This window comes from Myotis yumanensis, unplaced genomic scaffold (genome assembly GCF_028538775.1).
Source record: "Myotis yumanensis isolate MYYU_CA2020_CCGP unplaced genomic scaffold, mMyoYum1.0.hap1 SCAF_13, whole genome shotgun sequence".
Taxonomy (NCBI): domain Eukaryota; kingdom Metazoa; phylum Chordata; class Mammalia; order Chiroptera; family Vespertilionidae; genus Myotis; species Myotis yumanensis.
The window spans coordinates 59,045,185-60,198,617 of NW_027223764.1; the positions used below are offsets into that span (position 1 = coordinate 59,045,185).

General features: G+C 50.0%; 2 protein-coding genes and 3 pseudogenes across 4 annotated transcripts; 3 read left to right on the forward strand and 2 right to left on the reverse strand.

Annotated features, from left to right (window-relative positions):
* The first annotated feature begins 457 nt into the window (after positions 1-457).
* On the forward strand, positions 458-118,907 carry WAPL (WAPL cohesin release factor). Of its 2 annotated transcripts, none has more exons than XM_070433216.1 (19): positions 458-878; positions 4,738-5,258; positions 33,306-34,349; positions 37,546-37,664; positions 74,608-74,703; positions 80,478-80,630; positions 80,901-81,037; positions 83,499-83,610; positions 87,178-87,405; positions 91,256-91,367; positions 91,744-91,841; positions 97,000-97,076; positions 100,870-101,045; positions 101,382-101,497; positions 102,443-102,607; positions 105,227-105,434; positions 112,158-112,246; positions 117,673-117,768; positions 118,326-118,907. In XM_070433216.1, the coding sequence occupies exons 2-19, from the start codon at positions 4,760-4,762 to the stop codon at positions 118,389-118,391; spliced, it is 3,591 nt and encodes a 1,196-aa protein (XP_070289317.1). In that variant the 5' UTR covers positions 458-878; positions 4,738-4,759; the 3' UTR covers positions 118,392-118,907. The 2 variants fall into 2 exon arrangements, with proteins under 2 accessions (XP_070289317.1, XP_070289318.1); XM_070433217.1 differs by having other exon boundaries at positions 37,564-37,664.
* On the reverse strand, positions 115,823-116,596 carry LOC139022122 (small ribosomal subunit protein eS1-like; annotated as a pseudogene).
* A 59,617-nt stretch (positions 118,908-178,524) lies between the features above and the next one.
* Positions 178,525-808,011, forward strand: GRID1 (glutamate ionotropic receptor delta type subunit 1). Of its 2 annotated transcripts, XM_070433218.1 has the most exons (16): positions 178,525-178,696; positions 180,640-180,795; positions 351,433-351,717; positions 411,683-411,888; positions 569,469-569,522; positions 606,166-606,336; positions 617,529-617,690; positions 619,669-619,788; positions 691,564-691,665; positions 692,875-693,072; positions 696,942-697,266; positions 698,230-698,368; positions 766,794-766,989; positions 794,502-794,668; positions 799,377-799,617; positions 807,316-808,011. In XM_070433218.1, the coding sequence occupies exons 1-16, from the start codon at positions 178,618-178,620 to the stop codon at positions 807,739-807,741; spliced, it is 3,027 nt and encodes a 1,008-aa protein (XP_070289319.1). In that variant the 5' UTR covers positions 178,525-178,617; the 3' UTR covers positions 807,742-808,011. The 2 variants fall into 2 exon arrangements, with proteins under 2 accessions (XP_070289319.1, XP_070289320.1); XM_070433219.1 differs by lacking the exon at positions 569,469-569,522.
* LOC139022153 (ornithine decarboxylase antizyme 1 pseudogene) lies at positions 234,332-235,091 on the reverse strand (annotated as a pseudogene).
* A 317,282-nt stretch (positions 808,012-1,125,293) lies between the features above and the next one.
* On the forward strand, positions 1,125,294-1,127,164 carry LOC139021616 (carnitine O-acetyltransferase pseudogene; annotated as a pseudogene).
* The last annotated feature ends 26,269 nt before the right edge of the window (positions 1,127,165-1,153,433 follow it).

Here is a 1,153,433-nt window from a genome sequence, read left to right on the forward strand (position 1 = left end):
GCAACCACCGGGCCGCGAGGCAGCTGAGACGCGCGCTCCCCCCGCCCCGCGCCGCAGCCGCAGCAGGCCCGGCGCAGCTGCACAACCCACCGTCCCCAGACACCGGCGGTCCCCGGAGGGGAAACGATTGACACAGCTGCCTGCACCGCGCCCGGCCCTCCCCCACCACGTGCGCCTCCGGCGGCCCGGGGCTGGCCCTGACTCCCGAGCCGGGCGGGCCGCGACCGCGGGAGCTGCTCCACCCGCCGCCCGATCCCGCTCCCGCAACCGCGCGGGGCTCTCGCAACCGCAACCTCGCGGACCGGGACTACAACTCCCGTCGGGCCCCGCGGCCGGGCCAATGGCGGGCGCGGGCGCGTGCGGGGCGCGGCGCGGCGCCTGCGCGGCGGTTTGAGTAAGCGGCCGCGCGATTGGCTGCGGGGTCGGACGCCGCGCGGGGCCTGTGGGAAGCGAGTGACGGAGCGAGCGGCTGTTGGAGGAAGGAGGTGGGGGCCGGAGCGCAAATGGCGTTGAAATGGTTCAGGCCCCTGTTCAAACTCCTGTGCTGACCATTCACCGGCGGAAGCGGCGGCGCAGGAGGCGGCGGCGACCCAGCGGCGGCACGTAGCGGGCTTGGCGGCCCGGGAGGCCCTGCCCAGGCCCGGCTGGGGCGCTCGAGGCCCGGAGGGAAGTTGCGGTGCCGCCGCTCCTCCCCCCTTCACCGGTTTCCTATTTACCGCGAGCGGAGTCGCGGGGTCTGACGGCGGCGGAGCCCTCGCCGCTCTCCGCGCACCAGCGGGCCCCGTCCTTCCGCGCGGGACGCCAGCGCCCGCCCGTGGGCCGTTGGGGCGGGAGAGGCAGAGGCGGCCGGAGGCTACAGCACTCGCCAGGCGCCGAGGGTGAGTGCGGTCTGGGCGGCTGCCTGGGCCGGAGCGAGCCGGCGGGGGACGGGAGGCTGGCTGTCTCCCCGCCCGGGTCGGAGGAAGTTGGGCAGGGACACCCGAACTCTCTATTATTTGTCCCTTTTCTGAGTTCTTCTCGGGCGGCTGCTGATCTACTTCCCGCCCCAGCCGCGCCGAGTGTGCCGGCTCAGCCCGGAGTCCTGGCCCGCTCCCTCCGCCCGGCGCCTCCGAGGCCTGGGCGGCCCGGGATTCGGTGGCCCAGGCTTCCGGGGCGTCGGGAGCGACGTCCCTTCTTGGGCGGTGGGGGCGGGGAGCAGGAAAGTTGCGTGAGCTCCGGCCGGAGGGGGGGCCGCCGCTCGCGCTGCCCCCTGCGCGCTGGCAGCCGCAGGTGAGGGTTTCTGGGGGGCTAGCTTTGCCCCTTCAGGCTTCATTGCCGAAGGGACTCCCCTAAAACCTCGGGGAGCCGAAAGACTCTTGATTTGGACGGGGGCAAGTGTGAGGACTTAGCGTACTTCCCTGAAAATTGACTTTGGCTAAGGAAGGAAAAGGCCCAGCGGCCGAAAATACTTAGTTTTGAATCATCCCTTCTTTGGAAGTGGAAGCCTGAGCAACATAGCTTGTGTACTTGAAATAGACTTAACATAGTGTCAAGTATGTCCGCATCCTTATTTCTTACTGTATACACACTTCACACTGTAGGCTTACATAATGCCATCACAATAATCTGTCTAATGACTTTTTAAAAAATATTACTTTTATTGAATTCAAAGAGGAAGGGAGGGGGAGATAGAAACATTAATGATGAGAGAGAATCACTGATTGGCTGCCTCCTGCACAACCCCCCACCGGGACCGAGCCCACAACCCAGGCATGTGCCCTCGACTGGAATCGAACCTGGGACTCTTCAGTCTGCAGGCACTCTATCCACTGAGCCAAACCAGCCAGGGCTGTCTAGTGTCTTTTTAAAAACAGACATGGAAAACTGTGAAGGAAATGAAAAGTAGGGGAAGTTATATAATGAACTCTCATGTACTCATCTCTCAGATTTAAGTTAACTCCACTGAAATTTTCTCATTTACACACTTTACCTTCCACACCCCTTGAAGTGAGAGAATCCTTGACATCATTTCTTCAGTATTTTAGTATTTCTTTGTAAAAGACAAATTCTTTTTAAAGATATAAGCATGATTTTTCTTTAAAATAACTCCTTACCATTAAATATTTACCTTCAGACTTTCAGCTTGCAGCTGATTCCAGGACCATTTTTGCAGTGAGTTTTTCTGATGTGGGTCTAAAGGAGCTCAAGTCTAGGTTTTTGGTTTGGCCTTCAGTCAACATTTTTAGGTCATTACTGTGTAAGTGTGTCCAGAACATTCCAGCTTTGTTGGGATCTGTGTGTAAATGTAGGTTTGTAGATCAAGGCTTTACATTCTTGGAGGAATGAAAATAAAGCAAAATTACTTCAGTTTGTAATTCTTGTAACTGCCAAATATACTTAATTTTGTTTAGGCAGTACTTAAAAAAGACAATAAGATTCTTTAGTGTAAATCTCCAGTAGAAGGGAAAAAAGTTCTGTGATACGTTAAAAGGTTTTCAAACAATTTATGGACTCTTAATCTTAATTCAGGTGTGTATGATGGTTAAATTATTATTTTGTCAAATTAGAATTGGCCTCTAACCAAACACCAGAGGGAGAAATTCTCTACTGAATATAGAGAAAACTAAGTTTATAGTGATTAACACAGGGAAAACATTTAAAGGATAGATCAAGTATATTTAAAAATATGTCAGAAAAGAAAAATCAAAACAAAAATATATGTCGGATATCATTCCAGTTGTAAGGATGAAGATTTTTTTCAAGCTCCTAGGCAATTGTTCATTTTTTGCTAGTTATATTTAAATATTTAAACTTAGAATGTCAAAGAAACGGAAAAGAGTTGGTAGTGTTTAAAGAGTACTTGTATGGTAACTTGTTTTTAACAATGTTTGACTCTTCTGATTTACTGTCCTGAAATTTTTTCCTAGATTTGTTATTAAAATGTAGATAATTCAGATGAAACCATTTATTTTTTATAAAGCAAATAGGAAAATAAAGTTACATGTTTCTGTTGCTTCGTTTAATAATCCAAGGAGTATTGTAATATGCTGGAGTTGGCCAGCTCCAAAAACTGTAACTAAGCAATGATCACAGGCCTATAGGGTTAAGGATGAGAGAATAAGTATGGTTGCTTGTGCTTAGGGAGATGACCAACTAAATAATAAATATACGTGTGTGTGTGTGTATATATTAAAACTGCATGTTTTAATATATATAAATATGTATAGTTATTCCTCACCAGACGATATTGTTTCCATTGATTTTTAGAGAGAGTGGAAGGGAGAGAAGAAGGAGGGGGGAGAGAGAAAAACATCCATGTCATATCGATTGACTGCCTTCCGCACTCACCCTGACTAGGGCTGGGAATGGAACCTGTAAGCCAGGTACTTGCCCTTGACTAGGAATTGAACCCTCGAGACCCTTCTGTATGGTACTCTAACCTACACTGGCCAGGGCTAATGAGTATTTTTCAAGTCACACTTCAAAATTACATTAGACCAAGAATTAGAATTTAAGGTTGGGTTAAAAACTGCATGTTTTAATATATGAGAAAATTGCACAATTTTCCCGATTTTCTCCCAATTTCCCCAATTTTCTCCCTCATGTTAGTAAGTCTTCTGAAATTTCAAAGAACTAAATTTAGTCATTTAATGTTTCTGAAAAATGTACATACATATATTTAATATATTTTTATTAATTGCAGAGGGAAAGGGAGAGGGGGAGAGAGAGAGAGAGAGAGAGAAACATCAATGATGAGAGAGAATCATGAATTGGCTGCTTCCTGCATGCCCCACACTAGGGATCAAGACCACAAACCGGGCATGTGCCCTGACTGGAAACCATGACCTCCTGATTTATAGGTTGGTGCTCAACCCTTGAGCCACTGGACACTCGACCACTGAGCTAGGCCAGCTGGGTGAAAAACGTAAATATTTTGTGCTTAAGATTATATATTCGGGAAAATCACCCTTAAGATTACCTTTAAAGGTAAAAGGGATGTTGTTAAGAATAGATTCATTTGAAACAAAATAAAATTGATGTTCCACTAGAAGTTGGTTTTGTGTAAGCAGCATATGAATATAAAAATTTGACATGGGCCCTAGCCAGTTTGGCTCAGTGGATAGAGCGTCGGCCTGTGGACTGAAGGGTTCGATTCTGGCCTAGGGCATGTACCTCCATTGCAGGCTCCTCCCCAGCCCTCGCCCTGGTCAGGGCACATGCAGGAGGCAACCAATCGATGTGTTTCTCTCACATCAATACTTTTCTTTGTCTTTCTCCCACTCTTTCTAAAATCAATGGAAAAATATCCTAGGGTGAAGATTTAAAAAACAATTTTTGACATGGAAGTCAATAGAGTAAAAAATTTGCCTCTCTCTTTACACCCCCACCCCATATTTATTTAACAATTTTTAAAGATTTGTATCTTTTTTTTTAATGTTTTTTATTGATTTCAGAGAGGAAGGGAGAGACACAGAAACATCAACAATGAGAGAATCATTTATCAACTGCCTCCTGCACACCCCCCACTGGGGACTGAGCCCACAACCTGGGCATGTGCCCTTGACCAGAACCGAACCTGGGACCTTTCAGTTCACAGGCCGCTGCTGTATCCACAGAACCAAACCGGCTAGGGCAAGATTTGTATCTTGAATGTTGAAAAGCCACATGGGGAGAATCCCTGGGTTCTTAATTTTATTTTCAGTGTTAATACTTAAGTATTTGGTGATTATATATATTCTTTTTTATTTTTTCTCACAGAGAATATGAAACAGGTGTCAAAATGACATCCAGATTTGGGAAAACATACAGTAGGAAAGGCGGAAATGGCAGTTCAAAATTTGATGAAGTCTTTTCCAACAAACGGACCACCCTTAGCACAAAATGGGGAGAGACCACGTTTATGGCTAAATTAGGTCAGAAGAGGCCCAATTTCAAATCAGATATCCAAGAAATTCCGAAGAAACCTAAGGTGGAAGAAGAAAATACTGGCGATCCTTTTGGATTTGATAGCGATGATGAATCTCTACCAGTTTCTTCAAAGAATTTAGCCCAGGGTAAGGGTTCCTCTCATTCAGAAACTAGTGAAGCTGCTCAGCTGGAAGACGTCACTTGTGTACTTGAAGCTAATAACAAAATTAGTCATGTGGTGGATGAAGACAGTGTTGTATCTGATAAATGCTTACATTTGGAGGATTCTTTGCTTGAGAAAGAAAAGAGCACAAACCGAATCTTAGAAGACGATGCAAGCAAAAGTAGTTGTGCTAAATTAATGACTTTAGGTAAGTTTTTATTTTCTTTATGAGTTAAAGAGCTTTATGTAAGCCATTTAGTTAAAGGATTTAAATTCTTTAACTATACTTGGGTTTTCTTTCTACTTTTATGATTAATGTGGACTAAAATAATTTTGTAGAAGAGATTTAAAAACTTTAAAGAAACCAATTGGGGGTTGAAATTTTACTTAAACAACTTGGATAATGTTTCCAGACTTACTCATTTTGGGAACAGTCTTTCATAAATCCCTAACTTCAATTCCAATAAGAAACATCACTTTTGTTTGTTTGTTTTAAATTACATGATTATACTCATGTAATCTTTTATATATATATATTTTTTTTATTGATTTCAGAGAGGAAAGTAGAGGGAGAGAGATAGAAACATCAATAATGAGAGAGAATCATTGATTGGCTGCCTCCTGCATGCCCAACACTGGGGATTGAGCCTGCAACCTGGGCATGTGGCCTGACCAGGAATTGAACCATGACCTCCTGGTTCATAGGTCGATGCTCAACCGCTGAGCCACACCAGCTGGGCAGAAACATCTCTTTTTGTTGGGTTAGGATTATACAATATCTAATTTTTATTACTGTGGAGGATTTGGATGGTTACTGATAATGAAAATGAGATGAGCATTTACAATGAGGATTAGGTTTAGGAGTGTTAGGCTTTCTTTCTAAATTAGTTTACTAGTAGAAAGATTAAGGAGGTACTGAGTACAAACATTGAAGAATTAAACTTCATTGCAAATTGAGACTAGCCTGTAGTCTGTTTGGCACAGGAAGCAACTTCGATTAATAAATTTTAATCCACAAAATCAGATGTGTTTTTAAAATGTTAATTTGTAAATCTGGCATCTAGTGTTCATTCCTAAAACAATACAGTGGGGCCTTGACTTACGAATTGAATTCGTTCCGTGACGGAGCTCGTAACTCAAATTTCTCGTATGTCAAATCATAAAGTGAACGAGTGAGACACGTGATGCTGGGCTGATGTTGTGGCGTTCACTGTGACGTTCGCTGCGCCAACTAGCGGTGGGGTATCTGAAGCTGGCTCCTAACCCGAATTTTAGCTCGCAACTCAAAGCAAAAAATCGGCCGAGAGACAGCTTGTATCTCGAAAAACTCGTTAGTCGGGACACTCGTAAGTCAAGGCCCCACTGTATGTTTTATCAGTTGTGTACCCCTACTCCTTTTGTAAAGGAATTGAGACTTATAGTAAATGATAAAAGTGTAGTTAACTAAAAGATTGAAGAGCTGCCTGGTCGGAGTAGCTCAGTTGGTTGAGTGTGTCATTCTATGCACTGAAAGGTTGCTGGTTCGATTCCTGGTCAGGGAAATAACCCCATTGATGTTTCCCTCCCTCCCTTCCTCCCTTCCTCCCTTCTTTCCTTCCTTCCTTCCTTCTTTCCTTCCTCTCTAAGCGTGTCCTCTGGTGAGGATTAAAAAACAAAAGGCTGAAGAGCTAAGATTGGAGGTGGCAGGGGAGACAGCATGCACCTTATCAGCAATAGGACAAGGATGGCACTAGTTGAAAACCAACCTTAGTTCTTGACTTATTGGCAAAGTTTAGTAATGTAATATGAAAGGTTATGTAGATCTCACATTTTGAAAAGTTAAAGATAAAATTTTCTTAGTATTCAGTTCTTGAGAAGAATTTGTATTTTGAGGCTTTTAATATTGGGGGTCTCAAACAATATGATAAAAGTCTTTGCCTTGAATAGTTTTAGTAACAATGCTGAACCTTTTTCACTCTTTTTCTCACCCTTGGATTAGAGCAGTGGTCGCCAACCGGTGGCCTGTGAGGTCCAAAAGGTTGGTGACGGCTGGATTAGAGGATGAGCCAGCTGTTATTGTCATTCCCTTGATCCTCCTGGTTAATTCTCATTTGGCTGTCTTTATGCTTTGCTCACATTTTCCCTGAAGCATTGTTCATAACTTTTCAGAAAAAGGCAGAGCATAAAAACTATTTCCCAGATCAGCTCCTAAAAATCCTATCTAATAATAGTCAAACATGGTAATTGACCATACCTTCGCTACGCCTCCCATTGGCTAATCAGCGAGATATACAAATTAACTGCCAACAAAGATGGCGGTTAATTTGCACACATAGGTGCGAAGCGGCGGAGCGAAGACTGAAGGCGGCTCCGGCCGGAGCGAAGGCCTGGGTCCCGGGTGCCGGAGGAAAACCGGTGATGACAGCCAGGGGAAGGGAAGGCCTATTGCACGAATCTTTTTGTGCAACAGGCCTCTAGTGTATTATAACTGAGCCAAGATGAAGAGGTCTAGGATCAGCTAGTGGCAGAATTGGGATGAGATTAATTTATTCATTTTCAATATGTTGAGCAGCTACTGTGTGTCCTGAACTGTGCTAAGGCTCTGGGAATGCTGTTACACTTTAGTTGTATAGTGTTTTTACAGTCATATCTTTCTGTCCTCTGATAGTTGATCCACATGGGGCAGATAGGCTGGAGGAAGGAAGATGAGGCTGGGGAAGTGGTAAAACTGGTCATGGAAGGCAGACATAGGCTTCTTTCTCCACGTGCTGTCTTTTGAAGAATAGCGCATCACTGGCAGGCAGAGGGGTAGCAAGAGGATGAATGTTTATGTGGAGCAGGACTAGGTAATGTCCAGCCTGCGGCGGGCTGTATAAGGCCCTCAAAATCATGGGTCTGGCCCTGCCAAGACAACTGCAGTGGGACTCGAAATTCAATAAATCTAGGAGCTTTTTCATAGCAACATATATTTATATTAAGTGAATTATATTAAACGAAATGATGTTATAAATATGCAAATGGTTGTTGGCAGAGAAAAGATTCTCCACCCCTATGTAGAGGCAGAATGGGAACTGAAAGTTAAATATTCAAAGGCAGCAATTGCATATATAGCTTTGCTGGTGTTACATCTATATTATATATACGTCCAAACTGCCATGTGAAGTTGTTTGGTGGGGACTAGAAACAGTTTTCTGTAAAAGTGAGATATTTGCTTCCTAGGCTCATGTAGCTGAATTGTAGTTTTGGTGTTGACACTGTGTGGCCTGACTGAGAATCCAAACTCCATTTTAATGGGTTTGTGAAAAGAAAATGTATATTAAAGTACACATGAATAGATGTCCATCTTCTTTCTTCCTTTTCAAGGCACCCTTATAGGGTATGATACTGTGAATATTTCTTTTTTTTTTTTTTCCTCTTCTCCTTTGGCCATCCAGAGCTGCAGCAACACTGGCAACCCCCTGTAGGATAAGAGGGGAACTTTGAGAGAGTGCTTTTAAGTCTCCTAAGTTGTTGTTATATAAAAGATTTATAAGTTCATATGTTTACAAGTTGGTTATAGTTCTGGGAATATTGTTACATGTTATGACCTCTTTTTCCTTTGCCTCTCCCCTGTAAAATTTGGATTCCCCATGTATCAATTTTTTTTTTATTCCCCATGTATCTAAACTCTTTTCTTGTATTATGCTTGTCAGGTTGTCATTGCCTTTATTCTCATTCAGAAAGCCTTCTGATTTTATAGAAGTTTAGAAACTCAAACCTAAGGTTTTTTCTTTTTTGTTTTTTATTAGTCCACATCTGAGGATATTTTTTCCATTGATATTTAGAGAGAGTGAAAAGGAAGAGGGAGGGAGAGAACATAGGTGTGAGAAAGACATATCAATTGGTTGCCTCCCGCATGTACCCCCACCGGGACGGGGATCTAATCTGCAAACCAGGTATGTACCCTTGACTGAGAATCGAACCCGAGACCTGAGACCCTCCAGTATGCAAACCAACACTCTACCACTGAGCCACGCCAGCCAGGGCCAAACCTAAGTTTTTGATAAAAGGAATCCATAAATCTAAAGTGGATCCTAACTTTTTTGAATTAGAGATCCTTTTGAGAATAAAATTTTGGATTTCAGATAAAAGTGTTTGTACACCTACTTAGGTCTCAGGAATCTCTGAAATCCTTTGCAGGTCATGTTAAAGACATAGGCTTCAGGTGTTTTATTCAAGAATTTTTGAGAAATTTTATGACCAAGCATATTTAGAGTGTACAAGTTAAGTTCCATAGCATCGTTCCAGTAAAATGTTTCTGTTCATTCAGATCACTTTTAACTAGATAATTAGAGTAGTCCCCCCTTATCTGCAGGGGTTACACTCTCAGACCTCCAGTGGATGCCTTAAATCATAGATAGTACTGAACCCTATATATTGTTTTTATTCTATACATGCATACTTATGGTAAAGGTTAATTTGTAAATTAGTCACAGAGATTAACAACAACAATAATAAAATAGGACAATTATTACAATATACTGTAATAAAAGTTATGTGAATTGCTTTGGGGTCATTAAGTAAAGTAAGGTTTACTTCAAACAAGCACTGTGATACCATGACAGTCATCTGATAACCAAAAAGGCTACTAAGTGACTAATAGATGGGTAGCATATACAGTGTGGATATGCTGGACAAAGGGATAATTTATGTCCTGGCAGGTTGGAGCGGGATGGCGAGATATTTCATCACACTACTCAGAATGGTGCACAATATAAAACTTAATGAATTGTTTATTTGTGTAATTTTCCATTTAATAATTTCAGATTCTGGTGAACTGTGGAATATTAAAACTGGAAAACGAAACTGCATATAAGGGTGGGGGCACTGTTGTACATCATATCAGTGTAAAGGGCTTATCTAAGCTCAAACTTATATCATTTCTCTTGACATTAGTGATCTCTTGCTCTTTAGGGTAGTTTGTGGTTAATTTTTAGGTGCTATTAAAATTCATTTTAAATATTTTATACTGGATAGTATATCAAAAATTGTGGCTTATTTGAAGAGGTAACTCAGAATGAGGTCATGGTAAAACATAATGGTTGCCATTTTCCTAATAGATGCTTGATGGGTAAGGGAACAAGAAGATTACAAACTGAATGAGAACTGCAAAAAACTATTCAGTTGGTAAAATGTCCTAATTTTTTATTTAAAAAAGCTAAACTAAACTAAAAACTTACCAGTGTATGGCAAATCTTGTTTCATCTATTTTACACACTACTATTTCCACCTTTTATCCTCTACCCTGCATTATTTCAAGGCAGATTTAGGATTTTCTGTTTCATTTGCAAATACTTAGTTGCAGTTGCTATTAAAACCAGTGAGTTCTCAAACAAGTGTGCCACTTAAAAATGACTGTTAACAGGACTTAAAGGTTTGCCCTTTTAAGAGATCTTGGAACATTCTTTAGTGTAGAATCCAGGGCTGTGTGCATTAAGGGTGAAAGAAAGCTTCTCTTGCCTTTTATATGAGGTTACTTCCATTTTCCACCTGTGCTTTCTGCTCTGGGTTTTTAATCTGGTGTCTAGAATAAAGTATGCAAAGACTTATATTTCTGCTTGGCACACTTTACTTGCCAGCCAGCTGGGATTCAGTCTACACATCCTGCCAAATATTGAGATAACTACTGCATAGGCTTCTAACTTGCATGACTGGTTTTGTAGCCAGTAAAATTTCTTCCATTTACTTAAAGCTGTACTGAAAATATGTGTAAGTTAGAGGGATGTTACTGTCAGGAAGTTAACTTTGATTTAGAGCTAAGGATGATTTTTAGAAAGGGTAATGATCTATTCTGAAAGCTTAAAGTAGGCCAGGAACTTGTGACTTGGGGTAAGATTATCATCTGCTCATTGGATAAAGTACAAGTGATTAATGACGATTATTAAAGAACTAGAGGCCTGGTGCACGAAATGCATGCACGGGTAGGGTCCCCAAGCCTGGCTGGCGATCAGGACCCATCGGGGCCTTCCTTCCCCTGGCTGCTGGCTGCTGGCTGCTGGCTGCCAGCCGGGGCCTTCCTTTGTTCTGCGCCACCCACTGGTGGTCAGTGCATGTCACAGTGAGTGGTTGAGCTCCCAGTTGGTTGAACTCCCAAGGGGACAATTTGCATATTAGCCTTTTATTATATAGGATTCTGAAAGTATAGTATCAGCAAGAGTTACTTGCCTAAATTTAGATTTTGAATGTATTTGTTGAATAAACTATACTTAAGTCATAACTAAAATCAAGTTCTTTTAAGAGAAGTGCCTAAGTCTCAGCCATAAAAAAAGAAAAAAGAAGTCTTACCCTTTCAACAGCATGGATAGACCTCCTAGAGGGTATTATGCTAAATGGAATACTTCAGTTAGAGAAAGACAAATGCCATATGATTTCACTCATCTGTGGAATATAGAACAAAATAAATGAACAAACAAAATTGAAATAGACTCATAGATACAGACTGACTAATGGTTGTCACAGGGGAGGGAGGTTGAGGGGCTGGGTGAAGGCATTAAGAAGTACCAATTGGCCCTAGCTGGCTTGGCTCAGTGGATAGAGCATAGGCCTGTGGACTGAAGGATCCTGGGTTTGATTCTGGTCAAGGGCACATGCCTGAGTTGCGGGTTCGGTCCCCAGTAGGATGCGTGCAAGAGGCATCCAATCAGTGATTCTCATCATTGATGTTTCTCTCCCTCTCCCTTCCTCTCTGAGATCAATAAAAAAATATATTTAAAAAAAAAGAAGTACCAGTTGGTAGTTACAAATAGTCAGAGGGATGTAAAATAGGGAATATAGTCAATATATGGTGCCAGGTGAGTATTGGAAATATTGGGGGGAGCACTGTGAAGTTTATGATTGTTTGACCACTGTGCCATATACCTGAAACTAATACAAAATGATATTGGGAATGTAAACTATTAATAAATAAGTTTAAAAAGAAGTGGGTAAGATTCCTATTATTCATTAAGTTCCTATTTTGTGCTGAGCCCTTTATATATCAACTAGAGGCCCGGTGCACAAAAATTTGTGCACTCGGGGGGAAGGGGGGGTCCCTCAGCCTGGCTTGTGCCCTCTCGCAGTCTGGGACCCCTCAGTAGATAACGACCTGCTGGCTTAGGCCTGCTCCTGGGTGGCAGAGGGCAGGCCCAATCCCTAGGTGCAGCCCCTGGTCAGGCTCAGAGCAGGGCTGATTGGGGAGTTGGGCCATCGCCCCCGTCATGCACAGAGCAGGGCAGATTGGGAGGTTGCGATGCCACCCTCAGTCACGCTCAGGGTAGGGCTGATTGGGGGGTTGGGGCACCACCCCCTATCACACTCAAGGCAGGGTCAATGGGGAGGTTGCAGCGCCACCCCCTATTATGCACAGAGCAGGGCCCATCAGGGGGTTGGGGAGCTCCCCCCTGTCATGCACAGAGCAGGGCCCATCAGGGGGTTGGGGAGCTCCCCCCGTCACGCACAGAGCAGGGCCCATCAGGGGGTTGGGGAGCTCCCCCCTGTCACACACAGAGTAGGGCCGATAGGGGAGTTAGGGCACCGCCCCCTGTCACCCACAGAGCAGGGCCGATCAGGGGGTTGGAGCGCTGCCACTGTCACACTCAGGGCAGGGCCGATGGGGAGGTTATGGCTCTACCCCGTCACACACAGAGCAGGGCCTGTGTGTGTGTGTGTGTGGGCGGGGGGGTTGGGGCGCCGCCCCCTGTCACACACAGAGCAGGGCCGATCAGGGTGTTGGGACATCGCACCCTGTCACACACAGAGCCGCAGGGGGTTGGGGCGCCACCCCCTGTCACACACAGAGCCGGAGGGTGATCAGGGGGTTTGGGCGCTGCCCCCTGTCACGCTGATCCGGTGCCAGGAGGCCTCGCAGCTCCGCTGATCCCAGTGCTGGGAGGCATATTACCCTTTTACTATATAGGATAGAGGCCTGGGGGCCGGCTGGTTTACCCTGAAGGGTGTCCTGGATCAGGGTGTGGGTCCCCACTGGGGTGCCTGGCCAGCCTGGATGAGGGGATGATGGCTGTTTGCAGCTGGTCACACACCCTTCAGGGTGGGGGTCCCCACTGGGGTGCCTGGCCAGTCTGCCTGAGGGCTGCTTTCAGGCTGACTGAAGCTCCCAACCGCTCCTTTTTTTTCTTTTTTTTTTTTTTTTCTTCTGGGCCAGCTTTAGCTCTGGCTCTAGCTCTGAGGCTTCCGCTGCTGGTTTGTTTGCCGTTCTATAATCGAAACAATGTATAACTTCAGCTCTGAGATCCCAGCCGGCTATATTTGTTAGAATGTTTCAAACTGCCAGCTCAGAGGCAAGTCAGGCAGGAACGTTGGAGTCTGCAGTCCCTGGAGCAAGCAAGCCTCGCGTTCACTTCCAGCTGCCTGGCTGCCGGCCGCCATCTTGGCTGACAGTTAATTTGCATAAGGATACGCTGATTAGCCAAACGGAAGGGTAGCGGTCGTACGCCAATTACCATGTTTCTCTTTTATTAGTGTAGAGACTAGAGGCCCGATGCACGAAATTCGTGCATGGGTAGGGTCCCTAGGCTGGCTGGCAATCAGGGCCGATCTGTGGGACGACCAGCAGGGCGATTGGGGGCTCCCTGCTGGCACCCACCCTGGCTGGCCTGGTGCCGCCCGCTTGCCAGCCCTGCCTCCCTGAGCCCCCTCTCCCCCTTCCCCCCTGCCACTGCCACTGGTCACCTCCCTCTGCAGGGCGACCAGCAGGGTGATCGGAGGGCCCCCGCTAGCACCCGTCTTGGCTGGCCTGGGCCTGCGGGCTGGGGGAAGCTCCTGTGTTGAGCATCTGCCCCCTGGTGGTCAGTGCATGTCATAGCGACCGGTTGTTCCACCGTTTGGTCGATTTGCATATTAGGCTTTTATTATATAGGATTGATCTTTAATCACAACTATGTAAGACAGGCTTTACTCCCATTAAAGTACAGTTCATAGAGGCTAAATAACTTGGACTCTTAAGTGCAAGATCTGAGAAACATGCAAAGTGCTGCTGTATTCTGATGTGAATAATCTTAATTTTATAATATTTAAAGCCTTATATTTCAACTAACAGACTGTCAGTATATGATCAGTTTTATCTTGATGTTGGAAATAACTATTTTTTTTTTAATAAATCTTTATTGTTCAGATTATTACATTTGTTCCTCTTTTTTCCCCCCATAACTCCCCTCCTTCCAGCTCCCACCCCACCCTCCACCCTCACTCCCCACCCACTGAGTTCATCCATAGGTGCATGATTTTTGTCCAGTCACTTCCCGCATCTCCCACACCCCTTTTCCCCCAAGAATAGTCAGTCCATTCCCTTTCTATGTCCCTGATTCATTATAGTCACCAGTTCATTCTGTACATCAGGTTATTTATTCACTTGATTCTTAGATTCATTTGTTGATAGATGCATATTTGTTGTTCATAATTTGTATCTTTACCTTTTTCTTCTTCTTCCTCTTCTTAAAGGATACCTTTCAGCATTTCATATAATACTGGTTTGGCGGTGATGAACTCCTTTAGTTTTTCCTTATCTGTGAAGCTCTTTATCTGACCTTCAATTCTGAATGATAGCTTTGCTGGATAAAGTAATCTTGGTTGTAGGTTCTTGGTATTCAGCACTTTGAATATTTCTTGCCATTCCCTTCTGGCCTGCAAAGTTTCTGTTGAGAAATCAGCTGACAGTCGTATGGGTATTCCCTTGTAGGTAATTGAGCCTCTTTCTCTTGCTGCTTTTAAGATTTTCTCTTTGTCTTTTGCTCTTGGCATTTTAATGATGATGTGTCTTGGTGTGGTCCTCTTTGGATTCCTTTTGTTTGGGGTTCTCTGCGCTTCTTGGACCTGTAAGTCCATTTCTTTCTCCAGGTGGGGGAAGTTTTCTGCCATTATTTCTTGAAATAGGTTTTCAATATCTTGCTGTCTCTCATCTTCTGGCACTCCAATGACTCTGATATTAGTCCGCTTAAAGCTGTCCCAGAGGCTCCTTACACTATCTTCACACTTTCGGATTCTTTTTTCATTTTGCTTTTCCAATTGGGTGTTTTTTGTCGAATCTTTGGTTTGATTCTTGTGCTCCTCTGGTCTGCTATTGGGTATAATATTCTTTATTTCAGTCCGTGTATGCTTACTTTCTAATTTCTTTATCGTAGCATCGAGGGTCTCATTAGTTTTCGTGAGGCTCTGCACAAATTTATGGCAAGCCCTCAAAATTGCGATTCTTAGCTCCATATCCTCCATTTCTGTCATGTTTTTTTGTCTCCGCATCTTTTATGCTTTCTTGGTGCACCCCCTTGTGGTCTCTGTGCGCTGTCTTGTTCTAGCCAAGCCTTAATTGTTGTAGTTAACACTAGAGGGATTTGACCACCAGGCCGACTGGCTGTGGAAATCAGCTGTGGGAAAACTTCAGTCCTCAGGGGAGGCGCTAGTCCAGCCCTTGCCTGAGGCGATCGGCAAATGGCTGTGCGCAGGGTTTGGGCGGGGCGGGCTCAACAGGGCGGGGGGGGAGGGAGCAGCTATGGCCGCTCTCAGTCCGTCCCCAGCGGCTCTGCCTCTCTGTCCCAGCAATCACTGCAAACCTCGGAGGGGCCGTAGCCAGACAGTCCCGCTTCTCCCGTTTGAGTCTGGGTCCCTAGAGACTCGCCCGGATCTGTAGCCCAGAGTCTGAGACTCGCTCCTGATTGAAAACGACAATCGCGCCCTCAGCCGCCAGCCCGCTTTGCGCGCGCACCCTCACCACCGCACCGCCGTACCTTTAAATTTTCCACACTGCGCCTCCGCTGAGCGTCGGAATGCTGTTGTTTTTCCTTCTAGTTGAAGAGACTCTCCTCAGCCAGCCTTCCCGTGGTTCTGGCTGATGTCCGCTCCGACTTTTAGTTGTATTTTTGAAGTGGTTGTCCACGGCGGCAGTCTCCGGTGTTTACCTATGCCGCCATCTTCCGGAAATAACTATTTTGACAAAGAACAAATCATAGATTCTGTCTTGCCTCTAAGTTATTCTTAAAAAATAGTAAGAGTGATGTTCAAACTACTTATAATATAACTGACCTTATTTTTACAGGTAATAAGTATCTTTTCTAATTTTTATGCTGTATACAAACAAAAACTCAACAACATGTAAATTTTGAAGGAGGTGCTGTAATTTTAATTAAATTCATTTTGTTTTAAAGTAGAACTTTAATTTCTTGTAGAAGATTTTCTTACTAGGATCTGCTGATGTGGAACTTGTAAGAAATTTTGGTTGGAGATGATAAATTTGAGATTAAGCATATAAATGTTACTTGAAAGTATAGGATTAGATCTAGTCATTAAGGAGAATGTGAGAGGAAAAACAACTGAGCTGTGAAGAACTTGTAATAGTTAATGGATGGAGAGAAGAGGAAGAAAAACTAGAAAGAAATTGAATAGGAGCAGTTAGAACACTTGAAGGAAAATCAAGCAAGTGATATTTTATAGAGGCCAGCAGACAGTTGTTTCATGGAGGACCAGCTGAATTGGAATGCTGCTGCAAAGTCAGTGAATACAGAGACTGCAAAGTAGGCATGGGAGTGTGGATACTGGATTGAAGTTGTCTGCGTAGTGAGAGCACAGTGAGGAAATGGGGTAACAAGTATATGCAGTTGTTAAAGATGCTTGGAGGGGAGAATTAAAAGGGCAGCTGAAGTCCTGGTGAGCATGGCTCAATGCTTGGAGCATCGGCCCATGGACTGGACTGAATAGTCGAGGGTTTGATTCCTGCTCAAGGGCATGTGCCTGGGTTGCAGGTTTGATTCCCCTGCCCAACAGGCAAGTGCAGGAGGCAACCAATGATGTTTCTCCTCTCTCTCTTTCTCTCTATCCCTCTCTCCAACTCTCTCTCTAAAAAAAAAAAAAAGAAAATATCCTCTGGTGAGGATTAACAACAACAAAAGGGCAGCTAGAGATATATGAGGGGTTCTGGAAGATTTGATTGTATGAAAGACCCTTGAAGCACATGGGGGAAAGTGGTCTTGGGAGAAGGGATGCTGCATTTCCTGGACAGGAGGAAAGATGGGTGAAAATGTGAGCTTAGAGGATGGAAAGAAAGGTGGTATATGGACAGAAGCATTTTCTTTTTCTCCCATACAATGACAGAAGAAGTTATCTTGGAAAGGGAGAAGGTAGGGCAGGGGTAATGTGGGAGCTGGAAGGGAAAGGCAAAGAGTTCAAATATTGCAGAAAGTGGGAGAAGAAGCTGCCCACAGAGAGGACCTGTGGACATTATTGGGGTCTTAGTTGAAGTTTGCCAACTAAAAATTCATGGTCACTAATCTACCTATTGTATGAGTGAATGTGTTCCCCTCTCCCTCCCACCCCCTCAGTAGGTCCTATTAGTTAGAACCTACACAGAATATAGAATATTGGGTAGGATAATTAGAATTATCCCAAATTGGCATTTTTATCTGACAAGATGTGGAATGAACAGATACAGAAGAAAGAGAATTTAGGATATTGTCCAGAAAGTGATTGAAGTGATGGACCGTGGGATTTAAAATGTTGAGTAACTGAACAAGCCTGGTGGATAAGAGGAAGGAGAGAAGAGGGGTCAATATACTGAGAGTCTTGTTAAATAAAAACAAGAATGGGATTACTGGAACAGTCAAGTTGGGTAGTAGATAGGTTGTGATTTAAAAGTGGGTTCTTTAATACTTAAGAAGTGAAGCCTTTTAGGACAGAAGGTCCTGATGAAATTGTGAGAACTGGTAGCTGAGATGGAATATAGAAGACTATTGTTAGGAAGTTAAAGAACTGGGAGGTTAGGGGAGTTTGGATTTGGTGGAATTCAGGATGATAGCAAAACTGGCATGAAGAGGTAGATTATAAATCTTGTGTAAAATTCTCAAATGAATTAGAGGTTGTTAGATGACAGGTATGGGGAAGATTGGAGGGTAACTAGCTAGGTGGCACAAGACTTGAAAGAATTGGCTTTTATAAGGATAGTGAAGTAATAGTTTTATAAAGAGGCTCTGGAGAGCCAGCATATCAGTGACCCCAAAACCATCCCACTCTGAGATACTCAGGAGACATTTTTATTTGTTATTGTTGTTAATCCTCACCCAAGGATATTTTTCCATTCATTTTTAGAGAGAGTGGAAGGGAGGGGGAGAGACAGAGAGAGAAATATCGATGTGAGAGAACATATCTATTAATTGCTTCCCACACGTGCCCTGACTAGGGAAAGGGATCCAGCCTGCAGCTTGCAGCCAAGGTATGTGCCCTTGACCGAAATTGAACTGGAGACCCTTCAGTCCATAGGCCGATGCTCTATCTACTGAGCAAAATCGGCTAGGGCTTCGCGTGTGTGTGTGTGTGTGTGTGTGTGTGTGTGTGTGTGTGTGTGTGAAGTGGGGGAGCATTCTTAAGTTTTCAGCTAGGACAGGAATGGGAGTGGGAATGAACTTCCATGTATATGTGAGTATGCTGATGACTCAGGGCTGGATACTCTGGACTTCTGGGGTGGGTGGGTGGGTGGTGGTGGTGGTGGTGGTGGGTTGTTGGATTATGAGATTGAAAAGAAGTACAGATACATTTCAAGTATTAGAGTATAGGAGTAGGTAGATGACAGGATGTGTTTACATTTTGGATTATGACCCAGAGAAATGATGAGAGAGGCATGGTGGTTCTAGAACCAAATTTTCCTAGAGCAGTTTTCAAACCTTGGCTCATAAATCATCTGAACAGTTTTTGAAAACTGATCCCACTTCAAACATTTCTCCCCCTTTCCCAATAAATTTTTAAAGTTTTCATTTTGATTTGTCAGTCAAGGTCCCACAGGAAACAGAAGTTATGCCCCAATTAATCTAATATTAGTAAGGTTTATTTATATACGGGTTATTTACAAAGATGTGGGAAGAATGTTAGGGAAAGCTGAAGGGATGGTGCCCTGGCCAGGTTAGCTACAGTGAAGCTATTACCCATTTTCACAAGGACAAAAGGATTATCTGAGCCATATAGGGGAAGCTACCTTCTGGTGAAGGGCTTTATAAGGAAGGCACTGGAGACTCCTTCCCTTATCCTGCTGGGCTCCTCATGTATTGAACCCAGTGGAAGCCTGAGAGTAAGGAAACTTTTTCTTTTTTTTCTTTATGTAAGAGAACCTTTATTGGGTAAATTACAGAGGTAGGAAAAGTAATTTCTAAAAGAAATGGGCCTAGGAAACAAGATATAGAGGTAAGGGAAGGGCCCTTGGAGCTTGGGATTGTGGAAGCTAATAGTAACGTGTTTGTCGGGTAGAAAGGGGGAAGGGAAAGGGAAAGGCACAGACGTGCTCTCAGGAGGGAAAGCATCAGAAAAATTTTTTTTTTTTAGTAATCCTCACCCGAAGATATTGTGTGTGTGTGTGTATGTGTGTGTGTGTGTGTGTGTGTTTTGTTTGTTTTTTAAATTGATTTTAGAGAGAGAGAGAGAAACATTGATGTGAGAGAAACATTGATCGGTTGCCCTCCTGTACGCACCCTTACTGGGGATCGAACCCACAACCTAGGTATGTGCCCTTACCAGGAATCGAACCTGCAATCTTTTCGTATATGGGATGACACTCCAACCAGCTGAGCCACCCAGCCAGGGCAGAGTAAGGAAACATTAAAAAAATATGTGTTTTTGTTTTGTTTTGTCTTTTTTTAAAATACATTTTTATTATTGATTTCAGAGAGGAAGGGAGAGTGAGAGTGAGACATAAACATCAATGATGAGAGAGAATCATTGATTGCCTCCTGCACACTCACACTGGGGGATTGAGCCCGCAACCTGGGCATATGTCCTGACCGGGAATCGAACCATGACCTCCTGGTTCATAGGTTGATGCTTAACCACTTAGTCATGCTGGCCAGGCACATCTTTGCCTTAAAAACTTACACACATCACAGAAATGGGAGCATGATTGTGTGTGTGATACATATATTGTGTGTATATATATGTATATACAGTATTGTGCCTTTACAAACACTAAGGAAAGATATTTAAGATGTGCACTTACCTATATTTTTAGATTTATCTTGTTCTTTTTTTAGCAGCTTCATGGTTTTTCATTTTATGGATATACATTACTTTAGTCTCCTAGGGATATTTTGGCTGCTTTTAGTCCGTTCCTATTACAAATAAATGCTACATTGATCATCTTTCTACTTATGTTTTTGAGCATCATGTCTCAGTGTAAGATATTTCTAGAAGTGGAATTGAAAGGGCATTCATTTAAATTTTCAATTGATATTGCCAAATTTCCCAATACCAGTGCAACTTTTTTTTTTTTTTTGCATTCTCCTCCTTTCAGACTGGACTTTGCCAACTGCAAGGTAGAAAAATGTTTATTTGGGGGGGTTTAATTTTTAAAAAATTTTAGGATATGTACATACTTATTTTTGTTTAACTTAAAATTTTTGTTTGTAGCTTCCCAGCCCTTTGCCCCAGTCACCCCTGGAGTGACCGTTTGTTAAGTTGATTTATTTTTTCCAGAAAAACACTTTTGACCATCAACGAGTAACTTAGGTCTTTTGTTCCTCATCTGCAGAATGGGACAGTTTCACATTTCCTTATCTCAAATCTTTGGGGCCAGACTTGTCTTGGAATTTAGGATTATTTTGGAATATAGACAGTGTATATATTTTATATTTACAATCAATCAGGGTCTTCAGTTGGCACTCAAAGACAGTGTTTCTTCATAAAAAAAAAAAATACCACCCTGTCTGGCTTGGTGGATCAGATGGTTGGAGTGTCATCCCAAACACCAAAAGGTTACAGGTTTGATTCTTGGTCTGGGCACATACCTAGGTTTCGGGTTCAATCCCAGGTCAGAACACGTATGGGAGGCAATCAATCGATGTTTCTCTCTTCCTTTCTCTCTAAAATCTTAGAATAAATACTATCAATAGCCTCACTTAGGTGAGGTCAGGTTTTGCTTTAGAATGTTTATGAGAAAACTTAGTTTTCAGAACTTTTTGGATGTTGGATAAAAGCTTATGCATTTTGTAATAGTACCTTTCTCAGGTGGTGCTGAGATCAAATGAATTAATAGATGGAAAGTATTTAGAACAGTTGCACATGCTGGGGATTTAGTAAATATAAATATAGTCCAACTTTGTTTTACTTTGTTTTTTCCAGAAGCTTTATCCTCCTATATAATAAAGTGTTAATATGCAAATTAACCCTCATGCCCTCACAAGATGGCTGCCTACAACCAGGCTGGCACGGGGGTTAGTGAGGGATGACCAAACGACTGAGCAGGCAGGCTGCATGGGGCAACCAGGCCGGCAGGGGGGTTAGTGAGGGACGACCAAATGACTGAACAAGCAGGCTTTGTGGGGCAACCAGGCTGGTGGGGGGACTGTAAGAGCTGACCAGGCTGGCAGGGGGGGCAGTTGGGGGTGACCAGGCCGGCGGGGGGGCAGTTAGGAGCGACCAGGCCGGCAGGAGGGGACAGTTGGGGCCGACCTGGCCAGCAGTGTTGGGGCAGTTAGGGTCGACCAAGCCAGCAGATGGTCAGTTCGGGGCTATCAGGCTGGCAGCAGGAGGCAGTTAAGGGCGACCAGGCAGGTGAACGATTAGGAGCCAGCGGTCTAGGATTGTGAGAGGGATGTCTGACTGCCCAGGATCGGGCCTAAACTGGCAGTCTGACATCCCCCGAGGGGTCCCCCCCAACCCCGGTGCACCAATTTTATGTACCAGGCCTCTAGTTGAGATATAATCTATCCTATATAATAAAAGGGTAATATGCAAATTGACCCTAATGGCAGAATGACCAGTAACGACCAGTCGCTATGATGTGCACTGACCACCAGGGGGCAGACGCACAATGCAGGAGCTGCCCCCTGGTGGTCGGTGCACTCCCACAGGGGGAGCTCCACCCGGCCACAAGCTGGTGCTGATGGCTGCGAGCGCAGTGGTGGTGGCGGGAGTCTTTCCCACATCCACGGCAGTGCTAAGGATGTCCGACTGTGGCTTAGGGGTCCTGGACTGTGAGAGGGCGCAGGCGGGGCTGAGGGACTCCCCCGAGTGCACAAATTTTTGTGCACTGGGCCTCTAGTATATATATCTAAGCTAATAAAAGACAAACATGCGAATTGACCATACCTTCACTACACCTTAAGCCACCCCCACCAGCCAATCAGAGCGACTATGTGCAAATTAACCCAACCAAGATGGTGGCTGGCAGCCACGGAGCTGGAGCGAGCAGGAGGCTTGGTTGCTCCAGTGATGAAGCCAAGCTTCCCGCCTGCCGCGGGCAGCTCTGAGCTCCACTTAAGGCACAAAGTTTCAATTATAGAAGATAAATAAACCCCAGGTACCTGCTTTCAGCCGACCGTGGCCACAGAGTTGGAGCGAGCAGGAGGCTTGGGTTATCCCTGGCGATAGAGGAAGCCAAGCTTCCCGCCCACCCTGGCCGGCTCTGAGCTCCACTCAAGGCTACAAAGTTTCAATTATAGAAGGTAAATAAATCTCAGAATAAAAAAAAAAAGAAAAGAAAAAAAGGAGAGGCTGGGTGCTTCCGTCGCCAGGGGGCTTGGCCAGCCTGAAAATGGCCATCAGCCCCTCACCCAGGCTGGCCAGGCACCCCAGTGGGGACCCCCACCCTGAAGGGGGTGTGACCAGCCTGCATACACCCATCAGCCCCTCACCCAGGTTGGCCAGGCACCCCAGCGGGACCCCCACCCTGATCTGGCACACCCTTCAGGGCAAACCAGCTGGCTCCCACCCATGCACCAGGCCTCTATCCTATATAATAAAAGGGTAATACGCAAACTGGGACTGGGTGAGAGGGGCCAGACACACCCTGGAGCCAACCTCCTATGATCCTTTCCCAGCATCTGCAGAGTGAGTAAGGTCTCTCCGGCAGGTGGGGTTCCTCAGCCTGGCCTGCGGGGATTGGGCCGAAACTGGCTCTCTGACATCCCCCGAGGGGTCATGGAGTGCGAGAGGGCACTCTGTAAAGTTACTGTTGTACAGGGTATGGAACGCAAATGCCAGTGTGCAGTAAACCAGATTCGGGCCAACAGTGTCCCAGCAACAACATAATCCCCAGTCAAAGATGGAATTGTGCGGCCCCGAGAGGAATTGGGCTCCCTCCTTTCTGGTTTCGGGCTGTGTCACCCGAGAACCGCAGTTGCTAAGTCACTGCAGCTCCTGCATTGAGCGTCTGTCCCCTGGTGGTCAGTGCACGTCATAGCAACTGGTCAGACGGGTGGAGGGACACAGCATATTACCCTTTTTTATATATAGGTAGGTATAATTCTTTAACAGATAAGGACTTCAAAAAAGAAAACTACAGAACGAGTTTAAAGTACTTACTATGGTACCTTTGCCAGTTTTTATATTTTAGGCTTTTGAACAGACTATTTATAGATAGTATACAATTCAAGAGGTACAGATATCTTTTCCCTTGTCCCCCTCCGTAAGGGCAGCCATAACTATGCATAATATTTACCTGCCTCATTCTTTTTTATAGCTACACTAGAGTCCCGGTGCACGGAATTCGTGCACCTGTGCACAGTGGGGTTGGGGGGGAGTCCTCACCTTTTTCTTATCTAGCTAACCTCTTCACATTTAAAAAAATAAACTGAAATACCATGTACTCTAGGAAATCCTCTATGAACAAATCTCTTTACAATGTGTATTAAGTATTTTCATAGTATACCATTCTTTTTCTTTAGCCACAACTTAGAGTGGATGCAATGTACTTCTCATTCTTGCATCTGAATTTTTTCTTGTTCTTGTAATAGTGAAGCTTATCCAATTTACATTTGCCCTTCAAGGGCTTATATTTGGTTCAGTTTCTAGTTGGCTCCCTGCTTTTTTTTTTAAGCAATAAATTTGGGTTGTGATAGTAAATCTCACTGTAATCAAGCCTGTAGGTCTCCCTATCTGAATATTTTTGTAATACCTATCACTTTAGCATACTAGAGATTGTGTTCATTTATAGAAAATAACAATAAATGTCACCTGATCATTTGATCTTCTAGTAATATTTTATAGCAAGATGTATTATTCTAGTAATTTAATTATTACAAAACTGAGACGCACAGAAATAAATCACATTGAACAATAAAGAATGTCTCAAATGTCAGAGCAAAGTATCCTTAGGACCTCCCTTGTTCTGTGCCTCAAATATCATAGCATAGTACACAGTTCACGTGGAACTCAGCTTCCTTTAAAATAGGAGGGGATGTCATACTCAAGAAGCAGCTACTTCCACACATATTTATTTATTTAATTCACAGGACATACTCTTAGTACTAATTGTTGGAAAATCACCCTAGCAATTGCCTCTGTTCCTCTCTGTATTGTTGCCTTACATTCTGATGTCATTACTGCACTTCTATCATCCACTCGCTCTAATAAGATTGTGAATTTATTTAAGGGCAGAGATCATGACTTGAGCTTGTGTTTCTCTGTCATGGTGCCTAGATAAATACTCAACTGCCATCCAGTCCAAATGACTGTGATGAGAGAGGCCTACCGTTGCTGGAGACCTCTGATTTTTATTGATGGGGCCTCACTTGTTCTGTGCCTTTACAGAGGGGTGAGTAGGGGCTGAGGGAATTTGGGGAAACCCAGACAGAATTCTCTTCCTGCAAGATTTTGCTAAGCTGGCGCCTGGGGCCGGGCATTTGTCCAATTAAAACCTGGACACACAGCAATAACAAAGGCACTGGTCTCTTACTGCTAATGCGTGGGGATCAAACCCCACCCTGCAGGAACTCACCCCCGCAGTCAGGACTGGGCCGATGGGTGGACCTGGGCTGGTGCTCCTAACTCTGGGGAGGGGGAGACTTCCTGTGACCCAGGAAACTTCCCGTGACCTGGGAAACCACTATCAACTGAAAAATCAGAGAAGCACAGAGGGTGATTCAAAAACACGAACGATAACGCTGGCGATTCCTTCAATCTCGGGGGTAAAAACAAAACCCTAAGTTGTACATGCACGTGTGGAAAAACGTTGCTCAAGGTAAAAGTGATTCAGACCCAAGCCGGAGGGCGTCAGGCTAGAGGCCCCAGATTGCGCTATCTGCCCGAACAGGTCCATAGCGCAGGCTGGTCGGCGGAGCGGCTTCTTCGCCAGGGACTTCGGGCGGCTTGGCTTGGCCTGGCCTCTTCACGGTGGCTGGGCCTCCTGCCCCCTGCAGGGCCATGGGAACTGCAGCAGCAGGTGTGCAGAGCAGCTTGCCCCGCCCCCCCGCTGTGGGCGCCACCATCTTGTGACGGTCAGTTTGCATATTACCCCTTTATTATATAGGATAGTATTTATATATGTGGCTCTATGACAATTTTTTATTGATAGGTATTTGTACTGTTTATGAAAGCAAAAACTAGGAAACAGTTTTGTAGTGAGTTTCCTTGTTAATGTTATTTTATACTCATGGAAAGTTATTTGTAAATACTTGTAAATAAAACTGCTTGCTTAAAGGGTAAGTTTATTTCTTTCACATGTACATTTTTAATTTGAAAAGATATTATCATATTGCTCTCTGTAGAGCTTGTACTAAGATATGCTCCTACAGAAATGTAGTTATTTTTATTGCTATCCAGTATTTCTTTGAAGAGACTACTGTATAGATTATATTCTTAATGAATATTTAGGTTTTGTTATGATGTTGCTGTAAGCATACTTCTAACCTTGTGGAATTGCTAATATTTTATTTTAAAAATGGAAGTTTTATATGGTTCATATTATATGTCTTTTGGTGCATATATGCTTGTCTTTGGTAAGTACTTTGGAGTTTCTGGGTCATAGAATGTGTTATGTTTAGCTTTTTTGGTGGTTGTATAGTATCTCATTGTTTTAATTTGCATCTTTCTAATAACTAATGAATATAAACACCTTTTAATATATTTATATTTTATATGTTTATTGGACAGCCTTTCTTTATCAAGTGATTGGTCAAGTCCCTTGGTATCTTTTTACTACTGAGTTGTAGGCATTCCTTTCATAGTCTCAATCCCCCCCTGCCTCTACTCTGGTTTGTCTGGTAGTTCTCTTTTAAAAGAATTTTTTTTTTTTTCCATTGATTTTAGAGAGGGACAGAGAGAGAGATAGAAAATCATCAATCAGCTGCCTCCTGCATGCTCCCCACAAGGTTTCGAGACTATAATCATGCACGTGATCTGACGGGGAGTTGAACCATGACCTCCTGGTTCATAGGTCGACACTCAACCACTGAGCAACGCTCAGTGGGGTATTGGGTAGTTAGTTCTCTTAAGTAGTGTTTTTTATGGACAGATTTGCTTTTGATGAAACAAATGTCTTTTCCTTTATGTGATGGTTAATGCTTTTGGTATCTTGTTTAAGAAATCCTTTCCTGCCTGGGTCATAAAGATATGTTCCTGTATTTTAAAAGCTTTATCTTTTCTCCTTCATATTTAGTTCTGAATTTTCAGGAGCTCTTTTTAAATTAAGGAAATTGACCTTTTAAAAATAATGTGTTGCAATTATTTTTCACATTTTATTTCTTTTGACAACATTTTTTTGCCATGCCGAAATTTTAGGTTTTAGGTAAATTAATATGGATTATAGGTTTTCTATCTGAGAAAGAACTTCCTCATTCCAGGGTAATGCACTTTTTAAAATTCCCTTTTATTTTATAATATGCATCTAGTTTTATTTTTCATATTTAGGTCTTTGATTCATCTAGAATGTTTTCATGTTTGAGGTAAAAGCTAACTTTATTTTCCCCCCATATTTCAGTACCCTTTATTGAAGAATCTATCTTTTCTGTAGAGATTTGAAATTCCATAGTAAACATATACCGATTTCCTGCATACATTTTGCTCCTTGTCCTTTAAACCAATAAAAAAAAATATTTTAGAGTGTTTGAAAACTTGATAAAACTATAGATACTCTCCCTAAAAAATGTGTGCATAAACCTTTGTTTTTTATACAGTTTCATAAGAACCTGTGAAATGATTTCAAAGATATTCAATCAAACTTCCCTTTCCACTTTTTTTTTTTTGTAAGAGAACATTTATTGGGTAAATTATTGAGGTAGAAAATAAATTCCTCGGAGAAATGGTCTTGGTAAACCCCTTGGAGCTTGAGGTGAGGAAGCCGGTGGTAAAGTGCCTGGTGGAGGGGGAGGGAAGGGAAAGGCAAGGATACTCTCCAGGGAGGAAAAGCCTCCCTTCCCTTCCCACTTTCTAAAATACTTCAGAGAATTCACTTCACTCATGGAAGCCTGAAATCATCTCACTGTTTAATTTCCTTTATAAAACTATGTATACACTCTTATTATTGCAAGTACTGATATATTTGTGTTTTTGTTTTAAGGGAATCATCTGTTTTCTTTCAAACTTAAGAATCCTTAAGAAAATAATGGGCATTTAATTAATATTTTAGAAGTTGCTCACTTTTTTATGTAAGCAGGATGGGGTCTAGTGAAGCAATATGACTTGTCAAATATTTACACATCTAATTATTGGCTTAGCTGTGTGGTTCAATCCCATGCTACTCAGAACTTCCAGATTACGTGTAGTCTTCATTAAGACCAATTTCCTTCCTATGTATTACCTAATATATTAAATACTAGAGGCCTGGTGCATGGATCTGTGCACCAGTGGGGTCCCTCGACCTGGCCTGTGGGGATCAGTGGACCTCCATGCAGCTGTAGCCCGGCCTTACCTGCCAGCTCGTTGGGCTCCTGCCTTCTGTCCGAGTCAATCCCGCACAGCACGAAGTAGTGCGTGAAGCGGCAGGTGGGGCGGGGGGGGGGGAGGGGGGGGGCGGGGGGCGCAAGCCCGAGCTGGGTGCCATTCCCGCTCATCCCAGCCCCACTGTGCCTGCCGCAGCTGCCACTTGAGATGTGCAGGGGGAGTGTCTGCGGGTGAAGTTCACGCCACCAGCTGCACTCACCAGCCGTGAGCACTGCGTCTCATGTCCATCTGTCAGCTGGGCTGTGTGGGAGAGCACTGACCACCAGGGGCCAGCTCCTGTGTTGGGTGTCTGTCTCCTGGTGGTCGTCTGGTTGCTTAGGCTTTTATATATATAGATTAACTATCTAGTGATGCTAAAATGTAGTGATGTTAAAAGGCATTAAGTATCTGATTGCAGATGGTGCTTGGCTAAGTTTTGTACTGAGCTTTCTATACATCCAGTCTTCATCCTCTAGCTTGAGGGAAAACATTAGGCCTTAGAGTGTGGTTTTGGATTCCTTGCATGAAACTGATAGATATAGGACATAAGGGAATATTGATGAACTTACAGGTTAAATTCCACTAAGTCTTATTAATAGATATTTTAAAATATATTCTGTATTCTGGCAAAGTTGTAATAGCTATGATAATGTGCATTTGTGTAATGCTCTAGTGTTACATTATTTTTTGTTTTTTAATTTGTTTTAAGGAAAACCTCTTTTTATATATATTGAGTTCAGAGAGGAAGGGAGAGAGAAAAAACATCAATGATGAGAGCGAATCATTGTTTGGCTGCCTCCCACATGCACCCTACTGGGGACGGAGCCTGAATCCTGGGCATGTGCCCTGAACTGGAATAGAACCAGGAGTTGAACCATGACCTCCAGATTCATGCTCTAACCACTGGGAACACTGGCCAGGGTTGTTACATTCTTTTATCTGTTCAACCTGCCCTGCGATGGATTTTATTAGTTGGTTTTTTTAGGTGAAGGAACTGTTTGAACTTAAGACCTTGTTTTTGCCAGTAAATGGTAGAGCTGACACTCATCCACTTAATTTCTAAAATGTTATTGCAGCTAGAAGTGCATTTTGTTTATAAACATATATATGTATTGTATTTTTATATATATACATATATATAGTTTAGATTTAAAAAGAGTAATACTTAGCCTCCCTTCTAAAAAATCATCTTTATTTACCTCTTTTTAAAATACTTGATGTATTGAGATGTTAAATGGGTTTATCTGACCGAGAAGCTGGCATGTTTATGGGAGGAGGGCAGTTGAAAGTAATTGTTGGTCTGCATTTTAGGGTAAGATAGCCTTGCCTTATCTTCTGAAGGTATAACTACCAATACTGGAGAGCTAAAGGATCAAGGACTGTAGAAAGCATTTATTTTTATGTTGGAATACTCTTGTGGAGAACTTGGACAGCTTTTCTTATGCAGAACTTTTGTTGGTTAAATTGGCTTTTATCTATGTATTTCAGAAGTTTAAATATGTAATGTACTTCAGTATTTCATTTGTAGGACTGTTTATGCTATAAAATTGAACTAGTAGTCCGGTGCACGAAATTCGTGCACTGGGGTGGGGGCGGGGGGAGAAGGGGCCCCTCAGTCTGGCCTTCACCCTCTCCAATCTGAGACCCCTCAGGGAATGTCCAGCTACCTGTTTGTGCCCACACTTTTAACAGATAACAGCCCCATTGTTGTTCCTTTCTTATGCTTAAAACCATTGGAATTAGTAGGTATTCAAAATGTGTATACATTTTGGGGGGACACCCTGTATATCTCTAGTCAGTGGTGAAAGAAACCAATAGCAGATTTGGAACCCCCAGACAGGGAACCTTGCTGATTCCCCACATGTCTCCCCACTTCACTTTCCACCTTCGTGGGCAGCAGGAGAATCAATGTTTTCTCTCATTAAATCGGAAAAGCACGTCCTGTCACCCGTTGCCCGGCAGGAGTGTGCTAGGCCCCAAGCAAGCAAGGCTCAGTCAGGGCAGCCTTCACTCATGGGTGCTGGCACCCAAAGTGCACATTCCTCCTCTATAGTCGCCCCGACTATCCCACTGTTTCACTGAGAGGAAGGAATTCCTCTCTGCCTCTGGGTTCTTGATCTTGAACGCTGACCGAAGGCACCTCAGCAAGGGCCGCCTGTGCCCACCAGGTGTGTCTATCTGCACTTGCTCCTGCCTCAGCACCTGCATTAACTCCCCAGAGGTGATCTCGTAGCTGCATTGGCCTCCATGGGAACAGGGCATCACCACTCTGCCCTCTCACTGTCATCTCACAGGCGCCCACTCTCAGCACCCAGAACACCCAGACACTCTCCAAAGGACGTGAGCGCATCAGAGGGGATGTGTACACATCCTGTGTGGGTGTTAGGCATGCCGGGTTGATGGAAGTGCGGTGGAGAGGTGGGGGGAACTTGTGCATGCCTTGGTTTTCAACTGTTGCAGGCGTGGGAGGGTGACAGTGTGCTGGGGGATGTTTGCACACCAGGGGGGGATGTGCACACTGGAGGCCTCTGGCTTTGCAGATCCGCAAACCCCCGTGGTGCGGCCAGGAGGACGTCAGTCTGGCCCGCCACGGTGGCTGTCCCTGCGATCCTGCACCTTCTGGGCCAGGAGGTGGATCTTGCGCAGTCACTCCTGGGCGCTCATGGCTGCCTCCCTGCCGTGAAGGGTCACGGATCCGAGTCCTGGGACCGTGCACAGCCTCAAGTGCTGCCCCCCTGCCCACCAGGTCACGGATCCGGGTCCCGGGACCACGGACAGCCTCAAGCACTGACCCCCGCCTGGCAGGGTCACAGATCCGAGTCCCGGACTGCAGACAGCCTCCCGCGGTGCCCCCCGCCCGGCAGGGTCACAGATCCAGGTCCTGGGACCGCGGACAGCCTCAAGCACTGCCCCTCCCAGCAGGGTCACAGATCCGTGTCCTGGACTGCGGACAGCCTCCCGCGGTGCCCCCCCGCCTGGCAGGGTAACAGATCTGGGTCCTGGGACCGAGGACAGCCTCAAGCACTGCCGCCCCACCCGCGAGGACATGGATCCAGGTCCCAGACCGCGGACAGCCTCAAGCACTGCCCCCCGTCTGGCAGGGTCACAGATCCGAGTCCCAGATCACAGACAGCCTTGCCTGTTGCCGCCTGCCTTCAGTATGCAAATTAGCCGCCATCTTGTTGCTTCAGGGTGGGGGTCCCCACTGGGGTGCCTGGCCAGTCTGGGTGAGGGGCTGAGGGCTGTTTTCAGGCTGGCGGGTGACTGAAGCTCCAAACCTCTCCTTTTTTTCTTTTTTTTTTTTTTATTCTGGCATTTATTTACCTTCTATGGCTGTCACTGGAGCTGAGAGCCAGCTTTCTCTCTGAGGCTCGGCTGCTGAAAGCAGATTTCTGGCCTTTGTTTACCTTCTGTATTTGAAACTTTGTTGCGACTCCAGCTCTGAGATCCCGGCTGACTAAAAACAGGTTACTGGGGTTTTGTTTAGCTTCTGTGTTTGTTACAATGTTTCAAACTGCAAGCTCAGAGGCCGGCAGCGGCAGGCGGGGAACGTTGGAGTCCTCCGTCAGTGAAGCAAGCAAGCCTCCTGTTCGCTTTAAGCTGCCTGGCTGCCGGCCGCCATCTTGGCTGGCAGTTAATTTGCATATCTCCCTGATTAGTCAATGGGAAGGGTATCGGCCGTACGGCTAATTACCATGTTTCTCTTTTATTAGATAGGATTATACTTACTAATACAACTTAATTATATATCTTTTTATAGGGCTCTTTATTATTCTTTGCATTTAAAACAAATTTATAAGATAGGCTCACAATACTTGTATGTAAGGTATCCTGGTTATGAGAGTAGTTACTGTTAAAATATAATATGGATTCTTCTTTCTGATTTTAAGGGAAATGGGAGTAGTAAATACAGCTTGGGGTAGTAATTTTTAAAAACATGGATAAAGCTTATTATCCACTTAAATTTTTTATTTTACGTCAGAAGGTGTTTATTACATAAAATAATCATAAGCAGCCTAAATAAATTTGTGACATTTATACAATGAGATGCTATATGGTTACAAATATGATGTAATATGGAATTCAGTGACATCTCATAGGCCTTTGTATAGCTAAATACTAAGCATTCCCATAGGCATTTGTTTATAAATAATTCAGTAACAGTTTAAAGTAGTTTGGGTCAGTGGCTTCCTTTTTGAACAGGTGAGAAAATTGGAGCCGTCAGGAAAACTCCCAAAGTTAAGGGTATTGCCTGAACTCTAAATAAGTAGTTTAACCAGGGCAATACTAGTTTCCAGACTCAGCTATCAGTGCTCTTTCCACTTGTTATAAAAGCAGTTATTTTTTTAGGTTTGCTTTTTAGACTTAGTTTTGCTTTCATGCCTTTTAAAAGTAAGAGATATTATAGTCAGCTTTTAATTTTTCGTTTTTAGTATTTTATACTTAAGTGATTGGTACTTCTGAGATTATGAAAACTGTAGTTCCTTGCCTTCAGCTGGGAAATATCTAAGAATAAAACAGATATACCTATAAATTAGATGCCTTCTAAAGGTAAGTAAATACAAATCTTAAATTATGTTTAAACCCATTGGATAGCATTAACAATTGTAGGTACATGTTTTTGTTGCTAATCCTCACCTGAGGATATTTTTTCCGTTGATTTTTAGAGAGAGTATGGAAGGAAGGAAGGGAAGGGGGGTGAGAGAGAGAAACATCAGTATAAATGAGACACATTGATTGGTTGCTTACCACACACATCCTGATGGGGGCTGGGGATCTAACCTGCAACCTAGGTACATGTCCTTGACCAGGAATCTAACCCACGAGCCAGGACGAGTTTTATTTTTTGGCATAGATATTTGCCAGTGTTTTTCTACCAATGAGTCCTGGGAGAATTAATCATATTATCAGTTTGAATCATACTTCTGTCTCATTTAGAAAGGTTAACAAAAATGTCCCTGATGATAAAAACTAAAGGCAACAATAATGAATTCCTCAAGTACAAAATGAATAGGCAGTTTAAGATTTACTCCTGACTGATATACATAAATAACCACTGTAGTCACTTAACTTGGTCCTCAGAACCACTGTTTAAAAAACCAAAAAAACTATTGAAGTCATATGGCTTTTAAGATTTGAAGAATGGAAAGCAAAAATAGTTAAAGAAACCTGATCCTGGGACAAGTTTCTAGACAGAGCTGGTCAGTCTATGGGTAATCTTATCCCAGAGAAATACAGACACACTGGAATGTCTTCATTTATTCTGCTATTCTGTTTTTATTCTAAATACATTTTAATTTAAGCATTTTTTTTTATTTGAAAAACCCTTTATACCTCTGAGGTTTGAGTCATTTAAGTGTCATTTTGAATTGATCCAGTTGCTTAGCAACTGTAATCTCATGAATTTAGGGTAATAATTTTAAGGGACTTGGTTGCCTAGGAAGAGGTCACTAGAAGACATGATATATATAAAAGGTGTAAGCAGAAATGTCAACTATGTAAACATTAATGTCTCAATTTAAAATTGCAATCATTTCAAGATTAATTGATTCTGTGCTATTAGCCACATATACTGTTACTTGTTAACTTTTACTTTGATGTCACTCACTTTTAATCCTTGATTTATTTTTAATTTTTATAGATAAAGTGGAGAATTTTAGTGACGAATATGAAAAGGATAGTCACCATATTTACAAAAATGCTGAAGACAGTACTAAGAAACCCAATGCAGAAATTATAGTGGCTTCTGGATACAAAGCTGATGAAATCAAGGAAACAAATGATACATGGAACTCCCAACTTGGAAAAAGGTCAGAGTCTCCATCAGAAGTATCTCTGATTAAGGGATCTGTAAGAACTGGTTTGTATGAGTGGGATAATGATTTCGAAGATGTCAGATCAGAAGATTGTATCTTAAATTTGGATAGTGATCCTCTTTTGGAGATGAAGGATGAGGATTTAAAAAATCGGTTGGAAAATCTAAACGAAGCCATTGAGGAAGAAGACATCATGCAAAGTGTTCTTAGGCCAAGCAATTGTAGGACGTACTGTAGAGTCAATAAAGCAAAGTCTTCACAAGGAACATCCAATTTTGATAAGCTATTAGATGGCACCAGTCAGGCCTTAGCCAAAGCAAACAGTGAATCAAGTAAAGATGGCCTGAATCAGGCAAAGAAAGGCAGTGTAAGTTGTGGGACCAGTTTTAGAGGGACAGTTGGACGGACTAGAGATTACACTGTTTTACATCCATCTTGCTTGTCAGTTTGTAATGTTACCATACAGGATACTATGGAACGCAGCATGGATGAGTTCACTGCATCAACTCCTGCCGATTTGGGAGAAGCTGGCCGCCTAAGAAAAAAGGCAGATATTGCAACTTCTAAGACCACTACTAGATTTCGACCTAGTAATACTAAATCCAAAAAGGATGTTAAACTTGAATTTTTTGGTTTTGAAGCTCATGATGAGACAGGAGGTGATGAAGGAGGTTCAGGGAGTTCTAATTACAAAATTAAGTATTTTGGCTTTGATGATCTCAGTGAAAGTGAAGATGATGAAGATGATGACTGTCAAGTGGAAAGAAAGACAAGCAAAAAAAGAACTAAAACAGCTCCATCTTCCTTGCATCCTGCTCCAGAAAGCAATGATAATTCCCAGGACAGTCAGTCTAATACTAATAACGCAGGTAAGACTTTAAAAATTTTTTTTGTGTTAAGTGCTTTTCAGTCTTAAATCAACAGCTACTTAGTTTCCTCCTAGATACTCAATTTTAACTTATGTTGAATTTTAATAGTACTATTTAGAACTACAGATTAGCTTATTCAAGATATAACATTTTAAATGTTAATAATCAAGTTCCACATTGTAAGGAGCCAATTTGTATGTAGATTGTGGAATCTTTTCATTATTATTTATTTTATTGATTGATTTTGAGAGGGAGAGAGAGAAACATCTATGTGAGAGTGAAACATCTGGAACATCAATCAGCTGCCTCTTGCACACCCCATATTGGGGATTGAGTTGCAACCTGGGTTTATGACCTGACCGGGAATTGAACCCGCACCCTTTTTGGTACACGGGAGGATGCCCAACCAACTGAGCCACACTGGCCAGCGCCAAATTTGTTTTTTAATTCTATTATTAGCACTTGAGAATTTTAAAGAGAGAGAGAGAGAGAGAGTGTGTGTGTGTGTGTGTGTGTTTGTTTGGGATTAGCATACATCTTGATGTTTCAGTTTCAAAAATTCAAATCCAATTGAGACATAAGGATAGATTTTGGACATTTAGAATTACACTGATAGTAGATCAAGCATGTCAAACTCGCGGCCGATGGGCCCCATGTGGCCCACAACAAATATTTTTATGGCCCAGCAAATAAAGGTATGTAAGAAACGTTTTAATAAAAATTTCGTAACTTTATTTTTACAATATCCTGTTTTACATAATTATTGATAACGAACTACAACGTTTGCTAATGATATCACTATAATCATGTTGCATTCATTTCCCTTACGCGCCTTACGCGCAGGCACACCATTTCTCTCCACTAATACTAGCAGCGAATATTTTAGCAGCTAATTGCCATGTCATTAGTCTTGGGCTGACTTGTTGGGTATGTGCAACAGGAAATATTTCACTTTCGGAGAACAAGAAAAATAGGTTTATTTGCATTACGCTTATTAATTTGTGCAGTTATTCAGTGTCTGGTAAGTTAATGTTCAAGAAAATTTTTATTAAAATGTTCTATTTTATGTTAATGATTACTCGTTTATTTCAGCCCTTTGTATTCAGCATGTCTCTGTTGAAATAAACCTACATTTCTATGAAAATTGAAGCTTTTGCTTTTTTGCGGCCCACATAAACTTAAACCTTGTTTATTTGGCCCGTTAGCCTTTGAGTTTGACATGCTTGTAGTGGATGATTGTAATGAGGGAAATATTAGAAAATTACAATTGATAAAAAGCCTTTGCATTTGGCTCAAAACTAATCAACTAATAAATGTTTAAAACATTTCTAAAGAAATATTAAATTTAAAATTAAGATTAAATCTTAATCTTAACAATTATCCTCTTAGCCCTGGTTGGTGTGGCTCAGTTGGTTGAGTTTGTCCCGGGCACCAAAATGCTACAGGTTTGACTCCCTGTCAGGGCACATGCCTGGGTTGTGGGCTGGATCCCCAATAGAGGGCATGTAGAGGCAGCCAATCGATGTTATTACCCTGTCACATTGATGTTTCTCTTTTCCTCTTCCTTCCTCGCTCTCTAAAATCAGTAATAAAAACATTAAAAAAAACTTTATAAAATTTTTGTAAAAAATTACCTCTTAAATTGATTTAATAAAATTAAAAAGTGATAGTTAAGTATTTATTCATTCTTAATGGTGAAAATTTAATTTGTCTTTTAAGATAGCAGGACCAGTAATGACTAGAGGTCCTCAAGGAGTTGATAGCCTCCACTGTGAGAGACAAACAAAAGAAATAGGTTAGCTTTGCTATAATTAAGTCATTACCTGACAAGGGTTTTGTGAAGTGGATTGACTGCTGAGTGAGGAAGAATATGTAAAAGCCTCTCTGGGTTACAGGAGCTATATTTATTTGTATTTGGTCAAATATAGTTTTTCTGTATCTGTTCACTTGTTAAATGAAGCTTTTGTCCTTTTAGAATCATAGAGAAAGTATCATGGTAAATTAGAATTCTAATTGTATTCTCCCACATGGTTTTCTCATAGTCATACTTGAGACTACCCATCTTTTTGCTTTATTTGGCCTAAAAATAGTTTTGCTAGATTTGAATCACTTTTATCTTTAAACCTAGAACTATACAGGAGTAGTCTCTAAGGGCTCACTTCTGACTCCCCCACTGCAATAAAATAAAATAAAATAAAATAAAATAAAATAAAATGAAAGGTATTGTCAGAATTATTAATGTTGTCTTGAATCTCTTCTTGAGAACTGATGATTGCAGGAATCTTGCTAGTTTCTGAGCTCTGACTGAGCAATAAGCTTTAAAGTTGTTCTCTGGGAGGGTGGGATGAGGGTGATAAGTAATGTAAGCTAACATTGATAGCAAATTATCTTAATCTGCAATTGAACATCTGTGGCTGAGGTTTACATCTTGGGATATGTAATTTTTTAAACTTTAAAATGTGAAATCAGTCTCCCTTTCAAAAACTTCAGGTTGATATCAAAAATTAAATTAGAGACAATTTTAAACTAGAGACCATTTGAGTGAAATTTGAGTCTTCATATAGGAATAGCAAACACTTTAAAATTTTGGCCTGGAGAAAAGTTTCTATTTTTGTGCTCTTTTTTAAGCTTGAAAATAAACATAGCTATCTGGGAATTAATCTGATCTTTTGGTTAGTTTTGTGTGAAGATCCCCTAAATCATTTAACTACATTGTATTTGGTCATTTTGTGTCTTTTGCCAAAGATAGTAATCCTTTAAAAATTTTATTTTTAAATGTAGTCTTTATAGATGTAAGTGGGCCTTCTTTGAAGCCCAACATGATTGTGTCCTTAAATTCTAGGAAAATGTTAAAGATAGATACCACTTGGTATTGTGTGTGTCTTTAAATAGATCATACCAATGTCAGTGTTCATAGATATCCAGCAGTTACTGTGTAAAAGAATTGATTTTACCATTTATACAAAATAAAACTAGAGCAACTAGGTTTCTGATTTTTTTCTTGATGGTGGGGGTGGGACAAGTAGGGTGAGAATGGGAGAATGAGATAATACTTTTGGCAGTATTTTATCAACCGTGTGGTGCTTTTATTCCTTTTTTGTTTTTTATCCTCTTCCCTCCCCACCAAATGTCCATAGATTGTTTGGTAGATAATTTGAAATCTTAGAAAGCTAGATAGTTTTGATTACCATTTCAGAAAACTTGGATTTTACAGAGGACTTGCCTGGTGTTCCTGAAAGTGTGAAGAAGCCCCCAAGTAAACAAGGAGATAAATCAAAGGAAAATACCAGAAAGATTTTTAGTGGCCCCAAACGGGTAAGTAAAACATTATCAGTGACTCGTATTATTTTTATTGGAGGGCTCAACTCTTAATATTTTTATTTGAAAAATACTAACAAACATTAAAGCAATTAAATTTTCTTGCAAAGAATAAATGTAAGTCATTTTTTTAAAAAAGTAACCATTTTTTCAAAATGTGGTAAAATATATTTATTATATACAAATATACAATTTAGTGACATTAAATACATTCACAGTGTTGTGTAACCATCACCATTATCTATACCCAAAACATTTTAATCATCTCCAACAAAAACTCTGTACCCATTAAACAATAATTCATGACTCCCCCTTTACTCCTTCCAGTCCTAGTAACCGCTGTTTTACTTTCTGTTTCTATGAACTTGCCTGTTGTAGGTACCTCATGTAAGTGGGTTATTTCATTATGTATAATCTTGTCAAGGTCCATCCATGTTGTAGCCTATATCAAAATTCCATTTCTTTTTATGGCTGAATAACATCCCATTGTTTAGCCATTCATCTGTTGGTGAACACTTGGGTTGTTTTTACCTTTTGGCTATTTGAGGCCCTATTTTCGATTCTTTTGGATTTGTCCCTAGGAGTAGAATTTTGGGGACATATGGTAGATCTTTTTGAACTGTCCAACTGTTTTCCAACTTGGCTGTACCATTTACACTCCTAACAGCAATGCCCAAGGGTTCTAATTTCTTCACATCATCACCAGCACACATTTTCTGAATTTTTTTAAAATACATTTTTATTGATTTGAGAGAGAGGGAAGGAGAGAGAAACATCAGTGAGAGAAACAGCAGTTGGCTGGCTCCTGCATGCCCCCTTACTGGCGATCCAGCCTGAAAACTGGACATGTGCCCTGACCAGGAATCAAACTGGGTGACATCTTGGTGCATGGATTGATGCTCAACCACTGTCAACACCAGCCGGGCCCGAGGTTTTTGTTTTTATAATAACTATTCTAATGGCTGTGAAATGGTATCTGCTTGTGGTTTGTTTTGCTAACTAGTGATGTGTAGCCTCTTTTCATGTACTTACTGGCCATTTGTTTATCTGTTTTGGAGAAATGTCTATTCAGGTACTTTGATCATTTTTGAATTGAGTTTGTTTTCGTTGTTGAGTTATAAGTGTTCTTTATATATTCTCGATATTAACCCCTTATTAGATATATAATTTTCACATAGATTCCCCCATCCTGTAAAGAGAATTGTCTCTTTACTCACTTGATAGTGTGCTTAACTGTACAAAAGTTTTTATTTCAGCAAACTCCAATTTATTTTTTTATCTGTGCTTTTAGTATCATATCCAAGAAATCATTGCCAAATTGAATGTCATGTAGCTTTTCAACTGTTCTAAGAGTTTTATAGTTTTAAATCTTACATTTAAGTCTTTGATTCATTTTGAGTTAATTTGTGTATACGGTGTAAGTTAAGGGTCCAACTTCATTCTTAATGCATTATGTAAGTCATTTTAATATAGTTCAGCATAAATTTTGAGAATAATTTGCTTGGCTTTGCCTTTTTATTAAAAACTAGAGGCTCAGTGCACGAATTTGTGCACAGGTGGGGTCCCTCGGCCTGGCTGGCAATTGGGGCTGATCAGGGCTGGCCGGCCATCCGGGGGAGGGACCGAGGGAGGTTGGCTGTGGGAGTGCACTGACCACCTGGCCAGCTGGCGGGGAGGGACTGCGGGAGGTTGGCTGGCCGCAGAAGGTTGGCTGAAGGGAGCGCGTGTCATAGCAATCAGTTGACCGATTGTAACGGTCGCTTAGGCTTTTATATATATAGGTTTCTTTACTTAAATAGCTTGTTAGAGTGGTAAATATATTTGTTATTGAAAATCAGTTTGTAATTGTCTAATCTTTTTGTAGATTGAGCCAATTTTAACCAACTAAGAATAAATGTGTCTGTTTTTTTATGGCTTCATTTTATTTTTGTTCTTTTACCTCTATAAAGAGCCAACTGGGAATCTTGTCAAAGTAATTGTGCTATACTCCAGGTGCCCAAACCCCCACAAGAAATAAAAAGGTGTTTAAAGTTAATTTCAACAGAGCTAACTTGCCAGGAGCCAGGGTAGTGTAGTGTAAAGACTATAGTCATTAATGCTTAGGTGAGGTTTTTGGATTATTGAAAAATGTGTATGGCATGTATTGATTTCCAGAGCAACAGTTAAATCATTTTTTTGGTTTTAGGACTACATTACAATCTTAAAAAAATTATTGAGAATTCCAAAGAGCTTTTGAGTATATGTATATCAATATTTATCAAATTAGAGAAGTGAAACATTTCAAAAATACTTACTAGTATTTCACTTTAAAATAACAAAAACCTGCCCTGGCTGGTGTGGCTCAATTGGTTGAGCATTGTCCCATGCACAGAAAGGTCTCTGGTTCAATTCCCAGTCAAGGCACATGCCCAGGTTATGGATAAGGTCCCCAATCGGGGTTCATGTGGGAGGCAACCAATCTATGTTTGTTGCCCACAGCAGTGTTTCTCTCCCTCTCCTTCTCCCTCTCCCTCTCCCTTCTCCCTCCTCCCCCTCCCCCACTCTGCCCCCCCGCCCTTTCCCACCCTCTCTAAAATTAAAAATAACAATAACCTATTACATGTTAACAATATTTTTTTATGAAATAAATGTTCTTTAAAAAATAGTGAGTAGAATAACATTGTTTTCCATTTTTTGCAACTTTCTTTAAAGTTTGGCTTAATAGGCCCTAGCCGGGTAGCTTAGTTAGAGTATCGTCCTGATATGCCAAGTTTTCAGGGTTGATTCCGGTCAGGGCACATACAAGAATCAACCAAAGAATTCATAAATAAGTGGAACAACAAATTGATGTTCCCTCTCTCTCCCTTCCTTTCTCTAAAAACAAAAAATAAGAAAGAAAAAGAAATTAATAGTTTGGCTTAATAAAAGATATCTGCATTCTCATATCCCCTGAATTCAGTATATTTCATTATGTTGTTTTGGTTGAAATATATGAAGAAATTCAGCCTTATACAGCTATGTGGTATTTTCAATAAATTTTTCACATAATTGTAAACTTTCTTTGATACTACACTAAACTCAAAAATGGGAGTTTTTTAAAGACTAGAGGCCCGGTGCACGAAAGTCGTGCACTGGGAGAGGGGGTTCCTCAGCCGGGCCTGCACCCTCTTGCAGTCCAGGACCCCTCAGGGGATGTCTGAATGCCGGCTTGTGGCTGGATGGCCTTCTGCTGCTGCACAGCCTGATGCTTGAACTTCAGCAGCTGCTGCACGTGCATGGGCTGAGCCACCACAATCTGTCCTGTGAACACCATCGAGTGGGTGAGTCAAGCATGAAGGCAGGCTCACCCTGAGTTCCCTGCACTTCCCTGAGTCACTGAGTTGTTCAGACTGACTGCCTTTTACAGAGAATGGCACTGGGATCAGGCCTAAGCCGGCAGTTGACATCCCTCTCACAATCTGGGACCCCTTGGGGGATGTAACAGTGCACCAAGCAGCAGGGGGCCAGGGAGGAGCCCGAATTGGGGCTGGGCACCGCGCTGCTCGCGCTCATCCCAGCCCGTTGCACCTGCTGTTGCCACTTGGTAGTGCTGCCATGGAGTCGGGAGAGGCTCCCACCGTGGCAGTTCCGCTCACCAGCTGTGAGCCCGGCTTCTGGCTGAAGGCGCTCCCACTGTGGGAGCACACTGACCACCAGGGGGCAACTTCTGCAATGAACATCTGCCCCCTGGTGGTCAGTGCACATCATAACGACCGGTTGTTCCAGTCGTTCCGCTTAGGCTTTTATATATATGGTCGCTTAGGCTTTTATATATATAGATTAGTTGCAACTTGAAATCTAACACCATTCTAATGAACTTTCCATGCTGTTACATTAAAATCTATTAGTTTGTCTTGCACTTTGAATGGACCTTTTACACACACCTGCTTTGTAACATCATACATTTGTCATTTGGAAAATTCTAGTTACACTGATTCATGCAAATGGGCTCACACCTCATTATATAGTATCAAAATATCACAATAATATCACTGCCAAACTCATCAGAAAAGCCTTTAGGTATTGGGAAGCTGTCAAGTTCACAGTGGTAGATAAAGTTCTCCAGGATTTTAGTTTTTGCTTAAAAGTCGAAATTTTTTGTTGGTAGAAATTACTTCAAGGAAAATGACTAACAGTGAGTGGCCCACTTTGTTCATTTTTGAAAAAGTGGTCTGCCTAATATTCAAGTCTTTGTAAGCATAGTTTGTCAGTCTTTCAAGTAAGGAGTAGTGTTCCAGAAAAAAAAGTGGCTAGTTTATCTGGCAACTTGAGCAGTAATGTTTTCTCTTTAACAAAACAGATACTTCGTACACAGTAGAAGGGTTTAATCATACTTATGTTGTCACACAGCATATTAGAGCCTTCAAGGGTTGTGATATGATAAAATTAATAATTTTTAATCTTTCATCAAGGGCTTTTTCTAATGTGAAACTGTCATTTTTTAACTGTGAAGTATGTGGCAGTGAAGAATATGACCCTTTGGAGTCCCTACCCTGGTGTGTGGTAAGGCACCAGCTTTGCCCACCATTGCTTTTAGTATCTGTACAAATGTCAACATTGTGAAAAAGGCAAATAATATTATTATTGTGAAATGTTTTTGGTTTTGTAGACACTCTGAAAGTTTTGTGGACCCTGCTGATTAATAACATTTTACTTTATTTTCCTCACTGTCAACCTTTTATTATGAATAAGTTAAAATATATAGAAAATGTAAAGTTTTGTGGACCCTGCTGATTAATAACATTTTACTTTATTTTCCTCACTGTCAACCTTTTATTATGAATAAGTTAAAATATATAGAAAATGTGAAAGATCAGTACAATGAATACCCATACCTCTCTGTCTAGATTGATTTTCAGTTAACATTTTTACATAATTGCACACATATGACTCCTCTGTGTGTGTGTTTGTGTGTGTGTGTGTGTGTGTGTGTGTGTGTATGTGTATGATAGTATACATTTCTTTTTTTTTTTTTTTAAATATATTTTATTGATTTTTTTCACAGAGAGGAAGGGAGAGAGATAGAGAGTTAGAAACATTGATGAGAGAGAAACATCGACCAGCTGCCTCCTGCACATCTCCCACTGGGGATGTGCCCGCAACCCAGGTACATGCCCTTGACCGGAATCGAACCTGGGACCTTTCAGTCCGCAGGCCGACGCTCTATCCACTGAGCCAAACCGGTTTCGGCGATAGTATACATTTCTTAAGAAAAAGGACAGTCTGATACCTAACTGGTGACATGATTATAGTACTTATTTCCCATGGAACTGATTTTTTTAAGAGCCCAGGATATTTGTTTTGTAGAATGTTCCATATTCAGAATTGATGTGATTATCCTATATAATAAAAGCCTAATATGCAAATTGACCGAAAAATGGAATGACCGGTCGCTATGATGCACACTGACGACTAGGGGGCAGACGTTCAATGCAGGAGCTGCCCCCTGGTGGTCAGTGCGCTCCCAGAAGCTGGGCTCATGGTTGGTGAGTGCAGCGGTGGTGGCGGGAGCCTCTCACACCTCCGTGGCAGCAGTAAGGAGCAGCGAGCAAGTGGGAGGTAATAAGCGAGAGGTCTGGAACTGCGAGAGGGCGCGGGCCGGGCTGAGGGACACCCCCTCCTCCCCCAGTGTACGAATTTCATGGGCCTCTGGTTTCCTGATGATGTCATGTAAGCTCTTACACCACTATATTAAAGTAGTATAGTGTCAGAGAACACTAGAAGTTAAGTCTGATAAGCTTGATCAGGTTCAGGCTAAACACATTTTGACAAGAATACTTCAAAGTGTTATTGTATATTTTGCTTCACATCAGAAGCTACTCTTATTATTGCCTTGACCACCTAGTGAAGGGTGTGATCCACCAGCTTTCTCCAAAATACAGGTACATTTTTCCTTTTATAATTTAATTTGTCAATAAGCTTCTGGGTGCTGCTCTGCTACTATGTGAATATCCTTCTCCCACTGTTGTTTTACCCCTTCATTTTAGCAGCCATTGTTGATTTTTGCCTGCATCATTTAGTACACTGACAGTTGCAGAATGGAGTTTTCTAATTGCTATTTATTCCACATTCAATAGCTCAAATTCTATAAAGAAGAATTCTCTCTGCCGAAACCGGTTTGGCTCAGTGGATAGAGCGTCGGCCTGCGGACTGAAGGGTCCCAGGTTCGATTCCGGTCAAGGGCATGTATCTGGGTTGCGGGCGCGTCCCCAGTGGGAGATGTGCAGGAGGCGGCTGATCAATGTTTCTCTCTCATCGATGTTTCTGGCTCTCTATTTCTCTCCCTTCCTCTCTGTAAAAAATCAATAAAATATATTTAAAAAAAAAAAAAAAGAATTCTCTCCCTTCCCCCCACCCTCTCAATCACTATAGACTGAATAATTTTTACTTAATAAACATGTTTACAATAGATTTAGGTAGTATAAACCATTTCCAGCTATCTTTTGTCCTTTTGATATAACCCCATCATTCCTTGCTTTCTGCTCATAAGATTACCCAGATTCATCTTGTACTTTACCTGTTTCAATCATGGAATCATCCATTTAATCAAGGATCCTTGTGTTTTTTATGTGGACTAGTACTTAGACACTGCATCTGAGTGCTGGGTGTATTCATTGCTTATAGGCTCTTTTATTGAACAGAACTATGGAATATGTTGAAAAATAAGCTAAGATTATTATAATACCAATATTACTTTGAAGAATAAAAATTTCTTTCCAGTTCTTTTTGTCTTTCTATTATTTCACTTAAGGATGAAGTAATAGTGATGTGTTTGTTCAAAAGATTTGAACTAATTTTATTGTGTATACTTAAGTTAATTCAATAATCAGTTGAGTTCATTTGTACTTATTTATCTTCAGTTTTTAAACTTTGTTTTAAATTTAATATTGGAGTCTATTTTTATTTTTATTTTTTTGCTACTAAATGGCATAGAAGGCAGCAGTGTACATGTACTTGACCCGATTTTGAAGGAATCTCTCTGACCTCAAGTAAATCAGGTCATGCAACCTAGTAAGCAGAAGACCTATTTATTGTTGATAGATAATGTCAGAAGAAATAGTGCTTATTTATAAAACCAAAAGAGCTATGGGATTGAACTCATTGAAAGATGTAATGTGGGTAAAGCCCTGTCTTAAAACAATAGTGCAAACAACATTTTATTCTCTGAAGAGGCTTGCTTTAGTAAATGTTTTAATTTCCTTTTAAACCTCCAACTGAAATGTTTTTTCAAGACCCTTTTAATTTTAAGTGGAATTATATCCAAATTTTAAATTTTAAATGGACCAGTAAGCTTTAAAAATCAAACTTTGATCCTTAGTGTTGTAGTTCTTCAATAAGAAGGAATTAATAATATTTTAGACCCCAGGAAGTTATGTATCTTTATGGAAATATGTAGGCAAGGAATGTAGAAGCCTACTTCAGGAAGAGTGCAGTGTAAAATCCCTAGCGCTTGTAAGAAATAGGTCCTCCATTTGCCTTCAAGACATTAAAAGACTACTTAAAAGGTGTTAAAAAGAAGAGAACATTGAGAAACAGAAATAAGGGGAAATTGTACCTTCTGACTTAAAAAAATTTTTTAACTGATTTTTAGAGAGAGGGATAGAGAGATAGAAACATCCATGAGAGAGGAACATCATCAATTGGCTGCCTCTTGCATGCCCCCTACTCTGGGGATCACGCCCGCAACCCCAGCATGTGCCCTGACTGGGAATCAACTGTGTGGTTCCTGGGTCTGTGCTCAACCACTGAGTTACACGGCTGGGCCCTTTTGACTTTTGATGAGTGTAAAGGAATAGAGGAAATAAATGGGATCTAAGTCTTAAGCATTAAGTTAGATGGCATAAATTAACATAGTGGAAATGATAGATTTGTTTTATATATAAGAAATTAGGATTCATGTTTTCTGTGCAAAACTAAGCTCAATTTCCCAAGGAATTTTTATTTAGGCTATCTCCCAAATCTCCAGAGAAAAAGATAGTTGGTGGTGGGGGGTGCTAGGTAAGTGGGTGTAGAAAATATTCTCAGCAGTTGTTCAGTTCTCTATTACAGTAGGAACACCATCAGGTAGCTGATAGGTCAGTGGGAATGAATATCTGGGTCTTCAAGACACCAGTGACTTCATTTATTAGTGGTAAAGAGGTAGCTCATCCTTATAGTGGCAGAAGTTTCCTTCCCTACCTACAAGCTTACCCTCAACACGAGATGTTGTGGAGTGTGGCCCTGGCCTTTACCCACTAAGTGCTAGTAGCAACACCCCCCCTCCCCCTTTTTTGTTTCAACCAAAAATGTCTTCCAGGGGTCAAAATGGAAGCCCCTCCCATCTGGGGGTTAGGAATGATTTGAGAGTAAGTTGCAGACTTGATGCCCATTTCTCCTAAATACTGTTCAGTAGTTTGTACTTTGTAAACACAGTATCTCAGTATACCCATCAAAATCAGGAAGTTAATGACATTGATACACTAATACAGTCTAATCCACATGTGTCAAATTTCACCAACTATCTCAATAATGACCTTTATAGCAAAATAATAACCTAAAGAGCCAGGATCCAGTCCAGAATCATGTGTATTTAGTTGTCACAAGTCCCTACTCTCCTTCAGTCTGGAGCAACTGTATCTTTCCTGTTCTTTTCATGTCTTTGACATCTTTGAAGAGTTAAGGTCAGTTAGTTGTAGAGTATTCCTCAGTTTGTGTTCTTCTAATGGTTCCTCATGGTTAGATTTAGGTTATGTGTATTTGTCAGGAATACCACAGAAGAGATGCTGTGTTCTCACAGCATCACATCAGGTGGCACAAAGTCAATTTGTACCATTACTATTGATGTGATCCCTTGTTGGTATCTGTCTGGTTCCTCAGCTTTCCTCATCAGACTTTCACCACTAGTTTTAACATTGATTTTTGTCTGAATCAGTTCTCATTATGAAGGTTGTTGAATGTTTTTTTCCTAATTACATCATTCTTTCTACAGTTATTAATATTAGCATTCTGCTCTGAGGTAGGTGTTTCCCTTCCCTCCATGTCTGTAAGAATGCATGTATTTATGTATTCATTACATGATATATAAACATTATATATTCATATATCTATGCCTTTATGTCAGTGTGAACATAGATTTCTGTTTTATTCAATCATTTGTTACTGTAATTTAACTGATAGTACTAACAATATTTTGATATTAAGATATTTTTTATGGTTTGGCTTGTGGATGTTTCTTTAAACTGACTTTGAATATGCTCCACTATTTTGCATTTTCTTATTGACATACTGAGATGTTCAAAACTTGTTATATACATGCCCCGTATTCAGCCATTTCTCTAAGGACCCCTGTCTTCTTTTAGTGAGAGAGAATGTTATTTAGAAAAGAAGATTTGGTCACTAGGTGTGGTCATTTTTTATGGGGTGTCATTGCTTCTGAGCCTATTTTTGAGTAGATAGAGGTAGGAAAATTACATGCATATTCTCTGTCTCTCTCACACATACACTTATTTTGTTTCTATATATGTTTAGAACCATGAGTTCAATCCATTTCTAGTTCAACCGCACATATTTTATTCTAACCTTCCCACGTTCCACATTTTACGTTGCTTTGCCAACAGTGAGAAATCTGGTTCCCATTATGCTCACCATATTTATGTATTTGCTCAATCCTCACATATATAACCAGTTTCCTGACCACATAGGCCATCTCCTCAGCTTTAGTGCCACTAGCCAAGAGTTCCCTCTTCCCTCTCCCACCTCCTCATGTTAGAAAACACTTTCTAAGCATACTCGGTGTGAGGATTTTCTCCAACACCTCACCAGGGAGGGTTGTTCATTACAGTATTGAGGGCTGGCTAGGAACACATGAGGCAGAAAGATGAGGGTGAAGAAAACTTCTGGTAAGAACATAGTTGAAATGATTACTCAGAAAAGTTGTCACTTGCCGAGGAGAAAAGTAAAGATAGAGTTTGAGAGATTAGGTTGGGCCATACCTGGATATAATTACATGTTTCTACATACAGTTGTATTGATAATTTGGCATTTTTAATGCTTTAAAAAATACCGTTATCTCTGATCACTGGCTACTATTTCCCTGCATTCTGTTATTTGCAGTTGTCATATATGTGCTGATCTACTTAGATCAGTGATGGCGAACCTTTTGAGCTCGGCGTGTCAGCATTTTGAAAAACCCTAACTTAACTCTGGTGCCGTGTTACATATAGAAATTTTTTGATATTTGCAACCATAGCAAAACAAAGATTTATATTTTTGATATTTATTTTATATATTTAAATGCCATTTAACAAAGAAAAATCAACCAAAAAAAAATGAGTTCGCGTGTCACCTCTGACACGCGTGTCATAGGTTCGCCATCACTGACTTAGATCATTTCTTCTGCCTGCCCTGTTTTTTGTTTAATTTCTAGCTTTTCGTTCAGCTGCTGTATCTGCCCTCTTTATAAGGCATTACTTGTATAATCATCCTAACTAATCTTTACTATTTGAAGGAGGGTTATATTTTACATGGGACTTTGGCCATCTTATTTTGCCAGTTAAGACTGCTGCTGGGTCATTGATGAAACTAACCATAATGTCAATCTTAGTTTCAATTCTCAAATATATTGTATCTTCGCTTTTATCATTTCCCTGTGGTTTAATGCTGGGCCTATCTGGCACTATCTTTTGTTTGACTCTCAAAGGAACATTCTGGACTTTATTTTTTTCTAACCTTCTGTCATTCAATATGACACTGGATAGTGTAGTATGTTCCTGGATAATTAAAATTTGATTATTAATATAACAATTACAGATTTAGTTGTATTAAAAAATTGCATAAAGCTGTAGTTTTAAGTGTAGCTTTATAGTTTATAAACTCATTTTTTTGTTTTATAAAATGAGTTTATAGAGATTGTCAACTTAAAAACAATCTTACAGTTGAAGAGATTTTAAAGGGTAAGTAGTCCCACTTCTCAACCAAGAACAGGTGTTCCCTCTTAGTATCCTTCTCTAGCAGTTAGGATTCACACTCATGAAGCACCTAATTTTTCTGTCAAATTGTTCTACTGCCCTAGCTGGTTTGGCTCAGTGGATAGAGTGTTGGCCTGTGGACTGAGGGGTCCGGGGTTCGATTCTGGTTAAGGGCACATGCCCAGGTTGTGGGCTTGATCCCCAGTGGGGGGTGTGCAGGAGGCAGCCAATCAATAATTCTCTCTCAACATTAATGTTTTTCTCTCTCTCTCCCCTCTCCCTTCCTCTCTGAAATCAGTAAAAAAGAAAAACTTAAAAAAAAAATGGTTCTACTTATAGTTATCTTTGTTCTGTATCTGGGGATTTACTGACCATCTGGGATCTAGACATCAAGACAGCAGTGTGAGATTCACTGTATTCTCACATACTACATAGAAACCTGAGACATGGACGTGAAGTCTGAGGAAAAGAGACTCTAGCCATTGGTTTGCTGATGAGAATACTGGCCAAAGTGTGAAAGGGAAAAAGCCACAGCTCCCCATTTATAGCTCCTAGTTGGGTGATCCAAAGAGTTGTTGGAACTGAGCATGTTCTGGCAGAGTCTGGGTAGAAAGAGGGTTCATTTTATTTTATTTATTTATTTACTTTTCAAATACATTTGTATTGATTTTGGAGATGAAGGTAGAGGGATAGAGAGATAGAAACATTAATGATGAGGATCATTGATCAGCTGCCTCCTGCATGCCCCCTACTGGGGATTGAGCCCTCAACCCAGGCATGTGCGCTTGGCCGGAATCGAACCTGGGACCCTTCAGTCTGCAGGGTGACGCTCTATCCACTGAGCCAAACCAGCTAGGGCAAGAGGGTTCATTTTAGTTGGTTGTTTTTTGTCATTGTTTTTATTTAACACATACTACATGCCTTTCACTGTACCAGGTGCTGGGGATACAAAAAGGAATAGATAATTGTCTTAAAAAGGGTGTCTGGTGAGGTAGAATGTTTTTCCTCTATGAAAATGTTTGAGTAGTCTTAGTATTTCCTCAGTGTGTTTGTTCCAAAGCAGAAGCATCTATATACATAAGCATTTAACTTACGTATTAAGCCAGGTACTTAAATCATTGATCTGTATTGCATAGAGACTTAGGAAAATGTATATTATTCATTCTATATAGTCTAAATCTTGTGGGGGGTTTTTCCTGTAATATTTTATTCTGGAAGGATTTTACTGTGGAATAAAAGTACTAGTAATGTTTTTATTTCCTTTAGTTCAAGTCCTTTTAAAGTTTGAAAGTTCAAAATATTCCACTATAATTTATTTTTCAGAAAATGAAGTTTGAAATGAGAAAATGTAGCCCTATGTTAATCAAGAGCCTGAGAACTTTGACATACATTTGACACTTAGCCAAAGAGTGTGTATGTACATGTGTGTATTAGAGTGTTTATAGTTTGAAATTTGTTTTTCCAGTTAGTAATATTTATGGTTCATTGAGATTCAAACATTCTGAAAACTCGTTGCTCAACTGTTACTGGTACTCTGATGACTTCTTGCTAATGATGACCACAAATTAACATAAGATGTATAATACTGGCAGTTTTGAGGATGGTGACTGTATTTTTTTCACCTTTAAATTCTCAGTGTCTGAGATATACAAGGAGTTCATAAATGTTCATTTCTGAGATTTTTGGAAGTATCTTTCAGCTAAGAGTTGTCATTTAGTACTAAATATTATTTTATATGTATACTAGAGGCCCGGTACACAAAATTCGTGCACTGGGGGGGGGGGGTAATCCCCAGCCCAGCCTGCCCCTATCACAGTCCAGGAGCCCTCAGGGGATGTCCTACTGATCGCTTAGGCCCACTCCCCCTTAGGCCTTCTGCAGGGGGGCAACCAGCAGATCAGGGGAAGGCGCCACTCCCATCACCCCACTGCTGCTGCCACTGCTGGCCGCCAAGGTGTTTTCATCAACACGAACTCCAAATCCCTTCACCACGAAAAAGTGACAGCTTTCTTTAGGCATTTTCAAGATGTCTGTTTCATAGGATATGACATTTCTTTCTTTCTTTTCTTTTTTCTTTTTTTATCCTCACCTGAGGATATTTTCCCACTGACTTTTAGAGAGTGTGGAAGAGAGAGGGAAAGACAGAGAGAAACATCATTGTGAGAGGCACACTTCGATTGGTTGTCTCCTGCATGAGCCCTGACCTGGGTCCCGGCCAGGGAGGAGCCTGCAACCTAGGTACATGCCCTTGATCAGAATTGAACCCAGACCCTGTGGTCTGCAGGCCGAGGCTCTATCTACTGAGCTAAACTGGCCAGGGCAGGATATGACATTTCTTAGCCCCTCCAGTAGCGGACCTTTGTTTTTTCCTCCAGGAGAGAGGTGGAAAAACCCTAGTTCACCTTCTTGGATTCTTATTACCCAAGTTACCAAGAACACTGTGAGTGGTGTACAGGGAGCTTAGCCAATGAGCAGTCAGAAGAGGTGTTTCCTCTGTAGCTCCCACTCAGAGGCGGGACTGCTGGCGTGCCACAGCCGCTGGCACTGGGGACAGGCCCCCCTGAATAGTGTGTCTCCGCTCTGGGCCGCCCCCAGCCCTTCCTCCTGAGCTGGTCATGACTGTTACGGCATCCCGGCTAATTTGCATAATATATATATATATGTATATATGTGTATATATATATATATGTACACACACACACACACACACACACACTCACTAGAGGCCCGTTGCAGGAAGATTCCTGCAAGAATAGGGCTTCCTCGGACCTATTCCTGCAAGAATAGGACTTCCTGAGGCCAGAGTGAAGCAGAGAAGGGAGCAAAGCCCGCCAAGGCTGGCTTCACTCCCTTCTCCGCTGTCTCCCTCCCTCCCATCTCCGCCACTTCGCTCCCTCCCGTGTCTGCTGCCTCGCTCCCTCCCTTCTCCGCTGCCTCGGCTCCCTCCCTTCTCTGCTGCCTCACTCCCTCCTGTGTCCACCGCTTCGCTCCTTCCTGTCTCCGCTGCCTCGGCTCCCTCCCTTCTCCGCTGCCTCAGTTTCCTCCCGTGTCTGCCGCTTTGCTCCCTCGCTTCTCTGCTGCCTCAGCTCCCTCCCTTCTCCACTGCCTCACTTCCTCCCGTCTCTGCTGCCTCACTCCCTCTCTTCTCCGCCACTTAGCTCTCTCCTGTCTCTGCGGCCTCGGCTCTGTTCCCTTCTCCACCGCTTTGCTCCCTTGGAGCGAAGCGCTTAGCTTCCTTCTACGCTGTCTTCAGTCGCTCCGTGCCTGTGTATGCAAATTAACCACCATCTTTGTTGGGTTAATTTGCATATCACTGATTGGCTGGTGGACGTAGTGGAGGGACAGTAAATTTGCATGTTTCTCTTTTATTGTTGTAGATAGATTTGAAAATTGGTAAGCCTATCAAATTTTGAAAGATTCCAGGCAGTATTCTTCAAATTTTTTTTGTCTCTGTCTCCCTTTGGAAATTCCAGTTTGCACTTGTCCTACCTCTCCATCAGCTCATGATTAACAGGCAAAATCTATAGTCTGATTAAATCAGGCTACTTATTGCAATAAAGGATTCTACATACCATAGGAACCTAAGGGAATCTTATCAAAGAAAAAAAGCTTTTGTAGGATTTGGGGGTAACTAGGGTTTTAGATGAAATTTAAGTGAAATTGTTTGAGAGACTCAGAGCAAAGCGGTGCTATCTGTGAAGGACTCCAATCAGGTCAGGGCTGCAAAGTGGGCCCAGGGGTCCTGTTTACTTGGGAACTATAATGTTAAAGTAATTGTGGAATGTTGTGTCCAGAAACCCTTTGTTTGAAGCTCTGCATCCCTCCAAAGTGCATTAGATTCTAGAGGGGTATTTTAATCTTACAGATGTGATTTGTAACAGCAAAGTTTCTGACAGCTTATGGTTTTAGTAAACAGTTGCACTGTGAGTAAGCAAGCAGTAGTAGTCAAAGAAGAATGTTTCTATAACCACCCAGCTGTAGCATGGCCTTGGAACAGTATTGTTTCCTGTTGACTTTTAGCTGGTTTTTCCTGCTTGTTATTCTAGCCTCATGAATGGCAGAGCAGAGTTTAACAATTATAGTTAATTGTTGCCTTGTCAAATACATTTATTGGACTGAGTGAACGTGTGCATGGATATTCTGTCCATCATTTTTATTTTTTTTAGTTTTTTCCCCTCTGTTTCACTTTAGATTATTTCTGTTGCTACATTTTCAAGATAATCTACAGTGTCTTATCAGCTATTAATTCCAACCATTATAATTTTCATCTCTGAAAGTTTAGTTTGGGTCTATATTATAGTTTTCTTGTCGACTTAACATATTCATTGTTTCCTCTGCCTTCTTAAATACTGTATGGTATATAGTTAGTTTTTCTTAATACTCGCCTAAGGACATGTTTATTGATTTTAGTGAGAGGAATGGGGAGAGAAACATTCATTGGTTACCTCTTGCACATGCCCCAACCTGCGACCGAACCCGCAACCTAGACACATGCCCGGGCCAGGAATCGAATGGAGACCTTTCCATGTACAGGATGTTGTCCAACCAAATGAGCCAAATTGTTATAGTTAGTTATTTTTAATGCCCTTGTCTACTAATTCTATCATCTTTTTAGTTTCTGGGTCTCTTTGTATGGATTGGTTTTTCTTCTTATTGTGGGCCATGTTTTCTTGCTTCTTTGTATGCCTGATAATTTTTTATTGGATGCTGGTCATTTAGACTTTTACTTTGTTTGATACTGGATATTTCCATGTTAAGTTTTGGCTTATTCTGAGATGCATCTATGCTATGTTTGATCCTTATGAGGCTTTTAAATTGTAAGTGGGAGAGCAGCCTTTAGGGTTCACCTCTTCTATCCCCCAAAATATATTACCTGGTTCCCGTGAAATTACAAGATTTTCTATTGTGGCTAGTAGAAACGTGAACTTTTTTCGTCCCCGGGGAAAAAAAGGTCTAGGGATTGTTAACTTTGCTCTTTTGGGGCAAGTCCTTTTCCTTGCTTCAGATATTTATTTATTTATTTTTTCTCAGTATTTAGCTACATAGTTGAGCAGGACCCTCTGTAAATCTCCAAAGTTCTTTATGCAGCTCTCGGAGGAACTCCAGCCACCTTCATCTCCCTGGGATCCAGAGACTGCTACTGGTTGGACTCTGAATTCTCCCTAGGCAAGATTAGTGCTTACCTCAAGTGTTCTCCTCCTCAGGTATCATCGAGCTGCCTGATGTCCATTGTCTGAAAACATTTCAGAGATTTTGTTCAGTTGGTTATTTTTAGGTGGAAAGGTGAATTTGGTCTCTGTTATTTCATCTTGTCTAGAATTGGAAAGCCTAGATTCATATGTTAGGATGATCGCTATGTTCTATACCTTTGTAGTCTATAAAGTGTTTTTTTTTCTTTCATGAGGATTTAAGAATATAATGATTATCTCCAAAATTAACCCATTCTTGTTTCCTTCTCTCTCTTTTTTTTTGTCTTCTCACCTTTTTACCTGATCTGGAATTTATTAAGTTGAAATACAGTTGTATCCTTTCATGCATAGTTATGATTTATATGCTACCTGTATGAAAAAAAATTTGAGAATAGCGCACATATATATAAATTTGGTAGAACCAGGTTGAAAATAAATGAGGAAATTGTATTAAAAAGTAAGGAATAGAATGAGAGGAAGTTTAAATCCAGGGCTTTTTGTCTTGATACATTTCCAGAAATATAACTGTGAGCTTCTTAAAAGCCAGAGCAGAGGTTGTCAGTGTATCTCTTTGCTTTTTAGGAACAACCATCTATATATATAAAAGGCTAATATGCTAAGTGTCTGACCGGTCACTATGACACGCATTGACCACCAGGGGCAGGTGCTCAACACAGGAGCTGCCATGACGCGCACTGGCCATTTACAGAGAAACGGCACCGCGGACCTGGAGCCTACAAAGCAACATTTGGCTTCCCCCAAGTGGGACTTAAGCCCCGCCACCATCTTGGACATAAGCCCCACCAAATCACAGCCAATCCTGCCAAGACCCCATGGCGCAAAATGTAGCCCACAGCCCAGCCTAGAAATGGTGGCTGTGAGTGCCGAGTAATGACGTCACATAGCAACACCCAGCTTCCTCTCCCTAGCGACTAGCCTCCTTGGAGTTTCTTTAGCCCAGGAACACCACTTGCTTTATTGCCAGGTGGAAACATTTTACACTTTAGCCAAATGTCTGTGAAGCGTTTTCCCGTGCCTCATCTCATGTGATCCTCACAGGAGTCCTGGTGTAGGTAGATAGCAAACTCGGTCGAATCCTATTTTCTTTTCATTAGCCGGAAAACTGAGATTTAGAAAGCTTAGAAACTTGACCCGACTGAAAAGAAGTAAGAAATGGTGGACCTTGAAAATGACTTCAGGTTTTCTCACTGTGCAGAATATAGTCAAACACTCCTGCAGTTAAATATTTTACCCTTTATTTTCCCTGCGTGATCTACAATAATAATCTGCTTTATGTTGATATATACTGCTGTGTTGCTAACAATTACCTGAAAGAGAAGTTGGGGTGCTTCGCTGGGCTGGAAGAAGTGTAGCTAAATCAGAAAGCAGGTCTAATTAAGCAAGTTTATTCTATATATAGTTTATTCTATATATTCTATAAAAGGCTAAGTTGACCCATGCATTCGTGATACATATAAAGCTCTTGCTGGCGCCAATTGCACACGTGTGTTTCGATCTGATATTGTCGATCGTGAATTTGATTGACACTTCTATTATAGAGAAAGGGCGAATAGTGATATTAAAATAATTCTTCTAATTAACTTACTTTCAATGTGCATGAATTTGTGCACTGGGTCAGGTCACTAGTTAAAAATAGAAAACTCTTGCCCTGGCCGGTGAGCTCAATGGTTAGAGTGTTGGCTTGTGTACTGAAGGGTCTTGGGTTTGATTCCTGGTCAAGGGCATGTACTTGGGTTGCATGCTCGATCCACAGGCCATGTACGGGAGGCAACCAATCAATGCGTCTCTTTCACATCAATATTTCTCTCTCTCCCCCCTTCCCTTCCACTCCTCAAAATCAATGGGAAAAAAATCCTCCCATGAGGATTAACAAAAGAAAAGAAAAAGAAAAAAAACAAAACTTGTTACTATCCTTGGGCGAAGTATGGGTTATATTTCCATGTTTTTCTATACCTCAAAAAAGAAAGTATTCCTATTAAAAATTAATTTGTTATTGATGGGTTATTTAATTAACAATATTTAATGTCAGAATATAAATGAAGGATATCTTTATCCCTTCCCACTTTGTAAATTTGCCTGTATAAAGGTTATATTCATCTTTTATTACTTACTTTTACTCTTGTCTGCATTTGATCTAGTTGCTTCATGGAAATTAAAACTATATTAACTGATAGAATAATAAATGATTTATACTCTTTTACAAGTCTTTTTGAGAGAACTTAAATTTTTTAAAAGATTTTTTATTTGGAAATGATTTAAAATTTTTAAAAAGTTATTTTGGAAATATGTCAAAATTATAGAAGAGTTCCAAAAATAAAATAGTACAAAAAACACTTCTTATACTGATTATTTTTTTAAATTTTATTTTTAATTATAGTTGACATACAATATTATGTTAGTTTCAGGTCTACAACATAGTGATTAAACATTTACATACCTTGTGAAGTGATCACCACAGTAAGTCTAGTAATCATTTGCCACCATATATAGTTATTTCGATGTTAATAACTATTCCTTATGCAGTACGTTACATCCCTGTGACTTATAACTGGAAGTTTGTACTTAATCCTCTTTCCCTCTTCTGCCCATCTCCCCTAACCATCAGTTTGTTCTCTGTATCTACGAGCTTATTTCTGTTTCACTTTGTTCATTTGTTTTGTATTTTAGATTTCACATATAAATAAAGTCATATGCTCTTTCTCTTCCTCTTGTCTCACTTATTTCACTTAATGTAATACTCTCTAGCTCCATTCATGTTATCACAAATGGCAAGATTTCATTCTTTTTTATTGTTGAATAATATTCTATTATATATACACACACACACACATTTTACATATATATATGTAAATATAACATCTTTTTAAAAATATATGTATTTTATTGATTTCAGAGAGGGAGAGAGAGAGAGAGAAATATCAATGATGAGAGAATCATTGATCAGCTGCCTCCTGCACACACCCCGCTGGGGATCGAGCCTGCAACCTGGACATGTGCCCTTGACGGGAATCAAACCCGGGACCCTTCAGTCCACAGGCCAACACTCCATCCGCTGAGCCAAACCAGCCAGGGCAGAGGGCATATATCTTTTTAAGTTACAGTTTAAATTATACCCAGAAGTGAAATTTCTGGATTGTACAGCTGTTCTGTTTTTTTTTTTTTTTTTTAATATATTCTATTGATTTTTTACAGAGAGGAAGGGAGAAAGATAGATAGTTAGAAACATCGATGAGAGAGAAACATCGACCAGCTGCCTCCTGCACATCTCCCACTGGGGACGTGGCCGCAACCCAGGCACATGCCCTTGACCGGAATCGAACCTGGGACCCCTCAGTCCGCAGGCAGACGCTCCATCCACTGAGCCAAACCGGTTTCGGCTGTTCTGTTTTTCTTTAACAGACATTTGCCATCAGCCTCAGCACTGTGTTCTCTTTATTTTTAAAAAAATATGTTTTTATTGATTTTTAGAGAGGAAGGGAGAGGGAGCAAAAAGAATAAAACATTAATCTGAGAGAAACATTGATCAGCTGCCTCTTACATACTCCCTACCAGAGATCAAGCCGGCAACCCAGGCATGTACCCGACCAGGAATGGAACTGGTGACCTCTTAGTGCATGGGAAGACACTCAACCAATTGAGCCACACCAGCCAGGGCCAGTAGTTTTCTATGTAATTTTTGAGGAATCTTCATACTATTTTCCCTAGTGGCAGCGCTGGGTTATAATCCCACTAACTATATGAGGGTTCCTGCCAGCACTTGTTACTTGTTGTCTCTTACCCTGATTATCTTAACATTTGCTTTTTCATGTTATTTTTCTCTGTGTTTATGTGCTTTGTATTTTTTTCTGAATATTTACTGGTCAGTTATAAATATCATAATCCTTTAACCCTAAATACACTGTTTATTTTCTAGTCCAATTACATGTTCCCATCACAGTAATTAACTTCAGTAAACTTAACATGTCCTTTAGCATTTCTTTTCTCTGATACAGGATTCAGTCTAAAGTGAGGTGTTCCATTTAGCTGTTAACCTGTCTCTCTCTCGTTAATCCTCACCTGAGGCTATTTTTCCCATTGATTTTTAGAGAGAGTAGGTGGGAGAGAGGAAGAGAGAGACGCAGAAAAACATCTATGTGAGAGAGACACATCAATTGGTTGCCTCCCAAAAGTGCCCTGACTGGGGCAGGAATTGAACCTGCAACCTAGTTATATAACTGGGGAATTGAATCCACAACCCTTCTGTTTTGGGGCTGTGGATTTAGTATATATTTCCTTTTCTATTGTTCACTATCCTGCATGCAAAATAATTATTTTCCATCTCTCACTTTCCTTCTGTATTCATCAGTTCTCAGCACTGCTATACTCACCAACCCACCACCCTTCACCCATTTATTTATTATTTTTTTCTATTAATATGAACTCATGAATCCCTGTTTTGTTGTGTTTTTTAAGGTTCATAATTCATTAGTTATTTTGGAGTTAAATTTTTCTTTGTTTTGCTAGTCGGGCCTGTTCAAACTGGTTGCTTCGTCCCTGTGATATGCCTTCATTATTATATGACCATTTAATTACTTTTTCGGGCATAATACAATGTTCCAGGTTCATCTTAGACCTGTTATGCTCCAACCTTGGAATTAGGCCTATTCTCTGAGAAGTCTTGGTTCCATTTAGTGGGATATGGTAGTAGAGATCAAGTTCTGGGCTTTAGATGTACTCATTGCTCCTTGGCCCATTTGGCGATCGGAAACATATGCATTCACATACAGTCACGTATGCATATAGATTCCTGCTTATGTACATCTTTGTTCCAGAAATCATGAATTCACACCATCTCCAATATTAATCCATCACCACAGGGTTCTTTCTTGCCCTCTCTCTTAACCCTGACTCCCAGCAACATGAACACATTTACTCAAACCTATCATACATTTAAAATAGTTACAGAACTTCTTGGTCTGTTTCTCTACATTAAATACATTTAATGTATTCAAGATTTTTTTGCAATCCTGCACATGCCACATTTCAACCATGCCCCTGACTGAGGCTCCAAAGTCACATACTGTGTTCATAGTTACTTAGATTAGTTATCTGCCTGCCTCTTGGTTTGTCTCTTTTTGTCTTCCCTTCATTGTGTTTATTACTCATTTGAATTATGAATAGGTTTATTTGTTCTGGTTTGCTTTCAGCTTTAGTCCCCCCCCTTCCATTCTTAATTGATTTATTTTTTTTAATATGTACAACATTAACATGCTTCCAAAAGTCAAAACTATACAAAAAGGTACGTTCAGTGAAGGGTCATTTCACTGAGATATATTCCAGTTCATCATCCACCCCTAAATCAACTTCATTGTTTTCTGCTTTATCCTTTTTGTTTCTTTTCATAAAAATTAGTATGAATGTTCTCATTTTCCCTCATGTTCTTTTGCATTCAGTAACTCTTGGAAATCACTCTCTTTGGATTTTTTTAGAGTATGTATAGTTACAGTTTTTTAAAAAGTTGGCTTAGACCAGTGATGGCGAACCTATGACACGCGTGTCAGAGGTGACACGCGAACTCATTTTTTTGTTTGATTTTTCTTTGTTAAATAGCATTTAAATATTTAAAATAAATATCTAAAATATAAGTCTTTGTTTTACTATGGTTGCAAATATCAAAAAATTTCTATATGTGACACGGCACCAGAGTTAAGTTAGGGTTTTTCAAAATGCTGACACGCCGAGCTCAAAAGGTTCGCCATCACTGGCTTAGACTGTATTTTTTTCCTTAATTTCTCCATTCTCTTGCATGTTGTTATATCCTTTAAATTGTTTCTCCTTAAGATTATATGTATATAAGTTATGTACACTAAGTCTTCACTTAACATCATTAATAGATTCTTCCACTTTAAGTGAAAAGACGTATAACAACCAATTTTACCATAGGTTAATTGATATAGACATATTATCAATGTTATAATGATGATGTTAATAGAGGACCTGCTGTATACAAATTCAGTGTTGGCAGAATTTTGTATAGTTAGCACATCCCTATTATTTGGTCCTAATTTCAATGGGAGATTGTTCTAAGATGGTTAAGATTTGGTTCAGTTGCTGTAAAAGAAATTTCAAATTAGTTCTTAAATAGGTCGTTTTTCTCTGGCTTAACCAGTTTTTAGGTGTTTATCTCTGGACTATTTTCAAGTTATGTATTGTTGGGAACCAGCTTCCTCTGTGTGGTGTTCTACCATTTCCAGAGTATTTATAAACATAAAAGGAATGAAACGGGGGAGGCAATCTAGAAGGCCAGGAGCCAGAAGGTTACCTTACTTCTGTTCATACATCATTGATTAGAACTTAGCCATGTACCCAAACAGCAAGAGATGTTGGAAAATTGGGACAAGCATGTGTCCAGTTAAATATTCTTAAAAGAAAATGATTATTTTTTAACCACAGGTGTCTCAATGTGTTTACAGTTTCTCTTTTCATATTTCTAAGTATGTTAGTCATCTTCCCAATATAACTGGTTCATTATATGCTAGTATTTAATGGTATTTTTAATTGTAAAATGCTGACACCCTTTTCAGCTGATAATTTTCATCATGGCTTATTCTAATATCTTTTATAATCTATATATATAAAAGCCTAAGCGACCATTCTACCAGTAGCTCTGACACACATTGACCACCAGGGGGAAGACGCTTAACTCACAGCATGGAAACATGGAGCAGACTGATGAATCTCAGAAGGAACAGGGGGGTGGGGGCGGCTGGAAGAGATTAACCAAAGATCTTATATGCATACTAGAGTCCCGAAGCACAGATTTGTGCACTGGTGGGGCCCTTCGGCCTGGCCTGCACCCTCTTGCGATCTGGGACCCCTTGTGGGATGTCGGACTACAGGTTTTCGCCCAATCCCTGCAGGCATGGCTGAGGGGACCCTACCAGTGCATGAATCCGTGCACTGGGCCTCTAGTTGAATTAAAGCTAAGTTGTATTTCACACAGTAAATTATTTTGTTACCTGGAAGTTAAGTGTTTATGTTTATACTAGAGGCCCGGTGCACAAAATTTGTGCACTGGGGCGGGGCGGGGGGGGGGGCGTGTCCCTCAGCCCGGCCTGTGCCCTCTCGCAGTCTGGGACCCCTCGGGGGATGGCCACCTGCTGGCTTAGGCCTGCTCCCCGAGGGATTGGGCCTAAGCTGGCAATCAGACATCCCTCTGGCAGCCTGGCAGCCCTCGGGGGATGTCCACTTGCCAGCAGGAAGCAGACCTAAGCTGCAGTCGGACATCCTTAGCGCTGCTGAGGAGGCCGGAGAGGCTCCCACCACCACCGCTGTACTGGCAGCCATCAGCCTGGCTTGTGGCTGAGCAGAGCTCCCCTATGTGGAAGCTCACTGACCACCAGAGGGCAGCTTCTGCATTGAGCATCTGCCCCCTGGTGGTCAGTGTGTGTCATAGTGACCAGTCATTCCCAGTCTTTGTGCTGTTAGGGTCAGTTTGCATATTACCCTTTTACTGTATAGGATAGAGGCCTGGTGCACAGGTGGGGGCCGGCTGGTTTGCCCTGAAGGGTGTCCTGGATCAGGGTGGGGGTCCCGCTTGGGTGCCTGTCCAGTCTGGGTGAGGGGCTGATGGCTGTTTGCAGCTGGTCACACCCCCTTCAGGGTGGGGGTCCCCACTGGGGTGCCTGGCCATTCTGGATGAAGGGCTGAAGGCTGTTTTCAGGCTGGTTTGTGACTGAAGCTCCCAGCCTCTCCTTTTTTTATTTTTTTTTTTATTCTGGGATTTATTTACCTTCTATAATTGAAACTCTGTTGCCGTCACTGGTGCTCCCAGCTCTGAGGCCGCAGCTGGCTGAAAGCAGGTATCTGGGGTTTGTTTAGCTTCTATAATTGAAACTTTGTTGCTTTTGGAGCTGTTGCTTTCGGAGCTCAGAGCTGGGCCGCGGCAGGCGGGGAACCTTGGTTTCCTCCATCACGGGAGCAAGCAAACCTGCTCACTTCAGCTGCGTGGCTGCAGGCTGCCATCTTTGTTGGCAGTTAATTTGCATATCTCGCTGATTAGCCAATGGGAAGCGTAGCGGAGGTACGGTTAATTACCCTTTTTGTCTTTTATTAGATAGGATTCTATTTCAAGGTGATATTCTGGTGTGACAATGGCTTGCTTTTATAAAACTTTCACTACCAATTACATTTTTGAAGTTGTACTCACAACTGAGTAGTAAATGTGTTGTTCTTCAGGTAGGTATGAGTTGACAGTTTTCTCATAAAAATAGCAGCTGTATCTTTAAACAGTTTATCTGTGGAACTTAAGTGAATCAGGCAGCAAAGACATTTTTCAGCTCTACTCCTTTGTACCTGTGTATTATATTCTGTTCAATAATGCTCTGTATTAACATACTCTAAATGTCTAATTGTAAAGCAGTGCAGTCATTCTTGGTTTTACTTTAGAGATATCTGCAGTTTTCCCTCAAACAATTTAATCCTCTGAATACTGAACAAATTATGAAATTTTATTTTAAGTTTATCATAGTTTAGAACAATTTGAGATTATATGTTATGCTTAAAAGTTCTAAAGAGCTAAAAGGTATCCTAATCTTTATAAACCTTTCTCCCTCAAATTTCCTCAGCTTCTAATACTCATCTTTAAAAATGTATATACCCTTAACAATTTCTTAAAAGGCCAAATCCAGATTTTCCTGTTTGAATTGCCATCAAAGTACCCCTCTGCCCCACACATCCACACACTCACACACTATACACACTTGTGCATTGCATCTCTTGGTTTTGGCAGAACTTACTTAGTTTAGAGCGTACTGATTAGATTACTGGTGAGGGTGTGGTTCTGTTCTGATATTGAGTGGGAACAGCTGGATGAATTTTTTTTTAATCTTCACTGGAGCATATGTTTACTGATTTGAGAGAGAGAGAGGGGAGGTGGGAAAGGAGAGAGAGAAATATCAGTATGAGAGAGAAACATTTATCGTCTGCCTCCCATTAAACCTGCAACCTTTTGGTGTGCAGACAATGTTCCAACCAGCTGAACCACCCGGCCAGAGCAGGCTGGATAAATTCTGATCAGCTTACTGTATTTGTCCTCATTTAATACATAGTATTCTTTGAAATCTATTTGGTACTATTTAAAAAGTTCATATGACTTAAAAGCAGTTATTATAGTTTTTCCCCTTTTGGGAACCAGTTTAATGAAGGATAGCATAATATTGTCATTTCTTCTTAGCTTTTCATGAAGGAATTTTTCTTTCCTCTGCTTTAAAATTGTGATTCCACACACCATTCTGTTTAACCATAACCTTGGCATTATAATTGTAAGAACAGATTTTTATCCATTACTTTGATAGAAACTGGATTCTCTCTCATGAATATATGATTCCTTCATAGGTCTGTCTTTGGCATATTTTTTCTTTCACTGTAATAGTGTGTTACATTTGAGGTTCTCTTAGTTTGTCATGCCCTGGATAATTGAATAGTAAAGAATAGTATGTTTAAGATGACTAGAACTGAACTGTATTAAAATGATTTCAATCTTAGAGTATTCCTAAAGAGCTTTCTACTTAATTTATTCTAAATATTCTTCTCATATAGATTGCAGAACAAACAATTCACAAATATTTTAACAGAGAAAAGTTAAGGAATCTGGTTAATATGACATGTCTGCTTCACAAGCTAGAATAAAATTAACAAGATTAAAGATGAGCCTGGTGGTGCAATCAGAATGATCCAGATAAAACTTAGCTAGGTTGCTAAATGGTATGGTAAGGATGATTTTCATTTTCCATGAAAAGTTGGTTGCTATTTTTTTTGCAGATACTGTACACAGTCACTTTTACTGAGTGACATTTGCATGTGATATCATGTGTAATTTTCAGGTACAAATAATTTCAGTGCATGTGAATTATCATATCAGTTTGGAATCATGTGTAGAGCTCAAAGTCAGTCATTGTCATGCACTTTGGTTCCTCTCCCCCAGTGCGTAATAACCACATTCAGATGTTGTTTATCTCACTAATTTTTAGAAAGTAGGATGTATCTATCGCCTCCCCCTTCCTATAGTAAACCCTATAATAAGCCCTTTTTTTAAAAAAAATCTTTTTATTTATTTTAGAGAGGAAGGGAGAGAGAGATAGAGACATCAGTGATGATTGAGAATCATCAATCTGATGCCTTCTGTTCACCCCATACTGAGAATTGAACCCGAAACCTGGGCATGTGACCTCCTGGTTCATAGGTCAACGTTCAACAACTGTGCCACACCAGGGGGTGAATGTGTCCTTTTAATATAACTTTCAGTTATTCTTTACATAGCTAGTTTTCAAGGACTTTTTGAAAAAATTTTCATTGTGGTTAAAACCATAACATGAGATCTGCCCTCTTAAGAAACTTTTAATGTACCATACAAGTATTATTAGCTGTGAGCACAGTGTTGTACAACAGATCTCTAGAACTTCATCTTGCATAACAAACTCTATACCCATTGAACAGCAACACCCCATTTCTTCCTCCCACCAGCCCTTGCCAACCGCCATTCTTTCTGTTTTAATGAATTTGACAACTTTAGATAGTTTACATAAATGGAAACATGCAGTATTAGTCCCTCTGAGACTGGCTTAATTAGCACAACATCCTAAGGGTGTCAAATGATGGTAGTTGGCACCAATTCAGTGCCAGCAGGAATCCCCAATTTGGGGTGAGGTGAAGGAAACTGTATTCAGTGCAAACAGTGATATAGCACTGCTGTGGAACAGCTCAGTTGTGATGCAGAGCTGCTGTGAAAACAGCATGGCTATGAGGTTGCTCCCTGGCCAGGCAGTCCTGGTGCCAGGCCCTTTTTCAGCTAGGCTGCTCTGCTCTGTGACCATGCTCCAGTGAGAGAGGTTTTCATTTTTAGTGTCTTATAGCCTTCAGTCTTCGATGGAGAATGTGCTTCCCCAGCCAGAAGAGAGTTGGCTTATATGGACCGAAGTTCCCACCCCTGGTTCCTGGCTGGTCCATCCTCAGCAAATAAGGTTACAGTTTGATTGGTCCAGTAGAGCCACACTGATTGGTCAGAGCTATGCAGCTGATTGAATGAGGAAAGCCCCAATCCTATTGTTTGAAATAGGATTGCAGAAAACCATTTAAGGACTGGTTCAGATGACAGAAACTTCAGGCAGTTCAGTGTAGGGGCAGGCAGGTTAGCACAGAGGCTTCCCCACAAAGTGCAATTTGCATGCGAGGCCCTTGTGCAGAAATGGGCTGTTTAGCCGCCTAATGTATTTATTTATTTATTTTTTAATCCTCACCCGAGGATATTTTTTCCATTGTCTTTTAGGGAGAGTGTAAGAGAGAGGGGAAACATCGATGAGAGAGAAACACATTGATTGGTTGCTTCCTGCAAGCGCCTGGACCAGGGCCCGGCCCAGGGAGGAGCCTGCAACCTTTGACCAGAACTCCGGACCCTTTGGTCCACAGGCTGACACTTTATCTGCTGAGCCAAACTGGCTAGGGCGGCTTCTGATTTTTTATTTGAGCCCAGTTAGCCATGAGGAGCCCCTCTTAGTAGGTGTTCTCCCACACACCCTTCCCTCCCCCGGGTTCACAGGGCTCATACATATTGTTGCGTGTAATAGTATTTCCTTCTATTTTATGGTTGAACAATATTCTGGTATATGGATGTATCTAACATTTTCTTTATCCATTCATCTTTTGATGGCCAGTTAGGTTGTTTCCGCTTCTTGGCTATTGTGATTAAATGCTGCAATGAACATGGGAGTGCATGTATTTCTTGAAGATCCTGATTTCAATTCTTTTGTCTAAATACCCCAAAGTGGGATTGCAGGATCATGTGATAGTTCTGTTTTTAAATTTTTTGGTGTCTCTATACTGTGTTCCAAAATGGCTACATCTTATATTCCCACTAACAGCCCTACCCTGTTTGGTTCAGTGGATAGAGTGTCTGTCTGCGGACTGAGGGATCCCAGCTTTGATTCCAGTGAAGGGCACATGCCCGGGTTGCGGGTTCAGTTCCCCCGGGGGGAGGGGGGGGCAGCATGCAGGAGACAGCCGATCAGTGATTCTCTCTCATCATTGATGTTTCTATCTCTCTCTCCCCCCCTCTCCCTTTCTCTCTTGAAATCAATAAAAATATATATATTTTTTTAAAGTGTGGGTTCAAGATAGGAGCCAGGAACAGCTCCGATAATCCAAAGTCCAAGTGGATAATAGAATGTCATTCATCCATAAAAAAAATAAAAAATAAATTCCCACTAACACTGTTTAAGGAAACAGTTCCAATTTGTCTGCCACCACTTTTTTTTTTTTCTGTTCTTTTGACAGTGGCTATCTTAATGGGTGTGAAGTGATAACTCATTGTGATTCAGATTTGCATTTTTCTTAATGACTAATGATGTTGAGCATCTTTTCATATACCTTACTGGCCCTTTGTATGTCTTCTTTGGAGAAATTTAAGTTCGTTGCCCATTTCTTGTTTGTTTGTTTTGCTGTTGAATTGTAAGAGTTCTTTTTATAGTTGACCCATGATCAATGTGGGAGTTAGGAGTGCTGACTGCACCCCTTTATCCCCCAGTCAGAAATCCGTGTGTAACTTTTAACTCCAAAAAAACTACAGTCAGTACTTTGCATCTGTGGATTCAGCTAACTGCGAATTGAAGACAATATTTTGATCTGCAGGTGGGAATCCAAAAATACTGGTTTTTTTTATCCACCATAGGTTGAATCTGCTATTGGCTGCATCTGCAAATGCAATACCCTCAGATATGAAGGGCAAACTGTGTTTATTGAAAAACATCATGTATTAACACCTGTGCAGTTCAAACCCACATGGTTTAAGGGTCAACTATGTTTTCTTTTTTTAAAATTTATCTTTAAATATGTTTTCATTGATTTCAGAGAGGAAGGGAGAGAGAGAGAGAAACATCAGTGATGAGAGAGAATCATTGATTCGCTACCTCCTGCCTGCCCCCTAGTGGGAATTGAGCTCACAACCTGGGCATGTGCCCTTGCCCAGAATTGAATCTAGGACTCTTCAGTCTGCAGTCTGAGGCTCTGTTCGCTAAGCCATACTGGCTAGGGCTTAAAAAATTTATCTTTATGCCCAGCTGGCGTAGCTCAGTGATTGAGCATTAACCTGTAATCAGGAGGTCACAGTTCGATTCCCAGTCAGGGCACATGCCCAGGTTGCAGGCTCAAGCTCCATTGGAGGGCATGCTGGAGGCAGCCAGTCGATGATTCTCTCTCATCATTGATGTTTCTATCTCACTCCCTCTCCCTTTCTCTCTGAAATCAATAAAAACATGTTTTTAAAAATTTTATCTTTATTGTTGAGAGTATTATAGATGTCCCCTTAGGGTCAACTATCTTCGATAGTAAATACTTAGCAGATATTATCACCTGCAAGTATTTTCTCCTATTCTGTAGGTTGCCTCTTAAAAAAAAATGTTTTATTGATTGTTAGAGTGAGAGGAAGGGAAAGGGATAGAAACATTGATGAGAGAAACATCATCAATTAGCTGCCTCCTGCATGCCCCCCACTGGGGATCAAGCCCACAAACCCGGTGTGTACTCTGACCAGGAATCTTGGTTCCTGGGTTGATTCTCAACCATTGAGCCACACTGGCTGGGATGCCTCTTCACACTTTTAATTGTTTTCTTTGCTGTGCAGAAGAAACCTTTTAGTTTGATGTAGTCCTGCTTTTCTATGTTTGCTTATGTTGCTTGGGCTTTTGGTGTCATGTCTAGGAAGTTATTGCCAGAACCAGTGTTCTGTATCTTTTCTTGCGTTTTCTCTAGGAGTTTTACAGTTTTAGATCTTATGTGTAAATCTTTAATCCATTTTGAGTTGATTTTTGTATAATCCAGTTTCCTAGCACCATTTGTTGAAGGGACTGTCCCCAGTGTGTTGTTTTGGCTCCCTTGATGAAGATCATTTGACCATATACCTGTAGATTCTGGGCTCTCCATCCTGTTTCATTAGTCTTTATATCTATCTTTCTCTCAGTACCCTACTATTTTGATTACTGTAGCTTTGTGATACATTTTGAAATCAGGAAATGTGAGTCCTCCAAGTTTTTTGTTTTTTCAAGACTGTTTTGGCTATTTAAGGTTGCTTGTGGTTCCATATGAATTTTAAATTTGTTTTTCTTATTACTGTAAAAAAATACCATTGGTAGGAATACATAGAATCTGTAGATTACTTTGGGTAGTATGGACATTTGAACAATATTGTCTTCCAATCTGGGATATCTTTCCTTTTATTTGTGTCTTTAGTTTCTTTTCAATAGTATTTTGTAGGTGTCAGTATACAGATCCTTGGCCTTGTTTGGTTAAGTTTATTCCTACATATTTTTTATTTTTGATGCTATTATAGTGGGATTTATTTCATTTTATCTTTTCGATTGTTTTTTGTTAGTTGTATTAGAAATGCACCTGATTTTTGTATCTTGACTTTGTATTATACAACTTTACTGAATACATTTATTAGTTCTAAAAGTTATTTTTTTTATATGTGTAATCTTTAGAGTTTTCTACATATAAGATCATGTCATCTGTGAATAGAGAACCTTTTATTTCTTTCTATTTTGGATGCCTTTTATTTATTTTTCTTATCAAATTGCTTTTGCTAGTATGTACAGTACTGTTTTGAATAAAAAGCAGTATGAACCTTTTAATGTGTTCTTGAATTTGTTTCTCTAGTTGAGGATTTTGCATTTATATCCATCAGGAATATAATTCAAGGACTTTTGAGATGAGTTAGATCAATGTATCCCAGTCTGCTTTTTTATAAATGTTAACAAAGTGTTTTCATGTCAGTTATTCCATTTGTTTATTGCAGTCTATTAGGTGGGTAGACCATTATATTCTAATATTCTTATGAAAATGCTGGACTCAGATGGAATTGCTCATGATTACATAATAACTATCATTATTATTATCAATAATAATTAATACTTGTATAACACATATTGTTTCAGGCACTCTTCTGAGTATCTTACATATATTTATTTAATCTTCACAACAACTCATTGCAGTAGGTACTATTATTAACCACATTTTAGAGATGAGAAAAATGTTGAGTAATAAGTAGTAGTAGAGCTTACTATTTATCTGGCTTTTAATCCAGACCATATGGTTCCTAAATCTACTTTGTTAACTGTTCAGTGTGTTGCCACTTACACTTAACTAGGAGGGTGTCAGTTTAATTTAGAACTTTGACCTGACCTGCTATTTTGTTACCTCTGAAACCAGATAACCTTTCACTCATTCATTCATTTCATTCATTCATTTCAAAAATATATTTTTATTGATTTTTAGAGAGAGCAGAAGGGAAAGAGAAAGAGAAACATCAAAGTGAGGGAAACATTGATCATTTGCCTTCCATATGTGCCCCAACCAGTGATTGAGCCTGCAACCTTTTTGGTGCTCAGGACGGCACTCATACTAACTGAGCCACCTGGCCCGGCTGAAATCAATGAGTTTTAAAAAGAAATAAAGTTCTTGAGCTTTGAGGTACCTATTCTTTCCACAGGTCAGTGTTTGTGTATTAGAGGTTGTTTAAATGAGGGATCTATCAACTAGTAGCATAGAGATTATATGGTGGATGCTTGAGTGCCTATGTTGTTGTGCCTCAAGAGGCCTAATTAAGTCATTGTGTGAATACATAAACTGCTTTAGATTACTAATGCATCATCACTTTATACAAATGTGTTATATAAGAATAACAGGTGTGTTTATAAATGAGAGACTTTCTACTTCATGTAAGTTTCACAGTAGAATTTCTTTTAGCATTAAGATTTTCTAATACATTTAATATATGAATCAATTTAAACTTTATCTTTTAAAACTAGTTCTTGCCCTGGCTGGTGTGGCGCAGTTGGTTGGGCATTGTCCTGTGCACTGAAAGGTTGCCTACTTGCTTCCCAGTCATGGTACGCGTCCAGATTGCAGGCTCAGTTCTCCATAGGGGGCATGTAGGAGGCAGCAGATGATCCTCTCCTTTCCTCTTTCTCTCTCTCTCAAAAAAAAAAATCACTTAAAAAGCAAACAGTTCTTGTGGAGTTTACACTGCAATCTTGATGTTATAACATGATTATTTTGAAGATCCTATCTAATAAAAGACAAAAAGGGTAATTAACTGTACCTCCTCTACGCTTCCCATTGGCTAATTAGGGCGATATGCAAATTAACTGCCAACAAAGATGGTGGTTAATTTGCATACGTAGGCACAATGATGGGAGGTGAAAGGGGAAGGACGGAAGAACAGTGAGCGGAAACCCAGGCAGCAGGCAAGAGCCGTGGGGGTGCTGCCTTACCTGCGGCCCGTGATCACATGGCGATCAAAGGGAGAGAGCCGGGGCGCAGGCCGGGCGGCACCCCCGGGCGTCCGAGGGTGCCGCCTAGCCTGCATCCCAGTGTTCTCCATGGTGATCGGAGGGAGAGAGAGCCGGGGCGCAGGCCGGTGGTTGCCATGGCGATCGGAGGGAGAGAGAGCCGCATTGGGATCGGAGAGCCGGGTGCAGGCAAGGCAGCACCCCGGCACCCCAGCACCTGACATGCAAAGGTCGGGGATGAAATGACTTTTCCCAACCACACCTGCAAATATTCTGGGGAAGGCATCACAACTCCCTTACTTGGCAAGGAAGAAAACAGTTGGCAATGGAAACAATCCCTTACATCAAAGTTAAGGTCCCTCTGAGTAAAAAAGAATATTTCCAACGTAAAGGAGGGAGGGAGCAGGCAAAAATAATAGGTTCTCATTTCTTCCACTGAAGTTTGAGCATATGACAGTGTCAAAACAAACATACAAATTGAAACAGACAGTGGACATTCAGATGACCCGAATCAGCTGTCACTGTTTGTCCCAATAGCAGCAATGCTTATGTGATAATATAGTTTAACAAACATACAAAACAAGTCACATGATAAGAGAGGTTCCGCTTCTAAAGTAAATTGAATATGTTCTTTAAAAATTATCATGTCCTCCCCTCTGACTATAATTCTTAATTTTCCAATCAGAAAATTACCCGAGATGATCCAGTAATGTGTAGAACTCCAGTAACCTAACTTATTTAAAAAAACAAACATCCCAACCATTTTTAAAATATTTAAATTGATATTTTAGGGTTAAAATTATAGAAGATATTTAGATCAAAATATATTTTCTGAATAGAAAATATTTCAGTTTTTGATTTAAAAAAATAAACATAAAGAAATATATAAGTGACACATTTTCCCAAGGAACTCTGAATTAATACCTTTCCCTCTAACTTTCTTCAAATTAAGAGAATCTGTGGCGTTCCCTATACTGCACAAGTTTTAATGAAAGAAAATAACACTTTCTAAGAGCATCAAATACATGTTTTCTTATTTACAAACATATATACTCCTCTCTCTCTCTCTTTAAAGTATATTCTTACTGATTCATAGAGGAAGGGAGAGGGAGGGAGAGAGAAACATCAATGATGAGAGAGAATCATTGATCTGCTGCCTCCTACACGCCCCGTACTGGGGATCAAGCCCACAACCGGGCATGTGGTCTGACCTGGAATCAAACTGTGACTTCCTGGTTCATAGGTTGATGCTAAACCACTGAGTCACACTGGACGGGCTCAATTCTTATTTATAAATTCATTCCAAGGACATATACAGCTTGAAAAGCTTTGGAAGTAGTTTCAAAAAAAACTAGCTTTTAAGTAACAAGAAAACAGTTATAGAAGAAAGTTTAAATTAAAAGAAAAAATTATTCAAGAGTGGGAACATCCTCCATGAAAATGTGTACCTTGACTGTGGATGGCTGGGTGGCCTTATCACACCTTAGGAATTCAAATGCTTTTTACAATGACAAGAAAGAGAGTTTCATCTCATTTCTCTCCCAGGGTAGATGTCTGTCAATAGAAGGTGGACATCAATAAAAGGAAGGGATTGCACAATCAATCCAGAAAGTCAGCAATCTATGAATAATCCAGAACCCAGTATTTATCTCCTCCGCCACACACCCTCCCTCCCAGCCAGTGAGCAAGATAATTACTCTCAAGTCAAGCTAAGTGCCCCCCAGTCACAGTGGCCCAATGCTGACATACAAAGCATACAAATAATTCTCACTCTGGCATAAAAGTGACAACTTTCTTGGAAAAAAAGCAGATACTGTAAATTTCTCAAAGTCTTCCTGAAACATTTTTTTTTTTTAAATATATTTTATTGATTTTTTACAGAGAGGAAGGGAGAGAGATAGAGAGTTAGAAACATCGATGAGAGAGAAACACCGATCAGCTGCCTCCTGCACATCTCCCACTGGGGATGTGCCCGCAACCCAGGTACATGCCCCTGGCCGGAATCGAACCCGGGACCCTTCAGTCCACAGGCCGACGCTCTATCCACTGAGCCAAACCGGTTTCGGCCTGAAACATTTTTTTAAAGTAATTTTTACTTCTTTAGAAAAAATGCATACATGGCAAACCATCTGTAATAAAAGGCCCATTCTATAAAATTTTAACTGGTCCTACTCATATCTGCAATCATAATCATATTTACAGACAAATATATCTATACTAATAAAAGAGTAATATGCTAATTAGACTGGGAAACCTTCCAGGAGACCTTCCAGATGTTCTTCTGGACAAAGCCATGGTGGTGGGGCCGAGGTAGAGGTGGTTAGAGGCCAAGAGGAGAGGGCAGTTGTGGGTGATCAGGCTGGTGGGGGGCGGGGCCGTTGGGGGTAAGGAGACCAGCAGGGGGGCCAGTTGGGAGCAAGCAAACCATTAGTGGGGGTCAGTTGGAGGTGATCAGGACAGCGGGAGGGCAGTTTGGAATGAGCAGGCCAGCAGGGGGACAGTTGGGGATGAGCAGGCCAGTGGGGTGGGAAGGTAGAGGTGAGCAGGCCAGCAGGGGGGCCAGTTTGGGGTGATCAGGCTGGCGGGGGGGCATTTGGAGGCAAGCAGGCCGGCAGCGGCGGGGCGGGGGGGGGGGGCATTTGGGGGCGGGCAGGCCGGCAGGCAGAGTGGTTAGAGGCAGGCAGGCAGGCAGGTGAGTGGTTAGGAGCCAGCAGTCCCAGACTGCGAGAGGGATGTCCAACTGCTAGTTTAGGCCCGATCCCTGTAAACTGGCAGTAGGACATCCTTCGAGGGGTCCCAAGTTGGAGAGGGTGCAGGCCAGGCTGAGGAACACACCCTCCCCTGTGCACGAATTTTGTGCACCGGGCCACTAGTATTTGTATAAAAAGATAACTTTGCATGATGCTTAATTCCAATTATGTTAGTTCATTGCAGCTTGTAAGGGAAAATGGGTAATTTTTTAATGTAGATTTTTGGCCAATCTTGAAGTATGTTTCTTCTCTTGTACTCTTATTTTTTTTTTTTTTTTGTATTAGTACTGAAAATACATAAATTATCACACTTAGAATCTCTAATGAGATTAAAACTATTTTTTGAAGGTTAAAGAACAAAATTTAACATCATTTATAAAGGACGGCTAAAACATTGGTCTTTGTGTAATCAGTCTCCTTTAGAAGAATTGATACGTTCATTTTATACAGGTTTTATCCTATGGATTTGATTATACAGGTTCACAGTTCTTTATTCTCAATTCTGAAATAGTGTTAAACTGAAAGTTTTTTTTCATTTTTTATAGTAAATTGATTTGCCAGTAAACTACCCTAAATTGAGTTGAGGCAGTATCCTACTTAATGTAAATATGTATACATTTTGCTGGAGAAATCATGGATGTTATTACATAATATTGCTTTAGACCCCCCTATGTTTTGTAACATGAGGCATATGTACAATATTTACCTTTATAAAATTTGAAAACTTTTGAATGATGGTACTGATCTGACCCTGACAGTTTCACTTAAATGAATATGGGCCTTTATCACTTGTGCTGCCCGATTTCCATGGTTGGAAGAATGTGGGGCATGGATCAGTAGCATGAGGAATAAAGAACATATTGAATTAATTATATTGATTAGTAAGTTAGTACAGGCCTGGCAAGAGGTTTACTTTCTTCTCCTGGTTGTTAGTAGTTGTCCTCTAGACTAGAGCACTGATTATCAATTTCATGAGAGAATGTCTCAGTGACTCTATGTCTGCCATGGGCATGGCTACATGGTGGGAATATGAGCTAGATACTGTTTATCTGCTCTGTCTAGGGCAGTGGTCGCCAACCAATGGTCCGCAGACCACTGTTGGTCTGTGAGGTCCAAAAGGTTGGCGACCGCTGGTCTAGGGCAGTGGTCAGCAAACCGTGGCTCGCGAGCCACATGCGGCTCTTTGGCCCCTTGAGTGTGGCTCTTCCACAAAATACCACGTGCAGATGCGCACATACAGGGAACGTTGTGGAGTGAAAGAAGATGTAGTGTCGAGGACTGAGAAAGGTATGTTGAGATGGTTTGGACATATAGAGAGGATGAACGAAAGGAGATAGACGAAACAAGTATACAAGACGAGTGTGGATGGGAGAGTTGGAAGGGGTTGACCTCAGCAAATGTGCCTCAATCATACTGAGGACGTTTTTAGCAAAGGCCAGCTTAGGAGTACCCTAATTAAATTAATAACAATGTACCTACCTATATAGTTTAAGTTTAAAAAATTTGGCTCTCAAAAGAAATTTCAATCGTTGTACTGTTGATAATTGGCTCTGTTGACTAATGAGTTTGCCGACCACTGGTCTAGGGTATATGTTTATGCATTTAAATTATTTATTATGATTTTTATTTTATGAATTGAGACAATTTTATAAGGATGCAAAATATGGAAACAGTTGACCTTTTTCTCATTTCTGTAGTCTCCTACAAAAGCTGTGTATAATGCCAGACATTGGAACCATCCAGACTCAGAAGAACTGCCTGGGCCACCAGTAGTAAAACCTCAGAGTGTTACAGTAAGTGAACTGTACTTTTTAATTTCATGTTTGTTTTGCTATCTTTATTCATAATTTGGATGTCTCTGACTTTCCTCTTTACCAGTTTATTTTGGACTTCTTAACTAAAATTTAGTGGCTTCCTAATAAAAACTTAGTTTAATTCATTGGAAAAGTGAGGATCGTGGATTGGATTACAGAAATTCTGGTCCTACGAGGTCAGTGATGGTGAACCTTTTGAGCTCAGCGTGTCAGCATTTTGAAAAACCCTAACTTAACTCTGGTGCCGTGTCACATATAGAAATTTTTTGATATTTGCAACCATAGTAAAACAAAGACTTATATTTTAGATATTTATTTTGAATATTTAAATGCCATTTAACAAAGAAAAATCAACCAAAAAAATGAGTTCACGTGTCACCTCTGACACACATGTCATAGGTTCGCCATCACTGTACTAGGTTATAAATAAAAAGCCTTAAAAGGCCAGAGGAGCTGGCTGCCTTCCAGGACGCTGTTGATGACCATCACGGCAGGCCATTTGCCCGTGACATTTAAGAGAAGGCCTTGCTTTTTCACTCTGATGTAGGGAATAGGGCAGTGATGGCGAACCTTTTGAGCTCGGCGTGTCAGCATTTTGAAAAACCCTAACTTAACTCTGGTGCCGTGTCACATACAGAAATTTTTTGATATTTGCAACCATAGTAAAACAAAGACTTATATTTTTGATATTTATTTTATATATTTAAATGCCATTTAACAAAGAAAAATCAACCAAAAAAATGAGTGCGCGTGTCACCTCTGACACGCGTGTCATAGGTTCGCCATCACTGGAATAGGGCATCTGTGAGAAGGGATATACTAGTAACACCCTCTTCAGGGCGATAGTCGGCCGGTGATGGAATGGCAGCAGGACTTAAAAAAAGAGCCATAATGTATGTATTGCACATGAAAAAAAGAGAGAGAGAAATCACACGTTTATTCCGCAGTTGTAAAACTCAGAGCATCAGCTCCTCTCCACAGTATTTTCCAAGGTGCTTTGTAATGTTTCCTTCTGACACCCTGCCTGTGAGAAAGGTTAAGGAGCATTATCCCCCTGACGCTGAGGAAGACACTGGAACCACGAGAGGTTCCTTGACTTGCCTTGGGCTCTGGAGCGAGGCTGGACCAGCCAGAATGGCTCCTGCTTCCCACTTTGAGTTTCGGTAGTCCCAGGGCTGCCTCGGGGAAGTGCTCAGTGGAGGGAAGAAAAGATGGGACGTCTGCTTAGCCATGTTCTGGGGAGTTCTGTTTTGGGGGCTGCGGAGGCAGAGAGAGCTGGACAGTGTAAAAGTCTAGGTCCAGGCCCTAGCTGGTTTGGCTCAGTGGATAGAGCAGTGGTTCTCAACCTTCCTAATGCTGCAACCCTTTAATACAGTTCCTCATGCTGTGGTGACCCCCAACCATAAAATTATTTTCGTTGTCACTTCATAACTGTAATTTTGCTACTGTTATGAATCGTAATGTAAATATCTGATATTATATGTGTTTTCCGATGGTCTTAGGCGACCCCTGTGAAAGAGTTGTTCGACCCCCAAAGGGCTGTGGACTGAAGGGTCCCGGGTTTGATTCCGGTCAAGGGCACATGCCTGGGTTGTGGGCTCGATTCCCAGAGGGGCCATGCAGGAGGCAGCCGATCAATGATTCTCTCTCATCATTGATGTTTCTCTCTCTCCCTTCCTCTCTGGAATCAATAAAAATATATTAAAAAAAAAAAAAAAGCCTTAAAAATTTTTTTTTACTTCTGACCCACATTTTATGGAATTACTGGAGGCCCAGTGCATGAGATTCGTGCACGGGTATGGTCCCTAGGCCTGGCCGGTGATCAAAGCGCAAGCGTCGGGTGTGGAAGGGCAGGTCCCAGCTGACCTCTGGGCACTGGGCAGCACCTGGGCCCCCCGGCTCCTGCGCGCCCCCCTCCGCCTGAGTCATTGGGCCCCTGCCCTGCTCCCTCAGCGCCTGGGAGCTGGGCGGCGGCCCTGTCGCCGCTGGTCACTGTCTGCGGGGTGATTGGTAGGGCGATTGGGCCCTGCTTGCACCCACGTTGGCCTGGTGCCGCCCACTTACCTGCTCCGCCATCCTGCCACGGTCCTGCTCTCATCGAGGCCCATCGGGGCTGGCAGTGCCTCCACTGCTGCCCGCTGCCAGCGCCACATTGCCTATGCCCGCCATGTTTTGCGCCGCCCCCTGGTGGTCAGCGCACGTCATAGGATGTGGTCGAACTTTCGGTGGAGGGGACAATTTGCATATTAGGCTTTTATTGGATAGGATAGGATAGTGTTCAGTTTTAAAGGGCAAATTAGTATGTATTTGAAATTTGTATTTAGACTTGTGTTATAAATTACATCCTACATAGATGATAAAGTGGCTTTGAGTGGTTAACTCACTTTTTAGAGAACTTTTTCCTGCATTCCAGTAATTCAATTCAGAACACATTTGAAAAACAGTATTTCTAGATCAGTGGTTCCCAACAGAGGGGCAATTTGATTTTTAAGGGGGGCAATTCGAGAATGAGTTATTAACAGTGATTTTTTCGCATTTCTTATGATTCTGGGGGCCTCATATACAGTATATAAATATATATTGTGACATATTTATGTATTTCAGTTCTTATATGTTTTGAAACTTGCTATTTTTTTCATATCACTGCATATTATTATTATTATTTTAACAATTTCTTTGTGATATCTTCCTCAGTACTTCAACTATCCTTTCGTTGTTTTATTTTTCTCTTTCATGGATGCCATGTTCTTTGGAAGCTTGTTTTGACCAAGTTAATGGCCTTTTAGGCTTCCTCCATGAGAATAGGAGTTCACTTTTTGAATAATAAGAATTACATGTCATGGGGGGGCATCAGGATTTTAGAGATGCTTAGGTGGGGCATGGCTGTTCTAGATAATGGTAACTCCTCAGTCACCTGGAGCTATCAATTAGTGCAGCGGTTCTCAACCTGTGGGTCGCGACCCCTTTCGCGGTCGAACGACCCTTTCACAGGGGTCACCTAAGACCATCCTGCATATAAGATATTTACATTACAATTCATAACAGTAGCAACATTACAGTTATGAAGTAGCAACGAAAATAATTTTATGGTTGGGTCACAACATGAGGAACTGTATTAAAGGGCCAGAAGGTTGAGAACCACTGAATTAGGGAGTTCTTTTTTGTTTTTAAGGAATGAGTTCTTTGTAAGAACAAAAATTAGCCATAGAGATCTTTCTAAAATATAATGTACTAGAGGCCCAGTGCACAAAATTTGTGCACTGGCGGCGGGGGGGGGGGGGTTCCTCAGTCTGGCCTGTGCCCTCTTGCAGTCCGGGACCCCTCGGGGGATGTAGTAGTGTGCCAGTGGCAGGCGGCCAGGGAGGAGCCCAAATCGGAGCTGGGCGCCACACTGCTCACACTCATCTCGGCCCGCTGCTCCTGCTGCCACGGAGTCGGGAGAGGCTCCTGCCATGGCAGCTGCGCTCGCCAGCCATGAGCCCGCCTTCTGGCTGAACAACGCTCTCCCTGTGGGAGCACACTGACCACCAGGGGGCAGTTCCTGTACTGAGCATCTGCCCCCTGGTGGTCAGCTCACATCATAGCGACTGGTTGTTCTGCCTTAACGGCCACTTAGGCTTTTATTATATACACTAGAGGCCCGGTGCACAAAAATTTGTGCACTTGGGGGCGGGGGGGGGGGGGAGGTCCCCCAGCCCGGCCTGTGCCCTCTCGCAGTCTGGGACCCCTCGGGAGATAACGACCTGCTGGCTTAGGCCTGCTCCCGGGTTGCAGAGGGCAGGCCCAATCCCTAAGTGCAGCCCCTGGTCAGGCTCAGAGCAGGGCCGATTGGGGAGTTGGGGCGCCGCCCCGTCATGCACAGAGCAGGGCGGATCGGGAGGTTGCGATGCCACCCTCAGTAACGCTCAGGGTAGGGCCGATTGGGGGGTTGGGGCACCGCCCCCGTCACACTTAAGGCAGGGTCGATGGGGAGGTTGCGGCGCCACCCCCTGTCATGCACAGAGCAGGGCCGATCAGGGGGTTGGGGCGCTGCCCCCTGTCACTCATAGAGCAGGGCCAATCGGGGTTGGGGCGCTGCCCCCTGTCACTCACAGAGCAGGGCCCATCAGGGGGGTTGGGGCTCCGTACCCTGTCACACACAGAGCAGGGCCGATCAGGGGGTTGGTGCGCCTTCCCTGTCATGAACAGAGCAGGGCGGATAGGGAGGTTGTGGCCCCGCCCCCTGTCACACACAGAGCTGCAGGGCAATCAGGGGATTGGGGAGCTCCCCCCTATCAGGCACAGAGCAGGGCTGATCAGGGGGTTGGGGCGCCTTCCCCGTCACGAACAGAGCAGGGCGGATAGGGAGGTTGTGGCCCCGCCCCCTGTCACACAGCCACAGGGCGATCAGGGGGTTTGGGCGCTGCCCCCTGTCACGCTGGTCCCGGTGCCAGGAGCCTCGCTGCTCCGCTGATCCCGGTGCCGGGAGGCATATTACCCTTTTACTATGTAGAATAGAGGCCTGATGCACGGGTAGGGGCCGGCTGGTTTGCCCTGAATGGTGTCCTGGATCAGGGTGGGGGTCCCCACTGGGGTGCCTGGCCAGGCTGGCTGAGGGGCTGAGGGCTGTTTTCTGGCTGGCAGGTGACTAAAAGCTCCCAACCGCTCTTTGTTTTCTTTCTTTTTTTTTTTTTTTTTTTATTCTGGGCCAGCTTTAGCTCTGAGGCCTCGCTGCTGAAAACATTGATACAATGTTGCGGTCCAGGGCTGACTGAAAGCCGGTTTCTGGGGTTTTGTTTAGCTTCTATATTTGCAACATAGTACATAGTTGCTTAGAGTTGCAGCTGAGAGGCCGGCAAGTTAGGCGGGGAACGTTGGAGTCCGCAGTCACTGGAGCAAGCAAGCCTCCCTGCTCGCTTCCAGCTGCCTGGCTGCCGGCCGCCATCTTGGCTGACAGTTAATTTGCATAAGGATATGCTGATTAGCCAATGGGAAGGGTAGCGGTCGTATGCTAATTACCATGTTTCTCTTTTATTAGTGTAGATAATTAGTTCCCTCTCTTCTTAAGTTGAATACATTAAACTTCTTTTACTAGTATAAAATCATCATTGTACATATTAGTAATTATATGCTGTGCTCTTATTTTGGCTATTCTACCCTAAAGTACAGCTTTCTGTACTTTAAAAATTCTTTTATCTATCTGTTGTAGTTTTTCTATTCCATCCCTAGCTTCTTATCAATGCTGTTTATATATGGAATTTTGGTTCTTTATTCCTTCTAATAGTCCTAGAGACAAATAGCAGATTGTGTGAAATGTAAGTTTAAGGAAGAACAGCAGGAATTCCTGAGTGGTTCTTTTGTAAGTAAAACATATATTAATTTTACCTAGTAGTAAATGGAATTTTTTTAAAAATATATTTTATTGGTTTTTTACAGAGAGGAAGGGAGAGGGATAGAGAGTTAGAAACATCAATGAGAGAGAAACATCGATGAGCTGCCTCCTGCACACACCCCACTGGGTATGTGCCTGCAACCAAGGTACATGCCCTTGACCGGAATCGAACCCGGGACCCTTGAGTCCGCAGGCCAATGGTCTATCCACTGAGCCAAACCGGTCAGGGCATAAATGGAATTTTTAAATGTACCTTATGACCTTTCATGTCCCTTATGACCCATCTTTTTTTCCTTAAACTAAATTTGCTAGGTAGAGAACATGTTACTATTTGTATGTATATATTTTTTTAGAATAACTAACTTAATACCCTTTTTAATAGGTGAGGCTGTCTTCAAAGGAACCAAATCAAAAAGATGATGGAGTTTTTAAGGCTCCTGCACCACCACCCAAAGTGATAAAAACTGTGACAATACCTACTCAGCCCTACCAAGATATAGTTACCGCACTAAAATGCAGAAAAGAAGACAAAGAAGTAAGCAGTCGTATAGTTTTTCTATGCATGGATAGGTTGTTGTGTTTAACATTGAGCACTTTAGTGTCTTGAACAAATACAGTACTGATATCCACAGCTTGGAGTCACGAACTTATCTGGTCCTAGCACTACCAGTGTTTTAAAAGCAACTTTCAGTGGCCATGTAATAAATTATTTTATACACTTTTAAATACAGTACAGCAAGCCTATAGATTTCACTAAATATACCAGTTCATAGTTATAAAAGAGATGGACTTATTTTCTTGGCAGTTATATACTGTTGTTCAGCACGTGAAGCACTTCAATGATGTGGTGGAATTTGGTGAAAATCAAGAGTTCACTGATGACATTGAGTATTTGTTAAGTGGCTTAAAGAGCACTCAGCCTCTAAACACACGTTGCCTTAGGTAAGCTCTTATTTTTACATTTGATAATTATATGCATGCTATATAGCTCATTAAAGTTTTTCAAATGGATAGAGTAAACATTTGTGATTTTCTTACCATGGATATAGTTTATAGTCAGTTATAATATGTTAAAATGTGATTGATTTCTTATAAGGGATTTTATTCTATGGAGGAAGGAAAGTTGGATGTTTATATCCTTTTAGCATAATCTAGGCTTCAGTTTCCAGATTCTTGAAAGAAGTGTTATGCTAAAGAATCCCTAAGTTCTTCTACAGCCCAATATTTTAAAACATGCCAGTAGTAAATTTGATAAATTAAGCATGTTTTAATTTGGATAATCATCTGCATATTATACTAGAGGCCCATTGTACGGATTCATGCACCGGTGGGGGTCCCTCAACCTGGCCTACGCCCTCTCGCAATCCAGGACCCCTCGGGGGATGTAGTATTACGAGAAGTGGCAGGCAGCTAGGGCGGAGCCCTGAACCTGGGCCAGGCGCCACACCGCTCCTGCTGCGCCTGCCACCTCTTGGTAACACTGCCGTGGAGGCGGCAGAGGCACGCGCCACCGCAGCTGCACTTGCCAGCCATGAGCCCGGTGTCTGGCGCCCGTCAGTCAGCTGAGTGGCGCTCCCACTATGTGAGCGCACTGACCACCAGGGGACAGCTCCTGCGTTGTGTCTGCCCCCTGGTGGTCAGTGCGTGTCATAGCGACCGGAGCAGTCACTTCAGCTTTTTTATATATACTAGACACCCAGTGCACGAAATTCGTGCGGGGGGGCGGGGGGGGGGCGGCTCAGCCCAGCCTGCACCCTCTCCAATCCGGGACCCCTCAGGGGATGTCCAACTGCCAGTTTAAACTGGCAATCGGACATCCCTCTCACCATCCTGGACCAATAGCTCCTAACCGCTCACCTGCCTGCCTGCCTGATCACCCCTAACTGCCCCCCTTGCCAGCCTGATCACCCTTAACCGCCTCTGCCTGCTGGCCTGATCGCCACTCACTTCCCCTCCCCCCTCCCCACTCCCCCCACCTCCCCCACTGGCCTGGTTGCCCCATGCAGCCTGCTGCTCAGTCGTTTCGTCGCCCCTCACTAACCCCGCTGCCAGCCTGGTCGCCCCATGCAGCCTGTTTGGTTGTCCGTTCGGTTGCGATGGTCACTTAGGCTTTTATATAGATAGACTGGAGGCCTGGTGCATGAAATTCGTGCGGGGGGGGGGGGGGGGCATGGAGGCGCTTAGCCCGGCTTGTGCCCTCACAGTCCAGGACCCCCCAGGGATCAGGCCTCAGTTGGAACTCAGACATCCCTCTCGTAGTCTGGGGCTCTCACAGTCCTTGCTCCTTACCGCCCACCTGCTGTGGAGGCGGGAGAGGCTCATGCCACCTCCACTGTGCTCACCAGCTGTGAGCCTGGCTTCTGGCTGAGCACGGGCGGGGGTGGGGGAGAGTGTGGCTCAACCAGAAACCAGGCTCGCTGCTTCTTAGCACTGGTCCTGCCCACTGGTTGGGTGGGGCAATCTGGGGCCAGGCCGTCTGGGGGAGGGGGTGTGGGAGGTTGAGGCACCATGGTCACACCCCATCCAGCCTCTGTGGCGGCTCTGGGATCGTGCTGCTCCCTGTACCCCCCACCTCTGCAGAGGCGTGGGACCAGGTCAACGCTGCTGCCTCTGGCTGCCTCTGCGGAAGGGGCAGGACCCGCGCAGCCCCCTCTCCTGCCACCTCTGTGGAAGGGGCTGCGGCGCTTGGACCTCTGGGTGGCTTTGCCCGGGCCAGGTGCCCAGGACCCTGAGCGGCTTCACCCAGGTCCCGGCTTTGTCAGGAAGGATGTCCGGGAGACACCTGGTCTATCCAGTCTAATTAGCATATTACCCTTTTATTAGTATAGACTAGAGGCCCAGTGCACAAAATTTGTGCACTGGTAGGGTCCCTAGCCGCTGTTGGCTGCCAGCCACTATCCAGGTACTCCCTTCCTTCCCCCAGCCACCTGCCACCGCTGGGGCCTCCCTCCTTTCCCCTGGCCAGCCCCGCCCCCTGGTCAAACTCTTGGACAACTCCTGGTCGAGGGGACAATTTGCATACTACACTTTGATTATATAGGATTGAATATCTTGATTTGATTGAATTATCCAGTCAATCAGAATATATTCAATCAAATATAAAATACATGTAATTAGAGGCATTATGAAGAGGAGCTGAGACTTTTTGCTTTTCATGGTAGTAAGTACTATAAGAAATAAACTAAAGATGATCATTTGTTATTTATATCGTTTAATATAACATACCTAATCACATATATATTAGTAAATTTTTAATAATCTGGTTTGCTCATGCTTTTTATATTGTGATCTGTACAGGCAAAGCTTTGACATCCTACCCCATGCCCTTGTTTTGGTACTGTACGAACAAAACATTAATGCACTAGCTATTTTTAGTCTCCCTAACTAGTCTATTTTCTTCTAGTGTTATTAGCTTGGCTACTAAATGCGCCATGCCCAGTTTTCGAATGCACCTGAGAGCACACGGAATGGTAGCAATGGTCTTTAAAACCTTGGATGATTCCCAGCACCATCAGGTATTTTTAAGTTTCTGGATTTGAGAAGCATTATTTTAAAATTCTAGTCTGCTTGGTTATTGACAAATATCTCTATGTATATTCAGATATAAGTATTTCCTATATGTGGATTGAGTTTTATTTGCTAAATATAGAGCTTCATGCTAGAAGTTTTTGCTTAATCATTTAAGATTATTTTCTCAGGACATTTTTTCCTCTGCTCAGTTTATATTGTTTACACATTATTCAGGCCCTCGCCTGCTTTTCTTAGTGGGTAGAGTGTTGGCCCACCAACACTGGAAGGTCGCAGACTCGATTCTGGTCAAGGGCATGTACCTTGGTTGCATCCTGAGCCCCAGATTCATGTGGGAGGCTACCAATGGATGTCTCTCTCACATTGATGTTTCTCTCTCCCCCCCCCCCCCTCCACTCTTTCTAAGGATTAATGGGAGGAAAATATCCTCACATGAGGATTAACAAAAACATAACATTATTCAGTTATAGCATACTGGATACCCCATGTCAAACAATTCAGTTCTGCCAAGTTGTTCACAGAAAAAATGTCTCAGTTGTCAACCAAACTTTGGTTTTCGACCTGACAATCTTTTCAGGCTGCTACCGCAGCATGACAAAAAGTGTCTCTCAGGCAACAAAGAGACACTTTTGTTGCTGGCAAAATCAAACCAATGATCAGCACAATTTTAAAACATAAAGAGACCATCAAGATTCCTAATATTACTAAGGGTGCAAAGGAAACAATGATCACAGACAATTGAAGTAAAACAACTTGTTGATTTAGATAAATGTAAAGCAGTTAGCCAGTGGTAGCCATTTTGGCAGTGATATATAAACAAGGAAAGATTCATGCAAACCTGAAAGACATCCCTGGACCAAATGCTAAAAGTGATTCATTTAAGGTGGTTCGATAAATTTAAGAAAAGAAGTGTTGCCTTAGCCAGTTTTGCTTAGTGCAGACTGAAGGGTCCCAGGTTCGATTCAGGTCAAGGACAAGTACTGCTGGGGCTTGTGCAGGAGGAAACCAATTGATGTGCTTCTCTCACACCAATATTTCTTTCTGTCTTTCCCTCTCTCTTCCACTCTCTCTAAAAATCAATGGAAAATTATCCTCACATCTGAGGATTAAAAAAAAGAATGTATTTATAAATTAAATAGTACATTAGACATGCACTGTATATAAGAGAGGTTGAAGCAGGGAATCATTTGGGGGTCTGGAATGGATTAATTCAATTTACATTATTTGTAATAAAAAAATGATTTGGTTTTCAAACAAATCTCTTTTCAAACAGCCTTCCGGAATGAATTAAGTTTGAAAACCAAGGTTCCATTGTATTTAATTCTATAAGCATTGATTTCCTCTAACCAGAAAGTACTAGAACAAAAATCTTTTACTAATCTTTGATATCAGTAGCATGACAAAAAAGGATTTGAACTTTTTTAAAGAGCATTTTGTCTGGATGTTGAATTGGAACATAGCTCATTGTGAAAAAGAATTTCTCATTTTCATTTTGACTTTGACATTTCCTCTTAAAAATATATGATAAAAGTCAGGTTTAACATTTTTGAAGTTAAAAAATAGTCATTGCTAATTATTATAGTGGTATTTTGAGATGACTTTATTATATTTTTTGTTCAGGGAAATTACGTTTTAAATGAAGAATAGGGGAGACACTCTGAGTCTTCTGAAACTGAAAGCATTGTACTTATCCCTCTGTGAGGAAAACTTCATTACCAAGTTGTAGCAGATATAGAATGAGGGGGAAGAGAAGAGACTGTTAATTTGTTTTGTTAGGCAGTTACTAGGGCCCTGTGCACAAATTCGTGCACTTTGAAAGGAACTGTGGGCCTCTAGGTTGCAGTGGGCACTGGGGCGGGTCTCGGCCCATTCTCTGCACCCCAGCCTGGTCCCTCCCGCCGCAGTCCCTGGTCCTCTGTCTGCCAGCAGCCCGCCTCCTGCCACCATTGCTCCCACGCACTGACAGCGCCGGCCCCACTCACACCCACTGACAGCGCAGAGCGATTGGGGCTGGCGCCAGCAGCGGGTGCAAATGGTGGCTGCTGCCCCAACCCCCCCTCAGGAGTAGGGGGAGATGGAGAAGTCCTCAGGACCGATCAGGGCCGACAGCCACCGCTTGCACCTGCTGATGCCAGTGCCAGTGGTGCCGGCAGCCGGAGCAAGTGGGGCCACCGCTGGTGCAAGCAGGGCCAGCGCCAGCAGTGGATGCAAGCGCCAGGTGGGACCGTGGCGCACAGGAGCAAAGAATTTTCAGTAACCACCAGCGGCTCACCCTGATGACAACGACCGGCGCCCTGCTTTGGTCTAGCGCCCCTGCTCACCTACTCCACCATCCTGCCGCAGCTAATGCCTGCCATGCTCTGTGCGCGCCACCTGGTGGTCAGTGCATGTCATAGCAGCCGGTTCTGCCATTTGATCTATTTGCATATTAGGGTTTTAGATATATAGATATAAATAAGAGGACCAAGGCATTAATATGTGTTCTTGGGGGCATTGGACTCCCAAAGCCTATACTGTGTCATCCTAATGTCCAAAATTAATTTTCTGTGTAAGCGTTTTATTAGTCACTTAGTCTGAAATCTCTTTACTTTGGGGGATTTAAAGTTTAAATGTTTACATAGTTAATTGTGTTTCTATGCATTGAAATAAGTGTAATACATTATATCTTATATGTTGAAATAATGCTGACCTAAACTATATCCCTTTCATTATTTATAGGTTTTAGTACCTATTATAAGCGAAGTGTGCCAGCTACCTGATTTGAATGATTTTGAAAACACATAATTTTATTTTTAAATACTTGGTTCAGCCAGACCTAATTGGTTTATTTTAAAGAAATGAGTCTAAATGTGTTTATTTGGACATTTTAGTTTTATATATTGACACAAATGCGGTTGTGTTTATTTTACAAAAAAACGTAGCTAAGTTTCTGGTACAGATTTTAAAACACACATTGACTTTAAAAAATGTTTTTATTGACTTTTAGAGAGAGGGGAAGGGGGAGAAGTAGATAGAAACATTGATGAGAGAGAAACATCGATGACTTCCTCCTACAGGCCTCCAACTGAGGATTGAGCTCAAAACCCCGGGCATGTGCTGGTGACCTCTTTGGTTCATGGGTTTATGCTCAACCACTGAGCCACTGGGCACAAATTATTGATTTTATTTATTGAAATTTGTTTCTTGAAATTTGACTTTATCTACTTAATCTTAAAGAATGATAGTGAAGTGTACTGTAAAATAGGATTACATAGAGCTGAAAAAAATGTACTGTAAACTTCTTATTAAACATGGAATAGCCAAAGAAATATGTACTTTCACTTATATTCTCGCTTTGGAGCATTCATATAGGGAGGTCTTCAGAAAGCACAACTTCATGCATCAGTACTTTATTTATTTAATTCACATTTCTATAGAATATTTTAAGGGGTGGGGTTTTCAACGAGTAAAACATTTTCAAGGTTTCCATCATGTGAATAAATGTCAAAATAGTCTTATTTCATGAAATTGCCACTAATTGATTACATATTTTTTTTTTTTTTTGTCCATTGAAGAATCTGTCCCTTTGTACAGCTGCCCTCATGTATATATTGAGTAGAGATCGTTTGAACATGGATCTTGATAGAGCTAGTCTAGACCTAATGATTCGACTTCTAGAACTGGAACAAGATGCTTCTTCAGCTAAGCTACTGAATGAAAAAGACATGAACAAAATCAAGGAAAAAATTCGAAGGCTCTGTGAAACTGTACACAACAAGCATCTTGATCTAGAAAATATAACGGTGGGTTCCTTCCTTCTTTTCATTATAAAATGAAAATTACTTCCAGAAAGTTTTTAGTCACAGCAAGTGTGTGACTTTGGACAAATCATTTAGCCTCCTGGTTTATAATACAGCAGAGTTTCCGAAGGTTTAGTTCTGAGCATAATTCTGTTCCCTGCCTGAAATTCCTAAGCTATCCCATCTATATTTAGTTTTTTTGGCCAGTAAAATTTTTATTGCATTTTGCCTGATTCTTTTCTCTCTCTTTTTAATAATTTTTTATTGTTAAAAGTTTTACATATGTCGTCTCCTTTTTTCCCCATTGACCTCTTCCCACCCACTCCTGCCCCCAGCACATTCATTCTTTTCTCTTGATTTTATTTTTTTTAATGTAGAAGTTACTTTTAAACTATTAGGAATTTGAATTCTTATTCTCTGTGGGTTTTGGCAATAAGAATTAAGAGATTTTTGCAAGGTCACTTTCTTTTTTCTTTTTTTTTTTTAATGTTTTCCTTTATTTTTATTATTACTCTTTTTTGTTGTTGTTAATTCTCACCCGAGGATATTTTTTCATTGATTTTTAGGGAGAGTGGAAGAGAGAGGGAAAGACGAAAGAGAAACATCAATGTAAGAGAAACACATCGCTTGGTTGCCTCCTGCACGAGCCCTCACCAGGGCCCGTGCCGGGGAGTCCCAGAGCTTGCAACCAAGGTACGTGCCCTTGACTGGAATCAAACCCGGGACCCTTTGTTCCCAGGCCGACGCTGAGCCAAACGGGCTAGGGCTGCAAGGTCATTTTCAATGAGCATTCACTCGTTCTAGAGTGTGTCAGGGTGTCCCATTAACTGCTACCCTTATGCTCAACACGATTCTCCAAGTTTAAAATGACTGTTCCTTTTGGTTAATTCCAGTTCTTTTTTTTTTAATCTATCTTTTTCACTTGTATAATCAGTAATACTCCTCCGGATTACCAGGCCAGTAAAAAATGATTTGCCTTGTCATTTTGAAAAAATAAAGTTATTTGTTTATATGTAACTTGACTTTCAGGCATTTCCAACATCAAATCTACATAGACAGTATTTTTTTCCAGCTGTTTACTAAACTGAAGACTGCAGCAATGGCCTCAAAAATTGTTGAGCTAGCCAGCTGTGACCTAGGGATATTGCTCTCTTTGGTGAAGGGTAGAGTATGGAATTTGAATAAAGTAGGGGTTGAGAAGGGAAAGCAAATTAACATTAAAAGGCAGGATACAAAATTGACATGTACTACTAAATAGTACTTTCATGTATTAAAGTTAGACAAAAAATTGTTTTATGCTCAGTAGTGGATAAACAATCCCTCTACCTCACCAAACTATTTTTATACAACTTGTAAAATGTATTCATATTTTTTATTTATTTTTTCATATTTTATAATATATACAAACTTTTAATTACATAAAGAATAAATTTGAGCCTATAATTTTTATTTGCTGCATACCTTTATGTGTTTGTTATAGTTCCCATATTGTTCAATATTAAATTTTTTCCAGGTATTTGGTATTAAATAACATGATAAACTTGTTTATTGAATTTCCTCCATGGTTTGTTGAATTTATTAGGGTGGTAAATACCAGCATAATAATTTTTTTATATTGTGTTAAGTAGTTTACTCACATGATTAAAATCTGAACAGAGTTGCTAATTTTAGAATGTCTTTGTTTCTCTCTTAATATCTGTTCGTTTTAAATCTTAAGTAGACATTACTGTACATTGACTGTCCCCCTATGCATAAGTTTTGTTTTATTAATTGCTTAATTTCTTCCTCGAAATATACTGCCACTCCTGATGTGCCCTGGAAAGATAATTTAAAATATTAATATTATAGTGTTTTCAGGTATAATTTAAATAACAGAGCTAACAGTAGCTGAATATAATATTCTGATTAATGATTTGGCTGTGCTTTAACTATGGGGACAATTTCAGTTTTCAAATAAATGTTTGGATTGTGTAGGCTGTGTTAAAATGCTAGCATATAATATATTGAAAATAGCTTAAAATATCCACAATCCTTTTTATGCCAATAGAAGTAAATGATAAGGTCCCTTTTTAGCATAAAACTTACCAGCTTTTGCCATATTAACATAAAATTACTGTCCCCTTTCTTCCTAAAAAAGAAAGTCTCATTAGGCTCCAGATGCACTATGTGACTCATGAGCCTAATATACCGGAACCAATCTCATTAAATTATTCTTTCAAGGACTTAGACTGGGAGTGGGGCGGAATGGGTCTGTTTTTGTAGCATTGAATTCAGTTCTATATTTTCACCTTGACATTAGCTTTGTTAGAAATTAAACTAAAATGTTCTAGATCTCTTCTAAATCTGTAATACTGAAATTTGATGGTAAGATGTGTTTTTTGCATTTTTAAATACCCAATTTATATTCAGTTCCAAATTGGTCAGGAGGATTTAATGTAAACTTGCAAATTACAAAGGAAAGAAGGTTTGGGAAGAAAACCAGGTCTTTCTAGCTTTGCTAATTAAACCATTTCTTTTGTTATGCTGAAGTTCCTATTGCAACAAGAATCAGATTGCTCTTTGGTGGGGGGATAACTATATGCTTTTAGAATGAAATACAATAGAAAAGAGAAATAATAATTAAAGGCAAATAAAGATAGAGAAAAACTTGTCTTGTAAATATGACTTACTGTTCTGTGCTTCCTTTAGTGGTGGTCCCATATATAGTTTTGTCATGGTAACCACACAATATGTATCCAAGCTGCTAACCCTGCAGTATAAAGTTTAAGTCTGGTAAATCTGAAACACTAATAAATAAGAAAATATATATAACAATAAGCAAAAGATAAGCAACCTAGCAGGTAAATAAGGAAAGAAGAATTGACAGGAGAAACAATATTTGAAAAGATGCTGAAGTTTACTGTAATTAGAACAATACAAACCAAAGTAATAAGATACAATTTTTTACTCTCAGGAAAAAAATTTAAAGTGATAAGCTTTTGAGGATTCAGAACAACTGACACATCCACACTTTGCTCCTAGGGCAGTGATGGCGAACCTTTTGAGCTCGGCGTGTCAGCATTTTGAAAAACCCTAACTTAACTGGTGCCGTGTCACATATAGAAATTTTTTGATATTTGCAACCATAGCAAAACGAAGACATATTTTGATATTTATTTTATATATTTAAATGCCATTTAACAAAGAAAAATCAACCAAAAAAATGAGTTTGCATGTCACCTCTGACATGCGTGTCATAGATTTGCCATCACTGTCCTAGAGTGTTACTTCTTTTAGCCTTTGTGGTAAATTAATCTGACATATATTGATTGGCAGTTAAAGTACAGGCACCCTTTAATTCAACACTCCCACTGTTGAGCATCTATATCTTGGAAATAACCTCAGTACCTATTTCATTGAACTGGTAAATGAGACTATACTTCCATGAAAGCAAACCAATGGTTATAACCATTTCTTCAACTGATAGACTATTCAGATAAAAATTAAAATCACTTCAGTTTTACTTATAAAAGCACTTACTACATTATAAATAATATTATGGCCCTGGCCAATCTGACTCAGTGGTTGAGCATCGTCCATACATTGAAAGGGCCCTGGTTCCATTCCCTGTCAGGGCACATGGCCAGGTTGTGGTTTGGTCCCTGGTCTGGTGCATGTGGGAGATAAAGGATAGATGTTTCTTTCTCTCCTCCCTTTCTCTCTTCTCTCTTCAAAAAATTTTTTAAAAAGAAAATACAGTGAACTTTATGGGCTGGTGGCATGCAGTGAACTTTTCTAAAGGAAACCTCTGGAAGTGTTGCCTCAGAATCATTGTTAAGAGTAAAGATTCATTAATGGTACTTCTGATTTTTAGACTGGGCATTTAGCTATGGAGACGTTACTATCCCTTACTTCTAAACGAGCAGGAGACTGGTTTAAAGAAGAACTCCGGCTTTTGGGTGGTCTGGATCATATTGTAGATAAAGGTATGATACTTACACACATAGCATTTTTATATATTTAAAAGCATGAAAAAATATTTTATTTACATATTTCAAAAATAATTTCATCACTTGAAAAGATCTGTTCTTTTAGTAGATTTTGTAAATCTCATAGAAAATGCCATTAATGCTTTGAAAGTAATGGAAGGTAATTGGGAAGTAATGAAAAGGAAATAATTACAGTAAATTAGAGTATCATATATTTCAACATCTCATAGTATAAAACTTAGAATAATTCATGTCAGAGAGGTTCCAGCATATCCACAGCATGTGCACAGTTGGCTTTTAATGTTCGTCAAGGGGGCAGGTACTGAGGTGCTGAGATGTGCTAATTGGTATACATCCATGTCTTTTCTCCTAGTGAAAGAATGTGTGGATCATCTCAGTAGAGATGAGGATGAAGAGAAACTAGTAGCCTCATTATGGGGAGCAGAGAGATGTTTACGAGTTCTAGAAAGTGTAAGTATAGACAACTGTTTGGATAAAATTATTTAATCTTAATTGTGACTGTATGAGACTGCCAAGTAATATATATTATGTGTCTCTAGAGTTTCACTTTTTAAAAAGTCCGGATTGTAATTGTGATGCATTCTTTGAGCAACCAATGTTAATGAACAAGTTAAATGAGCAGTTTAGTCTTTTAAGAATATGTATATTGCTGCTCCATACAAAACCTTGCACGTCAGTTTTGTTTATATTGCCAAATGTTATTGTTCTTTCCTTAATGTGGAATTCTACTTACATATAGGGTGTCCAGAAAACTGTATTCACACACTTTGAATAATTATAAAGGCAATGTTTGTTAAAATACATTTCATTTTCAAAGTTGAACTATCAGCTATTAAAGTGTGTACACATTGTTTTGGGATACCCTTTATGTTAACTTGTTTAGGGAAAATGATAGTAAAAAGCAGTCAGGTGTTTGTTTTTTTAATTAATAAGGATTTTCTTAATATTTGGTGTTGAATGGTACTATTGAACTGTGTGCCATAATAAGTATATTTGTTCTTTGCCATTAATGAATAACTTAACCCAGTTCAGAGATATTATGCTGCCAGTGATGTTTAGGATGCATAGATTGTGTATTAATCAGATTGGAGTAGCCAGGTGCTTTTTGAACCATATGTGGGGAAATAATCTAGTGTAGTTAAAACTTTTTGACCCTGACCAGACAGTTCAGTTGTTAGAGCACCATCCTGATACACCAAGGTTTTGGGTTTGATCTCTGGTCAAGGCACATACAAGAATGACCAATGAGTGCATAAATAAGTGGAATAACAAATCAATGTTTCTATTCCTCCCCCCCCCCCATCCTATCTAATAAAAGGGAAACATGGTAATTAGTCGTACCTCCGCTACCCTTCCCATTAGTTAATCAGTGAGATATGCAAATTAACTGCCAGCCAAGATGGCGGCCGGCAGCCAGGCAGCTGACGCAAACAGGGAGGCTTGCTTGCTCCAGTGACGGAGGAAGCCAGGTTCCCCGCCTGCCTTGCGGGCCTCTCAACTGCAACTCTAAGAAACATTGTAACAAATATAGAAGCTAAACCAAACCCCAGAGACCTACTTTAGTCAGCCAGGCTTCAGCCAGCAGGACCGCAACATTGTTTCAAATACAGAAGGTAAACAAAGGCCAAAAACCTGCTTTCAACAGCGGAGGCCTCATAGCTGGAGCCTCAGAGCTAAAGCTGGCCCAGAATAAAAAAAAGAAAGAAAGAAAAAAGGAGCTGTTGGGAGCTTCAGTCACCCGCCAGCCTGAAATCGGCCCTCAGCCCCTCACCCAGACTGGCCAGGCACCCCAGTGTGGACCCCCACCCTGAAGGGTGTGTGACCAGGGGCAAACAGCCATCATCCCCTCATCCAGGCTGGCCAGGCACCCCAGTGGGGACCCCCACCCTGATCCAGGACACCCTTCAGGGCAAACCAGCCGGCCCCCACCTGTGCACCAGGCCTCTATCCTATATAATAAAAGGGTAATATGCCTCCCAGCACTGGGATCAGTGGAGTAGTGAGGCCTCCTGGCACCGGGATCAGCGTGACAGGGGGTAGCGACCAAACCCCCTGATCAGCCCTGCTCTGTGCCTGATAGGGGGGAGCGACCAAACCCCCTGATTGCCCTGCGGCTCTGTGTGTGACAGGGTGTAGCGCCCCAACCCCCTAATCGGCCCTGCTCTGTGCGTGACAGGGGGGAGCTCCTTAACCCCCTGATCGGCCCTGCTCTGTGCGTGACAGGGGGGAGCTCCCCAACCCCCTGATTGCCCTGTGGCTCTGTGTGTGATAGGGTGCAGCTCCCCAACCCCCCCCCACCCCATCAGCCCTGCCCTGAGTGTGACAGTGGAGGCGCCTCAACCCCCTGATCCGCCCTGCTCTGTGTATGACAGCGGATGGTGCCCCAACTCCCCTATCGGCCCTGCTCTGTGCATGACAGGGGGGAGCTCCCCAACCCCCTGATCGGCCCTGCTCTGTGAGTGACAGGGGGAGCTCCCCAACCCCCTGATCAGCCCTACTCTGTGAGTAACAGGGAGGAGCTCCCCAACCCCCTGATGGGCCCTGCTCTGTGCGTGACAGAGGGGAGCTCCCCAACCCCCTGATTGGCCCCGCTCTGTGAGTGACAGGGGGCAGCTCCCTAACCCCCTGATCGGCCCTGCTCTGTGCGTGACAGGGTGTGGCGCCGCAACCTCCCTGTCGACCCTGCCTTGAGTGTGACAGGGGGCGGTGCCCCAACCCCCCAATCGGCCCCACCCTGAGCGTGACTAGGGGTGGCATTGCAACCTCCCGATCCGCCCTCCTCTGTGCACGACGGGGTGGCGCCCCAACTCCCCAATCGGCCCTGCTTTGAGCCCGACCAGGGGCTGCACCTAGGGATTGGCCCTGCCCTCTGCCACCCGAGAGCAGGCCTAAGCCTGCAGATCATTATCTCCCGAGGGGTCCCAGACTGCGAGAGGGCACAGGCTGGGCTGAGAGACCCCCTCTCCCCCCCGAGTGCACAAATTTTTGTGCACTGGGCCTCTAGTCTACACTAATAAAAGAGAAACATGGTAATTGGTGTACGACCGCTACCCTTCCCATTGGCTAATCAGCATATCCTTATGCAAATTAACTGTCAGCCAAGATGGCGGCCGGCAGCCAGGCAGCTGGAAGCGAACATGAGGCTTGCTTGCTCCCGTGACTGCAGACTCCAACGTTCCCCGCCTGCCTTGCAGGCCTCTGAGCTGGCAGTTTGAAACATTCTAACAAATATAGAAGGCCGGGATCTCAGAGCTGAAGTTATACATTGTTTCGATTATAGAACCGAAACAAACCAGATACCTGCTCTCAGAGCTAGAGCCAGAGCTAAAGCTGGCCCAGAATAAAATTTAAAAAAGGAGCCGTTGGGAGCTTCAATTAACAACCGCCAGCCTGAAAGAAGCCCTCAGCCCCTCACCCAGACTGGCCAGGCACCCAGTGGGGACCCCCACCCTGAAGGGTGTGTGACCAGCTGCAAACAGCCATCATCCCCTGATCCAGGCTGGCCAGGCACCCCAGTGGGGACCCCCACCCTGATCCAGGACACCCTTCAGGGCAAACCAGCCGGCCCCCAGGCCTCTATCCTATATAGTAAAAGGGTAATATGCCTCCAAGCACCGGGATCAGCGGAACTGCGAGGCATCCTGGCACCGGATCAGGATGACAGGGGGCAGCGCCCAAACCCCCTGATCGGCCCTGCTCTGTGTGTGATGGTGTGGCGCCCCAACTCCCACCCCCCCATGGGCCCTGCTCTGAGTGTGACAGGGTGCGGCGCCCCAACTCCCCGCCCCCCGCCCCACGGGCCCTGCTCTGTGTGTGACAGGGTAGAACCATAACCTCCCCATCGGCCCTGCCCTGAGTGTGACAGTGGCGGCGCCCCAACCCCCTGATCGGCCCTGCTCTGTGGGTGATAGAGGGCGGCGTCCCAACCCCCTGATCCGCCCTGCTGTGTGTGTGACAGGGGGCAGTGCCCCAACTCCCCTATTGGCCCTACTCTGTGAGTGACAGAGGGGAGCTCCTCAACCCCCTGATGGTCCCTGCTCTGTGTGTGACAGGGGGGAGCTCCCCAACCCCCTGATGGACCCTGCTCTGTGGGTGATAGGGTATGGAGCCCCAACCCCCCTGATGGGCCCTGCTCTGTGCATGACAGGGGGCAGCGCCCCAACCCTCTGATCCGCCCTGCTCTCTGTGTGACAGGGGGCGGTGCCCCAACTCCCCTATTGGCCCTACTCTGTGAGTGAGAGGGGGGAGCTCCTCAACCCCCTGTTGGGCCCTGCTCTGTGTGTGACAGGGTATGGAGCCCCAACCCCCCTGATGGGCCCTGCTCTGTGCGTGTCAGGGGGCGGCGCCCCAACTCCCCAATTGGCCCTGCTCTGAGCCCGACCAGGGGCTGCATCCAGGGATTGGGCCTTCCCTCTGCCACCCGGGAGCAGGCCTAAGCCAGCAGGTCATTATCTCCCAAGGGGTCCCAGACTGGGAGAGGGCACAGGATGGGCTGAGAAACCCCCTTTCCCCCCCGAGTGCACAAATTTTTGTGCACCAGGCCTCTAGTTTATATATATAAAAGGCTAAATGATGGGATGACCGGCGGTTGCTGTGACATGCACTGACCACCAGGGGGGCAGACACTCAATGCAGGAGTTGCCCCCTGGTGATCAGTGTACTCCCACAGTGGGAGCGCTGCTCCGCTGACTGATGGACAGCAAACTCCTGTGCTCACTGCTGGCGAGCGCAGTTGCAGCGGCGCGAGCCTCTCCCACAGACACTCCCCCTGCACGCCCGAGCTGTGGCAGCAGCAAGCGTGCAGCGGGTACGGGATGAGCAGGGGTGGCACAGTGCCCAGCCCCTGGGCTCAGGCTCCTCCCTGGCCACCTGCCACTTCACGCACTACTTTGTGCTGTGCGGGATCGAGGTGGACAGTGGGCTGGAGCCCAAGGAGCTGGCAGGTAAGACTGGGCTGCGGCGGTATGGAGGTCCACTGATCCCCACAGGCCAGGCCGAGGGACCCCACTGGTGCACAAATCTGTGCACTGGGCCTCTAGTCAATAAATAAAATCTTTAAAAAAAAATTTTGACATAGTTGAAATTGTTCCTTCTCTGTTCTAGAGTACTTCAAGTACATTTGATAAACAGATATATACAGAGGTGGGCAAAACTAGGTTTACAGTTGTTTGTATGGAAATAATACAACTAATAAATAATGATACAAGAATAAACTATATTGTGTACTCACAACTGTAATCCTACTTTTGTCCACTCCTGTATATATTTTTTTTATTCTAAATGAATCCATTTAAGAACTTGATTAGTTTGTGTATAAGTTAGAGACTGCTCTTTTCTGACATTCAACGTGCTTGGTAATTCATTACAGTGAATGTATAGCACAGAATACATTAATTATGAGCAAGCAGTTGTAACAGTAATGTTTTAATTTTGTAATAAAGTGATAGCTTTATTATTTTAAAGCAGGAACATGTGGGTTGTTATTCCCTTACATGACAAGGGCTGAATTTTCTCATCTTTGTCTTTTAGAGCACTAGTTATAAGTGTGTTGTGTGTGAATGACTGAAGTTATGGATTGCCACAATCATTTCAGATTTTTTCCTTTTAGGTAACAGTGCATAATCCAGAGAATCAAAGCTACTTGATAGCATATAAAGATTCACAACTCATTGTTTCATCAGCTAAGTAAGTTTTTCTGAAATATCATACTTTTTATTTAAAGCATTTAGATTGACTTAAAGAAAATACTGTTATATCATCTTCGTCCGTAAAACACTTTGTCTGTCAAATTCTGTGTACCAGAAGCAGTACAGTATAGTAAAAGTTAGGAGTGCAGATTCTGGAGCCAGAGTGACTGAAGTGTGGATCCCAGCTTTTTACTTGCTACAGGTTCTTCAGAGGGGGGTTAATAATTGTATCTACTTACTCAAGGTTGTTGTTATAATAAAAAAATAACATACATGATGTATGTTAAATTATAACATTTAAAATGTATATTAATGTGTATAAAATATATTTCTAAATTTTAAAAATGATTTTTTAAAAAATATATTTTATTGATTTTTTACAGAGAGGAAGGGAGAGAGACAGAGACTCAGAAACATCGATGAGAGAGAAACACCGATCAGCTGCCTCCCGCACACTCCCCACTGGGGATGTGCCCGCAACCCAGGCACATGCCCTTGACCAGAATCGAACCCGGGACCCCTCAGTCCGCTGGCCGACGCTCCATCCACTGAGCCAAACCGGCCTCGGCTAAAAATGATTTTTAAATGTCTCTTGTAAATTATATATATTATGAACAGTATATATTAAAAGAGTTAATATAGAGGAGAGGAAGAAGGGCAGTCAATAGAGGAAAAAAGGGGGTATCTGTAATACTTTCAACAATAATAATAATTTTTAAAAAAGAGTTAATATATATGCATAAAGCCTAGAACAATGCTTGGCATATAGTAAACACTAAATATTAGCCTTATTTTTTTTTTTTAAGCATATTCCATTGATTTTACAGAGAAGAAGGGAGAGAGATAGAGAGCTAGAAACATCGACGAGAGAGAAACATCGATCAGCCGCCTCCTGCACACCTCCCACTGGGGATATGCCCGCAACCAAGGCACATGCCCCTGACCGGAATCGAACCCGGGACTTTTCAGTCTGTAGGCCAACACTCTATCCACTGAGCCAAACCGGTTACGGCTTAGCCTTATTTTTATTATGAATAAACATAACTATCCCTCCTCTTCCCTTTTGTTTTTACCTTCCCCCCAGATCTGTATGTAGCTCCTCCTTCCCCCATTCCACACACTCTCAGCCCGAATTCATAACATTAGGCCAGTGACGGCGAACCTATGACACTTCTGACACGCGAACTCATTTTTTTGGTTGATTTTTCTTTGTTAAATGGCATTTAAATATATAAAATAAATATCAAAAATATAAGTCTTTGTTACACTATGGTTGCAAATATCAAAAAATTTCTATATGTGACACGGCACCAGAGTTAAGTTAGGGTTTTTCAAAATGCTGACACGCTGAGCTCAAAAGGTTTGCTATCACTGCATTAGGCTAATACTGTCACCCCAGTGCAGCAGCCTCTTCCTGCTCTCTGTCCTAACTCTTGATATCCTAACCTGTCTAATACAACACCACAGGGGGTTAACATCCTCAGATCTCTGCTTTGGTCCTGGCTGGTTTGGTTCAGTGGACAGAGCATCGGCCTGCGGATTGAAGGGTCCTGGGTTCGATTCCAGTCAGGGGCACCTTCCTGGGTTGCGGGGTTGATCCCGAGTAGGGGGTGTGCAGGAGGCTGCTGATCACTGATTCTCTCTCATCATTGATGTTTCTATCTCTCTCTCCCTCTCCCATCCTCTCTGAAATCAATAAAAAAAATATCTATCTATATCTATCTATAGATAGAAAGATATATATAGATATATATATCTATCTATATATATATAGATAGATATATATACCTATCTATCTATATATATATATATATATCTGCTTTGTAAAAATAATCTCAAACTGCAAATCTCTGTGGTTCCTTAGTGGTTTTGCATGTATATTCAAAGTTCTTAGTATAGTATCAAAGGCCCACTTACTACCTGACTCAAGTTTATCTGTTTTTAACCTCTTATTCAGGAGAATTTCATACTTGACAAAAGGAGACAAAATAGTGTAATAAACCTTGATGTACATATCATTCAGATTGAGTCATCATCAATCCTGGCCAGTCTTGTTTCCATCTGTAAGCCTCTCATTCCCCCTTCTAGATTATCTTGAAGCAAAGCACAAATTTATCATTTCATTCATAAATACTTTAAATATATACAAGAGGACTCTTTAAAATATAGCCACATTATTATATTCAGACCCCATAAATTATTAACTGCCTAGTATTATATGTCCAGTCAATACTTAATTTCCAGTATTCTCAAATTTCTCTTAGTGTCTAGTTTCTAATCGATTTTCTTAATCTGTAAATTTCTTCTCCATCTCTCTTGTATTTTGTAAATTTTCTATCACACTTCATACCATTAAGTCATGTATTCTAGTTTTTTTTACTCTGTTATACCCTCCCTTACAAGGGAGTCTTCTTGCAAGTTAAATCTGTTATTTTTAAAATGTCTTCTTGTATGTTTCATGACTCCTGACAAGGACAGGTTTTAGCTCTTTTGTTGTAATTAGGAACTTTGTGTCAAATGTCTTAGAAGTAGAGGTAGAGGTCAGAGTTGGATATTTGTGAAAGATCACTCATCTGGCTTTTTAAACTCTTCTGTAAAACCCTGATAAATGTAGGGATAACATATTGAAAGATTAAATAGTTTACCTTACTTTGCTCCACCCAACTCTCAATTTAAACTGTGATTTAGCTCAGTACTACTTAAGGCAGTTGAGTGAACAATAACAGCATAGCACAGTGGTTCTCAACTTGTGGGTCGCGACCCCATTGGCGGTCGAACGACCCTTTCACAGGGGTCGCCTAAGACCATCCTGCATATCAGATATTTACATTACAATTCATAACAGTAGCAACATTACAGTTATGAAGTAGCAACGAAAATAATTTTATGGTTGGGTCACAACATGAGGAACTGTATTTAAAGGGCCAGAAGGTTGAGAACCACTGGATAGCAGTTCTGGCGAACATCCCTAAACATCCACGTAAGACATTATTTTAGATGAGGCGTGAGGAACACCTTCCTACCCAAAGGGCAGCTGTGGGGCAACAGATACAGTAGTTTTCTTCAAGGGTTTTGTGTGATATATGATGCATGGAATATCAGCTGGCAGCTTACATCATCTCTCATCATAGACTTTTTTTTAATGGATTTGGTGATTTAAAGAGAGCACTCATAAATATTATACCTTCGTAAGCATTACATGCACTTGTTGTTTTGGGTAGCATCTTGAGAATCCTTGGCTACAGCTGATACCTTGATTCTGCCAGGAGATACATCAATTAAATGACCTGTCATTTGCTCTAATATTTATTAAGTATTTAATACCCATCTATACAAGGTCATTTTATTATACAGTATTAATATAAATAATATCCTCTACCTAAGAGCATGCATTAAAAAAACATCTAAGTGAAATTCAGAAGTGTCTAGTGTTAACTCTTAAAACTTTAGCTTGTTTAGAGAAGGGTTGTAGTCATTTGTGTTAGAGAGAATGGTAAAATGGGGGACAACTGTTAAGTAATAGAGATAAAAAAAACTTCTCTATAGTTTATGATTTAACTTGGCCTAGAAAAATTTAAATTATCAAATTTTCCCAAAATAAATCAAATGTAGCAGCTATTGTGATACCAGACATACTTGGTACATAATTGAATAGTTAACTTAGGGAATAGAAAAGTAAGTTAATATGGCAGCATGTGTGACAGATTTTGAAACATTAAGGCCCAAGTAAGAAGTTTTTAATTTAACTACTTTTGTTTAGAATAATAGTCTACATTTTGTTTTCTCTCAAGAGCATTGCAACATTGTGAAGAATTGATTCAGCAGTATAACCGTGCTGAGAACAGTATATGCTTGCCTGATATCAAGCCTCTGCCTCAGCAGAATGTCACTAACCATGTGGGCAAAGCAGTGGAAGACTGCATGCGGGCCATTATTGGGGTGCTGCTCAATTTAACTAACGACAATGGTGAGTAATGTGTGTTACATAGATTCTCACTGAAAGGTTGTTTATATACATGTAAAAATAAGTTACTCCCTTGTTTCTTCTTTTCTTGATATAGTGATTTTTTTAAAATTGCATCATGTAATTCACTTATTCATATATACTAGTAAATTTAACTGCTTTTAGGAGTTGATAATTTTAGAACCAGCCTGGAATCTTGGCTTGGGAATATTATAGTTAATGTGTTTCAAAAAAGAAATAGCTATACATTTCTAACTTAATATCCTTGTTAATGTGTATTGGTTGTTGGTATCATAAAGAAGAACCAATAACACTTTCACACTCTGTTTTCTGTTTTAGAGTGGGGCAGCACCAAAACAGGAGAACAAGATGGCTTGATTGGCACAGCGATGAACTGTGTGCTTCAGGTTCCAAAGTACCTACCTCAGGAGCAGAGATTTGATATTAGAGTGCTGGTGAGTCGAAGCAACTATTTCAGAAATGAGTAGTTGGTTGATTATGTGCTTGGTTGATAATGAAAACTTCATCTTAGTTTTGTAGTTAGAACCAATTATTTGATACTAGAGGCCCAGTGCACGGATTCGTGCACCAGTGGGATCCCTCAGCCTGGCCTGCACCCTCGCAATCGGGGACCCCTCGGGGGATGTAGTAGTACAGGAAGTGGCAGGCAACTGGGGAAGAGCCCAAGCCCGGGCACCGCTCCTGTTCATCCCAGCACCACTGGGCCTGCTGCTGCCACTCAGTAGCACTGCCGCAGAGGCGGGAGCACACTGACCACCAGGAGGGCAGCTCCTGCATTGAGCATTTGCCTCCTGGTGGTCAGTGTGCATCATAGTGACCAGTTGCTTAGGCTTTTATATGTATATGGATATTGCAGGTTTCAGTAGATTCCTTATAAACATGATCTTATTGTACAAAAGAGCTGTGAAGGGCCCTATGTACAAATAATAAATATAAGAATTAAAAGTGGAGATTTTTAAAAAGTGAAATCAGCCCTGGCCGATGTGGGTCAGTGGTTAGAGTGTCTGCCCCCACACCAAAGGCTCGGGGGTTCGATTCCCAGTCAAGTGCACATACCTGGGTTGCAGGTTTAATCTTCGGCCCCAGTCGGGGCGTGTGTGTGAGGCAAACAGTCCATGTGTCTCTCATATCCATGTTTCTCTCTCCCTCCCTTCAACTTTAAAGTCAATGGAAAAACATCCTCAGGTGAGGATTTTTTTTTTTTTTTAAGTGGTGAAATCATTTTTGGGGAAGACCATTACCTTACATATTAGTTTTTAACTATTTTGTAGATGGTAGGACACTGATTAGGTTTCTAGTTACCAGGAAAAGTTAGGTATATTGTGTTCATTTGCTTTTAATTCTCACCTGTGGTAATATGCATGTTTTGATTTTTGTAGGGCCTAGGTCTACTGATAAATTTAGTAGAATATAGTGCTCGGAATCGGCACTGTCTTGTCAACATGGAAACGTCGTGTTCTTTCGATTCTTCCTTCTGCAGTGGAGAAGGAGATGATAGTTTAAGGATAGCTGGACAAGTTCATGCCGTTCAGGCTTTAGTGCAGGTAAGCAACAACTTAAACACCTTCAGTCGGTTGCATCTGTCCAATTTCCTTATCAGTTGCACTTCTCTCTGTCTTGTCTCCCCTCCCCTCCTTTCCTTTTTCTCCCCACCCTCCCACTTCTCTCTCATTCTCACCAGTTCAGTGAGAGGTCCACTGGGTCAGAATGAATACCCTCGCTGACTTTTACTCTGCTGACTGTCTTCAGCAGTTGTAAGCACTCCTTAAGCATTGTCAGTGAAAAGCATAAGCAAGGCATGTTTGTTTATGAGTCAAAAATAGATTATTAATCACAAATTAGGAATCAGCCTTCAGCCCCACCTCATCCAGTGTCAGTCCTCCAATACTTCCTGGTCTGACCTGCGCCCAGGACTGTATGTACCTAAATATCGGGTCATGCTCTTCAGAGTATGTCTGTGGAGTGATTTCCTGGCGTAGGAATTGTGTTAGAATATGAATATTTAAAATTGATATCTCCAGCTCACCCCACCCAAAACACACACTCCCTCTCCCTTCCATTTGTATCTCCCCCCAAAAAATCTATATGTGAGTTCTCATTTCTTGTCCACGGTGGATATTACAATTTTAATTTTTTTCCAGTCTCATAAATTCCTAGCTGCCTTTGTCATTTCCTTAAATGATAGTTTGCATATATGCAGAAGTGATAATAAACCATCCTTTTCATTGTTTCTGAAGGCTTTGCTAACCTGTTAATTCTTTTGGCCTATCTGAAACTAATAATGTTTGAACTGTGTCCTCAAAAGTAATCCACAACAACTTGGTCTTTTCCTGAATTGCAGTTAGGAGCCCATCATTCTCATTTCAAACATTTTGATCTTTATACTCTTAAAAATTAAAGATATTTTGTTTATATGTGCTCTATCTTTCAAACTTACTGATTTAGAAATCAAAACTAAGAAAATTGTGAAACATGGGCACCCATCCCATTAGGCACTAGAGCAGTAATGTAAGTACAGGACCTGTGCATTCTGTAAAACTCTACTGTATATTCAGAGAGAATGAGAGAAGTCACTTGACCTCTTAATGTCATTGACCTCATGGACTCCCTGAAAGGGCCTTGGGGATCCTTGAACCAATTTTAAGAAATGCTGCTTTATATAAAACCTGAATTTTATTTTTTTAAGGCATTAAATTTTATAGACCACTCTTTGTACACTAAGCAAATCTCTGAGGTCTACTTGGCATTTGATTATCAGGTAGTTGTCTTTAGTAACTTTGGGTTTTTCCCAAATCATACCAGTATGTTCAGTGCTCTTTGCATGTTCAGCACTGTGCCCACACAGGGAAGATCAAGTAAGTGAGGGCAAGGAGGTTCAGGGTATTATTCCCTTTTTGACTTAGAGTTTTCACTGTGTACTCCCATTGACAATTGCACTTCATTTTTTTTTTTTTTTAAATATATTTTATTGATTTTTTACAGAGAGGAAGGGAGAGAGATAGATAGTTAGAAACATTGATGGGAGAGAAACATCGATCAGCCGCCTCCTGCACATCTCCTACCGGGGATGTGCCCGCAACCCAGGTACATGCCCTTGACCGGAATCGAACCTGGGACCCTTCAGTCCACAGGCCGACGCTCTATCCATTGAGCCAAACCGGTTTCGGCTTGCACTTCATTTTTAATATGATTAGTTGAGTTCCAGCTCTGAGCTTTTCTCTGAAACATTTTACTTTTTACTGGTTTTTGCATTCTTTTAAAGAAGCCATGGTGCTTTTACCTAGTATTATGTAGTTTTATTCAGTGTTCTTCTTTTCAGTTAATTCATCCATTCTGCTTGGGGTTTTGTTTTATATTGTTTTTTAAACATTTTTATTGAGTTCAGAGAGGAAGGAAGAGGGATGGAGGGGGAGAGAGAGAGAGAAACATCAATGATGAGAATCATTGATCAGCTGCCTCCTGCATGCCCCCTACTGGGGATGGAGCCCACCATCTGGGCATGTGCCCTTGACCAGAATTGAACCTGGGACCCTTCCAGTTCGTAGTCTGACTCTCTATCCACTGAGCCAAACCGGCTAGGGCTGTTTTGTTTTAATTATTCAAGTTATAGCTTTTTTACTTGAATTTTTTTGTCAGTATTATCCAAATTAAAGGAAGTACTGAGATTTTCATTCTTACAAACAGAATGCCTGCCTGCATCATTAGTAGACACTTGATTGAATACCAACATCATTTATCCTTTCAGTTTGGCCTTCATAAGATGTAGAGCAAGGATAACCAAACAAGGGCTTTTATTGATACTTAACCTTTTTTTTTTTTTTAAATATATTTTATTGATTTTTTTACAGAGAGGAAGGGAGAGAGATAGATAGTTAGAAACATCGATGGGAGAGAAACATCGATCAGCTGCCTCCTGCACATCTCCCACTGGGGATGTGCCCGCAACCCAGGTACATGCCCTTGACCGGAATCGAACCTGGGACCCTTCAGTCCGCAGGCCGACGCTCCATCCACTGAGCCAAACCGGTTTTGGCAGATACTTAACCTTTTTATCATACAACTTGCTTCTCAGGATTAGTGATGTTTAAAAACAAATATATTTGGCTACATACAAGTCGGTTGGTGGTCTCTTTTTTAATCTCTTCAAAAATAATTTTTGACAGCTATTCCTTGAGAGAGAGCGAGCAGCCCAGTTGGCAGAAAGTAAAACAGATGAATTGATCAAAGATACTCCCACCACTCAGCATGATAAGAGTGGAGAGTGGCAAGAAACAAGTGGAGAAATACAGTGGGTATCAACAGAAAAGACTGATGGTGCAGAAGAGAGACATAAGAAGGAGGAGGAAGAGGAAGAACTTGACCTCAATAAAGGTACATTTATTTTGAGTGTATTCACATGGAAAATTCAATGATGGCTTATTTTTTCTCCAGAACATACTTTTAATTCATGTGTTGTCATGATCTTTTATTTAATCTACTTCGTGGCCTCTAGTTTAGTGCACACAGCTTTGCTGTCTCAGTGCTCACAGGAGTTGGTTGGCACGCTGGCAGTGAGGAAAGTTGCCTTTCCTTCCGGGGCCAGCCTTACTTCTCTGTAAAGAGAAGCAGCTGAACAATGTGGCCCCTAAAAGTTTTTAGTTTTGAAACTTTGAGATTCTTTTATCATTCTCCCTTTATGTACTGAGGTCTGTTGTCATAAATTACAGTTATCATTCTCAAATGGTATACGTAGTTGGTGGCAAACACAGTAAGGAATATACTGAAGGTAACGGCTTCACTAATCAAACATTATCTAATGTTGTCAGGAACTGTGATACTTGATTCATGCAAATTCTGCAAAATAGCCACTTGTTATTTCATGTCACTCAAGTTACAAAATTTAAGTAATATGTTCATCTTCACCCAGCTAGGAAGCAAGCACCAGCAATGTTTGATTCTGAATCTACTCTCTCTCTCTTGTGCCCATGCTCTCCAAATCTAATGTCGTTAGTTCTGATATCGTAAGAAATCTGTTTTATTTTCTCATTTACTAATTTTGATGTTTCCTTTGGCGTAACATTTTTTATTGTTTAGCAGTCTTTTTATTCTTATTTTTTTTAATATATTTTTGTTGATTTCAGAGAGGAAGGGAGAGGGAGATAGAAACATCAGAGATGAAAGAGAATCATTGATTGGGGATCGAGCCCACAGCCCGGGCATGTGCCCTTGACCGGAATCGAACCCAGGACCCTTCATTCCGCAGACTGACATATCCACTGAGCCAAACCAGATAGGCACTTAGCAGTCTTTTTAAATAATTGCTTTATTTGGGATAAATACTTGCTTATGAGGGCTGCCATAACAAAGTAACATAAATTCGGTGGCTTAAACAACGGGATTTATTTCCTCACAGTTCTGGAGGCTGAAGCCCAAGATCAAGGTGCCTTCTGAGGCCTCTCTTTTCTGGTTTTTGGATGATCAATGTCTCCCTATGTCTTTCTGATCTTCCCTCTGTGTATGCTTTGTTCTAATTGCTCCTTATGTGGACAGTAGTCATATTAGATGGGCCCACCCTAATGACCTCATTTAAATTAGCTACGTTTAAACTAAACACCCTATTTCCAAGTGCAGTCATATCCCGAGGTCAACATATAAATTGGGAGGGGGATATAAGTTAGCCCCATAACAAGGTAAATTCAACCTTTTAAAGTAAACAATTGATTAGCTTTCAATATATTCACAAGGTTGTGTAGGCATCATCATGGTCTAACTTCAGAACATTTTTATCACCCCCCCTCCCCCGCAAGAAATCCCATACCTACAAACAGCAGTTACCCCTTACTCTCCACTCCATAGCCACTGGAAATTATTTATCTATTTTTGTCTCTGGATTTGCCTATTCTGGACATTTCATATGAATGGAATCTTACAATATGGCCCTTTGTTACTGGTTTCTTCCACTTAGCATGTTTTAGTGGTCATCCATGTCATACCATGCGCCAGTACTTGATTCATTTTTATTTTTGTATTCATTCATTCATCCCTCACCTGAGCATATTTTTCCATTGATTTTGAGAGAGAGTGGAAGGGATGGGGAGGACAGAGAGAGAGAGAAAATTGATGTGAGAGAGAGACAGCGATTGGTTGCCTCTCCCACATGCACCCTGACCAGGGCTGGCAATTGAGCCTGCAACCTAGATATGTGCCCTTGACCGGAATCGAACCTGGGACCCTTCAGTCCCCAGGCTGACACTGCATTCACTGAGCCAAACCTGCTAGGGCCTTAATTCATTTTTATAGACAAATAATATTTCATTGTATGTATATACCACATTTTGTTTATCTAGTTGTCAATTTTTTTTCTCTGACTATTCTTTAGTTTTATTAACTTTTTGTAAAAATAAATAGAGAATTGCATTTTATTAGAATATTTATACACATTTATTGCTGGGGTACAGCCCCAGCAGGTCCAGGGGTTCCCAAAGATGTGGACAGAGTTGGCGAAGAGAGCAGAGAGAGCGTTCAGTTGATCAGCATAGCGAGGTTCTCTCCAGGTTCTCCAGCCAAGTTCTATCCAGGATCTCCAGCCAGGTTCTGTGTTTTATTGTCTTGTTACATCTGTATTTATACCAGTTGATTTTAATCCTATCAATTTCTATTCCAAAGGTTAGGGCGTTTCTTATCTCCATTCCAGGGAGTAAAGATTATGTAGCTTAAGCGTGATTGTTTGTAGTTAAAGTGATTAACTACCCACCTGGCACTTAGTTAAGGGGTTTTATTCCCTCCCTAACTTCAGGGAAAAATCCCTACCTGGGGAAACAACCTTTCTCGGAGAGGTGACCTTGATTAAAACACATAGCACCAAGAAGGGAAGCAAACATGGTAAGAACAGTATGCCATATACGCCAGGTCCCTTGAAGCATATGCTATGCAGATGTTTCTTCCCTGCAGTGACTGTGTCAAGCAACAAGGATGGACCGGCTTCCGGCAAATTCCCCCTTTTTTATTTTTTAAATGATAGCGCGTGTAAATCAGTGGCCACCTCACGGATTGGGTTGTTTAAGACTCGGAAGAAGACTGACAAGCAATGATAGCGAGCATAGCTATAAACATAGTGGATGGAGTGTACAAGGAGCCTTGTTCCTGTAGAAGGTTGCTGGCTTCTTCAGTCAAAGGATTTCAGCTGTCCTCAAGTCAGTGGTTTGGTTGTACTTGTTGATCTGGCTAGCAGGCAGCGTCGCTGGCGACGGGCTCCCCCAAGTGTCAGTGCGTTGAACAGCTGGATCAAAGGGTCCATCAGGGCTGCGCTTGATGGTGGTGGTGTGGGCATCCGGGGAGGAGTCAGCTGTGCCCTCTGGGTCGGCTGATGTGGATGATACCGGAGAGGAGGAGGATGAGGCGGAGGTGGAGGGGAGTAGAGAGATAAAGAAGAGAAAGCAGAAGAACTATAAGGCATGGAAGTGTTTAGAAAAAAGAGGGAGAAGAAAAGGAAGAAGGCAGCATCCTGACACAGCCCTTTCCTTCAGCTGCCCCTTTCCCTGTGGTCCAAGGTAGAAATGGGAAACAAGTCCTGTTGCAGTGAGAGGGCAGCTGCTGTCAGCCAGTCTCTGTCTTTACCTGGGTCCCGATCTGAGCTGGACGTGGGAAGCAAAGCAGCCATGGGGGCAGGAGACCTCCCTCAGAAGGGGTGAGGGTTCAGGCCTCTGCAAAGTTGGGGGGGTGAGGGTCTGTGCCCCACTTCTATTGACCCCCAAGTTGTCTCCTGATGGCCCCTCTGCGACTGCCTGTCTTAGGTTGTTCCTTCCCTGAGGAATCTTACCCGTCTCTGGCTAACCAGCCATCCTCCAGGGCCAAGCAGGGTGATGTGAGGTGTGCGAATGAGGGAGGGGCAGCGCCCCCCTGCAAGAGGTTCAGTTCTGTCTCCTGGGTAGCCTATGCCCCCGTGGCCTCCACGCCCAGCACCTGCCTTGGGCTCCCCTCGCCAGCAAATGGACTGTAAGAAGAGGGTCCCTCTTGACACAAGGGCAAGAGGGGCCAATACAGGACAAGGGAGGAATGGCCTGTCAGCATGTAGTTCCGGGACAGGGCTTTCTCAGCCCAGGATGTCAGGCTCTTGGCACAAGACAACTCCACGTATGGGGCATATACCAAACACCCCTAGACATGGCAGAAAAGGGAGGTGCCCTTCCTGGAACAGTAGGGTAGGGAGATTCTAGAAAAGGCTGTGTTCAGGAGAGAAGGAGAAAGGCCAAAGAACCAGCAAACAAGTAGTCAGATTTTTTAAAAAAAAAAAAAAGGAAAGGAAAAGGAAAGGAGATGTGGGGCAAAGCTGGGACATATGGACAGACAAAAAGGAGGTACATGTGATCCTCCCAATGGACAGGTGTTTCCAGCGCAGGGCTGCACATCTGCTGTAGATGGGCACTGGTCAGGTGTGCTAACTCGGCCTCCCAGGGGTGACGGTCCCCAGGAGGGAGGCAGAGGCTGCTCCTTCTGGAAAGATGCAAAACACAACCTTTTCCCCACATCATCACCAGATCTGGTAAAACTCCTGTCTGGTTTGTGCATCCTCCTACCAGACTGAGTCGGCAGAGGCTATTGTAAGGATGCCCGATGCCTTTTGGCTGCTGTACAACCCTCTGCATTGTATTTTTAAAAAATAGTTAACATATAACATTCTTCTCTTCCTTTTTTGTTTTTATAGAAAAGGTTTATATTGATGTAATTGTCAGTTTTTCTTTTTGTGTCGAGAGCTAACTTTGATGTGTTAAAACTAAGTAAAATGCATTTACTCAATCCAAAGCAGGCATTAAAAAGAAAAACCCCAAATCCTCTCTTGTATCCATTTTAAGAGTAGGATTGGTGCTTTCCGCTATTACCTGAGTCCTGATCTATCACCCCAGGGAGAGCTTTCCAATCCTGCACTTTCCCGGGGTGGAAAGGCTGCAGTGGGGTTAAGGATAAGGCTCCTTGGGCCTACCTTCTCCCATGCCTTTACATTTCCCTTTCCTTCCTCAGAAAAGCATGGACATACTTCTTGTATAACACATTCCATCTGACTGGGAATAACCTTAACTCCTCTGCTAGCAAGCATATGTGTTAAAAGATCAATACGGATTCTTTTTTCTTTAGTCTCAGTATGGCACATCTTCTTAATCTAAAGATCAATACAGAGTCTTCTTTCTTTGGACTCAGTATGGCACATCTTCTCAATCTAAGTTCTATACTATCCTCCTTCTTACCCTACTTATCCTCTATAGGGGGTCTGCAGCACCCTGGTGGAGTCCTATCCATCCCGAGTGTGGGGGTTCTCAATGGGGGGGGGGGGGGGGGGGCTTACCTAGGGGAATCCTGTTCCAGGGGTTCCCAAAGGTGTGGACAGAGTCGGCGAAGACTATCCACCCTCTTCTATCCATCCCGAGTGTGGGGGGCGCTTACCTAAGGGGTACCTGTTCGGGCGCCATTTGATGGGGTCCAACCCCAGCAGGTCCAGGTGTTCCCAAAGGTGTGGACAGAGTCGGCGAAGCCTATCCACCCTCTTCTATTCATCCCGAGTGTGGGGGGCGCTTACCTAAGGGGTACCTGTTCGGGCGCCATTTGATGGGGTCCAACCCCAGCAGGTCCAGATGTTCCCAAAGGTGTGGACGGAGTCGGCGAAGAAGGAATGCACGGAGAGAGCATTCAGTTGATTAGCATAGCGAGGTTCTCTCCAGGTTCTCCAGCCAAGTTCTATCCAAGATCTCCAGCGAGGTTCTGTCTATCTAGTTGTCAGTTGATGGACAGTTGGGTTTGTGTCTATCTTTGGTTGTTATAAATAATGCTGCTATGAACATTCATGTACAAGTTTTTGTGTGAACATATATATTTTCAATTTTGGGGGGTATGTGCCCAAGTGTGGAATTGCTAGATTATTTGTTAATTCTATGTTTAACATTTTAAGGAACTGCCAAATTGTTTTCCAAATGGCTGTACCATTTTAATATCTTACCAGCAGCATGTAAGGGTTTCAGTTTCTTAGAGTTATGTGTCTCTTCTTTTAGCAATTCGAGTGCGAGTGAAGGTGTATGTCACTTGATTTGCACTTCCCTAGTTAAGAAATGTTATTGAGCATCTTTTCACATGCTTAATGGTTATTTACATATCTTTGGGGAAATATCTATCCAAATGCCCGCGTTCTTTTGTTTTTTTGTTTTGTTTTTAAATACATTTTTATTGATTTCAGAGAGGAAGGGAGAGGGAAGGAGAGAGAAACATCAATGATGAGAGAGAATCATTAATTGGTTGCCTCCTGCATGCATCGTTGTCATCGTGTGTCTCTCTCCCCCCCCCCCCCCCCCCCCACCCCCCCAACTGGGGACTGAGCCTGCAACTCAGACATGTACCCTTGACCGGAAAACCTGGGACTTTTCAGTCCGCAGGCCGATATTCTATCCACTGAGCCAAACTGGCTAGTGCCAAATGCCCATGTTTTAAATCAGTTTGTCTTTTTGCAGCACACATTCTTTATTTATTCTGGATATCTGACCCTGATCACACGTATATGATTTGCAGATATATTCTGAGGGTTGTCTTTTTACTTTCTTGATGGTATATGGTAACTTGAAATACAACAGTACCTATTTTTTTATTTTATCATTGGTGGTTTTAGTGTTGAAGAAACCATTTCCTAACCTAATGTCACAAAGATTTAGTCTGTGGTTTTTGTTTGTTTGAGTTTAATCCTTACCTGAAGATATGTTTTTAATTGATTTTTAGGGAGAGAGAGACATCTATTGGTTGCCTCCTGTATGCACCCTGTCCGAGGATGTAATCCTCAACCTGGGTATGTGCCCTAACCAGGAATCGAACCTGTGACCTTTCAGTGTATTGGACGATACTGCAACCACTGACCCGTATTGGTCAGGACTAGTCTGTTTTCTTTTAAGAGTTTTATGGTTTTAGCTCTTATATTATCTTCCATTTGAGTTACTATTTTTTGTTAATTGTGGATATCCCATTTTTCTAGCATCATTTATCAATGTTTAATAGTTTTGAAGAAAAGATAACTAACGGAGTTGTTGGATTTGTGGGGTTTTATTTTTTGATATACTGTTACAGTGTTTTGTTTATTCTTAGCCCTTCAGCATGCTGGCAAACACATGGAGGATTGCATTGTGGCCTCGTACACAGCACTGCTTCTTGGTTGTCTCTGCCAGGAGAGTCCCGTAAGTAAGAATTCACTGTTTTATGTGTATTGAAAAGATTCCATTGTGGCAGCTTCATACCATTATTTAATTAACTTATATATTACTCTATTTCCCCCCCTCATGTTAAAACTTTCAAATATGTGGTGAACTTTTAAAAAATGTTATTTTGCAATTATATTGTACCAGGGGCCCAATGCACGGATTTGTGCACCGATGGGGTCTCGCAATCCAGGACCCCCTCAGGGGATGTTGGATAGCCAGTTTCGGCCTTTTTCCCGCAGGCCCGATCCAGACAGGAGGGAGCCCGATCCTGTGCATTGAGCGTCTGTCCCCTGGTGGTCAGTGCATGTCATAGTGACTGGTCGATTGGTCGTTCAGTTGCTTAGACTTTTATATATATATAGATTGGTTCAGGTGCACAGCATGGTTAGATGATCATATACTTGACCCAGTGTTCCAATATTTCCAGTGGCCAGCTGCCACTGTACAGAGTTATTCAATATTATTGACTGTATTCCCTCTTCTATACTTTATGTTCTATTTTTGGTTAATCCTCATGCAAGGATATTTTTCCTTTTTTTTCCTTTTTTTTTTTTTTTTTTTTTTTTTTGAGAGAGAGAGAGAGTAGAAGGGAGGGGGAGAGACAGAGAAGGAGAAACATCTATGTGAGAGAGACACATTGATTGGTTGCCTCCTACATGCAACCTGACTGGGGTTGGGGATATGTGCCCTTGACCGGAATTGAATCTGGGACGCTTCAGTCACAGGCCGATGAGGCTTTATCCACTGAGCCAAACTGGCTAGGGCCCTATTCTGTACTTTACATTCCTGTGACTATTTTGAATATTTGATGAATTTTTAAAGGTAGATTCCAAGTAATAGTACATTGGGTTTAATGAGAACATTCTTGACTAATGGATGGTGGATCGATTCACATAACTGGTTGAAGTAAAAGAGAGCGTAATATAAAACCCGTGTTTAGCTGGCTCAAGGTGGAAGAGCCTGGCCTCAGTGATACCAAGGACGTGGCTAATTTCTGTCTTTAGACTCTACTGTCCTCTGTATGTTGTCGTTCTTTTGCCAGCTCCCCTCATGGCCCTGTGCCGACTCTAGCTGTACCGAGCAGGTAAAGGTGGCCTCTTCCTGTATATTTCTTCTTTTAAGAGCAATGCTTTTTTCCCCTCTAGAACCCCTTCACACCCACTACACCAAATAGACTTCCCCTCATCTTGGCCAATATTGGCCCACATGCTTGTGTTTGAACTACTCATTGGCTAGGTAAATGGGGCTACTATGTGAGATTTAGATCATTGTAATCTATAAGAAGTATGAATGTCCAGACAGTTCTGTCTGCTGTTAGATGGGGGACACATGGAGGTGGTTGTTTTTTAAATATATTTTTATTGATTTCAGAGAGGAAGGGAAAGGGAGAGAGAGAGAAACATCAATGATGAGAGCGAATCTTTGATCAGCTGCCTCCTGCACGCCTCCTACTGGGGATGCCACAACCAGGAATTGAACCATGACCTCCTGGTTCATAGATTGATGCTCAGTCACTGAGCCACACCGGCCGGGCTGTTTTTTTATTTTTTTATTTTATTTTTAAGGATAGGGACCAGCAGAAGAGCCCAATTTTCAAATGAAAGGGTGATCAGGAGCCAAGAAAGAGTGGAGGTCTGCGGTGTAGTGGAAAGGTTAGCGTCTCTTTTCTGAGATGGGAAGGTTAGACTGTCCGTGATCGTGTGAAGGGCTTAATTAGGAGAGGCATTCATGCTGTGGGTCTGTCCACCCACAGGCACTTTGTCATCTTTGCTCTCGAGCTTTCTGTATTGCCTTCCATCCCCCACCCCCACCATGGCCATGTGTCTTAAGTCCTGTGTATTTTTCTGAATCTTTCTTGTTTGTCTCTCCATGTTTATATTGCAGTCCAGCTCTGATCTAAAGCACACTAGCCCATGCCGTCATTCGTGGCCCTGACTGGCACATCTGCTTTTAGGATCAAGAGCAAATGGCTCATCATGGCTCTGGAGACCCTGCCAGATCTTTATTCCCTTTCTGTGACTCTTCAGCTCAGCCCTTCCAACAAAGGGGAGGCGGATCTCAAAAAAGCAAGGGGACATACCATGTAAATTTTAGGGTGTTCTATTAAACACCCAATTTTTTTTTTTAAATATATTTTATTGATTTTTTACAGAGAGGAAGGGAGATAGATAGAGAGTTAGAAACATCGATGAGAGAGAAACATCGATCAGCTGCCTCCTGCACATCTCCTACCAGGGATGTGCCCGCAACCCAGGTACATGCCCTTGACCGGAATCGAACCTCGGACCCTTCAGTCCGCAGGCCGACGCTCTATCCACTGAGCCAAACCGGTTTCGGCAAAACACCCTGGTTTATCTTGAAACATCTTTCCTATTTGTTTTCTCTCTCATCTCTAAAGAGTGTCTGCATTGTGGGGAATTTTATGAATTCATAGAGACAGATGTTGCCTAGGGGATCATTATGATTAACCGAAAAAGCTAGCTCAGATGTGAAGGAAGTTGGTTGACTGCCCCATGTGTAGGTGGGAGAGAGACAAGAAGGCAGGTAGTTGCGAATAGTAGATGCTGGTTTATGAAGGGCCTCATGCAGAGGAAGCCCAGGAGACTTGGTGTCCCTGTCCATTGCCTACCAAACATCCAGTGCACGCAGTGTCAGTCTCCTTGCTGCTCTCTGGACTCTCTCTGTTCCTGAAATCTTGCACACTGACACCATAGCTAACTTCCTTAAGAGCATATTTGGTCACATAACAACTCTTACCAATCTTCCTTGGCTCACATCATGTAAGGAATGATGACTCTGTTTACTGCAACAAGACCCCAGACTTCAAACTGCTTCTGCAGTTTCTCAGTCTGTCATACCCTTGGGTACTTTCTGAGTTTCCCAGAGAGGCCTTGCTGCTCACACCTTTCCTTTCTGTAACTGCTGCCTGGCTCTTCCCACTGCTGTACTGTCATGCCTTTGCCCTAGAAATGGGTTGGCGACATTTTTAAATCCAGCTTTACTGTAACCCCAACCCTTATGCTTTCAACTTCAGTATATTTTATAAATGTTTTGTAAAATCTCTTAAGTGCTTTAGCTTAGTGCTGGGGACCTATGGTGGCTTTTGGTGGGAGGTTCACAGAGAATACGGCAATTGATATGCATACCTTAGCATACAGCTGTTTTGGCAACATTATTTTAGATCTTTTCTGAAACTGTTTCAGTGCCATTATTTTGCTGCTTAATAATTTCAAAAGTACCTGGACAGAAGAATTTTAAAAAAGGGAGAGGGGACTGGTGACACATTTCCTAAAAGAAAGTAACTGTAGTTCTCCTTCCTTGTCCCATCAACAAAACTCAAACCAGAAGCGCTCCTGCCCTGCACGCCCCCCCATCCCCATCCTCAGGACAGAGTGTCTTTTTTGTGTGTTTTTGTTATAGGTGAACCATTTAAGAAGAGCGTTTCCTTTTGTTCTTTACGAACATCTAAAGCATTTCAAAGACATATTGAAATAGAACAGTTTTTTCCCCACAAATAAAATGTTTTATTTATAGTCCTTAATAGTCTGAATTTTAAACAGGTTCTTGGACTGGGGACTCAAATCCATCAGCTTATTCACCTTTAGCACCTGTAGCTTTTCTAGAACTGAGACCTTCACCATGAATCTCCATGAGTTGTCCCATTTCAAAGGTGGGCTTCTTCAGCATTTGACTTTTCTAACAAAGACATCGTGGAGCGGATGAATAGCTTGGCAAGCCTTTTCCGTGTGTTTTCCAATGGGGTCTGGAATCAGTTTAGTGACCACTTCTTTCAAGTCATTTGTCTGCATCTCTCGGGTCATGATTTCCATCACCTTCTGGGTTTGGCGGACCTGCTGATGCTGAGCCGAAGAGGTCGTCTGAATCTGGTGGTTGCACTGTTTAGTAAAACCAACACAGAATAGACAAGCAAACAACCATCGGCATGTTGACTTCAACATGAGCTTCAATCATGGTCTGCCGTGTTTTTTTGACCGTGGAGCCCATTTTGTCTTGGGTCAGATGCACGCCATGGAAGTTAGGCAGTTTTTGTCCAGAACATCTTCAGTAATTAGCTCGGTTTTTCTAAATGCAACTTCGTCCTCCTGCAGATCAGCTAGGCTCCCTTCAAAACCACGGCCCTTGAGACATCAGATGCGGTTTTGGTTCCTTGAGTTCTCGTGACTAGTGTTTCCCAGTATCTCTTACATTGAACAGAGCTAGTGCTTTCCGGTCACACTGGCCCATCTTAGGAGTAGATTGGGCACTTCCTTCTCGGCTCCTTTTTTTGCTGCCTTTCATGAGACGCTTGTTCATGCCAGCCACCATGGTGCTGCCCAGAGAGCCAAAGATGAAAGACAGCAGTTTGTAAAGCAGGTCGTACATGTTCCCTAACAGGGATTTCCCAGGCCTCTCTGGGAAAATCATTGATTGGCTGCTTCCTGCATGCCCCACACTGGGGATCAATCCCACAACTCTGGCATGTGCCCTTGACCAGAATCAAACCTGGGACCCTTCAATCCGCAGGCCGACGCTCTATCCACTGAGCCAAACCAGCTAGAGCGAGGAATTTTCTTTGATCTTTTTTTTATTCCATAAGCAGCTCTGAGTACATTCTGAAGTATAACATTTTTTTTTAATCTTTATTGTTAAAAGTATTACATATGTCCCCCCTTTCTCCCCATTGATCTCTTCTAGGCTGCCCCTGTCTCCCGCCCAAAGTCTCCACCACCCTATTTATTGTCGGTGTTCATGAAGTGTAACATTTTAAATCTGCACTCCTTCCTCCTCTCCTAACACTCTCCCTTCCCCCCCACCCCCAACACACACACAAGCAAGCACAATCAACAGCACGTTTAGTTGTTTTAAGCATTTTCATGTGCAGTTACAAAAGTAAATATGCGCACGTAAAGTTCTTTTGTAGCCTTTGCCAGCTTTGCCTTTTTCCTTTCTTTCTGTGGATAGGATGGGATAGGGAATGGGAACACACACATGCAAGCACTGTTGAGCGAGGAAAGAGAGGAAATGGCATATTAACCAAGGAGTTCAGGGACCCTTGAACTGTAAAGGTTTGGAACACAATTTGCCCCATAACCATCAACACAGTGCAAGGTGCAAGCTCGTGTTTTTGTTTGTTTGGTTGGTTGGTTTTTTTTTCAAGCTCGTGTTTTCTACCACCTGACATACATACACACACACATATACTAGTATATATATGTTTTAATATGTTTTTACTGATTTCAGAGAGTGGGGGTGGGGGAGAGAGAAACATTGATGTGAGAGAGAAACTAATCGGTTGCCTCCATACGCACCTTGAACTGGCAATCTTACAGTCATGGGATGATGCTCAACCAATTGAGCCACACTGACCAGGGCTGACCAGTATTTCTTTGATGTTTCCTCAGATCAATGTGACCACTGTGCGGGAGTATCTGCCTGAAGGGGACTTTTCAATAATGACAGAGATGCTCAAAAAATTCCTGAACTTTATGAATCTTACTGTAAGTAGCTTCCAGTGCAGCTTTTGTGGTTTTAAATATAAGTATATGATACATTAATGACAGTAGAACTAAAAATTCTATGGCCATAGTGAGTGGAAAGAAAACTGGATCTTATTATTATTTTTTAATGTTTTTATTGATTTAAGAGAGGGAGGAAAGGAGAGGGATAGAGAGAGAGAAACATCGATGAGATGAGAAAGATGGAGGGTCTGCCTCCTGCAGGCCCCCGACTAGGGTCAGGCCCGCATCCTGGGCGTGTGCCCTGACTGGAATCGAACCTTTTGGTATATGGGACAATGCTCCAACCAACTGGGCAACCCAACCAGGGCAAAAGGGATCTTCTTTTAATAAGTGTGCTCTATTGAAGATAATTGTTATAATGGCCAAATATATTGATAACTATATTATCAAAGCCATAATGTAGTCTCAGTGTGTTTTGATTCACAGTGTTCAGGTTAGTAAAGCTAAAGAATTTATGCTTTAATCTAATACTTCTCAAAATTTGTGAACTATTAACTATTGCTTCCTCTCTCCCCATCCCACCGCCCCCTCTTCAGTGTGCTGTTGGAACCACAGGCCAGAAGTCTATCTCTAGAGTGATTGAGTACTTGGAACATTGCTAGCTGCTTACCTCTGCTGCGGGTGCTCGGCCATGCTGGAGCTGGTCTTAGAGAAGTCATGAAAGACGTCCTTGAAGAATACCAAGAACATTCATCAGTATCATTCACGTTTGGATTTCTAAGGCCTCCTGATTTCTTCATCATGCATTCTGCATTTGCTAAATGACAGTTACTACATCAATCTGCAACTATCAAAAATGAGGGAAAAGGTTCAGGCTGTTAATTCCATGCAGTATTTAAGTACACTTACTTTGGCAGAGTTGATACTCTCCCCTGTTCTCTTGCTTCACTCTGGGCAAGATTTAGGGGGAAATTTGTGCTGCTGTTAGTGCAACTGCTGTGTATGTTGAGCCACTGTTGTCATGCCAGCCAGGTGCAGAGGCAGCTTAGCTACTGAGGCATCGAATGTTCTGAGGACATTCTAGACAACAGCGTAGTTCCTTTTTCAGGCTCATTTGCTTTTGCTTTTTTTGTTGAATGATTCCAATCGTAAATAAAGCTTTTAATAATTTTGTGAAATTTTTCTTGTTGTTCCCTGAACTACTGTCTATATTTAAAATTAGATGGAATCCAAAGACACAAGGGATGAATAGCATACTTTTTATTCTTGATTTGATTTAGGTTGTCAAACTATTTTTCACTTTTCAGACCGTGACCATGTTCATTATGATACTATAGTGAGTCATAACTATAGACGCAAGAAAACAAGTTAACAGTTGAAGGGACTGTTATCTAAGATGATGCGCCCTGTTAAAGGCTGAAGCAAAATTGACAACCCAGGGCAGTTTACGCTTCATGTTTGGGGAGGCTCCTGAAACATTAAGGTTTGAGGGAGGACTCTCTAGATATATTTTCTAATGCTCAGTACAGTAAATATAAGAAGCTAAAACACCAATGTGGAATTCATGTTTCCAGATAACGTGTATATTCTTCTATAGAGTGACAGGATCAAATGCATAAACGCAAAGCCTTAAATTGCTGGTGTAGAAAAGACCCTTTTTTCCATTTAGATTCTTACTTCACAGAGCAGTGTGTTGTTTGGAAAACAGTCATGGAACACACAAAACACATTTAATTTCACAATACTGCAAATTTTTCTTGTATTATTGTTCAGACCACCGGTTATACATTTTTTCTTTAATTGATCAGGCCTGAATACAGGCTTTTAGAGATCTATTTCATTCATATTTTTAAATACCTTTCAGGTAGTCATATCATATTTCTTCATTGGATTTGTAAAACTTGAAGCCATAAAAATATTAGTTTGGTGTGTACTGGGGAAAATAGCTAAAAGTCTAATATTTACTCATTTAGACTTTGTTATTTCCTTGTATAAAGTGACAAATCGGGGCTCTTGTATCAGTGCCAGCTGTAATGTTTTTAATGCAATGGCTGCCTTCTAATGTCTTCCTATTTTTGATAATGCAGATTGTTGGGAAATCTATAAGGAAGTAACTGGTTCCGGGCAAATTGTTTTCTCCCTCCTACCTCCCCCGACCCCACCCATCACCTTTGGAGGGCATAGTATGCCAGTGTAACTTGGGAAAGACAGGTTGTACTTGCCCTGAGTACAGAAGCTAGCTTAGCAAACTATTTTAAAGGCATATCAGGAAATGATACCCAGAAAATGGAATTAGATATATTTTGTTTAATTATTTTAAAATACATTGATATTTATTAATCATTGATTTAGGAAAAGGAACAGATTTTTGGTAAAAGCTGACTGGCAGGTGGTAAGAAATACAAAACATTGGGATGAGAGCAATCAGGGCGAACTACATTTTTCTGTTACACTGGTAATCATTTGAGAATTGATTTACCTCGGTGTTTAACAGTTTTTTGTTTTGTTATTTAAATAATAACTAATTGTCAAGCACTGATAGATGCAGATTTTGGTGGGGGGTGGGGGAGACATCACCTCCCCAGCTGCAGCGCATTTGTGTGTTTAACCCTCAGAGAACTCTGCATTTTAGGGTACTTGAGGCTGACTTACAAATTAAAGTTTTAAAGTAACCTTTTTTTCCATTGTAAATATCTCTGTAAATACTACCAGTTGGAAATTAGAACAGTAGAGTACTTTTCTGAATCCAATCTTATTTTATACAGTATTTCTCAGCTGTGATCTTTGGAGCAAAAGCCAACGGCAGGAAAAAAATAGTTTGTACCAGTTTCATGAAGTATGTCTTTGGGTTTTTTTGTAAATAATTTTAACTCAAATAAAATTGCTACTTTCAATACACACGTTGTCTTTAACATAAATCTATTGAACTGTTTTGGAGGAAGAAGTCTCACAGACTTGATGTTGCTGCCTAATGTCTCACTTGAATTCCACATTTTCAACTTACACATAAAAATTGTACAACCCGTGTTTGCTAAGCATTATGTACTCCTCCCTGCTTGTAATAATACTCACCTGGATGTAATGCTAACTCCAACTCGGCTGCAGTTGGTACAGCGTTTTCTGATTGTGTAGTTGGGTAAGTGTGCTTATTAAGTTGCTTTAGTCTTTTTGCCTCTGAATATGACCCAATACTTTTTTTTGAAAAATCAGACAGAGGCCGAAAACCAGGACTACAGGCTTTATTGGAGGAGAAGCACCTGCCGGGCTGTCTCGCAAGGGGAGAGCAGCAGCACGTGCAGGGGTGGGCACGCCTTTTGAGGGGCGGAATGGGAAAGGGTGGGGCTTAGTGTACTCGGCACACACTGATTGGTGGCTTACCGCATTGTCCATATAGGACAAGGGCTTAGGGTATTTGGCAGGTGTGGATTGGTGGTCCAATGTGTAGTCCATATAAGGTACCTGGTTAGTCACTCAGGTATTTCTGGGCTGCAGGTTACGTCATACTCCGCCCACCAGTTGCGGGAAGGGAGGGTCTATCACTTTTCTTTTGAGTTTTTATAACTGCTCCTTAGTTTTTTTCAGTCTCTTCGTTGTCAGCCCTTAGTTTCCTGCATTTTTACAAGTGTAGTCCTCAGCCTCTGCTCGCCTCTTTACCCTCAAACCTGGGTTGGAGGGCCTCTCCTGGGAGTTCCTGTCTGCTCCCCTCTTATGTTAACAGTGTAGAGCCATGTTTAAGGGTGCAAGCTATGAGTATAGAACAACCTAACACAGACATACACTCCAAGTATTAGTACTATTTATCCTATTGATTGAGCAAATTCCTAACTGTTACCCTGTTTACTCACTAGACAATGGAAATAGTATGTGGTGTGACCTTGGGCTGTGAAGGTCAAGTAAAACTGCATGTGAGGCATTAGCATGGGGTTCCCGACTGAGAATGGTGAATGGGAGCTTCTAGCAAACAGTTCTGTTTTCACTCCCTTGGGTATTTTAAATGTTTTAAACAGCAGGCTACTGTGACTATTTTGGACCCTTGGAAGAATGCCTTTCATATTGCTGAGTTCATTGAGTTTAGTTTACATTTCCATTTTACCTAGGAGAAACTAAAACATTCAACAGAAAAACTTGTGAAAAATTGTTTATAGCCATTAACAGCAGCCAGACACTGGAAACAACCCAAGTATCCACCAACAGGCAATGGCTAAACAAACTGTGATCCATTTATGCAGTAGACAGCTACTTTGCAGTAACTGGAATGGGCTCTCAGCAATGTGGACGGATCTCAAAGCCGAGTGGAAGAAGCCAAGTAAACACACACACAACATGAATCAGCTGATAAAAACTGTGGAACAGGCAAAACTAGTCAAAGGTGGAAATGGTTACAATTTATGCATTTTGTGTTTATTCTCACAAGAAGAGTGAGATATATTTTTCTCCCACTGATTTTTAGAGAGTGGAAGGGAGGGGAGTAGGAGTGAGAGAGAGAAATGGATATGAGACACGTCGATGATTGGCTGCCTCTTGTTCGAGCCCCAGCCAGGGCCGGGATTGAACCTGCAAATGAGGTACATGCCCTTGACTGGGAATCAAGCCTGGGACCCTGCGTATTGTGGGCTGATGCTCTATCCACTGAGAAAAACCAGCACAACAATTAATTTAAAAGACAATAACAAAAGTTAGATGAAAAATTCCATTATGTTTAGAAATTTTAAAACACATCTCTTGGTAATTCATGGGTTAAAGAAATTATAATGGGCCCTAGCCAGTTTTGTTCAGTGGATAGAGCATCGGCCTGCGAACTAAAGAGTCCCAGGTTCGATTCTGGCCAAGGGCACATGCCCAGGTTGGGGGCTCAATTCCCCCCTTCCCCCCAGTAGGGAACGTGCAGGAGGCAGCCAATCGATGGTTCTCATCATTGATGTTTCTGTCTCTCTAGCTCTCTCCCTCTCTGAAATCAATAAATAAATATATATATATATATATATATATATATATATATATATATATAAATTATGGTGGAATTTTTTTAAGAATTACAACTAAATGATAAAAGTAAAATGTGTCAAAAATCACAGGATATAGCAAAATACCTAAGGAGAAATGTTTAACCTTAAATGTTTACATTTGAATACCAAAGTGACAAAATTCTAAAATACAAACTCCATTTTAAAGGTAGATCAAGAGTTACAGAATAAACCTTTGATAAGTAGAAAAAAGGTAAACAAAATAATTTGGCAAAAAATTGATTCTTTGGTCAAGATAATCTAACTTTGGGGGCACTGTCTAAGAAGGAGGGAATAAAGTACAATTTTTAAAATTAAGAATATGTAAGTACGGCGACAGCTCAAAAGACATTAGCTGAGTACTCTGAATAAATACATGCTAATGAATTTGATAAATGAATTTACTGGAAAAATAAAGTGGATTAAAGACTGAAACAAAATGAAATGGAAAGCAATCAGTATTGAAAAAATTTCTCTAACATATAACACGATGGTTTTGAAAGTTACTTCCACTAAATTTTCAAGAAATAATTCCAATCATATAAACTCTTCTAGAGCATTGAAAAAGAGGGAGACGTGTGTCTCATGTCTGAAGTCTGTATACAATGGCTACAAACTAAGACAAGGATAACAGGAAAAAGAAAATTGCAGGGTTATTCCACTCACACATAGACACTAAATTCCTTTAAAATGTCAGCAAATTGGGTGCAGCAATTTATAAAAAGAGAATACAAGATGTCCAAATTGGATCTATCATGGGAATGCAATGGTAAATTAACATGAGAAAAATCAGTAACTAGCCCTGGCTGGTGTGGCTGGGGGTTGAGCATTGACCTGTGCACCAAAAGGTCACCACCAGCTGATTCCTGGTCAGGCATGTGCCCAGCTTTGGGGTTCCATCCTGGGTCTCAGTGAGTATGGGAGGCAACATATCAATGTTACTCTCTCACATCAATGTGTCTCCCTCTCTAATATCAATAAAAACATTTTTAAAAATCAGTAACTACTAGTAACTCACCACACATTAATTTATTCTATTAATTATTCCTTTATTCTAGGAAGAAAACATGGTATCTCCTCAATGGATGCACAAAAAGCATTCAATTCAAATAATATTGAAACATTAAAAATATTAGCTGAGATCTTTTATTTGAATATTTGACATTAATACTAGTAAAACAAATTCAACGATATTAAAGAAAAATGCCTTTCAGCAAGGTAGAAATGGATAGGAACTTCCTTGAAACAGCTAAAGGTATCTAGTAAAAATCTACAGAAATTACTTTTTTATTTATTTTAGAGAGAGAGGAAGGGAGAGGGAGTGAGAGATAGAAACATCAATGATGAGAGAATCGACCAGTTGCCTCCTACATGCCCGCTACTGGGGATTGAGCCTGCAACCTGGGCATGTGCCCTGACCTGGAATCAACCAGTAAACCTCTTGGTTCATAGGTCAATGCTCAACCACTGAGCACACCAGCTGGGCCAGAAGTTATTCTTTTTTTTTTTAAATATAGTTTATTGATTTTTTTTTTTTTTTTTTTTTTTTTTTTTACGAAGAGGAAGGGAGAGGGATAAAGAGTTAGAAACATTGATGAGAGAGAAGCATCGATCAGCTGCCTCCTGCACACCCCCCCCTGAGGATGTGCCTGCAACCAAGTACGTGCCCTTGACCAGAATCGAACCTGGGACCCTTCAGTCCGCAGGCCGACGCTCTACCCACTGAGCCAAACCGGTTAGGGCCAGAAATTATTCTTAATAGTAAAATTCCTAGAAGCGTTTGAGTTAAAGTTGGGGACAAAACAAGATTTCCCAATGTTAGTCCTTCTAGTTAACATCAGGCTCTAGTAGCATGATAAAACAAGACAAATAATTACAGGCATAAAAGCTGGGAAGGACTAAGGAATGCCTGAAACTAATGGTCTACAAAGAAAATCCAAACAAAACCATAGAGAATTTGTTACAAATCAAAAGACAGGTTAACAAAAATCAAAAAACAAAGAACCAGCAAAAGAATGCAGACCTACTATCCTGCTGAAAATAATTAAAATGCTGAAAAAAACTTTTAAAAAAGCATTGGGGAAAAAAAAGAACTTTCAGGATGAGGCATTATTTGGCCTAACTGAGGTGAAAAGGAAGAGCCTGCCTCTCACAACCACTTCTGTCCTGAAGGATTTGCAACTCCAGAAAAAAATAACAGGGAAACTTAAAGGCAAAAAGTATTATGAATCATAAACATTACACTTTCTTTTTAAAAATATATATTTTTTAATTGATTCAGAGAGAGAAGGAGAGGGTGAGAGATAGTAACATCAATGATGAGAGAGAATCATTGGCCAGCTGCCTCCTGCATCAAGCCCACAACCCAGGCATATGCCCTGACCAGGAATTGAACTGTGACCTCCTGGTTCATCAGTCAATGCTCAAGCACTGAGCCACACCGGCTGGGCATAAACATTACACTTTCATTTCCTAATGATAAAATGGTCAATTCACCAGGAAAATAAAAATATTAAAACATTGTTTTAATCTAATAATAAGACCTCAAATATTTAAAGCAATATAATTTCCAGAATTCTAATGATAAATATATTTATAAACAGGACTATATCAAAATTAAGAACTTCTGTTCTTAGAAAAACACTGCTCAAAGAATGAACACACAAACCACAGACTAGGAGGAAATATGTGCAAGTCTATCAGGTAAAGTACTTGTATCCAGAATATATAAAGAACTCTCAAAGCTCAATAATAAGAAAATAAACAACTCTATAACAAATGGGCAAAAGATTTCAACAGACACTTCATCAAAATGAATACAATACACATAATGGTGATGTGGATTTGTAGTCGGTGGGAACTGCAGGAAGGAGGGATTCAAAGGGTCATGAGAAAACTTTTGGGGGTAAAATATACTTGCTTGTGGTGATGTTTCATTTGTTATACCCATGTCAAAAGATAAAACTGAACATTTTAAATATATGTAATTTATTGCATATCAATTATACCTCCATAAATCTGTTAAAAATAATAAACCACCCCCTCCCTTGCCAGTTTGGCTCAGTGGATAGAATGTTGGCCTGCAGAATGAAGGGCCCCAGGTTCGATTCTGGTCAAGGGCACAAGCCTGGGTTGCAGGCTTGATCCCAAGTAGGGGGCGTGCAGGAGGCAGCTGATCAATGATTCTCTCTCATCATTGATGTTTCTATCTCCCTCTCCTTTTCTCTCTGAAATCAATAAAAATATGTTTAAAACAACAACAACAACAGCAACAATAATAATAATAATAATAAACCTTCCTATAAAGGCCCATTTACCTTTACTAGTGACTTTTCCATTTTAAGAACAATAAAAACAGTCCTACACAAACTCTTTAAGGGGCCAGAAAAAGGGAACCACTTCCCAGCCAACCCATTTTGTGGGATCAGTTTGTACATTCTAATAAGGACATTATAAAAAAGAAAATTATAATCCAATCGTTTGTGATTTAGATATGAAATGGTAAATAAAATAGTGAGTTGACTCTAGCAATATATCAAAATGTGAATACCTCACAACCAAGTCAAACACACATTAGGACAAAAACCACTCCGGTCTATGCGCAAAGCTCCCCTCGGCCTCCTCTCGGGCATGGCCCGCCTCAGGCTCCCTCACACCGAAGTGGTCTTCCAAACGCATGGCTTTGAGTGTCATCTGTGTGCAATCCAGGTGCCTACCCCCTGCCCGCCCCCCATGTCTAACAGGCCTCTCCAACCCGACATGCCTACAGGGAGCCCTGGGTCCCTGCCACCCACAGCCTGTACTTACCCATCAGGCTCTCGTAGCTCATTGGCTTTCACTGAGCTCCAAACTTGGAATGATTGTGACCCTCCCCATGCTCTTTGCATTGAGTTCATCCATCATCCCCATCCAATTCCTTCTCACCACCTCCTTACCAGATATTATATTTTTACTAGAGGCCCAATGCATGAAATTTGTGCCAGGGGCTCGGCCCCAGGAGCCCTGGCTGCCGCCACCCTCTGCAGGTGGACCCCGCCCCGCATCGATCACCCCGCAGAGGTGGTGGCCCTGGCTGCCTCCCGGCCCCGCCCCCCACCCACCCACTGGTCATTCCAGAAGGTTGTTCTGCTGTCAGGTCTAATTAGCATATTAGCTCTTTATTATATAGGATTATTTTTTTTAATATTTTATTTATTTATTTATTTATTTATTTATTTTTATTTTTTTATTTTTTTTACAGAAAGGAAGGGTGAGGGATAGAGTTAGAAACATCGATGAGAGAGAAACATCGATCAGCTGCCTCTTGCACACCTCCTACTGAGGATGTGCCTGCAACCAAGGTACATGCCCTTGGCCGGAATCGAACCTGGGACCCTTGAGTCCACAGGCCGACCCTCTAGCCATTGAGCCAAACTGGTTAGGGCTATATAGGATTATTTATCTGTGTATCATCTTTCCCTGACTAGCATGACACCCCATGAAGCAGGACCCTCTCTTTCATTACAGTAAGTTTCAGTAGTAACGGAACATCACCTGACACACAGTAGGCACCAATCAGTATTATTACAATCAATGACCCACAGTAATTTTTCATACAGCACGAAAGCTTAAAAGGTTGATAGCAATGTGTAAGGATGTTGGGCCAGGGTACACTGTGGGTGTGAGTGTAAATTGTTACAGCCTTATTAGACATCAATTTAATGGTGTCTCTTGACCCAGAAATTTTATGCCTAGACATCAACTTGTAGGAAAATACGTGCACTGTACAAGAGTGAGTATGAATATTCTGCAGAGCTGTGCGTGGAGGGCGATTTAAGATGTGTAGTAACTTGCAGTGTGTCATAATCAGCTAGAGTGCATATTTATATTACATACATGTACTTGTGAGTGCACAGAGGGAAAGCTCTTGAAGGCTACCTATTAAACTGATAACAGTGATCAGGCCTGGGGAAAGATAAAGGGAGATGTTAAGGTGAACTTTGTTTAGTCTGTATTGATTTGGATTTCACTTAAATGAGAATACATTTATTCTGTTCACATGTATTAAAAAATTTAAAAGGTCAGAAAATCAAATGAATAGACAAAAGTTAGTGTTATTAGCATTTCTACTTAGTAGCTGCCTGCACAGGGTAGCTGTGCCTGATGCTGACTGGGTACGGTCAACAATGTTGCAGCAAACCCCACTGAGCTGTTACAACATCTTACCGGCTCCGTGGAAACCCACCGCCTCTCTGGGAGCAGGTTATCATTATTTATCGACAGCGGCAGGCGTGAGTGTAATTAACATGTCACCTGTAATGTGAGTCTCGCCCTAAGGGGTGGCTGTTAGGCGGAGTGTCCTCTGCAGCAAAAGGTTCCCGGTTGCCCTGCCCAGTTTCCCTCAGTGGATGGGCGTGAAGGGTCCCGAGTTTAATGCCTCTGTTGCAGGCTCCAACCCCGCCCCAATCAGGGCGCATGCAGGAGGCAACCACTCAATGTGTCTCTCTGTCTCTCCCCCGCTGTACCACTCTCTCTAAAAATCAATGGAAAAATATCCTCAGGTGAGGATTAACAACAACAACAAAAGCTGCGGGTTGATTTCCAGTCAGGGTACATACTTGGATTTCTCTCTCTCTCTCTCTCTTTCCATCAATCAATCAATCAATCAATAAACATACCCTCAGATGAGGAAAAAACAGAGTTCTTGAGGGGTTAACAGGTGTGTGCATTTCACCAAGCATCATAGGAATAGACCAATGCAAAACTGGAAGTGGTTCTTAGAATTTTTACTGCATATCTTGATCCTCAAACTACCCTGGGAGAGAGTCAATACTATTGAGAATAGGGTCGATTTCCAAAGTTTAAGGAACAGGTTATAACTCAAAGTAACTCTGAGCAAAGCTGCGATGAGAACTTGGCCACCATTTGCGGATCAACAGTTCGGCCTTGGGGGAAGCAGGAGCCCAGACTCTGACGGAGGCAGCGAAGGCGGAGCCAGGCCATCGAGGGCGGGGCCAGGTCGGCGAGGGCGGAGCTAGGCCGGCGAGGGCGGGGCCAGGCCGGCGAGGGCGGGGCCAGGCCGGCGAGGGCGGAGCCAGGCCATCGAGGGCGGAGCTAGGCCAGCGAGGGCGGGGCCAGGCCAGCGAGGGCGGGGCCAGGCCAGCGAGGGCGGGGCCAGGCCGGCGAGGGCGGAGCTAGGCCAGCGAGGGCGGGGCCAGGCCAGCGAGGGCGGGGCCAGGCCGGCGAGGGCGGGGCCAGGTCAGCGAGGACGGGGCCAGGCGGGAGCGGTTAAAACTGCCCCTTTAGCTCTTCAGTGACACTGTGACGGCAGTTGGAAGTGTGTACTATCCTGAGAACTGAAGCATCCGAATTCTCACTGGGGGGCGGGAGGGGGCGTCCTCTCACAACCCCTGCGAAGAATTCTGACATGGAAACTTGAGTTGAGCTCTGAAATGGGCATGAGCTGAAAGAAGTTATGACCTTCCAGAAAAATCGCTTTTTACTCCCCTTGTTACAAAACTGTAACAGTTCCAAAAAATGCATCATGCTTTTTGGGAGGATGACTGCAGCATGAAACTCATGTTGGCACAAGTCTGAGGTCGGTGCCCTCGGGTGCTACTTGGAAAGCGGTGGGTGACTGCGCGGAGGCTGGAGGGCACCGCCGAGGTCGTCCGCCCGCCGCTTCCCGGCCTCGGGTCAGGGAGGGAGGGATGTCTGCTTCTCCCGGAGCAATGCGCCCCGCCGCGCCCCTCGTGCCCCGCTCTCCGCGCCCCGCCCCTCCCGGCCCCCCGCCCCGCCCCCGCCCCGCGCCCCGGCGCCCCGCCCCCGCCCCCGCCCCCGCCCCTCCCGCCCCCGCTCCCCGCCCCCGCCCCCCGCCCCGCCCCCGCGCCCCGCCGCGCCCCGCCCCCGCGCCCCGCCGCGCCCCCGCGCCCCGCCGCGCCCAGCAAGGAACCCGGGAGAGCCGGGTCTGCCTGACTCCGGGGCAGCAGGGCCCGCGGGCCGCCGGGGAGGGTCGCCGGCAGCCGGGGGCGTCCGCACGTCCTCCCGCCGCCCGCCCCGCCCAGGCTGGGCTGAGGGCAGGAGGCGGCCTCGCTCATGTTTGATGGAAGTGGTTTAAAAGAACTTTTTATTTTTATCTAAACCAGTTTCTAAAATACTGACTTCGTACAGCGAGGAAGACGCCGTTTGAAGTTCTAAGGAAGAGCGCGGCTGGGAGCAGGACGCCAGCAGGAACGCGCGGGGCGGACCGGCACCTCGCGGGCACCGGGTCCGAGCGGCAGGGGCGGCACCGGGTCCGAGCGGCCGGAGACAGGCTCCCGGAAAACCCAGAAACGGCGGGGCGCTGGCGGGCGCTCTGGGGCCGCCCGAGGGCAGCGGGGAGGCCGAGGGGACCGTTATTGTTCACTGAACCGTCTCACTGTGAAGCTTTTGACTCTTTATCCTCACGGGAGGGCGTTTCCCCGTAGGTTCTGAGTGAGTGTGGGAGAGACAGCAACGCAGGGACTGGCTGCCCCCTGCACGCGCCCGACCAGCCCCCCAACCAGCGCCCCGACCAGCACCCCGACCAGCACCCCGACCAGCGCCCCGACCAGCGCCCCGATCAGCGCCCCGACCAGCGCCCCGACCAACAACCCGACCAGCCCCCCGACCAGCACCCCGACCAGCACGCCGACCAGCGCCCCGACCAGCGCCCCGATCAGCGCCCCGATCAGCGCCCCGACCAGCGCCCCGATCAGCGCCCCGACCAGCACCCCGACCAGGCCGCGCGGGGCGGGGCGGCCAGTCACGCTGGCGACTAAACTGCAGAAGACAGAACCCGGGCTGCAGCCTCGGGTCGCCCGGGCTCAGGCTCAGCCATCGCGGGGCGGACGCCGGCCCTGAGCGCGCAGCGCCCTCCCCGCAGCTGGGAGCGCCTACCGCGCCGTCCAAGGGCGGGTCCTAAATGCATCCGTTCTTAGGCTTTAAGGGCCAGCGACGTAGCGAAATGGCACCGGGAAGCGGCACTGCGGTTGGCAGCAGCTTCCTCCGGCGCCTCCCGCCCGAGGACGCCTGCGGGGAGCTCCAGCCCTGCACCGCCCTGCACCACCCTCGGCGCGCCCCGTGCCCACGGCGCGGGGCTGGGTTCCCTGGGAGCCGATGCTCGGCTCTGGGGCCGGGTCTGGGCCGGAAGACTCGTTCGCGTGAACAGCTGGCTCCTGGCTCGGTCAAGGCAGCGCGAAGTGAAAAAGAAGTAAAACAGGTTTACCTGGAGCCTCCCCGCAGTGAACGGCACACCGGTGTGGCACGTGGACCACGCATTGCAGCCGAACCCCCACCTGTGGGAGGACTTGGCCGGGATGTACATGCAGGGCCGACCCCTGGCTGCACAGCCGCCCGGGCAGGAGGAGGGGCAGCCCTCGCAGGGGGCAGTGCAGAGGGGGGACAGCCTCCTGGGCCTCGTCCCTGCTCCGTGCTGGTTGACACAGTGAGTGGACACGCCAGCTGTCTGCAGCGGGGCTGCCCCCAACACCTACCAGGTGCAGTGATGGTGCCAGGGGCTTTGTGCACTGTCTCATGCATCATCCCACCAACACCCGGACTGTGGCCGCGAGCAGGCCAGGCCACAGCGAGCAGAGAAGGGCTAACTCGGAGCTGCGCCTCGCAGCTTCAGCGACACAGGAACCTCCTGCCTGAGCTCCAGGCGTCTCCTGAAACAACCTGCTGGGCCAGGGCTGAGCCGGCAGGGCTGTGCAGCCTTTGACACTGGTTTCTGTATTGTGGCACCTACATTTGTGCTGATGCTTTGGTTTTACAAAGACCCAGCCTGAATGAGAACTCCAGGCAGCAGCTGGGTGTGGTGGGGACCGGGTCAAGAGAAGGGACTAGCTTAGTGGTCCAATCTAGTGTGAAGGAAAACCCCTATTCTGTAAAACTACTGTTTGGAATTCTCTGCTATTCTTTGGACGGCCTCTTATTCTGAAAAAGTAACTTTGCTTTCTAGTCTGCTTGAATAGTGGGGGAGATAAACTTAGCTGTCTGACCTTGTAGGCCAGAGACTAGATACACCCAATGCCATGCCAGGTGCATTTTTTAATTGGATAGAACTGTATAATTTTCAAGGCCGCCTCCAGCAAGCACACAAAGGGCTGCCTCTTCTGTAAAAAGGGAAGTTCTGCTTGTAGCTTTGCTTAGATTTGGATTCATTTCCCTAGGGCCGCCGCGGTGAATAAAGTGTAACTCCAAACTCTCAGAGCGCTGTTTGGTTCTGGTCCGGTTTTTCTGTAACACTAGAGGCTACCTAAAATGCCGTTTTCTTTTCTTTCTCAAAGAAAGGAAATGTTTTAGACCACCCTTAGTCTCCTCATCGTAGAATGGACAATATCTTTGCATTTCCTTAAGCGTGTTTCTTTTTTTCCCCAAACACAGAGGACAACTGGTGCAGGTACAGAGCCCAGCCTGGGTTAGCATATGTTTGTGTTTGTTTTAGGGATTGTGGCAGCCATTCGACAGTGTTACAAGAGCTTAAAGAGAAATACAGTCATTCCTAACCCTGCTCAGTGGAGGGAAGCCCCAGTGAGCTGCCCCAGGTGACACCATGCGGCAGAGCCTGGCCCTGCTCAAATTCCCGGTCCACAGAATCACGGTGACAAAATGAGTGTTGTTTTAAAGCACTAAGTTTTGGTGCACTTTGACACACAGCTATAGCTGACAGACACAGATGTTTATTAGGAAGAACCGAGATGGAATCCAAGTAAGTTAAACTCATGAGACCCCAGGTCCACAGAGAAAAGGGTGAAAGGTGAGCAAGTGCGGCAGATGCAGAGGAAAATAGGATCACGACGAAGGGGAGGATCAAGCCAGTTCCGTCGTAGAGGATGCCTGACCGCTTCAGGGGAATTTGCACCATGCCTGCACAGGACAAAAGTTCAAAAGTATCTGTTGGATAAGTACCAGGCACCAGGCAGTTGGCTCTCCCGCTCTGCTCATGTCCATTTCATCGGCTGCCAGCGATGTAGCAGCTCCGGGCCCAGGCTAGGCGGCAGGCCCAGCACCTGCGCTGCATGCACAGACCTGTGGCAGCCTGGCCACGGTCAGAAGAGATAAATGCAAAGGCCTGAGTGAAGGGACCGGGGCGGGGGGCTCCAGATCTAGTGCTTTAGCCACCAGGGCGGATCCTACTATTGGTCCATGGAGCGAGGTTGCGGAGTTTCACTGACTTGTGACAGGAAGTGAGGCGGGGAATAGGGACAGACACACTGAGCCGGGCCCTGGTGGACTGTGCCCCAATAGAAGGCTTACTAGACAATACTCTCCTCCCCGAGGGAGCTTCACCATAGGCTCTGAGTGAGGAAGAAAAAGGCTCCCCCAGGTGAAAAAGTCCCCAGGCCTCTGCTATGGACTAAATATTTATGTTCCCCTCCCCCAACTCATGTTGAAACTTAACCCCCAAGGTGATGGTATTAGGAGGTGGGGCCTTTGGGAGGTAATTAGGGCCGGAGGGCAAACGTCTCCCGAGTGGGATTAGTGCCCCTGTGAGAGGACCCTTGCCCCCCAAACCCTTGAGGACGGTGACAGATGCCAGCTACGAACCAGAAAGCGGCCCTCCAGTCCCTGGATGTGTAGGCCTCCTAATCCCAGACTCCCAGCCCCCAGACTGCGAGGAACACACTTCTGTTGTTGATATGACACCAGGCCACGGCATTTCTCTTTCGTAGCAACCCAGATGGACTAAGATAGCTTTTTTTTTTGTCTACAGTTTTACATATGTCTCATTTTTCCCCAATTGACACGCCCTCCCCCAGCCATTCCTACCCCGGGGAAGCGCCCACCGCCCCAGTGTCTGTGTCCATTGGTTATGCTAATATGCATGCATACAAGTCCTTTGGTTGCTCTCTAATCTCCCCACCTCCCCTGCCATTTGTCTCTGGATCTATTCTTATTCATCAAATTATGTTGATCATTATATCCCACATATGAGAGTGAGATCATGTGATATTTATCTTTCTCCGACTAGCTTATTTTGCTTAGCATAAGACAGCTTATGATTTGAGAAGGTTTGGGGTTAAAATTTGGTTTTCAAAACATCCAAGAAATTAGCATAAATTCCGGTCATTCTGGTGACGTTTCTGCAGCCTCTGGAAGAAGCAAACAAACCCTCGCCAGAGCTCCTGGCCTTGGCAGGTGCCTTGGACCCACAGACTCAGTGCGGAGTTGGGGGGACGGGGGCTGGCAACGTGCGAGAAGTCCTCGGGCTTCAGATGAGGACTAAGGCCGCTGCCCCACCTCCGAAATCTCCTCAGAGCAACAAGTGAACCAGAAACAGAAACGCAGACGGTCTTTCCGTCCAGGGTCGTCAGGCATGAGGGGCGAGTTAATTACATGTTCGACCAAATAGAGCAGCTCATTTTTAGTTGGTAATTCTGTGTGGCCCTTGAATGATGTTATAAATATCCAAATGGCTCTTGGCAGGAAAAAGGTTCCCCACCCCTGATAGACTAAGGAGCAGCTTAAAGTCTGAACTGCAGAATGAGGTAGGAGGCGGCGGAGGACACGGGGATTCACTACAAAGAAGTGGAGATGAGCGTGCAGGGACCATGGAGCTGGTAGAGCGAATGGCTGTAAGGCAAAAAGCATGCTCTGAGGTTTAGAATAAAAAACTCTTGCAAAGGAACAAGGAACCCAGATTATGGGTGAGAGCTTTCCTGGATCTGCTGTGATTCCAAGAAGTAGAGGTGAAATCAGCGAGGAGCACAGAGAAACAGGGACCGCCTCTGCGTCAGGAGAGAGGACAGACTCCCACTGTGAGGAGCCCCCGCAGCTCCTGTCTCCTCTCCACTGGGCAGGTGGGCAGGGGGCTAAAATAACACACACAAAACTCTGAACCTTTTTTTGTGTTGTGTAAATGGGAAGGTTTGTCCTTTTATTTTCTGTGATTATGTCTTTTTAGTAATATAGTATAACTAGGGGCCCGTTGCACAAAATTCGTGCATGTGTGTGTGTGTGTGTCGGGGAGGGGGGGGTCTCTCAGACCGACCTGCACTCTCTCCAATCCAGGACCCCTCGGGGGATGTCCGACTGCCGGATTAGGCCTGATCCCTTGCAATCTGGGACTGCTGGCTCCTAACTGCTCACCTGCCTGCCTGCCTGCCTGATTGCCCCTAACCCCTCTGCCTGCCTGCCTGATCGCCCCTAACTGCCCTCCCTTGATGGCCTGATCGCCCCTAACCGCCTCTGCCTTGGCCTCTGCCACTGTGGCTTTGTCCAACAGGCGAGCACTGCTGGCTGGTCAGGACCCATTTTAAAGCCTGTTCTTACCCGCAGCAGTTCAGGTCTATTAATGAATTCTGTCAATGCACACATGTTCATCTTAAACAGGGCAAGAGGCTACATGTGGTTATCCAGGGAGAGTACATCACTCACAAATATGGTTATCTTAGTAAGTCACTCTGAGTCAGTAATTGAAGTTCAAATCCTTATCTATGGGGTACACACACTTCAGGGCAGTGGGGAATGTGTCCTTAATATCACACTTTAGGTTTCAGGACAGTTAACTCAAACCTTTTAAAACCTTTTTAACATTGTTTAGGCATTTTTAAACATTTCTATATTTTACTACAACATCGTCCTGGGGCCAGACTGGAAAAGCAACTAAATCAGAGAACATCCACCCAGAATTAATAAATTAGACACAGCTGAGGAGACAATTATCAACAAGGAAGGGTAGAGGGTGCCTGGAGAATGGTAGGAACAGGGATCTGGGCGGGAGAGGGTGAGGTGGAAGCTGCATGGCACCAAAGCCGGTCCCTTGGCGACAGGTGTAATACGCAACTAAGAAAAGGAAACGCCACAGGGCTGCTGGCGCCCAGGGAACCTAGACCACAGCCACGGGAGGCCGAGCCCAACAGGCCTCCTGAGCAGCGGCCAAGCCGCGCGATCCGCGGGACAGAAACCTGCAGTTTCTGCGGGTTGTTTTGCTTTTGTTTTGTCTTTGCTTTTATTCGCTAAACCCAGAGCATAGGACTTTTCAGTTGCAAGAACTCACCCAAGGCTGCAGAGCAGGGAGAGGCACAGACTTGTGGAGCCTGAAGAGAGGCTGTGGAGAGAAGCAGGGCGGAAGACGTGACAAGGAATCAGCATTGGGACATTCATAACCCTCCCAGCTTCAGCGGCCATCTCTCTCCTGAGAGCCAGCCCCTCCCAGGAGCCTCAGGGAAGATAACAGCCTGCCCCCTCCCGCCTGCACGCTGAGCTTTACCGAGAAACAGGCTCTGAAGAGCCCCAAAGAGCCCTCCGTGACGGGTTGGAAGAAGGGCTGGTCCGCCCACTATTCCGGGAACCAGACTGATAAAACTTCGGGTTGCCAGCCAACCCCACTGGTCTCCACACCAGGGTCTCCGACCAGCCAAGGCCAGAGTAATATCTTGGGCCACTGGCGGAGGAGTAGCTCTCGGTCAGGGAAAAACATCCATCTGATTCCTGGAAAGCGAGAAGCACCACCCTCACCTAAAGCCCTGTCAGAAACGGACACTTGAGTGATTATGATTGACAGCTGGCAGACAGACAAAGCGGGCAGATTGGTCCTGCCCGCCTGCAGCCAAGGCCGGTGGGGACAGACACAAGCAGAGGAGGGTGGATCACTCGGAGCTTCAACACGGTGCTGGATGCCAAAGACAGTGCTGCCAGTGGTCAGCACCTAACTACCTCACAGGAAGCCCAGAATTGGCAGACAGAACAGAAGAGCGGGGTCCTAAACCAGCCCCCATGGGGCATTAAAACGCAGCTGAAGCAAACAACACTTCACTTTTTAATTTTTTATTTAAAAAAAAAGTTTTTATTATTATTTTTTATTTAAAAACATTTTTGACTTTTTTATTATTCTTTTCTTTTTTCTTTCTCCACCTTTTTTCATCCCGTTTTTCTTCTCCTTTCCCTGATTAGCTTATCTCTTTCCTTTCTTTTTTACCTCTTGTTAAAAATTAATCTTTATCTGCTTTATTGATGTGTTATTAGTATTGTAATCTCTGTTGGCTTATTCATATATAAAATTTCCTCCTCCCTGCTCCTACTCCATTTCCCTTCTCTTTTTCTTTGCTACTCAATTTCCCCCCCTCACCTCTCTTGCTCTTTTCTTCTAATTTTTTAATTAGTTTCACTTCCTAAATTCAGGCCTATCTGCTCTCTCCTCTATTCTCCTTCTCAATAAATAAATAAATGAATAAATTCTTTATTTTAATTTTTTTCTTCTTTCTTTTTAAAAGTCTTTATTAGGTGTACCAGTTAATAATGTGGATTTTTTCAATAGATGGAGTTACACATATGTTGATATATATGCGATTTGATATGTATGCTATTTTGTTGTATTGACAGCAAGCTTCAAAACTTCGTATGTCAAATTTGCTGAAGGTGTTAACATCATAGATATTTTTGCACTTAAAAATGTCGAATTTCATGCCAAAAAAAGAGCATTTGTGGGAAGTTTTAATTCATTACTAATTTTGAAGAAAAAGTTATCATATACTTTGGGAAGCTTATGGTGAACATGCTCCATCTCAAGATACTTGTGAATGCTGGTTTAAACGCTTTAAAAGTGATGATTTCGATGTGAAAGACAAAGAATGTCCAGGTCAACTGAAAAAGTTTGAAGACCAACAATTACAAGCATTATTGGATGAAGATGTGGGTCAGACTCAAAAACAACTTGCAGAACAATTAAACATTGCTCAGCAAACAAATTCTGATCATTTACAAGCAATGGGAAAGATTTTAAAGGAAGGAAAGTGGGTGCCACATCAACTGAACGAGAAGACAAATGGAAAACCGAAAAGTTATCAGTAAAATGTTGCTTCAACGGCACAAAAGGAAGTGCTTTTTGCATTGAATTGTGACTGGCGATGAAAAGTGGATTTATTTTGAGAATCCCATACGCACAAAATCATGGGTTGATCCAGGTCAATCATCAACATCGACTGCAAGGCCAAATCACTTCGGAAAGAAGACAATGCTCTGCGTTTGGTGGGATCAGGAAGGTGTGATGTATTATGAGCTTCTAAAAGCAGGTGAAACCATTAGTACTGATTGCTACTGCCAACAAATAATCAATTTGAGCGATGCTTTAATCGTGAAATGACCAGCATGTGCCAGAAGACACAGCAAAGTAATTTTGCTTCATGATAACGCATCATCACACACTTCAAAACCAGTTAAAGACACGTTAAAAGATCTTGCCTGGGAAGTATCAACACACCCGTCGTATTCACCAGACCTTGCTCCTTCAGATTACCACTTGTTCCGATCCATGGCACATGCACTTTCTGAGCAGCACTTCAAAACCTACGAAGAAGTGGAAAATTGTGTCTCTGAATTGTTTGCCTCAAAACAAGAAAAGTTCTATTGGGACAGTATCCACAAATTACCTGAAAGATGGGGAAATGTGTAGCTAGTGATGGACATTACTTTGAATAAAGCACTTTTGATGTTTTTCTTGAAATTATTGTTTTCTTTGATTACAAAATCTGCCATTATTAATCGGTACACGTAGTATTGTCGAGATTATTACAGATGTCTCTCTTTTCTCCCCCATTTCCCTCATCCACCTGGTTCCTGCCCTGTCCCAAGCCTTCACCACCTTATTGTCTGTGTCCATAGGTAATGCATATTTGCACATAAGATCTTTGTTTAATCTCTTCCCGCTCCCACCCCCTTCCCTCTGAGAATCATCAGTCTGTTCCATTTCCATGCCTCTGATTCTATTTTATTCACCAGTTTATTCTGTTCATTAGATTTCTTATTCATTTATTTAAGTGACTTTGTGTAGTAGGTATTCTATAGGGCCCAGTGGCTCAGCCTCCACAGTCACCTGAGCTGGGAGCTCTAGGTGCATCCCTTTGTGGGTGTGAGCAGTCTTGTTGTATTTGAGATTTGATTGCTGTTGGTGTCATAGGAAGGAATTGACCTCCAGCCAATTGGCTATGAGGACCAGGTGCGGCTACAGTGGGAGAGCTGCTGTGCAGGAGACACCCCTGTGGAGCAGGACTTGCTTCAGTGGGGCTTTGGTGCTCACTGAGTCTGCCCCTTGAGTGTGTTGCTTATGGATGTGTAGAATTGTAATCTGGTATGGTCTGACACTGACCACTGGGTATACTGGCTCTTGGGTATCTAAGGAGGTGCAAAGCCAGCCACTGCCTGGGGCCACCCAGCAGGAGCTACAGAGAGATCTTCAGATTCCTCCTCTTTGTTTTGTGTTTAGAAGTGCCGAGATGAGGCCCAGCTACGAAGCAAGGCAGGCTGGTGCTGGTGTCAGGTCTTGGGCCTTTTATTGATAGGTTTGGGGCTCCCTGACCCAGCTACAACTTGAGAGATTTTAGCCTGAGCAAGGACAGGCCATTCATATGCAAAAGCTGCTGCACACAGCTTGGGTGGGGTTGTAAATTGGATGAGGTGGGGGTCTTAGGGAATCACCAGGGCAGAGCGAACAGAAATGGCTGCCAGTCAGCCCTGCAACTGGGGAGGTCCCAGCAGAGGAACAATGCTCTCCCTGCGGGCACCTCCATCTGGGAGAAAGCCGCCCCTGAGTTCCTGCCCCGATGCTAGACAATCTAGTTCCTCCTCGTACATGTCTGTGTTCCCCAAAGCCTTGCTCTGGTGCTGGAGCTCAGAGGAAGCGGGACCTTGTAAGTTCAGTTTTTGGTGCTGGCCTTTTCAGGGGAAAAGCTGGGTCTCCAGCAGCCTCGCTGTCACTGAGCCCCAGTCCACACTGGTTTTCACAGCCTGTAGCCCATAGGGACTTCTTTTCCCTGCTCTGGGACCCTGGGCTGGGACCCCTTGCTCCTCCGGGTGGCCTCTGCAGAGATGATCTCCATCCTGATTAAAAAAGCGGTACATGTGGGCGCCGGACCATCCCATTCCGTGCCTCTGCACCTCCTACCAGTCTCAATGTGAGTTCTTTACTTCTCTAGTTGTAGGACTTCCATTCAGCCAGCTTTCCAGTGGTTCTGGATGATGGTTGTTCTGTATTTTAGTTGTAATTTTGATGTGGTTGTGAGAGGTTATGAGTACAGGTGTTTACCTATGCTGCCATCTTGTTGTCTTAATTTTTCTTCTTATCCATTCATTCTTTTTCTCCCTCCTCTATACTAAACTGTGGTCCTTCCCTATTCATTCAATTTCTTAACCTTATTTTCTGTATTTAAGCTCTACAGATTCTCTCCCACCCCCTCTTTTTGGTGTCTTTTGTTTGTACTTTTTGGTTTAATTGTTTTGTTGTGTTTTCTTCCCATATTTTTTATTTTATTTTCTTGTTATATTTTCTATCATTTTTGCTCTCTTTTCTCTTTCCAAATTCTCTGCATAACCAGACACCCTAGGAGGAGACTGCATCTATGAACAAGACAATAACATTCAAGACCCAACTACATCAAGAGAACCCAAATATCTCAAGTAGGGCACATCCCTAGAATACCCAACTCAGAAGACCTGAGAGACTATACCACTGGGTTCCACAAAACATCTACTACATAAGACAAATCCAAAAAATCTCGATCAACAAAGGAATAGCAAAAATAGGGAGACAACCCCCACATGAAAGAAAAGGAGGAATAACCAGAAGAGGAAATAAATGAAATGGAGGCAAGCAATTAGAGAAAAAATTCAGAGTAATTGCTATATGGATGCTCAAAAGGCTGGATGAGAAATTCACCATATGAGGAAATGAAGAATGACAAAGCTGCAATAAAGAACACAATGGAAGGTTTCAACACTAGACTAGAAGCAGCTGAGGACTGAATCAACGAGTTAGAAGACAAGGTAGAAAAAGACACTCAAGCAGAGCAGCAACTGGAAAACAAACTTAAAAAGCAAGAGGAGAGTCTAAGGGAACTTTGGGAAAACACAAAATGAAACAACATCTGCATAACAGGGGTGCCAGAAGGAGAGGAAGCTGAGCAAGGAATAGAAAACCTATTTGAAGAAATAATGACAGAAAACTTCTCTGACTTTGGGAAGAAAAAAGTCACAGAAGTCCAAGGAGCACACAGAGTCCAAAATAAGATGAGCCCAAAAAGACCTACACTAAGACACATCATAATTAAACTGGCAAACATCAATGACAAAGTAAGAATCTTAAAGGCTGCCAGAGAGAAAAAGGAAGTTGCCTACAAGGGATATCCCATTAGACTCTCAACTGATTTCTTCTCAACAGAAACACATCAGGCCAGAAGGGAATGGAATGAAATATACAAAGTGATGCAAAGCAAGGGACTGAATCCAAGAATACTCTATCCAGCAAGGCTATCATTCAAAATTGAAGGGGAAATCAGGAACTTTGCAGACAAAAAAGGCTAAGGGAGTTCATTACCACCAAGCCAGTAATGCAAGAAATGTTAAAGGGACTGTTGTAAAAAAAAGAAATAGAAAGGGAAGAAGGAACATAGGCATAAAGAATAAAACTGGCAACAAACAAGTACCTATCAATAATAACCTCAAACGTAAGTGGATTAAATGCTCCAATCAAAAGACATAGGGTAGCTGAATGGAAAAGAAAACATGACCCATTTATATGCTGTCTACAGGAGACCCACCTTAGAACAAAGGACTCACACAGACTGAAAGTGAAGGGATGGAAAAAAAAAATCAGGCAAATGGAAATGAAAAAAAGCTGGAGTAGCAATACTAATGTCTGACAAAATCAACCTCAAAGTGAAGGCCATAATTAGAGGTAAGAAAGGCCACTTCATAATATTAAAGGGATCAATTCAACAAGAAGATAATAACTCTTGTGAACATATATGCATCCAATACAGGAGCACCCAAATACATAAAAAAACTTCTGGAAGATATCAAGGGGGATATTGACAGCAATATAATCATAGTAGGGGACTTTAATACTCCATTAATACCACTGGATAAATCCTCTAGACAAAAAAAATCAGCAAAGAAACAGCAATCCTAAATGACTCACTAGATCAGATGGAATTAATTGACATCTTCAGAACATTCCACCCCAAAGCTATGGAATATGCATTCTTCTCAAGTGCACATGGGACATTTTCAAAGATAGGCCACATATTAGGACACAGGTTAAGTCTCTACAAATTCAAGGAGATTTAAATCATATCAAGCATCTTCTCAGATCACAATGGCATAAATTTAGAAATCAACTACAATAAAAACAATAAAAAACAATCAAACACATGGAGACTAAATAGCATGCTATTGAACAATGAATGGCTTACCAGAGAGATCAAAGAAGAAATGAAAAAACATTCTGGAAACAAAAAAAGAAAAACAACAATCCAAAATCTATCGGTCATAATGAAAGCAGTCCTGAGAGGGAAGTTTATAGCACTACCTCAAAAAACAACAAAAACTGGTAATAAGATATCTAACCTTACAACTTAAAGAACTAGAAAGAGAGCAACAAGAAAAGAAAGAAGAAGAAGGATGGGAGTAATAAAGATCAGAGCAGAAATAAATGACATAGAGACCAAAAACAAAAACAAAACAATACAAAAGATCAATAGAACCAAGAGCTGGTTCCTTGAAAGGATAAACAAGATTGATGAACCTCTAGCCAGGCTCACCAAGAAACAAAGAGAGAGGACTCAAATAAACAAAATCAGAAATGAAAGAGGAGAAGTAACAACCGACTCCACAGGCATACAAAGGATTGTAAAAAAAAAATACTATGAACAACTCTATTCCAACAAACTGGACAACCTGGAGGAAATGGACGTATTCCTAGAAAAATACAATCTTCCAAAACTCAATCAGGAAGAAGCAGAAAACCTGAATAGGCCTATAACTACCAATGAAATTGAAGCAGTAATAAAAAAAAAACTTCCAGCAAACTAAAGCTCTGGACCAGATGGCTTCACAGGGTAGTTTTACCAAACATTCAAAAAACTAACACGGATCCTCATCAGACTATTCCAAAAAATTCAAGAGGAAGAAACATTTCAAGCTCTTTCTATGAAGCCAGCATTACCCTAATCCCCAAACCAGATAAAGACACTACAAAGAAAGAGAATTACAGGCCAATATACCTGATGAACATAGATGCTAAAATCCTCAATAAAATATTAGCAAATCGAATCCAGCAATACATTAAAAAGATCATACATCATTACCCAGTGGGATTTATTCCATGGGTGTAAGGCTGGTATAATATCTGCAAATCCATAAACGTGACACATCACATAAACAAACTGAAAGACAAAAACCACATGATCATATCAATTGATGTAGAAAAAACATTTGACAAAATTCAACACCCTTCTTGATAAAAGCTCTCAGCAAAGTGGGAATAAAGGGATCATACCTCAACATAATAAAAGCCCTATATGACAAACCTATAGCCAACATCAGACTCAATGGGTAAATACTAAAACCATTTCCCCTAAGAACAAGAACAAGACAGGGATGCCCTCTTTCACCACTTCTGTTCGACATAGTACTGGAAGTGCTAGCCACAGTGATCAGACAAGAAGGTATAAAAGGTATCCAAATTGAAAAAGAAGAAGTAAAACTGTCATTATTCACAGATGACATGATATTATACATAAAAAACCCTAAAGACTCCATCAAAAAACTATTAGATTTAATATATGATTCTGGCATTGTAGCCGGATACCAAATTAACACCCAGAAATCTATGGCATTTTTATACACCAAGAATGAACTCACAAAAAGAGAAACTAAATAAACAATTCCATTTACCATTGCAACAAAAAAAAATTAAGATACCTAGGAATAAACTTAACTAAGGAGGTAAAAGACCTGTACTCAGAAAACTACAGGACACTGAAAAAAGAGATAGAAGAAGATATACGCAAGTGGAAGAATACACCATGTTCATGGATTGGTAGAATCAACATCATTAAAATGTCCATATACCCTAGCCAGTTTGGCTCAGTGGATAGAGCATTGGCCTGCGGACTGAAGGGTCCTGGGTTTGATTCCGGTCAAGGGCACTTGCCCAGGTGATGGGTTCGATCCCCAGTAGGGGCGAGCAGGAGGCAGCTGATCAAATGTTTCTCTCTCTTCTTCTCTCTTTCTATCTCTGAAATCAATAAAAAAATATATTTTTAAAACATGTCCATACTACCCAAGGCAATCTCCAGATTTAAAGCAATCCCTGTTAAAATAACAACAACATATTTCACAGACCTAGAACAAATACTTCAAAAATTGATATGTAATGAAAAAAGACCCTGCATAGCTGCAGCAATCTTGAGAAAGAAAAAAAAAGTTGGAGGAATCACAATAACAGATTTGAAGTTATACTACAAAGCCACTGTACTCAAAACAGCCTGGTACTGGCACAAGAACAGGCATATAAACTAATGGAACAGAACAGAGACCCCCAGAAATTGACCAAATGCATTATGCTCAATTAATATTTGACAAAGGAGGCAAGAACATACAATGGAGTCAAGAGAGTCTCTTCAACAAATGGTATTGGGAAAATTGGACAGATATATGCAAAAAAATGAAAATAAAATTAGACCACCAACTTACACCATACACAAAAATAAACTCAAAATGGATAAAACCTTAAATGTATGACGTGAAACCATAAAAATCCTAGAAGAAATCATTGGCAGCAAAATCTCAGACATCTCTTATAGCAATGTGTTTACGGATTCATCTCCTAGGACCATGGAAACTAAGGAGAAAAATAAACAAATGGGACTACACCAAAATAAAGAGCTTCTGCACAGCAAAAGAAACCTTCAATAAAATAACAAGAATGCCCTCCCCATGGGAGAACACATTTGGCAATGATACATCTGATAAGGGGTTAACCTAAAAAATGTATAGGGAACTCATACAACTGAACAAAAAGAAGACAAACAATCCAAATAAAAAGTGGGCAAAGGACCTAAATAGGCACTTCTCCAAAATGGACATACAGAAGGCCAAAAGGCCTATGAAAAAGTGCTCAAAGTCACTGATCATTGAGAGATGCAAATCAAAACGACAATGAGGTACCATCTCACACCTGTCAGGATGGCTGCCATCAACAAATCAGCAAATGACAAATGCTGGCAAGGATGTGGAGAAAAGGGAACCCTCGTGCACTGCTGGTGGGAATGCAAACTAGTGCAGCCACTGTGGAAAACAGTATGGAGTTTCCTAAAAAAATAAAAAATGAAACTATCATGCCCTAACCGGTTTGGCTCAGTGGATAGAGCATCGATCTACTGACTGAAGGGTCCCAGGTTCGATTCCGGTCAAGGGCATGTACCTTGGTTGTGGGCACATCCCCAGTAGGGGGTGTGCAGGAGGCAGCTGATCGATGTTTCTCTCTCATCGATGTTTCTAACTCTCTATCCCTCTCACTTCCTCTCTGTAAATATATCTAAAAAAAAAGAAACTATCATTTGACCCAGTGATCCTACTACTAGGAATATATCCCAAGAACTCAGAAACACCAATCAGGAAAACTATATGCACCCCTATGTTCATAGCAGCACAATTTACAATAGCTAAGATGTGGAGACAGCCTAAGTGCCCATCAGCAGATGAGTTGATGAAAAAACAGTGGTACATCTACACAATGGAATACTATCAGCTCTAAAAAAGAAAGAACTCTTACCATTTGCAACTGCATGATGGACATAGAAAGAATCATTCTAAGCAAAATAAGCCAGTTAGAGAAAGATAGGTACCACATGATCTCACTCATATGTGGAATCTAATGAACACATAAAATGATGAACAAAAATAGACCCAGAGACATAGAAACATTGAACAGACTGTCAAACCTTAGAGGGAAGGCAGGAGACGGGGAAAGAGATCAACCAAGGAACTCATATGTGTATATGTATCACCCATAGACACAGACAATAGGGTGGTGAAGGCTTGGGGGGGATGGGGGGGGGGAGGGAGAGGGCAATGGGAGGGGAAAAAGGGACATATGTCATACTTTCAACAATAAAGATTTATAATCCTATCTAATAATAGACAAACATGGTAATTGACTGTACCTTCACTACACCTCCCATAGGCTAATCAGTGCGATATGCAAATCAACCGCCAACAAAGATGGTGGCTAATTTGCATACTGCAGGCAGATCCCGCTGCACCGCCCCGCCTGGGGTTGGTGGCAGCGCAATCCCCAGCCGCTGGCCACCTCAGTGCAAGATCCTGGCCTGCCGTGTTCAGGGCGGGGGAGATGGGGCAGACACCGCGGGATTGGGCGTGCCATCTGCCACCAGGGGAGCAGGCCTAAGCCAGCAGGTGGTTATCTCCCAAGGGGTCCCAGACTGTGAGAGGGCACAGGTTGGGCTGAGGGACCACCCCCCCTGCCAGTGCACAAATTTTTGTGCACGGGGCTTCTAGAATATATATATATATATATTAGAAAAAATAGATTAGCTTTGCATTGGTACTACCCCTGCCCCCACCCCAGTGAAGCAATCAGAAAAGTTGGAAAAGAATGAAGAAACAGAACTTTATCACTGTGGTTCAGTGCTGTGTCCCTGGTGACCTGAACAATCTACCAGTGCTCAATTTGGCAGCACATGTACTAAAAATCGGCCCCCAGCCCACCAGCCCCTGGGAGGAGGGGCCTGAGATGAGGCGCGGGAGGGCCCAGTGGGAGTCTGTTCCCCTGGCCGCTCCTCTGACTGCTGGCCTCATTCTCCACCGCCAGGCTGCCCCAAATCCAGCCGGAATCCTGCCAGAGGCAGTGTCCTCCCCGCTGTCTACAGCGCCCCAGCCCTCCCACCTGCTTCCCCTTCCTTACCTAACAGTGAGTCTCACCGTCCGAGTATGAGAACTACCCGTCCCCAGTAGCTGCGTTCCTCTGGTGAGTCCATATTCCTGGTCCCCATCTCAGCGCTTGGGTGGGGCTGTGCCACTCCCTGACCATCATACCCCTTGCACACTTTTCTGCAGCTTCAGTCCATCTGGGGGGAGTAGTGCGGTCCCACTCAGGGAAGGAGGAGGGGCAGAAGGCTGGCAGGAGTTCCGACTTGGTCTTCCCGTTTCATTCGACTTGGACGTGTTTGGGACTTCCACCCATGCTGCTCAGTGCATTCCCTGGGGCACCCAAATATTACCTTTCAAGCCCCGTTCTCTTATGTTTGTCCATCCATCCCGGCCCCGAGGAGCCGTCTGCCCTGGGCTGCAGGGGCACAGGCCCCAGGAGTGGCTCCCCGCAGGTCCTGTGGGGTGCAGCTTGGTTCCGGCGAAGGGGAGCAGACCTCACTCCTCTGAGGTTGGGAAGACTTCCAGCAGGAGGAGGCCTGGCCGGGCCTGGCAGGGAGGGGCTGGGGCTGAAGGCATGAGGGCCCAGCCTCAGTGACCAAGCTTCCCCCTGGTCCCTTCTTGCCCCTTGTAGCCCTTCCAATGGCCCCACCTCCATTCTCCCCACCCCCTTTCCCAGCACTCTCCAGGCTGCAGACCCTGGGCCCCACACCTCCGGACAGCAGGTGGGGTGCAGGCTGTTCTTCTCCCGTCGCCCCCTGGGCCTGGGAGACTCTGGAGTCCATGTCCTCCTGCTGCTTTGGGGCGTCTCTCCTCTCCTTCCAGGCTCCCCTTCTCTTTAAGTAAGCCCTGACCCTGCACCCCATCTCCTGGCTCCTCTCACCCTCTTGCCCAGCACCTCCCTCCTCTCCTCCCTCTGAGGTGGGTCCTCAGGGCTAGAGGGTGAGGCTGTGTTGTCTCATTCTCAGGGGCCTGCTCCCCCCTCCTCTTTCTCCTGGAGGCTTTCCCTCAGCACCCCAACATGCCCAGTAGGCCCCACCCTAAACTTCCCTTGGCTCCACATCTCCCGCCCATGGCCCTGTGGTCTGCCCCTTCCTGCAGGCTTCCACGCCCAACTGTCTACACATGCCTTGCACCAGCCTCCCCTTCCCATCTTCATCGGTGCCTCTACTGTTCCTTTAGTCTATCTCCGCCCGACATCCTGGGCGCTCCGGGCACTGGGGACCTCCCAGCCATGCCCAAGCACTCCCCATTTCCCCCTCTCCCCCTCTCAACCTCCCCCCTCCCCCCACTCCTTGCCCTTGACCATCCATCCGATGGCCTGCCTCTTCCTTCCTCTGGGTGATGCCGGTGCTCCCACTTCATGGCCAGATAGTCCCAGTGTCCTCCTCAGCTGGCCTCTCAAATTGTGACCCCCCCCCCCCCCCCCCCCCCCCCCCCGCTCCCGAACCTCTCTGCCTGCCCTCCCTGGACCAGAGCTTCTGGGCCCTGGCTGTGCACTGGAACCACTTTGGGAGCTCTGCCCAGGCCGATGGCCAGGCCCACTGAGCCTGAGCCCCAAGGGGAGGGGCGGGTCACTGGTATTTTTTCAAAGCTCCCTGGTGATTCTGTTGCCCAGTTTGCCTCCAGCCTGACCCCTCTGCTGAGCACCAGTGTGACAGCGCCATCTGGTGGCTTCCTCGGGACATTAGATGTGGTGGAAAGGAACTTGAAAAATTGGGATGTTAAAGAAACCTGTGGCTGCAGCTTGAACTGGCCCAGGGCTCTCATTGCTCCCACATCATCTTGGTCTCCTAATAGAATACAGGATTCTTTATAATGTGCTGCTCCTCTTTTAAGTGCATCACCACAGTCATATGACAGAGATATTGTTCCCATTTCACAGATGAGGAAGCAGGCACAAAAACTGCTCAGGGCTATGCAGGTAGCAGAACCGCAGCTGGGACCACAAACCAGACAGTCTGGCTTGACTGTCCCCACTCATAACCACAGCATCGGCTGCAGCGAGGCCGCGCCCTCCCTGGCTCGGGGGCTGCGGGGCTGCAGGGCTTCGGGGGCTGGGCATAGCGGGGCACAGGCAGGCCGATGAGGCTGCCATCACCAGATACACTTGACAATCTCGTTTGCCGCTGCTTTATCTTCCTGTCCTTAAATGCCTCGCCCAGAAAGGAGGCTGGCGGTGCCGTTTACCCAGGCCCCACCTCAGCGGGCAGAGTTTCAGTCGGAGGGAGCAAAGGACCTGAGCTTCGCTGGAGACCTCCTGGTAAGCAGTTTCTCTCATGACTTCATAGGAAGTGGGTCAGTTTGAACTACTCTCATAAGTGTCTAGGTTTAATTAGCCTCAAATTGCCTTCTGGAACTCTCTTTCCACCCCTCACCCCCCTTGATCATGTATCAGCTCCATCTCTCCAGCTGCTCAAACCAAAATCCTGGGGGCTGGGGGGTGTCTGCTAGGTCCCTCTTTCTTCCTCACACCACATGCAATCAACTCATCCCCATGTCCCATCGAACTTGAAAATAAGTCGATCACTTCTCCACCTCTCCGATGCTCTAGTCCAGGCCACCACTGCACTGTCCCTGAGCCACACTCTGCTCTGCATTCCTCACTCCTTCCTATCAAAGCACCTTAGCCCGTCTCCCTAACAAACAGTGCAACTCTCAGTGGCACTTTGGGCAAAGCCCAACCGTAGCCAGCCCTCCAGCCCTCCTCCTCTCAGCAGCCCTCTGAGCCTTGCTCTCTGCAGTCCAGCCACTCTGGCCTCCCACCGGCTCTTCCAGGGGACGTCCCTGCCCCAGTCGCTGAGGGCCCAGGTTTCTACACTGTTTTGCTCCTCACCTGGACACTGACTCATCTTTAGGTTTTAGCTCAGACACTAGAGGTCCCTCTCTCCTGGGCCCGCGGTTCCTCTGCCTCGGCCCAGGGTCCGAGCACTGTCAGTCCCTCCTGCTCAGCACCAGTGGTCGGCGAGATAGGGGCAGGAGGCTGGGACCTGAGGCTCTGTCGCCCTCTGGCAGCAGCGGCGAACCTGGCCCTCTGGTGATGAGAAGAGGTCCCTCCACCTCCTAGCTCAGCGGTTCTCAACCTGTGGGTCGTGACCCCTTTGGGGGTTGAACGACCCTTTCACAGGGGTCACCTAAGACCATCAGAAAACACATATATAATTACATATTGTTTACAGTAGCAATTACAGTTATGAAGTAGCAATGAAAATAATTTTATGGTTGGGGGTCACCACAACATGAGGAACTGTATTAAAGGGTCGGGGCATTAGGAAGGTTGAGAACCACTGCCCTCGCTTAACATGTGGAATCCCACTGAGCTGAGCCATAGAACCATCCTCCAGGTGGGGGCGGGGCTTCCGATCTGACCCCGCCCTGCCAAGGCCCCGCCCCTCTCTCTGAGTGCCCTTGATGGTACCAGTGGCTTCACAGAGACACCTGGGTGCCAACCTGGGTGCAAACCTGAGTTCGGTGGTCTTACTACCGCGTGTGCAAGTCTTTACCCTTAATAAACGGTGGTCCCCTCCTCTACGTGCCAGGCAATACTCCAGGCCCTGGGGGTACCCGCGTTGAAGAAACCCACAACCGCCCTAACTGGTTTGGCTCAGTGGATAGAGCTTCGGCCTGCGGACTGAAGGGGTCCCAGGTTCGATTCCGGTCAAGGGCATGTACCTTGGTTGCAGGCACATCCCCAGTGGGGGGTGGGGGGGGGCAAGCAGGAAGCAGCTGATCGATGTTTCTCTCACCGATGTTTCTGACTCTCTATCCCTCTCCCTTCCTCTCTGTAAGAAATCAATAAAATATATTTAAAAAAAGAAAAGAAACCCACAACCCTATTGTTGGGTGCCCACAATCTAGTATGGGAGACAGCTAATAAGCAACATAAATGGGTTAAAAAAAAGCATAGTATGGGGGGTGGGAACGGCCGGGGAGAGGTCAGTGGGGGAGAAAGGAGACATAGGTAATACTTTAAACAATAAAGAATTTAAACTTAAGAAAAAGCATAGTATGTCAGCCCAGCTGGTGTGCTCAGTGGTTCGAACTTTGGCCCGTTGCACCTAAGGGCATGGTCAAGGGCACGCACCTGGGTTGCAGGCTTGATCCCTGGTCCAGACTGACCAGGCAGGGAGGCAATCAAGACGTTTCTCTCTCTCTTTCTCTCCCCTCCCTCCCTCCCTTCCATTCTCTCTAAAAATCAATGGAAAAACTTAGCTCCTTTGTGCTTAGTTTCACCAGTGGTCTCAGCGTCATTAGAGATTTTAGAGAGCCCTTTTTTGGCCTTTTGTTTTGATCTCTCCATTGTATTTTTTGTGCTTCTTTTCTATGTCATCAATTTCTACTCTAGATAATTTTCTTTATTCTACCTTTTTTAGTTATTTTACTTTCCTTTTTCTAATGTTTAAAATAGATGCTTTCTCATTAATTTTCTGCCTTTCTCCCTTCAAAACTGTAACTCTCCTCCTCAGTCCTCTAAGGACTTAGACTAAAACACAATTCTTGATATGTAGCATTTTTGTTATTTTTCTGTATATGTATTGTTCATACTCCCAAGGATATTTTCCCATTGATTTTTAGAGGGAGTGGAAAGGAGGGAGAGAGACAGGGAGAGAAACATCGATGTGAGGGTTGCCTCCCACATGCGCCCCAACTAGGGCCGGGGGTGGACCTGTAAGAAATAAGGCGAGAGAACCAAGATGGCAGCGTAAGGTACAGACCTGTGCGTGCTGCCTCCCACAACAACATTGAAACTACCAACTATAGGACAAACAGCCATCATTCAGAACCATGGGAAAGCTGGCCCAGTGGAAGCTCTACAACTGGAAGGAAAGAAAGAAGAGCATTGAGACTGAGTAGGATGTACAGAGGCACCAAGAACAGAGGTACGGAGTTGGGAGTTGCGCACCAGGCAGGCTGCAACTGGATGTGCGTTTTTTTTCAATCAGAAGGGGTTACAAACTCTCGAATCCACTGAGCTTGTTTGGAGCTGGATTCTGAGGTCCCAGACCCCTACGGGGAGAGGCAGGACGGCCTTGCAGCGGGTCGGAGAGCGAGGGTGGCTTTCTCGCGGAGCTGCGTGCCGGCACTCGGGGATGCAGAGACATGGAGTCGCAGAGAGGCGAGGAGTCACGGAGATGCCATTGCTCTTTGCTCCACCCTGGTGATTCCGAGAGATCCCGCCCTACTCAATTTACATCCCGGCCCAAGCTGTGCCAGTGGCACATAAGGAACCACCTGCGCTTTTGCAGCCTAACCCAACAAACTGTAGATTTCAACTCCTCACATACATAAGAGACACACTCAAGAAGCAGAATCAGGTTCGGAGGAAGCCGGAGCCAGACCGGGCTGGGCCGGCGACATGGAACCGCTGTACCAGCAAACGCACAAGCAGGTCCACCAGATCCAGTCTCGCATGGGACACCGGGAGATGGCAGACAAGCAGTCTGTGCACTTGGTAGAAAACGAAATCCAAGCAAGCATACCAGATATTCAGCCAGCAAGAAAGCCTGGAGATTTTGTCCAGCAAGGAGCCTTCCAACAAAAGACAGAATGCCAAACTTCGTGTTGACCAGTTAAAGTATGATGCCCAGCACTTGCAGACTGCTCTCAGAAACTTCCAGCATCGGCGATATGCAAAGGAGCAGCAGGAGAGACAGTGAGAGGAGCTTCTGACTCACAGCTTCACCCCCAACGTGGGATGCGGTGCCCCCTGCGAGGCTGCGACGGCCCCAGCAAGGCTGCGACGGCCCCCGTGAGGCTGCGCCGGATTCTGGGAAGCCGAGAAAAATACCACATGATCTCACTCATTTATGGATAATAAAGACCATTATGAACTGATGAACAAAAATAGATACAGAGGCAGAGCAGCATTGAACAGACTGTCAAACTACAGTGGAAAGCCTGGGGAGGGATTGGGGGGGGGCGGTAAGAGATCAACCAAAAGACTTGTATGCATGCATATAAGAATAACCAACGGACACAAGACACTGGGGGGTAGGGGGAATGTCAAGGGGGGGGGGGGGGAAGGAGACATGTGTAATACTCTTTGTAATACTTTAAGAAATAAAACAAAATTTAAAAAAAAAAGAAATAAGGTGAGCCCCCAAATCCAGGGGTCCTGGTGGAACACAAAGCATATGGGGAGCCAGGAAGCAGGCAGACATCTTTCCTCCCACAGGAGGGTGTGCACAAGGTCTGGGAGCACACACACACTGAGCAGGAGGTCTGCTTGGCTTTTTAATCCTGATGCTCGTGACCTGTTCCTCACTCTTGATTGGCGCTCAGGCACAGTCTTTCTCGATTGGCTAATTCAAAGGGAGGGGTGGGCCTTTGCTGTTTCAAGATGGCGGCCCCCAGGGAGCTGCAAATCATGCAGCCGACATGGTGGCTGCCAAGTCACGTGAGCCAACATGGCGGCCGCCTAAACTGTTCTTTGACAGAAAAGATGACTGTTTATTTTCACAATTCCCCCCTTTTCTTTATTTATACTCTTTTCTTCAAACTCGGCTGACATTCATTGACTTTCATGCCCTACAGTGTCTAGGAGAAGACTGTTTTGCTGTTTGGTCAATGCGGTTCCAATTAGCCTTTGGGTGAGACATGGGATGATGTGACATCCATCACTGTAACTCCCAATCAAAGGGGTGAAGTGGACACCATCGCTCCCGTGAATCAGAGAAGGAGCCTCAATCCCAGGCTCCCACTCACTCGTCACTAAAGCTGCCGATGCCTTAGGCTCAGTGACGGTCCATCTGCTGTGCTGTCAGGGACGAATGTGCAGCACTGGCCCCAACATGACACATCTTCCTCCTTTTTCTGCCAGAATCAGATCCAAGGCCAACCTGTTCTCCCAGGTCATCCTGCTGGTGGCATCTAGCTGTTCACTATCTCTTTAGCTGTGTCTTGAGTATAGCTAACAAGCCTTTGCTGGTTATAGTAAATACTAGAAGCCTGGTGCACAGGATTCGTGCATTGGTTGGGGGCATGGCCTGCAGGGAGCAGCCACTCATCCCAGTCAGCTGAGCGGCGTTCCCACTGTGGGAGCACACTGACCACCAGGGGACAGCTCCTGTGTTGAGCATCTTGCCCCCTGGTGGTCAGTGTGCATCCTAGTGACTGGTTGACTGGTCATTCTGGTTGTTCTGCCATTTGGTCACTGGGCTTTTATTATATAGGATACTAGAGGCCCAGTGCATGAATTTGTGCACAGGTGGGGTCCGGCTGGCCCACCCCAATGGGGGCTGATCTGGGGCTGGGCCGGCTGGGGGGAGGGCCACGGGTGGTTGGCTGGCTGGCCCTGCTCCCTATCGGGGTGGGGCAGGCTGATCAGGGGCGGGGCCGCCCCCCACCCCCGCCCCCCCACCCCCCGCCCCAATTGGGCTGGTTGACCGGCCGCAGTGTGTTTCATAGCGACCGGTCATTCCAGTTGTTCTGGTTGTTTCGGCATTCTGGTCACTTGGCTTTTATATATATAGATAATTAATCCAACCACATTCTTGTTCACAGTGGCCACCAGAACAGGAAAGATTCAAATCCTGCAGCAATCTGATTTCTAGCTTTAAACTCCTTTGGCATCCCTCTTGGAACCCCAGTGGAATTTGTGTAAATATGGGGATCAAAGGAGCTCCCTGGACTCTCTCTCCTTTTCCTAGTCTGTTTGTCCATTGAAAAAGGTTTACGATATGCCAACATGAAAAGGATAGCCAATTGTATCAGAGGGCAAGTTCCACTCCATTTGCTGGGCAAGGCCCAAGTAAGGGTCCCCCATGATATCAGCACGGGGTACCGACAGTGCAGCATGATGGGCTTCTGAGGATGCTTGGCCATTTATGCATCTGAATACATTTCTCATAAACTCCAAGTACTGTCCTGCCCGCTGCCCCCCCCCCCCCGCCCCCCGAGAGGCAGGAGGTATAGTTTAAGTTGGAGGATGGGCCGGATCATTTTTTTTGGGGGGGGGGGGGGGAGGTTCTAGCTCTTTGCCCCTGTTGAATGGGAACAACAGGGTGAGAGTCTTACAGGAAGCATTTCCCCAGGCAGTTTCCTCCTGGGAGAAGGCAAGCACACATTCCATCCCGTTACTGCCTGAGGTCCATCCGAATGGGAATGGGACCACTTGGAACTTCAGCCTTCCTGCAAGCATAGCAGCCGCTTTTATTCAGGGCATGTACAGGATAGTTAATCCATTCCACCCAGGCATTCGTTCCCTTATATCCTACTTCTGTTTGCATGCTGGTGGCAGTGGCCTAGGGGATCTTGTCCTGTGACATCTACTCCAAAATCTAGTCCTAGCCAATCTTTTGACCAAAAGGCTGAAATATCCAAGTCATTAAGTTACCTATAACCAATAACTTAACTGGGTAAGCATGATCCAGATTGAACACTTTTCTCCAGCCCACATTGTAAGCCCCTGCAATTTGTCAGATCCCTAAAACAAATAGAGCTCAGTACATGATGATTATTAAGACAGCTCACAGTTTTTAGCATCAATTTCAAGGGGATATGTCCTGGTATGGCTGTTCAAGTTGAGGTGTGTCCACCCTTAACCCGTATGTGATGGGTCCAAACTCGCTCTGCAGTCCAAACAGCAGTCTCTGTGGTAAGCAAGACAGGTAGGGCCCTTCCCAGGAGGGTTCTAACTTGTTTCCCTTCCAAGTCTTGATTAGAACAAACAGTCTCCCGGTCAATGGTGATGAACCAGAAACTCAAGAGGGTCTTGGGTCAGAAGGCCTTCTAACCTGAGAGAGATTAAAGTAGAAGAGAGGAGAAACCAAGATGGTGGCATAGGTAAACACCTGAAATTGCTGCCTTGCACAACCACTTCAAAAACACAACTAGAGACCAAGATGGCGGCGTAGGTAAACACTGGAGACCGCTGCCGCAAACAACCATTTCAAAAATACAACTAAAAGACGGAACGGACATCACCCAGAACCACAGGAAGGCTGGCTGAAGAGAGACTCTACAACTAGAAGGAAAGAGAACAGCAAACCGAGCCTCAGAGGCGGCACAGTGTGGAAAATACAAAGGTACCGAGGTGCGCGCGCAAAGCGGGCTGGTGGTTGAGGGCGCGGTTGTCGTTTTCGGTCGGGAGTGAGTCTCAGACTCTGGGCTCCAGATCCGGGCGAGTCTCTAGGGACTCAGACTCAAACGGGAGAAGCGGGATTATCCGGCATCAGTTGGAACCTGAGGGCAGCTTTCTCTCCAAGGTTTGCAGCGGCTGCCGGGGTTCTGAGAAGCAGAGCCTCTGGGAACGGGACTGAGAGCGGCCATAACTGCTCCCTCCGCCCGCCCTGTTGATCCCGCCCCGCCCAAACCCTGCGCACAGCCATTTGCCAATCGCCGCAGGCAAAGGCTGGATTAGCGCCTCCCCAGAAGGCAGACGTTTTCCATACAGCTGATTCCTACAGCCAGTCGGCCTGGTGGTCAAATCCCTCTAGTGTTAACTACAACAATTAAGGCTTGGCTAGAACAAGACTGCGCACAAAGACCACAAGGGGGTGCACCAAGAAAGCATAAAAGATGCGGAGACAAAAAAACATGACAGAAATGAAGGATATGGAACTAAGAATCGCAATTTTGAGGGCTTGCTATAAACTTGTGCAGAGCCTCACGAAAACTAATGAGACCCTCGATGCTACGATAAAGAAATTAGAAAGTAAGCATACACGGACTGAAATAAAGAATATTATACCAAATAGCAGACCAGAGGAGCACAAGAATCAAACCAAAGATTCGACAAAAAACACCCAACTGGAAAAGCAAAATGAAAAAAGAATCCGAAAGTGTGAAGATAGTGTAAGGAGCCTCTGGGACAGCTTCAAGCGCACTAATATCAGAATAATAGGGGTGCCAGAAGATGAGAGGCAGCAAGATATTGAAAACCTATTTGAAGAAATAATGGCAGAAAACTTCCCCCACCTGGTGAAAGAAATGGACTTACAGGTCCAAGAAGTGAAGAGAACCCCAAACAAAAGGAATCCAAAGAGGACCACACCAAGACACATCATAATTAAAATGCCAAGAGCAAAAGACAAAGAGAGAATCTTAAAAGCAGCAAGAGAAAAATAGTTATTTACCTACAAGGGAGTACCCATACGACTGTCAGCTGATTTCTCAATAGAAACTATGCAGGCCAGAAGGGAGTGGCAAGAAATATTCAAAGTGATGAATAGCAAGAACCTACAACCAAGATTACTTTACCCAGCAAAGCTATCATTCAGAATTGAAGGTCAGATAAAGAGCTTCACAGATAAGGAAAAGCTAAAGGACTTCATCACCACTAAACCAGTATTATACGAAATGCTGAAAGGTTTCCTTTAAGAAGAGGAAGAAGAAAAAGGTAAAGATACAAATTGTGAACAACAAACATGCATCTATCAACAAGTGAATCTAAGAATCAAGTGAATAAATAATCTGATGTACAGAATGAACTGGTGATTACAATGAATCAGGGACATAGAAGGGGAATGGACTGACTATTCTTGGGGGGCGGGGGGAAGGGGAATGGGAGATGCGGGAAGAGAATGGACAAAAATCGTACACCTATGGATGAGGACAGTGGATGGGGAGTGACGGCGGAGGGTGGGGTGGGAACTGGGAGAAGGGGAGTTATGGGAAAAAAAGAGGAACAAATGTAATCAGAACAATAAAGATTTACTTTAAAAAAAAAAAACAACACAACTAAAAGATAAAACGGACATCATCCAGAACCACAGGAAGGCTGGCTGAGTGGAAATTCTACAACTAGAAGGAAAGAGAAATGCACACTGAGACTCAGAGGAGGTGCGGAAGTAAAATGCAGAGGAACGGAGGCGCACGTGGAAAGGGCTGGCTACTGAGGGCACGGTTGTCTTTTTCAATCGGGAGGGAGTCTCAAGCTCCTGACTGCTCTGAACTCCAGTTCCGGGCCAGTCTCTGGGGACCCAAACTCATACGGGGATAAACTGTACTGTCTAGCATCGGGCAGAACTCGAGGGCGGCTTTCTCTCAGAGGTGCTTGCAGCAATTACTGCGGGACACTGAGACCAGGGGCCTCTTAGGGTAGGACTGAGGATCAGCCATAGCTGTTTGCTCCGCCCTGTTGATTCCCTGAGACCCTGCCCCACCCAAGCTGCTAGCAGAGGCTTTTGCATATGAATGCCCTGGCCCTTTGCAATCTAAAATTACCTAACAAACTGCAGCTGGGTCAGAGAGACTCAGAACATCCAAAAGAAGGCCCAAGGCCCACAGCAGCTTGCATTGCTTCACAGCTGGGCCTCATCGAGGCACCTCCAAACCCCAAACAAAGAAGAGGAATCTGCAGATCTCTCCGTAGCTCCTGCTGGGTAGCCTCAGGCAGAGGCTAAATTAGCACCTCCTTAGAGATCCAAGAGCCAGTGTACCCAGTGGGCAGATTGGGACCATCCAGATTACAACTCCTTAGATCCATTAGGGACACACTCAGGGGGCAGACTCAGTGAGCACCAAAGCCCCACTGAAGCAAGTCTTGCCCCATAAGGGTGTTTCCAGCACAGAAGTTCTCCCACCATAACCACAGCTGATTCTCACAGCCAATTGGCCTGGAGGTCAATTCCTCCCAGTGATACCTACAACAATCAACGCTTAACTACAACAAGACTGTGCACAAAGCCCACAAAGAGGTGCACCAAGAGTGTCCACCTCAGGTGATTGGGGAGGCTGAGCCACTGGGTCCTATAGGACACCTAGCACAGAAAGCCATTCTATCAACACAGGGAAGCATAAAAAGTGCAGAGACAAAGAAACAGGTCACAAATGACAGAAATGGAGGAAAACAAACTACTGGATATAGAGTTCAAAACCATGGTTATAAGGTTTTTCAAGAATTTTCTAGAAACCGCAGATAAATTTAGTGAGACCCTCAATAAATCTATTGAGACCCTCAAGGATATGAAAAAGGACCAACTAGAAATTAAGCATACACTGACTGAAATAAAGAATATTATACAGACTCCCAACAGCAGACCAGAGGATCACAAGAATCAAGTCAAAGATTTGAAATACGAAGAAGAAAAAAACAACCAACCAGAAAAACAAACAAAAAAAAGAATCCAAAAATATGAAGATAATGTAAGGAACCTCTGGGACAACTTCAAGCGTACCAACATCAGAATTATAGGGGTGCCAGAAGAAGAGAGAGAGCAAGATATTGAAAACCTATTTGAAGAAATAATGACAAAAAACTTCCCCTACCTGCTGAAAGAAATAGACTACAAGTCCAGGAAGTGCAGAGAACCCCAAACAAAAGGAATCCAAAGAGGACCACACCAAGACACATCATAATTAAAATGCCAAGAGCAAAAGACAAAGAGAGAATCTTAAAAGCAGCAAGAGAAAAACAGTTATTTACCTACAAGGGAGTACCCATACGACTGTCAGCTGATTTCTCAATAGAAACTATGCAGGCCAGAAGGGAGTGGCAAGAAATATTCAAAGTGATGAATAGCAAGAACCTACAACCAAGATTACTTTACCCAGCAAAGCTATCATTCAGAATTTAAGGTCAGATAAAGAGCTTCACAGATAAGAAAAAGCTAAAGGAGTTCATCACCACCAAACCAGTATTATATGAAATGCTGAAAGGTATCCTTTAAGAAGAGGAAGAAGAAGAAAAGGTAAAGATACAAATTATGAACAACAAATACATATCTATTAACAAGTGAATCTAAAAATCAAGCTAATAAATAATGTGATGAACAGAATAAACTGCTGAATATAATAGAATGGGGCACAGAAAGGGAGTGGACTGACAGTTCTCAGGGGGGGAAAGGGGTGTGAGGGTGTGGGAAGAGACTGGACAAAAATCATACACCTATGGATGAGGACAGGGGCGGGGGTAAGGGCAGAGGGTGGGGTGGGAACTGGGTGGAGGGGAACTATGGGGGAAAAAAAGAGGAACAACTGTAATAATCTGAACAATAAAGATTTATTTTTTTAAACAAAGAGTCCAGAGACGAAATATAATTTTGAAAGGCATTTGGGGGTCAGAGGAGCCTAGCTAAAGAAACTAAGTTCTCCTCGTCTCAGGACTCCATGCTTTTTATTAACACAAATTGTCCTTAGGTGAAGTAGATATACACTTCAAAGGGTCAGGGTTTTGTACAGAGTCCATTGTAGGAATGGAAGAATTAGGGCTGTTCAGGTGTTTGGCCAGTAGGAGGCAATAACATGTAGATTAAGATGCCCTGAGCTGTCTGGCAGCAAGCAATGATTTTAATGCATCCTTTCCAGGTTTGGGGAAATGTCCTTGCCACTCCAGATTCAGCCCTGCTGTCAGGCTGGAATTGGCTCCCCGCAGAATCTGCTGTTTTTTTTCCAGCTGTTTTTAAGACTTTTTTGTGTCTTTAGTTTCTGTTGTTTTGGGATGAGGTATCCGGGTGTAGGTTTCTTATTGATTATGTGACTGACTGGAACTTCCTTCAAGGGCACAGCGGACAGCTGTTCGGAGTGGGGGACTGTGAGAGACCAATTCTTCCTCTTCCAGGTGAAAACACCCGGGAAGGACGGCGACTGCCTGGTTTATATGAGCAGCCATTCCTAGACCCACGGGTGTAGCCTGGGCCAGGGGCTCCTAAAAACTTGGCTGCAGCCCTAGTGCTGGCCCAGTGCCCAGGGGAGGGGCCTCCCTGGGTGTCAGGCCTGCGCTGCTCACACAGGGAGGAGCCGGGCCTTGGCTTCCGCGGGACAGGGGGCTCCATAAAGGGTTTCTTTCATTTACTTTAAATTTGTTTTCAGTTACACTTTATATTCAACATTATTTTGCATTAGTTTCCGGTGTGTTAGACAATCCTGTACTTTACAAGTGGTCCCCTTGACATTTCCAGTTCCCACCGGCACAGTCATTACAATACTGGTGGCTGTGTTCCCTGAGCTGTCCTTTACATCCCCGACTAGTTTGTAACTCACAATTCGTACTTCTTAATCCCTTCACCTTTTTCACCCAGCCCCCAAAGCCGTCCCTAACTTACTTTTACTTTTATTGTGACAAATACACATAACATACAATTTTCCATCTTAACCGTTTTTAAGAGTGTAATTCAGTGGCATTAAGTGCATTCATATTGTTGTGCAACTATCCCCAGCACTTGTTGATCTTTCCAAATGGAAACTCCTCTTCCATTAGATGTCCACTCCCCTCCCCCGCTCCTCGGTCCCTGGCACCCACCGCCCCACCTTCTGTCCATGAACTTGACTTCTCTAGATACTAGGCATGAGGGAAACAAGGGGTCTTTGTCTTTTTGTGACTGGCTTATGCACTTAGCATACTGTCTCAGGGCTCATCCATGCTGTCGCATGTGCTAGAATTTCCTTTTTAGAGCTGAATAATATTCATTGCATGACAGACCACCTTTAAAAAACTATCTGTCGGTGGACACTTGGGTTGCTCCCACCTTTTGACTATTCGAATGCCACAAACATGGTATATAAATTTCTCTTTGAGGTCCTGCTTTCAATTCTTTTGGGTATATGCTCAGAAGTGGAGTTGCTGGATCATGTGGTAATTCTATTTTTAATCTTTTGAGTAACTTCCATACTATTTTCAAAGGGGCTGCATCATTGTTTATTCCCACCAATACACAGGTTTCCAAATTCTCCACATTTTCACCAACCCTTGTTATTTTGTACCGTTTTGGTATTTTTTTCTCCTTGTGGGTGTGAGGCAGTATCTCTTATGGTTTTGACTTGCATTTCCGTAATGATCAGTGATTTTTAAACACCTTTTCACGTGCTTACTGGCCATTTGCATATCTTCTTTAGAGAAATGTTCATTTAAGTCTTTTGCCCATTTTAAAATCTTGTTGTTGACAGGGTGTCAGACTTGGACATCTGGTTTGGAGAAAACGGAGCCTGAGACGTCTGCAGCGACATGGGGAGAGGAGAGGAGGCCGTGCCAGGGGCAGCACCGACGCTGTGCACGGAGGCCTCACTAAGGCCCCGGCCCTCTTCCTGCTTGGGGTCTTGGTGGGCCTATGACAAAGGCACCCAGGTCATTTCTTGGGGTCCTGGGGTCTGCGTGGACACAGGGAAGGCTCAGGGCAGCCCCAATTAGGCCCACACAGAGCATGGTTCATAACGGATGGAGGACACGTGTCTGCTCTTTGGCAGCAGTGGCCCAGCCATAAGGGCCCGGCTCTAGAGACTGTAGAGCAAGCATGTCAAACTCAAAGGCTAACAGGGCCAAATAAACAAGGTTCAAGTTTATGTGGCCGCAAAAAAACAAAAGCTTCAATTTTCATAGAAACAGTTATATTTCAATAGAGACATGCTGAATACAAAGGGCTGAAATAAATGAGTAATTGTTTACATAAAATAATAGAACATTTTAATAGAATTAATATTTTTTCTTGAACATTAACTTACCAGACACTGAATAACTGCACAAATTAATAAGCATAATGCAAATAAACCTATTTTTCCTGTTCTCCGAAAGTGAAATATTTCCTGTTGCACATACCCAACAAGTCAGCCCAAGACTAATGACGTGGCCATTGGCTGCTAAAATATTTGCTGCTAGTATTAGTGGGGAAAAATGGTGGGCCTGCGTGTAAGGCACGTAAGGGAAATGAATGCAACATGATTATAGTAATCAGTCATTACGAATGTTGTAGTTCGTTATTAATAATTATGTATAACAGGATGTTGTAAAAATTAAGTTAGGAAATTTTTATTAAAACGTTTCTTTTTTTAAAATTTTTATTTATTTATTTTTTGCTAAAAGTATTACAAAGGGTATTACATATGTGTCCCTTTTTCCCCCCCGCCCTTGACAATCCCCTGCCCTCCCTTACCCCCCAGTGTCTTATGTCCATTAGTTATGCTTATATGCATGCATACAAGTCCTTCGGTTGATCTCTTACTCCCCTCCCTCCTGCCCCCCAACCCTCCCTGGCCTTCCCACTGCAGTTTGACAATCAGTTTGAGGCAGCTCTGCCTCTGTATCTATTATTGTTCAAAAGTTTGTAATGGTCTTTATTATCCATGAATGAGTGAGATCATGTGGTATTCTTCCTTCATTGACTGGCTTGTTTCACTTAGCATAATGCTCTCCATTTCCATCCATGATGTTGCAAATGGTAAGAGTTCCTTCTTTTTTACAGCAGCATAATATTCCATCATGTAGATGTACCACAGTTTTCTAATCCATTCATCTACTGATGGGCACTTAGGCTGTTTCCAGATCTTAGCTATGGTGAATTGTGCTGCTATGAACATATGGGTGCACATATCCTTTCTGATTGGTGTTTCTGGTTTCTTGGGATATATTCCTAGAAGTGGGATCACAGGGTCAAATGGGAGTTCCATTTCCAGTTTTTTGAGGAAACTCCATACTGTCTTCCATAGTGGCTGCACCAGTCTGCATTCCCACCAGCAGTGCAGGAGTGTTCCTTTTTCTCCACATCCTCTCCAGCACTTGTCGTTTGTTGATTTGTTGATGATAGCCATTCTGACAGGTGTGAGATGGTACCTCATTGTTGTTTTGATTTGCATCTCTCGGATGATTAGTGACTTTGAGCATGTTTTCATATGTCTCTTGGCTTTCTGAATGTCCTCTTTTGAAAGGTGTCTATTTAGACCCTTTGCCCATTTTTTGATTGGATTGTTTATCTTCTTTTTGTTAAGTTGTATGAGTTCCCTATAAATTTTGGAGATTAGGCCCTTATCAGATATGACGTTGGCAAATATGTTTTCCCATGCAGTGGGTTTTCTTGTTGTTTTGTTGATGGTTTCTTTTGCTGTGCAGAAGCTTTTTATTTTGATGTAGTCCCATTTGTTCATTTTCTCTTTAGTTTCAACTGCCCTAGGAGCTGTATCAGTGAAGAAATTGCTTTGGCATATGTCTGAGATTTTGTTGCCTTTGTATTCTTCTAGAATTTTTATGGTTTCCTGTCGTACATTTAAGTCCTTTATCCATTTTGAGTTTATTCTTGTGTATGGTGTAAGTTGGTGGTCTAGTTTCATTTTCTTGCATATATCTGTCCAATTTTCCCAACACCATTTATTGAAGAGACTATCTTGGCTCCACTGTATGTTCTTGCCTCCTTTGTCAAATATTAATTGAGCATATTGGTTCGGGCTAATTTCTGGACTCTCTATTCTATTCCACTGATCTATATGTCTGTTCTTGTGCCAGTACCAGGCAGTTTTGAGAACAGTGGCTTTGTAATACAGCTTGATATCTGGCATTGAGATCCCACCTACTTTGTTCTTTCTCAGGATCGCTGCAGCTATTCGGGGTCTTTTTTTATTCCAGATGAATTTTTGGAGAGTTCGTTCTAGATCTTTGAAGTAGGCCATTGGTATTTTAATGGGAAGTGCGTTGAATTTATAGATTGGTTTGGGTAGTATGGATATTTTAATGATGTTGATTCTACCAATCCAAGAACATGGTATGTTCTTCCATCTCTTTATGTCTTTCTCTATCTCTTTTTTCAAAGTCCTGTAGTTTTCTGAGTAGAGGTCTTTTACCTCTTTAGTTAAGTTTATTCCTAGGTATATTAGTTTTTTTGGTGCGATGTTAAATGGGATTTTTTTTATAATCTTTCTTTCTGAAAGTTCACTATTGGTGTATAGAAATGCCTCAGATTTCTTGGGGTTAATTTTGTATCCTGATACATTGCCAAATTCATGTATTAAGTCTAGTAGTTTTTTTGATGGAGTCTCTAGGGTTTTGTATGTATAATATCATGTTGTCTGCAAATAAGGACAGTTTTACTTCCTCTTTTCCAATTTGGTTGCCTTTTATTTCTTCTTCTTGTCTAATTGCAATGGCTAATACTTCCAGGACTATGTTGAACAGGAGTGGTGAGAGAGGGCATCCCTGTCTTAAAACGTTTCTTACATACTGTTATATTGGCTGGGCCACAAAAAATCCGTTGTGGGCCACATGCGGCCCGCGGGCCGCGAGTTTGACATGCTTGCTGTAGAGTGGCTGTGTGGGGACACCCAAGGCAAAGGTTCCCTCTCTCTTTCTGACTCTCAGGTGGTTCAAAGGCGGTCGGACTCTGCAGCCAGACTGTCTGGGTTCAAACCCTACTCTACCACTTAATAGCTGGGCAAGTTACAGAACCTTTTGTACCTGTTTCCCCTCTGGTATACGGGAGTGATGAGCATGCCTCCCTTATTAAGGTGGTGAGGATTAAATGAGCTAATAATGTAGAGCATTTGGACGGCGCTGTGCTCATAATAAGTGTTGGCATTATTGCTGCGATTTTCCTGGAGATCAGGCCTGTCTGCACTTCAGCTGAGCTCTCCGCCTTCCAGGTCAAGACGCCTGTGTCCCCAGCCCAGTCCTCTGAGCGCTCGAGGCTGCCGCAGCCGGGCCTGTTCCCCAGGCCGCCAGACGGGGGCAGCGTCGCACCACGGCTGCCCTCGGGCGCGCAGCGGCCCCGCCTCGGCAGCAGGGGTGGGGGGGCTGCATCCGGTACGTGGTCCCCTGGCCCACGGGGCTGGCAGGGAGCGGGGAGACGGTGGCCGGTGGCCGGTGGCCGTCTCTGCCCGCCGCGGGCTCCTCGGGGCCCGGGCGCCCCACCGCCTTCCCGCCACCCCTCGGCGCACGTGGCACTGTGCCCCGCCCTCCGCCCGTGCACGGCCCCCCTCTGTGAGCTGGGGGTGCCGGTGCGGTGTCGCGGGGCTCGGGCGGGCCGGTGGGAGGGGAGCAAGAGCGCGGGCGGGCGGCCTCGGCCTGGGGATCCTCCGGGCGCGGGTTCTCCCGGCTGCGGCTGCGGTGGGCTGTGTGGTCCCCATGCGAGCGCTGGTCTGGGCGTGCGGCGCCCCATTTCGAACCTGATCAGTGTCTTTGCTTGTGCTATTTCCTGAACCCCCAACCCCCCCCCCCCCCCCCCACAACCAAGCTCAGCCCTTCAGAGTCCTTAACTGCTCAGCGCCTGGCATCAGCTTCGTGTCAAGGAAGGTCCCGCCTCAGTGACACCTGTCCTGGAACCTCGGGGACCCCATGGCCTAGCTCTTGGCTGTTCTCCCGACACTTCATGGAGGAGCTTGAACCCTGGCCAAGGGGACCCCACCTCCACCATGTGGGGTCACTCAGCGCCAGCGGATGATGGCAGATGCAGGCCAACCCCCGGGCCCAAAAGATGTGCCCAAAGCCACACACCGGGAAATGCACATGAAAGCAACTGGGAGGCGCAGCTTTTCGAAATAAAACAATTAGAAATCAGGAATGCCCAGTGTTGGTGGAGGTGCAGAGAAACAAACACTTCCACGAATTGCTCATGAAAATGCAAAGTGGCTTAAAAAGCAGCGTTGGAGAGCAATTTTGAAAATATGCATTAAGAGGTTTAAATTATGCATAACTATTCTAGGCATCTATCCTAAGGAAATAATTGCATAAGAGCTGAAAATGCCTGTATAAGAATTTTTACAGTGGCATTGTTTATAATGGTGAAAATTGGAAGAAAAATTCCCCATAGCGAATGACTGGTTAAATACAGTTTGATAGATTCATGAGATAGAACTGTAATTGGCTGTTAAAAATAATGTTTTCAGGAAACAATTTCTTGGCAGGGGGAAGTACATTAAAATGTTCATTTACTAATTAATTAATTCATTGATTTGACTGACATTTATTGAACATATAGAGATGCCAGGCACTGTTCTAGATAAGGGAATACAATTTTGAAGAAGCTAGATAATATCCTTCTTCTCATGAGGCTTACCTTCTATAGAAACCGACAATAAGCAAGTGAAAATAAATTAATTTAGGTAGTGACACCTTTGTCCACTTTGATTGAAAATATACCTGAGATACCTGGTCAGTGTGGCTCAGTGTGAGCGTCAACTTATGAACCAGGAGGTCACAGTTTGATTCCTGGTAAGGGCACATGCCCGGGTTGTGGGCTCCATCCCAGTGTGGGGCATGCAGGAGGCAGCTGATCAATAATTCTCTCTCATCATTGATGTTTCTATCTCTCTCTCCCTCACCCTTCCTCTGAAATCAATAAAAATATATTTTAAAAAGAAAAGAAAAATTATACCTGAGTGAAAAAAAGGACAGGAAGAAAAACATAATAATGTCAAAGTGGTTATTTCTGGGTGGTATCAGTTAGGACTTGAAACTGAAAACTTTCCAACAGGTCTTAGCTGTCTCATGTGTCCAGGACTGAGAAAGCCCACCCCTGCCGCCTGTGCTCCTGCCAACTGTACCCCTGCCGCCTGTACCCCTGCCGCCTGTGCCCCTGCCAACTGTACCCCTGCCGCCTGTGCCCCTGCCACCTGTACCCCAGCTGCCAGTGCCCTGCCAACTGTACTCCTGCTGCCTGTGCCCCTGCCGCCTGTAGCCCTGCCGCCTGTACCCCTGCCGCCTGTGCCCCTGCCAACTGTACCCCTGCCGCCTGTACCCATGCCGCCTGTGCCCCTGCCGCCTGTGCCCCTGCCGCCTGTACCCCTGCCACCTGTGCCCCTGTCAACTGTACCCCTGCCGCCTGTACCCCTGCCGCCTGTGCCCCTGCCCCCAGTGCCCCTGCCCCCAGTACCCCTGCCCCCTGTGCCCCTGCTCCCTGTACCCCTGCCCCCTGTACCCCTGCCCCCTGTACCCCTGCCGCCTGTGCCCCTGCCGCCTGTGCCCCTGCCAACAGTACCCCTGCTCCCTGTACCCCTGCCACCTGTACCCCTGCTCCCTGTACCCCTGCTGCCAGTACCCCTGGCGCCTGTGCCCCTGCCCCCTGTACCCCTGCCGCCTGTGCCCCTGCCGCCTGTGCCCCTGCCCCCTGTGCCCCTGCCCCCTGTGCCCCTGCCAACTGTACCCCTGCCGCCTGTACCCCTGCCGCCTGTTACCCTGCCCCCTGTACCCCTGCCCCCTGTACCCTTGACCCCTGTGCCCCTGCTCCCTGTCCCCCTGCTCCCTGTGCCCCTGCCCCCTGTACCCCTGCCGCCTGTACCCCTGCCCCCTGTACCCCTGCCGCCAGTACCCCTGCCGCCTGTGCCCCTGCCCCCTGTGACCCTGCTCCCCGTGCCCCTGCTGCCTGTACCTCTGCCGCCTGTGCCCCTGCCCCCTGTACCCCTGCAGCCTGTGCCCCTGCTGCCTGTGCCCCTACCCCCTGTGCCCCTGCCCCCTGTACCCCTGCCCCCTCTGCCCCTGCTCCCTGTGCCCCTGCCCCCTTTACCCCTGCAGCCTGTACCCCTGCCGCCTGTGCCCCTGTCCCCTTTACCCCTGCAGCCTGTGCTCCTGCTGCCTGTGCCCCTGCCCCCTGTGCCCCTGCTCCCTGTACCCCTGCCGCCTGTGCTTCTGCCAACTGTACCCCTGCTCCCTGTACCCCTGCCACCTGTACCCCTGCCCCCTGTACACCTGCCGCCTGTGCCCCTGCCCCCTGTGCCCCTGCTGCGTGTACCCCTGCCGCCTGTGCCCCTGCCCCCTGTACCCCTGCAGCCTGTGCCCCTGCTCCCTGTACCCCTGCTCCCTGTGCCCCTGCCCCCTGTACCCCTGCCGCCTGTACCCCTGCCCCCTGTACCCCTGCCGCCTGTACCCCTGCCGCCGGTGCCCCTGCCAACTGTACCCCTGCTCCCTGTACCCCTGCCACCTGTACCCCTGCTCCCTGTACCCCTGCCGCCAGTACCCCTGCCGCCTGTTCCCCTGCCCCCTGTGCCCCTGCTCCCCGTGCCCCTGCTGCCTGTACCTCTGCCGCCTGTGCCCCTGCCCCCTGTACCCTTGCAGCCTGTGCCCCTGCCCCCTGTGCCCCTGCTCCCTGTACCCCTGCTCCCTGTGCCCCTGCCCCCTGTACCCCTGCCGCCTGTACCCCTGCCCCCTGTACCCCTGCCGCCTGTACCCCTGCCGCCTGTGCCCCTGCCGCCTGTGCCCCGGCCAACTGTACCCCTGCTCCCTGTACCCCTGCCACCTGTACCTCTGCTCCCTGTACCCCTGCCGCCAGTACTCCTGCCGCCTGTGCCCCTGCCCCCTGTGCCCCTGCTCCCCGTGTCCCTGCTGCCTGTACCTCTGCCGCCTGTGCCCCTGCCCCCTGTACCCCTGCAGCCTGTGCCCCTGCCGCCTGTGCCCCTGCACCCTGTGCCCCTGCCCCCTGTACCTCTGCCCCCTATGCCCCTGCTCCCTATGCCCCTGCCCCCTTTACCCCTGCCACCTGTACCCCTGCCGCCTGTGCCCTTGCCCCCTTTACCCCTGCAGCCTGTGCCCCTGCTGCCTGTGCCCCTGCCCCCTGTGCCCCTGCTCCCTGTACCCCTGCCGCCTGTGCTTCTGCCAACTGTACCCCTGCTCCCTGTACCCCTGCCACCTGTACCCTACTCCCTGTACCCCTGCCGCCTGTGCCCCTGCCCCCTGTGCCCCTGCTCCCTGTACCCCTGCCGCCTGTCCCCCTGCCCCCTGTGCCCCTGCTCCCCGTGCCCCTGCTGCCTGTACCCCTGCCGCCTGTGCCCCTGCCCCCTGTACCCCTGCAGCCTGTGCCCCTGACCCCTGTGCCCCTGCCCCGTGTACCCCTGCCCCCTGTACCCCTGCTGCCTGTACTCCTGCCGCCTGTACCCCTGCCCCCTGTGCCCCTGCCCCCTGTACCCCTGCCCCCTGTGCCCCTGCTCCCTGTACCCCTGCCACCTGTGACCCTGCTCCCCGTGCCCCTGCTGCCTGTACCCCTACCCCCTGTTCCCCTCCCGCCTGTGCCCCTGCCCCCTGTACCCCTGCCCCCTGTGCCCCTGCTCCCTGTACCCCTGCCACCTGTGACCCTGCTCCCCGTGCCCCTGCTGCCTGTACCCCTACCCCCTGTTCCCCTCCCGCCTGTACCCCTGCCGCCTGTACCCCTGCTCCCTGTGCCCCTGCCCCCTGTACCTCTGCCCCCTGTGCCCCTGCTACCTGTACCCCTGCCCCCTGTACCCCTGCCCCCTGTACCCCTGCCGCCTGTGCCCCTGCTCCCTGTACCCCTGCCCCCTGTACCCCCGCAGCCTGTGCCCCTGCTCCCTGTACCCCTGCCCCCTGTACCCCTGCAGCCTGTGCCCCTACTCCCTGTACCCCTGCTCCCTGTACCCCTGCCGCCTGTGCTTCTGCTCCCTGTACCCCTGCCCCCTGTACCCCTGCAGCCTGTGCCCCTGCTCCCTGTACCCCTGCCCCCTGTACCCCTGCAGCCTGTGCCCCTGCTCCCTGTACCCCTGCCCCCTGTACCCCTGCCGCTCGTGCCCCTGCTCCCTGTACCCCTGCCCCCTGTACCCCTGCAGCCTGTGCCCCTGCTCCCTGTACCCCTGCCCCCTGTACCCCTGCCGCTCGTGCCCCTGCTCCCTGTACCCCTGCCCCCTGTACCCCTGCCGCCTGTGCCCCTGCTCCCTGTACCCCTGCCCCCTGTACCCCTGCAGCCTGTGCCCCTGCTCCCTGTACCCCTGCCCCGTGTACCCCTGCCGCCTGTGCCCCTGCTCCCTGTACCCCTGCCCCCTGTACCCCTGCCGCTCGTGCCCCTGCTCCCTGTACCCCTGCCCCCTGTACCCCTGCAGCCTGTGCCCCTGCTCCCTGTACCCCTGCCCCCTGTACCCCTGCCGCTCGTGCCCCTGCTCCCTGTACCCCTGCCCCCTGTACCCCTGCCGCCTGTGCCCCTGCTCCCTGTACCCCTGCCCCCTGTACCCCTGCAGCCTGTGCCCCTGCTCCCTGTACCCCTGCCCCGTGTACCCCTGCCGCCTGTGCCCCTGCTCCCTGTACCCCTGTTCCCTGTACCCCTGCCGCCTGTGCTTCTGCTCCCTGTACCTCTGCCCCCTGTACTCCTGCCGCCTGTGCTCCTGCAGCCTGTGCCCCTGCCGCCTCTTGGCCTCTCAGGCTCCACAGATGGCAGCCTCTCCTGACTCTCTTCTCCACATCCAGGCGGCCGAGGGGACAGGGAGCCGCGGCTCTCCTGCGAGGTGCTGCCTTCTTGTCCTGAGGAGCGGTGCTCTGGCACCTTCCCTGGCCAGAAAGGCCAGGCCTCTCTTCGCTGGAGGAAGGCCTGGAAGAGCACGGCCTGGTATTGTGAGTGACTGCAATTTCTTCCTTCATCTTTTCTGGCATTTTCTATCAAACTAGATAATAAAACAAGCGTTTGCCTAGCCCGTGGTCGGCAAACTGCGGCTCGTGAGCCACTTGCGGCTCTTTCGCCGCTTGAGTGTGGCTCTTCCTAAGCCTTAGGAGTACCCTAATTAAGTTAATAACAATGTACCTACCTATATAGTTTAAGTTTAAAAAATTTGGCTCTCAAAAGAAATTTCAATCGTTGTACTGTTGATATTTGCCTCTGTTGACTAATGAGTTTGCAGACCACTGGCCTAGAGGAACAAAGGACTTGCTATGTTTTAAGACCCAGGGTGGGTGTGGCTTGCCACAGGGGAAGCCAGAGCAGAGTGAAGGCAGCTGCAGGTGGACCCAGACACAGGGAGAGGTGGCTAGGCCCCTCCCATCGATTCCTGTCCCCTGTAGTCTTGTGTCCCCCTCTCCCCGCCCCCTCCCACAGGCCAGCACAGCTCTGAGAATGGGGTGAAGTGCAGACCCCTGGCTGCCCAGGGAGGGCTGCTCCATTCCGGCTGCCTTCGCTCTCCATTGCAGCAGCCTGGGCGGGGGCTGGGCTGGCCCACTGCCCTGGGGCCTTTCTCTTGAAACCAGCTGAAGTTTGTTCCCACCACAGGCCCGGGTGGCCCACGCCAGACCCACCTGGGTTTGCATCCTGGCTTCCTCACTGTGTTCATTTCCTGTGGCAGCTGCATCAAATCACCACAAACTGGGTGCCTTAAAACAACGGGAATGTATTCTGTCACAGTTCTGGGGGCCAGAGTCTGAAGTCTGGCAGAGGCTCTTGGGGAGGATCCATGCCTTGCCTCTTCTGGCTCTGGTGGCTGCCAGCGTTCCTTGGCTTGTGGCTGCATCACCCAGTCCCTGCCTCCATGGCCACATTGCTTCTGTCTGCATCTACCTCTGCCTCTCTTCTATGGACACTTGTGATGGCATCTAGGGCTCACCCAGACAATCCAGGACCATCCCTCATCTCGATCGCATCTGCGAAGATGCTTTTTCCAAACAAGGTCACACTTACAGGTTCCAGGGATCAGGACCTGGATGTCCGTTGGTACATACGTTTTAGTCTGTCACACCCATGAGCTGTCCGGTGACCTCACTGCTCTGGGCCTCAGTGATTTCATCTGTAGATTGGGCATGGAAACTGTTTTCACAGGGTCTTGTATAATCACCAACCATATGAGCAGGTGACAGTAGGACCGGGCCTCTCTCTGGTTGAGCCTTGCCCCTCCCCTCCGGCCTCCGAGGGCTGTTCGTATGTCCTGGGGCAGCTCCTTCCTGCCTCCCCATTGACCACTGGCCTGTCCTGGTCCTGGAGACAGTTCAAGAGGACCTGGGAGGCCTGTGTCGTCAGGGCCTCTCTTCTGAGACCCCGTCCTCATCTCCACCCATTGCTCTTCCTTGCCGGCCAGCTCCCGGCATCGAGGTGGGTGCGGTGCCGCGGTGTGCAGGCTTGGCCCGTGGCAAGGGTTAGACATGTGCAGGCTCCCCTCCTCCTCTGCGGCCTCTTCTTGGAGCTTCTGCTCCCTCCTACGCCCATGTGTTCTCCCACACCAAACCTGGGCTTTCCGTTTTCCAGGTAAATGTCCCGAAAGTTAGGGACCTTGCCCGAGGCTCCCCAGCATGTCAGCCACGGGCCCAGGGCCTGGGCCACCTCCCCTCCTCTTCTGGAGGAACTGGGCAGGCCCTGCTCCAAGTTGAGACCCAGGAGCTCCCCTGGAGGTAGCACCGTCACCGCTGGGTGCTAAATGCACCGCGACACTCAGAGAAAATCACTCACAACCTTGCTTCATTGCCTGATGGAGGAAGAGTTTCCAGGCCAGCAATCCTGCTCTTGGCTGTGGGTGTGTCCATGAGCAGGGTGCCCAGACCTGCTGGGGGCTGCAAAGCAGGAGGGCTGGGTCTGGGGAAGGGGCTTTGTGCCAGATGAGCCAGGGATCCAGGCAGATGTAGCTCCCCCTTTCTCTGCCCGCCCCTGGGAAAGTGGGGGCCTCAGCTCTGAGGGGGGCAGGCCCAGGCTGTGGGAGCTGCTGGGCTGTGCTTGACGTAGGATGGGAAGAGGTGGGATGGATGGGCCTCTCACATTCATGTAACCAAGTGTCTGGGGTCTCCACGGCGCAGCTCCGAGCCTGGTGTGCAGCTGACACTTGGTGCCCCATCACAGACGTGGAGCGGGCTGGAGTGAGCCCCAAGGCCCCACCTCACCTGTGGGCACCTGCAGCCCCTCCCTGCAGAGGGCAGAGGGCCTTTGGCTGGCACAGATGCCCTGTTCAGAACCAGGATGGGCCAGTCTCCTGTGGGCATCCTGGTGGCCTGACCTTCTGTCTGAGGCTGTTGTGCAGCAGCCTGAGGGCTTCCCCAGGATGCCTCTGGGGACACGTGGGTGACGGGGCTCTGGCTGCTCTGTACCGACCTGCCTGGCAAGGAGAGCGTCTGGCCCCAGGACCGTTCGGGCAGCTTCCATCCTGGCCCCTCACTGACTCCTCTTCACGTCTTGCCGCCGTAACCTCTGCGTTCCTTCACTAGTGTGTGCTTCTACCCACATGCCTTTCTCCTGCGGTTCTCTGCGTGGACTGTGGTTCTTAACTTGGCCACGGCCACGGTTCAGCTTGCGTGGAGTGCACTGCAGGGACCCACTGCAGCAGGTGGCGGGGGCAGGAGGAGCCTGGGGCAGGCGAGAGGGGCCGGGGGCCTCTGTGGTGCTCCGTGTCCTGGGTCTGCAGGGCTGTGACTGATGAGGGTGTGGGGGCTTGCCTTTAGCTCTGGGAATAGACGGGCCAGGATTTGGTTTCTTGCCACTTGGTCCTATCTGAGGAGTTGGGAGCTCCCCACATGCAAAAGGGAAGAGTTACAGAGCTCAGGGGCTGGGGAAAGGGAGGAGCCTCCCCAGGCCTTGTAGCTGGGAACAGGGACCCCAGAAAGCAGCCTAGGGGCTCAGAAAGAGATTCTTTGGGGCTGTGGTTTCACACCCAGTGGTTCTCAACCTGTGGGTCGCGACCCCTTTGGTGGTCGAACGACCCTTTCACAGGGGTCGCCTAAGACCATCCTGCATATCAGATATTTACATGACGATTCATAATAGTAGCAACATTACAGTTCTGAAGTAGCAACGAAAATAATTTTATGGTTGGGTCACAACATGAGGAACTGTATTTAAAGGGCCAGAAGGTTGAGAACCACTGCTTTAGACTCTCAGTAGCAGAACCCTTTCTTCACGCACGATGGGCACAGGGCATCCATGTGCAGTGATGGACGTGGGGGAGGTCGAGAGCCCCAGAAGGCCTGCTCCTCCAAGAACCGCTCAGACCCAGGTGGGGGACGCACACCTGGAGGGTCCCTGCTCCTGGGGTCCCTCCTGGGAGCTGCACCTTTTGCTTTCCTTTGTACGTGTAACACCTTTGTGCCAACTCAGCCTGCCTCTCTGGCCTTCAGAGGGGCCTGAGGAAGGGCTCAGCTTTGCTGGACTCACTGGGCCAGGGGAGCCCTGGGGTCAACATGAGGACCCTAGTGGGCCTGGGCTGGTGTCTGGTCCTGCCACCCTCCTACCTGGAGACATGGGTCCAGGGAGAACCTCTGCAGCTCCAGCTTGTTTTTGTGAAGGCAGCACTGTCACCCAGGTAGCTTTTGGGATGATCTTTGTTCTGAGCAGACGAAGTGCCCCATCCCGGGCCTGCTCTGGACTGTATGTCCAGAGATCCCTGTGTGGCTTCCTTCCTCCTCATTGGCTGTGGGGTGTGGCATGTGGTGCTGCCTGTGCCATGGGCAGGGCAGTGGAAAGAAAGGCACAAAGGCCGGCTGTGGGCAGAGGGGGCAGGCACATCCATGGGTCCTGCTCTGGTGGCTCCTGCAAGGTGGGTGCAGGGAGGCCACCCTCAGGCCATCTCCTCCTGCCCCTGACCTTGGGAAAAGCGAAGACCGAATGAATAGAAGGAATAGAATGAGTGATGCAAAAGATTGCCAGCCTGGGAAATTGAAAATAAAAACTATGAGGTGAACCCAGTAAAAATAAAATAAAAAATAAGGTAATATAAAAGAAGCTCAAATAAAGTAAATACAAGCTGAGAAACAGTAAAAGTGAGATGAAAGAGTTTAACAAGATGGGGAAGGAAGACAAAGTAGAGGTGGGCAACTAACATGCAACAAAAGCAGAGGTGAAGTAAGCAACACAGAGGGGCTGTTCTGTTTTTTAAAGAAAATCCTGGTGGGGTCAGAGGGATTTCCTGAGCTCAGTCCTGGTGAGGGTGGGTCCCTAGAGCCCAGGGGCAGGCCCAGCCTGGGACTCTGGCTGCAGGGCTCCAAGCCTGACTCCTTCTAAGATGCTGGCTGGCTCCTCCCGGGCCTGGGCTGAATTGTCCTAGGAATCCTGGGTTGGCTCCACGCTGGGGAGTGGGGAGTTGGGTACAGTACGTGTCTTGTCGGGGGCTCTCCAGGAGGAAATGAGTGGGGAGGGGGCACTCCTGCAGGGGCTGTGCCAGGGCAGCAGTCCCCTGGGAGGGTCAGGACTCCAGCCGGCCCTTCCTTAGTCCAGTTATTGGTGGAGTGAAAGGAAGGTGAGAAAGAAAGGAGAGGTCTGCAACTCATTTAAAAAAAACTTTCTTGATATTTTCTAACTTTAAAATAATGTCCATATTCTTTACTATGGCCAATGAGGTCCTGGATGCCAGAGCTTTTGCTATTTCTCCAATCTCATCGTATTCACCTCTCACCCTCATATCTGCTGCTATCACTTGGATGGGTAATGGCATCTCATACATAGCACACCCAACCAGAACGCTCCATTTGCTCCCAATGCTCCTTCCCCACCTCAGTAAACAGCGCCACCACTCGTCCCACTGTTCACCCTGACATGTCTTCATTCTCTGGACCAAGCCCAGCAGTAGGTCCTGCCAGCTCCACCTTGGAAGTGTGCAATGACAAAGCTTTAAGTTGTAGTGGTTGTGGCTTCCAGTGGCCCACCGCGGCCTCTCTCCCTGCCTCAACAGTTCACCTGCAGCTCTGGTAGCAAGCTCCTGGCCTGCAGGTGCTCCAGCTGAGATTCCCGGTGGGCCCAGTGCATTTTTTGCACCCCTTTCAGTTTCCTTGTGTAGAATCACTCTGAAGATCTCTTTAGAAAAAGCAATCATTTGTGTTGGCTGAACTCTGTGCAAAAGAAGGATTTATTGACTGAGTTTCAATTTCCATGGGTACACCATTGTGTAGCGAGGAGCAAAACCAGTAGGACTGAGTCCTGGGTCTGCCAGCAACTCACCTGCTGCCTTGGGCCAGCCCCTTCTTTCTCTGAGCCTCAGGCGTCCCCTCTGTGAAATGGGTATGCATCATGTGACACAGAGCTTGCGAATCTGGCTTCCCTAGCCAGGTTGTTACAGTAGGGGTGAATTTGTTCATTGGGTAGAGCTGCTTCCCCAGAAACTTGATTTTGGCAGGCAGCTTTTACAGTCCCAGAGGTTATCAGGGCTTAAAGGGACTGGGCTGGCCAGGATCAATAAGTAATTAGGGGCTTGATGAGCCTGATAGAGCCCCAAAAAAGTCTCTGAATCTAGCAATCCCGACTTCAGTTTGCAGAGAGGATTCAAATCGTCTTGCTTGAGATGGGTGTGCAGAGGGCTCAGCGATCTCTGGGCCTGCCTCCCAGCTCCAGGGGAAAAGGGCCGATGCAGAGGGCCCTCGCGGTCAGGCGAGGGGTGCCCAGGGCGTTCCCGTCTGGCAGAGGACACTGGCCTGGCCTGGGAGCAGAGATGAGCATCTGGGGATGGCAAAGGACCCCACACTGTGAGAAATGGAGGGGAGGGGGTACCCAGGACAGGAGGTGAGGCTGCCCAGGCCAACAGCTTCCAGGGGATTCCAACCTGAGTCCTAGCCTCAGGTCCCAACCAGAGGGACTTCATCTCCAAACCAGAAATGGCCAGAAGTCTTCCCAAAACTGCGTGTGTTGGTGGGTTGCCTACTTAATATTTGGAAGGGTCTGAGGCTTGTCTCGCTGCAATCATGCTTCCCCCACCTGGCATAACATACATCAAGAGAAACTTCTACCTGGGTGAGAAGTGTCACACGCCGACCCTCCTAACACCTGCAGGGGCTCACACAGCAAGTGGGGGGCCCTTGACACTGTGGCTCTTGACCTCAGGATTGAGCCCCCGACCACACCCACCACCCTCCCAAAGTGGAAACAGTCACCATAGGAACCAAACTGTTATATAATAAACCCCCGATTTCCCTGCTCCCTACAACCAGCGAATGGTGGGACTGTGAGGGAATGAGCATGGAGGCTTGTGGGTTGGAGAGGCGGGGGCATGTTGCACAGTTCAGGGCCCCTAAGGCAGGTTTCTTGAGGAAGTGCTTTTGTGGGGCTGCCCCCCTCAGCCTGGTAGCCTAGCCTCCCGCAGGCACAGGCATTCCTCTCCTCACCCACCAGCCTCCACATCCCGGAGCTCACGTTGCCTGCCATGTGGCCCCTTGCCGGTTCTCCCAGCCAGCTTCTCTTCACCAGGCTGCCCCTGCCCAGCGAGTCAGCCCATCAGCCCACTGCAGAGGCGGCCACACTGCTCTCTGAGCCTGCTCCCACCTGCACAGGCTCCTCCCCACCTTTCCAAAGTAAAATTTGCTCACAGCTTGGGACACACACACACACACACACACACCCTTTTCTTCCTGCCTTGGCTGGCTAATTAACGTTAGATGCCTGGAAGCCTCCCTTCCTCTCCCAGGGTAGCTCCCACTCAACCTTTAGAATGTCACCTTCTCCAGGAAGCCCTCCCAGACTGTCTCAGAGCCCAGGATGCTTGTGCATACGCAGCTCATTCGAGGTCCTTGCCCATCTTTTAATGATCTGTTTTTTTTGTGTTCGCCTTTCCCACTGCGCGGGGAGTTCCAGGTAAGGAGTGTTGCACGCATGGCTTGGAGCAGGGCAGGGGCCAAGGGGCTCCAGGGCTCGCGGGAGCGGCGGCTTGCAGGAGGCTCTGCCTGGGGCGCCCGGGCCGAGCTTCCGCGGAATCCGGGTCTGGGAGGCTCAGCTGCCTCCCCGAAGCCTTGGGTGTGCCACGTGGAGCCCGGCCCGCTCGGGGCTGGGGCGGGTGTGAAGCTGCGCGTCCAGCTCGCCGCCTCTTCCCAGGCTCGAGCCCAAACAGCTGAACGCTGGGCTGGCTGCAGGTGGGGCATTCGCCCGGCGGCGGAGAGGGCCCGTCCGCCCTGCGCGCCGCGTGGAGCCGGCCCCCGCCCAGGTTCGCGCGCTTAGGATCCATGGAGCCCGAGCCTCGCCGCTTGGAAGGCTCCTCACGTCCAGGCGCCGCGGTCACGGCCGCGCCGGTTTCCGGCCATGAATTGAGCTTCAGAGTCCGAACCTCCCGCGGACTCCCGGCTGAGCGCGGGCCCCGGGGCGGGGGAGGGGCGCCCGCAGGGCCGGGCGACAGGCTAGGGTTCGAGCTCGCGGTCCCCGCTCGGCTCGGTGACGCGCGCTCGAGGCCGGTCCCTTTGACTCCCCGGGCACCCCGTGCCCGCTCGGCGCCCCGCCCGTCTCCGCCGGCTCCCTGGATCCGGTTCGCGGGGCTCTCGGCCCCAAGCTGGGGGGATGCCCGAGACGCTCCAGGCTGCGGTGGGGGCGCCAGGCGCCCCGGGGCCTCCGAGAGCGGTCAGGTGCCGACCCTTCTCCATCCCCTCTCCCCCGGCGCGTGGGCCGCGGGGTCATGGCGCGCCGCGGTGCGGGCCTCCGAGCGTCCCCAGCCGAGAGCGGAGCACCCGGCGCCCCTCCGAGCCGCCAGCGGGCAGCGCCGCGCGCGAGGCGGAGGCTCCGCAGTCACGTGGCCGCGGGGAGGGCGGGGGGCGGAGGGCGGGAGCGCGGGGGGAGCCGAGGGGCGGGGAGGGGAGGGGGCGTCCTCCGCAGTTCGCTCCCGGCCGGTCAGACACACCGCGGTTCCGGAGCCGCCGCGCCCGCCGCCCCGCCGCCTCCGAAGCCGCCCGAGCCGCGGGAGCCGCCGCCCCCGCCGCGCCGGCCTGCACTCGGGCTGCCGCCGCCGCAGCCACCGCCGGAGCCGGAGCCGGAGCGGGAGCCCGAGTGCGCGGGGCTGGGCTGGGCTCGGGGTGCCGGGCGCAGGGGCGGGCGGCGGGGAAGACGCGGGCGGGCCGGCTCTCCCGGGGGCGGCCGGGACTGCACCCGGACGGCGCCTCCCGCTCCGCGCTGCCCTCGGCCTCGCCCCGGGCCCGGGCGGATGAGCCGCGCGCCCTGGGGACATGGAAGCGCTGGCGCTGTGGCTGCTCCCCTGGATCTGCCAGTGCGTGTCGGTGCGGGCCGACTCCATCATCCACATCGGTGAGCGGCGGGCGGAGGCTGGGCGGGGGCCTCGGCGGCGCAGGGGGTGCGCGGCGTCCAAACTTGGTGGTTCCCGGGTCCGAGGGCCCGGCGGGCGCTGCTCCACCGAAGGGCCGCGCCGCGCTCCCGCGGGCCCCGCTCCCCCGGCTCCAGTCCCCGCGCGGGGCCCGCGGCCTCTGCCAACACCGAGGCCGCGGCTGCGGGAACCGGCGCTGGACCCGCGCCCAGACCCGCGCCCCCAGAGGAGCCGTCGGCGGTCCGGCCAGCCCCTCGGCGCAGCTCCGAGCAGCGGGAGCCGGGGGCGGGCGCGGCCCAGGGCTCGCCAAGTTGCCGGCAGGATCGGAAGAGGCCCCAGCGGCTCCTGTGTGCGGGTGGGTGGGTGCTGCCCGCGGGCTCGCTGTGTGCGCCCCTGGCACCGCGCTGGTGTCGCTGCGAGAGGGCGGTGGGTGCGGGGCCGTCCGAGCCTGTGTGGTGCGTGCCAGCCTGGCCGCCAGCCTGTTGGAGTGGACGGCCTCTGCCTGTTTTTCCGCGTGTCAGTGTGTGGGGGTGTGGATGTCTGGTTGTGGCGATGCAGCCCCTGGGCAGTCGGAGTTGCCCGGTCCACCTTGGGCCGCCCGCCGTCCGGGGGTGGGAGCTGGGGAAGCAGAGCGGAGGCGGCGCGGGGAGTGCGCTGAGCGGGAGGAGGTGGATGGGGGAGCCCGTGGGGAAGGTGGAGAGCGAGGGGAGGAGGGGCCGACGGAGGGGAGTGTGGGAGTTGGTAGCAGCCGGGAAAGGATTCCAGGACTTGGGCTGGTGGGGGGCTGACCGCGGGCTATTGGATGAGCCGCCCTGCAGTTGCCTTTCCGGAAGTTGGGGAAGACCAGCGAGCACCACTGGGGGTTCGGAGGTGGGGGAGAAGGTGGGACGGGCGGGGCGGAGAGGGGGTGATGGGGATGGGGGGGACCAGGCCTGGGTTTGGTGAGCTGCATTACCCCACCCCCAGCCGGGGCGGGGGTGGGGGGAGAGGGTGTCAAACCAGCTTCCCGCGGGGGAGGGGGGCTCGGGGCTCGAGGTCAGCATTGCGGCTCTGGGTGTTTGTGGAGCTGGGGCCTCCCTCCCCTGCGCCCGCCAGCTCCAGGAGGGTCATCGGGCTCAGCTCTGGGGCCGTGGGGACCCTGGGGGCCTGGCCAGGATGGGATGACCCGGCGTTGCCCAGGCTGCAGGACCAGACCAGGGCGAGGGAAGTCAGAGTGGGCCAAGGGGCGCTAAGCTTGGAAAAGGCCAGCCAGAGGCCACCCGGAGGAGAGCTTGGTGGTTCGAGGGAGGAGAGCTTGGTGGTTCGAGGAGACTCTGTCAAGGCCCGCCCGCGCCCTTTGGCTTCTCAGCCCTGCTGGGTTAGAAGGCGAGGGGTGGAGGGGGCAGTCCCCTCCCCTCAACATTCACGCAGGAGGAAGCTGGGAGGGAGGGGGAGCAGGGGCCCACTGGGCAGAGTTGCCCGGAGTGGGACTGGGACTGAAATGCTGGTACCCAGGGCCCCCGGGTGGGAGAGACGGGGACCTGCGTGCTCGACTACACAAAGGGGACTGCAGGGCGGGGGGAAGGCATCGTGCCATCTTGGGAGTGGTCAGTGGACACTGCCTGTGGGGAGCTTTGTGGCTGTCAGGGCCCGTGTGTGCTGCCTGAGGCCACTCCAGCTTGGAGCAGTCAGTTGTGTGGGGCATGGCTGGGTCAGGAGGTGGCTTGGCTGCGAGACGCCTACCTGTGTGGCCTGGGTGGCAGCGTGTGCCATGTGCATGTGGAACTCCTGCCAGCGGTGTGCACATGGGCGCTGTGTGGGGCATCCTTGCTGGCTGTCTTAGGAAAGCCTTCACTGTCCTGAAAGGCCAGTCCGAACCCACCAGCGGCCTGCCAGCCGGGGGGAGGGGGGGCTCCTCAGGCCTGTCCTGACCCCTTCTCCCCTCCAGGTGCCATCTTCGAGGAGAATGCGGCCAAGGACGACAGGGTGTTCCAGCTGGCCATATCTGACCTGAGCCTCAACGATGACATCCTGCAGAGCGAGAAGATCACCTACTCCATCAAGGTCATCGAGGCCAACAACCCGTTTCAGGCCGTGCAGGAAGGTGAGTGGCCGCGGTGCCCAGGGCTCCATGGGCCTTGAGGCTGCGCAGAGAGGACCCCTGCGTGTTGCGAAGGGCCTGGCCATGGAGCCCGTGCGCTGGGCAGCAGGAAGTGCCCTGCGCTGGGACGGCTGGGAGTTTGCGAGCGGGGAGCTGGGCTCTTAGGAGCGAGTCGCGAGTTGTGCGGCCACGTTCCACTGGGTTGGTGCATGTGGCCCTGCGCTGGGCATGCAGGAGTGACTGGCTCAGGGTCTTTGTTTCTGAGTGTTTGTGGGGGAGCATGCTTGATTCGTGCACCCCCTGACCTAGATGGCTGGTGTCTTCCTCACTGCCCGACCGCGGAGGCCTGGCGAGTGAACCTGTCGTCTCCCCTCTCCCCTCACACTTGGTGCGTGCCCAGCGCCCCCTGGGTGCCTTGGCGCCACGTTTCAGCCCTGCTTATCGGCCTGGTTTGGAGGAGCCGGTTTCTCAGCGCCCGCTGTCTCCGCCTGGGCCGGGGGTGGGCGCTGTTTGACCAGGAAAGGAGAGGAGTTGGGCCAGGCCTGGCTGCAGGTAAACCCTTGCCTGTTGTGCCTGGGGTTGTGGGCCACAGCCTCTGCCTCAGATAGGGCCTGGGGCGGGGGCAGCAGTGCACGGGGAGCTGGACGGGCGGCGGTGGCAGCCTTTGCCCTTCCCTCCCCCCTCTGGGCCCCTTCTTTCTCTCCCAGCTGGCTCTAGGCTTGGCTCTGGAACCCGGCTTCCTCCCCTGTCACCCACTTCCTGGCCAGCGCCTGAGGCTCCCCGCCTCTGACATCTGCCCAGCCCTGGCCCCTTTCCTCTCCTTTGCCTCCTCCTGCATCTAGACTCTGAGTGCTGAGGACAGAGAGCACAGCAGGGGGTGCAGAATGTGGGGGCTCCTCCCAGGAGCAGCTGGAGCACAGGGTGTAAGGAGAAGGTGGGGTGAGGGCGCAGGCAGCTTTCCCCCGCCCCCAGCCCCCTAGGCCCAGGGCCCTCCCGGTGCCATGGCTCAGTCTGGCTGTGGTTTCTTAGGTGCCGCAGGTAGGGGACTCCATGGAGGCTCTGGTCCCGGTCCAGAAGGAGGGAGCTTGCGTGGGAAGAACTTGGGCTGCAGGAGGTCTTCTGGGAGTCGGCAGAGAGGGAGAGCCCACCTTGGCCTGAAGGTCCAAGGAGGTCGTGAGGGGTGATACAGAGCCAGCGCTCTGAGTTTTGGGGTGGCAGTGAGTGGGTGAGGCTGCTTCCAGCCGTGGCAGACCCCCGTGGTCAGATGTCGACTGCGGTGCGGTGCGGGAGGAGGATCCCCTGTCCTTGGTGTCTGGTCCCACCAGCAGTGCCTGCCTCCACATTCCCCACTCCTGGATTTCTTTTGTGAGCCCTCGTGAACGTGGGCTCCATCCAGGGAGGGTGTGCTTGCTCAGGCAGCAGCCACCCAGCTGGAGTGGGGATCTGGGGTGACACAAGCTTTTCCCAGTGCCTCCTGCTACCTTGATACTGTCCCCCACACCTGTCTCTGCGGACGTTCATGCTTTGTCTGGGAGCTGAGTTCAGAGAGGCGCCGCACCCGTCCCTCTCCCGGGAGCTCGCCGAGCTGCGGGACCCTGCCTGTGTTCCCAGCGTTCACCAGGTTTGCCATTTGGGAATGAAAGTCCTAGTGCTGTGGATGTGCTGAGGAGTCCCAGATCGGGACTTGAATGTAAAATTTGATTTTTAACTGCTGTCAACTAGTCAACAATTTACCAACAGAGTACAGGCCACACACAATTAGCTGTGGGCCGTTCAGCCTCAGGCCCAGTGTGACTCGGTCCTGGAGACACAGGGCTCCACCAGGGACCTGTTCTGTCAGAGACCTTGCTTTCTTGAGTCAGTTTCCCTAATTGTGTAACTGGAACAACACCTCAGCCCCACGACGGTGGCTGACACGGTCTCCGAGTGGTGTGGGAGGGAGTGTGTGCACAGCCGCTGAGGCCGTGGGACCGGGTGCAGGGGCACTGACCAGGTGGTGCTGAGCTGCTGCTGCCCGGAGAGGGCGCTGGTTAAAGCCGGCAGGTGCTTTCAGGTCTGAGCTGTGTGGGCAGCCGTCCGTGTCATCCTGTGCCCTTGCGAAGAACCTTGTCGGCGAGGGGTGGGAGGAGCCAGCCCCTCCTGGGCCTGGGACTGCAGAGCAGCGCTCAGAGGCTCCTTTTACCTGGGCTCCAGGGCAGGCTCTCCACTTGCTGGGTGTCCTTCCTCCCGTGCCCTGTGGGGTGCTCTCCGTCGTGGCTTGGCCCTACTTGCTGGCTGTCTTATCTCTTTGGCCTGGGTGTTCATTGCAGCAGGACATGGGTGGCAGACACAGTTTGGGTAGGATCGGAAAGGACTTCTTGGGGGAAGAGGCCAAGGGTGAAGGGGCAAAGGTGGACTGGCGTTTAGTCTCCATCATGGACTGGGGAGCATCAGTGACCCCCTGTGGATTGGGGATTGAGCTGGTTCTGCCCCCATTTTAGTCCAAGAGACAGCACCACGTGGATAAGGAGCTTGGTTGCTGGAGCCCCAGGAACTCTCTTCAGACCCTGCTCGCCTCCCTTGCAGTGGGACCGGGGGGAGTCCGGCGCTGCTCTGAGCTGCCGTTGCCACATCTGTTAACGGGAACAGGCATGGAACCTGCCTCAGGGGCTTGTTGTGAGGATGACTGAGCGGGTGTGCGGACATGTCTGAGGAAGGCCTGTGGGGAGGGTGCGGCGAGCGCCTTCCCCTCTCCGGGCCCAGCTGTGAATGCATCTCACTGCTTTGAGGCCGTTGATATCTTCAGCTGCATCATTTCTTCAGCTAGTGAATATCTTGAGAGTGGACCCTTTTTACTTTCAGCTTTTTATTTAGCTTCCATCCCCAATTATTTTAAAAAAATACATTGCTACAATGAGCATGAATTAATTTAATAATGTGAGAGAAAGGACAATGCATGTTCATTCCATAAAATGTGGAATGTACAGGAAGCATCAGGACAGTTTATATTTGGGAGAAATTAGGTTTATAACCTTGCAGTTCACCCAAACCTCCCTTCCTTCCAGGTCTCGCTTGATTCTCTGTAAGACTCATAGTTAAAATGATGAAAATTGGAAATAACTTCTTTCAGACTAAAAATATTTTGTTTTTAAAAATACAATAAAGTGCTATTAAGTTAAAAAAAAAGAAGTGAGACAGGACAGCATCATTCTGAATTCTCCGTCTGCTGCGCCCCTCTCATTCCCCCACCATATTTTACAAATGCTGAGAGCTCCATCCTGTTCAGGTCTAGATCCTGCTTTTCCATTTACCAGGTCAGGGACTTCTGAAATCACCGTGAAGTATTTGTAAACATTACTTTCAGCGGCTGCATATGTTTTTCAATATTCAAAACAAGTTATTTTTTAAAGAGTGGAACCATTTATGCTGAGATATGCTGAAGTATTACTGGAGAAAATAAGAAACTACTTTGAATTTGGTCCTGTGGCTTATACTTACCGTTTCTGTGGGCTGAGTTTGTATAAGCTCCGTACAAACTACCTCCTGAGGTAGTTGGTCAGCCAGTTCTTTCACATTGATGTAAAAGAATGGGTTGCATTTAGTGAAATATGCATTTGATGAGGATTTAAAGTAAGCAAGTAACAGAAATGATATTTAAATCTTTAAAATGTTATATCTTAGAGGGGGATAAATGTGAGGAAAAGGGGACATCTGTAATGCTTTTAATAATAAAGATAAAAAAATGTAGTATCTTAAACTTACCAAAGTCCATATAACGAAAGTGTGAAGACTTGTCTTCTAGATACTAGAAGAGATACTAATCCTATATAGTAAAAGGCTAATATGCAAATAGACCAAACTTTGGAATGACTGGTCACTATGATGTGCACTGACGACCAGGGGGCAGATGTTCAACACAGGAGCTGCCCCCTGGTGGTCAGTGCGCTCCCACAGGGGGAGCACTGCTCAGCCAGAAGCCGGGTTCACGGCTGGTGAGCACAGCGGTAGTGTTGGGAGCCTCTTCCGCCTCTGCGGCAGCGCTAAGGATGTCTGACTGACGGCTTAGGCCTGCTCCCTATCAGTTGGACATCCCCAAGGGCTCCTGGACTGTGAGAGGGCACAGGCCCGGTTGAGGGGACCCCCCCCCCCCAGTGCACGAATTTCATGCTCCGGGCCTCTAGTTTGTTAAATAAAAAATTTTCGTATTGTTTTAAAGTGCCTGCTCAAGGAGAAGATTATATAAATGCGTGAATGTGTAAAAGAACTGGCTAGTCCTGGCCTTCTCTGTTCACAGTATTTTACTGTGAGCGAAAGACTCACGTTATGGGTTATGCTGTAGAGATGTGTCATTGAGTGGAAAGGTAACAATTTAGGGAAGAAGAAGAAAAAAGGAACATATGTGAGGCAATATTCCTTTTAGTTACAATAAGCGCAAAAGTATTTTAGGAAGATAAGGTAAAATTCACCAAAGTATAGCTTGGTGTTCATAGAATAAAACGAAGAAACAATGAAATAAAATGAAAATAGAACTGTGAGCTTTTGATGGCCATCTGATGGTCTTGTTCATTTTGTGTTGGTCACTTCTAGGTCGCCCCTTGCCCTCTGACACCAGGCTGGTGCGTAGATGTTCTGCAGGAGAGGGTCCACCTCCCTCTTCCCAGCCCCCGGAGGCCGCCCGCCTTGCTCAGCCCCTGGCCCCTTTCTCCATCGTCCAGCCAGCGCTGGTGGGTGGGGGCCTCTGCACAGCCTGTCACTCTGGCCTTGCTCTGTCATCACAGCTCCCTCTCCACCTCTGCTTCTCCGCCTCCTTCTTCCTGGAACTCTTGGGCCCACCTGGATAATCCAGGATGAAAGTCAGCAGATCAGCAACCTGAACTGCACCTGCAGCCTTGATTCCCCTTTGCCACGCAGCCGCACACAGCCACAGTTCCGGGGGCAGGACCTCGGAACTTTGTGGGCTGTTCGCCGCTTCCATGTTGGCACACCTGTCGGTGCCCAGCGTAGCCAGTGCACGCTGAGCGCCCTTCCCTTTCTCCTCACGGTTGGCTTACTGGGTGGCATTCTCTTCACTTGGGAACTCTGCCACACTCGCTCTGGAGACACGCACCCTGAGCCCGTGGCCTCTGCAGACTCGCCCGTGCTCACTCTCCATGACACCCATGGCCTGCGGCCTGGAAGCTCTTGTGCCTAAAGAAGTTCCTAAAGAATCTGCTTTAGGCCACTGACCTCCTTTCCTACCTGGATAGGTTTTTCTCCGACCCCTCCCTCTCCCCCTGTCCTCTCTCACCACCCGCTACCTCACCACCCACCTAGGGTCCACGGTGGCGCCTCGAAGAGGCCAGTCTCGCATGAGTGCCACACGCAGTTGCTCTTCCTGGCCCCGCAGGGGCTGCTGCCAGCGATGCTTTAAGCCTGAAGATGGCTGTGCCGTGGCTGCAGGCACTGGTGGCCCCTCACTGGGGTTGGGCTGGGCAGGGGGACCATCTAGTTCTCACTCTGGATCTCTCACAAGCCTGTGGCTGTGCAAAGGAATGACTGCCATTTCCCTGAACTGAATTCCCGGCTTCAGAGGTCTCTTTCATTCTAGGGCCCCTCCTGTGTGCGCACACACATGCACACATGCACATACACATGCACACACACTGTCATCTTATAGACTGTACTCCTGTCCCACCATGTCCTCTTATTTGGGTTCTAGAGGCTCCCTTTCAGTATTCCTATTGCTGTGACCTTGCTCCCAAATTGGGAGGTTGGGCTTCACTGGCGGTGAACAGGTGGACCCCTCAGGCCAGGCGTGTGGGCAGGAGGCTGTGGGTCTAGTGAGACCTGTGTGTCCTGGTGCTGTTCCCAGGAACTTCAGCAGCCGTCCTGTCAGAGCACGTGTTGGGCCGCTTCTTCAGGTTCCTCCTGGAGGAAGCTAAGGGTGCTCTGTGGCACTCAGAGCTGCACCTTCTCACGGCAGACAGGCTGTCTTTCTGCGTTCTTATAGATGCCAAGTCCCCTCCCAGCAGTCTTCCTTCCATGGCCTTCTCATGACCCAGAAAATGCCATCTCCTAAACACTGGGAACATTCAGTCTGCACTTCTTGTTCCCAAACCATTGCTAACCCAGTCTGACCCCTGGTGTGAGTCTTTTTAGACGTGGCTACCCAGGGAAGTGCCTATTTGTCCTGTCCTTTGGTTTTGTTCTGTGGTTCCCTTCGTATCAGTCAGGATAGACTAAACTCTGCCGTATAACAAACAATCCCAAACTCAGTGGCATAACGTAACAAAAAGTTGTCTCTTGTCTATGTTACGTGTTCATCGTTGGTCAGCTTAGACCTTGGCTCCTCACGGTCACTCAGCTTGAATATTGCCGGTTGCTGTGCCAGAGGGAGAGAGAGCTCTGGGAGACTCGGTCTGGACATGACACATCCCTGCCACATCTGCTAAACACTCATGGGCCGAAACTAGTCACGTGGTCCCAGCCAGGCATGCGGGATCCAGGAAGCATAGGCGTACCATGTGCCTGGAAAGGGGAGAACTAGCAGTATTTGGTGAATGACAAATACCTACTACCCTGCTCCTGCAAAACAGTCCTCCCATTTCCTTGGTGACTCATGAGAACAACAACAAAGAGACAAAAACCATGAGCAAGTGTAGATGATTGGATCCTGTTGAGTCCAATCTGCACTTCCTGTCACTTTCCCTTTGCCACTCACTTACCTGTCCCTCTGCCCCTGAAAGCACGGGGCAGCCTTTTGGTGGGAAGTCAGGAGGCCTGGGCTCTCCCCTGTGCTTTTCTCAGAGCTTACCAATCTTGTCTTCTTGACAGGCCCAGCTCCCAGAAGGCTTGGGCTAAATGCTTCCTAAGTAATGAGGAGAAGATTGACATCCAGGCCTGCCCATTGCCAGCGCCAGCACCAATGAGCCCCCTCAGCTGGGGTGCGGCAAATCAGCCCTTCCTGTAGCCTGTGCCTCATGCCCACCTTCCCTGCTTCCCCCACCCCTCCTGGTGCCCTGCTCTCCCCGCCTTCCTGCACAGCAGCTCCTTTCTCTTCTGTTACAGTGTCGGGCTGGGCAGAGACTCATCCCGCTGCCGTGGGCTGGCCTGGGACAGCCCCTTTCTGGGAGGGGGCGTGTCTGGCCTCTCTGATGGGCATGGAGCCTCACAAGGCACTGGGTCCGTGTTCAGTCCCCCAGCAGCTGGGCTCTCGAAGCCTATCAACAGCCAGTTTTCTGGCTGACGGCCATGGACTGGAAAGAGAGAGACCCAGGGTTCTCCCCGGCCTGCAGCGCCAGCAGGGTAGCTGCAAGGTGATTAGATGGCCCTTCTACATGTGTCTGGGCCGAAGCTGTGGGTGGGGCCGGCCAGGGGGCGAGGGCCCAGGGTGGTCCTCACTCAGGCTAGGCCTCCTCTTCCAGACCCGGGACATGTGGCCCTGGCTGGCCTCCTCTTCCAGACCCGGGACACGTGGCCCTGGCTGGCCTCCTCTTCCAGACCCGGGACACGTGGCCCTGGCTGGCCTCCTCTTCCAGACCCGGGACATGTGGCCCTGGCTGGCCTCCTCTTCCAGACCCGGGACACGTGGCCCTGGCTGGCCTCCTCTTCCAGACCCGGGACACGTGGCCCTGGCTGGCCTCCTCAGTTTGCTTCCCTCCCATCAGTCCCCTGCCAGCCCTGGGCAGAGGCAGCCCGATGCCACGCTCCCTCAGTGACGCCTGGGCCATCCCTGCCAGTGCTCAGCTTGGGCCTCCACCTCCACACGAGCACAGATGAGGTGCTCAGGGCTGGCAGGGGCGCTGCTGCTCTCGCTTACGGACTGGGGCTCCCTCCCGGCTCTGCTCGGCCGCTGGGCAGTTACCTCGGTTTCCTTGACTGGAAGACATGACAACACAGAGGACAGCATGAAGGTCAGCTGAGGAAACTGGCTAAAACGCCCAGTTGAGGGCCAGCAGAGGGTAGGGATGGTTGTCACATGACCAGCTTGCGTCGTCCCAAGGGGCTCTTGGTCTCCTGCTCTTCCTGGCTGGGCTGGCAGGCTCCTCCAGCCCCTGCACCGTTCAGGGCAGCTGGGAGTTTAGTTCACCTTTGGAAGTCCCGGGAGGGCAGGGAAGGAGGCTGGGCCGACCCGTGGAGGCCGTCTAGAGCAGCGGTCGCCAACCTTTCGGACCTGGTCCGTGGGCCACCAGTTGGCGATCGCTGGTCTAGAGCCACCTGCGGGCTGGGGCTCTGGAGCCTGGGCCTGGCGCTGCACAGCGCTGCAGTCTTGCTGTTGTGAATGCACAGAGAGGCTGGAATCTGGCCTGCAAGGCCCAGCCCCCAGAGCCTGCCCGGGGCAGCACAACTTGTTCTATTTGGTGGAAGGGGTCAGGCAGGTCTAGGTTCACATCTCAGCTCAGTGACAGATTAGCTGAGAGGTCACTCGCCCTGTCCTCCAAACCTCAGTTTCTTTGAAGTGGTGATGGGTAGAGAGGGATGTGTGCTGGGCAGGAAGAAGGGTGTCGGCCAGCAGCCCCTGCCGGGGGAGCAGGGTGGGGTGGCTCAGAGTGGGTGTGGTCAGCATCATCCTCCCTGTGTCCTGGCCACCTTCTCTTTTGTCTTCCTGGGCCCCTGCCACGGGTACATGACACTCCTTGCTGCTGCCAACTCCCAGGTAAGGGCAGAGACATGGACCCCACTGGCTGGACACCCAGCCCCCCCCTCCACCACGTCCAGCGGCAACTCTTGGCTCAGCCCCTCTGTGTTGGCCTGCACACTCGGCCTGCTGCCTGGCCAGCTCTGCCCCTCCCGCGCTCCTGCTCTGCGCAGAGTGGAGCTTTGGCTCTGCTCCGGCCTGGCCTGGGGGCTTTCTTCTGTCCTCATCTGAGCACCCAGAGGCAGGGGGAGGAGCCACACTCGAGCCCTGGGCTGGCTCCCTGGGCTTGTCTCAGGCACTGAGGTGGCCTTGCTTTGGAACCTGGGGTCCTTGCTGCCTTCCTGCCATGGCTGCAGACATCAAATGCTGCTGCTCACCTAGGTGGCTCTCAGGACTCCACCCAGAGCTCCACACAGCCCACGTGTCTGGTGGATCGCTCCGACTCCTGTAGCTCCCGGTTAGGGCCTGGAGCCCTGGAGGGCCTCTCCCTGTCAGTCTCTCCCCAGGCTGGAGCCTCAGCTCAGGGCTGGCTTGGGCTTCTTCCATGCACCTGCTAAAGGCCATGGGAGCACGGCATGACACTGTGCAGCTCACAGCGCTGAGCTGGGCTGCAGGGGTGCCTGGAGCCATTGTGCCTCCAGGGACAGGAGGCAGGGTGGCCATGCCTCTGGGGAGCACGGTGGTGGTGGTGGGGGAGGGCGGCAGTGCCCAGGGAGAGCTGTCTAGGAGGCTGAGTCAGGTCCTTGACATTCCATGGAATCTAGGCAGAGACCCCTTGCCCTGCGTATGCATGTGTGTGTGCGAGTGTGCCTGTGAGTGTGTGTATGAGTATGTGCGCCTGTGAGTGTGTGTATGAGTATGTGTGCCTGTGTGTGTATGAGTATGTGCGCCTGTGAGTGTGTGTATGAGTATGTGTGCATCTGTGAGTGTGTGTATGAGTATGTGTGCCTGTGTGTGTATGAGTATGTGTGCATCTGTGAGTGTGTGTATGAGTATGTGTGCATCTGTGAGTGTGTGTATGAGTATGTGCGCCTGTGAGTGTGTGTATGAGTATGTGTGCCTGTGTGTGTATGAGTATGTGTGCATCTGTGAGTGTGTGTATGAGTATGTGCGCCTGTGAGTGTGTGTATGAGTATGTGCGCCTGTGAGTGTGTGTATGAGTATGTGTGCATCTGTGAGTGTGTGTATGAGTATGTGTGCCTGTGAGTGTGTGTATGAGCATGTGTGCCTGTGAGTGTGTGTATGAGTATGTGTGCATCTGTGAGTGTGTGTATGAGTATGTGCACCTGTGAGTGTGTGTATGAGTATGTGTGCCTGTGAGTGTGTGTATGAGTATGTGCGCCTGTGTGTGTATGAGTATGTGCGCCTGTGAGTGTGTGTATGAGTATGTGTGCCTGTGAGTGTGTGTATGAGTATGTGCACCTGTGAGTGTGTGTATGAGTATGTGTGCATCTGTGAGTGTGTATGAGTATGTGTGCCTGTGTGTGTATGAGTATGTGTGCATCTGTGAGTGTGTGTATGAGTATGTGCGCCTGTGAGTGTGTGTATGAGTATGTGCGCCTGTGAGTGTGTGTATGAGTATGTGTGCACCTGTGAGTGTGTGTATGAGTATGTGTGCCTGTGAGTGTGTGTATGAGTATGTGCGCCTGTGTGTATGAGAATGTGCGCCTGTGTGTGTATGAGTATGTGCGCCTGTGAGTGTGTGTATGAGTATGTGTGCCTGTGAGTGTGTGTATGAGTATGTGCACCTGTGAGTGTGTATATGAGTATGTGTGCATCTGTGAGTGTGTATGAGTATGTGCGCCTGTGAGTGTGTGTATGAGTATGTGTGCCTGTGAGTGTGTGTATGAGTATGTGTGCATCCGTGAGTGTGTATGAGTATGTGCGCCTGTGAGTGTGTGTATGAGTATGTGTGCCTGTGAGTGTGTGTATGAGTATGTGTGCATCTGTGAGTGTGTATGAGTATGTGCGCCTGTGAGTGTGTGTATGAGTATGTGTGCCTGTGAGTGTGTGTATGAGTATGTGTGCATCCGTGAGTGTGTATGTATGTGCATGGGGTGCAGATACCTGGGCTGCCTGGGCACCTGCAGCAGGAAGGTCCAGCAGTTCCTGCTGCTGCTTGGAGCCCCTCTGGTCCCTTCCCTTTTTGTCCTCCCTCTGGATGTCCTTCAGGCCTCATCAGAGGTGACATCCCAGGATGCCCCAGTGCCCAGAGGAGGCGGGCCCTGGTCAGTGCTTCCTGTTGCTCGTGCTTGGCGCCGTCCCCTGGTGACGGAAGAGAAGAGAAGGAAGAGAGGGACTTGGTCTCCTTTGTGCCCTGTGGTACCCTTGGCTCTAAGACAGGGAAGTTCACGGGGCACCGAATACCATTTCCCCTCACTCGGGGGCCATCCCTGGGCCCAGACGTGTGGGCCTGACTCTGGGCCCCTCTGAGGTCATCCCAATGGAATGGTCATTGTGGTGGCGGCCATTCAACTTGTCCAAGGTCAGGAGGAGGCTGTGGGCAGTGGCCTGGCCCTTATTGTTGGCATCTCCTTTGGCACCCTGGCATCATGTCTGTGGGGTGAGGGTGGGAGCCAGTTTGCCTGTCCACCCCAGGGAGTGGTTTTCTTGGGGTCCCAGCCATGTGGGTTAGCAGAATCACAGGGTCCTGGTGTCCAGAGCTGGAAATGATATGGTGGTCACCCCCCAAATTCATATGTTGGAGACTCAACCCTGAAATGGGATGGCATTTGGAAGTGGGGCCTTTGGGGGTGATTAGGTTTAGATGAGGTCTTGCAGTGGGGCCTCCATGGTGGGATTAGTGATAAGAATAGACAGAGAGCTGCTCTCTCTTCCCACCGTGTGGGAAGGGGCGGTCACAAGCCAAGAAAAGAGCTCTTACAGGGACTGAATCAGCTAGCACCTTGGTCTTGGATTTGCCAGCATCCAGACTGTGAGAAATAAATGTCTGCTGTTGGAACCACCCAATGTATGGTATTTTGTTATGGCAGCCTGAGCTGAGACGGGGTGGGGTGGGGCTGGGGGGAGGGGGGCTGTGGGCACACCCGGCCTGGGCCAAACTCTGTGGTGAACATACTGAGGGGGTGGACCAGCCCTGCCCCTCCCAGGCTTGGGAATCACACACGTCACATGAGATCCAGGTGCCTCTGAGGACTGAAGATTCTCGTCTCTAACCCAACCTTATACCCAGCCAGGCTGTCTCCACCACAGCCCTTTAGATGTTATAGGCAGCACTGTGCCCCTCAGGGACTTTCAGGCTGCACAGCCTGGAGCCTGGTGACTTTTCACCTGATTCTCTTTTGGATCCATCCATTTGTCACTGCCCCTCCTACCCAGCGCCTGCGTGCCTGAGCACGGGACTGTGGCCTCAGCTTCCCGCCTGTCAAGTGGGGACAGGGGCACCTCTCCAATAGGCTGTCTTAAGGACCAGATGAGGTAATGACTAAGGAGGACGTAGCGGGGCCTGGCACGAGCAGGTGCGCAATGAGCAGGAGGCACGGCTGTCCTCAGGGTGCGCGTGGCCGTGCGGAGGGCGAGGGCCTCACTGCTAGCTCTGGACTCTGCTGATACTAAGGGAGCTGAGTGAGCGCTGGCGGGCAGCGCCACCCAGGGCTCTGGGGGAGCCATTGGTCCAAGAGAGGCTGAAGCGTCAGATGCTGACCTGGCATGCTGCTCGGCTCATGTGCAGCTTCCCCAGTGCCTCTCGGCCAGTCACTCGGAGCTTTGGGACTTGCACCCTCGCCTCCGGGCTGGCGCTCCTCCCAGCAGAGCCTGCTGGGGCCGTGCTGTCTGCACTGACTCCAGACATGCTTTGCATGCGGGGCCCAGCCCCCTGCCACTCCCCTCCCCCCGCCCCTGGACAGAGTGGCAGCAGTGACTCGCTGCTGGCCACTTGCTGGCCGCATTACTGTACCTGCCATACCCAGACGCGCCATTCCCACCCGGCACTGCCTGCCGTCCGGTGTCACGGAATCGCCGCGCTGGAGTCCTCCGGGGCTGAGCCTTTCAGTTCATCCTCCGTCATTGCAGGAGCTTCGTGGCCAGGCCCTGGGCTCTGCCACCGGCTCCTGGTGAAGCCTGTGAGAAAGCAGAGGTATCTGTCGACACCTTGTGCCCAGGGCTGGTCAGGGGTGCTCAGGAAAAGTCCTGGATGGATGACAGGATGGACGGACACACGGACCTCCACTCTTGAGAGCCCTACTGCCCACTGTGGTCCTGCCTTCACGGTCACCCCCGGGGTCCTGGGGCACGCGGGGCCGGGAGGCTCATGGCGTTTACACAGCCCTGTCCAGCCGCCTGCAGCCTGCTGAGCCGGCCCGGCCCTCCTGGTCACTTCGGGGTTTGAAGGTCTCCCCTGGCCTTTCTGTGGGGCAGGCACAGGCCTGGGTTTGTGGCCCCATTTCAGAAGGTGTTTCTCCGCCTGAGCTGCTGTCAGGGCTCAGCACCTGTGGCCTGTCCACACCGTCCATAGGCTCGAGGCGCGCCTGCCGTGCTGTGGCGGGGCGTGGGCCTTGGGGTGGGGCTACCGGGAAGCAGAAGCTGCCCTGGGTCCAGGTGCGGCTGTTGGAGGCTCGGGGGCTGTGGCTGCTGGGTCCTGGGCATGAGCCAGGACCTGGGCTTCTGTCTCGTGTCCCCAGAGCCCTCTGGTGGGCTTGGGAGCCTGTTTCCGCCTATGAAATGGGGTGACTAGGGCAGAAGGGGGGCTGGGGGAGGGAGGAGCAGCCACAGGTCTGGAGCCAGGGAGCCTGGCCACTGTGCGCTTGGCGGAGGGGCTCTGCCTACACTCCTCCAGCCCCCTGGCAGGTGCTAGGGGCTGGCCCGCTGTGCCAGGCAAGGATGTAGCCGGCACCCCTGCCACGCTGTCATCTGAGGAAGCAGGAAGGAGCACCTCCGGGGAGCAGGGCTGCGGGTCCTCGACGCTCTGTTGTTGTTGATCACAACCTCGTCAGGAGAAGCCCTGAGTGCCGAGGCCGACCTGTCAGCCACGTAGCTCCCGCCAAGAGAGGCGGCTCCGCTGAAGGGCCCACAGCAGGTGTCTGCGGAGTGTCAGCCCCCGCCCCCGGGAGCTGGTCAGTGCTGGCCGGAGCTCTGCCCGGGCCTGCCTCTGGGATGTGAACCTGCCATGTGCCGCCAGCAGGAACCCACTCCGCGGGTGGGCCCCCACTTACTTCCTGACCCCAGGCCTGGCCGCCCCGGCTGCAGGCTGATGTCTGTGCTCAGCCCTGGAGGCCTCGCGGTCTGGCCCTGGCGGGTGTCTGGCCTTGTCCCTGCCGCCCGCCCTGTGCCAAGAGGGCCTTGCTCTCTCTAACCGCTCACCACTGGCTCCTGGACCCTGTGTCCCCGTCGCCTCCCAGCCTCAGCGTGACATCTCTTCAGGAGGCCTTCCCTCCGCTCAGCTCCCTCTCCAAGGCGGCCGCCTCCTTCTGCCTTGTCCGGTGTTGAAGCCAGCGGGAGTGTTGGTTAAGGGCTGTACCCATGGGAGCCTGCACTCACGGGAGCTTGCGGATACACACCTGCAGGTGGGCGGAGACCCAGTGGTGGGTGGGCCTGGGGCGTCCTCTCCCCAGAGAGCCCCTCCCTGTCAGGTGGCCTGATGGGGTGTGTTATGAGGCTGCAGGGTGGCTGAACCACAGCCCCACTTTGTATGTAGCTACAGCCCATGCCCTTGGCCTCTTCCACGTGGGTGGGTCTTCCCTGTCCCCACACCCACTGTGGGCAGGGCTCTTGCTCCCTTCTTCCAGATGCCCAGTGGTGGCCCTTGAGAGCTCCGTCCAAGATGCAAGGGAAGGGAGGGCCCGGAATGCCAGCTCTGCTCATCCTTCCATTGGTGGAGACCCTGCCCCAGGGCAGTCACAGGAATACTGGGAGGGGCTGCCTTATCGAGGCTCTGGCAGCCTCCTGGGCAGCGCCTGCCCTGTGGAAGGACTAATTGAATAGAAATCTTCCGCACCAGGAGGCAGAGCTCTGGCCCTGCCTGATCTCATTAAGGAGTCCCCCGAAGCCTCATTAGGCGGCTGGCTGCTCCGAGAAGGTTATCTCTGCCAGGGGCTGGTTAGCCCCCCAGTTACCCCGTCTAAACACAGGCCCGGGCAGAGGCGATGCTGCGGGAGGCTCACCAGCTACCAGTCCTCACTTAATCGGTTACGGTTTGCTGGACTTGATTGTTTTAAAATTATTAACTACGCTGGAGAAAGCCGGCACGGGGTCAGGAAGAAAGCTGAGCCTCCTTACGGGGCGGGGGGTGGGCTGGGGCTCAGAGGATGTTTCCAGCTGATCAAAACCATTCTTTGGGGAAACCCTGGCAGGCCATGTGGAGCAGTGAGCACCCCCTCACACCCCCCCCCCCTCACTGTGTGCTGTGGCAACAGAGCTGGGGTGTCAGGGACAGTCAGGTGGGCTAAATGTGGTGCGTGTTACAAGAGAATGAAGTCAGCTCAGGCTATGGAGCACAGTGGGTACCTGACCTACCCTGGCTTGGAGCACCAAGAAGGCTTCCCGGAGGAGATGACGCCCAAGCTGAATCTGAAGTGGGAAATGGGGGTTGGTCAGGGGGAGAAAGGCCAGAGGACCTCCAGGCGGGGGCACAGCTTGAGCAAGGGCTCCAAGGTGTGAACTGGCAGGATCCATGAGCTGTCCGGGGCGTCTGGGCATAGTGGAGGGTGCCGGTAGCTGGTGAGACCTGCGGGTCTCAGGGCTCCCTCTCTGTGGTCCTGGCAGAAGTGGCTCAGTCTCCAGGGACTGAGCCTCTAGGCAGATAAGGGGTGCAGGCTGTACACCAGGGGTGGGCAAACTTTTTGACTCGAGGGCCACAATGGGTTCTTAAACTGGACCGGAGGGCCGGAACAAAAGCATGGATGGAGTGTTTGTGTGAACTAATATAAATTCAAAGTAAACATCATTACATAAAAGGGTACGGTCTCTTTTTTTTTAGTTTTATTCATTTCAAATGGGCCGGATCCGGCCCGCTGGCCGTAGTTTGCCCACGGCTGCTGTAGACCATTGAGGGGACATCAGGGCCGAGAACCATACACCTGGGTCTAGGCTTTGAACTGTGAGGGGAGGCCCATGGGGATGTGGAAACCAAGGCGACAGTCAGCTCAACCCACTCCCTGCCCCGCAGGCCCTGCTGCAGTGGGTGCGCTTGGCACTGTCGATTTCTCTCATCAGTTCACCCCCTCCTCCAGGTCAGGCTGAAATGCAGGCTTTTGCCTCACAGGGAGGGGCTCCTGGCTGGGTATGAACTGTCCTTTAGTACATCCCCTGGCCCAGGCCCAGGCCCAGGCCGCTTGCTTTTCCCTCCCCAGACTCTGGGTTCTGGAGTTCAGTAGGCAGGGGACAGGGACAGCCAGGCATCACTAACTCGGAGACGGGTTTCCAGAAAGAACCCCTCCGCCACCAGAAGCCATTATACCGCACAGAGCTCCGCAGGGCAGCGCTGGCTGTGCTCCGGGAGGAGCATTTCTCTGAGAGGAGCGTCGTCTTATCTCAGAGTTACGTGAGTGGCGGAGCGCTCCGTGCGTGCTCTCACTCATAACTTTACAGAAATTTTAAAAACTCAAGATACTGGTTTTCTTTCCATTAGTGAGATGGTGGCAGGCGGTAAAGCCCACTGCCTTTTTATAATCAGATTTAAATCGTTTTAATTATACAGCCCATATTCTCCCAGTAACATACCATCTCTGCGAGTTAATGGGCTCTGAAATCTCCCCTTTTGTTGCATACCCTGTAGATACAGGGTTTTTTTTTGTTAAATGACTTACTGTATATAGAGATTCAGAAAATTAGCTCTGAGGTAGCTTCAGATGAGAATTGGGAGGTTCTGTTACGTTAGAAGAAGGCAGGTCAGTGCCTGCGGAAAACCCAGCCGGTTCCTGGGTGGGATTCGGGCAGCTGCCGTTTCCGGCTGCGGTTTACTGGCCCAAGTGCCTGGGCCCTTTGGCTGCAGTGGGGAGAACGTTTGTTTGCTGTATGAGTTTCTCTGTTGATCTCTCAGTGAGGATGTGAGAAAGGAAATCATCCATCTATCCATCCATCCATCCATCCATCCATGCATCCATTTCCTGAGCACCTACTATGGGCTTGGCCCTGAACTTGGGGATGTGCAGCAAGGAAGCCCTGATCTTTATCTTCATGTTCCCAAGGGAGCCCTGTGGAGTAGACGGTGCTCCGCAGGCTGCGCTGCTTGCTGGGCGCTGGCCCTCTGCCCATGCACTCGCACCCAGGGGTGTGCCCAGCCAGGGAGCAGGCGGGCTGCCCGGGCTTCCTGCCCTCCAGGCCCACAGTGCCTCTCAGCTGCCTCCCTATTCTGTGCGGCCTGGCCCTGTCTCAGCACCCCCTTGGGTATCTATGGGGGCCCTGGCTTGGTCCATAGACCTCTGAACTGGGTGGAGCTGCCTCAGTCAGAAAGGATTCCGGGTCCTGAGGCCATTGGCGCTGACCTGAGTGCTGTGTGTGTGTATTGGGGGCAGGTGGGACTCAGCCTCCTTGGTTCCCTTGGCCGAGGCCGCGGCACCCAGGATCGGGCCTGGCTGACCAGAAGGGCTGTGTGGCCTTGGTGGTTCGCAGCCCTCTCTGTTCCCTGGCAGCAGGTGCCAGGAGACGGGACGTCAGTGTGAGAGCATGGGACGTGGCCTTGTCCAGCGCCCGCTTCTGGTCCTGGCTTCTGGAGCACATGGGCACTGTATTTGGAGCCCCTTTGGCTAAGGGTCTGGTAACAGTGGCTTGGGAAGAGGCCAGAGTCTCCTAAAGGGTCAGAGGTGAGCAGGTGGGCAGGCTGAGCCCCAGCTGCGCCTCGCCCACACCACCCCTCCGCTGGAAGGCCCGGAGCGACTCCTCTACAAGCTGTCCCAGCACAGACCTCACGCTCAGGACCCCCACCCCCTAGGGAACTTGGAGAATTAATGCCCTTAAATGTGGACCCTCAGGCTTAGAAAGCCTGGCGGAGCACCCCAGGCTCAGAATCCCTTGGCAAACCCCAGGGTCCCACCTCTAAGGGGATCTCTCGGAATAAGAGCTCAGCCTCAAGTCTGCATGTGGGAGCCTCCAGCCGCCCCCCCAGCGTCCCGCACCCGGACCTCCCCCCTCGGGAGTCCGGTCGGGCACGTTTCCCTGTGCTCGTTGCCTCCTCGTTCCACATTTTATTTCCCCTGATGGCAGTGACTGACTCTGGTGGTTTGGTGCTTCGTTTTCCATGCATTTCTCACTAATTTATCCCCATGCTGGGAGCCACTCGTCTGCACTCCGTCTTGCTTAGCTGCTTCCCGGTGGCTGTGGTTTCATTCACCTCATGACCCGCGTCCTGAGCCTCCCCTGCTGCAGGCACTCCCTCAAATTCCTCCCCCGGCTCTGCTCAGAATGGCACCACGGCCACCCTATTCCCTGCCACTCCCTGGAGCTCAGGCCCTGCTTCTCTCCGCCGGACTCATCTCGGTCCCGGTTGCCTTTTGTCTGGATGTTCGATACTTGTCCACTCACAGCCCGAGGGGGAGCTTCAGGAGGGCGGGGATTGCAGTCCTGTGGGTCCCCATCCCTGGCACAGAATCTGGCACACGGCTGATGCCCAGTCAGTGCCGCTTGCATGAGCGACGGGATGCCTCTGAGCTGGCCACCAGGCTCTGGCGCAGGGGGCTAGCCGGTGCTCTCCGAGAGTCCCTCCTCCCTCCTGAGGCCATCTCTGGGGTGGCCTTCTGCTTTCCTCTTTTGTTGCCCTGGGCTCCTCAGCGAGGGGCGGCCGGCCTCAGCACTGCCCATCGGGTGCTCAGTGGGGCCATCCTGAGGGCCAGCTCCCGCCTTCCTCCCCAGGGGGAGACCGCCCCAGTGTGCCCCCTGCAGCGCAGCTCTGCCCGCCTGGCCCAGCCTCCAGGTGCAGTGGGACCGCCCGAGCCCTGGGAGCCTCAGGCTACTTAGTGGGCTGGAGCCAGCCCTGGGTGAGCACTGAATCCACCCAGGCAGGCACCGTCCCCCGCGTGGGGCTCTGTGGTGCCAGGGCCCAGCCTCTGCTGGCCTCGTGCCGCCTTCTACCCCTGCCCTCCCCTGCAGCTCCTCCCAGGGCTTTTCTGGAGGGCGGGATTTCTGGAAAGCTCCTAGGAGGTGCCCAGGCGTGGTGCCACTGAGGACCTGTGTCCCTTGCACGGATGGTCACTGGTGTCCTGTCGGGGCCAGTGCTGGGTGGGTGCTGGGTGGGTGTGGGTGTGGCAGTGTGTGCAGCTCCCTGTCTAATGGGGCGGGGCCGGGGGGTGAGAGACCTTGGCGGCAGTGTGTTTGACCTGAGTAACTTGCCTAAGCTCCCCGAGCTTCACTTTCTCATTCACAAAATGGGGATACGCACCGCGCACCTGCTGCCCAGGTCTTTGTGTGAATTAAAGTGGGACCGGGGTGCTGGGCGGTGCTCACTGGGGTGGCCCATCCCCATCTCCAACACGCATCGGCGGCAGCACCTGCCAAGCCCCTGTTGTGTGCAGGGCTCTGAGGGGCCCTGGAACTGGTCGTGCGGGGGAGGAGGCCGGGGCAGGATAAGGCGAGGACTTGCAAAGCAGCAGAGGACAGAGGTGAGTTCACCCAGGAAAGGCCCCGGGGCCAGTGGGGCCAGAGGGCCTGGGCAGAGGCGCTTCCTGCTGGACTTCAGGGTTGAGCTGAGCTTGGTAAAGAAGGGCAGGGAGGGCACCCGTGGCTGTTGGGATGGCATCATCATGGGGCTCCTATGGCAGGTGGGCCCCGACCTGGGAGGGAGCAGCAAGCTTCCTGCATGAATCCAGCCAGGGCTCCTTCAAGCCTATGGGACAGGGACTCAGCTCACCCTGGCTTTTGCCAAAAGGGGATCCAGGAGAGGCTGTGTCCTGAGCTGCGGAGTGAACTTGTTGGCTGTGCGGGCCTCTGTTCTTTTGCCAGCCCCGCCCCCCCCCCCCCCCCCCCCCCCGAGTCAGCGTCCTTCTTTCTGAGCAGAAATGTCAGGCAAAGGCCAGTTCCCCGTCTGCTTGCAGGGAGCAGTCCTCAGAGGCCTCTGCTGGCCCACTCGTCCTGTGCCCATCCAGGAGCCGGTCAGTGCCATCAGGATGGGGTGTCCTCACGGGGCTGCCATGTGCTTCACTCCTCTCCAAGGCTGCGTGGAATTGGAAGAAAAATTTCCCAAAGGAAAGGAAAGACCTTATCACAGTGGTTCTCAACCTTCCTAATGCCACGACCCTTTAATACAGTTCCTCATGTTGTGGTGACCCCCAACCATAAAATTATTTTCGTTGCTACTTCATAACTGTAATTTTGCTACTGTTATGAATCATAATGTAAATATCTGATATGCAGGATGTATTTTCATTGTTACAAATTGAACATAATTAAAGCATAGTGATTAATCACAAAAACAATATGTACTTATATATGTGTTTTCTGATGGTCTTAGGTGACCCCTATGAAAGGGTCGTTCGACCCCCAAAGGGGTCGTGACCCACAGGTTGAGAACCGCTGCCTTAGAACAAGGTGAAGGGTAAATGTGCTGGTCACTCTCTCTGTCACTGCCATGGCTGCCCCACGGGCAGTTCTGCCCCCGGAGCTCCCTGCGGCCTCTGCTGTCCTCACACCTCACCGAGCTGTCCTCACAGCAGGCCTGGGCCTCCCCTTTTGGCGGGGAGTCTCCTCATTCAGGATGGCACCGTCTCCTTCCCAGTCCTGGGGAGTCTCAGAGTTGGGCCAACATCTCCCCAGACAGAGGCTTCTGTGGTGCAGCTGGGGCCTGTCTTACAGGACAGCGTCCTGAGGGGGGGAGGGGAGGCCACAGCCTCCTTGGCACATGGGTCAAGGATGAGAGGCTCCCAGCCTGGCACACCCCAAAGCAGTCCCCAGGCCTGCCCTGCCCTCGCTCAGTTTGGAGGGTGGCTGGCGTGCTGGGGTCCTCTCTCATGGCTGTTCTTGACGGGCGGGCTTGTGGTCAGCCATTGTTGATCCATCGGGCAGTCAGATAGGTGGGCCAGGCAGGCAGCTGGGCTGTGTGACATGGTCTTTCTAGAATGTGTACAGTTGAATGGGTGACACTTGCATGAAATAAAACAATGGCCATGTTCCCTGGAGCCAGGCCTGGTCTGACTGTGCCTGTTGCCTCCTGGCACATGAGGTCTGTCACCCAGTCATTGGACTTCAGTATCTATGAAAGCCAGCCCTGCAGCTGGACTGGGCAGGGGCACCCCGGGGCTCCAGCTCCTAAGGGATGGTGGGCAGAGCCCGCTCGGGCCTGGGGAGGTATGGAACTAGTGTAGGTGGGAAGCAGGCCTAGTTGTTACAGTGGAGAGGCCGGGCTGTGGACACACACTGGATTTTTTTCTTTTTTTCTTAGAGAGAGGGGAGGGGAGAGGGAGAAAAAAAGGTATTTGTTATTTATGCTTGTGTGTGCTCTGACTGAGGATCAAACCGGCAACCTTCGCATATTGGGAAGATGCTCTAACCCAGTGGTCGGCAAACTCATCAGTCAACAGAGCCAAATATCAACAGTACGATTGAAATTTCTTTTGAGAGCCAAATTTTTTAAACTTAAGCTATATAGGTAGGTACATTGTTATTAACTTAATTAGGGTACTCCTAAGGCTTAGGTAGAGCCACGGCTCTAACCAACTGAACTTCTTGGCCAGGGTGCACGCTTGGGCTTCATGTTCAACTGCCTGTGTGGGCTCTAAGCCCTGAGCCAGCAGGCTGCATGGGCTGTGACCGTGTTTCAGCAACTCGGACGTTCTCGGAGCCCTCACGCCCTGCCCTCCTGTCTCTGAGGTGTCATATTCTTTCAGTCACCAGACCCTTTCTGATGCCTAAACGTGTGCTTGGCCCGGGGCTGGGACTGGAGATCATGGTGGGCACTGGCTTTAGCATCTGCACCTGCCACTGGGAGCCCTGTTAGTGTTCCTCAATGCGCATGTGTGCGCTCTATCGTAAACACAGCGACACTCTCCTTAGACGGCATTGGACTCTCAGTCCAATGATCAGACGCCTAGGAGGACAACGCAGAGCTGTCTATGGCCAACACAGGCTTCAGAAAGGTGAGCGGCTTCCTGTCCACTCAGGGCCCCGGATTCCTACCCTCCCTGGCTGGAGAGGAAACCAGGCTCAGCTGGACCTAGGGGAGGTCCCTTGAGGGTTTGCTCTGGGCCAGGACTGGGCCATAGTCAAGACTTGGCATCTCTTAATGCAGCTCCCAACTGGGTGTTGAGGGCCTGCCGCGTGCTGTCCCTGTGCTGGGTGCTGGGAGTGTAGCAGTGAGTGGGAGGGCCTCATGCGCCTGTGTCAGCATTTCTAAGGTGGGGACAGCCATAGCCACTTTCCAGGCTGGTGAGACATGAAAGGAAGTAACAGCACGTCTGCACTTGAGTCCTCTACAACTAGTTCTACAAAGAGTGTGGCAGAAACAGACTGTGGTTGTACACGTGTGACTGAGCGGGACGCCTCTCTCGGAGACATCACCTGCACTCTGGCGTATTTCAGGCTCTGAGAAGTCCTGCAGTCGGGAAGGCCAGTGACTTTTGTGAACTCAGCATTTTCAGGCTCAGTTGAACATGAAACTTTCTTTGGCAGAGCACTTAGTAACATTCTATGTGTCAACCCAAGGTTGTTGGCGCCAGTTCATTTGCGGGCAGGAATCCCCAGTTTGGGTTTTGGTGAAGAAAGAAGCAGTTCAGTGCAAACAGTGAGGCAGCACCACGGCTGTGAAACAGCACTGCTGCGGGCAGCTCAGCAGCACTGCAGCACCCCCCATGGCCGGGGAATAGCCCTGGGCCGGGTCCCTCTCCAGCTAGACAGCTCTGCTAAGACGTCCTCTGCAGTTAAGCTCAGCCAGGGAGACAGAACCTTCTGTCTTTGGTGGGAAGGGACAGTGCACTCAGGGAGCTGGGGGGAGCTGGCTTACATTGACAGAAGTCCCCACCCCTGGTCCCTCATTGGTCCAACCTCATGCAAATGAGGGCTCCGAATCCTCACAGTTTGATTGGGCCAAAAGGCACTGTTCTGATTTGGCACAAAAGAGCCACTCTGATTGGTCCAAGCTGTGCAGCTCTGATTGGATGAGGAAAGCCTCAATGCTATTGGTTGAAATAGGGTCCCAGGAAACCTTTATCAGGGCTGGCTTAGATGGCAGCAACGCAGTGCAGGCCGGCAGTTCAGCGCAGGGGCCGGCAGTTTGTGTGAGACGTTCCTGTGCAGAAATGGCTCCTGGGCTCCGTTTAAAAAAATCGAGCCCAGGTAGCCTACAGGAGCCCTTCTCAGTAGGCGTCTTTTCCTCAGGGCTCACATATGTAGCTACCGCTTCCCAAAACCCATTTTGGAAATGACCAGGCAGCCTCTACAAAATACCCTGGGAGCGCACTGCGCCTAGGCGGCCCTCAGTACCTGTCTCCCGGCCTCGGTGTCTCGAAGGAGGTCTAGGGACAAAGCAGGCCCTGGCTGCCCACAGGTCAGCGTGGTGAGCTCACAGGCGCTAATACACGCAGGTTTTAACGCTTACAGCAGCGACAAAGTGAGTGAGTTTAAGAAAGGCAAGGAGTGATTTCCCCCGTGCTCCGCCCAGACCTCATCTGCAGCAGGGGTGCTGGGTGCTGGCACAGCTCCCGGCGGGGAAACCTCTGCAGCGCGCCCTCCGATAGCCCATGTCTCCGGCAAGCTGCACTCTGCTCGTTAGCGGGACAAGCACCGGACAGATGGACCTGCGGTGCCACGGGCTGGCTGCGGATGGCAGCGGGCCCACAGGTCTGTGTTCTGGAAGAGGTGGCCCTGCAGTGGGAGGGATTGAGGACAGGGCGGCTCTGCAGGCCTATCCCCTCTCCAGCCTCCCGCCCACGGTGCCGCACCGGGACCTCAGTTACTTCCCTGGAGCCTGGGGACCATCCTGCCCAGCACTGTTGTGCCTTGAAGCAGGGACTGCATCTTTCCCTGTGTCCTTCGACCCAGCACAGGTGGAAGTCCGAGTTGGGATCTGAAGGATGAGCAGGAGTTTCTTACGCGTACAGTAGATGAAAGGCGTTCCAGGCAGAAGGCACTCCAGGAACAAAGGCTTAGAGACCTGGAGAAGTCTGACACGTGAAAGCAATCAGACGTAACGAGGCAGGGAGTGTGTACGACTGCACAGGCAGAGGACCCTCTCATGCAGGCTGGCCAGGGCAGCCTTGGGAAGCTGCTTCCGGTGCCAGGGAGACCCCAGGATGGCAGCACCGAGTGTTTAGAGACCAGAGTGGCCCCTGCCCCACCTCCCTCCAGAGGACTGGCTTCCTTCATCCCGACAGCCAGCAGCAGTGGTACATGAGGGAGATGGAACGTGTCATTTTAATTATACACTCACCACCTAATTATAATTTTAATTGATGTGTGAGCAGGTGCCGTGCTCTTCAAAGCAGTTTAAGGCAGCGCAGTAGGAGTACAGGTCGTGTCAGTCCTTAGTCAAGCAGGTGGAGGGGCTGGAAGGCTGGGCGGGGCCAGGGGTGGAAGGGAGGGGAAGCAGCTTTGCCCTGAGTGGTGCAGGAGGTGAGGTCTTGCCTTGGAGGGGTTGAGCACCACCTGAGCAAAGAGGAACGGAGGGGAGCAGGGGAGGGCGGGAAGGGAGGAGAGGGGGAGGTGGCTGGCACCCAAAGCAGAGTGGATTCATTTTATTTAATCTCAACAAACGTTTATTGAGAGCTATGGCAAGGTACACTGTGCTAAATGCAGGGGACTGCAGAATGGCTTCAGTATATCCTTCCCTCAACGTGCTCCCACTCTGGAGGCGGGGGAGGATGTGTGTGGAAACCAATAATTACCGCCTATGGAATAAATGGGAAGTTATCATGGAAGCAGCATAGACTTTGGGAAGCTTTGTTTTCTAGTGAATTCAGGGAAGGCTTCCTGAGGATACTTGCATTGGGGTTTTGAAGTATATTTAGGAGTTGACCAGGTTGTCTAAGGTTAAGGATAGGATGGGGTGGGAGATGGCACTTTAGGCAGAGGAGGGAAGCTGTATGGGATCCTCGTGGTTTGCTGGATCCCTGGTACGAGGGAAGATCTGGTGGGAGAAGGGGCTGGACATTTGAGTGGTGAGAAGGTCTCCCCGGACAGGAGCTGGACCTTAATCTGTTGGCTGAGAAGAGCTGGGGGATTTGAAGCTGGGTGATGTGATGAGGCTTGTGTTTCTGGGAGGTCATCCTGGAGGAAGGTGGGTGGAGAGGCTGATGATACAGCCAGGGAGAAAGGAGGAGGGGCTCTGTGAGCCCAGGCAGGAGCTTGGAGGGGGGTTCTGGATATTGCCAGGAGGGAAGGGGAGGGTCAGGGTGAAGGCCGAGTCGGCTCAGGCCTTGGGGCGATGGGAAGTGGGAGGAGCAGGGGAAGGCAGTGAGGCTAGTCTCCATGGCGGAGCTGGGGGGCTGTGGGACCTCCTGGGGCAGACGTCCAGGAGGAGCAGGCTCTGCGGGAGGCAGCTCTGTGGGACTCACTGTTGGAAGGAGGGGTTTGGGACGCCCCCGGAGAGATGAGGTAGGTACCTGGGAAACAACTTTAGCATTGTAAGGCTGATTTTTAATCTTTATTTTATTGTGGTAAGAACACTTAATGTGACCTGTGCTCTTAATAGGCTTGTCAGTAAGGGCCGCCTTCAGGAGGGGCCCCTGTTGTCGCAGATCTCCTTCTGCCCCAGCAGAGACTCCCGTGTCCCCTCCCTCCCAGCCCCTGGCACCCCCCTGTGCCCTCCGTGCCTTATGAATAGGAGTTCTTATGCATACAGTAGATGCGAGGCGTTCTGGGCAGAGAGCACTCTGACTGCAGGTACTGTCTGTGAGGGGATCATGCAGTATTTGTCCTGCTGTGACTGGCTGATTTCACTTAGCACGAGTCCCCAGGGGTCACCGTGTCACGTATTACAGGGTTTCTTTCTTTGTAAGGTTGAATTGTAGGGACACCACATTTTCTTCATCTATCCACCCTTTGGCGGACAGGTTGCTTCTACATCTTGGCTGTTGTGCGTAATGCTGCAGCGAACATAGGAGTGCTGATGTTCCTTTACGTTCCGATGTCAATCCTCTTGGATATCCTCCTATATAATAAAAGCGTAATATGCAAATTGTCTCCTCTGCCGGAGTTCATCCAGGAGTTCGACCAGGGGCCGGGGCTGGTCGGGGGAAGGGAGGAGAGCGGGTGGGTGCGAGGGAGGCCCCGTGGCTGCAGGCGGCAGGGGGGTGGGGGGGAGTACCCGGCCAGCAGCCGGCAGCCGCTGCGCACTGGGCCTCTAGTATATCCAGAAGTGGGATTGTGGGATAGATGGTAGCTCTGTTTTTAATTTTTTGAGGAATCTCCATATTGTTTTCCACAGTGGCTGCACGTTTTTTCATTCCTGCTAACTGTTCAAGGGCTCCCTTTTCTCCACGTCCTCGCCAAACTTTTCTTTTTTTTTGGTAATAGCCACCCTAATAGGTGTGAGGTGATAGCTCATTGTGACTTTGATTTGCATTTCCCCGATGATTGATGATGTTCAGCATCTTTTTATGTCTCTTTGGCCATTTGTTTGTCTTTGGAGAAATGTCTATTCAAGTTCTTAGCCCATTTTTAAGTGGCTTATTAGTATTTTTTTTCTATTGAGACACATAGGCCAATCGAACAGAGTAGAGATGCCAGAAATACTAGTAATCCACACGTGTGGTCAGCTGACCTTGGACGCGGTGCCGACCACTTTCGGGAAGGGGAAGAATGGGCCGCCCGCCGTGTGCCACACAGACGCTCCCGTCAACTCCAACTTACACGTCAGAACCGATCCTGGAAACTAGAGAAAACGGGGAAAGCTTCATGACATTGGTCTTGACAGTGATTTCATAGATTTGACATCAAAAGCACAGGCAGCTACAGCAAAAATGGACAAGTGGGACTACATGAAACTTACAGTCTCATGCTCAGCAAAGGAAATAATTAACAGTGAGAAGGTGACCTCTGGAATGCAGATCATGTATCAGATGAGGGGTAGTTCCCAAAATATATACTGAGTTTGGCTTTTAGGAGGCTTCTTATGGTGCTCTTGGGATCCACGCCTGGGGAAGGGAGAGAGGGACAGAGTCAGGCCTGGGCAGGGGCCAAGACAAGCAGGGAGGCCATCTCAGGGGCAGCCCTAGCATCACCCCAGGGGCTCCGGAGCTGAGTCGATGGCCCTCCATACCCCTGCTCCTCAGCCTTGAGGAGTGGCTGCCCAGGAAAGGGGCACAGGGCTTCTCATCAGCTGGGAGACCCCTTTGGGGCTGACAGCAAAGAGCGTCTGAAAGCAGCATCTCCGAGTCCTTCCCCCTGAAGAGGGCCGGGCACGTGCCCTGGCCACCGCACGCACGTGGCTGAGGGACCAGAAGAGCTCTCAGCCAGCTGCCAGCCCTCTCCCCCCTCCTCCCCCGGCTTCTCGCTCAGCTAGTTCTCCCCTCTGGAGCCTTCCCTCTCCTCGCACGGGCTCCTCGTGCCTGTCCTTCCTCTGGGTGGCCTCCCGTCCTCGGCAGGAAGTCCACTTGATTCCGAGGGTGGCGGTGGGCAGTGAAGGAGCCAGGCCAGCCTCGAGGTGAGGGGAGGCCGGGCAGCCAACTCACGTCCCCCCGCTCCCTCCTGGGCTGCGGTGTTTCCATGCCTGAGGCGAGTGTCTGACGTGCCGGGGGCGTGGAGAAGAGGTTCTGGAGGCCTGGCTCCCCGGTTCTGGCGGGGGGCGTTACAAGCACTAGTGTTTATCCGCAAGATACACCATCTGCGATGAGGAAACAGGCGGACTCTCGTCGGGGCCCCAGGGAGCGGAGTGAGCTGGGAGCCTGTCTGGGGACTCCTGTCTGGGCTCCTGTTCTACCTCCTACGGGTCCTGAGGTGCCACTGTGGGGAGGCTGGGGGCCTCTTCCCCCAGCCCTGCCTGGCCAGGCCGCCGCTGGGAAGGCCCCGCCTTGTGCCCACCCTGGCCACTGGTTTCCATGTGCTGAGTGGCGCCCCGGTGACAGCGAGCTCCTGAGCCCGCTCCGGGCCTCAGCCGGGCACTCACCCCGGGGAGGCCCTCTCGGGGCTCTGGGTGTGCTTCCCGCCCGGGTGCAGCGTGGCCAGGAGCCCCCTGGGAACTTGGGCAGGTGCTTACCGAGGCCGCAGGGCTCTGGGCAGCTGGGGAGGCGAGGAGTGTGTGTGTGTGGGGGGAGATGAGTTTGTCACACATTCCAAAGAACAAGCCAAGCCTGGGCCCTGCAGTGGTGACTGGTCACCTGCCCGACCCGCCTTCCCAGAATGCCCTTGCCACTTCGGAGATGGGGTGTCCTTAGAGGAGTCCTGGGTTCGAGCCTGGCCTGGCACACACAGCCTGTCACCCCCCTGTCACCCTGCTCTTCTCCTTCCCTCCTGCTCAGCAGGGTGAGTGGGGCTGTCGGCCCCTTGCTGGAGACCTTGCCCTGTCCTCAGTCTGCGGAGCCTGGGCTCCTGCCCAGGGGCAGGAACCGGCCGTGGGCTTTGCGGGCCTGCCTGTGCCTGTTGGTCTGTCTCCCCCCTTCCTCCCCCACCCCTGCACCTGGCCTCCCTGGGCTTTGCCGTGAGCCACACAGACTAATTCCCCGCCTCTCCTCTTCCTGTTGTGGTCTCACACACGCCACGGCCACTGTCTGGGCCTCTCCTTGCTGCTTGGCCTGGGGGGGACTCTGACACCCACCGTCTCACTCGGTGAGGTGAGGCTGCGGGCTGCCTGGATGAGGGGCCTGGTGCGCGGGCAGGGCTGGGCGGGGCGCCACTGCAGCCATACAATGCCGTCTCCCTGTCGGCTCTGGTGGCCTCTCGAGCCCTGGGCTGTGGTGAGCTTGTGGAGAGGGTGCTGGCAGTGGGGAGGCTCCCAGGGGAGGGCCCCTTAAGCTTCCTGGGGTGGGTGGAGTGCGGGGGGAGATCTGTGCACTCCAGGGGGAGAGTGTGTGCTCCTCCCTGCGGAGGGAATGGTGAGCCTGGGGTCGGAGGGCAGGCTGGGTGCCTGGTTCACTCAGCAATGTTTCTGAGCCTCCATGGGCGGGGGACTCGGAAGGAACAGAGACGTGGTCCTGCCCTGGGGAGCTCCCAGTCGCATCCCTGACAGGCCCGGTGCCTGATGCTGGGACGGTGAGGGCCTTCAGGGCCAGAGTGGGCGGGAGGGCAGGGCTGCTGGCAGCTGAGCTGTGGGGGCAGGACCATGGGGCTGGACAGGAGCCGAGGGGGAGCCAAGTGGCCCGGCTGTGGGCTCCCTCCCAGAGGCTAAGCCATCCGTGGGCAAACTACGGCCCGCGGGCCGGATCCGGCCCGTTTGAAATGAATAAAACTAAAAAAGAAAAAGACCGTACCCTTTTATGTAATGATGTTTACTTTGAATTTATATTAGTTCACACAAACACTCCATCCATGCTTTTGTTCCGGCCCTCCGGTCCAGTTTAAGAACCCATTGTGGCCCTCGAGTCAAAAAGTTTGCCCACCCCTGGGCTAAGCTGAGCAGGAGGGCAGTGAGAAAGCCCCGGTGCGGCCGCTGAGTCCCGAGGCGGCCTGGGAGGCCCCCTGCACCTTCTCCAGGAAGATCAAGACCCTGGCTTCTTGGGGTTGCATTCTGAGTTGTCCAGAGTGTGGGGGGAGGCGATTGGAGTGCTGGGTGGAGCAGGGAGACCCAGCAGGGCCCTGGCGCCGAGTCTCGGTTGGGATGTTTGGGTTTTGCCAGTTGGCTGGTGAGGAGGTGGGTGCATAGCGTAGGGACGGGCACAGAAAGTGGCAAATGTATACTGAGTCTTCCGGGCCGTCTGTTATTGCCACAGCGGAGTCGCCCCCCGGCCTGCTCCATCCCCGACCCAAAGGCAGGTCCTTGTCCAACGCCCTTCCCAGGGAGGGCGCCAGGGGCTTAGACTTCAGCCCGAGTCCCGGCTCCTGGTTTCAGGGTGCACGTGGGGGTGCTTGCCCTGTGGCCACGTGGACCATGATGCCCGGCTCGTTAGGGGTTGGTGGCCCTTGGTAACCACAGAGGTCCCGAGGTTCTGACATGGTTGGGGTGCTCAGGGACATGGGGAGCTGCAGTGGCAGGCCGCTGGCAGGACTGACGAGGGCAGGTGAGCCAGGCAGCCAGAGGATAACTTCCTTCTGCGGGTGGGAAGGGATGACCTGCCTCTCTCCCCACCTGTGGAAGACTTGCCGAGGATGCTGCACCTCTGCTTCAATCCCTCCTTGGGGGCTCCTTTTTCTTGTCCCCGCACCCCTGGGGGGCAGGATGCTCAGTCCTTTGGCCAATCCCAGGCCCTCATTCCCTGTGAGTGCTTGGCAGCATTGGGAGTTCTGGGCCCAGTGACGGGCGCAGGGGCCACCAGGGTCCTGGCGGGGCCGTGAACAGAGCGAGTCCCCTGGTCCTGGAGCTCGCGAGTCCCCAGTATGAGAGGACGCCCCCGTGGGAGCTGCGGGGCTTTAGCCGTCTGCACGCGAAGATGTTTGTTGAGACTTTCTGACTGTGAAAGCGATCCTAGTTACTGCAGGAGAATTAGAACGGGCTGAAGAGCAGGAGGAGGTGGGTAAACGTTGCCAGGGAGCAGCCAGGCAGGGCCTCCGCCCGCTCCAGCCTCCTTCCTCGCCGGCTCCTCTGCACACGGCTGAGCCCAGACTGCTGGCTTGGTTTTGACTTCAACCTTAACACTTCAGTTTCTTTAAACGCCACAATATAACAGATTTACGAAATAATGAAGAGAAATCAAAGTCCCATTTCCCTCCTCAGGGGGAACACTGAAGTCCTGTTGCTCCGTATCCTTCCAGAACCTTCTCTGTGTGTTTACGTTATGTACACAAATGGAAGGCAAAGCTTTGCGTTGTGTTTTAACTACACAAACAATGCCAACTGCACCTGCTGTCCTGGGCCTGGCTCGTTTCCACTCACCAGCGTGTCTTGCAAGCCGCTGTGCTCCTGCACATAAACCCATTGCATTTTAAAGAGATTCTTAGGCCATACTTCCCTCTGGATAGATATTTAGGCCCTTTCTGATGTTTTCCGATTACAAACCAGTTGTGATTGACATTCTTACACACACCTGTGCATTCCACGAGGTGGGACTGCGGGGGGGGGGGGGGGGGGGGGCAGGCAGGTGCACCTTTCAGGAGCTCTGCCCAGTCCCTCCTAGAAAGCTGTCAGTTTGCAGCTCACCCGACGGGGAGGAGCGTCTGCTTTCTCAGGTTCTCGGCAACACGTCAGCCTTTGCGTTTTGCCAATCTGATGGCTAATAGGTGGTACTTTACTGTTATTTAATTTGCATTTCCCTAATTACTGAGTCTTTTCATACTAGCTACATGACATATGCCATTCTAGCAGATCTTAATTGTTAATAAGAATATTATCATTTACATTTATTTATCCACATAGTTCCTTGTGAACATAATTGACAAAGGCACTCTCCTCAGCGAGGCAGTTGGGACTCAAAACCGCGAGCGAAGGATTGCCTGGTGCCCAGCGTGTGCGTGCTTTGTTCCCAGCTGGACTTGCTTGTGTAGCTTCTTCGCGATGCCGTGGTTGAGGGTGAGGTCTCTGGCCGTGAGCAGAGTCACTGGCTGGTGCTCTGGGTATACATAACTAGTGTCTAACCAGGGGCACAGTGCGTCTTGGAATCTCTGAGCACTGGGATCTAGGCTGCCCCACTGCTATATCTAATTCAAAATAAAAACAGCGCCAGCCCTGGCCGGTAGCTCAGTTGGTTAGAGCGTTGGCCCGATACTCCAAGGTTGTGGGTTTGATCCCTGGCTGGGGCACATTCAAGAACCAACCAACTTATTTGGAGCCTTTCGATGCTTTTAGTAGAGTTTTACATTTTTCTTCATATAGATCTTTCACATTTCTTATTAGGTTTATCCCTGGGGATTTTATAGATTTTTTTCCCCCAATATGAATGAGTTTTCTTCTGGATTACTTTTTCTAATTGGGAGTGCTGGCATATGCGAAAGCTATTCATTTTGCATATTGATTTCATATCCGAGAGTTTTGCTCAGCTCCCTTATGAGCTCTAATCATTTATTAGTTGCTTCTCTTGGGGCTTATTCCCATTTTCTACAAAACATACCAATTTTTATCTCGTCCTGATTTCTTTTTCAGGTGTTATCCTATCACCTAGGACAATGCTCGGGACTGATAGTGGTAAACTACTACTATTTCAGAGTTTCACCATTAAGCACAATGCTTGCTGTGGCTTCAAGGAGACAGATATACCCTGTCAGGCTAGGGTGGCCTTTCTGATCCCTACTTTACCTAGAGGTACGAAGGGTTGTACTAAGTACCATTTTGGTCAAACCCAGCAGATGTCAATTTATTTCTAAGTAGTTTGGGATTTCTGTTGTCGTGTTCTCTTAAGGCAGCAGTTATAAAAAGCATGCTTTAAGTTTTCTAGGTATATGGGTTGGAGGTTGTTCCTTTTCACTGGTAATTCCCAATCTTATTTCACTGGACTCAGCTCACGAACAATAAGCATCTGAGTGATTTCCCTTTAGGGCCTCACTGAGACTTTCCCTGTGGAGAGCGGGTGTGTGGGGGAAAGTCGGTGCTGTCTTGGGCTGAGAGAGCAGAAGTGGGGCGAGAGCAGCCTCGGGCCAGTGCTGGGCGTGGGTCCCAGCCTGCTGGCTGCAGGGTGGGGGCAAGTGCCTGGGCATCAGATTCACCCGTGTAGATCGGGCAGCATAAGAGTGCCTACTTTATAGTGTTATGTAAACATGAAATTACTTAATATATGCAAAACTTTAATACAGAACCTGGAATACAAGTCAGGTATTGAATAAAATTAATATCTATATATATAAAAGCCTAAGCCACCGTTATGACCAGACAACCGGATGACCCGCAGGTAGCTGTGACGCGCACTGACCACCAGGGGGCAGACATTCAATGCAGGAGCTACCCCCTGGTCGTCAGTGCCCTCCCACAGCCAACCTCCTGTGCCCTGCCCCCCCGCCCCCCCCCCGCCCCCAGCCAGCTGGCCCTGATTGGCCCGATCCATCTGATGGCCGGCCAGGCCAAGGGACCCCACCTGTGCACGAATTCGTGCACCGGGCCTCTAGTTATTAGATAAACCTATAGGTGAGATAGAGAAATCTTTCATATTATTATTTTTTTCCTACTGAATCTGAAATAAAAATGTTGATGTCACCTTTGTGATTGTGGATTTATTGGTTTCCTCTTTAATTAGTGTCAGCTTTGCTTTATCTATTTTGAAATTGTGTTAAGTTGTGTTGTGAGTTCACAACATGCCAAACCTGTTATATTTTTGGGGTGAGCTTTACCTTTTACCAATATGAAATTTCCCCGTCTATTTTGAGTGCTTTCCATTTTGAATTCTATTTTGTCTGATAAACATCTTTTTTCTGGCTTATCTTTTATTTGGTATTGCCTTTCTCATCCTATTATTTTTAACCTTCCTGTGTGCTTATTTTTATATCTTTTGTAAAAAACATTTTAAAATCTCTTGTTATTGTTGTATTTATTAGGGGAAGTTAATCCATTTACATTTAATGGGATGACTGATGGGCTTGGATGTCTCCCTGAACAAATCAAGAGCTTTAATATGTCTGAACTGCTCGCACACCCGACCCATACCACCAGTTCAGAAGAGACTAACCAGGGTTTTAGTTCCAATGTAACACTTATAACCAATAGATGGTAATAATAGTGAGTTTAAAATTTTTCTCACTGCTGCTTTTGTTTTCCACATCTTGTTCTTGGATTCATTTTTTGTTGTCATTGAGGTAAAATTTGCATAACATAAAATTCATGATTTTAACCATTTTAAAGTTGTACAGTTCGGTGACTGCCAGTGAATTAACTCCAGAACATCTTCATCGCCCTGCGGAAACCCTGTCCCATTAGCATTCGTTCCCCAAGCCCCGCCTGGTCCCCGCCACCACTCATCTGTTGTCAGATTCATTTTTCGTGGTGGCCGGAGCCCACCACTTGGCGCTTCTTTCCAAGTGGGCCATGAACTTGTGTCCTCCGGGTCTGAAATGCCTGTTCCCTTCCTAAGGGCTGATAGAGAATTCAAGGTTCACACCTTTGCCCTCAGCACCGAGACCCTGTTTCACTGCACAGCGCGCTGTTGCACGCGGCGGGCTCTGTGCCAGGGCACACACAGGGCAGGCACCGCCCCCCGCAGCGGACAGGGGGACGGACAGGAGGCAGGGTGAGGCGCAGGGCTGGCAGAGGGGTTACGGGTCACTGCCAGGCGCCTGGCTCGCCAGCCCGCGGCCTGTATCTTTTTTCCCTGGGTTCTTACATTTCACCATTCTGTGTCTAAATAGTGTCTTTTACGTAACCCTACTTTGCATGTGGCGAGTTCTTTCCGTCTGAGGACTGGTGCCCTCTGGGTTTATGTACTTGCTGGCTTCCTGCACGCTTGGCCCTCTCTCCGGAGCTCCCTTTAGATGACACTGACTTTCTAATCCCCATTGCCCTCTACCTGACCTTCATTCCTTTCATCTGGGCTTTTGTGCCACCATCTGGGAGAATTCCTGTCTCCGTCTCCAGGCCCCTGAGCTGCCCTTCATTTGCTCCGTGCTGCTCTGCAGCCCCTTTCCTGCTTCAGCCCTTTTCCAGGTGGTTTCTTCCCAGACTAGTTGCCCTTCCTCCCGGGCTGAGCCCTGGTCCTGGGTGGGGTTCTGCTTCAGGCCCGCTGTGTCCTCAGGGCTCTGGCTGTGCTGGATGCGTTTGACATGCCTCTTAAGTGCAGGTGGTGATTCTGGGTTGTGTACTTGTCTTTGACGCTTCCTGTTGGCCTGGGAGGCTGAGCCCGTCCCCAGCCGTGGTTGGGTTGGAACCTGGGGCACCAGATCCTGGTGTTGGGGTGTGGGGTTCCACTTCCCTCCTGCGTGTTGGTGCCCGTGAGGCTGCCCGACTCCTGGGAATCAGTACTCCTGCTCCTTGCTCCTGTGGGCTGTCACTGCTTGGCCTTGTGGGAAGGGACACCTCCACAGACCTCGCCTCAGCCGCCCCCAGGCCTCCTGTGTCCCCGTGTCCTGGGCTTCCAGCTTGGCTGCCGCCCTCCTGGGCGTGTTTTAGGCGGTGCTGCCACTCCCCTCGGAACCTATCAGCGTTCCCCTTCAGGATTCCTCGTGATTTCTGCCCCGTTAAGAACCATGATGTTCTCCAGCGCCGTCACAGGCTTTTAAGAATGATTCACCTGTTGTGTCGCTTAAGGCTTTGTGTGGGGAGCAGGGGCTGAGCACGCCCTGAGACCACATCTGACCCAGTGCCGCTAGTTTGGACGGACGGCCTTGCCCCAGGGCTGCTGCGCACACAGCCCATGCAGTGCGTGCTGTGGCACCGTTCCTGCGTCACGGCAGGTTCTTTGTAGTTACTGCTCTAATGACACCGGGCATTTTTCTAGTGACTAGACCTTAACTGATGCAATCACTTCCCTTCTCTTCCCAACACTTTGCTGTGATAAAGATGCTGCCACGAACGCCGTGGGACTACAACTGGACCTCCTCTGGGGCGCTTTTCCGAGGCAGAGTCCTAAGTGGGTGTGTGTTTATTGTGGTGAAATACGCATCACTGAACTGACCACTTTAACCATTGGTGAGTGTGCAGCCCAGTGGCCCCGAGGTGAGCGGAGCTGGGCAGCGTCCCCGTGGGCCTCTGGAGGCGGTCGGGCCGCAAACCGGGACTGTGGACCCAGCGAGCAAGTGCGCACGCTCCTGCCGCCGCCGGCCCGCACCTGCCGCCCGCTTCATGGCTGGGTGAGCAGGACTGTTCTGGGCATCCCACCTGAACTCACGCGGCGTTGCCCTTCTGTGACTGGCTTGCACCTGGCACAGTGTCTTGAGGGTTTGCCCATGCGGTCAGTGTGCTCTAAATGCCCATCTGCCCCCTTCCGCCCTGACAGCGCCCCCACGGTTGGGAGTCAGCTGCTCTGGGAGGCGGCCAGGGCCCTGCTCACCGCGTGCAGCCTTTCCGGACTGCAGGCCGGTTGGCTAGTGCCTCATCTCGGACCCAGAGCCGGACAGGGGCCTTCATTCGGGCCGGCTGGCCGCAGTGTGCCCGCAGCCTCGCGGCGGGAATCTGTGCACTGAGTTCTCGCTCTGCCTGCTGTTCATCCTGCGTCTGCCACGTGCGTTGCCAAGTTGGCTGCGGGGCCCAGGCATGAGGCCGGCCAGGACCTCTGTGCCTAGGGGCGTGGGGGTGGTGGCGACGGGGTGCCATTTAAGTATGTGATTTCATTTTCATTACTTTGTTGCCGTCTTGGAGGGAGGGCCAGCTCCAGGGGCAGTTGCTTTTCACTGCAGTCCACACTGGACTCTGACCCTGGGAGGGAATTTGATGGAGTTCAAAGGGGCGAGGGTAACAGCTCAGTGCCTTGGGACTCAAACCCAGCAAGTCCTCCTGAAAGCCACCAGCACTGTCTCTGCCACTGTCACCGTCCTCATGAGCAGCTTCTGCAGATACCGAGACCTCCTTCCTCCAGGTGATCTCAGGGAGCCCTCTGAGGGAGCCGTGGCCACGGCCGCTGCATAGATGGGCACTGGAGCCTCCTTGCCCAGTGTTACAGCTCCGGTTTGTTCCTGTGGCAGGCGGTGCTTTGCCCATGAGAGAGGACAGCTGGGGGTCCACGGGGTCTGCAGCGGGTGAGGAGGCCGAAGGAGGGGCTCCCCATCTCTCTTCCCTGCACTGCACTCCTCCCCAGGGACTGCAGCGCTGCGCGTGATCAGGCACCGCAGTCCCACCTGCTGGGTTCGGGCTGCCTGGGGAGGTGCGAGGCCAGCCAAGTGGCGCGCAGCAGGCATTCTTCGTAGGGGCCTGGAGGCAGCAACTAGAGACCCGATTGGATTCCTGGCCCCGAGGTCCTGGGTGAGTGACCTGGGGTCCCCTCCCTGACCTCTCTGAGCCTTGGCCCTGTGGCTGTGGCACCCCCGGGGCTGTGGAGAGTTTGTGGAGCTGTGTCTATCTCCGCACTTCTATTACCAGGAGATCTCAGAGGGAGACAGAAAACAAAGGCAGACCGCAGCCTTCTGCTTAGGCGCTGCATGGCACCCGCTTCCCTTAGAGATGAAGCCCGTGAGGCCACCCCTGATCTGGTCCCCTGCTACCCTCTCTCCTTCCTCTCTCCTTGTGCTCCCTCTGCCTGAGCCACATGGCCTCCTCCGTGCTCCTGAGCACCCATGCGTGGCCCGGCCTCAGGGCCTTCGCACTCTCTGTTCCCTTTGCCTGGAGCGTCCTTTCTGAGACACCATGTGGCTTCCTCTCCTACCATCTCTGAGTGTTTGCTCAATGTCACGTTCTTGGTAAGACCTACCCTAACTCCCTGTTTTAAACGAGAGCCCACTCCCCAGGCCCAATTCCCTTTCCCTTCTAGAACATGTCACGTGCATCTGCTCATGTCAGTGCCTTTTCTCCTACTAGAACTCAGTAGGCGCTCAGTTGCGTGAATGAGTGAGTGAGTGAATGAGAGGGTCCAACAAGTGGTCCTGTCTCCATAGGGTCTCAGGAGGACGAGTCTTTCCTCTCGCCCACTCCCTTCCTTTGCCCCTGTCCTCAGGCCTGGCCCTGGCTCAGGTGAGTCCCCGCAGGGTGGACAGGCAGGGCACAGGCCTTCTCATCTCCAGGACATTCCTGGGAGGTGGAAGTGGGATTTTCACAGCAGGAGGCGCGACTGGGGCTTTACCCACAGCAGCAGCCTGGCTGGCCCGCAGGTGGGCGCAGGGGCTCGGCGTAGCTGCGGGAGCAGAGCCCAGAGCGTGGCTGGGGACAGTGGGGGCATTTTCCCACCCTGGCCTCCGCATGGCAGCTGTGGCCAGGACCATGCCCGAGTCATTGCATGTGGGTGTGATTTCCGGGGTCAGCCTTGTGTCGTTATTGAGAGGAATTTGGGTGGACAGTATGGGGGCTGGCTGCTTAGCTCCTGTGTGTCCCTTGGGCCCCAAACCCCTGCCCCTGCCTCTCTCCCCGAAGGTCTTATCGCTCCCCGAAGTGCTGGCTCGTGACGGGGCATGGCACGGTGGGAGAAGCAGCCCTACGCTTGCTGAGGAGCAGTGGGCACAGCCGGAAAAGGGGCGTGGAATCTGTTAAAAGCTCAGTGACAGGCCGGGCTCCTCCCCGTCAGAGAGGCCGGGCCCTGCTGCGGAGGCTGGAAGGAGGCGAAGTCCCTCGGCAGCGCTGACAGGTGTCTGAGGGGGCGCCTCCGCCCTTGGGTTCTTCGCCCTGGCAGAGTGGGGACTGGCACCCACAGCAGTGCGGGCAGCGGGCCACACTTGGCACCAGCACTGAGGTGCTGCCTTGGTTCTAGTCTGGCCGCGTTGAGGTGGGCCTGGGCCTTTCTCAGACCTCGGGGAGCAGGCCGGCGGGGGGGCGCCCCCAGCCCCTGGGGCCTTTGCTTTCTAGCTGGGAAGCTGTGTCTGGCCTTCCAGACTGTCGGAGCCAAATGGACACACCTTGGCGGCCTCCCCTGGCCTCCTCTCCCCGAGGCAGAGCAGGGAAGGGCCCGTTGTCCTCGTGGCCCGGCAGAAGCACGGAGGTCTCTGGGCAGGGTGCCCGCTGCGGGCCTGCCGCCTTTCCTTGCCCTCCAGCCAAGGCGGGGTGAGAAGGCCCGCGGGGGCCCACGGACTCGTTTTCAGAAGGCGGGTAACTGTGGGGAATAGTTCTCACCTGTGCTTTCCCCTCGCTCACTCCTAACACTCCCAGAAACCCTGCCGCGAGCACCCTCACCGTCCTCTGCTCTGTTCAGTGTGTGTGTGTGTGTGGCCCAGCCCAGGGTGTGTGTGTGTGTGTGTGTGTGTGTGGCCCAGTCCAGGGTGTGTGTGTGTGTGTGTGTGTGGCCCAGTCCGGGGGGTGTGTGTGTGTGTGTGTGGCCCAGCCCAGGGTGTGTGTGTGTGTGTGTGTGTGTGTGGCCCAGCCCAGGGTGTGTGTGTATGTATGTGTGTGTGTGGCCCAGTCCAGGGTGTGTGTGTGTGTGTGTGTGTGTGGCCCAGCCCAGGGTGTGTGTGTGTGTGTGTGTGTGTGGCCCAGTCCAGGGTGTGTGTGTGTGTGGCCCAGTCCAGGGTGTGTGTGTGTGTGTGTGTGTGTGGCCCAGCCCAGGGTGTGTGTGTATGTATGTGTGTGTGTGGCCCAGTCCAGGGTGTGTGTGTGTGTGTGTGTGTGTGGCCCAGCCCAGGGTGTGTGTGTATGTATGTGTGTGTGTGGCCCAGTCCAGGGTGTGTGTGTGTGTGTGTGTGTGTGGCCCAGCCCAGAGTGTGTGTGTATGTATGTGTGTGTGTGGCCCAGTCCAGGGTGTGTGTGTGTGTGTGTGTGTGTGGCCCAGCCCAGGGTGTGTGTGTATGTATGTGTGTGTGTGGCCCAGTCCAGGGTGTGTGTGTGTGTGTGTGTGTGTGGCCCAGCCCAGGGTGTGTGTGTATGTATGTGTGTGTGTGGCCCAGTCCAGGGTGTGTGTGTGTGTGTGTGGCCCAGCCCAGGGTGTGTGTGTATGTATGTGTGTGTGTGGCCCAGTCCAGGGTGTGTGTGTGTGTGGCCCAGTCCAGGGTGTGTGTGTGTGTGTGTGTGTGTGGCCCAGCCCAGGGTGTGTGTGTATGTATGTGTGTGTGTGGCCCAGCCCAGGGTGTGTGTGTGTGTGTGTGTGTGTGGCCCAGCCCAGGGTGTGTGTGTATGTATGTGTGTGTGTGGCCCAGTCCAGGGTGTGTGTGTGTGTGTGTGTGTGTGGCCCAGCCCAGGGTGTGTGTGTATGTGTGTGTGTGTGTGGCCCAGTCCAGGGTGTGTGTGTGTGTGTGTGTGTGTGTGTGGCCCAGCCCAGGGTGTGTGTGTATGTATGTGTGTGTGTGGCCCAGTCCAGGGTGTGTGTGTGTGTGTGTGTGTGTGTGGCCCAGCCCAGGGTGTGTGTGTGTGTGTGTGTGTGTGGCCCAGCCCAGGGTGTGTGTGTATGTATGTGTGTGTGTGGCCCAGTCCAGGGTGCGTGTGTGTGTGTGTGTGGCCCAGCCCAGGGTGTGTGTGTGTATGCGAGGAGAAAGCACAGGTGAGAACTATTCCCCACAGTTACCCCGCCTTCTGAAAATGAGGCTGCTCAGCTCACCCGGCTGCCAGGCTCTTCCAGCCAGCGCTGTGCCAGTTCCCCCAAGCCTGGGGTCTTGTGGGGGCAGCTGAGGGGTTTTTGGGTCATGCATTGGGAACTGCCTCTTTCTTCCGGTCTCAGGGCCAGGCCGGGCCTGCCGGATGGGGCCACTGCAGCTCTGAGCCTGGGGAGGCTGTGCCTTGTTGTGATTGGACCCACTTGCAGGCCTGGCGTCTGGCCTGGCGGTGGAGAGTGAGCGCAGTGCGAAGCTGGAGACACGTCTGCCTGGGGAGAGTGCAGGGCCTGAAGGTGGTGGGGGTGTTGGCTGAGTAGAGGTGCCCAGTGTGGACCAGAGTGGACCGGGCAGCCATGGGCTGGGTTCATGGCCAGTGCGAGCCTGTGTTGCATGCTATGACATATTTGCTCAGTCTTAGGGAGAAAAGTAGAGGCGTGAAGGTTGGCTGGGTGTGTAGGTGGGTGGGTGAGGCGTGGGTGGGGAGTGGATGGAGTTGGTAGGTAGGATTTAGAAGGATGGGTGTGCAGGGAGAGATGGATGAATGAATGGTTGGTTGGATGAATTTACGGCTGGCTGAGTCGGGGGGTCAGTGAGAGGATGTGGATGGTGGGTTGATGAGATTGGAGTTGGATAGGTAGAGGGTAGATGGATTGGAGGATGGGAGTGGCTGGGTGGATTGATGAAGTGTAGATGGGAGTAGAGGGGCGAATGGATGATGGAGGGAGATATATAAAGGGGTTTAGGAAAAGGTGGACAGGTGGGATATAGGTGAGGGGGGTGGAAGAATGGGTGAATGAAGAGTAAGGTGAATGGATAGATGGATGTATAGCTGGATGGTTAGTGGGGGTCGGTCGGGTGGGTTGCTGGGCAGGAGGTAGATCGGGAGGTGAGGAGGCTAAGTAACATAAATCTAGGTTCGTTGTGGGACTCAGAGAGGCCCTGGGGGTTCTGAGAGGAGTTTCTCAGCCTCACACCCACAGGGCTGCACCCCCCTGGCCACACAGACCATTTCCTGCCCTGAGAGTTGGTCTCTTCCTGTGGCTCCAGCCACCCTGGCCTGGTGAGTGTGGCTGTCTGAGTTCGGGCATCCTGCCTGGGATGTGGCTGTGTCTGGCCTGAGGTTCAGGTGATAGCCCGGATGTGGGCCTGGAGGACAGAGGCCACGGGGAGAGCATGAGCTTTGCTTTATGGGATCCCAACGAGGCACTGTGCTGAGCACATGGTGCACCTTGCCCGTTTCATTCTCCTGACAGCGGAGGAGGTATTGTTCCCACAGAGGAGGCAACTGAAGCCAATGGGGTTGGGGACTAGTCCAGGTCATGCTGTCTGTGGAGGGTGGGGACTAGCCCAGGTCATGCTGTCTGTGGAGGGTGGGGACTAGCCCAGGTCATGCTGTCTGTGGAGGGTGGGGACTAGCCCAGGTCATGCTGTCTGTGGAGGGTGGGGACTAGCCCAGGTCATGCTGTCTGTGGAGGGTGGGGACTAGTCCAGGTTGTGCTGTCTGTGGAGGGTGGGACTAGTCCAGGTCATGCTGTCTGTGGAGGGTGGGGACTAGCCCAGGTCATGCTGTCTGTGGACGGTGGGGACTAGCCCAGGTCATGCTGTCTGTGGAGGGTGGGACTAGTCCAGGTCATGCTGTCTGTGGAGGGTGGGGACTAGCCCAGGTCATGCTGTCTGTGGAGGGTGGGGACTAGCCCAGGTCATGCTGTCTGTGGAGGGTGGGGACTAGTCCAGGTCATGCTGTCTGTGGAGGGTGGGGACTAGCCCAGGTCATGCTGTCTGTGGAGGGTGGGGACTAGCCCAGGTCGTGCTGTCTGTGGAGGGTGGGGACTAGCCCAGGTCGTGCTGTCTGTGGAGGGTGGGGACTAGCCCAGGTCATGCTGTCTGTGGAGGGTGGGGACTAGCCCAGGTCATGCTGTCTGTGGAGGGTGGGGACTAGCCCAGGTCGTGCTGTCTGTGGAGGGTGGGGACTAGCCCAGGTCGTGCTGTCTGTGGAGGGTGGGGACTAGCCCAGGTCGTGCTGTCTGTGGAGGGTGGGGACTAGCCCAGGTCGTGCTGTCTGTGGAGGGTGGGGACTAGTCCAGGTCATGCTGTCTGTGGAGGGTGGGGACTAGCCCAGGTCATGCTGTCTGTGGAGGGTGGGGACTAGTCCAGGTCATGCTGTCTGTGGAGGGTGGGGACTAGTCCAGGTCATGCTGTCTGTGGAGGGTGGGGACTAGCCCAAGGTCGTGCTGTCTGTGGAGGTTGGGGACTAGCCCAGGTCATGCTGTCTGTGGAGGGTGGGGACTAGTCCAGGTCATGCTGTCTGTGGAGGGTGGGGACTAGTCCAGGTCATGCTGTCTGTGGAGGGTGGGGACTAGCCCAGGTCATGCTGTCTGTGGAGGGTGGGGACTAGCCCAGGTCGTGCTGTCTGTGGAGGGTGGGGACTAGCCCAGGTCGTGCTGTCTGTGGAGGGTGGGGACTAGCCCAGGTCATGCTGTCTGTGGAGGGTGGGGACTAGTCCAGGTCATGCTGTCTGTGGAGGGTGGGGACTAGCCCAGGTCGTGCTGTCTGTGGAGGGTGGGGACTAGCCCAAGGTCGTGCTGTCTGTGGAGGTTGGGGACTAGCCCAGGTCATGCTGTCTGTGGAGGGTGGGGACTAGTCCAGGTCATGCTGTCTGTGGAGGGTGGGGACTAGTCCAGGTCATGCTGTCTGTGGAGGGTGGGGACTAGCCCAGGTCATGCTGTCTGTGGAGGGTGGGGACTAGCCCAGGTCGTGCTGTCTGTGGAGGGTGGGGACTAGCCCAGGTCATGCTGTCTGTGGAGGGTGGGGACTAGCCCAGGTCATGCTGTCTGTGGAGGGTGGGGACTAGTCCAGGTCGTGCTGTCTGTGGAGGGTGGGGACTAGCCCAGGTCATGCTGTCTGTGGAGGGTGGGGACTAGTCCAGGTCATGCTGTCTGTGGAGGGTGGGGACTAGCCCAGGTCGTGCTGTCTGTGGAGGGTGGGGACTAGTCCAGGTCATGCTGTCTGTGGAGGGTGGGGACTAGTCCAGGTCATGCTGTCTGTGGAGGGTGGGGACTAGCCCAGGTCATGCTGTCTGTGGAGGGTGGGGACTAGTCCAGGTCATGCTGTCTGTGGAGGGTGGGGACTAGTCCAGGTCATGCTGTCTGTGGAGGGTGGGGACTAGCCCAGGTCGTGCTGTCTGTGGAGGGTGGGGACTAGTCCAGGTCATGCTGTCTGTGGAGGGTGGGGACTAGTCCAGGTCGTGCTGTCTGTGGAGGGTGGGGACTAGCCCAGGTCGTGCTGTCTGTGGAGGGTGGGGACTAGTCCAGGTCATGCTGTCTGTGGAGGGTGGGGACTAGTCCAGGTCGTGCTGTCTGTGGAGGGTGGGGACTAGCCCAGGTCATGCTGTCTGTGGAGGGTGGGAACTAGCCCAGGTCATGCTGTCTGTGGAGGGTGGGGACTAGTCCAGGTTGTGCTGTCTGTGGAGGGTGGGACTAGTCCAGGTCATGCTGTCTGTGGAGGGTGGGGACTAGCCCAGGTCATGCTGTCTGTGGACGGTGGGGACTAGCCCAGGTCATGCTGTCTGTGGAGGGTGGGACTAGTCCAGGTCATGCTGTCTGTGGAGGGTGGGGACTAGCCCAGGTCATGCTGTCTGTGGAGGGTGGGGACTAGCCCAGGTCATGCTGTCTGTGGAGGGTGGGGACTAGTCCAGGTCATGCTGTCTGTGGAGGGTGGGGACTAGCCCAGGTCATGCTGTCTGTGGAGGGTGGGGACTAGCCCAGGTCGTGCTGTCTGTGGAGGGTGGGGACTAGCCCAGGTCGTGCTGTCTGTGGAGGGTGGGGACTAGCCCAGGTCATGCTGTCTGTGGAGGGTGGGGACTAGTCCAGGTCATGCTGTCTGTGGAGGGTGGGGACTAGTCCAGGTCATGCTGTCTGTGGAGGGTGGGGACTAGCCCAGGTCATGCTGTCTGTGGAGGGTGGGGACTAGCCCAGGTCGTGCTGTCTGTGGAGGGTGGGGACTAGCCCAGGTCGTGCTGTCTGTGGAGGGTGGGGACTAGCCCAGGTCATGCTGTCTGTGGAGGGTGGGGACTAGTCCAGGTCATGCTGTCTGTGGAGGGTGGGGACTAGCCCAGGTCGTGCTGTCTGTGGAGGGTGGGGACTAGCCCAAGGTCGTGCTGTCTGTGGAGGTTGGGGACTAGCCCAGGTCATGCTGTCTGTGGAGGGTGGGGACTAGTCCAGGTCATGCTGTCTGTGGAGGGTGGGGACTAGCCCAGGTCATGCTGTCTGTGGAGGGTGGGGACTAGTCCAGGTCATGCTGTCTGTGGAGGGTGGGGACTAGTCCAGGTCATGCTGTCTGTGGAGGGTGGGGACTAGCCCAAGGTCGTGCTGTCTGTGGAGGTTGGGGACTAGCCCAGGTCATGCTGTCTGTGGAGGGTGGGGACTAGTCCAGGTCATGCTGTCTGTGGAGGGTGGGGACTAGTCCAGGTCATGCTGTCTGTGGAGGGTGGGGACTAGCCCAGGTCATGCTGTCTGTGGAGGGTGGGGACTAGCCCAGGTCGTGCTGTCTGTGGAGGGTGGGGACTAGCCCAGGTCGTGCTGTCTGTGGAGGGTGGGGACTAGCCCAGGTCATGCTGTCTGTGGAGGGTGGGGACTAGTCCAGGTCATGCTGTCTGTGGAGGGTGGGGACTAGCCCAGGTCGTGCTGTCTGTGGAGGGTGGGGACTAGCCCAAGGTCGTGCTGTCTGTGGAGGTTGGGGACTAGCCCAGGTCATGCTGTCTGTGGAGGGTGGGGACTAGTCCAGGTCATGCTGTCTGTGGAGGGTGGGGACTAGTCCAGGTCATGCTGTCTGTGGAGGGTGGGGACTAGCCCAGGTCATGCTGTCTGTGGAGGGTGGGGACTAGCCCAGGTCGTGCTGTCTGTGGAGGGTGGGGACTAGCCCAGGTCATGCTGTCTGTGGAGGGTGGGGACTAGCCCAGGTCATGCTGTCTGTGGAGGGTGGGGACTAGTCCAGGTCGTGCTGTCTGTGGAGGGTGGGGACTAGCCCAGGTCATGCTGTCTGTGGAGGGTGGGGACTAGTCCAGGTCATGCTGTCTGTGGAGGGTGGGGACTAGCCCAGGTCGTGCTGTCTGTGGAGGGTGGGGACTAGTCCAGGTCATGCTGTCTGTGGAGGGTGGGGACTAGTCCAGGTCGTGCTGTCTGTGGAGGGTGGGGACTAGCCCAGGTCATGCTGTCTGTGGAGGGTGGGGACTAGTCCAGGTCATGCTGTCTGTGGAAGGTGGGGACTAGTCCAGGTCATGCTGTCTGTGGAGGGTGGGGACTAGCCCAGGTCGTGCTGTCTGTGGAGGGTGGGGACTAGTCCAGGTCATGCTGTCTGTGGAGGGTGGGGACTAGTCCAGGTCGTGCTGTCTGTGGAGGGTGGGGACTAGCCCAGGTCGTGCTGTCTGTGGAGGGTGGGGACTAGTCCAGGTCATGCTGTCTGTGGAGGGTGGGGACTAGTCCAGGTCGTGCTGTCTGTGGAGGGTGGGGACTAGCCCAGGTCATGCTGTCTGTGGAGGGTGGGAACTAGCCCAGGTCATGCTGTCTGTGGAGGGTGGGGACTAGTCCAGGTTGTGCTGTCTGTGGAGGGTGGGACTAGTCCAGGTCATGCTGTCTGTGGAGGGTGGGGACTAGCCCAGGTCATGCTGTCTGTGGAGGGTGGGGACTAGCCCAGGTCATGCTGTCTGTGGAGGGTGGGGACTAGTCCAGGTCGTGCTGTCTGTGGAGGGTGGGGACTAGCCCAGGTCATGCTGTCTGTGGAGGGTGGGGACTAGTCCAGGTCATGCTGTCTGTGGAGGGTGGGGACTAGTCCAGGTCATGCTGTCTGTGGAGGGTGGGGACTAGCCCAGGTCGTGCTGTCTGTGGAGGGTGGGGACTAGCCCAGGTCATGCTGTCTGTGGAGGGTGGGGACTAGTCCAGGTCGTGCTGTCTGTGGAGGGTGGGGACTAGCCCAGGTCATGCTGTCTGTGGAGGGTGGGAACTAGCCCAGGTCATGCTGTCTGTGGAGGGTGGGGACTAGTCCAGGTTGTGCTGTCTGTGGAGGGTGGGACTAGTCCAGGTCATGCTGTCTGTGGAGGGTGGGGACTAGCCCAGGTCATGCTGTCTGTGGACGGTGGGGACTAGCCCAGGTCATGCTGTCTGTGGAGGGTGGGACTAGTCCAGGTCATGCTGTCTGTGGAGGGTGGGGACTAGCCCAGGTCATGCTGTCTGTGGAGGGTGGGGACTAGCCCAGGTCATGCTGTCTGTGGAGGGTGGGGACTAGCCCAGGTCATGCTGTCTGTGGAGGGTGGGGACTAGCCCAGGTCATGCTGTCTGTGGAGGGTGGGGACTAGCCCAGGTCGTGCTGTCTGTGGAGGGTGGGGACTAGCCCAGGTCGTGCTGTCTGTGGAGGGTGGGGACTAGCCCAGGTCATGCTGTCTGTGGAGGGTGGGGACTAGTCCAGGTCATGCTGTCTGTGGAGGGTGGGGACTAGCCCAGGTCATGCTGTCTGTGGAGGGTGGGGACTAGCCCAGGTCGTGCTGTCTGTGGAGGGTGGGGACTAGCCCAGGTCGTGCTGTCTGTGGAGGGTGGGGACTAGCCCAGGTCGTGCTGTCTGTGGAGGGTGGGGACTAGCCCAGGTCATGCTGTCTGTGGAGGGTGGGGACTAGTCCAGGTCATGCTGTCTGTGGAGGGTGGGGACTAGCCCAGGTCATGCTGTCTGTGGAGGGTGGGGACTAGTCCAGGTCATGCTGTCTGTGGAGGGTGGGGACTAGTCCAGGTCATGCTGTCTGTGGAGGGTGGGGACTAGCCCAAGGTCGTGCTGTCTGTGGAGGTTGGGGACTAGCCCAGGTCATGCTGTCTGTGGAGGGTGGGGACTAGTCCAGGTCATGCTGTCTGTGGAGGGTGGGGACTAGTCCAGGTCATGCTGTCTGTGGAGGGTGGGGACTAGCCCAGGTCATGCTGTCTGTGGAGGGTGGGGACTAGCCCAGGTCGTGCTGTCTGTGGAGGGTGGGGACTAGCCCAGGTCGTGCTGTCTGTGGAGGGTGGGGACTAGCCCAGGTCGTGCTGTCTGTGGAGGGTGGGGACTAGTCCAGGTCATGCTGTCTGTGGAGGGTGGGGACTAGCCCAGGTCGTGCTGTCTGTGGAGGGTGGGGACTAGCCCAGGTCGTGCTGTCTGTGGAGGGTGGGGACTAGCCCAGGTCATGCTGTCTGTGGAGGGTGGGGACTAGCCCAGGTCATGCTGTCTGTGGAGGGTGGGGACTAGCCCAGGTCGTGCTGTCTGTGGAGGGTGGGGACTAGCCCAGGTCGTGCTGTCTGTGGAGGGTGGGGACTAGTCCAGGTCATGCTGTCTGTGGAGGGTGGGGACTAGCCCAGGTCATGCTGTCTGTGGAGGGTGGGGACTAGCCCAGGTCATGCTGTCTGTGGAGGGTGGGGACTAGTCCAGGTCATGCTGTCTGTGGAGGGTGGGGACTAGCCCAGGTCGTGCTGTCTGTGGAGGGTGGGGACTAGTCCAGGTCATGCTGTCTGTGGAGGGTGGGGACTAGTCCAGGTCGTGCTGTCTGTGGAGGGTGGGGACTAGTCCAGGTCATGCTGTCTGTGGAGGGTGGGGACTAGTCCAGGTCATGCTGTCTGTGGAGGGGGGGACTAGTCCAGGTCATGCTGTCTGTGGAGGGTGGGGACTAGCCCAAGGTCATGCTGTCTGTGGAGGGTGGGGACTAGCCCAAGGTCATGCTGTCTGTGGAGGGTGGGGACTAGCCCAAGGTCATGCTGTCTCCAGAGGGTGGGGACTAGTCCAAGGTCATGCTGTCTGTGGAGGGTGGGACTAGTCCATGTCATGCTGTCTGTGGAGGGTGGGGACTAGTCCAGGTCATGCTGTCTGTGGAGGGTGGGGACTAGTCCAAGGTCATGCTGTCTGTGGAGGGTGGGGACTAGCCCAAGGTCATGCTGTCTGTGGAGGGTGGGACTAGTCAATGTCATGCTGTCTGTGGAGGGTGGGGACTAGTCCAGGTCATGCTGTCTGTGGAGGGTGGGGACTAGCCCAAGGTCGTACTGTCAGTGGAGGGTGGGGACTAGTCCAAGGTCATGCTGTCTGTGGAGGGTGGGGACTAGCCCAAGGTCATGCTGTCTGTGGAGGGTGGGGACTAGTCCAGGTCATGCTGTCTGTGGAGGGTGGGGACTAGCCCAAGGTTGTACTGTCAGTGGAGGGTGGGGACTAGTCTAAGGTCATGCTGTCTGTGGAGGGTGGGGACTAGTCCAGGTCATGCTGTCTGTGGAGGGTGGGGACTAGTCCAGGTCATGCTGTCTGTGGAGGGTGGGGACTAGCCCAAGGTCATGTTGTCTGTGGAGGGTGGGGACTAGCCCAAGGTGATGCTGTTGACAGGCAAAGCCTGGAGGTCCCGCGGAGGTTGGGGTCCCTGAACTAAAGAGTTCACCACAGATCCGGATCCGCTCAGCGGTGGGTCTGGGGCCGGAGGCTGGTCCCGGAAGGACACAGTGGGCCCTGACTGCAGACCCACCGAGGGTGGTCCCGGGGAGCACTCCCCATGGGGCGAAGGTACGTAAGGGGCTGATGACTCAGCGACGGGCCTGGGGATCTTCTCTCTGGGCTCCTTGCCCATGTGGCTTTTAGGGTGCTCCTGCACTGGTCTTCGGGACTGGCCCAGGCTCCAGCAGGCAGTCCCACATTTCCCAGGATCCGGTTCGGCAGAGGGGTCAGGCTGCTGGCACACCTGTGAGGGGTGCTGCTGGCCCCTCGGGGTCTCCTCCTGCTGCCCGCTGGCCTTTTATTGCAGGGCACCTGTCACAATTCCTAGGCCTGGTGCAAGTGTCCCCGGAACCCTGAGCTTCCTCACCCCTGTTTCTGGGCCAGGTGGGGGCTTCCTCTGATGTCTTCCCTGGCCGAGCCCTCTGGGCCCCGCTGGACACAGGAAGGAGCTGGGCGGGCGGAGCCCTGGTCTCAGGGCCTGAGCCATCTGTAAGCCGCACGTCAGGGCTGGGACGGCCTTGGGACCTGTCGCATCTGTGCTCATGTACGGCTTACTTTAGGGTGGGTTTCAGGCTGCGGGAGTCGACCCTCAGCAGATAGAGCTGGCACCGGGCACTCGGCCGGGAGGCACCGTGCACACGTTACACGTGCCGGGAAATGAGACCGGCCCCAGGGGAAGCGGCATCCCGCTCTCTCCACGTGGGCCAGGTGCCCTGGGCTGCGTCATCGGGTCCCTGGGAACGTCAGCCCACGGGCTGCAGAAGCAGCGAGTGAAGATGTGGTGCTGCCGGTGGGTCTGATGGCGCCTCTGAGCCCAGGCTCCGCTTGTCGGTGGAGGGACAGGGAGAGCACTGCCCGTGAGCATGCCCCCCAGAGGCCGGCTTCCCGCTTCCCAGGGCTGAGCAGCCTGTGACCCTCTCCAGTGCTGGCTCGGAAAGGTGTGCTCTCGGTAGTCGCCTTGCCTGGCTGGGAGGGGAGAGTGGTGTGTGTGTGTGTGTGTGTGTGTGTGTGTACACGCACACGTGCACGCACACGCATATACACGCATGTGAGAACCAGTAACACCGTCAGGTTGGATGGAGGGAAGTTAGTATGTGGGGGGCACACCCATGCATGATAAGATGGGATGTCCGGGAGCCAGCCTGTGGCTGTGACTGTCTCCCAGCTGCCGGGTGTTCCTCTGCTGGAAACGGCGTGGTCTCTCACCTCTGCCAGCCTGACTTTGCTTACTGGCTGCATGCTGCCGGGCCATTTCGTCCCCTCTCTGAGCCTTGGTTTCCTCGGTGGTAAACAGGGCCTACCTACCAGGCTTTGGGGGATTGAACAGAGCATCCAAACATGTCTTAGCTCCCTGGTTGGCACAGAGGAGACGCTCAGAAAATGTCAGTCTGTCCCTCCTAACCCTCCTCCTTCTCACCGCCGCTGCCCTCCTCATCTTCTTCCCCACCTTCTGCTCACCCGCCTCCTCCTCCGTCCTGACCCACGAGCTCTCTCCGGATGGATTGGCTGGAGATCCGTCACTCACCTTCCTGCACCCTCTGTGGTCTGGGACGGAGGCTCTGAGCTCGGAGAGAACAGGTGGCTATTGTGCAGACCACTTCACGGTGCTCGCAAAGCTGGCCGGCCTGCAAATTCCTCCGGCTTTGGCTTTTTGGAAGCTACAGAAATAGATGTGGGGACATTTCAGGCTCCAGCAGACTGGAATGCACCTGCAGTCTCTGGTATAAGACGACAGAAGGGCAGCAGGTATGTTGGGCTGGGTCTGAGTGGCATCAACTGGAATTTTTAGCCTCTTTGCAGAAAGCACAGAGTAGGTGGTGGTAAACCTGGAGTCTGGACCCATTCTTGCCCCTCTCCCACACTCAGACACCTGGCACTGCAAGGCTCAGGACTCAAACTGTGGTTTGAGTCTTTCTTTTTCTTCTTCTTTTTTTTTAGAGAGAGTGGAAGGGAGGGGGAGAGACACACAGAGAGAAACATAGATGTGAGAGAGACACATTGACTGGTTGTTTCCTGCACATGCCCCGGTCAGGGCCAGGGATTGAGTCTACAACTGAGTGGAAGGGAGGGGGAGGTATGTGCCCTTGACCAGAATCAAACCTGCAACCCTTCAGTCTGTGGGCCGGCATTCTAACCCCTGAGCCAAACCAGCTAGGGCATGATTGGACTCTTGTAGACCCAAGGCTTGGTGTGGGGTCAGGCACAGGCTGAGAGCTGATGGCGCCCTGTTCCCACCACTCTGTCCCATCCTGGGTTGGGAAACACCCCTGCAGGATCTGGTGAGAGCTCTGGGGGTTGAGGAGGCACCAAGGCCAAGAATATAAAGACTTGAGCAGCACCTTGGGGTGTGGTCTGTTGGCAGGGAATCGTAGGGGAAGATAGGGGGCACTGGGCTGTGTCTGTTTACAGTAGGAATCCACTAATGGCTGTGGCCCGGTTAGAAGGGTCTGGGCTTGGGGATGGGAAAGGAGGGTGTGAGAGCTGTCCGTAAATGACTCTGGGCCAGGGCAGAGCAGCAGGAGAGCGGGATGAGGTGGGCGGGGGGGAGGGGGCGGAGGGGACTGGACTGTGCACTTGGGTTCTGGCCCAGGCCACAATAGAAGGAATTTCAAGCTGTGCAGATGGTGGAGCTGAGGCTGCTGGCCCCGAGGTGGCCTCAGGCCGCCAGCGTGGACCTAAGGGGCTTGAGCAGATGTATCTGTGAGTTCTGAGGTGGGGTGGAGTTGGCTTGTGCTCGAGTGGGGAGGGAGAGCGGCGTGGACTCTGTCCTGGATGTGGGTGTCACAGGTGGGATGCAGGGCAGGGTTGGGGCTGCAGGGCTGAGCTCACTCGGGCGCTGGCTTCGAAGCTGCACTGCAGAGGATGGTCTCCTGGCGGGAGGAGCCACTTCGGTGCTCCCTGGTGTGCACATTGCACAGGACATTTCAGGAGGAAGCCTATCGAAGGGTCAGTGTCCTGACGCCCCCCACTCTCGGTCTCCCTCGAGTGGGTTCTTCGCTGGCATGACAAGGGAGGCCAGAGGCCATGCTGCTAGTCACCATGCCCACGTGACCCACTCAAGTCCAGGCGCCTGAGGTCGGGGTGCTGCAGCCAGAGCAGATAGGGCCGTGTGGACGCCTCCAGTTTCTTACTCTACTTGAAACCGTACAAATAAAAGACACAACAGGCAAGTATCGGGCCCAGAACTCTACAACACAGGCCTAGGTGAGTCAATTCATAGATCACCTGGCCCCACCCTTACACCTCTTCCTTTTTTTTTTTTTTTTAGATGTTATCATTTTTATTCAGATTTTTTGAAAGCAATAGAATGGTAGATTAATATCTATCTTTCCAAGTTAAGACCTAAAACTGTTTCCAAAACTTTAAATAAGAAAACTCCTGTTTGAAGTACAAGGATAATCAGTATCACCTTGAACCAGCAATAAAAAATTAAAATAAGGAGAGATCGAAGATGGCGGCATAGGTAAACACCGGAGTTTGCTGCCTCAAACAACCACTTCAAAAATACAACTAAAAGACGGAACGGACATCAACCAGAACCACAGGAAGGCTGGCTGAGGAGAGACTCTTCAACTAGAAGCAAAAACAACAGCATTCCGACGCTCAGAGGAGGCGCAGTGTGGAAAATTTAAAGGTACGGTGGTGCGGTGGTGAGGTGGTGCGCGCGCAAAGCGGGCTGGCGGCTGAGGGCGCGGTTGTCGTTTTCAATCAGGAGTGAGTCTCAGACTCTGGGCTACAGATCCGGGCGAGTCTCTAGGGACCCAGACTCAAACGGGAGAAGCGGGACTGTCTGGCTACGGCCCCTCCGAGGTTTGCAGCGGTTGCTGGGACAGAGAGGCAGAACCCCTGGGGACGGACTGAGAGTGGCCATAGCGGCTCCCTCCCCCCGCCCTGTTGATCCCGCCCGCCCAAGCTCTGCGCACAGCCATTTGCCGATCGCCTCAGGCAAAGGCTGGATTAGCGCCTCCCCAGAAGACAGACGTTTTCCGCACAGCTGATTCCAACAGCCAGTCGGCCTGGTGGTCAAATCCCTCTAGTGTTAACTACAACAATTAAGGCTTGGCTAGAACAAGACTGCGCACAGAGACCACAAGGGGGTGCACCAAGAAAGCATAAAAGATGCGGAGACAAAAAAACATGACAGAAATGGAGGATATGGAGCTAAGAATCGCAATTTTGAGGGCTTGCCATAAATTTGTGCAGAGCCTCACGAAAACTAATGAGACCCTCGATGCTACGATAAAGAAATTAGAAAGTAAGCATACACGGACTGAAATAAAGAATATTATACCCAATAGTAGACCAGAGGAGCTCAAGAATCAAACCAAAGATTCGACAAAAAACACCCAATTGGAAAAGCAAAATGAAAAAAGAATCCGAAAGTGTGAAGATAGTGTAAGGAGCCTCTGGGACAGCTTTAAGCAGTCTAATATCAGAATTATTGGAGTGCCAGAAGATGAGAGACAGCAAGATATTGAAAACCTATTTCAAGAAATAATGGCAGAAAACTTCCCCCACCTGGAGAAAGAAATGGACTTACAGGTTCAAGAAGCACAGAGAACCCCAAACAAAAGGAATCCAAAGAGGACCACACCAAGACACATCATCATTAAAATGCCAAGAGCAAAAGACAAAGAGAAAATCTTAAAAGCAGCAAGAGAAAGAGGCTCAATTACCTACAAGGGAATACCCATACGACTGTCAGCTGATTTCTCAACAGAAACTTTGCAGGCCAGAAGGGAATGGCAAGAAATATTCAAAGTGCTGAATACCAAGAACCTACAACCAAGATTACTTTATCCAGCAAAGCTATCATTCAGAATTGAAGGTCAGATAAAGAGCTTCACAGATAAGAAAAAGCTAAAGGAGTTCATCACCGCCAAACCAGTATTATATGAAATGCTGAAAGGTATCCTTTAAGAAGAGGAAGAAGAAGAAAAAGGTAAAGATACAAATTATGAACAACAAATATGCATCTATCAACAAATGAATCTAAGAATCAAGTGAATAAATAACCTGATGTACAGAATGAACTGGTGATTATAATAGAATCAGGGACATAGAAAGGGAATGGACTAACTCTTCTTGGGGGGAAAAGGGGTGTGGGAGATGCGGGAAGTGACTGGACAAAAATCATGCACCTATGGATGAACACAGTGGGTGGGGAGTGAGGGCGGAGGGTGGGGTGGGAGCTGGAAGGAGGGGAGTTATGGGGGGAAAAAAGAGGAACAAATGTAATAATCTGAACAATAAAGATTAAAAAAAAAATTAAAATAAAAATTTTTATTTAGAATTAAAGCAAATACTTCAGTATCACAAACACAATATCAAACTTTAAGACATATGCCGCTCATTTGGAGTGAGCATTTATTTGCACAATTACAACATGCGGACAAACCCAGAAGAGGGGAGTAGGCCTGGCATTTGCAGCCAGTGCAGCAGTTGGCCACACCACCAGCACCAAGCGAGACACACACCGGGCTACGAGCTGCCATGAACTGTCAGTGGTGGGAAGTGAGGGTTCAGGGGTTGCAGCTGCTGCTCTCGCGATGAGCTGTCAGTGGTGGGAAGGTCAGGGTGCAGGGGATGCACTGCTACTCGTTCTCGGCAGAAGACTCTCAAGCGTGTGGCCGTGAAGCAAGTGTTGGGTCTCAGAGTCTCGGAGCCCATAAAGCTGCAGGGACGGAGCAGAGCGGCTCTGCCATCATGGAGCTGTGGAGGCAAATGAAGACATGGCCAGCATGCAGCTGCTCCTCTGCAAACTCCAGGAGACCTGCGAGCTGTCTGCTCCCCAGGGCAGAGCCCCACCTGGGATCTCGATGCAGAGGCAGCTGCTGCTCAGCACTGCTCTCCAGTCACCGTGTTTGGCATCTGTGAGCCAGGTCTGGACGTTGAGAATTCTCGTCTTGTTATTAGATGTTAGTTCCTCTGTTACATTCAGCCTATTATCCGAGTAAAATAAATTAGCTGAAAGATTGGGATCCCTCCGACTATTCCCTCGCCCACCTGGGATCTTGAGGGGTGGGTGAGGGACATGAGGAGCACCACGGAGGCCCAGGCCCAGGCCCAGGGTACTACAGTTAAGGGAGACCCTGGGACTCTGCTGCTGTGGCCTGCGCGGGTGTGCAGACTGATGAGCCATGGTGCGACTGGCGTGACCAGTGGCGCTGGGTTTACTCCCCTCCTTCTCTCTGGTGAAACAGTGGCTGTTGAGGGTCCGCTGCAGGGAGGATTCCACCATCTGGCCGCTGGGTCCGAAACCAGGAAAACCTCCGTGTTGCCTTTCCGCGTCGCGTCGCTGCTACTTGCAGTTCGCCTGCACGTCTTCCTTTATCCCCTCCACTCTACCCCAGTGCCACCTCCAAAACAGTTCTTACAGGCCCAGTGCTGCTGGTTACTTCTTTGTTAATTGTCATTCGTTAGCATAAGGAGAAGACCCCTCTATGGGTGAGTGAGGTGGAGCCTGCAGTCTTTTGTGTAAACTGGACCCTCTTTTTCACTTTGTCAAGTCCAGCTGTGTTTACGACTCTCGACACTTGTGATCTCAAGAAAATTAATGCTCTGTAGTTCCCACCCCTATCTCCCCTGTGGCTTATAAATCTCAAGTTCTATACAGGTTCTGCTAAATCCACAAATTTACTATATGGTCTCCCTGCTAACATAAAGCATAGACTGTTTCCAGACATAAATGACCCAATAATTATATCTTTAGAAACCCTCTAACAAGTGTATTTTACATACTTACTACTGAACCCAGTACACTCTCTGGTTAGAGCACAGCAGATTTCTCTTTTGATCAGTGGCACACGATAGGAGGGTTTATGACGTGAACAGTGACACAAGGTCACGCTGACGGTGGGCATATTGTGTTCCTAGTCCACCAACACACGTGGGCATAGACTCCCCAACTTGTCAGAATGTATAGGAGCAACAGCTTGTTTGAACCAAATAGCCACAGATTCTGAAGTGGCTCTGGGCTGCTGCCAAGCGTCAGGGCGTCACCCCAGTCTGGTTGGCCTTAGTTCAGGTCTGGGGGTAGAGGGGCCCATCTGATCACTCAGAGCGGGGCTCAGTTCACAGGTCCATGGACACTAAGGTAAGCCGTTCTCCGGCAGGGTCTGGCTGGAAAGTGAAGTATCTGGGGAGAGCAGCCAAGAAGGACATGTGGAAGGGGTGAGGGCAGATCTAGTACCCGAACTCTGGATGGTAAGATTCACTCCAAGTCGGCAGTTAGATGTGGGGATAAAGAATGGTGGTCCTGCCCTGGCCAGGTGGCTCAGTCGGTTAGAGCATCGTCTTGTACACCAAAAAATTGTGGGTTTTGATTTCTGGTCACCTCTCTCTCTCTCTCTCTCTCTCTCTCTCTCTCTCAAAAAAGAAAAAAAAATGGTGGACCTGACATTCAGAAGAAGCCAGGTCAAGACTGGAACAAGGGGAGGCGATGCAGGACAGGCTGGTCCCACATGCATATGCAGTAGTTAAAATTCAGAGAGATAGCTCAGCTATAGAGGTCCCCCCTGAGGAGCGAGGGGTCCCAGCCCCACACCAGGCGCCCCAGCCCAGGGTTCCAGTGCAGGAAGAGAAGTCCCCATCACTTCTGGCTGTGAAAACCAGTGGGGATTGAGGCTGAGGGAGATGGAGGCAGCTGGAGTTGCAGATGTTCCTCCTAAAAGGCTCACTCGGACTCACTCAGACTCACTCGCTCTGAGCTCCAGTGCTGGGGCAGCAGCCTGAAAGGCACCAGGACATGTGGGGAGGAACTGAATTGTCTGGCTTTGGAATGAGGCCTAGAGGGGCAGCTTTCTCCCAGACAGAAGTGCTGTCAGAGGCCATTGTTCCTGTGCTGAGCCCCCCTCCCCCCGCAGGCACAGCCGCCATATCTGAGTCTTTATTAACCTGGCTCACACTCTTTGCTTTGCCCTCATGATTCCCTGAGACCCCTCCCACCCAACTTTTGGGCCCACCCAAGCCACTTCCAGTGGCTTTTCCATATAAATGTCCTATCTTGGTTCACACTGAGGACTTTCCTAAATTCTCTCAAAGTTGCACAAATCCCCAAAAGCAGCATCTGGCCTCAGCATGCCAGTAAGTGCCCCCAGGCTCATCACTAGCAGCAGCTAGACTCGGTTCACAACTTGGCCTCTCCCGGGCACCTCCAAGTCCAGCACAAGTAGCAGCCATCTGCAGATTGCTTTGTAGCTCATGCTGGGTAGCCCCAGGCAGGGCATAGGTGGCAGCTGACCTTGGCCTGCACCTCCTGGGAGGCCCCTAAGGCAGTGCACCCAGTAGGCAGCTTCAGACCATGCTGGAGCACCACCCAACCACATCCATGAGCAACACACTCAAGGGGTGGAATCAGTGGGCATCAGAGTGCCGCTGAAGTGAGTTCTGCTCCATGGGTTTGGCCCCTGCACAGCAGCTCCTCTGCTGTAGTTGCAGCTGGTCCTCATAGCTGATCAGCCTAAGGGTCAACCCCTTCCATTGATGTGCCAACAACAGAAGGTGCACACAGCCCAAATGGGGGAGAGGGGCACACATAAGCACCCAGCTTGGGTGACTGGGGAGGTTGTACCACTGGGCCCTACAGGACATCTACTACATAAGCCAACCCTTCCAAGACTGGTAGACATAGCAGATCTACCTAATGCATAGAAACAAACACAATAGGCAGCCAAAATGAGGAGACAAAAATGTCCCAGATGAAAGAACAGGAGAAATCTCAAGAAAAAGAACTAAATGAAGTGAAGGACAGCAAACTATGAAGAGTTCCAAACAATGGTTTTAAGGATGCTTAAAGAGCTCAGTGGGACTTCAACAGCATGAAAATACACTAGAAGGAATCAACAGCAGGACAGATGAAGCAGAGGATCAAATCAGCAATTTGGGAGACAAGGTAGCAGAAAACACCCAGTCAGCAGGAAAAAAAAAAGAATAAAAAAATGAGTAGTTTATGGGATCTCAGGGACAACATCAAGTGTAACATCTGCATCATAGGGGTACCAGAAGAAGAGAAGAGATAGAGTAACAGATTGAGAGCCTATTTGAAGAAATAATGACTGAAAACGTTTCTAACCTGGTGAAGGAAAAAGACACACAAGTTCAGGAAGCACAAAGAGCCCCAAACAAGATGAACCCAAAGATGTCCACATCAAGACACACCATAGTTAAAATACCAAAGGTTAAAGGCAAGGAGAGAATTTTAAAAGCAGCAAGAGAAGAGCAGTTACCTACAAGGGAGCTCCCATAAGACTGTTAGCTGATTTATCAACAGAACCTTTGCAGGCCAGAAGGGATTGGCACAAAATAGTCAAAGCAATGAAAGGCAAGGATCTACAACAAAGATTACTCTACTCAGCAAGGCTGTCATTTAGAATTGAAGGAGAGATAAAGAGCTTCCCAGACAAGAAAAAGCTAAAGCAGTTCACCACTACCAAACCAGTATTATGAGACATGTTAAAGATCTTCTTGAATAACAACAACAATAATAATAGAATGGCAATAAATTCATATCTATCAAAAATTACTTTAAATGGCCGAAACCGGTTTGGCTCAGTGGATAGAGCATCGGCCTGCGGACTGAAAGGTCCCAGGTTTGATTCCGGTCAAGGGCATGTACCTGGGTTGTGGGCACATCCCCACTGGGAGATGTGCAGGAGGCGGCTGATTGATGTTTCTCTCTCGTTGATGTTTCTAGCTCTCTCTCTCCCTTCCTCTCTGTAAAAAAAAATCAATAAAATATATTAAAAAAATTACTTTAAATGAAAATAGATTTAATACTCCAATCAAAAGACATAGGGTGGCTGAGTGGATAAGAAAACAAGACCTTTACATATGCTGTCTATGAAAGACTCACTTAGATCAAAAAACACACACAGACTGAAAGTAAGGGGATGGAAAAAGATATATATATATATTTTTTAAATATATTTTATTGATTTTTCACAGAGAGGAAGGAAGAGAGATAGAGAGTTAGAAACATCGATGAGAGAGAAACATCGATCAGCTGCCTCCTGCACATCTCCCACTGGGGATGTGCCCGCAACCCAGGTACATGCCCCCGACCGGAATCGAACCCGGGACCTTTCAGTCCGCAAGCCGACGCTCTATCCACTGAGCCAAACTGGTTTCGGCAGGAAAAAGATATTTCATAAAAATGAAAACAAACAAAAACACTGGGGTAACAATACTTATACCAGACAAAATAGACTTTAAAACAGAGGCTGTAACAAGAGACAGAGAAGGACCCAGCAATTCCACTTCTGGGTATTTATCCAAAGAAACCCACAACATTAATTCTGAAAAACATATGCATCTGTATGTTCATTGCAGCATTATTTACAATAGCCAAAATACAGAAGCAACTTAAGTGTCCACCAATAGATGAATGAATAAAGAAGAGGTGCATATATACAATGGATTATGACTCAGCCATAAAAAAGAATGAATTTTTGCCATCTGAATTAAGAGGGTATTGTGCTGAGTGAAATAAGTCACATAGAGAAAGACAGATGCCTGATGATTTCACTTGTATGTGTAATGTAAAAAACAAATAGATGACTAAGCGGAACCAAAAAAGACTCACAGATACAGAGAACAGTTTGACAGTTGCCAGATGGGAGGGGTGTTGGGGGATGGGAAAGGTGAAGGGATTAAGAAGTACAAATTGGTAGTTCCAGAATAGCCATAGGGATGTCAAGTACAATATCGGGAACATAGTAATATTTTAATAACTGTGTTTGGTGTCAGATGGTACTAGATTTATCAGGCTTATCCTTTTGTAAGTTATATAAATGTCTAATCACTGGGAACACCTGCAGCTAATATAATATTGTGTATCAACTGTAATTGAAAAATAAAACAATTGTTTTTTAAGAAAGAATGGCGTTTCTTCCCCTCCTTGCTCTGGCCAAGGCACACTTCAGGAGTGCAGGTCAGGACCTTGGACAGCGCCAGGCAGTGCCACCACCATCAGCAAGCACTTCTGAACTCAGACAGCCATGGGTGCCCTGCCCCCTCTGGAACCCCGAGTTGTTAGGCAACTTGGATCTCTTTGTATCAGCACGTCCCCCAGGACATTGGATCTGTTTCAGGAAAGGCCCTTGTTTTCAGCCTGGAGAGCAGATCTCTTTTCTCACTGTTCCTCTCTTTCTTTTCTTTTTTTGGTTTTGGTTAATCCTCACCAGAGGATATTTTCCCCATTGATTTTTAGAGAGATGAGGAAAGACAGAGAGAAACATCGATGTGAGGAAACACACCGGCTGGTTGCCTCCCACACGCACCCCAGCCAGGGCGGGGATCAAGCCTGCAACTGAGGTATGTGCCCTTGATCGTAATTGAACTCTCCACCCTTCAGTCCACAGGCCGATGCTCTAACCACTGAGCAACCGGCTAGGGCTTCTTCATTGCTTTGACTGTTGGCTTCTGAAAGCCAGACTCAGGGCAAGGACAGGAGGGAGAGAGTGGAGGGACTTGAGATCCCTGTGTTCTGAGCCAGGTTACCTCACGTTATTCTAGGAGTTCCCAGGCAGCTCTTCATACCTCCCTGTGAGGGTATTTGGAAGCCGCCTTGAAGCAGGCGAGGGCGTGCCAAGTGTGATTAGGTACCATTTCAAGTCAGTGGGAGGAAGGTGACCGGGGAGGGCTACAGGCAAGCAGCCTTCTCCCCTGGCCGTGGCTCAAGAGAGCCCTAGACAAGCCCCCAGGCCCATTGACACACAGCTTGGTGGGCGCCAAGGCCAGAGGGGAGGGCTCCTGGGCCTGGGACTGAGGCCATCTGGGTTGAGGACTCTTCCTTGCAAGTTTTGGAGAAGAGGCCGGGGCCCAAGTTGCGTAAAGACTGGCAATGGGCCTGGGTGGGGTGATCCCTAAGGCATTTCCACTTCTCTGCATTCACATGCCAGGTGGACTCAGCATCTCCCACGCTGGAGACATCGAGGAGGGAACATTGCCAAATGTAGAAAGGGTAAATGTTGGGGCACTGCCGCCCCCCGAGTGTTGGTGGGGGGAGTTGGGCTGGATTTTGAAGTCAGAAACACTCACTTGTGAACCTGGCTTCCCACCATCCTGCTGTGGTTTCGGAAGGAGACCTCTGACAGCTACCGGAGCCCTGCGTTCCTCAGCTGTAATGGGGACAGTGTCGCCTACTCTATAGAATTGTTGTGAAAGTAGAGACAAATGTAGACAGTGCTCAGGGGGAGTCTCAGCCCTCCCTTCCCAGAGGGTCCTTCTTCTGAGGTTCTTGGAGGGAGCACAGCAGCCAGGCTCTGGGGCGACCTCACCTCCATTTCCTATGCTGTTGAGTTATGCCTGGAGCTGACAACCCCCCCCCCCCCCGCCCCCCATGGGAGGCTGAGCTGAGGAGCCTCTGTGTGCATGCAGAGGCCACCCCAGTGCTGTTGGCTCCCCAGATGTGAGGTTAGATATTCTGTTGCTCCCAGGGCAGGAAGGAATGAGGGGTCATGGGTAAGGCAGGGTTAGGGTTAGAGACACAGTCTTAGTTTATTCCCAATTTCCCCTCCCTCCCTGGGGGCCTCTGCCTGCAGTCCTGGTACTTGCTCTGCCCTCTGGGTTGGGGGAACGAAGTCTGAGAACCACATGGTTATAAACTAACAGCTCTTTTAGGTTTTACACAATTATAAGGACAGATCAATTCTTAGCCATGTCACTTCTAGTCCCTTTAAGAGAAATGAGGAAAGTTTATGGGACACAACTCGGCAGGCACAGCCCTGCTTCTCAGCTTGTCTCTCGGCGGCCATGGACTCCTGACCAGTGACAGGATCGTGAGGAAGGTGTATTTGCCAGGTCTCTTCAAAGAAACGCCACCAATAGCCATCCTCATCACTCTCTTTCCCCATTCATGCATGGAGAGAGAGAGAGAGAGAGAGAGAGAGAGAGAGAGAGAGAGAGCTCATCATGAGATTGTGATGATTTGGACTTGTAAGTCCAAAATCTGCAGAGCAGGACAGCAGGCTGAGAGGCTAGAGGCCTGGGGACATGCTTCCTGGGGGTGGTGGTGCTCCTCTTTTTTAAGACCTTCAGCTGATTAGATGAGGCGCCCTAAATTGTGGAAGATAATTTGCTTTACTGAGAATCTACTGACGTAACCGTTAATCGCATAGAAAAAATACATTTAGAGCAATATTTAGACTAGTATTTGACCAAATAACTGGCCACTGTAGCCTAGCCAATTTGACACATAAAATTAAACCTCACAGATGGGGACAATGCCATCAGGGTTGATAAATGCTCCTATACTACATGTTTAAACCCAAGAGGCTCGGATCTGAGAGCTCCCACCGTTTGACAACGCAGAGTGTGGGTTTTGAGTGTGCCAGGCTGGGTTCTGCTCTGCTTCTCCATGTCTGGGCTGTGACATGCTCCCTTATCATTCCGTGAGAAGACAATAGCTCGGATCTCATAGGAGTGCTGGAGGCAGAGTGAGGTCCTGGGCCGGGCAGGGCACAGCCTTAGTTTACTCCCCATTTCCCCTTCTGCCTCAGGGGGCCACTGCCTGCAGCCCTGGTACCTGCTGTGCCCTCTGGGCCGGGGGAAGTGGACAGGTGCCTGCTTGTCCATGTCTGGGGTGCGGGGCAGTGGGGCCCTCAGGAACCTCGGCAGCAGAGCTGTGGCAGGGAAGGGCCAGAGCTCATAGGGAGCCAGATGTGGCGGCCGAGGAGAGGACGCAGGGCGTGTGCCAGGCCTCGGAAGGTGAGGGATCCCTTCTGCGGATACCTTCCTCCTCTCAGTCAGGCTCCTGTTCTGTTCCCCTTTGCCCTGCAGCTTAAACGTGCGGCTTTGGGTGCCCAGGGAAGGTTGGCGGGCATGCCAGTGGGCAGAGTGCATTTCGGAGCAGGTTATTGAGGCAGGACGTGTGGGTGAGGCAGAGAAATGTCGTGAAGTGAGCTGGGGAGCCCTTTGACCCCCTCTGAGCGAGGTGAGAGCAGGTCATCACCTGGCCAGGGCTCCAGCAGCCTGCCCGGGAACAGTGGCTGAGAACACTTCCCATCGCCTCTTCCCAGGGCAACCTGGCTGGGACCCTTAGCAAGCATCCTGCTGGCAGGTGGGCGGCGGGGGGGGGGGGGGGCAGCGAGGGTGGGAAAGGACAGTGTAACGAGAGGGAATGTCTGAGACTGAAAAGGGAACATTTGTGGGGTCTCTAAAAAGTTGGCCGCCTTGAGGCCAGTGAGCCTGGAGGTACTGTATTTTTCCATGTATAAGACACTATTTTTTTCTAAAATCATTAGACTGAAAACCGAGGGGCGTCTTATACACGGAAGTCAGCTGAGGAGGGAGCCATGTGGGTGCGTAGCTGCCTATACCTTGTCAAACAGGCTTCCTCCCAATACGAGCCTTATTGTTACTGACGTCAGCTGATGCCGTCATTGGAGGTGGAGAGTGCGCAGATGCAACAGGGACCAGAGCCTTCTGAGCCCATAAAGATGTCAAAAAATAAAAAGATAAATGCTAGTAAGCGATTGTCTTACTCTGCAAAATTCAAACTGAATGTAATCAGCTCTGCAAAAGAGCATGGAAACAGAGCTGCAGAGAGACCACATGGGCCTCCTCCCACTGAGTGTGTGACCAGACCGTGGAGAAAACAGGAAGAACAACTCCTTAAGATGCCAAAAAAGCAGGCCTTCAGAGGAAAACCAGCAAAATGTTTAAAATATTGATTTCTTAATTTTGGGTTAGAAAATTGGGGGGTGTCTTATACATGGGGGTGTCATATACACGGACAAATATGGTAGTCACAGAGGCAGGACCTGGGGGAGTGGCCAGCAGGATCCCCTGCCCAGGCGCAAGGGTGCCAAGGAGACTCACAGGCGGGCTGCTGGGGGGCTGCAGTCACTGGGGTGTCAGGAAATTCTGACGCCAGCGGTACCACCTGTGTGATGTGGGGCCAGGTGGAATCCTGTAGGCAGCTGGGTTTCAGGATCTCACCTGTAAAATGGGCTAATAGGGCCATCTCCGAGGTGAAGATAAATGAGGAAAAGAAATGTCAATTCCTGCCACACCTACTAGGTAGCAGCTGCTCCGGAAACATGAGCTCCCCTGGCCGCGGGGCCCAGGTCCTGCAACCAGAGAACCACCAGGCAACGCCACTTTCAGTTTAGAAAATCTCTTCACCGAAGTAAAATATTCTTTCCTTCTATTTCTAATTTGTACTATACAGATTTTTCACACCTAAGATAAGTAATAGAATAATGCAACAAACACCCACATTCTCATAACCTGGGTTTAACAGTTGTTAGCATTTTGCTGTGTATCTCCTTCATCTTATTTTTTTTTTGGGGGGGGGGGGGATATTTTAAAATAAATTGCAGGCATCATAATAGTTCATTCATAAATACATAAGTAAACATTCCTAAAATTGTAAGGGCATTTTTCCTGCCCAGTCACAAGACCATTATCATGCCTAGCAGAATAATCATACTTTCCTATTATAATCTAACAATCCATATTGAAATTTCCCTAGCAGCCCCCAGAGTATCCGTTACAGCTGATTGGTTCAAGTCAGGATCCAATTAAGGACTATATATCGCCATCAGTTGTTATTTCTCATAAGTCTCTTCTTATTTAGACTCGGGCTTGCCAGACTTTTGTGTGTGCGTACGATTTATTTACTTGGAGTTCTTGTTAAAATGCAAGTTCTGATTTGGGGGCTGGAGAGAGGCCTGAGATTCTCCTTAGGGCTGTTGCTGGTGGTCCATGGAGTATACTTTGAGTTGCAAGGGCCTAGAACAGCCGTGGGCAAACTACGGCCCTCGGGCCGGATCTGGCCCTTTGAAATGAATAAAACTAAAAAAAAAAAGACCGTACCCTTTTATGTAATGATGTTTACTTTGAATTTATATTAGTTCACACAAACACTCCATCCATGCTTTTGTTCCGGCCCTCCGGTCCAGTTTAAGAACCCATTGTGGCCCTCGAGTCAAAAAGTTTGCCCACCCCTGGTCTAGAACATTCCCCATTTCTTCCCATGACATGGGCTTGTTGGAGAACCTGGGCCAGTGCCCTGTAAAATGGTTCCTTTGCCAGATCCAGCTGGTTGCTTCCTCATGGTGTCACTTAACTTGTTCATCTACCATCGTATGTAAATTGGCAGTTAGGTCTGGAGGTGAGTGACATCCAGGTAAGACATTTGGGGCGCCATGTGCTTCTTCTTGCATCGTGTCAAGTGGCACATAAAACAGCGTTCATTGTGACTCGTGGTTGGGCATCAAACGTCCTTGACTGCTTGGGATTGTAGCAGGTGCTGTTAGGTGTGAGGGGACACATTTGGGGATTCATTAGCTGTATCAGATTCTCAAAGAGTTGTTAGAAGTTTTCACTCACAAAAGACACCCAGGAGTGCTTCGCCAACCCTCGCGGGATCAGAGCTGTCCCTCCTTACCACGTGTCCCTCCTCAGCCACAGAAGTGCCGCCGCAGGCTGAGGACCGCAGCTTTCTGCTGCTGCCGTGACTCCCAGGAGGCGTGGCTACCCCTGTGGACTGAGCCCCAGGAACCTGCTGTTTGTTTCCAGGCTCTGCCTGCAGGAGCCCTGGCTGGGCGTGGCCCAGCCCAGATCCCAGGGTGGGGAGAGAAGCTGAAGGTCAAAGACATGGAGCTGTGTAGAGCAAGGTGAGGCTTTTAACAGAGAAACAAGGCTGGGCCAGGAGCCAGAGTGGCTCAGAGGTGGAGTCAGAGCCCATCAGAGTGTGTGACTCAGGAGAGAGGTGGCAAGCCACGGCCTGTGTCTGAGCTCAGGTTTGGGGAGAGAGGACAGCCTTGATGGTTAAGAGGCTCCTTCAGGCACAGAACAAGCTAGGGTTCCAGAATACGTTCACGCCATTGAACCCGATAGCCAGTCTCCGAAGGCTGCTGACAGCTGCTCTCTGATGGACGGAGGCCTGAGGAGGGCGAAGAGCCTGCTGTGGGGTGGTGGTCAGTGATGGTTGTCACCCCTGGGCCAGTGATGACAGTGGTTCAGGCAGACGCCAGGCCGAGGCAGGATGAGGCGAGGGGCTGAGAGCGCTCTCCTTCCCAGGCTGGCGGGGTCCTGCGCCTCTCTCCTTGGGAAACAGGTGGGAATGGTACTTGCGCTTGAGGGCTCACCTGCCGTGCTGGTGGGCACCTTGAGAAACGAGCCTAACTCTGGGTGAGATTTGTGCCTGCTGCTCTCTATAGAGTCAGCAGAGCTGGGAAAGCACTGTGCGCAGGCTCAGGGGGAAGGCAAGGCTGCGTCATTTTATATCTTCTCTGTGCTCTGGCTAAGCCACGCACCGTTAGCACACAGGAAGGAAAATGAGCAGAGATGAAGGCTGTCAGTGGCTGAGATGGAGAGATGGGCGGATTGATTCTGGCTTATTCTTTCATGCCTCCTGAAGCAGAAAGTCAGGAGCCGGCCTGAGCCAGCGTCGGCCAGGCCTCGGCCGCAGGGCCAGCCCGGGGCGTCACAGGTCTGCATACACCCGGCTTATCTATGACCCTCGACTGGGTCCTGGGGAGCTGGCCCAGCTGTCTCTCTCTTGCTTCTGTGGAGGCCTACTTTACCCGTCAGATAAGGATCGATTCCCTTTACCTTCCCGGAGGGCAGGAGGGCACTCTGTAGAGGCCCTGGCGGTGGAAGGAGCAGGGTGCCATGCTCCCTCCCGTGGTCCCTTCTGGGAGACCACCGCTGGTCAACGGTGGAGTGATCTGAACTCAGTCTTCCTGTTTCCAGAGCTCCTGCCCTTCCTGCGGCCTTGACACTGCGGTTCTGTCGTCTCCCATTCTTCCCTCGGGTCCCAGGCTCCCTGGGCCCCTCTGGACTCAGCCCAGTTTCCAGGTGGGGGTGGGGAGTCACTGTCTCCACTGGGCGGAGCCCCAGAGCCCCAGTCTCGCCCTCCTCCAAAGTTACGACCACGCCTTGCAAAAGAGTTTGAGGCCCTGCTGGGGCCTGGGAGAGGCTGGTGGCTGGCCCTGAGGCAGGACCAGCAGAGGTGGTGCTTCCGGAACTTCCTGCGAGGGAAGGTGTTTCCCTGCAGCTGGGGCCAGGGTCCTTTCTGAGTCACTAGGCATCAAACTACCCCAAACCGGTGGCTTCCAACAACCGAAATTTATTCTTCCCCCAGTTTTGGAGGCTACAATTCTGAAATCGAGGTGTCCCAGGGCTGCTCCCGCTGAGCGCTGGGGGAGGACCCTTCCTGGCCTCTCCTGGCTCCTGGTGGCTCCCAGTGCTTGGCCTTGGAGGCGTGTGGATGCTCCCTGCCCGTCCCGCCTCCACCTTTATGAGGCCCGCGTGCTCCTGTGTGTCCTCTCCTCTTCCTTTAAGGGCACTGGGCCTTGGAAGTATATAGGGCCTAATCCAGTATGACCTCATCTTCACTAATGATTTCTGCAAACCCCATCACATTCGAGGCTCCGGGCGATGTGACTTTGGAGAGCCCAGGCAGAGGCCCACCTCCAGCCTGGTCTGTCCCTTTGTCCAACCGGAGCAGCTGCTGATACTGTGAGTGTCAGGCACAGTCTCCTTGGGGCAGGGAATGTGGTTGCGACCTCAGACTGTCCGGGGGGCCTCGCAGGGTGGGGGGCAGGGCGAGCCCTGTATATTCTGCAGGCTCTCGGCTGCGCCCTCACAACCCACACAGCGGTGTTGTTGAGTTCTTAGTGCTCACGCGGAAGGCCAGGCCCTGCCCTGCAGGTCCCGTGGGACAGACAGGCAGAGCAAGGGTGCAGGGCGCAGGCACGAGCTTCCGATCGATCGCAGACTTGTGTCCCCTCCTGGCTGTGTGGCGCCACCTCCCGGAGCTTGTCCAGGCATCTGTAAGGTGGAGGGGCTGCAGGTCCCCTGCAGGGTCTGTGAGGATGGAATGGGATGAGGCATGGAACCCCGGAGGTGCCTCATATATTCACGCTGCCCTTCCTTTCTATCCAGGAGCTTCTAGAAGCCCAGATGCTGTCCCTCCTTCTGTGCACTTTTCCACGTGCCCCTCAGGGTTTGGCATAAAGCTGGAGGCCAGTGATGTCTGAAAGATGAGCATCCTGGTTGGAGGGCCACTGGGCGTCTAGAGGACTCCCTGCTCTCCAGGAGCCCCGGCCAGGCAGGAGCAGGGCACAGAGGCGGGCTCTTTGCAGGAGGGTTGTTGGTGCTGCGATGGTGGACTTTGTATGCAGTCTGGGGGTGGGGTGGAGGCCCACGGACAAGCCCTGAAAGCCAGGGAGTGTTCCAGGAGGTGGGAGTGGTTCAGGCATCCCAGGAGAAGCTGGGCAGAGGCCCCGGGACTGACTGAGAATGGCCAGGGTGCTGTGACTCCTCAGCCCCAGCACCTGGTTCTTGGAACTCAGGGTGCAGGTCAGTTAAGCTGGAGGGAGCCCTGCCCAGGTTTTCTGTAACACACACAAGTGCTATTGCACTGCAATGGAGACAGCAGAGTGAAGCCCCCGGGGTCTACTCTCATCATCTCTGTTCCCTGACAGTCCTTGTCTGCCGGGAGCCGGTCCATCCTTGCTGCTTGACACAGTCGCTGCAGGAAAGAAACATCTGCACAGCATATGTTTCAAGGGACCTGGCATATGTAGCATATTGTTCTTAATATGTTTGCTCTCTTTAGCGCCATGTGTTTTAACCAAGGTCACCTCTCCGAGAAAGGTTGTTTCCCCAGGTGGGGATCTTTCCCTGAGGTTAGGGAGGGGATACAACCCCTTAATTAAGTGCCAGGCGGGTAGTTAAGCTACATAATCTTTACTCCCTGGAATGGAGATAAGAAATGCCCTAACCTTTGTAATAGAAATTGACAGGATTAAAATCGGCTGGTATAAATATGGATGTAACAAGACAATAAACATCAGATCCTGATCAGTTCCTAACCAGAACTCCAACCAGAACTTTGGCTGGAGATCCTGGCTAGAGGTCCTGACTAGGCTGCTGATCAACTGAAGGCTGTCTTCATGTCATTCCTTCTTCGCCGACTCCGTCCACACCTTTGGGGACCCCTGGACCCGCTGGGATTGGACCCCAGCACTTGTCCATAGACATATTTTAAGTCACAGCACAACTACAGCTTTGGTAACAGCTTTATTTATTACTAGAGGCCCGGTGCACAAAAATTTGTGCACTCGGAGGGGGGGAGGTCCCTTAGCCTGGCCTGTGCCTTCTCACAGTCTGGGACCCCTTGGGGGATGACCACCTGCTGGCTTAGGCCTGCTCCCTGGGGAATTGGGCCTAAGCTGGCAGTCAAACATCCCTCTGGCAGCCTGGGAGCCCTTGGGGGATGTCCACTTGCCAGCGAGGAGCAGGCCTAAGCTGCAGTCAGACATCCTTAGCGCTGCTGAGGAGGCAGGAGAGGCTCCCACCACCACCGCTGTACTGGCAGCCATCAGCCTGGCTTGTGGCTGAGCAGAGCTCCCCCATGTGGGAGCTCACTGACCACCAGAGGGCAGCTCCTGCATTGAGCGTCTGCCCCCTGGTGATCAGTGTGTGTCATAGTTACCAGTCATTCCCAGTCCTTCTGCTGTTAGGGTCAGTTTGCATATTACCCTTTTATTATATAGGATAGAGGCCTGGTGCAAGGGTGGGGGCCGGCTGGTTTGCCCTGAAGGATGTCCCGGATCAGGGTGGGGGTCCTGCTGTGGTGCCTGGCCAGCCTGGGTGAGGACTGATGGGTGTTTGCAGGCTGGTCACACCCCCTTCAAGGTGGGGGTCCCCACTCGGGTGCCTGGCCAGCCTGGGTGAGGGGCTGATGGCTGTTTGCAGCTGGTCACACCCCCTTCAGGGTGGGGGTCCCCACTGGGGTGCCTGGCCAGCCTGGGTGAGGGGCTGATGGCTATTTGCAGGCTGGTCAAGCCCCCACCCCCCCAGTGGGGACCCTCACCCCATGGAAGTTTGGCCAGCCTGGGTGAGGGGCTGATGGCTGTTTTCAGGCTGGCCACACCCCCTTTCGGGTTGGGGGTCCCCACTGGGGTGCCTGGCCAGTCTGGGTGAGGGGCTGAGGGCCGTTTTCAGGCTGGCTAAGCCCCCCGGCGACGGAAGCTCCCAGCCTCTCCTTTTTTTTTTATTCTGGGATTTATTTACCTTCTATAATTGAAACTTTGTTGCCTTCAGTGGAGCTCAGAGCCGGCTCCTGCTCGCTCCAGCTCTGTGGCCACGGCCAGCTGAAAGCAGGTATCTGGGGTTTATTTATCTTCTATAATTGAAACTTTGTTGCCTTCAGTGGAGCTCAGAGCTGGTGGGAAGCTTGGCTTCCTCCATCACTGGAGCAACCAAGCCTCCTGCTCGCTTCAGCTCTGTGGCTGCTGGCCGCCATCTTGGTTGGGTTAATTTGCATATAGTCGCTCTGATTGGCTGGTGGGCATGGTTTAAGGCGTAGTGAAGGCACGGTCAATTTGCATGTTTGTCTTTTATTAGATTAGATACTGAAAACACTTTTCACTATTGCTACAGAGTTTTCATAATTACCATTTCAACTAGAGGCCTGGCGCACAAAATTCATGCATGGGTAGGGTCCCTAGGCCTGGCCAGTGATCAGGGTCGATCTGTGGAGTGACTAGTAGGGGGGCCCCACTTTGACTGGCCTGGTGCTGCCCGCTCGCCGGCCCCGCCCCCCACCGCTGCCACCAGTCGCCTCCTTCTGTGGGGTGACCAGCGGGGCGATCAGGGGCCACCCTTGCACCCGCCTTGGCTGGCCTGGTGCTGCCCACTCGCTGGCCTCACCCCCCGTCCCCCACCCCTGCCACTGGTTGGTCAGTGCATGTCATAGTGACGGGTTGTTCCACCGGTCATTCTGCCGTTCGGTCAATTTGCATATTAGGGTTTATATAGATAGAGGCCTGGTGCATGAAATTCGTGCACTTGGGGGGGGAGTGGGGGGGGTCCCTCAGCCCGGATTGCAAGAGGGTGCAGGCCAGGCCGAGGGACCCCACTGGTGCATAATCGGGGTCGGGGAGGGATGCGGGAGGTTGGCCAGCCGGGGAGGGACAGTGGAAGGGCTCCAGGGCAAGTCCGACCTTTCTCGCTCAGTCCCGATCGGCCAGACCCCAGCAGCAAGCTAACCTACCGGTCAGAGTGTTTGCCCCCCTGGTGGTCAGTGAACATCATAGCGACTGGTCAACTGGTCGACTATCTGCCCCCTGGTGGTCAGTACATGTCATAGCGACCATAGCATATTATGCTTTGATTGGTTGACCAGACAAATGGATGACTGGACACTTAGCATATTAGGCTTTTATTATATAGGATTAGAGGCCCGGTGCATGAAATTCATGCACTGGGGGGTGGGGTTCCCTCAGCCCATCCTGCCCCTCTCACAGTCCGGATGTCCTACTGACAGCCACAGTCTGGCAGCAGAGGCTCGGAGCAGGCATCCTGTGTGTGTATGTGTGTGTGTATGTGTCCGCTGGAGGCCTGCCCCCAGCCGCATTGGAGGCTCAGAGCAGGCGCTGTGTGTGTGTGTGAGTGTGTGTGTGTGTGTGTGTGTGTGTGAGTGTGTGTGTCTGCTGAGGGCTGCCCCCAGCCACACTGTGGAGGCTTGGAGCAGGCGCCCCTCTGTGTTGATCTCTTAGGCTCCTGGCCTCCACTGCGTGTTTTTCTCTCCCTTGAGCTGTGGCCAGGTTGGGGTGCTGCCTGCAGGCTGCGCTTTCCTGCTCATGGATCACGGGATCACTGCAGAGACCGGGGGCAGGCCCTGCTGGGTGCGGCCTGTGGGGAACTTGCCTCTGCACTTGCCTTCTCCGGGATTGCCATGGCGATCCCAGGAGCAGGCCCACCTGGGGCGGGCCACCCTCTGTACTTGCCTTCTCGGGGATTGCCATGGCGATCCCAGGAGCAGGCCCACCTGGGGGCCGCCTGCCCTCCGCACTTGCCTGCTCTGGGATCGCCATGGGGTCCCGGCTAGGGGCGGGACTTAGGCGGCGCGGGGCTTAGGTGACGCGATTGCCCCGCCTAAGCCCGGCCGCCCAGGGCCACACACGGGGCCCGGATGGCGTCTGGTGCTGGCCAGCCCTGCCTGCAGTATGCAAATTAGCCTCCATCTTTGATGGAGGCTAATTTGCATATGACGCTGATTAGCCAATGGGAAGCATAGCAAAGGTACGGTCAATTACCCTTTTTGTCTTTTATTAGATAGGATAGCTGCATAAAAATTGGCCATTTTGTTTATGGTTGTTGTTTTTTAACTTTATGTAATTTTCTTTTTCCCCCTGCAGTTTTAATGAGGAATAATCAACATATATCATGGTATAACTTTAAGGTATACTAGGTTGATGTTCTTTAATTTATTTAAACATCACCTTTTGTTAGAGGTTTAGATTGTTTTCTGTTTCTGGATATTTTAAATCATGCAATGTTGAACATCTTAAAGTAGTTTTTTCCTTCTAATGAGTTGTTTTTTCAAGAAAAGTGAGATTATTGGGCCAAAGACTATGAGCATTTTTATGGAACTTGCAATGGTAATGCCAGATTGTTTTTAAAAAGGAGTGTTTCTCCATCAGCGGCGTGAGGTCAGCTTTATTGTCACTCAGGAGGCGTTTGGCATTGCAGTTACCAACCGTTGTTTTTCTTTGCTGCAGTTTTAATCGATGTGAAATGACTTCCCATTTTAGATTAGTTTTAAAAATTTATTGATTTTAGAGAGAGAGGAAAGGAGAGGGAAACATCGATTTGTTGTCCCACTTATTTACGCATTAATTGGTTGATTCTTTTTAAAGAATATGTTTTTATTGAGTTTTAGAGAGAGGAAGGGAGAGGGATAGAGAGATAGAAACATCGATGAGAGAGACACATAAATTGGCTGCCTCCTGCATGTCGCCTACTGGGGATGGAGCCTGCAACCCAGGCATGTGCACTTTATTGGAATCGAACCCGGGACCCTTCAGTCCGCAGGCTGATGATGCTCTATCCACTGAGCCAAACCAGCTAGGGCTCATCTGTCTTTTCTATTTGATTCTTTAATCTTTCCAGAGTTTATTTTTGCTGTGTGAAGTTAAGTGTTTTTCTGAATTAATTACTTTTCCTCAAAACTACCAGTTATCACAGCACAATTTATATATCAGGAATTTCTTTCTACATTATTTGGTGAGGCCTATCTTGTAATCCATTAAATTCTTATGTGCAGTAAGGTCTATTTATGGATTAAAAAATTCAGACCCATATTTCTACATTTGTGCCAGTTCTATAGTTTACTTATTATTGCTCTGTAATACATTTTTATATCTAGTTTCTTCTCATTATTTTTCTTTACAGAATTTTATTTAATATTCTCATCTGTTTATTTTCCAAATGACTATAGAATACTTTTATTCAATCCCTTTGGGTTCCCCTGCCCTGCCCAGGCCCCAGGGGAGGCGCTCCCTGCCTGGGGCATGGGGTTCTGTCCCCTCTCGCGCACTCAGGCCACTGCTCTAGCAGTCCTCCCGTCTCTCCTCCTTCAGCTCTCCTCTGGTGCACGCTCTGCCGTCAGCTTCCAAGCAGACTGTGCTGTCCTTCCGAAGCAGCTCTCGCTCAGCCGCATTCCCTCTCCATCACTGTCCCATTCCCCTGTCCCCTTTACGGCACCGGTGCTCTCACGGTGCCATTGGAACAGCTCCTCTCAGTGCCCGCAAGACGTCCATGTCACCATGTCCCGTGACCCAGTCATCTCAGTCTTCTTACCTGACCCATCGGCAGCAGTTGGAACCTGACACAGCCCCTCCCCCTTTCCACTGGGCTGGGGTGGGCCACAGGCTCCTTTCTCCCAGTTCCTCTCCCTGACCACTGTGCATGGCAGGGTCCCACGCCTCAGACTTGGGACGTCTTCCCTTCCCCAGTTACCCTCCCTTCCCTGGCGACCTTTAAAGACCACACACACACCGATGATGCCCAGGCATCGCGACCCATGGGGCCTCCGGCCTCAGTTCCAGACTTGCTTGTCCGTCCGGTTGGCGAGTTGTCTGCTCGGAAGGCAACAGGCTTCTCAGATGAGCATTTTCCAGTGAAGCTTGGTTTTCCAGTCTATGTGGGCTCCTGAGTTTTCTCCATCTGTCTACTGTTCCAGGTGCTCAGGCCCAAGGTCGTGGGGTTCCCCTCACTCTCCTCCTTTTTCCTTGTCCCAGAAGCCCGTCCTCCCAGCTCACCCCACTGACCACTCCCATGGCTGCTGTTCTGGTCCAACCTGCCACCGCTCTCCCCTGGATCAAAGGAATGGCCTCCCCACCTCTGCATTTACCCCTTTGGTCTGTTCACAACCCGGCAGCCAGAGTGATGCTGATGCAAACAGCTCCCGGCACACCACTCCTCTGATCAGAACCCCTGGCTCCCCATCTCACACAGCAAAGGCTAACATTGTGATGGTGGTGCCAGGCGTGGCCTCTCTCCCTGCCCAGCTCCTGCCGGCCCTGGCTTACTGCCTTGGGCCACGGTGCTGCTCTGAGCTGCCTTCAGCACCAGTGTGTCTCTTCCCAGAGCTCCACAGGCTCCCTCCTGGCTTCCAAGGCCTTTGCTTAAGGGTTCCCTCAACCAGGGTTCCCTCAACAAGGGTTCCCTCAACCAGGGTTCCCTCAACCAGGGTTCAATCAACAAGGGTTCCCTCAACCAGGGTTCCCTCAACAAGGGTTCAATCAATAAGGGTTCCCTCAACAAGGGTTCAATCAACCAGGGTTCCCTCAACCAGGGTTCCCTCAACCAGGGCTCCCTGGCCTCCTCTCAGTGCCCCTCCATCTCCCCATCCTGGGCTAAGAGACCCCCCTCGCAGACTTAGTTTTGTCTACAATGATGATCACCAACTATTATACTCTATAATCTACTAATCATTTTCTGTTGCCTCCACTAGACTGTAAACTCCAAGGTGTCCGAGATCCTTGTCCAGTGCCTGGAGCAGAGTGGGCATAAAAGAAAAGCTACTTGATTTGATTACTTGGCTCTGTCAAACAGAGCCAGTTACATGTTAAAGATTTGTTTTTTTTATTGTTAATATTAGAGTCCCGGTGCACGAATTCGTGCACCAGTGGGGTCCTCTGGCCTGGCCTGCGGGATCGGGCTGAAACTGGCTCGGCTTTCTGACATCCCCTGAGGGGTCCCAGATTGCGAGAGGGCACAGGCCAGGCCTAGGGACCCTACCAGTGCACAGTCAGGGCCAGGGAGGGATGCCGGAGGTTGACCAGCTGGGGAGGGACTATGGGAGGGCTCCAGGGCATGTCCGGCCCATCTTGCTCAGTCCCAATCGGCTGGACCCCAGAAGGAAGCTAACCTACCAGTCAGAGCTTCTGTCCCCTGGTGGTTAGTGCACATCATAGTGAGTGGTTGAATGGCCTTAGCATATCATTAGCATATTCTGCTTTGATTGGTTGAATGGCCGGGGGAGCAGCTTCCAACAAACAGAATGGCCAGGGTCCTGTAGAACGGTGGCAGCCAGGCAGGCAGTGCAGCGGGAGGGGACAGAGGGCGGCGTGGGGTGGGCGTGCTTTCAGGCCCTCAGAGAAACGCAGCCCTGCACCCCTGCGCTTGGCCTTCAATAGTAATCATGCCAGCCAACACATGCACAGTGCATGCCAGGTGCTGCTCTGGGACAGGTGGGTCCAGTTGCACACGTTGGTATAAACAGGGATTAGATATATCCTATGTAATAAAAGGCTATTATGCAAATCAACCAAACAGGAGAACCAGTCACTATAATGTGCACTGACCACCATGGGACCAAGTGTGCAGCAGCGCTGGGTCTCCATTGGGGAGCCCGGAGCCAGCAGAAGGGCTGGGAGCACGGCCCAGACCAGCGGCAGGTGGTGGGGTGGCCAGGTGAGTCGTGCTCTGGGCGTCCTCCCGGGGGAACTGGGCGTCCTCCCGGGGGCTCTGGACATGCTCCCGGGGGCTCTGGGTGTGCTCCCGGGGGCTCTGGGCGGTTCTGGAGCGTGAGATGAGCCTCCCGATTCCTGTGCTTCTGTCAGGCAGAGTCGAGCTGCAACCAGAGAGGAGGGCTGTGTGTGCGAGGGCAGGTGAGCGCGCGTGTGTGTGTGTGTGTGTGTGTGTATCCCATGGGCAAGCTGCACAGCCACAGCTTGTTCCAAGTTCCAGAGCCCAGCTCTCTGTCTCTGACCAGGGCCCATGTTTGCTCCTACTGGCCGGGCAGTGGGCTCCCTCTGGCACACTGCCACTGTGCTGAGCTGAAGGGAGAGAAAGGCCTGAGCCTGGCCTTAGGGTCTGAGTTGTCCGGGCCCCTGACTCCACCTCTGTGGGCAGCACAGCTGAGGTCGGGGCCTGTGGGGAGGGCTGGCCTGCGGATGGTCTGCCTGGAGGAGGGCCTGGGGCCAGAGCAGTCTTGGAGGCTGATGGAGGGAGTTGGGAAAGGCACCTGGGAGCTGGGGGCATTGCAGGCACATGGAGAGACACAGAGTGAGTTGCCTTGGGGTGGAGAGAGGGTGCTGGTGCCTTAGAGGAAGTGCAGTGTGGGCGATGGGGGGAGGTGAGGGTGGACTGGTAGGCAGAGGCCTGACCCTGGCCGTGAAGGGCCCTTCATCCACCGCAGCCCAGTGGGTTGTCCCTCAGTGGTTTTAGGCAGAAGAGTGAAATGAGAGTTGATTTTCAGAAGGATCCCTTGGCTGTGGGTGGAGTGTGGCTGGAGAGGAGGCGGGGTGTGAGTGTCTGGGTGAGATTCCGTGGCCAGTCACAGTTTTGCCTCATGTAGTTTGATGCTCTGTTGTTAGGTGCATATACATTAAAAATTGTTGTTTTCTTAGAGAATTGATCCCTTTATCATTATGTAATACCTTTATTATCCCTGATAATTTTCCTTAATTTCATGTCTGAAGTTAAGATTATTCCAGCTTTCCTTTGATTACTATTCGCATGGTCTGTTTTTCTCTATTGATTTTAAATTTATGTGTCTTTAAATATAAAGTGGGTTTCTTATAGTCAATGTTCAGTTGGGTCATGTTTGTTGGTCTACTCTGATGCTCTCTCTTTTTCAATTAAAATTCTTTAATGTTGACATTGTTGCAAGTGTCCCCTTCTCCCCCATCCCCCGTTGCCCACCTCCACCCACACCCCCCTCTCCCTCCCTTGGCCTATACCACATACTGTCCGTGTCCATGAGATGTGCATGTATGTTCTTTAGCTAACCCCTCCACCTTCTTTATCCAGTCACCCCCATCTCCTCCCCTCGGGCACCAGCCAGTCTGTTCCATGTATCCATGCTTCTGTTCCATTCTGTTCATCAGTTTATGTCTTTTAATTCAGGCATTTAGACCACTGACATTCAACACGATTATTGATGTAATGGATTAATATACCATATTTGTTATGGGTTTCTACTTGTTGCCCTTGTTCTTCGTTGTTGTTTTTGTCTTCCATTCTTCTGCCTTTTGTGATTTTACTCAACATTTTATATGATTCCATTTTTTCTCCTTTTCTAGCACATTGGTTATACTTTTTTTGCAAACTTTTTTTAGTGGTTGCCCTAGTGTTTTAAGAATCCATTTACAGCTAATCTAAGTACACTTTCAAACTACAATATACCACTTAATAGGTAGTGTATCTATATATAAAAAGCCAGTGACCCTAACGCCGGAACAACCGGTTGCTATGACACCCACTGTGGCCATCAAACTGCCTGATCAGGTACATATGTCTCCTTTTCCCCCCATTGACCCAAGAGCTCTCTATGTGGTTCACTGAGGCTGGCCAGCATTGCAGCTTTACTTATACCTCTTCTCAAACCTGCTCTTTTCCCATTCTTCCCAGTTACTGTTCTCAGAAGTAAACTTTAATAAGTACTGCCCACTACCAGACTCTCCCACTCCAATCAAGGGCGATCGGCCAGCCAAATGCCCCACCCCCTTCCCCCCAGCCGGCCCTGCCCCCAATTGGCCCGCCCCCTATGGGCCCCCAACATCCTGATCGGCCTTTAGCCCCTCCCTAGGCTGGCTGGCTCCTGATGGCCCCCCAACCCCAATAGGGGGCGGGGCCAGCCAGCCAACCTCCTGCAGCCCATCCCCTGACCCAGCCCCACCCCAGATGGGTCCCCCCACCCCGATCAGGGGCAGGGCAGGCCGGCCAACTACCCATGGCCCCTCCCCCAGGCTGCTGGCCCGATGGGCACCTCCTCCCCATTTGGGGGTGGGGCTGGCTGGCCCACTGCCCACAGCCCCTCCCCATGGCTGGCCACACCCCCAATTGGCCCCCAATCCCAATCGGGGGCGGAGCCCGGTGGCCAATCGCTGTGGCCCCTCCCCACAGCTGACCTGGCCCTGATCCGCCCCAATTGGGGCAGGCTGGCCAGCCAACCTCCCGCCATCTCCTCCTCCCAACAGACCCAGCCCCATCCAACCCGATTGGGGCCCGGCCGGCTGGACCCCACCCATGCACGAATTCGTGCACTGGGCCTCTAGTCTTATAATAACAAAAATACCATTCTTCCTTCCCATTCTTCTGTTATTACTATCATTTGTTTCATTTATGTATAAGCATACATAAGGATATACACACACAATACATAATTGAATATATTGTTGGTATTATTATTTTTAACAAATTGTTCTCTATTAGATATTAACAATAAGAAAAAAGTTTTAATTTTACTTATTTATTCTCTGATACTTTTCCTTACTTTATGTTCACTTTAGTTTCTTATCTGTATTTTCCTTCTCTTTAGCATTTCTTGCAGAGTAGGTCTACTGGCAAGAAATCCTTTCAATTTTTGTTTGAGAGTCTTTATTTCTCCTTCACCATTGAAGGATAGTTTCACAGGCTACAGAATTCTAGGTTGTTCTCTCTCTCTCTCCATTTTAATATTTCACTCCACCTTCTTGCTTACATGGTTTTGTGGAGAAGTCAGCTGTAATTCCTGTCTTTGTTTCTCTACAGGTAAGGCGTTTTCCCCCCTCTGGCTTCTTTCAGGATTTTCTTTTTATCACTGATTAGCATAGTTTGAAAATGATATGCATAGGTTTAGTTTTTTTGTTTTGTATTTATCCTGCTTGGTGTTCTTGGAGCTTCCTGGATCTGTGGTTTGGTATCTGATATTAATTTGGGAGAAATTCTCAGTTATTATTGTTTCAAATATTTCTTTAGTTATACTTTTTCCTCCACCTCCTCCTCCTCCTCCTCCTCCTCCTCCTCCTCCTCCTCCTCCTCCTTCTCCTTTCCATTATATGTATGTTATACTTTAAACAAAGTCCTTACACACGGACATAGAGAGAGAGAGAGAGAGAGAGAGAGAGAGCTGAGAGAGAAAAACCAATTGGATGTGGATGCTTTCCATATGTGCCCTGACTGGGGCCCAAACCCACAACCCAGGTATGTGCCCTTTTGGTGCACAGGATGACAACCAACTGAGCCACTCCTGCCGCATTATGTTATGCTTTTTGTAGTTGTGCCACAGCCTCGGGATATTCTGTTCTGGCCGCCCCCCCCCCCCCCCCCCGCCTCCCCTTCCCCAGCCCTTGTTCTCTTTGCTTTTTCGTTTTCAAGGACACTGTTAATATATCCTCTAGCTCAGAGAGTCTTTCCTCAGCTGTGCCCACTCATAGGCCCATCAAAGGCATTCTTCATTTCTGTTATAATGCTTTTTCATTTCAAGCATTTATTTTGGTTCTTTCTTAGGATTTCCATGTCTGTGTTTACATTGCCCATCAGTTTTTGCATGCTGTTTACTTTATTCATTAGTGCCTTAGCATTTTAATCATAATATAAAAAATATCTTGGTCTGATAATGCCAATATCCCTTGCCATGTCTGGTTTCTGATATGATACTTGTTCTGTCTCTTGCAATTGTATTTTTTTTCTTTTTTATGTCTTATAATTTTTTCTTGATAGCTGAGCATGATGTACCTGGCAAAAGGAGCTGCTATGAATTGTTTTTAGTGATGGGTGGTGAGGGGTTGGGGAGGGAAAGTGCCTCTGGACTGTGAGCTTCACAAGTGTTTCTCAGTGCTTCTCCCACCTTAGTTGGGACAGGATCGGTAGAGTGGGCTGGTGGGGGTATTTCTCTCCAGCAGGTAAGCTGGTTAGGCTCTGGAACCTAGTTCCCTCTGAGGGCAGGCCTTGTTCAGAAGTACAGAATGCTCCGGTATATTAACAAACAGCTCCTTTCACTCCCCTCCCAGCAGCGTGAGGGGATTTTTCTCTGACATTTACTGTGGGAACTTATTTGATCTCCTGGAGCTAAATCGCACAGGATTTTGGAGGCTCCTCTATTATTGGGTTTCGCTAGGGTTTTTAACTCTCAAAGTTGTCCACACTGATCCTCCATCAATTTGTCGATTACAATTCAGATGATCCCGCCCGGCACTGTCTTCCCCAGTGGTTCTCACTCACCCCGGAAGCTAGGCGCCCATATTTGCCTGCCTCCCCAGCTCGGGGGCAGCAGTTCGCCCTGCGTTCTGACCTCTCCTATGGACCGTAGGAGACTTGTTGATTCTTCAGTCTGCTCAGCTTTTCACGTGTCCTTAGGACAGAGCGACGACTTCCAAGCTCCTTACATGCAGAACAGGAAATTGGAAGTCTACTTTTCATTTTAAAACAAATTCTCAAGATAGAAACAATATATAATGTTTTCCTTGGTCTATTTTAACAGTTTTGACATGAAGCCTACTTTTTTTCTGATTCTTTTTTGGTTACCATGTGTAGGGAGTAGCTTTCTCCTTCCTTTTATTTTCAACCTATGCATGCCTTGGATCTAAAGGGAGTCTTTTAGAGACATCATCTAGTTGAATTGTGTTTTTAAAATCCATTCTCCCAGTCTCTGCCTTTGATCAGAGTTCAACTCATATATATTTAAAGTAGCCATTGATAAGAACTGACTTCTGCCATTATGCTATTTGTTTCCTATATGTCTGATAGCTTTTGTCCCTCATTTTGTCTTTTACTGACTTTTTGGTATATTAAAAACAATTTTGCCCTGACCGGTTTGGCTCCGTGGATAGAGCGTCGGCCTGCAGACTCAAGGGTCCCGGGTTCGATTCCGGTCAAGGACATGTACCTTGGTTGTGGGCACATACCCAGTGGGGAGTGTGCAGGAGGCAGCTGATCGATGTTTCTCTCTCATCGATGTTTCTAGCTCTCTATCCCTCTCCCTTCCTCTCTGTAAAAAAATCAATACAATATATTTAAAACAAAAACAAAAACAAAAACAAAACAAATTTTTTTTGTAGTAAACCACTTGATTCCCATTTCATCTGTTTTGTGTATATTTTTTTAGGTATTTTCTTTGTGGTTACTATGGGAATTACATTTAATGTCCTAAATGTATAGGAATGTAATTGGAATTGATTCTCTCTTAAGTTCAATAGCATACAGCTATGCTCCTGTACAGCTCCATCCCCTTTTATGTTATTGTTACCATAAATTATATCATATATATTGTTATTATAAATTACATATCTTTAAAAATGTATTTGTCTTTTAAATCACTTAGGAAATAAAAGTGGAGTTACAAATAAAAAATGCAATAGCTATGGCTTTTTTATTTACCCATGTCATTACGTTCACTGAGATCATTACTCCATCACATAGCTTTGAGATACTGTCTGGCATCCTTTCATGTCAACCTGAAGGACTCTCATTAGCATTCTCATAGGGAAGACCTAACACACTCCCTCAGCTTTTGTTATCTGCGAATGTTTTTATTTTGCTTTCATTTTTTATTGTGGTAAAACATACATAACAAAAAAGTTGGTACTTGCCTCCTCTCATAACCACATCAGAATTACAAGTGAACTAGAGAACACCGTTATTGAGCCCAAGGTTTCGGGTTGAACCCCAGGTCAGGGCATATACAAGAAGCACCCAGTGAATGCATAAATAAGTGGAACAACAAGTCAATCTCTCTCTCTCTCTCTCTCTCTCTCTCTCAAGTTAATAAATGAAAATATAAAAAAAGAAGGCATATTAAGACTGGCATATCAAGTGGGCTCATCTTACACCCACATGTGGTGGATAAAATTGGGAAGGGTATCTCGGCTACAGAGGTTCCCACTGAGGAGTGAGGGGTCCCAGCCCCACACCAGGCCTTCCAGCCCAGGGTTCTGGTTCCTGGAAGAGAAGTCCCTATAACATTTTTTACAGGTGAGCTGTAAAAACCAGTAGAGATTGAGGCTGAGGGAGATGGAAGGCTGCTGGAGTCCCAGGTGTTCCTCTTAAAGGGCCCACGCATGGACTTACTCTGATTCACTCAATCTGAACTCCAACACTAGGGCAGCAGCTTGAAAGGTACCAGAAACATACAGGGAGGAACTGAATTCTCTGGCATCAGGGCAAAAGCTAGCCGGCAGCTTCCTCCCAGATCCCAGAGAGAAGTGCTGACGGAGGCCACTGTTCCTTTGCTGTGGCCTCCCTCCACAGAGCCGGCAAATGGATGCCATATCCGAGTCTCCATCAACCTTGTTATCACCATTGGCCTCACCCTAGTGATTCCTTGAAGCCCTGTCCCACCTAACTTTCATGCCCACCCAACCTGTTTCCAGTGGCTTTTCTATACGAATGCCTGTCTTGGCTCAGGCTTCAGATTTTCTTAAAAATCTCTCAAACAAGCAGCATCTGGCCTCAGCATGCCGCGTACCTCTTGCTAAGTGGCCCCAGATCAGGCACTCGCAGCAGCCCACCTTGGGTCACAGCGTGGCCTCTCCTGGACACCTCTTAAGTCCAGCACAAGCAGCAGCCATTTGCAGATTGCTTTGTAGCTCAAGCAGGTGCCCCGGGCAGAACACAGGCAGTGGCTGACTTTGACCTGCACCTCCGGGGAGGCCGCAGAGCCAGTGCACCCAGTGGACAGCTTCAGACCACGTTGAAGCACCACCACCCAACCATCCACAAATGACACACTCCAGGGACAGAGGCAGTGGGCACCAGAGCCCTCCTGAAGTAGGTCCTGCTCTGTGGGGTGGGCCCTGCACAGCTGATCCTCATGGTATAGGTGGTCAGTGGCTGGTGGTCATAGCCAGTCTTTGCAGCTGATCGGCCTGGGGTAAATCTCTCCCACTAATGTGCCAATAGTAATGAAGACTCAATTACAAGAGGAGGGTGTGCACAGCCCACACAGTGGGCACACCTCAAATTCCAGCTTGGGTGATCAGGGAGACTGTGCCAGTGGCTCCTACAGAACACCTACTACGTTAGGCTTCTTTACCAAGCCTGGGAGATGGAGCAGCTCTATGTAATGCATAGAAACAAACACAGGGAGTCTGCCAAAATGAGGAGACAAATATGTCCCAAATGAAAAAGCAAACAAACACAAACAGAACAAAACTCCAGAAAAAGAACTAAACATGGAGACAAGCAATCTACATGCAGAATTCAAAACACTGGTTATTAGGATGCTGGTTAGTGCAAACTTCAACAGCATAAAAAAGGACCAGTCAGAAATGAAGGATAAACCAACTGAAACGAAGAATAATTTGTAGGGAATCAATAGTAGAGTAGATGAAGCTGAGAATCAGATCAGTGATTTGGAATATAAGGAAGCAAAAGACACGCAATCAAAATAGCAAAAAGGATCCCCACCCTCTAGAAGATGGTGTAAGGAGCCACTGGGACAGTGTCAAGCATACCAACATTTGCATCATGGGATGCCAGGAGAAGAGAGAGAGCAAGAAATTGAAAAGCTATTTGAAAAAAATGACAGAAGTCTTTCCTAACTTAGTGAAGGAAATAGACATACAAGTCTAGGAAGAACAGAGAGTCCCAAACAAGATGAACCCAAAGAGGCCCACACCAAGACACATCATAATTAACATGAAAAAGTTTAAAAACAAAGAGAATCTTCAAAGTAGCAAGAGTAAAGTAGTTAATTACCTACAAGGGAGCACCTATACGATGGTCAGCTTATTTTTCAACAGAAACTTTGCAGGCCAAAAGGGACTGGGAAGAAATATTCCAAGTGATGAAAAACAAAGACCTACAACCAAGATTGCTCTACCCCTAGCAAGGCTGTTATTTAGAATCAAAGGACAGATAAAAAGCTTCCCAGACAAGAAAAAGCTAAAGAAGTTCATTACCACCAAGCCAGTATTAGATGAAATGTTAAAGGGTCTTCTTTAAGAAGAAGAAGAAAAAAATAAAAATATGAATAATAAAATGGCAATAAAGACATATCTATTAGTAATTGAATCTAAAAAACAAAATAAAGAAGCAGAACTAAAGCAGACTCAGAGAGAACATTTTGACAGTTGCAAAAGGGGATGGGAATTGGGGGGGGTGGGTGAAAAAGATGAAGGGATTGAGAGATACAGATTGGTTGTTGCAGAGGAGTTACGGAGATGTAAGTACCATAGAGGGAATACACTCAATATGTTCTAAAAACTGTTTGGTGTCAGATGGATGTGAGATATTGGGATGATCACTCAGTAAGTTATTTAATGTCTAATCACTGTGGTGTACACCGGAACCTAATATAATAATGTATGTCAACTGCAATTGAAAAAAAGATTTAAAGTGATAAAGAAATACACTTTACTGTCTCTTGGAGAGAGATGATTTCACTTTATTAAGTCCAATTTAAAAGAAAGCCGATGGAAGGCAGGCCAATGCTTCTAGAAAACTGGGAGAAGTTAATAGAAACCTTTTAAAATCCTCATCTGAGGATATGCTTATTGATTTTAGAGAGAGGGGAAGGAAGAGAGGGAGAGGGGGAGGGAGGGAGGAGAAGGAGAGGGAAAGGGGGAGGGAGGGAGAAGAGAGGGAGAGGGAGAGGGAGAGGGGGAGGGAGGAGAGGGAGGAGAGGGAGAGGGGGAGGGGGAGGGGGAGGGAGGAGAGGGAGGAGAGGGAGAGGGAGAGGGAGAGGGAGAAGGAGAGGGAGGAGAGGGAGAGGGAGAGGGAGAGGGAGAGGGGGAGGGAGAGGGAGGAGAGAGAACATTGATGGGCTGCTTTCCATAGGTGCTCCAACTGGGGACTGAACATGCAGCCTAAGCTAGGCATGTGCCCTGACCAAGAATCAAACCCACAACCGTTCAGTATATGTGACGATGCTTCCACAAACTGAGCCACGCTGGCTAGGGCAATAGACAACTTTTTAAATGTAAATTTATCTTATCGTGTAACACGCTAATCACCACTATATTTAAAAAATGTTTGTTGTTGTAAAATGTTTTAAACAGAGAGCATGTACCTGTAGTGGTTTGAATGGTGGACCTCGGAAAGAGAAGTCCATGTCCCAGTGCCCAGGTCCTGTGAGTGTTACCTATTTAAGTTGAAGATCTTGAGGTGAGATCCTCCTGGATTTCCCGAGTGGACCCTAAATGCAGTGTCAGGCCTTGTTAAGGGACAGAAGTGGGGGAGACACAGACCAGGACGAGGAGGAGACAGAGGACCCTGAAGGCTGATTCTGGAGGGCACCGCTAGGAGTGGGGTGGCCCTAGAAGCAGGGAGGGAGGGAGGGTTCTCCCCGAGTGCAGGGAGGGTAGCCCTGCTGCCACCTTGAGTTCAGGCTTCTGGCCTCAAAACTGTGAGAGAATAAATTTCTGTTGTTTTACGCGACAAGAATGAAATGAAATGAAGTAAAATAGAATATACATAGCGTAACATTTACCATCATAACTATACTTAATGTACAGTCCAGTGGCATTAAGTGCATTCACAATGCTGTGCAATCACCACCCTCCACCTCAGAAATATTTTTGTCTTTCACAACTGAAATTCTGTGCTCATTAAACAATAGCTCCTCAGTTCCCCTTTCCCCTGCCTGGCAGCCATGCCACTTTCTGTTTCCATGAAGTTAACTACTCTCTGTGCCTCATCTAAACAGAATCATACAATGTCTGCCCCTTAGTTACTGGTGTATGTCAGTTATCATAATCTTTCATTTTGTGAAGGAGTTTTGCTGGATATAGAGTTCTTGGTTGACGGCTCCCCTCCTCCCCCAGCACTTTAACTATGTCATTCCCACTGCCTTCTGGCCTCCTTGATTTCTGATGAGAAATTGGCCATTAATCTTCCTGAGCATTATCGTTGAATTTCTGTACGCCCCTCCCAATTCATATGTTAAAGTCCTAACCACAGTCTCTCAGAATGTAACCTTACTTAGAAATAGGATCATTGCCGATGTAATTAGTTAAGATGAGATAATTAAGGGTGAGCCTTAATCCAGTATGATAGGTGTCCTTATAAAAAGGAGAAATTTAGATACAGAAGTAGATATATGCAGAAGGAAGACAGTGTGAAGGGACACAGGAGAAGACAGGCATGTACAAGTCCAGGAGAGAGGCCTAACCCTGCCAGTCACTCAATTCCAGACTTCTATCCACCAGAAACAGACAATGCATTTCGGTTGTTTAAGACACCCAGTGTGACAGTACCTCCAGGAACCAACACATTGGGGGGTCACTGTACGTGATTAGCTACTTTGCTGTTGCTGCCTCTAAGATTCTCTCTGTGCTGCCCTGGTTGGCATGCTCAGCGGGCGTAGCCTCAGCCCACGCACAGAAGGTTGTGGGTTTGATTTCTGGTCCAGGATGCGTAGCTGGGTTGCAGCTTAGATCCCTGACCCAGTTGGGGCTTGTGAAGGAGGCGGCAGATCGATGTGTCTCTCTCACATCATTGTTTTTTTCTCCCTCCCCCTCCCTCCCACCCTTTCTCTTAAAAAAAACAAAGCAATGGAGAAAATATCCTTGGGTGAGCATTAAAAAAAGATTCTGTGTCTTTCAACTGTTTCTTTTGATGGGTCTCTGTGTGGGTCTCTTTTAGTTTATCCTATTCAGAATTCATTGAGCTTCTTGGAATTATAAATCTACGTAGTTAATGAAATTTGGGAAGTCCATGGCCATTATTTTTTCAAATATTTTTTCTTTCTTCTGCTCTATCTTCCTTCGCCTTCTGGGACACTCATAATGAGTACGATGATGTGCCAGAGATCAGGGACTTAGTTAGCGGGTTTGCCATCACATAATACCATTGGCTGGTGCCTTAAAACACAGAAATTATTTTCTCCCAGTTCTGGAGGAGGGGGAAGTCCAAGATGAAATAGCCAGCAGATTTGGTTGCTTCTACCGGGCTCAGGTGGTGGAGAAAAAGAGAAAACTAGTTTTCAATGTCTCTTCTTATAAGGACACTGTTCCTCTCAGATCATGGCTTTGCCCTTATGACCTCATTTAACCCTAACTATTTTTTTTACTCCCAATACAGTCACGTGGTGGGAGGGATGCTTAAATATATGAATTGGAGGGACATGATTTAGTCTATAAAAATCACTTAGGAGATTGTTATTCCTCCATAGAGCTTGGAGTTTTATCTAATGTCCTTTAGTTTTAATCTGAAGGACATTTTTAACTTTTTAAAATTTTTATAAGGAAGGTCTCAGCTTTTGTTTATTTTGGAATGTCTGTCTTTTACTGTTATTTTTTTATTGTGGTAAATATACATAACATAAAATTCACATCTCAAAATTCTTTTCTTTCTGATAATTTCAATTGTTCTGTCTTCAAGTTTACTGAGGCTTCTGCCTGCTCCGATCTTCTCTTGAACACCTCTAGTGAATTTTTTTCATTTATTATACTTTTCAGCTTTAGAATTTGTATTTATTTCCTTTTAATAATTTCTATTTTTTAATGTTCTCATTTTGTTTATATATAGTTTTCCTGATTTTCTTAGTTTTTTGTTCACATTTTCCTAAAGCTCTTTGAGCATATTTACGACAGGTGTTTTAAAGTTAATATTCTTAATTCTGATGACCAGGTTTCCTCTGGATGGTTTTTGTAAATTAATTTTGTTTTTATGAGTGGACCACACTTTCCTGTTTCTTTGTAGGCCCTGTGATTTTTGTGGTTGAAAACTGGATATTTCAATATTATAATGCAGTCACTCTGGAAATTATATGAATTCCTCTTCTCAGAGTTTGATATTTTTAAAATTGTTGAAGGCTAACGACTGTATCCATTGCTTAGTGGTTTTTTCAGACTATTTTTGAAAATACTGTATACCTTGTTTAGTGTGTAACTGAAGTCTGCTCCTTTATCTTGTGTTCAGCTACTATTTTGATAGAGATTTTATTGAATGCCAGGAATTCAAAACAAAGCAAAACAACAATTGCAACAACAAAATCAAACAAATAATAAAAACCCCAAACATCTCTGGGTGATATTTGCAGGTTGTGTGCTAGGGCAGTGGTCGGCAAACTCATTAGTCAACAGAGCCAAATATCAACAGTACAATGATTGAAATTTCTTTTGAGAGCCAAATTTTTTAAACTTAAGCTATATAGGTAGGTACATTGTTATTAACTTAATTAGGATGCTCCTAAGGCTTAGGAAGAGCCACACTCAAGGGGCCAAAGAGCTGCTGCATGTGGTTCGAGAGCCACAGTTTGCTGACCACGGTGCTAGGGAATTCCTTTAACACCTAGCCAGGCTTGCATTGCCTGAAGTGAACACTTAGGATCTTTCAGTTTTCTTTCTTTCTCTTCTTTTTTTTTTTTTTTTTTTTTTTGAGTATGCACCTTTCCTTATGATAGTGTGAGTGCTTTTGAATACCCCAATTTCTTAAGAGTCTCCCCCAGGTTTTTCTTCTGGGCTTCAAGCAGGCTATTCTTTGTCTCAACTGTATCTTTTAAAAAATATATATATTTTATTGACCTTTTACAGAGAGGAAGGGAAAGGGATAGAGAGAAACATCGATGAGAGAGAAACATCAATCAGCTGCCTCCTGCACGCCCCCCACTGGGGATGTGCCCGCAACCAAGGTACATGCCCTTGACCGGAGTTGAACCTGGGACCCTTTAGTCCATAGGCCGACGCTCTATTCACTGAGCAAACCGGTTAGGGCTCAACTGTATCTTTTGCCCCAAGTGTCTCTGGGTTGTTGTACATCTTGCAGTGTTTCAACCAATGACTACTGCATTTTGATTTAAGTTTTGAGTTAGGCAAAATATAGACTAGTGCCTAGTTTTCCAGGTAGCCTCAAGATAGTCTATAACAGACATACACAATAATTTGTGAATAAGGTCTTCTCTGTTCCTTCCGGACCCAGGAATTAAGGTTCTACACCATTTTAAGACTGCTGCTTTTTGGGAGGGATAGTGGGGCAAGGGCAAGTAAAAATGTAGCAGTGCTTTCCTACTGTTTTCAGGTTGTTTCTTTCTTTCTTTTTAATTTATTGATTTTAGAGAGAGGGAAAATGGGAGAGAGAAACACTGATTTGTTCCACTTATTTATGTATTCATTGATTGATTCTTTTATGTGCTTTAATAAGGGATCAAACCTGCAACCTTGGCATATTGGGATGACATTCTAACCAACTGAGCTACCCAGCCAGAACCAAGTGGACTTTTTCTTGATCAAGTGTTCTCTTGGTTTTTGTAAACCTTTGAATCTTTTGCAGAGTTCTGACAAAAATTTGGTTTTGGGAGTTTCTGCCTGTGGTTTAAACAATTTTTTTTTTCTGTAGGGAGATGAGAACTAACAGCTGCCTATTCTGCCATTTTGCTCCACTTGTATTTTTTGGAAGGTATTTTTGTTGGGTATAAAAATCTAGGTTGATAGTTCTTTCTCTTTCAATAACTTAAAAGACATTGCTCCATTGTCTTCTCTTTTGAAATTTGCTACCATCCTTGTCCTTGTTCTACTGTACATAACACAACTTATTTCTCTGGCTGCTTTTAAGATTTTTCTCTTTATCCTGACTTTGAACATTTTGATTATGATGTGCCTTAATGTAGTTTTCTTCTTCATGTTTCTGGTCCTTGGGATTTATTAATATTCTGGGATATGTGAGATTATAGTTTTTATAAAATTTGGAAAATTTTCAAAAATATATATATATATATTTATATTTATATTCATTTTCCTTCTCCTCTCCTCTGGGACTGCAATTAAACTTATTAGAGCACTTGAAGTTATTCCACAGCTCACTAATATTTTCTTTCTTTCTTTTTTTCCATATATTTTTGGGTACTATTGTTTCATATATTATAGCCCTTTTTTGGTTTTGTTTTCAGGAGGGAGGGTAAATCTGGTCTCTGTTACTCCATCTTGGCCAGAAGCAGAAGTCTAAATTATTATTGTTTTTAATATTGATAATTTGGGTTTACTTAATGATGGAGGGAGTGGAGAGTATGAAGATGTGAGGGAGGATTTAGAAAATGGCAGCAGAGTAAGTGGATGTTGCATGGACATGCTCCCAGGAACAAACTGGAATTATAACTAAAATATAGAAAAACATCCTGAATAATCAATGGAAGACTTGCAGGAGAGAACCCTGATACCTGAGGACTGAAAGTGGAGACAGCATAGAGCAGGGGTGGGCAAACTTTTTGACTCAAGGGCCACAATGGGTTCTTAAATTGGACCGCAGGGCCGGAACAAAAGCATGGATGGAGTGTTTGTGTGAACTAATATAAATTCAAAGTAAACATCATTACATAAAACGGTACAGTCTTTTTTTTTTTTAGTTTTATTCATTTCAAACGGGCCGGATCCGGCCCACGGGCCGTAGTTTGCCCACGGCTGGCATAGAGACTGGTAGGAGGGGCGGAGGCGCAAAAGGGCTGGCCGGGCTCCCACAGATGGCAACTGAAGTCCCGGAGAGATATCTCAGCTATGCAGGGGGGGTGGGGGGGGGGTGTCACTGATAACTCTGGGATCTAATCCCCAAGCTGGCCCCCCCAGCAGAAAACACCAAAACTGAGAAGGGTACCCACGTAACATCTGGCTGTGAAAAGCAGCAGGGTTGCTGTCTGCCAGGAAGTGGCAGCTGAAAATTCAGTCACCCTTTTAAAGGGCCAATGAACAAAATTCCCTGTGGAGCCACCCACCTTGTACTCTGGCAGGGGGAGGGCAGAGTGGACTGGAGTTGTGTGAGCAGAAGCCAGAACTGACTCAGCATAGGAAACTGGGGGTGTCTGCCTTGTGAGCTCTAACCCCGAGTCCCCAGTCCTGGCTTCTGCTCACACAACTCAGTCCACTCTGCCCTCCCCCATGCTTAGACACGTCATAATTAAAATGCCAAAAAATTAAAGACACAGAAAGAATCTTAAAAGCAGCAAGAGAAAAGCAAACTGTTACCTACAAAGGCACCCCCATAAGGCTGACACCTTATTTCTCATCAGAAACTCTACAGGCCAGAGGGAATGGCATGAAATACTCAAGGTAATGGGAAGGAAGGATCTGAAACCAAAATTACTATATTCAGCAAGGCTATAATTCAAAATAGACGGTCAAATAAAGAGCTTCCCAGACAAAAAAAAGGCTAAAGGAGTACATCATCACCAAGCCAGCATTACAAGAAATGCTAAAGGGATTGTTGTAGTGAGAAGAAGCAACAGAGTGAGAATCCTAGGCATACAGAATTAAAATGGCAATAAATAAGTACCTATCAATAATAACCTTAAATGTAAATGGATTAAGTGCTCCAATCAAAAGGCATAGGGTAGCTGAATGGATACAAAAACATGACCAAGCTATATGCTGTCTACAAGAGACCCACCTCTGAACAAAAGACACACACAGAATGAGAGTGAGGGGTTAGAAAATTTTTTCCATGCAAAGGGAAAAGAAGAAAAAGCTGTTGTAGCAATATTCATGTTTGACAAAATAGACTTTAAAATGAAGGCCATCACAAGAGACAACAAAGGTCACTACATAATACTAAAGGGATCGATCCAACAAGAGGATATAACCCTGGTAAACATATATGCACCCAATATAGGATCACCCAAATATATATAAAAAAAAATTCTAGAGGACTTTAATGGAGAGATCAACAACAATACAGTCATAGTAGGGGACTTTAACCCCACTGACTTCACTGGATAAATCTTCCAGGCAAAAACTTAACAAGGAAACAGTGACTCTAAAGGATACACTGGATCAGATGGATTTAATTGAAATTTATAGGACATTTCACTTCAAAGCAGCAGAATATAAAATTTTCCTCAAGAGTACATGGATCATTCACAAAGATAGACGACATGTTAGGACAAAAACAAGTCTCTACAAGTTCAAGAAGATTAAAATCATATCAGGCATCTTCTCAGATCACAGTGGAATGAAATTAGAAATCAACTACAGTAAAAGCACCCCAAAACAAACACATGGAGGCAAAATATCATGTTATTAAACAACGACTGGGTTACTAATGAGCTGAAGAAAGAAAGAAAAAACTTCCTGGAAACAAATGAAAATGAACACACAACAACTCAAAATCTCTGGGACACAGCAAAAGCAGTCCTGAGAGGGCAGTTCATAGCACTACAGGCATACCTCAAAAACAAGAAAAATCAGCAATAAACTATTTAACCCAACAACTCGAAGAACTAGAAAGAGAACAAAAAGAAAAGCCCAGAGTAAATAGAAGGAAGGAAATAATAAAGATTAGAGCAGAAATAAATAACATGGAGACAAAAAAAATATATATACAAAAGTTCAATGAAACCAAGAGCTGGTTCTTTGAAAGGCTAAATAAAAATGATAAACCATTAGCCAGACTCATCAAGAAACAAAGAGGACTCAAATAAATAAAATCAGAAAAAAAAGTTGAGAAGTAACCACTGATACCACAGATATACAAATGATTGTAAGAAAATACTATGAACAATTACATGCTAATAACAAGCTGGACAATGTGGATGAAATGGGCAAATTCCTAGAAAAATACAATCTCCCAAAACTGAATCAGGAGGAATCAGAAAATATGAATAGTCTAATAACAAATGATGAAATAGAAGCAGTAAATAAAAAAATTTCCAGCAAACAACAGCCCAGGTCCGGACAGCTTCACAGGGGAGTTTTACCAAATATTCAAAGAAGAGCTAACACCTATACTACTCAAACTATTTCAGAAAATTCAAGAGGAAGGAACACTTCCAAACTCTTTATGATGCCAGCATTATTCTCATTTCAAAACCAGATAAAGACACTACAAAGAAGGAGAATTACAGGCCAATATCCCTGATGAACATAGATGCTAAAATCCTAAACAAAATATTAGCAAATCACATCCAGCAATATAGTAAAAAGATCATACACCATGACCAAGTGGGATTTATTTCATGAATGCAAGACTGGTACAATATTCACAAATCAATAAACGTGATACATCACATAAACAAATTGAAAGCCAAAAATCACATGATCATATCAATAGACACAGAAAAAGCATTTGACAAAATCCAACACCCATTTCTGATAAAAGCTCTCAGCAAACTGGGAATAGAGGGAGCATATCTCAACATGATAAAGGTCATATATGACAAACCTACAGCCAGCAATATATTCAATGGGCAAAAACTAAAAACATTTCCCCTAAGAACAGGAAAAAGACAGGGATCTCTGCTTTCACCACTCTTATTCAACACTAGAGGCCTGGTGCACTGATTTGTGCACTGGTGGGATCCCTTGGCCTGGCCTGCACCCTCTCAAATTCTGGGACCCCCTCGGGAGATGGTGTAGAGCCGGTTTCAGCCCGATCCCTGCAGGCCATGCTGAGGGGCCCCACTGGTGCATGAATCTGTGCATTGGGCCTCTTATGCATGTAAGATCTTTGGTTAATCTCTTCCTGCCCTCACCACTCCCCCTTCCCTCTGAGATTCATCAGTCTGTTCCATGTTTCCATGCCTGTGCGTTGAGCATCTGCCCCCTGGTGGTCAGTGTACCTCATAGCTAATGGTCGAATGGTTGCTTAGGCTTTTATATATATCAGTGGTTCCCAAACTTATTTGGCCTACCGCACCCTTTCCAGATAAAATATTACTCAGCGCCCCCTGGAAATTAATTTTTTAAAAATTTTAATAGCAATTAAACAGAAAGATATATGCCCCCAAATGCACCTGTGGCCATCACTGCCCCCCTGGATCGCTGCAGCGCCCACCAGGGGGCGGTAGCCCCCACTTTGGGAATCACTGATATATATAGATAGTACTGGAAATCCTAGTCACAGCAATCAGACAAGAAGAAAAAATAAAAGGCATCCAAAGTGGAGAGGAGGAATTAAAACTCTCATTTTTGCAGATGACATGATATTGTACATAGAAAATCCTAAAGACTCCACCAAAACACTACTAGATGTACCAGTTAGTAATATGGATTTTTTTCAATAGATGGAGTTACATATATGTTGATATATATGTGATTTGATATGTATGCTACTTTATTGTATTGACAACAAGCTTCAAAACTTCATATGTCAAATTTGCTGAAGGTGTTAACATCATAGATATTTTTACACTTAAAAATGTCAAATTTCATGCCAAAAAAAGCACTTGTGGGAAGTTTTAATTCATTACTTTATTTTGAAGAAAAAGTTATCGTATACTTCAGGAAGCTTATGGTGAACATGCTCCATCTCAAGATACTTGTGAACGCTGGTTTAAATGCTTTAAAAGTGATGATTTCGATGTGAAATACAAAGAAAGTCCAGGTCAACTGAAAAAGTTTGAAGACCAACAATTACAAGCATCATTGGATGAAGATGTGTGTCAAACTCAAAAACAACTTGCAGAAAGATTAAACGTTGCTCAGCAAACAATTTCTGATCGTTGACAAGCAATGGGAAAGATTTTAAGGAAGGAAAATGGGTGCCACATCAACTGAATGAAAGACAAATGGAAAACCGAAAAGTCATCAGTAAAATGTTGCTTCAATGGCATGAAAGGAAGTCTTTTTTGCATCGAATTGTGACTGGCGATGAAAAGTGGATTTATTTTGAGAATCCCAAACGCACAAAATCATGGGTTGATCCAGGTCAACCATCAACAACGACTGCAAGGCCAAATCGCTTCGGAAAGAAGACTATGCTCTGCGTTTGATGGGATCAGGAAGGTGTGGAGTACTATGAGCTTCTAAAACCAGGTGAAACCACTAATACTGATCGCTACCAACAACAAATAATCAATTTGAACCACGCTTTGATCGTGAAATGACTAGAATGTGCCAGAAGACACGGCAAAGTAATTTTGCTTCATAATGACACACCATCACATACTTCAAAACCAGGTAAAGACACATTAAAAGATCTTGCCTGGGAAGTATTAACCCACCTGCCATTTCACCAGACCTTGCTCCTTCAGATGACCACTTGTTCCTATCGATGGCACACGCACTTTCTGAGCAGCACTTCAAAACGTAAGAAGTGGAAAATTGTGTCTCTGAATGGTTTGCCTCAAAACAAGGAAAGTTCTATTGGGACAGTATCCACAAATTACCTGAAAGATGGGAGAAATGTGTAGCTAGCGATGGACATTACTTTGAATAAAGCACTTTAGATGTTTCTCTTGAAATTATCGTGTTTTCTTTGATTACAAAATCTGCCATTATTAACCGGTACACCTATTACTATATTTAATAAATGAATTTGGCAATGTAGCAGGATACAAAATCAACACCCAAAAATCGATGGCTTTTTTGTATACCAACAATTAATTCTCAGAAAGAAAAACTAAAAAAAGATCCCATTTACCATTGCAACAAAAAAAAATTAAGATACTTAGGAATAAACTTACCCAAGGAGACAAAAGACTTGTACCCAGAAAACTACAGGACATTGAAAAAAGAGATAGAAGAAGATATAAACAAGTGGAAGAATATATCATGTTCATGGATTGGTAGAATCAACATCATTAAAATGTTCATACTACCCAAGGTAATCTACAGATTCAAAGCAATCCCTATTAAAATATGGCATATTTCATAGAGGTAGAACAAATACTTCAAAAATTTATATGGAATCAAAAAGGACCCCGAATAGCTGCAGCAGTTTTGAAAAAAACAACAAAAGTTGGAGGAATCACAATATCAGATTTTAAGTTATACTATAATGCCACCGCAATCAAAACAGCCTGGTACTGGTACAAGTACAGGCATATAGATCAATGGAACAGAACAGAGAACCCAGAAATCGACCCAAGCCATTATGCTCAATTAATATTTGACAAAGGAGGCAAGAGCATACAATGGAGCCAAGACAGTCTCTTCAATAAATGATGTTGGGAAAATTGGACAGATACATGCAAAAAAAATGAAGCTAGACCACCAACTGACACCATACACAAGAATAAACTCAAAATGAATAAAAGATTTAAATGTAAGTCGTGAAACCATAAAAATCCTAGAAAAAACCATAGGCAGCAAAATCTCAGATATCTCTTGTAGCAATATGTTTACAGATACATCTCCTAGGGCAGTGGTCGGCAAACCGTGGCTCGCGAGCCACATGCGGCTCTTTGGCCCCTTGAGTGTGGCTCTTCCACAAAATACCACGTGTGGGCGCGCACGTACAGTGCGATCGAAACTTCGTGGTCCATGCGCAGAAGTCGGTTTTCGGCCTGGGCAAGTCTATTTTGAAGAAGTGGCGTTAGAAGAAGTGGGGGTACGTTCGCTGATGTCGATCCCTCAGATTGAGGACGTTTTTAGCAAAGGCCAGCCTAGGAGTACCCTAATTAAGTTAATAACAATGTACCTACCTATATAGTTTAAGTTTAAAAAATTTGGCTCTCAAAAGAAATTTCAATCGTTGTACTGTTGATATTTGGCTCTGTTGACTAATGAGTTTGCCGACCGCTGTTCTAGGGCAAAGGAAACTAAGGGGAAAATAAACAAATGGGACTACATAAAAATAAAAAGCTCCTGCACAGCAAAAGAAACCATCAACAAAAGAAAGCAATACAACAAGAGAGCCCACTGCATGGGAGAACACATTTGGCAATGATACATCTGATAAAGGGTTAATATCCAAAATATATAAGGAACTCATACAACTTAACATAAGGAAGACAAACAATGCAATTAAAAAATGGGCGAAGGACCTAAATAGACACTTCTCCAAAGAGGACATACAGATCGCCAAGAGACATATGAGAAAATGCTCAAAGTTACTGATCATCAGAGAGATGCAAGTCAAAATGACACAGACAGTAGGTGCTGAGGCCTGGGGTGAGGGGGGCGGGTGGTGGAGGGGGTCAATGGGGGGAAAAAGGGGACATATGTGCTACTTTCAACAATAAAGGTTTATTAAGAAAAGAATTAGATTTCACCTTGGAGAGCAGAATTGGGTGGCTGGGTGAAAGTGAGCAGAAGACACTTTGCTTCAATGGGAAGAAAAACTGTTTATTAACAATAACAAGCTCTGACTGGCTCCTCTGAGGCACTGGGGTTTCCCATCCCATTGACCTTCCTGTTGAGAAGACAGATAGGGATTGTGACTTGTGGGGGGGACTCCTCCTTCAAGAAGACAGGTACACGGATGACCACCGAAGCCCTCTCACTTACAGTATAGGATTCTAATTAAAGTGTCAAATACAACTACCATTTATGCCCCCCCCCCCCCCAAAAAAGTAGAAAAGTAGAACCATCCCTCAAATAACCTTTCCAAATATAAATGACTCTCAGGTAACTGACATAAATTAAAAGTGGTCAGTCATCTATGCAATTTTGTGGGTATGATACATAAGATCACTTTCAGTCTAAGTCTCATACGCTTTACAAATAATTAAACCACAAATTTTCTAGGCACACAATCTTATATAATAAAAGCGCAATGACCTAACGGTGGAACAAGCAGAACGACCTGTTGACTAGTTGCTAGACACGCACTGACCACCAGGGGGCAGATGCTCAATGCAGGAGCTGCCGCCTGGTGGTCAGTGCGCTATCACAGTGGGAGCGCCACTCAGCTGACCAGGATGAGTGGCTGTTCCTGCTGCGAACCCCAGGCTGACCGGCAGGAACCCAGGCTGCAATTGTCGCCTCCTCATCCCAGGCTCCCCCTCCTCCCTCCCTGACGCCTCCTCCAGACGTCCACAGGCCGTGCAGCACGGCCGCCAGGCTCACAGAGCTGACCCCAGAGGCTGGGATGCGGGTTCGTGGCCACCATGGGACTGAGGCCTACTCCGCCGCCTCTCGGTGCTGTTGTCCTTGGGCCCAGCCCCCACTGTGTCCCCTGGAGAGGCGAGTGCTCTGGCTCCACGGAAGATGCTGGACCAGGGAGCAGCCGCTCAGAGGGCGTGTCCACAGCCGCTTGGCTGACCCGGTTGAGCGGTGCTCCCACAGCAGGCCGATTCCCGAAGGCCACACCCCACACCAGTGCACGGATCCTGTGCACCCAGCCTCTAGTTTAAAAATAAAAAAAGATGTGAGGGATGGTGGAGCAGAGACAATTGTTGGAATGAAGTGGGATGGGACAATTTAAGCCTTTAATCTGCTATTGATTAATACCTATGCCAGGATCCTGTGGGTGTTGGGTGAATAATATATAGCTTGTGCCTTCAAGGAGCCCATGTATGAAGGGGTTGGGGGAATGGTGTATAGTCATTTTAATCAGGAGACACAGTTGTTGAGGCAAAGTAGATGTTTCATGTTTCCAAACTATGAAGAATTAGATTTATTTGAAATCTTTTTCACTTAATGCAATTATAAATGCTGTTCCAGGAAGTGCTACAAATCAGGATAGATTTTTTTCAGCCTTTAGGGAAGAGGATGGTTACTCTTGTGAGGAGGCTATAGGAAGGAGCTGGGATCTGTAGTCAGAAGACCTACCTGGGAACCCCCTTGGCCCTTCGTGGGAGCCTTAGTGTCTGCAGGCACATAAAATGGACAACGGCTGGCATCTTGTAAGATTCTCTTGGGGTGATTATGTAAAGCACCCGGAGGGCACCTAGCACCTAGGACAGTGATGGTGAACCTATGACACGCTTGTCAGAGGTGACACGCGAACTCATTTTTTGGTTGATTTTTCTTTGTTAAATGGCATTTAAATATATAAAATAAATATCAAAAATATAAGTCTTTGTTTTACTATGGTTGCAAATATCAAAAAATTTCTCTATGTGACACGGCACCAGAGTTAAGTTAGGGTTTTCAAAATGCTGACACGCCGAGCTCAAAAGGTTCGCCATCACTGACCTAGGAGGAGATCAGCACATGTGGCTCCCATGTCTTCATGCAGAGGGTGTCCTTGTACAGCGTGACTCTCTTGGGCATATCCTCCTGTCCCAAGTCCCCACACCTGCTGGAGCTGGACCCTCCACAGACAGGAACTGTGTGGGCTTCGGTTTATGCACTGCATTCTTAGAGATGCAATTTCTGGTTCTCGTGGGGCCCCTTGTCCAATAACAGATACCCCCTCATCTCCTCCCCTCCCCTGGCCCCCTTTATGGCCTTTAATCAGATAAGTCTGAAGGCTTAGTGTGACAACAGGAAGCAAAGAGATGTGTCCCTGTCGCCAAGAATTGTTGCCAACCTGCTTCAAGAGTGGCTTCTGCTTGGCATGGGGGCTAAAGGACAGTGAAAGCCTCATAGATGGAGCCTGAGGAAAGGGCCATGGGACGCAAGGAGAAGAGAGGAAGGGCTAAGGACGAGGACAGGACTCCTCGCACACAAGGTGTCCATGAGGCCAGGGTTCAGGTGCCCCAGAGGAGCCAGAATAGGACTGTCAGAGGGCTGCCGTTGTCCATGTGCATGTGTGAGAGGTGGGGGCATAGGTGACTTGGTGGGCCCAGCATACCAGGAGCCTGAGGCCTCTCTGTGCCCATATGGTAACAGGCGGTGGCATCTCAGATACAGCCTGTCCTTAGTTGGCTGGATGGTGCCAGCCCCAAGGCTCAGGGCTCAGGCTGGCTCAGCCTGCTCCCCACCCCCAGGCGTCCAGGCGGTAATCAAAGGGCTGACAAGGATGAGCAAGGAGTCTCCCCAGGTGCTAGGCCCCTACCACAGGGTTTGCACTCCTGGTTCTAGGATCACCCTGGGAGCATAGGTATTGTTGCAATGTTTTATATCGAGGAAGTAAACCTCACAGAGGTGAAGGGACTTGTCCAAGGTCATGGAAGTGTCTTAGCTTGGATTTGAACTGCCTCCAAGCCTCAATCTTTCTAACATGGCCCAGTGTCTCTTTCTTTTTGAGATTTAGCCATGTGGTCATCGCAGGCCTCTAAAACACGTCTGGAAGCAGGCCTACTCGGATAGCCAGCGCGGGTGAGGTGGGGCGGGGGCGAGCTGAGCAGGCATCCTGCAGAGTCCTGGCTCCTGTGCCCTGGCCAGTCCAGGGTGCATTTGTTCTCTCGCTCACTGCATAGCCAGAACAGGCCAGCTTGTGCCCTAGCAAACAGCCAGCAGGTCTTGGGCTTCAGCCTCACTCCCGGACAGCGTGAGGAGCAGCCACTATCCAAACGCTGTTGATATTGGTAGAGAAGCAAGAACCAGCTGTGAAACTTGGGCCTGAATGAATACACATCACAGCTGCATGCATGTCCTTGGCCAGAGCAGGTCACCTGCCGGGCCTGCTCCGTGGCAGGGGCAGTTTATCGGGCGTCGGTGACAGGGCATCTGCTCTGTGCTGTCCCATCACTGATGACTTTCAGAGCCCATGAGAGTCTCTCCTTTGCCCAGGGCAGACGGGTCCTGCTCCCTGCCTCCAGGAGCTCGCTGTCTGGTTGAGGGACAGCCTGAACTCCACAAAGGGCTGTCGCCAAGTGTGGGGCGCAGGGCGGCGTTGCATTCTGCCGGTGGAGAACTGCAAAGGGGCACCCTGAACCCTCGGTTCAAATGCAAGAAATCCCAGCCAGGGGCCAGCAGGAAGGGGCTCTGCAGTCTGAGGGACGGGATGCAAAGGCATGAAGTGGGCTCTGGGCGGATGCCAGCGGCCTGTGTGTCTAGTTTGGGGAAGGGGAAGAGGCAGAGAGCTGGGAGGGCCAGGAGCGAGGCTGCCGGGTCTCTGCTGCCTCCCTGCTGAGCGCAGCTGTGGAGTTCTGGCCTCTGGGTGAGGTGGGCAGTGGGAAGGGCTCTGGTCCTCTCCCCACCTGCACCAGCCCAGCCTGGGGTGCTCCAGGCTGCAGAGCCGCTAAACCCTGCCTCCTGCCAGCAGCCCCTGCTGTTCACCCTGGGGCATGAATCAGCTCCATTCTTCAGGAACAAAAGCTCCTGGGTTGCCAGGGAGATGCAGGGACTGCCGCGTGCACTTCCTGGAGCTGCGAGTTGGTGTTAGGAGGAGAGGGACACAGCTCCAGAGTCCTGCTCTGCGCCAGGGCAGGGCTGAGGGAGCTGCCTCTTCCCATCAGACTGAATGGGGCTCTGTGGGCGAGCTCAGCAGGGCCTCTGTACAGGCCGGGGCTTCTACGTGACTCAGTTTCCGTCTGACCTCTGGTTCCTCAAATTGTTTGGGGTAATGGCAGGTGTGGATTGGTGGTTCAATGTATAGTCCATATGAGGTTCATGGTTAGTCACTCAGGTATTTCCGGGCTGCAGGTTACGTCATACTCTGCCCACCAGTTGGGGAAAGGGAGGATCTATCAGGTAATACTAGCTAGCTAGCGTGCCTGGTGGCTGAGCTATTTCATGAGAGAATAGGTGGAAAGCCCTCCTTCCGTCTAAAGGTCTTGCTGTCTGCTGGTGCCACCCAGGCCCCTGGGGAGGCTGAGGCGGCCTGTGCTGAGCACACAGCCTCGGGCGCTGTTCCGCTGCAGGGCCTGAGCTCAGCAGCGCTGTGGGGGCTAGAAGAGTGCCCTCAGGTTTTGAGCATTTCTGGGAAGTGGAGGGAAAGGGGGAGCCCACTCCCTGGTAGCCCTGCTGGAAAAGGTTGGGGTGCTCCTGGGAAGACCCTGTGTAAGTTCAGTTCTGTCTGTGAGCCCCAGGGTGTTTCCTGAGCCTGTGCAGGCTGCTGCAGTTGCTTTGGGTCCACCATGAAGCCACCCCATCCTAGCAGACCACGGAGTTGGGGGAGGAGGACAGGGGTCCGTGCTCTGAACTGAGCTGATACAAGTTCAGGATCTGGGGTGGGGAGCTGGGGAAAGGCCTTCCCTGGGACTGGGCCTGCCTCATCTGCCCCTGCTCCCTGGACCTACCACCTCTCACACGTGGAGGGGAGCCGTGGGCCAGGTTCAGGCAGGGCTGCGACTGGTGCAGAGCCCAGGGTCTCCTCAGCGACACGGAGGTGCTGGCAATTGGTGATATGTGTTTGGGGAGCAGACGTGGTGGTTTCAGGATTGTTGGCAGCATTTGGGAGTAATCAGGAATGCCGTGTGTGCGTGTTCATGATGGATTTGGGGAGGGAGAAGGGTGTGCTTGGCAAGGTTTCTGATGGGTGGTTGTTGCTGTTGTTACCAGAGGGGAGGAGGGGAGCTGCCAGTGGGGGTGGATTTCTCGTGATATCCTGAGAAAAGGGTTTTTCTGAGAACGTTTCATTGGTAGAAAGCTTTGTTTCTGTGGAATCAAACCCGAGTTTCCAAGGTGTCATGTCCCTCGGTCTTGCCAAAGAAGAAGGCCCACCTGCCTGGAGCAGAGCTAGAACCAGCCGTGTCCCGGGGTCCGCTCCACGTGGAGGTTGGTGCAGCCCAGCATCAGGCTGGCTTAGCTGTGTTCCCAGCTGCAGTCTGCTAGTCCGGTGCGTGTGGGGTCCGTGGGCCACATGGCTGTGAAGGAAACACGGGAGAATGCCGGGAAGCAGGAGCAGCAGAGCCCCCCCGAGCCAAGAGTTCCGAGAGAGAGAACCCCTTTGTTTAGGAGATTGTGTATCCCACATTTTCATGCACTTGCAGTGGCCACACCCATTCTGGCCAATGACCTCTGTTAACGTAAAAAACCATTGAAACCTGTAAAGAATTTTTTGTGAGTTTATTTGAGCCAAACTGTCGACATATGCCGGGAAGCAGAACCTCAATGAATTGAGATAGTGCTCCGGAGAATGGCAGGGTTACATGCGTATTTATACATGAAATTCATTGGTGACAGATTTAAGGAGGTGGGATTAAGCGAAGCGGGGGGGGGGGGGGGGGGGGGGACCTCTGTGATAGGATAAAAAGTAAAATGATGGACACATACTTCGTTGGGTGTAGGATCAATTAACATGATAATGAAGGAATTTATAGTATCTGTCCTGGCACCCAGAATATTTGGTTGTGCCCCAGGGGCTCCAGAATAAAGGGAAGTTACAAGTTACCCAGACATTTCAAGGGTATGTTATCTTAGAGGCAAAAAGGCACAATGGCTCAGTAAGGATCAAAGTTGATCTTGTCAGTGAAGATACTGGCCTAGGATGTAACTACCCACCATCACTGCTTTTAGTTAAAGTTTAATTTCAGACCATCCTTTGTGGTTACTTTAGGTCTCCGAGTCTGCAGAACTGCCATGCAGGCCTCTCCTGAGCTTGTCAGGTCAGCATGTGGCCCCTTTCGTCCACACATCCCCCTTTTGGCCATAAATCAATCCAAAGGATGCATTGGTGACCAACCTTTTGGTTGGATAATGGAGTCCCACGGTGCTAGGAAGGCTTATTCCTAGGTTGTCTCAGTGTCAGCATGTCTTGCTGAACAGGTGGACCACTGGGGATGGGGCAAGACCATAACCTTAGATGGCATTTAAGGTCGAATTATTATTATTTTTAAAAGGGCAGGTAAATGGGAGGCAGTCAGGTCCTATACGTCCTTGTTAAAAAGTATTCTGGATCATTTCTAATTTTGGAGCCATCATGATCCGAGTCTTTTTGCTGTTTGTCTTAAATTTTGCTTTTCTGCATCCAGTATAACATTTACATATCATGAACACAAAAATCATAAAGATATTGATTACATCCCAGGGCTTGGAACGAGGAAACTGGTTAGCAAAAAAAAAGCAGTTTACAGAAGCAGAATTTAGGCATGTTAATTATTGTCCTGGGTCTCGGGGTCACTGCATTGACAGAAGCGCCCCATCTAGAGCCTCGGGTCCTGAGACCACCGAGTTGCCAGGAACTCACTATCCAGAGCCATCGAGGTCATTTAGAGTAAATGCGCTGTCCTGGTCATGGGACCACTGAGTCAACTGGAACGCACCACCTGTGGCCACTAAAACAATTTAGGATAATTGTGCTGTCCTGTTTCCCAGGTACAGAAGAATGTGCTTCGATAACCAGTAAGATCACAATCAATGGGATAGTCACGTTACAACCAATAAGGCATTCAATCGAATGGGATGACTTATACAATTTAGAAAATCAAAGTAACTTTTCCACTGCTAAGCAAAGCAAATAGGTACCATGCTTCATTCCCCACTGGTTTTATGTACATGAGTCAAATCATGGACTCATCTTCATTAGTTAGGGGATTGTACTGCCCCCTAACTACAAGTAGTTTGACCGAATTAATTTTTCTAAACTGCCAGCTTGGCACATTTAATTTTCATTTACTCACCCCACTTCCTTTAGGGGCATTCTCTATTCTGTTCCTGCTCTCCTGTCCCCTTGTGCATCTAGCCCCACTTGGCCCTGGACTTCCTCACTGGCTAGAAAAAAAAAATGTTCTTACAGTTACCAAGTGCCCTAGTGCCACGGTCCCCATCAGTACTGTCCTCACTGAAGTCCAGTTCCCCTCCTGCGGGCTTTGAGCCTCCTCCTGGCCTGCATGGAGCCCAGGCTAGGGATCTCACGGGTGAGGCCACTGGCTGCTGGGATCAAGGCTGTTTCCTGGTGCAGGAGCTGGGAGTGGTGTAGCCAGGTCTGGATGCCGTCAGCAGGGCGACAGTGTATAGTCCTTTCCAAGTTGGGGTGAGTTCTTGGGTCGTGAACTTCTTTACCCGCACTGAGTCCCCAGGCTGGAAAGGATGTACAGAGTCCGAGGTGGCACTGGCAGGGCATCTCGAACAAGCTTATGGGTGGCTTGTAATTTCTGTAAGAGATCACGTCCAAGTAAGGGGTGCAGGCATTCTGGCATGACTAGAAACAAATGAGTTACCGTGTTCTTTCTGAGGTCCACAGTCCTCTCTGATGTCCAAGGAAAAAGGCAGTTTGTCCGGTGGCTCCTAGAACTGGTGTCTTCTTAGATGGTACTGGTCCCGTTGGCTCTGTCAAGACCGAATAGGCTGCTCCAGAATACACCAGGAAACTAACCGGGGGTCCTATTTATCCACAAATACTTTAAAATCTACCCCAGAATTTCAAAATTTCAACCCAACACAGAAATATCACAGAGCAAATCAAAGTCCCTACTAAACAAACAGACAGAAATTTTTACTAGTTAGGTGGGCTGATTCCACCTCTGACGGAGAGCAAGCACCCTTCAGGAAAAGAACCCAGTGGCCACTTGGGGCATTTTGCTATTGGTCAGAGCATTCAGCCTTAAATCAAACATTTTTTTTTCTCAGACTTCCACACTTACATGAACAAATAATTATACCTAAGTAGACATACAAACATCAAATAGACATCCACACTTACACCCTTTCAGTGAACAAATACTTTTACAGTCTTGGGATCTTGAGCAGAAAACAGGAACACTGCCCAAGTCCCCTGATGGGGGCCTGACAAGAACAGATGTGAGGGCCTTTGGCTGGGGGGCGGCAGGGGGGGGGGGGGGACGGGTATAAAGTCTCCATTCTTCCTCCCTTGGCACTGCTAAGGGCAGGATCATTGGAGAGGTCTCTTCACCTAGGCAAGGCTGTGCTGAGCCATCTGGGGCAAAAGTGGTTTCTGCTTTCATTTTGGCTAAAAGGTCTCTGCCCATTAGAGGGACCAGGCAATCTGGCAAATACAGGAATTCACGAACCACCTGGTGGCCGCCTAACTGACATCGGTGGGGGCGGCAGAACAGTCTGCAGCTGTGGTCCCAGTAGCTCCAATAATGGTGACATCCTGTCCTGAGAGGGGAGCTACCTTCTGAGTAACTACCGAGTGCTCTGCCGCTGTATCAATTATAAAGTTCACAGTCTGGCCCCCGATTTTCATTTCGACCATCGGCTCATGGGGGCCCAGTTGGAAAGAGCCCAGCCTGTCCTAGTCAGAGTCAGCTGTTGCCAGTCCGAGGAGGCCTGCCTCAGGCGGCTCTGGCCAATAGCGGCCGGGTGGTTTGGATGGCCTTGCCAGCTTCTTCTGGCCTGCTCCTGCCCTGCCTGCTTCTTCACTCCTGCTACTAAACCTTACTCTGTCCCTTCTTACACACGCAGAACCGGACCCAAGGCAGCGAGGTTTGAGCAATTTTAAAATTCTTTAACATACATTTTAAGACAGTCAAGTTTGAGTTTGAGGAGGAGCTATTACCCATGTTGCAGGGAGGGACCGGGTTGCCTCCTCCAGAATAAAAGAACTAATCAAAATAAGGCTTATTTTCTAACTTCATTTGTCCCTGGGTGTGGACAACAAATGACACTAATCAGATTGACATAAACTGTTTAACCTTTGGTTAGGGAGGCAGATGCAAATCAATTACTCCAAATGTCTTTGATTTAGGGAAGACAGGATTTTTGCTTAGTTTCCCTATTCCACTTGTCCCAGCTTATTGGCCTATCATGCATTCAACTTTCTTTGAACATTTCTCTTTTCCTTTTTATCACATACACAACCTTCACAAATTTCACACTTTCAAGTTAGCCTTCAAACCTTCTTTCTATGTCCTTCAAAAATGCATAACCATGCCTCAGACCTTCCATTAAGTATTTCTCTTTACCTTCCTTCATCCCACCAAAGCCATACTTTCCAGTTAGTTGGAACTCTGAGCCTTAATTAATTTTTAAGGTGACATGTAAGTAATTAACATTCCTCAGATTAGCAATACATATTTTCTTTTAAGAGACACAAACAGAAATTTCACTAGCTAAACAATTTTAAACAAAGACACATATTTAAACAATAAAGACAGATAACATTCCCCATTAAAACTTTGAATCACCACGGCTAGCAATATCAGTTTGTGAGCATGCAGGCCTTGTTGACGTCATCTTGGGATAGCTGTCTGCTTCCGTGGTCAGCGACTTCTAGTCCTCGAAAAGCCTCAGCTGTTTCTTGTCCTTGAAAAGTCTTTGATCTCCGCTCCAGACGGAGATGGGTGTCAGAGATGGGAGTAGATGTCCATTCACAGTCAGGTGCCTTTTTCAAATGAGAAATGTGAATCCAGAGCTAACTCCATTAAGTTTAGCTGCACATAGGTCAGTTAGTAATACCTGGTAAGGTCCTCTCCAACGGGGTTGGAGAGTCTTTGATTTGGTGTCTTTTCGAACACACCAAATCTCCTGGTTGTAAGCCATGATCTTTGAAATCTTCGTCTCCCAGGAGCGCACTATGAAATGAATCTGTTACCAATTTGTTAGTTCCTACAATGTAGAATGTCTGCTCTTTACTTTTCCTTATATTTGGGAAACAAAAGATTTAAAAGTCAACAATATATTTTTGTTTATCCTGATTATTTGCCAGCAGTTTTTGAATTCAGTTATTCCTTGAAGTTCTATAAGTCTTCATCCAGTTAAAAATGTGACCTGTTTACAAGCCTGCAATTTAGATTAAGTCAGAGTCCTTTTCATGGGTTTTTCTAAACATAGAATATACCTACAAATGCATCAGAATAAAGCTGTCCACAAATGATAAAATTTAAACTCCCAATCAGTGAAAAGCAAATACCAGAGCATCATTGGCAGATGCCCCCACAGGGATCATGACTCTTGGCTGCCCAGTCCCTAACGGGACACATGCTACCCTACCCCATTGAGAGTTTCCTGTTCTGCAAGTTCCTTCTGCCTGATTGATTGGCTAATTCAAAGGGAGGGGTTGGCCTTTGCTGTTTCAAGATGGCGGCCCCCAGGGGAGGGGCAAGCCATGTGGCCATCATGGCGGCTGCCAAGTCACACAGCCCAAAGTGATGGCTGTCTGCACTGTTCTCTGCAATTAAATTTAAACTGGTTTTTGTATTAAGAATTTCAGTTGAGATCACAGAGTTAATCCTCTTTTTAATCAGACCAATAAGCAGCATATTTTGAATTCCTAATTATTTCAGAGAAAGCAAAAATTATTTTCTCAAAAATTTCTACATTTTAGGCATCTAGCTACCACAACTACACAATTTCTCCCAATTCAATCCGAACCTTAAACTTTTAGCTGTCAAGTCAAATATTTAGCATTTCTTAATCAGTAACATTTTTAAGAATAAACTTCAAAAATATAAGACACAATCAACCAACAGATTCTATTCTACCCTCTAGATTTCGTACGAGGCACTCATTTGATTCATTAAACTCCAAGGTCCCAAGTTCCCAGCAGCTCTGGAAAACCACACCTGAGGCTGGCGAACAGGCCTGGCCCAGCCCTTGACTTTAAAACGACCATTTTTCTCTGGGAAAGTCAAGAAGCAAACTTGTGGCTACATAATTTCTTGAGATTCAAATCCAATTATTATTTTAAGGCATTTACTTTGGCAAATTTTGTAACAGAGACAATCTTACTGAATTTTCTTTTGGAGGCTTGTTGCCAGAACAAGCCTGCGTTACTTCCCTGGGTAAAATTCGCCATTTTCCTTAGGAAATAATCAGTCTTGGGTTTCATTCTGTACATGTGTGAAGAGACTCTAGTTCAAAACTCTATCTAAATGTCCAAAAACAGGACAATTGCGCGCATTAGTTTTAAACCAGCTTTTCTCTTTACATGTGAACAGAAGTACCAGACGCATTTTTTAATTTTGTAAAACTTTTCAATTACGAGAAGGAGATTTTAAATTAGAATACTTGGGGAGGAGGCGTCCATTATTGGATCACCATGTGTTCCCTTCTCCCCTTCCCCACATCTTGCTTTGGGGAAGTTTTGGCAAATGACTCAAATGGCGTATTTTTCCCAAAAGTCATAATTAATAGAAAGATATTTAAAAAATTTTTTTTTCCTATTTCACTACAACAAAGACACAAAAACATCAAGGCACACAGAACACACTAACACACTAAAAGTTTACAGCAGAGAATGTCCAGCATTAGAAACTACCAAAGCAGTGTCTTTTGTCCCTAGTTCAGGAACTTCCCCTTTCTAGAATTTCAGTATATTCCCCATGGACTATACAAACAAACAAACAAGTGATGGGCTAAAGGAAAAACAAGGTGTACACATTAATTAACTTCAGAATAGTTCTGAGACAGTCTCTAAAATTTTGTTAATTTCCATCTTATTAGAATAAATTTTTCCTATGCCTTTCTCTAGAAGCTTCTAATTTCCGAATTAAGATATGCTTCCCATGTACTTATTCAGTTTAATTTCAGAGCCGGCATTTTCTAATTATTTTTTGCATGCAAAATATTAACATAGGTACCCCAAACAAACTGCATTTTAGCCATTTCTCAGTTAATACTGTCTAATTAAATCTTCCCATTTCTGTAAAGTACTTGCAAGTAAAGGCTACCTATCAGGAGTATTAAATGAGGGCTGGGGTCACGGGAGCTTCTGGCCTTGGAGGCACAATTTCCCATGTTAATTTTTTTATTATTATTGAATATCTGTAGTCTGAGCAAACTTTCTAGACATGTTATGTAGTGGGTCAAATGTGGCCTCAGTTTCTCTCCCGGCTGTCTAAAACCACAGGAAAGGTTTAGGGCCCGGGCAGACCAAGCCTTAAGGTGGCCCCCCAGATAAGCCATTTATACAGCGAAGGTTTTCCTTTTTGCTCAGACTCTCAGAAAGCCTTTCTAATCAAAAAGCCAAAATAAAACCCAGCCTCCCATTTTTTCCTCCAATCCTGCCTTACCCTGGGTTCCGCTGTGAACCCTTAACCTGGGGTCTTAGCAACCCTGGTTCCACCTTGAGGATTTTAAAACAGCTCAAATAAAGTCCGACCTTCGACCAAAGGAAGGGAAGGTTCTGGATCCAAGAGAAAAACTCACCCACGTTCACCCAATGGGCGGAGAACCGGCGGGCTCAATGGGCCCTTTGCTGGATCCTAGCACCGAGTCAAAGTCCAAGGGATGGTCCTGGGTGAGCTTCTTTGGAATCCTGCCACGACTACGCCAATTAATGTTAACATACAAAACCATTGAAACCTGTAAAGAATTTTTTGTGAGTTTATTTGAGCCAAACTGTCGACATATGCCGGGAAGCAGAACCTCAATGAATTGAGATAGTGCTCCGGAGAATGGCAGGGTTACATGCGTATTTATACATGAAATTCATTGGTGACAGATTTAAGGAGGTGGGATTAAGCGAAGGGGGGGGGGGCGGGGGGGAACCTCTGTGATAGGATAAAAAGTAAAATGATGGACACATACTTCGTTGGGTGTAGGATCAATTAACATGATAATGAAGGAATTTATAGTATCTGTCCTGGCACCCAGAATATTTGGTTGTGCCCCAGGGGCTCTGCCGGGAGCCGGTCCATCCTTGCTGCTTGACACAGTCGCTGCAGGAAAGAAACATCTGCACAGCATATGTTTCAAGGGACCTGGCATATATAGCATATTGTTCTTAATATGTTTGCTCTCTTTAGCGCCATGTGTTTTAACCAAGGTCACCTCTCCGAGAAAGGTTGTTTCCCCAGGTGGGGATCTTTCCCTGAGGTTAGGGAGGGGATACAACCCCTTAATTAAGTGCCAGGCGGGTAGTTAAGCTACATAATCTTTACTCCCTGGAATGGAGATAAGAAACGCCCTAACCTTTGTAATAGAAATTGACAGGATTAAAATTGGCTGGTATAAATATGGATGTAACAAGACAATAAACATCAGATCCTGATCAGTTCCTAACCAGAACTCCGACCAGAACTTTGGCTGGAGATCCTGGCTAGAGGTCCTGACTAGGCTGCTGATCAACTGAAGGCTGTCTTCCTGTCATTCCTTCTTCGCCAACTCCGTCCACACCTTTGGGGACCCCTGGACCTGCTGGGGTTGGACCCCAGCAGGGCTCCAGAAAAAAGGGAAGTTACAAGTTACCCAGACATTTCAAGGGTATGTTATCTTAGAGGCAAAAAGGCACATGGGCTCAGTAAGGATCAAAGTTGATCTTGTCAGTGAAGATACTGGCCTAGGACATAACTGCCCACCATCACTGCTTTTAGTTAAAGTTTAATTTCAGACCATCCTTTGTGGTTACTTTAGGTCTCCGAGTCTGCAGAACTGCCATGCAGGCCTCTCCTGAGCTTGTCAGGTCAGCATGTGGCCCCTTTCGTCCACACCTCTGTTCCCAGGTGTGACAGACATATAAGTACCTTCCCCATGCCACGCCAACTTTACTGGGCATGTGTCCATCTTCCCTTTGTTGGACCCCTTCCCCCAGTGTTTTGCAGGGAATAGGCCGGTGGCACCCTGGGGAGTGCAAACTTGCAGCTTCCTGGTGAAGCTGCCCAAATGACATGCTTCTATGTCTGGCCTCCCTTTTCTCCTTTCCTGTTAGTAGTAACTAGCTAATTACCATAGTATCACTGTGTGTTGATGGCAGGTGCTGGGGGTTATAGGTGTGTTGAAGAGTCTATGATGATGAGATATTTGGAGAGGATCAGTGATAGTATGTGCTCGGGTGGGGACCAGTGAGGATGGGGTGGACACTGTTGGCCAGAGGGTCATCAGGACTTTGTGCTTGAGCTCTGAAGGTGTGTTTCTTGTCTCAGCACCGCAAGGGGGCAGCTTGGGCCTGAGGCTCTGTGCGGGGTTCCCGGGCAGAGGGTCTTCTCTGCGGGCTGGGTCTGGGGGCAGGGGGAGCCAAGGTGGGCATGGAAGTGGAGAGGCTGAGCCAGGGCAGCCAGGAGCTGAGTGACTTCGCAGGTTCTCAGTGTCATTACTTGCTGTTGTCACTGGGGGAAAGTTGCAAAATGAAAATTAAGTGTCGGAGAAGATTGATTTGTTTGATGTCCAGCCAGGAGCAGTCTTTTATTGCTGTGAAATGTTGATTCCTCTCACTGCCCATGACAGGTGAGTCTTAGTGGCACTGAAGGAAGACAGACCCCTGCTCAGAACCCACAGAAAACATGGCTGTCGGCCCAGGTCTCCTCCATCCATCCAGCGTAGCTGCAGGGGCAGATTGTGTGGTCTGATTTCACGCACGCACAGGGCAAGAACAGATCTGAGGACATACCAGCCACGTGGCCTGGTTGGTGGTAAGACTCGGGGCTGATTCAGACCCAGCTGGGCCACTGAGAAGCTGTTGCCCTGGGCAAGCCTCAGCGTCCTCCGCTGTGAGACAGAGGGTGTATCTACGTCTTCGCCTTTAAAGCACTCAGCACAGAGCCTGGCTCAGGGTATCCGGGGCTGGGCTGGGTCTGGCTGAAATGACCAGACGCTGATGAGCCAGGCATCATACCTCTTCCCAGGTGGCAGCATCCATCAGCAGTGAGCGCGAGAGCCAGGGCAGGACACAGGTCAAAAGAGAGGGAGAAGACAGGGAAGTAGACTAGGAGGCTGGCGAGGCAGGGTGTCAGGAGCTCACGCAGGGCGGGCCATTCAGCCTAAAGGTCTGGGCCAGGCTGGCCGTGGGGAGGCATGAGCAGCCCAGTCTGTCCCGGTGTGGCCAGGACCTTCTTGCCGTGGCGCTTTACCTGCCTCATTGAGGCTGGGCAGAAACAGGCTGGGCAAGTGGGGGTCCCACCTGCTGGTCTCAGGCCTCAAGGGCAGATGGCAATGTTCAGGGGACTTCCTGGGGGTTAGGATGCAACCATTCTCCTCTGGGAGCTTCTGGTGGGCAAGGGGTGCGGTTGGCTGCAGGTTGGAGGGGCTTCTTCATCTGTGGGGCAGCGGAGGCAGGGGCGGTGGGGACGCAGCGAGGGTATGGGAGGTCTCTGTGCTGGGCGGCTGTCTGCCCGCCTAACTGCCTCTCTTGCTCTGAAGGAGGCAGGGGCTGGGCCTGCAGCTGCCTGGGCAGAGCGGCTCCTTCTTGGGACACAGCTCCTCACTCGGGTTACAGACACGGCTTGGCTCCTCATTCACCACGACGTCCACGTGGGCACTGGGCCAGCCTCTTCGGAGCGAGAAGATTGTGGCATCTCCTTCTCCACGGGGAACCCAGCCCTCTGGGAGGTGCTCAGGGGCTGGGCCTGGCTGGGGACAGCCCCTAGATGGGTGTGGTGAGCTCAGTCTGGGTGTGAACTGCATTTAAAGGGCCTGCATCCAAAGCTTTGTGGTGGTGGGGACAGTGGGGCCAGATGTCACCCAGCCCTGGGCTGGTCCGCAGCCTGTGGGGCGGGGATTCGGGGTGATAAGGCAGACAAGACATAGGGGGAGCAAGCAGGTTGTTGGGGCAAGTGTCCAGACCAAGGAAATGCTGCCGAGAACTGGAGGGTGAAAGGAAATGAGTGAAGGACAAATGGACAAGGAGGCGCCAGCCTCCAGTGGTGGGGACGTTGAAGTCTGAAGGTCATGGGGTTTCATCTGCCTGTGGGGCCGGCCGTCAGCTCCAGTGTGAGGACGCTGCAGCTGCGGGGATGGAAGAGGGGGGCGCCAGCCTGGATAATGGGTGGGTCAGTCTGACCAGCATTACGTGGAGGCTGGTCAGACCCTTACAGATCACGAGGTGAACGGGCATCCGGAGGTCCCGTGCTGCAAACAGACAAACAAACAAACCAACCAACCAACCAACCAACCTTGACCTGGGGCCGGAGGGCCTGATTCTGCCCCGATCTCTGTCACGAACTTGCTGGCCCTGGGCCAGTTCTGCTCTGGCTCTCAGTGTGCTCCTTGGAAATGAAGCCATGGAGTATAAGAAGGGCTTCCAAACATTTTCCAGCCGGGGAGCCCTTTGTTTAAGTGAAATGCACCGTCACTTCTGTTCTTAGCTGAGTGAAGTGGGCCGAGTGGCTGGGGTGGTGGGGGGCTGGCCTGCTCTGCTCGCGGCCCTCTATTCAGGATGCCTTTAGGACCCTGTGGTCGAGCCCAGTGGTCACTAACCTTTTGGACCTAAGGACCACTGGTTGGCGACCGCTGCTCCAAAGGTTTCCTTAAATCAGTGGTTGCCAACCTTTCGGACCTCACGACCACCAGTGGTCCACGGACTACTGGTTGGCGACTGCTGGTCCAGCCTATCTCAAAGCCCTGCTTGCAAACACTTGTCCTAAATCTTAAAAATGATGCACGTGCTAAACCAGCCTTTACTGAGCACCTGATATGTACCAGGCACTGTTCTAAGCACTTTACAAAGATTAGCTCATTTAATTCTCACAACAACCCTAAGAAGGAGGTGGGTAAACTGAGGCACGAGCGGTGGAGAGACTTCTCAAGGTCACACAGCTCGTGAGTGGCGTAGCCAGGATCCGAGCCCAGGCCCGCGTTTGCTCACTGTGCCCTGTGCCTGTGGACCACGGGGAGAAAGGGCCGGCAGGTGACTCGGGACCGCTGCTGCGCGCTCCTGTTCCAGACAGCTGTCCCCGCCGGGGTGTGGGCCGCAGGGGAACACAGGACCTGCTCCTGTCCTCTCCCCACTTTCCAGCTGGGACCACCGAGGGATGTGGGCGTTTCTCTGCCAGTCACACTCTAACCACCAACTTTCTTTAAATATTTTTCTTTTTCTTTTTTAAAATATATTTTACTGATTTTTTACAGAGAAGAAGGGAGAGGGATAGAGAGCCAGAAACATCGATGAGAGAGATCGATCAGCTGCCTCCTGCACGCCCCCCAGTGGGGATGTGCCCGCAACCAAGGTACATGCCCTTGACCGGAATCGAACCTGGGACCCCTGAGTCCGCAGACTGACGCTCTATCCACTGAGCCACACCGGTTCGGCCCAACTTTCTTTAAGCAGATAAAATGCAGGAGGTGTAATGTCAGAGAAATGGATAAATGTTCTGGTTCTTGGCAGGATGGGGAGCGAGTGAGAAGCCTCATTATGTGCTGCTCTGCCTCGAAGGACCAGCCTCGCGCAGCAACCCCAGCGCCGGGCTGGCGAACAGAGCATGAAATTGTTGGAAATGGCTCCCTTCACTCGCAGAACAAAGATGTTTTCTCCAGAATAAATGGACTCCCTCTCAGAGCGGAGCCCGGGTTTCCCACAAATGCGGCCTGTGCTGGGCTCAGCTCTGGGAGGGAGCGGGTCCGGCGCGGGCCATGCCTGCGGCTCTGTCGCTGGCCTGTGGCTTTGGGGGAGGGCAGCCCGCAGCCCTGTGGACCTGTGGACGGCGTTGAGAGGCAGTGTGTGCTGATAGGGCTTTGCGTGCTGCGCACCAGCTGTGCTGCCTTCAGGCAGGTCACTTAACCTCTCTGAGCTCCGTGGTTAACGGAGAGATGGGGCTGGCGGCCCCTCCTACCTGGGCCGTGGGGAGGAGTAACGATTGCGATTGCGGGGAGTCCTGGACTTCCAGCACCACCACAGCCAACCTTTGAGGGCGGAGCCATCAGAGCAGTCCCGCCTCCCAGCAAATCTCCCCCAGGTGGACGGGGTGTGGGGACCCAGGGACTGCTGATCCTCTGCTGGGCTTTGCCCTCCTGGCCTGGAGCAGGGGCTGTGCTGAAGGACCCAAGCCCCCAGGGAGGCTGGGAGGGGGACAAGGCTCCCTACGGGCTCCCTCAGGTCAGCGGGGTGCCGGGCAGGCCCCTGGCTGGGTGGGGTCAGAATCTCAGGGGAGACTTGGCTTTGCTCTGGGGTAAATTTAAAGGCAGTGGTTTTGGGCTCTTGTGCTGGGTGCTCAGGCCCCAGCAGGGGCAAGGCTCAGAGAGGCTGCCCAGGGCACGTTAGCTGCCTTCTGCTCCAGAACAGCCCTGCCCGCCCTCCCTGCATCCTCCTGGAGGCCGCGTGGGCAGTGGGAAGCCACAGGCCTTGAGGCGGACTCGGGCTGCCACCTCGCAGCTGTGTTACGCTGGGCAGATGGCTTTCTCTCCGAGCCTCGGTTGTGCCCCTGCAGACAGTGAGACAATACTCCCTGGTTTGGATGTGAAGCGGAAGCCCGGAGCAGGCCCTGGCACAGAGGAGGCCCTTGCTCAGTGATGCCCTGTGAGATGGTGAAGTGCCTGCTTCCCCGAGGCTGCGCTGGTCCCAGAGATCAGCGGTGAGCAAGGCAGCGTGTGGCGTCGGGGTCCCCGCTGAGGCCAGGAGCTCCTGCAGACCCTGCTGGGAGCAGGGCTGATGTGTATGCTGGTTAGTGGCTGCCTGGACACACAGAATTCCTGTGTGTTACGTGCATATGCCTGCCCTGGGCCTTCAAGGGCAGGTAACCCGGTCCTGTCGAGGGCCTGGGAATGCACCTGGGGACGGGGCAGGTCCTGGCAGTAGCTGGCCCCTGGCCTGCTCTGCTTTCTCCCTCCTTCCTGCCGCCCCACCTCTGCCCTGTTCCCACAGTTTCTGACTCATCTGCACAGAAGTTGGTAAAGGAAAGTCCAGAGCAGGGCCCAGGCCTGGGCTGGGTCAGAGGAGGCCTGCCCGACCCCAGGCTTCGGTGGGGCTCCTAGCAGGTGTCACCAGGCTCTTCAGACACTCGGGTCCCGGAGGCAGCGCCGGCGAGGCCCCGTGCTGTGGAGCCTTCGGTCCTCTGAGAAACGAGTTCTGAGCCCTTTCCCAGCGCCAGGCTGGGTGCTAGTCCTCTCCGCAAAGTGGGGGTCTGTGCCAGCCGTGAGCCCGCCCCTTCCAGTGCTGGCAGGTCCTGCGGCACCTCCCTCTCTCCTAGGGTCGGGCCAGAGAGATAGAGAGAGAGAGAGAGAGAGAGAGAGAGAGTCCTGGGCTCAGACAAGGTGCCTTGAACTTGACCCTGTCCTGTTATATTGCAAGTCACATAACCTGTCTGAGCCTGTTTCGTCATCCGGAAAATGGGGATGATACTCAGAAGGTCTCCTAGAGCAGTGATGGGGAACCTTCTGAGCTCGGCGTGTCAGCATTTTGAAAAACCCTAACTTAACTCTGGTGCCGTGTCACATATAGAAATTTTTTGATATTTGCAACCATAGTAAAACGAAGACTTATATTTTTGATATTTATTTTATATATTTAAATGCCATTTAGCAGAGAAAAATCAACCAAAAAAATGAGTTCGTGTGTCACCTCTGACACGCGTGTCACAGGTTCGCCATCACTGTGCTAGGATGTGAGGAGGAAGCACCGAGCACAGAGCCTGGATGCTGTGGGCTTGTCCCATGTGCTGGGCGTTCTGTTCCCTGGGGAGCAGGCTTGGGGTCCCAGCTGTGTCCCTGGGCAGCAGATGTCTGCAGCCCCCCCCTGCCCCCGCCACGCCTGTTTGGGAGGTGTCGAGTGGCTCCCGAGGCAGGACTCTGTCTCCTGCCCCCACAAATTTGTTCAGCTTCAGATGAAAGCCTAAGCAGAAGACACAGAACATTCCTTCCCGGCGGGTGAGGGAACTGGCTGTCTTGCGGGCACTAGAGCTTGCACCACCCGCCATCATGGTTCTCACTGTCCCACGCCGCCCCGGGGAGGCGGCTGCCTGGTGATTGTTCCCACCCCTCCTGGCCGGCTCAGCAGCTGCCCAGCCCCTCACGCCCTTCTTGGCCCCCACTTTGAGCTTCTGCGCTGCCCTGGTGTTGGGATAGTTTAGTTCAGTGTGTCTGGGTCCCCATGAGACATGAACTCCTGAAGACCCTGCTGGGGCCAGGCGGGAGTGTGCTGGGGACCATTGAAAAGATCTGATGGGAGGGGGGCGCGCATGGGGGAGTGCAGACCTCAGGCAGACCTGGCATCTAAATCCAGCTCTGCCACCTGCTGTGTGGCCTTGGTAAAGTTGCCTAACTTCTCTGAGGCTGGCTGCCCTGTTTCTAAAGTGGGAGTGCCAGTGGTGCTCCTGCGCTGTGAGGGTGGGTGTGAGGAGCATCATGAAGTGCTATGCACAGTGTGTAGCTAGTGCCCGTCACAGTCAGTGCTCAGAAACGCTGGCTCCAAAGTGGCACAGAGCCATGTGGGCAGTGCCCGAATTCCCTCTTCAGGTCGAGAGAGAACAAGGCGTAGGAAGGGATGGGTGGTGGTTGCCCAGACCACTCCACATGGTGGGGTGGGGTGCCACAGGCTGGGACAGCGGGGGGCGGACTCATGGTTGTCTGAGGACCGGATGGGGCTGACTCCCACCAAACAAGCTCATTTTTGGTTGAATACATGCCGGCATGTTAAGTCACAGGGAGAAACCACTGCCTGGGCTCTCATCTGCTCCTCCAATGAGAAACCCAGGAGGGAGCCCAGTCCCGGCCAGCTCTCTGTGAGCCAGGGGGCAGGCCTGCCCCGTCCATCTCGGGAGAGGGACCCTGCACCGGCCTGCCACGTGGTCCCATGTGGAGCCTGCTCAGGAGCGATGGCAGGGCCGCCTGCGCCCCGCCTCCTCCGTGCACCCCACTTTCTTACTGCGCTCCCTCCATCCTTCTCCCTCCTCTTGCCTTTGCTCCCCTCTCTTCTCCGTCCCCTACCTCATATGTGCTCACACACACAGGCTGCTCTATCAGGATACAATTCCAGCTGTGCTCTATGCTTGATTAAATTTGAAATAATTAACTTTCCTTCTGATTTGACACTTTCAGATTTTCTCCCCTCTGTTGGTGGTACCCGAGTTTCCCTTGTTTTTCTTTATAGTTTATACATTAATATTTATGTAATTCTATATGTATCTGACTTAACACTATTCTGTGATGACCCAGATGTGTTGTTTTCTGCACACTAGTTCACAGACACAGCAGATGGGCACCCTCACATCCTCAGGAGACGGACAGGGGCAGGCGCAGAGCAGTGGGAGGGAGGAGAGAAACAGACTGTGTGGTCTGGGAGCGCCTGGTCCTGTTTTTACACTTTCGGGGAAAACTATTGAACTGACAGCTTGCGAAGAGGTCAGCCTGGGCTGGACCTCCTGGGGGCAGGGGCTGGCTCCTCAAAGGAAGCAAATCATGTTCTTGGGGACTCTCTCGAGGCTTGAGGGCAAGGCTGTGGAGTGCATGGGGCGGGCTTCCCTTGTCCTGTTGCCTGGAGTCCCGTCAGGGCCCACCTGGGTGAGGCTCTGCCTGCACGGTTTCCCAATCAGAATGCATCACTCTCCTTTTCTTTGAAATGTAAACATGATCCAGTTGTGAAACTTAGCATTCCTTGCTGTGTCTAAACTTTTCCTTAGGTGTGTTGTTTTGATTTCTTTTTGTTGTTGTTAATCCTCACCTGAGGATATTTTTCCATTGATTTTAAGAGAGAGTGGAAGGGCTGGGGAAAGACAGAGAGAAACATTAATGTGAGGAAGATACATTGATTGGTTGCCTCCCGCATGCACCCCAACCAGGGCTGGGGATTGAGCCTACAACCAAGGTAGGTGCCCTTGCCTGGAATCGAACCCGGGACCCTGCAGTCCTCGGGCCAAGGCTCTGTCCACTGAGTCACACAGGCCGGGCTGTCCTTTTGACTTCTAACCTCCATTGTCCTTCAGTTCCGGGAGCTCGTCTGTTGGGCTGATGAGGAGTGTGATGGACACTTGCTCAGTCTCCTTTGGGAACCATAGCCCCTGCAGTTGGGTTTTCCCTGCATTTTCTCTTGCATTTGTCATTTTTCCCATAAAAAAAGCCTCCACTCATTTATTCTATATTCTGGATATGTGTGGTCGATGGTCTTATTGTTCAGACTACCTACACTGCCCTCCCTGGGAGGGCTGGAGGCTGCTCCGGGAGGTCCCTGCCGTTCGACTTGCTTGGGCCAGTGAAATCCGGTGAGTGACATTAGCCTCAGAGCAGAGGACCTGGGAGTGGTCACGTGGCTCGGGTGTGTTTGCTTTCCCGCTGCCAGGAGAGATGGGCTGCTCCCTCGGCCTGCATACGCCGCCCTGCAGTAAACATGCAGCGAGAGGGGCAAGAACCTTCCGGGTTTACGCCGCTGAGATCTGGGGGTAGCTGGTTATGACAGCACGTCTTAGCTTAAACTGACTAATACAACACGAATGCAGATGTTTCTCCCGCGGGTGTTTTGTTTCACGGAACATTCTTTTGGCAGCACCAGTCTGTTCTTTACTGCTTCCAGCAGTGGTTTTCCTAGAACCAGAGAGAACCATTTTGTCCTGATCTCTATTCATCAATTGATGTGTTGTCTTTTTTTCTCTTTGAAAACAGCTGGTAGCATTTTTCTAAAATCTTATGCGCTATATGTGAGTCTGTTTCAGGGTTGGCTGTTCTGAAATTATACTGCTTTTAAAAATTAAACTGTAGGGATTTTATTTCTTTTACCTATTTCCTTGTTTCTGAGTTTTCTCTGTCGTCCCTTTCCATTTTGCTGAGGGATTTCGTAGCCTCATGGAGTAACAGGCTGGGGGGTGAGGTCGAAAGGGCCCCCCCCGCCCCCCCCCCCCAGGACCCTGGTTGGTGGTGAGGAGCATGCGGCTTGAAACGGGGCAATCTCCGGCTCATGACTTGGTCCTACTGCTGCTCTTGGTTTAAGGGATCAGCGGGAGAAAGTCCTCGGCACTGTCCCTGCTTTTATCTTCCTAAGACAATCCCGCTGGGGTCTGGCGTTGGCTCTCATGTCACCTTTGTGCTTGGCCTACCTGTTCCCAGGCTCTCTGGTCGCCTCAGTCATGGCTGCGATGAGTTTCAGTGTCCTGTACACCTGGCCTGGCTGGCCCCTCCAGTCCTTCCCCATAGCACTACTGTCCCTGCTGATGTGGCCCAGCTCCTTCTGCTCAACCTCCAGTGCCGCCCACGGCACCTGCAGGTGCCTGGACCCAAGTCTGTCTCCCACAGGCTTCTCATGGAGTCTTCACCTCTTCTATGCCTTTGGTCTTCTAAACCCCAAGCCTTCATCTATCTCTGTCGAGATGTATTTGCTGAATGTGGCCCGTTATTCCAGATGGCTGATAGCTTTCTGGATCCCACATGCTGCCATCCATGTATTAGCTGTCTCTGCAGTGGGGTCAGTAGCAATCATTGTCCTCTGCCAAGTTGCTCACAACAGTGTTGCAGGGACAGGCCTGAGGACAGAACCTTAGGCATGTCACTAGAGACACTGCTGTTTTTTCTGGATCATTCTTTTCTGGATCTGGTTAATCCAGCCTCTGAACCCACCTAATGGTGGCCCCAGCCCCTCACAGAGGCTGGGAACGCTTTGCTGAGCCTCAGCTCTCTGTCAAAGCCCGAGGCTGAATTAGCGCTGGCCGAGAACCGGATCACTTACTCCAGAGGGTGACTGAGCAGAGTTAATGCAGAGGAACCAACCAGGGACAGGGGAGCACTCAGGGACCCCTGGTCTCAGAGAGCGGCACCTTTCTGAGCCCGAAGGGGCAGGGGCAGGGGCAGCACTCCTGAGCCCGAGAGAAGGATGCAGCAGGCGGCGGGGCCTGCCTCCCCGGAGCTGTGTCCTCAGATGGGGGAGCTCAGCCGCTGCCGATCCAGATCAGCTCAGCCCTCTTATCCCCTGCAAGGCCTCCCAGTGCTTGACGCCAAGGAGAAGCCAAGGGCAAGGGGGCCTGGAGTGGAGTCCCGGGGGCCAGCCTTGCAGGGCCCATGGCGGGTGGGTCAGGAGGGGCTCGCAGGGTAAGCAGCTTACAGGCCAGACCTACCACGTGCGTCTGCAGAAGTGCTGCCAGCTTCCGTGTGGTGCTGCCTGCTGGGCACCAGCTCCTCATTAATGTCCCACACAATCTGTGAATTAAATACTCGTTTGGGGGCTGATCCCCCGTAATAGAGAGAGGGCTTGTCTGTTGTCACTTTCTAATTCTCTTGCCAACCGGGTGAGTTTAATTGCTTTCGAAGGGATGTGATGACATTTGCATCATTTCTGCAAATTGGATGCCTGTGGGAGCCAGCTGGGCCATTCCTGGTGGGAGCAGAGGCCCTGCGCTGGCCAGACCTGTGGCCTCAGGCCAACAAGAGAGGGAGAACAGGCAGGGTCCCCAGAGTGGGAGGGGTTGGGGGGAGGCCCGTGGAGTTGCCCCTCTGCCCAGGGCTGTTCAGAGCAAGGCACACAGACAGAATTCACACTGACACGCCTGTGGGGCCATGAGAACTATGGCAACTTTGAAGGGTGGACCGTTTCTGTCCCACGCCTGCCTCTGAAGGAAGGGGGCAGTGCGGGGACCCTCTGAGGCTGAAGGCTGGCACTGGGCAAGAGAGCTGGCGAGGGCAGCAGGAGGCGGCCTCCCTGGCGGTGGGTGCCAGAGCCTGACCAGTGTGCCCCATAGGCTGCAGGGCGCTCAGCCAAGGCATCGAATGGTGGAGAGAACAGGAAGGGTGTCCCCAAGGGGGCTGGTGTGTGTGACATTGAGCTAGGTCAAGAGGGATGGAGACAGTTTGTTTTTATTATCAGTTTTAATAATTAAAGACAATATAATTATATGACACAGTCTTTGAAAGAGGAAAAACCTCTGCCACACCCTGACCTAACCAGGGTTGCATTTTGGCTGCTTCTTTTCAGACATTTCCCAAATGTTTGTGATTCAACAGAGAGTGGAGGGCAGGAGCCACGCTGAGGGGACATTGGTGGGTGGAGGTGCCGTGGAGGAGCTGTGGCGGGATCCTCAGGGAGAGAGATCGGCTGCCGAGGGCGGGCCTGGCTGTGGGCTCCGGCCCGGCTCAGGCGGCACCTGTGCACAGCGGGTTCCCGCCCGTATCTGGGCTTTCTGTGTCCTTCAGGATTTCCCCTGTCAGTGGGGGTGGCTGTCAGTGAGGGGATGAGTGGCACCTCGGCGGGCACGGCCAGCATGGCTCCCTTTGCAGCATGGCTGGTCACCTGGGCATTTTTGTGGCCTTGAGAGGAGCTGCTGGACATCAGACAGGCCGTGGCCAGTCTCAAGTGGCAGGTGACTCTGCCGCCGCACAAGGGAGCTTGCTGGGCCCCGCCTGCCAGTCTGAGGAGGTCTGTGGGCCAGGGTGTGGCTCTCAGCCCCGTGCACAATAGGGTCCCCTGGGAGGTAGAAGAGTAATGATGCCTGGGCCCGGCGTTCTGGGGGTGCAGCCTGGGTGGCGGGTTTTGAACACTGCACAGGTGATTCTCAAGAGCAGCCAATTTCATATTTTTCAGAATCACCTGGAAATCTTAAAAACACAGATTTTAGGCCTACTGTAAAGTTTCTGATTCCTTAGGTTTGGGAGGGCCAGGTAATTTACAAGATAGTGAACTCGATCAGGTTCCCAGGAGATGCCGATGTGATTGGTCTGGGGACAATTTGACAAACTCTGGCCCAGAGGCAATAACCAGGGAAATCCTGGTGCTTCCAGGTGGTGAGGGGGGTATTAGCTCTGCCAGGTGGTGAGGGGGGGTCTCAGCTCTGCCAGGTGGTGAGGGGGGGTCTCAGCTCTGCCAGGTGGTGAGGGGGGTATTAGCTCTGCCAGGTGGTGAGGGGGGGTCTCAGCTCTGCCAGGTGGTGAGGGGGGTATTAGCTCTGCCAGGTGGTGAGGGGGAGTATTAGCTCTGCCAGGTGGTGAGGGGGGTATTAGCTCTGCCAGGTGGTGAGGGGGGTATTAGCTCTGCCAGGTGGTGAGGGGGGGTCTCAGCTCTGCCAGGTGGTGAGGGGGGTATTAGCTCTGCCAGGTGGTGAGGGGGGTATTAGCTCTGCCAGGTGGTGAGGGGGGGTCTCAGCTCTGCCAGGTGGTGAGGGGGGTATTAGCTCTGCCAGGTGGTGAGGGGGGGTCTCAGCTCTGCCAGGTGGTGAGGGGGGTATTAGCTCTGCCAGGTGGTGAGGGGGGTATTAGCTCTGCCAGGTGGTGAGGGGGGGTCTCAGCTCTGCCAGGTGGTGAGGGGGGTATTAGCTCTGCCAGGTGGTGAGGGGGGGTCTCAGCTCTGCCAGGTGGTGAGGGGGGTATTAGCTCTGCCAGGTGGTGAGGGGGGTATTAGCTCTGCCAGGTGGTGAGGGGGGGTCTCAGCTCTGCCAGGTGGTGAGGGGGGTATTAGCTCTGCCAGGTGGTGAGGGGGTGTTAGCTCTGCCAGGTGGTGAGGGGGGTGTTAGCTCTGCCAGGTGGTGAGGGGGTATTAGCTCTGCCAGGTGGTGAGGGGGGTATTAGCTCTGCCAGGTGGTGAGGGGGGTATTAGCTCTGCCAGGTGGTGAGGGGGTGTTAGCTCTGCCAGGTGGTGAGGGGGGGTTTAGCTCTGCCAGGTGGTGAGGGGGGTATTAGCTCTGCCAGGTGGTGAGGGGGGTCTCAGCTCTGCCAGGTGGTGAGGGGGGTATTAGCTCTGCCAGGTGGTGAGGGGGGGTCTCAGCTCTGCCAGGTCGTGAGGGCAGGTGTTGGCTGCCACAGGTGCAGGGGGAAGGTGCTAGCCCTTCAGGTTGGGTAGTAGGGGCACCAGCTGTTGAGCTGAAGGTGTCCTCCCCTTCCCCTTCCCGATGCCCTCTGGGCTGGTGTTGGCCCCCTTCCCTCTGTGTGGCTGGGCTCTGGGAGGGCCAGTGAGCTCCGGGCTCCTTCCAGGCCGGTGTGTCCTGGCCTGGGAGGGAGGGTGTTGGCTAGGGAGGCGCATGGGGCTTTAAAGGGTTGTGACAATAGCCTGCTGGTCATAAATAATGATTGGCCGCCGGAGATGGCCCCAGGAAGTGTGGCTTCCCCCACCGTCAGGAGGCACGTTTCAATGCAGAAGCCACAGGAAGAGCGTCCTCATCTCCGTCTTTTATCATCAGTTTCCAGCTGAGAATCATAGCAGCCGTGTCCTGGGCTCCAGCCTGTGCCTCTGGGGAAAGCAGTTCTCCCAAGAGCCGGCTGCCCGATGCGGGTGTGGAGCTCAGTCCTTGGAGCCGGTAGCATACAGATGAGCTGTTCTTGGGGGAAAGACAGAGCTGTCAGCTGGGCTGAGTCTGATGTCCCTCGTTTCTATAGCTACAGTAAATGTAATTATCAAAGAGTAAAACCCTTTGCGGATTTCCTTGTAACCTCAGATAGCTAATGACATTTACTGGGTTTCTAGCAATCTGGGACAAAATGCTCATTTTGAATTTAACATGAGTAATGCCATTTTCCATCTTAGTTAAGTACTTTGTGTCATAAAAGAGTTATCTGCACGGAGCCCCTGGTTCTGTCAGTAAACATATTACAAATATTATCACCACTTATTTTCTGGATGAAAGATGTGGCGAAGGCCCACAGAAACACTCCTCCCTTCCATGGCGACTCTGCTTGGAGACTCAGCAAAGTCAGCGTGAAGTCATCGTGGAGGTAATTCAGACTGAGCACAATACCTCACGTGCCCCCGGAGACAGGCGTGTTATCTCAGGGAGCCCAGGCTGTGTCATTGCGGCCTCCAGCACCGCCACCGAGGGCCTCGGAGGGTGCCACCTGGCTACCAGCACAGATGATGGATGCCGAGTGTCTTTGGTCTAGGAAAATGGAAGTCACCGACTGCAGCTTGTTAGGAGGACATGTGTCCTGTCTGCTCCTAGAGACATAAGGAATTTGCACACCAAAGTAGAATTGGCGCCGAACCCATATTCATTTGCTCATCCATTTATTCATGGGCTTTGCAAACCCATCAATAATCATTCCAGTGCAGTGTGATGGGGATTCTGATGGAGGGGGCGGAGGCCCAGCAGGGCAGGCAGGCGAGCTCCCGGGGAAGCCAGGCAGGCCCGAGGGAGTACTGTCCAGCCAGGGTCTGGGATGTGCTGGAGCAGGCAGCCTGAGGCGGAGGGAAGGGGCTCCAGGCGGGGCATGCCAGCAGCGCTCTTCTCTGGCCAAGTCCACGGTCTCTGGCTGGCATTGCCCTTCCTCCCGTGGGCCCATCACTGCTCCAGAGGTTCATGGATGAGGGAAGAACCCCGGTGGGGTCAGAGGTCAGGTGGACTTGGGCTCCATACCTGGCTCTTCACTTAGTAGTGGGACTACTTCAGGTCAGGCCAGAGCCTCAGTTTTGTCATGTGCAAAATGGGGACACTCGTACCTACCTCCTAAAGTGGCAGGAAAGATGACACAAGACAACGCACCCAGATGCAGGTGCTGCTGCAGGTCTTGCTCACGCACCTAATTTAGGCAAGAGAGCACCCCAGGGCACTCCCCAGGACAGCCCTCGGCCCCGGTGGCCTAGAGAGGCCTCACCGCGCCGGCCGGAGCCGCCTCCTGGCTGCACAGGTGTGTGGCAGGTGTGTGTGCCTGTGCCAGGCGTGCGTGCTCCCCGGCCCGTGGTGATCCTGCTGAGAGGCGGCTGGCTGACTGAGGGCCTGTTTCACTCTGGCCTTCAGCTCATCTGGACTCTCACTCATCGCAGTGGTTGGCGAGACCTTTGGAGGCGGCGCTGCTCCTGTCAGTGGGTGAGTGGATTCAGGTGGCAGTGCCCACCCAACTCCAGACACACAGGCCGCACGCTCTGTGTGGGGTCTGACATTCTGGGGACCCAATCGGAAGAGTACAAATCTAGAATCTTCCCGGAAAAGCTGGGTGTAGCTCTTCAAGGCTGGGGGGGGAGGAAGGGGAGGGGGAGGCGGGGACCAGTTTCTGGCAGAGGCGAGTGGCCTGTGAGCTGTGGGTATGAGGATTGGCTGTAGCCCCAAGGCTGTGCCTATTTTGGGGTAATTTTGTCATATTGCATATAAAAGTACAAATTAAAAATATTTTTATTGATTTTAGAGAGGAAAGGTGAGGGAGAGAGAGATAGAAATGTAATGATGAGAGAGAATCATTGATTGGCTGCTTCCTGCACGCCCCCTACTGGGGATGGAGCCTGCCACCCGGGCATGTGCCCTGACTGGGAATTGAGCTGTAACCTCTTGGTTCATAGGTCAATGCTCAACCACGGAGCCACGCTGGGCCAGGCAGTACACTTCAGTTATTGTTATTTTTTTGTTTTTGTTTTTGTTTGTTAATCCGCACCAGAGGATATTTTTTTACATTGATTTTTAGAGAGAGTGGAAGGGAGGGGGAGAGACAGAGAGAGAGAAACATCGATGTGAGAGACACATCAATTGGTTGCCTTCCCCACACCCCAGAACAGGGATCGAGCCTGCAACTGAGGTATGTGCCCTTGATTGGAATCAAACCGGGGACCCTTCAGTCCGTGGGCTGACACTCTATCCACTGAGCCACCTGGCCCCAGGAGTACACTCGGTTTTTGACAGGCTTGCAGAGCAGCCCTGGTGGGAACTGAGACGCATGCAGCTCCCTCCTTCAGAGAAAGTCGGAGGCTCTGCGCCCTGCTGCTCATTGAGGCGGGGCCCCCTGACCTGCTCTGCTTCCGAAGGCCTGTGCTCTGAGAAAGTACCCGTGGAAACAATCAAAGCAGCGGGAGAGGAAGCTGAATGCTGAGGGGGTGCTGGAGCGGTCAGCCCGGCCATTGCTCTGCCTCTGCATAGGCTGCAGACTCAGGGAGACGCATCTGCATGGGGGGGGGGGGGGGGTCTTGGCCACTGGAGACAGTATCCACACTGGCTCCTGCTGTTGCATCTTCTGTGTGTGGCATTCTTGTGGGACCTGTTCTTCCATCCAGTCATGCAATCATTTATTCATCCATTCATGCAACCAGTCACCCATCCGCCCATGCAGCCATCCATCCTGCATCCATTCAGCGAATGATGGGGCTCTCTCTGAGCTGCCCTGTACCCGTAGCGGAGTTGGAAGGGCCCACTGTAGGGAGGCAGGCATCTAAGCAAATATGCGAAAGGGGACCTGGAGGCCCAGCAGTGGGGTGATACTTGGAGGCTTTCTCAAGGGGGTAATGCCTGGGCTGAGCCTGAAATTAAAGAAGGCAAAATGGTGGTTGAAGGAAAGGAGTTCCCGGCAGAGGGGACTGCCTGGCAAAGGCACAGAGGCCTGGCACAGCCTCTCTTAGTGGTGGGGGAGGGGGTGAAGAAATGGAGGTGAGTCGAGGTCAGCGGAGGACAAATGGAGGTAGAGGGTGGTGGGAGAAGAGCCTGGGTGGTAGGTGAGACCCTCGACGAAGGTGTGAACTGTACCTTTTGCTCTGAGGGCTGAGCGGGTTGGGGGCACAATTATGTTCAGGTAGGGTGTCTGATATCAGAGACTGGAGAGGGTGAGGTGGGGGTGTCCATGGGCGGGGGAGGAACTTAATTCCAGAGGGGGGCTTGCAAGTGGGACTGATGGTGACCCAGCTGGCTTGTGGTGGCCATGCTGGGTCCCCTCTTGCCTCCCAGTCCCAGCCCAGGGCACAAGTCGTGCTGTGAGGAAGGGGCAGGTGGGAGCCCCCCATCTCCTTAGCTTGGAACAGTGGAGGCCCGAGTCTGCGCTGTTTCCTCACCTGATGGCATTAGAAGGGGAAGCTATTTGGAGACAGGAGGGTTTTCTGGGGGCCCTTGTGTCTGGCCTCTCCTGCAGAGAAGAGGGTGTGGGGAGACCGGCACCTCCTCCTGGGAAATCCACGGTGGGTGTGGCTCCATTGGCCAGGGCTCCCTCTAGTCCAGTGGTTCTCAACCTTCCTAATGCCGCGACCCTTTAATACAGCTCCTCATGTGGTGGTGACCCCAACCATAAAATTATTTTCGTTGCTACTTCATAACTGTAATTTTGTTATGAATCGTAATGTAAATATCTGATATGCAGGATGTATTTTCATTGTTACAAATTGAACATAATTAAAGCATAGTGATTAATCACAAAAACAATATGTAATTATATATTCAGTATGTGTTTTCCGATGGTCTTAGGTGACCCCTGTGAAAGCGTTGTTCGACCCCCAAAGGGGTCGCGACCCACAGGTTGAGCACCACTGCTCTAGTTCCTCTGATCCTGATAACTGGCAGGTGGGGATTGTCATGCCCATTTTACAGACAGGAGCTGAGGTCTAGTGAGATGGAAACTGTGATTTATCAGAGGTTATGTGACCAGGGCAGAAAGTAGGGATTTCTTCCAAGTCTGCTAATCCCAAAGCTCTTGGCTAATTTTTGTTGATTCATATAAAATTGTGATTGTTGTTTCAGCTACTCCAAGCAGCACACCCTCCCCGGTGTCCTTCACCGCTTTGCTTCTGTAGACCTGTCTGAATGTGGCCACCTGCCCGGGCCGAGGCCGCAGTGCTCAGGCAGCTATCAGCCTGCTGCGGGCTGAGGCAGGCGAGGTGACTGGTCACTGGCATAAGCCACCTCCTTAGACAGCGCCTTGCATCTGAAGCCACTCTTTCTACCTAACCCCGGCTCTGCCTATGGGTGTTTGGAGTTTGATAAGCACGAACAGGAATTCCGCGCACACTGCAGGAAGTGGGAGGCAGGGTGCGGGCTGGGCAGCCGCGCCATTGGTGGTCTCTGGCTCCAAGGATTTATTTCCAGGCTCCAGAAATGGGGTTCAGATTGAGACCCAAGCTCCCTTGGCCTCCTGTTCAAAGGAGGAGTTCCTTGTTCAGGACATGCCACCCCCTTGCCCCACTAGGCTAGGGGACCTCACCTGGACCCTGGGGTAGTGCCCCTCCCCTGCCCAGCCTTTCTGGGGCCTTGGGCAGATTCCTTGATTAGCCATCTCCAGAGGCTGTGGTGCCTGTCGGCTATCAGGGGGCCAGAGCCACATTCTGGACCTACTAATTCCCGCTTGGGGTTCAGAGGGCCTGGCATCGGGTCCACGGTAGTTTTTCAGACTCGGCCAGGCCCCCTGGGGGTAGAGTTCTGTCCATCCCGTCTCTCAAAGCCCCTGGCATGGTGCTGCCTAGGGCCTCCTGGGCCCCGCCACGCTGGCCTCACTCTGCCCAGTGCCCGGTCCCACTCCTCCTTCACTGCTCATTGCAGGCTCCTGCTCCTGCCTGGCCCTCGTGCTGCCCCCGCTCTGCAGGGACCAGGCTGGCATGACCCTTTCTGAAGGCCAGGGCCTCTCTTTCTGGCCAGCTGCCCTGGGAGGCAATGTCCAACTCTTTGCATTTGGGGGGCTGGTTGAGGACTCTTTTTGGTGATTTGTTTGAGAGTTTATCTGTTCATTCTTCATTCATCTGTCTGTCTGTCCATCCCTCTGTTCATAGATCCATCCATCCATCCATCCATCCATCCATCCATCCATCCATCTAACAAGTATTTACTGGTAACTATACTGTCCTAGGCCAGGTGCCAGGCACCAGGCCTCTAAAGTAGCCCAGGCCTGTCTGCAGCTGGGAAGGTGAGCCCTTTCCTCGTCAGTGGGAGGGGCCACCAGTCACCCTCACAGGGCTATTGTGAGGCCTTAATTAGGGACCCAAGGCTGTCACGGGCTTGGCAGCTGCCCGGGGGCTCTGGACAGGTGTACTCGTCACACTGCTCACTACTAAAGGCTGTGTGCGCCGGGCGTGGAGGGGCGGCAGGAGCTAGGACTGGCGATTGGAGGCCCTGTCTGGGTATGGGACGTGGCTTGAGAGAGACACGGGGGCAGGGGGCAGCGCCCCTGGAAGCAGTGATGGACTGGGGGAGGCAGGGGCAGTGGGCTGCAGCAAAGGGCGCCGAGTGGGGGATGTCGGCAAGGGGAGGCCCTAGGCTCCATGGCCCATGTGGCTGGAGGGTCCTCAGCTTTCTCTCAGGGCCAGACTCCACTGTCCTGTGAGCTGGCACAGGGTGGCCAGGCTTGGCCCCTGCTTAGTTCTTTAGGTGGTGGCTGGGGCCCAGTCCTGGTTTGGACTTCGCTCGGGTCCCAGACTCCCATTCCCATCACCAGAGCGGCCACAGGGAGTGAGGAGAGGGTCCATGCCAGGCCCTCAGTGAGCCTAGGTGGTCCAGGTGGGGTCACAGGGGCCTTGGGCTTTGCATGCGTGGCCCTGGCCGCAGGGTGGTGGGAAGTGGCAGGGCTGGTGAGGAGAGGTGAGCTGAAGCCACAGAGCCCCAGGGGTGGGGTGGTTCTGGCCAGGCCTGGTCTCCAGATTATGGTGCCTTAAGCCTATGATACATGGTAGCTATGATAATAGGAGTTATAACAACAGTCATAATGAGCCTGGGGAATAGTTGACCATCTGAGGGGTGGGGCAGGGCTGGGATGTGAGCCCCTGGGTGGGCAGCGTCCTGACCTCCCAGGACCCTAGGCCTGTTCGGGGTCCCTGGCCCTGAGTGGTGTCTGGGCTGGCCCCAGGATGGTGGGTGGGGAACCTCTCCTGTTCCCTCCCCCTGGGTGAGACCAGTCCTTGAGGGCCTGGGAAAGTTGTTTCCAGGTGCCAGGAGCTGGGCACAGGCCTGTTGGTCTGTGAGGAGACCCCAGCGTGTGCCCGGCCGGGCTCCTCGTGCCTAAGGTACTGCCATTGCTTCAGGAAGGAAAAGGGGAAATGAACACAGGGAATCAGTGAGACGGGCAAATGGCTCTGGCAGCACCGAGCCTCCAGTTTTGGGCCTGGTGCCCCCTTTATTTTGGGTGTTTAAATATTTACCTGAAATGGAAGGGAAAAATCTTTCGGGCTGCAAGGCTATTCTGGCAGCAGTGCACTGAGAAGTCCACTAAATCACAGTTAATTAGGGGAGAAAGATACATACATAGCTCATTAGTTCAACCCACACAATTTATGTCTCTGAGGAGATTCAAGGACTAGCTCTGCTCAGGCTCCCAGAAACCATGTCTTGAAACAGCCTCTCTGTGTGGCTGCCTCTCTGGGCCTTTGGGTCTAGGGAGGGGATGGCAGCTGTCTTTCGTCCGTCTGTCCAGGAGAGGGGAAGTTGCTGGGGCCTCGCTGCCCCTCCAGTTTTCCATGTGTGGGTGGTGGCCGGCTGGCTGGGCTCTGCTTCTGGGATGGTGAACGAGCCTGCGTGAATAGCCCCCTAGTTCATCATGGTTCCCTGTCTGAGCAGATTTTAAGCTGCATGTGGTCTGGTTCCTAGATCGAGGACATTATCCCCAACTTAATCTGTAGCCATCAGAGAAATCAGGGCTCCAGCATCAGATCCCCGCGTCTCTACCAGGTAATAGTTCTTGTTCTGGTGCCGGCCTGGGCCTCCGAGGGCCGGGCTGCCTGGACTTACGAGGGGCCTCCTGGGGCTGCCTGGGTCTCCGAGGGGTGGGGCCTCCTGGGTCTCCGAGGGGCGGGGCCGCCTGGCCCTGCTGGGCCACTAGCCTGGCCTTGGACACTCAGCTGGGCTTGGAAGAGGAGCCTGCTCCTCTTCGAGACCCTTCCGCCAATTTGGGGCTGTGACAGGGTTACTGACCTGGCCGAGGTTCCCATGTCCTCACTGTCTCTGGTGGGGATCGGGGGAAGGTGGTGTTGGTTTATAAAAATTATCTGTACTGGCCCTACCGTCCAGCGCCCACCCCGACTATGCCTCCAATTTGGAAATAGAGACGGAGAGGAAGGGAAAGGAAAAATGAACACACTGAATCAATGAGGCGTGCTGTGTGTGTGTGTGTGTGTGTGTGTGTGCTGTGAGGGCTGTGAGGGCTGGGGAGGCTGGGTTAAACATCCTGAAGATCAGCAGCTGCCGGGTTATGCTGGGGAATGCGAGTGAGAGAACATGGCCATCATGAAGCTTGCGGGTGGGAAGCTAATAACTAGCTGTGGCTCTTCTGCTAAGTAACTTTCGTCTCCAAGCCTTGGTTTCCTCATCTGCAAACTGGCAGCAATAATCCCAGTTCTGAGACTGTTTTTGAGAATCCAGGGAGATAATGCAATGGAAGGTCTTTATCTAGGGCCTCACACAGAGCAACTGCTCAACAAGTGTAAACTCTTCATTATTATTTTTGCTACTTTACCTCTCAGCCTCAGGGTTCTCACCTGCTAAGTGGGGTGGATGTCGCCTGCCTCACAGGGTGGTGTGAGGAGCTGAGCACCTGTTAGTACTTGTCTCTTAGGAGCCAGCCATCCAGGTGGCGAGGGGTCATGTGGATGAAGGGAAAGGTGGGCCCAGCCTTGCAGTGCTGGGTCCGCAGGCCTATGGTGGGAATCAGAGTAACTGAGCCCTCAGATCATCTAGGACAGCGGTTGCCAACCTTTCGGACCTCACGGGCCACCAGTGGTCCACGGACCACCGGTTGGCGACCACTGATCTAGGACACCTGGCCTCCAGCGTGGCCTTCCTCAGTGGAGCCTGCTTCCCTGGGCTCTGGGCTTTCAAGACAGACCTCCTCCTCTTCCCTGGGGTCGGTGCCTGTTTCGATGGCTCACCTGTGCCAGATTCCTTGCTGCAAACCACGTCCTCCACCACAGCAGTGGCAGCACCGAAAGCGACAGGTGACCCGCACTGGCCTGTGCCATGTGATGGGCACTGTACCTGGAACTGACATCTCACCCCACCCTGGAAGTGGGAGCCCTTGCGATTCTTACTCTGCAGAGGAGGCCCAGGGAGCTTGAGCCTGGCCCCAGGCCGGCCAATGGAGGGGAGGTGTGTTTCGGGCTGTGCGAGGGGCTGGGTGAGGGCTGACGGAGAGGCCGTGTCCATCTGTCCGTTGGCTGTCAGGGCTGGATCTCTGCCCTGCCACTTATCATGGTGATTGTGGGCAAATCACCTCTATGTGCCCGAGCTTGCTCATCTGTGACTGGGGGATGGGGGGTCATCCCTCGGAGAAGATGGGGTGAGTTTACCATGTAAAGCACTTAGCCTTGTATCGGCACATGGAGAGGGCTGATTATTGGGGGGTAGGGATGGGGGAAATGTACTCCTGGGCTGGGCCTGGAGCTGGTGGCAAGGTCTTGAGGGTGGCACAGGCCACTTCCCCTCCCGGGGGCCTCCTAGGCTCGGGCCCTGTGCTCTGTCACTGTCTCACCCACATGGACTTGCAGAGTGGTCTAAGGGGGCTGTGCTGGGGCCGGTCAGGGTGGGGCCTCCTGTGGGGCATTCCTCCTGTGCAGCCATGTGCTCCCCGGCCCCATCCCCTCCTGGAAGCGGAAGCGTGTGAATGACCTGCAGCCTGGCTCCCCAAGCTCCCTGTGACAGGGTGGGGTGGGGTGGGGTGGGGAGGAGGTCTTGTCCCGCCATGCCCCTCTCAGCATCATGTGATCCACAAACTCACCACATTTCCCTGGACCACTGTGTCCTCGGTCTCTGGCTCCTCATACCCACTGTTCCTTCTGCCTGGGAGGCCTGACGCTGTTCTTTACTTGGTGAGCCCAGCTCAGCCTGCAAAGCTCGTTAGGATGCCTCATGTTCACCTGCCTGGGATGCAGGGGTCCCAGCGGCTCATGTTTTAGAAACCTCCCCCCCCTGCCAGGGGCAGGTATTGGCTTCATCAGACCCCACTCTGTCGCCAGAACCCCATGCCAGGCTGGCACATAGTAGATGCTCAGCAAAGGCCTGTGTGAGGAATTAGCACACGGTATTCCCATCTGCCTGTGTTATGTCTGTGTCTCCTCCACGTGAGCCCCACAGCAGGGCCCTGAGGGTGCTCGATGTGTCCACTGGGCATCAGCACATAGGAGGTGCTTCCTGAAGATCTGTTCAGATCAGCAAAATGCGCCCTCAGGCTCTGGCCAGGCGGGTGGGGCTAGGATGTCTTTTCCCTTCCTCAGGCAGGCCGGGCACGTGTCCTCAAGCTCCTGGGGCAGCTGCCTGCGCACCAGGCTCCCAGGGGCAGCAGTGGGCGTTTGTCCCAGCAGAGTCTGTGTAGGGACTTGCACTTGAACAGTCACGAATTATTTATATTTTGGGATTGAGACTCATTACATTCCTCACTGATATGAATATTAAAGATCTCTTGATACTGCAATACTTAATTGAACAAAAAAGCAGAGTAAGTGTGCAAACTCTGTCTGGGGTTAAGTCAGTGCTATTAACTCCCCGGTGGTCAGATAGTGGTGAAGAAGAGTCTTGCTTCCGGGAAGTGTGGGAGCCTGCCCACTGGGGAGGGGGTGCAGGCTGCTGGTGGTGCTCTCTCTGGCCAGGTGCTGCCCAGAGGGGCTGGGCCTGGGCCTGAGCTGTGTGGGGGTCCCATAAGGATGCCTCATGTCTAACCTGCCTGGGATGAAGGGGGCCTGGTGGCCAGGACCAGCCGGAGGGCAGAGCCTTTCCCCAGAAGGGTTGGGGTGGGGGCTGGAGTTAAAAGAGGAGCCAGAGTCACTGCGGGGAGCACCTGGCTCAGAGCCCAGGCAGGTGAGCCGAGCAGGAGCTAGCTAGGCCCTCGCTGGGCTGGGCGAGCCCAGGCAGGTGGGCTGAGTGACCATGAGGCAGATGGTGAGTTAGTGACTGGCCCTCGTGTAGTGGGCGATGGGGCAGCGCCCCCTTGGCCCTGGCTGCTCCACGGGAGCGTGGGCAACGGGAGGTGGTCTCCCCCAAAGCCCCATTGTCGGGACCTCAGCGCCAGACTGTCTCCTCCTGTGGATCTGAGCAGGCACAGTGTCACCACAGGGCCGGTGCCCAGGGGCCGACGGGGTTCTCAGGGGCTCTGCCTGGCAGGTAGAACTTGGGGTGCTTAGTGGAAGGAAGGACCCCTTCACTGCCTTTCCATGTGGCGGGACCCTGCCTCATACCTGGCCTCCCACTGCTCTGGGCTCTGGGCTCCCTGAGTGGGGCCTGGGACCCCCAGGCCGCTGCCTCTGGAGGACGAGGGCATGGGGACGGCCCAGGTAGGGAATCTGAGCGGGCACAGCCTTAGAGCCAGAGGGCTTGGAGGGGAGCCCCCCGACCCCCCACCCCGCTCTCGGCCTGTGGCAGGACCTCGTGGCAGTGTGGCTGCTCCAACTTTCTTTTTTTTTTTTTTTTTTAAATATATATTTTATTGATTTTTTTACAGAGAGGAAGGGAGAGGGATAGAGAGTTAGAAACATCGATGAGAGAGAAACGTCCATCAGCTGCCTCCTGCACACCCCCTACTGGGGATGTGCCCGCAACCAAGGTACATGCCCTTGACCGGAATCGAACCTGGGACCCTTGAGTCCGCAGGCTGACGCTCTATCCACTGAGCCAAACCGGTTAGGGCAGCTGCTCCAACTTTCCACCAAGGAGCACATCCCACGCCGGGCGGTCAGTTGGCTTTTCCTCATCCGGAGCTAAATTGCTCTTCTCCTGGTCCTGGCTCATGCTGTCCCTGGGGCCCCAGAGCACAGCTGGCTGCTCCCTCCGCCAGGAGGCGGGACCCTGGGCGTCTGTCCTCCCGGACACAGGCGTCTCTAAGGCCTCCGTGCTGCTTCCCATCTGCTTGCGACCTGCCGCCTCCTCTGCTCTTTCTCCGGGCGCCCCCTGCCCCTCCAGCAGGGGCAGCGCGGGGGGGGGGGGGGGGGGGGGGGTGCACCCTGCCCTGTCCCTCAGAGGGTCCCTGTGTGCCAGGCATAGTCAGGCAAGTTCTGTGTCCTAGGCGGGTTGTGTGCTGGGGGTGGAGGGGTGGAGGGGTGGGTGGGGGCGGGAGGGGTGAGGCAGACAGGCTGGGCGGGCCTCTCCCTGCTGGGGCTTAGGCCTGGTGCCACCTTCTGAGCCTCAGTTTCCTGTCTGGAAAGGGGATATGAGTTTGCTGGGGCCGCCATAACCAAGTCCCCCAGGCGGGGGTTACACGGGTGAAATGTATGGCCTCCCAGTCCTGGAGGCTGGAGGCCGAGATCAGGGTGCTGGCAGGTCTCGCTCGGAGGTCTCCTCCTCGTCTGGTAAATGGCTGTCTTCTCATCGTGTCGTTCAGCGTGTCTCCCTCTGTGTTGATCTGTGTCCTCATCTCCTCTTCCTGTGAGGACACCAGCCATGTTGGATTGGGCCCACCCTGATGGCCTCTGTAAGGCCGTGTCTCCGAGGACAGGCACATTCTGAGATGCTGAGGGGTTAGCACTCTAACATGTGACTTTTTGGACACAGCTCACACCGTGCTGTGGGGTAATGTCACTTCCTGTCACAGTTGTATTGCGGGGATGGTACACAGAGTGTCCCCTTGGGGGAAGAAGAGCAGAAACAGAAGCAGAGGACCGTGCCCTCCGGGCAGCTCTCGGATTTAAAAATGGCTCCTGGATGCATCTTGTCTTCAGGATGGCCTGGCCCTCCAGGTGCCACCCTCCCACCCTCCTGCTCACCCTAATGGCTGGGCTGGCCACACCCTGGCCTAGGGGTGCAGCTCTGCCCTGAGCTCCCAGAATGTGCCATGCACCTGACCATTCTCTGCTGTGCCCTCTGCCTGGACATCTTGTCACCTTCCCCTGATAATATCCCGTCGCCTTGAAGACTGGGCTCCCTCCTCAGTGCCCCGCCCCCCCCACTGCCCTGCACTCTGCTCTGCCAGGACCAGGCTGGTGCTGCTAAGGGGGCGGGGTCCCAGAGAGAGCGTCTGGGGTGCCAGCTCTGCGGCTGGCCTGGCTAAGGTTCTCCTCCGCACTGGGCCCCACACTGGGCGCTTTAAGTCACAGGCAAGGACCAGACCTGGATTTCCGGAGCAGCGTCGATGGTGGTGGCTCCTCCGGCCTCCTTTACTCCCCCCGCCCCGTCTTCGCTGCAGCGCGGTGTTAGGACCAGCTCCAGCGCACAGGTGGAGACATGGAGAGGAGAGGCTGAAACATGGCCTCAGAGGAAATATTTGCAAGTCACATATCTGGTAATGGAGTTGTATCTGGACGACATGGAGGACTCTTACAACTCAGTAAGAAGACGAGTCTAATACAGAAAGGGCAAAAGATTTGAGTAAATACTTCACCAAAGAAGACATACGGATGGCACATGAGAGCAGGAAAAGGAGCGCGCCGTGGTCGGTCATCAGGGAGCTGCAAGCGGACCATGGGCTGCACGTCGCAGCTCCCGGGACGGCCGGCGCCCAGGTGCCAGCTTGTGGGCCCTCAGCCCCGCGGGGGGAGGTAGGATGAGCAGCTGCTGGAAACCAGCTGGGCAGTTTCTTAAAAACATGAGCATGTCCTTACCCATGTTAGTCAGCAGTTCACACGAGAAGCCGGGGCAGGAATGCTCGCAGCCGTGTCGTGATGACCCCCGACCTGGGAGCCAGCAGGAGCCCGTCCGGGAGCCGGCAGTCGGGCACCTCCACGTGGGGCACTCCCGCTCGGCCACAGAAGGAGCAGACCACAGGCGAGGCGGCACGGAAAGACACCCGCGCAAAAGGTGTCACGTTGCGTGGTGCCGTTCATGTGACATTTCTGGAAAAGGCAAGACTGTAGAAAGCAGCTTACCGGCTCCGGGCCTGGAGGTGGAAGCAAGGAGTGACTGCGCCGAGGCGTGGGCTCTTCGGGGGTGATAGGAGCCTCCTACAGCTGGATGGTGTGATGGTTGTACAACTGTATACGTTTGATAAAGCTGAACAAGTGCACAGTTACAGTCGGTGAAGCTCATGGAGTGTAAGTGATGCCTCAGGGAAGCTGTTTAAACAGTCTTGCTGGAGACCATACAACTTTCCCGTGGACAACACAGGCGGCATTTACACCAAGGCGCGCCTTCTCCGGGCCAAAGAGGGCCAGGGTCACCCCCAGGAGTTGAGAGACCCCTGCCCTCCCCAGAGCCAGGCCTGGGTGAGGTTACCATTACATCTGGCAGTGGGTGGAGGCCTGGGAAGCCGGGAAGTGCCTTCTGGAGGGCCCAGATTTTCAGGAAGGGTCTGTGTGCATATGTGTAGGGGTGTGCGAGGGTCTGGACTCAGGGACGCAGGGGTAGGGAGGCTGAGCAGGCCTGCCCGCAGCTCCAGCTTCTTCTGCAAAGGCTGTTTCTGTGCCCGGCTCTTGTGCTGTCTCCTCTCCACCGCCCCCTCCCTTCAGCTTCCTCTACGGCTATTGATTGGGCTGGTGCTTCTGCTGTCAGGGAGCCTGCAGGTAGCGAAGCAGAGATTTTCCCAGAACGCATCTGGGCTCATTAAGGAAGCCGGCTCCCTGGGCCTCCAGAACCCCTGCCTGTGGTATTTTGCTGATGGGCAGAGAGCTGGCAGGACCACGGAGTCCTCTCTCACCCCCCCATCCCCATCGTTAGCATTCCAAAGTGTGAAACAAGCTTGGTGTTTGCTGCCTAAATATTTATGGGTACTGCTGGGGTCAGAGCAAATTAAATTAGATTTACCCCAAAATGCCAGCCCGGGAAGGGCTTGGGACAGGGCGTGCTTTCCCTGTGCTTGGAGAAAAGCGCTTTCTTTTTTCTTCCAAAAAACATCATTTTTATAGATTTTAGAAGCAAAATGCATGAAATTTTAATCTGCTGTCTTACACCACATCCTCAGTGGCTGTTACTGAGGAGCAGGTGAGCTGAGGGGGCAGGTACTGAGGGTGTCTGGATGCACACTTGGGGTTTTGAAAAGCCCTTTCCTTTGCTTGGTTTTCCTTCTCACGCACCGCTGGGCAGGAGGGCCCACTACGGGGTGTGGGGAGCTGTGCTCTGTGTGAGGTAGATTAGCGGGGAGCAGCAGCCGGATTTGGGGCGTCTCAGTAGCCCTGACAGCGCATGCTCTGATTTACGGGCGCCTTTGATGAGGCATCCATTTCCCATGCGGAGGGCGCCGGAGGCTGGAGCCTCGCGTCCGGGCCGAGCAGGGCTGGCGGGAAAGGAGGGCACTCAAAGGGTCATCGGAGCGAGGGTAGCGAGCTTGTGACCGGACAGCCAAGCGTCCGGGCCTGTCATACTTGAGCCAATTCAGCAGAGACCAGACCATATGAGCGTTTAGTCCAGTCCTGCGCTGGTCGTCCATGAAAATCCTCTCTGGCCCCCCCCCCCCCCCCCCCAAGCCGCTGCTTACATTGGGGAGGAGGACAGGATTAGGTGGGGAAGCAGGCATCGCGGGCATGGGCAGGTGGGCAGGGATGATCACTACAGGTGACTAGTCATGCGGGCTCGGGGACGTCACAGAGGGCAGGCGCCTCTGGGTGCCCAGGGCACCCCATCAGATCACAGGCGATAGGGACTGGGGGGTAAAGAGCAGGTGCCTCCAGGACTAGATCGTCTCAGCCACGAGGTTGTAAATCTTTCCATAACGATGGGCAGATGGGGAAAGGAACATTCTAGAGCATTGATGTTAGCTCCCATGTACAACTCTCAGCGCGGTTAGAACGTGCTTTCTGTAATCAGAACAGAACCATCATGGTTCACAGAGCATGATCAATATTTCCTATAATTATAACTAGTTTCCAATATCCTATTTCTACCCATAACAAGCTGACTCTACAGAAGTGTGGGCAGGGTGACGGACACCAGGTGAGCAGGCCCTGCTGGGCTGCTGCTGTGCCTGTTTCTAGGGAGCACCCCTCATCTTTCCCCTCTCACCCTCTCTTTCCTGCCTGGGTTCTCCTTGGCCCAGTCCGAAAGGAAGCGGGGCAGGATGTGCTGGCCTTCCTGGGCACACAGGTGGGCCGGAGGGAGGGGAGGTGCACTGAGGGAAGCGGGTAGAGGAAGGGAAGGAGCCACGCAAGGACGCGATGTCATGGGAGTCTAGCCTGTCCCGATCTGGGGACTCCGGGGCACAGGATCGTCCCCGGGGCGGGAGGTAGGGAGGAGCAGCCTTCTGTACCCCATGCCAGGGCGTGAGCTGCCCTGGGCGAGGCGGCTCCCACAGGTGAGGACAGTTTGCTGAAGGAGGGGACAGCTGTGACTCTCAGCGCCTGACACTTGGAGCAAGTGGAAGTGGGGGCACGGGCCCCTCAGAGAATGGCCTCCTCACCTCAGGGGACTTCAGGGAGGACCGACGTCAATTCGCAAATGCTCCAGATGAGATCTTCCCAGAAGCAGCGCTGGCCGATGCGCTGTGGCCCAAGGCAGGTCTGCTCCAGGCTGCCCTTCCTCTCGGGGCGGGGCCAGGGCTGCGCAGCCTCCGCAGGCCCCACCCGCCCTCCGTGGTCTTGCTGCCAGACATCCCCCCGCCCCCTCCCCCGCCCCCCGCAGTGGCCTGTGCGAAGGGCCAGCTGCAGCCTCCTGGTCATCCTGAGAATTATACCGAAGGGTTCCTTCAGTGAAGACTTTTGATGAGGATGTTTATCAGAGCCAAGCATCAATAATAAACGCTGCATGATTTTTTTATTAGAAGAGCCACAAAAATGTGGTCCCTTCAACTTTTTAACTCTCCGGAAATCTTGAAGGTGCAGGCGACTTGGCTGTGGGAGAGCAGGCTCATCAGTTCCCATTCATATGCAAAGCACTTGCTTAGCTGAGTCCATCAGAATTCAGTGGATTCTTAAAAACATATTTATAGATTCTCTCCCTGCGGAGGACTATGAGGAAGGCGGCGTGTGAGTGTACAGGTTGTGGACACGCTGGGAAGGAAGCCTTGCTCCGAGCCCTGCTAAGCCTCCCCTATGCTCAGAGAAAAACTTAGAAATGGGCATTTGTACTTTCGCCTTCTCTACTCGTCTTTCCAGGACTCCCCCTCTGCTCTTATTTCAACTGCTTCTCAGTGTTTGTTTCCTTTGGAGTCTGGCCTGCCCTGCCCTGGGGTGCGCGGGGCACGGGCAGGGAGGAAGCTGCCTGTATCGGGCAGGACTTGCCTTGGCCATGCTGGCACTGTGCAGGCCCTGCTCTTGGGGAAGAGCGTGGAGCTGGACATCACCTCTGTTCCCATTGGCCAGACTGGAAGAGCGAGGCTCAGACGCGCAGTGACTGCCGGCTCCGGCTCCTGTGTCAGGTCCCGAGGGAGCAGCAGGCCTGGCGCGGCTCAGCTCTCCTGTCCCTTGGCCCCCTTGTGGCTGCTCTGGGCCGCCATTTTATGGGGATGGGAGTTAGAGGCAGGGCTCCCATGACCCCTTCGCTATCCTTTCTCGCCCTCTCTGATCACCAAGAGCAGTGAGAACAGGCACCCTCGTCCTTGGGGGGGAGACGGAAATGTCAGCACAGGTGGGGCCTGCAGTGTGGGCCGAGCCCGCTCACCCCCTCCACAGGCACTTGTGCATGTGTGTGCCAGCCCCGGGCACCATGGCAACAGGGCCTGCTGCGGGCCTTCCTGGGGAGAGAGACTGCAAATGTGGATTCTGTGGAGGTCTTTGTGATGAGTGCACGAAGGCACAATACCGACCTGCAAATTCAAGCACGGTGGATAGGCACAGCTCGGGAACTGGGCCAGCACCAGAGGCCCAGGGGCCGTGGGCACCGTCCTCTGCTGCCCCCGGGGTAGCAGGTACCTTTTGAGACAGAGTTGGAAAGGTTGTTCTTCTCATCTGTCAAGAGCGGATACTAGGTCCTTAAAGCCACTTGACCCAACTGTGCGTCTCATACGAAACTTCGGGTGTGAATTTGCTTGGACACCTGCCTGAGAGACGGTCTCTTTGAGGCCCGTGGGGTGAGGGGATGGTGGGGCAGGAGGCCCTGTGCCCACCGAGGCCGAGCCCACCCCTGGCTCAGGGCACGGGGTGTGCAGAGTGAGGCTGGGGTAAGGTTACAGGTGGCCTGCGCACTCGGAGATGGTGGGGGGAGAACAAGAGGGCCGCTCTGACCTTCCAGGAACAAGCCCTGGGCCCTTCTGTCACCCTTCTTTTCAGATTTTCTGGCAAATTAACAGGGACTTCAGCAAACCAACCATTTCCATTTGGAGTTTTAAATTGATTGTGGATAATTTTTTGACATGCATGTCTCCTGCCTTTTGCTAAATGTGTATCACAGGCCTCCTGGATGCCAGGCCAGCAGGCGGCATTTCCTCCTTTCTAGCCGTCAGCACAGGTTCCAGGCTCGCTGGGCCAGCCTTGGGTTCAGAGACCGTGATGGAGCCCAGTGCTGAGAGGCTCTGTCCTCAGGGAGCCTGGATGGTAGCTGGGACAGATGCAGGGCCACCTGGGGCCCATCACTGTCCGCATTACGGGGCAGAGATGAGTGTGGGTCATTCTTGTACCCATCTGTGGAAGGAGCCCATCTGGCGGACTCCTCCTTGCCAGCCCTGGGCAGGGGATAAATAGTTGGCTTGGATATGGCCCTGCCTGGAGGAGCTCACGGACCAGAGGGTAAGGCAGTTCTGGGAATACAGAGAAGGGGCCTGGGAGAAATCAGGGAAGACTTTCTGGAGGAGGTGACAGCTGAACAAATTCTTAAAGGCTGAAGTCTGAGTTTATCGTGGCCAGCGGGGGGTTTTGCAGATGGAGGGAAAGGGCATGCAGACGTACAAAATCCTGAAAGGTGAGGTGGTTGAGGGAACAGTGCGATGTTCAGGTGTGAGACAGAAGAAAGGCCTGTTTCCTTGCTCTGGGCTTGGTACTGATGGTGGCTCACTCAGAATGGACCAGGAGTAACCGTATGGGCTCTGTTGCTGCATCACGTGACCAGTGGGCTTCTGGGAGGGTGAGGTTCCTGGAGCGGTGGCGCGGCCACCTGGCCTCCTGTGCACACTCGGAGCTCATTTCCATCTGTGACGTGGAGATTATGGTAGAAACTCCCATCGGTGACCGTGAGCATCATCCGAGACCAGGGCAGCCAGTGGTGGCCTCTCTGCTGTCACTCTTGTCATTGTTTCCCAGCCCTGGGGCAGGAGGTGAGCAGAGGCTCGGGGGTGGGGCAGGAAGTGAAGGGCCAGGCCACGTGGCGGCTGGAGCCAGGGTCCGGGAACCGGCACAGGCTGCGCTGTGTTCAGGGGTATGTGGGAGTGACAGGAGGAGGAGCCTCTTTCGTGAAATGGCCCCGGAGCCCAGGATGCCTGGACTGACGGTCATTTTTTCAGTCGACAGACACCTGTGGGGGGTCTGCTGTGTGCCAGGCTGTGGCAGGGATTCTGAGGCGAGCCAGACAGGTGGCCATATGCTGGGAGAGTGCCTCAGGTCTATCACGCAGCCTTGACTGGGGGCTGGGCAGGCCAGAGAAGGCCCCCAGAGGAGCGAGCCCTGCCGGACTCAGTGCGGGGGAGGGTGCGAGGAGGCTGCAGCAGGTGCGGGGCCTGAGCAGGAGGATGGCCTGGCATCTGCTACCCCATCCCAGGCAGCCCTCCAGGGATGGGAACGGGGGGATGAGCCGCACTCACTCAGCGGAGCAGGCCTTGGAGCCCTCGGGAGCCCACAGCAAAGCAGAATCCGGAACATTCCACGACTGAGCAGCAACAGGCCAGGTGTTGTGGAGACATTCTGGGTGACTGCTCCGGGCGGCCCGGCAGTGACATCTCGGCGTTAAGCTTCCAGGGCCCTGGGATGACGGGCGTCCATGCCCTCCCAGCAGTGCCCGCCGCCCCCGGTCCCGCTGCGGTGCATGGGGCACGGAGGAGCCGGGCTGTCCCGGCGGCACGCGCCCCACTCAGCCTGCACCTGGCTCGTGTGGCCCCTCTGCTGCGGGGAAGGAGGCACACACCTCATCAGGTCAGAGCTTGGCTTTGGGCTTGGCAGCCTGCTGCCATTTCTTACTCTGCCTTTGCCTGGTGCCTGGTGACTGGGGGCCTCTCTTCTGCCCAGGGAGGAAGGGCACTGGCCATGTCGCCCCCGCGCACTTGCCTGGCTGAGTCACGGGTTACCAGGGCGGCGTGGGAGGTTACATGACGGGAGGGCTAGAGGGGCCAGAGTGCTGGGAGGGGACCAAAGTAGGAGGCCCAGCGGACCTCACCTGGCCCTTTTCTGAACTTCACATAGTCTCTATTTTGAGGGCACAGAACCCCTCTCTGGACCAGTTGCCTCCATACTGCCCACCTTATCTGGGGCAGCCCTGGGCAAGTAGAGGGTCTGGAGGGGAGGTAACCCCCCACAATGATCGAGGTGCCATTTTCACTTTTCTGTGCTGAAGAGACTCCTTATTTCAATGCATGAAGCCCTTTAACGTCCCTTCTCGAGGTACCAGCTCTTTAGAGCCACAAACTGTGTCAGGCGAGCATGGGGAAGTGTGGCCAGGCTGGAGGGGACCCAGCCTTCATTTCCTGAGGTCGGCCCAGCTCCCTCGAGGCGTATGGTCCCCTGGGTCTCCCCGCTCTGCTCTGGGCTGCTGCTCATGGGTACTGATGTCCCTCTCGGGCATCAGGGACTCAGAGGGTGGCTCTGCCCAGCCTCTGATCCCGTGTATGGGGCCAACACCTGGCAGCTCCTGTGCCCTGGCCTGGGTGTCAGGTGGAATTAACTGGCAGCAGGGGCAGGTGGGTGCTGATTGAGGCTGATTGCTGGGAGGGCGGCTGCGGGCTGCACAGAGCTATTTCCAGCAGCTCCACTTGTATCAAGGAGGCTTAATCCTTCTAAGTGCCTGTGTGTTCGGGCAGCATTGAGTGAGGGCCAGGGCCAAGGCCAGAGCAAGGTCAGACTTCCCCTGGTTGCCTGCATTTCCCTTTCCTTCTACCCATTGGCTGGCTCATCTATTCACCCGTCCAACCATCCACTCGTCTGTCCATCCCTCCTCCCTCCCCTCATCCATCCAGCCATCCACTCATTTACCCATCCAGCCACTTGTCTATCCATCCACCATCCATCCTCCTGTTGTCATCATTCCCTCCCTCCCTCCCTCCCTCCCTCCCTCCCTCCCTCCCTCCCTCCCTCCCTCCCTCAGTGTTCACTGTTTATCTACCACATGCCAGACACATGCTGGGACCCTAAGATCCTAGGCGCCCCCAGGGCTCACAGTCCAGTGGTGGGGCTGCACTGAGGCCCCATGATGGAGGGAGCCCTGACTTGCCTTGGGAGGTGACCTGTGCTCCAGCTGTCTTAGGGGCCAAGCAAGGACTTTCTGGGTGGGACTTGGGCTGATAGTCCTCCAGAGAGGGGCAAGCGTGGCTGAGGGCGCTGAGGCAGGGCGGAGGGCAGCAGGGTAGGAAGTCATCAGCAGGGTAGGAAGTCATCTGTGATGCCGTGTGAGCGGGGCAGGTGTTGGGGAGGGAGTGGAGAGCTGGATGAGGCTTAGCTCATGAGGGTGCTGCGCCAGGCCTAGGAGCGCCGGGTCCCATAGGGTGGGGGCCTTTGAGGGTCTTCAGCAGGGGAGGGTTTTAGACAGAGTGCTGGGGTGAGGAACGTGCCAGGCGCACGGCTGGAGGACGAAGATGGGAGGATCCTGAGCTCCGCTTAGAGCCCTACTCCCTGCTCTGTGCCCGGGTCTCCTCTCCCGCTCCCCCTTCCCGGCTGCAGGCCCTGCTACTGTCCAGCTAGCTCTGTGGGAGTTCTTAGGGTGGCCCCTGGGGCCACCCCTTCCAGCGGATGGGTGGCTTCAGCTGCCACTGTCCTGTGACCTCTTTTCCTTACACAGTGGCCCCAGCTTCTCCCTCCCTCAAGCCCAGGGCCCGGGCCATCCTGGAGATGTTCAGGTGTGTGGGGCGCGGACTGTTTCCATGAGCTGCATCCACGCAGCTCAGGTGGCTCCTGCCCAGGCGTTTGTTAATGAAGCAGGACCCGGGTCCCGAGGTCCGTGCAGGCGGAATGCACAGCATCAACTCCGAGAAATGGCGAGGCCCGGGCAACCGCTCTGTTCTTGTCTCCCAGTGGCCTTTGGAGGCGCCTTTTCCTGATCGGTGCTGCCGGCTGGCTGAGCTCGGGGCTGTGTCTGGTCAAGGGGGCTGTGGGCGAGGGAGGGGCCAGTGTCTCTGCCAGGACTGCTCCTGAGCTGCCCTGTGGGCTGCAGAGGAGGGGCCAGGACCAGGGCTGCAGGCCAGGGTCGCTGCTGCTGCTGCAGGTGCCCCCACGGCTCTGGGGAGCACAGAGGGTGGGGCGCCAGGAGTGTCAGCTCAGGAAGGTGACTCCTCCCTTAGCGTCGCATGAGTGAGTAGTGCGCACCTGTGTGCATGTGCATCAGTGTGTTGTATGTATGGCATGTTTGTGGTGTGTGAATTACATGCAGTGTGTGTTGTTTGTGTGTGGGGGGGTGTCAGTGTGTTGCATGAATGTTGCGTAGTGTGCTCGTGTGTGTATGGTGTGTTGCATTGTGTTGTATGTGTGTGTGTCTCTGTGTTGTGTGTATGGCATGTGTGTGTGGTGTGTGTTACATGCAGTGTGTTGTGTGTGTTGTGTGTTGTGTGTGGTGGCAGGTAGGAGCAGATGGTCCCTCTTTTCAGGTGCATGGCCCTGAGAGTCCTCCGGGGGACACCTGTGATGTGGTTCTTCTCTTTCATCCTTGCCCTCTTCTTGCTCCTCATGTCTCTGCCCTGTGCCCCTTTGGCCCACCTTCCCACCTGCAGGTCTTGACACCTTCATCAGGCAACTGTTCATGGAACCAGGCAGCTTTCAGGGGTCCCCCTGGGACCCAGCTCCAGAGTGAGGGTTGTGAGCCCCAGTGCTCCCAGCTGACCCCGGCTGACCTAAAACATGCAAGTTCACCTGCTGAAGGCTCCGGTGCCCATTATGTTCTCAGTAAATGGGCGAGAAGTACAGCTGCCTCAGGTTGGAGCCGTTGATGAACTTTATTTATTCTTTGTTGAACTTATGGGGTGATGTTGGTTAATTAAATTATATAGGTTTCAAGTGTACAGTTCTAGGATACATCACCTGTATGTTACAGTGTGTATTCACCACCCAAGGTCAGGTCTCTTTCCATCACCATTTATCCCCCTTTCACCTCTTCTAGCTTCCCACCCCTTTCCCCTGCTCATCAGTATACTGTTGTCTATGTCTGTGAGTTTTATTTTGCTTGATCCCTTCACCTTTTCACCCAGTCCCCAACCCCCTCCCCTCTGACAGCTGTCAGTCTCTTCTCTAAATCTATGAGTCTGTTTCTGTTTTTGTTCTGTAGGTTCCACATATAAGTGAAATCATATGGTATTTGTCTTTCTCTGCTTGGCTTATTTCACTTAGCTAATACTCTCCAGGTCCATCCATGCTGTCACAAAGGGTACGATTTTGTTTCTATGGCCAAGTAGTATCCAATCATGTAAAATGTACCACAGTTTTTAATCCACTCATCTATTGATGGACACTTGGGTTGTTTCCAAATCTTGGCTATTGTAAATAACACTGCAATAAATACAGGGGTGCATATATTCTTTCCAATTAGTGTTTTGGGTTTCTTTCAATATATTCTCAGAAGTGGAGTCACTGGGTCATAAGGCAGTTACATATTTAATTTTTTGTGGTAACTCCATACTGCTTTCCACAGTGGCTGCACCAGTCTGCATTCCCACCAGCAGTGAACGAGGGTTCCCTTTTCTCCCCATTCTTGTCAGCATTTGTTCGTTGATGTAATGAGGGTAGCCATTCTGACAGCTGTGAGGTGATATTTCATTGTGGTTTTAATTTGCTTTTCTCTAATGCTTAGTGATGTTGAGCATTTTTTCATATGTCTATTGCACATCTGTATGTCCTCTTTGGAGAAGTGTCTATAATGATCCTTTGCCCATTTTAAAATGGGATTTTGTGTGTGTGTGTTGAGTTTTATAAATTCTACATAAATTTTGGATATTAACCCCTTGTCAGATATATCACTGACGAATATGTACTCCCATTCATATTCTGCACCCGTATATTTATTGCAGTGGGCTGTCTTTTCATTTTGTTGATGGTTTCCTTTGCTGTCCAAAAGCTTTTTAGTTGGATGTAGTCCTATTTGTTTATTTTTTCTTTTGTTTCCCTTACCTGAGATGATATATCAGAAAAAATGTTGCTACAGAAAAAGTCCAAGCTTTTAATGCCTATGTTTTCTTCTAGTATTTTTATGGTTTTGAGTCTAACATTTAAATCTTTAATCCATTTTGAGTTTATTCTTGTGTATGGTGTAAGAAGGTGGTCTAGTTTAATTTTTTTGCATGTACCTGTCCAATTTTCCCTCACACTATTTATTGAATAGACGGTCTTTACCCCATTGTATTTTCTTGCCTCACTTGTTGAATATTAATTGACCATATAGGCATGGGTTTATTTCGGAGCTCTGTTCTGTTCCATTGACCTATCTGCCTGTTCGTATGCCAATACCATACTGTTTTAATTACTATGGCCTTGTAGTATAGTTTGGTATTGGGTAGCATGTTTCCTCCAACATTGTCCTTCTTTCTCAAGATTGCTGTGATTATTTGAGGTCTTTTGTGGTTCCATATAAATTTTTGGAATATTTGTTCTAGTTCTGTGAAATACATCATTGGTATCTTTATAGAAATTGTGTTGAATCTGTAGATTGCTTTGGGTAGTATAAACATTTTAACAATGTTAATTCTTCTTATCTATAGACATGGTATATGCTTCCACTTATTTCTATCTTCTTCTGTCTTACAATTTTCTGAGTACAGGTCTTTTGCATTATTGCTTAAATGTTTTCTCAGGGTCTCTCTCTCTCGCTTTCTCTCTCTCTCTCCATAAATTTATCTTTATTGTTGAAAGTATTACAGATGTCTCCTTTTCTTCCCATTGACCCCTTCTGGCCTGCCTCCACTCCCCGCCCCAGGCTTTACCACACTATGGATTTCATATTTTTTATGCAGCTGTAAATGGGATTGTTTTCTTAGTTTCCCTTTTGGATAGTTCATTATTGGTGTATAGAAATGCAACTGATTTATGGATATTTATTTTATATCTTGCTACTTTACTGAATCCACTTATCAGTTCTAGTAGTTTTTTGGTGGCATCTTTAGGGTTCTATGTACAGCATCATGTCATCTGCAAATAATGACGGTTTTACTTCTTCCTTTCCAATCTGGATGACTTTTATTTCTATTTCTTGTCTGATTGTTTTGACTAAGACTTCCAGTACTATGTTGAATAAGAGTGGTGAAAGCAGACATACCTGTCTCGTTCCTGATCTTAAGGGAAACCCTTTAGGTTTTTGTCCATTGAGTATGATGTTGACTATGGGTTTGTCATATATGGTCTTTATTGTGTTGAGGTATATTTCCTCTTGGCTGAGAATTTTTTAAATCATAAATGGGTGCTGGATTTTATCAAATGCCTTTTCTGCATCTATTGATATGATCATGTGATTTTTATACTTCATTTTGTTTATGTGGTGTATCACATTTATTGATTGGCGGATCTTGTACCAAACTTGTATCTCCAGAGTAAATCCCACTCACTTGTTTATGGTGTATGATCTTTTAAATATATTGCTGGATCCAATTTGTTAATATTTGTTGATGATTTTAGTATTTATATTCATCAGGGATATTGGCCTATAGTTTTCTTTCTTTTTCATGTCTTTATCTGGTTTTGGAATTAGGATAATGCTGGCCTTGTAAAATGAGCTTGGGAGTCTTCTCTCTTCTTAATTTTTTTGGGATAGTTTGAGAAGGATAAGTGTTAGTTCTTTTTTGAATATTTGGTAAAATTCATCTGTGATGTTATCAGGTCCAGGGCTTTTGTTTGTTAGGAGTTTTTTTTAAAACTTATTTTACTTTATTACTGCCTCAGTTTTACTAGTTGTAATCTGTCTATTCAGATTCTCTGGTTCTTCCTGATTTACTTTTGGAAGATTGTATGTTTCTAGGAATTTATCCATTTCTTTCAGATTGTCTAATTTGTTTGCATATAGTTGTTCATAATATTTTATTGCAATTCCTTGTATTGCTGTGGAGTCATTTTAACAACTGACTTTTCCTCTTTCATTTCTTATCTCACTTATTTGGGTCCTCTCTCTTTTTTCTTGATGAATCCAGTTAAAATTTTGTCAATATTGTTTCTCTTTTCAAAGAACCAGATCTTGGTTTCACTGAACTTTTGTATTTTTTTTTTTTTAATATTTCATTCCATTCCCTTCTGGCCTGATGTGTTTCTGTTGAGAAATCAGTCGCTAATCTGATGGGGGATCCTCTGTAGTTAACTTTCTGTTTCTCTCTGGCGGCTTTTAAGATTCTTACTTTGTCGTTGGTGTTTGCCAATTTAATTATAATGTGCCTTCGTGTTGGTCTTTTGGGGTTCATTTTGTTTGGGACTCTGTGAGCTTCTTGGATTTGTGTGAGTTTTTTCTTCCCTATATCAGGGAAGTTTTCTGTCATTATTTCTTCAAACAGGTTTTCTATTCCTTGCTCAGCTTCCTCTCCTTCTGGCACCCCTATTATGCGGATGTTGTTTCATTCCGTGTTGTCCCAAAGTTCCCTTAGGGTCTCCTCCTGTTTTTTAATTTTTTTTTCTAGATGCTGCTCTGCTTGGGTATTTTTTCCTACCTTGTCTTCTAGCTCACTGATGTGGTCCTTTGCTTCTTCTAGTCTACTGTTGATGCTTTCTATTGAGTTATTTATAGCAGCGATGTCATTTTTCATTTCTTCTTGGTTCTTCTTCATTTCCTCTTGGTTCTTACACATATTGTTGAATTTGTCTTCCATTCTTTTCAGCCACCTTATGACCATTTCTCTGAATTCTTTCTCTGACAGGTTGCTTGCCTCCATTTCGTTTACTTCCTTTTCTGGTGATGCCTCCTTTTCTTTCATATGCGGGCTGTTTCTTTGTCTCCCCATGATCTCTCTTCTCCGGTGTTTGGTTATGTAGTTCTCTCTCTCCTTTCTGTGAGAAGGTAGAGAGCTCCTCCGAGTCCGCGTATTCGTGCTGCTTGGGGTCCGGTGTTCCTGGGTTCGCAGCTGTTCCCTGGGTGTTGTTGTAGATTCCTGGGATTTTTAGTGTATTTTTTTTAGACTCTAGTTTGTTTATTTCTGCTCTGATTTTTAGTATTTCTTTGCTTCTACTCACTCTGGGCTTTGTTAGTTGTTCTTCTTTTAGTTCCTTTAAGTGGAAAGTTAGATGGTTTATTTGAGATATTTTTTTGAGGTTGGTCCATATTGCTATGAATTTCCCTCTCAGGACTGCTTTTTCTGTGTCTCATATATTTTGGGATGTTGTGTTCTCATTTTTATTTGTTTCAAGGTATCTTTTGATTTTCTCCTTGATTTCACTGTTAACCCATTCATTGTTTAGTAACTTGTTTAGCCCCCATGTGTTTCAGTTTTTTTCCAGTGTTTAATTTTTAGTTTCAGACCATTATGGTCAGAGAAGATGCTTGATATGATTTCAGTCTTCTTACATCTATTGAGACTTGTTTTGTGTCTTAATATGTGGTCTATTCTAGAAAATGTTCCACATGCACTTGAAAGGAATGTATATTCTGCTGCCTTGGGGCGAAAGGCTCTGAAGATATCAGTTGAACCCACCTGATCTAGTGTGTCATTTAAGTGTTCTGTTTCCTTGTTGATTTTCTGTCGGGAAGATCTATTCATTGGTGTCAATTGGGTGTTAAAGTCCACTACTTTGACTGTATTACTGCCAATCTCTCCCTTTCTGTCCATCAAGATTTGCTTTCTATACTTTGGTGCACTTATGTTAGGTGCATAAATGTTTACAAGGGTTATATCCTCTTGTTGGAATGTTCCCTTTATCATTATGTAATGTTCTTCTTTGTCTCCTATTACAGCCTTTGTTTTAAAGTGTATTTTGTCAGATATAAGTATTCATACTCCAGTTTTTTAAAAAAATTTTCATTTTCATGAAATATCTTTTTTTCATCTTTTTACGTGTAGTCTGTGGGTATTCTTTGTTCTGAGGTGAGTCTCTTGTAGACAGCATATATATTGGTCTTTTTTTTTAAGCCATCCAGCTACCCTATGTCTTTTGATTGGAGTATTATGTCATTTACATTTAAAAAAATATATATTTCTTTGTTGATTTCAGAGAGGAAGAGAGAGGGAGAGAGAGAGATAGAAACATCAATGATGAGAGAGAATCATTGATTAGCTGCCTCCTGCATGCCCCCTACTTGGGATAGAGCCCACAGCCGGGCATATGCCCTTGGCTGGAATCAACCTGGGAGCCTTCAGTCCACAGGCCAACGCTCTATCCATTGAGCCAAACCAATTAGGGCATGCCATTTACATGTAAAGTAATTATTGTTAGGTACATGTTTATTGCCATTTTACTCTTTTAACTATATACTCCCCCCCCTTTCTTTTTAAAGAGGACCCTTTAATATTTCTTGTAATACTAGTTTGGAGGTAACAAACTCCCTTAGCTTTTCCTTGTCTGGGAAGCTCTTTATTTCTCCTTCAATTTTAAATGATAGCCTTGCTGGGTAAAGTAGTCTTGGTTGTAGGTCCTTGTTTTTCATCACTTTGAATATTTCATGCCAACCCCTTCTGTCCTGAAATGTTAGAAATCAGCTGACATTCTTATGGGAGCTCCCTTGTTGGAAACTGACTGTCTTTCTCTTGTGTATTTTAAGATTCTCTCTTTGTCTTTAACCTTTGCCATTTTATTATACTGTGTCTTCATGTGGACCTCTTTGTCCCATCTTTTTTGGGACTCTCTGTGCTTCCTGGACTTGTACATATTTTTCCTTCACCAGGTTAGGGAAGTTTTCCATTATTATTCCTTCAAATAGGTTCTTGATCCCTTGCTCTATCTTTTCTCCTTCTGGTACCCTTATGATACGGATGTTGTTTCACTTCATGTTGTCCCAATGGTTTCTTAAACTATTCTTATTTTTAAAAAAATCTTATTTCTTTTTGCTGCTCTGATTGGGTGTTTTTTCTACTTTGTCTTTCAAAGTAGATTTGACCCTGTGCTTCATCCAACTTACTGTTCATTCCTTCTAGTGTATTCTTCATTTCAGATATTATATATTTTTTTATTTCTGACTGGTTATTTTTTTATAGTTTTTATGTCCTTTTTCATGTTTACTATATATCTGTTTTAGTTATCTTATTTCTCCCATTCTTCGCCTAAGTTTCTTGAGCATCCTTATAACCATTGTTTTGAACTCTATATTTGGTAAATTGCTTGCCTCTGTTTCATTTAGCTTTTTTTCTGGAGTTTTATCCTTCTCTTTCATTTGGGGCATGTTTCTTTGCTCCCCATTTTGGCTGCATCTTTGGTATTACATAGATCTGCTATGACTCCCTATCTTGGTATGGTGGCCTTAGGTAGTAGGTGTCTTGTTGGGACCCTTTGGCACAGTCTCCTTGATCATCTTTGCTGGGTGCTCCGGCAATGTCCCTTGTGTCTGTTATGTGGGCCTCCTGTTGTAATTGAGTCTTGATTGCTATTGGTTTATTCATGCATGGGATCAACCCTCAGTCTGCTTGATTTTGAGGATCAACCTTGACCACAGAGTATGAGCTGCTGTGCAGGTGGTGACCACATAGAGCAGATTTTGCCTCAGCAGGGTCTGGTGTCTATTGAGGTCTCCCTTTGGATATGCTGCTTGTAAAGCTATTGGATCCTGCTCTGATGTTGTCTGAAGGTAGCCACTGAGTGTGTTGAGTCTGGGGCCTCTTGGGAGGGACTCAGGTGCAGGCTAATGTCAGATGCTGTGACTGGCCCTGGGCAGTCTGTTTGGAGCGACAAAGTGATCCACAGTTTGTGGCTGTCTCTGCTGGGCTTGGTGTGTGCAGGAAGGATTGAGCTATGCACTAAGGCCAGTGTTTGCCAGCACCAGGCTCCCTTGGAATCCCGAGGCCCGCCTCCTCCTGCCTCTGCCTGCTGGCTTCCTGATAGGCTGTTACTCACAGAGCCTCTGCCTGAACTCTAGTTGCATGAGGCAGGTTCTCAGTGAGTCACCAGGTAGGGGTGAGAGTTGTTCACCAGATTTATAGAGCTTCAAACTTGGTGTCATTGCTGAGTCTGAGACCACTCAACAAATGTCCTCAGGTATACCATGTCCAGCTACCACCTGCTGGGTGATGGGGTGGGGTCTCAGGGCATCCTCAGGGTGAGGCTGACAGAGTTTATCAGGCCCAAGTAGACCAAGATTTGGCCATGTGAAGGGAAGGTGCTGCCCTGGTCAGGTGTGTGAGGGAAAAGTTTCCCCCCATCCTAGAGCCACAGCTCAGTTTGTCCAGATTCTGCCAGGAACCTGCTCTCAGCAGGCGGGGCCGCTGGGATTCAGGAGATGTTGGTCAGCCTTGGGGGAAGTTGGGAGGTGTGACTCCCACCCGAGAGCCACACAACTCAGTCTGTCTGAGATTCTGCCCAGACCTCGGCGGTGCAGAGCCACAAGAGTTGAGGGGTGGGGCTGCCTGGAGCTGGGAGAGTGGGGCTGGCGGGTCTCCTGTGAGGGGTGGCGCCAGTCAGGCTTATGGGAATGTGAGGGGAATGGCCCCACTCCTAAGCCACACAACCCTGTCACTGACACCACCTGAGCCTGCCTACACCTCTGTACCCCAGCCCAGGCAACTGACTCCTCAGCAGGGCAGAAGCTCTGCAGGGGCGTAGACGGGGAGACCAGAGCGGAGGTTATTGCATTTCCCCAGCTGATGCCACATGGAGCAGCATGCTCCACCCAAGAAGGTGGTGTCTGCGGGTGGTGCCAGCCGCTATCCGCTCAGCTCTCTCAGAGCCACAAACCCAGTCTCTCCTTATATGATTCTAGTCTGCTCTGCCTCCCTCCCCCAGAGCCCAGGGGAGTGGCTGCGAATGAGTTTGTCTTTGCCCTTTGAGAGGACGCCTGTCTCTCCAGCAGATGCCTGTCTCTCCCTGGCAGACAGAGCCCTGCTGATGCTCACAGCCAGTGCTGTGTGAGCACCTCTGCCTGGCTCTGTGCTCTGGGCTGGGGAGTCGGCTTGAGGGTGAGACGCCACGCTCCTCTGGGGAACCTTTGCAGCTGAGATGTCCCTCCAGAATCTCAACCGCCACCCGCCACCCGGGAGAGCAGGGCCAGCCCTTTTTGCACCCGCGCTTCCTCCCAGTCTCCACGTGGCTCTTGCTGGAAGTCCCTGGTTATAGGACTGCTCTTCAGGTAGTCTCCAGATGGCTATTCAGGTTGACTGTTCTGCATTTAGTTGTAATTCCAGTGTGGTCCTGGGAGGAGGTAGGTGTACCTTCCACCTACTCTACCTGCCATCTTGGATCTAAAATCCATTTTTGAACTTTAAAAAAGGATCCTGTCATTTAAAGAAGTGCGGGGACCTCTAACTTGTGAGGCTAGATTTTTAGCAGATCTTTCTGCTCCTCTGCCTACAACCTGGGGCCCCTTGGCCTTCTTTTTTTTTTAAAAAAAATAAATCTTTATTGTTCAGATTATTACAGATGTTCCTCTTTTTCCCCCCCAATAGCTCCCCTCCACCTGGTTCCCACCCCACCCCATGCCCTTACCCCTGCCACTGTCCTTGTCCATAGGTGTAAGATTTTTGTCCAAACTCTTCCCGCACCCTTCATACTCCCTTCCTCCTGAGAATTGTCATTCCACTACCTTTCTATGCCCCCACTTCTATTATATTCACCAGTTTATTCTGTTCATCAGATTTTTTTATTGACTTAATTTTTAGATTCACTTGTTGATAGATATGTATTTGTTGTCCCTTTGTTGTTCATAATTTTTATCTTTACCTTTTTCTTCTTCCTCTTCTTAAAGAATACCCTTCAGTATTTCATATAATCCTGGTTTGGTGGTGATGAACTCCTTTAGCTTTTTCTTATCTGTGAAGCTCTTTATCAGACCTACAATTCTACATGATAGCTTTGCTGGGTAGAGTAATCTTGGTTGTAGGTTCTTGCTATTCATCACTTTGAATATTTCTTGACACTCCCTTCTGGCCTGCATGGTTTCTGTTGAGAAATCAGCTGACAGCCGTATGGGTACTCCCTTGTAGGTAACTAACTTTTTTCTCTTGCTGCTTTTAAGATTCTCTCTTTGTCTTTTGCCCTTGGCATTTTAATTATGATGTGTCTTGGTGTGGTCCTCTTTGGATTCCTCTTATTTGGGGTTCTCTTTGCTTCCTGGACCTGTAAGTCTCTTTCTTTCATCAGGTAGGGGAAGTTTTCTGTCATTATTTCTTCTAATAGGCTTTCAATATCTTGCTCTCTCTCTTCTTCTGGCACCCCCATAATTCAGATGTTGGTATGTTTGAAGTTGTTCCAGAGGCTCCTTACACTATCTTCATATTTTTGGATTCTTTTTTCTTTTTGCTTTTCCGGTTGGGTGTTTTTTGCTTCTTCATATTTCAAATCTTTGACTTGATTCTTGGGATCCTCTAGTCTGCTGCTGGATCGCTGTATATTATTCTTTATTTCAGTGAGTGTATGCTTAATTTCTTACTGGTCCTTTTTCATTTTTTTGGTGTTCTTATTAAGATCCTAGAAGGTCTCACTAAGTTCCTCAGAGGTTTGTAGAAGATTCTTGAGTAACCTTATAACTGTGGTTTTGAACTCTAAATCCAGTAATTTTCTTTACTCCATTTCTTTCATTTGTGACATGTTTCTTTGTCTCCGAATTTTGGCTGCTTCCCTGTGTTGATAGAGTGGCTTTGTGTGGTAGGTGTCCTATTGGGCCCAGTGGCTCAGCCTCCCCAGTCACCTAAGGTGGACACTCTTGGTGCACACCTTTGTGGGCTGGGTGTACAGTCTTGTTGTAGTTAAGCCTTGATTGCTGTTGGTATCCCTGGGAGGAAATGACCTCCAGGCCAATTGACTACAAGGACCTGCTGTATCTATAGTGGAAGAACTGCTGTGCAGGAGACACCCTTATGAAGCAGGACCTGCTTCATTGGGGCTTTGGTGCTCACTGAGTCTGCCTCTTGAGTGTGTAACTTGTGGATGTGAGGAGTTGAAATCTGGTATCTGACCACTGGGTACACTGGCTTCTGGATCTCCAAGGAGGTGCAAATTCAATCACTGTGCGAGTCCACCCAGCAGGAGCTACCACGAGATCTGCAGATTTCTCCTCTTTGTTTGGGGTTTGGAAATTTTGGAGCTCTCTGACTCAGCTGCAGTTTGTTAGGTTAGGCTGCAAAAGGGCAGGTGATTCCTTTGCACCACTGCGCATAGCTTGGGTGGGGCGGGGTCTCAGAGAATCACTGGGCGGAGCAAACAGCGATGGCTGTTGTCAGCCATCTCCATGCATCTCCTCATCCCCGAGTCCCCAAGTCCCGTGCCCCCACAGTAAGAATGATCCCTGTGAGCAGCTCTGCGAGAAAGTCACCCTCACTTTCCGACCCGCTGCCAGACAGTCCAGTTTCTCCCTGTAGGAGTCTGGGTCCCTAGAGTCTCGCAGGGAATGAGTTCAGTGCCGTCGGGGAGCTTGTATCTCCCCATTGAAAAAAAACGCGCACCCAGGTGCAGCCCAGTTCGCGCTTCGCGCGCCTCCGTACCTCTGCTCTTGGCGCCTCCGCACCTCCTACCCAGCCTCAATGCGCTTTTTTCTTTCCTTCTAGTTGTAGAACTCCCACTCAGCCAGCTTTCCTGTGGTTCTGGATGATCGCCGTTTTGTCTTTTAGTTGTAGTTTTAATGTGGTTGTGGGGGCGGCACGTACAGGTATATACCTTATGCCACCATCTTGGTTGTCCCCTTGGCCTTCTTGACCCCACTCCAGGGCAGGCCTGCCTTGCATACCCAGGGTGGGGCTGGGGCTGGGACACCAGCACCTCTGGGCTCTGCCAGGTCCAGACCACTTGCCAGCATCGGTCCTCTCCTGCACAGAGATGTGCTTGAAGGACAGGAAATTGCCATGAGCAATATATAGTCCTCATCTGAATATGAGAATGCTGAAACACTATAAATATTGGTTATTCTCAGCCGTGAGTAGTGCTTCCCTTGTGTTATATTCTTTTAAAAGTCACCATTTAAGGCAAAAATGTGTTGCACTCACACTGGTGCCAGGGCTGCAGAAATGCAGGAGTGAATGGAATTAGAGCAGCCACGTGGGTCTCGGTTCTGGGCTCTACCTGAGGCCTTGGGCCCCTGGCCCCTGAGAGGGACTGGGAAGTGGCATATGCCCTCTCTCAGGACTCTCCTCTGGCTTCACACCAGGGTTCTCAGCTGGAACACTGGAGCCACAGGCCTGTAGAGCAGGATCACTAGGTCCTGTGTGACAGTTGTTCTCAACACTCAACAGTTCATTCACTTCTTCAGTACACATCCCAGGCACCTGTGCCTTGGGGCCCTGACCTCCAATATCTCGCAGGCTGTGGCAAAGACAGAGGATGGTCATTCGGAGTGACACCTGGCAGGCTGAGCTGAGCTCTGCGAACCTGGGTGGGAAGGGCTCAGGAGGCTTTCTGGAGGCAGGCAGGTGTGAGCTGAGCTTGGCAGGGGAGGCGGGAGCTTGGGTGTTGGTGTGACAATGGCCAGTGCTCTGGTGGCTGTGTGGAGGGAGTGCAGCCGAGTGTACCAAGGGTGTCAGCTGGTAGTTTCCCCGTGGGGTCAAGGCCCCTGGGGCACAATGGAGGTGCAGTGTGGTGGTGGGGCGCTGCCTGGAGGTCTCTGGGAGGAATGGGCTGCATCTGTCCTCTGTGTGTCTTCCTACATCCCATCATGCCTAGTCTCCATGTGGCTCCATCAGAACATGCTGGGAGGGCCCAGGCAGGCCAGTGTGGCAGGGCAGCCAGGCATCTGAGCAGAAACAGGGCTCTGCAGCCTCCTGGTGCTCACACCTCCTGCATCTCCCTCCGCACATCCCTACGCCCCGAGGCTTAGGGTCCTCTTCCCATTAACTGTGCTGGAGTGCGGGCAGCTGTTTGAGAAGACAGCGGGGAGGAGTGAGGGCGGGGGGTGGGGTGGGGGAGTGATGCTCCTCTTTGGTAAGGCTCTGCCGAGAGGAGCCGATGCCCGGCACTCAGCCGGGCGGCGCGCTCCTTCCAGCGATGCCTGTGCTTTCAGGCGATGAGGGAATGGATTGTGAGTGTGCATGTTGGGGAAGTTGAGAGGCTGTTGAGAAAGTGGGAGTTTGGGGGTTCAGTAGGAGGGGGAGGGGAGAAATGGAGTCCAGGTAGTGGGGCGTGTGCTTGGAATGAGAGCAGGAGGGTTTCCTTCTCTCCTCTTTTCATGTGACGTGGAACGTCCGTCTGTTGCCTCTGGTTCTTGCTCTTTACCTGTTGCCTCTTGGTTTCACCTGGTGGCCCTTGCTCCTTACCTGCCCCACTTGGGAGAGGGACTAGCAGGATCCGCCAAGTCAGAATGACTTGAGTTTGAATTCAGGCTCCTTTGCCTTCTTGCTGTGTGACCTTGGGCAGGAGACTTGCCTCCTGAGCCTCAGTGTCTAGACTGAAAACTGAGGACGACAGTCCTTCCCTCAGAACTGTCAGGCTGGTCGGATGAGAGGGGGAAGGGGAGCTGCCGTGCGCGGAGCAGCTCGCGGGGCCTCTCCCTCGGCCTGTTTCCCACAGTGTGAGACAGCGTGGGGTGGCCACTCGCTGCCCATGCCGCCTCCGCCACGTCCTGGGGAGCAGACTCGGGCCTGGTTGAGGGCTGCCGACTCACAGGGGCCCGGGGCGGGGGCGGTGGTGCACACCTACCCAAGGGCTGAGCGGGCTCCCTTTGTGGGGTGTATGTCTCTGCAGAGAGGCGAGGCGGCGCTGAGGCAGGACAGACTCAGGGAACTGTCCCGAGTCCCCTGCCAAGCCCTGCGAGGTGGCATGGGCTGCCAGGGGCTTGGGGGGTGGTCAGGGCAGCTGCTCAGGTTGCCACGGCCTCCGAGGTGCAGAGCAGTCCGTGTGCGCATGTGGGGGACTGGGGGCTGGGGGTGCAGGCATGCTTGTGGGAGGGGCATCAGAGGGACCCAGCCCCACAGCTTCCCCATCCTCATCTGATGTGGACATTGGTGGCTGTGTCCTGCTGTCCCTGGTCCCTTTGCCTGTCTTCAGGGAAGAGAAGAGAGAAGGGCACTGCCTTTCTTGCTCAGGGCCGGCCTGGAGCTGGGCACCACTCGAGCTGCCGGTGCCTTTGAGGCCTAGCCTTTCCGTGGAGCCTCTCTCACAGCCAGAAAACCACAGTGAGCGGCACAGTGGCTTCTTTGCGAGGGGAGAGGGTGAGTGGTCTGATGAGCCACACCGCCGCCCAGGAGCAGGCCAGCCCGAGCTCCCAGGGCCTGGCCCCGCGGCGCTGCCACCTCCTGGAGCCTGATGGTGAGAACGGCTCCAGGCCAGGGCTCATGTGTGCGTGCCCCTGGGACTTGAGCTCTGAGACACAGCTCAGCTCGCGCTTCTGCCCACCGACCCCGTGGAGGTCTTGGCTACGATCAATCCCAGTGACAGCCCCCTGCCCTTGGTGTCCCCGCAGCACCTGCCCTGCGCTGCCAGGCGGCTCTCCACCCCTGCGGTCACAGGCCTGGTGGCGGTGTGCGCTGTGTCTGCGCGCCCAGGCTCAGCTGGTCTGCGCACTCGGCCTGTGCGGGGTCTCCAGGAGAGGCAGAGCTGGGTGAGGCCGCTTTTCCTGCTCACCTGGTCCACCTCCTCCGCCTGCTCTTTCCCTGCCAGCAGGCCTCACGGAGCTCTCAAGCCTCCAGGGCACCCCAGGTGCTGACTGGGGGGCTGGCCTCACTCCCCCGGGGCTGGCAGCATCGGCTCCTGCCTGCTCACCCTTTGGTCCCTTGGCCCAGGCTTGGGGGGCCGCTTGTGCCTCTCAGAAGGTCAGTTCTCGCCTGCTCAGTAGCTGCCAGTGGCTCAGACCTGGTGAGAGACCTCTGGTCTCTAGGCCTTGGCTGTCGCCTCGGTGAAGGCGGGAACGGCGACTCCTTCCTAGGCCTATGGAGGGCGTCAGGTGATGCTGTGTAAGGCTAGTGCATGCCACTGGATGGTCAGTTCCCCTTCTTGGTCCTGTTGGCTCGGTGGTGGGGCCTGGGTTTCCAGACCACCCACCTGCTTGCCCTCACTTCGTGCTTTTAGCCAACTCTGTCCCTTGACTGTCCTCGCTGCCTCCTGCCCGACACTCTGGCTCCAGGTGCTCCCAGGGCGGAGGCAGGAGGCAGCTCGGCCTCCACTGGCCGTGTCCTCACTGGCCGTGTCCTCACTGGCCGTGTCCTCACTGGGCCGCCTTCCCAAAGGCCAGGTCTGAGTAGACCCCTAATGCTCAGTGACCCCCAGCCTCTGAGGTGCTCATGGGATCAAATCAAAGCCCTCAGCTGAGCAGGCAAGTCCTGCCCTGGGAGCCACCCCCATGTCCCACCCAGCCTGCGTGCCCTTTGCTGGCAGAGCACAGGTGCCATGTGTGTGCCTTGGCGCACGCCAGGCTGCTCACTTGGTTGCCCTTTTTTCATGGTCCCCCTTTTATATATGGTCTCCCCCAGCATCAGCATCAGCTGCTCTGGGACGCCCCCTGGCACCCAGGCCACATGACCGTCTGCCTGACATCCCTCCATGGGCATGAACCTCACCCTGACCATGGGAGCCCCTCTCCAGCTGGCGTGTCTGGGACCTGGGGCCAGATCTGCATCCTCTCCGTGTCCCCAGCAGGGCCGGGCCAGGTGCTTGCAGAGATTGGTGGTGGGCTCTGGGAGGGGGCAGTTTGTTACCTGGGGGAGGACCTGGCTCCCCATCCTTTCTGGTGGTTGGAAAGGTGCCAAGGGCAAAATGGAGCCCCACCCTCAGGTTCCCTTCTGGTTTGTGAATTTCGTTGTATTCAGTTTTCTACAGGCACCTGCTCCTGTGAACATTGTCATGGTCACAGCAGGGCCCCTTCGCCTTCCTTCAGGTTGCTCCCTCATCTGCCCAGAGCACCTGGAGCTGGGAGGGGTGTGCCGGGCCAGCAGGGCTCCCGGAAGGTCTGGGGCACCTCTGAGTGGGCTCAGCAGGGCTGGCCCAGGTGGTCGGGCTGTGCTGTGTGGCCACACCTCTGTCCCGAGGGCTTTGCCTCCACGTCCTGGGGATGTGGGGCTGGCCCGGCTGGGAGAGCTGCCTTTGGGGGTCGGCCAGCACCTGCACCACCCCCTCTTCTGCCTTGACAGACCCTCCAGCAGTGGCTGGGGGCAGGGCGGCCGCTTCCCCTGGAAGAAGAGCCGTCTCTACCATTTTGGAGGCCGGTGCTGTGGTGACGGCTGTAGGATGGTGATGTGCTAGGAATCAGGGTGAAGGAGAAAAGCCACTGCGGGCTTCGGCGGGTGGAATCCCGCTGGGTGTCGCCCCATGGCCCCTCTCCAGCAGAGCTGCTCCTGGGCACCCTTCGGGGACGTGCACGTGGGCCGGCGGCTGGCCTTGGCGTCAGCACTGACCGCCAGCCCAGCCTCGCTGCCCGGCAGGTTCTGGGTGTCCTGTGTGTTTGGGGCTGGGCTGCATTTTGCTCTGGGCTTAGCTCATTCCTTGCGTAGTAGATGGTCGGTGAGCTGCACGCGCTGGTGGTGGCAGTGCTGGGGGGTCTGACTCATTTGATTCTTGCTAGTGTCCTGTGAGGTCGGGACTCTGGTCCCCTCCGACTCCCCTTTTTCTTGGTTAGATATACAGTTAACCCCTGAACAACACGGCGTTTAGGGCCACCAACCCCTGGGCAGTTGAAAATCTGCGTTCAGCTTGACTCCCCCCAAAACGTAGTAGTCCCCTGGGGGGCTGGTCCCAGGACTCCTGTGGGCCCCCAGATGAGGATTCTCAGGTCCCCCGTGTACCGTGTAGACCAGTGTATGCAGCTGGCCCCCAGCGCTCAGGAACTCCCAGCTGCAGGCCGGACACAGGACAGGTGTTTATGGGAAAACTTCACGTGTAAGTGGACCCGTGCTGTTCAAAGCTGTGTTTGGGGTCAGCTGCGCGTGCTGCATTTGGAGTCCCTGGGGTAAGCCCATTTCTGGGGGGGGCGGGAGCAGGTGTGGCTGCCGGAGCCACGTGCAGCGAAGGACGAGCTGGGCCTGTTCAGCGTCAGCGCTCCTGCTGCCCCCGGTGATGGTGTCTGTGAGGGAAAGAGCGCTTGCTCTGTTTCTGTGTTGTCCCCGCGGGCGGGACATAGCGTGTGGGCTCCAGTTTACAGGAGGCTGGAAGGCCGGTGCTGAGCGCTTGCTGAGGGGACGGATGATGAATGAATGGACACTTCCCCCGGGGAAGGAGCTCGCATCGTAGAGTGGATTCACTATGTATTTCGCACCAGAGGCTTTATTTTCACATCCTGTGCGCAATGGGTGCTGACCTGTTCCTCCCGCCCTCCTCCCACTTAAAGAAACAAGACACCGATGTTTTGATGAGTGACCAGCCCTGGCTCCTGGGTGCCAAGTGACAAGACAGGGCTCGGGCTTCATGGCTGCCCCCTCGCAGGAGGAGCACCAGTGGCTGGCTGTCTGGAAGTGTGTGAGGGACACGCCAGGAACTGGTGGGGCCACTTCTGCCCGGTGCTGTTCAGTCAGCTGGGTTTTGGATCACAGCTGTGTGGGCACCAGCCTGCTTGGACTGCTCACACAGGACCACGACCAGGACGTGAAGAACACACGGGACCGGGGTGGTGTGACTGGTCCACTGGCCACTACTCTCCCTAGTGTCACCCAGCTTCCCCTCCTGCCCTCATGCTGGTGTCAGTGCCTCGGGCTGTGGGACCTGGTGTGCAGAGCAATGAGGGAGTGTGAAGTGGTTGCCCTCTCTGGCCATCTCTCTGGACTTAGCTGCAAGGCATGAGGCTAGATGGCAGCAAGAGGGTGGGCAAGTGGGCTGGGCAGAGTGAGGAGCGAGGCTGAGCTAGGGGTGGGGACACCAGAACAGAGGTTGGCAGCCCAGAGGCCTCACTTGAGGAGCGTGGTGCAGCTGGCAGTGCTGAAGGTAAGGCTCACATCTGGAAGGTGGTGCAGCTGGCGGTGCCGAGGGGAAGGCTCACATCTGGAAGGTGGTACAGCTGGCAGTACTGAGGGGAAGGCTCACATCTGGAAGGTGGTGCCCCTGGCGGTGCTGAGGGGAAGGCTCACATCTGGAAGGTGGTACAGCTGGCAGTACTGAGGGGAAGGCTCACATCTGGAAGGTGGTGCAGCTGGCGGTGCTGAGGGGAAGGCTTACATCTGGAAGGTGGTGCAGCTGGCGGTGCTGAGGGGAAGGCTCACATCTGGAAGGTGGTGCAGCTGGCAGTGCTGAGGGGAAGGCTCACATCTGGAAGGTGGTACAGCTGGCAGTACTGAGGGGAAGGCTCACATCTGGAAGGTGGTGCAGCTGGCGGTGCTGAGGGGAAGGCTCACATCTGGAAGGTGGTGCAGCTGGCGGTGCTGAGGGGAAGGCTTACATCTGGAAGGTGGTGCAGCTGGCAGTGCTGAGGGGAAGGCTCACATCTGGAAGGTGGTGCAGCTGGCAGTACTGAGGGGAAGGCTCACATCTGGAAGGTGGTGCAGCTGGCGGTGCTGAGGGGAAGGCTTACATCTGGAAGGTGGTGCAGCTGGCGGTGCTGAGGGGAAGGCTCACATCTGGAAGGTGGTGCAGCTGGCAGTACTGAGGGGAAGGCTCACATCTGGAAGGTGGTGCAGCTGGCGGTGCTGAGGAGAAGGCTCACATCTGGAAGGTGGTGCAGCTGGCGGTGCTGAGGGGAAGGCTCACATCTGGAAGGTGGTGCAGCTGGCGGTGCTGAGGGGAAGGCTCACATCTGGAAGGATCTCCAGTCACAGGATCAGGGCAGGGGGCAGGGTGGAGTTGGCAGAGCCCAGAAGCTGGGGGTCAGTGGTGGCTCCTCAGCCCTGAGAGTGGTCTCTCCCTGCCCATTGGGAGCGCTCCTGGTCAGGGCTCCAGGCCTGGTCCTCTCCAGGTGACGGGGGCGCGGCATGGAGGGGTGGAGCTCCTCATGCTCCATCTCCCCAGGCTGCTGGAGGGGGATGAGGTGTCTGTGGGTGTCCCTGTGGACGCCCCCCCTAGAGACGGACCCACAGGGTGGCATGGTAACTGCTGCCTCAGGTTTGCCTGGGGAGAGCACCCTTTTGGGCTGGTTGTCATCCAGGGGGAGGCTTTGGCCCTGCTGCCATGGGCATCCCGGCCGGGCTGACCAAGGCCAATGGGGTGGGAGCTCCCAGCCAGAGCTGTGCCTCCCAGGCCTGCCTGGCCAGGCCTTGGGCCCACTCTCCCTGGCATCCTCTAACCAGCGGTTCTCAACCTTTGGGTCGCGACCCCTTTGACGGTCGAACGACTCTTTCACAGGGATCGCCTAAGACCGTCCTGCATATCAGATATTTACATTACGATTCATAACAGTAGCAACATTACAGTTATGAAGTAGCAACGAAAATAATTTTATGGTTGGGTCACAACATGAGGAACCAACCCTCCCCCGGGCTCCCAACCCTGTCAGAGTCTCCCCTCCTGAGTCCACTAGCAACTCAAACTTGGCACAGAAGGCTGAGAACCACTGCACAGTTTAGAGTCTAACTCTTGTGAATCCTTTTGAGAGTGGAGGTTGGCTTTACGAAACTCCCCTTCTTCAAATTGTGGGATGTGGCTCCACTTTTGGGGATGAGCGTCTGGAGACCTTGGCAAGTTTGACAACTCCGTGTCTCCCCTGAAGTATGGACAGCAGCGTGCGCCGCCCGCAGAGCCGCGAGGGTGTGGGCAGTGAGCTGTGCAGCGCGGAGCCGCGGGCCGGGCTGGGCGGGTGAGCCGTACACAGCTGGTTGGCAGGCTCCCGCTCCAGGGGATGAGATGGCTGGTGGCAGCGACCACAGTTCCCAGTCCCTCACACGGGGCATGAACGTGAAGAGAGGGAAGAGGGGGCCGTGGAGTTCTCGCAGGGAGTAACGGTTACCCTCAAAGGTCCAGGATGGTGGGAGTTAGCCAGAAGGGGTCAGGTTGGGGGCGGCATTGCAGGCCAAGGGGGAGTGTGTGGCGAGACCCAGACGTGGCAGGAGCTGGGGGTCTGCGTCCTGCAGAGGCCAGCCTCCTGGGGCACGGTGACCACAGGCCTGTGGGCGCTGTTGAGAGCGTGGTTTGTCCAGCACAGTGGAGGCTGGGCAGGAGCTGGAGCAGGGACCGCGCAGTCCGGCTGATGTCTCATGAGGGCGCTCCCTATGGTGTGTGTGGGACGGGCGGCCTGTGTATTGGGGCGGTAGTGGCTTAGACCAGTGGATGGCAGTGGGGATGGAGGAAGATTGGCAGATACAAGAGATATTTTGAAGATAAAATACCCAGGACTTGGTGATCACTAGGGACGGGTGGCCTGTGGATTGGGCGTCCTTTGCTGAGATTGGCGGGCGAGGAGGGACAGGATCACACCCCGGATGTGCCAAGTTTGAGTTGCTAGTGGACTCAGGAGGGGAGACCCTGACAGGGTTGGGAGCCCAGGGGAGGGTTGTGGGCCGGTCTGTGACTGGATCTAACTCTTAAAGGGATGGCCAGGTGTACAGGACGGCTGTGATCTCACTGAGCCAGGACCTGAGTGAGGGTCTGGAGAGGCAAGAAAGGGAGCCCCGACCAGGGCTGTGCCTTCCTCCTTTTCCCACGACGCAGAGGTGAGGGTCTGTGGCAGGAGGCGGGGCGAACCCCCGAGGGTGCTGGCGTCCATTTTATCCACGAAGAAGGAACAAGGGCATTCGTTGGACATGCGGAGAAGCCAGGAGGGAGAGGAGAACAGCAGGGGGCGGAGGGTGGAGGCCCCCTGAGGCTGGCCACACACCTTGCAAGGTCACACGCTCCAGCCGTGTGGCTGTCCGGCCTCTCCTCCGATGCTCGGACAGGAGACGTGGTTGGCAGGCTGCCCACCGCAGGCTGACCGGGCGGTTTCACCAGCTGCTGCACAGGAGTGAGCAGCGAGGGGTCTGAGAGAGGGACTGTGACCACCAAGAGGCACAAGGAAACTGACAGCTGACGAGGGCGGGAGGGAGGCAGGACGAGGCTGGCTCCAGAGCAGAGCGAGGTCCTGCCAGGCGAGGGGGAGTGCGAGGGAGGCGGCAGCTCTAGGCTGGCCTCAGAGACTGCCACTCATTTCCCCTCCTCATGGCTTTGTTTATCTTTCAAACGTCTTAATAAAACATGAGGAAACATTTATTCTCTATAGATCAATAATTTATTCTGAGTTATGACAATACTAAGTTTGGTCAATTATTCATTGACTATGAAGTATTTATAAATGCTACCTTAATCTAAAGCATTAGCCATTAGGATTCCAATATGAATAGAGCCGCTGACTTGGAGGAGAGGAAGGGCACAGTGGGAGGGTGTCAGCAGCGGGTGGGCGGGGGACTGTGGCTGATAAGATTGTTTGAAGTAACGAGGTGGCACTGGGAGTCCCACTTGGGGGGTAGGCGGAGGTGCCTCAGTGCCCGGGGCTGGCCTGCTGGACCCTCAGAGAGAGCCCATTCCTGTGAACCGAGGCTGAGCCCGGGCTGCCCGCCTGCCTAGGCCAGCGGCTCCTTGCCAGGCTCCTTTGGGTTGAGGCATCTCTCTTGGGGCTGCTTCTACCCAAGAGGAGTGTCCCCTCTTGTCCATGCGGGAAGGTCCTGTCCTCTGACCACCCACAGGCTGCTTAGCACATGAGGCTGGGGGCCCTGGCGTTAGAGTAGCAGGGGCTGCAGGGGTGGGCCGCACCTCTGCAGGGACCACATGGGGTCCCGGGAGGAGCAGAAGGGATGTGCCCTGGGGCATGATGCCTCTGGGCACAGGGCGGAGGGGAGGGCTGGGTTGGCGGTGACCAGCACCATCCCCAGGCGGTGGCACCAGAGATTGTGCGTCTCCTCTAGCAGAAGCCATCCAGGTGTATTCCCAGCCGTGGTCCTAGACTCCTCCAGGAATCCCCTTGGGGCTGAAGCCTGGGCTGGGTCAGCAGTGGTGCCAGGGTGCCCTCATGTCTGGGCACTGAACTGGGCCGTGAGCTGGATGCGCCCTCGCCCAGGGAGGCTTTGCTCTGCGGGTGGGCTCCTTCCCGGGCCAGTGCTGGGTGCGGAGCTCCCCCAAGAGGTTCCCCAGAGAAGGGCTGGGTCGGTTCCCACTGGATCCCGGGCCCTGCCCAGTAGTCTCCCGCTCGGTCTGTGCTGCGGCTCTGTGCCACAGGCTCTCTGGCTGCGTGGCCTGGCCTCTCTGTGCTTCAGTTTTGTCACCAGAGGTGAAGATTACAGAGATCCCGTCTGACCCGTGACGTGGCCCCGGAGTCTGCAGAGGCCTGGGAGCCGACACCGCAGGGCAGCCGGGGATGCTGGCTGAGCCCAGGAACCTCTCGTCTGGCCCCGCCCTGAGCTCTGAGCAGCTTCTTTCTTCCCAATTCCTGGGCCACCGAGCTCAGGTGAGGGCTCGAAGCTGCTCATTAGTCCTCTCTGCTCCTGACTGTCCCCGCTGATGAGCCATTCTCAGGGAGTCTTTATCAACCCATCTGCCTGCATTGTTATAATCAAGAGAGATCAGCGTGATGGCTTATTCTATTGCAGACAAAGAATTATGACAAAGGCTGCTGTCTTCTGGTGAGGTGCAGAGACACCTCCGGGTGGAGAGGTGAGTAGCAGTGGTGGCTTCTCCCCTCCACTTCGCGCCAGGCTTTGGGGAGGCTCTTCACACACAGACCTTTCACAGGGTGTGCGCAGCAGCCGTGAGGTGGCGCCTCATCTACCAGACAGGAAACCGCAGAGGCCAGTCCCGCCCCGCCAAGCCCTGCGGAGTGTCCGCGGCAGGGCCGGGCTCAGACCCAGGCCGCGGGACCCCACTGGGGTTCAGACACAGAGGCCAGGCCCTCTCCAAGGCCCGCGGAGTGGCCGTGGCAGGGCCGGCCTCTCCCTCAGGGCCTGGGGAGGCTTCCAGCCCTGATTCCCGCCCGTTCGCTGGGGCGTGTGGAGCTGCAGGCGGCCACGGGGGGCAGGGCCCGTGGAGCCACCTCCGTGGGGAGGGCTGTTGGCTTTGGGGGTGAGGTCACCCTCTGTTGTAACTACTGCTGTAACTTGGGATCCTGGGCATGACTTGGGTGGGGACGTGGAAACTGACATGCTTGGCACTGGTGGTCCTCGTGAAGTCACTGCTCTCGTAGCTCTGCTGGTGCAAAGATACCAGAAGCCGGACGGTTTCATGCCCCCTGTGCAGTCATTGCAATTAAATAGGAACCGGTGGCTCAGAAAGGAGACGTGCCCATGGCCACAGGCTGCTGACCAGAGAGCCGCCAGAACCAGGAGACTCCGGAGCTGCGTCTGCTGCCGAGCCCACGCCACCCGAGCTGGCATCCGTGGCTGCCGCGGGGCTGGGCAGGGCGACCAGCAGGCACTTGCCTGCCCCCCGAGCATGTTCCTGCTGCCGGCCGGTGCCGTTGTCCCGTGCCCATCACACTGCTCCCCTGTCTCTGTGGGTCTGAATCTCTCTTCCCTTGAGGTCCTGATGCCTAGCCCACCTCAGGCCCCAGGGAGCTTCCTCCCTCCTTCCTCACAGGCTGAACTGCGGGGTCTGTCTCCTTGGTAGAGCAAAGGGGGCCCTGCTCATCCTGCTCTCTGTCCCCCCCACCACCCTGCTTGGTGCCCAGGCTTGCAAATGGGGGGGAGGGCGGAAGGGGGGGGCAGTCCTGGAGGAGTGGGCAGAGCCCAGGCGGGGGGCAGGGACTTTAGAACCAGGGTATTGAGTGGGGGCAGGGCTTGCCATCCGAAGTCAGACACTGACCCAGGAGGGAGCCGGGCAGGGGGGCGGCACACAGCTGGCACCCAATGAGGCCACAGTGAGGGCGAGTGCTCTTTGGTGCTCTGGGCTGGGACGGGGCTGGAGCGCTGGCTCACTTGATGCCCCAGTGGCGCGCAGTTTATTTTGCAAGTTTTCTGGCTTAAAGTTATAGATGCAATGCCCTGCCATTAAAGAGAGCACGGGCAGGAGAAGAAGAGAAAGCCATCATCGCAGCACCCGCCTCTCAGGGATTCTCTGGCCTTTCCCGTGGCTTTTCACCTCGCTGTAATCCTGGTGAGCGTACACGTCTCAGGAGCGTTTAGATTGCATGCCATCTCAGTTGTGTGGCCTCATGACTTCATATCCGGAAAGTGGATGCAGTGACGCCTCCTGCACACGGGCGCCGTGAGAGCAGTGTGAACCCGGCATACAGTGGCGCCAGGATGTTTGGCCCAGAGAACGTTCTCACAGAACGGTCCCTTCTCTTACAGAGCGTCCCATGCAGCCATTACCGGAGGCTTATTTCCCTCAGCTAAAGGAATTCTCTGTTCACGGCATGGAAAATTAGCAACATACAGAAAAGCAGGAAAACCACGTCTAGGCCTCTTCTGACATGCAACCACGTTTACCATTTAGGTCCTTCATGCCTGCTGTGTTATTTACTGGGTGTTGTAAAATCCATACAATTGTGTATCCCTTCCCCATAACTTTTATGACGCGCACTTTCCTACCAGTACGTTAATGTAGTATCAGTGAATAGTTTTAAAGGCTGCATATGTTTTCAGCAAATGGAGCCATTTCGTTCACTCACCGATTTGTCTCTTAGATTGTTGGCAATAGTTCACGAGTACGGAGAAGTGGCCTTCGAACGTGTTGGGTCTGAAGCCATTTCTGCAGTTCAAATAGGGGCCTGGAGTGCCATCACTGGGCAGAGGGCGTGACCCTGTCCCGGCTCGTCGTATTTTGTAGCCTTTACTCGCTGCCACGTGCCGAGCCCGGCGTGTGCAGGAGGGTGGTGAGCAGAACGGCTTGGCCCTTGTCCCCCGGAGCTTGAGGTCAAGCAGGAGAGAAGGGTAGGGGAATTGTGGGGTGAGGGGAGTGCTGGACAAGGGGTCCGTAGCCAGCCTGGGGGTGAAGAGCCTGAGTCTTGACACGCGAGAGGCAATAGAAAGCAGGGCAGGTGCAGGGCCAAGACTTGGGCAGTTGGTTGGGGCATAGTGAGCGGGGCCTGTGACAGGCCGCACAGCGTCGGGGCACCTGCAAAGCGCTCTGAGGGCTTTGACTCTGTGCCCAAGGCTCTGTGGGAGCCACCGAAGGGCTTTACACAGGAGCAGCAATGGTTGGGTTTCTGTTCGGGAGAGAAAGCTGGGTGAGAGGGGTAGGCACTGGGATGGCTGTATGACTCCCCGAGAGACTTCAGGGGTCTCTTGTTCAGCCACCCCACCCCGCCTCGCGCTTGGAGGCCGAGGGGTCCACCGGGAGAGCTGTGGCATTTGAATGATTGTCCTGAGTGGGGAGCTGTGTGCCTCCCATGCCTGCTCCACGGTGCTCCCTGCTCTCGGGCTCCTTCTCCCCGGGCTCTTAGCCGAAAGAACCGCTTTGTCAAGTTGTTCAAAGCCAGCCATCGGCCGCAGATGGCCTGCTGACACTCACAGGCTGTTTCTTTCCCACACTCCTGTGTCACAGAAAGCGTTATTGGTAAATGTCGCTTCAGAACTGTTCAGAGCGAGTGCCCGTATGCAAGGTGTATCTCTCTGCTGCTGGCCTGATGCCCAAGGGTGTGGGTGTGTGGCTGACAGGGGTGTCCCTCGTGCTTACGGGTGACTCCAGAAGGCCAGTGCCGCCTCCAGCCCGGCCCGCGGCCCGCCCTCACCGGGGAGCCTCTCCCTTCGCTCCTGGCGAGTGGCTGAGTCACCCGGGGCCCCTGGAGCCAGCGCTGGGCAGGGTCTGACCCAGGCTTTCGGATATGAACCAAGTGGATTTGGCCAGAAGACTTAGGGTTCTGTCTCTTTTTTTACCGACAACCTGGGTCCTCTGGGGTAAGTGTCTCGCTGACTTTCTGACGTGATTCATTCCCTTTAGTCCCAATCAGCCAGTCCGGCCAACTATTGAAGAGCATACAGTATTGTCCTGGTCTGGGCTTGGCCTTAGGGAAACACAGATAAAAATAAAAATGAGTTTTCGGCTGTCAGGGGCTCCAGCCAGGCAGGAGACAGGACGGCCCATGGAGCAGCACCAAAGGCCTCTGGAGCAGACCTGGGCTGCATCCCTATTCTGCCGTCTCTGCTCGAGCAGCCTGCGGCAAATAATTTTGCCTCTCCTGACCTTTGTTTTCTTATCTGTTGAATGGGCACAAGAGCGTCTAGAGGGCACCAGTGAGACTGTGTGTGAGAGCTGCTTGCCTGGCCCGGCATGGGCTCTTGGTCCCTGGAAGGAGGCAGCACTTCTTGGGGCCCCAGGCATGAGCTGCCAGGCGCGGGCCGGGTGGGTGCGGCCGTGCAGCATCACCCCGTGCTGACCCCTGCCTCTCTCACCTCTCTTTCCAGCCTGTGACCTCATGACCCAGGGGATTTTGGCTTTGGTCACGTCCACTGGCTGTGCGTCCGCCAACGCCCTGCAGTCCCTCACCGATGCGATGCACATCCCACACCTCTTTGTCCAGCGCAACCCAGGAGGGTCACCACGCACTGCCTGCCACCTGAACCCCAGCCCCGAAGGGGAGGCCTACACACTGGCCTCGAGGCCGCCCGTGCGCCTCAACGACGTCATGCTCAGGCTGGTGACCGAGCTGCGCTGGCAGAAGTTTGTCATGTTCTACGACAGTGAGTATGGTGAGTCCACGGGGCAGGGGCCGCTCTGGGCTCCGCTGGGCACACAGCTGGGAGCGGGAGGCCTGCGCGCTGGCCTTGGCATGGCAGGCAGCTGCCTGCCTCCGAGCAGGCCTGGGAGGCGTGGAAGGTGGGGGTGGTCTGAGCCCAGTGGGTCTCGGCGGCAGGGCCCAGCCTTGAGCTTCATGAGTGGGGGAAGAGCTGTGCAAACAGATCCATAGACAGGCACTAAAGTTGCCTAGCAACACCACCTTACCATGACAGCTGAAATTCGAATCATCTTCAATAAAATATTAATAACCTGCTGGCAGGGACTCGAAGGGCTGCACGCAGGCGGCGGCGGAGGCCGCCAGCACGGGCCTCCTGGAAGCCTCCTCTCCAAAGATTGCCCCTCACCAGCCCTTCCCAGCTCCTTCCTGCCTCCTCTCTCATCCGCCCTTAGTCTCAGGGTCTTGGGCAAATGTCAGGGGAAGGACACGCTGAGTGGCACCCTGGGCATGGCTGGACATGGCCTCTTTGAATATCTGCCATAAGAAAAGAACCATCATTTGCTTCTTAGAAAACCAGAAAGATGGATTTTGGAGAAGTAGCTCGGGTTTTCTTACGGCTGCTCTGTAAAAACAAAACCCTCGTTCCACGATACGATGGTTTCCGTGTTATATGTTTTTTTTTAAATCCCGTTATTTTGAGATGATTGAGATTCACATACAATTCTGAGAAATAATACGGAGAGACCCAGTGGCCTCAGCAGGTCCCCAGCGGCAGCTGCGTGCAGAGCTGTGTGCAGCTCGTAAGCGGGAAGGGACACCCGTGCCCTTGTTCACACCCTCCAGTGCGCGTGCGGGCGGCGTGCGCTCACCGCTGTGCGATTTACCTCGTGTAGATTCATGTGACCCCGTCGTCAGGATGCAGAGCCGTTTCCTCGTGAGGATCCTCATGCTATGGCCACGGCCACCTACGTTCTATGTCTAAGGGTGTGAGGACAGTGAGGCCGGCAGCCTGAGAGCTCGGGCCCACGGGGCCCTCGAGAGTCCTGCTGTCCCTGGCGAGCTCAGCCCTTTGCCAGGAATGGAACCGCGAAGAGAAGTCAGTGTGTGTTTGCATTTGCCTGCCACTCTCTGCTCTGAGACTGGGCGTCGTCCTCAGCCCTTGAGCAAATATGCTGCCTGAGACTGCGGGAGGAGTGGGGAGCGCGGGTACCGTGCTGATGTAAAGGTGAGGCGGTGAGGGGACAGGGCGGCCCGAGACTCCGTGCACTTGAGCTGGACTCTGTCCAGGACTGGCCTCTCCCCCCACCCTCTCCATCTCTGGCCCTGGGAGCAGTGGGAGACCAGGCCACCTCTGAGGAGCCCCAGGGCGCCTCTAGGGGGCCAGCCTTCCTCTGAGAACCCTTGTGTTGGTGACTCAACCTCGTGCCTTCGGGTCTGCTCTGAGGCTGGGTGAGGGTAGGTGAGCACGTGCCCTGGGCTGGAGGGTGCTGTGTCCTCTGTTCCCACCCCACTTCTCCTGGCACCTTTGCTCTCCTTCTGCTCTGACCTATAGACACTCTTCAGGCCCTGGTTCTCACAGACTGAATGACACCCCATGGCACCTGCTCAAACTCTCTTTTCTTCTTATTACTCCCCTTCCCCCTACTCAGCTCTGGCGGTTCTCAGTGATTCCACGCAGGGGAGGGGACCAAGCGCTCCTCTGGAGAGCACCGCAGCAGTGGGTGAGCCTCGAATGCTGTGCTGGGGAGAACTCTGAGGCTGTATGTGGGAGTGATAGAAAGCGCTGTGGTTGCTCTGTGATGCCCCTGGTGCCCCGGGGGCTGGGCTGGGGAAGAGGGACTGCCAGCCATCTGCCCTGTTTGCTGACTCTGATCTGCAAGGTGGCTGGCCTGGGAACCCTGCAGAGCTGCCATAGGTGGGGACGTCGCTGTCCAGGGTGCTGACCCGTTGGCTTCAGACTTTCCGGAGGCCAGAGCCCTTTCCCTGGCTTCGGTGCTGGACCTCCTGCCTTTGCCTGCCCTGGTCATTGGCCCCCTGATTAGATGACCTTGGAGATGAAGATTTTGGCTCAAGATGTTCTCCATACATTTAACCCTGACTCCTGCTTGTCTTGGCTATGCCTCGCACACATGGCCTAGCCTCTGACCCGCTTTCCAACACCCTTGTGTTGGGGAGCCCAGGAGGGAAACCCCGTGCTCTGGGATGCAGCACATCCAGCCAGGAGTGGAGGGTGAGGGGCTCCCTTGGCAGGGCTGGCATTGGTCTGTCTGGAGGCCTTGGAGGTTTTATGTGGCTCTTATGCCCAAGACAAACGGGGCCTCCAGAGCTCCTCAGGGCTTCCAGCACCCCCGACTGCAGCACTAGCTGCAGATCAGCCCAATTCAAGTCAAATGGCCTGTAAAGGCTGTTTTATTCCTTCCAAACTCGAACAGAAGTGCTGATGTGCAAGTGTCTTTCCGTGTATTATCTTACCTAAGCCGTAAAATGATGGCACTCTGAGGTTCTGGCTGCATTTACCAATGAGGAATGCAAGTCCGAGAGGCGTTCTGACTGTTATGCCCTTGCGCTTAGTCAGGCCGTTTCTGTCATCTGGGGTGGCTAAGTCCATCTTCCCAGCCAGGCAGAGCTGATGCTAAGAAGGAGGTGGTGGTTCGGAATGGACTGGCATGCCTAGGATGGGGAGATGTAAGGCCCCGACCTGCTGGGCGAGGCCTGATTCTTCCTTACTTGCCCCTCAGTCTTTCTTTAAACCCAGGAATGTCCTGCCTTGGGTGGAGCCTGAGGACTGCGCATTTGAGTCAGGAATCAAGGGCCAGGGAAGCAAAAGCCTTGGGCCCCGAGAGAGAACTTGGCAGAGAGCGAGAGAGGAGTCTTTATGTATATGGTTTACAAAATGCAAGATGTGCCATTTGGTAAAATTCCATAGAAAACACTTGTATGCTTGTTGTGACAGTGAAAGGAAAAATAAAAGAGAAGCTGACATTTGGGAGAGAAAATCTGTAACATTAAAATACCAAAAGTTTGGATCGAACAGAACAGAGAGCTTTGGCGCGCCACTTCACATTCTGGAACACTCAGTGTGTGTGGGGGCCGTGCTCGGGCTGTGGCCTCGCTCTCTTCCTAGTGAATACATGTGGGTGAGCGGTGGAGTTGTGATGGGACTTTAGAAATCATTGACTCATTCATTCAACAAATATTCGCCAAGTTCCTACCACGTGCAGTTTTTTCTACAAACTCATAGATGAAGATACAGGTGGTGGAGTAACTTGGCTAAAGCTGAAGCCAGGCTCCAGCCGTCCCTCCGCAGCGTCCCCCGCCTCTGGGCAGCGGGCAGGCCGGGCCGTCGGCTGCTGGAATCCACAGAAACAAGCACTCAGGCTCTGTATGAATGGACGCTGCCTATTGCACTAGTTTTTAAATTATTTTAAAAACTTGAAAGTTGCCCATGATAACAATGTACATGTTAAGCTAAAAGAATGGAATTAAAGTAAACTTCCATGAACTCATACCAACTTAACAAATGCGAAGGCGCCCTCCAGGGGACAGCGCCGTCCTGAGTGTGCTCGCCAGCCCTGCTTTTCTTTCTTTCTTGCTTTTTAAAAAAATATATTTTATTGATTTTTTTACAGAGAGGAAGGGAGAGGGATAGAGAGTCAGAAGCATCGATGAGAGAGAAACATCGATCAGCTGCCTCCTGCACACCCCCCACTGGGGATGTGCCCACAACCAAGGTACATGCCCTTGACCGGAATCGAACCTGGGACCTCTCAGTCTGCAGGCCGACACTCTATCCACTGAGCCAAACCAGTCAGGGCATCTTTATAGGCGATCATTTACCGAAATACCAAAGTACACATTGCTGAGGGCGGCCTGGTGTGAGCGGGGATGGGGAGGGTTTCTATTGGCTGTCAGGAGGATGGGGAGGGTTTCGATTGGCTGTCAGGAGGGTGGGGAGGGTTTCGATTGGCTGTCAGGAGGAAGTGTAGTGAGGGGCAGGGCAGGGCCAGACTGCTTCTGGCCAGAAACCCCCATAAAAGACCCCTGGTTTCCCTATCCTCTCCAGTCCATGGAGTAACTCTTCTGTATGCTTTTGTGATTGCTTTTTTCCACTCATTATTAGGATTTTGAGACCCACTCGTGTGATGAGGTGGGTATATCCAATCCTTTTTACTGCTGCATACTTTCATGCGACATTATGTATTTTGTTGTTATGGGCATGTGGGCTGTCTCCAGATATTTGCTATTGCAAGTAATGGTAATGAGGTCATTCTCGTCCTGTCTCCGGGTCCGGTGAGGCTCTGTGAGGCTCTCCTGGGCAGACGTGCTGGGCCTTGGCTGAGCCTGTTGCCCCTGGTTAAGTCATTCCAGACTGCTCCGCTCCTCTGCTTACGCTGCCGCGCCGCGGGCCGGAGTGCTCAGAGCGCCCAACCTCACCCACTGGCAGCACTTTAATTTTGAGATTTTCATGTGAAGATGGTATATTATTATGATTTTAAAATACATTTTTCTGATAACAGATGGATTGAGCATCTTTTCATGTCTTTATGGGCTATTTTTTGTTTTCTCTTCTATGAAATGCCTGTTTATTGTTTTTAATATTTTACCGATTTTTAAAATTGAACCTTTTCTTTTGTAAGTTAGGTGTGGCAAATATCTTCTTTCAGTTACCTGTCTCTTTTATTTTTAAGAATGACTTTTTATTGATATTGAGAGAGAGAGAGGTGAGAGCGAAACATTGATTGGCTGCCTCTCCCACTCATCTTTCATGTGCGTAACTTCTTCCTGTCTTATTTAAGAAGTTCTTCCCCACCCAAATGCCATAAAGCTATTTCCTGCTGAGCTCTGTGCACTGAGGGCAGATGTTGCCTTCTGGCTGGGTGCCCACAGCGTGTCCGCAGCGTGTTCCATGGGGGCGCCCCTGGCTGTGATGCTGGGCCGCCCCTCCCTGCAGCTGTGGCCAGCGTTCCTCCCCAGCACTGCTCCGTGAGACTGGAGCCTTGGGGCCAGTCTTTTCTAGGTGGTGACTGCACAGCTTGTGGCAGGTCCTTGGGGAGAACTTCCTGGAGGTGGTGGCAGATTAGCAGGGAGGACTAGTAGGAGGTGCTCAGGCGAAGGGCTCTGGGGGGAGGGGTCCCGGAAGAGCAGCCCTGGCAAAGGGAAGAGCTTGCTGGAAGGCTGGGTCGGGGTGATGGGAAGAGGCACAGATCACGTGGTGGCACTGTGGGCAGTGCCGGGGTGAGGCCGGAGATATAGGCTGGGCAGGCCTCGGGGCCTCACCGATGGGTTCGGGACCCCCGGGTATTTGGGGAGCCGCTCCTGTCTGCCTCTGATGGTGCCTTTAGACCCCGTCCATCAAGCCCCGTCCAGACACCTGAGGGCAGACCCAGGCCTGGAGGTCTCCTCTCCAGAAGCCTGGTTCTTCCATGGCGTCTAGGCTCGCTGGCTGCACGTGAGGGCGAAGAAACAAACGCACGTGCAGGATCAGATCTGACTCAGGACAAACCCCAGGCCCAGGGCCCCAGCGGAGGCAGGGCCTGAATGTGCCAGATGACCCCGGTGACTAGCAGACTCCGGCCGAGAGTGGGTCCTGTCCAGGCCTCTGTCCGTGGGGCCCTGCGCGGTCTTCAGGGCACCGGCTCACCCTCCTCAGGATGCCTTCCGGCGCACAGCAGGGTCCCTGCTTACAGGTGGGGAAACGGGCTCAGAGCCGTGAAGGGATCTGCTCCAGGTCATGTGGCTGGAGGGTCGAGGGCCGCCAGGTCTGATTCCCAAAGCGGGTCCCACAGCTCTGCTCCCGCCAGGCCCTCGTGGCAGAGCCTTGGGAGCAGATACTGCGGACTCCCCTGCATCACAGGGTTTGCTGGAGCAGGGTTGGCAGCAGCAGAAGTTCCATATGTTCATCTTTAGCCAATTGGTCAAGTATGTTATGTTACATACATTTAATGGAAAACTGTAGGTTTTTTTTTTTTTTGGTCAAATACCTCAGTGGAATTTATTGTTTTAAGAAAGGCTGTGGAAAGGTGGAACCATTTGGCACACGAGACTACCACGTTTCACTGACCGGAGGGGAGGCTCTAGGGTGGAGGGGGGAGGCTGGAGGGCGGCCACCCCAAAGCTTGCAGTGCGGTGCAGCACACAAAATGGTGATTTTTATACAGGTTTTTTTTTTTTTTTTTTTTGGTTTTGCCATAAACACCTACCTCACAGGTTAAAAACACTGCGAAAACCGAAGCAGATAAGGCCATGATGGTTGGAAAAACCCCAGTTGCCCACTCCGCTTGGGCGGCACTCACAAATCGCACAGTGGTCACGCGGGGCTCAGGGCCTGGGGAAGCAGGCGGTTCCCCTACTCACCAGCGGCGGGTGTGGGGTCTTGGATCTGAATGTGTGGAGCCCAGGCCTTGGTGGGCAGGCCCCTCAGGGCTCTGGGGCTCTGGCCCCAGGCCCAGCACTGCCCTTTGGAAGCTGGAGGGGGTGCCCCTGCCGCCCTCCCCAGAGCCAGGCCGGCCAGTGCCCCCCCCTCTAGTGCTGGGGGCAAGGGAGGACCCCGCTGTGGAGAAGGTAGGACACCCACAGGCCACATTGCACTTACACCGTGGAGGAGGGAGCGGTGGGGTTGCTGGAGGAGGGTCCTGGGGCTGCTGCTGACAGTACCCACCCAGGGCTCAGGGCTGGGCCCAGGGCAGGCTGTGCAAGGCCAGCGAACTGAATAAGTTAACAGGGAGGGGACCTGCCTGCCCCTGAAGCCGGGGCTGGGGAGGGAGAGGCTGCTGTCTTCTGAGCCAAGGGGTCAGGCTGCTGCCCCAAAGGGCACGTCTTTGTGCCAGAGTTTGCAGCTGTGGCTTCCCCCATCTGGGATTGTGCAGGCCCCATTGGGTGCAGGGACCCCTTTGCCTTCCCTCTCTTGGAGGCCCCGCCCCACCCTGGCTGGAGTGGGGACATGGAAGCCACAGCAGCTTTGGGGGAGTCTGGTGTGGAGGGCAGAGGGGTGGAAGGCAGGCTGCATGTGTAGAGGGTCCTGCAGGCTTGGCCAGTGCCCCAGGGCCAGCGATGTCCCCTGGCAGCTCGTCTTGCTCTCCCTCTTTTCCTCCTCTTCCTTCTCGACCTTGTCTGGGTCTAGGGGGTTCGGCGAGGTGGCCAGGTTGGGGAACTCGCCCATGACGGCCATGGGGGTCTGGTGCTTGGCCCGCCGCGAGGTGCTGGGTGAGGGAGTGCGTGCACTCACCCTAGAGCTTGGGTGAGGTCAAAGGAGCCGAAGCTGGCGGCTGCGCAGGGTCAGGTTCCTGACCCCCATGCAGCTGGGCAGCAGCCAGTTCCGCCCGGAACCCCACCCCCAGCCAGGGCTTCCCTGGGGTGTGCACAGTGAGCCGCGGGCCCTCGAGCCCCACCCCCTCTGCCAGCCCCAACTGTAGTTCTTTCTGTGCAAAGAGGCAGTGGTCCGGCACATGGCACTGCTGACTGGCAATTGCCCCGCAAGGTCGGTGTGTGGTGCTGCTCTGTGCAGAGCACGCGGACACGTGTGTGCACCTGAGCGCACACAGGCCACAGGAAACGTTGGGTGGGGATGAAGACGGAATGGCAGATACATCTTTTCACTGCGTCGTTATTCCTCTTGAGTTTTGTATTAAGTGCAAAAATTAATATAATAAGAGGCTGCCTCCTCTCCCGCACTTATGCCCCTGGTGGCTTCTCCGAGCTCCAGCTTCCTCACTGAGGGACAGGGCTGGGGTTTCTGAGCTCTAAGAGGAAAGGGGCCTGCAGAGTGAGTGCCCGGCACACGGCCAGCGCCTGCATGATAACAACAAGCCCCGTTCGGGAGCTGGAGTGGCAGCGGTATTCCTTACAGGGTGGGTGGGCACAGGACCCACGAGTGTCTCGGCACAGAGCTCTGGTCGCTTGCCTCTGCGCCCTGGCCCAGGATCGCCCTGGAGGAGTGGGGAGGGCATGGCCTCAGGAGCAGTCTGCCTGGGTTGAGTCCGACTCTGCCTCTCCAGCGGTGTGACCTTGGGCAAGCCACTCAGTCCCTGTGCCACCGCCTCCTCACTGCGTAATGGGGGTAGAATCGCCTTCCTGCCTGCCGTGGTCCCTGTGGATTACATGAGTTACACATGCGAAGGGCTTTGCTGGTCCCGGCACATGGTAGGTGCTCAGTAGACTTTTTGCTTAGGCACTGCGCCCGGCGGCAGCCCGTTGCTGCCCTTCCACCCCGGTGCGTCTCTGCTGGGGCGTGTTCCGTGGCCGTACTTCCTCTTGGTTCTTGGGGAAGCAGTGCGTAAGCCAGCTCTCCCTCCTGCTGGGACCCGCCAGGCCTCCCTGCAGCCTCCCTCATGGCCCGGGGCTCTGTGCCAGCACACCTTCCCCGCCAGACAGCCCACTGTTCCCATGGCAAGTAGCCGCCAGCTGTGGGCCTCACTCCCTGAAAACAGAATCATTAGGACAAATGCTGTTTTAATCAATGCTCCGTGCCGACAACGTCTAATCTCTGGCCCCTGGCAAAGCAGGCCAGACAACTGAACCTCGGTGGTGAGCGATCTCATTAATAACTCACATTGTATAATTATGGCATTAGTTTAAATTGAAGGAATAGCTACTTTTTCCAGAACAAATGAATAAATGAGTTTAATTGCTAAGAAACCTAACAAGAAATTTGACAATAACTTTGTGGGACCAGTGTTTTAGGTTTTGTTCTTCAGTCTAATTACAAAGCAATGGTACTTTGGGGCATGTTAATTGTGGTGTTTGCTAGCAGACTAAGGTTTATTAACTCTGAGTTTCCTCGCCCCCATCGGATTCCGGAGCCACCTAGGGATTCGAGGTCTCCTCTAATGCCGGCGTGGGGGACAGGGAGGTGGGCTGCCCTGGCCCCAGGGAGCGTTCTCTGCTCTCCTCCCCCCACGCCATGGTGTGGCCCCTGCTCCTGACCCTGGCTCCCTCGGTCCCCTCGGCTCCTGCACACAAGACGGAACAGGTTTGTGGTTAAATACCAGGATTCCGGCAAGGACAGCATCTGGGAGACCCCGTCTGGGAGGACCATTGGCCCAAATGAGATCCTCTTCGTGGTCTCGGTTGACCCATCTCCTACCCTCCTTTCGGGAGAGCGTGGCTCTTTCCCGATAGGGTCCGGGGTGCCAGGCCAGTCCTCATTCTTTATTGCGGAGCACTTGGCAGGGAATAAAACGCCCTCCGTAGACGTGCACTGTTCGGTTAGACGAGTGTACGGACCAGCAGAAACACCACTGCCGTCGAGGTGCGGAGCCTTGCAGGCAGAAATGTTTGTTTTGAGGAGAGAAAACTGTAGTCACTTGCCCTGGCCCCAGTCACTGGGGCGCTGGTCGGTGGCACAGGCTCTGTGCCCGAGTCCACCTGCAGCATCTCTGGAGCCTCCTGTCTGCTCCTACAAGGATTCTCAGGGACCCGAGGTGTCCCTGTGGCTGGTCAGGGAGAGGGAGCGGGACAGGGCTTTGTGGAAGGCAGGGAGGGGGCGGGTAGCGCCCGGACAGAGCCATCTCCAGCCGGGAAGAGAGCCTTGGTGGCCTGCTCGTGGGCAGGGCGGCTCCTGGGCCCTGGCCAGGCAATGCCCAGCCCCTCCTCGGGAGGTGGCATTGGGTAGTTAGGAGCCAGGCTTCAGTGTCAGAAGGGCGCTCCCGCTCGCTGCTCGCTGCTCGCTGCCTCCGGGGGGTCCGGTGTGCCTGGAGCCCGGCCTTGAGCCTGTGAGGTGGTCGGCATGGCCTCCTGGGCTGCCGCAGAGCCGGCTGTGCAGGGCTCAGGACAGCACAGGCCAGAGCTTACGCTTTACAGGCTTCCCTGGGCCTCTTGTCCAGGACCCACCTGGTGCCACCCAGCCCCGAGGGAGCCTTTGTGGAGGCCCGGGAAGCAGGTTCCTCTTGCCAGTTGTTCAGCACGACTTGCCTGGCGGGGCCCGTGAAGGGGAGGCCTGTGGGTCTTGCCGGGTCCAGAGAGTGTCTCCGAAACAGCTGCGGACGTGCTGCCCCTTGGGCGCCCCAGGAGGAGGAAGGCTCGGGGCCCTAGGCGTCTCCCTGTGAGGTCCTGTGCTTGCGGTGGGCCTCCGCCCGCCCAGGTCACCCTTCTCCTTCTCCCCCTGCGCTCCCCCCCCCCCACCCCCCGCCCTGCTGCTCCGCCAGCCTCTGCGTGGCTGCCCCTCCTCCCCCGCCCCCCCCGCCCCCCCGCCCCCCCCCCCCCCCCCCACTTCCCAGAGGTGCCCTTGGGCCACCTGCCCAGGCCTCTCTCACCAACACATTGAGGATGGAACTCCTCCTCCTCCGACCCCTCCCCCTTCCCTGCCACGTTACTTTTTCCTTGAATTTATGGCCATTTATTTTTCTCGGTGTCTTCCCCTCACTGGCTGTGAGTCCCGCAGAGGCAGGGCCTTGCCTGGCTGTTGAGTGATGCTGCACCCAGCATTGCCATCAGCTCCTGGAACAGTCTGTGCTCCAGCAGATTGGAGAGTGAGTGAGCGAGTCTACACGTTGGGCGTTTTGTTGCCATGTATTCTTCCAGGCAGCATTTGTTCCTTTATCTGAGGTTTCTAATTACAGCTGTAGTGCGTGCTTAGCGTGGAGTCCCACAGCCTTCCAGGCGCAGCTCTGCGCCCCCCCCACCCCCCGCCCCCTGCCATGGGCCCTGTGCTGCCGCCCTGCTCCCTGCACCCTCCTCCCGGGCAGGTGGGGGGCAGCGCCTGTGCCCAGGGGCCGGGCCTGAGGAGAGTGCGGACAGTTCTCACAGTTTCATGGGACGAACTAAAGGTTTACTCAGTGGGATGGTATGAGTGGCCCCCAGGGTTTTGTGGGGGGGTCTTCTGGGGGTTGGGTTCCATTCCTTCCTCAGCCTTTTTCTGACTTATCTCTGGGCACAGTGACAGCTTTCTCCTCCTTGGTTTTCTCATTTTGATAGTGGGGTATCACAGCGCCTGCCTTGGGGGCTCGGCGGCTGAAATGAAATGAAATGAAATAGTGGATCTGAGAGATGGCGCTCCCGTGGCCCCAGAACACCCCACATTTTCTGATAGAGCCGGCCCTGGCCTGGCTCGAGCTGAGTGCTGGATACAGCCTTGCGGGCCTGGAGCGGGAGCCCACCTGCCCCCCAGGCGGTGGATTTGAATGACCTTTGGGAGCAAGGGGAGCTTTGTCTAGAGGAGGAGGGGAGGCAAGTTCCAGGGGGGACGCCTGTGTAAAGCCTGGGCGTGAGCTAGTGTGGCCTGTTCAGAGGCCACCCTGTAGGAGCAAGGAAGTGAAGGCAGGTGACAGTGGACGGGCGGGTGAGGCTTAGTCACCAGACCTGGGGCATCCGAGGCCGACTGTCCTGTCCGCAGCCCCGCCCCCTGGCTGCCCCCCTGTCCGCAGCCCCGCCCGCCCGGGCATGCAGAGGGTGAGCCTGCTTGCATGGGGTGTGGCCAGCTCTCCATGTAGGAGGCTCAGGGGTGGGTTTCCCAGTGGAGGCTCTGGGAGTGGTGACGAGGCCCCCAGAGCCACTTCTCCCCAAGGTAGCCTGTGTCTCCTCTCCAAGCCTCTGTTTATCCGATTCCCTCAGGCCCTGGGAGGGCTTGCCCGCTGCCACCCCCACCCCCACAGTGGGCGCCGGGGGTGGGCCTGGCACACTGCCTGTAGACTGGGGGTGAATTGTTTGGGTGGCTGGGCTGCCTGTTTACTTCCTGCACCCATCCAGAGGGGGTTCTCGGAGGCTCCTAATGAGGTGGAGAGGGATGAGGAGGCTCAGACCGCGGCGTCATAAAATGAAGACGGCTGCAGTGGCTGCGCTGGCTGAGGCGACAGGGGCTGCTGGGCCAGGCTTTCCTGGTGGCCACAGTGAAGGGGAGGAAGCTGCGGCCGCCAGGCCTCCCACCTGGTCTCCTGGTCCTTGGGAAGGAGGAGCAGGAACTCGCCCCCAGGGTGGCTCCTCCAGCCCTCAAAGAGGCTGCTCTGCGCAGGGAGACAGCACAGACAGGCACCGACTGCTGTTCAGGTGAGAGCAGGCGCCCAGGCTTTGGCGTGGCTGTTTCTCAGCTGAGCACTGTCCACGGCCTGCGGAGCATGGACCTTGGGGGGCCTAGCCCACCCCGGTGGAGCCCACGTTCCTGCAGGAAGGATGCTCAGGGAGGCCTGTGAGCTTCCTTGGAAAGAGGATGGGGTCCGTGTGTCCTGTTCTGGGTTCTTGTGGCCCACGGAGTGAGGTCTGTGGCCCTAGAGTTTCAGGTGCATTCCTCCCAGGTGCGTGCCTCCCAGGTGTGTATCTCCCAGGTGCGTGCCCCCCAGGTGTGTATCTCCCGGGTGCGTATCTCTCAGGTATGTATCTCCCAGGTGCGTGCCCCCCAGGTGTGTATCTCCCAGGTGCGTGCCCCCCAGGTATGTATCTCCCAGGCGCGTGCCCCCCAGGTGCGTGCTTCCCAGGTGCGTGCCTCCCAGGTGTGTGCCTCCCAGGTGCGTGCCTCCCAGGTGTGTGCCTCCCAGGTGTGTTCCTCCCAGGTGTGTATCTTCCAGGTGTGTGCCTCCCAGGTGTGTACCTCCCAGGTGAGTGCCTCCCAGGTGTGTATCTCCCAGGTGTGTAGCTCCCAGGTGTGTATCTCCCAGGTGTGTATCTCCCAGGTGTGTGCCTCCCAGGTGTGTATCTCCCAGGTGCGTGCCCCCCAGGTGTGTATCTCTCAGGCACGTGCCCCCCAGGTGCGTGTGCTTCCCAGGTGCGTGCCTCCCAGGTGTGTGCCTCCCAGGTGCGTGCCTCCCAGGTGTGTGCCTACCGGGTGTGTATCTCCCAGGTGCCTGCCTCCTAGGTGTGTGCCTCCCGGGTGTGTATCTCCCAGGTGTGTGCCTCCCAGGTGTGTGCCTCCCAGGTGTGTGCCTCCCAGGTGTGTATCTTCCAGGTGTGTGCCTCCCAGGTGTGTATCTCCCAAGTGCATGCCTCCCAGGTGCGTGCCTCCCAGGTGTGTGCCTCCCAGGTGTGTACCTCCCAGGTGAGTGCCTCCCAGGTGTGTATCTCCCAGGTGTGTAGCTCCCAGGTGTGTATCTCCCAGGTGTGTATCTCCCAGGTGTGTGCCTCCCAGGTGTGTATCTCCCAGGTGCGTGCCCCCCAGGTGTGTGCCTCCCAGGTGTGTGCCTCCCAGGTGTGTGCCTCCCAGGTGCATGCCTCCCAGGTGTGTATCTCCCAGGTGTGTGCCTCCCAGGTGCATGCCTCCCAGGTGTGTATCTCCCAGGTGTGTGCCTCCCGGGTGTGCATCTCCCAGGTGTGTGCCTTCCGGGTGTGTGCCCCCCGGGTGTGTGCCTTCCAGGTGTGTATCTCCCAGGTGTGTGCCCCCCGGGTGTGTATCTCCCAGGTGTGCATCTCCCAGGTGTGTGCCTTCCGGGTGTGTATCTCCCAGGTGTGCATCTCCCAGGTGTGTGCCTTCCGGGTGTGTATCTCCCAGGTGTGTGCCCCCCGGGTGTGTATCTCCCAGGTGTGCATCTCCCAGGTGTGTGCCCTCCGGGTGTGTATCTCCCAGGTGTGTATCTCCCAGGTGTGTGCCCCCCGGGTGTGTATCTCCCAGGTGTGCATCTCCCAGGAGTGTGCCTTCCGGGTGTGTATCTCCCAGGTGTGCATCTTCCAGGTGTGTGCCTTCCGGGTGTGTATCTCCCAGGTGTGCATCTTCCAGGTGTGTGCCTGCTGGGGTCCAGCCCCAGCGGGTCCAGGGGTTCCCAAAGGTGTGGACGGAGTCGGCGAAGGAAGTTTTACACAGAGACAGTGTTCAGAACTCTCTAGCTCTCCTTAGTCTCCGTGGATCTTCCCTGTGCCTGGCTGAGGCCACAGAGAGAGATCCCAAGGCAAGCTGAGCCTTTATTTTATAGAGAGAGGTAAACAAGGTAGTGGTTTCTATAGTTACACAGTTCTTGTGAGTTTCACTTGTTTTGACCATAGTTACACTTCCTGCACTTCCCTCAGCCCATTAGCTTCCCAGATAAGATCTAGAGAGCCTCATAAGGTCAAGCCTAATTATGCTAAGAGGACTGTGCCCTCTAAGCTGGGAATTGTTTGTGACTTTGCCCACAGGTCAGTCTGAGGCTTAACCCTACATCAGCTCCCCACATGTGCCTTCTGGGTTTGTATCTCCCAGGTGTGCATCTCCCAGGTGTGTATCTCCCAGATGTGCATCTTCCAGGTGTGTGCCTTCCGGGTGTGTATCTCCCAGATGTGCATCTCCCAGGTGTGTGCCTCCCAGGTGTGTGCCTCCCAGGTGTGTGCCTTCCAGGTGTGTATCTCCCAGGTGTGTGCCTTCTGGGTGTGTATCTCCCAGGTGCGTGCCCTTCAGGTGTGTGCAAGGCCTGGGGCCTGAAGTGAGCAAAGCAGAAGTAGTTGCACCTTGGCCCCCACTGTAACTGCTATGGGCCAGGGACAAGTGTCAGGTTGCAGGCTGTCCCAAGCGGGCCCAGCCTGGGCGGGGAGCTGGGCGCTGCCTGAGAGCTGGGGAGGAGTCCTGGTGGAGGGAGGGCAGCTGGTGGAGGGAGGTGATGAGAGAGGCTCAGGCTGCTCAGAGCAGGAGGAGATGATGCCTGGCTGGAGTCCAGAGTCTGGGACCAGGGACTGAGCCCAGGGTGGCCCAGCGGGCGGACGCCCTGCCAGTTCTAGGGCGATGGGGAAGCGTGGGAGGGTAGGACGCTTTGCCTTTTTCCTTGTGAGTTTTTAAAAATTATTTTTTCTTGTGTAGAATAGGAAAGGAATATGTTCTTGTTTAAAAAATGTAAAAAACATGGACCTTTACGGTGAAAACTATAAGCGCCTTCGAGGCACCACGCCCTCCACAATGGCACCCTTAGAGGCGGTACTGTGGCCTGGCCCTGCCCCACTTGCCCATCCCAGTGCTTCTTAAAGGCGGGAGGGCCGTGCCCACGCGTAGTTCTGTGCGGTGCCTTCTGCTTGGAGTGTTTGGGCCTTTCACCCACGCTGGCCCCTGGTCCCACCTAAGTTCCAGGTCTGCGGCCAGCCCTGCAGGCGGTTGTGGGCTGCAGGCGTTTTCCCATGCAGGTGGTCTAGTTATTCGCCCTGTGAGTGCACTGTGACCACACCTTCACGCACAGCTCTGCATGTGTCTCAGCGTGTCTGCACCGGGATTGCTGGAAAGTGGGGGTGCTGAGTTGTAGGGGACTCTGTTCCCGTTAGGAAGCTGGAAAGACAGTGGAGAGGTGTCAGGCACTAGGCCAGTGATGGCGAACCTATGACACGCATGTCAGAGGTGACACACAAACTCATTTCTTTGGTTGATTTTTCTTTGTTAAATGGCATTTAAATATCCTATCTAATAAAAGAGAAACATGGTAATTAGCGTACGACCGCTACCCTTCCCATTGGCTAATCAGGGTGATATGCAAATTAACTGCAGCCAAGATGGCGGCCGGCAGCCAGGCAGCTGGAAGCGAACATGAGGCTTGCTTGCTTCAGTGAAGGAGGAAGCCAACGTTCCCTGCTTGCCTTGCCGGCCTCAGAGCTGGCAGTTTGAAACATTGTAACAAATATAGAAGCTAAACAAAACCCCAGAAACCAGCTTTCAGCCGCCGGGATCTCAGAGCTGGAGATGATACAGTGTTTCGATTATAGAACCGAAACAAACCAGATACCTGCTTTCAGCAGCAGAGGCCTTGGCCCAGAATAAAAAAAAAAAAAAGAAAAAAAGGAGCGGTTGGGAGCTTCAGTCACCCACCAGCCTGAAAACAGCCCTCAGCCCCTCACCCAGACTTGCCAGGCACCCCAGTGGGGACCCCCACCCTGAAGGGTGTGTGACCAGCTGCAAACAGCCATCATCCTCTCATCCAGGCTGGCCAGGCACCCCAGTGGGGACCCCCACCCTGATCCAGGACACCCTTAAGAGAAAACCAGCAAGCCCCTACCCATGCACCAGGCCTATATCCTATATAGTAAAAGAGTAATATGCCTCCCAGCACCAGGATCAGTGGAGCCATGAGGCCTCCCGGCACCAGGATCAGCGTGACAGGGGGCAGCGCCCTAACCCCCTGATCGCCCTGCGGCTCTGTGTGTGACAGGGTGCGGCGCCCCAACCCCCCCCCCCCCCCCCCACGGGCCCTGCTCTGTGTGTGACGGGGTAGAGCCATAACCTCCCCATCGGCCCTGCCCTGAGTGTGACAGTGGCGGCGCCCCAACCCCCTGATCGGCCCTGCTCTGTGGGTGATAGAGGGCGGCCCCCCAACCCCCTGATCTGCCCTGCTCTGTGTGTGATAGGGGGCGGTGCCCCAACTCCCCTATCGGCCCTACTCTGTGCGTGACAGGGGGAGCTCCCCAACCCCCCTGATGGGCCCTGCTCTGTGCGTGACGGTGGGGAGCTCCCCAACCCCCTGATGGACCCTGCTCTGTGTGTGACAGGGGGCAGCGCCCCAACCCTCTGATTGACCCTGCTCTGTGCGTGACAGGGGGTGGCGCCGCAACTTCTCCATCTACCCTGCCTTGAGTGTGACAGGGGGCGGTGCCCCAAACCCCCAATCAGCCCTACCCTGAGCGTGACTGAGGGTGGCATCGCAACCTCCCAATCCGCCCTGCTCTGTGCATGACAGGGGGCGACGCCCCAACTCCCCAATCGGCCCTGCTCTGAGCCCAACCAGGGGCTGCACCTAGGGATTGGGCCTGCCCTCTGCCACCCGGAAGCAGGCCTAAGCCAGCAGGTTGTTATCTCCCGAGGGGTCCCAGACTGTGAGAGGGCACAGGCCGGGCTGAGGGGCCCCCCCTCCCCCCCGAGTGTACAAATTTTTGTGCACCGGGCCTCTAGTATAAAATAAATATCAAAAATATAAGTCTTTGTTTTACTATGGTTGCAAATATCAAAAAATTTCTATATGTGACATGGCACCAGAGTTAAGTTAGGTTTTTTCAAAATGCTGACACGCGGAGCTCAAAAGGTTCGCCATTGCTGCACTAGGCCGCGGAAGAGGTGCCTGTGGCGAACAGACCGCCCTGGCCCTGTGTCTGGCCTGGAGGAAGAGAAGCCCTTGGATGTCATATTGTGAAAAGGAGCGTGATGAGGCAGAACATCAGGAACAAAGTCCACAATTAGAGAACCAGATGCAACGAGCAGGGTCCTCTGGGTTAGCACAGCTCTGAGAACGGAGTCAGCGGGAGGGGCGGGAGAGTGGCGAGGAAGGAGATGCCGGCATGTCCTGCTCTGACGAGGCCACGTCTGTCTGTGGGACTGAGCCAGGCTGACAGGGTGCAGAGAGAAGGGCCCCGAGTCTTGGGAGGAGTGGCTGAGGGGCCAGGGGGCTGGGAGAGGGGCTGGTGTGAGCTGACGGGATCTGCTTGCTTGGAGTGGCCCATGGAAGGCAGTACAGGAAATCTGCAACTTTCCAGTGGTCAGAGCTGGTTTGAGCTAGAAGAGGCTGCTTCCATCCCCCAGGGAGCCCCCGGGCACGGTGTCAGAAAGGGTCCTTGTCCCTGCTCCTCCTCAGTACGGAGGCACCTTTGGGGACAAGTCACTGTTAACCAGAGGTCCCCACTGCAGACTCGGCGTACTCTCCCAGGCCTGGAGGCTGAGTAAAGGCCATTGGGTGAGGGGGCAGGAATCGAGTGCTCACCGAGGGGTTACCCGGTGCCGGCACCCTCAGGCCCGCATCTCAGACCCCCAGCCCCTGGCTAGTCTAGGAGCGGAGGCTGGAGAGTGTCAGGTGGCCACTGAACTCAGACCTCCTTCTCCTGTCTCCCCACCGCTCTGGGCGACAGGTGCCCGCGTTCCAGGTACAGTGCCCCTGGCATGAGGAGAGAGCTGGGGAGGAGGGGAGGCAGCATCCTGAGGGCCCCAAGTCAGGAGACCCTGCAGTGTGGCACGGCCCTGGGGACCAGAGTATTTCCAGCTGCTCTGCCACCTCTCCCTGCCCTCCCTGCCCTCCTGATCCAGGCCCTCCTGCCACACACGCCCTTCACGCACTGTCCACGGAGGCACACAGCTCAGCCGGGGGCTGGCAGCGGGCGTCCTGGGAGGCGGCTCCCTCGTGCGTGGTCTGTAAGGGTTTTGTGGAGACCCTGTGGCTTCGAGGCATTGTCACAGATGTCAGTGTCCCCGCTGGTGCTTGTGACGTGTCCTGGAGTCGGCCTGTGTGCCGGGAACTTCCCACTTTGCTCTTTCCTTTTTGTCATTTTTTATTGCGGTGAAATGCATACAACATAAAAGTTACCATTCAGCCACCTGTGAGTGAAGCTCGGCGGCGTGGAGCACGCTCCCGTGGTGCCACTCACCGCCACCAGCTCCGGAGCTCTTCCTGCAAAGCCGAGACTCGGCACCCGTCAGGCAGCAACTCTTCCCCAGCCCCTGGCGCCTACCAGGCCCTTTCTGTCGCTATGAATTTGGCTACTCAGTTGCCTCTTGCATGTGCCTCGACTGAGGCCAGGATGGAACCCGCAACCCCCAGAGTGGCCCAGTGATCAGGATGTCACCTGTTCTGCCTGGGATGTCCCAGCCCCTGGCAGCTCCCAGGGATCTCACATGTCCTGGCTCAGTTCAGTGCTGGCCCTTTGGATATATTTTTTAATTCTCACACAAAGCTGGTAGGATAGTCTAAGTAGGGGACTTAGTTAACAGTAAGTAGGAGACAAGTCTGCAGTGGGGACCTCTGATTAACAGTGACTTGTCACCCAAAGGTGCCTCCATACTGAGAAGGAGCAGGGACAAGGACCCTTTCTGACACCGTGCCCGGGGGCTCCCTGGGGGTTGGAAGCAGCCTCTTCTAGCACAAACCAGCTCTGACCACTGGAAAGTTCCAGGTGTTTGGCTGGCACTCATCCTCTGGTGCATACTGTCTGAGTTCAAATGCCACGCCCACCTTTCCAGCAAATGTGACCCTGGGTGAGGTGCTCAGTCTGTAAGTCTCTGGTTTCCACAGCACAGCATTCGAGTGAGGCTTGGAAGAGTGGGCATGTAGTGCCTGACACATTTGCCAGTGATGACATCCAGCCTCAGGGAGGTTAAGTAACTTGTCTGAGGTCACAGATCCAGTGAGTGGCAGACCAGGGCTGTCTGACCCCAAAGACCATACTTTTCTGTTACAGCCCTTTTGAGTCTGGATCCTCCAATGATTTGTTACCTGAAGGGTCAGACGCTCAAGTAAAATTTAAAAGAACCCGGGAAGCCTTTGGAAGCTTTTCTTGATTATTCCCTTGGGTGTCTCCAAGACCAGGGATGACGTGGAAATGTTGTATCTGGGTTTCTGGTTTATCCTCTATAGCCAATGCTGTAACAATGGGAAATTGTAACCCACCCCACCATTCCTTTGACATGGTTTCTGTAAATGCTGAGTCTGACTAATGTGTAGCTTGTAGATAAACAGCTCCTTATATAATAAAACCCTAATATGCAAATTGACCAAATGACAGAATGACTGGTTGCAATGACCAGTCGCCATGACATGCACTGACCACCAGGGGACAGACGTTCAACGCAGGAGCTGCCCCATGGTGGTCAGTGCATTCCCACAGTGGGAGTGCTGCTCAGCCAGAAGCCAGGCTCACAACTGGCGAGTGTAGCGGCGGAGGCTGGAGCCTCTCCTGCCTCCGCTGCAGGCAGGCAGTAAGGAGCAAGGGGTCCTGGACTGCAAGAGCCCTGGACTGCGAGAGGGATGTCTGAAGCTGGCAGGCGGACACCCCCTGAGGGGTCCCAGACTGCGAGAGGGTGCAAGCCAGGCTGAGGGATACACCCCCGTGCACGAATTTTGTGCACCGGGCCTCTAGTGTTTGTATAAAAATCCTAGGAACTAACTTCAGAAGCTACAGATTCCAACCTTAAGCCATCCCAGTTCCAGGAGATGTGCTGACCTTCAACCATAGAACCAGGATGACACACACCAGACCCTCACTTGACCAGTTTTAGGATCCTTGTCGGAGTGCACGGTGCTGGTCTGCGTGTAGACAGCTTTTCAACCTCCTCTTCTTGATCTCTTTGTTCTGCTTTCCCTCTCCTTCCTTATAAAAACCTCTGCCTGCCCTGAGGTGTTGAGATGGGCTTTGCGATAAGAGTTCCCCATCTCCTGAGGTGACTAACACTTGAATAAACCACTTTCATTTTTCATCAGCATCTGTCCCAGGAGTTTAGTTTTGGTGGTGGTAGGCAGCTGAACTTGGGTTCCAGTTACAACGCAGAGGAAGAGGTGGTTCTGCTTAGGTCCTAGTCTCTGCATCTCAGCTTGCTTGTTTCTGCACCTGTTTGCAGATGAATAGATCAGACCTGCTGAGTTTGTGGTGGCATCAGTTTTTATATCTTGTGACTGTGGGGTACTTATCTGCCCTTGTGTGTCACTCAGGAGATGATGGGGTGATTGCTTATCATAGGGAGGGAAGAAACACTTCATGAGTAATTACTGTGTGCTAGCATTGGGCTTGATGCTTAAAATTTGATGTCATTGAATTGTCATAGTAGCCTTGAAAGGTAGGTATGTTTGGTCCCGTTTTCCAGATGGTAAAACTGAGGGTAGGATAAGCTATTTAATTAAACTAAGGTCATGGAGCCAGAAGGTTATAAAAGCTGAAGGCTCTGGGACTTCAAGTTCCATTGCCTCTTAGAAAGGAATACAAACTGAAATGCTGAGGCTAAGCTAGTATCTGCAAACTTCCACAGAGAACAACAGATAGTGTCTAAGAATATGGTAAGGTGGAATCAGTTTGGATATTAAAACATATGAATTCATATATGTAAATACCTATTTCATGCCTCAAAGTAGACAGTTCTGTAGACATTTTCTAGGTCTTTTGATATCTTTGTTTTTGAGGAAATTGGGAGTTTGAAAAAAAAAGAAAAAAAAAAAAAGAAAGGCAATCAAATTAATTACCTCAGCTTCCACTTAAACTAGGAATAGAAGAGAAAATGAAATCCAAAATAAGTAAGAGAAAAATAAATAATATAGTTAAGAGTGGAAAATAAAGAAATAGAAAATAGAAAAACAACAGAGAAAATAAATAGTACTAAAAGTTGGTTCTTTGTGAAGATAAAATTGATAAACCTCTACAGAATGATTAGGAAAGAAAAAGAGAGACACAAATTATCAACATCAGGCATGAGAGAAGTGACATCACTACAGATTGTACAGACATTGAAAGACTAAGAAGAGAATAGTGTGAAAAACTTTATGCCAACAAATTTGACAAGCAAGCTGAAATGGACAAATTCCTTGAACGGCACAAACTACTGAAGCACGCTGGAGAAGCAGAGAACTGGATAGCCCTGTATCTATTAAAGAAATGACATTTGTTGTTAAAAACCCCTGGGGAAGGCAACTCTAGATCAAAATCACCTTACTACTCAATTCTGTCATATATTTAGGGAAGAAATATTATCAACTAGAACCCCGGTGAATGAAATTCGTGGATAGGTAGGGCCCCAGGCCTGGCCAGTGATCAGGGCCAATCAGGGCCTTCTGGCTGCTGCCCGGGGCCTTCCTTGGTTCTGCACCATCCCCTGGTGGTCAGCGCACGTCATCGAACTCCCGGTCTCCTGGTTGAACTCACGAGGGGACAGTTTGCATATTAGGCTTTTATATGTATAGATTTTGCACAAAGTCTTCCAGAAAATTGCAGAAAAATGAATATTTCCTGGCTTATTCTGAGACCAGTATTATCCTGATATTAAAACTGACAAATATGTTATAAGAAAACTAACCCAATATCCTTTATAAACACAGACACATAAAAAACCTCAACAAAATATTATCAGCATATAAAAGGATACTTCATTATGACCAAGTAGGGCTTAGCCCAGTGATGTATGGTTGGTTTAGCATTCAAAATCCAGTTGATCTAACTCACCATGACTATGGATGGAAAGAAAGAAAAACCATAGGATTATGTTGCAGAAAAAAAACACTTGACAGAACCCAACACCCAGTTCTGTTAAAACTCTCAGCAAAGTAGGATACAAAGGAACCTTCTTGAACTTATGAAGAGTATTTGTGAACAGCCTACAGCTAACCTCATGCTCAGTGGTGAAGGACTGAACGCTTTCCCGTGAGAGCAAAATAGATAGGGATGTTCACTCTCCCTACATCTATTGACGTCATACCTGAGGTCTTCTTAGCTAGCACATTTAGACAAGAGAAAGAAATAAAAGCCATCAAGATGGAAAAGAAAAGAAGAAAACTTTTTATTTACTGATGACATGATCATCTACATGCAAAATTCAATGGAATCTATAAGAAAGCTACTAGAATATTAAATTAGCATGTTAACTTAGCAACATTGTAATATAAAAAGTCACTATAAAAACCCATTGTATTTATATAATATAACAGCAATGGACAAAAAATTAAAAATTCTATTGACAATAGTATAAAACTGTGAAATACTTAGGGATCAATCTGACAAAAATCAACAAGGTCTGTGTACTGAAAACTATAAAACGTTGCTGCAGAAACCAAAGAAGATCTAAATAAATGGAGACATGTCTGTGTTCATTGACTGGAGGACTCATGGCTATTAAATATCAGTTCTCAAGTTAATCTATAGATGGAATGCAATGTCAACAGAAATCCCAGCATAATTTTTTGGAAGTGGTTGGAAATTACATGCTGATTTTAAAATTCATATGGAAATGCAAAGTTCCTAGAATAGCCAAAACCATTTTGAAAAGGAAGAATAAACTTAGAGGACAAACTATATGACTTCAAAACATTCAAAAGCTACTATAATCAATACTGTTTTTGGTGTAAACATAGACAAATAGACCACTGCAGCAGTTAGAGAACCCAAAATAGACCCCCACATGTATGGAAGATTGATTTTCAACAGTGATACAAAGGCAACTCACTGGAAAAGGAATAGTCTTTTCAACAGATAGTGTTTGACCAAGTAAGTAAGTGCTAAGAAATGAACTTCAATCTGTACTTTGCACTATATATAAAAAAATAAGTAAAAGATGGACCATCCTATCCAATAAAGAGGGAATATGCTAATTGACTGCCCCGCCCTCAAAGATGGCGGCACCCACAGCCACAAGATGGCGGCGCCCAGTCCCCTCAAACCTGCTGGGGCGGCAGCCGTGCGGCATGGCCGGGCCCACCCCCAGACGGGTCCCGCTACTCCATGTGCCTGCCTCCAGAGTCCCTCAGTCCCCTCAGTCCCCCAGCTTCCCTGCCACCTGAGGCTCAGGTAACCAGGACCAACCGAGGCCTGTGCTGCTGGCAGTGGCAGCAGCAGAGGTGTGATGGGACATTGCTTTCCCCTGATCGCCGGGTCTCCTCCCGCCCCTGAGGGCTCCTGGATGGTGAGAGGGGGCAGGCCGGGCTGAAGGACCCCCCTCCAGTGCATGAATTTTCATGCACCAGGCCTCTAGTAGATGTATGAAAAACCTAAAACTATAAAACTATAGGTTTAAACCTAAACTATAAAACTTGAGGTTAGGCAAAGATTTCTTAGATATAACACCAATAGCACAGTCCACTAAAGAAATGAATTGATAAAGTGGATTTTATTAAAATTTAGAATTCTTGAAGAATTAACTCTTTAAGATCTCTTTAAATTAAGCTCTTTGAAAGATACTGTGAAGAGAATAAAAATATAAGTCACAGACTAGGAGGAAATATTTACAAATCCCATATCTGACATAGGAATCACATACAGAATGTAAAGAGCCCTTGAAACTCAATAATAAACAACACAATTAAAAATGGGCAAACTATTTGAATAGACTCATCAGTGAAGAAGATATATGGGTGGCAAATAGGCACATGGAAAGATGCTTATTAATGATTAGGGAAATGCCAATTAAAGCCATAATGAGAAGCTTCTGTATTCCTATCTGAATGGTTAAATTAAGGGATTGAGGATGTTAGACCTTAGGAGGTTTCGAAACGACTGGTGCTCTTGCACACTGCTGGTGGGAACGTGACATGGCACAACCATTTTGGGGAACAGTTTGGTAGTTTCTTAAACAGTTAAACACACTGTGATATTAACCACACTAGCGCTCGGTACTTATGCAGGAGAAATGGAGGCGCATGTCCCCACAGAGGGATCCCATAGCAGTGCAGTGTGTAATAGCCCCACACGGAAGACAGTGGGATGCCCGTCACAGTGGCGGGTCGACAGCGTGGACGCATTCCAAAATGATGAGGCTGAGTGAGAGAAGACAGACAGGGAAGAGTCCACGCCATACGGTTACCTTTATGTGAGACTCTGGCGCAGACGGATCACGGTGGTGACCAGCAGCTCAGTGGTTGCCTGGGGAGGTGTTTGTGGCGGGGCCATAAAGGGCACCAGGAAACTTGGGGAGGGGGATCATGAATGTGCTCGCCGCCCTGATCGTGTGGTGATGTGGTGGCACATACATTAAAAACGTATTAAATTGAGCACTGTAATATTTGCAGTTTATTGCATGTCAACTGTATCTCAGTTAATCTGTTAAACCATTCCACTGCCTTCCCAGACCCATGTTCCACAGGCCTGAGTGCATGCAAACAACCGCAGGTTCCGCACGTCTCCAAAGGCGTGTTAGAGCAAGAGGCAGCTGTGTGACATCGCGTGAGTGAGTCTCGCTGGCTTGCCGGGATCTGTCTCCCACGGAGAGAAAGGGTGGCACAGTCAGGACTATATCAGCCCCGCCCCCCACCAGGACAGTGAGCGATCTCAGCTAATAGTCCTTGAAATGCACGACCACAGAGCTAAGTGAATCGAGATCTTCTCCAAGCCGACATCACGGGTCTTCATCTCAATGTCATACATCTCCTCCTTTATCGGCTGTCTGCATTAGGTTGATTGGTCAGCCTCGGGCCTGCTCAGAAGCCATCGGGGGCAGATCAGGGTGTGGAGACTGATCCGATGGCGTCAGACAGCTCGGGGATTAGCATGCCCGACACCGGGCTGCCTCGCGGGGCCGCCTTGGCCAGCCCACTGTGGAGCAGTGTGTTCCTTCCCACAGAGAAATTCATTAGTGGAGATCAGTGGCGAGCAGTGCGGAGGCCCCGCCCCCACCCCACTGCTGCCCGGCATCTCTGTGGCCTGAGGCAGAGGTACCTGTGGTTTGCTGCCTGCTCTCCAGGGCCCGTGGGCAGGCTCCTCAGGGCAGGGCAGACCCTGGAATTCTGCAGGCCCCGTGGTGTCGCCCCGTGGGGAGGGCTGAGCACTCAGCGCTGGGCTCGCTGCTTTGTGCGGACTGGCGTGGAGCTGGCACCAAGGGCTGGTTCTGGTGGCGGTGGTGCGGCCGAGCTGGCAGGTCAGGCTGTTAAAGAAGTCCACCTCTTTTCTGCGGTTTGTTCCATGCCAATTTGCAGTCCACTGGGAGCAAGGCCATAGCAGCTGCTAAGTACTGAAGCACAAAATAGTAAATCTATTTATTCATCCAACAAGGCATTAATAATACTTGTTATTACTTAATGCACAGAATACACCACTTCCTTTCATCCAGAGGCTCTCTTCTGAGGTTCATAGACTCCAAAAGCTCCTTGAAAGTGTGTGGAAAAGTGCGTGTGCCTGTGTGCATGTGCGTGTGTGTATGTGTGTGTATGCATTATGTGTATGCATGTATGTGTGCACACGTGTGCATGTGTGTATACATGTTTCTACTTTTTTTTTCTGGGAAAAGTCCATAGTTTTCACCAGATACTTAAAATGTTCACGCCCTAAGGAAGATGGTCCATGACTGTAGGTCGCCAGCACCCCTCACGTCCCCGGCGCGGGCCGGCCCCCACGGCCCTTCCCTGTGTCACTGAGGCAGCCCACCCTTCTCACAACTGTGTGCGGAACTGTTGCCGTGCACTCTGGGACGGAGTCTGGCTTCTGAGTGTCAGGGCCCAGCACGAAGTCTGCAGGCGTGAGGACGGGTCTCTGTCTGCCACAGGATGTCAGGTCCGGGGCCAGGGCTTCGGTGGCAGCTGGACAAGGGACCGTTCAGCTCTCCCTCCCCCACAGCTTGTGGCACACCAGCCTCTGGGGCTCTATAGTTGCATCGCTAATGCCACCCTCTCCCTCCGCTCCCCACCACCAGGCAGCCTGGGCTGAGAGTCGTGCCACGTGCAGAGAGCTGGGAGCTCAGGGCCGCGTCTCCTGCCACCCGGGCACATTTCCAAGAGCTGCAGGGCAGATGCCCGTGGCTGTGAGTCCGCGGCTTTTTGGTGGCGTTGGTGAGGATGACCTCGATGCACCAGGGTTTCCATGCCTCCAATCAGGCAGCCCAGTCAGCCTTGCCTGGAAGGCCCTCAGGCGTCGGGTCGCAGTCCAGGCATGTCTCCTGTGTGGTCACAACCAGGGAGCATGGATGCCTGCTGCCCAGGGTCTCAGGGAGTTTTCTTTAGAACAAACTGCTCACTTGAGACATGTTGAGGGCATTTTTTTGTTTTGACAAGACACTGTGCTGCTGGCCCCAGTGCTCGGAGACCCTGGTTCCCCCCATTCCGCTACAGGTCAACGAAGGCTGGTCAGGAGCCCACTGGGCACCAAGTCTGAGCTGTTAAAGTTGTCCAGCATCCCAGAGAGGACTCCACCTACTGGCCCAGGTCCTCAGTGATACCACGGACCCTCCAGGTGGTTTATCGTGCGCGTGCCAGGTCCCTGCCCCGGCTGGTGGCCTCTCTGGTCTGGCCCTGTTCGCCCGGCTTCATCTCAGGAGGTGCTGCAGGGCCTTGGGAGCCCCTGTTGCTCTGTGTCCCGCCTCAGAGGACTGTCCTGGCCCCGGTGCAGGGCTGACCAATGCCCGTCCTGCCCGCAGCGCCCTTGGACGGGCCCGCAGAGCGTGGGGAGGCTTGGGAGTGAATGCTGCACCTGGGCTCAAGCCCTGAGGGTCCCTGGGGCCCAGGCCTTTGCTCGGCCCAGCTTGGAGCAGGGAGCACCTGGGGCGGCCCCTCTGGCCCCTCAAGTGGTCCTTGCCCTTGACCACAGAAAATTTACTGAGGCCTCCCTGGTCATGACACTGATTTTGGGGGTGGGGGTCTCTGGAATAGGTGGTCCCACTTAGAATTAACAGGGGGTACTGGAAAGGAATCATCTGCTGGGAGGAGAGTGGGTGGGGGCTGGGGAGAGAAAACCACCTCTCAAAGTCAGAAAGGCCTGGAAGTCTCGCCGCGGTGCCTGGGCTCGGAGAGTGGACCTGGGCTGCTGGATGTGGAGGGCCCAGCTCACTGTGCAGAACACAGTTCCGAGGAGCGAGCACGTGGTCACGGGGCGGCGTGTGGGAGCATGGCCTGTCCTCTGGGGCAGACAGACACACCCTCTCTGGGCCAAGCAGCAGCGATGGCCATGGGCACGGTTCTGGGCAGGGATGGGAACAGCCCGATGACCTCACCAAGGCCCTGTGCTAATTTGCCAACAATCAGGCCAATTTGCTTTTAAAGCAAAATCACCGAGTAGCCAGTTTTCTGAAAGCTTGAAGGTATTTTCCACGTTTTGCTGTCACCCCACCTGCCTGTGCCCCTGTGGCCCCCTCAGGCCCAGCCTCCTCCCTCACTGCAGTTTTCCAGGCAGTGCGGGCAGGGGAGGGGCGGACGGACACCCCGGAGAACCAGACCACGCACCTGGTGTGCCCGGGAGACCGTGAACCTGAGAGGGGTCTGCTGAGTTGGCCGCTAGGAGACCTGGCCACTGGATGGCCTGCCACTGCGGCACTGACTTTGGGGTCTGGTTTTGGTTGAGTTGCCCTGGTTTCTGAAGTGAAATGTCAGCTCAGAGGTTTGCAGGGAGCCAGGGGCCTCTCCCCCCGAACCCGTACCTCAGCCACTGTAGCCCCTCGGCCGAGGCTCAGTCTCCGCTCGCAGCGAGGGTAGCAAGCACGCTCCTGACCACGGGAGCAGGCTTCTGTCTGCCTCTTTGTCTCACATGCACATGCACATGCACATGCACATGCACAGACACACACGTGCACACACATTCAGACACACATGTGCACACACATGTACACCCCCCCCCCCCCCCCACACACACACTGGTCTCTCTGTCTGACTCATGCACACACACACTCTGCCTGGGGCCCAGAGGAGAAGTAGGTGGGATGTGCAGGTTCCCAAGAGCACAGCCGCAATGGCGAGGGGCAGGCCCCGTGCCGGGGTTGGTCTAAATAACCTTCCTACCGAGGGTGAAGCCGTGAGTTCCCGGGCAGGCGCAGCTGCGCCTTGTCCCTGGGGACGTGCTCACCTGCCTGCAGGATGGAGGCCCTGCGTGCTGCTGGCCCTCGCGGCTGTGGGGCGAATGTCAGACAGGGATGCAATGGCACGTGCTCTGGGCCTGGACTTCTGCCCGACGCAGTGTCTGAACCCACTGCCTCTCCCCCAGATTGGGTCCCTCTGTCTGGTGGCACTGTCCCCTGAGTGGCAGTCCTCCTCTTTCTCACAGCTCAGAGCCTCCTGAGCCCGCTTTGCCCTTCCCATCCCTCCGCTGCAGGCCCTCTTCACTGCTCACCTGGCCACCATCGCAGCCTGCCCCCCTTTCCTCCACCCGGTTGAGCGGCCTTAGCATATCATGCTTTGATTGGTTGAACGGACAGCCAGGTGACCGGACACTTAGCATATTAAGCTTTTATTATATAGGATATCTATATCTATCTTTGACTTAGGATGAGGTTCTGTCCCAATAAACCCATTATAAGTTGAAAATATTAAGTTGAAAATGAATTTCATGCACCTAACCTGCTAAGCATCGCAGCTTAGTCGAGCCCATCGTATGTGCTCGGAACACTCACCATAGCCAGCAGCTGGGAGAAACATCGCCCACAAAGCCCGTTCTGTGACAGTGTCGGATAGCTCCTCTGACTGGTTATGCATGTCGCTCTGCACCATCACGAAGTTAAAAAGTCTTCAAACCCTCCTGAGGGCGGCTGGTCTTTACTCATATCTGCGTCGATGCAGACCCCCACCCCATGCACCACTCCCATGCCCACTGCAGGCAACTGCTCATCTCACAAAGCTCCGTGGAACACGGGAGCTGCCTAGTGCATAGACACCTAAAACAGCTGCTGTGTGAGGGACTTTATTAGGACCCTGATTTGAAAAACTGTGAAAAAAACATTGAGAGACCCTTGCAAAGTTTGACTACTGACTGGATATTGGAACTTATTAGGGATGGTTCAATTTTTAGGCATAGTTATGGTATTGTGTTTATCTGTAGTGTACACAATCTATAATAATAAAAGCATAATATGCTAATTAGACCGGACATCCTTCTGGATGTCTTTCCTGAAGGGAGGGAGGGATCCAGGCAGCCGTGGCTGCAAAGGCCTACTCTTGCATGAATTTCGTGCATTGGGCCTCTAGTAAAAAATGAAATAAAATAAAACCTTGTCTTTTAGAGATACAACTGAAATGTTGACATAGGAAAGATATGATGTTGGAGATTTCTCAAAATAACTTCAAAGTAATTTGGGGGGTATGGTATTGGTGACGAGAGTTGAGACTAAGTGATGGGTACATGGGGGTTCACTTCACTTTTTTGAATGTTTGAAATTTTCCATAATAAAAAGAAAAATAAAATAAGATATTAGCAATTTTCTCTAGTTGTGCAAGTGTTAGTGTTTGTTCCTCACTTTAGGTTTTATGCCTGAACTGCTCTGGAATCTCAGGTGCTGTCATCACCTGTGGCTGGAGAGCAGCAGACAGCAGGATGGAGGATAGGAGCAAATACTACTGTCGGTTGTGTTTTCTGGGTACTTCGTAAAATGACATGCGCAGAACACAGTCATATGTGTTTTTTACTGGAAGATTCTTCCTACGAGGGATCAGGTAGGCCAGGGCTGCAGGAGGTGGGAGGTGCGTGGGGGCGTGCGGGTTCACCGGCAGACGGCCTGGCTCCGCACAGTCCTCTTATGACCGTGGGTAGTGACTCCCCATCTGCGAGATGAGGATCAGGAGGCCACTGCTGCGTGCCCGTGCAGTGGAATGTGACCCTCACAAAAAGGAGCGCAGCACTGAGAGCGGCTGCAGGTGGAGGAGGCCTGTGGGCCTCGAGCACAGTGAGGAAGGCGGCCATTAGAGGCCACATCCTGTGGGTCATCCGTGTGAAATGTCCAGACAGCAGACCCGTCGAGACAGCAGTGGTTGCCCGGGCCTGGGGTGGTTGGTGAGGGTCAGGCGTATCAGTCTGTTGGGGCTGCTGTAACCACACATCACCCACTGGGTGGCCTTGTAAACAGCGAGCATTCACTTGCCGCAGTGGAGGCTGGGAAGCCCAGGGCCGGGGCCAGCAGGTGCGGGTCTGGTGAGAGCCTTCCTCGTTTGTGGACTGCCCGCCCCCGGCTGCATCTCCCGTAGCAGGAGGGGCACGGGCTCTGCGGGGCCTCTTTTACAAGAGCCCCATCTCATTATGAGGGCTCCACCCTCACGAACTAAGCATCTCCCAATACCAACACATCCGAATTCCAGCCTATGAATTCCGGGCGACACGGGCTTCTGGACCGTAGCCTGGCGTGGCTCCGTGGACAGGCAGGCTCTTGGTGATGGGGCGAGGGGGTGCTCTAAGCTGGATTGTAGTAATGGCTCTGCAGCTGTGGACATATTAAAGCCACTGAATTGTACACTTAAATGGACGAATTTGTGGCATGTAAATTATACCTCAATAAAGCTGTTTGACAAAACCCACGGCTGTCATCGAGTTAGCTAAGGATGAAGTGAAACGCCGTGGTGAGTGTGTGGAGAGGGCCTGGCGTGCCGCGCAGGCCTGTAATCTGGGGCTTTGCTGGCATCGCTGGGGGCTCCCTCCAGCATCTGCTGTCTGTGAGGTGCCTTGCAGCGGGCAGTCAGTGGCTGGTAAATGACCATTTCAAAGCTTTAATGACCACACACTGGGCTGGAATCTAAAGTCTCTAAAGTAGGTTATTTATATTTCTTTACATTTTTGGTCTTTAACAACATCTCTTTAAAGAAGCTTGGATACTTTGGACGGTCTGCAAAGTGGCATGTTCCGCGTGGTTCCTCCCACCCGCATCTCACACCTCGCTCCTGAGCCGTCCTCTTCGAATACCCACATTTCTCAGGTCGTGGAAATGGTTGAATCTTGGTACAATGTCAACCTTTAGATTCTCACTTCCATTAACAGATTTAAAGCTAATGAGAAGCTAATCTAATTGACTCATCATCTCCTAATTGATCTCTCTTCCCTTAATAATCCCTTAATTAACTAAATTGTTGTGAGAGAGACAAAGAGACCAGACCCACAGAAGTGACAGAGAACCGGCCTTGAGGTGGGACTTGCTGTCCCTCACGTTCCACACATGCAGGCGCCTCCCTGGCACCAGGCAGACCGTGTCTGCTGCCCGCTGCCCGCTGCCCGCTGCCCTCCCCACTGGCTCCTGGAGCAGGTGGCGAGGGAGAGAATCCCTTCACTTCACCCTGCGGCTGTCCTGCCAGGGCCTGAGCGTCTCCCCGGCGTGGGCGCACGCCGGGACCAGCGGGGCTGGAAAGGCTGCCGCTCGCCTGCCCTGGTTCCGCTGTGGCTGTGCAGGTAGAGTGCTCAGAAGTGTGGGAGGACAGTCCAGAAGCCCAGCCTGGATGCTGCTTGGAAACGTGGGAGGAATTTTGAGTCCCTCTGACTTGCCCAGCTCAGCAGGCCTGGCCAGCGCCTGTGGCATTCTCTGAGATCTCTCTGGGGTCCTCTCCTGTCCACACCTCCAACACAGGAGGCACATTTGGGGCCCGGGTGTGTGCTCCCACGAGCTGGCTCCTTCCCTTCGTGCTCAGTGATGCCCCTTTGGTGACATGAAGCCGACCGTGGTGGGAATGTCTACACCGAGCAGGGAGGGTTATAGTTATTTTTAACTCTTTGCCAGCACACACTGCCCCTGGGCTGCAGGGCGGCTCATTCTTCCTCTGTCCACGCCAGTGTCCCTGCAGGACTGGGTACGGAGCTCTCAGAACAACTTTTCCAGAGGCCACTTGCAGCCCTTTTGGTCTGCTGTGACCGAACCCATGGGCCCGACTGAAGTCCTCGCGGCCCCAGAGCCACCTCTCACGTCAGAGCCCACGCCCTGCAGCCCCCCTGCAGCCCTGCTGCGTGTCCCCATGTAGGAGGCGTGTTAGGGTGCGTGAGGGGCCAACTGGAGCTGTGGGCTGGTGCTCCCCCTCTAGCATGACCCCCTTTCCTATGGGCCTGTGGGTTCTGAGCGGTGCTGCCTTCCAGGTGCCCCCTGTCCAAAGGGGTGGGTGGAGGCAGGTTTTGTGGAGGGAGGTGCTCCATGAGCCCACGGGTGTGTTTGGAGCCGAGACTGCATGTCTGTGTGTTGGTTGCGCTCACCCTGGGCCTCCTGGGCTTTGCTGGGGCTGCTCGGGTGTGAGCTCGAGGAGGGGCAGCTGCAGGGGCCCGGCTGGCGCTGACCTGGCGCCTCCCACATGGCAGGCAGGGTCTGCTGCCTCACAGGTGTGTGAACGGCAGGTGTGTTGGGTGCTGCTGGTTATCTTGAGACTAGAGGTGAGGTATCCCAGTCCCCGAGGGGCTCCAGGCCTTGGGGGCAGGCCAGGGGACAGGCCCCGTGAGGCCGGCCCGGCGTCTGGGTGGGTGTGAGGGTGAGGAGGGCGGCGTGCTTCTCTGGCCGGCTGTCTCGCTGCCTGTGCACAGCGGCCTGCTGAGGACCTGCCACCGCACCCGCTTTTCCGAGGAGGAAGCTGAGCCCGGGTCGGTTCGGTCCGTGCCCAAGGCCACACAGCCCATAAATGCCAGGGGAAAGCTTTGACTCGGACTCGAAGCCCATGTCTTTTCTCTCCACATTGGCTGAGGCAGGGGATGGAGGTCCACCGTGTGCAGGCTGACTGCCCTGTGCTGCCTCTGAACTTCTTTGCAGACCGGCGGTCATGCAGCCCTTCTGGAGTTCTCTGAGGACTCTGAGAAAACGAGGGGCTGGGCCCCAGGCTCGGCAGAGGGTGCTGGTGCGGACGGCAGGCAGTGCTCAGGAAGCCGGTCCCCCTCCGGGGCTGCTCCGTGGGGAGATTTACTCCACGGTTAGCGGAGGCCCCCGCGCCAGGCTTAGGACGCCATGAAGGGAGCAAAGGTGCCCAGTGCAGCCCCAGGACGCAGAACTGCCTGTCTTTGTGTTGCACAGAGTGCGGGGGGCCGGGCCGCGGTGGGGGCCGCTCTGTGGCTGTCAGGGAACACACAGTGGCCGCTGAGAGCAGCCCTACGTGGCTGGGCCCCTGGATGTCCAGCTGCCACTGTGTGTGTCTGTGGCTGTAGACTCAGGTCTGCGTTCTGGCCTGCAAACGTCCTCAGGGCCTCCTGTGCCGCCAGCGTGCAGGAGGGGGTCTGCACCCCAGTCTCACTCCCTTGAGGTCCCAAGGGAGGGGCTGAGGAAGCTCAGGGTCCAGTGGATTGGAGGAAGCGGCTTCTGGGGTCCTTTGTTCCTTCATGGGCTCAATGCAGCCCCTCCTCACGCCCCCGGCAAACTCCTCCTCATGCCCCAGCGTCCAGTCCTTTCTCCGCAGCCCTCCCTGGCCCCCCCGCCCCCCGGTCAGCACGGAGCCCCGGTTCATGTAATCGAACTCTTCGGTTGTGCAACGGTCAGTTTACTGACACACTGCTCGCCGTGCAGGTGTGGCTGGGACTCCTGCAGCCGTGCCTGGAGCCCGGTGCACGCCGCACACATTGGTCCTGAGCTTGGGGTCCAGGGCTGGCTTCGCACCGGCTTGCTTTTCTGTGCTCCCTGGTGGCAGCTCTGCACGCTGGGAGTCTCCCGCGCCCGTCGGGGCCTGTCCTCCAGGCTCCTGGGCTGCTGTTCCAGGTCACTGGGCTGGAGCCTCCCCCAGATTTTGTCCTTTAAAACTCATTGATTTTTGTGCTGACTTTTACAGTACAAATGTCATCATTAGATAAAGTAATTGAAGCGGGTAATCTATTCACTGCGCTCATACAGCCTCTCCCACTGCGTGGCCCAGTGTGTCCACAAAAGCGCTACTGGGTTGTCCCTACGACAGGTCCACCTGGGCACTAGGGGCTGGGCCAGTGGGCGTGCGAGGGCCGATGGGGTAGGGCATCAGGCCCGAGACCCGCTCCTGCCACACAGCCCCTCCCACACAGCCCCTCCCACACAGCCCCTGCCACACAGCCCCTCCCACACAGCCCCTGCCACACAGCCCCTGCCACACAGCCCCTCCCACACAGCCCCTCCCGCACAGCCCCTCCCGCACAGCCCCACAGCCCCTCCCACACAGCCCCTCCCACACAGCCCCTCCCACACAGCCCCTCCCGCACAGCCCCTGCCACTCAGCCCCTCCCACTCAGCCCCTCCCACTCAGCCCCTCCCACTCAGCCCCTCCCACTCAGCCCCTCCCACACAGCCCCTCCCACTCAGCCCCTCCCACTCAGCCCCTCCCACACAGCCCCTGCCACTCAGCCCCTCCCACACAGCCCCTGCCACACAGCCCCTCCCACACAGCCCCTCCCACTCAGCCCCTCCCACTCAGCCCCTCCCACACAGCCCCTCCCACTCAGCCCCTCCCACTCAGCCCCTCCCACACAGCCCCTCCCACACAGCCCCTCCCACTCAGCCCCTGCCACACAGCCCCTCCCAATCGGCCCCTCCCACACAGCCCCTCCCACACAGCCCCTGCCACTCAGCCCCTCCCACACAGCCCCTGCCACACAGCCCCTCCCACACAGCCCCTGCCACACAGCCCCTCCCACACAGCCCCTCCCACACAGCCCCTGCCACACAGCCCCTCCCACACAGCCCCTCCCACTCAGCCCCTCCCACACAGCCCCTGCCACACAGCCCCTCCCACTCAGCCCCTCCCACACAGCCCCTCCCACTCAGCCCCTGCCACTCAGTCCCTCCCGCACAGCCCCTCCCAAACAGCGCCTTCCAAGAGGGACAGTATGTGTGGTGCAAGGGGATGGGTGAGGCTGTGCAGGCAGCCGCTCCCCAGCCAGCGTCTTGGGGCCACCCTCCATCCCTCACCCATTCAGTGGGGACAGTCACACTTCCCTAGAAAGAAGATGAAATAACAGACCATAGACGAGCGACTTCCACCGGCCAGGCCACTGTGCAGCTGGGACTCAGCAGGCATGGCTCCTCCTCCCCCTCCCCAGTGAGCCCTCCAGGTGTGGGAAGGGCCAAGTGACCAGCGAACTGCTGTAGGTAAGGTGTACAGTGGCTCCATTTCCCAGTTCCATTCCCAGTTCTGCAAGCCCATCTTCAGAAACAGGGTTTCCTGTGCATTAGGAGGGTCTTTCGGGCATCTTTTCCCCAAAAGCATGAAGGCATGGAGCTGGCTGTGTTGATGGGCAGGCAGGGGTTGGGTGGGGCTGTTTGTTCTGCTGGCACATGCAGGGCGAGCGCCCCGGGCTACGGAGAAGGGAGGCCCCCCTGGATTCTGGGGGAGAGGGGGGAGGGTGGTCTGGCGATGGCAGGAAAGGGCTTTAGCTTAGCTGCTGCTGGGCTGTTTTATAGGAAGGCCCTGATGACAGGAGAAAGCTGGGATGGAGCGCGGGGTCCACGGGCAGCCCCTGGCTGGCAGGATTTCCCTGGGACCGGGCCCTGCACATGCAGCAGCGCTGCCCGCTGCGTTGGGAAGCGCCGTGTCAGTGCCCGCCTGCCTGAGTGTGAGTTCAGGTTCTGCCGCAGCCCCAAGGTAGGGAGACTGGCAGATCAGGGCAGGCAGGAAGCTCTTGGGCTGTCCCGGGCCCAGACCACGTGTGTCTTAGGCAGGCAGCAGGCCCTCCCTCCTAATCCCAAGGACATGGCACATTTGCCCAGGGCCGTCGGGGAGCCCAGAGAGGGCAGGCCTCAAACTTACACGCTGGAGGGCGAGCCCTTGTGCTCCCTGCCCCACCCCTCACGGAGCTCTGGGAGGTCCGGTCAGCCCCGGATGGCCTGGGCCCTCTGGCTACCCCTGCCCCTTGCAGGGCAGTGAGCGCTTCTTCAGGGTTATTAGCTCCCTGGAGTGGGGAGGGGGTGTGGCTCGCAGAGTCCGAGCGAGCGAGCAAGCAAGCGAGCATAGCTTGTGCTGGACGTGATGGAATTGCAGGGCTGGTGGCCGGGAGTCTGGGTAAGTGAGGAGGGAGGAATGGAGAGCAGCCTGTGGCTCAGTGGGCCAGCGCCCCGTTTTCCCATCCTGGGTCTGTATGGGGCGGGTTGCAGCCACCCTGAGCAGCAGGGCTGGGAGCAGGGGAGCCAGCGGGCACTTAACTCTGAGCCCCAGGGGCTGCCCTGTCTCACCTTTGAGGCCGAGGCCCAGCCGGGGGCTACAGGGGACAGCCGTTCCCTGAGCACAGGCCCCAGGATGGCACCTGGCAGCCTGTGTCTTAGGGACACTGTTTGACACGTCAGCTTTGGGCCAGTGCTGAGACTCGAGGCAGCTACTGGCCACTGGGAGCCGGAGGAGAGTCAGAGGCCGAGGCTCCATGCCTGCCCACACTTGCGCCCCCGCTGATGGACCCTGGTGGCTGGATGGAGCACAGGCCAAGGGCCGTGGAGGTGGTGGGGAGGATCCCTGGCTGGTGGATCGGCTGCTCCTCCCTGCCAAGCAGAGCTCACCAGCCGCTTCCAGGGCCTTGGGAAAGCCTTCTCCTGGGCATCGCTGAGCGTGCAGGGCAGCCTCTGAGGAACTCCCAGGAGGACTCTGGGCAGTGCCCCGCCCAGCCACGGCCCAGCCCGCAACGCCCGCTGTCCTCACCCTCCCCAGAGGGCCACGCTGGGCTGGCTGAGTGCTCTCGGTTGCAGGCCACAGGCACACCGTGGGGAGGCGAGGGACCTGGGCCCCAGCAGGGACAGAGTGAATGTGGCCATGATTTTGCCCTTATCCAAGCTCTGGTCTGGGGCAGTTCCCGCGATGGCCACACCTTCTTCTCCTTCACCTCCCTGGCCTGCTGCCCAGGACTCCAGGCTTCCTCTCGATAAACGGCTAATGCCAGAACCTTCACCTGTTTAACATTTAATTTTCGTCAGAAGTATTAATCATACCCTCAAAACCCATCTGGCCCCGCCCACTGTCGTTTCCATGTTCCCTGCTCACGAGAGCAGGCCCAGCTTCAACTACGAGCCCTTCCCGTGTGACCGCCAGCCCTTTCCTCTTGTGAACAAAATGTGACAATTGGAAGCTCATAGAAAATAATACAGTTGTTTTTCTGCCTTTTCTGTTGATTTGGTTTTAGCAGGAAGAAGCTAGATGCAATTTTTGTTTGATTTTCCTCTTGGTTTCCAAGGGAATAGAGATGTTGCTGTCAGTCCCCACCCCCAGCCTCCCTGTGAGCTGGTTCCTCGTGGCTACCGCCACCTGCATACACTCCTGTTGGGCAAGTCGGCCGGCAGGTCATCCCGCCTCCTTTGCTGAGTGCCTGGCCCAGGAGCAGGCCGATGCGGCGGACAGCCCTGCAACACCTTTAGGAAGGGAATTCTGACTTCTGTGAAGAGCCCTCCCGGAGACCCGCCAGCACACAGCCCACAGGGCCCGTCTGGCCCGCCTCAGGGTGGGGACTGCTTCCTGGCTCCACGCGCGTGCTCAGGCCGTGTTCTCACTGTGAGCTGGGCTGGGCATTTCCAATGGGGATGGAAGTGCTTGGTGGCATCACCTGCCAACCACGTGCCCCAGTGCCTGGCACAGCGAGAGCTCACAAATGCTCTGACCTGCAGCTGCGTCTCCCACTCAGCTCTAGGAGTGAGTCACTCCTCTAGGTCCGACTCCCCGCCTAGGCCACCACCTGACAAGGCTCCAGAAATCCCAACATGTAAGCCCACTGGCTCCTGAGCCGCCGGGCAGCCTGGCAGTCAGAGCATGGCTGGAACTTGTTTTCCCTCCTCCCACTCTGGTGTCAGCGTGTTTCTCATGCCATCTCTCACCCTGAAGGCTCTCTGGGCCGCGGGGTTGGTGGCCAGGTGAGGGGCTTGTGGGTGGCTGTTCCTCAGCTTTCACGTACCCAGCCTGTCTGCCCTTCAGTGACAGTGAGAGGCGGGAGCTGGAACAGATGCCCAGCCTTCCTGAGAGCAGCTGGGCACACACTTCTCAACGAGCACTCGCTGGGTCTCGAGAGCGAGAGGAACTGCCACAGATGCCGAGAGGTGATGAAGCTTCGGCTCCGCCGGTAGGATGCTCTGGTTCCACAGCGTGCTGGACGGTCCTCTGCCAGCCCGGAGAGAACAGCTTCTGAGATGGGCTCCCCTAGTTTCCATTTCCTGCTCTCCCAGAGCTGCCCTGTGTGACCCCTGATCTTACAGTGAGGGTGCTCATTCCCACCCAGAAGGATTGTTTTGAGGCTAGAAGGGATAGAGCATGGTTCCTGGCACATAGTAGGCCCTCCATGCAGGCAGATGCCTTTTTTATGCTTGTAATGCGGGGGTTGCTACTGATGGCTCCTCTTTGCTCAGTGTGTGTGGAGCCGTGCTGTGGGCAGGTACTCGGGCTGGGCAGTGGAGACCACTAACAGGTTGCTGGCTCCTGGCCACATAGCCTCCAGAGCCTTTGTTGACCATGCCCCCTTGCCTTCCCCTTAACGCCAGAGGTCACATCCAGGTTCCTTCCTATTGACGTGGTTCTGTAAACTGTTGATGTCATTGTTCCTAAAGAGTTACTTGAGAGTGGCAGTGCCAGGTTTGGCCTGCAGGAGCCATGGGGCTGGGAGGAGAAGCAGAAGAGGTGAGCTACACTGAGCTGAGGTGAGCTACACTCCACGTGTTTGGGGTGGAATGTGTGCTTTGTGAAGGTATGCTTAGTGGGGAGGAAGGAAGACGCACAGTGGGCACTTCCAGGGTGACATCCTCAGCCAGGGACATCGGCAAGACTGGGCATCGTGTGTATATATGGTAGTCCTTCTTTATGGAGACCAGAGCCAACCTGACCCCATCCCCCAGCTTAGGAATTGGTGTCATGGAAATTTGAGATGAACTGTGTTTTGACCCACATGATGGTGATGATGATGATGGTAGTGATGGTGATTATGATGGTAGTGATGGTCATGACTAATGATGTTGGATGATGGTGATGATGATTATAATGATGTGGTGATGGTGGTGATTATGATGGTGGTGATGGTGGTGAGGATGGTGGTGGTGATGGTGATTATGATGATGGTGATGATGAGGGTGATGATGAGGGTGATGATGATGACGAGGGTGGTAATGGTGATGCTGCTGCTGCTGATGATGATGATGATGGTGATGGTGATGATGATGGTGGTGATGGTGGTGGTGATGATGATGGTGGTGATGGTGGTGGTGATGATGATGGTGATGATGATGGTGATGGTGATGATGGTGGTGGTGATGGTGATGGTGATGGTGATGATGATGGTGGTGGTGATGATGATGGTGATGATAATGATGGTGGTGATAAAGCCAATCCAGCTCTTATCACATGCTAGGGACTGGTTTATCTGCATTGCATGGCTTAATTCATAAGAATCCTATGACCTTTGTACTATTATTATCTCCATTTTATAAATGAAGAACAGAGGCAAGGAGAGAAGTTTGGCAGTGTGCATTGTCAAGGGGTGGAGCCGATGTTGAGCTCTGGTTGGCTTAAACACTGTGCCACACTGTCTCTCTCAAGTATGCTGAGCAGCCATGCAGAGCAAGGCAGTGCCCTGTGAGGCAGACAGGCTCTGGGTCAATGCTAACAGAAACATAACGTGAATCACGTGCACAATTTAAAACTTAAAAATAGCGCTGGCCGGTGTGGCTCAGTTGGTTGGGCATCATCCCGTGCACCAAAAGGTTGCAGGCTCAATCCCTGGTGGGGGGTGTGTGTGCAGGAGCAGCCGATGCATGTTTCGCTGCCGCATTGATGTTTCTCTCTTTCCCTCTCTTCCTTTTTCTCTCTTTAAAAATCATAAAAATATTTTTAAAAAGTAAAAAGATGTGGGGTAATTAATTTAATGTGTTTTATTTAGCCCAGTACATTTAATCCATTATTGTCATTCAGCATATTCTTTGTTTTGTGCTAAGCCTTTGGAATTCAGCATCTGTTTTGCACTTCTCATGGGAAGTGACCAGTAACAGGTTGCTGGCTCCTGGCCTCTCAGTTGGCCTCGCCATGCCCACGTGCTCAGCGGCCACATGTGGCTGTGTCTGTGCAGGATTGCCCATCCTCTGTGCTCTCCTGGCTCACAGCCTGACTGGGAGCCAGATGGCCCCATGTTTTGCTTCACATTTGCCACCAAAGCTCCTCATCTGTGTCTCCAGTCACACCTGCCCCCTGCCCCCTGGCCCATGGCTCTCCAGCACACCCTCCAATAGTTCCTGTCTTTTTCGAACCTGACGTCACCCAGGTGCTTCTTTCTGTCCAGAGCCCTTTAGGTGGCGTTGGAGCTGAGTCCCAGAGGACAGAAGAATTTGGAAGGTCAGGAGGTGGGTGCTGGGAAAGCCAATGCAGGCAGGAGGTGTGTGTGTGGGGTCACCGCCACTGCTCTCCCCGGAGTCCAGAGCAGAGGAGTCTGGTGTGGAGCATTTCTGATGACGGTCATTGTAGCTGCCACTTACTGGGCACCTGCACAATAGACCTGACATTGTTCCTTAAATTCTCCCAATAACCCCGTAATGCAAATATAACCCCCTTCTTGTTTTAATTAGTGGATTTCCTGGTAGGCCAGGGCAACTGAGGCACAGAGAGGTTAGAGTTTCTCAGTCGCTCGGTGGTCAGGGCTGTCTGACTCCCAGGCCTTTCCTAGGCCAGGGCACTCATGAGGAGGGGGACTGACTCTTCGTAGGTCCCGGGGTTCTGAGGTGTGTGCGCAGGGGTGTGGCAGAGGAAGGGGTATGGGGCTGCATTGTGTTTATCTCTGTGGATAAGTGGGGGTGTCACGAGGGGACGGGGTGGAACTTGGGAAGATGCACCCTGCTTTAGATGGGCTCCGTGGGATGACTGTCACGATTTAGGCCCTTTGGTCCATGTTGCAGGGGACAGCATCCTTTGGGGGAGCTCAGCCAGCCTGTGAGCCGGCTGGGGGTCACTGCGGGGCTGCGCTTGGTCTGCCATGATGGTTGGAAATGGGGGACCCCCTGCTCTGTTCAGGGGCCTTGCCCCTCAGATCGTTTCTCTCTTGCTGTTTCAGTTTCCCCTTTGCTTCAGTTTTTGCCCCCCAATCCTACCTGCGAGGAGGAGCCCAGCTGCTTCCCCTGCATCTGCTCCGCCAGCACCAGCCAGTCCCTGCCCGGGCCCGGGGACTCATGGCACTCACCTCCCTTACCGCCTCCTCAACCACATCCTAATGTCTCCCCGCGACGTGGCCAGGCCACAGTGCTCAGCTGGTCGACCAGACACCCATCTAGGTGTTGCTTTGAAGGTGTTCTGTAGATGGAGTTGCCTTCTACAGTTGGTTGACCTAAAGTAAAAAAGATTGCCCTCCGTAATCCAGTGGGCCCCATTCAGTCGGAACACTCTCCCCCAGGAAGGAATCTGTGCCAGTGCCCGGCCTCAGCCCCGGCCTCAGGGCGCCAGCCTGTATCTGCCCTGCAGCTGTCAGACAAGCCAGTTCGCAAATACGAGGCCTAGGCTCCTTCCTCCTTCCCCTGAGTTTCTCTGCAGCTCTGCTCCCTCCTGGTGAGAACCAAGGCTCTGTTCCCTCCTGGTGAGAACCAAGGCTCTGCTCCCTCCTGGTGAGAACCAAGGCCACTCCCTACTGGTGTGAACCAAGGCCACTCCCTCCTGGTGAGAACCAAGGCCACTCCCTACTGGTGTGAACCAAGGCTCTGCTCCCTCCTGGTGAGAACCAAGGCTCTGCTCCCTCCTGGTGAGATCCAAGGCCACTCCCTACTGGTGTGAACCAAGGCTCTGCTCCCTCCTGGTGAGAACCAAGGCTCTGCTCCCTCCTGGTGAGATCCAAGGCCACTCCCTACTGGTGTGAACCAAGGCTCTGCTCCCTCCTGGTGAGAACCAAGGCCACTCCCTCCTGGTGAGAACCAAGGCTCTGCTCCCTCCTGGTGAGAACCAAGGCTCTGCTCCCTCCTGGTGAGGACCAAGGCTCTGCTCCCTCCTGGTGAGAATCAAGGCCTCTACCTCCTGGTGAGAACCAAGGCCGCTCCCTCCTGGTGAGAACCAAGGCCGCTCCCTACTGGTGAGGACCAAGGCCACTCCCTCCTGGTGTGAACCAAGGCTCTGCTCCTTCCTGGTGAGAGCCAAGGCCTCTTCCTCCTGGTGTGAATCAAGGCTCTGCTCCCTCCTGGTGAGGACCAAGGCCTCTCCCTCCTGGTGAGAACCAAGGCCGCTCCCTCCCTGGCCGCATGTGCACACTGTGTCACTAGAGAGCTTACCCACTCCTCTCCGGTCTGTTGTGAAGTCAGGGGCTGGCTTTGTTGGCCTGACCTGGATCCTCTGCCCTCTCCTGACCCAAGTGTCGGAGCAGGGGCACTGGGGGAACCCCCTGGAGCTGCAGGGAGGTTCCCAGGAGTGGAGGGATATGTGTGGCAGGTCACAGGCTGTGCAGCTGCTGCTCGCCGCCTCCCTTCCTCCATGTCTTCAGCAAAGGCGGGTGTCCCTCATGCTCTCATGGCAATTGCTTGCGCCCTAACCTAGTTCTTGGTTTTGCTGCTAACTCAGCATTACCGTGTCTCACTTCCCGCTGGGCTGCGCCCGAGGGCCTGCTCTGCGGGCTTGTGCTGTGGCCTCTGGGCGCCGGTGCACGCGCCATTCCTCCCTTTCCCGGCTCACACATCGCTTCTCCAAATCCCACAGGTGCTTTTACATCTGCTGTTATTGTTGTTAATAACAGTGACTGCTAAGTTCGTGCCAAGCCCCTTACATGCCGTCTCATTTCATCTAGGCATTAACTCCTCCAAGGAGGTATTATGCTCATCTTAGGGCTGAGGAAATTGATGCTTAGGAAGGTCTGAAATGACTTCCCAAGGCCACATGGCCGGGGCGCTGAGCGAGATAGACTTAAAACACGGAGCAGTCTAGTCTGCGGCTCTCCTCAGCGCAGCCGCTGCCTCTCGTGTCACCTGAGCCCTCAGGTAACCCTGGTGCGTGCCCACTGCATGCCAGGTGCAGCCTGGGCCCCGGGGCACTGGGAGAGGGGCGCGAGGATGATCAGTGAAGGCATGGTTTCCGGAGGTGAGAAGCCTTAGGAAGAAGAGGGGCAGGGGTGTGGCTGGCGGTCACAGGTGGGGGGAGGGGCCACCTGGCAGCCCAGGGAAGCTTCCTCTGAGGAAGTGACATTTGATAACGTGAGGCCTGAAGGAGGCAGTAAGATTAAACTGGGAAGAGCTTCTCAGCAGAGGGAACAGCAGATGTGAACCCCGAGGTGGCAGTGAGTGCGGCTGCGAGGCTGGAGGTGAGGAGGAGGGGGAGGGAGAAGCTGGTCAGAGAACAGGCCGGGCTCTGTGCGGAGGTGCCTCTGAGGCCCTGGGGGAGGAGCTGGGGTTTGATTCTAAGCATGTCAGGAGGCCACTGGTGGGTTTTTAAGCAGGACAGAGACCTGACTGCTTCACCCATAGAAAAGCCAGTGTCTGTGCTGTGTGGTGGGCGGCCTGCAGGGGCAGCAGTGGGGGCAGGGAGGCCAGGCGGTGGGAGAAGGCTGTGGTGGCCCATGGAGGCAGCAGTGGTCATGGGGACGAGAGGCTGGGTTTGAAGTATGTTGTGGATCAGAGGTGAAGAGCGAGGGATGGGAGGTCTCCAGGGAGACTCCCAGGCTCTGGCCTGAGCAGCTGGAGGGGGTGACGTGGTTGGCTGGGACAGGGATGGAGAATGGAGACTTCTGTTTGGCCTGCTTTAGTTTAAAATGCCTACGTCCCAGTGGGCAGATATGGAAACCCTGGCAGTCCAGGGTGGCGGTTGGAGCCAGGTGTGGATGGTATTTGAAGCCACCGGACTGAAGGAGCTCATCTAGAGGAGAGAGGGGCTGGTGAGGACCTGGGGGAGAAGGGGTGCTGCCTCCTAAATCCCTGCCCAGTGGAGGCCCGGCAGCCCCGCCCCGAGGCTGCAGGTGTGGCGGTAGCGCCAGGGCCTGAGAGCCCTCTGCCTGTCCCTCCGGTGCCATGCTGTTCGGCCTCTGTAGGGCTTGGTAGGCTCGCGCGTGCATGGTCTTCTCTGGGCCCTGACCTCCTGGCTTCCAGGAGGCGTGTGCAGTGCCACGCTCTGCCTCGATTCAGGAGGGTCTTCCTGGACCCGAGCTTCCCTGCAGAGCTGATGGCCCTCCTCTTCAGGAGGCTGGTCGCCCTTGGACACCCGCACATCCTGTTCCCTCGGTGTGCCTTGGCCTCCCTCCTCCCCGCCTGCGGCTGTCCTTGAGGGACACACAGCGCAGTTGTGGTGTCCTCCCTCTGGCACGGCCGCCCTCTCCCACAGGAGGCCCCAGGACCGCACCCTGTCCCTCCTTGTCCTGATGCAGAGTCCAGGGAAGGGCGGGGGAGGGGGAGAGGGAGCTCCACCAGCGCTTTGACCTGCAGCTGCCCCGGCCCCAGGCCAACCGACAGACACTGGGTCTGCTTCTCCTCTGGTGACAGGGCTGTGACGAGCTGCAGATATTTGATTCCTAATGACGTTTGATTGCTACTCTAGAATGGCAGGACTAACTCCAAATGCTTTCCGGGTACTCATGTCCTTCTAAACTAAAGATCTCTGGTCGCCATGGAAACGTTGGCACAGAATTAGAACCTGCATCTTCAGCTGCCCTTGTGAAGTTAGTGGGAGAGGCAGCTCTGGGCTGTGAGAGCCCATTTGGTGCCCCGGGCGGAGGCTGCTTGGCTGTTGCCAGGAGAATGGCAGGCCCGCCGCTGCCCCCGCCCCCGCCCTCACCCGGTGAGCACGGGGACACAGGCGCGGAGCGGCTGGGGCATCTCAGTCCGGCCACCGTAGGGCAGTCCTCAGTCCTCAGTGGACTGTGCAGTCCATAGTGCTGGCCTGGAAGGGGGGCACTGGGCAGAGTGTGGATTTATTTGTTGATTCTGCGTTTTCTTGGCGGGAAGGGAGCTAGTAATAACGAGGGGCTTCTGTGTGGCAGACGTGTCCCCATAAAGCAGAGGCTAACTAAGGGCAGGGGCATTGGGGTTGTGGCCGTAGCACTTACCTTTCTTCAGTCTCAGTTTAGCCATCTGTAAAATGGGACTACTTATAGAACTGCCCCTGGCATTGCTGGAGCAAGTGGGTGAGATGGGGAGAGCACACAGCTGCGCACAGTGGCTGGCACACTGCCAGGACCTTCTCCAAGTCACTGCTCCTGGAGGGGCCCCACCCCCGTGCAGGCTCCGCCCCCGTGCAGGCTCTGCCTGGATTCAGGAGGGTCTTCCTGGACGCGAGCCTCCCTGCACAGAGAGCTGCTTTGCATTAGTTACTTCACACATCTTCGCCGAGCTACCCCTCGGTGCCAGGCTTTGTGCTTGGAGCTCAGGATGTGCAGCGGTGAGTAAGGCACTCAGGATCCTGGGCCTCTGGCCAGACGCACCGTGGCTGCTGGGAGGGAGCCCCTAGGCGGTGAGGCCAGCCCAGAGTCAGCCAGGAGTCAGGGCCCTGCAGGTCAGGTGTGGACCGTGGGCCGTGGCTCCATGTCCCATGCGTTCGCTCTTCTGGAGGCAGCCCGGTGGGCGCCGCTGGGGCTGCCTGGCCAGCCTCTATGGCGTGAGTTTGCTCACCTGTAAGGAGGCTTGCTGTGAAGGGGGCCCGTGTGAGCATGAGGGTAGCACAGAAGGTGCGGTGTGACTGCGCTTGCTCCCCTCCTCCTCTGGTCTCGAGCTCCCGGCAGGGAGGACGTCTGCCCCGGGAGGAGGAGCAGGGGTGTCGGCTCTGCCAGCCAGGGTCCCATCGCCCCCCTGGCATTGATCGTGGTCCCCATCCTCCTCGAAGTCCCAGAGCAGCCCCGGCATTTCTGGGGCCTTCTGGTGGCTGGTGAAGGGTGGCCCCACAGCTCCGCCCTCGCTGGGCGGGCCTCGGCAGGGACGGGCATGTGACGGGTCAGCAGGGATGATGTACTTTGGAAGGGAAGTTCAAACTATGCTTCAGGATAATACCCTGCCTCCCCTCGCCGCCCCCCTGAATCCCATTTGTAATTTGGCCCAAGAGGTTCTGGCGGGTGTTAAGGAGCCTGTGATGCAGGGGCTGGCAGTCCTGTGAGCTGCAGATCCTGCCTGAGCCCTGTAGATGTGGGTGGGTGTTGGCTTTCGGCAGGCGTGTTGTGAAGGCAGGGCTGCAGGGGCCACTGAGGCCCTTGCCCACCGTGTTTGCTCCCTGAATGGCCTGGCGGCCTGGTTGGGGCGTCCGTCCGGGCTGGGACGGATCTTTGCCACGGTCTTGCTTCCAATGACCAGAATGAGGCAGCGAACCTCTGCTTACCAGGCAGCATGCACACCGTGGGGGTCAGCTCGGCCCAGGTGAGCGTGTCCAGTCCCTCAGACTTTGAGCAGCCTCCGTTCTCCTTCCCGGCCTGGGGGTGGTTCTGACCATCTGCATGTGGTTAAGGCAGATGAAATGCGGGTGCGAGTGTGACAGTGAGCGGATTGTGTGTGAATGTGTGTGCGCGTGCAGGTGTGCCTGAGTGTGCAGTGTGGGTGTGGCTATGTGAGCTCGTGAGCAGCATCGTGCTAGTAGATGCTTAACAACCGGCTCTCCAAGAAAACAGGAAACCCCGATTTGCTGATTCTGGGTATAAATGCTCCCGAGACGGCTGGTGTGAGCGCCGTGGACGACACACCACTGTGTGGTATTTCAGACATAGCAGGCATTAACAGCCTCATGAGCACAGGTCATGGTAAAATGAAGCAAAATAATTAAGAAGTGATGAGCTTTGAGTATTTATCAATTTTGTTTGTAATGTAATTTGTTTAATTGTAAATGTATATAACTTATAGTGGCTGTATTTACTAACTGGCTCACAAATTTTCTGAAAATTTAACAATAGGCACTAACGAGGTGGATCAAGCTGGCTCTGGAACACCACTATGTGAGCACGTGTGTGACTGAGTGTGAGTATGTGTGCAAGTGACTGTGTATGTGTGAGCACGTGTGTGCATGAAGGTGTGAGTGAACATGAGTGTGTGAAGGTAGGCAAGCATGTACGTTGTGAGCATGAGAGTGCCTTGTGTGAGTGTGAGCACGTGTGTGTGAATGTGCCCGGCAAGGTGCGGGCTGGGAGGCGATCCTGCACACCCAGCGTGGGCCGGGGCTGAGTGGCTGTCTCCCAGGGTGAGTCCCATCCCCGCCCCTCCTGTTTTCTGTCCTTTGTCCTTGGTTTCCCACCCACCAACCCTGGCAGGCATAACCTGGGGCCGACATCCCATGCTCCTTCCTGCTTTCATGCCCACGGCCAAAGGCCCTCCTCTCTACCCCAGTCTCTTGCCTGCGTTAGCTCCACTGGGTCCTGCCCTGGCCCTGGCCTTGGCTTCTGGTTGCCTCCAGACTTTTTCCCTCCGAGTCTCACCCCTCTTACAGAATTGCCAAGGGTCTATTTGAAAACGAAACCCTTTCTTCCAGCCCAGGGTGTGTCTGCACTGTCCTCTGTGGTCTGCCCTGCGTTGGACTCCAGCCTCATCTGCACCACATCCCCGGGACCCCTTCTCCCTACTGCTTCAGAGGGCCCTGGCAATGCTGCCAGCCAGCCTGACTGCCCCCTGACCCCAGCTCCGCCTGATGCCAGCTCAGAGGACTCCTTTTGCCAGGCACTGCCCACTTGCCTCGGGGGCTGGCACAGACAGTTGTTCCCAGGACAGTGTTCACGTCTCTCTCCTCTCCTGTGAGGTCTTCACGGGCGGCCATCCACCCCGTCTGGTACCCATCTGGCACAGGTTGGTATGAGGCCTGTGCATGGTGCCCAGGCTTGGCCAGGACTGGGTTCTTCTGCAGAGGTGACATTCGGAGGCCCCAGGAAGGGGCGGTGGCATTCTGGGCCCTTGCCATGCTTCACTCCTGGATCTGGCTGGCATTGCCTTTTCAAAGGCAGGTTCCAGAGGAAACAAATTAAAGCCAAGTAAATATCAGAGAGTAATTATGTAAATTAAATACATAAGTAAAAGACCATCTGTCAGGAGGTCAGCGGAGAGCTGTGGAGACAGAGGCTGTTGCCAGGGCTGGCGAGGAGCCGGAGGGTGGGGGCGGGGAGGTGTGGTGGCACTGGAGAGGGGGCACCAGGGAGGAGCCCACTGGTGTCAGGCCCACTGGTGCCCACGGGGTCACTCAGGCTCACACGGGGCTCCTGGCTGCCTCCAGGGCACAGACTGACTTTGCTGCTCCTCGGTCCTTCTGCCTCCCACTTGACTTGGAGTGGGCAGGCAGGGTGAGGTGGGCGTGGCTGGGGCCACAGGCTACCCTGATGCCTTCCTTCTGTCCTGATGCTTTCTGGCCAGTCTCAGGAATGACCCCAGGGCCATTTTCCTCAGGCCCCCGAGGGTTCCTGCCCCCAGGGCCGACTGGCCAGATCCCCCAGGGGGGCTGCTGGTCCCAGGGGCCTTGGATCCTGAGGTCTGTGTGTCTTGGAGTACTCCTCCCTGTTGTCTACCCAGAAAAGGCCAGTTTGTCCTGCAGGTCCCAGCTCCTGAGCTGAGCTTTCTGAGGGCCCTGGAGCCCTTTCTTCCCAGGGCAGGGCGGAGCAGCCACACCTTCCCGTGCCCCTTGCTCCTGGCACGCCTCGAGTGCCGCCTGCAGGTCTGTCTGCGTTGGGCTCCTCTTTCTAACCCTCCACATGATGTGGCCCAGCGTGGGCATCGGACATGTGCTTGGAGAAAGCTAAGTGAATGAGGCGTTCGTGGGGCCACGCCATGTCCTGTCCCCGAGCAGGTGAGCAAGGAGTAGGGTCAGCAGATGGCCAGGTGTGCTCCGGGCAGGTCTCAGGCGTGGAGCCAGCCCAGCGGAGGCTGCTGGTCCCAGGAGGTGGGCTCCTCCTCAGGGGTAGTTTATGGAATTAACGAAGGCTCTGCATTTCACTTGTAATGTCGGTTATTCATACTGATTGCAAATTAGCAGCTGGTAAAGGCACACACACATTCTCATCTTGTTGCTGTTCTTAAAAGCTAGACTGGGCCCTGGACCAGCGTGCTGCACGGTTGGGCTCTGTGCACAGGGCCTGGGCTCCGGCTGCGGCGGGAAGAGGCCTGGCAGCCACCTGAGTCAGGCCTGAGGCAGCACTGAAGGCAGAGGCTCTGCCAGTAGCTGGGTGTGGGGTTGAGTCCCAGCTCGGCTCTGAGCCCAGGACTCACCTGTGAAATGGGCATAATGTGCAATTCCCTACGACTGGGGGCTGACCTGCCTCTCCTCGGGCCTCCCGAGCCTCTGGCTGATTGACAGATGTGGGTAAAGAGCTCTGGCTCAGGCATCAGAATTCGAGCCCCAGGTCTGCCTCTGACTGGCTGGGTGCCTCCAGGCCATACACCAGGGTGTCCTGGGGATGAAATGAGGCCATATATGCAGCAGGTTAGCATAGTGCATGCACAAAGCCAGACTCTATAAGCAAGTGCTGTTGGGACGATTCCATCAACCTGACCACCTGTGACATCAGTCCTGCCCTGCCACGGAGGGAGGCCATTTGTCTGTGACTTTAGCAAAAGGCAAAGCCATCAGCTTGGGAGCCCCTTACAAATTCAAGCACGGCTGTTTGGGGCAGACACGGGAAATCACTTCCAGATTTGCTTCGGAATCCTACTGAAATTAGAAGTCCAGGAAAAGATCCTGAACTTTCCTATTTTAAAAACAATTTTAAAAATTTATTTTAGAGAGGAAGGAAGGGGACAAACACTTACATACACACAGAGAAACATAGATGTGATGGATCGGTTGCCTCCCACAGGCACCCTGACCAGGGATTGAACCGGAAACCTTGGTGTGTGCCCTGACAAGGAATTGAACCTGTGACGTTCCGCACTGGACAACGTTCCAATCAACTGAGCCACATGGGTCGGGGATATCCTGAACTTTCCTTTTTTAAAATTAAATCTTTATTGTTCAGATTATTACAGTTGTTCCTCTTTTTCCCCTCCATAGCTCCCCTCCACCCAGTTCCCACCTCACCCTCTGCCCTTACCCCCCACCCCCCCACCCACTGTCCTCATCCATAGGTGCACGATTTTTGTCCAGTCTCTTCCCGCACCCCCCACACCCCTTTCTCCCTGAGAATTGTCAGTCCACTCCCTTTCTATGCCCCTGATTCTATTATATTCACCAGTTTATTCTGTTCATCAGATTTTTTATTCACTTGATTTTTAGATTCACTTGTTGATAGATGTGTATTTGTTGTTCATAATTTGTATCTTTACCTTTTTCTTCTTCCTCTTCTTAAAGGATACCTTTCAGCATTTCATATAATACTGGTTTGGTGGTGATGAACTCCTTTAGCTTTTCCTTATCTGTGAAGCTCTTTATCTGACCTTCAATTCTGAATGATAGCTTTGCTGGGTAAAGTAATCTTGGTTGTAGGTTCTTGGTATTCATCACTTTGAATATTTCTTGCTACTCCCTTCTGGCCTGCATAGTTTCTGTTGAGAAATCAGCTGACAGTTGTATGGGTACTCCCTTATAGGTAACTAACTGTCTTTCTCTTGCTGCTTTTAAGATCCTCTCTTTGTCTTTTGCTCTTGGCATTTTAATTATGATGTGTCTTGGTGTGGTCCTCTTTGGATTCCTTTTGTTTGGGGTTCTCTGCACTTCCTGGACCTGTAAGTCTATTTCTTTCATCAGGTAGGGGAAGTTTTCTGTCATTATTTCTTCAAATAGGTTTTCAATATCTTGCCCTCTCTCTTCTTCTGGCACCCCCATAATTCGGATGTTGGTATGCTTGAAGTTGTCCCAGAGGCTCCTTACACTATCTTCATATTTTTGGATTCTTTTTTCTTTTTGCTTTTCCGGTTGGGTGTTTTTTGCTTCTTCGTATTTCAAATCTTTGACTTGATTCTTGTGATCCTCTAATCTGCTGTTGGATCTCTGTATATTATTCTTTATTTCAGTCAGTGTATGCTTAATTTCTAGTTGGTCCTTTCTCATATCTTCGAGGGTCTCACTAGATTTATCGAAGGTCTCACTAAATTTATCGGCCGTTTCTAGAAAATTCTTGAAAAACCTTATAACCGTGGTTTTGAACTCTATATCCAGTAGTTTGCTTTCCTTCATTTCTGTCATTTATGACCTGTTTCTTTGTCTCTGCATTTTGGCTGCTTCCCTGTGTTGATTAGAGTGGCTTTCTGTGCTAGGTGTCTTATAGGGCCCAGTGGCTCAGCCTCCCCAATTACCTGAGGTGGACACTCTTTTTGCACCTCTTTGTGGGCTTTGTGCACAGTCTTGTTGTAGTTATGCCTTGATTGCTGTTGGTATCACTGAGAGGAATTGACCTCCAGGCCAATTGTCTGTGAGAATCAGCTGTGTCTACAGTGGGAGAACTTCTGTGCTGGAGACACCCTTATGGGGCAAGACTTGCTTCAGTGGGGCTTTGGTGCTCACTGAGTCTGCCCCCTGAGTGTGTCCCTTATGGATCTGTGGAGTTGTAATCTGGATGGTCCCACTCTGACCACTGGGTACACTGGCTCTTGGATCTCTAAGGAGGTGCTCATTTAGCCTCTGCCTGAGGCTACCCAGCAGGAGCTACAGAGAGATCTGCAGATTCTTCTTCCTTGTTTGGGGTTTGGAGGTGCCCAGATGAGGCCCAGCTGTGAAGCAGTGCAAGCTGCTTTGGGGCCTTGGGCCTTCCTTTGGATGTTCTGGGTCTCTCTGACCCAGCTGCAGTTTGTTAGGTAATTTTTAATCCTGAACTTTCTTAAAGCATGACTGATTATTCCTCCTGCCTGCTGTGTGGTGTCAATGGAGAGACTCAACCTCGCTGGCTTCAGTTTTCCTATCTGTGAAATGGGATGGTTACTCTTTCCTCACAGGCTGTGGAGAAGCAGAAAAAAATGAGGCATCTAAGGACCCAGTAGCGCAAGGGGAGTTCTGGCTCTGGGTCTGCCTTCCAGGCCCAGAACCCGAGGCATGAGCGGCCTGTCTGGGTTGGACGCCAGTCCCCTGAAGGCCAGTCCAGCAGGTCTTGCTCCCTGTTGGCCCAGGAAAGAAGACTGTGGAGAATGGCCATTCTGAATTCGCATCCTGAAAAGATGGCACAATAGCTCCAGGACTTTGCAAACCAACCCTATAATCTTGGCAGAAGAACTGCCAAAATCAATATAAAAAACCTCGGAAGTGAAAGGTGACAGCAGCATCCAACTTTATTTGTGAAAATTCTGAGTCTTTGGCATATTGCAGATTCTCTAAGGAAGCAATCTCACACATCGACGGAAGGGAATTGCACACCCAAGGGACTGTAATGCAGTGGGAATAAGGGGCCTGCCAGATTAACAGGAGGCAGCCCGGGCTTTGCAACATGAGACAGTAGCAGGTCAGCACGCAGAATTTATCCAAATACTGGAGCCCAACTTGGAACAGAAGCTGGTGAAGAATTATTTTATGAGCCTATTTTCATCATAACATGTGTAAAATGCAAATTTTGATCATTATGTAAATTAGTTACTTGGTGTAATTTACTTAATTCAAAGCACTTAATGCAGCGTGGTATGTTTTTTCCAGAGTGCCAGAATAGACGTTTAAATTGTTTTTAATCTAGATCTTACAGCCTGATTATTTAAAGTGTTTGTTTTTTAAGTGGAAAGGAACTGAACTTGGGGAGAAATGAGCAGTGTGATCAGCTGACGCCCTCCGTCGCCAGGGCCTCAGGCTCCCCCGTGGACCCTATGTTTGAAATGACGAGTGTGTGCGTACCCTGAGTACAGATGCGATCGCGGACGGCCCATTCTCCTCTCCGGAGCCTGCCCTTGGCTGGCATTCTGGCCAGACCTGGAGCACGTTGGAACCTGTGTGGGCCCCTGTCATGGGCAGAAATTTGTTTTCTTTCCCAGAGGGTTTTCACGGCAGACCTTCCCCTTCAGCCACTTCACAGTTTTGGGATTTCCATGATCTCAGAGGGAGAGCGGCATCTGATTGTCAGGATGGCACCTCCCTTCTTGACGAGCCTCTAGAGCAAGCGAGCTGCCTGTTCCTGTGGGACCCTTTGGGGATGTTCCCAGAGCTGTCGAGAGGGCTGGTGGGGACTGACAGCTGCTGAACATTGCCTTGTGCTGTCCCTTCTGAAGGATTGAGCGCCCCAATGAGGAAGGGGGCTAGGTCTGTTCTGCAGAGGGAGGAATGGCTCAGAGAGGGGGCCACCCAAGTCACCTGCTAGTGAAGGGGGGTTCAAACTCAGGCCATATTCTGTGCCTATTCTGTGTCCTGGGGGAGTGTGGCCAGTGGGCTGCTGTGTGCTCCTCCCTGACTGCACCCAGCTCACCAAGGGAGAGGGTGATTCTCTGCTCAGGTGTGGCGGCCAGCAGATCAGGAGGCAGCTGCCACTGGAAAGGTAGTTTGTTACCCACTGTTCCCAGGAGGAGGGCGCACACCAGATGGTGGGCGGCACCAGGGTTGGTCCAGAGGGAGAGAGAGAATGGGAACTGTGGGCCAGAAAGAGTCCGTGTGGTTCCTGCAGGAAAGACTGGGTGAGGCAGGTAGGCAGGCTCCTTCGAATAGCTCCAGTGGGCTCAGGGCACAGGGGTCCCAGCTCGTCTGGTACCTGGCTCTGGGCTGACTCAGTAGGTGGACAGGGCCCATGTGAGAGCTGGTGGAGGAGAGTGGGAAGTGGGCTCCGTGTGGCTGAGGTGCATATGAGAGGGGTGCTCTGGGTGCACTGTTTCCACTGGGAGCTGGCCAACCAGAGGGGCAGCCCCTCGGGGCCCGCAGAGCCCAGAGCAAAGCATCGGGAATCGGAAATAAAAGCACACTTAATACAGGAGGCAGGACTTTTATGGGGGGGGGTAGGGTGCCCCTCTGGAGGACTGCCAGGGCCGGGTCTGCCATGACTGGTGTCTGGACAGCTGAATCGTGACCAGGCGAGGGGAGGCCTCCCTCCCAGACGAGACCCTCAGCAAGAAGGCGAAGAGCAGTGGCACTGCCCCGAGGGAGGGGGACAGCACGAGGCTTTCTGGTCACCTGGAGCCAGCCCCTGCCTGGGCCCAGGGGACACTTGCTTTTGATTGGAACCAGCAGTGGGTCTTGGCAATCTCTTTGCCTCCTCGCACACGCAGCCTCCAGCACAGCCCTCTCTGCAGCTGTTCCTGCCTTGGTGGGCGGGGGCGGCACCGAGGAGGGAGGAGCCTGGCAATGAGCTGGAGGCTGGGCATGAGCTGGTGGGGGCTGACAGCCGCTGAACATGGCCAAACCTCTGAGAGGAAATTCAAAGCATATATTTGAGGGGTAGATAGGAAGTTTCAAAAAAGTCCATAGGATCAAGTTGTGTCTCAGATTTTAGAAAATTTGCCAACAATCCCCAAACATCTGTAACTGAACTCTGTCTGGGAGGGAGGCGGCCGCCTGCACGCATACATGCACGCGTTACAGATTAGCACCTTCTTCGAAAGCCTCTCAGTTGGACCTTTCTCGGAAATTTAAAGTAGCGGAGGAAGCAGTTGGAAATGGTTTCAGTTTTCAGAAAGAAGGTGTTTAAAATACCCAGCGACTATCTGATATTTTCCAGAAGTCATAGAAAAGCCACAGGTGTAATCTTACTGAAAAAACTTGTGCCCCGTTTCAGCTCCTCGCGGTGGGGCTCAGACTCCATCAGATCTGGGGCCACCGTGGAGGTGCTGAAGTCGCTCTCGCTCGGGCTGGTTCTTACTTTGCTTCATTTGATTCCACAAACTTCTCCTGTCTCTGACTCTACTGTCCTCTGAGCCTGGGGTGGACGGGGAGTGGGAGGGACCGAGTTCCTGCTGCCCAGGCCCCGCGGGCTGAACTGCAGGGAGGTGTGAGCTCTGGCTCCGGGTCTGAGCTGCTCTTGAGGAGAGGCATGGTTTCATCTGCGTCTTGAGGGAGAAGGAGGGTCCTGAAAAGTTCAAGTTGGAAGCATCCAGGTGGAGAGTGTGTGTGTGTATGGTAGTATGTGCGTGTGAACGGACATATGGTAGTATGTGTGTATGTATGATTGGTAATGTGTGTGTATATGGTAGTGTGCATGTGCATTTACATATGGTAGTGTGTGTGTATGTACATTTCGTAGTATGTTTGTATGGTAGTGTCTTTGTGTACATATAGTAGTGTGTGTGTGGTAGTGTGTGTGTGTACATTTGGTAGTGTGTTTGTATGGTAGTGTGTTTGTGTACATATAGTAGTGTGTGTGTGTGGTAGTGTGTGTATGTACATTTGGTAGTATGTGTGTATGTATGATTGGTAATGTGTGTGTATATATGGCAGTGTGCATGTGCATGTACATATGGTAGTGTCTGTGGTGTGTGGTGTGTGTTTGTGTGCACATGCGTGTGCATGGGGGCTGTCAGGGAAGGGCGCAGAGTTTCTTTTCTGCAGTTCTGGAGCATGGCTTCTGGGGGAGGGGGTGGCAGTAGGTGGTGGCAGAAAAAGCTGTTGGGATCAAGTCCTCTCCCATTTCAGGCTGAGATGTAGGGCTATTTGTCTACAATAAGGAAGTCTCTAGAAGGCTTTTCTTTGTTCGTGATTGATGCTTTTGGGATATTAATTTCTTGGCAACTTTGAAATGAATGTATGTTTTTCATGGGAGGTTTTAGAGGAGGCTCTGCATGAGCAGATATGAACCTGGGAACCATTGAGGGGTGCACGGGAGGCCTGCAGGAGGCCACTGGAGAGAGCGGGGAGGAGCAGCAATGCCCGAATCTCCACCTGGGGAGGCATCGTGGAGAGGCAGGTGCTCAGGGAAGTCTAGGAGGAGAAGGTGAGAGCCTCAGCCAGCCTAGGCGTCCGTTGCCCTCTCTGAGCTCAGAGGGAGGATTGGGCTCGGCTGGGAGTGTGGCCAGCCGTGCAGGAGGAGGGTGCAAGGACAGGGCACAGGCTGGGTGCTCTGGAGGCCCATGAAAGACAGAGAGAGGGGCCTTCCCCCCACCCCCAGGGTGCACAGGCCCAGCATTGGGAAGCTGGCCTGGGGAGGGAGCGGGGACAGGGCAGAGGAAGCCCAGGGCTCGGTGCTTGGGGCCTGTGTCCTCTCCTCCACCTCTCCAGGCTTCCTCCCTTCCTCCCACGGCAGCTCCAGTTGGTGTGGCCCCCTCCTGCCCGATCCCCTCACAGTAGCGCCTCCTCCCCCGCATTTTCCTCAGCCCCACATCCCTTTCCCTCAGAGCTCTGAGCGCCCTTGGAAGTGATCTACTGAGCACGTGTTCACTTGTTCTGTCTCTTCCCCAGCCCCTGAGATGTGAGCTCCGTGAGGCAGGGACACTGCAGGTCGGTCATGCTGTGTCCTGGCCCCGAGGAGAGGCCGCATGCGAGAGCTCCCAGGGTGCCAGCGACGCGAAGGAGCAAATGCGCCTCCCAGCATGGCCCGTCGGGTTGGGTATCGCAAAGACCCTGCTGACAGGGTCCCTGGAGAGCCCAGAGGGTGGGCCAGGGAAACAGGCCTCCCCCAGGGTTGTCCCATCAGATTCCTCTGGGAAAGGACTTGCCCGAGTTCCTGGAGCTGCCGCCTCTCCGGGGAAGGATGCCTTGCCTGTTCTGGGCGGCCGATGCCCTTTCACGGTCCTGCCCTTTCTGAGATGGGTGGCCGTGAGGCTGGCGTGGTCCCAGCAGCTTCCTCCCAGGGCACGTGGGTCCGGCGGGGCTGCACCGCATGGACCGGGCAGCCAGTCTGCACAGAAGGGGGCTCGGGCCAACGTCCAGAACTCGTGGGGCCACGGGAGCTGTTGAGGTGCCTGCCCTGCCGCCACGGAGCAGCCTCAGCTTGTCCCTAATGGACCTTCACGGGGTTCTCCCTTTCTGAGACACCTGGCTTCCTCGGGGGGCTGGGGTGGGGCACTGCACACAGAGTCTTGCAAGGAGAAAGGGGTTTTGGTGGAGACAGTTTCTGGGCCCCAGGATGGGGAATGGCAGGGCCTGACTGCTGTCTGCCCCCAGCCGGCCCCAAGTTGCAGCGAGGAAGGGCTGCAGGGGCTGAGTGGACTCAGCACCGAAGGGGGCGTGGCAGGGGCTGGTCCCTGGGGCGGCCTCGCCTGCATCACGGTTGGCAGGTGTGAAGACAGGGTCTCCCTCATGGCTCCGTCGGGGCTGCCTGAAAAGAAGGGAGAAGAGCAGCAGCGGTTTTCAGTGTGTGATGTCCCCGTGTGTTCTGTGGGCCCTGAGACACTTGTCAGCCCCCACACCCCAGCGCCTCCTGCTCCCCGAGGAAATGAACCTTCCTTTGGGTTGAGGTTGTCCAGGCGGGGGAAGGGGGAGAGGAGGGGACTAGGAACTTGCCCCCCAGCCTGAGAGGACTGGCCCTGGCATGGCGGTCCCTGGAGCCAGGGCACACACAGAGCCGTGGCTGAGCCCCCTGCACACGGGCACCTTCGCAGCCACTGCCCGTCTCCGCCACTGTCAAGACTGGCAGTGGCCTCGGCAGGCCCTGGGAGGAGTGAGGGCCTGTCCCGGTGGCTGTCACCGCCTGCTCACTGCGCTCAGACTGGTCAGACTCAGGCCATGGGCTGCGGACCGCTGGTGTCCAGGCAAAGAAGCGCCAGGGCCTGGCTTGGGCTGGCTCCTCAGCCCCGTGCGCAGGGCATGGGAAACCCACAGTGCATCGGCGCCCGGCCTGTCCGCCAGGTATTGCTCAGGAAGAAACCCCCAGCGTCGTGGCTGATGTGCAGAGCTCACCGGCCCTTCCGCTTTGGACTCCCTTGTGCATCTGAACTGGGCTGGTGGCTGTGGGCCGACCTCCTTCCCGACGTGCGCCCACCCTCGCAGGCAGCCAGCTGCTCGAGTGGCAGCAGCAGCGTCCAGGGCAGGGGCAGGACGCGTAGACATGCATTCGCACCTCTGCTCATGCCAAGTGAGAACTTCCCAGGTGCCAATGCAGCTGATCTCCTATTTGGAAACATCATGGACACCAAGCAGAGCCGTGCACTAGAACTTTGTCTGAGGATCGTACCAGTGCTGTCCCGTATGGCAGCCACCAGCCAGATGTGGCTCTTCAGCACTTGAAATGTGGCTCGTGTGGCTGAGGAGTGTGGGATTTTACTTACTTTCAATGAACCTAAGTTTGCATTGCAATGGCCCATGTGGCTGGTGGCTGCCGTGCTGGCAGCCATACGAGGGCACAGCCGCCACGGCACCGTGCAGAGCTGCTGCGTGTGGCACAGGAGCTGGGGTGGGTGTGCACGTGTGTCGTGCTGAGGTGCTCTCGCTTACACTCAGGCGTGAGCTGTGCTGTGCTCAGGAGCGGGAGGCGCAGGGCAGACACCAGCCCTGAGCTTGTCTAGCCGAGCCCCTCTCCGGGGGCCCCTGCTCCCTGCGCCACTCCTGGAGCTGCCCTGCCAGGCCCTCTGGTGGGACTGCCTGGCCTCTCGGGAGCCCAGGGGGTTGGCAGCCTTGGCCTGTCGGAAGCGCCAGGCACCTGCGGTCTTCCTCGGCTGCCTTCTTCCCTGGGCTTCGGTGCAGAGGCCGGCCCTGCCACCTGGCACCTCCTTTCTGTCTGAGTCAGTGGGCAGAGCAACAATGAGGTCGCTGGGTGTTGCCAGGCGAGCAGTGCTGGGTGCCTGTGCCCAGGGGCCAGCTGCCTATGGACGAAGCTGGTTGAGGTCACGGCACCCTGGAACCAGGTGCCACTGGCTTTACTATTAGTCATGTGTTTGTTGCTCTAGGTGGGCTCTTGTTTGGGTGCTGCCGTGCCCTCCCCACGGGTCACAGGAGTTTGGCTCTCTGGGCCTCGCAGGTGGCACCTTCCAGAGTGTGGGCATCAGAGGAGCAAAATGCGGCACAAGTGGGTGGGCGATTTGCCCAAGTTCACAAAAGGACCTGGGTTCTAAGTGCGGAGTCCATGGCAGGCGCTCAGACCTGTTCCCAGGGCTTCCCTGGGTGGGGATGGGGCCTGCACACTGACCCAGGGCCCAGCACCCGAGTCAGCACTGCAGGGCACTACCCTCCATGCCTGTGTGTGCCTCTCCAGACTGCCCTCCAGGACTGCTCTCCCATGTCCAGCTGGTGAGGAGGGCAGCCCAGGGCCCGCTCCCTACAGTGCCTGGCGCTGGTGGAGCTCTGGAAGTTGGTGGAATGAGCATGGCGTGAACGTTTGGGAGAGAAACTGGTTGGGGTAGAAATCAGGTCGAATTTGAACTGTTTGCTTTAGGTTTGACTCTTGGGCTGGCATGTGCCCTGGCAGCCCCTGGGCAGGTCCTGCGCCAGGCGGTGCGGCTGTGAGACGGGGCAGGCCGAGTGTCCTTCAGAGGGAGAGGCTCAGGCGGGGCCTCCCTCTGGGAGCTGGAGTGCAGATCTGGGCCAGGTGAGGGAACATCCCAGGCTTACGTGGCTTATGGGTTGAAACTTCGGGTTGCAAGTGACAGAAATCCAGCTGAACTTGGCTTTAGCTCATGCAGCTGAAAAACCCCAGAGAGACAGCCTTCAGACACAGCTGGGCCTGAGGCTGAAATGGCACCTTCAGGACCACGTCCCACTGGGCCCTGCCTGCCTCTGTGGGCGCCGTTGGGGCAGCCCCTTGGGGAAGCCAGCTGGCCCAGGCGGGGCTGCTGCTGAGCGAAGACTGGGTGCCAGGAGGGCTCTGGCCCTGACCGGAGGAGGCTTCTCCTGCTTCCCTCGCCCTGGGTTCCCACCCCGCCCTCCTGGAGCTGCAGGGCAAGAGATGCCTTGGGCCGGCTGCTCACCCTGTTGGACGTGGGAGAAGGTCAGCTGGCTGGAGAGAGAGTGGAGGAGTGTCAGGAAAGTCAGGTCCTGGGAACAAGACAGGGTCCGAGCTCAGGGCTGGGGTGTAGGGTGTAGGCTGTTCAGTCACAGGCTAGGGCAGGGACCCAGGCCTTCAGTCAGGGCAGCCAGTGGCCTCCATCACCGCTGAGGGCCCAGCAGCCTCAGCACAGGGAGAGGAGGGCGTGGAGGGAGCCAGGCAGGGCCGGGCCCACAGCACATGTCGCCAGGAGGCCAGGACTGCCATTGGGTGGAAGCAGTCGGGAGGGAGCGGGAGCTCGTCGAAAAGGACTCTTTCTGCCACAGGACCTGCTGGATGGCGCCCGGCCTCCCGTGGTGCAGGACCCTGGCCCGTGCTGGTGAGGGGTTGGGACTAAATCCGTGCCCTCCAGCTTTTCTTCGGTGGGCAGGGGGGTAGACGGAGCCCTCACTTCTGGCGGCCTCCATGGGGAAGATAGACCTTCCACTGTCCCTTTCCGCTTACGGATGGCTCTCCCCTCTTCTCCCACTGCCCAGATATCCGTGGTCTCCAAAGCTTTCTGGACCAGGCCTCGCGGCTGGGCCTCGATGTCTCTTTACAAAAGGTGGACAAGAACATCAGCCACGTGTTCACCAGCCTCTTCACCACCATGAAGACGGAGGAGCTGAATCGCTACCGAGACACGCTGCGCCGCGCCATCCTGCTGCTCAGCCCGCAGGGGGCCCACTCCTTCATCAACGAGGTAGGTGGGGGCTGTGGCCGCAGGAGTGGCTGCTCACGTGGCTCACGTGGGCTGCAGGGGTCGTCTGCTTGTCGTGCGTGGCGGAAGCGCATGGGGTCACAGCACACGGCAGGGAGGGGAGACCGGCACAGCGTGGCTCCTGCCTGGTCCCCAACAGGTGGCTCAAGGCCTCCCCAGCTGCTGGGAGGCTGGGCAGCCAGTGGGGAGCCTTTTCAGGTCACTGGCAGCCGTTTCGGAGGCAGCATTCAGGCTGGCTTTATTTCTTTCCTTTTACTTTTCTTTTCGGCGTTGGCAGTGTGAGCTCTGGGGGTAGAGTGAAGAATGTCCGCTCTCTGCAGGGCTGGCGGCTCTGCCTGGGGTGCTGGCGCCTGCAGCAGGTGTTGGTTGGCTGTCACCAAGTGACACGTGGTATATCTGTGCTTCGTTTTTGGTGACTGGGCTAATTAGTGACTTTTTTAAAACACCTGTGTTAGGGGTTAGGACCTTCTCATGAAGACAGGGCTCACGTATTTAACGAAAAACCATTAATTTTAGGACAGACAACTAGACACACTGTGTGAGCTGCTGACTGTTGCTAGTCCTGGTGGTCTAATGGCAGAGATGACAGCTGGCGTTGGGGGCTTCTCTCTGGCCTGGGTTGGGTTCAGGGGGCAGGGGCACGCTGGGATGCCGTGTGCCTGGGAGCAGGGCCAACTGTGGGGTGGTGGCGGCTGAATGCTCCCTGCGGTTCCCCTCCAGCCCACGGCCTTGGCCTCTGGTGGAAAGTGAAATGAATGAAGGGCAGAAGCCTACTAGTTCCACCCAATGCACTTTGCTTGCTTATTCTGCTTCCCCCTAATTAATGATTCCTCAGATGCTACCCCCGCATCGGGAGCCAGCATACCCTGCTGGAGAAACCTACATTTGGAGGCCGCGGCTGGCCCACAGCCCTGCGCTCTCCCTCAGCAGCGGGGCGCTGGCCGTCAGCCGCTGTGATGTCTTGTGGGCACCGCGTTTTCACCAGAACCCGTTTCCTGTACGAAGGGTTCAGGCCAGTCCCGGGAGCCCAGGGTTGGCAGCACCGATGGGTCCGGGCGTCCTCCGAATGTCCCCAGGGTCTGCTCCCAGGGCAGCCTTCCCCCGTTCAGTCCCCGCCGGAGTTGGCTCTGGGACCTGTCTGCTAATTCTGCCACCAGCCTCCTCCCTCTCTTCTTGCCTGTCCCTTGTCCCCTGTCCTCACCGCCTTTCCTCCTGTCCCTGCTCTGCTGCTGAGCTGGGTAGGGAAATCTGCCTCACCTTTGCGTGAGGAGGAGGTGGCAGTTGCGGTAAAGCATGTGGCAGTGGCTTCTCCAGAGGCGTCTGTTCTCTTCTCACTGTGCCGTTCATCGTGCCTTGTCCAGAGGATGCACCCGCCCCGCCCCAAGGCCCTGGAGGATTCCACACATAACCCAGAGCAGCCTAAGACGCCATTCCCAGTGGCTCACGGTGCGACTACTGCAGTGTCAGATGCGCTTGGCGTGGCTTCAGCCACTGCCTTCCCTTCCCTAGACCACGTGTGCAGGCCTTGCTCTGCTGGGGCCGCAGAGCTGGGGCCCTGGAGCAGCCACCTGGGCAAGAGGGATGTGCTCCTGGGGCTGCGGCTGGAGGCTGTGTGCAGAGCCACACCCGGCGCCACTGCCTTCAGCTCCGCCTGGTCAGAGTCTTGGTCTCTGGTCCCATGCGCCTGCCACTGGGCATGGGGAGCCATCGTTCCTGGGGTGCACACCGCAGGCACCCTCTAGTCCTCCCACTTTACAAGTGAGGCACCTGAAGCTGAAGACGTTAAAGGACTTGCGTGAGGTCATGCAAGTTGTCACCAGGGTGCTGGACCGATTCAAGTCCAGATCTGACCCGCTCCACAGGCCTCGCTGCCCTGTGGCCGGGATGGCCACAGAGATACAAGGGATTGCAGGCCGTGGTGGGCCGAGATGGCCATGTGGCTCCATGGGGGAAAGCAGGGCTCTGGGGTCTGGCAGAGGTTCCCAGGGTGTCCATGCCTCACTGTGAGCAGGAGGGAAGGAACCCTGACCCTGGCGGGAACTGGCTCCTATGACCGGGAGGCTGGCTAGCCCAGCCAGTCCCTGTGGAGACCTGGGGACGCCGTCCCAGCAAGAACGCTCCGTTCACTACTGAACACATTGCTTCTACACTGACAAGGACAGACAATAGTCACAAGGCTGACCCCCTGCCAGCACATGCCCTGAATGTTATGAAACTCAACTCGCTGCTATGGGGCAGGCAACGCTCACCACCCACTGCTGTTGATGACGTGTCCCAGCTGTGCCCGCTCAGGGCTGGCATGGAGGCCTCGGGAAAGACCCTTGGTTCTGTGGCCTGCTCCCCTTCCCACTCGAGAAGCGTGGCTGATGGGAGTGAGGGGGGAAGGCTGGCACTTACACTGTCATTCGTGACAAATTGGCACGGCAGACGCGGACTTGGCTGCCTGCGACACCAGTCCCTGTGCTGTGTGGGCGCTGCTGTTTCTCCTGGCACCCAGGGCACAGCCACTCACGGTGGGGGTGTGGCCGGGGCCCATTCTCAACCGGCTTCTCTGTGATCCCATTTTTTTGGGGGGGCGGCTTAGCCTTACTGGGGGCCAAGGTTTGGGCAGCTTGGACTTGGTGGTGAGTGGGAGGGCTGGAGGGTGGTGATGGGAGGTATTGGGGCGTGCCTGTGGGCTCCTCTCCCAGGCCCTACCTCAGATTCCCTTGCCTTCCATCACTCAGTCTTGAGTCCATACTCCCTTCTCCGAGGTCTCATCACAGTCCTAACAATTACACATCAGCGTGCCGTCTCTAGAAGGCTCCCCTTGGGGGACTGCGCTTAGGGTGACAGCGTCTGGTCTCCTGACCTCGGGTGCTGGGCCACGGGGTTGGGAGGGTGGGAGGGCGCCCTGTTCTGGGCGTGGCGCTGAAGCTCTGAGGAGGCAGCGGGCGCCTCTAACTGGGGAGGGAGCGGAGCCTTTGTCCTGAGCGCCGGCTCCTCTCTGGGCTGCTGGCTGCTGAGGGGGCTCCAGGGGCAGCAGCATCCCCTAATACGCTGTTCCCAGGCTCCTGTCAGCTGGACCGCCAGCCCCCGCAAGCACAAGGAAGGGAGCGGTGCCCCCTGGCCAGGGATAGGGGTCGGCTAGCGTGTGCGGGATGCTTCCTGGGTAGGGGACACTGTGGCTGGGTCCACAGGAATGGACCTTCCTTACCCCATAGCCAAGGAGGGTGAGGGGGGAGGTCAGAGAGGGGTGTGTGGTGCGCTTGTAGCACTGGGCGGGGCTGGGGAGTGGCCAGAGCTGAGGCTGGATGTCAGCAGGAAGGGTCTCCCTAGTCCAGGGCAGTGAACCTGCACTTCAAGGACTGGCTTGTTGTTGGGTCCTTTTCAGGGTCTTTGAGGTCAACGGCCTACAGTGCACTCCATAACCACAGCCCCAGCCCGGTTGGGGGCTATGCATGTCTTTCTGTTCTTTCCTCTCTAGCTCCAGTTGGATGGGGAGATCTCCAGTTCACAGTCAGTTTTAGCTCTGGGCTTCATCTTATCTTCCTGGAGGAGCTTCCATCTACCCATCCACCCACCCACCCTTCCACCATCCATCCATCCATCCATCCATCCCATCCACCCACCCACCCTTCCACCATCCACCCATTTATCCATCCATCCATCCATCCATCCATCCATCCTATCCACCCACCCACCCTTCCACCATCCACCCATTTATCCATCCATCCATCCATCCATCCATCCATCCCATCCACCCACCCACCCATCTGTCCATTTGTTCACACATCCCCCTCCCCCTAGCCATCCAATCGATAGGAATTGGGTGCCTAAGACAGACTGGGAACCATATCAAGGGCTATCGGGGGACACTGAGGTTCCCCACACTCCACGGCCATAGTCCTTCTGGGCCTTCCTTGCAGTGGTTCTCACCCCCTGAGGCCTCCTCTGGGCATGTGTGGGACTTTAGGACTCTGTCCTTTCAATGGTCGTCATTTCTGTGCCCCCGCCTCCCTCTTTGCTTTTGTATCCTCTTTATTTCCTCCTCTCTTCTCCTCTCCCTTCTCTTTTGTTTCACTGGAAAGAATAGAAAAAGTGAACTATTTTAAGGGATAGTTGCAGCAGGTGGCATTTACCTTTGCATTAGACAGGTACCAGTGCTCTCTGCCTGTAGCGGGCGAGAAGGATGGAGAGAACACGCAGGGAACGGCCTGTTGCTGGGACAGCTCCCATTGCTCTGGGAGTGGGGTCACCTGTGCAGGCTGGGAAGAGTAGGTGAATGTGAAGGACAGAGGTGGAAAGGGTACTCCCAGGCTGGCTTCCAGGCAGGGCGCGTGCTGGAGGCAGTCGACCCCTTTCTGGAAGCACAGCTGGATTAATTCCTGGCTTCTACTCGCTGCTGCTCAGAATTCGCTGCAGTGAGTGAGCTTTCCCCACAATTTGAGTACAAAATCTGTTCTTTTTAAGACATTTGTAGCGAAGGTAAATTAAGTAATCTCAGTGTTCTGTTGTCCCACATGACATATGCAAATATTTCTCACTCCACCAGTAAATCTTTAGCAGATGACTTTATGGCTTAGAATTAGGATAATTCTGTGCTATTTAAGTATCATTTTCCAGAATATTTTAAATTACTAATTAATTACAGGAGATTAATTTTTACATGTGCCCCTACATTTACATTTAATTATATCCTACTGTTTATGGATTCTAAAGCCTTAGCACTTCAGCAAGTGCTACAAGTCTGAGAACTCATTTTTGGTCCCTTTAGAAATTCTTAGGGATGAGATCGCGAGGAAGAGCTGTTCTCAGCGTGCGCGCCGCAGGTCTGGGCTCAGCACTTGGGCCTGGCAGAAGCGGGAGGGGCACAGGGAGCTGCCCTGCCAGGCCTGTGCCCGAGATTCCACACGGCCACCGTCTCCTTCCATCTCCACACACCTCTCGTCCTCCGAACCCCCGCACACTGGGAAGCCGCTATGGACTCCCTCTCTGGGCACCGACCAGCTCTGGTCTTCCCAGCCCTCTGCCCCTTCTCCCTCAAGTCCTGGGCGCCCACAATGTCCTGTACACACCCCATTGCCGCCCCCCCCTCCCGTCTAGGGCCTGCACAGCACAACATTTGTGCTCGGACCATCTGCTTGTACCACCCACCCACGGGACTGAGTGTGTGCAGCTACCTTGCCGAGGGAGATGGGACGTGTCCATCTTTGTTCATGGCCTTTCCGGGTCTGTGGACAGTGGTCGGCATCAGCCTCCCAGGGGCTCTGCCCCCTGCCCCACTCAGACATCCCCTAGAAGCTGGACTGCCCAGGGGCAGACTGAGCACATTCTGAACCCATCAGCCAAGCAGGGACAAAAGTATTTGATGTTTCATTTTTATAAATCCTCACCCGAAGATACGTTTTTATAGACTTTAGGGAGATAGGAAGAAGAGAAATAGAGGGGGGTGGATGGAGGGAGGGAGGGAAGGAGGGAGGCAGGGAAGCAGAGGGGGAGAGAGAGATAGAGAGAGACATCCAGTGGTTGCCTCCCATCCAGTGGTTGCCTCCCATATTGCCTTCCTTCAGCCTTTTGGTGTATAGGATGATGCTCCAAACAACCGAGCCTCCAGGCCAGGGCTAATATTAGATTTTTGCTCTTTCAAAGGAGTGTCTGAGCCCTCATCAAGGGAGAATGCTGACTGTGATGATGTTGGTGATGATGATGGTGATGATGTTGGTGGCGATGATGGTGATGATGTTGGTGGTGATGATGGTGATGATGGTGGTGGTAATGATGGTGATAATGTTGGTGGTGATGATGGTGATGATGGTGGTGATGAGGGTGATGATGTTGGTGGTGATGATGGTGATGATGGTGGTGGTAATGATGGTGATAATGTTGGTGGTGATGATGGTGATGATGGTGGTGGCGATGATGGTGATGTTGGTGGTGAATGAGGGTGATGATGTTGGTGGCGATGATGGTGATGATGGTGATGGTGGTGGTGGTGATGATGGTGATGGTGGTGATGGTGATGAGGTGGTGATGATGGTGATGATGTTGGTGGTGATGATGGTGATGATGTTGGTGGTGAATGAGGGTGATGATGTTGGTGGCGATGATGGTGATGATGTTGGTGGTGATGATGGTGATGATGGTGGTGGTAATGATGGTGATGGTGGTGGTGGCGATGATGGTGATGTTGGTGGTGATGAGGGTGATGATGTTGGTGGCGATGATGGTGATGATGGTGGTGGTAATGATGGTGATGATGGTGATGGTGGTGGTGGTGATGATGGTGATGGTGGTGATGGTGGTGGTGGTGATGATGGTGATGGTGGTGATGGTGGTGGTGGTGATGGTGATGTTGGTGGTGATGAGGGTGATGATGTTGGTGGCAGTGATGGTGATGATGGTGATGGTGATGAGGTTGATGTTGGTGGTGCAGAGGATGATGATGTTGGTGGTGATGATGGTGATGATGGTGGTGATGATGGTGATGATGGTGGCGATGATAGTGATGATGGTGGTGGTGATGATGGTGATGTTGGTGGTGGTGATGGTGACGTTGGTGGTGATGATGGTGATGTTGGTGGTGATGATGGTGATGATGGTGGTGGTGATAATGGTGATGATGGTTATGATGTTGGCGATGAGGGTGATGATGGTGGTGATGAGGGCGATGATGTTGCTTGCTGTGTGGGGTTAACGGCACCTGGGCCCCAGGCCCTGTGGTTGTGGAGTCTGAATAATAGTTCAGGGCTCACTGGGGATGGGACACAGCATCCTCTTTTGTCCCATGTGGGACCAGGGTTGTCTGGGAGGCTGGAGTCAAGTTTGACTCCTGGAAGAAGGACCAAGAGCTGTTTGTGTGTGCAGAGGCTCTGATGCTGGGCCTTCATGCTGGTTATCTATTGCTATGAGATAAATTACTCCAAAACTTAGCAGCTTAACATCATTTTATTATCTCACATTTTCCATGGGTCAGCAGTGGTTTGGCTTCAAATCTGTCGAGCAGTTCTGGTCACGGTGGCTGGACTGGAAGAGAGAGGGCAGGCCATGCTGGGGCCTCGCCCTCCCCCCATCACCGGGAAGGCGCTAGTTTGAACTTCCTTACGGCTCAGCAGCCTCGCGGTGGTGAGAACTCCTGTGGCAGCTCAGGCTGTGCTGTGAGGGCTGCAGCAAGGCCGCAGGAAGCTGGGCTTGTCTGTTCCGGGGTCCGGGCTGGATCCGGGCAGAGGGGCTGGGTGGCATAGGCGTTTGGCTTTTGAGGTGTAGACTTCCATGGTCCTACTAGTTGAGAGTGGCCTATAGTGACTGTCCCGAGACAATGTTTTTGTCAAGTCACCAAATGAAATCACAATTATTCTGAGGATGGAGCCAGAGCTGAGCCTGTGGGTGGTTGGAGGAGAGGGCGTGGCAGGACGGGCCCGTCCACAGGGGAGCTGAGTGTCCGCTGCCTGGCTGGCTGCCTGCACCTCCCATAGCTTCTGAGCCCCTCATTCCTTTTTGTTGCTCTTACTTCTTTTCCTTCTTCTTTTTCAATCCTCACTGAGGATATGTTTAGAGAGAGGAAGGGAGAAAGAGAGAGAGAAACATCAATTGGCTACTCCCTCCCCCCCAGCTCGTGCCCTAACCAGGGGTCAAACCCACAACCTGGTGGTGTGAGGGACGACGCTCTGAGCACCCGAGCCACCCGCCTAGGGCTCCCACCTCTTGTTATGGAGAGAAAAGGAGGTCCTGAGGAAGGGGAGACGCTGTATGACCAAGGGGCCGGACAGATCCCTGGAGAAAGTCACCTGCCCAGGGTCTTGGCTCAGCCAGACCAGGGAGTCTGCCCTCAGGAGTGTCGGGGCAGGTCCATCTCAGGCCGGGCGCTCGGATCCGGCTCCACCAGCGAGGAGGCAGGCTGCCCGAGGGCAGTGGCAGCCGGCAAATCAGCTGTTCTTGGCATCCTTCCTTCACGGCAGACACTTCTCATCAAAACCGGCATTCCTAAGCCCTGTAATCGAAGAGTTAGAGAGTGGCTACATTGAGGGTGATATTTAATACTGTGTCCAAACTGGCAATACCTTAACATTAATTATCCTCTTACAATTAAGCCTAGGAACCTGTCCTGTCGCCGTGTAATGGACTGTGGTTGTGTAGGGCTCTGGTGAGGGATGGGGCGCTGAAGAGTAGAATTTGTCATTTAAACCCAAGAGCGAAGCCCTGGCTGCTGCTGTGATTCTCCCCGGCCTGTGCTCCTGGGGATGGACTCCCCATGGATAAGTGTTTGTTTGTGAATCTCTGCACTGAGCGTGGGGGTGAGACAGCCCTGTCTTCCTCGGGAAGGGGCACACCGTTGGCAGGTAGGGTGGATGCGAGGGTGGGGGGTGGGGGTGTCCACAGGCCGGTGCCTCCGTCCGGGGCGCAGGCGGCTTTCTGTGGGAGGCGAGGTGTGACTGGCTCTTGCAGGACAGCAGGAGTCAGCCAGGCGCCCCCTGGAGCCAGGGCTCCGAGGTGAGGGCTCAGTGATGCAGGAGCAAGGAGGGGACGGAGCACACGGCAGCTGGAGGAATTGCTTTAGGGAAAAGCAATAGATATTTTAACATGGCAGCACCAGGAGGCCGTGAACAAAGAGTAGGAGGCGAGGCTCTGAAGGGACCCTGGTTGCTGTGCTGGGTGCGGTACTCAGTCCTGAGGACAGAGGAGCCTCGCAGCACCAGGCGCATCTCGTCTGCGGTGCCCGCGCTCCAGGCGCCTCTAGATCATACACGGTCGCCAAGGTTAACGACTTCATACAGGCAGAGGGCTTAAGAAGGTGCCAACATAGAGAGTGCTGTCTGATACCACTTCTCACACAGGCAGCACAGGCATGGGAGTTTGTGAGTGAGAAGATGGATTTGGGTTCTTGTTCATTCATCTGTTTAAAACACATGGTCAATAAAATGTATTAAGCATATTTCCATACATGCAGATTCTCTCATGGTTTAGTGTTCAAATAGACGTTCACTGTGTCAGACCTGGGCGGGCAGCAGCGGGGCTGAGGGCGAGGGGGCGGCTCTCTGGCGCCTGCCCTGTGTGCCCGCCGGGAGGGTCCCACCGGAGGAGCCAGCGCTGTGCCAAGTCCCTGCCCCCGTGCAGGGTCCCATTAGGACACGCGATGTCTGCGGAACTTGGTGCCCTTGGAAGACGGTTAGAGGAGCCAGTTTGTAGATCACAGCAACCTTCTCTGACGCCTCAGTCTGTCTGTCTGTCTCCCCTGGCCTCTCACAGGCCGCTTCTCCCAGCCCCCTGGCTTGGTCCTTGTGCGCTGCTTCCCTTCCACTCTTTTCCTTCCTATGGCCCCCCAACCCCTCCCCCGACCCCCCAGGCTCCGGAACCAGCTCAGGGAGCCTGAGGGAGTGGAGAAGGTGCGGGGTTGATGTTGGACCCCCGTCAGGGCTGGGAGGGAGGAGGACTCAGGGTGCCTTTGTCCTGCCATGCGGCGATGTGGGTCCCCCACGGGAGCGGCTGTACTAGGATGGAGGCCGGGCTGCTGCAGGGAGCTCTGTGCCTGCACTGGGGGAGGAGAGAGGTGCAGTGGCCCCTCCCCCAGCCTCTCTCTGAAAGGGCTGGGCTGGATGCGAACAGGGAGCTGCCTGGGGGTCAGACTTGGGCTCAGGAGAATGCACCCTCCCACCTTCTACAGGGACTGAGGCTCTTCCTCCAGGACAGGGAAGAGGAAAGGCTGAGTGAGTCGAGGATGTTTCTAGTGGGCAGGTCTGACCTTGGAAGGCATTGCCTGCCCTGCTGGGGCCACGTGGCAGGAATGTGGGCGTGGAACTGGCAGGGCTGAGTCCCCCTCCCAGCAGCGTCGAGGCCCCTGCAGGGGGACAGGCAGCGCGCCTCCCTGAGCCCTGGCTTCCTCGCCTGGGGAATGGAAGCCACGTCACCCCCTCCCAGGGCCAGTCCGGGTGGAGGTGGTCCATGACTGCCTCCTGCCCCCCCTTCCCTGTGCACTTCCTGGGCTTGTGTCTTTGGGGGGCGCAGGCCACGAGCTCCGTCCTGTCCTGCCAGGGGTGCCCACCCCACATGGGCCCCACGGAGAGCCCTGCCGGGAGGAAGGCGCACACACTCCACTCCGTGTCTGTGGACCCGTGTGCCGCCCTCATGCTGCGGCCTGGCAGGTGCTGCGGGGCCTGCCGGAGAGCGAGTCCGTGTTCTGGGCCCGGCCGTTGTGGTCTGCTCGGGAGAGTAAGACTGAGCCCGAAGAAGCAAATGCAAGTTGACCATGACGTGTAGACTCAGGAACTTAGAAGGATGCTCATTTCTCCAACATAGACTCCAGCAGTGGCCTCAGCTTACATACCTCCAGAGATGAGGAACTCACTCCCTACTGAGGAAACCCATCCTGTCATTGGCAGCTCAACAGTGAGAAACTTCTGCCTAATGTTATGCAAAATCTGTCCCACTTCTCCCGGATCAGTGTTCCAGGCCACGTCACCATTTTGCTCTTTTCCCCATATCAGCCCCTCAGTTACCTGAAGGTAGTACGTGTGTACCTTGTGGGCCTCTTGGTAAGCCAAACCCACCAGCTCACCCACTGGTCTGTATTGATACTTACTGAACGCTTCCTGCACATCAGATACTCAGCAGCCATGCAAGGTGCTGGAACAGCCTGCGGTGGGGAACAGTGTAGGCGAGGTCTCCACACGTGTGGAACTTACACTGTTGGTGCAAGAGGAAGAGACATAAAGCCGGTAACATCGAATGATGAAGAGTTCCATGAGGACCCCAGAATAGGACGTAGTACAAGGGCGGGACTTGCACAGTGAGTCTCAGAAGAGAGTCCTCAGACTTTCGAGTGTGTGGCCAGCTCTCCAACGTTTGAGCTGAGCTCTGACTGATGGTCAGGCTTGTGGAGGCCTTTGCTTTGTTAGGGTCCCAAGGTGGGAATACAGACCTGCTGGTCAGAGAACAGGAAGAGAAGGCCTGTGTGGCTGGAGCTTGGGGAGGAAGGTTGGTGAGGAAGGGAGGGGCGATGCAGCGAGGTGCGCAAGGGGGCGCGGTGTGCCGCCCGGCTCTGCAGCCCTGTGGGGAGGCAGGTTTGAGGGGGCCATGGGAAGTCATCCGAGTGTGTATTGGGTGTGACTTACCTGGCGTTCTGTTTAGTGGTCTCTCTGGGCTGCTCTGTGGGGACAAGCCGTGAGAGGCCAGCGGGGAGCAGGAGGCACCCTATCTGCACACACATCGCGTGCACAGGCCCTCAGACTCCCCGTGACCAGCACCGGGCACATCAGAGGCAGAGGGTCTAGTTTCTCACCAGACCTGTGTCAGTGGGAGCCTCTGAGTGTTGGCCCCTTGAATATCCAACATCTAGGTATTTTCTACGAGGGTGACATTTGTGTGTTTCCTTTCCCCCAAATCTAGAGAACACGGCCATGCGAAGCCTGCACATGGCATCCCCGGCCCCCGCTCTGCACGGCCGGGCCTGGGGGCGGGCTCTGGACGCCTTCCCTTCAGCAACCCCAGAGGCGCCCGTTCTCAGGGTGTGCCCCTAGAAAGTGTATCAGCGGAAACCGGTCTTTCCTCTTCATCAGCATCACATCCGTGTTGCGGGAAAGGCGCGTCCTCGTTAGGAGAGATTTGAGGTAGGAGCTTCGTGGCAGTTTCTGCCACCGTGTCCCTCCCTCACTCTGACTCAGCCACCGTTGTCATCAATCTGAATTGCACTCCTGCTTTCATCCTTCACTTGCTGTTTGTCATTTTTGGAGCCGGATCCTCTCTGTTAGCACATTTGGACACCTATTTCATAGCAGAGGAGAAGGGAACAATACAGGTTTCAGCTCAGACTAATTATGCCTCCAATACACTGATGATAAATAAAACCAGGGGAAGGTAATTGGGAATTCTTGATGTGACATTCACAGCTTTGAGAAAAGCAGATGCTCACTCGAGGAGCTGGGAAGAGGGTGCCGATCCCTGCGACTGGCCGGCGAGATAGGCTCCAGGAGGCTGTGAGTGAGCGCGGCGCCCTCATCCTGCAGGCCTGGCCGCAGGTCTGTGCAAGCCCATCTGCTTCCTGTGGCCTGGCCTGTGCTCTCTCCTCACCTGGGCTGACAGGGATGGCTCTGGGGTTGTCACCTGAGGCATTTAGTGCAGCTCAGGTTGAGCGGCCGCCTCAGCCTTGGCTAAGCTGCGGGCTCTGGGCAAGGACCCTCGCCTTTGTGATGGTCATTTCCTCATCTGTCAGGCAGGGCCGGCACCACGGCGCCTCCCAGGCTTCCTGGGAGAGTTTGATGAGACAGTGCCTATAACATGCCCCGAGCATGGAAGGTTCTCCAGAAGTTTCCATTTTCTTTCCAAAAGACAGTCCTTTCCTGAGGGTGAAGGCTGTGCTTCTTCCCATCAGTGTGGATGTTTCAACCTTAGATGGCAAGACTGGTGGACCAGCGCAGACCTGAAGCTGTGCACACAGACCCACTCTCTGTCCTATGAACGCTCTCACCAAACGCGGACAGTGGAGGACAGAGCAGTTGAGTGTGTCCCGGGCAAGCCCTGTTATCTCTCCAAGTTACCTCTCCGCCTGCCACAGGGGGTGAGAGCTGCCTGGGCTGATTTGTGGGATACACATGTACACCCGGGGAACGGGATCGACAGGTGTCCTTCAGGCCCAAAGACTCCAGTGACCGAGCAGAGCCATGCTGAGCTGCAGTCTTTCAGCTGCTTGTGCCCCTTTGTACCTGGGAGCTCCTGAGGCGGAGCGGGTGCACCTAGTCCAGTGGTTCTCAACCTGTGGGTCGCGACCCCTTTGGGGGTCGAACGACCCTTTCACAGGGGTCGCCTAAGACCATCCGAAAACACATATATAATTACATATTGTTTTTGTGATTAATCACTATGCTTGAATTATGTTCAATTTGTAACGATGAAATTGGGGGCCACCACAACATGAGGAACTGTATAAAAGGGTCGCGGCATTAGGAAGGTTGAGAACCACTGGACTAGTCCTTCCTCACCTGCCGCACATCATGGCGGGGGAGTGGCTTCCTCGCTTGGGCTGGGGATGGTTGTTTTGGCTCACAAAGGGAAACCACCTTGAAGCAAGATAAACAGGAAGAGAAATTCATGTGAAAGACATTCAGTCTCTAACCATGGCTGGAGGCGTGTTTGCTGAGAAGAGCGCCAGGGGAAGAGCAGGAGAAAAGGCAACAGGGGGCGGAATGAGTGTTTGGGTCTTTAGGGCAGGGGCATTCAGGGCTGGCAGAGGGGACGGCTCGGGTGGTGGTGGGGAGGCGGGCAGGGCCAGGCTGCGACTGATGAAAGCCAGCAGTGGCAGGGCTGCTGGAACGACCTGGAAACCAGGGATCAAACCGCCAGCTCCCAGACACTGGCGGCTTCTGAGGAGGGGCCTCCTCCGGAAGGTGCTGGCAGAGTCTGGAGGCGACCAGAGACCTCCCCGTTAGACGCAGGACGGGCAAGTCAAAGGATGGGGAATCAGACAGCGTACAAGTGAGGCAGACACGCCTGTAAGCAACCGTGGAGAAAAGAGGAGTTGATGCAGGTGGTGGGTGAGGGCTGGAGCTACTCCACATCCTCAGTGGAGATGAGGCTGGGTCCTGGAATAGCATCTGTGCAAGTGTTTGTGTGTGTGCACATATATATGTATGTGCACATGCATGCACAATGTTTGTATATGTGTACGCGCACATGTAGACACTGTGTGCATGCACACGTGTGTGCGCGGACATGTGCATGAACACAGTGCATGTGCACATGTGCACGTGTGTGTGTGCATGTGTGTCTCCAGGCCTGAGGAGAACAGGGCAGTTTGGGGAGGAGTCAGTGATAACCGGAAAAACAGTGCTGCTCATTGACACTTACCACAGCTGGGCACTTCCTGAGCGCTTTCTGTGTCTTGTGTCATTAAATCCCCTCAATTCCAGAATGTGCGTTTCTTGTATAAAATTCACCCCTTTTTATTTGGGGACACGGAGATGCAGAGCAGTGAGGTAGCCTGGCCAGGGTTTGGGCTGGTGGGCTGGCTCAGGGCCGCGGGCAGGCTAATTGCACAGCTTCAAGGGACACCTTCCGGTGGTGGAGGGCTCGAGCAGAATGGCTGTTTGTGGGGGCAGGGTTGTGGGGCTGCAGCCTAACCTGGGTACCCCCAGAGCAGCAGCAGTGGGGAGGGGAGGCGCTGCCTGGCATGCACTAAGTGGCTGAGTGCCCAGTGCCGGAAGCTCGTGGAGATGCCCTGATGCTCGGGGTTGGCTGCCTGGAGGAGGAGGCTGCCTGCCGGCCGGTTAGCCCTGGGGAATGTCCCGTGCTGCCTGCGCGGGCATGCTCACATCACCGTGCATCCGGGAGGGGCATCCGGGTGCCCTGCCTCGGCGCCCCTGCCGTGCCTGCACCGGGCCAGCCTCCTTTCTCTGGGCCTGTCCGGCGGAATTCCATGTCTGCTTGGGTTTCTGAAGGCAGGTCTGCCCCAGCCCCCCACAGGGGTCTGGATTCTCTCCCCTCAGGATGCTCTTAACCTAGAAGCCTTCTCTCCTGGGGGTCCATCTCTTCGTGACCTCCACCTTGCCTTCCTCAGTTTTTTTTCTTACTTCTGGACACTGTTACCTTTCACCTCCATTCTTCAACCTTCTTAGCTACCAATTCCTACGAAATCATCCTGGAGCGGGGAGCCCCAGAGCCACCCACCTCTGGGCTCTGCCGTTCAGACCTTCCATCCTGCTCCATGGCTCCCCTACACATGCCCTTCGGCCTCACTGAGACACCCTATCCTTACCCTGCCAGTGAGCAGGAATCAGAGAGGTAAATGACTTGGCCCAAGGAGCAGAGCAGGCCCCTTCTCCCACCTCCACACCTGGAGGCAGGTCCCTCCTCCCACCCCACACCTGGAGGCAGGCCCCTCCTCCCACCCCCACACCTGGAGGCAGGCCCCTCCTCCCACCCCCACACCTGGAGGCAGGTCCCTCCTCCCACCCCCACACCTGGAGGCAGGTCCCTCCTCCCACCCCCACACCTGGAGGCAGGCCCCTCCTCCCACCCCCACACCTGGAGGCAGGCCCCTCCTCCCACCCCACACCTGGAGGCAGGCCCCTCCTCCCACCCCCACACCTGGAGGCAGGCCCCTCCTCCCACCCCCACACCTGGAGGCAGGCCCCTCCTCTCACCCCACACCTGGAGGCAGGCCCCTCCTCTCACCCCACACCTGGAGGCAGGCCCCTCCTCTCACCCCCACACCTGGAGGCAGGCCCCTCCTCCCACCCCCACACCTGGGGGCAGGCCCCTCCTCCCACCCCACACCTGGAGGCAGGCCCCTCCTCTCACCCCCACACCTGGAGGCAGGCCCCTCCTCCCACCCCCACACCTGGAGGCAGGCCCCTCCTCACACTGAACAGCTATTATGCGTACTTGAAGTCATTCTGACAACATCAGGAAGAATTTCAGCTCCTGAGGGCCTAGCCCTCCGCTCTTCATGGTCTGTTCTCTGACTGGGGGCATGTGTTTTACATGGAGGCACTCGCAATCTAGCAGCAACTTTGTGTTCTGCTTTCTGGACCCAACGTCCTGGCGCAGACACTTCTGTGCTGCTGCGGAGCCTTCCTGATGACCTCGGGTAATGACGGCGTTGAGAGGAGGCACTGATGCTCCATCGCCTCTAATGTTTCCTGTTATTGGACAGTGGGGCTAGTTCCATCCTTTTAGTCAGTTTTTTGGACGGAGTTTCAGTGAACATCTTCATGTCACGTTCGAGCTTTCTCCTTGGATTATTGCTGAGGGGAAGTTTCTGGAAGGGGTCGGAAGGGTCTGCATGTGGCCCTCAGGCCTAGTGGTGGGCATGGCCCCTCCTTTCACAGGCGGGGAACCTGTCCTTCCAGAATCTCCTCACCGGGCTCCCTGTCCCTGGGGTGGCCCGCGCCCGTGTCCTCTGCACACCGTCAGGCCTGCATCTCAGCCCAGTCCGTGGGCTGCCTTCTGCTGCCCCACCCAGCCCAGGGGTCAGAGGAGAGCTCGAAGCCCTGGCCTCTCCATTGGAGAGGGGCTCGCTGTGACATCACGGAGTCCTCTGACCGTCGCCCTGCCCCTAGGTTCTGACCTGCGCTGCAGAGGGGAGTGGCCGCCGGTGCCGAGCTGCTCAGTGTCTGGCACACAGAAGGGTCTCATAGGTGCTCAGGACACCACTGGGGAGGAGCAGCTGAAGAAAATGTTTCCCTCGCGACCTAGATGTGCACCTGGGAAGGCCTGTCTCGGGCCTGAGAGTCCAGTGAGAGGCTCATGGGGAGAGCAGTGGGCAAGGCTGGCGTGTTCGTGGTGGACCGAGAGGTGCAGGCAGACAGACCGCTCTGCGGTCTTGGCCACCGGTCTGACCAACCGACACTCAGTGACCGTGGAGCCCGGGTTTGCCCCAGTTTTTCCATCAGACGATGGGCCTGGGACTGCCCTGCCCTCCCGCACTGTCCCCGCCGGCTCTTCACGCTGCCCAGGGCCACGCCGTTCGGCTTCCTGCCCCCGGTGGGGGTCACGCTGTGAGCATGGCCATGGAACTGAAATGCTCCTCACCTCGGGGACGTGCCGGAACCTCCCCGGGAGCTCGAAGCACTGTGACCTGTGACCAAACAGCTTGGGGTGCACCTCCCTGAATAGTCATGAGGTCAGAAGGGGGAGCAATCTGTCAGGTACGTTCATCTCACAGCAAGGGCGGTGATGGGGCCTGGACCTGCTGCGGGCCCTGCTCCTCCAGCTCTCGCTGCTTTGCCCTCCTGGTGGCCTGGCACAGCCTGTAGCTGTGCCCTGTCTGTGCTGGCTCCGGCCCTGACCTCCGGCTGCAGGGAGGACCCCATGCGCTGCCTGGAGCTCGGAGCACCTGGGAGCGAGGTGTTGGGCAGTGTTTCTGCGGAACAGAGGACGGTGTGCTCCAGGGCGAGTGCGGAGAGCACACGGCTCCCCCCAGGAAGACATGGGTGGCTCCGGGCACTCAGTTCGAGGAGGTTGCCTCTGGTGTGTGGCATGAACTGTTCTCTGGACACAAGGAGCCCCTCCTCCCCCCTTTGCTTGTCTGCTGCCACTGGCTGGGCCTGGGGCGCACTGAGCATGGTAGGCATGCCCTGTCTGGGCCGTCTTTGTAGTGGAAACCTGCTCCCTTGGAGGGGACCCCAGGCAGATGGGTATGAGCCATGGCCCCTAGGTTATTGAACCCGAAACCTAGGTATGTGCCCAGACTGGGACTCAAACCCCAGCCTTTCTTGGTGTACGGGAAGGCGCTCCAAACAACTGAGCCCCCGGCCAGGCCTCCTTAAGGTCTTCACCGGAAAGCCCCGCGTCTGAGGACCACATGCTGCTGTGTAACAGACACCCCGTCTCCCTGGCCCCCAGCCTCCCTGCGCCCCAGCAGGCTGCTGGGCTCCTCCAGGCCGGGGCTGGTTCTCCTTCCACCTGTGTACCTGCATTCTGGCATCGCGCTGGGCTGAGCTGGCAGAGCGGCAGCTGCCCAGGGACTCTCCTGTGGTCACGGCAGAGCACAGGAAGGAGGTGCCGGCACCGGCATGCGCCAGGCTTCTGTTTGTGTGACGTCTGGTAGCTGCCCCGGCCACAGCAGGGGGACCTGTGCAGGTCGCCCCCGAGGGGTGGAGGAGTGAACGTTACCAATAACCAAAACTGTCACGTCACCTCTCAGGGAGGCTTTCCCTGACCTACCTGCTAACACGTAACTGCAGCTGACCTTGGCTGTCCTTCATTCTGTTCCCTTGTTTTTCTCAGCACTCGTGCTGCTGTGAGTCAGTGCACATTTTGTTTACTTATTTTGTTTATTTTCTGTTTTCCTCACTGGAATGTCAGTTTCACCAGAGCAGGGGCATTTGTCTGCTGAGTTCATTCCTCTCTCCAGCATCTAGAAAAATGCTCAGGGAGTGTTGGCTAAGGGATTGAGTGGGTCATTCTACCAAATTGTCAGATGATGCATCAGACATGCTCACAGTGCTGCCCTGCACAGGAAGTGCTCCGTGATTGGCGGGTCCTACAGGTCCATGGCCTGAGTGCTGTTGGGAAGGGCAGCCTCAGTCACAGTCACCATCACAGGCATTTGTGTGATGCTCCTGTGAAGCAAGGGCTGTTTTAATTCTGGTTGCAGAGAAAAGGCGCCGAGGCACTGCCAGGCCGCCAGCTGTCGGAGTTGTCTGGTGGGCCAGGATCTCTTCACCAGGAGGTCACGCCGGTCCCAAGGTCGCACTGCCTCTGTGCCTCCCTTCGACTACCAGGCGGTGGCCTTTCCCTGCACCAGAGTCACCGTGGAGTCAGAATAAGGGACGCACTCAGCGCTGCTCCCTCGGGGTGCAGGAGGCTGGCCCAGACACCCTGGCAGCTCCCCGGAGCAGGTGCAGGTGGACACCAGTGGCGGCCCTGGGAATACTGGTGGCTGCCCTGTGCCACCTTAAGACATGAGTGGCCTCTGTGCAGACTCTGAGGTGGTCAGACCCTGGGCATCACGGCCAGGCCTCTGGGCAGGGACGGTCACAGACACCTGTGTTCAGGAAAGCGGCGGCTCCCGCTGCTGAGGGCGGTCAGGGAGGGAGGCGTGGCGGAGGATGTGGGAACGTGTAAGAGTCACTCCGTGTGGTCTGATGGCCCCTCATGGACAACACTGGGCTGGAGGAGTCAGACTGCTCAAATGTGAAACTTCAGGAGGGTGAATCTGACCTGCAGTGAGGGACTCTGCCTGATGAAGGGACACGGGCCGGGGTCATGCCGCTCACTGCCCGCCTGGGCTTCTGTGAGGCCCTGCGGAGCACTGGCAGTTAGTGGTGTGTCTGTCTGTTTCCCTGACACACGACAAACCCTGCTCATCACTGTGTTCCCAGGGCCCAGCAGAATGACCCCAAGGGCACCTACGGCTGTTTGTGAGAGGAGCGATGTACATACAGACCAGTTCTGGTGCGTAGGCACTGTGTGCAGCTGCCTGCGCCCACGACCTCGTCGGACCCTCCACCTGCCCCGGGGGCAGTGCTGCTGTTCTCCCTGCTGTCGCCAGTTCCAGGGGGTCCCAGTGGCCAGGGCAGAGCTGGTTTGTAGACCTGGACTCTAACCACTGCACTGCCCTGCCTCCTGAAATGGAAGGACACATTCTGGTCCCAGCCCTGCTCCTTAGCGGTCCCGTGACCCAGGAAACCCAGTTACTCATTGAACCCCTGCTTTCTGATCGGTAAAATGGAGATTACAGATCCCATTGGTCTCACAGATAGGGCTGTTGTGAAAATCAAACCCCAGTGTTTAGCGTTGAGCATAAATCTGACATTTCATATCTATGACTATTTCTAATGGGCCGACCGTGCACTCTAGGAGGCGGTCACTCTCAGCAGGGAAATGTGCAGAGAACACGGTCCAGCAAACCATAGGAGGAAATGCAGCTGTCAAGCATATGGAAACCACTAACACGCAGCCGCAACCAAAGCAGAGGTGCCATTTCTGCCACTTGGCTAAAGTGTACTTGCTCCTGTGACATGGCATTCGCCGCATGCGGGGGGCGGGGCTTTCTGGAAGATCGCTCAGTAACGAGTGTCTGGAACCATGAAAGTGTTTACACCCTCTGACTTGTGGATTCATTTTTAGGAATCTCTCCTAAGGGGCTGTCCTAATTACACAGAAAACTTTCTGCACGACGTAGTTAAAAACCCCTGGTGATAATCTAACGAGCCAAGGCTATGGGAAAGGCTAAGGGAGCTGGGGTCTCGCAGCTGCTACCGCCCCACAAATGTCTGTCACATGGCATGAGATGAACACAGGTTGTGAGGGGAGAGCAAGCACAAACGGTACATGCCCTGGAGATCTTTGCATAGAGCCTAACCTAGAAGGAGTTAAACAAAGACGTGATAATGGTTGCACGAGGTGGAACGAATATGGCAGATTTGAACTCATCACTTAATGTAAGCATGCGCTCCTTTCATTGACTTGGGGCTGTAAGTGGAGACCTGGGAGCTGCTGGTAGAAGTACATGGTCAGCAAACTGGGTCCGGAAGCTGCTTTTTTTTTTTTTGGTACTAGTGACGCAACGCACAAAATTGTGCGAGACCCAGATCCGCGGGAAATCGCGTGAAACCCAGGACCCCAGACCCTGCCATGCCACGGGACTCCCCAAATCCCGCGGCGCTGCGAGACCCAGAGTCAAGTCCCCGCCCACCTGTACGTGCCTTGCTGCGCACACAGCCTCCTGGTGACCGGTCTTGGTCGTTACAGCATTAGGGCCACTGGGTTTTTATAATATAGATTATTGTTTAAATTTATTTTGCGGAAAACAAGGAGCTGTTTTCTGATAAGTCCTGCTGGAAAATAACCACTTGATCACATTTTCTTCACATCTGGAATTTTTTGGGTTTTATTTTACATTTAGTTTCTTATTACTTTCTCTTTTTCTTTCCATGTAACTTGAATCTTTTTGTTCTGCTTACGCATTGAAGAGACAGTCGTGATCTATCCCCATGCAATCGGAAGGGAACAGGGAATGCACTGGTCTCCCAGCCGTGGGAGGTAGTCACTGTCAATAGATGTCTGCAGGAGGGCCAACAGGACGCCCGATCTGGAGTGCAGCGGAGAAGGAAGCTGCTGAGTGCCGCCGCAGGCTCCAGGGCCGCTCTGCTCTGCTCAGTAACCTTTACTCTCCCCTGGAAGGGAAAGGGGCTCCTGGACCAGAGAGGAGCTGGCTTATATGGACAGGAGTCCCCACCCCTGGTCCCTGATTGGTCCAACCTCATGCAAATGAGAACTCTGAATCCTCACTGGTTGATTGATCCAAAGGCATTGTTCTGGTTGGTCAGAATAGAGCTTCTCTAATTGGTCAGAGATTCACAGCTCTGATTGGATGGGGAAAGCCTCCATCTTATTGGTTAAACTAGGATTCCAAGAAATCTTTATAAGGGCGGCTCAAATGGTAGAAACATTGCAGGCAGTTCAGTGCATGCTTCACTGTGAAGTAGGATTTGTGGGTGAGGTCCCTGTGCAGAAATGTCTACTAGGCTCCCCTTCTTACGGCCCCCCCCCCCATTTTTTTTTAAATTTGAGCTCAGTTAGCCACCAGGAACCCTTCTTAGAAGGTGTCGTCTTCACCCCTCCCCCCCTTAGGGTTCACATCACCCTCAAGAGTTTAGTGTGCATCTGCCTTCCTTTCCCAACATACACAGTGTCATGTAATTACACTTTATTCTTTTTTTAAAGGTTGGGTCAAAATATGCATTTTTTCCCCCACTTAGCAACATGCCTTGGACATTTTTATTTTTCAGTTACATAGAAGTTGTAGACAAATGTTCCCTCTTACACACTGTAGTTTGGAGTGTACATTGGTATAAATATGTTGGATGACAGTTTAGTAATATGTATTATAATTTAAAATTCTCCTCTCTGTCCATTCTATTTCTGAGAATGTGACCTTAAGAAACACTCTTATGGACTGAATGTGTGTCCCCCCTACCCCCCAATTCATAGTTGAAGTCTGAACCCGAATAGGATGGCATGTGGAGGGGGGGCCTTTGGAAGGTAATTAGGTTGAGATGAGCCATGAGGGTGGAGCCCCTGATGGGATCAGTGTCCTGTAAGAAGAGGAGAGACAGTTGCTCCCTCTCCTCCAGGGGAAGGGGCCGCAGAACGCAGCCTCTGCAAGCCAGGGAGCGCTCTCGGGAACCATCCTGCTGGCCCTGGTCCCGGCTTCCCAGCCGCCAGAACTGTGAGGAACACATGTGTAGGCTTTGTTCAAGCCACCCTGTTGGAGTTATTTGTTACAGCAGCCTGAACTGACTAAGACATGCTTCCCAGAAAGAGACATCTACGGAGTGTTCATTAGCCCAAACTGGCACTGTGGTGTCTGGAGGATCAAGACAACTGCTTTGATGGGACAAAGGAGGATGGGTCTGGCAGCCCTGGGAGGAGCTAATGAGCGCCCTCGTGTGGGGAGGCGACCAGGGCGCCCTGGGAGCATGCGGACACCCAGGACTGCCTTCTTGGCAGGCCTTTGGCGAGTCAGAGGTGAGGAGGGACAGAGCCTTTGCTGAGCACCCAGGTTGACGGGTGCCTCATCTGTGCCCTGTGTGAGCACAGACCTTGACGTCAGATGAATCCGGTGTAGATCCAGCTGAGCCCGTCACTGTGCCCAGGTCCCCTACTGTCTCCGGCCGCTGTGTCCTCCTCTGGCCTGGGACTGTCTGCGCTTGGAGTGGTGGAGACCACCAAGCAAGTCCCTGGCCATAATAAGAGATCAGTAAAGGCTGGTACTGTCATTGCTGTAATTATTAACGAGCCCGCATACGTACTGTGGAAAGCGCCTCATTAGCTGTTCACACGAGGAAATAGAGCGTTTATAGCGTTTGCCCGGCCCGCTGCTGTTGCAGCCCCGCCGAGTGCAGGTGCACGTTGTGTCTCTGCAGAGCCTTTCCCAGGCGTCTGACAGCCCCAGGTCCTGCGCTGGCCCAGGGTTGCGTCGTGGGTGCTGCTGTCAGCAAGCGGAGGCCGGACACCATTCTTCTTCGCCTCTGGACTCCAGTGGAAGGAGTGGAACGTCACTTTTCAAAGTGTCTCTCATAATCAGAAAGAGAGTTGCATGGCAACAGGGTCCTCAGATTGCTAAATCTGGCGTAAACGAAGTTAATCAGTCTTTACGGTAGGACTTTCCAGTGCCTTTAATATGCTAATGTGCACTATGAACTGTCAAGAAGAGCACGCAAAATACTAAGGTTCCCAAACAAATTTGCTACTGAATCCTTTTCCCCGAGTATCTCGGAAACCCAGTGTTCCCGTTCGCAGGGGGACCCTCCTCACAGTCCTTCTCCTGCCAGTGTGTTCCCGAGCCCGAGCTTTGCCCATTAGGGCTGGGTGATTCCGCCATCATCAACCTCCCATGGCCTCAGCCTCACGCCTCCCTAAAGCACGGTGCTGTGATGGCAGCAGAGCAGTGGCCACAGCGGGACGCCATGGGGCATCTCCTTTGCCATCCGGAAGCGGTGTTCCGGGGGACGTCCAGCCCTCTCGTCCCTCCTTCCCCCGAGCATGAGCCCTGGCTCAGGAGCTGGCTGCTTGCTTCTGCAGCTTCTGAGGCCCATGCAGGGGGCCTTCAGGAATATTGGTTGGCATCCTGGGTTTTTCTCTGCCCTCAACTTTTTTTAAACTAAACTTTTCTGTTGACATGATTGTAGATTCGAATGAAGCTGTAAGATAATACAGAGAGGTTCAGTGCACCTGTATCCAGTTTCCCCCAATGGTAACATCTTGCAAAAGGATCCCAGCGTCACACCAGGCTATTGACAGCGGTGCAGTGCAGACCAGAATATTCCCATCCCCCCGGGTCCCTCCCGGGGCCTTGATAGCCACACCCAGCTCCCTCTTGCCTGCAGCCCTCCTTGACCCCTGGCAACCACTGATCTCTTCTCCATTTCTGTAATTTCGTCGTTTCAAGAATGTTATGTCAGTGGAGTTACATAGCAGGCAGCCTATGGGATTAATGTTTCCCACGGAGCATCATTCTGTGGAGATCCTTCCAGGCTGTCGCCTGTGTCCATAGCTCATTCCTCGGTTCTGCTGAGTAGTGCCTGTGTCTGCTGTACACCCTTTGGCTAGTCCCTCGTCCCAGGCTTTGGCTATTGCCAGTAGTGCTCGGTGGACGACCATGTGCAGGTTTCTGCGTGCTCATGCTGTCACTTCTCTGGGGAAAGGCTCGGGAGTGCGACTGCTGGGCCACATGGTCGGTATGTGCATTTTTCTTTCTTTTTTTTTTTTTTTAGAAACTGCCAAACTGTTTTTCCAGAGTGGCTGTACCATTTTATATCATCACCAGCAACGTATGAATGATCTGACTTCTGCTCACCCTCAGGAGCATTTGGCGTTGCCACTGTTTTATTTTAGCCGTTCTCCCAGGTGTGTGGTATAGGTCACTGAGGGTTCAGTTTGCATCTCCCAAGTGGCTGACGGTGTTGAGTATCTTCTCACGTGCTTATTTGTCACCTGTATCTTTTCTGCAGTGAAATCTCTCTTCAAGTCTTTTGCCCATCTTCTGATTGAATTATTATTATTTTATCATTGAGTTTTGCTAGTTCTTAATATTCTAGGTAGATACGTGTTTTGAAAACATTTTCTCCACGTCAGCAGTTAGTTGTGTTTTTATCCCTTTGTAGTTTGTGAAATCCATGGATCTTTAGAGAGGAAGTTTTTCATTTTGATGAAGTGCAGTTTATTAACTTTTAATTTTGTGGATCATGCTTTTGGTGCCTAGGCCTACACCCTGAAGTTTTTCTCCCATTTCCCCCCTAAAAACTTTATAGTTTTAGGTGTTACCTTGAAGTCTGGTCCGCTTGGTTTGGGGTTACTGATGCAGCCCTTGCCCGCCCTCGGAGGCCCCGTTGCTCTGCACTCGGTTAAAAGGCTGCTCTTCCTCACGAGGGCTGCGCCCCTTTGCTAAGGACCCAGTGGCATGTGTGTGGGTCTGCATCTTTCCCATTGATCTGTGTTTCTCCCCATCAACACCATGGTCTTGATACTGTAGCAACATAATGTCCTAAAACTGAGCAGATGATTATCCCCAGGATTTTTTTCTTCTTCAAAATTGTTTTAGCTATTCTAGTTTTTCTGCCTTTCCAAGTAAATTTTAGATTACATTTGTCTATTTATATATTTGTGTATTTGGGAAAATCTTGTTCGGATTTTGCTAGAAATTACTTAAACTTATATATCAGTTTGGGTAGAATTGATATCTGTACTATGCTGATTCTTCCAATCTATAAACACGATATGTCTCTCCATTTATTTAGATCTCTCTCCTTCAGGGTCATTCATCAGCATTTTGTAGTTTTTAGCAAACAAGTCTTGTCCAAGCTGTCCATGCTATTTTTAGATTTATACTTAGATATTTGTTTTGCAGTTGTAAGTGGTATCATATTTTTAATTTCAGTGTCTGTATGCTCATTGCTAGTATTTACTAGTAAAAATAATTGGCTTCTCTATGTATTTCTTATGTGGCCTTGCTGATAATAATGTGTGCTTTTAGATTATAACTTATGATTTCTAAAAGTTTTTTGTAGATTCCTTGTGATTTTTTTTACATATGTCAACAGCAAATAGAACCAGTTTTATTTCTTCCCTTCCAATTGTAGGCCTTTTATTTCTAGTTTTTGAGAACATATTCTTGCTTTGTTCCCCATCAAATAAGGAACAAATGAAAGAGGAAAGCATTCGCCCTTTTCACCGTTGAAGTGATGTCCCCAGAAGGCTTTTGGTGGGTGCTCTTTGTCCCTCCCCTCGCCCTTTTCCCGAGAGTGTCTGTCATGAGTGGACGTCGACGTGTGGAACGCCTTCTCTGCACCGATGGGTAGGACTGTGCGATTTTCTCTTGAACCTGTTCACACAGTGGATTATTGCACCGATTGACTTTCAAAGAGGAGAACATGCTTGCTCCCTGGAATGAGCCCACTTTGTCAGGTTGTAGAGGCCTTTTTATATGCAAAGGCCTTCCGTTACTGAGCGTGTGCTGAGGGTTTGTGTCTTCTTCTTTTGTGCTCTGTCTAGTTAGGGTTAGGATAATGCTAGCATCATAAAGAGAAATGGGGAGTATGTTCTCCTCTCCTAATTTTTGGAAGAGATTGTGTAGAATTGGCGTTATTTCGTTTTTAAGCATTTGGTAGAATTTGTCAGTGAAACCATCTGGGTCTGGCAAATTCTTTTTGGGGTGTTTTAAACGTATGAATTCAATTTTCTTAATAGTTATAGGGCTATTCAGATGATCTAATTCATGTCAGGTGAATTGTGCGGTTTGTGCTTTCTGAGGAACTTGTCTGTTTCACCTCAGTTGTCAAATTTATGTAAGTAGAGCTGTTCACGTACCTTCTTCTCCTTCTGATGCCTCCGGCCTGGAGTGAGAGCCCGTTTCATTCCTGATACTGGCATTTGGGTCTTCTCTGTTTTTGTTGGTCTCACTAGAGGTTTGCTGATTCTATTGATCTTTTCTAGGAACTAATTCTTTTTTTGGTTATCTTTTCTACTTTCTCCGTTTGTTCTGTGTGTTTTCATTGATTGCGAGTTTTACTCTACTTGTTTTGGCTTTATTTTCCTCTTGTTTTTCAGCTTACTTAGGGGGGAGCTTAGTTCACTGATGGAGACTTGTGGAAGGCCCCCTGCCAGGGAAGGCGCTGGCTTTCTTTTAAATTCATGTCGACTGCACCCATGATGAAGGCAGAGCAGCATCTTGGGGGCACATCTAACCAAGAGGTGGGGATGCCTCATTGACCTTCAGAGCCAGGTGCGGGGAAATGGGTTCTCCTCTAAATCCAGTCAAGCACCAGGAATGACTGCGATTCGGACCCACCAGAGGTGACTGTTTACGAGGAAGCTACCAGAACGCACACATTCCCCCTTCTGTTTACCCTTAGTAAAACTTCCTGGTATTTGGCTATAAATAAAGGTTGCTGTGCTGGCTCTGGGCCCTGTTCATCTATCAGAGAGCAGACGTCACACACCCGGTCCCAGCTTTCCTCTATTTCTGTCTCAGTCTTGTTTTATTCATTTTCCTTAAACCTCGTCATGTTCTATTCAAGACTTCATCAACCTCCGCGTTCTCTCTCTCTGCGCTGGTCGCAAGGAGAACGCCATTCCCCCACATCTGACGCCACGAACAGGGATCCCCATAGAGACTTTTCCTTTTTAATGTGTGCTTTTAGATGGTAACTTTTACTCTCATTACCGCTCAGCCATGTCCCACGAATTCTGACATGCTGTGTTTTCACTCCCGACTCTTCTTTAACCTGGGAGCCAGTTTGTAGTGTGTTGCATGGTTTCCAAGTGTTCAGAGGTTTGACTGTTATTAATACCTAGTCTGATTATACTGTGATCAGAGAGTTCATGCTGTACGATTTCAATTCTCTTAAATTGGCTGACATTTGTTGTATGGCTCAAGCTGTGGCCTCTCTTGGTGTGTGTCCTCCGGCCCTGGAAGATGTGCAGTGGCTGCTGATTGGGTGCTATGGAAAGGCTGCTGATTGGGTGCTATGGAAAGGCTGCTGATTGGGTGCTATGGAAAGGCTGGCACGGTGGGCTGATGGCACTGTTTAGGCCTTTTGCTGACTTGCTATCTCATTGTTTTATCAGTTGTTGAGAAAGATATGTTGAAGTCTCCACTATAACTGTGGACTTGAAAATGTATCCTGTTGCTTCTATCAGTTTTTCTTTATGTTTTGCGCTCTCGCGTGGCACCTGTGTGGGGAGGATGTTGTGTCTTCCTGGACTGACCCTCTGTCGCTGGGTGACGCCTCTGAAACTGTCTTTGCTCTGAAGCCAGCACACTTGCTTTCTTTTGATTGATGTGTGCACGACATAGCTTTTTCATTCTTTCACTTTTAACCTTTATATTGTTATATAGGAATGATGTCCCCACAACAAACAAGTTTGTTATGGACAACATATATTGCTAATGGTTTTTAATCTGCTGTGCTGATCTCTACCTTTGAGTTGTTGTATTTAGACCATTTATATTTAATGTAATGATTGATATGTTAGAGCTTTGGTCTGCCATTTATTTATTGTTTTCTGTTGATTTTTCCTCTTTTTTGTCCCTCGGTTTCCTTTGTCCTGCCTTCCTCTATATTACTTGAACATTTTTTAGAATTCGATTTTGCTTAATCTCTGGAGGTTCAGGTGGATCTCATGGCCTAGTTTCTGCTCGCTGTATTCTTTCCTCTCAGTGATACTCTAAACTACCCTCTATCCCACTTCCTCTGTCCACAGAACTGCTGTGAGCCTTGGCCAGGCCTCCTGGAGGCGCTTCATGCGAACGATCGCCTCTGCTTGCCCTCATTTCTGCGGGACGCTTGCCACGGCGGGTCCCACGCAGGCCTCCCCAGCGCTGGAAATGGGGGCCGCCTCCATGGCCCCCATGGCTCTGAGGAGAAATCTACTGATATTCAAATTACCATCCCTGTACATTGTCTTTGTCTTTAGTTTTCTTCAGTTCCACTATGATGTATCTTGATATTGATTTTGGGGGGCTTTTCCTATTTGGGGTTCACTGAGCTTCTGAAATCTATAGATTTATGTCTTTTGCCCAGTTTGAGATGTGGTTTTTTTCAAGTATTTTTAGCCCCACCCTCTTTCTCCTCTCCTTCCTCGGCTGATGACACAGATGTTAATCTTTTTCTTTTCCAACAGCCCCCCAAGTCCCAGGACTGGCCATGTTTTCCCGCCTGTTTGCCCTTGCTGTTCACACCGCCTTCTGGTCACTGATCTCCTCTCTTCCCTCCATTCGCTGTTGAGGACTCTGCAGAGCCTTTTACTTTTATGCTCGTGGTACTATGTTTTTCTGTTCTGAAATCTCCATTTGGTGTTTCTTTATAGCTTACATTTCTTTCTGTTTTTTCATTTGTTTCAAACATATTCACAGTTGCCTGTTGAAGTGTGTTTGAGATGTGGCTGCTGGAGTATCCTTGCCCGAGTGCTCGGACAGTTTCATCACCGCAGCTTGGGGTCTGTGGCTGCTGCTTTCCATCCGGTTCGAGTGCTTTCGGTTCTGGGTGGAACAGCCAGATCGGATCTGGGCATTTTCAGGCACTTGGTGAAGAGCTCTGGGTGTTACCTAAACCTTCTGTTTTTGCTGTTTCTTTTGACTCCACTCGAGGGGGCTGCCGTCTGGTGACCAAATAAGGGACGTGCAGGTTCTCCTCGTGGCCTCTGTTGACGTGGAGGTGGTGTCAGGACGTGACCGCGGTCAGGCTTGGGGGTCCTGGGCCACACTGCGGCGCGGCACCCTCCCTGCCGAAGGTGCCCCTGCCTCTCCTCTACATCACCCGTGGGGCGGGTGGCCTGGCCATGCTCCGAGCGGCCTCCCCCTGCGGGCTCCGCTCCTGGCTGGTGGTAGGAGAAGAGGGTCTTTCACATTCACCCCGCCTGTGGTGGGTTAGGCTGATGTTTTCGGGCTGTCGCCCCGCCAGCTCCAAGTGTGGAATGTATGAGAGAGCCAGGGCCTGGCAGGCTGCTCGGGCCCCAAGTCCCTCGGGCTGGACTTTCTCGGCCTCTGGATTTTCCCTGTAATATTTGGGGTTTTAGGCTGTATTCAGTGGGAATAAGGAGAGGATGCCTATTCCATTTCCCGGAGCAGAGGCAGACCCCAGCCTGCCCGCAGGTGTCAGTGCCCCTCTGGTGAGCAGTCCCCCCCTACCCCACACCCGCTGGGGGAGCACAGGCCACTTCCCCTCAGATCGCAGGCCTGACAGTGTGTCTGGCCCTAAGGAAGCACCGAGGAACCACAGTGGAGGGTGTTTATTTAGTTCTGAATTAGTAGTTGTGATCTCTCTTTTTATTTGCCTTTTATCCCATTGCTGTCTTTTAATTAAACCAGCATGTTCTTTAACAATTAAAGACGTAAGCGTCCCTTTATCATACCATGAGCTGTAATTGTATAGACTTGATTGTGGCTCTGGGGAAATGTAGGATTTGCAGGAGAGAAGGTGCTGCATTAAGTGGTTGAGTAAGACTGTGTCTTTAATGGACACAAAGCCACAGAAGCCCTTGTGGGCTTAACAGTCCGCAGTTGTTGGCGAGGACAGAGGCGGCCAGTGTCAGGGGCTCTGTAGGCAGGCCCCTCTGCGCCAGGAGGACGTGCCCTGCATGTGGGCCAGGCTGGGGTGTGCAGAGAGCAACCTCAGCTCACACGTGCATAGCTCACAGACCCACAGCTCACACGTGCATAGCTCAAAGACCCACAGCTCACACGTGCATAGCTCACAGACCCACAGCTCACACACGCACAGCTCACAGACGCACAGCTCACATACACAGCTCACACATGCACAGCTCACTCATGCAAAGCTCACATATGCACAGCTCATACACACAGATCACACATGCACAGCTCACACATGCACAGCTCATACACACAGCTCACACAGCTCACATATGCACAGCTCATACAGATCACACATGCACAGCTCACACACACACAGTTCACACACACACAGCTCACATATGCACAGCTCATACAGATCACACATGCACAGCTCACACACACAGCTCACACACACACAGCTCACACACACACAGCTCACACACACAGCTCACACATGCACAGCTCACACACACAGCTCACACAGCTCACACATGCACAGCTCACACATGCAAAGCTCACATATGCACAGCTCATACACACAGATCACACATGCACAGCTCACACATGCACAGCTCATACACACAGCTCACACAGCTCACATATGCACAGCTCATACAGATCACACATGCACAGCTCACACACACACAGTTCACACACACACAGCTCACATATGCACAGCTCATACAGATCACACACGCACAGCTCACACACACACAGGTCACACACACAGCTCACACACACACAGTTCACACACACACAGCTCACATATGCACAGCTCATACAGATCACACATGCACAGCTCACACACACAGCTCATACACACACAGCTCACACACACAGCTCACACATGCACAGCTCACACACACAGCTCACACACGCACAGTTCATACACACAGATCACACATGCACAGCTCACACACACAGCTCATAGACCCACAGCTCACACACAGCTCTTGGGTTCGCAGTTAGTTCAGTGAACTTCTCCTGGGACTCAGTGGAAGGCTGCGAATGTCCCAGGCACAACAGTGTACAGGAGAGGAGGCCTCTCTCCCTAGAGCTCTGGACCCTGGGAGGGAGCACCAGCCGAGGGCACTGGCTGCACACATGCACAGGTACACCCCATGCACCCGTGCACGTGTGCGTGCGCGCGCGCACACACACACACACACACACACACTCTGTTTCATTTGCTCTTCCGGCCCCCGTGGGCTCTGCAGGACCCTCAGACAGACGTCGAACCCCATCCTTGTCACTGCCCGGCTGTGTGATTGGCGGTCAGTCTCCTGGGGCTCACCTTCTCATCTGTAAAGTGGGGACAGTCATTCCTACCTCAAAGCAACTTCCTGACAGGCCCAAGGAGGCCATAGTGCATTTCTTTAGTTATCCTAACAAGTACTTTTGACTCCCATGTGCCCAGTGCTGAATTGGGTGCCCGGCCACCAATGACAGACAAGACCCCCTCCTGGAACCACATGCCAGTAGGAGGCGATAGCAAATCAGTAAGCGCACCAACAGGGGCAATGTGAGGGTGCACAGCTGTGGAGGGTGGGAGCTCTGGGAGGGAGGCACAGGAGACCCTGCGGGAGAGCGGTGGTCAGCCAGGGCTCCTGACCCAGGCTGCAGGTGAGCAAGGGCCAGCGCTGGGCTGGGGCCGCCCTCCCGGGGAGGGGCAGCAGGCGTGAGGCTGGGAGGCTCGAAGGGCTTGCAAATGTGAGGGACAGAAAGAAGCCCAGTGGGGTTGGAGCATGGAGAGCTGATGATAGGGGGTTGAGGCGAGGTCAGGGGGCAGTACCCAATGTGGGGGTGGGCCTGCAGGTGGTGGGAGAGCCGGGTCCTGTTGGCGGTGGGAGAGCCGGGTCTTTCGGGCGGTGGGAGAGCTGTGGGAGAGCCAGGTCCTGGGGGCGGTGGGAGAGCCGGGTCTTTCGGGCGGTGGGAGAGCTGTGGGAGAGCCAGGTCCTGGGGGCTGTGGGAGAGCCAGGTCCTGCGGGCGGTGGGAATGCTGGGTCCTGCTACCAGGACATGACAGGGTGCTGTGAGCATCAGGACCCGTCCAGTTCCCGGCCTGTGCCTGTGTCACAGAACGTGTGACCGGCAGGATGGTGGGCTGACATCCTCTCTTTCCCTGCAGCCCATGCTTCACGGGGCCCATGGGGACAGGAGTCTTCCAGGTGGAGGTGACAGTCCCAGCTGCCATCCCGCCTTCCTGGGTGGCCAGGCAGTGAAGGGGCCGTGAGAGTCCCTGTGGGTCTGCGCTTGTTCTGTGGGGAGACTCATCTCTATTGGTTACCTGGGACTCCTGGTGTCGCTCGTGTGGGCTGCAACGGGCAGGGCCCCCCAGCCACCCCCTGCCCTCGACTAGGGGACTCACGTGTACTCTTGGTTCCAGAGTTCTCTCCTCCTCGCCTGCCTCTGCTGGTCCCGTTGTGCCTCCTTGTCCTCTCGTCCTTGGTGTCAACTGTCCTCCTTTGTCTGGTGTGACGGGCCTGTGGAGTGGGCAGAGCAAGGTGTGCGCTGAAAGCCCAGGAGGTCAAACCAAGGACGCCGGAGGCTCCTGGGCAGCCCAGGCGACCACACGCTGTCCTGGGCATTCCTGCCCACTCCCAGGCCGGTGTCCTGCCCACCCCACTCTGGTTTCCCTAGAAGCAGCCACGGCGGGTCGCGGTGCTCCCTGTGGAAATGCTGCGCCCTGGGCGGAGACTCCTCTCCACAGTTACTTACTTACTTACTTATTTATTTAAACTAGAGGCCTGGTGCACAAAATTCATGCGGGGGGGGGGGTGTCCCTCAGCCCAGCCTGCACCCTCTTCAATCTGGGACCCCTCAAGGGATGTCAGACATCCCTCTCACAATCCAGGACTGCTGGCTCCCAACCACTCACCTGCCTGCCTGATTGCCCCTAACCACTCCCCTGCCAGCCTAATCAATGCCTAACTGCTCCCCTGCTGACCCGATTGCCCCCAACTGCCTTCCCTTGCCAGCCTGGTTGCCCCTAACTGCCCTCCCCTGCCAGCCTGATTGCCCCTAACTGCCCTCCCCTGCAGGCCTGGTTACCCCAAACTGCCCATCCCTGCAGGCCTGGTCCCCCCCAACTGCCCTCCCCTGAAGGCCTGGTTGCCCCCAACTGCCCTCCCCTGAAGGCCTGGTCCCCCCCAACTGCCCTCCCCTGAAGGCCTGGTTGCCCCCAACTGCCCTCCCCTGCCAGCCTGGTCACCCCTAACTACCCTCCCCTGCAGGCCTGGTCCTGCCTTACTGACCTCCCCTGCAGGCCTGATTGCCCCCAACTGCCCTCCCTTGCAGGCCTGGTCTCTCCCAATTGCCCTCCCCTGCCTTGTGACGGCCATCTTTGACCACATAGGGGCGGCCATCTTGTGTGTTGGAGTGATGGTCAATTTGCATGTTACTCGTTTATTAGATAGGACTAGAGGCCCAGTGCACAAAATTTGTGCACGGGTAGGGTCCCTAGGCCTGGCCAGCAATCAGGGTTGATCTGCAGGGTGACTGGTGGGATGACTGGGTGACCCTGCTGGCACCCGCCTTGGCTGGCCTGGTGCCGCCTGCTTGCCGGCCCCACCCCCTGCTGCCACCGCTGGTTGCCTCCCTCTGTGGGGCGACTGGCAGGGCAATGGGGGAGGGGGCCCTGCTGGCACCTGCCTTGGCTGACCTGGAGCCTGCAGGCTGGGGGCAGCTCCTGCGTTGAGCATCTGCCCCCTGGTGGTCAGTGTGTGTCATAGTGACTGTTTGGTTGTTTTGCATATTAGGGTTTTATTATATAGGATTAGGGTAAAACCACATACCCTAAAATTTACCATTTTAACCATTTTAAGTGTGTAGTTCAGTGGCATTAAGTACATTCACATCACATTTATCTCATTATCTCAGACGAGAGGCCGGGTGCACAAGATTCATGCACTCTGGGTGGGGGTGGGAGGTCCCTCAGCCTGTCCTGCGCCCTCTCTCAGTCCGGGATCCCTGGGGGGAAGTCTGACAGACAGTTTAGGTCCACGGGGACGCTCCCCACAGGGAGTGGGCCTAAGCCGTCAGTATGACATCCTTAGCTCTGCCTTGAGGCGGGAGAGGCTCCCACCACCGCCGCTGTGCTCACCAGCCGTGAGCCCCACTCAGGGCTTCTGGCTGAGCAGCACTCCCCCCTGTGGGATCGCGCTGACCACCAGGGGGCAGCTCCTGCGTTGAGCGTCTGCCCTCTGGTGGTCAGTGTGCATCATAGCAACCAGTCCTTCTGCCGTTAAGTCGATTTGCATATTACCCTTTTATTATATAGGATTGTAGCTGGGTTCCCGCCAAACCTTTCCATTCTGGTCCCAGCTCCCGAGACACCATCCACTTTCTCTCGCCACAGGTGCCTCTCAGGTGCCGGGTCGGTGGCATCGCACGGTGTTTGGGTGTCTGTTCCTGCCCTGTGGCCGCGGTTTACTCAGCATCACGTCCTCAAGGTGCATCTGAGCTGTAGCAGGTGCTAATGTCCCCATGTTTACAGCCGAGTCAGTCCCGTCTGTGTGCACCTCATTTCGTGTGCCTGTTCCTCTGTTGATGGAGTGTGGGTTGCGCCCGCCTCTTGGCTATGGTGAGTAATCTGTGAGGAACATATTTCTTTGAGACCCTTTCAGTCCTCTTTTTTAAAAAAAATATATTTTATTGATTTTTTACAGAGAGGAAGGGAGAGGGATAGAGAGTTAGAAACATCGATGAGAGAGAAGCATCGATCAGCTGCCTCCTGCACACCCCGTACTGGGGATGTGCCAGTAACCAAGGTACATGCCCTTGACCGGAATCGAACCCGGGACTCTTCAGTCCCCAGGCCGACGCTCTATCCAGTGAACCAAACCAGCTAGGGCTAGTCCTCTTAAATAATACCCAGATGTGGAGTTGCTGGCTCATGTGACCATTTCATTTTTAACTTTTGGAGGGACTGCTGGGCTGTGTTTAGAGTGACTACACACTTTCACATTCTCACCAGCAATGCACAAGGATCCCAACTTAGACACACAGTTGCCAACACTGATTTTCTGTTTTGCTTCTTCTTTTTAAATTAATAGTAGCCAACCTAGTAGGTGTGAGGCCTCTTCATTTTTTAAGGCAAAGTTCAGCCATCCCCTCCTCTGGAAGTCTTCCCTGTGCTTCCTGCCTGGCCAGGCACCCGTCCTCCCTGCTCGCTCAAGCTCCCCTTCCTCCATTGGGTTTGGTTGTTGTGGGTCTCCCTGGTCTGTGGGTGTGTGGAAGGAACAGGCAATGAGCACTCAGTGCTCGTCCCCTGTTCTGACCCGCAGGGGCCTGGGTATCTTTGTGGGGATGGCAGCACATCAGAGCTTCCGTGGGTGTTGGTACACAGTCGGATGCTGCCTGCCAGGGGGTCTCATAGCTGGAAAAACAGAAGTACAGCTTGTTGGAGTTTGCCTGGCACGGGAGTGGGGTATGCAGGTAGATGGAGTGGGGTATGCAGGTAGATGGGAGTGGGGTATGCAGGTAGATGGGAGTGGGGTATGCAGGTAGATGGGAGTGGGTATGCAGGTAGATGGGAGTGGGAAATGCAGGTAGATGGGAGTGGGGTATGCAGGTAGATGAGTGGGGTATGCAGGTAGATGGAGTGGGAAATGCAGGTAGATGGGAGTGGGGTATGCAGGTAGATGGGAGTGGGTATGCAGGTAGATGGGAGTGGGAAATGCAGGTAGATGGGAGTGGGGTATGCAGGTAGATGAGTGGGGTATGCAGGTAGAGGAGTGGGAAATGCAGGTAGATGGGAGTGGGGTATGCAGGTAGATGGGAGTGGGGTATGCAGGTAGATGAGTGGGGTATGCAGGTAGATGGAGTGGGAAATGCAGGTAGATGAGAGTGGGGTATGCAGGTAGATGGGAGTGGGAAATGCAGGTAGATGGGAGTGGGGTGTGCAGGTAGAGGAGTGGGGTGTGCAGGTAGAGGAGTGGGGTATGCAGGTAGAGGAGTGGGGTATGCAGGTAGAGGAGTGGGGTGTGCAGGGAGAGGAGTGGGGTGTGCAGGGAGAGGAGTGGGGTATGCAGGTAGATGGAGTGGGGTGTGCAGGGAGAGGAGTGGGGTGTGCAGGGAGAGGAGTGGGGTGTGCAGGTAGATGAGTGGGGTGTGCAGGGAGAGGAGTGGGGTGTGCAGGGAGAGGAGTGGGGTGTGCAGGGAGATGAGTGGGGTGTGCAGGTAGAGGAGTGGGGTGTGCAGGGAGAGGAGTGGGGTATGCAGGGAGAGGAGTGGGGTGTGCAGGGAGAGGAGTGGGGTGTGCAGGGAGAGGAGTGGGAAATCCACGTAGAGGAGTGGGGTGTGCAGGTAGAGGAGTGGGAAATGCAGGTAGAGGAGTGGGAAATGCAGGTAGAGGAGTGGGGTATGCAGGTAGATGGAGTGGGGTGTGCAGGGAGAGGAGTGGGGTATGTAGGTAGAGGAGTGGGGTATGCAGGTAGAGGAGTGGGGTGTGCAGGGAGAGGAGTGGGGTGTGCAGGTAGAGGAGTGGGAAATGCAGGTAGAGGAGTGGGGTGTGCAGGTAGAGGAGTGGGGTGTGCAGGTAGAGGAGTGGGGTATGCAGGTAGAGGAGTGGGAAATGCAGGTAGAGGAGTGGGGTATGCAGGTAGAGGAGTGGGGTGTGCACGTGACAGGAGTGGGTGTGCTGGTGTGTGGCTGCACTGGGGGTGCGTGCTGGGTGGAGGTCACTGGGTGTGGGCCAAGGGGACCAGACTCCTGTCGCTGATGGTGTGGGTTTCTTTTCTCTTGAGAGGAAGGTGATGACCTGTTCTATTCTGCGTGGGTTAGTGGCAGCCCCTTTATTTCTCACACCTGGATCCGAGGCTGAAGGCCTTTCACTATGAGTTGCAGCCTTCCTTGTCCCCTGGGGAACTCTGTTGGGGGAGGGATTCCAGCAGGAGTCCAGTGCCTACTGAGCGAGGGCAGGTACAGCCCTGCGTCCATCCCTCACTGTGGCCTTACAGCAGCTCTAGCCCCTCCTCCCTCCACATCCTGCCTGCTCAGGCAGAGCCCCCCAGCCCCTGGTGCCCCTCAGGGCAGAGCCTTCCCTAACCCCTGGTGCCCCAGCAGGGCAGTCCCATGATGCCCCCTCAGGGCAGAGCCTTCCCTAACCCCTGGTGCCCCCTCAGGGCAGAGCCCCCACAGCCCTGGGTGCCCCCTCAGGGTGGGCAGCTCCCAGCCCAGGGGCTTGGAAAGGGCTCTGCAGAGAGTGCTGTCAGGCGAGGAACATCTGCCTCACATGCCACGTCCAGCTGGGAGCTGGGCCAGGTCACTCAGCCGTTCCCAGGCTTCCTGGAGCCAGGGTGTGTCTAGCTCTCTGTGGGCTGTGAGGTGAGGTGAGGAGCCTGCATCTTCTGTCCTCCGGAAGGTCCCTGGTCTAGAGGAGCAGAAAGGCAGGGCCTCCATTGCCCCCACACGGGTGGGAGCAGGAGCAGGAGCAGGAGGGGGAGGTGCAGGAGCGCAGATTGTGTCCATGGACTGGCCCTGGGTCGGCCAGGAGGTCCTGGAGTCTGGGAGGACAGAGGCTAAGGGAGGGGACAGGGCCGAGAGCCAGGCTGGCCCGAGGATAAAGGTTTCCTTGGGTGTCGTGTGCAGGGCTGGGGTTTATCCTGCAGGCGCTGGGCAGTCAGACGGAGGTGGAGAGAAACCCACAGCCAGGCAGCCAGCCTCTGGGATCTGGCCGCCCACCTCAAAGGGGCCCTTCGTGCCAGCCGGGGACCCCCTCCCTGAGCCATTCCTTCTCCTGGGTGGATAGTCCACACCTCTCTCCTCATTTCTCCAAACTTCTGCTTCTCTATTATTCTTTGCTAATTTTTTTTTCTTTTAAAACAATTAATAGACTTTACTTTTTGAGCAGTTTTAGGTTTATAGAAAAATTAAGCAGAAAGTTCAGAGTTCCATATACCCCTTAATCCCTCCTATCTTCCCCTGTTACTGTCTTACATGAGTGGGTGCAAATGATACCACTGATCAACCAGTATTGGCACATTATTATTAACTAAAGTTCAGAACTGAAATTAGGGCTCACTCTTGGTGTTGTACATTCTGTGGGTTTGGACAAATGTCTGACATGTATGTACTATTATAGTGTCTTATAGATTCGTTTTACTGCCCTATAACCCCCCTGTGCTCCACCTAACCCTTCCTCCCCGAACCCCGCCAACAACTGATCTTTTCACTGTCTTCATGGTTTTCCTTTTTAGGCTGCATGCGTTTGGAATCTGACAGCATGTGGCCTCTTCAGATGAGCTGTCACTTACAGATGCATTTAGCGTTCCTCCAGGCCTTCCAGCCCGGGGCCATATTCCACTGTCGGGCGCACTGCTGCTCATGTACCCATCGCCAGCGGAGGGCATCTTGGTTGCTTCCAGGTTTTGGCGGTGGTGAACACAGATTGATGAGCACACTGACCTTGCTTTTAAAGTCACTGAGAAAACGAGCTTTGCGGACAGAGCTGATCTGCACCCACAGCCACGCCCACTGGCACGGGTGCCTTGCGGTCTGGCCTCTGTCCCGACGCTGTGTGAACGCTGCGGGCCCTGGTGAAGCGAGCGCTCTCCTTGGGTTGGGCATCAGTTTGCCGTCACCTACTCCGGGTGGCACTCGGTCGCTGTTCAGCTGGTGCTAGGGCTTTGCTAAGCACACCTTGGAGCCTGGCTGTCCCTGGCCTCTGGGAGGACCTGCTGTGTGCCCGAGCCCTGTCCCAGCTATGGTTGAACCGCAGCCCTGTGTTCCCCGGGAGACGGCGTGTGTGTGCTCAGGGGAGGGCTGCCTGGGGAGATGAGTGCCGCCCGGTGCTGCCAGACCCACTGTGGAGCGTCTTGGAGGCCTTTGTGCGTGAAAGCCATCAGGTGGCTCTGGGTCTGGATGTCGGCCCTGCAAGCCCCTGGACGGCCTCAGAGGAACCTCCGGTGGCTGGGAGCTGGAGCTCTGAGCTTGCCTTGTGGGCCAGGACAAGCAAGCATCGTCCTTCCCCTGATGTCCACGCAGAAGTGCGGGGTCCGAAGCCAAGGTTGCTTCCCACCTATGATTTGTCTGACTTCCCACCAGTTGTTCATCAGCCTCCCATCTGACACCCACCCGTCTCTCCATATACGTCGTCCGAGGGCTACCGGGAGCTCCCGGTCCACAGGTGGAGCCATCCCAGCCAGAGTTCAGGGCAGGAGGGGCAGGCTCCTCCCTCCTCCCACATGCACGGATCCCAGCCACAGTCAGCGTGCGCGTCCTAGTGGAGACTGTGCAGATGGAGGCCGGGGACGGAGGCTGGATTCTGTCTGCAGGGAGTGGAGGCTGCTTCATTAAGGGGAGGCCCACTAGTTCCAGAGCACGAGGCCCAGATGGGACAGGGAGAAGGGGAGCATCCCGGCGGGGGTGGGGGGAGGGGTGTGCAGCAGCGTGGTGGCTGGGCTGCTGGCGGCATTCGGACTGGCCGTTGTTTGGAATGAGTGGGTCAGAAGGGTCCCATGGAAGGGCTTTAGAGACTGGTGAGCAGTTGAGGCTCATTCTGCAGGTGACTGGAGGGAGGAGGGGGTGTCAATGAAGGGACTGTGTGGGGAGTGTAGGAAATGGCCTTCGTGGTCCATCTCCAGCACCATCGGCTATTGATGGACACGGCTGCTGAATCTCCCCGGGGCAAACAGAATGTGGGGAGGAGGGAAGAGGATGTAGGAACAAAGAACTGTGGGCGTGGGCCAGCATCAAGGTGGGAACCCCGGAGGCACCTGTCCCAGCTAGACAGGGGCAGCTGGGGGCAGCTAGAGAAGGCCTCAGCCCAATTTTTTGAATGGCCCAATGGGAGACAGCAAGACCTAGGCGACATATGAGGAGATAGGGGACCCCATAGTACTCAGCCAATGAGGACCCGGAGGAGGGACTGGATAAGTAGGCTGTGATCGCTGCCCCCGGTGCCTGTACAACCGGACGGACACCCGCTCCCGAGGACGTATTGAAAGCCGTTCTCACCATACTTCTGTCTCTGAGTCCATCATTTTGAATTTGGACAGGTGAGCTTTCTCAGAAACTCTGTGATCTGACCCGTTGATCAGTTTTGGAGAAGGAATTGGAGGGGTCAGGCTAGAAGTCAGGAAGGCATTTATGGACTTCATTCATTCATTCATTCATTCGTTTTCAACAACCACACTAATATTCATCATTCACTCCTTCGCACTGTCATTCACATATCAACACTCGCTCCATCACTCACTCCTTCCTTCCTTCATCCCCTCCTCAAAGGTCCTGGAGCCTTGTCCAGCTCAGTCACTGTAAGGAGCTGAGGTGGAATTTCAGACCCACCCATCACGCCCCTCCCTCAGGGCTCCGGGGCTGGGGTGGGAGGGGTTTTCCTCCCTGTCTTTTGAAGGTTGAACTGCTGAGCTCTCTGGTCTTCAAAGCGGTGTGGTTCTCCACGCCTAAAGGAAACCAGCGGTTTGGTGATAATGCTCCACAGATGCGCACGTGGTTTCCTGGCCACTTCCCCTTGGAAGCGTGGGGTGCCCTACAGCTGACAGGGAGGAGAGCGGGCCCTGCTTCCCCCACGGGTCACAGGCCTCACCCCGCTGTGCACACCGCCCTGGGTGCTGGCCACCGTGCAGACGGGCCCCTTCCTCCCCACCTCGCTTGGGGCAGGTCCGAGCCTGCTCTGAGGGTTCGGGCCCAGTGAGGCAGCGCTGCTGCTTGCTGGGGCTGAGTCCGGCCTCAGGCTGCTGGGATGGTGCCCACACTGTGACCTGCAGGCTGCCGGGGGCTTGGGGGGGCCCCTGGCCACCCCCTGGAGGAAGCCTGCACCTCCACTTCCACCCGTGGCAGGACGCCCCCTCTTCTCCTCAGGTCATTCCCTCTGGAGGCAAGAAAACTCTGCCCCACGCTGCACGGCCTCATCCCAGGAGACCCACCGCGCTCTGTTGCCGGGCAGAGTGGGCACCAGAGGCACCCATGAAGCCGGCAGCGGCTCCTGTGGCCTCGGCAGCCTCTCTCCCCGCTGGGAGGCTGCTCCCCCTGCTGGGGGAAGGGAAGACTCGCTGGGTGTTCTGCTGCTCAGATCTGAGTGAGTGGGCCCCCAAGGGTCCCTCTGATGGAGAGGGGGCTGCACCATGTTGTACATATTAGCCTGCTCAGGGGTGACAGAGTCTGTTTGCTGGTCATTTTATTCAGGACTTACTTCACTTACCGATATATCTGGGGCTGTTCATATATCCTCCTCAGTCCTTAACGAGAGAGATTTTCCGTTACTAATAAGGCGCCGACGGGACATGTGGAGGGGCTGCTCTCTGTCTGTCTCTTACACACAAGACTCACAGAGCCATGTCTGGACAAGAGGGAAACGTCCTGTCCGCTCGATGTTTCCCAACATGGTGGTTTGGGCCCGGGATTATTTTCCTTAGTGATTTGGAGTGAAAACATTTGGGTTCCCTTTTATAAGTGTTGTTTTTAATTACCTGCACTATTTGAAAAACATATCTGCTTCCTGAAACAGGCTTGTTTCCTTTTCTCAATAGAGTAAGAAAGAGAGGGAGAGACCAGCCATGGCTCTTCTGCTTGGGATGAGGAAACGCCTGTTACTGCCCGAGGGGAAAGACAACGATTGGCCTTAAATACGGCCACGCAGTGTCTTGCCAGGAGTCTTCTTTCAGCAACGTAGATGCTACAAATCTCAGAAGTTTCTCCTGGCGTCTGGCCCTCAGTTAGTGATAAATCTTAATTTACCGTTTCCCTCTTGGTCTGAGGCTTTATAGATTTTTCTGGAGAGAAGCTGCCTGAGGTATGGCTGGTTGCCCGGTTCTGTCTCACACTTGGAAGTCTCACAGAGAGAGCTTACCTTGCTGCCCTGCATGGATCCCTCCGGGGCTCCCTCCTGCCCAGAACCACGGTCCGTTCCTTCGCCCCACGGGATCCCCAGCCCTTCCTCTGCCACCTGCTCCGGTTCCTCTCACCCGCCCTCTCTGCCAAGAGCACCTGGGACCCCGTCAGGTCCTCGTTCTCCTTTCCTGGCCTCGGCAGGCCCTTCTGCCGTCTCCTCCCCGATACATACCCCGACCGGGGATGGAACCTGAGACCTCGACATGTGCCCTGACCAGGAACCGAACCCGCCACCATTCAGTGCATGGGATGGCGCTCCAACCGACTCAGCCACAGGGCCAGGGCCGGAGCTGCTTTCTTTTGTCCCTGCTCTGGGGTTCTGACCAAGCTGGCAAAGACTTCCGGGGTTCGCTGTGGAGAGAAGCTGAGCTCGGGCCTTCGGGGATTTCCTTCCCCTGCTCTGGTCCAGGCGCGAGGGGGTGAGGAGTCGGGGAGGGGCTTCTGGGGGCTGTGGAGCAGGTCCATGGATCAGAGGAAGGGCTCTGGAGGCGGCGCCCCGCCCACTGGCCAGTCAGCGTTTGGGGTAAATATGATAAGTTGTGCACGAGACCCCCAGGGCTATACTGGGGGGGCTGCCTCAGTGTGAGGGGTGTGGCTCTGGAAGGAGACTGCCAGGGAGGTGGGCTTGGATAAAGGGTGTGGACCACGCAGCCCAGCTCTGCTCCCGCCCGGGCTCACGCTGTGGTTTCTGCAGCTCCCTGGGGTGCTGGCAAGACCGCCCCCGGCCCGGGGTTCTCTTCTGAGCCTGGTGCCTGGGACTGCTCTGGTCAAGAGAGACTTGAACTCCTACAAACACTCCCGAACTCTGAGGAGAAATAATGAGGAGGTACGACAGGGTGCATGAGCAGAAATAAAATGCAGGCCTTCCTGGGGCCTGTAGCTGGGCCCCGGTCCCCATGCCTCAGAGATGGTCTCGCGCTCCAGGGCTGAGCGCTGACATGACCCAGCAGCTCCTGCCGGCTCCCAGCCTCCCTTCACCTGCTCCGCCCCCTCGGCAGGCCCAGCCGTGGTGCCCACATCCCCTCGGTGGGGCATCCCCCTCACTCCCTTCACACAACCCACCCCCTGGGTTTTCTGGGCTTGTTTTCTGCACCAGCAACACACTATCCCTCAGACTCCATGGAGGCCTCGAGGCAGGCACTGGCCACCGGGCCCTGAAGACAGGCTGGGCTCCCTTGCCCCTGTAACCTCCTGGGCATTGATCTTTCTGACGAAGCTTCTTGCTGTTCAGGATGTCTGTCAGGGAGGGGGTGTTCTCAGGGGCCTGGCCGCGTGGTCTGGGGAACGCCCTCCCCGATAGCTGGGGCCTGCTTAGAATCTGGGGTCGCGCCCTCCCCAGCCGGGCCCTCCCCATGTCTGCATGCAGGGTGGCTGCCCATCTGCAGCTCTCATCCTATACTAGAGTCTCTGCGTCAGCCAGCCCTGTGCCCTCCCCGTCCGCCATTCCCTGGGTCCCTGGGACATTGTCGGGTCAAATCAAGCCAGAGGCAGCGAGCTGGGCTGCAGACAGACTGGAGTTCAGGGCTGTGGCCGCGGGAGGCGGACGTGCCACAGCTGTGGGGGGTGTGGGTACAGAAGAGCTTGACTGTGAGGGAGCTTGCCCGGCCGCGCACAGCAGCTGCCTGGCAGCTGGAGGTCACGGGGCAGGAGCAGGACGCCCAGGAGGGCACGCGTCACTGGAGGCTTGCTTGCATCGGGTTAGCGGCCCGCCTTTCTAGAATGAGGTGCCCAGGGTGCCCCCGCGGAGCAGGCTGCCTCTCCTGAGAGGGTCCTCGGGGAGCCTGTGTCCTGAAGCCACCTGGGGCAGCCTCAGAAGGGCCTCCTTTACTTTCACAGAAGCTGTGCGGTCCTTTAGGCGGAGCCTCAGTCCGCTGAGCGGTGAAGCCTGCCTCTGAAGCGCACATGGCGGCCAGTCTTTCATTGCTGGCTTCACCCAGCAGCCAGATAAGTTCTATTGAACAAGCACAAAAAAGTCTTCTGTAATTGTTACAGGCACGCTTTAAAATTAAACACCCATTGCAGTTTGGAGTTATTTATTACATGTTCTTACAAGCTAATATCTTTTTAAAGTATGATGCTTTGTAAAGACTGCGTAATAGGAAGCGAGAATTCTCGTGATCCGTCCGCAATGTGTTAACATGTGGAAGCCAGAGGCGGCCCGTGCTCATTCCTGGCCGACAGCGTGCATGGGCTCCCCTGGGCGAGGGGCACGCAGAGCAGTGATCTGAGCCCTCAGCACAGCAGCGAGGTGTCTGTCTTCCTGCTGGCCTGTCGGCTTTCGGTCTTATGTGTCGGTTCAGGTCTGTGTTTATAAAACTTTATTCTCCCTTCTAACTTCACAAGCTTATAGTAAACACGAGGAAGCGACATGGTGTGGCGGGAACAGATGCTGTGACTCCGCCTTCACCTGATGCGGGTGGAGTCTCACCTTTGCCATTCGATGCCATGTGACCTTGGCCAAGTCACTGCCCGCCCAGAGCCGGGTTTCCCACCGGAAGACGGTGCCTCGCTCTGCACCATCGGTTTACTGCGAGCGTCCGTGAGATGGTGATGGAATGTCTTCACAGGCCCAGGAGTTACGCTGCTCCCTCTCCTGCCCGCTCAGGCCTGCTTCCCTGGGCACAGCCGGTCGCAAGCGAGGGTCCCAGGTGGCCGCGGGGGGAGCCTCCGGGGGGAGCAAGAAGCAGGACAGAGCGCAGGCTCGTCCAGGCTGGGTCCTGGCGTGGGAATCGGGCCACAGAGGGATGCCGCTCACTGGCAGCAGCCCCCGAGGAGGGAGCCTCCGGGCATTTCTGGGTTAGACGGAGCTCGAGGCGGTGGCAGCTGGGGGTCTGGGCAGGGAACCAGCAGCACCTGCGAGCCCCCTGCCTGTTCTGAGGCTTCTTATCCCGACTCTGTCTCAGCTGTGAGTGTCAGTCCGTGGCAGGAGGGTTACCCACTCCCTGATCCCCGACGCTTAAAGGCTGTCTGGGGCATGAGGGAGGTGTATCGATTTCCCGGCCTTTCGGGGTGCAACGTGCTCACCTTGTCCCTGGGCGCTGTGCTCCATCTCCAAGCCCGGGAGCCATGGGCACGCCAACCTGCTGGGCAGCCCAGGTGCCAGACACAGTTATTTCTGCTGCTGACTTGGGATCAGTTCAAATTAAGAAGCCGCGGCTTTAATTGGCCAGCCCTCCCGTGGGTGCCCTGGGGCGGCCTAATCACATTTGCTGAGGTGTATTGACACCTTCTCCGCGCTCGGGACGCCTCAGTGTGCATCCTCTCACCCGGGGGATCTGGGAGCGGTGGGCGCGGGGCCACCCCACAGGCCTCATTAGCTGCTCAGAGCCGCAGAGTGTGAGGCTGTGGGGGAATTATCGCTCCCCGGGCACCAAAAGAGCATGATTGATAGGCCGGCCTCCCCGGCGGCTCTGCAGCACGGGCTGGTGGGCAGGAGCGACAGCGCCCATGAAACCCAGGCTCTGCCCACCTTTGGGATGCGTGTGCCTGCGGCAGCCCGGGGGCTCAGGTGTCTGCGGTCTGAGCCCGGTGCGCCTCTGCAGTCATGCCAAGCACATTCCTCCTGGCAGGGGAGGCCCAGTGGCAGGAAGGAGCCCATCCAGCTCCTGGGGAGGGGGCGTGGGTCTGACCTCAGCTCTGCCCCTAGGCTTGTGTGTTCCGCCATCTCCTCCTTTGGGAATTGGGGAGAAATCCCCCTCTTTCAGGAATAATAAGTGGAACCCACCGGCACACAGCCTGTTAGCCAGTTCTGGACACACCTTAGCTTCTCAGTTATTAGTCATGTTATTGCTGTTGGATTTTAATTCTCAACTTGGGTCTGAACTCGGGGTGTGTGGCCCCTGAGGGCCCCTCTTTGGACGGGAGCCTTCCACAGAGCAGCCGGAGTGCCCCTCCCGGGGTGGGCGGGGCTGGGTGAAACCTCGTCTCCCAGCCGCCCGGGCAGCCTGGCCTCCTGCGTGTGTGGGAACTACACTGCTTCCTATCGCTCTCCCTGTCTAATCTGTCTTTCCAGAATGCTCTGTCATTAGAAAATGCCTGTCAGCTACGCTTCTCTTTGGGAAAACCACCTGCAGGCTTCTCTGGACTCCAGAACGCAAACCATGGAGGGGCTTGGCTCACGGGGGCTCTGTGCGGGGGCACAGGGGGCTGCCTCCGGCTGTCGTCTCATGAACAACCTTTCACTCCAGCCCTCGCACTGGGAGGGGTCCTGGGTGACTGACAGGTGCTGTGGCCAGGAGTCCTTCATCTTCCGCAGAAACGCCGCAGCTTCGGAGGGCGGCGCGTGGGGGCCTCGGAGGCTGAGCCTCGCCCGGCCACTCCTGCTCACCAAACGAGGCCCAGCAGCCCCCTGGAGCCGGTTCGGCTGCAGAGGCCTGGCTCTGTGCCAGGCGGTGGGGACGGGGGATCTCATCCCTAGGAAGATAGTTGGACAAGGGCAGGGGAGCCCATGCGACACAGGGGTCCCCTTCGGGCATGCACTGAGGCAGGACTGAGCTTTGCCGGGACTGAGGTGGCAGGATGGAGGTCAGGGTGGAGAGCTGGTGGAGGGGCCACAGCTGGTGGCTGCCTGGGCGGGAGCCTGTGGGAACGCAGCTGCAGCAGGTGGGTGCCCCCCCCCCCCCCCAGGACTCCCCCCCAGCTCTGAGTCAGGTCTGGGCGGGGCTGAGAAGGTGCCTTTCTAACCAATTCCTGGTGACACTGTCGCTGGGAAAGGAGCCCGGAGCAGGCTCAGCTGCCCAGAGGCCAGCCAGGGGCTGGGGCGCCGGGGTCCCTGGCGGGCTGAGCAGCTTGTGCCGAGAGGAGAGAACAGCTGCTGCCAGCACAGCCGTGGGAAGGTGGGACGAGTGCTCCTTGTATTCATCCGGTCTGGAAAGACTGGCAGTCCGGATTTTTTTTTTTTTTTTGCATGAAATACCCTTATTTTTACAATGCCACATATACCTGAGAAGACGCACCTGCCATAAGTTCTCAGTGATCTTTCTTTAAAGATGAACAAGGATTTGCAGGTGGCGGGAGGCAGAGGACTCTCCATGCACAAGGAGCCTGTGTGCAGTGCCTAGAAGTGTAGATGCCTGGAGTGGGGACGCTCAAACCTCTGGCTGGAGCAGACACGGCTGCCCTTGGGGCGGGGGGCGGGTGGGGTGGGGAGGAGCTGTAGGAGAAGGAGGGAGGCAGGCAGGGAAGAGCCCCTGTCCCTGTGGAATGTTTAGACTTGACCTCTGACCCTGGGATGGCTGGCTTTGCCTGCTGACCTCAGTGTCTCTGTGTCTCGGGACAGAGGACCATTTGGTCCCCACTGCACCTGGCCGGTGGCCGCACTGTGGACCCACACCTGCCCAGGTGAGCTTCCCATCAAGGCCAGTTTCCAGGAGGGCCTCGGGCTCCTGGCGGGGCCTCTCCCTGGAGAAGGGCCTGTGCCCCATCTTCTCAGGAGGAGCCTGTGGTGCAGAGTAGGTGTCTGGGCCAGACTGGCTGTGCAACTCCTGATAACAGAGCTTCCCTGCACCGGTTCCTCGTCTATAAAATGGGGAAACCCCTGGGACCACTAATGGAGTTATTCTATACTAGGGGCCCAGTGCACGAATTCATGCACCTTGAAAGGAACTGTGGGCCGCCAAGCTGTGGTGGGCATAGGGGCAGGTCTCGGCCCATTCTCCGCACCCTCTGCCGGCACCACCGCCGCTCCCACCACCACCACCACCACTGCTCCCGCTGCCGCTGATGTGGAGCGATTGGAGTCAGTGCCAGCAGCGGGTGCGAGTGGCGGCTGCTGGCCCTGATCGCCCCTCAGGAGCAGGGGGAGGTGGGGAAGCCCTCAGGGGTGATCGGGCCTGGCACCTGCAGCTTGCACACACTGATGGCACTGAGCGATTGGGACCAGCGACGAGCACTGGCAGTGGGTGCGAGTGGTGGCAGCGGGTGCAAGTGGGGCCACCGCCAGCAGTGGGTGCGAGAGGCGGCTGCTGGCCCCGATCACTCCTCAGGACCAGGGGGAGGTGGAGAAGCCCTGAGGGGCGATTGGGGCCAGCAGCTGCTGCTCGCACCCACTGACAGTGTCAGGTGATCAGGGCTGGCACTGGGCACCAGCAGTGGGTGCAAGTGGCGACTCTGGCAATGGCAGTGAGTGTGAGCGGGGTCGGCGCCGGCAGCAGGTGCAGGTGTTGGGCAGGACCATGGTGCGTGGGAGTAAAGAATTTTCAGTAGCCACCAGAGGCTCGCCCCAATTACAGTGACCGGCACCCCGCCTTGGTCTGGCGCCCCCGCTCACTTGCTCCACCATCCTGCCGTGGCCGATGCCCACCATGTTCCGCATTCTGCCGCCTGCTGCCAACACCCGTCATGTTCCACACGCACCCCCTGGAGGTCAGCGCACGTCATAGTGACTGGTTGTTTGGTTGTTCTGCCGTTCGGTCTATTTGCATATTAGGATTTCATACATATAGACCAGAGGCCCAGTGCATGAATTCGTGCATGGGTGGGGTCTGGCCGGCCCGGCCCTGATTGGAGCAGATCAAGACCAGGCCTGTTGGGAGGAGGAGATAGCAGGAGGTTGGCCAGTCAGCTCGCCCTGATTGGGGCCCAGTCAGGACCGGGCTGGCCAGGGGGAAGGGGCCATGGGTGATTGGCCAGTGGGCTGTGCCCCCTATTGGGTTGGGGGGCCGATTGGGGACAGAACCAGCTGTGAGGAGGGGCTGTGGGTGGTGGGCTGGCCAGTCCTGCCCCCAGTTGGTGTGGGGGGTCTGGCCAGGGGTGGAGCTGGCTTGGGGGAGGGTCTGTGGGCCGATTGGGGTGGTGGGGGCTGGTCAGGGTGGGGCCAGCCATGGGGAGGGGCTGTGGGCAGTGGGCCTGCCAGACCCGCCCCCAAATTGGGTGGGGGGGCTGACCAGGAGCCAATGGCCAGGGGGAGGGGCCGTGGGTGGTTAGCTGGTTGGCCCCGCCCCCAATTGGTATGGGGAGGCCGAAGGCCTATTGGGGTTGTGGGGGCTGAATGGCAGCGGGGCCATCTGTGGGGAGGGTCTGCAGGAGATTGGCAGGCTGGCCTTGCCCCTATTGGGGTAGTGGGGGGCAATTGGGGGCGGTGCTGTCTGGAGGGATGGGTTGCGGGTTGTTGGCTGGCTGGTCCTGCTCCTCATCCAAGTAGGGGAGCCAACTGGGGGTGGAGCTGGCTGGGGGGAGGGGCTGCGGGCCCATTGGGGTGGTGGGGGCCCATCGGGGGTGGGGCTGGCCAGGTGGAGGAGCCACAGGTGGTTGGCCAGCTGGCCCGTCCCTAATCGGGGTGAGTGGGCTGATCTGAGATGGGGCTTGGCGGGGGAAGGGGCTGCAGGCGGTTGGCCGGCTGGCCCTGCCCTCTATTGGGGTAGAGGGGGTGATCAGGGTCGGGGATTGGGGGAGGGGCCACGGGAGGTTGGCCACCGGCCCCACCCGGATTGGACTGGTTTGCTGGCCACAGTGGGCATCATAGTGATCAGTTGTTCTGGTCGTTACAGCGTTCTGGTCACTGGCTTTTTATACACCTCTCTATATATATATAAAGAGCCAGGGGCCGTCACATCCGAAACAACCGAACAGACGACCAAACAGGCTGTGTGATGCGACAAGGCCGCAGGGGGTTAGTGAGGGACGACCAAATGACTGAACAGCAGGCTGCGTGGGGCGACCAGGCCGGCAGGAGGGGCAGTGAGGGGTAACCAGGCTGTCAGGGGTGCAGTTGGTGGCAATCAGGCTGGCAGGGGGGCAGTGAGGGGCGACCAAGCCAGCAGGGGGGCAGTTGGGGGTGACCAGGCTGGCGGGGGGGCAGTTGGGGGTGAGCAGGCTGGCGGGGGGGCAGTTGGGGGTGACCAGGCTGGCGGGGGGCCAGTTGGGGGTGAGCAGGCTGGCGGGGGGCAGTTGGGGGTGAGCAGGCTGGCGGGGGGGCAGTTGGGGGTGAGCAGGCTGGCGGGGGGGCAGTTGGGGGTGAGCAGGCTGGCGGGGGGCAGTTGGGAGTGAGCAGGCTGGCATGCAGAGTAGTTAGGGGCAATCAGGCAGGCAGGCAGGTAGGTGAGTGGTTAGGAGCCAGCGGTCCCGGATTGCGAGAGGGATGTCCTACTGCTGGTTTAGGCCCGAAGGGCACTGTGGCTTGCTAAGTGTCCCTCTGCCCATCCGACAGGGTCACTATGATATGCACTGACCACCAGGGGGCAGACCCTCAACACGGGAGCTACTGAGCTGCAGTGACTTGGCAGCAGTGGTTCTCGGGTGGTGAACCCCGAAGCCAGGGTGGAGGGAGCCCAATTCCTCTCGGGGCCGCAGGATTCCACCTTCTGCGGTGGGTTATGTTGTTGCTGGGGCACTGTCGGCCTGAATCTGGGTTACTGCACACTTGCGTTTGCGTTCCACACCCTGTACGACAGCAACTTTGCAGAGTGCCCTCTTGCATTCTGGGACCCCTTGAGGGATGTCAGAGAGTCAGTTTCGGCCCAATCCCTGCAGGCCAGGCCGAGGGACCCCACCTGCCAGAGGAACCCCACTCACTCCGCAGATGCCCTTCAAGCCACAGTGCCATCCCAGGTGCGGCCGGCAAGGGAGGGGCCGCGGGAGGTTGGCTCCAGGCGTGTCTGGCCCATCTCGCCCAGGCCTGCCTTGGGGGGATGTTCCCATAAATGCTGGGATTCTGAGCAGCTTGGAGAGGGTGCTTCTGGCATTTCCCTAGTAGGGAGACCTGCTGTCAGGGGAGGTCACCTTGAAGTTGAACATATAAACTCTGAGGGATGTAGATAAAAGATCAGATGTCTATTTGTGCCATTGGATTTATTAACTTTGTTACACATCTATATTTACACTCACATGTTATGTAAAATTATATGTGCATTTAGAAATCCTGGTTTCTTCCCTCTGGCACTTCAGAGCAGTGTTATTCCAGGACTTCCAGGCCCCTCTGGGCGGCGCTCTGTGCCCGCCCCTCCCCCCCCACTGCCCCCACCTGCCCCCACCTGCCGCACCTGCAGCAGCCCTGACCTGGTTCCCGGGAGCTCCTGTCACAGCTGTTCGATCCAGCACTTTGTGGATCTGGGCAAAATGCTGCCACTGGAGATTTTATCCCAAGCCACCGGCACTCATTTGCATAATACCAGGGGCCTGTGGTGTGTTTTTTTGGTCATTTTGTACTCTAAGCTTCATGCTCTCCGCAGTGTAAGGACTCATGGTCTCTCTTTTTATAGCAATTTGTAAAAGGCTTGTTTAGAACAACATCCGGGTTTGCAGTTCTAAGGTCATATTCAGGAATAATTATGAAATAGGGCTAAGTGTCTTTGCCTCCTTTTTTAACGATTTATCAGGCAACCTCTGATAAGCATCTGAAACTGGCATTGAGCGAGGTCCTCTCGGGCTAATGTCTTTTCCCCAAATGGTGCTTTGTTGGTTAAAATAAACGAGACAACTGCTCTGTGATAGGGGGCGCTGGCCGGGAGTTTGAGTGTACACTCCCTCTCTCTTTTTTGGAAGGTTTCACAGAAAATCACCCTCCTTTTACTTGGTGATCAAGGTTGGCATCCACCGCCACTCTCTGTTGAATGGAGTGAGCGGAAGGGCCTGAGGAGTTTATATGCCCGACATGTAGGCGGGGCGCAGGGAGCCGGCTCTCCCCTGTGCTCGCCTCCCTGTTTATGAGGTGCCAGCAGGTCCCCTTTGCCTGCCCTCTCTCACCTGGATGTCAGGCCCCGCGTCGGGCCCGGCATTGTCCTCACAGTGGGGCCGGGACCTGGGCTGGTCCTGCTGCCTCTGCCTGCTGGTCTCAGGCCACACCTGCCTTCACCACCCATCCTCCACTTGGTCATGATCCTCCATCAAAGGGCTGTGCACCTGCGGCTCCCTCCCACCCTCACTCACTCCTACATCCACCTTGGGTCCCTTCTTCAGGGAGGCGCCGGCCTTGAGGTGGGTCAGTCCCCTCCTCCTTTTGTGCACGGCCAGATGGTACAAGCTTCTGCAAGGCTCTCATGACTCGACTGGGGTTCTGCAAGGGCCATGGCCAGGCTTGCTCATCAGTGTCCCTGGAGCTCAGAGACAGTAGCACTTAGCCGTGTGCGGAGTGAGTTTCTCTCCAAGTTGCACTGCACCCAGGGCTGGGGCCGTGCTCCAGCCGGAGGGAGGCACTCACTGCCCCCTGAGGCTCCGTGCCACCTGAGCCCAGGCTGTCTTTGCACAGTGACTGGCCCCAGGTCCCAGGGGCTCCTGACTGCTGTGTGGTTTGCAAGCTCTTGGCAGTAGCAGCCAGGCCACCTTATGCATGGCAACAGCCAAACTGCCTTCATAAGTTACAGCCTCTGCTACAGAATCCCCCGTGTGGCCCTGGGGGAGCTATGAGGGTGACTTGGGGGCTCAGTCTCCTCCAGGCGCTGCTGCCTTTATGATTCTGGGGGCTGAAAGGGCCTCATTTCTGTGGTGTCCACCAGGGACCAGGCCCCGCCTGCAGCTCTGGCTCTGTTGACTGGTGCTCAGCAAGCTGGCTTATGGAGGTGCGTTTGGGGACGGAGGGAGGTGGGGTAGGAATAAGCAGCTCCTAGGAGTTCTGATTTCTGGAGTTCAAGCCTGGGTGGGACCTGTGTCACTGGGTTGAAGGATCCCCCTTCTTGTTCTCATAGGGCAGAGCAGACCAGTGCGGACACAGGAGCACGTCTCCGGCTGGGGGCCTGCGCTGCAGCCTCGCTTTGCTTTGTGTATAGTCTGACCTTGGACCATTCATTTGGATCATCTGGTCTTCAGTGTCACCATCTGTGCAACCAGGGAGATGCCTTCCAGGCCTGTTTCCAGCGGAGCAATGTCCAGGGCCCAGGACATTGAGGACTCCAGGATAGCGCGGCGGAGGGCAGCCCCCTGCATGTGGCTGAGACATTTCCGGGAGGTGGCGTCGCCTGCTCTGGTTCCAGCCTGAGGCTGTGGGCTGCTCCTTAAGAGCCCAGGCTGTGGACGCTCATGGGCTTGTCTAGTGGCGTGGGCTGCCCGAGGGGAATATCACAGGCTGGGGCTGAAACAGCAGGTTGCTCTCCTGCAGTTCTGCCTGCTGGGAATCCTGTCAGGGCGGCGAGTGCTTGGCTTCTTAAAGCCCTCTATGGCTGCAGACAGCTGCTTTCTCCCTGTGTGTTCTCACAGCAAGGGGGAGGGCGGCAGAGGGGGAGTGAGCTTTGGTGTTACTTCTTATAAGGCCACTGACCCCACCAGACCAGGTGCCTGCCCTCTGGACCTCAGATCATGCTAATTACCTCTCAAAGGCCCCCTCTCCACATGCCAACATATTGGGGGATAGGGTTTCAACATATGGATTTGGGGGGGACACAGTCAGTCCATAATTTAGCAACAATGGTCCTCACCTGTATCTGTTACCTGCTGTCACAATAAGGCAGTGAACCAAACCATTCCCAAACGTAGCAGTTTAAAGCAACCATGCATTATTTTTCATGAACCTACAGGTTAACTGAGCGGTTCTGTTGGTCTGGGCCCAGCTCGGCTCATCTTGGGTGGGCTCACTCATGTCTGTAGTTGGCGGGGGGGCGGGGGGGGGGGCGGGGGGGCGTGTCTCTCCTGGTCTGGTGGCCTTGGCTGGGATGGCTCTTCTCCACGTGGCCCCTTGCCCCGCAGGCCAGCCCGAGGGGTGAGTGTGCGTGAGGCTGAGGCTGAGCCGTGGCATATCATCACTTCCGTTGCACTTAATTGGCCAAAGAAAGTCACGCTATCTGCCCAAATCCCAGGGGTGAAATACAGAACTAGCTCTTAATGCAGGGTTCATGGCCCAGAGCACAGATGTCAGAAGGAGTGGGGAAGTGGGGCCATTTTACCAGGGGTCTCAGCACCACCTCGGACCTCGCTGGTAGACGTCAGTAAAAACTGTTCATGTTAGCACAGTGCCTGACAGTGAAAACACATGGAGAGAGGCTGCTGTTGTATCCTTGGCCTGATGCTTTTCCATAATGAGATACAGGGCCGGCCGCTGTACGAAGCCAGGGGCCCAAAGTGAGCCGTACATCCGGCCTCAGACTCTGCAGGGTACACTCACAGGGAGAGAAGCTGTGGGTAGGTGGGGGCCCTCTCCCAGAAGGGGGGTCAGCAGGACGTGGGTCTAGAGCTGAGGGAAGACCAGCCAAAGCTTGTATCTCCAACATTGTCATCTGTGATGGGAGACCGGCTCAGCGAATTCCCGAAGTTCAGCCCGCAGTGTGCTGGCCCTGCTGCAGGAGGGACTCTGACACCCGTCCTCGTCCTCAGGATTTCTCTGCTGCCAGCTCCCCACCCCCCATTTCGCTTTTCAGGAGACAGACGAGGCCCCTCTGCCTCCCCGTGAGCGCTGCTGACTTACGCCTCGGTCTTTATCCATGTGGTCACCAGCCTGCGATGAAGGCCCTCGGAGTTCTGAGGAGTCATTTTCAGGGGAAATCAGATTGTGTGGCTCCTTGGTGCTCGGACTGAGCTTCACGGGGTGGGTTCCTGTGAGTTTATCCTTATTACAGTTACCTCTTCGGCAGAAGGTCTATTTGTAAAACTTGGAAAAGCTGAGCTACTGTGTGTGTGTGTGTGTGTGTGTGTGTGTGTGTTTGAGAGAGAGAGAGAGAGGACTTAAGGGTGGGCAGAACCTTGAATCCTGCCTTCATCCCTCCTGCCCTCCGCAGCCCCTGAGAGATTTTGCATCTCATCATTAGTGCAATCTAAAAAATATAGGAGTGGAGAATCTAGACACATGATGTCCAATAGGGCAGTTCTCTTGGGTAACTATCAACTAAGTGGGCCTTTTCTTTCCCCCCTTTTAATGACTTTTATTTGTTTTTAAATTTATTTTGAGAGTACATTTATTAAAGTTGGGGACACTGATACAAGGAGGACTTAGGATAGAGGAGGCAGCAGGAGAGCCGGGGCTGGGCTGCTTTGCTCACTGGGAAGTCAGAGAAAAGGGGGCCTTGGGGACAGGGTCAGGGGGTGAGCCTGGGACGAGCTGCCGCCGCCATTGCTGCTCTGGTTGCAAGTCTCGGGGTCCCTTAGAGCAGGAGATGCATGCCTGGGGGGAAGGAGGCGGGAGGGAAAGGTGCAGGCATGTTCCTGGGAGGGAGTGTGCACTTTCATTTTATTTTTTTAAAATTACATGAGTAATACATATTCACTGTAGAAAAATGAGAAAATATTAATATGCAAAAAAGAATAAAAGTCATCCATAATCGCACCCCCAGAAATAACTGCAGTGACTGTGTTAGTGTATATCTTTGCCAGCAGAGGGTAAACAGCTCTTGGTATCAGTAACTACTTGGCAGAATCAGTTCGGTGCTTGCTCGGCATTCTGTGGTATGGGAGGCTGGGATTTATTGAATCTATTGTGGAGCATTTGCTTGTGACGTACCGCTTTATACCTGTCTTCTTAGCACACTCTTTTATATATATATATATATATATATATATATATATATATATATATATTTATTGATTAAGATTTACATATGTGTCCTTATACCCACATTACCCCCTACGCCCCCCACTCATGCCCTCACCCCCCCGTTGTCCGTGTCCATTGGTTAGACCTATATGCTTGCATGTAAGTCCTTTGGTTGATCTTTCCCCCTTACCCCCTCCCTCCCCTACCTTCCCTCCAAGGCCCGACAGTCCAATCAATGCCTCTCCGTCTCTGGATCAGTCCTTGTTCATCAGTTTATGATGTTCATTATATTCCACAAATGAGTGAGATCATGTGGTATTTATCCTTCTCTGACTGGCTTATTTAACTTAGCATAATGCTCTCTAGTTCCATCCATGGTGTGGCAAATGGTAAGAGTTCCTTTTTCTTCTTCCTCTTCTTAAAGAATACCTTTCAGCATTTCATATAATGCTGGTTTGGTGGTGATGAACTCCTTTAGCTTTTTCTTATCTGTGAAGCTCTTTATCTGACCTTCAATTCTGAATGATAGCTTTGCTGGATAAAGTAATCTTGGTTGTAGGTTCTTGCTATTCATCACTTTGAATATTTCTTGCCACTCTCTTCTGGCCTGCGTAGCTTCTATTGAGAAATCAGCTGACAGTCGTATGGGTACTCCCTTATAGGTAACTGACTTTTTTTCTCTTGCTGCTTTTAAGATTCTCTCTTTGTCTTTTGCTCTTGGCATTTTAATTATGATGTGTCTTGGTGTGGTCCTCTTTGGATTCCTTTTGTTTTGGGTTCTCTGCGCTTCTTGGACCTGGAAGTCTATTTCTTTCACCAGGTGGGGGAAGTTTTCTGTCATTATTTCTTCAAATAGGTTTTCAATATCTTGCCCTCTCTCTTCTTCTGGTACCCCTATAATTCTGATGTTGGTACGCTTGAAGTTGTCCCAGAGGCTCCTTACACTATCTTCGTATTTTTGGATTCTTTTTTCATTTTGCTTTTCCGGTTGGGTGTTTTTTGCTTCTTCGTATTTCAAATCTTTGACTTGATTCTTGCGATCCTCTGGTCTGCTGTTGGGAGTCTGTATAATATTCTTTATTTCAGTCAGTGTATGCTTAATTTCTAGTTGGTCCTTTATCACAACATCGAGGGTCTCACTAGATTTCTTGAGGATCTCACTACATTTATCGGCGGTTTCCATAAAATTCTTGAAAAATCTTAGAACCGTGGTTTTGAACTCTATGTCCAGTCGTTTGCTGTCCTCCATTTCTGTCATTTGTGACCTGTTTCTTTGTCTTTGCATTTTGTCTGCTTCCCTATGTTGATAGAGTGGTTTTGTGTGCTAGGTGTCCTACAGGGCCCAGTGGCTCAGCCTCCCCAGTTACCTGAGGTGGACACTCTTGGTGCACCCCCTTGTGGGCTTTGTGCACAGTCTTGTTGTAGTTATGCCTTGATTGTTTTAGGTGTCACTGGGAGGAATTGACCTCCAGGCCAATTGGCAGTGAGAATCAGCTGTGTCTGCAGTGGGAGAACTTCTGTGCTGAAGACACCCTTCTGGGGCAAGACTTGCTTCAGTGGGGCTTTGGTGCTCACTGAGTCTGCCTCCTGAGTGTGTTCCTTATGAATCTGAGGAGTTGTAATATGGATGGTCCCACTCTGACCACTGGGTTCACTGGCTCTTGGATCTAAGGAGGTGCTAATTAAGCCTCTTCCTGAGGTTACCCAGCAGGAGCTACGAAGAGATATGCAGATTCCCCTTCCTTTTTTGGGGGTTTGGGGGTGCCCAGATGAGGCCCAGCTGTGAAGCAATGCAAGCTGCTGTGGGGCCCTGGGCCTTCTCTTGGAAGTTCTGAGTCTGTCTGGCCCAGCTGCAATTTGTTAGGTAATTGTCAGGTTGCAAAGGACCCGGGCATTCATATGCAAAAGGCTTTGCAGCAGCCTGGAAGGGGCGGGGTCTCAGAATCAACAGGGCGGAGCAAGCAGCTATGGCTGATTCTCAGCCCTGCCCTAGGGGCCAAGTGTCTCAGTGTCCCGGTAACTGCTGCCAGCACCTCTGAGGAAAGCTGCCCTCAAGTTCTGAGTTCTGCCCGCTGCCAGACTGTCCAGTTTCTCCCCGTATGAGCCGGGGGACCCCAGAGATTTCCCAGAACTGGAGTTCAGAGCAGTCGGGAGCTTGTGACTCCCTCCCGATTCAAAAAGACAGCCGCGTCCTCAGGTCTCAGGTGCCAGCCCCTTTCCCCGCGCGCCGGAGCCTCCGTACCTCTCCACTTTACTTCCGCACCTCCTCTGAGTCTGTGTGCTCTTCTCTTTCCTTCTAGTTGTAGAATTTCCACTCAGCCAGCCTTCCTGTGGTTCTGGATGATGACCGTTCTGTCTTTTAGTTGTATTTTTGAAGTTGTTGTCGGAGGCAGCAATTTCCGGTGTTTTCCTATGCCGCCATCTTGGTTTTTTCCCCTCTTACCACACTCTTAATGATTTTCCTAGAACTGATTTCTCAAGGTGCACTTACTGGGGACAAAGGGCATCATTGCTCATTAAAATACTTTGAATTATGAAATATGTACAGATACATGCACAGATAGGAGTTTTATGTTATGTATCTGAAGAGTTCAAAAACATTAGGTTACTATATGTTATGTTTTATTTCTTCACGATCCCAGTTATTTGCGTTTGGCACTTGTTTGTTTAGTCCCCAGAGCTTTGCCCTTCCTCCCCATCAGCCTCTCTTCCTTTTATGTTCTCTAGCTGTGTAATTCCAGAGCAGGGTGGGAACTTTTTCCTGCCAAGGGCTACTTGGATATTTATAACATCATCTGCTTCATATAATTCACTTAATATAAGTTTATGTCGCTATGAGAAAGCCCCTAGATTTATTGAATTCCAAGTCCCACCTGCGGTCGCCTTGGCAGGGCCAGACCCAATGATTTTGTGGGCTCGTGGGCCAGATGTTCCCCAGAGTTTTGCTTTATTTTTGTGGTCTCTATAATCTATTCTATTAGCATTTATTTATCTCTTGAAAAATAATTTTAACATATTTATTTTATTTTTGAATAGATACGACATTTCCATGGTTCAAAAGTTAGCAGTGTAAAGGGGTGAGAGTGAAAATCCCAAGCGCCATCCTTCTCCACCCCTCCCCAGTCCCTCAGATACACATATTATTAATTTTGGTGTGTGTAGTGGGGGTCTTTCCAGATTTTCATAATAAATTATAAGCAAGATATGAATATAACTTCCACATTTCCTACCTTTTTATGCAAATGGGGTATGCTCTGTGTAACTGGTCTGTATTTCCCTTGTATCACTTGGTGACACCTCTAAGAGATATTTCCACGCTGGTATAGAAAGGGCTTTCCTATTCTTTTTCCCAGCTGCACAGTATATTCCTGTGTGGTTGTGCCATAGCCTATCTAACCAATGCCCTAATGATAACATTGTGCTTGTATTCAACCGTTTGCTGTGAAAAATAGGCTGCAAAGAATAATCTTGTATTGAGGTCAGTTTGCATTTTTGCAAGTATCAGATAAAATCTTAAAAATGGAATTGCAGAGTAAAAGTAGTTTCGCATATGGACTTTGATAGATATTACACAATTCCCTTCCGAAAGGGTTGTGCCAAAGTATACTCCCACCAGCAATGGATAAGCCTGCTTGTTTGCCAGTAGTTTTGTCAACAGAATACGTTATCAAACTTTTGGATTTTTGCCAATCTGATGGATAAACATAGTATGAGAGCATAGTTTTAGTTTGCATCTCTCTTTTGAGTGAAAGTAAGCATCTTTTCACATGCCCAGGAATTACATGTATTTCGTTTTCTGTGAGTCATAAACTTTTCCTAATTTTTGTTAGTTTTAGGGAGCTCTGTAGATTCAGGATTTTCCCCCTTGATCTTTTGAATAAGTTGAAAATATTGAACCCAGTTTGCTGTTGTTATTTTGATTATTTTCATGAGAAACTTTATAATTTACATAGTAAAATTATAAATCTTTTTTATTTTTTTTTAAATTTTATTTTTCAATTATAGTTACATTCAATATAATTTTGTATTACTTTCAGGTGTGCAGCGTAGCAGGTAGACAATCATATACTTCACAAAGTGTTCCCCCGAAGTTTCAAGTACCCGCCTGGCACCACACATAGTTATTACAATGCTAGTGACTGTGTTCCCTGAGCTGTACTTTACATCCCAGGACTATTGTGCAACTACCAATCTGTACTTCTTAATCCCCTCACCTTTGGCACCCAGTCCTGCCGGGAACCAATTCCAGCATGTCTTAATTCAAGAGTTTCATCAACAGGGTTGAGTCACACATGTAGTCACCTGTTGGGAATGGCTAAAGGCATTTCCCCAAACCTGAATAGGAAACTGATTGTGGCTGCCAGACAGTGAAAGGGCATCTTAATCATCATGTTATTGCCTCCTACTGGCCAAACACCTGTACAGCCGTAGGCTAATTCCCCCAAACTGACAATGCTTCTGTACCCTTTGAAACCTTACCCTTTGAAGTGTATTATCTCCACCTTGCCTTAGGACAAATTGTGTGACTAAAAGCAGGGGTCCTAGACAAGGAGGGAGTCTTCAGTTCCTTTAGCTGAAGCTCCTCTGACCCCCAATGCCTTTCAAAATTGTATCTCGTCTCCGGACTCTTTATTAGTCTCTGGATTCCTATGTCATCTGCGCACAGCCCCTTCTCCAGATTCCTGAACCCTTCTTGATGCTGGGACAAGAACCCCCGGCCCAGTCCCCCAACCCCCTCCCTTCTGGCAACCAGGAGTCTGGTCTCTGCATCTACTAGTATGAGTCTGTTTCATTTTTGTCTGTTCACTTATAGGTTCCACATGTAAATAAAATCATATGGTATTTGTCTTTACCTAACTTATTTCACTTAGCATCATACCTCCTAGGTTCATCCATGTTTTTGCAAATGGTAAGATTTTACCCCTTTTTATGGCTGAGCAATTTGGGTGCTGGGCTGTTTCCAGAACTTGTCTTTGTAAATGACACTGCAGTAACCATAGGAGTGCATAGATTTTTTCAATTTAATGTTTCAGGTTTCTTTGGATGGATTTCCAGTAGTAGAATTGGTGGGTCATAAGCCAGTTCCATTTTTGATTATTTGAGGAACCTATTGTTTGTCATTGTGGCTGATCTGCATTCCCACCAACAGTGTACAAGGGTTACCTTTTTTTTTACATCCTTGCCAACACTTGTTTGTTGATTTACTGATGATAGCCATTCTGACAGGTGTGAGGTGATATCTCATGGTGGTTTTAATCTGATAATTAGTGATATTGAGCATCTTTCCATACATCTATTGGCCATCTGTATGTCCTCTTTGGAGAAGTGTCTATTCAGGTCCTTTGCCCATTTATTAATTGGATTGTTGAGTTTTATAAATCCTCGATAACTTTTGGATAGAACTCCTTAATGGATGTATCATTGTTGAATATGTTCTTGCATTCAACTGGTTGTCTTCTTGTTTTATGTTTTCTTTTTAACCGTTATTGTTGAAAGTATTACAGATGTCCTCCCTCCCCCCCCCCCCCCCCGTTTACCTCCTTGTACCCCACTGCTGTCCCCTCCCCAGGCCTTCCCTACACTATTGTTTGTCCATGGGTTATGCATATATGTTTATAAGTTCTTTGCTTAATCTCTTCCTGCCCACCCACCCCCACCGTCCCTCTAAAATACATCAATCTGTTGTTTGTTTCAATGTCTCTGAATCTGTTTTATCAGTTTATTTTATTCATTAGATTCCACATATAAGTGAGACCATGTGATACTTGTCTTTCTCTGACTGGCTTATTTCACTTAGCATAACACTCTCCAGGTCCTTCCATGCTGTTGGTAAGAGATCCTTCTTTTTTACTGCTGCATAGTACTCCCTGGTGTAAATGTACCACAGCTTTTTATCCCCTCGTCTACTGGTGGGCACTTGGGCTGTTTCCAGATCTTAGCTATTGTAAATTGTGCTGCTATGAACATAGAGGTGAATATGTCGTTTCTGATTGGTGTTTCTGATTTCTTGGGATATGTTCCTGGAAGTGGGATCACTGGGTCAAATGGGAGCTCCATTTGTAATTTTTTGAAGAAACTCCATACTGTGTTCCATAGTGGCTGCTCCAGTCTGCATTCCCACCAGCAGTGCATGAGGGTTCCTTTTCCTCCACATCCTCACCAGCACTGTTGTTTGTTGATTTGTTGGTGGTAGCCATTCTGGCAGGTGTGAGGTGGTATCTCATTGTCATTTTAATTTCCATCACTCTGATAATTAGATATTAACCCCTTAATGGATGTATCTTGTTGAATATGTTCTCCCATTCAGTAGGTTGTCTTTTTGTTTTATTTATGTTGTTTTGTTTTACTATGCAAGAACTTTTTAGATTGATGTAGTCTCATTTGTTTATTTACCAGTATTTTTTGTGTCCCTGGCCTGAGGAGATATATCAGGTAAAATATTACTGGATTTTTATGGTTTCAAATCTAATGTTTAAGTCTCTAATCCATTTTGAGTTTATTCTTGTGTATGGTGTAAGAAGGTGGTCTCGTTTCATTTTTTTTTTTTGCATATATCTGTCCAGTTTTTCAAAAATCATTTAATGAATAGAGACTATCTTTAGCCCATTGTATGTTTTTGCCTCTGTTGTCAAATATTGACTATAAAGGCGTGGGTTTATTTCTAGGATCTCTGTTCTGTTCTATTATTCTACATGTCTGTTTTTATGCCAGTACTATGCTGTTTTTATTACTATGGCCTTGTAGTATAGTTTGATATCAGGTAGCGTGATACCTCCAACTTTGTTCTTCTTCCTCAAGATTGTTGTGGCTATTCAGGTTTTTTTTTTTTTTGTGATTCTATATGAATTTTTGAATTATTTGTTCTAGTTCTCTGAAAAATGTCATTGGTATTGTGATAGGAATTGCATTCTATTTACAAATTGCTTTGGGTAGTTTGGACATTTTTAAAAAATCCTCACCTGAGTATATATTTCCATTGATTTTTAGAGACTGGAAGGAAGGGAGATGGGGAGAGAGCAAGAGAGAGAGAAAAACATTGATGGGAGAGAGACACATCGACTGTTTGCCTTCTGCAACTGCCCTGATTGGGGCTGGGGATCTAACATGCAAGGAAGGTACATTTCCTTGACCAGGAATCGAACCCGTGACTCTTAGGTACGTAGGTCGATGCTCTAACCTCTGAGCAAACTGGCCAGGGCTAGTATGGACATAATGTTAATTCTTCCTATCCATGAGAACAGTATATGCTTCCATTTATTTTTATCTTCTTTAATTTATTTATTTGGTGGCTTATAATTTTCTGAATATAGGTCTTCTACTCCTTGGTTAAGTTTATTCCTAGGTATTTTATTTTTTATGCAATTGTAAATAGGATTGTTTTCTTAGTTTCTCTTTCTGATAGCTCATTATTGGTGTATAAAAATGCAACCAATTATGAATATTTATTTTGTATCCTGCTACTTTACTGAAGTTATTTATCAGTTCTAGTGTTTTTTTGTGTGGAATATTTAGGGTTTTCTATATATAGTATTATGTCATCTGGTGATATGACAGTTTTATTTCTTCCTTTCCATTTTGAATGCCTTTTATTTCTTCTTCTTGTTTGATTGCTCTGACTAGGACTCTTTAGTACTATCCTATATAATAAAAGACTAATATGTAAATCGACTGAGCCGTGGAATGACTCAGTCGCTATGGGGTGCAATGACCACCAGGGGGCAGACGTTTAACGCAGGAGCTTCCCTCTGGTGGTCATTGTGCTCCCACAGGGGGAGCACTGCTCAGCCAGAAACCCTGAGCTGGGCTCACAGCTGGCGAGCGCAGTGGCGGTGGTGGGACCCTCTCCCGCCTCTGTGGCAGCACTAAGGATGTCCAACTGATGGCTTAGGCCCGCTCCCCACAGGCTCCTGGACTGTGAGAGGGGTCCTGTGCACGAATTTCATGCACCGGGCCTCTAGTGTTGAATAAGAGTGGTGAAAATGGACACCTTGTCTTGTTCCTGATCTTAAGGGAAACACTTTTAGTTTTTCACCCATTGAGTATGATGTTGGCTGTAGGTTTGTCATATGTAGCCTTTATTATGTCAAGGTATGATCCCTCTGTTCCCACGTTACTGAGAGTTTTTATCATAAACCAGAGGCTCGTGCACGGGTAGGGTCCCTAGTGGCTGCCGGCTGCCTGCCTCGGGGGGGGGGGGGGGGCTCCTCTCTCCCGGCTGCCACCGGCCCCACCCCCTGGTTGAACTCTCAGTCAAAGGGACAATTTGCATATTAGGCTTTTATTATATAGGATGGGCACTGGATTTTGTCAAATGCTTTTTCTGCATTTATTGATGTAATCATATGATTTTTATTCTTTATTTCGTTTATGTGGTGTATCAGGTTGATTGATTTGCAAAATTGAACCAAACTTGCATCCCAGTAATAAATCCCACCTGATTATGGTGTGTAATCAATCTTTTTTAATGGCTTTTGAATTGTAGTTCATAGGAAAACATGCTCCAATGCAAACTTATAAAGGATTTTCTCTATTATTTTTATAAGTACTTCTTGGTTCCATTTTAGACATTTAAATCTAAGATCCATATAGAATTTTTCTTGGTGCTTTGTCTCAATACAATTTATTGAAAAATTTCTTTTTCTCATGGATTTGCAATGCCATCTTTATCATATATGAGAATCCCGTATCTATTTGAACCTATTTCTAGACTTTCTAGTTTGTTTCATTGATCTTTCCTATGATCTTTCACATGTTTGCAGCACACTTTTTAATTATTGACTTTTTCTCATATGTATATTTTAATGCCTGGTAAACTTAGGTCTCCCTGAAATCCTGCTACTATTCTATTAAATTTTTTCCAGTTCTTCTTGTTTATTTTTCCTTCAGAACCATAAAATCAGCCTGTCTAGTGCCAGAAAAATAGCCTATTGACCTTTAACTGGGATTGCTCTAAATTTATAAATTAACATAGGGAGAGTCCCATGTTTGCCATGTTGAGTCATACTCAGGAAAATGGTATGACTTTCCATGTTTTTAATGTCTCTTCTGCATTCATTGGTACTATTTGAAGGCTTTCTTCACATACTAGTAGATTTGTTCATTTTTAATCCAGTTTATTCCTAGGTGTTTTATTTTCTATCTTAGTTTGTGATTTCTTTCTACATCTTTCGAATTAGTCAGTTTTTGTATAAATGAGGACGAATGAGCGTTGTAGGTTGGTTTGTGTCTTGCTGTGTTACTGATTTTCTCCTTTTAGCTCCAAGAGGTGGGTCAGCATGTTTTTCTTGTTTTTCAGAGTCCCTGGAGAAGGGCAGCAGGTCACACAGTTCCTACCTGCCCACCATTAGATAAATGTTCATGCATACAGCCGTTTAATTAATTAAATACCAAGTGCCCCTTGAGCGTTATAATTTCCACATGGATTTGACCATCTGACAGATTCTGAGCTTTATTTTTAAAAGTTTAAGTAAATAATCGGAAACACAGGCATTTCTAATAAAGTGTGTCTGCCAACCTGTGCCCCAGCCACCCCTGGGTGTGTGCCCTCTGGGAGGTCCTCCTGGCGAGCCCTGTGGGCACGCGCTGGCGTCTGTCAGTCCCCAGCCCTGCCCGGTTGCTGGTGGAGTCGGAGACACAGGTGACTGGAGACTGAGCTCGGCCAAGTGCTAACATCCGTGGGGCGGGGCAGGGCGCCTGGCCTTTCAAACCAGCCGTGGAAGGAGCCACGTGGGCTCCTGCTACAGACAGACTGCCCATGTGGTGGGTTTGAGGGCCAGGAGCAGGGGAAGGGCTGAGCCTCAGGCGGGGCCGACTGCGTTTCAAAGGAGAGTTTGTGTTTTTTAAGGGCCGGACAAGTAAGACTCACTGAATGGAATCTGGTCCCAGGGGTAGCCAACGTGGAGCAATGCAGCCACCCCCACAGGCCGGCGTCCAGGGAAATGGGGACATCTGGGGCGCCCACATCCTGGGGGTTCCTGTTACTACATAATGGCTAGATGTTCTCAATACCAGAGGGAAGCAGCCCTGCCTCAGCCGGGACCCAGCTTGTCTGTCCTCGGCCAGGACGCCAGGCTCGCTCTGCCTTCGGGCTCGGCCTCCCTCCTCACCACGCCAAGGCCACCCCTTCCAGCAGGCCTCCTTGTTCACCAACAATGTCTGTAAGAAGAAAATGGTTCGGTGAAAAGATCTGCATTGTTGGAATGTTGGGGTACACTTTGATATGAATCAGTGCTCTATGTGAGAGATATCACCCCGTCCCAGGGATCTACCCAAAGTCGGCGGGGGTGGGGGGGGCGGGGCGGGGGGGCGGTGGCCTGGGCTGGGTTTCCACGGAGGAGCTGCGGGCCTGGCCCGCTCACGCGTGTGTGGGTGATCCTCCCGGATCTGAGGAAGGCCTTGGATTCTCACTGTCCGGCTGACCGACTGTCAACACACCAGGTTCAGGTGTCAGCCCTGCACGGACTAGCTGAGGCTTTTGGCCCGAGATGTGACTTTCCCGAGTATCAGCTTTCCGTCCGTGAAGTGGGGATCTGAGCCACGCTGAGCTCCGGGCTGGCTGACGGAGGCACCGCGGCTCAGAGGGGGCCTCTTCTTCTGTTTTCCGTCCTTACTAATTCTGTGGGGCGTGAGTTGCCATTTCCATTTTACTGAGGAAGAAACTGGGCCTCAGAAAAGGGGAGCCCCAGTGGGTGCCTGGAGAGTGGGGCTCTGGCCGGGGACCCGTTCCCTGATCCCACAGTATCACTGCAGTGATCTGTTCAGTCACGCACGTGCGAGTCTTCAGTGTGCTGTGTCAGGAATAACACCCGAGGGGCTTCCGGCCCGTGGATTCACAGCTTGCAGCTCTCCCGCCACCTCCGGTGGCACCCCTGCCCCGTGTCCCGGCCCAGGAGGGGGCCTTCTCACACCAGCTGGGGGCTCTGGGACCCGGGCACTGGTCTTGAGCCCAGACCACTGGTCTCACCCCAGTTTCTCTTGAAATGGCTTTATTCCCAAGTCTCACTGTGTGCGCTGCGTCCAGGCCAGGGGAGCCTCTGCCTGACTTGGAGTATTGGCCGCAGCAGCTGGGGTCAGGTTCTCCTCCTCAGAGGCCTGGAAGGCTGTGCGAAGCTCCAAGATACGCTCAGACCCGGGCAGCGGCTGCTCTGCCCACTTTTCCCTACGACGGGCACTCGGGTGACCTTAGTCAGTGTCTATTTACAAAAACTATGCCACTCTGGTGAGCCCAGGGACCGAGTGAGGTGGATGCCAATTAGAGCCCTTGACCGGCGACCTTTTTCGGGAGCCTGGGAATAGTTATCTTTTTTCTGGCCATTGGAGTGGCTTCCACGTGAGGGAGGGCTCCGTGTGCATTGGCTGCCAGGTCAGATGCAGGAGGGCACAGAGCAGCAAGCGACAGGGAAGGCAGCGCCTCAGTGCCCCGGGGCTGTCCCCGAGGAGGACGAAGCAGCCAGGCATTCCTCCTGGGGGCGGGGTGGAGCGGGGGCAGCAGGCAGCGCTCCCTGCCTACCTCAGCATGTCTGCGTCCACACCCTCCTCCCTTCTGAGGACGGGAGCTCCGCACTGCACTGAGCGCCCTCGCTCGTGGTTCTGTGGCTGTTTCATCTAATTACATGTGTCATTCCGTTTCCCAGTCTTGATTAAAAGTAATTCTTCCTGGAAACCACGTCCCCAGTGTCTGTCTGTACCACGGAGGGCGTCGAGGTGGCTGGTGTGGCGAGAGGCCGCCAGGACCTGCTGGCTGGGCTCCCCACGGGGCCTCCGTGGCCCCCCTGCGCCCGTTAGCCCGCGCTCCTTTGATTCCCTCCGTTCTTAAGGCTCGCTCCATCCCAGCACAGAGGCAGCAGAGGGCAGGGTTAGGACTCTGCTTAGGTGGGTAATGTAGCGATGCTCCCCCAAAGTCCTAATTACCCATGAAATTGTACACACCGCCCTGGTAGTCATGAGTCCCTTAACATCTCCATTCACGGGGAGTAATTGCATCATTTCTCAGCTGCCGCCACGTCCCGGGAGCGAGGGCGCTATTCGTCACTCGTGCAGGAGAAGCGATTTTTAGCTTGTGTTTTAATGATGTGCGCCTGGCTCAGTTCGGGGACGCGGTGCGGCTGCGTCCTGCTCCTGGTGGCTGGTCACCTGTTGCCACCGCCCCTCCCCTCGGGCCCAGTAGTGGGCTGAGTCCTGCAGATGATGGCTCCTGCCGGGGCCTCTTTGGTGATGGTGTCGGGCTGGGTGTTTGCAGTCATTGATGTGCGGCCTCAGTGAGCTTAGCTAAGATGAACCGGTTTTGAACACGAGCAGCTAATTAGCGTGAAGGCAGCCTTTGTTCTGAGGGCAGAGAACAGGATGCCGGCTGCTGCCCGGCCCCAGCGGCCTGTCCTGATGGGCACAGGCGGAGCCTGAGCTGTGACCCAGGCAGGCTGGGTGGTGCCCTTGCCCGCCTGCTGACCGTGCCCTCAGCAGTGGTCTGCCCTCTCTGGTCCATGTCTTCTATGAAATGCAGTCTCACAGGCCGGCTGGCGTGGCTCAGTGGTTGAGCATCTACCCATGAACCAGGAGGTTGCTGGTTAGATTCCGGTCAGGGCACGTGCCTGGGTTGTGGGCTTGATCTCCAGTAGGGGGCATGCAGGAGGCAGCCAATTGGTGATTCTTATCATCGATGTTTCTCTCTTCCCTGCCTCTCTGACATCAGTAAAGATATGTTTAAACAAAATGCAGGTCTCGCAGGGGAGATGTGAGGCAGCTACGTAATGGTGACCTGCCAGGAGTCATGGCCGTGACTGTCCAGAGATGAGCAAATGGCATTTCCTTCCTGGACCCTGTTGCCTGTCAAGGTAGTGACCCCTCTCCTCCTGCCTTGGCCGGGGGAGACCAGTCCAGAAGGCCAAGGTGAGCTTAGGGTCTAACTGTCACATCTGATCTTGATCAAACTCACTCTCAGAGGGGATAAACTTTAAGAAGAGAATAAATACAGAGATTCCCCACTTTCCACCTGCTGTGGTCATGCGGGCTGTAATCAAGAACCCAGCCATGGGCTACTTTGTCTTGAGATGAAGATGAAATTGCCTTAAAACCCCCTGTCCAAGTCCATGGCCAGCGGAAGTCCAGAGCTTACCCAGAGATAAGCAATGTCTCCAAGGCTTGATCATCTGCTGGCCCCTTACCCCTCGAGCCGTGGCTTCAGTATGTGCCGCCCTGCCCGCACCAGGTCCCCAGTGGGCATCTTAGACCTCCTCTGGCTCCAACAATACAGAACAAGCCTCACATCAGTCATCACCCCCATCAGTCCTGCGACGGGCAGGCGTCCCTCCAGATCTGCTGGCGGCATCCCGCCTGGTGCTGCCTGCCTTCTCTCTCTGCTCTCTCCTCCCCTCTCCCATCTTTGCTCCGTGTCCTTTCCCTCCCAGATGTCCCAGGAGCCCCCACTCTCTCCCTTTATTAAACAGACTGCATTCCCCTTCCTCTCAAGCGTGGGCCAGTCGACACTCAGGCCTGATGTGGCTCATCTGTTGCCCTAAGCAATTGTCAGATGCTGCCCTCACTCAGTAATTCTCTCCCTGAGAAAATCCCAGTCTCACCTGTCCAGGTGACCTTCCCACTTCGTTACCTGCTGACCCCTATCGATCCCTGGTCATACGCTCGTTTTGCTCTGCGGCAACAGCTGGAGGACGTGAGGGTGTGGTGACCAGTCCCTCCAGACGGCCCTGGAGCTGTGCTGCGGTGAGGACCGAGGCAGAGGTGAGCTCGCATCCGGCTGGGCCGCTAATGCCTGTGTGGCCTTCCTCAGGTGAGGCTGGAGAGCGTAGCAGAACCCACCACGTCGGGTTGCTGTGGATGAAACGAGTTAATACAAACACAGCCCCAAGAGCAGCACCGGGCACAGGATAAGCACCAGTAAATGTTATCTGCATTGAAACACTTCCCACTAGACTGGGGGCCTGAGCCCCGGTTTGTAGGTCTCTAAGTCCCAGTGTTGAGAGGGGCCTGGCACATGGCATTTTCCCCATAAACATCTGAGAGTGAATGCGCGGCCAGTTTGCCTGCTTCTGTCTGAGACCCACGCAAGAGCCGAGAACCAGGGCTCTAAACGGGTGCACTTTTGACTGTATGAGACAACGCATCCAAGTGACCGCCCATTTTGTACCCAAGAACAAAGGGTTGGGCTTCTCCTTTCGCAGAGCAATGCACGACTTCCTCGCAGCCCCACAAGGCCCAGCGTCCCTCCGCTGCTACTTGCCCTGCCCGGGTTGGTTTTGAGCACCCCAAAGAGTGGGAATTCCTGTGATGCAATTAGCGGATTTGCCTCCTACAGTAAGGTTTCTATGGGAGACGAGGAAACTGGGCGGCTCAGTGGATGTGCCGAGAGAGAAGTGCTGGAGAGATGGAGCGGCTTCAAAGAATGCCTCTTTTTCTACACAAATCGTAGTCTTCTGTAGGCCAGCAACGTTTCAGGCCTTTCTGGCTGGGCAGAAGGACTGGCATCCTATATAATAAAAGCCTACTATGCTAAGTGTCTGGTGAACCAATCAAAGCGTACTATCCTAATGATATGCTAAGGCTGCTCAACTGCTCCCTATGATGTGCACTGACTGCCAGGGGGCAGACAGTTGACCAGTTGACCAGTCACTATGAAGTGCACTGACCATCAGGGGGAGACGCTCTGACCAGGTTAGCTTGCTGATGGGGTCTGGCCGATCAGGACTGAGTGAGACGGGCCGGACACGACCATGAGCCCTCCCGAGGTCCCTCCCCGGCTGGCCAACCTCCTGCGTCCCTCCCCAGCCCCAATCGTGGACCAGTGGGGTCCCTCAGCCTGGCCTGTGCCCTCTCGCAATCTGGGACGCCTTGGGGGATGTCAGAGAGCTGGTTTTGGCCCGATCCCGCAGGCCAGGCCGAGGGACCCTACTGGTGCACAAATTTGTGCACCAGGCCTCTAGTTAAAATATAACCAAAGCTGAAGTCACCCACTGGCATGTCAGAAAGGGCTCTGCAGTGGGCAGTGAGACAGACGGAAGCCGAGCAGGGCCCATGGGCCAGGTACAATCCCCAGGGCGGGACTATGCCTAGCAATGGGCAAAACTGGGAAAACAGGGACTCGCTCTCAGGGTGACCTCTCCTCCCAGCACATCGCTGGGCCTGTGCCTGGGACCTCCCCTGGCCTTTCCTCCCCGGGCCTGTTGCTAGTCCTGGGGTTAGACCCCTCAGGGGGGGCTAGTCCTGCGGTTAGACCCCTGGCGGGGGAGGGGGGTTGACGAACAAGGGGCCGGAGAGCAGCCCTTCAGCATGAAGCCCCAGGTCAGCGAGGTTCTGACCCACATCAGACACATCCAGGCTGAGTTGGGCTTCAGCTCCAGGCCCAGAAAAGCAGCCAAACCGGACAAAGAAGCCATGGCTGCCTCGGACCAGCTGCACTGACCAGTGACCTCTGCCTCGACCAATCACGACCATGACCCTGAAAGGAAGAGCTGATGAGTATTTTATTGAATCCTGACCTGAGACCTCCTCTAAACTCTCCACTCTTAAAGCCCTTAGGACAGAGGGCCGGGGCGCTCTCCCTCGGAGCAGCCTGCGCCTGCCCCGCACGCCCCCCCCCCCCCCCCAGCATTACCCTTCCTGGGTCCTTTGCCTTTGTAACTTGTTTCCTGAGCCCATTTCTTCTAAGCTCACTCACTTCTTCAACCTCTGTGACTTTCTAAATACAGTTTCTCTTATAGTTCGTCTTGGCTCTGAATTCTCCTTAGCCAGAACTCAGGTCCCGAGGCTGCTGAGCTGAGGTCCAATCGCAGGTAACGTTCTGGGGCGGTATCGCCGCTGGCAGTTAGGACGGTGCAGGTGCTTACATTTACACTCAGTGGTTTCCGAGAAGCAAAGGAGGAAGGTGTGAGTGTTTCCTGGGATTTGAAAATTAAATACCAGGCACACTGGAAAGTCAGTGGTTCCTTCACTCCCTCATTCCGCAAACAGTTATATGGCACCTACTATGCCCCTGGCATTTGCTGGGCCCTAGGGTAGAGAACTGAGTACAACACAGTTCATTCTGGAGCTTGGCCCCTCCCCTCTCTGGAGCCAAGCTTGGCCCCTCCCCCTTTCTGGAGCTGTGCTCAGGTGCTGGATGTAGCTTATGTTTTCTCTCTTTTTCCCCCGACTTTTTTAGGGGATGATTGAAAGAGATGTAAAAATAGTATCACATATTAATATATTACTTGCTTTCTTAATTGAATACATGTGTGGATGTTTATTAAGTCTTTTAATAATCATATTAAAGTATTTCATTTTTATTTTCTATTGTCATGCATTAATTCTCACTGAAATTTAAAATCCCATAGGCATATATCACATGGTATAATTCACCTTGTGAGTAAAGATTTGGTTTTTTTAAAGTTCCGGAAGTACGAGTTTGTGTAGGTTAGTGAAACCCCATGTAAGGGCTGACATTTGGGAATAGAAACGGGAGACGCGAGAAGAGACTGCTTTTGGGCGAGTGGTCAGGCGGTGCTCGGTGATACACTTACAGTCCAGGGGCTGGGCTTCAGTGGGCTGTGATGGGACTGACGGTCCAGCTGATGCGGGGCTGAGCTAGGTCCCTGCAGCCTGCAGCCGCCCCGCCCTCCCCTGCACCTGGTGCTTGCGCTGGGGTTGGAGGGGGTGCAGGGAGCCCCGGATGTACACCCAGGGAGGCCGGCGTGGGCTCCTGACGTTCTGATGTCCTGGGTGTGTGGCCGACCCCCTGGTGGTCAGGAACACCTTCCTTATGCCGACTCACTCTGTCTGCATGGAGGGGGAGGGCTTTACTGGCTCTTGGTCCTCAGATTCTTTATCGTCTTCTGAGGGAGCCACAGAGACGGAGGGCTGGGGGATGCAGGGGGAGAGACTGGAAGTCAGGCTGCCTGGGTGGACCCCCACCGGCCCAGGGAAAGCAAACGCTCAGGCCTCCTCCCACGCCACTTCCGGTCATCACCCCATAAGCAGAACCACCAGGAGCTTCCTGTAGGAGGCCAGCCCCTTCCCGGGGGTCCTGCACTTGCACCCCAAGGCTCAGTGCTTCTCTTGGAGCCCTGGTGGTGGTGACGGTGCGGCAGGTGAGCCTTCTGCTTGGCTGCTGTGCTGTTTGCAAGGCTCCAGGCCGTGCCCCAACGCGGCACCCTGGGCTGGTTTGCAGTGCAGATTGCAGCAGATCCACCCTAAAGACTGCTGGTGCAGGGTGCTCTGGGAGGTGGGTGAGTAGGTGGAGCGTGACGCCAGCCTGTGTCAGGAGTGGCTGGCATGTTAGCACCAACGGGCAGCTACGTGGCAGATCACGCAGGCAGTGAGTGCGAGGCCAAGTGACAAGGAGCCAAGCAGGAGAGGAGGCTGCAGAGGAGGCAGGGCCACAGAGCGTGGTTCTTGGAGCCGCACGGAGCCCTATGGCAGAGGTCCCCCCTGCACCGCAAGAAGCTTGTCCTGCAGCCCAGAGGCCATGGTGGCCTGGCTCTGTTAAGGGCCAGGTAGAACGACAGTTGTTCTGCCTGAAATGGGGTGGGCACTCCATGGAATGGGCTTCCCCTCTCACCGCTCTGCCCCCACCTGGGAGCTGATGGTTGACCATTTACCCCCACGCCACTGCCACTGCTGTAGCGCCCTCAGCAGCCCATTCCCTGCCTCTGGGGTCCACCCATCTCGGTGAGCGTGGGGACCGCAGGAGAATAGCTCCGAGTTTCTGCATGAACATGGCAAAGAGCAGGCCCTGGACTATGTGTGAGGGGAAGTTTCCGGCAACTGGGCACCCAGGGGCAGGCTTCCCAAGGTGACACCCTTGTTAGTCTTCCCATGGAAGTGCACCTTGGAATAATACTGGCAACTTTAAAAAAATATACATATTTTTATTTGATCTCAGAGAGGAAGGAAGAGGGAGAGAGAGATAGACACATCCGTGATGAGAGAGAATCATGGATTGGCTGCCTCCTGCATGTTCCACACGGGGAAGTGAGCCTCCAACCTGGGCATGTGCCCTGACCGGGAATCGAACCGTGACCTCCTGGTTCATAGGTTGACACTCAACCACTGAGCCATGCCGGCCGAGTAATCCTGGTGACTTCTATTGGAGTCTTTCTGTGGACCAGGCCCTGGGTTAAGCTCTTGAAGTCACACATCAGTCCTCACAGGGCCCTGCAGGTGAGTATTATCATTGTTTCCATATCTGTTTCTGGATGAGAGCCTGCCTCACACACACAGAGGACCGAATTAGTGAGTTAGAAGATAAGGTAGAGAAACAAGTTCAATCTGAACAGTGAGGCCTTTGCTGGCCACCAGGTGTGATCTGCGGGACCCCAGAGGCCGTTGGTTTGTGGTCACAGTGGCAGAGAGCTGGCATACTTGCCTGGGCCGGGTAGTCTGGGGACCCAGCCCTAACTGAGCGGGCTCAGTCGGGGGTACTCATGGGTGGCGGTGCCTTCCTGCCGGGCTCCTGGGGCCCGGCTCCCAGTCCCCGCTTCTGCAGGGCGAGGCTGCTCCCTCCTGCGGCTCCGGGCTCCCATGCAGGCCCAGCAGTCTAAGTCCCGCCATCCCATCCTTTGGTACCCTGCTCCTAGCTTCCTGCCTCAGTCTTCATCTTCAGGGCCTCCCACTGTCTGCTGGGCCAATTCGCGCCCCTCCGAGGAGCTGCCACGCAGGGCACCACGTGCTCACGGGCCCTTAACAAACCTTTGATGACGATAGTCAGATCATGGGCAATTCGTTACCATTCTTTCATTTTTCACATTTTCCTTAGAAGTGGTACCTGTCGCCGGCTCCTCCTGACGCAGGACGGTGGTTTTATCTTGGGCCGAGGGTGGCGCGGGGCAGCCGCTGTGCTCCGCCGAGGAGAGCGGGTTTGGGGCCGCGCTGCCTGGGCTCCCAGCGGCGCTCTACTTTCTAGCGAGGTGGACGTGAACAAGCTTGGTCTCAAGGACATTGGGAGGAGCATCTCCAGACCCCCTAAGGGTGACATTAGGGTCTGAGTTAATGAAGACAACCCTGTAATGAAGCAATATTGGTCCCACCCATTGAAACGATATAAGCATTTCACAGCAGCACTGTTCACAGTGACCAAAGAGTGGAAACAGCCCGAACGCCCCAGTGTCGAATGGACCAATAGAATGTGGTATGCCTTCACGGGAATAGCACGCAGACACACACAGGAGTGAGGTACGGGTGCAGGCAGCAACTTGGATGAAACTCAAAAACATCATGCTCAGTGGCAGAAGCCAGACCCGGAGGTCAGATAGGGTCTGTGGTCAGATCCCATTAAAAGAGAGTCCGGAACAGGCCAGTCCACAGAGACAAGACCAGTTCAGTGGTTGCCAGGCCTGGGGAGCAGGGAGGGAGGACATGTGGCTGCTCATGGTACAGAGCTTTTTTTGGGTGATAAAAATATTTTGGAACTAGTTAGAAGTGATGGTTGCAACTGTGAGTGTACCAAATGCCATTGAATTGTACATTTTAAAATGGCTAAAATGGTGAATTTTATGTAACGTGTGTTTCACAGTGACAGTGATCAGCTAAGGGAGGCTTGGATTCTTTCCCAGGAGGCTCCCCTGAGAGGCTGCCACCTCTGCGTGGAGCCCTTCTTCCTCCTCCCACTGCTCCTCCGGGTCAGACACAGGACAGGCACTAGACACACTTGTTCTTCACCTTCCCGGCAGCTCTCGATCCTGCTTTACAGACCAGGAGCCTGAGACGGAGAGCTTCATGCATTTGCTCACGCCACGGGGCCAGCACATGTTCAGCTTGTCCATCTCCATGTAGTGGCGACACTTGCCACCTGAGCACCAGTCTCTTGTCAACCATCAGAGTCATTGCCATCTATTGAGCACCTACTATGTGCCGGGCTCTGTGCCAGGTCTGGGCTGCCTTCTCATCACTTAGGGTCGCTTCTGGGTCCCCTCTGCCTAACAGTGTGTGAGCTCCGGGGGGCAGACGCTGAGTGTGTGATCAGTCAGTGCCAGGCGTTGGTCATGCAGGTTCTTGACTTGGTGGTTGGTTGCTGACTGACTGGATGGGGGGATGGCTCTCTTTCAGCCCATTAGTCACAGGATAAGCTGCCCCCTGAGTTCTCTGAGACCACCCCCTCGAGCCCCTGATAGGTGGCAGCCACGGCCCATCGAGCAGTTGAAAATCATGTTTATGTTCAGAAGTGGGCAACTCAGTATTGTAAATTTAAAAATGAACAAATTCGCAAAGTGGAAACTGCACTCGAAGTCATGGCAGAAAGCAAGCACCCAGCTCCTGGGAGAGCAACGTGCATACGTGTGAATTTCAGGAATCAGCTGTGAATACAAGCATATGTGTATAACCCACCATCTTATGCAAATAGTTTGTGGTGTGGTGCAGATATCCCTGACAAAGTGTGAAATGTATATAAATTATGCAATAATATAGATGTTGCACATACGTTAGTCTGAGCTAATTGTCATAAAAACTTTGGGCTTGGATGGGTTTGTGGTGGGTGTGTTAACAACACCTTAGAGGACTCGGGGGCACTGGGGATGGGCTTGCTGCGGTGAGAGCTGGACAGCAGTGTGGCTCCCCAGGGGCTCAGAAGAAGGGCTATACCCTAAGGCAGAGGCTAGGAGGCAGGTGCCCAGGCCAGGGCCTGGCTTTCAGTGTTTCAGGCCTGAAATTCAATTCCATGGGTGCCCTGGGAGTGAATGGCCAGAGGCAGTGGGTGCGATGAACTGAAGTGCCGGGCACAGGGCTCTGACAAGTGGGAAGGCGCTGGGCTGGGGTCTGCACGGAGTGGCTGGGTTCCCTGTGCTGCCACAGGGCAGGGCATGGATTCAAAATCCAGCCCCGCCCCTCAATGGCTGTGTGTGGTGCCCTCTCTAAGGGTCTGCTCTCTCTGTAAAATGAGAAGAGACAGATCGTCTCTCGGTTGTGGTGGGATCAGAGGGATGCCAATAGGAAAGAACTTGGCGCGTACAATGCAGCCCAGTTGGTGGGCCCTTGCCTGACTGTGGTAGGAGCTGCCAGGGGAAGCTGGTTCTAAAGAGAAGATGCCTGGTCTCCGTACCTGAGCCTGGGGATGCCCACACAGCCTCCCTGAACAGTGCAGCAGGGTGCCACCAGGTCCCCAGAGAGCTGGCCCTGCCCCCACACCCGGTCACAGGGGAACTGATATAGTCACTGCTTTTGAGGACTTACTATGTGCCAAGCAAGTGCTTCATATGCATTTTTTTGCCTAGTGTCCCCAAATGGTAGGGGGTATCATTGCTATTTTGGGTCTACTATTCCAGAAATTGTAACTCAGAGCGCATGGCAGCCTATGCCCCAGCACAGAGCTGGTTGGAGGGAGCCAGGACCTGAGTCCAGCCCGGAGTGCAGACCTCCTGCTCTGTGCGTCTCCTTCCCTCAGTGCAGCCTCACCTCAAACAGTGCCTTCCACATGGTGACCCCTTCTCACTGGTCTCGTGCTCCGGGTTTAAGGCAGTTTCAGCAGGGGCACTGTTTCAGGTGCTGCTCTGGGGACCCACACTGCCACCTCTCAGGGCTGAGTTCCTGGTGTGAAGAGCCCTGGGCCTCACCTCACCTGGCATTGGGGTTTTCCTCCTTTAGGTCTTGGTGGGTGAGTCTGAGGACCCTGTGCCCACAACCTCCCTGTGCTGGGCACAGCAGTGAGCAAGTGGACATCACCCCGGCTAGGGAGAGGCGCTCCGGAAGCAGTGTGTGGCCAAGAGGAGGTCTGGGCACAGCCACCTGGGAAGTGGCGCAGAGCTGCCACAGTGCAGGGAGAAGGCCTCCCCTGGCTCAGACCTGGCCCCACCACATCCCACTGAGGATCCTCACAGTACTGCCTCCTTGAACACCGTGTACCGTTTAGAGCATTGCACCAGTCACTTGAGCCAAGTTTATTCTGGGCCAATTGAAGTTGGAGGCATGCTGCCTGGGGAAACATAGATCTTGTCTCACTTGATGTGTGACAGACGAGAACCACAGGAAAGAACTTGGCATGTACAATGCAGGGGAAGCTGGTTCTAAAGAGAAGACGCTCACACACTCTCTCCCGCAGGCAGTGGTCGCTGCCGGGACTGACACTGGCTACCTCATTAATCTGCTTTTCCTCCTCATTTTGGAGATATTTAAATGTCATTACTACCCAGACAGCTGGATATGTGAAGAGCTGGGGATGTGGAAGAGCTGGGGAGAGAGGAAGAGCTGGGGATAGAGGAAGAGCCGGGGAGAGAGGAAGAGCCGGGGAGAGAGGAAGAGCCTGGGAGAGAGGAAGATCTGGGAGAGAGGAAGAGCTGGGAGAGAGGAAGAGCTGGGAGAGAGGAAGAGCTGGGGAGAGAGGAAGAGCCGGGGAGAGGAAGAGCCGGGGAGAGAGGAAGAGCCGGGGAGAGAGGAAGTGCCGGGGAGAGAGGAAGAGCCGGGGAGAGAGGAAGAGCCGGGGAGAGAGGAAGAGCCGGGGAGAGAGGAAGTGCTGGGGAGAGAGGAAGAGCTGGGGAGAGAGGAAGATCTGGGAGAGAGGAAGAGCCGGGGAGAGAGGAAGAGCCGGGGAGAGAGGAAGAGCCGGGAAGAGAGGAAGAGCTGGGAAGAGAGGAAGAGCCGGGGAGAGAGGAAGAGCCGGGGAGAGAGGAAGAGCCGGGGAGAGAGGAAGTGCTGGGGAGAGAGGAAGAGCCGGGGAGAGAGGAAGAGCCGGGGAGAGGAAGAGCTGGGGAGAGAGGAAGAGCCGGGGATAGAGGAAGAGCTGAGGATAGAGGAAAGTGCTGGAGCTACTCAGCATAAGCCCCACTCTCGGCCAGAGGAGAGTCTGCCAGGGTGGCCTGGAGCAATCTGGTATGCCCAGCCAGGAGATACAGGATCGTACTGCAGGTACGCTGCTAGAGGGACCTAGGGCGCCACTGTGCCATGGGTGCAGAGTCGCACAGAAAATTGCATGCCAGAGGGCTCTAGGTCCTCACCGGCAGTCGCACACCAGAGGGACTGTGCATGCACACCAACCACCCTGAGCATCTGAAACGGACAACTGAGGAACCAGATCTGTGGGAGAAGGGGATACAATACAGAGCAGAGACAATAAAAGCGTGAGACTCAAGGCTGACCCAGCTTCTGGGCTAATGATTTCTGGCCCATTGGCCTGATAGGGTCTTCAACCTCTCAAACCCCAAGCAGGGTGCCCAGGGCAAGAAAGAGAGAGCAAAAATGGGGCGACAAAGAAACAACTCCCCAAGGAAAGAAAAGGAGGAACTGCCAGAAAAGGACGAAATGAAATGGAGGCAAGCAATCTATCAGAAAAAGAATTCAGAGTAAGAGTCATACAGTTCATAAACAACTGGATGAAAAAAAATCAACAACTTATGTAAGAATCAAAGGAAATGAAAAATGATATAGCTTCAATAAAAACACAACTGAAGGTTTCAACAATAGACTAGAAAAAGTGGAGGAATGAATCAGCGAGTTAGAAGACAGGGTACAGAAACACACCCAATCTGAGCAGCAACTGGAAAAAATAAAAATACCAGGTATACCAGTTAATAATGCGAATTTTATAATCAAAGAAAACACGATAATTTCAAGAGAAACATCAAAAGTGCTTTATTCAAAGTAATGTCCATCACTAGCTACACATTTTCCCCATCTTTCAGGTAATTTGTGGATACCATCCCAATAGAACTTTTCTTGTTTTGAGGCAAACCATTCAGAGACCCAATTTTCCACTTCTTCATAGGATTTGAAGTGCTGCTCAGAAAGTGCATGTGCCATCGATCAGAACAAGTGGTAATCTGAAGCAGCAAGGTCTGGTGAATACAGCGGGTGGGTTAATACTTCCCAGGCAAGATCTTTTAACGTGTATTTAACTGGTTTTGATGTGGGTTGTGGTGCATCATCATGAAGCACAATTACTTTGCCATGTCTTCTGGCCCATTCTGGTCATTTCATGATAAAAGCATGGTTCAAATTGATTATTTCTTGTCGGTAGCGATCAGTGCTAATGGTTTCACCTGGTTTTAGAAGCTCATAATATACCACACTGTCCTGATCCCACCAAATGCAGAGCATTTTCTTTTTTCTGAAGTGATTTGGCCTTCCAGTTGATGTTGATGGTTAACCTGGATCAACCCATGATTTTGTGAGTTTGGGATTCTCAAAATAAATCCACTTTTCATTGCCAGTCACAATTCGATGCAAAAAAGACTTTCGTGCCATTGAAGCAACATTTTACTGAAGACTTTTCGGTTTTCCATTTGTCTTTTGTTCCGTTGATGTGGCACCCATTTTCCTTCCTTTAAAATCGTTCCCATTGCTTGTAAACGATCGGAAATAGTTTGCTGAGCAAAGTTTAATCTTTTTGCAAGTTGTTTTTGAATTTGACACGCATCTTCATCCAATATGCTTGTAATCGTTGATCTTCAAACTTTTTCGGTTGACCTGGACGTTCTTTCTCTTTCACATCGAAATCATCACTTTTAAAGTGTTTAAACCAGCATTCACAAGTGTCTTGAGATGGAGCATGTTCACCATAGCTTCCTGAAGTATTCTGCAGCACTTTTCTTCAAAATAAAGTAATGAATTAAAACTTCCCACAAATTCTCTTTTTTTGGCATGAAATTTGACATTTTAAGCTTAAAATATCTATAATGTTAACACCTTCAGAAAATTTGACATATGAGGTTTTGAAGTGTGTTGTCAATACAACAAAATAGCATACATATCAAATCGCATATATATCAACATATGTGTAACTCCATCTATTGAAAAAAATCTGCATTATTAACTGGTACACCTAGTAAAAAACAGGAGGAGAGTTTAAGGGAGCTTTGGACAACATGAAATGAAGCAATGTCCACATAATGGGGGTGCCAGAAGGTCAAGAAAAGGAGCAAGGAACAGAAAACCTGTTTGACGAAATAATGACAGAAGACTTCCCTGACTTGATGAAGAAAAAAGTCACACAAGCAGAGTCCCAAACAAGATGAACCAAGAAGACCCACACCAAGACACATTGTAATTACAATGGCAAATGTGAATGGCAAAGAATCTTAAAGGCTGAAAGAGACACAGACAGTTACCTACAAGGGATCTCCCATTAGACTATAAATAATTTCTCAACAGAAACACACCAGGCCAGAAGGGAATGGAATGAAGTATAAAATGCATACAAAGCAAGGTACTGAATCCAAGAATACTCTATCCAGCAAGGCTATCAATCAAAATTGAAGGTGAAATCAGGAGCTTCACAGACACACACAAAAAAGGCTAAGGGAGTTTATTACCACCAAGCCAGCAATGCAAGAAATGCTAAAGGGACTGTTGCAAAAAGAAGAAATAGAAAGGGAAGAAGGAATACAGGCATACAGAATAAAAATGGCAACAAATAAGTACCTATCAATAGTAACTTCAAATGTAAATGGAATAAATGCTCCAGTAAAAAAACATAGGGTGGCTGAATGGATAAGAAAACATGACCAATACCAGTGTATATGCTGTCTACAAGAGACCCACCTCAAAACAAAGGGCTCGCAGAGACTGAAAGTGAAGGGATGGGAAAAATTTTCAGGCAAACAGAAATGAAAAGAAAATTGGGGGTAACAATACTTATATCTGACAAAATAGACCTCAAAGTGAAGGCCATAACAACATTTAAGGAAGGCCACTTTATAACACTAAAAGGGTTGTTAAAATAAGAGGATATAACTCTGGTAAACATATATGCACCGAATGCAGGATCACCCAAATACATAAAAAAACTTCTGGAAGATAGTAAGGGAGAGATCAACAGCAATACAATAATAGTAGGGGACTTTAATACCCCATTGAAATCACTGGATAAATCTTCTAGAAAAAAAATCAACAAAGAAACAGCAATCCTAAATGACTCACTAGATCAGATGGCACTAATTGACATCTTCAGAACCTTTCACCCCAAAGCAACAGACTATTTATTCTTCTTGAGTGCAGATAGGGCATTTTCAAAGATAGACGACATATTAGGACACAGGCTAAGTCTGTTCAAATTCAAGAAGATAGAAGTCATATCAAATATCTCAGATCACAATGGCATAAAATTAGAAATTAACTACAATAAAAACAATTACAAAATCAAACACTTGGAGACTAAATTGCATGCTATTAAACAATAATTGGGTTACCAAAGAGATCAAGGAAGAAATAAAAAGCATCCTGGAAACAAATGACAATGAAAACACAACAATCCAAAATCTATGGGACACAGTGAAAGCAGTCCTGAGAAGGAAGTTCATACCTCTACAGGCCTACCTCAAAAACCAGGAAAAACTGGTAATAAATTATCTAACCCTACAACTTAAAGAATTAGAAAGAGAGCAAAAAGAAAAGCCCAGAGTAATCAGAAGGAAGGACATAATAAAGATCAGAGTGGAAATAAATGACAAAGAACAAAAACAAAACAAAAACAATGCAAAAGTTCAATAAAACCAAGAGCTAATTCTTTGAAAGGATAAATAAGACTGATGAACCTCTAACCAGGCTCACCAAGAAATAAAGAGAGAGGACCCAAAATACACAAAATCAGAAATGAAAGAGGTGAAGTAACAACCGACTCCATAGACATACAAAGGATTGTAAAAAAATACTACGAACAACTCTTTTCCAACAAACTGGACAACCTAGACGAAATGGACATAATCCTAGAAAAATACAAGGTTCCAAAACTCAATCAGGAAGAATAAAAAAAACCTGAATAGGCCTATAGCTACCAATGAAATTGAAACAGTCATCAAAAAACTTCTAGGAAACAAAAGCCCTAGTCTGGACTGCTTCACAGGGGAGTTTTACCAAACATTCAAAGAACTAAAACCTATCCTCAGACTATTACAAAAAAAATTCAAGAGGAAGACACACTTCCAAGTTCTTTCTATGAAGCCAGCATTAACCTAATCCCAAAACCAGAGAAAGACACTACAAAGAAAGAGAATTACAGGACAATATCCCTGATGAACATAGATGCTAACATCCTCAAGGAAATTCTAGGAAACCGGATCCAGCATTACATTTGAAAGATCATACACCATGACCAAGTGGGATTTATTCCATGGATGCAAAGCTGGTACAATATCCACAAATCATTAAACTTTATACATCACATAAACAAATTGAGAGACAAAAATCACATAATCATATCAGTTGATGCAGAAAAAGCACTTGACAAAATCCAACACCCTTTCTTGATAAAAACTCTCAGCAAAGTGGGAATAGAGGGAGCATACCTCAACATATGACAAACCTACAGCCAACATCATACTCAATGGGCAAAAACTAAAACCATTTCCCCTAAGAACAGGATCAAAACAGGGATTCCCACTTTCACTACTCCTGTTTGATGTAGCACTGGAAGTGCTAGCCATAGTGATCAGACAAGAAGAAGAAATAAAAGACATCCAAATTGGAAAAGAAGACGTAAAACTATCATTATTTGCAGATGGCATGATATTGTACATAGAAAAGACTGCATCACAAAACTACTGGACTTAATAAATGAATTCAGCAATGTAGCAGGATACAAAATTAACACCCAGAAATCTATGGCTTTTTTATACACCAATACTGAACTCACAGAAAGAGAAACTAAAAAAATAATCCCATTTACCATTGCAACAAAAATTAAGATACCTAGGAATAAACTTAACTAAGGAGGTAAAAGACCTGTACTCGGAAAACTACAGGATGTTGAGAAAAGAGCTAGAGGAAGACATAAACAGATGGAAGAATATACCGTGTTCATGGATTGGTACAATTAACATCATTAAAATGTCCATACTACTCAAAGCAATCTACAGATTCAATGAAATCCCTATTAAAATACCAACGGAATATTTCACAGACATAGAATGAACTCTCCAAAAATTCATCTGCAATAAAAAAAGACTCCGAATAGCTGCAGCAATCCTGATAAATAAGAACAAAGTTGGAGGAATCACAATATTACAAAGCCACTGTTCTCAAAACTGCCTGGTACTGGCACTAGAACAGATATATCGACCAAGGAACAGAACAGAGAACCCAGAAATTGACCCAAGCCATTGTGCTCAATTCATATTTGACAAAGGAGTCAAGACAGTCTCTTCAATAAATGGTGTTGGGAAAATTGGACAGATACATGCAAAAAAATGAAACTAGATCACCAACTTATGTCATACACAAAAGAAACTCCAAGTGGATAAAGGACTTAAATGTATGACCAGAAGCCATAAAAATCTTATAAGAATCCATAGGCAGCAGAATAGCAGACACATATCGTAGCAATATCTCTATCGATACGGCTCCTAGGACAATGGAGACTAAGGAGGAAATGAACAAATGGGACTACATCAAAATAAAAAGCTTCTGCACAGCAAAAGAAACTATCAGCAAAACAACAAGAAAGCCCACTGTGTGGGAGGACATATTTGCCAATGTTATCACCAATATGGGTTTGTTTAATCTCCAACATTTACAGGGAACTCATGCAGCTTAACAAAAGGAAGATAAACGATCCAATCAAAAAATGGGCAAAGGACCTAAAGTAGACACTTTTTGAAAGAGAACACAAGGAAGGCCAAGAGACATATGAAAACATGCTCAAAGTCACTAATCATCTGAGAGATGCAAATCAAAACAACAATGAGGTACCATCTCACACCTGTCAGAATGGCTATCATCAACAAACAAGTGCTGGCGAGGAAGTGGAGAAAAAGGAACCCTCGTGCACTGCTGGTGGAAATGCAGACTGGTGAAGCCACTGTGGAAAACAGTATGGAGTTTCCTCAAAAAATTACAAATGGAACTCCCATTTGACCCAGTGATCCCATTTCTAGGACTATATTCCAAGAAACCAGAAACACCAATCAGAAAGGATATATGCACCTCTATGTTCATAGCAGCACAATTTACAATAGCTAAGATTTGGAAACAGCCTAAGTGCCCATCAGCAGATGAGTGGATTAGAAAACTGTGGTACATCTACACAATGGAATACTACGCTGCTTTAAAAATGAAAGAATTTTTACCATTTGCAGCAGCATAGATGGAACTGGAGAGCATTATGCTAAGCGAAATAAGCCAGTTGGAGAAAGATAAATATATGATCTCACTCATTTGTGGAATATAATGAACAACATAAACTGATGAACAAAAATAGATCCAGAGACACAGAAGCATTGAACAGACTTTCAAACCTCAGAGGGAAGGCAGGGGACAGGGGAGGTTGGGGTGGGGGTTGAAAAAAAAAAGCAAACTATAATCATTGAAAGATTAAGAAAATAAAGTAAATAAAAGCAATTCTCTTGTCACCAACAAAAAACTTTTAAAATATGCACATATATAATTTTTAGATATACCTAATAATATATGTGTAATATATATATATTTTATAAAAATAGAAAAAAAAACAAACAAAATTAAAGTAAATGAATTTCCTCCCACGTGGGAACCAGTGTGCTCATGAGAGGATCTGTGGCCTCTCACCTGGGTCCGTGCCGTGCACCCTCGGAGGGGAGTGTGCAGAAGGCTGAGTGGGCCCCCTGATGGCACACCTGAGCCGCGTTTGTGTTGTAAATGGGCACAAATGAGTCTGCCTTTAGCTGATGTATGACGTCTGCCCTGTTTCCCCAGGTAGGACAGTGAGAGGAGAGCTCCCTTGTCTCAGGCCGGCATTTCCAGGCCGTCACGTGTCTGCAGCTGGGCCTCCCCACTGTAGTCACCACACCACACACCACAGCACTCTGGGCTGCCAGTGAGCTGGCACTGTACCTGGTGCTCTGCTCAGACCCCGGCCCTCAGCCCTTGGCCCTCGGCAAGTCTGCCCGTGGCCCTGACCAGAAGCACCTTTGCCTTCTTTTAACCTCTGAAGACCGGGCTTGCAGTCAGCCCTCTGGCTGAGCTCTAATCTGCTCCTGATTAGCTACCACATTGGGTGTGGCTTGCAGCAAGTCACGCACCTGCTCTGCACCTGTATGCCAGCTTCCACGTAGGGGCTCCTGGCAGGACCCTGAGGACAGTCTGCCCAGGCTCAGGTTCCATGTGTGTGAACCGCTTTTCCTCATCTGTAAATCGAGGTGTGCAGGCCACCTGCTTACCCTGAGAGGCTGGAGTGAGCAGGGTGGAGGGGGTGGGTCGTGGGCAGGAAAGGCAGAACTCCAGCCCCGCAGGAGTCCAAGGTCGCTGCCCCTTCCCCAGGGGAGAGTCTGTGCTGAGCTCCGGCTTGCTGTTCAGCCTCTGTGGGAGCCTTCACTCCTGGGGGCAGTGTCTGTGCAGAGGGCAGCAGGGGAGGGACCGCTCGGGCAGGCTTGTGCTGTCTGCACTGGGGGAGGGGCTGTGCAGGGGTCCCTAGACCCCTCTGCAGTGCACAAGCCAAACTTGGCCTGGATGTGTCCCCAGGTGGGCTTCCAGGGGCCACCAGGCCTGGGCCAGACTGCCCACGCCCCTCCCTCTGTCTGTCTGATCAGACACCTTCCTGTCCCAGAGCGGCGTGCAGCCTGGCGTCCGGATCGTGCCTGCAGACCCGGCAGCCTGATGGGGATTTGCAAGCTCCTCCCTCTGCAATGTGAGTGCCTCTGGGAGGAAGTCCATTGTGGACTGGACCTGCGTGCTCTCCTGGGGTTCCCAAGTGCAGAAAGTGCCTGGTGTACCGTGAGGAAGGAGAGGACAGGGTTTGTGGGCGGTGTCACACCCTGGGTCTGAGGCTGGTGGGAACTGTGGGACACGCAGTGCTCCCACCACAGCCTGTGATGGGCTGCTGCTCCCTGAGACAGGTCACAGCCTGTGCAGGGCATGTCTGTGGCCCCCATTCAGCTGTCTGTCCCGAGCTGGGAGGCTTCGCAAGCTTGAAAGGAATGGCCTCTGCTTGGCCAGTGTGGCGCAGTGGTTGAGCATCAATGCCCGTACCAAGAGGTGGCAGGTCTGATTCCAGTCAGGACGTGTACAGGTTGTGGGGTCGATCCCCGGCAGCGGGTGTGCAGGAGGCAGCCGATCGATCAACATCCGTGTTTCTTTCTCTCCCTCTCCTTCCTCTCTAAAATCAATAAAAACCTGTTTTTTAAAGAAAGGCATGGCCTCGAAGTCCTGCAGTCATGTGGCCTGCAGCAGGTGTGGCCCAGCGGTCGCGTGGCGCGCACCAAAGCTGGCCGCTTGCTCGTGGCCTGGGAGCTGTTAATGAGGAACCTGACACCTGGAGGCAGAGGCGCTGTGGGGGGCCTGACACGCGGCATGGTGGAGCGCAGCACCCCGAGGCTGCACTGTGGGACGGGCTGTCAGGAGCTTTCACTCTGCAGACCCGGCTCCTGTCCCACAGGCTGGGAGGCTGGAGAGCTTGCAGCCACCACATGGGCTCAGCATTCTGACTAAGCCGGCATTTTGGGGATGTTTCAGGGAGAGTTTTCTGATGCCAGGGTTATGGCTGATGAGAAATCTTATGTCCCCATGGCTGAGAGGGATGGCCCAGGAGCCGTCACCCCCGAATTGCCAGTGCCAATCATCCTGCTTGGGAGGTGACCATTGCCCCAGACTGCCCCCTTGTCCCAGAGACGTGAGGCAAGCACAGAGGCTGACATGGGCGAGGTGCCGGGAGCGTCTCTGGGCCCCAGGGGCGAGGAGTGTGGGGAGGTGGTGCCCAGTCTCAGCTGTACTGTTGGGCTCAGAGAGAGTGGGCTGCCGATCCCTTCTCTCCCTCCTTCTCTCTCAGTAGCATTCCGAGGCCCACAAAGGACTTGCACTCTCCCACGCTTCCTCGTCTTCCCTACTTGTCACCCACGGCTGCTTCTCTCCACACAGCACGCTCAGAGCCACCAAGTCATTGTTTTCAAGACCTGCTACTTTGGTTAACATGACCCAAGGGTGGCTGCCCCGGTTGGCATGACCCAGGGGTGGCTGTCTCTTGGTTCTTAGCATCCTCTGCAATGCCTCCGCTCCCAGCTCCTGCCTCCTGACTGTATCCTGAACACTGTCCTCTCCCACACCTCCTGTACTCTCACGGCTTGGCTTGCAAACAATAGAAGCCAGCTTCAGCGAACCTAGCCAGTGGAAGTAATGAATTGTTCGGATATTGGGACGCTCACAGAATCAAGGGAAATCTGGAGAATCCGATTAAGGAAATGGGCACCAATCGAGGGAGTTTGGGCCACAGGACATTGTTTAGTCATGCTGTGGACAGCAGGTTGGTTGGGCAGCAGGGTGGTTGCTGGCCTCCTGCTGCCAGTGGCGCTGTCCAGCTTTGCTCCCAGCATGGTTCTCTTGATTGCGCCACTATGGCGTCAACACTCTTAGATTTCTCACATACTTTATTACTTTCATTACATTTAGAGAGTTGGGAAAGATGATCCAGCTTCTGCTTTTAAAAAATATATATTTTTATTGATATCAGAAAGGAAAGGAGAGGGAGAGACATAAACATCAATGATGAGAGAGAATCATTGATTGGCTGCCTCCTTCATGTTCCACACTGGGGATCAAGCCCGCAACCCAGGCATGTGTCCTGACCAGGAATCGAACTGTGACCTCCTGGTTCATAGGTCAACACTCAACCACTGAGCCACACCAGTTGGGCTAGGTTCTGCTTTTTACGGTAGCTGCCAGGGTGTCAGAAGAGGAAGTCTAGCCCATGCAGCTCCCTTACTGAGAGGAATGAACTTTTATTCTTCAAAGACTGAAGTCTTGGTGGACTTTCCCCGAAACTCGGAGGGAGTTTACATGCTGGGAAGACAAAAGAACGCAAATGGACACCCTCATTGGCTGACTAATACCCAGGTGCGTTTATGCAATAAATATTTTTGAACAGTTGCTATGTGACCGACTCTGTTCTAGGGGCATGGCAGTGAACAGGACACAAGAATTCCAGCTCAGATGAAACTATCAGGAGATGGACAATAAATGTAATAAATAAGGATATGGAATATTTTGTGGTGATAAGTTTTATGGGAAAAATACAGGAAAAGGAAATGTGAAGTGTTTAGAGAGATTCAATTTCAAAGGCGGTGGTAAGGGAAGGTCTTACCAGGAAATTGACATTTGAGCAAAGGTGGAGATATGAGCTGTCTGCATCCCTGGCAGAGGGTGTTCTGGGGTAGAGAGGACAGAGACCTTAATGTGGGAGTGCAAAGGGGGTGCTGAGTAATCAGCGGGGAGGCCGTCGTGGCTGGAGGTACATGAGACAGGTGGAGAGTAATAGGACATGAAGTGACGGGGCATCAGGGCTAAATCTGAACACTTGCCCCTTTTAAATCTGTGACAGTCTGGGCAGAGGAAGCTGCTCACTGACAGAATGTGACCGCATGCTATCTCAGTTCACTTCAGGTGGCATCTGTATGATTTGCCAGGTGATCTTTCCAGTGCCTGAATCTTCCTTCATTCTCAGCTGAAGGCAGTCCAGGGTGGGTTGATCTTTGGCATGGATTGATGTCCGGGATGGGTTGACATCTGGGATGGGTTGACGTCAGGGATGGGTTGATGTCCGGGATGGGTTGATGTCTGGGATGGGTTGATGTCCGGGATGGGTTGACATCTGGGATGGGTTGACGTCAGGGATGGGTTGATGTCCAGGATGGGTTGATGTCTGGGATGGGTTGATGTCCGGGATGGGTTGATGTCCGGGATGGGTTGATGTCTGGGATAGATTCACGTCCGGGATGGGTTGATGTCTGGGATGGGTTGATGTCTGGGATGGGTTGATGTCCGGGATGGGTTGATGTCTGGGATGAGTTGTTGTCCAGGATGGATTCCTGTCCTAATTGGTTGAGAGAATAGCTGTGGTAGACTGAAGTGTATAAATGGGGACCTATGTTCTGGTGGTTTCCTTGTTGTTGCCGGACCTGACAAGGTGTGACCAGGTATGCTCACTTGTACTTGGTGAGAGGATGATGTGCACATACCAAGCATTCTGACTCGGAGGCTGGAACCATCCTGGCTACGGCGGGCAGCGCACCTACGCAGTGGTATGGCTGCCATCATTAGGTGTTCGTTCTCCCCCAGGCCTCTTGTTATATCAGATGGTACTTTGCAAAATGGGAATAGCTACTTCCCAATAGGGCATAACTTTGCTTCCAAACCCAAGAGACCTCCAGCAAGGTTTCCCTTTCACAGGCTCCATACTGCATCCTGACTCAGTGCAGCCATGTTGATCTGAGTTCTGGGAGCGAGTGTCTGGGCACAGGAGCCTGGCGCAGGCAGAGACACTTCTCTCTTGGGCCCCACTCAGTGTCGCCAGAACTTCCGTTCATTCAGTGTGTAGGCAGCACACGCCGAACTATGCCTTTCAAAGGGGAAGAGCCCACCAGTACTGTGCCTGTGCCTATTTAGTGATGGCACAGGATACAGGGAGCAATATCTCGCCCTGTATCTTTACAGAGCATATTATTAAAGCGCCCAGAACACTGGGACTCCAGACAGGTTGACCTCATTTGGCAGGTTCCTGTACTTTCACAGACATTATTTTCTAGGCATATACACGTGTCTTCCCAAGGCACTTGGTCCCTGCTAATTTGCAGTCTCCACATCTTAGCATGGTGTCCGGTGGATGGCAGTGAAATTCTTGTGAACTGTGTGGCTCAGGGCCAGAGAGCTGATATGGCCCTCACATAGGACAATGAAAGTTTACTGCTGTACCCACCTGGAGAAGGCTAACTGCTCTACTGGGTTTTGTTTGTTGGGATAGAAAAGAACACTGACAGATCAATAACTGTGAACCAGTTGCTAGGGTCTGTATTGATTTGATCCAATAAGAGGCCATATCAGGAACAGCAGATGTGATTGAAGTCTCCACTTGATTAAGTTAATCCACTGTCATTCCATATGACTCATTATCTTTTGCATCTGCCAACCTAGAAAGTTACATAGGGATGTGACTGGAATCCTCTGCTTTGCACGTTCACATATTTAATGATGATGATAATTTCACTGATTTCTCTAGGGATGTTGTAGTGCTTTTATTTTCTTCCTTTGCCAGGGAGAGAGAAATGGCTTTCACATTGCCCTTTCTGCCTTATTAGCCCGTCGTCGATTTCCAGGGAGTCAATTAGATGTTCATCATATTGCTGAGGATCGCTATTCCAAACACGCACTCAGAAAATGGAAAACCAACCATTGAGTAAGTCTTGTGTCCCCTGGACTTACTATGAGGCTGACTTGGGTCAAAACTTGATTTTTCCTTTGACCTCTGTTAGCCCCTCTGAGGCTGATGGGCCCCAGCGACGTTCATGGTTTCTGGGAATCAGGGTTGGCCAAAGATAGGCACCCACCCCAATACCAGTGGCCCGCAGTGCCTCCTGCCCTGTGAACAGTGTCCTGATAAATCCCCTCAGGTCTTTTTGGAAAAGGCGAGGAAGTCATGATACTTCACTGTGATGCCTCAGGGCGCGTCCAGGTCCTCTGTTCACTGAAAGAGTTCAGGTCATTCGGGGGCTCAGGGTTTGGACATTGGATGACATACTCAAAGCTTCCATTTTTATGGCTTAAATAGGCCTCTTGCCCCTCCCGCCCCTGCCTCAGGTCTATGGATTACGTAAGGCTTCGTGGGTCACCTGTTTGCTTTGTTGGGGGACCTCAGGGTCAGTTAATTACCATCAGATATTCCTGGAGATGCCACCCTCCTGAGGACCCTCTGTCCTGCTGCTTCTTCCCGCCACCGGGCTCCCTCCCGTGGTGTTCGGTGCTGCCTCCTGCTGTCTCTGTTGAAATCAGGGTCCAATTTCAGTTAAACTCTGTAGCCTATGGAGAGTGGGGTCGGAAGTGTTCTCCCAAATTGCCGGTGCTCCCTCAGCTTTGATTTATCGCCACCCGTGGAGGGAGTGGCTGCGTGGCTGAGGGCGAGTGGGGGAGACAGCACACGATGCACTGAGGTCAGAACCCAGATCTTGGACGACTCTGCACTCTGCCAAAGCAGGTCGGGCATCCTCCTGCGTTTACAGTGAATCGCCACTGACTTTAGGATTCTGCTGAATAGATGAGCAACCATGTAGAACCATTTGAGCGAGGACATTGGATTTACCTGTTCAGCCTGATCCGAGATTGTAGTCCTCTGCCCTTGGTCTGGTCTACCCGGGGTCCATTCCGGTCACAGTATTCCAGTGTCAGTTAGTTACATCCTGCGGCATTCTGTGTGTGAGCAAGCCTTCTCCTCCCAGACCTCCTGTGAAGATGCTGGGCATGTGTGTGTGTGTGTGTGTGTGTGTATGTGCGCGCGCGTGCATGCGCTGTAGTTTGGAGTGGTGGAGTGGTGTTAGGCACAATGAAATTGGAAGGGAGGGAGGAGAGGTTGTTCCAGCTGATATGGGAGGTTGAGCTGGGTTGAGGGTAAGCAGGCCACTTGGAGTCCTCTTAAATCCTCCCATTAACACCCATTATAATTATTGGCTCCCTACTGTTCCCAGTCAATGCCCCAACCCCACCATAAGAGCCTTGGTGAGGTTATGAATGCAACTCATAGTATATTTTAGCACTTAACATTCAAATGCCTGATTTTCCTTTTTTTCTTTCCTCTTTACTGCCATCCTGACTTTCTTCATGGTCATTAATCTCTTCATGCCTTTCATGCTGCTTTTTGGGGTGGAGCCTTAGTCCCCTAAAGCTTTGCCTTCAATTAATCAATTAATCTATTACTTAATCCATCCATTCAATAAATATATATTATTAGATATTGTTCTAGGTGTTAGGATATAGCAGAGGAAAACAAAACAAAAAAACAGAGACACCCCCTGGCCTCATGGAGTTCTCAGTCTAGCAGATGATCACGGGAGAGCCCAGTGAGTGGTTCCCTCGCCCCTGCACAGAGATGCTGGCTGTCAGCCTCTCGTTCCTGAATTCGAATGAGGTTTCCTACTTTACCCAGTGGTTATCCGTCCCTGATGTCTCTCATGATTTCTTTTAACAATAGACTTAACTTGTCCTCACACACTCACTGTGGCCACCTCATGCAGAGTGGTTTTTTCCCCCAGAAGACAAAATGTAAGTCATTTCCTGCACCTACTCTCCCTTACTCCAAATTCCCTTTAAGATTTTAATGGAATTTGGCTAAAGACCAGAATCTTAAAGGAGGCCTTTATTGTCTATCTATCACCGACTTTGCACATACTTCCTCTGCTCTATTCCTCCTTCAGGCACCCACACACACCCCTTCAACAGGTTACTTTCTTTTTATCTTTCATAAATCAAGTTAAAGTTCACAGCCTGACCCCACTCACACCACCGCCAGCACGGCCTGGCCCTCAGCACCCACCGCTCTGCCCGGCCCTCAGTTGCCGTGTGATTGAGCTAGCGCTGGGACTCCCTGGCGAAGGACCTTCCTTGCTGACGAGTGAGTCCCAGAGCCCAGGTACCCTGGCTCTGCTCAATACCTGACATGTGGGCTATTCAGTGACGATTGCCTACGAGTCATAGCACCATGATGCACATTCCGGTGCCTGCTCAGTCCCTGACCACGTGGGAAGGATGCTGACACTGTTGTCAGGGGCCAGAGGCAGCCCGATGGCTTCCTGGCAGAGAAAGAGGTGAGCCGGGAAGGGAACCAGGCTTGCCTCTAGGTGAGTGTTTGACAGCAGCCTGGGTCTTCTGTCCTGGGTCCCGTTCTGTGTTCTGTGCCTGGTGTTCAAACCTGGCTGTGCTCACTGCTGGCTTGAAGTCACTGTCTCGAGTCGAGGAAGTGGAACGAGTAGCAGTGTGTCAGCCTCTGCAGATGTGCACACGTGGTCCCAGCCTGTCACTTCCTGATCATTCATCTGCTAATGCTTGTGATCGAGCCTTAGGGTTTATCTCCTTCGCGTGCGTCCATCCTGCTTTCTGATAGAGCATTCAGGCGGTGTACAGCCCTCGGCTCCGGCTGGTGAGGAGGCTTCCGGGGATGAGTCCCTGCCCTGGTGCTCCAGCCCTTGAGGGTGCAAGGCCTTCCCCGGAAGGAGCACGGACAGGGCTGGGAAAACTGGAAAGTAACAGCAGCTTCTCCATGAATCCAGCTCTGCTGATCTCCTTCTAGGCAACGTGGTACCTCTTTTATCTCTGCTGTTTTGTTTGTCCCATAAACTCCCAATGACCCATCTCCAGCAGCATGGCCTGGGTTTATCTCGGGCAAATCGGCTCCAGCAGATAGACTGATCACAAGCCATTGCCTCCCCAAATTCTACATCTAGGCGGCTTGATGTTTTGTTAACTTTGATCATTGGGCCTGTGGAATTCTCTCCTGCTCTGCCCGGAAGTCTGCAGAATTAGCAATGGCTGCAGCGAGTCCCCCGTCCTCTGCCACCTGCGTCCCCAGTGATCACCTCTGGGATGGAAATCCCAGGTATGGTATTGGTTGAGGAATGTCAGGAAGGACCTGCTATTAAAAACCTCTCCTGCAATAAACATTTATGCCCCTTGCAAGGATGAGATCACAGCATCTGTCTGAGCAGAGAAAGAGAGGTGTCCTTTCAAAAAATTAGGCTACATCCTTTCACTTATATCCTGGACTTCACAATTGGCTCAGCCATAGCCCTGGTTGACAGCCGCTGTCATCATCACTGTGAGTAGCCCGAGCTCCTGGGCAGCGCTGTGAGCCCTGCATCATGCCACAGTGGGCACTGCTGTCAACGGGCCTCCTTCCGAGTCCGCACTCCTGCCACTGGTGCCAGACGCGCTGGTCCTAAAGGTTCTGGGAGCCCCTGTCTGGGCTGCTCTGCTCCAGGCTGCCCACGGGGCACGCTGCTGGACTGCCAGACTGAGTGCTCAGTTTACAGGAAGATTACAAATAACTTTCTAAATTGGCCGCATCGGTTCATCCTCCTGCCAGCAATGCAGAGGCGATGCTCTGCCCAGGCTGCAGCGCATGGGCTCCTGTCCGTGTCCACAGGAAGTGGCCAGCGGCACCCCCGCCTGGTCCTCTTCTGGGCCTGTGACCCACGGAGGGAGGGAGCCTTTAGCTGTGTTGTTCACAGGGGCTTCTTTCTGGCGACGTGCCCGCTTATGTCTTACACTCATTTTTCTATTTGTGTGAAGATCCTTTTCTGTTGTTCTTTATATATTATTGATATTAATCCATTTTCAGTTGTAACTGTTATAAATATTGTATTTCTATTTGTCTTTTTTACTTTTTTGAAAGTTTCCATTGATAAACAGGAGTTGTTAATTTGGATATAGTAAAAATTTATGAACCATTTACTTTTCTGTTTTTCTTCTTAAGAAATTCTTTTTGGTATTCCAGCCTCCCACTGACATTGCACAGGGCTCACAGCACTGCCCACAGACTCCAGCTACTCAGTGATGAGCACAGCTTGCCCTAAGCCAAGGACTCTGACTAACATCCAGATCAGAAAGGTATTTACCTTAAGGTGTGAAAGGTGTTAATCAGCTACAAGTAGCTTTTATGTTTGGAGTGAGTCAGGGATTGAAACTCCAGTTCTTTCCCAAATGGATGACCCTGTTTTCTGACTCCATGTATTGAGTAGTCCCTCAGGTGGCCCTGCCCTGCCCTGCCCTGCGCTCTGTCACCGAGAACACGCCCACACACCTGCAACGCTTGTTTCAGGGCTGTGCATTCTAGCTCGTTGGTCAACCTCTGTATGGCTGCCTTTGTCCAATGTCACAGTTGCTGTAGCTTCATAATAATTATTGATATCCTGCAAAAGAAGCCTTCTTACTCTGTAGTATATTGGCCATTTTTTTTTGTTCTTTCTACTTCCATGTAAAGTTTAGAGTAAACTTATTAGTGTCCATGAAAGTCCTGTTGGGGTCTTGGGTAGAATTGCATTAAATGTACAGATAAATGTGGGAAGAATTGACACCTACATATGGATCCTCATGGTTAAGGTTTTCATACCTCAGACAGGACTTGCTGTCAGGAGAAGCCCTCACCTGTTCCTCCGCAGTCATGACAGGAGCCAGACCCCATATGTGCACCCGCACATTTCTGTACAGTGTCCAATCCAGGGTCTGGGTGGCGGCGATCTGACACTGAGCATCTGGGCTGCACCCTGCCCCTCCCTCGGGATCTGACCACACACCCTGTGGCGGTTGGCAGTCAATGTACCGGCGATTTCTGTAGGTGTTTGCTTCACTGCGCTTGAGGCTGTTTTCCTGGCAGGCCGGTGTCTTGTGCTTTGTTATTAGATATTTCAATCACACCACACCCTCTGTCGCCTGCTCCCTGATTGATTAGCCAGTTGATTGACTACATGATTAACCAGGACACTCCCCACAGCATTGACCCTCGCCCAGGTTTCTCCTCTCACTGACTTGAGGGAAGCCCCTTTGGCAGTCGGCGGGCTGGAAATCGTACCGTTGTCCATTCGCCTGGCAAGTACTTACTGAGTGGAGCTGGCCACCAAGGCGTATGCTGTGGGGAGGGGGACCCAGGAGCTCAGGGCAGGCCCAGGGCTGGCTGGTGACATCTACCGCATTGGTGTTGATCTCCGGCCACCCTGGCCTTTGCTGGGTGTGGCAGGGAAAGGGCTGGGATTTGAGTCTAAAAGTGCTTTGTCCCTTTGTTCCCTGATGGGAGACCGTGGAAGGTTCTTTAGCTTCCCTCAGCCTCAGCTTTCTTCCTTATAAGATGGGATCAACAGTAGGTACCTCCAAGTGTGATGTTTTGATAGCTCATGGCTTCTTTGTGCGTGTTTCTCTCAAGACTCTAGGCGGGGGGAATAGGAGCAACCCAGGCCTTTCCCCACCTGCCCGTTGACAGCTGTATTGGGGCTGCCTCTGCCAGCTGGGGCTGGAGGGAGGGTGTCAGTCAGGGTCTCCAGAGAAACAGCACAGCAAGGTGTCCGTGTGGGCGTGTGCCATGGAAGGGCTTCCTTCAGGAAAGCGGGACTCTGTACAAGCACTTGGGCCTCGGGGCTGTGGGGACTCCGGGCTCAGGGAGAAGGGGCTGAACGCCGGCTGCTCCAGGCTGCGGGGCGGGGGGGGGGGGGGGGGGGGTACAGCTGCGCCTTCTGGCTTTATCCTTCTCCTGCTGTGGCTTCTGGCTGCCATGTGGTTTTTTTTTGTGTGTAAATTTTTAACCCAAGAAGCTCTCACATAAGGCCTTGGAGACGACACCACTGGGCCCCATCAGGTTGTGTCCATTTGCCACTGTTGTTTATAGTTCTCTGAACCTTAACACAGAGAGAGATCCATGGGTCCCCACTCCGATCAGGATACCCAACGGCCATAACAATTCCCTCCTGCTGTGCCTTTGTAGTCCCCCCGCGCCCCTCCCCCCCCCAAGCCCCTGATCTGCTCTTCATGGTCCTTTCTACTTTTGAGACTGTCCTAGAAGTGAAATGCCACAGTGGGAGCCTTTGAGACTCATTCGTGTGTGTGTCCATAGAGCACTCCTATTGCAGACCAGGATTTTATTGGATGCACCACAGTGTGTATCCATTCACCTGCTGGAGACCCAGGGTTGTTCTCGGGTCTGGTCATACAGCGCTGCTGAAAACATCTGTGCACATGTTTTTGTGTGAATAGGGTTACAAGGCAGGTATATATTTAACTTAATGAAACAGCTAAACTTTTCCAGAGTGACTGACTTATCTGGAATTAGCTTTTGTATCAATTGTGAAGCTCAGTTGAAGGGCTTTTGCTGTTGTTTCTGTCGGTACGTGGATACCCAGTTGTTCCGATGCCATTTGTGAAGAGAATATCTTTCTCTATTGAGTTGTTTTTCACCATGAAGACCCCTTGGCCATATTTGTGTGAGTCTGTTCTGGACTCTGCTCGGTGCTCTGATCTGCTGTCCGGTCCTTTCACAGCATCATGCTGTCTCGGTCGCTGCAGCTCTACAGTGAGCCATCAAATTGACAGTGAGCTTTCAACTTCTTTCAAGTTGCTCTAGCTGCTCGAATCCCGTGGCCCGGCACATGCCTTTCCAAATGTAGTTTAGAAACAACCTGTCCATATTTAAAAGCACTCCTGGGATTCTGATCAGAATTGCCTTAAATCTGTTGACCACTTTGGGGAGTACTGACATCATTGCCATGTCCACTCTTCTAATCTGTGATCGCCGTCTTTCCTTCCATTTATTTAGGTCTTGGCTTTAATGTGTCAGCATTTTGCAGAGATTCTTCACAAGTTATGTTAGCTTTATAATGTATTTCTCTTTTTGGAGCTATTGTAAATAACAGTGTTTTTAAAGTTTGTTTTCCAATTCTGCATTGCTGGTATAAAGATTTTGTATTCTGCAATCTTGATAAACGTAATGATTGATCTAAGGATGTTTTGTAGGTAAATGAAGCTTTCTGCATAGGCAGTCGTCATGATTGTGAGTAGTCAGTTTTGTTTCTTCCTTCCCAATCCATGTGCTTTAATTTCTCTTTCTTTCCTTAGTGCACTGACTAACTGCTAATGAGCTATGGAACGGGCATGATGAGAGTGCACATCTGCCTTTGCCCGAGTCTTTCAATATTAAGGAGAATTTGGCCATAGTTTTTCTTTTATTTTTAATGGATACCCCTTATCAAGTTGAGGAAGTTCTCCTTCAGTTTTAGTTTTCTGAGAATTTTTATCATGAATGCATTCTGAATTTTTTTCAATGATTTTTATGCATCTATCGATGTAGGTTTTCTTCTTTAGACTGTTAACATAGTATATTATATTGCTTTATTTTTAAATATAGAATTAGTCTTCTACTTCTGAGATAGGTCTCACATGGACGTGATTGCTTATTCTTTCTATATATTGCTAGTTTCAATTTGCTAATATTAAATATTTTTTGAAGATTTTTGTGCCTATGTGCATGGGGAGCATTGGTCTTTAGTTTTCTGTTTTTGTACTCTTTGGGTTTGTAGTAGGGCAATGCTGGCCTCAGGTAATGAGGGGGAGGGTCCCTTCTCTTACATTTTCTCAAAGAGATTTTGTAGAATTGGTTTTATGTCTCCTTAAGTGTTTGGTAGACATTCCCAGTAAGATCATCTAGGACTGAGGACTTTTTGGACAGCTTTTAAGTATGCACTAAGTTTATTTGGTACTTAATCAAGATATTGATTCATCTTTGGTGGATTTTGGCATTTGTGCTTTGCAGTGATTCTTCGGTCACGCCTAAGCTGCCGAGTTTGTGTGTGTAGCGTTGTCCCTCGACCCCCCCTGATTTCTTCTGTTGTCTGTGGGTCCCTCCTGACTCCCCTTCCGTTCCTGGCATTGGTAATTTGTGTATTTTCTCTCTTCTTTCTTTATTAGTCTTCTGAGATTTATCAATTGTCTCTATTTTTCAAAGAACTCATTTTTGTTCCATTTATCTTATCTGTTGTATCATGTGTTCGATTTGTTTGATTTCTGTTTATCTTGCTTAAAAATATATTTTTATTGATTTCAGAGAGGAAGGGGGAGAGAAAGATAGAAGCATCAATGATGAGAGAGAATCCTTGATTGGCTGTCTCCCACACGCTTCACACTGGGGATTGAGCCCACAACGCAGGGAACTGAGCCTGCAAATTGTGACCTCCTGGTTCATAGGTCGACAGTCAACCACTGAGCCACACAAGCCAGGCTGATTTCTGCTTATCTTGATTATTTTCTGCCTTCTGCTTGCTTTGAGTTTAGTATGCTGTTCTTTTTCTAGTCTCTTAACATGGAATTGTATATTTTTGCTTTGACTGACTTCTTTCTCATTTTCTAGTATAAGTATTTCAATGCCATGGCTTCTCTCTAAGCAATGCTTTCCCTGCCCCTCACAAATTATAAAATGTTGTACTTTTATTTAGTTCAAAAAATGTTTTCTCATTTTCCTTTAGACTTTCCCTTTGACCCATGGATTGTTTATAAGAGTGTTAAGTATTTGAATATTCTTGTGTTATTTTTATCACTGAATCTAGTTTAATTCCATTATGGTTGGGAAAGCATTTTATGATCCAGTTATTTAACATTTTTAAGGATTTGTGTTATGATCGGGGCATGGTCTTTCTCTGAGACAGCGTGCTCTGCCGCCGGTGGGTCTGTGGGCCCGGGGCCCATGCGGCCCAAGGCGGCGGGGCAGGCCTGGCCTGCTCCTCTGTATCCTTGCTGGTTTCGCCTCCTAATTTTATTACTGAACATTGTGCTGGAGTCTCTGTAATTATGAATTTGTTTATTTCTAATTTCATTTCCTCCAGGTTTTGTTTTGTACATTTGAATTTCTGTTTTTAGATGCATACGCATTTAAGATGGTTCCATTCTTGGGAAATTGAGCCTTTCATGATTATGCACTGTCCCTCGCCATCCAGGGTAATTTGCTTTCCTCTGATGCCCCTTTCTCTGATATTAACGTAGCTGCTGCAGCTCTCCCCTGCTTATGTGTTCACATGATATGGTTTCATTCTTGTATCTTTGATTTACTTGTATCATATTTTATGAAGTGAGTTTTTTGTAGGGAGCATATTATTAGTTTGTATTTTTAAAAAATCATTCTTACTATCCATCTGTTAATAGGTATGTTCGGGTTTTACATTTAATGCATTTGTTGATATGTTTAGATTTAGGTGTTTAATTTGTTATTTTTTTCTTCTCTTTTCTGTTCCTTTGTGTTCCCTTTCCTGCTTTCTTTTGGGTTATTTAAACAATTTTTAGTATTCCTTTTGGATTTAAGTACCATGATTTTGACAGTACTATGAGTATTGTTTTATAACGTTGCCGTGGAGATAACAGTCTGCACACTTTTTCAGTGTACTGAGATTCGGCATTTTACCACTTTAAGGGAATGTATCAGTCTTACCACATTTAGGTTCCTTTACTCTCCCTCAATTTATGTTTTAGTTGTCTTACATGTTATAGCTACACATACCGGAAACTCCACCAGGCTATGTTATGTTTTTATTCTTTTAGCCATCAGCACATTTTAAAGAACTCAAGACGAAAACAGTCTATTGTTTTTAAACGTGATCACTTCCAGTAGTTTTCCTTTCTCTTTGGTATTTAGCAGTTGGATCGTGATATGTCCAAGCAGGGGCTTCTTTAGGGTTATCCTGTTTGGATTTTGCTGAATTTTTTTGATCTAGAGGTTTTTCTTTAACCAGATTTGGGAGTTTTAGGCCATTATTTCTTCAAATATTTTTTCTTTCTCTCTTTATTCTGGGACTCCAACATACACAAACACTAAGCCTGGTGTTTTTCTTCTGCAGATCCTTGAGGCGCTGTTCATCCTTTAAAATTGCATTTCTCCCTCTCATTCCTGGTGGGTGATCTCTGTCGAGGCTGCGTCCCTTCCGTGCGAGGCTCCTGGGGCTCCGGCCTGCAGCTGAGGCCCCAGGCGCTCCCTGCAACTTCTGTACATTTCAGCTCAACACTTCTACTTGGTTCTTCTTACTTCTTCTACTTCTTTGTTGAGACTTAACTTTCCAATTTATTTCAAGTCTTCACAGTTGTCTGTTGGAACATTTTAACATGGCTATTTAGAGCCTTTGCCGAGAAAGCCCCACTTCTGCTGTCCTGGGGTTGATGTCTGTTGATACTTTTTCTCATGTGTGTGGGGATTCTGCTGGCTCTTTCCATCCGGAGCACACTTGGGTTTGGCTTGGGCATTGGAGTGTTCTGGTAGGAGATCCGTGGTCTCATCTGTGCTCTGCAGGTGCTGGTGTGCTGTTGGCGTGGCTAGGGGAAGGCCCCACATCCCAGCTGGTGGCTGGCGGCCGTCTCTGCTGTCAGCTCAGTTGTCAGGACCTGTGCAGTGTCTGGTCTACCCGGGGCGGGGGATGGCGCACGGCAGTGGCCAGTCTGGAACCTGGATGTAAGCTGCTTTTGGTATGTTCTGATGAGGGTCCTCCCACGCCCCAGGAGCTCAGCATGGGCCCAGGAGTCACAAACAGCTCCCTGGGCTGCTGTCCCGACCCTCGCTGTCCTGTTCCCCGTGTGGGTCTGTGTCCGGGTGCTCCCCTCCACAGCCCGTCAGCAGATGGCTGTGCCTGGGATTTTACCTGCTGGGCCTGCGCCTGTCCAGGGCTGAGTGGTAAGAGGGACGGAGGATAAACACTTGATGAACTCAAAGCTAGTTTGGTGGTACTTTAAATTCTTGTCCCCTTTCCGTATCTGCCCGCCACTGTCACTCTTCAGCCTCCCAGAAGCTGCTCCACGCCCTGTGTCCAGGCTTCGTGGCTGCTGTCCAGGGGAGAAGCTCGGTGGGTGTGATGACGCCACCATGTCCTACCAGTGCTTCTCAACCAGAGGCGGACTTCAAACTCAGCCGAGGAATGCTCTTCCCTTGTGTTGATTTTAGGGAGCCCCTCCGCGGAGTTCACAGACTGTACTCACCCCGAAGGCTGCAGACCCTTGAACAGTGTAGCCATGGTGCGGAAGTCCCTGCGCCTGAGCCAGAGCCAGCAGGTGGGCGCAGGGGCCCCGCTGCTCGCGCTCTGAGGACCCGGGTCCACCAGAACGTGCCGGGCAGCGGGAGGCGGGACCGGAGAGCGGGCGCGGGCACCTTCTGAGAAGCACGCTGCCCCTGGGACATGCTACGCCGAGTTGTTACCCGTGGGCGCCACTCCCCCGGCGCAGAATGGCTTTCTCCGGGTGCGAGGCTCCACTCCGGAAAGCTCTTTAGAACATACAGACCCTCGCGTCTGACATGGAAATACACGAAACGACTGTAAAACACAAATGTGTGCCTTTGAGAGATTTGTATCCGTTTGTGAAGCCAGACAGGACCTATGAAGGTTAATTTTACGTTTGTACCTGTTTCAGCCGGGAATGGCTGGCAGGTGTCACACTGTGAGCCAGTGGCATTTGGACTGAAGATACAATTTTCTCTTCTTAATAAATCTCACAGATTCGGTGCTTTCTATTGTGCCAACAAACTTTAAACTGCATTAAAAAGCAGGGGATTCTTGTCCTAGCTGGTATGGCTCAGTCCGATGGAGCAGCGTCCCATGCAAAGATCCCTGGTCATACAGGAGACAGCTGAGCGATGTTTCTCTCCCCCCTTCCTCTCTCTAAAGTCAAATTTTTAAAAAGTGGGGGATTCTTGTCCACGGAGGTCTCTCTCTTTAGAATCACAGGCCCCGCTCCTGTCCCTGCCGTGTGGTGGAGCTGGGTTCTGGCCCATGGGGTGACCTGCATCTCCTCCACTGTGACACTGCGCCATCGTGTACCCCGCCTCTGACCGCCCACCAACAAATGAAGTGGGCCTGGCGCTCTGGCCAGGACAGACCTCTCTCCGCACCAGGCCTCCCCGTCTGCCTCGGGCTCAGGTGGTTTTATAGTTACACAGACGCGGCAGCTGGGGCTCTGTGCGGCCCTCAGGCCTTGATGCCAGGCGTGTGAGTCTAGGCCACGGTGCTGTGTGCAGACTCTGGCTGGGGACCATGCAGTTATTGGCTGGATTTCCGGCAACGTCAGTGTGATCAGCTTCCCCCGGGAGACCACCTGCCTTACCTGTGCCTGCTCCCAGACACGGGCAGTGGCTCTCACAGCCCCTCGGCCCCGCTCCGGCTGGGGCAGTGCCCACCATTTGTAAGCCCAGACGAAGCGCCTGCTTTGGCGGGAAGAGCTATGTGGGAGTATTGCGTGAGCCCCTCTGTGGGGTCAGTTTACTCCTTTTTCTGTCCTGTTGTTTGTTGTGTTTGAAAAATTGAAACAGCTTGCAGCCCTGGCCCCAGACCTGTCTGATTAACTGATTCATCATGGAGGCTGCTCAGCAGGGCAGCGTCCAAGGAGGGCACCGGATGGGGCGTCCACCTCCCTGCAGGGACCCCTGCTGGGTCAGCTGGTCTCTCGATGGGGCAGCAGCTGGACAGGGCTTGGGGCACGGCCCACGGCCCCTGCACTAGCACACACGTCTCTGTGCTGGGACTCGCTGCCACAGGAAGAAGGGACGCTCGTGCAGACAAGAGCCCGCGTGTGCTGGTGCCGGGATGAGCCGCCGTCAGCCAGGGAGTAGACTCCAGCCTCAAACCGTCCCTCCGCCTGCGCACTGTGGGCTCCCATGTGGCCGGCCCGAACCTGCCTCGTCTGTGCTTCCCGAGCCCTGCTCTCCCCTGGGCAACTGCCTGCCTGACCCATCTCCTCCCCCCGCCCCCCCCCCCTCCCCGCTAGCCCACACCGGTGTCCACACTGCTTGTCCCCGTCCTTGCTCCCCAGGAGGTATCTTCTTTGTTCCTATCAAAACCCTTCCTTTTCCCGCTTCCTGCAGCGCCCGCTCTTTCTAGATGTGTCGTCTGCCTCCACCAGCTCAGGGTCCGTCATCCCCTCCCCTCTCTTCACTGGACACTGTAGCCTACGTCCACCCCCACCCCATGGCTCCGTCCCAATCACGTGTCCCACTCACCTGAGCCTTCTACTTGCACAGGGATCACCCAGACGTGCCCCCAGCAGTGCAAACGCGATACAGTGCACAGGCCATTCTCCACGACCGCGCTCTTCCGACACGATCCCCACGCCACACCTGCTCACCACCTGTCTTCCTATCTCAGGAATGACCCACAGTACCCTCCCTTCCTGCCCAGCGTGCTGGGTCCCTCTCCTCTGCGATTCCCGTGGGTGACTGCGTGTTGCTGTGGGGACGCAGGAAGCAAGCGGGGCTGGTTTCCCTGCAGCTCTCCTCACCGAGCTCCACAGATCTCCCCCCACAACTCCGATTTCACACTTTATCTTCTGCTCTCAACCCTCCTCCTCCTCCCTCCCATGTTTCAGCCACCAGGTGGCAGCTCCGGGAAGCCTGGCCTGGGCTGGACCCCTCCCAGGGTCTGCCTGTCCTGGCCACATCTCTCCTGCTTCAGCCTCTCCTCCTCTTTGTCTGTTGCTTGCTTCGCTGGGCACTTGTTTTAGACTCTTCTATCTAAAAGCAAACAAACAGAAAGAAACACAAACAATCCTACGTTTTCCCTCACTCCCCTCCAGCAACTGCCCGGTGTCTTTCTTCTCTATGTCCTCTCCTTTTGTCCACTTTTCAACCCCACACATGTGGCTTCTGAAGCACCCCCACCCCCACACACACACCCAACACGCACACAGGGACCTTCCTCAGAGCTCCTGCTTCCACGTTCCCAGTGCAGCCGCTGCCCCGGGGGACGGACACGGGGGAGCATGGCCTCCCTGACACTGGCCTCTGGGTCTCCCACGACCTCCTTGTTAGCCGGCCTCCTGCTCACAGGCTCCTCCGGCCTCAGGGCCCTCTCTTGCCCGATGGACTGTCCCCTGGGGGCAGGGCTTGCCGCATCTCCCGGTGCCTCATCTACACCAGCGGTTTAAACACTTGCACATGAAGCTCCTTCAGGTGTTCGCCTCCTGCTCAGACTTTGCCTCTGAGCCTGGGCATCTGCCTGGAAGTCTCCCAGGCACCGTGGCCGTAACAGGCCCCAGAGAGAAGTCTCCAGCCTCCTCCCCCCATGCTCACCTCACACCAGGTTCTCAGCCACACGGTGCTGGAGCCCCAAGCAGATCACCCGTCCTCCTGCCCTCACACCCCCGTTCCGTCTCATGGACCCACCAGCATCATGAGGAAGTAGATCCAGCCAGAGGGGACCAGAGCCCCCACCTCACGGCCAGGTGATCAGCTACCTCGGCCAGTGCTGGCCGCGCCTCTGCATTCGCTCCCTGCTCCTGGGCTGGAGGCGCGAAGGCCCGAGAAGTAGGGGATGGGATAGGAGCTTGTAGGAAACCGGCTTCCTTCCCAGGATGGCGGTCAGGCCTTGGGGGCAGTGAGGAAAGCACTAAACGGGGTGAAACGCGTCTGGGCTGTAAAGTCTGGGTGTCAATCTGGAACGGAGGAGAATGAATGATGAAGGGAAAGAAAGCTTCATATATTTTTATTTTACTGGGTTCTGGTTGTTCAGTAAGACAAGGAAAATAAATATGAATGGATGGCCTCCTGTTTAAGACTTTTCAAAGGTTTCCCATTAAACGTAAAAGGGAACCCCAGTCCTCCCAGGGCCTCTGTGCACAGTGTGTGGGTGGGGACTCCGCGGTGAGCAAGCCCAGCGTCTGCCCTCCTCCAGGCTGCTGTCAGTTGGTATGGGGTAGACATTAGGCAAGTAACTGCTCAGGCACCAGTGCTGTACAGATTGTGATGCCTGGGAGGAAGAATTAAGGATATTAAGATGTGAGATATTAGAGTTCTGATTCAGATGTGGGTGAGGAAGAATTAAGGATATTAAGATGTGAGATATTAGAGTTCTGATTCAGATGTGGGTCTGGGAAGGCAAAAAGAGCTGGGCGAGGTGAGGATGAGATGGAAGGAGGTAAGGCTGAGAGGGAGGAGGTGAGACTGGGAAGAAGGAGGTGAGACTAAGAGGGAGGAGGTGAGGCTGGGAGGGAGAGGTGAGGCTGAGAGGGAGGAGGTGAGACTGGGAGGAAGGAGGTAAGGCTGAGAGGGAGGAGGTGAGACTGGGAGGAAGGAGGTAAGGCTGAGAGGGAGGAGGTGAGACTGGGAAGAAGGGGTAAAGCTGAGAGGGAGGAGGTGAGACTGGGAGGAAGGAGGTGAGACTAAGAGGGAGGAGGTGAGGCTGAGAGGGAGAGGTGAGGCTGGGAGGGAGAGGTGAGGCTGAGAGGGAGGAGGTGAGGCTGGGAGGGAGGAGGTGAGGTTGGGAGGGTGGAGATAAGGCTGGAGGGAGAGGTGAGGCTGAGAGGGAGGAGGTGAGGTTGGGAGGAAGGAGATAAGGCTGAGAGGGAGAGGTGAGGCTGAGAGGGAGGAGGTGAGGCTGAGAAGGGGAGGTGAGGCTGAGAAGGGAGGAGGTGAGGCTGGGAGGGAGGAGGTGAGGCTGAGAGGGAGGAGGTGAGGCTGAGAAGGGAGGAGGTGAGGCGAGAAGGGAGGAGGTGAGGCTGGGAGAGAGAGGTGAGGCTGGGAGGGAGGGGTGAGGCTGGGAGGGAGAGGTGAGGCTGAGAAGGGAGGAGGTGAGGCTGGGAGGGAGAGGTGAGGCTGAGAGGGAGGAGGTGAGGCTGAGAAGGGAGGAGGTGAGGCGAGAAGGGAGGAGGTGAGGCTGGGAGAGAGAGGTGAGGCTGGGAGGGAGGGGTGAGGCTGGGAGGGAGAGGTGAGGCTGAGAAGGGAGGGGTGAGGCTGGGAGGGAGGGGTGAGGCTGGGAGGGAGAGTTGAGGCTGGGAGGGAGGGGTGAGGCTGGGAGGGAGGGGTGAGGCTGGGAGGGAGAGGTGAGGCTGAGAAGGGAGGAGGTGAGGCTGGGAGGGAGAGGTGAGGCTGGGAGGGAGCAGGTGAGACTGGGAGGAAGGAGGTGAGGCTGAGAGGGAGGAGGTGAGGCTGGGAGGGAGGGGTGAGGCTGAGAGGGAGGAGGTGAGGCTGGGAGGGAGAGGTGAGGCTGGGAGGGAGAGGTGAGGCTGGGAGGGAGGAGGTGAGGCTGAGAGGGAGAGGTGAGGCTGGGAGGGAGAGGTGAGGCTGAGAAGGGAGGAGGTGAGGCTGGTAATTAGAGGTGAGGCTGGGAGGGAGGGGTGAGGCTGAGAAGGGAGGAGGTGAGGCTGAGAAGAAGGAGGTGAGGCTGGGAGGGAGGGGTAAGGTTGGGAGGGAGGGGTGAGGCTGGGAGGGAGAGGTGAGGCCTCCTATGTGGGAGGAGAGAGAGGTCCTCATCCCCTGTGGTGAGGCTTTAGGAGGCGAGGACAGTGACCCATCCAGGGCAGGTTTAGGAAGACCATGCTGGCTGGGCAGCTGGTGCGTGGGACCAGCTCTGAGGCTGGTCGTGGGCATGGGCGGCTGCCCTGGAGGCTGCTGAGGTGGCCCCTCCCTCTCGGGCCAGGATGGCGGGGGTTAGGGTGCGGCCGGGAGGCAGTTCCGACCCCTCTGGGGCTCAGGCTGTGTCCTCCCTGGCATCACCCCCAGGGCTGGGAGGGGCAGCATGGGGGTGGCTGCCCTGCCCGGTGCTGGGCAGGGAGTGGGCAGTCCCGGCTCCGTGGAGTGAACTTGCTCCCACTCTCCCGGAGGCTCTAGAGAAGCGGCTGTGTCCGGTTTGCTGCATCTCGTTACCTAGAATGACTCTTTGGGCTCATGCTCAGCAAACACATGTGGGACAAATGGACATTCCACGCATGTTACACGCAGGCAGAGGTGGCTGAGCTGACCAGGGCAGAGGGCGCGGCACCCCGTCACTTCCTCGCTCAGTGGCTGTGGGTTGGGCAGGCTGCGGGCCGGATGGCTGGGTGCTGAGCCGCCCTGGCTGTGCCCCCCTGCCCCCAGCTGCTCCCGCTGCAGGCCTGGCTCTGCGGCTGGAACGCACGGGCCAGCACTTCAGACGGCAGCCTTCGCAGGCATCTTTCTCCTGGACTGACCGCTTCGGTGCCACCACGGCTCTCAGCGGACCTCTCACTCGGAAGTGTCCCAGGCTTGCCACCTGCGGGCGATGGCCTGGGAGCAAGGCGGTCGGAGACGACTTCACTACCTTCCGTGTTTCTTCATGAGTCTGGGCCTGGGCTTCTCAGCGCACATTTACCCATCACCCACCTGTCATAGATGCAGGAGCCCCTGGGGGCGTGCGGGGCTTTGCTCCTAGTCGCTCAGCGTTTTCTGTTTCATTACGTGAATGACTTGCTGAGCCTTGAGTACAGAGGACACGGCCTCAGGCATGGAGCCTCGTCTCCCCTCCACCACGTCCTTTGAGAAATGAGGCCGCTTGTTCAGAATTTGTCAGGGTTTGTACCCAGGCTGCGCCCGCTCTTGTCCTCTGGTGACCCTGACAGTGGCGACAGCTATGGAGCCGACCTGTGCTGTTACCGCCTCTCCCCGTGGGCCAGGCAGCCAGACGGGGCGAGCAGTGGGGCTGTTTCTGCAGATGGGACCTCCTGCAGGCACTGCTTCAGGTCCTGCAGATGGAAAGATGGGCAGAGCCTGGCCGGCCACTCAGTGGTCAGCGATGTCCCGTGCACCAGGAGTCCCGTGCCAGTTCGATTCCCAGTCAGAGCACAGGCCCGGGTTCTGGGCTCCATCCCCAGTAGGGGGCGTGCAGGAGGCAGCAGATCCATGATTCTCTCATAGATGTTTTTCTCCCTCTCCCTCTCCCTTTCCCTTCCTGTCTCTAAACTCAATAAAAAATGTTTTATTTTATTTTTTTATTTTTATTTTTTAAATGTATTTTATTGATTTTTTACGGAGAGAAAGGAGAAGGATAGAGAGTTAGAAAAATCGATGAGAGAGAAACATCGATCAGCTGCCTCCTGCACACCCCCCACTGGGGATGTGCCCACAACCAAGGTACATGCCCTTGACCAGAATCGAACCTGGGACCCTTGAGTCTGCAGGCCGATGCTCTATCCACTGAGCCAAACCGGTCAGGGCAATAAAAAATATTTTAAAAAGGTGGGTGGAAGGGAGGGGCTCGCAGGGAGGTGCACAGGGAGACAGATACAACTCCTGGACCAGGCAGTGGCAATGGGGGTGCATTCCAGGGGCTGCAGGCGCTGAGCAGCCATCCTGGGCCCTGGGCTTTGTGCTCCGGGTGCCATGTGGCCAGCCTGCCTGCAGACGCCATGGTCTAGTTCGATCCCGGAGGGCACTTCTGCTTTATTGACCGAGTTCCGACATTTTCCTCTGGTGACTGTTGGGGGTCTGGAGTAGGCAGCAACCTCACAGCAGGAACGAGGGCTCCTGGTGGAAGGTGCCATGCTGGGCATTGGCATCTGCGAGCTCTGGTTCGCACGGAGTCTGCCCCCTGCTGGCTGACTCGGTGGGGCGTGGAGCCCTGGCACTGTGGCTCACTGTGGCTTGGGGCTGGAGTGACCCTGGCCATCGTGAGGAGTGAAGGGTGTATGCTGGTGGCTCCCAACTCGAGGTGAATTTGTCCCCAGGGGAATGGGCAATTCTAGAGGCATTTTTGGCGTGGCCTCGGTGGGCAGAGCCCGGGTGCTGCTACCCACTCTGCAGGCAGAGGGCAGCCCTTTACCGCACGGATGCGTAGCCACATGTGGGGAGCGCCGAGGCTGAGAAGCCCAGGAGGCTGAGCACAGGCGGGCGTTGGTCCTGATGAACTGAACTCGATTCAGGGGTTCAAAACGGGAGGCTCCTTGTGGGAGTCCTGCCAGGCACCCCAGTGCTCCATGGCCGGCCTTGGGGGCCCAGGTGGAGGGGGACTGCGACAGGGCTGCCCACAGTCAGGGAGCATGAGGGGCCCCGAGTTTGGCTCCCACCACTGGTGAGAAGACACCCGAGTTCCTGACGTTTTGAGGGAGCTGTAGAGTGCCCGGTGACTCCTCTAAGGTCCTGATTTAGGAGGTTCTGTTGGCCCTGGGTCGCCCTTTGTGAGAAACGTGTGCTCCTCTGAGGGCGTCTCCTTCCAGCTGGGAGGGGAGGCTTCGTCCCCAAAGCAGAGGCGTGCGGAGAAGAAAGGCGCTGTGCGCACAGCCGCTCACCAGCCCATGGCACACACGTCACCGCCTCGCGCTCCTCCTAGAAACCCATGTGACGCTGGGCTGCCCGGAGGCAGGCACCGAGGCTCCTGCTCATCTCCGATCACACAGACCCCCTCCCCTACCCACAGCACCCCTGGGCCACCCTGAGCTCCCCATGCCTGGCCTGGCCACAGGAGTCTTTGGGGTGTTAACTACAGAGCACTCAGACTGACCCTCTTAAATATAGCCGATCCTTTTTGTTCAAATGCCTCCAGTGGGTTTCCCTTCTCACTTAGAGTAAGACCCAGTCTTTTTCATCACCCCTAAGTCCCTCAGAAATGGCTGCTGCCCCCTCTGGCCTCATCTCTGATTTTCATCCCCCAAGCTTCCCTGGTGCCTCAAACCTGCCAAGCCAGCTCCCCTCAGGGCCTTTGCACTGCTGTTCTCTCTCCGAGTTTCCCCTTTTACCCGTTGGCCTGCCTCGCTTCTTTACCTCTTTGGGACTCGTCAGCGCCGCAGTCCCTGCCGCCTGCCCTCGAACAGCCCTCTCCCCTCCTCTGGCGCTCGCCAGGCTCCATCTGCAGTGTTTGCGTGACCTTGCGCTGCGTCATGCCTTAGCTGATTGTCAGCTGGCGGTGTCTCTCCGGCCAGGCTGCCATGGAGGGGCTGTGTCTCGCCCTGGCCCGTGTGGATCAGCTGGTTGAACCGAGGGATTGCCGGTACGATTCCAGGTCAGGGCACCCGCCCGGTTTACAGGCTTCATCCCCTGGTAGGGGGCGTGCAGGCGGCAACCGATGACGTGTTGCTCTCACATCAATGCTTCTCTCTCTCCCTCTCCCATTCTCTGTCTCTGAAAACTCAGGAAAACTCTTTTAAAGGGGGTGGGCTGTGTCTGCCTTGTCCCTGTGCATCTGCAGGCAGCGGCGGTACTGCTGAGGGAAGGTATCGTTGGATGATATTCAGCGTGAGGCCAGCAGGAGAGCGACACAGACGGTGACAGGAAAGAAAGAGGAGGCCTGGTCTTTTCGTCAAAGCCTCCAGGGTGGACGTAGGCGCATAAGGACGCCTGCCTGCCAGGGAGCAGGGCAGGGCAGCCCAGCCTGGAGGGGGCCGGCGTGCAGTCCTCTGCCCGGCACCCTTGGCTGTCACCTCCTGGTGTCTGGGTGGGCCCAGGGTGCTCTCCACGGAGCGAAGGGCAGAGGGGCTTGTCTGCTGGCAGCGAGCACCAAGGGGCGAGCTGTGGGGGGCGGAGAGGCCAGCTGTCTGGGACCCACCCGGGAGCTGAGGGCTCGTTGAGGAGTCAGGATTAGGACGCAGTCCTGCTGGCTGTGTGGCGTGGACAAGCATGTCCGGTCTCAGAAATTCCCTGTCCTCATCCAGCGTGGGGAGTAAGGTCATCTCTGGGCCCGTGGCTCTGAGTGGTCTCCGCATTATAAGGCTCAGTAAACACGCACCAGAAGAGGGCAGTAACCCGGCATCGCACACTAGCGCCTCCCTGTCACCCTGGCAACACCGGTCACAGACGTGCGCACCTGCAGGTGCCGGGCTCTGTGCCAGGTGCTCCGGGCTGTGCTGAGCAGACAGGGCCGCTCCGTCCCGGGCCGAGAGTGCGCAGGGGGCCCTGGGCGAGAGGAACTCAGCTGCTACCAGGTCTGGTGAGTCCCAGGTGGTCGAACCAGGAGGAGGAGAGTCCCGGGACCTGCAGCGTTGGGACGTATGAGGAGGATGGGTGTGGCTCTCCCCTGAGACTGGGTGTCCAGGCAGTGACTGCTGTTCTCAGATGTGTTTGGTTGAGAAGTCCCTCTGGCTGCCGTGGAGCCCGGGTGGGCTGACAATCGCAGACGAGTAAGGACGGGCTAGGAGGGTGTGGAGTGGTGGTGCCAGCACACACATGTGGCCGGGGCGGGGCTGTGGTAGACCTGGACCCACAGGGCCCGTCCCCTTCCTGACCTCCTGGCCCTTCCTCTGTCAAGGGGGCCTGCACCTGCCACAGAGGGTGCCCGTGCTGAAGCCTCAGGTGTGGGTTGAATTGTGCCCCCGAAGGTTATGTCGGAGTGCCAACCCTGGCCCTCAGCGGTAGCCCTAGTGGAACTGGTGTCTCTTCAGGTACTCACCTAAGGTAGGGGTCAGTGGGGGGCCTGAGCCCTCTTGACCAGCGTCCTTGTGAAAAGGAGGGATTGGGACACAGACACACGCAGAGGGCGGAGCAGGTGAGGCCGCAGGGAGTGATGGCCATCTGCAAGCAGAAGGGAGCCAGGAGTGCGCCTTCTGCTCAGCGCAGGAACCACCCGTGGGCACCGGGTCGCAGGCAAGTCGGGCCTCTGGAATTGGGGAGAGAAACCTGTTGTTTAAACCCCGTCTGCGGCGACCTGCTCAGCAGCTCTAGCAAATGAATGCACAGTTGTCTCTTCCCACGGAGGACGAGGCCCTGCCCGCCTCAGGACACTGGCTCCAGGCAGTGCAGGCGCAGGGCGATGGGGCGCGGGTGCTGCGATGGGCATCCCGGGGGAGGGGGGAGGGGTCAGGGGTGAGGGGTGAGGGGCTGCTGCAGGCCTCCTGCTTGCATTGGTGCTCTGTCCTTGGGGGAGCCAGGCCCCCAGCAAGCTCTGCACTTGGCCTTCATTATGGCCCCGCCCCTGTGGAGTCAGTCCCTCCACAACATGGCAGCTATGCCAGGGCTCTGCGGGAGACGAGCCATGCGAATAGCCACAGTCGCTCCGGCTGTCCCTGGAACTGAGGGGGGCAGCGGGGAGAAGCTGACCGGAGTCAGAGAATGCAGCCCGTCACTCGCTGGCTTCGCTCACTCTGCCAGGACGCTGGCCTCTCTGAGCCTCCATCTCCATCTGCGAGGGAGAAGCGTCCTCGCAGGGTCACCATGAGGCTGCAGAGTGGGTGTGGCTGCCACGGCCAGCGGTGCCCGCGAGTCCAGGCGGGGCGTGGGCAGCGCGCTCACTGCTGCACCCCTTCCACTAGGTCGGTTCTCCCGCGCAGCCATGGCTGGGTGGACTCTTATGCCCAGGTCTCTGCGCCCCAAGCGCCCCTGCGCCCCAGCTAGTCGGCAGTCAGCAGCTGTTTGCTGTGTCTGTGAAGACACTGTCTGCTGTGCGCTGTGGAGGACTCGCGTTGAGGCCTGGTGAACGTTGCTCCCTCCTCCCTCTGTGATCACCACATGGCCCAGGAGACAGAGTAGGTTCCCTCGGATGCTCTCACTGCCAGGCAGGTCGGGCTGTCAGTTCTTGTGTTTGCACAAACCTGTCCGCTCTCCCTGTTCTGATTTATGACGCTTTATGTATGTGTGCCAGTGATTAAATGTGTTCTGTGTGGTATGCCACCCCGGTCCCTCTGGAGAAAATGTTTATTAGAGAATGCAGTATATTTTTAGACAGTGGCTATTTTGGGTCCGGCCTGGCAGAGTGGCAGACCTAGGGGAGTGGCTGGCAGCTGTCTGTGCTGGGCTAAGACCCCAGGGACGTGGCGTGGGGATATTCCCTTGATCACAGGGCGAGTGGGCCACATGCTACATGTGGCAGTGGGTGTTTTTCAGGCATTTGCATGGGATTTGGGGCCTGTAGTCTAGCTCGGGGGAGAGCAGGAGGGCTCAGGGGTGAGGGCCCTGGGCTCTGCAGGTGTGTGTGCAGGGGTGAGGGCCCTGGGCGCTGCAGGTGTGCGTGCAGGGGTGAGGGCCCTGGGCTCTGCAGGTGTGTGTGCAGGGGTGAGGGCCCTGGGCTCTGCAGGTGTGCGTGCAGGGGTGAGGGCCCTGGGCTCTGCAGGTGTGCGTGCAGGGGTGAGGGCCCTGGGCTCTGCAGGTGTGCGTGCAGGGGTGAGGGCCCTGGGCTCTGCAGGTGTGCGTGCAGGGGTGAGGGCCCTGGGCTCTGCAGGTGTGCGTGCAGGAGTGAGAGTGTCCAGACTCTGCAGGTGTGCGTGCAGGAGTGAGAGTGTCCAGACTCTGCAGGTGTGCGTGCAGGAGTGAGAGTGTCCAGACTCTGCAGGTGTGCGTGCAGGAGTGAGAGCTCCCGGATCTGCGAGTGTGTGTGTGTTTGGGAGGTGTGGATCAAAGTGTCCACAGTGGTTACTATTTCCCTGTTTTCCAGATTTTTCTCTCTGCCAGAGTTGAAAACTCACTGTCATGGGCTGAACCTCGCTCAGAGAGGTTCTCTGTGGCTGGCACAGTGTGTTCACACTATGCGTTGGAGGGCCTTTAAGTGGGCTGCCCGCTTGGGTCATGCAAAGGCCTCTCCCCCTCGGGCTCAGCCCTGCCTGTCTGTATGACCTGCTGCCCCCAGCAACTGCTTTCTGGGCACCATGGGCCGTGCGAGGGAGGAAAACACGGACTGAGCCGTCCTTTCTTCAGCATATTTACGGGCCAGTCTTCTCCAGCTATCCGCTCTAGAGTGCAGACACTCACTGTGTTACCGTGGAGGGGCCGCAGCCCAATCCAGGTGTACGCAAGCGTGTTCCAGGATTTGCATCCCTGGCTTCTGCAGGTTCTGTGCTGGGAGCTGCGCTTTGAAGGGGCAAGACTGCTCTGGGCTCCATGGCCAGCACCTGCCCCTGGAAACACCTTCCCTAAGTGCCGTCCACATGGGCCACATGGGCAGCAGCGGGTCAGGGTGCTCGGAAGGCCCCATAGCTCCCAGGTGGGTTCCGTGTGGCTGGAGCAGACCTGCGCCCACCGGCTCTCGCTCCCGGGGCCGCCGCAGCCTGCATTTCTGTTTGGCCTGTCACGTGGGGCTTGTGAAAAACAGACCTGACGGCAGAGGTTTGCAAAGAGCAAGACAGAGAGAGGGATGCGGGCGGTAGGTGCTGTGGAACAGGGGACAGAGGGCTGCGTCTCCGAGGCGTCTGCCTGGAGTGTGAGCACTGCTCCTGTGGAGGCTCACTCGTAGGAGGCCTGGGGTGCAGGGCAGGGAGTGGGTGGGCCGGGCTTTCTAAGAGGAGGAAGCAGCTGGCCTTTCTGGGAGCTCTGGGGGAGCAGGTTGGGAGCCTCCCTGCAGGGTCAGTGAGCTCACGCTGCCTGCACCCAGAGAGGAGGCACCTGCTCCTCCAGGAAGTGATTCCGATCATTTGATTGGCCGCCCTGGTCACTGCGCTGTGTGATGGAGGAGCCGGTCCCCAGTGGTCAGCGTGGATCAGGGCCCTTGGCAGAACGTGGCCTCACAGTGAGCAGTTGCTTCAGGAAAAGATCACAGTTTGATCTTGCTTATTTTGTTTTTACTAGAAAACAACAAAAACATAACAAATGAGAGAAAATAAGTGCTTTTGTATCAATGAGGAAATGGAAAGAATAGCACACACGTGTTCCGATTCTAAGAAAGACAAGACACACCAGGAGCATTGCACCTCTCCGACAGCGCTGCCCGCACGTGGTCGGCTGGTGGCGTGGATGGCGGAGAGCGCCCTGAGCCCAGGGGAGCTCTCAGGGCTCCGGCTCCTCACAGTTGAGACACTGTTTCCAAAGGAGAGATTTTGGAGGAATGAGACAGAAATTACATATGAATATGTTAACATTTCTCATGTAGGCGAAGGATATTTTATAAGAAAATAAATCTCGATTGTCTTTGTGAGGGGTGGGGAGCTGGCCTGTGCAGAGCTTAACCTTGAGCACTGACCTGGATGCTCGTGGGGCCAGTGCCTGCGTTGTGGGAGCTGGTGAAGGTGGCCACAGGGAGACCCCCTGGCCTCTAGTCTGGATGGAGGAGAGTCAGGCTGGGAGTTCTGGGTTCTAGCCTCGCCTGCTGCACACAGGCCCAGCTCCTGGTCCCAAGGAGGCAGGGGGCCTCCCGCCTGCAGGTCCTCGGCTGCCCCCATGCGGATCCCAGCCGTCACCTCACTGTCTACTAGGCCTATAGAGCATCGCAGAGATGACAGGCCGCCATGGCCCCAAACGTGATGATATAAACCCACTGTTCGGCAAAATGGAAGTGGGGAAACCTGTGCCAGGCGGCCCAGGTGACCTTCAGTTTCTGGGTCAGGAATGGAAGGCTGGCACGCACACCTTATCCTAGGCCTCCTAGGAGGATCTCGAAAGGCCAAAGAAATCTCTGTTTTTATTAAAATAAGGGAAGGTGGCTCTTCAGGCTGTAGAGCAGTGGTTCTTTAATACAGTTCCTCATGTTGTGGTGACCCCCAATTTCATTGTTACAAATTGAACATAATTAAAGCATAGTGATTAATCACAAAAACAATATGTAATTATAGCCCTAACCGGTTTGGCTCAGTGGATAGAGCGTCAGCCTGCGGACTGAAGGGTTCCAGGTTCGATTCTGGTCAAGGGCATGTACCTTGGTTGCGGGCACATCCCCAGTAGGGGGTGTGCAGGAGGCAGCTGATCGATGTTTCTCTCTCATCGATGTTTCTAGCTCTCTATCCCTCTCCCTTCCTCTCTGTAAAAAATCAATAAAATATATTTTTAAAAAATATGTAATTATATATGTGTTTTCTGATGGTCTTAGATGACCCCTGTGAAAGGGTCGTTAGACCCCCAAAGGGGTCGCGACCCACAGGTTGAGAACCACTGCTGTAGAGAGGCTGCACTGAATGTGGGCAAATCATCAGAATGTCCCCCGAGTAGACGGGGCGGAATGGACCGACAGGCAGTGGAGACCTGGGACAGAGCCTTACTCAGCACACGACATCCGCCAGGAGCGGGCGCCCGAGGGTGAGTGTTCTCACTGACTGTTTGGATATGACCGGTTTGGATATGACCAGTTCAGACCTTTCGCCAACTTCACTTTTTCCATTGGGTTGTGGTCTTTTTCTTTGTGATTTTAGGAGAATTATTTAAAACTATAGGCCTGTTGCACGAAGAGATTCGTGCAATAGGCCTTCCCTTCCCTTGGCTGCTGGCACCAGTTTTCCTCTGGCACCCAGGACCCAGGCCTTCGCTCTGGCTGGGCTCCAGCCAGAGCCCCCCTGCAGCCATCAGGCTTTGCTGCTCCGCCGATCTCGGGCCGTGAGGCCTCACTGCTCTGCCTGGTGCCGGGGCTGTGAGGCCTTGCTACTCCGCCGGCTTCGGGGCCGTCAGGCTTCGCTCCACCGCTTGGAGCCTACATATGCAAATTAACCGCCATCTTTGTTGGCGGTTAATTTGCATAGCGTGCTGATTAGCCCATGGGAGGCGTAGCGAAGGTACGATCAATTACCATGTTGTCTATTATTAGATAGGATATGTGTTCTGCATCCGAGTCCTGGGTGGCATGTGTAGTATGAGTATCTCCTTTCACTTGTCTTTTTCACGCTGGTCTCTTTTCATGAGCAGCAGTTGTTCACTTTAATGAAGTGCGACAGATCATTATTTTAATGGTTACTGTGGTTTGTGTCCTGTTTAAGCAGTCTTTGCCCACTTCAGGGTCATGAAGCCGTCTTCTTGTACTTATTTTAGAGACTTTATTGTTTTAGCCTCTACATTTAGGCCTGGAACCGAATGACCGCTGGGGGAGGTTGTTCCTGGGGAGTCCTCACATCTCCCTTCACTTAGGTTCGTTAATTATGTTCCTAAACATTTTATCTTTTCATGCTATTGTCAGTGCAGGTGCTTTTATTAATTCCTGTTCAGGCTGTTCACTGCTAGCAGTATGTACAAATACAACTGGTTTTGTATACTGATGTTGTATTCTGCAACCTTGCAGAGTTTATTAGCTTGAAGTTTTCTTCGCTGTTGCCTGAGGGTTGTCTCTGCACACGTCCATGGCATCTGCAAACAGAGAGTTTTCCTTCTTCCTTCCTGCTTCCCGATGACTTCTAATTGCCTCTTGCCTCTTTGTCATGTTTAGACTCCCCAGTGCAGTGCTGAGAGGAACTGCAGGTGGGAATCACTGTCTGTTCTGATCCCACGGGCACACGCTCAGTCCTCACCGTGAGGCCTGGCCCTGTGGCCTTGCGTAGGTGCCCTGGGCAGCAGGTGGAGGAAGTTTTCTTCTGTCCTAATTAGTTGAGTGTTTTTATTATGAAAAGGAGTTTGATCTTTTCAAGTGCTTTTTCTGCATCTGTGGAGATAATCATGTGGCTTTTGTCCTTGATTCTGTTGATACACTATATTACATCAGTTGATTTTTCAGATATTAAACAAATTTTGCATTCCTGGAATAAATGTCGCTTGGCCATCATGTGCTTTCTTATATGCTCTGGGTCTGGTTGCTACTATTTGGTGGAAATCTTTTGTGTCTATATTAATAAGGGTTATTAGTCTATAGTTTTCTTTTGCTGTGATGTCTTTGTCTGATTTTAGTGTCAGGGTAACACTAGCCTCATAGAATGAGTTGGGAAGTTTTCATCCTCTTTTTGGGGGTAGGGAGAATTGGGACAGCTTAGTTTAATTAAAAAAAATAAGAATTCACCAATGAAGATATCTGGTTGGATCTTTATAAAAATTCATAAGTGCCAATCTCTGCTTTTTAATTGGAGTGTTTAACTTATTTACATTTAATTATTACTGATAAAGTATAATTTGCATCTTCCATTTTGCCATTTGTTTTTTATATGCCTTATGTCTTTGTCCCACTATTTCTCCATTTACTATCTTATTTGCATTAAATAGATATTTTGTAGTATAAACTTTTAATGCCCTTTTTATTGCTTTTTTCAGATATTTTTGTGTTATTTTCTGAGTGATTTCCTGAGGATTACATTTAGCATCTTAAAACAATACAGTTCAAATTAATAGTAGCTTAATCTTAATATTATACAAACTTTGCTCCAATGTAGCTACTTGTTGCTCCTCCTTTGTGCTGCCATTGCCATACAGAGTGTGCAGAGCAGTGCTGGCGGCGCTGGGACGAAGGCAGAGAAGGTGGGTAAGGAGGAGGAGGGAGGGAGGAGGTGGAGAGATAACTCGGTAGTGAAATCCATGGCCTTGGGACCTAGTTGTTGGTGAAGGGAAGTCAGAAGAATGGGTTGTGTCTGAGAGACTGCCGTGGACGATAGCACTGCTATAGAGTTCGACTGCCTTCAGGAACAGGTCCCAGTGCAGCAGGAGCGTGTGGGCGAAGCAGTCCCAGCTCAGGGACCAGGAGCAAGGCCATCTTCACGCCTCCGCTGGCCCCTGGGCAGCTCTGCTCGGCTCTCACAGACCCCGCCTTTCACCACCAGCGGCCCCAGCGCAGCATTTAAAATGGTCGGTCTGGCTTTCCCTGGAAGCTGAGTGCCGTAGCATGAGAACCAAGCTTCCTCGTTCGAGGGTACTGGCTTCCCCAGAGCAGGGCCCTCAGTTGTGTGTGAGCTGGAGGCGGGGAGCGGGGGAGGGGGGGGAGGCTGGGAGGGAGAGAGAACAGGCAGGCTGGTGCTGAGTGGCCCCCTCACTGCCTGAACCCTCTCTAAGTTCAGGACCTTCCCAGCCTGAGCATTAGTGTCCTCACCTCAAGAGCCACGCCCAGCAGGGACACAGCGCCTGGTGCCCATGCAGAGTGGGCAGACCAGAAGCAACTGAGCAGGAGCCCCGCCTCCCAGGTCAGGGGCGGGTGAGCTGGCCAGTTGCAGGCTTGTGGCCAGGCCTCCCCTGTTTCGCTGCTGAAGTGCAGACCCTTCGGCCCTCCCCCAGCTCTCCTGACTCACCCCTGGCGCCCATGAGCTCCTGGGCTGGCTGGGGGGTCCCTGCCCCAGGGTGCCATGCTGTTACCACGTGCTTAGCAGGACGTGGCCGCCCTGGGACCTGGCCCTTGCATGCCAGGGAGGCGGGAGGTTGTCATAGCCGCCCCCAGTGTGAGACCCTCCTGGCCCACAGCCTCCCTGCGGCACCGCAGTTTCCTCAGAGCCACGCTCGCCTCCCAGGACCCAGGACCGCACCGAGTGCCCGCGGCCTCAGGCCACGCCATCCTGGGCACAGCCCCCTGGCCATGGAGGCTTTCTCCCCCACTCCCTCACCGGAGCTTGTGGGGCCCCAGGCAGTGTAACTTCCCTCAGCGCCATCTGGAGTGGAGTGGCCAGCTGCACTGTGCGGGGCCCCTGGCAGGCGGGGCACGGGTCTGGTGCGTGGATCGCTAAGCCATTGCCTGAGTGAGTGAACCATGCCTTCCCGCTGGGCCCTTCAGCAGCTGGCCAGGCTTCCTTCGTCCTCAGCCCAGGCAAAGCAAGAGTCCCCGGAGCGTCCTGTCCTCACTCTGCCGTGTGCTCTGGTATAGGCAGAGTCCTGCCGTGGCTCGTGGGCCCAGGCCTGCGCCTCCTCGGCCGGGCTGCCAGGGAGCCCGGCCCTCTCCACTGGCTTTGCAGCTCTGCTTCCACAGGGCCCCTGGCATTCAGGCTCTTACCTTCCGCCGCTCGTGGCTAGAGGCTGGCCACCTGCGAGCAGTTCTGGAGAGGCCTCTTGGGTCCCCTTGGTTGCTTGCTCACTGCCAGAGGTTGACTGAGGTCAGAAAAGCCTCTGCTGCCCTGGTCCCTACTGAGGCAGCCCGTTCCTCTCTGCAGATCTGGGGGGCGGGAGAGGGCTCCCTCCAGGCCCAGCAGCTTGTCATCTGAAGGCCTGATCACTGAGGGTCGCTGGCCCCCTCCCCGCTCAGGTGCATGACCCGAGGGAGGGGCTGAGAGCAGACAGTCATGTGCTGGCGCACAGAGTACCCTTGTCCCTGTCACTCCAACTGTTTACACCTACTTCAGAGAATGTTCTAGAAAAGGAGGAAGAAAACTAGCTTCAACGAGCATCTGCAGCGGCTCCACACTTGATACCGTGACTTCATGTGGGTTTCTGGGTTTCAGCGCGTGGGGAGCTGTGGCTACAGGGACAGAGGGACTCAGTGTGGGCCCACAATTAGGAAGAGTGGCTTTCACACGACTGCAACTATTAACGAATTTACCACCTTGATCTGCATTTGGGTTTAACACAGTTCAACACGTGTGCGAGGACCTGGGAGGCCGGCGTCGGGACACACATCACCGGGTTTTGTTATTTCCTGCCTTTACCAGAGCACAGTTTATTAGAGGAACCGTATGATTTACAAATGTTGTCAATTTGGGCACAGCTTCCTTAAATATATCAAGGGTCAACTATCTTCATTTCATGAGCTAATTCCTTTGAAAATAAAAGGTATAAAGGTTTTCTGTCTTTTAAAGGGTCATTAGCATTTTCTGGATTTGTGACTTAAACTTCCATGTGGCTATAATTCCTGAAGGTTTCCTGTTATCCCGTACTAGGTTCGTTCCTGCAGGGTGAGGAGGGCAGTGTTTCCAGACACTCGCATAGGTGCTGGATGCCTCGGGCAGCGCGGATTTGCAGGAGTGATGGCGGCTCAGCGCCCCTCTGGCTGTCCCCACCGATCCCGATCCCGACAGCGCCCTCCAACCATGCCTTCCTGTATGGCCTTTCCTGGCGTGGTTTCCTGGGGCCAAGGCTCCCACACTGGCTCCTTCCTGCCTCCATCCCACGGCTGGTCTCCGGCAGGTCAGCCCAGCTGCCCCTGGAATCGGGAGCTGCCCCAGCCTACCCTCTTGGCTTGGTTGGGAGCTGCCGAGGTCCAGGTGCAGAGGATTTGTCTTTTGGAGGTTACTTTGCCGCCCCACCCCCCCTTTGTAAATTACTCTCTTTTCCTGCAGAAGCCAAAGCACCACAGGGACTCCCACCACAGAGAGGCCATGAGCTTAGGGGGATGTCTAGTAGGAAACATCTTCCCACGCTGAGCACTGGGAGCTCTGGGCGGAGAAGGGGCCGGTGACGATGCAAACCAGAAAGTGGGTGCTCCGTGTGTGGGGTTTTCTGTCAGAGGGAGCCGTGCCGGGAGGGAGCTGTGCCTGGAGGGAGCGGTGCCAGGAGCTGAGCCATGCTGGGAGGGAGCCAAGCTGTGCCAGAAGGGAGCTGTGCTGAGCTGTGCCGGGAGGGAGCTGAGCTATGCCAGAAGGGAGCTGTGCCAGGAGGGAGTCGTGCCGGGAGGGAGCTGTGCCGGGAGGGAGCTGTGCCGGGAGGGAGCTGTGCAGGGAGGGAGTTGTGCTGGGAGGCAGCCGTGCCGGGAGGGAGCCGTGCCGTGCTGGGAGGGAGCTGTGCCGTGCTGTCATGTGTGTTATCCATTACTCATGCACTTACACAGAGAGACTGAAGTGATGCCATGAGAACCCCAAGAATGGATTCCCTCAGGGCGCGATGAGTTCGGTGCTGGGAAGCCCACATCCCAGAGCCCAGGGATTCTGCACAGCCAGGAAGCTCTTCCAATTTCATGCAGTTTGGGAGTTTCTTCTTACAAAACATCCTAAAAACTGTGAAGTTCTCTCAAGGTGGTAGCCCAGATCAGTGGAAGGACAATGCAGGCCAGAGCCCACAGCCCACAGAACCAAGATGTGGCTCAGTTTACTTTCTTTTTTTTTTTTTTGTAGAAGACTTTATTTGGAAAGGGAGGCAAACTTTGAAAATAAGCCCTGGAAGCTGGGCTTTGTGCATGGACTGAAGGCCTTGCAGTGACATTGTGATTCATGTCAAGTGCCATTTCATGGCAGATGAATTTGGGGAACTTGCTTGTGTTGGGGGTTCAGGACACAATGAAGAGGATCAGTAACAGAAAACAGAAATTTCTAAAACAGCACATTCCTGTGTCTACCCTTTTCTTGGGTAGAACTAAAGAACAGGCCATTTTGTTGCTCTCTGAATTGCTTTGAAGTGCTAGCCTGTTCCAGAAGTTTGCTTCTATATGCTGTTTACGGGTTTATGACATTTGCTCCTTATTCACTAAAAATCACTATCCGGTAGCTCCCACATGCCCCCTCCTCGCTGCTCTTCTGAGGCCCTCAGAGGCACTGCCCACCAAGCAGAGGGGGGTCCACAGACCTCTTGTTTTTCAGAGGAAGACCGGATGTTACCTGAGGCCATTCCTTGGGAGCAGGGCTTGCCTGCAGGAAGACCTGGGGGCACTGGGCTCCTTGAGGAAGGCGGGGGCTTGGAGAGGAGTGAGGGTGGGGGGGGGGGGGCAGGGCGGGCTCCTGGAGAATGAGGTTTCAGCAGGAGGGAGCTCCAGCCCAGGAGTGGAATGGAACAGAGACACCTGGAGGGAGCGGGCCAGCCTTCTCTCCCGGGGCATGGACGGGATGTGATCCTTGGGAAACTAACTCCCAGGCGCCTCTGGGCTTCGGTTTCTCCAGGGAAGGTTGTAGGTGAGAGCCTTTAGCCTAGCACCTGTAGCCTCGGGGGGGGGGGGGGGGTCATAGGCACTGGACCAGGAAAAGGGGTCCTGGGGTGAGCACAGTGGGGTCTGCTGCAGCTGTGTTCACAGAGCCTTAATCAAGGTGGAAAGGTAAGAAATGCCACTCCAGGGTTTAGATAACGTGCCCTTGGAGTTCAGAAGGCATAGAAGGTGCCTTGATCTGGGAACTGCCAGGGAGAACCAGCATCTGAAACACATCTGGAGGGATTTGAGCTTTTGCGCATGATTGTCTGTGACAGAAAGCCGACTCCAGTTAGCGGAAGCAGAAATGGAACGTGTGAGTGGACTTAACTGGGAGGTCTACAGGGCAGACATTCAGAAATTCTCTCTCTCTTTCTGCACACTGGTTCTCCCATCCTATTATTTGGTAGCTTGTCTAATTAGATTCTATCACATTCATGTGTTCATTCAGCACATGAGCATGTACCATGTGCCTGACAGGACTCCTGCCCTCATGGAGCTCAGACCAGTCTCCCTGGTGTGTAGGGTGGTAGCTGGCAGTCCCAGCCCACATTCTAACGGTTTCTGGTCCCAAGAAGACACAGGCTGAGTCTGCACCTCATTCACCTGTCACCTCTCTTAGGCACGCTGGGTTTGGTCTGGCCTGGGTTAGATTTCTCTTCTGTGGGCTGGTCACAGAGCAGGAGACAGAAACCTCCCGTGGCCAGGGGTGGAGTGGGACCTTGTGCGTGGTACCCAGCCAGAACCAGATGATGTCATGTAGGAACCATTTCCAAATGGAATGACTTGGAAATCCATCCAGCCATTGTCCAGACAGGCCCCAAACTCCAGGTGCCCGCCATGCCTGCATGGGCTGGGGCCCAGGCCAGGCCGTCTCACCATGGAGGGCGACTCTGCAGTGGTTGTGGGGCCAGAGGGTAGGTGTGTGGGAGGCCTGGATGCCGGGCCAGCTCGTTGGACTCTATTCTGCTCACACAGACGGCTCCAGGGCTATGTGTGGTCAAGCGGCGGGTTTCGAAGCTCGCTCCCGCCGGAGGCTTGGACTGGGCCCAAGGTTTAAGGCAATGGTTCTCAACCTTGGCTGCACAATAGCATCATCCTCCGAGGATGAGGCCCAGAAATCAGGATTTTAAAAAGATTCCCAGGTGATTCTAATGTGCAGCCAAGGTTGAGAACCACTGGTTTAAGGGGTCTGAGAACTGATTGACTTGGAGGATGAATCGAAGGTGGCTGCAAGGCAGCTCCCAGTAAATATTTCGTTAACTCCTAGGCCTTTCCAGACCCTCTCCTCCCGTCCTCGCCAGCACCGTTTATCGTCTGCTCAGGTTTGCCTTCTGGGAGCCCTCACTCTGCCGCTGCTCATCCCTGTAGGCCCTGCTTTTCTCTGGGCGTTTTGCAGCCTCTCTGGCCAAAGTCTGGGATACACTTATGATGAGGTAGAGCTTTCCCCTCCTGGCGACACCTGCTACTAAATGATGGGGCTGCTTTCCCTCCCGTGTCCTGGCCCCTCCTTTCCTGAGCCACTTCTCCTTAGACCTGCCTTTCCTCCATCCTTCCCCCACCTTCTGAGGCAGCAGGTGCACTGCTCTTGTTTTACTGGCTCCCCAAGCAGGTACTGGGGACCTAAATTTCCCAGTGCTTCTGTGCTGTGTCTGCTCCCCATTTCTCTAAGAAGAAAGGAGGCAACTTAAATTTATTTATTTATTTTTTAATATATTTTATTGATTTTCTACAGAGAGGAAGGGAGAGAGATAGAGAGCTAGAAACATCGATGAGAGAGAAACATCGATCAGCTGCCTCCTGCACATCCCCCACTGGAGATGTGCCCGCAACCCAGGCACATGCCCTTGACCGGAATCGAACCTGGGACCCTTCAGTCCGCAGGCCGACGCTCCATCCACTGAGCCAAACCGATTTTGGCCAACTTAAATTTATTGGTGATTACTTTGTGCTATTTCCCCATACCCTGTTACTGAGGAATAATTCCTGCTAGGCTTCCGTACCTAACAGGTATCTATCTGTCCATCTGTTGGTCCATCCATCCATCAATTCATCCATCCACACACCTGTTGGTCCATTTTCTCTGCCTCTCTGTTTCTCTTCCCCCATCACTATCCACACACACACACACACACACACACACACACACGTACGTACGGGGGAAACTACCAGACATTTTCATTCATTTAATTTCATTCATTCATATAAACTCCTCTAATCCGTACAACCTCTCTATCAACAGAGTAAATATTATCTCCAATTAAAATGAGGACACTGGGTTCAGGAAGGTTAAATAGTCCATCCAAAGGCAGCTCCGGGTGCCTGGGAACACAGGCTCCTCTGAAGTCAAAGACCAGCTCCCCTGGACTCAGAGCCTCCCAAGACTGGCTGGTGGTCGGCCGAGATGCCTGAGGGCTGGCCTTGGCCGGGCCAGGGCCCAGGGCCAGGATGACACCTTTCAGAGCCCAGGGGCTCCCTTGTTCAGGCCACTCGCTCTCTTTTCTTGCCTCGCCAGCTGTTTTTATCTCCTTACAGAAGAGAAAGTAATTTTCCAAATGGGTTAGTTGGAGCAGTGGGTGGCACAATTGAACCCCTGGCATAGGAGAAGAAAATATTAAAACTTTATTTTTTTAATCAAAAGGGAAGGGAAGTGATCTTTCTTTCCTAACATTAGTATGAGTTGGCGTTGGGGCCGACGGGAGTGAACAGCGAGTGTGGAGGTCGCCCTTGTTCAAGGTAGCGCTGCGCACCCCCGGACCCTGCCACGGGATCCTGGGGCTGAGTGTCAAAACCAAGACCTCCGCAGTGTTCACGGGACTTTGTAATGAAATGGGGAGAAATTGTGGGATCTTGACACTGCAGTGGCCTCACTCAGGTTTGAAAGACTTGTTGAAAGTGATGGGAACGTATTTTTTCTTTCACACAAAGACAGATGTTCAAGTTTACTGACCTTTGTTGAGCTGACAGTATTAATCAGATGCTATCTGGCAGATTTCTTTGAAATTTTAAACATATTTAATCTGTTCCTTCAATGTGAGATGGTGCTTTAACAAGGCATGATCAAGTCGTTGCTTTTTGAAACACAATCTTGCTCTTGAGAAAGCATTTTGAAAATGGATATTTTCAAATGTGTCACCCATAAAGAATACTTTTTTCTTTAAAAAACCCTTTATTGAGAGAAACCAAGATGGCGGCATAGGTTAACCATGGAGTTTGCTGCCTCGAACAACCACTTCAAAAATACAACTAAAAGACGGAACAGACATCATCCAGCCACAGGAAGGCTGGCTGAGTGGAAGTTCTACAACTAGGAGGAACCGAGAATCAGAGGAGGCGCAGCGCTGAAGTAAAATACTAAGGTTCGGAGTGCGCGCGGCGTGGGCTGGTGGCTGAGGGCGCGGTTGTCTGTTTCAATCCGGAGGGAGCCTCAGACTCAGAGCTCCAGATCTGGGCGAGTCTCTAGGGACCCAGACTCAAACGGGAGAAGCAGGACTGTCTGGGTACGGTCCCTCTGAGTTTTGCAGCTGTTGCTGGGACAGAGAGGCAGAGCCCCTGGGGACGGACTGAGAGCAGCCATAACTGCTCCCTCCTCCGCCCTGTTGATCCTGTGGGACCCGCCCCACCCAAGCCCTGCACAGAGGCATTTGCCGGATCGCCTCAGGCAAAGGCTAGATTAGCACCTCCCTAGAGAACACAAGTTCTTCCACTGCAAACACAGCTGATTATCACAGCCAGTTGGCCTGGAGGTCAAATCCCTCTAGTATTAACTATAACAATCAAGGCTTAACTACAACAAGTCTGCGCACAAAGACCACTAGGGGGTGTACCAAGAAAGCGTAAAAAAAATGCGGAGACAAAGAAACAGGACAAAACTATCAAGGGAGGATATTGAGTTCAGAACCACACTTTTGAGGTCTCTCAAGAGGCTTCTAGAGTCTGTCGATAAACTTGATGAGATGTACAGGAAATCTAATGAGACCCTCGATGGTGTGATAAAGGACCATCTAGAAAGTAAGCATACACTGACTGAAATAAAGAATATTATACAGACTCCCAACAGCAGACCAGAGGAGCGCAAGAATCAAGTCAAAGATTTGAAATGCGAAGAAGCGAGAAACACCCAACTGGAAAAGCAAAATGAAAAAAGAACCCAAAAATACGAAGATAGTGTAAGGAGCCTCTGGGACAGCTTCAAACGTACCAACATCAGAATTATAGGGGTACCAGAAGATGAGAGAGAGCAAGATATTGAAAACCTATTTGAAGAAATAATGACAGAAAACTTCCCCCACCTGGTGAAAGAAATGGACTTACAAGTCCAGGAAGCCCAGAGAACCCCAAACAAAAGGAATCCAAAGAGGACCACACCAAGACACATCATCATTAAAATGCCAAGAGCAAAAGACAAAGAGAGAATCTTAAAAGCAGCAAGAGAAAGAGACTCAGTTACCTACAAGGGAATACCCATACGACTGTCAGCTGATTTCTCAACAGAAACTTTGCAGGCCAGAAGGGAGTGGCAAGAAATATTCAAAGTGATGAATAGCAAGAACCTACAACCAAGATTACTTTATCCAGCAAAGCTATCATTCAGAATTGAAGGTCAGATAAAGAGCTTCACAGATAAGGAAAAGCTAAAGGAGTTCATCACCACCAAACCAGTATTATATGAAATGCTGAAAGGTATCCTTTAAGAAGAGGAAGAAGAAGAAAAAGGTAAAGATACAAATTATGAACAACAAATATGCATCTATCAACAAGTGAATCTAAGAATCAAGTGAATAAATAATCTGATGAACAGAATGAACTGGTGATTATAATAGAATCAGGGACATAGAAAGGGAATGGACTGACTATGCTTGGGGGGGGGGAAGGGTGTGGGAGATGCGGGAAGAGACTGAACAAAAATCGTGCACCTATGGATGAGGACAGTGGGTGGGGAGTGAGGGCGGAGGGTGGGGTGGGAGCTGGAAGGAGGGGAGTTATGGGGGGAAAAAAGAGGAACAAATGTAATAATCTGAACAATAAAGATTTAATAAAAAATAAAAATAAAAAAAATAAAAAACCCTTTATTTTTATAAATTTAAAAGGCAAACAGAAAACAATATTTTCTAATCTGTATATAAAAGTCTTCCACAGTGAAAAATGTCAATATGTTTTGAAATTTCTTAATCAAAATATGAGCAATTCAATCCCTGAATCCAGGAAACAAACTTTCTAATTCAGCATAAAGGGAGTGTGCTCTGGAGTGCCTCCTGAAGACATGAGCTTCCAGCAGCCCGAGCCTCTTCGAGAACTGCTTAGCGCCCGGGAGGAGGGCTGCTGCACCAGCCTGGGCGGGCCGTGGTGCCGAGACCTGAGGGGCAGTGCCAGCAATGATGGCCGCCTTCACGCTGGACAGGAAACTTGGAGAGTAGCCTCTGCCAGCCACAGTAACTGTTACAATCAAGTATTAAAATAAGTTGGAACTGGACTCAGGCCTTTGGATAACTGTATCACAAAGGGTTAAACTAGGATTTTAAAAAATAAAGCATTAAAATTACATTGCTGTAAGAGCATTGTTTATGACTGAGAACATACCTGTGAGTAACTGCTGAGCCAGACAGCCTGGGCAGGCCTTGGTGTCTGCGCGCTCTCCCAGGTGAAGAGCTCTCCCTGGGGCCACAGGTTGGGGAGGTCGTGGAGTCAAAGAGACCCTGCCTGTGCCTGAACTCAGCGGGGTGGCAGCCCTGTGATGTCCCCTGAGCCAGGTGGCTGCAGCATCAGAACAGACATTTCTCTCAGAGCCAGAGTGAGCCCGAGAAAGCCCCTCCCAGGGACGAGTGGGAGAGCACCGAGAAGTTCTCCATGTGGCCCCTTGAAAGGGGCTTTGAGAAAGGGGCACCCCAAGGCTGCTGGGCAGAAGAGGGCTCACAGCCGAGGCAGCGAGTCCCCTCCTAAGTGTTGGGCATGATTGGTGAGTAGATTTGGGGACTTGATGTCTTGGAGTCTGTCAGTTGGGATGGATCCTGCAGATCAAGGAAAAGAATATCTCGGTGCGCACTTGCATGGTCAGATGGTAAGTGAGGACCAGACCCCCCCTCCCCCCACCTGGATACCGTGTTGGCCCCGAGGACACCCCCCACCTGGGTACCATGTTGGCCCCGAGGACACCCCCCACCTGGGTACCATGTTGGCCTCTAGGACACCCCCCACCTGGGTACCGTGTTGGCCCCGAGGACACCCCCCACCTGGGTACCATGTTGGCCCCGAGGACACCCCCCACCTGGGTACCATGTTGGCCTCTAGGACACCCCCCCACCTGGGTACCATGTTGGCCTCTAGGACACCCCCCCACCTGGATACCGTGTTGGCCTCTAGGACACCCCCCACCTGGGTACCGTGTTGGCCCCGAGGACACCCCCCACCTGGGTACCATGTTGGCCTCTAGGACACCCCCCACCTGGGTACCATGTTGGCCCCGAGGACACCCCCCCACCTGGATACCATGTTGGCCTCTAGGACACCCCCCCCACCTGGATACCGTGTTGGCCCCGAGGACACCCCCCACCTGGGTACCGTGTTGGCCCCGAGGACACCCCCCACCTGGGTACCATGTTGGCCCCGAGGACACCCCCCCACCTGGATACCATGTTGGCCTCTAGGACACCCCCCCACCTGGATACCGTGTTGGCCCCGAGGACACCCCCCACCTGGGTACCGTGTTGGCCCCGAGGACACCCCCCACCTGGGTACCATGTTGGCCCCTAGGACACCCTCCACCTGGGTACCATGTTGGCCTCTAGGACACCCCCCACCTGGGTACCGTGTTGGCCCCGAGGACACCCCCCACCTGGGTACCGTGTTGGCCCCGAGGACACCCCCCACCTGGGTACCATGTTGGCCCCTAGGACACCCTCCACCTGGGTACCATGTTGGCCTCTAGGACACCCCCCACCTGGGTACCGTGTTGGCCCCGAGGACACCCCCCACCTGGGTACCGTGTTGGCCCCGAGGACACCCCCCACCTGGGTACCGTGTTGGCCCCGAGGACACCCCCCACCTGGGTACCGTGTTGGCCCCGAGGACACCCCCCACCTGGGTACCATGTTGGCCCCGAGGACACCCCCCCCCCCCACCTGGGTACCATGTTGGCCCCGAGGACACCCCCCCACCTGGATACCGTGTTGGCCCCGAGGACACCCCCCCACCTGGATACCGTGTTGGCCCCGAGGACACCCCCCACCTGGGTACCATGTTGGCCCTGAGGACACCCCCCACCTGGGTACCGTGTTGGCCCCGAGGACACCCCCCACCTGGGTACCGTGTTGGCCCCGAGGACACCCCCCCACCTGGGTACCGTGTTGGCCCCGAGGACACCCCCCCACCTGGATACCGTGTTGGCCCCGAGGACACCCCCCACCTGGGTACCATGTTGGCCCCGAGGACACCCCCCCACCTGGATACCGTGTTGGCCCCGAGGACACCCCCCCACCTGGATACCGTGTTGGCCCCGAGGACACCCCCCACCTGGGTACCATGTTGGCCCCGAGGACACCCCCCCACCTGGATACCGTGTTGGCCCCGAGGACACCCCCCCACCTGGGTACCGTGTTGGCCTCTAGGACACCCCCCACCTGGGTACCATGTTGGCCCCGAGAACGAAGATGCATGGCCAGGGAGAAGGAGGGAACAGGTAGTAAGCCCACAGAAAGCCCTGGCTCTTATTTGCCTGGACTCACTCTCCATTGCTGAAAGCGAAGTTCTGCCCCTGGGTGGTTGGGAGCTTGAGACAGAAATAGAACTCAGTTACCAGAAACGCCCTCCTGCCTCCAGGCGCGGCCTGTGAGACTGCCTTCTGGGTGTGTATTTAGATGTGCATAGAGCAACGTCTGGAAGGGCTCTTAACAAGCTGTTCCCAGTGGTGCCCAAGTTTAATTTCCTACACTGAACATGGATCACTTTTGCAATAAAAATGCAAATCTAGAAAAATATTTCAAAGTATGCCATGTTCATTGTAGGCAATTTGGAAAATATGAAAAGTACATTTAAAAATTAAATCATCCAAATTCCCACCATGAAAATAAGTATTAATATTTTTATTTTTTTAAATTTTGTATGTATATATGCATATATATTCAATGTACATATAGTCTTTTTTAAAAATCAGAATTATATTGGCCTTTGCTATCTACTTTTTTCCTTTTAATGTTGTTAAGGAGCATTTTCCCATGCTATTAAATAGTCTTTGAAAACATAGTGTGAGATGTACATGCTCTGTGAGGTATACACTGTAATTACATGTATGTGTATATATATACATAACTTCTCTATATAGATGAGAAGAGGAGGGTCAGAGAGGTTAATTAACTTACCCAAGGACACGCAGCTACCATATAGTACAACTGGGATTTGAACCTGTATCTTCCTGATTATTAAGACCAATCCTGCCAAGGTTGGATGAATAAATGAATAAATGTCTTAAGTTGATTTAAGGTTCCTGACAAGTGTGGGTCTTTAATAAATGAAATTCTTCTCCGGGCGCCCCACTCGCCTTCCTCGGACAGGGGCCTGTGTGCCCGTCTGCGGTGGCCCCGCCTGCCCCACCCTACAACCTTTTCCTCAGGAGCTCTGCCGCTCAGCTGTGCTTCCCAAGCTCCTCCTTTGGCCCCACTCCGCCCTGGCTGCCCCCAGGGCTGGCTTCTCCCTCCAGCCTGGCTGGGCACCGGCTCCTTGCGTTCCCACCGCCACTGGCTCCGGGGCTACCACAGGCCTGCGAGCGCTGGGTCCAGGTCAAGGGAAGAACAGAACTTTGCAGGGAGGATCAGATTTAAGTAGTTCCGGCCCAAGTTCTCAGTGCCTTTAACTTTCACGCAAGCAACCCAGCAAGTTACTGTGGAGCAGCCGCTGGGCTGCAGCTGGGAAAGCCCAGGGTCTATAAATGCAGAGACATCGTCTGGAGATGCGTGTCCAGAGCTGTCACCGGGTGTCACTGGAAATGGTGCTGCTCCGTGCCTTGGAGGGAGGTCACCGCGTGTGCTGGCGCAGGCCTGCAGTCCCATCCCCAGGAGCTTCTGTGCGGAGCTCGGGGCCCTTCACAAGGCCACTCCCGTGCTTGGCCTCCAAAGAGAAGAGCTGAGCTGAGCTGAGCAGGGGCCACCCTTGCAGAGTCACTGGATGGAGGTTCTAAAACCCAGCAGATGACTTCAGTGAGGACAGAGGGCAAGAGGAGGCAATAGGGAGTGGTAGAGACTGGGGCAACGACAAGGGACATGTCCTGGAGGAAGGCTTTCAAGTGCAATTAAGAAATTATTGTGGGGGCCAAAGTCCCCAGCCAAGAGGTGGTATGGTCAACACAATAATGCCTTCTCCCCCCCCTCCCCCCGCCCCCCCGTCTGGGTTCTCACCCCTGGAACCATACCGGGTGGGGAAAGGCAGGGTTACAGTAGTGTTGATTCTTATATTATTATTTATTAACTAGTGGCCCGGTGCATGAAATTCATGCTCATTAAACGGGGATTAATTAGAGGAAATATTTTAATATTGCTATTTGCCTTTTCTCTATAATAGAAGTGTCAGAGATGAAAGAAAATTAGTAAAATGTATATGAAAATCTTCCTCCTGTCAGAGTCTGGGGCATGCCATGGACCCAGAGTCAAGTCCCCGCCCACCTGTGGCTCCTCAAAATCACGCGAGATCCAGACCCATCCGGCCCCACCCACATTGGGCAAGATCCAGCCCCAGCCAGCCCCACCCCCATTAGGCAAGATCCGGCAAGATCCAGACCCAGCCGGCCCCACCCTTGTGAAGCCCTGCCAGGAGGGGGCTGCAGCTTCAGGTCCCCGTCAAGCCCTGCCGGGTTGGGGGGTGCAGCCTCAGGTCCCCCAGTGCACCCTCAGGTCCCCTGGCCCTGTGCCGGAGCGGAGGCCACGGCCTGAGGTCCCCTGTCAAGCCCCACCGGGTGGGGGCGCAGCATCAGGTCCCCTGCCCTGGCCCAGCGCCATGCAGCCTCAGGTCCCTGCTGATTGCTCATTAAGGCTTGTTATGGAAACCCTGCCTCTGCTGTGGGCGCTGCCATCTTTGTGATGGCATGATGGTTAATTTGCATACTCATGCTTCATTAGATAGGACTAGAGGCCTGATGCACAAAATTCGTGCAAGAGTAGGCCTTCCTTCCCCCAGCTGCCAGCACCGGCTTCCCTCTAGCACCCGGGACCTGGGCTTCTCTCGCAGCGCCGGAAGGTCGTCCAGAAGGACATCTGGAAGGATGTCTGGTCTAATTAGCATATTATGCTTTTATTATTATAGATGATTGTATTGTTTTCCATATGAACAACTGTAAGCCCACCCCCTGTATGTGTTAGGCTACATGGCAAAGGAGGATTAGGTTGCAGATGGAAAGAAGCTTGCTAACAGCGGACCTTGCAATAGGTTGGTTCCCTGGACCATCAGGTGCCCATGTAACCACAGACTCCTCACTGTGGAGGAGGGAGCGGAGAGGAGGGAGTCCCAGGCCGCTGCGGGTTCTGGAGAAAGGTGTGGAGAAGCACTGTGCTGCTGACCTGGAAGACACAGGAGGCCGTGAGCCGAGGCATGAGAGCAGCTGCTGGAAGCTGGGAAGGGCCGGGACCTGGGCTCTGTCCTCAGGGCCCCCAGAAAGGAACAGCCTGCCGACACCTGATGATAGTGGCGTGACACCTGTATCAGACTCCTAAAATGGAACTCCAAGCTAATGAATGTGTGTTGTGTGAGCTTCTGATTCGGGGTAATCTGTGGCAGCATAAGCAGAGCACTAGCACAGGTGGTCTCTTTTCTGTGAAGGTGAGAAGACAATCTCAGTCGGCATCCGGGCCCAGCAAGGCCTCCCTGGGTGGGCGGGGAGGCGTGGCGTTGACTCAGCTGTTGATTGGGCGAGAGGGATTGTGTCACCCACGCCGTTCAGGTGAGCTGGCAGGAGCTGGTTCTACAGGCCGGTTCCAGGGTGAGCTGGGGCTGAGCATGACCCACCTCTAGAGGCTGGCCTCCGGGCACAGCCATGGTAGTGCCTATTTCCTGGGGGCCTTAGAAATGATCATAGTCCATTTTTGTTGTTGTTAATCCTATCTAATAATAGACAAAGATGCAAATTGATCGTACCTTCACTACACCCACCAAGGGCTAATCAGAGTTACATGCAAATTAACTGACAACAAAGATGGTGGGTAATTTGCATATACTGACTGGGAGTGAAGACTGAAGACACCGTAGAAGGAAGCCAAGCAATGGAGCCGAGGTAGCGGAGACAGGCGGGAGAGAAGCGGCAGAGAAGGGCAGGGTAGGAGTGGCAGAGACGGGAGCAAAGCCCTATTCTTGCAGGAATCTTCCTGCAATGGGCCTCTAGTATATATATATATTGATTTCAGAGAGGAAAGGAGAAGGAAAGAGAGAAACATCAATGATGAGAGAGTATCATTAAATGGCTGCCTCTTGCACTCCCCACACTGGGCATTGAGCCCACAACTCGGGCATGTGCCCTGGACCAGAATTGAACCAGGGACCCTTCAGATCGCAGACCAACGCTCTATCCACTGAGCCATCTGGCTAAAGCCACAGTCCATTTTTAAATAGCCAGTCTTCTGCAGATTTGAACAACTATGCTAAATTTATTTGATTAATATTTTGAGAAAATTAATTTTAAAAAGGGATTATACCTACCAGTAGCACATTTCAGTGTGACTTGTTTGGGTTCAATGTGAGAGAGTTTTTATTGCTGGCATTCGCACATTTTCATCTGTCAGAGCTCTTTGAGTCCAGGGTTAGTGGCTGTCCACGGTCCAGCGAGGTGCACACGGAATTGGGCTCTGGCCGATGCCTGGCCTGCTGCTGTGCTGTGTTGTGCGTGATGCCCCACAGGGCCCTGAGCTGTGGCTGCCGGCTGGACTCGGACGTGTCAGCGTGTCCACCCCGGTCCCTGGGGGGCCTTCTGGCTGTGCGGGAGCAGGCGTATCCTCATGAGTCAGACCTCGTTTTTCTCATCTGTGTAGCGGGCACAGGGTAGAACTCCCCGAGGGTTGCTGCGAGCCTTCCGGGAGCCAGCACACACCACCGAGCATATATGCTGAAATGCTCAAATAAAAATCACCATTTCTCTTGCTGATGTTCTATGAAAAATTGGAGACTGCTTTTTTGAGGGTCAGAGCAAAAGTAGAGGATGGAACTCACGGCCACCCGAGCATCAGGCGTGGGCGACCCAGTGGGGTCCGGGCGTGACTGAACGCTCCCCCCAGTGCGCTGCTGAAGAAAAACCTGTCCAGGTGTCTTCCTGAATCCCGGCGGGGTTTCCTGGAGAACTGGCCGAGGGAGCCGGTGTTTCCCAGCCCGTTTTGTCTGGCAAGAGCTTTGGAGTCATCATTGGAACGAGGCGTTTGGCCTTCGGAATAAACTGCTGGTTAAGCTCACAGGCTTGTCACATTGAGACCGTGCAGCTCAGGAGTCTGACAGGAGGAGCCAGGTGTTTGAGGACCACATCGGCCTCATCGGCATGATGAGCACCCACGTGAAGAAAGTCTCGATGGGCACAGCTTTCTGACGTTCAGTGTCGACTCTGGGTCAAGTGTCACACTAAGCCCGGGCTTCCAGCCTGGGAACTGCGGACACACAGGCCAGATACGTCTCTGGGTGGACTGCCCGTGCCTGAGGACGCCCCGCAGGTGCCTGACTCTGCCCACTGCATGCCCGTAGCTCCCCCACGCCTGAGGGTTTCACAGCCAGAGTCTCCTCATGTTCCCAATGTTTCCTGTGGGAGGACAATCTGCCTCTGGTTGAGAACCACTGGACTAGGCCATGGGGTTACGGAAACTAATCAAGTCAGCCTTTGCCACTGAAAATCTCGCAATTCAGAGGGGCCCCATGAGCATTGGTCGTGACGGCACCAGGCTGAACCACGTGGGCTGCGAGGGTGGTGCGGTCTTCACCGCATGGCTGCCAGGGCTGCCAAGGCGGCGTTCCCAACGCTGGGCTGAGAGTCACTAGCGGAGCATGAGGATGGGCCCGGGGGCTCCCTGCAGCTCCCGCAGCCAGCGCTCCCGGGCTCGGCTGGTTCACGTCAGCAAGTCAGGGAATGACCACACCAGAAAAGCCAAGCATTGTTTTAATTTATAAAGTTCAACTCCCCTGACTGAAAAACAATGTGAATTAACTAGCTTATTAAACCAACTTTAAACTCAGTACCAGAAGAGATTTTATTAATATCATTTTAAAACACAGTCTTTTAAATAAATATTTTTAATTGAACATCAAAATATTGAACATCAGCTTTTCCTCTCAAACCAGAGTCCAGGTTTTCCTTGGTGGAGCCTATGAGTTGATGTTGAAAGAACCGGTCCTCAGCTCAGACTCAGACCTGGGCCCACGTCCCATTCCGCATTCGGCTTCCCTGGTCCAGGGCAGCTCGCTTCCACCTGACCGGCCTCTGTGGTATCTACATGTACCCAGCGCATGCCTGGAGGTTGGGAGGCAGGTGCCTGAGAACATGGAGGAATGTGTACCTGAGGCCTAAAGGAGCAAAAGCGATGCCTTTGGCTCATGCGCCAATCTGTCCAATACCAGGCCAGGGGACTGAGGTATGAACATTTCCAAATGTGCCCCGGGAAGCAGAGGCGCCAGGGGAAGGATGCATGCTCTCCCTTCCGCTGTGTGAGGATGTGCGGCCCAGGCAGACACTGATGGGCTCTGAGTATCATGGGGGCCACGTCAGCCAGGCAGCACCCCAGCCAGAAAGCCAACCACCAACCCCGACAGGGAGACGGGCACATGGGCGAAGGGCCAGCCCAGCCCAGCCCAGCTGGGTCAGAGGAGCTGCTCAGTGCCCAGCCTCCATAGCACTAGGCCACAGAGAGCTGCCATCAGGAGAAGGAGCAGGGCCAGGGGAGGGTATCCAGAAGGCTCAGTGCTCACCGAAGGGACGCCTGCAGGCACACTCAGAGATGTTGCGGGTTCCTCAGACCACCCCAGGAAGCAAGTGTCACAATAAAGTGAGCTATAATCTTTTTGCTGGGGAGGGTCTTTTCTATTTTATTTTATAAAAACACAACACTTGTTCTGGGTATTTACCCCCCCCCCCCCAAAAAAACATGAATTAAAAAAGAGATATGTAGCCCCAAGTTCATTATTTACAATAGCCAAGGTATGGAAGCAACCTGAGAGTTCCTGGATAGACAAATGGATGAAGAATATATGCAATGGGATATTGCTTAGCCATAAAAAGAATGAAATCTTACCACTTGGGACAACGTGCATGGACCTAGAGGGTATTATGCTAAGTGACATAAGTCAGACTGCTCAGCTGTTCTCCATGTGCTGTATTGTGTCGCAGTAGTATTGACAACTGGAAGTCTAGTTATAAAAAGCTATATAGTGATAAATTAATTAAAATAAAGTTACAATGTTACCAGCTGAGTGACCAAGGGCAAAGGGATCTTTATACCAGGAAACATAGGCTAAGGGCAGCTCTTAATATTGACCTCAGTTCTGAGCTTCCTGGTAGGCAAGGCAACAACAGAGCCTGATGAAGCAGGGCCCTTGTGCTTAACTCAGAGGGGAACACCAGGCCACGCGGGGGAGACTTCCGGCCCCTGTTTTATTATTTTCTTAGTTTAGTGCTTTGGGAGACATTTGTTGCATGAGTCCCTAGATAAGGGGCAGAGAACAACAGAGTGGATAGTGTCTTTGCCAGCGGTTTTACAAACAATGCAAATGTGACTCATACCGCGCTGCTTATAGTGGCCACAGCATAAACCAGTGATGGCGAACCTTTTGAGCTCTGCGTGTCAAAATTTTGAAAAACCCTAACTTAACTCTGGTGCCGTGTCACATATAGAAATATTCATAATTTTTTTTGATATTTGCAACCATAGTAAAAGATTTATATTTTTGATATTTATTTTATATATTTAAATGCCATTTAACAAAAAAAATCAACCAAAAATATGTATAAAATGAACAAAAACAGAAAATGTACATTTAGGAAAAAAAATAAAAACAATGATAATCAAACGGTACGAAAACTAGAAATTAGTGACTTTTTTGGTGTTGAAGTTTGTCTGCTAATTAATTCTTCGATTGCAGGTTCATACTAGGTGCACTTCAAGGCCAAGCAAGCGCCACTAACTTCATCTGTTAGCCGGTTTCTTTTGTTCGTTTTAATATTATTTAATGGTGACAACAAAGTCACACAAAAATATGTTGATGAAAAAATTGTTACCAAAGCCATCGCTAGATTTTTTATGTCGCTAAAAGTATCAGGTACTCTGTTCAAGCACTCAAAATTTCTTGTTCGTAGTTGCACTCTTCTTCATTATTCAAACAATTTCGTTCCAGATTTTCAAGTTTCGACCTTAAGTCGACAAACACATGAGTCCAAATGCTACCTTGAAAATCTTCAAGTTGCATTTCTAAATTGTCAATTTGCATCCATTGGAAATCCTTTAATTCCAAAGTACTATAAACAACTACATCCGGATACTTAATTATTTTAATGATCTATTCTAGGCTTCTAAATTGGTCGAATCTTTCGCTGAACTGTTCAAATAACGAGTTTACTATATTCTGGTACATAAGTATGGACTCCATTACACTCATTGTAGTGGCCTTCTCAAAATACTTTTTTATCCGAGGAAAATACTTATAAGTTTTAGTTTTAATATCTCACTTGAAAATTTTAAGTTTACTTTCAAAAGATTTGATGTATCCAAACATAATGTCAATACTTTTGCCAAAACCTTGTAATTTTAAGTTCAGTTCATGTGAACAGAGAGATCTGTAAAAAACATCAAATTGCTGACCCACTTATGATCATTGATCTGAGGAAAGTTTGCCAGATCCTTATTCTCAATAAATACCATAATTTCTTCAAAGCACTTCACAAATCGCTCAAGTACTTTACCTCAACGCAGCCATCTCACATTATTGAACATCAGTAGTCCACTGTAGGTTGAATCAACTTCCTGTAAAAGTGCAGAAAATTCTCCCTTGTGAAGGGGTCAAGAAGATATAAAATTCACAATTTTTGTTACAACTGACATTAAATCATTCAATTCTGAGAATCCCGATTTGGCACACAACACCTCCTGATGGATAATGCAATGAAAAGGTACAAGTGGATGCTAATAGCTTCCATAAACAATTTCAGGAATCCCACATTTTTTCCTACCATATTTGGTGCCCCATCTGTCGTGACTGACACAATTTTAGAGATATCAATGTTTAGGTCATTGAATGTTTTTATAACAACCTTACATATTTCGTGTCCTGATGTACTTATTGGCACTGATTCTAACTTTATCAACTCTTCTCTCACTGTGAGACCATCAGAATATCTAGCAATAATGGCCAACCGAGCATTTGATGTGACATCAGTAGTTTCATCAAGAGAAATCGAAAAATATTTACAACTATTTAAGTCTTTTTTTAATTGATGTTGTACATTTTTGTTAAGATCTATTATTTTGTCTTTGATAGTATTTCTACTGAGTGGTAACTCAGACATTCTTTTAATAATATCATCTTTATTTTTCATATTGTGAAATAGAGCTGGCGCACATCTTAGAAATGTTTCCTTAATAAATTCTCCATCACTGAGGGCTTTTCCATGCTGAGCTATGGAGTGAGCAATACAGTAACTTGCTGATGTTAAATTTGTAGAGCATCTTACAAATTTAATGATGGAATTTGATTGACTTTTATAGAGGTGTAGCTGCCTAGAAATGTATTCCTTCCTTTCATTGATACATTTTTTCAAGAGCTGACAATGATTAGTTTCAAAATGTCTCTTTACATTCCACGTTCTGCTTACTACCGTTTCATTACACAGTATGCACAATGATCTGTTGTTTCTGTCGACAATTCCGTACATCTCGGTCCATATGTCTTGAAAGGGTTGGCTACTGCTACTTCCACTTCCTTTATCATTCAATCTTGCTTTCTTATTTTTTTGATTCTCCATCACAAGGCTGCAAAAATAAATAAATATAAATCACGGCGTTTTTTATAAAATGTTGATAGGTTTCTTACCTATTAACTTTTTGCAGTGTTGTTGCACTGACTCCTGGTGCAAAACAATTCGAAGATAGTATGTATAACCAACAAACATATGGTGCTGTAATCAATTATCCGACACGCAGAATGTCTCGTCGAGCACTGTTGCACTGTATATCTTTTTCTTCTAACCCTCCCACTCCTGTCCCCTAACAAACATGGCGATCAAGTGCGTCCGTTTTCGGAATGCACCCGAACGCACGGGAAGCTTACCTGAGGCACATGTTGACAATAATGAGGTCGTTTCCAGAATTGGGCATTTTGTCACTGGAGTAAAAATAAAATGTCATGAGTAAAGATTAATCTCTTTCTAGTGCAATTCTTAACCTTTTTATATTAATGTCAATATTGGAACAATGTATCTTGTATGTTTTCACTATGTGTCTTTGCTATGCAACACCGATGTACATGTTTACATCTGGTTTTAGAATTGCATTATTGATCATGAGTAACGTGAGTATTAATATTACTTGAGTGATGCCCAACTCTGGCCGTTGCGAGAGACAAATATTTGAATTATGCAATTTTTTGTCTCTGTCGATGTGTGTCACCCAAAATGAGTTCCCGTGTCACCTCTGACACGCGTGTCATAGGTTCGCCATCACTGGCATAAATGGTAGCAGAATTAAAGTGAGGTGTCTTAGGCTGACTTGCTGTAGCTTCTTAGGTTGTAAGAAGTAGCTCCGGCATTGTCTGTTCCAAGAAACCTCCCTGGCTCTTCGGAGGCCGTGCCCTAATGCCCTGCGCACCAGCCACAGAGCCCACCTCTTCCCGCCTGGTCCGTCTGCCTTTAGAGCTGAGACCCTGAAAGGTGGGCGTGGTCCCAGCTGTGTCTGTATTCCCGGCGTACACAGTGGCTTTGGCACATAGTAGGCATTTTATTTGTGGATATTAATCAGGTCTGCCAAAACCCAGGGCAGTTCTCGGCATAGGAGAGGCAGCTTACCGAGTGGGGAGGCTCTGGCTTTGCGACTGGGTTGCTGGGTTCAAGTGTGGGCCCTTAGCTCTGTCTAGCTCGGCCACCCCGACACGTGGAAGACGCACTCTGCCTTGTTCCTCATCGGAGCTGTGGGCTATACTAGTAACTGCTGCAGCGGGCTGCGGGGAGCTGGGGCTGATATCTGGAAGGCTGTCAGCTCAGTCCGGCTGTGTAGATACTGCTGTGTGTGGAGCTGGCTGTGATGGCCGGAGTCTTTGATGTCCCAGGGCTGGTGGGCAGATGGACTGAGCTGTGGTCCATGCTGGGCTTGATGCACAGCCGCTGCTGGTCACTCAGAAGCAGCCCCTGCACCAGGCTCTCAGGCACCCAGGGACCGTCCGGGCCGCCTCTGTCCAGTGAGAAGTGCGTGCGTCCTCTCCGTGCCCCCTGTCCCGAGACACGGGGCGTGTTTGTGGACAGACGCTGGCGATTTCCAGGTCGGAGCTGTGTCTCTGAGGCTTCCCAGCCTTCTTCAGTGGCTTCGCCCTGCCTCAGTTTCCCTTGGGAGGCAGTTGAGGGGATTTTGGCCCTCAGCAAACTTGGGATCCTTTCGGGGCTGTTTCTTATTTCCTGTGTGAGCTGGGGTGGGAATATGACATCTCCTGCCTCAACCGCCTCTTATTTAATAGGGATGATGTACGCCTGACGGGCTGGCTGTTGGGGACTCCGTGTGCTCCCCGGCAGGGGGCGCTCCCCGGCCAGGGGCGCTGGAGCAGCACTCAGTCAGATGTGCTGGCTCCGGCCTGTGCAGAACTCTCTCTTCTGAACTCCACGCCTGGCTGTCCCTCCGGACAGGAGCTCACATTCGAATTCCTCTTTGGGAAGATTCTGGAGGCTGTAAAGTTCCAAGGCAGCTGTGTCCCTGTCAAGGCCCCCAGGACTTACCGTGGGCAGGAACCACACTCCCCACCTGGTCCTGGCCTTTGAGGAGCCTCCAGCACAGGCCTGGTCCCCGGGCCCTCCCAGCGGAGAGGCAGCCTGCCCGGCCCAGACGTGGCCCCAGCCCTAGCCTCAACCGCAGTGCCAGCCGCCATCAGCTGGCGGACACCAGGCCCAGATGAGCCCCACTGCCCAGTTCATGCTGCCTGCATTCCCGACTTTAAAAGGCACGCAGGCATTTCACAAGACAAGGATCAGGAAAAAATGAAGTGCTTTTCATCATACCTGTGCCGGGGGTGTCCGGCTCCAAGCTCTCCAGCCACTGTGTGGGGCATCAGCAGGCGACTTGCCTACTCACCCACTGGCACTGTCAAGGGCAGAGGGACGTGTTTTGCCTTCACAGTTTTGCTCGTCCTCACTCTTCCCACCTGGGATTTTAATGACCTTTTCCTTCTAAGTTTACCCAAACCACCTCCCCTCCACCCAGCCCCTCCAGGGGCCCCTCCCGTCTCCCAGCTGCTCTCACTCCTGTCAGAGGCCCCTCTGGACGCCTTGCCCATCAGAACAACCCCACTGCTCCCCACAGAACCCAGTCTCGCCCCGTGGCCCCCTGGCTGTGCTCGCACCTCAGTGAGGACAGAGCCCTGACCCTCGGCCGGGAAGGATGGGGGGCGGGCGGGGCCCAGTGCTGTGTGCAGTAGATTCTCAAGCCCTGCATCCTTCTAGAGGGCGCGTTGACCAAAGTGAGCGGGTGTGTTTGAACTCTGCTTTGAACAGGCCCCAGGCGCCTCCGAGGATGCCATGCCGATTGAGCCACGGAGGCTGCTCCTCTCTGGTGTGTGGCCTGGAGTGTGCCTGTCTCAGGGCTGTGGGTGAGGCTGTGGGGAAGCGTCGGGCGTCTTGCCCTCTAGTGACACACCCAGTGTGCGCCGCGGCCAGTGTGCGCTGTGGCCTTGATCACGGATTCTCTGTGAAGTCCTACCTGTTCAGTTGCTTGATCTCCCAAAGAACACGCCGCCCAAACAGCCTACAGGGCTGCAGCTTAGAACAGAGGGGAGCCCCTCCCTCCCCCAAGTCCGGCAGGCAGCCTCCCCTCCCACAGTAAGGAAAGAAATTGTTTAAGAAGTGCCGGAGTTTGGGTCTCAGCTCGCTTTCAGGCTCGGTGCAGACAAATACCCCTCCTCTCATTTCTAGTTTTCCCTCGGACTTGCCCTTTCCCATCAGCCTGGCACAGGCCACGGGCGCCCTGCCACGCCCTCCTCCAGGGTCCTGGTACCAATCGGTATGCTCAGTTGCAACAATGAAAACCTGCTCAGTTGGTTTGAGCACAAGGAAATTTATTGACTTCTGATTGATTAGACAATTCCGATGGGTTGCCCTCGTTTTTCCTCTTTGCCCTAAACTATTCTAAATGACAGTAAAGGTAAATGTTATAAATCCACAAGGTCAGAGAGTCCCGGGAGGAGACGGCAGGAGGTGAGCTGGGGCTGGGCTTTGAGAAATAGCAAGTGGGTGGAGGAGGAGCGATTGCTCAGCAGAGCGAGGAGGTTTCACCTGGTGCCTGATGAGGGCAGGCTGTCGGGAAGAGCTGGCTCTGCCTGCTCGGAGAGCCCGGGGTGGGAAGAGCCGGCAGGAGCCAGGAGGAACTAGGCAGCGATGTGCATGTGGTAGCGGGACTTTGCTTCCTCTTCCTGTCCTGCTCCCAGAGGGCCACAGCTGGAGCCCACCCTCGGGCAGGACATGGGGAATGTTCTCTGAGGCCTGGCAGCTCCTGGGCTGATGCTGTGGAGGAGAGGGCCTTCCTCACAGGCCAGGATGCCAGCCCACCCGCCCACAGGCCACCGTGCCCACAGCAGCTTTTGAACACCTCACTTTGTTGTTGTTGTTAACCCTCACCCAAGGATAGTTTTTCCATTGATTTCTTTCTTTTTTTTAGAGAGAGAGTGGAAGGGAGGAACAGAGGGAAGAGAGACACCGAGAGAGAGACATCGATGTGAAAGAGACACATTGATTGGTTGCCACCTGCATGTGCCCGGACCAGGGCAGGGCATCCAACATGTAACCCAGGTACATGCCCTTGACTGGGAATCGACTCTGTGACCCTTGGGTGTGTGGGTCGACGCTCTAACCACTGAGCCACGCTGGCCAGGGACTCACTTTAAATATGAAAGGATGCTCAGTTGGTTGCAGTGTCGACCCGTACACCAAAAGGTTGCAGGTTCGATTCCCGGTCAGGGCACATACCTAGGTTGTGAGTTCAGTCCCAGGTTGGGGCATGTCCTCTCTCACATCAATGTTTCTCTCTATCTCTCTCTCTCTGTTTCTCCCTTTCTCCCTCTCTAAATCAATAATAACATATTCTCAGGTGAGGGTTAAAAATAAGTAAATAAAGAAATATAAATGGAAAACTAAGGATCATTACGCATTTGAGGAAACTCATATGAAAGAGAGTGCAAAACAAATATTAAAAAGGAGTCAAAGTCTGTTTAGGGAGCAGAAGAAAACATCAAGGCCTATCATTGCACATCTTAAAGGAGATTTAAAAATTGCGTCTTGAAGCCACGAGCAAGATGACAGGAAAAAGACAGAACAAACAGCAACAGAATATAAAGAAGCAGTAACTAAAATGTAAAAAATCCAACTGAAGTATTAGAAAATAAAGTTGAGAAAAGTAAAACAAATAGGAAAGAGGTATAAAATGGATGAGGAAGTTGATGAAAATGAATGGCCAATGTAGGGTGTTCAGTATTCTTCTAATCACTTCTAGAGAGAAAACAGAACAAAAATGAAGAAAAGGCAAATATCAAAGAAATAAACAACAAAATGTCTTGGAACCAAAGGACATGTGTCTCCAGACTAGAACATCCTACTAGCCACTTAGCTCTTCTCCAAAATAAATGAAAAGAGCACCCAGATCAAGGCACTTCAATGCCAAGTTTCAGAGCAGCGGGAGGGGAGAGGAAGGAGAGGAGGAAGAGGGCCTGGAGGAGGAGGCAGGCAGGTGACACACGAGGACTAGCAGTCAGCATGGCGTTAGGACGCCCAAGCGCACACTGGGTGCTGGAGAAACGTGACTCCTGTGGAAGGGCTAGTACGCGCATCACCCTGCCTGTACTGAGTAAAACAGTCACCGTGACAGCAAATTAAAGCAACTCACACATGCAGAGGCTCAGAAATGTACACACCATACACCTTTTCTTAGCATGGGCTTCCGAAAAAGAAAAAGAAAAAGAAAATGACTCAAGTAAACAGCAACTGGCCTAGGGGCTCCAGCAGCAGAGCAGTAGGGAGGGTCCCGGCAGCCCGGCCCTTCCCTGGGGGTCGGGGGAGGCTCTGAGAAGCGGCCCCAGGGCGATGGAAACAGACTATTTTATGTGGCTGAGCATTTGTACGAATACATTATGGAACTGGTATAAGTAAATACAGGTCAGCACAAGAAAAGCAAGTTATATAAGCAAGAAAATAACATAGTCATTGTCTACTAGTTGGCTTAGTATTTTCATAATAAATTTAAAAATTGTGATACGCCTAGGTTGGGAATATTGTGAAGGGAAATGAAAGGATGAGGGCTTGTCAGAGAGATTTAGGTCCTCATTACTGTCCCAGAAAGATAATTGATAATGCTGATGTCTACCATCGATCAAGCAAGGCCAGCGCGTGAACATGTGGTTGGGAAGTAAACATGGAAGAAACAGCTGGCAGAGTTATAAGTGTTCCCTGTGGAGGCAGGACAGCCCAGGACTGCCCTTGTCAGCAGACGCCCTGTAATACCACTTGATTTTAAGCTGCAATTTAGTTTAAAGTAATAGGTTTGTAAACTATGGTTTATGATTGTCAAATTACTATTTATTCTCCCTTAAAGATTGATTGTTCTTATTCATCACATTGGTCTTGCCAGTGTTTGATATTCAAATTTAAAAACAAATATTATTTGTTCTGTTGCTTGTAAAAAGTATTTTTTTAAAAAAATATATTTTATTGATTCTTTTACAGAGAGGAAGAGAGAGGGAGAGGGATAGCAAGTTAGAAACATCGATGAGAGAGAAACATCGATTCAGCTGCCTCTTGCACGCCCCCTACTGGGGATGTGCCCGCAACCCAGGTACATGCCCTTGACTGGAATCGAACCTGGGACCCTTGATTCCTCAGGCTGAGGCTCTATCCACTGAGCCAAACCAGCTAGGGCAACTTGTAAAAAGTTTTGAAACATCTACACTAATAAAAGACAAGGATGCTAATTGACCATAACTTTGCTATGCCCAGAGAACCATGGGGAAGTTGGCCCAGTGGGAGATCTACAACTGGAGGAAAAGAAAGAAGCGCAGTGAGACTGAGTGGGAGCTACGGAGGCACCAAAACCAGAGGTACGCAGTCACACGCCACGCGGGCTGCAAATGGATTCTCGGTTTTTTACCAACCCTCGAATCCTCTGGGCTTGCTCGGGGCGGGTCTCTGAGGCCCCAGATCCCACAGGGAGAGGCGGCCACGGCCTTGCAGTGGTAGGAGAGCGAGGGAAGCTCTGACACGCGGCTGCTCGCCGGCACCGAGGGACAAGAAGTCCTGGTGTCCCGGGGAGGCGAGGGGCGCGGAGACGCCGCCATCGCTATTTCCTCCACGCTGGCGACTCCCTGTGACCCCACCCTACCCTCAGGGCTGTGCCAGAGGCACAAGAGGGAATGACTGTGCTTTTACAAACTCTCAAATCCACTGAGCTGGTTCGGGCGGGTCTCTGAGGCCCCAGGCCCCAAGGCGAGAGACGGCATGGCCTTCCAGCGGTCAGAAAGCGAGGGAGGCTCTGGTGCTCGGCTGCTCGCCAGCACTGGGGGATGCAAAGTCCTGGAGTCCTGGATAGGCAAGGGGCCGCTGAGTCTCCGCCCCGGCGACTCCCTGTGACCCCGCCCTACGCAATTTACATTCCCATCTGGGCTGTGCCAGACTCACAAGTAGAAACGCCTTTGCTTTTGCAAACTTTCAAATCCACTGAGCTGGTTCAGGCGGGATCATGAAGCACCAGACCCTACGGGGAGAGGCAGCACGGCCTTGCAGCCATCAGAAAGCGAGGGAGACTCTGTTGCACAGCTGCTCGCCGGCACTGGGGGACACAAAGCCCTGGCAGAGAGTCAAGGGGCCGCGGAGACTCAGCCAGTGCTATTTGCTCCGCCATGGCAACTCCCTGAGTCTCAGCCCTAATCAATTTACATCCCCATCCAAACTGTGCCAGGTGCACAAAAAGACCCACCTGCGCTTTTGCAACCTATCCCAACAAATTGCAGACTTCAACTGCTCGCAGCCATGAGAGACACACTCAAGAAGCAGACCCAGGAGAACCAGGATGGCGGCATAAGGAAGAGACCTGTGCGTGCTACCTCACACAACAACATCGAAACTACCAAATATCAGACAAACACCTATCATACAGAACCATGGGAAAGTTGGCCCAGTGGAAGCTCTACAACTGGAAGGAGAGAAAGAACATTGAGACTGAGTAGGATATGACACCAAGTACAGAGCCCAACCCAACAAACTGCAGATTTCAACTCCTCGCATAGAAAGAAGCACATTGAGACTGAGTAGGATGTGCAGAGGCACCAAGTACAGAGCCCATCCCAGCAGGCTGCAGATTTCAGCTCCTTGCATCTGGGAGGGACGCAATCGGGGGGCAGAGTCGGGTCCGGGGCCGGCCAGGGCTGGGCCTGACTCGGCCGGCACTGTGGAATTGCTGTACCAGCAAGCGCACAAACATGCCCACTGGTCCCAGTCTCTTGTGGGGTGCTGGGGGACAGCAGACAGGCAGTCTGTGCACTTGGTGGAGGGCAGGAGTGCTGGATGTTCAACCACCAGGAACGCCTGGAGATTTTGTCTAGTGGGGAGCCGCCGGCAGGGGACAGAGGGCCAAACTTCCTGTTTCCCCGGTAAGGCTGGGATGGCCTCGGTGAGGTCGGGATGGCCCCGGTGAGGTTGAAACGGTCCCGGTGTGGTAGGGACGACCCAGGTCAGGTCGAAACGGCCCCAGTGTGGTAGGGACGACCCCGGTGAGGTTGAAACAGCCCCCGTGAGGTAGGGACAACCCCAGTCAGGTCGAAACGGCCCCGGTGTGGTAGGGACAACCCCAGTCAGGTTGAAACAGCCCCGGTGTGGTAGGGACAACCCCGGCCAGGTTGAAACAGCCCCGGTGTGGTAGGGACAACCCCGGTGAGGTTGAAACAGCCCCCGTGAGGTAGGGACGACCCTGGTCAGGTCGAAACGGCCCCGGTGTGGTAGGGACAACCCCGGTCAGGTTGAAACGGCCCCCGTGAGGTAGGGATGACCCCGGTGAGGTTGAAACGGCCCCCGTGAGGTAGGGACAACCCTGGTCAGGTTGAAACGGCCCCGGTGTGGTAGGGACGACCCCGGTGAGGTTGAAACAGTCCCCGTGAGGTAGGGACGACCCGGGTCAGGTCAAAACAGCCCCGGTGTGGTAGGGACAACCCCGGTCAGGTTGAAACGGCCCCCGTGAGGTAGGGACAACCCCGGTGAGGTTGAAACAGCCCCCGTGAGGTAGGGACGACCCTGGTCAGGTCGAAACGGCCCCGGTGTGGTAGGGACAACCCCGGTCAGGTTGAAACGGCCCCGGTGTGGTAGGGACGACCCCGGTGAGGTTGAAACAGCCCCCGTGAGGTAGGGACGACCCTGGTCAGGTTGAAACGGCCCCGGTGTGGTAGGGACGACCCCGGTGAGGTTGAAACGGCCCCCGTGAGGTAGGGACAACCCTGGTCAGGTTGAAACGGCCCCGGTGTGGTAGGGACGACCCCGGTGAGGTTGAAACAGTCCCCGTGAGGTAGGGACGACCCGGGTCAGGTCGAAACGGCCCCGGTGTGGTAGGGACAACCCCGGTCAGGTTGAAACGGCCCCCGTGAGGTAGGGACAACCCCGGTGAGGTTGAAACAGCCCCCGTGAGGTAGGGACGACCCTGGTCAGGTCGAAACGGCCCCGGTGTGGTAGGGACAACCCCGGTCAGGTTGAAACAGCCCTGGTGTGGTAGGGACAACCCCGGTCAGGTTGAAACGGCCCCGGTGTGGTAGGGACGACCCCGGTGAGGTTGAAACGGCCCCCGTGAGGTAGGGACGACCCCAGTCAGGTCGAAACGGCCCCGGTGTGGTAGGGACGACTCCGGTGAGGTTGAAACGGCCCCCGTGAGGTAGGGACGACCCCAGTCAGGTCGGAACGGCCCCGGTGTGGTAGGGACAACCCCGGTCAGGTTGAAACAGCCCCAGTGTGGTAGGGACAACCCCGGTGAGGTTGAAACGGCCCCCGTGAGGTAGGGACAACCCCGGTGAGGTTGAAACGGCCCCCGTGAGGTAGGGACGACCCCGGTGAGGTTGAAACGGCACCCGTGAGGTAGGGACGACCCTGGTCAGGTCGAAACGGCCCCGGTGTGGTAGGGACGACCCCGGTGAGGTTGAAACGGCCCCCGTGAGGTAGGGACGACCCCGGTGAGGTTGAAATGGCCCCCGTTAGGTAGGGACGGCCCCGGTGAGGTTGAAACAGCCCTGGTGAGGCTCAGACGGCCCTGGTGAGGTTGAGACTACTCCAGTGAGGTTGGGACAAATAAAGGGGACCAGTATGGACTGATGAACAGGGGTAGATACAGAAGCAGAGCAACATTGAACAGAATGTTAAACTACAGTGGGAAGCCTGGGGAGGGTTGGGGGGGGGATTAAGAGACCAACTGAAGGACTTATATGCATGCATATAAGATTAACCAATGGACACAAGACACGGGGCGGGGGGGGGGGGGGGCGGGGGGCAGGAGCCGGGGGAATATCAAGGGGGGGAAAAAAGGAGACATATGTAATACTCTTTGTAATACTTTAAGAAATAAAAATTATTAAAATAATAAAAAAAAAACAAAAACCATTAAAAAAAAAAAAAAAAAAAAAAAAAAAAACTTTGCTATGCCCAAGCCACGCCCATCCGCCAATCAGAGTGACTATATGCAAATTAACCCAATCAAGATGGCTGCTGGCAGCCACAGAGCTGGAGCAAGCAGGAGGCTTGGTTACCCCAGCGATGGAGGAAGCCAAGCTTCCCGCCTGCCTGGCCGGCTGTGGCCTCCTCAAAAGGCAATAAAGTTTCAATTATAGAAGCTAAATAAATCCCAGATACCTGCTTCCAGCCGGCCTCCACTGGGAGCTTGGGTGGCTGGGGGCTGTGGCCATCCTGCAAACAGCTCTCAGCCCCGCACCCAGGCTGGCCAGGCACCCCAGGGGGGATCCCCACCCTGAAGGGGCTGTGGCCAACCTGCAAAAAGCCATCAGCCCCTCACCTAGGATGGCCACACCCTCATGGAGTAAGGAGTGAGGGTTCCCACTGAGGGCCTTGGCCAGCCTGCAAACAGCCATCAGCCCCTCACCTAGGATGGCCACACCCTCATGGAGTGAGGGTCCCCACTGAGGGCCTTGGCCAGCCTGAAAACAGCCATCAGTCCCTCACCCAGGCTGGCCACACCCTCATAGGGTAAGGGTCCCTGCTGGGGGGCTTGGCCAGCCTGAAAACAGCCATCAGCCCCTCACCCAGGCTGGCTAGGCACCCCAGCAGGACCCTCCACCCTGAAGGGGCTGTGGCCAGCCTGTAAACAGCACTCAGCTCCTCACCCAGGCTGGCCTGGCACCCCAGCAGGACCCCCCTCCCTGAAGGGGGTGTGGCAAGCCTGAAAACGGCTCTCAGCCCCTAACCCAGGCTGGCCAGGCACCCCAGCAGGACCCCCACTCTGATCCGGGACACCCTTCAGGGCAAACCAGCCGGCCCCCACCCATGAACCAGGCCTCTATCCTATATAATAAAAGGGTAATATGCAAATTGACCCTAACAGCAGAGTGACTGGGAATGACTGGTCACTATGACACACACTGACCACCAGGGGGCAGACGCTCAATGCAGGAGCTGCCCTCTGGTGGTCAGTGTGCTCCCACAGGGGAGCTCTGCTCATCCACAAGCCAGGCTGATGGCTGCCAGTACAGTGGTGGTGGTTGGAGCCTCTCCCGCTTCCTCAGCAGCTCTAAGGATGTCTGACTGCAGGTTAGGCCTGCACCCTGCTGGCAAGTGGACATCCCCCGAGGGCTGCTGGGCTGCCAGAGGGATGTCTGACTGCCAGCTTAGGCCCAATCCCTTGGGGAGTGGGCCTAAGCCAGCAGGTGGTCATCCCCCGAGCGGTCCCAGACCGGGCTGAGGGACCCTCCCGAGTGCACAAATTTTTGTGCATGGAGCCTCTAGTAGTTAATAAGAAATAAAAGGAACTTAGTCAGGTAATATTGGGCAACTCACAGAGGTGGGTGGGAGGCTGCAGAACCAGATGTAGGGGACAAGGTCAAGGTTACTCCCAGGCAGAGCCTGGATACGACATCATCATGAGTCGCACAGCTGCCCTGGTCGCTGGAACTGCCTGCAGAGAGACTGTGCTCACTCTCTCCAGAGTCAGGGAACCCCCTGTGCTCAGCTGGGTCCTGTGCTGCCCCTTCTTACATCTGGCCAGATACACACTGTAGGGTCTCCACAAATCAATGACCTTCTGGCGTGGGATGGCCACAATCCTACTTGGCTCTTACTGCAGGTGGAGCGCCTTTCCCTCTGTTCCAAACCAGTGGGTTCCCCTCACCATTGGCACCTCACGCTGTATGGAGACCAGGCATCAGTCTTGTCTCAGACGAGGATGGAGACCAGGAGACCCAGAGGGGCTCAATGAGACAGAGAAAGCGAGGACCAGGCCCGGTCTCCACACGCAGTGTCCTCTTGGCCGGTCCGTGGGGCTGGCCTGGCAGCCCCCCAGTAAACCCGAGGTGAAGAGGAAAGCGTTGCCAGGCAGGGAGGGGCTCCAGTGCCTCTGAGCAGGGGCGGGGCAGTGGGCAGATGCCACACTCGGAGCTCACAAGGAAAATGTCAAGTCTTCCCGTTGGGCTTAGAAACCTGTGAGCTACACAGGTCAGGAGGGAAGGAAGGGTGCACGCGGGTGTGTGTGTGTGTGTGTGTGTGTGTGTGTGTGTAACTAATCATGCAGAAAGCTTGGGGGTTGAAAGTGGGCAGCGGCGAGCTGTGTGCCCTGGCTGTGTGAGTGGCCTGCACCAGGAGCAGTAGTGGTGCAGAGGTGGGTGGAGCAGGCTGTCCTGCCATCCGTCTGGGCTCCCCGCCTCCCCGGGCTGGTCCTGCCTGTGTGTGTCTGTGGAGCAAGGTAGGATGGGCCTCCGGGCTGACTTGATGCCCTGGGATCTGCCCTTTGCTGTGTGCACCTTCACCTTTGACCTCAGGTCAGCCCTTGCTTTATCCCTACTTCTTCCCATGATGACTCCTCTCTCCCAAACTTTTAAGACTTTCCCCTCCACATTCCTGCGGCATGGGAGGTTGCGCTGGAACCCCTCGTCTCCCTCACCTGGCCTGCCCACCTGAGCCTTGGGCGCCGCTGTCACCAGTCCCCCCCGCCCCCTGGCCACTTCCCACCATGGTCTTTTCCACACATTCCAGACTTTCCGCCTCCGGCCCGGTGCCTGTCCCTTCCCTGGACCGCCTCACCACCTTCTGAACCATCGAAACGGCCTGCCGTTGGTTTCCTAAACTCCGCTTGTGAGATTCTCATCCGGTGGCCAATCCGCGCGTGAGTCCCAGATCCGACCGTGCTCTGCCCACCCAACCTCCTCCAGGGCCGAGGCCCCGGCCGTCCAGCCGCCCTGCCCCGTGTGAACGCAGGGTCCTGGGAGACAGCGTCTCCTTGGACGGACACTATTCAGGGAGATGCGCTTGGAAACACGGGGCAGCCAAAGGCGGCGGCTGCTGTGGCAGGAGACGCTTCTGTTGGTGGGATTTGTGCCTCTTCACGGCGGGGAGTAAGGCAGTGCGTGGCCGGCTGTGTGGCCGGCCTCCTGTTCTGCCAGAACCGCTAGCATTCCCTCCGAAGGCCAGGCTGCCGCAGGCGGTGCTGAAACCCGGAGGAGTGTGGTGTCCCTGAGGCGGGAGCCCAGGGTCCAGGTGGGGCGCTGGTGGCCTGTTTGAGGCCTGTCTCCTCGGCTTGTAGGTGGTGGCCTCTCGCTGGTCCCCGTGTTCTCTGGGGACGTCTGCTGTCTTGTGGACTTGGAACGACAGTCACCTTGGAGCAAGCCCACCCGAGGGCCTCATTTGAACTCAGTCACTCCAGCGCAGTCACATTATGAGGGGTCAGGGCTGGGTCCGCCACCTAAGAATTTGGAGGGGCCGCAGGGCAGCCGCAGTGTCCTGAGGAGCCTCAGTGCGGGCCTCTGTGCTTTCTCGGGCGGGTTGCAATGCCGTGCACCTTGCTCGTTTTGCACATAGTTGGCTTCTGTTTTAAAAACAGGGAACTGTTGGCAACTCCCCTGCCTCTTCTATCCCATACAACGCAACCCGGGAGCTCCATGCACCGGGAGAAGGGGCGCCACTGCTCAGCGCTGGCCCCCACCTTGGGCCGGAGTCTTCGGGCTGTCACTCACGCCTCAGCTGATGATCCTCCCTCTGGGTTCTGAGCCCCGACGGGGCCGGTGGGGGGACCCTGCTCATGAGCACGGACCTCCCGCCGATGGGCACTGGGCCGGCAGTGCCGCGTCTGCCTCAACACCAGCGGGCACGGCGAGGCTGGCACCGCGAGAGAACCCGCGGGGAAGAGCAGGTGGTCTCAGGCAGCCCACCGCAAGCCTGCTCTCTGGAAGGCAGATGTGACCATGCTTCCCACCTTCCCCGGCGAGGCAGGAAGAAGCCCCGAAGTGGGCTGGTCCGACGTCTGACTGAACAGTGATCTGACAGGACCCACGGGATCCAGACCTCTGAGGGCTGGCGAGGGGGGGCTGACTTACTCGATCTACTACTCTCAGGGAAGAAAACGGACTTCTGAGGCCACAGAGAAACACTGATGGATGGAGATCAGACGGGGGGCACAGGCTCCTTACACCAGCTACGTTGTCCGGGCCATCCTTTATCCACTTCTTATAATAATAAGAATCTTCATGGTTAATTTAGATTATAATTGATTTTTGCCTCATCTGATAACTTTAGAACCAAATCCTTATTCACACGATGCTACTCAGCCACCATTGCCCAGCCTCTGCCCTTGGTCCCCATGGCTGCTGCCCCACTGCTAGCATGCCCCCACGGCTCCTCGCCAGGACCACCCGTGCCTGCACCTGCGTTGCTGAGCCCACCGCCTCTGCCTCCCCCTCTGGGCAGTAGCACTTTCTCTCTGTGGGGGGCTCTCTCTCCCGTAGGCTGGATCCACCCCAGGACAGGGCCCAGGACCGCCTGGTCCCCACGCCCAGCTGTGTGCATAGCCCGGCACCGTGCAGGAGCTGGACAAGCTCGCTCAGTGAGTGGGTGAGTCCTGCTGTTGTCTGCGTCCCACCTGCTCGTGGGTTTTCCTGAGTGTGACACATGCTTCTTTGACTGTTTAATCCCATGAATTCTCCAGGTAGGCGAGTGAGGGCTTCTGTCTCTCTCTCTTGGGCCTCCCTCATGCCTTGCTCTTTCTCTAGATGCTGCAAATTCCTCAGTGGCCTGTGGGGTGGGTCCCTTTCCAGCTCAAAGATGAGTCCGGTGGCCCTTTCCCTGGGCCCTGCACGGTGCTAATTGGAACGTGCCCTACCCCTGGGCTACAGCCAGCCCCTCCCAGAGAACAGTCAACAAGCACCACGCCTGTGCCAGTGGGTGCGGGGCAGCTGAGACCCCATGAGCCTTCTCGTTCGGGGTCTGGTGGGCCGGGTGGCGAGCAGGCTCTTGGGCGTGTTGGTGGAGAGTTGTGCCACTGCTTTGTCCACCCCTGGTGCCGAGCCTGAAGCCCCGTGCTCCCAGGTTCTCGCCCAGCACTGCTATTCTGTGGGCAGGCTCCCAGGACAGGGAGTGGCAGGTGGGCCACACCCCTGAGACAAAGCATACATGTATTTGGCTTCTGCTACTGCCCCTCCTGGAAGCTGATTTTGGGGTAACATAGCTTTGCTCTTGGGCCCAAAGCGCTTTGGGCAAAAACTGAGCTGCTGGCCAGGTCAGCTCTGGGCCCCCACTGCACAGGGCTTTGAACTTGGAGAGAGGCCATCTCAAAGGTCATGAGCCAGTTTATACTGTGGATTCTAAAGAAAATGCATTCTTCCTCTCTCTTCGCTTTCCAACAAGTTTGCAACATTTTTCCTCCTTATTCTCCAAGACCCCAGCGCCCCAGCCGTGGCCTCTCAGTCATGCTCAGGGGGCCAGTGTCTTCTCTCACTCCTGTTGGCCGACGCCCTGGCGCATGTGGGCCTCGCCCCCGAGGGCCTCAGTGCGCTGCCCGCTTGCACTGGCTGGCTGGCGGCGTTGGGCAGGTCTCCGGTCTGCAGGCTCTGATCAGTGGCTGCTGTGAGCACGAGTGGGCGTTGTGTGCAGAGGGCTGAGCTCAGGGTCTGGGCTGGACCTGCTCAGGGCGGGCGATGGCCAGCCCTCACCCCACCTTCCCTGGACTCCCAGGCAGCAGGCTCAGATGCCCCTCAGCAGAGAGCCTTGTTTGCATTCCCCAGAGGAGGGTTGGGAGTCTGCAGGTGAAAAAACTGCCACATGGTCCGCTGGGGCCTGTGTGGCTGGGAATGGTTGCCTGGCTCCACCGCCCTCAAGCGACCACCTCCCACCACCTGCGGGCACGTGCTCAGATGGCCGTGTCTCCTGCCGCCCAGCGGTGAGGGCTTCCAGGGAGCTCAGCAGGGCACTGGGTGAGGTGGGAACCACAACTCACATGGTCAGGGGCTGTCTCCCGGGAAAGGCCTGGGAGACAGTTTGGAAAAGAGACCCACAGAGAATCCAGGGAGCCCCACGGGGTCCAGGAGTACGATGTCCCCGAAGCAGGAGCCACAGAATCGGGGGACATTGGGCAGTTTTCCTGTGAGAGCAACACCCCAAGAGGTTCTGGAGGGAAGGCCGAGTGAACAGCAGTAGCTGGACTAGAATCGCGGGTTCTTTCCCCAAGCAGGCAGGCCCTGGGAGCCCCGAGTGCCTGAGATGATTCCGTGATAACCACAGCTTCCTCGTGGTTCTGGCATAACTTCTGACACTCAGGCCCCGTGATGGTTGCTTTTGCTTCTCAAATCCACCACAGCCACTCCCCTGCCTTGCAAACGGGAGTGCGGATGAGGGTTGCACTCCCTTCACACGTGGCACGGAGGCTGACGCTGCACGGAGGCAGGCCTTCTTAAAAGGCCTGTTGTGCAAAGGGGAAGCAGGTCTTAGACTTACTCCATGCCTGTCACTGGGAACATACAGGCCCTGGGCTCCCAGGGAAAAGTTCTGAAGGGTTAGGGTTGGGCTTAAAAAGATGCCAATTGTCCACAAGCTTTCATGATCGTATGCTCCTAGATAAGGTGCCTCGATAAGCTGCCAACAATGGACACAGAAATAATCGGGCCTTTGCACGTGGTAAAATAAATGCTCAGCAATGTGGCTGGAAGGCCTCCAGGTGCAGGGTTTCCCCTCCATTGACTATTCCTTTAGACCAAGAGGAAGCGACACAGGCTCCCACTTAAGGAATGCAAGTGCAGTAGTGGTCCCAGGCGATGAGAAGAGGTTAACCTGGGGTGGCGGGCAAAGCTGCTAGTGATGGTGTTTTCTCAGCCTTGAAAGCAAAGATCTTTTCTTCCCATCACCAGGGAACAGGCCGGGCCAGAGGCTGCTACATGTGCTGACAGTGGCATTGTCCGTCAGCTGGAGCTCTGTCCGTGGGCTGGAGCTCTGTCTGTGGTCTGGTGCTCTGTCTGTGGGCTGGTGCTCTGTCCGTGGGCTGGTGCTCTGTCCGTGGGCTGGTGTTCTGTCCGTGGGCTGGAGCTCTGTCCGTGGGCTGGCTCTCTGTCCGTGGGCTGGAGCTCTGTCTGTGGGCTGGAGCTCTGTCTGTGGTCTGGTGCTCTGTCTGTGGTCTGGTGCTCTGTCCGTGGGCTGGTGCTCTGTCCGTGGGCTGGAGCTCTGTCCGTGGGCTGGCTCTCTGTCCGTGGGCTGGCGCTCTGTCCGTGGGCTGGCGCTCTGTCCGTGGGCTGGAGCTCTGTCCGTGGGCTGGCTCTCTGTCCGTGGGCTGGAGCTCTGTCCGTGGGTTGACGCTCTGTCCGTGGGCTAGAGCTCTGTCCGTGGGCTGGAGCTCTGTCCGTGGGCTGGCTCTCTGTCCGTGGGCTGGCGCTCTGTCCGTGGGCTGGCGCTCTGTCCGTGGGCTGGAGCTCTGTCCGTGGGCTGGTGCTCTGTTCGTGGGCTGGTGCTCTGTCCGTGGGCTGGCGCTCTGTCTGTGGGCTGGTGCTCTGTCCATGTCTGGAGAAGGGTCTGTGTCTCCACCCGATGACCCGGGAGATCCTGTGCCGACCCTGCTGTTCCGTGCCATGATTCCATCTGTGGGGACATGGTGGCGAGAACCCCCAGGCGCGGTCTCCACATGTTGCTGTCAGCCAGCAAATGCGTCCTTGCTGATGCGGTGACAGTGCTGAGGCCGGGCCCTCACGCGCGGGGTTACCTGTGTGCTCATCTGCTGAGAGGACTCAGATCTCGGTCCTGACCAGGAAGGCCATTCCTGATACACCGATAAGTCAGGAGTGACCGATGTCGCCTGGTGTGTGTTCAATGACACTGTTAGTAAAGACAGCTGTCTGATGTGTGCTTGCAGGTGTGACCAGACTCTTCTGGATGGAAACACTTCAAATGACCTCGAGGGGGGAAATTGGAGGGACAATGGGGCATTTTACTACTTTGGCACATTTTTAAAACTACTTTTCTGTATTTTTCAACTAAAAGGGTAAACATTACATTGCAAAAATACAAAAAAAAAAAAAAAAAGAAAATAAAAGAGGACTAGGATCTGGTAGCACTCTGCCAGGGCTGGGCACTAAGCGAGTATGTGGCCATGCAGGTGGAAGGACTTAACAGCACAGGCTTGCAAACTGTCCGTTCTCCCTGCTTTTCCCCAAAAGGAACTCAGAGATATCTGAGAGCAATGTACGTGACAGGCTCCTCTCTGCTCTGCCCACCAACAGTTCATTCACGCCTTCAACATTTATTGAACACCTACTATGTGCTGGTTATGTTGTAAGTTTCTAGAACATACTGTGACCAGAATAGACATGGCCCCTGACCTCATGGAGACCCCCACCTGGTGGAGGAGATAGACAGCAAAAATAAATACCGGTAACTCTTCAAGCACAGAAATGGCGAGCGCTATGGGGTAGAGAGAGAACGGGAGGGGTGGGGCACTGCCCAGGAGAGAAAGAGCCAGTTCTATGGGTCCTGAGCACTGAAGGCCGATGGGCGCCCCAGTGGTGAGCACATCTTCCCAGGTGTCACTCAGCACAACTGGACCCACTATCACAAACCCCCTCCAGACTTCCCACCCTCTCACCTGGCCTGGACCGAGGGGACACTCCTCCCCCCCCGCCCCTGCAGAGAAGTGTTGGTGGGCACTCTCCGGGGGAGGGGTGCCGGCTCTGAGATGCCTGCAGGATGGCTGGCACGCGGCTCTGGGGCAGCTGGAACTCAGACATCTGCATTCAGATGCCGCGGAGCCAAGGCCGCCAGAGCTGACCCCAGGGGACAGCCTGTGGGGAAAACTTCGCGAGAACCATGTTTACCACCCCTGTCTCAACGATCATCCTGATGCCTGCAGCTTCCGGCTGCTTCTGTTCATGTGGCTTTCCTTTCTCTCTGCAGGCCGTGGAGACCAACCTGGCTTCCAAGGACAGCCACTGGGTCTTCGTCAATGAGGTAGGAGCCCAGAAAGGGGAGGGCGTGCCTTCACTGAGCCTCCCGCCCTTGGGGAAAGTGGGGATGAGCTTTTCACGTCCAGTTCTGACTTGGGGTGCTGCAGTGGATTCCAGACTCCACTGCGCCCACACAGGAGGTCGGAGACCTGCCAGGACCTGCCAGGATGCTCTGGAGCAGGTGGGAACCAGGGAACGCGTCTGCACTTGAGGCCCCAGAGAAGCTGAGTGTCACAGAGAAGTTGTATCAGGTGTTCCGTGAGGGTGAGGGAGGCTGGAGAGACTAAGGTAGGCTAGAGAATGGGGGGCAGAGGAGGAGGACAAAAGAATGAGAAGGGACAGAGGCTGCGTTTCCTGCAGGAGGTTGCAGGTGTGGGTGTCACCTGACTGTGTGAGCATACTAGTACATGTATGTAGAATGTGTGTGCGAGTGTGTATGGATACATGTGTATGCATAAGTATGTTTGTGAGTGTGAGTGAGTGTGCACATGTGAGTACAGGTGTGGGAGTGTGCACATTCTCAACCAGCTAGTGGGGCCGGATGATTTTAACATTTAAAGGCGATGAATGGGAAGTCTCCCCACTGACTGGCTGTCCCACTGGTTTGGCCCTGGAAGGCATGGCGACACCAGGTTCCTCTGTGGCTTGGCAGCCTCTTCAGTAATCACGCCTTGGCCTCCTCCCGGGCAGGTGCTGCAGAGGAGAGGGTGTAACCACAAGCCAGCTCTCCTGAAGGATCCCCCACTCCCTCCCCCTCCTCCTCCCCCTTCTCCTCCTCCTCTTCCTCCTCCTTCATCCATCACCACATGCCCACCCCCTGAAGGATTCCTCTTCCTCCTCCTCCTCCTCCTCCTCCTCCTCCTCTTCCTCCTCCATCACCACATGCCCACCCCCTGAAGGATTCCTCCTCCTCTTCCTCTTCCTCCTCCTCCTCCTCCATCACCACATGCCCACCCCCTGAAGGATTCCCCCTCCTCCCCCTCCTCCTCCTCTTCCTCCCCCTCTTCCTCCTCCTCCTCCTCCATCACCACATGCCCACCCCCTGAAGGATTCCCCCTCCTCCTCCTCCTCCTCCTCCTCTTCCTCCTCCATCATCATATGCCCACCTCCTGAAGAATTCCTCCATTTTTATTGACTTCAGAGAGAAAGGGAGAGGCAGAGAGAGATAGAAACACTAATGATGAGAGAGTATCATTGATCAGCTGCCTCCTGCACTTCCCACACTGGGAATCGAACCTGCAACTTGGGCATGTGCCCTGACCAGAATCAAACATGGGACCCTTCAGTCCACAGGCTGACGCTCTATCCACTGAGCCAAACCGACTAAGGCTGGTCTAGATTTTTGATGATTACAAAAAAGGCTGCTGTGAACATTCCTGTGAAAGTCTTTGTATGGATACCTGCTTTCATTCTGGGGTGCATATTTACGCGTGGAATTGCCGGGTCAGATGGTAGATACATGTTTGACTTTTTAAGACACTTTCAAGTTCTCTGAGAAGTCCTGTGGCTTCGCGCCTTCTCCCGTCCCGGGGTGATGGGCTCAGACCGGCCACCGGAGTGGTGTGTCTGGCGCTGCGGTGCTTGCGACTTCATTTCCCGACCGATGCCAAGCATCTGCCTGTGCTTAGTTGCCTTCTGTATCTGCATCTTCCTTGGGGGGAGCTGAGATCATGGATTTACGCTACACATTTCACTTAAGTGATTTAATGGCGTCCCCCACATTTTGATATGTGTGTATTCATTGCTATTCAGTTCGAAGCACTTTCTGCATTACCTTTGATTTCTTCTTTGACCCATGGCTGCTCCGAGGTGTGTTACTTAGTTTTCAGGCATTTAGGGCTTTTCTCTCGCTGCTGTTTAATTAGCTCCGTGTAGTTAGAGAACAGTTTCTGCTCTTTGACGCCTGTTAAATCTCTGAGGCTTATTTGCAGTCCAGCGTGTGGTCGTTCGTGATCAGTGTTTCCCGTGCATTTGAAGGTCTGTGGTTGCCCTGTGAACGCAGCCAGGCAATGTAGCTGATGGTGTTGTGTGTGTCTTCCGCATCCTTGGTGCTTTCCGTCTACTCGTCCTCAGTTATTGAGGGAGAGATCAAATATTCCACTTCCGTGTGACTGCCTTCCTCTCCTTGCAGTTTTACCAGTTGCTGTTTAACATATTTTTAGGCTTTGTTCTAAGAGGCATAACTGTTTAGGATTTTATGTCCAGTTGATTAATCAACCTGTTATCATTATGAAGCAACTTTTTTCTCTGAAACGCACTTTATCTGATATTACTGCAGCCCTTACAGATTCGATTAACACTTTTAACTGATTTGTTTCTTTATGTTTAAAGTACGTTTCTTTTTTTAAAATATATTTTTATTGATTTCAGAGAGAAAGGGAGAGGGAGAGAAAGATAGAAACATCAATGATGAGAGAGAAACATTGATTGGCTGCCTCCTGCCCACCCTGCACTGGGGATCAAGCCCACTCCCCGGCCATGTGTCCTGACCAGGAATCAAACCATGACCTCCTGGTTCATAGGTCTACGCTCAATCACTGAGCCACGCCAGCCAGGCTAAAGTATGATTCTTGATGGCCTTTCATACTTGGGTCTAGCTGTGTTGTCCTTTTTGACCATCTGCTTTTAGTTGAAGTTCTTAGATACTTTTCGCTCAGTCGGAACACTGATATTGCTGATGCAGGTGGGGTCCTGGAAGCCACGTGAAGGAAGGAACCGTTTCAAACAGGAGGAGGGATCCAGGCCGCTGCAGGGGATGTGATTGCCTGGGGCTGCGGGAGGGGTGGGTTGGGGTACTGAGTCCCTGGGCCCTTCACCTTGTGCTCTCCCACTTGCAGGCACGAGGCAGCTCAGAGACATGATGGCTCTTCAGTGTAACTTAATCAGGGCAGAGGCAGGATTTGAACTTAGGTATGAATGACTCCAAATGCAAGCAACAGCCTATGCCACACTGCCCCCTCACCTGTGCCCCCTTACCTGTGCCCCATGCTGGGCACCAACACTGCCCCCTCACCTGTGCCCCCTTACCTGTGCCCCATGCTGGGCACCAACACTGCCCCCTTACCTGTGCCCCCTTACCTGTGCCCCACGCTGGGCACACTGAGTGCTAAATGCCTAATTCCCAGCAATGTTTGAAATTTGTCATAATTTGGAAGCAGTAATAAGTTGTTGTGGAAAGTTGTATTAGAAAACAGTTATTTTTCATTATTATATTTATTCCCGTTGTTCCCTTTATGTTATTTTACCTTATTTTAAAAAACTTCTATGGAAAAGGTGAAAGGATGTACAAAAGGTCAGGAAGAAGCTAGTACCTGTCACATGACCATGTCTGTAAGGAACAAGGCCGGTTCCCTCGAATCGTGTCTGAGACGCAGGGCAGCTGCCACGCAGTGTCCTCGGGCCTCTGCAGGCCCGGAGGTGCCAGGCTGCCTCGGCCGCGTTGGGAGGGCTGAGGGCTGGTTTGGCTCCAGGCTGGCCACTCCTGTGACTTGGCCGCCTGTTTGGCTTCCTTCTGTGAAGCCAGTTTCCTCCTCTGCTCGCAGGGCTGCTCAGGGAGCTGAGGAGGCGCGAGGAGATGGCTCTGGTTTACAGCAAGCACTCTGTTTTTACTCTTTTTAAAACTCTTCATTGTTGAAGGCATTACAGATGTCCCCTTCCTCACCCCACTGTGCCCCTTCTAGCCGCCCCACCGCCACAGGCCTTCAGCACACCGGTCCCTGTCCAAGGGTCATGCATGTGTGCAGACCAGTTCTTTGGTTGCTCTCGCCACCTGCCTTCCCCTGAGGCTCACAGTCTTATCCATGTGGGGGCGCTCTTCCATCAAAGGACAGCTTGCCTTCCCAACCTGGCAAGGTCTGTGAGCCTTGTCCTTGAACCATCCTCGAGGTCAGCGGCCCCAGCAGTGATCTCAGCACACAGCATCCTCCCGAGGAGCGGGCGGGCTGGCCGCCTTCCTCCAAGGCCTTTCCTTCCTCCTCTCACGGACAGCCCAGGCCTGGCTCTTCCCGGGCCCAGCGTCCTCCTCCGGTGCTGTCTCCACACTGGGTCTGGTGACTGGTCTCCTGGGGACCAAACAGAGCCCCGCTTGGCACTGCGCCGCCCAGGAGAAGCCAAGAGGTGCTTCTCACCCACATGGCTTCCGGGTGAGAAACATGCATGGCCCACCTGCCACGGGCAAGGCTGCAGGAGCTAGTCAAGCCCCACGCCCTAGGAGGGAGGAGCTGGGAAGGCCTGGCTGCCTTGGGCACTGTCAGGAGTGAGTCAGGGTTCCCACCGCTGTTGTGTGTGGGTTGTGGGGGGACAGTCAGAAGGGAGTGCTGGCTGAGTCTTAACAACCGCTCGCACTGCGTGCCTGCCCATTGGTTTCCTGCCCATCACTCTTCCTGTCCATCACTCCTCCTGACCATCACGCTTCCTGTCCATCACGCTTCCTGCCCATCACGTTTCCTGCCCATCACGTTTCCTGCCCATCACGTTTCCTGCCCATCACGCTTACTGCTCATCACGTTTCCTGCCCATCACGTTTCCTTCCCATCACTCTTCCTGCCCATCACGCTTCCTGCCCATCACGCTTCCTGCCCATCACGCTTCCTGCCCATCATGTTTCCTGCCCATCACGCTTCCTGCCCATCACATTTCCAGCCCATCACGTTTCCTTCTTATCACGTTTCCTGCCCATCACGCTTACTGCCCATCACGTTTCCTGCCCATCACGTTTCCTGCCCATCACGCTTACTGCCCATCACGTTTCCTGCCCATCATGCTTCCTGCCCATCACGTTTCCTGCCCATCATGCTTCCTGCTTATCATGCTTCCTGCCCATCACGCTTCCTGCCCATCACGCTTCCTGCCCATCACTCTTCCTGCCCATCACGTTTCCTGCCCATCACGCTTCCTGCCCATCACATTTCCTGCCCATCACGCTTCCTGCCCATCATGCTTCCTGCCCATCACGCTTCCTGCCCATCACATTTCCTGCCCATCACGCTTCCTGCCCATCACTCTTCCTGCCCATCACGTTTCCTGCCCATCACGCTTCCTGCCCATCACGTTTTCTGCCCATCACGCTTCCTGCCCATCACGCTTCCTGCCCATCACGCTTCCTGCCCACCACGCTTCCTGCCCATCACATTTCCGGCCCATCACGTTTCCTTCTTATCACGTTTCCTGCCCATCACGCTTACTGCCCATCACGTTTCCTGCCCATCACGTTTCCTGCCCATCACGCTTACTGCCCATCACGTTTCCTGCCCATCATGCTTCCTGCTTATCATGCTTCCTGCCCATCACGCTTACTGCCCATCACGCTTCCTGCCCATCACTCTTCCTGCCCATCACGTTTCCTGCCCATCACGCTTCCTGCCCATCACATTTCCTGCCCATCACGCTTCCTGCCCATCACGTTTCCTGCCCATCACGCTTCCTGCCCACCACGCTTCCTGCCCATCACGTTTCCTGCCCATCACGCTTCCTGCCCATCATGCTTCCTGCTTATCATGCTTCCTGCTTATCATGCTTCCTGCCCATCACGCTTCCTGCCCATCATGTTTCCTGCCCATCACGCTTCCTGCCCATCACATTTCCTGCCCATCACGCTTCCTGCCCATCACGTTTCCTGCCCATCATGCTTCCTGCCCATCACTCTTCCTGCCCATCACGCTTTCTGCCCATCATGCTTCCTGCTTATCATGCTTCCTGCTTATCATGCTTCCTGCCCATCACGCTTCCTGCCCATCATGCCTGTCATGCTCCCTGCCCCTCGCCCTTCCTGCTACCTGATTTTGATGGACTCGGATGACTCACGATTCCTGTCAGAAAGACCCCATTCCCTGCCTTCTACACTGGTATTACCCCTCTTGGCCACCCAGGAGAATTGTCATGTTGCAGGGAGAGGCAGAAGCAAATGTGTGCACACACACACACTCACATGTGTACACACATGCATATATTCATACACAGACACATGTGCACACATGCAGACACACTTCTGCTGCCTTCACGCGCAGCACGGGCAGGCTTGGCAGGGCCCTGCTGGGGCTCCCCAAGAGACTGCTTTAAGGCTGCTATGTGGGAGACAGTTCCAGCCACCAGAGCCCCTGGTGAGGTGTCGAAAATGGCTTCTAAGGGCTCATTAGGCTCATTGGACGTGGGCTCCGCTCTGGTTCTTTTCCGCCATCTCTAACCAGAGCACATCCTGCCCTGGCCTGTCTCTCAGAGCGGTTGGGAAATCCCAGATGAATGCCGTGCAGTTTCAGGAAGGAGGGCGAGGTGCTCTGTAACTGTCAGTGGTCGGAGCAGGGTGCGGTGTGCACCTTTCAAACAGGCGGCTGCTGAGGGCTGAGGAGCCCCAGGCCCTCGCCTCCTGCCTGGCACCCCACCAGGTGCAGGGGGGCTCCTGGCCTGAGCCGCTGAGAAGCCCACTTTGTGAGGCCAGTGAATACCTCCTGGCAGGAGCAGTGGCCGCGGGCTTCCCAGGAGGCATGGACACGGGTTGTGGAGTGTCCAGCATGTGCCCAGCCTGCTCACACGCTTCACAGACGTCACTGTACACAGATGGGATCCGGTGAGCTCCCATCTGGCGGATCAGGATGCCCGATCCCAGCTGCGACCAGCGGCTCCCTCCATGCCCTCTGGGTCCTGCGAAGGCACCTGGGTTTACTCTTTGTCAAGGTCAGTCCTGGAAAGGCTTCTAGACACAGGAAGCTCCAGCAAGGCCCGCCTTCCCTCAAGGCCCAGCCAGGCCTCTCTGCATCTCCAGGGATGACGGTGGGGCGCCAGCCCACAGTGCCTCCCCGCCCCTCCACCTGCACTGGCACCTCCTTGCTTGAGCCCTGGGACGCCTTCCCTCTCTAAGCCTCAGAAGCCTCGCCAGCCGTTGTCAGTTCACCTCCTTAGCGGAGGGAAACATCTCACAAGAAAGGGCAGCTCACACTTCCTAGAGCATGAGGGGCTGCCCCCTCTGTGGGCGTGTGGGGACCGCTCCCTCTGTGGGTGTGCGGGGGCTGCCCCCTCTGTGGGTGTGCGGGGGCTGCCCCCTCTGTGGGCGTGTGGGGGACTGCCCCCTCTGTGGGTGTGCGGGGGCTGCCCCCTCTGTGGGCGTGTGGGGGACTGCCCCCTCTGTGGGTGTGCGGGGGCTGCCCCCTCTGTGGGCGTGTGGGGGACTGCCCCCTCTGTGGGCGTGTGGGGACCGCTCCCTCTGTGGGCGTGTGGGGACTGCTCCCTCTGTGGGCGTGTGGGGACCGCTCCCTCTGTGGGCGTGTGGGGACCGCTCCCTCTGTGGGTGTGTGGGGGACTGCCCCCTCTGTGGGCGTGCGGGGACTGCTCCCTCTGTGGGCGTGTGGGGACCGCTCCCTCTGTGGGTGTGTGGGGGACTGCCCCCTCTGTGGGTGTGCGGGGGCTGCTCCCTCTGTGGGTGTGTGGGGACTGCTCCCTCTGTGGGTGTGTGGGGGACTGCCCCCTCTGTGGGTGTGTGGGGGACTGCCCCCTCTGTGGGTGTGCGGGGGCTGCTCCCTCTGTGGGTGTGTGGGGGGCTGCCCCCTCTGTGGGCGTGTGGGGACCGCTCCCTCTGTGGGTGTGCAGGGACTGCCCCCTCTGTGGGTGTGCGGGGGCTGCCCCCTCTGTGGGCGTGTGGGGGACTGCCCCCTCTGTGGGTGTGCGGGGGCTGCCCCCTCTGTGGGCGTGTGGGGGACTGCCCCCTCTGTGGGCGTGTGGGGACTGCCCCCTCTGTGGGCGTGTGGGGGACTGCCCCCTCTGTGGGCGTGTGGGGACTGCTCCCTCTGTGGGCGTGTGGGGACCGCTCCCTCTGTGGGCGTGTGGGGACTGCTCCCTCTGTGGGCGTGTGGGGACCGCTCCCTCTGTGGGCGTGTGGGGACCGCTCCCTCTGTGGGTGTGTGGGGGACTGCCCCCTCTGTGGGCGTGTGGGGACCGCTCCCTCTGTGGGCGTGTGGGGACCGCTCCCTCTGTGGGTGTGCGGGGGCTGCTCCCTCTGTGGGTGTGTGGGGACTGCTCCCTCTGTGGGTGTGTGGGGACTGCTCCCTCTGTGGGCGTGCGGGGGGGCTGCCCCCTCTGTGGGCGTGAGAGGGGGCTGCTCCCTCTGTGGGTGTGTGGGGGACTGCCCCCTCTGTGGGTGTGCGGGGGCTGCTCCCTCTGTGGGTGTGTGGGGGACTGCCCCCTCTGTGGGTGTGCGGGGACTGCTCCCTCTGTGGGCGTGAGAGGGGGCTGCTCCCTCTGTGGGCGTGAGAGGGGGCCGCTCCCTCTGTGGGCGTGCGGGGACCGCTCCCTCTGTGGGCGTGCGGGGACCGCTCCCTCTGTGGGCGTGCGGGGACTGCTCCCTCTGTGGGCGTGCGGGGGCTGCCCCCTCTGTGGGTGTGCGGGGACTGCTCCCTCTGTGGGCGTGAGGGGGGGCTGCCCCCTCTGTGGGCGTGAGAGGGGGCTGCCCCCTCTGTGGGCTTGCAGGGGGCATGGTGATGTGGGAGGGCAAGGATAGAAGAGAAGCAGAGAAAAATTGTTATACTTCTTTCTGGTTCTTCTATTATAGAACAAAATGCAAATTAATATGCCAATGAATTATCCTTTCAAACAGCTACATATGTCAGATATTTTGCCAAATTGAGGTTTTCCTGTTATGTTCAGTTTGTGCCCAACTGTTTTCAATTGGTAACCTATCACTCACATGTCAGCGTGTCAGGGCACAGTCGTGGGGATGTCTAGTGGTCTTGGGGTAGCTGTCAATTGGAAGAATCATGACTCATGTAAGTCTTCTCGGTGTTGGGGGCTTGGCCTGTTAGTACTATTGTAGGTTCACCGCAGCCAGACGCCCCCTCAGCCGCCGACTGGGGGCGGAGCTCAGAGCTGCGGCCCCGCAAGCCTGTCCCCGCCCCCTCATGTCTCGTGAACACAACAGGAATCAACAGTTTTCATTTTTACCAACATTATAGGTGAAGGAAGCCTCATGCATTGTTTTAATTTGTATTTCTTTGCTTGTTAGCCAAGTCAAACACTTTGAACATTTACTATTGATTGTGTCTGTTTCTAATTCTGTGACATTTGCTCTCATCCTCTATGAAGATGCCGCAGTCCTTTGTCATCCGGCTGCGTGTTTACGGCCACCTTCCCAGGGGCATTGCTAACACCGGAGTGGAAGGTGAACTGAGGCTCAGAAAAGGCGGGTGTAGGGCCCCACAGAGACCCGCTGGGGATTCAGCCCCTCCTGCCCCCCTGCCCCCCTGCCCCCCCCCGGCCCCTCTTGTGCCCCCCTCCAGACCCACTGTCCCCGTGGCGCCTCAATGGAGACACATGATGGTTTATGTATTTTAAGGGTCAACATTTCTGCACGAAGTCAAGTACGTCTTTCAATTATTATATTGGATTAGATCACTTTAAATTTTGAATCAAAGCTTGGTTTTGCAACTTAAAGTAACATATCATTTTCTATTAACCTTAATGAACAGAAAAGTCATGACAGTGTCTCTGATTTTCACCCAATAGAAGGGAAAGAGCGGGTCCAGGGCCAGGGAAGGCAGCGGACAGGAGCTCCTGTGGCTCAGCCCAGGACACCCGCTGGTCCTGCCCTGCGCTGGCCCTGGGTCCATGGCTGAAGGGGCCGCTGGCCCTGGGTCCATGGCTGAAGGAGCCGCTGGCCCTGGGTCCATGGCTGAAGGAGCCGCTGGCCCTGGGTCCCTGGCTGAAGGGGCTGCAGAGGCTGAGGCCTGAGACAGGGGAGAGAAAGGGAGGGGGCACGGGATCCTTCCCTCAGAGACGCCTGCTCCCTGGGCCCTCGTGCCCTCCACGCCGACCTCCGGGCCTCCTACATCCTCCTGGGGGAGAAGTTTCAGGGTAAGAAGCGGGTTCTGGGTCACTCCCTGGCCTGTGTGCAGGTGTGCGGGTGCTGCTGTGGAACCCGCACCTTACAGCGGGGTCCTGGCGGGAATCCCCGCAGCACAGCAGGCGCTGGCTTAGGAGAAGGGGCTCGGCTCTCTCTTGAGTCCTTGGTCCTTGTGCCTCAGCCCCCAGCTCACTGCCTTGGTGGGATGAAGAGCAGCCCCAGCAGTGAGCCCCAGGACTGGGAGTGCGGACGGGGCGGGGGTGCAGCTTGGGCTGAGATGCTGAGCAGACACCAATGGCATGGAACTTAGAGTCCTGACGTACAAGCACTGGTATTCCCTCAACTTTCCGCATGCCCGTGCATTTCCCCACGGCCCCACCCACGCGGCCTTGGACGCGTCTGTCACTGTAGATGACTTTGCAATCCTGGACTTCCATATCGATGGAATTAGACAGTACACTCGCTGTTCTCAGCATAATGATTTTGAAATTCATGCTGTTGTGTGTATTGATGGTTAATTTTTGCATGGGTTGCAGTAAAGGCTCAGATTAATTTTGTTTTATTTTTGTCCCTGGATATTTAACTTTTCCATGCTACTGGTTGAAAATAGCATCCTTTCCCCTTTGGACTTTTTTGCCAAAAGTCACCGGCCTTCACTGCTCCTGGCCTCCCTTCTGTTCGGTTTACCTGCGTGTCTGCCGTCACCCCAGGGCCGCACGGTATGGTGGCAGCTTTTTAGTTACCGTGAAATCAAGTGAAGTAAGTTCCCTGCCTTTTCCTTTTCTAAAACTCCACTTTCATCCTTCTAGGTCCTTCACCCGCCTCAGAGCTGGGACTAAGGGGAGCGTGTGGCATCAGAGGCTCAGGGTTAAGGGGGGCCCCTCACAAGCCTGGGCAAGCGCTTGCCCCAGCCCTGGCCCTGCCTCTATATAAGTTTTAGAATTAACTTGTCAGTTTCTAGGATTTTAATTTCTATTATGTTGAATCTAAAGATGACTGGAGGCATAATTGAGATCTTCACAATATTGTCTTATGATCTATGAACAAGGGGTATCTTTTCATTTATTTATATCCTCCTTAATTATTTTTACAGTGTTTTGCAGTGTATTGGCCTTGTTCAGCTCATCCATTCATATTATAAATGGTATTGACTTTTGAATTTAAATTTGCAATTGATAGTTGTGAGCAATTTCTGAGCATTAACTTTGTATCACAATCTTGCTAGACATACATATAAGGTCTGGTGGCTTCTTTGGTGGATTCCCTGCTGTCTGGGAATAAAGACAGTTCTGTTCTCCTTCTCCAATCTCGATCTCCTTCTTTTCTTTTTCTGGAGCCTCCAGAACAATGTTGAGCAGAAGCAGGAAGAATGGATATCTTTGTCTTTTTCTGGATCTTAGGAAAACCATCCAGCTTTTCACTATCCTATATAATAAAAGCCTAATATGCTAAGTGTCTGGTTGTCTGGTCGACCATTCAACCAATAAAAGTATAATATGCTAATGATATGCTAAGGCCGCTCAACCACTTACTATGACATGCACTGACCACCAGGGGTCAGATGCTCTGATTAGTAGGTTAGCTCGCTGCTGGGGTCCGGCCGATCAGGACTGAGTGAGACAGGCCAGACATGCCCTGGAGTCCTCTTGTGGTCCCTCCCCAGTTGGCCAACCTCCCGTGTCCTTCACTGGCCCCAATCATGCACCGGTGAGGTCCCTCGGCCTGGCCTGTACCCTCTCTCATTCTGGGACCCCTTGGGGGATGTCGGAGAGCTGGTTTCGGCCTGACGGTGGAATGACTGGTCACTATGATGTGCACTGACCACCAGGGGGCAGATTTCAATGCAGGAGCTGCCTCCTGGTGGTCAGTGCACTCTTGAACTCATGGCTGACAAGTGCAGCAGTGGTGGCAGGAGCCTCACCCGCCTCCACAGCAGTGCTAAGGATGTCCGACTGTTTATCCTTTGGTCTCTATGTTGCGGGGAGCGGGCCTAAGCTGTCAGTTGGACATCCCCTGAGTGCTCCCAGACTGCAAGAGGTCACAGGCCAGGCTGAGGGGACCCTCTCCTGCCCACCAAGTGCATGAATTTTGTGCACTGGGCCTCTAGTTAATTAGATGCAGGTTGAGGAAGTTTCCTTTTACTTACTCGCTGAGGGTTTTTAACATAATTGGAAGTGGATTTGTCAAATGCCTTTTATGCATCATTGAGATAATTGCGAAGCCACTCTCCCTCCGGATGGACCCCATGTGATTAGGATGCTCTTGCTCCTTTTGAATTGTGGGATTTTAACTGAGCTAGAGCACTTTAGCTAAAGTGCTAGGTGCTTTAGAAAAGCTTTGTATTTATGTCTACGAGAGACATTAGTTTGTAGTTTTTTATATTGTAAGTCCTCTGTCTGGCTGTCTAACCGGGTAGTGTGGGCCTCCTGGGACATGAGGCGATGTTCCTTCTCATCAGCATTCTGAAAAGATTTGTGTGAAATTGATTCTGTATGTTCCTTAAACAAACACAGTATTTGCAGGTGATGCCCTCTGTCCCAGAGGGTCCCTCCATGGGAAGATTTTAAACAAGAAATCTAATGTTTTAGTAGATACTCCTGGGGTAATTAGGTTATCTGTTTCTTTCTGAGTTTTTGTTGTTGTTGTTGTTTGTTTGTTTTTGTAGTTTCAGCCTTTTAAGGAAGTTGTCCATTTTAACTAAGTTTCTGATAGTTCTAGTCTACTTGAGGTAAGTTATCCACTCTTTGTTTTTCATTCTTTAAAGGTGTCATTTCAGTGACTTCTGCTTGCCTCATTTCTGATGAAAAGACAGCTGTCATTTTAGTCTTTATTTTTCTCTGTGTAAGTGTCATTTTCCTCTAGTTACTTTGAGATTTTTTTTCTGATTATGTGCTTGGGTGTGGATTTCATCAGATTTAGGAAATGCTTGACCATTATTTCTTCAAATATTTTTTCTGCTTTGCCTTTTCTTTCTCTCTTCTCCCTTGTGGACCTGCCCACGTGACTGCTCTTAGGTTCTTGAATGGTTCCGCTGGCATCTGGTGCTCGCTGACTTTTTAGTCTCTTTCCCTGTGGTTCATTTTGGAGATTTCTTGTTCCATACTTTAACATTCACTCATTTTTCTCCTGCAGCCTAAGCCGCAGCTGATGCATCCAGAGTATTTGTCATCTCAAACACCACAACTTTTATTTGTAGAAATTCAGTTTATGTCTTTTACTTCTTTTCTAACCTGCACACACTTTCATTTAACATCTTGAGCACATCCTCTGTATTTATAGTATTCATAATATCTGTTCCAACGCCATATGGTACTAATTCTAGACTCTGTTATTTCCAGGCTTGTTTCTGGGGATTGCGTCCTCTCTTCATCATAGGCTGTATTTCCCTGTGTCTTTGCATGTCTGGTGATTTGTAATCAGATGCCAGACATTGTGAGTGTTACATGCTGGGGTGAGGTCAGGTCCATCTTATTCCTGTAGCTCCCCCACCTCCTCCCAAGGACGCACTTGTATTGCTTTGGAACATTTTGATTTTTCAAGACGTGCTTTGCAGCTTTGGTAGGCAGGTCAGGGCCAGCCGTCTCCTCCTTGTCTGATTTGGCCCGTTATGGAGGGTTGTTAACATGACCCTCTCGGCGATCCTTCCCGCGGACTCGGTGGGTTTCCTCACGATGTGCTGATTAACACTGCGCAGCAGACCCACAGGCCTTCCTGCGGATTTCCGAGGCTTGTTTGTGTCACTCTGAGGTCCATGGCACAAATTCTTCCCTGGAATTCTGGTTTGTGGCTTCCAATCGCCTCACCTCCTCAAACCCAAACTCGCTTCCTAACTCATAAGAACCATCCCGCTCTGCGCAGGTCCCGTTTGGGCTGCACCTGGGAAGTCGCTGAGCCTCGTTCAGGCTCCGTGTTCACGGCTTCGCTCTTGACTCTGCACCCCTGTCCAGCTGCGCCTTGGTCCAGTGTCTGAAAACTGTTGTTTCATAGGCTTGTTGGTTTTTTAGTTATTTCAAGTGAGGTGAGCTCAGCCCCTATTACTTCTCCATGTCAGCACCCACACTCTGACCTACCTGCTGTGCCAGTATCCCTCTCTTCCTCTGGATTTATGCTTTCAGGTCTGTACAGTCATATCCAGTTTCCACGCACAGGCTGATATGTGACACACAGGGCTATACACTTCAGAACCATCCCCTCCAGGGCTCTGGGCCATGCAATTTTATTTTCAAAGAATCTTTGGAAAATTGTTTGTACTATGTCAGGATTTTAAATTATAAATGCAACTAAAATTAGAATTTCCCGCTAGCTCCTTAGGGATAAAAAGACATGAGGTGTCAATGTGAAATATAGGGTCTCATTTTCCTAGTGTGAGGGGCAGTTGTGCACAAATAAAAGCAGATTCAATTATTCTCCTGAGACCAACAAATAAGTTTTGCAAACAAAATAATTAAAGTGCTTTGTAGCAAGCAGGCGAATCCAGCCTCCGTGGTATTTATTTTTCTGCTTGATATGTGCCTGGGGAATGGCAGCTCCAACTGGCTCCTAAAATGTTAACAACAGAATAAAAGCAATGGTTTTGTGTTGCAGAGGTCGTTACATAGGTCAGCCTTCCCAATAGTGAAATTTTTGAGGTTCACAGTATTTTTTTACCCAATTCTGAGTGACTCCTTTCTCCTTCCCTCCCTTTTCCTCCCTCCCTCCCTCCTGCCCTTCTTCCTCCCCCCTCCCTCCTTCATAGCATTGACCAGCCTTGTGCTTAGCACTCACTCAGGAGGCAGCGGCTGGGAGGCAGGAGCCCTGCCCTTGGGGGTTCCAGTCCATCTCCAAGGTAGACAGAGTGACAGGGTCTCTTGGGTTCTGTGCAGGGACAGAGCTGCGGGCTTATAATGAAGGACCAGAGACTGTGGCTCTGAGTAAGTGCAGCTTCTTCACGAAGCTCCTTCAGGGGAATCCTGCTGCTCTGCTGGTGGCCTGGCTGCCCTGCCTGAGGGCACCCTTCCTTTGGCCCGCAGACTCTGCCCTGAGCGGCCTGTGCTCCAGGCAGCAAACAGGCTATTTTAACCTCCCCTCCAGCTGTTGTGGGGCGTTTCCCACCCAGGCCCAGGCCTGTGGGTTCCAGGACTATCACCTCTGAAAAAGCCAGCATTAGTCAGTAGTCGCTGCTCCCACTGGGAAGCGATGGGACCCCCCTTTAGTGTTCGGCGTCCACTGGCATGAAAGGAAATGCGTCCACAGAGGCGGGTGACAGGGCCGCCAGATGCAAACCTGCAAGGTTGGTGGAAGCAGGAAGATGGGAGGATGGAGGGAAAGAGTGGAGAGGACAGAGGGGAGGGAGGAAGAGGGAGAGAGAAAGGAGATAGAGGAAATAGGCAAGGAGAAAGTGAGAGTGAGAGACAGAAAAAAGGGAAGAAAATAGTCAAAACAATGTTGAGAACTAAGATGGAGGCATCAGCTCCCTGATTTCAAATCACACTGCAAAGCTGTGGTTTCCAAAACAATGCTCTCGGCCCAAGGCCAGGCACACGAGTTAGAAGAGGAAGCCCCCAAGAAGCCATGTACACTGTCTGCTAAGCCACAACACAGCAGCCAGGCCTACAAAGCGGGAAGGACAGTCTCTTCAGTAAGTGGTGCTGGGAAAACTGGGCAGCCACGTGCCGGGGAGGGAAACTGGACTATCTTACACCATACCCCAAACTAACTCAAAATGGATTAAAGACGTGGACGTAAGACTTGAAACCATGAAACTACCAGTAAGAAAAGATAGTTAACTCCTTGATCTGTCTCAGCGATTTTTTTGGATCTGACACCAAAAGCCAAAGCAAAACAAACAAAAACAACACAAAACCAAACCAAAAACCAAGTGTCCTCCATCAAGCTAAAGCTGCTGCACAGCATAGGAAACCGTCAGAAAAGGCAACCTGCAAATGGAGAAAATATTTGCTGATAATATATCTGAGAAGGGGCTAATGGTCAAAATACATGAAGAGCACATGTGACTCGATAGCAAAAACAATCTGACTGAAGAATGGGCAGAGGAAATGAACAGGCATTTTTTTTCAAGGAAGACAAGCTAAGGGCCAGCAGGCAATGAGAAGATGCCCAGCATCACTAAGCATCGGGGACATGCAGATCAGAACCACGGGAGAACCACCTCGCACCTGCCGGGTGGCCGGTGTGGAAAGGCAAGCAGTCGCCGTGCTGGTGAGGGTATGGGGCAAAGGGATCGGCATGGCTGGTGGGCATGTAAATTGGTGCAACGGAAAACAGTGTGGAAGTTCCTCAAAGCTTAAAAATAGAACTACCATCTATCCCAAGAAAGTGAAAACATTCCTTAAAAAGATATGTGCACCCGGTTCATTGAAGCATTATTTACAACAGCCCAGATATGGAAACAGCCTAAGTGCCCATCAGTGGAGGGGTGGACAAAGAAGTTGTGAGATTATGTGTGTGTGTGTATTACTCAGCCATAGAAAAGAATGAAACGTTGCCATTTGTGACAACATGGATGGGACTCCCAGGCTTTATTCCAGATGAAATTAGTGAGACAGAGAAAGACAAATACCATGTGACCTCTCACATGTGGAATCTAAGACAAAAACAAACAACTGAGCGCACAGATTCCAGAACTGAGGCAGGTGGTGGTTGTGAGAGCACACAGGGCAGGGGTGGGGGTGGGGGGATGGGAGCTGGAAAAATGGGTGGACTTTTATTTTGGTTAAAACAAATTGAATAAAAATTAGAAACAAAAAGAATCCCCGAGTCTAAGAACAAGGAGCCAGCAGAGGAGAGAGCTGAGGAGAAGGGGGTGGGCCTCGGCTCCCCATCCAGCCTGTCCGTCAGCCAGGTCACAGCGTGGGCGGGGCTTCCGTGAACGTCCCCAGGACACAGGACACCCTGGGCGTGTGTGGGCCCCCGGCTAAGGGAGGGCCCGCCTCCACCTTGTTAAATAGAATGGAGTAAAACTGAACAGAATGTGATGAAATACAAAATCAATGAAATAGAATGAAAGAACCACTAAAAATGCCAAGCTCTGGGGACTTGGGCTTCTCTCTCGGGCGAGACAGTGGATTTTCCTGGTAAACCAATGCGCAGAGAGCCCGGGGCACCCAGCCCCCCTGTGGCCGTGCCAGCGCAGGTCTTCAGGATTCAAGGTCAGCTGCGATTGCGGCTGGTGTGAGGGCCACTCGTGGGAATGGGGTGATGACGCAGGCGTGACGGGAGGAGAGCTGTCACCGGACCTGGGCGGCCAGCGCACAAGGAGCGGCGGAGAGCTGGCTTGACTGTGAGCAGAAGCCATTCGTGCCACTTATAGAAATGAAGGAAGGAGGTGGGACACGATGCAGCTGTGGAAAAGAAGGAGCGCTGGCCCTTTGAGGCTGCGTGAGGGGCCTGGGGAGCACCCGGGTGGGTGAAATAAGCCGTCAGAGAGACAAGTCCCACATGGTCTCTGTCATGTGGAATCTAAGCAATGAAATCAATGGAGGAACAAGAAAGGACCACAGACATGGAAGCATAGAACAGACCGACAGCTCTCAGAGGGAATGAGGGAAGGAGGGAAGGAGGCAGGAAGAGATTAACCTTGGAACTTACAAGCCTATGTGCACAGCCCATGGACACAGACGATAGACAGGTGAAGGCCTGGGGTGGGATGGGGAGAGTGGAGGGGGAAATGGGGGACATCTGTAATACTCTCAACAAGAAAATTAATTAAAAATAAAAGAATCCATGTTACTTTTCAGTCGGTGGGCCTTGTGTGTAACGATAAGACGGTGAATCCTGGTCCGCATCTTGGAGGGAGTCCCATCCATCTGGGGTCTCTGGGAGCTGCGAGCAAGAGCCCTCCAAACACGGTGGGTGGTCTGCTCTGGGCTCGGGGGGCTGGGCGAGGCCGCGGGCCGTGGGTGAGGAGGGCCAGGCCGGGGCAGGGCTTTGCTGGCTCGGAGGCTGTAGAGAGCGGTGGGCTTTGAAGTAGAGGAGGAGGAGGGCTGGCTGCAGGGCTCTGTGCTGGACATGTTGAATCTTGTTGAGTTGAGTCAGAACCCTGGGAAGGACTGTTAGTCCATTGACAAGTGGCTCTCCAAGGATCCAGTGCCTTGTCCAAGTCACACAGCAGGAAGCGGCGGTCGGGCCCCCAGCCTTCTCTCCCTTCTCTGTGCCATTCAAGAGCACAGCCCGCGTGCGGCAGGTGGCCCTAGACGTATCTTGGCGATCACTCTGTAAGGCAGAGACGTGTGGAGTCACTGTTATATCTGAAACTAGTGTAATATTTTATGTCCACTGTAATTAAAGATACATTTAAAAATGTTTACATGTCTGTGAATCACCCAGAGATCTTGTCAAAAGGCAGCTTCCGACCAGGTGACGCTGGGCAGGCCTGGGGTCTGCGTTTCTAACCAGTTTGCGGATGATGCTGAGCCATTGGTCCACGGACCACACTTCTGGGAGCAGTGGAATCTCGGCTCCTTTCTGTGTCCTGGCGAAGTAGGGGCCATGTGTGCTCCGTGAGGGTTAGGCTGATGAGTGAGACAGTGCCCGGGCGGGACAGCCCCTCCAGCAGGTGCCCTTCGCTCGCTCGCCTTCCGTGCGCCCCGGGCTCTGCACACAGCAGGCAGGCGGGGAGCCTTTTCTAGTGGGAGCAGTTCTTTCCTCAACTTGATTGAACCCTCTTGCTATTTTTCTAGCTGCTCTCAAGCCTGCCCTGTCTGTGAAGTTCCATTGCTCATTAACGTCAGACGACAGGCAGCGTGGTTTTGGGAGGGAAAATAAAGATGATCCCTCCAGTTGGAAGAATGCTGGCACCACACAGGTGTTTGCTAGAGCCAGGTCTCTCTAAGGAATAAAAGGAAATGACTAGCAATGTGCTTGCACAGCCCTTCATAAGTTTAGGAGTCTGTATACAGGTTTAAAAATATTTCCCCCTGATGTCAAAGGTTCTGAAATTTTACTGGCCTTAAAGATCAGACAAATGCTTGTTTGTGCGTGAGTTTTACATGATGTATTGTATTTGCCAAAATGTATCCTTAGGAACAGGAAATTCTTTCCGTGATCATTGCTGCTTTGAAGGCTCATCCCCATTATGGAACCGTCTCCCTGCTCCAGCACACGCGGGCGGCCCCGGCGGCGATTCTGTCCATGTTTTACGTTTCACAAACCGCCGGAGCTTCAGAGGTGCCGCACATGTTGGAACAGACACCTGCTGTCCACCAGTCAGAGGCTGACGTTTCGTGATCGCAGCCTTTTAACAAAATGGACCATTTCAGATATAACTGAGGTCTGCCTGTGCCCACTTCCCGGTCACATGAAATTCTGTATCAGTCAGCTTGTTTGTGACGTAAGTTAGAGAAAAATCCGAACCCAATTTCTTTTATTATCTCACCCGGGATCAGGCTCAGAGACAGGCCCGGGGTGCAGACCGGCCTTCAGAGGCTGAGGGGGTGCTCAGGCCGCGGCTCTGTCTGCTGTCCCTCCCCGTGCTGGCACCCCCTCACAGAGTCTCCCCATGACTCAGTGCCCTCCCCCCCCGCCCCGTCCCCCTCAGAGAGACTAGTCTTCTTGCTCTTCTCTTAGGATTGAGCAGACCTTCTAGAACACCCCAAGGAGGGCGCCTCACACACAAAACCAGCAGGGAAGTCACGGACGCTCCCTAAACTGCCCCAAGTGTAGGACCCCAGGCTGGCCCACACCAGTGTTCCTCTGGTTTGGGGCATGGGGGTCACCTCCCACCACCTGAGCCCCAGGGTAGAGGGAAGGGCACTGGTCACCCCGGGGTTAGGCTGGTGCGGAAGAGGGCGAGGCAGCAGGTGGGCAGCGGGTCTGCTTGCTATGCCCTCGGGTTCCCCGGTGGGACCTACTTCCCGGAAGTCGCTATGTGTCCCTCACCCTGTTTGTCTACTCTACGCCATCACATATACCTGCGAGGCGAGTGTTCCTTACTTGATGGACCATTCCGTAGCTTGCTCTTCCTTTTCATTCTTTCTCTCTGTTACCTGCATCTGTGAGGCAGTGTAATGCAACAGATGGTTGTCAGAGCGCACAGCAGGTCACCGTGCACATTCCATCGCTTCTTGAATTCTGTTCTTGTCGCCGTTACATCAGAGGCCGCGGTGAGGCAGCAGCAGCTGAGTCTGACAGACACCAACACTCCATGTCTGCAAATGAATCCTGTGATGTTGGCACCACTTTTTAATTTCTCATAGGAGCAAGAGGAGGACGTTAAGATCCATTGCTAGCGTCCATCTCAGCTGTCATCATCTCTTTTGAGTCAAAGGCTTTGAAAATCTAACACAGCATGTGGGCTTCCTCCACAGGAAAACACAGGCTTGTGCACTTGACATGTTCTGGGGCAGCGAGGCCACCACAGCGAGCCAGAGCCTGAGCCTGAGGACACACAGCCTCTCAGTGCAGGCACCAGGCCTCCCTCTCCTTCTCACTGTGCTGAGTTAAATAGTGGCTCATCACACACTGTGCTCCCTGGGTTACATGGTGGCTCATCACACACTGTGCTCTCTGAGTTACATGGTGGCTCATCACACACTGTGCTCTCTGGGTTACATGGTGGCTCATCACACACTGTGCTCTCTGGGTTACATAGTGGCTCATCACACACTGTGCTCCCTGGGTTACATGGTGGCTCATCACACACTGTGCTCTCTGAGTTACATGGTGGCTCATCACACACTGTGCTCTCTGGGTTACATGGTGGCTCATCACACACTGTGCTCTCTGGGTTACATGGTGGCTCATCACACACTGTGCTCTCTGGGTTACATGGTGGCTCATCACACACTGTGCTCTCTGAGTTACATGGTGGCTCATCACACACTGTGCTCTCTGGGTTACATGGTGGCTCATCACACACTGTGCTCTCTGGGTTACATGGTGGCTCATCACACACTGTGCTCTCTTGAGTTACATGGTGGCTCACCACACACTGTGCTCTCTGGGTAACATGGTGGCTCACCACACACTGTGCTCTCTGGGTAACATGTTGGCTCACCACACACTGTGCTCTCTGAGTTACATGGTAGCTCATCACACACTGTGCTCTCTGAGTTACATGGTGGCTCATCACACACTGTGCTCTCTGGGTTACATGGTAGCTCATCACACACTGTGCTCTCTGAGTTACATGGTGGCTCACCACACACTGTGCTCTCTGAGTTCCATGGTAGCTCATCACACACTGTGCTCTCTGAGTTACATAGTGGCTCATCACACACTGTGCTCCCTGGGTTACATGGTGGCTCATCATACACTGTGCTCTCTGAGTTACATGGTGGCTCATCACACACTGTGCTCTCTGGGTTACATGGTAGCTCATCACACACTGTGCTCTCTGAGTTACATGGTGGCTCATCACACACTGTGCTCTCTGGGTTACATGGTAGCTCATCACACACTGTGTTCTCTGGGTTACATGGTAGCTCATCACACACTGTGCTCTCTGAGTTACATGGTGGCTCACCACACACTGTGCTCTCTGGGTTACATGGTAGCTCATCACACACTGTGCTCTCTGGGTTACATGGTAGCTCATCACACACTGTGCTCTCTGAGTTACATGGTGGCTCACCACACACTGTGCTCTCTGGGTTACATGGTGGCTCATCACACACTGTGCTCTCTGGGTTACATGGTAGCTCATCACACACTGTGCTCTCTGAGTTACATGGTGGCTCATCACACACTGTGCTCTCTGGGTTACATGGTAGCTCATCACACACTGTGTTCTCTGGGTTACATGGTAGCTCATCACACACTGTGCTCTCTGAGTTACATGGTAGCTCACCACACACTGTGCTCTCTGGGTTACATGGTAGCTCATCACACACTGTGCTCTCTGAGTTCCATGGTGGCTCATCACACACTGTGCTCTCTGAGTTCCATGGTAGCTCATCACACACTGTGCTCTCTGAGTTACATGGTGGCTCATCATACACTGTGCTCACTAAGAAGGGCAGGTTTGTTTTTAACCCTAAATTAAGTGCCTGTCTTCTGGGAGAATGTGAGGATTGGCTTTTCTTTAGAATTTGTCTGACTTTTCTTTAGTCTTAATTCTTTGTAAGTGAAGTAGAGATTTGTAGAGGTTTCCTAATAACTTATTTGACTAAAATGAAGATTAAGTTTCCACGTGCATGCTTAGTACAAAATTACAGGCAGAGAGTATTATATTATTCAGTGCATGAAGCAAGTCTTACATTTTATTGCTTTCGTAGAAATCTTTGTGTGTTATAAGGCACAAAAGAGTGTTTTTTCCTCACTGACTGGCAAGACGGATGTGATGTTAATTGGAAACTCCATTTTGTTCTCTACTTGTTTTAGTTGTTATCATATCTTTGTTATTGATCTATAAATACTCCTTCCCCTGAAGAAAGAGCTACTCCTAGCAGTATTTTGCTCTCATTCTATTCCGGTTCTCCCAGTCAGTATATTCTCTAGAGCTTACATTTCAACTATCTCTACAGATGACCCATCTGAAACCTTCCTGCTCCAAGTCTTCATCATTGCTCAGATGATATCTAAACTGAACTGTATTGATGAGGGACTGATGGGTGGGACCTATTAGATCTAGGAAGGTAAGCTAACAGAAAAATTCAGCATGTATACCAAGATAAGGTGGAGCCTGAAGAATCGTTACTTTCTTGCATGTGGAATAGTGAGATGAAGGGAAGGGATTAACTAAAGAACAGGCATGCATGCCCCATGGGCATGGACAGTAGTTTGATGGAGCCCAAGGGAGGGGGAGGCAAGGGTGGGTGGAGGTGGGCAAAAGGGGGACACCTGTACTAATATTAGTATTAAAATGCTCTAACTAAAAAATAAAGTACAATATTTTTTAAAGAATACAATTGGGATTTGATAAAATGGAGAAAGTTGCACATTCTCCTCTTGGGTCCTTCAAAATAGCCTTTCTAATCTTATATAATAAATATGCTAAGTGTCTAGTTGTCCGGTTGTCCATTCAACCAATCAAAGTGCAATATGCTAATGATATGCTAAGGCTGCTCAATCACTAGCTATGATGTGCACTGACCACCAGGGGGCAGACACTCCAACCAGTAGGTGAGCTTGCTGCTGGGGTCTGGCTTATTGGGACTGAGTGAGACGGGTTGGACATGCTGTGGAGCCCTCCTGTGGTCCCTCCCTGACTGGCCAACCTCCCGCGTCCCTCCCTGGTCCTGATTGTGCACCAGTGGGGTCCCTCTGCCTGGCCTGTACTCTCTCGCAATCTGGGACCCCTTGGGGGATGTTGGAGAGCTACTTTTGGCCTGATCCCGCAGGCATAAAAGGCTAATATGCAAATGGACTGAACAGCAGAATGACTGGTCCCTACGATGCACACTGACCACCGGGGGCAGACGCTCAACACAGGAGCTGCCCCCTGGTGATCAGTGCTCTCCCACAGGGGGAGCACCACTCAGCCAGAAGCTGGGCTCACGGCTGGCGAGTGCAGCAGCAGTAGCAGGAGCTTCTTCTGCCTCCGTAGCAGCACTAAGGATGTCTGACTGATGGCTTAGGGCCGATCTCCGGGGCGGGGGGGGGGGGAGGTAGTGGGCCTAAGCCATCAGTCGGACATCCCCCAAGGGCTCCTGGACTGTGAGAGGGTGCAGGCCGGGCTGAGGGACCCCTCTGAGTGTATAATTTCATGCACTGGGCCTCTAGTAGTAATGATAATAAACGTACGGAAGGCATCCGCATAAAGCAAATAGAAACTTCAGCATGAGACTGAGGTGTAGTCAGTCACAGAGCCAAGATACAGTATTGAAGTTTGGAAGGGGGTTATGTCCAGAAAAAGGGAAAGGTCACCTGCTAAAGAAAGAAACTTCTATACACAAGGTTTGGTAGGATATCTTCATGGGAGAATAATTATCCTAGGTGATACTCTCAAAAGAAAAAGACCTAAAAAAGCTGGATATGATACATTTAAAAACATTTTAAAGCAGACACGGGACACTCAAGAAGACAGTGCCCAGGGGCCATGTCACAGTGAAGAACGGAAATGCTAGGAAACGTGTGAGCTTCAAATGTCATTTTTGCCTCAAATCTATGGGCCAAACTGGGGAGATGCTGAGCCGCTGCATCCTTGTGACTGCAGGCACAGAACACATGAGGTCAGGTGGAAGAAGCAAGCAGGCATGGGGCTAATGAAGGGTTTACACATGAAGTTAGAACTCAGTGTGAGGGGAACTAGAAACAAGCTCGCTGTGTGGAGGGCACAGCCGGGGACTTGTCCTGTCTTGGCTTTGGAGCTGTATGGAGGGAAGACATTTTCTCGAAAATTTGCAACCAACCCCCAATGTAGGCTTGTGACGAAGTTATGCCCACGCTGCCTGACAAAGCTCAAAGGAATCCTATATAATAAAGAGGTGATATGCAAATTGACCCTCATGCCCTCGCATCACAACATGGCTGCCCCCACATCGTCACAAGATGGCCGGCAGCAGAGGACAGTTGGGGGCAACCAGGCCTACAGGGGAGGGCAGTTGGGGGCGATGGGGCCAGAAGGGGAGCAGTTAGGCTTCAATCAGGATGGCAGGCAGAAGCGGTTAGGGGCAATCAGGCAGGCAGGCAGGTGAGTGGTTAGGAGCCAGCAGTCCTAGATTGTGAGAGGGATGTTTGACTGCTGGTTTAGGCCTGATCCCACAGGGGTCCCCTGAGAGGTCCCAGATTGGAGAGGGTGCAGGCTGGGCTGAAGGACACCGCCCCCCCCTCAGTGCACGAATTTTGTGCACCGGGCCTCTAGTCTATATATATAAAAGGCTAAGCAACTGTTTTACTATTTGACCAGTCGACTGGTTGCTATGATGTACACTGACCACCAGGAGGCAGATGCTCAATGCAGGAGCTGCCACCTGGTGGTCAGTGCACTCCCACAGCAGGAGCGCTGCTCAGCTGACCAACGGGCACAAGACGGGGCTCATGGCTGGCCATTGCAGCCCGGAGACCGCAGCAGAGCAGCAGTGATGAGCAGTGGCTGTGACGGGAGCAGTAGGGCTGGGATGAGCAGCAGTGGCAGGCAGGAGCGGCAGGCGGCATTGGACTGCCGGTTTTGGCCCGATCCCCACAGGCCACGCTGAGTTACATGGTAGCTCATCCGTGCACCAGCCTCTAGAATTGAATATTAAGCTACGTGGTTACAGATTGGCAGTGCTCCTGGATGGGTGGTAGAAGTAAACATAAATATTCTCTGAAGTAATGGTAATTCCAGTCAGACTTCAAGGAATTTATCAGAAAATTCTAAGGAAAATAAGTTTGCATACATGAGAGAAAGAAAGAGAGAAAGGAAGGAGGGAGGGAGGGAGGAACGAGGAAAGAAGGAAGGAAGAAGGAAGGAAGGAAGGAAGGAAGGAAGGAAGGAAGGAAGGAAGGAAGGAAAGACAGACACAAGCCGTCCTGAAGGAGAGCCAGGCAAAGAGGGCAGTTCACCCGGATTTGAAGTGACTTCAGTTAGCAGGTGAGCTGACATAGAACGTTAGCGAGTGGGCTTTGATATGTTTAAGACATAAAAAGATGCTTGGAAATATGATCAAGGAATAAAAGACACTTTAAAACGAAGCAGAATCAAGAAAGAAAAAAAACAGCTTCAGGAAATTAAAAACCTAATAATTGAAGTTAAAAATAAACATCAGTGTGGACATATATAGAGAGAGAATTAATGAACTGGAGAATATGAAGAGATTCTTTGGAATGCAGCCTGGAGACAGGAGATGGGAGATGTGAAAGGGAGGCTGGCATGTGGGAGAGCAATGAGGCCTGATGTGCTGTCCCCTGGATTTCCAGAGGACAGGAGGCGATAACGGGGGAAGAAACAATGTTAAATGACAGCATGGTCCAGAATTCTCTAGGATTGGTGAAAAAAACATGTCAGACGTGGGAAGCCCAAGGTCAGGAGCAGAATAAAAATGCAAACATTCATCCCTAGGCACCTTACAGTGAGATACTCAGAACCAAAGACCAGATCGGACCCGGGACCCTTCAGTCCGCAGGCCGACGCTCTCTCAGCTGAGCCAAACCAGCTGGGGCTGCTATAATTTTTTACAGGATTCCCAAATAAAATGTGAGATAGAGAAAGATTGCCAATGAAGAGATGGAAAAAAATAGAGAAGGAAGTTACCCAAATAAAACTGGCATAACTGGACAGATACCAGACACAATGGACTACAAGGCAAGAGGAGTTACTAGAAATAAAGAGGAAATATAACTAAAGGTAACACATTTAGTTCAGCAGAGAGTCTTACTGCCACACCCGTGTGTAACTAACAACAACCTCAGAATGTGTTTTTTGAATTTTTGAAAATATAAGGCTGAATACAAGCAGAAATAGACAAATTCTTGACATAATGGACCTAAAACTAGACCACAGAACCAGCAAGCGGACATGAATGAACATGAGAGGTGCCTGCACACCGGCCCCATGAAGGCCGAGGCTGCCCAGTATACACATTCTCGCCACAGTGCACTTACGACAGAAATCACCAGGGAGATGACGAAGGAAAATACCCGCAGGTTTGAAAATGTTTAAAAAATCCATAGTAAATCAATCATGGGTAAAAAATGAACCAGAATGGTGGATGTAGCTAAGGCAATAGTGGTGTAGATTTATTATCTTAAATACTTCATCAGAAAAGACAAAAGGTATGATTCATCAGCTAAGATTCATACTTAAAATGGGAAAATAACCACTTAATAAATCCAAAAAAGTATAAAAATACAAAAGATAATGGTAGAAATGAATGAAATAGAAAACCAGCACATGCAGCATCAGTTAAGACAAAACTTATTTTTTAAAAAGATGTATAAAATAGACGTGTTCTAGCATCAATATAAGAGCGAGGGCACCGGCACTGTTGTTAGAAATGGATGTGGCACAAGCTTCCCACGCACCAGGCGCAGGGGCGTGAGCGAGGCAAGCCCCTCAACAGGAACATTTGGAGAACGTGGCTGAACTTTCAGACTGAACATGATTTGGGACAAAGAAGGAAAAGCAAAGAAAATCCTTATGAGATAAGAAATTTAATTAGTAATAAAAATAATTCTACCAAGGAAACAGCAGTAGAGATGAGTTTACTGGTATAGGCTAGTTCTGCAAAACATTCTAGAAGCTGGAGAAGGCATGTGACAAAGACTTAGTATCCAGGTTTTTAAAAAAAGTCCATCAAATCAATATACAAGAGACCCAACTGATAGAAACTGGACAAAAATACAGACACAGGAAAGGAAGCACAAGCGATTCATACGTGTGTGAGAGGCTTAGCCCTGTTGAGAATTAGGGAAGTGGAATTGAAATCCAACAATGTGCCAGCTCATACTCAGCAGATCGACAAGCCTAGGAAGCGTGCACTGTCCGTCCAGGCGCGGAGGCGGGCAGGCGCTCTCTACCACACGAGTACAGACTGGCAGTCACTATGGAAGTTTGGGATCACCTAGGAGCCTAGAATATGTTCATATTCTCTGTAGGGGTTCCTTTCTAGGTGTGCTCCCGAGAGAAATTCTCATGCAAGTGCACTAAGACGCACACACAAGAAAATGAACACAGAAGCCTTGTTCACAACAGCAACCAAACAAAAACATTTAAACGGTCGTCAGCGATGGAGCAAGCGAAGGGTGGCACGGTCGGTGGTCGGTCACATGTGCACTTGTTCCTTAGCACCTGGAGCGCGCCCCTCACATGAGTACATCGCAGACCGGGAAGGCTAGGCCAGTGGGCGCTACACGTGGTGAGCGTTGGGTTGTCGGGGGGCTGGCGGGGAGCTCAGAGGCCTGCGTGTTGACAGGGACAGGGTGACTTCTGCGACTTTATGTTCCCAGGTGGTCCTGACACAGAGCCACGAGCTCGGGCAGCGGCAGCGGCAGACTGTAGCTGCCTGAAGCTCACAAGGTGTGCACGCCACTCATGATTGGGCTGACATCCATGGTCATAACATGACAAAGGCGGGCTCCTGATGAGGAGGAGGGGGAGCCCTTGGGGAGGGGGCATCTGCCCCTGATGCAGGCTTTCTCAGCTGGATGGAAGGCACGCTCATAGCATTTTATTTCATACCTTAATATGTGTAATATTTGTGAGTTCAGTTGTTGTAAAATATAAACTTAAAAGGTAATAAAAGAAGCGAGATGATTTGGAGCCTGTGGCCTCCAGGGAGTGTCTGGGTACGGCATGCTCCTGGGTCTCCACGGGCCTTGCTGGCTCCCGTGAGTCGGTGGAGGTCACAGGGTGCACACTCTTCTCCTTCCGCTCACCCACTGCACCATTTGGGAGGAACGTGCACCTGGGACACAGTGCGCGTTCGCTCCTAAGTGGGTGGTGTGGATCACCTGCTGGATTGCCCCTCACCCTTAGGAACTCAGGGTGGCCCAGAGGCAGGCCTGGTGCGCAGCCCAGAGGTACTGCCTGGCAGGAGTGAGCAGGGAGTGGCAGGTGGCTGCCTGCACTGCTGTGGTGCCAGGGGGACCCGTGAGACCAACAGGACTGGAGCAGGCCTGGCATGGAGCTGCTGGAACTGACTGATGGCAAGGTTGGGAATTTTCCAAAGCAGAGGACCACCCATAGGCGAGGAGGGGACCCTTTGCATTGCCCACAAGGGATCTGGGAGTTGCTTCAAGGGCTCTCAGACGCTGAGTGCAGCCGTCTCTGTACCAGATGCTAAGAATCAGCTGGAGTCCCTGGGGACAGGGGCATGTGCTTCGACCCAGAGCGAGTGCGTGAGGACGGGGCCCCAGGACAGGAAGACCCCAGAGACCCAGCAGGTCTCACTGCAGAAGGCAGGTGGCAGCGGTTGGGCTGGGAGCTGTGCCAGCTCTCAGGGAGTGCTGGGTGGGCAGCAGGACGAAGGCACAGTCTGGAGACCAGACAGCGGGGGAGGGCTGAGCTCCTTGTTTATGTCATGACTGCCCTGGCTCACACAGCCCAGGTGCTGCCCAGGCTGCCAGCCAGGGAAGTGGTGGCCACCCTTACCAGAAGGTGCCCTGTGCCCTGCAAGTCGGGATCCCACAGATTCCCAGGGTCCTGCGTGGGGTGCCGAGGGAGTGCTCAGGCCACTGACGTTCCCTCTGGGAAGCTGAGGAAGCAGGAGAGATTTAATAAAAAAAACTGCATGAAGCTGGTTCTTTGAAAAGATTAACAACATTGACAATCTCCTGGCTAGACTCAATCAGGAAAAAAGAGAAAAGACCCATATAAACAAAATTAGGAATGAGAGAGGAGAGATTACCACAGACATCACAGATATACAAGGATCCTACTAGAATATCATGAAGGTGCACATGTCACCAAATTCAATAACCTAGAAAAATGGATGAGCTCCTAGAAATATACAACCTTCCTAGACTGAATCATGAAAAAATGGAAAATCTAAGTAAACCGTTCAGCAGTGAGGAAATGGAGACAATCATCAAAAACCTCCCAAAAAATAAAAGTCCAGGACCAGACGGCTTCACCAGTGAATTCTACCAAATGTTCAAAGAAGATTTAAAACCATCCTTCTCAAACTCTTCACAAAAAATGAAGAGGCAATACTTCCTAACACATTCTACGAGGCCAATACAACCCTGATACCAAAACCTGGCAAGGATCACACACACACACACACACACACACACACACACACACTCACAACTACAGACCAATATCCCTGATGAACACAGATGCAAAAATCCTAAACAAAATACTAGCAAATCGAATACAACAGTACATCCAAAAAATAATGCATCACGATCTAGTGGGGTTCATTCAGGGGCATAAGGATGGTTCAACAAATGCAAATCAATCTGTGTAATACACCACATTACATTAACAAAAGGAAGGATAAAAATTATCTGACCTTATCAATAGATGCAAAAGAATTTGATAACATGCAACATCCATTTATGATTAAAACACTCAATAAAATGGGTATAGAAGGAAAGTATGTCAACATAATGAAGTCCATCTATAATAATAAAACATAATATGCTAATTAGCCTGGACAGTTGAACGACCTTCTGGATGTCCTTCCAGATGACCCTCGGAATGAAGCCGGGGCTGCGAGGGCTGGACCCCTTGCACGGATTTCATGCATCGGGCCTCTAGTATAAGATAAACCCTCAGCCAATATCATACTCAAGAGTGAAAAACTGAAAGCTTTTCCTCTAAGATCAGGAACAAGAGAAGGATGGTCAGTTTGCCACCCTCACTCAACACAGTGCTGGAAGTCCTGGTCAGAGCCATCAGCCAAGAGAAGGAAATAAAAGGATCCAAATCAGGAACCAAGAACTAAAACTGTCACTTTTTGCAGATGACATGATTCTGAGTATAGAAAACCCTAAAGATTCCACTCATACAACTCAACACGAAACAAACAAAATCCAATAAAAAAGTGGGCAGAGGACCTGAACAGACACCTCTCCCAAGAAGACGTACAAATGGCCAAAAGATATGAAAAGATGCTCAACCTCACCAGCAGTTAGGGAAATGCAAATCCAAACTACAAGGAGACAGCACCTCACACCTGCCAGAATGGCCATTATCAACAAGGCAAGTAAGTGTTGGAGAGGTTGTGGAGAAAAGGGAACCTTCATTCACTGCTGGTGGGAATGCAAACTGGTACAGCCACTATGGGAAACAGTGGTGGTTTAAAAAGAATTAAAAGTAGAGTTACCATATGACCTAGCAACCTCTCTTCTAAGCACCCAAAAGCTAGAAACATTTTCCTCAAAGATAGGCACCCCTACGTCCACTGCAGCATTATTCACGGTGGCCGAGACCTGAAGACAACCAAAGTGCCCTGCGGTGGAGGCCTGGGTGGAGACGTCCACACACACATGGAATTCGCTCAGCCATGAGGAAGGATGAAGTACTGCCTTTGCTGCACCATGGATGCGCCCTGAGAACATGACGCTAAGTGAAGTATGCCAGTCAGGAAAAGCTCAGAACCATATGGTTTTACTGATATGTGGGGCAGCAAACGGAAACTTAGAGACACAGACAACAGTATGGTGGTTACCAGAGGGAAGGCATAGGGGGAGAGGGGGCCGAATATATGGTATGTGACATACCCATTTCCTCTCCAAGGTGTTCAGGTCTGATTAACCTCATGCATAATTCAAATTATGTTCTTCCTGGCCTCCTGTCCTTTTCTAGACAAAAAATTCCCTCCCCAAGTTCTCTATATTCCGTCTCCACTCACTGCTTGGGTTCACAGTCCTCCTACTCCTACTCCCCCACTATCCTACTCCCCTACTATCCTACTCCCCCACTATCCTGGATCCCCACTATCCTGGATCCCCACTATCCTAGTCCCCCACTATCCTAGTCCCCCACTATCCTGGTCCCCCACTATCTTGGTCCCCCACTATCTTGGTTCCCTACTATCCTAGTCCCCCACTATCCTGGATCCCCACTATCCTAATCCCCCACTATCCTAGTCCCCCACTATCCTACTCCCCCACTATCCTGGATCCCCACTATCCTGGATCCCCACTATCCTAGTCCCCCCACTATCCTACTCCCCCACTATCCTGGATCCCCACTATCCTGGATCACCACTATCCTAGTCCCCCACTATCCTACTCCCCCACTATCTTACTCCCCCACTATCCTGGATCCCCACTATCCTAGTCCCCCACTATCCTACTCCCCCACTATCCTACTCCCCCACTATCCTGGATTCCCACTATCCTAGTCCCCCACTATCCTACTCCCCCACTATCCTACTCCCCCACTATCCTGGATCCCCACTATCCTGGTTCCCCACTATCCTAGTCCCCCACTATCTTACTCCCCCACTATCCTACTCCCCCACTATCCTGGATCCCCACTATCCTAGTCCCCCACTATCCTACTCCCCCACTATCCTGTATCTCCACTATCCTAGTCCCACACTATCCTACTCCCCCACTATCCTACTCCCCCACTATCCTGGTCCCCCACTATCCTGGATCCCCACTATCCTGGATCCCCACTATCCTAGTCCCCCACTATCCTACTCCCCCACTATCCTACTCCCCCACTATCCTGGATCCCCACTATCCTAGTCCCACACTATCCTAGTCCCCCACTATCCTACTCCCCCACTATCCTGGTCCCCCACTATCCTGGTCCCCCACTATCCTACTCCCCCACTATCCTACTCCCCCACTATCCTGGATCCCCACTATCCTAGTCCCCCACTATCCTACTCCCCTACTGTCCTACTCTCCCACTATCCTGGTCCCCCCACTATCCTAGTCCCCCACTATCCTGGTCCCCCGCTATCCTGGTCCCCCACTATCCTGGTCCCCCACTATCCTAGTCCCCCACTATCCTGGTTCCCCACTATCCTAGTCCCCCACTATCCTGGTCCCCCACTATCCTGGTCCCCCACTATCCTAGTCCCCCACTATCCTGGTCCCCCGCTATCCTGGTTCCCCACTACCCTGGTCCCCCACTATCTTGGTCCCCCACTATCCTAGTCCCCCACTATCTTGGTCCCCCACTATCTTGGTCCCCCACTATCCTAGTTCCCCACTATCCTAGTCCCCCGCTACCCTGGTCCCCCACTACCCTGGTCCCCCACTATCTTGGTCCCCCACTATCCTAGTCCCCCACTATCCTGGTCCCCACTATCCTGGTTCCCCACTACCCTGGTCCCCCACTATCCTGGTCCCCCACTATCCTAGTCCCCCACTATCCTGGTTCCCCACTATCCTAGTCCCCCACTATCCTAGTCCCCACTATCCTAGTCCCCCACTATCCTAGTCCCCCACTATCCTGGTTCCCCACTATCCTAGTCCCCCACTATCCTAGTCCCCCACTATCCTAGTCCCCACTATCCTGGTTCCCCACTATCCTAGTCCCCCACTATCCTGGTTCCCCACTACCCTGGTCCCCACTATCCTGGTTCCCCACTATCCTGGTCTCCCACTATCCTGAGCCCCCACTATCTTGGTCCCCCACTACCCTAGCCCCCCACTATCCTGGTCCCCCACTATCCTGGTCTCCCACTATCCTGGTTCCCCACTATCCTCGTTCACCACTATCCTAGTTCCCCACTATCCTGATCCCCCATTATCCTGGTCTCCCACTACCCTGGTCCCCCACTATCCTGGTCCCCCACTAGTCTAGTCCCCCACTATCTTGGTCCCCCACTATCCTAGTCCCCCACTATCCTAGCCCCCCCACTATTATACACCACCTGTCCTGTTGTCAGTGCTGGTTCTTGAACCCGCTGGCCCGGACCCTCTCGCCTCCTGGTCCTGGGACCAAAGCACATTGCTATGTCCCTACCTTTGATTGTCAGTTAGTCCTTGTCTAACAAGATCATCTTCCCTTAAAGCAAGCTTTGTCTGAAGTGCATAGGTCAGTGGTTTCAACCCAGATGCAATATGTGACAGCACTTCAGCTCTTTGGAGATTACTGCAACTCAGCATACCGGGAACTATTGATCATTCTGAAAGGCTGCACCTCTTAATTTCTTACTTTCTCCCCGCCCCGGCCTGGGCTTCAGCTGGGAAGTCTTGGCACTCCTGTCAGGCCCTGAGACAATCCCTGAAATACAGTGGGGCCTTGACTTACGAGTTTAATTCGTTCCATGACAGAGCTCGTAACTCAGATTACTCCTATGTCAAATCACTGTGATGTTCGCTGCGCCAACTAGTGGTGGGGTATCTGAAGCTGGCTCGTAACCTGAATTTTAGCTCACAACTCAATTCAAAGCAAAAAATCGGCCGAGAGACAGCTCGTATCTCGAAAAACTTGTTAGTCGGGACACTCGTAAGTCAAGGCCCCACTGTACACTGTACACTGTTTACCATCTTACCCTAAACCTTCAAGCCACAGAAACAACCGTCACTGATTCCTGACGCCGTGAGCTCCACGTCTTCTGTCTCATTGTCTGCGAGCCTGAGGGCTGCCGGCTGCCTAGAGGGTGGCTGGTGGCTCTGCACAGCTAAGGGCCTGGCTTGCAGCCGGGGCTTCATCGGCCTGAGCTCCCACTGCCCAGACCCTGGCCACGCGTGTTTCCTGTCTGTAGTCCCTGGGGCCCTCCCATGAGCATGTTTCTGCCTGTGGAATTCTCCCTCCTTACAGCTGCCAGAGGCTCTTAAAAATGTAGACCTGATGGTGGCTTGTTTGTGTCTAAAACCTTCCAAGGCTCCTCATCGTCGTCAGGGTGGGCGTTGATCGCTGGCTCTGACCCCCATCCCGAGCCGGCCGGGACTCTGCTCCAGGCTGCCTCCCGTCACCCTCCTCTCTGCCTGTCTGTCCCACCCAGGTCCTGGGAGCCTGTGGTGTCTCACAGCCCTGCCGCTCTCCTGGCAGCTGCCCACTCACAGGAGCAGGTGTGCTCACAGGAGCAGGTGCCCACTCGCAGGAGCATGTGCCCACTCACAGGAGCAAGTGCCCACTCACAGAGCAGGTGCCCACTCACAGAGCAGGTGCCCACTCACAGGAGCAAGTGCCCACTCACAGAGCAGGTGCCCACTCACAGGAGCATGTGCCCACTCACAGGAGCAGGTGCCCACTCACAGGAGCAAGTGCCCACTCACAGAGCAGGTGCCCACTCACAGGAGCAAGTGCCCACTCACAGAGCAGGTGCCCACTCACAGGAGCATGTGCCCACTCACAGGAGCAGGTGCCCACTCACAGGAGCAAGTGCCCACTCACAGAGCAGGTGCCCACTCACAGGAGCAAGTGCCCACTCACAGAGCAGGTGCCCACTCACAGGAGCATGTGCCCACTCACAGAGCAGGTGCCCACTCACAGGAGCAAGTGCCCACTCACAGAGCAGGTGCCCACTCACAGGAGCAAGTGCCCACTCACAGAGCAGGTGCCCACTCACAGGAGCATGTGCCCACTCACAGGAGCAGGTGCCCACTCGCAGGAGCAGGTGCCCACTCACAGGAGCAGGTGCCCACTCACAGGAGCAGGTGCAGCTGCCATGGTGCAGTCTCCCCATCTTCAGCAGCACTGACACCAACTCAGCTGGGCACTGCCCCTCCCCCCTTCCTACATGCAAGCACTTAGCTTAACAAGCTCATCCTTCAGGCTCTGCTCCAGTGCTGATTCCTCACAGAAGCCTGTTTGGGAAGAGCTCCCTGTGGCGGCTCCCTTGCTATGTCTGCGCTCCATGGTGCTCACTGTAAACAGGATCATAATCGGCTCTGCCTGGGGAATCCTGGGCTATTGTGAGCCCTGGGGATTGTGAGCACCTGGGCTGTTGTGAGCACTGGGCTATTGTGAGCCCCTGGGCTATTGTGAACACTGGGCTATTGTGAGCACCTGGGCTGTTGTGAGCACTGGGCTATTTTGATCACCTGGGCTGTTGTGAGCACTGGGCTGTTGTGAGCACCTGGCTGTTGTGAGCACTGGGCTATTGTGAAAACCTGGGCTGTTGTGAGCACCTGGGCTGTTGTGAGCACCTGGCTGTTGTGAGCACTGGGCTGTTGTGAGCACTGGGCTGTTGTGAGCACTGGGCTATTGTGAACAACTGGGCTGTTGTGAGCACCTGGGCTGTTGTGAGCACCTGGCTGTTGTGAGCACTGGGCTATTGTGAACACCTGGGCTGTTGTGAGCACCTGGGCTATTGTGAGTTCTGGGCTATTGTGAGCACTGGACTCTTGTGAGCACTGGGCATTGTGAGCATCTGGGCTGTTTTGAGCACCTGGGCTATTATGAGCAGCTGGGCTGTTGCGAGTACTGAGATGTTGTGAGTACTGGGCTGTTGTGAGTACTGGGCTGTTGTGAGCACTGGGCTGTTGTGAGCACCTGGGCTGTTGTTAGCAACGAATGAGATGAAATACATCAGGGCTCAGCATGCTCACCTGGGGCTAGGGGTTCCCTTGCCTCTCTATTTCCTTACTGCGTCCCCTGCATAGGTCATCCTGGGATGACCTTGGGCGTCACTGAATGGGGTGAGGCCTGACTTGCTCACAGTGATATCCCCATTGCTGAGCACAGAACAAACCTGCAGGAGATATGGGGTAGATTTCATGCTGTGAATGAATGCATGGATATGTTTTCAAAATTTGTATGCAAATCTTTTTTAAAAAGAATCCAATTACTAATGAACTAAAGGCCCAGTGCATGAAATTCATGCACGGGGCAGTGGTGTGTGTGTCCCTCAGCCCAAACTGTACCCTCTCCAATCTGGGACCCCTCTCATAATTCAGGACTGCTGGTTCCCAACTGCTTGCCTGCCTGCCTGCCTGCCTGAGTACCCCTAACCACTCCCCTGCCGGCCGATTGCCCCTAACTGCCCTCCCCTGCAGGCCTGGTCCCCCCCTATCTGCCCTCCCCTGCCAGCCTGGTCCTCCCCAACTGCCCTCCCCTGCAGGCCTGATCGCCCCCAACTACCCTCCCTTTCAGGCCTAGTCGCCCCCAACTGCCCTTTCTTTCAGGCCTGGTCCCTCCCAACTGCCCTCTTCTGCTTGCCTGATCACCCACAACTGCCCTCCCCTACTGGCCATCTTGTGTCCACATGGGGGTGGCCATCTTGTGTGTTGGAGTGATGGTCAATTTGCATATTACTCTTTTATTAGATAGGATAAGAGGTGACTTGTTGCATTTTGGTCAGTGATGTCAGAGGGAGCCAGGGGTGCTTGCCTAGATCAGGTCACTGACTCCCAGCAGAAACCGGGAGGGCAGCTGACACCATGCGCTTCTGACACCACTGAGTCTGAGCTTGACCTCAGGGAGCCAGGGCCTCGGGAGATGCTGAATAGCCTGCTTGCATTGGAGGTCGGGCAAGTGTTGTTTGTAAACAAGCAGTAGGGACTGACCTGGGCCACCCTTGCATCCCTTTGGCTCAGCTGTTCATAGGCCTTTGGCAGAGGAAGTTCCAGCGGATGGTCAGTGTGGGTCTGGTTGTCTCCCCAGGAAATCAGTGACCCGGAGATTCTGGATCTGGTCCACAGCGCCCTGGGCAGGATGACCGTGGTCCGACAGATATTCCCGGCTGCCAAGGACAACCAGAAATGCACGAGGAACAACCACCGCATCTCCTCCCTGCTGTGCGACCCCCAGGAGGGCTACCTCCAGATGCTGCAGGTGAGTGCCATGCCGCGGGAGTCCGGGCCGGTCTGCCCGCCAGCTCTAATGACGGGTTTGTTTGGTGACCTGGAAGCCGGGCGCAGGGCAGCGTCTCTGAGCAGCACTGGCAGCAGCTGTGGGGTCAGCTCCCAGGCCCTTTAGCTCCAAGCACCTCTTGTATCTCAGCCATGTGCTGAGGGGTCAGGAGCTCTGGGCTCCTCGGGCTCCTCGGCTTCTGCTTCTGCTTCTGCTTCTGCTTCTGCTTCTGCTTCTGCTTCTTCGGTGAAGGAGTCGGGTGGTTTGTTGGGGGACTCACCTGGCAGGGCTGGGAAAGGAGCCAGGTGGGTTGTTGGGGGGGTTCTCCTGGCAGGGCTGGGGAAGGAGCCGGGTGGTTTGTTGGGGGGGTTCACCTGGCAGGGATGGGGAAGGAGCCAGGTGGTCTGTTGGGGGGGTTCTCCTGGCAGGGCTGGGGAAGGAGCGGGGGTCCTCATTTGGAACCTGGTTTAGGTTCTCCTCTGGGAAGTCAATAATATGACGTGGCTCTTGGGGAGCAATAGGGACTGGCCAACTCCTCTGCTGAATGCTGAGGCGGGGCCGCCAGGGCACTGGGCAGGGCCCGCCCCGCCCCCGCCATTCCTCCCTCAGGCCCCCAAGAGGGGCGCAGGTGTGGGCTGTGCCCCGTCTGAGAGGAGAGCTGGTTTCCTGTTGGTGTGGGGCAGCAGGGGAGCGCTGTGGACACTGTCCATGAAGAAGGTTATGCACCAGGGAACTTCATCCGAGATGTGGTGGGTAACGTCAGGGCACTTCTAACATTGGGTTTGTGAAAATCGCCCAGAAGTTAGTGTGTGTGAGATGCTTGCATTCAGCATTTAGGACTACTCACCTCTTTACCCAGCCAGACATGAGGGTGGAAGTCAGGGGTTCAGGAGGGCCGGTGTGGCTGCCAGTGAGTATCAGCCCCACTGCAGGGCGGGGGGCACCACCTGTCGGGAGAGGCACAGGGGGGTGGTTAGAGTCTCTGGAGTGGGCTGGGCACGTGTCATTTGCCAAAGCGCTGAATCCGTTCTGTAATCTGGTATTTGGTGGGGGGCAAGGGGGTGGGGAGAACATGCCTCAACAGATGGTAAACCCTGGAAATCGTTCTCACGGAAACACAGCAGACCCCGATTTTTCCCTGGAGCGATCCCCCTCTCCCTGTTCCTGCTCCGGGACCATCAGGATGGCTGGGGTTTGGCCAGGAGAGTGGACCCCAGGCCCCTGCAGGACCAAGGCCTCGGAGCCCTGGGCACAGGGGCCAGGGAGAGGCAGGTGCTGGGGCAAGAGCGTCTGTTCTGGACGTCGCTGGTTGGCTCTGCTCTCCGCTGTTCTGGGGAGTGGGGAAGGGCAAGGGCCAAGCCTGCCCTGCAGTGCAGCTTAGTGCTCATGCCTGTTCTCCAGGTAGAAGGGAGAGGAGTGGGGGATGTGGCTCAGGGGTGTGAGCTGTCCATCACACATCCCCACAGGGGCAGGAGCAGGAGGGGACTCCCTCGCTCATGGAGCCAGACCTGGGGAGACCCTCTCCTTGCAGAGCTTCATCTTCTCCAAACACAAGCCAGCCTTGCCCCCGCCTCTCTGGGCGGGATGAGTAAAGTCCACTCGTCCAGTTCCTGCTTCGACACCAGTCCTGCTTCCTCACACGCTCTTGCTTCCTCACACTGCACTTCTGTGGAGGAGCAGAGGGGGGGCCTCTTCCCAGGGCGCAAACACGCGCTGCCTCATCTCAGGGGTCAGCAGGTGCAGGTGCAGGTGCAGGTGCAGTGCACGTGGCTGCCAGGCAGGCTGGTGCGGAGTCCCGTGGCGGCCACACTGAAATGACCACACCAGCAGGGCAAGGTCGCTCAGAGGTGTGGCCAGTGCAGTGTCAGCCTGGGACCGGGCCTCCCACCTCCCGCTGTCCTGCCGAGACCCGGCACCCCACAGAGCAGACAGGAGCGACACCCAGAGGCCCTGCAGCGCGGCAGCGCCGGCACGGGCGCCAGATTGCTGGGGTCCAGCTCCAGGACGCCAGTACTAACTAGTTCTTCCTTCTGTGTTTCGGTTTCTTCCTCTGTAGACGGGTGAGAATGCACCTGCCTCTTAGGGTCATAATGAAAAGCAATGAGAGGACATGGGGACAGCGTGTAGGGGAGGCCGAGCTAGCGGTGTCACGTGGAGGAGGGCCTTGTGTGGAGAGGCTGGCCTGCCTCGGGGTTTGCGGGATCCAGCGCCCCTCTCCTCCTGAGCACGCGCTGCAAGAGCTCACAGCCGGTGGGAGGGCTGTTCTCACCTGGGCTGCCCCTAGCAGGCATCACGTGCCTCCCACTGTGCGCACCCACCGTGCACACCCACTGTGCGCACCCACCGTGCACACCCAGTGCCCTGCCACCCACTGCGCAGCCTCACACGCAGCAGTGAGAGCTGCCCTTCGTGGGAGAGCCGTGCTGGGCCCCTGAGTTCTTCGTCCAAGACCCTGCTCCCCAGAGGCCTCCATTAGGACGGTGGGTGGGTCTGTGAGGAATGTGGGTCGAACACCAGGTAAGCGGTCTCCGAGCCTCTTCGAGGGCCTAGGAGTACAGTACTATTACAAGAACCTCTGCCTTGTTGCCCGCGTCCTTGTGGGTTTGTTTACTCATCCCGCCCAGCAGCCCGGGATGCTGCAGGCTCCTCCCAGGCACAGGCCATCCATCCAGGTCCCCCCAGCTGGCGCCCCCTCCTGAGGACAGTGGAGGAGGCAGAGGAACCTCTGCTGGCCTCTGGCCGTGAGACTCCCCAGGAGACAAGAACACGTTTAGAACAACCCACTCGGGAGCAGTAACAGGAGGCCCGGGCTCTGAGCGCTGGGCTGAGGGGGTGAAGGAGGCTGGAAGGGCGCTCCTGTCCTCTGGGCTCTGCCCCAGACGCTGCTCTGAGGAGACCTGCTGGGGCAGGCGTGTTCGCGAGTCCGGGGAGGGGCTGTGGTCGGGCTGTGCTGTGAAGCCCCCGGCAGGGCCATCGCACTGTAGCTGGGTTCCTACTAGTGGAGAGGGAGTCCCTGGAAGGAAAATGCCAGGACTGCAGCGCAGGCAGGGCTGTCGGCTCGGGTCCCACCCCCTTTCCTTGCCCAGCGGGCGCGGGGCTGGGCTAGTCCACCAGTGGCCAGTGATGAAGTGGTGACCAGCCCCGGAATCCCCAACGGCCGGGACAGCGCCCGCAGAGGGAGCGTGTGGCGCCTGTTTAGACCTGCAGTACCTGGCGGCGTGGGCTGCCTGGCGGCCACGGCATATTGTCCCGTAGCGTCCGTGACAGCCCATGTGTTTCCGAGGGGCACAGGTGGATGCCGGGGCGCTGGCTGGGGTTGGGAGCCGGGCCTTGCATTAGGTTTTGGGCTGATGTGGTGTTGATTTCTTGGGTTAGAATTTCTCCTTTTTGCATTTTTCGATTGTCCAGGGGCTCCATAGAGGGACTCACTCTCCGTGCGGCCGAGTAAAGCCTTTCTGACGCGCCGCCGGCGGGTCTGTATCGCCGGGCTCTCTGTGCTCTCCCGGCTTCAGGCTGCCATGGCCGACCCTCTCCTCTGCAGCTCTGAGCCCTGGAGCGGCCCTGGGCCTTGGTCACTGTCCCTGCTTTTCTCCACCCTAAAGACCCAGCCGGAACAGTGAGCAGCCGGAGAGGCCACTGCAGGCGGGCCTCTGCCAGGCGCAGCGCACAGGCGGCCTCCTCCGGCACCTGGTTGCCTTCTGGCTGCAGGTGGCACGTGTGCATCGGGAAGAAGAAACCCGCTGGTAGGGACAGCCGCCCTCCCAGCCACACACCCTCCCCCGGACCCAGCAGCAAGCAGAGTGCCTGCACCCGTGGCCACTGCCACCATCTGCGCCTCCTCAGCCTGCACCCCCTCTCTGGACAGCTGGGCTGGCAGCTCTTCGGCAGAGAGACCAGGCCTGGGAGGGATTTCTCAAGCTGTGACATCTGGGCCTCAGCTAGTCCTCCCAGCGGGACCCTCTGCGGGACAAGCTGCCTGTGCAGGCATCTCTGGGGGTCAGCCCTGCTGCCCACCCGGGAAGGGGGAGCTGCCCGCACAGCCTGTGGGATCCCGTGTTTGGTCATCATCAACGTCCACTAGAGCGGTCTTCCTTGTTCAGCCCTCAGTAAGGGGTGGGTGGGACTCGGTGGCTCACGCAGTGTGCATTGAGCACATGCTGTGTCCACGCACCGTGTCCGGCCTGGGCACGGCTGGACCGAAGTTGCCAGACCCTGTGCTCATCTCACCAGGCGCAGTGGCTCCCACAGCCCCAGCTCTGCCCCCACCTGGAGTGAGGCCCAGGCCCGGGAAGCCCCGCCCCCTCTCCTGGTTCTGGCTCTGCCTCCTCTGGCTTCTCAGACCCGGTTCCAGGCCCTTTGCTTTGCATCTGGGTCTTTTGTCTGCCACACCGTGGCCTCTCCTTTGCTCTGTCCACTCTCGCCTGTCGCTTTGTGCTGCGGTGTCCTGACGGCCAGCGCCCGGGGCTGAGGGTTTGGGTAGTGACAGCATGTGCTCTGCGTGTCCGTCCTTTGCCAATACGCCCTGTGCTGCGCCTTCCCTGGATGGAGGGGAAGGCAAGGGCTCCTTCAGGCCCCGCCCGCCCGCCCGCCCGCCCGCCCTGTTGCCTAGAGCTCCAGCTGGGCTGTTAGCCGCTCAAGACCAACAGTGAGGGGTGTCCCTGCAGCAGCAGGGGAGCCCTCTCCTAGCAGACGGCTCCTGGTGCAGGGGCATGGCGTGACCCGCCCGGACTCTGGTCTCTGCCCGCACACCCACCTGGGAAAGGCTCGCCTGCCTTGTCCGGGCTGGAGGGAGCCCAGCCAGAAGCCGCCTTTCTGCTGCCTGCTCTTGAGTTTTCCCCGAAGGTCCCTTCTCTGGACAGCAGGCCGTGAGGGTGGCGCTCTGTCCTTTGCCTCCCCACCAGTGAGCCCAGTGGGTCGAGGGTCGCCTGCGTGAGGACACTGAGGTGGGGGAGCAGGGAGGGGCCCAGGCCCCACAGTGTCAGGTCCTCTGAGGCAGAGGCAGTGAGGCAGCTCAGGGAGCAGCGCATGGGGTCAGGACGGCACTCTGAGTGGCTGTAAATGAGAAGCAAACTTGTTTGAACGAAGGCGGTTCCCTCCCAAGTCACAGGGAGCAACAGGTCTTTTTTCTGCTGTCTGCTTTGTGTTTTCTTCCTGGGAACCACGTTCATGTGCGCCTTCCTATCGGGAGATCTCCCACCCATCCATCCATCCATCCATCCATCATCTCCCCAGCTCCTCCCCACACGCGCACTCGCCCACCACACTCCTTCAGCTGTTCATCCTCCCATCTGTCCACCAAGCACACATTAGGCACCAGCCGTGTGCCCTGGTTGGTGCTGGTTGTAGAGATAGTGAAAGTGTGGAGAGACGTCTAGGACAGTGGAGAGTCCCGCTGCTGAGGAAGCTCGGCGAGGGGTGGGGGAGCGGGCAGGGCAGTGAGGTGTGGGCAGTGTCCCCAGCGGAGACCTGGGAGGCCCGAGAGCTTTCTGAGTCACATCCTGTGTTTTCCTCTCCTCGCAGGCCTCTCTGCAGCCTCACATTTGATAAGCACCCAGTTCATTGTGAGTCGGGATGTGGAGAGAAAGAGGGAGTCCCAGCGGGTGCTGGTCTGGCCGCAGCGGCGGGCGGTGATGCCGTGTGTGTGTGTGTGTATGTATGTATGTATGTATGTGTGTATATATGTGTGAGTGCACGTGTGTGTATGTATGTGTGAGTGCACGTGTGTATGCATGTGTATGTGTGTATGTGTGTATGTGTGTGTGTATGTGTGTATGAGTGTGTGTGTATGTGTGTGTATGTGTATGTGTGAGTGTATGTGAGTGTGTGTGTATGTGTGTGTGTGTGTGTGTGTGTGGTGGGTGGGTATGTGTGAGTGTCTGAGTGTGTGTATGTGTGTGTATGTGTGTGAGTGTATGTGCATGTGTGTGTGTGTATGTGTGAGTGTGTGTGAGTGTGTGTATGTGTGAGTGTGTATATGTGTGTATTTGTGTGTATGTGTGTGAGTGTGTGTGTGTATGTGTGACTGTGTGTGTATGCGTGAGTGTGTGTATGTGTATGTGTATGAGTATATATGTATATGTGTGTGTATATGTGTATGTGTGTGAGTGTGTGCATGTGTGTGTGACTGTGTGTGTATGTGTGACTGTGTGTGACTGTGTGTGTGCATGTGTGAGTGTGTGTGTATGTGTGACTATGTATGTGTGAGTGACTGTGTGTGTGCATGTGAGTGTGTGTGTGTATGTGTGAGTATGTGTGACTGTGTGTGTGACTGCGTGTGTGTGTATGTGTGACTGTGTGAGTGTGTGTATGTGTGTGTATGTGTATAAATGTGTATGTGTGTGTATATGTGTATGTGTGTGTGAGTGTGTGCATGTGTGTGACTGTGTGTGTGTATGTGTGTGACTGTGTGTGCATGTGTGTGTGACTGTGTGTATGTGTGAGTGACTGTGTGTGTGCATGTGAGTGTGTGTGTGTGTATGTGTGACTGTGTGTGTGACTGCGTGTGTGTATGTGTGACTGTGTGTGACTGTGTGTGTGCATGTGTGAGTGTGTGTATGTGTGTGTGTGTGTGTATGTGTGAGTGACTGTGTGTGCATGTGAGTGTGTGTATGTATGTGTGTGTATGTGTGACTGTGTGTGTGTGACTGCGTGTGTGTATGTGTGAGTGTGGTGGACGAGTGTGGACGTGAGTCCAGGGCCTGGGGGAAAAGCGTCGCTGTGAGTGGGTGGCTGGGAGAGCTGTGAATGTCTGGAGTAGAGAAATCCTCATATCACCAAGGACTCTCAGCTTTGAGTTATCCTTTCAGAAAATAAATAAAATAAAACCAGGCCCCTCTGAGAGGCTTGCAGTCTCTTACGCAGCCTCTCCTCCTGGCTCTGTGCTCCCAGGGGAGGCGCCCGCCAGCAGTAATGCCGCAGCGGAGGCTCCTGAGCGCAGCTGCGGGCTTCTCTCCCAGGAGGCTGCCGGGCTGGCCGGGCCGGGGCTCTGTCCTGGTTCCTGTAGCGCAGAGGGGGGCCCGGGGGCGGGCACGTCTCTGCCGGCAGGCAGGCCCCTGCGCACTGCAGGCCCGAAAAGGTCCCAGGTGCCCACGTGCCTGCTTCCCCTTGGCCTGCAGCTCTTGTCAAGTCAGCAGGTGGTCGGTTACCCTGGCCCCCTCCTGCCCCATGGCCCCCCTCCTGCCCCATGGGCCCCCCTCCTGCCCCGTGGGCCCCCCTCCTGCCCCATGGGACCCCTCCTGCCCCATGGCCCCCCCTCCTGCCCCATGGCCCCCCCCTCCTGCCCATGGCCCCCTCCTGCTCCATGGGCCCCCCTCCTGCCCCATGGCCCCCCCTCCTGCCCCATGGCCCCCCCTCCTGCCCCATGGCCCCCTCCTGCTCCATGGGCCCCCCTCCTGCCCCATGGCCCCCCTCCTGCCCCATGGGCCCCCCTCCTGCCCCATGGGACCCCTCCTGCCCCATGGCCCCCCCTCTTGCCCCATGGCCCCCCCTCCTGCCCCATTGCCCCCTCCTGCTCCATGGGCCCCCCTCCTGCCCCATGGCCCCCCCTCCTGCCCCATGGGCCCCCCTCCTGCCCCATGGGACCCCTCCTGCTCCATGGGCCCCCATCCTGCCCCATGGCCCCCCTCCTGCCCCATGGGCCCCCCTCCTGCCCCATGGGACCCCTCCTGCCCCATGGCCACCCCTCCTGCCCCATGGCCCCCCCTCCTGCCCCATTGCCCCCTCCTGCTCCATGGGCCCCCCTCCTGCCCCATGGCCCCCCCTCCTGCCCCATGGGCCCCCCCTCCTGCCCCATGGGACCCCTCCTGCCCCATGGCCCCCCCTCCTGCCCCATGGCCCCCCCTCCTGCTCCATGGCCCCCTCCTGCTCCATGGGCCCCCCTCCTGCCCCATGGCCCCCCCTCCTGCCCCATGGGCCCCCCCTCCTGCCCCATGGGACCCCTCCTGCCCCATGGCCCCCCCTCCTGCCCCATGGCCCCCCTCCTGCCCCATGGGCCCCCCTCCTGCCCCGTGGGCCCCCCTCCTGTCCCATGGGACCCCTCCTGCCCCATGGCCCCCCTCCTGCCCCATGGCCCCCCCTCCTGCCCCATGGGACCCCTCCTGCCCCATGGCCCCCCCTCCTGCCCCATGGCTCCCCCTCCTGCCCCATTGCCCCCTCCTGCTCCATGGGCCCCCCTCCTGCCCCATGGCCCCCCCTCCTGCCCCATGGGCCCCCCTCCTGCCCCATGGGACCCCTCCTGCCCCATGGCCCCCCCCTCCTGCCCCATGGCCCCCTCCTGCTCCATGGGCCCCCCTCCTGCCCCATGGGCCCCCCCTCCTGCCCCATGGGGCCCCTCCTGCCCCATGGCCCCCCCTCCTGCCCCATGGCCCCCTCCTGCCCCATGGGCCCCCCTCCTGCCCCATGGGACCCCTCCTGCCCCATGGCCCCCCCCTCCTGCCCCATGGCCCCCCTCCTGCCCCATGGGCCCCCCTCCTGCCCCGTGGGCCCCCCTCCTGTCCCATGGGACCCCTCCTGCCCCATGGCCCCCCCTCCTGCCCCATGGCTCCCCCTCCTGCCCCATGGCCCCCCTCCTGCCCCATGGGCCCCCCTCCTTCCCCAGGGCCCCCCTCCTGCTCCATGGGCCCCCCTCCTGCCCCATGGGCCCCCCTCCTGCCCCATGGGCCCCCCTCCTGCCCCATGGCTCCCCCTCCTGCCTCATTGCCCCCTCCTGCTCCATGGGCCCCCCTCCTGCCCCATGGCCCCCCCTCCTGCCCCATGGGCCCCCCCTCCTGCCCCATGGGACCCCTCCTGCCCCATGGCCCCCCCTCCTGCCCCATGGCCCCCCCTCCTGCTCCATGGCCCCCTCCTGCTCCATGGGCCCCCCTCCTGCCCCATGGCCCCCCTCCTGCCCCATGGGCCCCCCTCCTGCCCCATGGGACCCCTCCTGCCCCATGGCCCCCCCCTCCTGCCCCATGGCGCCCCTCCTGCCCCATGGGCCCCCCTCCTGCCCCGTGGGCCCCCCTCCTGTCCCATGGGACCCCTCCTGCCCCATGGCCCCCCTCCTGCCCCATGGCCCCCCCTCCTGCCCCATGGGACCCCTCCTGCCCCATGGCCCCCCCCTCCTGCCCCATGGCCCCCCTCCTGCCCCATGGCCCCCCTCCTGCCCCATGGGCCCCCCTCCTTCCCCAGGGCCCCCCTCCTGCTCCATGGGCCCCCCTCCTGCCCCATGGGCCCCCCTCCTGCCCCATGGACCCCCCTCCTGCCCCATGGCCCCCCCTCCTGCCCCATGGGCCCCTCCTGCCCCATGGGCCCCCCTCCTGCCCCATGGGCCCCCCTCCTGCCCCATGGGCCCCCCTCCTGCCCCATGGCCCCCCCTCCTGCCCCATGGGCCCCCCTCCTGCCCCATGGCCCCCTCCTGCCCCATGGCCCCTCCTCCTGCCCCATGGCCCCCTCCTGTCCATCCTCCATCTGTTTCTCACCCCAACAGCATGGAAAGGTGCCTGGAGCACAGTCTCGGTGGCCCACACGGCTGTGCCCCCCGCAAGTTCACGGGCTGAAGCAGACAGCGCCAGGCTCGGCGGGAGTGGCAGGGCACAGGGACGCACCGGCGGCATCAGGTGGCGGCAGGCGAGATGGGCAGGGGTGTTTGGGGTCTCGCTGCAGCTCCCTTGCCCACGTCTGCTTTCATCTCGCAGGACGGTTCCCATCACAAGCTCTTGTCTGGGACTGTGTTTTGGGGGTACCCAGTGTATGCAGGCTGAGAACAAGGCAGGGAGGAGTTGGGGTGCAAGGGGAATTCTGGGGCGTGATGGGGAGGCTGGGAGGCAGCAGGGCTCCTCCTGAAGCCCAGGGGTCTGTTGGTCTCCCAGGAGCCCCGTGAGGCGACAGAGCCTCCCTTTGCTACCTGGCGGCTTGTCCTGGCATCTTCAGCGGCTGCCTTGCTCCCATGTGCAGAGTCGCCCTCTGACCCCGTTGGCTGATGGTTGTCTGTGCAGCAGCTGCCATGGCCGCCACACACCTGCCTGAGGGGGCCGCCTCCTCCCACCCTCTTCCTGTATTCTCGTCCTGCTCCGGGACACGCTGTGGGAGGAGGAGCGGGGTGGCCTGAGGGGCAACACCTGAGAGCAGGGCTGTGCTCTGCCCACGGCAGCTCCGGCTGGGCCCCCAGAAGGCGGCTGCTGGTTTCGGCTCACCCGGGTCAGGGGGTCAGGGCTCTCAGTCCTGGTGGGAGGAGAGTGATCAGGAGGCCTGGCCCAGCCTGGAGCCCACTGCGGTTCAGCTCTTGGCGCTGCTCCCCCCTTCTCCCCCACCCCCCCAGTGCTCCTAGGGCTCTGCCACCGCTGTCTCCTCCAGGACCGGCTATACTGGGCACAGCTCAGCAGAGGGCACCTTCTCAGAGTCGCAAGTCCCCAAGGCATCCCCCTACTGGCAGCGATGCCACTGTGTCTGGAATGTCCATCACCACAACACAGTCGCTCAGGCCGCCACCCCCGGCCCAGGGACCAGAGTGGTCTTTCCAAGACAGGAGAGTGGTTTCTGGGCGTGGCTCCTCCAGTGGAGTCCTTCTCCTGAAGTCACCTGTGTTCGTACTCCTTAGCGCCCCGATGGGCTCAGCAGGCCCAGTCCCTGCCTCCCTCTGGGGCTCCTCCCTACGCTGCCCGCTGCCCGAGTTGCAGACACTGGAGCTGTCCTCAGGGCTTCCCACCGCTCGGCCAGCTGTGGCCACAGGCCAATGCAGCGCTGCCTGTTCTGTGAAGGAAGTTTTACTGCACCCCCCAGTCTGTGTATCTGCTCTGGCTCTTGGTCCTTCATCAGAAATCTGGGCAGTCCCTCCCGCCTGGTCCTGCTCCTCTGCACAGCCCTGCCCTGGCATCATGCTGGCCTCCCCGTGGACGCCTCACCTCTCCCCTCAGAATCCTTAGCCCGAGCCTGTGCCCCTCCCCTCCCTGCTTTGCGTGCGAGACTGCACAGGGCCCTGACCCCTCTGGTTCCCGGTTGATCAGCTCGAGTTCCTGCCGCGGGGCGAGTCTCAATCTGTCCAGCCCGGCCTGGGCTGTGAGGGTAAACCTGGGGGCCAGAGGGTGGCGGCACAGAGCCCGGGTCCCACTCGCAGGGTGGCACCCGGGCCACCCGCCTCCACTGGCTCTCCCTCGGTGGAAACGCACCGTGGCGAAGGTGTCCCTGCCTTGTCTTCGCAGATCTCCAACCTCTACCTGTATGACAGCGTGCTGATGCTGGCCAACGCCTTCCACAGGAAGCTGGAGGACAGGAAATGGCACAGCATGGCCAGCCTCAACTGTATCCGCAAGTCCACCAAGCCATGGAACGGCGGGCGGTCCATGCTGGACACGATCAAAAAGGTGTGTGAGACGGACACCCTCCTGGGCCGGGGCCCACCGCAGGCCCTCCCCACCCCCCTGCCTCCTCCAGGGGGGCCTGACACCGAGTTCTTGCGGGGAGGCCCTGCCCAGGCCTCTCCTTGCCACGCTTCTGGCCCCAGCACTTGAGGGAGGAGTGAGCGAGGGTTCCTGGCTGTGTGTTATTACTGTTGTCTCTGTTTTCATAAGGAGATCGGAGAGGCTAAGTAATTTGCCGAGTCACAAAGACAGTAGTCTCCTTCTCCACAGCTTCGCTGTCAGCAGTTTCACTTACCTGTGGCCAACGAATGTTGGAAAGTATTACATGGAAAGTTCCAGAAATAAGTCATTTTTACATTGTAAGTTGCACATCATTCTGAGTACCTGCTTCATCTCATCACATAGGCATTGTAGCATCTCACGTTGTCATGTGAAGAGGAGGTTCGTGCAGTAAAATAAGATATTTTGAGAGCGAGACCACCTTTCCATAACTTTTATTTCGGTATAGCAGTATTGTTATAATTGTTCTACTTACTGTAGTTACTGCTGTTAGTCTCTTACTGTGACTCATTTATCAATTGAACTTTCTCATAGGTATGGGGTGTACGAAAGAACATGGGATATTAGAGTTGGGTGCTATCCAGGGTTTTGGGCATCACTGGGGTCTGGACCGCACCGCTGTGGACAGGAGCTGCCCTCAGGGGAGAGGGGAGCAGCTGCCTTGCCCATGTGTGCTGTCTGTAAGAGAGGCTGACTCAGGGGCAGCACATGTGCTGATCAGCCAAGACCTCAGCTGTGTGTGTGCGTATGAACTAGTGTATGTGCATACACAGGTGTGTGCAGGTGCGTTCATCTGGGTGTGTCTATGTGTGTGCATGTCTGTATGTGTATGCATGGGTGCACAGATGCATGTGAACATATGCACATGTGGGCACCTGGATATATGTACATGCATGTGCACACATGCGTGCACACACGTGTATGTGGTTGTGCTTGCCTGGTATGTAGGTGTGTGCGTGCATGTGTGCGCACATGTGGGGACATGCTCATCGAGGTGTATGTGCAAGTGTGCATGTGCAGGTTCTCTGCACTTGGTGGTGGGATGCTGAGCAGCACCCCCAGGTGGAAGGCTGGATTTGAAGAGAACTGGGTAAGCCACAGGAGGTTTGGTAGCGTGGACTGGCTTTGAGAGGCTTCAGAAGAGCATGTAAGGACATCTCCAGTGCTGGGACCTGTAATCACAGCAAACCGCGCGTGGTTTCAGGAGCAGCGAGCACTGTTTGCTACAGCGACTGGGGGCCCTCTTGGGCCAGCTTGGCCTCTGGGTCCTTCCCAGCTCACCGTCTAGGGGAGGTCATGGCTGGATGAGAGCCCTTCCCAGCCTTGAAGAAAGAAGGGTCTTACCACAGGGCAGCCCAGCCTCTGCTCCTACAGAGCCCACTGGGCCACGGGAGAGGCACTGGGCACACGCCCACCGTGCCACCTGCAGTCACCATGCTGTGCAGTTTCTCTGTGGCCCCGGAGGACCTGACGGGATTTGGTTACTCCAGGCTGAAGCGGGGAGATGGGAGGTGTTGCCCTACCGCTCCCACCTGTGTCTGATGGGTGTGACTGCATGTGTGCTCTCTTGACCTTGGATGTCCCGCGTGGCTCAAGCTGAGTGAGCCCGTGGGGCAGGGTGTAGGGGCAGACTGTAAGCTCCAGGGGGTAGAGGACACGGCCAGCACCCCGTGTGGCACGGGCAGGTCCTGTAATCCTGCTGACTGCATCAGCGACGGGCGCAGGCGTGAGGGGTTCCCCTTGAGCCAGGGCCTGGGCAGGGCTGGCCCGCTGGGAGGCCCAGGACCTCAGGCGTGCCCCCAGACCTTGCTGACTCACTTCTCGGTGACCATTTTTGTCTCCCTTGCCTTGGGGTCCCCTCCCCTGCCCTCTCCCGTCCATGTCTGCTTAACTCTCCGATGGTTTGCCCTTCTCTCTGCAGGGTCACATCACCGGCCTCACAGGGGTGATGGAGTTTCGGGAGGATCGCTCGAACCCCTACGTCCAGTTTGAAATCCTCGGCACAACCTACAGCGAGACCTTCGGCAAAGACATGCGTAAGGTGAGCTGCAGGGCGCCACGGCCCCTCTTCCCGCTGCGGTGGCCCAGGCCCTGTGTGGTGCTCATGGCACTGTGGGCAGGAGGCTGAGACTGTCAACCAGAAAGTGCCGAAGTGCCGCTCGTGTAGTCTCAGCGCAGTGGGGCCTGGAGGGCCAGCCTGTGGCCCGGTGAGGCGGGAGGGCCAGCCTGCGGCCCGGTGAGGTGGGAGGGCCAGCCTGCGGCCCGGTGAGGTGGGAGGGCCAGCCTGCGGCCCGGTGAGGTGGGAGGGCCAGCCTGCGGCCCGGTGAGGTGGGAGGGCCAGCCTGCGGCCCGGTGAGGTGGGAGGGCCAGCCTGCGGCCCGGTGAGGTGGGAGGGCCAGCCTGCGGCTCGGTGAGGCGGGAGGGCCAGCCTGTGGCTGGGTGAGGTGGGAGGGCCAGCCTGTGGTCCGGTGAGGTGGGAGGGCCAGCCTGTGGCCCGGTGAGGTGGGAGGGCCAGACTGCAGCCCCGGGTGAGGCGGGAGGAGCAACGCATTTTCCCAGAGCCCCTGGGATCAGCCCAACGGCAGGGCAGGTGTGACTGTGGCTGAGGCAGGAGAGAGGCACAGCCAGAGAGTGTTCTCGGTCCAGGAGTGGACAAGGCCATGAGCAGACAAGCGAGGCAGGAGGAGGTGTGGAGCGGGCGTGCTGGGGCCCCCTGTAGGGAGAAATGAGGGGCATGCGGCTCATAACTCGGGGGTTCATCCGTTTTATTTGGTGCTCATGCAAGTGGCAAGCCTGGGTTTTCCGGGACCCTTTCCTTCTCTTGTGGGGGTTTTCAGGATGGAGGATGGGGGCAGACTGTGGCCCTGGGTTGGAATCCCCAAAGTTAAGCCAGAGTTGGAAGCACTCACGATGTGAAAGAGCCACAGGCTCATCTAACCAGCATTAAAGCCTGGCATGCACTGGGCAGGGATGCACATCCATTCACACACAGTCACACACTGCCACGCACACACACAGAGCCACACACATGCACACACAGTCACACACAGTCACACACTGCCACGCACACACACAGAGCCACACACATGCATACACAGTCACACACAGAGTCACACACAGACACACACACACAGTCGTACACAGGGACACAGAGTCACAGCCACACACACACACACACACACAGAGCCACACACACACACATGCACACACAGCCACACACACAGCCATACAGCCACACACAGGGACACACACAGCCATACACACACATAGTCACACACACACATAGTCACACACAGCTACACACACACAGCCACACACAGCCACACACACACACACACACAGCCATACAGTCACACACAGGGATACACACAGCCACACACACACACATAGTCACACACACACACACATAGTCACACACAGCCACACACATGCATACACAGCCACACAGAGTCACACACAGCCACACACAGAGTCACATGCAGCCACACACACACAGCCACACACATGCATACACAGTTACACATAGTCACAGGCAGCCACACACACACACAGTCACACACAGCCACGCACCCACATGCATACACAGTCACACACAGGGACACAGAGTCACAGTCACACACACACACAGAGCCACACACATGCATACACAGTCACATATGCATGCACACAGTCACACACATGCCCTCACACAATCACATGCATGTGTGCATAGGCACACACAGGCACACAGAGTCACACATGTGCACTCACAGTCACACACTCTGTGCACTTGAGAGAAAGATGTCTCTACCAATGACCGTTCCGGGAGGGGAAGCGTGGTGCACCCTCAGCAGGACGAGGCGGAGCTGGCCGAAGGCAGTGCAGGGCAGCCAGGGTCCTCTGATGGGTGCTGAGACTGGTGAGGGGGACCGGCTGGAGGACGGCGTGTGTGGTGCCAGGTGTGAGTGTGGTGGCACTGAGGAGCAGCCTTCAGGCACAGCGTGGGCAGGACTGTCCCCTGGGAGCTGAGGGTCCCTGTGCTCTGGGGCGGGACTTCCAGCTCATCTGTGACGGAGGGTTAGGGTCACCGTTGGTCATACAGATACAGCAGGCTCAGTAACTGGCTGAGAGGCAGGGTGACCCACGTGGTTTGAAGACATTGGCGCTCAAAGGCTTGTGTGTGGCATCACAGAGGGTGGACGGTGACGGTGTGACACCGGTGGGCCAGGTGTGCCCTGTCATGTCCAGGGTGTCGGATGTCTGTGGGGGACGCCTGAGCTGTGAGGCTGGTTGGAGGGCTGGGGCTGGGCGGTCTGCACGGCCTGGGCCATTCGTGACCACAGTGGGAACAGCCTGTGTTGGGGCTCCCACCTGGTCAGGGAACCAGGGCTGGGCCCTTCAGTCACGTGTGGAAGGCCCCTGCCGAGTGCCTGCAGGTCCTTGCCGGCATGCCTCGGGCTCCTCACGGTGATGACAGGCAGGCTGAGTGCTGGCTCCTGGGCTGCCACCCCCTTCAGCTCAGCTCACCCCATTGTCCCACAGTGGGTGGGCATGTTGGCTGGGGGACCTTTGCCCCATCTCTGCAGCTGATGGGGGCCATGCTGGCCACTCCAGGGGCCTGAAAGAGGGGAGGCAGCACCCGCCACTTCCTGCTTCAGGTGCTTGGGCCTCTGGTTGCCAAGGTAACACTCCTCCAACACCCTGAGCTGGAACTGCGCAGGGTGGGGAGCCTCTGAGCGGGGAGCAGGATGTGACTGAGCTGGGAGAGAAGCTGCTTTTCAAGTGGGCTTTATTCTAAGACGCATCCTTTTGTCATTTAAAATCTGCCCTAATAACTGCATAGCCCAGTTGTTATCTGTCTGCCTGGCAGCTTAACGCTGCTAAGGAGAGGTTATCTGGGAAGCAGGAGTGGGTTTATCCAGCAAATGTCTGTGATTCAGCCTGGATTTCATTGGAGCGAGGGCTGGCGGTTTCAGGATGGAGCGAGGAGAGGGCCTGGGCAGAGCATGTCCCGGCTAAAGGTCATCATTTAAAGGCAGGCTGAGCCCAGCCGGCGTGGCTCAGTGGTTGAGTGTCGACCTATGAACCAGGAGGTCATGGTTTGATTCTTGGTCAGGGCACATGCCCAGGTTGCGGGCTTGATCCCCAGTGTGGGGCGTGCAGGAGGCAGCCGATCCATGATTCTCTCTCATCATGTTTTTATCTCCGTCTTCCTTCCTCTCTGAGATCAACAAAAATATATTTATAAATAAATACATACATACATGAAGGCAGGCTGAGCGGGGCTTCTCGTAGGAGGTGGGGCTGAGGCATAGGCTGGGATATTGGGGTGGCATACAAATAAAGTGGGGGGGCAGCAGGTTTGAGGGTAGGATTAAGGTCCTGAGGCATAGAAAGGCAGAGGAGACGGGGCCACTCCCAGGAGCCCCTCTGGGCACCTGCTGTGGTGCTGGGGAGCTGCAGGGGAGCTGTGTGGGACAGGCGAGGGGAGCTGTGTGGGGAGCTGTGTGGGACAGGATGAGGGGAGCTGTGTGGGGAGCTGTGTGGGACAGGCGAGGGGAGCTGTGTGGGGAGCTGTGTGGGGAGCTGTGTGGGACAGAATGAAGGGAGCTGTGTGGGACAGGATGAGGGGAAGTGGACGTCGTTTTCTCAGATGGAAGGCGGAGCTGCTAGGACCTCCTGGCTGGACAGGGCTCCGTGCAGTGACCCTGCGGCAGGCCGTGGCAGCGGGCACTCTCCCGTGCGGCTGGGCCAGCAGCTGGGCAGATGGGGCTTCCCTCTGGGCATCCCAGCCCAGACCCCACAGGAACAGAGAGGCCAGGCCAGCCGGGGACGTGCCCAGGCCTCAGGCCAAGACGGGAGGGCTCGGTGCCTGAGCAGATGGCAGCTCCTTCTCATGCCTGAGGACCCAGAGGGCCTGGGCTTCACCTCCAACGAGGCTTTATTTGGAGGCTGCTCTGATGGGGTCCATGGGAAGAGGCAACTCGGCCTTCTTTTCCGTGAGTGTTACTCGCCTGGAGTCCCACCGGCACAGCCCGCGGAACGGAACGCTCTCATGGCAGGTGGCCCAGGCGTCTGCCCTGCCGAGTCCCGATGCCGCTGGCGTGGGAGGCTCGCTCCCTCTTTCCGCTCACAGGGGTCCCTGGTACGTGAAATCCGGGCCAAAGTGAACTGCTTGCGGGCCCTTTGAACCTTATTCCCACAGCAGGAGGGCGGGAGTGGGCGGCAGCGGGCAGGCCTGTGGGGCAGAGGACGCCCTGACGAGAGAACGGGGCTGTTTGCTGCTGCTTTCCGTGGAAGAGAATTGCGTTGGGTTCAGTGGTTTTCAAGCTTCTGTCTAGTCCCAGGAAGTCTGTTCCAGCAGAAGCTTCCTGAGCCCACACATTCCCTTGTGCAGAGGCAGGTGCAGGTGGGGACCGCGGTGGGTGCCGAGCCCCCTGCACAGCCGCTAGCCCCAGCCTCTCCGTCTCCGGGTGTGCTGAGCAGGCCAGCGGGGAAACCTCGGCCCTGAGGCTGCAGAGACTTGACTATGTAGTGGCTGTGCTGGCTGGAAGGAAGATGTAGGGGGGGACCCTTCTTGAACTCCCTCATGCCCCTCTGCCCACTTTCCATTCCCCCTCCCGCCTCCCCCCTGCCCGCATTAGGGCCCCTGAGCCCCTTCCCACTGGCCCAGAGCCTGCTGACGGGTGTTGCACCAGTGCCCAGTGCCCAGTGCCCATGGGCAGCCTCCTGCCCAGCCATTCCCCAGGGACCGAGGCTTCCCCTCCTGCTTCCTCTGTGGGTTTGATCCTCGCAAAGGCTGGCTCTGCTGGGAGTCAAAGGCTCCCCTGGTGCCATGTCCGCAGGAGGCCTCGTGCTGCTGCTAATTGAGAGGAATGATTGCTCATCATGAGGTGATTGCCAGGCCGGGACCCCCGCCCTCCCGGCTCAGCGCGCACATCAACCATTCTTGCCCAGGTCTGCTACCTGTGTTACAGTGTCCCACATCCCCAGGGCGCAGGCGCTCTAAGGGCGAGGCCAGGTGGAAGAGGCACCAGCCCGCGGGCAGGGTGCTCTCAGTAATGAGTAGGAGCACCTCTCAGAGCGCAGGCGGACTCCCTGATTGGGGCCCCAGCTCCTGGCGCTGGACCAGGAGCCCGCAGTGGCTGAGGACTGGAGCGGGTGCTGGTGGGGTGGGAGGGTCCAGCAGAGAACCCTGTGGAGTCTCTGTTAGCTGCTCTATAGACTCCCCGCTGTGCACAGTGAGTCCGGACTTCAGCCCCATCACGGATTAGCATCCTTGCAGCTATTTCCCCAGAAAAATGTTACCCTTCCCAACTCCTGTGCAGAAAGTCTTTTAACAGAGCCAAGACCCAAAACAAGCCCTGCAAGCCCTGCTGCTTCATCCGAGGAAAGGGGTCGGGAAAAGACACAATTAAGTACTGTTTCATTTTAAATCGCACTTGTCATTTTTTGAGATAGTGCCAATACATGCTCATTTGGGGTAGAATGTTTAGAAAATACAGATAAATGAAAAGAAGAATAAAGAAGTCAGCTCTGATTTCTGCACCAAGGAAGAAGCACTGTTAGATTTCTGGTGCATTTTATTTCCCTCCTCTATAAATGCAGGTAGATAGCGATAGGTCTGTTTTTCAAATGGCTATTTGTTGCACATACATTTGTAGCCTGACTGTCCTATTTAATGCTATATTGGGAGCACTTCATCATTTCTTTATTCTTTTCACTATGATTTTTAGTGGGAACATGTTACTCAACTTACATTTATTTTATCCTCCTATATGATAAGTGTTTAGGCATTTTCACCATATTATTATAGAACTAGAGGCCCGGTGCACGAATTTTTGCATGAGTAGGGTCCTAAGGGGGTGGGGGGATCCAGGACCCGATCGGCCCTCTGTGGGGGTAGTGGGACACCCTTGCTGACCTGGGATCTGGATCTGTCCCACAGACTTTCCTGCCAGTTGTCAGGAGCCACCTGGCAGCCCCCCCCCCTTTTTTTTGGTACTTCAACTGTTTATTCCATAATCAGAAATGGATCTATGTTGCCACAGTGGACAAAACCCCACTGTAAATAGATTGAAAGCAGAAAATAGGTAATTTCACACAATGTCCCAGTTATCAACCCAGATGGGAGCACAGGTACAATAACACACGAATGAGGGAAATCTAACAGGCTGAGGGTTCAAGAAGAAGGTCACCCACATGGTAACAGAACCCAAGTGCTCTGGAGCCCAACACCAGCCGCCACAGGCCTCACTCCACAGGCAGCCCTACCGTGCACGTGCACGGGTGCTGGGCTCTGTGGTGGCTGCGTATCTTTCTGTGTAGTCATCTGTGGGCCAACTGCTCTCTTCCTTCTCGTTTAGGGCGGGCGGCATGTGAGGGCAGAGCGCGCTGTCGTGGAATGCAGAGGGCTGCCCGGAGCTGTGGGGAGTGGCCGAGCCCATGGGGTGAGAGGTGGACACAGAGGAGGCTATCTCACCCAATTGTGGGGCTGGCCGGCCTTCATCTGCCTGACCCCACCCAGGGAGGGAGCGAGCAGGGTGTCCGCCTCTCCATTCTCCATCCTTCCCTCTGTGACACCTGTCATCCTTGCCAGGCCTCCCCCAAAGTGAGTTCAGCTCAATCCCTGAATGTAAAAGGGCACGAGGGGGGCTCCACTCCAGTGCCCCCTGATTCCTGGCCACAGGACCTGGTTGACAGGACCTGATCCCAGGACGGTGGCCACAGCTGCAGAACATAGATCTGTGACTTTCGTATGAGCCCCTGTTCCAAAAGGTGGCAGCTTGTTCACATTGTGGCAGACACCTTCAAGAGTAACATAAGTGGGTAAAGTCAGGGCCAAACCGGGCCATTTCCTCATCCAGTCTCTCTGAGGTACGTGGACAGAACCAAGTCTCAGCTCTTCGAAGGACACTTGAGGGTTTTTTAAGCCTAAAGGACAGTAGACTGTTTCCATTCTTGTTCTTTGGGATTTTTTCATCGTAGGATAAAAGGATACGTACATTGGGGCAGTCCTCTTGAGATACAGTATTCCAGTTGCACCCATGTGACGATGACAGCGCCCCTCAGAGGGAGGAAGCCAACAGATGGAGAGCAGGAAATTCTGAAAACCAAAGCGATGACAGAGATGCTAAGCCTTTCCTTCACGCGTCTGACACCCCTCCGCAGGTGGCCTGTAGGCCGGGCGCCTGCTGGACCTTCACCACTTGATGTCCTGGCTGCTGGCAGGCTGCCCTGGGCCCTGCTAGGCGGTGTGCAGGGCTGCCTGGGCCCGGAGGGAGTCGCCCCCCGCCCCCCCCCGCCACCAGCCACTCCTGGTACAGCTCCTGCACATGGCGCTGCTCTCCGGGGGCCACACTGGATGGCATCGTAGATGCCTTCCATCTGCCACAGCAGTGCCCTGTCTGCATGCCCATCCTCCGCCTGGGCCTGGCCCCTGCCGCTTAGGCATCCCCGGTTCAGGCCAGGACCTCCACGAAGTGGCCGGGGAACTTGCCCCTCTGCAGCTTGAGGACCACTTCTGGATGTTCTGGAAGCCGTAAACAGCCTCAAAGCGTAGCAGAACCTCTCTGTCCCTTTCAAGGTGACCTCCTGGAGGTCTTTGTTCCTCAAGGTGCAGTAGGTGAGCACCCCACGTCCTCCTTGAACAGCTCCTTGGCCATGTGCCCGAAGATATGCGCCAGGTACCCATCTGAGCTGGAACCCTTGTGGAGCCTCACCTCCTTCTCCTTCATGTCTCCAAACAGAGTGTCCACGGCGGCATTGTTTGAGGCGAGGTCACTTTGCTCCATTATCTGGACAGTTTCACCTGAGGTTAACACGCAGGCAGCATCCCAGGAACTATGCAAAGCTGTGGGAACATCTTCTAGAAGGGCCTCCAGTTTCTTGTCATAACACGGGGCCACAATGACGTGGAAAATCTTGTCTGGGGACAGGTTCTACCATCTGGCGAAGTAATCCTTCACCAGAGAGCCTATGATCTGCTGGGGAGACTTGGCCATGCAGAGGTGGGGGGTTGGGGTGACCCAGCCGGGGCAGGTGGAGGTCAGCATGGGTAGCCGGGGCTCTTCCTCACGGTGCTGGCGATACCGATGCACAGATTCCTTCTGACTCTCCAGGATGCTGAAGTCCACAGTATCTCCATGTCAAAGACAGTGCACCTCAAGGCTTTTGAGGAAGCCACAGAGCCTTCTGGATGCATCAGTGACACTGAGGCTGAAGTTAGCAGCAAAATAAGGCAGAGACTGAGGACACACGGACACTGCCAGCACCTTGTGCTGTGAGGATCACATTTCTTACTAAGGTTCAGATCACGGAAGAAGTCCTTGGTGTTCTGTTGAGAAACTTGGACTCCTTCCTCTGCGGTCACACAACTGTCACACGCCAGGCAGTCACTCAGAAATATCCTGGCATCGGCCAACTTACGGAATTCTCCCTTCTCTCCGTCCTCTTGAGCTGGACCCCGGACATTGACTGCGGCATTCTCTTGGTCATCAGTTTTTGTTTTTTATTACATTCCTTCCCTGTGCAGTGCTCACTCTTTATTTGGAGCGAGGGCGGGCGGGGGCCGGCTCGAGTGGCCTAGAGGAAGCACGGGGAGAGCAGTCACCTCTGGTTGCCCCTGGAGCTGCTGGCAGTATCCTTTCTTCCTTTCAGAACGTCTAGGGAGGGGAAGTGGCCGCAGTGCCCGAGGCCAAGTTCCAGGAGGCCAGCAGCGCTGTTGGGATCATGTTGGTGGTACTGGTCTGTTGGTGCCTGACCTGTTCTCTGGAGATTGAACCTGCAGGACTACTAAGGGAGCCAGTCCCCAGTTCCGCCCTGCCACCACCACCGACTGATTGGAGTCTGAGGGCCGGGAGGAGGGACCAAGAGGTCTGCCTTCTGCCCACTCGCCAGTCCCAGTCCCCTCCGTGCCACTCACCCTGGTTCCCCTGTTAGCCATCCCCTGATCAATTGGAGCCTGAAGGACGGGAATGGACCGAGAGGTGCTCAGTGCACCTCATGGTGACTGGTCCTTTGGTTGTCCTGGTCGTCACCGATACTGGCTTTATATATAGAAACAGATATAGATATAGATATAGATATAGATATAGATATAGATAGTGTTGTAATGAATACCCAGAACATACACAATTTTATTACATCTATATTTATTTCCTTGTGTTTTAAAGATGGGAAATTGCCAAACCAAAGATAATAATTCTTAAGACTCTTTCTGTACTTGATACATATTTTCACATTGATTATAGAAAGATTTAATAATTTTCACATCCACTAGTAGTATATGGAAGTTTGTTATATCCTATGCTCAAAAAGTTGAGTGATATATATTCAACATTTTTGCTAATTTGGTAGTGGATGAAAACTAGTGTTGCTAAATTTGAATTTCTTATGGGATTTTATGTTTAAAAATATAATCATTGGTCATTTGAAGTTCATATTTTATAAGTTATACCTCAGGGCATTTTTCTCTTTTATATCAAGGATGAAATTTTTGTTGCCAACTCATCCAACCTTTGTGTCAAATATTTTGTACTCATAAATTGTTTGCTTTTGAATTAAGAAAAGATTTTCATATACAGACATTTAAAAATTTGTTTGTATTCCTTAGAAAGTCATTCCTCACTTGCAAAATAAATACTCTTCACCCACACTTTCTTCCAGTATTATTATTATTACTAGTGGCCTGGTGCATGAAATTCATGCATGGTGGTGGTGGGGGGGGGTGGTGTCCCTCAGCCTGGCCTGCACCCTCTCCAATCTGGGACCCCTTGGGGTATGTCTGACTGCTGGTTTAGGCCTAAACCGGCAGTGGGACATCCCTCTCGCAATCTGGGACCCCTGGCTCCTAACTGCTCACCTGACTGCCTGCCTGATCACCCCTAACCATTCTGCTGGCCTGATCACCCCCAACTGCTCCCCCTTCCGGCCTGATCACCCCTAACTGGCACCCCGTGCCAGCCTGATTGCCCCCAACTGCCCCCCCACCCCGCCGGCCTGATGGCCCACAACTGTCCCTCCTGCTAGCCTGCTCACCCACAACTGCCACCCCCTGCCAGCCTGCTTGCCCCCAACTGCCCCCCATGCCTGCCTGATCACCCCCAAATGCTCCTCTTCTGCCAGCCTGATCACCCCCAACTGCCCTCCCCTGCTGGCCTGATCGTCCCTAACTGCTTCTGCCTCGGCCCTACCTCCATGGCTTTGTCCGGAAGGATGTCTGGAAGGTCTCCCAGTCTAATTAGCATATTACCCTTTTATTAGTATAGATTATTATTTTTGGTTTGATTTTATTTTAGTAAATCTGCCATTTACTTGAATTTATTTGGGATAACTTGTGGTGTGCTGACCTAGCTTTTACATTTTTCAGTAATATTTCCTTCTACCATTTATCCAGAATCCTTCCTTCCCACATTGATTTGAATGTCACTTTTTTTTTTATTTTCTACTAATTTTTACATATCTCCTCATTGGTTAAAAAAGTTCTTACTCTTTTCTCTACTTTTTTCCCTCTCAGCTTAAATTTAATTCATCTTTGCACATTGTGAGAATGTACTGTCTGCAAGTGACAGAATGCTCCCCTCGAGTGGGTTAAATAATGTGAAAAACTCAACATCTCACATAAAAAGCGGCTGTTGCTCTGGTGGCTCCGGGTCGCAGTGCAGAGGTTCAGGGCCCAGGGCCAAGGCTCTGGTCTGTCTCCTCGTCTTACTCGGCTTTCTCAGGGCGCTGTCAGAGCTGGCTCCGCTTCTCGGGCTGGAGCAGTTCCCCTGCTGTGCCCCGAAAGGCAGCAGCACGTGGAAGAAAAGGGTGATTCCTCTCTGTGTCTCCTTTTTGAAAACGGGGCGACGGTCCCAGGAGTCGACCCTGGCTTCTCGTTCTTATGGAATGGCCGTTTGCTTTGCTATTGTTGCAGTTGGCATTGAGGTTCCCCCAGCGGCCTGCGTGGCAGGGCCCGGAGTTTCTCTCTGTGACACCTGGTCATAACATGCATGGACAGAGCCTTTGACAATCGGACAGAATTCAACGTAAAATTACTGGCTCGTGGTTGGTCTCAGGGCTGTTACTTCGATGTCTTGGAAACTTGCGTTCCTGATTTTCACAGCCCCTTGGGTCATTTTAGTAATCTACAGAAAAGCTTGCATACCATTGGCACTTTCAAATTCAATGTTAATCTGCATATGTTGTTAGTAAATAATGAAAAAATCTCTCTTTTCACCCTACTATTGTGCATTTGTGTTGTCTCCCTCTGTTTCTCCCTCGGCTTCACAGGTTTTTTTATTGATTGATAAAAGCTAGGTCTAATTGGTTTAATCAGTTCTGTTGTGTGTCACTCTAATTAACGGATTGTTTTCCTTTCTGTATCCCTACTGCCTAGTTATTGTTCATTTTAAACCTTTTATTTTAATTTTAAAACCTATTCTATGAGATGTTAAATAATTTATTTTTATTCTTTCTAATTTTGGAATGCTATTTTATTTTGGATAGACTTGCGGCTGAATCCTAGTAGTTTTTCTAATATAATTTGAAGTGTAACACTCATACCCAAGAGCCTAAATCGTGAGTAAATCACAAGAATAACTTTTCCAGAAAGTGATCACATCCCTGCTGTCAGCAGCATGGAGCACAGCCCAGCGCCCCAGGTCTCTCTGGCGCTCCCTCTAGTCATTACACTCACAGGAACCCGTGGACTCTAAAGCACTGCTGCTCCCACTCTGATGGCATCCTGTGCTCAGCACCTCTGTGAGATTCATTGTGATCATCGCATGTACCTCTAGCTCACTCATGGTCCCTGCGTTTTAAAGCTCATTTTCATCATGATCCAGGGATAGTGAGGCCAAGAGATCAGGAGATGCCTGCCATTGGGAGGTGGTTTGTTACAGTTGCTAGGAGGACGGTGCCTGCTCCACCACATGGACCCATCACACAGGGCCCATCACACAAGCCCAACACACAGGGCCCATCACACAGGCCCCATCACATAGGGCCCATCACACAGGCCCCACCACACGGACCCACCACACAGGGCCCATCACACAGGGCCCATCACACAGGGCCCATCACACAGGCCCCACCACACAGGGCCCATCACACAGGGCCCATCACACAGGGCCCACCACACAGGGCCCATCACACAGGGCCCATCACACACGGCCCATCACACAGGGCCCACCACACAGGCCCCATCACACAGGCCCCATCACACAGAGCCCATCACACAGGCCCCATCACACAGGGCCCATCACACAGGCCCCATCACACAGGCCCCATCACACAGGGCCCATCACACAGAGCCCATCACACAGGCCCCATCACACAGGGCCCATCACACAGGGCCCATCACACAGGGTCCATCAAACAGGCCCCATCACACAGGGCCCATCACACACGGCCCATCACACAGGGCCCATCACACACGGCCCATCATAGAGGGCCCATCACACACGGCCCATCACACACGGCCCATCACACAGGGCCCATCACACACGGCCCATCACACACGGCCCATCAGAAGGGCCCATCACACAGAGCCCATCACACAGGCCCCATCACACAGGGCCCATCACACACGGCCCATCACACAGGGCCCATCACACACGGCCCATCACACAGGGCCCATCACACAGGGCCCATCACACAGGGCCCATCACACACGGCCCATCACACAGGGCCCATCACACACGGCCCATCATAGAGGGCCCATCACACACGGCCCATCACACACGGCCCATCACACAGGGCCCATCACACACGGCCCATCACACAGGGCCCATCACACAGGGCCCATCACACAGGGCCCATCACACAGGGCCCATCACACACGGCCCATCACACAGGGCCCATCACACACGGCCCATCATAGAGGGCCCATCACACACGGCCCATCACACACGGCCCATCACACAGGGCCCATCACACACGGCCCATCACACAGGGCCCATCACACACGGCCCATCACACAGGGCCCATCACACAGGCCCCATCACATAGGCCCCATCACACAGGCCCCATCACACAGGGCCCATCACACAGGGCCCATCACACACGGCCCATCACACAGGGCCCATCACACAGGGCCCATCACACACGGCCCATCATACAGGGCCCATCACACACGGCCCATCACACACGGCCCATCATAGAGGGCCCATCACACACGGCCCATCACACAGGGCCCATCACACACGGCCCATCACACAGGCCCCATCACACAGGCCCCACCACACAGGCCCCATCACACAGGGCCCATCACACAGGCCCCATCACACAGAGCCCATCACACAGGCCCCATCACACAGGGCCCATCACACAGAGCCCATCACACAGGCCCCATCACACAGGGCCCATCACACAGGGCCCATCACACAGGGTCCATCACACAGGCCCCATCACACAGGGCCCATCACACACGGCCCATCACACAGGGCCCATCACACACGGCCCATCATAGAGGGCCCATCACACACGGCCCATCACACACGGCCCATCACACAGGGCCCATCACACACGGCCCATCACACACGGCCCATCAGAAGGGCCCATCACACAGAGCCCATCACACAGGCCCCATCACACAGGGCCCATCACACACGGCCCATCACACAGGGCCCATCACACACGGCCCATCACACAGGGCCCATCACACAGGGCCCATCACACAGGGCCCATCACACACGGCCCATCACACAGGGCCCATCACACACGGCCCATCATAGAGGGCCCATCACACACGGCCCATCACACACGGCCCATCACACAGGGCCCATCACACACGGCCCATCACACAGGGCCCATCACACAGGGCCCATCACACAGGCCCCATCACATAGGCCCCATCACACAGGCCCCATCACACAGGGCCCATCACACAGGGCCCATCACACACGGCCCATCACACAGGGCCCATCACACAGGGCCCATCACACACGGCCCATCATACAGGGCCCATCACACACGGCCCATCACACACGGCCCATCATAGAGGGCCCATCACACACGGCCCATCACACAGGGCCCATCACACACGGCCCATCACACAGGCCCCATCACACAGGCCCCACCACACAGGCCCCATCACACAGGGCCCATCACACAGGGCCCATCACACAGGGTCCATCATAGAGGGCCCATCACACAGGGCCCATCACACAGGGCCCATCACACAGGGCCCATCACACAGGGTCCATCATAGAGGGCCCATCACACACGGCCCATCACACAGGCCCCACCACACAGGCCCCACCACACAGGGCCCATCACACAGGGCCCATCACACAGGGCCCACCACACCGTCCCTATCACACAGGACCCATCACACAGGCCCCATCACACAGGCCCCATCACACAGGCCCCATGACACAGGGCCCATCACACAGGGCCCATCACACAGGGCCCATCATAGAGGGCCCATCACACAGGCCCCATCACACAGGCCCCATGACACAGGGCCCATCACACAGGCCCCATCACACAGGCCCCATGACACAGGGCCCATCACACAGGGCCCATCACACAGGGCCCACCACACCGCCCCTATCACACAGGGCCCACCACACCGTCCCTATCACACAGGGCCCACCACACCGTCCCTATCACACAGGGCCCACCACACCGTCCCTATCACACTGGGCCCACCACACCGTCCCTATCACACAGGGCCCACCACACCGTCCCTATCACACAGGGCCCACCACACCGTCCCTATCACACAGGGCCCACCACACCGTCCCTATCACACAGGGCCCACCACACCGTCCCTATCACACAGGGCCCACCACACCGTCCCTATCACACTGGGCCCACCACACCGTCCCTATCACACAGGGCCCACCACACCGTCCCTATCACACAGGGCCCACCACACCGCCCCTATCACACAGGGCCCACCACACCGTCCCTATCACACAGGGCCCACCACACCGTCCCTATCACACAGGGCCCACCACACCGTCCCTATCACACAGGGCCCACCACACCGTCCCTATCACACAGGGCCCACCACACCGCCCCTATCACACAGGGCCCACCACACCGTCCCTATCACACTGGGCCCACCACACCGTCCCTATCACACAGGGCCCACCACACCGTCCCTATCACACTGGGCCCACCACAGAGTCCCTACCACTCAGGGCCCGCCCACAGGGCCCATCACAGAGGCCCAGCACACAGCACCCCACTAGAAAGCATTAGACCATAGGAGGCAGAATCGGGGAATGTGCACAGAATAGTATCTTGTATTTTATTCTAAATGTTTTCTTGTTTTACACTTCACATTATTTGCATTACATCTGGGATTTATCTTCATTACACATGGGATTGATCTCTGGGTATGGTAGAGTGAAGGCGAGATACATGAGAAAAATCCAGATGGCCATTGCCCCAATACCACGCACTGAAAGAACCCCCACAGCTCTGATCCCACCGCTTTGCATGCTGCCTTGCTCCCAAGCCAGGCCACTGTACATGTGGGTCGGCCTCTGGTCACGCGCTGCTATTCCCTTTGGCCATTCAGCTCCGTGTGCACCATGGTGATACTGGCTGGGTCATCGGGTTCACACTCGTTCTTTATCTCCGGGTGGAAGTCCTCTAGCTCTTTCCTTTTCTTGAAGATGGACTTAGCTATTCTTAGCCCTTTGCATTATCTTATACATTTTAACATTAAATTTTAATTTTCACAAAAATCTGGGAATTTGATTGAGATTTCATGGACTCCAGTTCAGCTTAGGAAGAATTAACATTTTACTGATATTGAGTGATCTAATTCATGAGCATAGTATACACCTCAATTTAGTTAGGCATCTTGAATAACTTTTGTTTAATTTTCTCCAGATACTGATGTTTATGATGATATTATATGTAGAATATATTCAAATGTATTTTATACTTATTTTTAAAGTACATATAGAAATTAATTGATTTTGTTTGGTAAACCTGTTCTTAGTGAACTAACCATATTTGTTGATTTATTCTAATAGTTTACCTGTAGAGTCTTTAAAATTTTCTATAGGCACAATCCCATCATCTATGAAAAATAAGTTTTCTTTTTCTTTCCAATTTTTATGCTCTTATTTATTTTTCTTTTCCATTACAGTACTTAGGGTCTTTAATTCAAGTTTAATTGATGTAGTGATGTGAGTATCGTTGATCTCAGAAGATAATTTTTGATAATGCACAATTTTATCTTATGTTTACTATATTTTTTTGGTTGGTTTTCTTTTCTCATATTGAGAAAATTTCATTTAATTCCTAGATTACTAGCAATTTTGTCAAGAATGCATATTACATTCAGTCAAAATCTCATTTACATCTGTTCAGATAATTATATAATTTATATTCTCACTTTTTTTCCATTAATGTGGTAAATCACATTGATTGTTTTCTTTTTGATGCTGTTCATTCCTTTTTTTACATGAATACTATACCTGTTTTATTATTATTTTATACTATGTTACAATATTTGGAAATGTTGGTACCTTCTAATTTCTCTTCCTTTTCTGAATTTTTAAAAATTAAACTTTTATTTTGAGGTGAATATGGATTTATATTCAGTTGTAGTCAATAGTCAGAGAGGCCCTGAGATCTGGTACACCTGTTAAGTTTCTCCCAGTGATAACATCTTGTTACACTGCAGTACAATCACACAACCAGGGTAGTGACTTTGCTACAATCCATGCATCTGATTCAGTTTCAGATTTCCTCTGTTAGCTGGACTCTTGTGTGTGTGTGCGTGTGCACACCCTCTGAGCGTAAGTTACACAATACACCTGTGTAACTTATCCAGTCTGCTGGCATCAACATTTTACTATTTAAAATGTCATGGGAACCTTTTACTTCCATTCAGGTCTGTTTTCCTCCTTCTCATTGTCTTGAGTCTCAGCTGATGTGATAATTTCTGTTAAAATCATCAAATGTGACTTATAACACTAATGAGGAGGACAGTCTACTACATATACTCATATTTCTGCTCTTTCTGTTATTCTTTCTTCCTTTCAATGGTCCAAGAATGCTTTTTTCATTTCATTTTCTGCTTAATAAACTTCCTTTAGCCCATCTTTAAGGATTGGCCTGCTAGCCACAATTTTGTTTTTCATTTTCCTTCATTTGATAATGTCTTTATTTCCTCTTCATTCCTGAAGGATAGTTTTGCCAGATACAAGATTTACGGTTGAGAGCTCGTTTCTTCGGCCTGGAAAAGTGTTGTGCCATTTTCTACCGACCTCCATGGTCTCAGTTTAGCAATCCACGGGCACTTAAATCAATTTTCTCCTGGATCATTTCTATCAGGATGCTCCCAAGATTAGTTTTTTCATCTTTAGTTTTCAGAAATGTTATTATGATGTCTTGATGTGTATTTCTTTGAATTTATCCTGCTTGAGCCTCCTATATTCTTTTTAAATATATGTTTTTATTGATTTTAGAGAGAGAGAGGAAGGGAGAGGGAGAGACAGAAATGTCAATGTGAGAGCGAAACATCCGTCAGCGTCAGCTGCCTCCCGCCAGACCCCCTGCCAGGGATTGAGCCCATAACCCAGTAATGTGCTCTGACGGGGAATCAAACTGTCAACACTTCCGTGTACTGGAGGATGCCCAGCCAACCAGCTAAGCCACACCAGCCAGGACTTATATTATTTCTGGAGTCCATTTTTTAGTTGTGACTTTTTAAGGATTTTGCCCATTAAATTGTCAACTATAATGGCACAGCATATATTATCCTTTTTATTCTGGATTTTTAAAATTTATTGATTTTAGAGAGAGAGGAGTAAAGAGAGAGGTTTGTTGTTCCACTTATTTATGCATTCATTGCTTGCTTCTTGTGTGTGCCCTGACCAGGGATGGACCCTGCAAACATGACTCATCAGGCAACATGCTAACCAGCTGAGCTACCCAGCCAGAGTCAGATTCTTGATTTTAGGTATTAGCATTTTGTCTTTTTATTCTTTGAAAAAAGCAAATTTTGACTTGTTTATTAAAATTTTTTATAGATGTATGTTCTCTTATTTTCTAATTTATTTCACTATAATCTGCTATCTTTAATGGCTTTTTGATATGCATGGTTAGATAATTTATGTTTTGTTCCTCTTCTTTTCATTTATAGCTGCGAATGTCCTTCTTAGTATTGTTTTAGCTACACCCACACATTTTGACACATTATATCAGTATTACCTGGCTCAAGCATTATTTGATTTCCTTTTAATTTTTTTGACCCATGGTTTTATTTAGAAGAATATGACTTATTTTCCAAGTGGAGGAGATTTCCTAGCCATCTTTTAGGAGTGGTTTCTGACCTATTTCCTTCATGATCAGAGAACTGATGGATGGCCTTTGCTCTTTGAAAGCCGGGGTCTGACTTTCTGACCGTCCTGTGTCTGCACAGGCAAGTATTCCCCGAGTCCTTGAAAAGACTGTGCTCTCTCGTATCATACGTCTCCTATTGAGACTGTGGATTTGTCTGTTTCTCCTTTTATTTTGGCTTAGTTTCGAGTGATAGGTTTTGAAGCTATGTTATTGGGATCCTACAGATTTAGAATTTTGATGTTTTATTTGTGGACTGATGCGGACTGATCTTTTATCATATGTGTACTAATGTTTCTTGCCATAAAAGCTCTTTGTTTTATAATATAGCTGGCATATTTGACTTATGATGTGTAATGTTTATTGGTCGATCATTTCTATTATTTTATTTCTAAACATTTTCCTCACATGGAAAAGATGTTTCATTTAAGCAGCTTGTAATTGTTCATTTTATTTTAACAGTTGACATTCAATATTGTTTTGTCTTAGTTTCAGATGTACAGCATGGTGGTTAGACAATTATATAATTTACTAAGTGATCCTTCTGATAATTCTAGTACCCACCTGGTACCACACATAGTTATTAGAATACTAGAGGCCCAGTGTATGAAATCTGTGCACAGGTGGGGGCCCTAGGCCTGTCAGGCGAGCAGGGCCGATCGGGGCCTTCCGGCTGCCGGCCGGGCCTTCCTTTGTTCAATGCCGTCCCCTGGTGGTCAGCACATGTCATAGTGAGCCTCCCAGTCAAACTCTAGAGGGGACACTGCATATTAGCCTTTTATATATATAGACTAGAGGCCCGGTGCACGAAATTCTGCACGGGGGGTGGGGTGGTTGTCCCTCAGCCCGGCCTGCACCCTCTCCAATCCAGGACCCCTTGGGGGTGTCTGACTGCCGGTTTAGGCCCCATCCACGGGGCCTAAACCGGCAGTCAGACATCCCTCTCGCAATCCAGGACTGCTGGCTCCTAACTGCTAACCTGCCTGCCTGCCTGCTCACCCCTAACCACTCTACCTGCCTGCTTGATCACCCCTAACCACTCTACCTGCCTGCCTGATCGCCCCCTAACTTGGTTCTCTGCCGGCCTGGCCACCCCCTAACTGCCCCCTGCTGGCCTGGTCGCCCCCTAAGTGCCCCCCTTCTGGCCCCCCTGGTCCCCCTCTAACTGTCCCCCTGCTGGCCTGGTCGCCCCCTAACTGCCCCCGTGCTGGCCTGGTCGCCTGCTAACTGCCCCCCTTCCGGCCTAGTCACCCCCTAACTGCCCCCCTGATGACCTGGTCCCCCTCTAACTGCACCCCTGTTGGCCTGGTCGCCCCCTAACTGCCCCCCTGCTGGCCTGGTTGCTCCCTAACTGCTCCCCTGCTGACCTAGTCCCCCCCTAAATACTCGCCTGCTGGCCTGGTCACCCCCTAACTGCCCTCCTGCTGGCCTGGTCACCCCCTAACTGTCCGGAAGGAAGCGGACGTCCAGAAGATGTCTGGTCAACCCGGTCTAATTAACATATTACCCTTTTATTAGTATAGATTGCTGACTATATGCCCTATGATGTAGTTTACCTCCCCTTGACTATTCTGTTACTACCAATTTGTACTTCTTAATCCCTTCACCTTTTTCACACAACCCCCTACCACCACCCCTTGCACCCTTTAATTATTGATTTTTTAAATATACTCTGACAATTCTAGACTCCTGATTGGGGTTTTGTCTACTTACAGTCAAAGTAACAGCTAATTTACTTGGGCTTATGGTCATCACTTTCCTATTTGTTTTCTATTTGATCCATATACTTCATATTGTTTTTCTCTTCTTTCTTGCCTTGATGTAAATTATTTTAAACACTTTATTTTCTTTCTCATAACTGTGAATCTACATATATTTGTAATCCCCACAAGTTATTACTGTTTGGTTTACACAATCAGTGTTGGATTATACACATACACATGTTCCCTCCTCCTCTGTATCTGGAAGAGTTTGTATAAAGTAGGTATTATTCTTCCTGAAATGTTTGGTTGATTTCACCAATGAAACCTTTTTTGTTCCTGAAGTTTTCTTTTTTGAAAGATTATTTTAGGTACAAATTAAATATCTTTAATAGATATTGGGATATCTTATTAATTTCTTCACAAGTAGATTATGACAGTTCCTATCTTTCAAGGAACTGGTTGTTTTAATCTAAGTTGTTCAATTTGTGAGCATATAATTATTTATAGTGTTTCCTTATTATTTTTTTAAAGTCTGTGCTAATGTCCTATTTTCATTTCAGATTTTGGTAATTTCTGTCATTTCTTGGTCAATCTGGCAAGAGATGCAGTCTCTGAGCGCTGCAGGAGCCAGCGTTGGTTCATCACTTTCTCTATTGCTTTTCTCTTTCCAAATTTGATGACAGCTTGCTTCTCTTATCTTTATTTTCCCCTCCTTTGTTTGTTTTGGGTTTAATTTGCTCTTTTTTCTCTAATTACTTAAGGTGGGAATTTAAGTTACTTGTTTTAGATCTTTATTCTCTATGTAACACTAGAGGCCCAGTGCACAAAAATTCATGCACTGGGGGGAAGGGCTCAGCTAGGCCTGTGCCCTCTCTCATTCTGGGACCACTCAGGGGATGTCTACCTGCTGGCTTAGGCCCACTCCCTGGGGAATTTGGCCTAAGCTGGCCACCAGACATCCCTCTGGCAGCCCGGGAGCCCTCAGGGGATATCCACCTGACAGCTTAGGGCCGCTCCCAGGGAGTGGGCTGAAGCCACAGTCGGACATCCTTAGTGCTGCTGAGAAGGTGGGAGAGGCTTCCAGCACCGTAGCTGTCGGCCCGGCTTGTGGCTAAGTGGCACTCCCACTGTGGGAACACACTGACCACCAGGGGGCAGCTCCTGCATTGAGCATCTGCCACCTGGTGGTCAGTGTGTGTCATAACTACCAGTTGTTCCGCCCTTAGGGTCAATTTGCATATTACCATTTTATTATATAGGATAAGCATTTGGTTCTACAAAGCAGTGCGCACTGCCTCAGCCCAGTTGGCAGAGCTTGGTAAGTTGGGTCATTATTTTCATCCTGTCTGGCATTGATGTCTGAATTGTGACTTTCATAGGCATCTAATCGCAGGGCATTGATTTTTTCCCATTCTGTCAATATCTGCCATTTCATTGAAGTGTGTAGCCAGCGGTCGCCAACTGGTGGTCCGTGGACAACTGGTGGTCTGTGAGGTCCATAAGGTTGGGGACCACTGGTCTAGACCATTAACTATTTGAGCTAATTATTGAATATTGGCCTATAATTAGTTATTTATTCTATTTGTTCTCTTCTCATCTTGGTACTCTGTGCCTGCTTTTTAGCCTTCTTTTGGATTATTTGAATATTTTTAATGTTCTGTTTTATTTTATTTTATTTTAAGGTTTATTTTTTTGTATCAATATTTAAAGTCTTATTTAGGATATATTGCTCTGTATCTGTCCATATGTTTATATCTCTATATAGCTATACTTTCACAGTTTACTTAGATTTAATATTGTACTACTTTACATAAAATGTAGAAACTTGTAACATAAATCTCCCTCTATATCCTTGTTATTTTGTGTTATAGGTGTCATATATATCTGCATATACTGGAAACCATGCAACAAAATAGAATGACTTTTTATTTCAACAGTCATACACAATTAAAAGTGTATTGACATTGTATTCTGTGACCTTGTTAAATAATGTATTAGACATAGCTTTTTCCTGGACTTCTTTGGATTTTCTATCTGCTTGACAAAAAAGTTGGTCAGCTCCCTCCCTCCCTCCCTCCCTTTCTCCCTCCCTCCCTCCCTCCCTCCCTCCCTTCCCTACTTCATTTTGTCCCGTTTTTCTCTGTACACTTTGTCCTTTTGTAACTCTAATAAGATGTTGAAAAGATGTGGTGGGAGCTTATATCTTGTTTTATCCAGTCTTAGGCGAGAATATACAGACTTTACAGCTAAGGAAGATGGAAAATGAAGGTTTTGAACATGCTCTTTATCCACTTCCTGCTTTGTTGAGACTTTTATCAAATATAAAAGCAGTTTTTATTGATATTTTTCATAATACATTTTGAGCATCACTGATTTTTCTATTTTTTCAATTTTAGATATTTCATCTTTTTATTATTTTCTTAATTCTACCTGCTTTGTATTACTTTCTCTTCTTTTTAGCCCCTTAATCAAAACCTTGGGTTGGTAATTTTATACCTCTTTGTTGAGCTCTTAGTGTAAGCAAATGCATCTATTATAACTATTTTTTATTAATGTGTTGCTTTCTTCTGTTAATGTGGTGAGTTATATTGATTGCACTTTTAGGTTATCCCCTTATGTCATGGTACTATATGCTTTTTATACATTGGTAGATTGAATTTATTATTATGAAGAATAATGAGCTATAATTTTTCTTTCTTGCAACGCCTTTAGTTTTAGAATGAGGACAAGCCTGGCCATATAAAATGAGCTGGGAAATGTCCTTCTTTTGTCTGAAATTGCTGTTGCTTCTTCCTTACATAGTTATTTGAGTAAAGCCATTGAGACCCACGGTTTTTCTTGTGTAGCTTTCAAATTATGCATTGAGTTTCTTTAGTAGCTATAGGTCTATTATAATTCTAATTTCTTCTAGTGTCAGTTTTGGTCATTTGAACCTCAAAGTATTTTTTTCCATTTTATTTCTTTATCAAATTAATTGGCATAATTTCACTTATAATTGTCCGCTAATTACCATTTTCATGTCTATAGAATCCATAGTAATGTCCTTCTTTCTCTCCCTGTACCAGTAATTTATGTTTTTCTGTTTTCTCCCTTTCTTCAGTTTAAATAGGGTTTTGTCAGTTTTTAGTGATATATTTAATAATACATTTTTGGCATCACTGATTTTTCAATTTTAGTATTTCGTCTTTTTAGTATTTTCTTAATTCTACCTGCTTTGTAGTAGTATGTAGTTTTTGTTCAATTAAAATATTTTTACCAGAATATGTCTAGATTTATTTAACATAATTTTTTTTAGAGCATTTTAATTCCTTTTGATTAGTGGTTGTTTATCGTGTCTGCTTTGCTTCTGCTGACATGTCTGTGTGCCTGCAGGTTTATGCAGCATTTCCCAAGAACCTCCTGCAATTCTGCCCTGGTACCCTTTCCGTCATCTCCATGCCTTCCCCTGGCCTGGCCACTGTGTCCTGCCCACCCCTGGCCACTGCATCCTGCCTCCCTCTGGTCACTGCATCCTGACTTCCCCCTGGTCACTGCATCCTGCCCCCCTCTAGTCACTGCATCCTGCCCCCCTCTGACCACTGCATCCTGACTCCCTCCGGCCACTGCATCCTGCCCCCCTCTGGTCACTGCATCCTGCCCCCCTCTGACCACTGCATCCTGACTCCCCCCGGCCACTGCATCCTGCCCCCCTCTAGTCACTGCATCCTGTCCCCCTCTAGTCACTGCATCCTGCCACCCCTGGTCACTGTGTCCTGCCCCCCTCTGGCCACTGCATCCTGCCACCCTCTGGTCACTGCAACCTGCCACCCTGGTTACTGAGTCCTGCCCCCCTGGTCACTGTGTCCTGACACCCCTCCTCCTGTCACTGCATCCTGCCCCCCTCTGGCCACTGCATCCTGCCACCCTCTGGTCACTGCAACCTGCCACCCTGGTTACTGAGTCCTGCCCCCCTGGTCACTGTGTCCTGACACCCCTCCCCCTGTCACTGCATCCTTCCGCCCTCTAGTCACTGCATCCTGCCCTCCTCTAGTCACTGCGTCCTGCCCCCCTGGTCACTGTGTCCTGCCCCCCTGGTCACTGCGTCCTGCCCCCCTGGTCACTGCGTCCTGCCCCCCTGGTCACTGTGTCCTGACACCCCTCCCCCTGTCACTGCATCCTGCCTGCCCCTGGTCACTGCATCCTGCACCTCTGGCGCTGCCAGGAAGAGGAGGTGCTGCCTGGGACAGAGGGGACTCACAGTCAGCCTCTCTTCTTTGGTTCTGGTGTGGACTTGAATGTGACAGTTAGGAGTGTGGTTTTTTGCGACCCTCCTTCCTCATCTCACTCATCCTCTTTCAAGCTCAGCTTATCTTCCTTTCTCTCCTGTGACTCCCTGTCCTCCCGCTTCCTTTCTTTAGTTCTTTGTGATGGTTTCATAACGAAAGGCTGCAGACCTGCTTGCTGCATCGCCGGCGGCCGCTCCCCCTGCAGTCACTTCCCCCCATGAGGCGAGCGGGCAGGCTACCTCCAAGTCTGTCTCAACCACAAGTGCCCACTCCCAGGCGTGAACGTGGCCTCGCCTGCCCCTTTCTTCTTCCTCTTGCCGATGGTTCTCTGGAAATTGTTTTTCCTGAATGGACTTAGAGCATTTTTTGAAAATATGTTTCAGGCAACAGTATTTCTTCCCAATGTGTGTAATGTTAAGTGACAAATAAAGTTCCGTGCGTTAAATGCATCAGAAATGCCGAGGGAACAAGCCAGGAAGGCGGGAGGGCTCCTGAGTGGCAGGTCTCCCCGGTGTGGCTGGTGAGGTGCGTCTGTGGAGCCTTGGGGTCCTTCGCCGCACACGCTGGGGAGGTGCGGGTACAGGTCAGTCTGGCTGCGCGGGGCAGGGAGCACCAGGGAGTGGTGGGTGCTGTCCGCGCTGGCATGGACCCTGGGCTCCGGGTGGGGGTTCAGAAACGCATAACTGGTCCTAACTCTTACCTCTCAGTCCACATCCCAAACCTCATATTCAGTGGCAGTTCCCCAACATGTACAGTAAAAGGCCTGCCAGCCTGGTCTTCATCTTTCCTCTCTGATCTTTCCTAATTTCTTTGTCTTCATAAATCTTTTAGTTAGAAGCTGGGGGGAATTGCTATCTTCCATTTAAACTAGAGATTTCTGTGGACAGTGAGCAGCCGGGGGACCGTCCACAGAGAGTTTGCTGCCTCTCTCTGGGCAGGAGCGTCCCGGGCGGCCCGGCCGTGTGCAGCTGTGAGGCGTGGCCGATGAGGTGCGTGGCCCCAGGACACGACTGCTGTCGAGGACACGGCAGGAAGGGCCGGGGCCTGGCTCTGGCTCAGCTGCTGCCCAGCGAGGCTGCTGGCACCTGGAGGTCACACTGGCCGCACCTTGGGCCCTTGTTTAGAATAAAGCTTTGAACTTGCCACTCACTCCCCATCGAAAGAGGATCGAACGAAACGACAGTCTGTGGATTCCTGGAAGCCACTCAGCTGTCTGGTTCGGACACTGTGCTTAGAATCCGGTGGAGCTGGGATGGAGCGAGCTCCCAGGGTGAGAGTTGCTTCTTTCCTTCATGGAGACCCATGTCCTCAAATGTTTGGGTGCGACGTCACTGGCTTCCCTGAGGCGGGGTTAGGAGCCTCCTTCCTGATGTCGCTGTGAGCACTGGAGGGCACTGGAGCTGCACACCGCTCCCTAGGGCCCTGCCCAGCAGCCCAGACGCAGGGGGGTGGGGGTGGGGGGCGGGGGCAGGGGTTGGGGATAGCTGTTTCCTTTGTCCTGTGACATTGTAAACCCTGGAAATGATTAGTGACTGATCCTATTCAGTAGCTAAGATGATGGGTGACTGGGTTGATATTTAAATGCTGAGGGCGGGCTCCTAGGGGCTCCCCTGGCTGTCAGCGGGATGGAGACCGCTGTCCTGTGTTCCCCTGGGTTCCCACCGCTGAGCACACCAGGGAAGGGGTGCAGCTAAGTGGGAACAGTGTGAGCCAGACTTTCTTAGGTGCTTCACAGTGCACAGCAGCACATTAAGAGTTTCTAGTAAAGAATCTGTTTCATGTCTGTTGCATCCCTGGGACCCGCCTCGGGACTCGGGGTGGCTGGATCCCCGCGGGAGGCGCTGGCTGGGGAGTGCTCTGTGTCTGCAGAGAAGCTGGGCAATGCCCTCACCTCGGACCTGCCAGGCCTTGGGCAGCGGCTGCCCCTCCCCCTGTGGTGCTGCTGCTTTCCCTGCTTGGCCCGAGCGCTCCTTTACAGCAGGAGCCACAGTGATCACTTCTGCCGCATCTAGGCCACATGGTGCCTGAGTATCAGTGAGCACAACGAGAGTGCTGAGGGCGGGCCTTGGGGAGACCATGGGCTCTGCAGAGGTCGGGGTGCCACACGGGCTGGCAGCGGGGCTCCGGGAGCAGCCCTCGATTCCTACATTCACGGTCTTACTGACCTTCTTCCAGGCCTGTCCTCGATTCTTGTATTTAAAAAAATGTTTTTTCCAATTACACTTTACATTCAGTATCATTTTGTGCTAGTTTCAGGCATACAGCCCAGTGGCTAGACAATCAATCATAGCCTTTACAAGGTGCCCCCCCTGCCCGCATTTCCAGTACCCACCTGGCACCATGCAGAGGTATTACAAACCTTACTGACTATAAGCCTTATGCTGTACTTTACATCCCTGTGACTATTTGTAACTACCAAGCTGTACTTCCTAATCTTTTCACCTTCTTCACCCAGCCCCACTCCCTAACCATCTCTGAGCTTGTTTGGTTTGTTCATTTATTTTGTTCTTTAGATTCCACATATAAGTGAAATCATATTGTATTTGTCTTTCTCTCTCTGACCTATTTCACTTAGCATGATGCCCTCTAGGTCTATCCATGCTGTCAAAAGACTGAGAGACAGAGCGAGAGAGAAACATTGATCAGTTGCCTTCTGTATGAGTCCAAACTGGGGATTGAACCCACAACCTAGGTATGTGACCTGACTGGGAATCAAATTGTCAGCCTTTTGGTGTGTGTGACAATGATCCAACTAATGAGCCACCCAGCCAGGGCAAGATTTTGTTCTTTTTTATGGCTGACTAATATTCCATTGTATACATGTACCACAAATTTTTTTATTCACTCATCTACTGATGGGCACTTGGGTTGCTTATATAGCTTGGCTATCCTATATAATAAAAGTCTAATATGCTAAGTGTTTGGTTGTCCGGTCATCCATTCAACCAATCAAAGTGTAATATGCTAATGATATGCTAAGGCAGCTCAACCACTCGCTATGATGTGTACTGACCACCAGGGGGCAGACAGTAGACTGATTGACCAGTTGCTATGACGTGCACTAGCCACCAGGGGGCAGACGCTCCAACTGGTAGGTTAGCTTGCTGCTGGGGTCCAGCCAATTGGGACTGAGTGAAATGGGCCAGACACACCCTGGAGCCCTCCTGCTGTGTCCCCTTTTCAAGGCCTGAACCGGCCCTGGGTGGAGAGCCAGGCCCCCTGGGACAGTTGCCTGGGAGCAAACCGCTGGCGCTTGTTGAGCGAGTGTCATCTCATGTGACCGTCCTGCTCAGCCTGCATTCCCTGAGTTCCTGGTGCTACCGGGCATGGGCGAGGTGCCAGGTCCAGGGGCAGGAGGAGACGCAGCCTTGCCTCCCACATTTGGAGTCGCCCCCCCCCCCCCCCCCAGACCCTTTGGTGCTGCTCTGAGACTGGCCGGGGAGGCTGGGGTCCCCACCTGGCAGGGGCCGCCTCAGGAGAAGCTTCGCACAGGCAGCAGCAAGGGGACCTGGAGCAGAGTTGGGTGAGGGAGTGGGAGGCAGCCTGGCCCAGGGGCACGAGGAGAGGGCGTGCGGTCCAAGCCGGTGCTGGTGGTGAAGTGGGAGGGGCAGGGCCATGGCTCCAGCGCGTGCGCTGCGCCTGTGCTCGGGCTGTATCCCAGCCACGGTTACTCTGTCACACGGGGTGTTAGGGCCCCTGGAGGTGATGCTGCCCCCCCCCCGCCCCCCCGCACCTGCCTCCCCACTGGGCCAGGAGGCCCTGAGGTGGTGGTGCCTCGGGGAACGGCTCCCACAGGCAGGTCTGGAGTCAGCTGGTTGTCAGCTGTGTTCTGAAACTTGCTGCTTTAAATGTGGCCAGGACACCGTGAGGTCTGGGGCACCTGCAGGAGCCCGCCTGGGCGGCTGGCTGCTGATATTGGAACCACACGCTGTTGCAGACATGCACCAGGGCCTTGCGGTCCCTCCACGGGAGCTCACACCTCCCGGGCCTGGGCTGGTCTCCGCTTGCACACGAGCAGCCGGCTCTGTGGCTGTCGTGCGGGCCGGTGTCTCGGTCCCGAGCCAGCTCTGTGGGTCCTGCTTACACAATCAGAATCCTGAAATTCAAAAATAGGTCATAAGTAGACGTGGGGCTGACCTAAATCCACAGGGAGCGAGTGTTTGCTTCTGTGTGTTTATTTCTGTCCCGCCTCTGCAGAAAGGGTTAGCGGCAGCTTACAGAAGCACTTCGTGTGCAGCTGGAGGTTTTCTGTTTTTGTCACCTAGTCTGGAAGTGGAGGGAATCAAGGCAACCGGAAAGCGAGGTCGGGGCGCAACAGGAAGCCGTGGAGAGACGGGTGTGTGGACGGCCGCTCTGCCTTGCACTCGCCCCGCGTGCTCTAACCCAGCTGTCTTTCCTCCGCGAGGCCTGGTGCGTGTTGGCAACAGCGTGTGGTTCCAGTATCAGTCCCCGCAGCGGGTGCAGGGGTGTCGTCGGCTGGGCAGCTAAGAACTCGGCCAGATGCTGGCAGCAGCTCTCAGGCTCCCAGGTGCTGGGCTCCTGCTGGCCACAGAGGAGAAGGAACAGATGCTCAGTGTCAGGCTGTCCCCGGCGCCCGGAAGCCGAGCCTGCCCAGACCCTCAGGACGGAGGAAATCTTCAGCTAATGATTTGTGTTAAGAAACATTGTGTTTGCCTTTCACCAAAGACTGGATTCATGGGGCCAGGACCCGGCCTCTGAGCGATGCCGTGAGGTGCTGCCGCAGGACCACAGGGGAACGTCCCTTGGAGGAGCGCCCTGCACAATACGGAGGGTCGGGGAGATACTGAGGAGACAGGCGGGCTCGATGGGCAGCAGCGCTGGTGGCAGGAAATGCCCTTTCTGCGGGAGTAATGTGCACATGGAAACCTAAGCAGGAGCGGAGAAAGCCACACACAGGCCCGGGCTCCCTGCAGGCCGAGGCCAGGACGGCAAAGGCAGCAGGTGTGACAGACCGTGGAGAGCTCTGGGGATGGGCAGCGGCCAGTGCAGCTCATCACGATGGACGCCCGGCTGCTTCCCCTGCTCCTGGGCTCCCCTGCGCCCCTGAGGCCAGTGCAGGTGCGAGGCCCGGCCCTGGTGCAGGCGGGAGGTGCCGGGAGGACCGGCAGGTGTGCCTCTTACAGGCAGGCAATGAGAGGGGCGGAGCTGGAGTGGGGCTGCGTGCCTGAGGGCTGGGGGTGAGGCCTGGAGGCCAGAACCGAGGGACATGGCTGAGGTGTTCAGGGAAGGAACCTGATGTTAGGACCATCCAGTCATCGCTTCAGCCTACCCATCACTGGAAAATGCCTGGTCCCCAGAACAGAGGCTGGAGGGCGAACAGGACTGCATTCAGGACATGGGAGACAGTGCCCTGGCCTGCTCCCGCCGGTGAGATCTGCCCGTGGACACTCCACAGCCCCCGGGGGCTGGACAGGTCTGCCCTGCCTCCTCCTGTCAGACGGGCTCTGAGAGAGCAACAGGCTGGGAGGGACAGTGGAGAGGCTGCCTCGGCTGGGACCTGCCGTGGGAGGCAGGGTTTTCCTGTGAGTGGCTCCGAGCCCAGGTGGTTGGGGTGTGGCAGAGCCAGCCTTCAGACATGTGCCAGCGCGGGCAGGCCAGGTGGCAGCGTTGCCACCGTCTGGGTCACAGATGCGCCTGTACCTTGGTTCTCTCTCTAGATCAGCAGTTCTCAACCTGTGGGTCGAGACCCCTTTGGCGGTCGAACGACCCTTTCACAGGGGTCGCCTAAGACCATCCTGCATATCAGATATTTACATTACTATTCATAACAGTAGCAACATTATAGTTATGAAGTAGCAACGAAAATAATTTTATGGTTGGGTCACAACATGAGGAACTGTATTTAAAGGGCCAGAAGGTTGAGAACCTTTGCTCTACAGGCAGGGCCAAGGCAGCCTTCCAGCCTGAAAACAAGATCTGGGCTGGCCGTGACCTGCAGGTGCTCAGAGAAGCATTTCCGTGGGACTCAGCGTCTCTTGGTGAATGCAGGGAGCGGGGCGATGACCTAGCAACCCTGCCGAGCTGGGCGAGCGTGTCCAGGCCAGGGCTGCCCACCTTCGCAGGAGTGCTGCCAGGGGAGCAAACCCCTCGGATCAGACCGGCTGGTGTGCAGACACGGACTCTCACCAAGCTCCGTACCATGGTTTCCAGCGCTTTGGGGCTCCATTCAAACGTTACTTCAGGTGTCTCCGAGGGGGGAATGGGGCTGTGTCTGCAGCCTCCGCCTGCGTCCCCCCTTCCCCGCCCTCCCAGGCCTGTCACTGCCCAGCAGCCCAGCAGCCCAGCAGCCCAGCAGCCCAGCAGCCCAGCACCTGCCTTCCTGGCCGGGCTCCCTGCGCCCCCGGGCCCGGGGCTCCCGAGATGGAGCACATCAGAGTCAGGCTGGCAGCTTTGAGGCATTGGCGCTCTAGAGTTTCCATTCATCCGTCATCCCTTAATTGGCGTCTACTGTGTCAGACACTCCACTCAGGGATGATTAAAAGCAAAATGATTTTTTATGAAGTTTTATAGCCCCCTGAGGGTGACCGATGAGAGAGCAGATACTTATGATGTGGTGAGTGTTTTGCAGGGGTAATTGGAGACAAGAGCCAGTGCGAGCTGGGTCGGCCCTGGGCGTGATGTTGGAATCGGGTTCTGTGAGCCCTGTGGGTGCTTCTCACACCCAGGAAGCCACTGCAGCGGGCAGCCTGGCAGCAGGGCCTTGGCCACCGATGCCGGCGGCCGGAGCAGCCAGGGAAGGCCTGGCAGCAACTCGCCTGCTCAGGATGGTCTGGCCTGGGAGACAGTGGAGGTCCAGGTGGAACAGTGTGCTTGCTGGTTCAGACAGGGGGGAGGTCCCGGGTGTGGGAGGGAGGTCCCGGGTGTGGGAGGGAGGTCCCGGTGTCCAGGAGGGAGGTCCCGGGTGTGGGAGGAAGGTCCAAGTGTCCAGGAGGGAGGTCCCGGGTGTGGGAGGGAGGTCCCGGGTCTGGGAGGGAGGTCCCGGGTCTGGGAGGGAGGTCCCGGGTCTGGGAGGGAGGTCCCGGGTCTGGGAGGGAGGTCCCGGGTCTGGGAGGGAGGTCCCGGTGTCCGGGAGGGAGGTACTGGGTGTAGGAGGGAGGTCCCGGGTGTGGGAGGGAGGTCCTGGATGTAGGAGGGAGGTCCGGGTGTAGGAGGGAGGTCCCGGGTGTAGGAGGGAGGTCCCGGGTGCGGGAGGGAGGTCCGGGTGTCCAGGAGGGAGGTCCCGGGTGTAGGAGGGAGGTCCCGGGTCTGGGAGGGAGGTTCCGGGTGTGGGAGGGAGGTCCCGGGTGTGGGTGGGAGGTCCCGGGTCTGGGAGGGAGGTCCCGGGTCTGGGAGGGAGGTCCCCGGTGTGGGAGGGAGGTCCCCGGTGTGGGAGGGAGGTCCCGGGTGTGGGAGGGAGGTCCCGTGTGTGGGAGGGAGGTCCCGGGTGTGGGAGGGAGGTCCCGGGTGTGGGAGGGTGGTCCCGTGTGTGGGAGGGAGGTCCCGGGTGTGGGAGGGAGGTCCCGTGTGTGGGAGGGAGGTCCCGGGCGCGGGAGGGAGGTCTCGGGCGTGGGAGGGAGGTCCCGTGTGTGGGAGGGAGGTCCCGGGTGTGGGAGGGAGGTCCCGGTGTCCAGGAGGGAGGTCCCGGGTGTGGGAGGGAGGTCCCTGGTGTGGGAGGGAGGTCCTGGGTGTGGGAGGGAGGTCCCGGGTGTGGGAGGGAGGTCCCGGTGTCCAGGAGGGAGGTCCCGGGTGTGGGAGGGAGGTCCCGGGGTCCAGGGTGGAGGTCCGGGTGTGGGAGGGAGGTCCGGGTGTAGGAGGGAGGTCCCGGGTGCGGGAGGGAGGTCCCGGGTGTGGGAGGGAGGTCCCCGGTGTGGGAGGGAGGTCCCGGGTGTGGGAGGTAGGTCCCGGGGTCCAGGGTGGAGGTCCGGGTGTGGGAGGGAGGTCCGGGTGTAGGAGGGAGGTCCCGGGTGCGGGAGGGAGGTCCCGGGTGTGGGAGGGAGGTCCCCGGTGTAGGAGGGAGGTCCCGGGTGTGGGAGGGAGGTCCCGGGGTCCAGGGTGGAGGTCCCGGGTGTAGCAGGGATGTCCTGGATGTGGGAGGGAGGTCCCGGGTGTAGGAGGGAGGTCCCGGGTGTAGGAGGGAGGTCCCGGGGTCCAGGGTGGAGGTCCCGGGTGTGGGAGTGAGGTCCCGGGCGCGGGAGGGAGGTCCCGGGGTCCAGGGTGGAGGTCCCGGGTGTGGGAGTGAGGTCCCGGGCGCGGGAGGGAGGTCCCGGGGGTGGGAGGGAGGTCCTGGGTGTAGGAGGGAGGTCCCGGTGTCCAGGAGGGAGGTCCCAGGTGTGGGAGGGAGGTCCCGGGTGCGGGAGGGAGGTCCCGGGTGTGGGAGGGAGGTCCCCGGTGTGGGAGGGAGGTCCCGGGTGTGGGAGGGAGGTCCCGGATGTGGGAGGGAGGTCCCGGGTGTGGGAGGGAGGTCCCCGGTGTGGGAGGGAGGTCCCGGGTGTGGGAGGGAGGTCCCGTGTGTGGGAGGGAGGTCCCGGGCGCGGGAGGGAGGTCTCGGGCGTGGGAGGGAGGTCCCGTGTGTGGGAGGGAGGTCCCGGGTGTGGGAGGGAGGTCCCGGTGTCCAGGAGGGAGGTCCCGGGTGTGGGAGTGAGGTCCCGGGCGCGGGAGGGAGGTCCCGGGGTCCAGGGTGGAGGTCCCGGGTGTGGGAGTGAGGTCCCGGGCGCGGGAGGGAGGTCCCGGGGGTGGGAGGGAGGTCCCGGGTGTAGGAGGGAGGTCCCGGGTGTGGGAGGGAGGTCCCGGGGGTGGGAGGGAGGTCCCGGGGTCCAGGTTGGAGGTCTGGGGTCCAGTTGTTGGTCAGGCTCTGAGGAGGGAGACAGGGCTGGTCGGGCAGGAGGCATCCATGACATCAGCACCCGGTTACCCCGCCCCAGGATTCAGTGTGGGGCGCCACTTCCCTTCCTGTGGAGAGGCTACCCAGAGGGACGGAGGCTGCAGGAGGTGGTGCCCAGCCTGCACACCAGCCAGGAGCCATTCTGGGGGGCCTTGCCTCTGGCCTGGTGTTCATGGACAGACAGACAGCAGCGCTGACTCGGGAGATGCTGAGCTCAGGGCCCTGGCAGCGGAGGGCCGGCCGTCCCCGGAGGGCAGCGCTGCTCAGGGCGGGCCGTGTGAGGGTGGAGCCTGGCAGGCCTCTGGGGGCGGGTGTGGCCGGCAGGGCGGGGCGGGGGCAGTCCCATTGCGGACCTTCCCCATGCCAGGCAGTGCCCTGTGACCTCGCTATAGCGCTGCCTGGGTGGGAATGGCCCGCTGCCAAGGAGGGCAGGGGTGGGGGGTGGGGGGCGGTGTGCAGAGGCTGGTCAGGTCGAGTGTCAGGCGTCCTTGGCAGAGGCTGTGCTCCAAGCAGCCCCAAGGCCAGTGGGCCGGCGGAGGGAGCAGAGAGGACAGGGCACGTCTCTGGATGGCAGGCCTGGGCCCTGAGGCTGGGCCAGTGGGCAGGCTGCGCTGGCCCTTCTCTGATGTGGAAAGCTCCTCCCTCCAGCCCCTCAGCTGCCCTGCCTGGCAGCCTGGCCCAGGGAGTGTGCCACCCCACCCGCCTCCTCTGGAACTACCGTCACCTGTATCAGCAGTTACAGACCATTTCATCCCAGAGCCCTTATCAGGGGGATGTGCACTCCGGGGGCTGCCATGCGGAATAAGCCCCAGATGAGGAGGCCGGGGGTGGGGGGATGCTGCCCGCAGCCTGGTGCCGCCTTTGCCCCCCCCCCCCCCGCACCCCTGCTGCCCTCCCATAAGGACCCCCGCTCCCCTGCACTTCAGTGCCTGCGGTGGGCAGGAGCCTGGGAAAGAGGCAGGACTGCCTCATCCACTCGGGGTGGAGTGACTTCCCAGGGAGGGGTCCCCTTGCACCCGAGAGCAGAGCCACCACTGGCTACAGCCCGGAGGTGGCCCCTGGCGCCGGGCTCCACATGCAGGCCCTCTGCTGCCTGGGTGGCGCTGGCACAGGGCGGGTTCCGCTGTGCGCTTGGCGAGCGACATGAAAGAGCCTCAAGGAAATATTGTGTCACGGAGAGGCCGTCGATCGGGGCAGCTTCCTGCCCAGGAGCCGATCCACCGGCTCGGCAGGCTGGGAGCGCGTGGTCACTGGGGTAACTGGCCTTATTGCACCGCGTTGTGGGGGCCGAGACGGTGGCGTGTAGAGTGGGCTCTGCTGTCGCGTCCAATGGGCTTTCTTTCCTGGGCACACTGGCCGCAGGGAGCGAGGAGAAGGAAGCTCCCTTCCTGGCCGTGGAGGCAGGAGAAACGTGATTTCATTCCGCCACAAGCCGCGGGCTGGAGGCCTTGCTGTGCCGAGATGGGAGAGTGGCCGGCGTGACCAGGTGGGCTGAGGGCCGCGTTGTGTGGCAGGGATGCCTCCTGCAAACCCTAATAGATGCGCACGCGGGAGGCCAGATCGCGAGCTGGGAGACTCCTGGTCAGTGAACCCCGACACCATTCTCCGGGGAGAAGAGCCGTGTCTCCCCGGCCTCCCGAAGTGCCTGCTGCCTGGGCCCAGGTCCCGCTCCTTCTCCTCTGCAGCAGGTTGTGGAAGGTGGGTGTGTGGGGAGCTCCATGGCAGCCCCACAGGAAGCCCCGTGAACACCCGTGTCCCGTGTGCAAGGCCTCGCTCCTGGGATGCGGGCACCGGGCCTCCCCGACCAGCCTCCCGTGGCCCTGCTGTGGGGGGCCGTCCTGGCTCAGGGGCCCAGGTGGCTGGGTGTCCTTGGGACATTGTAGTGTGGCGCACAGTGGCCCGTGGTGCCTGCACGGAAGGGCACCGGGCCCCTCGCTGGCTGCCCGCTGTGCGCCGAGGCAGGGCTCGGGCGGCTCGGCCTTGCCAGCATCACCCCACTTGCCTAGTGACCCAGCGGGCAAGCCCCTGTGAATCCTGTGGCCTCTGTACAGGAGGTCTGTCCTCAGCTCTGCTCTGCCCTGTCTCAGAGGGGGCCCCGCAGCTGTGGTCAGGGCTCCCACGTGCCGGGCAGCACCCACCTTCCTGTCCACGGCCAGCCTCAGGCGGTCTCAGCACGGGCACGGCCTCCCCTCCCTTGATACCCTCGCTGGGTCAGTCTGTGTGTGTGAGGGTGGACTTCAGCGCCTGCGGTGGACCCTCCTCAGAGCTGATTTGAGCGCCTTGCTCTTCGGCACCTAAAAACCACATCTGGGAAGCTCCACCCACATCCTGCAAGGATGCTGCTGAGGTGTGGGGGCCACTTTGTCCCACAGAGTCCGGGTTCACCAGCTCCCAGGGGCGGTCTCCTGAGGGCAGCGCCAGCACCGCTGTGGCCTGAGCACTGTGGGCGGGGTCTGAGGGACCAAGGAATTAGTGACTCGCAGCCTCCCTTTGTGCCGACTCCTCGGAGGCCGAGAGCAAAGCTGAGGCCCGCAGGTCCGAGGTGTGGGGAGTGCCGCTGACTTCCTGTGAGGCCCTGGCCTGGCCCAGCTTATTTCTGTTCTTAGTTATTGTCTTTCTTCTTTTGATCCCATATCTATGTATGTTACTTTATTGCAATTGACTTTATAAGCTGCCTCCAGTCCCTCTTGGAAAGAAGGTTCATACGGGCACATACACACACTGGCTCAGACCTGGACATGCACACACCTGCTCAGAGGTGCAAATATTCACACTGGCTCATACGTGCACATACACACACTGGCTCAGACGTGCACACACACCAGCTCAGACGGGCACATACACACACCAGCTCAGAGGTGCAAATATTCACACTGGCTCATACGGGCACATATACACACTGGCTCAGACCTGGACATGCACACACCTGCTCATACGGGCACATACACACACCTGCTCAGACGGGCACACACACACACCGGCTCAGACGGGCACACACACACACCTGCTCAGACGGGCACACACACACACCTGCTCAGACGGGCACATACACACACCTGCTCAGAAGGGCACACACACACACCGGCTCAGACGGGCACACACACACACCTGCTCAGACGGGCGCACACACACACCGGCTCAGACGGGCGCACACACACACCTGCTCAGACTGGCGCACACACACACCAGCTCAGACGGGCGCACACACACCTGCTCAGACGGGCACACACACACACCTGCTCAGACGGGCACATACACACACCTGCTCAGACGGGCGCACACACACACCTGCTCAGACGGGCGCACACAACACCTGCTCAGACGGGCGCACACACACACCTGCTCAGACGGGCACATACACACACCGGCTCAGACGGGCACATACACACACCTTCTCTGACGGGCGCACACACACACTGGCTCAGACGGGCGCACACACACACCTGCTCAGACGGGCACATACACACACTGGCTCAGACGGGCGCACACACACACCTGCTCCGATGGGCGCATACACACACCTGCTCAGACGGGCACATACACACACCTGCTCAGACGGGCGCACACACACACCTGCTCAGACGGGCGCACACAACACCTGCTCAGACGGGCGCACACACACACCTGCTCAGACGGGCACATACACACACCGGCTCAGACGGGCACATACACACACCTTCTCTGACGGGCGCACACACACACTGGCTCAGACGGGCGCACACACACACCTGCTCAGACGGGCACATACACACACTGGCTCAGACGGGCGCACACACACACCTGCTCCGATGGGCGCATACACACACCTGCTCAGATGGGCACATGCACACACCTGCTCATACGGGCGCACGCACACACCTGCTCAGACGGGCACATACACACACCTGCTCAGACGGGCACATACACACACCTGCTCAGACGGGCACATACACACACCAGCTCAGACGGGCGCACACACACACCTGCTCAGACGGGCGCACACACACACCTGCTCAGACGGGCGCACACACACACCGGCTCCGACGGGCGCACACACACACCGGCTCAGACGGGCGCACACACACACCTGCTCAGACGGGCGCACACACACACCGGCTCAGACGGGCGCACACACACACCTGCTCAGACGGGCGCACACACACACCTGCTCAGACGGGCGCACGCACACACCGGCTCAGACGGGCGCACGCACACACCGGCTCAGACGGGCGCACGCACACACCTGCTCAGACGGGCGCACACACACACCTGCTCAGACGGGCGCACACACACACCGGCTCAGACGGGCGCACACACACACCTGCTCAGACTGGCACACACACACACCGGCTCAGACGGGCGCACACACACACCGGCTCAGACGGGCGCACACACACACCTGCTCAGACGGGCGCACACACACACCTGCTCAGACGGGCGCACACACACACCTGCTCAGATGGAAACATACACACACCTGCTCAGACGGGCACATACACACACCGGCTCAGACGGGCACATACACACACCTGCTCAGACGGGCACACACACACACCTGCTCAGACGGGCACACACACACACCTGCTCAGACGGGCACACACACACCTGCTCAGACGGGCGCACACACACACCTGCTCCGATGGGCACATACACACACCTGCTCAGACGGGCACATACACACACCTGCTCAGACGGGCACATACACACACCTGCTCCGATGGGCACATACACACACTGGCTCATACGGGCACATATACACACTGGCTCAGACCTGGACATGCACACACCTGCTCAGACGGGCACATACACACACCTGCTCAGACGGGCACATACACACACCTGCTCAGATGGGCACATACACACACCTGCTCAGACGGGCACATACACACACCTGCTCAGATGGGCACATACACACACTGGCTCATACGGGCACATATACACACTGGCTCAGACCTGGACATGCACACACCTGCTCAGACGGGCATATACACACACCTGCTCCGACGGGCGCATACACACACCTGCTCAGACGGCACATACACACACCGGCTCAGATGTGAATCTCCTCTAGCATAGACCCAAGACCAATGTGCCCTGTCTCCCCGCCTCCCGCCCCCCTGCAGCTGCACGGGCCTCCTGGCTGCTCCTTTTCTTGACCAGACATGCACCTCAGGGCCTTTGCATTGCTATCCCATGGGCCTGAAGTGCTCTTCTTCCCAGTATTCATTGGGCTTACTTCCTCACAGTGTTCAGGTTTTTACTCAAATACCTTTTTTTCAATGAGGCTTTTTTGTCCACTTTAATTAAAATTTCAATACCCAAACATTCCCCCTCCCTCTTCTCATATAACCATTTGTATCAGTCTGCTAGGGCTCTCCAGAGAAACAGAAGATGATAGATAGGGAGATAGATAGATGATAAATAGATAATAGGTAGGTAGATGATAGATGATAGCTAGATAGCTAGATATATAGATTGATTGATAGATGATAGATAGATGCCAGGTAGATGACAGATAAATGATAGATAGGTATATAGATCGATTGATTGATAATAGATAGATGATAGATAGATTGACTGATTGGTTGATAGATGATAGATAGATAGATAGATAGATAGATAGATTATAGATAGATAATAGGTAGGTAGATGGTAGATGATAGCTAGCTAGCTAGACAGATTGATTGATAGATGATAGATAGATAGATAGATGCCAGATAGATGACAGATAAATGATATATAAGTAGATAGATAGATTGATTGATTGATAATAGATGATAGATAGATTGATTGGTTGATAGATGATAGATAGATAGATTGATAGATGATAGGTAGATAGGTAGATAGACAGACAGTCAGATAGGCAGGCAGGCAGATGTGATTGTTAAGGCTGACACGCCCCCGGGTCTGCAGGGCCAGTCGCCCAGCGGATGAGACTCAGGAGACAGGTGGTGCAGTGCAGTCCTAGGGCCCGCAGGCTAAGACCCAGGAGGAGCTGATGTGTTAGTTGAAGCTCAGAGTCAGGAGAGAGCCAGGGTTCCGCCCGAAGGCCATGGTAGGCAGGCAGGCAGGCAGGAGAAATCCCCTCCTAGTCGGAGAGGGGAACTTGTTTATCAGGCCCTCCCCCGCCCAAGGCCTGCCCACAGTGGGGGGGCAGTCTGCTTCACTCAGGCTTCTGGTTGAAATGTCAGCCTCACTCAAACACCCAGAATCATGTCTGACCACCCTGAGGCCCCGTCAAGTTGACACAGAACATTAACTGTCATACTGTCTAACTATAACACCTTTCTTCTGCCTTGTTTTCCCTTTTGTCTGTCTTCCTCCACTAGACTGTAGCACAGGGGTTCCCAAACTTACTTGGCCTACCGCCCCCTTTCCAGAAACAATATTACTCAGCGCCCCCTGGAAATTAATTTTTTAAAAATTTTAATAGCAATTAAACAGAAAGATATATGTATTAATGTTTCTACCTTTTTCGTAAAATATAGTAAAGAAAGGTGTAAATTAGAAACATTGAAGTTTGAAATTATGAAACTATTTATTGAATTCAGAATAGAAAGGTAATACAAAAAAAGTTAAAACAAATGCACCTGTGGCCATCACCGCCCCCCTGGATCGCTGCAGTGCCCACCAGGGGGCAGTAGTGCCCACTTTGGGAATCACTGCTGTAGCATATAGGGGAGCTGTCGTTCTTGCTTGTTTATTTATTTCTGGGCCCCCAAGATTTAAAACAAGGCCTGGAATGCTAAGTCAACATTTGTCGGATGAAGAAATTCTGTTTTCAAGTCATCAATAGACAGGGATCCTGTGAAATTCATTGACTACAATTCAAGCATTTCCTTGGCCAGATGTTATGCTATAGATTTCAGACTATTCTGTATGTGCGTGTGCGTGTGTGTGTGTTTTGTGTGCGTGTGTGTGTGTGTGTGTGTGCACACACACCTCTGGGCGGGTTCATCGTGAAGAGCTGTAATCATTTTGTTCTGACTGTCGTGGCTCCCAGACCTGTCTGGATTTCCCATTTAGAATGTCACGAAATTCTTAAAAGAGTATTAATTCGGATTTATTTTAATTGAACTTTTAATTTATGCCTTGAAGAAAGTTAATTTTGAAACAAACGAGTAACAAAAAATAGGTCAAACCAATGCTAAGCTATTGAGGATGCCTGGCCCCTGACTCACCAGCAGGGTCTGTGAGACGTGTTGGGGCCCCGGGCCTCTGAGACCAGGCATTTTGCATTCAAATTCACGCCCAACCAGTTACTGGCCACGAGGAAACTAGTTTGAACTCATTGTTTTATGCACAAAAAATCTTTGTCTTTGCTGGAAAATGAAGACAATGGTTTTTACTTCACAGACTTATTAAGTATGATCATTTGTATAAAATGCCTGCCACAAGGCAGTGCATAGTAGGTCAGCGCGTAGTAGGTGCTCATTAAATGCAGGCGGTACCTCAGAGGCTTCAAGGATGCATGGGCAGCTCTGGAGCCAAGCCCTCAGGGACCGCCTTTCACTCCATCAGACCTGAGCTTTCTCATCGCAGGTCCATGTCTACACGGCCGACCACCACCAGGTCGCAGCTACGCCACCAACAAGGCTGCACTGCACGGCTGGATGCCTCACGTGTCAGACACGCCGTGAAAGCACGTGGGTTTCCGAGGACAGATCATGAACTTCTGGTGACGCCGGGCACTGCTGCCGGCTTTGAAGGGACTGTTCTTCCCCAAATGATATCACGACTCAGGAGTCCAGGGGCCTAGCTTGTGTCTTTCCAGTAGAGAAAGAGTTTGCCTTGATTTGATGTTGATTTTAAACGTGTGTTCTCTGCCTTCACACTCACTGAGAGCAGAGTCAGGAGCTGGCTTTTCATCAGCGAGCACCTAACTCTCCCCTCACCCCCTTCCGGTTGGGGAGCCAGGAGGAGGCTCAGTGCTGGTCTGCGGGGAGCGGGGACCTTCCTGGGATGCAGAGAACCACTCCCTCCCGCCACTGTCCGAGCAGGACCCACCCCACCTCCACCCTGCCCAGCAGGACCCCTCCCCCAAGCAGGACCCCTCCCCCTCCAAGCAGGAACCCTCCCCCTCCAAGCAGGACCTCTCTCCCCCAAGCAGGACCCCTCCCCCTCCAGGCAGGATCCCTCCCCCCAAGCAGGACCCCTTCCCCCCAAGCAGGACCCCTTCCCCCCGAAGCAGGACCCCTCCCCCCAAGCAGGACCCCTTCCCCCCAAGCAGGACCCCTTCCCCCCCAAGCAGGACCTCTCTCCCCCAAGCAGGACCCCTCCCCCTCCAGGCAGGACCCCTCCCCACAAGCAGGACCCCTTCCCCCCCAAGCAGGACCCCTCCCCCTCCAGGCAGGACCCTTCCCCCCAAGCAGGACCCCTCCCCCTCCAGGCAGGACCCCTCCTCCCAAGCAGGACCCCTTCCTCCCAAGCAGGACCCCTTCCCCCCCAAGCAGGACCCCTCCCCCCCAAGCAGGACCCCTTCCCCCCAAGCAGGACCCCTCCCCCTCCAGGCAGGACCCTTCCCCCCCAAGCAGGACCCCTCCCCCTCCAGGCAGGACCCTTCCCCCCCAAGCAGGCCTGGAGGTTACAATGGCAGCGGACCTCTACTAACCCCTTAGGACAGGTCAGGGATGTGGCGCTGGGCAGCCCTGCTCCTTTTGCTCCCTCCTTTGGGTCGGCGCCCCCTGGCCTGTGAGGGAGCACTAGCTAGTGCCGTGGAGAGTCGGCAAATGCGTGCCAAGACCACACCTGCCCTGGCTGTCCCCTTCCCGTCCCATGATGGGCATCTTGCCATCATCCCGCAGCCTAATGTGCAAGGCCAAGCAGGTCCCTGGCAGAGGCCCACCTCCTGACATCACGGCATCAGCAAAGCCGCCCGCCCTCCCCACCCACTGCCCTGCGCCTCCCAGAGCATCTGCAGCTGCTAGTGCTGCGGGGTTTGGCGGCTGGGATTCCCGACAGCAGCTCGGGGCACACAGGGCGCAGAGCTGCCTTCAGGGGCACTTAGGGCGTCCTCAGCCGACACTCGGTGCTCTGCTGGCCTTGTCCGTGATGGAGAGTGATGCCGCCGCCACGTGCTGCCCAACCTCTCGGTGCCCCTCATGCTTCTTCCAAGTGGAGAAGCAGGGCTGGGCCTGTCCTTTGGGTTTGCAGAGGAGTCCCCTGGCCTGCCGGTCTGTTTTCCTGAAACCTCTGGGAGGGTGCTGGGAGCAGGGGCCGCACAGAGCAGGTGCCTAACCGTGGCCATGGCAGAGCCGCCCCGCAGGCGCACCGAGAGCCGCCAAGAGAAAGATTTCTCACCCCAGCAGCTGTGCTTTTCCAGCAGAGGGAGGCGGGGAGCAGAAATCTGGCCTTGTTTCCTATGCTGTGTTTTCTGAGATAACCTGGAGGCCTTCATGGAGGCGGCAACACCAGCCCCGAGCCCAGGCCATGCTGCCAGCGCCCTCGTGGGAACGTGTGCATTTCCCACCCATTTCTCTCCGACAGCCATTTGGTGATATGCACAGGGAGAGAGGCAGGTATTTTGCGTCACTGAAAATATTTTGGAAAATTACAACTTAAAACATCTCGGACTCTGTTTCACAGTGGGCTCCTGCTCAGGCCCTCGGTGCTTCCCTCCCCCTCACGCCTGGATGTGCTGCTCTGGGTGCACACCCGTCTCAGCCACTGGTGGGGCATCTGGGAGCGCCTTCGTGTCCGTCAGTCACCCGGGTCTTTCTGGAGTTCCTTGCTGAGGTCTTTTTTTCCTGCTGGGAATCCTCGGGTTCTATTGACTGTAAGTTAAAATCCCGAACCTTGGCACAGCCCCATGATGCACCTGTGCCCGAGCCCGAGGCTCCCTCTCCCGGGCCCTCCCAACCATGGGCAGGCACCTCCAGTGCGGGAGCCACACCTGCTTGCTCATCACAGCATCCCAAGTAGCTACAGTGCCGAGCAGAGAGGAGAGGCCGGTGTGTGTGTGTGTGTGTGTGTGTGTGTGTGTGTGTGTGTAGCCCACACAGTTCTTGACAGCCTGGGCCTGGAGTCACCTGGCCACGGGTCATCCTGCACCCCACCCCTGACCTCACACAGCTACCTGCTCGCCCCGTCACTCCCGGCCCTGCCTCCCGCCTCACAGCTGGGCTCCTCCCGAGCCCAAGCTCACACCTGTCCGGAGAGCCTTAGCCGCTGTTTCCTGCTCCTGCCTCTGTTTGCCCATCTTGACATTCCGTGGAGGTGGCCACTTCCTGTAGATCCCGTGGGCAACATGGAGCCCGGCCCTTAGACACCTGGAACTGGTGAGATGAGTGAGTCCAGAGAGCATGGCGGTGGAAGCGTACTTGGGGTGTGGACGCAGTCTTGCCTAGTGTCTTCCTCATCATATGAGTTAGGGGTGAGCTTCTGCACCGACTGTCTCGCGAGGCCCCGCCGAGCGAGGGGGCATCCCGAGAGCTGGCGACTGACCCTCCTGATTTCCCCGGGACCCAGGGGCTTCTCGGGGGGCAGGACTGTCACCACCCAGCCCGGGGGGGCTGTCTCCCCACCGGGGCCTGGGACCACGGGAGGTCTGTGGTGGGTGAGGGAGTAACTGGGTACTAGCAGCTGTAAGGATCCCGCAGCCTTTTCCATTGGGCTATAATCTCCCGAAGATGGACGAGGAGAATGTCAGAGGGAAGTCAGACAGCAGTAAGAGCAAGTCCCCGGGAACGCCCCCTCCCGGGGCCCAACTCCCCCCCACCCCCCACCCCCCGCACCGCGTCCATCCTCAGCCTGGGGGTGGGAGCCACGTCCCTTCCTTTCAACGCCCAAGGACTGGTAGTGCGCGCAGAGTTTGGGGCCGATGCTGTGACAGATGCGGCGCTTCCCGGGCCTGAAGCATCTGTGGGTGGAGGTCAGAGTGGGGAAACCCGGGGGCCAGGATTGCGGCTGGGCTGGGAGCAGTGAGGGGCCGAGCAGAGGGAGCTGGTCGCTGCCCTCGCCTGGGCATCTGCCTCCCTGGGCTCCGGCTGCTCCGGGCTGACAGAGCTGAGGGGCCAGGAGAGGCGGCACCCACCAGGTGCTGTGCTGAGGGCCAGACAGTGGCGCGACACAGGCCCTGGGGGCCATAGGGGATGGGGTGAAATTTACTGACACAGGGTGTCAAGTGTGTGTGTTTCTATCCAGATTTTAGCTCCCTGCACCCCACCTAGTAGCTAAAGGAGACAAATGTGCTTTCTCCATGGGGGTGCACCGTGCTGGCTCTACTCCCCCTGCCCCTGGAGCTCCTGAGCAGCCGTGAGGGGACCAGGGCTGGGCAGTGCACCCGAGATGCAGGGCCCTGCCCAGCGCTCTGCTGGCCTCGTCCTGCCTCCTCCTCCACCCAGTCTGGCTTCCAGTTCACAGAGCCTTGGACCTGGCAGGCCCACCTGCTCTGCTTTGGGAGGCCCGTGGGCACTGCTCACCTGCAGACCTGGCTTGTTTGCACGCAGGGACCCAGTGCGCGGCCTGAGGCGGGGCTGTGGCTGCTCCGTGAAGGCCTCCTGGGGTCTGGCTTCCAGGCCTTGGCCTCAGCCACCTGCTGTGTGCGTCCCCCGCACAGGCCTCGCAGCTCTGCCCCAGGGCCTGGCCCTGTGCTGGAGTTGTGCATTTCTATTTTCCTCATACGTGGGGGGGCATTTCTTATTTATTTATTGACCTTTTATATTTATCTTCTTTCACTTGTCTGTTCCATGTCTTTTACTGAAGAAATCATGAATTGATCTTGGCCTCACTTTTCTTGTGTATAAGACAGGATTGCTTGAGGAATAATTTTACTTCATACACACACATCAAGTGCTCATTCTTGGACCTATAGCATCAAGAGCTGCTTGCTAAAATGTATAGCCTTCCCTGAGAGCTGCAAAGGCCTTGCCACAGTTTCCTCCACATGCAAGGCCCATGGGAGTCAAATGATTTGGACGGAAATGTGAAGGTTAGTGCAAGGTCAGGAGGCCACACCTTTCGGTCCTGGGCTTCTAAGTGGGCACCTTGCTGACCATACCCCCACCGAAAGCATTTGACTGTTTTTTCTGATGGTATGGAACTCGGGAAAGTATTATTTTAAAATTCATTAGGCTAGACTTCTTTAATTTGCAAGCTATTTGATTACATAATATATTCATAGTTGAAAAATGTTAAGTATAAATAAAGTATATAGTGAATATTCTCCCCTCCTCCCCTCCCACTGAGAGGGGAGCTCCTGTGTGTTTAATTCTTGCTTCTTGCCGACTATCACTCTTCACACCACCTGCACACAGATAAGAACCTGCAGACCTGACCCCGTGTCCCTCCCTGCCGTTATTCTTGCCGTTGTTTTCATATCAGGCAGGACTCCTTGATTCTTTTCACAGCTGCATTGCTGTCGCTTTGGCTGCCAGCTGTCCCCGCACCATTCATTGAATAATTCATGTTTTCTGTACTTTCCTGGGTTTGGTCCAGGGGAAACGTTCTCCCCGTTCATCCAGACTTAGCCGGTCTGACCTGAGGTTCCCAAGGAGGTGCTGGGCCTCCGTCCAGGCGCTGGTGTGTGCGGCCTGTTCTGTTGGGTATTATTCTGCACTTCTTAACCCGTCACCTGCTTTCCAGGTCTTTGCGTGACTTCCCTGGGCAACAGGGTTCTCCTCCAAAAAGCCAGTAACGGCCGTGCGTCTGGTGCCTTCACGGTGGCTGCACTCACAGCCCCCCCCCCCCCCCCCCCCGCCGCCACTGGCAGCCAGAGCCCCACAAGCAGCTGGGAGCCTGCTGCTCTGGCAGGGCCTGTCCTGGGCTGGAGCGGCTGCCAGGGGCACAGGGCCACCCTGGGAGGAGAGCGTCCAGGCGAGGCAGGGCAGGCAGCCCAGCCTGTGGAGTTCCTAGGAGGCAGCCCTCCTTCCCTGGATCCCTCCCAACAAATCCTCCAGTGGGAATATTAACAACAACCTGAAAACTCCACAAAATGTGAACAACTCGGGCCCTCTGGGTCCTGTTTGTCTGTCTATGCAGTTTTATATAAAGTTTATTTCCCCTTATAAAAGTAAGCATGCTTGTATAGTCATATGCTTCTTAATGTATTTGCATTTTTGATGAATCTGATTCCATAAAGAATTTGAAGCAGCTAAAGACACCAAGAATGATTTAAAAACTACCTGTTGGAATTAGAGCCTAGTAATGAAGGACGAGAAATTAATCTGGGAGGAGGACCGGGAGTGTGAGTGCGATTTAGTGAAATTGCACACACATGGGCTCCACATTTCCTAGAGGGCAGAGTGGAGCAGGGATCCTCAGTTACAACTTTTACAATAAGTTGAAGGCCCCCCATCCTGGGGCCAAAGGTCCTGGTAGGGAAACTGCAGGGAGGGCTTGCCAGGCATCCGTGCTGGCCTGACTGCAGGAAGCGAGGGGCGTGGCCTCCCTGGCCAGGAGAAGGGCCTCCTGGCTTTGCAGGCAGGCGGGCCCAGGTTGAGAGAGATTGGGGGGTGGCGTGAGGGCAATCGCAGGGGATTTTTAAAAGAAAGAACATGAGAGTGTGAGTGTAAAATCAGGCATGAAAGTGAATGTTTATTTACTGATAATATAAATCATAAAACAAATCAATAAATGGAAATTTGCAAAAGATATATGGAAATGCTGACAAATAAATACAACGTCGTGCACACACATCTGCCACATCCACATGGTTCTGTGATACCCTCGCCCCATCTTTCTTTGGCTACTGTTCGATCTTCTTTTCACATGATGACCTTTTTGAATTTTATTTTCTATAGTGAGACTAGAAAGATAATTAAATCTTTCCTTTGGTGTGGTTAATTAAAAGTTTTTTGATTAGTAGCTGTTGGAAAAGTTTTATTCAGCTTCTCATCATTGCTAAGGTCTTGTGAATTTTATATTATTGTCAAATTTGGGCTTTTCTATGTGAGTTGTAAGATTGGGAAGATTTTTCCATGGCTGGCTTCTGACCTGGTTTATTTTATTTTATTATTTTTAAAAAAATCTTTATTGTTGAAAGTACTACATATGTCTCCTTTCCCCCATGGTCCTTTTCTATCCCGCCCCCGGCCCCCACCCCAGCCTTCACCACCTTATTGTCTGTCCGTGAGTTATGCATATTTGGTTGATTACCTCCCACCCACCCACCGACCCTCCCTTGCCTTCCCTCTGAGTATCCTTCTCTGTCTCTGGATCTGTTTTGTTCATCAGATTGCACATGCAGGTGAGACCATGTGGTACTTGTCTGTCTCTGACTGGCTAATTCCGCTCAGCATAATACCCGCCAGTTTCCAACATGCTGTCTCAAAGGGTAAGAGATCCTTCTTGACTTGGTTTATTTTAAATCTTGTTCCCCTTTCAGTGCCACGTGTTCCGGTGCCAGGGGCTGCAGGACACATACTGCCAGACAGAACCTCACCTGTGCACTTGGTGGTGTGAGGGAAGGTGGTTAAGAGGAATCCTGGGTGGCCCCCGTGGCAGCTGGAAAGAAGTTGACTATGCACAGAAGTGAGTGACATTGGACCAAAGAAACGGGTCCCACTAAACTCAAAACAAACATAGGAAACGTAGCCTCCCAGATTTCTAGTAGCTGTTCCAACAGCAACAGATGTGAGAGAAGGTGCGACTAGAGGGACTTTGAATGGAACATTGGGCTTAATTGATTTCAGTTTAGTTTCTCACTTTTGCAAATTTTACAAAATCAAAGGAATCTGAGAGCCATATCTTAGGGTCCCTTGTTAGCTCTTGGTTGGGCTAGAGCAGTGGCCGGCAAACCGTGGCTTTCGAGGCACATGCGGCTCTTTGGTCCCTTGAGTGTGGCTCTTCCACAAAATAGCACGTGCGGGCTCGCATGTACAGTGTGATTGAAACTTCGTGGCCCATGCGCAGAAGTCAGTTTATGGCCTGGGTGAGTCTATTTTGAAGAAGTGGCGTTAGAAGAAGTGGGGGGTGTTGGTCGGTCAGGCGACGGGAGATGCAGCGCAGACAGGCCGTGGGCCGTGGGATACGCAGCGTGGAGGAGGTGCGCCTGATTCATGCACGAGTTGAGTGAGCCAGTCAGCCAGCAGTCTCATTGTGCAGTGGTTAGTGCTAGTCGTGTCTGCAAATCGCACGGGGGTGACAAAAGTACCTACTCTAAGCATGAAGTTACCTGTATTTTTCCAACCAGCTGCAAATGCTACAGGTTTTTTTGTCATCAATTTAAGAATTGTAATTCTTTTGTGTTGATGGCTTTATTATTATTTTAGCAAAGGCCAGCTTAGGAGTACCCTAATTAAGTTAATAACAATGTACCTACCTATATAGTTTAAGTTTAAAAAATTTGGCTCTCAAAAGAAATTTCAATCGTTGTACTGTCGATATTTGGCTCTGTTGACTAATGAGTTTGCCGACCACTGGGCTAGAGCAGTGGTTCTCAACCTTCTGGCCCTTTAAATACAGTTCCTCATGTTGTGACCCAACCATAAAATTATTTTCGTTGCTACTTCATAACTGTAATGTTGCTACTGTTATGAATCATCATGTAAATATCTGATATGCAGGATGGTCTTAGGCGACCCCTGTGAAAAGGTCATTCGACCGCCAAAGGGGTTGAGACCCACAGGTTGAGAACCGCTGGGCTAGAGCAACAGACCCAACTACTCCCAACTCACTCCCTTGGCTAAGTCTTCTGCTAGGGGGTGGCCGATGACCTGCGCCCTCCTGGGGTTGCACAGCGATTTGGAGGCCAGCACCAGGTCCTGTTTTATTGCGACGTGACCCTGACCAGATTGCTTAACATCTGAGCCGCAGATTCCCAGCGTGGAGATAAAGGTCATCGCGACAGCACACAGGCAGGGTTTCCTGAGAACCGAGTGACACGGCCAGTTCTTGGTGCGGCTCCTGGATGTCAGAGGCTGTAAACGAGTGGCGGGCACAGCCATGCCCGGGCCGTCCTGCAAGCGGCCCTCAGCCACCTGCTCTGTCCCCACTGACCAAGAGAACTTCCGCTGCCTTTTAACCAAGACCCCTCACGGCTCAGAACCACGAAGGTCTCGCCCGCAGACAAGTAGAGTTTTGAATTAATGATCCCGCTTTTTGTTGTCAGTTTTCCTCTTCTCTTTTCCTTGAACTCGGGTCCACACTGGCTGAGGAGCAGGAAGTGTAAGCTCAGGGCAGAGCAAAGGGCAGCAGCTTTTAGTGGGTGGAGTGGCCGGGGGGTGGCGAGGACCCCTGGGGGGCGCTGGTGCACTAACTTAGGGGCGTGAAGGCCAGTGTGTTGTCAGGGGTGTCGGACATTCATCTCCTGTGGCTACTGGGCCTGTCCCGGGCACTAGTTTGCTCTGGACCCTCGGTCCTGGGGACCCTGCGGCCGCCCAGGTGGCCCAGAGGCTGCTCTGAAGGGGGTGGGAAGGCTTTTCCCCTGGGCTTCCCGGGCTGCCTGTAGGGTGTAAGGAGGACTTGTGAATGCTCTCCTGGGGGTGGGAGAGTGCCCGGGGCTAACCCCGCGGGACTCTGCTGCCCTCCCACAGATGCCGCTTGGTGGGAAGCGCCCAGCAGGGCAGGGCCCGGGCCTCCCATGGCTGCACTGGCCGCCCTTTGCCTGGGAAGCATCCACCGAATGTCCATCACCTCTGGTCACCCTCCAGGAAAGCTCTCCTGTCAGGGGCGCGTCGCCCTGCTCCTGGGCCTGGGCTGTGCCGGCAGAGGACCTGCGTCTGCCCTGACCGGGAGCTCTGTGGTGCCTCCGCAGGGCCAGGCTTCCATGGCTCCCCTGTGATGTGCGTGGTATTCGGGCCAAGCGCGTCTCCCTGGGATGGCGCCTGTGTCCTCATCTGCCGCCCACACAGAGATGACTCCCTGGGCGGCTCAGATCACGTGAGGGTACCAAGGGGAGCGGAGAGGCAGCGCTGTGTGTGTAAGCACGAGAGGGCCGCTTACCCTGCCCGTAGTAACACCATTAACTCGAAACGCAGAGCGACTGCTCCGCTAGCGAATGGCCGACACTCAGTCCTGAATTCCCACGGTTCTGGCGGTGCAGAGGTGCTGTGCAGAACTGCAGGGGCCAAATCCTCCCAAATGCCCGTGGGTCCATTTCCAGTGACGCCAGTAAATGGCATTGTAAGTAAGCCCCATGCTGGTGCTGTTTGCGGGGTTTGGTCACTTAGAGTTTGCTCCACGAGATGCGCTGGGACGGCCGTAGGACACTGACCTGGCCCCTGGGAAGGCTCTGTGAGGCAGACGGCGGAGTGTGGGTCAGAGGTGGGGTGCTGGCCTGCGGTCGGGCGCGATGGGGTGCTGGGCTGACCAGCAGCCCCTGAACGAGGGATGGACAGATTACTCCGACAGTTTCACTGTGGGGAGAGGGCGAAGGGACTCGATCTCCTGCCTCATTAGCCTTTATTGGAATTTTTTCTTTAGCTGCAGTCAGTGGGGTGAGTAACCTCGGGAGGACACATGTGTTTACATTGTCCTGTAGGCAGGGCATCCAGGGACTGAGCATAAGGATTACAGTAAACACCTGGGGTCTGCCCCGCACAGACTTGTGGGAAAGGTCAGGGAGTAATCAGGGGCCCGCCTTCGGCACTCCCCGAAGTCTCCCGAGTCGGAATTCCAATACGCAGGGCAGGCGGCCTTCCACACACTCCCCTTTTCTCAGAAGGTCCTCCTGACAACTTTCCAACCAAGCCTCATGCTTCCCACAGCGGGAAATGCAGCATCAGGCCTCGGTATGAGGAGCCTGCCCACGGGGAGGCAGAAGGCCTCCGGCCCTCCCTCTCACAGCCTCGCAAAGAAATGCATCCCGAGTCTCCTCTTTGTAAGAGGATGTGTGGCTGGGAACGTGATCTCCGTGGGCACCGTTGGGCAGTTGGCCAAAGCATCCTTTCTTTCAAGGACTGGACCCCAGAGTGCAGGGCAGGAGCCCAGAGGCGCGGGGTTGGGCTGCAGGCAGCCGCTGGCTTAGTCGCTGACCAGGGACCAGCCCTGCAGGGCCCCTGCCTCCTGTGGGGTGTGTGACTTCACCTAGGCTTCCAGAGGTCCCCTGGATGCCCCATCCTGACTGTCCTGCACATCACAACCCTCCCGCTCCCTCCCCTGTGCCCTGGCAGAGCCGGCACCATTTATTTGGGTCAGCAAGAAGGGAACAAGCATCTGTCCTGCTCGCTCCTGGTGCGTGGAGGAGTCCAGGCCTCAACTGGGAAGGAGGGAGTCCTGGAGGCGGGTCTGGAGGCCCCTGTCCAGGCAGATGGGGCGTGGCCGACTCAGGTAGCTAGTGGTCACCCCAGGAGGGTTCTAATTCAGCGGGACTTTCCCAGCAAACGGCTGTGACAGAGGAAGGCTATATTGAAGTGTGTACTAGGGACTGTGTTATTAGAAGTTACCTTCTCTGAAATCTCATTGAGACCCAGGAAACAGACTGTGCTTGGAAGGCCCTGAGGATGAGTCCTTTCAGAACAGTGGAGAGTCAGAGGTCATCTGGAGAAGTAATTATGCCAAATCCAATTAGCATGCATGGCATTTGGGCACGGCGCTGCACGCACACCCAGAGCGCGTGGGGAAGACTGCCCAGCCCGCGCCCTCCCCTGAGGAACATGCTGCTGCTGCCAAGTTATACATGTAACTGAGCAGCGCTGAACACGCGCTGGCTGGCGGCAGAGTGTGGGTGGAGCGAGTGGGGGGCGTTTGGCTCGCTCAGCAGATGTGCGAGATATTTGGAAAGGCTTTCAAGTGTTTTCAACATGTTGGAGAGGAACAAACCACATTGCAAGTGGCTGAAGCGTGCTTCCCTGTCCTAGGCATTGCCTGTGTTTCCTGCTCTCTGAGCTCAGCCCTCTGCAGCCCTCCAGTGAGCTGTTGAGTGGGACTCTTAGGGAGGAGCAGGGGGAGCAGGAGGAGCACGGGGGAGCATGGGAGCATGGGGGGAGTAGGGGGAGCACGGGGGGACCAGGGGAAGCACCGGAGGAGCAGGGGGAGCACCGGGGGAGCGGGAGGAGTGTGGGGGGGGAACGAGGGGGGCAGGGAGAACATGGGAGTGTCTGGGGGCAGGTGGACCGTGGCCATGTGGATTGAAGGTTTTCCTTCTGTGATATTGAAGGCTGCCTCCGGGGCCCTGGCTGTTCTTTCTGTGCCTGCTCTTGCCAGCGCCCCACCATGTGGTGGTGAGTGTGTGTGCTTCCCCTCTATCTGCTGTGGGCATCCCAGCCCTAGCATGACCCCTACCTAGGAAGGGCTCAGTGACTGTGTTTGATGGCTGATGAAATCCTGGAAAGAACAGGAGTCAATTCCTGCCTACAGGCCCCGGGCTGTGAGCTGCTCCCTTTGGTTTGGGGTGAGGCCTACAGCACTGAAGAGAAAACCGTTAGCATCTGAAGCGGCCTTCCCTGGGTCTGTGACCAGCAGCCCGCGCCCAGCAGCCTGCGCCCAGCTTCTCGAGTGCCCAAGAGAACTGAGCCCTTGGCCCGGGCGCCCTTGAGAGCAGCGCAGGAATAGGCCGGCAGGTGCCTGCAGCTGGCAGTGGCCGCGCCGTCCTTCCTGGGAGACCGGGGAAAGTTCCTTTGTATTTGCGGAGCTGCGCTCAGAGTCTCTTTATCTTTTGAAGAGTTGGCCAAGAATTCACTCAGGGTCCCACAGCCAGAAACTTGAATTTGGGGTTGTCCCTGGCTGGAGCCACGTCTTGCGGGCGAGAGTGGGCTGTGGGCCGCAGGGCCTCCGCCTGCCTCTCATCGGGACCCTCGCTGCCGGGGGTGGGCTTTGGTGGGCCTGCTGCGGCCTGGGACCCAAGAAACGCCTCTCTCCCTGCGACCCTCCCGCTGCTGCAGCCACGGAGGGCCACCACCGGGGAAGTCCAGGCATAGCTCGCACCTCCTGGAGCTCATGGAGGAGATCAGGGGACTTCTGGGGGCTGCTAATCCCGTTTTCCAGGCAGCAAACCCCAAATGGGGAAAACCCCAACTTGACAAAGCGGCTGGCATGTCTGGCAGAGTGCTAAGCACATTATCTCCTATAATTTCATAAAATTCTCCCCAAACCTGAGAAATAGGTGGCACTGTCTCCATTTACAGCTGATTTGCTCAAATAATGCAGTTAATAATAATAATAATAATACCACCTGAAATCTATTGCACGCTTACCTTATGTAGGCATTTACTAAAGCGGAATTATATAAAATCATCTGTATATGACAAAAAGAGTTGAGGATCAATAGTTTCCATGTTTCTCATTTTGATTGAACTAACTTGAGCCAGACAGGGATGGCCAAGCCCCATCTTCATGTTGTGACACCACCTCCTAGGAGGTGAGCAAGCTGCAGGGCTGCTGACCAACGCACGCCGGCAGCTGGTGGGAGCCCAACACGCGTGAGTAAGCGTTCAGATAGTGTCCTGCGGGTAACAGCCTGTGCTGAAGGACTGGGTCCAGGAAGGGTGGCCACCGGGGCACAGTCACCCCCATGGCTTTGTGACCTTGGAGAAGGAGTCAGACACATCTCGACCTTTGCCATGTAGGTGCAGGTCAGGACGCGGGGACTCGGTGCAGCTGGAGCATGAGCCGCGCAGGCCAGGGATTGGCCCCAGCAATTCCAGTCGGAAAGGCCTGGGCTGGGCTGTGTGTGCTGCGGTCTTGTACAGATGACAAGGATCGGAAAGATACACTCAGCCCTGGCTGGTTTGGCTTAGTGGAATGAGCATCGGACTGAAGGGTCCTGGGTTTGATTCCAGTCAAGGGTACATGCCTGGGTTGCGGACTCTATCCCCAGTAGGGGGCATGCAGGAGGCAGCTGGTCAGTGATTCTCATCATTGATGTTTCTCTCTTCCTCGCTCTTCCTCTCTGAAATCAATTTAAAAATACATTTTAAAAAAGATACACTCCAGGCGCACATTGACTCTCTCTCTAGTTTGTTTATTCCGAGCCTCATTAAGCCTGTGGGTTAGGGAACGGCCGCCGTGGGAAGGCCGGCTGCCTCTGTCCCGCGGCAGAGTGGGCCGGAGCGGGAGGGGCGGCGGCTGCCTTCAGCTGGTCGCAGACCGCGCCCTGGGCTTCTCAGCCAGGACCACACCTTCCCACGAAAAGCAGGACTCCTTACAAGTAGTTTATTTTTCTCATTGTAAAAGCAAGTCACGCTCATTGTGCAAAGTGTCTAGACGCATCCCGTTCTGTCTTGTAACTGGAAGTCTGTACTTATCCCCTCACCCTTTCACGCGTGCCCCAGCCCCTTCTCTCTGGCACCTGTCAGTTTCTTCCGTTTCTCAGTCTGGTCATGTTAGTTTGGTTTGGTTTTTCTTTAGATTACATGCATATGAAAGCACACCGTCTTTGTCTTTCTCATCTGACTTATTTAGCCCAATACCCTCTAGGTCCATCCATGATGTCACAAATGGTAAGATTTCATTCACTTTTAATGCTGCATAATATTCCATTGTATTCACATCTTTTTAAAAATCCATTTAGCTATCAATGGATACCTAGGTTGCTTCCATATTTTAACTATCCCATATAATAAAACCCTAAAATGCAAGTCAACCAAACAGCAGAAGGATGGGTCACTATGACGTGCACTGACCACTGGGGGGCAGACACTCAACACAGGAGCTGCCCCCTGGTGGTCAGTGGACTCCCACAGGGTGAGTGCTGCTCAGCCAGAAGCCGGGCTCATGGCTGGTGAGCGCAGTGGCGGTGGCTGGAGTCTCTCTTGCCTCTGTGGCAGCGCTAAGGACCCCTCAGGGGATGTCTGCCTGCAGGGAGCGGGCCTAAGCTGGCAGGCAGACATCCCCTGAGGGGTCCCAGACTGCGAGAGGGCACAGGTCGGGCTGAGTGACCCCCCCACCCCAGTGCACGAATATCATACACCAGGCCTCTAGTTACAAATAATGCTGTAATGAACATGGGGACCAACTATGCCTTAATAAGAAAATTTTAAAACTGTATTGAATTCTAAAGAAAAAATTTCAGCAATAATTTCATTCCTTAAAGAAATTATTATTAACTTTTGTATCTATCTATTATATATCCCCATATTACATAACATATGTATATATAGTATTAAATATATATGGTTATAGTAAGAATATGTATTTATCATTTGTCTTTTCTGTTTCTTTTTAAAATCATGGAATCTCAGTTCCTCACTTTTACCTATACTGACCCACAGCCCTGAGGAGGCTGAGCAGCACCACGTTGGAGCTGAGGTTTCCGCTCCCCGTGCACAGTGAGGGCCGGGCCTCAGGCAGGACGGCTGTGCCAGCTTCTTATTTTGTCACCTTTGTCTCCTGCAAAAGCCCTTCCCCGTTCTCCCCAGACCTGCCCAAGGAGAGCCTGCTAGAGCAGCTCTGTTCCTCCCTCATAGCTGCGGAATTGATTTGCATGGGGCTTGGCCCATTTATAACTCCATTACCAGGAGCAGGAGGCCTGTAACCAGGGCAACCAGAAGGGATGCTTCTGCAGTTCAGACTCAGCCAGACTTCTGTTCTGTTTAGCTGGGCTCGGGTCTATTCTCAGTTCCCTTCTCTCTGGCAACAGTAAGAATGTGGACGCCCAGAACCCGCCCCCTCCTGTCCTTTGCCCCAGGGCCCCCCTCAGCTGTTCTGCGGACTAAACAGCACAGTCCTTCCCTCTTAATTATTACTACCTAACACTTAGAGGCATGGTATTTTCACATGTGTTTATAATCTCTAATGATAACTTTAATGCTGCATAATATTATATCTTGTAAGTAACAATTCTCTATAATTGGATATTAAAGTATCATTCTTTGTACCATTATATTTAGTTCCCTGATGATCATCTTTGTGGATAATTTTTTGTCACTAATATGCAAATTCCTTCCCCATGAAAGTCTTGGCCTTGAAATGGCCAAGACGTGTAGTTATGCCCTGGCCGGGTGGCTCAGTGGCTGCAGTGTCATCTGGATATGCCAGGGTTCCGGCTTCCATCCCAGCCAGGGCACAGGCAAGGACCAACCAATGAGTGCGTGAATAAGTGGAACAACAGATTGATCTCTCTCTGTCCCCCCCACCCTTCCCCATCCCCCCTCAAATCAACAAATACAACATAAAAAGAAAGAGGTGTGGTTGGTAGCTGGCGATGCGGGCTGCCGTGAGCCCTGCCGTAGGTCTGCTATTCTCCTTTAGCTGTACCATCGCTGGGTATATCACCTTCATAAACTATTTTCATAAGTGACACGACAGCAGTGTGGTGATGGCGGGGCGGGCATGGGTGGAGGTGGAAGAGGGTATGGGGTTAATGGTAAATGGTGATGGAAATAGTAAAATAAAGGGGGAAAAGGAACATCTTTCAACCAATCATGACAGATGATCAGCTGCCCAGATTCTTAAGTGAAAATGGGCCGGAAGAGTCTTATGCTTCTCAGCTGACCCTTCTCTGGGTTCTGGGTGAGGGACAGCTCCATACGAGCTCCCACTGGGACTCTTCCAGGTCCACGCCAGCCCCCTGCCTGCACTGACAGATGCTCCTGGTGGAATTTAGCTATAGAGATAGGCGTGCGTATGCGCATTATTTGCTATAATAAGAGTCATAATCACTAGCTTCTACCGAGTGCCCGCTCTGCGGCAGGCATTTTAATAAGAGCTCGGGGTACTGCTGAAAATGGGTCACACAATTCTGTCCTTACGCAGCATATATTCTAGTGAGGGGAGACAAACTCACATTTATAAAAATGTTAGCAATTATATAAAATAAGTCGGATAAGTTCATGTAGTCATTACACTATTTATAAACGAAACAGGAGAATACGATGGAGGGGACTTAGGGAGCCTGCTTGGAACATGGGCACGGTTCCTTCTGGAGGAAGCAGACACGTCGGTGCAGACTGCTTCCAGAGACAATATTTCTAGAGGAAAAACATGCACAAAGACTCTCAAGTAGGAACCGTGTTGGAATGTTCTGGAAGCAGCAAGAAGGCCGGTGGCTGTTTTAGAGAACCAAGAGGAGGAGGGAGGCATTCTTAGCAAACAAAGCAGGTCAGACCATGGGAACGTTGTAGGTCATGCTTAGGACTATGCTCTTATTTTAATTGGGAGCGAGGGGAGCCTTTCCAATAAGGAGGGCTATGAAATAATTTATGTTTCTGAGTGTCACTCGCCTGCTGTGTGAGGGATGGACTGTGGTCAGGATAAAGCAGACTGTGCTATTGTCAGAGATTTTAGTCAATATGAGTTTATTTCTGGTTCATGCAAAGTCCATGGCTTCAGCAGACTTCAGTGTTGTCCTTGACTTACCCTGCCCCTAGAAGCCGTGCGCTGGGAATGAGATCAGCACCTGCGTTCTAACAGGTGGAATGTTTGCAAAAGCAGCTCTTTGATTCCGAGTGCACTCAAGTGTGTGCTGATCCTTCCATCTCCTCTGCAGTGCCCTGGAGGCCACGTGTTTACAGGTGTCACCAAAAGCAGATGTGGCCTGATCCCTGAGTCACTGCATGGAGAGGAGAGCGCCTAGCGGTGACCCCAACATTACTAAGTTGAGGCTGAGAAATTGAAGGGAACATATTGATATTTGATGGACAGTAACTGCCTGGTTATATGAGGCTGGTGCCAGGAGGCACCCGATGCTGGCCACCGCGAGGCTGAGAGCCCTCCGGGCCTGTTATGAGCATCTCCATTAGAGCCTGCAGGCTTCCCGGGCCGGCTGGCACTGACCCACCCTCTGGGCTCTGGGTGTGCCTGCTAAGGCATCCTCACGTTTCCCTAAAGGCCCAGTCCTCACAGTGAGAGGTGCAGGGATGTAACCGTCTCCTCTTCTTTTCGCATCCTTTCTGTCCCATTGTGTCTGAGCTGTCTGTGCTTGTCATTACGGTTCTCCCTAAAAGTGTGTGGTTTCTTATGAAGTTTATTGTTGTTCATTACAAAGCTGAAGACGCAGCTCAGACTTCGCGGGACAGGTGTCCTGTCCTCTGGCAGAGCTCTCTGACAGGCTGCCGGGAATGTTAGCAGCTCTGCTGTGCGACCAGAGGGCCTGGGCCCCACTGGGGGTGGGGGTGGGGGGGCGTGGGAACCAGCGCCCGCGCGCTCACTGTGGCGTCTTCGCTGAGTGTGTCCGTTGCGCTTGCTTCCTGGGTTCACATTTCTGTGTGGCCTGTGAGATTTGTTCTTTGCATCAAGAACTTCATTATTTTGGAATTTTCTGCTAGAAGAGACCGCAGAGAAGCAATAGTTTTATTGTTGAATTCAACAAATCATGGCTTCTATGTATTTTCTTAGAAATGTAAAACAAGAGTCCTTGTTCAGTCTGAGTCCTCTCTCATCGCCGCTTCCATTCTCCACAGCGACGAGGACACAGGGCGCCTCCATGTTCTGGTACTTTCTGAGCCAGACCCGCCAGTGTGTTACGTAGACTTTCTAATTTCCATGTTTCTGCTGGTGGTAGCTTTGCTAAGTCTCCTGTCACTACATAACAGGGGTGCCCGTTCCTCTGGCTTCTGATCGCGTTTTCCTCGCTCTCCTCTGAACGCCCACAGCCTGTCTCCTTGGGGCCCACTTTGCTTCCACTAAGTTTCTTTAAGGTCCTTCTGGGTTCCTCCTGCGACACGGCCCAAAGCCAATTCCACAGGCTTCGTATGTTCTCTATCGCGCCCTCTACTTCCAGGTGTCATATGCTGTTCAAGCTACTATTACTGCAGGACAAACTTCCCAAACTTGCTGTTGTAAACAGAAATTCTTTTAGATCTTAAGTATTCTGCATGTCAGAAGTTTGGTCAGGGCTCGGCTTGGTGATTCTTTTAATGAACTGAGGTCAGTAGATGGTTCTCGCTGGCTGACGGGCCGATCCTCACATGCCCAGCTTTACTTGCATGCCCAGTGAGTCATCGGCGGCAGGAGGGCTGGAGTCCTCGGGGACTGTGGCCAGCACAGCTGACCACCCATAGTTTTCCAGCATGGTGGTCTCAGGGCTGCTGTTTTTTCCAAGGCAGCTGGCTTCTCCTTGGTGGTTTTAAGTGGGAGGTGATTCTGTCTCCTAAGGGATACTTGGCAACATCTGAATATATTTTTGGTTGTCATTATAGGAGATAGAATGCTTTTGGCATCTAATGGGTAGAGGTAAGGATGCTATTAACATTCTACAAAGCATAGGACAGCCCCCACGACAAAGAAAGATGTGGCCCAAAATGCCACTCTCATCCGCTCCTCCATCACGCCTCTGCGGGGCCCAGGCTGAAAGCCCTTCCCACGGCCAGCCTCCCGGCCAGGCAGCAGCTCGTGGCCATGTCCGACCTGGCTGGGCGTGCAGCACCGGATGCAGACCAGCTTTTGAGAGCGGGTTACCTCCCTGCTTAGGGAGCGGGCAGAGTCACCCCTGTAGCAGCATGTGGGCTGGGAAATGTGGTCACAGCGCCTGTGGACAGTACACCCCGAGGCATGGCCCTGCAGGGATGTGTGGACGACCGTGGTCCGTGCAATGGGGCGGCGCAGTGCGTTCGGGGCGAGCCACGTCTGTCCCTTCAGGTTACGGGGTAAAGTGGGGCTTTCTGAAAACATGGCAGAAAACAATTTTTAAAAGTGATACATTAAATCTGAAAGGATAGTGTTTTGAAAAGTTCAATTGGAGGTAGATGCCAGCTACTAGGGATCAGGAAAGCGTGGCCTTTGGGCAAAATCAGCCTGCCGCTTGGTTTGTAAGTGAAGTATATCGGAGCCCAGCCACGCTCACTGAGCAACTGACCACAGAGAGCAGGTGGCCCCAGAGGCTAAACTGTTTACTGTCTGGCTCTTTATAGGAAAGTTTCCTGACCTTAGATAACTTCATTAATGTATTTGTTTATTCAACAAGTACTTGTTAAGTGCATGCTACATGCCAGACATTGCATCAGATGCTGGATATGTTATGCTAAACAAAAACAAGCAAAACAGACGTAATTTCTATCACCGCGGGCGGTGATGGAAACTGCAGTGTTTGAGAGCTGTACAGACGGATCAGGGAGAGGTTTCCCAGAGGGGATGCCTCGTAAGCTACCGGTGAGACCTGCCACACGAGGAAGAGCCACGCAGGGGTGAGAAGGATAGAGATAAGAATTACCAGGGAGTGGGGTGCACACGCAGTTCTTGAGGCAGGGCAGACCTTGGCTTGAGAGTGGGTGGAAGGCGGCCGGCCAGTGAGGTGCGGTGAGCAAGGTGGGAGGGTGGATGGAGGAGGCTGAAAGGCAGGCATTGGCCAGATCCGGGGGAGTCTTCTAGAAACAGATGCTTATTAATCTGAGTTTAACAAGAAACCACTGGAGAATTTTAAGGAATGTGAAATAAAACAGTTTTCAGTGAAAAAAAAACAACAACTAACTAATAACAGATCAGGACATGAGCCCAGAGAAAGAATATGACCAGCTCAGTGACTTCCCAGAGTCTCCCTCAGCAAGAGAGCGGGGAAACCAGGCCCGCAGCCTGGCGTGCCCACTGCAGAGCCTGCACCGGACCCACAGCCCTGCATGCCCACTGCAGAGCCTGCACCGGACCCACAGCCCTGCATGCCCACTGCAGAGCCTGCACCGGACCCACAGCCCTGCATGCCCACTGCAGAGCCTGCACCGGATCCACAGCCTGGTGTGCCCACTGCAGAGCCTGCACTGGACCCACAGCCTGGTGTGCCCACTGCAGAGCCTGCACCGGACCCACAGCCCTGCATGCCCACTGCAGAGCCTGCACCGGATCCACAGCCTGGTGTGCCCACTGCAGAGCCTGCACTGGACCCACAGCCTGGTGTGCCCACTGCAGAGCCTGCACCGGACCCACAGCCTGGCGTGCCCACTGCAGAGCCTGCACCGGACCCACAGCCCTGCATGCCCACTGCAGAGCCTGCACCGGACCCACAGCCCTGCATGCCCACTGCAGAGCCTGCACCGGACCTGCAGCCTGGTGTGCCCACTGCAGACCCTGCCTCAGCTGGAACTTGCAGTTTATTCAGAGACAAAACCAGTGCCGGGAACAATCAGAGATGCAAAGTCAACATGGCAGCTGTAAGCTAGATTGCAATGCATCTCAGAATGAGAAGGGCTGTGTTTGTCTTCCCATTGCAGAAGCAATGCTTCCTGCTGGTAAACAATGGAGATGCTATAGGGCAGTGGTAGGTAAACTCATTAGTCGACAGAGCCAAATATCAACAGTACAACGATTGAAATTTCTTTTGAGAGCCAAATTTTTTAAACTTAAACTATATAGGTAGGTACATTGTTATTAACTTAATTAGGGTACTCCTAAGGCTTAGGAAGAGCCAGACTGAAGGGGCCAAAGAGCCGCATGTGGCTCGCGAGCTGCAGTTTGCCGACCACTGCTATAGCGCTCCCAGAGCAGGAGGTGGCAGCCTGTGATCCCGGCTCTCCCGGCTCTCCCGGCGCCAGGGTAGCCACTCCCAGCTCCCATTTGCCTTAGGCCTGCATGTGCCCCATCTCACAAAAGGACGTAAGCATTAAGGAAAGATGGATCACACCACATATAATGTTATAAAAACTATTTTTCCGTGCACACCAAGGAGCTATTCGAAGGTAAAACAGACTTTATGTTTTCCCTAAGCCTTTATAAAGGTGCACTCACTTTTTCTAGACTGAAAGATAATTTCTTGGTAAGGGACACTTATTTAGCTCCAGCTAGTTCCAGCAGGATGGCCCAAGTGCACTGACATCCGTCATAGTTAGTGTCGTCATTATCACTGTTGCCGAAAGTTCATCATCTTTGCCAAAGGGTCATAGTTGGGTCACATGACAGGAACAGGTTAGCGCCTTCCTGACTCTGCAGTACATGGCTCCATCCTTTCTCAAATCACTCTCAATGTGTGTGCACTCCAGTGCCTATGTATGTGTGTGCCTATGTGTGTGTGAGTGTGTGTATAAAACAAATCAGGTTTATTTAGATGCGGTAATCTGAAGTAAATTTACTCATAGTAGGTGTAGTGTTTGGTCAGCTCTGGCAGATGGTACAGTAGTATGGTCACCATAACACTCGCACTGTCCGTTACTCTCCTAGCCTCCCTTCCTCTTAGTATTAATCTCCTCCTCCCACTCCTGGCCTCAGGCCACCACCGGCCTGCTTTCAGGACTTGTAGCTCTGTGTTTTCCAGAAAGCCGTGTGCATGGGATCAGGAAGCGCGGGCCCTTCTGTGGCTGCTCCTCACGTGGTATAATGCATTTGAGCGTCATCCAGGATGTCCCACGTGTCAGGAGCGTGCTGCTTGTCATTGCTGAGTAGTGTTCCATTGAATAAATAGTCCACGTGTGTCTCTCGTTGCACTGATCACCATAATTGACATATGGAGCGTTTCCATCCTGAGTAGCCACACACCGGCCCTGGGTGGACACACGTTCTAGCTCCCGAGGGGGCGGGCTGGTCAGCGTGGTCAGTGTGTGCATGGCTGACAGGAAGCTGCCGGCTGTCTTCCGTGAGATTTCCAAACCCTCACCCCACTTGGTGACGTCAGTCTTTGATTTTAGCCACTTCAGGGAGTGGTACCATGGGCTGGTGCTTCTCTCCTGGCATGTCCTATGGCCTTAGTTTGCACTTGCCTGATAACTCATGATTTTGAACACATATATTTTCATGCGCGTACTGTCCTTTTATATACCTTCTTTAGAAAAATGTCTTTTCTCTATTTTTAAAAACCAGGCTGTGTGTCTTCTTGTAACTGAATTATGAGATTTCTGCGTGTATTCAGAGTGCATGCCTTACATTGGGTGCCTGTGTGTCTGATGCTGCCCTAACTTCCGGGGCTCTGTTCTGACCCCTCCGCCGCGAGGCCTGATGGGAGAGCGGGTGAGTGTGTGCCTCCCTGGGGGGCGGGGGCGAGGGGGGACACCAAGGAGCCTCTCTGTCTTGCTGGCCCTCGCTTGGCTTCTAAGAATTTGGTGAAATTTAATTTTTTAGATTAATTTTTTTCTTCTTACCCATTCTCATAACAGCCACTCGTTTGCCCCATGCTCTGCCACGAATGGACCATTCTCGTACCCTCTCTCTTTGGGGGGCCTCTCTCCTTGGCGGGGCTTCTCAGACTCTTCGTGATGATCTGACTTTTTGTTTGTCACAGTGAGAGCGGCAGCATCTTCCTGCTTTCTGGCGGTCCTCTCTGTGCCCGGGACAGGACAGGACTCAGTGTGGTGGTTGCTGGGGAGAGAGGGGGTGGGCGAGGATACAAGGTGAGGGACAGAGGCTTGACTTAGGTGGTGAATACGGATGATATGCTGTAGAATTGTGCACTGAAACCTGTATAATTGTGTTAACTGGTGTCACCCACTAAAGGTAATACAAAGGAAGAAATAAAAAGGCTCTTGCAGCACGTGGCACCCGTCTCTCCCCGTGCAGCCAGTAGCCCGGGCGCCTGGCTCTCAGGTGGCAGAGGCCGGGGGTTTGGCCATCCAGGGGGTCCCTCAGGCTGCCTGGTCCCTCCATACCCCTGGGACTCTTCCCCTCGTCCTTGCTCAGCGTCTGCACAGAGCCGCCTGTGGGCACTCTCCGTGTTCACTCAGGATCTGCCCCTGGACGTTTACACTAGCGATGCCTGCGCGTGGAAGAGAGTGCAACTTCCAACCGCGCTCAGTGCCCTTGCTCGGAGCCAGGTGCTCAGCTCCCCTCAGAGCCGCCTCCTCCTTCCCCACAGCCTGTTTGAGCTTCCAGGCCCCGCCCCTGTGGCGGTGGGCCCCACCTCCCGCTGTGGGCCCCCCATGGGACCTGGTGTACAGGCCTGGTGCCACTCTCCCAGGCCCACACCTCGGGGACCTGCTGAGCTGGAATTCAGAACATGAACTTAGGTGAGCCCTTCCCTCCAGCCCTGGCCGCAGACCTCGCTGTTCTGTCCTCAGATGCCCGCTGTGTCTGCGATGGTGGTACCAGCCCTGTGCGGTTGGGTACTTGCAACCAGTGCAGACACCCACTTCAAGCAGGTTCTGGGTGTGGGCTCCCCTGTCCCGTCCCCTCCGCCCCCACCAAGGCTGTGGTCCCTGAAGCACAGGGAACACATCTATTCTCCAATAAGAATGGGCAGAGGAGCAAAGCTGGTAGAGGGCCTGGTGGTCTGGAGAATCCACGGGGATGAGCTCCTGTGGCTGCAGGAGCCGCCAGCGGAGCCTGCGCTGTGGGCAGGTCCTGGCGATGGGGCGGCTCCACTTGGCTGTGGCTGCGAGGTCCCCAGACCCCGTCCTGTTCCCTCGGGTGTAAATGTGACGAGGCAGGTTATGATCTGCTGTCTAGTCAGACGTGGTTAGACGCGAGACGGGGATCAGGCACCCCTCTCTAGCTGGCTGGCTCTGTCTCCCGGGGAGTTTGGTCACAGTCGGTCTCGCAGCCCCAAGCAGTTGGGGTGCTTCACGGCTCCTTTTCCCTGGAAGCCAGGGCACTTGAGGACACCCCTGTAATTAGGTTGCACCCACAGTCGGGCTCGCACGGAGGCCTGTCGCAGGTGGGGTAATAGGACAAGGCCACAGAGTCCCAAACCGCACGGCTCCCAGCTCAACCACTAACCGAGAGCACCCTGGTGACTCGGAAAATATATTTGCCGAGGGCCAGGGGCTTAGAAAGCTGTTCTCCGACTAGCTGATCCCGTGACTAGTCGTTCGTCAGAATCAGACTTTGAAGCCTCTGCCCACTCCCACCCTGGGCTGTGGCCCTGTCCATGCCCACGCCCTGGGGACAGCACCAGGGCTGCCGGGTCGTCACGCAGGGCCGGCCTCGCTTTAACGGTAGGAAATTAGTTTTTCACGTGCTGATCTTGACAGGTCAGTGTCAGGAGTGGGCCTCTGTGGCCATTCATTCATTGACCCCATCCCCCAAATTCCCTCGGCAAAGCGGGACGCTGGCTCCTGGAGGCACGGGTCCCACTCAGCAAGCCCATCAGCCTCTTTGGCTTCTATTGACCCAAACTCTTCCCAGGCGTGTTGACCCTGGAGAACCAGGCCCCCCGGGGGAGGTGGGCGCAGCCTCTCCTACTCCTGGTTGGCTGGGGGTTGGGACTGCCTTAAAAGACTTGACTTAACTTTAGAGCATGCCGCTGGAGCCTGTGCTGGGCTGTGTCTGCCCCTGTCCTGGCCTCGCTCACAAATGAGGGTTTGCCTCACGGTGGTGAGATTTGGGCAAGAGCACAGAGCTTTGTGGAAGTCGGGGCTCGCGCAGCCTGGGGGTCCTGGCTTTGGGCTGAGGAGTGGGAATAATCTAGTCCTGCTACGCGGAAAGGGCCTGATCCTGGAACATGTGCCCTCTGATGTGTTTGAAGCAGAATTTTGGTTTCATTATGAAGTTTTATTTTTTTTTTCTTTGTTAGAGTACAAATGCCTGAAGGCCAGGGAAGGATAAATCTGTATTTTAAAAAAAACACCAAAATAATAAAAAGTAAATGTTAACACTTAAGTATTTTCAGACAAAAAATAAAAGACTAACAGCAGCTTGAAAGAATGTTTTCCTCTTATGAGTTCTACGTGGGGGTCACCACATGCGGTGGTGCTCCCTCTTTTTTGGGGAAAAGTCTGCCTGTTCCCCTGAACCGCTGGGCACCGGCCACTTCCTGGCTCCAGACCCTTAGGCTCTCAGCCTGACCCTGGGTAGAGCAGCCGTGGGCTGCGGGCACCATGGGCCATGGGCACCATGGACACCATGGACCGTGGGCACTGTGGACTGTGGGCACTGTGGGTCGTGGGCACCATGGGCTGTGGGCACTGTGGGCTGTGGGCACTGTGGATTGTGGGTCGTTGGCACCATGGGCTGTGGGCACTGTGGGCTGTGGGCACCGTGGATTGTGGGCCATGGGCACCATGGGCTGTGGGCACTGTGGACCGTGGGCACCGTGGGCCATGGGTCATGGGCACCGTGGGCACTGTGGGCACTGTGGGCTGTGGGCACCATGGGCCATGGGCACCATGGGCACCGAGAGCCACAGGTACCGTGGGCCGTGGGCACCATGGGCTGTGGGCACCGTGGGCTGTGGGCACCGTGGATTGTGGGCCATGGGCACCATGGGCTGTGGGCACTGTGGACCGTGGGCACCGTGGGCCATGGGTCATGGGCACCGTGGGCACTGTGGGCACTGTGGGCTGTGGGCACCATGGGCCATGGGCACCATGGGCACCGAGAGCCACAGGTACCGTGGGCCGTGGGCACCATGGGCTGTGGGCACCGTGGGCTGTGGGCACCGTGGATTGTGGGCCATGGGCACCATGGGCTGTGGGTCATGGGTACCGTGGGCCGTGGGCACCGTGGGCTGTGGGCACCGTGGGCTGGCCGGCAATGACCTCTCCCGGAGATGAGCGCCTGCCATGGCTCCTGGCAGCCGGAGGGCTGACAGTTGGGCTCGGAGGTGCAAATTGGCTCTGACACAGCAACTGAGAACTGGACTCTGCTCTCTCCCACCAGCCTCCCTTGTGCAAGTGCTTGTGACCAGACTTTGCCTAATTGTCTGTCTTCCTCATTTTTATCAAAATACTTTCCTGTCTGTGAAAGTAGTGACAAATCTGTTAAAAAACCTGGAAGAGCATTAAGAAGTAATAATAATTGTCCATAATTTTACCCCCTAGATATATTCACATAATATATTTCAACATGGCTTCTCCCATTTTTACTACCATCTTTTCTAAAAAACACATAATTAAGGTTGTATTGTACATACAGTTTCATATCCTAATTCTTTATTTGTGATTATTAATTTACTAGAGGCTCAATGCACGAAATTCATGCAAGAGTAGGCCTACCTTCCCCTGGCTGCCGGCACTGGCTTCCCTCCGGCACCTGGACCCGGGCTTCCCTCGCAGCCCGGCTTTGTCCGGAAGGTCATCCGGAAGGACATCCAGTCTAATTAGCATATTAGACTTTTATTATTATAGATTTTATAACAGTTTATAGCAAAACGATGTTCTCCTTTGAATAGCCCTTCAACATGGTAGGCAGGGAAGGCCTTTTTATTCCATGTTCTGGATATGAGAGTGGAATTTCAGTGAAGTTACAGAGGTGCTGGCTGCGGCGTTCAGGTAAGTGGTGGAACCCAGAACAAGGTCTGCTGGCTCACGGACTGCCCGTCCCACACCTCCAAGGCCCCGTCTTCTTCCACACTCTGGAGCAGGTAGATAGCACGTGATCTTTAAGAGACATGGCATTCCAGGCAGGGATGGAAACCGGAGATGGGAACAGCGAGGCATTCGGGGCTCAGCCGCCTGGGGCTCGCGGCTCCGGCCGAGTTCAAAGTACTGAGACTCTCGAGTTTCAGAAGACAGGGTGTGACCCCAGGGCACGGGGTGAGAAGCCCCGGAGCACCGCTGGGTCACAGGAGGGCCAGAAGGGAGGACAGGGTTCATTTCCTCTGCAGCTTCACTGGGTGGAAGATGGCTGAGCGCTATGAGCTGCGGGAACGGACCTCACTCATGGAACCATGACAGGGACCTGGGGTGGGCTGTGTGCATTGTGTGGACACCCCCCACCACTTCCCTGTAAACCAAACACGTTCTAAAGTGAAAACTTTAAAAATAAGTAAGAGTTGCCCTAACCGGTTTGGCTCAGTGGTTAGAGCATCGGCCTGTGGACTGTAAGGTCCCAGGTTCGATTCCGGTCAAGGGCATGTACCTTGGTTTCAGGCACATCCCCAGTAGGGAGTGTGCAGGAGGCAGCTGATCGATGTTTCTCTCTCTCTCTCATCGATGTTTCTAACTCTCTATCCCTCTCCCTTCCTCTCTGTAAAAAATCAATAAAATATATTTTAAAAAAATAAAAATAAGTAAGAGTTTACCAGACTCGGCTGAAGAGAAACGGCACTTCAGGCAAAGGGACTGGATGCAGTGCGCCAGGAGGGAACGTGATGCGCGCGGACATCCGGACATCCGAGGGGCTTGGCGGCGGGGGCGGAGGGTGCATGTGGCTGTGAAAACTGCAGTGAAGCTGAAAGTCAAGGTTGGGTCTGCATTAGGAAGGCCTTCCTTTTAGGCCAAGCTTAAAAGCGTTAGGATTTATCCTGTAGAAAACAGGAAGTCATGGGAAAAATTTAATTAGCACAGTCCTGTTTGAGTTTGTTTATTGTAAAGGTACCTGTCCCCACCTGGGAGGGGCTGGGAGAGAGGGCGTTGGGGTGATGAGACCAAAGGGAGGCGGTGCAATCCCTGGGACAGAGTGCAGCTGCCCTGCGCCCGGCAGTGGCTGGAGGCCCAGGGGCGTGGACAGTCTCCGAGGGGCAGTCCGTGGAGCGGAGCCGAAACCCAGAGGATCTCACTTCATCCCACTGCTTCTCCCAGCCCCATTCTCCATTCCACGGCTGATTGCAATCCCCGTGGAGACACCGGTGGAGCCGGCTGCTCAAGGACACGCAGAGCCCATCGCAGGCCCTCACCCACACCAGGCATCACGGGTCTGAGAGGCGCCTTCACCCAGGCCAGGGCGTTCAGCAGCAGGTGTTAGAAATGCCAGTCCTGGTGCCGGACAGAGTGCCCCTCCCTGGAATGGATCTATCCCCACGAGGACGAGATTGCCTCCAGGATATCACTGCTGGGGTCCAGCCCTCAGCCCAGGAGGTGCAGCAGACCGCGCCTTGGGGTTCAGCGGCCCTAAGGCCTGTGCGCCATCGTGGAGAGCAGGTGCGGCGGCCCGCGTGCACACAGGGCCCCGCGGGCATGTGAGAAGCTGGGTCAATACTGTGGCCCTTTAGGCTGAGCGTGTGCTCTTCCTCTGAGCAGCGTTTGAATCCGCTGCAGGATTGCTCCGGGCCCAGCGCCGTTCCCGAGACCCAGGGGAGACACAGCATGCGCTCTCCTCACTGCGCCAGTCCCAGAGCTTGGTGTCTCTGGGGTTCCTGAAAGGGAGTATTGGGTAGATCTTCACTCTGCTCTTCCCTGCAGTGCCCCTAAGATCAGCCCGTGGTCTGGGGAGCTCCTCAGAGCAGCCCTGCTCTTGCCCGAGCAGCTCGTCCTCACAGCAGGGCAGCCTGTAGTCGGAGTGTGGGCCTTCATGGGCGTCAGGCCTGAGTGACAGCAGGAGTTTCCAGGTTCCTTTTAGCTGGTTCCGGAGCATGTGCGTCATCTGCTGTGCCTGCCCTAGGCCTCCGGGTGCAGCATCTTCCGGGGGGAATGGCCCCAGATGCGAGGTACACATAAGGAACTGTCGGACATTGAAACTTGGACTCAGAACTGTTGCACATTGAAATTGGGACTTAAACATTTTTTGTTCTTGATGCTTGGGTTTAACTTTCATTATAGTAGCTTAATAATAAAAGAAGGGTGAGATGTGGGGAGCTGATATAGGATTAAGCCTTGGACTGACCTGTTGGCAAAGTCACAAACAAGTCCCAGCTTAGAGGGCACAGTCCTCTTAGCAAATTAGGCTTGACCTTATAACACTCCCCAGATCTTACCTGGGAAGCTAATGGGCTGAGGGAAGTGCAGGGAGTGGTCAAAACAAGTGAAACTCACAAGAACAGTGTAACTATGGTAACCACTACCTTGTTTACCTCTGACTATAAAATGGTTGGTGCGGCCTGAGCACTGGTGGAAGTCCTTCCTCTTGAGTTGGACTTAACAGCCTAGCCCCCCAATACCGCCCCCCCAAAAAATGCAAGAACATCTCACCCTTCTTTTCTTATTAAGCTACTATAATGACAGCCACTGTGATGTCAGGGCTAGGGAGGTGCCGGGAGAGTAGACGTGTCGTTAGGCGCCACTACTGGTGGCACCTTGAGGGCCCCGGTGGCACTTTTCCTCAGAGGGTTGGCTCTTCTTGGCCTGAAGAAAGGCAGAGGCTGCCTGGGACCCCTTGCTACTCACATAGAGGCCATGGATCAGCAGCCGCACCCGGAGCACATTGGACAGAAGTAATCGGGGGCCCAGGAATCAGCGCATGCGAAGGCGGGGTGATCTGTGTGCCTGTCATAGCTGGAGGATCGCTGTGCTAGTCCATACTGTGGTTCATGATCTTGGCTATGCAGTAGAATCGCCTGGGAGCTAAAACGTCCACATCTCCTTCACCACAGACCAGGAAGCTGAGCCCTGCCGGCGGGCCGGGCTTGGGGAGGGTTGGAAGCCCTCGTAGGAGATTCTGCTCCGCCCCATGTTAGCGCTCATCTCGTGGCTGGAAAACAGGGGCTGTCACCCAGGATTGCAGGGAAGCCTTCACTTCCCATGTGACCAAGAGCTGATCTGGACAAGCTGGCTGGAGATGGGGCTGTGTCTGTATTTTTTACCCTCACACATGAACAGTGGGGTGCCAGGGTTCTTTCCCTGCATCTAGAGCAGTGGTTCCCAAACTTATTTGGCCTACCGCCCCCTTTCCAGAAACAATATTACTCAGCACCCCCTGGAAATTAATTTTTTTAAAATTTTAATAGCAATTAAACAGAAAGGTATATGTATTAATGTTTCTACCTTTTTCGTAAAATATAGTAAAGAAAGGTGTAAATTAGAAACATTGAAGTTTGAAATTATGAAACTATTTATTGAACTCAGAATAGAAAGGTAATACAAAAAAAGTTAAAACAAATGCACCTTTGGCCATCACTGTCCCCCTGGATCGCTGCAGTGCCCACCAGGGGGCAGTAGCGCCCACTTTGGGAATCACTGATCTAGAGCAGGGGTGGGCAAACTTTTTGACTCGAGGGCCACAGTGGGTTCTTAAACTGGACCGGAGGGCCGGAACAAAAGCATGGATGGAGTGTTTGTGTGAACTAATATAAATTCAAAGTAAACATCATTACATAAAAGGGTACGGTCTTTTTTTTTTTAGTTTTATTCATTTCAAATGGGCCGGATCCGGCCCGCGGGCCGTAGTTTGCCCACGGCTGATCTAGAGGGTTCAGGAATCTGGAGAAGGGCTGCACGTAAATTAATAAAGAGACTAGACATGAAATATAAATTTGAGAGGCATTTTGGGGAGCCAGAGGAGACCTAGCTTCAGTAACCACGTTCTCTGAACCTCTGGACCCCTCGATCTTTATTAACACAAATTGCCCTAAAACAAAGCAGATATACATATCAAAAGGTAAGGTTTGGTATATAGTAGGCATTGTCAGTTAGGGGGAACTGCTTCTGCTGTCTCAGAAGCAGGCAAAAATATATGCAAATCTTTAGGTTTGGGGAAATGCTTTCGGCTACTCCAGCAGGCAATAGTATGTATCTTCAGCCCTGCTGAAGCCTCAAGGTTCTATCAACCTCTTGATGAACTTCTTGCATTTATGACCTGCTGGAATTAGCCTCCAGCAGTGGGGAATCACTGATGGGATGGAGGGTACCGGAAGGGGAAGCCATTCCGAGAACAGTTGTTTCCTTTTGTCTCTGAGCCCAGACAGGCCCCAGAGCAGCCAGGAACATGTCAGGATGCTGCAGGCTCGGGCGCAGCAGGCCTGGCACGGGATTCCGGCCTCCGTGTGCACACCCGGGAAATGACCTACACACGTGCAGGCAGGCGTGGGCGCTGGGCCTGCCGCAGGCCCCGGGTGGGACAAGCTACACCCGGTCACCTGCTTCTGCGAAGCGCCATCCTGCGCTGCTGGCTGTGGCCATGGGAACGCCAAGGCCCTCTGGTCTGTGAGAGTCAGAGGAGTAACTAAAGGGAGAGGACACTCTGTGGGCGACACGGTGACAGGGCTGCAGCCAGTGGACAGAATGAAGCGGCATAGACATTCACTCCAGAAACAGGTTTTCACCGTTGGTTTCACTGGAAGAACGGGGCAAGCCCTCGGGGCAGCCTCGTCTGACACTCTTGTCCCTGAGGGCGGCCCTGGGTCTCAGAGGAGCCCCGCGGTCAGTGCACCTGCCGTGCCTCGTCCCAGTGTAGGCAGCAGCCGCAGGCTGTGCACAGGCGCCATCTGCCCCTCACGCTCCCTCTTTCCTTCACAGCTGGCGACGTGGGACTCGGAGAAGGGCCTGAACGGCAGCCTGCAGGAGAGGCCCATGGGCAGCCGCCTCCAGGGACTGACTCTCAAAGTGGTGACTGTCTTGGTAGGCTCCTGGGCTCCTGGGCTCCTGGGCTCCTGGGCCCGGGGGGGCGGGGGAGGGGCGGGCTTCTCGGGCTTCTGAGGCGGAGGTGTCTGGTTTCGGGCCGGGTTTGGAAAGACGGGATCTTCTGTGGTGGCCTGAGCTCCCATAGGACCGTTGGCACCATAGTCAACGTGGTGAGGACGGAAGAGCACGGCCTCTGCCTCCCAGGCGTGCAGAGCAGTGGCTGGAGGGGACGTTTCCCGGCACCCAGCACCCCTGACGGGCCACGTGACACAGGCTTCATAATGAAGACTATTGGTTTCAGCTTTTCTGCACAATTGTCCCAGAATCACAGACATTACCTCATCAGGGACCTTAGTGACATCTTCCTTTCAGTTTCTCCTCTAACCTGTTGAGAACTGTAGGAGGAAGCTTAGGTGAGCTCTGGTTAGCAGGCGGGCAGGTGCAGACCTCCCTCTGTCCGGGCAGGCACACCCTCGCCAGCAGCGCCTCTGTACGCACACCACAGCACACCACAGACAAGAAGCACATCCCTTGCCCTCAAAAACCGTTACATTAATGAGATACATTCCCTGGGGCTGTTCGCCAGAGGCTGCCCTGGGTCACAGGGCGGGTGGCAGCGCCCGGGCGTTTGCCAGACGCCACGTCCCTGCAGGAGCACGTGGCTGTGCGCAGGGCGTAGCTTGGGAGTGGGATTCAGTCCTATCCTCTTCTCTCCTATCCTCTTCTGACCTTTGACTTATGATATGCTCATGGCCCGTGAATCAGCATCCATTCCCTAGTGCAGCCGGTAGATGCTACGCTTCTCTCAGCCCCAGCATCGCAGAACTTCATTGTCATTAAGCTCCTGGATGAGAAATATCCACACCTCTTAGCTGGGTCCTGAGGAATAATGGCATTTCCTAAGGGTGGAGCTCGGGCTGTCACAGGTGAAGGAGTGGAAGGAGCCGTGTGGCCTGGGAGACAGGTCTGGGCAGAGCCGGGATGATGTAACCCAGGTTGTAAGGCTGTGCCCATGGCATGCGGGCCACAGGGCCTTCCTGCATGACCGAAGGCCAGGAAAGGGCAGAGGTCTCAGGTTGCAGCCTCACCCGGTGAAGGCGTGCACTGTCTGCAGCGTTCCAGCTGCCGCCACCAGCTCGGTCTCGGCACCTGGGCACGTGGCTGCTGGCCTGGTAGGTGTTGACGCTGCTCATTCTGTGGCCTTAGGAGGAGCCTTTTGTGATGGTGGCCGAGAACATCCTCGGGCAGCCCAAGCGCTACAAAGGCTTCTCTGTGGACGTCCTGGATGCGCTGGCCAAGGCCCTGGGCTTCAAGTATGAGATCTACCAGGCCCCTGACGGCGGGTATGGCCACCAGCTCCACAACACCTCCTGGAACGGCATGATCGGGGAGCTCATCAGCAAGGTAGGTCCCAAGCAGGTCCCCGGGGGGCACCCCGCCTGCCTCGGGGGGAGGGCACCCAAATGAGGCCCATTGAGCAGCTGGAACCTTGGGACCACAGTTACCACTTTCACACATAAACGCTCTCTTTCTCCACAATCCTCTCCCCACCATCCCCCGTTTCCTGCTCCTTTGCTCAGTCCCTGGCTCTCTCTGTTTTCCTTCTGTGCCCATTGCTCTGCTTCCTGAGAAGCCTGTCCCTGTGCCTGCTCTGTAATGTATCCCGGGAAGCCCACCCCCCATGCGTGCTGAGGGGAGAACCTCATTCTCAACGGGGGCACTGCTGATGCCAGTTCTCCTCCCTCACGTGGCCCATCAGTGAGGTGCATGTGTGTGTGTCTGCATTGCTTGCACTGCGTGTGCAGCTGGCATGGCATTCCTCAGCCAGTTCCAGTTCGTCCACCAATATAGAACCATTACTCCTCTCCCTGCTGTGGAACCCAAGTCCACACTGAGACCCACGCATGAGGCCAAGTCACCGTGTCCCCATTCCTGCCCCTGTCATCTCAGGAACTCTGGCCATTTCCTCACAATCATTTAGGATGGTGGCTTATGGTGCAAGCCCACCCTCTCCATGGTCACTGTCACCCTGTCACCACCCACCCGGAGGTTTCTGCAGTGCCTGTGGACAGCTGTGGGGTCACAGTGCTTTGAACTTCTCACCACCAGTGACCTTCGCTAGTTCCTCACTCAGCACCCACATCCATGTATCTTTTAAATATATACATTTAAAATATATATTCTATATAATAAAAGCCTAATATGCTAAGTGTCTAGTCGACTGGTTGGCCGTTCAACCAACCATAGTGTAATATGCTAATGATATGTTAAGGATGCTCAACTGCTCGCTATGATGTGCACTGACCACCAGGAGGCAGGTGCTCTGACTGGTAGGTTAGCTTGCTGCTGGGGTCTGGCCAATCGGGACTCAGTGAGATAGGCTGGACATGCCCTGGAGCCCTCCCGCAGTCACTCCCCAGCTGGCCAACCTCCCACATCCCTCTCCAGCCTTGATTGTGCATCGATGGGGTCCCTTGGCCTGGCCTGCACCCTCTCACAATCCGGGACTCCTTGGGGGGATGTCGGAGAGCTGATTTCGGCCCCATCCCACAAGGGGAGTGCTGCTCAGCCAGAAGCCAGGCTCACGGATGGCAAGCGCAGCGACAGTGGTGGGAGCCTCTCCTGCCTCTGCGGCAGCGCTAAGGATGTCTGACTGACGGCTTAGGCACCAAGGGCTCCTGGACTGGGAGAGGGCGCAGGCCAGGCTGAGGGACAGCTCTCCCCCACTGCCCCACCCTGAGTGCACAAATTTCGTGCACCGGGCCTCTAGTGTTGATTTCAGAGAAGAATGGAGAGAGAGAGAGAGAGAGAGAGAAACATCAATGATGAGAGAGAATCATTCATCAGCTGCCTCCTGCACACCCCTCAATGGGAATTGAGCCTGAAACCCGGGTATGTGCCCTGATTGGGAATTGAACCATGACCTCCTGATTCACAGATCAATGCTCAGCCACTGAGCCACACCGGTGGGCACATTCATGCATCTTTTAGCACCCTCCGTGTTGCTGTCACTGTCACATGTCTTGACTACCACCTGTTGTACTTCTGGGTCTTTCTGGCTTTGCTCCTAGCACACGGCTCCTTTGCTTTACAAACCCCTAAAGGCAGACCCGGGGCCCGTTGCTATGCAGTTTCCCCAGACGTTAAATAACACCTCGCTGTAGTATACCTTACATGCCATAAAATTCGCCCATTTCAAATGTACGGTTCAGTGATTTTTAGAAAACCTCAGAGTTGTGCAGCCATCTCCATAACATCGTTTTAGAATATATCCACCACCCGTGAGCTCTCTCACTCAACCACAGTTACTTCCATTCCCACCCAGCACGGGCGTCACCATCTGCTGGCTATCTCCATAGATTCGCTTTCACGAACATTCAGTATAATATGTGTGATATTTTGTGTCTGGCCCTTCCCACTCCACATCTGGGTTTGAGGTTCATCCTTCCCAAGGTTTCTGTGCTGTTCGTATCCTTCCTCCTCTCCTGCCTGCTGGGCCTCCGTGGTTGATTCTCCATGTTTTGTGATTCTCAATGTTTTTGATTTCTTGTTGCTCCCAAACCATGACTTGATGCTATTATCTGTCCCCCGACCCTGACGTTCAGGTGGCTGCATACAGGTGGGGCAATCCCAGGTGTCCCTAGGTGGGCGCATGGGCACTGTGGCTCCGCCCCAGCGGGGCCTCGGGGCAGCCTGAGCTCCTTGCTTTGTCCTTGGTCGGGTCCTTTGGCAGCATTCCTTAGAGAACGTTTCAAAAGTTGACCTTTCTCCTCGGCAACCTAATAATCTGTCCTCGAAAATTAAACCAAAGAAAGATTGTGCTCCGACCTTGTGGAACAACGTGAAGACGGTTGGGCATGGAATTCTATGTCAGTTTCCTATGAAATTCACATCTGCAGACAAGGGCGGGCGGCCCCAGGAGCGGTGTTGCCTCCGGCCCCCAGGCCACCCTCCACCTGTGTCTGCTCCCTTGGCTCCTCTGCACCTGGCGCCATATAGTTTGCCTCCATCCTGTGCGGCAAACGTGTCCTTCACCACCAGGCCCCTTTCTCAGTCAGCTTTGCTCCAACTTGTCTAGCTCCTCAAGCATGCGGACAGAACCCCTGGGTCTGGGGTTTGTGATAAGACAGGCAAAGGCGAAGGCCAGAGATGCAAACATGAAAGTGTAGGAGGAGAGCCAACACCATCACCCCAGTATTTCTCCTGCTCTTGGTGTGTTGTTGGGTTTCAGTTCAGAACATCAGCATGTCTAACCCTCTAGCGCACATACTAAGCCTGATAAAATCTATGCATGTTCTCCCAATTTGAATAGGTAGGTTAGATCTGTTGTTATGATTGGTCATTTTAAACTAAACCTAATTCTGAGGATGCCTCTGACTTCAAGGCTCAAGAGTCAAGATCCAGATGACCACTGGCCACCGTAGTGGCCTGGGGCTTGAGGCGGGCACTCCAGCCTGGGACTGCCTGCCAGCGTCCTTCTAGGCACAAAGACCCTAACCTCCACCAGTCGGCAGCGCTATCTCACAGTCTGCTTCCATCCTAATGGGGGTCTTTGATTCTTTTTAAAATGAAGCCCATCTTAGAAAGCAAAAATCCTGAGAGGTGCGTTTCAGGTCAGAGTGCAGCTCGCCCACGAGCCCCCTCCTGGCACGGTGTTCCTGCGAAGAGGCAGCCCCGGCATGCAGGCCCGGCAGAGGGAGGTGGGACAACAAGGGAAGCGGGGCCCTTTTCTTGGTGGATGGTACTCTCTGGCATGGTCTCTGCATATAAACCAATCAGGGTCTGATACATTAATGAGCTTCAAGGTAGTTGCAAAGCTCACCATACAACTTCCAAAATATTTTAGAAACGAAAGCCGTCAGGGTGTGGCAGGCTGGGGGCCGGGAGGCTTGACAGGAAAGTGGCGGGCCTGTGCTCCCAGTCTAGGGAGGACCCAGACCAGCTGGAAGACACAGGGGCTTCGTGGTGTGTGGGTCCGAGGGACAGGCCAGCCTGAGAAAGGAGGAAGCTGCTGGGGCAGCAGGGAGGAGCTGGAGAAAACTACCCGTCACACAGGAGGCAGATGCTTTCCAGCCTCTCGTCTCCAGCCGCGGTTTCCAGGAGCTGTTAGGTTTGGGAGAGAAGTGTACGAGGTAAAGAGGTAAGAGCAGACCACTTAGTGCTGGGTTTGCCTTAAAACGTGCAAGGCCACGGGTGCCACCTGGAGAATCCCGTCTCCTCTGGACAGAGCAGCGTCAGCGCGACGTCCTCTGAGGAGACGTTTTGCCTTTCAGAGAGCAGACTTGGCCATCTCCGCCATCACCATCACCCCGGAGAGGGAGAGTGTGGTGGACTTCAGCAAGCGGTACATGGACTACTCGGTGGGGATCCTGCTCAAGAAGCCCGAGGAGAAGATCAGCATCTTCTCTCTCTTTGCTCCGTTTGACTTTGCGGTCTGGGCCTGCATCGCGGCAGCCATCCCTGTGGTTGGCGTGCTGATATTCGTGCTGAACCGGATGCAGGCCGTGACGGCTCAGGCTGCTGCCCAGCCGCGGCCATCGGCGTCTGCCACCTTGCACAGTGCCATCTGGATCGTCTATGGAGCCTTCGTACAACAAGGTACCTTCCTGGGTTCCTGGTGCTGGGATCGCCTGGAAGAACTTATCTGTTGGCAAAGCTCAAATCCCGGTTCTCCACTTTAGACAGAGTGGGCTGTGGCGTTCCGCCTGGCACTGTCCCCTCCCATGCCAGAATGATTCTATGCTCGCGGGGCTGCCAAACCAAAGGAATCTTGCTTCAGTTTGAAGCCTTAGTGGGAAAACACGACAACTGCTTGGCAATGACCTAAGAGCAGCTGCGTTGGACATAGCACGTCTCCCTCCCGAGACGTCTGGGCAGTGCCTGTGGAGTGACAGGACTGTGCAGTTTTCACCAGAAACAGGGAATGGGAAGTCCCTTATCTGAGTGTTGGCTCAGTTTGCACCATAGCACAGCGTGCTCGTGGGGTTGTGTAAGGATAGGCAGTCAGGAGCTCTTCCTGCTGCCACGAAGGAGCCCGGAGAGCACTGGCTCGCAGAGGCAGCCCCTCTGAAAGCCGGGAAGAGCCATGCAGTGAGGGCTGCATGTGAGTAAGGTGCCAGGCAGCCCTCATGCTGAGGTCGGAAGGACGCCCAGACCCCCCGGGTAGGAGGTAATTCCTGTCTGTAGAATGCCCAACGCGGCTCCATGTGACCTTGAAAGGGACTGGGCCTGCCCTCAGCCAGGTGGCCGCCAGCACGTCTCACAGTGGGCGGAGCCTGCTAACTGGGAGAGTTGGGTGGTAGGGCTTAATCCTTGGTGTTTTGACAGATACCACGTCAGGAAAAGGCCAATCCTGGCTCTTCTGTATCCTCTGGTCCTCCATCCCTCCCCCAGACTGGTGTCTTAGGGTCTTTCCCGGACTGGCACAGTCGCCCCCCCTAAGCTGGCAGCCACTTCTCTGGTCCCCAGCCCATCACTGTGGAGGCTGCCTGCCCAGAGCAGGTCCATGGCCGGTGGGAGCGGCAGCCCCAGCCAATCCCCTCTGCTCCGCCCTTCCCGCAGGTGGCGAGTCCTCTGTGAACTCCGTGGCCATGCGCATAGTGATGGGCAGCTGGTGGCTCTTCACCCTCATCGTGTGCTCCTCCTACACGGCCAACCTCGCCGCCTTCCTCACAGTGTCCAGGATGGACAGCCCCATAAGGTAAGACCATCCCCCTCCAGAGCTGCGGCCAGTCAGCTGGGAGGCTGTACAGAGAGGGTGGAAACTTGCCTGCGTGGGCTGGGGTCACCAGTCAGTCAGTGACCGACTTGCTCCCAGACCTACGAGGAGCTTCGCTCCTGTTGTGCTTCACTTTATGCACAATTAAGTGAATGTGTAAACGCATTCATATTTCTCTGAACATTTAAATGCTTCTTAGACTAATCAGAACATTAAAAATTAACCAATTAAATTTTTCTCATTTAAACATTGATTACAAACTGATTTAATCAAAAGTTTCTAAACATTCCATTAAAAATAATTAAAACCAAAAGTCTAATATATTTTCCAAAACTTCAAACACCTTAAAATTATTTTTAAGAACATGTTAATTATCTTAGTGATTAGAAAACTTATTTAACTTATATTTATGAAATTATAAAAATATTGAAACTAGGGACTAAAATATTTTTTCATTTTACCAAAATTTTTAAAATATGGTATAAAAGACTTAGTTGAACATGATGAAATAACTTGGAAAGGTCTTCACAGAGAAAAAATTTAATTTTTATGAGGTCCAATTTATAAATTTATTCTTTTGTGGGTCCTGCTTTGGCATGAATTTAACTACTTGCCCAACCCTAGACCCTGAAGATATCCTCCTGTTTTGGGGGTTCTTTTTCCTCAAAAGTTTTGTAGTTTTATATTTCAGTCTACACTTATTTTGAGTTGTTTTTTGTCTAAGGTTTAGGTTGAGTTCTATTTAAACCTTTATTTTTTTTGTCTATGGATGCTCACTTGATCGGCACCATGTATAAAAAAGGCTATCCTTCCTTTATTTAGTAATTTGTCAGAAATCAGTTGGACCTATTTGTGGGGTTCTATTTCTGACTTTTCTGTTGAGTCCCATTGGTCTGTGTGCCCACCCCTTTGCCAACAGCCCACTGTCTTTATTACCGTAGCACAGAGTCAGCCTGGATACTGGGCAGAGTGGTTCCTCCCATTTTATTCTTCTTCGTCAAGATTGTTTTACCTATTCTAGGGTCTGCACCTTTACATATAAATTTTGGACTAAGCTTGTCTATGTCTATAAAACCATTTGGGGGGTTATAATAGGAATTGTATTAATTACAGTTGTAATTGCATTAAACCAGTAGGCTATCACTTGGTGTGAATGTTTATTGTGAATGAGTATTGAATTTTGTCAAATGTTTTCTTGACATTACTTGACATGATGATCTGATTTTTCTTTTTTAGCTTATAAATACAATAGATTACCATAGCTTATAAATACCATTGATTGTTTTTCAAATATTCTATTCCTTGAATGAATCTCATGTGGTCATGGTTTATGAGTCTTTCATATATTGTTGGATTTGCTGGTATTCTGGCTGAGAATTTTTGCATCTTCATTTATTAGAATATTGGTTTGTGCTTTTATTTTTTGTGCTGTTTTTGGTTGATTTTGATATCTAGGTAGCACAGTGAGACCATTTGGTTGTATTTCTTCCCATGAAAGATGATACTAGAACACCTTTATTTCCTTTTCTCTTCCCACTTCGTTGTTTTTTGTTATAGATTCTAAGACTTTGGACTCAGTTTACTATGGTCCTTTCTTTTCCTCTTATTTAAAAGAAATTTAATGGTTTCTCTGAGATTTTTATTTGGCATTTTTATTCTTTTGTTTTATCCCACCCACATTTGTAGTCATTATTTGCTCTGAATTCTGGTTCAATGCTTGTTGGCTGTTTCTTTATTCCACGGTCTAGTCATTATTCATATCTTTATTTTGCTGAATTTTTGTTCAGCTAGAGTAGCCCTTTGAGCAATATATTATAGCAGTGATATACTTCCTGAGATAACATATCTGAGAATGCTTTTAGTTGCATATACATACAAATGACTCTTCTCTGGGTGTCACAGTGATATTCTGTATAACTTGTTCTATTGCCTGAATTCTGTAGAATTTGCCCCATTGCTCTTCCTATATTAATGCTACAGAGAACCCGGAGATGATCCCACTTACGTCTTCCTTCTCCTGTCCTCTTTCCTTTCCTCCCTTCCATTCCCACTATTTTCTTTATCCTCCCCCTTTTACTCCATCTCTTTTCTATCCCCCATCCCCCTCTTCACCTCCCCCTCTCCTTCCCTTACTCTCCTTGTCTTCCTGTCTCCCTCTCCCCCTTCTTTCTGCTCATTCTCTTGTTCCATTTATTTATTCCCTTGTGCTCCTCCTCTGCCTTCCATTCCTCTCCCCTCCTTTCTTCCCTCTTCATCTTCCCCTTTTCCTCCTTCTCCTTCTCTCTCTCACTCACTTCTCTCTCTCTCTCTCTCTCTCTCTCTCTCTCTCTCTCTCTCTCCCCCTTTTTACTACCTTTCACCTTTCTCCCCCTCCTCCATGGCTTCCTCTGCTCATTTTCCAGTTTTTCCTTGTCTCACATCACTTTCTCCTCCTCCCCCCCTCCCCTTCTTCCTTCTTATGATTCCTTTTCTCCATCATCTTTATCCTTCCCTCCTTCCTTTTATTCTTCCTCCTCCACTTCTTTCCCTCTCATGTGCTTTCTCCTTTATAATTAACCCTTCTAATACCTTTAAATTTTAAACATCCATCACTATTTAATAGAGTCAACCTACATGTGATTAACCATGCGTAGAATTTCCTTTTTATTCTGGGAGAGTTCTTCAGCATGTCCTCCACACTCCTGATTAGATTTTCTCCAGTGTTCAGATGATTTTCAACTATGTTAATGAGTATATAAATTATATTCCTGTGTTTTTATTTCCACTTATCCTTTCTTCCTCTCACTCTGTTAGTATCTCCTTTATTTCTCAGCCACTGTTTATGGCAAGAGTGCTTACTATAATGAACTATACCTATAGAGAAGCAAATATTTAAGACATTTTACTTCATTTTCTTAACATATGTTTTCTAATTATGTGTTTGGAATATCTAATGCAGTGTAGTTTAAGTGCATTTATACATTATTTTAAAGTGCTGAATCCTTTCTTTATGCCTTCATGCTGTTGTTCTTGATGTTCAGTTTGCTATTTCTTGATTCTGAGCTCTTTCCAGAAACAGGCAGATAGGGTCCCCTTAGGTCACCCAGTAGTAGACTGGCTCCAGGTCGACGCATCCTCCCGGGATGGAGCCCTGGCTTAGGTGTCTAGGCAGAGGCTGAGCGGTAGCTGCGATGCCAGCCTGGCCTCAGTGGGAAACTTTCCCTCTGGAGTTTTGTCCTAGGGACAGAATTTCTGTTTCTAGAGTTATGACTGATGCAGCCTTTCAATAGTGAGAACAGCCGTAGTGAAGCTGTGTCAGACTGCATTTCTATTTTCTGTATCAGAGACAAATGCCAGTGACTGGGGTTTGTGTCCACTGTTCCCTGCAGAGCCCAGAGGAAACAGGGACCCTCCGTCATTGTGACTGCGAGCTGCTCTGCCTGTGTAGGTATAAAATAAAACCCTCCGAGATGACACACCTTCAGAAAACACGATATCCCTGGCTGGTGTGGTGCGTGGGCTGGAGCGTCATCCTGCACACTGAAGGGTTGCAGGTTCGATTCCCACTCAGGCCATATACCTAGGCTGTGGATTCAGTAGGTTTCTGGAAAGATGAATGGTGGGTCTTTGTCTTCCAGTGACATATCTTTCTTATTAATCCAAATGATCTTCAACCTATACATTCTCAAACTAATAGAAAACTATTCAATAATAATTGTGACCCCCCTTTAAAATACTAATAGTTACTTTACATCTAAATATTTTATTCTTTATTTTGTTAATGTGATGTATTTCACTGGCTGATTTATAGATGTTAAACGATCTTTGCATCTCTAAGATAAATCTCACTAGGACATGGTGTATAATCCTTTTAATGTATTGTCAAATCTGGTTGCTAACATTTTGTTGATAATTTTTGCATCTATATTCATCAAGGATATTGGCCTATAATTTTCCTTTTTCTTTTTTTAATGTCTTTGGTTTTGCTATCAGGAAAATACTGGCTTTGTAGAGTGAATTTATAGTCATTCTTCCCTCTTTGATTATTTGAAAGGAGCTTTTTCTTGTGCACACACATCTACACATTTTCAGAGGGGAACATAAAATAAAAAAACTGAACTCACCGGTAGTCTAATTTATCCCAAGTTATTTTTCCTTTCAATCATCTTGATGTAAAGAAATAACCACTATTCCATAAAACTTGCTGTAAACTTTTTATAAAGTGATGTTTTGGTTTTTTTGCAGTTTTATGGTGAATAAAAAATCTAGATGACCTTGGGTTTGGTGATGACTTCTTAGATTCAACATCAAAAGAACAATCAATAATAAATTGGTAAGTTAGACTTCATTACAATAAAAACAATTCTGTGATAAAGACACTTAAGAAAATTAGAAGACAAGTCACAGATTGTGAGAAAAATCTTTGCAAAATACTTATTAGGTAAAAGATGATATCCAAAATATATAAAGAACTATTTAAATAGTAATGAAGAAAACAACCTATTTTTTTTTAATGAGTAAAAAAAAAAAAATGAACAGACACCTCACCAAAGAAGATATACATATGGGAAAAAAAGCAGATGAAAAGGTGCTCAATAGCATGTAACATTAGGGAATGGAAAATAAAACAAAAATAAGATACCACTACACACCTGTTAGTATGGCCACAATGCAAAATACTGACGCCACCAAATGCTGGTGAGATTGGGAAGCAACAGAAACCCTCTTTTATTGCTGGAGGGAATTCAAAATGGTATAGTCGCTTTAGAAGAAAGTTTAACAGTTTCTTGGAAAACTAAATGAACTCATACTCTGTAGCCCAGTAGTCATGCTCCTTGGTATTTATATAAATGAATTGAAAACACATATGAACACAAAAACATTCACATAAATCTTCATAGCAGCTTTATTTAGCAAAATGTGGAGGCAACCAAGATGTCCTTTAGTATATATGAAAGAGAGAAATACGTTGTTTTTTAATGAGATGTCAATTTTAAGATAAATTTGTGGATAAAATGGGGGAAAATATGAGCTGGGCAGGACTAGGATAAATCAAGTAGGACAAATAAAGCCAAATTAATAATTTTTAATTGATCATGCTATTGATGTTATATCAAAAAGTCATAGACAAACTAAAGCTGGATTAATAGCTCTTTTTTAAAATCACTTTTTATTTTTTCAATTACATTTGACATACATTATTATGTTATTTCCAGGCGTACACCCCAATTATTAGACATTATAAAACTTATTAAGTGATTATCTCAAAAAATCTCATACTCATCTGACACCATACAGAGTTATTAGAATATAATTGACTATATTCCCTATGCTGTATTCTACACCCCCTTGACTACACTATAACTATTAATTTGTACTTCTAAATCACTTCACCTTTTCCACTCCCCCCCTCTCATCTGGCAACCGTCAAAATGTTTTATGTATCTATGAGTCCATTTCTGTTCTGTTTATTTTGATTTTTAGATTCAGTTGTTCATAGATATGTATTTATTGCCATTTTATTGTTCATATTTTTTTTATCTTTTCTTTTGCTTCTTCTTAAAGAAGACCCTTTAGCATTGCATGTAATTCTGGTTTGGTGGTGATAAATTTTTTTAGCTGTTTCATGTCTTTAAAGCTCTTTACCTGACCTTCAATTCTAAATGATAGCTTTGCTGTGTAGAGTGATCTTGATTGTAGGTCCTTGCTTTTCATCACTTTGACTATTTCTTACCACTCCTTTCTGGCCTGCAAAGTTTCTGTTGAGAAATAAGCTAACAGTCTTATGGGCACTCCCTTGCAGGTAACTAACTGCTTTTCTATTGCTGCTTTTTAAAATTCTCTCTTTGTCTTTAACCGTTAGCATTTTAATTATGATGTGTTGTGGTATGTGCCTGTTTGGGTTGATCTTGTTTGGAATTCTCTAGGCTTCCTTGACTTGTATGCTTATTTCTTTCACCTGGTAAGGGACATTTTCTGTTATTTTTCCAAAAAGGTTTTCAATTCTTTGTTCCCTCTCTTCTCCTTCCAGCATCCCCATGATACAAATGTTGGTACATTTGAAATTGTCTCAGAGGCTCCTTACACTATCTTCATGTTTTTGGATTCTTTTTTCTTTCTTCTATTCTGATTGGGTGTTCTTTGCTTCCACATATTCCAAATAGCTCATTTGATTCTTGGTGTACACTACTCTACTATTGATTCCTTGTAGTAAATTATTCTTTATTTCAGTTAGTGTATCCTTCCTTTATGACTGGTTCTTTTTTATATTGTTGATGGTTCATTAAGTTCCTTGAAGTTATACCTAAGTTCCTTGAAGTTCTCAGTAAGTTCCTTGAGCATCCTTATATCCAGTGTTTTGAACTCTGTATCTGGTAGTTTGCATGCTCCATTTCATTTAGTTATTTTTCTGGAGATTTCTTCCATTCTTTCATTTCCAACATATTTCTTTGTCTCTGCATTTTGGCTGCTTCACTGTGTTTGTTTTATGTTTAGGTAGAGCTGCTATGTCTCCCAGACTTGGTAGAGTGCTTTGTGTAGTAGGTGTCCTGCAGGGCCCAGTGACTCAGCCTCCCCAGTCACCCGAACTGGGCACTCCAGGCATGCCCCTGTGTTGGTTGTGTGCACTGTCCTGTTGAGCCTTGATTTCTGTTGGCATCACTGGGAGGGATTGACCTCCAGCCAATTGGCTGTGAGGACCAGCTGCAGCTACAGCAGAAGAGCTGCTGTGCAGGAGACACCCCTGTGGAGCAGGACTTGCTTCAGTGGGGCTTTGGTGCTCACTGAGTCTGCCTCTTGAGTGTGTTACTCGTGGATGTGCTAGGGTTGTAATCTGGCATAGTCTGAAGCTGACCACTGGGTGCACTGGCTCTGGGGCCTCCAGGAGGTACAAAGTCAGCCACTGTCTGTGCCCTTTCTGGGGCCACCCAGCATAAGCTACAGAGCAATCTGCCAATGGCTGGCACTTTTATTAGGCTCAGAGGTCCCAGGAAGAGCCAAGCTGTGAACCAAGGTGGGATGCCACTAGTCCTGGGCATGTGGCCAGTTTTTGAGAGGTATGGGGCATGCTGAGGCCAGCTGCTACTTGTTTGAGGGATTTTAGGGAGACCAAAGCATGAGGCAAGAGAGGCCAGTGGTGTGGGAAAGCCCCTGGAAATGGCTTGGATGAGCCTGCAAGTTGGTTGGGGTGGGGTGTCAGGGAATCACCAGGTGGGGCAAAAATTATGAGCCAGGTTGATGGAGACTCAGATATGATGCCTGCCAGTCGGTTCTGTGGGGGAGGTCTCATCAAAGGAACCCAAGCCTCTGCCAACACTTCTCTCTGGGAGAAAGCTGCCCCCAGCTCTTGCCCTGATGCCAGATAAGTTAGTTCCTCCCTGTATGTCCCTGGATCCTTTCAAGCTGCTGCTCCAGAGCTGGAGCTCTGAGGGAGTGAGTCCAAGTAAGTCCTTGTGCAGGCCCTTTAAGAGGAATTCCTGGGACTCCAGTAGCCTCCCTGTCACTCAGTCACAAACTCCACTGTTTTTATACCTGGAAGACTGAAGTTATGGGAACTTCAGACTAGATAGGCACATTCCACAATGATAAAAGGCTCAGACCCTTTAGCATGTTTTTGTTGTGTTTTTTTAATCGGAAGAGATATCTTAGCTATGGAGGTCACTCTTGAGGAGCAGGGGGACCAAGGCCCACACCAGACCCTTTAGCCCAGACTAGATAGCATGTTTTAAAAATACTTGAGGCACACCGAAAATTGTTGCCATAGAGCATTATATGGCATAAAGAGGCACATCCCACAATGATAAAAGGCTCAATTTCACTGGAAAGACAACAATTCTAAATATGTATGCATCTAATAACGAAGTGTCAACATTTATGAGGGGAAATCTGACAAATCTAATGGGAGACATAGTCAAATATAAAATAGTAAAAAAATCAACTTTATTTTCTTAGAAATTGATATAAACTAAAGAGCAGTAAAGCTATAGAAGATGTAAACGATACTGTCAACTAACTTGACATAATCGACATTTCTAGAACAGTACACCAACAATTGCAGAGTGCACATTCTTTTCTAGTGTTCATGGGTCATCCAGTAAGATGGATCACTCATTGGTCCATAGAGTTAAATCTTACTAAATTTTTACTCTTTTTAAAGAGTAAAATGTTAAAGATCATGTTATACTGTTATAGTTAACTTAAATTAGAAATCACTAAAACTAATCTAGAAAATCCTTAGTAAAATTTAAATAATAGAATTTTAAACTTATATATTAAAGAAATAAATCATGAAAGAGATGTAAAAAATATTTCTAACTAAATTGCAATGAAATCACAACATATCAAAATTTGTGAATGCACGCCCTGACTAGTTTGGCTCAGTGGATGGAGCGTCAGCCTGTGGACTGAAGGGTCCCAGGTTCGATTCTGGTCAAGGGCATGTACCTTGGTTGCGGGCACATCCCCATTGTGGGGTGTGCAGGAGGCAGCTGATCGATGTTTCTCTCTCATCGATGTTTCTAACTCTCTATCCCTCTCCCTTCCTCTCTGTAAAAAATCAATAAAATATATTTTAAAAAATTTGTGAATGCAGCTAAAGTAGTGTTTAAAGCAAAGTTTATAATGCTTCTGTAAGAAGTAAAAAGCTTAAATTCAAGATTCTTAGTTTCTCCATTAAAAAGATAGAAAAATAAGAGCAAGCTAAATTCAAAGTAATTAAAAAAATAGAATATGTGTAATACCAGAAAATTAGCAAAGTTAAAAGTTTGTTGTTTGGTAAGTTTAATAAAGTTGATAAACCTTAAGTAAGATTAATCAAGGAAAATAAATGAGAGAAAAATGAAATGATCAATATCAGGAATGAAATGGGGGGATTTTACTATATCTTTTAGTCCTTAAAAGGATAATACAAAAATATTATAAGCAAATTTAGGCCAATATATTCAATAACTTAGGTAAACACAACTTATAAAATCCAACTTAAGAAGAGATCTGAATATTTATATATCTCTTGATGACATTGGATTTATAGGTCTTACTACAAGTGAAGTTCCAGGCCCAAGTGCTGTCGCTGCTCTCCAGCATTTAATGGAAAACACTGGTTGTAAATTCTTTCAGAAAATAGAGACAAAAATGTTTTAAATTAATTTAATGAAATTGGCATAACCCTGATAACAAAAACTGAAAAAGATATTACAAGAAAATAAAGTTACTGATCAATATTCCCAGTGAACTTAGATGGAAATATCCTAAACTAAACAGTAGCAGATTTAATCTAGCAATATGTAAAAATACATCATATTCAAGTGGATTTTTATCCCCAGGATAAAAGCTTATTTCAATACACGAAAACCAATCAATGTGATTCACTACATTAAAAAAATAAAGGAAAAGAATTATATAATCATCTCAATTGCTAAAAAAAAGCATTTGACAAAATTCAATACCCATTTATAATTAAAAATCTCTCTATATAAAAGACTAATATGCTAAGTGTCTGACTGTCTGGGTAATGATGTCACATAGCAATGGCTGGCTTCCTCTCCCTAGTGACCAGCCTCCTTGCAGTTTCTTCAGCCCAGGAGCATGTCTTGCTTTATAGCCGGGTGGAAACATTTTACACTTTAACCAAATGTCTGTGAAGTCCTGGAGTAGGTAGATAGGAGACTTGGTGGAATCCTATTTTCTTTTCATTAGTTGGAAAATGGAGATTTAGAAAGCTTAGAAACTTGACCCGACTGAAAAGATGAAATGGTGAACCTTGAAAATAACTTCAGGTTTTCTCACTGTGCAGAATATAGCCAAACACTGCTGCAGTTAAATATTTCACCCTTTGTTCTCCCTGTGTGATCTACAATGATAATCTGCTTTGTGTTGATATTTACTGCTGTGTTTCTGACAGTTACCTGAAAGAGAAGTTGAGGTGCTTCACTGGGCTGGGAAAAGTTTAGCTACATCAGAAAGCAGGTCTAATTAGGCGAGTTTGTTCTGTATCTATAAAAGGCTAAGTTGACTCACACATGTGTGATACATATAAAGCTCTCGCTGGCGCCAGTCACACCCGTGTGTTTCAATCTGTCATTGTCGATCGTGAATTTGGTTGACACTTCTATTATAAAGGGCAAATAGCGATATTAAAATATTTCTTCTAATTAATTTACTTTCCATGTGCACAGATCCATGCACTGGGCCACTAGTAAGAAAATAAAAGGAAACTTTCATGACCTGATAATGGGCACAGAGAACTGTCTGCTGGGAATGTGGTTAACGATGACATCTGGGCTGCTTCTCCCCAGCCAGCAAGAGCGCTGCTCTGCAGGCCACGGCTGCGCAACAAACAGTAAAAGACATAAAAGGCAAGCAGTTTGAAAGGGACACGTAAAGCTGTCTTTATTTCCTGATAACATGGTGGTCTTTGTAGAAAATCTTAACGATGTTGTAATAAATTTAAATCTAATAAATCTTCACAGGTTTCAGGAAAGGAGTGACTATGCAGAAATCAATGGTTATCTTTATACACTAACAACCAACACCTGAGACCACATTAAAATACAGTTACAACAGCATCCAAAGTATGCAGTTGTTAGGAATACATTTTTAAAAGATGTATAAGAATTATATTCTTAGTGGAAAATATTTCCAAGAGAAATTGAAGAAGATATAAATAAATGTAGAGATATCCAATATTCATGGATTGAAAGACTCAATATGTTGAGATGGCAAATCTCCCTAATTGAGATATAGATTCAATGATGCAATCCTCATCAAAATCCCAACAGACTTTTTAAAAAAGGTAAAATTGAACAAGATTGTTCTAAAATAAATGGATATTGAATGGAGAAATTATTTTGAAAAAGAAGAATAAAGTTGGGAGACCAACACTGCTTGATTTCAAGACTTCCTACGGAGCTGTGAAGGCCTCTCGTTTCTCAGTACTACGCTGCTCCCTGGCTTCTGTGTGCGTCTCAGAATCACAGGTGGTTTTCTGCTCTGTAGCCTTTACCGAGATTAGTCCACATTTCTGGACCATCTCTGCTTTTATCTAGATCACAGCACCTCATCCTTCTAGTCTCTGCGGGATGTCTCCTCCTCACAGTAGCTTCCTGGATGCTCCTCAAGTTAAATCACCCTTTTCTATTTTTCTCTCTCTTAGACTCCACTATGTTTCTTTCTTAGCAATGATCACACTGCATAACTATGGATTGACGTGTTCACTTTTTGCTTAATATACATCCATCCTTCCAGATAATAAGCTCCATGGATCTGGGGACTGAGTTTGTGCTCCATCATATAATGATGCTCAATACAATGCCTGACACAGCCCTGCCACCACACTAAACCCTGCAGGCTGGGAGCATAAGCAGCAGGTGCTCTTTCTCACAGCTGCTGGGGCTGGAGGTCTGAGGTCTGTGTGCTTGCAGGTTTGGCTCCTGGCGAGAGCCCTCCTCCTGGCTGGCAGACGTCACCTTCAGCCTGCTGTGTCCTCACATGGTACAGAGAGAGGGAGCTCTGGTCTCTCTTATAAGGTCACTAATCCTTTCATGACCTCATCTAAACCTAATTCCCTGCCCACCTCTAAGCACCATAACACGTGGGTAAGGACTTTCACATATGAATTTTGGGGAGATACAAACATTAGGTCCATAGCACACAGTGTGCGTCCCCCATACATACATTAAATGGCTGAATTAACTATTGAAGGTAGATTTGTTCTTCTTGGTTTGTATGGAGAGAATTAGGAACTTTGTATAGGACAATTCAATATTGGGATTACCTAGGGACAGAAAGAGGGCTTCTTGGATGGGCCCTGTCTGTAGTCCAGCATACACGCGTGGAGAGTGGAGAACAGCTCACCCGGAGGCGCCGGCAGGGGCTGAGGATGCTGACCGTCTCCCGAACCTGCATTCCCGTGCTGAGTACTGTGTTTTGGGCCACATTCCATGTACATCTCTGCAAGGAAGGAGCTGGCTTTGGTGTTTTGTTTTTCTCTAGGTGTTTATTTTTATCTCGAGAGCCAATATTTATGTTGGATCTCCATATTGATTTGCTGGGCAAAGAGTTGACAGAACACCTTTTTCTAAAGGTCAAATTGGAGATTTTTCACCTTTTTATTTTTCTTCCTTTTTATTCTTCTATTGCTCCTGTCTTCTTGGCTCCACAGTCTGAAATGCAATTTGCAGTCTACATACTGCTTCACATTTGAGCCATGAGATTCATGAACTGAAAAGCTTCAGGTTTCATAGCTGTGATAAGTCATCCGTATGCACAAACCAGCTATAGACTCCCTACTCATGCTCAGGCTTAAGAATGCGCAACACGTTAGCAAGAACTATAGGATCCAGGACAGCGAAGCCAGGGGCGAATCCGGTGTGCAGCTCCTGTGATGGTACACGGCCTCCTCTCTCCGCCACCCTCTGCAAGCACACTATGATACTATTTGAAAATGGGAATGGCATCAGAGTATTGGACATGGTTAAATAGCTGTTTGAAAAAACAGTTGAATTATTGAATTTTTTATTTGATATGGTAATAGATTTGATGTTCAGCTATGGCCAAATTTATAAATGATTTATTTGAAAGGAGGTTAGTGAATGCTTAGAAAGGAAAAAGGGATCCCTAGGAGGCAGTACCAGTTCCCCAGGAACAAGTCTCAGTGGCTTAGGCTACCATCTTTCCGCTTGTGTTTGACCGGTTTCTTCAACTGGTGAGGACAATAACTCGGTAGGAACAGTATATCTTGATTTTAGCAGTACTTTTCATGGTCTTACATAGTAATCTGTGGATAAGATAGAAAATGTGGTTTAAAATTAAATATATTTGCAATTGGTAACAAAAAAACAGCTGTCCCATAGCATTAATATAATAACACTTGGTTTAATTTGACAGATAGGTACCTCGTCAAGTGGCATAGAGTTCTGACCTTGGAACCATTGTGTTCAATGATCATCAAAGACTTACATTAAGATAGCAAAGCACACTGATCAGTTTCACAGATTATGCAAAATTTAAAGGATGTATGATATGTTTATTATAAAAGTACTAGTGGCCCGGTGCACGAATTTCATGCACGGGGGCGGGGGGAGTGTCCCTCAGCCTGCCTACACCCTCTCCAACCTGGGACCCCTCAGGGGATGTCCGACTGCCGGTTTGGGCCCAATCCCTGTGGGACATCCCTCTTGCAATCTGGGACCGCTGGCTCCTAACCGCTCGCCTTCCTGCCTGCCTGATCTCCCCTAACCACTCTGCCTGCCAGCCTGCTCGCCCTCAACTGCCCCCCCCCCCGCCGCCTGCCTGCCCACCCTGTCAGGGCTCTGTGATCAATGCTGCACAGAGGGAGGCCCTGGTCACCCGGCTGGGGCTCTGGGATCAATGGCAGAGCAGAGGCAGGTATTTCCCACCCGGCCTGGGCTCCACCATTAATCCCTGCCCACACGAGGCCCTGCCCACCAGGCCTGGGCTCTGCAATCAATGGCAGAGCAGAGGCAGGCGTTTCCCACCTGGTCTGGCCTCTGCCATTAATCCCCACTCACACGGAGGCCCTGCGATCAATCGCTGCCCACAGGGAGGCCCTACCTGCTCTGCCCACTCTGCCAGGGCTCTGTGATCAATGCTGCGCAGAGGGAGGCCCTGCCCACCCACCGGCTGGGGCTCTGCGATGGGCCCTCCCAGCCTTGGCGGCTTGCCTCTGCCTTCCCAGCCATGGCTTTGTCCAGAAGGAGGTCTGGAAGGTCGTCTGTAAGGTCTCTCAATCTAATTAGCATATTACCCTTTTATTAGTATAGATGTGCTGATTAAAGACAATTACATATAAAAATACAAGAATGTATATTTCAATATATAATTATTTTATTGCAGATTTAATTCCTGGTACATTCATACAGGTATGGCTTATTAAAATTTTTCTCCTTAAGGTAATTTTGATAAGCTGTGTGTGCTGATAATTTTCTTAAATCCTGAAAATCATTTCATACAGTTTTCCTGTGTCAGCTCTGACTAGCAGTCTAACTCCTGATGAGGGCAGCACGCTGCAGCCACGGCACAGACGCTTTTTCTCCTCTGAAGGCCTTCGTCTCTGCAGCTGTGCTTCCCTTCTGGTGTTCTATGTGGAGGGCAATGGTCGGCCCAGGTTTCTGACATCCGGCATGCAGGTTCCCCAGGAGGTGAATGCCCAGCCGTATTCTCCTGCCTCTCACCTGCCACCCCTTTGTTAGGGCTTGAATTCCTGCAGGACACTTCTGACAGATTTTTGTTAGTGTGTGTACAAGTAGTACATGTTTCATTTCATCGGATTTCCTTCCTCTCAATTTTCATGTTCCTATATCACATGGTTTCATTGTATTAGAGGATATTTTTCTTCCATTATAACTCATTAGTAATTACTTAGAGTAGTTCACATATGTTTCAGCAACTCCTGCTTTCCAAGGGTGCTCTGGTCTCTGACTCTCTTCTCTGTATTTTCACTCTCCTCCCATTTCTTTGCTCTCTCACTCTGGATTCAGAGGCAACTTCTGAAGTGTGTCCTTCAAGTAGTTTGTTCTGTGTTCTCAATCCTCAGTGTGGGTCTCGTTTGAGAGGTTAGTTTCCCCTGCAGTTTATTTTACAGACCATCTTCCTTTACATCTCATCCTGTTGACTTTTCACTTCTGGCTGTCTTCTTCTTAGCCTATCTGTACCAGTTCCAAAAATGTTTGTAAAGAAATGGCACATTTGGTATTTTATACAGTTGTAATTTTTTACTGATGGTGTGGCATCCCAACTGCAAAGTCTGGGAGGGCTCTCTGTGGACTGATAGAATTAAGACTCTAAATGTTATCAACAAGATGAAACAAAGTGCTGAAATGAACAAGATGGGTAAATGCAAGCTGACAGGCTGCCTAAAAACAATCAGCCACTAAGTACAGGGCAGGATTGGGGTGCCCGAACTCGTACATTGCCAGGCTTACCCATGCTGCCACTCTCCTGCCCTTCCCGGCAGTCTCTGCAGCTCACTTACCACCAAACGCTGCAGAGGCAGCATCTGGGGCCATGGCCCAGGCCAGGCACCTCAGAACAGCTTGTTTAACTCCGAGCTCATTATCTGGACCCCAAATCGTTCACCAACATTATTCATTAGTTCAAGAGCATCCCCATCTCTCCCAGGTCACTCTCTCATCCTTAGCCCAGCCTGCTCCTGTTTCCCACAGGAGATCACCTGCCACCTAGAGACCCAGTCAGCCTCAGAAAACTTTCCCTCTTCGCTGAACTTCTGGAGCAGGTGCTCATACACCTGCATGACCTCCTCCCTGCACTTGGAGGCATTTAAGTTTTTTCTGCTTTTCTTTCATTCAGTTCCTCCTGAGGACCCTTTTAAAAGACAAATTTGATCATGTTCTTTCCCTGCACCACCCATCTCCAAGGAAAACTTGCCAATGGTTCTCTGCTAGAAGTGTAAGGTGTTTCAGAAACCACTGAAGGTAACATTACAACCTGCACCTGCCTCTGCAGCCTCACCTTTCTCCATTCCTCCCAGGCCCTGAGATATACAGTTATTGATTGTCGACACTATTACAGAAACAGATGTCCTCCATGGACCCCTCCTCTCAGCGTCCCTCCGCCTCTGCCTTCACCACAGTGATGTCGTGTCCCTGGGCTGTGATACACCCACATGTGTTCTTTGGCTAATTTCTTCTAGTCATGCCCACCCCCTTTCACACCCCGACATTTTAATCAGGACAAGGCGCCTCATGTCTGTGCTTTTGCTTCTCTTTTCCACCCTGGAATGCTCTTCCCCTCCCGTCTTCCTGGAAGCCTCATCACTTTCCATTGGAGAATCTACTTGAGTGCTCCATCCTCTGCACCCTTTGAGATCTGCCCGCCGCCGAGGTCAGTCTCACCGTTCTGTGCTTCCCCAGATCTTTCCGCAGACGAGTACGGCCAGCCCCTCTGTTGAAGATGTGTCATTAGTATGTACTATAGGCCACGGAGCCAGGCCCCAAACTCCAGGGAAACAGACTCCTCTGTTCAGGATGTTGCCCCGTGTCTTCATCCTGCTGTTGGGATCCAAAATAGCAGTGGGGTGAGTGGAAGACACACTGACATGCTCCCAGGACCAAACTGGACATACAACTGAAATACAGAAGAACCATCCTGAACAATCAACTGAGGACCAGCAGGAGAGAACCCTGATAACCGAGGACGGAAAGCGGAGACCGCATAGAGATTGGTAGGGCTGGCTGGGCTCCCACAGCCAGCAGCGGAAGTACCAGAAGGCTGTCTCAGCTGTGGGGGGTTCCCACTGAGAACTCTGGGGTCTGAACCCCAAGCTGGGCTCCCCAGCAGAGAGCACCTTAATTGAGAGAGGTGCCCACAAAACATCTGGCTGTAAAAAGCAGCAGTGTTCTGTCTACTAGCCAGAGATGGCTGGAAATGTAGGTACCCTCTTAAAGGGCCAACACACATTTCATGTGCAGTCACTCACCTTGGGCTCTGACAGAGGGAGGGCAGAATAGACTGGAGCTGTGTGAGCAGAAGTCAGGATTGGGGGCTCTGGGGTTGAACTCAGAGGGCAGCGATCTCTGTTTCATATGCTGAGTCATTCCTTCACACTGTGGAGGACATCTCTCTCCAGAGGACCTTTGCTATCCAGGAGGTTTTTGCCTTTGGGGGAGGAGGAAGAGGCAGTTGCCACCCCTGTTGGAAGACCTCTCACCCACCCTGTGGTTGATAGTCTGAGGCTAATCAAGAGGTAGGTCTCTGTAGGCTTGGAGTCTTTGCCTGATCTAATACAGGGCCTGGGGCTAGGAAAAGCACACCCTGGTGAACATCTTGCTCCTTTCCAAAGGCACCCAGCTCCAGCAGAGGAAGCCACAGCATTGGATTTCTGATAGCTCCACACAGGGTCCTCAGGACTAGTCATAAACAGGGTCTGACATTGTCCTACATTAGAGATTGGGAGTTGTAGAAGATCTACCTAATTCACAGACACAAATACAAACATGCTGCCAAAATGGGGAGATAAAAACACAAGCCCCAAATGAAAGAATAAGGGAATTCTTCAGAAGAAGAGCTAAATGAAATGGAGATAAGAACTTTATTACACATTGACTTCAGAATAATGATGGCAGAGATGCGCAACAGCATGAGAAAAGATAAAGTAACTATGAAGAATGACATAGCACTAATAAAGAATACAGTGGGAGGAACACACAACAGATAAGGGGAAGACGAGGATTGGACCAGTGAATTAGAAGACAGTAGAAAAAAATCACTCAATCAGAGAATCAAAAAGAAAAAACAATTAAAAAACAGAAGGGCAGCTTAAGGGAGCTGTGAGATGACATGAAATGCAACAATAGTCACATAATAGGAGAGTCAGAAGAGGAAGAAAGTGAGCAAGAGGTAGAGGATGTTTTGAAGAAATAATGGCAGAAAACTTCCCTAATCTGGTGAAGGAAAAAGTCACACAAGTTCAGAAGGCACAGAGAACCCCTACGAAGAAGAACCCAAACAGGCCCACACCCAGACACATCATTATTAAAATGACAAAAATTAAAGACAAGGAGAGAATCTTAAAGGCAGCAAGAGAAAAGCAAGTTGTTCCCTACAAAGGAGCTCTCATGAGGCTGACACCTGATTTGTCATCAAAACTCTACAGACCAGAAGGGAATGCCATGAAGCACTCAAGGTAATAAAAAGCAGGAATCTGAAACCAAGATTACTATATCCAACAAGGATATCATTCAAAATAGATGGTGAAATAAAGAGCTTCCCAGAAAAAAACAGGCTAAAGTAGTTTATTACCACCAAACCAGCACTATAAGAAATGCTAAAGGATTGCTGTAATGAGAAGAAATAGAGAGAGAAACCTAGGCATAAAGAATTAAAATGGCAAAAATAAGTGCATATCAATAATAACCTTAAATGTAAATGGATTAAATGCTCCAATCAAAAGACATACGGTAGCTGAATGGATACAAAAAAATGACCTAAATATAGTCAGTCTACAAGAGACCCATCGCAGAACAAAAGACTCACAAAGGATGACAGTAAAGGGATGGAAAAATATTTTCATGCAAATGAAAATGACAAAAAACCCTGAGGTAGCAATACTCATATCTGACAAAATAGACTTCGAAATGAAGACCATCATAACAGACAATTAAGGACACAACATAATACTAAAGGAATCAATTCAATAAGCGGATATAACCCTGGTAAATATATATGCACCCAATATAGGGATATATATATATATATATATATATATATATATATATATATATATACTTCTGGAGGACTTTAAGGGAGAGATCTACAGCAATACAGTCATAGTAGGGGACTTTAACACCTTGCTGACTTCATTGGATAGAACTTCCTGACAAAAAATTAACAAGGAAACAGTGACTCTAAATGACAAACTGGATCAGATGAATTTAACTGACATGTACAGAACATTTCACACAAAAGCTGCAGAATATACATTCTTCTCAAGTGCGCATGGGTCAATCTCAAAGCTAGATCACTTGTTAGGACAAAAAAGAAGTCTCTACAAGTTGATGAAGATTGAAATCATATCAAGCATCTTCTCAGACAACAATGGAATGAGATTAGAAATCAAATACAGTGGAAAATGCTGAAAAACATTCAAACACATGGAGGCTAAATAGCATGTTATTAAACAATAAATGGGTTACTAATGAGATCAAGAAAGAAATAAAAATAATCCTGGAAACAAATGAAAATGAGCATACAACAACCCAAAATCTATGGGAAACAGCAAATACAGTCCTAGGGAAGTTCATAACACTACAGACTTACCTCAAAAAACAAGAAAAATTAATAAACTATTTAACCCTACAACTTAAAGAATTAGAAAAAGAACCATAAGAAAAGCCCAGAGTACGTATAAGGAAGGAAATAATAAAGATCAAAAGGGAAATAAATGACACAGAGACTAAAAAAAAATACAAAAGATCAATGAAGCTAAGAGCTGGGTCTTTTAAAAGATAAACAAGGTTGATGAACTGTTAGCCCGACTCATAAAGAAACAAGAAGAGAGGACCCAAATGAATAAAATCAGAAATGAAAGCAGAGAAGTGACAACTGACATCACAGAAATACAAAGGATGGTAAGAAAATACTATGAATAACTGTATGCCAACAAGCTGGACAATGTGGGTGACATGTACAAATTTTTAGAAAAATACAATCCCCCAAAACTGAATCAGGAAGAATCAGAAAACCTGAGTAGGCCAATAACAACTGATGAAACAGAAGCGGTAATAAAAACAAAACAAAACAAAACCTCCCAGTAAACAAAAGCCCGGGTCCAGAAGGCTTCACAGGGAGTTTTACCAAAATTCAAAGAACTAACACCTATACTCCTCAAACTATTCCAGAAAATCTAAGAGGAAGGAACACTTCCAAGCTCTTTATATGAGGCCAGCATTATCCTAATTGCAAAACCAGACAAAGACACTACAAAGAAAGAGAATTACAGGCTAATATCCCCAATGAACACAGATGCTATAATCCTCAACAAAATATTAGCAAATCAGATCAGAAATATATTGAAAAGATCATACACCATAACCAAGTGGGATTTATTCCAGGGATGCAAGGCTGGTACAATATCCACAAATCAATCAATGTGATACATCGCATAAATAAATAGAAAGACAAAAATCACATGATCGCATCAATAGACACAGAAAAAGCATTCAATAAACCCAACACCAATTTTTGATAAAAACTCTCAACAACATGGGAATAGAGGGAACATATCTCAACATAATAAAGGCCATGTATGACAAACCTACAGCCAACATCATACTCAATGGGCAAAAGCTAAAACCTTTCCCCCAAGAACAGGAACAAGAGAGGGATATCCACTTTCACCACCCATATTCAACATAGTACTGGAAGTCATAGCTACTGCGATCAGACAAGAAGAAAAAATAAAAGGCATCCACATTGGAAAGGAGTATTATCAGGTGATGAGATGATGTTGACGAGATGATGTTGACGCCTGGTGAGTTGATCTGACCATGCTTATGGGTTCTGTTTGCTGAATTCACAGCTGAGTCACCTCCTTAATTACTTCGCACAGGCCTTGACAAGAAAATTTTAAGAAAAACTTAACCCCCTACTCACATATAAGTGTACTAGAGGTCCAATGCATGAAATTTGTGCAAGGGGCTAGGCCCTCGCAGCCATGGTGGCTTGCCTTGGCCCTCGCAGCCTCGGCTTTGTCTGGAAGGTTGTCCGGAAGGATGTCCAGCAGGTCGTTTGGCTGTTTGGTCTAATTAGCATATTATGCTTTTATTATTATAGATATGTTCTAAGATTTAAAATAATATGATTACTTTTCAGGTTAATTCAGGTGCTCTGTCTATCAGATTTATTATTCAGTATACTTATAATTCCTTTTAAGATTTCTCTTTATAAACCTTCTATGACATTTATAAACATTCTTATAACTTTCACAATTACTCTTAAGTATTCCTTCTCTAATTTCCTTTCTTCCTGTTATATTCCTTTCTTTATATCTCTTCTTACAATTTTTACTCCCTCAAGTCTAGTTCTTCTTTACTTCTATAGACCTTCTGTAACTTATACATATCTTTTACAATTTATATATACCTTCTGCAACTTACAAATACCTTCTGTAACTTACATATACCCTTTCAGTTTGCCTACTTTACTTTCTTTTTCCTTTATCACTATACCTTCTATTATACGAAAACTCTAAATTCCTTCTAATTAGTTATGATTAAAGGTTAGTTCTACACAGGTTCCTCTATTCCCAGCTTCAGAGCAGCTGGAGTGGTGAGAAGTATGTCTCAGAGTCTGTCTCTTTACCCTCCTGTTGGCCTATCATCCTTGCTCTGCTCATGTCTATCTAACTGCCTACTACATCCCCCTCAAGGATCTTGGCTCTGAGTTCTTACAGGGAAAGGGGACGCCAGTTTCTTCTGAAACTGCTTCGTGCTGATGAAGGTTGGAGGTTTCTCTCAAAGCCAAGAGGTCCTTGCTCTCTGTCAGAAGGACGATGAGGCCTGGGCACAAAGGAGGTGGAAATGGTGCCTAGAGGTGGTATTCTTTAGGTGTAAGTAGGGCTTGTAATTGGGTGGAGACAAACTGTGTTATTAAATTTAGTATTATTGGGCAAAAGGTAGGACAGTTTCTAATAATTTCCTGTTGAAACAGTTTTTCTCCCTATAATCACCCTCATTTATATTAATGACTAATTTACTTTATGTGTTAAGTCTAGTTATAATTTGGCCTGATTGTTTGCATGAGCACAACAAGAATAACAGTTGATTACATCGGCTATTTTTTTTTTTAATGTGCTTTGCTGGAATCTCATGACAAAGTTTACCCGCAGGGAAAAGAAGCCAAGCCACACAGTTGCTATCAGGCTTTGCCTGCAGTACCTGCAGAATTGGGGTGCATTCCTTAAGGTGAGGTCCCTACCAGTATCTTGAGGTTTCTTTCATGCCATCTCTCAGGAAAGCAACCTTCGTTCCTTACCTGGAAAGACTGCCATGAACCAGGTGACCAAGCAAGGTACCAGGCCATTTATCCAAGGGGCTTATCGGCTTCAGTCAGTCTTCATTCCTTAGAGCTTTCTGGTGACATCCACAGTCCTGGCCTGTCTCTTTCAGACATGACATTCCAGTAAAGTTTTGGTTAATAAAACTACAATTGGAAACTGATTTATGTCCTGTTATGAAGAAATCAGATTCTTATTAGATTCATGTAAAAAAACATATTGCCATAAGAACAATAATTACCAAAACTATAATTATTTTTAGTTTATTTAGTTCTATAATCAAATTTTTTTCTCCTGATTTTTCTTGCAAGTATTTCTACAAATCCAGATACTTTATAGAGTAATATAAATGACATGGAATCTTGTCCTTTTTGCAAAACACAATATTCCACACTATTTTAACTTATAACAATTAGTTATAAATGCAAGGATATTTGAATCTATTTAATATGTACATATAAATAGAATATAATTATTACTTCCTTATTTGACAGAGCTTACCATAGACCATTAGTATAAAATTTCCTTCATAAGTAGAGAAAGCAAATCTTAAAATTTAAACCCTGGGAAGGTAGTCAAATACACTAAAAGATTATATATTATTATTATTAAACAGTATTAAGCAATCTATTAATTTAAAGTATCAACTTACTGATTAACATAACATAATCATTTTAATAATATATATAAAACCTTTGTTTCCTAGGCAAATACAGGAAAAACCTTTTTTCCTTTCAGAAATAGGCTTATTTTCCCAATGGAAAATATATTCACATTCTTTTTAAAAATATATCTTTTATTGATTTTTTTTTCCGAAAAGAAGGGAGAGGGATAGAGAGTTAGAAACATAGATCAGCTGCCTCCTGCACACCCCCTACTGGGGATGTCCCCGCAACCAAGGTACATGCCCTTGACCGGAATCGAACCTGGGGCCCTTGAGTCTGCAGGCTGACGCTCTATCCACTGAGCCAAACCAGTTAGGGCTATACTCACATTCTTAAGAAGCATAACAGAGATAGTAAATTCCTTAGCTAAGGAACAATTCCCTCGAACTTGGAAATCCCAAGCAGGCTCTGATGACTTACTGCACAGTTACCTTCATTTTCTTACTCTTTGTTTTTGAGGATTCTATCACGTTTCGATGCATTCCTGGGTCCTCACATGGGGCACCACTTGCCGGGACTGACCAGTAGACCCTGAGTGACAGAGGAATGGATTACACTGACACACGTTTCTGTGAAAGAGAGGCTAAGGGTCTGCCTGGCTTAAAGGAACCAGACAGTCCCATTCGCCTGCCTCCTTAGGCTTTTATTGTAAGAACAGCTTGAACTAAAATTAACTTCTCTAGGGTGTCCCAAAATTCACGCAAGAAGTAATTTTGATAGAAAATACAGGTTTATAATTAAAAATTGTAACATTTTTATTGATTCATAATGTATACAGTATAGGGTTATGTATGGAATAGCACATCAGGTAAATGGCCTCCACAGCTTTGCTGGCACATACACAAAGCTGTGGTCTTCATTGGTCTTCATTGTCCCTGCTCCTGGGCCATAATTGGTACTTGGTAATGCTTATCAAATTGAAGGGATTGAAATCAAAGGGCAACAGATATTAGAATCTGATTCAATAAACCAAGTAAAATTAGGCTTTTATTTTTTGTTGTTGTTAATGCTCACGCAAAATTCAAATCTTGCGTGAATTTTGGGACACCCTATAGATACAATCAGCAGGGTAAGTATCCTTAAGAAGACACATACATCTGTAGTGTCCTTTAAGCAAGAACATTTTGAAGTCTAAATATAATGATTCCAGTAAAACACCCGGGGTCTCAGACATGTTCGGAAAAGTCAAGACAGGGTCTGCCACCTTCGGCAAGGTACCCTTAGTGGCCCCTGACCTTTCGGAGATTCCTCCTCACAGACTTTTCAACAAGGTCCCATGCTTCCCCACAAAGGAGGAAGTAAAACTCTCATTATTCTCAGATGACATGATGTTGTTACCTAGAAAATCCTAAAGATCCCACCAAAAAACTACTAGATTTAATAAAGGAATTCGACAATGTAGCAGGATGCAAAATCAATACCCCAAAATCAATGGCTTTTTTACACACCAATAATGAATCCTCAGAAAGAGAAACTAAGCAAATAATCCCATTTACCATTGCAACAAAAAAAATAAGATACTAGTATTTAGGAATAAACTTAAACAAGGAGATAAAAGACTTGTACTCAGAAAACTACAGGACTGCAAAAAGGTACAGGAAGATATAAACAAGTGGAAGAATATACTGTGTTCATGGATTGGTGGAATCAACATCATTAAAATGTCCATACTTCCCAAGGCAATCTGAAGATTCAATGCAATCCCTATTAAAATACCAACAGCATAGTTCCCAGATCTGGAACAAATGCTCCAAAAATTTATATGGAACCAGAAAAGATCCCGGATAGCTGCAGCAATCTTGAGAAAGAAGAACAAAGTTGGAGGAATCACAATACCAGATATCAAGTTATACTACAAAGCCACTGTGCTCAAAACAGCCTGGTACTAGCACAAGAACAGGCATATAGATTAATGGAACATAACAGAGAACCCAGAAATTGACCCAAGCCATTATGCTCAATTAATATTAGACAAAGGAGCAAGAGCATGGAGTCAAGACAGTCTCTTCCACAAATGGTGTTGGGAAAATTGGACAGATACATGAAAAAAGAGAGAGAAAGAAAGAAAGAAAGAAAGAAAGAAAGAAAGAAAGAAAGAAAGAAAGGAAGGAAGGAAGAAAGGAAGGAAGAAAGGAAGGAAGGAAGAAAGGAAGGAAGGAAGAAAGAAAAAAAAGCAAAGAAACTAGACCACCAACTTACACCATACACAAGAATAAACTCAAAATGGATAAGACTTAAATGTAAGTTGTGAAACCATAATAATCCTAGAAGAAACCATAGGAAGCAAAATCTGTCCTCTCTTATAGCAATACTAGAGACTCGGTGCACAAAGTGCGTGCACTGGGGGGGGGGGGGTCCCTCAGCCCGACCTGTGCCCTCTCACAGTCCAGGACCCCTCGCTCCTTACTGCCCACCTGCTTGCTGCTCCCTACTCCTCGGCTTGCTGCTCCTTAGTGCTGCCGCAGAGGAGGGAGAGGCTCCCGCCACTGCCTCTGCACTCACCAGCCATGAGCCCGGTTTCTGGCTGAGCAGTGCTCCCCCTTTGGGAGCACACTTACTACCAGGGGGCAGCTCCTGCATTGAGTGTCTGCCCCCTGGTGGTCAGTGCGCATCATAGTGACCAGTTGTTTTGTCATTCTGTCAAAAGTCGCTTAGGCTTTTATCATATAGACAAGAGGCCTGTTGCACAAAGAGATTCATGCAATAGGCCTTCCCTTCCCCTGGCTGCCGGCACCGGTTTTCCTTTGGCACCCAGGGCCCAGGCCTTTGCTCCGGCCGGAGCCGTCTTCAGTCTTCACTCCACCGCTTCACCCCACGTATGCAAATTAACCTCCATCTTTGTTGGGTTAATTTGCATACTTTCTTGATTGGCTGGTGAGCATAGTGGAGGGACAGTTAATTTACATGTTTGTCTATTATTAGGCAAGATATTTATAGATACATTTCCTAGGGCAAAGTAAGGAGAAAATAAACAAATGGACTACATCAAAATTAAAAGCTTCTGCACAACATAAGAAACCATCAACAAAATGAAAAGAGAGCCCACTGTATGGGAGAACATATTTGCCAATGATACATTGGATAAAGTTTTAATATCCAAAATATATAAGAAAGTCATATTACTTAACAAAAGGAAGACAAAACAATCCAATTAAAAAAGGGACCACTTCTCCAAAGCATACATACAGATGCCCAAGAGACATATGAAAAAATGCTCAAAGTCACTGATCATCAAATTAAAACAAAAATGGGGTATCACACCTGCCAGAATGGCTACCATCAACAAATCAACAAACGACAAGTGCCTGCGAGAATGTCGATAAAAGGGAACCTTCGTACACTGCCATTTGGAATGCAGACTGATACAGCCATTATGGAAAACAGTGTGGAGTTTCCTCAAAAAATTAAATCTGGAACTGCCATTTGACTCAGTGATCCCACTTCTAGGAACATATCCTAAGAAATCGGAAACACCAACCAGAAACAATGTATGCATTCTTAGCAGCACAATTTACAATAGTTAAGATCTGGAAACAGCCCAAGTGCCCATCAGTAGATGAGTGGATAAAAAGTTGTGGTACATTTATACCATGGAATACTATGCAGCAGTAAAAAAGAAGGATCTCTTACCCTTTGAGACAGCATGTTGGGAGCTGGAGAGTATTATGCTAAGTGAAATAAGTCAGTCAGAGAAAGACAAATATTGCATTATCTCACTCATATATAGGATCTAATGAACAAAATTAACTGATGAACAAAATAGATCCAGAGACATAGTAACATAGGACAAACTGTGGAATCTCAGAGGGAAGGCAAGTGAGGGTAGGTTGATGGGAAGAGATCATACAAAGAACTTGTATGCATATATGCATAACCCATGGACACAGACAATCAGATGGTGAAGGCCTGGGGTGGGGGTTGGAGGTCAGCTCTGGGAGTTCAATGGGGGACAAAAGGGGACATCTGTAATACTTTCAACAATAGAGATTTTTAAAAAAACACAATAAACAAAGTAGTAACAGGGATGTAACATATAGTATAGGGAATATAGCCAATAATCCTATGTAATAAGAGAGGAATATGCTAATTAGCCATTATGCCCTGAGGAGTAACGACCAAGGGCGTCACTACCAGATCACAGATCAGCAGGAGGGTGGGCCAGCAAGGTACAAGCAGGCTGCAGAGAGCTACAGGAGGGGGCAGGGCAGCAAGCTATGAGGGGGAGAGGGGAGAGGAGGGCAGGGGGAGCTACAGGAGAGGGCAGGGCAACAAGCTATGAGGGGTGGGGCGGGGGGAGCTACAGGAGGGCGGGGCAGTGGGCAGAGAGCTTCAGGAGGGCGGCAGCGACTTACTGGCCCATGGATTGGTGCACAGGGCTACTAGTATTGTAATAACCATGCATGGTACCAAGTGGGTATTGAAAATATTGGAAACACTTTATAAAGTATATGATTGTCAAACCACTCTGCTATTCACATGAAACTAATTCAAAATAATATTGAATGTAAACTGTAATTTAAAAATAAATTAAAACATAATCTTACTTCTTTTTAAAAAGTACTATATTCGTCACCGTTTCAAATACAGTTCATTGCTGTCTGTGAACCCCTCATCCCAGGTAGGTGCCCCCATTCCCTCCCACACTGTCCTGCTTCCCCACGGCACTCCCTGCCTCAGTTGCTCTAGGCTGCTCTGTGAGTTGTTCTTGAACTTTTTCAGTTTCATTTCTGTTCCTTCTTTAAAATTTCTTAACATATAAGGTCTGTTTCTAGCATGTTGTATTTTTTTAAAATATATTTTATTGATTTTTTTACAGAGAGGAAAGGAGAGGGATAGAGAGTCAGAAACATTGATGAGAGAAACATTGATCAGCTGCCTCCTGGACACTCCCTACTGGGTATGTGCCCGCAACCAAGGTACATACCCTTGGCCAGAATCGAACCCAGGACCCTTGAGTCTGCAGACGGATGCTCTATCCACTGAGCCAAAGTGGCCAGGGCTAGCATGTTGTATTTTTTTTATTCACTTGATTTTTATTTTTTATTTTTTGACTTCCTGCTAAATCTCTTTATTTTTTTTAAATTTTTTTATTGCTTAAAGTATTACAAAGAGTATTACATATGTGTCCCTTATTTTTTCCCCGCCCTTGACAATCCCCTGGCCTCCTCTATCCGCCCCCCCCCCCCCCCCCAGTGTCTTATGTCCATTGGTTATGCTTATATGCATGCATACAAGTCCTTTGGTTGATCTCTTACCCCCCTCCCTCCTGCCCCCCCACCCTCCCCCAGCCTTCCCGCTGCAGTTTGACAATCTGTTTGAGGCAGCTCTGCCTCTGTATCTATTATTGTTCATAAGTTTATAATGGTCTTTATTATCCATGAATGAGTGAGATCATGTGGTATTTTTCCTTCATTGACTGGCTTATTTCACTTAGCATAATGCTCTCCAGTTCCATCCACGCCGTTGCAAATGGTAAGAGTTCCTTCTTTTTTACAGCAGCATAGTATTCCATCGTGTAGATGTACCACAGTTTTCTAATCTATTCATCTACTGATGGGCACTTAGGCTGTTTCCAGATCTTAACTATGGTGGATTGTGCTGCTATGAACATATGGGTGCATCTATCCTTTCTGATTGGTGTTTCTGTTTTCTTGGGATATATTCCTAGAAGTGGGATCACAGGATCAAATGGGAGTTCCATTTTTAGTTCTTTGAGGAAACTCCATACTGTCTTCCATAGTGGCTGCACCAGTCTGCATTCCCACCAGCAGTGCACGAGTGTTCCCTTTTCTCCACATCCTCTCCAGCACTTGTCGTTTGTTGATTTGTTGATGATAGCCAGTCTGACAGGTGTGAGATGGTACCTCATTGTTGTTTTGATTTGCAACTCTCAGATGATTAGTGACTTTGAGCATGTTTTCATATGTCTCTTGGCTTCTGAATGTCCTCTTTTGAAAGGTGTCTATTTAGATGCTTTGCCCATTTTTTGATTGGATTGTTTATCTTCCTTTTGTTAAGTTGTATGAGTTCCCTATAAATTTTGGAGATTAGGCCCTTATCAGATATGACATTGGCAAATATGTTTTCCCATGCAGTGGGTTTTCTTTTTGTTTTGTTGATGGTTTCTTTTGCTGTGCAGAAGCTTTTTATTTTGATGTAGTCCCATTTGTTCATTTTCTCTTTAGTTTCAAGTGCCCTAGGAGCTGTATCAGTGAAAAAATTGCTTTGGCATATGTCTGAGATTTTGTTGCCTTTGGATTCTTCTAGAATTTTTATGGTTTCCCACCGTACATTTAAGTCCTTTATCCATTTTGAGTTTATTTTTGTGTATGGTGTAAGTTGGTGGTCTAGTTTCATTTTCATTCATATATCTGTCCAATATTCCCAACACCATTTATTGAAGAGACTATCTTGGCTCCATTGTATGTTCTTGCCTCCTTTGTCAAATATTAATTGAGCATATTTGTTTGGGCCGATTTCTGGGCTCTCTATTCTATTCCATTGATCTATATGTCTGCTCTTGTGCCAGTACCAGGCAGTTTTGAGAACAGTGGCTTTGTAATACAGCTTGATATCTGGTATTGAGATCCCACCTACTTTGTTCTTTCTCAGGATTGCTGCAGCTATTTGGGGTCTTTTTTTATTCCAGATGAATTTTTGGAGAGTTCATTCTAGATCTGTGAAGTATGCTGTTGGTATTTTAATGGGAAGTGCGTTGAATTTATAGATTGCTTTGGGTTGTATGGACATTTTAATGATGTTGATTCTACCAACCCATGAACACGGTATGTTCTTCCATCTGTTTATGTCTTCCTCTGTCTCTTTTTTCAACGTCCTGTAGTTTTCTGAGTAGAGGTCTTTTACCTCTTTAGTTAAGCTTATTCCTAGGTAGCTTAATTTTTTTGGTGCGATGGTAAATGGGATTGTTTTTATGATCTCTCTTTCTGAAAGTTCACTATTGGTGTATAGAAATGCCTCAGATTTCTTGGGGTTAATTTTGTATCCTACTAACTTTGCCAAATTCATGTATTAAGTCTAGTAGTTTTTTGATGGATTCTCTAGGGTTTTGTATGTATAATATCATGTCGTCTGCAAATAAGGACAGTTTTACTTCCTCTTTTCCGATTTGGATGCCTTTTATTTCTTCTTCTTGTCTAATTGTAATGACTAATACTTCCAGGACTATGTTGAACAGGAGTGGTGAGAGAGGGCATCCCTGTCTTGTTCCTGTTCTTAGGGGAAATGGTGTTAGTTTTTGTCCATTGAGTATGATGTTGGCTGTGGGCCTATCATATATGGCTTTTATTATGTTGAGGTATGATCCTTCTATTCCCACCTTGCTGAGAGTTTTTATCAAAAAAGGGTGTTGGATTTTGTCAAATGCTTTTTCTGCATCAATTGATATGACCATGTGGTTTTTTTCTTTCAATTTGTTTATGTGATGTATCACATTTATTGATTTACGGATGTTGTACCATCCTTGCATCTCTGGGATAAATCCTACTTGGTCATGGTGTACAATCTTTCTGATGTACTGCTGGATCCTATTTGCTAAGATTTTGTTGAGGATTTTGGCATCTATGTTCATGAGGGATATTAGCCTGTAATTCTCTTTCATTGTGTTGTCTTTACCTGGTTTTGGTATTAGGGTGATGCTGGCTTCATAGAATGAGCTTGGAAGTGTTCCTTCCTCTTGAATTTTTTGTAGTAGTCTGAGGAGGATAGGTTTTAGTTCTTCCTTGAATGTTTGGTAAAACTTCCCTGTGAAGCCGTCTGGTCCTGGGCTTTTGTTTGCTGGAAGCTTTTTGATGACTGCTTCAATTTCTTCCATAGTTATTGGCCTATTGAGATTTTTAGATTCTTCCTGATTGAGTTTTGGAATGTTGTATTTTTCTACGAATTTGTCCATTTCCTCCAGGTTGTCTAGTTTGTTGGAGTAGAGCTGTCCATAGTATTTTTTAACAATCATTTGTATTTCTGTGGGGTCTGTTGTTATTTCTCCTCTATCGTTTCTGGTTTTGTTTGTTTGGGTCCTCTCTCTTTGCTTCTTGGTGAGCCTGGCTAGAGGTTTGTCAATCTTGTTTATCCTTTCAAAGAACCAGCTCTTGGTTTCATTGATTTTTTGTATTGTCTTTTTGGTCTCTATCTCATTTATTTCTGCTCTAATCTTTATTATCTCCTTCCTTCTGCTCACTCTGGGGTTTTCTTGTTGCTCTCTTTCTAATTCTTTGAGTGTAGAGTTAGATGATTTACTACCATTTTTTCTTGTTTTTTTTTTGAGATAGGCCTGTAGAGCTATAAACTTCCCTCTCAGAACTGCTTTCATTGCATCCCATAGGTTTTAGATTGTTGTGTTTTCATTGTCATTAGTTTCCAGGATGCTTTTAATTTCTTCTTTGATCTCATTGGTAACCCAATCAATATTAAATAACATGCTATTCAGCTTCCAAGTGTTTGAGTATTTTGGGTTGTTTTTATTGTAGTTCATTTCTAATATTATCCCATCGTGGTCTGAGATGATGCTTGGTATGATTTCAATCTTCTTGAATTTGGGGAGACTTTGTTTGTGACCCAATATGTGGTCTATTTTTGAATCTGTCCCATGAGCTCTTGAGTGGAATGTATATTCCATGGCTTTGGGGTGAAGTGTTCTGAAGATGCCAATTAGGTCCATCTGATCTAGTGAGTCATTTAGGATTGCTGTTTATTTGCTGATTTTTTGTCTAGAGGATTTATCCAGTGATGTCAGTGGCGTATTAAAGTCCCCTACTATGATTGTATTGTTGTCGATCTCTCCTTTGATATCTTCCAGGAGTTTTTTTTTTTTTTAATGTATTTGGTTGCTCCTGCATTGGGTGCATATATGTTCACCAGGGTTATATCTTCTTGTAGTATTGATCCCTTTAGTATTATGAAGTGGCCTTCCTTATCTCTTCTTATGGCCTTCACTTTGAGGTCTATTTTGTCCGATATAAGTATTGCTACCCCAGCTTTCTTTTCCTTTCCATTTGCCTGAAAGATATTTTTCCATCCCTTCCCTTTCAGTCTGTGTGAGTCCCTTCTAATGAGGTGGGTCTCTTGTAGACAGCAAATGTATGGGTCATGTTTTTTTAACCATTCTGCCACTCGATGTCTTTTGGTTGGAGCATTTAGTCTGTTTACGTTTAAAGTTATTATTGAAAGGTACTTGTTTGTAGCCATTTCTTTTTGTGTGTGTGGCTGTTTTCTTTCTGAGCTTTTTGTTTCTTCTTTTTACACCAGTCCCTTAAGCATTTCTTGCATTGCTGGCTTGGTGGTGATAAACTCCCTTAGCCTTTTTTTTTTTATGTCTGTGAGGCTTCTTATTTCCCCTTCAATTTTGAATGATAACCTTGCTGGATAGAGTATTCTTGGATTCAGTCCTTTGCTTTGCATCACTTTGTAAATTTCCATCCATTCTTTTCTGGCCTGATGTGTTTCTGTTGAGAAATCATTTGATAGTCTAATGGGAGATCCCTTGTATGTAACTTTCCATCTCTCTCTTGCAGCCTGTAAGATTCTCTCTTTGTCCTGAACATTTGCCATGGTAATTATGATGTGTCTTGGTGTGGGTCTTTTCGGGTTCACCTTGTTTGGGACTCTCTGTGCTTGTGTGACTTTTTTCTTCCCCACCTCAGGGAAGTTTTCTGATATTATTTCTTCAAATAGGTTTTCTAATCCTTGTTCCTCTTTCTGTTGTTCTGGCACCCCTATTATTCGTATGTTGTTTTGTTTCATGTTGTCCCAAAGTTCCCTTAGGCTCTCCTCCTGTCTTTTAATTTTTTTCTCCAATTGCAGTACTGTTTGGGTGTTTTTGCTTCCTTGTCTTCTAATTCACTAATTCGGTCCTCCACTTCTCCTAGTCTACTGTTGATGCATTCAATGGTGTTTTTTATTGCAGCTATATCGCTCTTCATTTCTTCTTGGGACTTACATAAGTTGTTGATTTTTTCATCTGTTTCTTCTTGCTTCTTGCATAAGTTGTTGATTTTTTACTCCGTCTGGTTTATGCACTCCAGGACCCTTATTCTGAATTCTTTTTCTGTCATGTTGCATGCCGCTGTATCACTTAGCTGTTTTTCTGGCTAGTTCTCCTTTTCTTTCCTTTGGGGGTTTCTTTGCCTACCCATGTTTGATCTCACGGACATACCTAGATGTTGAGTCGTTCAGTGGCTGCTCCCTGGGTGGCAGTGGCTCCTTGGGCTGTGGTTGCTCCTCAGGTGGTTGCAGTAGCAGCTGCTCCTCAGTTGGCAGCAGCTCCTCTGGTGGGTGCTCTTCAGAGCTGTGGTGGCTCTTCTGGCTGGTGGGGGGAGGCTTCACGTACAGCTGCTGTTCCTCAGACAGATGGTGTGGTGCTCAGGAGGCTGCTGCTGCTTGGATCTGCTGCATTGATTTAAAGGCACAAAATATAACACACAAGGCACCATGTACCAGGCACTGAACACAAATATATTCACGATAATAATAACCCCAAATAAAGGTGACCACCCGAATTAAGAGGATTAGGGGATAAGGAAGAAAGATGAGAAAAAGATAAAAGAGAAAAAAGAAAAGAAAAATAAGAAAAAAAAGGAGTGTAAAAATGAAATTGAGAAAAAAGAGGGGGAAAAAAGAAAAAAAAAGAGTGAAAAGAGAGAATGAAGTAGATGAGGGGAAGAGACTATTTGTATGAGGAGCAAACTCCAATAGAACTGCCACTAATCCCAACAAATTCCAGCAACAGATTCCTGGAGATGAATGCAAACTACAAACAACCAATGATATCAAGAGAGACAAGGGAAAACAGAAGCCCAAATATAACTGGGGGGGTGGGGTGGGGGAGGGGATGGAGGGGAAAAACCAGCAGAAAAAAATAAAAAGAAAAAGCAAAACAACCTCACAACCAGTCCTAAAAAAAAAACACAAAACAAAACAAAAAAACAAAACAATATACTCAACAATGAAGCAAACAGCAAGAAAACAATATAAAGATAAGAGAAGAGCCGAAACCGGTTTGGCTCAGTGGATAGAGCGTCGGCCTGCGGACTGAAAGGTCCCAGGTTTGATTCCGGTCAAGGGCATGTACCTGTGTTGCGGGCACATCCCCAGTAGGAGATGTGCAGGAGGCAGCTGATTGATGTTTCTCTCTCATTGATGTTTCTAACTCTCTATCTCTCTCCCTTTCTCTCTGTAAAAAAAAAGTCAATAAAATATATTTTTTTAAAAAAAAAGAGAAGAGAAAAAAAATGTTTGCATAGTGAAGAAGGATAAGGGATAGGTGTGTAAGGATTTAGAGCAGTGGATTGGAAATAGGATATATAAGCAGGGTGAAATTTTGACAGGGGGTAAAAAGACAGAATAGGGAAAATCTAAAGCAGGAATAGGGTAAGAGAAACAGGACACTAAAAGGGGAAAAGTGAGGAAGAGGGTTTTAGCATAGAGGTAAAATTGAGGTAGGGAAAATTGATGTTAAAGGAAAGATGAAAATAGAATGGAGAACACTAAACTCAAAATAAAATAAAGAGAAAATAAAATGGCATTTTAAAAAATGGTAAAATGGTAGCAGTAATAATACTGGTTAAAAATAAAAATGTAGTAATTAAAAGGGTAAAATCAGGTGATGGCAAAAGAAGAAAAAGAAAAAAAAATTGGTTTCTTAGTTAAAAGGGGGAAAAAAAAAGAAAAAAATTGCAGTAGTGAAGGTCTTTCAGTTCTTCTACTCTTCAGTCTGGCTCGCCTTAGTCCTGCCAGGTATTCAGGAGAGTGTTGAATTTCCCTGCGATACACTGTTCCTCCGTGTTGTAAATCACAGTCCTGATTTTCAAGCAGGCTGTATTTGTGATCCAGACTGCCTTAATTTGTGTTCACCTAAGAGTCAGTTTGTGGCTCAGCCTCTGGGTGGCAGTGTTTTTGGGTTGGCCTCTGAGGCTATACGGCTTCTCTATCCAGCAGCAAGGGTTTATTTTCTCTATTGCACTTAAAACTGGTTTGGGGAGGTCAGTTGCCCAGAGCTGGTTCTTTAATCGTTACCCTGCTCTGTGTTGTTGGTGGGACTGAAAGTCCCTCTATAGGCCAGACCCTGGTAACTCCCAGGGACTAATCAGATTATTTTAATCCTTTATCTCATTCAGGGTGGAATCTGGGTGTGGCTGTCCTCCTTGCCTGGGGGCTGGGGGGAGGAATTCCACCCTCCGGAGAGAATGGCTGCCCCAGTCCTGGGCCCAGGGGTGTCTCAGCACTCAATTCGCTACCACCTCTCCCGCCCCGCCCCCTCCTCAGCCTCTCCCCAAATTCCACTCGTCCGCACCTTCTCCCTCTCTTCAGCACAGGTGAGTGTCTGTATCCGAACTGTCCTACGAGCAGTGTTCAATGAAAACAAACAAACATACGCCGGCCGGCCGCAGAAACGGGGAAGGCCAAGTCTCTGTATGCTCCTCTCTTACCGGCACTGCATCATCTGGTCAGCTCCTCAGGCTGCCTCCTTTAGGCTCAGTCCTCTGTAATTACAGAACCCAAATCTCAAATCCCCAGGTGCCAGCAATCCTGAGGAACTCCTTTCCCCAGTCAGGGGCTGTGTCTGTCCCAAGAGACTCGGCTGTCTGCCAAGCAGTTTCCCTCCGACCCTCTGGGCTCAGAAGTCTGGCAAACTTTCCTGCCCAGATCCCTGGTTTTTTACCTTTCCAGGGGAGCTCTGCCCTTCCCGGCTGCAAACCGTCTCACCAGCTGAGTAATTTCGCCAATTCGGGGTGGGTGTTATTAGTTTCAGCTGTTTACTCCATTTGCTCCGGAACAAGACATGGGACGCGTCTGCCTATATCCACATGTTGTATTTTATTCTCATTGCTTTATGAGTCTTAAAATAATAGTTATATTTTTAATAAATATATATATTTTTTAAAAATATATTTTTTATTGATTTCAGAGAGGAAGGGAGAGGGAGTAGAGATAGAAACATCAATGATGAGAATCATTGATTGACTGCCTCATTCATGACCTCCCCCCCGCCCACTGGGGATCAAACCTGCAACCCAAGCATGTTCCCTGACTGGAATCAAATCCAGGACCTTCCAGTCCACAGGCTGACACTCTATCCACTGAGCCAAACCAGCTAGGGCTATATTTTTTTTATTTTAATATAAAAATTAAAAGCAAAATAAATAACAATCACCAAAATTTTTCTCTCTAAATAATCAACCCTTATATTTGGAAGAAAATCATTTTAGGTGTGTGGCTCTGTATATTTATGGATAGATATGGAGAAGTAATCTAGGAAAAAAATGAGATATGTTTAAACCGAATTTTACTAAAATCATTATGTTTACTAGAGGCCCGGTGCACGAATTCGTCCATGGGTGGGGTCCCTTGGCCTGGCCAGTGATTGCTTAGGCTTTTATATATAGAGATTTTTACTTGATATTGATGAAAAATGAATATAAGTAAAACTTCCCAAGGCATTACTGGAATTTGATGGATATTTCTTCATTACAAGAATTATTACTTACTAAATTATCTTCCATGATTATAAAATCAAATCTGAAAAACTGAAGAAATTCGAGTACTTTTAAACTACTTGCTTCAATTATTTGAATCTCTCATATGGAAGAAAAAGAAATTATCATAAACAGATGTCCTCTCATTTCCCTAAGTATTACTTTCAATTTTTTTGCTAGTTTTTATATTTACATTTTTAAAAATTATGACATTTGGATTTCTTTTCTGTAATTACAATCACCCAGAACTACAAATGGTAGTTCTGTAAGGGAATGACTGTAGGGCTTGCTTAGTACTTGCATTTTTTTTTTAAATATATTTTATTGATTCTTTACAGAGAGGAAGGGAGAGAGATAGAGAGTTAGAAACATCGATGAGAGAGAAACATCGACCAGCTGCCTCCTGCACATCTCCCACTGGGGATGTGCCCGCAACCCAGGCACATGCCCCCGACCGGAATCGAACCCAGGACCTTCCAGTCCGCAGGCCGATGCTCTATCCACTGAGCCAAACCGGTTTGGCAGTACTTGCATTTTTATCATAGGTCACATCTCATGGGTTATCTTGGTTTTTGTACAGAACATTTAAACATCTGAAATTAAAAAAATTTATATATAACAAACACTTATGCCCCGCCACTCACGTGTAAAAAAAATGTTACTTAACCACTTTGCTTCGAATTATTTTTTTGCAATAAAATCTTATAGATACACATTAGAGCCTGGCCCTGCCCCCTTTTGTTTTCTTTTTGTCCTACCTACAGGCATTTACTGATGTGAATGCAGAGTGTTGAGCATACATATCGTTATTTTAACATATTTAATATCTATTTAAAACTATAAATATACTTATATATTTATATCTTTAATATATTCAGTATAATATTCTTCCTATTTTTAAATAAATTGTTTGTACTTAACCTACATAAAGTAGAAAATCTATATACTGCCCTTTATAATCAATATTTTATACATATAGGTCTAGTTCATTTATCCAGGTACCGCAACAGGGTATATTTTGTTTTTAATATATTTTATTGATTTTTTTACAGAGAGGAAGTGAGAGGGATAGAGAGTTAGAAACATCGATGAGGGAGAAACATCAATCAGCTGCCTCCTGCACACTCCCCACTGGGGTTGTGCCCACAACCAAGGTACATGCCCTTGACCAGAATTGAACCTGGGACCCTTGAGTCTGCAGGCTGATGCTCTATCCACTGAGCCAAACCAGCTAGGGAATTACGGTATATTTTAACTCTACAATCATATACATTTACCTCTTTCTCTACAGATATTTGGATTGTTTCCAATATTTTGCCAGTATTGATAACACTGCAGATGCATTTCTGTGGTCTTGTGAGTACGTGGGTGTCATTGCTGGCTCATTGGTCTAGGCCTGCCTAATTGTATTGGGCATTGACACATGGCTCTCTAACGTGCTGCTGCAAGTTCATGTTTTCGAAAGCTGGGTCAGAGTGCTCATTGTTTATCAACACTGAATATATTTAATGAATGTTGGGTGACTTCACACTTTTCCCCTTGGAAAATCTGCTGGGTATAACATACTATTTTATGACTATGTTAATATCCAGTGTGTTAAGCATTTTTCCTAAGTTTATTATGAGCTTCTTTTGCACATTTCCTATTCACATTTTTTGCTTTTGTTCAATTGGATAATTTTAATCTTATCAAGCTTATACTTACATTCATGTGTAAAAGTATTTTCTTTCTGTCTGTGGCTTATATTTTCTCTTCAGTGTTTTTTATTGTGAAGAAGATTTTAATCCTATATAATAAAGAGGTGATATGCAAATTGACCCTCACACCCTCACAAGATGGCTGCCTATGACCAGGTCGGCAGGGGGATTAGTGAGGGATGACCAAATGACTGAACAAGCAGGCTGCATGGGGCGACCAGGCTGGCGGGGGGTGGGGCGGTTGGGGGTGACCAGGCCGGTGGGGAAGGTGCAGTTGGGAGCAACCAGGCCAGGAGGGGGGGACAGTTGGGGGCAATTAGGTTGGCATGAGGGGCAATGAGGGGTGACTAGGCTGGCAGGGAGGCAGTTGGGGGCGACCTTGCCAGCAGCAGGGGGCAGTTAGAGGCGACCAGGCTGGCGGGCGGGGGCAGTTAGGGGCAACTAGGCAGGCAGGCAGGTGAGCAATTAGGAGCCAGCGATCCAGAATTGTGAGAGGGATGTCCAACTGCCAGTTTAGGCCCTATCCCCAGGATCAGGCCTAAACTGGCAGTTGGACATCCCTCAAGGGGTCCCGGATTGGAGACGGTGCAGGCTTGCCTGAGAGGAGATCTGCCCCCTATGCATGAATTTCATGCACTGGGCTTCTAGTATTAATATAGTTAACTTTATCAATTTTTCCCTTTAGGGTTGTTATATTTGTGTGTTATTTAAAACTATCATCCTTAACTTCAAGTGGTATAATTTGTTTTAAAAAGTATGCAGTATTGATTTTCTACATACTGGTCTTTTATCCATCTTGAATTTATTTTGGAGAATATCATTTAGGCAATATGAATAATTTTTACAGCACCATCTATTTATTTATCTTTAAATATATTTTTATTGATTTCAAAGAGGAAGGTAGAGGGAGAGATAGAAACATCAATGATGACAGAGAATCATTGATAGGCTGTCTCCTGCATGCCCCATACTGGGGAATGAGCCCACAAGCCCAGGCATGTGCCCTTGACCAGAATTGAACCCGGGACCCTTCAGTCAGCAAGCCGACACTCTATCCACTGAGTAAAACCAGCCAGGGCCAGCACCATTAATTGACAAGTCCATGCTTTGCCTTCTGAATCTTTTGAATAAACATTTCATTTAGAATAGTTTATATTTACAGAAAAGGTGCACAAATGGTATAGAGAATGCTTGTCTACTCCTCACCGAATTGCCCATGTTGTTAACATGTTACACACAGTGGTATAATTTGCCACTACCATATTCAATGTTAGCGTGGACGCACTCACTAAACGCCACCATTTACTGGGCTCCCCCAGTTCTCCTGCTGGGTCCATCTCCTCTGATCTGTGACAGTTTTTTCAGACTTTCCTTATTTTTTTATGGCATGGGTAGTTTTGAGGAGTGCTGGTCAGGTATTCTGTAGAATGGAATGTCCCTCAATTTGGCTTTGCCTGATTTTTTTATGAGCTTTTGGGAGGAAGATCAAAAGGAAGAAATACCTTTTCAACATCACAGAAACTTTATGTTCTACTACAGCAGGGGTGGGCAACCTTTTTGTGAGTGCGTGCCAAAACCAGCAAAATCTCTGACTCAAAATTCTTCTGTGTGCCAACCCTAATTTTTTGAGAACATGTCACGCCTACTTGATATCTCTTAAGGTGTACGTATGTGAAGAACCTTGAAGAAATAATAAAATTCATTCTATCGACAAAAACACAGTATATGATGATGAAAAATACATTTATTTTTTAATGTATACATGTACACTGATAGTCCAACAGAAAACTTTATGACTCCATTTGATATTATCAGTGAGACTTTTGCTGCTGCATCACTGATGACAGAGATTTTACATCAGGTTTATATTTCGTGACCTTCAGAGATATGCACGAACTACTACTTTCATCTGTCAGGCTACTCCTATTATGAGACTTAACAAAATTCATCACTGAGAACAAAGATTCACAAGCATATGTGGATGAAAACATGGAGACTAATGCTGTTGCAAAGTTTTTTAAACAGAAAAAATTTTCTGGAATGGCATTCCAAGTCCTCAATAGTTCGTTTTCAACACTTCTCTCTGGTACTCCTGTTTCTCATCGCTTTTTTTCAATGTTTCCCAAGTCAACTCTAAGGTCAATAAATTTCTGCTTCCAAATTGGGCTACTCTGAAATTCAATCAACTGCATTTCAAAGTCAGCCATGTCTATCCATAAAAACATTTGTAAGTTTAGTTCCTCCAGTTTCATGCTACCTGGAAACTGAAACCTCATGAAATTTTGCTATCTCTTCCAGTTCTCTGAATTTTGCAAATCTTGAGAAGAACTGCTCAATAGTTGACTCGATGATGTTTAAAAACAGCTTTTGAAGGCCTTGACAGTCTGTTCTGTCATCTTTTGGGAGGTCTTTGATATGCCTCTTGAGGTTTGGGAAATATCTAAATCTCTCACCATCCACATCCCTCTTAAAGACTTCCAGTTTCTATTCAAAAGTCTTTATGTAACCAAACATAACATCAAGTGTCTTGCCAGTTTCTTGTAATTTAACATTTAAGTCATTCAAATGTTCACAAAAATTGTAAATGGAAGATTATAAGAGAGGGTTTCGCGTGCCAGCAGAAGTTACTGGTGTGCCATATTTGGCACGCGTGCCAGGGGTTGCCCACCCCTGTACTAGAGGCTTGGTGCATGAAATTCATGCACTTGGGGGGGTCCGACTGACGGCTTAGGCCCGCTTCCAATGGGGAGCTGGCAGTGGAACATCCTTAGTGCTGCCGTGGAGGAGGGAGAGACTCCTGCCACCGCTGCTGCGCTCATCATCTGTGAGCCTGGCTTCTGGCTGAGCAGTGCTCCTCCTGTGGGAGCATACTGACCACTGGGGGCAGCTCCTGCATTGAGCATCTGCCCCCTGGTGGTCAGTGCACATTATAGCGACTGGTCGTTCCACCATTAGGCTGAAACTGGCTCTCCGACATCCCCCGAGGGGTCCTGGATTGGGAGAGGGCACAGGCCAGGCCAAGGGACCTCATTGGTGCACAATCGGGGCTGGGGAGGGACGTAGAAGTTTGGCCAGCAGGGGAGGGACCACGGGAGGGCTCCAAGGCATGTTCTGCTCATCTCTCTCAGTCCCAATTGGCTGGACCCCAGCAGCAAGCTAACCTACCTGTTGGAGCATCTGCCCCCTGGTGGTCAGTGCATGTCATAGCAAGCAGTTGAGCAGCCTTAGCATATCATTAGCATATTACGCTTTGGTTGGTTGAACGGCTGACTGGATGACCGGACACTTAGCATATTAAGCTTTTATTATATAGGAATGGACATTCCTTTCTACTGGTGATGTGAGCCTTTTTCACTGGGCAAAGGTAATGTTTGCCAGATTTTCCCAATGTGAAGTTCCTCTTTCTTCTTTCCATCCTACATCCTTTAGGACAAGCCATTTACCCAGTGCACACTCCAGTGGAGGGGATCTGAGATCTGGAATTTTTCTCTAAGGGGGATTCATCCCTTCTCTCCCCATTTACTTATTTACTCAGTCACTCATTTATATTAGTATGGGCTAATGTTTTTTTATTCAAATCATAATCGAGCACTGCTGTATTTATTTTGTTTCTCAAATGATCTCAGCTTTGGCCATTGGGAGCTCTCTCAGGTTGGCTCCTGTGTCCCTTGGGCACCCCTGTTTTTTGTTTTGTGTGTGTGTGTGTGTTTTAAGCATTCCTTGCATTCTGGCATTAAGGGATGCTACATGGTCATCTTGTATATTCCTTGCTTCAGCCCTATAATCAGCCATTTCTCCCAAGAGTCTGGTTCCTTTTGCTTTGAAATCATAGAATCTAAGATGTGGGCTTCAGGTGTGCTCATTGCTACTGGGTGTCACTATTTCTAGACTTTTCTAGCACTCCCAGCAGTCTGACCCAGAAAACATCTGTACATATGCTCACTGGTAACTGTAATTGCTTCTTTGTCTATTCAGCAGTCCCTTTACTAAGCTAAATGTGAGCACATACCGGTCTTTGAGTCTAATCCAGTAGCTCATGCTTATTCTAGTTTCTCCCCTTGCTTATCTGTAATTTTCCTCCCGAGCAGTCAGAAACCTGATCTCACACTCACTAGTCATTTATTTGTTCAAGCCCAGTGTCTATGCACAACAGTTTCAGAATTAACTCTGTTCTGTGAGACATAAACTTACCAACTAGAGCACATGGTCCATGGACACTTTCTCTTGTCTTGAGGCTTAGCTCCCGCCCAACACCATGTTCTGAAGTGACTTAGGTTAGCCTCTTCTTCCCACACCTGCCAGAGGTATGGCAGATGTGTGTTACAGTTAGATTCCTGTCACCATTTATATCCTCTCCGGAGCTCCCTTGAAGTCCTGGTCAATTTTTAAAAATGTGTAGACATTAAAGTTCTCTTTCTGCTCTAAAGTTCTACGGTTTCACAAGCTCCCCTGGTTCCCAGTGCCTCTTCTATCACATGAGCAGACTCGCTTTCCCCGAGCCTCTGTCCACCTAGCTTTTCTCTTCCAGGGATCTCTGTGCCTGCCCTACGCACTGTAGTACTTGTGTAACTGCCACACTCACTTTTGGCTTTCTTTTCCAGAACTGCCTTTGAAGCATTACTCTTTTTAGTGCATTTTTAAATAAGCACCTTAGATTTTACAAAAACAAAATCATGATATATTTGTAGATAAATTTTGGGATAATTGGCATCTTTCTCACATGAATCTTTCTATTCATGAACATAGTATATTCTCCCTCCCTTCCTCCTCCTTTCTTCATATTGAATTTTCTAATCCATGTAAATAGTAGTCTCTCTATTCAAGCATTCTTTCTCTCACTTTTAATTTATCTCAATAATGTTTTGCCATAAATACATAAATATCTTTTGTTAGATATATTACTTGGTACTTGAAATTTTCATGGTATTTTAAATGTTATCTATAATTTAAAAGTTTATTTTAAATATTCATGTTACTGGTATATAGGACAATTATTTAGTATATTGATTTTAGATCTAGTTACTTTTCAGGAAAATCTGTTCACTCTAATAACTTAATTACAGATTCTCTTGGGATTTCTATGTATATAATTATATAATTTGTGAAAAATCAGGATTTTATTTACTTTTCCCATTCCTTAAAGCAGTGGTTCTCAACCTTCTGGGCCTTTAAATACAGTTCCTCATGTTGTGACCCAACCATAAAATTATTTTCGTTGCTACTTCATAACTGTAATGTTGCTACTGTTATGAATTGTAATGTAAATATCTGATATGCAAGATGGTCTTAGGCGACCCCTGTGAAAGGGTCATTCGACTGCCAAAGGGGTCTCAACCCACAGGTTGAGAACTGCTGCCTTAGAGTTTCATCCCCTCCCCCTTTAATGTACTAAATAAATGCTGAATAAAAGCAATGTTAGTGGGTGCTGCATTGTATCTGCCCCAAATCCATAGGTTGAAGCCCTAACTTTCAGTAGGACTGTTCCTGGAGCTATAGTCTCTAAGAGGCAACTAGGTTAAATGAGGTCATAAGGTTGGGCCCTAATCTCATAGGACCGTGGCCTTCTGAGGAGAGGAGGAGAGATCTCTCTCCATCTCTCTGACAGGTGGTGCCACCTGCAAGCCAGCATGTGCCCACTGGGGCTCCCAGCCTCCTGGACTTGGAGAGCATAAATGTCTGTTTTCCAAGCCGCCAGGCCGCGGTATTTTGTGTGGTAGTTTGAACTGATGCTGCAGATGTCGGTGCTGGGAGTAGGTGCTGTGTGACACATGGAGCTGCGTGACGGCGAGGCGGGAGGAGCTGCGAGGTGCAGGCCAGAGGCGGATGCTCAGGGAAGTTCTGGGTGGTCTTGAGAACAGGAATATGCATTGGAAACTGAAAAAAGACAGTCCTTGCTATAAAGTGGTAAAGCGTTGCTCTACCATGCTGCAGTGCTTCGAGGAAGGTAGAACTTATGAACAGAAAATTCAATATATAGTTGAGAGATGTCTAAGCCACGTGCTGAGGAGCAGCGCGGTTCCTCCTGACTGATTGTGGTGAAACTAGAGGCCCGATGCACGGAATTCGTGCAAGAGTAGGCCTTCCTTCCCCCGACTGCCGGCACCAGCTTCCCTCTGGCACCAAGGATCCGGGCTTCCCTCCAGGACCCGGGCTTCCCTCCGGCCCTGGCTTCATCCAGAATGACATCTGGTCTAATTAGCGTATTACGCTTTTATTATTATAGATAGGAAAGGAGAGAGGAGTTGAGGAAGAGATGCTTAAGTGAAAAGAAACCGGAACCTGAAGGTTTCGAAGATTCTCAGCTTATCCACAATGCAAAAGCGGAGAAAGCTTGTTCCAAAGAGCGCTCTGCGCGTGAGGCTGGACAAGCATTTAATGGCGAGATCACAGGTGAGGCAGGGCCTTCGTCAGCTGCCTCAGCGAAAGCCGTATGCACTTCTCGGCGTCTATGAGACTGGCCATCGATTTCCGTGGCTGTGAATGTGCACTATTCTTCAAGGACAGGGAGTCACCTGAAGGTGACTGGAGGTTCTCAGGCTGTCACTCCTCCCACAGGCCCAGGGGCAAGGAGTTTCAAAGGGTGAGGCTGCCTCTCTAGTTCAGTGAGCTGGTCTCATCCCTTGGTGCCTGGGGGTGGAGCCATCCTCTCAGAGAGCCTGCGGTAGAGAGCCCTCCTGGAGCTGAGGGTGTGTGGCCTGCAGAGCCTCTAGGGTGGAGAGTGAGAGTCAGAGTAACTAAAGAGGATGATTCTTCAGCCTTAAGGTCTAATGGAACTTACCTTTGCTAGGTTTTGAATCTGCTTGGGACCCGTTTTCTCTCCCAATTTCTTTCTTTAAAACGGGACTATCTGTTCCTCTCCTGAAGTCTGAGGTCACCTCTTCCGTCGCTTTTGCATGGTTTTGCATATTGCAGTTGAGAAAGACTTGTGCCTCCCTACCTGCTTTCACACTCACCCCCCTCAGGGTGTCTGCAGAAGATCACTCCACTGCTGTCCAGTGGAATCTTATCTTCCTGTTTTTCTTCTGCATGTCTGCCATAGGCCTCTAGAACTTTCTATAAAGTGTGGTCTCTCACGTTGAGTAGGTTTCAGGCAGAGATAGAAGGACTAGCTGTTGGAATTGCAATTTATTTGGGAGTGGTGGTGAGCTGGGTGTGAGGGCTCATGACTGAAAGGTTGTCCAGCCCTGAGCCATTGTTCCTGGGGAGGGTGCGAGAAGGAGAGGCTCTTCTTCAGCATTTGAAGGGAATTATCGGAACAGGCAACACTGTCATTCTTCCCAGGCGCCTCTACTCGGTGAGCTTGGCTGCACGCCAGACACAGGCGCTCACCAGGCACGTTGCTGGTCCATGCAGGCACGCTGGAGGATGTCTCGGCCACCTATTTACGCCCAAATTGGAAGTCACTGTTTTTGTTTCTTTTTCCACCCAGTAAAGATAGATGTCCATGTGTTCCAGGGAGGTGGATAGAGTGGCAAATGGAATTCATATTTTTCTGAGCCATAAGCATGAGTGTGCTGGAGTCAACTAGTCCAGGGACATCACGTTGTAGCTTAGAATTGGCCGTGGTGGGAGTACCATGCCATAGAGATTTCCATACTCTATAGTTCAGGGATTTTTATATAGTTAGTTAGTTGTTTTTAAGTATACAGACATAGATATAGATATAGATATAGATATAGATATAGATATATAGATATAGATATATAGATATATAGATATTTATTTCAGAGAGGAATGGAGAGGGAGAGAGAGATAGAAATATCGATGATGAGAGAGAATCTTTAATCAGCTGCCTGCTGCACGCCCCCTACTGGGGATCGAGCCCACAACCCAGGCCTCGGTCCTGACTGGGAATCGAACCATGACCTCCCGGTTCATAGGTCGATGCTCAACCACTGAGCCATGCCGGCTGGACAGTTAGTTGTTTGTTGAGGTGTGTTAATGAACAGTCACTCCATGGACCATACACCATAACTGTACAATCACCATGTCTAGACTCGCTAAATGTCTTAAGACAATGTTTTTATGTCTCACAATTTCATTATCATTCCAAGTCTGTGAGGGGGGTGCCATGTTATTCCCACTTCCCCGAGGAGGAAGCAGTGGATCTGGGGAAGCAGAGATGGCTCTCGGGAGCCCTGGCCCTGCGACGTGCCGCTCATTCTTCTCATACCGGCTCAGCAGCTTCCCCTCCACCCTCACGGCCTCGTTTGGGACCCTTGTCTCATGCCACAGAGCAGCCCACTGGTCCTGAGAGGCAGCCCGTCTCCCTGTCCTCGCCACCCGGGACTCTGCCGCTCCTGCTCGGCCAGGGAAGGAAGGCTCCAGGCCATGATGCGGGAGGCAGGGATTGCCTGTGTTTGCTGGTGTGTCGGCTCTGCCAGCGACTTCACTGAGGGCATGATTTTGAATTAGTTGCCTTGGGTGCCCTGACATCTATTCAGCTGTGATTGAGCCTCACTCTTTGTGGACTCTGCTGAGCCTGTGTCGGGCGAGCGGGCATATGTCATGTGTAGAGAAGGCCTCTGCCAGAGGAGCTGCTGGATGTGGAGAGCAGACATCCCGCCACCCTGCAGCTCGGCGCGTGTCTGTGGAGAAGCCGCCTGTTCAGTGTGGGCGTGCCTTCCGCTCCTGTCTGCAACCTGGGCAGCAGGGGCTCCCTGGGGACTGCATCTCCCTTTGGGTGTGCCTGACCCCCACGCTCCAGGCCTCTTGCCTCTAGTGGGGACCCCACACATGCAGCCTGAGCCGAGGATTGTGGCACAAATGGTTTACGGGCTGGCGTGGAAGGGAAGGATACCAGGAGAAGCAGCAAGAAGGAATCGGGTGAAGCGGGGACGCTGCTCAGTCAGGATGCACCAGCGGAAAGCTGGCTGCAGAGCAACAACGAGCGCGTGAGGGGACGGAGAGAGTGACTTCCAGGGAGGTAGCCCCTGGGTGGCGGAGGGCAGTGCTCCTGTGTGTCCGTGGGCAGACAGCACTCCCGGAGGGCAGGGCGCGTCCTCGCAAGGGCGGATCTAGGAAGGGCATCGCAGTGTCCTCTGTGGGCCGGCTGGGCCCCTTCCTTGAGCAGGGATTGGGATAGGCCTCTGCAGCTCACCCTGCGGCCCTGCGCATCCTTCTTAGTACCACCACCTGGGGACAGGCAGGGAGGAGGCGCAATTGGCTCTCTACCCTTGGGCCCAGCCTGGGAGCTGACCTGGGCCTGACTGGGGACCTTGACTTCCCTCCCTCTCACGGCTTCCCCCCAGGCCAGCCCTCACAGGGGCCTGGACCTCACGGTGCCGCCATGGTCCCCGACCTGCTCCACCACCCCAAGCCCCACGCTGTCCCTCTCGGGGGACAGTCACACTGACACGGCCACAGTGTGGCTGCACCGGGACCAGCTGGGCCCTGGACAGGCGCTGCTCCCTGTGCCTAGTGTGCAGGCTGACTTCCTGTGCTTCCGGTCTCCGTCCGCTTGGGAGCGAGGCAGCCCCTTTCCAGGACACACACGTTAATTACCTTGCTTTGTTGTTGCTCAGATGCCTCCCCGAGGGACCGTCAGCCACGCTGCAGGAGGGATCAGAGAGCCCGCAAGTGGCACACAGTGTGGCTCTCAGGTGCCTTCCGCGGCAGGCAGTGGTCCCGCTCGGGCAGCATTTGCCCCGGGGGGATCCACACTGTCCCCGACCTGGAGGAACGGGGTGGGGGGGGAGGGTTGGAGGGGCACCTGGGTTCCAGACTGCCCTACAGGGAGACTGTGCTCAGTCCGACTGGCCCCTCTGAGCGCTCCCAGGGGGCCGCCACCAAGAGGCACTGCTGGGCCCTCTCGCAGGGGAGTGTCTCTGAGAGCTTTTCCTGAGACAGGGTTCTGTTTTGGGGCAGTTTGCCTCAGAGGAGCCCACACAGTCCAGCAGCACTGAGCCTGGGGGACGGTCCCTCATCGCTCCCGAAACAGCCAGTGATGAGCCCCAAGCTCAATGCAGACGCCACAGTGTAGCACCACTGCTCCTTCCTGAGCGCCCGCCTGGGTTTGCCCGTGGGCCGTCTCAGGCTGAACCTCCCTCCACGGGTGCTGGGAGTCATTGCTCCTGTGCTAATGGGGGTGCGGGGGCAGAGAGGGTGCAGAGAGGGCAGCGGCAGCGCCCGCACAGCACAGCTCTGAGGTTCTGAATGGCCCACCTCTGCGGCCGCATCCTCCTCATCATCCGAATGGGATGAAGGACTGCACTTGAGCTCATGGCACAGCCTCGAATCCGTGCACCCTGTGTGCTGCTTCCAGGGGTTGTAACGTGTCCTCTGAGCTTGCACCTGGGAGCTGTTATGTCACCCGAGGTCTGGCAGGGCCCTTCTCCGCGCCCTTCTGGCACTCTGCGCAGGGAACAGGAGCTGCTTGCCTTTAGGCTCTCCTCACACCTCCTGGTCCTGGCTGCCCCCTGGGTGAGGCGTCTGCGGGATCAGAGCCAGGCAGAGAAGGGCCGGCGTCCATTCCCGTGAACGCACATGAAGGACAGAGCAGCTCCCCGAGTGGCGTGTGACTGCGGTGAGTCATAGCGCTGAGGCCGGAGAAGAGCCCCAAAGAGAGGGCATCTGTCTGGAAGGATGGCGACAGGGAGCGGAAAGGAAGCCACTCAGAAGGACGGGATGGCCAGTGGAACAGGCAGCACTGAGGGGAGGGAGCAAACAGCCTTCCCTGTAGCCAGGTTAGAGGATGCTCTGTGAGTGAGAGGCGTCGGGCCAGGAGGTCAGGACGGAGGAAGGGGAGCAGCAGTCAGTCTCGCTCTGTAGGTTACACAGGAGAGGTTATGGAGTCTCCCAGGCTGCATGCTGGGGGCTGGGAGGATGGCAGTGTCCTCACGGGAAATGAGAAATCAGATGACAGGCTGGCTTTGCAGCGGGAGGGGTGAGTGACGGGAGGCGCTGCTGCGGCCTGTGCGCCAGGCCCGAGGGACCAGGGAGAGCAGCAAACATCTGTCTGTGGGTGGCGGAGGGGAGAGAGGGGATGGGAGAGGTGACCAGCGTCTGAGGTGGGGATGGAAGAGAAAGGCGCGCTCGTGTGTGATCAAGTCGGACATCAGGGATTCGGCATTTCCAGGACGCCCCCCCAAGCCCTTGGGTGCTGGCGTCCCACTGACGGGGATGGGGCAGGAGGTGGGGATGCAGGGCCTGGGGATGCAGGGCCTGGGGCTTCACGGGTGCTTTCCGTGCTCGCGGTCCTCCGTGTGGTCTGTGGACCCGAAGCCATGGCTTCCGATTCTCCTGGGCCAGGGCCCTGTAACCTCGTGATGCCCTTAGAAAAGGGACTGCGCGTTCTGGGCTTCATTTTCTTGGTCCATAAATGGAGGCCACTTTGCAAGGTTTCTAAATTTCACCCCCACCCCCAAAGTTTGTAAGTTTATCAACAATTAGCTAGACTCTGGTCTTACAAAGTAATCTCCACAGAACCTCTGGGAAGTGGCTTCTCTGGGCTCAGCACACCGAGAGGAGCGGCCCCATGGGAGGCCACGGCCAGACCGGCTTTTCCCTCTGCTGCGGACTCCCCATGGGGGGACACATGTCAGCCACAGGGACCCACGGAGGTGGCCACACACACAAATACAGTCACATACATATGCACACATGTACACACATGAACACAGAGACACATGTACAAGTGCATGCAGATGCACACGTGTACGCATGCTCACACAGAGACACATGTATATAGATGTACACACATGGGCAAAGGCACACACACATGCACATGTGCACACATGCACACACAGCCACACATGCAGGCATGCACACAGTGTCACAGCTCCCACTCTGCTGTGCACACGGAAGGAGTCTGACCTCTGTGCATGGCCTTCTGTGCTTCCCTTGAGTTTGGCTGGGAGAGCGGGGTCAGAGCTGCCCTTTCGGTGCTGGGGTCTGTGCTGGAGCTTTTGGGTGCTCAGCTGGCGGGTGTGGGAGGTGTGTGCGTGCCCGGTGCCCTCACAGGGCCACTGCCTCCTACCAGAATAGCGATGGTCAGAACACACGGCCGGTCAGCACGGGCTTTTCCTCTGAACGTGGGGAGTACTAAGCTGGCCAGGCGGGGTGATCTGCAAGGCCGGCTTTCTCTTGGGGCCTGGGGCATGTGGGAGCAGTGGGTACTGCCCAGTGAGAGCGTTGGCTCAGCTGGGTCAGTGGGGGCATGGAGAAGGAGACGGTGCCATTTCTTGTGGGGGAAGAAGCTGGGTCCCACAGCAGGGCCAGGGCAGAGTGTCACTGAACTGTCCCCAGGGCTCAGTCAGGGTGTGCTCTGCAACAGGACAAGAGGGCTCGCCCCTCACCACCTCTTTCCTGGTTGTTTACTGTCACAGGCTCGTGTCAGTTCTGGGACACCCTGTGGAATAAGTCCGACCGATGGGTAATTCCATGGAGTGTCAAGCATGACAGTGCTGCTGGGAGCGCGGCGTGGGAGCCAGGGTGCCAGGGCCCATGTCCCGGACCCAGGACCTAATGGGTGTGACTGAGCACATTAACCTGTGGGTGGAGACGAAGAGTAGCCCCCCCTAAAAGGGGGTTCTGCACCCCCCGGACAGTGCTCTCCACTGAGCACTCGCAGTTCATCTTCTCTTATTTGTCTTTCTTCTTTTTAAAAAATGACAGCTTGTTGGGGAACAAGTAAGCAAATGTGAGTCATAGAACACATGTAAGACTTTGGCTAAAGGAGAGGGTGCCGGGGTGGCGTCCACTCTTCTCTGTTACTAATGAGACTCAGCTCTACTCTCTCTGCTCCTCTCTGCTCTGCTTCCTTCTCCTCTCCTGCAGCCCGTGAGCATGCTCTGTGTGTCCTGGAACTAGGGCATTGGCACTGTTGGCGGGAGAGAGATCTGAGGTCACTGAGAGGTCAGCCTGCGCACACCTGTGGGATGTGACAGATGCAGAAGGGCTGAGTGAGGGGCAGGCGGCCCCGGGCCCCGGAGCTGGTGGTGCTGACCCGACCGGAGGCGTGTAGGGAGTGCACTGGGATGGGCACCAGGAGGTCCAGCTGGGACCAGATTCGTTTTAGATGCTTATGGATGCCCAGGTGGAGATGCCCAGCAGGTAATGACTGGAAGGAAGCTCAGGATGAGCTGAGGTCGTGTCCCCTGTAGTGTGTGAAATCATTCAGTCTTACTGACTGCAGTGAAATTGGCCTAAATAAAAAAAATACAAACATGAGAGTCTCTGAAATCACCCACCATCTCCTCAAGCCTTACAGATTAACCCAATTAAGTCTCAGCCGGCTGGCCAGCCCCTGTCCTCCCTGGGGCAGGCAGCTCCTGGCTGGGAGGGGCAGCAGGACGCACTGGCCTGGCAGGGAGCCCTGACCCGCGGGCGCCGGCCAACAGGAGAACTGCCCAGAACTGCTGGCTGGGACAGAACCTCTTCATTCTGCCCTGGCCCCCAGGCCTCCTGTTTCATCAGAGCACTGGGCAGGTGGTCTTAGGTAAACATGGATCTAATTGCGGCTGAATTAAAAACTCGGCTGTCCTCCTGGCCAGATCAGGAGACGTTTATAAAAGTGCTGGCCTAGTTCTTTGCAAAAGGGCTGGGGGATCAGGTAGTCACTCTTGGTCTATTTTTTTTTGTCTGGTTTTAGGAGGCCAGACCAGAGCCGTGACCTTCAGGGGTGAGCTGGACACTGTCCCCTCCCCTCTGTGGTGGGACTAAGCAGATCCTGCCTGGCACACGCCCCCTTCCCCGAGAGCCCAGTCCTGCTGTCCCTGTTGTCACTGTAATGAACACACGCCTGTGTGCTGGGTGACAAAATTAGGCTGCAGGGGTGGCCGGCATTTATATCCCGAAGGGAGAGAAAAAGGTGTTTTGTGCCGTTTTCCTTCTTGAGCTCCGTTATTAATCTTTGCAATCAATACCATGTTATTTCTGGCTCGAGGATTTGGTGAGAGGAGTCAGACTGCCAGGCTTTAGGCAACATCTGCATGAGCAGGAGAGATGGCCTGGCCCTCTACTCTCGGTGAGAGGCGGTCCCTGCCAGCTGGGCAGTGCCAGGCTCTGCGATGCCTGTGCCAACTTTATGATATGTTTGATTTAGGTAAAGAGCCCGGAGCCTGCTGGGACCCGGTTGTTATTAAACACCATCTGCAGTTTTCACTTTTATTAATATCATAAGAATTGGAATCAGCTTTCATCACCGTGTTAACCCTTTACAACCTTGGGAAGGGGGGAGAGTGGGAGGGGTGGGGGCGAGAGGCCTTTGAGGCGCCGTGCCTGCGCCTGCGGTTGAGCTCGCAGCGTTCAGCGGTGGGCTGCTCACTGCCCACACGAGACCCCGGCTGCTGTTGGCTCACGTGGAAGGGAAACTGGACCGAATGGGCTGGTAGAGGAGTTCACAGGAATCTCAGTCACACCCGCTCCGGACTCTGCCAGGAATTTACTTCAACAGCAGCACGCTGGTGACGATATGATGATGATGATGATGGCATCTGTGAGTATCATTTATTGAATTACAATTTTTTATGATATTCACAATATACAATAAAAACTCTATATTTGTGTATATATATTATATACGTATAATCATATACATATATATTATATACATATATGCACATACACATATACACATACTAGAGGCCCGGTGCACAAAAATTTGTGCACTTGGGGAGGAGGGGGGTCCCTCAGCCCGGCCTGTGCCCTCTCGCAGTCTGGGACCCCTCAGGAGATAATGACCTGCTGGCTTAGGCCCGCTCCCGGGTGGCAGAGGGCAGGCCCAATCCCTAGGTGCAGCCCCTGGTCGGGCTAAGAGCAGGGCCGATTGGGGAGTTGGGGCGCCACCCCCTGTCATGCACAGAGCAGGGCGGATCGGGAAGTTGCGATGCCACCCCTAGTCACACTCAGGGTACAGCCGATTGGGGGTTGCGGCACCGCCCGCTGTCACACTCAAGGCAGGGTCGATGGGGAGGTTGCGGCGCCACCCCTTGTCACACACAGAGCAGGGCCGATCAGGGGGTTGGGGCACTGCCCCCTGTCATGCACAGAGCAGGGCCCATCAGGGGGTTGAGGAGCTCCCCCCTGTCATGCACAGAGCAGGGCCCATCAGGGGGGTTGGGGAGCTCCCCCCTGTCACTCACAGAGTAGGGCCAATAGAGGAGTTTGGGCACTACCCCCTGTCACACACAGAGCAGGGTGGATCAGGGGGTTGGGGAGCCACCCTCTATCACCCACAGAGCAGGGCAGATCAGGGGGTTGGGGCGCTGCACCCTGTCACACTCAGGGCAGGGCCGATGGGGAGGTTATGGCTCTACTCCGTCACACACAGAGCAGGGCCCATGGGGGGCGGGGTTGGGGCACCGCACTTTGTCACACACAGAGCCACAGGGCCAATCATGGGGTTGGGGCGCTGCACCCTGTCACACACAGAGCCGCAGGGCGATCAGGGGTTTGGGGAGCTCCCTCCTATCAGGCACAGAGCAGGGCTGATCAGGGGGTTGGGGCGCCTTCCCCTGTCACGAACAGAGCAGGGAGGATAGGGAGGTTGTGGCCCGGGCCCCTGTCACACACAGAGCCCCAGGGCAATCAGGGGGTTTGGGCGCTGCCCCCTGTCAAGCTGATCCCAGTGCTGGGAGGCATATTACCCTTTTACTATATAGGATAGAGGCCTGGTGCACGGGTGGGGGCTGGCTGGTTTGCCCTGAAGGGTGTCCTGGATCAGGGTGGGGGTCCCCACTGGGGTGCCTGGCCAGCCTGGGTGAGGGGATGATGGTGTTTGCATCTGGTCACACCCCCTTCAGTGTGGGGGTCCCCACTGGGGTGCCTGGCCAGTCTGGCTGAGGGGCTGAGGGCCGTTTTCAGGCTGGCGGGTGACAAGCTCCCAACGGCTCCTTTTTTTCTTTTTTTTTTTTATTCTGGGCCAGCTTTAGCTCTGAGGCTTGGCTCCAGCTATGAGGCCTCCGCTGCTGAAAGCAGGTTTCTGGCCTTTGTTTACATTCTGTATTTGAAACAATGCTGCGATCCTGCTGGCTGAAGCCCGGCTGACTAAAGCAGGTTTCTGGGGTTTTGTTTAGCATCTATATTTGTAACAATGTTTCAAACTGCAAGCTCAGAGGCTGGCAAGGCAGGTGGGGAACCTGGCTTTCTCCATCACTGGAGCAAGCAAGCCTCCTTGTTCGTGTCAGCTGCCTGGCTGCCGGCCGCCATCTTGGCAGGCAGTTAATTTGCATAAGGATATGCTGATTAGCCAATGGGAAGGGTAGCGGAGGTACGGCTAATTACCATGTTTCTCTTTTATTAGATAGGATTGCAATTGTATCATTCATTTCTTTTATAGTTTGTTGTTGTTCTTCCAAAAGACCTTTTAACATTTCTTTTTGTTTTTTAAATATATTTTTATTGATTTTAGAGAGGAAGGGAGAGGGTGAGAGAGGTAGAAACATCAATGATGAGAGAGAATCATTGGTTGGCCTCCTCCAGCATGCCCCCTACTGGAGGATCGAACCTGAAACCCAGGCATGTGCTCTTGACCAGAATTGAACTCAGGACCCTTCAGTCCACAGGCTGACATTCTATACACTGAACCAAACCAGCTAGGGCTTAACATTTCTTGTAATACTGATTTGGTGGTGAAAACTCCTTTAGCTTTTTCTTGTCTGGGAAGCTCTTTATCTGTCATTTGATTCAAAATGATAGCTTTGCTGAAAAGAGTAATCTTGGTTGTAGGTCTTTGCTTTTCATCACTTTGATATGCCAATCCCTTCTGGCCTGCAAAGTTTCTATTGAGAAATCAGCTGGCAGTCTTATGGGCACTCCCTTGTAGGTGACTAACTGCTTTTCTCTTGCTGCATTTAAGACTTTTCTCTTTGTCTTTGACATTTGGCATTTTAATTATGATGTGTCTTGGTGTGGGCCTGTTTAGGTTCATCTTGTTTGGGACTCTGTGCTTTCTGGACTTGTATGTGTATTTCCTTCACCAGGTTAGGGAAGTTTCCTTTTATTATCTTTCCCAATTAGGTTTTCAATTTCTTTCTCTCTCTCTCTCTCTCTCTCTCTCTCTCTCTCTCTCTCTCTCTCCTTCTTCCAGCAACCTCATAATGCTTCAAGTGTCCCCAGAGCCTCCCTACACTTTCCTCATTTTCTTTTTGGATTCTTTTTTCTTTTTGCTGTTCTGATTGGGTATTTTTTGCTTCCATCTCTTCCAAATCTGTGATTCCCTGTAATGTATTCTTCATTTAGTTCGTGTATCATTCATTTTTGACTGGTTTCTTTTTATGTTTTCTATCTTCATTTTTATGTTACCTGTCTCTCTGTGGAAGCTCTCACTAAGTTCCTCAACTCTTCCCTTAAGATCATTGAGCATCCTTATCACCAGTGTTTTGAACTCTGCATCTGGTAGATTTCTTGTCTCCATTTTGTTAGTTCCTTTTCTGGAGATTTTTCTCTTCTTTCATTTGCAACATATTTCTTTGTCCCCTCATTTTGGCTGCCTCCCTGTGTTTGTTTCAAGGTGTTATGTAGAGGTGCCATGTCTCCCGGTGGCACAGCCTCCCCAGTCACCTGAGTAGGGCACTCCAGGTGTCCCCCCCTCCATGTGGGCGGTGTGTGCCCTCCTGTGAGCTTTGATTGCTATTGGCAATCTTGACCAGAAGCTCATTTTCATGTCATCATTTTTGGACTTTTATTCCATTATACTCTCCTGTAAGTATTTTTTTAAATAATTATCCTTTTGCTCCTATCCTTAGTGCTTCGTAGTTATTCATTATTTTTGCTCCCTCACAGTAAACTGTTAGACATTTCCAGAAGGTTTTGTTTTCTCAATACACGCATGGTTTGGAAATACTGTCAATGGGAGGGATTTGCCCTGTGCCAGTCGGTTGTGAGGACTAGCCTGACCACTGTGGAGGATCAATTGTGCAGGGTCCAACTCCATGGAACAGGACTCACTTCAGCAGGTTCAGTTACCCGCTGGGTCCATTCCTTCAGTGTGTTGCTTGTGGAGGTGGTTGGGTGGTTGATGTGGTCCGAGGCAGCCCACTGGGTGCACTGGCACTGGGGCCTCCCGGGAGGTGCAGGCCTAGGTCACCTGCTGCCTGTGTCACCTCCAGCATGAGCTACAAAATGATCTGCAAATGGCGGCTACTTGTGCTAGGTTTGGAGGTGCCCAGGAGAGGTCAGGCTTCAAACCAAGGCCAGCTGCCACAGTGCCAGGCCTGGAGCCACTTAGTGAGAGGTATGGGTACACAGAGGCCAGATGCTGTTTGTTTGAGTGATTTTAGGAATGTTGGCAGCATGCTCCAAGCCAGGACATTTATATGGAAAAGCCACTGGAAGGGGCTTGGCCCAGGAGTTGGGTGGGGCAAAGTCTCAGGGAGTCCCAGAGCAGAGCCCATAGTTGAGCCAGGTTGATGGAGGCTCGGATGTGGCACCTGCCTGCAGGGAGAGGGCTCAGCACAGGAACAATGGCCCCTGCACTTCTGTCTGGGGTCTGGGAGAAAGCTGCTCCCTCCGAGCACTTGCCCTGATGTTGGACAATTTAGTTCCTCCACGTAGGACAATTTAGTACCTTTCGAGCTGGAGCTCAGAGGGAGTGAGTCCAAGTAAAGATTGTGTGGCCCTTTAAGAGGAACAGCTGGGACTCTGGCTGCCTCTTGCTCACTCAGGCTCAATCCCCACTGGTTTTCATAAACAGAAGTTATTAGGATTTCTATTCCAGGCACTAGAACCCCGGGGAGGGGCGGGCTGGTGTTTAGCTGGGGACTCCTTGCTCCTCAGGAGGTATCTACAGCTGACAGACTGCTCCAGTTTCTGACTGCTGCACATGGGTGTGAGACCAGCCCATTCAGGTCTTTCCCCTTGTCCCAGTCTCAACGTGGCTTGTTCTTTATATCTTTAGCAGAAGAACTTCCGTAGAGCTAGATTACAGGCAGTTCTGAATGATGGTTGTTCTGTAGTTTAGCTGTAATTTTGATGTGATTGTGGGAGGATGCGAGTACCACGTTTCTCTATGCCACCAACTTGAGCGAAGCTCATTTTCCCATCAATATTGCACTCGCATTCCATTATACTATCCTCAGTATTTCAGAGTAACTATCCCCTCGATCCTGCCCTTAGTGCTTCTTAGTTTTCATAATTTCTGCTTCCTCACAGTAAACTGTTAGATGTTCCCAAAAAGTTTCAAACTTTTAATAATCCATGCTTTGAAAATAGTCACCTTTGCCCAGAACATCTTTTATTCCTCTTTCCTATGTGTCAATTTTCACATTCTCTTTACCTGCTAGCCCTCTATCTTTGTCCTCAGCCCAATCTCATCGCCACCTGGAGATTTCGCATCATATTCCGAGGACTCTAAGCTTACTCCCAGGATGTATTTGCACAGTGGTTTCCAATGTCAGTTTTCTTGTTAACTCCCCTCGCTTGCCTAGGGGCTGCTTACCATTACAGTGTCTGGGCTTTTGGATCAAGCAGCCCTGACTGGGAATACAGGTCTTTTACTTGCTGCTTCTATAACCTTCTATCCATTACTTCATCTCCTTTAGCCTTCATTTCTTCATCTGTAAAACGGGGTGATACTAATAACTTCATGAAAAAGTATGGCCATGCTTAAATGAAGCAATACAAACCCAATATTAGCCATGTCTGGGAGTTAGCATTATTGCAGCTTCCTTCCAGCATAGCCAGGGACTGCCTGCTGAGGAGCTGACATAACAGAGGGGCTCAGTCAGAAGCATGAAAAAGGAGGGGAGGGCGGGGAGGATGGTGAAAACAAAAGCCAGCGGGAAGAGAAGCTCCTGCAGCTGAGTCTCTGGAGCAGCCCTGCCAGGAGGCAGCGATGGCACCTTCAGGCCTCCTGGAGGCTGCTGCTCTGATTTGCATTTTGGTCACATTTACGCAGCCTCATAATGATGGATTCGAAGCCTCAGCACTGAAACATTGAAAGTTAATGGTGCATCCTGCTTTTTTATTGGTTTGTGGCACCAAATATTTGTGGGTATTGAGCTCTGGGAGCCAGCTGTGTTCTTGGCATGGAGGTGCTGCTGCCTGGCAAGAAGGATATTAGAGAAACACGTGCTCTCAATGGCCACTCCAATGGCTAACTCACCCCCTGCGCCCTTTATATAACCACTTCCCCCATCATTTTCCATAACCTTATTCTGCTTTATCAAGCTCCATTGCACTCCTGACCACTGACTATATGACGCCAGGCCACATCTGACCTACAGCCCATTTTCCTCCAGCCTGAAAGCTACGACTTTTTCTTTGTTGAAAGATGTCTAAAGTGCTTCAACTAGAAAACACACAGAAAACCATGAAATATGCAACAGAAGAGTATATGGCTCTCATTACCCACACAGGTACAGTCTGTACCTTTCCAGAAAGTTTGCTGAGGTCACATAACTGTTGTGTTTAGTGTTGTTGTTCATGTTTGTTTCTCTGTCCCCACCTCTGCCAGGTAAACTCCACCAGAGCAGGGGTTCCTTGCTGTTCACGCTGTATCCTTCGATCCAGAACACCAGCAAACACTCTTTAATGAATGGATGGATGGAAGGATGGATGAATGGATGGATGGATGGATGGATGGATGATTGGATGGATGGAAGGAAGGAAGGAAGGAAGGGAAGGGAAGGGAAGGGAAGGGAAGGGAAGGGAAGGGAAGGGAAGGGAAGGAAAGGGTGAATGACTCTGGGAAGCCTCTCAGAGTGCAAAGTTGAACTTGCTTCTTGCAGTGTCTGAGCCTTCACCTGAGGTCCTGTCCTCTGTGAAGAGCCTGGGTCTGGGGAAGGAGAGAATGGGAAATGTGGCAAACCTCAGGGCGGGGTACAGTGCGTGGGAGAAATATCAGAGGGGACACAGGCACGGGGGCCAGGGAGATGGCAGCGCTGTACCCCACGCTCCTGTAAGCAGGCTGTGGAGATGCAGCCAGGCAATCCCCACTGCTCTGTGCAGCAGTAGCGCCTGTGGAGTTGGACACGAGAGGAGAAAAGTGGACGCTGGAGGACAGCAAAGGCATCTGGGGCTGAGTTAAGGCCGGCAATAGCAGAGTTGAACACCCCACCCATGCCTTTGGCTACTCCACGACTTTCTTTTCTCTTGAAGGATGAATAATAGGGCTTTGGGACTTAAACTTATCAGAGCCATGATTGTGGCAACCCTGCAGTTGTTAAAATCTGTTTTACATAGAATGTGTATTGATTCTGTTCTTGTGGCAAGTGTATTTATCTCCATTGCCAATGTAAATATTTCTGCAACATGCAAAGATATATTTATAAATTCTGTAGTATTGATTTTTCTCACATGGCAAACACATTTATCTCTTTGTTACTGAAAATGTATCTGGGAATAGAAAGACTGATTTAAGGAGAAAGGTATGAGGAGGGAGGGAGGGGTTCTAAGCTAGACAGACTGTCCGTGGCCACAGCTGAAGGAGACCATGTGGGTCAACCAGAAGGTGCATATTTAACTGGAGGAACCACTCTCAGAGGCAAGGCATGCTTACAAAGTCCTTTGGCAAAGCAGTCCGATGTGCTCAGAGGAGTCAGCTATGTGTTCATTAAGAGACCCCCCAGGATCAGCAGTCCAGGGCAAGAGGTTCAGAGAAGCAGCTCCCATTGGTCCCAAACCCAGTTTCAGTTAGTGTCCCTTTGAGTGACAGGTATTGGCTGTAAAGGATACTGGGAGGGAGACTGAACTTTGCCCTGGGAGGATGCCAGCACCAAACATGACTAAGGGGTGAAGGAGAGAGACAGCAGACCACAGTGATGAAAAGTACGCTATGGAACGCCTGCACTGCACCTTGACACCTGATCAATCCAGACCAGGTGGACGCCTGGGGAGTGATGCTCTTACTTTTGTGTTCCTTCTTATATTTTTTTTCCATCACCATTTATCCACCATATACCCCTTCCACCTCTTCCCCCCAGCAGCCACTACACTGTTGTCCATGTCCATGAGTTCTTTCTCTTTTTTTTCTTTTTTGCTCAATCCCTTCTCTCCTACCCTCCCAACATTGCCCCATCAGAGCTGTCTGCCTGCTGTCTATGAGTCTGTTTCTATTTTGGTTGGCATTTCAGTTTGTTTATTAAATTCCATATCTGAGTGAAATGATGTGGTACTTGTCTTCCTCTGACTGGCTTATTTCTCTTAGCATAGTACTCTCCAGGTCTATCCATGCGGTTGCAAAGGGTAAAATTTATTCGTTTTTACAGCCTAGTAGTATTCCATTGTGTAAATGTCCCATAGCTATTTTATTTACTCATCTACTGATGGGCCCTGGACTGATTCCAGATCTTAACTCCTGTAAATAATGCTGCAATGAAATAGGGGTGCATATATTCTTCTGAATTAGTGTTTCAGGTTTCCCAGAAGTGGAATTGCTAGGTCATGAGGCAGTTCCATTTTTAATTTTTTGAGGTAATTCCATACTGTTTTCCACAGTGGCTATACTAGTCTGCATTCCTACCAGCAGTGCACAAGGGTTCCCGTTTTTCCACATCTTCACCAACACTCGTTTGTTGATTCATTAATGATAGCCATTCTGAGTGTGAGGTGATATCCCATTATGGTTTTAATTTGCATCTCTCTGATGATAGTGACATTGAGCATCTTTTAATGTGTCTATTGGCCTGTATGTCCTCTTTGGAGAAGTATCTACACAGGTCCTTTGCCTATTTTTTAATTGGATTCTTTTTTATGTTGAGTTTTATAAGTTCTTTATACATTTTGGATATTAACCCCTTATCAGGTGTGTCATTGGCAAATATGTTCTCTCATTCAGGTGTTGTCTTTTCATTCTGTTGGCAGTTTACTTTGCTCTACAAAAACTTCTTAATTTGAGGTCGTCCCATTTGTTTATTCTGTCTTTTGTTTCCCTTGCCCTAGGAGATTTACCAGAAAAAGTATTGCTACAGAGGGCTGTGAAAACAAGATTTTATGGCCTGTTTTCTTCTAGGATTTTTATAGCTTCTAGTTTAACATTTAAGTATTTAATCCATTTTTAGTTTATTCTTGTGTGTGGAGTAAGGAGATGGTCTAGTTTCATTGTTTTGCACATATCTGTCCAATTTTTCCAATGCCATTTATTGTATAAACTGTCTTTACCTCATTGTATATTTTTACCTCCTTTGTCAAATATTAATGGACTATAAAGGTATGGGTTTGTTTCCAGGATCTCTTATTCTGTTCCATTGATTTATGTATTTTTCATGTCAGTACCAGACTGCTTTGATTACTCTGACCTTGTAGTACAGTTTGATATCAGGTTGTATAATTCTTCCAACTTTTTTTTTTCCCTTTCAGGATCACTGTATCTATTCTGGGTCTTTTGTGGTTCCAAATAAATTTTTGAAATATTGTATATGTTCTGGTTCTGTGAAATATGCCATTGGCATCTTGATAGGAATTGTGTTGAATCTATAGATTGCTTTGGGTAGTATGGACATTTTAATTATGTTAATTCTTCCTTTCCATGAACATGGTATATGCTTCCACTTATTTGTATCTTCAGTTTCTCTCTTCAGTGTCTTGTAATTTTCTGAATACAGGTCGCTTACATCCTTAGTTAACTTTATCCCTAGTTATTTTATTCTTTTTGAAGCAATTATAAATAGAATTGTTTTTTAATTTCCATTTCTGTTAGTTCATTATTGGTGTATAACAATGCAACTGATTTCTGGATATTTATATTGTACTAGAGGCCCGGTGCACAAAAATTTGTGCACTGGTGGGGAGGCGTGTCCCTCAGCCCCACTTGTGCCCTCTCACAGTCTGGGACCCCTTGGGAGATAACGACCTGCTGGCTTAGGCCTGCTACTGGGTGGCAGAGGGCAGGCCCAATCCCTAGGTGCAGCCCCTGGTTGGGTTCAGAGCAGGGCCGATTGGGGAGTTGGAGCGCCGCCCCCTGTCATGCACAGAGCAGGGCGGATCGGGAGGTTGCGATGCCACCCTCAGTCATGCTCAGGATAGGGCCGATTGGGGGGTTGGGGAGCCGCCCCTTGTCACACTCAAGGCAGGGTCAATGGGGAGGTTGCGGCGCCACCCCCTGTCATGCACAGAGCAGGGCCCATCAGGGGGGTTGGGGCTCCATACCCTGTCACACACAGAGCAGGGCTGATCAGGGGGTTGGGGTTCTGTACCCTGTCACACACAGAGCAGGGTCGATCAGGGGGTTGGGGAGCTCCCCCCTCTCACACACAGAGTAGGGCCAATAGGGGATTTGGGGCACCGCCCCCTGTCACACACAGAGCAGGGCCAATCAGGGGGTTGGGGCACTCCCTCCTGTCACACTCAGGGCAGGGCCAATGGGGAGATTGTGGCTCCACCCCGTCTTCACTCACAGAGCAGGGCCCATGGGGGGGTTAGGAGGCCACACCCTGTCACACACAGAGCAGGGCTGATCAGGGGGTTGGGGCACCTTCCCCTGTCACGAACAGAGCAGGGCAGATAGGGAGGTTGTGGCCCCGCCCCCTGTCACACACAGAGCCGCAGGACGATCAGGGGGTTTGGGCGCTGCCCCCTGTCATGCTGCTCCAGGGGCCAGGAGGCCTCGCTGCTCTGCTGATCCCGGTGCTGGGAGGCCTCGTGGCTCTGCTTGACACAGGGGCAGTGAGGCCTCGCTGCTCTGCTGATCCCGGTGCTGGGAGGCCTCGCTGCTCTGCTGATCCTGGTGCCAGGAAGTCTTGCGGCTCTGCTGACCCCAGTGCAGGGAGGCATATTACCCTTTCACTCTTATAGGATAGAGGCCTGGTGCATGGGTGGGGGCCGGCTGGTTTGCCCTGAAGGGTGTCCTGGATCAGGGTGGGGGTCCCGCTTGGGTGCTTGGCCAGCCTGGATGAGGGGATGATGGCTGTTTGCAGCTGGTCACACCCTCTTCAGGGAGGGGTCCCCACTGGGGTGCCTGGCCAGTCAAAGTGAGGGGCTGAGGGCCATTTTCAGGCTGGTGGGTGACTGTAGCTTCCAACCTGTCCTTTTTTTCTTTTTTTCTTTTATTCTTGGATTTATTTACCTTCTATGGCTGTCACTGGAGCTGAGAGCCGGCTTTAGCTCTGAGACCGGCTCCAGCTTGAGGCCTCTGCTGCTGAAAGCAGGTATCTGGTTTGTTTGGGTTCTATAATTGTAACACAGTTTCGGTCCTGCTCGCTCCAGCTCTGACGGCTGAAAGCAGGTATCTGGGGTTTTTTTTGCTTCTATAATTGCAACAATGTTTCTTAAACTGCAGCTCAGAGCCCAGCAGCGGAAGGCGGGGAACCTTGGCTTCCTCCATCATGGAGCAAGCAAGCCTCCCTGTTCGCTTCACTGCCTGGCTGCCGGCCGCCATGTTCGCTGGCAGTTAATTTGCATATCGCCCTGATTAGCCAATGGGAAGGGTAGCGAAGTTATGGCTAATTACCATATTTCTCTTTTATTAGATAGGATCCTGCTACTTTACTGAATTCATTTATCAGTTTTAGTAGATTTTTGGTGGAATCTTTAGGATTCTCTACATACAATATCATGTCATCTGCAAATAATGACAGTTTTACTTCTTCTTTTCCAATTTGGGTGCCTTTTATTTCTTCTGCTTGTCTGATTATTCTGGCTAGGACTTCCAATACTATCTCTACTAATAAAAGGGTAATATGCTAATTAGAATGGATTTCATCTGGAAGTCCTTCCGGACGTCCTTTCAGACAAAGCTCCAGTGGCTGCCTGAAGCTCAAGCAAGCTGTGGATGGTGGCTGCCACTGCAAGGGCCGGCCCAAGGCTCTGGCAAGCCGCAGTGGCTGCGAGGGCCGAGGCTTAGGCAGCCGCGATGGCAACAGTGGCAGCAGCAACAGTGGCGGCAGCAGAGACATGATGGGGGTGTCGCCCTTCCCTGATCAGCCTGGGTGCCTCCCACAGAGGGAGGCTAGAGGCAGCAGCAGCGAGGGGGTGATAGGGGCGGTGCCTTCCCCTGATTGACTGGTCACCTCCCACAGAGGGAGGCCAGACTGCAGCTTAGGCCCGCTCTCCATATAGAGCGTGCCTAAGCCATCAGTAGGACATTCCTTGAGGGCTCCTGGACTGTGAGAGGGGGCAGGCCTGGCTGAGGGACCCCTCCAGTGCACAAATTTTCATGCACCGGGCCTCTAGTGTTAAATAAGAGTGGTGAAAGCAGACAACTCTGTCTTGTTCCTGATCTTATGGGGAATGCTTATATTTTTTTCCCATTTAGTATGATGTTGGCTATAGGTTTGTCATATATGGTCTTTGTTATGTTGGGAAATGCTTCCTCTATTCTCACTTTGCTGAGAGTTTTTATCATAAATAGTTGCTGGATTTTAGCAACTGCCATTTCTGAATCTATTGATATGATTATGTGATTTTTATCCTCCATTTTGTTTATGTGGTGTATAACGTTTATTGATTTGTGAATATTATACCAGCCTTGCATCCCTGAAATAAATCCTACTTTGTCATAGTGTATGATTTTTCTAATGTGTTATTGGATACAATTTGCTAATATTTTGTTGAGGATTTTAGCTTCTGTGTTCATCAGGGATATTGGCTTATAATTTTCTATCTTTGTAGTGTCTTTATCTGGCTTTGGAATTAGGATAATCCTAGCCCCATAAAATTAGCTTGGGAGTCTTCTTTCCTCTTGAATTTTTTGGAGTAGTTTGAGAAGGATAGGTGTTAGTTCTTTGAATCTTTGGTAAAATTCACCTGTCAAGCCATCAGGGCTTTTGTTTGTTTAGAAGTTTTTTGATACTGCTTTAATTTCTCTAGTTGTAATCTGTTTATTACAATTCTCTGATTCTTCTTGATTTAGTTTTAAAAGATTGTATGTTTCTAGGAATTTGTCCATTTCTCTCAGGTTGTCCAATTTGTTGGCCTGTTCATAATACTTTCTTACAATCCTTTGTATTTCTTTGGTGTCAGTTACTTCTCTTTCATTCTGATTTCATTTATTTGGGTCCTCTCGCTTTTTTTATTTATGAGTCTGGTTAAAGGTTTGTCAATCTTATTTATCTTTTCAGAGAACCTGCTCTTGGTTTCATTGATCTTTTGTATTTTTTTTTAGACTCTATTTTGTTTATTTCTGCTCTGATCTTATTTTTTTCCTTCATTCTACTCGCTGGTGCTGATGCTTTTAAAGACATCTTCCGTAGCAGCTTTCCTCACCCAGATGCTCACTACTTCCTTAGGGAGGCCTCTGCTACAGAGTCACCATGATGATCCACTGAGTAAGGGTCCAGATTGCCTCTCAGGGAAGTTCGATGTCCCATGCACATCCTGGGTTCAGACTTTCTCAGATCTTCAATTTGGGCATCCTAAGGTGACTAGATTGGGTGCTATAGTGAATCATTGGCTTGTACTTTGGCAACAAGATGGAGACACGATCTACCACAGGCATCTTACTAGCTGGGCCGATGCCATGAGCCTGCAAGCCCTGGAAATGTGCTGCCTGCCCACAATTGCTTCCATCCAGGTGTGAACACCTGGGTGCTGTCACCCATCTCTCCTCACATGGCTTCTCGGCTTCAACCATTGCAATACCTTGTTGATGGCCTAACAGAGGAGCTGGCATTTATTAAATACTGACTGCATGCCGGGTATATGTCTGTGATCTTTGACCTTCACCAAGCCTGTGAGAAAGGTATGCATCAAGAAAAGTAAGACCTCAGACATTAGATGGCTGGCCTCAGTGAGTGGTCATGGACTTGCACCTGCATCAGAATCACCTGGAGGGCTGTGAAAGCAAACTGCTGAGTGCCACCCCAAGGTTTCTGCTTCAGTAGATCTGAGGTGGGGCCCCAGAATTTGCATTTCTCAGAAGGTCCCCGGCGGTGCTGATGCCTGAAGTCAACTCTGAGAATGACTGGTTTACCTCAAACAGAGTTAGGGTTCACCTCACAGTCTGTCTGGTTCCAGACCTGCGTGTTTCAGCTGAGTGCCTTCTCCCAAATGAGCCATGTTTCTTCATGTCAGGGCCTCCTCAGGCAATGCCTGCTCTTCCCACAACACTCTAGCCCTTGGCCCTCCAGCTGGCTACCTCCACAGCCCTTGTGCCTGGCTTACTGTTTCTTCTCTAGGAAGTCTTTCTTCTTTTCAGGAGCTGACAGCCCTCTGAGCTCCCAGAGCCTGAAGAATGCCACTCTAGTCTCTCATTGTGCGGCCACTTCTCTGCCCACAGTCCCGCTCTGTGGACCCCTTGGGGGTGCCCAGCATCCAGTCCTTGCTGTATGTGCCGCTGAGTCCTACCTAGTAGGTCAGCTGTTCTGTCACTGCTGGTGGAACAACTATTGGAATGGCCTCGGCCAGTTGCACCAGGCACCGTAGGCTTACAGAAGCCCCACGGCTGAGGAGCGGCTCTTCATTTCCCGGGGGTGCTCTCTAGCGGGTGCTGCTGAAGAGCCTACACTGACGAACAGGCTAGCGTAAGTGTGCTGCCAGGGCCGCTTCTCGGGGCCGGCGGCCCCCCTGGTGTAGACGGGCGTCCTGTCTGACGCGGGCGCCTGCTTTCTGCTGGCTGCCCGTGTGGGCTTGGAGCCTGGGTGCTAGTCCTCCCCCTGTGTCCCTTCCAAATTTACACCCCGACGAGAGGGTGTGCCCAGGAAGATGGCTGACTCGGGGTGTGAATAGCTGGGCTCCCTGTTCAGACCTCCAAATGGCTTTCTGTAGGTGCGTCCACTGAGATGGGTGGCAGTGCCCGGTGTGTGCTGGGCACGTTGGTGAGCTGGAGATTTTCCTTGAGAGAGGAAGCTGCATTTGAGATGGGAGAGCCCTCCCTGCAGACTAAAGGTCATAGAGCAGATGGGTGGAGGCCTGGGCCGACCACCGGCTGGCAGAGAGAAGATGGAGGGGCATTTTGCGGCGGGAACACTGAGCTCAGACAGCAGGGGTGTGAGGCAGCCTCTTTGTCATCCAGAGGTGCTCGCCGAAGCTCTGGGCAGGTCACCATCGCCAACACGTGTCCGGAGGAGAGAGCCTCTCTCCTTTCAGAGGCGGGAGGAGCCGGTGCTGAGCGCTTGGAGGCTGCACCCGTAACCGGCCCGTGGAAACCGCAGAGCAGCCCGGTTTACTGGCACCTGCATCAGCCGTCCTGGTGCTTCCCGCCCATCAGAGCCTGGCTGTGTCCATGTTGCCATGGCAAACATAAAAACATGTGTAAATGTTCCTCCCTCACAGGCAATTACGGCGGAGGTATAGCCCACAGGCCCTGCAGGCAAAGGAGCATCTTGCTTCAATTTGATAAAAGTAATGGGCGATAATTAGAAAAATTTCTCCATCAGATTTGTGATTTTGTGCTCCCTTTCATCCGTGATGCATTGAAATGAATGCTGAGCTCTGGGCCTGGGCTGCACCAGGGCCTGCAGAAGCACAGAGCGGCCGCAGAGCAAGCGGCGCCCTTGGCTGTGAGGCTGGGTGAGCCCAGCCGCGCTGTGGGGCAGGAGGCGCCCCCCTCCCCCTGTCCTCAGGGCCACACTCCATGGAGGACACACCAGCAGTGCCGGTGCCCAGCACTGGCTCACGCCACGTGTGGATCTGCGTGGGGCACTGCTGCTCTGGGGCTGAGCACACCACCTCATTTCATGGCCACGGTAGCCAGCCACGGCAGGCTCTGCTTCTGACCTTACTTTTAAAAGGTTTGAAAACTGAGGCACAGACTTTAGCGAACTTGCCAGGCCGCCGGGTTGTGAGGGGCGCTGGGGCAGGGGAGGCCTGGCCTCCAGGGTTGTGAGGGGGCACTGGGGCAGGGGAGGCCTGGCCTCCAGGGATGTGAGGGGGCGCTGGGGCAGGGAAGGCCTGGCCTCCAGGGTTGTGAGGGGTGCTGGGGCAGGGGAGGCCTGGCCTCGGACCCACCTGCCCTCACTGGGCTGTGCGCTGCCTCTGAAGCCAGCAGAGCTCAGAGTGGCTCAGGAGGGCGGGCACAGCCGGGGCTCCACGGGGAGAGTGGCAGCTGTGTCTTCAAGAGGTTCGCGGCAGCAAATGCCAGAAGCAAGGGAATGGGTGGATGAGTGAGATAAGGGATCCCAGGGAGAGGGGCGCTGGGGCCTGGGGCCCGGGACAGGGACCTGGACGGGACTTCTCAGTTTAGCATTGGCTCTGGCTGTGGAGGGCCCCGGCGGAGATGAGGCTGGGGAGGAGGGTTGTGAAGGTCAGGTGAGAAGACTGGTCTCACTGGAACTATGACTCAGTGAGGGGGGGATGGTGTTCGGTTGATGAAAAGGACACAGGTTTCCAGAAGAGACATGAGGACAGGGTGAGCGACTGGAGCTCAGGAAGAGGCTCCTCCCCACGGAGGCCTGCGTTCCCTGCCGTTCTGTTTTGTGTGCGACATTCTCGCAGCACACTGAGCAGGGGCGCAGCTCGCGCAGCTGAGCGGGGTGCCCACTGGCCGGGCGCATCTCACCCCAGCCTTCCTCCTCTGCCGGCCTGGGCGCTCCCGGGCTTTCCTGGGACACGCCCTTCCTCACGGTGTTCCTGGCCCGAGCTGCCGGCTTCTCCTCCATGGACAGCGACCAGAGGCCCTCAGAAGTGTTTTGTTTTATCTTTGCCATCTTTTCAATAATTGTCAACACTTAAAAATCAAGTGATCTCATAGGAAAGCCCAGATTTATCCCTTTATTGAAAAACAAAGTGGCCGGAGATGCTCAGAGGGTGACAGTGGGTGGACCTCGGCCCTGCTGCCCGCTGCAGAGGGCCCGCCTCTAAACTCCAGGCCAGTGGCTGTCCTCAACCTCGCCAGCTGCCTTCTTCCCTGTGCCCTGGGTGTGGGTGGAGAGCGCCAGTACCCGCCTCGCCCTGCGCTGAGGCTCACTTGCAGGTCGTCTCCGCGAGTCTCCACAGCTGGACTCCGAGCTCCCGGAGGCAGGGTCATGACCTGCTCATCCTTTGTCCCTTGAGCTCAGCACAGGCCCTGGTCTGAGGTGCTCAGAACTTTACTGAATTAATCTTCACCGAGGAGACAACTTCGATAGAATGCAGTCTTGGCAAGTCTCGCCCTGGGCTGAGGGATCTGTGCTGCTGGGGTGGGGTGAGCAGTGTGGGTCGGCCACCACTGGGCTCAGACCTCAGGAGGCCTCGCAGCCCATTTGGCCCTTCAGTGGGCAGCCTGGGCCCGTGGCTCACAGCCTGTTTGCATTTCAGGACGTTCCAGGACCTGTCCAAGCAGGTGGAGCTGCCCTACGGGACGGTGCGCGGCTCGGCCGTGTACGAGTACTTCCGGGCCAAGGGCACCAACCCCCTGGAGCAGGACAGCACGTTTGCCGAGCTCTGGCGGACCATCAGCAAGAACGGGGGCGCCGACAACTGCGTGTCCAGCCCCTCAGAAGGCATCAGGAAGGTAGGCAGGCGCGGCCCGGCCTGCGGGTGCTGTGGGCGCGGTCACCTCTTTGAACAGCCCTGTCACTGCAGAGCTTCCACCTCCAGCAGGTAGATCGGCATTTCTCCCAGCACGTGGCTGCCACGTGGGACGCACGCGTTTCCTGGGTAAACGCACATTCTTGGCAACACACGGAGGGGCTGCTCATTAGGTATCAAACCGACAGTTTTCAAGGGGTCAGCGAAGAGCAGGCGGCTTGAGCCTGAGACATGGGCCTCCTTCCTGTGGTCTCAGGATGCCGGCCCAGCGGTGCCTGCCACCCGCACGAGGACACTCAGCAAAAGAAAACGAGAGGCCAGGCAAGGCGCGGAGGGAGGGAGGGAGGGTGCGCATGGGTCTGCCGGTGGCGAAGGTTGTGCAAGGGAGACGGTGGTGAGGGCATTGGGCCGAGGGTGCAGGCTGTGTTGGGGGAAACTGGGGGGGGGGGGGGGGGGGGTAAGGCTGGAAGGAGCCAGGAGAGAGGAGGGTGGAGAAAAGCCATCACATCCTTCAGGAGTGGGTTAGAATTTGCTCATTTATTTCAGGTGATTTCCTCTGGGCACTGAATTAATCATGATCATCCCATTACACAGATACAGTCAGACACTGCATCACCTCCCTTAGGGGGCGGCGCCAGGGGTTCAGGCTGAGGAGTTTGCCTTTATCCAGCACGGGCCTGGCGGTCAGTGAGGAGGAGGATGGTGAGAGGAAGGTGGTGTCAGGAGCTGCCGGTGGGGGCACCCTCTGTCCAGTGGTGCTGGCCTCCGGGGCTGCTGTCCCTGTGGTCATTAGTGAATGGTGTGAGACAGATGTGCCCCTGTGAGCAGGCGCTGGCCAGGGTGCCTCAGTACCCCTCCCTTGTACCTATGGCACCTCCCACACACATGCCACATGCCTCTCTCTCACATACACACCCTCAGGCAGACACACACACACAGTGTCTCACACACACACACACACAGTATCACACACACACACACACCCCTGTCCAGCCTGCCTCGGTGTCTCCTCACTTCCTTCTGGTATAAGGCCCCTCTGTGTGACCAGCTCACAGGTTCTCACACTGTCACCCACACTCCCACATACTCACACTCGTGCACACACCTATGTTCCATATCCCCAGCCACTTGCTGGCAGTTGCAGAGCTCCGTGGCTATGAGGGGACCATCTGGGGAACGCTCCAGGGCCACCAGGACCCACCGCCCTGCTCTTCATGATGTCAAGGGTGCTCAGAACCCTCCCAGCCCCACCCCCCAGGGGAGCCCACAGGCCCAGGGAGAGAGGCAGAGGTCTGGGTCCTGCTGTAGAGCCAGGGGCCGTTCAGGCTGAGTGTGGCTCCTGTCCAGGGGAGACACAGTGACTGGCTCTGTGCTCCTTGTGGAGTGAGAGCCCATGGGTGGCGACCTCACACTGCAGTTAGTGCAGAGTGCTCAGCCACTTCGACAGCAGCGTGTGTGGTTCTGGAGCCTGTCACACCTGGGTGCAGGTCCCAGCTCCGCCTGCCACACGTGGGTGCGGGTCCCAGCTCCGCCTGCCACACGTGGGTGCAGGTCCCAGCTCCGCCTGCCACACGTGGGTGCGGGTCCCAGCTCCGCCTGCCACAGGTGGGTGCAGGCCCCACCTCCGCCTGCCACACGTGGGTGCGGGTCCCAGCTCCGCCTGCCACACGTGGGTGCGGGTCCCAGCTCCGCCTGCCACACGTGGGTGCAGGTCCCAGCTCCGCCTGCCACAGGTGCCTGTGGGTCCCAGCTCCGCCTGCCACAGGTGGGTGCAGGTCCCAGCTCCGCCTGCCAAACGTGGGTGCGGGTCCCAGCTCCGCCTGCCACAGGTGCCTGTGGGTCCCAGCTCCGCCTGCCACACGTGGGTGCAGGTCCCAGCTCCGCCTGCCACAGGTGGGTGCGGGTCCCAGCTCCGCCTGCCACACGTGGGTGCAGGTCCCAGCTCCGCCTGCCACACGTGGGTGCAGGTCCCAGCTCCGCCTGCCACACGTGGGTGCAGGTCCCAGCTCCGCCTGCCACACGTGGGTGCGGGTCCCAGCTCCGCCTGCCACAGGTGCCTGTGGGTCCCAGCTCCGCCTGCCACACGTGGGTGCAGGTCCCAGCTCCGCCTGCCACAGGTGGGTGCGGGTCCCAGCTCCGCCTGCCACACGTGGGTGCAGGTCCCAGCTCCGCCTGCCACACGTGGGTGCAGGTCCCAGCTCCGCCTGCCACACGTGGGTGCGGGTCCCAGCTCCGCCTGCCACAGGTGCCTGTGGGTCCCAGCTTCGCCTGCCACACGTGGGTGCGGGTCCCAGCTCCGCCTGCCACAGGTGCCTGTGGGTCCCAGCTCCGCCTGCCACACGTGGGTGCAGGTCCCAGCTCCGCCTGCCACACGTGGGTGCGGGTCCCAGCTCCGCCTGCCACAGGTGCCTGTGGGTCCCAGCTCCGCCTGCCACAGGTGCCTGCGGGTCCCAGCTGCATGCCCACCAGTACCTGTGGCGTTTTTCCCACCAGGAACCCTCAAAGTTGAGAGAGGCTGGGGCAAATCTGGGGTCTCCAGACACTTAAAACACATAAAAAGTTCATGTTACGGCAGACCTTGAATATTTACATTTAACCAAGTGATACCTTAGCAAAAGTAATAAAATGCAACATAAATGGTGCTATTGCCATGCTTGCTGATTTATTAACACCTGCATAGGATGGCGCTCTGACCCTCAGCTGTCGGTGTCCCCTGAACCCTGGCACGGAGGCGCGTGCGGTAGGTGCCTCATGTGGAGATGATGAGGACAACGTTGATGTAAGGCCTCTCATTAATGTGCAGCCTGGTCCGGGTCCCTCCCTGCTTCCTCCTCTCCCAGAGCCATCCTCCACCCACACAGGGAACTCCCAGGGCTCATTGCAGCAGAGCTACAAAAGCACTTGTGGTGAAAGAAAGGATGGCTACTTCTGACTTTATTAAACTTCTATTAACTATAAGACACTTAAAAAATAAAAAAGCACATATGACAGTGGCAGGAATATTTACAAGGCATATACCCAATACAGGATTAACATCCAGATTATATAAAGACCTTTTACAAATCAGTAAGAGAAGTTCAAACAATTTAATAGAAAAATAGGCTACAGACTTGCACAGGCCTTTCACAGAAGAGACAACACATATGGCCAATAATTATGTGAAGAGATATTCAAAATCATTAGTGATCCAGGAAATGCAAATTGAGACCATAAAGATATATCATTTTCCATCAACTAGACTCCCACAAAATAAGAGGTGGTGGGGAGGGCAGGAGTGGCAGGTGGCTAATAGCTAAGAGAGTGTACTCAGTACAACCACTTTAGCAACAAGTGTGCCATTCTTTTATACAATGAAATATTTACATACCCAGGATCCATCAGTTCCACTCCTGTGTATCCACCCAAAATAAACTTCCATATGCATTCCAGAGACAAGAAAGGCCATGGGAGCCTTGCTTATGGAGCCAGAACCCTGGAAACAATCCAACTGAGCATTAAGGCAAAAAAAGTAACCAGCAAAGAAATGAATCCACTCTAGCTCCATGTAAGAGTATGAATAAAACTTAGCAGGATAAGAATGAGTAAATGCAATTCACCTGGGTCCACTAATGGAAAATAACTTACAACATGATACCCTTTTAATAATATGTAAGATTCTCGCACCCCGCCCCCACACACACATACACAGTGACGTGCAACACAAGGCCCGCGCTAGGGACTGTGCAGAGGGAGTGGGAGAGCTGGGGAGGACAGCCTGTGGGTGGACAGAAGTCAGGGTCTGTATTAGCTTTAGATTCATGGCTGTATTTTAAGTTTTTGGTTCTCATTATAATCAACTAGAGGCCCAGTGCACAAAAATTTGTGCACTCGGGGCTAGGGGGTCCCTCAGCCCAGTCTGGGGCCCCTCAGGGGTGACCACTTGCTGGCTTAGGCCTGCTCCCTGGGGGATTGGGCCTAAGCTGGCAATCAGACATCCCTCTGGCAGCCTGGGAGCCCTCGGGGGATGCCCACTTGCCAGCAGGGAGCAGGCCTAAGCTGCAGTCAGACATCCTTAGCACTGCTGAGGAGGCAGGAGAGGCTCCCACCACCACCGCTGTACTGGCAGCCATCAGCCTGGCTTGTGGCTGAGCAGAGCTCCCCCTGTGGGAGCTCACTGACCACCAGAGGGCAGCTCCTGCATTGAGCGTCTGCCCCCTGGTGGTCAGTGTGTGTCATAGTGACCAGTCATTCCCAGTCTTTCTGCTGTTAGGGTCAGTTTGCATATTACCCTTTTATTATATAGGATAGAGGCCTGGTGCATGGGTGGGGGCCGGCTGGTTTGCCCTGAAGGGTGATCTGGATCAGGGTGGGGGTCCCGCTTGGGTGCCTGGCCAGCCTGGATGATGGGCTGATGGCTGTTTGCAGCTGGTCACACCCTCTTCAGGGAGGGGGTCCCCACTGGGGTGCCTGGCCAGCCTGGGTGAGGGGCTGATGGGTGTTTGCAGCTGGTCACACCCCCTTCAGGGTGGGGGTCCCCACTGGGGTGCCTGGCCAGCCTGGGTGAGGGGCTGAGGGCCGTTTTCAGGCTGGCGGGTACTGAAGCTCCCAGCCTCTTTTTTTTTTCTTTTTTCTTTTTATTCTGGGATTTATTTACCTTCTATAGCTGTCACTGGAGCTGAGAGCCGGCTCCAGCTCTGAGGCTGTGGCTGGCTGAAAGCAGGTATCTGGGTTTGTTTAACTTCTATAATTGAAACTCTGTTGCCATCATTGGCGCTCTAAGCTCTGAGCCCGCTGGTGGCTGAAAGCAGGTTTCTGGGTTTGTTTAGCTTCTATAATTGCAACATTGTTGCATCTGGAGCTCAGAGCTGGGCTGCGGCAGGCGGGGAACCTTGGCTTCCTCCTTCACTGGAGCAAGCAAGCCTCATGTTCCCTTCAGCTGCGTGGCTGCTGACCGCCATCTTGGTTGGCAGTTAATTTGCATATCTCGCTGATTAGCCAATGGGAAGGATAGCGAAGTTACTGTTAATTACCATGTTTCTCTATTATTATATAAGATGTTAAGTGAGTTGATTAAAAAGATGGCCATCTCTGCACAAAGGAAAGATGTGGGAGCAGGGTGTGATGGGTGGGAGTAGCCTGGCAGAGGTGGTCACCGTCCACCATCCAGAGTCGGGTCAGGGATTCCGTCACGGCGCCCACCCCTGGAGCCCTGTTTCCTGCCAGGTCCACTCAGACAGGGACAGCGCCCCCTCTGGGCTCTGATGGAGAGCAGGAAGGAATCTGTCAAGAGGGGGAAGTTTTACTGATTCATTACAAGCCAACAACATACAGGTTTTCCAACAAACCTCCCTGGCAACCAGTAAGTTTCAGTAAATACTGATTGTCCGTGAGGGAGTCACCTGTTTGCTGTCTGACTGAGCCGAGGCACACACATTGGGGAGGCAGTTGGTGCTATCAGTTAGCTCAGTGATTCCCAAAGTGGGTGCTACCACCCCCCGGTGGGCACTGCAGCGATCCAGGGGGGCGGTGATGGCCACAGGTGCATTTGGGGGCGATGAGTAACTGCTATTAAAATTTTTAAAAAATTAATTTCCAGGGGCTGAGTAATATTTTTTCTGAAAAGGGGGCGGTAGGCCAAATAAGTTTGGGAACCACTGAGTTAGCTGGTTACCCTCCTAGCTTCTGGGATGCAGGGACAGGGGATAGCGTCAGCGTCCCAGTCAGGCTTATCTCTGGATACTATTCTCAGGGAAGAGACCCGCTGGTCCTCAGAGACGGGAGGGGCTGCCTTCCTGCCCCTCAGCCACCTGCGCTGGTCACACCTGAGGCAAGACTAGACCAAGGGCTGGCAAATTACTGTCCACAGGCTGTCTGGCCCACCACCTGCTTTTATCAATAAAGTTTTATGCCCTAACCGGTTTGGTTCAGTGGATAGAGCGTCAGCCTGCAGACTGAAAGGTCCTGGGTTCGATTCTGGTGAAGGGCATGTGCCTTGGTTGTGGGCACATCCTCAGTGGGAGGTGTGCAGGAGACAGCTGATGGATGTTTCTCTCTCATTGATGTTTCTAGCTCTCTATCCCTCTCCCTTCCTTTCTGTTAAATATCAATAAAATATATTTTGAAAAAATAAAGTTTTATTCAAACAGCCAAGCTCATTTATTCACATGCAGACTATGGCTGCTTTCCTGCTACTTTAGCAGATCACGAGGACCCCACAGCCTAACTGTTTATTTCCTGGCTTTTCCCGAGAAATCTGAGCCGTGGGTGTCCAGGAGCACTGGCCTGGGTCTCTCCTCTACACCAGGTGGCACACCCGGAGAGCAAGACGCTGACACCCAGCTTATTCCTGGCCTGGCCTCCCCCCCAGCCCCGAACCTGTTGAGCAGTCCACGTGCCAGGCACTGTGCCAGATGATCTACTACATTATTCCTTCATCCTGGACAGAACAAACTGCTCAGTACTGTCTCCCTCGTGTAGAAATGGACTGAGCCTCAGAGACGGTGGCTGCTCCGGTCCCCTGACTCTGAGTCTCACTGTGGCCTCCCTCCAAGGCCAGGTCCTCATCTCTGCACCCCAGCGCGCCCGGCCAGGCATACTCCTATGCTTTCATTTTCCTTCCTCTTTCACATGAACTGAGCAGCACCTGGCGCCCACGTGTGAAGCCTTAGCTCTCCCCCCACAGTCGCAACAAAGGTTCCATATTTTTGATTTCCAAACTTAAAAATATCAGTTAGAGATTTGAGATGCAGAATTGAGCTGACAAATGATTCAAATTTATGTAATAACTTTGTAACATGAAATCACTTTAATGTTGTTCATGGGATGTTGTTCTTCGGCTTTTCAACTCTACCCAGTAATGTCCGGCAGACCCGGCTTCTGTGTAGCCCAGGGCCGGCCTCCCGTCAGGCGGGGCTAATATTCAATAACATTGCCAAGCAGACTGCAGTGCTCACGGTGTGAGTGTCAGCCTCCACGGCTCCCGGGGCTCTCTGAGTGAACAGACCCTGAAGCTGGAGATGGCATGTTCAGAGCGTAGCTCTTGAGTCGGGCAGGCTAGCGGCAGGTGGCTCTCCATCCCTGAGCACCACGGTGTCACAAAGCACAAACGCGAAGGCTGAAGGAAACGGGCTCACACCTTATTTGCTTCCTCACTGATGTACCCCTAGCCCCGCACCAGGCTGTGTGTGGGGATCCCCGTGAGCATTCACCTTTGCTCCAGCCCCTGGCTCGCTGCTCTGAGGCCCGGGCTGCCCCACGGCACACACTCCCGGCTGAGTGTCAGGGACCCCTGACTGTGGGAGGGAGAGTGGTCCCAGAGGACTCGGCCTCCATGGGACTCAGCCTCCAGAGGCTCGGCCTCCGTGGGCTCAGTCTCCGTGGACTCAGCCTCCATGGACTCAGCCTCCATGGGCTCAGTCTCCATGGACTCAACCTCCATGGGCTCAGTCTCCGTGGACTCGGCCTCTGTGGGACTTGCCTTCCGGGGGCTCGGCCTCTGTGGGACTTGGCCTCTGGGGGCTCGGCCTCTGTGGGACTTGGCCTCTGGGGGCTCGGCCTCCGTGGACTCAGCCTCCAGGGCCTCAGCCTCTGGGAGAGGACAGGAACCTGGTGCCCTTCCCTGCAGTGCTCTCCTTGCGGAGGGAGTGAGGGGAGGAAGCATTCTGGTCTGCGGCCTGTGGAAGAGGCTTTCCTGGGACGGCACCCTCTGTATTCTAGGGACAATCAGGAAGCTTGGCCAAGTTCATGGAAGGGACCCTGATACAGGTCTGATTGCCTAGAGATGGGCCGGATAAACTGGCCAGCCCTGCGCAGTGCCTGCAGTCCTGCTCCCTGGGACACGGACCCGTCCTCTCTCTGCAGATCTGCTTCCACGTGCTTCCTTCCTTCTTGCAGGGGATAACCACTTATCTCTACTTGCTCAAAAGGCACTTCTACCCATTTTCTAAGTTGGACAGTCCTTCTCTTTATTCATTCAGCTATTCCATGATTCATCCACTCAAGAAATTAGTTTCAATAACTTCTGTGTAGGAGTTTGGTAATTAAGTTCCATTTTCAACCTAATTGAATCTGTGGCATTGGTCAAGTGGCCTCCCCGTCCTGAGCTCTGTGAGAGGGAGAGCCTGCCAGCGTGCTGGGAGTGCACCAGTGCGCCAAGTGGAGAGTGCTGTGTGCACACAGCGCAGGTTGGCAGCCAAAGATGCCAGCAAACTGCCTCAGCATCTACTGTGTTAGGAAAAGAAGCGAATGAAAGTATGAAGACAAATATCACTTGGTCTTTTTATGAGATACTAGAGGCCTGGTGCATGAAATTCGTGCATGGGTGTGTGGGGGTGTTCCTCAGCCCGGCCTGCACCCTCTCCAATCCAGGATCCCTCGGGAGATGTCCAACTGCCAGTTTAGGCCTGATCCTGCAGGGGATCGGGATATCCCTCTTGCAATCTGGGACCGCTGGCTCCTAACCGCTCACCTGCATGCCTGCCTGATCGCCCCTAACCACTCTGTCAGCCTGCTTGCCCCCAACTGCCTCCACTGGCCTTCTGGCCCTCAACTTCCCCCCCTTGCTGGCCTGATCGCCCCCAACTGCTGCCCCCTGCCAACCTGCTCACCCCCAACTGCCCCCCTGCCAGGCTGCTTGCCCCCAACTGCCCCCCTGCCAGTCTGATTGCCCCCAACTGGCCCCCCTCCCAGCCTGATTGCCCCCAACTGCCCCCCACTGCCGGCCCGCTCTCCCCCAACTGCTCCCCCTTGCTGGCCTGCTCACCCCCAACTGGCCCCCCCTGCCAACCTGATCACCCCCAACTGCCCTCCCCTCCTGGCTTGATCACCCCTAACTGCCTCTGCCACGGCTCCACCACCATGGCTTTGTCCATTAGGACGTCCAGAAGGTCTCCCGGAAGGTCTCCTGGTCTAAGTAGCATATTACCCTTTTACTAGTATAGATATTTGGTGTACAATGAAATGCACATATATTGTTAATTTCATGGGTTTAGACCATTGTGTACAATGATGCACTCACCATCCAAAATGATATGTAGAACATTGCCACCACCTTGAAGAGATTTCTCATGTCACTTTCTAGATACGTCCCCCTGCTCCCAGCAACTCCTAGTGCCACAGATTAAATTGACCTGCTCTGGTCGTTCCTATCAGTGACAAGACATAAAATATGCGCATTTGGGCTTAGTTTCTTTCTCCCGCCAAATCTCTCTGAGATTATCTGTGAAGCTGTTGCTATCAGTACTTCTTCTTTTTTCCCTGTGAATGGTATACTATTCCATTGTATGAACAAACCTCAGATTTTTTATTTATTCTCCAGTTGACGTACATTTAAGCTGTTGCCAATTTATGGCTATTATGAATAAGAAGTATGATGATTTCATACGTCTTTGGTGGAGATTTATTTCCACTTCTCTTTGCTAAATATGAGAGAGTAGAGTTCTGGGTCACGGGGTGGTGGTGTGTTTGCCTCTGTGGGAAACTGCCCCCCCCACCTCCAATGTGGCCATTCTAGTGTCACTCCCACTGACAATGTCGTCTGCATACTGTTGAGTTCAGCCGCTGGACACACCAGCGGACGTTCGGGGCTGTCGGCCTCTGACCGGACAATGCCAGGTGTCTGACGTGAAGGGCACCTGCTCTGAGCTGTGCTCCTTTGGTGGCTAAGGATGTCCATGCTCTTTCATGTGCGCATTGGCCGTCCAAATAGCTTCTTCCAAGAATTGTGTGCTCAGATCCTTTGTTAGTCTTTACTGGACACTTTGAATTTTCACTGTGTGATTTAGATGAGTTTTAAAAATATTTTATGGATATAGGTCTTTGGTGAAATATAAGTACAGCAAATATATTTCCCAGTTGGTAACTTGCCCATTTGCCCATTCATTTTATGAATGGTATCTGCTGAGGAGTAGAACATTTTAATTTTGATAAAACCCCAGACATATTTTGGAGTTAAATTTTTATTGTTGAAAGTCTTACATACGTCCCCTCCCCCACCCTCACAGTGACCCCTTATAGCCTGCCTCACACCCCACCCCAGGCCTTCACCACCCTATTGTCTGTGTCCGTGGGTTATGCAGATATGCATGCAAGTATTTTGGTTGATCTCATCCCAACCACCCACCCTCCGCCACCTTCCCTCTGAGATTCCACAGTCTGTCCTATGCTTCCATGTCTCTAGATCTATTTTGTTAATCAGTTTGTTTTGTTCATTAGATTCCACATATGAGTGAGACCATGTGGTACTTGTCTTTCTCTGACTGACTTATTTCACTTAGCATGATACTCCCCAGGTTCCCCCATGCTGTCTCAAAGGGTAAGAGATCCTTCTTTACTGCTGCATCATATTCCATGGTGTAGATGTACCACAGCTTTTTATCCACTCATCTACTGATGGGCACTCGGGCTGTTTCCAGATCTTAACTATTGTAAATTGTGCTGCTATGAATATAGGGGTGCATACATTCTTTCTGATTGGTGTTTCAGGTTTCTTAGGGTATATTCCTAGAAGTGGGATCACTGGGTAGAATGGGAGTTCCATATTTAATTTTTTGAGGAAACTCCATACTGTTCTCCACAGTGGCTCACCTGTTTGCATTCCCACCAGCAGTGTACTAGGGTTCTCTTTGCTCCACATTGTCGCCAGCTCTTGTCATTTGCTGATTTGTTGATGGTAGCCATTCTGACAGGTGTGAGATGGTACCGCATTGTCATTTTAATTTGCATCTCTCAGATGATTAGTGACTTTGGGCATGTTTTCATGTCTCTTGGGCATCTGTATGTCCTCTTTAGAGAAGTGTTTATTTACTAGTAGGTCCTTTGCACATTTTTAAATTGGATTGTTTGTCTTCCTTTTGTTAAGTTGTATGAGTTCCATATATATTTTGGATATTAAACCTTTATCAGATGTATCATTGCCAAATATGTTCTCCTAAACAGTGGGCTCCCTTTTCATTCTGCTGTTCAGAAGCTTTTAATTTGGATGTAGTCCCATTTGTTTATTTTCTCCTTAGTTTCCTTTGCCCTAGGAGGTGTATCTGTAAACATATTGCTACAAAAATGTCTGAGATTTTGCTGTCTATGGTTTCTTCTAAGATTTTTATGGTTTTGTGACTTACATTTAAGTATTTTATCCATTTTGACTTTATTCTTGTGTATGGTGTAAGTGGTCTAGTTTCATTTTTTTTTGCATATAGCTCTCTAATTTCCCCAATACTGTTTATTGAAGTGACTGTCTTGACTCTATTGTATGCTCTTATCTCCTTTGTCAAATATCAATTAAACATAATGGCTTGGAATGATTTCTGGGTTCTCAGTTCTGTTCCATTGGTCTATATGTTTGTTCATGAGCCAGTACCAGGCAGTTTTGATATCTAGCATTGTGATCCCTCCAACTTTGTGCTTCTTTCTCAAGATTGCTGCAGCTATTTGGGGTCTTATTTGGTTTCATGTAAATTTTTGGAGAGTTTCTTCTAGATCTGTGAAATATGCCGTTGGTATTTTAGTAGGGATTGCGTTGAATCTGTAAATTGCCTTGGGTAGTGTGGACATTTTAATGATGTCAATTCTGCCAATCATGGACATGGTGTATTCGTCCACTTGTTTATATCTTCCTGTATCTTTTTTCAACATCCTGTAGTTTTCTGAATACAAGTCTTTTACCTCATTGTTTAAGTTTATTCCTAACTATCTCAATTTTTTGTTGCAATGGTAAATGGGGTTGTTTGTTTAGTTGTCTTTTTTCTGAGAATTCATTATTGGTGTATAAAAAGCCATAGATTTTTGGGTGTTGAGTTTGTATCCTGCTACATTGCCAAATTCATTTATGAAATCTAGTAGTTTTTTGGTGGAGTCTTTAGGGTTTTCTATGTACAATATCATGCCATCTGTCGTTAATGAGAGTTGTACTTCCTCCTTTCCAATTTGGAGGCCTTTTATTTCTTCTTCTTGTCTAATCGCTGTGGCTAAGACTTCTGGTATTTTGTTGAATAAGAGTGGTGAAAGTGGACATCCCTGTCTTGTTCCTGTTCTTAGGGGAAATGGTTCTAGTTTTTGCCCACTGGGTATGATGCTCGCTGTAGGTTTGTCATATATGGCTAATTAATATTTCATCAAATACATGTGAAATAATTTATATAAACATTTCCTTCTCCATTGTCATTTGGGTGATTTCTAATATTTCACAAATATAGGCGTTATAATGGCAATGGATTTGTAGTTACTAAATTTCTTTCTTCTTTTTTTTAATATATTTTATTGATTTTTTACAGAGAGGAAGGAAAAGAGATAGAGAGTTAGAAACATCGATGAGAGAGAAACATCCATCAGCCGCCTCCTGCACATCTCCTACTGGGGATGTGCCCGCAACCCAGGTACATGCCCTTGACCGGAATCGAACCTGGGACCTTTCAGTCTGCAGGCCGATGCTCTATCCACTGAGCCAAACCGGTTTTGGCCTAAATTTATTTCTTCAGGTCAAATTTTTAAAAGTAGAATTATGGTGTAAAAAAAGGATATAAACATTTAAAGCTCTTAACACAATATCACTGAGTATCACAATAAGCAGGGCTGTAAGTTAACTTTATTCTGATCTTTGGGATAAAAAGAACACCCAGGCTTCAGTGGATTTGTGGTTTTTTTTTAAATCAAATTCTGTGGATTTGTCTCCAGTAGGATTTTTTTTTATAAATGGGTATTTTTTCTACTTTTCTCATATCCTTCATTATGATTTTTTCCCTTTTCTTTCTCCTCACATATTTTGCTTTATTGTTCTGGGGATGAGTGTGGAGGAAATCCCTTTCCTTTCAACTCATTTTTCCTTGGCCCAGGGATCCTGTCATGGCTGAGGAACTAGAGTGAGATCACAGTCAGATATCTCCTTTAATAATCAGACTGATGCACATACACCCCTTTCCCCAAACGTGGGCTTGTACAGTGATTTACTATTTGAAGTCTGTCTTTCACCCGTTCATTTATTTCCACCACTCATTTCCTGGTGCTGAGCTCAGTCACTGTGTGGAAGTGTGCTTCACGCTCTCCTCTTAAAGCTGAGTTAGAATTGGAATAAGGCCACAGTGCAAACAAAGACTGACCTGGGGCAGCATATTATTCCAAAAATAAACGATGTTTTGTTTCTTACTTTATGCCAGAGCCTTCCTTCTGTCAGGGCCTTGGTCAATGTGTGGACAATTAGGAGATTAGTTTAATCAGGCAGTTGCACCAGAGGCCACAGGAGAAGTGCGGATGGGTGCCTGAGGTCTGTCCCCATGCAGCAGCTCAGCTGTGCTTCCTTTTGCTGAGGAGGCAGGTAAAGGTCTAGAGGGCAAGAGGCTTGCTGAACCTCAGGCTTTAGTCAGCATTGGACCCAGGTTTGGAGCTTAGCATTTTCTTACTCCAGCAAGTGTGGCATTGCCTGGTGACACTCTGCAAACTGAGGGGATGCATGATCAAGGCAGAGCCTCAGCCCCTCACACTCCTCCCCTCACTGTGTGCTCCTTCCTCGGCCAGTGCTTTTGGACTGCTCTTAGTCTCTAATGGAGCAGGGTCCCTACAGCTGACCACACTGCCTTAGTCTCTAATGGAGCAGGGTCCTACAGCTGACCACACTGCTCTTAGTCTCTAATGGAGCAGGGTCCCTACAGCTGACCACACTGCCTTAGTCTCTAATGGAGCAGGGTCCCTACAGCTGACCACACTGCCTTAGTCTCTAATGGAGCAGGGTCCCTACAGCTGACCACACTGCCTTAGTCTCTAATGGAGCAGGGTCCCTACAGCTGGTTACGCTGCCTCAGTCTCTAATGGAGCAGGACCCTACAGCTGACCACACTGCCTTAGTCTCTAATGGAGCAGGGTCCCTACAGCTGACCACACTGCCTTAGTCTCTAATGGAGCAGGGTCCTACAGCTGACCACACTGCCTTAGTCTCTAATGGAGCAGGACCCTACAGCTGACCACACTGCCTTAGTCTCTAATGGAGCAGGACCCTACAGCTGACCACACTGCCTTCGTCTCTAATGGAGCAGGGTCCCTACAGCTGACCACACTGCTCTTAGTCTCTAACGGACAGGGTCCCTACAGCTGACCACACTGCCTTAGTCTCTAACGGACAGGGTCCCTACAGCTGACCACACTGCCTTAGTCTCTAATGGAGCAGGACCCTACAGCTGGCCACACTGCCTTAGTCTCTAATGGAGCAGGACCCTACAGCTGACCACACTGCCTTAGTCTCTAATGGAGCAGGGTCCCTACAGCTGACCACACTGCCTTAGTCTCTAATGGAGCAGGGTCCTACAGCTGACTGCCTTAGTCTCTAATGGAGCAGGGTCCCTACAGCTGACCACACTGCCTTAGTCTCTAATGGAGCAGGGTCCCTACAGCTGACCACACTGCCTTAGTCTCTAATGGAGCAGGACCCTACAGTTGGCCGCGCTGCCTTTTATAGCGCCGGCTTCTTAATTCTGTTTGATGCCAATTGGTTTGGGTTAATACAGCCCAAGAATCAAGGAAATCCCCACAGTTCCTCTCTTATTCAATTACTTTCCTTTGGTTTTGAGTATTGCTAAGTAAATCTCGTTACGGATCCTTCAGTTACTTTTTGCCATTGTTATAATTTGCTACGGTGAGCTTTGGAATCCAACCAGTACTGGTGCCATTATGTTAACTTGATGATTTTCAAACTTCTCAGGAGAGGGGTGGGAGGATGTTCGTGTGCTTGGATTTTATTTTTCAGATTTCCTCTGCCCTCGGTTTAGTTTGCACCCAGGCCTGAATCGCATCGCCTTAGCGCTGGCTGTAAATGCGGGCAATTTCACTTTATTTCTTCCATTGAGTATTTGTGCCTTTGGTTTTGTGATTTCAGTTTTTACATTTGAACTTGTTTGTCATTTGATAAATTAAAATCAAGGAGTGATTGCTTTTGAAAACAGTTTTGATTTATTGCATTAGCCAGATTCCTAGCAATTTTTAAGCCTATTTTTATTTATATTTTGTCAGTATAATGTTGTTTGTCCAAGAACAAGAGGGGGAGAGAGAGGGAAAGAAAATAACATTTATAAAAAAGTTATTATATTTGGCATTGTGTTTATTTTGTCTTCACCCTTGAGGGTATTTTATGAGATTTTCCTTTTGAAAACAAGGAATGCAAAACTCAGAAAGGTTAAACAATTTGCACAAAGATTATCGGACTCCTTATACCGTGTTTATTACTGTGACTAGTATTCCCGCCACCATCCTTGTCATCCTCACTGTGGGAGAACTATTTGAGGAGGAGCAGTTCCACAGGGATGGTGGCTCTGCGGCTCTGCACGCTCCCCACCTCCCCACACGGGTTAGGATCGGCTTTGAACCCACCTTTTAAAGTGTGTGTGTGTGTGTGTGTGTGTGTGTGTGTGTGTGTGTGTATGTGTGTGAGGGAGAGAGAGAGAGAGAGAGAGAGAGAGAGAGAGAGAGAAGAGAGAGAGAGAGAGAGAGAAAGAGAGAGAGAGAGAGGAGAGAGAGCGAGCGATAGCACATGCACAAACAGAGATGGGCAGAGACAGACAGAGAGGCCGAGAGTGAGAGATGAGAGGTGGGATTGGCTCAAATCCGGAAGAGGAGAGAGAAGAGTAGAAAGCATGCCTCCCAAGGATCAGGTAAAGAAAGCAGAAACGGTGAGGGAATGGTGAGGGTAGAAGTGGAATTTGCTGTCTCTACTATTTCAAGACTCCCCAGGGAAAAGGTCTAGGGCCTATGCAGTAGCCCTGGTATCAGACCTCAGCTGGTCACATGGGCAGTGCTGGTCACATAGGCAATGCTGATCACATGGGCAGTGCTGAGGGGCCTGGGCAGTGCTGGTCACATGGGCAATGCTGGTCACATGGGCAGTGCTGAGGGGCCTGGGCAGTGCTGGTCACATGGGCAGTGCTGGTCACATGGGCAGTGTGGAGGGGCCTGGGCAGTGTTGGTCACATGGACAGTGCTGGTCACGGACAGTGCCAAGGGGCCTGGACAGTGCCGGTCACGTGGGCAATGGCACTGCCCTGTATCGTGTGGGTCCGGCACCTGGGCTACGTGGAGGCTGTGGTTGAGCCCTGCCCCTCCAGGGGCCAGTCTTTCTGATTCTCTGACTTCCCACCGCTGCACACCCCGACAAGGAGAGCCCAGAGCTTGCTGCTGAGCCCCGGGTTCCTGCGAGCCCTTCCTCAGGGCGTGCCCACCTGCTGCATCTCCTCGCAGTTCCGCCGGAGCCCGGGCAGTGCTGGGGCCTCGCTCTCAGGGCGGTGTTTAGAAAAGGCCACAGAGGACACCGCACGCAGGGGTCACAGGATGAGAGTGTGGGACAAAGCTGCAGGGATGGTTTGCACACAGTAAGGGACACTCCCAGTATCAACTGTGTCCACCTCAACATCACTGCTTCTCTCTGCTTCCAGCACAGACCGAGGGCGGGTCCCAGCCTTTGTGGCTGGAGGGCACTGGGAGGAGCCTGCACAGACCGAAGCCTCCACTGCAGGCTGTCCTTTCCGGGTCCACCTGCACGGTCTCCCCTGGAGGGTCTCACCTGGTGGTTCTCAAAGCAGGACACGGCTCAGTGAGGCCAACTGGGTGCGGCCCTGGTATGGGTGGGAGTTGGTGCATGGTTCTTGCACTCATTGTTCAGAGGCGTGATCTCGGGCAAACTAATGCCTGGACAAAGTTATAGGAAAAACAGGAATAACAACACATCTTCCCAGAGTTACTCTACAGATTGCAGGTGATATGAAGGGTAGACTTCAACACAGCGGTTCTCAAAGTGTGCTCCTTGGGACAGCAGCAGCAGTGTGACCTGAGGATGTGTTAGAGATGAAATTCCTGGGCCCACATTAGACCTGATGCATGAGCAGCTGGGGTGGGGAGCGGGGTTAGTGTCTGTATGTGAACGTGCCTCCAGCTGAGTCCCCTGCCTCCAGCTGAGTCCCCTGCCCCCAGACGGTCCCCTGCCTCCAGCCGGTCCCCTGCCCCCAGCCGGTCCCCTGCCCCCAGCTGAGTCCCCTGCCCCCAGCCGGTCCCCTGCCCCCAGCTGAGTCCCCTGCCTCCAGCTGAGTCCCCTGCCTCCAGCTGAGTCCCCTGCCCCCAGCCGGTCCCCTGCCTCCAGCCGGTCCCCTGCCCCCAGCTGAGTCCCCTGCCTCCAGCTGAGTCCCCTGCCTCCAGCCGGTCCCCTGCCCCCAGCTGAGTCCCCTGCCCCCAGCCGGTCCCCTGCCTCCAGCTCTGAGTCTCCTGCCCCCAGCCGGTCCCCTGCCCCCAGCCGGTCCCCTGCCCCCAGCCGAGTCCTGTCCCTCCAGCTGAGTCCCCTGCCCCCAGCCGAGTCCTGTCCCTCCAGCTGAGTCCCCTGCCCCCAGCTGAGTCCCCTGCCTCCCAAGGTTGCGGACATAGGTTTGAATGGATGGTGCTTATTATGATTGCTGTTCGTTAGGATTTGTTGGTTCTGGAATCTTAGAGGTGACTCAGGCAGAGGCCCAGGTGCCTGTGGATGCTGTTCATGGAGGCGCTCGGGGGCAGCAGGCCGACCTGCCCAGCTCACTTTGATTCAAGCTGCAGGCTTCCCAGAGGTTATCATTCATCCCTTCAGTTCTTCACACATTTATTCAGCACCAACTGTGTGCCAGGTACTGTGCCTGGGCAGTGCAAGGAATGGCCTGGGGACTGCCTTCTACTATGTGTATACAGGGAGCACTGCCTCTTGCCTCCTGCTGTGCACACGCCAGGAGGACCGCCTCCTGCTGTGTGCCTGCAGGGAGCACTGCCTCCTACTGTGAGCATGCAGGGAGCACTGCCTCCTACTGTGCGAATGCAGGGAGCACTGCCTCCTACTGTGCGCATGCAGGGAGCACTGCCTCCTACTGTGCACATGCAGGGAGCACTGCCTCCTACTGTGCACATGCAGGGAGCACTGCCTCACACCTCCTGCTGTGTGCATACAGGGAGCACTGCCTCATGCCTCCTACTGTGTGCATGCAGGGAGCACTGCCTCATGCCTCCTACTGTGCGCATACAGGGAGCACTGCCTCATACTGTGTGCATACAGGGAGCACTGCCTCATACTGTGTGCATACAGGGAGCACTGCCTCATGCCTCCTACTGTGTGCATGCAGGGAGCACTGCCTCCTACTGTGCGCATGCAGGGAGCACTGCCTCCTACTGTGCGAATGCAGGGAGCACTACCTCCTACTGTGCGCATGCAGGGAGCACTACAGGGCTAGTCCCTCTGCTTGCTCCTGGGACGTCGGCCACACGAGTGTCCGTCCTGCTTAGGCTGCTTCCTTCCCCAGGATGACCTTTTTCATTCTGTATCTTTTCTCTCTGTAACCTTTTTGAAATGTCTAGTCCAGCCAATTTACTTTCTTTTAGAACATTCTTAATCCTTCCTATGGAGTAACTCAGATTAGAATTTGTTTATCATGGTCTTTGGACAATTAGAACTTTTGACACATCACTGGACATCGGTGTGTCCTCTGCCTGCTGGAGGTTGTCTGTGGGCCCGGAGTCGCTGGTGGGTGCAATGTCAGACTTCTCGGAAGGAGAACAGATGCTTCACTAACAGCTGCCAGGTTGACCTGAATGGAGGAGGAAGGGAGAAGAAGAGGAGCTTGTGTGGAGCCTGGCTGTGCAGGGATGTGCCTTGCCCCCTAGTGTACCAGTTAATGATGCGGATTTTTTCAATAGATAGAGTTACACATATGTTCATATATATGCAATTTGATATGTGTGCTATTTTGTTGTATTGACAACAAGCTTCAAAACTTCATATGTCAAATTTTCGGAAGGTGTTAACATCATAGATATTTTTATGCTCAAAAATGTCGAATTTCATGCCCAAAAAAAGAGCATTTGCAGGAAGTTTTAATTCATTATTTTGAAGTAAAGTGCTGCTAAATACTCCGGGAAGCTTATGGTGAACATGCTCCATATCAAGATACTTGTGAACACTGGTTTAAATGCTTTAAAAGTGATGATTTCAATGTGAAAGACAAAGAACGTCCAGGTCAACCGAGAAAGTTTGAAGCCCAACAATTACAAGCATTATTGGATGAAGATGCATGTCAAACTCAAAAACAACTTGCAGAACGATTAAACATTGTTCAGCAAACAACTTCCGATCGTTTACAAGCAATGGGAAAGATCTTAAAGGAAGGAAAGTGTGTGCCACATCAACTGAACGAAAGACACATGGAAAACCGAAAAGTCATCAGTAAAATGTTGCTTCAATGGCACGAAAGAAAGTCTTTTTCCATTGATTTGTGACTGGCAATGAAAAGTGGATTTATTTTGAGAATCCCATATGCACAAAATCACGGGTTGATCCAGGTCAACCATCAACATCGACTGCAAGGCCAAATTGCTTCGGAAAGAAGACAATGCTCTGCGTTTGGTGGGATCAGGAAGGTGTGGTGCATTATGAGCTTCTAAGACCAGGTGAAATGTTAATACTGATCACTGCTGACAACAAATAATCAATTTGAACCACGCTTTGATCATGAAACAACCAGAATGTGCCAGAAGACATGGCAAAGTGATTTTGCTTCGTGATAACACACCATCACACACTTCAAAACCAGTTAAAGACACGTTAAAAGATCCTGCCTGGGAAGTATTAACCCACCTACTGTATTCACCAGACCTTGCTCCTTCAGATTACCACTTGTTCCGGTCGATGGGACACGTGCTTTCTGAGCAGCACTTCAAAACCTACGAAGAAGTGGAAAATTGGGTCTCTGAATGGTTTGCCTCAAAACAAGAAAAGTTCTATTGGGACGGTATCCACAAATTACCTGAAAGATGGGGGGAATGTGTAGCTAGCGATGGACATTACTTTGAATAAAGCACTTTTGATGTTTCTCTTGAAATTATCTTGTTTTCTTTGATTACAAATCCGCATTATTAACTGGTACACCGGTTAATAATAATAATAATTCCACACCCAGCACCTCCTCCAGGAGGCGGTGATCAGCCCCAAACTGCAGGTCCGCAGAGGAGCGGGCTGTGGCGGTGGGTCGGTCTCATCCAGAGTCCTGCACCTTCACCACATGGTGCTCCAGGAAGAGCCTGGCACAGCGGCCACGGCAGGAGAAACGCTTGCTGACCTGCAGGAAACGCGGCCTGTGGCACAGGAGAGTGCGAAGGTCCCCATGTGGCATCAGCCAAAGATGATTGGGCTTGTTTCCATTCTTCATAAACAAAACGCTTTCACACAGTAACTGTGAAGGGTCACAGTGTACACATCCTGTTGCAACGGCTGTTTGCCATAAGCGCTGTCGTTCTGGTCATTTACCTGCACTTACCCTCTGCTCGCAGGCCCTCAGTGCACCCCATGTACTGAGGCCTGAGATCCTCGCTGGAACCCTTCACACCCAATGGGGCTGAGGCCGGGTGCCCAGCCCCCCGCTGCACTCCCACTGCCAGCAGGCGGAGGGGCTGGGTTCAGTTCACACAGCTGGGGCCCAGGGCCCAGGCTGCTCATTCCTGTGAGCAGGTGTCTCCTGTAAACCCCATAGTAGCCGTAACATCCTCTAAGATTGGCATTCCCCGGCTCAAATTGCCATTGCCGAAATCCCGCTGCCGCCCACTCCCACCAGCAGACTGCAGGCGGCCTGGTGACTTGGCACAGGGAATGGACAGGTGTGACTGCACCAAGGTTCAGGCTGCGTGTGGGGACGTAACCAGAGGAGCGAGCTATGCGACACGGGCGCTAGAGAGGGTCAGGCACTGCTTTGTTGGGGTGCCGGGTGGACAGGGAGAGGCAGTTGCGTGCCACTGGGCGGTGAAAGGACTTGAGGGGCCTCAGGTTTCCGAGTCCCCAGCGTCCAGAGGCCCCACCTGAGCTGCGCGGGCATGGCTCCCCCTCCACCACAGCTCCCTGGGGCGCAGCGGAGCAATTCCCCAGCGGGCAGAGGGGAGCGCGGCCTCACAAAGCAGAGGGCCGCCCAGACCATGCTGCTAACTCCGCCACTCCCTGTCTGGGTTTATTGGGGACAAGTTACTTCACTTTTCTGAGCCTCAGTTACTTCATCTGTAAAAGGGGATTCAAGTTCTGCCCTCCGGGATTCTACTGGGTTCTGAAGGGCCCTGCGCCAGCCGGTACCCCACGCCCTCCTGTGCCCGGCCCCGCAGACACCTGATTCCTCTTGCACTCCTTCCTGGCATGCTGCTTGGCGCTGGCAGCACGCATTCTTGGGCTGGGAGCAGTGTGGCTGTGGTCCACAGGCAGGCAGGATGGAGACGGAGGCCGTGGCTCCCGGGAAGGCTGCTGTCTGCAGGACTGTGCTCTGAGTGCCTCTGAGCAGCACACCGCGCAGTGAGGGGCGCTTCAGTCTCCTTTCCTTAGCAGCGAGGGCACAGCCAGTCCTGGTCTTCTCACTCAGGGCTTGGTTTATGGTGCCCAGCCTTCCTCCCGTCACTGACGGTGTCCCTGCATGGCCGGGGCCAGACCCCTCATGGTCTCGGTCCCTTTCCATTTGTCCCACTTAGCATGTTCGTGGATCGGATGGAGTGACTTCAGGGAGGGCGTGGACCTGTGTGCAGGAAGGAAGGCTGCCTGCGCTGCTGGGTCCGGGATGGATGGCCGACACCCTTGGCTTCTCTAATGCCAGAACTGCTCTTCTCTCCTTCTCCAAAGTCCTCGTGTCTGTTCTTTTTATGTGTGAACTCAGTGCCTGCTGTTTTCTTGTAGTATTCTTTTTCTTTTCTCTTTCCTTTTTTTAGGGAAAGGGGAGAGTGAAAGGAGGGAGACTTTTAGAGGCAGGTCAGTTGTGTAAAGCAGACATCCCCTCCCCATGCTGGGCAGCATCAGGGGCAGTGCCCGAGGGGGAGGTCTGTGGCTTTTGTGTTCCACAGATGGGCAGGGGTGCCTCCAGTGCCCAGGCCCACAGGGAGAGGAAGGTCAGATTTGGTGCCTATGGACTGGGTGATGTCGTAGCTTGTATAACAGGGTTAAAGAAGACATTTTAATCACTTTGTCCTAAGACTCATCACTGATCCCACTCAGGTTTGTAATAATCCTTTATATATATAGACTGATTTCAGAGAGGGAGGGAGAGGGAGGGAAGGAAAGAAAAAGAGAGAGAGAGAGAGAGAGAGAGAGAGAGAGAAAGAAACATCGATGGTGAGAGAGAATCATTGATTGGCTGCCTCCTGCATGCCCCACACTGGGGCTCAGGCCTGAAACCTTGAACCCTCACCTTGCCATGACCTTGAACCCTGACCTCCTGATTCATAGGTCTATGCTTAACCACTGAGCCATGCCAGCTGGGCTCCTGTCCACCTGTGGGCACATCACATTTCACATGTATAGAGAACATTGCCTAAATTGTGGGGCGTGAGAATTCAGGCTGAGAAATGGACTGAGGCCCTTGTGGTTGGGGGATGTACTAGTATCCTCCAAGATAGAATGCTTTTTTTATGATGAATCACATGTCCTTCTAAGTTTCATATTATTACTAGAGGCCCAGTGCATGAAATTTGTGCACTGGGGGGGGGGGGGTGACCCTCAGCCTTGTCTGCACCCTCCACAATCCAGGACCCCTTTCATTTATAGGCGTTTCTGTGTTTCTGAATGGTCTTTATAATTACTATCTGTTGCACAAATCCCCATGTAACTTGTGAACCATAATTTATTAGATTATTTCCCTAAATTAAATGTTGAAACTGTTCCCATGCTTACTTATAGGCAACATTGGATTTAGAACAATTGTTCTGTCTTTAAGATACAGAGATGCCCGTGCCTTACGTTTCCAGTTAAAGGCGCAGTTGCCGGGGTAGAGATGGTGAGCAGCTCAGATAGTCACGCTGTGTTTGCCGCCTCACCTGCCGACAGATCGTGCCACCTGCGATGCCCAGTGCCATGGAGGACCTCGCCCACGTTATCAAATCCTCACTAACCCTGGGCACTATCAATGTTAAAAACACGTGTGGAGGCAGCAAATTGCATTTCTAGGCTATGTTACCTTTCAGACCTCCACTGCAAATGGACCTGCAAATGCTATTCATCGCTCCTGGAGGAGCCGGGGCTCCACTCCCAGGACCCAGAGCTGGCCTGGAGCGCTCCTGCTTTCTTTGCCCTCCTGGGCTTGTGTAGAGCCCCAGGTAGGGGGTTGGGGATGAAGGCCACCTGGGCTTGTGTAGAGCCCCAGGTGTGAGGGGTGAAGGCCACCTGGGCTTGTGTAGAGCCCCAGGTGTGAGGGGTGAAGGCCACCTGGGCTTGTGTAGAGCCCCAGGTGTGAGGGGTGAAGGTCACCTGGGTTTGTGTAGAGCCCCAGGTGTGAGGGGTGAAGGCCACCTGGGCTTGTGTAGAGCCCCAGGTGTGAGGGGTGAAGGCCACCTGGGCTTGTGTAGAGCCCCAGGTGTGAGGGGTGAAGGTCACCTGGGTTTGTGTAGAGCCCCAGGTGTGGAAGGGCTGGCTGGTTCCCAGGCCTTGATCCAGCCTTACTTTCCACCAGCTGCACTCCAACATACTGAGGCACACACAGACGTGTGCTGAGTCCCTAATTAGAAATGAGGAATATATTGAATATTGTAAACGAGCAAGCCTGGTAAAGGCCATCTAACCCACTAAGGAGGTGAAATACAGTATTTTTTTTTGTTTTAATGCAGAACACAAATCTATGGGGTCACTTTGTCCTTTAGGCATTAGGAAATCTACATCAACGATCTATTTGTGAATAGTCAGCACTCCCCATTCATTCCCCCAGCCACCTGGGAAGCAGGGGAGGAACGGGACTGAGAGGCCCAAGGAAGATTGAGCTGGAATGAACAGAAAGTGGCCAAATAGCCAACTCTAATGGTCTGTTGTGTCGCACGGCCCAGGCGCCCAGCTCCTGGATGGGGGCTGGATTCACCCTTCTCGCTCTGGAGGAACAGCTGATGGAGCACAATTGAGAAGGGAGTAAAGTTTGTCTTCCCAAGAGACGGGAAAACCGCAGCAAAAAGGAGCAGTTACTAAAGTAGGACAGGAAACCGTCTCAAAGTGGCCAGGCCTCCAACTTGGAGCTGGGGGAGGCGGGGGAGGGCAGGAACGCCTTCCCAGAGGAGGAGAGGGTGGATGGGCTGGGCCCACAGGGAGGAAGCTGGACCTCTGAGCAAAGTGGGGTAAATGCTCCGACGCAAGAAAGGAGAAGGAGCCGAAGCCGGTTTGGCTCAGTGGCTAGAGCGTCAGCCTGCGGACTGAAAGGTCCCAGGTTCAATTCCGGTCAAGGGCATGTACATTGGTTGCGGGCACATCCCCAATAGGAGATGTGCAGGAGACAGCTGATCGATGTTTCTCTCTCATCGATGTTTCTAATTCTCTATCTCTCTCCCTTCCTCTCTGTAAAAAATCAATAGAATATATAAAAAAAAAAAAAAAAAAAAGAAAGGAGAAGGAGGAGCTGGTAGGGCGGAGCCCAAGGAAGGGCTCAGCTCCTTGGAGGCAGACAGTCCATTTGCTGTCCCGCCACATGGAGAAACCAGAGCTAGTGGGTAGCAGCATCGAGTAAGAAGGTGGGCACATGATTACCAGGGGCATGTGAGGAACTGGTTCTGATCCGACAAGGAGGAGCTGCATCTTGGAAGTTAGGGTGTCCTGCTCATTCTGCATGGGGCAAGAAGGGGGCCCTGGTGGGGCACAGTCATGATGGGCGGGCTGTGCGGGCTTCTCAGAGTCTGGGATGTCCAAGAAGAGTCGGCGCTAAGGAGCCTCTGGCGCATGCAGGTCTGTGGCCCAACGGGGAGAGTGGGAGCTTTGCAGAATGCCCAGGTGGCCTTCATGGCTTCCAGAAGGTTGTCATTGAAACCCATGAAACTTGAGACACCCAGGAGGTCCCGGTACTGCATTGTCCTCCGCAAGGAGCTGAGAGAGGAGCCAGGAAGCCCGAGGGAGCTGAGGAAGGCGCGAGGGAGGCTGGGGAGACCATGTTTCATGGGAGTCAGGGCCCCTGACTCGGCCCGCGTGCAGGCTGGGGCCCAGCGGCCCCTCGGGTCCCTGCTCTGACTGTGCGGGCAGTTCTGGGTCAGCCTGTGCCTCTGGAAGCAGACATAAGAGATGCCCTAGGACAGTGGTCGGCAAACTGCGGCTCAGCAAACCGTGGCTCACAAGCCACATGCGGCTCGTAGGCCCCTTGAGTTGGCTCTTCCACAAAATACCGACTTCTGTGCATGGGCCACGAAGTTTCAATCGTGCCCGCATGTGGTATTTTGTGGAAGAGCCACACTCAAGGGGCCAAAGAGCCGCGTGTGGCTCGTGAGCCACGGTTTGCCAACCACAGCCCTAGGAAACTGAGTCCCTGCTTACAAGTGAAGAGGCTGAGGTCCGAGCCCCGCAGCAGCCAGAGAGGAAGACTCCCACCTCCCCTTCCCGCCACCCGCTGGTGGCAGGGGCTTGCAGCCAGGACATGGCTGAGCCTGTGCTCACCTGTCACGTAGCCCAAACCGGAGCCACCCTGCCTGGGCCCGGAGAGGGGGTGCCATCCGCAGGGCCAGCCCGCTGCCGCTGCCGTCCGCATGTGTCCACCGGCTGGCCCAGCGCTTTTCCTTTTCCTTTGTGGAATCACCTGAAAGGTAGACGGAAACATAATCTTAATTCTTCCTTTAGCAAGACATGCCCTTTTGAAATCACACAAATAACAGTGTCCGATTGTCATGGTGAATTGCACGTGTGGATGAAAAATGCCTCCGTCAGGCTAAAGCCAGATATCAGGTCATAAGTCAACATTTTGCTGAAAAACTTCATTGCTAAGAGGCGGACAATGTATCTTTCCTTGGGAAAATGCGTTTGCCAGCAGGGAAGAATTTCACAGACTGCTACCTCCCACGGGGAGGGGAGAGATGAGGTGACTTTGCAAAGTGCTTTAGGGACTTCTGGAATCGGCGTGGCCGGGAGTGAGGGTCTGATGTCCTGGAATTGCTTCCCGAGGTGAAGCTCTGGGTGGCACGGGCGTGTCCTTTCTTAGAGGACCGTTGGGCAGCATCATGCACGCTGGGCACAGCCTGTTCTGGGAGTGCCACATGCTGTCCACACCCCCCTGGTGGGAAGCGCTGGTGAGAAAATGAGCCGTGCTGGCCCAGGCACTCCGGGCCCCTAAAGGAGTCCAGTCTCGACCAGCTTCATGGAGGCAGCGGCGGTTCCCTTCGGAGAGTCTCAGTGGACAAAGACTCAAGGAGGGCGACAGGGACACGCTGACAACGTCGTGGAGCTGCTGCTTGCCACCCAGCCTTCCTGTCTGCGGTGTATCGGCCTCCCCACCAGCCCGGCCTGCGTCTCCCAGCTCCCGTGGGAACTGCGGGAGGCATGGGGAGAGGGCAAAGAGCACATGCTCTCCGTAGGAATAAACCAGACTTGGCTGCATTGAGAACATCCTGCTCTATTTTCAAAGTCGGCCAAGGGACAGTGTCGACTTTGCCTCTCCTTCCAGAATGCAAAGCAGCTCACACTTCTTCCCGTGCGCCGGCCTCCGGCACAGGCAGAGCTCTGGCTCCGGGGAGCGCCTGCCGAGGAAGGCGGATGGCGGTGCATGTGTGTGGACGTGGGTTCTCTTGTGTGGGCAGTGAAAGGCCAGTAGCAGAAACCCAGGCAGACACCCTAACAGCAGGAGCCCGTCCTTCATGGTTCCTCCCCATGTTGTGTCGTAAATCAGCGAGTGAGATACCAGACACCTTAATGAGCCAATTAATTAGGAGTCGTTCATTACGCGCAGCCCAGAGGGAGGTGTTTCTTACAATTCTCTGATGAAGACACAGAGGAAGTGTTTTGTATTTATACCTTTCGAGCTTCTTTGTCTGCAGGTTTTACAAAGGGCTCTGTGTGAGCGATTGTTACAGACAGTTTGTAATTTTGGACACATAAAGAACAAAGAACAAACATTTGGCATAAGAATACGGGAATTATTATCAGTATCAGTCCATTACGTTAGATGGCTAGCTTACAAGGTCAGACAGTTAAGTTTTTATCTTTTTCTATTATTCAAACTAAAACAGTTATTTTATAGAATATGAGACCTACTAAAAATGACAGAGTTTACAGAGCAAGGGACTATCTCACAGTAGCAGAGAATTTCAAACAGCAGTTTTATACAAGATGGAGGTTACTATGCTTCACCCATCACAAGTGCCTGACTTAGGTGGTGAGTCACAGCCCCTTGGGAGCACTGAGCCTGGGGCATCTCCCCTGTCCACCCAGCAGGGCTCAGCCGGGTTCCATGGAGAAATAGTAAATGGAAGCTTCTATGCTCCCCCTAGATCTCTGGTGGGAAAAATCTCAGTTCCCTGGGGCCAGGGCAAGCCTGTGCTGAGGGTAGGTCCGTGCCCTGAGGTGTGGGCACGGAGCCTGCAGAGGCAGCATCACCCCATCTGTCCGATCCCAGCCAGTCGTGGCGTCAGTGTGGCGTGGCGGACCTGCGGCCAGAGCACCAGGAGAGTGCGCGGTGCTGGCTGGCAGGCGGGCGATCTCGGAGGCCCCTCAAGTCCCACCATCGAGGAGCCTCGCTGCCTGAGGGGAGTATAGCAGGCTGGCCTGGCTGACTGCGTGGTCTTCTCTTTCAGGCAAAGAAGGGGAACTACGCCTTCCTGTGGGACCTGGCGGTGGTGGAGTACGCGGCCCTGACCGACGACGACTGCGCAGTGACCGTGGTCAGCAACAGCGTCAGCAGCAAGGGCTACGGTATCGCCCTGCAGCACGGCAGCCCCTACCGGGACCTCTTCTCCCAGAGGTGGGTGCCTCGTCAGGCAGCCCGGGGCCTGGGGTTGGAGGTGACCTGCTCCAGGCGATGAGAGTCAGCGCACACTTGTCTATTCACCCCCTCTCCTTGGCGCCAACCTGTGCACTGCTTGCTCCCCCCACCCCAGTGGGCTCCAGGCCAGGCCAGGCTCCAGGAGAGGAGGTGCTGATCTCGCTGGCAGCTGGGTGGGAGGGCGAGGCCAGCAGCAGGGACCACAGAGGACACCCCGGAGCAGGAGGAGACCGGGGACCTCCCAGAGGAGAGGCTTTGCAGTCTGAAGGATAAGTAGGAATTACCCAGGAATTTAAATTAAATGAATAAGTAATTGGGTCTGGCAAGGGCCCAACAATTACTTCTTAAGATAAATGCAAAGTAGGAAGAGTCACTGTGGACACGAAACAGAGGGCTGGTCAGAGGAGCAGAGGCTCCATGGTGCTGTGTGTGTGGACTGGGCAGACGCCCTCGCTTCCCGTCGCCCAGATCAGCATCCTGGTCCTCACGGCCAGCGAAGGGCGGGGAGGAGGGGCGGAGGGCTGTGTGGATGCAGAGGGTCCAGCCTGCGCTGGCCTAGACCTTCCAGGGTGGTTTGCTGGCACGAGTGCACCCCGTGACCCTGCGTCTGGCTCCTGGGCGTGATGGTTTCTAGAGGCTCCGTCTGCACACCTGGCCAGCCTCCTGGAGGACAATCGTCTTCGTCATCCCCGGGTTCCGCCACAGGAGCGTGCCTCGGTCCTTGGCCAGGGGCTGGCCTTCCTGAGGGTGGAAGTGGAGAAGCTCAGGGGCTTTGCCAGTGGCCAGCCCGCTCACAGGAGCTCTTGTCCCCAGGATGTCTCAGCCAGAAGCCCACCACTCACACCTGTCTGTGAGGTGACATCCTGGTGGGTGAAGGGGGCAGAACTGGAGCCCAGAGAGGCGTCCAGAAGGGCTGGCTGTGCCCAAACCCAAATGTGGCTGAAGTGCCGAGGGAAAAGGCCCACCTGGTGGACAGGCGTGGGGTCAGCCCTGTGGCCCGATTGGTGCCCTCACTCCAGCACCGAGGGTCACCCATGAGGAGGGCAAGTGTCGTTAGAGGTCATCAGAGCAGCACGCTGAGGCCCTCAGGGGGAGCAGACACCGGGGCTCACCCGCCGCTACCCGGGAGTTGGAAGAGAGCAGCAGGCTCCCTGCCCCAGGGCTGGCCCATGCTGTGTTGGATCTGCAGGCTCTTCCCTTCCTTCCCTTACCGCCTCCTGGGTTTGGACTGGGGTCTTCTCATCACCGGCAGGTGAGCCCCATCTAGAAAGGCCGAGGAGGGCCTCTGACTCACCCATCAGAGACTCGTGTGCAAAACTGGAAAAAGGAATAGAACTAATGAAGTGAGATGAGGCTTGGGGTTTACTGTAGCTTTTAATGAAGCAGACACCCTATGCCTCCCTTTGCTCCCGGAGCAGAGAGAAATGACTAGGGAGGAGGAGGAGAAGGAGGAGGAGGAGGGGGAGGAGGAGGAGGAGTGGGGAGGAGGAGGAGGACGAGGAGGAGGAGGAGGAGGAGGAGGAGGAGGAGGAGTGGGGAGGAGGAGGAGGAGGAGGACGAGGAGGAGGAGGAGGAGGAGGAGTGGGGAGGAGGACGAGGAGGAGGAGGAGGAGGGGGAGGAGGAGGAGGAGTGGGGAGGAGGACGAGGAGGAGGAAGACGAGGAGGAGGAGGAGGAGGGGGAGTGGGGAGGAGGAGGAGGAGTGTCTCAATTGCCCAGATTGCAAGCCTGAAGACAGAATGGCTTCTCTCCAGGTGCACAACCCACTGGTGTTCCTGAGGTTTGCCCCAGTCGGTTTTCTGAGACAGGAGGCCCAGGGCATTCCACAGACCATCAACCTGTGGGCACCTCTCCCCAGCAGAGGTCAAGGGGAGCCTGCTCACCTGCTGGCCTGCTGGGCCCCAACTGCCCCCTCCCGCTGGCCTGATCACGCCCAACTGCCCCTCACTGCCAGCCTGCTTGCCCCAACTGGCCTCCCCTGCTGCCCCCCCAGCTACCCACCAGGTAGCTTATGTGCCCCCAACAGAGCTCAAGGAGGCACAGGGTCCCGGCGGGAGGAGCCCAGGGCCCCGCGCATGCCCTGCTGGGCTCACCCTCCCTGCACTGGAGGGGAGAGCCAGACCCGCCGCCCCTCGTCATCGCATCCTGGGATGGTTCAGTGGAGTCAGGGCAACGGGGTCTCAGAGGAGGTCAGAGGGGGACCTGAGGGTACCCCACCCGGAGGAGGTGGTGGGGAGGGGGTGCTCACCCCCATAACTAAGGCTGAATTCAGAAGGAAGGCAGTGTCTTTTGTGGTGGAGCAGGACCCAGTCGGGCTGGGCCTGCGCCTTCCCTCTGCACTTGCTGGCCTCCGGGCTCTACGCAGTGTCTCTGGACAGAGGCCCATGGGCTGCTCCCGACCGGGGTCACCATGAGCAAAACTGGCCAGTCCAGTGTCCTTTGTTCTGGCAAGAAAGGACTTGTCACTCTGCTCGCCTCAGAAGGCCTCATGCTCTGAGGAGGTGCGAGTCCCGGGGCTGTGCTGGCTCCTGAGCTTCTTGTCGTCTGTACTGCAGCCCCTCTGGGCCGGGTGCACCTCCTGCCGGGCGATGGGTGCTGCGCGCGGGTGCTCAGACCTCCGGTGACTGATGGTGCTGCTGGCTCTGGAAGAGCCTGCAAGTGTGCAGACCGTGGCTGTCCCCGGCTGGGCGGCCTGGAGAGCGAGGGGCAGGTCCCCACAGCCCTCCGTGCCCTTCACAGGCAAAAAGGTGTCCTGTGAACAGCAGGCCTCTGTCTGCTCTGGAGTCAGGGCCACCTCCCCCCCCTCCCCCGCCCCCGTCCCAGGGCTAACATTTCCTCTGTTTGCGCCTCTTGCTCTGCAGAGCACGGGGCCCACAGCACAGCCGAGGTGCGGCGGGCTTGGGAGCAGGCGGAGTGGGCGTTCAGTACACGCTCAGCGTGCTTACCGGGCCTGCGGCCTGCGGCTCTGCTCCTGGCTGGAGGAAGGCGCCTGCAATTCTATGTCTGGAAAATAGGAGGGTGGCTAGGCAGAGGCTGCTCCGCTGGCTTCCTCGGGAGCAGTGGGGGTCACCGGGGGGCGTTCAGCCAGCCTCGTTCCAGGAGTCAGGCTGTGCCTGTGACTTGCTTATCTTTCCTCTGTTGCTGATATATTTACATTTTCTTTTTGATTTGTTTGTTATGTGTTTTACTTGATGTTTTCCTGTAAATTGCCTTGCATTCACCCTGGAATAATATTGGGCATAAAAAATGCAAACAGTTACAAGGAGCTAAAAGGAAACACATCAGCAAAACTAGGCAGCGGGCCTGCCATTGCAGCGTGAGCAGGAGAGTGGGGCTTGGCCAGCGTCCCCCTGAGCCAGACCCCCAAGAGCGCAGGCGACCTGCATTGCAGCCTGGGGCCCAGGAGACCAGGGCCTCTCGGGCCAGATGACTCGGCCCTGAAGAGGAGCTTGGCCACTTTCTTACTGCAGCTGTGGCAGGTCATCTAGATCAGAGCCCAGGTCTCAGCAGTGAAACCAGTTGGTAAGAACCACTAGAATGTACCGCGAGGACTGGCATGTGGACTGGTTAGCGCCCACTGCCTTTCAGCGAGGCGGCCTCTGTCAGTGCTGGGCTGCGCACCTGCCCCACCCGAGGCCCTCCCTTCTCCTCCTGGAATGCTAACGCTGCCAGCCATCACAGGCTTGGCAAGATAGCTCACCTCTGTGCCTCAACAGAAGTAACCATCTCAGAGGGTTGACATGAGAATTAAACACTATTGTTGAAGCACTCTGAACATTTCTTCTTTTTTAAAATATTTTTTATTGATTTTAGAGCGAGAGGGAGAGGTAGCGAGAGAGAAACATCCATGAGAGAAACATTGATCGGCTGCCTCTTGCATGCCTCCTCCTGGCATGTGCCCAACCTGGAATCTAACCATGACCTCTGGGTGCACAGGACGATGCTCAACAAGCTGAGCCACACCAGCTGGGCAGAACCTCCTTAACACACAGGATGTGCTGGATGCATGTGATTCATCATCTTCAGGCTTCCAGCTCCCTGTCACCTCCTCGCTGAGGTTTCCCTAACGCTCCCGTTCAGGCCACCGTCCCGAAGCCCCACTCGCAGCATCTGCCTCCATCCCATCGTGTTGGGCACAGCTTCTGACTTCACTCTGACTGCTGTACTTGTTTGTGTGTGTGTGTGTGTGTATGTGTGTGTGTGTGTGTGTGTGTGTGTGTATGTGTCTCAGGAGCTCAGCATGGAGAACATCATACTTGGCACAGTGAATGAGTGAGTGATTTGGCTAATCCTACTGGGAGCGACTTAGGATACAGTGATTGAAGCTTGAAAGAAATCATGTTGTAAGCATGACTCCTCAGTCCGCAGCTGAGTGTGTGGCTCACCCCTTCTGCATTGCCAGCTCCCTCTCCTCACGCCCAGGGCCCACCTGAGGCCCGGTGTGCTTTCCCTCGGACCTCATCCTTGGGAGGTAGGACGGGGTGGGGTGGGGAGTGGAGAGGTCTGGAGGCTTTTGAGGAGGAGAGGGACAAAGCCAGACCTGTGTTTTGGAAAGTGCACACACAGTGAGGAGCCGATGGGCGGGAAAGGCAGGGGCCAGAGCGGCTGATGATGCACCCTGTGTGGTGGGGCCGCTGAGGGCACAAGGTCAGGACCTGTGGCTCATGTGCGTGCGTCCTGTCTTGCAGAATCCTGGAGCTGCAAGACACCGGGGACCTGGACGTGCTGAAGCAGAAGTGGTGGCCGCGCACAGGCCGCTGCGACCTCGCCAGCCACGCCGGCACCCAGGCCGACGGCAGGGCCCTCAAGCTGCACAGCTTTGCCGGCGTCTTCTGCGTCCTGGCTGTCGGCCTCCTCCTCGCCTGCCTGGTGGCCGCCCTGGAGCTGTGGTGGACCAGCAACCGGTGCCGCCAGGAGACCCCCAAAGAGGTCCGTGCGGGCCCTGTTCCCTGTTCTGCAGCCAAGGCGGGGAGTCCTGGGTGGCGGTGGGCAGTTTCCGTCCGGGCGGTGCTGACTGAGGCTCCTGCCATGGACAGCGGTGCACATGGGGGAGGACGGTGTATTTGTTTCATTTTGATTTTAAAGCCAGAGACCACATGTAGGGGGTGTTTTCATGTCCAACAAAGTGCCAAGGCAGCTGCCATGACCGCTGACTTTCCCTGAAGAGCGGGCACAGCCTGAACCACGCAGGAGGGCCCACCCTGCCGCCCATGCCCACCCAACCTGCAGGGCCCAGCCTGGTTCTCCTGGGCTTCTCACCCAACCCAGTGGAGGGGGCTGGCCCTGCCCCTATCCCCCCCTTCCTTCCTCCCTCCTGGCCTGTGGAGCCTGGCCCGCCCTCCTGCAGGCACACCCAGCCCTGGGAGCCCCGCAGCCCCCAGCTGCCCCTTCCCTCCCTCACCAGCCTCAAGCTGGTTCTGCCTTCACACTTCCTTCTCCTGGGTTTTTGCTCTTCTTCAAGCTCTTTTTTGTGTGTGAAGTTTTCGTTAAGGTCCCCTGGAGACAACTTCTCTAAGGGAGGGTGGTGAGGAGTGGGGCTTCGTAAGGATACACGGCCATCGGAACTTCCACGCAGGCCCGTGGCTCCATCACAGGCCATCGCTGTGGCTATATACACCCCGCTGCTTCTCGAGCCACCGTCCCTCTTCCAGTTCAGGTGGAGACAGGCAGGTCTGAATTTCAAACAAGACACAGTAGAGGAACCAGCACCAAGACCAAAGGGGCAGCACAGCCATGACTCTGCCGCCTGGAGAGCGGGCCAGCCACACCCAGGCATCAGGCTGTGCGGCCTGGCAGCTGGCGGTGAGGGGACTCCTCCCCGCGAGTCTGTGTGTGCAGAGCGTCAGGGCCAGCGGGGTGTCTTGGAGCCGCTCCTGCAGGGCTGGGCGGACAGGCCCTCGTGGATCCACTCCCCATGGCTTGTTCTTTAAAACCGAAGCCCAAAGCCCATTTCCTTTGTGCAAATTCCCCTCAGGTCAGGGGAAGGGAGAGATTCCACAGGAGGGTGCGTCACACAGACAGGGAGGTGCTGCCCTGGGACCCTAAGCAGGCTCAGCCTCAGAATGTTCCTGGGGAGCCAGGTTCAGCGAGAGTCATTCTTCTTCTGGACTGGAAGCCCTGTCTGCTCAGGTCACGTCCCTTCACACCCTAGTCTAGTGTTTAGAGACAGGCTCAACCTGGACAGCCCAGAATGCAGAGCTGTGAGGGTGTGTGTGAGAGAGTGTGTGTGAATGTGTGTGACTATATATAAGTGTGTGAGTGACTGTATATGAGTGTGAGAGTGTGAGTGTGAATGTGTGTGAGAGTGTGTGTTTGTGTGAGTGTGTATATGTGAGTATGTGTGACTATATATAAGTGTGTGTGAGTGACTATATGAGTGTGAGGGTGTGTGTGTGAGTGACTGTATATGAGTGTGAGTGTGAGAGTATTAGTGTGTGTGAGTGTGTGTGATTGTATATAAGTGTGTGTGAGTGTATGAGTGTGATTGTGAGAGTGTGAGTGTGAATGTGAGAGTATGTGTTAGTGTGAGTGTGTGTGACTGTATATAAGTGTGTGTGAGTGAGTGACTATATGAGTGTGAGGGTGTGTGTGTGAGTGGCTGTATATGATTGTGAGGGTGTGTGTGACTGCATATGAGTGTGTGAGTGTGAGAGTATGTGTGAGTGTGTGTGACTGTATATAAGTGTGTGTGTGTGTGTGTGTGTGTGTGAGTGGCTATATATGAGGGTGAAGGTGAAGGTGTGTGTGAATGTGTGTGTGAGTTACTATATGAGTGTGTGTGTGAGTGGCTATATATGAGGGTGAAGGTGAGGGTGTGTGTGAATGTGTGTGTGAGTTACTATATGAGTGTGTGTGAGTGGCTATAGATGAGGGTGAGGGTGTGTGTGAATGTGTGTGTGAGTGGAGAGGGAGAGGCAGTCTGGGGAGACGGAGGCAGAGGTGGAAAGAGAGAGACAGGCCAGGAAACGGGGCGGTGGAGCCATGTGAGCAGCTCCCTCCTTGGCAGTCAGCCCCCGTCTTCCATTCTGGCTCCCGCATGTGCCTGGGCGCGGGCCCAGGGGTGAGGATGAAACATGGGTCCTGCTCCCACGGGAGGGAGAACCGGCGAGGAGGCCGGTGGAGAGTGCTGGGTGCTGCGTGTAAGGACAATGCTGTCTTTTTCCTGTGCTCACGCGCTTCTGGTCTTCAGGCGAAGTCCCTCCCTCCCTCCCTCCCTCCCTCCCTCCCTCTTTTCCTCCTTTAATGAGTGCACCTTACCTCCCACGGGTTTACCTCCACAGGCAGGTGGACAGAGAAGCCAGCCAGGCAGTCTCTGTCCTGGGAGGGAGCAGCCGGTTCCCTCAAATGCCCGGGTCCTCAGGTAGGGGTGCAGGGCTGCGGGTGAGGGAGAGCTCTTGGGGGTTGGGTTGTAGAGCTGAGTGTCGCAGGGTTTGTACAAATCCTGGGGCTGGGATGAGATTGGAAGTCGCCTGCAGGAGGGTGAGCAGCACAGGCAGCCATCTTCCTCCCAGAGCCCTGGGGCTGCCCGGAATCACAGGCGGCTGCAGGGGGCGGTGCTGGAGGGGAGGCAGGGACTTGCTCCCAAGGACTGAGCGGCCAGGGGTTTGGACCTTATCAGAGAGGGAACAGGAACCAGGAAATCGGTTCAAAAGCAGGGTTTTAGAAGCATGTCTTTAAAACCTTCCGTGAGTAATGAGGGATTTAATCCAGACCAACTCGGTCACTGGCTGCCTGTGTCCTGGAGAAGAATGTGCAATCCGGCGGAGTGTCTGGCTCATCACACGGTGCGTTATGTGGGGGCACAGCCGGTTCATTCAGAGCCGGAGACCTGCCTTCCGGGGCAGCCCTCGTCCCTGTGAGGGCTTGTGAGTTTAGACACTTACTTGAGGAAGAGCAGTAATGTGAGCTCAACCCCTTAATATTCATGTGGGTCTGAGCTCACATTCTTCTGAGGAATCAGATGAGCATGTAGCTACCAGTGCAGGTGAGCATGCCACCCTCTGCAGGTGCAGTGAAGAGCCAACACCAGGTTTAGGGGGAAAGTGGAGTCATTGCTCTGAGAATAAACCATTCATGAAATAAAGATGAGAACTGCGAGAACGGGAGAGGCCATGAGGACCGAGGGGTGAGCATCCATCACTGGGCGGGACCTGGGGTTCGGTTGCTGCCTGGCTGCGCCCCCTGCAGATAGGAGCTGACCCAGGCCGGAGCCAACCTAGTCTTGCCAGCTCCCCTCCAGGCCAGGCAGCTGGCCTCGGAGCAGCTGGGCCCCTCAGAGCAGGCCCTCTGGTGGCCAGGCTGACCCTGCCTGCACGCCCTCCTGCTCTCCATGAAGATTCCACCTGGGGCCTCCCTTTGGCTCTACCCCTTCACGCCCCCACTCCTGATGCTTTTCCAACTCCATGAAGAGGTGCCTCTGCTGCACCCTCTCCAGCCTCACTGACGCCAGCCTCACAGCTGCCCGAGGCTCCAGGAGGGAAGGCGTCCAAGTGCCTCTGTAGCCCTGTCCCCTGGGTTGGTCACTGGTGGCCCCGGGGCTACTCCCTTAAAGGCCCTGGTGATGGCAGGAGGGACACAGGGTCAATGAGTCGTGCGTGAGTCAGCACGTACCCCTGTGCCAGGGAGAACGGCATGTTCTCCTGGGCTCTCCTCCATCCTCAGAACATCAAGGGGGCATCTGACCCTAGGAAGTAGGGCTCAGGAGCGATCCAGCTGAACTGGGCCGTGCTCAGGTGTGTCCTTGGGTGTGCCCTGGGCCATCCTCAGGTGTGTCCTGGGTGTGCCCTGGGCCGTCCTCGGGTGTGTCCTTGGGTGTGCCCTGGGCCGTCAGCAGGTGTGTCCTTGGGTGTGCCCTGGGCCGTCCTCGGGTGTGTCCTGGGTGTGCCCTGGGCTGTCCTCGTGTGTGTCCTGGGTGTGCCCTGGGCTGTCCTCGTGTGTGTCCTGGGTGTGCCCTGGGCCGTCCTCGTGTGTGTCCTGGGTGTGCCCTGGGCCGTACTCGTGTGTGTCCTGGGTGTGCCCTGGGCCGTACTCGTGTGTGTCCTGGGTGTGCCCTGGGCCGTACTCGTGTGTCCTGGGTGTGCCCTGGGCTGTCCTCGTGTGTGTCCTGGGTGTGCCCTGGGCCGTACTCGTGTGTGTCCTGGGTGTGCCCTGGGCCGTACTCGTGTGTGTCCTGGGTGTGCCCTGGGCCGTCCTCGTGTGTGTCCTGGGTGTGCCCTGGGCCGTCCTCGTGTGTGTCCTGGGTGTGCCCTGGGCCGTCCTCGTGTGTGTCCTGGGTGTGCCCTGGGCTGTCTTCAGGTGTGTCCTGGGGTGTGCCCTGTGCTGTCCTTCCGGGCTTTATAGACCCCGTGGAACAGGAAAAACCCGGAAGGAACACAGGAAAGAGGAGAAGGCAAGATTCAGCAGCTGAGGAGCCCCCAGCCCGCTCTAATCCCAGGACCACCTGCTTGGCCAGTAGTTTTCCTTTTCTGGGAGCTGCAGGCTCTGCCAGGGGTGCCTGGCCTGTCCAGCTTCCTCCAAATTTTGCTGGCTGCGAAGAGAAGGGGAGGTTGTATTAAGAACCCCAAGAGCGTCTGAAGTTCTCCCTCCAGTTCTCCAGCTTCCGGGAACTCTGGTACCAGTTCGTGCCTTTCATAGATTCTGAAACGACAATAGTCTGTAGAGTCAATGTTTGCCAATGCAGCTGTGGCCTGACTGTGGCTAATGCAGACACAGGAGCCGAGTTAGGAAGTCCTCACAGCCAGCAGGAGGCTGGTGGTCAGTGGGGGCAAGGCTTGTCCAGAGGCTGAGCCCAGGCCCAGGATGGCGTCGCGGAGCAGGGGCTGCTGGGGCACGCCACTGTACTGGACGGCACAGCACCCGCCAGCCTCGGCACCTCTTCATTCACCAGCTTCAAGCCTGCTGCCCTCGCTTGGGCCACGCCCTGCCCTGGGCGATAGGCTGGGGCCCTTTCAGCACTCTCCTTCCGAAAGGAGGTGAACCCTGGCCTCCCAGCCAGGGCGAGTCACCTCAGAGGGGCCCTGAAACATGGCAGTGAGCGAATACTATCAGAGATGCCCTCACATGCAAGAGTAACCACAGACACAGGAAACCCAGGAAAGGTTACGGGGAGAACAGGATCGGCCATGCTGAAGGGACTTGAAGAGAAATTTTTACCAACTGTGGAAGGAGTTGGGGAAAGACAGTGTGTGCATCACACGTAGTTAGTTGAGCAATGAAAAGGCTCACAGTCTCCAGCTGCTTCCGCTAAGAGTACCCCTGACATTTGCCACCCAAAGGTGCTCTCCACTCAGGATGGTCTCCCAACAGCAGCCGTGCGTTCGGCGGTGTGGGCTTCAGGTCACTGGTGTCTGTGTGCAAGTCATGAGCGAAGACAGGTGTAGAGAGTGTGGCTCTGCTCTCCCCGGGGGGCTGGGAGCAGGGAGGGACGCGGAGCGGCCCATGAAGGCTGAGTCCTCGCGGGGTCAGCACGCGGCTGTGCACTCGGCGAGAGGATTCAGACCAGCCCCTTAGGGCTCCCACTGCCTGGTCCCTCCCCAACCGGCACTCCAGGGGCAGCCGCTGGCATGGCCCTTAGATCTGTGTGGTTTCTTTGTCTTTTTTCATTGAAAACACAGTAAGGACTTTCACATTGTGTGGGGTTTCTGACACCTGTACCAGGCGGGCAGCAGACGGTTCTCCCCCTGCGTGGGGGCCGGCCTCACACAGCCTGAGCTCGTGGGATGCTCACCCCAGGCTGAGCTTGGTCTGCCCTTTGGAGTTTGACGTCAGCGAGGTATGGGCAGCAGGCACGACCTTGCCTGGCACACGGCACAGGCGCTGCTGGAAAAGAGACTGCGGCTTCCAGCACCACATGGAGGGCGTGGCGCCTCCACTGAACCATGGAAGTCGATTGCATTGTCTGTTTCTAAGGAACTTCAAAGCAGTTTGATGTCCTTGGTTTATTCTCAACAAATAACCAAGTTATTTGAAAGGAAGGTCACATGTTCTCTTTTCCTTTCTTTCCTAAGCAAACAAACAAACAGACCAATTTTCTTGATGCCACTCACCATAAGGAGAGACTCAGGGGTTAGGATCCCTCCATCTCCACAGCCTCAGGCCAGGATACCAGGAAGGTCGGCTGACCCTGGGAAGTCCCTTTCTCTGCCCTTCCCGCCCATCACCCCCATCCCCAGCCAGGCCCAGGCCCTTGAGCCTGCAGCACAGGGACACGCCCGCCTGGGCATCCCTGGAGGTGGCTCTGGGAGAAGTGCTTCCTGCTCCAGGCGCTGCCTCTGTATCTCTGCCCCATGTTTCCAGGGTGTGTCCAGGTGTGTGTCGTGGGGTGTGTCCCGGGGGTGTGTCCCGGGGTGTGTCGTGGGGTGTGTTCCGGAGGTGTGTCCTAGAGTGTGTTCTGGGGGTGTGTCCTGGGGTGTGTCCCGGGGTGTGTCTCCAGGGTGTGTCCCTGGGGAGCTCATTTGCCTTCCAGAACCCCAGCTTCTTTTATGTAGTGGGGAGAGGGGGTGATTACGCATCTTTTGAGCATCATGAACACGGCATGCAAATGCATGGGCACATAGCTAAAGGGCTATTCCTTTGGCCCCATCAGAGAACACCCTCCTGTGTCTCCAGTCCTGCAAGCATCTTCCCCCAAGGTCACTGGGTGTGACGGCAGTGATCCTAACGAGTGGGAAGGGAGGCGCACTGCCCAGGCTGGCTTGTGGGGTTTTGCTACTAGGGGCAGTGTCCTAGGGACGGGTCCCCAGCTCGCCAAGGGCTGGCCCTGCAGCCAAGGGAGGAGGGGAAATGCGCTTGCTCACCACTGTCCACAGGCCCTAGAGGCCAGGGTCTGCAGCCTCCGAGAGCTGGAGAAAGCCAGCCGTGGCTCCCGGTCGTGTTCCCAGAAAGGGGCCTGGCCCTGAGCAGTCTGCCTGGGGTCAGCCGGCCGGTAGCATGTAGGTTCTTGACTTCATGCAGGAAAGATTTCACAACACGAGCCCAGGTGACTGTGAGGCAATGTTTATTAAAGCCGGGACGGAAAACAAGAAAGGGTTTCGCATAGAAGCAGCAACAGGAGTGCCCGGCTGGGCCGCTAGCTCTCTGGGGAGTCAGAGAAAAGGGGGTCTTGGGGTCAGGTGGAGGGGACTAGCCTGGGAGGAGCTGCCACTGCCCATTGCTCCCCAGGTTGCAAGCCTCATGGGGTCCCTTAGAGCAGGACTGCTTGGCTGTGGGGAAGGAGAGGGGGCGGCAATGGCGGCGGCTCCTGGGGAGAGCGCTGGGTCCTTTGTCTTGGGGGTTATTTCTCTCGCAGGCGGGAATCTGAGGGGTGGCCTGGGGAGGGTTCCAGCAGAACAGTCACCAGTTTCCAGGTGGGCTCCTCCAGGGCCGTGGTGGCCACCGATGGGTCAGTGCCAGGGCAGGGGTGTCAGGCATCACAGCTGGTCCTGGTGCCGCCCACCTGGTTTTGCGGCTTTTCTGGGCCTGGAGCTGAAATACAGCCAGGGTGTCATCTGTGGGACATGTTCTCTGCGGGAGGGGCCTGCTGGGACTGCTCTGCCGGGGGCTCAGCCAGGGCCTCAGCGCCCTGCCCCCGCCTGGCTGCGGGCCGTCGGGGAGCGGGGGGCTGGCTGACCTCCCTGTGCTTCCCTCCAGGACAAGGAGGTGAACCTGGAGCAGGTGCATCGGCGCATGAACAGCCTCCTGGATGAGGACGTCGCTCACAAGCAGATCTCCCCGGCGTCCATCGAGCTCTCGGCCCTGGAGATGGGGGGGCTGGCGCCCGGCCAGGCCCTGGAGCCCACGCGGGAGTACCCGAACCCCCAGCTCTCGGTCAGCACCTTTCTGCCTGAGCAGAGCGGCCACGGCCCCGGCCGGACACTCACGGCAGGGCCCAGCGGCCTGCCGCTGCCGCTGGGCGGCTCAGCCACCATGCCCTCCGTGCCCTGCAAGCACAGGTCGCCCAACGGGGGGCTGTTCCGCCAGAGCCCGGTGAAGACGCCCATCCCCATGGCCTTCCAGCCCGTGCCCGGGGGCGTCCTCCCCGAGGCCCTGGACACCGCCCACGGCACCTCCATCTGACCAGCCTCCGCCCTCCCGCCGCCCACCCACCCGACCAGCAGAGCTTTTTAATACGAGGAAACCACACACACAAACACACACACACGCACACACACACACACGCACACGCACACGCACACACACTCGTTTTTCTTGTACATACCTGTAAATAATGACAGAATGGAGTGGGGTAAAAGTGTATTTTGAATATTCCCAATTTTCGAAGTCAGTAAAAAAACCACAAAAACGGTGTGAACGACTTTGTAAGTTTTGTTCTATATGAATAAAAAGGCAAATTCCTTGTGATCGTTCTGAAGTGCCAGAGAAGCGGGGCCTGGCCTTCCTGAGGGCAGGAGGACGGGTGCGGGGCTGCAGGGGGGTGGGAGGTAGGGAAGGAGGGGGTGCAGGCCCCAGAAGCCCATGCTGCCAGCCCGCTCTGTACCTCCTCTGCGGGCTCCTCTCAGGCCTCAGGCAGGTGAGGGCCCCAGGCGCCTGGGCCTGGCCGGCGCTGTGCGGCTGTGCGATGGGGTCGCGGGTCCTGTGGACCTGGGGCCAGGGCAGGCCGGCTGGTCACCCACCACTGCATGTGACCCGGGCTGTGCCGAGAGGAGCGCCATGTGAGGGTCATGTGAGGTCTCTGAGGGCTTTGGAGCCCTGTGCTCTATATTGGCCTCAGTTCTTCTTGGTTTTCTCACTTAGAAGAATCAACAGAAAGCAGGAGGGATGGGGAGCCCCATCCCTGCCTCAGAGGGGTGGGTGGGTGGGGGGCGCGGGGAAGAGGGGAAGGGACCCGAGCACCAGTGGGCAGTAGCCGGGCCTTCGAGGAGTGATGGCTGGTGAGGTGAGGACCCGGCTCTCGCCTGCAGGGAGGTGAGCCACACCCCAGGCTGTCTCTGGGGCTGCCACTGGGAGCACAGTCTGCTGCGCAGGAGCCCACGTGCGCCCAGGCCCTGCTTCGCCTCTTATCGCACCCCGGAGCCTTCCAGCAGCGATGCGGCTCCCAGCAGGCCGGCCGCCAGCGCACGGTGCAGGACCCAGGCCCATCCTGCGGGCGGTGGCCTGCTGCTTCCTGCTCCAGCTGGAGGCCTGGCAGCAGCCCCTCGTCCCCTTTCTGGGCAATCAGACCATAGAAAACTAGGAGCAGCTGTCACCTCAGTGGGCCCTTCCTCTCCTGCTGCAGACCAGGAGCTGCTCTGCTGACCTGCAGGGTGGGACGGACCCAGCCCCGCCGCTATGAGGACGGCCCCCCAGCAACACTCGGGGATGCCAGGACTACGAAGTCCTGCTGATGCCTCCCTATGGCCTGGAGGCTTCCTCCTCCTCCTCCTCCTCGGATGGATGTATGAGGGTCGGTTTCTTCCCCAGTCCCGAGCGACCAGAAGAGCAGGAAGGAATGGCCTCATTGTCACAGAAAACCGGAGAAGAACCAAGCAGCGCTTAGAGAGATGGAGTTACATGTATTACTGTTATTATTACGCTCGGGCCCAGAGGAAAATGTCTCTAGAATTCTGGACGAAGTCACACAGGAAGTTTCCTGTATTTACACCTTCTTACCCTCTTTGTCTCCCAAATATGGTGCTTTCCGGTCCCCTTTGCAAGTTCTTAAAGAGCCCCTATGTGCTGGGGCTTTGAGACCTCAACCAAAGGCTTGGCCCGGTGCCAGCACTGATAACTTCATCCGGGGAAGGTTTAATGGCCTCTCTGAAGTGGGAGTAATCTTATTTTCCTTATTATTTAAGCCAACAAGCATGTACAGAAGCCAGAAATAGCAGGGTTAAAATGTCAAACAGCAGTTTTCATATACGGTGGATGCTTCAGCATCACATGCAGCAGAGAGCTGCCTGGAGGGGGTTCATAGTCAGGCTGTTGGTCTCCGATGCTCTGGGCCTGACACCAGTGCTTCCAGGTGGTGGCTGGCCTGTCTCCCATCAGAGCGTAGGAGGGAGTGGCCTGCGCTGGGTGCCGGGGGCCTGCCTGGCTTACCCCAAGGGGCAGCTCCACACCTTTCCAGCAGCACGGGGCCTGCCCGATGGTCAGTGTTTCATCTATTTTTTTAATCAAATCGTGGTCTCACTGCCGTATCTCTCACCCACATGGGTTTCCTCCGAGACTGCCTGCCTTCTAGGGAATACCATGGCTGTTTTCTTGGGCAGCTTTGCTTAGAAGGGTTTTAGGAAGAGGAGAGAGATGACTCACATGGTGTGTGTGTGTGTGTGTGTGTGTGTGTGAGAGAGAGTGCACATCTCTCATGGTGTGATTCTGCACCAGGTTTATGCTATTTTTAAACATTTCTTACCCTTGGCATGAGGGAAAATGACTGACTTCAAGCAAGTTCTTTGGGAAAAGAGATCTCCCATCTCAGATTTGTGTCCGCTCAGAATGCATCACTTTTTCATTCTTTGCTCTTTGGATTGATAACTATGGGCTAGTCCATACAATGTAGACATATTTTGTGCCTTCAGACATTGCAAATAACAGTCGGCATTTGGATTCAAGTTGTTTGATAATAAAACCTGGCTTTCTCTCTGCTCTTCTCTGTGTGAAGAAGTGCTGTCTGTCGGTGCTGCTTGCTGTGGCCAGAACCGGTCTGTCCACTGCTGCGGCCAGTCCTGAGGATGGGGCTGAAACTGGCTACGTCGGGCTGGGACCTGCCTCTGGCCAGGACACCCAGGCACAGGGTTTACCTTTGAGTCTCACTGGTCCCAGATATTAACGACACTAACACCGACCCCGACTGAGAACTCCGCCATCTGCGCAGCGGGCGCCGAGCTCCCGTCATGGCCTCCTGTCGTGTCCGCACAGGCAGCTGCTGGGAAGTCGGGGCTCAGAGAAGCGCCTGTCCCACGTGGGCTGTGGAGGAGGCGTGTGGGGTCCAGGTGGGCAGAGTGCGGAGCCCGTGCTTCTGCCCAGGACCCAGTACTAGCGCCTCGAGGACCATGTGGGCGCAGGCTGAGACCCTCTGTGCCTGCCTCACTGGCAGCTGGGGGTGGGGTCAGGACCCAGACTAGACAGATGCTGAGTGTGATTAGAATAAGCGAGAGCAGTTTCCCCTTGGGTCTCGGTTCTCCAGGGTGTGACCTTGAACTTGAGGTAGAGAATGCATCTATAGCACTGGGGCCCTGACTGCCAGATGCTGTTTCCAGTTCTAAGCTCTCCTGTGACAGGAGCCTCTGGATCCACGAGACCCCCAGGCCAGGCTGGTTCTGGCCGAGCCCTGCACTTGCCCCTCGCCTGTGGAATGGGTCCCTCGCCCCTCGCCCCTCGCCCCTCACCTATGGAATGGGTCCTGAGCCCTGAACTCTGAGCTGTTGTGAGGACCAGCGATGATGCAGGTAAGCGCCTGGGCACGTGCCCCCTCCCCATTGGCAGGTCTCGGGGTGACCTGCATGCCTACAGCATCCTACTTCTTGGTGGCAACTGCTGAGCCTCTGAGCTTAACCACCCATCGCCTCATCCGCAGCTCACATGGCAGCACTAACTCCAGCCGGCAGCGAGCGGAGCGCCCAAGCAGTGAGAAGCAGCTTCCATTTCGCCCAGCACTAAGGGCTGGCGGTGTGCACCTGCCCCCCCACCCCTGCCCCCCAGGAGCTGCTAGTGTGGCAGCTCTGGGTCTGTTCCTGGGGCAACCCTGGGGCAATGGTTCTGATTGTTCCCAGAAATGGGAGAAGCCCTGAAGGCAGCCTGGCTCCCAGGGGCCTGGCTTGATGGCGAGCTGTCCAGTCAGTGCCCTCAGCACACAGGGCTTGTGCTGGGGAGGAAATGGGACAGGAGCAGCCGGGGGTGGGGGGGTGGAGGGTGGGGGGCAGCTGGTGCAGGGGGCTCAGCAGCTGCAGGGCACCGAGGACCCGCAAGCTTTCAGCTGGCGGGTGAAGGGCACATCATCTGTGCCATGAATCTCGGGACCTTCAGCGGCTTCTTGGGGTGGCAGCCCTCTGCTTCTTGAAGTGATATCCAAGTTCCTCATGTTTTGTAGAAAAAATAGACCCATGATTTTGAGCCACGACGGGTATGTGTGCTGATAACTTTACATTTACTTGTGCCTGTTTTTAGCTTCTGCCACCACCTGAGTCTGAACCGCACACCAGCGACCTGCGGTCTGGGCCAGGTTGTCTCAGGAGGAGAGAAGGTGCCCTGTGTGCAGGAGGAAAGGACAGCTCATCAAGGCCCTGCAGTGGGCAGGAGGGACCCTGACCGGACTCTGAGGAGGGGCTGTCCCCCAGGGAGGCCCTGGGCAGAGCAGCGGTGGCTGTAACAGCAGCGCACTCCCCTGGAGGCAGGGGCTGCCACAGGCCCGCCAGGAGGGAGCCATCTGATAGGGCTCCGCTGCTCCGAGAGAGAGGAAGAGAGGATGGTGGGTGAGCCCTCGGGTCCTCTCCATCCCCAACAGCTGCGCAGGGAGCCCTGGAGAATGCTCACACTGACCAGCCTCCTGGGACAGAAAGCGGGTGGAGAAAATGAAGAATGGCTGTGGGGTGTGAGGAGGAAGGGAAACAAAACACACTTAATGTAGCTGGTGCAGAGAAGTCAAGGGGTTCCCATGGATTATGTGCTCATCATGTCCTGGGAGAATTATCTTTTCTTATCTCATTTCTTACCTCAGAAAATGAAGAAAAGATGTTTGACAAATGAGGGCGATGAGACTCACAGCGGTTCAGTGGTTTGCTCCAGGTGGTCCCGCTGGTCTGTTGGCCTCAGTAAAGCCCGTGCCCTGCCCACCTGGACAGCCCAGTGTGTTTAGAGCAGGCAGTGAATAGACACTTTCAGGGCCCGAGGATTCTGCAAACTGTGGTGAAGGTAGGCAGAGTGAGTTGCATGGCATTTGTGGAGAAAGGACTCGACTGTTTTCCACGGTCAGGGCAGAGTGCCTGTACCCAGCAAAATTCTAATTGGTTTGTTGGAGCCAGTCTTGAGAGTGGATCCCCCAAGAGGACCAGGCGGGGAGCTAGGAGGCCGGCGCTGGAATCAGAAAGTGTGCTGTTGACGTCCGGCCCCGTTCTTTTCTCCCTGTATGTCCATCAGGCACAGCCTCCCTGAGCCTCGGCTCCCGCATCTATGAATGCAGTACAGTGAGGGCAGCAACCCCATCACCAGGGGTGAAGTGAGAAGACGGGAAGAAAGCATCTGTGGGTAGAACAGAGCAAGTGCTCATTTGGGATGACCATTACTGTGAGGAATATGGTGGCAAAGGGCCCAACTGCAAGGCCACAATTCTAAAATATATTTTTAAAAAAACTATAAAATACACTCAGAAAGGTGCACAAATCATAAATGTACACAGCTCGATTCATTTCAACAAGCCGATTGCTCTCTTGTAGCCACCAACCAAAACAGAATAGGACATGATGCCTTCCTAAGCGATACCCCAGGACCCCGGAGGTACCCAGGCCTGCCAGCCTTGCACCACAGGTTAATTCCAACTATCTTTGAAATGTGTATGGGTAAACTCCACTACCCCTTTTCTGGTCCAGCTTTCTTTCATTCATTTTGGCTTTAGAGATTTATCTGTTTCTGCATGAAGTTCATTTTCCTTGCTACCCAGGATTTAATTGCATAAATGGCACTATGTATGCATTCTACCATCGGCAGACTTTTGGTTTCCTTTCATTTTGCAGATTAGAGTGTGTCCCTATGGACAGTTTTGGGCATGCTTCTGGGTGAACTGACCTCTGCCTTTGTGTCGGAGTGCTGGGTCATCGTACACGCCTGTGCTGCTGGATCTAGAAGCTACTAATACGTTCTCAGAAACACACTAAATTTGCACCCACCTGCCGTGCTAGAGAGCTGCCGCTGTTTCACATGCTTGCGGACACCAGTGGGCGGTCAGGTGTTTTCCTGTCAGCCAGGTGCATGGGGAGTAGAATAGCTACCTGTGGCTTTAATGTGCAGTTTCCTGATGACCGATGAGGCTGAGCCTTTACATATGCTTGTCTGAATAGCTGCTTGTGTGAAATGCCTCTTCTCGCATGGCTGGCCTTCGCACTCCCTCTCCGGAATCACTGGATGAACAGGAGCTCTTGATTTAAATGTAGGCCATGTCCTTCCTCAGAGCTCACACGCCCTGCTTGTTTCTCAGAGCTGCATCTAACCCACGCCAGGAGCTGCTCTCTGACGAGTCTGTCTAGATGTGTTGCTGCTGTTTTGCCTCTCTCATTTGTATCTGTGGTCTTCCTGGAATGGATTTCTAGGTAGGAGGTGAGATAGAGGTGAAAACACAAATACAAATATTTGGTTATTCAAGCACCATCCATAGAAAAAATCCCCATTGTCACCACATTGAGTGTCAGATATGCCACTCACCAGGCGGCCTTGTCTGTGTGGCCTGTGCTCATGCTCCTTCTGTTGGCCACGCGTCCACGCTGCACTAACACCACACTGACGAGTTACTGTAGCTTTGTAATCAGTCTTGGTATCTGGTATGTGACTTAGTGCTTGGCATTCACACAGAGATTTTACAATCACCATCCTATTTTCCACAAAAATCCTCGAGATTTTGATGGAAATTGCATTCAACCTATATGTAAATTTGAGGAAAACTGACATTTTTCCATTTCATACTTTTCAACTTTTCTGTGATCTTGTATTTAAGGTATGACATTTGTAAGCAGATTAAAGTTCTCTGTGAGTGTGTGTGTCAAATTTAATATAGTATTTTTTAATCTTTAATTGAAGTATTTAGTTCATTCACATTCAAATTAATTGATAATGTATGAGGGTTATAGCTATAATAATTTTTTCTTTATTCTTCTTGTTCTACGTTAATTATCTCATTTTTTGCCCTCTTTGTAGTTAAAATAATGCTTTGTTGTTCAGTATTCTATCTGTTAGCTTATTGGTTACACATTCTTATATGATATAAATTCTTAAAGAATTACCTGAGAGATATAAATATGTATTTTTACCAGTTCCAAAACAAGGTTAGGAACTTAAAATACTTTAAATCTATTTATTATTTTATTTCCAATCTTTTATTATTTTAATTCTACATATATTTTCAATAAGACATTATATTGTTATATATGGTCAGGACTCATTTGGGTTTATCCATATATTTACCTTTTCTCTGTGTCTCTTCATTTATTCCTTGGTTTCTCTGTTTCTTTCTGAGATTATTTTTTCTTTCGCCTCGATAACTGTGTTAAAAATTTCTTTAGCTGTTGGTTTGCTCATTTCCAATATCACCCCCTTTTGTGGGGGAGAAAGCTAGAAATATATCTTCATTTTATTTTTCCTTTCAAAGGATAATTTCACTGGGCACAGAATTCTGGGTCAAATTTACTTTCTTTCAATGCCTTAAAAATATCACACTTTTCTTTTCTGGCTTCCAGAGTTTGTGCTGAAGTCACTTCTCAGTACTATTGTTTTTTGTTTTGTTTTTAATGTATTATGTTTTTTCTTCTGACTGCTTTTAGGGTTTTCTTTGTTTTTTTTTTTTTTTTTTTTTTTTTTGACAGTTTTACTATGATGTGCTTAGACATCATTTCTTTGAATTTCTCATGTTTGCTTTTTTTAGATTTTCTTGAATCTTTGAGTTATTGTCATTTGTCAGTTTTGATAAAATTTCAACCACTTTCTTTTTCTTTCCCTTTTGTGCCTCCATGTGTATTTAAGTATTTTTAAAAGCATAATACATAGATCCCTTAAGCTCTTTGTTGTATTTTACATTACTTTTCTGTTTAACTTTTTCAGCCTAGCTATTTTTTTATAGACTGATCACATCTTTCTTGTTTTTGCTTTGTCCAGCTCCTAGATCCCTTATGGGTCTGATTTTATAATTTGTGTTTTCTCAGTCGGTTGTGTTTTTAATTTGCTATTTCATTCTTTAAAAATTTTCCACGTTTCATATATATTTATCCTTAGTATCATAACATTATTATTTTAATAGGCTTCATTTTTATAGTACTTTTAGGTTCTCCGAAAAATTGAGTGGAAAGTACAGATAGTTCGCACGCATGCACAGCCTTCTGCACTATCAACATTCCGGTCCAATGGTTTTATCTGTCTTTTCTGTTTGATTCCTTCTTTAAAAAATCCACCTCTGCTTGCATTACTCTTCTGTTCTTGCATGGTGTCTACTTCCCCATTAGATCCTTAGCACATTAATCATAGCTGCTTTAATTCTTTGTCAGGTAATTCCAGCATCCCTGCCTTATCCGACTCTGGTTGTGATTTTTGCCTTTAGCATAACTGTAATGTTTCTTCTCTCACATGTAGATCTGAGGTCCCTGGCAAAAGGAGCGGGTAAACAGGCTTTCAGCTACGTGGTGGCAGGTGTGGGGGAGCAGCATTCCGAGTCCCGAAGTAGGTCTGTTTTTAGCGAGCCTGTGCCCTGGTCTTCGAACCTCACAAGTGCTCCCCCCTTGGGTTAAGATGCAGAGGTGATACCCCGAGTTCTGGAAGCCCCAGAGCAGCAGCTCTTAGCATCAAACTTGTGAGATGACCTATGTCAGGGTAGCTCGGGGCTGGATGTGCGTCCCTTCTCCAGTGCTGCCTGGGTTCTGCTAAGCCCCAGGCTAAGCTTGGCAAGTCAGTCTCTCCTGACCTCCAGCCTGTCACAAAGGACAGAGCGCTCTGGGACATTTCAAAGCGGCTGCCTTTCCTCCTCTTTCCCCGCATGGAGCAGGCAAAGGTTTCCCTCTGCCGTTCACTGTGAGGACTGGGGGGGGGGCACCTGCAGATGAACCCTGACACCGCGAGGGCCCCTCTCTGAGGCCCTGGCATCCCCAACTCTCAGACGTCCACACCGCGCCTCGGCCATGGGGCGTTCCGGCTCAGGTCCCTGCCCGGGTGCTGCTCCGTGGAGCTGCTGCGGGTGGGTCGGCTGTGGGACTGTGATTCCCGCATCTGCTGCTCTGTCGACGTCTGTGCAGGGTTTGCTGTGGCCTCTCTTCTCTGATGGGCCTTAGAGTTGATTTTTCAGTTTGTTCAGAATTTTGCTTGTTAAGATGGAGTGGTAACTCCCAAGCTTCTTATGCATGAAAGAGAACCCAGAAGTCACTGTTTCCTGATGCCTGGGAGACTTCTGTTGAAAGTTGGACACTGTACATGACAAATGATGAAGACTCAGGATGATATTCACTTTGTCCAGAGCGAAGGTCACTCACCCTGTTATAAGGCAGGCGGCTACATCGAGACAGATCGCCCCGGTCAGTCAGGACTTGGCCACCTGCGCCTGCGTTTCACTGTTCATGAGATTCTGTGTCTGCCCCGCCCATTGCACTTTAGGCTGCGGTTCCCCGGGGGCCACCCTGACGCCCCAGTGGTTCCCTCCTCACGGTTGATCTCGTCTCTGTCCTGGTTCTGTACCGCAGTGACAGGGCCCAAGAGTCTACTCACCACTGTAGTTCCTTTTCTCCTCAGTGTCTGTCTATTATGCCACGCAGCTTAAAAATAAGCAAATGATTCTGATACCGTTCACAGCGGGTCTGAGGCCGCCTGTCACTACTTGAGCCAATTAAGCAGAGACAGGGTTGAACCTTAGATGAGCGCTTATTCCAATGATGCCGTCAGTTGGGGAGAGCAGGTGGTCACCCTGGAAATTCTGGTCTGACCCCTCGCCAGTTGGCTGGTTATATCCACACGAGGGAGAGACAGCTAGTGCGGCTGCGAGTGGAACGGGAAAGGGGAGGGAGGGTCTGCAGTCCGGCCTTCCGGAGCTCAGAGCCCCATAACAAGGAGGCTAACCTGTGATGTGACACACAGCTCAGCCCTTGCCTGGGCCCGGGGAATGGTCAGCGTCCTGAGAAAACCTCCCGGAGAGGGTCAGGGTCCGGCACAGCCACCAAGTCAAAGCGTGTGCTGTCCTTGGTCTGTTCTTTGAGTAAAGGACCCACCGAGGCACCTGATCGTTCTACAGCCTGTCTCATCCTCCAGTGCCCAGGGTCTGTAGGAAAACATCCCATCTCTAGCTAGTCAGATGATCATTCTTAGGCAGCAGCGGCTTATTCTCATTACGTGCCCTTCCCATCGCCGCACAGGGAGCCTGCGCAGAATGGGCTCTCGCTCCACTGGCCCTGCCTCTCTCCAGGGTTTTGGTTCCTAAGACCTGGCTGCCTGATTGGCCCAACCTCCAGCTGTCACCTCAGTTCCATGCGACAAGGAACGCTTCGTGGAACTCAGGAGTTTCCTGGGCTCTACTGTCGTCAGACTCACTTCTCAGCTCCTCTGGATCACCAAAGCGGGGACTTCAGGGCCAGCCTCGGGATCACCAAAGCGGGGACTGCAGGGCCAGCCTCGGGATCACCAAAGCTGGGACTGCAGGGCCAGCCTCGGGATCACCAAAGCGGGGACTGCAGGGCCAGCCTCGGGATCACCAAAGCGGGGACTGCAGGGCCAGCCTCGGGATCACCAAAGCGGGGACTGCAGGGCCAGCCTCGGCCTCTGTGGGACGGCCCCTCACTTTGGGAGCTTTCAGTTACTCCCCAACATTCAGACACTTAGGTCTTTTACTTTGTTCAGCTTTTCTGTTACTCTGGGAAGTACTGGTCTCAATAAGCAGGAAGGGACAACCTGGCCTCTTACTTAAAAAAAGGTAAGTCCTGCCAACTGCCCGGCCAGGCGAGCAGAGACGGGGAGGGTCCTGAAGGCGCCTGGGGGGCAGGTCTTCCCCCAAACCAGGAGCCACCACATCCCATGGAGCGCTCTCCTTCCAGGCGTGTGTGTTCTGGGGGGGATGGAGCGATGCCCTGTCCCAGGCTCCCCCCGCAGAGCGAGGGAGCAGCTCCCCAGGCCACGGAGTGAAGCTTCTGGGTCAGGAAGGGATGCCTCCCCGCAGGGCCAGGAAGGGCGCCAGGGCAGCGTGTAAGATCCCGTGACCACTCAGAGGGGTCTGTCCTGTGCCTCGTCCCCGCCTCTGCGGGTAACAGGGCGTCAGTAACGGGGGTGGGGCGGGGCTGGAGGGGTGGCTGTGGTCTGTGGCATTCACCGGAGGGCTGGCTGTGCACATGCGCAGTTCATGACCTTCCAGAGGTGCATGTGGGCAGAGCGCAGCATCGGCTCAACAATTTGTTGGCGCTGATGAGGAGGGGAACTTGGTTCCAGGCCCCATGCGAAACCTTGCATACAGCTCATTACCGAAACCTCACGGAAAGGCTGTGGAGGGGTCGCGGAGGCTGGAGACTGTGTGAGGTTGCCATAGCAACGCAGACTGACCCTCACATTGCTGTACTTGCCACTGCACTAAACATCCTCCTGGCAGCAGCAAAAAATGGAGGACAGGTTCTAGATTAGAAGTATGGACAAGTGTCCAGTTATTGAGAGCAGATGTGAGACAGTGTTGTGTGGCAAAGTCCAAAGAGTCCAAAGGCTGGTGCCAAACTGAACACACAGTGGGACCACAGGAAACACAGGCAGCTCTGAGGCAGTGCTGCCGGTGCCCGGTCAGCAGGAGAGCAGGCTCCCGGGAGCTGGGAGGCAAGAGCTAGTCACAGGCACCTCTTTGACTGGCAGACATGGCTCAGTGGCATGGAGACTGGAACGGGCGATCTGAGAGGGGAGCAAGCCGGCTGTCAGCAGGAGCCCAGCCATGGGGCTTGGTGGGGGCTTCCTGCTCTCACAGCAAGTGCTTCCCACGGTGAGCCCCGACCTCAGAGAGCTGAGGCTCTAAGTAGGCTTCCAGCCTGGTCACGGCCTGCTCAGGGCTGCTGTTTCCGGGAGAGGCGGTTAGGTCGGAATGAAAGGAGCAGGCCGGATGCTGACTGTCCAGTGGCATCAGGGTACACAGGACTCTCAGGTCCCCCGACCTGTGGAGAGGCCCCTGGCGAAGCCCTGAGAGCTGGGGAAGGGAGTCTGCAACATGCTCAGGACTGAGCAGGCCTACCAGCCAGCCCCGGGCAGGGCCCGGGTGTGGGTCTGAGGGACTCAGCGCAGTGCTCAGACCAGGCGGGCCAGGGCCTGAGTGCAGAAGCCACAGGCCCAGGGCAGCTGTCCTTGAACCTGGGGTCACAGCCTCTGCGTGTGCAGGTGGGATAATACGTGCCCCCTCCTTGCTGCTGAGTGTTGTTCTTTGGGAGCAGGTGGAGGGCACGTGTTCTAACGAAAGCCAGGCTTTGCTGGGTGAGCCTGGGAGATGTCGGGTGGGGAGAAGCTGAATGGTCTGCATGTGAGGACAGACTAGAGACACGGGACCGGGATGGGTTAGGGGAGGTGGCTCACGTTTATCAAACACAACAATTTGCTGGGATGCGGAGGTGCACGCACACTCCCTGGGGTATCAGAGCATCAGGAGGCAACCGTACATCCTGATCTGCAAGAGCAGTGCAGGCAATGGCATTGTCAGCAGGATGGCTTTATTGGAAGGGTACTCTGTGTGTCACTCTGGCTATCAGGATATGCTGGTTGATGGTTAATGTCATGTCAACGTGGCTAAGGCCCTGGCATCCAGAATGTTGCTGAAACACCAGAGTAGATAAGATGTCTCAGGAGGTGTGCTTAGAAGAGATTAATGAATAGAGCAGGTGACCACTCACAGGGTGAGGAGGCCACATCCAGTTAGCAGAGCCTCAGGAGACCAAGCCCGCGGCCCCAAGGGCGGAGAAGCTGCTCCCTTCTGCCTCAGGCCCAGGCCCCTGATTTCCAGCCTGCTGGTTTGTCCCTGCCGACCTCAGCTCAGACCTGCCAGCCTCCTCCATTCTCTCTCTCTCTCTCTCTCTCCCTCTCTCTCTCTCTCTCTCTCTCTCTCACATGCTACTGGTTCTGTTTCTCAGGAGAGCCCTGACTAATGCAGGAGTTATGACTAAGGGAGTCAGGTATAGTTGCAGGAGGCTCTCTCCTTCTGGGCCCAGGGGTGAAGGGCAGGCTGTCAGCCAGGAGGCTGGCGAAGGAGCAGCATGCAGCTGGGGAAGAGCGTGGGGATGTGGGGAGGACTGTGTGTCTGGGAACCGCTGGGCAGGGGCTGGGAGAGGAAGTGGTGGGCAAACTCTAAGGTAGCGGTTCTCAACCTGTGGGTCCCGACCCCTGAAAATATATCCTGCATATCAGATATTTACATTACAATTCATAACAGTAGCAAAATTACAGTGATGAAGTAGCAACGAAACTAATTTTATGGTTGGGAGTCACCACATGAGGAACTGTATTAAAGGGTCGCGGCATTAGGAAGGTTGAGAACCACTGCTCTAGACAGATTTAATGGGGCAAACCTGGGTCAGCATCCCTTTCCCTGAGGCCCCTTGGCGGTGGTGAGGTGGGGGGGAGGGACCACAGGGATGAGCTGAGGGTGTGGTCTCTCTGTTTGGTTCAGAGTCAGAACTCCCTACCCGTCCAGGCCACTGCAGGGGCGATGGAAAGGGCAGGGTCGGATTTGAGAAAAATCATCCTGCATTCCTTGTTGCTGCACCTGTTTGGTGACACCTGTACCCTGAGTGACCCAGCCACCTGTTTCCTCTATTCCTCCATCCAGACACTGGATAAAAGCAGGGGATAAAAGTTCCACAGTAGAGCAGATTCGTTATAAATTCATGATCACGTCTCAGAGACCTGAGCGTTCTACCAGACTCCCTGGCCAAGTCAATCTGCAAACCCAGCTACTGCTCCCACTGGTCCGTGCATGAACATGCCTCTTCCCCTCCCTCAACACTTTAAAGTTAAACTTTTTTAAAAATTGGGATAATTGTCGATTCACATGTAGTTTTAAAAAATAATACAGAGAGATCGATGTACCTTTCGGTCAGTCTCCTTCAATGGTGAGGTCGACAGTACAATACCACCACTGGGACACTGACATCCACGCAGCCGCGGGCCCAGCGTGTCATCCTCTCACTGCGGCGCCACGTCCCTCTGCCCCTCCCAGCGCCTGGGCACCGCTATCCGTTTCTCACTCTCATAAGTTTGTCATTTCAAGTGTATTACACATGTGGACTCCTACTGTATGCATTTTTGGGGACTGGCTTTTATCACTCAGTATTGTTCTCTGGAGATTCTCCCAAGTTGTGTGTATTAATAGTTTGACCCTTTCCATTGCTGAGTAATATTTCATGATATGGACAAAGCACTGTTATCTTCACATTCACCACTGAAGACAATCTGGAAGTTTTCTGGTTTTGCCTTTTGCAAAAAACCTGCTACAGACATACATGTTCAGGTTTTAACGGGATTATAAGTATTCCCTGTTATGGATAAATATTCAGAGTCTACGTGCTGGTTGCAATTATTATGAAAGCTTCATGTTGGTTTTATGCTGGGGTCCAGCCCCAGCGGTCCAGGGGTTCCCAACGGTGTGGACGGAGTCGGCGAAGAATGTTTACACAGAGACAGCGTTCAGAACTCTCCAGCTTTCCTTAGTCTCTGTGGATCTTCCCTGCGCCTGGCTGAGGCCACAGAGAAAGATCCCAAGGCAAGCTGAGCCTTTATTTTATAGTGAGAGGTAAACAAGGTAGTGGTTTCCATAGTTACACAGTTCCTGTGAGTTTCACTTGTTTTGGCCACTTCCTGCACTTCCCTCAGCCCAATCATTAGCTTCCCAGATAAGATCTAGAGAGCCTCATAAGGTCAAGCCTAATTATGCTAAGAGGACTGTGCCCTCTAAGATGGGAATTGTTTATGACTTTGCCCACAGGTCAGTCCGAGGCTTAACCCTCTATCAGCTCCCCACAGTTTTATAAGAAACTGCCAAAACCCTTCCCAAGATGGCTGCACTGCTGACACCCCCACCATCAGCAGCAGGGCCCAGTGACTCGGTATCCTCTCTAGCATGTGGTGGTGTTGATTTTTTTTTTCGCCATTTGTATAGGTTTCTAGTGATAGTTCATCGTGACTTTCATTTTTATTTCCCAAGTAGCTAACAATTTTGAACACCTTATTTTACATTCTGAGCATCCTCTTTGGTGAAATGTGCCTTATGTCTTTACCTGTTTTCTAATTGAATTACTTTACTGTTCCGTTTTAAGAGTACTTTATGTACTCTGGATACTTGTCATTTGTCAGACATGTGCTTTGCAAATATATTCTCCAGCTATAGCTGGTCTTTTCAACCTCTTCACAGGACATTTCACACAGCGAGCATTTAAAATTTTGAAGTCTAATAATATTTTCCTTTTATAAATAGTGCTTTTGAGGTCAAGTTTAAAAACATTCTGTCTGGCTTTAGGTCTCCAAGATTTGTTTAAAATGGTACCTTTTCCCCATTGACTTACTTTACTCTTTTGTCAAACATTACTTGGGCGTATTTACATAAGTCTACTCCTGGATTCTCTCATTTGCCCATAGATCTAGGTGTGCAGCCTTCCACCAATGCCACTCAGTCCACTGATGCCACAGACCACCAATGCCACAACCCACCAATACCACACAGTCCACCAATGCCATTCAGTTCACCGGTGCCACTCAGTCTACCAATGCCACAGCCCACCACACAGTCCACCAATACCACGCAAGCTTGATCACTGTGGCTGCGGGATAAGTCCTGAAGGCAGATACATTCTTTTACTGTTTTTTTATCCATTTTAAAAATTGTATTAGCTGTTCTAGTTCTTTGCCTTTCTATTATATCTGGAATCATTTCATCCATATTTATAATTATTGCTAAAAATTTAATATCAATTGCATTAAACTTGTATATCAATTTGAGAATTCCAATCTATTAACATATGTTTCTCCATTTACTTAGATCTTATGTGATTCCTTTCATAAACTTTTTAGGTTTTAGCATAGCATAAAGTTCTATACCTTTTTTATTATATTTACACTAAATTATCTCATGTTTAAAATAAATGATAATATAATTAAAATTGTGGTATACTTGTGTTCATTGCTAGTATATATGAAAACAAGTGAGTTTGGTATATTTATTTTACATTCTGCGATCCTATGAACTCATGTATTAGTTCTAAGATTATTTTGTGTGTGTGTGTGTGTGTGTGTGTGTGTGTGTGAGTTCCTGGCATCTTCAGTGTAGGCATTCATGGGTTATCTTCAAGTAGAAAAGGCCAGTTTCATTTCTTTCTTCCCAATCTGTATGCCTTTTATTTCCTTATTGTAGCGGCTATACCATCTGGGACTGTGTTAAGTAAGACTGTGACAGTGGACATTCTTTGTTTCTGGCTCATTCTTCACTATTCAGTGTCATGTTACATGTACTTTTAAAAAATTATTTTTTATCAAGTTGCAGACATTTCTCTCTACTCCTATTTTCCTTAGAGTTAGTGTCATCATCATCGAGTGAAATCAAATGTTTTCTTCCGCACTGACTGATACGATTGTGTGACTTTTTCCCCTCTAACTTTTTAATGAAGTGTATTGCACTGACTGATTTTCAAGTATTGAGCCATCTTTCATCCCTGGGATAAAACTCACTTGGTCACAGTGTATAATTCTTCTTAAAGATTGCTGAATTCTACTTACTAATACTTGTTTAAGGATTTGGTTTATATTTATCAGGAAAAATATATCCATATTTTCTCTTTTTGTACTGTCTTCCTCATAGCTTCATAAGAAGTGATTTGTGTATTGGGTGTTAATTCATATAAATATTTGGTAGAATTAATCAATGAAATTCTGTCTACATTTTTGGGGGGAGTGGTGGTTAAATAATAAATTCGTAAATAAAAAATAGTCTATTAAAACTATGTTTCATATTGGATGAATTATAGTAATTTTTATTTTTTGAGAGATTGGCCCATATCACCTAAATTGACAAATATGTATTTGTTTATGTGTTCATAGCATTCCTTTATTGTCTTTTTGATGTCTTGAGGACCTGTAGTGATATCTCCTGTTTAATTCCTAAGATTGGTAATTGGTGTTTTTTCTCTTTTTCTTTGTTAGTGTTGCCAGAGGTTTTTCAATGTCATTGATCATCTGAATTAGATCTTTGTTTCACTTATTACTTTTTTTCTGTATGACAATTTTATTGATTTCTGCTCCTTTCTTTATTATTTTTTTGCTGTTGATTGCTTTGGATTTGTTTTACTTTTTCTCCCTAGGGTCCTGAGGTAGAGGCTTATATTACTATGCTGGCACTTTCCCTCTCTATAATGTATATATTTAGTGCTAAAAAATTCCTTCTCAGTGCTGCTTTCACTGTGTCACATAAATTTTGATAATGCGACTTAATGACTTTTAAATGTTTTCCTAGAGAATTTCTCTCTGATTTTTTGTTTATTCATAAGTATTTTGTTTAGTTTCTGAGCATTTGGAGATTTTTCTGTTATATTTATGTTATTGATTTCTGGTTTAACTTTATTATGATCAATGAACACACGGTATGGTTTCAATTCGTTTAAATGCATTGAGGATAATTTTATGGCCTGAGATATAGTCTGTCTTGGTCTAGGTTTTGCAAGAATTGAGACTAATGTATACTTTGCTATTGTATGGCAGGGTGTTCTAAAAATGTTGTTTAGATCTTGCTGGTTGAGGATGTTGTTAGGTATTTCTATTTTCTTGCTGATTTTTTGTTCAGTTGTATTGATTGTTGAGAGGGGGCATATTGGAGTTGACAGCTACAATTATGGATTTGCCTAATTTCCCTTTCAATTCTCTCAGTTTTTGTTTCACATATGTTGCAACTCTACTGTATTGTGAATTTGTCAGAGTAGGCAGTTAGGAAGATATGAGCTGACAAAGACAGTTGGAGCTCGGAGGAAATATGTGTGAGACGTGACAAACCAAAAATCGACAATCAAAGTGGCAGACCCTTCTAGAGCCTCTCCATGATGTGGTCGAACCCATGGCATAAGACCCGGTGAGGGAGCATTATAGCTTAAAGATCTCTCTCTCTCTCTCTCTCTCCCCATATGTGTGTGTGTGTGTGTATATATATATATATATATATATATATATATATACACACACCGGTGGGGTCTCTCAGCCTAGCCTGCACCCTCTCGCAATCCAGGACCCCTCGGGCAGTCCGACATCCCTTGAGGGATGCAGTAGTGCACAAAGTGGCAGGCGGCATGGGAGGAGCCCAAACCCTGGCCAGGTGCCACGCTGCTACCACTCATCCCAGCCCTGCTGCACCTGCTGCTCAGTAGCACAGCCACGGAGGAAGGAGAGGCTCATGCTGCCGCGGCTGCACTCACCAGCTGTGAGCCCAATGTCTGGCGCCCATTGGTCAGCTGAGCGCACTGACCACCAGGGGAGCAGCTCCTGCATTGAGTGTCTGCCCCCGGTAGCTAGTGCATCATAGCGATCAGTTGACTGGTCATTCGGTCGCTTAGGCTTTTATATATACCAGCTGTAGTGGTTAACAATGCAGATTTTTTCAATAGATGGAGTTACACATATGTTGATATATATGTGATTTGATATGTATGCTATTTTGTTGTATTGACAGCAAGCTTCAAAACTTCATATGTCAAAACTTTCTGAAGATGTTAACATCATAGACATTTTTATGCTTAAAAATGTCGAATTTCATGCCAAAAAAAAGAGCATTTAAAGAGCATTTGCGGGAAGTTTTAATTCATTACTTTATTTTGAAGAAAAGTGCTGCTGAAAGTTATCATATTCTTCGGGAAGCTTATGGTGAACATGCTCCATCTCAAGATACTTGTGAACTCTGGTTAAACGCTTTAAAAGTGATGATTTCTATGTGAAAGACAAAGAATGTCCAGGTCAATGGAAAAAGTTTGAAGACCAACAATTACAAGCATCATTGGATGAAGATGTGTGTCAAACTCAAAAACAACTTAAGAAAGATTAAACGTTGCTCAGCAAACTATTTCCGATCGTTTGCAAGCAATGGGAAAGATTTTAAAGGAAGGAAAATGGGTTCCACATCAACTGAACAAAAGACAAATGGAAAACCGAAAAGTCAACAGTAAAATGTTGTTTCAACGGCATGAAAGAAAGTCTTTTTTCATCGAATTGTGACTGGCATCAAAAGTGGATTTATTTTGAGAATCCCAAATGCACAAAATCATGGGTTGATCCAAGTCAACCATCAGCATCGACTGCAAGGCCAAATCGCTTCAGAAAGAAGACAGTGCTCTGTGTTTGGTGGGATCAGGAAGATGTGAAGTATTATTAGCTTCTAAAACCAGATGAAACTGTTCATATTGATCACTACCAACAACAAATAATCAACTTGAACCACGCTTTGATCATGAAACAACCAGAATGTGCCAGAAGACACGGCAAAGTAATTTTGCTTCATGATGATGCACCATCACACACTTCAAAACCAGTTAAAGACGCGTTAAAAGATCTTGCCTGGGAAGTATTAACCCACCCGCCGTATTCACCAGACCTTGCTCCTTCAGATTACCACTCATTCTTATAGATGGCACACGCACTTTCTGAGCAGCACTTAAAACGTACAAAGAAGTGGAAAATTGAGTCTCGGCCTCAAAACAAGAAAAGTTCTATTGGGACGGTATCCACAAATTACCTGAAAGATGGGGGAAATATGTAGCTAGAGACGGACATTACTTTGAATAAAGCACTTTTGATGTTTCTCTTGAAATTGTCGAGTTTTCTTTGATTACAAAATCCGCATTAATAACCAGTACACTTGGTATACTAGAGGCCTAATGCACAAAGTTTTTGCAAGGGGTTCGGTCCCCACTACCACAGTGGCTGCCTTGGCCCCACCCGCTGCAGCGGCACCGCCTCTGCCTTGGCCCCTGCCACCATGGCTTTGTCTGGAAGGTAGTCCGGAAGGATGTCTGGTCTAATTAGCATATTACACACACACACATATATATATATGTATATATATATATATACACACACACACACACACTGAGTGGCCAGATTATTATGACCACCTGATGTTTGTAGGCAAATTAGCTATAATTTCGTGCTGAAGTTGCTAGAGGGCTAGACCATTATAAATAGGGAAGCAGATTGTTTACCATGACAGTAGAAGTGATTTTTTTCTGAAGATATGAGTAAACAATGCAATTTAACAGCCTTTGAATGTGGGATACATTTGAACATGAGTGGACAGATTATTATGACCACCCCATCAGTACTTCAGTGGACCACCTTTTGCCTTCAATACTGCGGCGATTCTTCTTGGCAGTGACTCCACGAGATGTTGAAAGGTGATGCGAGGAATCTGACATCATGCCTGATGAATAGCACTGTCCAGTTCTGTGAGATTTGATGGTTGTGGAACCAGCTGCCTGATGGCTCTTTTAACTTTGTCCCACAAATGCTCAATTGGATTGAGATCTGGTGATTGTGGGGGCCACCTAAGCAAGGTAAAGTCTCCCTCATGTTCTTGAAAACACTCCTGCACAATAGGAGCACCATAGCATGGCGCATTGTCTTGTTGGAAGAAGCCCTCTCCATTGGGATATGCCATCAACATGATTGGATGAACTTGATCAGCAACGATACTTAGGTATGTTGTGCTATTCAGATGTTGTTCCACATGAATTAAAGGGCCCAAGTTATGCCAGGAAAACATGCCCCAAACCATAACACTGGCCCCACCAGCTTGAAGGATTGTGATATGATTGTGGGGTGCATGTGTGGTGCATGTGGGGTGCATGCTTTCATGCTGTTTTGGCCAAATTCTCACTCTGCCACCTGCATGATCCAACTGGAAACGTGATTCATGGGACCACATGACTTTTTTCCAATGCTCAACTGTCCAATCCTTGTGTTCCTGTGTCAATTGGAAACGTTTTATCTTGGTAACTGCAGACAGCAAAGGTGTTCGAACAGGTCTTTGGCTTCCATATCCCATACAATGCAGTGTACGGCTAATTTGCCTACAAACGTCAGGTGGTCATAATAATCTGGCGCATATATATATATATATCTCCCACGTTCAAAGCCTGTTAAATCTCATTGTTTACCCATATCTTCAGAAAAAAAATCACTTCTACTGTAGTGGTAAACAACCTAACAACCTACTTCCCTATTTATAATGGTCTGGCCCTCTAGCAACTTCAGCGTGAAATTATAGCTAATTTGCCTACAAACGTCAGGTGGTCATAATAATCTGGCCACTCAGTGTGTGTGTGTGTGTGTGTGTGTATTTTTGAGAAATAAAGAAGGTGAGACTTACTGAGCTAGGGGTGTAAGTACCCAAGCCCCACCTCAGCAGGATAGTTGGTTTGGATTTGGCTAGCTGAGTTGCCCTCTTAGGTTCTATCTGAGTGTATTCCTTTTTTTGCAAATAAATTCTCTCCTGTGTTTTTATTATTTGTTATCTCTTATTTGATTCATTCCTACAAGTAAGACAAGAACTGGAGTGCAATGTACTGTCTCTGGCCAGAGACCCCCTTGACCAGTGCTGCCATCTTAGTGCCATGCCTTGGATTTCAAAGCTGTAAGTCCTCTGATACCAAGGACAGAGATGAGGCTATTTTGCTTTGCTCTGTGTCTGTGCTCGGGAAGGAGAGGTAGTAATCATGGTTAACTGGGAGAAATGACTGTGAGCGAAAAACAAAAGTGAGTGTGTAAGCTGGTGATAAACTGGCACAAAAGATGGAGGCACAGCTTCCCTCTGGCCTGTGCAAGCAGACACGTTCAGGTGACTGAGGGTCTTTGTGAAGGTGTCGGAGGGTCTTCCTCGCAGTGTGTAAGGGCCTCATAGGGACTCCAGAATGCACTTGTAATTAGATGCTGACCCAGCCAGGGGGGCACATAAGGGCTGGTCACCTAGCACTCGGATCTTCACGGTTGTTTTACACTGTAGGCTGCAGAGAGAAGCCAAGGCACGTAAAAGGAGTGGGTATGGCCAGTGGTGTCACGGCCTCTGGGCGGCCCTCTACAAAGAGCACGCTTTGACCCACCACATTTAACCCCAGGAAGTCCACTCGCAGCCATGACTTCCTTCCTTGTGCCCACACTCCTGGCACATTATTTTGTCTCATATGCCTTGTTAGGATTTAATGCACTTCGCCTGCCCAATTGGGCTTCTTGATCTATATTCTCTCCTTCCTTTGTGTAGAAGCTGTACTCTGAGAGATTGTTGCATGCGCTGCAGAAATGGGGGTAGGTACCACATGTTAGAGGAATCTGAGATCCAATTGCCTGGGCAAGAGACAGGCTCCCCGTCTCACTTGCACTCTTCAGCATTGAGTGAGAGCCGTTGCCATGATGTGCTGAATGGGCATGTCCTCATTTCACGGACACATGCTATGGGCCCTAACTAGGAGCGCATGTGGAGGCCTGTGCTCTGTCGCTGCCTGGCTTCTGCGAGCCAGTGGCACCCCCTCATCTGCACTCCCTGGTGGCTAATCTCTGGGCTGCATGGGACTTGGGGATCTTTAACTCCTCCCTTCAGGCTGCTTGTCGCTGACTTTCCCATCCTTAGGAGCTTCTCCAGAAATCTAGAAAGGCCGATAGGGACAGTAGGAGATGCCTAATGTTCAACTATTGGGAAAAATTTGGAGTTACTATGGGTCTAGGCTCCCCACATTTCTGTTGAGTGAATGTGGCCTCCCTCATTTCTTCAGGCATTTAATAAGCATGAGACCACAGAGACCCAGAGATGAAAGTCCAGGGAATCAATGCAGACTAAGTGGCAAGTTTCTCTTGCCTCCAGCCACACCACCTGGGTTAACTCCTTTCTCTCTCATTATAAAACCTACCAGGAGCCTGGATCCACTACATCCTTAAGCCAATTAGCTGGAATCTCCATCCTCCAATTTTCACAAGATCATGGGCAAGCCCAGAGAGCATCCTTCAGGGAACAATAGCAGGCCCGCAGGCTATGGGTACATCCCACGGGATCCCACAGGCCCACAGGCTATGGGTACCTCCCACGGGAGCCCACAGGCCCACAGGCTACGGGCATATCCCAGGGGAGCCCACAGGCCCGCAGGCTATGGGTACATCCCAGGGGAGTCCACAGGCCCTCAGGCTATGGGTACATCCCAGGGGAGCCCACAGGCCCTCAGGCTACGGGCATATCCCACGGGAATGCACTTTAGAGAGGAACAGAAATTACGGCGACAACAGCATAAGAGGACTAGAGGAGGCTCCGTGTAGGGAGGCTCACAGAACGCATGGTCTGAGGTCTGGGGTGGCTAGGAGGTAGGGACACCAGTCCTAATCAGCATAGAAAGGTCCCCTGCCTGTTGGAGTAAATCCATCCTCTCTGTGAATGGCCGTCACAGAGGGCTTTGGGAAGTCTGCCCTCAGAATATGGGAACTTGGTTTTTTCTGAATCACAGACGGATACACAAACACATGGTAAGGGTACCTAGTCCAAGGTCTGGAGTCCCTAGATTTTTTCCTCTATTCTCTTACAGATGGAAAATAACACTTCTATTCCCCAAGACTTGCCTTTGGGATGCCTTTTGAAGAACTGGGATAAATTTGACCTCCAAACCCTAAAAAGAAAGAGATTAATGTCCTTCTGCAACACAGCCTGGCTGCAGTGTAAATTAGAGGGTCAGGAAGCCTGGCCTGAAAGCGGCAGTCTAAATTCCAGTTCAATTTTACAACCTGGTGTATTCTGCCACTGACAGTACCAGGGGGCAGTGTCCTCTGTCCCAGCCTCATGGCTCTGCAAAATGACCACAGCCTATGTCAGGGCTGCCAAGGAGCCCCCGCCATGCTTGCTGCAGTGACCCATGGTCCCAAACCATGGGTCAGAGGCAAGGGAGAAACATGAGGAAAAAAGGCAGGCACAGTCGTTAGCTGCATTACAGGGATACCTGCCACAACAGGGAAAGCCACCCCAAGGCTAGGGCCCGAGATGGGGGAGGGTCACCAGTGTGGGGAGCCTGAGCACTGGGAATCAGAACGCCCTCAGGCGGGCTGAGTGGACTGCGCTGGCCCTGCCTTCCATCTCACAGGAGAGGCCATTGGGATCGGGACTACCTGGAGGGCCGGCGGCCTCTGGGCCGGAGTCCCACTCCTCATGACCTTGAATTGATGGGGCGCTCAGTCTGCACTGGCTCCTGCTGAAACCAGTGACGTCACGAGGACAGAGCCTGGGGTGACCCTAGGTTGGCAGGGAGGCCTGCTAATGTCCTTCTTGGTATGGGAGCCGCTTACTTATGTGACTTCCTAATCCGGGAAACTTCCCTCACAAACCAGGCAGGTAATGGGATGGAGGGGAACCATCCTCAAAACACGTCTCACCTCCTTTAAATTGCCTTTGGGGATGTACACATGTGTACACTCCTCTCCAGTGGCCCTGAACACCCACCCTGCTGGGGCGAGACAGGCTAGCCCAAACGAGAACCAGTGTAATCGTCCAGGTCCTGAAGAAACAGTAACCTCCTAACTGAACCAACAAATAAGAAAAGCTCTGAGGAAAAGCCTAGACTGAGACGGAGACCCACAGGTCTGGCACAGGCAGACCGGTTGGCTATGATTAGATGAAAAGATCCTACAAAATTTTCTCACAAGAAGCACTGTTCTATTAATTCTGAGCCAAGAGCAGGCCTATAAGAAATTACATCTGGATTCCGTGAGCATGGCCTTTGAACCCCCTGCCGTGCTCCCTGTAACACTCCTGTCCTACCTCTGAAGAAAGCTGGGAAAGGTCCATGTCCAGGACTGAAGTATAATTAATAAAGCAATGGTTCCTCTCCACCCTGTGGTTCCAAGTCCCTACACTGTTCTAAGCAGAACACCACCAGGGAACGCATGGTTTTCAGTACTATATTTAACAGATGCCCTTTTCTGTATCCCATTAGACCCAGCTTGTCCATTATATTAAGCACTGGTGGGGGGGCGTGGCCTGCAGGGATCAGCCCGCTGTGGGAGCACCGCTCATCCAGGTCAGCAGAGCAGCTGTGGACCCGCCCCCTGAGCAGCTGCTCCCTGGTCCAGCATCTCCCGTGGAGCCGGAGCACTAGCCTCTCCAGGGGACCCGGTTGGGGTCTGGCCCAGGGACGATAGCACTGAGAGGTGGCAGAGTAGGCCTCAGTCCCGCAGCGACCACAGACCCACCTCCCAGGCTCCAGGGTCAGCTCTGTGAGCCAGGCAGCAGCACTGCGCAGCCTGCGGGCATCCAGAGGAGGCAGCAGGGAACAAGGAGGAGGAGCCTGGAACGAGGAGGCAACGATTGCAGCCCACGTTCCTGCCCATCGGCCCGGGGTTCACAGTGGGAGCAGCTGCTCATCATGGTCAGCCAAGCAGCACTCCCACTGTGGTAGCATACTGACCACCAGGGGGCAGCTCCTGTGTTGAGTGTCTGCTCCCTGGTGGTCAGTGTGTGTTATAGCGACTGGTCAACCAGTCATTCTGCCATTTGGTCTCTGGGCTCTTATTATATAGGATTATTATAATAGAGGCCCAGTGTATGAATTTGTGCATGGGTAGGGTCTGGCTGGCCCACCCCGATGGGGCCATCGGGCCCGGCCAGCAGGGGAGGGGCTGTGGAAGGTTGGCTGGCCAGCCCCACCCCCAATCGGAATGTTGGGGGCCGATTGGGGCCCAGATCAGGCTGGTTGACTGCCACTGTGCATGTCATAGCCACCGGTCATTTCGGTCATTCTGGTCATTCTGGTTGCCGGGCTTTTATATATAGAGATTTTTGCCTTTGAATGTACTGACACTCAGGGGTTTCAACAACAGCTTACTCAGACGGCCTCCCTCCAGGCTTCAGAGATAGTCCCCAGCCTTTTGGGCAAGGCTTGGCAAACAATTTATAGGACCCATCACTTGAGGGGGCAGACAAATCTTATAATATGTTAATGATCTTTTGTTTTGCTCTCCCACCAAAGAATAAGGGCAAAAGCATCTAGTGCAGAATCTAAATTCTTGGCAAAAGGGTATATAGAATTTCTAAAGAAAAGGCACAGCTCCTACAGCAAAGAACAGGCTACTTGGATCTAATCTCAACTCATGAAGAAAGAATCCGATCCCCAAAGAAAATACAGACTATCCAAAACCTGCCAGGAACACCTCGGGGCAAGCAGGATAGTGTAGGCTTTGGGTCTTGGGATATGAAGAAAAGGCCAAACCCCTGTATGATGTCCTACAGGGAGACAACATAGTTTTGTTTGGGGGAAAAACACAGGAAATGGACATATACTGTTGTGTGTGCTGCTCCAACGGTCGCTAAGGTTCCAGGCTTTGCCGCTTGGATGCATCACACCCGGGTAAGGCCTTGTTCCAACCCGGACGGAGAGCAGGCGGTGGGATTACCCTTTGAAGTCTGGATGGCAGAGCCACTGGAAGATTTACAACTACTCTTTAAGAAAAGGAGTTACCTTTCAAGAAAACTTCACAAGAAATAAGTAAGGATCAGTAACGAGATGGTAAAGCAGCCTCTGTTCTGGCTTGTGGCTCCTTTATAGTTTGTTTGAAGTGCTTGACCCTTGCCTTAACTGGTTTGGCTCAGTGGATAGAGCATTAGCCTGAGGACTCAAGGGTCCTAGGTTTGATTCCAGTCAAGGGCATGTACCTTGGTTGCGGGCACATCCCCAGTAGGGCGTGTGCAGGAGGCAACTGATCGATGTTTCTAACTCTCTATCCCTCTCCCTTCCTCTCTGTAAAAAACCAATAAAATATATTAAAAAGAAGTGCTTGGCCCATACATGCAGCTGTGCATTTTCCTTCAGGACAGAACTAGAATTCTCGCAAATGTCTATATAATCCTTCTCCTCGTTTGCTCGTTCCCTGTTCCCTTACACACCACCAGACACCTGTTTGAGGATTATTTTAATCTTTTTGTTGCTCTATGCTAATCAATCCCTTCAGATGCAAGAGAATATGAAAGGCCTCATTATAAAAGCCACAGACCTAGAAACACACACACAAAAATCCCCGCTTGGTGGAGTCCCCTCACTTCCAACATCCTTCAATGGGTAACTCCCTCTATCCCAATACTATTGGGACTCTTAATAACCCTTATTTTTGGACCCTCAATTCTAAACACCCTCATCATCTTTATTTCAGATCAAATATAAACTACAAGATTCCAAGTAATAATGGCTGAAGGATTTCACTCAATCCCGATGCACCTCCACCCCCTTCATTCAGACTGTGCTCCCAAACCCCCTAGATCAGGCTGTACCATGCTTCCCCTCCAGCCTAACCTAGCCACTCCCAGGCCAAGAGCCAGGGATATAGGCCAACTCAGCTCTACGCCCAAACTCAGCAGGACGTAGATCCAAAGGTCAGAACTACATCCTCCAGCTTCCCAAATGAATGTGTCCCATATCTCTTGAGCAGGGAAATGCTAGAGCAGGCACTTAGAAAGATATGAGCTGGGGAAGGCAGTTGGGGATTGAAGGGAATATGTGTGAGACATGACAAACCAAAAGTAGACAATCAAGGTGGCAGAACCCTCGAGAGGAAGAAAGAGTCAGAACCCCTCCAGGATGTGGTCCAACTGGTGGCATAACGCCTAGGTGAGGGAGCCTTATAGCTTATGTATGTATGTATGTGTGTATGTATGTATGTATGTATGTCTATATATTTGAGAAATAAAGAAGGGGGCCCTTAGGTGTGTCAGTATCTCAAGCCCCACCTCAGCAGGATAGTTGGTTTGGTTTTGGCCAGCTGAATCACCCACTCTGTTTCTGAGTGTATTCCTGTTTCTGCAAATACATTCTCTCCTGCATTTGCTACTATTTGTTGTCTCTTGTTTGATTCATTCCTACAAGCCAGACAAGAACTGGGGGTGCAGAGTCTTGTCTCTGGCCGGAGACCCCCTTGACCATTGCTGACAAGTACACATATACATTTAGGACTTCTAGGCTGTCTTGGTGGATTGATTCTTTCTAAAATATAATGTCTCTGGTAATAATTCTCTTTGCTCTGAAGTTTACTTTTTCTGATAGTAATTTAGGCACTCCTGCTCCCGTTGATTAATGTATGTATGGTATTAAAGATACGATATAGTTTTTCCATCCTTCACCCTCAACTTGCCTATATCATTATTTTAGGATTTTTTGTTAAATAAACAGAACATAGTTGGGTCATAGTTTGAATTTGACTCCAAATATCTATGCTTATATTTTAATTGTTAAGTTGCTAAGGTTTAAGTCTCCCAATGTTTTGTCTTTGTTCCCTTTCCATTTCTGTGTTTTATATTTCTGTGTTTGTTCCTGTGGGTTCTGTGAACATTTTATTCTATTTTCATATAACATTTTTGAGTGGATCTCTTTGCACTGTCTACTGGTATTGTCCTTTTACCAATTGGACTGAAATGTTGTAACCCTATGTCCCTTTCCAACTTTTTACATTTTCTATTTATAATATAATCACCTTAAAATTTTTCCTTTACATACATTTAGGACCACATAGAGCTATGTTACAATTTTTGCTTCAATCATCAAATATAATTTAGTACACTTAAGAGAAGAAAATTCTATTGCATTTATCAAAATGTGTGCTTACATGTTCTCTCTTCCTTCCTGATGTTCCAAGATTCATTCCTCTACCATTCTGTTTAGAAAACTCACTTTCATTATTCTTTTAGGGTAGATATGTTGATTTTCCTTTATTTGAACCTGTTTCAATTTCCTCTTTTTTTCCTGAAGATATTTTTACTATAATTAGGATTCTGGGTTGGCACTTCTTTCCTATCAGCACTTGAAAGATGTTTTATCACTTCCTTTTCATCTACATGGTTTCTGATGAGAATTTCACTATTATCCAAATTCACTTTCCTTTATAGAGAATGCTATGTTTACTAGTATTTCCACTTGGTTCTTAGTTATATCTTCTATTCATTTGTTAAAACTTTATTTCTTTGCTGAGACTTTTCTTTCTGTTTTATTTTGTTATTTATCAAGAACATTCTTAACTGTTCATTGAAGCATTTTTTGAAAGCTGCATTAAACTACTTGTCAGGTAATTCTAACATCCCTGTCTCCTCAGCATTGGCATCTATTGATCATCTTTTTTTCATACAGTTTGGGATCTCTCTGGTTTTTGGTATAATGAGTGATTTTCAATGGAAATCTGGACATTTGTGGTATTATGCTTTGAAGCTCTGGGTTTCTTTAAACCTTCGGTTCAACTGGCTTCCTCTTACTGATACTGTTCTTGAGCGAGATGGTGTGAGCGCTGCCTGGTTATTTTTATGTAGATGTAGAAGATCAAGCTGAGCTCTTGGCCTCCACTGACATCCAAGTTTGGGGGACTCTGTTACTTCTGGGTGGAGGCAGAAGTTTCCCCACTCATCCTCCACTGATAACATGGTCGGGGGGTGACTTATTCCTGTTGGGCAGTCTTGAAAGTCCTGACTCTCCCCCAGGTCTCCTTGGGCACTACCCCAGTTGTTAGATAAAATGGATCCTTTTTTTTTTCTTTTGGTTTCCTACTTGGCCTTATCTGTTGGTACCTCAGTGAGGGGGAGGTGCCTTGTTGCAACTTGACAAAGGTAGAAAGAAATATAAACTACCCATTTGGCTTTTGTTGGCTTGGGTAGAGGTAGGGCCACAGTTTGTTTTGTTTTTCAGTTGCTGTCTGTAGTTTTCTGTCTTGCCAGACTATCCATTTCCTGATCTTTTGCTAGAGAGAGCAGGTTTTGTTGAAGCCCTCCCCCACCCCCCTTTTAAATAACCTATGCCTATTAGTATTCTCAGGTTTCTGCTTCTCTAGCTCCTGTCTAGGATACATGAGACAGAAAGAAAACCCAGGGAACTCACTATTATGTTTTCCCTCTCATCCTCAAAATCTGCCAGTATGACACCATCTTGTTACCTTTCAAAATCTTCTATTTGTTTTACATATGTTGTCGCTGAGGAAGAAGATACCTACTAAGAAGGGCTAATGGTAAAACAGAGCCTGACAGCCGTTCCTACGCAGATAGCAGAAACACAGTGCAAGACTCTCACCCAAACCACACTTCAGGCATAAACCTGCATTGAACTACCTGCCTCTTCACTGCACTCCTGTGTTTTCTGTCCCTTGAACCAGCCCTTATAAATGAGATCCTGGCATCCTATTTCAACCAATAAGACAGGTTTTCCCCATCCAATCACAGTTGTACATCTATATCCCAGCAGCATCTTCCCCAACCAATCAGAACAGCTCCATTCTTATCAATCAGGACAGTGCCTTTTAGGCCAATCAAACTGAGAGGATTTGGAGTCCTCATTGACATGAGTACAGACCAACCAGGGACCAGAGGTTGGGACTCTTGTCTATATAAGTTAGCTCCCCTCTGGCTTTGGGAGAGCACTTTCCCTTTCCACCAAAGACTGAGGACTGTGTTCCCTGACTGAATTGAAGCACAGAGGATGTCTCACTGGAGCAGACTGAAGCAGACCATGCAGCGCAAAGCAGACTGGCACAGAGCAGAGAGCTGTCTAGTCGGGGGCGGGGGGTGAGGGGTGGGGGCTGGCCCCAGGGCCACGTGCCCCAGGGATGCTTCATAGCCTTCCTGTTTTCACAGCTGTATTACAATTGAGCTGTTTTCCACTGAATAATGTTTCCTTCTTCACTGTACCCCAAATTGGGGATTCCTCTTGGCATTGAATTTGTGTCAAAGACCATCAGTTTACATATAGAATGTTAACATTGATTATGCACATGTGAATTTAGAGGGAGGCATAGGGAGGCCTACATCTTCTCCATCTCCCTTGAAGGAAGAAGTCCTTGCTCAGCTTTTTTACTCCACATCTACAAGAAAAAAATATAACTTATAAAACAAGAATTCCCTTTTCTCCCAATTACAGACCTATGAAATGACCTGTTTCTGCCCCCAGCTCCTCCTCCTTTTGTTCTTATTATAACAAAGAAGTCTTCCCACCTGGAAGCTAAGAGCAAACCTCCTATTGAGCACTGGATCCCCCTATACCTGCTTCCCTGGGGCATTAAAAATAGATTATCTTTCTTTCCCTTCTGTATAGCTTCCTCCAGTTAGCTCGATTTTTCTATCAGCTTTTAATTGTGCTAAACCCCTTTCCATTAAATACAAGTCAAATCTTGGTCTCACATTCCTTCCAGCTATTGCTCTGGCTCCCTCCTCTTTCTTGAGTTTCTCAAGAGAAATGTCCTTATTTTCCTCCCATCTGCTCCTCAACCATCCCATGTGGCTTTGGTTATCAGAATTCCACCTCCAAGGAGCTCTACTAAGAGGAGGCGTTTTTGTAGGCCATCTTTCTTGAATTCTTAGCACCTTTTGGCTCTGATGATGATATCCCGCTTCTTGAACCACTTCCTGCCTTCAGCTTCCCTGGGGCAGCGCTCTCCTGGTGTTCCTCTTACTTCTCTTGCACTGCTCTGTCTTATTTCTGAACCTGTTCTCTCCCACCAAAAATTGCTGACGTTCTCAGAGTCTGGTCACAGGTCTCATCTCAGGTCACTTAAGTTTTTCTCCCTGCATATTCTCATCAATTCCATGGTTTCATTCAACAGCTCCCTGCAGGTATTCCCATATTTATATCCAGACCCATCTTTTCTCTGTTTCACATTTGTAATCTATAATTCTTCTGGGAAGGCTGAAAGTCCCTAAAACCAGTATATAGGGAATTGAAATCAAAATCTCCCCAACAACCCCTTAGTACCTTTCCCCATCATACAAGGCTCTTCCCCTGTTCTCTGAGTGAGTGTATAGCACCATTATCCATCCAGTGATAAAAGCCAGGAGCCTCTGTAGTAATCAGATGTGCTGCCTCTTCTTTATCTCCCATAGTCAACACATCACAGTGTCCTGTTGATTTTACCTCCCAAATAATTTACTAACTTAGCCACTTTTCTTTAGTCCCATTGCCCTTACATTCATGGGAGACAGTCAAGGGAACTAAAATGGAAGCAGGAGGCTGTGGAGAAGTTTTCGTTACGTGCATCCCACCCACGAACTTTTGAATTTTTAAGGCAACCATGAAACCACATCCTGAACCTTATTTTCTATTCCCATGGTAACCAGACCATCCACTTTCTTCATTCTGATAGGAGCCAATCCATTTTGCAAACCAGCATCTTCATTTATGGACAGAAGCATGGAACCAGACAACATTCTTCATTTGCATAGACAACCTGAATGGGAACTGTAGTTGTGGTTTTTGCCTTTGCAAACCCTGTCTCTCTTTGTCCTCTTCAGATCACAGTTAAGGTTGCTGCCTGAATCTGTGCCTCCCACATCACGATCCTCCCTACCCCCTTTTCTTGCTCAAGTAAGTGCTTTTTATTTTCCATTATGGCTTAAAGATTTTTTTGTTTGTTTTTGTTAACAAGACCATCACCTCTTTCCTGCCATAGCTACATCTAATCTTGCTCCTTACCAAGCTGGTTCTCACACTCCAGTCAGAGTAAATTTTTTAAATTTAAATTTGATTCTCTGTCCCTCCATTTTACTTTCTTTTTCTGTCTCTTTCACACACATACCACATGCTTACAATCTGCAGATGTCTTCAATCGTCTCGCCACTACTCTAGAACAGAGGCAGAACTCATTTATGTGGGCTAAGCTCTGTGTGGTCAGTTTTTCCCCTCCCCAGTCTTCAGTCTCACTTTGCACAATTTCTCCCCAATTTCTGCTGGCCTTTCAGTGAGAAGTCACTTCCCTGCATGAGCCCATTTATCCTCCTCTATTTTACTCTATCTTTATTTCATCCTTCAACCCCTGACTCAATCATCATTTCCTGATGTATCTTTGCAAAGGCAAATTTCATTTATTTGATGTTTATCTTATTGATGGCCATGACCCGCCATTTGACTTTGTGAGTGGTGAGGCAGAACATGTTGTTTATTGCTTGTCCTCGTACCCCCATGTAGCACAATACCTCCCAGAGTGTGTTGCACAAAATGCATGATGTCCATGGCAGTGTGCTTGCTGCAGTTGGTATTTACTTCACATGCAAACGATTTCAAGTAACTATTTTAGAAGGAATGAGATTAAATCAATGGGACTTAATATTAATTGGCCATATGGATAGGAGTAATTGATGTGAAAAAGTCAAGTGTCATTCTTACATTCTGACTTTGAGCAGTGTTGTTGATGCTAGTGCAATTAACTAAAACAGATTACAAACACTATTTTAGTAGGAGGAGATCAGGTTCATTTATAGACATGTAAGTTTTGCTAAGTAAGTGTGGATCTCTATTTTTCAGTTGAGGTCCAGGATTGGTAAATTGGCTTTGTAATCATCAGCTTATGGATGGTATTTGTAGTCTTTAATGGAGATCTATGCAGTGGAGGAGAGGGAGCGCTAGAGTGAGGAGAAAAGAGGGTCAAAAATAAAGCCCAGAGTACCCCACCTAAGATTAAAACTGTCATCACAGAAGTCACTGGAGGAGGAAGTTTCAAAAGGAGGGTATGATAAGCACTCTCAGAAGCTACACATTTTCATTGATATGAGGAGTGAATTGGAGATTGTGGTGTTAGTCTTTCTGTGGAGCCATGGGTGCGCCATGTGGAGACTCAGGAGTGAATGAAGCGATTGATGATAAACACGAGGACACAGTGGGCACTTGATAGCTAGACAGGATCCAGGGAACTTTTTGACAAAGTGAGGTCCTACTGAAGACCAGGCTATTTGAAATCTGGGGTTGGGGGCAGAAATAGGTAAGGTAAAGTGATTTCAGGGGCAAGTGAAGGAGTTCATGCTCAATTTTCTCAGTGACACAGACTATTTATTCATCCGCTGAGAGAATGAGGGCAGGAGTCTGAGCGGGGCCTGGAGAGTGACTACTGTGGGGACAGGGAAGGGAACCAGCTAGAGCAGTTGCAAGGATTTTTGAGTGAGACCCAATGCTCAACCGCAGCCGACTTCATACTTGTGTGTGGATTTACCCAGCAGCACTCTGATAGGCTGGGCATCCTCAGAGCCCATGCAGAGGAGGATGTGGGAGCAGGGGAGTGGAGGGAGCTGGTAAACGTGTAGCTGAAATGATTGACAAGAGCAACCATATCAACAGCAAGGCAAGAGAAGCTGGGCTGGGATGGACGCCCTGGGAGATAAAGGAGGAGTCTGAGAAGGGCTTCTCCAGGAGGCTTCATTAGGGCAGTGCTATTGCGACAGGTGAGGAGGGCTTCCTCAGCCAGGCATTGAGAGGCGAATTCGAGTTTGTGGAAAAGAAGCAGTAACATGAAACCAATAAATGCATCACTTGGGGTTAGACATGCCTGTGAATCTTGTTTCTTTTAATTAACAGGTGTGTGAACCTAGAACTCAATTGTTTAATCTTTAAAGTGGAGATAACAATAGTGTTCGTGTCAAAAGCTTGCAGTGAAAACTAAATGTGATAATGCCTGTGAAGCAAGTGGCACGGTGTAAAAGCTGGTGCACTCTCTAGAAGTAGGCGGTGTTTATACTCTTGCTTTTATGACGGCCATGCTATGACACCGGGGGCTGTCCCTGAGGGGCTGACAATGTGCAGAGGTGCAGGATTTGGGGGGAGAAGGGTCGAGACCCGCGCATGGGAAGGGTAATTCACATGGCTGTTTGGGTGGATAACAACATCCTTGCTTTGTCTCCTTACTGACCTGGGTGCCATGGCGATAGGCTGGAGATGGTGCTCCTGCCTTTCCTGCCTACACAGGGCACTTAGCCAAGACAGCCTGAGGCCCAACCCCCTGGGACCATTTTGCAACTGCAAGTACATAACCAGCCACTTTCAGCTTTGTTTGCTCAAAGTCATTTCCTTCATATCACAGTGTTTCATTTGCATAAAAGGTGCCCTGGTCTTAGTGATGATACCATTTTAATTATTTGGTTGCTGCACATAAATTGGCTCTGAGTCAGCCAAATAGGCTGCTAATTAGGAGACAAACCTCAGAGGCCAGTCTGAGCACTTCTTTTTGGCTTATTTGAAGTCAGCTTATCTGCAGTCAAGCCGTATTGAGTCTGAGAGCTTCATTCAGGCTGCACCCACATATGCATTCAGCTCTACACAGTCAGTGAGGGCTCAGGTGGGCCTGGGAGTGAGTCTGCGGACTTGCCAGGAGTGTGCTGTCACCATAGCAGGTGGAGAGACTCCGGCCCCTGCAGGATGCACTGGTGCTGCTTCTGCGGACGCAGACCATACCAGCAGCTGCAGGCCCCCGTCCAGCTGGCAGCACATTAAAGCCACAGGTGTGGGTTCCCAGGGCAGCCTGAGAGACCCAGCGAGACAGATAATGGGACCCAGCATAAGAAAAGAATGCAAGTTAGCAGGTAGTCAGTGTCTACTGTGTACCAGGTACTGTTCTATGTGCTTACTGATGGAAAATCATTGTACTCTCTTATAGCAAAGAGACCTAGACTCAAAGAAGTAAATGCCTTGTCTAGGATCACACAAGTGCTGAAACTGAGCTATGAATCCAGGGGAAAGGCCAGGTTCTGGGAAATCCTGTCTGGAATGAGTGGGAGGGAGTCATCAGTCAGGCTCCAGGACAGGCTCAGGTCAGGGCATGGAGAGGGTGCGGCAGCTCAGTGCTTGTCACTGTCCCAATGATCTCCCTCGGCCTCAGTGTCCTTAATTATGAAGTAGAGAGGGATCCCTGATGGTGGGTTCCTGTGAGGCCCAGGGTATCATGAGCATTGCAGCAACAGGGGTGAGAAACTAAAAGCAGGAAGCGTTCTCTGCGAACCAGGCTGGCACTAAAATTCCCCTTAATACTCACTTGTAAAAGTATTATTTTTCTTGTTTCATAGACAAGAAAAAATGAGTTAATGAGGCACTAAGTCATTTATTCCAAGTTATATGACTGGAAAGTACTGGAGTTACACCTGAGAACCAGATAATAGGGAAAAGGAATTAGACATAGCTAAAATATTTCCTTGCCACTGGGATTGTAAAAAATCCAGGCTGGGTGCCCCACTGCCCCAGTGGGTCCTTTAGATGCAGGCGGCCCAGGGGTCTGGCTCCTTGGGTCCATGGCCCATGGTGGGTTCTTGGCTTCGAGCAGGAAAGAATTCAAATGCAAGCCAGCATAGAGTTTAAAGTGAACGAGCGCTTATTAGTGAAGTGACAGAGAGTGGCTACTCCACAGACAGAGCAGCCCCTCCTTGGTGGGGCTTAATTCTCGCATTGAGGTTTATTCAGTCAAAGGAAAGGGCATTCTATAAAGGGGAGGAATACTCAGGATTTTTCCTGGAAAGGATTGGGACTACTTAGAAGAGCCCTGTTGGCCATTTTGTGTCCATTTATGGGCTTTCCTTCTGGATCATGGTGGCTGGGGAGGGGGTGTGGCTGGTCTGCCAATGTGTTACAATGAGCGTATAATGAGGCTGGGGTCCCCACAAGGTGAAATTAGTTGCCATGGTGGATTGAGCTGGTTTTCTGCAAGTTCTAAGCCCTAAGTCCATTGGGGTTGATCTCACTATCTCCATGACAGTCCCTGTGGCCTGTATAGGCCACAGCCATCTGTCACACACCCTATGTCACCTTTTACTGAGCAGAATGGCCTGGGATGATGTCACTCTGCTTTGAAGTGTCTGAGCTACAGGATACTTGATGGTTCTCAAAAAAGCTGACCCTTTCAACCTGAAATTTTGTATTTTTTAAAGAAGAAAAATAATGAGTCCTCCGAATTTCTATTAATTAGAGAATTGACCACTTCAAGAAGATAATTCAGAAATAAAATGGAGTAAGATCTGTTGCAGGAATGCCCGGGAGTGCTGTCAGGGATTATTTCTTCTTGGCCCGAAAGAAGATAATCAGCTCAGAAAAAGAGAAGATGGCTTTGCATATGAAATCTTTTACAAAATCTTGTTGGCAAGCATTTAATCAGGTGGAGATGTACACACTTTAATCCACTGAAACCCAGACGTTCACTCTTCATTGGGAAATTAATCATTTCTAACTGAACTAACTTTTCCAAAGCCAGCTCTATGGGAGGTGCAGGGCTCCCTGGGAGATCCCTGGGTCATGGCTCTTGGAACTTGGTGGATGCCTGGAGCTGCCATCCTGCTTTGATGTAGGAAAGTCCAGGCAGTCTGGCTTTCACAACTAGCACCTAAACATTATACATCTGAAAATGAACAAATAACCTACAGATTCTGATCTTTGAAATGATCATTTTAAAATGCTTATTCATGAACTTTCAATTTCTGTAGAGAAGATATTTCTAAAGTGGGGGAGGGGGTAAAAGTGACAGCTAATCAATGTGGAATTAGAAAACCACCAATGCAACTTATAGTATAAAATTTTATTAAAGAAAATATTAACAATGAATACAAAAACTGTTGGGAAAATGATTTGGGGAAAAATTAATGCAGTGATAAATATCACTGACCAGTTGTAACAACAACAAAAAATTGCAGGTTTGGTTGCTGCCATAATAAAGCCAAACTCCTGAGGCAGGTTCTGGTGCAAAAGGAAAGAGGTTTATTCAAGTGTCTCGACCTGAGAGAATGGTGGAGTCATGTCTCAAAGACCACCTCATCTTCTTGCTCAGGCTCTTGGTTCTGATAGGAATAGGGAGGGGAGGGTTTTTTTTGTTTGTTTTTTCTTTTTGTTAATCTTCACCTGAGGATATTTTTTTCCATTGATTTTTTAGAGAGAGTGACAGGGAGGGAATAGAGAGGAGAGAGAGAGAGAGAGAGAGAGAGAGAGAGAGAGAGAGAGAGAGAAGTGAGAGAGACACATCAATTGGTTGCCTCTCCACGCACCCTGACCGGGGCCAGAGATTGAACCTGCAACCACGGTATATGTCCTTAACAGGGAATCGAACCCATGAACTTTTGGCATGCCAATGCTCTGACCACACTGAGCACACCCGCCAGGGCAAAGTCTTTTTTTCTCTATTTCAATTATCCTGCTAGCTTTTAGTGTGCTTGGGCCCTATCATACATTGTTCTAGCCTTTGGTGCACTCCATGTAAGAACCTCCTCCTGCACCATCCTGGCCAGTGGGGGAGGCTCCCCAGCATTCCCTGACTGTCTATGATATCAGTAGGGAGGGGGGTCACTGCTGAACCCGCCATCAGGAAGCCTGGAGATGCCACAGCCCTCAGCCCACCTCTCAACAGTAAACAGGGGGTCCACACACCTAGGGGAGCCAGTTGCAGTCTGGGGCACCCCTGGGTCCCAGTGCACCTGCGACCTCTGTGCAGCCCCTGCATGGTGCACCCCTCAAAGTGGCCAGCTGGGCTGGCATTTCAACTGCTGTCTACGGCAACAACTTCCTCCTTCAAAACTCTGGAGCCTTGTAATCGTATAGGTAAATGGATGGAGGGCTCTTCTGTAGCTTCTTCCTGCTGTCAGAGGGTGTAGCTTTACCTATCACTGGGTCCAGAGACTCTTACTATCTACTAAGGGAAGAAGGGAGTCAAGGATGGAGAGAAGCCTTCACAGGAGGGAGGAGGATAGCTGTCTCAGAAGGCGGCATATGTGGCATCTAGGGTGGCACTGCTGAGCCAGCGAAGCTGGTAGGCTGCTTCATGTTTAAAGAGGCAGTGCCGCCAGTGGGCTTCCAGAGTGAGACCTGTTGTGCAGACAAGCAATCAGGTGCTCAGTGAGGGGTATGCCTAGTAGTGCAGTGGGAATTGCAGTTAAATCAGGAACGAGAGACTGACGTATCCCCATGATCTAATCCTGAGTGGGGTTGGGGTGGCACACCCAACAACAGAATAAGTTTGCTGAGGACCCCACTGTCTGGGAAATGTGGACAAAGACATTGTCAGTCCAAGCATGAGCAGAAAGTACAGCAACTGTCAAAAAATAGTAAGAGAATAAGAAGTAACACTGTCACTAGCCATGGGGGTGCTGTCCCTTCCAAGAGGGGAACTTAAACCTCCCTCAGGAGCAGCAGCAGCAGCCGGACCCGAGTCCTCCTCAGGCAGGCCGCTTTCTCTGTGTGGAGGAGTCAAGGCTGATCCCGTGAGCTGTAGGGAGGCATCATAGGGCGGTTCATTGCTCAGCTCACTGCTCTTCAGGATCTTGAGTCTCCCAGGTCTTTAGTAAGACGGGTCTCCCAGCTGGAATGGGTGTAAAGCTCATCAGATGAATAGATGGACCTGCAATGAGCAAAGTTGTTGGTGTTTGCCCTAAATGTTGAACATATTGTTTGATTTCTGATTCATGTTCTAAATCTAAAGGGAGTGTTCCTAAAACAGAAACTTAGAAGGGTCTCCCATAAACTATTTTTAAAAGGTTTAGTTTAAGTCCACTCAGGGCACGACCCTAAGCCAGCGCAGGACAGTAGGGTGTGTCTGGCCCCATTTCAAATGTGTTTCCTGGCATATTTTTGCCGGGGTCTCCTTTATTGCGGGGCTCATTTTCTCAGGCTTCCTCATAGATTGTGGTCTCCAAGATGCATGCACTTTCCATTGAATCTGTAGTGTCTATCCTATCTTCCAGGTGATTTCTGAAGTGAACAAGGGTCCATTGTCACTTTGAATGCTATAAAGAAGTCCAAATTTAGGGATTATTTCTTTGAGAAGTTCTGCTACCTCAGTTGCTTCTCAGTTCTGGTGGGGTATGTAAACCTCTACCCGTGCAGAAAAGGTGTCTACAGAAACTAATAAGAATTCAACATTTCCTATGGTTTTAGGCATCCTTGTAAGGTCAACTTGCCAGTCCTCCAATGGGCACATCCCTTTCTATTGTACTCCCTTTGCTGTGGGGCATGTTCTGTCTTGGGACTGTTTTTGGCGCATATCTGAGAGGCTTGGGTCATCTTCTGAAGGCCTTTTGTAAGTGATAACTCTGCAACTGTGGGCTAATGAGGTGCATTAAAGCATCCCTTCCATAACGGGCCCCTTCATGTAGATGTTTGAGGATGGGATATGAGCTTCAGGGAGTAAGATCAAACATGAGGGTTGATCTTCCATATAGAATAGGGTCGGTATTAGAGAATCCCCATCCACAGCTCCTTCCTCATCTCTCTGTGCAATGGGATTTAAATTCTGACAGGTCGGGGTGGGGAATTAAAGCCCCAAGGAGAGGTGGCCCCTGGGTGGCTGGTCCCGCTGCTTTATCGGCTTGTTTGGGAACCGTCCTTCTGGTGTCCTGGGCAGTGCATTATGACAATCCGGGTCAGTGAATTCACTGCCTCTGCCAATTTTAAAATCTCTTTTGCATGTTTCATGTCTTCTTCCCTGAGGTTAAGAGCCCTCTTTCTTTCCATTATTGCCCACGGGCATGGACTACCACGAAGGCATGTTTAGAGTCAGAGTAGACGTTAACATTCTTTCCCTGGGATAATTCCAAGGCTCTGGTGAGGGCTGTCAGTTCAGCCTTTTGTGCAGAGGTTCCTACAGCAATGGCCTGGACTTCTATTTCCTTGTCTATGGCGAGTACCACGTGCACGGCTCTTCTTTGACCTGCAGGAATCTCCCATCTGTAAGTAATCCCCAGTCAGGTTCTGACAGTCAGAGGCCGGTCTGCTGGGATAAACTTTGTCAATGATTTCTAAACAACCATGTTTGAGGTCTGAGCTTCCCTCTGAGTCTGGGAGTAGGCGCCCAGGTTTAAGTTATTTACAAACTAAGGTAGCGTTTGGATTGTCTAATAAAATGGCCTGATGTTTTCCCATGTGCTTTGCCATCAGCCAACACTCTCCTTTCTGGTCTACCAGGGTCAGGGCCTGGTGTGGTACAAATGCCTTCGTAGGCTGCCCAGAGTGAATTCTCTGCTTCCTGTGAGATGTCACAGGGAGCTGCTGTTGCCGGGAGGCATGGTAGCATCCCTTTGTCTGGTGATCTAGTTTCTTTGAGAAATAGGCTGTGGCTGGAGGGTTTTCCCAGGGTCTGGGTTAGCACCCCAAGTTCAATTCCTTGCCTTTCATGAATGTATAATTTGGAAGTTTTCTGTAAATTTGGCAATGCTAGTGCAGGCACCAAAACTAGTTTTTCCTTTAAGGTGTCAATGCTGCCTGACAGTCTCTTGTCCACTCAAGAGGTTCAGAGTCTAGTCCTTTCAAAGAATTAGACAGTGGTTTCACTTTAAGGCCAAATTCGGCAAACCCCCATAATCCCTAAGAATCCACGAAGCTGCCTCGTGTTTTCCTAGTGCCCTGTTTCAATTGGAATCCCCGGTACGCCACCTCCTGTTTGCAAAACTGGGCCGTATGGGGCAATACTTATGTTCTCTTTTTTTGCCAAATGATCCAAGACTGTGATGGTTTTGAGCAAACAGTCTTTGTAAGTATTACCAGCTAGTAGTAAGGCATCTACATATTGTAGAAGAATTCTCGATTTAAATTGAACATCCCTTCAATCTTTCGCTAATATTTCCCCAAGTTTGGGCTGGGAATTCTTAAATCCCTGTGGCAACAAGTCCAACAGTATTGGAGCATGGCTTTAGTTTCTGGGTATTGCCATTCAAAGGCAAATAATAGTTGAGCCTGTTCATCTATTGGGATGCAGAAAAAAAGCATCCTTTGAGTCTAGGTCTGAAAATCATTTGCTGTCCCTGGGCTCTGTGGTCGTCAAAGTATAAGGTTGGGCACCATAGGATGAATGTCCTGGACAATGTCATTTATGGTCCTAAGATCCTGTGCACATCGATATTCATCAGAGTGAGGCTTTTTCACTGGCAAAATGAGGAGTCTGGCGTGGCCAAATTAATCCTGATTTTGAAGCTTCCTTTAAAAAAAATGTTTTTATTGATTTCAGAGAGGAAGGCAGAAGGAAAGAGAGACAGAAACATCAACAATGAGAGAGAATCATTGATTAGCTACTTCCTGCACGCCCCCAAACTCCCACCCACTTGGGATTGGGCATGCGACCTAGGCATGTGCCCAGACCAGGAATCGAAACATGACCTACTGGTTCATGGGTCAACACTCAACCGTTGAGCCACACTGGCTGAATTGACACTTCCTTTTTTCTGTGGGATCTACTCCCCTTCTTTAGGGTTAATTGTTGTGGGTTGGATGTTAAGTGCTCTACCTGGGGTTCCATCAGCCCAAACAGCTCCATCAACCGGCTTGTAGATCTCGGGTGGGAAGAGTTCACCTCTGGCTCCTCCTGGGCAGGTCAGGAGCACCTGGAGCTGGAGAGCACGGTCCAGCAGAACTTTGATATGTAATTGCTGCTTCTCAGGGGGAAAAGTTATGTGTGCATGCAGTTTGCATAGTAAAAGTTGGCCCAGCCCTGGAACCAGGCAGTCTGGCAGGAGAGAAAACTATGCACAAGTTTTTGATTCTCAGGCTGGCATTCTAGAGGTTGCAGGAACACCTGTTTTGTAATTGGTCACTCAAGCAACCATCACCGCAGCTGGGCTTCTCTTGGTTAGTTTTGTACTTAGTGCTGAGTAAGTAGCTCCTGTAGCTACAGTGATTCAGTTAGCTTGTTCCCCACCCTTAATTGTACCTGAGGCTCCTGCAGGGAAATAGTAATGGGTCGGGGGGTATAGATGCGCCCCTGGGCCTCCTCATTGGTCATCAGATTCATCAGTCTTTGCTAACATTTCTTGGTGAGAGCTCTATCCATTTTGTTTTTCTGTGTTCCAGGCAGTCCTTTCTCCAATGGCCTTCCTCTTTGCAACAGGTTCATTGATTGGTGCCTAGCGAGTCCCTCCTGTTCCCACTTCTCCCTCTGGTTTTCCCCTGTTTCTAGAGGTTGAATCAATCACCAAAGACCAATGATTTAGTCACTCAGACCTAAGCAAGGAAGCTTCCACAAACCCCCACGGGCAGAATTTAGAGAGCTGCTGGTGTGGTGAACTTGTGGAGGTGCGAGGGAATCCTAGGCTGGAAGGCCTCCGTCCTCCCCACATACTGGCCCTCCACCTCTCTCTTCTGGTTGTTCCCAAGCTACATCCTTGTATAATAAATTGGGAATTTAGTAAATAACATGTTTCTCTGAGTTCTGTGGGCCACTCTAGCAAATTAATCCAACCCATTGGTGACAACCTGGACTTGCTATTGGTGTCTGAAGGGGAGGCAGACCTGTAGGACCGAACCCTTCATCTTTGGGATTTGACACTGTGTCCAGACAGTGTCAGGATTGAGTTAGTTATAGGAGACTGGCGTAGGGAAACCCTCACTTACGTCAGAATTGGTGCTCAGAACCTTCTCATGGTAAAGCAAGATCATATTCACTTTTAAATTAAAGAGTCTTACTGTAATTCCTAGGACAGCCACTAAATATAATACAAAAAAATATCACTGAAAACCTAACCAAGAAATTAAAATCAATTATAAAAAAAAGAGTTTTTAAACAAGAGTAAGATAAAAGCATAACAGAAGATAAAAAACAAACAAACACAGGATGAACTGAAATAAATAAAATAATGCAACTAAACTCAACATGTCAATAAATACATTAAATGATAAGAATTAAACCCTCCAATTAAAAGGCACAGTCTATAAGATTCAGATTAGGTTATGCAAAAATGACAACAGAAACTTGGCTATATGTGTCTGTAAGAGATGAACTCTAAATATACTTAGATTGTTTAAGTAAAAATTGATAAACATAATACCATGAAACCAATAGCCAAAGAACACTGCTGGCAATATTAATTATAGACCAAATAGACTTCAAGTCATGAAGACTTACCAGTGAAAAAGAGAAATATTTTATAATAATAAAAATGTCAGCTTATTAGGAAGACATAAGACAAAAGAATAATAAAAATGTATGCAAGTAAGTTATGAAATAAATGGATCAAAATATAAGAGAATAATCATCAAACTAGACAAATACCCAAATGTAGTTGGAAATTTTGTCACTTATTTCTCGTAACTGACTGGCCAGCCAGACACAAAAGCAGTGAGTGCATAGAAGATCTGAATGATACCTAACTGCAAAGTAAACATTCCCTTCAGTATATATAAAAGGCTCAGCGAGAGAGAGAGTATAGGCTGACTGAAATTACAAATCTCAACACACTGATAAATATTGAAATTTAAAAGATAAAAGATAAAAGATATCTGGCCAGAACAAAATTAAATTATGAAAAATAAAATAAGCCTAAAATATTTGACAACCATAATTCAAAGAAAAACTTGAGAGATTTGAAAATATATTAAAGGATTAATTAAAAAATGCAATGGTCATATTAGAAAAAAAAGGTTTAGAATAACCTAATGTTTTACCTTAAAATTATAGAAAAATATAATCACATTGAGCACAAAGCAAGTAAAAAGAATATGTGAAAGAGCAAAAACCAATGAGAAAAAAAACAGACCAACCATACAGAAAATGAACTAATGAAAAAATTGTGCCTTTGAAAAAAGGAAATACATTATATAATCCCATAGCAAGACTGGTCAAGTTGAGAGAAAAAAATAAATTTTCTATATCAGAACTGTAAAAATGAATGCTGCTACAGATTTTATAGTTATTAAAAGGATAATAAGAAACCATTCATAATTTTACCAATAAATTTCACAATTTAAATGGACTAGTTTCTTCAAAACACATCTTAACAAAACTGCTACAAGAGCAAGTGGAAATTCTGAATAGTTGCCTTTAATTAAATAATTCAGGTTATATTTAAATGTAATTTACATTCACTTGAAGAGGAAGTAAAACCAATCTTACACAAGCTTTTTCAGAAAACAGAGTGGAGAACATTTTTTTCAATTTAGTTTTCAATGCTAATATAACATTGCTGTCAAATCTGACAAAACTATTACAAAAAAAGAATTATAGACTAATACCTTTGTGAATATAAATATACATTCTTAACGTAACAAATGCAAATTGAATCCGGAGTATATGAAAATAATAATAGATCATAATGAAATTACATTTATTCTATGAATGAAAGATTATTTTAAATTAAAAAAAATCAATGTAACTTACTAGATTTTTAGAATAGACATGAAAAATCATGTGATTATCCTTAGTAAAGCCTAAAAATCATTTGATAAAATTCAAAATTTATTTATGTTGAGAACTCTCAGAAAACTAGAAAGTGAAGGAAAATTCCTCAATCTGAAAAAAGATTATGTGAAAAATTATACCTAACAGCATACTCAATGATAAAATATTAAACATTGTACTGAAGGCCCCAGCCACTGCAATATGGCAAGAAGTAAAAAATAAACAGCATAAATAATTGGTAAAGTAAAGAGTTAAATTGTCTATGTTCACTTAAAACATCATTTTTACATATAAAATTTTGAGAAAACTATTTTAAAAACCCAACTTGAATAATAATTAAGTTTTGTAAGATTATGGGATGCTGGGAAATATTCAAAGCATGTAATTCTATGTAATAGAAAATAATTAAGAATCTATAATAATAAAAGGGTAATATGCTAATTAGGGCAGATGTCTTCTGGATGTTCTTCTGGACAAAGCCGCAGAGCTGTGAAGGGCCCAGGCTCAGGCTGGCAGTGGCAGCAGCAGTGGGGTAATGGGGGCGGCGCCTTCCCCTGATCCACCAGGTCGCCTCCCACAGAGGGAGGCCAGACTGCGGCTTAGGCTGGGGGCCGAGGCAGAAGCAGTCAGGGGCAATCAGGCTGGCAGGGGAGCAAGTTAGGGTTGATTAGGCCAGCAGGGGGGCAAGGTAGGGGCGATCAGGCTGGTGAGAGGGCAAGGTAGGGGTGATCAGGCCGACAGGGTGGCAAGGTAGCAGCAATTAGGCCAGCAGGGGGGCAAGTTAGGGGTGATCAGGCAGGCAGTTAGGTTAGCAGTTAGGAGCCAGCAGTCCTGGATTGTGAGAGGAATGTCCGACTGCCAGTTTAGGCCCGATCCCACAGGCAGTTGGACATCCCCCGAGTGGTCCCAAATTATAGAGGGTGCAGGCCGGGCTGAGGGACCCCCACACCCGTGCAAAAATTTTGTGCACTGGGCCTCTAGTATAGAATAAAGATAAAAGAAAATTCATTTAAAAGTAGGATAAAAACTAGATGAAATGTATGCACCAAAAATGTTAAAGCATAGCTGAAAGAAATCAAAGAAGACCTAAATAAATGGTAAGATATATCATGCTTATGAATTAGAATTGGCCATCTTTTATGATGTCCATTTTTCCAAATTGATATATTGGTTTAAGGCATTGATTTTCACCTGGTGTGCCAGAAGAATGTTTATAACATGCAGCAACCAACTATTTAGTCATGGGCACCAACCTCTTTTCCCTTAGACTGCCAGATTTAAAAAAAAATTACAACAGCCAGCACAACAATAGCTGTCTGGTGTGAATGAATCAAAATTACACCTATTTTTTTGTCAGATCAGCAAAAAATATCTATTTTGTTGTGCCAAAGAATTTTAGTAATTAAGTTATTTGTGCAATGAGATGACAAAGGTTGAAAATCACTGGTTTAAGGCAATTCTAATCATAATCTCAGTTAGTGTTTTGTAGAAATTTACAAACTGAATCCACAGCCACAGTAGTCTTGATAAATAAGAACAAACAGAAATATTAAACTTTGTAACTTTAAGACGGGGTCCTCAAACTTTTTAAACAAGGGATCAGTTCACTGTCCCTCAGACCATTGGAGGGCTGGACTATAATTTAAAAAAAAAAAACTATGAACAAATTCCTATGCACACAGCAGTGGCAAAAACACCTGGCGGGCCGGATAAATGTTTTCGGTGGGCCGCATGTGGCCCGTGGGCCATAGTTTGAGGACCCCTGCTTTAAGACTTAATGTAAAAGCTACATTAATCAAGATTGATTTTGGAATAAGGGTGAACAAATATATCAATGGAAGAGAATCAAGAATCCAGAAATAGACACATAAATATTAATTTTTAGAGGTTATATTTTAATGTATAATTTATTTCTTATCCTATCTAATAATAGAGAAACATGGTAATTAGCCGTACCTCCGCTACCCTTCCCATTGGCTAAGCAGGGCAATATGCAAATTAACTGCCAACAAAGATGGAGGCCGGCAGCCAGGCAGCTTGAAGCTAACAGGAGGCTTGCTTGCTTCAGTAATGGAGGAAGCCAACGTTCCCCGCCTGCCTTGCCAGCCTCTGAGCTTGCAGTTTGAAACATTGTTACAAATATAGAAGCTAAACAAAACCCCAGAAACCTGCTTTCAGCCAGCCGGGATCTCAGAGATGGAGTTGACACAGTGTTTCGATTATAGAACCCAAACAAACCAGATACCTGCTTTCAGCAGCCGAGGCCTCAGAGCTGGAGCCAAGCCTCAGAGCTAAAGCTGGCCCAGAATAAAAGAAAAAGAAAAAAAGGAGCGGTTGGGAGCTTCAGTCACCTGCCAGCCTGAAAACGGCCCTCAGCCCCTCACCCAGACTGACCAGGCACTCCAGTGGGGATCCCCACCCTGAAGGGGGTGTGACCAGATGCAAACACCATCATCCCCTCACCCAGGCTGGCCAGGCACCCCAGTGGGGACCCCCACCCTGATCCAGGACACCCTTCAGGGCAAACCAGCCGGCCCCCACCCGTGCACCAGGCCTCTATCCTATATAGTAAAAGGGTAATATGCCTCCCAGCACCGGGATCAGCGGAGCAGCAAGGCCTCCCAGCACCAGGATCAGCGGAGCCGTGAGGCCTTCCGGCACCGGGATCAGCGTGACAGGGGGCAGCGACCAAACCCCCTGATCGCCCTGCGGCTCTGTGTGCGACAGGGGGCGGGGCCACAACCTCCCTATCTGCCCTGCTCTTTTCGTGACAAGGGAAGGCGCCCCAACCCCCTGATCAGCCCTGCTCTGTGCCTGATAGGGGGGAGCTCCCCAACCCCCTGATCGCCCTGCAGCTCTGTGTGTGACAGGGTGCAGCGCCCTAACCCCCTGATCGGCCCTGCTCTGTGGGTGATAGAGGGCAGTGCCCCAACCCCCTGATCCACCCTGCTCTGTGTGTGACAGGTGGCGGCGCCCCAACTCCCCTATCGGCCCTACTCTGTGAGTGACGGGGGGAGCTCCTCAACCCAATGATTGGCCCTGCTCTGTGTGTGACAGGGGGGAGCTCCCCAACCCCCTGATCGGCCCTGCTCTGTGCGTGACAGGGGGTGGCGCTGCTACCTCCCCATCGACCCTGACTTGAGTGTGACAGGGGGCGGTGCCCCAACCCCCCAATCGGCTCTACCCTGAGCGTGACTAGGGGTGGCATCACAACCTCTGGATCTGCCCTGCTCTGTGCATGACAGGGGGCGGTGCCCCAACTCCCCCATCGGCCCTGCTCTGAGCCCGACCAGGGGCTACACCTAGGGATTGGCCCTGCTCTCTGCCACCCGGGAGTGGGCCTAAGCCAGCAGGTCATTATCTCCCGAGGGGTCCCAGACTGTGAGAGGGCACAGGCCGGGCTGAGGGACCAGTTGAAGCAAGCTGCAGTATTATGAGCTTCCCGTTGGAGAGACTAGGTGTTAGGGAGCTGAAGTCCAATTGCTAGTAAAGAGCTGAGGCCGTCAGTCCAACCAGCTGCTCGGAACTGAATCGTGCCCATAGCCTCATGGGTGAGCTGGACTCGTGTTTCTCCCAGCCACACCTTGGCAGCGGTCCCGTGGGAGACCCTGAGCCATAGGCCCCACTGACCTGGGCCCAGATTCCGACCCACAAGCATGGTGAGATAATAAAGGTTTGTTGCTGAAGGTGCTAAGTTTTGTGGTAATGTGCTACACAGCAATAGATACCTAATATACTGACTTTGTCAAAAATCAGTTATTAATTGGCTCTATTTCTGGACTTTCTCATTGACTGACCTATTTATTTTTTACCCTATGATTGCTGAAATTTTCAAATTAAAGATTCCAGTCCTCCAATTTTGTTATCCTTTCTCAAGGTTGTCTTAATTATTCTAAGCCTGTTGTTTCCCACGTTAATTTTGGCACCACATTACCAATTCTTAATATAAGTAAATACATAAATAAATAATGTAAACCTGATGTGATTTTGATTGGGGTTGCATTGAATTTAGATTATTTGTAAAAAACTGACACTCTTAACCAAGTTGAGTTTTCTAATCCAGGAACATGATTGATATATCTATCATCTATTTATCTATCTATCTCTTTTGTCTTCTCTAATTTCTTACTGTAATGTTATAGTCTTTACTATAGAAGATTTCATACTATTTAATTTTTTCTTAAATATGTTTATGATGTTGATGGTATTATTATTTTGTAAATTTTGTCAATTATCTTTTGCTAGAATTACAATTATATTTGGTTTTATATATATTGACATTATTCTCTGTGACTATGCTAAATTAATTTTTACTTCTAGTAATTTTTAGCAGATTCCAAGTGGTTTCTATGGATGCAATTGTTATCTGAACATAGTAAAAAGCAACAGTTTTACCTCATCTTCCAATCCTTATTTCCCTCTCCTCCCTGCCTGCCTCCCTCGCCTTCCCTCATGCTCACTGGCCTGGTTTCCCGGACAATGTTGGCTGCACATGAGGAGAGCAGACATGTTTGCCTTCTTCCTGATGTTGGAGGAAAAACATCCAGTGTTTCACAGAAAAGCATGGTGTTAGTGACCTGGGGCTTTTTGTTTTTGTCCTAGAAATGTACTTGATCAAAACGAGGGGCTTCTCTTTTGTTCTTGGTTTCCTGAGAGCTGTTTCCATGGATCGGTGGTAAATTGAACCAGACGCTTTTCTGCGCTGGCGAAGGTGATCATTGCCTTCCTTCTGTTAATATAGTGAGTTGCATCCCTTGATTTCTAAGTGTTAAAACAACCTTGCACCTCTGAAATGAATTGCAGTTGATGAGTTATTGTCATTTTTATTAACTGCCAGGAAAGATTTGCTAATATTTTATTAAGTATGTTGTGTCCATGTTCATGAGGGATATTGATTTGTAATAATTTTAAATGTCTTTTTTAGGTCTTGGTATCACTATTATGTCAGTTTCATAAAATGTGTAAGGAATTACCCCTTTCTCTTTTATATTAAAAAAAGTTTGTGTAGAATTTGCATTATCTTAATGTTTCATTCAATTGTTATGAAGTCATCTAGGGCTGAAAATTTCTTTATGGGGAAATTTTCTTATTATAAATTTAATTTTTTAAATTGTTTTGTTGATTTTAGAGAGAGGAAGAGGGAAGGATAGAGAAAGATTCATGAGAGAAAAACATCATTCAGCTGCCTCCTGCACGCCCCCTACTGGCAATCGGGCCGAACTCTGGGCACGTGCCCTGACTGAGAATCGAACCCTGATCTCTTGGTTCAGGGGTCGACTCAACCAGTGAGCTACACCAGTCATGCATACATTTAATTTTTAAATAGATATTGAGACTTTTCGATTTTGTCTTTCTACTTGTGTTAACCTTGGTAAGCTTTGCTTTGCAAAGGGTGGCTCATTTAAGCTGTGTTAGAGCTGATTGTCATCAAGTTCTTCATGCTCTTCCTTTATCATACTTTTAATGTTTCTGGATTTACCATGAGGTCTCTTCTTTTATTCCTGATGTTGCTAGTTCGTGTTTTCTTTTTTTGTCTTAACTAATCTTGCTAGATTTTGACTAACTGTATTACTATTTTTCAAGTACTGTTATTTTTTAAAATTTGTCTCTTTTATAGTTTATTGGCTACTAATATTTATTGTTTTTCCTTCTACTATTTTTGGTGTCATTTTTTTCTGGCTTCTTAAGGTGGAAGCTAAAGTAATTGGTTTCACCCTTAACCTTCTTTTCTAATACAATCATTTAAAGCTATTTTTCCCCTCTAAGCACCTTTTTAGCTGTAACCACTCATTTAGATATGTTTGCTTTTACTATCACTCATTTTGAAATACTTTAAAATGTTATGATTCCTTGTTTGACTAAAGGGTAATTTAATATGTTATTACTAAATTGCCAAATATTTTTTTTCTTTTCTGGATATCTTAATGTTCTTCATTTCCAATTTGAAATCCTTTTGGGCAGAGAATATACTCTGAACAATTCCACTCTTTAATATTGATTGAAACTTATGACCTAGAATGGAAATCCCGAATGAGCCTCAGGCCTAATTATTTTATTACTAACATATAACTAGTGTTTAGAACATATCTGAATACATGGTAGGTAATAGAAACTGTAAAGTGAATGTAAAATTGATAACACTTGGCATTACAAATCCGCTGGGAAAGCAGGGATTATCCAGTAAGTGTTTTGGAGCAATAGCTTATCCAATTGAAAACAACATATTGCATCCCACCTTCACACTATAAAACAAAGCAATTCCAGCCAATTCAATATCTGTTGTGAAAAGTGAACTCAAGAGTGTTTATCAGAAAATATAGCAACATATCTTTATGAACTTGATATAGGAGCAGGGTTTTAAAAATATACCAATAAAAATATAACTATACCAAAAGGAAAATACGGATGTTTGACCATAACTTTTTAAGTCAAAAACATAAATTGAAAAGATAAGCCTCGATCAGGAGAGATATTTGCAATATATAACACTTACAAAGAATTAGCATTCAGAATATATAAAAGGTACTATAAATCAACAAGAAAACAGATAAAATGGGAAAATAGACAAAAGGACATGAACAGGCAAATACAAAGGAGTTAATAAAAACATAAGATTTTTAACCTCAAAAAACTTTTCATATTCATCAATAAATAAAATGAAAAACCAACAACCAGGATGTGGAGGTGCAGGTTCCTCCATGCAATACTGATGAGGACGTATTGGTTCTACCAGTTTGGAGAACCACTGGCAGTATCTACGGAAATCAGGCACCGATGCCACAGGAATTGCAGCTCTAGTTTCACACTATGGTGAACACATACACGTGTAACAAGGAGACGTGTGTAAAGATGCTCATGTCAACGTTATTGGTTAATCCTCAGCCGAGGATATTTTTTACATTGATTTTTGGAGACGGTGGAAGGCACAAGGAGAGACAGAGAGAGAGAAACATCGATGTGAGAGAGACACAGCGATTGGTTGCCTCTGCACGCGCTCCCCGACCAGGGCCTTGGGATTCAGCCTGCAACTGAACATGTGCCCCTGACCAGAATCAAACCCAGGACCCTTCTAGTGATCAACATTATTTGATCAAAAATATTGAAGCTGTCTGTCCATGAATAAGACAAGGAAAAATACGATATGATATATTCATACAGATCTAAAGTCAAAATGAATATAATAGATGTACAAGTAATGGCAAAAAATTTTAAATCATAATGTTGAATAAATCAAACTAGATTCCAAAGGATATGTTCAATATGATGTCTTTTTTATTAAACATGTAAAACAATCTATATATTGTTTCTGCACAAATACGGTGCACACGCAGCAAATGCATAAAGGAATGAATAGAAATTACCAGCAAGGTCAGACTAGCTGGTCAGGGGAGAGAAACTGTCCTTGGAGATTCACTTTTCAATTACATGTGAGGTTGAATTTTATTGGTGATGTTTTATTTCTTAATCTGAGTAGCAGGTAATGGTTGTGTGTGTTTTTTTGTCCTATTATCTATACACTTATATACCCAACATTTTCAATTCTTGATAAAATTAAAAACTGTATTTCGTGTTGTTTCCTATGTACTTAAATTTTAATTTATATTTGTATATGTGTGTATGTGTGCATACAGATATGTGTGTATATATATATTGCTTTGTTTTTTTACTTTATTCACTCAGGATATATTTTGTTTTGTTTTTAATATTACCTGGGTTGCTCTATGCAGGTCTTCAATGCCTCTGAGTTTTGTGATTCATTCCAACATTCATCCCTTGCACTGACTTTTATTCTGCTAGCAACGGACACGTAAATGCCTTCTGTCCCTTTACCTGTTGGATGTAGGCCTGTGCAGGAGTTTTCTGGGTGCTCATGGAATGTGCACACATGTGCTTGGATGAGGTACTTCCTGATAACTCTACACCAGCTCACTCCAAATGACATCTCATTACACATTTACCAGAAGCAGATGAGGGATTCTATTTCCACAATCTGCTAGTCTGTCATCAGTTAACAAAATCGGCAGGATCTTTCGTTGAACAGGAATTCTTAAAGGTGCTGAAGCAAAATTAATTCATTGTTATTTTGTACTACATGAGATTTTGCATCTGATTTAGGAAGTTCATTGCCACCTCAAGATTACAAAAACCTTGTGGCTGAGGATTCATTGTTCTAAAGGTTCTATCAGGGAAGAGCAGACCCTTACATGCTCTCAGTCAAGAAGTATCCTCTTCTATCTAAGAAGGCATCCTCCTTACCCACAGGCTGTTTCAGAAAGAGAGCCCGTGGTGGTGGCGCGCGTGACTGCATCTGGACAGGCAGAGTCTCCGTGTCGTCTGACGATTGACAGAGTGGGGGGCAGTCTTGGGAGGGCATTGTCACTGGTGTGTCTGAGACTGGGAGCAAGGTTTGACTCAGCATTTCCCTTTCTGTGCCTTGGGTTCCCCTGTGCAGCACGGAAAGGAAGGTCAATGAGGTCCCCATTAAAGTCGATGAGGGAGTGTTTTATGCCAGCACACAGTCCAGAGCTGCCAGAATCAAGCTTGGAGATAGTTTCCCCTGTTCTCTAGAACAAGTCAGATTCCAGTGAGGCCATTTAACCTGTTTGCCAGTATATGTACCACTCTCGCTTAATTGCCATGGAGATAAGTTATCAAACCTCAATGATTTGCCACAAGAGAAACCTATTTCTTACCCACGTGAAGTCCAATCCAGTGTGTCACGCAAGGCCCTGAGATTCTTCTATCTGTGGTTCTCCCCTTATTGAGGTTCTTGGATACTCTCTGGTCCCTTTCCAGACAGGAGCAGAGAGCAGGTCACCATGGAAGGCATGTGGGGATGAAGCCAGAAGCGCACACAGCACTACTGTTGGTATTGTCCTTGTGGGGACTTGGTCCCAAGGCCGCACTGACAGACAGGTTAAGGAATCAGCCCAGGAGCCATGAGGAGGTCACACCTTTTGGCTAACAGAGCACCTGGGCCATGTCGGACCACTGCCCGCCCAGCACTGTGGCAGTGTTATGCCCAGATTTCAAGACCCCCCACAGAACCACCAGGGAGCACCGAGTCTGATGCAAAAGCATAGAGTCTTTTATTCAAGCTAGCTTGGTCCCCCTCTGCCTCCATTACTGGATGCGAGAGAGAGCCCGGAGTCCCAAGAGAACAAAGAATTTATAGGGCTTGGGGTCGGGGGGTGGGGGCACACTCGGACCACTGATTTGGCCAATTCCGGTTGGTTGAGTGAGGGCCGGGGGCTAGTGACACAAGGGCAGGGTGCAGTTAGGGTCTGGTTACACAAAGACAGGGGGGTGTTCAGCATACTTTTGGCCTTGAGCTTGTTTTCCCTTGCATTCCCATTGGCTGAGATAAGGGCAGGCTGAGTAACTGATACATTCTATGGCTTTTGCTGGAAGAGGAGTTAGGAACACAGCTATCAGTCCTGTTCTGTCTTTTCAGCAGAACACGGATTCTGCTTTGCTTTAGTTACAGAAGCAATGTAACAACACTACCTCAAACTCGGGAGGAGTCACCCTGAGCCCATGCCAGGAACAAAATACCTGTTAGTATCTATGCAACTCTACATAGCTGTAATCTTAAAGGGCATGCCGCTCTCCCTCTCTCTCTGCCTCCACGCTCCTTCCCTCCCTCCCTACTTTCCTTCCCTGCTTTCAGACTTTCTAATTTCCTTCTTAAAACATTTCTTGATGGTCTGCTGGGCTAGACACCAAGAACACAAAGATAAGATACAACATCAAAATTTGTCCTCAAGAAGTCCCACTATTGGGAGAGCAGGCAAGTCACCAACTATTACAACACAGCGTGACAAGGCTGTGATGGAAATACATAAGGAGTGTTGTGGTAGCACTTATCTCAGGAAAAGATGTCTAGAGAAGCCGGCTGGTGTGGCTCCGTGCTTGAGCATCGACCAATGGACACAGTTTGATTCCCAGGTCAGGGCATCTACCCAGGTTGTGGGCTCAATCCCCCCGGCGGGGCGGGGGTGGGGGCTGCAGGAGGCAGCCAATCAATGATTCTCTCCTTTTATTGATGTTTCTATCTCTCTCTCTCTCTCTTTCCTCTCTGAAATCAATAAAGACATATTTAAAGAAAAGATTTCTAGAGAAGGTGATATCTGAATAATCAATAAGAACAGAGAGCAGCTAGTGTGGCAAGAAGGGTCCAAGAGCGTCCAGGGATGCGGGCGCCCCTCTTAGAGCCTGGAGGCCTGAGATGCACAGTGAGCCCTGGGAACTACATGTAGCTCAGATGGATTGGAACGCAGAATGTACTGAGAGGTGGTGAGGGCGCAGTCAGGAGAACTAATGGGGTCAAGCTGTAGAGATTGTCAGCTCTGTTAAGGAGGTACAATTCTAGTTTATAATTTACCATGAAACATCTGAAGCAGAGAAGTGTATCAGAACAAAACCCTGGTTCCTGTGTGAAAAAATGCACCAGAGGAGAACAAAGTCAAAGGCAAGGGATCATAAGTCATATGAAATATGATAGTGGGCTGACTTAAATTGTGATTGACATTGGAATAGTTATATAATATTCAAGAGATATTTAAGTGGTAGAATCAACACAGCTTAGGAATTGACTGGATATGAGGAATTCGAGAGAGGGATATGTTAGGAATGAGTCCAAGATTGTAGTTGAGATAATTGGATAAACAATTAAGACTGGACCTAGTGCCCAGCCAACATGGCTCAATGGTTGAGCATTGACCTGTGAACCAGGAGGCCATAGTTCAATTCCTGGTCAGGGCACATGCCCGGGTTGTGGGCTCCATCCCCAGTGTGGGACTTGCAGGAGGTAGCCGGTCAATCACTTTCTCTCATCATTGATGTTTCTACCTCTCTCTCCCTCTCCTTTTCTCTCTGAAATCAATAAAAATATATATTTTTAAAAAAGACTAGACCTATTAGAGAATAAGAGAGGATAATGAATTCAGATCTTCTTTTTAATTTTGTGATCATTTTAGAAATATAAGTAGAGGAGGCTGGTAGAGGGTTTGTTATAAAACAAATTCAGCCCTAGCTGGTTTGGCTCAGTGGATAGAGCTTTGGCCTGCAGACTGAAGGGCCCCTGATTCAATTCCGGTGAAGGGCACATGCCCAGGTTGCAGGCATGTTGCCAGTAGGGGATGTGCAGGAAGCAGGCGATCAATGATTCTGTCTCATCACTGATGTTTCCATCTCTCTCCCTCTCCCTTCCTCTCTGAGATCAATAAAAATATATTTAAAAATTCAGAAGAATGGCCTGCATGGAGGTGCGTTGCTGGGAAAATGTCGGAGTAGAAGGTGGTGTCCAGAGGCTGGGTCGCATGTAAGCGAAGGATGAAAGAGCTAAAGATGTCAAGGAGGCTGTGAGGAGCAAGCGAATGAAGAGCAATAGAATGAGGATTAGGCCACAGGGACTAAAGGGAGAAAATTAAGTGCTAAGACATCAAGGAAAATAAAGTTGGAAAAGTACTCATTAGATTTGGCATCAAACAGTTCACTAGTGCCCCTGTGTGTGCTTTTTATGGAAATGATTCAGAGGACTTTAATGGAGAAGTGAGTGGAAAGTGAGGAATGAGAGATAAGGGCTATTCATGAAGACCAAGGAGAATGGGATAGAACTTCAGAGTTTATTTGAAGAGGGATTTTTTTCTTTTTTTAGAACTGGAAAGGATTTAATAAAGTTAAATGCGTTGGGGAAAAAATCTATACTGTTCTGTTTACTGTCCTTTATATAAATTTTAATGCATGTCTAGATTTGTGTAACCACCATCATAATCAGCAGACAAAACAATTTCATTACTCCAAAATAACTATATGTGTCTTCATATTTCCCACCCACCCATGATGTCTGGCCACCACTGATCTGTTTTCCATCACAATAGTCCTGCCTTTTGGGAATGACATATGAAGGAAATCATGTGATAGCATAACCTTTCGGGATCGGCTTCTGTGACACAGCATAACGCCTTTGAGATTCATCCTGGCTTTCTGTGTGTCAATAGATGATCTTTAGTGTGGCTGAGGGCATTCCCTGGGACGCATGCGATATGATTTACATCTTCCCTAGTTGAGAGGCATTTGGGTTACTTCCGGTAAAGGTGGTTAAGAGTAAAGGTGCCCTGAATGCCCATGTACAGGTTTTCAGTGTGAATGCCAGTTGTCATTTCTCCAGAAGTGAGATTGCTGCATTCTCTGATACAGGTGTGATTAACTCTAGAAGAAACTGCCAAACACCTTTCTGTAGCGGGCGCATCATTCCAGGCCCCAGCGCTGTGTGAGAGACACTGCGCCGCCCCTCTGCCAGCACTTGGTATTGTCAGCAGCCTCTGCTTTGCACAGTTGTAGATGGCAGTTAGAGTTCATCATGATTCTGATTTGCACTCTGTGGCTCATCAAGTTGAGCATGTTCTATGTGATCCTTTGCTATCCGTATAGCTTCCTTGGTAAGGTGTCTATCAACCTATTTTGCCCATCCATTAAAAAAATTGAGGTTTTTTGTTTTTGTTTTCCTATGAGTTTTGAGTGTTCTTTATTATCATGGACAGGAGTCTTTTGTCAGAAACATATTTATAAATATATTCTCCCAATCTCTAACTGGTGTTTTCATTCTTCTGATAGAGTACATAACAAAGTTGTTAAATTCAATGGTCCAATTTATTTAAAAAAATTTGTTTTATGCCTCAGGCTTTTGGTGCTATGTCTAAGAATTGTAGGCCATGAAAATTTTCTCTTAAAATATTTATAGTCTTGCATTGTACATTTAGATGTATGATCAAGTCTAAACTAAGTTTTGTATAAGATGTGAGATGTAGGTTAAGGTTTTGTGTATTTAAAATTGTTTTAAAACCATTTGTTGAAAAAAACGATCTTGTCTCCATTGCAATGTTTTTGCAGCTTTGTCAGATATCAACTGGCCGTGTGGGGGTCGCCTGTTGAGCACTCTGCTGTTTCTCTCATCTGCGTGTTTATTCCTCCACCAACACATGGTGCCGTGATTACTACAGATTCATAGCCAGTGTCAAACTCCACAGCATGATCACTCCAAACTTATTCTTTTTTATCAAAATTGTCCTAGGTATTTAAGCTTTCCTACCTTTCCGTATAAAATTTAGAATCAGTCTGTTTAAATCTATAATATGTTTTGTTGAAATTTTAGTCAGGATTATATTTGTTTACAGATCACGTTGGGAAGAATTAATTCTTCACTATACTGAAGCTTTAACCCAGGAACATGTCATAGTCGGCAGGGCTGCTGTAACAAAAATAACATAGACTGGATGGTTTAACTAAGAAACATTTATTTCCCACCGCTCTGGAAGCTGGGAAGCCCAAGACCCAGCTGCGGTAGCACCGTGTCAGGTGAGCGCCCACCCCCTGCCTGTGTCAGCTCCTTCTCTCTGTACCGCCCATGGCCCCCTCATCTCGGGGTTCTTCTAAGGGTGCTCTTCCCCTTCGTGAGGGCTCTGCCCCGGTGACCTACTTGTGTCCCAAAGGCTCTGATTGGGTATTGCCCTGCAAACCAGGCTTCAGCATGTGACTTGGGGAGGAGCACCAACATGCAGTCCACGGGGGCACGACAGACCTCCCGGTGCCCCGCCTCTGATGCAGCGTGCTCTCCAGCGCTCAGCAGAAACACTGCGTTTGACTTTTAGATGTAAACCCAACTATTTTACTTCGTGTTGGAGCTATTTAAATGGCATTGCTTTCATTTCTATTTTAACCGTACATTGTTAGTACCGTAGTCCCTCCTTAACTGCAGTTTTGGTATCCACGGTCTGAAAACATTACAAGAAAGGGAGAAAGGAAGGAGGGAAGAAGGAAGGCCAAAAACATGCGGACACGTCCTTTCTGTTGCAAGTCATCATAACGCTTGTTCCATATAAACGTGAAGGCTATTTTATACCATAAATAAAGCGATCCTGTTGAAACGCGGAACCAAACTGAAACGCGTGGTTTCTTCTGAGCAGGATGCACAGGTGCTGTCTTTCCCGGGTTCTTGCCCAGGTGGATTCCAAGAATGAAGCCACGGACAAACGGTGGTGTGTGGAAAGGTGGACATTTATTGGGAAACAAGCACAGACTCCCCGTAGGGAGGGGGTCCCAAAGGGGGTGGCCCACTGAGCCCTTTTTCCTAAGGTTTATAAAGGCCGCAGTTCTTTGTGTCCCAATACTCCCTTCTGATTGGTCCTATAGCAGCTTCAAAGCTCAAGCCCCAGGTGGGCCCCCTCTTTCTCTCCCCCTTCAGTGGTAGAATTCCCTGTCCCCTGTGAGCACCTGTCTTCCTCTTTCTCCCTTTTGTCTCTCTGCTCCCTGTGGCGTTCCCTGTCTTCTGTGAACGGCTGTCTTCCTCCCCCTTATCCTGTGGCGTCTCTTTTCTTTCTCTGTGAATGTTTGCCTTTTGGCAGTTCCCAGCTCCCAGCTTTGCAGCCCCCCCCCCCTTGGACCCTCTTTATTTCTAAAACTCTCTAAACCCGCCTATTTTACCCCTAAAAACTCCTTTCAGTGAATAAGAAAAAAAGGTGCTAGACTCGCAGCGGTTCTCAACCTGTGGGTCTCAACCCCTTTGGCAGTTGAACGACCCTTTCACAGGGGTCGCCTAAGACCATCCTGCATATCAGATATTTACATTACGATTCATAACAGTAGCAACATTACAGTTATGAAGTAGCAACGGAGATAACTTTATGGTTGGGTCACAACATGAGGAACTGCATTTAAAGGGCCAGAAGGTTGAGAACCACTGTGCTAGAGAATTGATGAAGATGGAGAGCGTTATGCTAAGTGAAATAAGACAGTCAGAGAAGACAAATACCAAATGTCACTTATGGAATCTAATGAACAAAATAGAAACGGAGGCCTGGGTGCATGGGACAGACTGACAGCTGTCAGGGGCAGGGGTGGAGGGACGAGCCCCGGAAACTGATGCATAGCCCACAGATAGGCCACAGGCAGTGATGGCCAGGGGGAAGGGGGGGATGGTGGCACAGGCAAAGGGGGGATGTGGGGGCTTCTGTAATAGTGTCAGCAATAAAAATAAAGTTAAATGAGAGGAAAGAAGGGCAGAGGTCACACATACTACATCCTCTGTGCCTGCAGGGCCTGGGCCTGGGTAGAAAGGCCTGGAGGCTGCGGGTGATCAGGAGACACAGGCGAATGTGTGTCACTGACGCCATGTTCGCAGGCCCTTGAGCTGGGTGAGGAGATGAAGCCTAGGAGGTGGCACTTGGGTGGATGGGCAGGGAGGAGTGTCCGAAGGTGCGGCCCTGAGCAAAGCCCTGGGCTGAGGGCCAGGCCTGCAAAGCCCTGGGGCAGCGCTGGTGGGCAGCAGCACTCAGAGCCATGCAGTGTTTGGGGGTGGCTGCAGGTGGGCCACACTATGGCTCATATTTAAATACTAGAGGTTCAGTGCACAAAATTCATGCATGGGTAGGGTTCCTAGGCCTGGCCGGTGATCAGGGCCAATCAGGGCCTTCCAGCTGCTGGGCAGGGCCTTCCTTTGTTTTGTGCCGCCCCCTGGTGGTCAGCGCATGTCAGAGCAGGCTATAGAATTCCCAGTCTCCTGGTCGAACTCCCAAGGGGACACGTTGCATATTAGCCATATATATATATGATAAATTTGTAAATCAATGCACAAAGAAATAAATATCTCGCTTTAATAAAGAACTTTCTTACCTATAACTCTTTTCCATACTGTCTGCCCTAATCCTGGTTTCACTAATCTAACTGTTGATAGGCCATGTTGAGTACCTATTCCTACCAGAGGGCATTGCTAGCCACCACGTGTCTAATCTCGCGCTCAGAGAACCCTGAAGGCACCAGGCTGCTGGGATTATCCTTGCTGATGAGAAGCTGCATTTGTGTATATCCCTCCTCAGACTTCGCCAGATACTTCAGACATTGAATTTGGCTTAATCTCAGAAGCTCTAATTTTTCAATGATGTTAACTCAAGAAAGGCGTCAAACAATCTCTGTTTTTATTTGATGTCTCACTCTGTCATGGGTGCTCTGCTCATTTTTATTCAATCCCCCATCTTTGTTGTCCAGCAATATGAAAGCATCCAAGAGGACGGACCATTCAGGAGAGATGGAAGAGGAACCAGAGTGGGAAGCCATCTTTCTGTAGCAGGTCCACGTGGTGGGCAGACGTCCAGGGATGGCACTCATGATTCTGCACCCTAATTCCCAGCACCTGTGCCTGAGCAGAGATATTCCCATGGCTGTATCATCTTCCATAACACACTTGACCCAGAGAAGGAGATGATTCTGGCAAACCTGACCCGATCACACAAGCCCTCAGAGCACAGACCTTCCTCTGGTGGGGGAGAGAAAGCAGGAGGAAAGCCAGGGCTGTGGGGGTGAGAGGACTTGCTGCACCTTTGCTGTTAGAAGGTGAGAAAGAGCACAGAGGAAGGTGGCTGCTAGGAGCAGAGAGCACCCCCTACTGACAGCTCAGACCGAATTCAGCCAACAAGCTAACTGCGCTTGGGAACGGATTCTTTCCTACATCTTCCAGAAAAGACCCGGCCAGGCCACATCTTGTTTTCTGTTTGTGAGACCCAGTGTGGAGAGCCTAGCTGAGCTAATAAAAAGTTTTATTTTATGCTGCTGAGTCTGTGGAAATTTATTACAGTGGCAATGGGAAGCCAATATATGCTCCTTCATGTGTAATCACGTTCTAAGCAGAAGAAGTGAATGGAGTCCCCGAATGTCCTACTGACAAGAACTCAGTTAGAGGGTGCGCTCACTGCCTGCTGAAGGGTTCTCTGCATTAGAGAGGATGCAAAGTTCCCTTTAAGCAGCACTTGAGTGTTTGCTCACAGATCATTACTTGCTTAACAGAGGAAGACGTGACAAGCTGAAGTGCTCCAAGCTATTGCCGATTAAGTAGCTACCAGAAATGGAGATGAAGTGGGAGGTCATAGCAGTAACGTGTGGACACTTAGACGTGCATTTCAAATATTTTCATTGTCCATGACCGAGAGCAAACATCCCCAAAGCCCGCTGTCCCGGGCCCCTGCTCTTCCAAAGTGCAGGCAGGACACCGCCCGAGGGCCGGAGGCCTGGAAGAGGAGACAGAGTTCTTGCCTTGAAGCTCTTTGCTCCTAATATTTTGCTTTTTAATTCTTTCTAACACTGACATTTTGAGTAGAAGAGCAGGAAGGGAGGAAGAAATATCAGGAATCTCAGAAACTGAGGTGAAGAATCCCAAAAGCAGGGTCTTGACTCTGGGGACAGGCAGAGGGGAGCCCTACCCCCGGGGCTGCAGGCGAAGGAAAAGAGGTCCCTGGCACCTGCTGAGGAAGAGCAGGCAGATTTCACGTGGCCTTTGCCGCGGGGCCAGTGGGGTTTTACAGGGAGCCAGGGAGCGAGAGCGAGGTCTCTACTCCCAACAGACGAGCAAGTGGGAATGTGGAGTCCAGTTGCAGAGTGGGGCCCGAGGGTGGAAATGTACTACAAAACATCAGGAGTGAGAAGGTTCTGGCTAAACTGATCTAACAGGATTCGTGCTGAAGGCAGGCCACGGTGACCACACTGCCCTGGGGGATGGCGAACACTGGATTTGACGAGCACGCGGTGCATAGAGGGACTAGGAGAAGGTTCGGGGCTTGGCTGATTGGTCAACCACAGGATCTTTGTCACTGGGCCAGGTTCACTTAACTCACATCATCTCTTTTAATTCTGCAAGATACACAGTTTCCCCCCATGGTTTAGGTAACTAGACCCAGGCTCCATGAGGAGAGCCAATTTGTTGACCTACAAACATGTAAACAAAGGCAGACGCAGCCTCTCCTACTGTTTCTGGCATCACAAGCCACCTCCTCCAGGACGCATGCGGGGGCGGGGTGTGTGTGGGGGGGGAGAAGTTGCCAAGTCTTCATTAGGCAACACCACTGTTACCTTGAAACAGTGGCCTTAGGACCTGCCCTGGGAACAAGATTCAAAACATTCCTCAGCCTTCGATACTTCCTCCTCATACACACACCAACAAAATGGTAATTGGTCCTAATAATTTTCACAATTACCCTGAATGGTTATGATGCAGGCTCTGGGCGTCCAGGGACCCGAGGGCCTGTGGGTTCTTGGCTTCACGCAAGAAAGAATTTTTAAAAAGCCAGCTGAGAGTTTAAAGTGAGTGAGGCCCTAGCCAGTGTGGCTCAATGGATAGATCATCAGACTGTGGACCAAAGGGTCCTGGGTGTGATTCTGGTCAAGGGCACGTATCTCGGTTGCAGACTCTTTCCCGTCCGAGCCCTGATTGGAGTGCAGGCAGGAGGCCACCAATCCATGTGTTTCTGTCACATCGATGTTTCTCTCGTCTTTCCCTTTCTCTTCCACTCTCCCTAAAATCAATGGGAAAATGTCCTTGGGTGAGGATTAGCAACAACAAAAATAATAATAAAGTGAAAGTGAGTTTTTCGGGGAAGCGGTGAGAGGGACAGTGGCGACTTCAGCGGAATTTGCTTCCTGGATGAGGTTCATTTAACTGGGGGGCTGGGGTACGGTATTGAACAAGGGGCAGGGATACTCAGGGTCTTCCTGGAAGGGGAGGAGACTTCTCGGGGAGCCGCCAGCATTCTGTGTCCTTGTGTGGGCTTTCCTGCTGCATCAGGGCTGGGGTGCTAATTGCTGCGATGAACCTATAAGGGGGCTGGCGTGGCCACAAGGTGAAAGTAGGCTCCCTGTTGGATGGAGCTGGTCTCTGCGGGTTTTAAGCCATAAATCCAATGGGTGGGTGGCCTTGCTTCTGGACAGTTCCTGCAGCTTCACTGACTTTAGCTGTTTCGCACATGCCACCTCAGGTGGACTCAGAATTCCATGCACGCAGAGAAACAGCAGGTGCAAGCAGCCTGTTGTCCATCAAACTGACAGTGGAAATGGCTCCGCCCACTGCTGGGGCATCCACTCGCCTGAATGCAAACGTTGCCTTCAGGATGTTAGTCTTCATTCCAGCCAAGTAAGCGTTTGTCCCTTTGCTTTCAAAGTAATTACAGCTCGGCGAGTGCTGAGCTAGTTCATCATAAGCTCAGTTTACTAAACACTTCATCCAGCATAAACTAGGCTCCCAGAAGTATTTCTTCAATTACAATATCGATCTCTGCTGCCTCTGACCTTCCTCATGCCTCGTGGGCTCAGAAATGCCGTCAATTATAACCCTCCTTGATGCATTGAATAATGAGGGCCTCATGCTCACGTTTGCTGCACTTCTGTTTATTTCTTCCAGTCTTTCCAGTAATTTTTTAGTCCTCACCTGAGGATACTTTTTTCCATTGATTTCTAAAGAGAGCAGAAGGGAGGAAGAAGGGGTGGGGGAGAGAGAAACATTGGTGGCTTGCCTCCCACATGTGCCCCTACTAGGGCTGGGGAACCTGCAAGCAAGGTACATGCCCTCAACCGGGAATTGAACCCAAGACCCTTCAGTCGGCAGGCCGACACTCTAACCACTGAGCAACTGGCAGGGACTTGGGATTTTTTTTTTTTTTTTTTGTAGTTCAAATAAGGGTTGAGCCTTGATTGATTTCTATCTGGCAAATAAATTCCCATAAAGTATTTACTAATTTTGCTGCTGGCTGTGTGCATGATGGTGTATGTGGTGGCGTCAGCTCAGAGCTCAGTGCAAACCACCAAGAAGAGGGTGGAAGCTGATGAGGGATTTCTAGGGTTTTCCAGAAAGGAGCCCCCAGGAGACATGAGGAGGACTCAGCCAGCAGGTGCGGGAAGAGTTGAAGGACAAGGCACGTGCTCTTGCGGGTGTGGGGCGCTCAGGGGCACATTGAGAAGCTCTGCAGAGTTGGCTGGGGCAGGACGGGGCCTGGGAGGCAGGGAGGCGGCCTCGCCCCAGGTGCTCGGGCTCTGCTGGCTTGCAAGCTGAGCAGGTGGTCCCATGTCTGGCAGCGCCCTGGCCAGAGGCAGAGCCCCCAGGGTGTGGCTCCCTCCTGAAGTGCCAGGTGCAGCCGAGCTGGCATGAGGCTGTGCCCTGCAGCGGGGCTGAAGGAGAGACAGGCCAGGGATGGTAGCTCAGTTGTTTGCGCGTAACTCCTAGGTCGCCGGGTCACTCACTGCTGCCAGGAAGCCCAGGAGCCCCGCTGAGACCCAGTTAGAAGCAGGATGGCTTGTGAAAGGTCCAGCCAAAGGCCGGGGGGAGCCTGGACGATGGCGACGCCCACCCCCTGGCTCCTGGCACCTCGCGGACCTTGAGCCTTTAGAGCCAGGGTGGGTCCTGACCCTGCCTGGGAGTGAGGCTCTGGGGGAGACACAGACAGACATCGGGGTGGGCAACGCTGGACTGGACAGTGGTTTCAGGAAAAGAAACGGATCCTTTAGAGCAGCGGTTCTCAACCTGTGATTCTCGACCCCTTTGGGGGTCAAAGGACCCTTTCACAGGGGTTGCCTAAGACCATCGGAAAACACATGTATAATGACATATTGTTTTTGTGATTAATCACTATGCTTTAATTATGTTCAATTTGTAACAATGAAATTGGGGGTCACCACAACATGAGGAACTGTACAAAGGGCCGCGGCATTAGGAAGGTTGAGAACCACTGGCTTAGAACATGTACTTTCCAGTTTCCCAGGCTCCACATCCCTGCCTCTTCCTTCTGATCCATGAACACACTCACCCTCCCTCCCTGACCCTCCCGGTGCTGAGTCTAAGGCAGCGGTTCTCAACCTGTGGGTCGCGACCCCTTTGGCGGTCGAATGACCCTTTCACAGGGGTCGCCTAAGACCATCCTGCATATCAGATATTTACATTACTACTCATAACAGTAGCAACATTACAGTTATGAAGAAGCAACGAAAATAATTTTATGGTTGGGTCACAACATGAGGAACTATATTTAAAGGGCCAGAAGGTTGAGAACCACTGGAGGCCTCCAACAGAAGGCTGATCAGGGAGCTCCAGGGGACCCAGGCCAGTGCGGCAGGGATGACCCAGTAAAAGCATCGGGAGAGCAGCAAGAGGGCCAGGAGGGCCCCTGGAGCAAGCGGGTCCCTGAGCAGAGACGGAGAAGCAGCAGTTCCGATGCTGGGAGGTGGCAGGTGCGTGTTGGCTGCCCTGTGAGGGCAGTGATGCTGGGAGGTGGGCAGGTGCATGTTGGCTGCCCTGTGAGGGCAGTGATGCTGGGAGGTGGGCAGGTGCATGTTGGCTGCCCTGTGAGGGCAGTGATGCTGGGAGGTGGGCAGGTGCATGTTGGCTGCCCTGTGAGGGCAGTGATGCTGGGAGGTGGGCAGGTGCGCGTTGGCTGCCCTGTGAGGGCAGTGATGCTGGGAGGTGGGCAGGTGCGCGTTGGCTGCCCTGTGAGGGCAGTGATGCTGGGAGGTGGCAGGTGCGTGTTGGCTGCCCTGTGAGGGCAGTGATGCTGGGAGGTGGGCAGGTGCATGTTGGCAGCCCCGTGAGGGCAGTGCTGCCTGGACAGAGCCAGTCTGTCTGTCTGCTACCTGTGGCGTTGTCAGAAAGTCGGAATTTTAAGAGCCAAGTTGCTTATGTCTCTGCTTCACTATGACTTACCCACCAGGATTATCGTCGATAAGACCGACATTTTATTTAAATTGTCAGAACCGTTTTACAGGGAGAACCCTGGCAGCCTCCTTGTCCTCGGGTTCCCATCCGCGCTCACTGCCATCAGGGTCACGTCCATCCCTGAGCGCGCTATTGTCTCTCTCTCCGTTCCCAACGTGGCCCATCTGCTCGTTCCTCTTCTAGCTCAGCCGCCGCCCTGGCATCTTCCTGCTGCTTCCCTTCCAGGTGGAGTTGATTTGAACTGTTCTGAAGCTTCTCTCTTGTCAATTTTCCTGCCCAGGAAGCGGCCACTTGGCCTGACTGCTGAGGAGGCTTGTGTAAGGCAGACACATTTTCTTCCTCCAAGTCCAAGGGCATCAGGACAGCGTCTCCTAACATTTGAAACATGAAAACATTTGCAGCCCACTCACCAGCAGCTCAGGGCCGAGTGTGGTGTGTGGTCATGGTGCTGAGGATGTGAGCAAGGATGTGAGGATGTGAGCGGCTGGTTCGCTGAAACTGCCCTTACTGTCCCGTCAGGGAGGCCTTCCCTCCTTGCTGAGCAAGGAGCTGTGCATCTGAGGGAGCCTGGCATCCAGAGCCTCAGCTGCTCCCCTGCCCTGCGGACTCTCAGGTCGATTGGGCCCAGGGATCCAGCCGCCCAGGTGACCACCAGGGTCACTTCACAGGTGACTTTCTGGATAAAAATGGCTCCTAACATCTGTAAACTATTTTGCTCTCACATCTGCAGAAGCACCTCTTGCATCTGGAGCATCCCTGAATATTCATTTCCATTTGACCCTTACAACCATCATGAAAAATCATTATAAGGATGAAACATTATTTAATACTTAATCTGTCCCATGCATTATCCTGGAGGTTGCATGGTTCAATTCTCTTAACCCCTACAATGGAGAGACTTATTATTCCCTTCTTTCAGGTGTGGAAACTGGACATGTTATCCCTCAGGCAAGGGGACCCAGCTTCTCAGAGTCCTCATGCTTTTTGGTTACAAGACCACAGAGGGGAGCAGCTATGGGAGCGAGCGCCGTGGGGAATCTGGGTGAGGAGGCATTGGAGTCTTCTGCGTGGGCTGCAGGCAGGGAGGGCATTGGGCCTGGAGAAAAAGGCCGGGCCCTTTATCTGGAAGGCAGCCTTCCTCCGTCTGGGAGAAGGATGGCAGGGGAGTATATGCCATTTTTTAAATTCCAAAGTGTGCATTTTCCCGTCAGATTATCAAACATTGAACAACTTTTACAAATCATTTGTAAAATCCCTAAAATAACAAAGGAACTATTAAACTCACTGAAAGCTCAAAATCTAGCAAAAAACACTAACTACAATTTTCATGTGTTACAGTGAGTTTTATGAGAGACAAAGACATCGGCTGGTGGAGAGAACTGTGTTCAGTACCTGCCAGGCTCAGTGCGATTCTGCTAGAAGCAGCTCCCTGTGGTAATGAGGATTCTTTGTGGGCATTATTTTCAACGAACGTATACTTTCCCATTGCTTATTCCCATCACAATTTCTTTAACTCTTTCCATAATTCTGTCCTTTCAAGTTGTTTTCAAATGCTCACTGTTACGATTAATGTTGAAATAAATCTTGGTTTTGTTAGATCTGATCCAATAATTGAATCGACACCCCCTCCCCTGGGAACTGACCTTCAGGCCACTTCACAATGGACATTCCACTTGCTTAGTCCCAACTCCACTGGCTAAGACCACTATCCCTCCCCTCCGGACTTTCCCTCAATCCAGACCTGCACAGAGAGTTCTCTGCCCAGAAAAAACCCGCCTGGAGTCCTTTAAAAACCTAACTCCCCGTCTTTGGGGCCTGGTGCCACCTTGGAGCTCAGCCCATTTGGTGTCCAGATGACCTAATAAATTCATAATTCTTCACCCCTTTTGGTCTCGTGCGTTCCTCCTTCCAGCGACCCAACAGGTTTACATTTGTTTGAGGTTTTCTTATCATAACTCTCCAGGAGTGAAGTTAGTGGAGCAGTGGTTTCAGACATTTGAAAACTTTGGTTATAGATCGCCATATTGCTCTGTGAAAATGTTGTTTTCTGTGCAGGAAGTGTGACAAGTGTCTTCTTCGAGGCCTGACCCTGGACCACGAGAGGAACCCATTCTCAGGAACTTCCTCCCGGGGGAGATGGGGGAGAGGGCACCCTGTGCTAAGCTTTTGGCTTTGCAACCATTTCCCAGGCTTCCATCCCTCTCATGATCAGACAAGTGTGGTGGGGACCAGTCTGCTTTAATGCCCTCTTCCTAATTGCACCGGATGTCACACATTGGGGTCACGGTAGTTTGGGATTCTGTTTGTGTATCTTCAGGGAAGGAAATGACAATGATCCGACAGAATTAGGAACCAGGGATGCGGGAAGGCCAGGGCCCTGTGTCTCCAGCCGCACACCCACCCCAGGAGGTCACAAGAAGACACGCAGAAGGGTGGGTGCTCAGCACAAAGACTCACCCAAATCTACTTTTTACCGTCCATTATGATTACCCTGCGATTCAGTTTTAGACTAAGCTTAAACTTAACTGCAATTACATTGGCTGTGATTTAATTGTGAATTCTTTCCCACGCACAAGTTGTGTTTCATTGCTGATCAAAGTCACATGTCTTGTGCATATTTCCTTGTGGGAGATGGGAGAATAGCGTGGGCTACACAGGAGACAGCATCCTGTGTCACCAGCAGCTTCCCGTATCGTCCTGTTTTGCCATTTGGAGCAGAGTCTTCTCGGTGTTGCCCGGAGGCAGGGCACAGACCTGGAGGCTCACGGTCTACCATGGAGGCAGGACACGTGTGGGAGAGGCAGTGGGCACAGCATTAACTTAGAGGTGAGCCCGGAAGAGGCCTGGGGATAGAAATGCGTCCCACGTCTTCAGGACAGACCCCACGTACTGGACACAGATCCTGAAGCCATTGCCATAGACGGGGTGGCTCATGAGCCACGGGCCGGAGGCTGAGGGCCAAGGACAAGGCCCCGCAGCTTGATGTCAGTGAGAGCCCACTTCCTGGTTCAGAGATGCCACCTTCTTGCTGTGTCCTCACAGGGCAGAAGGACAGACACTCAGCCCGTAAACATTCCCCTTTGATGCAACAGCAGGATGTGGGTGGAGGTTGCTACCTGCTTGTTAGTGACTCTAGATGATCCTTCCTGATTCGTTATGATTCAGCCAGTGGTGCTTCTAGAGGCATCATCAGCTCGGCCTCCTTCACTGGTGAACGCCTGGGCATTCTCAGCACCCTGGTCTGTATGAAACCTGCCAGCTGGCACTCTCCCGGGGCCCCAGCAACTCAAAGGTGACCCTGCGTTCCAAAGAAGCTCCCAATCGACAGCTCTCCCTGGGACTGCATCGCAAGAACTCAGCTCTCTCGGGGGCCCCAGGATGGCACGTACTCTGTAATAGACCACAGGTAAGTTTCCTAACATCTTTCAAACTTCTCAGTTCTCTTATTTGTAAACTGGAGTCATATGCTCCATGGAAAGAATGAAATGAAAGTGCATTTCTGAGACATCTGTCCATGTGCCATAAAGCTGAATAAAATACTCCACTTGCAGAGTGAGTCTGAAATCTAAAAGCTGTGAACTCAGGGAAAGTCCTTCTCTCTGTCTCCCCTTCTCCTCAGGCTCCCAGCTGTCCCTCCCTGGTCTGCACGCCCTCCACCCACATACCTCACATAGACATCCTCTAGCCAGCCTCCAGGGCTCTGCTCCATTCACTGCTCTCTGCTGTCTACACTGTTTCCAGGTCTGGGGAACAGCTCTCTGACCAGCTCAGTGCCCGCAGAACTCTGCTCTCTTTGTTCCTTGTAAGCTGGGGCTCATGATAGCTCTGGCAGTGCTGACGGCCGGCACTTCTGAGCTGTTTTAACTGAGGCTGTCAGGAACTTGAGGGGCTGTTGCTCCAGCAGGGGAGTGTGACCTCGGTCCAGGAGTAACTGGGGTGCTCTGCCTTCTGCAGTTCCCAGACCAAAAAACAGTGCCTAGAACACGGACGACAAAGGGAGAAAGAGGGTTGGTGACACTGGCTACTGTATTCCTCTTGTTCTTGTTGATCTCCCCAACTTCTGACCTAGGTACTAACTCACTCATCCACATACATGCACATGCACACGTGGGTGCATACACACGCAGACTCATGTGTGCACACATACACACAAACACACACGTGTGTGCACACACATGCACACACAAACACACACGTGTACACACAAACACACATGTGTATGCATACACATGCAGACTCGTGTGCACACATGCACACACGTGCGTACACACATGCACATGTGCACAGTCGCACATGCATGCACACACTTACATTTGCACCTTTGTAAAGCAGAGCTCAGAGCTGCGGCTCTTTCAATGCGTCAGTCTTGTGACCGATTTTTTCTAAGCAGCTTCTTGGGAGTCCCTGTTGCTATGAACTCAGATTTGGCTCATAAACTAATTTGTCTAAAGAACTCAGTCTTGTCTGTCTGACGACTCAAAGCCTGGGCTCACTGCACGCGCTCTGCTGCTGATGGAAAGGCCTTCTCGGCCACCTGAGGGAGCTGCGGTGAAGAAGGGAAACAGAAACTGACCCGTGGATACGTGACTCCTGATGTTGGAGAACCGAGAGGAAAGCTGAGCTGCAGTGCTTTCCAGAAACCTCTCCAACCCACCCAACGCTCACAGGGAAATCCGACAGCATCTGAACCTCCACTTGGAACAGCCTCTCAGGTGCTCCTGTTGCTTCCGAGACAACAGGAAAGGGGGTGAGAACACAGCCAGGCCACCTCTGAGGTGACCCTTTTCTCAGGATCAGAGGTGCAGGTCATTGCTGCGGAGTTAGTCACGGGAACTGGGCACAATGACACCAGCAGCCTGGGTGGGTCTGTGACACACCTCTCCTCCCATCCTCCCTGCTCCCCAGGCACCTCCCTCCTTTCTCAGACAAAGTGCATCCCGCCCAGGACACAGCTGGTGCTGAGGACAAGAGGACCAGGAGCACAATGCCCTCCCCTCACTCGTAGGCTGGTCGCTGGTCGGAGGAGGAGAGGGCAGAGCAGGGACCCCGATCAGAACTCCACCTGTCAGCGCAGAGTCATACCCCCCGCCCCCCGCTGTGCTCCGAGTCCTCAGACTCAGTGGCACCAAAAGGTGAAACCTGATGGAAGGCGGAGTCCAGGCGGGAGAGGAGAGGTGGCAGCAGACAAGACTGTCACTATCGCTAATTCTGAAGTTTAAGATTCTTTGATTTTCATTCCTTTTTTGGTAACATTTGTTTTTATAGACTTTTTTTCTTATACACAAAATCAAAGCTCACTTGGAAACATTATGTAAAGGGATAATAGCTCACATTTACCAAGATCTTGCTTGGTTGTGGGGCCCCCAGCAAAGTGCTGTGCATGAGCCACACACCTTGCCACCGCCGAGGTTGGAGAGTTTGTTGCCAAGGTGGCAGCGGAGTGGGTGGCAAGCAAGGTTCTAACCCAGGGCGTTAATTTCAGAGCCAAGTACATTCAATACTTACAGATGCTGCCCGGAAAAGGGGGCTCGTTTCCCCACTATAGGTCATTTTCCTTAGCGTGCTTTCTTCTTTGTAATATTTACAGCTCCTGTTCTGACCCCAATTGCATTGGACTTCACTTCCAGGTTGATACTGGCAATGCAAACACAAGCCACGCCTGTTAAAATGGCTGTCATCAAACAAACAACAAACAAAGAACAACACACACACACACACACGAGATAGCAACTGCTGGCGAGGATGTGGAGGAATGAGCCCTCGTACTCTGTGAGTGGGGAGGTGAGATGGTGCAGCCACTGTGGACAATGCTATGGCAGGTCCTCAGAAGTTTAATCATAAGACGCAGCAATCCTACTGCTGGGAGCATGTCAGACAGAGAAAGCAAGTTCTGTGTGCTCTCATTTATGTGTTGAACGAAAAAAACAAAAAGCACACTCATAGAAGAAGAGATCAGATGTGTAATTACTTGAGCGGGAGGCAGGGAGGATGGTGGACGGGATGGAATGTCGAAGGCACACACTCCCAGGTGTGAGAAATTGGGTGCTAGGACAGCTGTGCAGCACCATGACCCCAGCTGACCCGTGTGGGCCCTCAGAGTTCTCTTCTCAAGGAGAAGGCTTACCTTCGTGTCTGTACGAGATGATGGGCATTAGCTAAACCTCCTGTGGTAATCATTTTACAGTACATGTAAGTCAAGTTATATGCTGTACACCTTCAACTTACTGTATCTCAGTAATACTGGGAAAAATATCAGCAATAGCACATCACCTTACCTGATTTCAAATTTCAAAGTTTTAACAAGCATAGATGCTTAATTTTATGAAAAGTCTCCAGAACTATTGCAACTCTTTTGACCTACAAATATGGTTGATGTATCGATGCACTGTGACTATTAAAGCTTCTGCGCGTCCAGTCAGGGTGTGACCAGAGAGTGAGACAGTTCTGTCCTCCCTGCATGCATTGCAGAGCATCCTGGGTAAGCAGGCACCCATCGCCCTTGTGGCAGGATAAGTAAGGGTGTCCCCAAAATGTGTGGATAAAGTGTGTATTCTTTAACAGCTGATAGCTCAAATTTGAAAGGGAGGTGTATTTTAATAAACACTGCCTTTATAATTATTTAGTGTGTGTATACATTTTGGGGGGACACCTATAGATAGTACATAAGAAAATAAGTACAACATTTAGATTGCAATTAATACCACAAAGAGAATAAATAGAATTCTAGGATAAAAATAATGGAATAGAGCAGGAGTGGTTGCTGCTTTTACAAAGTGGCCAGTGGAGGAATTCTGGAGATATTTAAGCTGAATTCTAGAAAATGAGAGAAAGTTGTTCATGTAAAAAGCTGATACAGTTAAAATTCTAGGAAGCATCAGAAGACTCCCAAGCTAGAGGGGCAGATGGCTTGACCAGGCCCTGGTAGGCAACGTGAGCTTTCCGTGCTACCCCACAGGTGGCCTCTGAGGGGTTTTTAGCATTGGGGGCAGGATATGATTGGTAGCTTTAAAATGTTTACTTGCTTACTGTGTAAAACTGGGACTTCTTCTGAGAAAGGATTAATATCCAGAATATATAAAGAACTCCACAACTCAGCCACCAAACACAAGCAACCTAATTTAAAAATGGACAGGGACTTGAGCAGACAGTTATTCAAAGAAGATATACAAATGACTACCAAACACATGGAAATATGCCCAGCATCACTAGTAATTAAGGAGGTGTAAATAAAAACCACAATGGCTATCACTTCACACACATTAGGGTGGTTATTATCATAAAAATAGAAAATAAGAGTTGGAGAGGATGTGGAGAAATCAGAACCCTTGTTTATTGGTTGGGGTATAAAATAATGTATTTAATAGAAAACAGTACGGCTATTACTCAAAAACATAAAAATAGAATTGCTCTATGATCCTCCAACTCAACGGCTGAGTATATGTCCAAAAGATTTTCAAGAAAAGACTTGGAGAGAAATGTGTACATCCACCTTCACAGCAGCATTGTTCACAATGGCTAAAAGACAGAGTAATCGAGTGTCAACTGACAAATAAACAGATAAATAAAATGTAGTATTTACCTACAAGTGGAATATCATTCAGTCTTGAAAAGGAAGGGGATTCTGACACCTGGGTGAACCTTGGAGACATCATGCTAAGTGCAATGAGGCCGTCACCAGAGGGCAAACACTGCACAACACCGGGAGCCGTCTGATATCAGAGACATGAGGTGGGGTCCTGGTTGGAAGGGCGAGGGAGAGAGGAATCAACTTAATGTGCACAGCGTTTCAGTTCAGCAAAATGAAAATGTTCTGAAGATGGATAATGGTCACGGCTGCACAATAATGTGAATGTATTTAATCCCACCAAACTGTACACTTGAGATGGTTGAAGTGGTAAATGTTATATATATATATCTTTTACCACAATAAAAAAAAAAATGGGTCTTCTGCTCTGACTATGACAGAACAATTGGCATTAGACTGTTCCTTTTGCCAAAAACATGAAACTGGACAAAATAGATGAGGTTATCTTTTGGCAAAGAAGGGTGACTCCGTGGGCGCCTACAGCGTGGCTCGGCTCTGCCAGGCTGTTCTGCAAGGACACGCAGTGGGCTGCGTCCAGAAGGAAACGGCAGTGCCGCTCGCTGTGCAGAGGAGGCGGCTGTGGGGGTTGAGGCAGCGAAAGGTCTGGAAGTTTGAGAGCAGGCGCTGGAGGGAGGAAGATGAGCAGAGCTTCCTCATGAGTCCTCATGAGTCTCCTCGAAGAGCGAAGGTTGTGCAAGTTGTGAAGTGACCCCAGAAGAGTTGAGGTGAGGGTGGAGCAGGTGCTGGAGCTCAAGCATTTCGGGTTGTGGGAAGCAGCTGGATAGAGACACCATAAAGCCCTCCCTCTCCAGGACAGACCGCGCTCCGCACTGGAACCTGCGCGGCCACTCTAACAGGCCTGACAGCAGCTCCGCACGGTTCTGGGAAGAAGGAGTGTGGAGGTGGAGTGCTGCCACGTTACCGAGGCCATGAGAACAGATCTGGCTCTCAACAGCCCTTCCCTGACAACTGATGAAACAAACCTACTTGACTCCAAGGTGAGCAGCCAGTAGTCAAGCCCTCCTAGAGCAAAGGCCATTCCTCTTCAGAAGCAGATAGCAGAGTCCAAACTCCATGCAGCTTAACACAACCATGTCTTGTATTAAAAAACATAATGAACAAATAGACAAAACGGCTGGATGTGGACGGCACTAAGAAAATATGGTGCATAAAGGGGGAAAAGTCCATAGAGAATGACCACAAGAGAGCTCTTCTCATGAATTTAGCAGAAAACAACCAAGCTACTATGAAAGCAGTCAAGGAATTAAAGAAACTATGTTCAAATAGTTTTTACAAATTATCTTATTGAGTGGAGAGATCAGAATCTCCACAGAGAAATGGAAACCATAAAAAAATAACCAAATAGAAATTTTGGAATTCACTGAAATAAAAATTCATTTAATGGTCATAGTAGCAGATTGGAGATGGAAGATAAGAAAGATGGAGAGGAGAGAGAAGATGGTGGTGGGGTAGGTAGACCTTTCTTGCACCTCCTCCCAGGGCCAGACTGGAAATAAAACTGAAGTGGGGAACATTGACCCAGAATTACCAGCTGAGGTCCAGCTGAGGAGGAGACTTGTATCAGGAAGGGCAGAAACCACCTGGAGACAGGGAGAAAGGGCGAGGTTGCGAGAAGGGCTGACCCAGCTCCCGGGGCGGCAGGCCGAGAGGGAGGAGGGAGCTCCCAGCTAGGGAAGGCCTGTTCCCTCAGAAGATAGAGGCCTGGAACTCAGGCTGACACAGCCCAGAGCACCAGAGCCAAGCCTGCAGATCACATAGCATCCAGCCGTGAATGACAGCAGGGCTGCTGGCCATCATGGAGCCTGGAGTCAGTGGACCAGAGCCGGTTGGAGAGAAAACTGCAGTTTCACTTTTTGTTCTGTTTTGTTTTTAAACCCAGAGCACAGGAGTTTGATTTGTAGCTACTCCCTGGAGGCTGTGGTGCTGGGAGGGCAGTGCAGACTCCAGGTGCCTAAGGAGAGGCCTGGGTGTGATGCATTGTGGGGAGACATGGAAAAGTAGCAACCAGGAGTCTTGCATTTGATCTTCTGCACCCAAACCGAAACGCCATCTTTCCTGAGAGGAGCTGCCCTTCCCAGTAGGTGCAGGGTAGGAAAAGGAAACCCCGGCCTAGGGGATACAACCCGCCCACCCTCAGGGCCCTGCCTGGCGCACCTGCATTTTGACCTTCGCAGGAATATTATGCAGCAGTCAAACTACTGAAAGCAGAGCTAAAAGAAAATCTTGACAGTACCCAGTGGAAAATGTCTGGGTTTGTACGTGGGAACTAAAATGAGACTGACTGTCACCTTCTCATCATGAAGAGAGAACCCGGCTCCCAATGGAATGACATCCTAAGGTGCGGGGCTGGGAGTTGTCAGTCCATCAGAATTCTACGCCAACTAGAACACACCTCTCAGGAATGATGAAGCACAGCGCAGAGCATGTGCGGCCAGCAGACTTGCAATAGAAGATATGCTGAGCTGAATCATATCCTTAAAGCCAACAGGAAGTGATATCAGATAAAAACTTGGGTACCTAAGAAGTAAAGAAAGACAACAAAAATGGAAAATGAGCAGTTAAACGTAAAAGACTATGCGCTTTTTTCTACCGATAATTCTTATAAACATTAACTGGCTTTAAATAAAAAATAGTAACATCATAAGAAAGGCTTTATAACGTATATGGAAATACAAGGACAGTGGCACTAACGAAGGTGGTGTGTACATACAATTATTCCATTTGAAATTGACCCGTAGGAGTGAAGAGTGAGAGCATCTCAAGCGGGAAGTGTCAGGTGGGAAGTGGCACAACGTTAATGTCACCAGCTACTGAAACTGCAAAATAAATCTTGTTAGCTCTAGGCCAACTGCTAACGAAACAACAAAAGATGTCTTATAACAATAACCAGGGAGGAAATACAAGATATTATTGTGCAGTATTCGCAAATCCTCCCACCGCTCACCCTCAATAAAGAGAAAAGGCAAGAAAAGAACAACAGAACAAAAACCGAAGACACAAATGGAAAACAAATGGTGTCATTGTGGACTTCAAGCAATCACAGGGATACTCACATAGACGCGAATGAACTAAAACATTACTTACCCGTCAGCGCTTCTCAGACTGGAAAAAAAATGAAAATCCTTTTTTCAAGACACACACAAATTCTAGGCTCCCGTGGTTTCACCCATGAATCCTATCAAACATCCAAGGAGAAAATAATTCTTGCCCAACTCTGACAGCTGAGGAGAGGAGATGGGGTCGTGCAGGATCCTGGCTCTAAAGCCAGCCTTGTATCATTGACAAGAGAACGATAGGCAAGCAGGTTTCCTCGTAAACCTGTACACGAGTCCTTAAATCAGTAGTTAGTTGTGTCTGTAATTGGGTCTTCTTTCTCCTTCTCAGTGTATTTATGTATTTATATTTTAACTCAATTACATCCATCAGAATGCTGCTTGTATTACTGATATTTATAAAGTCTCATAAGATATTAACTTTAATTTGTTTTATTGTAATACTAGAGGCCCAGTGCACAAAATTCATGCTCTGGTAGGGTCCCTAATGGCTGATGGCTGCCAGCCAGGTACTCCCTCCCTTTGCCTGGGTGGCCCCGCCCTCTGGTCAAATTCCTGGATGAACTCCCAGTCGAGGGGACAATTTGCATACTATGCTTTTATTATATAGGATAATTCAAATTATTTATGATATATAAATCATTATATAAATATAATACAGTATAAATTATTATATTATAATAATACTATTATTAATGTATATAACATACCTTATTATATTAATTTAATATAATATTTTAATCTAATATTATTTGGACATTTAACTAGATTGTACAAAGAGTCTGTGTTGTTTATAATGAAATACAATGTTTTCTATTGTTTCAATGTAAAAAGAAGATGGAGTACAAAATATATACAATTGGCAAATTGACTTTATTTACTATATTATTCAGATTTTCCCTAAAACACGTTTATTCTTGCCTGTTTGGCCTGTTAAAGAGTTAGAGAATTGGCCTGGTTTCTAACGTGATTACTGTCCCATTTATTTTCCCTCACATAGCAGTTGTCGTATTTACATGGTGCAATACTATTCAGCATAAATACTTCCTGATATACTGACTGAGAGCAGTTAGCATTATCCCTAAGGCATCAACACTTTGTAGATTGGTACTGACATGCTTCCCACTAACCTTTCAGCATCCAGGTCAGGGAGCACTTCCCTGGGAGCCTTGCCCTGGTCCCTGGCGCCCTTTCTGTGCCCCCCTCACCACCACTCCCCAGCCACTAGGCTTCTTCCTTTTGTTGCTCTCACAGCCCTGTGAACAGGGTGCATCTTGGGGGCGCCTCCTCATTAAACTGGGGGTTCTGTGAGCATGAAGTGCATGCCTTATTTTCTCTTAAATTCCAATTCTCAGCGTAGTTCCTGGATTTGGAAAGAAGCTGGGTAAACTTGGTTAATTGGAATGAAAGAAAAGTGAAAAGCGATGGGTGTTTAGAGAGCCAGCGTAGACCTTAGAGGGTGTGCTGGGCATGAAATCAAAATCTGAAACACTTGCAAAGGAACAAAAACGAAAGGAAGGATGTATGCAGCTGAGGAAGTGCCCTCGCCTCCCGTGCCTGCCCTCCCCCCACACCTTTCCCAAAGCCCTCCCCTCCTTCCCAGCCCCTGTGTGCCCTCCAGCACACCCTCCCTTCCTGAGGGCCTGGAAGGAAGAGGTCAGAGGGCATGTGGTCTACGCTGACGTCGCCAGGACAACTGATGTCTCTGTGGTGGACACCACGCTTACAGACCACCTGTGCATCCGCCTCACAGCAGGGAGGAGACAGGGATGAACAGTGAGGGAAGCAGGGCCGGGTTCTTGCACCTGGTTCATATGCCTGCAACAAGGTGCTGTGAGCCTGGTCCTGGAACCTGGCCCTGTGAGCTGTGCCTGCCTGCCCTGAAGAAAGATGTTAAATGCCCACCTGAGATTTAACTCGATTCCTTGCTCATGCAGTTCTGGATCTGCTGGATGATATTTGCAATTTCAGTCCAGGTGGGACCCCAAGCCACTCATAACAGATCTGCGCGTGAACTGGGTAACGCTGGCGGAATACAGATGCAATGGTTGTCCACTAGCTGAAAGGATGCGTCCAGAGAGGAGACAGAAATGCCAGACAAAGAAAACAGCTCTCAGATGCACTTGCAAAGGCCGTTGCAGGCAGCAGGGTGCACGGTTAGAGCTTCAGGAGCAATGGTCCGTCCCTAGGTGCAGCTGCCCTCTCACTTTCGACCTTTCCTTATGCATATTAATTACTAACATTTCCTTCTAGGCAGTGCACTCCTTGAAGACAGTTGCCAGGGGACCGGCCTGGGCAACTAGTAGGAGCTCAAGGGCTGTTTGCTTTGGGCAGAAATCACACCAAGTGCTCTGGAGTCTGCAGAGCACAGTGGGTGTGATCAACGTTTGTGTGAAAGGCAATTGGAATACTTTCTACCCTCAGCATTCTGAACACGGGCAGTTGCTCTGGCAGCTTTTCCTGCATTTTAGCACCAGGAACATCTTTACAGCACAGCCTCGGGGCACAGGGTCCTTCTGGCCCTGCATGGAGCCTGCACACGAAGCAGGAAGGTTCCAGGCCAACCACCTTCCATGTTCAAGGCTCATCAAGTGTATTTCATCCTCCTGGCTGGCCTGCCATTCAGTGCTGTTCTCCCGCTGCTGCTAAGGCCTCTCTTTCTCACTCCATCTGCCCACTGGCTGGGGCTGGAGCTGCTGCACTGAGAGTGACCTGAGAAACTAGTTGTCTTCAAGACGAGGCAGGTTTTTTGTTGTTTCCTTTGTGTTTCCCCTCCCACGTTGGACTCGATATTTCCTGTGAATTTTATGTCATCTGTTAGCACTCTATTGGGAGGACTTACCCTGTGGTGACAGCTTGTCTTCAAGTGAAACTGACTTTGCTTCTGAAATTCTCTCCTTTAGTTAACGCTGTTTTGATCCTGGTTTGTTAGCACATTGTTCTTCAGCTTCTCTCTCTTTCACCTCTAGCTCCCCACCTCGCTCTCAATTTGTTCTTAAGTGCCCTGAATTCAAGAGTGCCCGTGTCTTGCTGCGGCCGTCCGCTCACTGTGACTACTGGCCAAGCCCACTTTCACTTGTCCTGAAGTGTCCTGAGCCATCAGTCGCACTGTTCACATCCTCATTAGAACTCACAGTAGTCTCACCTGAGTGTGAAAGTCAAAATCTAGGTAAGGCAAGCATTCACAGATTGCCTAATGGTGGACTTTCTCCTTACCTGACTCCAATGTCCATGCTTTCCCCACCCTGAGGACTGCTCCCTCTGACAGCCACAGGCTGCGCCCCGCCTTCTCTGCCCCAGCACATCATGCCCATGCTTTTTAGTGCTGACAATCTACCTGATAAGAATGTCCACCAACACTTTGAAATAGCTCTCTGTCTTCGCCTGGGCTGGAGCACTCACTCATTGCTCAGTTGCTGGCCGAGTGTTATTGCTCTGACACGTTTACTGAAATTATAATCCTAGCTTTTCTCCTCAACCCGCCGCCTATTATTGAAAACTATCCTCCTGGAAAACTCTCCTCCAGGGCTCGTCTCTGCCTAAGCCGGGACCTCAAATCGCACCTTTCTGGACTCTGGTCAGGGAATAGGTCTCAAAGCAAATAGATGTTAGACGTGCACAGCCAATCTTTCTGCTGGGCAGCATCCATTCTCTATCTCTGCTTTATTTAACTTGCATATGTCAGCAACTTGATGAGACAGAGGGAAAACAAGAAGTTCTGTATTCACTGTACCTGTAGCAAAGCCTAGCATCTCCAGGTGGTACCTCATCTTTCCTGTTATTCCTAGATGTGGCTCTGTACAGTCTACTGACCTCTGAGGTGAACTGTAAATCTAAGCAACACATTGCTCAGTTGTGGTGCTGAGTTAACTTAATACCTCACTCAAAATAATAGGGGAAAGGAAAATTTAAAAATTAATTGATGTATACTATGCCTAGTTTTGGGCTGTTTCTTCTTCCATTGCATCCTTCATGTCCTCTTTGCTCTCAGCCAGCACCATGGATGATTATTTGGGATTCTTGAGCTAGTAGGATAATGCAAATCTTCATTCAGGAAAGATTTGAGTTAATAGTGCTGGCCTCTTTGGGTTTGCTTCTGCCCTCTAACAACTTTTGCTCTTGGACATGGGTGCTCCAGACAATTCCCTAGGTTCCAGAAATATTGCTCTCTGCTCCTATTTGGTAAATACAACATAATACTCATTTGTTAATGGGTGTAAATAACCCCAGGCTTAATAGGACTCCATTCTCTACCTAGTAGTTCAACCACAACTTCCAATTAAATGAAATTGTGGAAGCATTCTCCATTTGGGAACCAAAAACCTACAAATCCAGAGAAGCCCAGGCCACAAGATAGAAAGCCAAAATAGTTTTGTGAATGGATTGTTAAGTATAATGTTACAAGGCATTGCTGTCAAATGTACCCTATAGGAACTATACCTGCGTAATGTGGGGATGAGAAAAACAGCATCACAAATTGGCTGCTGGTTCAAAGTATCCAATAGGCAGCCGTCCTAGCACCAGAAGTGCTGGCACCTAAGTCAGGTATTCTACCATTCTATCAGAAAACAGGTGTATGTAGTATGGTTGGAGAATTTCACATAGATATAAAATTGAGTTCGTGATCAGAAATGTTCTAAAGGAATCATAATACACCCTGAAAGAAGGTAATGTAAGAAGCATTTCAAATGGGGAAGACAAATACACATCTAGAGTAAGTGTCTAGTCTATGAAGATAAGTCTCTGTCTCATTTACAACGCAAGGAGCCTGGGGCATGCAGTGCTACCAGGAGTGAACACCCTGGGTCAGGGCTGAGGGTTGGAAGTGCTGCTGGCAGGGTGGGTCCCCAGCACCTGCAGGAGTCAGATCAGTCTTGGTGAGGGGACATCCATGTTGTTAAAGCCTTTCTCAGCTTCCATAGCCACCGCCATGGCCCCTTTACTCATGGACCTATTGCTCAAGGAGCGGTTGGCCAAGGAGAGAGGCAGAGCGTGCTGCCTGTGCCACCGGCTAGCTTGTCTACCAGATTCTTTTAAGAGCGCCTTGCAGTGGATGCCCTGCATGGAAGAAACACATATCTTGGCATGTCCTGGCCAGTTGGCCAAATAATTAGTCACTGCCCTTGAGTTAGCACAGAGCTACACATTTAGCCATAGCACCTTAAGTGACAGTAGATAAACAACATTGCTTCAAGCAGCTACCACGGATGAACTAATTATACTTATAGCATTACCATCATTGACCAATCCATTCAGGTTTTTCACAGGCTAAACAGACTATTTACTTAAAGACATATACAGCAACAATTTTAAAAGTACAGAAAAATACCCAGAAATCCATTTGATAAATTAAAATACTAAAGTACACACAAATAAAATGTAAACAAATGCAAGAAATGGTAAAGAAAGGAGCAGAGGGGGCAAACTTAAACATAAATAAAAAATAGTTGACCTAAGTCAAGCCATCCCAATTATTACATAGAATGTTAATGGTCTTAACCCTTTGTTTAAAAGGCAAAGATTGATGGAGTAGATTAAGAATCAAGACTCTATATTCCAGCCTCAAGAGTCACTGTAAATGTAAGGTCACCACACAGTGTTCAATGGAAGTGGCCATAGCAAGCATTATTATGTAGCTATTCAGTATCATGGCATTTCTTGACACCACCAGACTATTGTTTTATTTTAGATAAAGTTCATTAAATAAATAAATTTTCCTTATATTTCTACGTTTCTGAGAGTCTTATCATAAGCAGTTTTTTAATGCTATCAAATGCATTTTTGCTCTCTTTTGAGTCAATTATATATGTTCTTTCCTTTATGCAGTTAATGTTGTGTTTCACATAAATCTATTCTATAATGAAAAGCCAGTTTCAATTTGTGGAATAAATTATACTTGGCAAATGTATGTGTGTGTAATTTAATTTCAAATACCTTTTTTGTTTGTTTGTTAATCCTCACCCAAGGATATTTTTTCCATTGATTTTTAGAGATAGTGAGGATTTTTAGAGAAAGGTAGGGGGAGAAACAGAGAGAGAAACATCGATTGATTGCCTCCTGCATGCCTTCCGACAGCGGATAGGGATCAAGCCTGCAATTGAGGTACATGCCCTTGACCAGACTCGAACCTCCAACCCCTCAGTCCATGGGCCAATGCTCTAACCAGTGAGCCATAGCTTTTTGCATCTGTGTTTAAGAGGGACACATAATTTTCTTTATTGTAATGTCCTTGTCAGGTTTTAGATCAGGGGTGAGATAGATTCACAAAAATGATTAGAAAATGTTTCCTGATTTTATGTATTCTGAAATATTTCAGTAAAATTGATATGTTTTTCATAAGAGTGTAAATGAGTTTATTAGTAAAACTTTCTAGGTCAAGAATTTTGTTATAGAAAGATTTTTTTGTATATTTTTTATTGATTTTTAGAGAGAGAGGAAGGGAGAGGAATAGAGAGAGAGAAACATCAATGAGAGAGGAACATCATTGATTATCTGCTTCCTGCATGGCCCCCATTGGGGACTGAGCCTGCAACCTGGGCATGTGCCCTGACCAGGAATTAACCCGTGACCTCTTGGTTCCTGGGTTGACGCTCAACTGCTGAGCCACACTGTAGAAAGGTATTTAATTAAACATTTATTTGTTCTCACTATTTCCTTCTGTCAGGTTTGGCAAAACTTTTGGCATAAGCTTGTTTATATCATATTATAACCTGACATAGGGAAGATCAGTAAGGGGTTTCTTTTAAAATTTCTGATATTTTTAAATTCTGTTTTGTGTTTGTTTTTTCATCATTATTAGTCTTGCTAGCATTTTATCAAATTTGTTTCATATCCCCAAATTTGACTTTTATTATTGATAGTATTCTGGATGTTAGTATTATTATTTAGTTCAACTCATTTACCAATATTCCCTAATATACATTTGGATTTCTTCTTTGAAATATGGGTTATTTAGAAGTGTTTTGTTTTAATTCCAAATATCTGAAGACTTTATAATTATTTTATATCATTTATCACTTCATTTCACTGTGGTCAAAAAATATAGTTTGATATAAATACATTGAGACTTTTTGAGAATTGTCGTATACTTCAAATGGTCTATATATTTTTGCCTCATGTACTCTCATAACACATGAATATTATACAGGGGTCAGATGCCTTGAGTGAGATGAGGATTACATCCTAAAAGTAAAGGCTACATTTCATGAGTAAAGGCAAAATTGAAATAGATCCACTTTAACAAACCCTAAAACTACATCTGAAGGATGATATGATAGTGATTCAACTGCTTAAAATAATTAAAGCTTAATATTCATTGGAGGAAGACATCATAATGAAGAACCTCTACTGTGTGACCATGATGGGTAACATTTAATCACAAATCAAAATATTCAAAGAATTGGGAAAGTAACACATAGTCAAGAAATAAAATAATCAATAGAAGCAGAGTCAGAGAAAGACATTAGAGCTCGAGTTCCAGGGCTTCAGGTCAAGCATGTTGACATGTTAAAGAGAGTGGAAAATATTGAAAATTAGAAGGTGAAATGGGTTAATTCACTAATGACTTAGAATAAATAGAAAGAGTCTAAGAATATCTTATAACTGCAAAATCAATATCCGAAATTAAGAATTTATTGAATAATTTATAGCAGCTTAAACACAGCAGAGTTAGTAAACTTGAGGGCAGAGCGATATACAGTAATGCACAGAAAAAAAATGATCCAAAAGGCAAACAGAACATAAGGTGTGGTAACTAGTTTAAAGTAAAAAATAGTCCAATTTTGACCCCTAAGAGGAGAGAGAATGGGACAAAACATATGAAGATTAAGTATTGATGTATCTTTGAAATGTGAATAAAGACATTAGCCCACATATTCAAAAAGTTCTATAAACCCAAAGCCAGATAAATACAAAGAACACAACACCCATAGATTTCTTATTACAACTACTGAAAAATAATATAAGCAGAAAACCTTAATGGTGGCCCAAGTAAAAAAGATGCATAACCGTTGAGGAAGTAATGATAATAAGATGCTGACTTCTCAACAAAAACAATGGAAACCACAGGCAGTGAAATAAAATGCTGAAAGGGAAAAAAGATGCTAACATAAAGTTCTGTACAGTGCAAATCCCTTAAAAAATAAAGGCGGAAATGTCATTTTCTATCAAAATCTGACCACATTCATTGCCAACAGACATGCACTGCAAAAAAGAAAAGAAGGACTTTTTCAATTTTAAGGGATATACTATCATGTGGAAGCACAGACAGTCAAGAAGTGAAAAGCAGAGAAGTAGTATATGCCAAATAATGTAGAAAGAATGAAATAACAAAAATTGAAGCAGAAGTCATTAAAATCGAAAAATAGTTACACAATAGATATTATTTTTTTAAAAAGCCAAGAGTAGACTGTGGAGATTAATAATTGATAAGCCACCAACATGACTGATCAAGTCCAAGGAGAGAAAAACAAATTGCCAATATTGAGAATGAAGATGTTGTACCACTTTAAAGCTACAGACATTAGAAAAATAATAAACCTTTATGCAAATAATTGTGATATTGAGACAAAATTACTTAAAAATATAAATTACCAAAATATATGTAAAGAGATAGACATTCTTTATCTATTAAATTTATTAAACCCATAACTCAAAATATTCCTAACAATTAAAAAAAAAACAATTCCTGAAATCAAACAAAACAATCACATGAAATCTCGAAGCCTATATCATATGGCTTTACTGGTGACTTATCTACACTAATAAAAGAGAAACATGGTAATTAGCATACGACCGCTACCCTTCCCATTGGCTAATTAGCGAGCTATGCAAATTAATCACCAGCCAAGATGGCGGTTAACTGTCAATAAAGATGGTGGTTAATTTGCATATGTAGGCACAATGCACGGAGGCAAAATGGAAAGCACAGAAGAAGCCCCCTGGCACTCCCAGGGGGGAGCTAAGAGCTGGGGGGCAGGGCAAAGGCGGCCTCCAGGGCCACCTTTGCCCTGCCCCCCAGCCATGATCGGAGAATCCTGGCCTTTGCCGCACTGGCCAGTGATAGCAGGAAGTAGGGGTGGAGCCAGCAATGGGAGCTGGGCAGGGGTGGAGCCTGGGATCTCGGGGTGGCTGCAGCCACTGCCCGGAGCCCACGATCAGGGAGCGGTTGCAGCTGGGTGGGGGGGGGGCTGCAGCTGGGGGTCCCCGCTGCCCTAACGCCTCGGCCAGAGGCATGAGGCACGGGCAGGGGCGGAGCCCATCAGGGGGCGGCTGCAGCTTGGGGGATCCTCTGCCCGGGCCTAACGCCTCCGCCAGAGGCAAAAGGCCCGGGAGGGGTGGCTGTAGCTGGCGTCCCCGCTGCCTGGGCCAAACGCCTTGGCCAAAGGCGTTAGGCCTGGGAAGGGGCGGCTGCAGCTGGGGGGGGTCCCCTGCCTGGGTCTAATGCCTCTGCCAGAGGCGTTAGGCTGGGCAGGGGCGGCTGCAGCTGGGTGTCCCCACTGTCCGGGCCTCACGCCTCAGCCAGAGGCATAAGGCCCGGGCAGGGGCGGAGCCCACGATCGGGGGGAGGCTGCAGCTGGGGGGGTCCCCTGCCCAGCCTAACGCCTTGGCCAGAGGCGTAAGGCCCGGGCAGGGGCGGAGCCCACGATAGGGGGGTGGCTGCAGCTTGGGCTCCCTGCTGCCCGGGCCTAACGCCTCGGCCAAAGGCGTTAGGCCCGGGAAGGGGCGGAGCTCACGATCAGGGGCGGCTACAGCTGGGGGGGTCCCTTGCCTGGGTCTAATGCCTCGGCCAGAGGCATTAGGCTGGGCAGGAGCGGCTGCAGCTGGGGGTCCCCACTGCCCGGAGTAAGGCCCAGGCAGGGTTGGAGCCCACGATCGCAGGCGGCTGCAACTGGGGGGGGTCCCCTGCCCAGGCCTAACGCCTCAGCCAGAGGAGGTGTTAGGCCGGGGCAGGGGCAGCTGCAGCCGGGGGTCCCTGCTGCCCGGGCCCAACGCCTCGGCCAGAGGCGTAAGGCCCGGGCAGGGGTGGAGCCCATGATCTTGGGAGGCTACAGCTGCGGGGGTCCCCTGCCCGGGCCTAATGCCTCGGCCAGAGGCATTAGTCCTGAGCAGGAGCAGTGCCAGCGATCATGAGGAGCAGGGGCACAGTTGCTGATGGTGGGAGCTTGGGGTCCCCTGCCCAGGCCTAATGCCTTGGCCACAGGCGTTAGGCCTGGGAAGGGGTGGAGCAGGAGGTCCCTTGGAGAGCTATGGGTCCCCGGCCCAGGCCTAATGCCTGGGCGAGAGGCATTAGGGCGGAGTGGTCAATTGCAGGGAGCAGGGGCCGAGTTGATGATGGTGGGGAGCTGGGGGTCTCTTGCCCAGGCCTAAAGCCTTGGCCAGAGGTGTTAGGCGTGAGCATGGGCAGAGCCAGCGATCGCGAGCAGGGGCGGCGTGGGCGATCGTAGGGAGATGGGGGTCCCCTGCCCACCCTGATCTGGGACACCCTTCAGGGCAAACCAGCTGGCTCCCACCCGTGCACCAGGCTTCTATCCTATATAATAAAAGGGTAATGTGCACATGCAATTTTTTTCCCCAAATATATTTTATTGATTTTTTACAGAGAGGAAGGGAGAGGGATAGAGAGTTAGAAACATCGATGAGAGCGAAACTTCGATCAGCTGCCTCCTGCACACCCCCTACTGGGGATGTGTACGCAACCAGAGTACATGCCCTTGACAAGAGTCGAACCTGGGACCCTTCAGTCCGCAGGCCGATGCTCTATCCACTGAGCCAAACCCGTTAGGGCGGTAATGTGTAAATTGACCCTAACAGCAGAACGACTGGGAATGACTGGTCACTATGACACACACTGACCACCAGGGGGCAGATGCTCAATGCAGGAGCTGCCCCCTGGTGGTCAGTGCACTCCCACAGGGGAAGCTCTGCTCAGCCACAAGCCAGGCTGAAGGCATCACATTGGCGATGGTGGGAGCCTCTCCTGCCTCCTCAGCAGCTCTGTGGATGTTCAACTGCAGCTTCGGCCCACTGGCAAGTGGACATCCCCCAAGGGATGTATCACTGCCAGCTTAGGCACAATCCCCCGGGGAGCAGGCCTAAGCCAGCAGGTGGACATCCCCCGAGGGGTCCCAGACTGCGAGAGGGCACAGGCTGGGCTGAGGGACCCCCGAGTGCACAAATTTTTGTGCACGGGGCCTCTAGTCCTATCTAATAAAAGAGAAACATGGTAATTAGACGTACCTCCGCTACCCTTCCCATTGGCTAATCAGGGAGATATGCAAATTAACTGCCAACCAAGATGGCGGCTGGCAGCCAGGCAGCTGATGCAAACAGGGAGGCTTGCTTGCTTCAGTGACGGAGGAAGCCAAGCTTCCCCGCCTGCCTTGCCGGCCACTGAGCTGCAACTCTAAGAAACATTGTAACAAATATAGAAGCTAAACCAAACCCCAAAAACCTGCTTTAGTCAGCCAGACTTCAGCCAGCAGGACTGCAACATTGTTTCAAATACAGAAGGTAAACAAAGGCTAGAAACCTGCTTTCAGCAGCGGAGGTCTCATAGCTGGAGCCGAGCCTCAGAGCTAAAGCTGGCCCAGAATAAAAATAAAATAAAAAAAGGAGCGGTTGGGAGCTTCAGTCACCCGCCAGCCTGAAAACGGCCCTCAGCCCCTCACCCAGACTGGCCAGGCAAGCCAGTGGGGACCCCCACCCTGACACAGGACAACCTTCAGGGCAAACCAGCTGGCCACTATACTATATAGTAAAAGGGTAATATGCCTCCCAGCACCAGGATCAGTGGAGCAGCGAGGCCTCCCGGCAACAGGATCAGAGGGACAGGGGGCAGTGCCCAAACCCCTTGATTGCCCTGCTGCTCTGTGTATGACAGGGTGTGGCGCCCCAACCCCCTGATCAGCCCTGCTCTGTGCCTGATAGGGGGGAGCTCCCCAACCCCCTGATCGCCCTGCGGCTCTGTGTGTGACATGGTGCAGCGCCCCAAACCCCTGATTGGCCCTGCTCTGTGGGTGATAGAAGGTGGTGCCCCAACCCCCTGATCCACCCTGCTCTTTGTGTGACAGGGGGCGATGCCCCAACTCCCCTATTGGCCCTACTCTGTGAGTGACAGGGGGGAGCTCCTCAACACCCTGATTGGCCCTGCTCTGTGTGTGACAGGGGAGAGCTCCTCAACCCCCTGATTGGCCCTGCTCTGAGTGTGACAGGGTACGGAGCCCCAACCCCCCTGATGGGCCCTGCTCTGTGCATGACAGGGGGCAGCACCCCAACCCCCTGACCCAACCTGCTCTGTGTGTGACAGGGGGCGGTGCCCCAACTCCCCTATTGGCCCTACTCTGTGAGTGACAGGGAGGAGCTCCTCAACCCCCTAATCGGCCCTGCTCTGTGTGTGACAGTGTACGGAGCCCCAACCCCCCTGATGGGCCCTGCTCTGTGCATGACAGGGGGCAATGCCCCAACCCCCTGATCGGCCCTGCTCTGTGCGTGATAGGGGGGAGCTCCTCAACCCCCTGATCGGCCCTGCTCTGTGAGTGACAGGGGGCAACGCCCCAACCCCCTGATCGGCCCTGCTCTGTGCGTGACAGGGTGTGGCGCTGCAACTTCCCTAACGACCCTGCCTTGAGTGTGACAGGCGGCGGTGCCCCAACCCCTCAATCGGCTGTACCCTGAGCATGACTAGGGGTGGCATCGCAACCTCCGGATCCGCCCTACTTTGTGCATGACAGGGGGTGGTGCCCCAACTCCCCAATCGGCCCTGCTCTGAGCCCGACCAGGGGCTGCACTTAGGGATTGGGCCTACCCTCTGCCACCCGGGAGCAGGCCTAAGCCAGCAGGTCATTATCTCCTGAGGGGTCCCAGACTGCGAGAGGGCACAGGCCAGGCTGAAGGACCCCCTCTCCCCCCCGAGTGCACAAATTTTTGTGCACCGGGCCTCTAGTCCTATATAATAAAAGCATAATATGCAAATCGGCCAAATGGCCAAACAGTGGAATGACCATCTGGATGACCATCAGGGACCATGCTATGACACCCACTGGCACCACACCAGCCAAGATGGGTGCGATGTGATTGGTCGGGCCACCATCGCCCCATAATCACCTTGCAGAGGGAGGCCCAGGCCACCGGCTGGTGGGGCGATCAATTGGGGGGCTCCATGATCTCCCCAAAGAGGGCAGCCCAGGCCACCAACTGGATGGTTGTGGTGGGTGGGCGGGCAGGGCCTCCCTCTGCGAGGGAAGCCTGGATCCTGGGTACCTGAGGGAAGCCAGTGCCCGCAGCCCAGGGAAGGAAGGCCTACTCTTCCATGAATTTCGTGCATTAAGCCTCTAGTTTAATATAAAACATAAAAGTCTTTTACAACTTAACAAAGAGAATAAAGATGTAATACTAGTGACTCATTTTTATGAGGACATTATAATCTTGATATTAAGACATCATAAGTAAAGCATGAGGAAAAAAATTACAGACCAATAACTCTCATGAAGAGGAATGCATAGAGTACAAAATATTAACAAATAGAAGTTAACATTGTGTGAAAAGAATAGTACATGAAGATAAGCAGTTCATACATATTCAGCATTGCAAGGTTGATGTGTCATTCAAAAATCAACAACAATGCTTTACTATAATAGAAGAAAGAATAAAAAATGCAAATCAGTTTAATTGGAAAATAAGTTATTTGCTAAAATTAACATCACTTCATCATAAAAAGATTTAGAAGGCAACAATTACAAGGAAATGTTCTTAACTGAAGAAGCATATTTACAAAAAAAATACAGTTAACATTTTGCCTAATGGTGTGATCGTGAACCCTTTTTGGTGAACAACAAAAAGAAGACAAGGAGGCTTACTACTATCATTGCATTTAATGTGGTATCGGAAGCCTTTGCTTGTTCCACATAGAAAGAAAAAATAATAAGGTAACACACTTTAAAAATGAAGAACCAACATTTTTTTTATTGCCAGGCAACAGATTATGTGTATAGAACAACTAAAAGAATTCCCAAACTAATAGAATTTACCAGTGAATTTAACATGGCTACTGATATGAGGTCAAGACTAAAAAATCAATTTTATTTTTATAGTCTAGCAGCAAATACTGGAAAATGACATTTAAGGTTAGCATTTACAGTACTGTAAAATATTTAATAATTTCGTGTATATCTAATGCCAAATACTCAATGTCTGTGAACTGAAAATTAAAGCATATTGCTGAGAGAGATTAAAGAAAACCTACATAAATGGATGGAGGGACAGTACATAGTTATGTGTATAGAGATTAAATAGTGTTAAGTTTTCAATTATCTTTAAATTAATCCATAGTTTAAGTGTATAAACCTTATACACTTAAACTATTTTTTGGTGGAAATGAATTAGTTGTTTGAAAAGATATGATATAGAAATAGCCCAATTGCCATCAGTAGATGAGTGGATAAAAAAGCTGTGGTACATTTATACAATGGAATACTATGCAGATGTAAAAAACAGATGGCTTTCTTACCCTTTGACAAAGCATGGAGGGACCTGGAGAGTATTGTGGTAAATGAAATAAGCCAGTCAGAGAAAGACAAGTATCACATGATCTCACTCATATGTGGAATCCAATGAACAAAATAAACTGATGAACAAAATAGATCCAGAGACATAGAAACATGGAAGAGACTGATGAGTCCCAGAGGGAAGGCTAGGGTGGGGGGAGGGGTGGAAAGAGATTAACTAAAGAACTTATATGCATATATGCATCGCCCCTGGGCACAGACAATAGCAGGGTGAAGGCCTCCGTTGGTGGGCGGGGTACAGGGGGTCAATGGGGATGGAGAAGGGGATATCTGTAATACTTTCAACAATAAAGATAAAAATTTTAAAAAGATAACGTGGTATTGATACAAGGATAGACAATTAAAAATAGACAAACATACCTCTAGGCTACAGAAATAGATCTGCACATATATAATTACCTGATTTAGGAGGAGGGCACTACGTCCATTTAAGAAGGGGAAGATGGCCTCCTGAATAAGCAGTGATAGAGCAATTCGACATGTGTATAGAAAAACACACACACTGTAACTCTTACTCTATAAAGCATATGTGAGAGATAAAACAATAAAGTTTCCAGAATAAAGTGTATGGCAATATCCATGACTTTGTGGTGTACAAAGTTTTCACAAACAGAACATAAGAACAGATAATTTTTAAAAAGATAGGTAGGTCATTAGAATAAGAATTTTTTACCTAAAACAACAACAACCAAAAAATCAACAGACATGCCTGGGAGATGATTTTCTATCTGCCCTGTTTTCATCTGTTTGATGAAAGGACAGAACGGGGCTGATAACCGTATTCCTAACTCCTCTTCAAGCAAAAGCCATCGAATGTATCAGTTGCTCAGCCAGCCCTTATCTCAGCCAATAGGAACGCAAGGAAACTAGCCCAAGGCCAAAAGTATGCTAGCCACCTCCTGTCTTTGTGTAACCAGACCTTAGCTGCACCCTACCCTTGCGTCATTAGCCCCCCGGCCATCACTCAACCAACCAGAATCGGCCATATCAGTGGACCAAGTTAGCTCCCACCCCCTGTCCCAAGCCCTATAAATTCTTTGTTCTCTTAGAACTCGGGGCTCTCTCTTGCATCCAGTAATGGAGGCAGGAGGGGGACCAAATCCCTGGCTTGAAAAGACCCTTTGCTTTTGCATCGGAAAAGGCTCCCTGGTCGTGGATTATTGGGGACCCCGAACTCTGGGCATAACATTTGGGGGCTCGTCCGGGATCCCCAATTCCCACAAGGGACCCCACTCCGGAGGGTCTGCTGACCGCGGTAAGTGTCTGCGTGTCATCTGTTCTGTTCTGTGCGAGCTCGTTTCTGTAATCTGTGCCTGATAAGATCTAAGTGGACGCACTCGCGGATCTCGGGCAGGAGGAGTCAGGGGACGCCTTGGCCCTCCATCTGGAGGGGTGTGAAAACCCCTCACGAGGGGAGTGCATTCCCTTCAAACCTCTGAACCTCTGGGACGAGGCTGGTCACTCCCACTGGTTGGGACACGGCCATCGTCCAGTTTTTCTTCCGCAGGGTCGGAAGGCTGTTCTTAGGTGTCTTTGTCTGTCTGTTCTGTGTTCTTTTGTCTAATTTTGTGGACTCACTGGACGGACGTTATGGGACAGACTCACACTACTCCTTTAAGCATTATGGTTGTTTTAAAGTCAAGAGCTGGGCCAAACCTGCTTGCCAGCCTCAGGTGTGGTTTTCCAGAACAGCTGGGAACTTGGGACCTTGAAGCTTACTAAATTCGAATGATAAAAAAAACTTATGTCTTGCATTTTTGAAGTTTATTCTTAAAAATGTTACTGATTGAGAAATGCTGAATATTTGACTTGCCAGCTAAAAGATTAAGGTTCGGATTGAATTGGGAAAAACTGTGTATTGTGGTAGCTAAATGCCTTTGCTGAATGAATGTCTGGTCAAAGTGTATGAATGTGGAGGGAGGGAGCCTGCCCTCTCCTTTCCTTTGTGTGGCTTCACAACTTTGGTCAGGCGGGCATCTGAGTGAGGATCTGTAAAAACGGGTCACCCCCTCCCTTGTCTGTCTCTCGTCACTGATCGTCATGAGGTTGGGACAAAGTAAACCTGCTGTTCTTAATTACATGTTAAAAATTTTTTAAAAGGGTACAATAAAGATTGTGGAATTAAAATAAATGCTGAAACATTGAGGAAGCATGAGTGGACAGCTATTTGTTTGTGTGGGACTAGCCAATTTGCTACCGAGAGGGGGGACTGGACACAGTCTTAACTCCTCCGGTAGGTTCTCACCAAAACATTGGTCGAAAATTCTGTTCTGGAACATGGGTGCCAGGAGTGCCCCCACGCTCATCTGGGGAGTTGGGCATTGTTTTGTTTATCTGCTCAGCTCCAGAGAGAGTGTGAATACGAGTGTTTGTCTATTTTGGCTGCTCATTACTAATCTGTGTAAAGTGAAAGTTACTTTGATTTATTTTGCATTTCTGTTCATTCATGTGGCTGAACGTTTGGGCTGGACCCCGAAATAGTCTGCAAAATCTCTTAGCAGCTGCGAGAATCATTTTTTTTCTCAGTCTTTTGCTCACTATTAAAGGGGAATCCACCCACTTAGTTAATATAAATTTCTGTCTATCAGTTGCTCTCTCCTGGGTTGTAAATTCACTGTATTAAATTGAAATTTTGAAGTTCTAGGGTAGAGTTAAAAGCTGGCTAGATTCCAAGATTGCTTGTAAAAAAAGCAAGAGAGAAGTCTTTTCAAGTTAACTGTTTGCTTAGCAAATTAACAAAGTAGCAAATTTTAAAGAACTTGTTATCCATGGTTTTCTTATCTCTTTAGTGGACAGCTCCACAGGTCTCGGAAAGATTTACTGCCTATGACTGTATTTTGTTTAACTTGCTGTTTTCAATTGGTCTTTCCCTTCCTCCCTCATCCTGATTCTGAAAGCATCTGTAACTGAATTTCAGGTAGTCTCTAGGTTTTCTGTCTGCAAGAAACCTCTCTATGCACCCGTTATATTTCCAGGCCGACTCTGTGAGGAAAAGCAATTGGGCCTGGGCTGAGAGAAAGGGGGTGGGGGTGTTGGCAGTTAAGTTACTGGCTGCAGACCTAACAGGTCTTATCAATGAACTTCAAGGTCACAAGAAGTAACTGTAAACACAGAAGTCTTTCTCTGCCCTGGGTTATTCTTTTTAACCCTTCCAATGCTAAATTAGACCAATACCTGTTCTTAGTTTGATCACAAAAGGTCTAGATATATCTTAACAGTAAAGATACATTTAAAATGTGTTAAAACCCGCAGCCGCCCTGGTGATTTAGAACTGTTTTCCAGGCAGACTCAGCCCCAGAGAGCCAGGTCAAAGAAGTGGGGGGCTGAATGCCTGAGCTGCCCGCAAGGCCCTGAAGCCCCTGGTGGAGAAGAAGCGGCGCGTGCGCTGATCAACGAGAGTCTACAGGAGCTGCAGCAGCTGCTGGCTGCAGACACTGAGGTGCAGGCTAAGCTGGAGAACACCGAGGTGCTGGAGCTGACTGTGCTGTGGGTGCTGCGGGGCAGGGTTTGTGGGTGCGAGCAGCTGCAGGCAGAAGCCAGCAAGCGCTTCGCTGCAGGCTACATCCAGTGAACCCCCTGCTTGAGTCCATACCACTGCGAAAGGGCAGCGGCTTCCGGGATTTGCTGCCGGACACTCTGGCTGGGCCCCTGGGAGACCCTAGGCAGAGCAGCTGGCTCACAGGAGGAGCTGATATCCCCTTCAAGCGCACTCCCTTGAAAAAGGCCTGGTTGCTGCTCTGCCACAAAGGGAACTGGTAGAAAGGCAAGAAAGCAGGGCCCTAAGGGTTAACAAAAGGGCACTCTCCCTGGACCTGGGAGCCATCAGGACTTTAAAATTCCCCAAGAGAGGAGGACTCTGACTCAGAGACTGGCCGAAACCTCATTGGGTTAGAAGAACCGGAGGCTGCATATTGAACTTATAGACTGAAGTTTGCTGGGCAGAGGTCCAAGCCCAGTTATATAGGGGTTAAACTACCTGTGTACAACAAAACAACTTTCTCCTGTGCCAGAATACATTTTAAGAAAATTGAATGCATGATAGACCAGTAAGCTGGGAGCAAATGCTTTGCATTTGCCTCCCTAAACAAAGGTTAAATCGTTTATGTCAATCTGATTAGTGTCATTTGTTGTCCACACTCAGGGACAAATGAAGTTAGAAAATAAGCCTTATTTTGATTAATTCTTTTATTCAGGAGGAGCCAACCCGGTCCCTCCCTGCAGCATGAATGATAAAATATATATTAAGGAATTTTAAAATTGCTCAAACCTCGCTGCCTTGGGTCCAGTTCTGCGTGTGTAAAAAGAAACAGAGTAAAGTTTAGTAGCAGAAGTAAAGAGGCAGGCAGGGCAGAAGCAGGCCAGAAAAAGCTGGCAAGGCCATCCAAACCACCCAGCCGCTATTGGCCAGAGCCGCCTGAGGCAGACCTCCTTGGACTGGCAACAGCTGACTCTGACTAGGACAGACTGGGCTTTTTCCAACTGGGCCCCCATGAGCGGATGGTCAAAATGAAGATCGGAGGCCGGACTGTGAACTTTATGGTTGATACAGTGGCAGAGCACTCGGTAGTTACTCAGAAGGTAGCTCCCCTCTCAGGACAGGAAGTCACCATGATTGGAGCTACCGGGACCACAGCTGCAGACTGTTCTGCCACCCCCGCCGATGTCAGTTAGGCGGCCACCAGGTGGTTCATGAATTCCTATATTTACCAGTTGACCTGGTCCCTCTAATGGAAGCAGAAACCACTTTTGCCCCAGATGGCTCAGCACAGCCTTGCCTAGGTGAAAAGACCTCTCCAATAATCCTGTCCTTAGCAGTGCCGAGAGAGAAAGAATGAAGACTTTATACCCCCCCAGCCAAAGGCCTCCACATCTGTTCTTGTCAGGCCTCCATCAGGGGACTTGGGCAGTGTTCCTGTTATCTGCCAAAATTCCCAAGACTGTAAAAGTACTTGTTCACTAAAAAGGTATAAATGTAAATGTTTATTTAATGTTTATATGTCTACTTAGATATAAATATTTATAAATAAATAAAAACCCTGGTTAGTTTCCTGGTGTATTCTGGAGCAGCCTATTCAGTCTTGACAGAGCCAATGGGACCAGTAACATCTAAGAAGACACCGGTTCTAAGAGCCACCGGACAAACTGCCTTTTTCCTTGGACATCAGAGAGGACTGTGGACCTCAGAAAGAACACAGTAACTCATTCATTTCTAGTCATGCCAGAATGCCTGTACCCCTTACTTGGATGTGATCTCTTACAGAAATTACAAGCCACCCATAAGCTTGTTCGAGATGCCCTGCCAGTGCCACCTCGGACTCTGTACATCCTTTCCAGCCTGGGGACTCAATGTGGATAAAAAAATTCACAACCCCAGGACTCAGAAAATTGTATAATAGACTCAGATGATGCCTGCATCTTCATAAACATAGCTTCAGAAAGACAAGGACAATTTTACCTTATATAAAAAAGTCAAAGAGTGGACTTTAGTCACCTCCCTAAAATGTTTGTATAGCCCTGCCATATCTCATGTTTAGTAGCAGAGGATTTGGCTGCCTGAAGCGGCCATGATGCCAATATTATGTTTCATTGTATTGATATGTTATATTAACCTTTAATTCTCTTGCAGGTTTGAATGTATGTTGGCTATCCTGGAAGGGGACTGTGTGGGGTGAACCCCAAGAGTATAGGGTGTCTAGCTGCCAAGAGAGCATGTGCCCAACTGGGCAAAGAAGAATACTCATCAGGTTTTGGTCTCTATTAAAAGACAGCTAACAGTTGGCAGCCTGTACTGTCAGGGATAGTACAAACCTCGGCTGTAGAGAGCTGGGAAAAGCCTATTTGGAATGAAAAATCTGAGGCATGGTTGTGCATTTTTAAAGAACATAAAAGAAGGTTTAAAAACTAATCTGAAAATATAAAATTTAAAAAGGTTGTATATATGATAAAAAGGAAAAGAAAAACGTTAAAAGGACTAACAAGAAAAATCAGAAAATCTTAAAGCAAATCAGTATGTTTTTCTCCTTATATAATTCCTCTGAAATCTGGCAATGCTTAATAAATCATAACAATACATTTCTTTGCATGAAATCAATAAAACCGGTTTTCAATAGTAATTTTATTAACCAAAAACTTTGACTGGAATGTCATGTTTTAAAGAAACCTATCTAAGCTCTTAAAACTTAAAGCCAATAAGAGTGCCACAGGAAAAGCCTGGTATCCTGCTTGGGAGCCCTGAAGATGGCTGGCGCTGGAGCGTCAGGCCCATGCCCTACCATCACTGGTGGTTGGTAAGAGTAGAAGGGGAGCAATAAGGATGCCTCTGCATCCCTGCGGAACCCCCACTCACTCTGGGCTGCAACGAGTAGGAGGGCTACTAAGATGGGCTTAAAGCCTAAAGCATGGGCTCAGGTGGAGTTGCTACAGGTGAGGGATTCACCTACCTCAATGGATGCTGTAGGCAGGCCTGATGGCGACTGAATGGCTTGGCTTCCTGGCCCTACGGGGCACGTTAAAATTCAGTCATAAAATTCCAGCAAAGGTAATCAGTTACCATTCTTGTTATGTTTATGCAAACATCAGGCCAAATTGAATACAGTAGATAAATTAATATTAATTTAGCTTTTTGATAGCCATAGAGAAATTTTAAGAAGAAAAATCCTATTTCAATAGAGATTGTTAAAACTAAAATTGTTTCTTTCCCTTCCACCGGACCATTTGTTATAGTTCGTCTCTGCCAGGTCACAAGCCCAGCTCCTTCTGTGCCCAGGACAGCAAGGAGCCTGACTGGAAGGTGACCTCTAACCAGGCACACCTGCTGCAGATCACCCTCAAGAAGACAGTGGACCTCGGCGGACCCCTTATAATCCTCCTGATGCTGTTGACTTTCAACCCTTGCATTATTAACAGACTAGTCCAATTTGTCAAGAAATGTATAAAAATAATTCAGTTGATCATTCAGTCCGTCTCATGATTGAGCCGGAAGTTCCAAGACAAGGGGGGAATGAAAGGACAGAACAGGGCTGATAACCGTATTCCTAACTCCTCTTCAAGCAAAAGCCATCGAATGTATCAGTTGCTCAGCCAGCCCTTATCTCAGCCAATAGGAACGCAAGGAAACTAGCCCAAGGCCAAAAGTATGCTAGCCACCTCCTGTCTTTGTGTAAGCAGACCCTAGCTGCACCCTACCCTTGCGTCATTAGCCCCCCGGCCATCACTCAACCAACCAGAATCGGCCAAATCAGTGGACCAAGTTAGCCCCCACCCTCTGTCCCAAGCCCTATAAATTCTTTGTTCTCTTAGAACTCGAGGCTCTCTCTTGCATCCAGTAATGGAGGCAGGAGGGGGACCAAATCCCTGGCTTGAATAAAAGACTCTTTGCTTTTGCATTGGAAAAGGCTCCCTGGTCGTGGATTATTGGGGACCCCGAACTCTGGGCATAACATTTGACAAGATCTATAGTTTAGAAATTTCACATAACAATACAAATAGCCAACAAGAAAAGTACGACTTAATTTCTTCTATAATTTATTTCTAAAAATGGGAAAGTACTTCAATGGATATTTACAGAGGGAGATATCTAAATGTCCAATGAATACATGAAGATGTGACCATCATTATCAGAGAAGTAGAAGTTAAAGCCACAATGGACTGTGTCTATACCTCACAATATGGCTAAAATGAACAACACTGGAAGTTTCAAGTGTTCACGAGAACTGGGAGCAAACTTAGCTACACTTCAGACAACTGTTTGGCAGCATCTACTAAAGCTAAAAAAAAGGTGCCAATCCTCTAACTCCACAATTCTACAATGAAAAGAGTGCATTTATATGTCTACAACACACACACACACACACACACGCACACACACACACACACACACTGGCTCCTGGGAGAAGCGGGACTGTCTGGCATCGGTTGGAACTCGAGGGCAGCTTTCTCTCCGAGAGGCTTGCAATGATTGCCGAGACACTGAGAAGCTGGGCCTCTGAGAGCAGCCATAACTGCTAGCCCCCCCGCCCCATTGATCCTGTGGGACCCTCCCCGCCCAAGCCCTGCAGGGAGGCTTTTGCTGGATAGCCTCAGGCAGAGGCTAGATTAGCACCTCCCTAGAGATCCAGGAGCCAGTGTACCCAGAGGTCAGAGTGGGACCATCCAGTTTGCAGCTCCATGGAACCATAAAGGACACACTCAGGGGGAAGACTCAGTGAGCACCAAAGCCCCATTGAAGCAAGTCTTGCCCCGGAGGGATGTCTCCAGCACAGAAGTTCTCCCACTGCAGACACAGCTGATTCTCACTGCCAATTGGCCTGGAGCTCAATTCCTCCCAGTGATACCTACAACAATCAAGGCTTAACTACAACAAGACTGTGCACAAAGACCACAAGGGGTGCACCAAGAGTGTCCTCCTCAGGTAATTGGGGAGGCTGAACCACTGGGCCCTAGAGGACACTTAGCACAGAAAACCACTTTATCAACACAGGGAAGCATAAAAAATGTGGAGACAAAGAAAAAGGACACAAATGACAGAAATGGAGGAAAGCAAACTACTGGATATAGAGTTCAAAACCACACTTTTAAGGTTTTTCAAGAATTTTCTAGAAACTGCCGATAAACTTAATGAGACCTACAAGAAATCTAATGAGACCCTCGAGGTTGTGATAAAGGACCAACTAGAAATTAAGCATACACTGACTGAAATAAAGAATATTATACAGACTCCCAACAGCAGACTAGAGGATCGCAAGAATCAAGTCAACGATTTGAAATACGAAGAAGCAAAAACACCCAACCGGAAAAGCAAAATGAAAAAAGAATCCAAACATATGAAGATAGTGTAAGGAGCCTCTGGGACAGCTTCAAGCGTACCAACATCCAAATCATAGGGGTGCCAGAAGAAGAGAGAGAGCAAGATATTGAAAACCTATTTGAAGAAATAATGACAGAAAACTTCCCCTACCTGGTGAAAGAAATAGACTTATAAGTGCAGGAAGTGCAGAGAACCCCAAACAAAAGGAATCCAAAGAGGACCACACCAAGACACATCATAATTAAAATGCCAAGAGCAAAAGACAAAGAGAGAATCTTAAAAGCAGCAAGAGAAAGAAAGTAAGTTACCTACAAGGGAGTACCCATAAGACTGTCAGCTGACTTCTCAACAGAAACTTTGCAGGCCAGAAGGGAGTGGCAAGAAATATTCAAAGTGATGAATGCCAAGAATCTACAACCAAGATTACTTTATCCAGCAAAGCTATCATTCAGAATTGAAGGTCAGATAAAGAGCTTCACAGATAAGAAAAAGATAAAGGAGTTCATCACCATCAAACCAGTATTATATGAAATGCTGAAAGGTATCCTTTAAGAAGAGGAAGAAGAAAAAGGTAAAGATACAAATTATGAACAACAAATACACATCTACCAACAAGTGAATCTGAAAATCAAGTGAATAATCTGATGAACAGAATGAACTGGTGATTATAATAGAATCAGGGGCATAGAAAGGGAGTGGACTGACTATTCTTGGGAGGGGGGGAAAGGGGTGAGCGGGATGCGGGAAGAGACTGGACAATAATCGTGCACCTATGGATGAGGACAGTGAGTGGGAGTGAAGGAGGAAGGTGGGGTGGGAACTGAGTGGAGGGGAGTTATGGGGGGAAAAAGAGGAACAAATGTAATAATCTGAACAATAAATATTTAATTAATAAAAAAATAAAAATAAATAAAATAAAATGTTAAGACAGGAAAAAAAAAAAGGCTAGGAGATGCCGGGTGATATGGAGTTAGTATGCTTTTCCTTATCATGGGATGAGAACTTGTGCTGTTTCAAGTTGTAAAATTGATAATATGTTTGAAAATAAATGGAAATTTAGATAAAGTGGCTCTAGATCCATTATAATCACCTGTGTTTGTGATGTCTGTGTTTGGGTTGCAAGGTAGCCAGGTGATGTAAATCCCTTTGATGATTTATATCGAGGCTCATTTGTCTACTCAAAAGCCATGCACATGTCTGTGCATTTTGAGTTGGCAAAACATTTACTCTAGAAAGAATGTTCACTGTTTAGCTGGTAGCTGTTTCCCTGGGCATGGTTGGAATTGCCAGCGAAACATGCAAAGAGAATAGAAGAGACGCAAATGCAGTCTCAAGAAATCCGCATATCTCAGGAATGGACATGGGCAAAGACCTGAGAATGGAGACAAATATAGATCAGAAAACAGTGGCAATACAATGGTATTTTGATGATCATATTACTCAAGGGAAAGGAGAATGTACGGAAGGTCAAGGACTTGCTTTGCAGGAGTCTGAGGTATAGGAACTCTGTTTAGCAATGAGAAGGTCAGTTTCAGTGAGTGGGGAGGGGAAGGATATATTGCATTGGCTGAACACTAATTATAAGATGAGGATGTCTGATCTTTAAGGAAAGATAGCATTTCTTGCTGAAATTTGCATTCCCAAAAATCTCCTGTGAAGAACTGGCCAAGACAGATGTTTAATATTAACCTCATTTGCCCATTTGGAGTCTGGGTTCTCCGCCTCCTCTAGGGAACTGCTCTGAGCACTCCTCCTGGGAATGCCTGTTGGGTTTCTGGCAGCTGGCCATGAGACTGCCTCCCCCTGTGCTTGACATGCACCGTCGTGAGCTCTTGGTATTAAGCCATTAGCCCCAGCTCTGCCGTGGCTGACCTCAGCCTGCTCGCTAGTGAGGGCGTGATGCTTATTATCCCAAAGAGGCTAGAGAGGGCACAGCAGCAGACACAAGGCTTTGCTTAGATAATTTCACAGATGACATTTCATCCATTATGAGAGCAAATGTTAGAATAAGGGAAACACACTGGTTAACAGCTGTGGGTTTAAGAGAGTGTGCTGTCAATCATGGTCTCTCACTGGGCAAAGACATTTTTAATTAGTTGGTTTGGGAAAATAATTAACTGGAAGACATTGTTCTTAAATTGACAAATGAGAATTGGATGCTGTACAAATTATACTTTTCCCTCTGTGCTGCCGACCCCCAGGTCAGCACAGCTCACCATTCCCGGCCACTGTTGCTCATCTCAATGCTGTCTTCCCTGCGTGGAGATGTTTCCTCAGCCAGTACTGCCTCTACACAGCCTCGCATTGAGTGTCTCTTCTCAGATGCGAGTGGATTCGCCTGGTCTTCTTCTCCATTCCACTCCACATGTCCCTTTGACTTTGGAGCTTGCCTTGAAATAAAGAATTCCACCAGACTAAACACTATATGGTTTTTCTTTCAAAGGAAAAGAATAGAGAAAGCACTTCCTCTCCAATATGGGACAAGCGTTTCCACAAGTTTTATCAAATTTAATCCATCACAGTTCACTGTTTTATTATCTCATTTTAGAGATAAAAAAATTGTGTCTCCAATATGTAACATGCTTACAATGACATATCCATCTTAATCCATCTTATAGTAAAATGTGCCAGGCAAGCTCAGCCAAGGGTTTGGTGAGCCTGGGGGGGAGGGGGGCGGCAAAGGATGTAGAAAAGATACACAGAGAGAATAAGCTGGGTCTAGGTGGATCTCCTGTGCCTGGCTAAGGCCACAGAGAGAGATCCAAACGGCAAGCTGAGCCTTTATTTTATAGCCAGAGGTAATCAAGGTAGTGGTCACCATAGTTACAATGTTCTTGTGAGTTTCACTTGTTTTGGCAGCACCTCCCACAGCCCATTAGCTACCCAGATAAGATCTAGGGAGTGTCATAAGGTCGAGCCTAATTATGCTAAGAGGACTGTGCCCTCTAAGCTGGGACTTGTTTGTGGCTTTGCCAACAGGACAGTCCGAGGCTTAACCCTATAGCGACTCCCTACTTCTCACCCCTTTTTTATTTTTAAGCTACTATAATAAAAGTAAAACTTAAGCATCAAGAACAAAACTCTGGCTATTAAAACAATAACAAAACAATGCCAATGCAAAACCCAAACTATACACATGTTATCATTTTAAAACTTAAACATCAAGAATAAATCTCTGACTATTAACAAAACAATGCCAATGCAACCCAGCAATAAGTGAGAAATCAAACTACAGTAACATTTTTCTACTAAATGAAAATTTCTTTTGCTGATTTATTCAGAGTCCTCGGACGTGGCTGTGTAGGACTTTGCAGAAGACTGGCAACTAACCAATGCTAGCATAGCCAGAAACATGGTTGAGGGAGTAGCTTCCACATCTTGCTTTTCTACCATCTGCTGGGCCTCAGTTGTTAACTTCTCCAGCTGACCCCATGTTGGCACCTCAGTCCCTTGCGTAGCCTTTGTCATCTTCCTTTTCCGAATCGCTGTCATTGAGGCAACTCTCAAGTCTTTTGAGCAAAGGGACAAGGAGCTTCTTTGGGTCCATTGTGGTGACGCACATAATGCTCTGGCCCACAAATAGGCTGTGCTGCTCCTTCTGGAAAGATACAAAACACAACCTCTTTTCCACATCATTTCTAGATCTGGTAAAACTCTTGTCTGGTTTGTGCCTCCTTCCGATGGGCTAAGTCGGCAGAGGCTATTGTACAGGAGGCCCGATGCCTTTCAGCCGCTGTACAACCCTCTGCATTGTTTTGGCCGCTGTACAACTCTCTGCATTGTAATTCAAAAAATTTGACACATAACATTCTTCTCCCCCCTTTTTTTTGTTTTTATAGTTGCATTTTAAGAGTAGGATTGGTGCTTTCCACTATTGCCTGAGTCCTGATCTATCACCTCAGGAAGAACTTGCCAATCCTGCACTTCCCAGGGTGGCATGGTGAAGGTTTACTGAGCTGGCTGGAAAGGTTGCAGTGGGGTTAAGGATAAGGCCCCTACTGTTTGGTGGGGCTGGGGCTGGCCCTGCTTGAAGTTTCCCTGCCTAGGGGGCACTGGATTATCATCAACATCAGTCTTGGAGCAGCATTCATTTGCCCAATGCTTTCCTCTCCTGCATCCTGAACATAGTCCAGGCTCCTTGTTTTCACTCCATCTAGCCTGTTTACTTCCATTTCTAGCATTGCAGTTTTCAGCAAAATGCCCTAGTTTGCCACAGTTAAAGCACCCCTTTCTTTTTCTGCTGACCAGCGAGTAACATCTCCTTTAATGTGGCAGCTAATACTGCTCCTTGAACGTAGGCTGGTCCAATGTCAGCACAGACATGAATAGAATACTTCCATAATAAGTACTCTCCAGGTGAGAGACAAGCCTTTGCGACAATATTAAGCCTCTGGAACCTTCCCCTATCTGTCTTAGTTCCTCTGCCACATCCATCCATTCCCTTTCAGGAGTGGGCTCTAGGGAGTCACAAATCAGGGACCACAGGCTGAAAGTAGAGAGAGGAATTCTTCCTGGACCTTCAACTATATAAAGATCTCTAAGTTGTTTTTCTACCTTTTCTCATGCCTCTACATTTACCTTCCCTTCCTCAGGAAACCATGGGCAGATTTTACTTAAAAAATCCAACAGATTGAAAAGCTGTTGATACCTCACAGAACAGCTCCGGGCTTGGAGCATAGCCTTAAGCAAGGATATGTATAAATTCTCTTGCCAACAGGTCAGTCTGAGGCTTAACCCTATAGCCGCTCCCTGCAGTTTTAATATGAAATATTATGGTATGTTTATACATTAATGGTAATTCTTCAGAAGCAAAAGGAACATCAATGAGGTTGAACCCAGAGAAAATTACACAAGGTGAAATCCTGGAAGACGGTGGGAGTGAGCTGCAGGCCATGAATGGAGGGATCAGCCTTCAGAGAAGGGGCTCCCCAGAGGAAGGTGCTTGATGCAGGTCCTATTGTGCATGCGTGTAGAAAAGTTTGCAGGTCTTAGTACTCAAAAGCTCTAGTGAGGTGTGGGCCTCAGCCCCCTCTTAGACTCATCTTGTTACTGAAGGAAGATTGGTCTGGAAGTAGATTTTTCCATGGTGTCAGGGAAAGGAATTTCAGGGACACATGATTTTTAAGTGATAGTGGCCTTGAAAATGCTGCCATACTGGTGCCCCAGGTGCACCACGCCAACGCTTCATGCCTGACCAGCTGGTTGAGCTCCCTCTCACGGCTGAGAAGCCCGCTTCCCGGCAGCAGGCCCACACTGGGAGCCACCAGGCCCAGGAGGGTCAATAGGCTCTGAGCTGCATCACCCGCAGTGAGGCTGGCTTCCGGAAAGCTACTTAACGCCCAGTGCCCATTCCCACCTGCAGGTCCCGCTAAGGCTCAAGGGCGCCTGGAGTGGTGCTGCCTCCTGCCACCTGCTGCTCTGCAGACTAAGGCCTTTGTGAATATTTCTTTGGGTTTGGGAGGGAGCCAGTTTTCTTTCAAACCATCTGCTCTCTTTCCTGGCTGTACCCAGCTGCACCTTTCCCCAGTGGAGCCTTTTCCCAGACATCCTGGGCTGGTCTCCTCTAGGGTCAGCATTGTGGCTCTCTGCGCAGGCCTCCGCGGAGGAATTTCCCTCACTGTTCCTGCCGCCCTTCTTCCCTGGGGCGACTGGAAAGCTGGTCTTTTCTGCTGGCTGCACCCCTGAGTGTATGTGAAACTAGTTCCTGACCTAATCAGGCTTAGCCAGGTCTCTCCCTTCCCTTTTCACTGCTAACTAGCTGCCTGTGCTACAGTCTCAGCCCTGGCAGCTCTCTGCGCCACAGCGGGCCAAACACCTCCCCTGAAGGCTCTGCACGCGCTGTCCACGCGCAGATGGTTGCAGCCTGGCCCCTCCACCTGGCTGACACCTGCACCAGGTGCGTGGCGGGCGGACCTTAAGCAGGGAGGCCTGCCCTGTTTCTCTGGACCCAGACTCGCTCTGGGCTCCCAGGGCAGCTCCCTCGCAGCACGCACTCCTTGAAACCTCTGCATCTTCATTTGATTCAGGCTGTCCTCCCACAAGGCAGTGTGTACCGTGAATTCAGAGAGAATTTCATCTTTGGACCAACCCCTGGCATAGTGCCTGGAGTCTTGTAGGTGCCATTTTAAAAAATATATATTTTATTGATTTTTTTACAGAGAGGAAGGGAGAGGGATAGAGAGCTAGAAACATCTATGAGAGAGAAACATCGATCAGCTGCCTCCTGCACACCCCCCACTGGGGATGTGCCCGCAACCAAGGCACATGCCCTTGACCGGAATCAAACCTGGGACCCTTCAGTCCGCAGGCCGACGCTCCATCCACTGAGCCAAACCGGTTAAGGCATAGGTGCCATTTTTCAAAAAAATGCAGAAACATATGAGTAAATGAAAGGCATGCTGAATATTCTTATAAATATTGCCTGAAGAAGTTAGAATTTGTTGGCATGAAATGTTATTAGCAATAATGCTTCTGCTCACGGATCAAATCCTCCATTATATATAACCCAACAGATCATATATTCACGTCGACAGCCATTCACTAATGACCATTTATTCATTTATTTATTTATTTTAAATCCTCATCTGAGGATATTTTCCCATTGATTTGTAGAGAGAGTGGAAGAGAGAGGGAAAGACAGAGACATCAAATGTGAGCGAAACACATTGATTGGTTGCCTCCTGTCTACATCCTGACCAGGGCCCAGGCAGAGAAGGAGCCTGCAACTGAGGTACAATCAAACTTGGGACCCTTCAATCTGCAGGCTGATGCTCTATCCGCTGAGCTAGACTGGCCAGGGCTCATTAATGAGCATATATTTAGTCATGACATGGCAATGGTCACAGAAGCAATTTAGTTTTTGTGTAGGTAGAATAGTTCTGCAGAAACAGGCCCTGCCTTTAGAGTTTTTGTATAAATGTTAATTCCAGCTCTTTTTCTTCTGAATTGGTTGGCATTGAGTAAGCCCCCTAAATGATTTGTACTGTTACCTCCTTATTAGTTAAATGGGGGACTCCTCATTATCCCTTACATTGTGTTTGTGAACATCGTAACAGTAACCTATGCAGAGACTCACACGGTGCCCAGCGAGAGCCGTCTTCCCGGGGGTAATGTCTGAGTGGGTGAGGTGGAAGTTTGTGCCCTACAGATTATGCATATCACTGGGGATGAGGAATGATGCTAAATGAAGGCTTGAGTTGATCTTCAAATCCATAGATAGTAGATCAATAGAACATGACAACTGGAAGGAATTAAAATACATGTGCGCAGAATACCTTCTTCACAGGTGAGTCCTCCATGGCCCTGAGAGGGCAGGGGCCCTGCAGGTGGATGGCTTCCTCTGGACACAGAAGGCAGCCTGTATCTTAGAGACCCACATGTCTCCCCCCTTGCCTGTGGGATTCTAGCTGGGGTGCTAACAGGCAAGCTATTTTGAGCCAGGAGATGGATAAAAGGAGGCTCACAGCAGTGCCCAGCCTTGGGGTTGCCCTTTTGTTGCCCTCCTGTGATGCTTCCCTTCCTGCAAGGCACTTTGTGCCAGCAGGAATGTGAGGTGAGTTGTGAAATTCAATTAATTCTACAGCTGCCCACACAGCTCCTGCCAGGGCTGGCCCAGCCAAGACAGGGCAGCATGCTGCTCTAAACAACCAGGCTCCTGGCACCACCCTTCCCTTCTGACAGGTCTGTTTTAGCTTTTCTCTCATCGTCTCTTCATTCTTCATGGGATCCCATTCCAGTTTTGAGGCAAATCAAGTGCTCACTCTCAGCTTGTGAGAAGCCTGGACTGGAATTAAGTACAGAAAGAGAAAATGTAAGATTTCAGAGAAGATGCAAAGTATTGATTCCAATATTTTCTCCTTTTGGGAGTTAAATAAAAGTCCCCCTTTCTGTGGACAAAGTGAACACAGAGAAATGCTAACTTTCTTCAACATTCTCCAAAATATTTATTTTTAATATATTGGATGTGAGAGTCTGCAGGCAATCGGGACTATGGCTTTCGTTTTCATGTTGTTGAGTGTCTTTATCATCATTACTCTGAATTCTGTTTCAGATAAATTCCTTATCTCTGCTTCATTTGTCTCTTCTTCTGGAGAATTCTCTAGTTCTTTCATTTGGGAGTTGTTTCTTTGTCTCCTCATTTTGGCTGTCTGTGACTATGTATTAGGTAGATCCTCTACACACCTCTCAACCTTGAAATCTTTGGTGCAGGACAGTGTTTAAGGCTGATGCCAACCCCCCCCCCCCCAGGTGTGGGAAAGTTTTTTTTTTCAACAGAGTGGGGGAATTGTTTCTGCCTGGAGGCTAATTGTTATATTTAGTCTCTTAAGTGGCCTCAGGGCAAGGTGTTTTCCAATAGGGTGTGTCAACTGTCTTCCCCCCAGGCAAGGCAGATGTCTATGTGGGAAAGATGCCCTCTGCTGTGTGAGGGAATGACTCAGCCCAGGAAACCTGTGGTGTCTGCCTTCTGAGCTCTATCCCCGAGTCCCCAGTCCTGGCTTCTGCTCTCACAGCTCTGGTACACTTCACCCTCCCTCTGCTGGAGCACAAGGTGGGTGGCTCCACAGGGAATTTTGTGCCTTGACCCCTAAAGAGGGTGCCTGAATTTTCAGCCATCATTCCCTGGAAGACAGCACCCCACTGCGTTTCACAGCCAGATGTTGCGTGGGTACCCTTCTCAGTTCTGGTATTCTCTGCTGGGGGGCCCAGATTGGGGATCAGATCCCAGAGTTCTCAGTGGAAACCCCCCACAGCTGAGATATCTCTCCGGGATTTCAGTTGCTGTCTGTGGGCACCCAGCCAGCTCTTCTGTGCCTCCGCCCCTCCCACCAGTCTCTATGCTGTCTCCACTTTCAGTCCTTGGGTATCAGGGTTCTCTCCTGCGAGTTTTCAATGATTATTCAGGATTTTTTTTGTATTTTAGTTGTAATTCCAGTTTGTTCCTGGGAGTTTGTGCAGCATCCACTTACTCTGCCACCATTTTTAATCTCCTCTGGCTGTCGTTTTGAGGCTGGATATGCATGGCCTGTCCTGCCTCTCTCGAGACCAGTCTTCACTGGAGGTGGAAGGCAGATAGGCTCTGCAGCCAAGGACTGAAATGCTTAGGATGGGCCATTAATTAATTAAACTTGAAGGTCAAGTTTTACTCTTGGTAGATGACTTACCCATGATTCTCTTCCCCATTCCACATTAAGTCCCATCATATTGCCCAATACAGAACCCCAAGGAAATGATAGAATGAACCATGCATGTCACCGGTACCCACAAAGCTGAGCTGTTCATGTCGATCTCGCATAACAAATTAGAAACAAAAGCATAGATACATACAACAGACTGACAACTCTCAGAGGAATGGGGCGTTGAGAAGCTGAGTGAAAAAAAAAAGTGAAGGGATTAAGCAAAAAGAATAATGACACATAGACCGGAAAACAGTATGGTGATAGAGGTCAGAGGGAAAAGAGGTGGGGTCAGTGGAAATGGGCAAAGGGGGCATGAGTGGAGATGGAAAGAGCCTTTAATTTGGGTGGTGAGCGCAGGATACAGTGTGGAGATGGTGTGTTATAGAGTTGTACACTTGAAACCTGTCAGGTGTTATTAACCAGTGTCACCCCAATAAGTTCAATTAAATAAAAAAAATGGATCAAAGATCTAACTATAAAAGCTAAAACTATAAAATTATTACCAGAAAACGTAGGGGTAAATCTTCACAGACATGACACTAACAGTATGTGTAACAAAAGAACATGTAGATAAATTGAACTTCACTCAAAGTAAAAACTTGTGAGAAAATGAAAAGCATTTTTACTGTAAAGAAAATGAAAAGAATTTCCCCAAAATGAGAGGAAATAATGGCAAACTATATATCAAATTAGGATCAAGTATCCAAAATATATAAAGAACTTTTACAACTCAACAACAATTAAATAACCCAATTTAAAAAATGAGTAAGGATCTGACTAAACGTTTCTTCAAAGAAGATATACAAATGGCGAATAAATATATGAAAAGGTTTTTGAATCCATTAGTTGCAAGGGAAATGCAAATCAAATCATAAATAAATACCACTTTATACCCACTCTTTGGGTTTTAACCTCAAAGACAGATAACAAGCTTTGGCAAGGACATGGAGACACAGGGACCCTCACACATTGGATGAAAGGTAAGGTGATGCAGCTGCTATGGAAAACAGCCAGGCAGCTCCTCAGAGAGTTTCTCAAAAAGTTAAACAAAACAATCAAATCCAGATTCACTGTCCGACCCAGGATTTCACTCCGAGGCACATGCCCAGAGGACTGAAACATAAACTCACACAGAAGACAGTAGCATCCTACATAATAAAGAGGTTATATGCAAATTGACCGCCACACCCTCACACAAGATGGCTGCCCACATGTGGACACAAGATGGCTGCCACAAGATGGCCAGCAGAGGAGGGCAGTTGGGGGCGATCAGGCTGGCAGGGGAGCAGTTAGGTGATCATCAGGCTGGCAGGGGAGTGGTTAGGGGTGATCAGGTTGGCAGGGGAGTGGTTAGGGGGTGATCAGGCTGGCAGGCAGAAGCGATTAGGGGCAATCAGGCAGGCAGGCAGGCAAGCGGTTGGGAGCCAGCAGTCCTGGATTGTGACTGCTGCTTAGACCCACAAGGATCGGGCCTAAACTGGCAGTTGGACATCCCCCTAGGTGTCCTAGATTGGAGAGGGTGCAGGCTGAGCTGAAAGACACTCCCCCCCAGTACACGAATTTCGTGCACCGGGCCTCTAGTCTATATATATAAAAGCCTAAGCGACTGGACGACTTGGTTGTCAGCTATGACGTGCACTGACCACCAGGGGGCAGCTCCTTTGTTGAGCATCTGCCCCCTGGTGGTCAGTGTGCTCCCACAGGGGGAGCACTGCTCAGCTGACAGATGGATGCTAGATGGGGCTCATAGCTGGTGAGCACAGCTGCGGGGGCATGATCCTCGTCCGTGGACACTCCCTCTGCACACCTGAGTAACAGCAGGTGTGGTGGGGCCTGGATGAGTGGGAGTGGTGCAGCGCCCAGCCTTGGCTTGGGCTCCTCCCTGGTCACATGCGGCTTCATGCACTACTTCGTGCTATGCGGGATCGACAAGAACAGCAGGCAGGAGCCTGACGAGCTGGTGGGTAAGGTCAGGCTGCAGTGGTGCAGAGGTCTATTGATCCCTGCAGGCCAGGCTGAGTGACCCCACTGGTGCACGAATCTGTGCACCGAGCCTCTAGTTGTATATAACAAAACCAAAAGTGTGGAAACAACTCAACTAGTGAACAGATAATGAGGTACATCAATCTAATGAAATGTCATTCATTGATAAATAGCATAAAGCACTGATACATACCATAACAGGGATAAACATTGAAAACATTATGCTAAGTGAAAGAAGCCACTCACAAAAGGCTATCCTATCTAATAATAGAGAAACATGGTAATTAGCCGTACCTCCGCTACCCTTCCCATTGGCTAATCAGGGCGATATGCAAATTAACTGCCAAACAAGATGGCGGCCGGCAGCCAGGCACTGAAGCAAACAGGAGGCTTGCTTGCTTCAGTGACGGAGGAAGCCAACGTTCCTCGCCTGCCTTGCTGGCCTCTGAGCTTGCAGTTTAAGAAACGTTGTTACAAATATAGAAGCTAAACAAAACCCCAGAAACCTGCTTTCAGACAGCCGGGCTTCAGCCAGCAGTACCGCAATATTGTTTCAATTATAGAACAAACACAGATCCCTGCTTTCAGCCAGCCGGGATCTCAGAGCTGGAGTGAGCAGGACCGCAACAGTGTTACAATTATAGAACCCAAACAAACCAGATACCTGCTTTCAGCAGCCGAGGCCTCAGAGCTGGAGCCAAGCCTCAGAGCTAAAGCTGGCCCAGAATAAAAAAAAAAAAAGAAAAAAAAAGCGGTTGGGAGCTTCAGTCACCCGCCAGCCTGAAAACGGCCCTCAGCCCCTCACCCAGACTGGCCAGGAACCCCAGTGGGGACCCCCACCCTGAAGGGGGTGTGACCAGCTGCAAACAGCCATCATCCTCTCATCCAGGCTGGCCAGGCACCCCAGTGGGCACCCTAACCCTGATCCAGGACACCCTTCAGGGCAAACCAGCTGGCCCCCACCTGTGCACCAGGCCTCTATCCTATATAGTAGAAGGGTAATATGCCTCCCAGCACCGGGATCAGTGGAGCAGCGAGGCCTCCCAGCACCAGGATCAGTGGAGCCGCGAGGCCTCCCGGCACCAGGATCAGTGTGACAGGGGGCAGCGATCAAACCCCCCGATCTCCCAGCAGCTCTGTGTGTGACAGGGGCGGGGCCACAACCTCCCTATCTGCCCTGCTCTGTTCGTGACAGGGGAAAGCGCCCCAACCCCCTGATCAGCCCTGCTCTGTGCCTGATAGGGGGGAGCTCCCCAACCCCCTGATCGCCCTGTGGCTCTGTGTGTGACAGGGTGCTGCGCCCCAACTCCCCCCCCCCCCCGCCCCCACAGGCCCTGCTCTGTGTGTGATGGGGTAGAGCCATAACCTCCCCATTGGCCCTGCCCTGAGTGTGACAGTGGCAGGTCGTCAACCCCCTGATCGGCCCTGCTCTGTGTGTGACAGTGGGTGGTGCCCCAACTCCCCTATTGGCCCTACTCTGTGCGTGACAGGGGGGAGCTCCCCAACCCCCTGATGGGCCCTGCTCTGTGCCTGACAGAGGGGAGCTCCTCAACCCCCTGATGGGCCCTGCTCTGTGCGTGACAGGGGGGAGCTCCTCAACCCCCTGATCGGCCCTGCTCTGTGCGTGACAAGGGGTGGCGCTGCAACCTCCCTATTGACCCTGCCTTGAGTGTGACAAGGGGTGGCACCCCAACCCCCCAATCGGCCCTACCTGAGCGTGACTGAGGGTGGCATCGCAACCTCCTGATCCGCCCTGCTCTGTGGTTGACAGGGGGTGGTGCCGCAACCTCCCTATTGACCCTGCCTTGAGTGTGACAGGGGGCGGTGCCCCAACTCCCCTATTGGCCCTACTCTGTGTGTGACAGGGGGGAGCTCCCCAACCCCCTGATGGGCCCTGCTCTGTGCGTGACAGGGGGGAGCTCCTCAACCCCCTGATTGGCCCTGCTCTGTGCGTGACAAGGGGTGGCGCTGCAACCTCCCTATTGACCCTGCCTTGAGTGTGACAAGGGGTGGCACCCCAACCCCCCAATCGGCCCTACCTGAGCGTGACTGAGGGTGGCATCGCAACCTCCTGATCCGCCCTGCTCTGTGTGTGACAGGGGGGAGCTCCCCAACCCCCTGATGGGCCCTGCTCTGTGCGTGACAGGGGGGAGCTCCTCAACCCCCTGATCGGCCCTGCTCTGTGCGTGACAAGGGGTGGCGCTGCAACCTCCCTATTGACCCTGCCTTGAGTGTGACAGGGGGTGGCACCCCAACCCCCCAATCGGCCCTACCTGAGCGTGACTGAGGGTGGCATCGCAACCTCCCGATCCGCCCTGCTCTGTGCATGATAGGGGGTGGTGCCCCAACTACCCAGTTGGCCCTGCTCTGAGCCTGACCAGGGGCTGCACCTAGGGATTGGGCCTGCCCTCTGCCACCCAGGAGCAGGCCTAAGCCAGCAGGTCACTATCTCCCGAGGGGTCCCAGACTGTGAGAGGGCAAAGGCCAGGCTGAGGGACCCCCCTTCCCCCCCGAGTGCACAAATTTTTGTGCACCGGGCCTCTAGTCTATATATATTAATAGGTAAGATGCAAATTAGCCAGGCATCACAACCAGCTCAAGGAGGCTGCATCACGACCACTCAGGAGGAGCTGCATGCAGATGGGCGGGAGGGGACTACTTGCGGCCTCCAACCCCAGCTGACACACACACGCCAGGGGTGGGGGCGTGCTCCAAGCAGCTGCATGGTGCGGCTTGGAGCATGACCCCCGGTGGGTGGTGGCAGCGGCTGGAGCAAAGCAGTCCTGGGTGCCGGAGGGACAACGGTGGTGGCAGCCAGGGGAAGGAAGGCCTATTCTTGCACGTATCTTTGTGCATTGGGCCTCTAATATACTATATAATCTCATTTATTAAAAAATCCAGAATAGGTAAATCCATAAAGACAGAGCAGTGGTTTACTTTTTGCCAGGGGCTGGGGGAGGGGCATGTGAGGAATAACATTGACGTATATAATCCATTTTCTATAGAGTTTTGGGTTTCTTCTTTGGGGTGATAAAATGTTATGGGACTCTATAATGGCGATGTGTTCACAACTTTGCAAATGTGCTATGCTGCTTAATGGTACACCTTTGAACTTTTAAATGGTGAATTTCATGGTATGTGAATTATATCTCAGTAAAAATGTCCCTATTGGCACTTTCTCACTCTGTGAGACAAGTAATGATCCAGATTAATTTTGTATTCTCTCTTTCTCAACCTTGGAATCAGACTGTTCTCCAGAGAACTCTGTTTCCTTTCAGTTGAGATTGTATTTAGATACAAAAATGTGGGTTTAGGTTACGTTTATTATCGCAGCAGTGCTATTACTTCAAGGCAATCTTTCTTCCTCCCTCTCTTCTTTGTTCTTTATTTATCTCTGTCTCCATCTCTCTCTCTGTTCATCATTTACCTGTCACCTTCTAATCTTCTTATCCAGTCTAATGTTAAAAAAGCATGAGTTCATACTGATATCTGCAATTATAAACCATACTTCAGGATTCTTTCTAGTTCCTTCTATTTTCTTACTGTATTTTGTATCCTAAAGAAAAACATTATCTTCAATGTGTTTACTTATTTGATTAAACTGAAATACAGATTCTGGAAGTATATGCTACTTATTTGTTTACTTTGAGAGTGTATTATTGGGTTAGTAAACTAAATGTTATATATTTACTAGAGGCCCGGTGCACGGGATTCGTGCACTGGTGGGGGCGTGGCCTGCGGAGATCGGCCCACTGTAGGAGTGCTACTCATCCTGGTCAGCTGAGCAGCTCTGGACCCGCCCTCTGAGCAGCTGCTCCCTGGTCCGGCATCTTCTGTGGAGGTGGAGCACTTGTTTCTCCAGGGGACCTGGTCGGGGCCAGGCCGAGGGACAATAGCATTGAGAGGCAGCTGAGTAGGCCTCAGTCCCACGGTGGTCGGTGGCCACAAACTAGCCTCCCAGCCTTCGGGGTCAGCTCTACGAGCCCAGCAGCGGTGGCACTGCGTGGCCTGCGGGCGTCCGGAGGAGGTGGCAGGGAGTGAGGAGGAGGAGCCTGGGGTGAGGAGGCGATGATCACAGCCCGGGGTCCTTCCTGTCCGCCCAGAGTTTGCAGCAGGAGCAGCTGCTCATCCTGGTCGGCCAAGTGGCGCTCCCATTGTGGTAGTGCACTGACCACCAGGAGGCAGCTCTTACATTGAGCATCTGCCCCCTGGTGGTCAGTGCGTGTCATAGCAACTGGTCAACTGGTTATTCTGGTTGTTCCGCTGTTCAGTCTCTGGGCTTTTATTATATAGCACTAGTAGCCCGGTGCACGAAATTTGTGCACTGGGGTGGGAGGGGAGGGGCCCCTCAGTCTGGCCTTCACCCTCTCCAATCTGAGACCCCTCAGAGAATGTCCAACTACCTGTTTGTGCCCACACTTTTAACAGATAACAGCTCCATTGTTGTTTCTTTCTTATGCTTAAAACCATTGGAATTAGTAGGTATTCAAAGTGTGTATACATTTTGGGGGGACACCCTGTATATCTCTAGTCAGAGGTAAAATAAACCAACAGCAGATTTGGAACCCCCAGACAGGGAACCTTGCTCACTCCCCACATGTCTCCCCACTTCACTTTCCACCTTCGTGGGCAGCAGGAGAATCAATGTTTTCTCTCATTAATTCAGAAAAGCACGTCCTGTCACCCTTTGCCTGGCAGGAATGCGCTAGGCCCCAAGCAAGCAAGGCTCAGTCAGGGCAGCCTTCGCTCATAGGTCTGGCACCCAAAGTGCACATTCCTCCTCTACAGTCGCCCCGACTAGCCCACTGTTTCACTGAGAGGACAGAATTCCTCTCCGCCTCTGGGTTCTTGATCTTGAACGCTGACCGAAGGCACCTCAGCGAGGGCTGCCCGCGCCCACCAGGTGTGTCTGTCTGCACCTGCTCCTGCCTCAGGACCTGCATTAACCCCCCAGAGGTGATCTCGTAGCTGCACTGGCCTCCCTGGGAACAGGGCATCACCACTCCGCCCTCTCACTGTCATATCACAGGCGCCCACCCTCAGCACCCAGAACACCCAGACACTCTCCAAAGGACGTGAGCTCATCAAAGGGGATGTGTGCACATCCTGTGGGGGTGTTAGGCATGCCGGGTTGATGGAAGTGTGGTGGAGAGGCGGGGGGAACTTGTGCATGCCTTGGTTTGCAACTGTTGCAGGCGCGGGAGGGTGACAGTGAGCTGGGGGATGTTCGCACACCAGGGGAGGATGTGCACACTGGAGGCCTCTGGCTTTGGAGATCCACAAACCCCCGTGGTGCAGCAGGAGGACGTCAGTCTGGCCTGCCAAGGTGGCTGTCCCTGAGATCCTGCACCTTCTGGGCCAGGAGGCGGATCTTGCGCAGACACTCCTGGGCGCTGATGGCCTGCAGGCGCTACTTCAGCTCAGCCTGCAGGCTCTGCTTGGCGTGCACACAGCTGTCACCACCGCCATGTGGGGAGTACAGGCCGCCCTCGGACGGCCTGCCTCCCCTGTCCAGAGGCTCTCTGTGCTGCTCACTTGCCCAGAGTAACTGGGGCTGGGCAGAAGCCAGACTTCCTGCCCTGCCCAACCCCAGACAATCCGCCCCTGTGCGAGCTGCCTCCCCGCCGGGAAGGGTCAGGGATCCAGTTCCAGGGACCGCAGACAGCCTCAAGCACTGCCCTCCCCTCCCTCCCCCCCGCCCCCCCCCCCCCCCCGGCAGGGTCACAAATCCGGGTCCTGGGACCACAGAAAGCATCAAGTGCTGCCCCCTGTCCGCCAGGTCATGGATCTGGGTCCGGACCATAGACAGCCTCAAGCACTGCCCCCCGCCCGCCAGGTCACGGATCTGGGTCCCAGACTGTGGACAGCCTCAAGCACTGCCCCCTGTCTGGCAGGGTTACAGATCCGGGTCCCGGGACCGCGGACAGCCTTGCCCACTGCTGCCCACCTTCAGTATGCAAATTAGCCACCATCTTGTTGCTTCAGGGTGGGGGTCCCCACTGGGGTGCCTGGCCAGTCTGGGTGAGGGGATGATGGTTGTTTGCAGTTGGTCACACCCCCTTCAGGGTGGGGGTCCCCACTGGGGTGCCTGGCAGTCTGGGTGAGGGGCTGAGGGACATTTTCAGGCTGGCGGGTGACTGAAGCTCCCAATCTCTCCTTTTTTTCTTTTATTCTGGGATGTATTTACCTTCTATGGCTGTCACTGGAGCTGAGAGCCGGCTTTAATTCTGAGGCTCGGCTCCAGCTCTGAGACCTCAGCTGCAGCTCTGAGACCTCGGCTGCTGAAAGCAGGTACTGGATTTGTTTGGGATCTATAATTGAAACACTGTTGTGGTCCTGCTGGCTGAAGCCCTGCTGGCTGAAAGCAGGTTTCTGGAGTTTGTTTAGCTTCTATAATTTCAACATTGTTTCTTAGAGTGCAAGCTCAGAGGCTGGCAGCGGCAGGCGGGGAACCTTGGCTTCCTCCATCACTGGAGCAAGCAAGCCTCCTGTTCTCTTCAGTGCCTGGCTGCCAGCCACCATCTTGGCTGGCAGTTAATTTGCATAAGGATATGCTGATTAGCCAATGGGAAGGGTGTCGGGGTTATGGTCAATTTGCATGTTTCTCTTTTATTAGATAGGATATACATATAGAATCCTATAGATCTTGGCTTGTTGTGTTTTTATTTTCATTTGTTTTAAGATATTTTTTTTATTTATTGCTTGATCTCATTGTTAACCCATTCACTGTTTAGTAACATGTTATTTAGCCTCCATGTGCTTGTGGTTGTTTCAGTATTTTTCTTGTAATGGTTTTTTAGTTTCATACCATGGTATTGTTAACATTGAAACATTAAATCCTATAAAGAATTTTTATGAGTTTATTTGAGCCAAACTGTGGACAATTGCCAGGAAGCAGAATGTCAACGTATTAGGATAACACTCCAGAGCATGGCGGTTTTTCACCTTGTTCTATACTTTACATTCAGAGGAGGAGACATAAGTGGGTTACATGAAATCCATTGGTAATAGATTAGAGAGGTGGGAGAAAATAAAGTGGAGAAATCTCTGGGATTGGATAATAAGTAAAATGATAGACATATACTTCTTTTACTTAGGTGGGTACAGAATAGTTAACAGTCAACAATTAATATGATAACAATAATAATGAAGGAATTTATGGTCTCTATTCTGGTACCCAAGGCATTTGGTTGTGGGTCCATAAAAATGGAAGTTACAAATAATATTTACATTTCTATGATATATTATCATAGATGCAAAAAGACAAAAGGCTCAATTAAGGTAAAGGTTGACCTTGTCAGGGAGGATACTGGCCTAGGACGAAACTGCCCACTATAACTGCTTTTAATTTCAGACCATTCTTTTTGGTTACTTTAGGCCTTTGAGTTTGTAAGACTGCCATGCAGGCCTTCCCTGAGCTTGTCAGGTTAGCGTGTGTTTTTTGTTTTTTGTTTGTCTATAGTTCAGAAAAGATACTTGGTGTAATTTCAATCTTCTTAAATTTATTGAGACTTGTTTTGTGTCCTAACATGTGTTATATCCTGAAATATGTTCCATGAGTACTTGAAAGAAAGAAATATATATATTCTATATATATTCTATATATGTTAAGCTGCTTTGGGGTGAAATGCTCTGAGAATATTAATTAATCCCACCTGTTTTAACATGTCATTTAAAGCTGCTGTTTCCTTGTTGATTTTCTGTTGGGAAGATTTATCCATTGGTGTCAATTGGGTGTTGAAGTTCACTACTCTGACTGTATTACTGCCAATCTCTCCCTTTATGTCCATTAAGATTTGCTTTACATATTTAGGTGTGCCTATGTTGGGTACACAAATGTTTACAAAGGTTATATCCTCTTGTTGTGTTTACCCCTTTCTCATTATGTAATCTCCTTATTTATCTTTTATGATAGCCCTTGTTTCCAGGTCTACATTGTCTGATGTAGGTATTGCTACCCCAGGTTTCTTTTTTATTTCCATTTGCATGAGACATATCTTTCCTTCCAGTTACTTTTAGTTGGTGTGTCTTTCCACCTGAGGTGGGTCTCCTGTGTACAGTATATATGTGGGTCTTGTTTCCTTACCCATTCGGCTACTCTCTGTCTTTTGATTAAAGTACATAATCCATTTGCCTTTAAAGTAATTTTTGTCAATATGCAGTTATTGTTATTGTATTATTTATATACTAGAGGCCCGGTGCACAAAAATTTGTGCACTTGGGAGGGTCCCTCAGCCCAGCCTGTGCCCTCTCGCAGTCTGGGACCCCTCGGGGAATGACCACCTGCTAGCTTAGGCCCGCTCCCCGGGGGATTGGGCCTAAACTGGCAGTCAGACATCCCTCTGGCAGCCTGGGAGCCCTCGGGGGATGTCCTCTTGCCAGCGGGAAGCAGGCCTAGATGCAGTCAGACATCCTTAGTGCTGCTGAGGAGGTGGGAGAAGCTCCCACCACCACCACTGTACTGGTAGCCATCAGCCTGGCTTGTGGCTGAGCAGAGCTCCCCATGTGGGAGCACACTGACCACAGTGGGCAGCTCCTGCATTGAGCGTCTGCCCCCTGGTGGTCTGTGTGTGATAGTGACCAGTCATTCCCAGTCGTTCTACTGTTAGGGTCAATTTGCATATTACCCTTTTATTATATAGAATAGAGTCCTGGTGCATGGGTGGGGGCCAGCTGGTTTGCCCTGAAGGGTGTCCCAGATCAGGGTGGGGGTCCTGCTGGGTGCCTGGCTAGCCTGGGTGAGGGGCTGAGGGGCTGAGGGCCGTTTGCAGACTGGCCACACCCCCTTCATAGTGGGGGTCCCTGTTGGGGTGCCTGGCAAGCCTGGGTGAGGGGCTGATGGCTGTTTGCAGGCTGGCTACAGCACCTTCAGGGGGGTCTCCCCTGGGGTGCCTGGCCATCCTGGGTGAGGGGCTGAGGGCTGTTTTCAGGCTGGCCAAACCACCTTCAGGTTGGCGTTCCCAGCTGGGGTGCCTTGCCAGTCTGGCTGAGGGGATGATGACTGTTTGCAGGCTGGCCAAGCCCCCCAGTGAGAACCCTCACCCCATTAGGGTGTGGCTAGCCTGGGTGAGGGGGTGATGGCTGTTTACAGGCTGGCCAATCCCCCCAGCGGGGACCCTCACCCTATGAGGGTGTGGCCATCCTGGGTGAGTGGCTGATGGCTGTTTGCAGGCTGGCCACAGCCCCCAGCCACCCAAGCTCCCAGTGGAGGCTGGCTGGAAGCAGGTATCTGGGATTTATTTAGCTTCTATAATTGAAACGTTGTTGCCTTTTGCTGTAGGCCACAGCCGGCCAGAGAAGGTGGGAAGCTTGGCTTCCTCCATCGCTGGGGCAACCAAGCCTCCTGCTTGCTCCAGCTCTATGGCTGCTGGCCGCCATATTGGTTGGGTTAATTTGCATGTAGTCGCTCTGATTGGCTGGTGGGCGTGGCTTGGGCGTAGCGAAGGTACAGTCAATTAGCATCTTTGCTTTTATTAGTGTACATATTTTTTCTTTTTCTAAAGGAATTCCTTTTCAAATTTTTTATACTAGTGGTTTGCTAGTGTTCTTGTCTGCGAAGGTCTTCATTTGTTTTTCCATTTTAAATAACCTTGCTGGGTAGAGTAGCCTTGGTTGTAGATCCTTGTTTTTATCTCTTTGAGTATTTCATACCAAGCCCTCTGGCCTGGAAACTTTCTGTTGAGAAATTAGCTGACAGTCTCATGGGAGCTCCTTTGCATTTAACTAACTGTCTTTCTTTTGTTGATTATAAGATTCTCTCATCATTTTAGTTATGATACTGGAGGCCCAGTTCACAAAATCCATGCACGGGTAGGGTCCCTAGGCCTGGCCGGTGATCACAGCCAATTAGGGACTTCTGACTGTCAGCCTGGGCCTTCCTTCATTCCACACTGCCCCCTGGTGGTCAGCACATGTCATAGCGAGCAAACGAACTTCTGGTCTCCTGGTTGAACTCCTAAGGGGACAATTTGCATATTAGGGTTTTATATATAGATAGATGTCTTGGTGTGGGCCTTCATGAGTTCACTTTATTTGGGACTCTCTGCGCTTTCTGGACTTGTGTGTTTTTTCCCCTTTACCAGAATAGCAAAAATTTCAGTCATTATTTATTCAAATAGCCTCTCAATCCCTTGTTTGCCCTCTTCTCCCACTGATACCCCTATGAGGTGAATGCTGTTATGCTTGATGCTATTCCACAGGTCCCTTAAACTACCCTCATTTTTTTTTCTTTTTGCTGCTTCAGTTGGGTGTTTTATGCTATCCTGTCTTCCAAAACGCTGATTTGATCCTCTGTTTTATCTATTCTGATATTGATTCCTTCTACTCTAGTCTTCATTTCAGATACTGTATTCTTCATTTTCAACTGGTTCTTTCTTATGCTTTTTTTGGGTCTTTTTCTGTTTATTATTTCTTTGTTTAAGTTCGGAGTTCACCCATTCTTTCCCTAAGATTTTTGAGCATCCTTAGAATCATTTTGTTGTACTCTGTATCTGGTAGATTACTTAGCTTCATTTAATTCAGTTCTTTTTCTGTGATTTCCCCTGTTCTTTCATTTGGGACATATTTCTTTGTCTCTCCATTTTGGTTGCCTCCCTGTATCTGTTACTGTGTATTAGGTAGATCTGCTATGTCTCCCAGTCTTGGCAGGTTGGCTTTATGTAGTAGGTGTCCTGTGGAGCTCAGTGGTGCAGTCTGCTTGATCACCTATGCTGTGTGCTCCAGATGTGTCTCTTGTGTGAGTTTTTTGTAGCACTCTTGTGATCCACGGTTGGTAAGTGCCTGTGCTGGGCCTGGGTGCACCTTAGAGGAGCCAAGCTACATACAGAGGCTGGGTGCTACCTGCACTGGGCCTGGGGCAGGTCAGTGAAAGACCCAAGGCACCCGAGTACTGCTTCTCCCTGTGGGCTGCCTGGTATGCTCAGCCACTGAAAGAGCCTCAGGTGGTATGTGAGTTGCATGAGGCAGGTTTTCAGTGAATCACCATGTAGGTTAATACACAATCTAACTAATATTCACCAGGTTAATACACAATCTAACTCAGCATCAGTGCTGGGTATGACACACTCAGCAAAATTCTCAGGGTACACAAAGGCCAGTTGTCACCTGCTAAGGCCTGCAGACCTGTGCTGGGAGCAGGATCTTAGGGATTCATCAATAGAGTCAGTATCGTTTATCAGGATAAAACAGAAGATGTGGTTGTACGAAGGAAGGGCTCTGCACAGGAACAGTGACACCTGTTGGGCATAGGAAGACGTCCTCCTTGCTAAAACCACAGAATCTAATCTCTCTCTCTGTGTCTCAAGCACTCCTTGAGTTTACCCAGAATTTTTGAAAAAACACTACAACATAGACCCAGGCTGGTCACCACTGGCAGAGCCCACAACCATGAGGGAGCTTTGCAGGGCCAGGTCCCAGGGAGTGAACTGGGTGGGGCCAGTGCAGCTCCCCAGGCTGATGCCATATAGAGGGGAGTGCTGGACCCAGTAAAGATGGCATCTCTGGGCAGTGTGGGAGACAGACTCAGCACAGGGACACTGGCAACTCCCAGCCAGCCCTCTTCTTAAAGGCACACAACTCAATCATTCCCTGTTTGACTCCAGTCTACCCTGAGCTACTGTCTCTCTGTGAGAGCCCAGGTGAGTGCCTGCCAGTGAGATTTTGTGTGCTGGTTCTTTAGCAGGTCACCTGGTTCTCCAGCCGTCTCCATCTTGACTGGGCAGATGGAATCCTTGCTGATTTTCACAGCCAGATGTTATGTGGGCTTCCCTGCACTGGTGCTCTAGGCTGGGGAACCCAGTGTGGGGTTGAAACCTCCCCTTCCTGGGAGGGTACCTCTGTAACTGAAATATCCCTCCAGAATTTCAATCCCCACCTGGGGTGTGTGGCCAGCCCCTTTTGCTTCTCTGCCCCTCTGACCAGTGGCCTCTTCTGTATATCCTTAGTTATAAGAATTCTGCTCCTCAGCTGGTCTTCAGGTGTTTCTCAATCATGGTTGTTTTGTAGTTTAGTTGTAATTCTGATGTGGTTCTGGAAGGGGGCAAGTGTAACTCCCACCTGCTCTACCACCTTGGATCCTCAAATAGTTTTTTCCTATAGTCTGTTTTGTCTGATAATAGCATAACTCATCTGGTTCTCATTTTTTTAAATCATTTGTACAAAGTAGCTTTTTTCTTTTTCTTTTTTACTTTCAACCTGCTCATGTCTTTGTATCTAAACTGAATCTCTTATAAACAGCATAAAGTTGATTTTTAAAATTTATTCTGCAAATCTACATTTTTATAGGAGAGTCTAATCCATTTACATTTTCAGTCATTACTGATAAAGATTTACTTGTGATACTTTCTTATTTGTTTTATATTTGTCTTGTGCTTTTTTGTTCCTCATCTCTCCCATTTCTGCTTTCTGTGATGGTTGGCTGTTTTTTGGTAATATGCCATTTTGATTCCCTTTTCATTTCCTTTGAGTATATATTTTAGATGTATTCTTAGTAGTGATATTTTTTATTAGAACTAGCATCCTAAATTTATAACAATATAGTTTGAATTTACACAAATTAACTAGAATTGCATAACAACAACTCTGCTTCTATCTTGCTCCCTTCCCCTCTCTTGTGTTGTTATCACAATTCACATCTATATATACCACGTGTTCAATAACATAGACTTATACTTATTTTTATGCATTTATCTTTTAAATCATGTAAGAAATAAACGGTGGACTTATAAACCAAAAATGCAATCATATTGGTTTTTATATTTGTTTGTGTAGTTACCTTCGCAGAAATGTTTATTGCTTTGTTACAACTTTTAGTTACTCTTTACTGTCTTTTCATTTCAACCTGAAGTACTTCTTTTTAGCACATTATGTAGGATAGATCTATTGATAAGAACCATCCTCAGCTTTGGTTTATCTGGGAATGTCTTAAAGTGTTCTTCATTATTGAAGGATCATTTTGCCAGATATAATATTTTTGGTTGGTAGGTTTATGTTCTTTCAGCACTTTAAACATGCCATCTATTGGGTATCCATGGTTTATTTTGTGAAATCATTTATTAATCTTATAGAGGACTCCTTTTACATGGGGAATTTTTTTTTTACTGCTTTTAGGATTCTGTTTGTCTTTGTCTTCTGATAATTTAATTACAATGTGCTTTAGTTTGGATCCATTTTAATTATTCTACATAATTCTTCATTGAGCTTCTTACATTTGTAAATTCGTGTCTTTCGTCAGCCTTGGGAAATTCTTGGCTATGATTTCTTTAAGTATTATTTCTCCTTTCCATTTTCTCTTGGTGAAACTCCATTAGTACAGTATCTTGTGTGTTTGATGGTGCTCCACAGGTTCCTCAGGCATTATTATTTCTTCATATGTTTTATTTCTCTCAGACTGGTTAATATCAATTGGATCATATTCAAGTTCACTGATTTTTCTGCTTACTCAATTCTGTTGTTCAACCTTTATAGTGAATTTCTTTCCAATTATTGTACTTTTCAAATCCAGAATTACTATTTGACTTGTTTTATAATTGCTGTATTTTCAATGATATTCTCATTTTTTCATACCTAAATTTTCTGGATTTCTTTATTTATTTGTACATGGTTTCTTTAGCTCTTTGAGCCATTTAAGACAGTTATTTTTAGTTATTTCCTAGTAATTCTAATGTCTGACATTTCTCAGTGATGGTTTCTGTCAATTTTCTTTTTTCCTTTGAATGGGACATTCTTTACTGTTTCTTTATATACCTGTTCTTTTGTTTGAAAACTGAACATTTAAATTTTATATGGTAACACTGGAGACCATATTCTTCCCATTATTTCTGGAGTTTGCTGTTTCATTGTTGAAGGCTACAGTTACTCACTTGGTGAGTGACCTTCCCACACAATTTTGCACAGAGTATGTCCTTTGTGAGTGTGGTCTTGAAGTCCCTGTTCCTTTCGCTTTTGCTTAGCTAACGGAGATGGGGATTTTCTTGAATGTCAGGAACTAAAAATAAACAATAACAACAAACCCCAAAACACTTCCACCAGCCTTTTTGGATTGTCTCTGTGTTAGGGCACTCCTTCCACACTCAGCCAAGCTGCTTTTGTTGAGTTTAGAGATCAGCCAGAGGTGGAAGCTTAGAGTCTTTTCCTATCTTTTCTGAGCATGCAACCTGTCCTAAGGTGTGCGTATGTGATTCTGAAGTTCTCCAGATCCTAAAGAAATTCTCGCCAGCTTTCCCTCCAAGCTCCGGGTAATTCATGGTGTGTCTCAGCTGTGATTTTTGCTCCAGGTGACGCCAGGTTTCATCACCTTATAATGCTTTTGGTCACTGTCTTCTGCTTTCCCACTTTTGGCGAGTTCTGAGTTAAGCAGAACAGAGGTGAGTGCCTTGCGTCAGTTCTTTGGAACCTCCCAGGAACTTTAGATCAGCTAAACACAATAGCTTGTGAACGAGGTCTGCTCTGCTGCTGGAGCAGAGGCCAATCCAGGTCCTGCACTGGGAATGGGACTGCAGTCCATCAGACCATTGCAGGCTGGGGAGCGGATAGGGCAAAGGCAAGTAAGAATTTCACAGAGTTTTCAAATGGTCTCTTTCTTCATTCGGCATTTGCTTGGTTGTTGTAAGTTTTTACTGTTTTCTGGGGTTCTGCCAAAGTTGGTTCTCATAGTTCCTGCTGGTTTTTAAGTTTTTCTGGGGAGGAATTGGAGCATGTAGTTGCCAACGCCACTCTTTTTCTGATGTCACTCATCAAGTATTTCCTCTTTATTAAATGGTTTCTAGTTTCTCACAGGAACCTGGTGGTAACTGAGTGCATGGGAATGGCACATGAGCTTGCCGTCCGACTGGCTCGCTGACCTGGTGCCATGCTCTGCAGCACTCGTGGGCACCTGGACATGGTTTATCTGAGGTCAAGGTTAAGTAGACACTGAAAACACACACAACAAAAACCACAACTGAATTGAATCAGATTTTAATGACATTTATTGCCATATTAATACTTCTCCTTCAACTCACATTTTCCACTTTAGAAGAGCTTTTTGTGACTAAATTTTCCATCCCTGATTTTAATTGGTTCTGAGAATGTGCCCACACCAGCCAGTTTTGATAGCCCCAATCAGAGGTAACAGTAAATTACAGTGGGAAAGAACATTCTTTTATTGGGAAAAACTTTCAAACTGTCTCACTTTGAAAGAAGAAACAGTGGGAAGTATAGATGTACCCTTCTTCATGGGTAATGGCTACTGATTGGTCTAATGGTTAGGGACTTGGAATGACAACATTTGAAGATCAGTGACAAGAAATCTGGAAAAGATGAATATGAAATACTTCTCAGAATGGGCACTGACTGGAAGCTGTTTGCTTCTCTGTGTGAATACACACCAAAGGGAGTCCCCGGTAGTGGAGTCTCTCGATGATCAGGATAAAAAAATGACAACGATGTGGCTGAAGTTTATCTCTTTTCTCGGCCACGGCGGTACTATTTGCAGAACGAAAGAATGAAGTGGACAAAGTAGCAGGAATTTACCCCGAGCAAAGCTAGCGTGGTTGTCTTTTCTTTAATGTATCTACTGCCAGTGACAGAGACCAACGTGGAGCCCCCAGTACCGCCGCATTCTACAGGGGGATCCGTCACCCACCCGGTGGCAGGTTAATTACCAAGACCTCTTTCATCATAGCGGGGCTTTCCATCATGGGAGGGTTTGTCCCCTGCAGATAACCTTTTCCTTTAGATAAGGACTTGCCTGGCTACACATGCTTCCCCAGCATCACCATGCATAGATTTATAGAAACCTTAGTCACTAGTCTTCTGTCCCAAACAATGTTGTTTCTACCACAGGACTCATTTCTACACTTTTTCCAAAATGGGTCTATCAATGCACGCTGCTGCTGCAGGTGGATGGTGATCCTTGCTACACACCCCCGCAGTACCGATTCTTATTCAGTTCTCTTTATAGGTAAACAGGTCCTCAGTTACTAGCGAAACCGAGAAGACCTTACAGTTTCGAAAAGGATTTCATTGGTGTACACTCTACAATACTCCTGGGGAAGTTCATGAGGAGATACATGCACGGACGGTCCTATTAGCACCATTCGTGACAGCAAAGGAGGAAACACTGCATCAACATTAGAACAGACACATTAGTAGCAGTGTGTTTGCATAGTAAAGGGTGTCCCAAAATTCACGCAAGAATTAATTCTGATAGAAAACACAGGCTTATAAGGAAAATTTTAAATTTTATTGATTCATAAAGTATACAGTATAGGGTTATGTATGCAATAGCATATCAGGTAAATGGCCTCCACGGCTTTGCTGACACATACGCACTCTTTTGTTATTGCCTGAGCAGCCACATTTTCGAAGAAGAATGATCTGATGATGCTTCCAGCCCAAAATCCGCACCAAACACGTTGTGGATGCATTTGTTTCTCAACAATCACTCGTGGATTTTCTGAACCCCAAATGCGACAATTTTGTCGATTAACCAAGCCATCAAGATGAAAATGAGCCTCATCGAAATTCAGCCACATTTATGCAAAACGGTCATGGAAAATTTCAACAAAAGAGTGCGTATATGCCAGCAAAGCCTTGGAGGCCATTTGCCAAATATGATATTCCATACATAACCCTATACTATATACTTTATGAATCAATAAAAAATTTACAACTTTTAATTATAAACCTGTATTTTCTATAAAAATTACTTCTTGTGTGAATTTTGGGACACCCTTTATAATACAGGGAAGCAAAGAAAATGATTAGAGATGCACATGTTAGTGTGAATAAATCTCAAAAGCATAATATTGAGCCATGAAGGAATATATGCATTATGAGTCAGTTCATATAAAGTTCAAGAATAGAAAATATTTTAAAATATCAATATGAAATGCAGACAAGTGCTTGAATTATACAAATAAGTAAGGAAAGGTTCACACAAGGAGTTTCCTCTGAGTCGGACCATGTAGGCTTTATGATACTATGGAAGTCTATTTGCTCAGCTGAGTGCTGGGTACATGCATGTTCATTTTATTATTTCCTTTATGACATGTTTGCCAAAGCATATACTCTGTGCTCACTAAACATTTTTCCTTTTCCTGGTACATAAGAGCACACTATTTCCTAGCCTTCTTGCCATTAGGGAAACATAATGTCAATTCTAGCCAGTGAGTGTGAAGGATACACACGCTTCCAGCTGCTGACTGTGTCCTGCCCGGGGCCACTTGGCATGAATTGCAAAGTGACCTGCAGATGGTTGCCACTTGTGCTGGGCTTGGGAGAGGCTAAGGTTCGGACTGAGGCCACTGCCACTAGTGCCAGCCTGGGCTGTTGAGCAAAATTAGGGGCACACTGAGGCCAGAGGTGGCTTGTTTGGGATTTGTGAATCTTTGAGAGATTTTAGGAAAGTTTGAAGCATAAGCCAGGACAGTCCGTTTGTATGAAAAAGCCAGTGGAAGCAGCTCGGGTGGACCTGAAGGTTGGGTGGATCAGGATCTCAGAAAATCACCAGAGTGAGATGGGTGGTGTGGAAGAGGTTGATGGAGACCCAGATATGGTGCCAGCCTGCTGGTGCAGGCTGGGTGGGGGGAGGGCTCAACAAAAGGACAATGGCTCTGCCTGCCCTTCTCTCTGGAAGACAGCTGCCCCTCCAGCCCTCGCCCTGAATCCATGCAGTTGTTCCTCCCAGTCGTCTCTGCTGCCTTTTGAGCTGCTGCCCCCGTGCTGGAGCTCAGAGCGAGGGAGTCTGTCAGTGACTAAATCCATGTGTGGGCCCGTAAGAGGAACACCTGGGATTCCAGCTGCCTCTATCTCCCTCAGCCTCAATCCCTGCTGGTTTTCAAAGCCAGAAGTTGTGGGGACTTCTCTTCCCAGCACTGGAACCCTGGGTTGGGGGCCTGGTGTGGGGCTGGGACCCCTGAGTCCTCATGGGGGATCTCCACAGCTGAGACATCCCTCTTGATTGTTTGCCACCACACATGGTGTGGGACCAGCCTGCTCAGCATCTCCGCCCTTTCTGCCAGGCTCCATGCGGCCTCTGCTGTGCATCCTTAGTTATAGGACCCTCTCCAGCTAAGCTCCAGGTGGTGATGGTTGTTCTTTAGTTTAGTTGTAGGTTTGATGTGGACATAGTAGGAGGTGAGCACAGCATTTACCTCCATCTTCAGAGATTTAGAATGTTCCACCTTCCCCTCCTATGACTGGTTCATATAGTCCTGGGGAAACAGGGTCATCTCAAGGGGACAGTGAGGCAGTTCTGGGGATGCGGGGGGGTGGGTGGGGGTTGCTCCCAGCTCTAATTCTCTCCTTGTAATGAAGCCTGACGGGGAGAGGATGATGCTGGAGGCAGACTTGCTGACAGAAAGCCCGATGCAGGCTGGCCTCACCCGTCGGGTTCCCTGTGCACTCCTGCTCAGGGAACCACATGCTCGCCTTGTGCAGGTCTGAGGCACTCAGGGCCAATGGCTGCCCCTAGTGGCAGAGCTCCAGGGCAGGCTCCCTGGAGGAATGTGATCCATTAAAACACAGCGTCCCCCTGGGGCAGCCGAAGGAGACAATAATTATCTTTATACCCAGCCCTGGAAACTAGAACTTGTCATCTTCATTCTATAAGAAAGCAAACTAGGATCAGAAACAGTAATTGTGTTGCTGAAATTGGTACGTGGCAGAGCGTGGCTATGGATCCCCCGGTGGCCTGGCTCCAGAGCCGTGTCCGCGGCCACATGACTGCCTCCCAAAGCATTAGGCCTCACTTGGATCAGAGTGAAGCTGGTCTGCAGGGGACAAAATGCCTGCACACTGCGCATGTGTCCTTCATTTTCCATGGGGATCCACACGTTTGCCAAACTCTCCACTTCGGTGTATTCCATTTGCACTGCGCCCAATCTTACATAAGAATCACCCCAATTGCTTAATGCTTAACCCTTTCCCTCCCAGCTCATCCTTCCAGGAATCTTGTCCTCAGCCTGCCTGTGTCGTGATGGTATCTTTTATTTCATTCTTCATTCTTTCATTTATTCATTCATTCCCTGAATCGGTATTTATTGAGAAGCACCTACTTTATGCCAGATACTTGCTTTAGGCTCCAGGGACACAGAGGTGAGCAAAGTAGGTCAAGTCTCTGCCTCCCTAGACCTCTTTAATGGTAATAGACATAGAGTTTGATTTCAGCGGTAAAAGTTGTTATGATGGAAGATACACTGAGTAAGGGGGTTGGGAGTATTTTTGAGAAGAACCTATAAAAGAGAGAATGGTCATAAAGGCCGTACTGAAGAGACATCTGAGGAAGCACCTAGAGTGGTGGAGTAGGTGACATGAAGATATGAAGGAAGGAATATTCTAGGAGAAGAAAGCAACACATGCAAAGGCTCTGTGTGGGGAATGAGTTAATGTGATTATAGAAGAGCACCAAGTCCAGGGTGGCTGGGGGAGATAAAACTAAGGGATGTGGTGAAATGTAGGCTGCAAACAGCCTAGAGCTTCTAGCTCAGTCACAGACAAGGCAGTTCTCTTTTCTGAGTCCTGGTCTGCTGACACGGACAATAGGGGTCACCATGCCTACTCCGCTGACTTGTTTAGAGGATGAACCAAGAGAGTGTGGAAAAGGCTTGGCTTAAGTAGACAATAATTTTCACCTTTCTTCCCATTTTTCTCTTATTTTCCATTTTCTCTTCCTTTAAAAAAAGTCTGTCTATCCTGAGAACCAGAGCCTGTGCTGGTCCATGGGTATATGGAAATAGCCAAGTTTCTTGCTCTCACTCTCAGAGCGGAGGGTCCCAACAGTAGAACTTGCCTGGTGATCTCCAAGGATTGGGTCCAATCTTGTGGGAGCAGGAAGGAGGAAGGAGGAAGGAGTAACTTTTTGGGGTGTCAGGGAATGAATCCCAGAGGAGGTGCTCTCTGAGCTGTCTTTTAAAAAATGTCTGGAAGAGTTCAGAACATTCCAAGTTGGACACAGTGTATTCCTTATGGTAGGAAGAATAACGTTCCTCCGAAACGCGCACATACTGATCCTCAGGACCTGTGAGTGTGTTACCTTCCACGGGACTTCGCAGTGGCTGAGGTGAGGGTCTGGGGATGGGAGGTCATCCTGGGTTATCAGGAGCCTAATGTCATCACATGCAGCCTCTGAGCCAGAGGGAGGCAGGCGAGTCGAGGCCAGGGGGAGGACTGAAGATAGCAGGGTGCTGCCTTTGAGGGTGGAGGGAAAGGGCCAGGCGCCAAGGCAGGCGGCATTGTCTGCAAGTCAGAAAAGGCAAGGAAATGGTTGCTGTTTTGGAGCTTCCAGGGGGAACGTATTCCTATCAATGCCTTGGTGTTGGCCATGTAAGACCCACTTAATAGTTCTGAGCCCCAGAAATGGAATATACCAAATTTGTATTGTTTTAAGCCAACAAGTGGGTGGGGATTGGTTATAGCAGCAAAAGGAGACAGATGCATTCTCATTCCCAAGGCAGGGAAGCAGGGAGCTGGGTGCGGGAGACGGCGGACTCCAGACTGAGGGCCTGTCCTTCATGAAACCACCTTGTCATCCAGGGACCAGGGAGTCACTCCTTTCCTCTGCTGTCATCGCAGAGAATCCAGCGTCTGGGATGACAGTGCCGGGACCCTGGCTCCGAGCTGCAGACCCTCTTCATTACTGGAGCCCCCTCCACGCTCGCCCCCAGTGTTCACTGCTACTCCCCAGGAGCTCTGCAGGCCTCCCCACCGGCCGCTTTCCCTCAGACACCCCGGACCTTCCATCCGACTCCCACGTCCCGCCTCACGTTTCACTCCTTTAAAACCCGCCCCTTTACTGCAGTTCCTCACATCAAACCCACACTGTCAGCCGCCCAATGTAGCAGCTTGATGTAGGCGTCTTGCATCACATTAACTCGATAACCGGGTCACACGCCCTCTCCACGAGAGCCAGCCATATCGTGACGAATGGCCTAAACATCTGCATAGAAACAGTCAGAGCCCTGGTCGGTGTGGCTCAGTGGGCTGGGCGTCATCCTGTGCCCCAAGAGGCACCTGATTCGGTTCTGGTCAGGGCACATGCCTGGGTTTCGGGCACCATCTGCAGTGGGAGGCGTGCAGGAGCAGCTGATGTTATGCTCTCACATTGATGTTTCTCTCTTCTCTCTTCCTCTCTCTCACTCTGTCTAAAAATATCAAGAAACTATTCTTAAAAACAAAAACAAAAAACAGATAGTCAAGAACACTCAGAAGCACGTTTGGTTTCTGCTTCCCACCCACCTGGTGTCCAGGTGCCGGTGAGCTTTGGTGTCAGCCTGGCAATGGCCTTTCGCAGTTGCCCTTTCCTCCCCTCCCACCGTCTGCAGTCAGCTCCCCTTTACCATTTGCCTCCTGACTGACATCCTGCACCTCACTATGCCTCAGCGTCCTTCAGTCTGTCCTGTGTCCAAGTTACCTTGTGAGGACAGTGCCCCCACTCGAGCACAACCCACACCCTAGATAACCAAGTCAGTCTTTCTTTGTCTGGCGTTCTAAAATCTCCCAGTTTGGCACCAGTCGGTGTTTTCTCTGAGTGAGCCCTGCTACATTTTCCTTTCGGGGACTGTGCACTGCATTGCGCTGTGCTGGGCAAGTCCCCAACCTCCGCCCACACCTGTGTCCCTCTGATCCCATATCTTCAATCAGGTGTGTCCTCCCTGCTGTGACCTTCTCCCCATTCCATCCAGAACCACCTCCAGGGCCTTATGAGGCGTCACCGCCAATCTTCTTCATCCGTTCTCTCATTGTCCAATAGGAATATGGGAACGAAGATGGAGGCATTTGTATATTTTATATCTTTCAGTCCCTAAAGTTTGTAGCCACATCTTTTATTTGAAAGAGTATTTGGAACACTGATATGAGTGGATACTTTTAAGGATCTCTCCCCTCCTCTATCCTCCTTGTTTGGGATCAAACACTCGCCTCAGATGTAGCTCTAGTCTTTGGGAAATGCGCTTGGCGTCTTTTACTTGCCCCTCTCACTGTGCTCTCCACCCTTCTCGACCCTGCTCTGTGTCCCCCAAAACTGAACTACATGCATTCCATCGCTTAGTTCCCTTGCCCATTGGCTTTGGGTTGAGTGTGTGCAAACGGCAGCCCAGTAGGAGACTAGAGAGAGCCACCCATTTGGCTGTTTCTCTGGTGGCATCATTGCAGGCTGGCTCCATCCTTGCTCGAAGACCAGGTCACACTCCTCCCACGTCACTGCTTCAGGCCCATAGCAGCTAAAGGCTCATCCTGAGGTTTCAACTCAAACAGGACACCCACCATCCTCTGTGTTGCTTTCCCTGCAGCCCACTGGCACCTTTGCAAATGGCCCTGCTACCAAGCTCTCCTAAAACCATCCAGTGGGGCCATTTAATTGGCAGGCTAGACAGGCAGCTTCTCTGGTAAGAGGGACTAGAGGCAGCCGAGAGGGTGAAGCACCAGCTGACCTCACTGCGGCCTAACTCCCTCTTTCTCCTCTGTCTCCACATGCAGTCCGGTTCCGAGGTCCTGGGGTGAAGACTGGATTTTGCAGGGATGCAGTTCCGCCCACAACAGCATCTGGAGCCACAGACTTGCTAACCCCACCGCGCTGCCCACTTCCTCCCTGACTCCACCAACCTGAGCAAGTGCGCAGCTGCCCCCTCAAGGGACGAGGACTGTGGTTCTGCCCCTGAAGGGACAGCAGGCGGCGCCCTCCTTTACGATGGGGAAAGCGAAGAGATGTGGCAGCTGGTTTGGTGTCACAAAAGGAAAGCGACACGGCAGGATCAGGCTCCGCTTGTGCTTTGAGGAGGCTGTATTGCCGGCACCCCCGGAACGGCACCTCCTGTCGCTGTCCCAGATTTGAGCAGCTTGAGTTTCCCTGGGGTTCATGGCCACAGGAATGTTTCATTGGTTCCTCGCAGGCAAGATGCTATGTGGCCTTCCCCTGGGTTCCCTGTGGCTTCCTCACCAGCGGCAGGCCGCAGGCTGTCACCTGAGAGGCTGGGAGGCAGGCCCTGGCCGCTGCCTCCGTTCCTGTTCCTGTTGGTCCAGTGCTCTCAGCCTCCGGAACTGGGCTGCTTCCCTGGGCGCCGCCGCCTCCGGGAAGGCTCCCTGAGGGAGATGGAGACCGTGGCCGTCCTGGCTTTCCGCTCAGCCGGGCCCCTTCCTCTGCTGCAGGAAGCTCTGCTGCTGCAAAAGGAACACATGAGCCCAGGGCCCCGAGGCAGCGGGACGGTGCTGCCATCTTTATTCAAAACCACCGCCAGTGGAGTGAGGCTCCACCTGGCGTGTCCCCAGCGTGTCACTGTGCAGGCGTGTCCCCAGCGTGTGGCTGCCCTGGCCTGTCCCAGCGTGTCACTGTGCAGGCTTGTCCCCAGCGTGTGGCTGCGTGTCCCCAGCGTGTGGCTGCCCTGGCGTGTCCCCAGCGTGTGGCTGCCCTGGCGTACCCCCAGCGTGTCACTGTGCAGGCATATCCCCAGCGTGTGGCTGCCCTGGAATGTCCTCAGCATGTGGCTGCCATGGCGTACCCCCAGCATGTCACTGTGCAGGCGTATCCCCAGCGTGTGGCTGCCCTGGTGTGTCCCCAGTGTGTCGCTGCCCTGGCGTGTCCCCAGCGTGTGGCTGCCCTGGTGTGTCCCCAGCGTGTTGTTGTGAAGGCGTGTCCCCAGCATGTGGCTGCCATGGCGTACCCCCAGCGTGTCACTGTGCAGGCATATCCCCAGTGTGTGGCTGCCCTGGCGTGTCCCCAGCGTGTGGCTGCCCTGGCGTGTCCCCAGCATGTGGCTGCCCTGGCGTGTCCCCAGCGTGTCACTGTGCAGGCGTGTCCCCAGCGTGTGGCTGCCCTGGCGTGTCCCCAGCGTGTGGCTGCCCTGGCGTGTCCCCAGCGTGTGGCTGCCCTGGCATGTCTCCAGCGTGTGGCTGCCCTGGTGTGTCCCCAGCGTGTGGCTGCCCTGGCGTGTCCCCAGCGTGTGGCTGCGTGTCCCCAGCGTGTGGCTGCCCTGGCGTGTCCCCAGCATGTGGCTCTGATCCAATGATAGAAACTTTGTTTCCCTATAAAAACTGGGGAGAGCCTGTGCTCACCAGCTGTGGCTCTTCTCCTTCTTGGTATTTGGCAGAAACGCCTGCAAGTGCCCTTGCCTCTGGGTGTCCACAGCACAGCCCGGGCTGGGAACAGGAGCAGCGCTCACTCCTGGGCTGTCTCCATCCGGAGCTTCCCCTCCAGGCATCCCCCGTCCTGCCTGGAGCCCTGGAGGTCACCTGTCAGCCCAGGCACCTGGGTGCGGCCCCCGTGCCTGACCCCAGGTCGGTGTGGGACACGCGAAATAAAAGAATGCAAATCCTAGCGGTGTCAGCCCTGATGCTGCAGGGACTGTGGTCACTAACGCACAAGCTGCGCATTTCATGCTCTCCCTTTGCTGGCAGCGTCCCTTTTCTTCTCCGTGTGACAGGAGCTCTGCTTCCCAGTGCCCAGCGTCACATGGCCACCTCGCGAGGCGCACAGCCCTTCTCTCCCCACAGCGCTCTCGGGGCACCTGATTGTGTCTTCGTGCTGCCTTTATCTGGCTGCGTTAGCCTGTGGGGTCCTCATCTCCTCACCCCCACCCCACCCCAACTCCTGCCCTTGCCCCACCCCCACCCCATCCCCACCCCCCTACCCGCAGCACCAGCACCAGCACCAGCAGGGGCCTGGCTCTGAGAAGAAGTCACACACCTCTGGGATGACTGACCTGGGAGGAGCATGTGGTAGCTGATAAAATTCGTGGAGACTCTGCCCAGGCTGCTTTCAGGGTCATTCATTTACCTGCTTGCCAGGAGCCGTCTTCCGAGGCGCCCAGCCTGGGTGTCCTCCGGCACTAGGGCAGCTCAAGGGGATGGCTGCTTCCTAAGTTACCGTGAGGTCGCTGAGTGGGGGGCTGTGCCGCCGTCTGGTTTGGTTAAGCCGCAGGGGGACCTTACAGCAGGGACTTAGCATGGGTTTGGCTCCCGATTCTTTCTCCTCTTGACATCGCCTTGATCGGGTCACATTATCAGACTCGCCCATAACTGGAATGAAGAATAACAACCTCCTTCCCAGGGGTGTTGCAGGTTTAAATAAGATAGACAGTCACGTGGCACTTTCCAGGACTCATTGAAAAGCTTCCAAGAATGCAAGAGAGAGAGCCTGTGGGAGTTTCCGAGCGCTCCCTGTCCTCACCCCCCAGACAGACGCTCCTCCCCAGGCCTCCCTGTGGAGATGGCGGGCACTCTGCCAGGCCCAGCAGGCGTCGCCTCGCCCTGCAGAGCCAGGTCCTGGAGGTCCATTCGGGGGCTTGGATGCGGCTGATGCCAGTTGGTGAGCACGTTGCTACCAGGGAAGCATGCACTTGGGTGTAAACATCAACCACAGGGTGCAGGAGCTAGATTTGCTAGACGCCACCACTTCCCAGACCCAGGCCAGGCCTGCGAGCTAAGGACGGCTTCACACGGTGCCTGTAACACCAACACTGCATGCACACTTATGGAGGCTTTTAAGTTAAAAAATGTTTTAAATCATCACCTGAGGTTTACAGCTATTTTATTTTAATGTTTATTTTTTAGAGACAGAGGAAAAGAGAGAGAGAGAGAGAGAGAGGAGAGAGAGATCAGTTGCCTCCCTTCCCCAACCTGACTGGGAATTGAACCCATAACATTTTGGTACCAGACAATGCTCCAACCAGCCAGGGCATTACATTACTTCTTCCCTTAGGTAAGAATTGAAATTGTTCATCAGTTTCTCAAAGAGCCTTGTGATCCAGAAAAATTGAAGGAGTGTCGAACCCTAGATGACAGCCAACAGCCCCGAAAGAGCAGCTTGGTGCCTGGACACTCCGTCGGCTCCGCAGCGGGAATGAGAGGGCAGGAGGCGAGATGTGTGGGAACCTCCTCCAGCCCGAATCCTCTCGCTGAAGTTGCCTGTACTGGAGGGGGCCAGTCAACAGAAACCGGGGCAGGACTGACGGGGCAAAGCTGGCATGGGCTCATCTCACCGCCTCCTCCGGATCAGCCCTTGCCTCTGGAGTCCCTGGGGAGCCTCGGGCATGGCCTCTCAGGGTGATGCTGTCAGCTGCCCTTCCCAGTGGGAGGAGGAGCCCAGAGGGCGCGGCAACTTCCCAAGGCAAACAGCTAATGAGTGCAAGTTCATAATTTTAAACTCAAATATGTGTGATTTCCACTTCAGAACACTTGCAAAGAGCAGTGAAAATATAGAATATTCATTATCAATAGAGGCAGCCCCTCAAGTGTTAACATACGTGAGAGCTGTGCTGGACCCAGGATTGATGTCACCGTCGGGATGATGTAAAAATAACATTTCTTTTCTGAAGGGTCAGAAGCCCATCCCCTCTTTCCTTCCTTCTGCCTTCCTTTCTTCCTTCAACCCGTCCTTCCTCTCTCTTCCTTTCCTTCCTCTAGCTCTTCTTTCTTTTTTCCACAAACGCCTTTCTTATGAGGATTCTTATGAGATTCTAATCTCATTCTTATGAGATTCCAGGGCATCGACCTAAAACATGCCAATGCCTCTTTGCTCTCGGGAAACTCTCACCTGTCGAGCACTGATAGCTGAGCCAACACCCCTGACACAAAAGTTCTAGGTAAGCATTTGGGAGAACACTTACGCTTGTCGGATGGAGGCACATTTTAAAGAAGAAAGTTCAGACTGTATAATAAAAAATATTGTATGTAGCAAAATACGTAGTGTTTCACTTGCAAATACATAATGCTACGGCTCTTTCACTTGCATGTGAAAGTATAAGTAAAACTAACTTATGTTAAAAGAGAATTGTTGGCACCTGTAGCTGTAAATCTCAATTGCACCTGCCACGAATGATTACTTTCCTGATTGTATCAGCAGCCCCCGCATCTTGATGTGCTGTCTAGCTGGCTAACATCTGAGCGAGTTCAGGTGTAGGGAAATACATTGCTGATGAATCTGTAAGTTACTGTATTTTCTTTAGAAAAGTAATATTGGGGTATTAAGTACACGCGAGAATATCTCCATATTTTGACCCTCTGGAAGTTCATGGTGGTACATTTGCATGTGACTATCACGGATGTTCATCCCAGCAATATCTGCATTATCCAAAATAAAACAAAACGAAGCATAAAGATAAAACAATGTAAATGTCCCCAGAGGGGGGTGGCCGAATAACCCACAGAACATTTTCACGTTGGTGCTGTTGCTGAGATCCACGCGTGTGGATGAGAAGGACGACTATGAGGGCTGCGATCTGAAAGGAATCCAGGTGGGAGCTGAGAGCAGTCTCCTCACTCCTCGGTGCCCAGTCCAGGTGAGAGGAGCAGCGCATGATCAGAGAGAAGGCCAATAATGAACGCACAGACCCAACTGCCGATGCGACTACCCCGATGCAGTGGGGCTGGAGGTGGGAAGAATTCAGTAACACTTTTCATCTTATAGCTGTGTTTTTAAATGTTAGAGCTACTATGCCTTGTTTTTTAATTTATAAAAGCACCTTAAAAAGAAAAAATAGACAACAAATCTGGAGATGACACTGAGCATGCTCCCCTGCACTCAGAAGGAGCAGCTGAGGCCCAGGCAGGGAGGGCGGCGTTTCACAGAACACGGGAGGCCTGGGTGTTCCACTCCTGCGGTGGCCGAACTGGCTCGGGACCCGCCTTGCACAGGAAGAGGGCTGACTGTCTAGAGCTGCCCGGGCTGGGGAGCCGGGGAGCAGACGTCCCCATCTCACAACCCCTACATGAAGAGGAGATGAGAGAATTGGTGGTATGCTGCTTGTCATGTGATTGAAATCTCCCAGTTTTTATTATAACTGGTAGCTGAGCCAGTTATAATATTTATGTTCTTCAGTTACAGCAAGTCCTAGCTCATCTTCAGCTCAGTGGATAGAGCTTTGGCCTGTGGACGCTGTCTTTTTTAAAGGTCCCGGCCACAAGGGTCCCGGTTGGATTCTCATCAAGGGCACTTACCTCGGTTGTAGGCTCCTCCCCAGCCCCAGCCCTGGTTGGAGCACATGCAAGAAGCAACCAATCGATGTGTTTCTCTCACATTGATGTTTCTCTCTGTCTTTTCCTCTCTCTCCCACTCTCTCTAAAAATCAATAAAAAAATATCCTCTATTGAGGATAAAAAATTTAAAAAAACAACAAAAAAAACCAAAGTGCAAATTAGATGGCGGCCACGGGTCCTGCATGTTGTATCGGTGAGAGAGGAACACATGGTCTCCGACATTGCTGAGCAGCACGCAGAGGCCATTTCACAGGCTCCCAGTTCATGCGAACTATTGCTTTCTAACCCGCCTGTCTTACAGCAGCCGGGTCATCAACCTCAGAAATGTCCGCTCGTTTATGTCAAGGTGCAATGAGTTGCCAGCCCCTGGAGCCTGCAGAGTTGGCAGGGGTACGCCGTCGTGCACTCGTGTCCCGTCCCCCAGCCCCTCAGCCAGGAGTCTGGGAGAGGCCGGTCTGAAAGGAGCCATGGGAGTCTGTTCCCTCACACCTGCTTGTGCCCATTGGGAGAGAGCAGAGCAGGAGGCAGGTTTGGGCGCAGTGGACAATCAGGACCTGGGCTGAAACCAGGGCTGGTCATGAGGAGAAGTGGGGCTCAGCTGGCAGAGCCAGGCGCTGCGTCAGGAGCCCTGCAGGGCGAGAAGACGGAAAGGTGCCCCACAGCCCCTTCCTCCACAGTCCCTGACCACCCACCTGTCCACGGGCTCCACGCCGCCTGCCCTGGGAAGCAGGCTGGGTCTGGAGTCCCAAATTCTTTCCTCAAGCTTGATTGAAAGTTAATGGCTGATTGTTGACTGCATTAGCTTGCTTGGCTGCCATCACAAAGTACCACAGGGAGCGTGTCCTAAACAGCAGACACTGAGGTTATCATGGCTCTGGAGGCTGGACATGCAGATCCAGGTGTCGGCGGGGCTGGTTTCTCCCGAGGCTTCTTCCGTGAGCTGCCTGCTCCTCGTGTCCTCACAGGGGCTTCCATTGTGTGTCTGTGTGCTGACCTCTCCTTGTAGGGACTCTGGTCAGGTTGGATCAGGGCCCACCCATGTGACCTCATTTCACCTGGATGCCCCTTTAAAGGTCCTATCTCCAAATTTAGTCCCACTCTGAGGTCCTGGTGGTTAGGGATTAATTTGGGGGGCATAATTCAGAACATGACATCAACTCCTTCCATTTCCCACTCAAATAACACCATATATCCTGTTAGAAATGTGTGTGTTTATATGTATGAATATGGAATAATTTTTCTTTATTTCCCTCAGTTCTCAACAATTTCACATGAGTAGCCTGAGCTATATGCCTCCATGGGGCATGGCAGCTATCCTTTAGATGCAGTGGTTCTCAACCTGTGGGTCATGACCCCTTTAGAGCAGTGGTTCTCAACCTTCTGGCCCTTTAAATACAGTTCCTCATGTTGTGACCCAACCATAAAATTATTTTCGTTGCTACTTCATAACTGTAATGTTGTTACTGTTATGAATTGTAATGTAAATATCTGATATGCAGGATGGTCTTAGGCGACCCCTGTGAAAGGGTCATTCAACCACCAAAGGGGTCGCAACCCACATGTTGAGAATCACTGTTTTAGAGGGACCAGGTAGCTCCAAGCATGTTGGTGGAAAATGGCCATGAAGCCCACTCCATCACTGCCCTCCCAGCAGGACAGAAACGCTGACTCCTCAGGGAGCCTTAGGTCAGGGTCTGCCTCTAGATAGGATTCTGACTCAGCCCCTCTGTCTGCTCACTCCCCAAAGGTGCAGGATAATTAACTCACCAAGTGCTTGTTCCGTGCTCCGCCCTTCACCAGGCCCTATAGGTGGGTTAGCACATTACGTTTTATGTCCTGTGACTATGGCACCACAGGTATGGGGCGTGTTTGCATGCTGATTGCTATACACTTTACTTGGTGTGTGGTGTTTAACTGCTGGGCAGATGTTAAATCACTTAATCTTCACCACAGCCCCAGGTTCTGGCCACAGGAAATGGAACAGAAGTGATAGACACCAGTCCCAAGTTTCAGAGGCCTTGGCCACCTCTACGTTTTCTCTTGAACTCTTACTGCCACATGAGAACAAGCCCAGGCCAACCCGGTGGGAAATGAAAAGCAGAGGGAGAAGAGCAGAGTCCTCCTGACTGTGATCATCCCAGCCCAGCAAGCCCTGGTCATGGGCCGGCGGACCATAGCCAACCACATAGCCTGTTGACTCCTGAGAAATAAGGCATGCTTGTTATTTACATATTAATTCTGGTGTGGTTTGTTATGCAGCAATAGCTAACAGATGCAATGAGAAATAAATATTGTTAGAACTATTTAATAAAAACAGCTCAAAACATTCAACCTTCCGCAGAGCAGGTTGTCTCTTGTGTGTCTTCTAATATGCACACTCATACTCTCTCATGTATGCACAGAGCAGCAGTCGCCAACCTTTCGGACCTCACGGACCACTAGAAGTCCACAGACCACAGGTAGGCGACCACTGCACTAGAGGCCCGGTGAATAAAACTTGTGGACGGGTAGGGTCCCTAGGCCTGGGCGGCGATCAGGGCTGATCTGCGGGGCGACCTGTGGGGCACCCGCCTTGGCTGGACTGGGGCCTGTGGGCTAGGGGCAGCTCCTGCGGTGAGCATCTGCCCCCTGTGGTCAGTGCATGTCATAGCAACCGGTCGTTCTGCCGTTTGGTCAATTTGCATATTGGGCTTTTATTATATAGGATAAGGCAACTCCACACAGGCTGCTAGGTAATGATACCAACAGCAAACCAGAGCAGAAAACACTTGTTCCCATGGGCTCAATTAAATCACCTTTGCACATGCTTCTCATTGTCCTTATGTCAACATTGGCTTATGGAACTGGAATTTTTAATTTTAGGAAAGAGGCTGACACTTATTTTGGCAAAGAGAACACGACACAAATAACATTAAAGTGTTAGGGAAAGCCTGGCTGGCGTGACTCAGTGGTTGATCATCAACCTATGAATCAGGAGGTCATGGTTCAGTTCCCGGTCAGGGCACATCCCCAGGTTGTGGGCTCAATCCCCAGTGTAGGGCATGTAGGAGGCAGTCAATTGATGATTCTCTCTCATCATTGATGTTTCTCTCCCTCCCTCTCCTTTCCTCTCTGAAATCTGTAAAAATACATTAAAAAAAAGTGCTAGGGAAAGAGTCCTCTTCCTCCTGACCTGGCCAGCCCAACAGGACTGGATCTGCACAGTCATGGTTCTGAGGGTGTCCTCGTTGGCTCCTGTAGGTAGGTCTCCAAATGGTGAGGCACCTCAAGTCCCTGTGACAACTGGTGGCGGCACATGAACCGCAGGGCTTGTTATATTTACTAGGACTGATGTAATTAGTGTGTGTGTCTTTCTCCCTCATTACATTATGCAGCAGCAAGACTAAAAAGTACCTACCATAGGTGCTCCAGTTGAAAGATGAGTGAGGAATTCCACCACAGCTGCCTGGCTCCAGAGAGCCGGGCAGTGCCAGCTGCAGGAGACCACAGCTGCCTCTGTGTCCTGTGGCTCTAACACAGAGTGGGCGTAGTCCCCGGGAAATGTCTGCTGCCTGACTGAGTGCGTGTGGTCCATCAGGAACCCCCCCCACCATCCCCCTCTTCCAAACCCCTCCAACAGATCTCCATTTCTCACGGGTCAGCGTGGCTTTCAGGAGCCCTGGCTGGGTTCAGATTTCAGCTCCAGCACTTCCTGGTTGTGTGATCTTGTATAAGTTCTTTCAGGTTGATGAACCTAAGGAAACCCACATGTAAAACATGCAGTAACATCTACAGTGCTGTGGTGAGGAAGCCCATGCAGGTAGTTAAATTAGTACGTGTGGGACGTCTAGCATGCGACCCACACAGTAAGCACAAAATGCAAACTACCACCTGCTCGCCATTTTACATTTGTTTACATCATGCTTTCAGAGCAATGGTTATTTTCAAGCTGCAACGTACACAGGGACACAGATCAAAGAGACTGGCTCTTCCACCCCAGGTCCCCTGGTTGTCAGGGACCTGATGGTGAACAGGTGCTCTGTGATACATGTGCACTTGTTCTGGAGATGAAACACAGGTCTGGGGGGGTGGTTCAGGGGAGGGACCCTCTGATCCTTTAAGTCCAGGGGATTCGTGGAGAAATCACAAAGAAGGCAGTGCTTGAGCGGAGCTTAGAAGGATGAGAAATTTGAAAGTTGAAAAGGTCCAATATTCCAGGCAGAGGAAAGGCGTTAGGCCCTGCAACTCTGAGTTCTGTTCTGGACAATGTCTCCACATTCCTTAGCCAGACAGAGAGGCTGTGGGGACTGAAGTGCCAGGGGATACAGCTGCAAGGGAGACTAGGGACAGAAGGCGGTCCCTGAAGGGGGAGGGGTGATGTTATGTTGGATGTTGGGAGAATTCTACTCAGGGAGGGAATTGTGCTTGTTTAAAAACAAGCCTTAATGGGCCTTTTGAATATGATTGGAGGCTCTGTGGGGAGTGTCTGAGGGGGTGGGTGCTATCCAGGAGCAACTGAGCAGTAGAGGAATCACAGGAAGTGTGGGCGGAAGAGAAGAACAGGAAGGAAGAGAAGAAACCAGGGTGGACAGACCTGGAGAGAAGGGGGGCAAGCACAGGGACATGGAGATACCCTGCCAGGTAGAGAGCTGAGGGGGGAGGACCTTCGAGGACCTCTGAGAAGAGGACGGCTGTCTGTCCTTGGTTTGAGGCTGCTGGCCGTGCATGCATGTGTCTCCCAGAAAAGCAGCGGCACCAGGGCCTCACGGATGGTGTTTGCGAGGACTCAGCATGGAAGCTGCTCCGGGTCAGGCCCAGCCCAGGGCAGCAATGAGTCCATCACCAAGGGAGGGAGGTGTCGTGGCACAAGTAGAAATTAGGTGATATAAACACAAAAGCATCCAGAATAAACACAAAAGCATCCAGAGAAGTGTGGGGGAGTATGACACTTCAGAACTGAAACAGCATAAACGTCTGAACCAATTTTATTCCATAATAGAGAACAGAGAGACATCAGCTGTCACTATTGGCTGCATAAGTCGGTCACATGTGGCCCATGACGGCTGCAGGTACCATGTCCTGTTAGAACGCAGGTGTAGCTGTTGCATCGCTGAGAAAAGGAGGATGGCTGATTCTGAGGATATTTTAAATTTGGGACCCTAACTGATATTAAACTTCTTGGCCATATTCCTTGCTCAGTGATGTTAAGATGCCCTGGCATTTCAGGTTTCCTCAACCTCTTATTCATTCAGCTCATAAACTAGATGTGCCAGGACACAGGAGGGCCAGGCTTGGTGCGTTTTCTCCAATAGCAGAAGAGAATGCTAGGAATGTTCTAGAACTCACAGTGCCTCCAAAATGGCGGTTTTTAAATGCAGGCATCACTGAATAGCAAGGAACAGAAACCACTGAAAACATCATGAACAAAAGGAAGGCTTTTCAGAAGGATCTGCAGTGACCTGAAGGAACCCAATACCAAGCAAGATGGGGCCCAGTCTGGGCGGGACAAGCACAGGGCAGGAGGGTCAGGAGTCCAGGTCACTGCCCGCTCTCCAGGCCCACATGGTCCTTGACTGCTTTTCCCGGCTGTACATTTGTCTTCCTCTGCAGACAGTCTCCTCCGCCCAGCACGCAGGGACCCCAGCCCTGCCCAAGGTGGTTCCGAGTGGCTCTCCAGCCAAACGCCCCGGAGGCTGGTCCGCCTCCGTTCAGAGTCCTGGGGCCTGGGTCTCACTGGTTTGCCCTGTGGGCTGGCTGCCGGGCCAGAGTCTCCCTTCCTCCCATCAGCTGCCCTGGGAGTGCAAGCAGGTGCATGGCAATGGGTTCTCACATGCAAATGAACTCGTTTCAAAGAAATAAGCTGAACAACAAGATGCCTACTGCCTGTGGACTCGCTGCTCCTGCGCAGAGCAACACTGGCTTTTAGAAGCCTTCCCTGTGGTCCATGCCAGACATCCGCTCTCATCAGCTCCTCCCGTGGGAGATGTCACCCTAGGGCGGGGTCACACTTTCCCCGGAGGTGCCCCTTCTTCATGAAGAAGACAAGATGTCAGGACTCCTCTCCACCAGCGCTCATTACTCGGAAGCCCAGGCCTCCTTACCCCAGCTCTGCAGGCCTCTGGAATGTGCTAGAAGCCTTGGGCGGCCTCGCTTGTCTGAGCAGCTGGCTCCCAGCCTGTTGCTGTTTCTGCTGTTGCAGCAGCAGCACTGACCAGGGCCAGGGGCCAGACAGACAAGGCCCAGGAGGAGGCTGTATGGTGAAGGGAGGGCTTGTTTTAAAATATATTGATTTTCAGGTAGAGAGGTAGAGATAGAGATAGAGATAGAGATAGATAGATAGAGAGAGATAGATAAAGAGAGCGAGAGAAAGAGAGAGCTCAACACGTTGTTTCACTTATTGATGCATCATTGGTTGACTCTTGCATGTGCCCTGACAGAGATGGAACCCACAACCTTGGCGTATTGGGATGGTGCTCTAACCAACTGAGTTCCCTGGCCAGGGCCAGGAAGGCTTTTAGAGAAATAAGTGGGTCAGTTCATGGAGGCCCACACAGCCATGAGGGCAGTCCTGTCTGCACACTGCTGCCGAGGCTTCTCCGTGCAGAACTCCTGTGCAGAGCCCTGTCACACATGCACAACCTTGCATGGCGCACGGAGATCTGTGTCTATGTCACACATCAGGTGCACTGAGTCTGCGTGGCCTCACGCAGGGATTAAAGTGAAACCCAATGTGGCCTTTTGGTACCTGTGTGATCCTGGACAAATCTCTCTCTCTCTGCTGCTCACTTTTTGCATCAACAAAATGAAAGTAATTACAGACTTTCAAAGACAATGTGAGAATAAACTAAGATAATAGCTGTAAAAAACTAGTTGCTGCCACATATTTAGCTATGTATCAATTTAAACTAAATATAAATTACTAGAGGCCCGATGCACGAAATTTGTGCAAGGGGCTCGGCCCTCGCAGCAGTGGCGGCTTGCCTCAGCCCTAGCAGCCCTGGCTTCATCCAGAAAGTCGTCCAGAAGGTCATTCGGCTGTCTGGTCTAATTAGCATATTACACTTTTATTATTATAGATTATTAAACCATATGTACTTATACACACACACTCATTCATGTGTATGCATACACATTTCTGTATACATACATCTTTACCTATATACAAGCTAGCACAACCACAACCACCAACAAACACAGGACGCTATACACATCCGTAAATGGTATGAACATTTACACCATTCAGACACATATGTAAAGGTACACCCACTTACTCTGATACACCCACAGATACACCACAGTGTATAACACATTTTACATAGTGAGACTTTATCTCTATTAAGATAGGTCACGATAAATCGCTCTGAAAATAACTGGTCTGCTGATCTTGTTACCTCAGGTATGAACTACTTCTGTTGCTTCTTTTGGGGAAACACACCTAGAAACCTAGATTGTGCACATGCACTCTATGGCCTTCATCAGCCTGTTGGGGAGAACAGCCCAGGGAGAGGACCTGCTCCCCCCCCTCCCCCCCTCACGAAAAGGCTGTCTGTTTGAACCAGGAGGGGGCGGGGTGTGTGGGGGGCTTTCCTCACATAGAAGCCTGCGCTCAGGGACACACTGAGGGGAACTGCTGAGGACGCGCAATGCAGTGTGCGCTCGGAGCCGTGTGTGCAGGGCGTGCAGGTGCCAGGCGGGGTCCTTGCCATCTGTCCACAGAGTCCCCGAGCCCCGGGAAACGGAATTCGTGTTTGGTGGCTCCAAGGCTGGAGCACAAGACTGTAATCCTCAGCCTACAGCCGCCTGGGCAGCTGAGGGCCTGATGCCAGGGACCTTGGTGGGGTCTGGGGCTTGTGCCGCTCACTTTGGCAAAGATACCAAAACCTAAGGGACTGAGGTGAGAGCCGCAGGGACAGCTTTTGAGGGAGGCACAGCTGTGCTCCGTGAGGGCGGCAGGCGCTGCATTTGGGCCTCGCTTCCATTGGTAAATTATGAAGGGGATAAAGAAGGAAGACTCTGATCCATCAAATTTATGGATTCAATAACGGTTGCCATTTCAGACCATGGGAATCCCTGGGGATTATTTCCCACGTGTGTATTTCCCTACAGCTCCACGAATGGAGCTGTGCACGGAGGGAGAGACGGCTGCGGAATATCCTGCCGCGTTTATGAGATGTCAGGTGTACTTTCTGGGGTAATTACAAGAATATTGAACAGCCTCGCTGAAGTTGACAGCCCTCAGCTGAGCGTTTGGGGTGCTTCTTGCCAGCAGCATCGCTGTAGGCAGGGCAGCAGCCCTGGCTCAAAGGACCCAATGGCATGGCCTGAGCCTGGCCAATGCGGCCCGGCGCCGCTGCAGCTGGTGCCTTGGCTGGACTTCAGCAATGCTCCCCACCCCGGCGCCTGTGCAGGTCCGTGGACAGCTGTAGATGGAGGGGTCTGAGCTGACATCAAGTATCCCATGGCCATTCTTTAGAAAATGTGACCACGAGGTCATCAAAGCCTCATCCTAGGTTCCAGGGATGCTATGGCTCTTTCTCCCTCATCTACTGATATTCAATTTGGAAGAGTTCCTCTTCAGAATACCAATAAAGTAGAGGGTCCTTATTTAAATGAATGAAAAAAAAATCCACACAATTATTTTAGCCATATGCTACAGTTCAAAATTTCCCTGAGCCTTTAAATTGGCAATTTAGATTCCTGATGGGGCTCCTGAGTACAGGCATCCTGTCAAGGGGTGTGGTAAAGCTTACCGCTCAGGCCCAGCCCCCCAGCTCTCTGTGGATTATGGGCCAGCAACACATATGGGACATGAACATCAAAACAATGGAAGAAACCTGGATCAGGAGGGGCAGGCCTGGACTGGAAGGGCTTACACATACGAAAGGGGTATGTCAGGGTTCTTTCATTGCTTTAATACCCACATTCCATGATGGTTAAATATATTTATATATGCACTTACATATACATGTATTCACCTAGTCCATAGGTGTATCTACACATGTATATGCATTTATAATACACACAGATGCTGTAGTGTGCTTTGTGCTACACTTGAGCCATTATCCAGTCTGCTCCCCTGAAGGCAGTGGGCATCATGAGATTAAAACAAACAAACTGAGAAGAAACAAATAAAACTTCCAAATGACTGCAAGACAGACCAGCCTTTATCCTCGATGCATGACCAAAGACTCTTTAGGGCAGGGGTGGGGAACCTTTTCCTGCCCAGGGCCATTAGGACATGTATAACATCGTCCACAGGCCATACAAAATTATCAACTTAAAAATTAGCCTGCTATATTTGGTCAAACATTTAATTAACTCACCCCTAATGCCTTGGCAGGGCCTCATATGGCCCATGGGTGGATGTTCCCCACCTCTGCTCTAGGGTCTTGACGACCAAAAGATGAGAGATAGGACAGTGGGTTTCTTGTGCCAGTGACATCGCTAGCACCTTCGATCCAGCTTGGATCGTGCATCAGAAAGGAGAGTCATTCCCATTTCTGTTTTTCTCAATGTATGACATTCCTTCAAGATGAAGATGTGGTTTTCTCATCTCTGCATTCCTACTGCTAATTACAGAACTGGTACTTAGGTGCCCAATACATTTTTTCTTTTGAAATATTTTTTTACTTTTCAATTACAGTTGATGCACAATATTATATTAGTTTCAGGTGTACAACACTGTGATTAGACATTTATATAAGTTACTAAGTGGTCGTCCCAAAATATCTAGCACCCAATTGATACCACATGTAGTTATTACCTTACTGACTATACTCCCTATGTTGTATTGACATCCCTGAAACTACCAATTTGTACTTTTTAATCCCTTCACCCTTTTCACACATTTCCTCAATTCCCTTCCCATCTTGCCACCATCTAAATGTTCTCTGTATCTATGAGTATGTTTCTATTTGCTTGTTTTTTTAAATCTCATTTTAGATTTCACATATAAATGAAATCATCTGATACTTCCCTTTCTTTGTCTCATTTATTTTCCTCAGCATTTAATATCCTCTATATCCATCCATGTTGTTGCAGATGGCAAGATTTCATTCTTTTTTATGGCTGAATCATATTCCATTGTATATATGTACCAATTCCTTATCCATTCACCTATTAATGGATACTTAGGTTGCTCCATATCTTGGATATCCTATCTTAATATATAAAATCCAGGGGCTGTCACAACCAAAACAACCTGACAGACAACCAAACAGCAGGCTGCGTGGGGCGACAAGGCCGGCAGGGGGGCAGTTGGGGGCCACCAGGCCGGCAGGGGGCGGGGGGGGGGGGGACGGCAGTTAGGGGTTATCAGGCCGTAGACAGAGGCGGTTAGGGGTGATCAGGCTGGCGGGGGGAGGGCAGTTAGGGACTATCAGGCAGGCAGGCAGGTGAACAGTTAGGAGCCAGTGGTCCCAGATTGTGAGAGGGATGTCCGACTACCAGTTTAGGTTCGATCCCTGGGATTGGGCCTAAACCAGCAGTCGGACATCCCCTGAGGGGTCCCAGATTGGAGAGGGTGCAGGCTGGGGTGAGGAGACCCCCCACCCGTGCACAAATTTTGTGCACCGGGCCTTTAGTCTATAATAGAAGGGTAATATGCTAATTAGACTGGACATCCTTCTGGACATCATTCCAGACATCCTTCCTGATGAAGCCGGGGCTGGAGGGAAACCAGCCCAGGTCCCGGGTGCCGGCAGGTGGCCCAAGGGAAGCCAGCCTGGGTCCAGGGTGCCGGAGGGATGCTGGTGCCAGCAGGCGGGGGAAGGAAGGCCTACTCTTGCACAAATTTTCGTGCATCGGGACTCTAGTTGCAAATAATGCTGCAATGAGTATATAGATGTATATGTCTTTTCTATTAAGTATTTTTTAGTTTATTTGGGTAAATACCAAAGAAATGGAATTGTTGAGTCTTTCTTTGTATCATTATAGTCTTGTTTTAAAATCTGTCTTGCCTAATATAAATTTCTAACCTAGAATTTTTTTCATTTTTATTTCATGAAATATATTTTTCCACCCATTTACTTTCAATCTCTGTGTGTATTTTGACCTAAAGCGGGTCTCTTGGGGACAAATATGTAAGGGGCTTGTATTATTATCCATCCAGCCACTATATGTCTTTTGATTGGAGCATTTAATCCATTTGCATTTAAAATACTTGTTGATAGATATCTATTTCTTGCCCTATCCCTGTCCTTTTTTCTTCTTCTTAAATACATCTCTTATAATACTGGTTTGATGGTGATGAACTCTTATAGTTTTTCCTTATCTGGAAAGATCTTTATGTATCCTTCAATTCTAAATGATAATTTTGCTGGGTAAAGTAATCTTGGTTGCAGGTCCTTGCTTTTCATCACTTTGAATACTTCATGCCAATCCTTTCTGGCCTGAAATATTTCTGTTGAATAATCAGCTGACAGTCTTATGGGAGCTCCCTTGTAGATAACTAACTTTTTTTCTCTTGCTGCTTTTAAGATTCTCTCTTTGTCATTTTAATTATGATTTGTCTTGGTGTGGGCCTGTTTGGGTTCATCTAGTCTGGGACTCTCTGTGCTTTCTGGACTTGTATATCAATTTCCTTCACCAGCTAGAGGAAGTTTTCCATTATTATTTATTCTAATAGGTTTTCAATATCTTGCTCTCTCTCTTCTCCTTCTTGCATCCCCATGATGTGAATGTTGATACACTTGAAATTGTCCCAAAAGCCCTTATGTTATCCTCATTTCTTTTTCTTTTTTTCTTTTTTGCTGTTCTCATCGTGTATTATCTGCTTTCTTACCTTCCAAATTACTGATTTCATCTTCTGCTTCATGTACTTTATTGCTGTTTTTCTGTAATATGTTCCTCATTTCTGTTAGTGTATTCTTAATTTCTGACTGGTTCCTTTTTATGGTTACTATCTTGATTTTTATGTTTCCTATCTTTTTGAAGGTCTAAGTTTCTCTACTCTTCCCCTAAGTTTATTGAGTATCCTTATAACCAATGTTTTGAACTCTGCATCTGGTAGATTGCCTGTCTCCACTTTGTTTCATTCTTTTTCTGGAGTTTTGTCCTGTTTTTTCATATGGTACATGTTTCTTTGTCTCCTCATTTTGGATTCCTCTCTGTGTTAATTTCTATGTATTAGGTAGAGCTGCTAGGTCTCCTAGTCTTGATAGAGTAGGCTTATATAGTAGGTGTCCTGCAGGGCACCTGGTCACCTGAGCTGGGCACTCCTCCCAACCACCACCCCATGTGGGCTGTGTACACCTTCCTGTGGTAGTTGAGCCTTGAATGCTGTTGGCATGTCAATGGGAGAGGTTTACTCTCAGACTGACGGGCTGCAAGGAGTGGCCACTACCACTGTGGAGGATCTGCTGTGCAGGGGCTGAATACACTGAGTAGTACTTGCTTCAGCAGGGCTCTAGTGCTTGCTTAGGCCACCCCTGGAGTGTGACACTCCCAGAAGTGGTTGGATGGTGCATTGTCATGGTCTGAAGCTAACCACCAAGTGTGCTGGCTCTGGGGCCTCCTGGGAGGTAAAGGCCGAGGTCAGCACTACCTGTGCACTGCCAAGGGCAACCTATCATGAGCTACAAAGCAATCTGATGATGGCTGCTACTTGTGTTTGGCTATGAAATATCTAGGAAAGGCCAAGCTGTAACCAAGGCTGGCTGCTGCTAGAGTGGGGGCCACCTAGCGAAAGGTATGGGACACACCGAAGTCAGATGCTGCTTGTTTGAGAGATTTTAAGGAAGTTTGTAGCATGAGCAAAGACAGGCCATTTGTATGGAAAAGTTCCCGGAAATGGCTTGGGTGGGCCCACATGTTGGTGGGATGGGGTCTCAGGGAATCATGAGGGTGGGGCCCACAGTGTTAGGTTGATGGAGACTCAGATGTGGTGTCTGCCTGCTGGCTCTGTGGAATGAGAGCTCAGAAAAGAAGCAATGGCCTCTGCCTGGGAAAAAGCTGCCCCTCCAGCCCTCGTCCTGATACCACACAATTTAGTCCACCCCTGTATGCCCTTGGTGCTTTTTGATCTACTGTCCCAGTGCTAGAGCTCAGAGCAAGTGAGTCCCTGTAAGTCCATGCATGGGCCCTTTAAGAGGAACACCTGGGATCCCAGCAGCCCTGTGTCTCATTCAGCCACAATCCCCACTAGTGTTTACAGACAGCAGTTACGGGAACTTCTGTTCCTGGCACTGGAAACCTGGGCTGTCATACCCCTGAAACGCCCCTCCTGCTTCCCTGGGTCTCCCTGCGTTCTCTTCTCTTCCTGTATTTCTCTTCCTTCTGGCCTTCCTTGTCTTGGATGCTGCTTCCCAGGTCCTGAAATACCTCTGCCTTGGCTTTGACAGTAATTCTTTCCAGTCTTCAGGTCCTCTTTGTCTCATAAGTTTCAGAGCCTCAGAGTTTGTTCTCTGCTCAGTTTCTATTATTGACAGCGAAAGAATTAACTCTTGTCTCAGTGCTGTTGACTCCAAATGAACTCTGGACAAGAAAATGGGTGGTGGTTGGGGGGACTTCCGACATGAGCTGTGCTTAAAAATATTAATTTTTATGAAAATAAATTGCATTGTGAAGACCATCTAGCTTAGTCTTTGTCCTTAATTCTTAACAAATGATACAGTAACCTTGTCATGTAAGGACACCGTTTGCCCTCCTTATTTTAGGTTTCATTTCAAACTGTCTATGATTAGCAGATGGCAAATGCACCATGCTCAAGCCGTCTCTGTCAAGTTATTGGTAGAAAAGAGGGAATAGCTGATTTCCAAACCCACACCCTCCCCAGTCCTCTTTTTCTAGGAGAGGAGAGTGGACTAAGCCTCTCTCTGTGTGAATCAGATAGTCATTAACCTGAAGGTTACTGGCTGGATCACACTGTGCACTTCAAGCAGATAAATGACAGACTGGAAGTCACCTGTCTCCTGATCCCTGTGCTGCTGGCCCTGTGCAGATGCAGGGAACCCAGACTGCACTCTCAGAAAGGTATGGACTGGGAACAATGGGTTGAGGTCAAAGAGAAGCAGGGAAATACGGGCATCCAGCAGCTGAGACTAGCGCTGGGGATCACGGAGAGCGGCTGGGCTTCCAGCTGGCAGCCCAGGCTCCGCACACGCTGTATTTCTAGTTTACTTGTCCTGTTCTGCACAATAAAATTCCTTGACAAGAATTAATAAATAAATTAATGGGTAAATTGATTAAAGCCAGTCCCTTGCTATCCCCATGCCATGGTGATTGCTTTTAGGAAAATAATATGGTAAGCAAGGTAGTTAATAAATTTATGATCTTTTGACAAAAATCTTTCAATCAAAGATTGAAACAATATAATTCAAACTATGAGCATTCTGTTAGGACTCTCACCCCCAGAGACTGAATTTGTCCAGGGAAACCTGTGGGGAAGAGCTGATCACATAATACCTTAGAATAGCGCTTGCCAAACTTTAATGAGTACTCGGACCATCTTGGAGATCTTGTTGAAATGCACATTCTGATTCAGAGGACTGAGAAGAGGCACGAAATTCTGCATTTTTAATAAGCTCGTAGGTGGTGCAGATGCAGAATCTGCTGGCCCCTGGACCACACTTGAGTAGCAAGGTTATAGAGGCAGCTTACTATGGAGCTCTCAGCAGGAGGTGGGGTGTGTGGGGTGGGGTTTAGCTGCCCTCCTTGAGGATATTTGGTGATGTCTGGAAGGTTTTAGTTGTCACAACTAGAGAGAGGCTACTTTCATACAGAGGTGGGGGCCAGGAATGCTGCCAAACACACTTCAAAGCACAGACAGCCTCCACAAAAGCAGTATCTGGCCCCAAATGTCATTAGTTTTGAGGTTTAGAAATTCTGCTATAGGAGAAAGAACACAAATTTGCAATCTGGTTGACTTGTAGTCAGTCCATGACCTTTCCACGTTACTGCTGTAACCCTTACAATACTCTCTGAATCTCAAATTTTTTGGATAACTACCTCTCAAGGATCAACAGAGTGCCTGGACATGCAGTAAATGTTCAGTAATACTTGATATCAATTAAAGTAAGGTAAAAAAACATCTTCCTTGGAGACCTATAGGAAAGTAATTCTAGTTACTAAGGGCCTATTGTTGTATATAGATATAGATATATAAATATTTAGGATATTTCAGAGATACTTTAGATTATACAGATTGAGCCAGGGGCATAGACCATCTCTAGAGAGTCCCTTGAATCTGTAATGTTAGATTTCTAAGAAAAAATAGTGCTTCAACCCCCATTGTTAGAGAAATATTCTAAATACTTTGTTCTTGCAAAGTGAATTCTAGTGGTGAGTTGACTGAGAGAGAGTTGTATTGTGCTTTGACCATTCCAATGTAAGAGGGTTTTCTCATCTTGCAGGCACCCAGCTTTGACTTACAAAGGCGTGGGTGCAGCAGAATTCCACTTCTGGGACTTCGTGAGCTTTGCTTAGTTTGCTCTCAGAACAGGAGTAAAGCTATTCCAGTAGGGCAGTCCCAGCAAGAGTGATGAGGCAGAGAAGGCTGAGGGAGTCCCCTCTTTGCACTGGTACATGTGCACCTCAGGGAACATCTGCGGCTTAGTCTTTTCCACGTGTCAGAATGCTTCCCCTGCACACACACTATACAACTCATCTGCCGATCACAAAAACAGATAAACATAAACACACATAGACCCGGCCCACAGCCCCCACAAACTGCCCCATTTATGTCTCAACAGATGAGTCTTTCTGCTGACTGTCTATAAAAAGAAAAACAACCAACTGCCACAGCTGGAACAAATGTCACTGTTTTAGGGGTTCTATAAAGCCCTTTATCATCCCAGCAGGAATTGGCAAGGACCTGGCAGGATGTCAGGGTGCTCACAAAGAATGCCAGCATCTGCTTGACATATTCATGGAGATTTCAAGAAACATCGATGCCTTTCTCTTGCCCAGATGTCTGCACAATAGTCCTAGGTCCTAGGGGTTGCCTTTTTCTCAGGCCTCCATCTTTTAACATGCTGTTCTCAAGCTTGTCTGCCCATAGAATTTCATGTAGAGAGTTACTCTAAAGATTCTTATATTTGCCTGGATGGAGGCCATTAGATCAGTTCATATAGTACAGTAGTAGAGTAAAAAGATCAGGGATTTGGGACTGAAAAATCAGGGGGACTAACAGGTCTGGCGCATAGTTGTACTCATGGCTATAATTTATTATACACAAATGGGTTCTAAGCCCAATTGGCAAAGAGCCCCCTGGGGCATAGTCTTAGATAGACCAGCCTCCAGCTCCCAGAGCCCTCTCCCGCTGGAATCACGCAGGACACACCTAGTTCTCTAGCAGCACATAAAGTGCAGCCAACCAGGAAGCTCATTAGAAACTCAGTGAAGAGGTTTTGTGTTGGGGGCTGATTATATGGGCAGCCTCTCTCTGGAATGCATTAAAATTTCATATTTCCAGAAGGAAAGCAGGTGTTCAGCATGAACTATGTGGTAGGAACCCTCCTGATATTTAAGTTCCTAGACATCAGCCAATGTCCTACCTTGCAAGCAGGCCTTTTCAAAGATCACAGTTGAGACCTGGGATGTTAACTGTTTTCTGCACAGTCATGGATCCTGTGACAGTTCCTCTAACTGTCCTCCCTGGGACAGTGGGCCATCAGTGGGAGTCCAGAGCTTCAGAGCTGTGACAAGGTGCCTTGAGGCCCACATTTCTCTCACAAAGGTAGAGGCAGCTGGTGCTCAGCATGCTGCCTGAAGCCTTTGATGATGCAGGTCCTGGGAGAGCACCATGATTCCCAGGGATGGCAAGTTATGCCAAAACAACGACAGTCTCTCCTCAAAACCTTCTCTGTCTGTGAAATCAGCTGCTCCATTTTCTTCTTTGAATGAAGATCAATCAAGCTTTTATCTTGTAAGTCAGAGGGTTGTTTGGAAGGATGGCACATAAGATATTTTCCCCCTTTTTGGTTTAAGAGCATGTAGGAGTCTTTCTTCAAATCTTTCTTTGAAATGGAAGGATTTTCCTTCTCCTAGGATATGTCTTAGCATATTTTCTTGTTATTAACTCTGTTCAGCCTCTGAGAATCCCTCTCAATTACTCATCTCAGATCTGTTTAGTGTTTTCTTTTCAGTTCTGCAAGTTTTCTTCTATTAGATATATAATTATTGATGCCCATCCTTGGGAATATTGACCATTTGGAGGTTGAACCTCCATGGTGTGTCTTGTCATTAATTTCCTAACCCACTCATTTACTAAGACAGGATTTTTTTCATTCATTCAATAAACAGTCCCAAACATTCATACCCACTACAGAACTACCAGACACTTGAGAATGAAAAATAACCATTTTAGTCAGTTGGGCTGCTACAACAAATTACCACGATTGGCAATAACAAATATTGTTTCTAACACTTTGGAGACTAAAACATCCATGATGAAGGAGCCAGTAGGTCTGTGTCTGGGGAGGGCCCCTTCCTGGCTTTCAGAAGGCTGTCTTCTCCTTGTAACCTGGGGGAGAGCAGAGTGAGCCGCCAGCTCTTTAGCCTTTTCTTATTCTGACACTAACCTCATTCATGAGAGCTCCACCTTCATGACAGAGTTATTTCCCAAAGGCCCCACCTCCAAACGCTACCCATTTGAATGGGGGTTTCCACACAATTTTGGTGGGACACACACATTCTGTTACTTACAACAACTATGGTGTATTGTTGGCATTTAGGTCCTCAATAATGAAACAGGTACACAAATCCCCAGAACAAGGGTGGCTTTAATGGAGGCCTGCCCAAGGTCCAGGGAACACCAAGGATGGGGCGCTCTGAAGTAATGAGGGGTTGTCTGGGACTATTTTTCTTAAGTTGATCTTTTACGTTGACTCTGGTTCTCTGCAGAACCACATTCTGCTTATTCCAATATTGTTTTTGTTTGGTTTGTTGTGGTGCGTGTGGGCTTACATTTTGTTCTTACGTGCAGAGATTTTGTGCTTTGTATGATGTGCTGATCGCCGCTCATAAGGAGCTGCTTTAAAGCTCATTTCCAGCCTGCATTGCCTAATCCTAAAGGAGCAGTCAGTGGGAGAGGCCACTTTTTTCTCTTTCTCTGCACCTGGGCCTGGCGATGTCCTCATCCTGACCCAGAAGCAGAAAGTAGACTAGGTAGAGGCTTGAGTCCTTGCACTCATCTGTCCAGTGTGGCCAGAAGCATAGAGTACGACCTGGGATGGGGGCTGGAGAGGTGGCTCTGGGAGCCTCGAGGAGAAAGCCACAGGGACTTAACCACTGTCTGGCTGGATGAGGACACCCTACCCAGACCACAGCTGGATCCAGGGTGGGAGCTGCTCCCGACATCAGCCCAGGGGTCCGGGTGCCTTCAGATGCCTCCTGCACCCTCCACAGTAGCAGAGACCAGTATAGGACCTCTACTATCAATGAGGAGACACGGTTGAATACAGAGATAGCTCTCCAGCGCTAGGGGAGTGGCATGGCTGAAGGGAAAAATGTTATGTGCTTTCCATTCCTGCGAGCCCTTGTTAGTCCCTATAATTGCTGCTGCTACTGCTGTTGCTGTTGAAAACTCCTTGAATTAGATGATTTAATGGTAATAATGATGAGCATTAGGGGGAACTGATTTCTTGTTATTTATCTTATTCTGCCATCTCTTCGGAATTATTTCACCAGTTTATCTTCAAATAGAGGTAATTGAAAATTAATTTTGTCATAAAAATAAAAACCCTCTTAATATAATTGGAGCCACCAGAGAGGGTCTGCTTAGCTGAAAAAGCAATCCTTCTCACTCACTGCTTTCCAGTGGCGTTTTAGGGGTTATTTCAAAAGATGTAGATAGAGAAGTGAACTGACCTTTATTGAATTCTTACCACTCATTAGGTGTTGGGATAAAGTCTCTACCTGTGATATTTTACTTGGCCCATGAAATTAACTAACAAATGAAATGACAGAATCTCCATCTGGCCAAGGTGAGGGTCTAGAGCTGTGCTTGAATGAGGTTTAGGAGTTTCATTGATTTCTGATATACTCACCTGGCAACATAGTCATCTCTCCAAGGTTAATTTACTTGCTCACCAGCTCTCCATTTGCTTCTCCTGGTTGTGGGTAAAGGCCTTTCTTCATTAGAGCTTGATCGGTCATTTAGGGGCAGGTAAACAAGAGCCTTCCCATCACATCATCCCACCCCGCCCCAACCGAAGCTCCATCCCTGACAATCCCATCATCATCTTGGTACTGGATCGGAGGCAGGCTGGGTTCAAAAGGAAGGCACACCACGAGATGCCATTTATCATTAATTCTCATTTTAATTACTTGGCTGGACCTGTTTTCAGGGGTCACTTTCAGATATGTTATCAGTGCATTTTTTTTTCCTAAAGGAAGTTTCTTAACCCAGGCATCCCTTGTACAGGTCCTAAAGCCTGGGCTGTGCACCGGCTTGGGGGGTCAGTGTGTGCTCCTGCCTCTTGGGTTACACACATGTCATGTAAATGGCATTTGTTTGTTTCAAGGTTGACTAAAAAATTTTAGTCATTATTGGGGAAAAGGCTAAGAAAAAGGTTGAAGAAAAAATCCAAAGCAGGGCTCCAGATACGTGGAGATGGTGACCATGCTGTCCTGCTGTGGGGCGCAGGCTGGCGGCTCAGTCAGGGGTGCTCAGAATCCCACCTAGTAAAACACATGCCACTGGGTTAGAAGCTGCTTCTTTCTCCAATGAAAGCAGGGCCTGCGGCCTCACTCTACACATGGCTTTGAGACCCTGTTCAATTCAAGACCCTGTTTGGTAATTTGGGGAAGAAAACATCTTTGCTGAGGCCATCTCTGAATACGGCACTTAGCCCTTTCCCCACGTGTTTGCCATGTGGACTCCCAGCCACAGCGTACCCTGTGGACAAGAGTACTTTTGTCCCAAACTGTCCGATCATAGCAGGGCACCAACGACATGCCCAAACAAAATTCATATCTTCAGTTCACTTGTTAATTTGTCATTAGTTTTCCTTTTCTCTTTTCATTCAGTGACAGATTTATTCCTATTTGTCTGCCTGATGGGGTGAGAAGAGGCGAGATGGCCCTGAATGGAAATGTCTTCAGGGGACTAGTGAACCAGAACAACAGCTTAGTCATCAATCACCCAAGAGCTGATGCACAGGGGCCACCTGTGTGCACTAGATGCCATATGGCATTGGTTCCTCATACTTTTATTTTTTACTAGTGGCCCGCTGCGTGAAATTCATGCATGGGGGGGATGTCCCTCAGCCCGGCCTGCACCCCCTCCAATCTGGGACCCCTCCGGGGATGTCTGATTGCCGGTTTAGGCCCAATCCCTGTGGGCCTAACATCCCTCTCGCAATCTGGGACTGCTGGCTCCTAATCACTCACCTGCCTGACTGCCTGATTGCCCCTAACCACTCTGCCTGCCAGCCTTCTTGCCCCCAACTGCCCCCCCTGCCGGCCTGATCGCCCCCAGCTGCCACCCCCTGCCACCCTGCTCACCCCTAACTGCCCTTCCCGCTAGCCTGATAACCCCCAACTGCCCTCCCCTCCTGGCCTGATTTCCCCTAACCACCTCTGCCTTGGCCCCACCACCATGGCTTTGTCCAGAAGGATGTCCGGAAGGTCTCCCAGAAGGTCTCCTGGTCTAATTAGCATATTACCCTTTTATTAGTATAAATGTTGCAGATCCATTTTGGTTCCTGACAGCAGCAATAGGCAGCATCCTGCTTCTCCCATCTGCGATTATCATGGCCCCTAAATGAAGACTCCATGAGCTAGAGAAACCAGTATCACTTTCAGTTCTTAGTTCCTGTGATTACTTTCAATTTCAGTTATGTGGATGTAAAGAATGAGGTTTCTAAGAAGGAAGTTAAAAAACTAAACACTCCAGCCCTGGCTGGTAGCTCAGTTGGTTAAAGCTGGTCCCCACACACCAAGGTTGTGGGCTCAACCCCCGGTCAGGGCACATGCCAGAGTCCACCAATGAGTGGCAAAGTAGAGGAACAGCAAATTGATGTTTCTCTTTCTCTCTTCCTCTCTCTCCCTTTCTCTCTCAAATCAATTGAAAAAACATAACAAAAATCTCCTCTGCACCCCCTGCTATCATATTCAACTCTAGAAACCCCACTGCTTCAGGTTGATTCTGAAAGTGGTCAGCTTCCATGTAGGAAACTTAAAATGTGAACTTAATCATTTAAGGCAGAAACTGGCCAAGGTTTTCCTTGGGAAGACCTAAGGGAAATTGAGAATCACGCCTGTGCAAAGCAATGGGGGGGGGGGGGGGGAGGGTTAGGGTTGGGGTGGGGAGGCGCTCTCTGGAAGCTTTTCCCTCAGCAATCACAGCCCCTCCACTCAGAGTCAAGTGCCCCGCATTAGGGGTGTGGGTGTCACATAGCAATGAACTCGATTTAATTAAGAGGCTGCTGCATTTTTTCAAGCAGAGCCACCCAGGCCGCCATTTCAGGCCTAATTCAGACCATTCATCTGAAGGGGAGCAAGTCCTAAAACTTTTAGTTCTCAGGCATAATTTGCCCTGATCGGGCCCTCTCCTCTCTCATGGGAGTTCATTGGAATGAACCCTCCAATTACTTGGGGAAGTACCCAAGGGCTGTGGAGGCTCATTGGGCGGTGGGCGATGGGCAATAGGCGGTGGGCAGTGGGGCAGTGGGCAAGTGGGGAGGTGGGACAGGTGGGACAGTTAGGGAGGGGGAGCAGGAGGGCCAGGTAGAGCAGGTGGGGCAGTTGGGGAGGGAGAAGGAGGGGAAGGAGGGGAAGGAGGGGCAGGTAGAGCAGGTGGGGCAGTTGGGGTGGGGAAAGGAGGGGAAGGAGGGGCAGGTAGAGCAGGTGGGGCAGTTGGGGTGGGGAAAGGAGGGGAAGGAGGGGCAGGTAGAGCAGGTGGGGCAGTTGGGGTGGGGAAAGGAGGGGAAGGAGGGGCAGGTAGAGCAGGTGGGGCAGTTGGGGTGGGGAAAGGCGGGGAAGGAGGGGCAGGTAGAGCAGGTGGGGCAGGTGGGGAGGGGGAAGGAGGGGCAGGTAGAGCAGGTGGGGCAGGTGGGGCAGTTGGGGAGGGGGAAGGAGAGGAAGGAGGGGCAGGTAGAACAGGTGGGGCAGTTGGGGAGGGGGAAGGAAGGGAAAGAGGGGCAGGTAGAGCAGGTGGGGCAGTTGGGGAGGAGGAAGGAGGGGAAGGAGGGGCAGGTAGGGCAAGTGGGGCAGTTGGGGAGGGGGAAGGAGAGGCAGGTGGGGAGCTGGGTTGCTGGGACAGGTGGGCGGAACACCCAGGGCCTCAGATTGAGGAGCCCGCATGCATGTTAACTCCAGGAGCATGTCTGAGGGAAAATGAACAAGAGAGAAAATTTTTCCTTCAAATCCATTAATTCCTCGGCAACAACAAGAACATTGAAGCTGCAATGTGGCTGGAACTCTGGCTCCGACGTGGGCCCTGGCCCCGTGTGGGTCTGGGGAGACAGGAGACACCTGCTAATGAGGAGAGGTTTCCACCATTGCAAGCCTGAATTTTTATTATAAAAAGAAACAAACAAAAAAATCCCCTAGAATGGCAATTTCTGAATCTGGAGGGGAAGATAGAAATGGTGGAGGTTTTTTCTAAAGATGGCATTTCTTGCTGAGACAAAGTGTCAAATTTTTCATTATATCCATTTCAAGACAGGCATTTATTACCTTTCCAGTGACTATATATCTCTGTAATGTGGTTTGCCTCTTAATTACTTGCAGAATTTGCATTTAAACCAAGTTAAAGTGTGCCATCTACTCTTCCTTCAGCTTCTCACAGCTGTTTCCATGGTAACCAAAGGGGTCCCAGTGTCTGGCTGGGAGGAAATGGCTGTATCCGCTGGCCTAGAAGCATCTCCACTTCATTGCTGATCCTTTGCCTTCACTTCACTGAGGACAGTGAATGGAAGGCAGCAAAGAATCCACTGACCTCTGCTGGCTTTCTCTAGAAACGTTCAGCAGCAAGATTTCCCTTCTATGATGAACCCTTTAGGACTGAGGTATGGGCTTATTTCTCCCCATATTGTCCATTCTGATTGCTCCCCCTCAACTTCATGTAAATGAACAGACCAGACCTGATGTCCGTTCCCCTTGGCTGACCCACAGACCTTAGCACAGACCCAGGCCTAGGCTCCTTCACTCCTGGGGAGCTTGCATGGCCCCAGTCTCTGAGAGGGAAGCAGCATGGCCCCAGGTAAGTATCGTTAAAGACAGTCGCCAGGGGGAGTCATGACAGGACAGGGCCAACTACACTGAACTAGTAGAAGGAGCTCCTGGAGCCCTGGCCTGACTCTACAACTCTGGGCAAAGATGGTTCACAGTGGGCAAAACCAGCTCAAACCATGGGAAAAGCTGGCTCATAATATGGGCAAAGGTGGTTCACACCGTGGGCAAAGCCAGCTCAAACCATGGACAAAGGTGGTTCACACCCTGGGCTATGCTGGCTCACACCATGGGCAAACCTGGCTCATAATATGGGCAAAGGTGGTTCACACCGTGGACAATGCTTGTTCACACCATGGGCAAAGGTGGTTCACACCCTGACCTATGCTGGCTTACACCATGTGCAAAGTCGGCTCACACCCTGGGCAAAGGTGTCTCATACTGTGGGCAATGCTGGTTCACACTGTAGGCAATGCTGGTTCACACTGTAGGCAATGCTGGTTCACAGCAAAGTGAAAGAAGGTGGGTTTGTAGTGGGTGATTTTCTTAGATCCTTTGGAAGTGAAAACACCTGTTTCTAAGGTCACTCTTTTCTCAAGAAAAACAGATTATAAACAAACAGAGATGCAGCATGACAATTTGGACATAAGGGAGCTAGCATAGCTGTTAACTACTGCATGATGTGAGTGGGCAGATTTCCCCAGGAACAGAGGTCCTCATCCCCTTCCACGAGTCAGTTGATGCTATATGAAGGTTATCACTTTCAATAGCTCACTCCTGGTTCTAATTACTTTCTTGTTTGTCTTTCTGTTGCAATTAAGAGAAACTCAACATATAGTATCTCTAAAAAAGAAAAAGATGAGGAGCAATTTATTGATTGATGTAACTAAAAATATCAGTGAAGAGTGGCCTTAAAAGAGTGGACCATGGGCTCATGTGCAGTCATGTGGACGGGTCACCATACCTTCCACTTCTGCTTCCCTTTGTGCTGCTTCCACACTCAGGTGCAGGATGGTAGTCACAGCACCTTCCTCCCAGAGACAACAGGGAGAAAGGATGGTCTCTTTCTCACTGTAGGCTTTGGACACACGACTCATTGAATCAGGCAGGGTTATATGTCCACACTAGATCCAATCATTAGGCCAAGGAGATAAAGAACCAGGATTGGCTTCGACTTGGCCCCTCTGACTAGCTCTGGCAGGTAGGATGGGAACAATCCCACTTAATCTATGTGGGACAGAAAATCAGAACATGACAACAAGAGATACAACTACCCCAGTGTTATTTATTTCACCTTGTGAGTCATTTCCCTTATGCAAGCGAGACAGCTGATGCCAAGTGTAGTAACATCACAGCACTGCGGCAGAGCCCAGGGACACTGTGCTTCCGGGCCCGCACCCTCGTAATAAAGCCAGTGCCACAATAAAGTGAGTCAGAGTCTTTTTGCTGGTGGAGGTCCTTGCCTTTAATCTGTAAAAAACGTAAGTGGGAAATGCAGTAAAACAAGGTGTACAGCTAAGAGATCATGGTTTGAACCCCTGTCTTTCAACACCATAGTCCGTTTTCCAGATACTAAATTTTCATCCTCAGCTTTCTTCTGGCTCCATTGTGGAGATCAGACTCATAACACATTGAGGTTGGGTTCCTTAGAGTATGCTAACTTTAATATCATGAATCTTGCATGATGATGATTATTATTTCTTTAATTGCTGTTATAGATACATTTTTCAATATGTCCTATCAATTATTTTCTTGGTTGCTGGTGATTTAATCAACAGGTCACCGTATCTTTCACTTCTGTGCTTATGGCCCTATTTCTTCAAAGCTAAGAGATGGAGACAATTTCCATGGTTACCTAGTTAGCGGGGGGAGAGCCAGAATTAGAAACTGGGTCTCCTTTTTTATTTCAGTTCTTCCAACGTCCTCCAATCTTTTGTTTTCATGATTTATTTTCTTTTGCAAAGCCCAGACACCCTGAAGAAGTGGACCCCAAGTACTCACATTATAGAATTCTTTATGGTCCTGATGGAAAAGCCACATGAGGTGGTCGGAAGTAGGTAGCTGAGCGCCTGGGGAAGCTGGAGGGCCTCTGTATTGCCTGGGAAACACATTTGCTACCACAGTGTGACTCCAGGTCCGCCAGATATCTCTGTTGGCCCTACTTTGCTTTGCTTTTCAGAAGTGTTTCTGAAATACTATGAGGAAGCAGAGCTCTTAGCTTCCCCGTCATTCACCAACACCTCACTTTTTGCCTCTCCCTGATTTGTCTACACCTTCAGGTGAAGATCTGCCAATCTGAGTTGTCTGATCCTGAGACGGGGATTGGCTGCTGGTGGGGAGCAGTGGGGGAGTCTGCCCTGGCTGTACATAGTAGGTTCACTGTCTGCAGGGAATTTAGAAACAATACCAGCACTGAAAGTCGGTCTGCTTTATATTACACTCCTGCGAGTCTAAACTCAATGTCCATGACCAAACCCTTCTCTCCATCTGGCTGCTCCAATTGCCACCCTACCGACTGGACCAGGCGGTCTGTCAACATCTGTGGAGAGGCCCCGGAGTGCGGGAAAGAAACATCCAGTGGCAGCTTTCACTGCAGCTGAGTCCCCTCCCACTGCCACCTGCCCCATCTGGCCCACAGGTGTCTGGAGGAGCTCCGCAGGGGAGTTCTAGTTCTCCTGATGTGTGATTGAAAGTGCCTGAGCTCCCTCCAGGGCAGCTGCCTCTCCCAAGCCACTCCGGCCAGAGCAGCTCAGAAGTGGGATCCAGGAAGCGTGATGACCAGGCTGTGAATGTGATTGTTGCCCAGCAGCACTGGGCAGGATCAGAGAGGGACAGTGAGAGAGAGGGAGGGACTCTGAGTGGGCACAGGGGCCCTGCAGAGGGGGTGGAGCCAGTGAGAGAGCAAGCAGGTGAGTGTGGATGTTATGGGGGCTGAAGAAAGAAGAGAGACAATAGAAAGAAAGTGAGAGGGTCCTTGAGGGTGTGATCCCACCCTGTGTTCAGCCATCACATCCTGCATGAACTGCTTCTCCTTTCTATCCTCTGCCTTTCAGCTCTCAGTGCTGCTCGGTCATGAAGATGGCCAGCCACAGTCAGTGTTAGAGACGTGCTACTCGCTTGAAAAGAAAGCGGGGCACTTGCTGAGGGCGGCAGAGAAAGCCTCACTGCCCTCCAGCCTCCGCGTGTCTCCTGGCTTCACAGGTCCTGTGAGTCTCTGTTCTCCATGGAATGACCTCAGCACCCTGACCCGTGACAATGGCTTCCCCTCTTCCAATGCATCCTCGGCAGCAGGCAGCACCCTGAAACAGGACCTGACAGAGATGCTGGCTGCACCCTGAGCTTTGTTGGCAGAAGAAGGGGACACTTGCAAGGCCTGACACCCCATCTGTTGCGGAGCCCGGAGAGCTGGGTGGAGGCTGGGGGTGGGGGCGGGGGGGGGGGGCAGATGGACAGCATCTCCCCTGCGGGTTAGGAGGCTCGCTCTCTGGCTCCCTGCTCCCTGCTCCGACACTGAAATATCACTTCTTCAGTTTTGGGGTCATCTCTGTGGGGCGTCTTTAATGAAACATGTGCTGGGCCTCTGATCTCCAGGCCAGACTGTGTTTTCTGAAATACCCGCCTGTGTCCGAAGATCGCCCCAAGTGGGAGAGAACCCTGAGGAGTTTCTGGGATTCCCAAGGGCACTTCCTCCGCGAGGTCTGTCTGCCTCTGGGCCTGCGCATGTGGAGCATCTCTTAGAAAACGGTGCCCTTGCTTCCTTGGCTGTGGTGGGAGGGGTCGGTGGAGAGTCTGCCTGTGGCTCCAGGCCAGGCTCTGGCCTCTGCCTCAGGATTCTGGGCAGGAATCCCCTGGGAGATGTCTCTGCTGACTCCTTGGCTGTGATGCATTCCTTCTGTGGACCGCCTGCCCCTGCCCGCCTCCTGAGATGGGCATGACCCTGGAAGGGTGAGGGTGAGGGTGAGGGCTGGGCGGAGGCTCAGCCGCAGGTCAGGGCGGCAGCAGGCTGAAGGGGTAAGCAGGCGCAGGTCCCTGTGTCATCAGGCTGCATGTCGGAGAGTGAAAACCAGTGTGGGACTCCCTGTCCATCTGCATCACGTTTATCTCAGTAACAGAGCACCAGGAGCCCAGGCTCGCACCACAGAAGCTCCTGTCCTCACCGCTGGAGGCTGGAAGTTCAGGCCAAGGAGTCCGCAGGGTGGCTTCCCCTAAGGCCCTTCCTCGGCTGGTAGTCGCTCCTCCTGGGTCCTCACCGGGCCTTTCCTGGGCGCACAGCCTGCTGTCTGCTTTGTGGGCTCGCATGTGCTCTTCTTCCAAGGACACCAGCCAGGTTGGGTTAGGGCCCACTCTGAAGGTTTCATTTTCTTAAAAAAATTCCTTATTATTTAAAGTATTACATAAATCTCCTTTTCCCCCCATTGATCTCTCTCTGGCCACCCCCACCCCCCAGCACATGCCCTCACCCCCCAACCCCTGTCTGTGTCCATTGGTTATGCTCATATACATGCATACAAGTCCTGTGGTTGATCTCTTACCCTCTCCCCCCTAATCACCCCCTTCCCCTGCCTTCCCTCATAGGTTGCACAGTCTGTTTCATGCATCTATGACTCTGGTTCTATTTTTGTTCATCAGTTTATGTTGATCATTATATCCCACATATGAGTAAGATCATGTGATATTTATCTTTCTCTGAGTGGCTTATTTCGCTTAGCATAATGCTCTCCAGTTCAATCCATGCTGTTGCAAATGATAAGAATTCCTTCCTTTATACAGCAACGTAGTATTCCATTGTGTATATATACCACAGTTTTCTAATCTACTCATTTGCTGATGGGCACTTAGGCTGTTTCCAAATCTTAGCTATGGTAAATTCTGCTGCTATGAACATAGAGGTGCATATATCCTTTCTGATTGGTGTTTCTGGTTTCTTGGGATATAGTCCTAGAAGAGGGATCACTGGGTCAAATGGGATTTCCATTTTTAATTTTTTAAAGAAACACCATTCTGTTCTCTACAGTGGCTGCACCAGTCTGCATTCCCACCATCAGTGCAGAAGGGTTCCCTTATCTCCACATCCTCGCCAGCACTTGTTTGTTGTTTTGTTGATGGTAGCCATTCTGACAGGTGTGAGATGGTACCTCATTGTTGTTTTGATTTGCATCTCCCAGATGATTAGTGAGTTTGAGCATGTTTTCATATGTCTCTTGGCCTTCTGTATGTCTTCTTTCAAAAAGTGTCTATTTAGGCCCGTTGCCAATATTTTGATTGGGTTGTTTATCTTCCTTTTGTTAGGTTGTAAGAGTTCCCTGTAAATTTTGGAGATTAAACCCTTATCAGAGATACCATTGGCAAATATGTTCTCCCATGCAGTGGGTTTTCTTGTTGTTTTGTTGATGGTTTCTTTTGCTGTGCAGAAGCTTTTATTTTGATGTAGTCCCATTTGTTTATTTTATCCTTACTTTCCATTGCCCAAGGAGCAGAATCAGTAAAGATATTGGTACGACAAATGTCTGCTATTTTGCTGCCTATGGCTTCTTCTGGGATTTTTATGGTTTCCTGTCTGACAAATAAATCCGTTATCCATTTTGAGTTTATTTTTCTGTATGGTGTAAGTTGGTGGTCTAGTTTCATTTTTTTGCATGAATCTGTATAATTTTCCCAACACCATTTATTGAAGTGACTTTCTTGACGCCATTGTATGTTCTTGCCTCCTTTGTCAAATATTAATTGAGCATAATGGCTTGGGTCAATATCTGGGTTCTCTGTTCTGTTTCATTGGTCTATATGTCTGTTCTTGTGCCAGTACCAGGCAGTTTTGAGAACAGTGGCTTTGTAGTATAGCTTGATACCTGGTATTGTGATCTCTCAAATTTTGTTGTTCTTTGTCAAGATTGCTGCAGCTATTTGGGGTCTTCTTTTGATTCCAGATGAATTTTTGGAGAGTTTGTTCTTGGTCTTTGAAGTATGCTGTTGGTATTTTAGTGGGGTTTGCATTGAATCTATAGATTGCTTTGGGTAGCATGGACATTTTAATGATGTTGGTTCTACCAATCCATGAACACAGTATATTCTGCCATTTGTTTATGTCTTCCTCTATCTCTTTTTTCAATGTCCTGTAGTTTTCTGAGTACAGGTCCTTTACTTCCTTTGCTAAATTTATTCCTAGGTATATTATTTTTTTTTATTGCAATGGTAAATGGGATTGCTATTTTAGTTTCTCTTTCTGTGAGTTCATTACCAGTGTATAAAAAAGCCACAGATTTCCGGGTGTTAATTTTTTATCCTGCTACATTGCCAGATTCATCTATTAGTTCTCGTAGTTTTTTGATGGAGTCTTTAGGGTTTTCTATGTACAATATCATGTCATCTGTGAATAATGACAGTTTTACTTCTTTTCCAATTTGAATGCCTTTTATTTCTTCATCCTGTCTGATTGCTATGGCTAGCACTTCCAGTACTGTCGAACAGGAGTGGTGAGAGTGGGCATATCTGTCTTGTTCCTGGTCTTAGGTGAAATGATTTTAGTTTTTTTCCCATTGAGTATGATGTTGGCTGTACATTTGTCATATAAGGCTTTTATTATGTTGAGGTATGATCCCTCTATTCCCACTTTGCTGAGAGCTTTTATCTGGAAAGGGTGCTGGATTTTGTCAAATGCCTTTCTGCATCAATTGATATGATTATGTAATTTTTGTCTCTCAATTTATTTATGTGATGTATCACATTTATTGATTTGCAAATATTGTACCAGACTTGCATCCCTGGAATAAATCCCACTTGTTCATGGTGTATGATCTTTCTAATGTAATACTGGATCAAATTTGCTAGAATTTTGTTGAGGATTTTAGTATCTATGTTCATCAGGGATATTGGCCTGTAATTCTCTTTCTTTGTAGTGTCTTTATCTGGTTTTGGGGTTGGGGTAATGCTGGCTTCATGGAAAGTTCTTGGAAGTGTGCCTTCCTCTTGAATTTTTTGGAGTATTCTGAGGATGATAGGCTTTAGTTATTCTCTGAATGTTTGGTAAAACTCTCCTGTGAAGTTGTCTGGCTCAGAGCTTTTGTTTGTTGGAAGGTTTTTGATGATCACTTCAATTTCCTCCTTAGTTATTGGCCTGTTGAGATTTTTTGATTCTTCTTGATTGAGTTTTGGAATATTGTATTTTTCTAGGAATATGTCCATTTCCTCTAGGTTGTTTAGTTGGAGTTGTTCATAGTATTCTTTTTACAATCTTTTGTATTTCTGTGGGGTCTGTTGTTATTTCACCTCTTTCATTTCTGATTTTGTTTTATCGGGTCCTCTCTCGTTGCTTCTTGGTGAGCCTGGCTAGAGGTTTGTCAATCTTGTTTATCCTTTCAAAGAACCAGCTCTTGGTTTCATTGATATTTTGTATTTTTTGTTCTCTAGTTCATTTATTTCTCCTCTGATCTTTATTATCTCCTTACTTCTGCTCACTCTGGGCTTTTATTGTTGCTCTCTTCCAAATTCTTTAAGTTGTAGAGTTAGATAATTTATTACCAGTTTTTCTTATTTTTTGAGGTAGGCCTGTAATGCTATCAATTTCCCCCTCAGAACTGCTTTCACTGTGTCCCATAGGTTTTGGATTGCTGTGTTTTTCTTTCTTTCTTTTTTTAAAAAATATATTTTATTGATTTTTTACAGAGAGGAAGGGAGAGATAGAGAGTTAGAAACATCAATGAGAGAGAAACATCGATCAGCTGCCTCCTGCACACTCTCTACTGGAGATGTGCCTGCATCCAAGGTACATGTCCTTGACCGGAATCGATCCTGGGACCTTTCAGTCCGCAGGCCGACGCTCTATCCACTGAGCCAAACCGTTTACGGTTGGATTGCTGTGTTTTCAATCTCATTCGTTTCTGGGATGTTTTTAATTTCTTCTCTGATCTCTTTCATAACCGAATAATTGTTTAATAGCATGCTTTTCAGCCTCCAAGATTGTTTGAATTTTTGATTGTTTTTATTGTAGTTGATTTCTAATATTATACCATTGTGGTTTGAGGTGATGCTTTATATGATTTCAATCTTCCTGAATTTGGAGAGACTTTGCCTGTGACCCAACATGTCTTCTATCTTTGAATATGTCCGTTATGCACTTGAGAAGAATGTATATTCTGTAGCTTTGGGGTGAAATGTTCTGAAGATGTCAATTAAGTCCATCTGACCTAGTGAGTCATTTAGGATTGCTGTTTCTTTGCTGTTTTTTCGACTAGAGAATTTATTCAGTGATGTCAGTGGGGTATTAAAGTCACCTACTATGATTGCATTGCTGTTGATCTCTCCCTTGATATCTTCCAGAAGTTGATTAATGTATTTGGGTGCGCCTGCATTGGGTGCGTATATTTTTACCAGAGTGATATCCTCTTATTATATTGATCCCTTTAGTATTATGAAGTGGTTTTCCTTATCTCTTGTTATGGCCTTCACTCTGAGGTCTATTTTTTCAGGTATAAGTATTGCTTCCCCAGATTTTTATTCATTTCCATTTGCCTGAAAGATATTTTTCCATCCCTTCACATGCAGTCTGTGTGAGTATCTTGTTCTGAGGTGGGTTTCTTGTAGACAGCATATATATGGGTCATGTTTTCTTATCCATTCAGCCACTCATTGTCATTTGATTGGAGCATTTAGGCCATTTACATTTAAAGTTATTATTTATAGATACTTGCTTGTAGCCATTTTTATTTCCTGTGCCTGTGTTCCTTCTTTCCTTTTTTCCCCCTTCTTTTTACAACAGTCCCTTTAGCATTTCTTGCATTGTTGACTTGGTAGTGATAAACTCCCTTAGCCTTTTCTTAGTCTGTGAAACTCCTGATTTCCCCTTCAATTTTGAATGATAGCCTTACTGGATAGAGTATCCTTGGATTCAGTCCCTTGATTTGCATCACTTTGTTTACTTCCTTCCATTCCTTTCTGACCTGATATGTTGCTGTTGAGAAATAATTTGATAATCTAATGGGAAATCCCTTGTGGGTAACTTTCTGTCTCTCTCTTGTAGCCTTTAATATTCTCTCTTTGTTGTTAACATTTGACATTGTAATTATGACGTGTCATGTTGTAGGTCTTTTTGGGTTCATCTTGTTTGGGACTCTCTGTGCTTGTGTGACTATTTTCTTCCCCAAAACCAGTAAGTTTTCTGACATTATTTCTTCAAATACGTTTTCTAACCCTTGCTTTCATTCTTGTCATTCTGGCACCCCTATTATACGAATATGTTGCTTCGTTTTATGTTGTCCTAACACTCCCTCAGGCTCTCCTCCTGTCTTTTGACATTTTTCTCCAATTGCAGTTCAGTTTGGGTGTGTTTTGCTTCCCTGTCTTCTACTTTGCTAATTCAGTCCTCCACTTCTCCTAGTCTACTGTTGAAAGCTTCCATAGTGTTTTTTATTGTAGCTATATCATTCTTTATTTCCTCCTGATTCTTTCATAAGTTGTTGATTTTCTCATCCATCTGGTTCATTAACTGTATGACCCTTATTCTGAGTTCTTTTTCTGCCATATTGCATGCCTCTATTTCATTTATTTCCTTTTCTGGCATTTTTTCCTTTTCTTTCCTTTGGGGGTTGTTCTTCTGTCTCCCTGTTTTGCTCTCACTGAAGGATCTAGGTGTCGAGTTGCATGGGGTCTATAGCTGCAGCAGTGAGCTTGGTGGTGGGTCACGAGGTCACAGGAGGCAACTGCTCCTCAGGTGGTCGCGGGCAGCATCTGCTCCTTGGGTGGTTGCAGGGCAGGTACTCCTCACGTGGTCACGGGGCACAGCTGCTCTCACATTCACGGGTGGTGGCTTCTCCTCACGTGGTTGTGGGCAGCAGCTACTCCTTGGGGGGGGGGGGGTCTTGTGTGGTGACTGCTTGCAGGGAGGTCACTTCTCACGTGGTTGTGAGGTGGCTGCTCCTCTCATGGTCATGGGTGACAGCTTTTCCTCACGAGGTTGCTGGCAATGGCTGCTCCTTAGTGGGTTGTGGGTGGTGGCTGCTCGTGGGGTGGCTGCTCCTTGGGTGGTTGCAGGTGGCGGCTGCTCCTCACATGGTCGTGGGGTGGCTGCTCCTAGCAGTCATGGGCAGCAGCTGCTCCTTCGGGGGGGGCAGTTGTTGCAGGGCAGCTACTCTTTGTGTGGTTGCAGGTGGTGGCTGCTCCTTCTGTGGTTGTGGGCAGCAGCTGCATGGTCACTGGAGCAGTCACACTGCCCAGGGCTTCTGCATAAGGCTTAGGTGATTGCCTGTGGTCATGATGCCCAGGGCTAAAGCCTCTGGCTGGTGGAAGGAGAGCACCCTCAGCCTGGGAGGCTGGAGTCCTGGTCTCCGTGGGTCAGTAGCCAAGGCATCTGGTCTCTGGCCAGAGTGGCTGTAGGATCCCAGGTGGTGTCTGAGAGTACCCTGGGTGGAGGTGAGGCTCGGATCCCAGTCACAGCAGCTCTCCCATTCAAGATGGTGTGGCCTCTGTGGCAGAGCCGGCACTCCGGGAGCGATTACAGCAGTAGCATGGGCTGCCCAGCTATGTGAGCCCAGTCCACCAGCCCCAAAAAGTCCTGAAAGATCTAGCTGTCCCTCACTCAGACACACACAGGAGCCACACCTGCACACACTCCCCTTTCGCTCCCTCCCTCACTCACACTCTCTCCCTCACTGCCATCCATCTGCTGCCATCTTGGAGTCCCCTGAAGGTTTCATTTTAACTTCACCTCCTTAAAGGTCCTATCTCCAACATGCAGTCACACTCTGAGGGCCGGGGGTTAGGACCTCATCCTATGAATGTTGAGACACAATTCTCGCATGACAATATTATTCTCATGCTCTGGCAATTTCAAATAATGGCAGTAACAATATTTTCTTCCTCCCCAAAATGTTTTTGTGATTTAAGTGGTAAGCAATTGCTCTAGTTATTTTTGAATTTTTATTTCTTAGACTCTGATAAATATTACATTTAACAAATTAATTTAGAGAAACACAGCAATTCCTTTGGCCTTGGCACAGTGGCTTAGCTGCAAGAGTGAGTCTGTAAAAGCTGGAAACCACCCAAGCTCACATTGGCTGCAGTTCCCATTCAGGTCTACAGCCCACGTTCCTCCACACCTGAGCTTCAGTGTCCAATTAGAAATGAAGGGTTATTTTAAACAAATGGAACCCGAGTTTCTTTAGTTGAAGTTTGTGGTTAAATTTTAAAACAGTGAAACAAATAGTTATCTTATTCTTATGTCCAGAAATTCATAATTAGTTGAATTTCAATGCAAAATTTTAATTGTCTATTATTTCTGGTCATTATTATTCTCATGATTAATTCTGAAAATAATTGTCACATAGAGGATGGGGATGTTTTTTAAAATGTCAGTTCATGATTATCTTTAGCTCCAGGGAAGCAGCTGACATTAGGGATTTGGAGGGAAATGGAAGGGGAGCAAGTTACAGGTGGGTGAGGATAAACTGCAGGTAGCCAATAGCTGAGTCCAGGCAGCGGCCTGGGGTTCAGTCCTCAGGCATCACATGCACACCTGCACACACACACATTCACATGCACATACACATCTGCACATACATAACTGCACTCTCAGATGCACACACACACACACCTGCACACACACACATTCACATGCACATGCACATCTGCACATACATAACTGCACTCTCAGATGCACACACACACACCTGCACATACACATGCACACCTGCACATACACACCCGCACACTCAGATGCACACGCACACAGACTTAATACCTGCACAGTCACACACACACACCTGCACATGCACACAGGCACACTTACACACACACTCTCACATGCATACCTGCACATGTATACACACATGCACAGCTGCCCCCCACACATGCACACATGCACACTCACATACAAATGCGCACCTGCACATGTGCACCTGCACATGCATCCCTGCACACAGACAGACACACACCTGCACACACACAAACCCGCACAAGCACACACACATCTACATACACACCTGCACACACATGCACACATGCACACACATATGCACACATACACCTGCACACACACCTGCACCTGCACACACACACCAGCACATGTGCACCTACACACACACACATGCACACAAGCCCATGCACGCATGGTGATGGAAAGGCCAAGACTGAGGGCCACGTCCATGAGGCCCAGCACAGGGATATGTAGGACTCCTAATGGGAGTCCACTTCCCACACAGACACACAGCAGAGAAACAGACGATCTTGTACCCTGGGGAGATGGAGACAAGGACCCATGGAGACTCAGAGTTCTGGGTCCCAGCAAGGACCACAGGGACTGTCAGTGTCCCCCAATGTACCCAACACTTCCCAGCCTTTAGCTGCAACTGCAGAGCACTCTGTGGCCTGGTCAGCGAACAGGGGCAGGTCTCTGCCCCAGAGCTCAGGGTGCAGTTGAGTAGATGTGAACAGATGCTGTTTACTTGGCACCTCCTCTGGGCAGGAGGGTGGGGGACGACTGGTGGAGAATGTGTGTGGCTTTAGCCAGAGCATCTGTCATCCAGCATGTCCTTCCAAATGCTGCTGAGTATCCAGCCGGGACCCATGTCCATCAAGTCCCAACTAGCCCCGTGTTGGATGGGCCCAGACGGCCTTGGGAATGGGACAGTCAGAGAGTGGGAGCTCGGAACGGAGCTCAGGGAGACGCGAGGAGCTGTGATCACGGGGTGGCCCTGTGCAGTGCTGGCTCGGGCAGCGCTCCTGGCCCTGTGGGCAGCTGTTTCAGTGCAAGTGCCCATGTGCCTGTGAGAAGCAGCTGTCCCCACTACCCAGGACAGTGAGCTGCTTCCACTGGGCACACACAGTGGACAGGGTGTGGGGAGGGGTCACCACCAGGATGTGCCCACGGGGTTGTTCCTGAGATGAGCCTCAAGGGTGGAGAGAATTTTAATTCAGTCAGGACGGTCGAGAGCAGGGAGGCATTCTGCATACTCCAAGTTACATAATCACAGGAGGCGAATGCTGCAGAGGCCTTCACACGTTCCTTGTGTAAATCAGGGGCTGGTGATTACCAGATGAACTGACTCTGTGAAGCTGGGATCACCTGGCCCTCCAGCCCTGCTTCCTGGGGAGCTCCGTGTTCTGGGCCCTCAGAGGCCCGTGCCCTATGGCCTGGCTGCCGGGGTGAGCAGGCCCCTGCAGCAGAGGTGCGCGCTCCCTGGAGCAGCTGGCAGGACTGCGGCTTCTGCAAATACCTGGGTGGGGGCAGCTGGTTAAAGCGCTGAATTAAGCTCAAGGCCTTAGCTCCGTTCTGTCCTCTGATCTTGGGGTAACTGTCTTCAATTACTGCAAGAGATTTTTTAAAACACCCAAATGAGAGGCAGGAGGAGGCCACACCTTGTCACCCTACTAAGGAAGGATGCAGGGGGTGGGTTCACTCCTGAGCTAATTAAAATCAACCAATGGCCAAACTCCCGGCTGTGCTCATCACGCTGCCGGGACAGGGCTCGCAGGAACCTGTGTCCCCAGGCCCCAGGGGGCAGCCAGGTCCCTCTGCTACTGAAAACTTTCACTTACAGTGGATGTCTTTAAAAAATAACATTTTTAAAAAAAAATTCAATAAATATGTGCATTGTAGAATTTTAGGAAAACATACACAAAATAAAAAATTTATACCTCTCAGCAAAAATCAATGTTAAGATTTTGGTGTTAATCTTTCCAATCTCTTTACACACTCTCTGCCTCACTCACACACTCATTCCACACACACCTACTCCACACACACAGACGCCCCCGCACACTCACTTTGCACTTCTGGTTTGAGCAATGTAATGGGAGGATGCTGTTAGGAACCAGAACTTTAGCATCAACTAGTAACCTACTCATAACGTGCACACAGGCCACCTTTGTGATTTGGGGACACTGTGGACCCACAGTTCCATGCCCTCTGGAGCTGCTGGCACAGAGGGAAACTATCCAGTGAGCCCCAAATCAGAGCTACAGTTCTGATGGGGGCCCGGTGCTGGCCGGAAGCCTGACAGCTGGAGGCCTGTGGAGAGGACAGCCATGGAAAGGGTGTCCTAGGGGCAGGGAACAGCAGCCCCACCTGGAAGGGGCGACAGGAAGGAGGGCAGTGTGGCCAAACCAGGGAAGTAGGATGTCAGAGACACAAATCAGAGGGGAGGCCAGGGCCTTGTGAGTCACAGGAGTGTTTTAATTTATATGAAGCTGAATCCCCCAGTGGATTTTAAGCTAAAGAGTTTGTTTCATAATCTTATAAATTGTCCTAAAACGTCGCTCTGACTGCTGTGTGGAGAACACGCTGTGGGCACATCAGAAGTTGAGTCTCCTGTGTAGCCAGCAGCAATGGGCTAAAGAAAGCCATGCCTCCAAGATAGACTTTGGAAGTAGACCAGCTGTCCATGGCTTGGGTGTGAGTGGTAAGTTTATCTTCAAAGTTTCTAAAAGGGTGTGATATTTACTGATATGGGTCAGGTTGGGCAAAGACTAACTCTGAGTTACTTTCTTCTGGGGGGAGGTGAGAATGGAGAAATGGAGAGGCTGTCTTAGGCGTTTGTTGTTTGAAATGCTGAGGAACACCCAAGTGCCGTGACTAGGAAGCCATTAGACCTGCTCATGTGGTTCAGAGAGGCCGAGACTGGAGATATGAAGGGAGACTGGCCTGGCACCGGAGGGAGAGAATGGGTTGTGTATCGGCAGAGACCCTGGGAGCAGCTCTGCAGTTGTCCAGAGAAGGAAAAATTAGTGAAGACAGAAAAAGGACAGACCAGTGGGTTAGGCATGGAGGGGTGGGGGGCGGGGTGAGAACATGGCCTCATGGGGCAGAAAGAGCAGAGCGCCCTGCCTTCCATGGACTAGATGCTCTAACTTGCATTTACAGACTGCAAAGACATCAGTGAACAACGCACCACAAGTTGTTGGAATGCTCCCCGCTCCCCTTATCCACGTGTGCACACCTGGGCTGGGGACTGTTGTGACTCTACAACATTTTGCTCTATTAAATAAGGATGTGATAGGTAAACATAATGCCAGTAAAGTTTGGGTCTATACATGATTAATTCTGAAGGTGGAGTTTTAGAAGCAGTATTATAGAATAAAAATTAATATTCATAAAATTTTTAATACTTACACATGATGTGTTTTACATACTTTTATAAAGACATTGAGGTAATTAAATGCTGTAATTTCCATTATTAACCTGCTTGTAGTCTAACAAACCAATTGGAAAATAACAAAAAGGGCTTATTGACTGCTGTCGTGTGCTAGACAATGTGAGGGGGAAGGTAGAACTCCTAGCTTCTAGGTACAGCATTGAGGTTCAGGCATCTCCCCAACCCTCAAATGACCTATTTTTGTTGTAAAGATTTTAACCAATCTCTGTTCTTCGCACATTATTTATTTACAATTAAATGTCTCTAATAGTTCCTTTCAACTGTGTTTCCTTTGTCCATCCCGAACTCTCTGCACCCCCTCCATGGTGGGCACACACCTCCCGTTCACTGTCTCCTTTTTGTCCTTATCAACCTCCTGCCTTCACCCACGTTCGTCAGTGACTGTCATTCACCTGTCCCTCCACAGGGGCATAACTTCATTAGGGGTCCGTTTTCTTCGGAGTGTGACATGATGTTCTTCTTAAACCCACATCACTAGGCAGGGAACTCCCAGAGCCCCTGAGCCGCACCTGCTGCATCTCTAAAGCTTCTTTAACAAAGCAGAGAGTAAATGTTTGTTGAAAGGAATCAATATACATCTTGCCTATTAACAAATATAACAAATTAACAAATATAACAAATATAACAAAAATAACAATCATTTCTCCAAAGTACCATGCTCCTGTGCTAATCAGATTACATATAAAATACTAGCTGTCAAATTAACATTGTAATTTGAATGACATCTCAATTTTTAAGATAAGGGAAGCCAACCTTGCAGTAAAAACTATCTTCATTTTAGACGAGAAAAGTAAAGAGAGATGAAATATATTATTTCAGGTATCACTGGTTCTCTAGGGACAGAATTCAACTGAAATCTGTCTGACTCTAAAGTTCATGCATTTTATTATCACACAACCTGGCTTGCACGCAAACAGAAAGTACCAGCTACGGTCTTACCATAACATTGTTAGAAACAAAAGAATTTGTGAAATCTTGGATCACTACAACCTCATTTCACATTGTTTAAAGAATATTTTTCTATGAAGAGAGAGGCCACTCTGAATTAATGTTTTATACGTGAATAACAGCCACAACAATGGAGCTCCTGATGGGGGACCTGTCTGTTTCCACTGGAAGCAACCATTCCCTTTCTCATCACCGTCATGGTGCCCTCATCCTGCCCTCTATTGTAAGGACCCACAGTGCTGGGTACTTTTGAGGAGAACAGAGCCACATCTTGAGGGACTCCTGCCTGCAGGTCACTGCTATGCATAAGGGAGGACATGGAAAATAGCAAAATAGCAATTCCATGCAGGTAATAGGTAATGCACAGCACTCCTCCAAAGGAAACCATATAGGTTTCTCCAGAGAAACAGAACCAATCACACACACACACAAACACACACACACACACACATACACACACACAATAAAATAACAATAAAGTTGTTATTTGATCCTCAGAGATTCAGGGACTGTTGTTACTGCAGCATGTCCTAGTCTGTTCTGACTGACTCACTGTTTCCTCTTCTGCCTCTTTGTTCCCTTGAGGTCTGGTTACCTCAACCCCAACTTTAATATCCATCACTCCATGCCATCTCCTCTTGGCCTCTTTCCTCTTCACGACCTGGGGACCTTTCTGGCATGTGGCTGGAGGGGGGAGGCATGTTCAGCCACAACAGGCTTTATTATTATTTTTTAAATATATTTTATCGATTTTTTACAGAAAGGAAGGGAGAGGGATAGAGAGTTAGAAACATCGATGAGCGAGAAACATTGGTCAGCTGCCTCCTGCACACCCCCTACTGGGAATGTGCCTGCAGCCAAGGTACATGCCCTTGACCGAAATCGAACCTGGGACCCTTCAGTCTGCAGGCCGATGTTCTATCCACTGAGCCAGACCGGTTAGGGCACAACATGCTTTACTTTTTCTTTTGATTACCTGTCTTCTCAGGATTGGGTTTTTGAAACTTGAAGAGGCTCTAGTAACCTACTCTGAGGCTTAATTGCAGAGCCCTGGGGAATAAAAAATAGTATCTGGAGAAACAGAAACACACTGTTTAATATATTAAAATGTTCCATTTCGGGTACATCCTTCAGACCCTATAACCACTTTATTAAATGATACTTTCATGTGGTGGCATTTGATTAAGTTGAAGAAAACTCTAAGGACTAACTAGCCCTGTCCACTTTATTACTGTGAGTGCTGTCAGAATGTCACTGAAGACACTGTTCAGTTTATCTCATGTGTTTGATCCTCTGTGTGAAGACAGTCAGGAGAAATTCTGAACTAAATGGTCATACTTTTGAGTGCAATTATTATTTTTTAATATTATGGACACTCTGAGGTATGCAAATAATTACATGTGAATCTATCCATCTATGCACCTATAATTAATAGTTAATTCTCAGTGTATATACAGTAAAGCAAATCTCGCAGTAGGATTGGACAGAATAGTCCTATTTCCCAGTCTTTGGAGCACTGGGATCCTCTCAGGAACAGGGCCAGTAGGCCTTCAACTTCCCCATTTTAGGAGGAAGTGCTTTCTCACACTTGACCTCGAGCCTGTTTTTCAGCAGCTTATAAGGATTAATAGAGGCTGCTACAAGTGAGTCCCAGGATTTGAGTGTCCCTTAGTAAGAGTGATAGTTGACCATGGAATTATCCCAGGAAATCATGTTGATGCATCAGGAATATAGTTCCAATAAAGTTCATCAACCATGAAAACATCCAGATCCTCTTCCTGAACTCTAGCATCAGCATTTCTGGGTGTGGCAGGTTTGTAACAAGATGAGAACTTGGTGAGGCTGAATTCTCTTGTCACTATGCTTCTGGTTGGAGGATGGGCACAGGGAGACCCTTGGGTGGTTTGGAGGCAGAAAGCAGCAGCTCTCTCACAGCTCACACAGGTGGTTGCACATCAGTTCACTCACCTGTGGGCCTGAGGCTGCAGCTAGGCCTGAAGCTATTCCACCTTCCCCTTGTCTGACTCCTGGGCTAGGTGTGCGCTTAGTTCTGTAACAAAGGGCCCCAACTTCTGTGGGGCATCCACACCCCTGCAGTTCTTCTGTGGTTGAACACTGATGGGTGCTGGGTCCACATCGCACAGCATAAGGAATCTCAGGGCATGGATGCAATAAAGCCTCTTCTAAGTTCTCTTGGGCAGCTCCATCCCCAGGGTGCTCTTTTTCTCACAATTGTGATGTTCCTCATGGAGCATTTCAGTTCTGCCTCATGGCCTAATTTCGCATGATTCCACCAATGCAACAAATAGGTACTGAGCATCTAATATTTAATATAGCTCAGTCACTTATCAGGTTCTGGGAATACAGCGATGAATGATGCAGGTAGACATAGTCTACAGGTAATTGATAATGCATGGTGGAGGTAACGAAGAGATACAGGTTTCATGATGGGGAATGAGAGACAATGACTGCTACTTCCTAGAAAAGACCGGAAGTCAGGGAGGACTGTGGGCCGTAAGTGACAAGTTCATCAGGCATTAGTATTCTTTGAAATAGAAAAATCTAGCAGAGCAAGATGACCCTGTTAAATGAAGTAGGGTGCATCGGAGGAGGAGTTGGTTGTAAAGTGATTGAAGATACTAATTCTCTCTTATCCATGAAGTTGCCAGCTGCCAGTAGGGCAGCAGATAGAGATGTCCAGGAGAAGGCATGCTTCATCCAAGTCTGGGAGAGAATTCTGGGTTTGAAGTGGAGATGTGGATGCTTCCAGCACAGGGTGGGGATGGAGTCATGGACAAGGACCTCAACCCAGCGGCAAACAGCAGGAACCACAGCCAATGTGACTGCAGCTCCTCCTTGTGGCTCAAAGGATTCATGTCCTCCCCTTCATCCCGGGGGCTGACTCCCAGGTCCGGGCTCTGCTGGCTTCATGTCTTGTCTCATGCTCTCATCATGTGCTCTCTTAGTGCCCCAGATACAAGGGGCCCGCCTGTGCCTTTCATTTGGAGATCACATGGGACTGTCTCTGCCCTCAATGCTCTGCGCTGGCAGTGAAGGAGAAGGAAGGTCAGCCCACATTTATGGGACTTGGCATTGGTGGGCCTCCTGTTCTCTGTGCCCATCTTGCATCCAGTCATATGTCCTACTGATACTACCTCCAGAAGGTGCCTCGGCTGCTCCAGGGATCATTGCTGCTGCCCTAGTCTAAGCCACCATGATATTTCCGTGGGACTCTACTATGGCCTCCTCACCATCTCCCTGCTTCCAAATGTGGGCCCCTATGATTAACTCACTACACAGCATAAGAATGAACTCTTGTTATTTGCAACAACATTAGAGGGTATTATGCTGAGTGAAATAAGAGAAAGGCAAATTCTGTATGGTTTCACTTATATGTAGAATCTAAAAACAAACCAAACCAACAAAACAAAAACAGAATAATAGAAACAGAGACCAAAGGCAAAGTTACCATGAGGGAGGGGGTAGAGGTGAAAAGCGGAAGGGGAATACAGTCAATGATATTGTGGTAAATGTATATGGTGACAGTTAATTGCTAGAATTTGTGGGGTATAAAAAGTACACATTTTTATGCCTTTGTAAGGTATAAAAATGTCAAATCACTGTATTGTACACCTGAAACTAATTTAACCAATATAATATTGTATACCAACTATACTTAAATTGAGAAAAAAAACTTATGAATTGTTAATTCCTGGAATTTTCTATTAAATATTTCACTCTGTGGTTGACTCTGGGTAACCAAAAAATTAATTAAAAAAAATAGATCTGATATTCCCCTCCCCTGCTTAAAACCATATAGTGGCCTCCATCACACTGAATACAAACACAGTCTCCACTGTGGCAGGGAGGCCTTGCACGGTGGCTGCCTGCCGCTCAGAAGCCTGGAAGAGCACATGCTTGGCCACACTGGCCTCCTCTCTCCCTGGAGCAGACTGCCATCTCCCGCTCAGGCCCTCATGCTTCTGAGGGACCTACACAACCTCTTCTCCTAGCTCATGGAAATGCTTTTCTCATCGTCAACTCTCAGCTGAAACACTTCTTCCTTAGATGAGCTCTCCCTTTGCTACCCAACCCAAAGGAGCCCCACACCCACCAGTTCCGCACTTTCACTGCCATGCTTTCTACCATGACCCTGAGTGCCTTGTTCATGCATGTGTCCTTGTTGAGCTGCTGTGCTCCACATATGTGCTCAGTGGGGAGTTTATGAAGACACACATGTGCCTTTCTCTCCTTTGTGTCTCCATTGCTTAGTTCAATGCCTGGCACACAGGGCTGCACAGAATTGCTGCCATGTGTCTGCTGTTGGAAGGTAGTGGTGTCTGTGTGTGTGTGTGTGTGTGTGTGTGTGTGTAGGAGGGCCACGTCTGAGGAAGATTTGATTTGATAGTGTGTCAGCTTGGGTTCTACTATTTTCATATTCATCCCAACTTAGACACGGCACTAATACTTTTCGTTTGGGAAGGCAGCACAGTGCTTCTTTCCGTGGCTTGGTCACCCTCTCCATTTGCTTGGTGACTGGGTTACTATCAGGTTTTGCTGCCCCTCCCTCTATTTTCAGTTCCATTTCTATGATCAACTAAATTTTTATTTGCTTTATTCAGGAGAATTCTTTTGGGATATAATCACAGCAGAATTTCTGGGTCAAAACTGTGAACAATTTTAAAGGTTTTATTGCATAGCAACAGATTTCTCTTTAGAAACACTGAAGCCATTTGCTCTGCCACAAGCAGCGTGCACTGTGCGTGTCCTCAGTCTCGCCAACCCTGAGCTCCTCCTACCACTCAGACTTGTTTTGCTAATGCAGGTTTGCTGGTCACCGGTAGGCACTTCACAAGGGCCGAGTCACATAGCAGAGTCACTGTGTTACAGGTCCGGCTCGGATTCCCACAATTCTATAAATGTGATTTAGTCAGAGCCTGTAATTTCTAGAATGTTTTAAGCCACAGAAGACAGGAAAAGCAACGCAGACTGCCTAATGTCAGGAAGCAGATGTGTTGTTTAGGTCACTGCTCTGTCATCAGAACCCGACTCCATCACAATTGCTCTCTTGGCTTTGCTTTCCTCCTGGTCTACTTGAGGCCAGGAAACCGCTGAGCAGGCCTGAGCTCCACTTCTGTCTACGACAACACCCCGCTGAGGATGAGCCTTAATGTTTAGTGACACCTTTTTAAGATAAGGGGATTTTAAAAAATAACTTCTCTCCGCTTCCAGGTTTATCCACTTACGTCTCATTGGACTGAAATAGATTTCTTTTTTTTTATTTATTTTATTTTTTATTGCTTAAAGCATTACAAAGGGTATTACATATGTGTCCTTTTTTTCCCCGCCCTTGACAATACCCTGGCTTCCCCTACCCCCCAGTGTCTTATGTCCACTGGTTATGCTCATATGCATGCATACAAGTTCTTCGGTTGATCTCTTACCCCCCTCCCTCCTGTCCCCCAACCCTCCCCGGCCTTCCCGCTGCAGTTTGACAATCAGTTTGAGGCAGCTCTGCCTCTGTATCTATTATTGTTCAAAAGTTTATAATGGTCTCTATTATCCATGAATGAGTGAGATCATGTGGTATTTTTCCTTCATTGACTGGCATATTTCACTTAGCATAATGCTCTCCAGGTCCATCCATGCCGTTGTAAATTGTAAGAGTTCCTTCTTTTTTACAGCAGCATAGTATTCCATCGTGTAGATGTACCACCGTTTTCTAATCCATTCATCTACTGATGGGCACTTAGGCTGTTTCCTGATCTTAGCTATGGTGAATTGTGCTGCTATGAACATATGGGTGCATATATCCTTTCTGATTGGTGTTTCTGGTTTCTTGGGGTATATTCCTAGAACTGGGATCACAGGGTCAAATGGGAGTGCCATTTCCAGTTTTTTGAGGAAACTCCATACTGTCTTCCATACTGGCTGCACCAGTCTGCATTCCCACCAGCAGTGCACAAGTGTTCGATTTTCTCCATATCCTCTCCAGCACTTGTCGTTTGTTGATTTGTTGATGATAGCCATTCTGACAGGTGTGAGATGGTACCTCATTGTTGTTTTGATTTGCATCTCTCAGATGATTAGTGACTTTGAGCATGTTTTCATATGTCTCTTGGCTTTCTGAATGTCCTCTTTTGAAAGGTGTCTATTTAGATCCTTTTCCCATTTTTTGATTGGATTATTTATCTTCTTTTTGTTAAGTTGTATGAGTTCCCTATAAATTTTGGAGATTAGGCCCTTATCAGATATGACGTTGGCAAATATGTTTTCCCACACAGTGGGTTTTCTTGCTGTTTTGTTGATGGTTTCTTTTGCTGTGCAGAAGCTTTTTATTTTGATGTAGTCCCATTTGTTCATTTTTCTTTAGTTTCAAGTGCCTTAGGAGCTGTGTCAGTGAAGAAATTGCTTTGGCATATGTCTGAGATTTTGTTGCCTTTGTATTCTTCTAGAATTTTTATGGTTTCCCGTCGTACATTTAAGTCCTTTATCCATTTTGAGTTTATTTTTGTGTATGGTGTAAGTTGGTGGTCTACTTTCATTTTCTTGCCCAATTTTCCCAACACCATTTATTGAAGAGACTATTTTGGCTCCATTGTATGTTCTTGCCTACTTTGTCAAATATTAATTGAGCATATTGGTTCGGGCTGATTTCTGGGGTCTCTATTCTATTCCATTGATCTATATGTCTGTTCTTGTGCCAGTACCAGGCAGTTTTGAGAACAGTGGCTTTGTAATACAGCTTGATATGTGGTATTGAGATCCCACCTACTTTGTTCTTTCTCAGGATCGCTGCAGCTATTCGGGGTATTTTTTTATTCCAGATCAATTTTTGGAGAGTTCGTTCTAGATCTGTGAAGTATGCCGTTGGTATTTTAATGGGAAGTGCATTGAATTTATAGATTGCTTTGGGTAGTATGGACATTTTAATGATGTTGATTCTACCAATCCATGAACACGGTATGTTCTTCCATCTGTTTATGTCTTCCTCTATCTCTTTTTTCAATGTCCTGTAGTTTTCTGAGTAGAGGTCTTTTACCTCTTTAGTTAAGCTTATTCCTAGGTAGCTAAATTTTTTTGGTGTGATGGTAAATGGGATTGTTTTTATAATCTCTCTTACTGAAAGTTCACTATTGGTGTATAGAAATGCTTCAGATTTCTTCGCATTAATTTTGTATCCTGCTACTTTGTCAAATTCATGTCTTAAGTCTAGTAGTTTTTTGACGGAGTCTCTAGGGTTTTGTATGTATAATATCATGTCGTCTGCAAATAAGGACAGTTTTACTTCCTCTTTTCCAATTTGGATGCCTTTTATTTCTTCTTCTTGCCTAATTGCAATGGCTAATACTTCCAGGACTATGTTGAACAGGAGTGGTGAGAGTGGGCATCCCTGTCTTGTTCCTGTTATTAGGGGAAATGGTGTTAGTTTTTGTCCATTGAGTATGATGTTGGCTGTGGGCCTGTCATATATGGCTTTTATTATGTTGAGGTATGATCCTTCTATTCCCACCTTGCTGAGAGTTTTTTTTTTTATCAAAAATGGGTGTTGGATTTTGTCAAATGCTTTTTCTGCATCAATTGATATGACCATGTGGTTTTTTTCTTTCAATTTGTTTATGTGATGTATCACGTTTATTGATTTACGGATGTTGTACCATCCTTGCATCCCTGGGATAAATCCTACTTGGTCATGGTGTATGATCCTTCTGAGGTACAGCTGGATCTGATTTGCTAAGATTTTGTTGAGGATTTTGGCATCTATGTTCATGAGGGATATTGGCCTGTAATTCTCTTTCATTGTGTTGTCTTTACCTGGTTTTGGTATTAGGGTGATGCTGGCTTCATAGAATGAGCTTGGAAGTGTTCCTTCCTTTTGAATTTTTTGTAGTAGTCTGAGGAGGGTAGGTTTTAGTTCTTCCTTGAATGTTTGGTAAAACTTCCCTGTAAAGCCATCTGGTCCTGGGCTTTTGTTTGCTGGAAGCTTTTTGATGACTGCTTCAATTTCTTCCATAGTTATTGGCCTGTTGAGATTTTTAGATTCTTCCTGATTGAGTTTTGGAATGTTGTATTTTTCTAAGAATTTGTCCATTTCCTCCAGGTTGTCTAGTTTGTTGGAGTAGAGCTGTCCATAGTATTTTTTAACAATCATTTGTATTTCTGTGGGGTCTGTTGTTATTTTGCCTCTATAGTTTCTGATTTTGTTTGTTTGGGTCCTCTCTCTTTGCTTCTTGGTGAGCCTGGCTAGAGGTTTGTCAATCTTGTTTATCCTTTCAAAGAACCAGTTCTTGGTTTCATTGATTTTCTGTATTATCTTTTTTGTCTCTATGTCATTTATTTCTACTCTAATCTTTATTATCTGCAATAATAAAGCAATTTTTTGTCTCTAATCTTTTTTGTCTGAGTAGGAGTAGCTTCTGCTCACTCTGGGGTTTTCTTGTTGCTCTCTTTCTAATTCTTTGAGTTGTAGAGTTAGATGATTTACTACCATTTTTTCTTGCTTTTTGAGATAGGCCTGTAGAGCTATAAACTTCCCTCTCAGGACTGCTTTCATTGCATCCCATAGGATTTGGATTGTTTTGTTTTCATTGTCATTACTTTCCAGGATGCTTTTAATTTCTTCTTTGATCTCATTGGTAATCCAATCAATATTTAATAACATGCTATTCAGCTTCCAAGCGTTTGAGTATTTTGGGTTGTTTTTTTTGTAGTTCATTTCTAATATTATGCCATCATGATCTGAGAAGATGCTTGGTATGATTTCAATCTTTTTGAATTTGTGGAGACTTTGTTTGTGACCCAATATGTGGTCTATTTTTGAATGTGTCTTATGAGCCCTTGAGTAGAATGTATATTCCGTGGCTTTGGGGTGAAGTGTTCTGAAGATGTCAAGTAAGTCCATCTGATCAAGTGAGTCATTTAGGGTTGCTGTTTCTTTGCTGATTGTTGGTCTAGAGGATTTATCCAGAGATGTCAGTGGTGTATTAAAGTCCCCTACTATGATTGTATTGTTGTCGATCTCTCCTTTGATATCTTCCAGGAGTTTTTTTTATGTATTTGGATGCTCCTGCATTGGGTGCATAAATGTTTACCGGGGTTATATCTTCTTGTTGTATTGATCCCTTTAGTATTATGAAGTGGCCTTCCTTATCTCTGGTTATGGCCTTCACTTTGAGGTCTATTTTGTCCGATATAAGTATTCCTATCCCAGCTTTCTTTTCCTTTCCATTTGCCTGAAAGATATTTTTCCAATCCCTTCACTTTCAGTCTGTGTGAGTCCCTTCTAATGAGGTGGGTCTCTTGTAGACAGCAAATGTATGGGTCATACTTTTTTTATCCATTCAGCCACTCGATGTCTTTTGGTTGGAGCATTTAGTCCGTTTACGTTTAAAGTTATTATTGAAAGGTACTTGTTTGTAGCTATTTCTTTTTGTGTGTGTGGCTGTTTTCTTTCTGAGCTTTTTATTTCTTCTTTTTACACCAGTCTCTTTAGCATTTCTTGCATTGCTGGCTTGGTGGTGATAAACTCCCTTAGACTTTTTTTGTCTGTGAAGCTTCTTATTTCCCCTTCAAATTTGAATGATAGCCTTGCTGGATAGAGCATTCTTGGATTCAGTCCTTTGCTTTGCATCACTTTGTAAATTTCCGTCCAATCTTTTCTGGCCTGATGTGTTTCTGTTGAGAAATCATTTGATAGTCTAATGGGAGATCCCTTGTATGTAACTTTCCATCTCTCTCTTGCAGCCTGTAAGATTCTCTCTTTGTCCTGAACACTTGCCATGGTAATTATTCTGTGCCTTGGTGTGGGTCTTTTCGGGTTCACCTTGTTTGGGACTCTCTGTGCTTGTGTGACTTTTTTCTTCCCCACCTCAGGGAAGTTTTCTGATATTATTTCTTCAAATAGGTTTTCTAATCCTTGTTCCTCTTTCTGTTGTTCTGGCACCCCTATTATTCGTATGTTGTTTTGCTTCATGTTGTCCCAAAGCTCCCTTAGGCTCTCCTCCTGTCTTAATTTTTTTCTCCAATTGCAGTACAGTTTGGGTGTGTTTTGCTTCCTTGTCTTCTAACTCACTAATTTGGTCCTCCACTTCTCCTAGTCTACTGTTAATGCTTTCAATGGTATTTTTTATTGCAGCTATATCGCTCTTCATTTCTTGTTGGGTCTTACATAAGTTATTGATTTTTTCATCTGTTTCTTCTGGCTTCTTGCATAAGTAGTTGATTTTTTCATCTCTTTCGTCTTGCTTCTTGAATAAGTTGTTGACTTTTTCCTCCGTCCGGTGTATGCACTCTAGGACCCTTATTCTGAATTCTTTTTCTGTCATGTTGCATGCTGCTGTATCACTTAGCTGTTTTTCTGGCTAGTTCTCCTTTTCTTTCCTTTGGGGGTTTCTTTGCCTACCCATGTTTGATCTCACTGACATATGTAGATGTTTAGTCGTTCAGTGGCTGCTCCCTGGGTGGCAGGGGCTCCTTGGCTTGTGGTTGCTGCTTGGACGGTTGCGGTAGCAGCTGCTTCCCAGTTGGCAGCAGCTCCTCTGGTGGGTGCTGTTCACAGCTGTGGTGGCTCTTCTGGCTGGTGTGGGGAGGCTTCACGTACAGCTGCTGTTCCTCAGACAGAGGTTGTGGTGATCAGGAGGCTGCGGTGATCAGGGGGCTGCTGTTGCTTGGACCTGCTGCATTGATTTAAAGGCACAAAATACAACGCAACAAGGCACAACATACCAGGCACTAAACACAAGCATATTCACGATATTAATAACCCCAAATAAAGGTGACCACCCGAATTAAGAGAATTAGGGAATAAGGAAGAAAGAAAAGAAGAAGATAAAAGAGAGAAAATAAAATAAAAATAAAAACAAAAAACAAAAAAAGAGTGTGAAAATAGAATTGGGAAAAAAAAGGGGGGAAATAAGAAAAAAAAAGAGTGAAAAGAGAGAATGAAGTCGAAGCGGGGAAGAGACTATTTGTATGAGGAGCAAACTCCAATAGAACTGCCACTAATCTCAACAAATTCCAGCAACAGATCCCTGGAGATGAATGCAAACTACAAACCACCAATAATATCAAGAGGGGCAAGGGAAAACTGAAGCAGAAAAATAACCGGGGGGGGGGGGGGGGGGGAGGAGAGGGAAGGGAAAGACCAGCAAAAAAAAAAAAAAAAAAAGAAAAAGAAAAAGAAAAACAACCTCACAACCAGTTCTAAAAAAGAAAAAGAAAAAAACACAAAACAAAACAAACAAACAAATGAAAAAAAAACCCCAATATATTCAACAATCAAGAAAACAATAGAAAGATAAGAGAAAAAAATGTTCGGAAAGTGAAGAAGGATAAAGAATAGGTGTATAAGGATTTAGAGCAGTGGATTGGAAATAGGATATATAAGTAGGGTGGAATTAGACAGGGGGTAAAAAGACGGAATTGGGAAAATCTAAAGCAGGAATAGGGTAAGAGAAACAGGACACCAAAAGGGGAAAAGTGAGGAAGAGGGTTGAGATAGGGAAAATTAATGCTAAAGGAATGATTGAAATAGAATGGAGAACACTAATCCCAAAAGAAAATAAAGAGAAAATAAAATGGCACTTTAAAAAATGGTAAAATGGTAGCAGTAAAATGGTAAAATGGTAGCTGGTTTGGCTCAGTGGATAGAGCATCGGCCTGTGGACTGAAGGGTCCCAGGTTTGATTCCAGTCAAGGGCATGTACCTTGGTTGCAGACACATCCCCAGTAGGGGGTGTGCAGGAGGCAGCTGATAGATGTTTCTCTCTCATCGATATTTCTAACTCTATCTACCCCTCTCCCTTCTTCTCTGTAAAAAATCAATAAAATATATTTTAAAAAAAATAAATAAAAATGTAGTAATTGAAAGGGTAACATCAGGTGATGGAAAAAGAAGAAAAAGAAAAAAATTGGTTTCTTAGTAAAAAGGCAAAAAAAGAAGAAGAAAAAAAGAAAAAATTTGCAGTAGTGATGGTCTTTCAGTTCTACTCTTCAGCCTGGTTCGCCTTAGTCCTGCCAGGTATTTAGGAGAGTGTTGAATTTCCCTGCGTTACACTGTTCCTCCGTGTTGTAAATCACAGTCCTGATTTTAAAGCAGGCCGTATTTGTGATCCAGTCTGCCTTAATTTGTATTCACCTAAGAGTCAGTTTGTGGCTCAGCCTCTGGGTGGCAGTGTTTATGGTTTGGCCTCTGAGGCTATACAGCTTCTCTATCCTTTTGTAGTGGTTTCCCTGCTCTGTGTTGTTGGTGGGACTGAAAGTCCCTCTATAGGTCAGACCTTGGTAACTCCCAGTGACTGATCAGATTATTTTAATCCTTTATCTCATACAGGGTGGAATCTGGGTGTGGCTGTGCTCCTTGCCTGGGGGGCTGGGGGGAGGAATTCCACCCTCCGGAGAGAATGGCTGCCCCAGTCCTGGGCCCAGGGGTGTCTCAGCACTCAATTCGCTGCCACCTCCCCCCGCTCCCCCTCTCTCCTCAGCCTGTCCCCAGATTCCACTCGTCCACACCTTCACCCTCTCTTCAGCACAGGTGAGTGTCTGTATCCGAACTGTCCTATGAGCAGGGTTCAGTGAAAACAAAGAAACAGACAAACGCCGGCCGGCCGCGGAAACGCTCCTCTCTTACCGGTCTGGGAAACGCTCCTCTCTTACCAGCACTGCATGATCTGGGAAACGCTCCTCTCTTATGGGCACTGCATGGTCTGGTCAGTTCCTCAGGATGCCCCCTTTAGTCTCAGTTCTCCGCAATCACAAAATCCAAATCTCAAATCTCCCGGCGCCAGCAAACCCGTGGAACTCCTTTCCCCAGTCAGGGGCTGTGTCTGTCTCAAGAGACGGCTGTCTGCCAGGCGGTCTCCCTCGACCCTCTGGGCTCAGGTCTGGCAAACTTTCCTGCCCAGATCCCTGGTTTTTTACCTTTCCAGGGGAGCTCTGCCTTTCCTGGCTGCAAACCATCTCACCAGCTGAGTAAATTCGCCAATTCGGGGTGGGTGTTATTAGTTTCAGCTGCTTACTCCGTTTGCTCCGGGACAAGACCTGGGACGTGTCTGCCTATATCGCCACCATCTTGCTTCTCTGAAATGGGTTTCTTGCTAACTCCAGAGCGAACTGCTGTAAGGCAGCAGCAGGTGAGAGTGTTATTGCAGGCTGCATTCCCATGGTGCTCCCCACAGCCTTGCCCTGGGCTGATGTGTGGGGAGTTGCCAGTTAGGCCCATGGCCCTGGAGCAGGGCTTGGGCTGAACTGTCCAGAAAGAAAACAATTAGGGAGCTGAAATAGATACAAGGTAAACCAACAACAGTTTGCAACAAAACACAATATAAATGCACTCACTTTAAGGAGGCTCCCAGAGACCGAGATAGCAGCTGCTGGAATGATGTACAATAGGGAACAGCACTATCGAGGGAAATGTTCTATCGAACAGCCCAAATGTCTCCTCCTGCTTGTTAAGGAGTGCGCAGCAACATGACAAGTCTGGACGGGGTTAATGGCCTGTCTCCCCGAGCGGTGGGCACCATCTCCCCTGCTGGTCAGAGCTGCCTGCCCAGGACAGGAAATGATAGGTCCCGACTAGGGAGTTCCTTTCTTAGGGGCAGTGCCTGGAAACTGACTTCCCATAGACGACATACAAGTTAAAGATTCCCCATCTAGTAACACAATTTTCAAGAAACCAAACACAATGGCAAATCTTAGGTTTCAGCTTTGAAAGCCATTGACTTCTTTTTAAATTCTTAATTGTTTAAAGGATTACATAAGTCTCCTTCCCCTCCAACCCAGGACCTATCCCTAGCTATTCCCACCCCTCAGCACATGCCCTCACCCCTCTAGTGCAAGAGGCTGCAGGCTGGGCTGAGGCTCTTCCCCCACGCCCCCATGCATGAATTTCATGCACTGGGCCTCTAGTATCTGTCCTATCTAATAAAAGAGTAATATGCAAATTAACCATCACTCCACGGCAAAGATGGCACGGCCGCAGAGCTGGAGTGAGCAGGAGGCTAGATTTGTCCCTGGTGATGGAGGAAGTCAAACTTCCCACCTGCCCTGCTGGCCCTGAGCTCTGCTCAAGGCTACAAAGTTACAATTATAGAAGATACATAAATCCCAGATACCTGCTTCCAGCCCGCAGTGTGGCCAGCCTGAAAATGGCCATCAGACCCTCACCCAGGCTGGCTAGGCACCCCAGTGGGAACCCCCACCCTGAAGGGGCTGTGGCCAGCCTGAAACCAGCCCTCAGCCCCTCACCCAGGCTGGCCACACTCCCATGGGGTGAGGGTCCCCACTGGGGAGCTTGACCAGCCTGCAAACAGCCATCATCCCTTCACCCAGGCTGGCCAGGCACCCAAGTGGGACCCCCACCCTGATCTGGGACACCCTTCAGGGCAAACCAGCAAGCCCCCCCCCCCCCCCCCCCCCGGTGCACCAGGCCTCTATCCTATATAATAAAAGGGTAATATGCAAACTGACCCTAACAGCAGAAAGACTGGGAATGACTGGTCACTATGACACACACTTACCACCAGGGGGCAGACGCTTAATGCAGGAACTGCCCCCTGGTGGTCAGTGTGCTCCCACAGGGGGAGCTCTGCTCAGCCACAAGCCATGCTGATGGCTGCCAGCACAGCAGTGGTGGTGGGAGCCTCTCCCACCTCCTCAGCAGCACTAAGCATGTCTGACTGCAGCTTAGGCCTCCTCCCCGCTGGCAAGTGGACATCCCCCGAGGGCTCCCTAGCTGCCAGAGAAATGTCTGACTGCCAGCTTAGGCTCAATCCCCTGGGGAGCGGGCCTAAGCCAGCAGGTGGACATTTTCCGAGGGGTCAGAGACTTCGAGAGGGCACAGGCCAGGCTGAGGGACCCCTCCACCCTGAGTGCACAAAGTTGTGTGCATCGGGCCTCTAGTATAAAATAATAAAAAACATTAGAAGTGGTCAAATATGAAAATAAATATAAAATAATTTTTCTTGTTTAATGAAAATTTTTTATAAGATAATTGATTGTTTAAAACAAAAAATTGTGTTATGTATTTTATGTAGAAGTAAATTGTGTGAAAACAATAGAAGAAAGGCAAGGAGAAAAGAGATGAAAATATACTGCTGTAAACTTTTTACACTTTATGTGAAGAGCTACAAGGTTGTTTGAAGGTAGGTTGCATACTGTAAAGCCAAAAGCAACTACTTAAAACACAAAATGAATACGGATAGCTAATAAGTCAACTAAAGAAATAAAGTAGTAAAAACTATTATGTGTGAGCATGAGCACATACACACAAAGATTAGAATTGTAAGTTTTATATGTTTAGAAATTTTCCAAATATAGAATTTCAATGAGTGGTGAGCACATTTGTTAAAACATCAAAATGAAATATCTTCTCATTCATGTGTAGGCACTGATGTTTGACTCCAGGAATTATGGAAATATCCAAATTCAATTTCTTCAAATACCTCTGCATAATCGGAATGAAAAGTGATACTGTGATGAATTATGCACAACCAATGATGACCTTCTTCATTTAGATCCCTAAATCTTTGTGAGCCATCTCCTTCAGATATTATAGGCATTGAACCCAGAATCAAAAGAAACTGAATTTAGAATCAGATTTTGAATTTCTATATCACCAAGACTGAAAAAATATTTTAAAATAATAATTCATATTCAAACACATTGTTTACATTAAAATTTTATTATTAATGAGAATATTTACTGTGTGAAAATGTTTTTTTTTTTTTTTTTTTTTTTTTTTTTTTTTTTTTTTTTTTAATATATTCTATCGATTTTTCACAGAGAGGAAGGGAGAGAGATAGAGAGTTAGAAACATCGATGAGAGAGAAACATCGATCAGCTGCCTCCTGCACATCTCCCACTGGGGATGTGCCCGCAACCCAGGCACATGCCCCCGACCGGAATCGAACCCGGGACCCCTCAGTCCGCAGGCCGACGCTCTATCCACTGAGCCAAACCGGTTTCGGCTGTGTGAAAATGTTTTATGTATATTTAATATACAAAATACATTTTAAAAAATATAAACCTTGGTTATATTATTTTCATATCATTGTGTCTACTTTTTATTATTATGTGATCTATAATGTATATAATTTAATATCTATTCACATATTTTTTAACTACAATTAATTATTTTATTTATTATAATAATTCCTTCTACATAAGTAATATATATGCATACACAGTCTAAAAGTGCATGTAAGTATAGTATATGCTTTAAATATCACATATTAGTAATTTTAGAAATTAGTATAATTTAATATTAATAATTTGGAGAATAAAACAAATAAACAGGGAGGTGTTAATGGATGGGGGGTCAGTTCCACAGCTTGGACCTTCTGCTCTAAGAGGCCATGAACTGAGTGGCCACGCTGAGCTCAGACAGCCTTTTATGGACTCAGACCCAAAGTCAGCCCTTCCGAGCTGAGAGGAAGTGCCTCTTTCTGCCTTTAATTCAGAAAATGCCTTTGACCCATGCCTCTTAGCCTTTGCTAGCATGCATTAGTGTTTCCAACTATGACTAGTTTACTACTCCAATGTGATGCTCACATTTATATAACATTTAATAATTCCTAAATATGATTTTAAAGGACTACACATATTAACTCATTTAATCCTCATTCAGAAAATCCCAAGGTGGAGATGCAGAGATATTATCCCTACTTTGGAGATGAGCGGACTGGCACACAGAGAGTTGATTGGTTCTGATAGTGTGCTTGTGCTAAAGCAGCCTTCTATTGGCATGATAGATAAACGAAGCTGGTTAAATAAGCTTGACAAAATAGTTTTGCATGGGTTGTCATAAGTTAGATTAGAATATAATGTTCTTTTTTTTTTTAGCCTTACCATCATTTTCACAATCAAAGCCATATTTGCTTCATAAAAACATGTAAGCAAATTAGCCCTAACCTTTTAAATTTACTTTGAAATAGTTTGTATAGTATAGGAATTATTTGGTCCTTGATAGAAAAAAAAATCCAGAATAAATTAAGGCCAGTTGGTGTGTGTGTGTGCGTGTGTGTGCATGTGCGTGTGTGCATTTGTGCACACGCGTGTGTATTAACACCTAACTAATTGACATGCTCTGAGACAAATGCGTTTGATCTCAAATAATGATGGAAAAAGTATAACTACTCCCTACATGTAAGTGCCATACAACTGAGGAATGTCAAGGCAACTTTGGTTTATCGGGTGACTGATCATGTTGATGCCCACTAGCTTTTAATCATTAGTTCTCCTCTAGCCAATGGTTTATTGAAGGTATAGATACATTGGATCAATGTTTCCAACCATCAGCTTTAGAAATAAAGCAGCAACAGCCGCGTGTTTTTTTAATTAGGATCTATTGTGCAGCTACTTGTGTGCCCAGCACTGTAACCACTGCTGGGGAGCTAGCAATAGGAGGAATAAAAAACTACGGGCAGCAATTCACAGAAGGGAACAGCCTTGCGAGGAGGTAACGCCGGTTCACAGTTCCCGGTGACATTCTAGCTAGTGGTATGGGAGTATAGTTATGGATTCATGAAGGACTCCATAAAGGGGACATTTTTAAGTTGTATCCTCAAGATGAAAAATAATTTCTTCCCCATGAATTAAGCAGCAGGCATTGAAAGATGTTGGATTGTGAACGGACAGGGCACTCATAGGGACAGTCAGGTTAGCATGCCTGGAGCAGCTTGCTGGAGATGAAGATGGATGGCCAGCCGGGATCCATTCATAAGCTGTTTAGCATTTATCCTATAAAAAAGAGGGCACAAATTAAGCTAATTTCCATAATCAGATGTTCTTCAGTCAACAAAAAGGTATGTTGAAGGCCACTTGTGTCAGGGACCAGGCAAGCCTAGAGATGGAGCAGTAAAGAAAACAGAAATGCGTCCTGCCCTTTGGTGCTTACAAGGACGCTGAGTCCAGGCGCTGTGTCCCATGTCCTGACAGTGGAGGAGGAATTGTGGGGCAGATGCAAGAGCATGGAGCAGATAGCGAGATGTTGCAAGTGGAAGAAAGGGAGAAAGGGGATTTCTGCTGGGAGGGGAACTGGATGGTAACACTGCTGAGACCTGCGCAGAAAGAAGCCAAAGGGAAGAGGAAGATGCCTGTCTGGCCTTTGACATTGTCTGAAACCTTTTACGATGTCTGACTACACCACGGGCCTAATTAAAATAACACTTCTTATCACAAATTGTCAGATGAAATGTCACCTCCTCTAAGAGGGCTTCTCTGACCACCTTAGTAAAAAAATTCTCGAATTAGACACTTTCCATTCCATCACTCTGTTTATTTTCTTAACACTCCCCCTATCTAGGATTATTTATCTGTTTGTTCACTTCGTTTTCCAACCGAAATGTGAACTGCATGAGCACAGGGAAGCGGCCTGTCTGTTGCTTTTCCACATGAGCCTGTAGAGCAGCGGTTCTCAACCTGTGGGTCGCGACCCCTTTGGGGGTCGAACGACCCTTTCACAGGGGTCACCTAAGACCATCGGAAACACATATATAATTACATATTGTTTTTGTGATTAATCACTATACTTTAATTGTGTTCAATTTGTAACAATGAAATTGGGGGCCACCACAACACGAGGAACTGTATTAAAGGGTCTCGGCATTAGGAAGGTTGAGAACCACTGCTGTAGAGGGAGCATTACGGGCTCCCACTGCGTTTGTGTCCAGGTTTGAAACAATGGGCATGGAGAGGGCTGAGGTTAAAAAGGGTCCTGTGCAGGCTCCGGGTGAGTGAGTGCTGCTGTTAGTCTCTGAGACACATGCTCAGTCTGTCGATGTCGCTCCCACCTCCTCCTCCTCTTCAAGGTGAAGATGATGTGCAGAGCAAGGCTCCTGGGAAGCCTCACTGGGAGGCACAGACCTCAGTGCCACCCCTGCATGGCAGGTGCTGTTCAGGTCCTTCGGTTCTGAAGGACATACCTGCTCCCAGACCTATCCCCAGGCTCTCTAGGACACACTGTGGGAAAGGCGACCATGACAGGTTGGCCTTTCATAGCTTTATCCACCAAAAATAAAAGGAAAGCCTGCTTACCACCAATTCCCAAGTATGTGAAGGAAGACTTGGATTAGCTTGGCTTCCACCTGTTTCCAACGTGTGATGCAGTCCCCTGTGATCAAGGAAGGCAGCACTGGGAGCAGTGTGACTGCATCTGGTTTGCCTAGACTGATCCTACGTACGTCTTCATCCTGTTCTGATGATTAATAGCACCTCTTCTCACTCCCCGAAAGGCTCTAGTTCGGATAATATCTGAGGGTTGCTCCAGTCGTAGGAACTAAGTGGCTCCTGGGGTCGCTATGTGGTTGGGGATCAAGCCCTAGAAACATGCTTTGCTGGGGGGCGGGGAGCACAGATGACCAAGAGGAGGGTGAACCATTCAGGAGCCGACTGCCTGCATGTGTGTTCATCCATGCCACCCTGTCCTCTTCCAGACACAGTGTCTGAGCCCCACAGCAGGCCCTGCCCATATCCCATCACCCAGGGGGCTGGCCACTGACTCCCTCCCTCTTCTCCTGGTGCCATTGCAGCTGCTGGATGATAAATCACACACCCAGGCCCCACCGGTGCCGGCTGCTGACTGTATCCCTCACTGTCCGGCCGACTTTCCATGGAGGAGTGAGTCCGTCTCCCCTAAGCAGTGCCTGGTCAGAATCCCCTCACACCTTCTCTCAGGCATGAGGAGGGTCTTGAGGTTCTTAGAGAAAAACTGAGAAATAGTTGTAAGGCATCATGCAGGTCACCACTCATACTTTCATCTAATCCAGCCGTTCTCAACCTGTGGGTCTCGACCCCTTTGGCAGTTGAACAACCCTTTCACAGGGGTCACCTAAGACCATTCTGCATATCAGATATTTACATTACGATTCATAACAGTAGCAACATTACAGTTATGAAGTAGCAACAAACATAATTTTATGGTTGGGTCACAACATGAGGAACTGTATTTAAAGGGCCAGAAGGTTGAGAACCACTGACTAACCCCTTACCCGCAATGTGTGTGCCTAACGGCAGCTCAGAGCTCTGGGTGGAAGCCCACGCTCTCCCTGGACACAACAGAGACAGAACCATCAGGATAGGAAGCGACCATGGGCACCACCCACCAAAGAGAGAAAACCAGAAGTCCTGAGGCATTGGCAGCTTTCCTTGATCAAAATTTAAAAAAAATCTTCCATTCTCACCTTTTATTTCACATGCTCGTGGTTTGTATTTTTGCTCTCTCGTTTCATTCTCCGTGCCCTTTCTATCTGCCTCTTTGCCATCACGCCTTCACCATCTCTCCCTCCCGCTCCCTTCCTCCTCCACTTCTCGCCTCCCCTCCACACTCTCTCTCTGCCCCCTCCAGCTCCACGAACAGAGACTGTGTACAGCTCAAGCGGACTTGCCGCTGGACATAACTGCTGCTTGTGGGGGACACACTCCTGGCTCTCAGGACGCGGCTCTGCCTCGCTGAGGGGCACGGCCCCACATGGGTTAAGTTAAAGGAGGGCCTCAGAGACAGGTTAGGAAGAATTCCCGTGACCCAGGCAGTGCTGTCCTTCCACACACTGCTCTCGGGTTCCAGGACTAAGGGCCGGAGTGTCTGTGGGGCCTGCACTTCCTGCCGCTGGGCCTTCCATGGAGCTGCTTCCCGGCTGAACACCAGCTCGGGCTGATATTCGGGGTGTGATTAGCCACTGTCCGGACGGATATCAGCTAGTGCAAGGCCAGCAGAGAAAACACGTTGCCACTCCATAATTTCAGAAAAATGCAAGAGAGTGAGCACCGAAACTCACAAACATCCGTGGGGCCAGGAAAGGGATTACTTTGGAAACTGTAAGGCGACGTTTACATTTTCCTCAGTAGTAAAAGCTATAATCCCAGACTTCATGGTTGAATTTTAAAAAGTAATTTAAAAAGTAATATATTTAATATTTTTAATATATTAAAAAGTAATATATTTTTCTTTCATGCTAGACTAAAATTCTACATTTAATACTTTGAATGTGGCTTGTGCTTTAGTCCTTGGTCATGGTAAATGGCAGATTATATTTTTTATGGTCTTCATGTTCTGAGCACTTAGAATGTGTGGTCGCTATGGCACACCTGGGGTCCATGATCAGATGAGGCACATTTTCTGCCAGGCAGAGAGCTTATATTCTGTTGACTGAATATAAAAATAAATGAATCAACGTGGACTTCAGGTTATAGTGTTTCTGAAACTTTAAGAGGGCCAATATGGCTGAAATGACATGAATAGGGTCTTTCATAAAATTAAATTTATTGGTATGACATTGGTCCACATGACCATACAGGTTTCAGGTGTGGGTTCCATGTTACAAGATCTGTATATTGCACTGTGCGCCCACCACCAAGAGTCAAATCCTCTCCTGTCACCATATATTAGGTCCCCCTCAGCGAGGCAGAGCCGCTTCCTGAGAGCCAGGAGTGTGTCCCTTTCCCATTCCCTCTGGCAACCACCCTACTGCTGTTTGTGTTCACGGGTTTCAGTGTTATATCGTACATATGAGTGAAATCACATGGTTCTGAGTTTTTTCTGACTGAATTATTTCAATTAGCGTAATGTTCTCAAGGTGCATCCATATTGCTGCAAATGGTCTTATTTCATCCTTTCTTATGGCTGAGTAGTGTTCCATTCTGTATATGTACTGCATCTTCTTTATCCAGTCCTCTATTGCGGGACACTTTGGTTGTTTCCATGTTTTGGCTACCGTGAATAATGCTGCAATGAACATAGGGGTGCATATATCTTTGCAACTACATGATTTTGATTTTTTGGGTATATACCCAGGAGAGGAATTGCTGGGTCATATGGCATCTTTAGTCCTAAATTTTTGAGGAATCACCAGACTGCTTTCCATAGTGGCTGTACCAGTCTACAGTCCCATCAGCTGTGAATGAGGGTCCCCTTTTTCCCACAGCCTCTCCAACCCTTGTCATTGTTTGTCTTGTTGATAATGGCCACTCTAACAGGTGTAAGGTGGTCTCCATTATAGTTTTGATTGACATTTCCTTAATTGCCAGTGAGTTTGAACATATTTTCATATATATATATATATATATATATATATAATGTTTGTATTTCTTCTTAAGAGAGGTGTATTTTCAGGTCCTCTGCCCACTTTTTGATTGGATTGTTTGTTTGTTTGGTGTTGAGTTTTATGAGTTCTTGATATACTTTGGAAATTAAATCTTTGTCAGAACTACTGTTTGCAAATATCATCTCCCATCTGCTTGGCTGCCTCTTTGTTTTGATGTCAGGTTCTTTTGCTTCACAGAAGCTTTTTAGTTTGATATAGTCTCATTCATTTATTTTTGCCTTTACTTCCCTTGCCTTGGGGTTCAGTTCTTAAAACATACTTCACAAGCAAGGTCCATAAGTGTGGTGCCTATATTTTCTTCTATGTAACTTATTGTTTAAGATCTTATATTTAGGTCTTTCATCTATTTTGAATTAATTTTTGCACATGGAGAAAAACTGTAATCCAGTTTCATTCGTTTGAATGTGGCTTTCCAGTTTTCCCAGCACCATTTATTGAAAAGACTATCTTTACTCCATTATGTGTTTTTGGCTCCTTTGTCAAAAATTATTTGTTCATATACATGTGGTTTTATAGCTGGGCTCTCTATTCTGTTCCATTGCTCTGTGTGTCTCTTTCTCTGCCAATACCATGCTGTTTTGATGATCGTAGCTCTCTAGTGTAATTTGAAGTCAGGTAGCACTGATCTTTTTTTCTTGGGATTGCTTTGGCTATTCAGGTCTTTTATGGTTCCATATAGATCTGATTTCTTGTTCTATGTTTTTAAAATTGACATTGGGATTTTGATGGGAATTGCATTAAATCTGTATATTGCTTTATGTAGTATAGCTATTTTAACCACATTGATTCTTCCAGTACATGATCACAGGATAAATTTGTCCATTTTGTTGTGTCTTTTTCAATCTCTTTTCAAAATGCTTTGTAATTTTCAGAATATGGGTCTTTTGTGTTCTTTAAGTTTATTCCTAGGTATTTTATTCTTTTGGTTGTAATTACAAAAGAAATTTTTATTTTCATATCTTTTTCTGAAGTTTTGCACGAAGGCAATGGAGTTTTGCACATTGATTTTATATCCTGCAACTTGACTGTATTTGTTTATTGTTTCTAATAGTTTTTTGGTGGAATCTTTAGGGTTTTCTATATACAGAATCATGTCATCCACAAAAAGTGGCAGTTTTAATTCTTCCTTCCCTATTTGGATGCCTTTTATTTATTTCTCTCACCTTATTGCTCTGGCTAAGACTTCCAGCACTATGTTGAATAAGAGTGGTGTGAGTTGCCTTAGCCAGTTTGGCTCAGTGGATAGAGTATTGGACCACAGACTGAAGGGTCCTGGGTTCAATTCTAGTCAAGGGCACATACCTTGGTTGCAGGTTCCCTGGCCCTGGTTGGGGTATGTGCAGAAGGCAACCAATCGATGTGTCTCTCTCACATCAGTGTTTCTCTCTGTTTTTCCCTCTCCCTTCTACTCTCTCTAAAAATCAATGGAAAATTATCCTCAGCAGAGAACTAATAGAAAACAAACAAGAAAAGAGTGATGAGAGTTCCTGATCTTAGAAGGAAAGCTTCAGTTTTTCACCATTGAGGTGTTCAGGTACTTTAGTATATTCAGGTACTTTCATTCTATTCCTATTTTATTGAGTGTTTTAATCATAAAGGGATGTTGTATCTTATTAAATGATTTTCTGCATGTATTGATGAGATCATATGATTTTAGCCTTTCCTTTTTATGTGGTATATTACATTGATTGATTTGTGTATGTTGAACCATCCTTGTGTCCCTGTAATGATCCCCAATTGATCATGATTTTTTTTTATGTACTGTTGTATTCAATTTGCTAGTATTTTATTTAAGATTTTTGCATCTGTATTCATCAGAGATACTGGTCTGTAGTTTTCTTTCTTTCTTTTTTTTTTTTTTGTTATCTTTGCCAGGATTTGGTATCAGGGTTATGTTGGCCTCATAAGATGTGTTAGGGAATATTGCCTCTTCTTCATTTTTTTTTGAAGAGTTTGAGAAGAATAGGTTTTAAATCTTCTTTGAACATTTGGTAGAATTCACTGGTGAAACCATCTGATTCTGGACTTCCATTTTTGGGGAGGTTCTTGATGGTTGTTTCAGTTTCCTCACTGCTGATCAGTCTATTTAGATTTTCCAATTCTTCATGATTTAGTCTAAGAAGGTCCTATATTTCTAGGAGCTTATCCATTTCTTCTAGGATTTTTAATTTGGTGGCATATAGTCTGTCATAATATTTTTGTGTGATCCTTTGTATATCTGTGGTGACTTCTCTCTCATTTCTGTTTTTGTTTATATTGGTCTTTTCTGTTTTTTTCCTTAGTGAGTCTATCCAAGGGTTTGTCAATTTCATTAACCTTTTCAAAGAACCAGCTCTTTGTTTTATTAATTTATGTATAGTCTTTTGTTCTCTATTTCATTGACTTCAGCTCTATATTTTATTATTTCCTTTCTCCTGCTGACTTTGGATTGTTTTTGTTCTTCTTTTTCTGGTACTTTAAGATGTGATATTAGGTTGTTTACTTGGTGTTTCTTTTGTTTCTTGAGATAGGCCTGTAATGATATAAACTTCCCCCCTTATTACTGCTTTCACTGCATTCCAGAGGTTTTTATTTAAAAAAAATTTTTTTTTGGTTAATCCTCACCCAAGGATATTTTTCCATTGATTTTTAGAGAGAGTGGAAGGGAGGGGGAGAGTCACAGAGAGAGAAACATCATTGTGAGAGACACATCAACTGGTTACCTCATCCCCGCCCAACCAGTTCGCGGATTGAGCCTGCATCCGAGGTGTGTGCCCTTGACTGGAATTGAGCCCAGGACCCTTCAGTCCACAGGCCAACACTCTATCCCCTGAGCCAAACCAGCTAGGGCCCAGAAGTTTTGATATATTGTATTTTCATTCTCATTTGTCTCTTTATATCTTTTGATCTCACCTTTTATTTCTTCTTTGACCTACTAACTTTTTAATAGTATGTTGTTTAATCTCCATGTATTTGTGGGTTTCTTTACTTCCTTTTTGCAGTTGATTTCTAATTTCAAGGAATCATGGTCAGAGAATATAATAGGTATAATTTCAATCTTCTTGAATTTGTTGATGTTACTTTTGTGACCCAACATATGGTCTCTCCTTTAGAATGTTCATGTGCACTTTAGAATAACGTATAATCTGATGTTCTGGGATGAAAGGTTCTGTAAATATCAATTATGTCCATTTGGTCTAGTGTTTCATTTAAGGCCAATATTTCTTTATTGTTTTTCTATTTGGATAATCTATCTAGAGGGAAAATTAAGGTCCCAAATTATGATTGTGTTTTGATCTGTTTCCCCCTTTAGTTCTGTGAGTAGCTGTTTTATATATTTCAGTGCTCCCTGGTTGGCTGCATATATATTGAGAAGTGTTATGTTTTCTTGATGTCATGTCCCCTTTATCATTATAAAATGTCCATCTTTGTCTCTTGTTATCTTGAAATCTATTTTGTTAGATCTAAGTATGGCTTCACCTGCTTTTCTGTAGATACTAGGGGCCCAGTGCACAAATTTGTGCACCTCGAAAGGAACTGTGGGCCATGAGGCTGTGGTGGGCACAGGGGTAGGTCTCAGCCCATCCTCTGCATCCCCACCCAGCCCCTCCTGCCATGGCCCCTGGTCCCCTCTCTGCCGGCAGCCCCACTCCCGCTCCCACTGCTCCTACACAATGAGCCCCACTTGCACCCACTGACAGTGCCAGAGCCACCCCTGGCACCCACTGCCAGTGCTGGCCCCACTCGCACCTACATCCGGTGCAGGAGCTAACGCTCGCTCCTGCTGCCAGCACCCAGCGCTGGTCCCGATTGCTTGGTGCCATCAGTGAGTGTGAGCAGCAGCTGCTACCTCAGTCACCCCTCAGGAACAGAGAGAGGTGTAGGAGCCCTCAGGGCTGCTGGGGCTGGCAGCTGCCACTTGCACCTGCTGACTGCGCTAAGTGATGGGGACTGGTGCTGGGTGCCGGCAGCAGGTGCGAGAGGTGGCTGCCAGCCCTGATCGCCCCTCAGGAGCAGGGGGAGGTGGAGAAGCCCTGTGGCGTGATTGGTCCCAGCAGCTGCTGCTCGCACCTGCTGACGGCACCAAGCGATGGGGACCGGTGCCAGGTGCCAGCAGTGGGTGTGAGTGGCGGGTGCAAGTGGCAGCTCTGGCACTGGCTGCAGGTGCAAGCAGAGCTGGCACTGGCAGTGGGTGCTAGCGGCGGCTCCAGAGCCAGCAGCATGTGTGAGCAGGGCTGGCACCGGCAGCATGTGCAAGTGCCAGGAGGGACCGCAGCACACAGGAGCAAAGAATTTTGGGTAACCACCAGAAACTTACCCCAATGACAGCAACCAGCACCCTGTCTTGGTCTGGCGCCCCTGCTCACCTGCTCCACAATCCCACCACGGCCAACGTCTGCCATTTTCCATGCACGCCCCCTGGTGGTCTGTGCACATCATAGCGACCTGTTGTTCAGTTGTTTAGTTGTTCCAGTTATTCCTCCATTCGGTCTATTTGCATATTAGCCTTTTATTATATAGGATTATTTGCTTGGAGAATCATTTTCTAACATTTTACTTTGAATCTATCTTTGGTTGTGTTTTTTTTTTTTATCCATTCTCCTATTCTATGCCTTTGTGTTGGTGAATTCAGACCATTTGTACTTAGGATAATTATTGATGTATGAGGATTTTCTTTAGCCATTTTATATTTTGTTTTCTAGTAGCTTTCGGTCTCCATTGGTTCTTTTCCTTTGTGTTTCTGTTTGGTAGTATTTCATACTTCTTTTCTCTGTTTCCTCTGTTATAAAGTTACATGTCCTGGTTTGGGTATTTTTGTGTGTAGGTACCATTAGGTTGATAAAAAATGAAGTTGAATCTATACAGTAGGTCTTTTTCTTTTGAGTACATCTGATCTTCATCCTCCTTTGCCATTACAGACCTTTACTCTCTCCCCTTTTATTTTTATTTTTTTGTTATCACAAATTATCCCTGTTTAGGCTGTAAGGCTTTTGGTAATCTTACTCTTAGTGTTGTGACTTTAAGTTCTTTGTTTCAGGTAAAATAATTCCCTTGAGTGTTTCCTGCAATTGAGGTTTTCTGGTGATAAAATCCCTCAGCTTCTGTATGTCTGGAAACATCTCTATTTCTCCTTCATATTTAAAGAATAAATTTTTAGTGGTTGGTAATTTCTCTTTCAGATGTTTAAATATGTGGTTCCACTCTCTTCTTGCTTGTAGAGTTTCTGCTGAGAAGTTGACTGAACAGTCACTTTCTACTTTTCCTTGGCTGCTTTGAGAATTTTTTTATTTGTCATTAGTTCTGTGAGTTTTAATTTTTGACAGTTTTAATACAAAATGCATTGGAAAGGGCCTCTTTGGATTGAGATAATAGGTGTTCTATTTGCTTCTTAGATTTGAGGATCTAGTTTTTTCCATAGGTTTTGGAAGTTCTCATCCACTATTTGTTTAAATAACCTTTTTGTTTTCTGCTCCCTCTCTTCCTCTTCCAGTATGCTTATAATTCTAATATTACTTTTTCTAATGAAGTTATATAATTCTCATAGAGCTATTTCATTTTTCTTTATGCTCAGTTCTCTCTCTTCTTCCTCTTCATCATTTCTAGATTCCTATCATTGCTATCACTAATTTCTCCATCTGGTTGGCTGTTTTCTCTGCTCAGTAGTTCACTCTTAATCTCCTTAATTGCATGCTTCATTTCCAGAATTTCTGATTGGTGTTTTTTTTTTTTAAGTTTCTTTGGTAAAGTAGTCATTTTGTTCATTGCCTTGTTGTCTGAGTGCATTGAATTGCCTGTCTGTATTTTCCATCATCTCATAGAATATTTTCAGACTGCAATCTTGAAATCTCTGTCTTTTATATCACATATTTCCATGTGTTCCAGACTGCTTTCTGGGGATTTTTCATTTTCTTTCTGGTCATCCTTGTAGTTATTCATGGTATTTGCTGTTCTCCTTTGCCTAGGCATTTATATCTGTCTATATTAATAACCAATAGCAGATTCATCTGAAAAGGTCTTTTGACTATTTTCCAGTAGATGGCTCTGAATTGCAAGATTTTTTTTAGCTCTGGATCTCCCAGGCTTGACCTCCATGGGCTCTGTAAGACAGTACAGTCCCACTGCTTAGGGGTGGGGTTTGTTTTGCCCTCACTGTAATGGCAAACCCTGACCTCCAAGGTGCCCAGTCCCAAGCATCCCACCTGGGGGTCAGTTACAGAAGGAAGCAGGAGTCCTACTGCAATAGCTCTTGATTTACAGGTAATATGTTCCTTGGCCTGATTCCAAGGGCAATGAAAGGTGAGTTTTGAGAGTCCAAGTGGTGGCAAGGCTCTGTGGTTCTGTTTATTTGTCTGCAACATCACTGTAAGTCCAGTGGAGAGCCTCATGGCAGAGCCCTGTGCTCTGTCAGGCATCTGCTGACTCAGACACTTTTAGCTCTGCTCGCCACTTGCCTGCTGGACTGCCCCTTGCTGCTCTCTGTCTCACCTGGCCAACGAAAGTACCTGCTACCACTGGCTTCCTCCTCTCCAGGCTGAGCCATAAGCTCCTGGCAGCTAGGCTGCATGTATCTGCAGGCCCTCTGAACCTTCCTCCCTCCTCATGTCCCTGTTTATTTCCGGTTGCTCACCTTTTGATGTTTCAATGTGCAGGTCTCTCAGGCACACCTCTATGTTGAGCATGGAATTTTTGTTGAATTATAGTTAGTTAACTTATTGAAATTTCAGGGGGAGGCTCTCTCATGCCACCATTCCTCTGAAAACCTCTATGAATAGGGTCCTGATATGGAATGAAGCTGGAAAAATAGATGGGTTATGAAGGGTCATGGTAATGTGGATGAAAAGGAGCTACAGGCCAACCTGACTAGCTCAAGAGTGGCCTGTGTGGCGCCTTGCAAACTTAAAGACCTAAAGTAACCACAAAGGATGGTCTGAAATTAAAAGATTTTAAAATTAAAAAGCAGTTTATGTTGGGTAGTCCTGTCCTGGGCCAGTATTTTCCCTGACAAAGGGCAATCTTTACTTTAATTAAGCTTATTGTATTTTTTGCATCTATGATAACATATCTTTGGAATGCCAAAGTCATTTTCCTTTTTTCTGGACCCTCAAAGCACAGGCACCTCTCTGCTGAAACAACAACAACAACAAAAAACACCCTCATTGTTACTGAGTTAATTGTTGATGTTAAATCCTGCACCCACTGAAGTAAAAAGTATGTGGCTTTAATTTTACTTTTTATCCAATCTCAGAGGTTTCCCCACTTTGCTTTCTCCTGCCTCCCTAATCTATCACCAAAGGAGTTCATGTAACCCACTTACATCTTCTCTTTTGATTGTGATGTACAAAACAAAGTGAAAAACTGCCATTCTCTGGAGCATTATCTTAATTCGTTGAGATTCTGCTTCCTGGTGATTGTTGATAATTTGGCTCAAATAATCTCACAAAAATTCTTTACAGGTTTGAATGTTTCCTATGTGAACAGCAAGGAGTATACTTGTAGATTATATTTTAACTGTAAATCATAGTTCACAATTATGGTTTCATCTTCAAGGCCAAAGCCACAAATCAGAAATCCACTGTACCTGGCTAGACTTCCGGTGCTGTTGTTCCGCCCTCGCAGGCCCCCTAAGAACTCTCCCTGTGGGCGTCACTAATATCACCTTTAACACAATGTGACTCAGCCACCACCACTTGAGAATGCCTTTCAAGAGATTAATTTCAATTGCTCCTTAATCTTCAAATACCTGTTTCACAAAATCTCAGCTCCCTTCTTTAATATTTACTTTCCACACTTGCTTATTAGGGTCTGGTCACCTCCTCTGATTTCTCATTCATTCTCTGGCTCTGTGATTGTGGGTAAAATCTGTCTTGTGTATGGTTATGGCTTTTTCTTCATCTAGTGCTTGGGTCACAAAATATGTTAAAATATAAGCCATTTCAGTTATTTTCCTTTTCCAATCTTTACAGTTTGGGAATGTGCTATGTCAAGCATCTTGCTTAGGATCCTCTCAGAAGAACAAAACTTCTCCAGTTCTTCAAACTACTGAGAAATGGCAATAGGAGGCATGAAAAGATGGATTGAGAACTTTTCCTGTCTCTTCCACCTAGATTGGTTCCGCGACCAAATCCCAAATGTTATTTAAAGTTTGCTTAATATTTCACAATGAAAGGCAACACTTGACTGCTATTTCCCAATATTCAGCATCAAATTTAGTATATCTTGGTGTTTTGTTTTCCTTATTTAACTTGTATAATTTTCATATTTATTATATTTTTCAATTAAAGGAAACTTGCAGAATGTTGAACCTGTGCATTCAGTTATTCTTCATGGAGGTGGGCCTCTCGATGGGAATCTTTTCAATAGCTCCACTTGGAGAAACTCTTCCATGGAGGAGCACTTTCCAGTCAGATAAGAGTCACTAGATGAATTTGTAGATTGCTCTTGGGAGTATGAGCAGTTTAATTATGTTAATTATTCCTACCCATAAACTCATATATGCTTCCAATTATGTATATTTACTTAAATTTCTTTCTTCAGTGACTTATAATTTTCCATGTATAGGTCTTTTACCTCCTTGGTTGAATTTATTCCTAGTATCTTTTTTTATGCAATTGTAAATAGGACTGTTTTCTTAGTTCCTCTTTCTGAAGTTCATTATTGGTGTATAAAAATGCAACTAATTTCTGGATATTTATTTTGTATCCTATTGCATTACTGAATTCATTTATCAGCTCTAGTATTTTTTTTTGGTGGGATCTTAAGGTTCTCTATATATAGTATCATGACATCTGCAAATGATGATAGTTTTACTTTCTCTTTTCCAATTTGGATGCCTTTTATTTCTTTGTCTTGTCTGACTGTTGTGGCTAGGACTTCAGTACTATGTTGAATAAGAGTGGTGAAAGTGGACATTCCTTTCTTGTTCTTGATCTTAAGGGAAACACTTGTAGTTTTAGACCATTGCGTATGATGTTGGCTGTGGGTTTTTAATATATGGCCGTTATTATGTTGAGGTTTACTCACTGTATTTCCATTTTGCAGAGAGTTTTTATCATAAGTGGGTGCTGGACTTTATCAAATCTTTTCTGCATTAATTAATATGGTTATTTGTTTTTCAACCTTCATTTTGTTTATGTGGTGGGTCACATTTACTGATTTGCAGATCTTGTATGACCCTTACATTTCTGGAATAAATCCCTTTTGATCATGGAGTATGATCTTTTTAATGTATTGCTTGATCCTGTTTGCTAATATTTTGTTGATGAATTTAACATCTATATTCATTAGGGATATTGCCCTATAATTCTCTTTTTTTGTAGTGTCTTTATCTGGTTTTGGAATTAGGGTAATGCTGGCCTCATAAAATGAGCTTGGGAGTCTCTTCACTTCTTGAAATTTTCTGGAATACTTTGAGAAGGATAGGTGTTAGTTCTTTGAATGTTTGATGAAATTCACCTGTGAAGCCGTCTGGTTTAGGACATTTGTGTTTTGGAATATTTTTTATTATTGTTTTAATTTCACTAGTCACAATCTGTCGATTTGGATTCTCTGATTCTTCTTAATTCAGGTTTGGAAGATTGTATGTTTCTAGGAATTTATCCATTTCATCCAGATTACCTAATTTGTTGGCATATAATTGTTCATAATATTCTCTTACATTCCTTTGTAGTTCTCTGATCAGTGGTTACTTTTCCTCTTTCATTTTTTATTTTATTTATTTGGGTCTTCTCTTTTTTCTTTTCTTTTTTTTAATATATTTTTATTGATTTCAGAGAGAAAGGGAGAGGGAGAGAGAGATAGAAACATCAATTATGAGAGAGAATCATTGATCAGCTGCCTCCTGCATGCCCCTTACTGGGGATCAAGCCCCCAATCCGTGCATGTGCCCTTGACCAGAATCAAACCCGGAACCCTTCAGTCCAAAGGCCGACACTCTATTCACTGAGTCAAACCGTCTAGGGCTTTTTTTTTTTTTTTTTTTTTTTTTTTTTTCTTGATGAGTCTGGTTAAAGGCTTGTCAATCTTGTTTATTTTTTCAAAGAACCAGCTCTTAGTTTCATTGATCTTTTGTCTTGTCTTTTAGACTCTCTTTTCTTTATTTATTCTCTGATCTTTATTATTTCCTTTCTTTTACTCCCTTTGAGGCTTGTTTGTTTTTATTTTTCAAGTTCCTTTAAGTTTACTTAGATTGTTTATTTGACATTTTTATTGTTTATTAAGATAAGCCTGTAATGCTATAAATTTCCCTCTTAGAACTGCTTTGGCTGTGTCCCATAGATTTTTGGTTGTTGTGTTCTTATTTTCATTTGTTTCAAGGTATATTTTGATTTTCACTTTGATCTAATTGTTAACCCACTCATTGTTAAATAACATGATATTTATCATACATTTCTTTGTGTGTTCTTCATTTTTTCTTGTGATCAATTTCCAGTTTCATACTTTTGTGGTCTAAGAAGGTGGTTGATATGATTTTAACCTTCTTAATTTTATTTAAACTTGTTTTGTGTACTAAACTGTGATCTATCCTATAAAATGTTTCATGTGCACTTCAAACGAATATACATCCTGCTGTTTTGGGTGAAATGTTTTGAAGATATAAATTAAATCCTTGTTGATATTTTGTCTGAATATCTGTCCATTGATATTAATGGGGTTTTAAAACCCCCTACTATGAATGTATTACTCTTGATCTCTCCATTTATGCCTATCAATATTTGCTTTATAATTTAGGCACATAAATGTGTATAATGGTTAGATCCTCTTGTTGGATTGCTTCCTGTATCATCTTATAGTGCCTTTTTTTGACTCTTGGTATAGCTGTTTTTTACAATCTATTTTGCCAGATATAAGTATTGCTAACCCAGCTTTATTTTTTCCTTACCATTTGCATTAAATATATTTTTCTATACTTTTACTTTTAGTCTGTATGTATCTTTCATTCTGACGTGAGTCTCTTGTATACTGCATAAATATGGATCTTATTTCTTATCTATTCAGCTATCCTATGTCTTTTAATTGGAACATTTAAATCATTTACATTTAAAGTGGTTATTGACAGGTACACATTTTTTGCTATTTTAATCTTTTAACTACTTCTCTCTGTTTTTTCTTCATTCCTCACTCCTCCTTCTTCTTAAGAAGGTCCTTTAACCTTTCTTGTAATACTGGTTTGGTAGTAATGAACCTCGTTAGCTTTTTCTTGTCTGAAAAGCTCTTTATTTCTCCTTCAATCATAATTGATAGCTTTACTATGTAAAGTATTCTTGGTTTTAGATCCTTGCTTTTCATCACTTTGGGTATTTCATGTCAATCTCTTCTGGTCAGCAAAGTTTCTGTTGAAAAGTCAGCTGACAATCTTATGGGAGATCCTTTGTGGCTAACTAACTATCTTTCTCTTGCTGCTTTTAAGATTGTCTTTAACCTTTGGCATTTTAATTATGATGTGTCTGGGTGTGTTTCAATTCATCTTGTTTGGCACTTCCTGGACTTGTGTTTCTTTTTCTTTCACCAGAGTAGGAAAATTTTCAGTCATTATTTCTTCAAATAGGTTCTTAATTTCTTGGTCTCTCTCTCTTCTCATTCTGGTACCTTATGATGCTGGTATAGTTATACTTCTTATTTCTCCAAAGGTCCCTTAAGTTAGCCTTACTTCAAAAAATGTTTCTTTTTCTTTTTGCTGCTTTATTTGGGTGTTTCTTGCTACATTTTCTTCTAAATTGCTGATTCAATCTTCTGCTTCATCCAATCTTCTCTTTATTCCTTCCTTACTATTCTTACTTTTAGATATTGTATTCTTCATTTCTGACTGGTTCTTTTATATTGTTTCTATGTCATTTTTCATGATGTTTTAGTTCTGTCGAAGTTTCTTTAGCATCCTTATAATCTTTTCTTTTTAACTCAATAGGTGATAGATTGCTTACCTACATTTTATATGCGTAGTTCTTTTTCTGGAGATTTCTATTGTTCTTTTAGTTGGGGCACGTTTCATTGTCTCCCCATCTTCCTGCCTCTTTGATTTGGTGTCTATGTCTTAGGTAGATCGGCTATGAGTACCAGTCTTGGTCCATTGGCCTTATAGTGGGTGTCCGGTGGGACCTAGTTGCTTGGTCTCCTTGATCACCTGAGCTTGGTGCTCCATGAACATTACTTGTGTGGGTTATGTGGGCCCTCCTGTTGTATTTCAGACTTAATTGCTATTAGCTCATTTGTGCATGGGGTCAACCCTCGTGTTGGCTGACTGTGAGGATCAACTCCAACCTCAGTGTATGAGCTGTTCAGGTGCTGACCACACAAAGCCGAATTTGCCTCAGCAGGGTCTGGTGCCTGCCGAGATCTCCCTTTGGATATGCTGCTTGTGAAGCTAATTGGATCCAACTTTGTTGTTGTCTGGGTGTAGGTTCTGGGCCTCCTGGAGCTACTCTGGTGCAGGCCAATGTCAGATACTGTCTGGCCCTGGGCAACTTGTTTGGAGCTACAAAGCAACAGTTTGTGGTTGTGTTTGCTGGGCCTTTGTGAGTGTGAAGGGCCAATCTGCACACCATTGTTGGCTTTTACCAGAACTTGGCTTGGGGGGAGGTCAGCAAAAGTCCTAAGATCTGCCTGCCTCTGCCTGCCAGGTGCCTGTTAGGCTTAGTCACTGAGACAGCCTCTGGCGAGTTGCATAAGGAAAGTTTGCAGTGAGTCACCATGGAGGGGCAAGTGGTGTTTACCAGATCTATACAGGTTCAACCTCCAACCTCTCTGCCAGTGTTCATTCTGAGATTACTCAGCAAATATCCCAGGGTACACCAAGCCTAGCTTTTACCCACTGTGTGCTTGCACACCTCTGTGTGTGTGTGGGAGGATCTCTCAGGGAGTTGTCGGAGTGAGGACAGCAGAGTTTATCTGGCCCCACCACACGAAGATTTGGCTATGTACAGGGAGGGCTATGCACCATTCAGGCGTGTGAGGAAAAAATGTCTCCCATCCTAGAGCCACATAACTCACTCTGTCCCAGATTCTGACCAGTCCTTGGCAAGATGGAGTCACCTCGACTAGGGAGTGGGCTAGTGTATCTCCTGTGAGGAGGAGGCACCAGTCAGGTTCATAGGAAATTAGGTGCAATAACCCAAAGCCACAGAACTCAGTCACTGACACCCCTCAGTAAGCCCAGACCTCTACACCCCAGCCCAGGTAGTTGACTGACTCCTCACTAGTGCACAAGCTCCGCAGGGTGGGGTTGCAGGATGTCCAGAGCGTGGGGCTTTTGCATTCTCCAGTCTGATGCCATAGGGAGGGGAGTGCTCCACTCAAGAAAGATGCATCTGTGGTGTCGGAGAAGGATGCAGGGCAGGGATCCTCATGGCTGTCCCTTCCGCTCTCTCTTCAGAGCCATAAACCTCAGTCTTTTCTCAAGAGACTCTAGTTTTCTCCTCCCTCCCTCTTCTAGATTCCATAGTGAATGGCTTTGAATGAGATTTTGGGTGTTGGCCCATTAAGAGGGCACCTGTGTTTTTTTGCAGACAGAATCTCCACTGATTTTTTACAGCCAGATGCTATGTGGGTGCCTCTTCCTTACTCTAGTGCTCTGGGCTGGGGAGCCTGGCTTGGAATTGAGACCCACACTTTTCAAGGGAACCCTTATTGCTAAGGCATCCCCCCAGAGTCTCAGTCACCTCCCTTGGGAACAGGGCCAACCAGCCCTTTTCATGCCTCCACCCTTCTTACTAGTCTTGATGTGTCTTCTGAAAATCCTAGGTTATAAGACTTCTCTTCATCTAGTTTTAAGTTGGATATCCAGGTTGCTTTTTCTATAATTTAGTTTTAATTAAGTTTGGTCGTGGGCAAAGATGAGTGTACCTTCTAACTACTCTGCCACCACCTTGGATGTCCCCAGAAATTATATTTTATTAATAAGGCAATTTAATATTATTATGGTCAAGATAATTTAAAATATAGTAGAATTTCTAAAGTAATGAGGATGTTGAAGAGAAAAATCTCTAAGCCATGCCCTAACCGGTTTGGCTCAATGGATAGAGCGTCAGCCTGCGGACTTAAGGGTCCCAGGTTCGATTCTGGTCAAGGGCATGTACCTTGGTTGCAGACACATCCCCAGTAGGAGGTGTGCAGGAGGCAGCTGATTGATGTTTCTTTCTCATTGATGTTTCTAACTCTCTATCCCTCTCCCTTCCTCTCTGTAAGAAATCAATAAAACATATTAAAAAAAAGAAAAGAAAAATCTCTAAGCCATAAATATTAAGAATAATAAAAGGAAAGGAGTAAATAACAACAATAACAATAATATTACATAGTTTAATAAGTGAAAATGCAAATTAGGACAGAAGGAATAATCCAAATGTTTTAGCCAGCACAATAAATATGAATGGTTAGAAATCCCCTGTCATGATGTTTATTTTCAGAATACTATACATAAATACATCTACACATACACAATTTGATTGATATTTTCAAGTATTTTGTCCAATAAAACTATCAAAGAAAATTTTGAAATATTCAAAGATAATTAAATACATGTAATACAATGAAAGTAGCCAAGGCTAAGTTAAACCCAAATGCATCATACAAGAAGTAGAAAGATATATGTGTAAAGAATTATGAAAATAAATTTCTTGATGAAAAAACAAAATGGCAGACAAGTGCATAAAGTATAAACTACAGAAGATAAACTTGGAAACAAAATTTCAGAGAAAAATAATATAATTTTTCAAAATGGAAAAATTAAGTAGGCAATAAATGTACATAGACAAAAAATTAGATTATCAAATAAAAACATTTGACTTGATACATTTATACAGATAATTTTGTCTTATATTAATATATATGTTGTTTTGCATTGACAAAATTAAATATCATCCAAAATTTCAAAAAGCTTGGATTTTTGTTACCCTTCTTTATTATTCATAAACTTATAGAAAATGTCAACCTTAAAATTAAATGAAATATTAATATCATTGTAATTAAGATGCTCTCCTTAAATAATACCCAAGGCAAAAGAATATCATCAATTCAATTAAAACTATCTGAAAAGAAAAAAAGTGCATGCTAAAACATATGTGACAGCAAAATATATACCTATAGGAAATTTATACTGGCATTTTTATTATTAAAAAACAGTACAAATATATTGAGTATTTGCTTACAAAATACAGTAATAGATTGCATGATGACATTTTGGTCAACAACAGATTATATATCTGATGGTGGTCCCATAAGATTATAGTGGAGCTGAAAACTTCTATCACCTAGTGACATCATAGGTGTCATAATGTTGTAGAGTAATGCTATCTAAAACTTTTATAGATTTAGTGTAACTTAAGTATAAAGTGTTTATAAAGTCTACTAGAGGCCCAGTGCACGAAATTCATGCACAGGAGTGTGGAGTGTCCCTCAGCCTGGCCTGCACCCTCTTGCAGTCTGGGATCCCTCAGGGGATGTCCGACTGCCAGTTTAGGCCCCATCCTGCAGGGCCTAACCTGGCAGTTGGCCATCCCTCTTGCAATATGGGACCTCTGGCTCCTAACCGCTTGTCTGCCTGCCAGCCTGATAGCCACGAACCACTCGCCTGCCTGCCTGATTGCCCCTAATCACTTGCTTGCCTGCCTGATCACTCCTAACTGCTCACTTGCCTGTCTGATTGCCCCTAACTGCTTCTGCCTGCCTGCTTGATTGCCCCTAAACACTCTCCCTGTCTGCCTGATCACCACTAGCCACTTGCCTGGCTGCCTAATCACTCCTAACCCCTCTGCCTGCCTGCCTGATTGCCCCTAACCATTTGCCTGCCTTCCTGATCGCCCCTAACCACTCTGCCTACCTGCCTCATCACCCCTAACTGCTCACCTGTCTGCCTCATCACCCCTAACTGCCTCTGCCTTGGCCCCCACCACAGCAGCTTCATCCAAAAGGACATCCGGTATGATGTCCGGAAGGTCGTTTGGCTGTCTGGTCTAATTAGAATATTATGCTTTTATTATTATAGATAGTTGTGTACAGTAATGCCCTAGGCCTTCACACTCACTCACCACCTACTCAGAGCAACTTACAGTCTTTCAATCTCCATTCTTGGCAAATGCCTTATAGATGTGCACCATTTTTAACTTATATATTGTATTTTTACTGTATATTTTCTATGTTCAAATATGTTTAGACACACAAATACTATTTTGTTACTATTGCATATAGTATTCATTACAGTAAATTACTATACAATCTTGTACCCTAGAAGCAATAGATTATACCCTACCGCCTAGGTGTGTAGTAGGCTATATCATTTTGGTTTGTGTAAGTGTACTCTATGATGTTCAAACAATTATGAAATTGCCTAGCAATACATTTCTCAGAATGTATCCCTATATTAAGTAGCACATAACCACATAGAACAAAAAACAATATAAGAACAACAAAAAAGAGAAGGAATTAATCAATATTAAGAAGTAAAATTGGAGGAATAGAAAACAACTAAGTGGTAAGACAGGACAATTAATAAAATCCTATTTATTCCAAGAAGAGTAAAATTCATAAAACCCTAACAAGCTTAATTTAGGAAAAAGAGAGAGAGAGATTAGAACAATACAAAACATTAGGAATGGCAAGGGAGATATAATCAAATAAATTAGAAGGTTTATTAAAATAATTATTAGAGTTTAACACTATCAATATGATGATTGATAGAATGGATAATTTTCCAGCAAAAGAGGAATTTCTATGACTACCATTTCCTCCAATCCCATCCCAGATAGTAAAAATCAACTCAACTAACCCAAAACAACAGTAACAGCAACACATCAACAACAAAAAGTGGAAAAGAAATAAAATAAACTCCAAAAGTCACTAAAACCATAAAAGGTTATGTTGGTAAAAAGTAAACAAATGTTTGAAATTCATGAAAATATATACTTTTAGATGAAAAATATAAATAAAACCAAAGGCAGAAAAAGGCACAGAAGAAGACTGCTAACATGATGGAAGGGTTTCCAGTATCTCCAAGCCTGAACATGGAAGATTCTGGGAATAAGAAAGGGCCCAGTGTCCCTAAGCAGTATGATTAGTTCAGACACCCAACTAGGGCAGCTCGAAGACACCTGTACCATCATTCCTCTCTCCCACGCAGGATGTGCAAAACTGGAAAGCAGCCTAGCTGAGGGCAGAAGCTGCGAGTTTGGGCACTGGTGTCAACATGGTGTGAGTATCCAGAAATCCACAGGAGAAGGTGGTACAGCCCAGATCTGCCCTCAGGTACACAGCATAGCCTCAGAGAGTGCTCCCAGTCATGCCAAATACTCTCAGGTGGAAAAATACATTCAGAAATAGAGTCACTAACTATTTAGCAAAAATCTGTACCACCATAAACAGAAACCACATTCAACCAATGGGTTACCTTATATGCGGTAGAGAAAATAAAAGTGGTATGCAGGGTTATTTCTATGTCTTGTGGAGTAAGGAATTGAAAGACTTTGTAGGTAGATGGTAATATAGATATGGATTAATGCTAGCAGTAGTCTATTGGACCAATATAACTTTAAGTACATGTGTTTACACCTTAGAGTAAACACTTGAAAAATGGATAGAATTAATAACTTACAGATCATTAGAGAAACAAAACAATGAAAAAATTCTTGAAGAAAATATGATAAAGATATAAAAACTAAAAAGTGGGGGAAAGAGGTAATTAGGACTCAAGATACATATAAAGCACTAAATAGAATAGAGAATATACAAATCCTATATAATAAAAGTGTAGTATGCAAATTGTCCCTTTGACCGGGAGGTTGTCCAGGAGTTCGACCAGCGGGTGAGGCCAGCTGGGGGAAGGGAGGAAGTACCCAGCTGGCAGCTGGCAGCCACTAGGGACCCTACCAGTGCACGAATTTTGTGCACTGGGCTTGTGGATTCCTCTAGTATTTTTATGGTTTCCTGTCTTATGTTTAAGTCCTTTATCCATTTTGAGTTTATTTTTGTATATGGTGTAAGTTGGTGGTCTAGTTTCATTTTTTTGCATGTATCTGTCCAATTTTCCCAACACCATTTATTGAAGAGACTGTCTTGACTCCATTGTATGCTCTTACCTCCTTTGTCAAATATTAATTGATCATAGTGGTTTGGGTCGATTTCTGGATTCTCTATTCTATTCCACTGATTTATATGCCTGTTCTTGTGCCAGTACCAGGCAGTATTGAGAACAGTGGCTTTATAATATAGCATAATATCTGGTATTGTGATACCTCCAACTTTGTTCTTTCTCAAGATTGCTGTGGCTATTCAGGGTCTTTTTTTGTTTCATATGAATTTTCATACAGTTTTTTCGAGGTCTGTGAAATATGCCATTGGTATTTTAATGGGGATTGCATTAAATCTATAGATTGCTTTGGCTAATATGGAACATTTTAATGATGTCAATTCTACTAATCTATGAACACAGTGTATTCTTCCATTTGTTTACATCTTCCTCTATCTCTTTTTTCAATGTCCTGTGGTTTTCTGAGTATAGGTCTTTTATGTACTTAGTTAAGTTTATTCCTAGGTATCTTAATTTTTTTGGTGCAATGGTAAATGATTTTTTTTTTGTTTGTTTCTCTTTCTGTGAGTTTATTATCCTATATAATAAAGAGGTAATATGCAAATTGACCATCACACCCTTGCACAAGATGGCCACCCCCATGTGGTCAAATATGGCTTTGTAATTTTTTTCTCCAATGCTGTTCAGATTGGGTGTGTTTCTCTAACCTGTTTTATAGGTTAGAGAAACCTATAACTCACTAATTCGGTCCTCCACTTCTTCTAGTCTACTGTTGAAACCTTCCATTGTGTTTTTTTATTGTAGCTACATCATATTTTATTTCCAGTTGATTCTTACATAAGTTGTTGATTTTTTTCATTCACCTGGTTTATGAACTGTATGACTCTTACTCTGATATATTTTTGACATATTGCATGCCTCCATTTCATTCATTTTCTGTCAATTCCTCCTTTTCTTTCCTTTTGGTGGTTGTTTCTTGGTCTCCCCATTTTTGCTCTCATCTGAGTCCAGGAGCTGAGTTACACAGAGCCAGTGGCTGAAATGGAGGACTTGGCAGTAGGGTTGTTCACCCTGAGTCAATGGAGGTCTTAAATGCCGGGATTCGAGGGGCCTGTGGCCACAGAGGTGGGTCAGTGAGAGAGTCACACACACCATGAGTCACCGGAGTGTCCAGGTGCCAGGACATGCAAAGCTGGTGGCCACAAAGGCGGTTTGGGTTAGAACTCTGGGACTCACAGGAGCCTGAAGCCAAGGAGGCTGGAGTCCTGGTGTCTGTGGGTCTGCAGCTAAGGTAGCAGGTCTTTGGCCAGATTGGCTGTAGGGTTCTGGGTGGTGTCTGAGGCCAGTCTAGGTGGTGGTAAGGCTGGGCCTCTATTCACAGAAGCTCTTCCCTTCAAGATGGCTTGGTTTCAGTGCCCAAGCCAGTAGCCCTGCAAGTGCTAGCAGCAGTAGCAGGCTTCCCTACCTAAGATAGCCCAGTCTGCCAGCCCTCAAAAGTCCTGCAGGATCTAACTGTCCCTCACTCACACACACACACACACACACACACACACACACACACACACACATCATACATGTCCACACACTCCCCTTTCACTCCCTCACTCACTCACACTCTCTCCCTCACTGCTGTCCTGCCAGCCTCCATGTTCTGTCAGAGTGGGTCTTTTTTTGGATTTATATAAAAACAATTTTGTTTTTAAAACTGTTGCATAATTACATTGCTTCAAAGTTATATAATTAGAACTAATCATTCCTACCCCATTATAGAAACTTTGGCTTTAACAAATTTTAAATATAACCAATATCTTTATGGCCTAGTATGTTTATAAATCTAAGGGACAAATAAAATATAACAAAAGTGAAATTTAAGCAATGCCTACATGATAAAGGCAAGATCTCAGAGTCCTAGATGCCTGCCATTGCTTGGTTATGAGTTTTGTTTATTCCCCCCTGAAAGTCACAAAAAATAATGCCTCAGCAAATAATTTGAAATTTAATTTTTTAAACATATTTTATCGAGTGTCCATCAAGTACCAAATACAATGATTGCCCTGGTTCTCTCTCTCTCTCTCTCTCTCTCTCTCTCTCTCTCTCTCTCTCATTTTTTCTTTTATCAGAATAATGTGGTTTCAGTATCTGAGAACAATGGGACCCCTGCAGCTGGAGGCAAGTATAAGGTGTGAAAGGCAGGGAGACAAGCCTGCTTCCCTTTCACCTGCATCGGGTCCTGGCCTGAGCCAACACTTCTGCCTTAGCTGGCATAGTCCACGATGGAGGCCTGCTGGGCTCCCAGCTGAAGAAAGAACCAATGAGGAAGGCACTGGAAGAGGCCGCAGAAGAATGGCTCCTCCAGGTGGCCAGCACCCTTGCTCAGGAGGCTGCAGCAGCAAACCTGACTCCCTGTGGGCTGAGCTTGTGTCTGTTTAAGGTTCTGATTTAAAGAGCAGGAACTGTGAGGCCATAGTATTTGAAGACAAAGAAATTTCTGGTACCTGAAGAAGGTGAGAGGCACACGTCTATATGAGAAGTTCTGAGTTGATAGAAGTGAAGCCAGGAATTGAATCCAACCACAGGAAAAAGGAAAGAACCAGATGAGTAAACATCAACCCAAGAAGTGGACAGAAAGCCCATAGTAGAGCACAGTCTTACCTGCTGACTGCTCCTCACTCCAGCGTGGCCTGGGTGGCTCCTTCAGGGCCACCTTGGCTTTGTTCCCTGCAGGACCAGGCATTCTAGATACCCAGCCAGTGGGGTGGCATCTACAGGCTCAAGGACGTGGTTGAAGCCTTCTCCCGGGTGACAGATGGTCCCCTGGCTCCCAGGTCTTGAGGCCAAGAAACGGGTGTGTGGGGCAGCTTCTGCTTTAATGATAAGGAGGGGGGGGGGGCTTTGCATCTCACCCTGGCCTTCTGCTCTCCTCCAACCTCATGGCACTTCCTTTGCTCAGATAAGATGCTGAGGATTAATTATTTAGTGTTGGCAGAGGGTGGTATTTCTCATGATGAAGAATTTCATGGAACTGCTAAGTATTATTATAATTAGGGAGCTAAGCAGATACATTTATCCTGAATCTACTAATTAGGTAGGGAAGTAAATTAATTTTCCCCTATCCATGCTCATTTTGCTTGTTGTTTATTTTTATTTCAAATGCAAGGAGAAAGTCTTATCTCTTTCAATATGGATTATATATGCTGTATTCCTCTGTCCAACCAATTTAGATAAAACTTGATCCACCCTAGAGAAATTTCATTTGGAGAGTGGTGGTGGGGGGAGGAGATAAGACCTTCTTGTCGGAGTGAGTTATAAATAGTGGACAAATAAATAGAAAGTGCTAGCTGCTGTTGGGGGAAATGTGTGTGTTTTTTCTTCTGTTGCTGTATAATTAGACTGGGTAACTGTCCTCAGGGCTCCAGGGCCGAGGGTGGCAGGAGGAGGGTGGAGCAGGGAAGGTGCTGTTCTCTCCTGAGTGTCGGGAGCAGTGCCCAGAACAAATGTGCACCAAAAGCCTCTGTCCCAGGGGCAAGTCAGGAGGACCGCAGCATGCTGCTCAACGGGCTGCATAAAGGAGACACAGGATGTGTGCACAGGCCTGTAAGACCTGCAGCCTTCCATTTCCTCTTCCAGGCCTCATTCTTCAGGAGGTTTAATTGCTGCCCATCTGTGATCTTCCCATCGCTCTTCCCTGCTGTTACATGTACCTTCCCTGGGATGCTCATCTGAGCCATGGTGGTGTCCCTGCTGGGAGTAAAACCTGCTCTAGTGTTACTAGACTGGGTGTTACTCTTATGATCATAGGAAATTATCTTATGGCTCTATATCTTTCTCCCTGTCTGTTACTCTATGCCCTGCCACACACACACACGCACACACACACACACACACAGAGAGAGAGAGAGAGAGAGAGAGAGAGAGAGAGAGAGGCAAAGGCATCCCAGCTCTTGGGCCCTGCTCTGCAATGTAGAGCACAAGGCACTCACTGCAGGACCAGGACCAGGTGAGGGGGTGCCTACACACAGCACAAGGAAGCGTGAGCTGATTCCTCACTTGGGATGACCTGACAGCAAGGGCCCCTTACCTCACAGGCCCTGAGCTCCCGGGGGCTCACCTGTGCGGCTCTGCTCCAGCGCTCCTGGCGTTACCAGGCAGGGAGTCTTGGTTGGCTGAACAACAGCCCCCAAAGAGGAGCAGGTCTGAATCCCTGGAATTGGTTACCTTAACCTGCTAAAAAGGCTTTGCAAATGTTGATTAATGGAAGGATCTTGAGATGGGGTGATTTCCAGGAATGTTTACTTGGACCCTAAATGCCATCACTTTGCCCTAGAAGAGGGGCCGAGAGAGGCCCCCATGGCTGCAGACAGGGGAGAGGAGGCGGTGCCATGTGTAGCAGCATAAGATTGAGGTTGTTCTGCGTGCGCTTTGAAGGTGGAAGAAGAGGACATCGGCCAGGGGCGTCAACACCTGCGGAGTCTGGCATGGCAAGGAAACCTTGCTGAGAGCCTCTTCAGGGGCCGTGGCCCTCTGATTTTCCCCACGAAGAACTGTGGGAGACTAGATGTGTGTTATTTTAAGCCACCGACTTGGTGGTAACGTATTACAGCAGCTCCTTCTGTCCTTGACTTCCCCCAAACTATCGGGATGGTTGAAAGCGTGGGATAGAACAGAAGGACAGAAAACTCTCAGACACACACGCTAGAGCCGACTCTTGCTTTCCTTTCAGACTGGCACCATTGCTAGTGATTTGGATTTTGAACCCTAAAGCCCAGGGTTAACAACAAGCGGGGAAAGTGGAATGCGGGGCACCAGGCAGGATGAGGGAGTCCTGGTTAATATCTCAATGTGGTTTGTCTCCATGAAGGCAGCGAGCATTTTACACAATAAGATATTTCCCTGAGAGAGCAGCCCAGTTCACCCCAATATGCAAATAAGTAAACAGGGTATGACAAAGTTAACTTGTTCTAGTGTCATGATTAATAAATAGCAAAACATGGATTCACTATTCTAACTTATTTTCTCCTTCAAACCAAGAATTTAGAGCCCCTCCTGAAGCTTTCAAGGTCTGGAATTTAACATCCACCCACAATGAGCCTAGAACCAGGGAGATGCAGCCCTGACAGCCACGAGTGAGGTGCTGTGCACACGGCCCCACCCTTGTCAGCTCCCTGGGTGGTAAAGTAACAGCCCTCACCAGTGCGCAGGAGGGCCTTCAGGGCATGGCCCAGCCACGCCCGTTGGGCACGCATGGTCTCCAGGATCATTGTGCTGCCCCCGTACCTCGGACCCGGCTCCCTGGGTTCTGTCAGTAAAGAATCATGTGATCCCCGTCTCCCTGGGTTCTAGTGCACACACTCTTCATGAGTCTGCAAGTGCGAAATCAGAAGTGCTCTCTGGCCAAAGCTCCTCAGATACCCCTTGGGCAGAGTGAGGGTGCCCTTCTCATGACCTGGGGTTTTCACCTAAAGCCCTAGCTCACTGCCCTATGGTTCTTTACTTTCCTTCTTCCTACAACAGACAGAATCTGTATCTTACAAATTCTGTATCTTTTTTCTTAAGTGACTTGCTCAGTGCTCAGTACGTAAAGCCACTCAATAAATGTTTGTTTAATGAGTGAATGAATTATACAAAAATATAGCAAAGCATATTATTTTTTAAAAAATATATTTTTATTGATTTTTTACAGAGAGGAAGGGAGAGAGATAGAGAGTTAGAAACATTGATGAGTGAGAAACATTGATCAGCTGCCTCCTGCACATCTCCTACTGGGGATGTGCCCACAACCCAGGTACATGCCCTTGACCGGAATCGAACCTGGGACATTTCAGTGGACGCTCTATCCACTGAGCCAAACCAGTTTTGGCATAGCAAAGCATATTATTATCATTTATATACATTTTATTGATTTCAGAGAGGGAGAGAGATAGAAACATCAATGATGAGAGAAAATCATTGATTGGCTGCCTCCTGCATGTAACCACTGGGGATTGAGCCTGCAACCCAGGCATGTGCCCTGACTGGGAATTGAACCATGGCCTCCTGTTTCATAGATCAATGCTCAAACACTGAGCCACACTGGCTGGGCCATAATGTTATTATTGATAGAAAATTAGTTCTGGTATCTCTGAACAGTAGCATCTAAGACTTACCCAGGATGCGATAAAGCCTAAGAGGACACTTTGGAAGATAAAGTCCAGCCTGACCCTTGGAAATGCGGTGAGTGAGGCTGCAGTGATTTTTTTTCTCGGTTTTTACATTGCATTTCAGTAACTGCGCCTCATCTCCCTCACCCCCACCATGGAGCTCTGTGTCCTACAGAGCTCACAGCATGGAAGGAGCATGCCTGGGAGACTATGGGGAGGGTTGAAGATGAACATCAATTTGCTTGGGCCTGAAAGTAAAAGTTTCATGGTAAGAAAAATCAATGATATGAATCTTCCCTTAAATTCAGACAAAGATGAATTGATGAGTCTAAGTACTGATACTTAAAAGCTCTCCACAGGATGTGGGGTGGGTGTTGGGGGGGGGCTGGAAGAAGACTGGTTCTGACCAGCCATGGTAGAGGGGGGCAGGAAGGAGAAGCCTGAACAAGGAGACAGTCGAAAGGCTCCCTCCCCTTGCCCCTTCTACTACATTGTTCTTACTTCTACCATGACACTGCCCTGAGGTGCACATGGCTCAGGAAGTTGCCAGAGCACACTGTTCTCTGCACTCACAGGTGTGTGGGTCCAGTAGAGCACAATCAAAGCGGCAATGAGAAGGTGTGTTTTGTTGTTGTTTTCAGGAACGTGGGCCTGGGAAGCAGGGGAGGCGGGGCTTTTTGATCTCAGTGAAGCAAATGCTTCACTCCCTGTGGTCAGTCACTCAGTGTCTGCAAAGCTCAGAGGTGACTCCGAGCGGCCCCACCCCTTTCCCTGGATCCAGGTGTGTGCTTGTGTGCGCACATTGGGGAGGGGGGAGGAGGGAGTGATTGCACTGTCAGTACAGGGCCCAGGATGCAGTGCGACACAGGCAGCATTACACTCAGGGTAGGCGGCCTGCGATGGACGCTCCCACGGGCTGGCACTGCACTGCGGGAGGAGGAAGGTGCCCTTCCTGGGAGTGAGGCTGTGGTATTGCCGCAGCATCGGGAAACACTTTACTGCTCTTTATCTTTACCTGAATCATCTTTCCATTTTCTCTTTTGATTCCAACATGAAGCATTGTGTCATACTGTTAATTTTTTTAAACGTCAAAATTTATACACTTTTTAGGTAAGTGGGGATGAGTTTTTTTCTTGTTTGTTGTTAAACAGTGTTGGTAAATCACTGTAGCAACTGGGTTCAAATTGTCAAAAATCTCCAAAACTTGATTTGATTCCCCAAATTAAAAAAAAAATTATTATTTTTATAAATTATCGCAATTATGGGAATGATTATCTATTGGCTCCTGTCGCCTTTATTATATATTCTTTGAAAATGTGAATGTGTATTTAAGAGTACTCGGACGTCTAGAAAGAGCAAGGTTTAACAGGTTAACATTTGAGGCTTTGAATTTGGTGGATCACAAAATAACTCACCTTGTTTTGCTGAAGTAATTCAAACTTGGGTGCTGTAAACATGGAGCTCATTATTCTGTCCGATTCCCATTAAAGATTACATAGGATAGAGACTGCACTTGGGAAAATAGCAATTCCTGAGGAGTGGGTTTTTACAAGCAGAAAAGCTTCTCTTTCAAATTTATTAAGTGATTATTTTGTTTCAAATCCCATATAAAATGGTCAAACAAAAATAGTCTTTAGTATCAGAGGTAATCTCTTGAGCAATGAAAGCAATAGGTTGGATGTTATATTTGTGAGAAATAAACTATTTATGTGAGTTTCTTAGCATGTAATTTTTACTTGATTGGACAAATATGCTGTTTTAAAACATATAACTGTAAGAATACAAAGGCCCTATACCAGTACTCTATTCCAAACTATAATGTGCAATTTATGTTGTCATTCAGAAACTAATTATTAAGTATTATGAACTGAAAATTTGTACACCCCCTGCCCCTAATTCATATGCTGAAATTCTAGCATGCAGTGTGCTGGCATAAGGTGTGGGGCCTTTGGGAGTCAGTGTTCTCCAGAGAAACAAAGCCAATACAATAGAAGATAGATGATAGATAGATGATAAATAGATAGATAGATAGATAGATAGATAGATGATAAATAGATGATAGATAGATATAGATGATAGATATATATATAGATAATAGGTAGGTAGATAAATAGAGATACAAGAGATTTATTGTACAAATTAAGTCAGACAATTAAGGAGGCTAAGGTATGTCATGATATGCCATCTGCAGTCTGGATAAATGGGAAAGTAGGTCATATAATGCAGGTGAAGTCCAAAGGACTGGGAACCAGGGAAGCCAAGACCAAAGGCTGGAGAAGTAGGGCAGAAAGAAGGAGGAGGACACCACTAGTATAAGTTATGGAGTTCAAAGGCTCAAGAACAGAAGCTCTGATGTATGAAGGAAAAGGAAGATGATATCCCAGCTCAAGAGAGAGGGAATTTGCTCTTGCCCTATTCAGGCCTCTGTGGATTGGATGATGCCTGTGTGTACTGGTGAGAGCATATTGGTGAGGGCAGATCTTTATTCAGTCCTCTGATTCAAATGCTAACCTCATCCAGAAGCACCCTCACAGACACACTTATAAATAATATTTCAGCAAATAGCTGGGCATCCAGTCAAGTTGACACAAATTTAAACTTTTCTGGAGGTAATTAGATCATGAAACTGGCGTTCTCATAAGTGGGATTAGTGTCCTTATAAAAGGGACCCACATAGCTCCCTCCCCCTCACCCCTTATCAAGAACACTAAGGAGACATTGCCTCCTATGAACCAAGAAGGGGGCCCTGCCAGACACCGTATCTCTCAGTTCCTTTATCTTGGACTTCTCAGCCTCCAAAACTGTGAAAAACAAGCGTTTGTTATTTAAGCTATCTGAATGGACTAAGACACTAACTATTCTTGTTTCCTTGACAACACGTTCATAGGTGCTTCAAACATTTTTGTTGAAGCCTTTTGACAGAAAATCATTCAGAACTTTTTCTTCATGCATCATATCTACTTTCATTTTTTGGTGTTTTGACTCTCTTTCGTGGTGTTTTGCAGGAAAGAAACTTAGTTTTTGATGTTGTATTCTTGCAAAAGTTATTTCTTTCCTCATTTAAAAAATGGTTGCTGGAAATCTTCCCTCCTTCCCCATTATTCACTCAATAGCAGAGTCTATGACAGTGATGGCGAACCTTTTGAGCTTGGCGTGTCAGCATTTTGAAAAACCCTAACTTAACTCTGGTGCCGTGTCACATATAGAAATTTTTTGATATTTGCAACCATAGTAAAACAAAGATTTATGTTTCTGATATTTATGTTATATATTTAAATGCCATTTAACAAAGAAACAACCAAAAAAATGAGTTTGCTTGTCACCTCTGACACACGTGTCATAGGTTCGCCATCACTGGTCTATGTTTAATATCTACTTCCCTATGCATTAGCAGTGCACAGGCAATCTTATTTTAGTACTTGATATTTCCAGTGCATGCTATTTCTTCTTTATGTTTTTAATATTGTGGATTTATAGCCCTCATGATTTGTGCTATACTAAAGTATATCTGATATTCATTTCAGATGTCAGCTTCACAGAACTCTTCTCAGTATTACTGATGATTATATTTCTAGTAATAAGAGTTTTTGTAACTGTGTTTTAAAATTTCTATAAAATGTCATAGTTGATCATGAGAAACTTGAAGTTTTTCCACTAAGATCAGGAGCAAGGCAAGAATGTCCTCTCACCACTCCTTTTCAACATTGTACTGCAAGTTATGGCAAATTCAATAAGACAAGAAAAGGAAATTTAAAAATATCAAGATTGAGAAGGAAGAAATAAAACTGCCTCTGTTCACAGGTGACATGATTATCTATGTATAAAATCCAAAAGAATCAAGAACAACAAAAAACCCTCCTGGAACTAATAAATTATTATGGAATAATTGCAGGATTCAAAGTTAATATACAAAAGTCAATTGTTTTTCTATATATTAGCAATGAACAAGTGGGATTTGAAATTAAACACACAATAACATTTACATGAGCACTTCCCATAATGAAATACTTAGGTATAAACATAAAAAAATATATACAAGATCAATATGGAGAAAACCATAAAACTTTGATGAATAAAATCAAAGAATAACTAAATAAATGAGATATTCCATGTTCATGAATAGGAAGCTTCAATATTGTCCAGATGACTGTACTTTTCAATATATCTATAGATTCAATGCAGTCCCTTTCATGATACCAGCAAGTTATAGTGTGGATACCAATAAGTGATGTTAAGGTTTATAGGGCAAGGCAAATTATCTAGAATGGCCAACACAATATTGAAGGAGAAGAACAAAGTTGGAGAACTGACACTACCCAACCTAAAGACTTACTATACCATTATTGTGTGATAGAGAATGTGGTAGTGGCAAAATATTAAACAAGCAGATCAGTGAAATAGAATGAAGAGCTCAGAAATAGTCTTCCATAAATATAGTCAACTGATCTTTGACATGGAAACAAATGACATACAATGGAGCAAAGATAGTCTTCAATAAATTGTGTTAAAAAATCAGATATCCACATGGAAAAAAGTAAATCTAGAGACAGACCTTACAGCCTTTACAAAAATCAAAGTTAATCAAGTCTAAATGGATCACAGACCTAAATGAGACAAACTTCAGAAGAAAAAATATTTCATAAACTGAACTTCAGTATTGTGGTTTTTTTTTGCTGTGAAGACAATGTCAAGAGAATGAGAAGACAAGCCACAGTCTGGGAGAAAATATTTTCAAAAGATACAACTGATAAAATATACTAAGAGCTGTTTAAACTTTCAACCATAAGGAAACAGATGATCCAATTAAAAATTAGCCAAAGATTCTAACAAACACCTCACCAAAGATGATATACAGATGGTAAACAGGCATTAGAAAAGATGTTCAACATCATATATCATCAGGGAAATTCAAATTACATACCCCTACACAGCTGTTAGAATGGTTAAAATCCAAAACAGTAACATCAAATGCTGGTGAAGTTGTTGAACAGCAGAACCTCTCCTTTATGTCTGGTGGAAATTCCAGAGGGTACAGCCACTTTGTAAGAGCATTTGATAGTTTCTTACACAACTTGGCATACTCTTACTATAATGTGCAGCAATCATGCTCCATGATATTTACCACACAAAACATTGCACATGAATGTTTATTGCACCTTTATTCATCATTATGAAAACTTAAAAGCAACCAAGAAGTTATTCATTAGGTGAATAAATAAATAAATGTGGCATATCCACAAAATGAAATATTATTTAGTGCTAAAAATAAATAAACTACCAATCCAGGAAAAGTATGGAGGAATCTTAAAGGCACATTGCTAAGTGAAAGAAGCCAATCTGAAAAGACCACTTACTGTATGATTCCACCTATATGACATTCTGGAAAAGGCAAAAAATATTTAGGCAAAAGTAAAAAGATCAGTGTTTGCCAGGGGTTGGGAAAGGGAGGAATAATTATAAAAAACACTGAGGAGTTTCAGGGCAGTGAAAGTCTTCTGTATAATCTCTCTATATAAAAGGCTAATATGCAAAATGTCCCTGCCAGAATTCGACCGGAATACCGGGAGTTCTATTGCTCGCTATGATGTTTGCTGACCACCAGGGAGTGGCATGGAATGAAGGGAGGCCCCGGTTGGAAGGCCCTGATTTCCCTGATTGCCAGCCAGGCCTGGGGACCCTACCCATGTATGAATATTGTGCACTGGGCCTCTAGTACAATAATATAGATGCATCTCATACATTTGTCTAAAACCATAAAATGTACTTCAATAGACTTTGGATGACAATGAAGTGTCATTGTAGGCTCAAAAATTGCAATAGACCACCGTGGTAGGAGATGCTGGTTAGGGGAGTCTATGTATGTGTGGGGCAGGAGGTGTGTGGGAAATCTCTGTGCCTTTTTTTCAAATTTCTGTGAACCCAATGACTCTAAAGAGTGTTATTAAAAAACAACACCACCTCTGTATTCTTATCTTTGTTATTTTTGGAAGAGAGAATTGCCATGCTCCCCACATTCCTAAGCATGTTTGCATTCAATGGATATACTGAACCATGGTACAAAGGTAAGTTCAATATAAGCTGTTTCTTGCCTTCACTCATTGTATCTTTTCTTTGGCCATATGTACTTCATTGAGAAAATGAAACTTCTATGAGAAAACTCAATTTTAAAAAAAAGAACAGAATCAGTATACTTCAAAGTTATGGTTTGGCTCAGTGGATAGGGCATCAGCCCGAGGACTGAAGGCTCCTGGGTTGAATTCTAGTCAAGAACATTCATCTAGGTTGCAGCTTGATCTCTGGCCCTGGTTGGAGTATGAGCAGGAGGCAACCAATTGATGCATCTCTCTCAGATGGATGTTTCTATCTCTTTGGCTCTCCCCCTCCATTCCATTTCCTCTAAAAAATCAATCAGAAAATATCCTCAGGTAAGGATTTTAAAAAATATATATACTAGAGGTCCAGTGCACAAAAATTTGTGCACTCGGGGGGCGGGGGGGTCCCTCATCCCGGCCTGTGCCCTCTTGCATTCTGGGACCCCTCAGGGGAATGGCCCAAGCTGGCAATCAGACATGCCTCTGGCAGCCCTGGAGTCCACTTGCCAGCGGGGAGCAGACCTAAGCTGCAGTCGGACATCCTTAGCGCTGCTGAGGAAGCAGGAGAGGCTCCCACCACCACCACTGTACTGGCTGCCATCAGCCTGGCTTGTGGCTGAGCAGAGCTCCTCCTGTGGGAGCGTACTGACCACCAAGGGGCAGCTCCTGCATTGAGCGTCTGCCCCTGGTGGTCAGTGTATGTCATAGTGACCAGTCATTGCCAGTCGTTCTGCTGTTAGGGTCATTTTGCATTTTACCCTTTTATTATATAGGATAGAGGTCTGGTACATGGGTGGGGGCTGGCTCGTTTGCCCTGAAGGGTGTCCCGGATCAGAGTGGGTGTCCCACTGGGGTGCCTGGCCAGCCTGGGTGAGGGGCTGATGGTTGTTTGCAGGCTGGTCACACCCCCTTCAGGGTTGGGGTCCCCACTGGGTTGCCTGGCTAGTCTGGGTGAGGGGCTGAGGGCTGCTTTCAGGCTGGCCAAGCCCCCGGGCAACAGAAGCTCCCAGCCTCTCCTTTTTTCTTTTTTATTCTGAGATTTATTTACCTTCTGTAATTGAAACTTTGTAGCCTTGAATGGAGCTCAGAGCCGCCCAAGATTGGTGGGAAGCTTGGTTTTCTCCATTGCCTGAGGAAACCCAAGCCTCCTGCTCACTCCAGCTCCATGGCCATGGCTGGCTGAAAGCAGATATCTGGGATTTGTTTATCTTCTATAATTGAAACTTTGTTGCCTTGAGTGGAGCTCAGAGCCGGCCGTGGCAGGCGGGAAGCTTGGCTTCCTCCATAACTGGAGCAACCAAGCCTCTTGCTCGCTCCAGCTCCGTGGCTGCCGGCCGCCATCTTGGTTGGGTTAATTTGCATATAGTCGCTCTGATTGGCTGGTGGGCATGGCTTAAGGCGTAGCAAAGGCACAGTCAATTTGCATGTTTGTCTTTTATTAAATTAGATATATTTTTTCTCATTATTTCAGTCATCTAACAAACTTATATTGTGTAGCTACTATGTGCCAGGCTCTTGCTGTCCTTTTAGGAGGGTACTACATAGAATAAGCAGTCACCACCCTCCTCAAAGAGGGTAAAAAAAAGAGGACTATTACATGAGGTAAATTTGGAAATAAAATGCAAAAATAATAAAGAAGATTTAAAGAGACCAACGTTTCTTCTTTTAAAAAATTAATAAGATAGAACACACTCAAAACCAAACAAGAAAATTTAGAAAATAAAAATGAAATGATATGGGCTGATAATTTAGGCACATTGGATATTTAAGCATTAAAACAACAATTAGAGGAGGAAACCAGATAGCCTGCATGACAAGTTGTTCAAACTCAATATCAAAAATGCAGATTAAAACAACATGAGATATCTCTTTAAAATTTGTAGATTGACAAAATTAGAAAGCTGGATGATGTTAAGTGTTAGCAGGGATTAAGACCCTGGGAATTCCCTGGACAGTTTGGCTCAGTGGATAGAGCATTGGCCAGTGGACTCAAGTTTGATTCTGGCCAAGAGCAGGTATCTTGGTTGCAGACTAGTTGGGTGTGTGCGGGAGGCAATCAATCGACATGTCTCTCTCACATCAATGTTTCTCTCCATCTCTCCCCATCCCTTCCACTCTAAAAATCAATGGAAAAAAAATATCCTTGGGTGAGGATTTAAAAAAAAGAATCCTGGGAGTAAGAAACTTGATTCACTGAGGGCAGACCTGGACTAGGTTTACCATCCAGGAGAGCAAGCCTGATCAAATTAAGTGTACACATGCGTGATTCAACACTCACACTCCAGGTGTACATGCTGTAAGAATTTTGTGTGTCAACTCGACTGGGCTATGGGATGCCCAGACATTTTCTCAAACATTCTGGGTATGTTTGTAAGGGTGTTTTTGGATAGGATTATCATTTAAATTGATAAAATGAGTAGAGCAAATTATTCTCTATAATGGGGTGGGCCTCATACAATTAGGTAAAGGCCTGAATATGTCACATGATCTCACTCATATGTGGAATCTAATGAACAAAATAAACTGATGAGAAAAATAATTCCAGAGACATAGAAGCACAGAACAGAATGTGGAATCTCAGAAGGAAGTGGGGTTAAGGGGAGGAAGAGAGTAACCAAAGAATTTATATGCATACTAGAGGCCTGATGCATGAAATTCGTGCAAGGGGCTTGGCCCTAGCAGCCCTGGCTTTATCCAGAAGGTTGTCCGGAAGGATGTCTGGAAGGTCGTTTGGCTGTCTGGTTTAATTAGCATATAATGCTTTTATTATTATAGATGAGATGAAGGTTTGGGGTGGGGTGGGAGTCAGGTGAAGGAGGCAAAGTGGGGGAAATAAGCAACATCTGTAATACTCTCAACAATAAAAATAAAAATTTACAAAGTTCTGAATAGAACAAAAAGCCTAACCTTTCTCTGAGAAGTTTTCTTGCCTGGGCCTTGGGCCTTCTGCTTTTTCCTTCTAGAGCTCTCCTGTCAACTCCCTTGGGTCCCCAATTTGTGATTCACCCTACAGATCTTGGGACCTAACAGCCTCTGTAATCATGTGAGCTAATTTTTTATATTACATTTCTTGCTACACATACATACACATATATATACGTGTCCTGTTGGTTCTGTTTTTTAGGGGAAACTAGGCTAATATGCAGACCAAACTCTCTATTTACCAACCTGTAAGAGGACATTGATAAGGCTATTTATTTCATTTGTGGAGAGTGGCTAGGTAAAATATGGTACAATTGTTATGGAGATCTAGTTATACCATAGTTGGAAGCAATGGACCAAATATAGCAAAATGGATGGATAGTGAAGACAGAATGCTTAATGAGAAAGAGAAAAGCAGGATAAGATACATTACACAATGTCATTAGTGTAAATTGAAAATGCATGCGTGTAAAAGAACAGTATACATTTTGCAAAATAAATGCCTATTTTGCAAGAATACAGTTTTTCATAGAAGCAGAAAGATAAATATTAAATATATTCAAATCTTGCCTAATGTGGGAGATGGAAGCAGATAGTGTGGAGATAAGAGGAAATGAATAAATAATTGAATTTAAAATAATAAGAGGAGAGCTTTGCATAGGCCAGCTGAATTAATGTATAAAGAACTAAGTAGTTAGATCAATGTTTCCCTTGTTTACCTGTTGATTCACCTTTTAAACATTTTCCCAATGGAACAGTCAAGAGCAATGCTCCAAGAGCAACCAAGAACACAAGAGAGAGAATTCTTTTGGCAGGGCTGGGGAACATGGGGCCCTGGGGCCATGTAAGGCCCACAAAATCATTTGGTCTGGTCCTGCCAAGGCTCTAGGGGTGAGTTAATTAAATGTTTGACCAAATATAGTAGGCTAATTTTTAAGTTGATGATTTTGTAAGTCTAGCAAATATAATCTAATAAAAGAGAAACATGCAAATTGACTGCACCTACGCTATGCCCCAAGCCATGCCCCTCCAGCCACAGAACTGGAGCAAGCAGGAGACTTGGTTGCCCCGGCGATGGAGGAAGCCAAGCTTCCCGCCTGCCCTGGCTGGCTGTGGCCTCTGCTCAAGGCAACAAAGTTTCAATTATAGAAGATAAATAAATCCCAGATACCTGTTTCCAGCCAGTCTCCACGGGGAGCTTGGGTGGCTGGGGGCTGTGGCCAGCCTGCAAACAGCCATCAGCCCCTCACCCAGGATGGCCAGGCACCCCAGCACTACTCCCCTCCCTGAAGGGGGTGTGGCCAGCCTGAAAATGGCCCTCAGCCCCTCATCCAGGCTGGCTAGGCATCCCAATGGTACACCCACCCTGTTCCAAGACACCCTTCAGGGCAAACCAGCCAGTCCCTACCCATGCACCAGGCCTCTATCCTATATAATAAAAGGGTAATATGCAACCTGACCCTAACAGCAGAATGACTGGGAATGACTGGTCACTATGACACACACTGACCACCAGGGGGCAGACGCTCAATGTAGGAGCTGGGCCCTGGTGGTCAGTACGCTCCCACAGGAGGAGCTCTGCTCAGCCACAAGCCAGGCTGATGGCTGCCAGCACAGCGGTGGTGGTGGGAGCCTCTCCTGCCTCCTCAGCAGTGCTAAGGATATCCGACTGCAGCTTAGGTCTGCTCCCTGCTGACAAGTGGGCATCCCCTGAGGGCTCCCGGGCTGCCAGAGGGATGTCTGACTGCCAGCTTAGGCCCAATCCTCCGGGGAGCAGTCCTAAGCCAGCAGGTGGACATTTCCAGAGGGTTCCCAGACTGCGAGAGGGCACAGGCTGGGCTGAGGGACCCCCTCGAGTGCACAAATTTTTGTGCACTGGGCCTCTAGTATATATATATAAAAGCCAAGCGACCAGAATGACTGGAACGACTGGAACAACCAGTTGCTATAATGCACATTGTGGCCAGCCCACCGGCCGGTTCAGGGGTGGGGCCGGCTGGCCAACCTCCCACGTCCCCTCCCTCTGGCCAGCCCGGCCCTGATAAGCGCTGATCAGGGCAGGCCGGCCAGACCCCATCCATGCACAAATTCATGCACTGGGCCTCTAGTGATGTTATAAATGTCAAAATGGCCCTTGTCAGAAAAAAAGACCTGCACTCCTGGTTTAAGGGATTATATACACTAAATTTCCATGTGCTTGCAGTGGCCATGACCATTCTGGCCAACCATCTCTGTCCCCAGGTGTGATTGACAAGCAAGTATCTTGCCTATTTGGTTCCCTCCACCAGTGTTTTGCAGAGAACCTTCTCCTTTTCTGTTCTTAATAACTAGCTCATTACAATAGCATCAACAGGAGGGTGGATCTTGTTTGCTCTCCACTTCAGAAAGGCTGCATGGACTTTGCTCAACCACCTTTGGACTTCACTATTTCCACAGTCCTCCAGTTCTTTTCTTTAATATCTTGCTCCATGAGGATATATTGTTCATTTGTGTAGTCTAAAAGTTATCAAAATGTGTGCATATAAGTGTGTTGGTGGGAGGAAGGGATCATAACAGGTATAATAGCTACACCCGTAAGAGTAATATTTATTTACTTTTGAAATAATAAGAAAAAAGTGTATCAAATATTTTTTAAAAACTAATTTGTGCCCTGGCTGGGTGGCTCAGTTAATTACAGCATCATCCCTACACAAAAATATTGTGGGTTTGATTCGTGGTCAGTGCACATACCTTGGTGGTAAGTTCAATTTCAGGTTGGGGAGTGTATGGGAGGAAACCAATCAATGTTTCTCTCTCACATCTATATTCTATCTATCTATCTATCTATCTATCTATCTATCTATCTATCTATCATCTGTCTATCTATCTATCTCTTCCTTCCTCTCTCTAAAATATCAATAAAAACATATCCTCAGGTGAGGTTTAAAAATATTTTAAAAAGCTAATTTGTGTAGTTTGCTACTACTTACCTAAGAAAAGTGAGAATGTTAAATGTGATGTGAGTGAACTTCACTACAATATAGGACTGAAATAGGAATATGATAGGAGAGACGGGGTTAGAAACCAGACATCTTTTAAATATTTTTTTCTATAAAATTGATTTGGAATCAGGTCCTTGAAAAGTTGAAAGTGAATTGGAATGAGTGAACCTAAATGTTTGTCTATATAGTGGCTGATTATTAAGTGTGGAACTGATTCTAAGCCCAAAATCATTTGTCTGTGAATATCCTACTGGGATATATTCTGAGGGAAACACTGCAACAAAAAATTCTCAGACTTCCTGCAGTGATGTCACTGGGGTGTTAAAGTCCCCCACTCTGACTATATTGCTGTCAATCTCTCCTTCCATCACGAGTTTTTTTTTTTTTTTTTTTAATATACTTGGGTGCTCCTGTATTGGGTTATATTTTCTTGTTGAATCAATCTCTTCAGTATTATGAAATGACCTTCTTTGTCTCTTGTTATGATCTTTGTTTAGAAGTTTATTTTGTCTGATGTAACTATTGCTACTCCAGCTTTTTTCCCCTTTCCATTTGTATGGAATATATTTTTCCATCACTTCGCTCTCAATCTGTGTATATCTTTTGTTCTTAGGTGGGTCTCTTGAAGACGGCATATGTATGAGCCATGTTTTCATATCCATTCAATCACCCTATGTCTTTTGACTAGAGCATTTGATCCATTTATATTTAAGGTTATTATTGACTAGGGGCTCACTGCATGAATTCGTGCACCTTAAAAGGAACTGTAGGCTGCGAGGTTGTGGTAGGCACAGGGGTGGGTCTCAGCCCATTCTCTGTGCCCCCACCCAGCCCCTCCTGCCATGGCCCCTGGTCCCCTATCTGCCAGTAGCCCCACTCCCACCGCTGCCGCTCCCACGTGCTGACGGCGCCGGCCCCACTCACACCCCCTGATGGCACGGAGCAATTGAAGTCATTGCCAGCAGTGGGTGTGAGTAGTGGCTGCTGCCCTGATCACCCTTCAGGAGCAGGGAGAGATGAAGAAGCCCTCAGGGGTGACCAGGGCTGGCAGCTACCACTTGCACCTGCTGACAGTGCCAAGGGATTGGAGCCAGCTCTGGGTGCTGGCAGCGGGTGCGAGTGCCAGGTGGAACTGCAGTGCATGGGAGCAAAGAATTTTCAGTAACCACCAGAGGCTCACCTCAATGACAGCAACCAGAGCCTTGCCTTGGTCTGGCACCCCTACTCACCTGCCTCACCATCCCGCCACGGCTGACGCCTGCCATGTTCCGGCTCTGCTGCCTGCTGCATGTTCTGCGTGCACCCCCTTGTGGTCAGTGCACATCATAGCGACTGGTTGTTTGGTTGTTCTGCAGTTCGGTCTATTTGCATATTAGGGTTTTATATAGAGAGATAGGTATTTATTTATTGCCATTTTTTATTTTATTTATGGCTATGATCCTCTCTCTCTCTCTCCTTTTTTTCTTCTTAGAGCAGTCCCTTTAACATTTTTTGCATTGCTGGTTTATGGTACTCCTTTACCTTTTTTCTTTTTTTTTTTTTTTTTGGTCTGGGAAGCTTTTTATTTCACCTTCAATTTTAAATGATAATCTCACTAGATACAGTAGTGTTGAATTTAGGCCCTTGCTTTTTATTACTTCAAGTATTCAATCTACTCCCTTCTGGTCTGAAGTGATTCTCTTAAGAAGTCAGTTGACATTCTAATGGGAACTTCTTTGTAGCTAATTTTCTGTCTCTCTCTTGCTGCCTTTAAAATTCTTTCTTTGCCTTTAACATTTGCCATTTTAATTATGATGTGTCTAGGTGTGGGTCTCTTTGGGTTCATGTTGATTGGGACTCTGTGCCTCCTTGTGTGACATTTTCCTGCACCAGGTGGGGAAGTTTTCTGTCATTATTTCATTAAATAGATCCTCTGTTCCTTGCTCACCCTCTTCCCCTTCTGCTATTCCTACAAGCCAGATGTTGTTATGTTTCATGTTGTCCCAGAGCTCTCTTAAGCTATCTTCTTGCTTTTAAATTCTATTCTGCTCTAATTGGGTATTTTTTCTACCTTGTCTTCCAAATCGCTGATTTGTTCCTCTGCTTCATCCAATCTGCTTTTAATACCTTCCAGTGTGTTCTTGATGTCAGATATCATTCTTAATTTCTGTCTGGTTCTTGTTCATGGCCTTTACTTCCATTTTCATGCTGTTGTAATTTGCACTAAGTTCTTTAAACATCTTTATAACCATTGCTTTGAACTCTATGTCTGATAGGTTGCTTGCCTCCATCTCATTTAGTTCTTTTGCTGGAGGTTCCTTCTTTTCTCTCATTTGGGTGTTGTTTCTTTGTCTTCCCATTTCAGCTACCTCTTTGTATTTGCTTCTATGTATTAGATAGAACTGATATGCCTCCCAGTCTTTGTGGGATCACCTTATATAGAAAGTGTCTTGAGGGGTCCAGTGGTGTAGTATTTTTGTTCACCTGAGCTGGATGCTTCAGGAATGTCCCTTGTGTGCATTTTGGGCTCTCCTGTTATAATTGGGACTTGATGTTTGATGTCCAGTATGTGGGAGGGATTTCACCTCCAACTCGCTGCCAGTGAGGTTCTACCCCAAGGTTGCCCTGCCAACTGTTCAGTGGTCAGTGATTCCTTAGCCCAGAGGCTGGGTCTGCCTTGAGTCTCACACCTTGGTTGATCCTGTTCTGAGCTGTACTTCCTTCCCCAATGGAGCTGGTCTCACAGGTGTCAGCTGCAGGCTCTTGGGATAATGCTGGCTTTTGCCTTGCTGAGCAGTCCTGGATGGTGTCTGTGGCAGGGATCCAAATGCTGTTTCTGACTAACTAGATCAGGCAAAGACTCAAAGCCTCCAGAGAACCACATCTGCCCACAGACTGGTTTGATTCAGTCTTGAGTAGCCTCAAGCAATTGTTAACAGGTGGGGTGAGAAGTTTTCCAATAGGGTGGATAATTGCTTCTGCCGGAGGCTCTAAAATCCACAGGGTGGGGACAAGGAATTTTCCAATAGGGTGGGTCAACTGTGTTCCCCCAGGAAAAAATGGCAGGATAGCAAATGCTTGGCTGAGAAAGATGGCCTACACAGGGAGAAGGAATGACTCAGCACAGGAAACCGGGGTGTCTGCCTTCCAAATTCTAACCCCAGATCCCCCAATCCTGGCTTATTTTTATGCAACTCCGGTCTCCTCTGCCCTCTCTCTGCTGGAGCCCAAGGTGAATGGCTGCACTCAAAATGCTGTGTTCTGGCCTTTTGAGAGGGTGCCTGCATTTCCAGCCATCTCCCCGCAGACAGCAACCCTGCTGCTTTTCACAGCCAGATGTATGTGGGCACCTTTCCTAGTTCTGGTGCTCTGTACTGGGGGGTCCAGCTTGGGGTTTAGATCTCAGAGTTCTCAGTGGCAATCCCCACAGCTGAGATATCTCTCTGGAACTTCAGCTGCTGCCCGTGGGAGCCTGACCAGCCCTTTCATGCCTCCACTCTTCCTACCAGTCTCGATGATGTCTCTGCTTTCCATCCTTGGTTATCTCTCCAGCGAGTCTTCAGTTGATTATTCAGGGTGGTTCTTCTGTATTTTAGTTGTAATTCCGGTTTGGTCCTAGGAGCATGTCTGTGAGCTTCCATTTACTCCACCACCATTTTCAATCTCTCCCAGATGGTATTCTTGAAATGCCATTTTCCCCAAAAGGAAACAGCTTCTTTCAGAATGACTGACCCCACCTCTGGGGCAGGAAATGCACAATGTAACCTTGTAATATTTTGTTATACCAGATATTATCAAGAGCTATCGAGGTTGGAAGGTATTTACTTGCAACTATGCATTACTCAGTACTTATAGAACTGTACACCAAGTAGAGAAATAAATATAAGTCAACCCAAGTAAATTTTTGTTGACCAAAAGTGGTGCAATTTGACCATCAATAAACCTGATTTCTGCTATGAATTTAAACACATCAAATATGTGTTGCTATAAATTGCAATATAACACTGAAAGAAAAAATAACGTTAGTCACCTCTGGACACTTGAAAATAAAGGGGAAGAACTCAGAATTTTATTATATCTTCCCATACTACTAGGTCACCATGAAGTAGATGAAGTAAACTTTCTCTTTTTAGAAGTGTTCCAACTAATGAATAAAGAAGACATGAAAGAATTACAACATCATCGTTATGTAACATGATTATTTCATATATCTAAGTACTGGTCATTAACTAAAGCTAATATTACAAAAAGTGGCAAATATTCCATGTGCCCTGAGGGAATTCCATGTGCACTGTCCCAGATCAGGTCCTCCTGAAAGCGGACGCTGAGATAAAATTCTACCAAAAACATGAGATAAAAAAATGGAAGAACAAAAATTTATATATATATATAACTATATATATATATAGTTTTGTCTTCAACCAAATCAAACCTGAATCTGATCAAGCTTTCAGATTCAATTTAACAAAAATGTGGAAGACAAAACAATATGTTGAACAACAAATTAGATGCCCAGCAATGGATTTTAAACAACAGCCAGGGATTTAGTCAGCAAACTCACCTGGTGGGAGTCTCTAGAAGACAAAAGAATGTTTATTCATTGCAGGTGGATGGAGAAAGATAGAAAGGAACTTAAAGTGTAAAAAGAGTCATAAGAGACACAATAGTGAATTGTAATGTGTGGAACTTATTTGGATACTAATTAAAAGAAAGAAAAAATAGTATTTTTGAGGCAATTGAAACTTTGAACACTGCCTATTTGTTTTGACTTGTGGTGGCAGTTACTTGCATTTATACATTACTCAATACCTGCAGAACTGTACAACATGTAGAGTGAATTTTCTGATATATAAATTTAAAATTTTTAAATAAACCTAGAAATATATAAGAAGGAAAATACATCATGCCCAAATTAAGTTTTTGCTATGAATACAAGGGTTTATTAACATTTGAAAAATCAACAATTTAATATAGACAACAGTAAAGCAATAGAAAAGAAGCATGAACACCTCAATAATATTTAATGGAATTTAACTGTCATATTAACAACTCTTCCTAAGATATGAATAGGACGTCCTTAATCTGATGGGAATGCTGGACATGGGGCACACATCTCATTTTGAGGTGCAATGCTGGACACTCTTTGAGATCTGGAGCAAGACAAGGACACCTCTGCCCCAGACCAGGTCCTCCTGAAAGCAGACGCTGAGATAAAATTCTACCAAAAACATGAGATAAAAAAATGGAAGAACAAAAATTTAGGACTTAATGAGGTTAAAGTGTTTCATGAAACTTGTTTCAATTCTATGGATGTGTACTAGGTCCTGATGTTAAAACTGCTTCTTGTGTTTCCCATCCTAAAAGTCCGGACACCACAGCAAAGAGAGTCCAAACACCTTGGTCAGTTACAGGCAACCTTACCCCTCACCAGCCCGACGGCCACCCACAGCCCTCCCTTTCCACCCCTCCTGTACAGTTCTTCCCAGCATTACTTAACTATTTGCAGTTTTTAGAAAGCACAGTACAATTTCAAGTCCTGTGTGCTTGCAAATGTGATTCCTGCTCTAATTCACCCGCCCAGTGAACTGCTATTGGCGGTTTAATGCGCAGGTTAGGGCCTCCCCAGCAGAGCTGATGAGCTTGCCCCTCAGTGCCCCACCTCCACTGCAGTGTTTAACTCCGTGTGTTCTGGTGATTTGCTGCGGGCTTCTTTCTCTCTGCGCAGGTGCTTTTTGAAGGCAGTTCCCCCTCCACTCTCTATTTAATCGGGAAAATAGATGCTCGAGAAGAACAGGGAAGAAGAAAGGGAGGGAAGAAGGAACCGAGCCCACCGAGCAGGGTAGCTTCAGTCATGTCTTTTTTAGGCTTGAGCATTGTGTGAGGCTGGAGGGAGCCTGTGCATGGAGAATTGTCCCCACACCTCCTGACCATCCTGCCCGCCAAGCCCAGCAGCAAACGTACTTTCCCACAGGGACCCCTGTCTCCAAGACACAGTGACCTGACCCACAGGGATCCTTCCCACAGTGCGACGTGGGCAGCGATGAACTGTCCAATGACCCCGCTCCAGCGCAGCAGGGGGGCCTGCTCACTGCTCCTTGCTCTCTGGCTCTGTGCGCATCACTGCGCTGCGCAGATCCTGGCGACAATACACAGAGCTGGGCTGAACGCCAGCATTTCCCACCAAGGCCCCAGCAGCTCCGGATGGATTGGAGAAAGGACCTCTGAGGGCACTAAAGACGCTCTTTTTCTAAGACCCTCAAAATATTTCCGGAGGAGCGTGAGCTTGGCACTATACCTGTGAGGGTGCAGGACAAGTAAGACTCATCCATCTTCCAGGAGCTCACTACTCAGGGATATATAGACAGGAAGAGGAAACTGTGACAGCATAAATCTAAATTCAAGGCCCACACTGCTTACACACCTCAGTGCAACCTGAGCCCACACCTCAGCGCAACCTCAATGCAACCTGGGCCCACACCTCAGCGCAACCTCAGTGCATCCTCAGCTCACACCTCAATGCAACCTGGGCCCACACCTCAGCGCAACCTCAGTGCATCCTCAGCTCACACCTCAGTGCAACCTGAGCCCACATCTTAGCCCACATCTTAGCCCACATCTCAGAGCACATCTCAGCGCAACCTCAATGCATCCTCAGTTCACACCTCAGTGCAACCTCAGCCCACACCTCAGTGCAACCTGAGCCCACATCTCAGAGCAACCTCAGCTCACACCTCAGTGCAACCTGAGCCCACACCTCAGTGCAACCTCAGCTCACACCTCAGTGCAACCTCAGCCCACACCTCAGTGCAACCTCAGTGCATCCTCAGCTCACACCTCAGTGCAACCTGAGCCCACACCTCAGCGCAACCTCAATGCAACCTGAGCCCACATCTTAGCCCACATCTCAGAGCACATCTCAGTGCACACCTCAGTGCAACCTCAGTGCAACCTCAGTGCATCCTCAGCTCACACCTCAGTGCACATCTCAGTGCAATTTCAGCACACACCTCAGTGCACACCTCAGTGCACATCTCAGTGCAATTTCAGCACACACCTCAGTGCACACCTCAGAGCACATCTCGCTGTGCTGGCACAGGCAGGGCTCTGTCACGGGGATGCCGTGGCTTCTGGATTCTGCACTCATAAGAAGCCCTCACGTGATGCTGATGCTGCCCGCCCAGGTGCCATTTTTTGAATGACCAGGAGCTTTCTAGAGAGGTGGAGGGTTATCTTCTCTGACGATGTGTAAATAGAACACAACAGTCTTCCCACAGAACCAAGGATTGCACCAAATCTGGACAAATGAGTGACCATTTCCCTGATGGCCTGTAGGCTACAGGCATGGAGAGCAGAGATCAAAGCATGTGCACTCCATTATGTTCAGGGAACTATATCAAAGTGAGCAGCTGAAGCAGGACCACAAAGGAATCGATGATCAGGGACACTAGGGACAGCAGCGAAGGTGCTAAGGGCAGAGTAAGAAGCATAAACTGTATCTGTAAACATTGAGGAACCATGGAAAATTAAGATATATGAAAATAGCTGCATAAAATGAGTGCTCAATGTCTCTTGCTGCACCTGTAAAGAAATGTTTGAATAGGATGGAGGAAATGCTATCAACCCACTGGAGATACATAGACACATACATCTACACTAATAAAAGAGAAACATGGTAATTAGCGTATGACCACTACCCTTTTCATTGGCTAATCAGTGCGTATATGCAAATTAACTGTCAGCCAAGATGGCGGCCGGCAGCCAGGCACTGAAGCGAACAGGGAAGCTTGCTTGCTTCAATGTCTGCAGACTCCAACGTTCCCCGCCTCACTTGCCGGCCTCTCAGCTGCAACTCTAAGCAACTATGTACTATGTTGCAAATAAGAAGCTAAACAAAACCCCAGAAACCGGCTTTTATTCAGCCGGGCTTTAGCAACATTGTATCGATGTTTTCAGCTGCGAAGCCTCAGAGCTAAAGCTGGCCCAGAATAAAAAAAAAAAGAAAGAAAACAAGGAGCCGTTGGAATCTTCAGTCACCAGCTTCCAGAAAATAGCCCTCAGCCCCTCACTCAGACTGGCCAGGCACTCCAGTGAGGACCCCCACCCTGATCCAGGACACCCTTCAGGGCAAACCAGCCAGCCCCCACCCATGCACCAGGCCTCTGTCCTATATAGTAAAAGGGTAATATGCCTCCCAGCACCGGGATCAGCGTGACAGGGGGCAGCACCCAAACCCCCTGATCGCCCTGCAGCTCTGTGTGTGACAGGGTAGAGCCATAACCTCTCCATTGGCCCTGCCTCCCTGCCCTGAGTGTGACAGTGGCGGCGCCCCAACCCCCTGACTGGTCCTGCTATGTGGGTGATAGAGGGTGGCGCCCCAAACCCCCTCCACGGGCCTTGCTCTGTGTGTGACAGGGTAGAGCCATAACCTCCCCATTGGCCCTGCCCTGAGTATGACAGGGTGCAGCGCCCCAACCCCCTGATCCGCCCTGCTCTGTGTGTGACAGGGGGCGGTGCCCCAACTCCCCTATTGGCCCTACTCTGTGAGTGACAGGGGGGAGGTCCTCAACCCCCTGATCAGCCCTGCTCTGTGCGTGACAGGGTATGGAGCCCCAACCCCCCCGATGGGCCCTGCTCTGTGCGTGACAGGGGGTGGCACCGCAACCTCCCCATCGACCCTGCCTTGAGTGTGACAGGAGGCAGTGCCCCAACCCCCCAATCAGCCCTACCCTGAGCGTGACTGAGGGTGGCATCGAAACCTCCCGATCCGCCCTCCTCTGTGCATGATGGGGCGGCGCCCCAACTCCCCAATTGGCCCTGCTCTGAGCCTGACCAGGGGCTGCACTTAGGAATTGGGCCTGCCCTCTGCCACCCGGGAGCAGGCCTAAGCCAGCAGGTCGTTATTTCCCGAGGGGTCCCAGACTGCGAGAGGGCACAGGCCGGGCTGGGGGACCCCCCTCCCCTCCCCCAGTGCACAAATTTTTGTGCACCAGGCCTCTAGTATGTGTATATATTTAAATGTTTATATATAGTCATATACATGTGATTATATAGTGTGTGCAGAGTAGTTTATGTTTTTCAAAATGTTTTAGTCCAAATACAAGCAGAAATAAATCAGTTTGGAGTTAAGAGTTATAGCCTTTAGGAGTGCAAAACTGTTGTTTTTTTAAGTGAAGTAAAATTCATGTAGCATATACGTGACCATTTTAATATACAAAGTTCAGTGCATCTCTCTGATGATCAGTGACTGGGCAGTTTTTTATATGTCTTTTACAAATCTGTATGTCTGCTTTGGAGAAGTGTCCATTTAGGTCCTTTCCCCATTTTTTAATGGGATTGTTTGTCTCATTTTGTGTGAGTTCCTTATATATTTTGGAGATTAACCTTTTATCAGACGATCATTGAGAAATATGTTCTTACACACAGTGGGCTCCCTTTGCGTTTTGTTGATGGTTTCTTTTGCTGTGCAGAAGCTTTTTATTTTGATGTAGTCCCATTTGTTTATGTTCTCCTTAGTTTCCTTTGCCCTAGGAGATATATTTGTAAACATATTGCTAAGAGAGATGTCTGATATGTTGCTGCCTATGGTTTCTTCTAGGATTTTTGTGTTTCATGACTTACCAGTACATTTAAGTCTTTTATCCATTTTGAGTTTATTCTTGTGTATGGTCTAAGTTGGTGGTATAGTTTCTTTCTTTCTTTCTTTCTTTCTTTCTTTCTTTCTTTCTTTCTTTCTTTCTTTTTTTCTTTTTTTTCATGTATCTGTCTTATTTTTCCTACACCATTTATTGAAGACTCCATTGAATGTTTTTGCTTTCTTTGTCAAATATTAATTGAGCGTAATGGCTTGGGTTGATTTCTGGGGTCTCTGTTTTGTCCCATTGATCTTTATACCTGTTCTTGTGCCCAGTTGTTTTAATTACAGTGGCTTTGTAGTCTAACTCAATAGCTGATATTCTGATTCCTCCAAATTTATTCTTCTTTCTCAAGATTGCTGTGGCTTTTTGGGGTCTTATTTTTTGGTTCCATATAAAGTTTTGGAGTATTTATTCTAGATTTGTGAAATATGTTATTGGCATTTTAATAGGGATTGCATTGAATCTGTAGATTGCCTTGGGTAGTATAGACATTTTAATGATATTAATTCTACCAATCCATGAACACAGTATATTCTTCCACTTGTTTATATCTTTCTCTATCTCTTTTTTCAACGTCCTGTACTTTTCCGAGCACAAGTCTTTTCCCTCCTTGGTAAAGTTTATTCCTAAGCATCTTAATTTTTTGTTGTGATGGTAAATGGGATTGTTTGTTTACTTTCTCTTTCTGAGAGTTCATTATTGGTGTATAAAAAAGCCATCGATTTTAGGTTGTTGATTTTGTATCCTGCTACATTGCCAAATTCATTTATTAAACCCAGTAGTTTTTTGGTGGAGTCTTTAGGGTTTTCTATTTACAATATCATGTCATCTGCAAATAATGAGAGTTTTACTTCCTCTTTTCCAATTTCGATGCCTTTTATTTCTTCTTCTTGTCTGATTACTGTGGCTAGGTGTTCCGGTGCTATGGTGAGTAAGAGTGGTGAAAGCGAACATCCCTGTTATGTTCCTGTTCTTAGGTCAAATGGTTTTAGTTTTTGCTCATTGAGTATGATGTTGGCTGTAGGTTTGTCATATATCGCCTTTATCATGCTGAGATATGCTGCCTCTATTATCACTTTGCTGAGAGTTTGTATCAAAAATGGGTGTTGGATTTTGTCGAATGCTTTTTCTGTATCTATTGATATGATCATGTGATTTTTATCTTTCAATTTGTTTATGTTATATATCATATTTATTGATTTGCAAATATTATACCCACCTTGCATTCCTGAAATAAATCCTACCTCATCATGGTCTATAATCTTTTTAATATATTGCTGGAACCAATTTGCTAATATTTTGTTGAGGATTTTAGCATCTATGTTCATCAGGGATATTGGCCCATAATTCTCTTTCTTTGTAGTGTCTTTATCTAGTTTTGGAATTAGGATAATGCTGGCCTCATAAAAAGAGCTTGGAAGTATTTTTTCCTCTTGGGATTTTTTAGAATAGTTTGAGGAGTGTAGGTTAGTTCTTCTTTGAATGTTTGATACAACTTGCCTGTGAAGCCATCCAGACCATGGCTTTTGTTTGCTGGGAGTTTTTTGATTACTGCTTCTATTTCCTCCATTGTTATTAGCCTATTCAGGTTTTCTGATTCTTCCTGACTCAGTTTTAGGAGACTGTATTTTTCCAGGAATTTGTCCATTTCATTCACATTGTGCAGCTTGTTAGCATGTAGTTGTTCAAAGTAGCTTCTTATAATTCTTTGTATTTAAGTTGTGTCAGTGGTTACTTCTTTGCTTTGTTTCTGATTCTGTTTATCTGGGTCCTTCCCTCTGTTTCTTGATGTGTCTTGGTAATGGTTCATGAATCTTGCTTATCTTTTCAAAACCAGCTCTTGGTTTCATTTATCTTTTATATATATATTTTAGTCTGTAAGTCACTTATTTCTGTTCTAATCTTTATCATTTCCTTCCTCCGACTTACTCTGGGTCTTTCTTGTATTCTCTTTCTAGTCCTTTAAGTTTTAGAAATAAATAGTTTATTATTAATTTTTCTTCTTTTTTGAGGTAGGCCTGTAGTGCTATGAACTTCCCTCTCAGGACTGCTTTTGCTGTGTCCTAGAGATTTGGGGTTTTTGTTGTTGTTGTTGTGTGTGTGTTTTCATTTGTTTCCATGAAGTTTTTGATTTATTTCTTGATCTCCTTGGTAACCCACTCATTGTTTAATAACATGCTATTTAGCTTCCATGTATTTGAATGTTTTTTGGGTGTTTTTACTGCAGTTGATTTCTAATTTCATTCCACTGTGATCTGAGAAGATGCTTGATATGATCTCAGTCTTCTTGAACTTGTAGAGACTTGTTTTGTGTCCTACCATGGTCTATCTTGTGAATGATCCATGTGCTCTTGAGAAGAATGTATATTCTTGAGCTTTGGGTCAGTTAAATCCATTGGATCCACTATGTCATTTAGGGTCACTGTTTCCTTTCTAATGTTTTTTGTCTGGATGATCTATCCAGTGAAGTCAGTGTGGTGTTAAATTCCCCTGCTATGATTGTATTATTGTTGATCTTTCACTTAAAGTCCTCTAGAAGCTTTTTGTTTGTTTTTAATATATTTTGGTGCTCTTATATTAGATGCTTATATGTTTACCAGGGTTATATCCTCTTGTTGGATCAATCCCTTTAGTATTATGTAGTGACCTTTGTTGTCTCTTGTGATGGCTTTCATTTTGAAGTCTATTTTGTTGTATATGAGTATTGCTAACGCAGCTTTCTTTTCATTTCCATTTGCATGGAAAAAAATTTTCCATCCCTTCACTTTCATCCTGTGTGAGTCTTTTGTTCTCAGGTGTGTATCTTGTAGATAGTATATAGTTGGGTCATGTTTTCATATTCATTCAGCTACCCCAGTGATGGCAAACCTATGACACGTGTGTCAGAAGTGACACGCGAACTCATTTTTTTTGGTTGATTTTTCTTTGTTAAATGGCATTTAAATACATAAAATAAATATCAAAAATATAAATCTTTGTTTTACTATGGTTGAAAATATCAAAAAATTTCTGTATGTGACACGGCACCAGAGTTAAGTTAGGGTTTTTCAAAATGCTGACACGCCGAGCTCAAAAGGTTCGCCATCACTGAGCTACGCTATGTCTTTTGATTTGAGCATTTAATCCATTTACATTTAAGGTTATTATTGATAGGTACTTATTTATTGCTATTTTAATTCTGTATGGCTATGTTTCTCTCTCTATTTCTTATTCTCATTACAGATGTCCCTTTAGCATTTCTTGCAGTGCTGGTTTGGAGGCAGTAAATTCCTTTATCCTGTTTATGTCTGAGAAGCTCTTTATTTCTCCATCTATTTTGAATGATAGCCTTGCTGGATATAGTAATCAAGGTCTCAGATCCTTGCTTTCCATTACCTTGATTACTTCATGCCATTCTCTTCTGGCCTTTAGAGTTTCTGATGAGAAATCAGGTATCAGCCTCATGGGAGCTTGTTTGTAGGGAACAAATTGCTTTTCTCTTGCTGCCTTTCAGATTCTCTCTTTGTCTTTAACTTTTGGCATTTTAATTATGATGTGTCTGGGTGTGGGCCTATTTGGGATCTTCTTGCTTGATACTCTCTGTGCCTCCTGGACTTGTGTGCCTTTAGTTTTCTGCCACTATTTCTTCAAGCAAGTTCTCTAGCCCTTGTCCACTTTCTTCTCCTTCTAGCACACCTATTATGTGACTATTGCTACATTTCATGTTGTCCCACAGCTCTCTTAAGCTGTCCTCCTATTTTTTAATTTTTTTGTGTGGTTTTTTTTTTTTTTTTGGTTTTCTGATTGAGTGATTTTTTTCTACCCTGTCTTCTAATTCACCGATCTAATCCTCAGCTTTCCCTTCTCTGTTGTGTATTCCTTCCACTGCATTCTTTATTAGTGCTATGTCAGTCTTCATAGTTACTATATCTTTTCTCACACTCTTGCCATCTTTGCCATCATTATTCTGAACTCTATGTCTTGTTTCTCCCCAGAAGACAATGCTGCTTTTCACAACCAGGTGTTATGTGGGCACTTTTCTCAGTCTGGGTGCTCTTTACTGGTGTGTGTGTGTGTGTGGGGGGGGGAGCAGAATGGGTATTAGACACCCAGGGTTCTCAGTGGTAACCCCCCACAGCTGAGATATCTCTCCAGAATATCAGCTGCTGTCTGTGGGATTCTGGCCACGCCTTTCACACCTACCAGTCTCTATGTGGTCTCCACTTTCCATCCTTAGTTATCAGGGTTCTCTTCAGCTAGTCTATAGTTGATTATTCAGGATGCTTTTTGTATATTACTTGTAATTCCAGTTTGATCTTGGGAGCATGTCTGTGTAGCATTCACTTACTCCGCCACCTTTGTTAATCTCACTGGGGGGTAGGGGAGGCCACAGGATTGTCAAGGGCGGGGAAAAAAAAGAACACATATGTAATACCCTTTGTAATACTTTAAGCAATAAAACAATAAAAAAGAACTTTAAATAGATTATATCACTGCCTCCTGGACTTTATGATTTCTGAGAGAAATTAAGTGTTAATGTTATTGAAGTTCTTTTGTATATAAAAAGTTGCTTCTCTCTTGCTGCTTTTAGAATCTATATTTTTCTTCTGACAATTTGACTATGATTTCTCTCATTGTAGAAATCTTTGACCTCATCTTGTTTGCAGTTCCTTGAACTTATTGAATATGTACATTCATTTCTTTCATCATATTTTGACCAATATTTTTTCAAAGATTCTTTTTGCCCCTTCCTCTATTTCCACTCCTTCTTAGAATCTCATTAAGCATATGGTCATATACTTGATGTTGCCCTACATTTTTCTTATACTACCTTCATTTTTCCTCATTTTTCTATTTGTCTGTTCCTCAGACTGGATCATCTATAGGGACCTATCTTCAAGTTGTCTAATTCTATGTTCTTCACAGTCAAATTTGATATGAACAATTTTAGTGAATTTTCAGCTCCAGAATTTCACTTAGTTTCTTTTTATAATTTCTACCCATTTATTAATATGATCTACTTAGTGACACATGGTTCTGTGGTTTCCTTTAGTACTTTATCTGTGCTTTTCTTTAGTTCTTTGACCATATTCAATATATTATCTGCTTAGTAAATCTAATGTCTATAGGGACAATTTCTATTAATTATCCTCCCCCCCAACCCCTCTGATTAGGACATGCTTTCTTGTTCCTTTGCATGCCTTATTATTTTTGTTGAAAACTAGACTTCCCAAACATTTTTACTATTAACAATAGTAGGTAGCATATTCTTTTGTTTCCCTGAATTTGTGTTCCTGTTTGATGGAGCTATTGTTTGTTAGTTAATGACTCTTCTAAACTATTCCTCTAAAGTCTGCATTTTCTGCCATAAGTGGCCACTGGTATCTCTGTCCATAGTAGTCACCTAGTGTTTTTTTTTAAATACATTTTATTGATTCCTTACAGAGAGGAAGGGAGAGGGATAGAGAGTTAGAAACATCGATGAGAGAGAAACATGGATCAGCTGCCTCCTGCACACCCCCTACTGGGGATGTGCCCACAACCATGGTACATGCCCTTGACTGGAATCGAACCTGGGACTCTTCAGTCCACAGGCCGACGCTCTAGCCACTGAGCCAAACTGGTCAGGGCTCACCTAGTGTTTTGAAAGAGTTCCCTTAAGTACCTGGAGCCAAAAATAGAAAAAAAAAAATCCCAGTCTTTGTAGGTTGACTCTGTGTTGGGTCAATTCTTCAATGCTTAGCCAGGCCATTTACAACTCTGCCTTAGCTTCCACTTCCCTCTTGGAGCTTGAAGGCCAGCCAGAGGTCAAAGCTTAAAGTCTTTTTCATGAATTTATTGGGAATGTGTCCATCCATGGAAATGAGCTGGCTTTGTTGATTCTCCAGTGCACACAGGAGTTTTTTAAAGTTTATTTTTTCCCTTTATATCCCATTTCCTATCCTCTTCTTTCCCAAGAATTTTGGTGTGTCTACTGCATGTTCTGACTGTTTTTCCTTGTCCCAGGCTGCTGTAGTCAATATTTTTGCCTTTAAGTACTTTCGCTAAAAGCTACCTGTGAAGGCATTCAAACCTGGGAATTCTCCTAGTCAGGCAAAACCTACACCAGCCCTTGCACCAGACTTTGAGAAAGCTGCCAGATAGGTTGAATCTGGAAAACACAATTTTTGATAATAAGATTGTTTATTGCTCCATATGGTACTTGCAACCTGCACCAGGTGCTGTTCAGGTTGCAACTTTCATTGCTTTTGACATTCTGGAGTGCACAGCCTCTTTCTTCTTTAAACTTCTCCTGCTTATTGTAAGATTTTACTAGACCCCACAGTTCTGTTAAAGTTAATTCTCTTCATTTTAACATTTTTTCCAGCTTACTATTTCTTTTTTTAGAGGGAAAGAGTCCTGGATTTCCCTATTCCCCTATATTTATTAAATTCACCATGATATTATTTTATATCCTATTCTTTCCCTCAGTTTGAGCAGAGAAGGAAGCAATGTGAAGTGTTAATAATTAAGGAGTATGTTACTTTCAGAGAAATTCCTTTTACTTATGAATCAAAAGGAATTTCTGATCTTCCATCTACTTTGATTATATCTCACTGTATTGGCCTCATAGGCACTCAAGGCTTTGATCCCAGAAGAAAGAACTCAAATGTTGATTGAGATAAAAGTCACCCTGATATTGGTCTTGGCTTCATATAACTGTTGCTTTACCTTTTCCTCTCCCTCGTCTTATCACTTAAAATTTGCTAAAATGTGACAACACTCTAGATATCTCGGAGAGACTATTTTGGAGGCGGGTCTGGGGCATGTACATCTGGTTTGATACTTAGTCATCCATCCAATGCTTAGAACAACTTCACACATACCCTATGTCAGGACAGAGCTGCAAGTGGAGGAACAAACATTGTTATAGCTTTTGTTTTGAATCTTGTCTGTGTGTGCATAGATGGGGTGACTCCCAAGTAAAGGGTGACCAAGGATCTGTGGACTGAGCAGTTGTGAGCACTCACACAAGGATAAGAAACTTTCAAGTTCCAATCAGCCAGAGCGGAAATCTCCCCACAGGGTATTTTCCTAGTATGGCTAAACTATTCAAAAACAAACCTAGAAGTGAAATAATTCAACATTTTTAAATAGCTTTATAGAGATATAATTCACATAGCCTATATTTCACCCATTTTCATTGTACAGGTTACCTGTACCTCAAAATTAAAAACACTGGGTTACCATATTCCCAACAACTCCACTCCTGAGTATGTTTCCCAAAGAAGAGAAAACTCAAGTCCTCACAAAAATTGGACAAGATGTTGATAGAACATTATTCATAAAAAGTTAACAAGTGGAATTAATTCGAATCACCATTAGCTGATTAATGAATAAACAAAATGTGTTCCATCCATGCAATACAAGTATTTAGAAATGGAAATAAATGAAGTACTGCCACATGCGCTAATGTGGGTAACACTGAAAAGATGCTAATTGAATGAAGCCAGTCAAGTAAGACCACATATCATGAGATCTTTTTTTATATGAAATGTCCAGAGCAGGCAAATGTACAAAGATAGGCATTAGCTGAGGGATGTGGGGAGTAGGAAGTGGCTGCCTGAACTGTTCACTGTAAATGGGTGAACTATATGTTATGTGAATTAAACCCCTATAAAGCTGTGTTTTTGTGTTTTCTGCACTCAGTATTATTTTAATTTATCTTTATTGTTGAAAATATTACAGATGTTCCCATTCCCTCCCCCACTGACTTCCTCCAATCTGCACCCGCCCTCCCTCCACCCCCCAGGCCTTCACCACACTATCATCTGTGTCCATGGGGTTTGCAAATATGCATGTCAGTTATTTGGTTAATTGCTCCCTGCTCCTTCCCCCTGAGACCTGTCAATCTGTTCCATGCTTCCATGTCTCTAGATATATTTTGTCTGTCAGTGTTTTTTGTTTATTAGATTTCACATATAAGTGAGATCATGTGCTACTTGTCTTTCTCTGACTGGCTTATTTTGCTTAACATAATACTCTTCAGGTCCCTCCATGCTGTCTCAAAGGGTAAGAGACCCTCCTTTTTATAGCTGCATAGTATTCCATGGTGTAAATGTACCACATCCTTTTCTTAGAAATTTACTTCATTGTTGAAAGTATTACAATTTTATCCGTTGATCCTCCCCTCTCCACTTACATCCCCTCTCCAGGCCTTCACCCCACTATGGTCTGTGTCCATGAGTTATGCAATTATGCATATAAATTCTTTGGTTAATCTCTCCCCCGCTTCCCTCTGAGAATCCTCAGTCTATTGTATGCTTCCCTGTATCTGGATCTATTTTGTTTGTCAGAATATTTGGTTCATTAGATTCCACATATAAGTGAGATCTTGTGCTACTTGTCTTTCTCTGACTGGCTTATTTCACTGAGATAATACTCTCCAGGCCCTTCAATGCTGTCTCAAAGGTAAAGAGATACTTTTTTTACAGCTGCATAGTATCCCATTGTGTAAACGTTAATGCTACAATGAACATAGGGGTACATATATTCTTTCTGATTGGTATTTTAGGCTTCTTAGAATCTATTCTTAGAAGTAGGATGACTGGATCAAATGGCAGTTCCATTTTTAACTTTTTGAGGTAACACAACACTGTTTTACATAGTGGCTGCACCAGTCTGTATACCCACCAGCAGTGTACTAGAGTTCTTTTTTCTCTATAACCTTGCCAACACTTGTTTGTTGATTTATTGATGGTAATCAATGAGGTGCTATATCATCGTTCTCTTAATTTGCATCTTTTTAATGATTAGTGATGTTGAGCATTTTTTTATATACCTCTTGGTCGTTTGCATGCCCTCTTGGTGAGTGTCTATTAGGTCCTCTGCCCATTTTTTTTTATTGGATAATTGAGTTGTATGAGAACAATATGTATTTTGAAAATTAACCCTTTCTCAGATGTATCACTGGCAAATATGCTCTCCCAAATAGTGAGTTCCTTTTCATTTTGATGTTGTTTACTTTTGGTGTACAGAAGCATTTTATTTTTATGTAGTCCCATTTGTTTATTTTTTCCTCTGTTTCTCTTGCTCTAGGCATTGTATCAGTGAAAATTTTGTTACATGAAATGTCTTATATTTTGCTATGTTTTCTTCAAGTATTTTTATGGTTTCATGACTTACATTTAAATGTCTTATCCATTTTTAGTATGTTCTTCTGTATGGTGTAATTTAGTGGTATAGTTTCAATTTTTTTGCATGTACCTGTCCATTTTCCCCAGCACCACTTATTGAAGAGACTGTCTTTACTTCATTATATGCTCTTGTCTCCTTTATAAAATATTACTTGAGCATAATGGCTTGGGTGGATTTCTGGATTCTCTGTTTCATTCCATTTATCTATATGCCTATTCTTGTGCCAGTACCAGGCTTATTTGATTATACTGGCTTTGTAATATAGCTTGATATATGATATTGTGATGCCTCCAACTTTGTTCTTCCTTCTCAAGATTGCTGCAGCTATTCAGGGTCTTTTTTGGTTCCATATAAATTTTGGAGCGTGTATTCTGATCTGAAATATAATGTTGGTGTTTTAATAGGGATTGTGTTGAATCTATAGTTTGCTTTAGGTAGTATGAACATTTTAATGATGTTGTTCTACCAATCCATGAACATGGTCTATTCTTCTACTTGCTTACTTTTTCCTCTACCTCTTTTTTCAAAGTCATATATTTTTCCAAGTACAGGACTTTTACCTCCTTGGTTACGTTCATTCCTAAGTATTTTAGTGTTCTGTTGTTGTTGCAATGGTAAATGGGATTTTTAAAAATTTCTCTGACAGTTCTTTTTTTTGTACAAAAGTGCCATCATTTTCTGGGTGTTAATTTTGTATCCTGCTACATTTCCAAATTCATTTATTAACTTTAGTAGTTTTTTGGTGGAGTATTTAGGGTTTTCCATGTACAATATCATATCATTGCGAATAATGAGAGTTTAACTTTCTCCTTTCCAATTTGGATGTCTTTTATTTCTTCTCCCTGTCTGATTGCTGTGGCTGGGACTTCCAGTGCTATGTTTAATAAGAGTGGTGAAAATAGACAACGCTGTCTTGTTCCTGTTATTAGGGGAAATGGTTTTAGTTTTGGCACATTGAGTATGATGTTTGCTGTAGGTTTGTCATATATGGTCTTTATTATGTTGAAGGATAATTCCTCTATTCCCACTTTGCTGAGACTTTTTATCAGATTTTGTTGAATGCTTTTTCTGCATCTATTGATATGATCATGTGATCTTTGTCTTTCTATTAGTTTATGTGATGTATCATATTATTGATTTGTGAATATTGCACCAGCCTTGCATCCCTGGAATAAGTCCTACTTGGTCATGATTTATGATCTTTTTAATAAATTTCTGGATCTGATCTTGCATGTGGTTCGTGAGCCGCAGTTTGCAGACCACTGGTCTAGAAGATCTATCCAATGATGTCAGTAGGTGTTAAAGTCATCTATTATGATTGTATTGCTGTCGATCTCTTCCTTAAAACCTTCCAGAAGTTTTTTTAAAAAATATATTTGGATGCTCCTTTTTTGAGTGCATATTTGTTTACCAGAGTTATAGCCTCTTGTATTGATCCCTTTAGTATTATGAAGTAGCCTTAATTGTCTCTGGTTATGGTCTCATTTTGAAGTCTATTTTGTCAAATAGAGTATTGCTACCCCAGTTAATTTTTCATTTCCATTGGCCTGGAAATATTTTTCCATTCCTTCACTCTTATCCTGTATGAGTCTTTTGTTCTGAGGTAGGTCTCTTGTAGATAGCATATATATGGGTTGTGTTTTCTTATCCATTCAGCTATCCTATGTCTTTTCATTGGAGCATATAATCCATTTACATTTAAGGCTATTATTGATAGGTACTTATTTGTTGCCATTTTTGTTCTTTATGTTCCTCCCTCTCTATTTATTTTTCTAACAGCAGTCCCTTCAGCATTTATTGTATTGTTGGTTTGGTGGTAATAAACTCCTTTATTCTTTTGTCTGTAAAGCTCCTAATTTCATCTCCAATTTTTAATAATAGCCTTGCTGGATAGAGTAGTATTAGATTCAGTTCCTTGTTTTCATTACTTTGTATACTTCATACCATTCCTTTCTGGCCTAAAGTATTTCTATTGATAAATCAGCTGACAGTTTAAAGGGAGCTTTCTCATAGCTAACTTTCTGTCTCTCTCTTGCAGACTTTAATATTCTTTTACTGTTTTTAATGTTTTCCATTTTAATTATGATGTATCTTGGTATGAGTCTTTTGGGGTTTATCTTGATTTGGACTCTCTGGGAAGTTTCTGTCATTTTTTTCAAATGGGTTCTCTATTCCTTTCTCAGATTCTTCTCCTTCTGATACCCCTAATATGAAAATATTGTTATGTTTCATGTTGTCCCAAAGCTCCCTTTAGATCTCCTCCTACTTTTTAATTTGTTTTCAATTGTTGCTCTGAATGGGTGGGTTATTTTGCTACCGTGTCTCCTAATTCACTGATTCAGTACTCAGCTTCTTATAGTCTACTGTTGAAACATTCCAGGGTGTTCTTTACTTTAGCTATGTCATTCTTCATTACTTATTGATTCCTATTTATTGTTTCAACCTATCTTTTCGTGTTGGTGTAATCCCTCATAATTCTCATTAAGTTGCTTGGAATTCTCACTGGGTAGTTTCAGCACTTTTATAACCATTACTTTGAATTCTTTATCTGACAAACTGTCTCCTTTTCACTTAACTCCTTCTCTGGCGATTCCTCCTTTTCTTTCATTTGGAGGTTGTTTCTTTTTCTCCATATTTTAGCAGCTCAGTATTCTCGGGTGCAGAGTGAGGCGGGTGGGTCTGTGGGTACAGGTCCATGTGTCCAGAGGTGACTCGTCTTGCCGGGTCACAGTGGTGGTTCGATCTTCTGGAGGCACAGGGTTAGGCTTGCCTGGTCACTGTGGCAAGTCCCTGCATCTAGCAGTGCTGGGTCACAGTGATAGGTCCGGGTGTGCCATTTAAAGGCAGTGGGACCATTTGTCCAGGAGCTCCAGGTTGGGCATGTTGGGTTGGAGTGGCAGGTTCCTGTGTCCAGGTGGACCTCTTGTCAAGGTGTCAGGGTAGGCCTGGTGTTCCCCTCATGGGTGGGCAGGCCAGGCCAGGAACGTCTCTGCTGGTGCAAGGGACAGACGTTCCTGGGCACTACTTGGCTGTACAAGGGGTGGGCCTGGCCAGGCACCTCTCTACTGGTTCCATTCTGTAGTGAAGGAGGCGGGGAGACCAGGAATTCCTCTAGCCAATATGGTAGGGTGGCCTCCACACACTGCCCATCAAGTCTGCCAGCCAGTCTTCAGAGGCCCACAGGTCAGGCACATGGAGCTGCTATGTCTGATCTGTGTGTCAGGGGCTTCAGGCCCCAGCTATTGAGCTATGTGCCTCCGACTGTGGTCTGGGCTCCTGGGGCAGAGTTGCTCCCTGCAGTCTCATCCCACAGAGGATCCTGCAGCTTCCCCACAATGGTGAGCTCCTCTCAAGCAGAAATAAACTACCGGCTGAGCAGCACATTGTGGCTGGCAGGTCCTCTGCCAAGAGTACCAGACTCACTCCCTGAAAGCTTCTGCTCCCCAGACAAATGCTCTCCCACAATCACACCCCCACACCCTCTCCCTCACACACACTCACCCACTCACACTCTCACTTACTCTGGTCTTGCCCATCACAGGATGCTGAATCTCATGTACCGCAGCTTTTTTCTCCACTCGTCTACTGTTTCCAGATTTTAGCTATTGTCAATTGTGCTACTAAAAACATAGGGGTGCATACTTTCTTTCTGATTGGTGTCTCAGGATTCTTAGGATATATTGCCAGAAGTGGGATCACTGGGTCAAATGGCAGTTCCACATTTAATTTTTTGAGGAAACTTCATACTGTTCTCCACAGTGGCTGCACCAGTCTGCATTCCAAAAGGCAGTGTACGAGGCTTCCCTTTTATCCACATTCTCGCCAGTACTTGTCATTTGTTGATTTGTTGATGGTAGCCATTCTGACAGATGTGATACCCCATTGTTGTTTTAATTTGATGATCAGTGACTTTGAGCATTTTTTCATATGTCTCTTGGCCTTCTGTATGTCCTCTTTCAAAAGTGTCTATTTAGGTCCTTTGCCCATTTTTTAATTGGATTGTTTGTCTTCCTTTTGTTAAGCTGTATGAGTTGCTTATATGTTTTGGAAGTTAACTCCTTACCAAATGTATCATTGGAAAATGTGTTCTCCCATACAGTGGGTTCTGTTTTCGTTTTGTTGATATTTTCTTTTGCTGTGAAGAGGCTTTTTTATTATGAGTTTTACAAGGAATAAAAATTGGACCTGTTCCTGCATTAGAAGTCTGTAAATAAACAAATGAATTATTGAAGATTATTAGAGAAATTTGAATAAGAGATGGACATTATTGAGATAAGATGAAATATTGACACGAACAGGTAGAGATTGCTCCTCCCAAACAGTAATATAAACAGTAACAACAACAGAAAAAATCTTAAAAAATGTATACTTTTATCTAATTTTAGTTAAATAAAAGATAAAATATTCAAATCCTCTCTCTCTCTCTCTCTCTCTCTCTCTCTCTCTCTGTATTTATGTTTGTTTACACATATACAAATATTTGAAAAGACATACAAGAATATCCACTTAACTGTGGTAAATTCAGGGCAGTAGGAATATGATGTTCTTTAATTTTCTATTTTTTCTTTTGTCTTCAGTTCTTTTCACTCTACACCTTCTTATTTTACAGTAAGTTTTATTTTGAGTTTTGCATGTTTTGTGTATGTCAAACACATGTAAAATGGAGAGAAGAGAGTGAAACCTCTGTTTCTGTCCTGTTGCAATTATCAGCACAGTCTGGTCTGTTTCATCTGAACCCTATTAACTGTCTCCTCCCATATGCTCTTCATATCATTTGAAGCAAATTAAGATGTTATTTTTAATTCAAATATTATCATCAAATTTGTACTTACTTAACCTTATATAAATGCATAGACGATGGTTTATTAGAATATATACCAATCTGTGATTGAGAGTGGAATAAGAGTATGATAGAGTGTGTGGATGTCTTATAATGAAAAAGTATTTGTGGAGAATGTCTAAAATTGTTAAACACTTCAGAAATACCAGAAGCATAAGGATTTCCTTAAATTATAAAAGGTTTGTATAAAAAAATTGAAGGAGTAATGAATTCAAAATCAAGAGATAAGATTTTTTACTTCTATTTCTGTCATTGTAGCCATAATACTTCTGAGTCATTGCTTATAATTGCTTGTAAGGATTAAACATATTTTTCACTCATTCCACTAATGACTTTGAGCATCTACTATATGTCCTCATTGCTGGAGATACAAAATGTGTTTACTTCCGTATTAGGCAGAACTCTTTTGGTTATAAGTAATCATAACTCCAACCCAGACAAGCTAAGCCAAAGGGAAGATGCAATGGCTAGCACAACCACAGAAGGCAGGGATTGACAGACTGCACAGGCACCTGCATTCAGAGGTTATTAGAGCTTCATCAGGACCTCGCCTTTCTGTCTCTCCATCCCAGTCCCTTCCCTCTGTGTGGGCTTCCCTTTCACACAGGCTCTTTCAATGTAGTAACTGCTGGCAGCTCCCTGATTATGTCCTCATTGCATCCAGGCCTAATGCTCTGGGCAATGCCTTCCCTCCTCTCGGTCTCGTGTATCCCACCTCCATATTCTGCTGTAGAAAGACCAGTCCGGGCACCAAACACACAGTCTGGCACCTTAGTGCTAGGTCAATGTTACCTCTTCCCACCTCCCATGGTTCCATTCCTTATGTTCCCAAATAAATTGTTTTTTGCCTTTGTTTTGCTTTTTTCTTTAAAAATTATTTATTTCTTATACTTTTGTTTTTATCTATGACCTATTTTCTGAGGTCACAGTTTGGAAAAGATCCATGGCCCATTTATTCATGAAGTTATTCTTGGCAGATTTTCAATTAAGCATCATTGGATGCTTCCTCACTGAACCCTCAGAGACCCTGCATGAGGCCACTGTGCAGAATAACCCACACTCCTCACACTGAGCACTGACGAGAGAAGCTGTGCTTGGATTTTCACAGTTATCATTTCATCGCTATCAATGACCATGGCGCCCACCTCTTTTCCCAGAATTGCTTATAGTTCCCCTAGTATCCAATGTGAAGTTGCAGCAATAGTACAATTCTCTTTGGCTGGGCCAATAGAGACCCATGTCCTCTCTACTTCCTCCTTTGAGTCGATGAGGTAAGAAGTTACGAGTCAGACAGAATGGAATCCCTCTCATCATCTACTAGGTGGGGCTTCTTCAAAAGCCCTCTGAGCCTCCATCCTCACGGCTAGGAAATGGGGATGAACCACCCTGCAGTGCAGTTGGGAGGATTCTGGGAAATAACGTTTATGAAATCCTAGCATAGTTCCTGAGGCAGAGTAGCCACTTGGTAAACACAAGTCACTCTTCCTCCTTCAATGACATGACATTTTTATATTTCTCTAGACCTCACTTGACTTCTTGTATAACCATTTCTTCTTATCTTTCCTATACATTCATTAATCCCTTGAGGTGTGAATGATACTGTTTCCTTTTATTTCTCATGAAGCTGACACAATATATTTTCATGGGGAGGATTTCTAACGAATGATTCATAGATGTATAACATACAACTTTTATTGATACGTCTATCCCAAAACTATAGGTAAAAATATGTGATGATAAAAGCACCTAATAATCCTACTATGGGTCATACCACATTGTAAGATTTCCATTAATTTTCTTGTGTAATCTAACATTGTGAACATAGGTATGGCTCCTTTCTCATTTTACAAATGAAGACATTGAGGTTTGTAGATGTCAAAAACTTGCTGTGAGATCATTCATCTAGTGTGTGATGGAGCTGGTGCTTAAGCCCAGGTCTGGCCACTGTGACCTAACTGGACTGTGGCCATCGCCTTCTCCCAGGCAGACAGTCTGGTGCAAGGCTGCAGTGCGGCAGACCAGGCTCGGTCAGAGACTGCGAGCTCGCCCTTCCAGACGCAGGCGGCCACACGGGGCGTGGGGACCCCAAAGGCGATCAGGAGAAGCGGGTCTGCCAGAACTCCCCTCAGCCTGAGGGCGTGAGTAACCTCTTGTCCCCAGGCTCAGCCCTGCTGCCTCTCACAGCTCTGCTTCCTCCTTTAAGAATCTTTTCCATGTGAAGGTCTGGGCCTGGCCTGGAATCTCCAGGGAGACTTCCTTTTGGGTCACAAGTCTGTGCTCCATGAGGACACCTCCTCTCTGGCCCGCAGCTACCCTCTGATGTCCCTGTCCCCTCTCAGCTCCCATCTTCCAGGCTGATCAGTCAAACTCTAAGCTGTGGGAACTGGTTTCCCACCTCCCTTCAGCAAAACAGCGTCAGGCCTCAGTCCTGCGATCTGAAATGTGACAGCTCGCACATTCCCACAGCGGGCAAGCATGTTGGCTCTGCTCCCACTGCTGTTTTGGCTTTTAAACCGTGGAGCTTTCTCTTCTCTGCATTAAATCAGGTCATTGTGAGCCCCGCTGAGCTGCAGGTGGGTAGAGTTTGATCCAGGTTGCAAATAAGAGTGGCCCCCAAAGTGCTGGTGGAAGTGGTGGCACTACCAGGCCTGTGTGCATTTGATCTGGATTCAAAAGGAGGTAAGCTTGGAGGGATATGGTGCCTCCCAAGTTGCCACCATTGCTCTGGGCATGCGTAGAGCATTATCTGCCACCAGGCAATGGCTGTGGCAGGATGTGAGCAGGTCCCCGATCCAGGTCCTGTGACTAGAGACTTAGGTAACAGCGTCATGACTCTGGGATGTGGTGATAAGGAAACCCTACTGACCAGGAAAGGCCCAGCCTGCTATTTAATATTAATAAAAATATTTGCTGTCACCTGAAGTGTTATTTCTTTTCCACTCCCAAACCCATCTTTGGTATCACTCTTTTAAAAATGGGAAATTTGAGATTCAAAGAGGTTAGGTAATTTGTCTGATGTCCTAGAGCTATTGAGTAGTCAGGATTTGAATGTAGACTTGTCTGCTTCCGGAACCCATGCAGACCTTACAGAGGTATTTAGGGGACAGCCCTGCCGTATCCCTGGAAATCAAGAAGGTCGCCAAACATAATGAACTGACCGGGCAGGAGCTTCGGATGCGAGGCTCAGTCTGACTTTCCCCAGGTGCCTGAGGTCCCCCATGGCCAGGGGCTGGGGCCCACGGGAGCCCCACTGGGGTATGCTCTCCTCTCCTCAGGACTTCTCTCACTCAGCACATGGCTGCTCCCGCCTCGAGGGAGGCACCAGTGAATAACTGGGGCTGTGGGGGTTGTAGGCTAAATGGGCCTGTAGAGCAGGAGCTTCGGGCAGCGTTACCGAGAAGTGACTGTGGTCATGGGAGGACGTTCTGCCAGCCGGCGCTGTGGGAGGATGACATGGACAGCTTCTCAGCACTGAGGGTGATGGAGTCGCAGTGAAGAGGTCAGGGGAAGGGCTCATCTGAAGCCCTGGCCCCGGACAGGCTGCGATTTTGAAGCAAAGCTTCAGTGTCAGAGAGCAGCCCGGCCCAGAGCAGACAGGCCTCTGGGAAATGAGGCCTTCTGGTGCCTGAGGGGAGAGAACTAACCATGAGCCCAACCCTTATCTTCAGGGCCTGGTGGGAGGAGGGTGGTAGTTCCCAGCGTCAGGCCCTGGGGAGTGATATGAATCCGGTTAGCCAGGAACAGACACATGGGTAAAGCAAAGCAGAGCATTGCCAGGGTCTGAAGGAGGGGGCCGGCTTGGCACTGGGGAGGAGGACTAGGCCCAGACCCAGACCCAGCAAGGAGGTGCTCAGGGAGCTAGGAACCTGGGCACTGGGAAACCAGGATGCAGTGCCCTGACACAAATGGTGTGGGGGAGGGGGAGGGGGTGTGGGGAGGAGGACCTTGCTCAGGGGACGAGGATACCAGCAGGACAGTGCGCAGGGCAGGGCGCCACCAGCTGAGGCGTGGGCAGGCGCTGGCTCTCCCAGCAGGTCTGGTGACCGCACCCACACTGCCTTCACCTCTGAGCCTGCGTGACGCGGCCATCTGGGGTTCAGCAGCGTGATGTTACATTTGTTACATGCTGTCAGTCCTTGGTCTAAAGCAGTGATCTCGAAGCTTAGCTGGCATCAGCATCCCCGGAGGCCTTTTAAGCCCCGATGCCCCACGCTTCCTAGAGGCCCGATTGAGTGGGTCCGGATGGAGTCTGTGAACCTGCATTTCTACCAGCTCCCAGGCCGGGCTGCGGGCCGCCCTCAGAGCAGCTCTGGGATAGAGAGCACCCATCCACGGGGGCAGGCTCTCCACACCCCAGGCCTCAGGTGCAGTAGAGTCTTGATTTCCGTCCCCAGGCCCGGAACCAGAGGCATCCCAGGAAACACGGCAGGGTCCTGGTGTCAAGCAATGATGGTCTGAAGACACAGGAAGGGGCCGTTCCAAGGTGGGGTAAGGGCCGGGTGAGAGTGGCTCCTGGGGACAGGAGCATGTCAGGATGTGTGCACGGTGTGCCCAGACATACGGTCTTAGGGACTCTGGGGAAATATCTGGGCCATGTGACTTTAAAACTGGGAGGCGGCTTTGGGATCAGGAAACCCTGAATGAGATTGGTAGCTGGTTGACCTTGGACACGTTAATGAAGTTCTTGAGCCTCAGGTTCCTGGGCAGCCAATGGTCCTGACCAACACCCGGGCTGTGACATGTTCTAGGCTCTGACTGAGTGGGCCTGCCCTGCTCCACGGAGCTCACACTCTGTGGTGGCCGTGGGTAGCAGATGCCTAAATACCCCGAGTGAGACAAAGTAAAACAGAATGACAAGCAGCAAGAGGTGGAGCAGCGATGACTTCGGGACCGCCAGGGAGGCCTCCTGCAGGGGAAGGTGCCCTGAGGCCTGGATGATGAAGGGAGGCTGCTGCCACCTGGGCTGTGCCAGGGGTGAGTAATTGAGTAGACATGTGCGCTAAGTGCTGTGATGGTCAACTGTCAGCAAACTGTGCTTGTCATACTGCCCCGCCCTCGCTCTCCTCACTGTTGTTAATATCACAATCATTACAGCCACATGGCACCAGGAAGGCCGTGCGTGAGCAAGGCCCAGAGCAGCTCGGCCCCTGGGCACCCGTGGAAAGGTCCCAGGTCGGTATCACCGAGGCTCAGGGCACTCACAGGTGCCTGAGGGACCACGCCCCCGCGCCCAGGAACAAACCGCGGACCAGGCTGCAGCCTGGACATTGTCCCAGGAGCCCCCACAGAAGTCTGGGAAGCCACTTGACATGTTCACGTTTGTGTTTTAGGAAAAGTCCCTGCCATCTCACTCCTCTGTGTACAGCCCGGGGCATGGGTGCCTGAGTGAGGGGGCAGGTGCCCAGGGTGTGGGTGCCTGAGTGAGGGGGGCAGGTGCCCAGGGTGTGGGTGCCTGAGTGAGGGGGGCAGGTGCCCAGGGTGTGGGTGCCTGAGTGAGGGGGACAGGTGCCCGGGGTGTGGGTGCCTGAGTGAGGGGGGCAGGTGCCCGGGGTGTGGGTGCCTGAGTGAGGGGGACAGGTGCCCGGGGTGTGGGTGCCTGAGTGAGGGGGGCAGGTGCCCGGGGTGTGGGTGCCTGAGTGAGGGGGACAGGTGCCCGGGGTGTGGGTGCCTGAGTGAGGGGGACAGGTGCCCGGGGTGTGGGTGCCTGAGTGAGGGGGGCAGGTGCCCGGGGTGTGGGTGCCTGAGTGAGGGGGACAGGTGCCCGGGGTGTGGGTGCCTGAGTGAGGGGGGCAGGTGCCCGGGGTGTGGGTGCCTGAGTGAGGGGGGCAGGTGCCCGGGGTGTGGGTGCCTGAGTGAGGGGGGCAGGTGCCCGCAGTCTGCACCAGGGAGCAGTGTGCACCTGTGGGGGTTACTTAGGAGGAGCTGGGACCAGAAGGCAGCTGTCAATCAGGCTGGAGGGGGAAGGGCTTGGGCGCAGCAGGCCTCCCTCCCCAGGTGGGGGCAGGAAGTGCCTCCCCACCTCCCAGGAGGCAGACCATGGGGGTGGAGCTTGGGGGACCTGCTGCAGGAGCTTCTCTCTGCCACGTAGATGTTCCTGTTCCAAGGGAAGGGCGCTGTGAGGACTGAGCCAGATGACAGGTGTGAAAGCACTTTGGCAAATGTGAACTGTTTTCAAATGTGAGGTGCTATTTTTACCACCCTCTGCTTCCTCATATAGAATGTGACCCAATAACTGGTGTTGGCATCTGGCTGCTCTGCAGGGATGGCAGGGGGGGACCTCACCTCCCGGGGCCTCTGGACAGGCCTGCGCTGCCCCATCCACTGTTTCTCACTAACAGTGTGCTGGGCTGAGCTGTGACATCACCAGAGCAGAGGCAGCAGCTTCGGGATTCGGGATTCATGGCTGCCAGGAAGTACTTGCACCTGTGCTGTCCGGGTTGCTAGGACCGGTGAGGAGTGTGGCGCTCCCCTGACAAGCGGTCAGGACAGTTAGATCCGGGCCTCTCCTCTGGGCTTTGGAAGCTATTCAGGCTGAGGCTGGGCAGCTGCCCCACGGGGTCATTTCACTGTAGCGGATCCTCTCCTTCCTCCTCCCTCTGTGCCCCCTCGCTTCCATCTCCCTTCCTCCTCCTGTGGCTCAGGCTCCACTCTGAGGTGGCTTCTCAGGAAGGATTACCTGATGCCTGTGGAGCCCACCAATCACTCAGGGGAGAGGGAAGAGGGGAGTGTCCCTCGTAAGCGAGGACCCGAGCCTGTGGGTGGAATGTGACTGTGGACACATGACTCGGCCTGTCCTTGTACGGGTGTATGTGCCTGCAGGGTGTGCGCTGCGCCCGCCCAGCAGCCTCCTGCCCTCCCGCCCCGCGGGTTGGCGGGGGGAGGGGAGGCACTGTGGACCTGCTGGGAGCACAGACTCCGCACTGAGATTCCCCTCAGGCTCCAAAGGCTTCTGCAAATGCTGACAAACTCATCTGCTGGGAAAAATTTTATATCAAGACTCCTAGAAGGGCCACCGCAAGACAGCTCGATCCCCTGTGTCACAGGCAGCCATGGGCCTGTGGGGACTCTTGCCTCCTCCCCAGGAGGCCTGGATCCACTGTCCCAGCCCCGCTCCTCCGCTCCTCCGAGCTCTGCTCCCACCTCCACCCTCCGGAAGCCGGAAGCCGGGAAGCTGGGCCTGTGGGAACAAAGCCTGGACCAGGCCCCTCCCCAGGGCGGCTTGCCTTCCCCCAGGCATTGGTGGGACAGGTTTCCCTTCTCTCCCAGAGCTCACTCCTCCCCAGGCTAAGACGCATCCATTCAAGGCTGCACTGGTTCCTGCCAGGGGGACCATGGTCCTTGTCTGAGCCGCAGCACACAGCTGTGTTTCATTTGTTCCGTAAATGTTTGCTAATCACTGGGGATACAAATGAAAGTGACCCGCCTCCTGCCTGTAGGGGACCCAGGGTCCAGGAGGGAGGGGGACATAAGCAAATAGCACAGTAGATCATTTTAAGTGCCCTTTAGGATTGGGGATGATTGGATTGACTGCTGTTTGTTCATCCCTGGAGAAGCTGGATGAAGACAGCACCTGACTCGTAACTGCTGGGGCCTGCATGCTCTGCTGGGAGCCCACCTCGGCCTCCAGGCGGAGAGCGCCGCTCCATGGTTCACTGAAGGAGCTGAGGCAGAGCGCAGGTGGATGGCTCTCCAAGACTGAACAGGGGGAGTGCAGAACTACAAACAAAAGCCGCCTATTCGACTCCACAAGTCTCACTCTCTACCCTGCCCTGCCCGCTGCCCCTGCTGCTGCCCCTGCTGCTACTCTATTTCAGGTCCGGGCTTGCCACCAGTCGGCACAATTGTGGGACTGAGCCTTTCTAGGTCAGCATCAAGCAAGACCATTTCTACTTCTGAAATGAGGCCAGCACCAGCCACATGACAAAACAAGGGAACACCTCCCCATTCAGGGGGTCATTAAAGGAAATGAAAGCTGGTAGGTCATTGTTATGCACTAGGAAATTACATAAATGAAAAAAACCTGTGCATATTCCATGCAAAAGTCTCTGGGAAATTTGCAGAGGAAACAAAGGCCCAGCGTGTGGATGATAATCCTCAGCAGTGGGCACTGGGGACCCTGGGCCAAGCTCACAGCAAAAAGATCCATTCTGTTCAGCATGAAATGAATTCTCTGGCAAAACAGAGAAAGGCGGCCCAAGAACCTCTCCGTGGCTGTGAGGTGTCTGGATCTGGGTTGGGACTTCTGGGAGAGGAAGGAGTGGATGCTTATGCGTGTTTCTCTGGGCATATAGGCGGGGGCTTGGTGGATTCTTCCACAGGTGGGCGAAGCCTTTGGGATCAGGCTTATCCACACTCCCAGGTTCTTTCTAAAGCGGGGATTAGAAATGAAGGCCACCCCAGAACGTGGCCAGGGCATCCAACACAGCGCCTCTCAGAGCAAGGACTGTCCAGTAAGCCTTGCCTTTCCAGCAAGGGCACAGTGCCTGGTTGACCAGGGGGATGTTTCCACTTGCCGCTGCCTGGGCTGGGCGCATTCTGAATTCCCTCCAAATCCCTACCAGCTTTCATTGGAAATTCCACTATGCTTTTCCTCAGAGGCGTCTTCCTCGTGAAGAGTCAGTTGACTCCTCAGGGGCAAACCTAGAGCCCCTCTTCCTCACGCAGCCACTGGGAGCTCAGGTGCGTGCGGGCCAGTGGCACCTGTCCGCCTGCCCAGCACGCACCCTCACTGCACAGCGGCACCAAGGGTTTCTGAGAGGCAGCTTCTGGCCACATGTTTGTTCTCTTCCTAGAATTCAGTTAATTTACCTAAAGGGGGCGTTGGGAGCTTCCATGATATAGTATGATTCCATCTCTTTTTTAAAATAAGAATAAGAATGTTGATTTAACCTTTCCTGAACGTCTAAATGCACATATAGCAGTAAGCACTTTTCCTACTTTTTTTCATTTAATCTTCACTGTGCATCTATGAAGGAGATACTGTTATTCCCATTTTGTAGATGCAGAGACTGAGAGTCTAGAGGCTGACAGGACAGAACCAGGCATTTGCACCCAGGTGTCTCTGACTTCAAAGTCTGTACCCTTGGCTATAATGCTCTATGCTACTTAGACCACTTATTTCAGATTTACAATACAAATTAGAGGATTGAATGCTCTGAGCTGTACTCAGTAAAGACCCTACTTATTGATGCTTAAACTTAAGCATGAAGAGCCTTGTTAAGCACTGGGGGTACCATTGCCACTGTCAGCAGGTGCGTCCCATCCTGACCGAGATGCCCTGAAAGGCCAGTGTGCAGACACTGGAGAAGCTGGTGGCAGTGGTGGTGATGGTGCTGGTGATGATGGAAGCATTTTCGGAAAGACTAGTATGTGCGAGGTGCTTTCCATGTGTGGTCTCATCCAGTCCTTGTGATTTCACTCTTCTCAGTGGGTGAGGACACTGGGCTTTGAGAGCTCCCTTGCCAAATGCCAGGCCACTGGGAAACGGCAGAGCAGGCATTTGAACCCAGGCCTGCTTGAACCCTCAGCCCCCTGGGTGGGGCCTATGTTTCTCCTGAGCCTGTGCAGGTGGCCTTTCCTCTGGGGAGGGCCAGGTTCCACCACCCTGGCAGCTTACACTCAAAACAGTCCTGATGGTTTTCTTTCAAGGTCTTAGGCACCCCAGGAGGAGCAGGCCCCCCTCTCCTCTGTCCCTCTGCCATCTACATTGCAAAGTGCTAGAGCCTGAGGAGGCCCTGCATCAGCCCAGGCGCCTACAGGAACCAGGCCAGGGGAAGGCAGCCCCACAGGCCTCGCTGTAGCAGCTCAGGCATCACACTATGTGGAACCCTACAGACCAGGAGTGGATTAAAGATCCAAGACAGGAATTTCAAAATTGAAGTAATAAAGCACATTCTTCTTCTCAGCTTGCAATGGCCCTTTAATTGGACCATGAATAGCAATTACGCCACAAAGCCTAACAGGAATGTGTGGGCAATTAGAGAATATCTTGGGCGTTGGGTTTTAATGGAAGAACCCAGCTAATTACTGAGTGACTGTCCCCTCTACCAAGTGGTGAAATCATCATCAAAGGCCTACCAACCCCTCAGAGAAATTGCAAGTGTGATTTTACTTCCTGCTGGGCTAGGACTAAGAAGGCTGGAAACCCACACTGCCTGAAAGCCCATCTGCGGCCCTGCAGACTTGGGAGAAGGGAGGAGCAGAAGTAAAAGTGCTCCCAGGGTCTGGGAGTGTACAGTGTATTGTCTGTGGCTACTTAGAACACATGGCTTACTTCAACCTTCAGCATACTTTGTGGGAGTATTTATGCCCACTGCACAAATAAAGGCATTGATACTCAGAGACATTTACCCAGACTTACATCGCTAGAAAGTGACAGATCTAGAGTTTACATCCAGGTGTTTAATGTAGGTCAAGCTCAAAGGTCAGGAACTTTCAGCTCTATAATTGTTCAACATTCATTGGGCACCTAATATGGGCAGCAGTTTTTTATACATCATGCAATCAAATACTTTCAGCAGCTATGTAAGGTAGGTGTTTTTAAATCACATTTACAAATAAAAGAGTAGTGCTCTGACAGAGTGGTAGGTCTGGTCTTAGACTATCACCCTTTCCCACCCTTCTCATCACACACACACACACACACACACACACACACACGCACACACTTCTTCAGTTTCTCCATTTTTGAAGCCACATTTTGGGAGTTCCCTCAAAATTAGGCCATGAAACTATAATCCAAAAGCAACCTTAGAAGCACCACTAGGGGGATGGATAAATGGCACAAGAAAAGTAAGGCAGCCAAAAATGGACACGCTAGCAAAGCAGCAGCCAATGTCAGAGGCTGCCTGGCCTCAGAGGGGAACTAGGAAACAGTAATACAACCCACAAGCATTACCTCACTGAAGAGCAACAGTGCATGTTCACCTACCGGCTCCGCTGGTCAGAGCTGCGGAGTCCTGGAGCTGCAGAGCTCATTCTCCATCTTCTAACTTCTGGGGAAGATAGCAAAGCAGGTTCCAGGGCAAGAGAAGGCCGTCAGCAAAAGGATCCAGGCAGTTAGGAGAGGGCAGGTGCCCGTCGACAGCAAAGGAGCACACCGGCTTCCAATGCTCCAAGAAGCAGGGGAGAGGCAGCCTAAGGCCCAGCTTTGGAACGAGCTAGCCCTGGTTAGTGTGCTTCCTGTTTCCTTCCTGGCAATGACTGGCCTGGCTAATGTGCTTGCCGTCTTTTATTCAGGCCAGGTCAGCTCGCATGTGAGCCAGGGGTCACACGTCCACATCACAAAATGGACTAGAAGACGCCAGGGTGTAGACCTGTCTGACCTGGCATGGCACTGACCTGGCATACAGTGGCTACTCAAAATATGAATTCATCTGCACCTTGAAAACTGGCCTAAATCAAACAGTAAGAGGCATTTCTCACCTCACCAAAATATCCAGTCATGCTTTACATAGGCCCGCTACAGCAGTAAGTTTATTTGCAACTTTTCTATGAGGGAGTCATGGATTCCTGTGCAAGGCTATTGGAATATCCCATATCCCATCTCAGAAATACTCACAGCCAGCAGAAGACACACTTCCACGCTATCTGGGTGATCAATATATACACAAAAGTACATTTAGTGAATTTGCTGGCCTTTACCCTCTGTCATTCCCAAGTTCTAATCCTGACACCAATGCAAGCCAGGATGGACTCATGGGAGAAAAGCAACCTGAATGGCATCTATGAAAGGCTGGGGACCATACAGGACCCTTATCCTGTACCCTGGTTTCCAGGTAGCCTCAGGACCACATGCTCTGCAGGGAGAAAGCATCCTGTAATTCATCTGCTCTGTTCAGCTTTGGGCCATTGCATTTCCTTCATGTCAGCATCTTTCCAGAAAATGATATAGGTCAAGCTCAAGGATAAATGCTGACTGTTTCATTCTGAGCTCTCAAGTGTTAGAAAAGGAGTGATGGAAACTAGAAGCCACGTTTGGCATTCCTAAGCCTGGCTAAGAGACATCAATCTTTCATTAAAAAGATACCAATCTGCTAGCATGTTGGATCCAGGTCTTGGCTCGTTAGTTTTGGGAAAGGAAATCTCCATAAGGGGTGATATATTTCACTCCCTTGTTATAACTAAACTTCTAAATTTCGCTGGCTGTCCTGTCAGGCAGCACAGGTCAGAATGGCACAGCGCCAGGGCCATGGCTGCTTGACATTGCACCATGTCCTCGTTTTCCCCGCCCTTCAGTCTCTCTTGCAATATTCCAGGGACAGACCTCGTCCAAAGCTTCAGAGAGGAGCCCTGCTATTTCTACTTTGTGCCAAGGGTTCTTCTATGTAAAGAGAGACTTTCTTTCACTCGACATCTGAGTGACTAACGAGCAGCCCCTCCTTGTCCATAGAAGAGGATCTTCTGCCATTGGATGTGACAAGACCAAGAGGCTAAGATCTGTTTGAGTCACTGGATAAGGACTTATTCCTCCTGTTGATTTAAAAGGAGGCACATTTCATGTCTTTTCCCTCTTACCTTCATTTGTCTTGATAAAGCATATAGTTATCAGCAGGCAGCAAGGGAACACACCGAAGACACAGAGTGGCAGTACAATGGCAAGAACTTTACTCCCTCTCACACCCCCATTTGCCTGGCATGCCTCACTAGGGTCAGCATGTTGTGAAGCTATGGCAACACGGGCATGGGACCAGGTACTTCTGCTCAGAGAACTGAGCCCCAGGCTACCAGCTGTGTGAACCTGGGCCAGGCTTTCTCCGAGGGTCCGTGTTCGTATCACCAAGTGGGGAGGCTCGGGTTGTGGAGAGGATTGCAGGATTGAACATGTGTGAAATACTCAACTGCATAAGCATTTAAGTGCCCACAGATGTGCAGGCTCTTCCCCATGGCTCTGAGTTCCCAGTGTCTGCGTCTCCCTTGCCAGGCTGCATCTTACAGCACAGCCACACTGTTGTGGGTCCCACAAAAGTAGAAGAAGAGACACAACACATAGAATGATGTTCACCCTACCCCAGCAGGTGGCTCATTTGGTTGGAGGATCATTTTGTGCACCAAAAGGTTGTGAGTTCAATTCCTGGTCAGGATACATATCTAGGTTGCAGGTTCAATCCCTGATCAGAACATGTATGGAGGCGACGATACATATTTGTATCTCTCTCTCTCTCTCTCTCACTCTCTCTCTCTCTCTCTCTCAATAAACATATCTCTGGTGAGGATTAATAAATACATAAGTAAATAAATGATGTATACCACAGAAAAGACACCTGGCCTACATATACTTTACTGAGACTTATGATAGCACTGTCAGGTAAAATACAGAACATATAATTAAAAAAGTTTTTAGTTTAGGTATATACAAACATTACATAGGATATACTTGAACAAAAACATTATTGTTTATCTGAACTTCAAACCTAACTGGATGTCTTATATTTTTATTCACCAGTTCTGGCAACTTACTTGTGTACGATCTCAGAACTCGAAGTTGCTTTACCCGACTGAAGAATGTAAGAGCTCAAAGGCACCAGTCAAATTAGGACGCCCTAATCTGGATCCCAAGTCATGATGATTCTCTTGCATAATCTTACTCATATGTTCAGCAACTTTGGAAAGATTTTAACAAGCTCCAGGCAAGCCTATACAAATATCCTATTATGATATGCAGATTTGCCAAAAGCAATACAATAGCAAATGAAAACAGAGCTGCTAGAACCAGATAAACCATGCAACCCCTTCATTCAGAGGCATCAATCTATAAAAGGAAATTTAAAATTTTTGTATAAGAATTTGAAGATATACTTTTATATTATGTAGATTTGCCAGCAGCAATATAAAGCAAATGAAAGCAGAATGGCTAGATCCCATAGCATCCTTGTTACTTCTCTACTCAGGATCATCAATCTCCAACAAGTATTTTAATATTTTTCAGTTTAAGAGTACGTCTTTGTCTGTGCTAACATAAAGCATTGGAGAGGAAAACTGCCCAAAAGACAGAACATGTTTGTTCAAACTCAGAAAAGATTCAATGTGTTCGTCCAAAGCCTGCCGTGGCCATACTTCATTCAGAGACGAGTGACTTTTTGGAGAAGGGTGGAGGCAAGGAGGCCTCAGAAGAATGTGTACTTGGAAAACCTGAGCTCACAGCCTAGAATCCGTAATTTAGATTTTTTGAGGCATTTCTAACTCGGCTGTTCTCTTGTTGTTTCAGCTATCTATTGTGATGTAACTCCTCCCCTCCCCCGCTACCCACCCCACCACAATGGCTTAAAAACAATAACAGTCATTTTATTACCTCTCACAATTCCATAGCTCAGTTTGGACTTAGCTGGGGTGTTTTTGCTCCTCATTTCATTGCCTAGGGTGACAACCACCTTCAGGATGGACTAGACCGGAAAAGCTAGATGATTCTCAAAAGGTTCATGTTGGCAGCACGGCTGCAGAGTTTGCTGGTTCTCACACTGCTTGAGTTTCTCCCAGTACAGCAACTGGGCTCCAAGAGGAAGTGCTGCTAGCACACAAATGCTCTTATGGTCCAGACTTGCAGGCTATGCAAGGCCACTTCCACCACATGTTGACGGCCAAAGGAGGCCCAGAGGCCAGCCCCAATTTGAGGGGAAGGTAACAGGTTTCACCTATAGATGAGGGGAGTGTAAAAAAAAACCCCAACAAAACAGCACCTTTAATTGTTCACAGTTCATCCCATGGCCACAAATTATTTACATTCCTCCATGAAAAATGTATTTTCCCACATTCCAGGAACTATAATAATCTTCTTCAATTACTGGAGGCCCAATGCACAAAATTCGTGCAATTTTAAATAAATTAGTGCACTATTCCCCCTGCTGCCCTCTGGCACCCGAGACCCAGGCTTCCTCACAGAGACCTGGGACTCCCTCTGTGGGGTGATTGTTGGGTGAAGGCTGGCCCCCAACCAATCACATCGCACCCTCCTTGGCTGGCCTGGCACCAATGGGTGTCATAGTGTGGTCCCAGATGGTCATCCGGATGGTCTGGTCGTTTGCTGTTCAGTTAATTTGTATATTATGCTTTTATTACATAGGATAGCATCAGACTTAGGCTTGGGGTCCAGAATTTTGTCATTTAATTATGTCCAAGTGTATATGAGATATTTATCCTGATATATCATTTCTTGTGATGTGCTCTTTAGTATGGTTCATCTTGATTTGGTGGTCTATAAATTAAAGAGCTACAACCCAACATGCAATGGTGTGGATCTGGCATAGTGCAGCTATTAGAAGCTCAGGTTCACAAAGGGAGGAATGAGAGTCATAAATATCTCTGTTCCAGAGCAATTTTGAAATCCAGTTGGGCTCATGTCACAGCTCCCCTGCTCTGAGGTTTCACTCCCTCAGGTCTGAGTGTTTTAAATCTTAGCTTTGTTAGATGTGGTCCACAGATCTCAGCTTTGTCAGGTCTTGTTCTCCTAGACTTTTGCCTTGTTGTCTGGGTCCTTAGAGAGTCATGTCTCCTGTATGGACTCTAGATTCTTATTTTCTATACTAGAGGCCCGGTACACAAAAATTTGTGCACTCGGGGGTTTGGGGGGTCCCTCAGCCAGGCCTGTGCCCTCTCACAGTCTGGGACCCCCAGGAGATAACGACCTGCTGGCTTAGGCCTGCTCTCAGGTGGCAGAGGGCAGGCCCAATCCCTAGGTGCAGCCCCTGGTCGGGCTCAGAGCAGGGCCGATTGGGGAGTTGGGGCGCCGCCCCCTGTCATGCACAGAGCAGGGCAGATTGGGAGGTTGCGATGCCACCCTCAGTCAAGCTCAGGGTAGGGCTGATTGGGGGGTTGGGGCACCGCCCCCTGTCACACTCAAGGCAGGGTCGATGGGGAGGTTGCGGCACCACCCCCTGTCACGCACAGAGCAGGGTCCATCAGGGGGGTTGGGGCTCCGTACCCTGTCACGCACAGAGCAGGGTCCATCAGGGGGGTTGGGGCTCCGTACCCTGTCACGCACAGAGCAGGGCCCATCAGGGGGTTGGGGAGCTCTCCCCTGTCATGCACAGAGCAGGGCCAATCAGGGGGTTGGGGTGCCGCCACTCTCACACTCAGGGCAGGGCCGATGGGGAGGTTATGGCTCTACCCTGTCACACACAGAGCAGGGCCCGTCGGGGGGGGGGGGGGGAGTTGGGGTGCCTCACCCTGTCACACATAGAGCCGCAGGGCAATCAGGGGGTTGGGGAGCTCCCCACTATCAGGCACAGAGCAGGGCTGATCAGGGGGTTGGGGCGCCTTCCCCTGCCACACACAGAGCCGCAGGGCGATCAGGGGGTTTGGGCGCTGCCCCCTGTCATGCTGATCCCAGTGCCGGGAGGCATATTACCCTTTTACTAATAGGATAGAGACCTGGTGCATGGGTAGGAGCTGGCTGGTTTGCCCTGAAGAGTGTCCTGGATCAGGGTGGGGGTCCCCACTGGGGTGCCTGGCCAGTCTGGGTGAGGGGCTGAGGGCTGTTTTCAGGCTGGTTGGTGACTGAAGCTCCCAACCGCTCCTTTTTTTCTTTTTTCTTTTTTATTCTGGGCCAAGGCCTCTGCTGCTGAAAGCAGGTATCTGGTTTGTTTGGGTTCTATAATCAAAACGCTGTATCATCTCCAGCTCTGAGATCCCGGCCGGCTGAAAGCTGGTTTCTGGGGTTTTGTTTAGCTTCTATATTTGTTATAATATTTCAAACTGCCAGCTCAGAGGCCGGCAGCGGCAGGCGGGGAACGTTGGAGTCCTCCTTCACTGAAGCAAGCAAGCCTCATGTTCGCTTCCAGCTGCCTGGCTGCTGGCCGCCATCTTGGCTGGCAGTTAATTTGCATATCACCCTGATTAGCCAATGGGAAGGGTAGCGGTTGTATGCTAATTACCATGTTTCTCTTTTATTAGATAGGATTCTTAATGATCTAGCACTTGGGGCCTCCATCCCGGAGAGACTGCCTAGAGACAGTAAACCTCTCTCTGTTTAACATACCTTTGATATTAACCAACCCAGAGCCACACTGCAAACCATCTCCTTTATCAAACTCTCACACACAACAAGCAAATGTTTCCTCTTCCCTAAGTCAATGCAAGACAAGTACTGGACAACCTGGGGCCACTCATAAAGCCTAGAGCCCATCAAAAGTTATTCAGACTACCTAATCTCTATCTTACTCACCATAGCTACCCTGCATACACATTCCTTCCTACAAAAGCCCCGATAAGGCTTCAGGTCATTCTTTTCCTTCTCACCTCTCTCTGCCTCCTGACCATCCGCTGTCCTTCCCCATATGGTGCTGCATGAGGGATCTGTGAATATAAACTTCTTCCTTCATGACCAGCCTTCTGTATCTTCTGCCTTACCATACATGATTAAAACAAATTCTGAATACATGTTCATATATTTACCTTTACATAAGAAATAATCCATATGTATATGATCCATTAAATGATCCATAAGCAGCTTTCTCAGGCTACATCCTATCTAAAGAAGATTAGTCAGGGCTTAATCAGGAAGGCTATACACTACAAGTGCTATGGAGTTAGATATTTATTATAGTGATTAACCTTCTGCAGTTATGAGAGGAGGTGAGTAACTCAAGGTCTAGAAGAGAGAGATAGATGATCACAGGAAAGTCACAAACTGGATGTCCTGGAGAAATGGAGCAGGTGGGCAAGTTGAACTCTCAGAGAAATGACCAAAGCCAATCATGGAGAAGATATGGAAGAACCATTCATGGAAAGTTTCTGTTTTGTGTGGCTGCTGCCTTTGATGGCCTGGGGCTACTGGTAGTAGCACCCACCTAGGGAAGGAGATCTGACACAAAGCATATGAACGCAAGGGTCAGTTGGAAGCCATCAGGCATTTCTGCATGTGACCTTCACTTGCCCTTATTTCAGAATTCAGTGTTTTCTCCTTTGCTGAGGACAGGGACTCCCACACCTGTGACTGGAGGCTGTATTTCCCCACTTCCTGACTGTAGGTAGAGTTGGTTCATAGTGTCTGAATCTCTCTCACTCTCCCAGCACTGCCCACTTGCCCTGTGGTCCAAGAGATTAAATCTAAATTGACGGGTCTGTCATATAGTTTAAATCCTGATCTCCTTTGAGGTCTTTCCTCCCCTTAACCTTCTTTCCTACCTTCTGTTCTTCTTGCCTTCTCGCCTTCTCTCCTTTCTTTATTTAAGTCCTGTGCATTGAGTAACTACGGTGTACCTCATACCATGCTAAGTGCCCTGGCGGATCACAGTATGAGGAACTGAGTGAAGGTGCAGCTTTATTAATCTGTGCCTGCATACCTTAGTTATTCATCTAACAGTTGTAATTTGAGTTAGCATTTGCAGGTCTTTGTGCAGGGGTAAGGGGAGCAGCGAGCTCATTTTCTAGCAGAAGACAGAAGACACAGACACTAATAGGCAAAGTATATATTGAAAAAAGCCATAAGGGAGGTAAGACAAACTGCTGGAAGGCATTGAGATTGAAAAGATATATTAAAGTCAGTTATGGGAGCCTTTTAATACGTGACAAAGGATTTGGACCTTTTTCTGTGCTTAATGAAAAGCTATTAGAGCTTTTTGAGCTGGAGGAGACTATGTTATGAGTCAAACATTAGGGAAGTTTAATGGGCAATGCTGTGGGAGTATTAAGAGATGGGATGGCTGGAGTTGGGCTTCATCAGCTGGGGGATGAGGAAGAGAGAGCTGACATTCAGTCATTTGTTAAGTTTCCTGGAGCTGGAGCCCCTGGGGGTGTGCAGAGTCCTGCAGACATCTCTGAGCTTTCACGGAGGTGGGCGGTGGGAGGCCTGGGGAATGGCTGTGCCATTGTTGGTGGCAGTGGAGTATCAAGACTATGGACCCAGAATTTAAGGCCTGCTGGAAGGCAGGTCTGTGCAGGATTTAGAAGACCATGTCACTCCAGATGTATTCACTCGGTCACACAAGGGCAGTAAACTGTTCTCTTGGCCATGACCCCTCTGACAAATGGAACTTCTCTTGCAACAAGATCAATACGCACTGAGCGAAAGAACTGTTGGAGATCATTTTAACTCAGTGGAGCCTATTTCCTATAAATCATATTTATTTTACTCCATTTATTCACAACTACCGGCCAAGTGTGCAGCACACTGATGGTAGGGGTGGGGTGCGGCTGCACTCCCCCTAGGAAGTGGTGAGGTTAGATGGAGGCATTTTCTTTCTTTCCTTTTTAAATAAAAAAGTCCCTACTTGTCCAAATAAAATACTGGCACCTCGTGTGAATGCCCACCTGGTTCCCTGGGCAGTGGCGCTCAGGAAGGAGGCCGTCTCACGGAAGGGCTGCATGCAGGTAGGATGCTGTTTCTGCTGGTAACAATAAAGAGAATGGCTTCTAAGGAGGAAGAGGATATTTCTGTCCAGCTTCTCCATGACAGGAACAGAAAAGGGTCCTAACATGAAGCTATCCAATGCTGGATCACAGCCCCAAACCTCCAGAAAAAGTCCCCGGTGTCATGGGAGGTAGCTGAGGATGGAGCAGCACAAAGAAGGGGTGAAGGCACAGCAGCGTCTCTCAGACCGGCTGGACGTGGTCCTGGGAGTGTGTAATGACAGGAGGTTTTGTTACATTATTCTTTCTGCCGTTGTTTGCTGATTAGGCTCAACACAACTGAGCAGACCAGCAGGGAAGCGAGCCGAGGCCGCCGGGGAGTCAGGAAAGCCGCACGGAGGTCACAGTTGTGCTGGATTTGCTGGGTCTGTGCGGGCTGGAGACTTCGGAGGAGGCCAGGGTGGGAAGTGAGGACAGAGCCAGCCAGGAAGTGCAGGGAAGAGGCTGTTTGGGGAAGTGGAAGGTGTAACTCGATAAGATGTAAGCACGCATTTTGCGAGAAGCTTGCAATGATGAGACACGGCTGCACAAACAGCTGGGATCATGAGGGTCTCTCAGGGCCTACGGGGTTACTGATGTCCTGCATTGGTAACCATGTTAAATGGCTACTTTCACTTTGAAGTGAATGTTTTCTCTCTTTTTTAAAAATATATTTTATTGATTTTTTACAGAGAGGAAGGGAGAGGGATAGAGAGTTAGAAACATCGATGAAAGAGAAACATCGATCAGCTGCCTCCTGCACACCCCTTACTGGGGATGTGCCCGCAACCAAGGTACATGCCCTTGACCGGAATCGAACCTGGGACCCTTCAGTCCGCAGGCCGACGCTCTATCCACTGAGTCATGTTTTCTCTTTTCTTCTCTGCCTGTTCCTCTCATTTTGTTGCAATAAGAATCATGAACTTGACAAATGAGCAGGTAAGCTGCCTGCAGCCTAACAGCAAAGGCAGCTTTAAACATTTGTTACTTTATTGTTTAGAGCAAGCGTGGCCTCTGCAGTCTCCCTGCTGTCCACATGGCGCCATTCCCAGTGGCCCTCCAGCGAGAAGAGCAGCCCCCACGCCGCCCCTTCTCGGGCCTCTGGAAGCTGAGACTCTTTGTAAATGAGAAGCATGTTTGGTAAATAGGCTTTTAAAGCAATGTTCCCTGCCCCTCGACCCACCAGAAGGTACCAACCCTGCACTTAGAGTGGGCGTCAGCCATGGGACAGCCAGAGTCCCGAGGCCACCGCGACAAAAGGCTCCAGGCCCCAGTGGTTTAAGTGAGACAATTAGAAGCCACAGCCCGAGTTGCGGATTAGACTTCCTTCTCTCTTAGCATTTTCAGTAGAAAGTGCGACAGAAATAATAATTTTTAAAGCTATGAGAGCAGAAAAGGATTTTCCAGAAGGGACAAGTGTGTGAGGGCTGGGGTGAGGAGAGGGATCCGAGCAGGACATTTATAATCCATTTGCATGATCAACACACCAGTCAACCTGTCAGGCACCGGCTGGGCAGGCAGGGGGTGGCTGGGCACCTGGATGAAGCAGAAATGACCATCAAGTCTCTCAGCGAGGCCACGCCCGCCGGCGCTTGAGCCCTGCTGGGCACCAGGCTCGTAGGGCTTTTCACAAGAAGCCGACTTGCACCCCAGATGAGGCTCCTCTTCCTCCCTCCACATCACCACCCCGCCCTGTGGCCTCACTTCCTGGGACAGTGACCCTGGGCTAGTGCGGTCCTGCACACAGCCCCACGCCTACTCCCACATGCAGTCCGAGCAGCTCTCTCAGCACCGGCAGCTTTCCATCTGCCTCCTTTTCCTTTCCTTGCTGTGTCGTTTCTTCCTTCCAACAGTGACTCCAAACAATTCCAGATGAATGTGACCCTGGGAGCAAATTGCTATCGACAATGGAATGACCTTGGTTACAAGCACTGGTTATTCAACAACCAGCACAACTGCTGGCAGCTCCCGGCACACAGCTCACATGGTCTTAATGCTCTGTCCCCCTGTGCTGACCCCAGCAGACTTCAGCCGGGACTGGGGAGGCGGGGCAGCGGTGGTCAGGGGCAGCGAGTGCGAGGCCAGGTGCTGGGCCCCACGAGCACGGTCACTCTTGAAAACAGAGTGCGGTCACTCTCCATCCTGGATCCCAGATCAGCAAGTGCCACACCCAGGAGGCTCTTGGGCCCTCTGAGGCGGCTGATTTTCTGAATTGAATTTCCGCGACTCTTGCTGCAAAGCATTAAAGAGTTGCCCTGACCTTGCCCGGACCAGCAAGCTCCCCAAGACTCAAGCACAGAGAGATGAACTTCGGAAACCCCGGAAGCTATGCTGGCGCCCAGAACAGCCGCTCTGGGGGGTGGGGGGATGGGGTGGGCACATGCCGTGCATGTCCTAGCGCCGCTGCGGCCAAGACCAAAGGGCATCTTGTGCAGAAAAGACCTAGAGAACACCTTTCGGGAGGGATGCGCTTGGAGGGTCCAGTCATTGCCCTCGTTCCTGCCTCAGTGCCCTGCAGCCCGGCGCGGCCTCTGGGGACAGTCCCTGGTACCAGGGCCAGGGCGGCGGGGGAGGGTGCCCTTCCCACTCCCACCCCCACCCCCCCGCAGTGACTTGGGGCAACCAGCACATGGGGGTGACACTCAGCTGGGCGACCTGGGCCAAGCCATTAACCATTTTCAATGTGTTCACAGAGTCGCCTTCATGTCCCGCGGTGGGGTGTGGGGAGAGTTAGACCCCAGGACGCAGGAGGCCCTCTCTTCTCCCTTCATTTCCTTTCGCATCTGGCTCAGGCCCTGCAAGGATTGCGCTCTGCCTGGAGGAGCTGGGGGTTAGCACGGGCCGGGCCGGGCCTGGGCTGTGTCCAGGTGAAAATCGCCTCGCCCACCCGGCAGGGAGCAGGCAGCCACGCTCCCTGCAGCTGGTCTTCAGTGTTAATGAAATTTAGGAGGATCATCTTCAATCAATGTCATGCCCAGGAAGAGAAGGAGCCGCTGTGCACGTTTATCGATTTCCACAGAAAGAAAACGTTGAGGAGGCCATCCCTTGGCGTCCCTGCCAGTCCATTCCCACCTCCTCTCACCTGCACAGAGCGCAGCCCAGGCCCTCGGGGAGACAACCTCACTTCCATGCCTGACCCTCTCCCGCCCACTGCTCCCTTTCCTGGCAGGAAAAGCTTTGGGCATCTGGCCCTGCCTGTCCATCGCTCCATCACACCACGCCCCTCTGGCCTCCTCCGCATCCCTGGCCTCCTCCCTGCCTGACTCTGTCCTGCTGTCCTCACCAGGTGAGCAGACCTCCACTTCACAGGCACACTCTTGTCCCAGAAATCAGTGGGTTTCATTTTTCCTTCGTCATCTCCTTTCTATTTCTTCCTCAAACACCACCTTTCCATGGAGGTCTTCAGTAAATACTGTTTAAGTTTCACATCGTATCTCCTGCACTCTGGCTGCTAACATTCTTATTTCCCTTCCTTGCTTGATTATTTTCTTCACGGTATTTATCATTTTCTAAAATACTACATATTTTACTTATTTTTGTTGGTCTCCCCGTCAATGTTAGCTCCATGAGGACGGAGGTTTTATCTATGTCCCAACACCTAGAACACTTCCCGGCACACAGTGTGTCCTCAATAAGTGCGTGCTGCATACATGGGCTCTAGTAACTGCAGCCAAGACGGGGCCGGGGGATGGGGGGCGGGGGAGGAGGGGCGTGGCCATTGCTCCATCCCCCTCCATCTCACAGTGTTACCCCTGGGCAGTGCACCGGGCCTGCATGGCCCGCGGGTGTCCACAGCAGGAAGATGGTACACGCAGAGCCTCCTCAGGAGGTAAATCTATCCAGACTGCTTCCCAGGCATTATTTATACTCTAACTCCAACTAGACTTTTCATTACCACGTGTCACCGACTTTAAGGGACTCTTCAGAGTGTGGGTGACCTTGTCCCCTCCTGCTCCCCCCTCAGGGGCCAGCCTGGAGATGGAGGATGGCCTTGCTATTATTACAGGTTGTCAAGAAACCTCATTGGCTTGATCAATCGAGACAGCCTTTATTCAGGGGGAAGAGACAAATCAGTCAAGTCAGTTCTGTGACCAGGTGGTAAAGACACAATCTGTTATTTGGCTGAAATGAAATATGATATTAGTTGGGTTGGTTTTCTTTAGAAATATGTCTTCCCTCTAAGAAGACTCTATAACGTACACATACGTCCAGTTATTCAAATCCTTAGAGACTAAGCCCAACCTTTCCTCGTTGACTTGCCCTAAAACCAGGCACTGGTATTTGTGGGTAGACACGCACCTCCCCTGCTAGTGCCTGTGAGCGTCTGTGGTCAGAGGCAGAGGCAGGCCGGTTGCAGCTGGGGGGCATGGGGGCCCAATGCTTACAGAGCGGCCACCCTGGCCGGAACTTACACGCAAACTGCGCTGGCTTCTCAGCACAGCCCCTGAGACAGGCTTCGCCGTCACATTTTACTGATGAGGACACTGAGGTGCAGAGAGTTCCGGTAATTCTCCCAAATGCTGGCTGCGCAGTCGCGGCTGAGGTGTGAACCGGTGCTGCCTGCCTAACCCGATGTCCCTTCAGGGTTTCGATCTCTCTTCCTGGTCTTGTTCTTTCTCTTCTGGACGAGTTGAGTGAGAACTGTGTTTACAATAGCCAAAGGTTCAGAAGGGAAAGCATGCTGAACACCCAGCCCCTCCCCCTGCATGATCCTTGGCGTGTAACTGCTCTCCGGCTACCTACATAGCACTGAGGGTCAGTCATTCTTAACTTATTACCCAAGGTCAACCATTACATAATTAGTTCATATTGAGACTCATCCAATTGCTAGAGAGAGAAATCCACATTAAACTGTCTTAGAAAATAAAGAAAACATGTTGGCTTCCACCGACCCCCACAGTGCGCAGGGCAGGCACTCACACGGGGCGCGTCCCTCGACTGCGTGGCTCCACTTTCTTTCATGTCAGCATTTTGTTTCCAGGCTCTTCCCTGACCGTGGCAAGGTGGCAACAATGATCTTACCTGCAGTCGCAAGGAAGAGGCATTTTCTTTGCTAACATTTCCAGGTAAGTCTAGGAGCTGGGTCTCACCGGCCTGGCTGGGGCCATTTCATCCTGGACTCATGAAATGGCTAACAGAACCATTTAAGCAACAACCGGACATAGGTCATGGATGGGGTCAGCCTCTCTCAAACAACAAGCACTAAACGTTGGAGAAAGGGTTTCCGAAGGCACGCCGTGTCACTGGCAGGAAAATGGCAACAGGAGCTAGACCGGCAGAGATAACAAGTAGCCACCAAGCCAGCTGCGCAGGGCACCTGGCAGATCCGCTCTGTGCAGCCGTCTGCTCACCATATTGTGTCTCTCACAGCATTTCTTCAGGATCCAATGATGCAATGTTGAAACTGCTTAGCGTAATGCTGGATTCTGTGTAAGTGCTCCATGTATGTGCTCATTTTATATCATAGAGCTGCAGGCTTACGCCTCTATTCATGCAACTGGATCGCCTTGTTTTCTCAGGCCCCTGGCTTCTTAATTAAGTGGCCCAGAATTTCGCAGACGATCTTTGCATTATTGATGATTGCAGGGTCCCTGGGAAGCTGGAATTTTCAGAAAGGCAGCTACAAATGCTGTTGGCAGCCATTCTTATCCAACGGGGCTCTGTGTGTGTGATTTGTACACAGTGTGAGGCGGAGGTACTCATTTCACTGTCCTCTTAATCCTCTGACAAGTTGCTATTTGGTTATAATCTCTTTCCCCCAAAGACAACGAGGGAGGAGGAGACAACAACAGCAGCACACACAACAGATTGTGCTTTGATACACACGCAAGATCTGGAGGAGAATAACTTTGTCTATAGAAAATCCTTCATGAAACTTGGCTCAGTAGCAATGAACTGGTTGGGGGGAAGTCACCTATATCTATATCTCTATCTATCTATCTATCTATCTATGGCTAAGTGACCATCTGACCAGCCAACAGTCCAACTGGCTGGTCCATATGATGTGCACTGACCACCAGGGGGCAGACGCTCAACGCAGCAGCTGCTGAGCTGTGGTGACTTGGCAGCAGTGGTTCTCGGGTGATGCACCCTGGAACCAGAGAGGAGGGAGCCCTATTCCTCACCAGGCCATGTGATTCCACCTTCAGCCGTGGGTTACGTTATTGCTGAGGCGCTGTCAGCCCCAAATCTGGTTTCTAATTAATTTCCTTTCAATGTGCACGGGTCTGTGCACTGGGCCCCTGGTATTAAAGACGCTGTGGAGATAAGCTTCTGGGGGCAGCTTTCCTGCCTTCCCTCTCCTCAGAGCTGCTCTGTGAACACCGTGGTGGTGGTGCTGCGTGTGGCTGCCTCCCGGTGGCAGCTGTCACTATTTTGGAGAACAGTTCCTGGCGAGATTCTTTGGGGCGCTTACAGGGAGTCTGCGGGCATCCACTGCAGGAGCAGGGAGGTGGCACTGGAGCAGCTGAGGGATGAGGGCAGATCCGGCTTCACATTTTGCTCTTGACGTGTTCTAGGTCTGAACATGAACTTCCTCCCATTTCAGAAAGGTTAGTAGCAATGAGCATCCACTCCCTGAACTGGCCTTGGTCTAGGCTCTAGAGATGGATGAGCTGCTCTCAAGATATTATAATTCAGTCAGGGAGACAGAAAATCAACAAATAGTTAAGCAAGAAAAATATCAGAGACTAAAAGTAAGCCGAAGCGTTGCCTGGGTTTCTGTGGCAGCGGCACAGATGGCCCTGTGGGCACGGTGGCTGCAGGTGCGCAGATGCCCTGTATACCCTATTCCCAAGCCAGGGAACGGAGAGCTCCTACAGCTGCTGAGGAGTAACCCTGTGCCCCGGCTCAACCGACAACCTTTTAGGAGAATTGCCTTGGCGTGCAGGACATGCCTGTGAGGCAGCCAATGGCTGATGGATGCAGCGGCACAGAGGCCTGGCGCCTTACTTCAAGGCAGGCCACCTTAATTATGCTCCGGGTGCCCTTCCCCAACCACCCCGGCCCATAGGTCAGTCCACGGCTAGCTGCTACCTAAAACCACGTCTAGGACCACATCCTCACGCTCTCTTCCTCTCCCCTCCCTACCGCACCCTCCACAGCTTTTCCTAAGCTTGTACTTTAAACTGATCCTGTGTCTGAAACCTCGCAGGCTGTTTAAAGAGTCCAACCAACACAGCCATCAAGGAAGGCTCTTCGAAGTTATTCTACTTAAGCTGGAGGATGAGTGATGAGAAGTGACCAGGAGTGCACACTCTGGAGGAAGGAGCTTGCCGTGCGTACAGAATCAGGGGGCGGTCTTGGGTGGGGGGCACTCACAGGGTGGAGTGGGAAGAGGAGGGCAGAGGGTCCTAAGAGCGGAGCCACGATGGCAGATGAGGGCCCGACTTTCATCCAAATGTAGTAAGAAGCAGCCAGAGAGCTCTGAGCTGTCGTACGTCCTGATTTATATTTTAAGAAGAGTTTCTCTGGAGGACGGATAGTACGGGGTCAGTACCAAGTAGGAAAGTGCAAGAGATGGCCATGGTTGGGCTGGCAGCTCTGAGAGCCTGACTGTGGTGGACAGTTCACACTTGCATTCCAGTTTCTACTAACAGCTCTGAGAGAGCGGCCTTTCTAGCCATTTTAGAGAGAGGGAAGCAGACACAGATTACTTAGAAGCCCGTGAAGTCACAGCTGTTAAGTGGTAGATTTGCAATTTAAACAGCCTATCTGGCTCCCACACCTACAGTTTTCTGACTTTACCTTCCTCCTCATCCGTTTTCCTCATGCAGTTTTCTCTGGAAATAGACCCATCGCCCTGGCTTTCCCTGTTAGGGTTTTCAGGTGTGGCAGCATTTCGGCCCATTGGGGATCAGTCCCTACTGAACCACCCACCTGCTGGGCCCCGAGGCGGCTGTCATCATTCAAGCACATCTGCTGTAGTTATGAGGTGCCCTACACGTTCCCTCTTTGTCAGCATAATTATTCTCAATTATAGGGACACGCTGCCCTGACCAGCGGGATCTGCTGCCCTGCCAAGCACAAGGGTTGATTTCCAAAGCCCGGCCACCATAGGCCCCACACAGGGCTCGCTTCTCAGCTCTGAGCTTGAGAGGGCTCAGGTCCAAAACCAGGGTGGCTAGAAGCCACTCCGTGCCTTGTCCATGTCACCACGGCAACACAAGAGGCAGTTACATCTCCGGAGGCCATGTTTGGAATTGTAACAAGATCAATGACTGTCAACTAAAGGACAATTTTAATGAGCATTTAATTTGAAAGTGGTTCCCTTGCCTTGAAAAGCCACAGCAAGCCCAAAACTCCTTCTTCCAACACAGGGCAGCCAGAGAAAGAGAAGCCAAACCATTTCTAGGAACTCATTCAAAATCAGGGCAGGCCTTCCAGAGCCCCCCTGGGCTGGCATGGGGCCAGCAACGAAGGACAGCAGCCTCTAGAGCAGTGGTTCTCAACCTTCCTAATGCCGCGGCCCTTTAATACAGTGCCTCGTGTGGTGGTGACCCCAATTTCACTACAAATTGAACATAATTAAAGCATAGTGATTAGTCACAAAAACAATATGTAATTATATATGTGTTTTCCGATGGTCTTAGGCGACCCCTGTGAAAGGGTCATTCGACCCCCAAAGGGGTCGCAACACAGAGGTTGAGAACCGCGTGCTAGAGCTTCTGACATGGCTGCTGAAGGCTCTAAGCTAAAATCCAAACTTGGAGAGCAGGCAGGGCAAAAGTTCTCTGTGGTCAGTGCCAGACTGTGAGGTAAACCCAAGACCCGTCCAATGCGCAGTGGAATACAGGAGGGGAAGGAGCCTCATTCCCAGCCTCCCCCTGCTGGGCAGGTTTACAGGTTTTCCTCTGGGACAGCCCCTCCTCCTGTGCATGTGGGCGGTGCCGTCCCGTCCCTCCGGGTCTCTAGTGGAAGAACTGGGCTCCAGGGGCTGGCCTCTCCCCAGAGGCTGTGCACTCACATGGGCACAGGAGGCGCTTGAGCTCTGGCCCCTGCAGTTCCAGAGGCTGCACCCTCCCCATCTGGCCTGCAACAGTGAAAATGGAAAAGTGAGTGAGCAAGGCAGAGGCAGGGAAGGGCATTTTCTTTGGAGATAGCTGACCAAGAGGACCAAGCAACTCTTTCCTCTGGTGTTGAAGGAATGGTTAGCAATATACAGAATCTCAAAGTGCACTAGTTACAGCTCGATGAGTGCGCGTCAGAAATACCTGCATGTGCTTACGTCACTCATTCCTTAACGCGTGGCTCAGTGCTCAGAGATTTCTCTCCGACCCCATTTTGTCATCTGTGGGCCATGCAGCTTGCAGAGCAGTCACCGCCCCCCGCCCCACCCCCCCCACAGACGGAGCCTGAACTAGTTCCAGGTCTGCGAGGGGAGGGGGGGAGCGCACAGCGAGAAGGCTCGGAGGAGGCCCGACTGTCCCAGTTCTAGTCGCAGACCCCAGAGGTCACCTGCTGTACATCCACGCTGAGGGCAGAGCTGTCACTGGGAGTTTTCCAAAGAGTTCCAGGGACCTGCCGGCCTCTCCCTGCTCTGTCCTATGTTTTGCTCAGAGTCTCTTTCAGCAGCTCCCTGTGTCCCTATGGCTGTGCGGGCACCAGCTTATGTGCAGGCCCCTCTCAGCCCCTCTGCCAGGGCTAAGCGGTTTCTGACAGGCTCCCTGGACGGACGAGCCAGGCTCCCTCTGTGCAATGACTTATTTAGAGAAACCTCTTGGGAGAACCTCACTTTCACGCGGACTCTACTACTTCTCCCATGAAGGGGTCCTGCTTTCATTCAAGAACTCGAGTACTGTCTGTCCCCGATGGCAAAAAGTGTATGTTCCTTCCTTAAAAACACAGTTTCTTTTTATTCACAGTCTTTGTTCATATATTGGCTCATGCTTTGAGGTTTTCTCTTGTCCCCTTAGAACACAAGCTGGTCCCCTCTGGACCTTTTTCTGAGTAATACACAGCCAACTGCAACGCTAGCATTTCCCTTCATCCTCTGGTGTCCTTGGAGAATTGATGAATGAACTGCCGATCTCCGTACTCAGGAAGGATGAGTGGGAATGTGATCAAGAAGCATTTTCAAATCCCGGGAAACGCATGTTGCTGAATTGATAGGGTTGAGAACGCAAATAGCAAAAGGCAGTCCTCCAGCAAAGCCGCCTGGCGCCGCCCGGCTCAGGGCCTCTCCTGCGCGGCTGTCCAGCTGGGTCGCTGGTCACTGCACGTGCCCTCGTGGAGTGTCTGGGGCACAGCACGCTCCGGGCCAGTCTCATCATTCCTCTCCCCGGGGACTAACTGGGTCCCTGTGATGAAGATAAATTAATAACAACAATGACCAATGTCCACATGAACACAGGACACTGTCCCGAGCAGGGCTCCATGCATTAGCGATGCATCCCTGTGAGGTAACTATCATTAACTCCGTTCCACAGACGAGAGAAGGGCAGTCCGAGAGTGGCCAGGCCCCCACGATAGGTCACCTGACATCGGGTTCAGTCTCCCAGCACTTTGTGTCCATCCCTCAGGGCCACCTTCGCTGGAGCCCAGGCAGGGCGGGGCCTCGCCGCTCCTGGGATCGGGAAGAAGGAGACAGGAGGATGGGGAGGGTTGCTGCTGAGTGCAGGCGTTATGCGAGGCCCTGGGTGGACTCGTTCTGAAGAGGCCTCACCACAGCCACTGGCAGCTCATCCTCATCACCCTCCTCTGCGTGTGTGGACACAGAGGTCCGGGCAGTGGCTCCCCGAGGACATTCATTTATTTAAGTGACGACTCAAGTCCTCCCTGGGCATCTACAGTCTTGTGTCCTGTGCTGCGTGCCGCAGGGAATGCGTGAGTGAAGGCACAGCTCAGGGGAGGAGCTGGACACCCAGCGAGCCGCATGCCTGGGTGCATGGCCACACCGGCCCGAGTGCGGGCCTCGCCCTAGGTGAGCAGGTGCCTACTTAGGGAGTCAGGGGAGTCTTCCGCAAGGAAGCAGCTAAGGAGCTGGAATATCAGGGTGCAGCGAGGGGGAGAGGGAGGGCCATTTCAGGCAGCAGATGGGGGAGGAGAGTGGCGGAGGCTAGGGGACAGGGGTTGAAGAGCTGGTGCAGGAGCCGGTGCAGCTGAAAGCACAGCCCCACCATGGTGTTTGCTCTGTGGTCCTCCATAGCAGGGCAGGGTTTGCTGTGGTCACAGTCTCCGTGGAGGGAGGTAGGGAGGCTGAGGAGGGAGCACTGAGCAGGCAGAGGCCGGCTCAGTGGAGGAGGGTGGAAGGGTGAGCCTACCTGGCAGGGAGGATCGGCTGTGGCCGGTGGAACAAGGAGGGCAGTGCTCCCGGAAAGGAGAAACGTGCCCAGGCCGCATTCCTGAGGGCAGAGGAAGTGCATGTGCATGGCGTGGAGGGGTGGGGGAGGGTCCAGACATGCTTTTTATGATTGAGCACAGCAAAATAAGAAACATCTCTTTGGGAGCCGAGGTTCGTGTTGATCATTCTCACACGTCAAGATTTCTTGGGCTCTATGTAGGGTGGAGTGCCAATGACGGGAACTCGCAGCAGCCCTGTGCCTGGTGTGTGATCCCTTTGCACTGGGCGGGGCTCACCCTCTCTGGGAGGGCCTCTTGCAGTGGGGAGCAGGACAAGGGCATTAGAGCCTTCAACAGCCACACTGCCCAGTAGCCTGACGATACAGCCTGCCTGCCCTGCCCCGAGGACTGAAACCTCACAAACAAAGGCCATCTGACACTTGTTTGGGAATCTTAGACTCACTGACCTGGATTCTAGACCCTTCCCAGCTCTTCCAGTTTCAGGAGACTCTGCTGGACCTCATGTGAACCATGTCATCCGTGCCAGCTGCCTCCCCACCTGTGTGTCTAATAGCCAAGAGCGACCGTCTGCTGCCTATGAGCAGGCGCTCTGGGCGACCGATGCCACTGTCTGCTGCTGTCTGCTCAGCGTCTGCTGGAATGGCTACTCTGGACACTGGATTCATTGCAGCCTCTTGCCGGGACCCCCTCCTGCCACCTGCTCGTCCCTCCGGGACAGGCCGCTTGCTTGTGCTTACCTCTGCACACCTGTGCTGGGTTCTGATCTCGGCAGTCACGCTCCCTCTGCGTCCTTGAGGCCTGGAACCTTCCCTGGGAGCCACCCAGGCCCTGAGCCACGCTGGCTGAGTGTCAGCAGGCCAGGCCTTGCAGGCGGCTGACTGGCCCAGCCTGGCCCTGGCCGTCGCTGGCTGCAGTGACTGTAGGCTTCACTCATCACCACCCATGTCCCCAGTGTGTCTGTTCCGCCTCATCTCTTGCTTTGTTCCGGCTCACCACACACTGCTGGGGTCACAGTCTCCTGCCTTGTCAGTGCCACGTCCTCTTCCCAGGGGCAGTTCTTATGCCCTCAAATCCAGTCTCTGCCAAACGGAATGGACTGCCTTCAGCCACAGCCCACCTTCCATCTGCCTGTGAGCCATCCCTTTCCTGCCCTGCTCTTTCTCTGGAGATGGTGTTTGGAGCGCTGTGTAGCCAGCAGCCTCAGTCTCAGTGAGAAAATCGTGAGAAAGTCATTTCCTTTTCCTGAGCTTCAGTGTTCTCACCTGTTAGGGGGGTTAGTAGCATTACCAGGGGTGGGCAAACTTAGGTCTACAGTTGTGAGTATGTGAAACAGAATTTCTTCTTGTATTATTATTTATTAATTATTGCATTACTTCCATACAAACAACTCTAAACCTACTTTTCCCCAACACTGTACAATAATCAAGGAATAAATATCTCTATATATAAAAGCCTAAGCAACCGAACGACTGAACGACCCAACAACCGGTTGCTATGGTGTGCACTGACCACCAGGGGGCAGATGCTCAAGGCAGGAGCTGCCCCCTGGTGGTCAGTGAGCTCCCACAGCCAACCTCCTGCAGCTGGCTGGCCCCCTGAATTGGCCCCAATTGAGGGGGCGGCTGGCCAACCTCCCACCATCCCTCCCCCCTGCCAGCCAACCTCCCATGGTCCCTCTCCCCAGCTGGCTGGCCCCCCATTGGCTCCCCCTACAACCCCTCTTCCCGGCCACTCGGTCCCCCCAATTGGCCCCAATCGCTGGCCAGGCTGAGGGACCCCACCCAAGTACGAATTTGTGCACCAAGCATCTAGTATAAGAATAAATGTGTTTTGTATACCCCACAACTGTAAACCTATTTTTGCCTACCGTGTATGGATTTATGTGAGTTGAAAAGGGTGACAAAGGGTATTTGAAAGAGTGCCTGGGAGCCAGTGCACGCGGCCTGGCCTCGGCACATCCCTGCTTCCCGACCTTGGCCCCAGTGAGTGGGGCCTGGTGGGCTGTAGGCATCTCAGCCTTCTCGGCCGTGGTGCCACCTGAGGATGATCACTCAGGCCTTGCTTGGTCTCTAAAAGCAGAGCCTGCAAAGGGAATAAACTTGTATCCAACCGTCCTCCATTGTTTTGTTCACTGAAGAAATATTTATTAATTCTGTGCTTCGTGCCTGTCTCCTGTGCACAGCCCCTTGGGCTGGGCTGTCGCAGGAGCTGGAGTTCCCTGGCGGGAAGTGGACCCCAGGCCCTGCCCCAGCAAGCCTGCAGCCGGAGCCAATAGCTCCCTGTGGTTTGACGGGCCCAGGAAGCGGCCCTGCTCACGTCACAGCTCCCCGGGCCTGCCAATGCCCCCACCCAGAGTTGGTGTGAAGGGATTTACACGGAGCCCTCCTCAGAGCCACCCTGGCCCGTGGTTTCCAGGGCAGGCCGGCGGACCGCCCTGGCTGTCCCCTGGCCCTGCCGGGCTGGGCAATGCCCATCTTTCTGTGCCCTAGCCCTTCAGGGCAGAGTCCCCGTCTATCTGAGTTACCTGTGTCCTTCACCAGCCCATGGACTCTGATTGCCATTATTCGAAGCAAGCAGCCCAAGCAAACAGAAAGCAGACTTTCCCCTGGCATAAAACATGTAGCCACAGTGCAATGTGTCCTGGGCGCACTGCTCAGATTTAGAAATATGTCCATAATTAAACTGCCAAATTCAAAGCTAGTGTCATTAGGAATAAGGGAAACTATTTTAATGTGTCAGATTATAAACAGTTTTGTTGTTTTTTCTTAAAAGAGAAATCCATGTTATTAAAGAAGATGAGAATGACAGCTGGAAATAACTTAGCTCAGGCGACAGGTGCGAAGGTTCCTCTGAGGGTTCTGGTGCCAGCTCGCTTGGCATGCTTTTCGAAAAGGAGTTTCAGATGCCCCAGCGATAGGGGCGCCCAAGGAATGACTGAGTTTTATAAACAGTGTGTGACCTGTGGATGGTGGGACAGGTGGTGCGCAGGAGGGCGGTGCGCCCCTCGGGTGACCTGCCACTGACCTGGGTTGGCAAACAACCATCGGGCGCTTACGTGGATGTTAACCGGGACACACCTGAAAGGTCAGGAACCCCGTGGCTGCCGTGGGCAGCCCTGGGGGAGAAGTAGGGTGCAGGCTCAGTCACAGACTCACCGGGGATCAAGGTCAAAGTGTTTCACCTCGCTTGGTGTTGTAAACTCTGAAGGAAAATTGTGTTAGCAGCGGGTCACACACATGGAGAATGGCTGTAGCGATCAGGGCAGCTTCACCGGGCAGTGTGGTCTCTGGGGAGAAAGACCAGCTACAGGGGATGGGCAGACAGGACTAGAACGAGGTGCGGGCTCCCTGTGGACCTGCATCCTCATTGCTAAGGGAGCTTCGTGCTGTGAAATCTTTCCCTGCCCACTACCCGCTGTTGCCCAAAGCCCCTGTTTGCTCTCAGACCCGCCATGAGAGCTGCTGCCCAGACGTGGCTGGCCTCCTGGGGCACAGGAAGCAGGGCATGTGGGGAGTGACGGCTGCCCTTGGGGTGAAAGCCATCAGCCCGTGCCTGGCCCGTGAAGCGAAGCAGCAGCCACACTTCTCTGGCCTCCTCCTCACCAGGCTGCTCCGGCCAGAGCCTTGGCTTCCGGGCTCTTGCTGGAGGGGCTCTGGGCTTCTCAGGTTCAGTTTTGCTCAAAACTGAATCTGCCCCACAGACCTCAGAGCCTGACAAGCCATGTCGCCCAGCCCCTGCCCTCCTTCCACACCCACACCTGCCCGGGGAGCAAAGGGGGGTGGGCCTGGGACAATGACCCTGCAGACGTCCTGGAGGACACACACACTGCTGGGTGCTCCTGGGCAGATTGATGGAACCCCTTTCCGTGAAGACGTGGTGGGGGCCCACCTTAGGGTGCCCGCTCTCTGCACCCCCAGTGTAGTGCAGCCTTTGCAAAGAGAGATAAATTGGTGTCCTCCACTCACCACAGAGAATGGTGATCCTACGCTGGGACCAGAGCCAGACAGGGACCACCGACCACCCTGACAAACCTCCTCCTATAAACGCTCTTCCGCAGACAATGGGCCGCACTGGCTTCTGCATTTACTCTCTTTCAGCAGTTGACTCCCCTCCCCCCATCTGGGTAGATTTGTTTTCAAAGCCAAAATGTACAGCAAGGCCCCACCCACCAAGGCAAAGGAGCTGGAAGGCGGTCCCATTCCAGCCTCTAGGTGGCCCGGGAGAGGCTCCGCCCGGCTCTGTGGGCGGCACTCCCCCCAGGGGTCAGGGCAGGCTGCCTTCTTTTCCAGGAGGTACTTATCGGAATTAGGAGTCCCACACTGTTTGGATTCCGACTTCCACTCCTTCTCTTCTTTTAATTCACTTATTAATTTACTCATTTCACATGCAACCCACAGTGCGCCCATGGCTGTGCTGGACAGTGGCCTGATGATGGACCTGCCTGGTGAGGTCCGCCCACGTGACACTCCCTGGCTCTCGGCTTTCTTGCCAGTGCCCTGAGAAACCTGCAGCTTAGTCAAGATGTGGGTCACACTCACAACCAAACCTAGGCCTTTTCAGTTCTAAATATCCTTCGAAACATTCAAAGCCTTAAACTTGGTATTTTTATCAAGTTTCTTTGAACACTTAATTAGTGGTATCACTGCTACATCAATATATTAAGACTCAGATTCATTTTTAAACAATCCAGGTTATTATAATGTATAACTTTAATAAAATCTCTCAGCTATAGTAACGTAATCATAGAGCCCGAAAGGCCCCTGGGTCCCAGCCTCCCACACCCACTGCGGCACCTACTTCAGTCACTTTGTATTTACTATGGCCTTTGAGTGGAAGAGTGTCCTTAAGCTCTCGGCCTCTGCAAGGGGCCCGCCCACAGGACTGGGGCACAGCCTCTGTGTTTTACTGTTGCATGTAAATATAATGGAAGGAATTTAAATGTGGAAAACAAATGTTGGCTCTTAGAAGATTCCATGAGCATCTATTGATTTCCAAGGTTACCAGTACAAGGCAGGTGGTTCCTTTGGTAAGTGTGTAAAATGCACTGCTATGAACAGAGGAAGAGATCAGATCTCACCATGAAGGCTGTTTAAAGAGATAGGGAAATACAATCAAGAATGATGACCCAGGTCGCCTTTATAGCAGGAGAAAATGGAAAACCTTATGTTTAACATGTGATCAGTGCTAACCTCACCAATAATGAAGGAAATTGGCATTATGTGCCCCCCTATGTGCTGTGCTGAATGGGAGAGAATATTGCTTCTGTAGTTCTATAAAATAATGCAGAGCATGAATCTCATCCTGAGACAACACAAATTGAGGGATCGTCTACAAAACAAACCAGCCAACTGACAAACAAAAACAGTTTAACTCTTCAAAATGCCAAAATCCTGAAAGAAAAGAGGAGAAACCATTCCCCATTAAAGAAGACTAAATGTAAGGCATGGTTCTTAGTTAGAGCTTGGGCCAGAAAAAGAAAAATAGAGATCTATCTATTATCTATCTATCTATCATCTATCTATATCTATATCTGTATCTATATCTATATCTATATCTATATCTATATCTATATCTATATCTATATCATCTATCTATCTATCTATCATATATCAATATCTATCATCTATCATCTATCTATTTATCTATCTATCTACCTACCTATAATCTATCTATCTATCTATCTATCTATCTATCATCTATCTATATCTATCATCTATCTATAATTTTCTCTCTATATTTGTGTCTATAGCTCCTAAGAAGGACATTTTCTTACAGAACTAGCACACAGTTATCAATTTTAGAAAATTTACACTGATAAATTATCTAACCCTCTGTTCATGTTCACATTTTGCAGTCGTCCCGATAATGCCTTTGGAGAGGGTTTCAAACACATCCCCCCACCTGTTTTCATAAGTTAAGTTTTATTGGAACAAACGTGCACATTGTTTACATGTGTCCGTGGCTGCTTTCACTTTACAACCACAGGGCTGAGTAGTTGCAACGGAGAACGTGTGGTCCGTGAAGCCTGGGATACGTATTGTCTGTCTCTACAGAAGCCCCGGCCAGCCCTGCCTTAGAGGCCCGCTCCAGGCTTGTCAGGGGTGTGGACCACTCAGTTGTCAGGTCCCCAGCGCCCTTTATTCCGGGCCAGCTCCTCGTCTGTTCTCCGTGTTCTCGACCTTGGAGGCCGTGGGCCGCTATTTTGCAGATGCGCTCTCCGCTTGCCTTGTCTGCTGCCTCCTGGTGACTGGCGCAGGCTGAGGTTTAGGCAGCAGTACCACTGCAGGGATGGAGAGGCATCCTTTTCCGTGACAGCATCAAAGCACATGTGGACTGTCCTTTTATCCTTTTAATTATTTTAGTTTCATTGAGAAATAATTGGCATATATCACTGTATAAGTTAAGGTATACAGCATGATAGCTTGATTTACATGCATTATAACGTTATTACCACAATCGGTTCAGCTAACATCCATCTTCTTCAGGTAGATCTAATTAAAAGAAAAGAAAAAAGGGGAAAAATTCTCTCTGTGATGAGAACACCTAGGGTGGTTTGGTCCGTTAGCTAAGGTGGTACCCACCAGAAGAAAACATATTATTTGGTTTTAAAGACTTTATTGGGTAGTTTGTAACATTCTAAAATGGGTTGTATATTTTGTAATAACAATTGCTCAATACTAGATTTCCATTTGCTGTCAGTTGCTCTGTGGCTATATGAAAAATAACATCCTTGTTCTGAGGAAATTTGAACTATTTAGGGATGTACGGTCATTAAAATACCAGGTATCAAATGGTCCGGCACTCACGCACGCACACTCTTGCACACACACAATGCATGTGGAAAATGTCACCACTTGATTATTTTAAGGAAAGAGTATGCCGATGTTCAGTGTATGTAACTTGCATTTAGGTTTTTTAAAATAAGAAGTTAAAGTCATGAAGCCCTACTGCCAGGCACATAGAGCAGCATGGAGTGGGGGAGGAAGGGGGAGGGGAGGCTGAGCAGGGCATCTTCCTCCTGGTTCTGCGAGGGGCTTCTGGTGACCTTGGGGGGTGGTCAGGGGCTCCTGGAGGGAAGACCCTGGGCCGTGTCACGTTCCCAGACCAGCTTCTCCTGCTTCCTGGAAAATTTTATTTTTATTTAATTGAATGGAATGTTTCAGCACAGTTTTGATTGACCTATAAAAGCTCCAACTTCCTAATCACTTAGAGGAAAAAAAATAAAAAATGAAAAACAAAAGTGACAGTAAGAAACTGTAAAAGAACTGAAATAAGCCAAAACATACCGGCTATAGAAATAATGCAAATTATTAAAGAGTAATGTCTCAGGGTCACAAAGAGAAAGCAAACTACAGTACAAGCTATTTGCAAACTGACAGGCCTGAAGCAAAAACCTAAGGAAACAGAGAGTAATGCAGTGGCTGCCGGGCTGGGATGGGGAAAATAGGAAGAGGTTGGTAAAAGCTACAAACTTTAGTTATAAGATGAGTAAGGTCTGAGGATGTAATGTATAACAGGGTGACTATAGTTGCTAACACTGTATTGCGTAATTAAAACTTCCTAAGAGAATAATAATTAAACGTTCTCGCCAATAATAAAAGTAAAAATGTCCATTGATGGATGTGTTGATTAACCTGAAGGGGAGAATCCTTTCTCAGTATATATTTATCTCATGTATACATAATCATCATGTTGGACGCTATAAATATCTTACAATTTTATTTGTCTTTTACACCTCAGTAAAGCTGGGAAAAAATTACCAAAGAGAAGAGCAGCGATAGATTAGTCAAATGGAAATGCAGAACGCAGATGAAGCAGAATTAATAACAGTCAAAAGAGCATGAAAGGGCAAAGGTATAAAAGGGTGCCAAGAGTGTTACCAAAAATCTACAGTGAAAATATAACATTCACTAAATGAATAATAAAACATTGAACAATATGCTAGTAAATGAAAAGTTGTTAGAAACCCAAGGTGAAATTGACAATACCATAATCATTAGCGTTCAAAACACAAATTTCAGCCTTTGAAACACTAAGAAGACAAAACTTAAAAACATGATCTGAAGAACTTCATTAATTAATATTTCCTTATAGATATATATATACCAAATATATATTTTTAAAAATTCCTATAGAAAATACACTTTTTGATGCCAATGTGATGTGTACATAGAGAGATAATACTCAATAGAAAAAGAGAGAATCTCACTGACTTGGCATAAAATTTCTACTCATCACACTGACCAATTGTAATGCAAACAAACCAAATACTTAATCCTAAATACCAACCTTTGACAAAACAGCCACTTAACAGTTATAAAAATAGTACTTTTAATACCAAAGAATAAATAATTAAGCTTTTGCTTAATTTATTTTCTAATTTTTAATTTTGATTGAAGCAGAGAACAAAATTAACTTTACATTTTTTCAAAATTATTTAGAATCAACCTGTCATCACAGTTCAGATCATCTCACACAAAGCTATAATAAAGAAAATTTATACACGTATACAATTTACTATTAAAAGTAAAAAACAATGCAATTTATTTACATTCAATTCTAAAAACAAAGAATTATGCCGAAACCGGTTTGGCTCAGTGGATAGAGCGTCGGCCTTCGGACTGAAAGGTCCCAGGTTTGATTCCGGTCAAGGGCATGTACCTGGGTTGTGGGCATATCCCCAGTAGGAGGTGTGCAGGAGGCGCAGCTGATCGATGTTTCTCTCTCATTGATGTTTCTAACTTCCTATCTCTCTTCCTTCCTCTCTGTAAAAAATCAATAAAATATATATTTTTAAATAAATAAATAAATAAATAAATAAAAAAGAATTATGAAGACTTCCTAGCAAAGGACTGAAAAACACTTAATAAAAATATAAACAAAATTTAATGAATTAGAATAAGTTGCAATAAAATTGAGAAATCATCAAAGACTTGATTCTTAGAAAACAGCAATAAAATAAATATGTTTCTGATAGTATTACATGTGGCAAAAATAAAAACAAAACCATGTCTAACATTTTGCATGCAAAGTAGGACTTATACACAGACATGTGAATGACTGAAGTAATTACAATGAGATCTAATGTGTCATTATAAGCTTAATAACAAGCAGTTCACTGATAAATGCATGACTTTCTAGAAAAATGTAAATTACCAACATTATTCAGGAAAAGTTGGAAGAGGGAAATAAACCATTAGCTGTGTTAGAAAATAATAAAATGTGTCAAATAACTTCCTCCAATATAAATGTTCAAGCCAAATAACTCTTTGAAAGAATTTTATTAATGTTAAACTGTCAAAATATAAGGAATTAATGCAAACTTCTCAAATATACATATATAGCATAAAATTGATGCAAACCTTGAAGAAAAGGACCAAAAGAAAACATATAACTCAATCTCACTAATAATATGTGTGTACAGACACAGACAAAATATTTCAAAATGTTAAAAATAATGTGCTACAGATGCAAGTGTAAACACCCCCCAAAAATTGAAAATCCTTGAATATGTCATTTTTAAACAGGAAAAAAGCCCAATATGATTATCAGAAAGATAAGCTCAAAAGGTATTTGATGAAGACTTGCATCAAATATATTGTTTTATTTTTTATTATGTTCTTCTTTTAGAAATATTTTTATTGAATCTATTGGGGTTACATTGGTTAATAAAATTATATAGGTTTCAATTCTATAATACATTATCTGTATATCGTATTGTGTGGTCAAGATTTGGAAGTGGCCCAAGTGCCCATCAGTAGATGAGTGAATAAAAAAGCTGTGGTACATTTACACAATGAAATATTACTGTGAAAAAGAAGGAAATCTTACCCATTGCTATAGAAGGTATTATGCCAAGTAAAATAAGTCAGTCAGACAAGGACAAATATCATGTGATTTCAGTTATATAGGGGATCAACTATTTTGTTTTAAAGTAAACCACTAGGAAGATAAGAGTAAGTCCTCAATTTGAAATCAATAGCCTGCATTATGTTTAAGTGATGTACTAGCAATTAGACTCCCCAGGCTCCCGGGTGCACTGCTGGTCCTCAGCATTGCCAAGGCCATATGAGCAGCCAGGACAAACAAAAAGGACACACAGAGGAAGACAAAGAGGAATAGGCAACGACTACCTGGCAAATCAAAAGAACAAATTTAGAAATCCTATATAATAAAGAGCTAATATGCTAATTAGATCAAACAGTGGAACGACCTTCCAGACGACCTTCCAGATGAAGCTGGGCTTCAAGGGCTGGCCAGGGCTGCGCGGGCCAAGCCCTCAGTATGAATTTTGTGCATCGGGCCTCTGGTAGTAAAATAATCTCAGGAAGCAGTTTATATCTAATTACATAAAATGTATCCTGCAAATCATAATTAGCCATTTGGAAAATGGTTTTTAAAATTTCTTTTCAAATCAGATATATTATCAAAATTTTAGTAAGTCATCTGCAGGATTCTTTTAAGCAAAAACAAATTTTTACTGAAAAAAATGAATACTTTGTATGCCTTCTGTAATGTGACCTCATAACTAGCCCCTGAGGTAGACACTATCTTCATTTCACGAATAAGAATACTGAAGCTCAGAGTGATTCAGCAACTTGCCCAACTCACAGAGTTGAACTATCGTATGTGCTTTATTGGGTCCATGAAGTACAGTCATGCTCTGCATGAAGACGTTTTTGTTAACAACTGACTGCCTGTGTGACGGTGGTCTCACCGATCATCATGGGGATAAAAAAGGCCCATGGCTTAGTGACCACCTCGCTATCACAACGCCATAGCACAGCGCCACGCTGTGGTGATGCGGTTGTGGACACACCGCTGTGGCCAGCGTCTGAACGTGTACGTGTGCGATTCTGTACAGTCCATGCTTTGTGGTGGTAATAAACCACGGTTCCTGATTTATGTGTTCACGACGCTTTCATCATTATTTTAGAGCGCACTCTTTCTACTTACAAAAGAAGTTTTCTATAGGAGAGCATGCCAGGACACCGGCAGCAGCCTCATGCCTCCCGTGTTTACTGGGTCCCTTTAAAAAGTATATTCTAAATAGAATTTTACAGAGAGAGGAAGAGTGATAGAGAGATAGAAACATCAATGAGAGAGAAACATCACTGATTGGCTGCATCCTTCTGGGGATGGAGCCCACAATCCGGGCTGTGGCCTGACCGGGAATGGAATGGGTGACCTCTTGGTTCCTGGGTCAACATTCAACCACTGAGACACATCGTTGGGGCTACCATGTCTCTTGCTCGCATCTTTTTCTCTTGTGCTTAATTTAATCTTATGTTGTTTTGCACAGTATCATCCTGTTCAGGATTTTAGCCTAGGCTCTAACATATAGGCAGATGGTGTGTCATGCAGCCTAAGTGTGCAGTGAGCTATGCATCTAGGTGCATATGGTACACTCTGTGTGTTCACACAGCAAGGAAATTTCCCAATGATACATTTCTCAGAACCCATGATGCATAATGGTAATAAATATATGTCCTAACCACTACAGGAAAAGACAATCACAAGCAATGAAAGGAAATCCCAAAACTTTCAACAAAGCATGTAGATAATATATATGATAAAGACATTTTTTAGTAACAGGGGGGAAAGTTTGCTTATTTTTAAAATTAATTGGTACAGCACTAGAGAAAAGCATAATTTAGATGTTCACTCCACAATATACACCAAAATTTTCGGATGGATTATGAGGTAAGTGATAAATAAAGGCATGGATGCAATTAAATAATAGCCAACACATGTTAAATATCATTCTGGGGAAACCCTATAAGAATAACTTCAGACAGAAACCATAAAACATATCCTTAATAGATTTTACTAAATAAAAACAGAAAGTAAAATAGGAAGATATGCACTATAAAGCAATTAAAAAAGAAAGCAGAAAACATTTAAGATAGGAAAGAATCTGTCTTTAATCTATAATAATAAAAGGTCAATATGCTAATTAGACTGGATGTCATTCCGGATTTCCTTGCAGATGAAGCCAGGGGTGGAGGAAAGCCTGGGTCTCAGGTGCCAGAGGGAAGCCGGTGCCGGCAGCTGGGCGAAGGAAGGCCTACTCTTGCACGACTTTCGTGCATTGGGCCTCTAGTCTATAATAATAAAAGTGTAATATGCTAATTAGACCGGACAGCTGAACGACCTTTGGAAGTCCTTCCGGACAACCTTTCGGATGAAGCAGGGGTTGCGAGGGCCAAGCCCCTTGCATGAATTTCATGCATCAGGCCTCTACTCTTAAAATAAAACAAAAACTCTTATAAATTAATAAGTAAATGATTAGTAAAATGTAATTGAGCTAACCTACTTCTGTATGTTAGGTAAAAATGAGAAATGTAGCTTAGATAAGTTTGCTCTCTGAAATATTATTTATAAACTCCAAATTTAGGGGAGAGGAGATTAAATATTAAAAATAGATTATTTGTACTTTAATTTATAGTAAATGAATGTTATATGGCACAAGGCAACCATTAAGAATACTATCACATATGTATATTATTTATAATATATAAAATATGATGTGTATATTAATCAAATTATGTGATTACTAGTATGTTGTTTTATTGCATGATGATCACAAACTAATGCTACATTTAAAAAATGTATAAAACATTACATTCAGCATGAGTTTATCTTTATGAGAAAAGAATTGTGTTAAAATTTCAGATGGATTTACATCAACATTATAGCAGCAGCTTATTTGGAGACTTCAGTGGGTTTTCACTTCTTCATGTCTTTGGCATTTATTCTATTTATTTATTTTTTAAATATATTTTTGTTGATTTCTGAGAGGAAGAAAGAGATAAAAACATCAATGATGAGAGAGAATCATTGATTGGCTGCCTCCTGCACGTCCCCCACTGGGGATTCAGCCCGCAACTCAGGCATGTGCCCTTGACTGGAATCAAACCTGGGACCCTTCAGTCCACAGGCCAGCGCTCTATCCACTGAGACAAACTGGCTAGGGCTGTCTTTGGCATTTATAACTATACACTAATGTGCCCTGTATGGCCTCTTGTCTAGTTGCCAGGCATTATGGAAGCTAATGCTGCAGCACGTAGCAAGACAGAAACATCCCTGCCCTGGTGGGGTGTCATTTCAGTGCAAGGTAGCCAGTAAACAAAACTCACAAGCTAGACAGTCACACGTGTGCACAGTAGCAATGGAAGCACAGGGAGTAACTGCATTCCTGCAGCTAACGTAGCCGGGCGATGTGGTGTTCTAAGGAGGCAACAGCAGAGACGAATACTGGAAATGAGATTAAGTCAACCAGGGGAGGTACTGGGGGAAAGTGTGGAGGTCATGTAAGTTGTAGTTGCCGAGTCTTGAGGAGGCAGTGGCTGGGTGTGTTACAAGAGGCTATGCAATGTGCTCAGAGACTTGGGACTGGACAGAGTTTCGTTTTCACTCCAACTTGGTAGAACCTTTGGGAGCATTGAGGCTGTGGTTGGCCCAGCAGCCGGTGTGGAGAAAGGGCTGAGGCGGAGGGACAAGAGCAGCCTGTGGGTTGGGAGGCCTGGCAGTGCCTCAGTGGGCAGAGTCTGCAGCAAAGGAAACAAGCTGTGATCATGGGAACATGGTTCCTGATTGCAGAAAAGAAGAGCAAAGACTCTAGACTAGAATGAGAGGTGAGTCTAGGATTCTTTTTTCAACTCCAACTGGTCGCTTTTGTTCCCTCTGAAACCAGTTTTAAAGGGAATATAGACAAACCAGAAATATTCAAAGGGAAGTAGCCAGTGTACAAAGGGCTGGAGGGGGTGACAAGACTGAGGACGCTAGTCCTGGTCTGAAGGGAAACCATGTGAGGGACACACCATTGGCAGTGGACGGCGACTTTCATGACTTACGTTCCAGGACTTGAAATGGGACCAGCGTGTGGAAGCGCCAAGAACCTAGATTTGAGCTGTAGATGAATAACTCTCTCACAGGTAGAGTAGCTCAAAGAGGTGGCAGTGCAGGGGAAGGCTGGTGGGTGGAGAAGGGAGGTGAGCATTCAATATCACTGCGGGAAACCATCCCCTCTCTGGTCTCTGAATATTCACCGTCTCTATTGTTGCTCATTCCATTATGGTAATTACCCAGGCCAAGACTTTTGTAGCCATTCTTCCTTGCTTCCTAACCTTTCTTTCCCTCCACCACTCATCCAATCCACAAGCACACCTACTTAGCATCACCTTCAAAATGTGCCCAGAACCCAGTTCTCTATCTTCAACCCTTATTCTCCCAATTGCGCTTCCATTCCCTGCCCGAACCCCCTCAGTCTCCTGGATCTCCATACAGCGACCTGCCCAGTCCTTTGAAAACCCAAGTCAGGTCATGTTACTCCCTTGCTTCAGACCCTCCGGTGGCTTTTCATCTTCCTGTGAGTAAAGTGCAAACCCTTTGCCTTTGTCCACAGACTCCTGTCCTCCTCTCTGACTAACCACTCACTCCATGGCCTCTCTCCTCCAGCCAGGTCCCTCCCTGCTCCCTGAACCCTGAGGCAGGGCTCCCCTCAGGGAGGACCTGGCTTGTCCCTCTGTGGAAGGGGGCGGAGAAGGGGTGCTCTTTCCTCAGCATCTGTAAGAGGCATCTCCCCACATTTCTCAGGTCTCTGCTCGGCGGGAAGGGCTTCCTGGATGCTAATAGGGCATTGCCTTCCCTCGTTGTCCAGATGAGCTCCACGAGGCCACTGAGACCTCCCGGGCTTATGGCTGAGCTTCTGGTGCCTGGAACATTCGTGGCCTAAAGCAGTGGTGGGATTGATTAATCCCCTCAAAACACGTGCCAAGTCATGACAATTCTCAGAACCCCCGATTCGGAGGGCGCCCTCCCATGGGGAAGAGGTCACAGACAGGAGGCGGTCCAGGGGGGCCATGCCAGCTCAGTGGATGCTGGCCTCCTGCTGAGGGCACCTCACTCACCTCTCAGCTCCTCCATGTGGCACAGGGTCTCATCCTGAAGGGGAGACGGGAGCCAAGATGGGATTTCATCCAGGGGCCGGCATGGTCAGTTTTGTATTTTAGATTGTTCTAAGTGCTCCATGACGCTGGGGGACCAGGGAAGGCTGACGAGATGAGAAGCTGCTATGATAGTCCTTCTGGGAAAAGGAGGAGACCTGGCGTGACCTGACAGCGCGCCGCGGGGATGGGAGAGGCAAACGGCTCCAGAAGGAGGTGGAAGCAGAACCCTGGCGTCAGCAATGCAACAACGTAAGCCAAGACCCATCTTGGGAGGCAGACGTTAGTCCCAGAAGCCCTCACTTCATTTGCTGGGGTTGTTTCTTTTTGTCCTTTTCAATAAAAGCAATTAGAAATACTGTCGGGATGCCTTCCCCCGAGCGGAGGCTGCCCCTCTGTGCTCTCTCGAGAAACAGATGCGACTATAACAGCTCAACTCTGTGTTCAGTCGCCTGCTCTTGCCGCTTGGTGAGCAACAAACACTGATAATGATCCTGCCTCTCAAACCCAGGATCTGAGCCACAGAGAAAAAGTAGATACCTTGGGGGAAGATATATCCGTGGGTGTGGTGCTGACTTTATCAGAGCTTTCTGCTGACCGCTCAAGCCTCGCCTGCTGGTAGGCCGACTGGAGAGGCCCCCTCCTCCGCAGCAGCACGTTGTCTGTAGCGACTGCAGGCACCTCCATGCACCCTCCAGACCCTGGTCCCCAGGAATCGTGTTTAACTCCAAACCCAGAGATGCCACCTTGGCTCTCCTGCCCAGAGAAGCATCTATGTCCAGGGGACCGTAGCTCTCACCCAGGGGACTGGAGTTGGAGTGAATCTGGATCAACAACTACAGCAATAGGGAGACTTTTCAAAGTTTGAGAAAAATTTTAACTTAGGGATTGGCAGTAGATGCTTGGGAATTTGGTTAAAAACAACAGCAATGGCAACAAAAACAAGCCTCGTTGAGATGAACTAGGTGGTGAAGAGAGAAACCAACAGCAGAGAGACGCAGAGTCCATGGAGAGCAGGGAAGTGTGCCATGTGCTCCGTGGGTGACGCCACTTGCTGGAATTTTGTGTTGCACCAACGGGTGAAGCTGGCGGGAGAGCCATGGCCTCCTTTCTCCAGTGTAGCTTCATTGAAGGAGACCGGGCGTCTGCAGCCACGAGCATGGCCGGGAGCCTGGCAGAGCAGAGCAGGCACAGACAAGAAGTCCACCCCAGTAAGAGGGCTCCACAGCACGGAACCCTCGCAGGTGGGCTTCGGACATCAGGTGTCAGAGCCAGGATGCAAACAGGGCCACCACTGTCCATCTACTCATGCAGCAGCCCCTCTGTGCATTCCCTGCGGGCAAGAAACGTGAACAAGAGCACCAGTCCCCTCCTGCTACGCTCCCTGGCTAAAGCAGGTGTGAAGGGCTGTGCACCGATTTCATCATGTACTCCCGAGAGGCAGCTCCCAGAAGAGGCCTTTGTTTATTCCAAAGACCCCAGAAGACTGAGCCTTCTCAGCCTCTCTTGTGAGGCGCCTTCTTTTTTGATGTAAGAAGCAGCCGTGGCTGCCAGGGCGATAGGATGCTGCTCTGATTTGATGACGGAGCTTACACATTGCTTATCTACACTTTATTTCCTTGCTTGTGAATTCACAGGTCACAGTAAAGCACTGCATGTCCACAGACTAGCAAGAAGAACGAATTGAGGAGAGCCTTTTAGTGCAGAAAGCAGCTTATGTGATCATGGGAAAGGCTTGGTAAGACTTGCCCTAACTGGAATTCCAAGCAATTCCTCACTGTTGTACCAGGGATTTGGGCTGCGATGGACAGGATGAGCCAGCTGTTTTAAAGAGCTTATGGGAAGAACTGGCCTGGGAGGATTCAGAGAGTAGATTTGGCCCCGTCCACCAGGACTCCCCAGAAAGCAGCCGGCAGGGTGCGGGCTTGCTTTCCTGCTGCTGCTGTAAGCCTCTAAGCTGGACCACACAGAGCTGGGAGCCGCTGGCAGGTGGGGTCCCAGTGCGCCCTCCTGCTGCCTGTGCACAGCTGTAAGTCGGGTGCAGCACAGAGGCCCAAGCAGAGCGTAGGCTTTGGAGTTTAAAATGCATGATTTGCCTGTTTCATCGTCCCTCCTGATAAACCCGGCTAACAGTGCCCCTCCGCCTCCCAGGAGCTGTCTGGTTATTAGCTGTTAATAAATCCTGCTACGTGCACAGCGTTCTGGGTAGGACACGCCAGCGAGCAAGACACAGGCCTTCCTGAAAGAAGTTCACCCGGAGGGGCCCATGGGACAAGCCATAATCTGGGGTGAAGTCCTTTCCCTTCGAGTCACTAACTACGCCCTGGACTAGCTGGGCGGCTGGAAGACAGAGCCTGGCGAACGAGCTGCCTTCCGGGCACTGGCAACTTCGGGGAAGAAGAGAGCCCCTCTCTGTGGCTGCTACGAGGCTGCGACCACACAAGCCTGCGGTCGCCCTGCCCTGGTCGCCTGCCCCACAGCACAGTCCTCCTTGCCTTTCCCCTTGGCCCCAGTGCTCCTCTTATAGACGCCGGGCCTGTAGTTCAGCGGGACCCTCTGCAGAGCTGCTTGTCGCACTCACGCTGCATTGTCAGGGGTGACCAAGGATGGGTGGGCTCTGTCCTGACATGAGCTCCCGTTGCTATAATGGTCTGTGTCACCCTAACTGAGGGCTAATTCTCTTGGCTTCTTGTTGTCTCGTTGAAGCCGAACTGAAACTCTCCCAGCACCTGGCAGACAGCTTTGGGGACAAATGTGTATTCTTGTCTTGAGACGTCCAGCCACTGACCTGGTCCGAGAGCAACGCCTTGGCCTCAAAGTCAGGATGGGAGCCCTTTTGAGGTGGCGCTCCTCAGTGAAGACACCGCCCCTGCTCCTGCAACAGCAACGAGGATGCTCCTGCACCAGGCCTGTCCTGAACCTTCCCCAAGCAGCAGGTGTGCATGACTTCGAATAAGCAGCTAAAAAGTGAGTCCAAGGCTAGAGGGAGTCTGGAAGAATTTGCATTTGCTGAAATAATAATGCCCTAAATCCGGCAGCACATCTCCCAGGCCCAGGCCGTCCCCGGTGCCTCTCTGAGAGGCCGCACTGTGCGGTCTGTGTGCTGGGAGTGGGCCCACATCTACTCTCCTCCATGTACAGGGCCCAGGGCCTGATATGGATTTATTACTGTGGCGAGATTTCATATCTGTTTTCTAATTTTATCTTTACAGCCACCCTGAGGGGTATGTATTTTTATTCCATTTATTATTAAGTACTGAGGGTGAGAAAAGGCAAATAACTTTTCCTTGGTGGTTTCCTTGAGACAAGCAATCACGGCGCTGACGGCTGCGATGCCAGCTCCGCCTTCCTCTCCACGGTGACCTCCCTCTGCCAGCTCCCCAGAGCAGTTCCTGGGGTTCTGCCAGGACCGCCTGCCGGCAGCAGGCAGCTCTCGAGCCCTCCCTCCCTGGCCCGGGTCTCAATGTGGTGCTCTCAGTCAGGGGCCTGCTTCCTAAGCATGCACTGCGGCCCCTGAGCTCCAGGCCAGCAGCCTGGGTGCAGCCAGGGGATTTGCACTCCTCTACGTAACAGCCTCGTGGAGATGTATTTACACAAAATTCAACCTTAGTAACGGGACCTACCGGTACCGCCAGCACCACCCTCCTGTGCTAGGTCACTGCCGCCACCTCCAGGAGTCCTGTGTCTGCTGTCAGCGCCGGCCCCTGCGCCTGCAGCCCCTGAGCCTGCTCTCTGCCTCTGTAAAGCGCCTGCTGTGGAGCCACGTCATGTGGGCTCGTTTGCACCTACCTGCTTTCAGTTAGTGAGCTATTTTTGAGGTCTATTCTTGTATCCGTACTGCATTCCCTTTTCATTGCTAAGTAATATTCCATCCATTGGCTATGCCGCAATTTATTCACCTATTCACCGAGCATCTGCACTCGAACAAAGTCCCTGGTGACTGCACCCTGGGAACCACGACTTTAGGTCAACGATTCTCACTGTGGCTGCCCCTGGAGCCTGTGAGGGGTTTGGCCAGACACCACTCCCAGCCTCACCCACCGCCTGATGCAAATGCTCTAGGGCAGTGGTTCGCGACCCCTTTGGGGGTCGAACGACCCTCTCACAGGGGTCGCCGATATACATCTTGCATATCAGATTCATATACATCCTGCTTATCAAATATTTACATTATGACTCATAACAGTAGCAAAATTACAGTTATGAAATAGCAACAAAAATAATTTTATGGTTGGGGGTCACCACAACATGAGGAACTGTATTAAAGGGTCGCGGCATTAGGAAGGTTGAGAACCACTGCTCTAGGGGGCTCAGAAGCAGGGGTTGTACAGAACTCCTCGTGTGATTTGGGTGCACAGTGGAGACTGAGAGTCACGTCTCTACACTCTTGCTCCTCACAGTGTCTCACGGGCCAGCGGCAGCAGTGCCCATTGAAATCTCTGAACCATACATCCCATCCTGGACTCCTGGGTCCGCACCAGCCTTTATCTACTCCTCTAGGTGACCCTTAGGCTCAAGGGGTGTGCAGAATGCCCAGCAGCAGAAGGTAGGAACAGAGGACAATTTTAAGTTCAGACAAAACTGTAAAGAAGTCCAAGCAAATGGCAATTGGTGAGCAAGTGGCCACTTGCCAAGGCTGCTCTTGCGGTGATCACATGAGGAACGACCTGCCCTCCCCTCCCCTCCCCCCCGTGACGGCAGCTGGCAAAGTCCTGCTCTAAAGAGACCGCACGCACTGCCCTGGGGGTGTGTTTCCCTTTTAGAGAGAGAGGAAGGGAGAGTGCGAGGGAGAAGCACCGCCGGTTGTGCCCCTTATTTGAGTCGGTGGCTGACTCGTACGTGTGCCCTGATGGGCACGGAACCTGGCACCTTGGCGGGTAGGGATGGCGCTCTCACCCACTGAGGTGCCCGCCAGGTGTGGTTGGCAGGTCAGCGCCTGTCGTCTGCGTCCATCCTAACGAGATGGGCGGCTCCTGCAGCAGCTTCTCATCGGGACGCTGACGCGGGCTCAGGTCCTACAGGCCTCAGCCCCTTAGCCAGATGGAGGACGACAGTTTTGTGTGAACCTATGTAGGTTCGGGACATGGATAGGGAGGTGTGCGAGTCCAGGGATCAACACCCAGGGTCTGCCTGGAACTACTGGTCAGTAAGGCACAGGCCCCGTGGGAGGCCCCGCCCCTGCCTGTCTGCGGGGTCTCATCCAGGCGGGGCCACCAGGAGCTGGCCTGAGGGTCCCCACAGCTATCCCCCGCGTGCCCGTCAGGGTCTGTGTGTGGGCTGGAGCGGTGTTTGCCGGGCAGCAGGCGAGAGAGCCTGGGAGCCGTGTGCCCGAAGAACTGAGGGGCCACTGAGCCCAGGGTCAGCTCTGGTCCTCACTGCACCGTCCTCCAGGGGACGGAGGGTAAGGTTAACCGTCACCTCTGTCCTCAGAGCTGAGACCCCCTTTAATTATTTCAACTTTTAAAATACTCATTTGGTTGAATGAGTGCGATCGCTGTTTTACGTTTGTAAATGAGTAAAATTAACAAGGAAGTCCCGACTGAGTGTGGGAGCACGTTTGCTCGGCATCGACCCCTTAACGCCTGGACCAAGACGCACGGGTACTCAGGCGCACACCGTTACTCTCTCGCCACGTTCAATCGCTGTTTTCTTCAGTAACTACTAGGCCATATATCAATGATCTTTCAGGAGTTAACATTCATTTTGTAAAAAAGTAACACCCTGAACAGATTGCATGATACATTAGCCAGGACGTGGCGGATGGTCTTTAACCCCAGTGACCACACCACCTCTGGAATGGGGGTCTCAGCTCAGCACCAAATAGAAGACACAGGACCCACTCGTCAGAAAACCTGAGAGACTTCTGGAAACCAGGCTTGGTCGATGGCAATGCTTTTCTTGTCTCCTCCCAGGCAAGAGGCATTGTGGCAGAGAGGGATAGGGAAGTGCGTGTGTGTGTGTGGTGTTTGTGTGTGTGAGTGTGTGTGTGTGTGAGTGTGTGTGTGTGTTTGTGTGTGTGAGTGTGTGTGAGTGTGTGTGTGTGTGTGTGAGTGTGTGTGAGTGTGTGTGTGTGGGTGTGTGTGTGAGTGTGTGTGAGTGTATGTGAGTGTGTGTGTGTGAGTGTGAGTGTGTGAGTGTGTGTGTGAGTGTGTATGAGAGTGTGTGAGTGTGTGTGTGAGTGTGTGTGTGAGTGTGTGTGTGTGTGAGTGTGTGTGAGTGTATGTGAGTGTGTGTGTGAGCGTGTGTGAGAGTGTGTGTGAGTGTGAGTGTGTGTGAGTGTGTGTGACTGTGTGTGTGTGTGAGTGCATGTGACTGTGTGTGTGTGTGTGTGTGTGTGTGAGTGTGTGTGTGTAGAAAAAGAGGAGAACATTTTTTATAGTGACCCAGGGTAATGGGCAGGGTAAGGAGGGCTTTCAAGGGGCAGCTCTGGACGGCATGTGGGAGCCCTCCCACTGCAAGGGGACCAGGCTGTGGTGGCCTCTGTCAGTGTGAGCAGAGTCTGTAGGGAGAGCAGAGGCAGGGATGTGATGTGAGGAAGAGGCTGTGTGGGGAAGCCCTGAGGTAGCCAGGAGCGAAGAACATCACACTATATTAATCATCGGTCCACCAAATATGCTCAGTCAAATCCCTGATGAATGTAGGGTTTTGTTAAATTAGAAACAGAAGACACATGTGTGAAGTGAGTGAGAAGCCATCTTCAGACCTGGTGGGACGGTGGTGTGTGCGACGGGGAGGGGCAGCAGGTGGGGCAGAGGGCCGGTGCTCTGAGGGCCAGGCGCCCAGCCTTTCTCTGAAGTGCCCCCATGGCAGTCACCGGGCAGTCGCCTGCCCCAACTTGGCCTCCTGGGCATTGCCTGGTTTTTCAGCTTTCCCTACAATGAGGCTCTGTGGCCACATTTTCCTGAGTTACAGTCCATGCTGTCCCTCGGTCAGAGATGTTTGGAGGAAACACAAAGACAAGAAGGCACTGGGTTGGGGGGGTGGTCACTAGGGAGACTGCACTCCTCATCCAGGGTGAGCTCACGCCACAGCCCTGGGCTCCACCAACTGGGAGGCCCTCGGGCTCTGGGCTCTCCCCTGCCCGGGAGGAACAGTCCCGAGCTCTCCTGGACATGGGGCGGCGCGGACTCTGTGCCAGGGGGTTGCTCCCAGGCTGCCGGCCGCTGCCCGCCTGGAGGGGACTGTTGAAGCACAGTGTCCCGGCTCCGTGGTTACATGTGCTACTCCCTGTGCTCTGCAGTGAGGCCCGCGTACCCACCACCTTCTCTGTCCATGCCTCAGAGGTGCCGCCTGCTGCAGAAGGCACACATTCTGTGAGCCTCTCCTATTGCCCACCCTGCGTTACCTTATTGTTTGTCCAATGATTCTCAGACAACAAACGTGTTGGCATTACCTACTATATCTTATTTCTGTAACCCTAGAACCTAGCAAGAGATCAGTAAAATTTCTTAAATGCATAAATTAAGGGCAGTTAGGGAAGAAAAAATAAAGTCAAGGAGAGAGGGAGAAAGTAGAAGAGGGAGAGATATATGGAAAAAGAAGTAAAAGTGAAGATTGTGTCTGAGCTATGCATTGGGGTATGGACTGACTGTGGGCCGGAGCCCACAGTGCTAGGTCCGCCGGCCTCGGGCTGCTCCCCTCTGGCCCGGGACCACAGCCGTGGGGCTGCGGACTGGGGAATGAGACTGTCCCCCGGGGCCTCTCCAAGGCCACGCAGCCCTGGGGCTCTTGCTGACAATAAACAAGGCTGTGCAATTATTATTCCACACCAGGAACTCGGAGCAGCCATGGAGCTCCCGCCAGTGTAAGGGTGCCACAGCCGCGGAGACGGCTCCTGTGAACACTGATGATGCCGCTGCATTTCAGTGGGAGGGTAGCTCACCGTGCCCCTCAGCCTCAGGCGCCTCCTGCTCCGGCTCCAGACCCAGGACCAAACCTGTCCAGAGCACTGGGTCTTTATTCCCAAACCTGGGCTGCCTCTGCAGAGACCAGGGAGGCCTCCTCTAGGTGGGCGAGGGGCTGGCCGGTAAGCAGGTGATGGCCACACAGAAATCTCTTATGGAAGAAACGTCAAGAAAGAGAAAGCTCCCAATATAAGACCAGGCTCAGTTTCTGGGGCCAAGGCTTGGACACGAAGACCAGGCGGATGCTGGAGGATCTGGGAGGGAAGAGGGGAGCTGTTTATTCAGAGGAATAGCAGCCCAGGCCTCCCCTCACGCCTGCTCCCACGTGGCAGGGCTGTGCTGAGTGCTGCACACGGTTATCTGCGCATCCCGTCGTGGCAGTGAGGTGATGTGCCGATGAGGAGATGGGGGCATAGCCCGAGGCCCTGCCTGGGTCTCTGAGAAGCAGATGCTGTGATGAGTTGGACTGTGAACGCTTATGTTGGAGCAATGCCTGTGCAAGAGCAGGGAGGAAGCAGGGCTGGTCCAGGCACATCGAGCACTGTGTAGACTGCTCGTCCAGCGGGGGGGGCGGGGGGCGGAGACTGCCTATTAGGGGCCCCCTCGTTGCAGGAGGCCGAGGAGCTGTGAAAAATCGCCGGCCCTGCTCCGCCCGAGCTCATGCCCACGCCCGGGCAGGGCTACCTCCCCTGAGCTGGGGCGACCCTGCTGGTAGCTGGAGCCGTCAGAAAATCCATCCTCGAAGGGGAAACTGAGGCCCCTCCGTGTCTTCACAGGCAGTGAGCGTTTCCATGACGAACAGTGGTCAGCGGCAGGCCGGCCTGCGAGCCCAGGTGGCTGCCTCCAGCCCAGCTCCTTCCACAGAGTCACTGTGACGGGCCTGGCGTGGGGCTGCTCGAGGAAAACCAGCAAGTCCTTCCCCTTCTCTTCACCTCAAGCTTCCCCTGAACCCCGCCCCCCCAGAGGACCCCGAGTCTCCCTGAGGCCCAACAGCGCTATAGGCGCCCAGGTGCTGCCCTGGGCTGGCTTCACCTCTGACCTCTCAGCAGCACAGGCTGGGCCCCGCCTTCCTCCAAAGACTGTCTGCGTGGCTGTCAGCTCCCCTTCTTCTCCGTAGCACCCCACTTCTCAGCCAAGATTTTTCAAACAAGAGGAAAGTGAAGCTTTGTTCTTGGTCGTGTTGGTTCCCAGCACAGGACCCTTTGGTCTTCATTTGTGCCCTATCATCATCGCGATTCTATTGGTGCCGCTCATCCGCGTTCCCATCCTGCTCCCTCTCTCAGGACCCCCCAAGCACGCTCTCCGCAGGGTTAGCTGAGAAGAGCATCGGGGCTGGCGTCAGCTCCACCAGCCCCCCATCTGCTCTGAGTCCCAGCCCCTTCCCTCTCCCGCTGAGGTGGGATGTTTACATCAGAGTTTTACTGACCGTGAGTTTAAGTCCAAGGTACCCCTGGCTGGTCCCTCTCCTGACACGTCTCTAGAGCCCTGCGAACCTTCTACCAATAGAAGGAGCCCGCCATACCAGGGCTCAGCCGTGCCACTGAGGCCCTTCGAGGCAGACCTGCCGAAAGGAGAGGCCCTCAGCCTGGCCACGTGGTCGGTGAGCTGAGCAAGGGCATCGGGGAGACTGAGAGCAGTTGGGGGACTGGCTTGCTCCCCAGCTGGCTGGGTGTTGAGTCATTCCCAAGTGAGGCTGACTCTCTGCCCAGTCCCTCTCCTGTGGCACCAACCAGGCAGCACTGTGGCTGGTGCATCTAGGGGCTCGGGAGGCCCCGGTGAGCTGGCTCCGTGCCGTGTGCACGGACAGCTCCAGGGCTGCCAGCCAGCCCCGGGCCCCCGGCCACAGACTCTCCTCATCCTACGCGGTTTCCAAGCCAGCACGGCCGAGGCAGGGACCCACCCCTCAGTATGTCCTTCTGTAAGGCCATTGGCTGCCACCTTGTCACCTTCCCCAAGTGGCAGCAAAGTGTGACTGAGCCTGTTCACAAAAGGAGACTGTTTTCCCAATCCCTTCGGCATCCAGGTCAGGTGGGAGCAGTGACCCGAGGGGAAACGGAGCTGAGGAGATGACCATGGGCCCCTGGGCAACGCGGCATCAGAAAGCCAATGCCCATGCACAAACGCAGCACCGTCACTGATGCGACCTCCTCCTCACCCACGTCTGTAACTGAGCCTTACAGACTGGGATTCCATTAGATTTAAACCAGACTAACTTGCAAAGGTGTCTTCATAGGAAAACTGATGAAAGTAACCTAATGCTTATCTAGTGTGAGGATTAAAGAAACAGAAAAGAAAAAGCAAAGTGTACGCTACAGAATGAGAATAAACTATGGCACTATTTTTCCTGGTATATTATGAACCAAAGAGACCTTAGCCCGGTCTGTCCCAGATAAAGCCTTAACATACAATTTGGGTGTGTGCCAACTTTAATGACATCGTCATGTTAGACTTAGTTCCGCTGCTCCCCTATGAAGGGCATTGTCTCCGTGGCTTCTGTGAGGGGCACACGCTTGGTCCAGTGCCTCCGCTGAGCCCTGTGGCCTCGATCTCTGGCTGGGCCTCCTGGAGCCCATGGGGAGATCACCCAATCACTCAGGCACCTCTGGGGACATCAAGTCAAGAGGCAGAAGTTCGTCCTCAGGATCCATGGTCCTCAGGACCTGCATGGCACCAGCTGTCAATCTGACAAAGCCACCTGGGTGTCTGTCAGTCCACAGACAGCGTGAGGCAGAGCACAGCTTGAGGCCAGTGCTGAGCCTGCGGCTTCTCGAGGAAGAGTGACCGGACGCCGTTCTGCATAACTCACTGAATACTGCACAGCACGGACCAGCTGAGCACGCGCTCCTCTCCCGGCCTCTGTTTGCTCCTCTGCAAATGGGGTGGTTGCCCCTGCTGCGGGGGTGAACTGCCTATGGCCCTGGCACATTCTCCCCAGGAACACTGGGGGGCAGCCACTGATACCTCTTCTCCCCTCCCCCATCAGTCAGCGGAGACAAAGGTGACCTCACTGTTTATGTGACCCTGATGGAATCTGGTGGCAGGTCACTAAGACCTTAGAAGAGGGCACTGAATCAGATCCTCACCTCCCGCTGCTCCGGGAAGGGAAGTCTCCATCGCCAGCACCCAAGCACGTGTCCTATGAAATGACACACGCAGGCAGGTAGCAGTGAAGCACAGTCGCTCGCACGGATTCCCAGCATCACAGTCCCCTTGTCAGGCCTCCGGGAGGGGACCTGGGAGAGTATGCAGCACCTTGATATCCCACAGAGGCCGCGAGCTGGCGGCGAAGGAACCACACTGCCCCAGCTTAAGGGCCTGCATCTCATTAATACAGGAAGGGGAGGCGGGAAAACAGTGAGTAAGTCAGGACTGCTGGAATTTTCCTATTTATGGAGATATTAACCGGAGTAGGGAGAGAGGGAGAGGGAGAGAGAGAGGGAGAGGGAGAGGAAGAGGGAGAGGGAGAGGGAGAGAGGGGGGGAGAGAGAGTGAGAGAGAGGGAGAGGGAGAGGGAGAGAGAGAGATGCTGTCAAACAGAAGTTAGGGGCCTGCTGGACTAAGGAAATGCCAGTTTGGTGCATAATGCCTCATGTACTTCTCATTCCAGCATCTTAGGTCTCCAGTGGGTACCCTCTCCCCATCCTGGGAGAAGAATGCCTTGTCCAAGGTCACAAGGTCAGTCAGTCAGAACGTGGGTTTAGCTCTAACCTGCCCTACCCCCAGGCTGGGGCTTCTCTGTAAGATTCAATTTCATACAAAAGAAAGGAGCGGGGAGTCTTTGAGGGGCACTTTAAGAAGTAAAAGTAGGCCGCCAGCCCAGCCTGGTGGGTGGGCGTGGGGCCGCAGGGACCACTGGCGGCAGTGACTGGGCGACCTTGGCCTGGAGGCCCTAGCGGGACCCAGCCACTGCGGCGGCGCGGACTTTGCCCGGCAGCGCACTGTGAGCCCGCGGGCAGGCCGCGGAGATGTTGGCATTCACCGTCAGGACCATGGTGAAGCCGCTGGGCTTCCTCAAGCCCTCCTCCCTGAGGAAGGTCGCCAGCCGCTTCAAGGCACACCAGGAGTCTCTGCCACGGCTGTCCGTGCCCCCGTTGCAGCAGACCCTGGACCATTACCTGAAGACCCTGCAGCCCATGGTGAGCTAGGAGGAATGGGCCCACACCAAGAAACTGGTGGAAGAGTTTCAGGCTGCAGGGGGCGTGGGAGAGCACCTGCAGAAGGGGCTGGAGCGCAGGGCCAAGAAGACGGAGAACTGGCTGTCCGAGTGGTGGCTCAAGATGGCCTACCTCCAGTTCCGCCAGCCCCTGGTCATCTACTCCAGCCCCGGCCTAGTGCTGCCCAGGCAGGACTTTGTGGATCTGCAGGGACAACTCCGGTTTGCTGCCAAATTCATCCAGTGTGTGCTGGATTTCAAGGCCATGGTTGACAATGAGACCCTTCCCGTGGAGTACCTGGGCGGGAAGCCGCTGTGCATGAACCAGTACTATCAGATCCTGTTCTCCTGCTGCGTGCCAGGCCCCAAGCAGGACTCGGTCATCAACTTCAGCAAGACCAAGAAGCCGCCCATGCACATCACAGTGGTGCACAACTACCAGTTCTTTGAGCTGGACGTGTACCACAGCGACGGGACGCCCCTCACCTCGGACCAGCTCTTCATGCACCTGGAGAAGATCTGGAACTCGTCGCTGCAGACCAACAAAGAGCCCGTGGGCATCCTCACCTCCAACCACCGCAACTCCTGGGCCAAGGCCTACAACACCCTCATCACAGACAAGGTGAACCGAGAGTCGGTGTGCTCCATCCAGAAGAGCATCTTCACCGTGTGCCTGGACACAGTCATACCTCGGGTCTCAGAAGACATGTACCACAGCCAGGTGGCTGCACGGGGGCGGCAGCGAGCTCAACAGCGGCAACCGCTGGTTCGACAAGACACTGCAGTTCATCGTGGCAGAAGATGGCTTCTGTGGGCTCATTTATGAGCACGCAGCAGCAGAGGGGCCGCCCATCATCTCCCTCGTGGACCACGTCATCGAGTACACGAAGAAGGCTGAGGTCGTGCGGTCTCCCATGGTACCCCCGGCCCATGCCCAAGAATCTGTGGTTTAACATCACCCCCAAAATCAAGAACGACATTGAGAAGGGCAAGCAGAATCTTAGCATCATGGTCCAGGACCTAGACATGATTGTGACCGTGTTCCACCACTTTGGGAAGGACTTCCCCAAGTCAGAGAAGCTGAGCCCTGACACCTTCATCCAGATGGCGCTGCAGCTGGCCTACTACAGGGTCTATGGGCAGGCATGTGCCACGTACCAAAGCGCCTCCCTGCGCATGTTTCACCTGGGCCGCACTGACACCATTCGCTCAGCATCCACGGAATCACTGACCTTTGTCAAAGCCATGGATGACTCCAATGTGACGGAGCATCAGAAGGTGGAGCTGCTGCAGAAGGCCGTGGACGCCCACCGCGCCTACACCAACCAGGCCATCCGTGGGGAGGCCTGGGACCGGCACCTGCTGGGCCTGAAGCTGCAGGCCATCGAGGACCTGGTGAGCATGCCTGACATCTTCATCGACACCTCCTACGCCATGGCCATGCACTTCAACCTCTCCACCATCCAGGTCCCCTCCAAGACAGACTGCGTCATGTTCTTTGGGCCTGTGGTCCCAGATGGCTATGGCGTTTGCTATAACCCCATGGAGTCGCACATCAACTTCTCCGTGTCGGCCTATAACAGCTGTGCCGAGACCAATGCTGCCCGCATGGCGCACTACCTGGAGAAGGCGCTCCTGGACGTGCTCGAGCTGCTGCAGAGCCACCCCTCGGCCAAGCTCTGAGCTGTGCCCCCCCGCCCCTACCACAGCCAAACCACTTCAGATGGGCCCCCCACCAGGGCTCCCCTTTGTCCCTCTCCCCCTGGGACCCGCTGATCTGACCAAGCCAGGGTGGACTCCCCCAGGGCCCACAGGCTCACGCCAAATGCCTTCCACGGGCCATCCCCAGCATCATGGGCTGTGCTCAGAGGCTGAGCAGGACGGAGGCCCAGGCGCCCCATGTATCGCCCAGAGCAGCCTTCCTCTGGGAAAGGAACCAGTCAACTCCGTCCCCACAGTGAGCCTGGGAAGTCCTTCTCTGATAGCTCAGCTCTGGCCAGTCCCTGCCATCTGGGCTGATCCGTACTCCAATCCTCAAACGCCCAAAGGCCTGAAGACAGGACTATCTGGAGTGGGGGACTCCAGGCCTCCCCACGGCCGAGGCCAGGGTGCGAGGCGGACTGGGGACGGGGCATCTCCCACAGGACAGCCGTACTCTTTTGGAGAATATGGCTGAACAATGTTCCTGGTTGTATAATAGGAAAAAAAAAAAGAAGAAGTAAAAGTAGCCAGGCCGGCGTGGCTCAGTGGCTGAGCATGGACCTATGAACCAGGAGGTCACAGTTCAATTCTTGCTCAGGGCACATGCCGGGCTTGTGGGTTCGATGACCAGTGTGGGGCATGCAGGAGGCAGCCAGTCAATGTTTCTCTCTCATCACTGATGTCTCTCTCTCTCTCTCCCTCTCCGTTCCTCTCTGAAATCAATAAAAAAGGTATTTTTAAAAAGAAGTAAAAATAAAGTTGCCAGTAAAGGCTTTGGGCATCCGAATAAGGCCTGCATGTGTGTGCGTGGGTGTGTTTGATGGGCTCCCGTCAAGCCTGGCCAAAATCAGCATCCCAGGACCAGCAAGCCTCCTTGTTCCTGCCCAGGACAGAGCCAGAGCAAGTGGCCTCCCTGTGAGCAGAAGTGTCTGTCATCCAACTGAAACTTGTCCTTGTAGATGCGTTCCCCACTTGTGGCCAGTGCCCTTGCAAGCTCCTCCCTGGCTGGCACCATGACCGGTCAGGTGGCCAGGGCAGCTCTACCCCTTTCCCAGCCAGAGCCAGGGAGCCGTCAGGCCGCAGGGCCGTGGGAAGGATACAGACCCCGTGTGAGGGGAAGCCCAGCTGCTCCGTCTCCTGGTCCTTTGAAATCTGGGGAAGCTGCGTCTCCTTTCCCAGAAGGCTGCCCACCTTTAGGCAAACTCCAGACTTTATCATTCCTGCTGCATCTCAGATGAGCACCCCTGAACACAGACGAGCCCCATGTCTGGGTGTTGAGCTCACATCTGCCCCCCTAAAGTCACACCCACACCCTCCAGGAAACAGCTGTGCCAGTCAGAAACCCCGGCTTTAACAGCCACAGGCCTGCGTGTGCCTGTGGTCTCCTGGGTCTGGGCACATGCCCAGGCTGTCAGTCTCCCCCTCATCTGCTCCCTGGGCCTAAGCTGTGCAGGGAGCAGCCCCTCCTGATCAGCTGCTTCTGGAGACCCTGTGACCACAAATGGCTGGTGCATTCCCCAGACATGGGGCCTTGGAACCTGCACGGTCCAAGGCCCTCAAAGTACGTTTATCTGAGAGGACTTTCTGGGGAGTTTATTTGAACCCTGTAAATGCATTTCTATGAGTAGCCCTGACCTGAGGCCTCCAGAGGGCAGGGACCCTGTCCGTCATCCAGGAAAGCCACCAGGGATGTGGAGGATGTTGGGAAATGCTCCTCGTGCGGGAGGGGCTGGAGCTTGGGTGTGATGGGGCGCAGGGGCTGGGGGAAGGGGGGTCTACATCTATAGAGGTAACAGATCTCTGCTTTGCCTCCACCTGAGCTGTGGTGGCACCAGCATTAGGTGGTGGTGGGCAAAGCCATCATCCAACTGCTCATTTGTTTGGAAATCAAGTGCTGTTTTCAATATGGAAAAATGCAGGCTGATACTGTGTTGCCAACAGAAACAAAATATAGTGGCTGGTCCTTTCCACGCTTCAAATCAGGGTCAGCAGGGAACGCCCTGCCGAGGGCGGACACCGGACGGTTTGGAAGGGTGGACTTCAAAACACAAGTACCCGGCATTTGTGTTGTATTTTATGGAAATTCTTGACCATTTAGCTGCTGGGTAATCGCTAAGCCTGGCTCAGTGAACATACAGTGAGCGCCACATCATCAATACAAAATGCAAGGGCGAGTTTTCCTTGGCACTGAGTTCGCCACTGTTCCTCGCCGTGAGTGGGGGGCACAGAGTGTTGTGAAATCTCAGCCGAATATACGTTTTAATGTCCAGTTCAGACCACTGGCCAAAGGGGAGGCCATCGGAAGCCGGGTCCTGAGCACCGCTTACCTTTTCCATCCCCTGCTTTTCTCCTGGCGGGTGGGCAGCTCTGCGGATCCTCACCTTCCCTTTCTCTCCCCTTGGGCCACTGACTCCAGACCAGCCTGGCTGGGCAGGACCCATGGGAGGGGCTGGGCCAGGACACAGGGCACCAGTTACTGAGCCGTTTGTGCCTGGGGCCAGGTCTCCCGGCTGGGAGGCTGCCTGCGCCACAACCCTTTTCCAGGCCAAACTCCCCCTTACCCTCCCCTCGCCTGTGAGATGCCCCCTCCCAACAGGCATTATCTGACCTGCAGACCAGCCAAGGCCCAGGCGGGCTCTCACTGCACCCGGTCCCCTCTCTGCAGCTTTAGCAGGAGGGACAAAGGGAGTCTCGGTGGGCGCCGGGGCCAGAGGGCTGTAGCAGCCACCGTCACGCACCGTGTGTACACAGAGGTCCAGTCCCCTCCGCATCCGGATGCAGCGAGCCCTGGAGGCTGCTCCTGTTGGGGACAGTGGGGGCGCCTGGGGGGGGGCCTAGTTCTGTCTTCTTGCTCTGTGCATGTTCTCACGCTTCATGCTTTCCATCACTGCCCAGACCTGTTTAATACTTCTGCTGTATTTCAGCTAATTTCTGTTCAACTAAAAAATACATATTCTGCCTGTAAGCTAATGCTCTGGCATGGGTGGCTTTCAAATTCCTCTTTATTTCATCTCCGCTGTCTCTGGCTGCCTCCCCCAGAGCCCGAGCCCGGAGCACTTCTACCTTCCCTCCTCCGCGGAGCCTGTGGGCTGCCAGCGTGCTCAGCTAGAACTTAACAAGCAGAGCCCGGGCTTTAGCCTGTGTTCGGGGTGAAGGGGGAGAATTAAAATGTCCCAGGAAAAGGAAGACAGGGTCTCAATTGCTGAGAGAACTGAACTACAGGATAAATAGTTTTATTTCTCTGCTGTGAGGCGGACACTATGCTCTTAAATGTAGAGCTACAAACTCCTGGAGCCAGAGTCTGCACAATGGTCGGAGGCAGGAGGGAAGTGCGTCCCCTTCTCCTGGGTCGGGATTAGTCCTGGGATGAGGAGTAACCTCTTCTCCTGAGTCGGGATTAGTCCTGGGATGAGGAGTAACCTCTTCTCCTGAGTCGGGATTAATCCTGGGATGAGGAGTAACCTCTTCTCCTAAGTCGGGATTAGTCCTGGGATGAGGAGTAACCTCTTCTCCTGGGTCGGGATTAGGCCTGGGATGAGGAGCAGCCCCTTCTCCTGGGTCGGGATTAGGCCTGGGATGAGGAGTAACCTCTTCTCCTGGGTCGGGATTAGTCCTGGGATGAGGAGTAACCTCTTCTCCTGGGTCGGGATTAGGCCTGGGATGAGGAGCAGCCCCTTCTCCTGGGTCGGGATTAGGCCTGGGATGAGGAGTAACCTCTTCTCCTGGGTCGGGATTAGGCCTGGGATGAGGAGTAGGCCGGGTCTGGGTGACAGGCCCTGTCTTCCTTGGTGGGGAGATGCCAGCTGTCTGACCCTTGGATGCCCCCTTCTTCCTATTTTGCCAGCTCCTCTCTCATTCCCTGATGTCTAACAATTCCTTGGGAATCCCAACCATGGAATACTATGCAGCAGTAAAGAAGATGGACCTCTGACACTTTGAGACAGCATGGAGGGACCTGGGAGTATCATGCTAAGTGAAATAAGTCAGTCAGAGAAAGTCAAGTATCACGTGGTCTCACTCATATGTGGACTCTAATGAACAAAATACACTGATGAACAAAATAGGACCAGAGACATGGAAGAGTGGAATAGACTGCGGAATCTCAGAGGGAAGACAGGAGGGTGGGTGGGTGGGATGAGATCAACCAAAGAACTTGTATGCATGTACCCATGACCCATGGACATGGACAATAGGACGGTGAAGGCCAGGGGTCGGGGGCAGAGGCAAGCTAGAAGGGGCCAATGGGGGAAAAGGGGACATATGTGACACTTTCAACAATAAAGATAAAATAAAATAATAAAATAAAATGAAGAAAGAAAAAAAAAATGTCATGTGACTGGGGCCAGAGAAAATTGTGAAAGGCCAGCACAGCCAAACACACGTTTACTTTTCAGTTCAGAAACATCCGCCAGAGCGATGGGAAGCCAGTGTCATTTCCCAAACAGCCTGTGCATTCTGAGGGCGTGAGGGCAGCTGACACTGGTGAGCGCGTTGCTGCCCCAGGCCTGGCCCTGCTGTGCTGTGCCTGCGGGCCTGGCAGGACTGCCAGTTGTGTGTGTCTGAGCACAAGGCCACACTGTGTGGCCGTGTGGTGGTTCAGATGTGATCACCCAGGACGGTGCGGCAAGTGCTGAGCCCCTGGACTGGCACTAAGATGACAAGTCACCACTGGTGACGTGCAACCAGGAAGGGCTCACACACACACCTGCTGCACGCGTGTGGCAGGAGCATCCCCCGGAGAAGAGGAGAGCGGCATGAACCTGGGAGCCAGCAGGCGCGCAGCCCAGCCTTAACCCGTGGACGCCCCTGTCCCTGTTTGCAGCCGCTTCACCAGGGCCTGGCATGAGGGCCCTGGGTTGCAGGCTCCCAACCCCCTGAGGCTGCCTTTCCCTGAATTATGCAGCCCTGCCCACACTGGGGGTTCCCCTAGGAGCCTGGGGGAGGGGGATTTCTATGAAGCCTCTTTCAGCAATTCTCCTAAACTGATCCTGTAAGTGTTTCTCAGAAAATGTAATTGAAATTGGAGTCTGTGTCTCTGCCTGAGAAACTGAGAAACTTACCAAGACACTGAAAGGCCAAATGGCCTCTGGGTGGGTGTGTCCCGATGGTGAGCCAGCCCTGGTGTTTAGCACAGGGTCCCAGGAAACTCCTCTCAAAGCACCGCAGAGTGAGTAGCCTCAGGGGTCTCCCTCTCCAGGAAGCACTTCTGATCACCAACCTCCCCACACCCCCACCCTGCACCCCCCCACCCTCCCCACAACCCCCCGCACCACCCCCACCCTTCCCACACCCCCCACCCCGCACCCCCCCACCCTCCCCACACCCCCCCACCCTGCACCACCCCACCCTCCCCACACCCCCCACCCCGCACCCTCCCACCCTCCCCACACCCCCCACCCTGCACCACCCCACCCTTCCCACACCCCCCACCCCGCACCCCCCCACTCTCCCCACAGCCCCCCACCCTGCACCACCCCACCCTTCCCACACCCCCCACCCTGCACCACCCCACCCTTCCCACACCCCCCACCCTGCACCACCCCACCCTCCCCACACCCCCCACCCTGCACCCCCCCACCCTCCCTACACCCCCCCACCCTCCCCACACCCCCCCACCCTGCACCACCCCACCCTCCCCACACCCCCCACCCTGCACCACCCCACCCTCCCCACACCCCCCACCCTGCACCACCCCCACCCTCCCCACACCCCCCACCCTGCACCACCCCACCCTCCCCACACCCCCCCACCCCGCACCCCCCCACCCTCCCTACATCCCCCACCCTCCCCACATCCCCCCACCCTGCACCACCCCACCCTCCCCACACCCCCTACCCTGCACCACCCCACCCTCCCCACACTCCCACCCTGCACCACCACCCCTACCCTCCCCACACCCCCCACCCTGCACCACCCCCACCCTCCCCACACCCCCACCCTGCTTCATTACCCCCTTCCCTCTCCGTCCCCCATTCCTCACCCCCCACCCTCCTCCACAACCCCCCACCTCCCACTCTCGCCTTCCCATAACCCCCTCCCCATTCCCACCCCCACTCCCAACCCTCTCATGCTCCCAAGGGGCTCCTTAGGTTTCTATGGCATCAGCTCTGAACCCTAAAGGGCACTAACTGTTTACACAAGTGTCTCTCCCACTAGAGGGAGCACAGAACCTTGGTGCCATAATCACCTTTCCTTTCTCCTTTCCTTCATTTGGATGTTAACCCTACTGCAGAGCCCCCATTTCCCTCCCTTGCCCCTCCCCCACTCCTGACCCCTCCCCTCTGGTCACCACCACTGTGCTGCTCTGTGTCCTGAGGTCAGGGTGTCTGCCCTTGGCTAATCCCTTCACCTTCTTTCATCCAGCCCCTCCCCCGCCCAGTCTTTCCAGGCCTCAGCACTTGTAGGTGCTCCCTCAGGGCATGAGCTGAGTAATGAAGGCACCTGTATTGTCCGTGATGTCGGAAACGTGCTCTTGTCGTGGTCCTGGCTTAAGGTTGCCTTTCCAGCCCATGTGTCCTGGGCACAGGAGCACGCCTGGGACTCAGGCCTCCAGCAGCCGCTGTGGGGAGTGAGCACCCCTGGGACTCAGGCCTCCAGCAGCCCCTGTGGAGAGGGAGCACCCCCGGGACTCAGGCCTCCAGCAGCCACTGTGGGGAGGGAGCACCCCTGGGACTCAGGCCTCCGGCAGCCCCTGTGGGGAGGGAGCACCCCTGGGACTCAGGCCTCTAGAGGGAGCACCCCTGGGACTCAGGCCTCTAGAGGGAGCACCCCCGGGACTCAGGCCTCCAGCAGCTGCTGTGGGGAGGGAGCGGCTCTCTGGGAGCCTCAGCAAGTCTCCTCCTCGCAGGTGTCTGAAGGGACTCCGGAATCACTGCCGCAGAAGGAGTGAAGGTACCACGTCTGGGTGGCTTTGGAGGGAGAAACAGCTGCTATTTCTAACCAACCCCCAGGCAACACCCAGGGACAAGAGTCAGGAGGGGACCCTTGAGTCTGTGAATGTTGTTGAGCAAAACTCTCCTCAGCCGTGTCCATGTCCTGGAAGCCACTGGAATGTGGTGGACCTCACACTCCGACCATCTGTAGTGTAGAGCTTCTGTGGATGAGACGGGTGAGCCGAGTAAACTAGGCGTGGGCCGGCGGGAGGCGGGAGGTGGGAACCGGGTGGGGAGCAAGGGGATGGCTGCCTGTGGGGCAGGAGGCTGCAATGGAGCCACTCTGACCCTCCCCCATTCCTGCTGCTGAAAGGCACCTGGACACTCACAGCCTGTATGGACTGTCTGACTGAGCCGCAGGAAAGCTCCGCTAAGTGGGGCCGCGGGAGGGAGGTGAGCGAGGAGGGAAGGGCACTCGGCATTTCCTGAGCGCGAACTCTGCCAAGCACTTGGCATGCAGCACGTCCTACTACCCACGTGATCCGGGAGGGCAGGTGTTCTTCTCTCCATTTTGTGGAAGCGGAAACTAGAGCGCATAGACCACTTGTGAGAGTCCCAGGCGGCCGGCTGCACTGTCTCACTTCAAAGCCAATGGTCTAGTCGTTGTGTAGGAAAGGAGAAAAGGGAAAATGAAAAAGGCAAGGGACAGACAAGAGGGACAAGCAGGCAACAGTGGGAGCTGCATCCGTGAGAGACAAGAAAGGGATCTGGAAGGGAGGTCTCGGAGGAAATGGCGATGAGCAGGCCCCAGCCTCCGCGTCTCCCTCTGGTCTGTGTTGTGTCTTCATTCCTTCAGTGGGTAAGCTGAGTTGTGGCAAGTCTTTGGCCCAAGATGCTTGATGCCTTTTTATCTCACTTGTTCTTTCCTTATATGTCGTTTTCTTGATTCATGGTTCCCCTTTATCTCACTAAAAACAGAAATCAGATATCTTTAAAAGGAGGGTGCGAAAACCACAGTAATTTGGGGGTCATTATAGTAAATACACTAGCAGCTGCGTAAGTCAGTTCCTTACAGGGGAATGACTGCGGTCCTGGCGATCTCCCGTCACACCCTTCCCTCGACTCAGCGGAACAGCACAAGTGACCTTCAGCAGGGCGGCCCGTTCGCGGTCAGGCTCACTGTTTAACCAATCCAACCGGACGCGGCCGGAGTGGGTGCTGGCTCCACGCCTTCACTCTGAACACATTTACTCTCGGGACACGGAGACCTCATTGTGGTCCTGTCTACTGAACATCATTCCCAGACTGATTTCACCCTTTACCTGGGACACGTGCTGACTGCATTACTCTTGCATTTTAATTTAGCCACACCTGTCCACTTTTTATTGAGAACTTTTTCATTTCACCTGAGAAAACTATCCTCCAAGAATAAATTTAATAAATATTTACTACTTTACTAAATTGTTTTATGTTTTTTATACAGGGTGGGACAAAAGTAGGTTTGCAGGTGTTCATAGGGAAAACAAGACAATCCTATATAATAAAAGGGTAATATGCAAATTGACCCTAAGGCAGAACGATAGGAACGACCTGTCACTATGACACGCACTGACCACCAGGGAGCAGACGCTCAATGCAGGAGCTGCCCCCTGGTGGTCAGTGCACTCCCACAGGGGGAGCTCCACTCATCCACAAGCTGGGCTGGCCGCTTCGAGCACAGCAGCAGTGGCTGGAGCCTTTCCTGCCTCCTCTGCAGCACTAAGGATGTCCAACTGACGGCTTAGGCCCACTCCCTGGGGCCTAAGCTGGCAGATGGACATCTCCCGAGGGGTCCTGGACTGGGAGAGGGCACAGGTCGGACTGAGTAACAAATTTTCATGCACTGGGCCTGTAGTTAATAATAATACAAGAATAAACTGTTTCACATACTCACAACTATAAACTGAGTATTGAAAGCCCTAAAATTTATTTTCCACCCTGGCCAGTGTGGTTCAGTGGATAGAGCATCATCCCTAGTACTGAAAGGTCGCAGGTTTGATTCCAGGCAAGGGCACACACCTCAGCTGCAGGTTTGTTGTGGCATTTGTGGGAGGCAACCAGTCAATGCGCATCTCTCACATGATGTTTCTCTCTCTGTGTCTCTCCCCATCCCTTCCACTCTCTCTAAAAATCAATGGGAAAATATTCTCAGGTGAGGATTAACAAAACAAAAAATTTTATTTTCCAACATTATGTGACTTAAGGATTAATTTATTCTTAATTATCCAAACACTAAGTATTAAGTAATCAACTTTGTTCCTATTGACTTATGATGCCTCTTTTAGACCAGGGTATATATATTTTTTCTACTAAAAATTCTATTGTAACCCTTTCTCCAGCCACTCGGACTCATTTTATAGACAGAGCAAACCAGTAGGGATGCCTATAATTTACTTGTGGTTTCCCATTGTTTGCCTTTCCCATCTATTCTCATTCTTCCCTCTCTCAGTACGTCTCTCTCTCTCAATACCTCTCTCTCTCTCCCCCTCCCCTCTTCACCAGCACCATGAAGCTCTGCCCCTACTGTCATCTCTGGCCCTTCCTCTGCCTCCTGGAACAATTTCTCAGACATTTCCGTCAACACTAAGACAGTTTTCTGCACCATCAATTTTATTCCCTTCTGATCCTAATGCGAACTTTAAATCAGGCATAGCTTTTCTTTGGCAGATTTTAATAATTTAGTGCATGCCATTTTATTTCAAAATTCTGCCTTTTTATCTCACCTGTTCTTTCCTTATATGTCGTTTTCTTGATTCATGGTTCCCCTTTATCTCACTGAAAACAGAAATCAGATATCTTTAAACTTGATCTATTTTCTCAGCAGCTGTCAAGTTCATGCCTTTCCTCGGAGGCCGTCTGCTGTGCTGCCCACCTTTCTCCCGGGCGGGCCCCTTGTGGACAGAGTGGAATCCTCCGCAGGGCCCTTCCCTCAGCCCTTCCTTGGCACTCTGTTGCCTCTGAAAGGTCTCAGAGGAAGATTGGGGGGTCCCCTCTCCTGTATTTGCCCCCTGTCCCCACCTGAGCCTTCCAGGTCGAGAGACAGTCCCAAGTGCGAGGTCCGCCCAGGCCTCCAGCCTCATGCAAGAGTCAGAGCCCACAGCTTGTGAACGAGCCCGTCCTCCTGTCCCACCCCAAACAGAAGCCAGAGGCGTTGGCCTGTTTCTTACAACCACAGCCCACCCTCCCCCCTCACTGTGGGCGTCCTTGCAGCCCTTGGACAGGGAGCCACCTTCAATGACAACTATGGGCGTCACCAATGGAGTAGGTAAGTGGACAGCCCTAAATGGCCAGATACCCATGTGGACCCTTCTAGAAAATTCCTCCTGAGGTGTCACTGGGCCGTGTGCCTGCCCCTGGTCCCTGTTCTGTCAGCAGCAGCCGAGTGACCTGGGTCCTCCATCAGAGAATGAAAGCGTGGGCATGGACAGGATGTGGTAGTGCTAATGATCTTTTTCTTTTCTCTTTAAACTAATTTTGCTACCAAAACACTATCTTTGTGCTCTCCTACAGTCTCGCTGATCTCATGCGTATAAAATATGTCCGTGGGAAAGTGTAACCGCAAGAGGCCCCACCCACCTTCACGCTGCGCGCTTCACTGCTGCATAGCGAGGGCATTTCTGAGGGACACGGGCAGCAGGAACAAGAGAGATTGGACACGGAGGCCACCTGCTGTCCTCCCTGAGCTAGCCCACACTCAGCACAGCCATTTTCCACGGGCGCCTCGGAGTGGTTAAAGCCCGCAGTACCTGCCCGTTCAGTCAGAGCCCGCACGCTTTTCCCGTAGACGGTCAGATGAAAAAAGTGGCATCGCCAACACAACAATAGCCATCTGGTGAAAAGGAATCAAAATTATCCCTATTGTTTTCATCAGATTAGCAACAAATATATCTTTGGCATGCCGCAGAAATTTAGTAATTAGCTCATGTGCCATGAGATGGAAAAGGGTGAAAATGGCTGCTAATCACAATGTCTGTCAAATGTTAAGGAGCGGAACGTCCGCAGGGAATGCAGTGCAGTGGAGACTCTGACTCGGCAGCCGGGGGTCTGGGAGGGAAAGGCGGCCTCACAGGCTGGCGTCCTGCAGGCTCTGGACGCACCTGGAGCCGTGGACTGAGCATCTTGAGGACATGGGCCCTGTCATGTGAATGCAGCTCAGCCCAGGACTATGACGGACACTGTCTCAGGCGGCTTTACCAAGCTGAAGTGCAGCATTCCGAATGCCAGTGCAGGGCACACACAGACCGAGCATGTTCACAGCACAAGCAGCACAGGCACACAGAGCATGTTCACAGCACAGACACACAGAGTGTGTTCATGGCACAGCCACACAGAGCATGTTCACAGCACAGCACAGCCAAACAGAGTGTGTTCACGGCACAGCCACACAGAGCGTGTTCACGGCACGGCCACACAGAGCGTGTTCACAGCACAGCACAGCCACACAGAGCGTGTTCACAGCACAGCACAGCCACACAGAGCGTGTTCACGGCACGGCCACACAGAGCGTGTTCACAGCACAGCACAGCCACACAGAGTGTGTTCACAGCACAGCCACACAGAGCGTGTTCACATAACAGCCACACAGAGCGTGTTCACAGCACAGCACAGCCACACAGAGTGTGTTCACGGCACAGCCACACAGAGCGTGTTCACGGCATGGCCACACAGAGCGTTTTCCCAGCACAGCCACACAGAGCGTGTTCACAGCACAGCCACACAGAGCGTGTTCACAGCACAGCACAGCCACACAGAGTGTGTTCACGGCACAGCCACACAGAGCGTGTTCACGGCACGGCCACACAGAGCGTTTTCCCAGCACAGCCACACAGAGCGTGTTCACAGCACAGCCACACAGAGTGTGTTCACAGCACAGCCACACAGAGCGTGTTCACGGCACAGCCACACAGAGCGTGTTCACAGCACAGCCACACAGAGCGTGTTCACGGCACAGCCACACAGAGCGTGTTCACAGCACAGCCACACAGAGCGTGTTCACAGCACAGCACAGCCACACAGAGTGTGTTCACGGCACAGCCACACAGAGCATGTTCACAGCACAGCACAGCCACACAGAGTGTGTTCACAGCACAGCCACAAAGAGCGTGTTCACGGCACAGCCACACAGAGCGTGTTCACGGCACAGACACACAGAGCGTGTTCACAGCACAGCACAGCCACACAGAGTGTGTTCACAGCACAGCCACACAGAGCGTGTTCACGGCACGGCCACACATAGCGTGTTCACGGCACAGCCACACAGAGCGTGTTCACAGCACAGCCACACAGAGCGTGTTCACAGCACAGCCACACAGAGCGTGTTCACGGCACAGCTACACAGAGCGTGTTCACGGCACAGCCACACAGAGCGTGTTCACAGCACAGCACAGCCACACAGAGTGTGTTCACAGCACAGCCACACAGAGCGTGTTCACAGCACAGCACAGGAACACAGAGCGTTTTCACAGCACAGCCACACAGAGCGTGTTCACGGCACAGCCACACAGAGCGTGTTCACGGCACAGCCACACAGAGCGTGTTCACAGCACAGCCACACAGAGGGTATTCACAGCACAGCACAGCCACACAGAGCGTGTTCACAGCACAGCACAGCCACACAGAGCGTGTTCACGGCACAGCCACACAGAGTGTGTTCACAGCACAGCCACACAGAACGTGTTCACAGCACAGCACAGCCACACAGAGCGTGTTCACGCCACAGCCACACAGTGCGTGTTCACAGCACAGCACAGCCACACAGAGTGTGTTCACAGCACAGCCACACAGAGCGTGTTCACGGCACAGCACAGCCACACAGAACATGTTCACAGCACAGCACAGCCACACAGAGTGTGTTCACAGCACAGCCACACAGAGCATATTCCCAGCACAGCACAGCTACACAGAGCGTGTTCACAGCACAGCACAGCCACACATAGTGTGTTCACGGCACTGGCACACAGAGCGTGTTCACGGCACAGCCACAGAGAGCGTGTTCACAGCACAGCACAGGCACACAGAGCGTGTTCACAGCACAGCACAGCCACACAGAGTGTGTTCACGGCACAGCCACACAGAGCGTGTTCACAGCACAGCCACACAGAGCGTGTTCACAGCACAGCCACACAGAGCGTGTTCACAGCACAGCCACACAGAGCATGTTCACAGCACAGCCACACAGAGCGTGTTCATAGCACAGCCACACAGAGCGTGTTCACAGCACAGCCTCACAGAGCGTGTTCACAGCACAGCCACACAGAGCGTGTTCACAGCACTGCATTGCCGCACAGAGCGTGTTCACAGCACAGCCACACAGAGCGTGCTCCCAGCACAGCCACACAGAGAGTATTCACAGCACAGCCACACAGAGCGTGTTCATAGCACTGCACAGCCACACAGAGCGTGTTCCCAGCACAGCCACACAGAGCGTGTTCACAGCACAGCCACACAGAGCGTGTTCATAGCACTGCACAGCCACACAGAGCGTGTTCCCAGCACAGCCACACAGAGCGTGTTCACAGCACAGCCACACAGAGCGTGTTCACGGCACAGCCACACAGAGCGTGTTCACGGCACAGCACAGCCACACAGAGCGTGTTCACGGCACAGCCACACAGAGCGTGTTCACGGCACAGCACAGCCACACAGAGCGTGTTCACAGCACAGCACAGCCACACAGAGCGTGTTCACGGCACAGCCACACAGAGTGTGTTCACAGCACAGCCACACAGAACGTGTTCACAGCACAGCACAGCCACACAGAGCGTGTTCACGGCACAGCCACACAGTGCGTGTTCACAGCACAGCACAGCCACACAGAGTGTGTTCACAGCACAGCCACACAGAGCGTATTCCCAGCACAGCACAGCCACACAGAGCGTGTTCACAGCACAGCACAGCCACACAGAGTGTGTTCACGGCACTGGCACACAGAGTGTGTTCACGGCACAGCCACACAGAGCGTGTTCACAGCACAGCCACACAGAGCATGTTCACAGCACAGCCACACAGAGCGTGTTCACAGCACAGCCACACAGAGCGTGTTCACAGCACAGCCACACAGAGCATGTTCACAGCACAGCCACACAGAGCGTGTTCATAGCACAGCCACACAGAGCGTGTTCACAGCACAGCCTCACAGAGCGTGTTCACAGCACAGCCACACAGAGCGTGTTCACAGCACTGCATTGCCGCACAGAGCGTGTTCACAGCACAGCCACACAGAGCGTGTTCCCAGCACAGCCACACAGAGAGTATTCACAGCACAGCCACACAGAGCGTGTTCATAGCACTGCACAGCCACACAGAGCGTGTTCCCAGCACAGCCACACAGAGCGTGTTCACAGCACAGCCACACAGAGCGTGTTCATAGCACTGCACAGCCACACAGAGCGTGTTCCCAGCACAGCCACACAGAGCGTGTTCACAGCACAGCCACACAGAGCGTGTTCACGGCACAGCACAGCCACACAGAGCGTGTTCACGGCACAGCCACACAGAGCGTGTTCACGGCACAGCACAGCCACACAGAGCGTGTTCACAGCACAGCACAGCCACACAGAGCGTGTTCACGGCACAGCCACACAGAGTGTGTTCACAGCACAGCCACACAGAACGTGTTCACAGCACAGCACAGCCACACAGAGCGTGTTCACGGCACAGCCACACAGTGCGTGTTCACAGCACAGCACAGCCACACAGAGTGTGTTCACAGCACAGCCACACAGAGCGTATTCCCAGCACAGCACAGCCACACAGAGCGTGTTCACAGCACAGCACAGCCACACAGAGTGTGTTCACGGCACTGGCACACAGAGCGTGTTCACGGCACAGCCACAGAGAGAGTGTTCACAGCACAGCACAGGCACACAGAGCGTGTTCACAGCACAGCACAGCCACACAGAGTGTGTTCACGGCACAGCCACACAGAGCGTGTTCACAGCACAGCCACAGAGAGCGTGTTCACAGCACTGCACAGGCACACAGAGCGTGTTCACAGCACTGCACAGCCACACAGAACGTGTTCCCAGCACAGCACAGCCACACAGAGCGTGTTCACGGCACAGCACAGCCACACAGAACATGTTCACAGCACAGCACAGCCACACAGAGTGTGTTCACAGCACAGCCACACAGAGCGTATTCCCAGCACAGCACAGCCACACAGAGCGTGTTCACAGCACAGCACAGCCACACAGAGTGTGTTCACGGCACTGGCACACAGAGCGTGTTCACGGCACAGCCACAGAGAGCGTGTTCACAGCACAGCACAGGCACACAGAGCGTGTTCACAGCACAGCACAGCCACACAGAGTGTGTTCACGGCACAGCCACACAGAGCGTGTTCACAGCACAGCCACAGAGAGCGTGTTCACAGCACTGCACAGGCACACAGAGCGTGTTCACAGCACTGCACAGCCACACAGAGCGTGTTCACAGCACAGCCACACAGAGCATGTTCACAGCACAGCCACACAGAGCGTGTTCACAGCACAGCCACACAGAGCGTGTTCACAGCACAGCCACACAGAACATGTTCACAGCACAGCCACACAGAGCGTGTTCAGAGCACAGCCACACAGAGCGTGTTCACAGCACTGCACTGCCGCACAGAGCGTGTTCACAGCACAGCCACACAGAGCGTGTTCCCAGCACAGCCACACAGAGCGTGTTCCCAGCACAGCACAGCCACACAGAGCGTGTTCACAGCACAGCCACACAGAGCGTGTTCACAGCACAGCCACACAGAACATGTTCACAGCACAGCCACACAGAGCGTGTTCACAGCACAGCCACACAGAGCGTGTTCACAGCACTGCACTGCCGCACAGAGCGTGTTCACAGCACAGCCACACAGAGCGTATTCCCAGCACAGCCACACAGAGCGTGTTCCCAGCACAGCACAGCCACACAGAGCGTGTTCACAGCACAGCCACACAGAGCGTGTTCACAGCACAGCCACAGAGAGCGTGTTCACAGCACAGCACAGGCACACAGAGCGTGTTCACAGCACTGCACAGCCACACAGAGCGTGTTCACAGCACAGCCACACAGAGCATGTTCACAGCACAGCCACACAGAGCGTGTTCACAGCACAGCCACACAGAGCGTGTTCACGGCACAGCCACACGGAGTGTGTTCACAGCACAGCCACACAGAACGTGTTCACAGCACAGCACAGCCACACAGAGCGTGTTCACGGCACAGCCACACAGTGCGTGTTCACGGCACAGCACAGCCACACAGAACATGTTCACAGCACAGCACAGCCACACAGAGTGTGTTCACAGCACAGCCACACAGAGCGTATTCCCAGCACAGCACAGCCACACAGAGCGTGTTCACAGCACAGCACAGCCACACAGAGTGTGTTCACGGCACTGGCACACAGAGCGTGTTCACGGCACAGCCACAGAGAGCGTGTTCACAGCACAGCACAGGCACACAGAGCGTGTTCACAGCACAGCACAGCCACACAGAGCGTGTTCACGGCACGGCCACACAGAGCGTTTTCCCAGCACAGCCACACAGAGCGTGTTCACAGCACAGCACAGCCACACAGAGCGTGTTCACAGCACAGCCACACAGAGCGTGTTCACAGCACAGCCACAGAGAGCGTGTTCACAGCACTGCACAGGCACACAGAGCGTGTTCACAGCACTGCACAGCCACACAGAGCGTGTTCACAGCACAGCCACACAGAGCATGTTCACAGCACAGCCACACAGAGCGTGTTCACAGCACAGCCACACAGAGCGTGTTCCCAGCACAGCCACACAGAACATGTTCACAGCACAGCCACACAGAGCGTGTTCACAGCACAGCCACACAGAGCGTGTTCACAGCACTGCACTGCCGCACAGAGCGTGTTCACAGCACAGCCACACAGAGCGTGTTCCCAGCACAGCCACACAGAGCGTGTTCCCAGCACAGCCACACAGAACGTGTTCACGGCACAGCCACACAGAGCGTGTTCACAGCACTGCACAGCCACACAGAGCGTGTTCCCAGCACAGCCACACAGAGCGTGTTCACAGCACAGCCACACAGAGCGTGTTCATGGCACAGCCACACAGAGCGTGTTCACGGCACAGCACAGCCACACAGAGCGTGTTCACGGCACAGCCGCACAGAACATGTTCACAGCACAGCACAGCCACACAGAGTGTGTTCACAGCACAGCACAGCCACACAGAGCGTGTTCACGGCACAGCCACACAGAGTGTGTTCACAGCACAGCCACACAGAACGTGTTCACAGCACAGCACAGCCACACAGAGCGTGTTCACGGCACAGCCACACAGAGCGTGTTCACAGCACAGCACAGCCACACAGAGCGTGTTCACAGCACAGCCACACAGAGCGTGTTCACGGCACAGCACAGCCACAGAGAGCGTGTTCATAGCACAGCACAGCCACACAGAGCGTGTTCACAGCACAGCACAGCCACACAGAGCGTGTTCACGGCACAGCCACACAGAGTGTGTTCACAGCACAGCCACACAGAGCATGTTCACAGCACAGCACAGCCACACAGAGCGTGTTCACAGCACAGCACAGCCACACAGAGCGTGTTCACAGCACAGCCACACAGAGCGTGTTCACAGCACAGCCTCACAGAGCGTGTTCACGGCACAGCCACACAGAGCGTGTTCACAGCACAGCACAGCCACACAGAGCGTGTTCACGGCACAGCCACACAGAGTGTGTTCACAGCACAGCCACACAGAGCGTGTTCACAGCACAGCCACACAGAGCGTGTTCACAGCACAGCACAGGCACACAGAGCGTGTTCACGGCACAACCACACACAGTGTGTTCACAGCACAGCCACACAGAACATGTTCACAGCACAGCCACACAGAGCGTGTTCACAGAGCAGCACAGCCACACAGCGCATGTTCACAGCACAGCACAGCCACACAGAGCATGTTCACAGCACAGCACAGCCACACACAGTGTGTTCACAGCACAGCCACACAGAACATGTTCACAGCACAGCCACACAGAGCGTGTTCACAGAGCAGCACAGCCACACAGAGCATGTTCACAGCACAGCACAGCCACACTGAGCGTGTTCGAGGCACAAGCAGCACAGCCTGGTCTCCGCTGGGTGGGCTGTCACCACAGCTCCACTTTTAGTCAAAAGCACCCTCTTGGATGCATTCCCACTTCTCATCTCCTCATGCCTGTGAGCGCTGGGTTTTGGGGAAAGTCTAATGGAGATTCACTCAATTGTTTTCAAGTCAACATACATTTTCTTTTTTCTGTATTTGAGTCCTCAGTGGCTTTCTAACCAGGGTGATGAGGCTCACCTTGTAAGCACAGGTATGTTCACCAAACACACAGGACTGACAGGTGTGTTCACACAGACACACATGACCACAGTCACAGTCCAACCACCGGCCCCCCATCCCAGTCCCACCGACAGGGGAGTGCATTCTGTTTCGGCTTCCACACGCTAGTCTGGCGGAGTCTGTCAGTGTGATCCTCTCTGTGTTATGGCAGAATTCAGGCTGGCGGGAAGCGACAAACCAGGCACATTCAGATGTTCAGAAAAGAACTGTTTTATTCGCACTGGTGCTGGCTCAGAGTAGTCGCCTCCAGAGGCTGAGCTCCCAGCACTGGGGCCTGGCTGTTTATCCCCCCTAGCTCCTTTGTCTCCCAAATATGGACTAAGCTTCTGGACATTCAGGGACCTTTCCAGTTTGGGCGGTTTGACTGATGCAAGTGAGATTACAGGAACCAAGGATGTGGTCAGGAGAGGATGATTAGATGAGAAATTTCCTTTCTCATCAAGAGATAGAAATTAGCTAGTAACTTTAACAGAGAATATCTGATCTGCAGAACTGTCACCAGGTATAAAGTTGTCAACTAGGTATCATGCCATCTCCCACCCCAAAGCCGGGAGCAACAGGAGGCTGAGCATTTTGGAGCTTAGATGTTTCAGAGGAGGGAGGGGCACGGAGAGCTGGAGCTCAGACCCTGCAGGCACTGAGAGTGAAGGAGGGGCCAAGCTGGGCTCCTCGGTGGTGGGGCTCTGTGAGAGAGGAATACAATGGGCTCTGAGAGTTTGGAAGGACTGAACTTGGGTTTCAGCTGCTGCTTCAACAAGAAACAAGCCAGCCAGGGCGAGGCAGGGCTGCAGGCCACACAGGAAAAGGAAGAAGAAGGCCAAGGAAGCGAACAGGACAGAGGCCACCCATCCGGGGATGCAGGACTGGGTTTGCAGAGACCCAACCTCCAGGCCCAGCGCCAGGGCAGGAAGGGGCTGGAGCTGACAGACAGGAACCCCTCATGCCTGACCAAGGCACCGCGAGGTTATCTAAGCAAGCAGGTGGGGGAGGGGGGGGAGGGGAATCAGGTTAACAACATGGAAAACCCCAACTACACAATGAGCAGGTGACCTGCCCAGAGGGTGAACACTGCCAGCCAGGAATGTCCCCAGGCAGGTGTGCCTCTGACCACCCTCTGGGGAACTGGGCCTCAGGGAAGGGTAACTGCTGCCACTGCTCCGCATCTGCTGCACAGAAACCCTTAGGAGCTGACAGCAGCCTCGCGCAGTGCGGAAAGGGGAAGGTGTTATGTTCCCATCAGAGCTAAGGAACCAGCCTCCAGGAGGTTTATTCGGAGTCAGGATGACTCCCTAAGAAGCTGAAAAATTCGCATTTAGATCTGCTTGGTCTCAAACCCACTATATAAAAAATAGACAAGCAAATGCTAAATAGAATGACCACAAATTCAACAACAACAAACAAAAGCCCCAGAGCATACTCGCTCTGTGATTGGTCAGCCAATAACTTCTCTGTACTTAATGCAAATACAAGAAATAGAGGGTTTGCATTTTGCTTTATCTATCCAAATTCTATTACCTAATTGTCAAATATGTTCCCTACATCTAAGTTAATAAAGTTGACTACGGCTAACAGACAAGGGAACACGCTGTGTAAGAGCATATGGGCGCTGCTGCCCCGGTGCTGCCCGCTCACTCAGTCACAGCGGCCTGTGGAGCTGGCTCCTCTCTGCTCTTGGTTGTTCACATTCCTGTCACCTGCCTCTCACTGTCAGTTCCTCCATCCTAAGCCGGCGCATCAAGAGCCACCAGCTCGCAGCCTGCTGCCATCCACAGTGATGTGCCTGCTCCCTGCTCTCAATTGCTGTCTCTCCACAGCCTCCTGTTTCCTGTAGGCCCCACTCCCCACATGACATGTAGCATCCAATCCAGGCAAACACCAAGCAGGACAGACTCCTAAGGAGCCCTATGAGCTCTTTCACTTTTTTTTTGGGGGGGGGGGCCCTGAAATGTTTTCAAAAGTTTATTCTCTCTTCTTAAAGGATTTTTTAATAAAGCCAACTTAATATACTTGAAATCACATAGAAAGCTTTATCAAATAAATATTTTTTTAATAATTAAATCTTTATTGTTCAGATTATTACATTTGTTCCTCTTTTTTTCCCCCCATAACTCCCCTCCTCCCAGTTCCCACCCCACCCTCCGCCCTCACTCCCCACCCACTGTGTTCATCCATAGGTGCACGATTTTTGTCCAGTCTCTTCCCGCATCTCCCACACCCCTTTTCCCCCCAAGAATAGTCAGTCCATTCCCTTTCTATGTCCCTGATTCATTATAATCACCAGTTCATTCTGTTCATCAGATTATTTATTCACTTGATTCTTAGATTCACTTGTTGATAGATGCGTATTTGTTGTTCATAATTTGTATCTTTACCTTTTTCTTCTTCTTCCTCTTCTTAAAGGATACCTTTCAGCATTTCGTATAATACTGGTTTGGTGGTGATGAACTCCTTTAGCTTTTCCTTATCTGTGAAGCTCTTTATCTGACCTTCAATTCTGAATGATAGCTTTGCTTGATAAAGTACTCTTGGTTGTAGGTTCTTGGTATTCATCACTTTGAATATTTCTTGCCACTCCCTTCTGGCCTGCAAAGTTTCTGTTGAGAAATCAGCTAACAGCTATATGGGTGCTCCCTTGTAAGTAACTAACTGCTTTTCTCTTGCTTCTTTTCAGATTCTCTCTTTGTCTTTTGCTCTTGGCATTTTAATGATGATGTGTCTTGGTGTGGTCCTCTTTGGATTCCTTTTGTTTGGGGTTCTCTGCACTTCCTGGACTTGTAAGTCTATTTCTTTCACCAAGTAGGGGAAGTTTTCTGCCATTATTTCTTCAAATAGGTTTTCAATATCTTGCTCTCTCTCATCTTCTGGCACCCCTATAATTCTGATGTTGGTACGCTTGTAGCTGTCCCAGAGGCTCCTTACACTATCTTCACACTTTCGGATTCTTTTTTCATTTTGCTTTTCCGGTTGGGTGTTTTTTGCTTCTTCGCATTTCAAATCTTTGACTTGATTCTTGCGCTCCTCTGGTCTGCTGTTGGGAGTCTGTATAATATTTTTTATTTCAGTCAGTGTATGCTTACTTTCTAATTGGTCCTTTATCACACCATCAAGGATCTCATTAGATTTCCTGTACATCTCATCAAGTTTCTCGACAGACTCTAGAAGCCTCTTGAGAGACCTCAAAAGTGTGGTTTTGAATTCTATATCCAGTAGCCTGCTTTCCTCCGGTTCTGTCCTTTGTGGCCTGTTTCTTTGTCTTGGCATTTTTTTATGCTTCGCTGTGTCGATAGAGTGGCTTTCCATCTTAAGTGTCCCAATTACCTGAGGTAGACACTCTTGGTGCACCCCCTTGTGGTCTCTGTGAGCAGTCTTGTTGTAGTCAAGCCTTGATTGTTGTAGGTAATTACTACTTGACCTCCAGGCCAAATGGCTGTGAGAATCAGCTGTGTTTGCAGTGGGAGAACTTCTTTCTTTCACTTCTCACCCTGCTTGTGTGCCTGCATGTGGAGCTATGGAAACCTCGCTCCCTCCCTGCTTCCCATGATGTCGTCCATGAGGACAGCATCCCTTCCTTCTCCGGCCTTCCTTTCATTCCTGGGAAGGATCTGCAGTGTCTGCTCCTACCTACCTAGGACTAAACTTACAAACTTACAAGCTCCAATCTTTGCCCAGCCTTAGCTCCTGAAGTAATGATTACCTACTAAACATCTCACTATGGATATCTTACAGGTGCATTGACAGTAACATCTTCAAAGCCAGCTTCCTGCCCACCCCCTCAGCCCTGAATTTCCTACATCAATTCCTTTTGTTTTACCGACCTGAACCCAGACCATCTGGGTGTTACTCCTTCTGGGTGATCCTTTCCTTCTGTTCTCACCAAGGCTGGCAGACCCACTCCAGGCCTTTCCCCACTGCAGGCAAGAGACACCTCACAACTGTGTGGCCTCCCCTGTTAGCAAACATGCTTCCCTTCCAGCATTTCCCGAGGCATTTCCCCCCTCCCCTCCAGGCATTCCCCCCTCCCCTCCAGGCATTCCCCCCTCCCCTCCAGACATTCCCCCTCCCCTCCAGGCATTCCCACTCCCCTCCAGGCATTCCCACTCCCCTCCAGACATCCCCCCTCCCCTCCAGGCATTCCCACTCCCCTCCAGAAATTCCCCCTCCCCTCCAGGCATTCCCCCTCCCCTCCAGACATTCCCTCCCCTCCAGACATTCCCCCTCCCCTCCAGGCATTCCCCCTCCCCTCCAGACATTCCCTCCCCTCCAGGCATTCCCCCCTCCCCTCCAGACATTCCCCCTCCCCTCCAGACATTCCCCCTCCCCTCCAGACATTCCCCCTCCCCTCCAGGCATTCCCCCTCCCCTCCAGGAATACCCCCTCCCCTCCAGACATTCCCCCCTCCCCTCCAGGCATTCCCCCCTCCCCTCCAGACATTACCTCCCCTCCAGACATTCCCCCTCCCTTCCAGACATTCCCTCCTCCCCTCCAGACATTCCCCCTCCCTTCCAGACATTCCCTCTCCCCTCCAGACATTACCTCCCTTCCCCTCCAGGAATACCCCCTCCCCTCCAGACATTCCCCCTCCCCTCCAGACATTCCCTCTCCCCTCCAGACATTCCCTCCCCTCCAGGCATTCCCCCCTCCCCTCCAGGCATTCCCCCTCCCCTCCAGACATTTCCCCTCCCCTCCAGAAAAACCCCCTCCCCTCAAGACATTCCCCCTCCCCTCCAGGCATTCCCCCTCCCCTCCAGAAAAACCCCATCTCCTCCAGGCATACCCCCTCTTCTCTAGGCATTCCCCCCTCTCCTTCAGGCATTTCTCCTGGCATACCCAGGTCACCTTTCCTAAGATACTTTCCTAAGACTCCCTGATACTAGGAATTTGATAGCTTATTGCTTCCTCGTTACCCACAGTATTTATCATACACAGGTTTCAGACCACTTTGGTAAATTCACCTTTCCCTCCTCCAAGCCCTCCTGGCCCATGCATGTCATTGTCCTCTGGCTGAGAATGCCCTGTGTTCCAGACCTCCCTGACTTGTCCATTTGTCTGTCTTTATATTCACCTGTGTTAAGACCCCTCTCCAATGTCACATCCTTCCTGCTGCTCTCCAGGGCCCTGAGCAAAACCAGCTGCTCCCCTCTGCTGTGTGTTATGCCCAGATTTCAGGATCCCCAAGAAACCACACCAGGGAGCCAGCCGAGTCCAATGCAAAATCATTAGAGTCTTTATTCGAGCTAGCTTGGGCTCCCCATCCACCACACTCGCCGACGCAGCGGCAAGAGGCAGAGAGCGAGCTTTGTGGGTAGAGGGGTTTTATGGGGGGTTGGACTAAGGGGAGGAGAGAGGACTGTGGGCCCTGCCGGTTGGCCAGGTGCAAGTCGGTGTCTTGTTACACAGGATGTGGTCATATCTATGGTGCACACTTCCCTTGATTGTCATTGGTTAGTTTAAAGAAATCCTAGGCGTGACTAGCAGAGGCTTGGACTTCCAGGAAGAAGCTCCTTGCTGAGCATATGACTGTCCAAAAATGGAGGATTCGGGGCAAGATGGAGGGTGTAGCCCTCGCCCTTTCACTGTGGTCACTGTGCACCAATGTCAGCGCTGCCCAGCACAGCCTTCCTGCAGAGCAACAGGGATCTGTTCCCCTCTCAAGTCCGAGTGTTCGTTAGCTCTGTGACTGCCTGCTTCCCTCTTAGAGGATCCCTTCTCCTGCTGACTTTTCGAGCAGAGCCTCAGTTCAGAAACTAGAAAGACAAGGCCCAAAGCTCCCAAGAGTCTCCCAACAGCGCCCACGTGCTGGGAGAGAGTGAAGGTCCTGCTCGCCTCTGCACATGCATCGGTCCAAGGAGCCGGCAGAAACCGTGGCCGGGAAGCTCTTTGCCAGCGGCCGAGCTGTCCGGCCCCGCAGAGAAGGATGGTGACCCGCGTGGGGACTGCACAGAACCCGGAGGCCACGCAGGGCACCCACCTGCCTCCAACCGCCCACCCTCACCTGCGGGCCGGCCGCGGCCTTCCACGTGCTCCTGCCACCAGCCCCCTTGAGGCCACAGGGGATGGCCCCGCAGCAGCTGGGAAGCCTTCCTCCTGCTGGTAGTGCAGGGTGTGGGCTACCTCTGCAGCCTGGATGCCCTCCTCCCGCTCACGCAGCCTTTGTGCGGGGCTGCGACAACCCTGCCTGCAGCCTTGAGTGAAGGAAGGAACCCTCGGTCTGTCCCCCTTGGCGGGAGCAGGTCGGTCAGTGCCCTTGGCCATTGCCTGGGACATTTCTTCACGGGACCCTGTATTCAGTGCATCTCTCACCCTCACAGCTTAGCTGAGTGCGGGACGAATTGTGCAAGGCCATCCGCCTGTGCGCAGCCCGCCTCCAGGTCCTGGGAGCCCGTGGATTTCAGCATCACCAGCCCAGGCCTGCATGAGGGGTGCGGGGAGCAGAGTGCTGGGTGCGAAGCCATCTCATACCTGGGCCTCTGCCTCCTGGGATTCAGGAGAAACCCATCGCCAGCCACGTGCTGCTCTGGCTCCTGTAGATTCCCGCCCTCTGCTGTTTTAAACCCTGGAATTGTTTCCAATGAACGGGTTCACCCCAAAATAGCAGCTATGAGCCCTGAATTAGCTTTAAAACAAGAGGGGGAAGCAAAATACTTATATCGAGGGCTCTGGAGACCAAACAAAAGCAGTTAATATTTAGAGGGAAATCAACATGTAGAGAAAGTGTCTAGCAGGGAGGGAGCTTTCCCCCCACCTCCCCTCCCCTGCCCTCCCCTCCCCTCCCCTCCCCTCCCCTCCCCTCCCCTTCCCTTCAAATTTTACCTCAGGGCATTCATAGTTACAAGGTGCACAATTGTAGCAGTCAGATAAAACTTGCAGAAAGTCCCCTGGTTTTCTCATTCACTGGAAAAGTCCCTGAAACCAGAGAATGAGGGAAACCGTATAAATGAAAGAGCAAAAGAGAAGCAAAGCATGGCACTCGTAACACTGAGGATGAGCTGAACGTGTTCGCCCACTTCTAACGCCTGCTTCCGAGAGGAAAATGAAAAGCAGTTTCAACTTGAGCTCAGGGATTGAATTGACATTTCATGAATCACCAGCAGACATGATCACCTGGGTTCAAGTCTAACAAGCTAATTACCTGCTTCAAAAAAAATCAACAATCCCTGGGGAAATATAAGAGAGTCCAAGTCCACACACCACAACATTCAAAAAGTCCGAGATACAACCCGAAGTCCTTGACACACGAAAAACCAGGAAACATGCTCAGCAGGCCCCAGCCTCCGGTGATGCGGGTGTTAGAAACACCACATGAGGCCAATAAATAGTCTATTACAATATGGACGGTGAAATAAGGTAAAATACACTGGTGACACACAGTAAATGAAAAATAAATACATGTCAGCAAAAAATACATAACAAAAACACAAATTAGAAACAGACTCACCGACAGAGAACAGCTGATGGCTTTGCGGGGAAGGGGATGGGATGAATGGCAGCGTCAGGAATGTGAGTGCAGCCAGGGAGTGCAGGCAGCCGATTATCATGACTGGGTGGTCCCAGGTGGCACTGGAAACATTGGGAGGACACTTTGTAGAGTATCTGATTATCTCACCTCTATGCCGTGCACCTGACACTAATGCAAAATAATGTTGAATGTAAATTGTAATTGCAATAAAATTTTAACAAATTAAATTTAAAAAATAAAATAAAATTATGGCAGAGCGCAATACCCCTCCCCCCAACACACACACACAAAAGCTATACATTCCAAACCTGATACTTGAAATAAACGTTTCAATATATGGGTTTATTAACAGTGTAGCAATGAAAAGGAGGAAATTGCTGAATACGATGATAGAGCAAAGTAAGTCATGCAATCTAAGGACAAGAAATAAAAACATCACAGAGTCTAAGCATCCTGGGGACAATTTCAAAAAGATACAGAGAGAGACCGAAACCGGGAAGAGAATATTTAAAGAATTAACGTACAAAACT

Coding starts and splice junctions, on each gene's coding strand:
- GRID1 (XM_070433218.1), top strand. CDS start 178,618: ATGGAAGCGCTGGCGCTGTGGCTGCTCCCCTGGATCTGCCAGTGCGTG. Junction 180,796..351,432: donor GTTTCAGGCCGTGCAGGAAG/GTGAGTGGCCGC, acceptor CTCTCTTTCCAG/CCTGTGACCTCATGACCCAG. Junction 691,666..692,874: donor TCAAAGTGGTGACTGTCTTG/GTAGGCTCCTGG, acceptor CTGTGGCCTTAG/GAGGAGCCTTTTGTGATGGT.
- WAPL (XM_070433216.1), top strand. CDS start 4,760: ATGACATCCAGATTTGGGAAAACATACAGTAGGAAAGGCGGAAATGGC. Junction 91,368..91,743: donor GGATCATATTGTAGATAAAG/GTATGATACTTA, acceptor CTTTTCTCCTAG/TGAAAGAATGTGTGGATCAT. Junction 117,769..118,325: donor TGAACTTTATGAATCTTACT/GTAAGTAGCTTC, acceptor CCCCCTCTTCAG/TGTGCTGTTGGAACCACAGG.